The sequence below is a fragment of the Diabrotica undecimpunctata genome, chromosome 5 (assembly GCF_040954645.1).
Source record: "Diabrotica undecimpunctata isolate CICGRU chromosome 5, icDiaUnde3, whole genome shotgun sequence".
Classification (NCBI taxonomy): Eukaryota; Metazoa; Arthropoda; class Insecta; order Coleoptera; family Chrysomelidae; genus Diabrotica; species Diabrotica undecimpunctata.
In genome coordinates this window covers 99860073-101013505 of record NC_092807.1, presented here as the reverse complement: position 1 = coordinate 101013505, position 1153433 = coordinate 99860073, and the positions used below count along the sequence as shown (strand labels likewise).

General features: G+C 33.7%; 8 protein-coding genes and 1 long non-coding RNA gene across 22 annotated transcripts; 8 read left to right on the top strand and 1 right to left on the bottom strand.

Annotated features, from left to right (window-relative positions):
* The first annotated feature begins 11652 nt into the window (after window positions 1–11652).
* On the top strand, window positions 11653–457082 carry pdm3 (POU-domain protein pdm3). Of its 4 annotated transcripts, none has more exons than XM_072532359.1 (12): window positions 11653–12042; window positions 113755–113894; window positions 400098–400269; window positions 404050–404205; window positions 410268–410498; window positions 419891–420052; window positions 420643–421215; window positions 427518–427698; window positions 438723–438779; window positions 439359–439451; window positions 444157–444293; window positions 447480–457082. In XM_072532359.1, the coding sequence occupies exons 2-12, from the start codon at window positions 113778–113780 to the stop codon at window positions 447602–447604; spliced, it is 2004 nt and encodes a 667-aa protein (XP_072388460.1). In that variant the 5' UTR covers window positions 11653–12042; window positions 113755–113777; the 3' UTR covers window positions 447605–457082. The 4 variants fall into 4 exon arrangements, with proteins under 4 accessions (XP_072388460.1, XP_072388463.1, XP_072388462.1 ...); XM_072532360.1 differs by having other exon boundaries at window positions 11654–12042; window positions 439359–439442; XM_072532362.1 differs by lacking the exon at window positions 438723–438779 and having other exon boundaries at window positions 439359–439442.
* LOC140442390 (uncharacterized) lies at window positions 44182–47865 on the top strand. Its single transcript, XM_072533463.1, has 2 exons — window positions 44182–46227; window positions 46519–47865. Exons 1-2 carry the CDS (start codon window positions 44182–44184, stop codon window positions 47863–47865), a joined length of 3393 nt encoding a protein of 1130 aa, XP_072389564.1.
* On the top strand, window positions 83185–86281 carry LOC140442389 (uncharacterized). Its single transcript, XM_072533462.1, has 2 exons — window positions 83185–86187; window positions 86261–86281. The coding sequence occupies exons 1-2, from the start codon at window positions 83185–83187 to the stop codon at window positions 86279–86281; spliced, it is 3024 nt and encodes a 1007-aa protein (XP_072389563.1).
* On the top strand, window positions 86320–88554 carry LOC140442388 (uncharacterized). Its single transcript, XM_072533461.1, has one exon. The coding sequence runs from the start codon at window positions 86320–86322 to the stop codon at window positions 88552–88554; it is 2235 nt and encodes a 744-aa protein (XP_072389562.1).
* Window positions 228660–234692, top strand: LOC140441556 (uncharacterized). Of its 2 annotated transcripts, none has more exons than XM_072532357.1 (2): window positions 228660–230037; window positions 230375–234692. In XM_072532357.1, exon 2 carries the CDS (start codon window positions 230681–230683, stop codon window positions 234536–234538), a length of 3858 nt encoding a protein of 1285 aa, XP_072388458.1. In that variant the 5' UTR covers window positions 228660–230037; window positions 230375–230680; the 3' UTR covers window positions 234539–234692. The 2 variants fall into 2 exon arrangements, with proteins under 2 accessions (XP_072388458.1, XP_072388457.1); XM_072532356.1 differs by having other exon boundaries at window positions 230335–234692.
* A 9639-nt stretch (window positions 457083–466721) lies between the features above and the next one.
* RhoGAP19D (Rho GTPase activating protein at 19D) lies at window positions 466722–983914 on the top strand. Of its 7 annotated transcripts, XM_072532355.1 has the most exons (26): window positions 466722–466902; window positions 524051–524107; window positions 766565–766612; window positions 825703–825831; window positions 831875–832123; window positions 834629–834967; window positions 835230–835990; window positions 838392–838678; window positions 841176–841325; window positions 846944–847048; window positions 848261–848500; window positions 850005–850055; window positions 852778–852892; window positions 859025–859111; window positions 884655–884796; window positions 892563–892646; window positions 942751–942984; window positions 951279–951705; window positions 956029–956471; window positions 956571–956700; window positions 957868–958055; window positions 958167–958371; window positions 959730–960133; window positions 962159–962219; window positions 968134–968247; window positions 977864–978000. In XM_072532355.1, the coding sequence occupies exons 2-25, from the start codon at window positions 524057–524059 to the stop codon at window positions 968238–968240; spliced, it is 5037 nt and encodes a 1678-aa protein (XP_072388456.1). In that variant the 5' UTR covers window positions 466722–466902; window positions 524051–524056; the 3' UTR covers window positions 968241–968247; window positions 977864–978000. The 7 variants fall into 7 exon arrangements, with proteins under 7 accessions (XP_072388456.1, XP_072388450.1, XP_072388452.1 ...); XM_072532349.1 differs by lacking the exon at window positions 968134–968247 and having other exon boundaries at window positions 977864–983914; XM_072532351.1 differs by lacking the exons at window positions 841176–841325; window positions 968134–968247 and having other exon boundaries at window positions 977864–983914.
* LOC140440719 (uncharacterized) lies at window positions 510477–513518 on the bottom strand. Its single transcript, XM_072531082.1, has 2 exons — window positions 512598–513518; window positions 510477–512409 (listed from the first exon to the last, which is right to left on the bottom strand). Exons 1-2 carry the CDS (start codon window positions 512983–512985, stop codon window positions 510845–510847), a joined length of 1953 nt encoding a protein of 650 aa, XP_072387183.1. The 5' UTR covers window positions 512986–513518; the 3' UTR covers window positions 510477–510844.
* An 11019-nt stretch (window positions 983915–994933) lies between the features above and the next one.
* Window positions 994934–997087, top strand: LOC140440718 (uncharacterized). Its single transcript, XR_011950914.1, has 4 exons — window positions 994934–995051; window positions 995118–995218; window positions 995511–996005; window positions 996538–997087. It is a non-coding gene; the product is annotated as an uncharacterized lncRNA (long non-coding RNA).
* Window positions 997088–1005819: 8732 nt separating this feature from the next.
* Window positions 1005820–1097339, top strand: IA-2 (tyrosine phosphatase IA-2). 4 transcript variants are annotated; one of them, XM_072532344.1, is made up of 15 exons: window positions 1005820–1006154; window positions 1032939–1033032; window positions 1051845–1051895; window positions 1059513–1059573; window positions 1059656–1059787; window positions 1066252–1066487; window positions 1072828–1073012; window positions 1075752–1076220; window positions 1077957–1078100; window positions 1079250–1079487; window positions 1079564–1079792; window positions 1083247–1083604; window positions 1084963–1085320; window positions 1087417–1087656; window positions 1095976–1097339. In XM_072532344.1, exons 2-15 carry the CDS (start codon window positions 1032942–1032944, stop codon window positions 1096277–1096279), a joined length of 3096 nt encoding a protein of 1031 aa, XP_072388445.1. In that variant the 5' UTR covers window positions 1005820–1006154; window positions 1032939–1032941; the 3' UTR covers window positions 1096280–1097339. The 4 variants fall into 4 exon arrangements, with proteins under 4 accessions (XP_072388445.1, XP_072388449.1, XP_072388448.1 ...); XM_072532348.1 differs by having other exon boundaries at window positions 1005821–1006154; window positions 1079564–1079711; XM_072532347.1 differs by lacking the exon at window positions 1005820–1006154 and adding an exon at window positions 1031620–1031750.
* The last annotated feature ends 56094 nt before the right edge of the window (window positions 1097340–1153433 follow it).

The following is a 1153433-nucleotide window of genomic DNA, read 5'->3' as shown; positions in this document are numbered from 1 at the left end:
AATGTGCTCTGCGCTCCTACGTGCAAAAGTCTGACATGTTCGTATTGTGCAATCAATTATTATTCTTATTTTTTTCTTTTCTTTAATAAAAAGAAGAAGAACACCCATTCTTATTCTTCTTCTTTTTATGTAGACATAACACTGCCCCTTTTTTTATACGCCTCCATCGTTTTCGTGGTCTTCCTAGTGATCGTCTCCCTATTGGGGAACCGTCTCTGCTGTTTTCAGCATCCTTTTTGTCCTCTCTGTGTCAGGTCATATTTCTCCCGCGTATGTCATTACTGGTCTGATAAGTGTTTTGTAAATTCTGCCTTTCATTTCTTTCCCGATATTTTTATTTCTCCATATTGTTTCATTTAGGCAACCGGCGGCTTACTTTGTTCTATTCACTTGATCTTCCACTTCTGTTTCGAGCTTTCCGTAGCTAGATAATGTGATTATCTCTCGAATTACTTTTTCTAGTGCAAGGTTAAATAAGATACACGACAGTCCATCTCCCTGTCTCAGTCCACTTTTACAATATTACAATGGAAGGATTTTGAAAAGTCGTTTTGGATTCTGACTACACTCTCTACGCCTGTGAGTGTAAGTTCCGTTAGTTGAATAAGATGAAGCGGCATTTGAAATTCCACCATAGCCTATAGAAGTTTTTGTCTGTTGACTGAGTCGTATGCGGCTTTGAAATCCACGAATATGTGGTGGGTGTTGACTCCGAACTCAAGCGTTTTCTCAAGAATCTGCCTGACTGTGAAGATTTGATCCGTTGTTGATTTATTGGGTCGGAAACCGCACTGGTAGTTCCCAACTATTTGTTCAGCATGGGGGATCAATCTTCTGTACAATACGTTGAACAATACTTTATATGCCACGTTAAGTATGGTGATGCCTCTATAATTATCACACACCATCATATCTCCTTTTTTGTGAAGAGGGTGCATTACACCTAATTTCCAGTCCGCGGGCGTTTCCTTCCATTGCCAGATTTCGGTTACTAATTTATGCATGTGTTTAAAAAGGGTGTCACCACCATTTTTTAAGAGTTCGGCAGGAAGATTGTCCAAACCGGGGGCTATGTTATTTTTCCGTTTTGAAATGGCTTCTCTAATTTCTTCTTTGGTCGGGGGCGGCTCTTGAGCGTTTTCATCCATTTCAGGCAAAGTAATTTCTATTTGGTCTTCTTCACGACTGTCGCTAAGCAGTTATTTAAAATGATTCGCCCACCTGTTTAGTATCTCTTCTTTGTCACTAATTATGGAACCATCTCTGTCTTTACATGCTGTTATTCTGGGTTTGAATTCTTTTCTGCAGCTGTTTCTCTTCTGGTAGAATTTTCGCGAGTCTTTTCTATTGGTTTGGTTAACAATCTCGTTTAGAGTGTTTTCATATGGCTCTTTCTTTTTTCCTCTAAACGTACTAGAATACCTAAAAATTTAATAATATAATATAACAAATGCTTAAAATTTAAAGATGGAACCGATTCAACTGTATTATCTTCGTTACCACGTCAAACGCTTTCTTATAGTCAAGAAGTATTAAGAACAGTAATTTGCTGTACTTTACTTTCTTCTGTAAGTGTTTCTATAACTAGTAAGTGATCGTTTGTACCATAACCGGATCTGAAGCCTATTTGTTCTTTTGGCCGATGGAAATCTAGGTTGAGATTTAATCGCAAGGAAAGAAAAGTTTCACAAGAAATTTTAGTACGCTTTATAAGTGTTGTACATTATTCAACGCCTTGTAATACTCCCTGAGATAAGCAGTAACATGTACATCTACTTCTAAGTTAAGTATACACCACCTGAACACACACCTTAGAAAATGATATATCTCAGAAAATCTCAATTTAAGATTTAATGTTCCTTTTTATTTACCAGAAAAGACTGCTCTTAAATTCACTTTAATTTAAAGTTCCTCGCGTGACAGATTCGACATATATAATGAAGTCCGTATCTGTCGAAGAGAGACAAAAAGAGCAAAACGAAAAGAGATGCAACACCAACTCTGTTACTGTTAAGATTTGATAGTTAATCCTACTGAATGTTTGGACTAGGATGATTGCGATATTTTAGCAAGAGTTGGGTCGAAAGTTTAGTTGTTTAACTCTAAACATGCTGAAGGGTTAGAAAGAGGAAAGGGGAAGGGGTCAAGGGAAATTAAGAGGATATTTACAAGCAAAACTTAACATTGATGAAAATTATCGTTTGAAAATAATGTATAATATAAAGAATAAATTAGAGTGAATGTTCATTTTAAAATTAAAAGTCTTCGTCTTCATTTCGGGATTTTAGACATTTTTTAGTTAGTTACTTTCTATACTTTCATTCCTTCCTATACTTTTGGAGTGTCCTTGTTATAAAACCCTGATATTTAATGCCTTTTGAATCTGATTATATTCCAATGTTGCTTGATATTTTAATATCTAAATAATTGAAATTTATTACCTGATTTATAATGTGCTCGTTGTTACCAACTTTCATCGTATCGGATCTTTGGATAGTATAGGTTATGTTTTTTCGCATGAAATTTGCATTTTTAGTGGCAAAGAAGACGTGGTATATCGGCTTAATTTACATCTATGATGATTGTTTGAACTCTGTTCACTGCTGCTTCAGGCTACATCAGGTTTTATTGCAATAATAAAGGGTAAGTGGTTATTTAAATAAATTCTTTGTACTGATGATTGTGTTGAGTTATGCAATTGATTGTCAATTAACCCGTTCTTTCTAATATTTCCTACATAAACACAAACTAAAAAAAATACGATGATATTGTACACACTTTGATTTATTTAAATCAAAAGATAGGAAGCTCTTAATTAAAGAGCAATACGATCAGAGGATCACGGATGATCAGATGATCTGGAAAAGATAAAAATAACGATTTGTCCAATGCAATATTGCCGACAGAATAACCTATCGAGGAGGCTCAGTTATGGTTTGGGCTGATAAGTTCCAATGACTTAGTTCTTGTGGATGAAGGTTCTATGACAGATGGTGCAAGGTATATAACAACCATTTTAGATGAATATGTGGTAATTCATAGGGTTCAAATTTTTTTATGGACGATAACGCGTCCCATCTTGCTAGAATCGTCAATGAATACTTACAAAACGTCGGGATTATCCGTATAAAATTGCTAGCTTCCAGCCTGACCTCAATGCAATCGAATATCTGTAGGATATGCTGGGTGAACTAACTCAAGTTCAGCTACCTCGCCCAAACTATGTGGCTGAGCTTAGTGCGACTCTTCAGACAATACTAGACAAATTGGACCAATTTCATGTTACAAATTTAATTATCAGGATGTCGAGACTTATGCTGGCTGTTATAAGGACCCGAGGAGGCATTTTATTTCTTGTTTACATTTAATGTTCCTCGTTAAATCTATGCCTCATCTATAATTGGCATCTCCAAAAATGTGTATGTTTGTACAACACATTTAACTCTTCTAAGTCAGTTAATGTCATTTCTTATATGCTGTCATAGTATTTCGATGATAGAAAGTCTGCACATGAAATATCAAATGTAAAAAAGAGTCAAAATTAACAAATATATTTCCAGCCTGTAGAAAATATATTTTTTGATATCGCTTTAAATGATCGTCTCAAATATAAATAAATATATTCACCCCATTGTCTGAAGTGGTTACAGTCAAACCTTATTTCACATATCGAAAAAAAAAATAAAATCAGTACACAATTAGAAAAATATCTTCAAATTCCAACATCCTTAGGAGAGACGCTTAGGAACATTTGACAATATAAAATAAGCCAAGGATTCAACCATAAGAATACCGTCCAGGGAAAAACCTGTATCTGTTTTGAAAGAACCGTCAAAAACAACACGAATGTTGTTGTCTTCGTAGACACAATGATGACGAAGAAAGAACTCAAGACCCATAGTTTTACCAAGTGAGGATAACAGATAAATATTCATCTACGAATCGGGTTTAATCTTCGTTTAGTAGGACATTAGAATTAAACTTCTTTTCTAGAGAATAAAATATTTTATGGCTGTTGACTTAGAGTCGCTTAAATTCTCGTCAGTAGATTTCAAAGGAAGTAATACTACAAACCTACCGGAAGGATCAAGCGACGTCGTTTTTAGGAAGTGGTCTTCACAAAAAAGATCTTCGTTAGATGGAAATTTTGTTTTTGGGCATTCCTCAACTTCTCAAAATGTTTGAAGTTTATTTTCAATACTCAAATGATTTATGTTGGATACATGGTATGTAGTTCTAGCTGCAAATAATTGTTTGTCGAGGTGATAATTTAATTAGACCAATACAAATTACAGAAAAAATTTACCAGTAAGAATTTACAACACTGACGAGTTCACAACAAGTCAGAAATATGTCGTCTATGACAAGCACAGAAAGATATCGGAATTTGATATCAATTCGAGGAAATAACAAAACTTCTCAGAATTTTCAGCTTCAAAAGTGTAAATATGGCTGATGCCTATAAGACCAAGGCCAAGTAGGTCAATTGTCAAAGTTTTATTATCTTCTACCGTGAATAATATACATTTATAGGTGCAAGAGATCTTGTAATTTTCATTGCAAATACAGTGCGTCCATAAAATAACGCATAAATTCATTATTAGCTAAATAAAAAGCAGTATTAGAAATTCCCGAAACAGGTCGATTTTTAATTTTAATTTACTATTTTTTCAAATTATAATTTAATATACAGGGTAAACCACCTTCGTATGTTATCACCATTTTTTCTAAAGGAAACCTCTTTTTTCAATTAAAATTATTTCCTTTGCTAAGCTGGTTCCAAAAATGTATAAAACGTTGCTTCAAATTAGTACGGAGTGGCAAAAATTTAAAAAAGTTACCCACAAAATAATAAATTAAGTATAAACGTAATAAACACAATCAATTAAATTACAATTGTTGTACAACTACTTTACCATTATGCAATTACTGTGATACATTAACAAAAATAAACAAACAAAAATTTACAGTAAATGTTTAAATTATTCTCCATTGATCGTGAGACAATGACTGAACCGGTCATTACTTTTACATTAACATTTAACATTCTGTAGCATAGAGCATGTTATGTTCCTTATTTCTTGTCTAATTCGGTCTTGTAGTTGACGGATATTATCAGGTCTGTTTGTGTAGACTTTTGATTTTAAATAACCCCATACAAAGAAATCTAATTGGTTCAAATCATGTGATCTAGGGGGCGATTCCACTGGTTGCCTTCTTCCTACCCACCGCTGTCGAAAAGTTCTGTTTAAAAATTCGCGCACAGTTACTGCGAAATGTGGCGGTGCACCATCTTGTTGAAACCAGATTCTCCGGTCTAAATTAGCGGGTATCTGAATATCAAGAAAAAGCTGTATCAGATCAGGAATTAATACATTTGTAGGAAATCCAGATATAATGCTGCTGTTAAATTTTCATTAAAGAATATGGAACAATAATTGAATTTCTCACAATACCAGCCCATACGTTCGTTTTTGTGTTGTTTGCGTATGGGACACTTCCATCCAGTGTGGATTTTCATAATTTCTTGTGCAAAAAGAAAACATTATCAATGCAATTGTTAAGTTGGTTCATCATATACTCGCAGAATTCAGTTCTTTGGTCAAAGTCGTCTTTAGCCAATTCATGGATACGACGTACTTTATAAGGATGGTATTTTACCTTTTTAAAAACATTTAATACTGAAGACCTTTCCACACTAAAGTCCCTAGATAATTCTCTCACTATACAGTGTGGATTTTCTACGCCAAAATTATATCTTGTTGAATATTTTCATTAATTTTTGGCTTCCCATGCTTAGCTGTATTCCTCACATGGCCTAATTCTTTGTATTTTCGCTCTATTCTGCTTACCCTAGATTATGAAATAGTTTCACGATCTGGGAGCCTTTTTAAAAAAATCGGCATACTTCTTGTTGAGTTCGCATATTATCGCCAATCATCAATAATATTTCAATCCTATTACTTTCCGTTAAATGCATTTTGTACAAAAAGTTGCAAATAATAAATTGCTTGAATATTTTTTCCGTAAACGTACCTTCTGTAAAGCGTAAACAATACAGATTTGTATTTCAATATTTCTGACAGTTTTTAAAGTCAAATGAAAAAAAAAATTAAAAAATACTGTAAAACATTCAAAATATTTTTATAATTCAGGGGCTTGGATTTCTAATAAGAGCTGCTAGAAAATATTATCATTCAGGGTCTTGCACCACTAATAAAAGCTGTTAGAGACAATGTTACAAATAATGCAAGGTGCTTTTAATAGTTTATTAAAGTAGTTGTATAACAATATAAAATTTCATTAAATAAGTTTAATACGTAATAATAATACTTAATCAGTATGAGAAATCTGGAGATCCTGAAGTTGGTGAACAACTCTTAGAAACCCTAAATTCCGCGAGAACCACAACGTGGAGGAAAACTTTAGAAAATCTCAATTTCACACACAGTAGCCGCACCGCATGGAACCTTCTAAGGAAACTAGACTCTGGCACAAACAACGCTACAGCAAACTCTACAGCCCCAAAACCGGATGACATAGGCAAACGCATAGCCAACTTTTCAAAACCAGTAAGAGAAAAAAAATCATAAAAGAGAAGTTAGATTTTAGTTGAAAGAAGCCAAAATTTCTTAACAACAAAGCCTACCAATAATGAAGCCAGAAGAACTTGCAGAAGCTTTAAAATTAATTAAATGCCGCAAAGCCGCAGGAGAATACCAGTAAGTGGCTTCTTGAATTTTACAATCAAATATTGACTAAACAGAAGTTTCCAAAATCCTTCAAAAAAAGTAAGATCATCGCAATATCTAAACCTGGAAAAAACCCTGCACTACCTGACAGTTACAGACAAATCGCTCTTTTAAGCGTCTGCTATAAGATATTTGAAAGGATAATCCAAACGAAATTATTTTACCTTGCAAAGCCAAATATTCCTCAAGAACAAGCGGGATTCATGCCGGGAAGAAGCTGTGGCGATGAAGTCCTCTCCTTAACAACATTTATTGAGAACGGATTCCAGAAGAAACTTAAAACAGTAGCAGCTTTCATAGACTTGACGGACGCCTACGACACAGTGTGGAAGGAGGGTCTTTTATTTAAAATATACCAGATGGTACCATGCCGTTCGTTCAACAGTTTGATAAACCAAATGCTAAGTGAGCGACTTTTCCAAGTGCACCTAAATGGGAAAAACAGTAAGTTCAGAAATCTGCAAAACGGCTTAACACAGGGGCAGTTATGTCTCCTCTTCTTTTTAATATTTATACGTCAGATGTACCAACTACCACCTCGCGCCAATTTATTTATGCTGATGACATGGCTCTGGGTTCTCAAGAAGAAGACATAAAAATCGCCGAAACCACCATAGAAGCAGATCTAAACACTGTTAACAGATACTTTAAGAAATGGGGCCTACAACCAAAACCATCGAAGACTGAAGTAACAGCTTTCCATCTTAATAACCATAAGGCAAATTACAGACTAAACATAGAATGCGATGGAACCATTCCATTCTAAAGCACAGTTTGAACCCAAAATACCTCGGTGTAACTCTAGATCGTACCCTAACATTTAAACAGCATTTGGAAAACACTTTAGCAAAAATAAAGACCCGCAATAACATTATTCAGAAATTAGCAAATACATCATGGGGGTCTAATGCAGAGGTCATCAGAACGAGCGCGCTGTTCTTAGAATATTCTACTGCAAAATATTGCGCTCCTGTCTGACTTAACAGTCATCACACAAACGTCATAGATACCCAGTTAAACCAAACAATAAGGCACATAACGGGAACTATAAAGTCCACACCAACCCAATACTTCCAGTTTTAAGCAACATCGCCCCACCAGCAACAAGACGACTAGCCGCACTCAACACCCTAGTTCAAAAATGCCAACAAAACCCAACACTACCGATAAATACAGACCAGAGAGTCTAGCTGAGCTAGACCAAAGAGAGTTAAGACTGAAATCCAGACATCCACCTACTAGAACTGCTACAAGATTGGCTGAGTTCACTACTGAGGAGCACTGGATGGGCGAATGGAATCCAGATATCAGAAATGCTAATCTCATAGAAACCCTACAATTAAACAAGCCGGCTTTTCTCTTCCTCGTCGTGAATGGTGCAACCTTAATAGAATACGAGTTGGTCATGGAGTTTGTAACAAGTCTCTGAACTAGTGGGGTATAAATGCCAGTTCGGGATGTGACAAATGCAGCGGTGTTGAACAAACAATTAACCACATCGTCTTCGAGTGCCCAGCCACCAAGTTCGTTGGCAGTCTTCAAGAAATCTACCAACTGACTCCCAAGGCAAGAGATTGGCTTCGAGGCTGTAAACTTCGACTGTAATAATTTTTATTTTATATGTTCTATGTTTGTATTTTCTTATTTATTATTGTTAGTATCATTATTATTTTAATGTAAAACTGCAAGTGTAAAGTTCATACGAATATATATATATATATATATATATATATATATATATATATATATATATATTGATACGATTAGGGTTTATAGAAAATAATTTATAAGTTATATACTACATAATATTAGATATTAAAAGTATTTGGTTATTTTAATAAGTTATATACTAGAAAATTTTATAAAAATATTTTTATGTGAGGGCATTTTTAATAAATTAGCATATAATAATTGTAAAAAGTTGTATTTTAATGTTGTAAATATATTTAAGTGAGCCATGTGCTAGGCAACCAACTATACATGTGAGTGATAGACAGATATACATACTCTCCAAGTGACATTTTAGGAATATAAAGTGGGGTTATAATAATATATTGTTTGAAATGTGTATTTTATTAAATTAGAGTGTTAAGTTACTAATTTAATTATATATTCTGATCTGAAAAGCCTAAATGTAAACAAAATTATGAATAGAACATTAACGAATTCTCCAGAATGCAGAATTTGACCTTTGTTGACGGTCGAACATTCTGGAAATAATGGTGATGTCTGTGGAACGAACATATATTTTTTTCGAGAACATCCATATAGAAGTAATAGAACAAATGGAACATGATCTCTTACCAGATGATTCTAGAACATCCAAAAAGATATAAATACCCGTGATTTGGATTCAAGATGAGCAGTTTATTATGAAAGTTAGTAGAAGATAGACTCATTAAGTTAGTGAAGTCAACTGTTCAGAATTTTCAAGATAGTGCAGTCAGAAAAGTTTTTAGTAAGAAGTCAGGCAGTTTAGTAAGAAATATGAAAGTTAGTTGGAGTCAGTGAATCAGTTACAAATAGTCCAATTGTTTAATATAGTGAGTTAAATGAAGATTAAAAATTATGCATATATTTTAATGCACATTTATAATTATACACAAATAATTATTGAAGATTAAAAAAGTAAATTAGAAGAATATTGGATGGATATTGAAAGAAATTAAAATTATATAATGATTGGAGATTAGTATAAATCAACTTATAATAATTGGATATTGGTATATTGAAAAGAAGAATAAATATAAATGCTGTTTTGCTGGTTTGCTTGGTGGTTTATAAATGCTGGTGAAGAAAAATATATCTTAAATTGGTAGAAGCTGATAATTGGAAAAAGTAATTTCACAAAAACAAGGATAACCGAAGTACGAAGACATTCAGTGGTGATTAGAATCTATATAGTGGAAAACAGTTCATTTAGGCATTCAGTGAAAGAAAGGTACAAAATTTTGTTAATATAATTTAGTTAGTGTCATAACAGTTTCAATTTTGAAGATAGTTTGTTTAAATTTTACATTGTCTATAGAATTTAATTAGTTTTATAAGAATATCAATTTAAAGATGGTTTATTTTAAATTTACATTGGCTAGGTTAGATATATATATATATATATATATATATATATATATATATATATATATATATATATATATATATATGTGTTTCATAATAGTTATAATAAAGATAATTTAAAAAAGTACTTACAAACTAATTCTTTGAGAACCGCGATAAAAACCCTATATTATTAAAAATACTCATTGCTCATCATTCAAACAAACAATACATCATAATAATATATATATATATATATATATATATATATATATATATATATATTAAACTTAGAGCTAAGATTAATATTATTATAAAAATTAATATTAAACTCACCAGTCTTCCGGGTTGAACCGCATCGATATCCATTTTGCCGAGCTTTCGACATCCTCTCTGATGTCTTCTTCAGGGCTTCCGAGGTCTCAGTCTCCCGAGCCCCCAGACACTACTACACTCACTAGTCACTTCTAGTTCACTCACTAGTTCACTACGTGAACTGTGAACTAGTGAGTGAACTAGAAGTGACTAGTGAGTGTAGTAGTGTCTGGGGGCTCGGGAGACTCACGTAGTGAACTAGTGAGTGAACTAGAAGTGACTAGTGAGTGTAGTAGTGTCTGGGGGCTCGGGAGACTGAGACCTCGGAAGCCCTGAAGAAGACATCAGAGAGGATGTCGAAAGCTCGGCAAAATGGATATCGACGCGGTTCAACCCGGAAGACTGGTGAGTTTAATATTAATTTTTATAATAATATTAATCTTAGCTCTAAGTTTAATTGTACTAACCGCAGAAATCTTTCCGAACATATATATATATATATATATATATATATATATATATATATATATATATATATATATATATATATATATATAATACGTTTATTCTTCATTTATTATTTTGTAAGTAACTTGGAATTTTTGCATTTTTGCCATTCTGTACCAACTTGAAGCAACATGTTATGCATTTTTGGAACCAGCTTAGCAAGCAAAATCTGTGAATTGAAAAAAAATGGGGATCCATCAAAAATCGACCTGTTTCGGAAATTTGTAATAATGTTGGTTATTTAGCGAATAATGAATTTATGCGTTACTTTATGGACGCACGTGCGAATTTTTGCATTTTTGCCGAACTATACCAATTTGAAGCAACGTGTTATACATTTTTAAAATCAGCTCAGAAAGAGAAATTTATAAATTGAAAAAATGGGGATTTCATTTAAAACAAATGGTGATGACGTCATAATATTTAGTATTTTTTACCCTGTATATTAAATTATAATTTGTTTTTATAATACTGTTGTTTATTTAGATAATAATGAATTTATGCGTTTCTTTATGGACGCACTGTATTTGTAGTTAAATCCTATTTAAAAAATATTTAGATAAAACATGCCATAAAATAGTTTCAGAATCAATCCCAAAATCGTATTATTGTTAAATTGAATGTAACCACATGAACTGTCAACTCTTTTCAAATATCACTACTACTTTTTCTCGTAGATTTATCAATATATAAATCAATGTTAGATTCTGGTTTCGAAAACTGAATTAATTAAAATTATATAGGTATAAGAAATTAATATTTAAATAGGCATTTCAAATATCATTCCGTAAAAATTTTCTCATTTTAATTATTTTCATTAGATAAAACGGCCAATTCGCGCCTAAACCGGCCCTGTCGATCTCTCACCCCATCTCCTAAAATACGAAACTGGACATTACGAATCTAATTACAATCCTTGCTCATGCGTGCACCCCGCGCTCTAGATTCAACTCCCAACAACTCATAGGGGATACCCCGCCGCCAACCGGTAGGGGTAAGTTCGAGTTGGAGTAGACCTAAACTCAACTCACTTGTTTTGCCAGCAGTCGCCTACTTGACTTCACGAGGCAAAGACAGGAAGCGCTGGCGCGCGCCCACTCACCGCATGCTTTGATTCAACTCGCGCTTCTGACGACATATACACAGCTTGCTTGTTTTTGGCGGCAGAACTGTCAAAAGTGACGTATTAGCACGTGCTCGAAGTGCGTCCTGTGTGAGACTCGATTTTCGTGGTGGTTATTATTATTATTTGTTGGTTTGTTTTTAATTTAAGAAGCAAAGTGATCGCTTCTTCATTCATTGGACTGTGTTTATTTTTCTTGAAATGACTGGGAAAATTTATGACTGCTTGTGAATTGACGAATCAAGACGGGTTCCTTCGGCGAGGAGTTTTATTCTAGGTTAAACAATTCCGGTATGTTGCATGATTTTTTTCCTAAATATGATTTTAATGGCGATGTAATATGCTATCTTACAATTGAAAAATAATCAAAAAGTTTTGGCCAAAATGTTTGTGCTTTTTTATATAAATATTTTCTCTCTTATTTGATATTTACACAGCCGACATAGAATGTGATTAGTTAATGTTTGTTTTTGCTTTTTTTTAATTTCATATTTATTTATTTTGGTTTTATTTTTGATTAAATTTTCTTTTATAAGTGCCATTTTGTACACAATTCTGTTTACATTAGTTGTCGTGGTTTGTTTCCTGCTGTCCTATTTACTTCTATTTTTTTTTATTAGAAAACTGCAGTTTCCCCAAATTTATCATTTTTAAACACAATCATAGTTAGCACAATTATAATATTAATTTGTCTTATAATTTTATTATTTGTTTAAGTTTAAAATATATAGTATTTCAGCATCGTCTTTAAAATTTCCTTTTTGCATGTTTGTTTTTTTTTCTAGACATCGTATAATTTTCCCAAATTTCAAATAGCAAATCTCTGGTTTCTTAAGAATATTGAAAAATATTTTTAATATTTTTTTTTTGAAAGAAGTCTTTTTTTTGAGAAATTTATCAAATATATTGCTTTTTGAAAAAATAACTCATGGGTTTAACAACAAAATATGGAAAAAACTATTATTTTTACTGGTAAAGTTTACCAGTAAAAAAATCTGCTTGATTTAGTATTTAAAATGAAATATAAATATTTTGTTCAACATTATTAATTACTGCCAAAGGAACAAAGTTATTGAAAATGAAAAAATCAATTGGATTTGATTTGTTATTCTCTATATTTTTGTTTTATTAGTTCTTCCACAAAACTCAGGTTAAAGCAATCTCTAGCTTATCAAAAAATATTTGTTATTTGCTGAACACGGTGAGTTCTAAAGCATGTTTTATCAAAAGCTAAAATAACCAACATATTACAGTTGGGATATGTTATTTAAAGTAAAAGAAGATATTTCATGTTGAAATTTGAATCGCACATGTGTGAAATTTTGAAAAAACCTTTTTATTCGTAAAATTACCAAAATCGCCCATTTTACATTAGATCATGCTTAAACATTCAATATTTTTTTTATCTCTACGGCATTAAAATATTTTGCAGTAAGGAAATTATTCTTCTTCTTCCTATGCCGTCCCCATTAACGGAGGTTGGCGACCACATTTTTAAAAGCTTCTCTGTCTTTTGCAACGTGGAATAATTCGTCTACAGTCATGTTTGCCCAGTCTCGAATATTTCGCAGCCATGACTTCCTCTTTCTACCTATTCCCTTTTTGCCATCGACTCTACCCTGCATGATGACCTGCAGAAGACTATATTTATTATTTCTTAGTATGTGTCCAAGGTATGCAGTCTTGCGTACTTTTATCGTTCTCAACAATTTAAGGAAATTATAAAACTAGATAATAAGACCTTCAATTTGTAATTTGATAAAAGTTTCAAGCTTCTATGGAGCCAAAAATATGGCATTTTAAAGATTTTTTTATTTTCAAGTTAAACGCCAATTTTATCCGATTTTTATTAATGACTGTGAATTCAATTAAATAATGTGTAAATACTTATATGCAAATATAGTTTATGATATATATATATATATATATATATATATATATATATATATACACATAAATTAATGTGATATTAAAAGTCTGAGGTGCGCCAAGCAATTAATTATCTAATTAATTAATTAATTAAATTTATTTAAATGATACAATTATGATTTTTATCACACTATTTAATTTTCTTATCTCAGGGTTTTATTCGTGCTTCAATATCTATGCTTTACATATGATAGGTAAGGTCCAAAGAATACCGGAATATTAAAAAAATATATGATACATTATATATTGAAATAAAATTCATACTCAAATATCTTCAATAAAAAATATCTCATATAATGATTATCAAAATTTTGTCCTACGTACGTGAACCTTCAAAAATTAATGGTATATACAATATAAATTAAAATTTCAAATCAAAATTGTTGTTCTAAATCCACTGATCAAAATATTCCTATCCTTTCTAAAACAATTGTTAAAAAATATGTTGTTAATAAAGAAAAATTGACGAATGGTAAAACTATCTCTCTGATGATGTATCAGTTGTGCAAATCCGTGTTCCTTGTAGCCTACACTATTTATTCTTAGCTGTCCCCTAGGTAATCAGCAATCTTACAACAAATTATTGCGAGCCTATCGTCTTTAATGATCTCCTTCAAATGTACGTATCGTTCAAATGATGCTAGCCTCTTCTCCTCTCAATAAATTGAATCTCTCGTTGCGGCCTGAACAGTGACTCTTCGAATATAAGTAGAAAAATATAACTTACAATATTTTACTGGATCAGCTTCTGTCAGATACACTTACTCCGAGAAAACTCACAAACATTCACTTCTACTGCTTACTACCAATGGAGAACCACCAAAGAACAACGACTGTTCGCCTTGAACCCTTGGAAAAACAACCGATTATCTTTTCTCCCTCAAAAATCTAGCGAAACTCTCATTCCTACATACCTATCCCACTTTTTTCAATCTCCTCCAATCAAAGTTCGTCACACTTATCCCCATCTACCATTTAGATAACAAACAACAATTTTACCTACAATTATAAATTTCCTAAAAACTATTAACATGCTAATCGGTTTCTACAAATTCTTAAGAATTAATGGAGAATTATATTTTCTAAATATTTCTATTCTATTGTCTTGTTCACTGTATATCAACGTACAAGTAAGTCTATTTGAAAAACCCGCTCGCATTGTTCACGATTTCACTAAGCTCACTCACGTCACTCGAATATATTTTACAAAGAAAATAATTTATGCATGTCTTTAAATTTTGTTTACTACAGGTAATCCAGTATAATGGACTTTCATTTCTTCGAAATATCTTTTATTTTGTACTTTGAAAAATATTAAAAGCAAACCAATATTGTTTTCAATTTTACATAGCATATATATATATATATATATATATATATATATATATACATATATATATATATATATATATATTATTTATAGAATTATTTTGATGCATTATTGATCTTTTTAAAATCATTTTAGAAATATTCATATATTGAAGAGTCTTAGGAAACGTTTCATTCATTTTATGATATTTTATCAATAACATATTCAATAAATAAGTTTAAAAAATGAAATAAAATATTTTTGAAGCTTCAATTTTTATCACAATGTTATAAATTCGCATTAAAATTTATTTTTCTTTTCAATTTTGTTTTTGGGTAAAACGTAAACATTAACAATTTATTTCAGATAAAAGATGCGATTCTTCTCTATCAATCGTCAGAAAAGGCATATAACACAAATGTAACTCCTCCCAATTTGTGCTCAATGTTGCAAATATCTTGGATAAATGTAAATCAAAAACAAAAGAACATGTTATTTCCTCTTCCTTGTTAAATATTAAAAAATCGAACTTAAATGATTCTAAGGGAAAAACTACTAATACCACGACGATCTAAAATATTCGGGGAAAACCTACGAGTATAATTTTTAAACAAAATCACAATAAGAAATTTCTTCCTGCTAATGATTTTAAAGTAATTCAATGCGATTTAAATTTGAGTCAAAGAAAAATACTACAATTTGCAACTTTAATATGTAAAGCTACTGGCAGCAGAACTGCAGTTAAAAAAGATTTGAAAAGAAAGCTATTCGAAAAGATCCATTCAATTGATGATTATTTCGATATTAAATATTTTGATCTTGAAAATGGCACAAAAAAAGATATTAGAATGATTTTGAAAGGTGCAATTTGTTGCAATGATATTTTTGGTCTAATTGAGTTTACACAAAAGAATCGTGGATTGTCGATGATTAACTGTAAGTTAGAGATTGATGGGGGAGCAGGTTTTCTAAAGATGTGTTTAGCAATTCAGCCTCCACCTCAAATCAACTCTGATTCCAATGTACCACAACGTAGACGTACCTATATAGAAGGAATAGCTTCCAATTTAAAAAAATTCCGCGATTCTGGGGTAAAGAAGCTACTTATTGTACCCGAATGTAAAGAGTCATATAATAATATAAAAATGCAATGTAAATCAATTAATTTACAAGATATAAATGGTTTTTTTTTCTGTGGATTTGAAAGTTGCAAATTTAATATGTGGAATTGGACCTCATAGTTGTATGCATCCTTGCACTTGGTGCTTCGCAAGTAAAGATGAATTGGATAAACGTGGAAACCTCAGAACAGTAGAACAAACAGAAAAATATTATGGAGACTGGAGAAATGCAGGTGGAAGCGAAAAAGTCGCTAGATATTACATGAATTGTGTTAATTTGCCAATAGTAAAGAAAAGTTTTGAGGCACAATCACAGACATTGATTATAGATTTATTAGTACCTCCTGAGCTCCATCTAATTATTGGTGTTGTAAATACGATTTATAATCATATGTTTAAAAGATTTTAAAGTATTTCCTTAAAGTGGGCTACCTTATGTTACGTTCAGCGTACAATTTTCAATGGTTCTTCTAGAGGTGATTGTAGAAAATTATTGAAAACAGAAAGTACAAGTCTTTTACGTAGACTCTGTGATGATTACAGTATTTTAGAGTGTTTGGATTAGGTGGAAGAATTTGTCGAATTTAATTCTGTTGTTGAAGCTTGTTTTTCCACAGAATTAAAAAGCAACTATGTTAATTGTATTTCAAATTTTATGAAAAGTTATATCAATCTTTCTATACCTATCACTCCAAAAGTACACGCGGTTTTTTTCCATATAATAGATTTTTGTACAAAATATGAAATCGGTTTAGGATATTTTTCAGAACAAACTTTTGAAGCTGTTTACCATGATTTTAAGAATACTTGGAATAACAAATATATTATCAAACTAAACAATCCAAAATATATGGAGCAACTAAAAAAATCTGTTTGTGAATACAACTCGCTTCATATTTAAAATGTAAGTTTCATGTGAAAAAATAATTAGAAATACTATTATATGTATAATCATCATTTATATTAGTACATATATTATTTCAATATAATATAATGTAAATTAAAAATGTAACTTCAATTTGTAGCACAAATATTATAAAAAAATATAGATAAATAAATTATTGTATCTAAATAAACATTCTTGATAGTGAAGGATAAAATCTTGAAGGTCTTAGAATCTAGTTTTATAATCTCCTTACCGCAAAATACTTTAATGCTGTAGAGATGAAAAAAATATTTGATTTTTAAGCATGATCTAATGTAAAAGGGACGATTTTGGTAATTTTAAGAATAAAAACATTTTTTTTCAAAATTCCACACATGTGCGATTTAAATTTTAGCATGAAATATCTTATTTTACTTTAAATAACATATCCCAACTATAGTATGTATGGTTATTTTAGCTTTTGATAAAACATGCTTTAGAATAAATATTTCATAATAGAAAATATTGATAGAAACATGAAAAAGATTTTTAAAGTTTATTTGGAACTACTATATTTTAACTGATCTTTTACTTACTGAACTTATTTTTATATTCTTCATTTCTGAAAAGCTTTGTACAAATATGCTTTATTATCACTGAAAATTGTGCAATTTTAGGGAGAAAGCTTAAAAAAACAAAAATAACAATAACAATTTAAAATTTTCTGAAATTAAATAAATCGTCAAAATCACAAAATTAAAGATAATAAAATACACAATTTATTTAATTTATTAATTTATTTAATTTAAATTAATTAATTAATTTTAATCTATTTTTTAATTCTGAATTATTCGTTAAGAAACTCTTCCACTGAATAATATGGTCTCTGAAAGATAGATAAGCTTTTGTCATTTTACGCAAGTTAAGGAAAGAAGTTGCAGATTATTATATATTTTTTTACTAACTCAATGGACGGGATCGGTAAATACACATCAAAGGTTGAATTTCACATCTCTGGTGGAATAGTCATGATTAGGTCTTGCTGGAAAAACATGTAGGTGTTTACGAATTAAGCAAACAGTTTCTAGAATATATAAAGAGGGAAGAGTTAAAATCCCGTGATTTTTGAAGTAGCTTCTGCAATGTGTTATTCTTCTGAGGCAAAGATACCATACTGTTTTTTTTTGTAATTTAAAAATAACATCAGATTGGGCAGCTGTACTGGAACCCCAAAAAAGAACACCATATCGAAGATGAGACCTGAACAAAGAAAAATATGTTATTTTGGAAGATGCTAAGTTGATTTCCTTCGGAACAGATCATATTACATAGCAGGCTGAGGCTAGTTTCTTACTTAATAAATCGATATGAAGAAACATGTAAGGTTGCTGTCTATAAAAATGCTAAGAAATTTTACAGAATCAACGATACTGATCTGGTTATTATTAAGAAGCACGTGTTGAAGAGCTCCTTTATAGGATAATGCTACTGTTTTATCCACTTTAAAGAAAGTAAAGTAGAATCAGACTAGACTTTTTATTTAAGTAGATCAGAAGTTGTAGTTGCATGAACAGTTGCAGTATTAGAGTTCCTCCAGGTGATACTGGTATCATGAGTAAAGAGAAAAAATTTTCCATCGATTTTTAAGTTTGTGATGTCATTTATAAAAATAAGGAAGAGTAGAGGACCCAATACTGGACCTTGTGTACTCCACATACAATGCTTTTGTGACTAGGGTCAGGATCATTGCTCTAACGAGTTGTTTCTTATTTCTCAAGTTAGATTGAAACCAATTCAAAGAAATACCTCGATTTCCGTAGAAATTTATTTTTTTTTATCAAAATGTCGTGATTTACACAATCAAAAGCTTTGGCATAGCCATAAAAAAACAGTGGCAGTGTAAACATTATTTTTTAGTGCTAGATAGACCTCATGTAGTACAGAAAACATAGTATCACTGGTACATTTATTAGATAAAAAACCGAACTGACTTTGTAATAAAATCTTGTTTTCAACGAGAAATGACATAAGTCGGGCTTTTATAAGTCTCTCAATAATTTTGGATAGGACCGCTAGTAAGGCAATAGGTCTATAGTTGCAGACATTCGATTTTTTCCCACTATTATGAAGAGGAATAATAATTGCTGTTTTTAGGCACTCTGGAAATATACCTTTTTCAAAGGAATCATTAATTAGTGAGACCAGGACTTCCAACACATTTTTTGGGAAATTTAAGAAAATTTTTATGGATAGTTCATCAGTATTACAGGAAGATTTGTTTTTGATACTACTGCTTGTTTGGATCAGATCACATTTATCAACTGGTCTTATAAAGAATGAATTCGAGACCTTTTTTGAATTGGGGAGATAGGAAATAGGATCTTGTGGCAAAATAGTTGACGTTATATTATTTTTACTCACATTAAAAGGTATTCGTTTAGATTTTCAGGGTTTAAAAGAGATAATGTTTGAGCTGTGTTAGTTTTATTTCGAAGATCGTTAATTATGGACCAAGTTTCTTTTGCAACATTTTTAGAGTTTCCCAGACGATTTTGATAGTACATTTTATTAGGTGTTTTGATAAGGTTTAGATAGGTTCCTCTGTACTTGGAGATATATTCAGTGACAAAGACGTTGGTAGTAAAATGCTTGATGTACAGTAGTGAACGCATATTCTTGGCTGATATGCGGATACCTTTGGTAGTTCAGGGTTTGTGATGTTTTGACTTATTTGTAATTAAAGGAAATGCCTTCTTTAAAATACAGACAAGCCTATTCTAAAAATCGCTGAAATTATAGTCCACGTCCACAGAGGGAAAGTGCCACCCAGAAGTCAAACACAAATTTTGGAATTTACGAAAGTTATGAGCGGAAGAAATCCTACCTAAACGTTGGATTTTCGAGGATAGTTTGTTAAGAGTGCTGAACTTGGTATATATGACTATCTCATGACTAGATAGTCGTACATTAATAATTGTAGAGGTTACATCAAGGGTGAGAAATCTAAGACAATATAATCAATTATGGTAGATTGTTTTAGTAATTCTTGGAGGAGAATTAACGTGCATTGTGAGACCATATGTTTCGAATATATTGACCAAGGATAATTGGGTAGCACAAGCAACAGCGTAATTAATATTCAACCCATCGCATAGAATTTTTCTTCTTTTATTAACAAATTTAGCAGGTTCTGAAAAAATAGTTCCGTGGAAGGATCAGGTGATATATAAATGCAAATAATGTATAGAATAAGATTCTTGTTATGAACAAATGAAAATACTTTATTTAACAGATAGTCATATTTTGTTATAGTATGTATACTTTGCTACAAAAAAGGCTCGTTGACTTTAAGCCAGTTCTCGGTAACCGCAACTATCGGGGGAAATCCTAATTCCTCTAGAAACAAAAATAATTCATGTGTTTTATAGAACGTTCTTATAGAACGAATATTATTCTGAACCATGTCAAAGTTGTCATCACTAAAAAATTTGAGGTTTTTAGTCCCACAGAATACGTCGTATTTTAGATTTTGTTTAATTATTGTACATTTTTATTTTTATGATATAATTCTGGTACTTGTTTCACTGGTTTTTTTATCAATTATCGAACTATTTGGGTTTTGAACTTTTTTCTAGTTTTCCAGTCTCTTTGTGATATTTTCCATTTGAGATTTTTTTTATTATCCAAACGTGAGGCTTTTTAATGATGATTTTAACAAGAAAACAATCGATTAAATTATACTTATTGTAATATCTACTGCAAAAACCAAAGTTTCGTGTTGTACCACACTGTAAACCACGAGGAAAGCACAGGAAAATAATTACTAGTATTTGGTTACCAATGATGTTGACATAATCGCAAGATCAAGAAGAGAAATGATAGAGGCATACAACCAAATAGAACGAGCTGCAATAAATAGTGGTCTTAAAATCAATCAGACCAAAACAAAATATATGCAGGTAAGTAAAAACGCAGAAATAAGGCAGCCACAAAATATAACAATTGGAGAATACAACATTGAGGGGGTAAAAAACTTTATATACTTGGAATCCCTAGTCACGTCTGATAATAACGTGGCTTAGGAAGTGAAGAGGCGAATATTTATTGCAAATAAATGTTACCATGGCTTAATTAGGCAACTAAGATCAGATAAAGTCGCAAGAAAAACAAAATGCCAAATATATAAAACCCTAATAAGACCGGTACTCACATACGGCTCAGAAACCTGGACAGTCACTAAAAGAGAGGAAACGTTGTTAGCCACCTTCGAAAGAAAAATCTTGCGACAGGGCACAAAAGAAAACGGAATATGGCGAAGATACAACTCTGAACTATACAAAATATACCAGGATCCGGATATTATAACATTCATTAAAATAGAACGGTTGCGTTGGATAGGACATGTAGAAAGAATGGAAGACGGCGAAATACCAAACAAAATATTCAAACAGATGCCAGTAGGAAAAAGAACAAGAGGAAGACCGAAGCTGAGATACTTAGAACAAATAGAAAATGATATAACAACCTTAAAAATAAAAAACTGGAGAAAAAAAGCACGAAACAGATCAGAATGGAGAAGAATCCTGGAACAGGCCAAGACCCAAAAATGGTTGTCGAGCCAGTGATGATGATGATGATTTGGTTACCAATATTGAATAAAGAAGCCGCTAAAAGGAAAATACGAATATTACTAAATTAATACCAAATCGAGGATACATAATTTTTATAGTTTAAAGTAATATATTTATAAAAGATCAAAGTTTGATATTAATATTAGGAATAAACTACATATAAAACCGAATACTGATGATGCTTGATACTACAATGAGCTGTGTCCTGGTGTTTTCTCACTATTTATAATTAAATTACTAACAAGACAATTTTAGAATTTATTACGGACACGTCCAGAATGCGAAAAAAGATTACTAAAGATCATCTTCGGGTTCGGAGATTTAGGCCGTCCGCACATGAAGCTACTAAAAAGAAACCAGTTGGTAACTTTAGTTACCAATCAGTTGCTTATTAGTTACTGTCCATGTATTTTAATGAGTATCCGCACACAGCGCTACCAGTTACTAACCGGTCTCTAATGCATCAGTGATCAGTCCACAGCAGACTGGACGTGCAGGTCGCTTGGTGACCAGTTTCTAGTTTGTTGTGATATTTTTAAAGTTTACACGCGAAATGGCGAAATTGGTAGAACAGTCGTTTAATATAAAATTAGTGCAAGAAGTGGAAAAACATTCCTGCCTATACAACTATACGTTAAATGAATATTCGCGTAAAGGTATTACCGAAAAGTCTTGGAATGATATATTATATGGTAGTCCTTCCCGTTTTCGTACATAATTATGTAGAACACAAACATATTGTGTTATCTTAATAATTTTTTCGAGTGAGTGACATTTTTAACGCGATAATAACATTCAATAATATATAATATAAAGGTTAAAATTTAAACACCCTATGACAAAGCTACTCGTACAGGCAAGAAGTGACTCGTTTCTATTAATTTTCAGTAGCGTAGTGTGCGATTCACAGTTAGTAAACAGTTGGTAATTCTAGTTACTAACTAGTTTAGTTTCTTTTTAGTAGCTTCATGTGAGGATGGCCTTAGAGTGACTTTTTTAGAACATTTTTCGTCCGAACAATCCACACCTTTATTTAGGTTATACTGTAACAACTTCCAATAGCGATCTCCCTCGGGAATCACAAGCTGGTCGCTATAAAGGAGTGGTCGTTTAAGAGAGAACATAAGAAAATTAAAACAACCGTCACCAAATATTATTTTAACTAATTGTAATTTCAATTTATTAATAAATGAACACAATGACGTCAATTTAATATTAGGTTGCATATTTTTTTTGGACATAGTGCATAGTAAACATATCATATCAAAATATTGTTCTCATCAATAAAACACTTTTCTAAATTTCTGAGACTTACACCGACTTCAGATAGGTTTGTTATATTAAATAAAGTCGTTGATAGTCTATTCTCTAGTTTTTGGTGGCACCTCACTATCAATCAAGGCAAATTGTTCTAAATCTACTAATGTGTCTTTGATGATTGAAAATAGTTGTGCAAGTGGAATATATCTCCCTCATAATTTTCCATCTATTTCGATCTTGTGCCTCTTGCATCCAATTCCTATGACAACGTTTTAGATCGTCAGTCCAACGTGTTGGTGGACGACCTCTGCTTCGGTAGGCATCATCTCTTGGTCTCCATTCCAGTATCCGCTTTGTCCATCTATTATCTGTCATTCGAGCCACGTGACCTGCCCAATTCCATTTCAGTGTTGCTACTCTCTCTACTGCATCAGCCACTCCTGTTCTTTATCGTAGCTGGCGATTTGGGATCTTGTCTCATAGTGAAACGCCCAACAAAGTACGCTCAATCGCCCTTTGACACACACGGATCTTTTGAACTGTTCTCCTTGTCATGGTCAACGTTTCCGCACCGTAAGTTAACACTGGCAAAACACACTGATTAAACGTTTTTCTTTTAAGGCATATTGGTATATCAGGCCATTTGAAAATATGGTTCAGCTTGCCGAAGGCTGCCCAAGTCAGTCATATAATTCGCATCTATGTTATACATAAATCCGGCTTTAGTAAAGCATTTTTTTTCGGCGACAAAGTACGCCAAATCACTGTAAGCCATATCAAGACGTTGGTAATGGTAATGTTTTTCTCTATTTTTTTTAAGAGGTCAATCACTGTCTATACAAGAGCAGTTTCTATAGGTCGTTTTCAAAATTCTCTTTATGCCTTGGTCCAAGGGTTGGCCATGTGAGGTAGTATTGAGTGGAAGAAATATAAGTTTTTCATTATCCAGTGCAATATCCAGAATAAGCTTCAGAAACAATATATATTACTATATATACTATATATTTTCTATTATGCTTTTTTAGGTTTGTGTCAAATTTATTTAAACAATTGTTGAAGAAATATTTATAAGACCACTTATCGATGTGGTCATCGATAAGTCGAAAACATCGAAGATTTTTGCTTTTATCTGTGATAAGTCATTTTCACCTTCCATATTTGCATAGAACAAAATTGTAATTTGTAGTTTTGCAGTTTTTCTTCCAGGAATATTTCCCATTTCAATACAAATGTTATTGTTGACAAGGGCACGAGCGTAGAGACCCATATAATCTGCATTAAATACTTCTTTTGGAGCATATTTTTTAAAATTGTAAACAGCTTTTCTTTTCAAGATTTCAGGTTTTCGACTTAATTCGACGGTTTCGCCACATATTGCCTTGAAAGGAATATCGTGTCGACGACGAAACTTTTTTAACCAACCATTTAATGCCTTAAAGCCACTTAGATCTAGGCATTGTATAGCTTCGATGGCCTTGAGCTTGAATCATAGGCTCAGATATTTACAAGTTCATGTTTCGAGCCTTACAAAACCAAGTGCACACAGCTTGATTCACAGCAAGTCCCTAGCTAACTTCCTAGACTTATATCACATTTTTCACTTTCTTTAATTATATCCATTTTTTATAAATACGCGTTTCATTTTTCTTTTAATTACGGTGGTAATTCGAGCTTATTTTTTCATGGTACGCACGTTAATTTTTTTTTTCAAAACTTCGATTAGCTGTATCGAAGAATACCACTTGTTAGCAGTAATGTTAAAATTGGTATGAAAAAATGATTGCTTTATCCAAATCTATCTGAGTCTTTTCTGGTGTAGTTATACGGATTATATAAATAACGATTTCTGACATCTGTGAGGCACTAATTTTTCAGTCCATGTTTTGCCGGTTTATTTGTCATGTATATTTTAAATCAGTATTTTTAACAGGGCTGTTCTCAAATGCTAAAAATTACTAAAATTTGACAAGCTTGTAGTCCAGATGCTACACCGACTGAAGTATTAAAACTAATAGATGAAGATAACATAAAGGTAGCAATAAATCTTTATATTGCAATATAAACACTTAAGTAATTCTTACAGACTAGCTCAATTTATATTTGTCGCAATACCTAAACACACATTGATGTCTGGAAAATACTCGCTAATTAAGCTAATTAATAGTTTATATCAGAATTAAACGTAAAAATGCGAAGCAGATCTCGAAGAAACTCAATTTAGTTCTAGAAATGTTATGGGAATTAGAAGGCGTTGTTTGCGCTAATAATAATATTATATAATGGCTGTTTCAAGTAACTAATGTCAATGCACATAAGTCGTCGGTCCCTGTGGGACTGACGGCTTACCGTGCCCTCCGTACAACAGTGAACGACTCATCATTTTTAGGAATGAAAATGTCATTGTTAGTGCCGAGATTCGAACTCATACGCTCTGGCTTAGAAGGCCAGTATCTTGCCGCTGACCTACAACCGTAAATATCCTATTGCAAAATGTTGTTTGCGCTAAATATCCTATTACAAAAATACCGTGATCAAAGAAAAGTGTCTTTGCATGCTTCGTAGATTTCGGAAAGCCCTTTCATAAAGTACAGCATGGAAAAATAATTCAGATGCTAAAAACTATAGAAATAAATGATGAGGATATTCGTGTCAATAAGAATCTGTATTGAAATCTAACCGCCACCGTAAAAATTGGAGATGACTACATTCTCCATACAACGAAGAGTCCGACAAGGTTGCATTTGGTCTCCAACATTGTTTAATGTTTACTCGGACCATTAATTTAAAAAATCACTTAAGAGATAGCCAGCCATATGGCATGAAAAATCTAGTATAAAAAAGTAACCTACGTCCAGATGGACACCTTCAATTATTAAATCGTGTTGAAAAGTTCACAAAATTACATACTTAGGAACTATCATAACGGACCAACTAGATACAGACCTTAGAACTGTACTCTTGTATGGAATAGAAGTGTGGACCCTAAAAATATTAATCATGAACCGAATTAAAGTATTAGAGCATTCTTCTTCTTCAGGTGCCATCTTCGCTACGGAGGTTGGCAATCATCATAGCTATTTTAATTTTAGAGGCAGTAGCTCTAAATACTTGTTTTGAGCTGTATCCAAACCATTCTCCCAGGTTCTTGAGCCATGAAATTAGTCTTCTTTCGATGCTTCTTCTGCCATATATCTTTCCTTGCATTATGAGTCGCAGGATGCCATACTTCTCGCTCCGCATCACATGTCCGAGATACTGTAACTTTCTTTCTTTAATTGTAAGTTCAACTTCCTTCTCTTTACCTTTATTAGAGCATTAGAAATGTTTATTCATAAATGGATGTTGAAGATTCCTTGGTCGACAAGGAAAACCAACGAGGAAGTACAAAGGAGACCCAACAAAGATAGAAAATTACTAAAGAATGTTAAATACTGAAAAATGCCTTTCTGGACCTATATTGAGGGAAAAATGATATGAATACTACAACTAATTCTTAAAGACAACATATAAGGTTGGAGAGGTGTGGGAAAAAACAGGTTTCATGGCTAAAAAAACATTCGTGAATTGACTCAGATACCAAATTCAAGACAATTATTCCACGCGGTAGAAGATCAAGAAGCCTTCGTACTGAATAATTAACACAATTTTCACGGATTGAAGACGGAGAGAAAGACTAAGGAGAAAACGTAAACTAAAGAGTTCCAACCTACATATTACGACTAGGAAATAGAAGACGAACCAACACAAGATATAGCATAGATACTATAAATATTATAACCACTACTAAATGAATCTAACATTAACAATTATTAAACTAAATTATGTTTTCTTAATTTTCTTCATCTGTTTCTTTATCTTTTATAAATATATTTAAAAATATATAATCCTTGAATTTTTATACTTTTTTTAAACGATTATATTATGTCCTTGTGCGCCGTTTTGTTTGTACTAGTAGCTAAGATTTTTCAACTAATTTAATTCATATATTCTGTATTCACTAAATAAAATGAAATATTTAAACAAAATAGCAAATTCGATGCAATTTATGCCTTTAAAATGAAATCTATTGAATGAGTCGCATTTACGGTCAGTTTCATCAAATAATTCTGAATCGTTTGAAGCAGTTTAACAATCACATAATAATTAAAACAATAAATAGTTTAGAAATATAACCTACTATAATAATTTATGTTATGCTATTTTCTTTTTTTTTTCTTTTTATATTGCGGCCATTAAGAGTTTTGTACGTCACATTTTGGGACAATATTAATTATCACAATAAGGGACAATGTTTTAATACAAAGTCACAAACGGAGAAATATATTTACGAATAATATATAATGTGAATGTAATTCTTGTAATTTTTGAAGTATAATGCGTTATATATAATTCCCTTAAGGAATACTGATGTTAAACTAATGGTATACCATTATTTGCAGACAACGCACTGTATCCACTTCTCTCTTTTTCTGTGTTCCAAAATGTTTCCATCGCAATAGAAACAAGTAGCATCTTCTTCTTTAGGATTGTCTGCTGCAATATCTATCATGACATCATAATCGTCTTTGAAACTTACTGATTCGGATTCTGAAGAGAAATCTTGAAATATTGTCTTCTTCTTCATCTTACGTAGATGCTGGTAACTACAGGATGGTTGTTGGTTATCTAATGATTCCATTAGTACTTTCCGCTTTACTGTTTTGGCTTGTTTTGAACAAGAATTTATTAAAGTTTCTAAAGCATCTTTATATAAAGACGAGGTAGTAATCGCTGCTTTTCCAGGTGCCCTTTGAGGTCCTGTCTGTTTTTGAAAGGTTAGCACCGGTGTAATATTTTTGGGCCAAACAAATTCATTTTCATCTACATTATTGTCGGCAATATTTTCAACTACTGCATATTGTTCTTTTTCAGTATTTTCTTGTTCTGCAGCAAGGAAATCGCTTTCGTTAAAGACATAGCGATTTATACGAAATATTCCAGTCTTTCTGAAGCCATTAACGGCAATTGTACCAGTTTGCACCTTAAGATACGCCTTTCCAAATAGTTTAGCAATGTCATAACGTGTAATTGGTCTTAAATTTGACTTTAAAAATAATCTCAACATCTAACTCTCACTATAATGGATTTTTAAGGCTCCCATTAACGTTTTATCTAAGGGCTGCATGTGGTGGGTAGAATGAGGGGGCAAACACACTTTGTCAACAAAATTTTCCCTTGCCAAATTTATCATTTCTAAATTTCGACAATGTGTATGGTGTCCGTCTAATACTAGCAACACTGGTTCGTTTTGTGATGATTTTGAGAGATTTGACCTCTAAAAATCATACGAACAAGCTGAATTTTACTGAGAATGTCAATTTTTTCTTCTTCTTTTGGCATCATAACCCTGGATGGGTCTTTGCCTGTCTGGCTATGTCCTTCCATTCAGATCTCTCTTGTGCCCTTCTTCTCCATTGTCTTATGTTCATTGTTTTCAGGTCGTCTTCCACGTCATCCAACCATCTCGTTCTGGGCCTTCCTTTTTTTCGCCTTCCTATGGGCTTCCATTGTAACATTTTCTTTGTTCTTTTTGCATCGTTTTGTCTCTGCACATGTCCCAGCCATGACAGTCTTTGACTTTTCACAAATCTTACAATGTCATAACCTTTATTTAACTCATTAACCTCGTCGTTTCTCCCGATTCTCCATGTGCCATCTTCCTCTTGTAACGGGCCATATACTTTCCTCAGTATTTTTCTCTCGAATGTTCTGAGTTGGGCTTCATCTTTTTTCGTCATTACCCAAGTTTCATATCCATAGGTTACTACGGGTCTAATCAGTGTTCTGTAGATAGTCATTTTGGTTCTTTTGTCTAATAATTTCGATGTCATCAATCTTTTATTAGCATAGTATGTACGATTCCCGCTGGAAACACGTGCATTAATTTCGCTACTTACGGAGTTATTCTGATTGATTTCTGTGCCGAGATATGTAAAGGTATCCACTCGTTCGATAGTATAGTTGTCTATTGTGATATTATTTTCATTGTCAGTTATTCTTTTGACTGTCATATACTTCGTTTTTGCTTCGTTTATTTTGAGACCTCTTTTTCTTGCTTCAGGATCAATTTGTTTGAACACTTCCATTAGTCGTGGCTTATTCCTACTAATGATGGCTACATCGTCTGCATATGCAGTAATTTGTACTGATTTGGTGTTTATATGGCCGGTTATATTGGTTTTTCTGATGACTGCCTCAAGAACTAGGTAAAATAGCATGGTTGATAGGGCATCTCCCTGTCTTACTCCCATGTTGATGTTAAACAAGGGAGTCAGTTCTCCATCTACTCTGACTGCGGCTTTTGAACCCTGCAATATCATTTTTATGAGGCTGATGTATTTCTTAGGTATACCTAGATTACAAAGGTCTTCCAGCATTTTGTCTCTTTTCACACTATCAAAAGCTTGTTTAAAGTCTATATACATATTATATAGGTCTATGTCGTATTCATAAGCTTTTTCTTGTATCGTTCTTAGTATGAATATGTTATCTGTAGTGGCTCTATTTGGTCTGAATCCATTTTGATAATCACTAATTATATTTTCGGAGTATTCTAATAATCTATTGTAGATTATACCAGAAAGAATTTTGTATATTACATTTAGCAATGTAATTGGCCTATAATTCTGGCATTCCCTCTTATCTCCTTTTTTATATATTGGCTGTATGAGGCCAACTGTCCATTCCTCTGGCATTTGCTCCTTCGTCCATATTAATGTTATTAGGTAATGGATTCTTTCCCAGAGTTCGGATCCTCCATGCTTTAATAATTCTGCCGAAATTCCGTCCGTTCCTGGTGCTTTATTATTTTTTTGTTTATTTATTATCTGAACTACTTCTTCATAACTTGGATTTTCGATGTGCAGCTCCGCCGTATAATATATTGTCTCGTTCTGATCATTTTCGTTGTCTGCATTTAGATTTTCTTCGAAATATTGTTTCCATCTCATTATAATTTTTTGCTTCTCTGTTAGTGGTTCTCCGTCCTTGTCTTTGCATATCGTTAGTTTTGGTCTAAATGACTGTGTGCTTTCTTTTATGCATTTATAGAATTTTCTGCTTTCGCGTCTGTTGTTATGCTTTACGATTTCTTGTACTTGTTTTTTCATAGCCTCTCTTTTCTTTCTTCTGCATATTCTAGTCGCTTGTATTCTTTTTTCGTTATAAATCTCACTGCTATTTCTTGTATTTCTTTGAAGTTGGTTAAGCCTAGCTTGCCTTTTTTCCTCTACTGCAGTTCTGCATTCATCATCATACCAATCCGCATTTCTTTGCCTTTTGGCTTTTCCGACAGTTTCCTCGGCTGACTCCGTTATAATTGTTTTTAATTGTCTCCATTCCTCCTCTGCAGTATCTTCCTCTCTAGTTCGGTTGAGTTTTATTTGGAGAGCATTTCTGTAATCTTGTCTTTTTTTTGTTGCGCTTTTGAATCCTTCGACATTCCATTTTTTGATTTGAATATTTTTCCCTTTTGCTACTGTCGCTATTTTCTGCCGTAATTTTGCCCCTACAAGATAGTGATCTGAGTCAGAGTTCGCCCCGCGATACGTTCTGACATTAGTTATGTCTGTTGCCCATCTTTTTGAGATGAGTATATGGTCAATTTGATTGGCTTCGTTAGTTCCTGGTATTTTCCATGTTCCTTTATGGATATCTTTTCTCTGAAAGTTAGTACTGACAACTACGTAATTATTTGCTGCTGCGAACTGTGCCACCCCGAGTCCATTTTGACTGGTTTCAGTTTGCAAACTGTGTTTCCCAAATATATTTGCAAACGTTTCTTCTTTCCCCAGTTTAGCATTAAAATCGCCTAACGTTATAACAGCATCGTGTCTTTGGATTTTATCACATACATCCTGTAGTTCTCCGTAGAATCTTTCAACGTCTTCTTCATCAGCCTCTTCCGTCGGTGCATATACATTAACCATTGTCACGTTATGAAATTTACCTTTAAATCTTATGGTGCAAATTCTATCTGATATTGGTGTAAATGCGATAATGGCTTTCCGCAGTTTTTTGGTTACCATAAACCCTACTCCTCTTTCACCTTGTCTCATTTTATTTCCGGAGTAGTATAGTGAGAATTTATTCTTATGAATTTTTCCCTGGCTCTTCCATCTGATTTCCTGCAGTGCCAATATTTCAACTCCGTATTTTTCAAGTTCTTCTGCCATACTTATCATAGCTCCTGCCTTTAAGAAGGTTCGCACGTTCCAGGTTCCAAATTTTAAATCCATAATCATGTCCATTTTTCTGTGCTGAGTTCGTCGTTGTGAGATCCGTCCGTTTGTTTCATTAGCCATTGTATTCGCAACAATTGAGTTCTACAAGGAAGGGTTGTTAACCCTTCGCTTAACCCCCTTTTCATCGGAGGACCAAGGCTCCCTTCTTCGTCTGCCCTGACCCCACCTTCCACTGGGGTTGGCTACCCAGTCTCCAGTGGGGTTGCTCAGGTTACCGGTGTGTACCAGCTTGGAGGTGAAGATAGGAATTGAGTAGGAGGAGAATGTCAATTTAGGGACTTCAAAAAAGATGCAAAAAAGTTTACCACTTTTACTGTAAAGCTTCCCCCCAAAACCCCCCTCGTAGGTGGCGAAAAACGGAAAAAATCGATTTACTAATAAATCTGTACTCAGATTGTAAATATCAGTCTTCTTACGGTGTGCAAGTGGTCTATGGTACTAAAAAGTTTTCTTAATCCAGCCTGCTTGATAGGTTGATAGAAATCGAGCTATGTGATAGGCGGTTGGTTATAATTTTAGTTAATAATTTATACAGATGTGATAGCAAGGATATTGGTCGGTAAATCTCGATGTTTGCTTTGTCTCCTTTTTTGAATAGTAGAATGACTTCGGAGTTGTACCATTCTTGAGGAATCTTTCCTTCATCAATTACTTTATTAAATAAAATATTTAATACCTGTTCCATTTTCTGCCACCAATTTTCAACATTTCAACTGTAATTTTATCCTCTCCGGGACATTTATTCGTTTTTTGTTAATTTAGGGCCATTCTTATTTCATAGTCGGTTATGTCCGGTAGTTCTTCTGAGCCGGTGTTAATTATTGTTCGTTCAGTACGTCGTTGTTATGGTTGCGTATTTACCGAGTACAATTTAGTGTATAATTTTTCAATGGCCTCGCTTATTTCCTTTCTGTCTCGGACGGTGACGTTTTTCTCATTTTTTATTTCTATGATTTTTGTTATGCCGCTTGAGTTTTTTGATTTCAGTACTTTCATATTGCAGTTATCTTGTATTATATCTTTTATTAGATTGTTAGTATAGTTTCTATGATCGTTCCTAATTTCTTTCTTCACGTTTTTGTTAAAACTTTTGAAGCTGTCCGAAGTTCGATCTGTTCTGTTTCGTCTTTCTTGGAGTAGTTTAATTGTATTAGGTTGGAGTTTAGATATTTTGGCTGTTTTCGTGCTTGAGCATATTTTCTTAACCGATGTTGTTACAGTTACTTTTATTTTAATCTTCAAATACTATTGATTGTCAAATAAAAAATTTGAAATATTATGTATATTATAATATACGTTTCCAAGTTAAGAGTTAAAGGATTTTCTATGCTTTTTCAGTAAAATTGTGTTACTTTTCCATATAATTTATAAATCTTCACCTTTAGTATTTAAAATCAAATTGCGATCTTTTATTGTTTATATATTGTTTATAAGTAAAAATGATGTTTAATCTCGTGCATATTTTGTTTAATACATATTATTATCACCAAATTTATCTCATGCAGTTATTACAAAAAAAAGATAATATAATAGATACCTGTATTAAAGAATGTCACGAAAAACGCTTTTCATTTGATAATTTCTCTGGTTTAATGAGTGTTAGTTCCCTGGTCTATTTCGATTCCTTTTATTTCAGATTTTATCATAACCATATTAACCATATTTTTTCAACAGTTAAATCGAACATATTAAAAGCGGTATTTAAATTTGTATGTTATTTACTTTTAAAAAAGAAATTGTACAATATTGGTTCATTTATAATTTCGTCAGTAAACGTAAAAAATAATTCTATGTTGTGTAAAAAAACAATGCAATAATTTTAATAATTTTCTTCTGTTTAATTCGAGTCCATAAAGAAATAAAAAGGTTTAGTCACCGACCAACAAAAGCTAAACGCTAATTACATCGGCAAATGTATTTTTAATTATCCAAAAAGCTCATTACGATAGATTGTTATCAGAGAAATAATGAAAGTTTTATTCATTGCCCTAGTTGAAGCGAATTAAAGATTATAATTATTATCAAAATTCCGTTTCGGTCATTAGATTAATTGAATTTGGATTTAAACTTAATTCAATTATGGTAGGAGGGAGTTCTTTGACTCTGTATAAAGAAGAAGGTACAATATAATTTGAACTAGTAAATTATTGTACAACCTGATTATATACGAGTAGTTTCAATTATGTAGATAAAATTTTGTATTACTTTAATTGATAATATGTCAGTGATACATAGAGAATATGTATGACAATATGATAGTTTCCTTACAAAATTGTCTACGTATAGAAGTAATTTGATTATCGAACTAAATACATCAAAAATTAGACATTTTTGATGTATTTAGTTTGATAATCAAAGTATATAAGTTTTTTTCTCATATATACATCAATTTTGATTGGATTTTAAATATTGCCTGATTGGTCAGCAATAAAATCAGCTCAATTATAGTGTACTATGATTTCTTTATGATAAAATATTAAAGAAAATAATAATATAGAACATAAAATCTACCAACAAATATATTTAATAATCTGCATTTCCTTCTCCAGGATTAACTACACCTTGACACCGCCTTGGCATGCTCAATTTATCAATTTTGTTTTCAGACAATAAGATCTTAAAACCATGTTTAATGTAAACAGTGCTCAGATGACGAGAAATCTATCTCTGAATCATATCCCTTACATTCTACATATAATTAAGATCTGGCGATTGTGCTGGCCACTATAAAAGCGTAATATTCCGAAAAATATACGAAAATGGTTGCGTTTCGATTTAATTTGAGTCTCTTACCACTCCCTAACACGTGTTTCTGGGTCTACCCGTCATCAGAGAGAGTTTGTAAGAAAACTCAAACCAATCCAAAACGCACCGACTACTCCGTGTTAGGGAGTGGTAAGAGACTCAAATTAAATCGAAACGCAACCATTTTCGTATATTTATCGTTATTACTCGACGCAATGAGTACAAGAAAGATGGTAATTTATATGGGTAAATTGTTAATGCATAGTGGAATATAAATATTCCCAGCATCGCTCTTAATGGCTTGATTAAGCGTGAGTATACAATTTACTTTAATTGCTATCGACACATTTAACTTCATCTGCGTAATATTCCTATTATGCAACCAATATCTTACTGTTGCAACAGTATTTAGCCTTGTATTATCCTGCATGTAACGCAAATCAGGACCTGCAGCAGTATCAAATGAAAAATTATTGTAGCCGAGATCATAACTTGTAGACCACTATATGGACAAACACCCGGTATATACCTAAGCATCTCTTATCGACCAGGTCCTCTCCAAACTCTCACTCTTCATGAATCAAGATAGAGACAAAACCTAGCTTCATCTGTGTATAACACAGAATTCCATTCTTGTAAGACCAAAGGCACATGTTGCTGTGCCCACCAAAATCTGAGTCCATGATTCCCTGACGTAACATGGGAACTCTCAATGGACGTCTGTCATGTAGGCCAGCTTTATGTAATCTATTTCTCAAAGTTTGGTCACATACATTAAAGTTCTGGGTATTTCCTAAGGCCTCACAAAGTTCGCATGTAGTTATATGCACATTTCGACGAGCTAATCCTAATACATACCGATCCTGCAAAGAAGTAATTGCTCGTTGAAGATCTCCATGTCTTTCAGCAACATTACCAAATTGTTGTGAAACATCAGCCTGTGAAAAATCAGCCCAAATCGTATTCACAGCACCTACCATTTGAATATGTGTTAAATGCCAGTACCCCATGACTATTATTGCGTTTAATAATTTTGTTTTAGTAAAATTTTAAAGTAAATACAGACTATCTTTAAAATTTGAAGCACTTTTTCATTACAGTTTGAAGAAATTAATCTTACAAATTTGAGGCACTGTCACTTTTGCCTTAATAAAACAGTGCAATTGGCAGATTAATTTACATGGCATATCTTGATTTGTAGAGAACAAGTTTTCAAATCGAATGATATGTATTAACAAAAAAGTTTTTAAATTTTTTATTAAAAAAAGTGGAATAATAATGGTCTTACGTAGACATTTTTGATGTGTGTGCTTTGTACTATCCGCGTGCTTATCGCTGTATTTTTTGTAGATACAATTATCTTAGTATTTCGATTGTATAGTAGATCATCTGTCTCCATTCGGTCTTGTTTGTTAACTTACTAACTTACCAGTTGTGACTGATAGTTCTATTAGATACCAGACTCAGTAAAACGCAAGTTCAGTGTAAATAAAAATATATTCAAATAAAATAACAAACAAAATGTGTAAAATTGCCTTCTATACAATACGTAAAATAAAAAGACGAATCCTCTTAAGTAAATCAACTGACTTCGGTCTTAGACGCTGTTGCCTGTGAACAAAAATAAATGCTAGCGGTCTTCGGCTGGGTAGCATGAAGCAAGATCTTCAGTGAATACCCAATAATCGGGGAGCGGCTGATCACTACTCGGCCAAGGTGAGGTGCGGTGCGGAAGGATGACAGAAGTGATCTATCAACACTAAATCTCACAGCAGGAAAGAGGGTTGGATCTGATCATTACTTAAAGGCCGGGGTAGAAGCTTGCCAGATCAATACTCTGGATTGGAATTATATCTCGTGACTTTGAATGGCTTATTATACTCTCTTCCGGTGTTCCATTACCAGCGCGCATCGATAGTAGTGGTCAGCTGTTGGTGGAAGTGCCGACATTTCATTTTTTTCTACCTCATGCTTAGTACGACTTTTTTTTATTTTACTTCTATCTAGTTGTTATGATATGAGTTTTATTAATTATTGATCGCTTAGTATGGTAAGGTATCTCAGATAAAGTACGTGCCTTCTTGTGGTGGGATACAAGCAACAATATATTGGCTTATAGCGCAGTCCTTGCAGTTGGTATCTTAGTCTATACAAAAAATATAAGCGGGTGTGGGGATATATTTCACATTGGTTACATTGGTGATGTGTAGGCTACGTCGTACAAGATATGATGCTGATAGAAAATCATTCAGGTACCAAATGTTTAAAGTAGCTTTACGACACAATAATAAAATGACCTTTTCCGATATAACAAAAATTGTACTGAAATGATGACATCTCCTGAAATAAAATGTTCCGGAATTAAACTGAGCATACCAGGAACGAGAAAGAATTAGGCAAAGGATACAAATTGTGGCATATAGGGACACAATGTATTACGAATGGAGTTGGTATAACTGCTGAAATAGAAATGAATGATAACCTAGTAGAAGTTCTAAGAACGAGTGATCAGAATAATAACAGTAAAATTTGTAATAAAAAATGAATAAAGATTTGTTGATCGTTTTGTGTATGCTCCTCAAATATGTCTGGGTGAGAATGAAACAAAAGCTTTCTATGATCAATTAGAAGACATACGGAGTGAAATTTTATTAGGAGGTGGGCAATTTAAACTTATAAATAATAGCAATGTTTTGGGGGCTATAACTTTGTTTTTCAATACGATTTATACCAGGGTGTACCTACCTGATAATTGGTCCAATTTATTGTTCATACAATTTTTTCTAAAAAGTCAACGGCAAAAACCTGTGCTGATTATGGAACCATTAGTTTGTTAAGCCATTTATTTATATTTTTTTTCAAGGTAATACATGGCCGTATCTATAATAAATGCGAGGAATACCTGGATGACACACAGTTTGGTTTCCGTAACGGGTTTGAAACGAGAGAGGCATTGTTTGGGATGAACGTACTTGCTCAAAGATGTAGTGATATATCTGTAGACATGTACTGTTGTTTTATTGACATCCAAAAGACATTTAATCATGTTAAGCACTCTATATTGATCAAAGTTCTAAGAGACACTAGCTTGGATGGCAGAGACGTTCGTGTAATTGTAAATTTATATAGGAATCAAACAACATCAGTTTTAGTAGACAATTTGAAATCACAGGCTCTTAATATGAGTACGGCAGTGATGGGAGATATAAAAGTAAAAAAGAGAAACTAAACCAAAATATCAGAGAGTACCACAAAAATAAAATGGTGGGTGTTTAAAGATTGGAAACGAGGTATATTCAGGCTAAGTAAAAAACATATGCAGGAATATGAAACAAACGTCCAATACAATTTGAAGAAATATGCCCAGTATTATGAGAGATACTGCTATTGAAAACCTCAAAAAGTTTGAGGATAAAGAAAGCTTGTGGTGCTCAAACAAATATCTAGAAAAAAAGGAGAAGTGAAAACTATACAAACAGTGGCAAGAAAATAAGTTGAATATTCATTTAATTAACTGCCAAAATACTTTTTCTATTTTTTTGACACACTTTTTGTAAACTAGTATTTTCTTATTTTTATCTCTGATACATCTAATGTGATTAAAATATTTAGCTTTCATTGCTCTATGTTTGGCTATTTTATATATCTTTGCTTCACCCTAGCTGGTATTAAGTTGATTTTATAGATTTGTATACGTTTAGATACTAACTAAAAAAAGCCGCATCTAAAATAAAAGCATAGCTGTTGCAAACTAATTAGAAAAGATAGAGTGTGACCATAGAGATCGAGATCCTGGAAACTACAGAATGCAAAAGACTGAAATAGTGTATGTATGTCTATCTATATAAGGGTTTTTACAGCTGTCGCCGCCTTCCTTCTTTCAGCCAACGTCTCCAGTCCTTTCTGTTCTGCCATTCTCCATCTCTAAGGTCTCGTCTTTAAATGGCCTCGTCCACTTCATCCCTCCATGATCTTCGGGGTCTACCTCTTTTCCTCCTTCCTATTGGGCTCCAATCCGAAATCTTTGCTATCCACCTTGTATGATTTGTTCTTATCACATGTCCATACCAAATTAAACGTTTTTCTTCGATGTAGCTGAGTATGTCTTGTTCTACTGCCATTCTTCGTTTTATCTCCTCATTTCTGATGCGATCCATTTTTGTCACTCTGCAGCTTCTTCTCATAAACTCCATTTCAGTTGCTGTGATTTTGGACCTATTTCGTTTATTTATTACCCAATTCTCTGCTCCATAGGTCATTATACTGCGTACCAAGGTGTTATAAATTCTCTTCTTTGTATTTCTGGTAATCTGTCTATCCCACAGTACCCCGTTCATTTGTTTAATACATGTTCTTGTCTGTGCTAATCTGCTGGTTATCTCTTACTCGGTGGTTCCATTTTTTGAGAGTATGAATCCTAAATATTTGAATTTGTCAGTGCCGTTAATTTCCCTATTATCGTCCATTTCCAAGTTTCTCACTGGTTCTTGCTCTGTTGTTAAATATTCGATCTTTTCTAGATTTATTTCCAGTCCATTTTTTGTGTATTCCTTTTCTAATTTTCGGAGCATATAGCACAGATCTTCTTCATCTTGAGCGTTACCACTTAATCATCTGCAAAGCTTAATGTGTACAAGAAGTTGTCCTGGATTGGTATTCCCATCCCTTCACATTTTATTTTCCATGGTTTTAATATTTGTTCGAGGAATATCTTAAACAGTGTCGGAGATGTAGAGCATCCCTGCAATAAGCCTTTTGTGGTCTTAAATTCGTTGGAGTATTTATTGCCGGTTTTAACTCTTACCTTGTTGTTGTTGTAAAGGTTTTTTACGGCTTCTATTAACCTCTGAGTTATTCCGATTTCCTTCATCGTGTTCCATAGTTGTTTTCTGGGGACCGTGTCATATGCCTTTTTTAAATCTATGAATGCCATGTGTACTGGTCTATTTTTTGCCATTTTTTTTTCAATTAACTGTTGGAGTGTATATATGTGGTCTATGCAAGATCTTCCTGCCGTGAACCCCGCCTGATCTTCTCCGATTTTATTTGAGATAGATTTATGTATGTCGATATGAAAATTATCATTATGACCAAAGCGAATATTATAGGGGATTCCCACCAACCGAGGAAAATATGTAGACCAAGAAGATCATAGAGGCAAGTAGTAAACGGTGCAAGAAATATAAAGGTGTGTGAGCAGATGATTTTTATTTTTGTTCAATGTTTATATATCTGTAACGATCCATTTTATACACCTATTCGTTTGCCACTCTTGGTACATTTTTTCTGATGTCCTAGCATGTATGCATCTAATGCCAGCCATGATTTCAATTTTAACCTCTTCACTATTGTAGGAATATCATGTTGCTATAGTTAAAACCAATTTAAACCTCTCTGATTCTTTGTAGTTGTTACTGTTACTTTTTTGTTTAAAATCTCTATGTGTCCACCTCTGTCTATTTCGTCGCCACTTCTTGATGTACACTTCATTTTTTCTACATTCTCCTCAATGTTTTTTATAGTTTGTGTTCTTTCCTGGCTAATTTTTGGCAGTATTGTACCAGCAAACATTACCTAGGTATTGGTTCTTCCTATGACAAATAAGTCCTTATCTGTTTATAGATTTTGTTGTCGCATTCTGTCCATATAAAAAATTTAGTATTATATAAAGAGATAATCTTCACAATTGCATTTTTTACAATTTTTATTTTTATTTTTTATGTATGTGTTTGTGTCATCATAACTTACTACAATATATGTATACACTTTACTGTACTTTTATATTCTCATTTTAGTCACCGTCTAACATCCATTAGGATCAATTTCTTCTGTTATACATCAATATACTATTTCATATAAAGATAGAAAACTATTATTTAAAAAAAATAATTTTTGAAGTCCGCTTTGATGTACAACATAAAGAACAAAAAGAATTGTTTATTGTGCATAAAATACACTAATTAATAATTGTTGTTTTAAATTTTCGACTGACAAAATCCACTATTTTGACACAAATTCACTCCCAACATTAATTATTCAGCATTTTATCGGCCACTTGATATGTTTATTCAAGTAAGTAAATGCGCTAGTTGTAGTATAGATAAACACTAGATAGTATGTATAATTTAACCAAAACTCACATTTTTAGTGACTACTGCAAATTGTTTAGTTTACTATATATATATATATATATATATATATATATATATATATATATATATATATATATATATATATTATGATCTGCATTTTATTACTTTTTATTTAACTCTTTATTTAGTTAATTACTTTAATTAATTATTTAATTAATTATCTAAGTGTCGTAAATCATTTAAAAAAAAAACAAAACAATCTCAGGGTGCCGTTTTATAAAAATAATAAATCAGCTTAGGTTACACTTATATTTTCTCGTGACTTCAAGTATCTCTTAATTTTTCCTTCTCGGGATAAAATAAGGAAAGGAAATAAATAGAAATAACGTAAATATACAAATACAAATATCTTTTATTATCAAAAGAAATAATATGAAAATTTTTAACTATTGCAATTTTTGTTCATATGTTTTTGTACAAACATATTTGAATATTATAAAAAGAAACCTTTTCAATTATTACGCAATATTTATAATTATAATTTGAAATAACAAAAAAACTTTTATAAACTTGATGGTATCTTAAATAGCGATAATTTTTGTTCTTCTGATAGTATAGAGTCTTTTATTTGATAAAATAAAAATATGTATAAAATACATATTTTTATTTATATACAAAAAAATTATGTCATAAAAATTATTGACTGACCTTTTCACTCACACACGACGATGTCTTCTTTCGATCAGAACAGCTCCCCCTTGTTGATTATGTTAGGCTACCAATCAAAGCCTTCTTTGTTCTAAGTGTCAACCTGTCAGTATACCAGCAAACTCTTTTGCCAAAAAACACGAGCAGGCCTCTTTTACCAATACTCGTTCAACAAACACTCCAAAATTCTCTCCTCTCTTTCATATACAGTAGACTCCCTCTATAACGAGAACTGAAATCGCTGACTAATTACCTCGTTATAAGCGGATCTCGTTATATCCAACAACAAAAATACTGTGCATACATATGAATATGTAGTTTTCTATAACATTAACTTTCTATAGTGAAGCCATTCTGAGCAATATAAGATGCTTATAAATATTATTGGAATGGCGTTATTGAAAAACAGTTGTTTACTTTTATTGTCAATGAAATACATTAAAACAAAAAAGAGTTGTTTAATTTTATTGTCAATGATATACTGTAAAACAAAAAAATCTGTATTCTGTAAATCTGTATAAAGCGTATTTTCAAGAATAACATAAACTACTGCGTCTGCAATTGGAAGACGTCTGTCATTTTTGACTGCTTTAAATTGTCCAGTATTCTATCTATCATATTTTCTAAAGATGTGAAACAGTTTTATGCTTCTTCATTTGCGTTTTTTCTTTGGATAAAGTTTCTGACAACCTTTAAAAAACACTTTCCACATCTTGTCTAGAAGGACCTATACTATTAGGTGTGAATGATCAACCCTCTACAATGACACTTGTGAATCATAAATTGTAAATTTCCGACTAAGAATCATAAAGTGTAAGAAGTTTATTGCGGACGGCAGTTAAAAAGTGTATTTATTTATAATTACAGTCGGACCAAAACGTAAAAAAACACGTTTTTCAATCTTATTTTCTCTCGTTATAAGCAAATTTACCTCGCTATAGAGGGTTACAGTTCAATAGAAATTTCACGTTACATCTAATGTACCTCGTGATAAGCGAAAACTCGTAAAAACCGTGTTCGTTATAGAGGGAGTATACTGTACTAACAATCTTTCAGTTGGACTTTATAGAATCCAAGGAGGTATTCGACTTCTCAGCTTGGATCTATCTCGCTTTCCACCTTTCAGCCAGTCACTTCTAATTATTAAACTACTGGAACTTGCTTCTAAATTGACTACACAAAACTTTGACTGCTTCCCCACGATCACCATCACATAATAATCTTTACTCCAAACTTTCAAAACATTCATTCTCTTTTCCCATTCTAAACTAACTCTCCAACCAATCAGAAAATTTCTATATTCCGCCTCTTAATTGATATCAGAAAAACCAAGCATCACTTGTAAATAAACTCTTTGAAAATGATAACGGTTTTTTGTAACTTACTTTCTAAATATAATAACTAGTTACCTGGCGGCTTTTGGCATTTCCAGCGAAACAAAAAACAAAGGCTTTTAAAATATTAATAATCTACAAATACCGGGAAACAATTGTCTATTCACTTTAAAGTATTTACTAATGTTTTCCAGTCCTTTAGGGTAAAACCCATTATGGATAAATCCACTGCTTAAAACTACTTATAACAAATATTTACAAATCGATGTACAGGGCGTTGGAAAGTTATGTGCCGGCGTTATATAACAAAATCAAATTTTTATTCTATCTTTGATTGATAAACTGAATCATAACAATATATATATATATATATATATATATATATATATATATATATATATATATATATAAAATTGCTTGAGTGGAGACCACTGGCTGACAAGCGAAGCCGAGGAAGACCCCCAACGCGATGGACCGACGACCTCAAAAGAATCGTGACCAATTGGATAGCAGAGGCGCAGAACAGAAGCAGATGGAAAAGTCTAGAGGAGGCCTATGTTCAGCAATGGACAACTCACGGCTGATTGATGATGATGATGATGATGATGATGATGATGATATATATATATATATATATATATATATATATATATATATATATATATATATATATATATATATATATATATAATAACAAAAATAATATCCTGGGTTTAGATTCAGAACTGGGAACTAGATTTTAATATTCCATTAAAATCAACGTTTCGTCAGGTAATCATTGCCTTTGTCAAGATTCTAAAATGTATAAGAATTGAGAACAAGATGATATTGTAAAAAATATAGTTACCAACATGTAAAGCGAGATACTAAAGGAGGATTTAGAGGAATCTGTCATGAGTCACTTATATTTTAATGTACCCCATTCTTCTACCGCTATATTGATGACTTTATCTGTGGTATCGCAACAAATAAAATAAACGAAATTTTATATAATTTTAACAGTTATCATCCAAAATTAAAGTTTACCATAGAAATTGTACAAAATAATAAAATAAATTTTCTGGATGCCACTTTCCATCACATTAATAACACAAAACTATGTGGTTCACAAAAGAAACGTAGTATTCACGATATATTAACTATAAATAGCATTATCCATTCTCCCATAAGAAGAAAAAATGCCCTTATAAGTAATGCATATCCCTAACATCAAGACTAAAATAAAAACAAAAATTCCAAAACTTAAAAAAATCACATGTTGTTTACTAGATACCATATAGTAATTTTGCAGGTGTCTATATTGGACAAACTAGTCAACTTCTGTAATAAAGAATTCGTTCCCACAAATATGACAACAACAACAACATTGCGCCAAAGCATGAGAATGAGAGGAAGCATAAGTTTGACGTTAAAAGCATAAACATTTTAAATACCCAGAAAAACAAAAAGAAAAGGGAGGCATACGAATAAATGACAACGTAATTATTGACAAAAAGATTCAAAGAACCTAAATAAGATATATCTCAATCTGATTTAAATCTCAAAAGTTGTAACATATCTTCACTATTCCTTTTTCGACAAAAACACCCGCACCTGTAAACATAATCTATATATTAATGACAGTAAGCATTAGACATCAGATGTCAGTTTTTAGTCTGTGTTCATTCATTAATGTTAGTGTTCAGCAGTCAACAGTGCAAGAGCCGTCCCTGCACGGACCACAGGGCGCATGGATCGAACATTAGCGACAACGACGGCGCGTAGCTGTCAAGGAGAAATAAGACATTCTTTTTTGGTTTTGTTAATTTTAAGTTCTTATAAAATAATTATAATAAAGGTGTTAAAGTCAGAATAAATATTTTTTATACAAGGAATACAGTCCACAATACTTCTGAAGGCTCAGAAATAAAAAAATATTCATGGTCATTCGAACGGATTTTATCAACAAGCAACAAGTTAGTGTATTTTTTATCGGCAAGTGAAAAAGTTTATATGGCATGGTATGTGGTGAGTACACATTTTTTCATTCCTATAATACCTATCCTGGAATAAGAGAGATATTAATTTGTGTCACAAGGTTATTATAATTTCGGTTTGTTAGGATTTATTAATAGCAAGCTTTAAACTTTATTAATATTATACATAGTCGATGCAATGGATCAGTTAACAGTTTTAAAAAGAAAGCGTGGTATCTTTAAGGCACAAATTACAAAATTTGATTCATTTATAAGCAGTTTTACTCACGATAAAATAGTAGAATTACAAGTTAGGGTTGACAAATGCAAAGAATGGTGGAATGATTTTGATCAAATACAAAGTGAAATTGACTTATTAGACACATCAGAGGAACAATTACAAGAAAGGTTAGATTTTCAGGATGCATATTTTAAACTAATAGCCTCTGCAGAAATTATATTAAAGAATGAAGTTAATTTAAACGATACTATAGCAAACTCAGGTCACAATACTAGTTTAGATCCAAATAGCTTAAAAAATGTACGGTTACCACCACTGGAGGTTCCAACTTTTAATGGTTGTTATCAACATTGGTTAGAATTTAGAGATAGTTTTACTAGTATGGTCATAGAAAATTCTGATTTAAATGATGTTGACAAGCTTCACTATTTAAAAAGGGCTTTGATAGGGGATGCCCAGGATGAACTGGAGCAGCTAAAAACTACTAGCAAAAATTTTACTATTGCATGGCAACTTTTATCTGAAACATATGAAAAGAAAAAACTTATTGCACGTGGTCATATTGAAGCTATATATGAATATCCAAAAATAACTCAGGTAAATAGTTTAGAATTAAAGAAATTGTCAGGTTGTATAAAAAGAAATTTAAAGTCACTAGGTATGTTAGGTTATCCAGTTGAACATTGGGATGTTCTTTTACTTTGTACCATAGAGAAAAAGCTTGATTATTACACAAATAAGGAATGGCAAGAAAAGGGTCCAGTTAACGAATTTTCTACGATACAGGAATTCTTAGCATTTATAGATCATAAAGTACAACACTTACAAAATTCAGAAAGGGATAAACAAGATATAGAGCAAATATCAAAGGAAACAAAAAAAAGGGTGCAAAAAATGACATTATCAAAGTCATTCATTGCAACGTCCAAACAATGTGCACTTTGTAATTTACCGCACTATTTTTATTCATGTAAAAAATTTCATAATTTATCAGTGTCAGCTAGAAGACAAGAGGTAACAAAATCAAAAGCATGTTGGAACTGTCTAAAGGATGGACACTTAGTACAACATTGTACATGGGGAGGTTGTAAACTTTGTGGAAAACGACACAATACTCTTTTACATATGGATGGTAAATTTATAAACAATTCTCATTTACAAACAAATGCAACTCAACTCAACGGATCAAAGGTTGAATCACAAATTTGTGGTATATCTACCCAGAAAGAAACACACACACAGGGAAATGGCATATCTAATCAGGGAAAGGAAGTACATATTCAGGGACAAGGTGCATTCCATAATAATTCAATGGAAGGTACATCTCAATTAAACTTTTTGGGTCAGACAGGTTTTTTGGAATCACATTCGGGTGATATAGGTCAGACATGTTTTTTAGAATCACATTCGGGTGATATAGGTCAGGATTCAATTAATTTTTTAAATCATTCTAAGCAAGGTATATCATACAGATTAAAAACTGATATTTTACTTTCAACGGCCTTAGTATATATGCAAGACAAATATGGAATTTTGCATGAATGTAGAGTTTTATTGGACTCAGGTTCACAGTCAAATTTTATATCACGATCATTTTTTGAAAAATTACAATTACGGGCAGATAAGGTACACATTCCGGTTAAAGGTTTAGGTCAAGGTATAACAAACATTTCTCAGGCATTAAATGGGACACTTTTATCAAAGTTTAGCAATTATCAAACAAATGCATTTTTATTGGTAATTGATAAAATTTCTGACAATTTACCAACTTCGGATTTAAACTTGGATTTTATAAATATTCCTAAAAACATTGTACTTGCAGATGAAACATTTGGGGTTTCAAAACAAATTGATGTATTACTGGGAGCATCAGTTTTTTGGCAATTATTATGTGTGGGTCAGATAAAACTTGGCAAGGATCAACCAATTCTCCAAAAAACTAAGTTGGGATGGGTTATTTCAGGGCCAGTTAGTCAATCAATTAAGGTTAGCAACAATTCAGTGGTATGTAATTTTTCGTCTAATGTTTTGGAAAACCAAATTGAAAAATTTTGGTTAATAGAAGAATTTGGTGCAAAAAGGGTTATGTCCAAGGAGGACATTTATTGTCAAGAGTTGTTTGAAGCTAGCACGATTAAAAATGAAAACGGACATTTTGTTGTTAAATTACCAACAAGGTCAAACATTTCTGACTTAGGAGATTCTTATAGTAATGCACTAAAAAGATTTGAATTATTGGAAAATAAATTAAATAAAAATTTGGAAATGAAAATTAAATACCATGAGTTTATGCAGGAATATATCCAGTTGGGTCACATGTCAAAGGTTGAAGATAAAACTGACTTCAATTCAGAAACACTCAACTACTATCTTCCACATCATGGAGTTTTAAAAGAAACGTCTTTAACTACAAAATTAAGGGTAGTGTTTGATGGGTCAGCTAGAACTGACAGTGGTTTGTCATTAAATGATGTTCTAATGGTCGGACCAAAATTACAAGATGATTTAATGTGCATTCTTCTTCGTTTTCGAAAACATAATGTAGTTATAGCTTCAGACATCGAAAAGATGTATCGACAGGTTTTTGTTTGCAAAACTCAGCAAAAACTACAACAAATATTATGGAGGTTTTCGGATGAGCAACCAATTGAGACATACAAGCTGAAAACGCTAACATATGGGACCGCTCCAGCAGCATTTTTGGCTATAAGAAGCTTACAACAATTAGCTCATGAGAATCAATTGAACCTGCCTCTAGCTTCCCAGGTGATTTTAAAGGATTTTTATGTTGATGATTTGCTTACAGGAGGGAGTTCAATTGAAGAAGTAAAATCATTAAAGGATGAATTAAATAATATTTTGTGCACAGCAGGATTTTCACTTAGAAAATGGGTATCAAACAAACCTGAAATTTTTGATGAGGATATTCAAATAAAGGGAGACATTGAACATTATCTTGCAGATGATGTTACAACAAAAACATTAGGGCTTTATTGGAACTCAAAGATAGATTCGCTTCAATATAAAATCAATTTTTCTAATTACACAAAGGTTAGCAAAAGAACAGTTCTGTCTTTAGTTTCACAGATATTTGATCCTCTTGGACTAGTAGGGCCAGTTATAATTAAAGCTAAATTAATAATGCAATCACTATGGCAATTAAAATTAAATTGGGATGAGTCTTTACCTTTAGATTTACACACAGCTTGGAACCAGTTTAGGGAATCAATTGCAGATTTGGAGAAAACTCACATTAGCAGGCAAGTTTTGTGTTCTAATCCAATTAATAGACAATTACATTGTTTCAGTGACGCTTCAGAGTCTGCTTATGGAGCAGCACTCTACATTCGGTCACTGGATCAAGGTGGTTCTTGCTTAGTTCATTTATTATGTGCGAAATCAAGGGTAGCACCCTTAAAAACAATATCTTTGCCTAGATTGGAATTGTGTGGTGCTTTATTGGCTGCCAAATTGGCATCGGCGGTTATCGCAACAATAGGTGTTAGCTTTGATGAGGTACATTTTTGGTCTGATTCAATGATAACTCTTCATTGGATTTTGGGTGAACCATCACAATGGAAAACCTTCGTTGGAAATAGGGTGTCGGAAATACAAAGGCTTTCTAATGGATCATCATGTTGACTCGCATGATAACCCAGCCGACATAATTACGCGCGGATATGAACCAAAGTTATTAAACACTTCAAAATTGTGGTGGAATGGGCCACCATGGTTAGCTTCTCATAAATTGTCTTGGCCTACTAAGGCTTTGTCAAATTCACACATTTCTATCATACCTGACCAGAAGGTAATTCAAACATTTATATCAACTGTGCAATTTGCTGAAATTTGGAACCGATTTTCCAGCTTAGCTAAATTGCAGCGTGTTTTTGCATATATACTTCGGTTTGTCACCAATTGTAAATCATCTAATAATAAGACAACGGGTCCTTTTACTGTAGATGAAAAAGAAAGAAGTTTTTTCTGTTTGGTATATATGGCACAAAATGAAGTATTTCATCAGGAAATACAAACAATAAAAAAATCAAAACCAATACATAAATCGAGTAAAATCTTATCATTAAATCCTTTTCTTGATGATACAGGACTATTACGAGTTGGTGGACGTCTTCAAAAGTCAGAATTGTCTTTTGACCAGAAGCATCCAATCATACTCCCGAACGGTCATGTATTAACTAAACTTATAGTGATATCGTATCATCATAAATACTTGCATGCAGGTCCACAAGCATTGCTATCAATAATTCGTTTAAAATTTTGGTTATTATCTGGACGTAGCACGGTTAGGCACATTCTGCATAAATGTGTTACTTGCTTTCGTGTCAAACCTACATTGCTTGTACCTCTTATGGGAGATTTACCTAAATCTAGACTTCTGCCTACAAGGCCATTTTATAATTGTGGTGTAGATTATGGGGGTCCCTTTGAATTGAAAACAAGCTATTTACGGAATTGTAAAGTAGTTAAATGCTATATATGTATTTTTACATGTTTTACAACAAGGGCGACACATATTGAACTTGTATATGATTTAAGTACTAATTCATTCTTAAATTCATTTAAACGTTTCATTGCTAGAAGAGGTCTATGTAAAAATATGTATTCTGATAATGGAACTAACTTCGTTGGGGCAAATAATCATTTGCAGGAGTTATATTCATTTATGAATGATGCAACGGTAAAATCAAATTTTTTAGATTATTTTTCGGAACATAAGATTCATTGGCATTTTATTCCAGCTCACTCACCACATTTTGGTGGCATCTGGGAATCAACTGTAAAATCGGTAAAGTTTCATATACGAAGGGTAATGTGTAATAATAAATTTACATATGACGAAATGTATACTTTGTTGACGCAAATTGAGTCTCTCCTAAATTCCCGTCCTTTATTACCTCTGTCGGAAAGTCCAGAAGACCTTGGTGTACTCACCCCTGGACATTTTCTAATTGGAGCACCACTTGTAGCACTGCCACAAGAAGAGCTAACTGAAATAAATCCGAATAAGTTGAAACGGTATCATCACCTGACTCAGATAATTCAGAGTTTTTGGGTACGCTGGTCACGTGAGTACCTCTCTTCACTTCAGCAGCGAACCAAATGGAGAACAGCAGCTGACAACGTGAAAATTGGATCATTGGTTATTATTCAAGAGGATGGTCTTCCTCCTACTAAATGGGAATTGGGTAGAATATTGCAACTACATGCTGGGACAGATAATGTTGTGCGGGTTGTGACTGTGCGTACTTCTAAAGGTGAATTCAAAAGGCCTTGTGTAAAGTTAGCCGTCCTGCCAATGGATGAACAATAATGGTTATGGTTTACAAGAAGCGTTGTTTGAAAGGCATCACTTAAGCCTTTCAAGGGGGGCGGCATGTTCAGCAGTCAACAGTGCAAGAGCCGTCCCTGCACGGACCACAGGGCGCATGGATCGAACATTAGCGACAACGACGGCGCGTAGCTGTCAAGGAGAAATAAGACATTCTTTTTTGGTTTTGTTAATTTTAAGTTCTTATAAAATAATTATAATAAAGGTGTTAAAGTCAGAATAAATATTTTTTATACAAGGAATACAGTCCACAATACTTCTGAAGGCTCAGAAATAAAAAAATATTCAGTTAGTGTCTCGCTTACAATAAGCTCGCTTAGGTTTTACAATAACTTTGCAGTCTCAATTCTTGTACATTTTAGAATCTTGACAAAGGCAAGGATTACTAGCCAAAACGTTAGATTTTCGGTCAAAAGATGGAGAAAACAGACAAAGAAGTTGGCTACTTCATCTATTTATTTGAAGACGTTTCGCTCTCTAATTAAAAAGCATCATCAGTTCATCTAAAAAGAACAATATGAAAAACCAACATCTATAGAAAAGTCAATATAAAAGTGTTACCTCAAAAAGACATGTAGCAGTCAATGTTATAATATTTAAAGAAGCTTAAGATATTGGACATTAAATGGTTGTATAAACAATTCATTGAAACTAAATATAGTTTACATCTGTAAACACAGTTTGATACAAACATAGAACAGTAGAAGACCATGTGGTTATTGTACATGTAATTTAAAAAAGTATATAAAAAAGTATGTCCTTTTCTGGATGCTTTCTGTATATATATATATATATATATATATATATATATATATATATATATATATATATATATATATATATATATATATATACATAGAAAGCATCCAGAAAAGGACATACTTTTTTACATACTGTTTTAAATTACATGTACAATAACCACATGGTCTAAAATTAAAATAAATGAGTGAATTATTCATAACGGTTGCTTGATAAACAAAGCATTAAAAGCAAAATTATATATATATATATATATATATATATATATATATATATATATATATATATATATATATAGTAAACTCTTAAATATTGGGGAAATCTGCAAGAAATACTCTAATGTGTATCAATTGTTTCGCCGAACGTTTTCGCCAAAGAGAATTAATTTGGCTTCTTCAGGGCTGAAAGAGAATAAATTATAATTAGCTACCATATATTATCTATTAAAACATTATTGATCTTACCGTAACTTAGAATTGTAGAGTTAGAATATTAAAAAACTTTGCTAGTAACATAGTGGTGTTTTTTGTTACTATGTGCAAAAAAAGTTTTTTATAAGGATTGAAATGTATGGCAGCTATGAACTTGTCACGTAAAGGCTTACCCAAGGTTAATCGAAAAACCCAATGCAACTACATTTAAAAGGAGGTAATTCTTTGAATTGTCGGCAATAACTAAATTTTTGATTTTTAGATAGTTAAAAGTGAGGTTCTGTTTAAGCCAGAACGCAAGCGCTGACAACTTCATTAGTTCGTATGAATCTTTATGTCGTTAAGGTTCATTGGTAAAAAACGAATGAATTTAAATCCCAGTAAAGGGAAATATTATTTTGATTTTCTTTATTTAATTATATTATATTGTTCATGTATTATTGAATCTTATTGAGACGTATCTAAGAAAAGCAAGGGAATGTTATATATTTTTTTTTAATGAAAATTAATTATAAAGGTATGTTAGTTGTTAATGGATATATCAGTCAAGTTAGTTATCTGTGATATAGTATTGTTCTTGGTATCTGATTTAAGTAACAGGTGGTATATATCGTTTAGATTCTTGATGTCACTCTTAACATTAATGGAGAAATCGTTAAGGAAAATATAAGACATTTCAATGAACTCTCTTTTAGATTTATTGTTCTCACGGTGGAGATATATATATATATATATATATATATATATACAGTAAATCCTCTGTTAACCGAAATAATTGGGAGGGAGGCCGTTTCGGATAACAAGAATTTCGGTTAAAAATAACATTGTTTTTTATAATATTCTTGATCAAAGTATTGGTATTAATACTATGAGTTGATTTCGTAATGTTTTCTAATAAGTAAATCCAAAATAAAGTAACAAATTAAGGAAAATGAACAAGTTTAACATGCTTTTTTAAAGAAATCTGCTATTTTTTTGCGTTTTCGTTTGACAACGATGTTTCTCTCTCCCTCCATCGTTAATTTGCAGAACGTCATGAGTTTACCTCATTCGATTGTTCGACGAAACGTAAAGCAATCTGAAGAGGACAAAACTTTATGTAATGACAACAAAAATTAAGAATCTAGTCGTGTCCCTCACTAATTAGGCCTACTGTATAAAATCCTCTAAAGCATTGAAAATCTCGTCGACGGTCTTGTGCTGCCTGTTGCCTCTTGGGTCGTCATCTTCGTCATCTGATATGCTCAGGTTGTCTTGATAAAGAACCATATCAATGATGTTCTGGTCGATGAATTCACGTTCTGAGTCATCAGCTGCTAACCAGTCACGTATCTCTTCTTAGTTAATTTCGTCATGTCCCGGCAAATTTTTAATGAAAGGTTTAATTTCTTCTGTCGTTTTCCTACCATTTTCTTCTTCAGACTCGTCAATCAAAATCTTATCAAAAAGTTTGTTCCAGCATTTTTTCAAAGTTAAAGATTTGATCTTGGCCCACGACTCAGCTCACCAATAAAAATGTTTTATTGTTAAAGATTTGAGAATTTCGGGAACACTTTTGGATTAATTCGTCTCCTGTAATAACAGCTAAGAATGCTTCTCTATAATGTCTCTTGAATGTCTCTATGACTCCCTGGTCTAACGGCTGGATTAAGCTTGTGACATTCGGTGGCAAAAATCTGACAATTGTCACCATTTTGTAGATTTTGAGGGTGAGGGCGCATTGTCAACAAGCAACAATGCTTTGATGAAAAGGTTTTTTGATTTTAAAAAGGATTTTACACTTTGGTCGACATCCATGAACTTTTTTGGCTTCTATACCTTAAAATGCCTTTTCGGAAATATCTTTTAGAGCTCTTGGTTTTTGTGATTTCCCAACACACATAGACATCAATTGGTGAGTGAAATTAACGGAATTGTTTACGTTTTGCGACAAACATTTACTTTTTATTGACGAAATTATTGAAACTGTCAGCCGTTTCGCTTAAACGATGTTTCGGTTAAAAAGGTTTCGGTTAAGGGAGGTTTTACTGTATATATACATATTCACTTCTCCAAGAAATTAACGCACCACTTCAATAAATCAAATTTATTTGTAAACAGGCAAAGAATAAAAAATAAAACTTCACCAGATTTATTCTACATTTTATTAGTAATTATAACAATTTGTCTAATCATCAGAAAATGTTGAAGTACAGGAGAAAAAAAAAATCTTCTTCTTAAGAGAAGAGGAGAAAAAAAAAATAAAACGGAAAATTCTGAAAAAATAATGATAAGAAAAGTAAACTAAAATATGTAAAAAGTCTTAATAACGAGTGTTTCCACCTCTACTATATATAATAGCCTCACATCGTTGGCCCATACTAATTGCCGTATTTCATTTTGGTTTAGTTCTCTCCAAATCTGGATCAGCCCCTCTCCCACTTCCTGTAAGTTGTTTGGTTGGATCTGTGTCACTCTTAATCGCCTGCCAAGGATATCCCAGAGATTTTCAATCGGATTTAAATCCGGACTATGTGCTGGCCATTCCATAGTGTTAATTTCTACCTCTTCTAGATAATTTCCGACGATCTATGCAGCGTGAGGTCTGGCATTATCTTGCATTAGTAAGAAATTTTCAACGATATAAGAAGCGAATGGTACTACATGTTGCTCCAGGATCTGCAATATGTACCCTTCAGCTGTAACAGTTCCATTTTGTATGACCACTAGGTCCGTACGTGAGGTCAAAGAAATACCACCCCACACCATAACGGATCCTCCACCAAAAAATGTGGTGTGTGAGAAGTTATACTGAGCATATCGTTCGTTGGATCGTCGCAACACACGAATACGTCTGTCGTTATTGTACAAACCAAATCGGGATTTATCAGTAAATAGCACTCGTTCCCAGTCAACCTCTAACCAATTTACGTGTTCTCTGGCAAAATGTAGTCTCCCCCTTCGATGCTCTGCAGTTAATAGACGACCTCGGGCGGCAATCCTAGGTGTTAAGTTGTATTCCTCAAGTCGCTGGCGAACAGTTTCTTTATTAATTTATAGACTTCGATGTTACAAAACGTTGTCGAAGAGAAGAAATTCTTAAAAATCGATCTTGAATAGGGGTAGTTACCCGGTGTCGTCCTTGCCCTGGTTTGCGAGTATGATCCCCTGTTTCGAGGAATCTTTCTAACACCCATGAGACGGATGTGTGGGACACATTAAACCGACGACCAATTCTTTGGTAACTCCAACCTTCTTCCGACAGTATCACTGCTTGGGCACATTCATCTCGGGTTACATTACGTGATTGACGCTCCATAATAAATACAATTAACAATAATCAACAATTAAACAGTAGCCGAATAAAATTTGTGAACACTTGGAAATCAGTATATTTATAGAATTAGTACATTTTTTGCTTCTTTTTGTTTTGTTGCAAAAAAAACTATAGCGATAAAACACAGTCAATAAATATAGAGTGTACGAATAGCATATACAAGGGGCTTACAAAATATAACATTACAATGGAAATTTTTATTAACGCTAATATTTCAAAGTGGTGCGTTAATTTCTTGGAGAAGTATATATATATATATATATATATATATATATATATATATATATATATATATATATATATATATATATATATATATATATATATGTATATATATATATATATATATATATATATATATATATATATATATATATATATATATATATATATATATATATATATATATATATAATGTATCGGAATTCCAAAATTCAGTATAACGTATAACCCAAATGCCAATTTGTCTATTTAAAGTGAAACAATCAAAATTCAATCGACAATTTCACTACCGATCCTCTGGCCGGTAGTTAATCGCATATCTTATTCCACTGCATGATCTACACGTTTATAGTTTAGTCGAACGAGCAGGAAAAAGTCGTTTGAAACGCATTTGTGTTTTACAGCAGCAACAGCAACAGCAGCGCCGTATACATATAGATGCATTAATAAATCACTTTCAACGTGTTTTATTAATATGCATTGGTGGGTGGGGCCATTCTAATGCAATTAACTCTTTGAACACAAGCACTTGGAGCTCTCTATAGCAATGGTATAGGTGACTGACCCGCATATGTATGAACTTACTCACTTCTTATTTCCTAAGACAATTTTTGTAAAACGTCGATTGCAATTTTTAATAATTCGGAAATGTAGAATAGCGGCGGGCAGATAATTGAAAATAGGTACGGCGATTGTTTCGTAAAATTGTAAAATACGAAATATTATAATTTTTAATTAAATAATCATGTGTTCACTTTGTACCTATAAGGAATCTGACATGCGTTATAATTAGTTCTTGTTATGTAACTATGGAGTATTTTATTTGCCGTAATTTTTCGTCACCGAATCGAGCAAAATACAGTGTTTTTTACAGTCACTGTAACTACTATCTAACAATTTTATCGGTTCTTTATCGATAGAATAACAAAAGTTACACAAATTCGTCCACCATTTTTTCTGAATATTTTTATTAATTAACAATTTAATAGAAAAATGGCTGAATTTTAACGAGACAAGAAACGGTTAGTTTATTGAAAAACCTATAAAACAAACTGTGGTAAAAGGTGCATTTATTAATAAACATTAAAGGTAGAGGTAAAAAAATTAAAGTGGAATAAATTGATAATAACTTTTGCAAAAATTACTGGGCAACTTTCAATTTTACGTCAAAAGGAAGCTTTTGTGGTGGGCAATATTTGATACAAATTTCGAAAACAATTCATTTAATACTTTTTAAACAATTAAATTTGTTTCCCAAATTTTCGAAAAATAACAATTTTTTTATAACGCTATAAGACCGAAAATAATAACAGAAGGATTCCATGACCCTTAAATAAAAAAACAACAGTTGTTCTGTTAAATAGAACCGTAAAAATAATATAAAATTCTACTGTTGAACATAGGGCCTCCCGTAAATAATACCATCGCGTCCGGTCTTGAGTACTGTGAATCCAGTTGTACTGGATGAGCTTGATATTGGGCTATCTCGTTGAAGGACATCATCATTTACTATTAGCATCATGTCTATGTCGAGATGTATATGTATATGTATATGTCGAGAATATACAAATTGCCTTATCCATCAACCCCAAGAAGTTTTGGTCGTACGTAAATTCAAAAAATAAAAGTTCAAGAATTCCTGGTGTGATGAAATATAATGACATTACTACCTCCGACCCACAAAATATTGTGAATATGTTTGCAGAATTTTTCAAGAGTGTTTTTCTGTCATCAGATATTAATTTCAAGGCTAACTCTTCCTTAATCAACGCAGATTACTTAAATTTTTATCCTATTTTAGAGTCTGAGATAATTTTAGCTAGTAAGAAATTGAAAGACAAAATGACGTGTGGACCTGATAATATTCCATCCTTTTTGGTTAAGGATTGCATAGGTGCCTTAACTGTGCCACTATTAAAAATTTTTAATTTATGTCTTCTTAACAAGGAATATCCGAGTCTCTGGAAGGAGTCAAAAGTGTGCCCAATATTCAAAACTGGTGAAAAGGGTCAGGTAGAAAACTACAGACCAATTTCCATTATTTGCAATCTATCGAAAGTCTTTGAAATAGTTTTGTATAATCGTATTTACTCACGCACTCGTAATCAGCTGTCTCAATATCAACATGGTTTTGTCTCCAACCGGTCCACTGTGACAAACTTATTAATGGTCACACAATATATCTCAGCGGCCCTAGATAATAGAAGTCAAGTTGACGTCATATATACTGACTTTACGAAGGCGTTCGACAGAATTCACCACGGCGTATTACTTTCTAAATTGTGTCTCTTTGGTCTCTCTGAGGATGCCGTGACTTTTATGATGTCTTACTTGTCAAATAGAACGCAGTTTGTTGCTTATAATGGTTACAAATCGGAAAAGTACCTAGCTTCTTCAGGGGTTCCACAAGGTTCTAATCTAGGTCCATTATTGTTCTTGTTATTTATTAACGATCTGTGTGAATTAATTTCTGCACCATGTTTATGTTATGCCGATGATTTAAAGATTTATTCATTGATAAGTGACCTTAATGATTGTCATTTTTTGCAGAGTGAACTGAATCGTGTACATGAATGGTGTAATGCAAATCATTTGAATCTTAATGCCAATAAGTGCAAAGTAGTTAGTTACTCTAGGAAACAGTCTAATTTATACCATCCTTATATTATCAATGGCAATGAACTTGAACGTTTAAATAAAATTAAAGACCTTGGAGTTACATTTGATTATAAACTCACCTTTGTTGAACATGTAAATTTAAAGGTTAAAGAAGCACTTAAATCCTATGGATTCATAATTAGAAATAGTCGAAATCTCACTAATATTAAGGCAATTAAATTACTTTATTACACTTTTGTACGATGTAAACTGGAATATGCCTCTGTCATTTGGTCACCTTTTTATGATGTACATATCCAACTTATAGAGCAGGTGCAGCGTAAATTTTTAAAATTTTTGTCTTTCAAAATTAACGGCATATATCCCAAGAGGGGCATCAGCAATAGTGAGTTGTGTAGCGATTTGGACGTAGTATCATTAGAATCTAGACGAATTAATGCCTCCCTAATATTCCTGTACAAGCTACTACATAATCTCATTGACTGCCCTGATATTCTTCGACAAATAAATTTTAACGTTCCATCTTATCCAGTGAGAAATTCGATTACGTTCAGAAATACACAAGCTAGAACTAATCTTATGTTAAATTCTCCTCTATTTCTCATGTGCAACTATTATAATTCCTTAAGTGCTTACTGCGATATATTTCACTGCAGTTTAAAGCAGCTTACTAGGATGGCTGAGATCTACCTAGGTGATTGAGTAGTTTCTTTATGTTAAGGTAAAATACTCGAAAAATGTGTTAGTTAGTTAGTACTTATGAATTATTAATATATCATTTAATTTTAGTATTGTATTTTGTCCTATAAATGGATTCTGTTGGACAATAAACGCTATTATTATTATTATTATTATTATTATTATGTCTAGGTCTCCATTCTAAAATTTTCTTGGCCAATCTTCAGTTTCTGACTCTGACAACAGTTCCATTTCAGCTTTGTAATTCTTTTAATTGCATCCGTAACATAAGTTTTTCTCAAACTATTTGATTTGAACACTATCTCTGAGTTCACACACTGATCAAAGACCTTCCTTTTTAAGCATATAATATCTGGTCTAATATTTTGCCTAATTTCCCGTAAGCTTTTCCCCAAGTTTTGCAAAAATGATTGGGCAACTTTCAATTTTACGTCAAAAGGAAGCTTTTGTGGTGGGCAATATGTGATATAAATTTCGAAAACAATTCTTTAAATACTTTTTGAACAATTCAATTTGTTTCCCAAATTTTTGAAAAATAACAATTTTTTTATAACGCTATAAGACAGAAAATAATAACAGAAGGATTCCATGACACTTAAATAAAAAACAACAGTTGTTCTGTTCAATAGAACCGTAAAAATAATATAAAATTCTACTGTTGAACATAGGCCTCCCGTAAACAATACCATCGCGTCCGGTCTTGAGTACTGTGAATCCAGTTGTATTGGATGAGCTTGATGTCGGGCTATTTCGTTGGAGGATATCATTATTTATTATTAGCATCATATCTAGGTCTCCATTCTAAAATTTTTTTGGCCGATCTTCAATCTCTGACTCTGACAACAGTTTCATTTCAGCATTGTAATTCTTTTAACTGCATCCGTAACATAAGTTTTTCTCAAACTATTTGATTTGAACACTATCTCTGAGTTCACACACTGATCAAAGACCTTCCTTTTTAAGCAAATAATATCTGATCTAATATTTTCCCAAAGTTTCCCGTTTGCTACCCATGTCATTCATATTCTTCTGTTTAACTCTGTTGTTTGGGGGTCTCTTCCTAATTTAATCACTTAGCCCAGGTACTTGTAGGTATACACTTTTAAATACCACCGTGTCATCCGCGTATCTGATGTTATTGATACAATTTGATTTTGATATCATCAGATTCTGCTGCCTCTGTACGGATAGACGATGTTTAATTCCAGTAAAGATTGCTAATAGCTCTTAGATCACAGGTGTTTATTCCAATATTTGTTAATATGTCCATCAGCTTCTCGTGTTTTACTCCATCGAACGCTTTATGGTAATCAATAAAGCATGTATAAATATTGCGATTCACATCTCCACATCGTTGAAATAGCACTTGTATGCTAAAGAGAGCCTCTCTCGTACCCACTGAGTTCCGAAAATCAAACTGTGTTTAGGGATGGTATTGGTATTACTCCGTTTAAATATATGTCATTGAATATTTTTTGTTAGTCGTTGAGTACCGCCGGTGTTAAATGGCTTCAGCTTCGGAGTTCAGCATAGGTGTTGTCAGGTCCAGGAGCTTTGCCATCTTTTAGTTGGGATATTACTTTTTCTACTTCATCTGATGTGATTGGTAAGTTGTCATTACATATATAAGATCGTGGTTGTTCGGACCTATCATCATTAAAGAGTTCTTGTATGTATTTGGTCCACATGCATATTTCTTGATTTTTATCTGTGATGATGTTCCCCTGTTGATCCTGCTGTTTGCTAGTTGTGTTGGATTTTTAAAGACCAGCTGCTTGTTTTACTTTTTTTTATGCGTATTAAATGTATGTAGGTAGTTTACCAGAAAAAAAAAATAAAAATTCTTAAAAACGAACAAAATGGCTGACATTTGAAAAAATTGTTTAAAAACTTACCATCTTTTTGACATTTTTCAATCACAAAAATTTTATTATTATTTTTTTAGATTAATATAAGAATATTATTATAATAGGGCCTGCCTATTATGTAATAGGGCCTGCGTAGCTCAAGCGGTAGGATTCTTGCCTCGCAAGCCGGTGGTCCGGAGTTCGAATCCCACCGCCGGCAAGAACATCTAGACATTTTAAAAATGTCTATAGGCCCCAGGTCGACTCAGCCTGAATAAAAATGAGTACCTTGGGTAAAACCAGGGGTAATAATAGACGGTTGAAGCGTAGCACTGGCCATGTTACCTTCCTTGTATACCGTAGGCCCTAGATGTAGCAGACTACCCTGCTATACTCCCAATGCCGCGACAGCGGTATAAAAACGGGAGACTATTAATATAAGAATATTATTTAATTTCACATGTAGTACAAATTCAACTAAAATAATAAAACATCCTATGAGATGAAATGATAAAATTTAAATGTTATTTATCTAGTATCCAGGCATTTTTTGTAAAAGAAACAAACGAAGAAGATACAAACGAAATAAACAAACAAATTATTTAAAAGAAAAAAACTTACAAGTAAAAAATATTCTTTATTCAGTTAATGTGAACATAACTTCTTGCAGTTTATTATTAACTTCTTTATTATATAAAATGATTGTATTTATAGTTTAAACCATTATTTCTGACAGTGTAAAATTAACACAACCATTTTGAAGATGAACTGATTGAGATGAATGCATAATGCAATTTAAAAGTGTTAAATTTTTCGGTTATATCCGGAAGTTTCTCTGATCCTTGTTACTGTATTACTGTCATTTCTACCCCTGGAATTAGATCATCTCGGCTATATAACGTTCTTCAGAACTCTTTGATAGTTTTCAGGTCTTTTTGTTCATATATAACCTGTCATTATTTTGTAAATATGCCTTAACTTTTTTTTATAACTTTGCTTTTCTAACGGCTTTTGAAATTTTTTTTTAATTCCTTAGCTTGGCTACATTCGTTGTGTGCTTATCTTTCATTTCCCTTTCTTTGCGTTAGGTTTCTAATGTCTTCTGTGAGTTTTTTTTGTTTTTTTGTTTGTTTGCCTTGGAACTTCTTCTGTGCCTTCTTTAGGATGTCCACCAACGTTTCGTTAAAAGCTGTTCAATATTGGTTTCATCTTGCACATCTGTCTGTAAGTTACTTTCTATGCCTTATTGTATGCTCTTGTGTTAGTAATTGCAGTGCTTCTTTCCTTTTTTACATCCAAGACTGTCTTCGTTGTAACCATCTATGGTCACTTCCGGTTGAAAATTAATTTAATACAGTTATGTCTTGAACAGCGTCTTTTTTGTTAGTAATTTTATCTTTTAACTTTTATCTTTGTGGTGTATTCTGTAATTTTTGTGGCTTTTCATTTGGATGTTGACCAATATTAACTTATGATCGCTTCCTATTTCTGCCGATGTAGTGCCCTTACATCCAAACTTTGGAAAGAATAGCTCTCTATTTGAAATAATATAGTCAATAATAGATCTTTGTCATCTGGGATTTTCAAAGATATGCTCGTGTTTTTTTTGTTGTTGTGAGTGAAAAAAATATTATTACATAATACGCAATTTATTTGTACTGTAGAAGTCCGTCAGAAGATCACCGTTTTAATTTATTTGTCTGTTCTGTAAATTACTAAAGAGATTTCGATGTTAAAACGACATCTTTGACGTTTGCTAAAAGTGTTTTGCTTTTATCCTTTATGTTTATTTTCACCCAAATTTATAGATTTATACGGTTTATCTGTTTTGTTTCTTAACAAACGGCGGGACTTTCCTCAGTATCACTTCGCTTGTAGAATCCAGCTCCCCGGCGAACTTTTTTATTGCTATCTTGATCTAAACGCGTACACCCAAGAAGTAAAAATAAACACAAACAAGAGTGTATAAGTACATAAGCGCACGCTCCAGTTGTATACCTTTAACTTTTACAAAACACGACTTTTATTTCAGAACTTCCAGAAAACTTTTGCATTCCGCTAAAAGGAGTGGTAAGCGTTAAAAGGGCAGATCGTCGATCGAGTTGAATGAAGAGAGAAGCGCCCTTAAAAGTGCGGTCGGCGAACAAGAATGGGCGTTAAGTGAAAACTGAAACGTTGTTTTAACTGGTAAATTCTTTGGAGATTTCAAGATATTTAATCTTTAATTTCGTAAATGGTTCTTACCGACTAAATTAAAAATTATACGTTTTGAAATATTTTTAATAAACCGGAAAGGTCTTTTTTATTAACTTTCTGATTTACTGCAGGGTTGATACTCGCTGTTTCAGACGTCAACGAACATTAACTCCGCAAATTAGTTTTGATTAACGAAAAAAATAATTACTTGGTTCATTTTTTTCAGTCATTTGATTCACAATCAGAACTGATTTAAGATTCCCTAACCAAGAAATTGGTATTTTTATCACACTATAGAAATAACAGTTTCCCTTTATACCACTAGTGCAATTTAGCAATATTTTATGAAGCGAAGCTTCTATACTAGCGTTATATTACTTTTTTTCTATAGTAAAATTCTGAGGCGGGTGTCACGGAACTAGCACCACGAAAAGGCGTCGCTGGTAACGACACGAAAAATACTCTTGATCAATTGGTTTTTAGTCATCATATATTTATTCTAATTTAATTCAGTGTCATTAAAATTGTAATGCAGCAGTGCTCCAAATTTGCCGTGGATTTTCGATCACTGCCATGGGAAATATAAACGAATTGGAATTTTATTCGAAATTTGTAAGACCGTTAATATTCGCTTTACCAGACGCAAAAGATTAAGTCTTAGCTGCAGCATGGCTGAAAAAGATAAAGCTAGACGAACAGGCAGGTAAAAAACTTAAAACTGACTATATTAAGTTGTTGCAGCGGGGTAAACCAGCAGGGGTCTGTGTTACTTGTCCTGGCTCTGAAGGAGATCCTTGTAAGCCCTTAGAACCCACGCCAGATAAAAAGAAAAATTAAAATGATATTGGGAGACACCCCTTCGGTTAAGCCATTGGCTACTAAAATTCCACAACAAGAAGAAAATAAACATCCAATTTGAAGCTTAACATTAATGGAAGTCCTTAACGCACCAAGACCTACTGCAGCTACTGGCGCCAAAATTACGTTAGAGAAAGGAGCACAACAAAAATATAAACCGCTAGCGTATACGGATTAGGATTTGGAAGAAGAATACACTGAGATTGAAAGGGCCTTGCGAGATTTTGAACGTGGTGAAATTATCGAAGAGAGAAAGAAACGACGCAAGGCATGTTCATTTAATGATGATGAAGAAGATGACCACGAGGAAGTTCTTATCTTGACAAGCAGAGTGGGCATTTTGACTCCAGAGTCTATCGACTCTGGAGTCACCATTAGGAAATCCTCTGATCTGCCATGACAGGATCTTGTGGGATACCGTTCTGTGATGTGACAGATGGTTTGTGGTTGTCCGCGGCCACAGAGTGGGGATGGTCGTTTACCCCATTTGTACATCATGTAACCGCATCTGCCGTGTTGGGTTCTGATTCGGTTCAGCATAGTCCATGTGTTACATGGTAAGTCATAACCTGGTGGTTTTTGTGTGATGTAGGGTGAGCTGCTATTTTGTTGTTCCATCCATTCTCGAGTCCAAGTGGTCGTTAAGTTAAACTTATTTTTCACAGCAGCTTGTGCTGTTTTTATTGGCCGTTGTCTGGAGCGTAGACGGTTACTGTTGGCAGCATCTATATCTCGATTGATTGACAGGATCTCGTTACTAAGTATCTTTCTGTACTCACTAGTGAGGGAGTCTGTGCGCCGTAGTTTGGGTGGTGGAATGTGGCTCAGTACTGGGAGCCATTGCGTAGGGGTGGATTTTGATAAAGCTAGCAATCATTCTCATTGTATTGTTCAATTGGGTATCTACTTTGTGTATATATGGGCTGTTAAGCCAGGCTGAAGAGCAGTATTAAGCGGTTGAGAAGACAAGGCCCAGGACAGATGATCACAAGGTGGAAGCTGATGCTCCCCATATTGTGCCGCACAGCTTCTGGATGATGTTGTTTCTACATTTAACTTTTTCCGCTATTTTTGACAGATATTCTTTGAAAGATAGGGTTCTGTCAAGAGTAACCCAAGGAACTTTGGTGTTTTAGTGTAAGTAAGTGTGGTGTTTTCGAATTGGATGTTGAGTGTTTTTTTCGCAAACTTGTTATTTAGGTGGAAACTGGAAACCTCTGTTTTGGTAGCGTTTATTTGGAGCCTCGATTTATGGAAATACTTTTCCAATATGTGTACGGTCGCCATGAGGATTTCTTCTGTTTTTCCAAATGACTTACACCTTGTTGCAAGGACCCAGTCATCGGTGTAACCACACTTCCTTGATCTGGTTTCTGGTATACCAGCGATGTACAGGCTAAAGGGAAGAGGAGCTAGGACAGATCCCTGTGGCAGTCCATTCTTCAGTTTTCTTGGGGTGCTGATATCGGTTCCCATGACTACTTGAATCGTTCGGTCGGCTAGCATGCTGTTGATTATTCGAGCGGTGAATTTACATAAAATTGTACTTAGGAGCTTGTAAATCATGTCTTATCTCCAGACTGTATTACAGGCCGCTGTTAGGTCTATGAATGAGGCTGCAGTTTGAAGTTTTCTCTGGAACCCTGCCTCAATAAATATGGTAAGTAAAAGAACCTGATCTGTGCCGCTTTTTTTCGGTCGCAAACCTACCTGATCAACCGGTATTGATTCAAGTAGCTTTGGACTAATTCTGTTATAGATAAGTCGTTCTAGTAGCTTGAACGTCGCCAATAGTAAGTTTAGTTTTTAGACTGTTATCATTTGGTTTCCCTGATTTTAATATGGCAATGACCTTCGAGCGTTTGAGTTCCTGTGGTATGGTACCGGCCTACATAATGTCTGTGAAAAAGTGGGTCTTCCATTCTCTCGCGGGACTTTACCTGGATTTACATCCTTAAGAGCCATAGTGACTTCTTCGCAAGTGAAAAGGCGGTAGTATTCGGTTTCTATAGATTGAAATTTGACTATTGACTATATTTGACACATATGTATACACTTTTATTACACATAAATCAATTATCTCTAACGGAACTTTTCGTTACATTTTGCTTCGTACTGCTTGCGGTTATTTTCTAAATTTTTTGCTAACACTTTCGGATGTTCTTTAAGTTTCTCTGTATGTTTTTTTACGCACTTTTTGATATCATATTTGACGTATATTAGTCTGGCGCGGCGTGTTGATGATGGATGGTTTCATTGGTTATCAACCATGGAACTCCTAGTCTTGTTCTTAATATTTTGGATTGAAATCTTTGTATTATTTTAATATTGAAATATGCGGCGGTTCACCATAATTCTAGTCCATGAGTCCAAATTGGTTTCAGGACGGATTAATAGATTAATATTTTATTTTCAGTTGCTAGTTTTGATTTTCTACCTAACAAACAATATATGTTTCTCAACTTATGACCAAGTTGTTTTCGCTTGGTAAATATTATGCTTCTTCTAGTATAATCTTCTGTAAAAGTACATAGCCATATATTTGACTTCGTCACCTTGTGGGATTACTTTACCCTTTAAGTATACTGTCGGACATATTTCCCTACGTGTGGTAAATGTAAGATGTAGTGATTTGCTTTCATTTATTTTGACTCTTCATTTTGTTATCCATTGTTTTATTCGATTCTAATTATTTTGTAGGATTTCTGAGGCTATTTTGAGATTTTTGTTAGATTATAGTATTGCTGTATCATTTGCAAATGTGGGTGTGGTAATGTTTGTATCTGTTTATAGGCCAGCAGTGAATATAAGGTATAATATGGGTCCTAGAACGCTTCCTTGGGATACTCCAGAGAGAATTTGTTGTATTTTTGTGTCTTCATTCTTACTTGTTGGTGAAATTGGACTCTAAGATTATATGGTAAGTTGTTGGTAAATTCTGTTTTAGTTTACATAATAGACCTTTATGCCATACTTTATCAAATGCTTGGCTTATATCCAGGAATACCGCTCACAAGTACCGAGCAGTACAGATAAGTCTTCATTAATTCTCTATAGAACTCCATGTACTTGTTGCATTTCTGAATATTGTTTTATAAACCCAAATTGTGGGGATATTAGTTTTTTGTTTTCTAGTATAGGCATTAGCCTAGTAATCCTCAGCTTTTCAAAAACTTTAAAACCACTGGAAAAAGATTAATAGGAAGGTAAGATTGTATATTTTCTAATGATGAGGATAATGATATATACAAGTTAGCAAAGAGGGAAGCAAAGCGCGGTGTAGCTACTGCTAAGGAAGTACGTCTGTACAGCTATATAAAGAGTTGTAAACACACGAGGGGACGAAAAGATTATACAGCATTGCTTAAGCAAGGGAAAAGTTATTAAAGGACTTGACCTTGACTTGACGATGTTAAAATAAACCATAATTGGTGGGTGTACTTTAGAAAGTTGCTAAATGAAGAACACTAGAGGAGAGTCAGAGGATGAGGTATCCCAAATGAGAATGTAATACCGGGGATAGCGAGAGATGAAGTTGTCGAGGCGTTAAATAGGATAAAGAATAGTAAGGCAGTAGGACCTGATAAATACCTGAGGAGGTTTGAAAGGCTCTAGGTTAGGAGAGAAAGGAGTGGATATTTTGTGGCAAATCATGAGTAGGATGTAGGAGGAAGAAATGATGCCCCATGAGTGGAGAGAGAGTGTGATTGTATCATTATATAAAGACAAAGGGGACATTTAGGACTGTAAGAACTATACAGAGATAAAATTAATGTCGCATAAAATAAAAAATTGGGAGAGAACTGTAGAGCAAATGTTAAGTAGACATTGTTGTCAGAAATGAGAATAGAACGAGATTAGAACAAAATGTAATGTACAAGGTATAAACGAGTGGATACTAAATGAAGAAAGTCGTTAAAATAGCAAGATACAAATCATTAAGTGGTAAAAGAAGTATCAGCCGACCGCGCAAGAGATGGAGTGACAATCTTCCATAGAAGCAAAGTTGCTTGTACAGGGTGGTCCTTAAGTAATTATACAAACAGAAACCGTAGATTCTGCACTTTAAAATATTACGATTTAAGCCAACTTGCTTTAATAAAATGTTAATATTAAGAAAGATACAGGGTGTTAAAGTGGAAATTTAAAATTTTTCGCTATAACTTTTACGTTTGTAAATATTTTGGACAAAAATCTACAGTTGGATGCTTTTGAGTAGGATAAATTAATTTTATACTTACTTTAATGTAACTAATAGAGGGCGCCTTTTGCTCTTTAAGTTAGCTCTATTTGTGTTAAAAAATGTTAAAGATACGTTATTTTTACAAAGAAAAGGTATACTTGTTAGTAACCTGAAAATTCAACCGTTTTCGAGATAAATGCATTTTATAAGTCAGCTGCACAATAATTCTTAGTTTGATATTTGTGCGGTAAAGCACTGAATACCTGTAGATAAGCATAATTCATAGTTTATTTTTATTAAAACAACTTAAAGATGATAATGTAACAAAATGCTTTGTTATGGGTGCTAAATGTCTTATTGGAGAAAAGATATTTCATCTTCTTCTTTAGGTGCCGTGTCCGTATTCAGACGTTGGCCGTTATCATGTTTACAATTTCCCTTTGCTATCGCTTCTTAAGTTTCTATAATGGAGTTGTATTACTTTTTCTCTATTGTAAAATGCTAAAAACCCAAAATATGTGGTTTATGCAAGATGGTACACCACCACATTCTAGAGAGAAGACAGTTAGAACATACTTAAATACAATTTTTCTGAAGGTTGTATTGGTCGTGGTAGTCATATTCCTTTGCAATGTGGTAAGATATTGATATAATTATTTAATTCATAAAAAATCCGAAAAGTATACTTATTTTTTATTACGTAAATTGTTTACCCATTTTTATTAGGACAAATAGAAACTAGAGCACACGTATTGAATAACACATATTATGTGTCCTGTTTCATAATACTTTTGCTACAAATCTAACCTGACAGACTCAGCATTTTTACAAAAACATCATCGTTGTCCTAATAACCGATATTTTTATAAATATAGTAAACACACAGGCAATTAAGTTCAGCATAATATTAGTTCGGTAGTAAATCATAATAGTCCATTTGTTCGAGATGTAATTATAATTACTCGTAAGCTGTAACGTAATCATATAAATAAGTAATGTCATCGATAGCTTATTCCGTGTGTATATAAGTAACCAATGAACGAGATACATCACAGTTTAATACATTATTTAACTTCTGCAACAAATAAGATGTAGTTCCAAAATATACCATAAGATTTGGATATGTATCCAAAATAATATATTCATCCATTATACATTATAACCACCACGTAACCCCGAATTTAATCCGCTTGATTTTGGTGTATGGGGCGCATTAAAACAATGTGTCTATAAGAATCCCATAAACATTCGCAACCAACTATGGGAAGAAATAAATACTGCAGCAGTTTCTTTAGAACCAATGATGCTATTTAATATGAGACGATCTTTTATGGAATATATTGACAAATGAATTAAAGACAATGGTGGACATATCGAACACTTACTTTGACAAAAAGTTATGTTATTTAGTTTAGCTATTTCTTAATTTGGTTTGTAAACAAAATGTTTTGATTATGACTTATGATAATATTAATTATCCTGCTGATATATTTATTTTATTTAATATTTCGTTAACTATTAACTTTAGTTAAAGGTATTTTATACCAAAATTCAGAACTATTAATGTTTTTGTCTATTTTTTCTTCGTTGCCTGGAGTAATTGCCTTAGATCAGAATTATGCAGTTGATTTTTAAAATGCGATGATCTCGAAAACTGTTGAGTTTTGAAGTTATTAACAAGTATACCTTTTTTTTTGTTAAAATAATGTATTTTTAATATTTTTTATTCTAAATACAGGTAATTTAAAGAGCAAAAAAGTTAAGTGCAAATTTATACCACATATGTGGCATAAGTGGCGCCCTCTATCAGTTACATCAAAGTGTGCATCAAATTATAATTTCTCATATTTAAAAGTACCCAGTTGTAAATTTTTATACATAAATGTTTACAAACATGAAAGTTATAGTGAAAAATAAAATTTTAATTTTGCAATTTAACACCCTGTATCTTTCTTAATATCAACATTGTATTAAAGCAATTTGGCTTAAATCGTAATATTTTAAAGTGTAGAATCTACTGTTTCTTTTTGTACAATTACTTAAGGACCATCCTGTATAAAGAAAGGAGAAAAAGAATTGTAAGAATACAATCTATTCGTCATATCAGTTTTGATAATATCTTTTTAACTGGTATGTTGTGTTCCAGTTAGTATGTCATAAACTGAAAAAGTATTTCTTGATGGAGGCTTTATGGTCATTCCTTGGAAGTATTTTTGACTCCCCGTTTTAAGACTCCCTGTTTTCATATAGTGTAGATTTATACAAATTATTCTATCCTGCCATGGTATTCATAAAAAAATATTTCTATGTTTTTTTCTGACAGCAACATGAGTTTTTCTGCAGTACAACCGACCTACAAAAGCTTCCTAAAAAACTTGAATTCTTCAGGGGTGCTTTTTATTACCACTGTTATTTAATGTCTACTCGGATATCATTTTCAAACAGACTTTGCAAAATAAAGACTGGAGTAAAAATCCATGGTTGACTGAATAATCTTGGATACGCTGTAGATAATGTAATAAAGTCTCTAGGGCATTTATCGCATCTAACAATACGATAGTCTCCATGGCGCTTAAGGGTTGGATTGTGTTAAATCGACAGGAAAAAAAGATGCTTCTAAGAGAAAATTTATGATATTTAGTCGCCAAACTCACGACAATGCTTCGCTACAGATAGATTAACAAAACATTGGGAGATTTACTCACTAGATCCAAGTAAAAAGATCAAATGCATTAATTGAAGCAGCTCGCACAATGTTTCTAAAAAGGAAATTATTCTTCTATAACCACAGCTTAAACCTAAAATTAAGACTAAGAATGATCAAATGGATCATTGTTGTTATATGATACCGAGACTTGACCTCTTAAGGCAGATACGATCGATCGCCTAGAGGCGTTTGAGATAAGGTTGAATAGAAGAATGCTCCAAATATCCTGGACAGCGATGCAGATCAACGAAGCTGTGTTAAATAGACCAAATACTTCTGTAAATACGCTACAGTTCGGCGTCAAACACTGAACCTTTATGTGTTTGTCCTAAGCTGTGTTTGTCTTATCCAACTATGTAAGCCGCTTCTAACTCCGATTATGATTTTGACTAAGAAACGATATGTTCAGACTGGATATGCGGGTAGTAATTCATAATACAATTGATGCGTGAGAGATGTATTTACAATCGGTGGGCTTGTTGCAAGGAAGAAGTTTTGGATTGGTTGTATTATGAGACTGAACTGCTCAATATCGTAGCCTGTATTTAATTTTTTCGTGGAATAGGAGTGAATGCAAAGGTTAATTTTCATAATGGTGAGTAATTTTAAATATGAAATCGTTTCTAGTGTAAAGTATTTTGATGGTTTAAAAATATTTGAGCTACTCAAACTAGTGACAAGTTTTGACGACGTAAGTGTAAAGGTAATTAGCTAATAGTTGTTGTTTGGAAGCTGGGTCAGTTCTTAATAGATGAAGAGCGATTATTAGTGCTATTGTTTAAATGTCGTATAGTTTTTTAGTACCATAACATATTGCACTGTAGTGCAATAAGTAGTTGTAAGCGACTTATAAATTTAGTAGCTTTCTCGTATCTATATCCCGCATACGTTGGTGAAATTTTCAAGAGATTAATTTCAGGTTGACATTGAAGCTGTGAGATATTTATATAGCTGTTTGAGTTTAAAGTGCAGTCGACAGTTACCTCCAGATAACGTATTTGGCTTGTTTGTATTAGAATGAGTTCACTTAATGTTAAATTATGTTAATGTTTTTCGTATTTTTTTTTACTGAAAACTACACAGTCTGTTTTTTCAGAAAAGAAATATATATGATTTTCTATTTTTATAATCAGTTCATCTACCTCTTCCCAACTTACGATATTATGTTTGAGACTTTGATGGGTGACTACGGAGACTACCCATTTTGCTCTCATATTTTTTAACCCCTTAGTATAAATGTATGTAATTGTCTGTATCCTATATTCCATTTTCTGTTTTCTTAGTTTCAATTAATACGCATATATCAATATTTTTCATTTGTGTTTCTGTAATTACCTTTTTTTGTTTAGTTACAATTCTCTACACTTTAATTTCAGTAAAGATTAGGTTTTCTTAGCTGTGTCCGTTTACAATTTGATGCTGCCTTTTTGGGGCAAGGCTTCTGTATGAAGTTTTTAACAGGTTTTTACTTTTTAAGGATCTCTCGGGTGTTAACTCAACTACCCAACCCCCAACCTAGATGACCAGGTAATTTGAACTAAATCATATTTTCATAATTTGAACCTTTGAACGTCCTCCTTTCACACCTCTTGCGTAAAGAGGCTTCAGGCTTAGAACTGGAATAGAGGAGTTCTAAGACTTTAACAGTATCAAAGCAAAAGGAAGTTCGATTGTAGGATACTAGGGCGAAGGAACTAAAAATGGACGTATGTATATACGTATGTCTAATCCACTAGAAATATTATGACAATTATTGGTTATTTTATACAGAATATATATATATATATATATATATATATATATATATATATATATATATATATATATATGTCGCTAGTTCTTCTAACATGTCCATACCACTTTAGTTGTCAGATTGCTGTTCTTGTTTGTCCAAATCTTTGTGTAATTTCTTCCTCTGTTGTTGCCTTTTTCGTGATTATAAACCCCAAGTATTTAAATTTATCCTTTCCTTTGATTTTGTTCTGAAGCTATTTTCTTGTGGCATTTTAAATTAATTTATATTTAAATGGGAATAAGCCACAATTAAAGGTTAAAATACGTTTATTGACGTTTCAATTTCCACTTCGGAAATCGTTCTCAAAATACAAACAATTTACTAATGTTTGTATTTTGAGAACGATTTCCGAAGTGGAAATTGAAACGTCAATAAGCGTATTTTAACCTTTAATTGTGGCTTATTCCCATTTAAATATTTTTATATAAAAATCAACATCGTATGCAGGTGCGTGTGTATTAAATAATAAATAAAAATAATATTAATATTAAATTTCAAAATGATATAAAAAGTGATTTAATATTTTAATTTTTAAATAGTTATATCATGGAGGACAAAACCATCTGTCATCTTTGTGGATATTCAGTAGCATTAATTCCAACTTGTGTTTTCAAAGAAAAATCCGTTAAAAGCTGTGTTTTGGTAATTAAAAAAAAATAAGATAAAAAACATTCAATTAAAAAATTAAAATATTTAGAAGTTTGTGAATATTTTTCAAAGAAGTATACATAAAGAAATATATCTTTATATTTAAGCAATTTAAACGATACTGATGCAACTCACACAACACGCCGCAACAATTGCCTGATAGTTTATTAAAAAAAAATAGTTGGAAGTGTTTGAAAGAAAGTTCTGAGCCATGTGGTTGCATAAGCACGGTTTGAAGTGTACTGATTTTACTGCTCTAGCTGCCACGAGCAAACTTGCATATATTCACAAAGCGATATTATTAATCTCGAGGAGAAAAATACTGATACTGAAGTTATTAACGTTAATAAAATTTATTTAGAATTACATGGTGAACATTTTTGAAGTAATTTTCAACTTCTAAGATGAAGATTTTGATGAATTAATAGATCTTTCCAGTCCACAGCGCAAGAAAGAACGCTTAGACGAATAATTATCTGAAAATTGAAGAAAAAAGATACTTTCTATACGAAATACTCATAAATAGTAGTGTTTAATTAAATCCTATAAAAGAAATCTAATAAATTAAAATTAATTGTTGTGAAGTTCATTTTATTAATATATTAGTAAATTTGCCGGTGGCATGCGATGGGGGATCCAATCAATTGTCATCTAGAGTCAGTCATTAAATTTTTAAAATTATGAACTTTTTGCATATAATCAAGGTAAATATGTATAAAATATGTAAATATGTCGCTATGTGCTCAATAATAACGAATGGTATATGTGTACTATGCGACAATGTGTAGTGCCCTTCTGGTAGTCTCTTTGTTGGTTTTTTTTCTATCTAAATATATTCGTTATATCCTCCCCTTTTATTTGCTATGTCGCATGTTAGCATTCGATCAGTTGTTTATTTTGTATTCAGCCGGAGGCCTTCTGTAAGTCAATAAATCAAAATTTTTCTTATAGTAAATCTACTTTGTTCTCCGCTGCGCAGCAGAGGACTAGGACCGATACGCTGGATGGACGACATTAAACGAATATCCAAGAAATGGCAACAAGTCTCACAGAACCGTGAAAAGTGGCAAAAAATAGGAGAGACCTATGTCCGGCAGTGGACAGAAGAGGTTGCATAATAATGATGATGAAATCTATTTTTATCTATACTGCTCTATGATGCCTCGTATGTCGCAATACGTTCAATAATATTGAAGATACTGTGTAGTGCCCTTTTGGTAGTCGCCTTATTTATTTCTTCTATCTGAATATATTCGTTATATACTCCCCTTTCATTTGCTATGTCGCATGTTAAAATTCGTTCAGTTGTTTATTTTGTACCCAGCCAGAGGCCTTCTTTAAGTCAATAAATAAAAATTTGTCTTTTGGTTAAACTTTTATGCTAAACTTGAATTTTTATGCATAGTGCTCTATGACATCTCGTATGTAATTAAGACAATGTGTAGTGCCCTTTTGGTAGTCGCTTTGTTTGTTTTTTCTGTCTTAATATATTCGTGATATCCTTCCCTTTCATTTAACGTATCACGCGCTTCAATTGGACCTAACACAACATATTCACTACCGCCTCTCCTTTCCTATAATGTATCATACGTCACAATCCGACGAACTATTCAGTCCCCACCACAAGACGCTCAAAAAATTATTTAATTTTACATAAGTCTGTTTAATTTGATTTAATTTCATTTAATTCTATTAACCTTTATTTAATTTTATTTAATCTTATTTAATTTTAATTTTATTTTATTTTGGTAAAGCGTTTGTTGTTGTTATTGTTGGGGTCACCTTTTTTTGTATGTAAAAAAACTGGCAAGTTTATAAAAATATGGTTTAGTTTTTTTTGTGCAAGATTTTAAAGAATTCCAATTAAAAAAAAAATAAGATTGCAAAATTATTATGCAAAGTCTATTGAATCGATTTTAATGAAATTTTGTGAACGGTTTTATTATATTATAAAGATTTTTTAGGATTTGTACCATATTATAAAGATTATGAAGTTCCTAAGTGCAATCAAAGTAGTTAAAAAAATTGTTATTTTTCAAAAAGGGTACTAAATGAAAACATTTTTAACCATTCGTATATTATAGAAAATTCAATTATCGCTGTTTTGTTTCAATGAATCGTTTTAAAGTTATTAGTAAGGAAAGTAGAAAAAAACGATGTTTTTAATAATTTTTAATTATTTTGATTTTTTATTAATATTCACGACCTATTTAAGAGGGAGAAAAAGTCAATTATTATTAGTGAAGTTATCACACAACTTTTTCTGCAAAACTCAGAATGCTACCTCACACATTTTGGTGTAAAATTGTACCGAACGAAGATGATTTGAGGTTTCCAACCCAAACGTTGGTATAGGGGATAAAGGGGTAGAATGCGAAAACATGGAGTTGAATCCAGTTTACTCCAATTAGCCTCTTCTACTCAAATCCGACTCTCACCTTCATGCTGGTATCCCCTGTAAACCGAGCAACCCAACTGGAGATCCCGTATCCAACCCGGGTGGAAAGTTGGGTCGGGAACTGACGAGAGCGGGTGAAATGGCCCTCCGAAAAGGGGGTTTGGCGTTGGGTTAACTACCCAACCCTGTAAAAAACCTTTTGTTATGAGAGCTACAAAGAAGGAAACCGGACTGTCTAACCTACGACGAACTCGCAAACGAAATAAGGATAATGATTTAAAGATTTGCACCTGGAACGTAAGAAGCCTTTATCAGCCTGGAGCCACTGCTCTGCTCATACAAGAAATGAATAATGCCAAAGCAGATATCATTGCTTTACAGGAAATGAGGTGGATTAGTTCAGGCATCCTGGAAAAAAAATAACTGCAATATTTACTACAGTGGACATCCTACCCGACACGAATTTGGTACCGGATTTATTGTAAGCAGCAAGGTCAAACATAGTGTAATCGATTTCAAAGCTATTGATCATAGGATATGTCGAATAAGACTTAAAGGGAAGTTCGCTAATATAAGCATTATTAGCATCCATGCTCCAACGGAAGAAAAAGAGGATAATGAAAAAGACATGTTCTATGAGGCACTAGACCGAGAGTACGATCAGTGCCCAAAAAATGACATCAAAATAATAGCAGGAGACTTTAATGCCAAAGTCGGAAGAGAGAATATATTTTCGCCCACCATCGGAAAAGAGAGCCTACACGTAGAATCTAATGATAACGGTCTCAGAATCATAAACTTTGCGATGTCTAAGAACATGGTTATAGCTGGGACAAGATTTCCCCATAAAGATATACATAAGGGAACTTGGAAATCTCCTGATAATGAAATGATTAACCAAATAGATCATATAATCATCGATGCAAGACACTGCTCTAACTTATTAGATGTTAGGTCTTTTAGAGGAGCAAACATAGATAGTGATCATTATCTAGTTAAAACACGATTTAAGGAGAGAATATCCAATTTAAAAAAGGAGATGGGAAGAAGGAGAGAAAAAATCGACATTAATAAACTAAAAGATCCCGACATTGCAAATGTATACAGACAGCAAATAGAAGACCAAATAAGGACAAAAAACTTAGAAGAAGAAGAAGATATTAACCAACTATGGGCAAATATACGAGATATTGTGTTACAGAAATCCGTTGAAATATTGGGCAAAACCAAATCAGAAAAAAGAAATCATTGGTTTGATCATGAGTGCGAAATGGCCACAAATAGAAAGAACGCAGCATATCAAAAAACCATTGACGCAGGTTGTACACGGAGAAAAAAAGAAGAGTATAGACGTCTTAGAAGAGAGGAAAAACGTATCCATCGATGTAAGAAGAGGGAATACGAACAGAACACTCTCAGTGAGATACAAAGTTTGTTCGATAAAAATGAAACGAGGAAATACTACAAATCCTTAAATATTAGCCGTCGAGAATTTAAACCACGATTAAAAATTTGTAAAGACACTAACGGTGAAATTCTACATGATAAAAACTCAGTTCTTAACAGATGGGCACAACATTTCAGCGAACATCTAAATATAAACGATATTGAAGGAGAGAACAATATAGAAAATGAACAAAATATACAACGTCAACTACACAGTGAAGACCCAACAAGAAGAGAAGTGTCAGATGCGATCCTAAAACTCAAAGACAATAAAGCCCCAGGAATCGATGACATCTGTTCGGAAATATATAAAAAAGGTGGTGATCAACTTTTTGCAGCAATCCATAAACTAATAGTACTTATATGGCAGAATGAACGGGTACCAGAAGAGTGGCTGAAGGGAATAATATGTCCATTGCATAAAAAGGGGGATCAACTGGAGTGTAAGAACTATAGAGGCATTACTCTGTTAGCATCTGCGTATAAGATCTTCGGCAATGTATTATCTGAAAGACTTAAACATTTTACAAAGGATATTGTTGGTCAATATCAATGCGGATTTACTGCTGGAAAGTCAACTACACATCAAATTCAAGCACATAGGCAGATTCTAGAAAAGTCACTAGAATATAACATAGAAACACACCACCTCTTCGTTGACTTCAAAGCAGCCTATGACAGTGTGAAAAGAACTGCATTATATAATGCAATGATAGACTTTGGGATCCCACCTAAGTTAGTTAAGTTGACCCACCTAACAATGCAAAACGTAAGCTCATGCGTTAGAATTGAAGGAGAAAACTCTACGTTCTTTGACATTAATAATGGTCTAAGACAGGGGGACGCGTTGGCGTGTCTGCTCTTTAATATTGCCTTGGACAAGGCAATCAGACAATTAAATATTAGAATGAATGGAACTATTTTTAATAGATCGACGCAAATTCTCGCATTCGCTGACGATATAGTTATAGTGGGCAGAAGTATGAGAGACATGGTGCAGTGTTTTACAAGGCTTGCGGACGCAGCAAGTGAATTAGGACTTGTGGTAAACGAGGAAAAAACCAAATATATGTTGGTTTCTAAAAACCCTCGAAATATCCAAGAAATAATTCAAATTAACAACCATACCTTTGAGCAAGTCAAAGAATTTACATATCTTGGATCGCTAGTAAACGCAACAAACACGACAAGCGACGAAATAAAAAGACGCATAGCAATAGCAAACAGAACTGTTCACGGCCTCCGGAGACATTTAAAAAATAAAAATATAAAACGTGCACTAAAGCTTAATATATACAGGACCTTAATAAGACCAGTTTTGATATATAGGGCTGAAACGTGGATCTTATCTCAAAATGATAAAAGACTTCTTGGTATTTTTGAGAGAAAAATTCTTAGAAAGATTTTTGGGGCCGTAAATGAAAATGGGCTATGGCGTCGAAGATACAACTTTGAACTGTATCAGTTATACACCGATCCAGATATTGTGAAGTTTGTTAAAGTGCAGAGACTTAGATGGGCTGGACACATTGCTAGGATGTCAGATCACGAATACACGAAGAGATTAACATTTTCACAACCAGAGGGCACAAGAAGCAGAGGACGACCACGAATGAGATGGATTGATGATGTGGAAGAAGACCTACAGATTCTAGGGGTTAGAAGATGGAGGGAAGTTGCCAGGAATCGACAGGAGTGGCGACTTCTTTGTGAGCAGGCCAAGATCCACAACGGATTGTCGAGCCACTTATGATGATGATGAACCCAAACGTTCACACTTTATATGATTTTCATAACGTATTATGGTTTAGTGGTAGAATATAAATTGCTTTAGTTTATGAAGCAACCCCTGATGCCATAACTTATCAAATGTTTGTCTCAATAATAATTCTGAAATGTATATACTAATTACTACCTACTGCAATAACTCTCATACAGCAAAATGACATTGTTATCTATTACAAAAATAATTTATTTGTTATAGCAGACATATCAACTTCTTAAAGCAGGCATTTACCGCGCCCACCTACAACTATTCCATCTCGTAATATTTGAATGCTGAATTATTACAGCCAATATCATATTCCGCGCTACAGATTTATATTATTAATTAAAGTTGGGTGTAGCACTATTCGTAATTTTATTATTCAAGACAAAGCGATAGTTTGTACTTTCATTATCATTATAACCTAATCATTGCATTAATGCATCCTGTTCTAAATAAATCCACTACGTATACACGTAAACATATTATTATAATATATTATATCGAAACATTACTGTTACTAATATTATAATCCTTCTTGAATCCGGTAATTAGCCAAAGCAAATTATTGTTTTATATACAGAGCAACCCCGATAGCTCTGCTCGCCGATGTGTTCGACATTAACATGCAGCGTGGATCAAAGAGTCGATTGCGATAATTCGGTAAATACTAAAAATGAAAAAGTTCACAAAAATAACAACGGAACTTATTATGCCGAACGGAAACAGTTACTACTTAACTTTTGAGACAGTAAAAAAGTATTTGCCGTCGAAAATGTTTTTCTTCTGTTTTTTATTAATTTTAAGCAATTTACCTAAAATCGAACTTTTCCACGACCTTAGAACAATACAAGAACCCACCATTAAAGAAAATTCAGGTCCCGAATCCTACCAGAAAAAATAACGACAGTCGTCAGACAAATGAAGGATGGAAAGGCACCGGGACTTGATGAAATTCACAACAAATAAAAATAATAACTGAAATATTTAATGAAACATATAAGGCAGGAAAAATACTAGTAGAGTGGCTCAAATCGGATTTCGTACCATTGCCCAAAAAAACCAGGAGCAAAAGTTTGTGAAGACTATAGGACCATAAGCCTAATTAGCCATCTGCTGAAACTGTTTTTAAAAGTCATCTACAAAAGAATTTACCGGAAATGCGAGGAACAAATTGCGTCCAATCAGTTTGGATTTGTGAACGCCATGGGTACGAGGGAAGCTTTATTTAGCGTGCAGGTATAGTTTCAGCAATGTAGAGATGTCAGCTGTGATGTTTTTGTATGCCTGATTGACTACAAGAAGGCTTTTGTTAGAGTTAGGCATGAACAAATGATGGAAGTGCTAAGAGGACAGGGATTGATGGAAGAGACGTATAAAAAATAATAGCTAACCTGTATTGGAATCAATCAGGAGTGCTCCGAATAGATGAAGAATATACAGATCAGGTCAAAATCCTAAGGGGAGTAAGACGGGGGTGCATAATTTCACCAGTGATATTTAATCTCTACTTGGAGCATATTTTTAAAGAGGCTCTAAAATATATTGATAAAGGCATCTCAATAAATGGAGTCAAGCTCGATAACCTGCGGTATACAGATGATACAATAGTGTTTTTCAATATCATGAAGGGCTGCTAAACTTAATGAACAAAATAGCGAAAGCAAATAAAAGATACGGACTGGATATAAATATCAGCAAAACCAAGCTAATGATCATCAGTAAGGAAAACATAATTGGAGCAAATCTGTATGTGAACTTAATGATAATTGAACGTGTCTCACAGTATAACTATTTGGGAACTATAATCAATTAGTCGTGGGAGAATACCCAAGAGATTAAATGTCGCATCGGAAAGGCAAACAGTGCATTCTTGACTATGAGCTCCGTGTTCAAGAGCCATGAACTCACCCTAGAAACAAAAATAGGGCTCCTTAAATGCTACGTGTACCCAGTGCTTTTGTATGAAGTAGAAACGTAGAAATTTAAGGCGGAAACTCTATCAAAAGTTTACAGTATAATATGCAAAATGTAAGTAGTAGTAGTAGTATAGTATAATCGTTTTCATCGTTCTTGGCGTGTGCGTGTAAAAACACTTGCAATAAGTTGTTTCATCTGTCTTTCCTTGTCTAAGCTCGATTCGTTTACCTCCTCCAGTGGCGGAGCAAAATGTAGCATGTCAAACAAAATAATAGTTATAAAAGAAAATTATAAATTATTTTTCATTAAATTTCTAATAACGGAATATACGTATAAATTGCGAAGAAGTATTTTTCTAGCTTGCAGTACAATAGGACAGGATATAACGAAAAGTACATTTTAAAAGGATTTTGAAATATACCCAAAAAAGTGTTAATTATTTAACCCACTTTAATTAAAAAATGATATAGATTTTTTAAGTTTTAAGCACTGTAGCGAATTCTGAACTGTTACAACGTACTGATCTTAATTAATTAGCTAATCGAACTGTCTTCATCATTGGAATCTTCCGCCAAATCGATGATAATCCTACTTTCATTTTCATCATATGTGACCATTTTTGCCCAGTCGTCCTGAATTAATTTTTCAGTATGGTTAACACAACTCGCCCACACTGCAGGTGTTTCCTCAGCTAATGCATCGCCCCAAACTTTTTTCACTGTTTCATCTCCACGTCCATGTTCTCCAATATGACCATCATAGTATTGTTTAGAAATGCCCCAAACCAACTCAATCGGATTATATTGACAGTGATATGGAGGCAATCTCAAAACCTGATGCCCATGTTCTTGGAGTAGCTCGTCTATAACGTACCTGGTATTTTGTGGTTTATTCTGGCGACAAAGGCTCAATAGCTCTGTCTTGCCCGAATCGTCGTCAAAAATTATATTTTTCGCTCGTAACCATTCTTGTAAGTCCGATTTTTTCCAACTGGCATTCGGTAACTTTTCTATTAAAGAGCTATGGTATGAGGCATTATCCATAATAATTAGAGATGGTTCCTCCAACATTGGTATCAGCTTTTCGGAGACCCACTTTTTAAAAGAGTCTTTTTCCATAGAATCATAATAGTCTGCACTCTTCGATTTCGTAGAAAACAGTAATCCAGCATCTTTAACAAATCCTTGCCTACTTCCGGCATGTAAAACAACAAAGCGTTTACCTGTATTTTCGTGTCCTTTTCTGATGCTTTTCACACAGTCATCTTGCCAAGTACGTTTATATGCCCCTTTTTAGGAATATCCATGTTTCATCTAAAAAAACGAACTGAAGTGGGCTTGGACTTAAACAATTTCTCATATAATGCCTCAAAAAATACAGTCGTTTGGAGACAATACATGGTTTTTCACATAGCACTCGTCTACTATTTTCTAGTTTGTATGAAAACCCACAATTTTTCATAAGACGCCACAAACTTGTATCAGAACCGTCATAGAGATGCTTGTTTCTTAATTGTGTATTTAGAACTTTAATTGTAACGTGCTCTCCTTTTGCTTTCATGCCATACAGTACATTTCTAATCTCTCCTTTTATAGTATCGCTGACATCATTAGTCTTTTTTTTTGTACATTACGTGACTCTCCTGATGTAGTAAGAGCTGCCCCTGTCTTGTATTCACTCTTTATTCTTGTCACTGTGGGAAGACTGATTTTCAAAGCGTCCGCTACTCGTTCATGTACCGATGATAACGAAAGCAAAGGTCCGTTGTTTTCTTTTTTAAAATATTCCAATAAATGAACTACACATTGTCGCATTTCTCCTGTTATCGTTTTTCCCGGCACTTTTTTATTAAATAGAACAATTAGTTATTCACAACAAAAAATAATAAGTAAAACTGTTCGGAACAAATTCCAACAATGACTGACTAAAATCGACTAAAACAACATAAAATATCAATGGTAATTGCTACAATTATAAACCTATTAGCCAGCTCATTCAAGAACAATGCCACAAGTCATTATTGCAATGGGTATCGAAACAGAGAGAGTTAATTTATAATAAACTGGAATTTTTAAGGTGTCGAGAGTATTATTTTATGTAATGGAATTCCACACAGTAGGAGCTCAAACTATTAATTAATTAAAAACTGTTTACTTATAAAAACTATTTCATCAGCTACTTCAAACCTGCACAGATCAGGATAACATGTTAAAAAAACACGTCACTGCCAGCTATCTGTATTCGTAAAGAGGCCGAACTTATCACCGACACCGTATCGGCCAAACGCATTGGTGTTATTGCTACAATACTGGGAGACGTGAGTGGTCTCTTCATTCCCTTTGGTTGTAAACTGATTTTGTTTACAACCCTGTAATTTTCAAAATAGTATATTTCCCTTTGTTCCTAACTGTACTCCACCCTGTATGCCAAGACGCCCTGTTCATTCCATCAATAAACTCTAACGGTACTTACTAAACCCCGTTAAAAATGACCTGTTCCCGACACCGGCGACCGACGGTCCCAAGAAAAACCCTGGGCTGTCTGTTAGAAACTCTCGCGGAAGAAACTTGGTGCTTGAATAACAAAATTTGTGATTTGATTCTCAGAGCGTGTCTCTCTCTCAAGTGTTTAGCAATAAGAAAATTTGTCTCCGCGATTGTGAAACTAATAAATTTGTGTAACCACGTATATTGTTACATATAGTACTCACTAGGTTGTGTTACCTATAATACGTTAAGAAATAAAAGTTAGTTGTAAGTTACTAGTATTCTTTACGTACCACAATTAAAATAATACAGTCCACTTAAAAACCCAAAGAATACCGGCGGTATAAGTTAGTTGAAGATTGAAAGCACGTGGAATCACACATAATTCCACCTCAAACGCCGGTGATTTCTCCATGGTCTATCTTCGAACCGGATGGATGATTCTCCATGATTAGCTCTTTACAATTCAAGCCCAATCGAGTTGGAAGGTGCACAGCAGCCGCAGGAAGCAGACGCAAGTAGACATAGGCCTCCCCGAAAGCCTAGTGTATCGAGGTAAACTCTTTCCTTAATAAACAAAGTGCAGTGATAGCATTAAACACATATAATTATAAGCAGATTGTTTACTCAGAAGTGAATATAATTAAGTAATTTGGAACATAATTTAGATTGTATAAATTTGAGAAAGCTATGCCGGTCTGGAATGTTTTTTGTATGTTTCAGGTGATGCTACGAGAATAATAAAAGCTACAAATTAGTTGTTTTATTCTGCATGTCTTTATTTATTTCACCGTAAACCAGATTGGCATATGCATTATTATAATTATGTATTTAACAGTAATATAGAACCGTAGATTATCAATTAAGCTATCACTCTTCTCATGATATTTGGTGATTGTGTTACAGTGCGAGTCACAAAGTTGCAATTTAAATATAATTTAATTCTTCATTTTTACTCTTAATAGAAAACTTAATTTATATATTGCTGCATAATATATTTTAAAGTAAAATTTATTTATATTGAATAATTCATTTTATTTTGTATACTGTTATTCTCATTTGGATTTAGCAAGAATACTCTATTTCTCGTTCTGTGTCTTGTTCAGCATTTGCTCTTTTTTATTTCAATAGAAGTGTTGTTAAAAAAAATATATACCTCTCTGCATCTCTCTCTCTCTCACTCTGTATCTTATCTTTGTAGTTTACTCGAAGAATTAGGTTATTTAGCAAAAGATACGTCTCTTTCTTAGTATTCTTATATTTCTCTAGTAATTCTTAGTAAATTCGCAGTCAACTCGTTGTTTGTAAATACAAACATGGACACTCTTAAGAAAAAGCGTGGTACTTACAAGGCGCAATTCACCCGCATAGAAAAGTGGTACAGCGCTAATACCTCTTGTGATGATAAACATCAGTTGTTGTCTCGTATAGACCTTCTCAAGGAGAACTTAGCTAAATATGACTCCATTCAAAATGAAATTGAGTTACTGGACTCACCTAGTGACTCAGAGGACAGAGAGGAATATGAAAATAAATGTCTGGATCTAAAATGTACCCTACAAGCTCAAGTCGAAGCCTTAAATCAAGTGTCTTCCCGACCAGATCCTGATCATTTCTCTCGTAGTGGCCACTCTCATATAAATATTAAGCTACCAAATATTCACTTACCCACATTTAGTGGAAATTGCATCGAATATCCTTCGTTTATCGACTTATTCAGAGCCCTAATTGTCAATAATTCACAGTTATCATCAAATGTTGAGAAATTCTTTTATTTAAAATCATATCTAAAGGGAGAAGCGTTAAAGCTAATTGATAGGTTGCCGGTAACTGATGATAATTTTGTCATAGCATTAGATTTATTACACAGCCGGTATAGTAACCAACGGCAGATAATCCGCTCATATTATCAGCAGTTACTAGCCACTCCTACATTGCAAAAATGTACTTCGCAATCGCTGAGACAATTCGTTGCAAATTCTAAGGCAATTTTGGATGCCTTAGATACGGTAAAGTTAAGTAAAGCAGAATTGTTTGAATCCTTACTTGTTCATTTATTGGAACAAAAACTTGATTATAGCACTCGTCGCTCATTTGAAGAGCAAGTTTCAGTAAATGAGCTTCCTTCTATTGATGACTTTTTCCATTTTTTGAGTAACCGTTGTGTTGTTCTGGAAAATATCAACTCTGAGAATTCCATTGCGGCCCAACCCACGTCTAAAGTGACTAGATTTCAAGGTAATGACCATTCTCACCCAAGTAAGTTTAAGGTAGCTTTTCACTCACAATCAAACCTCTCCAGTCAAATGGATTCAAAATCAAAACCATATACCTCACAGCCCAAAGGATGTGGTTACTGCTCGCAGCAAAATCACCGCATCTACTCATGCACTAAGTTTTGTTCATTGCCTGTATCTGATAGAATTGAATATTCAAAGGCCAATAAGCTCTGTTATAACTGTTTAGGTAGTAAGCACTTTTTACAAAACTGTGGTTCAAAGTCTTCCTGTTCCCTATGCCACTCGAGGCACCATTCTCTTTTACACAACACTCGCAGCTCAGCAGCTAACACTCATACTCCAATTGAGCCCTCTAATCACTCACTCAACCACGGAGAGTCTTCCACTCGTTCTATATCTCATACTCTCCGGACGACTCAGCCAGAAATTGACCAGTCCAGCGTCGTACATGAAAATAACTTCACTTCACGCTCAACTGTACTATCGACAATCACTACACATGACACTCACGTCTTATTGGCTACAGCCAAAGTTCACATTTATCCAGTAAATGGACGACCTATTCTAGCCAGAGCCATTCTGGATTCTGGAAGTCAAAGTTCATTTATCACTGAGTCACTAGCTAAATCAATAGGATGCAAACGGCATCCTTCCAGTCTGGATATCTCGGGAATCCTTAATGATAGTAATGTCATTAAGGAAAGAGTTACAATAGATATCTTTCCTCGCAATTCTTCTGCTAAGCGGTTTACTCTTTCTTGTGCAGTAATACCTTCTATTACAAATTGCTTGCCTCAGATAGCCATTGACATAAGAAAGTTTAAAATTCCCTCTCATATATTAAATAGGCTGGCCGACGAAGATTTCGGTCAACCAGCTGGCATTGATTTGCTCATAGGAGCTGATGCTTACTATGAGCTGTTGCTACCAGGACTTGAAAAGTTGGGGAAAGGATTGCCCTCTCTTATACAGACACAGCTAGGATGGGTTGTGTCTGGCTCTGTACCACTCAGCTATCTTAAACCCCACTTTCAACCTCACCCAAAATCGTACACATTTCACTCGACCCTCGGTTTTCAAGAAACCGAGGAATCACTTAATGAAACCCTAGATCGCTTTTTTCAACAGGAACAAGATCTTGATATTTCTAAAAGTTCGGAACAGGATGAGCTTGCCGAAGCAATCTTTGTTTCGACGACTAAAATTCTGAAAGACGGCAGCTACCAGGTCGACCTCCCTCTCATTCACCCTTTAGCTCACAAAGAATTGGGCGATTCATTTATGTGTGCTAAAAACAGATTCCTTTCCCTTGAGAAGAAATTTGTCAAGCATCCTTTCCTAAAGGAAGAATATAGAAAAATTCTGATGGAGTATATTGAGCTAGGACACGGAAGGGAAGTCCCTCTGGCCCTTTGTAACTCCAAATTTGAAAATAAATACTTTGTCCCACATTTAGCAGTTGTACGAGACCAAAGCTCTACTACGAAAATGAGAGTCGTTTTCGACTTTTCGGCTAAGACCACTTCAGCTCTCTCACTAAACGATATCACTCTCCGTGGTCCTAAGGTTCAGCCCGAACTGTTCGAAATTCTTACCAGATTCCGAACTCATAAATTTGCATTTACTGCTGACATAACGAAAATGTATCGGCAGGTGAAACTAAACCCCTCCTTTCACTTTCTTCAGAACGCTTTGTGGCGAGAAACTCCACAAGACCAATTCTCTTGCATTGAACTAACTACAGTTTCATTTGGTCAAAAGAGTGCTCCATATCTGGCCTGTCGAGTTCTAAAGGACATTGCTCAAAATACCTCTTGTTCAACGGCAGTGAAAGACACCCTATTATATCAGACTTATGTGGATGACATCTTATCAGGCTGTAGTACTGAAGAAGAAATCATTTCACTGCGTCGTTCGTTAAGCTCTACTCTTTCTTCCGCTGGCTTCAGTATACACAAGATCAGATCCAATTCATCTCTTGCTGCGTCCTCTGCAGAGTTTAGCAGCGCGTCAAAGGACATTCTTCCTGAAAAAGGGCCATGCAAGGTGCTAGGCATTAAGTGGGATCTCGCAACTGATGTATTCCAAGTTGCCATTCCAGAGTCGCTTACTCTTAGTTTACCTACCAAACGAAAAATTCTCTCTGTCATAGCGCAGTGCTATGACCCTCTAGGATTTGTCAATCCTGTAATTGTTCACGGAAAAATTCTAATGCAACAAATATGGGCCAAAAATCTCTCTTGGGACCACACTATAACCGATCCCGATCTTTTAGACAGTTGGTTTAAGTTCTTGTCAAGTTTAATAAACCTGTCTTCCTTCTCGATTCCTCGGTGCATAATCGGTGAAAAGGACGTAGTCCAAGTCGAATTACATGGGTTTTGTGATGCCAGTACTCAGGCATATGGATGTTGCATGTATTTAAGAGCAGAATACTCTGATTCATCTGTGTCATCTACACTTATTGCTGCAAAATCGCGTGTAGCTCCAGTGAGAAAACCTCTCACTATACCTAAACTTGAGTTGTGTGCAATGGTTCTCTTAACCAGTCTTTACACCAAGCTTTATGCCATAATATCTCGTTCTCTTACCATTTCTGACAGTATCTTGTGGTCAGATTCTATGGTAGCTCTCTCTTGGGCGCACTCACCTTCCAAAAAATGGTCTACCTTTGTGGCAAACAGGGTGGAAATAATCCAAAACGCTAACCCTTCCCCAAAGTGGAAGCACATAAAGTCTGAACTCAATCCCGCAGACCTCTTATCTCGGGGCAAGCTTTCAGATCGGGCCAGATCCTTTTGGGCATCTGGACCATCATTTCTACTAGATCGATCTAGCTATTTGTTTAAAAATAGCTCGTTTGAGCCTATGGTCAATCTCCCTGAAGAAAAGAAAGGAGTTAATGTATATACCAAAACTCAGAAAAATTGTTGGATCGAATATATAAACCGATTCTCATCATTCACTAAACTTATAAAATCCATGGCGTACATACGTCGGTTTGTGTACAATGCCCGACATAAAGACCGCTTATCTGGTCATTTGTCTCCTAAGGAATTGCAAGATTCCAGACTATTCCTAATACGTCAAGTTCAAGCCATTTTCTTTAAGTCCGAAATACTATCTCTGACACAAGGTCGATTGTTACTTAACAAGCAAATTGCTTCACTGAATCCCTTCCTTGACAGGTCTACATTACTTAGAGTAGGTGGTCGACTCAAGTATTCGGATGTACCCTTTGATCAACGACACCCCTTACTGCTCCCTGCGCGTAATCACTTCACTACACTGTTGCTCACCTCAGAGCACCAGCGTCTGGGACATGCAGGATCTCAAACCACCTTAAACAATGTCCGCTTAAGATATTGGCCCCTTGACGGACTTAGGTGTGTAAAACGTATAATACACTCATGCAACACTTGCTTTAGGTTTAATGCCATCGCCTCAACCCAAATTATGGGAGATCTCCCTCGTGAACGAGTCACATCGAAACGACCTTTCGAAAACACAGGAATAGATTTTGGAGGCCCCTTTTGCATAAAGTCCTCTTCCTTGAGAAGAGCCCCTACATCTAAAGGTTACATGGCATTGTTTGTATGCTTAGCTACCAAAGCAGTCCATTTAGAAGCAGTGTCTGACCTCACGACAGACGCCTTCCTGGCTTGTCTTAAAAGATTCATAGCTAGACGTGGTATCCCATCCATTATCTACAGTGACAATGGAACTAATTTTGTGGGTGCCAATAACCATCTCACTCTTCTTAGAAAACATTTCTCAACACAGCCTCATGTGTTTCACGAGTTCCTTGCTTCTCAAAATATCACTTGGAAATTTATTCCTCCCAGATCCCCACACTGGGGTGGATTATGGGAAACCTCAATTAAAAGTGCTAAGTCACTTTTGATTAAAATCACTGGTAACTCTGTATATACCTTTGAACAATTCTGCACTATTCTTGCTCAAGTAGAGGCCATTCTTAACTCTCGCCCTCTATTCCCATTGTCTACTGATCCGTTAGACCTACAGCCTCTTACTCCAGGACACTTCTTAATAGGTGCTCCCCTGTTATCTTATCCAGAGGTAGATATTTCATGCACTCCGGATAATCGACTGAAGCGCTGGCAGCAGTGTACTCGAGTTCAGCAACTCTTTTGGAAGCGTTGGACCTTGGATTACCTAAATCGGCTCCAAAACCGACCCAAATGGATTCACGTAACTCCTAATATTAAAGTCGGCGATTTAGTTTTGGTTAAAAACCTTGACTACCCTCCCTTACAGTGGCCACTAGCTCGGGTGACCGAAGTTTATGAAGGAAAAGACCACAACGTTCGAGCAGTTCAAATTCGCACGAAAAGTGGAACGTTCATTCGCCCTATCACTAGACTGATCCCCTTACCGCAAGATGAGACTTCAACGCATGTTTTTGGCCCTTCTTCCGCCTTATAGTAAAAGTAAAGCTACAAGATAGTAGACATTCTCTGGGGGGCAGTATGGTTGTAAACTGATTTTGTTTACAACCCTGTAATTTTCAAAATAGTATATTTCCCTTTGTTCCTAACTGTACTCCACCCTGTATGCCAAGACGCCCTGTTCATTCCATCAATAAACTCTAACGGTACTTACTAAACCCCGTTAAAAATGACCTGTTCCCGACACCGGCGACCGACGGTCCCAAGAAAAACCCTGGGCTGTCTGTTAGAAACTCTCGCGGAAGAAACTTGGTGCTTGAATAACAAAATTTGTGATTTGATTCTCAGAGCGTGTCTCTCTCTCAAGTGTTTAGCAATAAGAAAATTTGTCTCCGCGATTGTGAAACTAATAAATTTGTGTAACCACGTATATTGTTACATATAGTACTCACTAGGTTGTGTTACCTATAATACGTTAAGAAATAAAAGTTAGTTGTAAGTTACTAGTATTCTTTACGTACCACAATTAAAATAATACAGTCCACTTAAAAACCCAAAGAATACCGGCGGTATAAGTTAGTTGAAGATTGAAAGCACGTGGAATCACACATAATTCCACCTCAAACGCCGGTGATTTCTCCACCCTTCTCATCGCACTTTACCATGACGAACGTGACTCGCACAATTGAATTACGCATCTGTGTATCAGAGAGAGACGAATATTAAAAACTCCGTAGTAGCTTATTTCAGGCACACGCCAAGAACGATGAAAACGAGATATACTAAAACACTAAAGTGTTATGTGTGGTCTCTATTACTATATGGCTGTGAGTCCTGGACATTAAAACAGTATAACGTCAACAAATTAAATTTATTTGAAATGTGGATGTACCGCCGAATGCTAAGAATAAGCTGAACCAGCAAAACTACGAATGAAGAAGTACTGAGAGCAATGAACACACGCCCTCATCTGGTCAGTACCATCAAAATTAGAAAGACGTCATATCTAGGACACATAATGCGCCATAGGGAATTTGAGCAGCTCCAGGTAATATTAGAAATCAAGATTGAAGGTAAATGGGACATAGGACGAAAGAAAAACATCAGAGACTGGACCCACACAAGAGGAAATAAATTATTTCATCAAGCCCAGAACAGAGAGAAACTTGCCATATTGATCGCCAACCTCAATAGAGAAGGCACTTAGGAGGAGGGATACAAAATGTACAGCGTTGCAAAAAAATTATTCTATATACCGATTCGAAACTTTGTTTATGAATGCAGTACTGTGTCAAATTAACAAAAAAATTTCCCTACTCCTGGTACCAATAGTTTGGCCAAAAAACAAAAAAAAAATTCACCCACTTGAGTGGTAAGTTTATAAAGTATAGTTTCTAAAGTTGTTATTACATATTGTAGTATTGTTTTATATGTGATTCATGCAAATGACCAATTAAAAAGCTCCTATGGGCTTGTAGACTAAAAGGTAACTGTTTGCCGTCGTCTCTTTTATTGGGACAATTAAGTGTTTTTCGTTTGTAATAGCTTTTTGGATAATCATTGTCTTATAAAAGTGGATGCAGACTATAGTTCTATAATTTTCAATATAAATTTTGTTGATGGATGTATCGACATGATGTAGACTTCAATAACGAATCCACGAATTGCCTTTACACTGTGTATACTTACAATTACTCTGTAATTAAATAACGTAAAAAAAGTGGAATAAAATTCTGTAAGAAAAAAATAATATTAATCTGTACTACTACTACTTATACATTGTAATAAAAACATACGATTAATTATTGATATAATATAGAAATAGCTACGGCTAACACACGCCTAATTATGAATAACATTAATGAATTTTTAATCCAATGCTTCTATAATGACTAGCTAATTACTACCTATTTTCCTTTTGATAATTACTTGTACGTGCATTTATATTTCTTAGAATTAGATATTTGTTTAGCATAATAAGATGGAATAAACATTTTTATTCAAATTTAATAAGGCTGCATGGAAAATTTCTATTTATATTAACGCAGAAACAACATATTTAATAGAAATATTGGACTTTGTTTCTATACTCTTAGATTACTTATAAATAAGTAACAATTGTAGGCTGAACACACCACAAGTTTCTTCTCTCCTAGTTCCGTGGTTATAGTTAGAACATCTGTAACAATATCATCGGCGCAGAGCACCGGGATTAGTGTACAATCTACTCTCTTACTGTAAATTATACACGACCTTGACCTTGTAGCTTTGGGTGTGTATAAAACTTTACCTTGTTTGGATGATAGGCCAGCAATCTTCTCACCTATCCTTCAAGGCTCCTGCAGGAGGGCCACATCCATGCCTTCTTGTTCCACTCTTCTAACTAACGTTGCCGATACGGTTTTTGCATGTTGAAGATTGGCCTGCAGGAGTCTTATTTCTCTCTTCACTACGAAGAGATGGCCGGTTCTAGATCTGTGGACATTCCTTCTTCCGTGGGTCTGACACACACTTGGACATTAGTCCTTATAAGTGTGTCAGCTCCAACTGAAGAAGGTTGTTCTTCTTCCTGAACCTCCATATGTAGGGAAGTTTAACCTGTTTCACTGGAACGAGTTGCTACTGGCTTTTCATTCCGTGTTTTTGTCTTCCCTTCTTTGGGTGGAAACGTTAACCATCCTACTTCGAAAAAGGGTGACATTTTTAATTTCTGGAGTTCTTCTCGAGATTCAGAATCCATCGAGAAGGTTCATAACACTCCCTTGTCTGAAGGTTTACTACCCCAGACTATCCATAGATGTGTCCTGAGCCCATGGTTACTTATCCTTAATCTATAATATAATATATAAGGAAGGCTGCACCATAACCAGTAGAATAAGCTGAGAACGATGATAATAATGGTATTGATATAGATTATCCACAGAATCAATGTCTTTCCTTTATAAAAGTATCTTCGTTTATACCATGACTTGTTTAGTTTTTGTTGAAAACTTGATAGACAGTGTTCGATACGAAGACAGATTGAAAGAAAGAAATGTCGACATGTAAACAAATTTCTTTCTTTTCTTTTTAAAAGTCTGCCTTTTTGTGTAGAAAACCTTAGGTAGTTGTAGAACCTAAGACAGACTTAAAGAAAGAAATGATGGCATATAACGTCACCTAATTTGGATGACATAAAATAAAAACCACTCTGTTACCACATGTTCCGTGTTTGTTGAGACCTTATCAGGTTACCTAGTTTGCGGCTTGACCTGCATCAGATTTTTGACACCACTGAGCTTTCGAGTTCTTATCTGAAATCTCCTGCCCTCCTTCACTGCTCCCTGCACTACTGCTACGTACAGTCGGGCAATGGGTTGGCAATCAGGCAAAAGATAAAAGTTTTACGTAGTGGTTAAATATTGTCTTTATTCCTTTTGTGATAAAAATTCTACCGATATTTTTGGTGATACCTTTGATATAAGGAAGAAAAGCTTTCGTATAATGACTTTAATAAAAATTTCTATCTTATATAAACGTATAAAATATTGCATGTCTTGCATAATTTTCCTACAGCCTATCCAAACGTTCTTTTATTTTTTTTAATTTGCGAAAATAATTGTGTAAAGCCCTTATGTGGGAAACCCTCTGACCCTTATCCCGAAACACAAAAGAAATAAAAATTGAAGCCACCCTTAATTCATTACGTTGTTTACAGAGATGTACTAATTATTATGGAACTAGTAGAATTGAATTTTTTAGAATATAACGTTCTATGTGGTTGTTTACTATACAAAATAAATATTTTTAACTAGGCAATGCAGTCAATAAGCGGTAGAAAAATAAATTGTAAAGTATTTACTCGATTTATTCTTCTATCGCGTAAATTATCTAATGGGACTATTAGAAATATTGAGAGAATATCACTTATATAAGCAACGTTCCACGAGTTGATTTAATTATTCAGTGCAAAATGAAATCATATATTTACATTTTATTAAAATTTCAAACTCGTCAAGGTGTTTGACAGAAATGGTATATTGATTAATATTTCACATCTATTAAGAAAACGTTTGAAAGAAGATTTAATAAGATAGAAAATGTATCCCATCAAATTAAGGATTTTTTAATAATCTAAAATATGCACAAAAGACACACCATCCTCAGAGAGATACTTGAAGACTTCAGAGTTTCACAGAAAAGTTACTCTAAATATATGGGAAGTACAATAAAAAAAACAAAATAAAGGTATAAAACAAAAATATAACTAAAAATTTTCATTGTGCTGGACCTGGATCTTTTTTGGACCTTGCTAAGCTTCATCGCAGTTTTTTGACTTCTTTTCAGAAGTTCCACTTAAAACAACGATAGTGATTGCTGGATGACACCGATAAATCTTATTGCTAAGAAGACGATGAAAAGAGGGGGACCAAAGACTTGAGAGGAAATGACTGACAGATGAATGGAAGAGGAGATAGATGGGAGAGGGAGAAAGGCTGACTGGACCAGGCATTCCGTTACTAATCTCGATCCTAAAACGGATTGACGAAACGGACGTGTATGTATATTGACAAGAGCAATATGAAGATACTACGAAGTATATTTTGCTTTTATTCGGGGGCTGGATGACAGAAACGAGAGCATGAGAGAGGCTTAGGCGAGAGGACCATAGTGCAAATTCTGACGAAACTGATGGTGGTTTTCCCCTTTTCCTTCTTTCTGGCGGAACATACATTAAGGCTTTCTTTGGCCACTGCTCCTCCTCCATTCTCATCCCGCGACCATACCATTATAATTGCCTTCCTTGTATTCTATCTGAAAGAGTACCTCTAATTCCTGTACGGTTTCGTATTTCCTCATTCCTGATTTTTTCCATCCTCGATACTCGACATGACCTTCTAAGATAATTCATTTCCACAACGTCTACTTTATCTCGTTCATTCTTTGTCATCGTCCAACATTTGGCACCATATGTGGTAATTGGTTCTACACTTACTCTGTATACGCGAAGTTTGGTATGCATCTTTATTTTATTAGACCACAGTAATGAATTCAGTATTCGTATGCATTTTTTCCCTTGGGTTATTCGGTTTTGTACATCTATCTTAACTCTGCCATCTGCTGATATGGTGCTTCCTAGATATTTATACTGGTTGCAGCCTTTTATGACTGCGTTTTCAAGTCTCAGATCTGTGGTATTTCCTCCAATTTTTAAATATTCTGTTTTGCTTCGATTCATATAATTTATATCTTCCTCATCGGTTGCAACCACCACCTGATCATCTGCAAACAACAATGTATACAGAGTTTCTTGTCCCACTTCGATGCCCATAAATCTACATTTATTTCTCCAATTCCTCAATGCTTCTTGGACGTATATTTTAAAGAGTATCGGTGACAAACAGCATCCTTGCTTTAGGCCTTTAGTGACTTTAAATTCATTTGAGGTTCTGGTTCCAATTTTTACACAACTAACTGCATTTTCGTACAATTTATATATCGCTCGGATATACGTCGAATCCAATCCGGACCTTTCGAGGACCTCAAATATTTTCTTTAACGGGACACTATCATATGCTTTCTCAAGGTCTATAAATACCAAATGGGTCTCTCTACTTCTTTCGACACGCTTTTCAATTATTTGTCGTAGGATAAATATATTATCAAGGCAGGATCTCCCGGTACGAAAGCCGCTTTGTTCTTCAATATCTTGTATCTGTCTTTCAACCCTCTTCTTTAATATTCTGCCGTACAACCGGCCCACAGAGCTCGTCACATTAATACCTCTATAATTGGAACAGTCTCTTTTATTCCCTCTATTATATATGGAGCTTATATAAGATTTATTCCAATCTTTAGGAATTTCCTGGTCTCCACACATACATTTATTGAAAAGGTCTACTGATAATTCTAAAAGTGCAGTCGGCCCATATTTAACCAGCTCTATGGGAATGTCTCCAGGCCCTGCGGCTTTTCCGTTTTTAACCTCTTTTAAGGTTTCCGTCAATTTAGATAATGTTATTATAGGGATTTCCTGTCTTTCGTCTCTGTTGTCTATTAATTCCCTTATCTTTTCCCATCTGTACTCTACTCTATCCTCTTTCAGCAGTTTCGTATAATATTTTTCCCATTCATTTAACTTTATGAGAGAAATGTTGTCTTCATTTTTCTTATTTTCCCTAAACTGCTTTAATGTTTTCCAAGCTTGTGCCACTTTTGTTCCACCCATAAATCTGTCCAGTTCATCACACTTAGCCTCCCAGTTTATATTTTTTGCCTTATCCACGTCTTTTTTAACTTCTCTATTCCATTTAGCGTATATTTCTCTGTCTTGAGGATCTTTGGATTGAAGCCATATGTGATATGCTTGTTTTTTCTTGAGAACTTTCTCCTCTAGTTCCATTGACAACCATTCAGGTTTTCCTTTTTTCCGATTTTCAACTTTTCCCAGTGCTTCATTTGTTGCTTCATGAATATATTTTTTAATTACCTCATACAGACTTTCAGGGTCTAAGTCCTTTGTTTCTATATTTTTTATTTTCTGAGCTATTCTAATTTTATATAAGAACTTTGTCGAATCTTGTTTAAAGCTTTCCAGGTTATATTTTATGTTTTCTATGGTTGTTCCTATGTCTGTTACTTCATCATTTTTGTGACTTGGTCACTTCCACATTCTGGCCCTCTAAACACCTTCACGTCCTCCGTTTTTAGTTTAGAATCTTTACGCTGAATGAAATAGTCAATTATTGATTTTAAATTCCTGGTAGGCTGCGTCCATGTAAATTTGTGTATATTCTTATGGGGGAAGAAACCATTTAATATTTTCAAAGAATGTGCCTCGCAAAAATATATTAATCTTTGTCCATTGTCGTTCAGAATGTCTTCTCCATATCTCCCTATTATTTCACTGTTGGAGCTCTTTCCAGTTCTTGCATTAAGATTACCTAAGATCCAAATTTCTTTCTTCTTATTAATTGTGGCTAGAACAGTTGTTAACTTGTTAAAGTACTCTTCCTTGCTGTCAACCCTTGAGTCATCCGTCGGTGCATATGTTCCAATTACCATTATTTCATGGCCATTTTTCTTAATTTCCATGAGGATAAATTTTTTCATCTATTTCTTGCCATGATATACATTTTTTCAGTTTCTGATGTATTGCTATAGACACTCCCCACTACGCCACTATAAAAATGCAGGTATTCGTTTATCTTTTCATTTCCTCTTCAGTTTTTCTTTACTTCAGTTAATACACAGATGTCTAGTTTCATTTCACTCAGTTCACGGAAGACCTCCTCCTGTTTTGTCCTTATTCCTTGTATGTTCCAAGCACCCAAATTCATAATCCATTTTCTTTGCGAATTTCGTTTATAGTTTAATCCGTCCGAATTCCAAGGCTTTTTTCTGAAATTTTTAACCTTTGATCATTTTTTCCGAGTATCGAGGAGTTGGCCCGATGCCTCAACCCCCAACTTGGAGGACCAGGGTTTTAAATCAGAGTATCCTTCTCTTAGATAAATTTTAGATTCATTTCATTTCAATCGGAACTCCACCATTGCTCTACACGTGTTTCGAGTTATTCAACTCATCATCAGGAACACTTGTGGAAGTTCAACTGAAATGAAATGCAGTCTAGTATTTGGTAATTATAACCAAAATAACAGCCAGGTAATTAGTTAGCCATTTTGGTTTAATGACCAAATACTAGACTGCATTTCATTTCAGTCGAACTTTCACAAGTGTTCCTGATGATGAGTTGAATAACTCGAAACACGTGTAGAGCAATGGTGTAGTTCCGATTGAAATGAAATGCAATCTTTTACTTTCATATATATATATATATATATATATATATATATATATATATATTATATATATATATATATATTATATATATATATATATATATATATATATATATATATATATAGTATTTCTTGGGTTTATGGTCAATAAGTAATAGTAAATTTGAAACTAGATTTTATTGGCAATTGATATCAACGTTTCGGCAGGAAACCCTTGCCTTTGTATTCTAAAATGTACAAGATTAAGAACAGAAAGTTATTGTAAAATATATAAAAAACTTACCAAAATGTAAAATGGTTTTTATATATTTATTTTTTATTTATTTTTTATATATTTTACAATAACTTTTTGTTTCTAATATGAGGCTAAAATTAAATACTATTACAGGAATTAATATTAAAATGAACAGTCTTCCGGGTTGAACCGCGTCGATTATCATTGCGCCGAGTTTTCGGCATCCTTTTCGACGTCTTCTTCAGGGCTTCCAAGGTCTCAGTCTGCCGAGCCAACAGACAATACTACACTGATCACTAATCAATGCATTACAAGTAATGTTAAACAGAAGAATATTACTAACATGAGCAGCTTACGGAAAAGTGAGGGAAGTCTTTAGATCAGATATTCCCATGTGCTTGAAAAGGAAGTACCTATGGAGTAGAAACATTGACCCATATTAGAAAAGTAATCCATAAGATACAAGTAGCACATAGAGCAACTAAGAGGTCCATGTTAAATATATCCCTCAGTTAAAATAATTACCATGCTGAAACGAAACTGAAACATATTGCTAGAGTCAGAGATGGAAGAACGACCAAGAAACTTTGAATCGAGACCTATACATGATGCTTATTGTAATAGAGGACGTCCTCCAACAAGGTTGTCAGACAACATCAAGCGCATCTAGCACAACTGTTGTTTTCTCTTTTTTTCTATTCAAAATAAAACTTTTATTCATACGGATTTTTTGGTTAGGAAATAAAATTTTTATTAATGCTCTATTAATAAATATTCCTTAAAACGTTATTCTGAAATCTCTGGTTGTCATATACATTAATAACTTTGATACAGTTCCAGAGTTGATTACTATATATCCACACTATTCTAGTATCATGAATATCATGCAATATATTCTGTATTTGCATATTGTTTTTAAAATGACTTTTGAAACTCAGCGATTTCATTTGGGTTCAATGATAAAATATAAATTTCTCACTTTAACCTCACTTTTTCTATATTGACCACATTTAAATGTATTTCCTTCATTGGACCAAATTTTTAGGATAGCTAAAGCTAGGATTAGGATCATAGTAGCAATTTCTCTGGCAAATGCTTCAAATCACAGCATATATAACTTATTTTACAATAAAAACAATTTTTCTTTACGGCATATTTTGCAATGTTTACTATAACTTCATTCATTCAATTTACTCAATTAGTAGGCTTTAATAAAAACCGCATTATTTTTCTTTTATCAACAATAATTTTGATAGTTACTCAACAAAATTTCTAAATTTTGGATTGTAAATAAGTCAAGTAACTATCCGAGTAATAATAAAGAAAAATCAAATCAAATATTAACTGAGGTAACAATGAGCCCAACTCTGTTCTTCTCGGTTAGTATAGCTCCATTAACGGCCAGAGGCTAAGGGCCAAAGCGAGGGTCTGAATTGACGCGTGCTGGCAAATACCCTTTACTCTACGTCTCGCCCTAAGCTCTTTTTTGTTCTCCTAAGTAGGCAGTTGTCCGCGTGATTCAGACAATGAGTTTGAGATTTAGTAGAAAATTAAGTAGTTCTAAATGAAACGCTGAAAGTATAAGTAGGCTTCTCTGATAGCCTCGTTATCCGGAAGTGAATGTGGTCATTATTGATCATAAATTACGTCTAAGACGTTGGTAAATAATAAAAGTAGCTTTGAGGACGAGTAAGTAAATTAATTCTTCCTTTCTGTCAGCGAAATTACTTTGTATCAATGTAGAAATATCGGTAAAGATCCTTCTCAGTCACTTAGTTCCTGCAGATCTTTAATTTGCTTCCCTATGTTACTAGGAATTTTTGTATGGCTTTTGGGTTTATATTTCTTGTTAACAATTTGTATATCGAACTCCCTATTAAAATCGTAGCTGAGGCTACTTTATATAAAATATGATATTCCAAAGTTGTAAAAGAAAATATCAGTTATAGATTGGTTTTATAAGTTTTAACATCAAAATATTATTTTGAGATGACTTTATTTCCTATTTAATACACATTACAAATTAAATATATAATTTTTATAGTTATGCTACTATTTAATACGACTATCTGATAATTAATAGTGACTTAAATTGGTCTGATCACATAGTGTCGGTGTGTAAACGTGTAAACTCGAAACTGTTTTTGGATCCGTAAATGTTTTACACGTATATCTTTAACCTCTATTAGTAAACTTTATTCAATATACGTTCGACCTATTCTTTGGTTTGCCGGACCAGTGTGGAATCCAGATCTCAGTCGCGAGAGAATCCTGCTTGAAAATGTCCAGCGTAAAGCCACAAGACTGGCATACGATCGCGTATGACCGAACTATGAAGATAGACTATCCATGGCTCATCTTACGACATTCGAGTACATACTGAAGAAATATTGTTTCACACTCTAAGACACTCACGACATGATTCAGAAAATAACACACTTTAACAATGCCTGGACACATTAAAATAAAAACTCTCTCTTTATTCGGGCCGCCTGAGAAGAACAAAGTTAGCATTAACTGGAAATGCGACAATATACTTTTTGAGCATGCAGAGAAGGCGTTTTATATAAAAGTTAATTCCACTGTGGAAAATGGAAATAAATCATATCCAAGCCAAGAAGATATTCACGAGTTTTGGGGAAATTAACTTTCAATGCCAGCTACTCATAACACCAATGCTGGATGGATTGAAGACACAACGAACAACTGTCAGCATTACAATAACATTCCTTACGAACCCTTTAACACTGAAGACCTTTACCAAATACTATCAAAGAGCTTCATAACTATAAATCTCCGGGATCAGACGGAGTTCAAAACTTCTGGCTAAAGAAGTTTTGAAGTGTTCATGAGTTTTTGTCAATGTTGATTAATAATGTTATCTCTAATCCACTGGAAATATCATCATTTCTTCCACAGGGAACCACTTAACTAATACCAAAGGATCAAAATAACATCCAAGATCCAGCCAAGTACCGCCCAATTACTTGTCTTCCAACTTTATACAAATTTGGTCACATCCTGTGTAGCCCGACGTATCTACCAACACTGTACTCTAAACAATATCATAGAGCCTCAACAGAAAGGATGCGCTAAGGGTTCCATGGGTTGCAAAGTTTAAAATATTTAATGACGGAATGGAAGACTAAAATTCACCTTCAAATACCTGGTGAAAATAATATCGAACCTGAAGATATCCCAATCAACTGCGGCCTTTTCCACGGGGACTCATTGAGTCCACTTTGGTTCTTTCTAGCGATGAACCCACTATCTTAGCTACTGAACTCCACTGACTTAGGTTTTAGCATCAAAAATAACAATACTGTTGTGGCCAAGCTTAATCATCTGTTGTAAATGGATGATTTGAAATTAATGGCTTTCACTCAAAACCACCTAGATCAGATGCTAAAAACTGTAGAAACCTTCCCAAATGATATTAGTATGCACTTTGGACTCCACAATTGCCGTGTTCTACATATAGTCAGAGGAAAGTTCAGCCCGGAGGTTTGGATATGCAAGATGGCCAAAACATCGAGGCAATTGGTGAAAATGATATATACAAATATCTCAGAGTACAGCAAGCGCGAAAAATTGACCATATACTAATGAAAACCGAACTAACTTCTGAGTTTGTGCGAAGAGTAAGACAGCTAAATCGGTCATATCTTAATAGCAAAAATTTGTTTAAGGCATTAAATACGTACGCCTGTTCCACGCTTAGCTACTCATTTGGTATTATCAAGTGGTCAAAAACGGATAAAGAAAGTCTCAAGCGAAATATAAGAACACTTCTCACAAAGGCGCAAAAATACCATCCACGCAGTACAGTAGAGAGAACAACATTACCGAGATATCAAGGGGAAAGAGGACTTATGGACATAGGTGAGCAACTGAATAAACAGATTGCCAATTTAAGAACTTATTTTTAGGTGCAGACTGAGACATCTTACAGGTGTAAGATGTCCTTCATCTGTACTTTTAAGACGCCGCTTACACAGAGGAAACAAGAAATGTACATAAACCACCCAAGCAAGAAAAAATGCGCACCTGAATGAGTAAACCTCTGCATGGGCGACATCTCAATGAGATCAGCCAAGAATATGTCGACAATATAGCGTCGACTTATTGGTTGACATTAGGAAATGTTTCCCGAGACTGAGGGTCTCCTACTTGCTATTCAGGATCAGGTTATTCCAACAAAAAATTACCTGAAATATATTGTTAAAGATCCTTAAGTCCAAAATGAAAAATGCCAATATGGATGCCAAGCCCAAGAAACCATCCAACATCTTAACCGGGGCTGCCAAGCGTTTGTCGGTACTGATTATTAGCTTACAAACTGAACTTCTCCAAATCGACCATCGTGTCTCTCCAAATCGTCTGCTTATTTCGGTAGTCACATTTTCTTTGCTTGCCTTGACATTTTGACCCAGACATGTATATTCATCTACGTGTTCTCTCTGTCTCTTGGACGTTTATCATAGGTTTGTCATCTTTGTTTAACATTAGTTTTATTCGTTAGTCTTTTCTATTAGGATTTTCTAAGCCGGTACTAGCTTCCCGGGTCAGAAAACACCTGGAATTTGCGGAGGGCAGGGATTGATTCATTTTCCCTGATAGGACTATCCAAAGGAGTTCCTACCCGCTCCCCGGCATTATATAATATGGTTTAGGCTAATTTTTGTAAAAATGCTCTTTTCATAAAATCGTTATGCTTTTTGCACTTTTTTTGCTTTTCTCTATGTTTTTAAATCCGAATTCTAATCATGACACTTTTGCCTTACGATAAAAAAATACCCGAAAAATAATTTAAAATAAAAAAGTCTGTTCTTATTTTCAAACTGCATACTATTCGTAAAATGTTTTAAAAACAATCAATTTTATAAACCTTTTAAAACTATATTCGAAAAGGTTCTACCTTCACCTATAAACCGAGTTGGAATTTTAAAAGTTCGAACAAGATGCAAAAGGAGCACTCATCAAGCATGGAAACTGCTTCTGAGAGAATGAGGATTTGAAAGGAATAAAGAGGGGGGGAATGTAGCACACGATGTCGACGTTGACCTTGACGCTTTCTCGTCGCGACGCCTTTTCAGAGCCTTCTGCGATGCGAATGTGAAAGGGAAAGTTCGACGGTGACGGTGCGATATGCTAAACAGAGGCGTAACAGAAATCTTAGAATACGGAAGAAAATAAATATTGCGTCCCACATAAAAAACTGTAAGTTTTCTTTTATATAATTTAAAAATAATTGGGGTATTTAGGCAGTGGATATTATAGACCTAATTATTGTTCTGAAGCTATTTTCTTGTGGCATGTTAATGCAATTACATACTACTTAATATCGGAATAAGCCACGATTTAAGTTTAAAATAAGTATATTTTTGACGTTTCGATTTTCACTTTGAAAATTGTTCTCAAAAAAATTGGAAATCGAAACGTCAAAAATATACTTATTTTAAACTTAAATTGTGGCTTATTTCCATTAAAAGTAGTAATTGCATTATATTGCATTTCAAAGCATGTTAACATGTTTTCATTACTTTTTTTAGTCCAGGTCTCTGAACCATATTATGTTAGAACTGGGCGTATTATTGTTTTGTAGAATTTTATTCTCGATATAATTTATTATTTAAGAAGGAGATTGAGCCAAAAATAGAAAATAGCGTCTGTTGGCTGTGCAAATTCTGCAGTTTATCTCTGCGGTAATATGATCTTCACTAATAAGCCTAGCACGTACTAGGTTGGCACGATACTATCGGAAGGAAACATTAGCATTGATTTCCCTTGTGATTCGAGCACTTGGACGTCACGGTCGGAACATGATGATCCGTACTATCCGCCGTCCTTTGAAAAGTCCGAAAGAGAGATTTTTAGGACATCCCGACACGACGTACCAATTACTCATCAGCTGTTCTGAAAGAGCGCACAGTGATCGGTACAGATGTTCTGCCGTTTTTATTCCTTTAAGTGATTGATAATGGTGTATGTCTGTAAACTAATTATGTTAGTGCAAAACTACCCAGAACTGTAAAATTTGCTTTATCCGGAATACTTTCCTAATATGAGAGCGGCTCCTACTGACCGTCAACCATATTCTGAACGGATCAGTGCACGCAGCCCCCTAAAAATGGGCGAAGCGTACGTACCGTCCGTACTCTACCTTCCTGACTTAGTGTGCGCTTATCTTTAACGAGCACTCCTAGGTATACAGATTCGTTTACAGTTTCGATGGCGCCGTTTTCTATAACAAGTGGGCCGTAAGATTTATGGTTGCGTGCTTATTTTCATGTATTTCGTTTTATTGGTTTTTATTATTAAACCCATTTTTGTAGCCGATTCTTTTAGTGCTACATACGCCTCTCGTACAGCGTTTCCGTTCTCCCAACAATATTGATATTATCAAAATAGGCAAGAATTTGTACTGATTTGTTATAAATTGAAGCGGTGTTTGTGAATTGTGACATACGTATTACTTTTTCCAAAGCCAGATTGAACAGTATACAGCAGAAAGGGGACGCCCTGGCGCAGCCAGTTATTTGTTAAAAAAAAAACAGGCAATTCCCCCTGCATTCGTAGTCTACATTCAACTTTTTCAAAGGATATTTTTGTTAAATTTACCAACTTATTTGGAACTCCTAGCTCTTTTATTGCTTTGAACATTTCTCTTCTATTTACAGACACGTAGTAGGCTGCTTTGTAGTCTATAAATATGCAATGATTATCTATGCTACATTCTAGTGTTTTTTCTAAAATTTGTCTCAGGGTTGCAATCTGATGAATTGACGATTTACCACCGAATACCAGAAAAAACCAGCCTGGTATTATTCTACCATTAGTTTTGCATATGGTGCTATACTGTGGCATAGTACTATGGAAAATATTTTATACGCTGCATTTAAAAGCGTAATTCCTCTGTGGTTAGAGCATTCAAAGATATCTCCTTTTTTGTATATGGTGTAAAGTATTCCGATGTTTAAATCACTGTGGATGGATTCATATGTCCATATTTCTTTTATGAATTGCTGTAGTGGTACTTGGGTATCGTGGCCACCTTTTTTATGTAGTTTATATAGTTATATATTCCTGGTCACTTCTGCTTCAATCTCATCGTAAATGATATGGTTGTATGTGGAGCAATATTTCACAAACACTATCGATGTCTCTTAGTCACCAGTCGATTGATTTTATTGAATTTGGGAAAGAAACAAATTTTCCAGTTAAATTCGAAAAAACAGAAAGAAAGACAATAGAACTAAAATGGTGTTTTTTCGTCAAATGTTGATATACTTTTTTTTCTAATATAGAATTTTGTAAATTTCTAGTAAATTCATATTAATAATCCAGAAAAATAACAGAAAAATAAGTAAAAAAACACTTATGGCATGTTATAAGAAAAATATCTGTAAACCCAAAAAATATATTTTTTAATTTAATTAAGTCTAAGCAGATTGTGATGTACGCAGACGATGTAAAGATGATGGGCCGCATTGTAAGAGATATCACAGAACTTTATGGGAACTGGAAGAAACTGCGAACAAGGAAATAACGAATCTTGCAAAATTTAACAATAGACGACGTAAATATTGAAGTTCTAAAACAGCGCGCATACCGTGAGAACAGATAACTAAGGACGGCAGAGAGGAGGAGTAGATACGGAAAAGGATTCTGTTTGTTTACAGAGCATAGTTCTTTCTATCGCAGGTGTTTGGATCCACAGACATCCAACGAAAAGTAAAGTTTAAAATATATAGCCACATATGGAGCAGAAACCTGAATCATGAGAGAAGAAAAAAACATTAAACCTTATTAGTAATTTTGAAAGAAATATATTGAGAAGGATATTGGGACCCATTTGCGATAATCTTATGCGGAGATTTTATATGTGGAGGTTAAATCACTAGTAACATCAATATTGCAAAGAAATATATAGGAAATCATGCAACAATAAAAGGATTGCACTGGGCCAGCCACCTTATAAAAATGGATAATAACAGAACACCTAATATAACGCTTAGTTGAACTATAAGGGAATATAAAGAAGTGGGCAAGAAAAAAAATAGAACTATTGTCGGACGTAGTCCAGTAGAAATACCAAGAAAGAGGTGAGTAAACGAAGTGAGAGCCAATGATAGAGAAATGTAAAGAGGGGATAACTGGAAAAAGGCAGCCGAGGAAAGAGATGCTTGGAGGCGAATGCTGGAAGAGGCCAGAGCCCATCTTGGGCTGTTGCACCATTGGAGGGAGAAGTACATTAGATTATCTATACATTTGACAAGACTATTCCTTAATATATACGTACACATACCAAGAAAAACTATAGGTTCTTTTTTTGTAAATTTCAACGTTATTTTTCAAATAATAACAATATAAAGTGCGCAAAATGCAACTTACACCTTTTTCCTTACTACTAAAAAGAACGTATTCCCGCATTCTTAAAATTTCAGATCAATACATCAATACGTTATTTTAATTATTTATCTCAAAGATCTTTTTTGCAAGATAATAAGTCAGAAAATGGTGGACATATAGTAATTAAAGAGTTTTCTTCTTCTTATGGTGCCCTATCCAATTAGTGGATGTTGGCGACAATTCTGGCATACTCCTCTCGGTCTTGTGTGGCTCTAAAGAGTGCATGGACATCGAAGTTTGTCCAATCCCTTATGTTTTTAAGCCATGAGTATTTCTTCTGTTTTCATTCTATCTTCCCTTCCATAATAAGCTTTAAGAACTGGTACTTGAAATTTCGAAATATATGACATGGATAAGCAGTTTTTCTTCTTTTTATTATTGTCAGCAATTCTCGTTTTTTGCCTATTCGATTTAATACTTCGACATTTGTTGTGTGTTCTCCCCAGGGAATTTTGAGTAGTCTTCTAAATACCCACATTTCAAAGGCCTCCAACCGATTCATCAAATTGGCCTTTATGGTCCAGGTTTCTACACCATATAGCAGTATGAAATAAATGTAACATTTTATAAAGCGATATCGGAGCGTTAAGTTAAGTCTGCTGTTAATTCGCAAGGTTCTCATATTAGTAAATGCTGTTTTAGCTTTCTCAATCCTGCTACGTATCTTTATGTCTGGATCCAGATCTTCAGTTATCCAACTACCGAGATATCTGAACTTGAGGACCTTTTGGATGTTCTTATTGTTTACTTTTATATTTATTTGCATATTTCGTGTTCTGCTAACCACCATTACCTTCGTCTTGTCTATATTAATCTTCAAGCCCAGTCGTTCTCCTTCAGTGTTTATTCTATCTATTACTCGTTGTAGCGCTTCTTAGCTATCAGCATTATGACTATATAATCAGTATAGCGAAGACTACTAATAGTCTGTCCGTTGATTTTGATTCCATCTTCAGTGTCTCTTAAGGCTCTATCGAAAATCGTTTCAGAGTATAGATTAAAAATGAGGGGAGAAAAGATGTACAGTCAGCCAAGACCCACCCAGGGTTGTAGCGTTACGTGATGATGATGATTCAGACCTTTTTCGATTGAGAAATATGATGTAGATTCCAGTCCTACTCTCACAGATGCCACTTGATTCATATAAAGGTTCTTTATGATTTTAAGGTCATTCTCATCTATCGAACATTCCTGGAGCAATCTTACTAATTATGAATTACTAACACAATCAAACGCTTTCTGGTAATATATAAAGCATAGGAAGACATCTTTTTGCTGATCTCTGCGTTGATCTGCATTGCTGAAGTAAGACAGTTAAGCTATAAAGTGCTTCTTTTGTGCCAAATCCGAATTGTCTGAAACCGAATTGTGTGGGGTTAATGTCTCTTTCACATCTGTTGTATATTCTTATGTAAATTATCTTTAAGAAAAGTTTAAGGACCTGGCTCAATCAGCTGATCATTCAGAGTTGGTCGCAACTATTAGCGTTTGGCTTTTTTGCGATTGGTATAAAGGTTGATTGAAGCCAATCCTGTGGTATTTGACCGGATCCATGAATGTCATTAAAAAGATCTACCAAGGTGTCTATATTGTCTTCACTAAACATTGTTAGAACCTCTATGTATATGTCGTCTGGGCCTGGTGCTTTTCTCCATTTGCTCTGTTTTATTGCCCTTACAACTTCTGACTTCGATATTTTGGAGGAGGATTCACTTTCAGAGTTTCTTCTAGTGTCGTCTGAGTATAGTTGCTATGTGTAGTTTATCCAATGTTGAAGTAAATCCTTGCGATTAGTAATTAATTTATTGTCCCTCACAATACTGTTAAAACTGCAAGGTTTTGTATGACCTGTTACTTCTTAAATGAGTTTATGTATGTTGTAAAGAGTTTTAGATGCAGCTAATATATACCAAAGTATACATTTTAATTAACAGAATGTATTTTTGAGAAATTAATGTCATATTTGGCTTATAACAATAACATTTGGAAAAACACATTTTTACAAGAATTAAAAAAAATTTTCTACGTTGATTTTGTAAAAAGAATTTTAATTTACAATTAATTTATTTACAATAATTAAAAACACAATTAACGCCGTTTTAAAGATTAATAATTAAAGTTTTAGTTTGTAAGTTTTAAAAAATATTGCACTTTAAAAATAATATCGCCTGTGAGTTTTTAAAAATGAGGTTCAAATGATGAGTACTAAGGGGATTAAACAAATTTGTGTGTTCTAATTTAACAAATTAGATATCAACGAAAAACTTTTTACAATTTTTTGTTAATATGTGCAAAAATATTATCTTTTTATTTATCAAACACATTTTATTTACGAGCAATAGTCTAAAGGATATTATTACAAAACTTATGTTGCAAAAACATTTTTCGTTAATAAATATGATTTTTTTTAATGTTTAGGTAAATTTTGATACAACAATATTGAAAAGTACCACTTTTTATCTTTCATATGGCAACCGCAGAACCGCAAACAATATTACAAATAGGCATTACTAGAGATATTGTGATTGTGGAAGTCCTTAACGGAAGAAAAAGCAGCGAACAAAACAATAAAGTTACAGGACCTTTCAGTGAAAATGTGTTAAACGACAATGGTAACAGATTGATCGAAGTATCCCAATAAAACTCACTCAGGATCACTAATGGATACTACAAACATAAAGATATTCACATCTCTACATGGATACAATACACCAAAAATCTTAGATCAATAATTGTCTATATGATCAATAATCAAAAAACATAGCTCAAAGTGAATGACCTTAGAGTATACAGAGGATAAAAATGTTGCAGCGAACATCACTTAGTTAAAGCGAAAATATATATACCTGCATTTAGAAATGACAAACATTAACAAAATAGGGCAAAAAATGAAGAGCTAACAAATATAGTATCATCATCGTTTTTGCTACAGCCCTATAAAAGAGCCTCGACCTTCCCGAGTCTATTACGCCAGTCAGTTCTATCCATTGCAAACTGTTGCCAGTTTGCTGCGTCTATTTGTCTACCATCCTCATCTACACCATCCCTCCATCTAAGTTTTGCCCTACCCCTACTTCTACTTCCAACAGGTTGTGACATAAGGATTCTTCTAGGAGGGTTGTTCTGCTGTGATCTTGCCAGATGTCCTGCACATCTTAGTCTTCCTATTTTTGTAAAGGATACTACGTCTTTATCACCAAATATATGTTTATATCTGTGATATATCTCGTAGTTGTACCTCCTTCTCCAAACACCATTTTTTAAAAGGACAAATATAAGCAGGAGATTTTCATCTGCCTTGGAAATGGTTCATGTCTTCGACCCATATGTCAACACTGGTTGTATAAGGATTTTGTATATGGTTATTTTTGTTTTTTGGCTTAAGTTTCTGATTCTCATATGTCTACTCAGTCCAAAATAGCATTTGTTGCTGCTGTATATTACTCAACCAACATTTTACATTTCCTCTTTCCTATATTTTAATACTCTTATTCATTTTTTCTCAGCTTTATTTATATTCATTTTAACATACTTCACAATATGGTAATATTATATTAACACTATCAAAACTACAATATAATAATAGTTAGAATATCATATTCTGTTATCATATTATCTCATAAAAATTTTTAATAGGCTTATTCATTTTACTAATTAAAAATTTTTAAACTCTCAAAGATTTACACACCAGGTCTCTTACCGTTGTCAGGCAACCACCATTACCCAAATTTAATTTTAACTAAAGGTTAATTAATAAGATATTAGATATTATTACAACAAAATAAAAATGAAAAACTATCTTACCGAACAAAATAAAATTTATGCTTTTTAAAAATTACATTAGTTGCGGAACACTGTACCTACTAAGTCTACGAACCGTGAGCTCAGCCAGTTGGTCTGTGTCGTTTTAACTGACAAGAACCACGTGTTAAAAACCGAGCAGGGAGACATGTAGCTCCTCAAGTATTAAATTTTATCCAATGTCATCGATCTAGAGTCACCATATAATTTAATTTTGGAAAAATGTAAACCCATATTTGATGTCATAGCCACAAATTTATTGTTAGCTTTAACTACATAAGGTACTGAGGATGATCTGATTAGACCGAAAACGTTATGCTACTGTATAAATTTTGACGACACATTAACTGTAAAAGTTTTAACTATATGTTTTTATATACCTAAATACAATGGTGAAGTGTTTTAACGTCTGTATGTTTTTTTAAACGATAGTATACAGCCAACTACTGAGATTTTACCATAAATTTTTTTTTATATTTAAATGTTTCCGTTTCGGTATTTCGTCTTTAAATTTTTTTTCAAATTACACATTTTTTTGTGAATGGAGTTTTCTTTTGTATTCTTTTATTCGCGTTTTGCATTGAAAAAGTATTTATATACTATTTTTTTCTTCAGTTTAGTACATCTTCAATAATATTGTGCTCTCTTCTACATCAACATTGTGTTAATACGAATTCAGTATTTTTTATTTTGTGTAGCGCCACTGGTCGAAGCCGTAAAGAGTGAGCGGGAAAGAGATTGCACGTGCCTACGCTCTTACACGTCGTCCTAGGTTAGGGAACGTCTAAATTTTTTATGGGAGTTTCCCGAGAAGAATTTACGGTGTGAAACTTTGTTGACTTTTCCGGCTACAGTGTGCGTTTCTGACAGAAGGTCAACTACCTAAATCTTTGATAGGAGTACATTTTTTATTTCGAAATAAAAATGTTATTCAATCAATTTTTATTTATTTTCTCTCAATTCTCCGGTTTTTATTGGGTTAAAGGACAACAAATGAATGAAAAATTGTGAGATGTTTGTCGTAATTATTTTTAGTTTTTTTTTTTGTTTCTGGTTTAATGAAGGAAGATTTTAAAGTCTACAAAAGTCAATATTTTTATAAAAACCTAGGGCCTTTTGCCGATTGTACAATAATAGTAACGTTTATTATAATAATCGGAAACAGTTCTCCAAATATGAACTAAACAAATTATACTTATTAGAACTTGTGTCACGAAAATGCCACTGAACCTTTAAAAATCATACTAACAAGCTGAATTTGTCTATAATAATGTGAATTTGAATGTTATAATAATGTGAATTTTGAAACCCCAAAAAAAATGTATCTGTTCTGGGATGATGATTTTGGAGAGAGAATCTCCTATCTCCTGATGCCAACCATAATGTAGCTTGGCCTATTTTTTACAAATTTTAATCTTGTGTAGTGTAGTGTAATGTACAATTTTATGTTTATGACATTCTTTGATTGTTGGATAGGCCAAAATTAACGAAATGCCCCTGAAGATGCTCTAGAAATCGAAAGTACTTGGACAAGATTTAATTAATAAACTGTATTCTGATATCTGCCTTTTATTTGATCAATGTTCATTTATTCTAGCTTCTTCTTTAAGTGCCATCTCCGCGACGAAGGTTGGCAATCATCATGGCTATTCAGACCTTCGAGGCAGCTGCTCTGAACAATTGCCTTGAGCTGCAACCAAATCACTCTCTCAGGTTCTTCAACCAGGAAACGCGTCTTCTTCCTACGCTGCTCCTACCCTCTACTTTTCCTTGAATTATGAGTCTCAAGATGTTGTATCTTTCGTATCTCAGCACATGTCCGAGATATTGCAATTTTCTTTCTTTTATTGTATTTTCCATTTCCCTCTCCCTGCCTATTCTCCTTGACACTTCTGTATTCGTGATTCTATCTACCCATGGAATCCTTAATAATCATTTAAATGTCCACATTTCAAACGCGTTAAGTCTATTTATTGTATTCCGGTTTAATGTCCATGATTCAGCTCCATAGTAGAGTACACTGTGTACATAGCATTTAACTAGCCTTATTCTGAGGGCCAATGTCAGATCTTTGCTGCATAAAATCTTTTTCATTTTCACGAAGTTGGCACGTGCTTTTTTAATTCTGACTCTTATTTCTGCAGTATAATCGTTATTTTCTGTGATTATCATTCCCAAGTAAGTATATCTTTTTACTCTCTCAATCTGCTGGCCGCCTACCGTTAATATTTCGTTTGTATTGTTGTTCTTGCTAATTTTCATGAATTTGGTTTTTTTGATATTAAGAGAGAGTCCGTATTCTCCACTATATCTTAATATTTTATTCATTATTCTTTCTAAGTCTTCCAAGTTATCGGCTATTATGACTGTATCGTCGGCATACCTAATGTTGTTAATTAAACTTCCGTTCACTTTTATGCCGACTGTCTCGTTTACCAAAGCTTCTTGTATGATTTCTTCAGAATAAGCATTAAACAATAACGGCGACAGTATGCAAGCTTGCCTGATCCCTCTCCTTGTCTCAACTTCTTCTAACACTTCTCTTCCAATTTTCACATTTGATCGTTGGCTGTAGTATAAATTTGATATCAATGTTACATCCCTCACATCCAGATTCTTGTTTTTGAGTACTTCTATAAGTCGGTTATGTTTTACCTTATCGAATGCCTTGTTGTAGTCTATAAATCATACATAAATATCTCGATTAATATCCAAACATCTTTGGGTCAGCACGTTAAAAGAAAACAGTGCCTTTCTTGTGCCCATTCCATTCCGAAATCCAAATTGGGAATCACCAATATTCATCTCCAGCTTAGCGTGTATTCTATTATGGATGATTTTTAGCAGGGTTTTTAAGGTATGTGACATTAGACTGATCGTTCGATAATCACTACATTATTTGGCATTTACTTTCTTTGGTGACAAATAAATGTTGATGTCAGCATTTCACGTGGAATGATTCAATTTATTCTATTATTATAATAGAATGATTGAATTTATTCTAGCATTCAACCTTATATCAACATTTCATATTGTTGCTAATTTCAACATATAATCTTCAGCTTCATATCTAGTTTCATCAATGTATTGCTTATTTTACTCACATGTGCACTAAAATAACTCCTATACTGACTCTCTCCTCTGATGGTATATCTCTAAGTATGTCTCTCAATTGGTCATAGAAGGCGTCTCTTTCATTTTCACTCTGTTCGACAATGCAGTCTCTGCAGAAACTTTATCAATGTAGTTGGTGCAACCCAAAATAACGACAGATGGACGACAGCTTAAAGGGAGCAAAATCCCTAAATTATCCTTAAGATTTATAAACATGCATCTGATCAGATGGACAAAGTGGAAAAAGAAAATTTTCAAAGTGAAAATTAATTTGACACCGATTTATTTGGTGAATACTAAATATATTTATAAACTTTTCTTAAGCTCATATTTTAAACTAGTGAAATATTTATATAAATATGTATATCGGCAAATTGAAAAAAAAAAGATAATACTATTATCGTCCGATTTGCAAGGTAGAAATAAATGAAATAAAGCACAAAAAGCTGCACGTTAAAATCGAAATGTCACCATTCGTAAATAGACGTATAATAGAAGTTTATTCGTATAATTCTGTCGAAATATCAGCCCGGTTATAAAACTGAAGTTTAAATCGTTTTGCAGCTAAAATAAATCGCACCGAAATTATTCAAATTTTCACGTGATTAAAATTCCCTTTATCTCATATACCTTATCGTTCCCTTTTTCAGTATTTCGTAGACAAATATATATGTCTTTATTAATTTTAAATATACAGCAGTCATTTATGTTATGGAATACATATTCTTCTTTTAATATAAAACTTGTTCAATTACACAACCTTACGATGAAAAACCTGTCTTGAGATATCTAATAATAATAATCGTTGTTGATTATTCACATAATCACCATGACGATATACACCAATTAATATAATATATGTATATATATATATATATATATATATATATATATATATATATATATATATATATATATATATATGTATATATATATATATATATATATATATATATATATATATAAATATATATATATATATATATATATATATATATATATATATATATATATATATATATATATATATTTCATAAATATAGAAATCCAAGGCCTTTTAAGTAAACTGTTTGTTGTGTTTAATATGCCAGGTAATTTTTGGAAAACCCAAAAAATGAATTGACACAAATAAGTTGGAGATGCGTTTGAGAGGAGCTGAGTTTTGGATTGGTTAGTAAGGAAAAAAAAGTAGGAGAATAGGGGTTGGATGCGATACGAGAGGAAGAGAAGAGGCATTGTGATTTGAACATGGAGAGAAAGCAGTCGAGTTTAAGAAAGAGAATTTTTGATAAAAAGTGGTGTTTTTTTGGTGTTTGTGTTGAAAATAGTATGCAAATGTGGTAACCAGAAACAAAGCCAAAAAGAACGAGAGTAATTACTGTAAGTAGAAACAGATATCTTTTCTTGGGATGAGAGGAAGCAGATTGTATCTTCGAGTTAGGAGCTTGGAGTAAAGAGTTTAAGCAGAGATTACGGCAGTTTCCATAAACTGTTTTAGTTTATCAACCACAGTAGACAGAACATAGAGCAGGCATATTTGGAGAATCAGGAAAGGACGTGCGATCTATTCAGGTCACAATCAAAGCAGCATTAAGTGGAGTCAGCATTTTTTAAAAACAAAAAATGCCACAATAAAATAACTTCAGAGCGATAAATATTATTTTATATGAGATTAAACCACAATTCATTCTAATTAATTCGTTCTACATTCATTTTCAAAAGAAAAAAAAATAATTTAAGAAATTATGTTAATCTGTACATGTTAATCAATTGGCGTATTGAGACAGCCGGAAGTACTGGGAACATATTTTAAAAAATATTGTGGATTTATTCTTTCTGAACTAACATGTTATTATATATAATATTAATTTAAACAAACGTTGTTTTATTTCAGACGAATCAGGATGCGAGGCTGACATGGCAGAGGGTAGCGTCGAGGAAGACAGTAGCGAAATGTTAGGTCCTACTTTAGCACCCGTTCTTCATACCATGCAAACTTCAACCCCATCAAATTTAAGCTGTAAAGAAGAAGAGGTTAGTTTTGAATTTGTTAATTAACATTTTATAAAATATTTCTCTGCATGCTAAAGTATTTCTGTTTTATTTTACTGACAATATTTTCAGTGTTGAAATTTTTTGGATCGTTGTATAAATGTATTATATTACAATGATTATAATGTGATATACATTGTGAGTTTTTAGTGCGACATTGATCGATAATTCCATTATGATACAAAATATTCTTTCTTTCTTTCTTCCCTTCCTTTTACCCTATCAGGGTGGCTTTCTTTACTATTTCCTGACATTATTTTCAATTCCTCGAGTGATTTTTGTTTTCTTTTCCCTCTTCTAAGAGGTGGATAGAGCAAGTAGTAGAGTTACCTCTACTACTTGCTGTATCCACCTTTTCCTTAGTCTGCCTCTTTTTCTTTTTACGATGTTCTTTGCTTCGTGGACTTTTCTTTTAATTATGTTGTGTTACATTCTTATTAGATGCCCATACCAGTTCATTTGTCTCTTTGTTATTTTACGCATTGTTCGTTCTTGGTTGGCCATGCTAATAATAGTCTCGTTGCTTAATCTATCCCATTTTGTCTTTCCAACTATCCTTCTTAGGTGTATCATCTCCACCTTCAGAATTGTCCAGTTTTCACTTACGTAGAGTACAGTCGGTATCAATATTGTATTATATATTTTAATTATTTGTCTTTTGTGTAAGTTCTCTTTTCCTCGGTATTGGGGTAAACGCATAGTATAACTTGTCCAATTTCTTTGCTCTATTTGGTATTTTCCAGTCTATATTCCTTCGTTACTAATTATACTTTTAATGCATTCCTGCCTTAGTTGTAACTATTTACATTTTATCTTTATTTCATTATCTTTTTTATCTTCTTTGCAGCTGATTATCACTTCTTCTTCTTAACGTGACCCATCCCTAAGGGCATTGGCAATCATCATGGCCCATTTGACTCTATCTGCAGCCATTCTGAAAAGTTCTATTGACATTTTCCCACTCCATTCTCAGATTCTTCAGCCAGGACGTGCGTATTCTCTCCAGTCCTCTTTTGTCTTCCACCTTCCCTTGTATCAGTCGCATCAATTCGTATTTCTCGTTTCTTAGTATGTGATCAAAGTAACTCATTTTTCTTTTCTTTATAGTGTTGAGTATTTCTTTATCTTTTTTCATTCTTCCTAGCGTTTCCGTATTCGTTATGTGCTGTGTCCAAAATATTTTCCACATTCTTCGATAACACCACATTTTAAAGTTAATGAGTTTTTTCTCTGTCGCCTCTGTAATTGTCCAGGCCTCAACTCCATACAACAGGACAGGGAACACGTAGCATCTCAATACTCTAGTTCTAATTTCGATGTTTTCGAGTTTTTGATTGCATAATATTGCTTTCATCTTATTAAAAGCACTTCTAGCTATCTCAATACGCTGTTTTATTTCCGTACTTCTATCCCATTCTTCATTTAGTTCGCAACCTAAGTACTGATATCTGTGCACCCTGCCTAAAAGTTTTCCTTTAGCATAAAGACTGTATTCCTCAATCTTGTTCTTGCTTACCACCATGATTTTTGTTTTATTTGTATTCAGTGCCATTCCATACCTTTCGCAGTATTGGGTAATGCGATCAAACAAGATCTATAGTCCTTCTCTGCTGGCCGCAAGGAATATTGTGTCATCTGCGTATCTAAGATTATTTAGAAGTGCTCCGTTAATAAATATGCCTTCATTGACGTCTTCTAATGCCTCTTTAAACAATTCTTCTTAATACATATTAAAATTAAAGGGGAAAGCACACATCCTTATCTTACTCCACGATTTATAGGTATTTCTTTCGATTTTTGTTGGTCTATTCGTATTATGGCTTTCTGATATCAGTATAGATTGGCAATGATTCTCACGTCTTCGTCATCCAATTATGTGTTCTGCAGTATTTTTGCCATTCTTCGGTGTTGTACTTTGTCGAAAGCTTTTCGAAGTCGACTAGACATATGAATACGTCGCAATTGACATCTCACCATCGTTCGATTAGTATTTGAACAGTAAATAATGCTTCTCTGATGCCAAAGCCTTTTCTGAATCCCAATTGGTTTTCAGCTATTCTATCATCTAGATTTTTATAGATACGTTCGTGTATCACTCGTAAGAACACTTAGAATATGGTTCATCAAGCTAATTGTCCTGTGCTCTTCACACTTCATTGCGTTTGATTTTTTGGGTATTGGAATAAATATTGGTATTAACTATTCTTTCGGAATCTCTCCCAATAATAAATGTCATTAAATAATTCTATTAGTGTGCTAATATGATTTTTTGTTAATATTCTTAAGATTTATATAGGTATTTTATCTGGTCCCATGGCCTTCTCATTTTTTATACGTTTTAGCGCATTCTCAATTTCGTCATTGTTGATTGGTGGCCAATTTCTTCCTCTTAGTTCAATAACCTCAATTTTCTCGTCGTCTTCGAATAGCTCTTTTATGTATTCTTCCCATATGTTTATTTTATTTGTATATTCCGTTATTAGCTTGCTATTTTTATCCATGATATTTCCAATACCCTCCTTCCTAAAAGACCTAAAACTGTCATGTAGTTTATCTAACCTTTCTATTTCTTCACGCTTTTTTAATAGCCACAGTTAGCTTCTTTGATTTTCTGTTTGATTATTTTATTATTTTTTTTGTACTGTTGTTCGTTTTTATTCTTGTGTGCCCTTCTTTCCATCAGCAGTTCTTTTATCTCTTGTGTGATCCATTGTTTTTAGATTTTTAGATGATGTGTCTTCTTGAAGTTTTTGTTTTGTGATATTTCGCAAGATCTCCTCTACTTTCCTCCATTTATCTGTTGTTGTCAATTGCTTTTGCCTTTCTACTTTCTGAACTTCTTTGTGCACCTGCTCTTTGATTTGTTGGTATATATCATCTTGGTATTATCACTATCTTACTTTTTTCCTCGTTTATTTCCATTCTTAGTTCTTTTATTTGTTCTACCCATATATCCATTAGTTTCTGCATTTTATTCTCGTAATCTGCTATTAGTACTATGTCGTCCGCATACATTAAAGTCTCTATTGTTACTGGTTGTAATCTATGGTATCGTATTATTGTCTGTAGTTGGTTGGTTCTTATTCTAATTTATTATCAATTCGTTCATTACTATTATGAATAGGAGGGGGCTAAGACTTTACTAAAGACTAATACTGAGACTAATACATCCCTTCCACTTAAATTCTTCCGATCTTTCTCCTGTTATACTTTCTATATGTATATATATATTTATATATGTATGTTGTCATTTGTCTGTCTTCGTGGTCTAAATGCCGTTTATTCTTCTCCCAATTCCAGTTCTACTCTAAATGAAAAGCAATTTGAAATATAAATAATTTTGAATCGTTAAATACTCTATATAGTAGTGTCAAACTCAATATTGTAAGAATAGGGATTATGAGAAGAATCTAAATATGAGAAAATATACAGGGTGCAGGTTTGCTTTACCACGTAGTTATTAATCATCCTGTAGAATTCCACATATTTTTCAAGCATGGAGAATATCATTGCCTACATATTTTCTAAATAACTTTTTTGGATATTCTGTACCTACTATAATGGAAGTATCGACCAATGTCGTACTAAAAACGCACCCTGTATTTGGTTTGAATATCTTGTAAAATGTTAGTCTAACCCCTACGTTTATTATTCTATGTAAAATTATTACTAGTAAATCCATTATAAAATATGTATTAAATAATAATCTAATAGAATTTACAAATTAAATTCTCTTAAGAACCTCAAATCTTTAAAACGAATTATTGCTATCATTACATTAATTTCTACCGTATTTTTATGCTTTTATGTAGTCCACCATAGATACACAGATCCGCCTAAGCGTCGATTTGTTTTCAATTTGGTCGATATCTCGTATTTAATGTATTCCCATTTTAATTATGTATACCAATCGCAAATAGAAATATAATTTCTTATAATAAGGAATAATTGTTAATTACATGCTAAGAATGATTAATTTATAATATCTCGAATATCAAATAGTTAAATTTGCATAAGAGGTAAATAAGAGAGCGATAGTAGGTATATATCGCCACACCTATTTCAACTATAAAAAAAAATAAACAACGTATAAAATTCGGGCTAATATTGAACTAATCTGTACTTAAATTAATTTGTTAAGCAACACAAAATGCTAATTACTCAATGCACATAAACGCATACAATTATCTACAGTACAGGATCGGAACAAATAAATGATAGGGTAGATTACTTACAAGGGAAATATTTATGTTATCCTACAAGCGACAGGTTTCTTCCAAAATTTGTCGTTATTGAAATTATCGCACATTTTTGGGCAAATTTAGCTTGTTTCGTAAAAATATTAAGCAAATGCACTTTCAAGCAATTTTAATGAGTATTTTTAAATATTACTTTTATTATTAGCACTCAATTCAAGCACAAAAAACAGCACAAAGTAACGTGGCTAATACCTGGAACAACCGATGGAAACCAAATAGACCATATCCTAATCTCAAAAAAATGGAGAACAATTTTACAGAATGTAAGGTCTTACAGGGGAGCCAATGCTGATTCGGATCACATTTTGGTGATAGGCGACATGAAATTGAAAATACTTAAAGATAAAAACGATAGAAAGAAAAGAAAGAGGGGAATCGGTCGAAACTAAATACAGATAATGCAAACAGAAAATTCTGCACTAAATTGGAAGAAAAACTACTAGTCCTAAAACCATCGAACATAGATGAAACATGGGAAGACATAAAATATAGTATCTTGACAACAGCAGAGAAGACGATAGGACTAATGGAAGACAATAAAAGAAAGGATTGGTACGATGAAGAATGCGAGCAAGCTAGTAAAGACAAGGACAAAGCAAGACACAGGTGGGTGGCCACAGGGAAACAAGAAGATCTCCTACACTATAAAGAAAAGAAGAAAGAGTCAGACAAATGCTGCAAAACAAAAAAGGAGAAATGGATCGAATAATTACTGCAGGAACTCGAAGCCAATAGTAATGACAATGCAAGACTATACAAATACATAAAATCACAGAGAAAAAAAGAGATACCGGCAAATATTGGAAAAATGGAATGGGAAACACACTATACAGAACTGTTTAAAAAGAAAGACGATGCTGAAAACGCAGAAAATGAAGAACAAACAGAAAATAGGAATGGAGAACAATTCATACAGCGAAGTATTGGCGACCATAAACAGATTAAAGGCAAGGAAAGCAGCAGGACCAGACGACAATATAAATGAGTTCTTCAAGAAAGGGGGAGAGGAACTAGCCCACAAAATCCACAACCTAATAGAACGAATATGGGAAGAAGAACGCATGCCGAACGACTAGAATTGTGGTCTGATAACACCAATCCCTAAAAAAGGCGACAAGACGAAATTCACTAACTACAGGGGAATCACGTTATTAAATACAATGTACAAAATACTAACTAATTTGATCAGACAAAGAATAGAAAAAGAAACTAGAACAAAAATAGGTGAATACCAACATGGATTCAGAGAAGGTAAGTCAACAATAGATGCAATACACATTGTAACGCAAATCGTCGAAAAAAGTTACGAGCACGGAATAGATCTACATATACTGTTTATTGACTACAAGCAAGCTTTTGTCATTGTAATAAGGGAGGAGCTAATTAAGGATATGAATCAATTAGGCATCCAAGAAAAACTAATAAGTCTCACGAAAATGACGATGAAGGAATCCAAGGCACGAATCTTAACAAGGGAAGGCCCGTCAGATGAAGTACAAATGGAGGTAGGTGTCAGACAGGGAGACTCCCTGTCAACAACATTATTTAACATTGCCATAGAGGGGGCAGTAAGAGCAGCCAAAATTATGGGAACGATTATCGAATCTTCAGCCCAACTGATAGCGTATGCAGACGATATTGCACTAGTTACTAGAGATTTAAAAACCATGCAGAACATAATATTAATACTAGATAAAGAAGCAAAGAAGAGAGGGCTAGTAATAAACCAAAGCAAAACGAAATACCTCAAGTGTTCAAGAGAGAATACGAACATAGAGAAAGAAATTAAGCTTGGCGCATATACATTTGAAAGAGTACACCGTTTCAAATACCTGGGAGTGATGGTGAATGACAGAAATGATAGAACGGATAAAATAAATGAACGCATCCTACTGGGTAATAAAACCTACTGGAACTACCAAAATTCCTGAAAGAAAAGCACATTAGTAAATAAACCAAATTAAAAATTTACAAGACTGCAATCAGGCCAGTGATCACCTATGGTGCAGAGACGATGTGCCTAACACAAAAAGATGAAATGAGGTTTTAAATCTTAGAGAGAAAGATAATTCGACGAATAATGGGACCGGTGAGGATAAGTGTAGGCGAATTTAGAAGATTAACCAATGAAGAAATTAAAGAAGTCATCGAGGGTGAAGACATAATCAAATTCGTGAAGACGCAAAGGCTCAGGTGGCTGGGACACACAGAAAGAGCTAACCCAGACTCTACGCTAAAACGAATAACTGGATAGAGACCAACAACAAAGAGACCAAAGGGGAGACCCAAAACAAGATGGAGAGATCAAGTCTCTCAAGATGGAGACATAAAGAAGCTGAGAATCTACAATTGGAAGGAGCGCTGTAAGGACCGGAAAGAATGGAGGAAAATTATAGACAGGGACAAGTCACACACGCTGCTATAATAATAAAAAAACAACAGCGGACTGATTCTCCGCAATAAATGAATCAGAGAGCCCAAAAGGGCGGCAAACACTCCGCCAGGAGTGAATAAGCCATGATGATGATTGTTAAATATTACGTTAAATATATTATGTACGTCTCATAGTTGTGCCTACATATTTATTTTTATACCCTAAACTCAGTCAGAGGCCTTCTTTAAGTCAATAAATCAAAATTTGTCTTATAGTAAATCTATTTTTAATTATAGTGTCTTACAATATCTCGTATGTCGCTAAGAGTTCATTAATAACGAAGATACTGTGTAGTGCTCTTTTGGTAGTCATCAGTTGGAAATCATCATCGCTATGCGGACTCTGTTCACTGCCGCTCTAAAAAGTTCTGCACTACTGCATTCAAACCATTCCCTTAAGTTCTTAAGTCAGGATATTCTTCGTCTTCCCACATTTCGCTTTCCTCGGACTGTGCCTTGCATAATAAGTTGTAATAATGCGTATTTTTGCCCTCTCATCACATGTCCTAAGTACTCAAGTTTTCGTCTTTTGATAGTTAATAATATTTCCGCTTCATTTCCTATCCTCCTAGTTACTTTTGACATTCTTAGAATCCATGATATTCGTAGGATTCTTCTGTAACACCAAAATTCAAAGGCGGCCAACTTCTTTAGATGGACTTGTTTTAGTGTCCACGCTTCCAAGCCATAAAGAAGAGTAGAGAACACGTAACATCGAAGCATTCTCAGGCGTAGTTCTAACCTTATATCCCGACAACAAAGAAACTTTTTAAGTTTAATGAATGATGCACGTGCTATTTCAATGCGTGTCCTAATTTCTTTGGTTTGGTCTACATCTGATGTTATCCATATTCCTAAGTATTTATAGTTATTACCACTCTCAATTGCAGTATCTTCAATAGTCAATTGGATATTTGCATGTGCAGATTTAGTCATGATCATGCATTTAGTTTTCTTTAAATTTATCTTCAGTCCGTACTCATTTTTCTATTCTCTGCAAACGAAACACTCTGAACTTCGTTTTGAACTGTATTGACTGGAGGCTTGTGTTTTTTTATACGCCTTCTTTTCACTGAAGGCCCTTATTCATCAGGATCGGAGCTGTTTTACGATTTGGATGGATTATACAGATCAGACGAACCTCTACTAAACAGACTAACATTTTCAAAATAAATAAACGGTTGTATAGAAAAACACGTGGTCAACTTTAGTAAAATGCACTGCGAGAATACGTTAGAACGTTAGAGCAATGGACTTCAATCGACTGAATCATAGACTTTCGGAGGCAGGTACATAAACAGTAATAGGTTTACCATTTATAAATGGATCTGCTTCATTCTTGTACCAATCGATTCAACTAATTTTTTTACATAATATGCATCTATAAACTAAAAGTTGACCAAAAATGGAGGTGCATACTTCTTGCAGCAAGGTCCCCAATTTTTAGATTACCCGTGTCGTTTTTTCATCTTTTCGGATTTCTACTTTCTGGTTGTAACAAAAGTAACTTTACAAACTCTCCTATTATAAAGAATTTTCTATGCTTTTTCAGTAAAATTGTATCACATTTCCATTTCCATAATTTACCGGTCTTCACCTTCAGTATTTAAAATCAAATAGTAATCTTACATTGTTTATATTTTGTTAAGTAAACAATGACGTTTAATCTGTTACTAATTTTGTTTATTACATATTGTTATCACTAAATTTATCAAAAGCATTTGTTAGATACCTGTATCAATAAGTATCATGGAAAAATCTTTAAATTCCCTGGTTTATAAAAAATGAAAAACTGGTGTGGACAATATCGCAGGATAATATTGGACCATCTCACACCTTTTGATATCGTTCAGTGAGGACCTAACTTTTATCACCAAATAATCTTCTATATATATATATATATATATATATATATATATATATATATATATATATATATATATATTGTTATGATATGTAAAATCGAGAAAAATATTGGTTTGTTTAAAAATATTTCAAAATTCAATAACATTAAAATAATTCAGATAAGTAGGATAATATCCAACAAACATTTCGAAGAAGGAGAGTTATTAATTTCTTGAATTACCTGTACTAAACAAAAAGTAAGCTTTGCATAAATTATTTCTTTGTTATACTTGAGTGACCCGCATAATTTTAAGTGAAAACAAAAAGACAATTGAACGGGGTTTTCCAAAATACATTAATGCAGTGATTAGAGACAAATAGAAGAGATTTTAGAAAGAGGTTTTTGTTAGTTTTTAAGAATTATAGAAAATATTATTTGTAAATAAGTTTTAGGAAATTTTATAATTATAGGTAAAAATTTGTTTGTTATCGAAATGAAAAAATGGGGGAATTGTGACGAGTTTTGATTGGCGGAGATTGAAAAAGGTGGGATAAGTATGAGAGTTTGGCTAGATTTAGGAGAGAAAAAAGAAGATCAGTCGGTTTTCCAAATCTGTAAGACGAACGGTGATTTGTTCTCTGGCAGTTCCTGAGAAATAGCAAGCAGTAGTGTTGAATGTTAGTGAGTTTTTATGGAGTTAGTGTATCTGACAGAAGCTGGAGCAGCAAAATATTGTAAGTCATATTTTCCTACTTATATTCCAAGAGTCACTGTTCAGGCCAACGAGAGATTCAGTTTATCGTAAAGAGAAGATATTCCAAGAGTCATTTTTCACTCGGGCCAACGAGAGATTCAGTTTATCGAGAGGAGAAAGGCTATCATAATTTGAATGATTGTTGCTTTTGAAGGAGATCATTAAGGACGATATACTTGCAACAATCTGTTGTAAAATTGCTGATTACATAGGGAGCGGTTGAGAGGAGATAATATAGTCTACAAGGAACAAGGATTTGGGCCACTCATCATCAGAGAGAGATATTTTGTTTTCTGCAGTTTTTTTCTTTTATTGATAACACAATTTTTACACTTAATTTAGAAAGGATATAAATATTTTGATTAGGAGAGTTAGAATAGTTCGGAATTTTGAGATTTCAATTAATATTGTTTGTACCATTAATTTTGATTGTTCACGTACGTAGAATAAAATTTTTGAGAATCATTATATGAGATTTGTTTATTGAAAACTTTTGAGTGTGAATTATTTCATTATTTTTATTTCAATATATAGTGTTAGATCATATGTGTTTTTTATTATTCCGGTATTCTCTGGACCTTACCTTTCACATGTAATAGCATAGATATTGAAGCACGAATTTAACCCTGAGATAAAAGAATTAAAAATTGTGATAGAGTCATAATCATATCATCTAGATAATTTTAATTAATCAAAAAAATTAATTAGCTAATTATTGCTTGGCGCACCAAGACTTTAAATATCACAATAATATATATATATATATATATATATATATATATATATATATATCTTTATATATATATATATATATATATATATATATATATATATATATATATGACAGTATTCTAATATTTTATTAATATTGATCCATTTTTTAACTTATATATTGTATTATAGATTGAATTATTTGTCATATCCGATCATACGAGTCTCATAAGTTGATCACAGATAAATAATATATTTATCGTTAATGTTTCAGATGAAAATTTATTATAATAATCGCAGCTTTTTAATATATTCCATGTTTTATTATACGGTTAATTTTGATCTCATTTATTGCCGTATTGTTTCATTTTCAAATTTGACAATACTGCGGGTGTGTATAAACGATACAATCATGTAGTTTTCGCGTAAATTAAATGTGCATAATTTTGTGGAAACACTTGTTGCTTTATACTTTATTAAACAACTTAATTTTAAATGGTATTTAAATAGATTTTATTGCATTAATACCGGTTAATTAACAACACAACTAGTTTTTAGCGCTAGAAGGTAACTTTAAGGTTTTTTCTTTTCAGGATAAGTTTTACCGTTTTATTATGTATAATACAAGTATGTTCTAACCACGTTTCTTTGGTATACTATTCTTTTTCTTCAAGGTCCATATTCTATCGAAGGTTAGAAATCATCTTAGTTATGCGGACATTGGTGAGCATTGCTCTAAATAGTTATGCGCAACTTTATTCAAACCATTCCCTCAGGTTCTTAGACCAGAACATTCTGGTCTTCACACATTTCGCTTCTCTCGAATTTTGCCTTGCCTAGTCAATATTTGTTTTGTCACATTTGACACTCTTCGAATCCATTATATTCGTGGGATTCTTCTTTAAAATCAAAATTTAAAGGCAGCTAATTAGTTTGTATATATTAGTTCCACTGTTCGGGTCTCCGTGTCATAAAGAAGAGTAGAAAATACTTAAAACCGAAGCTTCTCATTCATGCAGTTTGATGGTTACAACTTCTATTTATTTGCATGATCATGCACTTGGTTTTCTTTAAATTGATTTTAATCTGGTATTTATACTAAATTATCTGCAAAACGTAATGTATTCAAAATTTCTCCATGATAGATCCCCCTTAAGCTACCAGAGGTTAAACACAGACAGGACGGCTTGCGCCTCGTCGGCTGCCGCGCGGCTTAAAACACATGAGGCGGTTTAAAAGTGGCAGTAGTTTTACCATTGTATTCGTTGTTGTCAAATTTAGTCGAGTTTTGGACCTAGAATGGTATGATGATGTCTCTAGAATCATCTAGTGAAAGTGACGACGATTTGTTTTTTCTAATAAGCGCAAGTTTACTTTATATTAAATCAAAGAAGAAGAAGAGACGTTAGTTAAAGAAATTAAAAATGACCCAAAAAAGCATCTTCCGAAATAAAACTGTGGGTAACCTCTTCCCAAGCATGTTTTTTCTTTATTTGATTCGAATGTTCATTTAAGCGCATATCTCAAATTGCTGACCGTGTGTAAATTTCAGTAATTAATTTATCCGATGTCTATAGCTTCCATAATATATACAAAATTTGGCAAACACTCACAACAGTAATCAAATAAAACCGTTGCTAAACAGTCACACGTCTGTGTTGAAGCACGAGATATCTATTACTGATGTGCCGCCAGAAGTCATAAAACCGCCGACGGCGCATGGTACTCAGCATAGGCCGCGGGGCGACCGATGCGGCGAGCTGGCAAACGACGGCTCTTCTGTGTTGCACAACAGAAGTACTATAGACGGGAGACCGCTTTCAACGCCGACGCGGTGCACGCCGCCCTGTCTGTGTTTAACCTTAATCTAAGAGCGTTTCTTTATATATTGCTTCATTGTAGACATTGAAGAAGAGCAAGGCAGCGAGCTATCCTGACTCTTTTCTGTATTTTGATATCTCAGGTGTTTTGATTGTCAACTCGTATCATTACAGTTTAATTTCTAATCATTTTTATAATGCGATTATCAACATTTTTGTTTTTAATATACAACAAGCCTCTTACGCTGAACTTTATCAAACGCTTTTTGAAAAGTCTATAAGTACATGTCCTGATTTATGTTCATGCATCTTTGGGCCAGCAAAGTCAAACAGAATAAAGCTTCTCTTGTTGCCATCATCATTATTATTGGCACTACAGTACTTTATCAACCAAAGCCTGCTTTATAACGTTCTACTCTGTCTCTGTCAACTCTTTTTTACCCTTTGACTTCGATGGATTTTAATTCGTCTTTCAAGCTTTCCAGGTATCTAAGTTTCACTCTACCTCTAGTACGTCATTCCGCTAGTCCTCTTTGGTCAAATACTTTTCTCATCGTCGAATCTTCCTACTTTCTGATTGCGTGTCAAAATTATTACGTCTACGCCACAGGCCATACTCTTTTAATCTTCCGTATATTTTTTTCAGAACCTTTGTCGAAATACTTGTCGAAAGTTTGGAGTAAAGATAAACGAGAAAAAATCAAGATCGTGGTAATCCAAAAGAGACAGAATATCAGTTTATCTAAAATAATAAATGATAAGATATTAGAACAGATAAACCATTAAAAATACATACAATTAAGTAAAAACTTCTGACGTATGATGGTATATTTTTATTAAAAATTATGCGAAATTATTAAAGTTATCGTCAAAACATTTTTGGCCCAGTCGGATCATTATCAGTGAAAGCTAGTACAAAGCATGTGGTAAATACTTACATCTTGAGAGTAGTTGAATATAATCCAATAATAATATTTAGATATAATAAGCTTTAGATTACATAAGAAACACATTCGCGAGGTATACATGAAGTTGATAGGATATCACTTTAATGGAACATACTTATCCCCGCTCGAAAACTGGACAACTTAGTCCAACGGTTAAAACTACCCAACTGGCCGGTTTCAACGTGGCTAGAGGGATCAGGCTTTAGAAAGTGAGTTTAATTTGATGATATTATAAAAGCATCTAAAACCCACAAAAAATAGATGGCATAGGTCATTTCCATATTGAATTTTTATTAATATGTTTATTGATACTTCATTTTCCTAACAAATTCTCTCTTGTATGTGCCTATCATCTTTTTACAGTGTTCAGAAAGAAGCACCACTGACCAAGTGCTCTTTTTAACTACTCATATAGAGGCAGATTACCAAGTTGAAGACTCCTGTGCTGATTTATTGATCTAATGGATACATATGACATGGTATGGAAGATTTTCAAAATAATCCCCTGTAAACAAACAGTAAAGCTTAAACAACAGCCTCCTCCATGGCTCTGTACTTTCACCGCTGCTATTTAGTATTTATATAGCTAACATGCCCAATATTGGATCTTAAAAAATCGGTATGCAGAGGACTGAACACTTGCAAGTCAAAACTTTTTGATCCAATCTCCAAAGATATCGTAACGATTAACCTTAAATAAAACGATTAAATACTTTAAACAATGGAGACTCAAAACTATTCCCAATGAAACTGAGATTAGATGTTGTACTCAAACTTACAATGTAAGTTTCATAGCATAGCATAGTATGCCATAGCCTGTGTGTCAACTCGCTGACACCAACTCACAGAGAAACTTGACCAAGTTTTGACCTCCCAGAAAATCATGATAAACTTGAATCATGAAAATCAGAATGCGAACGAGTACGGAGTTTGCGCAGACTCCCTTCATAAATGAAAAATGATATCTTCTGAATGCCACTGTAGCGCTGAGAGACAAACCATTTTGCATATAATTGCTGAATGCATTTTGAGGAAATATGATAGAGACCTACTGGACTTTGCCTATGTGACACCAGCGTCCAAAAAATAGTTAAATGATTAAGATGATTAATTGTAATATTGTTTTTACTTATTTTACAACAATACTATGTGAAAACCCTGAGTTATCCATCTCTGCCTGTCACCTCGGACTGTTTTAAAGCCGCCAAAATAGTACAAGCGATATATTATCCGACGCGCCTTAGCAAGACGAAAACAAAAATATACTTTTTGTTTTTATTTCACTCTCGGTTAAAAGATTATAATGAAAAGTGCCACATTATAGTGGCAAAAATAGTATATGTGATATATCAATTGACGCGTATTGAAAAGTGGAGTTAGGATATTTAGTTTCGATTTTGATGTCATTTCGGTTAAAAACTTATGACTGGAAGTTTGGTAAAAATTGCCCAAGATTATTGAATTCGTAAATCAATCGAAGTTACACGAAAATTACACGAAGAGTGCAAATATCGACTTCCTATTCTACTTCCGGTCACGCTGGATAAACGCCTAGGACTTACAATGGCTAATGTTATGTTTTAAATTGCCATACGTTAAATAAATATGTGTGCACAAAGATAATCGTAAAATTTTTTATATCACGTTTCCTCGGTAGTAATCGCAAATTGTTTGATCTCCTTTTTGGGAATAGCTACCAGCAGTTCTATTAGACCACTATGAAGTACATTAGATTTTTTGGCACCATACTTTAAAAGCCCTGGATTAATTCCTTTGATTACTTGTTCTTCTGTTAGGATGTAATTAATTTCTTCTTCGTCTTTTATGTCATCGAGCTGTATTTCTGCTCGTTGTACATTTATCTGATTTTTCATGTTTAGTCCCTCTTAAACTGTTACCAGTAGCTGATTATTGATAATTTAGGCTTAAATTCCTTTCCATTCCGGTTGGCTCACTTAGATAATTTTGACGTTTGTCTTGGGTGTTAAACTTCTATATTTTTTGTTATTTTATCGCGTGTTCATAATGTTCTGCTTGTTTTACTTCTAAACGTATTTTATTACACGTTTAATCGTAGCTAGTTCGCTCCTGGTTTTATACGTAAGAGAAGTTTTGGTTTTTCCTTTCTAAAATCCAAATGCAAAGCGGAGTATATACATTTATATGACTATGTGGATTTTCTAATTTCATCATCATCGCGCATATCGATTTTAATAAGCAATTTAATTAAAGAAAAACTAATTTAAATAAATTAATATTAAAATTATCGTGTTTAAAAACGATAATAAATCTTTTAGTCAATATATTATTACGGTATGCCCCATAAATTCTATTTATTTTGCACATTTATTCCATTACATGAAATAAAATGTTTTTTACATGTCTTAATTGTAGGTCTGGGAACTCTTGTTCTTCCCCGATTCTTTGTTTTTATATTTATAGTTATACCTCAAAATTGACGTTCTCTTCACAGTTGCTTCACAGTTGGCAATCATAACCTGACCAACTGCAAAAAATGAAGTTGTCAAGCAGCGATCTTTAATGTTTATTTCCATTTCTCCACACTTTCGTTTCCAGTCTTCCAATGTCTCCGATAGATATATACATATAAATATATATACTCACACTTCACCCTCAGACATACTAGTTAGTTTTGACATTGTTTATTTGTTCACCAACATTCCCATCGATGAAACCATTTCCATCTTGGACTCTAAACATCAAATCTCCCAAGACACACTATCTCTTATAAAACACGGCATGTCTAATACATACTTTTCATTCCAAAATCATTTCTATCGTCAAATCAAAGGTGCCCCAATGCGATCTCCCCTCTCTCCCGTAATAGCTGATATTTTCATGGAACATTTCGAAACAGCAGCCCTGTCCTCATCAAATCTCAAACCCACCTGCTGGTTATGGTATGTTGATGACACTTTTGTCATTTGGCCTCAACCAGCCTCAACCAGCCAGACACGTTAGATCTCTTCCTCTCCCACCTGAATGGAATACATCCTAGTATTCAATTCACGATGGAAGTTGAGTCTGAAGCGTCTTTGCCATTCCTTGATGTTCTTATTCAGAAAAACTTACCTCACAGTTTTTCCTATTCCGTGTACCGGAAACCCACTCACACAAACCGATATCTTAATGCCCAGTCACATCATCACCGCGCCCAACTCAATTCAGTTGTCAACACTCTCATTTCTCGTTCCATAATACTTAGCCATAACAATCATAGGTCATCCGAAATTAATTCAATAATTCTTAAACTCTTACAAAACGGCTACCACAAAACCCAAGTCAATAAACAGCATTCAAAAACATCTAAACCCCATTCATCCACAAAAGAAACCTTGCCGCCGGATCAACCCAAAATCTTTCTACCTTTTATTAAAGGTGTCACTGACAAGATCAGTAGAACTCTTCTTCCCCTAAATATCAAAACCATCTTCACTACTCACTCCAAGTTGTCCAGTCTCGTCAGATCCGTAAAAGACCAAATCCCTAATGAATAGCGTGTCCTCGAGATACGCTGTTCCAGTGGCCCACGTACATACATCGGACAGACAAACCGACGAATCCATAACCGTATTTACGAACATTCTATATCTGTCAAACATTCCGATACTACTTCAGCCCTAGCCCAACATCATATTCAAACAGACCCCAAAATAGATTTCGAAAAAGCAAACACCATCGCCCCCATCCGCTCCTTAAAATGGAGAATCATTCGTGAAGCTATCGAAATCGAAAAACGGCCTAACAGCTTGAACACGCGCGATGACGCGAAACGATTGCCGGCAACATGGCGACCCCTGCATCAGCGACCTCCCGCCCACACCGCTCAGGCCACGTCAGTTCAAACCACGTCAGCGCATACCGTTCCCGCGCATACAGCGAGTATAAAAGCAGCCACACAGGGTAAGACCGGTTATCACTCGACACTGAGGAGTAGACAGATTGAGACCTCAGTGCCGAGAGACAGTTCTTGCAATACAGAACACGATACTGGTACGTCTCGAGTGAGAGGAGTAGGCACTTTTGATAATGGCTCCAAAATGGGTGCCGAAACGTCGAGTAATAAATTCTCAACGCGGTTCTTCCCGAGAACTAAGTAATTTTCAAATATATATATATATTCTTCTTCTTCTTCTTCAAGTGCCATCCCCGCGGCGGAGGTTGGCAATCATCATAGCTATTCGGACTTTTGAGACGGCTGCTCTGAAAAGTTCATTTGATATACATCTGTACCACTCTCTCAGGTTGCGCAGCAACGACATTCTACGCCTCCCTATGCTTCTATCCTTGGATCCCTCTCTACATAATCAGTTGGAGCAAGGTGTATTTCTCTCCACGTGTAGTATGTCCGAGATAATCCAATTTTCTTGTTTTAATTGTATATAAAATTTCTATTTCTTTATTCATCCTTCTCAGAACCTCTTTGTTTATGAATTGTTCTTGTGTATCTTGGTTCACGATATTTTCAGAACTCTTCTATACACCCATAGCTTGAATGATTCCAGTTTTTTCCTTGATTTCACATTCAAGGTCCAAGATTCCATTCCATAAAACTAAGTCGAAAAAACATAGCACATCGCCAACCTAACTCTAGTTCCAATTTTAAATCCCTTGTACATAGCACTCAGCATATATATATATATATATATATATATATATATATATATATATATATATATATATATATATATTGTTATGATGTATTGTTTGTTTGAATGATGAGCAATGAGTATTTTTAATAATATAATATATAGGGTTTTTATCGCGGTTCTCAAAGAATTAGTTTGTAAGTACTTTTTTAAATTATCTTTATTATATCTATTATGAAACACACATATATGTCTAACCTAGCCAATTTAAATTTAAAATAAACTATCTTTAAATTGAAATTCTTATGAAACTAATTAAATTCTATAGACAATGTAAAATTTAAACAAACTATCTACAAAATTGAAATTGTTATGACACTAACTAAATTATATTAACAAAATTTTGTACCTTTCTGTCACTGAATACCTAAATGAACTGTTTTCCACTATATAGATTATAATCACCACTCAAATGTCTTCTTCTCAGCTTCAGTTATCCTTGTTTTTGTGAAATTACTTTTTCCAATTATTAGCTTCCACCAATTTAAGATATTTTTCTTCACCAGTATTTATAGACCACCAAGCAAACTAGCAAACAGCATTTATTTTTATTCTTCTTTTCAATATATCAATATCCAATCACCAAAATATCATTTAATTTTAATATTCAATTAATACTTCTTCCATTATCATCATTTATACATAACATAATTTTTAATCTTCAATATTATTTTCTTTATACTGTTTCTTAATATTGATTTAACTCACTATATTGAACAATTGTAACTGATTGACTGCCTCTAACTAATTTTCATACTAAAAAACTCGTAACTGATTGACTAACTGAATGGACTTCTCTTACTAAACTTTCTGACTGACTGAATCCAAATCACCGGGTATTTATATCTTTTTGGATGTTCCAGAACCATCTGGTAAGAAATCATGTTCCATTTGTTCTATTAAATACATGTCTGAATTTTCTGGAACAAACCATTTCGCAAACAAGGCCATCTCCGGTGATCTAGAGAATTCCATACTTTTCTATTAATAATTTTGTTGACATTTAGGCTTTTCAGATCAGAATAAACACTTAAATCAGTAAATATATATAAATTAAACATTTTAAACTAACATTATATTATTATTATAACCCCACTTTATATTCGTAATAATTCTTAATTTCTATCTGTCACTTCGAGAGTATGTATATCTGGTTGCCTAATCACATGGCTCACTTAAATATATTTACAACATTAAAATACAACTTTTTACAATTATTATATGCTAATTTCTTAAAAATGCCCTCACATAAATAATTTTTATTAAATTCTCTAGTATATAATTTATTAAAATAACCAACTACTTTTAATATCTAATATTATCTAATATATAACTTGTAAATTATTTTTAATCACTATTTTTCTTTCTCCTATATCATATCAATATCAATATATATATATATATATATATATATATATATATATATATATATATATATATATATATATATATATATTTCTCTCTATATATATATTATAACTATTTCTCTCAATCTACTGAAGAAATAAACTATGACCTGGCAACTTTTCTGTTGCCGGTTGGTGCAGTTTAGGCTTTAGTCAATTCCATACGATTCCGCTTTCCGTCTCTTTCTTTGTCTAAGGTTTATTCCATTTGTATGTTAGACCAAATATTAGGTGATAATGCTTATTTTTACATACAGACAATTTTAGTGTACAAATGGTTTATTGGTAATTATTAGTATTTTATAGAAACTGATATTTTAGTGAAACATATTAATTCATTAACATAGTGTGTGTAAATTAAAAACAGTGCAAATTGTGTATTAATGTCAAACAGATTGAAAAAAAAAACTAAGATGCCTTAGAAAAAGTACCGGAATAATAATGCTTTGATGAATTATTACAAGAAAATCTATAAAACAAACGATCTGTTAAATCCCTTAACATAATTTAATAGCTTTGTTTTGACTTTTAGTAATTGAATGCATAAATGCATCTGGACTCTTCAATATAATGATTGGAATGCGTTGGGTGGAATTTGTATTATGTAAAATACGAACATCAGTCTGGTAAAACACATTAATATTTATAGGTGGATTTATTTGAGTTTAGTTATTAAATATTTAACAAACTATCGCCGTATATACCTTAGATTAATAATAGGAGATTTGTAAGTAAGTTTTGGAACAGGTATGGGTATATTATATATATATATATATATATATATATATATATATATATATATATATATATATATATATAGATTTTTTTTTATTTATAATTGAACACTGACATAATGATCACTTTTTGAACATGATTTTATTACATATTTTTTAGTAGATCGATACAGTGTTTCAGTAAATCAGTAAATTGAAGTTAAAATCATTAGATCTACTGAAAAATCAGTAGACCTGGCAACCCTGCGAGAGGTAGTAATTGGGCAACGTAGGGGGAACAAAACATGCGGTCACATCGAAACTGGCTTCACTTTTCGCAGATTTATTAAATCAACGTTACCTGCCTTCTCTCTTTCCTTGTCTTAAGGAATAACCGGTTAGCTGCCCAAGGAAATAGTTCTTGTAGTATTCGTCTTTGAGTAAAGACCGTAGTGGGACTTAACTATTACTCTCTCACCCATTCAGCCTGTAGGACCTAGTGTCTTCTGATTTCCACATTACGATCTCTACTTTTTGTTATCTTGCAAATATGTACTTAATATCGACAATAAGATCCCCTATAGAGTCTCCCACATTTTGGGTTCACGATACTATTCGTGAAGTATATTATACTTCGACTATTCTTCGTTCAGAGTCTTCTTCTTCTTCCAATGGCGCTACAACCCTTTGTGAGTCTTGGCCTGCTTAACAATGTTCTTCCATTTTGCCCTGTCGGATACTTTCCTTCGCCACTACCTGATGTTCATGGTTTTAAGATCCCTCTCTACGTCGTCTATCCATTTTTTACGGGGCCTTCCTCTTGTTCTGTTTCCTTGGGGCTTCCATCTCTGGACTACTTTTACAGCTCGATTATCTGGCATTCTTTCTAGGTGACCAAGCCAGTTTAGTCTTTGTGACTTTACAAATCTGACAATATCTGCGCTCTGCATTAATTCATCCAGCTCGTGGTTCATTTTAATTATCCACGAACTATCGCTGCATTGGGTTGGTCCAAATATCTTCCTTAGTATTTTGCGCTCAAATATTCTCAGTTGATTTTCATCAGTGGTTGAGAGGGTCCACGTTTCACATCCATATGTGACCACTGGTCACAAGAGGAAATAATGAAAAGGTGGAAGGAGCATTTTCAAGAGCTGTTAAACCCAGAAAAAGAACAAAACGAAGATGAAGAGATAATTCACCACACAGCAGAACAACTAGTTGAGCAACCAACATTGGAAGAAACGATAAACGTCATAAAACATCTAAAAAATAACAAAGCACCTGGCACAGATGGAATAACTGCAGAACTGATAAAGAATGGTGGACATGCGCTATGGAGGCGTATCCATAAACTAATCGACCGCATATGGACACAAGAAGTCATCCCAGAAGATTGGAAAGTGGGAATCATACTTCCTATGTACAAAGGGGGAGACAAACGACTCTGCAAAAATTATAGGGGCATAACAGTTGTAAATGTCATCTACAAGATATTATCAGGAATTATATATAGCCGCCTGGAATCGTTTTCGGAGAAGATTATTGGTGAATACCAATGTGGTTTCAGACCAAAGAGGTCAACTATAGACCAAATACATATGTTAAGAGGTATACATGAAAAATGTGTTGAATATAACATACCTATTTACAACTTGTATATCGATTTCAAACAGGCGTTTGATGGAGTGGATCGACAAAAGATGTTAAAGCAACTATCTATGTTAGGGATACCCAATAAGTTGGTTAAACTTATACGAATGACTCTGAAGGGTTTCAAAGCTATGGTGAGAATAGATGGAGATATGATGCAGGCCTTTGATATTGAAAATGGAGTTAGACAAGGGGATGCCATAATAAGCCGCAACAAAAGGGTATTAAGCGAAAAAGTTATAGAACTGAAACGAGAAGCTGCTACGTTTGGTCTATATATAAATGAAAGCAAAACAAAATATATGGAGTGCACAAAATCGAATGAACATGAGAATCTGAAGGTAGACAACTATACCTACAAATATGCCTCCACTTTTGCCTACCTAGGCTCAATAATAAATGACAACAACAACATCAGTCAAGAAATACAAGCACGGATTCTTAGCGGTAATAAGTGCTTTTATGCATACAAAGACTTAATGAAAAGTAAGTTACTGAATCGTGAGTCTAAGCTTCGTTCAGAGTACGCAGAATAAATAACGATCCAGAAGTTATACTGAATATAAAAAAGAGAATACTTGAATACTTTGGCCACCCGATGAGACGACAAAAGTACACATTCCTACAAAATATAATGCAAGGAAAAATCCAAGGACGCAGAAATCCAGGCCGTAGAAGAATGTCCTGGATGAGAAATTTAAGAGAGTGGTTTGGCTGTACTACTAACGAATTATTCAAAACAGCAGTAAATAAAATTAGAATTGCCCTAATGATATCCAATCTCCGATAGGAGAGACACTCAAAGAAGAAGAAGCTATTCTTGGTCTTCTCTTATTTTTCCTTGGTTTCCAATGCTTTTGAAATATATATTTTACATAAACGTCGGATAAACAATAACCCTGTGTTAGTCCCTTCGTAACCGAGAACGGTTATGAAATATCAGCTCGCTGTTTAGATATACTCCATAATATTTAATAGATCAGTATCTCAGTATCGTTGATTCTGTAAAATTTCTTGGTATTTTGATAGACAGCAACATTAAATGGTCTCATCATATTGATTTGTTAAGTAAACTAGCCATCAGCCTGCTATGCAATAAGTTCTGTTTCGAAGAAAATCAATTTAGCATCTTCCAAAATAATATATTTTTCTTTGTTTTAGTCTCTTTTTTGATATGATCTTCTTTTTTGGGTTTTGGGTACAGCTGCCCAATCTCATGGTCGCTTCCCCGTTTTTATATATTTTAAAAACTGTTGGTGAAAAACCGTAAACACCTTAATGTTTTTCCAGCAAGATCTAATCTTGGCTACTACAGCAGAAATTCAACTTTTGAGGTTTATTTAGAGATCCCGTCAACTAAGTTAGTAAAAAAATCCATTTTCATGTGGCATCTTAACGTAATTACTATTTTAATGAGAATAAGCCACAATTAAATTTTAAAATAAGTTTATTGACGTTTTAATTTCCACTTTAGAAATCGTTCTTAAAATACAAACCTTAATAAATTAAACAATTTTTTTTTGTTACTTGGTGAAGTAAGAATTCTTCACCAGTAAGCATAATTTAATTTTATTTGACTCATTTATATTGATAATTGAGACATATATTATACATTTTATAGTAAACGACTTTAAAATGATAACGGAAGGTATATAATAACACACTCCCTTTCTTTGATGTTTTTAGGATGATTTAAGTATAGTCCTGAAAAAAAAAGTAAAATGAGAAAAATCAAAGAAGTGGCTCTAATTATGCTAAATGAGATCAATTGTCCCGCAAATTCCTCGGCAGAATGCAGTAGGATCTGGTTACCCATATTAAAAGAAAAATTATTAAAGAGAAAATGCCACTAGTAAGTCAGTAACATATCGAGGATACATCATTTAGTTTTTTAAAAGACATACATAGAAAATCAGAATTTGGTGTTTATTGAGAGTGAACTAAATGTAAGACCAAATACTTACCATGTCGGGATAGTATTATGAGGTTTTTTTCGTGGTTTTTACTTCATTATTTACTATGGAATCACTATCAGGAGAATTTTACTGTAACCATAGCATGTGGTTCTCTTTTTAAAGTCGAATTACATACCATGACGGATATTCTCAAGTTAAAGTTGATTTCATGTAATCGAATGTCTTATTATCTATCTTACAATAAAGTCGTCCCAGAAACGCAACTCAGCAATATTGTGAATATCATTTTAAAGTCATCTACTCTAAAATGTATAATATATGTCTGAATTATCATTATAAATGTGATAGATAAAATTAAATTAAAAGAAGAATTTTTCACCAAGTAACAAAAAACAAAATTTGTTTAATTCATTAATGTTTGTATTTTGAGAACGATTTCCTAAGTGGAAATTGAAACGTCAATAAACTTATTTAAAACTGTGGCTTATTCCCATTCAAATAGTAATTATGTAATCTATCTCATCTATGTATCTCTATACAGCCCTTGCTGTCCAATTTTGGACATAGGCCTCCTCTTTCTTCTTCCACGTCTTTCTATTGTAGGCAGTTTGTATCCACTTCGGGCCTGCGTGTTTCTTCAAGTCATCTGACCATCTCATTTGTGGCCTTCCTCTTTTTCGTTTGTAACTATATGGTCTCCAGTGTATAATCAACTTATTCCATCTGTCGTCTTTCTGTCTTATGGTATGTCCAGCGAACTTCCACTTAAGTTTTGCTATCTGCGTTAATACATCGGTTACTTTTGTTTTGTTGCGGATCCAAGTATTTCTTTACTTGTCTGGCAGCCTGATGTTCAGCATTTGCCTTTTCATGGTTCTTTGGATCTTTGCTATTTTTTCCATGTTTTCCTTTGTAAACGTCCAAGCTTGAGAACCATAGGTGAGAACAGGGAGTGTACATTGGTTGAAGACTCCTATTTTTAAATATTGGGGGTATTTTTAATTTTTTTAGTATATAGGAAAGTTTTCCGAAGGATACCCAAGCTAACCGTATCCTTCTGTTTATTTCTCCAGTCTGATTTTCTTTATTTTAATTTAACTAGTTGTCCCAAATATACATATTCTTTTACTTGTTCTATATTGTTTGTGCAATTGTAATTAATAATTCTTCTGGTTAGCTGGTCATAATTTTCGTTTTATTGTAATTCATTTGTAGACCATAATCTATCTCATATTTGGCAAAAAAACTATTCAACCATTTACCTTTACAATTTAAATCGGCAACATCGTTCCACAAGTTCCGTAAAATGATAAATATTACCTATCTATCTGAAAGATAATATTATTCAGTAGAAAAGTGTCTTAACTAATAACTAAGAAATTACAGTAACTTTATGTATAAGTAACTAAAGTATTTTTATCAGCAGGGTATCATATGCAGCAACTTCAATTTAGTAGTTCGTAAGATTTTATTATGCAATTTGGAATTTATGTAAATTTTGCAATGGATTATTTATTTTATTACGTTTTATTTTGTGATATTGACGATTTATTTAATTTCAGTAAAATGTAATTGTTATCGTTATTTTCTCATTTATTATAAGCTTTATTCATAAAATTGTACAGTTTTCAGTGATAATAAAGCATATTTCTATTCTATTCTAGATCCTCATAATGGAACAAATTAATACCTCTTTTAGTTCAATTACCTTCAATGTTTTAAAAGGTTAGGAAAAACCAAATATAAAAAAATGGAGAATGTTTAGAAATATTTTTCAGGAGTAAAAAAAGGAAATGTAGAAAATACCGGAATTAGGCAGTTTATTTTTAGAAAAACTTGCTATTAAATTAGGGGAAGGTGTCAGTGTTTCAGATTTTTTCATTTCGTATGAAAATAATTATTACATAATATGCTGAAATATACAGCAAAGTCCTAATACGACTGGGTGAAGTATTAATCTTCCTCCTCCTTCTCCCCCTCCTCATTCCTTGAGTGCCTGTCAGAGCGTAGTGGGCTCTCTATAATAAATATTGTTTGCTTGCCATTTCCATTGGCTGCGATCCTGTAACATATGAACGGCTTCATGTAGAAATTTTTCCATCAGTGTCTTCGTTTGGTATGCTCATCGTGTTAGAGATCTTCCTCTTGGTTAGAGTTTGATAGTCCCCGTTTTTCTGGCTTCTTGACAGGTTGGATTTGTGTTCTGTCCAGAACACGCATCTGCATTCTGCAAGCTCATATTTCGAAAGCTTCGAACATACATGTATCGATTTTTTTGGTTAATGTTTCAGGTGTGTATGTGGTAATTGGAAAAAATAAAAGCATTGATCAGTTGAATTGTTGAATTTAGTTGTTCTTTCTTTTTATTGTTTAGTTTTTTTGCATATTTGAATTAATTTAGCTATTGCGATTTGGGTCATTGATGGCCTACGCTTGATTTTTTAAGGAGCTATCGCCATTATTGGTTATCAGGTAGCCCAAGTATACAAAACTGTCTAGTACTTCGAAAATTCGCCACTTGGTCACTTATATGCAGGTGTATGTGCGGTAGATTATTACTTGCCTTATCTGCTCAAGCGTTTCTTGGTAGTGAAATGATATTTATTTAACTGCTGTCTTTATTCAATTTATAATGTCTTTATTAAAAGGTTCTTATTTTAATTTATTAAAAAGCACGATAATTTATATAAGTTTATTAACCACTAAAAATTACATAATTTATTTCAGGCGAACGTAACAATTAAAATCGCGGTCGCGGGTCTTCAGATATTAACTGTCCCTTCCAAATAAAATGTCCTGTTAATATACGCCAGTGCTGTTAAGCTAGAACCATCGACAGCCTTCTCGACTAGCGGCGAAATTATAACGGTAAAGCAAACGGGTATTTTCACATCGGTCGTCCAGAAGTTTCGAAATGTTGTTTTTTTTTAGAAGCTTCCGTTCAGGTCTCGTACAATCTACAACATAACAGAATTAGTCATAATATTTACAGTTATTTTAGGCCATGATATTTATCGTAACAGTAGGAAGCCGCATTAGAGCAATCTCTGGAAGTAGAAAGTTCATGTTGCAAGATTGTGCTTTAATGAGGAGTAAAGGCAATGGTTCTGAAATTGCTGCATATGGTTAGTGATCCTTTTTTATGGATAAGAACAAAAGTTGATTCGCACCACCCATTAGAGTCTCTGCTGGTACACCATCCATCCCCGTTTTTTTTTTGTACCTTAGTTGGTTAAAAGCCTTCTCTACTTATTCTAGTAAAATGATTGATCCTGCCTCCTTAATTGCATGATTCTTGTGTTCTGAGACCAATGCATCTTTTGCAATAATTTTTCCATATCTTCTAATATTTGTGGTATTTTCTTATTTATCAGTTTCATCTGGTATTTTTCTGCATTATTTACCCTTAGCTGTTTTGTCTGATCTATTTTTCTAGTTGTGTATAGTTTGAGCCTTCAGTTTATTTTTAGCGGCTTCTAATTTAATCGACAGTATGCTCCAGGTATAGCTTTTACGTTTATTACTGAGGTTTTCCATCTTTTCCGTACGAGATTTGATTTTTGTGTTCTTTATTTGGACTAGTCCTCGCTAAAACCCTTCTTAGGTGATGTTTATAAAGTATATTTCTTATCACTAGATTGTTTTCACTGGCAAACTATAGAAGACGTTCTCCTCTGTTGTTTCTTTACCCGACAATATCTTTCAAATGTGCTTGATTTTCCCACTTTGCCAATAAAGTATCTAATAATATATACTGGCTTTTGTTGTGTTATTTTTTTTTAATATTTTCAATATTGTTGCAAATGTGGCCAATGTCTTCATCAGAAGCATATATCCCTGAATAACACTGGTAGACAGCAGTGGTCTCCAAAATAACACACGAGCAAGGAGAAATAAAGAAAGGTAAAGTAGTTGGATTCGATGATATTCCTGGGGAAATCTGGACAGTTCTAGGAGAGACATAAACAAGTTGGTTAACAGTTTTAATCAAAAGAATTATAGAAGTTGGACAAATCTCAGATGAATAAAAAGCAGTATATTAGTACCTGTTTTTACAAACAAGGTAGGTATACAATAATGCACAAACTGCAGGGCCACTTAACTACTTATTCACACCATAAAAATGTGGGAGAGAGTAATTAATAGACGGATACGAGAAGAAACCGAAATATCCGGTAATCAGTTTGGTTTATGCAAGGCAGATCAACAACAGATGAAATTTCCATTATTAGGTAGTTGATCGAAAAATACAGGCATGAAGAAATAAACGCTCATATGCTATTCATTGATCTTGAGAAAATACATAATTTTCTTGAAGGATTCTATGGTGAGCGCTCAATTAGAAAGGAGTTCCCTGTGAATGTGTGAAGTTTATGAGATACATGTATAAGGAAGTTGCAACTAGTGTTAAGACAGTTGTGAAAGTGACTGATAAATTTTATGTGAAAGTAGGATTGCCCTAGGGTTTAATGTTTAATCGTTATTTATGTTCATTAATGTTGGATCAGATAGCAGCAAAACTACGGGGTAACATTCCCTGGTGCTTAATTTATACCGATGAAGTAGTATTAGTAGGAAATACTGAAAGGGATTGAAAGGAAACAAAAACTGGAACAGTCAAAAAAATCTCTTGAGGAAAAAAGGTTTACAACTTATTAGGGCAAAAACAGAATATTTGAAATAAGAGTGAACCTTGTGGTATACGTTGATAGTTATTTTAACGTCATATTAGCTGGTTAATATGATTCCTGGTACAATTGTTGTTACAGCCTGTATACCGATTATAATTATATGGACGAATAACGTTATAAACTTAAAATATATAATCCAGATTTGGTGTGATCCAAATTTTACTTAAGAATTCAATATCAATGTTTTCATATTTTAATAAAATATACTAAACTACACATTTTTAGTTGAAATTACGTACCCAATTACAATTACCCAATTACATCGCCCAATAGCTCTTTCACTGCATTTTTGCATTCAACAGCTTTTTTGGAAGCCTGTTTTCTTACATCATAAATACATGGCCCGCACATTGAACACGCTATAGGCGGACATACTAAGATAAAGGTGGTTCTTTATGTATATAATATATTTCCTAATTATATCTGATTCGCTGCCTGTTGTTCTTATTTATTATAAGTGCCTTATAAATGCCTCTCAGTATTCTTCTTTCAAAGATGTCCACGTGATTTACAAATTTTTGCGTCAAAAAACAAGTTTCACACCAAAGTCGAAATATGGTTTTGTAGATTTGTATCTTAGTTCTTTGATGTACGTCTCGTAAAATATCTGGTTCATAGCAAATTATGCCGTATTGGTTATGATGATTGTTCTGCTAAGCTCTGCATCGTCAATGTTGTCCTTTGAAATTTGACTTCTAAATATTAAAGCTATCTACTTTTTCTTAATTTGTGAACTGTCAGGAAGGGTCGTGTTGCTCTCTCCGATCGGCTTTGTACAAGAATCTTAATCTTTTTTGTGTTTATTAACAGACGTATCTGTTTAGCATGTGATTTAAGTTCCGTATACATATTGTCGGCTGTTGCTTTAGTTTTTCTCATGGCATTTGCCAATGCTGCGACATCTTCTTTAGGTGCCGCGTCCGTATTCAGACGTTGGCCGTCATCATGTTTACAATTTTCTGAAAACATTCTCTATCGGCTGCTGCATGAAATAATTTATTTACTGTTTTACAACACCATTGTCTAATATTCAGATATTCAGTAATTCATTGCAAAGCATTGTTTTTTATTTCCATGTCAACCGTAAAATAGGATAGACCACATATTACATTTCAGGACCTTCTTGTGAATATGTATCCACGGGTTTCTGTTACAAAAAACTGGTTTACAGGTCATAAAAGCCGTACGTTATATTTCGATCTTGGTTATATTACCTATTAATCAGTCACAACTTATATTTAACCAGCTGTCTAGGTATTTAAAATGGTTTACGCGTTCTATCTCCTTTCCATTAAGCAAAAGCAAACTTTGATCGATATTAATCTTTTTAACCACGATCCATTTTATCTTTGAAATGTTAACTTTTGTATAATTTTTTTTGTATAATTCGTAAAAGTATTTCAAGTGTGTGACAAACTGATTAGTCTGAAATCGCTGCATTTAGTGAGCCTGCTTTTCTTTATTAATGTTATAAACGATGATTCCAACCAATCATCTGGTATTATTCCTTCGTTGTAAAATTTGTTAAAGAAAGTGGTTAAGTAGGTAATCTTTTCTTTGTCCAAAAGTTTAAGTAGCTCAGCAGGGATTTGATTTGGTCCACGTACGTTATTATTTTTGGCTTCTTCTTCTTCTAGTGTCTATCCTTTTTGGAGGTTGGTGATCATCATGGCAATCATAATTTTTGTCTTGCTGTTAATTTATTGATAGATGTGTTGTTTCTACCTTCTAATCTTTTTCTAACTACGTAATCCAGTGCTAAATTAAACAGTGTTGGTGCCAGCATATCACCCTACTCTAATACTTGTATTATTCGAAATGGATCTGTCATCTCATGTTGTATCTGTACCTAAGCCACTGTGTCCATCATCGTCATTGGGATGAGCCTAACTAGTTTGGACGGTATTTCGAATTCACTTAATAGTTTTTTTATGTGTCCCGTTTATTGAGTCATATGCTTGCTGAAAGTGTATAAAACTTTCTTGGTGAATATTTAATCTTTTAGTTGTCTTTTAAGTTCTTAGTATTTGAAATATCTAAATTAGTTTTTCCTTGATTTGATTATGACGTCGAAGGATAATTCAAAGAAATATTGATAGTAGTACTCCTATTTTTTTGGCACCTTCTAAATGTATGTAACTGATGACTGAAAATGTCTTAGAATATCGGACGGTCATCTTGAAGGCAGTTAATATTTATTTCCGAAATACAACTTTTTAGGTTTTTAAATATTTCCCTATTTTTTAGCACTTTCGTATTCCACTAAACATGTATGGTCACCTTTATTTCAATTTTAATTGTTGCTCATTGGCGTAACGATAGGAATAATATAACTATGTTTTTGGTGAAATATAAAAAATTATTAAATTTGATAACTACTTTGTGTTTTTGTCGAAGAATTCTTACAATCTACAACAAATATATTTATTTGTTGTAGATTGTATATATAAAACTTTATAAAAGTTTTATTTTACTAATAAAAATAAAGGCCGGTTCTGTTATATATCTGATTAAAATATATATTTTTTCGCATCTCGTTTTGTACAGGCGAGTTTTTTATTTTTATTTTTATTTTTATTTTGTTGCCGGTAATCACAAATGAAGCTAATCTAAATTGGACAAAATTAAAATCATTGTATTTTTCCTTTTTTCTCTCTTTCTGATTGAGCTGGTCTCTTTCTGACACGTAGTTCAATCGAAAAAATCCCGGGATATTTGCAAAAGCTATGTTTTTAATTATCGAGGTTTTTTTGCTTTTTTCGCAGACGAGCACATATGTAAAATACATAATATACCTAAACTATTTTAAATGTTACATTGAAATGTTGTTAATTAAACTGGACGGATTTTTATTTCGATTCGAAATTACTTTTTATTTTAAATTAAATTAAACAGAAAGTTTATTCGTATATGTACAGTCAACATGGATATGTTTTCGATGTAGGCATTGCCTTTACAGGGTGATGTAGCCCTTTTTTCTTAAATTTTCATTTTTATTATTTTTGATGCATTTTTGACAATAGAAATGCATGTCATGTCATGTCACAATAGAAATATGTCAGTCATTTTAGATGCACACAAACGTAGTAGAGAAAAATAGTATAATAATACATAATGTAAATGTATACAAAAAAAACAATAAAAATTTAATACACTTAATAGTTAGGTATAAGAAATAATACTTTTCGTAAGAACGGCCGCACTAGGCGCTCAAACATGAAAAAATCTCTATACTATAAAAACAGTGATTCAACAAAAAATCGTTTGCAAATTTATAAAATTGTTTAAAATTTAATGCCTTAATATCAATATTTTTGTTTATGTTTAAAAAAGAATTATACAGATGCATTAAGAAGAAAGACACACAGTCTGGAATATTATATATTAAAAAACTTAAAGCATTAGATGCAACAGAAATGGACTTCTGGAGAAGACCGGCTGGAAAATCAAGATTAGACACTGAGTAGACATGAAGAAATTATGGGTGTTAAGCACAATATAACAGAGGACGTCAGAATAAATCAACTAAGATGGTATGGACACGTCCAAAGAATGCATGAACACAGAATACCAAAGAAAGTGCTGAACTGGACACAGCATGGAAGAAGAAAGCAAGGTAGACCGAGATTAAATTGGAGAGAAGGAATCGATACAGACTTAAGGGAGAGGGGAGTTAAAGAAAATCTTTGGAACGACCGAGGTAAATGGAGACTGGAAATCAGAAGACGATGTACAACCTTATACTCTGATTGATTAATTGATTGAAAGTTTAAATACCCTTAATTTTTTCTTTGAAAATTTTGTTTAACAATTTTAGTAATTTTCAAAATTTGTTAAATATAAAATAGAATTTATTCATCACTTACATTTTCATTATTATTTTGTATTTATGTTTAATTACTTCGTTTTGATTATCATTATATTTTATTATAATGGTTTTAAAAAATTAAAAAGTGATATATGTTGTAATGCTGGGAGTGGAAGCATAGCTTTCTTATCGTCTATGCACGAAGCCATGATTTTTAATTTAATTAAATTAATTAAATTAATTTAGTTGCAATTTTACTTAATTATATTTTATTTTATTATATTTTATACAGATATTTATACAAATATTTTAAAATAAAAATTACCCAAGTCGGTCCGGTATTTCTCCAGTAGCTATAAAAAAGTTTAAAAAAAATTAAATGACGTCTTATGAAATCGATATACGTACAAAAACCAGCATGTACCTCATTGCATATAAACCAAATAAATATAAAACATAAAGCCTTAAATTATTTTGCTCCATAAATCTTACCTTTAAATTACAGCCACCAAGATTTTTGTCAATTTTGTGAAAAAAAAAATATTCGTATTATTAATTATGTATGTAATTAATATACTAATACATGTAATTAATATTGTTAGTATTTTTAATAAAATGTATCATTTCGAAAACAAAATATGATTGACTCATAGGTGGAAACGTCAGTAGGTCAGATTTCTTTGTTCAGATGACGTTAGAATTTTATATCTAAACTAAAATAAAGCTTTAAATTATTTTGTATTAAATTCTACCTTAACAATATGAATAAAATTAATTATTAATTATATAAATATGTAATTAATACAGTATTATTAATTAAACGTATCGTTTCAACAACAAAATATGATTGAAATGTCAATTGGTGGTGTTCATATTTCTTTCCTAGATGGCGTTGTTACATTACTGGACAAACGGTGTGACTTCTCATCATAGCCTTTTATATAGGTAGATACTTAACACAGTTACAAATATATATAATGAAGATAATGGAAAAATACCATGATCGAATACCAAACTTAAAAATACCATCAGTCAACATGTATTCAAAGCGTTTTTAAAAGTAATTCATGAACGGATTTATAACAAAAGTGAAACGAGAAAGGAAGTTACTCAGTTTTGTTTCAAAACCGACTTAGGCATACGAGAGGCACTTTTGCAATCAGTAAATGGTGCAGAAATGCTATGACCAGAGGAGGGATTATTTATTATAATTATATTAATATTAATTTACGTTATAGATTACCAAAAAGCTTTTGAAAATTTAAGACGTGTTTAAGATGTGTTTAGGGAGATCTATTTTGATGGAAAATATATGATAATGGTCCAACAGCTGTACTGGTATCAAAAGACAATTAAGAATCTCCAACCGTCTATATACAAAGCAAGTAGAAATCAGTAAGGGCGTGAGGCAGGGCTGCATCCTTTCCCCTCTGCTGTTTAATATTTATGGGGAAAAGATCCTTCAACTTTCACAGCGGAATGAAAACGACCTTAAACAAAATAGAATTCCCATAAATTATTTGAGATATGCTGATCATATAACTATCATAGCAGACAACATAGAAGAATTACAAGAGATAGCGAGTAATATTAATACAGTTGGAGAGTCGATCATTAACAAAATCGATCATCAAAAACAAAATTAATGATAATTAACTAACCAACTTACAGACATAGTTGAGAAATTTAAATATCTTGTAGCTGTCTTAAATAGTAAGTGGGACTATGATGAAGAAGAAGTGAAGATACTAGTAGCGATAGTTAGAAAAACTTTTACCAAATTCAATATTTAGCTTTGTCAGCGCAAAACTCTTTTGAGTCTCAGTACTCGCATCCTAAAATGCTATATATGGTCAATAATTTTGTACAGTAGCGAGACCTGGTCAACCTTACATCACTAAACCTTATTAAAGCATTTGATATGTAGTATCTCAGAAGGTTGCTTAAAATTTCATGGGTCGACCATATTACAAATGAAGAGATCTTAAGGAAAGCTTATACGCAAACAGAGCTTCCTAGCGTTTCATTTTCATGCCATATTTTGTAGCATTTGCAAATTCTTTGGTATATAAATTCCTTGATATATATATTGGAATCTCCTCGTATAAGTATTAAATTTTAATCCCGTCATATATGTATCAAAAAATAACGAGGATTGTTTTCCATGTATCTCTGTTCCTATCGTACAAGTTAAAATACTCGAAATATATTTCAATTCCTTCTTAGGTCGACTCGAGTTAATATAAACAATTTTAGAGTTCTTTATTATTTTACAGATGTGTACTTTCTCGGCATTTTCTTTTAATGTTTTATTCTAAGTCGCCTTACAATTTTTGTGCGTCATAGAAATAGGATATTTTGCGTTTTAATTCCCGTCAAGTGTTTTGTTATTCCAAATTATGTGAATGAATTTTAAAGATAATTTCGTCATTCTCGCTAGGATCGCTACCAGAGGTAGTCGATTTTAGCTTGGGTCTAAATTTTTCATCAAATTTGTAATGTCCTTTTGTTCTTCGTCCTACGTTATGAAAAATAAGTTTAGTAGCGGTTAATAGTAGCAATTTAATGTGTAATTGCAGTCCAATTCTACCTGTCCCAGTTTTTCTTACGGAAAAAAGTTCCAAGTCTTGTGTTCAGTGCTTCTTCAACCTCGCTGTTCCTGTTTTGTTCCTGAAGTAGTTTTTTTGATCGTGTCAAGAGAGTTCAACCCCAGAAATTTTAGCAATAATCCCAGAAGTTTCAGTGCAAAATTTTATGTGAAAATCCAGGTAACATTTTGTGTTTAATTTTCAAAGTAAAGTAGACATTTTAAAAAAATAATAATAATTGCTTTCATTATTTAAAAAGATAATTTTTTATTACACATTTTTTTACCATTTTTTATTACCACAGTTTATAGCTCAGTAACATTTGTAAGTTTTCTTTCTTTTCTTTTCTTTCTTTCTTTATTTATTTTGGTATGAATCTCTGTAACCAATACTGTAATTATTTGTGCCATCTTTATTTTTGTAACTGTTTGTGGTGAGACACAATAAATGTTTAATTTTTTGTAAACCATTTCGTTTGTTTATCTTGAATAACTCTCTAACCCCTTTTTTTAGTTTCATTTGAAAAGATATATTTTTTATGTTTAATAATTATTTCAATAGTTACAACTAGCTGTTGTAATGGTGATAATTTGGCACCTCGAAGCGGCGTCCTTTTTAAATTGCTAGAGTTATTTCCTGTTTCCTTTTGTTTTGTTTGTCCCAAGAGATTCACGTTAGTGAATTTGTTTCATTTTTTGTAGTTGCCCCAAACCGACCCCTTGCCATTTACTTATCCACGACCCCAGCTCTCCAAACAAACTCTGAGTACCGTTCGCACAAGTATCGATTATTTTGCTTGCCCTATCTCCGCCCCAATAATTTCTGTTCCCAATTTTCTACACCTTATAATAATACTCCATGTGGTAGGCAAAAATATTTTCGTTACAATTTTAAGAGGCGACAATTATTTTTTTAGGAACCATTTTAATGGACAAAATTGAAAATCGGAGGGGACCAGATCGCAAATGACACTTATGGTTCAGAGACATAAGAAGCTTGTGAAACATACCTATTGAGACTTGTTTTCTCGTAGCGGCTTTGTATTACTTTTACCATTTGCTATTTGTCAATAATATTATTTCTCGGAATTATCAAAAACTTTTAGGTAAATTTATTGTAGAGATAAAGATGGATTTTATATCTTTCACAAATATTTCATTTCAGATTTACAATATTACAAAAATCTACTATTTTGGTGTACCTCTTACTCTTAAATAGTAATTTAACCTTAATGACAAATACACAAAATACATGTTTATTGCTTTAATTAGCAATTGCAGCAGATGATGGATGTGTGACCTAGTGTAATAAGATATACTACGAAAGTACAAGAGGCTTGCCTTGATATTCTATACTTGTATACCTAGGTTGTAGAATCGAGTTTCAAAAAGTTATCCTACAATGTCAAAGTGCAACAAATGATTGATCAACTAATATTATATGCCTTAACTTATTTGTCTGTTTTGTTTATGGACGCCTTTAGAAATAATTAGAAGATGCAATATTTGAGACTGATATTACGTGCTTTTAACCACTGCCTGTATATATTTGCTCATATTTACTCGAAGCAACGCCAGTGTAATGGCCGGGGGCACAATGCATTTAAAGTTGACAAGCCGCAACTTGGGATAATTCCATTATGCAGTGAAATTTATCGTTAGATCACACTTACCGTGGTTAATATTAATTCCGACCCAATTTGTTGGTCACTTTATTCCATTTTATTATACAAATGTTTTGCAGATTAAAAAATAAATTGATATATCATCTAATTCTTCTTTTTCTAGTTCCAGGGACGGTATCGATCGTTGGATGTTGAGAGCAACTCTAAATAATCATGTAGTTGATTGTCTTAAGGTCTTTTTTACCAAGTCCATGTATAATAAGATACAAAAGTTCATATTTTTCAAGGTGTCTCTAATGTGGCTGAATTATTTAAGATTGCATCTTTTTATCGTATTGACCAGTTGTATTGCTGGTTCAACTATCTAAGAACCTCCTTATTTATGTCGCCCCAGCTTATCTTTAGATCGTCTGTATACCCTTGGCCCAAAGACTTCCAATCGTTTAATCATAGAATGACCAAGGGTGGGTAAACAGTATCCACAACATTGCATTGCATACGATTTTCTAAATACTTTTGTTCCTAAAAATCTCAAATAATTAGTAGTTGTCGGCATACCACTGCGCTATTAGATGCCATAATGGAACTGACAGTTATCTAGACTGGTCGGTAGTTTACGGCTGACAACGTCATAAATACGAGTAAACAGTTAAGTAAACATTATATTTTGCAGTATTTGAATTGCCTCTACCGTGTTAGGTTGTTCTCTCGCACTTCTGTTTTGTTTAGCCGTTGGTTTAGCGCAGTTTGAATCATTTTTCGTATATAGTGTATATGTGAAAAGAAAACTGAAAATTAATACACATTTAAGGCAAACAGAATTAGAAGAAGTGGTGGCAAACGTCTCTAATTTTGAGGTTCGGTCAGATATTAGTTCCGACAACAGTGACTCAGACGTGAGTGAAAACTAAGACCATATTGAAATGTTCACCGAAGACGACGGCATTGAAAATTTAACTGAGGATAGTTCCAGTTTCGACACAATTGATGAAAACTGTGACACGCCACATGTATATAATTCAAAGTCAGGAAGAATCTACTTAGACCACCCACAACGCCCTACGCGGAGAGCTGTACCAAACATTTTTCGTGAGTAACCAGGACTTCGACACGAAGGCAAATTAGAAAATATATTGCAGTCATTCCAAAAATTCTTTACTTCGGAAATACTACAAAATCTTGTGCGGCATACCAATGAAGAAGCTGAACGTAAAAACGTGCCAAAAACAGATGATATAGAGATTTTAGCTTTACTTTGTATTTTCATTTTGATGGGAGCCAATGATGACATCAACTTAGATTATTACAATTTGTGGTCTAAAGAATGTGGCAAATCATCGTATATTGCCCCGATTAGTCGAAACAGATTCCGCGAAGTGTCAAAAATTTTAAGATTTAAAGATAAAACCACCAGAGCTGAAAGGAAATAGGCAGACAAGTTTGCACCCTTACGTAAAACGTTTGATTTGCTGAACGATCTCCAATCCATTTGCTCGTTATTTTACAGAAATTGGAGAAACTTATGCCAAGCATATAACACCACCGACATCGTATTACCCACAATACAACAGCGTGATGCATTCTATCTATTTAAGACCGGTCTCTGAAAGTGAAATTGAGGGAATTATTAAAACACTTAAGAAGAAAATATCACCCGGTATTGACAACATTAGAGCAGAAACAATAAAAATTATAGATAAACAAATCATCAAACCGTTGGTGGAACTAATAAAATTAATATTTAAATCTGGTCAATGTCCAGACAAATTTAAGGAAACAGTTGTAATTCCTATATACAAGTAAGGAGATAAACTAAGTTTGTCAAACTACAGACCAATCTCACTAATTACCACTTTAACAAAAATCTTTGAAATATGTCTTAAAATCTGATTAACATCTTTCTTTGATAAACACAGCATATTATCGTCTTCACAGTTCGGATTCCGTGAAGGTTTATCGACAAATGATGCAATAATAAAAATCACCAATGAAATATACAATCGAATTGACAATAGCCAACATACTGCTTGTGTGTTTCTAGACCTGGCAAAAGCATTTGATACTGTAAGCCATCCAAAACTACTAGAAGCATTAGAAAATAATGGAATACGAGGCACTGCTCATAATTTACTGAAGTCTTACTTGGACAACAGACAACAAATTGTTAGGATAAATAATATAAACAACCAAAAACCTCACTTAAGATGCGGTGTGCCTCAAGGTACAGTATTAGGACCACTACTATTCAATATCCATGTCAACGATCTATATAATCTCAATACTGAGGGGAAGATAGTAAGTTTTGCCGATGACACTGCAATTTTATATAGTGCAGACAATTGGGAACATTTAAAGAATAAAATTAAGCTGGATATGCTCAAACTAATAAAATGGTTTAATTATAAGGGTTTAACCACTAATTATGAAAAAACGTTTTTTGTTCCGTTTTGCAGTTACAAAGTAACACTACCTTCTTATACTTCTATAACAATTAACAACACGAAGGAAAACGTAATTATAAAATCAATAACACTATAAAATATCTTGGAATAAAAATCGACTCCCATTTAAGATGGGATGTCCAGATAGATGAAATAACAAAGTGTTTAAGAGCTTTAGTTCCAAAGTTTAAATTTCTCAAATTTAAAATAGATTTCAAATATTTAAAAATATTATATTATGCACTAGTTGAGTCTAGAATTAGATATGGAATTCTTGGGTGGGGCGGTGTACAAAAGACTTATTTAAAGAAAGTCGACATATTAAAAAAAAATATTGAAAATAATAATTAATAAAAAAATTACATACTCCTCTCATTTATTATTCTGTCATACTAACGTAATGGATACGAGGCAACTTTATATGTATTCCCTGCTACTGTACACATACAATCATAAGCATATTCTGCGTACCTTACCTCATCACTACGAGACTCGCATTAAATCCAATCAACATCTCCAATTGGGAAATATCAAAAAATCAATAGGACAGAGATCTGCTATGTATCTTGCTCCAAAAATATTTAATCACTTTCCCAACATGTATAAAATATATATTAATACTCTTAATTTAATAAATATGGTAAAATTTATATTTATAAATTATGTGTTAAGTCTGAATCGTATGTTTGTGCATACACTTTTCGATCTGACTAATTAAGAATAATCAAAATTAAAAAAAAGTAGAATATTTGCAATAGAGTGATTTTTTATATTCGTTCGTATAAATATAACAAAATTAAATACATGTAATATACATACTACACAATGTTGTAGATTATTATACACATAAATAAATATAATTAAATGTCGTCACACACTATTCTCGTGTTCGACCAATAGGTTTTAACGGGTAATCAGTAAATGTTTTTTTTGATTTTTGAGTGACAAATGTAAATTTAATATGTATGTAAAAAAACTACTAATTATACTTTTTTTTCTTGTATATTGAAATCAATAAACAATATTATTATTATTATACATTTTTGAAATATTTTACACCAAGTATGAACGTCGTAATAGACGAAATGTTATCTTTATTTCGGGGCAGATATCCGTTCAAAGTTTTTATAAGGGAAAAGCCTGGTAAATATGGTGTTCATGTACAAATACTAGCAGATTGTTCAATTCGTTATGTTTTGCGAGTGGAGGTTTATGCAGGAAAATAGGAAGGTAACACACCAGAATTTAGGGGGTCCACAGTCTCCGATTGGAAACTCTAGACGTAACATAATGACGGACAGATATTACACTTCTGTGGAGCTGGCAGAAGATCTCAGACTTTAATCTGACTTTAGTTGGCACTCTTCAACAAAATCGCAGGCATATACCGGAACAACTTAAGAAAACGGAAGGAAGACAATTGTATTCAAATATGTTTACATTTTCAGATCCAAAGCTCGGAACCTCACCAGTTACTCTTCTTTCTTATGTTACACGTCAGAAACCTACAAAGATACTTCTCTTTCTACCAACCCAGCATTCAGATGACGTTGTAAACGACGAATACAAAAATAAATCAGATATCAATCTTTTTTATAATGAGACTAAGGTAGGTTTTGATACTTTAGATCAGATGGCGAGAAAACATACCTCGAAGCTATCGACACGAAGATAGCCACTTTCAGTTTTTTCAATTTGTTGGATATTGCAGCCGTCAATGCGTACTCTCGGTTTATTCTCAATTTTCCTAATTGAAACGAAAATGAGAGCAATCGTCGTCGTTTGTTTCTGCAAAAATTTGGACTTGCCTTAACGCTACCGCTTATTGAAAGAAGAGCTGCAATGGACTTTATCATTTTGTAATGCTTTCCATGGAAAATATACTCGAAAGCAAACTTTTCCAAGTTGCATCTTCAACACCATTTCAACATCGAAGGAGACTATGCCATTCATGTTGCAAATTAGCAAAAATCTACAAGAGAGAGTTCAATAAGTTGACAAAAACAACCATAGTTTGTTCAAAATGCCAAAAGTATGTATGCGGTAAGCACAGCAAGAAGTCAAATGTTTGTGTATCCTGCGTATAAATAAAGTACGTTTTTGATTAATATATACGTAGACATTTATTGAACCCCCCCCCCCCCTTGGTCCTCGCTGTATTATTACATGACAATGTCTCTTCACACAACTTGCATATTACCATGCAATCAATTCGTGACGTATAGTTCAAATTACTCTAATACCCCTCTTACTCACCAGATCTGATTCCGCACGACTGTTATGCCTGTTTTTCGAAAATTCGTAAATTTTCTTTTAACAAAGAGTTAATAGACGCTGTAGAGTAGTAAGATACAATGTTGGTCTGTTTCGGCCTGCAGAGTAAGATAAAATTTTGTTTTGAAAGGTCTAGTGGTGTTGAAGGTTCGTTGTAATCCTCCTTCTCATTCCTTGAGCCCCTGTCAATAGTTAGGTAATGCTCGGTTTACTTTTTTTAATAGACTGTCTTTTATATGAGGCTCTTCCAGAATTGACAGGTTGATTCTATTATCTGCCCAGGACACGCATAGAATTCTTCTATAGGCCCACATTTCGAAGGCTTCGATCATTCTCCCGTCGATATTTTTTGAGAATTTATGTTTCAGCTGTGTATGTAGCAATGGAAAAATAATGGCATTGACCAATCTGAGCTTAGTATTCCTTGTTCTTGTCATATTTTAATTAAGTTAGCTGCTACGGTTCGGGCAATTGCTAGTCTTCACTTGATTTTTTAGAAGCAATCGCCATTGTTGGTTATCAGGCAGCCCAAGTATACAAATTTATCTACCACTTCAAAATTCATCACTTGCTGTATGTGCAGTAGATTATTATTTGCTCTGTCTACGATCATTATTTTTGTATTTCCGGTGTTGATCTGAAGTCCCAATTCTTCGCTTATCCGACTTAGCCGTTAGGTGATGGCAATGATTTCGACTGTAATACATGTATTCAATTAAGGGGAGGCTATATTAAATACTAAAACAGAATTTCTTTATATATCTTTGTTTAACTGTAAAAATTAAAAAAATATTGAAAAAGTTTAATTTTAATTTCCTTCAAATCAGCGTAGCCTACGCTACCAAATAAATACACCGATGCCGTTATTAACATTTGATTAAAAGAGATTTTAAGCTAATAATGGGGGATTTTACACATACCAGCCCTTCTCTGTACCCCATTATGTCACCTACTTCATTTCCTATTCTTACTTAGTCCAATTTACGAATGATAAATAGCAATTTGTTCACTTGTAATTAAATGAGCTCGTCAATTTTCGAAATTCGGCAGTTTCCGGATGTCTCAAAACTCAAATTGGAATCGAGAATTATCATTCAAAGAGCGTTTACTTTACCAATTGGTTTATATTGCTCATTTTACTTTCAACTTTTGATTACTGTGAAAGAGAGTTAATAAGCTTGTAAATTTCTTAATGTTTTAGTCCAAAGTAACTACGTTTTTGATGTCGAATCTTGAGAGAAAAATACTAGAAAAAAAATATTAACATTAGCTAAAAAATGAAATAAACATATTTTTATACTATTTCTAACATTCTTACTAATTAAAATATTACGTCGAGATTCGAGAGCTTTAAACAACTCTTCTTTCTACTGTGTATTCTTTATATGCTGGCCATTAGTTGATCCCTTTAATATTGTTGATCGCTGATCTGAACAGGTGTTATTTACTATTCTGGTTCACTGGCTGAGATTCTTGAGCCATGCGTTATATTTTCTATCAGTATAAAGTACGTCGGAGGTAAGTTCATTTTAATGTTAAGTAGCTGAGGCAGAATACCGATTCATGTTTACTGAACAGAGCCATAGTTTTTCTTTTTTCAAAGTCATTTCAAATTTACAAAATAATTATATAATTACTCGATACTATGATACTCTGAGCATACATTGTTAACATTAGATAACCAAAGTCTCTAATGGGTACGTGCTGATTTCGTAAGAGCATATGACTTCACACTATACAGCAGTAACAGTGAAAACATATTGCGGTAAAGGAACATTACGCTGAACAGGAATGCGTTTCTGGCCTTCTTTATTGTGCATTTTGCATTTGGTCTGGCATATTAGTTTGAGTAAATGAGTATTTTATTAAGGTGCATTCCTAAGATTTCAATAAATTTTTTATATCTGGGTTTGTCAAATGCCTTCTAAATGTCAATGAAGCAGAAAAATATGTCAAAGTTAATGTCTTGAGGTTGTCTGATTCAAAAGCTTTATAATTAACAGTTCCTCTTATCTAACAAGACCAGATACTATTTTATTGGGAATAAGCCACAATTGAAGGTTGAAATAAGTTTATTGACGTTTCAATTTCCACTTAGGAAATCATTCCCAAAATATAAAAATTAATAAATTTATTACTCGAGTGATTTGTACATTTGGACTGCATGATAACCAACATTGGCAATTGCCCCTCAGAAATCAAGCGTACATTAGCAATGGCTCGAACCGCAACAGTTAAATTAATTAAAATATGCAAAGACCGAACAATAACAAGGAAGACTAAGCTCAGGTTGCTCAATGCTCTTATTTTTCCCATTGCTAAATACGCATCTGAAGACGCATAGAAATAAGATCGAAACCTTCGAAATGTGGGTCTACTAGAGAGAGAATAGTTCTATGCATATCATGGACAGACCACAGACCCAACCTGTTAATTCTGAAAGAGGTCAATGTAAAAGACAGACTATTGAAAAATTTGAGCCGAGCTTATCTAAATTTTTTTGGCCACATAGCTATAAGAACGGGGACTATGGAACTATTGTAGTTGAAGCAAAAGGTAAAATGCTGAAAACCCAGAGAAAGATCTCGAACAAGTTGCACAGAATAATGAAGACTCTGGTAGGAAAATTACTAGACGATCCTGTACATCTGGTACAGGATCACAGTTAATGGAGGCAGCAGGCCAGCAATACTTAGAATGTCCACACCCTGACAAAGGACTAAAGGAATTAGGAGGAGGATAAGCATATAGAGAAAAGTAGTTATTTCTCAGAAATCTAATTTGGTTAACCGATATGCAATAGTAATATAATATATTATATTACTTGTCACGATTTTCTTTAAACTATTATATTAAAAATTTTGATAGGAAAACGTCAATTTATTGTAAGAACATCAGGAATTGTAAAGTCACCCTATACCTATTACGTTAAGTTTTGAAATTGAAACTTCCAACATCTGTTTATACAACGTATTCAATATTGATTGAGGTGTCTATTAGCGAAGTTCATATTATAGGTACCTAAGTTTCTAACTTTACTATAGCACGGTCAGAAATTATACAGCTTCTACAATGTGTTTATTATATTAATATATAATTACGTAAATGTTTGAAGTATTTAGAAGGAAGACAAAAGATATTTGAAAATTTTACAGTGTCTGGAAAAGTAACGTTTCCTTGTTGTGTTTTTCCATTACTTCCAAGAAATTATAAAGTAATTAATGTAGTTTTATTATTATTTATTTAAGTTATGTAGCATTATTTTCATTATACAGTATGGTCTACATCTGTGGAATAAATTCAGAATTTCAGAAACAGACTACTGTTAAACAGAATGGCCGTTTCAATTGCCATATATGTGTTGGACAATACGTCATTCGTGTTCGCGTAATGACGTAATCTACAATTTTTTAAATATAAACCGAGTTTACGAGACACCTCATTTAAAAGGACTCCTTTGCAACAATGCAATTTCTGATGCGCTCCTTCAACTCTTCTACATTAATTGCAGGACTTTAATACACTTTTCTCTTTGAGTATCCCATAAAAAATTCTAACGGAGTCAAATATGGAGACCTTGGTGGTCATTCGATAGATCCCCGTCTACATATTCATTCACCTAAGAAAATTTTATTTCAGAATATTTAAGTATATCTGGACTACTACGTATTGGTGGACATTATTATCTAGTGCGAACTACCTTAAACTAGTATGGAAATTTTCTTAAAACGCCTGTACAACGTCCAGTTTTTCTATTCGCTTTTTTTTTCAATTTTACTAATTGTTGATTGAGAAATCTGTTTGCGATTAGGGTATTTAGCAATAAATAAATAACTAACTTCTTCACAATCACGATTAAAATCTCGATTCGTTTTGTTTCGTTAAGTTTCATTCTAATCCAGGATATGACAGTTTTCTGCTCAGAATTCTTTTTTTGTGAATGGATTTGCTTAAAAGGGAACACTGGCATGCTACTCTTTCAAAGTGAAGATGATTTACAACGCTTGCTGCACCAATTTAGTATAACCACCAGACAATTTAACGTTAATTGCCCCTAAAAAAAGACGAAATGCATGGTTATAACAGTTTTCTCTTCTCTCTTCAGCATTAAGTAATCCAACTTTGGACATATTCCTTCCCCAAATCAATCCAGTGTTTTCTATTTTGCGCCACTTGCTTCCAGTTGTGTCCTCCGATCTTCTTAATGTCATTAGCCCATTTCATTTGTGGTCTTCCTCTGCTTCTCTTTCCTAACCATCGTCTCCATTGTTGTATTTCGTGGTTCCATCTTTTACCCTTCAGTCAGGCATTGTGTCCTGCGAAGCTCCATTTTAATTTGGCAGCATATTCGCCTGCGTCTTTTACTTTGATTTTGCTTCTAATCCATTTGTTTGTTTTTTTTTTGTCTATAAGTCTCACCCCGAGCATTGATCTTTCCATCGCTCTTTGTGCCTTTACTATTTTATCCATATTGTGAGTGTCCATGCCTGTGAACTATACGTGAGTATAGGGAAGATACACTGATCGTAAATTCTGGTTTTCAAAAATTGTTCTATTTTAATGCTTTTCAAGATCCAACTCCATTTTAAAAATCCTGCCCACGCTAACATTATTCTTCTGTTAATTTTGGCAGTTAAATTTTCTTTGTTAACTTTCATTATCTGTCCCAGGTAGATGTATTCGCTTACTGTTTCTAAATTTATGTCGTTCAACGTTATTTCTCTAATGTTCGGTGTATTTGTCAATATTTTTGTTTTTTCCAAGTTCATCTTAAGACCTACTTTTTCCGAAGCTTGAAATAGTTACGTCATCATGGTCTGTAGTACTTCGAAACTTGTAGCGAATATTACAATGTCGTCAGCGTATCTCAAATGACTCAGTTTTCTTCCATTAACATTTATTCCTTTATCTGCCCAGTTAATGTCTTTGAACATATCTTCCAGTCCAAGTGTAAATAGCTTTGGTGAGACACATCTCCCATGAGAGATATCTCCCTGGCGAACTCCTTTATTGATTGGTATAGCTTTGGTTTTCGGATCTATTTGTATTTTCATTGTAGCTTTCTTGTAAATATTATGTATGAGCATTCTGTATCGGGAGTCTATCCTGCAGTTGTTCATAGCTCTCTCTATTGCCCAAAGTTCTATGGAGTCGAATGCCTTTTCAAAATCAACAAAGCCAATGTATAAGATCAAGTGATATTCTGACTGTAAGAAGATGATCCGCTGTACTGTAACCTTTTCAGAATCCTGCCTGCTCTACCGGTTGATAGCTATCGAACTTTGACGTTAACCTGTTAGTTATTACTCTCATAAACAGTTTGTACATTTGGGACAGCAGGGAGATTGGGCTTTAGTTCTTCAGATCTCCCCTGTCTCCTTTTTGAAGAGAAGTATTGTCAAAGTTTCATTCCAATCATTTGGGACTTCTTCTTTGTGAAGACATTCGTTGAAAAAATTTTTCAATTCTTTGTGAATAATTTTACTCCCCTCCTTCAACATTTCTACAAGTATTTCATCTAGGCCAGGAGCCTTATTATTCTTTAGTTGTGCCATAGCTTGTTTTATATCGAAGGAATCTATATTAGGGATTATTTCTGAGTTGACATTCGTTATCTTTCTCTTAAGATCTTCCTTTGCAGTGTTATCTGGGTTCTTGTTTGAGAATATAAATCACGGTAAAATGTTTGAGTAACTTTTAGGATTTTGTTCTTGTTTCTTATTTCTTTTCTATCTTTATCCTTTAATGAGATTATTATAGGCTTTCTTAAGTGTAATCTTAAGCATTTCAGGCCTCGGTTCTTTTCTATTATTTTTTTCTACCTTGTTTTCATTGTAGATCCTTCAATTTTCCTTAACTCCCTTCTTTATTTGATTATTCAATTCTTTGAAACCATCGGTGTTTCGCTTTCCTGCGCTTAGAAATGTGCGTGTCTTTTCCATCAACCCTTTTGTTTCATCAGTTATTCTGTCTTCTTTATTTTTCGTTTTCTTTGTAACAGTCAGTGCTGCTTTTAAGAGCTTTCATTGCATTTCTTTATTAATTGTGTTGAGAATATTCTTGTTGATAATGTTCTACAAATTCTTTTCTTAAGACTTCTCTGTACTCATCTCCCCTCTGTCGTATTTTAGTTTGATCTATCTGATTACAATAATTGTGTGACCTGTTTCTACTGGTTTTCGTCTGTTTAACAGGAAACCTTGCTCTTAAAAGGCGATAATCGCTACCAGTTGTGAATCGATTGAGAGCAGTTATATCTTCAAAAATATCTTTGTTCCACACAAGAAGTAATCGATCTCGTTTTTCGTCTTTTTATCGAGAGATATCCACGTCCATTTTCGGTTTACTGGTTTCTTGAAGTGTGTGTGTCAACTTTATCTTGCTCTTCTTCTAATTCGTAGACCTTTTTATCTTTAGCCATTGATTGGATGTTGTTTGTGGCTAGTAGTAACGGTTTTTGTTTGTTCGTATCTATTTTCCGTGTATCCGTGTGGGATTCTGAGCTGCTAGCTCTATCCACCTGGGGTATCGTCCCATTTTGTTTCAAGTTCAACATGTTGTGTTTTGAGGAGTATATTGGCAATAAAACATCACGTTAGCCGGACGGGTTAGTGAGTGTTCGCAGTATCCCAGCCGCTTAAATCAGTGTTTGCGACTTTTTGGTACCGCACCTATCAGGAATTGTACTCCTCAGCTATGGGCCACTAATGACCCAGCTGCTGACCTATGTCATGTCCTTAGTTGATCAGCGGGTACTTATTTCGCGAAGCCTTATCCATACCTGTCCTGCATATCTACAAGACGTTCCCTATCAGCCATTGGGACACGCCGTGTCGGGGTTAAGGACTTCCCGCCCAGTCTGTCTTGCAGAAAGTACTGAAAGACCCCTAGTGAGTTCAGCGTCCCTCCTCTACACAAGCTGGGACCGGCACGGGGTTATAACAGCAAATTTACTAAAATATAAATTGGAGCTGAAAGGTCAGATAATAGAACAACTGATGGAGTTTATATATCTAGGTATCACATTATCTAGCTACGGAAAGCTTGGAACAGAAGTAGAATATCAAGTGAATAGAGCAAACAATCCCGCAGGTTGACTGAATGAAACAATATTAAGAATTAAAAATATAGGGAACGAACTGAAAGGTAGAATTTACAACAGATTTACAAACACTAAGAACCGTTGATGAAAACAGGTGGAGAACATCAGGGACTGGGTTAGAAATAGAAAAGTAGAATGGAACAATTATATAAGCCGAATGACAACAAATTGAGCAGTAAAAAGGGCAGGAGACGGTTCTCCAATAGGAAGATAGAACGACAACTTACTGGAGGCACATTGAAAACAGACAGAGTCATGTCTTCATAAAAAGAAGAAGAAGAAGAGGATTTGCTTCAAATTTTGATAGTAGGTAAAAAACAACTCAAAGATCAAAATCCACCCTATAACAAGATGTGCTTTTCTTCTGGGGGTGGTTACCACCTCAACTCGGGAGTGGAAAAAGTTTATCAAAAAAAACTAGACAGTCGCTAGAATAGTGAAATTTAAGACAAAAATGTTTTTAAAGTTTTTTCGAAAAGTTAATATTTTTGGAGTTAGTCGTGACTAAAAGTTACACGTTAAAAAGCATGTTTTAAACAGGTTTTTACGAATAACTCCAAAAATTTAGATGTTTGCGGGACAACTGTTTGGATATAAAATGAAGCTTATAAAACAAAGAGAATAGTTTTTTATTATTTACATTAAGTCAATTTTAACAACCTTACGGCTGTTTAAAGTAAACTTTTAATTATCGAATACAGAAATCAAAACATGGTTTTCTAACGAGTATTCGTAAGTTAAAGATAATTTCATGTAATCGAATAAACTGTCTTAATAATAAAGTCGTCCCAGGAACGCAACTCAGCAACATTGGTAATATCATTTTAAAGCCATCTACTTTAAAATATATACCATATGTCTGAATTTTCAATATACATAAATGGGTCACATAAAATACTGTATACTGCATAATATAATAAGATACGTAAAATTAGATTATTAGAAGAATTTTGTATCAAGTAACAAAAACAAAATTTGTTTAATTTATTAATGTTTTGTATTTTGAGAACGATTTTAAAAACGGAAATCGAAACGTCAAATAAATTTATTTTAAACTTAAATTGTGGATTATAAATAACCAACAAAAATAATAAATTTCGTTAAGATACCACAAGAAAATAGCTTCAAAATAATATACATGCTTTTGGTATGTAACCCATTCCTATGCTAACCTGCAGTATCATACGTGATATCGCTAACTTCTTGGTCCTATTGGTAATCTCACGATCCAATGACATGGATTTTTAAATGTATTCACTGGTTACAATGTTATGTTTTATCTGATGGAAGCCGTGTTTTCTTTATAAGTAATCCAAATGGCAAGTTTTATTGATAAATTTAATCCACCTCTGACCAAGAAGTTACATTACGTATGGAACCGTTACTTGAGAGTAACATGTATTTATTAAGTTTCAGTATCCCTGGCCGCACATTACCCGGTAGATTTAATATTGGAGCCAGCTAAGCTAGCTAGATTGCAACATTGTAGATTAGTGTGTGTTTATTCAGAACAGAGCGATAAGTTTGCAGTTTAGGGGTGAGAGGAGGGCTTAGGGAATGGGGATGAGTTTTGGAGTTGACCAGCAATGGCCAGGAGGAACTCGGAACTTTCGAATAGTGTGGTACACTAAGAAAATTAATTTGTTCGGCGTTAAGACTTAATCTAATGGATATACGATAATTGCGATATGTTGTAGTGTAAGTTGAAATTATAATAGATACTAAATAGGAACAAAAATTTATATAATACACCAATTACAAATTAATACACATATATCATTCATATTTTTGCGCCAAAAAGATTTAATAAGGAAATTAAAAAAATGGTTTCTAAGAGATTTCCTTTGGTCTAGAGCAGAGATAGGGAAACTTTTTCTTTCGCGTGCCAATATTTACTAAAGAAATATATGGCTGGTCAAGCTGTTGCATTCTGGTTTATGTTGTTTGCTGAAATAAAAATATTGATTTTTCGGAAACATTTTTATTGTGCAATATTAGTAATCGTAGGTAACTAAATAATTAAAACTTTATGTTAGCTGCGAAGTAGAAGGCATAGCAGAACTAGACTTTGTAAGCCCCCTTTCAGACGAGGATACTGTATCCGAGATACGCGTATCCGAGACGCAGATATTACATAGACTCAAATGGAGCTTTTCAGACGGGACGCGCGAGGGATACAGTATGCGAGATACCGAATTCAGTATCTCGGACCCTCCTGTCGCCGACGACTGAATGCGTATCCCAGATACAGAAGAAACATTACGTTAAATGAACGCTTTCAGACACGAATACTTTTGCACCACATTCCATAGACGCGCGATTTTCTGTCGAATAATTGTGAATGAGCAACGAAAGAAAGACGGTGTTTTCTGAATATAGTTATACGTTCCCTTGGTTTCTCTTAATTCTACAATAGGATGAACCCACAAATTACGTCGTCTTTTCAGTTTCTTTTTCTTTTTATTTAATATGTACCACAGCATAACATACTCTTCTACATCCATACTCCAAAAATATAACCACACTGCACTGCTACTATTTTCATACTGACGAGCATGCCCATGAATCCGATACAGCCGCCATCGAAAATTATGTATCTCGCATACAGTATCCTCGTCTGAAAACCCTCTAAGGATATGTGTCATGTGGAACTGTTTTTGTTTTTGCATGATTTGGCTGCACTTGTGAGGCTAAACTTTTAGTAATGAAAAAATGTCATCTGACAATCTATTACGAATACAATTTTTTCTTAGTTTTATTATTGAAAATGTTTGTTTGCCCAAATAACTTCTACCAAACATAGCTATTATTTTTTCGGCGTGAAGAACTACATTTGGGTATTGTATCTTAGATATGGCATTATAAAATTTCAATTTGCTGCTATTAAGAAAAATTGGCCTCAAATCGATGTTGACATTAAAATATATGGCAAGAATGTTAAGCAGTGGTTTAATTTCCTTAAAATCTAGAAATCTATTCTCAAATTCCTCATGCAGTTTCTTTAGTTGTTAAGTGAACCTTGTAAGTTTTCTTTTGAGACGTGTGCCATATGCTTATTTTGGGAAAATTTGTGAGTTTATTTTTCTCTATATATCTGCAAAAATAATTTAAGCTGCAGTGTGAAGGCTTTTAAATGTACCCAAAGCTCATTTAAGAATTGATTCTTACCTTGAAGCTTCGTATTAGCTTATTTAGGTGTGACAAAAATACGAATTCAGGAAGTCAATTTTCATCAGACATGACTTTAAAGTCATCCCACTTGCCTTGCTCCATCAAAAAGTCCTGAATCTCCTTTCTTAAATTTCATACTCTCTTATATGTGTTACCGCACCTTAACCATCTCACTTTAGTATGGTAGAGAAGATCAGAAAATTCGCTTTCGGTGGATTTTAAAAATTTCTGGAATTGTCTATGCATCAAACCTCGTTAACTTTTTATGTTTATAAGTTTAACAACCATGCTTAATACTCGTTGTATGTTCAGAGCAGCTTTATACAACATATCCTAGTATATTAAGCAGTGCAGAAATAATGCAAAATTATTAGGATTTTCTTTACAAAATATTTCCATAAACCCCACACTCCTGCCCATCATATTGGGTGCTCCATCCGTTGTTATATTACATAATGTTTCTTTAGGCAAGATAATTTTAAAATACATTTTTGATCAATTCTTTTAATAAAAATCATTATAGGCAGTAACGCTGACGTCTGTGCTCTCGTCCATGGTTATTGTAAAGTATTCAAAGCTGTTACATTTTTTTTTCAACTGTGACCATAACTGTACAGCCATACGGTCAATTCGATGAATTATCGTCCTTCGTGATAAAGACTGAAACTTACTTTTTTCTGAACAAACAATGTTGCTTGCAACCACCATGTATTCTTTAACGAATTTACTATCCGACAATGTTTTAATACTTTTAGCTTTTAGTTTTTATAAACTACCACATAACTTCCCAATGTTGCAGACTTTTGAGTATCAAATTGCTTCATAAACAGGTTTTGCTGCCCACGTAACTTCTTTTTTGCCTTTTATCAAAATACTTTCTCTCTGCCTTTGTCATATGCTTATATTTTGTATTTGCATGTTTTTTAGAGAAATGAGACACACTGGTTTGTCTCTAAATTCTGTAAAAAAATATTTCCATGATCATTCTTTAAAAACTCAACACTGAGAGTCAAATTTACGTTTTTTTGTCGTCATTTTGCTGCCGTAATATAACAACAAACCAATATCAATACATATCTCAAACAAGCGAATAATAATTTTATTGTTATGCGATTTACTCGAGTATGCTAAATTTTAGCTTAGTCCGTTAAAAATATCTGCTTCAAAATTGAGTTGCAATATTTTACGTCAACAAAGGATACTTATCTACATACGTTGCTAGTTAAATAAAAACTTATAAACACAAGTATTTAAATTTAGATTACTCATATAAACAAACTGTATTCAGATTTTATGTATAAAAGAAAATCATACCTTCCGCATGCCGAAATCCTACTGTCTGTTAGCGGACTGTTGTAGCACATTGTAGTTTTGAAAGTAAGAAAGAAATTATACTGCATACGAACATGTGATTTGAAGTATAACAAAACTACGAATGAAGCTAGCTCGGAAGCCAGTAGACAGTGGCAGTGACAACGACACGACACGCACCAGCAGAAGCACACAGTCACTCAAACACACCCACACACTACGCAGGACCGAATTTTAACGCTTTCCGTCCGCAGATGGCACCCCTGTTAGTTTTCCCATCCCTAGTCTAGAGTATGCTAAAGCATTTCTAATATTTCTTTTTTAAAATAATGAGAATGCAATATACTTTTTTAATTGTAAAATTCAGGTTTAATACATTTACTGTTTTAACTGGGAATACGCCACAATTTTACATTAAAATAAGGCGAAATTATTTTGGCGTGTAGGTTTCCACTTCGTAAATCGTTCTCACAATAAAAATTAAAGGACTCAACAAAAATGATAATTGGAACCAACAGGCTATAGTACAATTAGATGGAAAAAGTACGGAACAGATAAGTAGAGGAGTGAGACAAAGTTGTGTACTTTCACCATTACTATTTAATATATACTCCGAAGATACTTTGTAAAATACCTGGAAAGCGACACTTCTACACAGATAAAGAAGCAAAAGCATTCAAGGAATGTCAAAGATATTTAGAACTATGTACTAGAAAGAAAAAAATAGACGCAATGAACAATGAGTGGAATGATCTAAATATCGATTGGACAGGTGTATAAATATTTAAGATTTAGATTTAATAAAAAAAAGCAAATGAAAAATAACTTATGAAAATCTCTTTGTTGCCTAAATTTTCAGGCCAGTAATTTTAAGTGTACGTACTAAGAACATGACTAAGAATTCAAAATAAATCGAGAAAGAGCAGTACACATTTTTCTAGAAGTTCTGACATATTTGTCCAGCATTGTTGAGCGCGATTAACTTTTGTTCAGTGTAGATTGGCCACCATTGGCTCGGAGTAAAATAGATCCATAGTTTAGGGCAAACGGGGAAGAGAATACGAATGCGAATACGGTCAAGGGATCTGTTGAATTATATCGTATGCTGAAGGCTGTGAAACGAACCTTTGATGGGCTTTACTGATTTCCGATGAAACTACCTTGTCTGACAGACCATAATTAATTGTAACAAATAGTTACATAATGCTTACACGGTATGAGGGGTCACTACAAAGCACACAACGAAATGGACTTTGGACGGACCTTACGTCCTAGGATTCAAGAAATCCAGATCATCAATAATTGTTTGTGTATTGGACGCCGCATTCTACCGATAGTCTAATCTGATTTACCCTCATCTTACAACTTATTCGTTTATTCTAGGGGTCAACTGATGTATAATAATCATTTGAGATCTTCTCCATATGTGAAGTGAAAGTTATTTGTATTTAAATCATGAATGTGTTGCTTGTGTGAGTCCATTTCAAATAGGTAAAAGAAATAAAATAAGACTTACTCACAGACTTACTTAATTTTACTACCAAAACAATCGGTTTCGCTTTCTACACTTTGCAAAGCATCTTCAGGTCAAACGGTACAAAGTAAACTAAATACTGAAATTATAAAAAGCCCATATTAGGGTGCTGTCTTATAAAGATAAAGATCAAAAAAGGTTATAGTAATTATGCCAATATAATATGTCTGTGTTTATTATTATGCATACAACTGATTTATCAGACAAAGTGAAAAACCACAAATTGGTAAGAGATAAACTATTGAATTGTAATAAATTAGTAACAAATAAAATACTGCTTACATTCCTGTACAAGAATTTTTAGTTATTGATTCGTCATACATAGTTCAAACTATCCTGTATTGCTGATGTTGGGTTTGCTTCGGTTAATATTGTAACTGTCTGACAATTAACGAAGAAGTTTCTTAAGGGGAGAGATGTTAACAAATGAAATAGGAGTAAGGTACCTTACAAGTCTCCTCTTTCATTGCGCTCTCCAAGTCTATATTCTCGGATCAAATCTTCGCATTTTCCTTTGCCTACTTTGGCATTGAAATCACCCAATAAACCCGCTAAACGGTTAAAATAAATATTTCATGTTTGTTAACATATTTTAATACTTGCTTAATATGGCCGTAAAATTCTTCGATATCCTTGTCTTCACTATGATAGGTGCGTAGACTTGTACTGAATTTATTTTAAATTTTGAGGTGTTGGAAGTTGGAAAATCATTACTTATTCTGATAGAGGAATAAAGCCAGTGATTGATCTATTGGTAATTTTTCTCACCAAAATTCCGATTATATCTAGATGCGTTTGCTGATTATCGCTTCCAGAATAGTGTAACATCCCATTGCTTGTGGGAAATTTAGCATTACCCTGCCATCTGACCTCTCTAATTCCGAGAATATCGATTTTCAGCCTAACTATTTTTTTTTCTAAATTATGTAACCAGCTTGTAAAAGACTTACGTTTCACGTACCAATTTTTAAATCCCTTCCAGGGATTATAAGCTCGCTTTGACTTATTTTGTATTTCCATTGTCATATTGATAATACTAGGGAAGAGTAATGAAGTTGTTTCCCGTTGCTTTCTTCGTCGCAGTCATCGCAGCTATTAAAACTTCTAGTATCCAAAAATAGACCGATCCAGGATCATTTCCTTTATGCTCTATCTTGGTACTGATGCTGCTGCCAGCATCAGAGTAGGATATGCAAAGGAAAATTTGGTTATTAGGTGGGAGAATGGGACTAGGACCTAATTTATACCAGGTACCAGGAAATTGGATGATAATTATGGTTTATGTGGTAGAGTCGTATTTCTGACGTATCTTTTGCGGGCAACGTAAAAACAAATCTACCCGCTACCCTGCTGGTTATATAACGACGATTTAATATCCTTCAGGTCTTTCAGTCAATACTACTAACAGAGGATCTTTCTTTATACAGTAGTAGGTTATTTTCTGGTTTATTAACTGCCATATAACGCAGAAAGCTTTTTCTAGATTTTAGTTTTCAGTGATTGGGTTCTGTAGTTGTACCGTGATAGCCACAGCATTGGCATTAATTTAGTGTATTTCATTTTTTGGTATTGGTTGGCCATTTTTTAAACAGTATCGAGACGTTTTTTTGGAATAGGCCTTTTTTTGATTTTCTTTTTCTTTTCACGCGAAGTTTATATACTGGCGCTATATTACTTTTTTCTCTCTACAGAAAAATGTTAGGAGCTTTATAATTAATATATTAGTAGCTTGCTGTGTCCTTTGGTTCAGATACTGTGTCAGACGGATGGATACACAAAATGTAAGGATTTATCCACCAGAGTCTTCATTTGGTCTGCCCATCGTATTGCAGATCTTCCACTTGCTCTTCAGCCTTCTACTACCAATAGTTTCATAGTAGTCGTTCTTCTGGCTATGTGGTCGTAGTAATTTAGGTATGCTCGATTTACTTATTTAATATTTTATACTCATAAAAGACAGGCGATATAAAATTCACAAGAAAAATAAAATTCCTATAGTTGGATGAATAAAATAAATCAGAAAGTTTTATTTAAAAATCCTTTGTAACAGTTACATAAATAAAAGGCCCCTTCAGGCTACATCATATAACGTTTTTGGACTAAAAATTCCATCATCAGTGCACTACATGGAGTAAGAGTAAGTATTACCACTTTAGTGAATGCAAATTCACTTAAGTGTTCACAGATTAAATTTTGACTGAGGTTGAAAAAATAAAAATTTCATATAAAGTTATATTCAGTTTTCCCAAAATTAACAGATTGGTTCTGTATTCTGTCCGGAACACGTGTAGAATTCTTCTGTAGCCTCACATTTTAAATGCTTTGATCTTACTTTTATCGAGTTTTTTGGGACTTGCTTTTGAGAATGGTTCACCTGCTTATGTAGCAATGGGCAAAATAGGGGCATTGTTTAACCTGAGTTATTCTTGATTGTTTTGTTTATCCATAAATTAATTTAGCTGTTGCGGTTCGAGCCATTGTTAGTCTACGCTTGATTTCTGAGGAGATATCGGCGTTGTTGGTCAAGAACACAAATCTGTATACCACTTAAAAGTATAGTTAAATAGTAGAAAATAGTCTATGCTCAGCAGTGGATCAGTTTAATATTAAGGATGGTAATGTTGTATCAAAAACATTTGTTTTTATATTTTTGACTTGTAATGTTTTCATTCAAGTATATTTTGTCCCTTATTTTAAATTACATGTTTTATTAGAATCACTCTCTTTTTGCTACTCACAAGAAATACGTAAAAAACAGGTGCGAATTAATAAATTTCTCTTTTCCCGCATTCTTCGCTCTCAGAACCGTTTCCTTCTGTAAACAGAATTTTCCATAATTTTCAATTAATGTTCCGTAATGACCTACAAATAGGTGCAATCAAAAAACGCATCAGACTAGCACGTAGCAAAACACCCCAAGCGTCACACATAAATCGACGAGGCAGAAGAGAAGAGGGAGAGACGCAAAATCGGGAGGATCGCGACGGCGACGGCGACGCGAAGCCACGAACGTCCACGTCCACTCCTGGAAAACTAATTATGATAATGACGTCGTCCGACGGCAGCGATGGTGGTCCAAAAACTCTCCCTATTACACTTGGTGGAACGCTACTAATCAACGGGGCTACATCGGCGAAAAGGGTGGCAAGGACGACGCTCTATGCGCCCCAAAATCGACGGTTTCTTCTTATTTAATCTAAGATGAAATTTATGAGGTTACGCTTTGTTTTTATTTTGTATATTCTTTTTTCCCACGCCGTCTCCTTTAATTAGGTCTTCTAGGCTTGTAAGTAAGTTTACAGTGTCGTGCTTATTGTTTTGAGTGTCTTTCTTCTTTGAATACTTTCTTAACTTAAATACCGGTAAGATCTACACAATATGAAGTCGAAATAACAGTTTTTTATTTAAACAATATTAAATTTTTACTTTTATATACTAGCAAAGAGTGGTTATGAGCAGCTGATGTTATAAAAGCGTATGAAAGGGTATCTCGAGAGGTTTTGTTGTGGGCACTCAATAAGAAATAAGTTTCAGTGATTATTTGTAGATTGTGATATGTACAATAAAGTAACAACTAGAGTGTTAGAGAATAGGGAATTTAAGTGACATTTCTTGGGATTTATCCTGATAGTGTGATGTTAGAAACAAATAGGTACGCCGGTTCAAACGACGGGTGAGTTCCAAACCGTTTGCTCTTAACTGCGAAGAATATCAAAGACTCTAGCTAAGACTATCATGAAGATATTAATGCAGAATTTTTTAAAAATTAGTTCCAAAATTCTTTTTTAAAAAATATTCCTGAAAATATCGTAATCGTATCGTTAAAAATTATATATATTTTGAAACCAGTTATATTAAAATAACAACTAGTAGAAGAAATAAATTTAATAATAGAAAGCAATATGTACATATGTGATCACTTCGCAAAGCAAATGAAACATACAGTGTTATACGTTGTTTTGTACAAAGTCATTTGAAATTGAGTGGTGTCGTTAGGTTTCGAGAGGTATCTACCATAAACAAATAGACCAAAACAAAGAACTATTTATTTATAGTTATATCTGCTACCTGCTTTTGATAGGAATCTCATCAAATTGTAACGACTTCATAATGAAAGGCAGATAATAAATTCTACAATAATTTGGTGGCGACGTATGTCTTCCTCCGTAACATCGTGTATTTAACCATATTCAGCATATGTGGCATTAAGTCAAAGTAAAGGTGAAAGCGGAAAATAGTTTTCCTACTCTCAGTGCTACTGTCATACAATTAAAACTGTTATAAATAATATATCGGTAAAAAGCTAAAAAAATTAATCACAACATATTATTGTAAAAGTTGAACAGTCCTACCTGCCTAGGCAAAGTTATAATATGTAATCCATTGTAATTATTCCAAATGAGGACTCCGACAGTAAAACATAATTAGACATGGAAAAATATTTATTATTAATGTTTGTATTAGTATTATTCCAGATACTTACAGGCGTCACTCACATTATGAGTTAAGCGGCTGTGATACTGCGATGGGGAAGGCAACGGGAAACCACCCCATTATGGTCCCTAGTAAAATTAACATGGCTCAATATAATCGTAACGGAAGTATTACTGATCATGGATCACGGAAACCAAGATCCGGCAGGGAAGGGCGCGCATCAGACTGTAGGGCCTCCCGGTCGTCATCACACGAAATCCCTACAATTTTAGAAGTACGACAACTTTAAAAATGTCTAGCAGTACAATCAGATTAGGTACCTGGAACGTTAAAAGCCTTTATGCAGCAGATAAGCTCAGTAACTTAGTTCAAGAGGTTAAACGTTTAAAAATTGATATAATGAGCATCAATGAGCTCCGGTGGCCTGGAACGGGAATATGTGAACAAGATGAAGGCACACTATACTATTCTGGAAGTGTAGAAGATGACACACATCATAGGAATGGAGTTGGCATATTTATAACGTCTAAATTTAAGAAATATGTGAAAAATTTTATACCAGTGAACGACAGACTAGCAATACTCCAATTAAATAGCAAACCATTTAATGTCAATGTTATCCAGATATATGCCCCTACTGCAGAAAAGAAATACGACAATGATGTCGAATCATTCTATAGCCAATTAAAACAGACACTTAAAAATCTAAAAAGTAACGAAGTCACATATATCATTGGAGATTTTAACGCAAAAATTGGCCAAGACCGAAGATCTGACCTGGTAGGTGAATATGGACTAGGGGAGAGCAATGAAAGAGGCGATAGATTATACCAGTTCTGTCAGGAACATGACATGATAATCGCAAATACATGGTTCAAATTACACAAAAGAAGGTTATACACATGGATAGGACCAGGAGATAATTCACTACATATAATTAGAAATCAGATAGACTATATTCTGGTAAACAAGAGATTTAAGTATGGCGTCACCAGAGTAACGACATATCCTGGTGCAGATATCTGTTCAGACCATAACCCTGTAATAACTGACATCAAAGTGAAGCCCAAAAAAGTCCAAGAAAGCCCCAAAACACCAAAATTAAATATCTCAATATCCAACAAAACGTTAATAGAAAATGACTTAAACAATGAGCTAAAGAAACCAATCAATGAAAACAACACAGAAACATGAAACACATTTAAAGATCTTACCTTGAAAGTAATAGAAAAATATTCAACAACGTTACACAGACACAAAAAATAACAATGGATGACTGATGAAATTCTGGAATTAATGGAGCAAAGAAGGAAACTGAAAGGAAACAAGACAGAATATAAGGAAAAACAGAAACTAATTAAACAAAAAATAAAGGTGGCTAAAGAAAAATGGATGAAGGATAAATGCAAGGAAGTAGAAAAGTTGAATGAAAAACATGATACGTTTAATATATTTAAAAAAGTTAGAGAAGTAGCTGGTCTTTATCATAAGAAAACTCCACATACTATAACCGATTCGTCGGGAAAAATGATAATAGACGAACATGAAATTCGAACAACCTGGTGTAATTATATAAGTGAACTGTATAATGATGATAGACCCGAAGAACTGGAGACTTTAGTTGAAGGTGAAGGACCAGAAATACTAAAATCAGAAATACTGCATGCTATAAAATTAGCAAAGAACAAGAAAGCCGTTGGCCCTGATAACATACCGACAGAGATGTTAAAGCTTATAAATGAGGAAAACATTGGAATACTGGTCAAGCTTTTCAATGATGTTTATTCGACTGGTGATATCCCTGAAGATTGGTTAAAGTCCGAATTCATAACACTACCAAAAAAATAACGTCCGAAAAACTGTAGCGATTATAGAATGATAAACCTTATGAGCCACACTTTGAAAATATTTCTACGCATCATCCACAGTAGAATCAGAGATAAATGTGAAGAAGACCAGGATGAAACACAATTTGGCTTCAGAAATGGACTGGGAACTCGGGACGCCCTCTTTGCACTAAATGTATTACTGCAGAAATGTCGAGATCAAAGGAAAGACGTCTTTGCTGTATTTATTGACTTTTGAAAAAGCCTTTGATCGAGTACAGCATCACAAATTAATTACAATATTAAGAGATAAAGGAGTTGATACTCAAGACATACGATTCATAGAGAAGTTATGAGAAGGTGTCAGACAGGGTTGTATACTATCCCCACTGTTATTTAATTTATATTCAGATAGAATATTTAAAGAAGCGCTGCATAATTTGGAATGGGGCGTGAAAGTTAATGGAATTCTGATAAATACAATCAGATATGCAGACGATACAGTTATTTTAAGTGATGACATGAATGGATTACAATGCCGTTTAAATGCCATTGATACAGTGTGAAGAGAGTTTGGCCTAAACATAAACTGTTCAAAAACAAAACACATGGTGTTTAGCCGTTTAGCACATCAAGATGCACGATTATATGTTGATGGTCATATAATTCAAAGAGTGTCCAGTTTTAATTATCTTGGTTGCCATATTACTGAACAACTAGATCCAGATCAAGAGATAAAACGTAGAATCGAGATAGCCCGCACGAAATTTTTAAAAATGAAGTCATTCTTCTGTAATGATAACTTGCAACTTCAACTTCGAAAGCGCATGGTTAAATGCTACATTTGGTCAGTCCTCTTATACGGTGTCGAAGCATGGACATTAAAAATATCCACCATTAATCGTCTGGAGGCCTTTGAAATGTGGCTGCACAGACGTATACTAAAAATTCCATGGACGGCTATGCTGACAAATGTGGCAGTCCTTGAGAGAGCAAATGCTGCTCGCGAGCTGCTTTATAACATCAAATGTAGAAAGATGGCCTATTTTGGACACGTAGTAAGGGGAGACCAATATAATATTCTTCAACTTATTATGATGGGTAAAATCGAAGGACGCAGGGGAATTGGTAGAAAGCAGGCCTCTTGGTTGAAGAATATCAGGGGGTGGACAGGAATGAGGAAAGCTGAGCAACTCTTTAGAATAGCTCAAGACAGAGACAGTTTCGCCATGTTAATTGCCAACGTCAAGGGGACTTGATAGGACACGTTAAGAAGAAGATTAGTATTATATAATTTTTAAAGCTATCAATTTAAGCAATAAAACATTTGTTTTACAATAAAATAGAGGTCTTGAAATAAAATCGCTGTATTATTATTTTTACCTGGAACCCCTGTGATATTCTGTCACTAAGATCCAATAACTTTAAATATTCCGCTGATGACAATGGCAATAATAACACTAATACGTTAACAAGGGTAAAACCAAGACGATATATTTTGAGACATTCTACACATTTTCCTAAAAATCTATATAATATTTTATTAATGTCCTAAAATTTTATTATAGAAAGGTTTAGTAATAGTAGTATGAATAGTATCATGGGCAGTAGCATAGAATTTTAAAAAAGGCACAAATCGGCAAAAAAGGCATTTTGCTAGTATGAGGATATATTGATATTAAACTAGCCTTTGATAGATGGCGCTACTTAATACCGAATTGGTTTCGGTGTTGACAGTTGCCATTCATGACATGACATCTGTCAAAATTTTAAGTTTTATAAACAATTAGTTTGGTTTTTACAGCCGTCAAAAGCAAGCAAATTTTGTGTTTTTGGAGAAATGGAAAAAGTCGAGTATCGTTCGATGATTAAGTTCCTCCACAAAAAGGGTAACACGAATGTGCAAATTAAAGCCAACCTGGACGAAGTTTATGGTGAGGTTGCACCTTTGTTAGCAACAGTAAAATTTTGGAAAGCTGAATTTGTTCGTTGTCGTACGAGTGTTTTTGATGATGAGCGTCCCGGAAGGCCAAATGAAGTCACTACGCCGGAAATTATCAACAAAGTCCATGACATGATTATGGTAATTCGTCAAATTAAGCTCCTCAAATTAATAGAGGTCCTAAACATTTCCTACGAACGCGTACACAACATCATTCACCATTATTTGGACATGAGCTATCCACGAGATGGGTGCCGCGTTTACTGGACCTGTTGGCGATGATATGTCTCCTTCTTCGTCAGATAGACATATCTTGACAGTTTACCTTTCTGTGTATTATCTACCTTTTACATCCATATAACAGATGTGTGACAATTATCAAGAGTTTGGTCAATGTATCATTTCTTGTCTTGTTCTTAAATGTTCTGATTTCTTTTGCATTGCTGAGAATAATATTATTAGAAAAATTAATATCAAGCTAGTTTTCGGCTTGAACCTAGGTTTTGGTCCGATTTTGGTACTTGGCACTTACAGCCGACGCTTATAGTCGATGATAACTCATTTATACCATCGATGATAACAAGGCGTTTCGGTGAGAGTTGGCGGAAAATTCTTGACGGGATAGAAATTAGATTGGAGTATAGAGCAGACAACTGTTTTTTTAAGATTCAGGTCTCCATGTTGAAGCAACCGGTTGCCGTTATTTTTTTTATTGAGAGAATTAGGATGTTCTTCGATCTCAATGGCTTTGGCGCAAAATCATCGGCCACTTTGTCTTCCAATTCAGCTCTTCAGTGAGAAATTTTTCCAACGGTATAAATGAGCCGTCCATAACTTCAAGTAGCGGTAGTACAGTAAAAAGTGAACAATGTAGTAGTGAAGTGATCTGAGGGCTCAGGATACTCGGCCCTGATATTAATTTTTTTAATAATATTAATCTTAGCAATAGTTTTTTGACAATTCTCAAGATTTATTTGACTAGACTTGTATATTGTATATATGAAAACAACTATAGTGTGTCTGCCTGTATTTAGGATTATTTAAAAATAAGAAAGCAAAATATTTAATAAAAAGTTTGTTTAATACTACTGATGTATTCCAAACAAAATATGTAATAAAATCTAATACGTTTATAAAGACGATTGACGTAACATGGTTTTTCCATCCATCCAATGGCGCTACAGCCCAAATCGGGCCTTGGCCTCCTTCAACAGGCTTCTCCAACCATCTCTATTTACCGCTGTTCTTTTCCATGAACGTGTTCCCAGGCAGTTCCTGGCATCCTCATCGATTTCATCTTCCCATCTCTTTTTAGGTCTTCCAACAGGTCTTTTTCCCTGCATTCTTGCATTTAATAATTTTCTGGGGATTCTATTCTCATGCATGCGGACCACGTGCCCTGCCCATCGTAATCTCTGCAGTTTAGTATGTTGTGCTAGAGTTGGTTCGCTATATTGCTCGTATATTTCTCTATTGTACCTAATTCGCCAGTTGTTGTTTTCACTTATTGGGCCCAGGATCCTACGTAATATTTTTCTTTCAAACACATCTAATGCATTGGCAGATTTCTGTGTCACCACCCATGTTTCGCAACCATAACTTACTATGGGCCTGATTATTGTTTTATAGACCCGGAGTTTTGTTTTCCGGTGTACGTCTCGCGATTTGAATATGTGGCCCATCGCGAAATAGGCTTTATTTGCCACCACAAGCCTTCTATTTATTTCCGGTTCTTCTTCATTGCTTGCGACCAGATCCATTCCTAGGTATGTGAATCTATTGTGATTGTGAATCTGAAAAAACATGGTTTTTACTTTATTAAAACTGATATGAAAGTGAAAGAATGTGTGATATAACGATATGTTATTGAAACCAAATGTTTTGCAAGCAGTAGGTACATTATACTCATTTTCCTTTAATGTTGTCAATAATTTTGAAATATAAATATTATCGTAAGCTTTTCTAGTAACTTTGGGAAATTATTTGCGTTTAACTGATCATAATTGCCCGATAAACAAAAGTTTAAATGTAAATTTCTTAACGGTGACAAGAGATAGCTTATAGAACCATCACTTTTAAAGAACTTGCATATTTCCCTATGTATGACGATATCTTAGCTATCTTAATCATTTAATATAAGTTTTCGTCTTCACAAATCTTGGAAATAGTTGTTCAGCTGCAATATCGTCCATTGTCCACTCTCGTCCTATCCACTTTTCCCTGTAAGATAAGGTGAAGAAAATGGTATATTAGTCCACTAATTATATGCCCAAAATACTCGATTTTTTTTGTTTATGGTGTTTAGCAGCCGACCGTTCAGTTACCATTAGTCTGAGTCCATTATTACTACCACAATATTTTTTCTTCGTGTATATCATCCTTTAAGGAGATTGGAGATCATCGCAGCGCTTTTTACTCCATCTACAGCCGTTCTGTAGAGTTCTGATGTTGCTTTTCCTCTCCATTTCTTTAAATTTTTCAACCAGGATGTTCGTCGTCTTCCTAGTCCTTTTTTCCTTCCACTTTCCCATGTATAACCAATCGCACCAACTTATATTTTTCATTTATTAGTATGTGACCAAAGTTGTTCATTTTTCTTTCCTGTGATAGTAAGGTCCATTCGCTCAACTCGGGCATATTTTGACAGATTCATAGCTGGAAACCTACAACAAAAAAGTTCCTAGCTCACAGTATTAACAGTTTAAATAAACTTTTCTTTCATTGAAAAAACAAGAATTATTATAAATATTGGAAGTATAAAACCCATAAAATTTTGGGTAGTATATATTTAAAAAATATATTTTAGTTGTTATAATTTAACATAAATATTTATTATATGACGCAAATAAATAAACATTGATTGTCGGTAATACGTAAAGTTCTATTTTATTTACTATTTAGTTTGTTTACTATTAATATTGGCTATGAGTACGTGTGCTTGGTTGTATAGTAATTTCCAGCCACTTCTAGTCTGTCAAAAAGTAACTAGCTTCGCAAAAAAATAATTACTAAATTCACTAGACAGTTCGGACTGGGAACAGCGAACCGACTATATTGATTATTTCTTTTTGTTTTTCCGGCTTTCTTAATATTTCCGTGTTTGTTACGTGTTGTGTTCGTGATATTTTTCCAATCCCAGTTGGTTTTCTGTTATTCTATCGTCTAGTTTTTTGTAGATACGTTCATATATCATTCGCAATCCGATCCTACAGAAAAAAACATGATATATTCAATATGCAGAGGAAGATCAAAGAAATTGCAGGAATATATAGAACAACAATGCCCACCGCACTGTTTGATAAAGATGAAAACATACTATTCAATACGCAAGAAAAACTAGACAGATGGCAGGAATATATAGCAGAACTGTTCAGTGACAACCAACACATTAAAGTATATGACAACGTCGTGAATGGACCAACAATAACAAAATCAGAAGTAAGATCTGCTATAAGTCGTCTAAAAAACAACAAAGCGCCAGGACCTGATGGAATACATGCTGAGGTATTGAAATTGATAGAAGATAATTAACTTGACATTATGACAGAATTATTTAACCGTATATATGAAACAGGAACTTTACCAAAAGATTGGTACATGACCGTATTTATACCACTGCCAAAAAAGCAAATACTAGGAAATGTGAAGAACACCGAATCATTAGCCTCATGAACCACTTACTCAAAATATTTTTAAACATCATCCATGCTCGCATATACAAGAAATTGGAGGAGGGTATTGCTGATGTACAATTTGGATTTCGCAGCGATCTTGGCACAAGAGAAGCACTTTTTACCATACAAGTATTGATACAACAAGCAAGATATGTTAATACAGATGTCTTTGCCTGTTTCATTGAGTTCGAAAGTGCATTTGACAAAGTACAGCATGAGAGGCTTATTGAAACTTTGCGAATCGCAAACATCTATGACAAGGATATAAGAATAATAGCCAATCTCTATAGGAAACAAGTAGCCAAGATTCGAGGTAGACAATCAATTATCCGATGAAGTCCGAATACAAAGAGAAGTACGACAAGGTCGTATACACTCGCCTTTGCTGTTTAATGCGTACTCTGAACATCTATTTCAAGGAGCTATGGGAGAAACGACTGATGGCATGATTGTTAACGGTTAAGTTATAAATAATCCAAGATATGCAGACGACACTGTCCTTGTTGCGGATAGTGCTGAAGGATTACAAAGACTGATAGATCAAGTAGTTAACATCGGTAGAAAATATGGAATGAAACTGAAATAATAAGAACACGAAAATTATGATCATAAGCAAAAACCAAGATACAGATGCAAAGTTTATGGCAGACAATGAGGTATTGGATAGAACAGAAAAAATAACATACCTAGGATGCAACATCACAGACAGCTGGGATCACTCATACGAGATTTAATGTAGAATCGAAAAAGCAAGGAGTGTCTTTCAACAGATGAAGAAAGTTATCTGCAATTTAACCTTGAACTTACATCTCCGACTCAAAATCCTTAATTGTTATGTATTTTCTGTTCTTATGTATAAAGCAGAGGCATGGACACTCAATGATGCGTCTTGCAGACGGTTGCAGTCCTTCGAGATCTGTTGCTATCGTCGTATGCTCAGAATATCAAATGTACATCATATAATTAACGACGCAGTAATGCAACGTTTACAAAAAGAACCTGAAGTCATAAAATCCATTAAAGAAAGAAAGTTAGCATACTTCGGACATATAGTGAAAAATGAAAATAAATACAGAATACTACTATTGATATTAGAAGGGAAAATAGACAGAAATAGAGGACCAGGACGCCGCCGAATATCCTGGCTTAAGAATTTGAGACAGTTGACAGGTATGACCACCACAGACCTATTTCGAACAGCTGCTAATAAAATACGATAGGCCATTGTGGTAGCCAACATTCATAGAGGATAGGCACTGGCAGAAGAAGAAGATCATTCGCAAGAAGCCTAAAACGTGAGTCATCAAGCCGATTGTTCTTTCTATATTCTTCAAATTTCATTGCGTTGAGTTTTTTGGGTATCGGGACGAACTCAGATATTAGCCACTCTTTCGGAATTTTCCCGATAAGTAAGTTTCATTGAATAATTCTACTAATATATCAATGTGGTTCCCTGTTAATAGTCTTAAGATTTCTGCATGTATTTCATCCGGTCACATGGCTTATCTTTTTTACACGTTTTAGTGCTTTTTTAATTTCCCCTTTGGTAATTGTAGGTCCATTTCTACATCTTGGTTCTACTGTTTCTATTCTTATGTAGTCGTCAAATAGCTCTTCTATATATTCTTTCCATCTATTTATTTTCTTTTCAGTTTTCTTTATTATTTTGTTGATTTGTCCACTATGTTTCAACACCTCTTTTTTGCATATGCCAGCTATTTTTTCAATTTTTCTGTATATGTTAAAGCTGTCTCGTTATTTTTCTAATCTTTCTATTTCTATAGTCAATCTTGTTGCTGTTTATGTTCTCACCATCATCTCTAGGAGCTTTGCAGATTATATTCTTCGGACTGGTAGTTTGTACCATGTGTTCTTGATAATACGTTCGTTGTCCTTGTAAAACTGAACTAGCCTCCTGAACTAAACCCCATTAGTAACATAATTTTGCTTAAAATTGAAGTACGTGCACATAATATGGAAAGTGGCCGACGTAATTATAATTACTAAATCACGAAAATCTTAACATACTTGCTAGCGTGCTACCTAAAATCTGTGTAACGTTAACCGTCAAAACTTTATTAAATTGTATTTAAATAATTAGTTTATTTTAATTTCTTTACTTATTTATTAATCTCTTTATTTCCAGATTAGTTTTTACTATTTTTTATTCAAAAAGTAGTTGGCGCCCTCTGCCTTTCTTTTCTTTCTCTTACTTTCCGGTAGAATAAATACTTGCCTTCTCTCTTTCTGTCCAGTAGACTAAATATTCTGTTCTGTGTTGAGACAAGAGGTAATTACATCATAGGCATACCTCCCATGTCATCTGTGCTAACTTCGTTTAGTCTCTCTACTCTCTGTCAATCAACTTTTCTAACGTAGTGGGAATATAATTTTTTACCTGTTTTTGAAATTTATAAAAGAAAGCAAAAATTATTAAAACTTTCATTTTATGGTCTGCAGAATTCTCTTGGGTTTATTGGCTGTTTTATTGGCTGTATGTATTGGCCGAATTCAAGTTTTATTGGCTGTATAGAAGACTATTGGAGATTTTATGGGAAATGTCAGAATATAATACGGAACAACTACTGTAATATTGTACAACATACTCTGGAAGATCTAACTGTCTAATTGGGAAGCCACACAAGCAGACCATTGATGCCATCGATGCCGTAAGTATCATCCACATTGTATTCATTGTAAAGTATGTGCAGGGTTGATTGTTTCCTATTTTGAATATAATTAGTTAAAAATTGTTTTATTTGCTATCAGCTAAGGGTTCATGGTTTGATTTCTAGTTTAAGACAAGACGAACTCACACTTAAGATACTGAGCTAGGCGAAGCATAGACGATAAACTCCCATGGTTGATTGAGGTATTATTTTTATAATACTATTTCAATTCTCTTTGTTGTTATCGTTACATCTGTTTAGAGACTACGTCTCCAGACCAGTAACCCTCGTTGAGAGCTTACCTTGCCATGAAGTGAATCTACTTAAAATTTTAACATTCTATATAATTATTAGCAACCATGTAATTTAATATAATAGTTAAAAGGTATAGATGCCAACAAATTATTGCAAAAAACCTTATTTTAAACTTATTACAAAGTCATTTGTATTTGAGTGGTATCGTTAAGTTTTAAGAAGTATCTACCATAAACAAATAGACCAAAACAAGAAACTATTTATTTGTGGTTATATCTACTACCTGGTTTTGTTAGTAATCCCATCAAATGGAAACAACTTGATAATAACATGCAGATAATAAATTCTAGAATAATTTGGTGGCGACAGTAAAATTAAAGGATTTTCACCCATATAATTAGTGGTTTTAAACATGTATACCTAGTAAAAGCAATGAAGATGGAATATGTATTCCAAAAACGTTCTGTGATTTAGCCCATAAGGGTTCTTTTAGATAAATATACCCTTTATTAAGGATTTTTTAATAAAAAATTTCACTTAAATATCGTCTATGATATTTTAAATGCAGCGAATAAGCGGTAGCCAGCGGAATAAGAGAAGGGGACTTGTTGAACCCTATGCTGTTCAATTCAATCATGGATGAAATCATCAAAAGCGTTACCAAAAGAACAGGATACAGAATGGAAAACAAAGAAATAAAAATACTCTGTTACACAGACGATGCAATATTGATAGTCCAAGATGAAGATGGTCTGCAAAGACTGGTCCACAGATTAAACATAAGAGCAAAAGAATTTTATATGACAATCTCATCTCAGAAAACTAAAACAATAATAATCAGCAAAGAACCAACCAGATTTAACATAGAAATTAATGGCATCAGTATTGGACAAGTAATGGAAATAAAATACCTTGGAATTACACTGGCCAGTTATGGAGACCTGGACAAAGAAGTGAGAGATCAAGTACAGAGAGCAAATAGACTGGCAGAATACCTTAATAACACTCTATGGCGAAACAGACACATTAACACTTTGATTAAGTAAAGAATTTATAAAGCCAGTGTAAGACTAATAATGACATGTGGCTCAGAAACAAGACCCGACACAGTCACAACACAAAGGCTACTGAAAACAGCAGAGATAAGAGAACTGAGAAGAATTAATGGAAATATGTTCAGAGATCGAAAGAGAAGTGAGGAAGTTAGAAGAAAATGTAACGTACAGTGTATTAATGAATGGACAAATAATAAAAAAAAAATAGAATAACCACATAAGCAGAATGGAGGAGACCCGTGTCGTCAAAATAGCAAGAGATAAGTCACCAATCAGCAAAAGAAGTATCGGACGACCGCGAAAAAGATGGAGTGACAACCTTCCATAGAGGTATTAATCGGCCAATGAATAAGCAGAATTGCATATATGAAGGGGATATACACTGCTAGCAGGACCATATGCAAAGCAGTATTAGTCTAATATAGAACGTAATAAGATTGGTAAAATAAAAAAGTTGTTTCTGCATTCGCTCCCCACCATGTTGTTACAACCATTTTAAGAAGTTTAATCCTATGTTACTTCTTTATAACAGATAATTTACGTGATACATCCCTGAGGCATTGCTGATGTGTACATGTTTCAAAGACTGTAGTCTATTATAATAATAGTAGCGAATATAGCGGATTTGGAATGGATGACAAACGAAATTTTGCATCTCATGGAGGAAAGGCGAAGAAATAAAACCAACAAGACAAAATACAAAGAAATGAATCGTGAAATTAAGAGAAAAATTAGAGAAGCCAAAGAGAACTGGGTTCTGGACAACTGCAAGGAAATCGAAGAATATGATAGAAAGTACGATAGCTTTAACATGCATAAAAAGATCAAGAAAATAACAGGTAAAAAAGTGAAACAAGCATCCATAGTAAAGGACAAAAAAGGTAAAATAATTACAGATTTAAATGAAAAACTGGCAAGATGGACAGAATACATTGAAGAACTTTTTGCAGACGAAAGACCAGAAATATCAGTGGCAGAACCTACAGACGACACAACAGGGCCTAAAATCCTAAAAAGCGAGGTAGAATATGCTATAAGGAACACAAAAGGGGGTAAAGCTATGAAACTCTTTAACACAATTTATAGAACAGACATCATACCAAAGAAATGGCTCTCCTCTACTTTTGTCACAATCCCGAAGACGAATAACGCCAGAGAGTGTTCAGACCACAGAACTATAGCATTGATGAGCCACACACTAAAAGTATTTTTAAAAATAATTCACAAAAGAATATTTAATAAATTAGAAGAGGACATAAGCGCCACACAGTTTGGATTCAGAGGTGGACTGGGAACACGGGAAGCTTTGTTTGATCTGAGTGTGTTAATGCAAAGATGTTTGGATGTAAACCAAGACCTCTACGTAGGTTTCATAGATTTTGAGAAGGCCTTCGATAAAGTCAGACACCAAAAGCTGTATGAAATCCTAAGAAGCGAAAACATCGACAGTCGCGACATTAACCTCATATCAAGGTTGTACTGGGGACAAACAGCAAAAATCAAAGTTGATAATGAGTTAACCGAAGAAGTTGAGATTCGTCGAGATGTGCGTCAGGGTTGTGTGCTTTCTCCACTATTATTCAATATATATATATATATATATATATATATATATATATATATATATATATATATATATATAGCGAAACAATATGTCAGGAAGCGCTCCTAGAGCAAAACATTGGTATGAACATTAACGGAGAGTTAATCAACAATATACGATATGCTGATGACACGCTAATAGTAACAGATAACCTAGCAAATTTACAGTTTTTGATGGAAAACATAAACACCCATACCAATAAGTATGGTCTAAAACTGAACATCAAAAAGACTAAATTCATGATTATAACAAAGAAGCTATACACCAATGTGAATTTAACCATACATAATCAGCCAGTTGAAAGAGTTACGTCCTACAAATATTTAGGGGTTTGCTTCACTGATACTAATGACCAGACAAGAGAAATCAAGAGGCGAATAGAGATAGCGAGACAATCGTTTGTCAAAATGAAAAAGTTTCTATGCAGCCGGGACATAAATATAAATTTAAGAACGAGAATGTTAAGGTGCTATGTTTTCTCCGTTCTGCTGTACGGCATGGAAGCCTGGACACTGAAAAAGATAAACATCAAAAACATTGAGGCATTCGAGATGTAATGTTACAGGAGAATGTGGAAAATACCATGGACAGTAAGAGTAACAAATCAAGATGTTCTGTTGAAGATGGGGAAGGAATGCGAAGTCATAAAAACCATACAAACGAAAAAACTGGAATATCTGGGCCACGTAATGAGAGGAGAAAAGTACTCTCTGCTTAGACTCATAATCCCAGGAAAAATCTCGGGAAAGAGAAATGTGGGACGTAGGAGGATTTCCTGGTTGCGAAATTTAATGGAGTGGTATGGGTGCAGTTCAATACAGTTGTTCAGAGCTGCAGCCAACAAAGTAAAGATTGCTGTGATGTTAGCCAACTTCCGATAGGAGACGGTACTGCAAGAAGAAGAAGAAAGCGGATTAATTTCAAAGCCTGAAGTTCAAACTCTTTTACATGCAATCACAACTGTTTTTAGCCAAAATATTTGGCAATATTTACTTACACATAAACATTATATGGAAAACACTTTCTAATTTTTAAAACAACATTTAAAAACCTTAAAAGTAAAGCATAATTAGTGCTATTTTTTTCTCAATACCATCTTCTATTTTCTATTGAATTTAACTGAAAAAGTGTCAAATATGTTATTAAGTAGATAGTTGAAAGAAATCGTTAAACTTATTGCGTAACCCTATAAAGAAAAACGTATTGTGGATGAGGAACCCTACCTAAATCCCTGGCCAACAGCATCCCCATCCCCCTACGCCAAACAAAAACCTTTTTCCAATACATCGCTATATCCAGTGAATAAATGAAAACGAAGGACTATTGGTTTTTAGCTTTTGTCCGCTGTTCAAATGAGTATGTGTTGGAAAAATCAGTTAGGAGAACAAAACGAGCCGTCGGGAGGCGGGCGGGTAGCCACCCCCAGGCCGCCCCCTTCTGTACACGTCCGTGTTTTTTATTCTTTGTGATTAGTCCGCAGCATTTTACTCTTTTCGCGCATGGCTTTTTTATAGTGGACGCTTCAATCTGTAATTTAAAAACACGCGAATGTCGGTATTGATTTTTAATAAAATTCATTTTTTCGGTTGGCAACCGGTTCGGCCAATAGCAGTCACAAGCACTAATGGCCAAATACTGCATAATTAACTAATTATGAAATACATTTATCGGTTTTTTTGGTACTGCAGTTATTGTCATCCACCAATGTAAATTATATTATTAAAACCTGAAATAAAGTTAATATTTTATAGGATTTTTATTTTTCCATCTCTGTCTATCTCTCTCGCGAATACTCTAATTTGTCTCACTATCTATTACTGAAAATATCCATGCTGACATTAAATCCTGAATATTTTATATTACAGCCTCATAAAAACCGTATAAAATGCTGAATATATGCATATATTTATATAACACTTATTATTATTTTAACAAGGACCAAAAACGACAACACACACTTTTATGCTACATTTACTTCCATTCTTTCAGCCTTATGTGATAGATATTATTGGTAAATACATACATATTAAATTTAATAGTATTTCAATTTCACTCATTCTTTTAACTTCTACTAATCAGTTATCGAATTTTAAAGAATTTTTGTCTTCTAATCTCCTGTTGATTGTTGTTATTAGTTGGAGGTGGCTTCAGTGTAAGGGTGAGAAAAACCTACCGGTTATAAATTAAAACCGGTTTTTTTACTTCGCAATAATCAATGTTTTGGGTTGTTTTTTTACCCCGAGTATAACCGTTTTTTTTAGTAATAACCAGTGAAAAATCGGAGAACAGATCCTCCAGAAAATAACAGACTTGAGAAAATGATGTTGGGAGTTCGGAACCATCGGGAAAGTCATACTCGGGATTATATCTGCCAAACCATGATGCTCGAGGAACTCCCTCTGTGTAGAGTTGTTGGCGCCTGCAAGGATGGTGGAGCGAACATTGTTGTTCTAGTGAGGAAGTTGCTCATAGAAAGCAAAAACCTGCATTGTTTTGTACACATATTAAATTTAGTTGTTACAGACAGCTTTTTGCTAGACGTAGCAATGTGTTTTTGGAAAGATCTTATGGGAAAACTTTTGGTAAAATATAATCCATACCAACTATATCGAATTTCATCTACTATTGTTCCAAAGGTTTGCACTAATGTCTTCTTGCTTAGCCGCAATATTGGCAGATAACTCAATTAAAAAAGCACTGAGAATGATTTCTGGTACCGACATAGAATTAATCAATGAAATTGTAAGCATTTTATTGCCTTTCGATGATGACACAAAAGAGATCTCAGGTTCCCAGTACATTGCTTCTATTTGTGTCCATCGAAAGGTCGTTAAAAAACCTCTCCCCAAAATCTAGTGCAGCCCAAAGGCTATACCAAAAACTAGTAAGTAGCCTTCAAGACAAAAGCACCACGCTTTTACAAAAACCCTATGTTATGATATATATGAACGAGTTTTCCCCAATATGCTTTATGAAAAGCACTGGCCAACATAATACCCAATCTATTTTATATACCTACTGCAAAATATTTGTAACATTGTAACCTATTTTTTACTTTTTCTACTTAAAATATTACTGTTTTATCACTTTTCCTTATATTATATTTACCCTGCATTATATTTAATAATAAATAAATGTTATTATTATTCTGACGGATATTCTCAAGTTAAAGTTGATTTCATGTAATCGAATGAACTATCTTATAAGTAAAGTCGTCCAAGGAACGCAACTCAACAATATTGGCAATATCATTTTAAAGTCGTCTACTTTAAAATGTATAATGTATGTCTGAATTGTCAATATAGATGAGTCAGATAAAATTAAATTATTAGAAGAATTTTTCACTAAGTAACAAAAACAAAATTTGTTTAATTTACTAATGTTTGTATTTTGAGAACGATTTCCGAAGTGGAAATTGAAACGTCAATAAACGTATTTTAACCTTTAATTGTGGCTTATTCCCAGTTAAATAGTAATTAATTTAAAATGCCACAAGAAAATAGCTTCAGAACAATATAAATGTTATCAATACAAAAAAATTTTAAAACTTTGTATTTTTACATATATTTTTTTTATTTAAATAAACTTTTCATTCCTTACTTGGATTTTCTGTGTTACAAGCTGATTCGGAATTTATTATGACTCCACCATGTTGTAAAATTTGCTAATAAAAGTTGCTGTTTATATATCGATTGATTATCTTGGTATCGATATATTTTTTAGAATGGAGTATTGATATCGATTCGAATGGTGTATCGCGACCTAAAGAACAATGTAAATGTAACATTGTAACCAATTGGGTATTTACTTGCCTTAATAGGTAAATTGTGGCAAGATTTACAACAACTCGGCATTAGTCCGTACCTTTTAGGAATAATCACAGAAGTATACAGGGATAACACTACTTAACTAAAAATCTGAAATAGACTATCAGAGCCAATAAAAGTAACTAATGGACTAAGACAAGGATGCAGTATGTCACCCTTACTGTTTAATTGATATATTGAGGCAGCCCTCCAAAATTGGAAAAACCACTGCCAGGGAATGGGAATCCCCATAGGAAATGACTTACGGTTCTCCCTGAACGTTGCAGATGAACAAGTTGTCCTAGCGCAAGATTCTTATGATCTAGAATTTATGATAAAGCGTCTATACAGAGAATATTTAAAATGGGGGTTACAGTCAGCATGAAGAAAACAGAATATTTAGTTATCGAGGGAGAAAACGAAATTAAACACCGAATTAATCAGAGATGCAAAATTGTAGGATGTCTGAACTCCTTATGGTGGGATCGCAACATTTCCAAAAGAAACAAAAAAAGAATAGGGCAAACCATGGTTGAATCAGTTCCTTGTTATGGCTCTGAAGTATGGACAATTAATAATAATGAAATATATTATTTGAGAAGAAGTGCTAGAACATCAAGGCTGGAAGAAAGACACACGAATCTATAAGAAATAACATGAATGCTACAAAAACGGTCATTGACAGAATAGAAAAATGAGGTTTAAAATGGTTGGACACCTATTGAGAATGCCTGATGAAGGTTGGCCTCAAAAACTTCACAGATGGAAGACCCCTGGAAGAAGAAAAAGAGGTAGACCTCGACGCTCATGGAATGAAAGAATTAGAATATCGATGGAATCGAGAGATTTTGAGAAGGAGCATGCCTTGGACCGGGAGGATTGGCGAAGGAGAACGGAAATACGGCGATAGTCATCTCCAAAATGTATTGTATTTACAAGTTGGATCCTGTAATATATATAAAGAGTAAAAATATGAATTCTTGAATATAAATACAAATATTTTTTTATTAATTAAAAAACGATGATTATCATACGAGTTAAATTTATTGCTTCCTCATCTATTCTGATTTTCTTCATAGTTCTACATTTTCGTGCAATTAGACCCAGCACAATTTTTAAACGCCAAATTTCACACCAAACCATTCTTTCTACATCCACATTTTTATATAAAAATGGAGATTTTATACTAGTATACCAGTACGTACATATGTATCACCTGGCAGTATATCAATGCTACCTAACTGCATAAAAGCGCCAAATTTAAAAAATAATGTTTTGTTATTACAGTTAACTATAGTTTTATCGGAGCTCTTCGAACTGCTACGTAATTTAACAAAAAAAAAATCACCATCCAAAACAGTAGGCGAAAGGCGATAAATGAATATTATAATGATATCAATTAATTTTTCCATTTTATATAATTATTATATATATGACAGAAACGTGCAGAGAAAAACAAGATATATTTATATGAATTATCTCTAGTGTATAATCATAAAGATATATAATGCACATGATTATACATAAATATTATGGATCGACAATGATATTAAATTTTAAGTATTTAAAACATTGTTTAGATTTTTATGGTATCGTGTATATATTTGTAATTTACATTTAAAATTGACCCTATTGCAAGGTAATATATCATTAATGCAAGTTGTAATTAACACAAGAAGTTATACAAAAAACTTATTTGAAATAAATGACGAAAGTAGAAATCCGAAGATTTCTATTGACGAAACCAAAATCCAGATTTTTGCTTTAATCTGTGCCTTCTAAGAATTGCAAGGCACAGATCATAATACAGAAATAATTTGAAGTCCCATAAATTAGAATTTTTTTTGATAATGGTATACGTATAGGGATGGTGATTGTCTGGACTTCATATGCCGTCGCGGGAGAAATATTTAGGAATAACAGTGTGGTTTTAGATAAAAATATCAATAGGCGATGCAATGAAGCAGTAAAAAGCACTAAGGCATACTACACACGAAGCGTATCGTCGTAGATGCGTATTAAGATGGGTACACATATGCGAGCCGAGCTGTTCGCGAACAGTTCGTTGAAAATATGTTTACAGCGAACTCATCGCGATCCATGGAAAGCGACGAACCAACTTGTGCGAAGTAACAGATTTGTTTGTGTAGAAATGAATTTATTCATTTTTAATGAACACAATTTGGTGAAATATAATTTATGCTTTCAGAATTTCTGTTCTCACCCTTTCCTATTTCACCGGTCCCTGTGGAGACCTTTTTCTTTTCGCGCATAAACCATGCCCATAGGGTTATCATTTTCCACTTACAGTCTTCTGGAGGCATGTCCATTCTCACCTATTTTGCGTCATTCATCATCTTTTAAGTTTTTTCGAAAATGATCAGGGTCTTTTAGATCCCAGAATAAGAGGATTCTTATTCTGATATAAGTCAAAAAATTAAATACATTTATTCTCGGACCACTGTGTAATCATGAAAAACTTGAGTTCATGCCGAAAAATACGCACTAAATTCAAACTAGGAACAAGTCATACAATCTCGATTCGACTAGGGCACGAACATACAATATCGCTGCGAACACACCGTCCAAATTTAACTGCGAACATTCTTTGTGATCGTCCCAAAAACCGACAGGCTGTGGTTCCTGACGAGCAACGAACGAACAGCTCGCAAGCGGTTCGTCCCGTTGTACAAATTATACGAATATAGCGTTCACAAACGGTTCGCGAAGAGTTCTGCTCGCATATGTGTACCCACCTTAAGACGCGACGTACGAAAAGCATACGCTTTCGTGCTGCTCGCTTGTGTCTTTATGGAATTCTTTACGCGAAGCGTAAGCGGCGCGGAATCGTCAACGCAGTCGCTTGCAGTACGCTTTAGTATTAGAACACCTTTTTTGACGGAGTTTTATGAGAATGGAAGATCAAATATTAAAATTTGTCCATATATATATATATATATATATATATATATATATATAATAACGGATTTATTACGGCTGTCGCCGCTTCTCCGCCCCCAATTTCCATCTTTTTCTGTCATATGCAGTTGCCTCCTCTAAGTCTCTTGCCGCCATTGCTTCATCAATATCGTTGCGCCAACTTCTCCGTGGTCGTCCTCTCTTTCTTCTTTCAGGAGGGATCCATTCCAGTACTCTCCTAGGCCATCTGTACTCTGGCATTCTTTTAACATGTCCGAACCAGATTAATTGTTTTCTTTCTATGTCATCATTGATATTTCTCTCCATTTTCATTTCGTTTCTTATTTGTTCGTTTCTAACTCTCTCCAGTTTCGATCTACCGCAGCTTCGTCTCAGATAATCCATTTCTGTCGTCATAAGTTTGTTTTTATTAGCTTTGGTGACGTCCCATACTTCCGAACCGTAAAGTGTAATACTTTGAACTATACTACCGTAAATGTGTTTTTTGGTTTCTCGTCGAATTGTTTTTTGCCAGAGAAGAGAGTTTAAGGCACGGGTCGCTGCTCTGCCCTTGTTTATTCTTTCCCTGATTTCATCTGCGCTATTTCCCTTCTTGTTGAAAATGACCCCCAAATATTTGCAGGATTGCACGCCTTTGATTTTGTCGTCTTCCAAGACTAGGTCACATATTTCATCTGTTCCCACTGAGAGATATTCACATTTTGTCATATTCATGTTTAGACCTGCCACCTCATATTCTTCTTGCAGTTTTCTTACCATATAGCTAAGATCGTAGCTGTCTTCGGCAATTACTACCTGGTCATCCGCAAAGAAAAGTGTATATAGCTTGTTTTCTTCCACCGTTATTCCCATGTTTCTACATTTTTTTACCCATTTCACTAAGGATCTGTCCAAATAGATTTTAAATAAGGTGGGTGACAGACAGCAGCCTTGTCGTAGTCCTTTTGTTGTTTGAAAAGGAGAGGTGATTTCTTGTCCCATTTTAATTCTCGCAAAGTTTTGTTCGTAATATTTTTGAGTGGCGTTAATAAGAATTGGGTTTATTTTCAAGTTACCCATTTCTATCCATAGTTGGGAGATCGGTACACTGTCATATGCTTTTTCCAAATCTATTAAAGCTATATGAGTTTCTCTATTTCTCTGCACTCGTTTTTCCATTGCAATTTTTAATGTGAAGATATTATCCATAGTGGAGCGTCCGGCCCTAAATCCCGCTTGTTCTTCGGGTTGTTTGTCTTTGATATCATTTTCTATCAGGTTTCGTAGTACTTTTGAGTATAGTCGGCCTATAGTAGCAATCACTGCGATCCCTCTATAGTTTTTAGGATCCATCTTTGTGCCTTTCTTGTGTATTGGAGAGATATACGATTGTCTCCATTCTTCTGGAACTTCTTCTCCGTTTAAGCATCTTTCGAATAATTTTCGGATCATCTCAAACAGTTTTGATGATCCATATCTAATCAACTCTGGATGTATTCCGCCTGGGCCTGGAGATTTTTTAAGTTTCATTCCCTTAACTGCTTCATTCACTTGTTCTATTGATATTTCGATTCTTCCTTCTACTTCCACTTGTTCATTTGTCTGTTTAAACCTTTCTCTTCTCTCTGTTAATAAGTTCTCAAAATGCTCTACCCATGTGTTCTCTGGTATTCTATTTATTATGACTTGGTTTTTTGTCGTTGTTCTCATCGTTTTTATAGTTCTCCAGGCTTCAGAGCTCTTTGTCCCTCCTATATGGTTGTCTAGGTAATGGCATTTTTGTTCCCATGTACTATTTTTCTTTTTAACCACTTCTCGTTTGACTTCTTTATTCAAGTTTTTATATTGTTGTTTTGTACGTTCGTCTCCCTGTTGTAATAACTGTAGATATACTTCCTTCTTTCTTTTTATCTTTTCTTCCACTTCTTTATCCCACCAATATGGTTTATCTACTCTTCGTACCTGTGGCCCTAAGGCTTCTAGCGCTGCGTCTTTCATGCAGTTTTTTATATGTTCGTATTCATCCGTCGTTGATCTGTGTGATTCCTGTAGTTTTTGTGTTAGTCTCCAGGAGTAAAGTAACTGTGTGCTCTCGTTATCTAGATTATCTAAGGTGTACGTAGTTCTCTCTATTTTTTCTCTGTGTTCTTTGTTGATGTCTGTGTGGTTCCTGTCTACGAATGGTGTATATATTTTTCCTATTATCAGGCAGTGGTCCGAGCCGCACTCTGCTCCTCTATTCACCTTTACGTCCTGTACTCTTAACTTAGTTTGTTGTCTTGTTATGAAATAATCTATTATCGATTTTAGACCTCTTGTGTGCTGATACCAGGTGTATTTATGTATGTTCTTGTGGGCGAAAAAACCATTCAAAATCTTTAACTCATATTGTTGGCATATATTTATGAGTCTTTCTCCGTTGTTGTTAACAGTTTCTTCTCCATGCATGCCTACCACTTTACTTTGAACTTGTTTTCCTACTCTGGCATTCAGGTCTCCTCCGCATATAATCTCATGGCTGTTAGGAATTTCGTTCAGGATTTTTCTAAAGTCTTCTTCAAAAGCTTCCTTTTCTTGCACTGAGTAGTCATCATTTACGGCATATACCCCCAGAATTGTTATTTGTGTTCCTCTTAGGAGAACCGTCACTTTAATAAAACGTTCGTTGTATGCTTCCCAAGATTTAATATATTTTTCAAATTTCTTGTGTACAAATATTGATATCCCTGCTCTTGCTCTTTGATCCTTTCCCACTCCTGAGAAGAAATGTACATAGTCTTTTAATTTTTCGCTTCCATTTCCTTTTTTCTTGGTCTCAGAGAGAATGGCTATATCTAATTTTCGATTTACAAATTCCTGCATAATTTCTTGTTGTTTGTTCCGGATTCCCTGTATATTCCAGATTCCGTAATTCATGGTCCATTTTCGTTGCTGTTTTCGTCTACTGTAATTTCCGTCCGGTAACCGAGGCTCATTGGGTATTTTAGCACTGTAGAATTTTCACAAGTGTAAGGTCGCTGGCCTTACGACTTAACCCCCATCCTTGGAGGACCGAATTTTCTGTTGGGGTTTATTCCCCTAGCCGATATGTTCCAGTTTTTAGGCGCCAGAAACTCGCCTTTTACCCTCTCTCGTCTGCTACATAACGTACTCCCATTGTACGCCATGCACCCAGTGGTTACGCGACATGGTATGTCTTCGTGGACGTGAGAGTAGGATTTGCTGGCAGAGCTGAGTTTTATTCCTAAAACCTCCAACTCATTCGTTGGAAAACAGTGGGCATTTCTTAGCGTTTTGTTACGACAAAAGCATCGGCAGCTTCATGTCGCCCCCAAGACCCCTTACCAGCCTTTAACCACCACAAAATTTGTCCAACTGATTGAAAATTCTCAGTGTTAATGTAATAATACCCTACAAGAGTACTCCAGAAAAGATGTGACTGAAAAAGCGTGGTCAGCAGTAGCCAGGCAAATACAGTGGTCAGTTAGGTTAAAATAAAAATTAATTGTTATTTAGGTAATTGATTAAATAAATTTTCATATTTTATAAACAATAATTCCATTGCCATAGTAAAGCAGTATTTTGTAATAAAAAATAATTTGCTAAGCAATTTCGTAAATGTTGAAGTAAAGAATTTTCATTTATATTTAAGTTATTAGGGATATTTTGTGTTGTAGTAAGTGCTGAAGGTACTGTATACAATGCGCCGTCTTTTTTTCGAATAAAATTTGTTTGATGTCGACATCTGATAGGTGTCAATAAAACCTGAAATTTTTGAGTCATTATTCCAAATGTGCACTCTATAGTTTTGTTGTTAGGTGCACTCTACCTCGACTAAGTCTGTAATTGAAAATTCGCTTTTTATTATCAATATTTCTTTCAGGGTATGGTCTTATGACATTTTTTGTTAGAGGAAATGCGGCATCTGCTGCAAAATAGTATGGGAACTCATTGTCACTTCCGTCATGAGAAAGTTTAGTTGACGATGGTAAAGTATTGTTGCTATCCAACCAACGACCAAATGTCGACACCCGAAAGATGCCGCCGTCACTATTTCGTCCAGCATACCCACATTCTATTGAAGTAAAGATACCATCAGCATCACAGCAACCCAGTAAAATAACAGAATGATAATTTTTATAATTAAAATTTGAAAATCCTGAATTTGGATATTTTGTAATTCTAATGTGTTTTCCATCGACCGTCCCTAGACAGTTTGGTAATTGCCATAATTCAAAAAATCTCTGTGCTATATCTTTCCATTTTTCTTTATTTGGTAATACCATATATAGTTCTTTTAATGAATTCCATATAGTATTTGTAGTTTCTTCTATAATTAATCCAATGGTACGTTCACCTCTTTGAAAATATAAAGCTAGGACAGCAAATGTGTAGCCAGTAGCTAAATACCTGTAACAAAAAACAAAAGTGAAAATGTATAACAACTGAATTTTAGTTTGTATACATATTCTAACAATATTTAGTCTTTGCAGAGGCTGATTGTAAGAAAAAATGGAAGAATATTTGCAATGGGTTTGTCCGGAGCCTAAAACCATCAACATCTGGCTCTTCAACAAAAGCAAAAAACCTTACTATTTGCACGACTTATGCAGTTTGTATTGCCATATATAAGACCGGTCCAATATATAGAAAATACTGGAAATATTTCGCTACCAGACACTGAGGTATTGACGCAGCCAGATGAAGACGAATCATCTCAAGCACCGCACTCATGTACGACATTCTTTAGTCTTGCGTTACATAAGAATCATTTAAATCCTACAAAATCCAGTTGTAGCAAGAATTAAATGAAGATGACTTAGATCGTAGATTACAGTTTAGTGAGGTAATGATGAATAAAATTGTAATGTCGAGAACTTCCTTAACAATATATATTTTACGACGAAGCAATGTTTACACTGTGTGGGAATGTAACTCGCCGAAATTTAAGGTACTGGAGTGAGTGCAATCGTTTAATTGGATGGATTGGTAGTTGAAAAACAATAGAGTATCCCCAAGATCTCCAGATCTTACCCCACTTGATTTTTCGTAAGGAGTTACTTAAAATATTAAGTTTACATCGATCGTCACAAAATATACATACAAGATTGAAAAAATAGTTCCACATAATATGGAAAATAGAGTATGATCTACAATGTTCAAGAAGATTGCTAGATAACATCCCATATTTTCATTAAAAAAAATCATCTATTAAGTCTTCACTCCCACAAGAATAACATCTCTAGTATGATATCAATGCCAAAAATTATTATATAAAAATAAAAATCGACTTGCTTCGGGATTTGTCTACAAAGTCGCCCATTCTCGAAAAAATGAAATTTTTCAATTTTGGGCCTCCCGTTATATAAAACCGGTACAACTCTTACTATAGGTATATATATATATATATATATATATATATATATATATATATATATATATATATATATATATATATATATATATATATATGCAGGGTGGTCCTTAAAAAATTGTACAAAAGAAACAGTAGATTCTGCACTTTAAAATGTTACCATTTAAGCCAACTTGCCTTAATAAAATGTTAATATTAAGAAAGATACAGGGTGTTAAAGGGCAAATTTAAAATTTTATTTTACTCTATAACTTTCATGTTTCTAAACATTTATGTATAAAAATCTAAAACTGGGTACTTTTAAATATGAGAAATTATAATTGGATACACACTTTAATGCAGCTAATAGAGAGCGCCACATATATCACATATGTGGCATAAAGTTGCACTTAACTTTTTTTCTCTTTATGTTACCTGTATTTGTGACAAAAAATAATAAAGATGCATTATTTTAACAAAAAAAAGGTGTACTTGTTAATAACTTCAGAACTCAACAGTTTTCGAGATAATCGCATTTTACAAATCAGGCAATTCTGCCCAAATTTTGCCTAAATTCTGGAAATGCATAATTCTGATTTAAGGCAATTACTCCAGGCAACGAAGGAATAATAGACAAAATCATTAATATACCATTTTCAAAGTAAAAACGTTGCACCTCAGAATTTATATAAAGTGACGTCACTTATATTTAAAATTTCCAGAACGTCAACCTTAGAGTTCAAATTTTCCTAACACAGCTAATAATACGGAACCCATACGAAACTACTCGATCTTTCATAGGGGTCAACATGGTATAATAATCAGAAAAATGTAATCATCATTATATTGAGAATTTTAGAATTATATTGATTAAATAAGCAAAAACATTTATTATTAATAATATAAACTAAACTAATAGGATTTGACATCAAACTTTTTACGTTTCATGTTAAATTAAAGTCATAATCAAAACATTTTGTTTACAAACCAAATTAAAAAACAGTTAAACTAAATAACATAAGTTTTTGTCAAAGTAAGTGTTCAATATGTCCACCATTTTCTTTAATTCATTTGTCAATATATTCCATAAAAAATCGTCTCATATAAAATAGCATCATTGGTTCTAAAGAAACTACTGCAGTATTTATGTCTTCCCATAGTTGGTTGCGAATGTTTATGGCATTCTTATAGACACGTTATTTTTATGCGCCTCATACACCAAAATCAAGCGGATTAAATTCTGGGCTATGTGGTGGCTATAATGTATAATGGATAAATATATTCTTTTGGATACATATCCAAATCTTATTGTATATTATGGAACTACATCTTATTTGTCGCAGATATTAAATAATGTATTAAACTATGATGCATGCCATTCATTGATTACTTATATACACATGAAATAACCTATCGATGATATTTCTTCTTTATATGATTACGTTACAGCTTACGAGTAACTATAATTACATCTCGAACAAAGTCTTTAAAGTTAGATTTGTAGCAAAAGTATTATGAAACGATACACATATGTGTTATACAATACCTGTGCTCTAGTTTCTTATTGTCTTAATAAATATGGGTAAACAATTTACGTAATGAATAATAAGTATTCTTTTGGGATTTTTTATGAATTAAATAATTATATCAATATCTCACCACATTGCCAAGAAATATGACTACCACGACCAATCCAACGCTCAGAAAACTTGTATTTAAGTATGTTCTCACACCCCACTATCTATAATGTGATAGATTAGTATAGAAACTTAAAAAGCGATGGAAACGGGAAATTGTAAACATGATGACGGCCAACGTCTGAATACGGACACGGCACCTAAAGAAGAAGAGGATGAATTTTTTCTCCAATAAGACATGTGGCAGCCATAACAAAGCATCTTGTGATGTTACATTATCATCTTTGAGTTGTTTTAATAAGAATAAACTATGAATTATGCTTATCTACAGGTATTCAGTGCTTTACCGCACAAATATCATAACTAAGAATTATTATGCAGCTGACTTACAAAATGCGATTATCTCGAAAGCGGTTGAATTTTGAGGTTACTAACAATTTTAAACTTCCACTTTAACACTCTGTATCTTTCTTAATATCAACATTTTATTAAAGCAAGTTGGCTTAAATCGTAATATTTTAAAGTGCAGAATCTACGCTTTGTGTTTGAACAATTACTTAAGGACCACTATGTATATATATATATATATATATATATATATATATATATATATATATATATATATATAATATATATATATGTATGTATATATATATATATATATTAAATTAAATATATATATATATATAAGTTATCGACCCATAAATTACGAACTAAGCTTTAATGAGGTAATGACCCAAGTCCAGTGAACTGAAGAACGCTGATTAAGACAACATACGTTCCGAATGTTATACTTTTAATATTATATTTCTTTTCTGTATAAAAAATCATATTGTTAGTTAGTCTAGATTCTGCTTTTATCGTAGTAAAACCTATTGTTACTATTTTGCTATTTTGTGTTAAATAAATATTTTTTAAAAATATAGTTTTGGAAAACTCAAATATATTTGGCGCAGTCAGATTGGATGGTCAAACGGGCGTTAATGAATATAACTCTCGGTTCGTTTCTACGATTTTTTGACCATTTGAACCATATTCGCGAAGTGAATTCCAGTTGGGCGAATCGAGTAACCCGACGAGAAGATTCGTACTTCTATACCGGAGGGACTTTCAAGTGAATATTGTGAGTGTCTCTAGATCCAGTTCCAAAGCAAGGTATTCCATGGACAAGATCGCTACATTACTGTAAGTGAATTAATGTCATATAGAGAGCCTAATTTAACACTAGATACTGATTATTCAGAGAGTAGTAACTCAGATACAGATTCTGACTCAATTTTAACTAATTTACATTTTAATAGTAATAATAAAATAATTTCAGAAAAATTAAAATTAAATAATAAATTTAAAATGGCAGTTCCACAATTAAAGAAAGAATACTTAGATATGATTCCAGATTTTGATGGAAATCATACATTACTTCCTAGATTTTTAGAAATTTGCGAAAAACTTGTAAATAAATTTTATAATGCTGCGGATGTAAATGATTTTCAAAATGAATATTTGATGTCAAGTATAATAGCAAAAATAAAAGGCGAAGCCGCAATTAATATTTCTTCTTGTATTCTTAGAACTTGGCAGGATTTAAAAGATGCTTTGATAAATTCGTATTCAGATAAAAGAGATATTTATACTTTAAGCATAGAAATTTCAGACTTAAAACAAGGCAATGAATCCCCATTCGATTTTTATAACCGAATTCAACACCTATTAAATCATCAAATATCTGTTTTGTCTACAAAAACTGAACATATGGTTGAGATTAATATTCTCGGTAGCTTTTTCCGAAATTTAGCATTAAGAGTACTGTTACGTGGGTTAAAAGAACCTCTTGGAACCCTAATGCGTACAAAGAATCCTCCAGATTTAAATTCTGCATTAGGCATTCTGACAAACGATTTTCAAATATATCTCGAACAAAATAATTCTTCTCACAGTAAAAATCCCAAACCTTATCAAAATAATAATTATTCATCCAGGCCAAAATCCAATTTCCGACAAAACCAACAAATTATACATCAACCCCAAATTCAATACACACAAAGGAATCAATTTTCAACACAGAAAAACCCTATATATCCTCCGAATTCTCAATATATGAGACAATCTTTTTTCCAAAATAATCCTAGTACAAGCAAAAACTCAAATTTTAATGGAAACAATGATGCTTTCAAGCCAAATCCGAATAGAAAATTCCCAAACCCTACTCCAATGAGTACAACAACTAATAATACGTACAGACCAACGCAAAACTTCCAAAATAGGACTCATTTCCGTAACCCCAATAATTTTGCAAGCCAAAATAAAAATATTATCGCGGAAGAACTTTATAATATAGATAATATAGATTGTCCTGAAAGTTCATCCCAAGACCATTTTTTAGAGGAACTAGCCTCGGAAGAAAACCACAGCATGTAGAATTATTAAACTTAACTAACAAAGAATGCGAATTGCCGTACATAATTTTCCCTGAACATAATTTGAAAGTTTTAATAGATACCGGGAGTACTAAATCTTTTATTACACCAAAAATAGGTGACAAATATTTTAAAAATTCAATATACAAAAAACCATTTCAAATTTCTACTGCTCTTGGAACAACCAAGGAAAATTTCTGTACCGTAATTCCTTCTTCGTCTATATTTAGGCATAAAAAGCCGCTAAAATTAAATTATCATATATTTAAGTTTCATGATTATTTCGATTGCTTATTAGGATTAGATAATTTAAAATTATTACAAGCAAATATTGATTTAGTAAATAATTTACTAAAAACACCTACTTGCTCAATTAAAATTTTCTATTATAGACCGGTCGCTGGCAGCACGAATTGTATAGTAGTGTCTCCACGTTCCGAACAAGTAATTAGGTTAAACATAAAAAATATAGAAAATGGTGACGTAATTGTACCTTATACAAAATTAGGAAAATTAGAAATTCCCCAATGTATTACAAGAGTTGTTAATAATGAAGCCCTATGCACTATTACGAACTCATCAGAGTCCCATTTTAAAGTTGATTTAAGTTCACCAATAGAAGTTGAAAAGTTCGATGAATACGAACAAATAAATCATCCCAATCTTAATTCTATATATACCGAAAAATTTAAATTTGATATTTCGAAAATCCGTACCGAACATATGAATACCGAAGAGCGGAATTCCATTTTAAAACTAATAAGAGAATATTCGGACATTTTTCATATTGAGGGCAACCAATTGTCTTTCACTAATAAAATAAAACATAATATAAAAACTTCTAACGAGATTCCAATATATTCTAAATCATACAGATATCCGGAAATATATCGTAAAGAAGTCCAAAATCAAATTCAAGGCATGTTAGACCAAAATATTATCAGACCGTCTAATTCTCCATGGTCCTCACCGATTTGGGTGGTTCCTAAAAAACTCGATGCCTCTAACAAACCTAAATTTCGCGTTGTAGTTGACTACCGACGTTTAAATGCTATCACTTTAGGAGATAGATATCCACTTCCAAATATTACTGATCTCTTGGACAAATTAGGGCGTTGTCAGTACTTTACCACGCTAGACTTAGCATCTGGGTTTCACCAGATAGAAATGGCAGAAGAAGACATCCCAAAAACCGCTTTCAACACCGAAAACGGGCATTATGAATTTTTAAGAATGCCATTTGGCCTTAGAAATGCCCCAGCTACATTCCAGAGGGTAATGGATAACATATTGAGAGGCATACAAAACGAAAAATGCCTTGTCTACCTAGATGATATTATAATATTCAGCACTAGCCTCCAAGAACATCTCATAAATTTAAGAGAAGTATTTCAGAGACTACGTGAATCCAACTTTAAGATACAGTTGGACAAATCTGAATTTTTAAAAAAAGAAGTGGCATACTTAGGTCATATTGTCACTCCAGACGGAGTAAAGCCAAACCCAGAAAAAATTAAGGCTATAAAACACTTCCCAATACCTGCTACAACGAAACAATTAAAAGGATTCCTAGGACTATTGGGATATTATCGGAAATTTATTAAAGATTTTTCAAAAATTACAAAACCCTTAACAATGCGACTGAAGAAGAATAACGAAATAAATATTAAAGACGCAGATTATGTTGAATGCTTTAATATTTGTAAAGATCTTCTTACAAATGAACCTATTTTACAGTACCCTGACTTTACGAAACCATTTAATCTGACAACAGATGCGAGTAACTTTGCAATAGGTGCAGTTTTAAGTCAAGGAAAAATAGGTTCTGATCTACCAATTGCTTATGCGAGTAGAACATTGAATGATTCAGAAATAAACTACTCTACGATCGAAAAGGAACTCCTCGCTATAGTTTGGGCTGTTAAATATTTCCGCCCATACATTTTTGGTCGTCGTGTGACTCTCGTGACAGATCATAAGCCTCTTCAATGGCTATTTTCGTTAAAAGATCCTAGCTCAAAATTAGTTCGCTGGAGACTAAAACTCGAAGAATATGACTATGAGATTGTTTATAAAAAAGGTGCTCTAAACACAAATAGTGATTGTCTATCAAGAATACGATTAAATGCAAATGAAACTCAAGACATAGAACCGGAATCACCTCCAAATTTCTTCGACTATATAGAAAATTTTGATGAAACATTATTAGAAACCCCAAATAATGTAGATTCAGAGTCTTTGATTGTTGAACCCGATGAAATAATAAATGACCAAGATGCCAATGATGAAGATTCCCATGATAGCGACGGTGTTACAATCCATACAAACAAAGAAAATCCGATTACAGGTATACCTATATCAGAAAGCTCGGTAAACACTGGAATGAATCAAATTATCATTTCTCAAGTTAATTACGAACCAGCAGCACCATCTATTATAAAACTTTATGATAAAAAACAAAGAATTCTTGTACAATTTTCAAAAAATGACACTGAACGCGACATAGTTAAATTTGTAAAAGAATATATAGTACCTAAAGTTAAATATCATTTGTACTTCGAAGATCCTATATATGAAATATTTAGTAACGTCATACAAAAATATTTCAAATCTTCGCAATTATCTCTTATTAAATGCACCAAGAAGCTAATTGATATCCCACCACATGAAATTGAGGAAATCATAAGAAATTATCACGAAAGAAAACAAAACCACAGAGGATTAGATGAAACAGAAAGTAGAATAAAAGCCTTATATTATTGGCCGAATCAAAGAGCATCTATCCAAACCTTCATAAACGATTGTGAAATTTGCCAATTAACAAAGTACGACAGGAAACCTGTCAAACCCATGTTCAATATAACACCTACTGCAACTAAACCCTTCCAAATTGTACACCTAGATTCGATTACGTTGGAAAATACAAAATTTTTAACTATAATAGATTCTTTTTCTAAATATGGTCAACTATACAAAATAAATTCAGCTCAAGGCATTGAAGTAGCGAATGCATTAATCCGATATTTTACTCATCACTGCATACCAGAACAAATAATATCTGATAATGGAACCGAATTAAAAAATTCAGTTGTCAAAGAACTGTTAGAGTTACACAAGGTAAAAGTACATTTTATAAGCTCTCAACATCCAGAGTCTAATGGAATTGCCGAGAGATTTCATTCTACGATCATTGAACACGTTAGACTACTAAATAATCAAAAAGAATATAAAAGTGACCATATTGAACATAAAATAAATTATGCCTTACTAGCCTATAATAATAGCATCCATTCAGTAACAAAAATGAAACCATACGAGCTGATTACGGGACATATAGATAATAATTCTCCTTTTGATATCAATATCGAGCAACAAGTTTTAAATAATTATATTTCAAACCATAAAGAAAAGATGAAAATACTTTATTCTAATATCAATAAATCTTTACAAAACGTAAAAGAAAAAGTAATCTCAAAAGCTAACGAAAAACGAGAAGAATTGCCTGAAATAATCCCCACTAAAATATTTGTGCGTAACAGACAATTCCAAGGTAAAACAAAAAATAAATACAATGCTGAAGAAATAAGCAAAATTAATAAAAAAAGGAAAACCGCGAAAATAGTGCCGAAAATATCCACTTTTCTAACGTCAAACGACCTAAAAGAAAACCTTACAAATTTTCAGGTTCCTCGCAATCGGATGTGCAGCAATCCAAATAAAAGATGTTACCCATAATCTAGGCATACTACCAATCAAATTGGGACCTGCAAAACTTCAAAAATCTAGCCACACATTTGTCCATTATTACAATTTAAATCCGCTTTTAGAAGAATATGATAGCTTAAATATACAGTATGATCACCTAAAAAATAATCTTTCTAATTGTAAATTTTTCAATAATGAAACAAAAAATTATGTTAATCTAGCACAGTACGTCAAAAATAACATTGAGGAACAATTTGAAAATCTAAACATACATACAAAATTCCAAAGAAATAAAAGAGGTATAATCAATGGGTTCGGTTCAATTATTAAAGCTGTAACAGGAAATCTAGATGCTGAAGATGGCGAAAAAATTAACTCAATACTAGAACACTTAAAGACGAATGAAGCAAACTTGCAAAGCCAAATCAATAACCAGTATTCGCTAAGTCACGAAATTATCAATAATTTTAATGAAACAATTCAAAACATACAAGAAAATGAAATTAATTTAAAATCAAAAATTTTGGCAATAAAAAATATAGTAGACTTCCAAACAAATCTTGAAAACGTCAACTATTTAAAAGACATGTTTAACGAAATTATAATAACATACAACCTAATACTCAATACAATGGAAAATGTCCAAAATTCTATTACATTTTGTAAACTAAAAACATTACATCCTAGCATTATTAAGTCCAGTGAATTATATAATGAACTCCAAAAAATTTCATCACATTATAAAACACAACTACCCTTTGAAGTGAAATATGAAAACATTTTAGATTTCGAAGCTATTTTACAAATAACATGTAAAATAGAAAAGAACCAAATACAATATTTTCTTTCAATTCCTATTAATTATGAATCTAATTTCGACCTTTATAAATTATTACCAATCCCAACTAAAAGTAAGTCAGAATTTGTTATCATGTTACCAAACTCAAGATATTTATTAAAAAACGAAAAAATAACAATTCCTCTAAATGACATTTGTACTTATGGTAAGATCTTTCAATGTCCTGGTTATATCCAAATCAACCACGAGCACTCATGTGAAGATGAAATTCTATTTCATGGCATCTCCACACACTGCCAATACTTAAAAGCGAAAATTCCATTAAACCATATCGAAATTATCCCAGAAATTAACCAATATTTAGCTGTCTTTCCTAAAGAAGAAAAAATACTCATTAAATGTGCAGAAGAGACGCAAATAAAAATCCTAAACGGAATTTATCTCATAGAGAACACACCATGTAAAATTATATTCCAGAATAAAGAGTTAACCTTTCAAGATGTCACATCAGGACAACCAATGATGATAAACGTACCACAATTAAATCTCGACATTCTTAAAATAGTACCAATGGAAATAACGTTAAATTCATTAAAACTTAAAGATATTCCAAATCATGAATTAAGACCCATATTACAAACTACGCCTGTGTATCACGTTCCAAGTATTTGGACAACACTATTGTACATTGGAATAATTATGACAATTATTGTTCTACTTAAAAAGAAATTAGCGAAAACAAAGAAAAACAATTCTACAAAGAAGGAAGAAGAAGGGCCAACAATCGAACTTCCACAACAGGCTTCGTTCTAGGAGAGGAGGAGTTATCGACCCATAAATTACGAACTAAGCTTTAATGAGGTAATGACCCAAGTCCAGTGAACTGAAGAACGCTGATTAAGACAACATACGTTCCGAATGTTATACTTTTAATATTATATTTCTTTTCTGTATAAAAAATCATATTGTTAGTTAGTCTAGATTCTGCTTTTATCGTAGTAAAACCTATTGTTACTATTTTGCTATTTTGTGTTAAATAAATATTTTTTAAAAATATAGTTTTGGAAAACTCAAATATATTTTATATATATATATATATATATATATATATATATATATATATATATATATATATATATATATATATATATGACAAAATTAGAAATAAATATTTCAATTGACGTGTAGTAGGTATAGATATTCATTAATTGTTATTATTTTAGTTTGATTCTTTTATAGTTAATGAAGAACAACGTTATTTATTTTACTGTTACTGCTACGTGATACATAAAATAAGTATGCTTACATGTTTTTTACTGCCTAAAATCTAACAAAAGCACTAAATAATCAGCGCTTGATTTCTAATTAAAAGTTTATAATTTACAAAGCACAATCTTCTTCTTGGTTATGTGGGTAAAGGTCCAGTAAAGTGGCGTTTTAGGTTAGGGTGCAATGGACATCGGTTAGTACGTACCCTCGGGACTTGCTACTGTAATTTCACGGGGTGCTGCACCTACGACACTCTCGGACCCCTCAGGAGTCTTCAAACAAAGCGGTCAAAGCTGCTTTGTGTATCCATCCTTTCTCGTAAATATACAGACGTCGAGTGACGGATGTAGATTTTTATATTTTCTCACAGTACAGGGATTTTTATAACCAAACGTAATTGTTTACTTTCAACCAAATGAATACATTCGGATGTTCGCGTAAAATAAAAAATAAGTTAAGTAAAATCACGTTAATATTGTTCTGAAGCAATTTTCTTGTGACATCTTAATACAATTTACAATTTTTTCTGGAAATAAGCCACAATTTTTCTTTAAAATCAGTTTATTTGGCGTTTCGATTTGCCGTTTGAAAATTATTCTTAAAATACAAAACAATAATGTTTTGGATTGTAAGACAATATACATGTACTCACCAAAGTCTTTAATACGGTTTATGAAACAGGAGAAATACCGGATGATTGGCTGACTTCTACGTTTTTATTGCAATCACTAAGAAAAATAACGCTAAAGAATGTTAAGATTATAGAACAATAAGTTTTAGAAGCCATAAGATTTATCAAGAACAACTGAAAACGACAATAGAAAAGATGAAGACAACGAAGAATTAAAATGACTGGGTGACACAAGAGATCTTAGATCTAATGGACGTTCCCAGGAAGTATAAATTCTTAAACAGAGTAAAATACAATAAAATACGTAAATAAATCCAAAAAAGAATTAAAGTAGCAAAAGACCGATAGGTACAAGAATCTTGCTTAGAAATTGAGAAACTGGAGCAACGACACGATAGCTTCCATTTGCATAAAAAACTAAAAGAATTAACAGGCAAAAGCAGAATTTACAATCAAAATATATTACAAGACTCTTGTGGTAGAATTTTAAGTGATATTAAAGATCTCTGTACCTAATGGGAAAATTACATAATATAATTATATAAAGATGACAAAAAATCTACAAGAATCTACCATAAATACTATCTAACCGAGACACAGGTATTCCGATTCTAATCTTAGAACTTCAGAAAGCCATCGACTAAGCGAAAGAAGGAAGGCTTCTGGTCCTGACAAAATACCTGCAGAATTGTTCCAACTATTAGATACTGAGAGTGTTACCATTATCATTTCCTCCTTTAACAAGATATACAGCAGTGGCAAATTACCAGACAACTGGTTAAAATCAATATTTATAACTATTCCTAAGAAAAGGAATACCAGATGGTGTAGCGACTATCGACTTTTCAATTTAACGAGTCTTACGCTAAAAATTTTTCGAAACTGTTGCATTGTCATTTATAAAAACTCCCTGAGGGGATAACTGGTGATGATCAGTTTGGTTTTCGAAATGGAATGCACTGGATGCACTTTTTTGCATGTGAATACATTTACAAAAGAGATTGCTCAAAAATATTTACTACAATCAGACCGCTTGTATTAAGGTGGATCAGCATAAAGTTTCTATTAAGCATGGTGTCAGACAGGGATATGTTTTGTCTTCGATATTGGCTAATGTCTACACTGCACCAGTTTTTGAAATAGCGTTAAATAGTCGTCGCAAATGTGTTAAAATAAGTGATGGAATTTTATAAATGGTTTATAAAAATAACATCAGATATGCAGATGACACCGGCAGAGTCTAGCAGACCTTCAAATTCTGTCGAACGTTGTAAACAAAAAATGGCACTAAAATGGCTTAACAATTAACGCAAAGAAAACAAAATAAATGGTGGTCAGAAAAAGTAATATCGAAGACTCAATGCTAAAATTAGATACAAAAATCCTGGAAAGGGTGGAACACCTAAGATATATGTGTAACTGGATTAACTGCAGGGTTGAAAGTGACAAGGAAATTTCTAGAATAGAAATTGCACGAAAAAGTTTAATTAAATCTAACGAGAGACCATGCACAAAGAGCGAGAATTGATCAACATCATCAAAATCAGAAAGGTCCAATATTTCGGTCATATAATGAGAGGACCCAAATAGCGCTTACTCCTGTTGATCATTTAGGGCAAAATCGAAGGAAAACGCTAGGTCATAAGAAAACAACTCTCCTGGCTAGGTAACATTAGACAAGCCGAAAGGTCGAGGATCCAGCTGCCGATTGAAAAACGTTTCATCAGTTTCTTTATACCACGATAGCCAACGTTTAAAAACAAGCACGGCACACAAAGAAGAATATATAAATACAAATATAAATATAAATATCTTGGAACATAAATAAATGAAAATAAATATTTTGATTTTTGATAATGAGACAACCATTCTAACCAGAGCGATGATGAGAAAAGTAGATGTTTTCGAGATGTGGATTTAGAAAAAAATCTTGGGAATATCTTACCTAGACAGAGTCACGTGTAAAGAAGTCTTGCGAACACTTTTAGAAGTGACAGAACTGAATAATGAAATGAAAATACGAAAAGTACAAAACTTTGGCCACATGATGAGAGGAACAAAATATCAGCTCTCTCAGAATATCATACAGGGAAATATTTTAGGAAACCGTAACATTGGAAGGAGATGTATGTGTGTAGGAGTGGTTTAATTGCTCGTCCAATCAACATTTTGGAGCAGCAGTGAACAGAGTTCAAATAGTCATGATAATGCCAACTTTTGAAAGAAGATGGCACGTTAAGAAGAAGGAGGAAGAGAAGTAACTAAATACTAAATAAATTCGATCTCTTAACTTCACCTTAGTTATTATAAATCGTCATCAAAATTCTAAAATCATACCAGCTGATACCTTCCTTGTAAATGCCTCATCCAAACTGATTAAATACCTTTTTCACAGCTCATTTTCTCATTCGTTTATTGTTCTTGGTATATTTTAGACTTTTATAAAATGTTAAAATCATCGTAAAAGACAGTTTATCATTTGTTCTAACTCGACAGATATCATCCTGCTGGACTAAACATCTTTTTACTAAGACAATCAGCATGTTTCCACTGGTCATCAAGATCCAAGTGTTCATAAGGTCTTTGGTCACGTGATTCGCAGAGGTGACGATAACTTATATATTAATTGTTTCTGGAAACGTTCCGGAGAGAAGATCAAAAACCGTTTACCAACTAGATAGTCCGACCAAATTCAGAATTTAGCGAAACCCTTAGAGCAGCTGAAGAAAGAGACCAATAGAGATCATTTGTAAAGAAGGAGACATTCATTTTGAAAGGTTAATAGAACAAACCGTTTATTTATATATATTTATAATAAATACCCTTTAATTGTCAGTTTTCATAAATAAAATATAAATTTTTTATTCTATCAATCATAAATAATGTTATTTTAATGTTGTGTACGACATCCTGTATAGATTTCGAGGATATTAATAATTGGTAACATGATACTCAATAAAAAGGATCCCGAGACCTATTCTGACATGTTGAAAAGTAACTTTATCCCACAAAATATACGTCCAGCCTCATATTCCATTCAAAGACTTTCCCAATCTCCATTTTTATAACCAAATGCAACTTCATCATCATCATAAAGATATCGAACTAAGTCCAGTAGGGCTTCGTAGCCCTGAAGGGCATTTACTCCACAATCTTATTCGTATTTGCATAGAGGGCATCTCAGTAGCTAGCTAGGTCCCTAATGCCCCAGGGGTTTTTGCGAGACTACCCTTATTGGATACCAGAAAGAGGGTGATAGAAAATCATTTCTACATATATTTGTTATGCATTGCTAGATGTGGACATTGACCAAAGCCGAATAATATTTCAATATATATCTGAATAATACCAGATATCCCCGATGTAAAAAAGGCACATCTAAATAAAATTTCACAGAATGGTAGTTTTAGGTATTGAAATGAATGCTTCCAATGCAATAACTGGCCGATATATAAAATATATTTTAGAATTTCTGCGGCCTTTTTAAAGAAAAATGTTTCGGAATTATATATCTCTTTTATTCGGTATAAGTTCCTTAATGCAATAATATGAAATACAGGGTGAAAAACCATGAAAAATAAAAGATTTTTAAAAATATTAGTATACAGTGGGAACATTATTATTTGCAATCGTTTAATATAAAATAGTGACATCATTTTAAAGCAACAAAAGCACTAAAAAATTAAACTTTTATAAAGACATCTACAAAGATTCAAACACATCTGTAACAAAAATCGCCAACATCTTCACTGTTTTATTTTGCATATGTAAGTAACATCACGGATATAAGGAGTATGTTTGCTAAAAGAAATCGTTGATAAATTTAGAGATCTAGATTCATTCTCTGTTGTGTTTATGTCCTCTTGCCTATTTAATGCATTAAAGTGTCACTTTTTCCGGCCCTTATTGCGATAATCGCGTCATATTATTATTGCGCCGAGCTTTCGAGATCATCTTCGATGTCTTCTTCAAGGCTTCTGAGGTCTCAGTCTCGTAAGCCCCCAGACACTACTACACTAACCACTAACTAATGCATTACTGGTGCTGGGAACAAAGGACAGTTCATTTATACCGTCGATGATGACGTGGTTTGGGTGAAGATTGGCGTGGAGGTTAGCGGGGGTATTGGCGCGGGGATTAGTGTGGGGGTTGGCGCGAACATTTCTGACAGTAGAATTCTGACTGACTGCTGGAGCAGAGGATATTTTCTTAATGAGAGGTCTCCAAGTCGAATGTAACCGTATGCCGCATTCTCTTTTATTGAGACAATTTGGCTTTTTTCAGTTTCTATGACTTCTCGGATAATTCTTTAAATCAATTTTGTGACCTGTATGAAGATGGTGTTGACGTAAAGCTGACATATATTTGGTTTGCGAACAGAATGTTCATAATGGAATATTCATAAATTCTATTTTGGATTCTACGATTTGTTTGGCCTATATAGGATCGGGGGCATTCTGTACAAGGAATTTTATAAACTCCTTTTTGTTCATTTGGAATGTTTGTTGTCTTTGATTGATTGGACAAGAGATGAAAGTTTTTGTTGGGGGACAAATATTGTCTTTATTCCTTTTGGTTTAAGAATTTTGTCTAATTTTTCAGTAACACCATTGATGTAAGGAAGAACGCCTTCGTATTATATATAGTGTCATTTATTTTATATTAACTATCGTTTAACTCAGATGGAGTTGTTAAAGTGTTTAAAGAACCAATTTCAGTCTGTTAGTTATGTAATATTTGGTTTATCAGTGTAAGTTTGTTCAATCTACCTGGTTTCCTTTGCGGAATAATGTTTAATGCTTTAATTATTTTTACCTATTATAACACTACCTTAATTTTAAAACTGTAGGCATTGTTAATGCTTATAGATAACCAAATTCATTATCTGTTTTTATTATAACACGGCACTAGTAATAGTTTATGGCTGTCTTTCGTTTCTTTGCTGTATGACACAAAGTGCAGTATGTCCGTTTCCTTTTCCTTAAGGACTTTGGCGTCTTCTGTAGCAGGTGCTAAATGAAAGAGCGTGGAAAGACTCTTTTTGTAAAGAAAGTTTGTACTGTTGGGAGCCTTATTGGTTGCCATGGCTTTGTTAATTGTTCAGCATAATATTTAGTCTTCATAGTGGCTTCTCCCTGATTTTAATTGCTTTGTCATTTTAGGTTACAAAAGCGTTTGCTGCTGCAATATTCATGATATTGTAAAAAATGAATACGGGCCACCTTCGTTCTGTAAAAATCGAAATGGTTAGTATATTTCACAAACTACTAAGAACGAAATTTTGTCTTTCATTAGTTGTTAGTGAGAACAGTCACTCGTATTGGGGAAAATTCATTATACAAAAGAATTATGATTTTTCAATACCCGTAATTGGTCCGTTTTAGTTTTCTAAATCCTGAAACAATATTTGATTGACCTTAATATGGCCCCACGTTGGGCGCCAATTTTGCTACCATAATTCGGCTTTGAAAGGATAGATAGTCGAAGTTAGTATGCAATTGGGAAGAAGGAAGAATAAAGAAAAATAGAATAAAGTACCAACTAAGTAATTTTGAGAGACAGAAGATAAAAGAAAAGTGGGATTCGAGAGCTGGAAAAAGAAATAATATTACAACAGATTATTTCCTGAAATAATTTGAGTGTGAAAGAATGAGAACTGGAAAAAATAAAAAATTAAATAGAACCACATAGAGATCCTGAACAAACTAAAATGAGCGCGAGTTAATTTAGTTTTTAGCGAATTAACAAATCTGTGGGTTAGCTCAATTAAATTTTATATTATTTAATTAATATTTCTTATCCTTAAACTAACTAACTAAAAATCCTTAACTAACTAAAAAAACAAAAACTCTAGTTTTTAAACAAAAACCATTTTATGGTTTAAAGATAGAGAAAAGTAGCATTTTTGTGATTATACTATGTAGACCAAAGTTAATCAAACTAAAAGGTAAAATATCTACTAAAGTACTGCAATTTACCGCGCTTCGACTAGCAGCGACAAAAATCCTAAATAAAATCTCCTATTGAAGACTTATAATGTCTAATGAACCAAAAGAGTGTTTGGAATCACCACACCATGGTGAAAACTCTTATGGAGTCAGATGAATCGTGGTCCCATAAACTCATTAATGATGCAAGAAAACTAGTCGATTTTCAGAATCGTGAAACCATAAACCATTTATGGTGAGAAGAATACAGAGAAAATTAGAAACTTCCAAACCGTTCCAAAATCGACAAGAAGCTACCATATAAAAAAAATTCCGAAACAATCAAATATTGTTTTAGGATTCAGAAAACTAAAACGGACATTTTACTGGTATGGAAAAATCATAATTACCTTGTTCAATAGATCTTCCAAAACACAACTGACTGTTCTCACCAGCAACTAATGGAAGATAGAATCTCGTTCTTACTGGTCTGTAAAATATAATCAATATTCCGCTTTTACAGAACGAAACGATGTGTAGTGGTGGTAAAGTTTGTTTAGCAGTAAATGGTTGACTTCAATTAGTATCGACTATAAACATCCTGGGTTAACCGATAAGTATAAAAGGCCCGGTGTCAGGTAAAAATGGTTTACCTAAGGTACAAGGTCTTAACAATGGGCCAAGTCAGATAAATTTAATAATATTTACGACCGCACTAATTAAAGTCAACCATTTTCTGCTAAACAAACTTTAACTGATGTATTTTTGTATAGGCTTTTAAGTATAATACTGTTAGTTGAATTGAGCTCCCTTAGTTTAATTATATGTATGGATCATTTCGGGCTTCGTTGTTTCATGATTGATGTTTCCAGAAGAATGCATAGTTCAAAGTAGAAGAACTGTCTTGTTTTGCATAAATTTATACGATAATCTTACTTAAACCGCACGTCAAGCTGTTATCTAGTAATTTAGGTCTATCTTAATTTAGGTTTATCTAGTATTTTCTTTTCTTCATTTGAAGTGTTCCTACCATTGTAATTATAAGAGGGAGATAATCATTTATTCTCAAAAGGGGCGCTGTAAAACCGGTTATCCATAGTCACATTACGTCTATTATCATACAAAGGTTTCGTATGTAAATAATATGTCGGAAGAAAATATCCAATATAATAATATCTTTAATTGTGACATAATCTAATACAAATGTTTATTGTTTCAGGTAAGTCTCCTATGTAACAAATATAATAGTGGTAAGTACGAACTAGCTTTGTAATCTTTGACATAGTTTTCAATACAAAAGTTCCACATTTTAGACATTAGAGAAAAACTACTTTTTTTACGTTTTTCTCTTATCAAGAAGTTGTCAAATCTTAAACTATTAAACTTAAATTAAACCTTTTTTTGCTCATGGTTGCTTTATGTCTATCGTCACAATAAGTGCGTTAAATACCAGCAGAGAAGTGAATTTTTTTTAAAGCCGCAAACAAAATTTTTTCGTCTTGTATCTCTCGCGTAATTCTTCAATTTTGTCATTTATACGTAGCAAATCGTCGCCCACAATATTATCAGTGAAAAAGGAATTAAATGCATATATAAGCTTTATGACATCTATGGTTTAATTAGTTGTACTTATAAAAAATATATCAGTCGGATATAAAAAATATTTCTGGTTGCGACACACACACACACAATCACGCTAAGCGATCAACCCAACCTCTAGGAACATGTGTATACCATACTAAGCATGGGATCCACATGTCCGAAGATCAAACCGGTCCCACTTCGCTAGTCGAAGTGGTACCTATCTGACCCCCAGGTTTTTCCACCACCCCTCCTCATCGTGTGACATACGTGAGGAGGCTTATGATCTTGAAAGTTACTAGAGTTGCCTTGGGTAATGAGACAACTCCCGTTTTTAATTATTGTGGTTATGCCACCTAACTGTAGGGGTAGCCACATCTAGGCTTTTCTCCCTAATTACTTTACTGATTCTATAGATTTTACTCTAACTGCACTTCGGGACTTGAGTCCCTAAAACAAAAAGAAAAAGTAGCGTGTGTGTTCCGTCCATGGAGTCGACAGCCTGAGCTGTCGACTTCATGTTCGGAAAGAGTGTGTGCTCGATCACTCAGCCGCCGATTTGGCAAAATAAATTTTGTTCTCCTCGCCGGCTGGGTGTCCGATGTGGGTCCGGCCACTGAGCCCATGTTTGCCGCACATGACCTCAGTGCTCGGGTGTCGCGAGAGGATCAGTATCACTCGATCCGCCTTAAGGGCCTGTTCCGCATCAGCGGTATATAGAAGGCCTGAGGGGTCTTCTATATGGAGAACTTAAATTGACTTTGCGTTAAAACGTTTAATGATTAAAATTGATTAAAAACTAACTGTATTTAAAAGAAAACAACCGATTTTTTTTTTTTTTTTTTTTTTTGTGGGGTCTTCCTTGGCGTTGGGACTTTGAAATGCCGGCACAATTCTTACCCTTTTATTTCTTACATGCTAAATTGTGTGGGTGGGTTGGGGTGTGCATTGCAGGGTGTATACGGCCTCCACACACCCCGGTGTATAGTGTCCTTAACTAAGTGCCTTGGCACCTGTATCCTCTCGCCAGAGTCCTAAAAGAGAAGGATTTTTTTGGGTGGTTGTTTTCTGATGACTGCATTCTTTTATTTAGACGTCTTTGCGACCATCTCATTCTTCATTTATTGGTTTGGGACCCTATATCCGGCTATTTGCTGTTTAGGTCTTCTGTGTACCGTCCTGGTGTTTGCGTTGTAGTTTGTCAGCTCTCTCAACATGCTACTTGGGTGGTTATTTAGTCCATTGAAAAGTTCGTATGCCTTTTTGTCCATTGTGTGTAGGATCCTTGTTTGTCCTGAGTCTCTGTATAGATTTCTCAGAGGTACGTATCTTGGCAGATTCAGTGCGTCTCTTATTATTTGATTTTGCGCTGTTTGTATTTTCTTCCTGTTAGTTTTACAGGTGTGTCCCCACGCAGCGGAGGCATACGAGAGGACTGGTAGGATAATGCTATTCGCCATCCTAATTTTGGTTTTGAACCTTAACTTGCTTCTTCTGCCAATTAGCGATGAGAGCTGACTTTTCAGCGCTTTGGCTCTATACGTTTGCTGATTTATGTGCTGCGTAAATGTAAGCTTTTTATCGAGTAACACTCCTAGGTATTTGGCCTCATTTGTCCATTGTACTGGGGTGTTTCCAATTGTTAGTTCTTGATTCGGTACACTTTTCCTGTGGCTAAACATTACAGCCTGTGTTTTATCTGGGTTTATGGCTATTTTCCATTTGATGCACCATCTTACGAATCTGTTGAGTGCTCTCTGCAGATGATTAGCTGCATGATTTGGATTTCTCCAGCTAACAGCTATTGCCGTATCGTCAGCGTAAAGACTTAACAGGGATCCTGGTTCTTTTGGCGTGTCGGCCGTATAGATGGTGTACAGGTAAGGCGACAAAACAGCTCCCTGAGGCACACCTGCCTCCAGGGTCCCGACCTCGGACAGGGTTGCCCCTGTCCGAACTCTGAACCTTCTGTTGGCTAGGTATGATCCAAGGAGGCATGTCATCGCCTCGCTGTATCCCATGGTGTTCATTTTATAGATGAGTCCATCATGCCAGACCCTGTCAAATGCTTTACTGACGTCCAGAAATGCTGTTGCCGTGTACATTTTTTCGTTATATCCTTTAGTTGTGAATTCTGTGAAACGTAGAACTTGTAGTTCACATGAATGTTCGCTTCTGAATCCAAATTGTGCTTCTGGTATGGTGCCTAGTGCTTCCGATTCTTCATTGAGTCTTTTTAGTATAACTCTTTCCGCTATCTTGCTTATTGATGATAATAAGCTGATAGGTCTATAATTTTGCGGAAAAGTGCCATCTTTCCCTGGTTTTTTGATCATAATTATATGTGCCTCCTTCCATCTGTCTGGGAAATATCTTAATTTGAGCATGTTGTTTACTATGTTCGTTATATAGACAATAGCTTTGTTGGGTAGGTTTTTGAGTGCCCTGTTTGTGATGTTGTCAGGTCCTGGGGCTTTTTTGGCATTAGAGAGTTTGATTAGCTCTTTAATTTCCTCGGGAGATGTATGAGTTATTCCTATTCTGCCCTTTCTTCTCTTTAATCTTCTAGCTGTTCTTTCTACCTCTTCTTCGAAGTCTATGTCTTCGTTGGGATTTTCGTTGTTTCTGCATGCTCTTTCTAGTTCGTCCTTTAGGACTTCAGCTTTATCTCTCTCCGTATGAACAATCCCGTTTTCTCCGTGTAAGGGAGGTATGGGTTTCTTGTCCTGTCGGAGTATTTTCGATAGTTTCCAGAAGGCGGATTTGTTTGGGTCTAATTCTTGGATATAGTTGTCCCAGTTTTCGCTTCTATGTTCTCGTAGTTGTCTTTTAACTTCCCTGTCTAGCTCATTTGCAATCCTTTTATCTTCTAGAGTTCTAGTACGGTAGGCTCTTCTTCTTTTTCTATTTTTTTCCTTTATTAGGTTTTGTAGTTCGAGACTAATATCTCCGAATCTTCCTTGTTGTCTGGTAGTGTTTTCGATTTTTGAGCTGGCATCGATAGCATTGTTTATGGTTGTTTCTAGTTTAGTTACACTGTCTTCTAGTTCTGTGATGTTGTTTATTGTTGGGATGTTACCGATGTTTTCGCTAAAAACCCTTCTGAATTTTGACCAGTTCGTAATCTTCTTTTGGTGGGGCTGCAAATAGTTTAGTTCTATTGCACCCAGGGTCAGGACGATTAGATTGTGCGTTGAATCGCCTTCATTTAGAGATTGTATCTCGTGTTGTTGACCCACGTTGTGTAGGATTGCAATGTCTAGATGTGTTGGGAGTTGTCCGTGAAAACAGGTCGGTCCTGTTGGTCCGATCACGTAAGTGTTAGGTCTGTTTTCGAGATGGCCGCAAAGTCGTCTCCCGTTGTTATTGGTTGCTCTGTCGAACCATAGGGGAGATCTCGCATTAAGGTCTCCTATAATCACTGTGGGCTCTTCTGTATCGAGGATTAGGCTCAAGTCTTCATCGAATATCAAATCGTTAGGTCTGACATAAGCTGACACTATTTTTAGTGTTTCGTTGTTGGCCTTTAATCTGACTAGCGTGGCTTCCATTGTCACCAGTCCATCTGGTGTTGGTATGTGTTCATGTTCTAAGCCTTTTTTAACTAGTATGGCTGTTCCTCCTGATATCGCTCTGTGGTCAGTTCTGTAGATATCGTAGCCTGGAAATTTGGTTTTCTTCCTTTCCACTAATTTGGTTTCTTGAAGGGCTACGATATCGAGCTCTAATCTGTTGATCATCTCATCCAAGAGGTTGAGTTTTTTGAAAATTCCACCGGAATTCCAGGACCCTATGCGTAGATCCTCCGTACGGTTCGCTAGCATTGTCGGTGTATTTCTCCGAATGCAGTCATCATTTTAGTTGCACGGTCCATCATGGACATCATCTCCATCATCTTCTTATTGTACTCCGTATGAAACGAAGCAATAAGTGTGGCAGCATCATGCATGGTAGGAGCTGCTTCTTCTGTAGTTGTTTTGGCAGCTTGAGCATAGCTAAAGCCCGTTGTTGTTGTTGCTGGTGTGATCGGTTTGCTCGCCGGTTTTACGGGGGCAGGGATCTTCTTCTTAGGAGCTTTGGAGCATCCTCTGTAATTCGCTGTGTGTGCTTGGTCACAGTTAGCACATTTTGGGGCTGTTTCTTTGCTCTTTTCACAATCATTGCTGAGATGGTTTCCTCCACACTTTACGCATCTGGAGATGCAGTGACAAGCCTTAGAACTGTGGTAGTAGCCCTGGCAGTTGAAACATTGTAGGGTGTCTTTTGTCATTTTGAGTTCGTCTTCGAAACGAACTCTCATGAAGCACAAATTTGTGACTCCACGTATTTTTTGGATATCATCCTCTTTGAGGGTGATCAAGAAGAAAGGCAAGATCTGTTTTCCTTCTTTTTTAGAGTACATGTTGCTTACTCTTGTAACGTCGACATTTTTTTCCCTTAATTCGTTGAGAATTACATCTGTTTTTGTATTTGCAGATAGCCCTTTTAGTATGACCCTCTTCAGTTTTTCGTTGTCGATTGGGTAGGCAATATACTCTACCTTTGGTGTGTACTCTTCGAGTATTTTGACTACTCCTAGGTAGTCTTCCCTTGACTTTGTATTTATTACTATTGTTCTACCAGATCTGGCGAACTTGTTGTCAGAAATAATACCTGCTTTTGCCGCTTTTTGCAGGATTGCTTGGTGTTCTGCGACCGTCTTTAAGATGATCGCAGGAGGTTTTGGTTTTCTTACGTTAACCTCAGCAGGTTTTTGAGGGGTTACGCTGTTTTCTTTTTCTACTTGGGTTTCTTTCGGAGATTCCAAGTTTTTGTGGGCTTTTTGCTCACTTCTTTTTTGCAGATCTTTCGCGGCTCTTGTGAGCGCTTCGTCGTTTCTTTCTTGTATTTTTTGCGTTTGTTTTTCAACAACGCTTATTGGTTTTTTTGGTTTTACTGTCTCACTACTGTTTACTGATTTCTCAGTAGCGGTGCCTTTTTTGTTTTTTTTTCCTTCTTTTGGACTTTTGTCCATCCTGCTTCTGATTTCTCTGGTTCTTTTCCTTCTGTTTTGCGTTCTTTAGGCTTGGCTGCACCCCCAGATGTCGAGGGAGTGGCTTTCACCGTCTTGCATGGGGTTGTTTCTCGGGGCCTGTGGGTTTCCCACAAGGCCTGGTCTCTTTTCTTCTCGACTTCTATTAGCTTTTCGTTCCTCTCGGTCAGGGCCATTATGTGGCCGACCAGTTTCTTGATCTCTTGGTCCTTCTCTTGATTCTCCTTCCTTAACTCAGTCATCTGAGTTAGGAGATCCTGGATTTGGGCCTGTGCCTGTTTTTCGCGCTGCCTGCTTTCTTTCTGGAGTTGTCTTATTTGTTCGGTCAATAAGTCGACCGATTTGTAAAGATCGCTTTCGTCTTTATCCTTTGTAGATTTTTTTGGCACTTCTTCTTCGTCGGAGTGTTCCGCTGATGGCCTTTGTCGTTTATGTTTTTTGCCTACCTCCGGCTCGGCATCGTTGCTCGTGGAGATGATGTCCACTTTGGGGGCTTTTTTCATTTCAATGAAATCAAGTGGGGGCGGGTCTTCGGCGCTTGGAGCTGCGTCAGGCTTAGCGTTCAGTTCTACGTCCGTCTGAACGTTCAGGGCTACGTCCGACTGGACGTTCAGGGCTTCGTCCGACTGGACGGTTGATTCGGTCGACTCGGTGGCCGGGCTCAGCTCCTCGTCGGGGGTGACCTCCATGGTGGTAGAGACGCTATCGTCTGTATCCACCTCGCTGTGGTTTTCTTCCTCGTTTGGTACGAACGATTCATCATCGGAGGTATCTTCGATTAACTCGGAATCAGGGGATAATTTGGATGTAAAATTATTATAAAGCTTAATCGCTGAAGCGACCGTAGGGGTGAGTGACTCGGGATAGTCACCATCTTCTTTTTCTTGTGATGTCACCTGCGTGACATCACTTTTTTGGGGGGGAATTTCACTCATCTTGCCGTAAGGCAGTGAACATAAGTGTTCAAAAGAAAATAGGATTTTATTACACAGAAGACTCTGTTTTTTTCGTTCCGCCAAGCCGCTGCCTGACGGTTTTCCTGGGTGTCGTCCCAGCAACCTCGCGGTAGTTCACTCCCTGATTTCTCAGGGAGGGATCCTCTTGAAGTTTCTCTCACCTCAGAGGCAGGGGCCGTTTCTGTCCGACTTAGAATACAAATTACTAAGCCTTACAGTGTCATCCCTGTCGACCCACTGAGATGAACCCGTATATTTCGCAAACGCGAAGCTACTAAAAGCCTCCGCGAGGAGCCTATAAAGGCAACCCCTCGAGGTTTAACTTAATAATAGCCTCGCATCCACTCTTCACTTATTTGAAAAACAAGTGCCTGTGCCACACACGGTGTCTTACGCACCGGGAGCTGATAAGCTCCGTTGACAACAGGTCAGTCGTCCTCACCTAAGCACACTGCACGTCCTTACCGTCCGACCACTAGAGCCAGACTGATTTCTGGTTGCGATTTTATGACTTCCAACATTTATAAATAAAGTACTCAATTTATAACCGTTTTTGCCTACTAAAGAAGGTTTATTTAATTTGCGGTTCAATGAGGTTTTCAGTAAAAGTTGATTGTGATAATGATGACTGCGTAATTTTAATTCTTTTAAGAGAGCACGTATTTCATACCTCTTTGTGGTGTCTACTGGTGTAGTGATCCAGGTGTAGTTCTGCGGAGACATCTATAATACTATCACAGCTCCATAATAGCTCTCTTCTATACTTGTTAGTCGATTAATTTGTTCGGATCTTGGTTGTTAATTCCTGCTTCTTTTAGTATTAATATTTGCATCATCTTGGCGTGCGGTACTTGATCAGAAGTTTTCTCGTAATCAACCATACGTACAGATACGTGACAATTGACGTCTCTGCATCGCTGGAATAAGTCTTTTACTGAAAACAAAGCCTCTCTTGTAAAAACAGCATTTATAAACCTGAACTGGTTGAGGGAAATTTGACTTTGACTTGAGGGAAATTTGAAGAAGATGATTCCTGAGGCCTTTCGTATGGTATTCTTCGCATTTCTTGGCTTCTGATTTTTTGGAAGTGCAATAAACTCAGACTTCAGTTATTCTGTTGGTATTTCTCCAGAGTTGTATGTTTTGAGTAGCTTTGTGAATATTGCTATTAATTCGTTGTCCATTAGTTTGAGTAGTTTTGCTTTTATATTATCAGACCTGCTATTTTTCTACCGTTTATCTATATTTTTGCAAAATAAACTTCTTGATGTAATATTCTTAGTCCATCATTTACTGTCTCTTTAAGCTGAAAGTGTTATTTCTTTGGTGTTCAAACAGCTTCTCTATGTATTCTTTTCAAGGTCCTATTTTGCTCTGTTTATCCAAGATTACATTTTCAAGAGAATTAGTGATTTCCTTCGGTCTCCTTAGTTAAGCTGTGTGTTCTTCAACTTTCCTATGTACATTTGAACTATCGTACTTTAAATGTAGAGTCTTAATTTGTTCGTATTTTTCCATTGCCACCTTTTCTTTACTTTCTCTAATTTTACTTCTTATTACTACATTTATCATTTTATATCTGTATGGGTCATTTTTGGCTTTTTTTCTTTTGTTCATCAGCCTTAGGATCTCATCAGTCATCCATGCTTTTTTATTTATTAATTTATCTGTATTTAAGTATTTTTCCTGTACATTTTCAATTATTTCTGTAATATGTTTGATCTTTTGTTCGTCCTTTGATTCATCCCTAAATGCAGTCACTGGCTCGTTTAACTTGGACCCCCATTTTCTTATAAAGGTATTTTAGCATACGTATATCGTATGATCTAGGTTTTCTCTTCTGCACTATTTTGAGTTTGACTCGGAATACTTCCACCAGTGAAACGTGATCCGTCTTCAAGTCTGCGTTCGGATGTCTTGATAGATGTGGAGCTGTGTTAGAATCTTCTATTTTCTAAAATGTAATCTATATAGTTTCTAATAATTCCCTTGGGTCTTTCTTGAGGGGATTACCACGTGTAGAGGTTTCGATGTAGTAATTGGAAGAATGTGCTGGTGACAACTACTTCTGAGTCTTCTGCAAATTTTGCTAGTAGGTCTCCCCTCTCTAAGTCCATGCCCATATGATCCGATGTACTGTGTCTTATCTCCAGTTCCACGTTTGCCATTTAAATCTTCCATAATGATGAGAACTTCCTGTATTAGATCAGTCGTCAGATAGTCGACTCCCAAAAATCATACGAACAAGCTGAATTTTGCCGAGAATATTAGTTTTGGGATCCCAAAAAGATGCAAAAAAGTTTATTAAACGTGGCGCGATTTTTGCAATTTTTTTAAATTCTTGTGAGATTAATAAAATTGATGACTTTAATTGACCAGTCGTAGTAAAGATTCATTTTTAGAGATCAATCTTTAAATGACATTTAATTTTGAGTTATGGCAACAGATATGAGGCATTTGAAATATGAATAAAAAATGCAGAATTTAGTGTTTTACATTTCAAATGATCGCACGGGAATTGCCTTCAAGAAGAAGGTTTTGTATGTATTTTATAGCAAAATTATGGTTCTTTTGAAAAACGTACTAATTTTAATAAAAAAAAATATTTTAAACGTTTTAGATTATTTGTTATGTAAAAGTTTAATTCTAGCGTTTTTAAGCATATTTCAAATTTGTCACATTTGTTGCCAAAACTCAAAACTAAAATTTCATGCTATAGGTTTTGAAGGTTAGGCTCTAGTTATCGAAACTTTATAGTGGCCAGTCAATAAATGGAATATATTGTATTGATCTCATGAAAATCATTAAAAATGATGAAAATCGTGCCACGTTTATTTATTTAACACCTTTATAAAATCTAAGTTTACTTGCGGATAATACAAAAATTGCATACAAAAGCTAAATTTTTGCCTTTAAAATGCATATTGATTTTTGTCCATAGAATACTATGAAGATATTGAATTTTTACTGCCGATCTGATACAAATTTTATTGAACATTGATTTCTCGTACGGAACTGAGATTCAAAATCGACGGTCGCTTCAAGCATTTTTTATGAGAGAACAGTTAATTCTACACAATAAGTGCTAATAAACATTGGTAATTAAAATTTTTTTGCGTTTTACCCCCCTGCGTAGGGGGTTTTAGGGGGACGCCCGAGGATAGAAGTGGTAAACTTTTTGCATTTTTTTTGGGTTCTCAAAACGAATATTCTAGTCAAAATTCAGCTTGTTTGTATGATTTTTAGACAATGTGAGATTTTCGTCTGACGACTGGAGTATGTATGTATATGGTATATATATTAATATACTAGGTCTGGCTATTAAATAACGGGATTGCTTATGAAAAAGTGTTTTATTTTAAAAATTATTCTACAATCGAATGCTCTCCTGCAATGTATTCCCCTTTCCTCACCACACACCGTTCCATTCGTTTTTTCCATTGGTCAAAGCAATATTGGAAGTCTTATTTTGTTAGAGCTTTTAGGAGCTCCGCCGTTTTTCGCTTCACCTCTTCCATCGACTCGAGCCGGATTCCTTTCAAGGCAGACTTGATCTTCGGAAATAGGAAAAAGTCACAGGGTGCTAAATCAGGCCATTACGGCGGATGTTCGAGCACTGGAATGCTTCTAGCGGCTAAATAACGCTTCACAGGCAGCGCGTTATAGGCAGGTGCGTTGTCCTGGTGCAAGATCCACGGTTTGTTTTTCCACAACTCTGGCCGTTTCTTACGAACTCGCTCTCGCAGGATTGCCAAAACTTTCAAATAGTAAGCTTGGTTTATAGTTTGGCCCTCTGGAACCCATTCAGTCGTCACAGTGCCGTTAATGTCGAAAAAAACGATTAGCATGGCTTTAAATTTTGATTTCTACATCCTTGCTTTTTTCATTCTTGGCGATGCAGGAGTTTTCCAGTGCATCGATTGTCGCTTAGTTTCACCATCACCAGGTTTCATCGCAAGTGATGATCTTTTTCATTAACTTAGGCTCTTCGTGTATCCTCTCAAGAAAATCTGAGCTGATCTGTTGACGGACGAGCTTTTGGTCAGGGGTCAAATTTTTTGGGACCAACTTCGCACAAACTTTCTTCATGTTCAATTCGTTATGTAAAATTTTCTGACAGTTTCTTTATCGGCGTTTACAGTCTCATCAATCATCCGAATGCTCATACGATGATCTCCGCGAACAATTTCATTTATTTTGGTCGCTGTTTGCGGAGTTGAAACAGAGACAGGTCGACCTTGGTCATCTTCGCCGCTCTGTCGGCCTTCAGAAAACCGTTTATACCATTCGAAAACACGTGCACGAGATAGAGAATTCTCACTATAGGCCTCTTTCAACAAATTATAGCACTAAGTCAGAGTTTTTTTTAATGTAACGAGAAATTTCACATTAATCCGTTGCCCATATTTTTCGTCACACATTGTTATCGGCACGAGAAAAAACAAGTTCTTTTCTAACCTCTGCAGAAAAAATACTACTACAGCGACAAAAACGTGTTTTCGTACTGAAAGAGTAGACTCTTCCAGCTATCCAATGCTGCATTGTTTCCCACTCTTCCCCTCTAGGATGCCTTCTGCGCGCGAGTCTCGTTATTTATTAACCAGACCTCGTATAGGTACCATATGTAAACTATTAAAATAATGTTTGCTATTTCTAAGTAATAACAAGAAACAAAATAATTTTGTTTAATTTGTGTCTTAAGAATGATTTTCGAGCTGGGAATCGAAACGTAAAAATAAATTATTTTATTAGGTCAAAGAAATAAATATTAGACTTACTTACAATCAGTTTATTGTACCTTGGACGAAACTAAAATTTGCTGTTCATCGTCGGGTCTCCGGAAAAGTGACATATTAATGCATTTCCGGAGACCTGACGTAAAACAGCAAATTTAAGTGTTCAAAACCGGTCGACCAAGGTACAATAAACTAATTGTAAATAAGTCTAATATAACATTTATTTCTTTGACCTAATTAAAATGGCTTCACATGTACAACCCATTTATCATTTAAATTAATTTTAATTATAATATTTTGGAAGTTAAATTATCTACTTTCACAAAGTTAATACAATTCTTTAATATCGGCTTTTACAAACTTCTTAGTTTTCTCTTGATTTCAAGTAAATGATGATAGTGACAATTATAAAAAACCATATAAATTGTTAGGTAAAACAGTCTTTTATGATGTTTCTTATTAAGGTTGTCTTAAGACATATAAAAGGTAGATTAAAAATAAATTAAATAATATTTTCTTTAATAATTATGCCAAGCATTACCCTACTAATGACCATATACCATCTGTGCATATTTCATAATTACCGTTCAACTACAATGATGTTCATTGCTATAATGTTAATAATTACCGTCTAGAAAATAAACCATATATGACTTTCTCATATTCAATGGGTATTAACTAGCTGCCTGGTAGTATTAAGATATCTTTTGTCTCTTTAATGGACTTAGTTTTACATACATTTTTAATGTTTTATTAAAGATTGTGCGTCAGCATGAATTTGATGCTAATGGTAGTTCATTGTGGTTTCGAGCGTTGAATAATAATTTACAAGATGACGATTTGTGTGTAAACAAACTAATTACTTGGTTGTTGCTTCTACACAAGGATTTTTCTAGAGAAGGCGCCCACGATACGTGGCAGTAATTTCTAATTATTTTTTCTTTCGATAGAAAACTTATAGGAGAAGTTGCCCTGTTGCTAAATAGAGGCAATCCAGTAATACAATTTATTTATCAAAAATGCTTTACTGTACGAAGATATTCTTTATGAATAGAGAGCTGAATATATGCAACACATTACCAAAATATGCGCATATATCTGCATTACTTTTACTAAAAATATGCAGCTATTTGTTCTAAATTTGACTAAATTTGCAAACGCTTATTAAAAATACTCAAAAATAAAACAAAATATTAAATACTAACATTTCACATAAAAAAATGGACACACAAAAACTGAAATTTTAATTAAGCATCTAAAAAATTAAAGTATGAGGACTTGAGAAAGGCACTCTGACCGAAACACTTGTAGTGAAAATAATTTAAAATAAATTTTATGAATGTGTTGAAAACAAAAGTTTTCAGTGTTTTAATGTTAGATTAAAGTATGAATTTTTTATCAAAAATTTTTAAAATTTTCAACTAAAAACTTTTGTCTTCTATTAATAAAAATCTGTTTTTAAGTAGTAAACTAATTTGTCAAGTCGTGAGATGTTCAGAAAAGTTACCTTCAAAAATGCGTACAAATTTTCTCAAACAATAGAATCCCTCATATTTTCTAATAAATTTTCTAATTTACTTCTAATTTTAATCCCTGTATTTCCGACAATTTTTTGACAATGAGCAGAAAAAGTGTTAACAAGATTAACCGAATCACTTAATAGTAAATTCCTTTGTTCTAATGACTTGATTAGATCTGCTAAAAAACTAAAATTAACATTTATGAACAATAAAAGCTCTTAACTTTAAGTTACACACTGGGAGTCATTTTAAATATCTAACACATCTTCTTTGACATCAAAATAATTTGCCTAGAAAATTGCTGCTTAAATCCATGTTCCCCACCTTGTAATTACGGGAGTAGATAGACTATGTATATCCTGGCACATCCCCTAAATCGCATCCCCTAAAATCGCAACCCCCGGTCGTAAGTTCCAAACGGCTTAACGTAGGATGACGTACGAGGGCTCGTTGGAAAGGGGATGAAAAATGGGGTTGAATGCAGTATGTGCCGTGCGCATCGGAGCATGCCAAAAGGTCATTACGTCATATCTTTGTTTCTATTGGTCCGATCGTGACGTACGAGGGCTCGTTGGAACGGGGAGAAGGCAGGGAGACAAAAAACAAAGATGGCGACGTTGCCAAATGGGCGCTAAAACGTATCTTCGTTGCTATTGGCATGATTTTGACGTATGAGGTGTCAAATGAAAGCGTAGGTGACACACAGAAGCCATGTCAACGATCAGTATGAACATTCTTCTTCTTCTTGTCCATACAGTGCCTAATAGAACGTGACATCCGACGTAGAACGTGACATTCGAGACAGGACGTGACGTTTGACGTAGAACGTGAAATGCCACGTGACATTCGACGCAGGACGTGACATTCGGCGTAGAACGTGACAGTTATGTGACATGCAACGCAGGACGTGACATTCGACGCAGGACGTGACATTCGACGCAGAACGTGAAATGTCACGCGACATTCGACGTAGAACGTGACAGTTATGTGACATTCAACGCAGGACGTGACATTCGATGCAGAACGTGACATTCGACGCAGGACGTGACATTCGACGTAGAACGTGACAGCTATGTGACATTCAACGCAGAACGTGACATTCGACGTAGAACGTGACATTCGACGCAGGACGTGACATTCGACGCAGAACGTGAAATGTCACGCGACATTCGACGTAGAACGTGACAGTTATGTGACATTCAACGCAGGATGTGACATTCGATGCAGAACGTGAAATGTCACGTGACATTCGACGTAGAACGTGACAGTTATGTGACATTCAACGCAGGACGTGACATTCGATACAGAATGTAACAGGGTATCAAAGAGATCTTATACATAGAATTTTATTAAATTAGACATCACAATGTAATTCATCATTCAAAATCCTTTAATTTGATGGGTCATACGTCGATTTCCGCTTATCCGTTCAAAAGATATATGGTAAGGTGTCATAACGGCCGTTGTAATAACTTGGTCGAACTATAAATGCTTATTTATTGTTATTGACGGTAAAACAAAACCATTGGCATAGAAAAATCTCTTATCGCAGTTTGATCTCTAGCAAACCCTAACTCGCTCAATTTTGCACCAAGTGCTCCGTGCAGTATACCATTAGAAAGGTATTTTCATGTATATTACGAAAATTACCGACCAAGTGCGATACGATCATTATTTATGGCTAAAAACATCATAAAACGAACCAACGTCAAATTCCCAATTCTCTTGTACTAATACAAATTATATCTTTATAAAATTTATCTAGAAACTTGCCATATAAAACGTGACATTCTACGTAGAACATATTCAGTAGTAATGCGTAGGAGAAATATACATATCTTTCATTAAAATATCTTTTATTATTGAGTTACATATAGCTACAAGTTATATATACAACACTGAAACTTTTTTATTAAAAAAAAAAAAGACATAGACATGTACAAGTATTGTTTATTTACATTACATTAGACAATAAGGCATGTAAACAGACAAGCACCTTGATTTATACTAATTTCCAAAAATTGTTAATACAGTTATTTATACAAAAATCCAAACACACACACACATCTTCTGACTGAAGAAGTTTTTGTGTAATATTAACCGTATTTTTATAAAACATGTATTATATGGATAAAATTAGTATTAATCAAAGAATTGAAATTATATACAGAAATATATTAAATATGTTAAAAGATAGTGCATTTGTTAGCAAAACCGGATGAAGCCTCGTGATAACGCGGTACCGCATAATTCAAAACACGTAAACAAGTGTGATAACAAATTTTATTTTAATCATTGGAAAAACAAGTACACCGGAAAGAAAACCGCAGTTGCTACATTTTGTAAAATGTATGATGATATCAGCAACCACATTAACAAAATTCTAAATTGATAACAACGATTCGCTTACCGCAATATCTATTTATTGTATACCATAAAAATTAGTTGAAGAAATAAAAATAAATATATAAATATGAGCATTTCTAGAACACAAGGTGTTGCTTATCAATGAAACGAATCAGTTGATGGTACCGTACGCGCATTAGGTTGACGCAACTTGGGCTCGCGTGGGGCGATATGCTGCTCTGTTCTTTAAAAGACCGAGGAGCGCATACGGTGTCACAGTTCGCATCGCAAACATACAACAACAACAACAAGTTCGCAGTAGTCAATACGGTGTGCAGTGACTTACATATATCTGATAAAGGTAAGCGGTTTTTGTCTTTTGTATATTTCTATGTATTTATTATGTCCTTTTTATCATTGTATTTTATGAGAATTGTACATCTCTCTGTTCGTATTTCATGCAGTATTTATTATGTCCTTTTTATCTATTTGGGTGTTGTAAAACATTTCACGTCTGCTATTTTTTATAAGAAGTATTCTCCGCTATTCGTATTTCGATTTCTTGTAGTATATGGTTCTTCTCTATTGCCGAGTATGTAATGCATCTCTCCATTCACGTTAAGCGGAAAAACTATAGTTTGTTCTATTGTTGTTGTAGATGGATCTATCAAAACTAAATAATTCATCCTTGGTTGCAGAACGTAAGCCAATAAAAAAACTTAAAGATCTGCAAATTGGAGAAAAATTTACCATTCACAGTGCAAAGGTGGTAACAACACAATTTGGGGATACAGTTCTGCTGGATTTGGGCGCTGACGTTGTTTTCTTACCACAGCGGGTAACCAAAGCCTACCAAGCAGCAATAACGGACCTCAACAGCGGAAACTATTCGCTGATATACGAAGGGGAAGTTGATATTGGAAAAAGCAGACTCCTAGCATCCTTTAAGATAGTTGAATAAGGTAAGTGATTTTTTCTTCTTATTTTGTGTGTGAGTAGCCATCATGCATATAAAACAAGTGATTAAACAGTCTGATGATTTGATGCACATTATTAAAAAGCTTAGTAAAATAATTTTCGATAAATTCACTGAAAGAGATCGTAAAGTTTGGACAAGACGGTTAAATAGTCAAATTTTTAGATGTAGTAAAGTAATTAAAAACAATAGACTATCCGTAGGAACAGTTAGAAAATTGCAAACTTACATAGGACATTTTAAGCATTTTAGACAAATTATTTTAAATTTCAATAATAAGTACGTTGGGTTGGGGCTTAGTTCAAAATTACGCAATAGAGTTAAATGGGAAAATGTCATTTCGTGTTTTGCTAGTCGAATTAAAACTGGAGTTATAGTTAATTTAGTGCATAAGGACTTAACACAGTTCCTAAATGATTGTTATATTATTTTTAGTAGAAAAATTAAAATTATTTTAAAAACAAATAGAATTCTTAAAGTCAATACTACATTTTGCGGCGAATTCATTAAAAAATCGAGTGATACCGAAAGTTTAGATTTAAAATATTTTAACACTAAAAATGCTATTATAGACACATCGACCGATTTACATCTTTGGTTTAGTGAAAATGTTAAGGATAAAATTTTTACAAAGCTGTCTGAATTTGCAGAAAAAGATTCGGGTGCTGCTCTGTCTAAAGTAATCTCATTAGAAGTCAATATTAATAAAGTAGAAATAGGAAACGGTTCATCGTTCATTGACTTGCCAAAAGAGATTAGCAATAAAAAGGCTTGTATTAATGTGCATAACGTTGATCAGGCTTGTTTTTATTGGTCGATTGTTAGCGCTCTGTATCCAGTTCCTACAAATCCACAACGAGTTTCGAAATATCCACATTATTCTACTGTTTTGCAAACGGACAAATTAGAAAGCCCAATGCCAATAAACCAAATTTCCAAATTCGAAAAATCAAACGCCATATCTGTCAATGTGTTTGCATTAGAATTAAACGTAGTGAAGGACAAACAATTTTATGAAGTAGTACCTGCCAGACTGACACCGCAAAAGATGGAAAAGCATGTTAATTTGCTCCTAATACAGGATAAATATTTCCCAAAGTTAAACGATTACGATGCTCCTCCAGAAGATGATGATGATCAGTCTGAAATACGCCTTCATTATTGTTGGATTAAAGATTTAGGAAAATTAGTAAGATCACAATTGAACAAAAACACACGTAAAAAATATATTTGCGATCGTTGTTTAAACTATTTTCACAGCGAAAGCAAACTAGCAGAGCACGAAGAAATGTGTTCAGATGTGAATAAATGCAGAATGACTGTTCCCAAATATGATCATGTGGCTTTTCGCAATTTTACATACAAACAAACAACTCCGTTTATAGTTTATGCTGATTTTGAATGCCAATTACATAATTTTACAGATTCCAATGTCACAGTGAGTAAAACAGCAAAATATCAGAAACATGTACCTTTTAGTGCAGGTTATTATTTGAAATGTGCTTACGATGATAGTTTATCTTATTTTAATAGCTATAGAGGTGAAAATTGCATGGAGTGGTTCGCAAAAGAAATGGCCGAAATTTCCACATTTGTAAATTCCAAAATAAAGACAATTGTACCTATGGTCGAAAAGCCCAACACAAATATGGCAACTTTGTGCCATATTTGTGGCAAACGCTTTTTGGCTACAGATACAATTGTTGTAGATCACGATCATTTTACGGGACAAGTACGGGGATTTGCGCACCAAGCATGTAATTTGAACTTTAAAAAATTGTTTGTCGTCCCAATCGTATTTCATAATTTTAGTGGCTACGACTCGCATTTTATGATTATAGATCTTTGCAAGCATGGGCACTTGAGCTTACTTCCCATTAATAAAGAAAAATATATTTCATTTACATTACAATCTGACGAACATCAAATTAAATTACGATTTATTGATTCACTTAGATTTATGGGAGCTTCACTCGATGAATTGGCATCTCTTTTAGATATATCAGAAAAGAAGATTTTAAAACGAGAATTTAGTCAATTAGATAATGATACATTTAATTTGTTAACTTGTAAAGGAGTATTTTGTTACGATTATATTGATAGTTTGGAAAAATTGGATGAAACTTCTTTACCCACAATTAACCATTTTTATAATAAGTTAAATAATGAATACATTAGTGAAGAGAAGTATGCTCATGCCCAAAATGTTTGGCAGAAATTTAATTGTAAAAATTTGGGGGAATACAGCGATTTGTATTTAAAAACAGATATTCTGCTGTTGGCTGATGTGTTTGAGCAGTTTCGACAAAAATGTCGAGACACATATAAATTAGATCCAGCATGGTATTATACTATGCCAGGATACACTTGGGATTGTATGTTGAGATACACACAATGTAAATTAGAATTGCTAAAAGATGTGGATATGATCTTGTTTATGGAAAAAGCCATAAGAGGTGGGATATCTGTTTGTAGCAACAGATATTCGGAGGCCAACAACAAATACATTTCGTCGTATGATCCCACACGGCCCTCTAAGTACATCCTCTATTTAGATGTAAATAATCTGTATGGCTGGGCCATGAGTGAAGCTTTACCAATAGGAGGATTCAAGTGGATCGAAGACGTAACCAAATTTGGTGTTGGTAATCTTCCCGAAGGCCATATAGATATTATGTCAATACAGGATGATGCAAAGGAGGGCTATTTTTTCCAAGTTGACTTGGAGTATCCACGCGAATTACACGACAAACATAAAGATTTTCCATTTGCTGCCGAACACCGCATTCCGCCCGGTTCAAAATTGCCAAAGTTAATACCAACTTTATATCACAAAACCAAATATATTATGCATTATAGAAATCTTAAACAGGCATTAGCCAACGGGTTAATTTTAACAAAAATACATAAAGTTTTGAAATTTAATCAATCTGCGTGGCTGCGACCGTATATCGAGTTAAATACAAATTTACGGGCGGCAGCCACCAACAGTTTTGAGAAAAATTTGTTCAAATTAATGAATAATGCTGTGTTCGGCAAGACCATGGAGAATCAAAGACGTCATCGTATTGTAAAATTATGTAAAAAGTGGCATGGAAGGTACGGAGCCAAAAATTTGATTGCGAGTAGTCGATTTCACAGTCGTACGATCTTTAGCGAAAATTTGGTAGCTATCGAACTTAAGAAATCAGAAGTATGTTTTAATAAACCCCTGTATATAGGCGCAGCAATCCTCGATATATCCAAATTATGTATGTATGATTTTCACTACAACTTTATGCTTCCAACGATGGGAGAGAAAAACTGTTCATTGCTGTACATGGATACAGATAGCTTTATTTATGAATTGCAATGTTCAGATGCATATAGAGAGGTTTTAAAGGCGCATCCAAGTAAATTCGATACCTCAGACTATGCCGAAAACAACCCATACGAAATAGAAAGGTTAAATAAAAAAATCCCCGGATTAATGAAGGATGAGGCAAATGGGAAAATAATTACACATTTTATTGGATTACGATCAAAAATGTACACATTTAAACTGCAAATAACTGACGAGGAGAGGGAAAAAGAGAGACAGCGTCTAGAAAGAAAACAACTAAACAAAGAGAGAATTGAATGTGACTTGGGAAATTTGGGAATAACGAAAAAAGCAAAAGGAGTGAAATATAACATCGTTCGAAATAAAATTACGTACGAAGACTATGAAAAATGTCTTAAAGAATTCAAACTTCAAACCGCGAGCCAAAGATGTATTCGGTCGTACCAACACTCAGTATTCAGCATCGAGCAATCCAAAACGGCTCTAAGTCCTTATGACGATAAGCGGTACTTAATACCAAAATCATTTAATACGCTTCCGTGGGGACATTATCTTGTTGAATAACATGTATTTGTTGTTGCAGAAAAACAGATAATTGGTGTCAAAATTCGTTTGATTATGTCTTGTTTAATACTACTTGGTTCTTTCAATGTAGACGCACTATGCATAAATAATTATCTTCTTTTAGTATATGGCTACTCATAAGATCACAAAAAAAAAAAAGAAAAGATCACTTATCGCAAAGTTTTTGTAAATTGTAGTTTTTGTAAATATAAAAAATAGTATTAATTTTATAATGTAAGTTTTAATAATAAATTTGTGTAATCTTACATTTTTTGGTTTTATTTATGTTAGATTACAAATAAAAGACAACATATTTATATTAATATTATTTATTCAGTTAAATCATTTACAACTTTAATTTTATAATAATATACAAATTCCTTTAAAGCTAAACTTAACAAAGTGTTTGGACAAATATTGCAATATGCTGCGAAGGCTTCAACTGGTCCATGTAAAGAGTCTATAGCACCAAAATTGTTCTTGATGAAAGTTGAAATGTTTATATAGTATTCGTGAAATTGTAAACTCTTTAACAGCACCACTCTATGCGACATCATGCTCTGGTATGCTTCTATAATTTGGTTGACGTCATCTTCCCACAAATAAAATGCGGCTCCAAATTTCTCGATTGTCAGCAGCTTTACATTTTCCATCACCAATTGTCTTAGTTTGCAAAAATCACCACACATAAATTCGATGGGATCATACTCATCTGCATAAGTCGGTAGATCTGCTTGGAAAAAATCACTCATTTTTTCTTTAAACCACTCAATTATGGCTTCCCACTCGAATGTGCTTAAACTGATTCTGTTAAAATTACCATGTTTACACAGAATGATGGATGGTGAAAAATCTCGAGCTGGAGATAGACCAATTTTTATATGGAGAGAGCTCATTGGATATGTAGTTTCCAATAAACAATATACTTCATTTGTGGCTGCTGCTTCAAATTTTGCCAATACTCGATCTAATTCGGCGCCAGGACTAGGCGGTTGACCATCTTCATCGTAGCCAAATTCTATACTAAATTCACTGCTATCATCTTCGAAATTAACAGGCTGACTGTCATAACCACTATCTTGAGAGCTCATCATCATCTTCTTGTTTCGAATACCGTTGACGAAATGGGTGTAAACTGAACATCGTAGTTTGTCTTAAATTTATACTTTTGTCATTCCCCACTCCTTGTGGTTAATTGTAAGCCTTTTTTAGAAAAGTGTATGTCTACGCGGCGAATCGAAATATAGATCCTCAAACTATATTCGATTTATTTATCCAGCTGTTGTGTTTGCTATCCATTCCTAACCATTTCACATACATCTTATTGCCTTTTCGTCTGAGTACTTTTTCGACCAGATATATGTCAGGGTTTGATGTTTTCTGCAATTCTTCTTCGTAAAAACCGCCACTAATCGGCGCACCTTGCATGTCTTCGAGCAAATACGTTATAGGATTTGTTATCTTAACTTGTACAATTTTAAATAATTCAGTAGTCCAATTGGGCGTGTATGCCTTTTCGAAGAAATGTTTTGCCTTTGATACACGTACAATGTCGCCAACTTTAAACTTTCGTGGACCGGCAATCTTTAAATGAGTATAACTTTTGTTTAAAATGGCTTTTTCGTTGGATTTGTTAACCTTAGACGGTTTGTATCCTGTTTTACTGTGTTTTGTGTTGTTGTATTCCTCGGTGATTATGGGTAGAGCATCTAACCATTTGTACGATCCATGTAAACTGAAATACTTGTACAACTTTGCTTTCAACGTTCTAATAACTCTTTCGCAAATAGCAGCTTTTTTGATCGTGTAGGTGCTGTAATGATTAATTTCATGTTTTTTCATTAAATTTTGAAATTTTCTGTTGTAAAATTCGGTTCCCTGATCAGATTGTAAGTTTTTTGGGACTCGTCGAGTATGAGCGAGAATATCCGAAAATGCCCGAGTAATTTCCTCACCAGTCTTCGTTTTTAGAGGACGTGTCCACACAAATTTTGAAAAACAATCAATTACAACTAGTATTAGTTTGTAATTTTTATTTTGATGTGCATAAGGACGCATTTCAGCCAAATCCATTTGCCACAAGTCATCGATTCCTTTGATTATTGTTCGACGACGAGGATAGTTTTTTCGTGCTGGTTTATGCAATTCGTTCACCACCTCTTTCTTTTCTTTAGACATTATTTTTTCATCGCACCTTCCACTACCTTAAGACGTTTGTCTATATCCCATGAATGAACGCTATCTACTAGGCTTTTTAATGATTGTTCCACTTGTTTTATCCTCTGTTCCATCTTTATATCGTACATCGTATGCTTTGCAACTGTTTCTGCAGCAGATTTTAGATTGTTCTCCATATCCTTTTTCAGTGTATTCAAATCATCTTTGATTATTTTTTGTAACTTTTGCTCGAGCAGTGGAACTGTAGTTTTATGAAGCTCCTTTCTCACATCGTTTAGTCCGATTGCTAAATCCTGTATGTCATTAGTTTTTTGCTGCAATTTTTGCTCGAGAAGTGGAACTGTAGTTTTATGAAGCTCCTTTCTCACATCGTTTAGTCCGATTGCTATATCTTGTATGTCATTAGTTTTTTGCTGCAATATCACACCATGTGTTTGAATTAATGGATAGTGCAGGTTACGCAACTCATTGATTTGTTTATCAACGTATTTTTTCGTTGCAGCATCGTCATTGTCTGATGGATCCTTGACATTACAAATTTTCACATTTTCGGCATTAATATTTCCGTCAGACGTATGTGGAAATGTAACTCGTGCCACCTTTTGGGCATTACTACTACTACTGTTACGAGAGTGATGACCGAATTTGTCGACACTCATAGTGGAAATGATACTGACATTCCCAGTTACTCTATTATATTAGCTTCTTTTAGTTCATTGATGATTGCTACGATTTCGTTGTCGAGAGATGTGTTGCCGGCGTCTTTCGAAGCCACCAATAGTTTAAGACGTTCAACTAACTCATTTGGATCATCCCAATAAATATACTCCATGGGAGCAGTGTTGTATGTTAAACGAGAGTCATCCAATCCCGTTCCTTTGGCCGTAGATGAAGATGATCGTGTTGTTGTTGCTGTTGTTTTCGTTCTGTGTTCGAGTTCTTTTTTGGATCGAGTTGCATGCTTTTTCATTGCTGCATCAGATGGTTTGAATAGAGGTTTAATAATAGAATGGTATTTTTCTCCACTAGAACCTTTAAGACGTCCTAAGGTATCCAGATGAATCTCTGTGTTTTTCAACAGTGTTTTATACTTTTGTAAATCCTCATCATTATACTGTTCAGGGTTGGCATAAAATAAAAGTTGATATAGACCTGGCGTACCACCTAACCTACGTTCTTCTAAATCACGTTCTCGAATTATTATTATGTCTCCATTGCGTTTGTCAAAGTTTATTCGACGTTTTCCCATTATCCAGCCACTAATAGAATCGTAAAATGGTCCATAGTTTTTATCAATTTTATCGTCTTTTATTAAATATTCTTTTATGTACTTGTGACTTATTGAAGGATATTGATCAATATATTCGTCTGTGGCATCCATCGGAATCTCGATTGGTTCTTGAATAATGTTTTCATTAGGTACCGCTAGATCAGGTGCATCAAGAAATACATCATCATCATCACCATTCTCCTCCTCCCCCTCCTCCTTTTTCATTTCTTCTTTTTTAACTTGTTCAAACTTGTTAGTGATAGTATGATGTAACGTTTTTGATGATTGTGCAATATCTTTGAGAGGTTTCGAGAGTGGTTTAAACAGTTTATTTAGGGACTCATCTTGTTCTGTTCGGCCTAATTTTAATGCCAAATATTTTTTGCGAATTGATCTAGCCAATTCGGCGACTTTCTTCTTGCGAAGCGCAATGGCAACCGTATCATCTGACATTGTGTTGACAACTAAACAATTATCTTACAATTTTATATATTTATCAAATCCTTTGCGATATCGGCCATTATTGAGAGCAAAATCTTTTATAATTACCAGAGTACCATACCTATCACACCAACATTCAGAACAAATTTTTTTAAATTCATCAAATGACATGTCGGGTGATACATGCTCATCAAATACATGCTTTAAATTTATCTCATCTTGCTTGAATAGTACAATCATGTTACAGTTGTCTCTAATTAACTGCTTCGGTATTTTTGAATATGTTTGGCATAAATAAGCGGCATCGATATCTTTATGTCTGCACATGGAATAATACTCGCGAATCTTTTGCTGACCATCGCATGCAACATCGTCAAATAAAAACACAGAGTGAGGTTTAGCTTCGCTGGGACTAATAATTTCTTCGTTGTCTTTAAATGGGTAATATCCTACACCTTTAACTTGCGCTATTACATCTTGCAGTAGTTGGTATTTCGGTTGAAAGAGGGATTTCGAATAAACATAGACATTTTTAAACTTGACGCCATTCGGATTGAATAGAAGAGATAGCATAACATTCGTTTTGCCGCACCCACTTGGACCGCAAATAATCGCTCTGAATGAATTCGGTAGCAATTTACCATGTTTACTGTTGGTTGTTTTTTGGACAATGTCCAAATTATCAATTGGTAGCGTCTGCTCTTGCTGAACGACCTTCATCATGTGGCAAGTGTAGTACATAAGTACGGTAATATATATTATAGATGTCACCACTTGCATGGCATCAGTCCAATGTTGGTCGTTGAAGGAGGAGGTCTCGTGAACTCTCTAATTAATAAACTTCCAGTTGAACTACATATTCCTGGTTATCAGTATTGTGGACCCGGAACAAAACTAAAAAAACGTCTTGCACGTGGAGATCCAGGAATTAATCCATTAGACGCAGCTTGCAAACGACACGATATCGCTTATTCGCAGCATTCATCTCTCGAAGAACGCCACAAGGCCGATAAAGAATTGGAAGATAGAGCTTGGGAGCGCTTCAAGTCGAAAGACGCTAGCTTTGGTGAAAAAAGTGCTGCTTTAATTGTAACTGGCGGAATGAAAACGAAAAGAAAGTTGGGGATGGGATGCTCTCGTCGTCGTGGAAGACGAGGACGTTACTCTTTCAATCGAGATGTTGTCCCAAAAATTGCAAAGTCCATGAAAAGAGGAGCATCGTTAACAGATACTGCTTTGACGGCTGTACGAATAGCAAAATCCATAATCAAAGGACTTGGCGGTCGTAAAGAAGTTGATGTTCCACGAGTGCTACCACTAAAATCCGGAGGTTTTCTACCCCTCATACCTCTATTTGCAGGCCTTTCCGCTTTGGGGGCTTTAGCGGGGGGTGCAGCTGGGGTGGCGAAGACAGTAGTCGACGCTAAGAATGCTCAAAAGAAATTGGAAGAGGATATTCGCCATAACAGGGCAATGGAACACATCGGTTCGGGTCTGTACCTACGTAAGAAACCCAGAGGTGGATTCGGCTTATATTTGAAAAAAAACTTCCAATAAAGCTACCCAATCGTCCGCTATATGATGTGGAGATTGCACATTATGCGAAGAAGATCCTTAAAATACCACATTTTCGAGGTGTTTTCATGAATGACGCTCTGCCTAGAGACGGTCCTCGACAACGAGAATGTGCAATAGTAAACTTGGATGTGTCCACACATAACGGAACACATTGGGTAGCATACAGAAAGATAAACAACAACGTAGAGTATTTCGATTCATTTGGTAATTTGAAGCCGACCAAAGAACTTGTTAAGTATCTGGGTGGTGCACGTGCCAACATTTCCTATAATAACCATCAGTATCAAACATACAATCAAATTATTTGTGGACATTTATGCTTAAAGTTTTTATATAATGGAGCCTACTAAAAGTACAGAACTGCTTATGGGCCATATGTTTTACAAAAAATGTTTTACAGAATTCAGTGAAGAAGAACTAAAATACATACCGCTAGATTATATTAAACGAACTGTACGACCTTACGAATTGTTACAAATATGGCATAAATTGCCTGAAGAATATCGAAGAGAATTTAACCTACAGATACTACTTCCTTGCTTCGTACATTATAACAGACCGGATTGGAGGACTCACTGGGATGGCCCACCTGATTCTCAAGCTTCATGTTATTTTTGTAAACTTGCTTTGGAACAAGTAAAACTATTAAAGTAAATATTGTTGTTTTTTTCTAATATAATAACCTATTAATACATTGACGTGAGTCAGTCATCATGTCGCAGTTGTTGAGAGTAGACAGCACCAATTACATATTCTCATTTCAACCTCCCACACCGATCGTGTTGGATCCGAACAAAGATTATGAGATAGCTCTTCGATTTTTCCATTCCTACAACAGTATACCAAACATTGAAAATAACAAGTTTTATTACTACAATGACAAAAACAAATTGCAACAATTTGATATCCCCGATGGATGTTATGAAATTGCCGATATTGAAGAATACATACAACAGAAATTGGGTGCTGATAATGTGCTTAAACCCGAAACGATATTTAGTCTAAAACCTAACCATAACACGTTGCAGTGTCAAATTTTCAGCAAATATAAGATTTCGTTTAAGCAACCTGACAGTCTTGGTACAGTATTGGGATTTTCTCCTGCACTACTAAATCCAGGACAGACGCATTCTTCAGATCGACCTGTTAGGATTATTAAAGTATCTAGCATACGCTTTGAATGCAACATTAGTACCGGAGCCTTCGATGGTAACAGACCTGCTCACACGATCTACGAATTTGTCATACAATCAAATCCTGGGTACGCAATTGACGAAACTCCACACAATTTGTTGTATTTACCTGTTGTACCGCAACGAGAAATCACCAATATCACAGTGTTGGCTGTCGATCAAGAAGGACGACCTGTAAACTTTAGAGGAGAACAGAGCACATTGGTGCTGGAACTTAGATCAAGAGGGAAATGGGATTATTAATAAGGCAATCTACTGCTCATAGTACACCATTAGTTGAGCAACCGTCTAAGCGGCAACATCTTACGTCCTCATCTAAGCGGCCACATCTTACGTTTGCAAACAAATTATTTTTGCAATCACTTGGTTTTAAACTGAAAACATGACAACTATGTATGGAAAACGATCACGTTCAAACAGCATAATGCCACCAATATTTGATATTTATCGTAAGCCGATGTTTGACGAGTCGATTCGAAAGGCCGAATACCGAACATATGCACCATTCATCAAATCATTCAATTGCAATGACATTGTGGAATTTAGCATCAATCAAGTCGACTCGTTCTTTGCAATGAGCGAAACCTTGTTATGCATTAAAGGATCGCTCGCAATTAACGGAACTGGTGACGTTAAACTAGCAAATAATGTTGGTGCTTTTCTTTTCGATTCGTGTACGTACAGCGAAAGCGCAAGGGAGATGGAAACAGTGCGGGATCCTGGTATCGTAAGCGCTGTACGTGCTATGACATGTTATACTCAAGAAGATTCCGGTCATATGGCAATGGCAGGCTGGAATTACCCTAGGGATCCAATTCTACACGCTGCTGATCATTCATTCAACATACAGATGCCTCTTAAGCATGTGTTCAACATTTTCAATGATTATCCTTTGATTACGTGTGGCCGTCAAACAATAAGACTAGTTCGAGCTCGAAACGACAACGATTGCATAATTGTCAAAGAAAAAACTCAAGGCCAAGTTACTACTGTTAAGATTAACATTACCAATATTGAGCTCAGAGTCAAGCACATATTTCCCAATGATGATATTAAATTGGAACTTATGAAATCCATTCAACAAGATCAACCTATAGTTATTCCGTTTAGAAAGTGGGAATTGCATGAATTACCAGCACTTACCAAAGGCGCTAGACGTGAAGTTTGGGCTGTAAAAACTAGCAATGCAGTGGAAAGACCCCGTTATGTCATTGTTTTCTTTCAAACCAACAAACGTGACAAGAATTCAGCTGATCCCACCTTATTTGACAATGTCGATATTCAAAGTATCAGATTATCTTTAAATGGTGAATATTGGCCAAACGAGCGAATGCAGTTGGATTTTAGCAAAACTGACTACAATGAGGCCTATTTCAACTATACCGAATTTTATCCTAGCTACATACATTCCCAACAAAAGCGACCTCTACTCGATTTCTCAGCTTTCAAGAATCACGCATTGTTTGTCATCGATTGTTCGAAACAAGAAGAAAGCATGAAAGCATCCACTGTTGACGTAAAACTCGATATTGAAGCGAATAATGGTTTTCCCGAAAATACCAAGGCTTATTGCATTATAATTCATGATTGTGTAATGGAGTACTTCCCTCTCACCGAAATTGTAAAAAGTCTAAATTAGATGCATAAATTGCCAGTAGTGAACGAGCAGTCATCATGAGAGTAGCATTCGTAGATATTCAGGGATTCGATGTGGACGGATGGTTTGTTCCCAAAGAACTTACCATTGAAATAGGTTTTAAACGAAGTCATTACATCTTTTTGCCTCAGAAACCATTTAATGCGCTAAGTAATGAGGATAAGAAGACTGCCTCATACGTGGAGAAAAAACTGCTTGGAATTCAATACTCTGATGGGCAAGTAGAATTGTCCAAAATCAATGAAATACTAGAAACCAAGTTGTTGTATGCAGCAGATTACATCTACGTTCGAGGAGAACAAAAAGCAGAATATTTGGATAAGAAACGTCACGTTTTTGGAGTTTTTCCCATTATTATTGATGTTTGCAAGTTTGATGGTACGCCTCGTGCTACTGGAAACGTTGGCCCTACTGCAAACCCATGTCATGCCGCTGGATTATTTTCATGCACCGAAAGAAATGTGGATCGTCTACGTCACTGGTTTGCCAATAACATAATACCATTGTAATTTTTGTATATGTATAAATAAATATATTAGAAATTAAACGCTTTTTTTATTTAAAACATCTTTATTGATTGAGTTTTATATTACATGAAGATTCAAATTTTCTTCTTACAATTTCAAAAATAATTTTTAAAATTAAGATAAATACAGATGCTAATATTACACAGGACATTGTAAAGACATTATCTATTTCACTTTTCATATACTCGCTGGTTGTGTTGTTGTTGTTGTTGCTGCTGACACCCGTGGTGTTGTTGTTGTTGTTGCTGACAAACATGGTATTGGTTGAATACGTCTTAATGGATATGTAGCTGGTGGCAGTTTTCTACAGGCCCAGGTGTCTTGCTGCTGCTGCTGCTGTAGATTCAACTCTTCGGGTTTCCACGTTTTGTTGTCAAAATGCAGGTTATCTAATTGTCTTGTAATATGTTTAAAATCCTCATATGATTTAATGTCGATCTTTAACCGATCAAGTTTTCTTTGAAATTCTATTACTCTATGTATGTACTCGATGGGATTCATACTACTACTAACTATATCCTATGTAGAATGTCACATTTTATGTCTAGCAACATCTTGACTAACACATAACTGCCACGTTCTGCGTCGAATGTCACGTCCTGCGTTGAATGTCACATAACTGTCACGTTCTACGTCGAATGTCACGTGACATTTCACGTTCTGCATCGAATGTCACGTCCTGCGTTGAATGTCACATAACTGTCACGTTCTACATCGAATGTCGCGTGACATTTCACGTTCTGCGTCGAATGTCACGTCCTGCGTCGAATGTCACGTTCTACGTCGGATGTCACGTTCTGCGTTGAATGTCACATAGCTGTCACGTTCTACGTCGAATGTCACGTGACATTTCACGTTCTGCGTCGAATGTCACGTGACATTTCACGTTCTGCGTCGAATGTCACGTCCTGCGTTGAATGTCACATAACTGTCACGTTCTACGTCGAATGTCACGTGACATTTCACGTTCTGCATCGAATGTCACGTCCTGCGTTGAATGTCACATAACTGTCACGTTCTACGTCGAATGTCGCGTGACATTTCACGTTCTGCGTCGAATGTCACGTCCTGCGTCGAATGTCACGTTCTACGTCGAATGTCACGTTCTGCGTTGAATGTCACATAGCTGTCACGTTCTACGTCGAATGTCACGTGACATTTCACGTTCTGCGTCGAATGTCACGTCCTGCGTCGAATGTCACATAACTGTCACGTTCTACGTCGAATGTCACGTCCTGCGTCGAATGTCACGTGGCATTTCACGTTCTACGTCAAATGTCACGTCCTGTCTCGAATGACACGTTCTATTAGGCACTGTATGGACAAGAAGAAGAAGAAAGTTCATACTGATCGTTGACATGGCTTCTGTGTGTCACCTACGCTTTCATTTGACACCTCATACGTCAAAATCAGGCCAATAGCAACGAAGATACGTTCTAGCGCCCATTTGGCAACGTCGCCATCTTTGTTTTTTGTCTCCCTGCCTTCTCCCCGTTCCAACGAGCCCTCGTACGCCCCGATCGGACCAATAGAAACAAAGATATGACGTAATGACCTTTTGGCATGCTCCGATGCGCACGGCACATACTGCATTCAACCCCATTTTTCATCCCCTTTCCAACGAGCCCTCGTACGTCATCCTACGTTAAGCCGTTTGGAACTTACGACCGGGGGTTGCGATTTTAGGGGATGCGATTTAGGGGATGTGCCAGGATATACATAGTCTATCTACTTACGGGCTCTGAAGGCAAACTTTATAGATTTGCACACGTAAAGATGCTTTCAAAAATATTTTTTTAACGTTTGAAATTAATTTATTGACTAAATCAAATTCACTACTAAGAACTTCTGCTACTTTGTTTATGCCAGTATAAGACAAAATGCATAAATGCTGTGGTCATCTACAGGTCATCCGAAATCAATTCAATAAGACAAACACTCCTGTAAAACGGCAACCACAAAACCCAAATCAATAGAAGCATTCAAAAACTTCTAAACCCCATTCCATCCAAAAAAGAAACCTTGCCGCCGGATCAACCCAAAATCTTTCTACCTTTCATTAAAGGTGTTACTGACAAGATCAGTAGAACTCTTATCCCTCTTAATATCAAAACCGTCTTCACCACTCACTCCAAATCGTCCAATCTCGTCAGATCCGTAAAAGACCAAATCCCCAATGAAGACCATGGTGTCTACGAGATACCCTTGTTCCAGTTGCCCACGTACATACGTAGGACAGTCAAACCGACGAATCCATAACCGTATTTACGAACATTCTCTATCAGTCAAACATTCCGATACCACTTCAGCCCTAGCCCAACATCATATTCAGACAGGCCACAAAATAGATTTCGAAAAAGCAAAAACCATCGCTCCCATCCGCTCATTAAAAGCGAGAATCATTCGTGAAGCTATCGAAATCGAAAAACGGCCTAACAGCTTGAACACGCGCGATGACGCGAAACGATTGCCGGCAACATGGCGACCCCTGCTTCAGCGACCTCCCGCCCACACCGCTCAGGCCACGTCAGTTCAGACCACGTCAGCGCATACCGTTCCCGCGCATACAGCGAGTATAAAAGCAGCCACTGTCGTCAGATCTGCCACGTAGACAGCGTGAAACTGACCAATACGCATCCAGATCTGCGCATTTCTCACCCTTCGGCCTTCTGATTGGTCCCTGACTTTATCCTATTTTCTGATTGGTGAGTTAACGGTCACGCCCACTTTCAACACTCACCAAGGCCACGAAAATGGGATAAAAGACGGTGCACTTTTTGCAGAAGGCCTATTCGGTTTCGAGTTTTAATCTAGATAAGACCTCTGGTTGGGGAATACCCATTCATTGTTAAATAACTAGCATTTTCATATTCGAAACCTTGGAAGAGAATTAGACTTCTCTTCCGCCCTTTCTTCAAGATCCAGCTTGGTATTATTATTTAATATTCGTAAGGATATTATTTGGGTATTTTATTTTATTTCAGAAACATTTCCATTTCATAGTGCTATGTTTATTTGATATTTCATATGTACCTTATTTTACTTACAGCTTGTGATATTTGTAGATGCTTATTTCTTACACTGATATTATTTGACTGTGACATTTATTTGTGTTATTTGTTTATAATCTTGAATACCTTTTTTCTGTCGCAACGTGGTTGCTCCAGAGCTATTTTTATTATTAATTCTACTATTAGTTTCCAGCTTAAACTAATCTTACTTCTCTTACAGCCATTTGAATTATTTGTCTTTAAACTATACTTATATCTCATATTTATGTGCATTGATATATATTTGTGTGTATATTTCTTAATAACCAACCGTTATTCTCTATTACAGATAAGTTGTTTATATTTACTTTCTTTTCTACCTATTTATTATTTTATGTTAGTTTCTGTCGTTTTCCATACTCTTACCCATTTGTTTTAGGTACCTCTCCGATCTTCTTACGTGGTGTGTCTGGAGGTTAGTTCGCGCTTCTGCTCTGCCGTATCGGCCTAGCAACAACCACGTCCTCCGCAAGCTTGAACAAAAAGTTAGATACCATTTCATACGGTTACTAAAGACGGTCTCCGAGATACCTTATCTCCGGGATCCAAACTTGAGTAACACGTACTATAAGTGGATAACTTTGTACAAGCACGAGGCTTACATCCTTTCGTTTTGCTTGGTCACACACGTCGTCTTACGAAGACCGAAGATATACTCTCTATATGGGGAAAACCTTGGCGAACTGACCCCGACGCACCGATTTTTAGTAAATAAAGAAAACCTTCTTCCGATTTTCTTTTATTCTTCCTTTCCCTCTGTTTGTCATTTGTTTTAGTAAAAATGGATTCACAGAGGCTTACACGATCGTCTGCCGCAGCAGACAGAGCGACTGGTGGAGATCCACAACCTCCCGTGGAATCACCTCAGCGACATGGCGCCCAACTCACGGGGACAACAGATCCTCAACCCACACCGACAGAGCTGCCGACGCTCCTAGCAGCTTTAATGCAAGCCGTAACAGCGCTGACGCTAGCGCAATCAGCGAAGACCGAACCAGCAACCCCTCCTCCGGCACCGACACTACCCACCACCAAATGGAGGCCAACCCTACAAAAATTCTCAGGCGGCGAAACAGAGAGTCCTGAAGAATTCCAAGACGCTGCAACGGAACACTTGACGAACATAGGACTCGATGAAAGACACTGGACAGCCTACATACTAGAAGAAGGACTAGCCGGCGACGCAGCCACATGGGCCGAAGACCACGCCAATCCAAAACTAGATCATGGTACGTTCTTTACCCGTCTTATTGATCACTTTAGTCACTCTTCCCAGATTACCAAGCTACTTGCCAAGCTATACGGCCAGTGGCAGAGAAAAGAGTCCGCAGCAGAATTCATCACCAAGAAGATGGCCCTCTTCAGACGAGTAGCCCCCGAGGTGTCGGAGGAGAAGCGATGCAGAATCATCGTGGACCAGTTAAAACCAGAGATTCGAAAACATATGAGAATAGCCACCCCAAGGACCGAGGAAGAGCTCCGGCGAGCCGCAGATGAGTTAGAACTTGACAACCGACTAGCTGCCACCACGTCAAGTCCATCCACCCAGAACAGCAACTCGAGATCCGAAAATCAACCCCGCAACCAACCAGCCCCGAGAACCTCTGAGACGATTGACGACTGGCGCAACCGAGGACCAAACAACCGTCAACAGAGCCGCCCTGTACCCAGACCACGTGCCCAGGACCAGAACCAGGGAAACGACAACCGGGGCACACTCAACTAAGGACCTCAGCCGCAGTAGTGCCCCAGCTGAACCCGATGGAACATCAGCCCACCTCATCTCACCTCCCAAAGATTTCCGCAGAAGTCAACACCCAAAGGATCAGAGCACTAGTCGACACTGGTGCATCCGGCAACTTCATCAGCAAGAACCTGATCCAGAGGGAGGAAATACGAGGCGGCCCATCCACAGTCCGGCTGGCGTGCGAAGGCCACACGTCCCGCAGTCTAGGGACAACCGAAGTCAACATCCGATTCTCAAACAGCTTCCAATCCAAGGTAAAATGCATCGTAGTCGAGCAACTCCACCATGACATAGTATTGGGCATGCCATGGCTCAAGCAAGAAGAAGTCCTAGTAGACATACCCCGTAAATGTCTGCACGCTGGGATCCAGAGCCGCCGAACACTATACTGGGAAGCTCCGAAGAAGACTACAAGCAACACCTCAACACAGAAGCTACAACCGGATCAAGCTCCGGAATTCGCCTTCCACACTATCCAAGAGACGATCCAAAACTACAACGACGTCTTCGACGATAGAATCCGCCAGCCGACCACCAAAGCCGTCTCCATGCGGATCGACCTGACCGACGACAGACCAATCAACGTCAGGCCATACAAGTACTCCCAAGAGAAAAAGCGGATAATGTTTCAAGAGGTCCAAGAAATGTTATCCGCTGGAGTAATCCGTCCAAGTAAGAGCCCCTACAACAGCCCCGTCGTCATCGTGACCAAGAAGGATGGTACGCCGAGGTTCTGTGTCGACTACAGAAAAATCAACAGCATCACCGTGGACGAAGTTTCGAACATGCCACCGATCCACGACAGCATCAAGGAACTGGGCACAGCAACAATCTTCTCAACCCTTGATCTAAAAAGCGGTTTCTGGCAGATACCGCTCGCCGAGGAGTCCAAGCCCAAAACAGCCTTCAGCCTACCCGATGGATCGGCGTTCGAATTCACAGTGATGCCCTTTGGTTTGAAGAACGGCCCCGCTGCCTTCCAGAAGCTGGTCACGACAGTCCTTGCCGGATACGTTGATGTCTTCGTCAAAGTCTACATGGACGACATCATCATCTTCTCTAACGACTGGGAAGAGCACCAGAGACACCTCCAACTGGTCTTGGAACGACTACGAACTCATGGCCTATGGGTTTCCCTGAAGAAATGCAAGTTTGCAGCGAACGAGCTTGAATACCTAGGCCATAAGATCACATCCGAAAATACCCAACCACTAGAGAAACACTGCGAGAAAATCAGAGGATTCTCCACTCCGAGGACCTTGAAACAAGCCAGAAGCTTCATCGGCACCGCAAGTTGGCTCCGAGATTTCATACCAAACTTCGCCACGATGGTCACCCCACTAACAGACCTGACAGCCGGCAACAAAAAGTTTAAATGGAACAGCCAAGCAGACCAAGCGTTTAACGACATCAAAAACGCAATATCCGGCAACTTAGAACTAAAACGGCCTGATGCCAGCCAACCGTTCAATTTGCAAACCGATGCCTCCGAAATTGGAATGGGAGCAGTACTGTTTCAAGGTCCCGCCAACGATAGAAAAATTGTGGCCTACAGCTCGACAAAACTGAGACCAGCCGAGCGTAGGTACCACATCAACGAGAAGGAGTGCCTCGCAGTGGTTTGGGCCCTGAAAAAATTCAAACACTTCATCCAAGACCAGAAGTTCACCTTGTACACAGATAGCAGAGCCCTCCTTTGGTTGGATAGATACAAATCCGACAAAGCCAAGCTGTCCCGATGGGCCCTGTTGTTACAAGAATTCAACTTCGATGTCGTCCACATCCCCGGCAAGGACAACGAACTACCCGACCATTTGTCCCGCAATCCGGCCCAAGACGAGAGACCACACCACGACTCCGACGCCGAAGTGGAACGCCTCGCCTGGCCCCAGACCCTAGACTCACAAGACGACGACTTCCCCCTGCTGTGCCTCCTAGACGACGACGAAGAGCAAGCAGCCCATCCCATCCTCGACGACCTCGCAGACATGCCCCTACAGACAAGAATCCAGAGGGATCACCAAGTCCACCCCGGCATGAAGCGATTCATCAAGCGATGGCACAGAATCTCCAGACGAGGACCTCGAGATGACATCGAAAGATCCCTCGTCGAAGAATTCACAGTCGAGAACGAAGCAGCCTTCTACAAGGACCAAGACAAACTCCGACTGATAGTTCCCCCCGGCTTCCGTCCAGAAATCATGAATGTCTACCACGATAGCGACGAAGCCAACCACCCCGGCCAAGAAGAGACCACGAGAGCCATCCGAGAAGTCTACTACTGGCCCACGCTGTCGAAGGACGTCACCAAACACGTCAGAACCTGCGTCACCTGTGCCACCACGAAAGCAGCTCAACGACAGCCCAAAGCCCCCATAGTCCCACGAAGTCCGACCGCCCCATGGGAACGAGTCTCGTTCGACATCCTCGGACCTTACCCTACAGCCAGAGGCACCAAGAATAAGTACATACTGCTAGCCACCGACTGCCTGAGCAATTGGCTGGAATACAGATGCACACCCACCGCCAAAAGCAGAGACATCATCAGTTTTCTACAGGAAGAAGTTTGCAATAGATGGGGCAGACCTTCAACAATAATTACAGACAACGCCGTCCAATTCCGCACAGACGCCTGGGAGAGGTTCCTGCGGAAACATACTATCGAAGGTGAGAAGAGCCCCATCTATCACCAAAGAGCAAACCCTGTAGAACGAAGAGTGCAAGAACTAAAAAAAGGTCTGAGGGCTAGAGTGAAGTCGAACGAGGATCCACGATGGGACACCTACGTTGCGGACATTGTATTCAGCCTCCGTACCAGAAAAAACAATGCCACGGACCAAACTCCAGCCGAACTACTCCTTGGATACCGCCCGAGACGTTCCCAGGAGACAGAGCATGAGGTCCACCAACAGGAAACACGAGAGCAAAGAGTCAATCGAGCCATCCAACGAGCGACCATCTACGCCCGGAACCTGTTCCCCGACAACCCTGACGCCCGACAACCCCGTACGTACCTCCCAGGAGAACAAGTATTGGTCCGAAACCACATGAAGGGAAACTTTGGCCAGACATGGACAGGACCACATACCGTCTTGAGAGCAGCCGGAGACCATACGTACGAGGTTCATAGAGACCAGGATGTAGACAGACTAATCCACGTCGACGACATCCGACCAGCCCCACCACCACGAGACGTAGTCAACGACGCCGCCAACGACGCAGCAGAAGACGACAACGTCCAATAAGTGCAAAGCAAACGAACTTTCTTATTTTTTTTTCAAAACATATCTTTGAACATTTTTTTTCTCTCCTTTTTTCAAAATATTTTTAAAGTTTTTGTACATCTTCCGACAAGGACAATAAAGGAACTGATCTCCACTCATTCCAAGTCGGAAGATTTTGTTTTATATAACATTTTTTCCTATATTTACGAATTTGTAAAAACCTAAGTTTTTTTCGCTACACTTACTAATTTGTAAAAATGAATTTTCTCAATAAAAGAAAAAAAAGTATTCTCCAACCAACCAGTCTCGAAAGGGGGGGGGATGTCGTCAGATCTGCCACGTAGACAGCGTGAAACTGACCAATACGCATCCAGATCTGCGCATTTCTCACCCTTCGGCCTTCTGATTGGTCCCTGACTTTATCCTATTTTCTGATTGGTGAGTTAACGGTCACGCCCACTTTCAACACTCACCAAGGCCACGAAAATGGGATAAAAGACGGTGCACTTTTTGCAGAAGGCCTATTCGGTTTCGAGTTTTAATCTAGATAAGACCTCTGGTTGGGGAATACCCATTCATTGTTAAATAACTAGCATTTTCATATTCGAAACCTTGGAAGAGAATTAGACTTCTCTTCCGCCCTTTCTTCAAGATCCAGCTTGGTATTATTATTTAATATTCGTAAGGATATTATTTGGGTATTTTATTTTATTTCAGAAACATTTCCATTTCATAGTGCTATGTTTATTTGATATTTCATATGTACCTTATTTTACTTACAGCTTGTGATATTTGTAGATGCTTATTTCTTACACTGATATTATTTGACTGTGACATTTATTTGTGTTATTTGTTTATAATCTTGAATACCTTTTTTCTGTCGCAACGTGGTTGCTCCAGAGCTATTTTTATTATTAATTCTACTATTAGTTTCCAGCTTAAACTAATCTTACTTCTCTTACAGCCATTTGAATTATTTGTCTTTAAACTATACTTATATCTCATATTTATGTGCATTGATATATATTTGTGTGTATATTTCTTAATAACCAACCGTTATTCTCTATTACAGATAAGTTGTTTATATTTACTTTCTTTTCTACCTATTTATTATTTTATGTTAGTTTCTGTCGTTTTCCATACTCTTACCCATTTGTTTTAGGTACCTCTCCGATCTTCTTACGTGGTGTGTCTGGAGGTTAGTTCGCGCTTCTGCTCTGCCGTATCGGCCTAGCAACAACCACGTCCTCCGCAAGCTTGAACAAAAAGTTAGATACCATTTCATACGGTTACTAAAGACGGTCTCCGAGATACCTTATCTCCGGGATCCAAACTTGAGTAACACGTACTATAAGTGGATAACTTTGTACAAGCACGAGGCTTACATCCTTTCGTTTTGCTTGGTCACACACGTCGTCTTACGAAGACCGAAGATATACTCTCTATATGGGGAAAACCTTGGCGAACTGACCCCGACGCACCGATTTTTAGTAAATAAAGAAAACCTTCTTCCGATTTTCTTTTATTCTTCCTTTCCCTCTGTTTGTCATTTGTTTTAGTAAAAATGGATTCACAGAGGCTTACACGATCGTCTGCCGCAGCAGACAGAGCGACTGGTGGAGATCCACAACCTCCCGTGGAATCACCTCAGCGACACCACACAGGGTAAGACCGGTTGTCACTCGACACTGAGGAGTAGGCAGATTGAGACCTCAGTGCCGAGAGACAGTTCTTGCAATATAGAACACGATACTGGTACGTCTCGAGTGAGGGGAGTAGGCAGATTGAGACCCCGAACTCGAACCGAACCGTATCACTCTTGATAATGGCTCCAAAATGGGTGCCGAAACGTCGAGTTTTAAATTCTCAACGCGGTTCTTCCCGAGAACTCAGTAATTTTCATTTATGTGACCGCGGAAACTTATCCGAACATATATATATATATGTATATATATATATATATATATATATATATATATATATATATATATATGTATATATATATATCTTTAAGGAATATAATAAGATCCCTAGCCTTGCCGTTGTTAATATAACATTCCAAAATTGACAATTAAATTTTTTTTGATAGATTTTAGAATCCATCAATGTTTTTAAAAGTTAAATTATAAAACTAATTAATATAAAATTACTTAAATTGGGAATCTTCCGGCATTCTGTGTTTTTTGCTGTTTTATTTAGTAAATTAATTTTTGATGTGTCTTCACCATACTAATATCTTAATGCTACAGATCTTTTAAAGGTAAGATCGTTTACTTATTGTTTTTTATATTAGATGTATCGCTAATACCATTCTTTTAGATGAACTGACGATGCCCATTGAACAGTAGGCGAAACGTATTCAATAAAAAGATAAAGTAGCACAACTCTTTTCTTTTTTAATCTCCAAATTGACCGAAAATATCCCTTTCACTTACGAGTGCACATTTTTTATATATATATATATATATATATATATATATATATATATATATATATATATATATATATATATATATATATATATATATATATATATATATATATATATGTATATATATATATATGTATATAATCAATATTCTAAATACAAATTATTTTTAAATGTAAGCATTTCTTCAATATCTGATCACCGTTCTTTATCGAATAAAAGCGGGCGGTCCATCAATTATTGTGTTGATGATTCATCGAAAGAACAAAGAAAAGAAATGAACACGAAAGAAAGGGTTGGAAATCAGTGGCTGAGCAAACGGAATTTAAAATTCTGATAAATATTAATATTCTAATTGGGAATTAGGAGAGCTTTTGTAACAAATATTTGTAGTACAGTTCAGAAATATTGTAGAAGGGGGTTTAAAACATTAACATTGGAAATTTAAAAGGCAAAAGTCCTAGTGGTTTTTCATCTCAAACTATCCCCACCATACTTTTTTATTCCATTTTGATAAAGTAATTTTCTTTTACTGTTTTTAATGCCCAGTTGTTTATAACGGGCCATCTAAAAAAACGTAATTATAGCAAGCCTTGGAATAAGCTTGGCTTCTTTTGGATAATTCTTCACTCCTACACAAGAAATTCATAATCTTCTTCTTGTTATTCTTCCTTAGCTTTTGCCTTTTCAGTGGTAGCTGTTTTTTACTCTTCTTCGCCACTTATTTCTGTACATCGTGTCTTCTTCATTTAAACCCTTCTCTCTTAAGTTCTCTGCCACACACTCCTTCGGCGTAAACTGACTTCTTTTCCTATAGATGTCTCTCTTTTTAAACTTCGCTCTACACTTCTCCCCTAAATTTTCATTGTATGTGACATTAACTTTATCCCTCTACAGTTTTTACATTCCTAAATATCTCCTTTATCTTAATACAATGATACCATCACGCTATCCCTTCATACATTGGGCATACTTTCTTTCTCATATATCCTAGTCATCATTTGCCACAAAACATCAACCCGTTTATCTCCTAGAGTCTCCCAAAGCTCCAGAGGTATTCCATCAGGTCCTACTGCCTTACGATCGCATCTTATTTAAAATCTCGACAACCTCATCTCTCTTTATCCCCGATATTACATACTCATTTGGGGTCCCGCATTATCTCTCTCCTCTGATGTTCTTTAATCAAATTTCTAAAGTATTCATACTATATTTGCTTTATTTCAACATCGGATCTTAATAATCTTCCATCCCTACTCTTAATCTGCCATACTTAGATGATTTTCCCTTGCTTTAGAGATGCTGTAAAACCTTTTCATCCCTTTGGATATTTCCAACTCTTCATGCAGCTTTGCAGACGATCTTTCCTCAGCAGTAACTACAGCGCATTTTACTTCCCTATTTTCTACCTTGTATGTATGTTCATCTTTCTCTCTTTTAGACCTGTCATATCCCTCTCTAGCCTCTTTCTTCCTCCTAACCTTCTATTGTACTTTATTAAGGAATTCATAATAAATATAAATAAATACTACAAAAAGTAACTTGTACTATACGTTTATCCAATATCTTTGAAATACAATTTTAATGGAATTAAATGGCCTTAAACACGTTGGAACGGAAAAACTCATTGGACACATAAAAATTTACATCTGACAACTAACAGTGGAAAAAATATTAGAGTAGTAATCGTTAAACAAGCGCATTATCGTTCTACATTTTTTATTTGGAAAACCAAGATATCTTAAGAAACTAACCGAGATTTATCGGTACACTAACTTTTTTAATAATCAATCTGCAAGAAGCTTAAGCAAATCTTCCTCTCTACGAGTTTTATTCTCCGCCTCATGCATATTAGAAAAAACTACTGATTTTAAAAGAGAAGTATACTGACACAAACATTCTACAACTGTACTGTGCATCACGAAAATCCGGAACTATTACGGAAAACTCCCCAAAAATTATTCCCCATTAATCCCGTGGAATATTTAATGGCTTTACTCCGGTATTTTGGGGCATTATGAATTGTAGTTTGAAAAACTACAAACAATACAAATAAAACAATATTTTTTTCCGCGCTTATCGATTCGTAAATATTCACCCAAATTCCAAAAATAATATTTATATTTTCCAGATTTTTCGAATAATCTATAATGTAAAAAATGAAATTATTTGGTTTTTCCCGTACACTTTTTAGTTGTTATTACTATGTCTTCCGATCTTGTAAGATTTTTTTGACAAGACATACAGTATTTTTAAAGAAGTTCTTCTAAATTTCTTTGAGTTTTGTGTATTTTTTGTTGTACCTTGAAATTATTTTTGCCAAATGTATATTAAAAATACTTTATTAATAATTATTATAACGACAAGAGTTAGTTTATGTGTGATATAATAGCCCGAGTTCCCTCTTCTCTATTCTAGATTAATTGTTGAGCGTCGCGAGGCATCTTCGCGACTTACTTCTATGGATATACTCCTACATATATTTTAATATATAAAAAGATTCTAAAACTGTTTAAAAAAAATTGAGGGTATTTTTACAGTCGTACCAAAAGCATTGAATGAATTTTTGATGGACTCTAACAATATAATACAATTTAACAACATATATTTAAATTACTACTCAAACAACAACTTAAACATCAAAGAAGTAATTTTAAAATTATTATATGAAAGAGAACGAAACACCCAACGAAAGTACATTTCAGGAAGAAAAAAATCTGCTAACAAAGCTTTTGACAAAAGATCTCTTTTATAAACAAGGAATTTCACAAGATTAAAGATAGGAAACAACAAATCGCCAAAAATAATTCAGAAACACTCACAAGAAGAGATTCAAAGATGGAGAAGGCTTATCAGAAAAATTGATAAGGATAGGAAATAAGTATACCACAACAACATTAAAACAACCAACATACTGAGATTTATCCTGTCTAATACCAAACCCATCAACACACAAGAAAGATCAAAGAACTACATCTATAAAATACCATGTGATAATAACAAATGATATGTGGGAGAAACCGCAACTCCAATAAGTGTCAGGAGAAACGAGCATGAAACACACACCAGAACAGAAACTTCGACAAATCTCAGATATACAAACATGCTTGGGGAAACGAGCACAGAGTACAATGAAAAAATTCCTCCTCTTTTTCTTTTTCTACATTAGAATTTTCAGTTTTTATAATCTACTTAAAGTGATCATAATATAGCAACATCATCGAATCATCCTTTTCAATATAAGATGGCAGTTATTTAGTGTTATATCCATAGACTTCTCATCCCTATGTCACAAGAAAACAATGATAAAGAAATCACAATTATTAAACAAATAACAAACAACAACGGTTTTTCTTCTTCTACTGTAGATAAGGTCATTCGAAGGCCAATACTCAAAAAGAGACTTAACCAAGCATTTAATGTGGAAAATAAACCCAATACTACATCCATTTATATGTCCTTATCTTATTTAGCACCAATTTCGGAAAAATTGTCAAGAGTACTTTGTAGTAAATTAGTAACTTAAACATCAGTTTTAAAACCAAACACAACATTAGGTATATTTTTAGCAAAACTAATTAGAAGAAGAAGAGTGAACTCATACAATCTTAAAAGTCCATTCTTTTTATATTTATTTTTTAAATTTTATTACTAATTTATAACAATTATTTGTAATAAATCATTTGACAAGTTATTCTTCATTGAAATAAGAAAAATTTACTATTTTTACTTAAAATTCTTACAATTTTAATCAAGAGATACAAAATTTTTTTAAAAACACTCAAGTATCATACTGAGAAACATCACCATCTAGTTTCTTCTTTGTATCTAAATAATTTGTTGTAGGGATAACTATGATATATATGAATAGCAATTTAAAAAAAAAACTAAATTCTGAGTCTTTGTTACATGTTTTCTTTCATTATGTTTTTTAATTCAACAATTTTTCGATAATTTAAAAATCTTAATTTTCAGCTCTATCTAATTTTTATTTGTTTCTTTAACTCCAGTAAAAATGGTCGGGTTCTGACACTTGTACCGAATCATTGTTAAATTAAGATTAGTTATTTACATCATTGCCCTCTTGTAGCATAGCTCCGAAGGTGGCTTTGTAAGCCAAAAGCGCTCAGCTAGGAATTAAAATCTTTTATACACTTCAAAAATACTTTTCTTTTCAATCTTTTAATTAATAAACAGGTGCAACTACAAAATGTAGTAACCAACGAACCATCTGACACCCAAGTAAAATTCTATTGCGAATAATCAAATGTCGCTTGCAGACATACCTGGAGAATGCTTCGGATCTCATAGATAGAGCACAAAACAAATTACTCGATCCTCCAAGAGCTTAAAATTCAGAAGTCACTTTCCTATATTTGTCTCGTAGGCATTTTAAAGTATTTTGGACATATTGCAAAAAGAAGTCATGATAATCTAGAGATACTTATAATTTCGGAAAATGTAGAAGGTCGCTCACCCACTTGATGGACATATCAAGTGCAGAAAACCAGTGGCAAGACATTTTTTGAATCCATAAGAGCAGCCCAGGATAGAAACCGATGGATAGAAAAATTCCTCGTATGGTGAGAAATCACGACAGTCAGTAATTAGCATAGAGTAGAGAGGGAGAGATGACGAGATATGTTTAATATCGATCATGTGGAAAGCACCTAGTGTAAAAAAAGAAAACTGTCTAGTCAAATAAAAAACATTTCTTGTGCAATAAAAAAATCATGTAAATGTCTAGAGAGCATTTCATATTGTAATAAGACATTAGGTTACACCACTGATCAATTATATTAGAAAAAGGGGTGAGGAAAAAAGAGGGAGAGTTCAGGGTGTAGGCTCTCTAAGTCGCCGTAATTAAAACGTTTCGTGAATTAAGTGAAAAAAGAAAAGAAATATAATTATGTTGACAGCAGTGTACTCTCATCGGCCACCTGCTGAGCTGGCGTGACGTCTCGTTTGCAGGGGTGCAGTCGCTCTTTGTACACAGCTATATATTTGTGATCGAAAATTACTGTTATATTCAAGTTAAACATAGAGTTTGTTACAAATTGGGTAGATGATTGAACAGCAATTTTCATTTTACCGTTTTTATATTAACAATCAGTGAAATGTGCTATAAAATCGAGAATAATGTTTAATGACACAATAAAAACAGGTTTAGTGTGATGCGAATTACTATTTACATACCAAAAATTAACAAATCGGAAGTAGATTGGTATTAAATAATATAAAACATTATTTTTGGGTTACGGTCAGTGGGATTTTGATTCGAGGATGAAGGGGACAATATTTTCTTTATGAGAGGTCTCCATGTAGAAGGTCACCGTATGGCAGCATCTCTTTTATTTAGTCAATTTGGCCCTTTTTTTATTTCTATGGCTTCTCAGATAATTCTTGGTTTATATAAGCTGATGGGGGCTATGGTTCTGGAGTTTTCAAAATCAATTATATGACCTGTATGAAGATGGTGTTGACCTAGAGCTGAAACTGAATCGGAATTGCGAACAAAAATGGAATTTTCATAAATCCCATTTTGGATTCTACGATTTGTTTGGCCTATATAGGATCGGGGACAGTCTGCACAAGGAATTTCATAAACTTCGTGCTGTCCATTTGGAATGTTGTCTTTGATTGATCGGACAAGGGATGAAAGTTTCTGTTGGGGGGTAAATATTGTTTTTATTCCTGTTGATTTAAGAATTTTGTCGATTTTGTCAGGGACACCTTTGATGCAAGGAAGAAAAGCTTCATGTAATCGAAAGAACTATCTTACAAGTAAAGTCGTCCCAGAAACGCAACTCAAAAATATTGGTAATATCATTTTAAAGTCGTCTACTTTAAAATGTATAATGTATGTCTGAATAGTCAATATAAATGAGTCAGATAAAATTAAATTATTAGAAGAATTTTTCACCAAGTAACAAAAAAACAAAATTTGTTTAATTTATTAATTTTTCTATTTTGAGAACAATTTCCGAAGTGGGAAATAAAACGCCAATAAACGTACGTTAACCTTTAATTCCCATTTAAATAGTAATTACCCTATGATGTCTCGTATGTCTTTTGGTAGTCGCCTTGTTTGTTTTTCCTTACTTAATATATTCTTTATTTTCTCTTTTTTTATTTGCTATGTCGCGTGTTAAGATTCGTTCAGTTTTTTATTTTGTACTCAGCCAGAGGCCTTCTTAAAGTCAATAAATCAAAATTTGTCTTTTAGTTAAACTATTTTTATCGATAGATAAAAATGGAGCATAGTATTGTTAGAAATGAATTAAAATCCATTGAGCTGTGTTGTGAGATGTTTGTCCATTGTTTTTTTTTATAGTATTCATGATTTGCTGAAACGATAAGTTTGTGAACAATGAAACTACATCAAAACTTACCAACACATAATTTGGGGAAAGTTTGAAATTATTAATAAATGAGCTGAAACTAAATGAATCTCTTATATAGTAATCATTCTTTGTGTTATATGCATTTGTTAATATTTCTGTTAGGAACTTTAATAACTTATTGTTTGAAAAATCAATGGATGCAAGAATTTATCTCATTGCTAGGGTTGGCTTATGTATTTTTGGTAGAGAGTAGAATCTAGTAAATCTTCAGATTTGACTCAAACATACTGGTCTTCAATGAAATGTATTACAAACAAATACATGGTACACCCGTGGGAAACAAAATATCACCAATCCTATGCCACTTTGTACTGGATGACTTAATTGTAAACTGTATTATCCTATATTATCTGTAAGTTACCATTAAATGTCCCATTTTTAAAGAGATACATGGACGATTTAATTCTTGCACTCCCAAAAGACAAAATATTGGACACAATACACATATTTAACAGTTACTATCCAGACTTGCAATTTATAGCAGAACAACTGCATATAATGTCTAGATATGATGTTACACCGTGATTCAAACAACATTCTAAAAAGAGAGTGGTAGAGAAAACCAATATGTAGCAACAGGTTTATTAACTACTTTTCAGCACATCCATCTACGATGTTATAACTCCATTAAGTTATAACTTTGTTACATCCTGAATATAGAACAGCCGATCTTAAAAAACTAAAAACGATCATGTTAGAGAATTCATTCCCAGCGAACCGTCTAAATAAACTTATTTTTGGTGACTCACAAGTCATAACAACAGATCAAAGAGAAGTTTTAACAAACAACCAAAATACATTGTACCACTCTTTACCGTATATTCCAGGTTTAACAAATAGACTATTAAATATATTTAGAGAAGTACCTAATATTAAAATTGGAACCAGAAATATAAAAACAGTATCGAAATTAAAAACCAAACTTAAAATACCCTTAGATATTAAAGAAAGCTCCAATCTAGTGTACTCTCTACCTTGTAATAATTGCAATAGAATATATTATATTGGAGAAACGTCCAGAAATTTGTACGGAAGATTAACATCGCACAAGAGTGACATTAATCTGAATAAAGTACAAGCCTGTGCATTAGGTGAACATTCTATTACGATGGACCACACGCCTAACTATGATCAAGCAGAAATATTGAGAAGAGAAAGAAATTACAACAGAAGACTGTTTCTAGAAATGTGTTTAATTAAAACTACACAAAACACCTTAAACAAAAGAGAAGACATTGAAAATCTTAGTGTATATACAGTAATCTTCTTTTAAAGAAAAGAACAACAACTCTATAAAAGTTCTTTAAAAGTTACACAAAAAAAGGGATTATTCCAAGTTCAAATAAAATAAAATTTATTGTTTATTTGTGTTTGGTTTTTTCCCTTCTTAATTACTTATTAACATAAACTGTGTTGCTTGTTTAATAAGTGCAAACGAAACATTTTTACATATTATGTCAAAATTTGCAATGAAGGTTTGCATAAAAATGAATTAAAAAAATAGAGGAGATATAGTAACCATAGTAATAGGTTTTGAAAGAAAAAGAAAATCAAATAATATAATATCAAATTTTAAGTAATTCTGCTAATTTTATAGTACAATCATCACAAAGGTAAGCCTGTTGAAGATACAACTTCATTGTCTAATGTTTTTTGTTTTATTTTTTAGTATGTTTTGAGAAAGAGTTAAATAAACTCGAAAGCTTTTTACTTAGAGTTTTACTTAGAGGCCAGTATTTGACTACAAAACCCAAAATATCCATATATATTAATACTTACCTAGTCACTGAAGCCCTTTCCAAGAAGAGTATATATATATATATATATATATATATATATATATATATATATATATATATATATATATATATTAATAAGATCCCCAAATTTGTAGATAAAATTAAAATTAGAAAGACCATTAAAAAATTCGAGAACACCCTGTATATAGAAATAGTTTAGTTGTACATGAGTGGTTTCCGAATAAGTGAATAAGTGATTTGGACAGTTTTCTCCAATAAAAAAAGACAATACGGTTTGGACATAAGCAGTTAGATTTAGTACACAACTATTTGAAATTTTCAGTTATAATAGATTAGAAAGTAATAAGTAAGGATTATTGGTTATTGAGTTTTCTCCTTTATAAAAGTTAAAAAAGAATTCAAGGTCCTTTGAAAGAAAGTATTTTAACGTGAAGTAATTTTTGGAAAAACAAAAAAAAAATTTATGAACTAAGAATCCGATGATGCGTTGGATGACAGGGAACTGTCAAGGGAACTGTCAAAATAACGGTGAAACTGGAATGCGAATTTTGGAGATGCTCCTAAAAAATATTAATTTTTAGTGGTTTTCTGATATTGTAGAAAAGATATTGTAATTGAGAATTTATAAGAAGTAGTGTTTAGTTTTTTGTGTGGAAAATTAAGCAGCCATTGTGGTAAGCAGAGACGAATGCCAGTAGAAATAGAGGCATTACTGTGTAAGTACACACAGATATATTTTCGTTGTGTCTGAGAGGAAGCAGTTTGTTTATCTTGGAGTTTGGAGATTGTGGTAAAATCCAAGCAAAGGAACCAATAATTCTTATATTAATTAAATTAATAATTAAAATTTTTATATTAAGAGATAGTTGATTAACCTTATTGATTATTAAGGGATGTGTGATTTGATGGATGATTGATTATATTTTTTTTATTATTCTATTTATAGTGTATGGTGTAAGATTTATCCTCAACGGAATTTTCAATTAATTTGATATATTTTAAAATAAAGGACAATTGTTATAATATCAGAATTGATTGTCTAGTATTTCTTTTTTCTTTTTGTTTATCTTTCTTAAATGGAACTAGCAGAAGATACTTTGAAGCCACGTTTTAATAAAAAATTATATATAATAATTATTTTCAGCCCTGAGATATTTTTTGATTTTGATTTGTTTGATAAAGATAAACTTATTACTTTTCAGACTATATAAGTAGATTTACAATTATAAGCAAATCACAACAATTGGCGCCCAGAACGTGAGGGCTGATAAAAGAGTATTACTGGTTACATTTGGAAAGAGATACAATTTGAAAAATAAAAACAACAGGTAGTTATAGTTTTTTTTTGGTCAAGTGAATAATAATTTGGTACATTTTTTTATGACATTTAAAATTTTATCTAAATTTATATTTTCTAACAATTTATTTTTAATTTTTTTTTGATTGACGTTTGATAACATTTGAAAATTTTTGACAAATATTTATATTTGGGTGAACGGAGGATTTGCCGTATTTGCAACAAATCGAGGAAATTTAAAGTTGTCATTTGGCGGGGACAATATTTCAAGAGATAAACAAATGGCTGCAACGAGAAGCAAAAGTAAAGAAAACAAAAAACAAGAAGAACATTTAGAACAAGAAGAACATTTAGAACAAGAAGAACATTTAGAACAAGAAGACATTTTCGAAACAACAATTATGGAGAGAGAGAGTCAGGAATTATCAGGATTAGAGAAAATATTACAACTGATGCAAATACAATCACAAAAAATGGATAGAAATCAACAAGAAACCTCAAAGAAAATAGAGGAATCACAACAACAAATGAAACAAACAATGGAAGAAACAAAACAAACAATAAATAAAAATCAACAAGAAACAAAACAAGCCATAGAGGAGAACAACAAAAAAATGGAGGAACGCATAGAAAAATATGAAAAGGAAATAAAAGGATGTTTGACAATGATGAAGAACGAAATGGGACAGCAAGAAATGAGAATTAAAGATCAAATGAAAGAACAAGAAACAAAAATTCAAAATACAATGAAGGAGATAAAGAACGATCATAAAAAGGAGCTAGAAAAATTGGAAATCAAATTTAAAAATGCGTTACAAGAAGACAAGCGAGAAATAGAAGAAAAAGTTAAGCAGAACGAAAGACAAATTGCGGAAATCAAGACGCAACAAAATTTTGGAGAAAGAAGGGAAATGCTTATCCATAGTACAGATGATGTGAAAATAAGGTTTGGCGGGGACGTAAAAAAATTACACCCAGTAATTTTCATAAATAATTTAAAGAAGAAAGTGCGGTACATCGGTAACTTCGAAACAGCCAAAGAAACGATAAGGAACCATCTTAAAGATGAGGCGAGTTTATGGTTTGACAGTAAAGAAGAGGAATTTACCAATTGGGAAAACTTTGAGAAAAGATTTTTGAACTATTTCTGGGGAAAAATACAGCAATTGGAGATCAACAAAGAACTGCAGAACGGAAAATATAACGAAAAGTTGGGAGTATCAGAAAAAGTCTATGCTTTACAAATCTACAACAACGCCAAACATTTAGAGTACAATTATTCATCGGAACAATTGGTAGAATTGATTGCCAGACAGTTTGAGGAAACATTAGAAGACCACATTACTTTGCAAAATTACAAAGACATTGATAGTCTCTGTCAATTTTTACAAATAAGAGAATCACATTTACGAGACAGAAAAACTAGAAGACCACAAGAAATGCAGGAAAACAGAGATAGGAGACAAAATTATCGTCAAGACCGACCTAAAAGAGAATTTATTCCGAGAAGAGAATACGAAAATAGAGAAAACAGGAGAGAGAGATACGAATCCAGGAACCAGCAAGGAAACCGAGACAGATACAGAGAAAACCATAATAGAAATACATACACAGACTATAAAGAAAATAACAATTACAGGAGGACAAATGAACAAGGATATAGGGACAACAGATACGAATCCGAAAGGCCAGGAGGAGTGAGAAGAGAGGTAAATAACACACAAATAGAAGAATACGGGGAAGAGAGACAATGCGAGGACAGAAGAAGTACAGAAAGACAACAGGAGGATTTTCGCGAAGGCGCTCACTAAAAACAAAGAAAAACACCGGAATTTTTTGTCACCCAAAGGAATTTATAAAACTCGCAGTACATAAGGACAAAGAAAATGGATCAAATTTAAAATATATAAACGGATTTATAAATGAGACACCCATAAAAATTTTGATAGATTCGGGTTCTGAAATTTCGCTGGTAAATAGAAAGTTGATAGAAGAAGTTAATTTGACAAATTTAATTTATAAAATACCTAGGGTAAATTTAGTGGGCGCGAATAAACGAACGTTAGCAACGATAAATGAAGGGATACGAATTAGGATACGATTGGGAAAGAAATTTTTTTCACTACAATGTGTGATAATGCCAAATATGTCGCATGATATGATAGTAGGAGTAGACAAATTATCGGAAAAGCATATAGTGTTGGATTTTAATAAGAAAACCATGAACATCGAGAATGAACTGATAGAATTGGAAGAAAAATTAGATAAGGACAAGGACAATGAAACAAGGAATATAGATGAAGCGGATGAAAAAAGAAAAGTAGAAATAAATTTGGCAACGAAACAAGGACAAAGAAACATGAGAAGATACAAGCAGAGAAGTATAAAAGAAGTTAATGCCTGGAATTCCTCAAAAGAGACGAGTCCAGAAGAAGAAGAAAAGGAAAAGATAGAAGAATTTAAAGAATGGCATTCCTCATATGAGACGAGCCCAGAAAAGGAAAGGATAGAAGAAATTAAAGAATGGATTTCCTCAAAAGAGAGAAGTTTAGAAGAAGAAAAAGAAAAGAGAAAGGAAGAAAAGGAAAGAAAGTTAAAAGAAGACAGTCATACATGGGATGTATGGAATCCAGGGAGCATAAACGAAAAGCGAGATGATAAGTTAGAAACAACTGTATTTGAAGAAGAAGTGTATGCAAACGAGGACACCGAATACGCGGTAAATATATGTAAACAAGATAAGGAGAACGAAGGAGAACTAATTTGCGGAGAAGGACAAGAAAAGGAGATGCGTTTGATGTTAAAAAACTACGAAAATTTAATAAACGAAGAAAATAGAGTGGCCAGAAATTACGAGCATACATTTGAGGTGAAAAATTTGGGAAGTTTTCGTTCAAAAACATACCCCATCCCGTATAAATATCGGCAAGACGTGAAAAGAGAAATCGAGAAAATGTTGGAAGATCAGATTATAGAGAGATGTGTTTCACCCTATGTCAATCCAATAGTGATAGTGAAGAAAAGCAGTGGAGATTTAAGGCTATGTTTAGATGCGAGAAACATCAACCAGCATACAGTATCCCAATATGAATCACCATTAAATATTGAGGCTATTTTTGGAAGAATAACTGGGTCACATATTTTTTCCAAAATTGATTTAAAACATAGTTTTTGGTTGATTTCATTAGCAGAAAAATGCCGAAATTATACAGCTTTTTCAATTGATGGGATAGTATATCGTTTCAAGGTAGTTCCTTTTGGATTGCAAAGTGCATGCGCAGCACTGGTGAGAGCTCTGCACACCATTCTCAACCGTCATGAAGATTTTATTGTCCACTATATAGACGATTTATTGATTTTTTCTCCGGATACGCAAAGTCATTTGAAACACATTAAATTGGTGCTGGAAGAATTGGATCAGGCTGGTTTGAAACTAAACATAGAAAAATGCCAATTTTTTCAAAAGGAAGTAGTGTATTTGGGGTTTAAACTGGACACGAGCGGAATTACTTTAGCGGAAGACCGAGTAAATTTAATAAATGATTATCCGAGACCGAAAAATTTGAAAACTTTGAGAGGTTTTCTCGGAATGGTGAATTACTTTAAAAAACTAATCCCAGATATAAGCGAGAAACAAATACCGCTAATTAAATTACTAAAAAAAGGAGTTAGATGGAATTGGAAGGAAGAACAAGAAAAAGCTTTCTTAAGATTAAAAGAAGAGTTCTCCAAAGAAATCAAGGTGTATCATCCTATTTACCACCAACCATTTATTCTGAGAACCGATGCTTCAATTCAAAAATTTGCTGGGGTTTTATCACAAATACAGAATGAACAGGAAGTTCCGATATGTTTTATTTCTCGAGTAACGAAAACGCATGAAAGAAAATATAGCGTTACTGAACTCGAATTCGCGAGTGTATTATTTTGTGTTGAGAAGCTACGATTCTACCTATTAGGAGCGAAATTTACAATCGAGACGGATCATGCCGCTTTAGTCCACATCATGAAGAATCGATTAGTAAATAACAGAATACATCGAGGAATTTTGTTACTACAAGAGTACGATTTTGAATTCAAGTACATCAGAGGAAAGGACAATATCATAGCCGATGCTTTAACCCGGGATGAAGAAACAGGAAAGAAGGATACGATTGAATTGCATGTAGGTTTAAACCGATTGGCACAAGAAGACGGTATTTTCTCGCTTAATGAAATAAAAAGGAATCAAGAAAGTTTGGAGGAAAAGGATAAAAGAAGAGCAGAAAGAGAAGACGATATTTTCTTTAAAAGAATTGAAGGAAAAGAATTATATTTGGTGACACCAACACTGGCCGAGAAACTGATGGAAAACCTACATGTAAATAACGGACATATTGGAGCCCGGAAAGTATGGTTAGTTTTCCGTGAAAATTATATTTGTCGACAAGATTATTGTATAGCTAAGAAGATGACCCAAAAGTGCAGTAAATGTCAAAGATATAAAAGTAAGAATTACAAAAATGAAAATGTTGCCAAAAACATCGTATCCCGAAACAAATTGGACATCGTAGCAATCGATATGTTGAGTGATTTAATCATAACAAATCAACGAAATAAACACATCCTGGTAATGGTAGATGTATTTTCAAAATATGTGAAATTGTATAGTTGTCGCACGACAAAAGGAGTCGAAATATTGAGAAAAATTGACGATTTCATAGATTCCGTAGGAACGCCAAGGAGGATTGTATTGGACAACGCGACGTATTTTGGAAACGATCGTTTAAAAGGACAGCTGAGGGAAAGAGGAATAGAGACAAATTTTGTCAGCATTCGTCACCCTCAGAGCAATCCGTCGGAAAGATTTATCCAAGAGGTAACAAAATTTCTTCGTATTGCTACAGATGGACAACATAATCGATGGGACAGAAAAATAACAGAAATAGAAAAATATTTAAATACGATCCCCAGCACGGTGACAAAAGAAACCCCGGAATATGTTATGAAAGGAATAATGCCAGAGAGGCCGTGGGAAGATACAAACATCCGAGAATATCAACAAGTTTTGGAATTGGTGCGGAGAAGACTGCAAAGAAGTAATGAGAAATACGTCCAAAGACAGGACCGTAACAGAAAAAGAAGGCCTGTCACTTTTCAGGTTGGCGAAAAGGTGCTGGTGAGAGCTCTGAGAGTATCCAACATCACCAACAATGTTTGTGCTAAGCTAATGCCGGTGTTTGAGGGTCCATATATCGTAAATAATGAAAACGGTGTAAATAGTTATGTCCTGAGACATATGGATTCTGAAAGAATCAGAGGAATTTTCAATATTCACGATGTATACAAATATCATGAATAGAAAACGAAAAGGTTTTTTTTTTTTAAGTAGAAATAAAATTTTTGATTTAAGGAATTTGGGTAATCTCATTAGTTTGAAATTAAGTGTTGACGCGAGAAAATTTGTTGCATATGCGGAAAATTTTCATCTTTTCACCAGGCGGGGAGTTAATAAGATCCCCAAATTTGTAGATAAAATTAAAATTAGAAAGACCATTAAAAAATTCGAGAACACCCTGTATATAGAAATAGTTTAGTTGTACATGAGTGGTTTCCGAATAAGTGAATAAGTGATTTGGACAGTTTTCTCCAATAAAAAAAGACAATACGGTTTGGACATAAGCAGTTAGATTTAGTACACAACTATTTGAAATTTTCAGTTATAATAGATTAGAAAGTAATAAGTAAGGATTATTGGTTATTGAGTTTTCTCCTTTATAAAAGTTAAAAAAGAATTCAAGGTCCTTTGAAAGAAAGTATTTTAACGTGAAGTAATTTTTGGAAAAACAAAAAAAAAATTTATGAACTAAGAATCCGATGATGCGTTGGATGACAGGGAACTGTCAAGGGAACTGTCAAAATAACGGTGAAACTGGAATGCGAATTTTGGAGATGCTCCTAAAAAATATTAATTTTTAGTGGTTTTCTGATATTGTAGAAAAGATATTGTAATTGAGAATTTATAAGAAGTAGTGTTTAGTTTTTTGTGTGGAAAATTAAGCAGCCATTGTGGTAAGCAGAGACGAATGCCAGTAGAAATAGAGGCATTACTGTGTAAGTACACACAGATATATTTTCGTTGTGTCTGAGAGGAAGCAGTTTGTTTATCTTGGAGTTTGGAGATTGTGGTAAAATCCAAGCAAAGGAACCAATAATTCTTATATTAATTAAATTAATAATTAAAATTTTTATATTAAGAGATAGTTGATTAACCTTATTGATTATTAAGGGATGTGTGATTTGATGGATGATTGATTATATTTTTTTTATTATTCTATTTATAGTGTATGGTGTAAGATTTATCCTCAACGGAATTTTCAATTAATTTGATATATTTTAAAATAAAGGACAATTGTTATAATATCAGAATTGATTGTCTAGTATTTCTTTTTTCTTTTTGTTTATCTTTCTTAAATGGAACTAGCAGAAGATACTTTGAAGCCACGTTTTAATAAAAAATTATATATAATAATTATTTTCAGCCCTGAGATATTTTTTGATTTTGATTTGTTTGATAAAGATAAACTTATTACTTTTCAGACTATATAAGTAGATTTACAATTATAAGCAAATCACAACAATATATATATATATATATATATATATATATATATATATATATATATATATATATATATATATATATATATATATATAGTAAACTCTTAAATATTGGGGAACTCTGCAGGAAAGACTCTAATGTGTATCAATTGTTTCGCCGAACGTTTTCGCCAAAGAGAATTAATTTGGCTTCTTCAGGGCTGAAAGAGAATAAATTATAATTAGCTACCATATATTATCTATTAAAACATTATTGATCTTACCGTAACTTAGAATTGTAGAGTTAGAATATTAAAAAACTTAGCTAGTAACATAGTGGTGTTTTTTGTTACTATGTGCAAAAAAAGTTTTTTTTAAGGTTTGAAATGTATGGTAGCTTTGAACTTGACACGTAAAGGCTTACCCAAGGTTAATCGAAAAACCCAATGTAACTACAAGCCTTTATTATATTGCGTATTAAAAAAGCCATTAATATTGAATAAGAAAAAGAAAAAGAACGATTGAGAAAAAGAATTAAAATAAAAAAAAAATTTATTAAAATCCTTTGTAAAAGGTATATATTTAAAAACCTTTGAAATATTTATTTAAAAAAAATATTTTTAAATATATACCTTTTACAAAGGATTTTAATATTTTAATAATAATTTTAATAATATTTTTTTAATATATGGTATACAGCCAACTACAGGAACGTAGATTACTTGTGGAAATTAAAATAAAATAAAAAAAAATTGAAGAATATTCTCGAAAATTGTCTTTAGTACATTTTATAAATTCTCTGCCAAATTTGTTAATTCCATTTTACGTGAAATAATGGTGTTTCTTATGTAACTTAGTTTTGTAGAAAATCGCTAATTAAACTATGTAGTATTAAATACATGATATGTTGTAACATTAACCGAGAAAACCCGAGTAATCAGATACTTAACCAGAACAAAGTAGCAGAGTTAAAACGTCTGATGGTGGAAGTAGCACTACCGATTAATAGTTAACAGTGCTTTGGAATTAATTGTAATTATCGAAATTAATGGCTTCTTATGTACGCGTTCTTTTATAATTAAAGGAATCGAATAAACTTCTAACATTAAGGTGAATAATCTTTCATAATACCGAACTCCATTCTGGACTAAATTACTTTTTAATTTGTTTGTGCTTCTATAATGGATCGGTAGTAGCACAAACAGCTGAACAATGTATAGAAAAATAAGTTAGGCTGATGTGGGAAGTGACATACGTCCATATATGTTTCTTTAAAAAATATATAAAGAAATTGTTATGCGAATTTTAGACGCCGAAAACTTTTGTGTCAAATTGTATCCAAGAATGCCACCAATAGTGCTTAAAATATTGTATAAACTATAACAAAAAACTGAATGTAACGAATTATTTCATCCAAAAATCTAATACCAAATCATTAATGTGGTTCGGCAATTCTGCAACCGTATAAATTAGTAAATTTGAATAGAGATGGTCTAGATTATTGCGCCTAAACAAATCAGAAACGCCAGCAAGTCAAATTAATCAAGAATTTCTTAAAATATTAAGCAAATATGGTTTCAAAGTTTACACCGATGCCTCCAAAAACAAAGACGAAACTGGGATAGCAATTAGTCATCAGATTATACAGAAGCTTACAAATTACCTTCGTATACAACAACGTTCTCTGCTGAACTGTATGCGATACTAAAAGCACTAGTTCTGATAGTTAACAAAAATAAAAAGAGAAATATCATTATTACAGATTCTCTCAGCTTAATAATGACAATACCAACTCTACTGTAATCATCCACCACTCCTTCTCATTAAAAAGGAACTAAAAGATGCAAAAAATATGAACATCAAAGTTAATTTTATATGGTTACCGTCACATACTGGAATCGAAGGAAACGAGTTTGTAGACAAAATAGCAAAAAATGCATATACTAACCCAAACGCAGAAAAAAATACGAAATCTCTTATCTCAAATCGTAAAGGTCGAGGCGGAGAATATTATAAAGGGATATATTTCTTTAAAATCTAAATCTTTCTTTAACTTATTTCTATCATGTTTTCATTTCTTTTTTGTTTACTACTAGAATTAGAAGCTTTTTCTGCTTGTTTAATACGATATGGTGCATTGTTAACAACGAGTGTACTTCTTCTCTTTTCAAATTTTTCTTTTTCAGGGATCTCTGTTCCTTACTCTTCTTCGCCTTTTAGTTCTATCCATCGTGTCTTCTTCATTCAAATCTTTCTCTCCTAAATCCTCTGCCACACACTCATTTTATGCATGAAAATGCTATGAAAAATGCATCATCGTCCGGTCTATTAAAATTAATAAACTAAGGTTGCTAGGACACCTTGAAAAAATGGACACTGGAGACCCCCAAAGACAGATATTATATCAAGAGCCAGTAGGAACCAGGAAGAGAGGCAGGCCAAGATCTAGATTTAAAACTCAAGTCGAAGATGACTTCAGGAATCTAGGGGTCAGACATTGGAAAGCCAGGGCGAAAGATAGGGTGAAATGGAGACTAATTCTTGAACAGGCCAAAACCCACACAGGGTTGTAGAGCCAAAGATGATGATGAGTCAAGTACTCTGATGAATATTCCCTGGCGTTAGCAATGCTGTATAACATTTTTATCCCATCGGGTGTTTCCAGCTCTTCATACAACTTCATGCAGACGATCTTTCCTTAGCAGTAGCTACAGCGCGCCTTGCTACCTTGTATATATCCTTATCTTTGTCTCTTTTAGACTTGTGTTACCTCTTTCCAGCTTCTTTCTTCTCCCTGTTGTACTTCCTCTTTTCTCTACCAAGGTTATTTGTCTCTAGGAGGCCCTTAACGAGATGTTTTTCCTAGTACTTCCTCTCCCACTCGTACCACAACTTTTCTGTTGGTTTCCCACTAGCCGTTTGCCGTATCTTGTTCTTCATACTCTTCCGGCACTCTTTTCTTAAAGGCTGTTACCAAATTCTTTTCTTTTAACTTCCACTACCTTATTTTCTGTTATTCTACTTGCTTCTTTTTCGCCTCACCTTTGTCTCCGTATTCACTATCACCACAGTCGATGTTGACTAGCTATATATACACTCACCCTTTTTCATTTTACAATTAGTAACCTTTTTTAGCTGACTTTTTACACAGCAACTATCGTCAACAACGGTAACACTATTGGTTAACACTTTTTATTTATGATTTCCATCTTAGATAGGTGGACCTTTCACAAAAACCATTCTCATTGTGAGCACCAACAATTATAAACATTTGTCCCTTGAACGCGGCTTTTCAAAAACTTTCTGTGCTTGCATCACTCCAATTATATTCTTTAGTGTGACTAAAATACAAATAGGTTTCATTGATTAAAACAATTGTTCTATTTTTGGCTCAGTATCTTTTAATTCTACGTAAATAATTTAGTCGCAATTTTCATTGAAATGCGACGATTGGTTCTGATTTTTTCCAAAGAAAACCTAAATTATAAGTTTTTTCACACAGATGAGTGTCTTGCGTAGTCTTCTTGAATTTATTTCTTTTACGTTAACGTCTAGATGAAGTTCTTTGTTCTTGGTAGCCCTTCCGATACACATCCGTATCAAATTAACTAGTTTTTTTTGGAAAGCCAAGTTCTTGCATCGCTGTCCACAGTCTACCCCTGTATACTCCATCAAATGCCTGTTTAAAATCTATGAATATCTGATAAAGCTTACGATTAAACTCGCAGGATTTTTCCATTACCTGTTTTATTTTAAATGTCTGGTCAATTGTCCGCCCGGTCTAAATCCGCATTGATAATGCCCAACAATTTCTTCTATAGATGGAATTTAGGAGTGATATTCTCTGCTAGTTAATACATTGCTTTTTGTTTCTTTTTGTGGATTCTTACAATAACCTCTTCTTTCCATTCATCTGGCAATGTTTCTTTTCGCCAAATGTCCGCTGTCGTTTTGAAGGAAGTTTTCTGTTCTTGCTTGTGCTTGGTACTCGGACTTAATCGCTGAAACTTCGTTAAAGAATGTCTTACTTGGTTCTTCTTCCGAGTTTTTTCTATAACTCTGCTTATTTGTTCCTGGTATTGCTTCTTTTTCTTTTTTATTAGTTTTCTTGTCTCTGTTCTTGTCTCTCTCTGTTTATACCTTTCACTGTTGTACGAGGGATTTTGTAGCATGTTCCTTCTAGCCATGTTTCTTTCTTTTATAGATTTTAGGCAATTTTCATCACTTTATTTTTTGCAAATCTCTTTTTCTGTCCTAATATTTCATCTGATACGATTGTCAAAGTTTTTTTTTATATTTTTCCAAGCACTCTATGTTTTGCAGATTTATACAGAGTTTTCCAATGACATCCTGTATTTTATAACTAAATTCTTTTGCTCTAGTTATTTTTTTGAAATTTGGTGTATCCCAAAAGCATGTCACTACTCGGCATTACATAACAGAATCGGTAGCTTTGAGGTGATTAAGATGGTTTCCATTATTGAGAACTTGAATATTTAAATGTTAACATGAAAACTTAGGTTAACACGATAAACAAGGTAATTTGAAACTGTTTATTCACTAGTCATAAACAATAATAAAAAATGAAATGTTAATGCCTGCTTATAATAATCAGCAGCAGTCACTGAATATCAAGAACTTGTTTTAATTGATCCATAATTACAGAAGAACTGTACATACATAGAGGATTATTAATTTAATATTCATAATTAAAGATACTTGCTTGTGGAACTAAAATGTATATTCACGAATACAAAATGATTTTGAAATTGTTTACTTGAAATATGACGACAAATACTTTATATAAATATGTCAATGAAATAATGCATTGCTAGTTTATATTTAACGAGACTGCATTATACGGTATCATGTTAATTAGTCGTAAAAAGTTTCAAGAGAAAATCTTAACTATTGTTCAAAAAGGAACAAGCATTGATATACCAAATATTAGTAATTTAATTTAATTTAGTACCAAATATTCATAAACGTCAGAAGTAGGTATAACGTAACATAAAATGCGATTATATTTCGAGCTGAATATAATATATATATATATATATATATATATATATATATATATATATATATATATATATATATATATAGTAAACTCTTAAATATTGGGGAAATCTGCAAGAAAGACTCTAATGTGTATCAATTGTTTCGCCGAACGTTTTCGCCAAAGAGAATTAATTTGGCTTCTTCAGGGCTGAAAGAGAATAAATTATAATTAGCTACCATATATTATCTATTAAAACATTATTGATCTTACCGTAACTTAGAATTGTAGAGTTAGAATATTAAAAAACTTTGCTAGTAACATAGTGGTGTTTTTTGTTACTATGTGCAAAAAAAGTTTTTTTATAAGGTTCGAAATGTATGGTAGCTTTGAACTTGACACGTAAAGGCTTACCCAAGGTTAATCGAAAAACCCAATGTAACTACATTTAAAAGGAGGTAATTCTTTGAATTGTCGGCAATAACAAAATTTTTGATTTTCAGACAGTTAAAAGTGAGGTTCTGTTTGAGCCAGAACGCAAGCGCTGACAACTTCATTATTAGTTCGTATGAATCTTTATGTCGTTAAGGTTCATTGGTAAAAAACGAATGAATTTAAATCCCAGTAAAGGGAAATATTATTTTGATTTTCTTTATTTAATTATATTATATTGTTCCTGTACTATTGAATCTTATTGAGATGTATCTAAGAAAAGCAAGGGAATGTTATATATTTTTTGTTAATGAAAATTAATTATAAAGGTATGTTAATTGTTAATGGATATATCAGTCAAGTTAGTTATCTGTGATATAGTATTGTTCTTGGTATCTGATTTAAGTAACAGGTGGTATATATCGCTTAGATTCTTGATGTCACTCTTAACATTAATGGAGAAATCGTTAAGGGAAATATAAGACATTTCAATGAACTCTCTTTTAGATTTATTGTTCTCACGGTGGAGAATTGTGGTGTTGGTATAGTCCATGAGATGACCAGTGGAATGGACATGTTTGGCTAATGCACAACGGTCAGGGTGAAGTCGAGAATCACTTTTGTGTAGTGTAATACGTGATTTCAATAATTGAGATGTTTGACCGATGTAGGAATTGTTGCAAGAGAGACATGGAATGTTGTAGACAATATTACTAAGCCTATCTATGGGAGTCTTATCTTTTATCTTAGAATAAAGATTATTAATTGTTAGGGCTGATCTACAAGCCACATTAAGTTTAATGTTGTTATTATTATTGCCAAAGCTATTTTCAACACTTTTCAGAATCCTTGTTAACCCCGGAGTGATATCTCTGAAATATGGTAATGAAAAATATTTGTTTATAGGAGTATCCGAGACTGGGTTCCCACTTAAGACATCAGGATCAGCATTGTTAGTCGCGAAGGAAGGTGAAATATCTTCGTCATGGATAGTATTAAACAAAATCTTATTAACTAATGGTGTTGGATAAGCGTTTGAAATAAAAAGTTTCTGTAGGATTTGTAGGTTTTTTGTATGAAATGAAGGATCTGATAGTTTTGTTACTCTATTTTTCATCTGTTTAATTAAGTTGACTTTGGTAGAATTATTATGGTATGAGTTGTAGTTAAGGTATCTACCAGAATGGGTCGGTTTTTGATACCAATCTATTTTGATGTTGTTGGTTTCCCTGATCATCCTTATGTCGAGAAAGGGGACGGACCAATTACCATCTTCCTTCTCTATAGTGAACTGGATGTAGGGGTCATAACCATTAAAAGTATCTAATAGTTCATCTACCTTGTCATTGGGTATAGCCAAAATGATATCATCAACATATTTTTTAATAAATGGAATATTAAAGGATAGTAAAGGAATGACTGAGTCTAATACATAATCCATAACGTAAGTTGCAATGATAGGAGAAATCTTAGCTCCCATAGGGGTACCGAAAGTTTGTTGATAGAATTTATCATTAAATGAGAAGTAAGTGTTGTTAAAGAGAAATTCGACGATGCTGATGAATCTGTCGTAAGACATGGAACAACAACCTCTAATACGGTCCCAGTTGATCTCTATTGATGTCAAACATATTCTTAGATGAACATTGCTGAATAAGGATACAACGTCAAGGCTAACGAGGACATAATTTGATGGTAGTATGTAGCCATTATATTTATTTACCATCTCAAAAGAATCTTTAATGTAATATTGACTTTCATAATTATATGCATTAGTAAGTATGTCTGTAACAAAAGCTGAGATATTTTCAGTGGGTGTTCCAATGGAAGCTACTATGGGACGAACCGATAGTGTTGGTTTGTGGATTTTTGGCAAAGCATAAAACTTTGCAATGTTCCCATTATATGTTGTTAGTTTTTTCTTTGTGTTACGGTCAATCTCATTGGATGAGGCTAAGGATGCGATTAATGTATTGCATTTCCTTTGCAGAGAAGAAGTGGGATTGGATGTAAGTGAAACATAAGATCTATCATTATCTATAAGAGAAGAACACAGTTGTAAGTAGTGAGTTCTTTCTAAGATGACTGTAACATTACCTTTGTCTGCTTTTGTTACTAAGAGCTCAGGATTGTATTTAAGAAATTTTTTAGTTTTAGTATATAAGTTATGAAAAAAAGTATTAGATGATTTAGAAGTATTCAAAATGTGATTAGTGATAATGTTGGTGGTTCTTGATCGGATTAAGTTTTGTTCTAATTCAGATGGCAATGAAGAAATTATGTATTCTAAGTCTGCTAAAAGTGTTTTTACTTGAAAATCTTTTCCTAACTTTGGTTCGATGCTAAATTTATTTCCTAATGCCAAGAAACCTAGAATATCATCAGGAATAGTTGTGGTAGATAAATTTTTAATCCATTTTGGATCAGTTTTAAGAACAGATTTACAACAGGACTGATATAGTGAGTTAATTTTTTTGATATTGTCTGATTTAATTGAATAAAATATTTTATTATATCTAATAGATTGAATATGTGAAAATTGCATCCAATCATATTCCGAGGTTGATTTCGAACCTTATAAAAAAACTTTTTTTGCACATAGTAACAAAAAACACCACTATGTTACTAGCAAAGTTTTTTAATATTCTAACTCTACAATTCTAAGTTACGGTAAGATCAATAATGTTTTAATAGATAATATATGGTAGCTAATTATAATTTATTCTCTTTCAGCCCTGAAGAAGCCAAATTAATTCTCTTTGGCGAAAACGTTCGGCGAAACAATTGATACACATTAGAGTCTTTCTTGCAGATTTCCCCAATATTTAAGAGTTTACTATTTAACTAATCTGCAAAGATTAAATTTCTTTTCTATATATATATATATATATATATATATATATATATATATATATATATATATATATATATTAAACATGCAATTTATAATATCTAAAGAAGGCACTACCAAAAGAGACATCGAAAACAGAACGCAGCAGGGAAAAAAGCGGTAAACATTCTAAAGTCTCTACTGTGGTCTAAAGATATTAAACAAGAATCGTAATTGACAATCTATCGAACCTTGGTAGAACCTATTATGACTTATATGAGTCAGAAGTTTGGCAGATCACTAAAAAAGATAGAAAAATAATAGAAGTAGCAGAAATGGATTTTCTAAGGAGAGCGTGTGGTGTATCCAAAAAAGATCATATCAGAAATGAAGATATTAGAAAGAGGACAAATACTTTATATTCCAGTGTAGACAGAATTGAAACGGGACAACTAGTGTGGTACGGTCACGTGAAGCGAATGAATGAAGATAGATGGCCAAAGAAAGCTTTAAATTACATACCACAAAAAAGAAGAAGAAGAGAAAGGCCTTCAATTGCCTGAGAAGATAATGTACGGCACATAATGAGAGATAGAGCCATCAAAGAAGATGTCAGTCCATCTAGTTGGTGGGCGTCCTGTGCTCCGTATTGCTTCTTGCGTTGGTCTCCACTCTAAAATCTAAAAACGTTTTGTTCATCGGTTGTCTGATAATCTGACGACGTGTCCTGCTCAATTCCATTTTAACGATGCGGTTTTTTCGACTGCGTCTGTTGTTTTTGTTCTGCGACGTATTTCTTCGTTTGGGATTCGGTCTCTCAGAGAGAAACTTAAAATCTGGCGTTCCATAGCCATCTGAGCCACGCGAATCTTATTAACTACCTTTTTTGTTAGTGTTAAGGTTTCCGCTACATAAGTGAGTACAAGTAACACACATTGGTCAAAGATTTTCCTTTTGAGGAATATGGGTAGATCCGATTTAAATACATAGTTTAATTTTCCAAACGCTACCCAGGCTAATCCTATGCGACGTGGGAGCTCACATGTCTGGTTATCTCTGTCCAACCGAATTTCATGTCTTAGGTACTTTACGATGTAATCTGCACAATAACTCTTCCATCAACAGCAATATTGCGATTTAGCACTAGATTAGTCAGTATTTGCGTCTTGTTCATATTAACCTTTAGTCCGACTTCCAAGGAAACGTGATATAATTTTTCAAACATTATTATTGTATCATCCATTCGATCGGCTATAAGAACGAGGTCATCTGCAAATCTCAAATGACTGAGCCTCTCTCCATTTATGTTTATACCATGGTCGTTTAGATGTGCCTTCTTATAAGTATGTTTTAAAAGTGAATAGCTTTGGAGAGACTATGTCTCCTTGCCGTACTCCTCGTTTTATACAGAATTTATTTGTTTCTTGTTCAGATAGTCTTACGCTAGCTGTGGCATTTTGGTAGATATATTTGATTTTGTTAGTGTAGCGATGGTCTATTCGGCATTCTGTCAATGCTTTTAACATTTTCTGATAGCTTATGGTATCCAATGCTTTGCACTGATATTCGACAAATATCAGTGCCAATGGTTTGTTATATTCTGTAGACTTCTCTATCAGGTTCTTACTAAGTGGCGTTAGTGCTGTATCTGGATCTAAATCCAGCTTGTTCTCTAGGCTGATAGAAGACTAATTTAGCGTCCAGTCTTTTTTGATAATTTTTGTGAAAAGTTTATATATGTGTGAAAAAAAAACTGATAGGCTGTTATGTCTCCTTGCTTGTGTAATAAAGTAATAACTGCATTATTCCAATGAGAAGTAATTTTCCCTAGGGAGATGCATTCGGTGATAAGCTTGACCGAAGCCTGGAAAATTTTATTTCTACCTAGTTTGATCGTTTCGATCACTACTCTGTCATTGCCAGGAGATTTGTTTTTTTTTCATTTCTCAAAATTCCGTTTTGATTTCGTATGGAGTTATTTCTGGCATTAATTCTGATCCCTGCTTTGTGATTTTGGGCAGGGGCTGATCTTGCCTTTCGTCGGTGCTCTCATACATTTCGCGATAAAAGGATTCTTAAGGATTCTTAAGGATTTTGGTTCTATCAGTAGTAATGTTTCAATCTTTGTTTTTTATTTTGTGCATATTTTTATTGCCTATGTTGTTTGTGTTTCGTCTCAAAACTTTTAAACTTACATTTATTTTGAATTATTAATTAATGAAACAAAAATTTTTTTGGGCTTGCTCAAATTGATAAATAATCTCAGAGTTTTACGTCATTTAATCACAGAAATGCAAAACCAATACTCAGAGGAAGCTTAGGCATAAATAGAATTCAAAAATAAAATATAACCGTATAAAAAAATCTTTCCACCAAAGAAATAAACACAAATTTTAATGACAACATAAATTGCAAAAAACAAACAATCTATGAAAAGAGTAAGTCATTAAATATAAAAAGGCATATAAAAAATACCGCAAGTTTTTTTAAAATAACAAGTTACCCAGTATAGATATATTAGTGAATTATGGTTGCAAGAAATAATTTAACAATATTACGAAATTGTTTATGTAAAAATTCCTGTCAAAATACACTGGAGTCTTTATGTGTCGATGAAACAGAAGCCCTCACAATGAAGAATATTGTTAGAAAGAAATCTAGAGGTATATCTGAATACCTTGGAACAATTGTTATATACGATGTCGACTACTATTACTACTAGTATTATTCGCTTGTCGTTACTTCTGGTATTGGTCTTGTGAGATCGAAAATAATCTGCCCTACTCCGTAGAAGTAGTCTCACATCTGTTTTAAGCAGCTATCCCAGTGTTCCCTGTTTTATTTTTGTGGTTTAAGTATTTGTTTCATTTCAATTTTAGATTCATTAATAGTGGTTTCCTGTTGTGTTCTGTATTGAATAAAGGCTTTCTTATTTTCTTCGCGTTTTATCTTCACTTCCTTCCTAAATCATAGGGGTTTCTTTTTTGATATGTTCGTTACTTTTCTCTCGCCAAATGCTTCTGCTACTGCGTTAATTATGATTTAAGTTCTTCATTTTCGGGTCTTATTTAGTTTTTTATTCGAGCGGTAAAATCTAGTATTAACATCTTCTCTCTGACTTCATCTATTACTTGTAATTATTCATTAAATGTATTTCTTATTGTTTGAGGCTTGTTATTTTCTGAGCTGTATACTCCGATGATGTTCAAGTCTTTCTTTCCCATTCTTATATCTATTGCTATAATTCGTGTTGATAGGTATTGGCACTTTGGTCTGATTTTTGTATCTTTGGTGTATTATTAAGGCTACAACGTGTTTGGCTCTATCTTCTTTTACTGCTCCACTATAGATTAGTATATATTCACCTAATTTTGATTGATTTGATTTTTTTTTGTTTTTTGCATATATCTATTTGTTTCTCATTCAGCATTTGGGTTATTTTTTGTCATCTTGTTTTTACCGATCTAATGTTGCATGTGGTATTTCAAGTTTACTCTAATCATCCTCCACATTTTATCCTGGGTTGGGAATGGCCGTTGTACTTGCAGAGCTACAAACAGACCGTTTAGTATTATTAAAGACCAATTTTAAAGACTTTTATCCGAAAATATATTTAATATGCTTGAATTTTAATTATAAGTCAGATAAATTTTAATAGTTTTCCTCTAGGAGTCCCAAAAATTTGAAAGTATGAATATTTTTCTTATTATCTTCGATATGATGTATAAAATTATCACGATATTTCATATAAATAATTTAATGAAGCACGTTTTCTACTTGTTAGGTTTAATGGTAAGGTTAAATAAATAAGATTTTATGGCACTAGTTAATAATTCCTTGCGAATAAGTACTATTTATATAAAAAAACCGAAAAGAAAATCGATGTTGTCAGGTTGGAAGACTGCTTTTTTGATTTGTTTGGCTGAGAGCAGTAACACTTTGAGTTTTAACTTGTTTTAAAAATACATTCTTTCAGAGTAGTCGTACATCCCCGATATTCGATTTGAAAGGGTTGTTTCACAAGGCCTTCACAGCGAAGGGAGGCGGGAGAGTAGAAACAGAGCGGCCGTAGGGATGAAAATTAATGTTATGCAATTCTAGGAAGGTGGGAGACTAAATGTAATTAATTATCTGTGCTAGTAATGACTCTGACTGATGAGGTGTTCGGGTAAAGGGGGCAAAGAGGGTGTGAAGAAACGATAATCGATCGACCAAATGCCAAGGCCCCTTTGGCCCCCTTCAACGAGCTGTGGGGGAAGAACAATTTCTCCCCGCGGCTGATGAATTTATTTCAAATTATATTTAAATGTAAAACAGTTACCTTAAACTAATCGTTTCGATCATCAATAGGAGTTCTATCAGACTTTTAAATTATTCTGATGAATACAGTGAAGTTATTCGACAAGAACAGCTAAGCAGTGGTTGTGTCATACAATGAAATTTTAAGAAGAAACTCAACTTACAATGATCGAAGATTCATGTATATACAGGGTATTAGGTAGGTCGATGGAAAGTTTTTAAGGAATAATAGGGGACGCCATTTGCAAAATTTTTGCTCATAATGTATCGCTCAAACTGTTAAGGTTTCCGGAATAAAGTTAAATTTGTTAATATTCGCAAATAAGGCTGCTCGTCTATTTGATTTTTAAAAATAATTATCTAGGCGAGATACTTCCCTGAAATACAAAATGCCTTACGTAGTACTTGCTCAGATTGCAAAAACCCTTCGTTAAATCTTAATGCATTTTTAAAATAACCTTCATTTATGAAACGGGTAAGAAAGGTAAAACACAACAACGATACATCATGCTTTTTGCAACATTTATTATGCCTTATTAAGTATGTACATAAACTTCAGAAAACAGTCATTGTTGTTTAAAATGATCACCATTCCTAATGCACGCTCTTGCCCTGCGTCTTATTTCTGATGTGGTTACTTTTAACCTCAGTTCTGCCCTTATAATGTCAGCTGCTTCGATAATTCTTTCCATTAAATGAGCTCTAGTTCGGATTGGAACTTGATAAACAAGTTCTTTGAATCTGCTTCAGATGTGGTAGTCACACGGTGTTAAATCGGGCGATCTAGCAGGCCACAAAATCGGTCCAGTTCGTCTGATCTACCTATTGGGTTGTTGAACCAAGCCATAACAGCACGTGCACAATGTGCAGGGCATCCATCCTATTGGTACACCATTCTTTGACTTAGGGCGAGGGGTAAATCTTCTAAGAGTGGTGGTAATTAATTCTCTAGAAAGTCTAAGTACACTTGACTATTTAACCTGCCTGGCAAACAGTAAGGTCCTATTAACTCTCGTCCGATAACTCCTACCCAAACGTTGACACTAAATTTTTGCTGAAAAGACGTTTCTTTCGGTAGATGGGGATTGTCTTGTGCCCAGTAATGCAGGTTGTGAACATTTGTTATTCCTTCTCTATTAAAACTGGATTCATCAGTCCATAAAATACTTTTAACAAAATTGCCATCGTTGATGTCTGCATCTAACAAAAAGCGACAAAAATTTACCCTTCTAATTGGGTCACCGTCTTGAATACCTTGTACTGGTGTGTAATGATAAAGGTAGCGTCCATCGTTGTGCACTACCGACCAGACCTTCCATCGCGAGACGTTTAACTGTCGAGCAACCTTTCTGACGCTTGTGTAGGACCATTCGTAACAGCTTGCAAAATTTGGGCGTCTACACCAGGACCGTAACGTCCAAGATTAATACCGGAAACAGGATTGTTAACACTACCAGTTTCACTAATTCGTCGATATGTGTTAATAAAGACACTTACATCGGGAAGTCGCCGGTTATAGTAACGGCGCTGATATTCTCGACGTGCTGTAGATGCATTTTCATCACTCCAGCCATAGAGGAACAGAATTTCTGAGTACTCTGCATTCGAAAACAAAGTTATCACAACTAATCCATAAATCACGTTATGCACAGTCTGGTTGTTCACTCAAACAAAGTTCAAAATCATAAAGCACAAAAAACTCACAATAACCATGTTTATAAACCAAAATAAACCACTTCATAGCAGGTAGATTGTTTGTTAGCATAGCAGGTAGATTGTTTTTTGTTTGTTATGCGTTCGAAGAATGACGATAACTGATGGAAATTTTACCTACAATACTGACGAAGAGTCAGTATATAAAACATGTAAAAACCGTGCACAATTTTTTATCTAATCTTCAAACAAAAGAAACCTTAATTGAGTTATCTCCTTTTTAACCAAATCTATTTAATTTAATGCAAAATTGCTCTAATTATATTTCTTAAAGGAAAACAAATTTTATTTCTGTGTCAATTATCTAATTTTATTTTATTTTCAACTGATTTTATTTTTACCTGTGAAACTCTACTCTTTAAATCAATTAATTTATAACTCGTAAGAATTTATGGATAAAGAATTTTTGTCCCAATAACTGCGATTTGATATGAGTTTCAAAACATATATGGTACAAAAACAACGCTTATGTCACAAATAATTTGACTGACCTTTAATGTAATCTCCGCTATGTTTTCGGACAGACACCTATTGATTCTCCTGATTATGTTTCCAGAAAGCTGTCTAAATTCTCCAACACATGTTTCTCTCCTGCCCCCTTCCAACATTGTTACGAAAAACAGCACTCGTTCAGATTCTCTCCACAAATCAAATCTCGACTGGGTGTCCCGTGCAAATCTTATATAATTTTTCTTTTGTTGACTTACAGAATTTGGAATCTTTTCGGACACATGGAGTTTGGTATTCTCGACTTGGTCTCGGTTCGCCTTCCACTATTCTGCAATCACCAACTTAATCCTCAAAACAACACAACTTGTACTTATCTTTTAACACACTGTTTTCAAACTGGGCTGCTCGTTCTGGCTGGTAAAAACACAATGCTCGAAATTTTGTCGTTTAATTTTAACATTGACTATCTATCTGCTTCCCTCGTTTCCCATAGCCAATCATACACATTCATTCCTTCTATCTTTTTTTCGAAAATCATTACTTTAATTTTTAAGAAATCAAGCGTATTGTACACACTCGGTTTTTCGCTAAATTTATAGAAGATAATCCGAATAACATTTCCTTTGTGTTTACAGCCAAATCCGTATTTGTAAAAACAACGTCTGGTTCGTACGATTACTTTCGAGGATAATCATACCAAAAGGCATCGTCTATTAAACATTAATTTGAAATTCTTATCTGATACAAAACCAAAACGTTTTGTTTATTAATCCTAAATTTCTAAGATATTTTACTTAAAAGCCTGTGTATAATTATTTTTAAGATTTTAAACAGTATTAAGTAATTTTCTAAAGAACCCGAAATGTTTTTCTACATTAATTGTTCTTAGAAACTAAATCACTACAAAAGTCCACTCTTCTTTGAAACCGCTTCTCAATTCTAAATCATTATATTTACAAATTTTTAACCTATACAGGGTCTTGCAAATTTATGTTCTCGTGATATTTTGTATACAAATATTTATTTTATTATTGACCTACTTTAGAACTACAACAACTCAACTTACAATGATCGAAGATTCACACGTGCTACAAGGTATGGATTAAATAACATTACTATAATATAATATTAAATAGTAATAAAATTATTTAAGCAAAGTACGGAAATTATGATGGCCACTAAAAATATTAAAATATTAAAATACTTAAATATTAAAAGCTCGAACAGTCTTTAAAGTAAAACAAAGACTCCACTGCAAAGTATGGAAAGATCTAATGTTATTTACTTCATATGTTGTAGCACGTGTGGTAAATATTACATCGATCAGACCTCACGTAACCTATCTCTTAGATTAACTTCTCATAAAAAAAATTTTAAGTCTTGTTCCTTGGCACAGCTTGTGATCAATAAGGATCATGATATCAGTTTCCAAGAAGTAAAAATTTTGGAAAGAAAAATTAATTTACGTAAAAGAGAATTTAAATAAATGGCTTAGATAAACAAATTAAATTGTATTAATAAGAGATCTGACATTGATAATTTAAAAATCACTTATAATAACAATATATAACAATATAGATTGTTTTTTCGTTAATTTCTGTCCCAACCTACCGAATTATTTTATCAGGCAAACGACATTTGAGTAATGTCAAATTAACATTAAATTGAAATTGTAATTTGTTTAATTTTTATTTTATTTAAATTCCTCAAGTTTATCGAAGTTATTGTATTAATATTATTAAGACCTCTTCTTTTAGTATTGTCAACCAAATTATGTTACATTCTGCTGATAGATTTGCTACAAATTTATTCCTCGATTGTTTAATTTTTCATGTCTGTTTACCTTATAATTGATATACAAAAAACTGTGTACCTATTTAGTTGCAAGTATCGTATACGTACTTATAAAATCAATTGAAACCAATTCAAATACTTGGGAGTAAACATCGTCAAAAGCAGGGAGTAACGAAGAAATACATTTCAAGTTTGACCAACAAAGATCAGCCACTAGACAGTTACACAGACTATTGTGGATAAAAAAATAAGAAAATGGAAATGAACTATTGGAGATGATATTGCCGGCTGACCAGACTTATAGGGTGAGGAACGAAGATATTTGGAGAAAAATGAAAATTGATCGAGACATAATCGACATAATTGAAGAAAAAGGACTAGACGGATGGTTATAGACACCTGCAGATAATGTCTGATATTAGATTAGACATAATTGAAGAAAAAAGATTAGACGGACGGTTATAGACACTTGCAGATAATGTCTGAAATTAGATGGCTAAAAAAGGTAGAAAAATGGACTTTGCCTACTAGACCTAGGTAGACCAAGACGGTCCTGGAGAAAAGATGTCTAAGATGTAATCATTACCAGATTTTTAAAAATTAAAGATTGCTTTGATAGAAAACGCTCGAAATTAGCATGCGAGAAATTGTAAAAAATCACCTATTGTATTATATACGTACCTAAGTCCTTATGATGGGTTCCAAAGTATTGATTGACAAGAAAGTCATTTCATTCAATCATTAGCAACTGGTTGCATGGTTGCACAACTGTCAGTTGCTATCAATAAGTCCTCGTAGACACTTTGTCTCAGGACTAGCAACCTCCAGTGGAGTCTTACGTTGCAATGTTATTAATTCCAATTGTAACTTAAACATCATATCATATAAGATCAAATAATATAACTTAAATCCAAATTAAAAACATTTAACGAATTTTTACCCAAGCTTAGTGGCTAAAAACATGTACATTTATTCTCTGTTCACAAATTGTTGAGAGCACGAAATATGCCTCAAACTCATAAAACGGTCGTAAATCATAGGCGTTCCTAAGTTGTTTATTCATTAAATAATAATATAATGTTTTAATACTGTTATATATAATATTGATAATATTTTAATAATATTAAAACTTTCACGACTAATGTTGGTTATTATATTATATTAATAAAAATAAGAATTTAACCTTTAACAATTTTGTAAATAAGAATACCTTATCTCTTTGGATATTTCAATACTAATCTTCGCGTTTAATCACTTTACTAGAAAACCTGAAATTCATATCCGAATGTACTATTCGTTGCAAGATAATTAAGATGGAATTCCCCAGATTTTTAATAGTATAATTATATTCGAAACTTAACTTGAAAGGGTGAAGTTATTACGAACGAAAACAATTTTTTTGTTTAGTACGTTTTTGATCGCATGTAATTTACGGCTCGTCGGTGTTTCCGCGTCTACGGCAGTAATTAGTGTCTCGAATATTTCTTTTGCGAATTATATGAAGTGCGTGAGTGATTTTTTATTCCATATACCTACGAACATATACGTACCTTTCGCTCGTGCTCGTTTTGTTGGATTGTTTGTGATGGCTTCATCATCAAGTTTTACACCGGTACTGTTGCGTACAGTCACCAAGTCTGTCTATTCACCAAGAGAGAAGACTATTGTCCTGAATGTTCACGATGCTCTGGTTTCTCAGAATCCCACAAACACTGTTCGCAACATAGTCAAAAGTTGTGCCAACATGACTGGCGTAGGAGAGTCAACTTTATATAGGTTCCTATCAGAAAGAAAAAAACACAAACCACGGTATAGCTAACCGAAACACAAACGAAAACTTAAAGAGAGGGAAAAAGCCTATTGAAATTGATGAATTTGCCAAAAATGGTATTCGAAGGAAAATTCATGGATTTTTTTTTTCAAAAAAGAAATACCAAACCTAAACAAAATTTTACAAGAAGTTAGAGACGACCCGGATTTGCCTCATATCGGACGAACTAAATTGTGGCAAGTTTTAAAAGAATTAAATTTCCGGTGGGAGAAATCAGACCGAAAATCACTTTTGATTGACCGGGAGGAGAAGATGATGTTGGAGAAGAAATTATCTAAGATTCATACGAAAATTCCGGGCTGAAGAAAGGCCCATCTTCTACCAGGATGAAACGTGGGTAAACTCAGGTCATACTCTAAAAAAAATTTGGTCAGATAAAAATATATTAAGCTCCAGGCAAGCCTTTATGGAAGGTTGGTCTACTGGTATCTCCCCACCTTCTGGTAAAGGCAGTAGATTAATAATTTCTCACATTGGCAGTGAAAAAGGATTTGTTAAGTATGGTTTGTTGGAATTTCATTCCAAAAGCACAAAAGACTATCATGAGGAGATGACAGCTGATGTTTTCGAAGAGTATTTTGAGCAAATGATTGAACACATACCACCAAATTCAATTATAGTATTAGATAATGCATCTTATCATTCACGACTAGTAAAAAGACTTCTAACGAATGCGTGGAAGAAACAGGATATTCTTGACTGGCTGCGGAATAAGTATCTGCCTTACGAAGATGGAATGGTAAAAGCAGAACTTTTAAAAATTGCCCGGCAACACAAATCTAAGTTCAAGAAATACGTAGTTGACAAAATGGCGGAAAGGCGAAACATCACAGTCTTTAGACTTCCACCCTATCACTGCGAAATAAATCCAATTGAACTCATTTGGGCACAAATGAAAAGTTATGTGGCTAGAAAAAATACGTCATATAAAATACAAGCTGTACGTGAATTGTTATACGAGTCTTTATAACATATTACAAAACAAAACTGGAAAGATGCAGTAAGACATGTAATAGAAGAAGAACAAAAAATGTGGGATCTTGATAACATAATTGATACGACCGTAGAGATTATTAACCCTCAAGACGACTCGGATTCCGAAGTTGATCCTATTTATTTTGAATTTGAATAGTTTTCTAATCGTAATTATATAAGGTAAGTAATAGTAGTTGTAATCGTAAGGTATTAAAGAGAAAAGGCGCAAAATGTCGCCTGTCAAAATCTTCAATGTGTTTTAAATGTATCCATTTTTTTTTTCAAATCCTGAGAAAACTAAAAAGCATTTTTGAAAAATTTAAAGGCAGAATGAAATATTTTTTAGAATAAATAAAAAGTTTCTTTTGCATGCAATATTTTCAATTAAAAATTATACTATATTTTCTCCTTTATTTTCACCCCTGTTAAATAACATATTAAAATAAACATTGTAGAAGTTTTCAGGGACTTTCTGCCCTGAGTAATAATGTAATCTTTCATTATGCGTTTAAATTTTTCAAAAATATTTATTAGTTTTCTCCGGATTCGAAAATAATGGATACATTTAAAACACATTGGAAATTTTGCCAGGCGACATTTGGCGCCTTTTTCCTTAATTAAATAAATGTATCTTTTACAAATGGCAAGAAACTTTTTATTTTTGAATAAAATAAATAAGTTTTATTAAAAAATACAATTTACATAATTACAATTGAAAAAATATATTTATTTAGTTAAAATAAATGTTTCAATCATATACTCTACGACACTGGTCGTTCATTTCTAACCATTCAAAATACTCCCGTAATAGGATTATAAGGTATTGTATTCCTTCAGATATAAGGTGGGTTAGTAGAAAACGTCTTAAACCGTCAGTTTTAGGTTGGTTTTTACTATTATATCGTATTACCTATCCTCTCTGTATTTCAGTTTTCTAATTAGGGTTAAACTTGTAGTGAGCTATCAACAAATTGTGAACCGTGTATAGATACACTGATGATGGAATATTAATTCCGAAAACGTTCTGTGATGTAGCCCGATAGGGTCTGTTAATTATATACCTTTTATAAAGGATTTTTAAATAAATTATTTGGTTATACACTCTTTTCAACAACATTTTTAAATAAATTTTGAAAACGATTTCCGGAGTGGAAATCAAAACGTCAAATTTTAGTTAAGTCAAAAATGTAATTTTAATTACAATCAATTGTGGCTTAATCCCATATAAATACAACATTTAACTTAGACATACTACAAAAAACAGTTTCAAAACCGTATTTTTAGCTAAATTTGACTAAATCCAAAAAGACCAAAAGCTTCTATCGAAATTTAGGTTTATGCAGGGGTGAAATTTTTATACCTACCAAAAGTTCAACAAATAATATTTTACCAATCCAAATAGACTGCGTTGATTATTCTATATATTTCCAAATTTATTGAACTAACGGTTGGAGTCATAGAACCGAGGATTTTCACGTACCTACACAATACAACAAAAACAAAACACGACGTTATACTCGAAAAAATCTCTCCCTAATTCGCCATTTAATACAAATAAAAAGTGGGTTTTGTGAGTGGATGTATTTTATGTAGCTTAGAATATAAACGAAGGGTTTAATTGTGACGTAAATCGAGAAATGCATTTAGAACTATTCGTGCGAAGTCTACGGAAGGGCGCGTAGTCACTGAAGGGCTTATTAAAGTTAAAAACAATAGATTTTTTAATTAAACACATGGCGCTGGCTTCACACATCGATTGAAGCAAATTCATTTACACAAAACTATAATTAAATTCCATTGAGACATTGGGAACGCATACCTGCTATTTTTAATTATTCAATAGCGCGAACAATACTTGGTTCTTACAAAGAATTCTCTACTGAAGGAAAACATATATTTTACTTATATATTGATAGATTTATTTAATAATTAAATTTTTCGCAATACAAAATAGCGTAAACAAGATTTGTATTTTAATATTTCTGACAGTTTTTATCGTCAAATGAAAAAAAAAAATTAAAAATCTACTGTAAAACATTAAAAATAGTTTTATAGTTCAGGGGCTTGGATTACTAATAAGAGCTGCTAGAAATAGAACAGTCACTGAAGGTTTTCACTCCGATTTCGTTGAACCTCCATAGATTTTCATGAAAATTGGTGAGTAGTTAGAGGATACCTTAAGAAACAAAAGTGATATGGTGTCAACTTGCTTAACCTGGGGGTGGATGCCATCCCTTCTCGGTGGTAGAAATTATTTTATTAAAAATAACCCCAGGAATCGATATAGGAACCAAATCTAAACAAAATTTATCTTATAAAGTTATTAAAATAAATCTATACTTTTTGAGTTATTAAAGATCAAAGATTTTTATTTTTGGTGAAAAAAATTCATGTTTTAAAGCGGTTTTTCATAAATAACTCAAAAACTATAAGTTTTTATATACAAAAGTTGTAATTGCCAAAATCGAAGCTAATAAAAAATTGAATAAATTCCTTGCTTGAAAAACCTTTTAATATTAATTCAAAGTGAGTTATAGGTAATTAAATGTATTTTTTTCTCGGTGAGTACTCAAATCTGAATATTCAAGCTTAAATAACGGGAAAACAATGCATTTCATAAAATATATTTATTGAACAATTTTCAAAGTACTCAGAAATACCTATAAAATGAGCTATAGAAGAAGTTGATAACATGATAATTAAGCAATTTATGATGAACATAAGAGGACCCTTTCGAATTTTTTTGGAAAAAGTGAAAAATAAAACATACGCCATTTAGACAAAAATTAAAATTTATAGTAATCCCTATAAGACTTTCTTTATTTTAGCATAAGTAATGACTTAAAAAATTTTGACCGGTTTATATTTTTGAAAAAAATTTTGTTATTTTAGATTCACATTGATAATTCTTAAAGTTTGGGTAAATTAGCTTCCAAAAATTTATTAAAAGATTAAAATGTTCGTCAGTTTTACATATTTCTGGTAAGAGTTTGTAAATTAAACCCTCTCTTTAGAAAGTAGGTACCCGGCAAATCCGTCGGCTATTGTTGTCGCAGCTGCTGCGTCTGTAGATGGTTCTGATAAGGACAATATGAATAAATTTGTAATGTACGTTATTTCCAAAAGTTAAAATTTTACAGTTTTAAGACACGACCTTCCCTCCCCTAGGGACTTGTGTTGGACGTTTTGTAATGTATTTTTAGTAGTACCATTCGACACTCAGTTCTGTAAACATGTATAGTAAGCAATAAATAGTTTTATGAAAATTCTCGTCGTATATTATTTTAACTTAATAAAATAATATTTTATAGCAAATATATCTCACGATAAACTCCTCCTGGTTCGTGACAATACTTAAAAAATGATAAAGAACAAAAGTTTTTTTTAAAAAAGATTTGCCATTTTTTTTTTATATTTTTGTAGGATAAAAAATAACTGAGATAAAAACATTTAAAAATTAAATTTTACTGCGAGAACCATGTAACCGAGGCCCATTAACCTTTTATCTTTTAAAATTTAAATTTAAAATAATATTGGCAATTACTGGAGATAGTGGGGAGCCTATTGGGATACCATTTATTTGTCTGTAGAATTGATTTTGGAATATGAAATAAGTATTAAACATACAATGTTTAATGAGAGATAAGTAATCCTGCTGGATACTGTATTTAGTTTTCAGAATATTTAGAGTTCTGTTTATAGGAATGTTTGTAGATAGTGAAACGGTATCGAAACTTACTAGAATATCTGACTGTGAGATAGGGTATTGTTTAAGAAGTTCGATAAAATTAAAAAGATGTTATAAAGTTTTGGCCAAGTACTTGTAGTAGTGTAGTAGGCCATATATTCGAGGTGTTCTGGAAGACTTTTCACGAGAAATTAGAGATTGCAGTCAATAGGAAAAGAGGTTTTATTGATAATGGCTAGAAGGAGTGTCTGCGATTACGGTGGCATTTGCTTTATCGGCGGGAAGAGTGACTAGATATGGATTTGACTAAAGTTCTTTCAGAGCTTTTTCTGAGATTGGCCAAAGTTTGGATAAGGGAATTCGGCTAATGAAATTCCTTTAGCAGACTGCACCCGATCTTATATAGGCCAAACAAATCGTAGAATCTAAAATAGGATTTCTGAACATTCAATTTCTGTTCACAATTCCGATTTAATTTCAGCTTTAGGTCATCTTCATACATTGAGCATCTTCATACAGCTCACAAAATTGATTTTGAAAACTCCAGAAGCATAGCGACGGTACAGTGATTTGTGTAGTAATGTCTGGAGGCTCAAGAGACTGAGACATTACTTAAAATAAGTTTATTTTTGACGTTTCGATTTCCTTTTTCTGAAATCGTTCTCAAAATACAAACATAAATTTTGTATTCTGATAACGATCGAAACGTCAAAAGTCATTTTATATTAAACTTATATTGCGGCTTATTCCCAACGAAACTAGTAATTGCAAAAGTATATATATTATCCAAGAAACTAATTATTAAAATATGGAATTATGTTAGCAAATAAAACACTTAAAAACAGAAGAACAAGATATAAAATATCTTACACCCTTTATTCTTACATTCAAAATATTTTGTATTAAGATTTGGTAAATTTGTTATTTAGCCGATTATCATCCGTACATCGGCCGCTTGCATCGACGACTCTTGTAAAAATAAATTTCATCCGCTTGCCATCGGGCATTGTACATCCGAAATGACGTCCAATTATGGCAGGCATTATTTAAATGCGCCGTAAAAATATAATATAGTGGTGATTTTTTCGGTAGGGCGGGTATTTTTATCTGTTCAGCTTCGACCGAACGTTCGAGGGCATTACTCATGCACCGGTGAGCCGGCAATTTTTACTTCCGAATAAATCATCATTATTGGCCGGTGTCGGACTTTTTTGCCTCCTGCCTCTGCCCCCAACATTCCCCGCTACTCTTTTCAACCAACTCCGTGCGTTTCGTTAAGCTGCATGCTTTGTTTATGCCTACGGTTTTCATTTGTTTTTGACGACGAGCTTGCCAAGATAATGCTATCGCGATGAATATATGTACGTTTGTTCATTTTTTTATAGAATTCATCCGAAGGACCAATTTTGTATGTCCAGATTTTTGCTACAATTAATGAGAAGGGATTTTTAAGAATCCTGAAAATTAATATACATTTTAGAACATATAAATCATGCCGGCATTTAAATCACTTCTTAGTAGATAACGAATAACATCATCAGGGAGCCCATAACGTCAACTGTACCCAATATTACACTTGCGTGCCAAATACCAGAGGTTTCGAAATTTTTTACGTGAGATTGAAATTTTCTATAACAATTAGAATACCGTTATTAGAAAAATCTAATGGCCTCCTGAATCGGTTAAAGAGAAATTAGTTTCATTAAAAACTACTGACTCTCCTGAATTCAAAATAGTTTGACCAATATTGTACAAGTTTATGTATGTGCAGAAAATTCCTACAGCATGTTTAACTGGAATTTCAACTTCATGAATATCTGGTATAGTAACACGAATATATAAGAGTGAAAATAAACTTCTTCCGGCTTATTATTGACCAGTTACAATTCCACAAACATCAACACAAATAATGGAAAGATTAATTGAAAATGAATTAGTGTCATTTCGATTAGAGCACAATATTATTGCACTCTCTTAACATGAGTTTCTACCCAATCGTTTAATTTTAATGATTATACTTTAGATTTTTATCAGTATAAACCAATCGATACCATATAAATTTTTAGAATATGGTGGAATTTATGTAGAGTTACTTTTGTGGATAGAATGTTTGTTAGAGAAATCTGTTTCTGTCAAAATGGAAGATAACCGCAACATTATACGTTTAGTGGCAAATGGAGTCACTCAGAATGGCGAATTACTATAGAAAAGCAAAATAATCACGGCTGCAACATTTTTTGTGACCATTTTTTATTATTTTCAAAGTTCATGTCAACATGATAGTCACCTCTACTAGATTTTGACAGAAAGCTTAAATAAGCCCATTTGGGTTTTTAATTTATATACCTTTTTTAAAGGATTTTTACTTTTGTGATACATGGTATACAGCCAGCTACAGGAACTTAGTTTCCTTGAGGATCTTAAATAAGCATTCGCAATAAAGCGATTATTATTGAAAACGTTAAGTGTTGGTTCTTTGGAAATAGGTTAAAGAAGTCCTTGATTTGACTGTTCATTCCAAAATTTTGAATGGTGCTCTATACTTTGTCTCAAAGTGACTAGTCTGTACAGGGTAAGATATGCAATGCTAACCTTATGAGAATTTCGCCAAAACGTTGCCAGTTTTATGTAGTGAGCGATGGCGTTCTCTATCGTGTATCTTTGAAAATAAACGGAATAAACCAGGAATTCTCAACAAGTCCTCACGTACAATTTTATGTAACTTACAAATATCGTTTGCTAATAATTTTACATAATACTATACATTATTTGTTTCTAATAGAAACTTATCAACTTTTAACTTTTATTAGTAGCAGTAGTATAATAAAATGTGCATTAAATAAACATTTGTTTCAAAGTTTAAAATAATTCCGGTAATTTCTACTAACTGCCAAATTTAAAATGTTATTTAGGTCCCTTCGGTGCTAATTACTGCCATAATGTGTAAGAAATTTGTAACTTTGGTTGATATCAACTGCAAATACTTTCTTCTAAGTTATTCAGTAATTAAGAAGCAATTAGAGTAATTCTTGTACAGAATATGTTTAAAAGCTTGATACATCTCGGGCCTTAATTAGTCTTTATTTGTTCTTCGGAGCGCGTAAACATATTCGAGTTACGATTATTTGTACAATCTTGGATGTACTGTTACTGTTTAGTTATTGTTATTATTTGTTGGTGGCTGTTGTTGCGATTTTCTGCTGGATTACAAAATCCGAGGAGCAGGCCCAAGAAGCGAAAGGTTGGTAATTCTCGTGACAACAAGTACGATGAAGGTGTCAGGGGCCAAATTCGTAGAATAGTTCATCAATTTTTTCGTGACAACATACCACCAACAATAAACACCATATTGGCTGTTGTAAATGTCGAAGAAACTTTGCACAACTTTTCACGGGTCACGCTACATCGCTTGCTGCGTGATATGGATTTTGTGTTTATAAAACGTGACAGAAATTTAATTTTGATTGAAAAACTAGTCTCGTGGCGTCATCGTTATTTACGCGCAATTCGTAAATACCGTGCAGAAGGATACAACATAGTGTATTTGGATAAATCATGGGTAAATATCGGGCACAGTGTGAAAAAAGAATGGGTTGATAAAACAATTACATCTCATCGCGATACTTTTGTTCGTGGTCTGACAACAGGATTAAAAGCTCCAACAGCTTGCGGTGCACTGTTCGTTTTATTGCACGCAGGATCTACCAGTGGATTTGTTGATGGAGCAGAGCTCACGTTTTTGGCAAAGAAAAATACTCAGGACTACCACGACGAAGTGGATGGACCGACCCTCGAAGATTGGTTCGAAAATAACTTAATGCTAAATTTGCCAGAAAAAACTATTGTGGTAATGAACAATGCCTCCTATCACAGCAGAAAGTCAGAACAAATTCCCAGCAGTTCAAAAAAATAATTACAAGAAAAATTTAAAAAAGATATTCAAGAATGGCTTCTGTCAAAGGACCTATTCTTTTAAGAAGACTACCTAAAATGCGAGTTACTTGATGTAGTCAAGGCCTTCAAAGCAAAATATGACAGGTACATAATAGAAGATATTGCCAAAAAGCACAATGTGAAGATTCTAAGGCTCCCAACCTATCACTGTGAACTCAATCCCATCGAAATGGTTTGGAGTGAGAAGTGAAACGGTATATAACTGGACGCAATGCGAATTTTAAAGAAGCTGGAATGAGAAATTTAACTACAGCAGCGTACCAGGCCATTACGCCAGAAAAATGGAAAAACTACGTAAACCACGTAATAGCAACAGAAAAAAAATGTGGGAAATTGACAACTTGTTGGAAGATATCGAACCAATTATTATAAATATAAATAACGGAGATAGTGTTGACAGTGACCATAATAATGATGATGATGATAGTGAAGAAACTAAATGTGACAGCGGTTGACAGAAAAAGGAACTAAATATAATGGTGTACAATTACGATTACTTACACACGAAATTAAATACAATGACTTCTTTTACTTTCAACTTATTTATTAATTTTATTTTCGGATATTTCTACGTTTTGTTACTGCCAACATATACAGTGCGGTTTTTAAAAGTCCTTCCCCCTTAACTTTTGAACGGAAAAATACATAAATAAAATGTTTCTTTATATTTTAGTTTTATTTTATTCGATTTTATTTAAATCTATAAACAAATGGTTTGTATCGCTAGCACATACTGGAAAATTAAAAACAAACTGCTTGTATGACATAAATAAAAGGCATTTCTTAATTTCTATTTTATTTTAATTTAACCCAAGTATGTTGTAGCAAATATTATTTATGTTGAGAAGGAAGTCAGGCAGGTTCGTTAGTGGGCATTAGTACTTAAGCTACCCTCAACACAAAAGATGGATTGGGCTAAGTAGTAAGAAGTGACGTTTATTTTAATACAAGTTTGCAAAGAAGTATGGCATCGATGTTGTGCATTTACCCTGTACAGACTAGTCACATTGAGACAATCTATAGTATATCTATATTCGTTTTACTTATTGTTAATAAGGACAGGTCACTTAAGGACTTAAGGATATTTTCGGGAAAAAATACAACTTAGAAGCATACTGTCCTAAGTTCATTTTTTTTGTAAAATTAGAATATTGCAAAAATTTTTAATTGGTGGATTATAATACTCTACCTTTACTACTAATTGCTTAAAAAAACTGGTTATTTATTATTTAGTATATCTGTAATAATTCTAAATATTCACTGAAAACCGTTAACTCGTTTTCCTATAGAAATTAATAAATTGTACTTAGGACAGGTTGTTTTCCAACATACAGAATTTCACCAATGATTTTAACACCTTCGCGACGATTATTTAACGCTATCTTAAAAACTGGTTTAGTGTAATCATTAAACAACATCAGTGACATAACACATCCCTGTCCGACATCACGCTTAATAGAACGTTTAGCTGAAACCCCTTGATCCACCTTAATACCAGCGGTCTGATTGTAGTTAAGATTTTTGAGCAATCTAATGTCATACGTATCCAGACCAACTGAGTCCAAGCATTAAAATAGTAGTATATGTGGTACAATACTCTATCAAAAGCTTTTTCGAAAGCTAACGTTAGCGTTTTTTTTTTTCATAGATATATTTTATTATTGTGGAATATCGATGATTTACTTCTCAGTTTGACAAAACCTAAAGGATCTTGATAGTTGACTATATCAAACACTTCCTTATAATCTACAAATATTACTCCACAGCTAAAATGATCATCACTAGTATTATCTTCTTCTTTTGTCCTCTCGAAAAAGTCTAGTGACATCATATCTGGATCGCATCCAGAATTTCAGTCAGTCAGAATTATCTGATTGTAAACTTCGCTTATAATATAATAAAAATTTAAACCAACAATTGTCTTACTAAAGTTATTTTTGTGGTTCACAGTGGTTTTTAGTGTTTTCTTTAACTCTGAATATTACATTGTAGATTTGTATTCCCCGCTAGTTTTTTCCTGTCATTTTTAATCTTTAATTATTTGTCTTTATATTTTTTTTCTAAAATGCTATTTGAAGTATAAATATTTTTTATAGTTCAAGTAATATTTGTACGGGGACAGTTTTAATCATTCTAAAGAGCAATAGTAAATGTGCATAGGTGGGTTATACCGTATAATCTATTCTAAACTGAGAGAGTGAGAAAGAGACACAAGTACAGAAGAATGAATCGTTCTCTCTGCCGCTGCTGCCGGTGCCGTGGAGCTTCATTCGTTCCTGGAACTGTAATCTTATTAAATTTACATATTAATCAACGGATTTTAATTATCCCCTCCCCTCGCCCTCCGCTCTCCTGCTACTGAGCACAACGCGTCTCGTAATTTACATTAATCCAATAATTGCATGGAGGTTTGCTAATTAGAAATTCAAATGAGGTGGTGCTCTCGCACAGAACGAGGACCCTACCCCCCTTCACTCGCCCTTCTCCCGCCGCCACCCCCAGCCGATTTTCACCCTTTTGGAAGGTCTGGCCTCGTCCTCCTCATACTCTCTCTAGCTATTGCTGTTACTACAGTCCGAATCTCATCGATTTTCTATTACATAACTAAGTCTATCCCTAATTTGTCTTGTGCGGAATATCGTTGTGTTCGGGATTGTGGTTCAATTACGGGGGAGAAACAATAAATATTACATCCATTCTAAATACAAAGCACACTACTACCCACATTTTCAAACCGGAAGGGGAATCTTCATCAATTTAACCTTTAGTTGTTAACACAAGTTTTTTTGTTTTTGTTGAACTATCAGTTGTTGGAGTTTAATTTATTATTGTAACCTACATAAAACATCAATGGATATTATTATGAAACCCAGTTTCCAGTGGCATCTAAGTTATCAACCATAAAATTGATACTAAACCACAATTTGAAAACAACACACACATACACTCACACACACACATATTATATATATATATATATATATATATATATATATATATATATATATATATATATATATATATATATATATATATATATATTGTTGTGTTTCATTTTATCAATCAAAGATAGAATAAAAATTTAATTTTGTTACAGAACGCGGGCACATAAATTTGCAACGCCCTGTACATCGATGTGTAAATATTTGTTATAAGTTAATTTTATGCAGTGGGTTTATCCATAATGAGTTTTACCCTCAAGGACTGAAAAACATTAGTAAATACTTAAATTTGAATAGGCAATTGTTTCCCGGTATTTGTAGATGTTATATTTTAAAAGCCTTTGGTTTTGTTTCGCTGGAAAGGCCAAAGCCACCAGGTAGTTATTGTATTTAGAAAGATAAAACCGTTATTATTTTTAAAGAAAGTTGTTTAGAAGCGATTCTTGGTCTTTTCTGATGTAAAATAAGAGGAGGGATATAGGAATTTTCTGATTGGTTAGCGAGTTTGGAATGGGTATGAAAGATAGTGAATGTTTTGAAAGTTTGGAGTAGAAAAGATTATTATGTGATGGTCATCCGAAACAAGCAGTTGAAGTTTTGTGTAGTCAGTTAAGTAGCCAGTGCCAGTGGTGTTAATAGTAAGAAGTGGGTGGCTGAAACGTGGAGCGAGAGGTAGATCAAGGTTGAGAAGTCGAATACCTCCTCGATTCTATAAAGTCCAAGTGACTAAGTCACCAGAACTATAACTATTAAAAATATTTACTTATTTACTTATTTTAAATATTAAAAATATTTAATAATACTTGGCGACACCAAGTAAAAAAAAATACTTGGGTCTTAGGAGACTGTTAGTATATGTAAGAGAGAAGAGAATTTTGGAGTTTGTTGAACGAGTACTTGTAAAAGAGGCCTGATGACTTTGTTGGTTGCTATACGAAATAGCTGTGTTGAAGTCTTTCTATACCATGCTCTCAGGTTAGTAAACCAGGATATTCTACTTCGTCCTGGTGCCCTTTTTCTTTCAATTTTACCTTGCAAAATGCATTGAAGTAGCTTGTATCTGCATTGATTTCTTATTATATGTCCCGAGTACTGCAGCTTACGGCTCTTCACGATATTGACCAAATCCGCAGTTGTGTTTATCCTCCGCAGTACTTTTCCATTGATGACTTTGTCTGTCCATGGTATCTTCAGGATCCTTCTGTATGACCATAACTCAAAAGCCTGAAGTTTTGATAGAGTTTCCGTCTTCATTGTCCACGTCTCTACTCCGTACAGAAGCACTGAGTACACATAACATTTAAGGAGGCTTATTTTTGTTTCTAGGGTGAGGTCATTGCTCTTGAACACAGAACTCATAGTCAAGAATGCACTTTTTGCCTTTCCCATGCGACATTTGATCTCTTGGGTATTGTCCCACGACTCATTAATTATAGTTCCCAAGTAGTTGGGAATTAGCTTGGTTTTGCTGCTGTTTATTTCCAGTCCATATTTTCTACTTGTTTCTGTTATTTTGTTCATTAAATTTTGCAGTCCTTCTATGGTATTGGAAAACACTATTGTATCATCTGCATCTCGCAGGTTATTGATTTTGACTCCATTTATTGAGATGCCTTCATCAATATCTTTTAGAGCCTCTTCAAAAATGTGCTCCTAGTACAGATTAAACATCAGTAATGAAATTATGCACCCCTGTCTCACTCCCCTTAAGATTTTGACCTGATCTGTATATTCTCCATCTATTCAGAGCACCGCTGATTGATTCCAATAAAGGTTAGCTAATATTTTTAAGTTTTTTTCGTCAATCCCTGTTATCTAAAGATTTTAAAGTAGATATTACTCTTTAGCTAGTAATTTAAAACCTTCTTGCTTAAGAGCCGTAAATTGGTGCAAATTGTCCTGACTATTAAAAATTATGACAGTATCATCGGCGTCTCGTAAATTATTTATATATTTCTACTAATTTTAAAACTCGAATACGTTTCACCACATAATGAATACAAGTAATTCTGCAGTCATTAAATGTGACTAACAATATTTATAGCATAATCACGAGATTCTGATTTTTTTATTAGTTAGGCAACTGATATTTTTAAACAATCAATACTCACAAATGCACCTAGTACGCCAATGGCTCTATCTGCATAAGTATAAGCATGGAAAGTATGAAATGAAGAAGATTAGTGAGTGACATGACGGTCACATTTTTCAAAAGCAATAAAGGATGAGGGCGGACAAGAATCTGACTGACCTACAGGGACGTTCTTGTGGGTAGAATAATGTCCTTTGCAATTGTAGGAGCTTTATTAACATGACGAAGGTAAAAAGTCGACTAAAAGAAGATAAATGGGGAAAAATATTAGTTTTATAGTATTGTTGTAAAATTATTATTACTTTAGATAGGTAATGACGTGCATAAAGTAATCTCAGATATAGAATTGTTCATATAAAAGTGATTGCACGTCATTCAAGATTTACGACGTCAGAACCCCACAGCGTTGCCAAAACATCAGAATAGTTAGTAAGTGAGGAATTTTTAAAATGACAACCATTTGTCAAACTGTTTTATTAACAGTAAATATAACTGTAAAACAGTAAAATACATAAGAAATTTTTTTAATACAAAATTATATATTCTAAATTTTAAACTTACCTCTTTTAGAGCATTAATAGTAAAAACGTTCCGCCATTATTTCTTGTTCAAAATAATCCATCTTATATGAAAGTTTATCAGCTTTCTACAGGCTATTTGGTTGTTTTGGCATAGCACAATTACAATACGCAACAATAATTAGTTTTTAAAGCTATTAATCTATGATAATATTATAATAATTTAATATGTATAAAATATGTAAGAAATCAAGACATAAACAAAATACTTACTGTAAAAAAGCGGCAACACTTTATACAATTTTGCCACACGCTGAACTGTCATTAAATTTGAAGTATTCCTTATCAGTTGCGTACAATTGTCTTGCCTATTTAATTAAAATTATTATTTTGTGGAATATGTGGACTTAAAGAGTTATTTCATAAAATTTATATTATTAATAATAACAAATGTTTTTGGTTATTTAATCAATATAATTCTAAAATTTTCAATATAATGATGATTACATTTTTCTTATTATTATACTATGTTGACGCCTGTGAAAGATCGAGCAGTTCCGTATGGGTTTCGTATTATTAGCTGTGTTAGGAAAATTTGAACTCTAAAGTTGACATTCTGGAAATTTTAAATATAAGTAACGTCACTTTAGATAAATTGTGACGTGCAACGTTTTTACTTTTAAAAATGGTATATAAGCTAACTAGTTATCAAGAATAATATTTTACAGATTATTTCTACTAATTGAAGTTTGAAGACCATCATAACTAACACATGTCCCTAAAGTTTTCCTAAAAATAAATATGTATTTTTTAATTGTAAATTAAGTTTATTTTATTAACTAAATACAGGATTATTCTACATATTTAAGGTTTATAATGTATTTTTATAGAACAGAAAGAGGTCCACGATCTTCGATGGTACGTAAATTTGGTCTTACATGTGCAATAAGCCTTTGGACTATTTCTAAGTCGACTTCACGAAATTTTTGCAAAATACTTTGCCTTAGCTGATCTTCATTTTGGGCATCTCATCCATTCAACTCAAAACAGCTTAAAACTCTTCTCTAGGCCTCACCTGAGGCACATCTGGATGGCTGTCGCGCTTGGGAACAAAATTTATATTTTGAACAGTTACCCAATCTGTCGTTCTCCTGGCGTAATAGGATAACGCTAGATTGTATTTATAAATTGAACAAGCTTTGTAAGACACCTGTCAACGTAATTGTCAGCATTGAGAGCTTCACCACGAACACGCTCAACAAAAGGCTGTGAAACACCAGCTTTTGACATGGCACACCATACCAAAATTTTATGGGCACATTTCACTTTTTCCTTAAACTTAACTTCGTTCGGTGCATCTTGTACAATGCGTTTCCGTCGTTACCCTTCATTTCGGAATTGGATAAAATAAAATACTTTTTGTACCGTTTAAGTTGTTTACTAACTTTGGTTTCCAATGGCAACTTGATCCAATGCTTCCTACCAATAATACTTTTAAATCGAAAATTTTCCGAAAACTTTAGGGACATACGTTATTTCGTCTTATAGGGTTTCCTTAAATCGTGCATTCTAGATTCATTCTGAATAATATACATTTGTCTTCTCGTGTCGTCATTTGAGAATATTTGAGCGCAAAGTATTAAGTAAGATATTTGGACCGGCCCATTGTAGATTGTAGCGATTGGTCGTGGAGAATAAAAATGAACTATGAGCTGGATGAATTATTGTAGAGTGCAGATATCTTTAGATTTGTAAAGTTACAAAGACTAAACTGGCTTGGCCACTTAAAAAGAATGCCAGATAATCGAACTGTAAAAGTAATCCAGAGATGGAAACCCCAAGGCAAAAAGGTGGATAGACGAAAGATTTTAAAGCTATGAACATCCGGCAGTGGCAATGGAAAGTATCGAACAGGACAGAATGGAAGAACATTCTTAAGCAGGCTAATATCCACGAAGGGTTGTATTGTCAATAGAAAAAGGACAACAAGAAGATTAGTCCTTATTTAGTGAAAGTATTTGCTTCGAATTTGAGTAACTTATTCGTAATTTCATTTTCACCGAATGATCTTCAACTGTCTAATTTTTCGAGTAAGTATTTAATACCTTGTTCTGGCATGTCTCTTCTTTTATCTTCAGCTGCATTTACTATTTCTGGACAACCCATTTCTGGTTCCATTGTGAAAATATGGATAAGCTTGTCTTATTTAATGTGAGTAGTTCCTAACAGTTTTTTCATTCCTTTTATTTGTATTATATATCTCCACATTTATTTTTGTTGACCATAGAAGTCTGACATCTTTTTTTTTTGTAAATTTCTCGCATTTCGCATTCCTTGTTTTTCCTACTAATTTGTGGGTTTGAGTTCTTATATTCTTATAGTTCATCTATTTTTCATAACCTTCTGCGGATCTTAATACTGCACATATAATTCAGCAATGCAGGTTTCTTCATCTGATATTTTTCTTTAACATCCTTGGTGACATGTTAATTTTTTTAGTTCCTGATACTTGAGTGTGCTTCTATTATGTTTCTTTTTACCGTCGACCATTCTCGTTCTATATTATTTTTTGTTTGATGAGGTTCATACAAATCTTATCTTCCATCTTTCTCTGCTATCTTCTTCTTGATATGCCTATCAGTGATGAATGTTGACGATCATCTTGGCAATCTTTATCTTGTCTGCAGTAACGCGGCAAAGCTGCACAAATGTTTGTTGAACCAAGTTTTGTTCTTTAATCAGGATGTTCTTCTTCTTTCTGGTTTTCGCCTTTCAAATATTTGCCCCTACAGGATTGCTTGTAAGAGGGCATATATGGATTTATTTCTCATAATGTTTTGAAGAACTCTTCTGAGAACCTCTTCATTTGTAATTCAGTCTTTGGGATTTTAAGTATTCTCCAATACAGCCACATTTCAAACGCTTTCAAAGTCTTATACATATCTTCGTTTAATGTCCACAATTTGACACCATAAAACAGAACAGGGAAGACGTAACATCGCAGCATTGATACTTTTATACCAAGAGAGACAGTTTGGTTGACGTAGAGTTGATCTTCTGTTATCTTTTTTCTTTGCTAATCATCATGAGATTTGTCTTTGTTACGTTTATAGTAAGTCCATATTGTTGACTGGGTACCCGTCTGATCCAACAGATCTCCATTATCACTGAAGCTGAAGCTTATTGCATTTGCTACCCATTGATGTTTCCTACACCCTGTCTAGAATTTTTGTAACCTGTGAAAGTTTGTATAGGTCTTTGTTTGTACATTCTCTGTTAATTCGAAGTTAGGCTTTTCAACATCCTCTACTGTTTCTTGAAAGATTTTCTCAGAGTATATATTGAACAGCGGGGATGATATTATACATCCTTATCGGACCCCACGTTTGATTTTAATATCATGCCTCTATATGGATAGACGATGTTAGATTCCAGTAAAGATTGCTAATAATTCTTAGATCACAGGTGTTTATTCCAATATTTGGTAATACCTCCATCAGTTTGTCGTATTTACTGTACCAAACGCTTTATGGTTATTAATGAAGCATGCGTAAATATCGAAATGTCTATCTCTTCATCGTTGAAATAGCACTTTTATGCTAAAGAGAGTCTATCTAGTACCCACTGCATTCCAAAAATCAAACGGCTGAATTTTTCTTCGCACAGTCTATATATCCTTTGACACGATCTTTAGAAATCACTTTAAAATATGGCACATTAAGCTGATGGTCCAGAAATCACTGCAGTATACCGATTTTGTTTTTTCTTGGTATAGCAATAAACGTCGACTTCAGCCATGTTCCTGATACTACTCCGCTTAAATATATGCCAATGAATATTTTTGTTAGGCGTTGTTAGAGCTTTGTCATCTTTTAGTGGCAACTCACTTCTTGTGGTTTATCACTGGCGAGGGCATACACTTTTACATTTAAAAATTTAATTTGACCTTAGTAGTATTCAGTTGTATTACTATTAATCTTCCAGAAACAGGTATAATATTTGTAACATATTGACGTAATTGCGGAGATTATACCCCATTATACCTATTATACTGCCCATTATACCTGCCCATTATACCTATTCCAAATCTAGTTATTTCATGAAAGTTATTATGAAGTTTTTCAGCCTGATACATTATCTTCACATTCCATGTACCTATTTTAATATTCAACTTTGTTTTTTGAGACACTTTTCCAGTTCTCTAACAGGGGTTTCGCTGGATTACGACCTGGGAGGCCCTGTGATCTAGAGGTGGATTACCTCTCCTGCCGAATCTTGGCTTACGTATTCCATGATTAGTAACTGTTAATATTTTAATTGTATTTGCCATTATAGCTTTACTAGAGATGTTGTCAGGAACTTTTGCAGTGGTTTCTGGCTGCTTTCTACATGTTAATGCCGTTGACTACTTTCTTGGTTCATCCGCCTTCGAGACCAATTTTTCAGACTCAGAACAACAGAGTGCTTTTCCACTTACCAGCTCATCCGCCCGAAGCTGTTGGACAGTAAATAGTGGATTACTTATACCGGCAAACACTCGGACGTCAGAGCCTTGTTAGTAAGCTAGCAGAATGTACTAGATTGTCATGATATAGATTATCATACGAGCAGGTGAAGTTGACATTTGAATAGGAGAGGCTATATGCTGCGCTTCATTATCCCATTACATGTCAAACCGAATCCGAACTGGTTGGAGGAAATTTGACTCTCACACAGCCTGTAAATTGTCTTAAGGATTATCTTGATAACCAGTTTTAAGAGACGACTCATGAGGCTTATCGTACGGTATTCTTCTCACTTCTTGGTTTTTTTTGGACAAACTCACAAACTCCAGCAATTCTGTTGGTATTTCTCCACAGTAACTTCCTTTTTCCTTTAACTTTTTCCTTTAACTTCCACCTTTGCTATTTTATACTTCTCTCTCCTTATCACGTCTTATACTTGTTCAGTATGCATTACTTTGTTTGGCTATAGAAACTATCACCAATCCTTTCCCTCTTATATTATACTTGATTTGGCAGTTTCTAATTTAAAAATTGGTTATTTATTTAATTTTTAGTAGTGGAACAGAGGAACATTAATTGTAAGAAAACATTATTAGAATAAATCAATATTTTCAGTAAAATTCAAACAATATACATTTTAATCTTATCGCACAAACAATGAGAATTGTTAAATTGTTAATACTCCATAATTTCGTAATTACCGGTTAACATAATATTGTGAGCCAACTTAATACTAGTTTTGTTGCAGTTTGTAAACAACCTACAATATATATCCGTGGGCAGTTAACAACCACACAATTTATGGATAAAAAACATATATGCTGCAGTGAGGACCCTCTACTGGTAGATATATCATTAACCACATTCTGAAGGGTTTTTCGAATGTGTATATTGATATAAATATAGTCTATCGAGTTGGTTGTAGTTATAGAATATTAAAAAAGTTGTATTTTAAACTTTAAGAATTATTGGTGGTATTTTCTATCAAAATTTTTTAATAATAAAACGAAACCGAATTTAATATAAAATAAAACAAAAACCCGTTTTTTTTTTTTTAATTTTTTCGTAAAAAAAGTAAAGTTTGTGTGACCTGGCTAAGGTTTGGTACTAGGATTTTTAGTCGCGCAAGCGACTTTACATATCTTATCGACAACTTACTTAACCGGGGCCGACGGTTCTACATGCCTTCCGAATCACGGTGACGTCTCGTATAATTTTTAGAAATTGAATATTTCTACTGCTCTCGAAGCCGAGAAACGAACTAATGTGTTTCCGTTTTATATTCCAGTGTCTTAGCCACTGAATTACGGCCGCTATAATTTCTGCTAATATCATCAACTTGATATGTTCCACTGTTTTACTACAATATGGCCAAAGTAAGTTTTCTAGTCATTACGGTAATAACAACCTCTTTGTCTTTTCTGAATTTCTCTAAGCGATTTGTGACATGTGTAAGACTCCAGTTATCTCGTGCATAGAGGACACTACAGATATAATATTTTGTATATATATATATATATATATATATATATATATATATATTACTTTAACCAGTACCTCTGCAACAGTAGCAGCTTCATATATAATATATATAATATATTTATTTCCATCATTCCTCTCTGGAAGTGGACCTGCAATGTCGATTGCTACTCTTTCCATAGGACTACCAACATTCTACCGTTTCATGGATGCCCTCTTTTTTCTAACTGGACCATTACTGGTTGCACACAGTTCAAATTTCCGGCACCATCTTCTTACATCATCTTTACAGTACACCCAATAGAACCTTTTGCAGAGTCTTCGTAATACCAAAGTGTCCACCTGATGCACCGTCATGCAACTGACGCAATAGTTCTGACACTTTACTTTTAGGTACATTCAACTGAAGCTTAGATTCTGTACCATCATCGTTCTCAAAGGCTCTATACAGAAGTTCATTTTTTAGCACTAGGCAATTCCACTGGCTCTAGTAATAAGACTTGACTTCTGGACTACCTGCACTAATTTCTTGCCAAGTAGGTTCACTTCGATGCATTCAATCCAGTATTCTTTTTATACATGGATTTTCTGCTTGGGGGTATTGTAGCTGTTGAGGCTACGGTGAATGAAAATAAAAAACTACGCGGTTGTTCCCGACGAACAATACTTTTCAAAAGTCACTGCTGAATTTATTTTTAAATCTCACACCGTGAAACCACCGTACTGTTTTTAAATAAAACGAGTGGTTCTTAATTTATATAAATATATTTATTTATAAGTTTACATTTCGGTAGTATCTTATCAACTATCTTAGCTAATAATAGCCCTGCTTATATATACAAGTTATTATGTACTAGAAAATATAGAAATAGTCCACCTCTATTCACTTGAATTAACGCTTCGATTCTATCCCGGTCGATACATCCGGAAGCTTCTCGAAGGCAGATCATGGTCGTCTCGAGATGCAACCGTTATATGGGCTACGTCGAAATAAGCTAGTTCGGTACAATAGATACCCGGTATGGCAACCTAAGACTTCCATGGGGTTGCTGGGACTGAGAAGATGTCTCTGTTTGGGCTGTAGATGGCAACTTTGTTGCCAATCAATTTCAGTAGGTTTTCAGGTTTAAGAAGGCACAATTCAATCAGTGCCTTTACTGTGGTCTTTCGGATACTGTGACACATACGATGTTGGAGTATGAGCGTTAAGCAGACGAAAGAGAGAAGTTTGAAATAGAGTATTACTGCAGAATGTATGATTCCTTGACAGAAATGGTAGAGAAGATGATGAGAGATTAGTGGTAGTAAACACGGATCCACAAATTAATCATGGAGCTACTTTCCTCAAAAAACCAGAGAAGAGGGAACTCACAATAGAATTCTGAAACGAGCGAATAGCATCTCTATGAGGTTTGGAGTGTTGCAGGCCGAAATAGGAGAGAATGAGAAACAGACGATGCGAGAGAGATTTCAGCCTCGCTAAGGCAGGGGATTAAAAGTCTTTGGTGGTTTGTGTGAGTGTTTTCCCGATGAATGTGCGGGAGAAAAAATGAGAATCGGGTGATAGCAGGGAATCAAGAGAGATGTTTTGCCTTAACTAGCCCTTCAATCCTGATGTCTGGAGTGACAGAGGAGAGGTTTTTAGTTGGAGGCCGACCGTCTCGGAGTGGTGAAGGGATGAAGTGTCAAAGCTCTGACCCCCTCGGGCATCTCGTCTTGGCTTAACTTCGTTACACTGTCTGGATGAGTCACAGGTGTCTGTATGCAGATGTTCCTTATTCTCTTTAAAAACGTAAAAAAGGGTATCTATTAATAATTTTAACATCGCCCTGACTATGTAATGTATATCTAATTAATAACAAATGTTGTACCATTTTAAGGGTTTTTATCCACATATTTAGTGACTTGTCTCATGTACATCTGGTAAATGCACTGATGATGGACTAGTAAGTCCAAAAACGTTCTGTTGTAATGTAGCCCGAAAACGTCTTTTTAATTGTATATACCTTGTATAAAGGCTTTTTAAATAAAAATTTTGAATACGGTTGAAAGTGGAATTTCTATTTAATCAGAAGTTGCTTGTACCAACAGATTTTTATTAAAGCCGAATTTCGTATGTGTATGTTTGTCCGTATTGAAACATACTTGCTATGTTTCAACATTTAAATGTACTCCAATATTCTTTACGGGTATTATTTTTCCAGGAATTACATTCATACCGGTTCTAGCACTGGTGATTTCTACAAAATCAGTGTTATGGTGGGCAATATTTTCTACCACATTGTCTCTCGGACGTCACATCATTATTCAAAATAATTTAATTACAGCAAACAATACTCTACACTGTATTAGGAAACTGCTACATCACTATTTATAATAATTAAATTTTAGCAAACAACACTCTACATTATACTTACCACCTAAAACGCTTTGCATAGGCATCGAGTCAATTGTAAAAGAAAAGTGATCAAACCTCGCCACATTTAAAGCGGTCTCTAAAATATGTTATCGACAATACTTTCTCTGCGTTTCTACAGTTTCTAGCGCGTTTCTAGCGCTCTGGCGTTTTTAATACCTCTTCTTATTATATCATGATATATGATCCCATATATTCTTGATATTGTAGACAAATGTAAATTCGACGTGTAAGTTGATGTTTTTACTAATAATCAATATTTTAGTCTTTTTGCAACTTAGGTTTGGTCCATATTTGCTGAATGTCCACTTGCTATATTTACCACAATATTCTTTAATAGGAATATTCTAAAAGAAGAAATGATCATTGTTATTATTTTGTACGGCTTTTTCCGTCTACTGGTCGGACTCCTTATTCCACCTTTTGATGGTTCTTCATTGTGACTGTAATAAACCTAATATGTTATTGTCAATGTTAAAAATAATTGGTCACTGAAACAGTAGAATAGAAAAAGCTCAAAACAATTTCATTATGTCTTTTGTTGTAAATACGTTAGCATTCTATGTATAAAACAATAAATATAATTCAATTTTAAAATAAAATAATATAAGACTTTTATAAATTGTTTTGAGCTAAAAATCCAAATATATACACATCACTATTAAAATCCCTTTGAAAATTCTTTTCCGACTGTCTCTGCCGGATCATTTCTTGCGGATTACCAGCCACGCATACCATCATCATTCTTGGGGTTCCCCTCTTGTTATCTTGAAGACCACAAGACTCCGCGATGTCCAATGCCGTTCAGCGGATCGATAGTGACCGCCACTCGTGCAGTTATTGCAAAGTATTTTCCGTGAAGGGTGCAGAAGGAAAATATTAATAGAAAATTTAAATGCTTTTGAGATGAATTGAAACGATTTTTATGGGGAAATGCATATTATCGAAAGGAAGGAATTTATTTGCTTCAGTTTGTTTGGCAAATTTTTCCTTTACTTCAATTATTTTGTTATCAATGCTGAGTAGATAAAAACTTATAGGTACATAAATTATGCAAAAATGACTATTAAGTCAATAGTTATATAGAGTCTGTCCCAGACCCTCCTTTCAGTGCGTCACTAATTTTGACGTCATATAGGATTTTAAGAATGTCGAGAATTATTGCATGACATTTTAGTTAAATTTTACAGTTGCAGGATCGTAATCTCTCTTTTTCTAATTGAAAATAATTTTAATATTAGTCTTTGTTCTTTTTCGATATATCTCGGCATATTTAAAATATTTTTATGACAATAAATACAAAATTAAATTTTCCCTGTAAAATTAATAATACTAACCTGGAATGACAATTATCATTTTATCAGTTGACATTGTGAAAGTACTGTCACGTCGAGACAATCTGCGTCAAATTATATTTATGCGCAACATTGATTGGATATCTATTTAGCGTATTCTAAACTCCAACCAATTATACATCCGTAAGTAGAATTAGCTTTACTATAAATAATTTTCTATGTATAATAATCACAGACTCACGTTTTTTTCTGTCACTTCTAGCTTAATGTGTTAGAGAGAATTCGATCAACTATATAAATTATGCAAAAATGACTATTAATTTAATAGTTAGTTAAAAAATCCAATCTATATATCCATTTTTGTCACTCTGCAGCTTCTTCTCATGAACTCCATTTCAGTTGCTGTGATTTTGGACCTGTTTCGTTTATTTATTACCCAATTCTCTGCTCCATAGGTCATTATACTGTGTACCAAGGTGTTATAAATTCTCTTCTTTGTATTTCTGATAATCTGTCTATCCCACAGTACCACGTTCATTTGTTTAATACATGTTCTTGTCTGTGCTAATCTGCTGATTATCTCTTGCTCGGTGGTTCCATTTTTTGAGAGTATGAATCCTAAATATTTGAATTTGTCAGTGCCGTTAATTTCCCTATTATCGTCCATTTCCAAGTTTCTCACTGGTTCTTGCTCTGTTTTTAAATATTCGGTCTTCTCTAGATTTAATTCCAGTCCATTTTTTGTGTATTCCTTTTCTAAATTTCGGAGCATATAGCACAGATCTTCTTCATCTTAAGCCGTTACCACTTGGTCATCTGCAAAGCTTAATGTGTACAGGTAGTTGTCCCGGATTGGTATTCCGATCCCTTCACATTTCCTTTTCCATGGTTTTAATATTTGTTCTAGACCTGTATCCATCTTATTGGTACACTTGAGAGTTTTAAAATAGTCGTGGTGTATAGTAGGCACGTACTTTAACAATAATAATAGATCTTTCTTTTTCTCTACTGTTATTGCTCTTTCTTCGGGAAATAATAAATCTAACTTTATGTATGGATTTGCTGACGTATCTTTTTCGTGAAGTCTACTTCAGAAAAATAGCTATCAGTGTTATAGTTATATTTAAAATACATTTTTCTCGGCTGAGATTGTCGTAACTGAATCCAGGATATTTTTAGCCATTTTATTTGCTTTCTAATTGCTTTCTTTCTATTTACAATGTCGTGCTTCAATGTTTTGGTACTAAAAAAATCATTTTTTTTTCCATTTTATAAGTACAAAATTTAGGCTCCTTTTTCTTTGAATGTTTATTACGTTTATTCAGTCGTCTGGCATAAATATATTTTCGTTATACTTTTTTCCTTGTCAATGACACCAAAATTTTGATCACAAGTTGAAAAACTGTGTCCAGACACAAAAAATTTTAGATTTATTTCCTTTACATTGCTTCTTTGCATTTCATTAAGAAGACCTAAAACGACTTTTACATTCCTATTCTGCCCACCACAACTATCAGAATATAAATTTAGGATGGATGTTGTTTCAGGCAAAAAAGAAATATACTTGATCAAACATGACACAATCTCTTGAGCATCACGCAAAGCAACACTTTCGTTCCATACAAACATATGCCCAATGTTTTCAACTTTATTATGTATACACAAATTAAAAACCCACATCTGTCGTTTGTAATAAGCTACAGATGTAAACAGAACTGGCACTGGCAAGGTCCTCTATAGATCAAAAACTGCAACATGTTTTTCTTCTTTTTCTTTTTTTTTTGCTGCTTCAATTTCTTTCTTCTTTAATTGCTTCACAACTTCTGCTTTTTTTTTGGTGTAGGTTCCTTTCCACTTGAATCCTAGTTTTCCCTTCCCCTTTATTTAATGTTTTGAGCAGAGTTTTAAAATAGTCGCATTTTTGACATGTGTCCTTTTGTAGCCTGTGAAACGATAGATTAAAAGAAGAATTAAAAGTATATCTAAAGATAAAAAGAGCTTCTTTTCCACAACTTCACAAGATTTTTTATATTCATTATACATTAAGGACATGTTTAAATTTTGAGGCAAATATTTTTTACTTGTGTGATGCCTACAATAATGTGATTCATATACTGGAAATTTGTTAATAAACTCCATTAGGTACTCTGCATCATCTCTATTTCTCTTATGTGGTGCATGTTTACCACGTTTATCCGAAATGGGAGTTCCCGTATATGCTTTTCTGTTTAGAGCATTTGTTATTTTGCCATCGCTAACATCTAAGACGTTTTTAAAAAATTCTTTACATACTTTGTGGTCATTTCCATTTTCGTCTGGTAATCTGTAACTCCTCGTCTTCTGTTTTCTTGATGTTTCCTTCTTTGTATATTTTCCTTTTGCAGGTTCAACAGTAATTTGACCAGAAAAAAAAAAAGCATCTTTGGATATCGAATCTAGCGAATAAAAATATTGAAATATTTGCTGTTGACAATATTCACTTACTTTATCCGAGCAACTTAGATGGCAAGTTCTACAGCAACTTCCTGGTTTGCATACTTTTGGACGAACAGTCTTACCTTTATCTGAAACATGTTGTTCCCCCTTCATAACTTTTTGCTTTGCTTTCTTACGAACTTTTTGGACAACTTAGGATTTGACTTCCGTTTTCGAGTGTTGGACGGCGTTTCAGATGTCATATGGTCATATCTGAAATAAAATAAAATAAAAAAATGGTATACAAAAATTAACTTTAATAATTAAATTATTATAATCAATATATGAGTATATGATCAATCTTCATAAATCCTCAATTATATCGAGAAATACAAAAAAAAACTCTACAAAACAATAATACGCCCAGTCCTAACATATGGTTCAGAGACTTGGACTCTAACAAAAACTAGTGAGAACATGTTAGAATGTTTCGCTTGAAAAGTACTAAGGGAATCTATGGAGCGGTGAATGACAATGGAGTGTGGAAAAGACGATACAACTTCGAACTTTATAGAATATATCAGGACCCAGAGAAGAAGAAAAAGACCCAAAACAAGGTTCCTTGATAACATCGATGAAGACATGAGAAACATGGAAATACGTGCTTGGCGGAGAATAGAAGAGATAACTGGAGAGAAATTCTTGAGGAGGCTAGGACATACGTAGAGTTTTAAAGCCAGAATGATGATGATCAAATATTTTGACATAACGACGTAACTTCAGAAGACTACAGAAACTTTGTAGAGACATTAGAGGCTAAAGATATTGTTCCAAATGATTCTGAATACGAAACAGACTAAGTTATAATTGTGTTTGACTTTATGCATGTTTTTCCGTTAATAAAAATTTCATTTGTACTACTAGCATTATTTAAACCTGATTTTATGATATTTTCACAATTGCAGTATGGACATAATGATATATTGTATGTCCATATTCTACTTCACATGTATTGTATATCCACACAGAGGGTTCTTCTTCTTCTTTTTCCTACTTTATAAATAGGCTTAATGCCTGTTCTACTTCGGTTTTTAACCTCAATTGACGTTGTCTGACCATCTTTTCCTCGGTCGTCCCAATGATCTTCTTCCATTTGGCGATTTGTCTCTTTCTATTCGTACTATTCTATTTGCTGTCATTCTTTAGATGTGTTGATTCCATTCCACTTTTCTTCTTTTGGTCCACGCGTTTATTTTTTCTATACCACATCTCGCTCGTATTTACTCACTTCGTACTCTGTCTCTTAGAGTTTGGTTTGTTATTTTTCGTAAGATTTCATTTCTGTCGTTTCCAGTAGTCTTTGTGTTTTCGCCGTATCTGCTCTTGTTTCCGCTGTGTACGTCATTATCGGTCTAATTGTTGATTTATATATCCTGGTTTTCGTTTCCGTTGTGAGGTATTTGTTTCTCCAGATTGTGTTGTTGAGACATCCTGCTGCTCTGTTTGCCATGTTGATGTAATCACAAGTATTCAGTTTCCATCACTTGTTCTATTATTTTGTTATTTACGACTAGTTTACATCGTCTCGATTCCGCTGATATCACTATCGTTTTAGTTTTCTCTGTTGAGATCTCCATGTTGTATATGAGCGCCGTATCTTCGAATTCTTTAATTAATCTTTGTAGGTCATCTTCATTTTCGGCTGTTATTATGGCATCGTCGGCGTAGCATATTATCCTTATTTCCTTTTCTCCCATTCTATATCCTCTTCTTTTTTTAACTTTCTTTATGATTTCATCCATTATCAGATTAAATATTAATGGGCTCAGCGAATCTCCTTGTCTAATGCCAGTTTCATATTTTATAGGTTGCGATAGTTTTCCTTTACATCTTAGCATAGCTATATCTTTATATATATTCTCAATGGTTTTTACTAAATCCAGTGATATTCCCTTTTCATATAATAAATGTATCGCGTCCCGAATTCTCACTCTATCAAACGCTTTCTTCAAATCTATCAGACACATATATGCTGGTTTGTTGTATTTCAGCGACTTTTCTTTTATTTGTCTTATTACAAAAACTGCATCCGTGCATGATCTTCCTGTCCGAAATCCTTGCTGTTCCTCTTGCAGAGATATTCGTTTATTTTTGTCGCTATTATTCAATTTGTTGTCAATTTGAGTGTAGTATTTAATAGATTTATTGCTCGATAATTATCGAGGTCTTTCTTATCACCCTTTTTGAAGAACATGACCATGATCGCTCTCCTGAACACAGAGGGTTAAGCTTGTTAAATGTGATTAAAATTTAACCCTAATAGAAATAGAACTAAATAATACAGTATACTCCTTTTATAACGAACACGGTTATTACGAGGTTTCGCTTATAACGAGGTACATTAGATGTCCCGTGAAATTTCTATTGAACTATAACCCTTTAGAGCGAGGTAAATTTGCTTATAACGAGAGAAAATAAGATTGAAAAACGTGTTTTTTACGTTTTGGCCCGGCCGTAGCTATAAATAAATACCCTTTTTAACTGCGGGCCGCCCGCAATAAACTTCTTACAATTTATGATTCTTAGTCGGAAATGTAAAATTTATGATTCACAAGTGTCATTGTATTGGGTTGACCATTCACACCTAATAATATGGGTCCTAATAGACAAGATGTGGAAAGTGTTTTAAAGGTTGTCAGAAACTTTATCCAAGGACAAAACGCAAATGAAGAAGCATAAAACTGTTTCACATCTTTAGAAAATATGATAGATAGAATACTGGACAATTTAAAGCAGTCAAAAATGACAAAATGACTTTATACGCTTTATACATATTTACAGAATACAGATTTTTTGTTTAACGTATATCATTGACATTAAAAGTAAACAACTCTTTTTGTTTTATTGCATTTCATTGACAATAAAAGTAAACAACTTTGTTTTAAAAACGCCATTCAAACAATATTTATTAGCATCTTATATTGCTCCGAATGGCTTCACTATAGAAAGTTAATGTTTTAGAAAACTACATATTCATATGTATGCACAATATTATTGTTGTTGGATATAACGAGATCCGCTTATAACGAGGTAATTAGTCTGCCATTTCAGTTCTCGTTATAGAGGGAGTCTACTGTATATAAAAAAAGGTGCAACATGAACTTAACTGTAATTTAATTACTTTTTAAAATTTTAAAAGTTTGAAAGATGTACGGTTTGTGAAGGATAACACAAACTTTCAAATTGATATTGCTGAAAACGTAAATTTTGGACATACAATATTTGTCTTTTTAGCCATGTACTGTTTCATATACTGTTTAGAACCTTCAAAAACCTGTATAAGATTTTTATGTGAAATCAATTATTTTTCACAGATAGGCTGGAGTATAAGGTTTGTCATTATACTACAAACAACAAATTATGCAGAAGTTTCGATGAAGTCTTAAATTAAGATAAAACGCAATGGAACAGAAGATTATAGACAGAGTATCTTAAAAAGACATTTATATCATTTGGAATAGGTCATAGGTATAAAAAAAAGTTGGAAACTTGTTATGCCCTATATGTTTATCATCGATATTTTTACACTATTGTATTACAGATAATCTTTAAGGTAAATTCTTATGCAACCGTAATATTATCGTAAAAAGAATTTCAATTATTCCTTCCAACGCAGCATCAAATTGTAATGCTCGGAACGAAAAAATCAATTCATCTGTTTTCAATTTCTCTTTGTGCCGAAAGTATGCTTACATTGCTAAAAACAATTTTGGTAAATCAACGGTTTCGGATTCCAAATACAATTAATCTGTGTTCTTCTACTATCCAGAGAGAAACAATATTTGTTGTTTTTCTTTGTCCTTTTTGGCGTGTGTGTAGCTTTGAAAGTTACCTAGATCGGAAAAATGATTAATTTTTAACAAAGCTGTCTTTTCATTAAAACTGTACATACATCGACGAGTTTCCAAAGGTTTCAGTATATGTCCAGCTTTTAATTGTCGATGTCTAGTATTAATAAAAAGGGGGTTTTAATCAATTCGCAATTATATAGTGGTTTTTTATAGTAATTTAAGCTTAAACATGATAATGTATAGATATTTTTCAAGTGCAGGGTTGTAATCTTTGGTATACTAAATAGACCAGGATTAATGTGTGAAACACGCCTACATTTGGATGTAAGAGGCAACATTGTTATTTTTGCAGACAAAGTTGTGTGATAATTTCAATAATAATAATTGACTTATCCTCCCTCTCAAAGAGGTCGGGAATAATAATAAAAAAATTTTAAAATAATCAAAATTATCGTTTTTTTTTTGCAAAAATTGCAAAATAAATAGCAATAAAGACAAAAAACTGAAAGCAAACCTTTTCTTATTCAATGTTTTTCAATCGCTTAGATTGCAGTTACGACCTTCGTAATTTGCCTAGAAAATCTTTATAATATAACTAGTAAATTTACCCGTCGCATGCGACGGGGGATCTATCTTCTAAACATCTGACCACAATGATGACGCCCTCATTACACTGCTCTTCTGGTTCTAGTAACATGGCTCCGTGACCACGATCTTTTCGGTGTTAAGAGAGATCTTCGTGTCTTCTGCTACTATCTTTAGCTCATTTTGCTGATTTCTAGAGGCGGTCAGTAGAACTTCTTCATTGCCGACGACTAAAGTCCTGTGTCTGACATCTACAATAAACCTATGTTCGGACATAATGTCGACGCTCAGTATGTCGACATTTACGATGTCGGCTATTAAAACGACACGTCTCTCTTTATAAACAGTTATGTTTTCGCCTGACGCTGTCTCTAATTTGGCAGGTTTCGATATTGTCCTTAAAAATGACTTGTCGAGAAAGCCTTTACTCATCACTGACCTAGTAGCCCCAGTGTCGATAGTAAAAGTACATCTGTAGCCATTGAGAAGTCCATCGGCAACTGACGTTGCGTAGTATTATTGTGGATATTGACAATCTGTAGGCTTGGGACAGCCAATGTGCGTCCAATGACGTTGGCTTCTTTTAGTTTTCCGAATTGCGTTGAATTGCATTGATGGATTTTTCGTTGATGACAGGACACATTCTTCATGGGTTTATACTCCAATGCTGCGATAATAGTACCCTTCAATATTTGGTAGCGTCCTCTTCCTAGTTGTAATGTCTGCTGAAGGTCTATATCGCGCAGACCAGCAAGGAAACATTGGATGGTGAATTGGTGTAAGAACTCTTCCAGGGTTTCGGTCCAAACAATTCATGCTTTTTTTTCTACTTCCGCTTCGTATCCTTGTAAAGATTCTTTGAAACCTTAGATATGCATTTTCATTTTCCATGCACAAACGCCATTTCACTGTAATTAATTTAGCTATTTAACTAATGAGTATACAATGACTTTTTTTCACGACAGGAAACGTAAAGAGCTGAACGACCACCAACGACAACGTTGAAAAATTACCATTTCTTAAAGCTAGACTTGACAACATATTATTATATGTATATATTGTTAGGTAGATTTTAAGTTCAGCTATAAATCAGAAAGTCTTTATTAAAACACAATAGAATAAATTAGCATAAAATGAAATAAAATGGAATAAAATAAAATAGAATAAACTAAAGTAAAAAAAAATATAATGAAATGAAATCTTAAATTTGACGAATATTAACAGACCCGCAGTATGCTAATTCAATTGTTTGGTGTGTTATTTGGTCTGTGCTTTATTTTTTTTTTTAGTTTATTATCAAGCCATAATTTTTTATGTAGCTTGTGACAATCAGAAAAGTTTTTGGTGGAGTCATGTCTATTGTCAGACTGTTCCTTATTTAATAATTATTCCCCTATTAACTGCTTCGAACGAACTAAACGCATGCTTAACATTAGACCATTAGACAATTTGTAACGGCACGTAAAGACGCTAGAACTAACATGCAAATGTTTTTGCAAAAAGATCAAAGTGCAATATTATTGTGTTGACGAAGCAGTTGTTAGATATTGGAAATGGTAAAGTCGCTATTGATACCTCAAACTGGTTTAATTCATTAACATTTACGTTACTTAACAGATTCAAAAGAGGAGCTTATTGAATTTTTTGCTTTAAAAAATTTGACACATTATTTAATTCTAAAGTGGTACGACGTTCACCGTGTCAGCTAGTATATTATAATAATTTTTCGTTTGAAAAATACCAAAAAAACTATGTTGAGAAAAATTGAATTTCAAAGTTCAAAATCGGTTTGTTTAAAAAAATATTTTCTCCGCTTGCAATGGGCAATTTTCTTCTTTTTTTAGTCGGATTTAACTAGCCCATAGACATATAAACTAGCCTATATGTAACTATAACCAACAAAGTATATCATGATGATGCAAGTACTATAAGGACTAATGGTGGTCGCCAACATTCGGATCGGCAGTCACAGAAGAAGATTGGGAGGTATTCCCTCGAAAAAATTCTCTACGTTATTTAATTTCTCACCTGTATGTAATAAATCATTTCCAAGTGACCATAAAGCTCACCTTAAATGCATTTGGGACATAAAATCAGTAGTAGTCATCCTACAGATCATAAAAAATTGAAACTGACATACCCTTTGTTAATAATAAATCATCCAGAATGGTTGCGGAATACATAACAACTTCCGAATATAAAAACAAAATAGTAAATGTAAGTTGAATTGTTTTACTATGAATATAATGAGATCGTTTTACGACGTTTAAATTTAATTGCATATGCGGATTGTAAAAGCATTAGGGATTCTTTTTATGTCTATTTATTTACACTTATTTAACATGGATCAGATTAAAAACCTAATTATCTTAGGTTTTCAGTTTCTTATTGATGCTAGAATGTGGAAATTGTAAAAGTTTACACCAAAATTAAGGTTTATATTGAACAAAACAAGCGATCTTTTACGCGGCACTTAATAGAAGCACAATAGATCAGTGAAATAATAAAATTTGTCCCTGTATATATATATATATATATATATATATATATATATATATATATATAGTAGGTATATATTTATTATATATATGTATATATGTATATATATATATATATATATATATATATATATATATATATATATATATATACATGTATATATTTTAGTGGATTTTCTTGGGCTTAGGTTCATAAAAAAATTTGATTTGATACTAAGACATTTTCATATATTTTTTCGACGTTTCGGCAGGAAATCCATGCCTATTTCAAGAAGTAATATTGACTAAAAAAACATTTTATGACAGACATAATCCGGTTTAAAAGTTAAACTTTTGACTTACCAAGCATGTAAAAATTCGGTACTAACAAGTAGACGTCACAATTAAAATAATATTAAAAACATAGGACATACCCACTAAGTCACTACATGTAAAATGTATTTTAAATCTAATGTGTTGTTTATTGATGTTAGTTTATCGTTTAAACAATAAGTTATTTTAACATCATATGCGTTCTGAGATTGTCTTTTTATGTGTTTTTAAATTAAGTTAAAATATATTTTGTTCAAATTTTTGACATCTTTTTTATCGTTTATTGCATTATTATTTTTTTTTTATTTGTATAGACTCTAGAAGCTCTCTCTTCTTAATGTTGGGTTCACTTTTTAGGATCTTGGTTTTCTCAAAATCAAATTTATGTTTTTTTTTCGTTTTCATGTTTTGTGAGGGTGGTTGAGTTTTTTTTGTCATATTTGTGGGAACGTATTCTTGAGATAAGTAGCTGACTGGTTTGTCCAATATAAACTCCATCACAATTCTAGCAGGGAATTTCATATACAACATGCGATCTTTTTAGTAGAGGGGTTTTTGTTTTTAATCTTGTAAAATTATTTTTCAAAAGATTATGCCCTTTATGAGCAACCGTAATATTATGTTTGGACAGAAGATTTGCAATTTGTTCTGATAATCCTTTCTTTGCCGTGTTGGTTTCATTGTTATTATTGTTATTGAAAAATTTATGCACTCGCGATTTGAAAGTGTTGTCGATAAGGTGGTGTGGGTATGAATTAAGTGTTAATGCTGTTTTTACTTTTTTAATTGCCTGAGGCCTATTGATAGGATCGGATAATCTAATAGCTCTATCGACGAGTCCGATAACTATTGATTTCTTTTGAGACAGGGAATGATGAGAGTTGAAATTCAGATATCTCGACGACCAGGTTTTTTTGGTGTACCAAAAAAGATAGAAAAAAAAAGAAAAAAAAAGAAAACAGCACTATAACGACTTCATGGTACACAGAAGCTCTTTAAACACTACACCTAAAGTAACAGATTCTCAATTCTGGGAGAGAAAGTGCATAGTGTAGACTTATGACAAGCATGGAAGGGAGTTATAGAAAAACAAAGAGAGGAAATGCTACAAATAAAACTCGCAAAAGATTGAAAATGCCATAAAACCCTACAGATAAGAATAAAGCAGATTTTCACAGAACAAGACTACAGACAAGTCGACTACTCAGAACTAAAAAGAAAACAGCATATAGACCAGCAAATACGACAAATGGAGATAAGTGGCGAGAGGAATCAGGTAAGGAAATTTTTTAGGGAATTGAAGATAGTCAGTAATGTGTGTAACACTTTAAGAAGTAAAGAACGCTTTTAGCAGCTCCTAAAGATGATGAGTGCCAGGAACTGATGGCATAAATGGAGAATTAGTAAAAATGGAGGAAACATTTTATATCAAAAATTGTATGACATTATTCTGAGAGTGTAGCAATAACAGAAAATGGTTAAGGAATGAAATGGAAGCGTTATAATACCCATACATAAGAAGGGAGATTAAGATTTTGAAACTATAAAGGCATATCGCTTATTAACACAGCATATAAAATTCTAGCAAATATCTTACTAAACAGCCTTACTCCGTATTCGGAAGATATTCTAGATATTCTAGAAGATCAAATATTTACGATCCGACAAATATTAGAAATAAAAACTAGGAATTCAACCAAGTTGTACACCAAATTTTCGTAGATTTCCAGCAAGCATATAATTCGATAAAAAGAAGTAGCCATGACTAGCAATGATAGAAATGGGAATACCAAGAAAATTGATGGAGCTAACTCAAATGTGCATACCAAACTCATATGTACAGGTAGAGATAGAAAAGATAACATCGGTTCCATTAAATATAACATCAGGACTTAGAAAGGGAGCCTCCTTATCACAGTTGTTATTCAATTTGGCCTTAGAATATGAAATAAGTCAAATATAGTCTGAGCTGACAGAGGGATTTGCAAATCGAAGATCAAAACAATTGTTTGCCTCTGCTGATGATCTAGATGCAGTCGGTTATTCTATAAGAGCTGTGAGAGAGGTGTTTCCACAACTCGAGGAGGAAACAGGTAGTCAGGATAAATAAAGAGAAGACGAAATATATGCTAATGACCAAAAATCCATGAACAAGAGTTAGGAAGAACATAAATATTAATAACCACAACTTCGAAACGCTAAAAGAGTTTAAACATCTGGGGACGGTAACCACAGATAACAACCACATAGAAAAGAAGTTTATTATTAAAATGTATTAAGATAGAGCTAAATAGCTGCTAAAAAGAAAATCCAAATTAAGACTTTACAAGTCAATTAATCGCCCAGTTAATACAAGTGGAAGTGAAACATGGACTCTACATCAGTGGGAAATAAATAAGCTGCTGGTTTGAATAAGATGGAAATAAATAAGATAATTTGACAGGAGAGTGGAGAAGGCCTCGCAATCCTGAATTGGTGACTCTGTATGGAACTGAAAACCTTATCAGACATATCAAAGCTAACCGGATCAGATGGGCAGGTTATGTGGTAAGATCAGAGAAAGACAGAGTGCTAAAGACAGTATCTTTTGGGGGACAAGACGGTAGAAGATCAGTAGGCCATCCCAGAAAAAGAAGAAAGGATGATGTTAAAGCCGATTTGTCTAGAATTGAAGGACAACAATGGGAAATGTAAGCGCAAGATCGTAGAAGATGAAGTGCTATAGTAGCTGCGGCGAAGACTAACCCCGAGTTGTAAAGCCAGCCAAGAAGAAGAATTTTTAGAACGATTTCCGTAGTGGAAATCGAAACGTTAACTTAATTTTAAAGTAAAATTGTAGCTTATTCCCAAGAAAAAATAGTAAATTGCATTAAGGTGGCACAAAAAAATAGCTTCAGAACAATATTTAATGAATGTAGAATTATCATATTACAACTCTTTTTGTATGCCGTTATCATAGTTTTTTTTTGTGTTGCTTTGTGTCTCTGATAATTTGTTTGAGAAACAATCTTGTTTTGCTTCCTCCGGTACAGCAATTAATTATTTTTGCATATATTTTTAAGTATCGAGCAGGAAAATTGTTTATAGCTTCTATAATAGAAAGCCCATTTTGAAACCACGTAATGTAATGTAATGATAAGGTGCAATAACAAGATTTTTAATTGCTTTTCCACTAGGCTTTTTTAAAATAATTTTTTAGGATTTCGTAACACAAGAACTTTGGTTCATTTCAGAATTACTTTCACATAGTATTTTTATGTCCGCAATTTAGAAGTTAAATGAATTGTCCTCTATTTACATTTCTTACTGTATAATATTTCCTTGTAGAGTTGCTCGATCTGTGCGAGATTTTAAAAACTTAGAAGAACATACCAATTAAAAGTTTTTAAATACTAAAAAGACATAACAATTATTACTTATCAACATGAAAATATCATTCTCGCATACTAAATGTACTAACCAACCATCCATAAATAATATCACACCGGTTAAAACAACAGTTCTCGATATTTCAATTTATTATTTTGAAATTTAAAATTAAAGATTAATATGAAATTAAAATAAAATATTATAAACTAGAAAATAAAAGAAAAATGTTTCTAGTTAATAAATATTTTAACATTGAACTTCGGGCACGCATGTTATGCAAAACACTTATAGCCCAGGCTGTGGGGGAAAAAGTACTCTCTAATCCAGGAATTTATGTAATGTGGCCTAGGTTATAAAGGACAACCTCAGGAGCAATCCCCCAGTTCATCCAATAAAAAATTTTTGGTTATTGTTTATTTATGAGCGTTTATAGGTGCAAAATACGTATTTTTTGAGTTTTTTGTTGTAATGGGTAATAATCTGTATAGATTATGAAAGTACTCTAAAAGACCTACAATTTAGTACCTACAGAGCTTTTAGACCTACATTAGCTTGCTGCCAGTAGTTGCCAAAGTTATGGAAGCCATTATCTCCGAGGAGATGACCAAATTCCTTCTCCAGGAACATGTTATTCCAACACAACAACATGGATTTGTCTCTGGTCGCTCTACTCTAACCAATCTCTTACATTGTGTTAACGACTGGACGTCATCCCTTAACAGTTTGCAGCCGGTCGACGTTGTTTATCTAGATTTCTATGAAGCCTTTGACCGTGTACCTAAGCGCAGACTTCTACATAGAGATACTTTACTTCGTTGGATAGATGATTTTCTGACAGATCGATATTACATTACGAAGTTAGAGTTGGCGAATTTTTCTCACAGGACAGGTTAGTGGAAAGTGGAGTGCCTCAGGGTTCCGTCCTTGGACCTCTGCTGTTTACGGTTTACACCAGCGATGTTCCTTATTATGTCTCAAGTAAAATATTGTTCTACGCTGATGACAGAAAAATATATGCCAATCCAATCACAAACCAGCTAACCCTCCAAATGGACTTGGACCCTATTTTAACTTGGTGTTCCCAGTGGTTACTACCCTTAAATGCGGAAAAATGTGTAGTGCTTCGAATTGGTAAAAATAACCCACTTGTGCCGTACTTTGTTAACGGGCAGCCATTAGATTCTGTGTTTTCGTATAACGATCTTGGTGTTATCATAAACAGCAGCATAACTTGGTCCGACCATATTACCTCTATTTGTAAACGTGCGAACTCCAGACTGTATTTTATTCGGAGGTGTTTTTCGAGAGTTTCAATGCAATCACTCTGTAAACTTTACACTCTGTACGTAAGACCCATACTTGAATACTGTTGCCGAGAGGGGGCATTTGGGCCTGTAGGACCCATCGCCGGCTCTGCGGACTTCTTCCTGTCCTCGGAATTAGACCGGGTGTTGACCATCTTTGCTTGTCACTGATAAACTGGTTTAATACAGCTACTGGTATAAAATAACGGTTACCGTGACTAAGTGTTTCTTGACTTACGGAAGAAACAACTTAGAATGAAAAATAAAATACACAAGATAAAAAGAATAGAAAAGTGCAGAAATATTCCTAAGTGTTTCTTGTCTTACGGAAGAAATAACTTAGGACAGAAATACAGATAAATGAAATATGTAAATATGAAACAAGATATGGAAATATTTCTAAGTGTTTCTTGACTTACGGAAGAAACAACTTAGAGTGAAAACAAACAAGAGAATCAAATATGGAAAAATAAGAATACAAATACTTATAAGTGTTTCTTGACCTAAGGAAGAAACGACTTACAAATACGAAAAATCAAATACAGAAAAGATGTGGAAATATTGCTAAGTGTTTCTTGACTTACGGAAGAAACAAATTAGCATAAAATAGAAAATGAAAGAGACAAATGTAGGTATTAAGTATTTTCTTAACTTATGGAAGAAAATATCTTAGACAAAATATCGGAAATAATAATGCAACAATGATTATGAAAATATTTCTAAGTGTTCTTTTAACTTACCGGAAAAGAACGGCTTAGACGCACAATTAAAATAACTAGTCAAATATTCAGAGAAATATTTCTAAGAGTTCTTTGACTTACCGGAAAGAACTACTTAGACAAAGTACAAATCAAAATATTAAATAGAAAAAGCAAGATAAATATTTCTAAGTGTTCTTAACTTACGGAAGAACAACTTAGACATAAAATACAAGAAAAATAAACAATCAAAATAATCAAATAAAATATCAAACAATCAGTACATGAACAAATATAGATCAATGTAATATTCTAACCTGAAAAGGTCTGAATATACAATAATGCTAAAATAAAAATGGTATATAGGAAATCAGAAATAAAACAATAACTTAGTTGGAACAATAATAGCACCGACTAGGTCTACAGTAGAAGAGGCAAGCTCGACTGCCCGATGAGAGAAAATCTACCTGCTTTTATGTAAAACAAATCCTTTGTTTTACGTAGCGAAAGTGAAATTTCCCTGCATCGAACCAATTAGAAATTTGGATTTGGCCAACCTTGGAATTCCCAAGTATTTTGACCGATATCCAAATTCCTTGATACCTCCGGCACGGCTGTCACGCCTCCGGAGGACATCCCCCCTCCTCTGAAAGACCTAACGGTGCTAAGAAAATTTATTAAAACAATAGAAAAATACAATTTAAGAATAAAAAAAAATACAATAATAAAATTTTTACCCTAAAAGAATATAATGTAAAAGACTTTAAAAAAGAAAAGATAAAAAAAAACTAAGATATTGTACTTAAGATATTTGAACTTAATTGCATATGGTCCAGTAGGCCCAGGTGGTCCAGGTGTGCCGGGTGGCTCGTCTGCTTCCGTCAGGGCTACTTTATTCACCCTGAGGAGGTCCTACGACGTCGTGAAGATATAAGGCTACTCAATTCACCTTGATATCTCCACGTGTCGTAATGGGACCTTATCCTTGGTCATCTTTGGCGGTCGGCTGCGCTGTGGTTCCTTTATCCCGTCCGTCCGGAGGGGTCAGGGTCCTATGGTCTGCATCGTTGACCATCGTGAACTCTTGGAGGAGATTCTCTTCAATCTCGCTTCTGGGTACGTCTTCAGAGGTTTGCTGCTCGCGTCTCCGAAGTCGTTTCTTTCTCTTGCGTGTCCGGTGACTTCTCCGGATTTCCTCTCGGAGTGGTATGTCGACCGGACTGTCGAGGATGGGGTCGGTGTCCTCCTCCTCGTCGCCGTGCTCCATTGTCTCTATCAATAGAAGGCATTCGGCGTCTGGCATGTCATCTGCTGTCAGGCTAGGTTCTTCCTCCTCGTCGACGTCCTCCATCGTCTCTAGTAATGGAACGCCGTAGGCTTCTTCTTCTTCTTCGGGTGTGCCTGTACTGATGTCCGCTGTTTCGGTTTCTTCAGTGGTCAGCTGACGTGGACGGTTGTCTAATACTTCATTGTCCTCTTGGGTTGACTGCTCTGGTTGTTGGGATGAGGTTTGATGGAATTTCAGCTGTTGTGGTTTGGCTTGCCTTTCTGCTGGGGTCGCCCAGTAGATGGTGGTTCGGCAGGCAGTACCAGCGTGTAGACATTTTCGGGGTATGTCTACATTGGCCTCTTCCTGCTCCAACCAAGGCATCCCTAACACAACGTCGTGGTTCAAATCCTCCATAACCATGCAGTTTACAGTCGTGTCCAGAGTGTCAATGTTCATATTGACTGCAGCAGTCCCTAGGGTGCGGGATGTGCTGCCCGTGCATGCCAGCTGAACCAGTCCTGGTCCTCGGTGCAGGTCCCGTCTCTGGATCAACCTCTGGTGAACGAAGTTCCCGGAGGCACCGGTGTCGACCAAAATCTTCACTTTCTGCCCGTTGATCCTTCCATAGAGTTGGGGGAGACCTGCTGTCGAGGGTTGTACCTGAATAGGATTCAGTTGGGGCACCATCTTTACAACAGGGTTCAGTTGGCGCCCCGATTGGCGTTTCCCCGGTTCTGTGGGATTGGAGGTGGCGGTTGGTTCATTGATGGCATCCTATACTGTCCGCTGGGGTTCCTCCATTCGTCTATCGCCTCAGGGTGTCGTTGAGCGTTATCCTGACGTGGGGGACGGTACGGCTGTTGTTGCTGCTGCTGCTGATGCTGCTGGGGTTTGCCGGTTCGGTGGATGTCAGATTCCATGCCCTGAGCGATTGTCAGAAGGTCTTCATCGGTCCTGGGGATGTTCGCTCTCAGGCAGATCGCGATGTCGGGTCTCAGTAAGTTCGCTATCGTTATACACCTCTGGTCCTCGGGGGTATGTGGCATGAGACGTCTGAATAAGGCAGATTTCTGGTTAATGAACTCCTCCGTGGATTCGTCTCTACGTTGATGTTCTCCATGAAGCTTCGACGTCAGGGTTGAAATTGCGGCAGGGTCATTGTATCTCCTTAGGAGACGGTCTCGAAATGTGGTGTATGGCAGGTCCGTGTATGAGAATTTCTGAGCCCATTTCTTCGCATCGCCGTGGAGGGAGTTGTCTATGAGGTAGTCGATCCATTGGTCCTCGTCTACGTTATGTTTGATTAAGAAATTCTCAGCTTTTGTCGAAAAGCTGAGCGGATTCTCGGTGTCCCGGCCTGAGAATTGAGGGGGCTTCGTGTAATTTATCCTGAACTTCGGTGTCTCAGGCTGAGGCATCTGGGGTGCAGTGCCTTGAGTTGTGGATAGAGCCGCCATCGCTTGCATCAAGGCAGAGATAAAGTCAACTGTAGCAGGCTGGCTCGAAGACGATCCTGGGGTCGTGAGTTCAGGTTTTGTTTGTTGGGCGCCATGTTGCCGAGAGGGGGCATTTGGGCCTGTAGGACCCATCGCCGGCTCTGCGGACTTCTTCCTGTCCTCGGAATTAGACCGGGTGTTGACCATCTTTGCTTGTCACTGATAAACTGGTTTAATACAGCTACTGGTATAAAATAACGGTTACCGTGACTAAGTGTTTCTTGACTTACGGAAGAAACAACTTAGAATGAAAAATAAAATACACAAGATAAAAAGAATAGAAAAGTGCAGAAATATTCCTAAGTGTTTCTTGTCTTACGGAAGAAATAACTTAGGACAGAAATACAGATAAATGAAATATGTAAATATGAAACAAGATATGGAAATATTTCTAAGTGTTTCTTGACTTACGGAAGAAACAACTTAGAGTGAAAACAAACAAGAGAATCAAATATGGAAAAATAAGAATACAAATACTTATAAGTGTTTCTTGACCTAAGGAAGAAACGACTTACAAATACGAAAAATCAAATACAGAAAAGATGTGGAAATATTGCTAAGTGTTTCTTGACTTACGGAAGAAACAACTTAGCATAAAATAGAAAATGAAAGAGACAAATGTATTAAGTATTTTCTTAACTTATGGAAGAAAATATCTTAGACAAAATATCGGAAATAATAATGCAACAATGATTATGAAAATATTTCTAAGTGTTCTTTTAACTTACCGGAAAAGAACGGCTTAGACGCACAATTAAAATAACTAGTCAAATATTCAGAGAAATATTTCTAAGAGTTCTTTGACTTACCGGAAAGAACTACTTAGACAAAGTACAAATCAAAATATTAAATAGAAAAAGCAAGATAAATATTTCTAAGTGTTCTTAACTTACGGAAGAACAACTTAGACATAAAATACAAGAAAAATAAACAATCAAAATAATCAAATAAAATATCAAACAATCAGTACATGAACAAATATAGATCAATGTAATATTCTAACCTGAAAAGGTCTGAATATACAATAATGCTAAAATAAAAATGGTATATAGGAAATCAGAAATAAAACAATAACTTAGTTGGAACAATAATAGCACCGACTAGGTCTACAGTAGAAGAGGCAAGCTCGACTGCCCGATGAGAGAAAATCTACCTGCTTTTATGTAAAACAAATCCTTTGTTTTACGTAGCGAAAGTGAAATTTCCCTGCATCGAACCAATTAGAAATTTGGATTTGGCCAACCTTGGAATTCCCAAGTATTTTGACCGATATCCAAATTCCTTGATACCTCCGGCACGGCTGTCACGCCTCCGGAGGACAATACGCTGGACCAACGTGGTATCCTGATCTGGTTCGAGACAAGACTATGTTGGAAAACGTCCAAAGAAAAGCCACTCGAATTTCTTTGGGACCGAGAAGACCTTCTTATGCATTCTTTTGAACTTCGCCGACAACGTGGAGACTTAATTACAACTTTTAAAATACTAAAATTCAATTTTGGAAATCTCAATGAAATGTTTACCATTAATCAAGATGAACGCCTCAGAAGTCATCAGTTCAAACTGAAGAAAGAAAATTTTTCTACAAGATCAAGGCAGAACTTTTTACCAAATAGAGTTTTTGAGTGCTGGAATAACCTTAACGATAACATTGTCTCTGTTCCCTCTACCCACTCGTTCAAAAACAAACTTGACCGTTTTACATTATAGTTAAAATATTGGTTTTCTTTTAAACCAAAAATTGTAATTTTATTTCTTTTATTTGTAATTTTTGTTTTTTACTAGTAGGTTATTAATGAAATTTCTTTGTTTTTGGGCATAATAGGACTTAGTTCCTCTGACCTCGGTTATGTATAATAATAATAATAATAATAATTTGAGCCGGTATACGTTCAATTTGATTTATTTGTTATTGCAAAAATGACGAATGAAGGTCAAAATTAAAAAAGGTAATATTGCAAAATTGCGTTTTTATTTAATTCAAATATATGACATTCAAGCCTATAAAATTAAGAATCGAATGAGAAATAGTAGGCCTAGATCACTTAATTTGTTGCTGAGATACGTTAATTAGTTTATCCCAAGACCTTCAAATTTGAATGCTCATAGGATTGCCAAAAAAAATGGTAGAGGGCTAATTATTGTTTTATTCTCTTCCTAAAGCCGTAAATTTTCATTATCCACTGGAAAATATTAAAAAAAAAAATTTTAACCCGTTCATAGTATATTACATAACGAGAGTTGTAAGAAGTTTATTACATGAGAGTAAAAATTTTCATTTATAAAAATAAAAAGTATAACAAGTAACCTATATTTATTTAACAAAATTCGGGAACAATTTAAATTAAACATTTATTTATATAACAATTATATTTAATTTCACATGAAATTGTACTAAAAATCTAGTTTGACCAAAAGTTTTTAAAATCAATTTTTTTGAGCTTTTTTGGAAAATAGATTGTTTTTAAATAGAAATTTTAATCATCTGAACTTTACTTTAACATAATTTTTCACTGATAAAAGATTACACAGCGAGGCAGAGTAAGTATTAAAAAAAAAAGAAGATAAATACTGAAATAATAGTAGTCTATATTTTAGAATATTAAATTTTTTTAGAAATGGGGATGTTTCATGGGGATGTTCTCAATAATAATTTGGTAGTAGATTACGTTTAATAGTATTGTAAAAGTAAAAGAATTGAAAAAAAATTGAATACTAAAAAAAATAATTTTAAGGGGTTGTGAGTGGTTTTTTAAGGGTAAAAGTATTCCAGATGGTATTATTTCGGCGAGCTAACCCAGATTAAAAAAAAAATCATCGAGATCGGTTCGTTTTTACTGAGATATTGCACATTTTTCCGAGCGTCGCCAGATTCGTTTCTTAATTGTTATTAATAAAGCCTCTGTAATTTTTAAAAAAATTATGCTAGCTCGGCTCCTATTGCTCGTAGAAAACCCTTTTTGTTCTCGAAGCCAGCTACAATAATCTGCAAATTAGAAATTTTTAGGGTACATAGGGGGCGCTGCAGCTCTAAATGTTTATAACTACAATTTTACAACTTCATAAATAATTGTTTTTAACGGGTTAAAATTTTTTTTATTATTTTATTTTTCATTGGAATATGAAAATTTACGGCTTTAGGAAGAGAATGAAACAAGAATTAGCCCTCTACCATTTTTTTTGGCAATCCTATGAGCATTCAAAGTTGAAGGTCGTAGGATAAACTAATTAATGTATCTCAGCAACAAATTAAGCGATCTAGCCCTACTACGGCTCATTCTTGAATGTAATATATTTGAAATAAAAAAAAAGCAATTTTGCAATAAATATTACGTTTTTTAATTTTGACCTTCATTCGTCATTTTTGCAATAACAAATAAATTAAATTGAACGTATACCGGCTCAAACTGAAGGTCTTTTAGAGTACTTTCATAATCTATACAGAAATTACCCATTAGAATACTTACTTTAGTCAAAAAATGAAAAAAACTCAAAAAATACGTATTTTGCACCTATAAATGCTCATAAATGAACAATAACCAAAAATTAATTTTTTGTTGAATGAACTGGGGGATTGCTCATGAGGTTGCCCTTTATAACCTAGGCCACATTACATAAATTTCTGGATTACAGTGTAAAATCACCCTTTTTTCGCCTACAGCCTGGGCTATTATTTAAAATACAGGTTTTGGATAATGATAAATGTGAGCATTGTGAGGAGGAAAGTAATTTAGATCATATATATTTTTGATTTTGGTCTTACTAAAATACAGCCTACTCATCTAAACTAATAAATGATTTATTAAAATGTAAAGTAGCATCTGCTTGGAATAAAAATATTTCTTTTGATGTATACAACTCTTTAATTAACTTTTTAAAAAACAACAAATTATCATTATAATTTTTTAAAAAATTTTTAGTTAATCTCGTTACCTTTGTTTTAAACCATTTGTATAAATTTCTCCTCTACGTGATCTACTGTTGTGTCCTAAATCAAAGCCTTGATAAATCCCTATGCTAGAAGAGTGTGTCCCCCTGTTTTCCTAATATCGATGTAATCTTAACTTTGTGTTAGGGCATTTAGGTCAATTATGATGATAGATGCTGTATTATTTCTTTTGTGTCTGGCTATATGACGGTAAGTCTAAAAAAATTCTGTACCCTAGAGTAAAAGTCGGTAAAACCCACTTTTTGTTGAAAATTGGTTTTTACGTAATTCGTATTAGAGTGAGAACTGAACATATCCGGTTAATAGTTTTGCCAATAGATGGCGAGAGCGTATATCCATTTCGATTATTGAGAATGAAAACTCGGTATATCTAATTTTTACACAATTGTCATTCTCAAGTATCTCTCCGCTAATCTTGAACGACTGACATCTTTAGCGCTTGTACATATTAAAAAATTGTGTTTTGGGGATTAAAAAGTTCGGAGTCGTCCACAAATAAAACAAAAGCCGACAACCGAGCCGTTCAAAACATGGCTGCTGTATGCCCCAATCCACCAATCATTTGTTTTTCGTTTTTTTTTTCGCTCTGCAGTGACATTTGGTCAGTGCGAGGGGCGGTGGGGCCAACGGGGCGCACTGTCATTCAGCCTCTAATGAGTAATGACTAACGAGAGTCGCGTGAAAATATGCAAATCAAATTGGAAGTCCAGTTTAATTATTCTGTGTAACTTTTTCTATGAAAAATGCACTAATACGATTTTTGATGTAACTGCAATGCGGCCGATGTGCTGCTGCTTTTCCGTTTTTTGGACGTTTTTCTTTTTTAGATTTTTTTTCTTGTCGATAGTATGATTGAATGCGAGAGTTTTTCTATGTTTGTTCGTCTGACAGCTCGTTGGCTTGCCGGTTATTGCGAATGAATTTGCAACTTTTTTAATTGATTGAATGTTTTAGGTGCTCGTCCAAACGTCAGCACACATTTTTTTTCCTTTCTGCTTTATATTCCTCTTTCTATGTTAACTTAAAACAATAATAAGTACCAAGTTGAATAATTGGATTAATAACAAACGGATGTAATGCAAAGCAAAACATGTTCATTCCTTTTTTGCTTTATTTTGTTTTTGTTTTAACATTGAAACTATCATTATTATTAAATTTTCCAGTTTTTTAAAATCATTTTCTGGAACAAATTTTAAAATAAAATTATGAATTTATAACTTTTAAGTCAAAAATAAAAAATTAATGATATATTGGAAATTATATAACCGATTCTCTTAAGGTTTACTAAACTGTCTGAAATATACTGAAAAATTTCACATTTTATTAAAAATTTCTTAAATGCAGTCGGTGTATAGTATTATCTAGTTTATTTAATAAAAAGAAATTTAGGTTTAAATTGAAAATACAAATAAAAATACAAATTAAACAAATATTTTGTTTTGCTACGTAAAAATTCTTCTAATAGTTTAATTTTATCTGCCTAATTCCTAACGACAATTCAGACATACACTGCTCCCCCAAATTAACGCACCACCTTAAATATTTAAATTTAGGAGCTAATTTTCTTCTGAACCGTTGTGTTGATTTGATTTCGGTGAATTTTTTTCGCGTTATAGGTTTCTTTTTGGAGAATTGCTGTCCAATATTTCGGAAAAAATGTTAACGTTTTGATAATATACAGACTGTAAAAATAAAGTTTTGTTTTTTCATCTTATTATGCAACATTTAGTTTAATTTATTTACCTTATTAATATTTTCTCAACATTTTCGTGAAAAAATCATCTTGACATCTCTATTATTAAAGATTATACAAAACTTTAAATGCAACAAGTTTTATGGACATCTAAAGCAAATGAAAGCAAAGAAAACACTACTTCTATAACTTTTATTGACATTTAAAATAACTGAAGCCTAAGAAAACATAAGTTAAATAATCTTTAACAAGTTTTCTCTCTCAAAAACACTTTCGACGAGTGTTTCCGCCTCTATTTCTAATTACATCTTACTGCACCTGGGATTAGCTAAAATCAACCCAAACTTCTTCCACCATAACTTGTATATTCTCAAGAAAGACAGGTGGTAATTTTCGGCTCCTGAGTTGATAATCAATTTTCTTCTTCTTTAGGTGCCGTGTCCGTGTTCAGACAATGTAGATCATGTCTATAACTTTCTAAAACCATTCTAAATCGGCTGCAGTGCGAAATAATTCTTCTACTGTGGTACTACACCACTGTCGACTAATCCAACACTTTTCCTTGTATTGTAATAATTAGATGGTATTTGGGTCCTGTAATTAAATGGCTGAAGTATTCTGTTTTTTTTTGCGTGTTGCGCGTTTGTTTGGCGATTTTTGTAAGCAACCGTTCTGAATTCATTATTTTAAGCAAATCTTCATTGGAAATGTGCGTAACCCATTATATTTAGAAGCACCAAAATTCGTCCACGTCTATGTTTTTTCTTTGGGCTTCCTTTTAGCATTTGGTCAACTCATTACTGACACAATTGTTTTGTCGTTTTCTGTTTCGTAGGGTATCCATGTTTTCAGGAGAATTCAAAATCTCAGCTAGACCTCTAGAATTCTTCCTTGCAAATATAACTTTATCTAGGATAGGTATAGGCCCAATATGATCCAGGAGTTTTCCACGGGCTTTTTGACATTTTTCTGTTGCCACTGTTAAAGTCAAGTGCTTCTGATAAAGAATACATGATTTCCTGTGGATTTTCCGCAGAGCCCATTTATAAAGCCCAGTTATAATGAAGTTTCCCTGCGTTTATGTTCCTGATTTTTATCTACTACTGCTGTTGGTTTTTTCGAGAAATTCGTGGTTTCCTGTCAGTGCGAACAACCTGGTTAAGGTGGAGTAGTTCTTTTTTCACGTCGCCCGTTGTTTTTCTGTTTTTGATTTGGATCTGATGTTAAAAAGGCATATTCGAGGATAGCATCAGGAATAAACGGGATGATTCCTGTACTTCTGAATCTCGATATCGCGTTGTCTGTCGTAGCTGCTTGTAACCATGCCTTTGTAAGCAGTCCTCCAAACACTAGTCTCGAAATTTTTCTATTTGGATTTATTTAAATGTAGAAATTACAAGCATTGTAATAATAGGATTTTAACGCTTTAAAAAATGCTTTATCTACTAGCTGCAGATAATGGGCCATGTGGCTGGGTTGACAGAGCAAAACTATGCTATTTTCCTCTGCAAACTCTAATGTACACACTGCTGCAATGGGAGCTATGTCCATCCAAAATGCGCACGACTATTCCTTCAGTATACCGTCCTTATACTTGGCTTTTTTATTTTTTCTCTTCAAAACACAAGCTGGAGGTAAAAACATACCCTCTATATTGCAGCAAGCAATTACAAGTATGGTTTTGCCCTTTTTACCGGATGTTATTGCAGCTACGCTCTTAGATCCCTATCCTGCCAATGCATAACCCGGTCTATTATTTAGGTGAAGTCCGGATTCATCTACGTTAAATATATTTCCCGGTTTATCAAGGAGCTTGTGCTCTATTAAGATGTTTTGCAGCAATGGAAAGTAGTTTCCAACATTTTTTTGTTTAAACCCCTTGATCGTGCCTGTGAAACTCCTTCCGATTTGCGGATTGAAAGTTCTGGATTTCGTTTTCTCTTCGTAAAGAGTTTAGTAACGATTTAGAATGAATTTGTTGTGATAAATTCTTACGTTAGGTGTAATCTATTAACTTCAAACTTCATTTTTAGTGAAAATGTTCAAATAAACCCTCAAAACGCCTTGAGTACGCCTTGGAAAAGGCATTTATCATATAGCCCTTGCCCGACTTCACTTTTTCTTCCATTTACCATGGGTGAATTGGTGAATAGCATGGCAAGCAGTTCAGAATGTTAGAGGCAACGATTTTTAGGTTATGTTGTATATAAGCAAATCTAAGAAGGCAGAATATCGTCGGTCTAGTTATCAGTCGTAACTCCCTAAAAATCATATTTTTACATTTTAGTGTTTATAGCTTCTATCAGCTGATCTCTACACGTCCAGAAGAAGCCGTAACTCCGAAAAAATTATAAAAACTTTTAGGCATACAACCTGATGAAACTATCCACCAGCCAATTACGTCCATTGCTGGACATAGGCCTCCCCCAGTTCTTTCCAGTGATGAATCTATGCTGGATAATAATGTATATCAGTTTCAGAATGGTGGAAAAAGAGTTGAACTTGAAGAGGTTCAGCAAATAGTTGAAATTGGGCAAACAGTAGAACTTGAAGTTGAACAAACAGTTGAATTTAGAGGAGAGGAAATTATTAAAGAAGGTGTCCAGGTTAGAGAAGAGCCAACTTCTAATAAAAGAAAACGACAAAAAGGTCACCAAGTAGTTTCAGAAGAGTGGGCCGTAAATAAAAACAAGAATAAAAGGGAACTCGGTAAATCCTACAACACCATACTTAAAAGTGTAATCACATATGGCAGCGAAGTTTGGCAAATGAAACAAAGAACAGAGAAACTGTTACTAGCAACAGAAATGGACTTCTGGAGAAGAGCAGCAGGAAAATCAAGAAGAGATCGGATACCAAATGAGAGAATACGTGAAATGATGGGAGTCAAGCATACAATAGTTGATGACATAAAAACAAAACAGTTAATATGGTACGGCCATGTACAGAGAATGTCAGATGACAGGATTCCAAAACAGATTTTGACGTGGACACCACAAGGGAGAAGGAAAAGAGGAAGGCCGAGAAAAAGCTGGAGAGAGGGAATTGAAAAAGAACTAGAGGAAAGAGAAATCCCTCCAGGCCTATGGCTGAATAGAGAAGAATGGCGGTTAGGAGTCGGAAGGCGTCGGAGAACGCTGTAAACCGATAGTAGTAGTAGTAGTATAGTAGTAGTAGGTAAATCCTATTTAGGTAAAAAAAAATTTGATGGAAAATGGAAGTACGATATCCCCAAAGAGCAAAAGTCTTTAAAACAAAGATGTACCTGTACCAGAGGAAAAAAATCCATTATGAAATGTAGTACATTGTCCGAAGAAGATAGACAAGAGATATTTAACCAGATTTGGGAGATGTCTTTGAAGGAAAAGAAAGCTTTTGTTAGTACCCTCGTAAAGGTCAAACCCTCAGAAAGGGCAAGAGACAGACAAGAAATAAAAAAAAAATCGAAGACAGTCAACTTTTTTTATTTTTTTATGGTAAATGACACAACACTAATGGTGTACAAGACAATGTTTTTTACCACTCTGAATTTGGCGGAAAAAGCAATTCGACTATGGAAAAAATCATTGAATGAGCTTGAAAACTTCAATGATGATGAGTCACGAAGTGTAGGACCTAGACATAAGAGAAAATCAGCTAAGAAAGAATCTAGTGTATCTAGTGTGTATTTTACATGATTTTTTCGATAGCTTGGTAAAAATGGACTAACATTACTGTAGGCAGTCTTCAAGCAAAATGTATTTAGAGCCCAACTGGACGTGTACACAAGATCTTTACAGGGAATATTGTAGATGAAGTCAAGAGAAAGATACAAAACCACTGTCCTATTTTGTATTTTCACATACATTTGAGGACAAAAATTTATGCTTATTTAGCCATAAGAAAGATGAATGTGACACTTGTGTTGTTTACAAAGTGGGCCAAATTTCAAAAGAAATCTACGATATTCATCTTTTGAAAAAGGAAGAAGCCAGAGCTGAAAAGAAAAGTGACAAAACAAACAAAAAGTACGTGTTTACAATGGACTTACGAAGTGTATTGCTTTGTCCAAAATCAAATGTCTTTAGTTTATTTATAAAACAAAGCTTGCTATACACAATCTTACTTTTTTTTAACCTACACACTAAAGATGTAAAATGTTATGTTTGGCACGAATCTGAAGGATTCACGGCTAATGAGTTTTCATCAATGATCTGCGACTTTATCAACTGTAAATTCCCCTTACAAAGCGGAGATCAATTAGTTACATTATACAGTGATGGGTGTGGGTACCAAAACAGAAATGCTGTTCTGTCGAATGATCTCCTTAATGGAGCTAAATTAAAAAACATAAAAATTGAACAAAAATATCTAACAAAAGGACACACTCAAATGGAAGCAGATTCGGTCCACTCCCAAATTGAACGCCAAGTGAGAACAAGAAGTTTCAATATTCCAGCAGATTATTGCAATGCTATCAAGAAAGCTCGTAGAAAGCCCAAGCTTTATGACCTGAAGTACCTTAACCACTCATTTTTTTTTAATGTTGAAGGTACATTGAAAAATATAAAATCTATTAAAACAGGAAAAAGACGCGGAGACCCGTGTGTTGCTGATATTGTTACACTTCAATACCAGCCTGATTCAATTACCTACAAGTTACGTTTCACACATGAGTCATGAGTGGGAACTTCTGCCTTTACGATGCAATATTCCATTAATTCAACCAGTGAATTTGATAGATATTCCTAAACTGTACTCCGAAAGATTGAAAATAACAAAGAATAAATACAATGATCTTCAGGAGCTAAAGAAGACCCTTCCAACGGATTATCATTACTTTTATGATAATCTTACATGGCAGTAGTTTAATATTCTTTATGTTTTTTTTACATTTTGTATTGTAATAAATAAACAAATACTTTAACATCTTGTGTGTTTCTTTTATATTGTATACCCTAATTCCTAAAAGAAAATGTCGTATCTCCTCAGTAAAATTAAGATTCTAGTCAGAAAAGTCGTATCTCCGGCAATTAAATATTAAAATGTGAAAATGTATTATTTTTTATTGGAAATTATATAAATAAGCTTTTATATTTATAAAATAAATAAAACCATCCATAAAAATTAATATAATACAATTTTTTCAGTTTTTTCTTCTCGTATAAAATCAGCATTTTTGGAGTTACAACGGTTGAAAAATAGACCAACGATATATCGAAAAATACCTATAAAAAACTAAGCTACCTGAAGCAACGTTTACAAATGCATGCATTGTATAGAAATTATTGAGCAATGGAAACAGTTTTGCACAAATTACTTACGATTTTTAAAACGGGACTGGTTTTCATAATGTGCTCGCTGCATAAATGATAATAAACTGTCGGCATTTAGATTACAGTGACATCTGTGTACCGGGAAAAAAATAGAGCATTTCACCCGATCCACCATATCACCCTGAATTACCCTAATGTAACTTTTAGAATTATTTAAGTAATATACTAAAATTTCGACCTCGCATGTGATAACAAATGCTAATTGTACTACAGCCACATTAAGAATTGCTAATAATTTCAATTGATTTATACTCGATTATATTACTCTATATATCTCCCTCCCTTTTTATCCTTACATCTGCTACTGAGCATGTAATAAGCAAAGACAAATGTTGTACCTGTTGTTGCTGACCCATCAATAATCATTACATTGTGTCGAACCGTGACACTCTGTCCATTTGAAAGGGAAACACCACTGAAGATGACCGTCAATTAGGATTCGTACGATATTTTTTTGAAAATTGACACTTTGATATCTGCGTAACGTATATTATATAGAAAATTGAAGTATATCAAAATTTGTATTTATATAAGAAATAATTAAATAAACTAAAAATAATTCACTCCCTCTTCCAGTTTTTCTTTGATACCAGATTGACTCCATCTCTTATGTTTCTCCTTGTCAACTGTCTCTTTATTTTTACCTTACTTAATATTTTTTTTCTCCTCTTTTTTCTTTTTTTTTTATAACTTTCTCTTTTTATACCTTCTTTTAATGTATATTCAGTTTTATTATTGTTTCTTTGATTGATATTTCTTTGTTTTGTTAACATGGACTATCTACAATTTTTAGTGTCAATTTATTATTTTTTGTTTCATTTTTTTTTTTTTGGCTTAGACTTATCGTCAACTGAACCCGGAAACTTCGACTTATACAGCAGAGGCTATTGAAATATATGAAGCTTTATTATATGTAGCTGAAGTTGATTTTGCCCATATTATAATATTGTTTCATTTTAAATTATGGTTTTCTTTTTTTACCTTTGAGACTATAATATATTCATATTTTTTAGTATAGAGCCAGATGCTGTCTTCCTACTACTACTACTACTAACCTATACAGCATAGTAAATACGAAAGTAAATTGCTCTATAGTAGAAGCCACAATTAGAATGCAGTGCAGGTAAGATAGGCAATGTAGTTCTTACGGGAGAACGGCCGACCACGTTGCCGGTTTGCCCCGAGCGGCGCATCAGGACCGGATTTACGAATCATAGCACTGGAATATACGCGCACACAACAATTGCCTACGGTTTTGTAAAAGACTATTATTATTGTTTCAACTAAAGCATGATTCAATCATCGATGTTTAATTAAAAAAGTAAAATATATCAAAAACTCATTGTCGATAGCTTATCTATATTTATTAGTTTTCAATAGCTTTCATTGTAAACACATTCTTTGGGAAATAAAAATCGTTATAAGGTCATTAGGAGAAGCGAATCAGTTTTAATCCCCATTGTTCACGCAAAGCAAACATGCCTCTTTGTCGCTTTGGCTACTGACCGTTAAACCACAAACTTGTTGGCAAAAACTATGAAAGCTCAGTTCTATTTCATTTTCGCAAGCGGATGAAAGTATCTACATAATTGAGTCGTTGCCAGTATCTGTGATGAGTTTCAAACAGGGTATGACTCTTAGTGTGCAAGTAAAAATGATGACATCTTGACTATTACTGTGAAAAAAGTTTTGAGAATGTGCGGTGTGAGTGTTCGCAAAATTTATGACATCCGCGAAGAGACCCAGCAAGGCGAAATGTAACCTGTACAAAAAAGGAAGAAGAATAATTTCCAGTCCAACTCACGTGAGAATACTTACGATGAGGCAATGAAATCTCGAGTAAGGAAAATTGTGCATGATTTTTTTTTTTTTGGAAAACATACCACCAATCGTCGACAGTATAATGAGCAGAGTGAAGGATGATGAGAACCTACCAGCTTTTTCAAAAACCACATTTCGTAGACTACTAAAAAACATGGGTTTTAAATATGGTAACGTCGAGATTCGTTAATGATGGAAAGAAAAGATATCTTATCCTGGAGACACAAGTACCTCAGACAAATAAAAACATTAAGGAAGAAGGATAATGTAAATATTGTTTATACCGATGAGTCTTTGACTAACGTCGGTGCTTTAGTAAAAAAGGAATGGAGAGACACAACGATAAAGAATCCACGAGATGCCTTTTGAGAAGACGTTTATTCCAAACTTTCCGAAAGACAAAGAAAACGTTATCGTTTTTAATAACGAGTCATACCACTTCCGCAAATTTGATTTCCCGAAAAAATTGTGGAACAAAAAGCAAATCAATGATTGACTAATAGAGAAGAACATTTTCTTCGAGGACGATTACCTTGAAAGCAGCTTTAAAACAGTCAAAGAATGGTAAGGCCACAAGTCCGGACGAAATACCCGTTGAACTTATTAAGGTGATGAGTGAAGTGAGCACGAAGGAGTTAACTGAACTGTTTAACGCCATATACCATTCAGTTAATATCCCAGTGGAATGGCTATTGTCAACATTTGTAACACTATCAAAAAACAAACTATCAGCCTTATGAGTCATGCACTTAAGATTTTTCTTAAAATCATACATGCCAGAATTTACAATAAATGCGAAGAAAATGTTGGTGAAACGCAATTTGGATTCTGCAATTCCATGGGTACACGTGAAGCATTTTTCAACTTACAAGTCCTACCTCAGAGATGCCGCGATGTCAGTTGTGATGTCTATACTTGTTTTATTGACTACGCCAAGGCATTTGACTGTTGTCAGCACCAGAAGATGGTCGCCGCCCTACAAAGAGTAGGATTGGACGAGAAAGACATTCGGATCACCAGAATTTTACAACGATCTAATTTAAAAAAGAAGTATTATCATAAATCAATCTAGTTCCAATACCAAACCAAAATAATCTCAAACCATACCTAGCAATAAAAATAATAATAAACTCCTGTGGGAGTTTTTTGTTAGTTCTTCTATCAGGCGTGGCCCCCTGCGAATGTGGGATACTCTCTGTGTATTCGCAGCGCAGATACCCAGAGGGTAGCAGGGCTACCTGCGTGGAACAAAAACTGACTCCTGGCAGTAGGTATAAAATGCACATCCATGATAATGAAGTATAATAATTTATGTTTAGAGTCGCTGTCTGGGAACGTCGGTAGCAGGGTGTTAAGGAGGCGGGCCCCTGTCATACAATCAGCTACAGCCCAACAAGAAAAACAACCACAAGCGAGCCAAACAACACCAAGAGCTGCACTCGCTGAAGGTGCTGCGCTGGAACATCAGCCGGCGCTCACTCAAGCAGGACGACCGAGGCAGCGCATGAAATGGACTGTGTCCATGAATGACAATATTTTGCGCTTTTATTATAAGGTGACAAACCTCGGTCAAGAAACGATCGGCTATCGACAAAATCTGTATGCCGAATTTTGCGAGAGTACCGAGTACCGAGAGTACCCAGAAATGCAAGTATCTAAACAACAAGTAGCAGATCAAAACCGGGTAATTATCAGAAATAATCTCATCCCACAGACTAAACGCAATACCATCAGAAGCAAAGTCGAACGGGAGATTCATAATCAAGAGGTAGTTGGAAATCAAGCCCTTAATGAAATACAAGAGCCAATTCCTGAGGTTGTTATACAAGAACAAGAAACTCAACCTGATAATACACAGCAGGACAACGAATTGCGCGATAGCCTGGTTAACGAAATGGCACGCGCCGTACAAGAGTTTAATGGAACAGACCCACTTAGCAGACCACCGCTACCAAGAGTAAACTCTTGTAAGAAACTAGGTGTGCTGATACAAATTGTGAACACTGAGAATGACATGGCAATTTTGAGATTGCCGAGAAGGCGTTCTATCGGAAACTCAATTCTACTGCAGAAATTGCCAATAAATCTTACCCAAGCCGAGAAGAAATTCATGAGTTATGGGGAAATCAACTTTCCACACCAGCTGCTCTTAACATAAATGCTGGATGGATCGAAGATACGGCACACAACTGCCAACACTACGTTACTGCTCCCTACGAATCCTTCACTACCGGAGAAGTTTCAAATATTATCAAAGAGCTTCATAACTGCAAATCTCCTGGATCAGATGGCGTTCAGAACTTCTGGCTTAAGAAGTTCTGGAGTATTTATGAGTGCTTATTAGCAATAATTAATCACACTATTTCGAATCCGCAGGTAATACCATCTTTCTCAACCCAGGGAACAACTTATTTAAAAAAACAAACAGCAAAATATCAAAATAACACTCAAGATCCAACCAAGTACCGCTCAATTACTTGTCTTCCAACTCCCAAATGTATAAATTGGTCACATCCTGTGTAGTCCGGCGTATGAACCAACACTGTGCTTTAAACAATATCATAGAGTCTCAACAGAAAGGATGTGCTAAGGGTACCGTGTGCTGCAAAGAACAACTTATCATCGACTCTGTCATTTCTAACCAAGCATATAGCAAAAAACGGAATCTCTTTACTGCTTTAATCGACTACAAGAAAGCGTTTGATTCAGTGCCGCATGAATGGCTTATAGATATATTAAAAATATATAAAGTCAATGATAACATAGTGACCTTTTTAAAACGTATAGTCTCAGATTGGAACATAAAAATTCACCTCCAAATACCTGGTGAAAACAATTATATATTTTCTTATAAAAATGTCTTATGTTACTAGCTTTTTTTTTAACATTATAACTCTACAATTCTAAGTTACGGTAAGATCAATAATGTTTTTAATAGATAATATATTATGGTAGCTAATTATAATTTATTCTCTTTCAGCCCTGAAGAAGCCAAATTAATTCTCTTTGGCGAAAACGTTCGGAGAAACAATTGATACTTATTAGGGTCTTTCTTGCAGATTTCCCCAATATTTAAGAGTTTACTATATATATATATATATATATATATATATATATATATATATATATATATATATATATATATATATATATATATTGAAATGATATTGTTTAAAAAATTAATTTATAAGTTATATACTAGATAATATTAGATATAACAAGTATTTGGTTATTTTAAGAAGTTATATACTAGAGAATTTAATAAAAATTATTTATGTGAGGGCATTTTTAAGAAATTAGCATAGAATAATTGTAAAAAGTTGTATTTTAATGTTGTAAATATATTTAAGTGAGCCATGTGCATAGGCAGCCAACTATACAGTAAGTGACTGACAGAAATTAAGAATTTTTAGGAATATAAAGTGGGGTTATAATAATAATGTTAGTTTAAAATGTTTAATTTATATATATTTAATGATTTAAATGTTTATTCTGATCTGAAAAGCCTAAATGTCAACAGAATTATCAATAGAACATTAACGAGTTCTCCAGAATGCAGAATTTGACCTGTGTTTATGTTGGAACATTCTGGAATAATAATTATGTCGGTGGATCGAATAGATACTTTTTTCGAGAACATCCCTATAGAAGAAATAGAACTAAATCGAACATGATTTCTTACCAGATGGTTCTGGAAGATTGAAAAGATATAAATACCCGTGATTTGGATTCAAGATGGCAGTTTATTATGAAAGTTAGTAGAAGATAGACACATTTAGTTAGTGAAGTCAATTGTTCACAGTTTTAGTAAGTCAGTCAAGCAGTTTAGTAAGAAAGTCCGTCCAGTCCATTCAATTAGTCAATCAGTTACAAATAGTCCAATTGTTTAATATAGTGAGTTAAATGAAGATTAAAAATTATGCATATATTTTAATGCACATTTATAATGATACACAAATAATTATTGAAGATTAAAAAAGTATATTAGAAGAATATTGTAAGAAATTAAAATTATATTATGATTGGAGATTAGTATAAATCAACTTATAATAATTAGATATTGGTATATTGAAAAGAAGAATAAATATAAATGCTGTTTTGCTGGTTTGCTTGGTGGTTTATAAATGCTGGTGAAGAAAAATATATCTTAAATTGGTAGAAGCTGATAATTGGAAAAAGTAATTTCACAAAAACAAGGATAACCGAAGTACGAAGACAGTCAGTGGTGATTAGAATCTATATAGTGGAAAACAGTTCATTTAGGCATTCAGTGAAAGAAAGGTACAAAATTTTGTTAATATAATTTAGTTAGTGTCATAACAATTTCAATTTTGAAGATAGTTTGTTTAAATTTTACATTGTCTATAGAATTTAATTAGTTTTATAAGAATATCAATTTAAAGATAGTTTATTTTAAATTTACATTGGCTAGGTTAGATATATATGTGTGTTTCATAATAGTTATAATAAAGATAATTTAAAAAAAATACTTACAAACTAATTCTTTGAGAACCGCGATAAAGACCCTATATTATTAAAAATACTCATTGCTCATCATTCAAACAAACAACACATCATAACAATTTGGCGCCCAACGTGGGGCTCTCTATTTAAAAGAATTAGTTTGGGAAGATAAGTGCTCTCATATAATTAAATTAATTATCAGTAAAAAAAAAATTATAGATTTATTTTTAATTATATTTGAACAAGTAAAGTCTCAAAATGTCTCAAGGAAAGAAAGGTACAAGAAGCAAAAAGAATGAAGAAGATGTGGAAGTAGAAACACAACCTACACATGAGAAGAGTTTAGTTCAAGTTCCACAAGATACTGCAGAAATGAATCCAGAAAGAGAGGAAAATGTCAATATGGCAGCTTTGATGTCATTAATGATGCAGATGAACAAGACAACAAGAAGACAATAGAAGAGAATACGAAAAAAATGGAATAGAATTCAAAAGAAGTCAAAGAAGACATGAAAAAAATAGAACAAAAAATGGAACAGAATTCAAAAGAAGTCAAAGAAGACATGAAAAAAATGGAACAGAAATTGGAAGAGAATCATAGAAAATTAGAAAAGAAAATAGAAGATAATAATAATAAAATTGTAAAACAAATGGAAAAACAAATGGATAAAAAATTTGAAGCTGCAGAGAAAAAAGTAGCAAATGAAATAAAAAGTATACGGAATGACTACAAGAAAAGGATAGACAATGAGAGGACAGAAGTAAAGAGGATTATTCAAGATAATAAGATAGATATAGAACAGAAAATAGAGTTGCAGAAATGTAACTTAGAAGTAAAAATTAACGAAGACAGGAGAAACACAGAAGAAAAATTAGACGATATACAACAAAATATCCAAATAAATAGTAATCAAATAAGAAATGTGGAACAGAGAATAGATGATATTTCACAAATGAGAGACATAGGGAGACCTTACTTAAATTTAACAAATGAGACTGGGATTAAATTCTCTGGTAATAAAAAAAATTTGCATCCTAGAGTATACATAAATAGTTTAAAACATAAATTAAGATTTGTGAATATTATTAATGATATTAAAGATTATATTAGAATGACATTAAATGACAATGCAGCAACTTGGTTTGCTAGTATTGAAAATGATTTAGATAATTTTCAAACATTTGAAAATAAATTTTTAAATTATTATTGGGGTGAATTAGAGCAAGCCAAATTTAGAGAAATTCTATATTTTGCAAAGTATAATCACAATTTAAAATCAAATATGGTAGATTATGCATTGAAACTGATAACAGTTGCAAAATATTTAGAACCACCACTTAGAGAGGATGAAACGGTCTTAAATGTATCTAGACATTTTGATGCTGATGTTGTGCAAACAGTAACTGTACAAAATATTCAAACAATAGATAGTTTTATTAATTTTATTCAAAGAATACAAAGAGGCAATATGACAAGTAATAATAACAACAGAAAAAACAATAATAACTTTCAATATAATAAAAATGATAATCAACAATATAGACAATCATATAACAATAACACTAGGTATGGTAATAATTTACAAAATTTTAATAATAATAACAATACTAGTCATAATAAACAACATTTTAATAACAGTACTAATAATAATAGACAAGATTTTAACAATAGAAGAAATACAGAGCGACCTAACTATAACAGACAGGTAAATTGTGTTCGAAGGAATAGAAGCTGCGAAGACAGGGAACGAAGTAGTACAAGGCAGGAAAATGTGAGTTGAAGTCATAGTAGGGAAAGACATAGGACATCAGATCCAAGTGGTCAGATACAATCTGACAATTCTAATAATCAAAATTTTGTGCACTAAACTTTCTGAATTACAAGTTAGGCCATTGCTATTATGAAAAACCTTCTGAATTTATTTCTTTAGATGAAGAGAAAATTATTGAATCTATTAATTTAATTTATATAAATGCTTTGGCCAAAAATAAAATTATTAAGATTATGATATATACTGGTTCAGAAAGTACTTTAGTCTCGGAGAATTTTATTTTTAATACATTAAAATTATCAGATATAATAAAGATTCCAAAAATTAAAATTGTTGGTGCAAATAATAAGAAGTTGGGTGAAATTGATAAACTAGCCAATTTTAAAATTAATATTCTTAATAAAGAAATTAATATGCAAGGATTTATTGTCAAGGATTTATGTGTTGATATATTAATGGGAAATGATGAATTGGAAAAGAAGAAAGTAAAGATAGATTTTGAAGAAAAAATGGTGACTTTGGAAGGGCAAATAATTAAATTTATGCAGAAAGATGAGGTGGAAGAAGGAATAAGAGTTGATAGGATATTATTAAAAGAAAATAATTATGTTTATGAAGAAGAAATGCATTTTGATGATAGGGAAATGTCCCAAAAGAATGTAAAGAATAATTATTGTAGTGAATATTTAAGGAATGGAAATTTTAAGCAGATGGATGCCTACGAGGTGGAGTGCATAAAATTGGAAGCAAGGAATAATGAGTACATAATGAAGAATAATTTTATTTGTAAAGAAGAAGATATGATAAAAGTTTTAAATTGCCCTGAAGAATATAAATCAATAGTCATTTCCATATTGCAGCAACACAAGGGACTTGTCAATAAAGAAAATAGAATTGCACAAAATTATATCCATAGTATAAAAGTTAAAGAAGAAAAAGATTTTAAAACAAAATCATACACAATACCATATAAATACAGAGAAGAAGTAAACAGAACGATTAATAATATGTTAGAAGATGGAATACTAGGAAGAATTACAGGAATGTCATTTTTCACTAAAATCGATTTACAGCATAGTTTTTGGTTAATACCTCTAGAAAGAAAAAGTAGACAGTATACAGGATTTCAGATAGATGGAGTAGTATATCAATTCAAAGTAGTACCATTTGGACTTCAATCATCTTGCAGTGTTCTATGTAGATGTCTTCATGATATTCTGGATCAATACGAACATTTTGTAATTCACTACATTGATGATATATTAATTTTTTCTAAAACTGCTGAAGATCATGAGAAACACCTAAAAATTATAATCAATAGATTAGACAAAGTTGGACTAAAAATAATACAAGAAAAATGTACATTTTTTCAAAAAGTAGTGATATATCTAGGTTATAAACTTAACACTAACAGCTTACTGATATATCCATTTTATTCAATAGACTTGATTTGTTAAATAGATGGTAGATTTTATTGTTGTGAATAAATTTGACATCATACTTGTTGAATTTTGTACATATGGAAATTGTTTGGTACCCTAAAAATCATAATTTGGGATTAGATACAGAATTGATTGTGTAAATGTCTTTATAAAAAGTGTAAAACTTACCAATTCATATGGATGAAAGCCTGTTGAATGGAAATAATTCCTAGATTTTGTCTACAAATAAACAGAACACAATATAGATTACATTTTTAATTAAGGTTATATTTTATTCTATGATATAGCATCCATTGCTCCATTTGACATGACAGTTTGACCATAGAATAGCCGAACTGTGCTCCGTTGTTCTCTGCTTTGACATAGACAGCGAACAGGGATGTATTTGATAGAACAATTAAAATAGGAAATTAAATTATTTCATTTATTATAATTACTAAGGTATGTGGATAAGAAAATTAATATTTAAAAAAATAATAAGTAAATTATTTATTTTAAATTTAATTTTGGGGTGTTGAAATGATATTGTTTAAAAAATTAATTTATAAGTTATATACTAGATAATATTAGATATAACAAGTATTTGGTTATTTTAAGAAGTTATATACTAGAGAATTTAATAAAAATTATTTATGTGAGGGCATTTTTAAGAAATTAGCATATAATAATTGTAAAAAGTTGTATTTTAATGTTGTAAATATATTTAAGTGAGCCATGTGCATAGGCAACCAACTATACAGTAAGTGACTGACAGAAATTAAGAATTTTTAGGAATATAAAGTGGGGTTATAATAATAATGTTAGTTTAAAATGTTTAATTTATATATATTTAATGATTTAAATGTTTATTCTGATCTGAAAAGCCTAAATGTCAACAAAATTATCAATAGAACATTAACGAATTCTCCAGAATGCAGAATTTGACCTGTGTTTATGTTGGAACATTCTGGAATAATAATTATGTCGGTGGATCGAATAGATACTTTTTTCGAGAACATCCATATAGAAGAAATAGAACTAAATCGAACATGATTTCTTACCAGATGGTTCTGGAAGATTGAAAAGATATAAATACCCGTGATTTGGATTCAAGATGGCAGTTTATTATGAAAGTTAGTAGAAGATAGACACATTTAGTTAGTGAAGTCAATTGTTCACAGTTTTAGTAAGTCAGTCAAGCAGTTTAGTAAGAAAGTCCGTCCAGTCCATTCAATTAGTCAATCAGTTACAAATAGTCCAATTGTTTAATATAGTGAGTTAAATGAAGATTAAAAATTATGCATATATTTTAATGCACATTTATAATGATACACAAATAATTATTGAAGATTAAAAAAGTATATTAGAAGAATATTGTAAGAAATTAAAATTATATTATGATTGGAGATTAGTATAAATCAACTTATAATAATTGGATATTGGTATATTGAAAAGAAGAATAAATATAAATGCTGTTTTGCTGGTTTGCTTGGTGGTTTATAAATGCTGGTGAAGAAAAATATATCTTAAATTGGTAGAAGCTGATAATTGGAAAAAGTAATTTCACAAAAACAAGGATAACCGAAATACGAAGACAGTCAGTGGTGATTAGAATCTATATAGTGGAAAACAGTTCATTTAGGCATTCAGTGAAAGAAAGGTACAAAATTTTGTTAATATAATTTAGTTAGTGTCATAACAATTTCAATTTTGAAGATAGTTTGTTTAAATTTTACATTGTCTATAGAATTTAATTAGTTTTATAAGAATATCAATTTAAAGATAGTTTATTTTAAATTTACATTGGCTAGGTTAGATATATATGTGTGTTTCATAATAGTTATAATAAAGATAATTTAAAAAAAAATACTTACAAACTAATTCTTTGAGAACCGCGATAAAAACCCTATATTATTAAAAATACTCATTGCTCATCATTCAAACAAACAACACATCATAACAATATATATATATATATATATATATATATATATATATATATATATATATATATATATATATAGAGCAGTGGACGAATATAAGTTGTTGATGATGTTAATATGATAATAAGAATAGATCAATCCCCAAAAATGTAAAACCGAAAGGCAGAATTAGTGTAGGATGCGTCTTGAAAAGATAAAGCGAAGAGAAACAGGCAACAAATGACTAATCCTTGGAATGAAGAAGAAGAAGAAGATTAATAAGACCATAAAACCGCAATAAACAGAGCGGTAGTGAGTCGCCATTTAAATTCGACCAATCACGGAGGTTTTTCTTTGCAAAACAAGGAAATTTTATTGTTGGTGGGATTATTACTCGTCTGAAGTGGCGCAGTCATTCAGATTTAATAAGCGACTCTTTGTAAAGACAATGAAGTCAATTTTAGTTAATAGGAATGCATTTACTCAACACGCACTACTAAAATTATTATTACGCAAATATTTTAATCAACTTGCATGGTTGATAAGATGATTTATTACAAACATGGCTTTTCGTTTATGTGGGTCTTTTTGGAAAATTATAAATAGATGCAGTAATTTTTATAATTTAAATGTGGTAAAACTTATATAATAATTATACAGTAATATTATAATTTAGTTTATAATAGGATTACTTGTTGTTTGATGTAATAAATTTATTATAATTAAAGTGTAAATAATTAAATTGTATATTAATATTGATAAAACGTGCATTAGGTATTCCTTTATTTGTAGAGTTATAATAAACAATGAGAAACTCCCCTATCATATATAAGCAAAACCCTCAATAGTATCTTTAAAAAACGAGAGAATCATTGTTGATTTAATTTAATGTGGCATTAAATTAAATCAACTCTGAGTTCTGTCCGTTTTAACTGACAAGAACCACGTGTTTAAGTCGAGCAAAGAAACATGTTGCTCTTTAAGTATTAAAATCTTCAACCATTCTCATCGACCTAGGGTCGCATTATAATTTAAATTTAAATATATTGTAAAACCGTATATTGATGTCTCCGCTGCAATTTTAGTGTTAGCTTCAAGTACCAAAAGAAGGCACTGATGATGATCTGAGCTAGTACGAAAGCGTTATGCATCTATAAATTTTGGACGACACTTTTAACAAGTTTTAAATTAAATGTTTTTATACCAATATACAAATTTTGAAGTTTTTGACTTCTGTATAAGAAATTTTTAATTAGAAAGCTACTTATTTTAGTTTATAAACGCAACAAATTATTACTGCTGAATAGCTTGCTCACTTATACTGCCTCCTTATTGACCAATTAGCTTGCTACCAATCCTGCCTAAAATTCTGGAGAAACAGGTCGTTCCAGGTCTTTGCACGTCATCTCAATCTTTATCAAATTTATCAGATATAAAAAAATATGGCACTCATTAGGAGACAAAAAAAAGTATTGTTCTGGATAAGAACTTAGAACTTCCAATACACCTATCCATCTGAGATGTGCTGTGAGATGATCAGTTTTGGTTTAACGAGTTGGTTTAAGATATCGCTGCATTGTTAAATAATATATGTTGAGATACTTTTCTTTGACATTTGTGTTTGTGACCCGGACGTCAAAATGGCCTGAAAGTCCATCTTAATTTTTAGTTTTGCTAAGTAAATTTCCATTCCACAAGATTAAAATGTTTTTAAAATATACAACGCATTTATAAAGGTTATCTTTTTGTATTCGAATAATTTGTGAGCAGTATACATTTTTAAAGTCGTACAGTTTGTCCCCTTCAAACGATTTATTTAGGGATCGATCTCAAAGTCCAACAGTTAAATAAAGATTATACTTCTATTTTATATATTATTTTTTACTGTTAGCGAATATGCAGAAGATAATCTTTGAAAATACATCCCTTGGTGTAATCATAATAAAAGTCGATGTAAGACGGAACGCACATATTCTATATAATTCTATTCTAATTTGGCACAAGCTGTGCGGTTTCCATAATCGATATTCTTGAGAATAGGGTCTATTGTTTTCGATGGGCATTATTTGAAGATGACCGGTAGCGGTCCGTCTTTACGATCTGAGGCACTGACTGCTGTAGCCCTGCTGCGTTTGATAATATCAGAGCTATATTACATATAGCGCAAAATTATCGAAATGGTTGAGGATCATTTAATATTTCAGCTTTAATTATTCTAAATGTACACTAAAAAAATACACGTATCCTAAATACATAGATATTTAAAAAAAACATGTATTTAAAATTTAAAATAATGTATAAACATTTAGACAACAAAGTAATTTAGATAAAAACACAAGTAATTGTTAAAGTCCTGTGATGTGATTCCACTTTGTGAGTGAGTTTTTATTTGTTTTTAAGTATGTTCTATGTATTAATTGATTTTAATTAAGGCACTCCGAATAAAGTTAATAAACATTAGCGAAATATCGAGTTTGACGAAATAATAGAATCGTTTTATTTTCCCTTACTAGTTTATATATACAATTAAAGTCAGAAAACTGCAATATCTGGCGCATGTCATGAGGGGCGAGCGTTATAACTTGTTGCAATTAATAATGCAAGGAAGAATACAGGGTAGAAGGAGTCGCGGAAGAAGACGAATCTCCTGGTTGAATAATTTGAGAGCTTGGTTTCACTGCACTTCTGCTAACCTCTTTAGACCAGCGGTGTCGAAAGTGCGAATTGCCATAATGGTTGCCAACCTTCTTAGAGGAGATGGCACGTGAAGAAGAAGAAGTATATATATATATATATATATATATATATATATATATATATATATATATATAGAATTTTTTTATTTCCTGAGAGTGTCGGTGTGATGTAAATAAAACTATTTAAATTTTGCTTAAACGTTTCGGCAAATTTGCCATTTTCAATAAGCACTTTATTAAACTTTAAACATTACATCTTACAATTAAATCATATTTAGACTTTTTTAAATAAAAAGTTTAACATGAATTAAAAATTGGTATCTGACATTGACAGATGACATCTGGCAGATATCTTAAAATAAACGTGGTTCAGGGTCGTATCTTAATTATCTGCCATAGTGAATTAAAAAAAAACAACTCAATTTATTAAATTATGATACATATTGAAAAGATCCTTGATGTCAGTCTTATTATTGATGGAATTTGGATCTTTTTTTATGTGAATCATCTCCAATATGCATCTTTTGTTGTATCTTTGTTCTTTTTCCAAAATCTGGACATTTTCAATAAGAATAGCCATTCTTTTAATTTTACTTAGAAATTGGGTTCGCTGAAACCGGTGACAATAAACCACAGTGTATAATTTGCGGCAAAGTGTTGCCAAACAGTCCAATATTTCCAGCTAAAATGCGTCTTCATTTTGATTAGGTGCATCCAGAATGTAATGGAAAACCCACTGATTTCTTCAGAAGGAAGCACGGCGAATTGGTATATGCCCAAAAAACTACAACCTACCATTCAAAAACAGTTAACGAAAGTGCTTTAATGGCGTCCTACTTAGTCAGTTACCGCGTTGCTCAAGCAGGTGAAGCTCACACCATTGCGAAAAACCTCATAAAGCCGTGCGTCAAGGACATAATTGAATGTATGTTGAACAATAAAGCCAAAAAACTAATAAGCACGGTACCTTTGTCAAATAATACAATCTCGCGCCACATCGGAGACTTGGCAGAGGATGTGAAAGCTACCTTACTTTCTCGAATAGAATCTACCAAGTTTTCACTACAGATAGACGAGTCAACAGATGTAGCTGGGTTGGCAATTTTAATAGCATTTTTGCGGTTCCAGCACTAAGAGTCTTTTCAAGAGGATTTACTTTTTTGCAAACCACTGACAACTAACATAACTGGTGCCGAAATTTTCAAATTAATAGAAAGCTTTTTCACAGAGAATAGCATTCCCTGGGATAACTGCATCGATGTGTGCACAGACGGCGCAAAGGCAATGACGTCGGGCATCATTTCAAGAATAAAGAAAAAAGCCAAGGAATGCAGCAGTATCCTCCACCGCCATAGCCCCGCTGTGAAAAAAATGCCGCCTTCCTTAAAAGTAGCCTTAAACGAAACCGTGAAGATAATTAATTTTATCAAATCACGACCACTGAACACAAGGCTGTTTGGAGTGATGTGCGATGACATGAGCAATATACATTCGTCTGTACTTCTTCATACTTAAGGTGGCTTTTAAATGTTTAGCTGGGCTCTTTGAAATGAGAGCTGAAGTTAGAACCTTCCTAATTCACAGCAATTTTGCCTTGGGTGATCGATTGTGTAACGTGCATTGGTTAATTATATTGACATATTTAACAGATATTTTTAACGATATCAATAAAGTTAGTCTCTCACTTTAGGAAACGACAATAACTGTCTTTACCGCTAATGATAAAATACAAGCGTATAAAAAGAATTTAATTTTTTGGGCAGAGTCGGTGAAAAATAAAAATCTAGATAGCTTTCTACTAATCACAGAATTTGGAGAAGAACTGGAATTGGACATACCTACAGCTGTCTTTAACGAATTTCACACTCATCTGCTAAATTTACTTGAAAACTTCCATAATTATTTTCCTGAGGAGTTGAACGACAAAATTAAAGAAAACTTCTGTCTTGCAGATCAATACCTTGCAATGGTAAGAAAACCAGCTTCCTTAACATCTCAGCAGTATGAATGCCTGATAGATTTGACATCGAGTTCTGCGATAAAAAACATTTTAAAAGTAAATCGCTAGCAGATTTTTGGTGTCAACTCAAAGACGAATTAAAAATTTTGTCAGATAAAGCGAAAATTATTCTTCTCCCTTTTGGAACAACATACTCGTACTTATGTAAAGCAGCATTATCTGCCTATGTGGCCACTAAAACAAAATATAGATTTCCACTGAATGCGGAACCAGACATTCGATTGCAGTTATCTCAAATTCAACCACATATTACTAACTTGTGCAAATCAAGGCAGCCTCATTCTTCACATTAAAATGAAGACATTACGTTTTTTAAGATTTTAGAAATAGGGTCGTTTCGTTATGTTATTAAACTTCTTATGTTTGCAATTAAAAAAAAATGGAAAAAAATAAAGTGAATAGAAAATATAATGGGTAATGTCCCCCATCCCCAACTAATATCTCTCGTTCTCTGTGGCACCTATATAGGTTTCAGGTGCAATTTCCCAAAAAAACTTTGGGAAACGCTGCCCTATAGGAAAACCACGAAAACGATGGAACGACAACATTTTGGAGGCACATTGAAGAACAGACCGAGTCATCTCTACAGAAAAACGTAATATTGGTATGCGGTTTATGAATTCAATTCAACTATTGTCTATATTACATTTAATTACCTATCCTAATTGTTTTGAAGCAAACCTGTTGGTGTTGATACAGTGCTAACAACTCTAAAATTATTTTAATAATTTTGCACATGTACATCAACCTTTAAATTATACAGCAACCGTGCTTAATTTGTCATATTTTCACATTATTTTTGTGCACTTAATATCCTATTACATATAACAACCCATATTAATCACGATTTCCTGTTTTCTAATAATAATTTCCTGTAATAAACCAATTTCATAATGTAACGAAAACATCATAAAATAAGTTTTTATCTACCTCATACAAAAGCAACCAAGACACTGACAAAGACAAATAGAGAAGTGAAGCGGCTCCGCTGAATACCAACAGCATTACAGCTAATATAACCTATTCTTCAAAATCGCAAAATCTACAGCTCTAATCTCTCCGAGATACACTGACATTGAGGTACAGCACTGCATACAGAACGAATCGTGTGGGTATCCCCGACGTCGAAATAGTGATTGATGGTACATTATTAGGAAGTTTCACTGTATTTCTATTGTTATTGGATATACGGATTGTCCCGTAATTTGTGACATTCGGAGCTGAAATTTCTGTTGATGCATTTTTTAAATATCCACAAGAAACTATGACATACATTTATATATAAAGAAACTGCCGAGCCATCAAGATAATCCTAATTAGGAGTACATGCCTTTTAATGAGAAATTTTGAGGTTTTAGAAGGATATTTTAGTCGTTTTCATTAATTACTTGATATTTTCATTGTAAATAAAGTTTATAACCTTCAAGTCAAACGCAATAAGAAACAAAGATATAAAGGGCATTTTCGAAGAAACTGCAGTTGCATTACAGCTGAAAAATAGACAGTGTTGCTCGATTTCTCATGGGGTTTTCTAATTGCAAATCTTTTACTCGTACTTCGTAAACTTCGTATCACCTATATCTATGTATCTGTCTATGGTTAAATGTAATCAATCCTAATCAGGCTAGAACCAAATATTAATAATACTCTGTTTAGGTTTCAACGTGGCCTAATAATATCGCAGCTATAATATCACTAAAAGAAGGGAGAGCTCCAGGACTAGACGGAGTACAGTCTGAATTTCTTAAACTTCTTGATGATGAATCTTTACGAATACTATGTAAAATCTTCAATAATATCTATGACACAGGCAATATTCCAAAAGATTGGCTAGTTTCAGAATTTATTACGTTACCAAAGAAACAGGGAGCGAAAAAGTGAGGAGAATATAGGCTAATAAATTTAATGAGACATACACTAAAACTTTTTCTTAAAATTATACATCGCAGAATATACAAGCTATGCGAAGAGAGAATACAAGACACACAGTTTGGATTCATGAAAGGCGTAGGTGCGAGAGATGCACTGGTTAGTCTACAGGTATTATTCCAAAGATGCAGAGATATGACTTGCGATATCTACACCTGCTTTGTGGACTACCAAAAAGCATTTGACATAGTTCAACACCGAAAAATAATTGATGTTCTAACAAAAGCCCAAATAGATGATAAAGACCGGCGTATAATACAAAATTTATACTGGAACCAATCGGCCACAATAAGAACAAATCTTGGAGATAAACTGACGGAAGCGATCCAGATTCTACGAGGCGTTAGACAAGGATGTATCTTCTTCTTCTTCGTGAGCCATATCAGAATTATCCTACGTTGGCGATCACCATTGCGAAAGCTTCTCGATCTTCCGCAATATGGAATAATTGTCCTGCATTTGTTATCTGTGTCCATTCACAAATGTTTGTTAACCAAGAAACTTGTTTTCTTCCTACACCTCTACGGCCCTCTATTTTACTTTTAATCATCAGTTGTAATATTTTATATTGACTTCCCCTTACTACATGTCCCAGATAAGACATTTTTCGATGTTTAACGGTCTTTAGCAGTTCTCTATCTTTGTTGACGCTCCTTAGTACTTCTTCACTAGTTTTCCTTGCTGTCCAAGGTATCTTCAGCATTCGTCTATGAACCCACAATTCCAATGCTTTAATTTTGTTCATGATCGATACTTTTAGCGTTCACACTTCTGCACTATACAAAAGTACGGACCAAACATAACACTTACCCATTCTTTGTCTTATTTCTAAACTGAGATGATTATTGCAAAGAAATGACTTTATTTTCATAAAAGTAGTTTTAGTCATTGCTATTCTACGTTTTATTTCTATGTCCGTTATCACAGAGCCAAAAACTGTCATTTTGTGGACTTTCTCAACTTGGACTCCGTTTAATTGAAGCTTTCCATCGGGATGTGGGTCACAACTAAACACTAAAAATTAACATAGCCCGACTGGGTTTTTATATACCTTTTTATAAAGGATTTTATTATAAAAAAAAAATTTACATGCTGTACTTTATCGAATGCCTTTTCGAAGTCCACGAAACATCCAAATACATCTTTTCTTTGGTCACGGCATTTTTGTAATAGGATGTTAAGCGCAAAAAGTGCCTCCCTGGTTCCCATAGTATTTCTAAAACCAAATTGGGTATCTTCGAGATCTTCTTCGCATTTGCGTCTAATTCTGTGAAGTATTCTTCGGAAAATTTTAAGAGTGTGGCTCATTAGGCTAATTAACCGATATTCTGAGCATTTTCACGCATTGTATTTTTTAGGTATTGCGACAAAGATGGATTTGAACCAATCTATGGGAATCACTCCAGTGTTATATTATATTAAATTAAAAAGTCTTACTACTACTTTTATGTTATCATCCTCTATTAGTTTCAGCAACTCAGTTGGTGTATCATCTGGACCACAAGCTTTTCTAATTTTAGCATTATTTATAGCGTGTTTTACCTCGCATTTCATAATTTCTGGGCCGTCAGTACAGTTTTGGTAGAATTCGTCAATATTATTTTTGTCATCTTCAAACAACTCTGATATATACAGCTGCCATTCTTTTCTTATTTCGTGCTCATTTACATTAATTTTGTTATTATTGTCAACGAGTACAGAGGGAACTCGTTTTTTAAATATGTTACTCATTTCTTTTAGTTTTTTGTGCACATTAAATAAGTCGTGTTTGGATATTACATCCTCCATTTCGTCGCACCTTTCTCTCATTCATTTTTCTTTGGCTAATTTGATCTCCTTTTTTATTCTCCTCTGCAGTTGTCTATATTATTATTATTATTATTATTATATTACAAATAAGGGCAGAGGAGCGAGCTCCTATTATGCTCAAAAATCAAAAATAAAAAACATCCTTATAAAACTAATACCAATTATAAAGTTAAGTAAACATAAACAATTAAGTATATGATACAAAAGTTGAATGGTGAGACAATAACTAAATAAATAAATAATGCTGTCAAAGAAAAAAAATCCTATAAATAAAATAAACCACTATCAAGTTTATTTTTAAAGATGTTAACAATTACTCTGTTTCATTAGATTTTATCAGTCGACGTTGTTCCATTAATTTCAAGATGTCGTCTGTCATCCATTTATTTTTCTTGATTAAGTTTTTTCCATAACCATTGTTTGTGGAGATTTCATTAACTTGGTTTTTAAATTCACTCCATAGTTCTTCTGGATCTTCTAGTTGTTCTCCGATGTTTTTTATTCTATTGTTAAATTATTTTTTAATGTTATGTTTTATGTTTATATCGTCAAAGTTAAGTACATTTGTTTTTGGAATTTTGTTGCTGAATTCGTTTTAACCTTAGTTTAATATCTGCTACAAGTGGTTAATGATCAGATCGAATATCTGCCCCAGGAAATGTAGTGACTTTTTTGAAGGCATTTCAGAAACTCTCCTTTTCATTACAAGGATGTATACTTTCACCTATATTCGGAGGAAATATTTAGTGAAGCCTTGGACAACTGCGAACATGGAATCTTTTTAAATGGAGAACACCTAAACAACATCCGCTATGCAGATGACATCGTTATGTTTGCAGACAATTTAAACAGTTTATAGCAACTAATGAAGTAAGTGAAAGATTTGAACTACCAGTAAACATATCAAAAACTAAATTTATGGTCATCAGCAAAAATAAAATTAGAGATGTCCAACTGCTTATCAAGAATACACCAGTGGACCAAGTAAAACAGTTTACCTATTTTGGAACAATAGTAAACGAACAATGGGATCACTCACAAGAAGTAAAATATAGAATGGAGAAGGCTAGGAGTGCATTCAACAACATGGCCAATCTCTTTAAAAGCCACAACCTTAATCTGGAGATCAAAGTAAGGCTCCTACGATGTTATATCTTCTTGATATTATACTACGGATTTGAATCCTGGATACTCACTGAAGCGATGGAGAAAAAACTTGAAGAAAACTTGAGATGTATATAGAGGCTATACAGAAGAATCCTAAGGATGTCATGGACAAACAAGATAACCAACGAGACTGTACTACGAAGAATGTGGAAAGAAAGAGAGGTGATGTATACCATTAAAATAAAACAACTAATCTATTTAAAGCATGAGTTAATAAAATAATTATAGCCAGAATGATCGCAAATATTCGAAACAAATAGGCACCAAAAGAAAACGACTAAATAAAACTTGCTTACAATTAATATGAAATTAATTTATCGTTTATACATGGAATATAAATACACTTAATTAATGTAAAGCTTTCTTTTCTTTAGTTCTTTGTATTGCAGTACGTAAATATACAAGATGGATTTCTGACGCGCGAAACAGAGAAACCCCAAGTTAATTCCACACATATCAAACGATTGACCTTGTGATTTAATTGTGGTCATTGTAAAGGCCATACGCACGAGAAATTGTAGTCGCTTAAAATCGAATGACAAATTCTTTGGAATCATCGGTATTATGCAGAATCAAAACATCCTCTTGTATTCTCTGTTGATCGTTACCTCGATGATGTTATTCATTAGCATTAGCCTTTTCATAGCCAGTCTCATCCCTTCGTTCTAAGTCGAGTTTGATTAAAGCTATGTAACATTATGACAACTGAACTGACTTTTAATTGTAAATTTTGAGGTTGGTAGTCCAGGAAAGGTAGTCCAGTAAATTTAAAATTTATGTAGGATAATTTACTACAATATCCTGGTTGATAACTTTGTCGACTGATTCGAAGAAAAACAACTATCTCAGAAGAGAATTCTGAACTGTCGTATTGGCTCTGTAAAAATACTCTGAATAAGCTCTTCTTCCGAGTGTGTGAAGTGAAGACATTTTCAATGTCTAATAACTGCTTTGAAAACATATTTGATGATTTTAAGCATGTGTTATGTTCGTCAGCCACAGCTGATCGGGGTATAACCGGAAACATGTACTCAATCGGCAGGAAAAGTGTCAACGAAAGCCAAAACTTTCGACTAGGTTCTTTACTTTGCCATTTTTTTTTTAATTTTTAAACTAATAATACTTAATCGAATTACTCAATTGCTATTTATTAGAAACTGATATTTACTGGCATCGCTTATGTTAATTTAACTACTATTGTTAAACGTCAAAGATTGTTATAGATAGTGCATAGTTGATTGATGAATTGATGTCCTTGTGATAATGCATGCTTTAAAATTGCCAATTTACCGTTAACTAACAACCTAAGAAAAGTCGCTGGACGAATACTAAAATGGTCTACATCTGGTAAGTGTATTGATATCCCTAGTTTATAACATCTAAACAAACGACTTACTAAGCTACCCTGGAACTACATGCTTTATCTACTATTACAATATGGCATTGATTCGCAAGATAAGATATTTAGAATAAATTTAAACAAAATTAAAAAAAAACTATGAAACTAAACCTTTTAAAGACCCAAGTGTGCGTTTACCATCTAAACAACCAGCGTGCTAGCAAAAAGTTAAACATAACATGGGGAGGTGTGCTATTAAATAACTACAATGAAACAAAATATCTTAAGGTACGACTGTATCGAGTTTTTACATTAAGTGGACATTGCCAAGATACAAAAACCAAAATTTTCTCAAGAGACAACATAATTTGAGTGTAACTAGAATACGTTGAGGAGCTTAGCCAACTGTGCTAAGGAGCTCATCCATGGCCATATGTTTCTCTACAGCAGAGGACTTAACTCCAGTTTGGTCCCTCTGTACCCCGACTTACCACATTGATCATTATATTAAAGATACTAGCCGTATAGTATCTGGTTCATTAAAACGAACTCCAGTCTCTGAGATATAATCTATAATAGGAATTGCTCTTTAATTCATCTTATCCTCTTTAATTCACGTCTTCAATTAAAATCACTGCTATGTCACATTCATCTTTGGAAGGAAGCTTTGTCCGTTGGTTCCCTAGATCTTAAATAAGAATGGCTGTGGATTACCAATTGCTTATGCCTTAAAGACTCAGAACCAGCACGTCATGATGCAACTCAAATTGAAAGCGGTGGTATTCAGAGGATAATAGATGTAGATGTGGCGAAATAGAATAATAGCACTTGAGAACATTGAGTTGTATATACTCGATATAATAATGCACTGTTCTTGAGTTAGTGGCAGCAAAAAAGACCATCTAAGTTACGCATTATTGGCAGTCTGATTAAAAGAATTTATTCCGATAAAGAAATTGCATAATGGCCAGAAAACTTTTATTTAAAAAATCTTTTATAAAAGTATATATATATATATATATATATATATATATATATATATATATATATATATATATATATAGAAAAGGAAAAGAAGTCTTTGCTGACAACGTTAGAAAACGGAGCTTTGAGGTTTATTGGGATTTGCAGCGGTAATAAGTGTACTCTTTTAACTAAGTTTCAAGCTTTCGAAAATGTTTATTTTCATCATCAGGAAAAACTGAAATAAAGTGCTAATGTTAGTAAAGCATCCTCGAAACCTATTAAGAGTATAAAAGGTTATAAAAACTTACGTTATTGAGATTTGTCTTTCGTGGATGTTCTACTCACATGTGACAATATCACGCACCACTCATTGATTGAGTCAATAATTAAATAATCTATAAATTGCATGGTGTAAAAGACCAAAAAAAAGACAATTACAACTATTTAAAACGTTATATATATATATATATATATATATATATATATATATATATATATATATATATATATATATATATATATATATATATATATATATATATATATATATATATATGTGTGTGTGTGTTTTCTATGAGTTTGAGTCACTAAAAGGGGCTATTGGTAAACTATTCTTTATGTCAAGTTTTCAATTGTGTTTACAATCTTTATCAAGAGCTTCTAAAAAAATACAAAAATCTTACAAAGTGAAACTAGAAAAATAAATTTTAACTCACCAAATAAAATTAGTTTTGTTAGTAAATCTAAACTGCTAAACATCTTAAAAACTATTTAAAAAAATATATACAATGAATGTTTCTCTAAATTTAGTAATTTTGAAAAACTTTTTTTAACAAAAATAATTGAATTTATATATAAGTTAGAATAGCGACCAATTACAAATAAGCCTCAATGTCATGAATGCCAACTTACAATTTTCATTTTTGACAATTATATTGCCAAAAAATAAAATTTTGTTTAAAAAATTATTTTTTATTTAGTAATAAAAAAAGAAGATTTATTCATCATTAATAGATGTCTAAACAATGTAACAAGTATATGAAATATTAAATTAAAATGTAATATTTTAATGAATAAACTATAGAGAAATAATATAATTATAAATTTTGCTTAGATTTTGAATTTCTGATCTTTTTTTTTAATTATTATCACTTCCGCTAATACAAACCATTTCTAGAAAAGTTCTTTTGAATTTATTACTTGTTAGTCCATTATCAGTGCAGTTATCAGGTATATATGATGGAAGCCACCAAATATGTAGGTAAAAATCCTTCAAATGATGCTAACTTTGTTAATTAATATATATTTGTTGTTAAATTTAAATAAAATTGTAGTTTTGATTAACTTCGGAGCAACGCAAGACTCCCAGGGGTTGCCGACTCTCTATAGGTCCAACTGAGTTGCTATCGAGGACTCATAGAAACACCTCCTCTTGGGTTGGCAGCCCCTGGGAGTCTTGCGTTGCCATAACGTAAATCTGTTAAACTATAACATCATTTAATTTATCGACAAATATGTATTAATTACCAAAGGTAATTACTATTTAAATGGGAATAAGCCACAATTAAAGGTTAAATTACGTTTATTGACTGAGATTGACTTGATTAAAATACATTTTAAAAACGATTTCCGAAGTGGAAATTGAAACGTCAATAAACGTAATTTAACCTTTAATTCTGGCTTATTCCCATTTTAATAGTAATTACTTTAAAATGCCACAAGAAAATAGCTTCAGAACAATATTACCAAAGGTAACATCATTTAAAGGGTTTTTACCTACATTTTTAGTGGCTTCACACATGTGTACCTGGTAACTGCACTGATGATGGAGTTATTGGTCCGAAAACGTTCTATGATGTATTATGATTCATGGTATATAGCCAACTACAGGAATTTCGTTTTCTTGTGGATTTTAAATAAGTATCCTTTAGTGCTGCATTGAGGTAAGAACCTTTTCCATAATTCTAGTTTATTTTTATTTATATAATAGAAAAACTAGGATACTACAAAGAAGTGATTTTAGAGCAATACTAGTAGTTATGGGCGTTGACTTTTTATTTGTTCTCACCATCGATAAGTAAATATTATCATTAAAGAGATATTTTTCTTTGGAGTTTCTAGTTTTGTGTAGTGCGTCAAATTTAGCAATTACAGCTTATTGAATATTCGAGTGAGTGGGGTCTCTTTCGGCAAAGTGCTGCAAACTTCTCAGTTCTAAAACTCCTGGGTGTGAATTAACTGAAACTTGGCAATAATAATATTATTTGTACTTAAGTTATTTCTGCAATCTAGCACTGTATAATGTCTTTTAGTTCCTTAATTAACAGTATTCATTTTATATAAAGGTTTCTAATTACATAGCGTATAGCCTATAGACTTAGTAGCAGTCGCATTAATTAATTATAATTAAGTTTTAGTTAGAGTTCGAGCGCCCGGCATCGGCGGAAAGGGGCTGGAAGGCGGTTCTTGGGCTCTGACCCACCGCCCCACGCCGACCCCCAAAGCTAAGGGGGTGGCAAGCGTCGAACGTGATGTGCATTTTGATCATTAGCGATATAATGCAGATCGGCCCAATTTTCATACGCAAAAATATATATATATCACTGGAATAATTTTATATTAAGATACATATTCTTACAATATGAACAATAATAGATTTACACGCGGAAAAATGTTTATTTTTATTTTTGTTTATTTTAAATTAACATCATGTACAGTTCAGTGAGTGATAATGGGACCAAATTTATCTCGAAGAGGGTTAGGTTTTTTACATATGCTTTCATATTTTTATCTTATAGCATGTTCCTTAATAATCTTCTTTATAGCATTATTTAATCTAACCGTCGCTTACCATGCCTTTTTTGGCATTACACTAATACTTCTTTAAGGAGCTTGACACTTAATGATTTTTTTTTTATTGGCATGTCACTTCTTAAAGCGCCGTAACTATCTTAACGTATGCTATCTCATTTTGGCACTAACTAATACCATTTTAAACTGATTTTAGCATCAATATTCAGTACCATACAGTATACCTGGTCCTTTTTTTGGAATGTATCTTTCAGTTTCGCTGAAACTTAAATGCTAATACAATAAATATTCCCAATTAGTTCTTACACAGAACTTCATCATGTAAAGAGTAAGGAGGACATCGAGACGCATACAAGTGCTCTTTTTTCCTTTGCTTAGAATCAAAGAGTAAAAAGAATATTTTTCAGCTGTCAGTTTCTTAACTGACAGCTGAAAGTGAACATCTAAGAAAAGAAGTACATACGGTTATGGCCTCTAACGTTTTGAAGTTAATTGGTAGAGTTTTTTTAATAAACCACTATTAAAGGGATTTTAACTGATTGTCGATAGCAATTAAATTAAACTGCATACAAAAGCTTAATTAAGTCGTTCAGAGCGATGGTAGGAATATTTATAATCCACTATGTAGTAAAACTTACCCATTAGGATTAAAATTTCTTACCAAAAGGAATTTTAATGGGTACTCTCGAGGATGACATTAATATTATAAATTGTATTGTTCAACCAAAAAATCACCAATGGCTTCAAAATTACTAGTACCACTTCAACTTCTATACCAGAAGTCTAGTGAATATCTCGACAAAAATCAGAAGGATAAACTTTACAAACTGCTGCAAACTTCTGAAGAAGTATTCTCCTTGACGTTTAATGATTACTAGCGAACGAAGGTAACCCAACATCAAATAAACACTGGAAATGCTGCTCCCATCAAACAAGCTCCGAGAAGAGTCGCGTTTGCAAAACGAAAAGAAGTCGGGACAATGTTAAAATAAATGCAGGAACAAGATGTAATAGAACCATTACAAAGTGTATGAAGTTCTCCACTTGTCTTGGTGAAAAATAAGGATGGCTCTACTAGATTCTGTGTGGACCATCACAAGATCCATGGAGTTCCCCAGTTGTCTTTCAATGATAGTTATTAATTGCCACGTATTGATGACATATTGGATGCTGTGACTGGATTGAAATGGTTTTCAACATTAGATATGAAAAGTAAATATTGGCTAGTGGAAATGGGTCCAACCCACGTAAAGTAACCAAACTGTGCATAACAATTATTTTAAATTAAATGTTCTAAATGCCATCCATCGGTTCCTGCCATGACTTTCTGAAGTAAATACTTAAAAAAGCAAAAATAAGTAAAAATAATAATGGACACAAAAAGTTATCTCATAAAGACTGAAACTTTTTGTCAAATGTTAATTCAAGCAAGTGATAGTGGCATAGTTACTGTAATATTTATTGACGTAAATGTTTTGATTTTGTGAATTGTCATCAGTTGTCAATTGTAATTTTTACTTTTGAATACTAAATTATGGCCCACCTAAATGAAACATAACGCATATAAATATTAATTCTTAGTGGATGCGGAGATAAAAAAAGAACACAGAACGAGAACAAGAACAGACAGACCCATTAGCGAATCAACAGTAAGTAAAATGGTCCGAAAATTTGTAGAAACTGGGCACGTTAAACATATTCCAAACGCTGGGCGTCCTAAAATTGAAGACAATGTGAAACTTGATATTTCATTAAATGTACATGACAATCCTCACAGTAGTTCAACACAAATGGGTGAATATGCCAACGATTGGTATTACAAATTTTAAAAAAAGAAAAATACCATCACCAACAAATTATGCAGGATTTATGTATCCGCAATCCACATTTCATCAATCAAATCCTTTTTTCCGATGAAGCCACATTTTTTATATATGGTACCGTGAATCGTCAAAATTGCAGATATTGGAGTCAAGAAAACCCACATTGGATGACTGAGTCACACATGCAATATCCTCAGAAAGTAAATGTATGGGCAGGGATCATTAATGACAGAATCATTAGCCCTTTTTTCTTTGAAGAAAATCTAACAGGAGAACGTTATTTAACTTTTTTGAGAAATCAACTTATACCTGTCTTTGCTAACAGGTATCTAAATGCCAATAATCCAAATTTACCTAGTGAAAATATCTGATTTCAACAAGATGTGCATTACGCACGTGAAGTACGTCAATTTTTAAATCATTGCTTTCCCAGGAGGTGGATCGGAAGACGAGGTTTTATAGGGTGGCCAGCAAGGTCACCAGATCTAACACCTCTAGACTTTTTCTTGCGGGGTTACATAAAATCAAAAGATTATGTCAATAGACCCCAAAACTTGCAGGACTTGAAAGATAGAATTAGGCATGAAATGAGTCTAATTACTCCAGAAGTCATCCGCAATGTACTTGATGAATGTGTCCGTAGATTCGCATATTGTCAAGAAACCGACGGATGGCATTTCGAACATTTAATTTAAAATAATTATGCATAATTTGGTTATTTTAAAGTACATTATGAATGAAATCATTAGTTGTAATTTAGTTGAATTTAAATTAAAAAAAATTGTTTTTGTACCCTTAAAAAAATAGTTTAGTTAAAAATGTAATGTCGTTAAATAGAGAATTAAATTCTCGTTTAAATGAGGTGTCGTATTATACCGATTTTTATTTAAAAAAATTAACGATACTCCATGTACGTTATAACATGGGTATTTTATAACAAAAATCGACCTGTTTCGGGATTTCCCTCAAAACTCTACGATTCTTGAAATAATGATAATATTCCATAATTTAGCCGTTCACTGTATGTATATATATATATATATATATATATATATATATATATATATATATATATATAGATATATATATATATATATATATATATATATATATATATATATATATATATATATATATATATATATATATATATATATATATATATATAGTAAACTCTTAAATATTGGGGAAATCTGCAACAAAGACTCTAATGAGTATCAATTGTTTCGCCGAACGTTTTCGCCAAAGAGAATTAATTTGGCTTCTTCAGGGCTAAAAGAGAATAAATTATAATTAGCTACCATATATTATTTATTAAAAATATTATTGATCTTACCGTAACTTAGAATTGTAGAGTTAGAATGTTAAAAAACTTAGCTAGTAAAAACATAGTGGTGTTTTTTGTTACTATGTGCAAAAAAAAGTTTTTTTTAACGTTGGAAATGTATGGTAGCTTTGAACTTAAAACGCAAAGGTTTACCCAAGGTTAATCGAAAAACCCAATGTAACTACATTTAAAAGGAGGTAATTCTTTGAATTGTCGGCAGTAACTAAATTTTTGATTGTTAGAAAGTTTAAATGTGAGGTTCCGTTTTACCAGAACGCATGTGCTGACAATTCAAGTAATTCTTTTGAATCTTTATGTCGTTAAGGTTCATTGGTAAAACCGAATGAAGTTAAATCCCAGTATAGGGAAATATTATTTTAGATTTTCTTTTTTTAATTATATTATATTGTTCATGTATTATTATAATAATATCTTATTGAGATGTATCTAAGAAAAGCAAGGGAATGTTATATTTTTTAGTTAATGAAAATTAATTATTAAAGTAGGTTAGTTGTTAATGGATATATCAGTCAAGTTAGTTATCTGTGATGTTGTATTGTTCTTGGTATCTGATTTAAGTAAGAAGTGGTATATATCGCTTAGATTCTTAATGTCACTCTTAACATTGATGGAGAAGTCGTTAAGGAAAATATAAGATATTTCAATGAACTCTCTTTTAGATTTATTGTTCTCACGGTGGAGAATTGTAGTGTTAGTATAGTCCATGAGATGGCCAGTGGAATGGACATGTTTGGCTAATGCACAGCGGTCAGGGTGAAGTCGAGAATCACTTTTGTGTAGTGTAATACGTGATTTCAATAATTAAGATGTTTGGCCGATGTAGGAATTGCTGCAAGAGAGGCATGGAATGTTGAAGACAATGTTAGTAAGCCTATCTATGGGAGTCTTATCTTTTATGTTAGAATAAAGATTATTAATTGTTAGGGCTGATCTACAAGCCACATTAAGTTTAATGTTGTTATTATTACCAAAGCTATTTTCAACACTTTTCAGAATCCTTGTTAACCCCGGAGTGATATCTCTGAAATATGGTAATGAAAAATATTTGTTGATAGGAGTATCCGAGACTGGGTTTCCACTTAAGACATCAGGATCAGCATTGTTAGTCGCGAAGAAAGGTGAAGTATCCTCGTTATGGATAGTATTAAACAAAATCTTATTCACTAATGGTGTTGGATAAGCGTTTGAAATAAAAAGTTTTTGTAGGATTTGTAGGTTTTTTGTATGAAATGAAGGATCTGATAGTTTTATTACTCTATTTTTCATCTGTTTGATTAAGTTGACTTTGGTAGAATTATTATGATAAGAGTGGTAGTTAAGGTATCTACTAGAATGGGTCGGTTTTTGATACCAATATATTTTAATGTTGTTGTTTTCCCTGATCATCCTTATGTCGAGAAAGGGGACGGACCAATTACCATCTTCTCTCTCTATAGTGAACTGGATGTAGGTGTCATAACCATTGAAAGTATCTAATAGTTTATCTACCTTGTCATTGGGTATAGCCAAAATGATATCATTAACATATTTTTTAATAAATGGAATTTGAAAGGATAGTAAAGGAATGACTGAGTCTAATACATAATCCATAACGTAAGTTGCAATGATAGGAGAAATCTTTGCTTCCATAGGGGTACCGAAAGTTTGTTGATAGAACTTACCATTAAATAAGAAGTAAGTGTTGTTAAAGAGAAATTCGACGATGCTGATGAATATGTCATAAGACATGGAACAACAACCTCTAATGCGGTCCCAGTTGATCTCTATTGATGTCAAACATATTTCTAGATGAACGTTGCTGAATAAGGATACGTCTCAAAGTAAGTATATAAAATATCCAGAGTGTAGTAGGAAATTTTCAAAACTTTTAATAAATCTTCTATATAGGAATAAATAATTCTGTATTCTTGATAAGAAGTTTAAATGGAGATAATAGAAATGGGTTCTTACAAGGAGATTCTGATTCTAAAGTAAAGTCATTTTTAAGAAGTCCACTAAACAATCCAATTCGTATAATGAATTTCATATTAGAACCAGATATGCAACATAACTTTTTATGTATGGAAGAGAAGGTTTAGGTACTATTTCATCCAGTGGAAGTGGCTGTAAGGTTGAAAAGATTCAACCGTTCTAATCTACAGCAATATTCTACAAGTATAACCTAGCGAGAGATCAGAATGAAGACAATTTTGAACAGGAATTGCTAAATAAAGATATCACTGAACTTTTTGAAATTGAATATGTTTGAGCTAATATTTTAGGTATTATTTTTTATTCGTTATTAAATTTTTCTTTACATAATTTCGGTAAAAAATCGGTAAAAGATCGGTAAAAAATATAATACAAAACTCGAGCTTTGCCAACAAATAACTTGCCAAACTAAAATTACGCTAGTTTTATACGTAGGTCGATTTCATAAGATGACTTTAGGCAAAAAATTCAGTGACTCTTCAAACGTGACTTATTTGTTATGAAAGTTGTACTTCTTCTTCCTTTGCCCTATCCGTTTCGGACGTTGGCTATTAACAAGGCTATTTTGACTTTGTTTACGGCACCTCTGAACAGTTCGGTCGATGTTAGTCCGAACCATTGTCGCAGGTTAGGCATCCATGAGTGTCGTCTTCTTCCCGGTCCCCTCCTACTGTCGATTCTTCCTTGGACTATTAACTGTAGCAGCCGGTACTTAGTATGCCTCATGACATGTCCGAAGTACTCAAGCTTCCGTTTTTTTTGCGGTGAAGATTATTTCTTTGCTTTTGCCTATTCTCTGCAGTACTTCCACGTTAGTGATGTGGTCTGTCCAGGATATCCGAAGAATACGGCGATATATCCACAGCTCAAAGGATTCTAGTTTCTTCAGGGTGGCTTCCGTTGTGGTACATGCCTCTGCTCCATAGAACAAGACCGGGAAGACATAACACTTGACTAGTCTTAATTTTAGTTCCATTGAGATTTTGCTTGTGAACCACTTTTTCATATTGTTGAACGCGTTTCGCGCTTTTTCAATTCGTGATCTTATTTCTGTTAACTTGTCCCATTTTGTGTTGACTGTGGTTCCAAGATATGTGTATGTCTCCACTTGTTCTATTTTTCGGTTGTTTAATGTCAATTACATCGGAAGTTGTTGTGTTCTGCTGATGAGCATGCATTTAGTTTTGGTTGTATTGAGTTCTAAACCAAATTCTTGACTTGCTGTGTGTATGCTTTGCATGAGTCTTTGAAGCTCGTTACAGTCATTTGCGATAATAACTGTGTCGTCAGCATATCTAATATTATTGATTACCTCTCCGTTTACTTTGATACCCTCCGAAACTTCTCTCAGTACTTCTCTGAAGATTTGTTCAGAGTATATATTGAACAGAAGCGGCGAGAGGACGCATCCCTGTTGTACACCCTTTTTAATATCTATCTTCCCACTGTGTAAGTTGCCCATCTTTATCTCAGCACTTTGGTTCCAATAGAGACTGGTTATTATGCGCAGATCCTTGCCATCAATATGCATCTTCCTGAGCATTTCCATGAGTTTATCATGTTTGACCTTGTCAAACGCCTTGGAGAAGTCGATGAAGCACAAGTGGACGTTTGACTTAAAACTTGCAGACTGAAGATCGCCTCTCTTGTGCCCAATGCGCTTCGGAATCCGAACTGTGACTCCGATATATTTGCTTCGCATTTGTTATATATTCTATTGTGTATGATTTTGGTGAAAACTTTGGTAATGTGATTTATCAAGCTTATTAAGCGGTGTTGATCACAGTGTTTTGCACTTGGTGTTTTAGGTATGGCTACAAAGGTCGATCGAAGCCATTCCTCCGGAATCTCCTCTTTGTCGTTAAAGGTGTTAAAAAGGCCTGTCAGAAAATCGAGGAAGTGGTTATCCGTTTCGCATAGGAGTTTTATGATCTCGCCCTGTATGTTGACGGGACCTGGTGTTTTGTCGTTTTTTAGCGACGAAATGGCTTTTTCCACTTCAGACCTTAGTATTTCGGGTCCAGTCATGTCGTCATCTTGGTCCACTGTCGCTCTGCGTTTATCGTTAAAAAGTCGTTCTACGTAATCTTTCCATGTGTCAATGAGCTTCAAGTCGTCTGATATAAGGTTACCGTCTGCGTCTATTAGTGTCGGGTGGGGATTATTGGTTTTCTTTTTAGTTGTTAATTCTTTGATCTTTTTGTGCATGTTGTGGTAGTCATATCTTCTGTCGCACTCTTCAATTTCATCGCATTTCTCCTTCAGCCAGCGTTCCTTCGCTTCCTTTATCTTTGTTTTTATATTGTGACTTGTTTCTTGATACTTCACTTGATTTTTGCATGTTTGTGTTTTCTTCTTTCTTCCATCATATCAAGGATTTCATCCGTCATCCATTCTTTCTTCTTTACGCGCTCCTGTAACACAAGTGTCTTGTTTGTCATTTCAACAGCTCTTTTTACTTCTTCCCATTTAGCAACTGCGTCCTGTGCGGGTTCACTCAAGTTTCCAATGTTTCTTCTTAAGGATTCCTGTATTTGTTATTTAATGTTGGGATCCTTTAATTTTTTTTAATTAAAGGATCCCAATATTGAAAGTTGTACAATAGATTAAAATATTATTCTGTTGTCGTTCTAGCCTTAAATAGGAGGAAGACAGAAACAATTAGGTTAAGTGATTATAGATGCAATTTATAATCACGTTTATATATAAAACTCGACGGGTCTCAACGTTTTTTATAATTTTTTTAAAACACATAGAGAAATAATTTTATTCCAGAAGTAGTTTCCACCCTGTATATATATATGTATATATATATATATATATATATATATATATATATATATAACTATATATATATATATAACTATATAAATATATATATATATATATATATATATATATATATATATATATATATATAGTAAACTCTTAAATATTGGGGAAATCTGCAAGAAAGACTCTAATGTGTATCAATTGTTTCGCCGAACGTTTTCGCCAAAGAGAATTAATTTGGCTTCTTCAGGGCTGAAAGAGAATAAATTATAATTAGCTACCATATATTATCTATTAAAACATTATTGATCTTACCGTAACTTAGAATTGTAGAGTTAGAATATTAAAAAACTTAGCTAGTAACATAGTGGTGTTTTTTGTTACTATGTGCAAAAAAAAGTTTTTTGTAAGGTTTGAAATGTATGGTAGCTTTGAACTTGACACGTAAAGGCTTACCCAAGGTTAATCGAAAAACCCAATGTAACTACATTTAAAAGTAGGTAATTCTTTGAATTGTCGGCAATAACTAAATTTTTGATTTTTAGATAGTTTAAAAGTGAGGTTCTGTTTTAGCCAGAACGCAAGCGCTGACAACTTCATTGTTCTTATGAATCTTTATGTCGTTAAGGTTCATTGGTAAAAAACGAATGAATTTAAATCCCAGTATAGGGAAATATTATTTTGATTTACTTTATTTAATTATATTATATTGTTCATGTATTATTGCATCTTATTGAGATGTATCTAAGAAAAGCAAGGGAATGTTATATATTTTTTTGTGTTAATGAAAATTAATTATAAAGGTATGTTAGTTGTTAATGGATATATCAGTCGAGTTAGTTATCTGTGATATAGTATTGTTCTTGGTATCTGATTTAAGTAACAAGTGGTATATATCGCTTAGATTCTTGATGTCACTCTTAACATTAATGGAGAAATCGTTAAGGAAAATATAAGACATTTCAATGAACTCTCTTTTAGATTTATTGTTCTCACGGTGGAGAATTAAGGTGTTAGTATAGTCCATGAGATGACCAGTGGAATGGACATGTTTGGCTAATGCACAACGGTCAGGGTGAAGTCGAGAATCACTTTTGTGTAGTGTAATACGTGATTTCAATAATTGAGATGTTTGACCGATGTAGGAATTGTTGCAAGAGAGACATGGAATGTTGTAGACAATATTACTAAGCCTATCTATGGGAGTCTTATCTTTTATCTTAGAATAAAGATTATTAATTGTTAGGGATGATCTACAAGCCACATTAAGTTTAATGTTGTTATTATTATTGCCAAAGCTATTTTCAACACTTTTCAGAATCCTTGTTAACCCCGGAGTGATATCTCTGAAATATGGTAATTCCTTCGCGACTAACAATGCTGATCCTGATGTCTTAAGTGGGAACCCAGTCTCGAATACTCCTATAAACAAATATTTTTCACTACCATATTTCAGAGATATCACTCCGGGGTTAACAAGGATTCTGAAAAGTGTTGAAAATAGCTTTGGCAATAATAATAACAACATTAAACTTAATGTGGCTTGTAGATCAGCCCTAACAATTAATAATCTTTATTCTAGGATAAAAGATAAGACTCCCATAGATAGGCTTAGTAATATTGTCTACAACATTCCATGTCTTTCTTGCAACAATTCCTACATCGGTCAAACATCTCAATTATTGAAATCACGTATTACACTACACAAAAGTGATTCTCGACTTCACCCTGACCGTTGTGCATTAGCCAAACATGTCCATTCCACTGGTCATCTCATGGACTATACTAACACCTTAATTCTCCACCGTGAGAACAATAAATCTAAAAGAGAGTTCATTGAAATGTCTTATATTTTCCTTAACGATTTCTCCATTAATGTTAAGAGTGACATCAAGAATCTAAGCGATATATACCACTTGTTACTTAAATCAGATACCAAGAACAATACTATATCACAGATAACTAACTCGACTGATATATCCATTAACAACTAACATACCTTTATAATTAATTTTCATTAACACAAAAAAATATATAACATTCCCTTGCTTTTCTTAGATACATCTCAATAAGATGCAATAATACATGAACAATATAATATAATTAAATAAAGTAAATCAAAATAATATTTCCCTATACTGGGATTTAAATTCATTCGTTTTTTACCAATGAACCTTAACGACATAAAGATTCATAAGAACAATGAAGTTGTCAGCGCTTGCGTTCTGGCTAAAACAGAACCTCACTTTTAAACTATCTAAAAATCAAAAATTTAGTTATTGCCGACAATTCAAAGAATTACCTACTTTTAAATGTAGTTACATTGGGTTTTTCGATTAACCTTGGGTAAGCCTTTACGTGTCAAGTTCAAAGCTACCATACATTTCAAACCTTACAAAAAACTTTTTTTGCACATAGTAACAAAAAACACCACTATGTTACTAGCTAAGTTTTTTAATATTCTAACTCTACAATTCTAAGTTACGGTAAGATCAATAATGTTTTAATAGATAATATATGGTAATTATAATTTATTCTCTTTCAGCCCTGAAGAAGCCAAATTAATTCTCTTTGGCGAAAACGTTCGGCGAAACAATTGATACACATTAGAGTCTTTCTTGCAGATTTCCCCAAAGAGTTTACTATTTAACTAATCTGCAAAGATTAAATTTCTTTTCTATATATATATATATATATATATATATATATATATATATATATATATATAAAACTTTATTTTATATATATATATATATATATATATATATATATATCTATATATATATATATATATATATACATATATATATATATATATATATATATATATATATATATATATATATATATATATATATTAAAGGGTATTATCATATCACTATAACAATATAATAATTAGAGTATTAAATATAATTATAAATCTCTAATTTTTAAAACCATAATCTAAAAAAGAATGATAATAGGACGAACATTTTTTTTATTTTTAATAGGCGATGTTATAAATTATAAACTGAATCGATGGTCGAAATGAATTGAAAATTTCTGTTTGAAATTAGGGCAGTTTGAGTAATTAGCCGTCCCCTTCTCCTCCTATTGATTCTCTTGTGTAGTAGCGTATTTAATTAGTCCCGAGAAATAGACGCTATTTGTGCAGCTGCAAATTAGAAGCAATGTTATAACAGTTGCCAATCATCTATAATTTCCATTCTCAGCTGGACCTTGTACACTTTAAATATTTAAAGCCGTGAATTAATGATGGCTCCCTGTACTTACCAGATGCATTTTCGGTTTCTGCATAATTGATAGTTCTTTAATTGCTACGACGATGTATATCGACAGCGCAGAATACTCTACTGACTACCAATGGACACTAAGGGCATTAACTATAGACGCCAATATGAGGGTCTATTAAGTACTACACTATTTTCCATCTTCTGTGTATGTTTGAAAATAGGTATTTCATACGAAATACGTATTTAGATGCAATAAATAGTGCGAGTGACTCTAAACTAGAAAAATAAAAATATGATGTCATCGATCTCACATTCCTCCCCAAAAATAACCAGACACAATTTTTAAACGTAATTTTTAATCTACAAACTTGGAGCTACAAATTCTAGCTGCTCAGAGGTTCCCCAAAAGTTACAGTACTAAATTGAAACCAACTGAATTATTAAAATATTATATTGAACAAATATATTGTTACACTACTTTTAAAATCACTTTTATTAAAAAAAAAATTAAATAATATTACGTGTTCGTTCAATATTATCATCGTACAATACAATGTAATCGTACAAAATATTACGTGACGTGTTCTGCGGGACTAGAAACCTCAAAAATTATTTTAGTGATGACAACTTTAGCATGGTTCTGAATAATATTCGTTCTATAAGATATAAAACCGATGAATTATTTTTGTTGCTAGAGGAATTAGGATTTCCCCCGATAGTTGCGGTTACCGAGCAATGATTTGAAGTCAACGAGTCTTTTTTGTAGAAAAATATACCACAATTGCTAGGATGACTGTCCAAGTCCAGCTCATGCTGGCACCCTAATTCTTTCTACAAATAATGATTTCTCTTCTATAACAAAATATAACTTTCTGTTGAATGAATCCTTTTTTGAGTTTTCTTTAGTTTAGAACAAGAATCTTAAACTATACATTCTTTGCATTTATAGATCACCTGATTCTTCCACGGAACTATTTTTTCAGAACCTCTTAATTTTGTTAGACGACCTGCCCAATAAAAGTAGAAAGATTCTATGCGGTGACTGTAATATTAATTATGCTAATGCTTGTGCTACCCAATTATCCTTGGTCAATATATTCAAACCTTATGGTTTCACAATGCACTTAATTCTGCTACAAGAATTACTAAAACAACATCTACCATAATTGATTATATTGTCTCAGATTTCTCACCCCTTAATGTACGCTGTACAATTATTAATGCAAGACTATCTGATCATAAAGCAGTATATACCAATTCCGCTCAGAACTTTCGTAAATTCCAAAATTTGTGCTTGACTTCTGGGTGGCACTTTCTCTCTGTGGACGTGGACTATAATTTCAGTGATTTTTTAGATAAACTTGTCCACATTTTCAATAAGGCATTCCTTTAATTGCAATTAAGTCAAAACGTCACAAACCCTGTACTACCAAAAGTATCCGAATATCAGCCAAGAGTATGCGTTAACTACTGTACATTAAGAAATTTACTACCAACGTCATTGTCACTGAATATATCTTCAAGTACAGAGGAACCTTTTTAAAACTTATCAAAACAGCTAAAAAATGAACTATCAGAATCGTCTGGGAAGCTCTGGGAAATAAAACTAACTCAGCTCAAACATATTCTCTTCCAAACCCTGAAAATCTAAATAAATACTTTGTTAATGTGAGTAAAAATATAACATCGACTATTTTGCCACAACAACATCCTATTTCCTATCTCCCCAATTCAAAAAAGGTCTCAAATTCATTTTTTATAAGACCAGTTGATAAATCTGAACTGATCCAAACAATCAGAAGTATCAAAAAAAAATCTTCCTGTAGTACTGATGGACTATGCATAACAATTTTCTTAAATCTCCCAAAAAATGTATTGCAGTCCTGGTCCCACTAATTAACGATTCTTTGAAAAAGGTATAGAGTGCTTACTAAAGGTCAGAGTGCTTAAAAACAGCCATTATTATTCCTCTTCCTAAGGGTGGTAAAAAATCTAATGTCTGCAACTATAGACCTATTGCCTTACTACCAGTCATATCCAAAATTATTGAGAGACTATAAAAGCCCGACTTATGTCCTTTCTCTTTGAAAACAACCTTTTATCACAAAGTCAGTTCGATTTTTGATCTAATAAATGTACCAGTCCTGCTATGTGTTATGTTATGAGGTCTACCAAGCACTAAACAACAATCTTTACACTGTTTTTATGACTATGCCAAAGATTTTGATTCTGTAAATCATATTTTGATAAAAAACTAAACTTCTATGGAATTCGAGGTATTTCTTTGAATTGGTTCTAATCTTACTTGAGGAATAGGAAACAACTAGTTAAGGCAAATGATACTGACTCTAGCCACAAAAGCATTGTATGGAGTACGACAAGATTTAGTACGGGGTTCTCTACTTTTCCTTATCTTTATAAATGACATTAGTAACTTAAAAATCGATGGTAAAATTTTTCTTTTTGCTGATGATACCAAAATTACCTGGAGGAACTCTAATATTGCAACTCTTCATGTAATTATAACTTCTGATCTACTTAAAATAAAAACCTGATCCAACTCTAATTTACTCTTTTTTATCGTGGATAAGATAGTAGCAGTATCCTATAAGGAACTCTTCAACCCTTGCTTCTTAATAACAGCCAGGTCAGTATCGTCGATTCTGTAAAATTTCTTGGTATTTTTATTGACAGCAACCTTAAATGGTTCCTTCATATCGATTTGTTAAGTAAGAAACTAGCCTCAGCCTGCTATGCAATAAGATATGTTTTAAAGGAAATCAATTTACCATCTTCCAAAATAACATATTTTTCTTATTTCGTGTCTCATCTTCTATATGGCCTTCCTTTTTGGAGTTTTAGTGCAGCTGCCGAATCTGATGTTATTTTTAAATTACATAAAAGAGCAATACGGTATCTTCTTGGCCTTAGTAGAATAACACATTGCAGAAGCTACTTCAAAATTCACGGGATTTTAATTCTTCCCCCTTTATATATTCTGTTTGCTTAATTCGTAAACACCTACATGTTTTTCCAGCAAAACCTAATCATGACTACTCCACTATAAATTCAAGCTTTGATCTATATTTATCGATCCCGTCCACTGAGTTAGTAAAGAAATCTGTATTATATTCGGCAAAAAATTATACAACCATCTCCCTTTGCAACTTAAATCTACATATCGGAAATAGTCCTCAACTTATTAACTAATTAGAAATCTATTTATTATGACAGAAGGAATCAAAATGCTTATGTACAGCCTCCTGGCTTTTCTTCTTCTTCTTCAAGTGCCATCTTCGTTCCGAAGGTTGGCAATCATCAGGGCTATACGTATTTTCGAAACTGCTGACCGAAACAATTCGTTTCTGCTACAGCTATACCATTCCCGTAGATTCTTTAGCCAGGAGTTTCGTCTTCTTCCTATGGACCTTTTTCCTGCTATTTTCCCTTGCATAATTATTCGAAGCAGTTCATATCTTTCGCCTCTTGTAATGTGTCCCAAGTATTGCAGTTTTCGTTTTTTGATCGTAAATATGACTTCCTTTTCTTTATTCATTCTTCTCAAGACCTCGACATTTGTGACTCTCTCGGTCCATGATATTCTCAGGATTCTGCGATACATCCACAGTTCAAATGCCTCTAATTTTTTTTTTATGGCTTTTATAAACGGTTAAAGCCTAAAAAACATTATCCTGTGAAAACAGGACAGGTACATGTAAACTTTGCAGTTTTATGTACACTATTGTTTAGTACTGTAGAAGCGTAGATACAAAAGTGGGGATGAGAATGGTAAAAATGGTTGGAAAAATGGGGATGAACGGATTCGCATGGATTTGTGGTGAAATGTATATGGCTAGACTGGGATGCCCAAACAGTTAGTGGGAAAAGAGACTCATTACTTACGTAGTTCTCTAACATGTAATCGGCCATTTTCATAAATGAAGGCAAGTTAGGGATATCCGCATGAAATCGTTGACAAAACAATCGCCCACTCATTCTGGATCCAAAAATAACCTGCCAAATAAGTGGTGCAGCCACTTGCCGTTGGAATCTCCCCTCTTGTAAGTGGTTATAAAACCAAGTTTTTGGATTTTGCGAAACCAACTTTGAGTCAAGTGAAATAAACACCCAATTCGGTTCACAGACGTCGAACAGCAATTACGAAATCAGCCACAAGTCTTAATGGACTTAAAATGACACAAACTTCTTCGAAGCAACGAATTAATTGAGTAATGCCCATTTAATAAGCTATGGATGGTAAATAATTGCAAGAAAAATTTTGGAACGTATTGAAATGTACCATCCAAGTAATAGGCCTCGGCTTTCGCAAGTATCGTAAATTCTCAAGAATGCCAAAAATAATAATATTTGGTTGCGAATCGTTATCCAACACAAAACATTTATCGCGGTCCGTCTTTAGTTTTATCTGTTGGATTGCTTGATGTGCTTTTCCATTGTCTTATGTACAGGTGACATAAAAGGAAAACGATCGTTGCTCATATTCCTCCGAATACAAGAGATGTCCGTTGTTATCATGTGTTATTTGAAAGAAGAAATTGTAATCTTTTGGTGAATGATTTTTATTTGATGGCCTCTCTTGAGCTTTCATCTGTAGGAGTTGCTAATTATTGACTGCTTAGTTTTCGAAGGTCGCTTACGTGATTGTGACCCAAGACGCAGTGCAGAATATTTTCTGCAACTAAAATAGTTATAGAAATATAAACACATACTGGGCATTTTCAGAAAACTGGACTTTATTACATAAAATAAAGTCTTCCTTAGTTTTAAAATTTTAGCTCTAACTATAAAAGTTCTTTGCATTTTTTTACGTTTCATGTGATAAATTACTTGATTGAATTATAAAAAATGATCCATTTATGGTTAAGTCAAAAAAAATATTTGGATCTTCAGCTGGTATTGCAAAACTTATTATAAGAGTACAATTGTAATTTTACACAGAAATTAGTTATTTATACTTAATGATTTTCCAATCCTGGCACTTCGAATTTTTATTAAAAATATCTAGCAAGAGAAATGTATTTCTTAACAAACTTTAAAAAACAATATTGAAATACATTTGTGTTTCGATTTAAACTTCTAAATATGCAGGGTGTTTCACTCTACCACCGTTCACGAAACATGGAAATTGTGTCAAGTAAGAAAAATTGCGAAGTTCTCTAGAATTAAGTGGTCGATCACCAAAATTATTTTCGGCTATACGAAATGTTGCATGTCGCATGGTTTAGGTAGTTTTAATAGAACACCATCTTCAATATTACACCGATTCACACTTATTATTACCGTACTTTTCTGAAATGGATAACGCATAAGTAACATACATATTTTATATGCATACTTTGGTTTGTATCTAACAGTTTTGTAAATATTAATTTTCTTATTCTTATTGCAATTGTCCACAAAAGCAATTCGATTTTAGAGTCTTTCGCAATTGAAATTTTAAATTATTGATATCTATCATTTTTCGTCCGCGTTGGCTCAAAACGTAATGAGCAGCTCACTATCCATGTTAAAGGAACAAGGGCAAATAAAGAGAAATTTTTCTAAGCGTATAGTTTTAGGTATATATAGATCTATCAATAGAATTTGAGGAATTTCCAAGTAAAAACAAATGAATTGCATTTGCATTTAATACATCTATTTTAGATTTATTCTGTCCAAATTATCCAATCTTAGCGGTTTGCAAGGAGTTTATGGTCTCTACCTGCCACGGGGTGCAGGTAGGCCAGTGATGAGTTTACCAATCTCTCGGGGCCTATTTGAAAATACTTACTTTTATGGCGGTGATGAGTTTGTACTATGTACGAGGGTATTTATGGTAATTGGTGATGAGTTTACGTGTACCCAAATCTACAACTTCTTTCCTTAAGTTCCGTAAAATGACAAAAGCCTATATATTATCTGAAAGACCATATTATTCAGTGGAAGAACTTCTAAACAAATAACTAAGAAATTAATGTACATTTAGGTACAAGGAACTAAAGTATTTTTATATATATTTTTGTATCACATGCTGCAAATTATTAAACTTATTCGTAAACTAGTTCGTAAGGTTTTATTATGCAATTTAAGTTTTAGTTAAATTTTGCAATGGATTATATATTTTATTCTCTTTTATTTTGTGATATTGACGATTTATGTAATTTTAGTAAATTTTAATTGTTATTGTTATTTTTTTGAGTTCTTGTAAGCTTTGTCTATAAAATTATACAATTTTCAGAGACAATAAATCATATTTCTATTCTATTACAATATTTATGAGACACATTTCGGGATATTTCAATGACATCTAGATCATTCTAGATTTTTTTTTTTTTTTATTTTTCCTCATAGGGCTTTTCTATATGGAATAAATCTTGCGAAACTGTCGTAACATTGGTTCTTCCTTTACAGTTATTCAGCTCGAATAACTCTTCTATCAGGGACCGACTGGAGCCAAGATCTTTCAATATGAATTACTTTTGATTTACTTTTAACTAAAAACTGAATGCGGAAGATTAGATCGTTTATTTCCTGCAGGAAGTTGTACGGTTCTTCACAGTTTCGTTGAAGTTTCGGACAAAGTCCTTTCTTACGTTTGGGATTTTATAACACCGTACAGGGTCACCTCTTTAGACAGTTGTACCGGTAGTATGCATGGCGAGTCTGGACTTGGCTTCGTCACTTTGAATCTTTAAACTTTTACGAGCAAATTTGTACACTTTTTCCAGTTTTTCTTTCCAATTTTTGATGTACGTCAAGGATGGACGTTGTTTTTCGCTGGGAGACAATATTTTAAAAGTAAGATCTTGAAGAACCTCCATTTTTCTTCCAGTCATCATCATCGATGGAGAATAACTGGTTGCTGCATATTAGGAACGTCTTAGCAAAGAGTCTTCCAGGAATAGAAGAATTAAAGAACCTAAAGCTTTTTGATTATCAGCTACAAATATTGAAAGGCATAGACAAACACCTCTATTATGTCTTTCGACTATTCTGTCTGATTGTGAATAAAGAAGCTACTGCGAATTTTTTAAATATCCAATATTTTCCTTAATTATTGCCATAGTTCAGATTCACAATTTTGTCCTTGATCAGAATGTAACTCTAAAGGAACTCCATGTCTTGATACGACGTGTGTTATGAATACTTATGCTACTATAGTCGCTGTCAAATTAGAAAGGGGTGAAATTTCAGGCCATTAAAAAAAATGTTCCATTCTGACCATTAAGTACTTGTTTCCTCTCTTTGTCATCGAAAGTGGATCAAGAATATCTACTGCAAGGCTTTTAAAAGGCTCTTGGAATAGTTTTCCATTCAACCACGACTTTTTGTTATGAGACTTTTTCTACCGTTACAGAAATCGCAGTTCTTATGCTAATTTCTACAACTCTGGACAACAATTGATCCAGTAAAATATGTTTCGAACTCTGGACAATATTTTTTACAACACACTTTTAATATATGAGTTATGGTAGTTAAGTATTGATTGTTAAAATGTACGTAGTCCATGGGGACAGTATTGATTGTTAAAATGTACGTAGTCCATGGGGACTTTCCCACGTTCCAAATCTTTGGAAAGATACAGAGATACCTACTGAGCCCAGTACACCTTTATAGTTCCACTATATTTAGCTATTACCTGCCAAATAGGTCTTACTCCATTTTTAAGTAATTATCTTTCTTTTGGCACGTTTAAAGGGACTTTTACAGGGAAGTCGGTTTTATCTGTAGTTATCTGAAGACTTACTTCTTCGGTTATATTCTCTTTTCCTTTAAGCTAACACTGGCTTTGAAGCTGTAATTGGTTCAAAGCATCTTGAAATTCTTGTAATTTTTCATTTAACCTAATCTTCTCCTTCGCTAGTTTCTCGCATTTGTATTCCAGATAGAACTGTTGCATTCTTCAGCTATTACCTAAAGCATCTGCTTTCATTTTGAGATTGTTGTTGAAGATTTTGCAGTATGCTTAACATTTGGGATAAAATAGGTCTTGGTTATCTGTGGCTTCCGCCTTTTGTCTTTTTATCTATAAATACCTTTATACTAATTTATTTCAGAAAATCTATAGGGTACCTGTAAGTTCGCCTAATGCAATAATCTTTTAATATCGGCTTCTTATTCTTTATCTGCCATTTCTTTCTCAGTCCAACTATTTACTCTAGCTGCAGCTTTGAATTGAAAACAATATTTCTCATGATGTTTGCTCGGGAATCTAGAATTTTTCTAGATTTTTAATACTTTTTTTTTTTCGTCAAGGGACTGTTTATATATGGAATTAATATTCGGAATTGTAACAATATTGTAAATGCTTAACCTTCTTGAGATCAGTGGTAATTAATTAGAAGTAAAATAATGATTAAAGTATTTATTCCAATTACCTATTAAATAAAATGTAACAATAAAACACTGAAAATTTTGTTTTCAAACTTCCACAAAATTTATTTTAAATTCTTATCACTACAGCTGTTTCGGCCAACAACAACAAAAATAGCCAAACACATAAAAAAGAAAGGAATAACACCAGCTTTCAGAACAAATAACAACCTAGCCAAATATATTGAAAACAACAAGAGCCAACATAAAAAACACTTACACAGTAGGGTGTACAAACTTAAATGTGGCGACTGCCCAAAAACTTACATTGGTCAAACAGGTAGAAATTTTAATAAACGAATAGCAGAACATAAAAGGGCTTTCAATAATAGAAAAACAGATTCTACATACGCACTTCACCTTCTAGATCATAATCATTCTTTTAATGACGAATTTAAAATTCTCCACATTCAAAATAAAGGCCTTAAGCTATCTTTGTTAGAATCTATGGAAATCAACAAATTAAAAAACACAGATATAATTCTAAATGACCAGCTTGAGACAAACAGTTCTCCCCTCCTCAACCTATTTCATTAGAGACTATAAAGTGTAAACCCATACCAAAAAAAGATCACTTGAGAAAGGCAATCAGCCGAAACAGTTGTAGTGATAAGAATTTAAAATAAATTTTGTGGAAGTTTGAAAACAAAGTTTTCAGTGTTTTATTGTTACATAAAATGAATTTCCATCAAGTAACGGTCGAATCCATCAATTAAATAAAATGTATTCAAAATTTTGTTATTTACATAATATTATCCATTATTGTATGTGTCCCAGTATTATTCAGTGTAAATAGTAAACCGTTCTCCTTTCCTGGGAGGACTAAAAATAAAGAAAGGATATTGAAAAGAAAATTTACTTTATAGACTGACTAATAAAACGAATTCTGTTCTTGTGGTATCATATGCTATGGAAAGTGTCGGTGTTCATGCTGGTTTTTAAATGCATAGAGTTTTTTCTTCCATAACAATGTAACGAGATAAATCAACGGCTCTTATCACAGCCTTTATTTACCATGAAAACCATAAACATTGAGGGCATTACTTGCAATAAGCACGAAATTTTATCTGAACTTGTAAAATTCTTGGAACTGAACTTGGTCGTGGTGACGGTGGTCTAAGGAGGTGCGTTGTCATAGTGGAAGAGCACGTTTTTTGCCAATTTGGGCTGTTTTTTTCTACAATTTGGCGTCGCATCGATATCGTATATAATTGTAAATCAAAGACGGTAGCCGTTTCTAGTGGCCAATAGAACAGTCTTTGCCTTATTGTGTACTTATATTATACATAGTGTATTTTTTTGATTGTGACTTGATCTCTGTGTATACCAGTGGATCCATATTTCGTTGCGGTTACGAAACGATGTAGAAACGTCTTCGGATTGCATTTAAACAATGTCAAGCACTGCTCTGAAGTAGTATCACGGATGCGCTTGTTTTTGGAGTTAGCAAATGCAGTAACCATCGCGATGACAGCTTTCTCATGTCCAAAATGTCATGCAGGATATGACCCACGTTAAACCAATTTTTGTCGCTTTCCATCGAAGGAAAAGAGTCACCGTACACAGCATCCAAGTGCTCTTTAATTTCACATCGCGAGCGCGATTTCTCTCCAAAAATAAGAATCGAATCACCGACCGATATTTTTCTTTTTCCATTTTTCTAAAATTCGTAGACACACCCGCTTCCACATTTGGAATTTGGAATGTTCTATACGATAGTAAAATTACCTTCCGATAGTAGCGTCATCGACTGGTGAGGCTAAGTACTTATTGGACTGACTTCGAAAACATACGTGGTTAATAAAAACTTATATATGGAATATATGTAACTATAATGGTTACCGGCTAAACAACATCACATATGCAGATATAGTATTTGCGGACAACTTAGAAGACCTACAAGTTCTTATGAACAAAATCACGTATTACAGTCAACAATATGGACTCAATATAAACGTTAAGAAGACAAAGCTTATGATAATTAGTAAGAAAAGAATCACAGAAGGTCAACTCCACGTCAACTAATCCCCTGTAGAAAGAGTGACTCACTACAACTATCTCGGCACCATAATAAATGAAGAATGGACCAACAACCAGGAGATTAGAGCACGCATCGGAAAAGTTAGATCCGCCTTCAATCGGATGGGGGCCTTCTTCAAGAGTTACAACCTCTCTCTTGATATAACAGTCAGAATGCTGCGATGCTACGTCTTCTCTGTCTTTTTTTATGGTGTTGAATCGTGGACTTTGAACGAAGATATGTGCAGAAAACTGGAAGCATTTGATATTTGGCTATATCGGAGAATGCTTAAGATCCCGTGGACTGACCGAGTCACAAATGAGGAGGTCCTCAGAAGAGTGAATAAGAACCGAGAGGTACTGACCACCATCAAATCTCGAAAGTTACAGTTCTTCGGTCATATTATGTGAAATGAATCCAGATATGCTCTCCTTCATGCCATCCTGCAAGGAAAAATATTTGGAAAACGAGGTCCAGGAAGAAGAAGAACATCTTGGTTAAAGAACCTCAGAATCTGGTTCAATATAACATCTGTGCAGCTTTTCCACGCTGCTGCAGATAAGGTAAAGATTGCCATGATGATCGCCAACATTCGTAACGGATAGGCACATCAAGAAGAAGAATATATGGAACTAGATACATAAAAACTCATGAGATAAGATATAAAAAATGTTAACGAAGAGATGTAGAAAAAAAGACTTAGCTTTACCAGCTTTTAATATTCCCAAAAATTTTGAACAAGCCGCTTTTTTACTTTTGGATTATATTTCTTAAGATGTTCCTTAAAATTTTATTTAGTCGTATTAAGTATTGTGGAATAAATATTAGATAGAATACAGTAGCTGCTATTTGATTTGTATCATGATAAAGGTTAGTAGATTATTGTATGAATATCGAATAATTTTAAATTCATAGCTTAATGAAGGGAAACTCGTGATATTTCCCACTAACTCTTAGAACAAACGTTCAAACTAAGAAACAAACCCTCCTCCCTTTATTCCTCTCTCCATCTCCACAATACATAATCTATTCCAGCATAATGATAATCAAGCGGGCCTGGAACAGTCTCGCCCTCGTATAATAAGGGTTAAGGGCCTATAGAGGGGGTGACAGGGGAGGGGGTTCGGACAGCGGCCAGCCAAGCGAGAGCTCTTTGTGTAGTTAGTGTAATTAGTGCCCCTCTGGCCTCACCTCCCCCGTTCTACGACTACCTTATTTAAATGCAAATGAGCTTCATTTCGCAATATTAATGTTCCCCCCCATACCCCTAGTGCCGGGGGCGAAACCACCCGCCTTTGGAAGGGTTGGAGAACTCGCAGGACGAACAGGACAGGGACAGGCCGACGACTTCAATCACACGATGACAATGTGTCCTAGACACAGGGATTAAAGGGCTTTTGTTGTCCCTCTATAAAAGTCTAATTATTGTTCCCGATGTTATTTTTAGAAAATAAGCTACGAGCGACGTATTAAAGTACACTACACTAAAAATGTTACATTTTTTGTATCAGTTCAGTAAAGAATATTGTTTCATGTCAAAGTAAATAATCAGAAGTAACCTCTTATCAAGCGAAATGAAATTTTTTAAGGACATACTTGTTATGCATTTATAAAGAATAAAGATATAAATAAAAAAAAAAACCTTGAAACTTTGCTTTATAGAAAAAAATATGCATGAAAGATGTTTTATTGAAAAAAAAAATAACTGTGGTTTAATCAAAAACAAAATATTCGGATTGGATTTTTGTTAATAAAAAAATCTGTTCTTTATTTTCACTAGACCCAGACTGTAGGGTTACCATACCTGGTACACAGACCGGTCTATAACAGCAGTAAGTTCAAGTGCAGGAACATTCAGTATTGGGGAAAATTTAAACATTTCTATTACACTAAGGGCCGGTTTCACCAACAACAAATAAATCACTGAATAGTTAATCGTCGAATTAAATTTATTAGTAGAATAAATTTTATTCCGTTTCAATAACTATTTGTAATCCACAGTTAGTTATTCGTCGAATAAGTTCAAAGTGTAATGATTTTCCACAGACTGTACTCGTTGACACCTCTCTTGGCCTCCACTTGGTTGATTAATTTGTCAAAATAATAATAATTGTCAATGTCAATACATAATTTATATAAAAAAAATCTGTTTGTTGTGGCTGTAAATTATTGTGAATCTGAAACTTGTGAAAATGGACAAAAAACGCAAGAGGAGCAAAAATTATTTAGAGAAAGAAATGGAGAACTTTGATAATCTAAACCTAGTTTTAAGGTCCACATCATCAAATTTAGCAAAACGGTTTCTTCTTTGCGCCTGCAAGAGTGGTCTTCTCCTTCGCTGCTCATTTCCGTCATCAGAGGATGATGATGATGAAGATAATAATCTAAAATAAATATATATGTATACAAAATTCAAATTGTGTGATATAATTACGTTTACCTACAATACATTGTTAATAATTTCAAGTTAAACTAATGAATTTTCTTTATTATCGATATTTAAAGTGAGGTTAGCTGTCAACTTATTCGAAGAATAAATATTTATTTGGCCGATATTGGACTAATAACTTATTTGGAGTTTATTCATAGAATAAGTCTTATTTGACGTTGGTGAAACGCAGATATGTCAGTTTTATTGGTCGAATAACTTTATTCATTGAATATACTGCTATTTGTCGTTGGTGAAACCGGCCCTAAGATAAATATAATTATGGAAAGAAATATAGTAGAACGCCCAGATTCGTAGGTTTTGATAGTTCTGCTTATATAGCAGAACTATATATAGTTTTCCTCTTCTTCTCTAACCAATGGGTCTATCAAGGAGTGTTTTTCCATCTGGGTCATTCTGTTCTATCCCTATCCACCTCAAAAGAGAAGACCTTCAAAATCTAATGAACAAAATAAAACAGACTTGTGATCAGTATGGATTAAAACTCAACGTTAACAAAACTAAATATATGATAGCAAACAAAATTATATACAGGATGACGGTATAAAATTTGGAAATGCCACACTGGACAGAGTAGAGAAACTCGTGTATCTCGGCAGTAATATCAATGAGAGCTGGGATCCAACCGCAGAAATTAAAAGCCAAATAGAACAAGCCCGAGCTGCCTTTGTAAAAATGAGAAACGTACTTTGCAGTCACGATCTTAGCACTGACCTTAGAGTTCGAATGACATCTTGCTACATCTTTCCTGTCCTCCTGTATGGAGTGGAAGCGTGGACACTAACTGAGGCTATCCTTAGACACTTGACAGCCTTTGAGATGTGGGTATACAGACGACTACTGAAAATAAGCTGGGTCGACAGAGTTAGAAATGAGGAGGTCCTTAGACGGCTGAACCAAACAACACAACTGGTCAATATAATAAAAAAACGCAAGCTGGAATACTTCGGTCACATTATGAGACACTCGGAAAAATATGATCTTTTACATCTGATCATTCAGGGAAAGATCCAAGGTAATCGTGGTCCTGGTAGAAGAAGAACAACATGGCTGAAAAATCTAAGGCAATGGGCTGGAAAATCAACTACATCGTTATTTAGAGCGGCTGTCAATAAAGTCACGATAGCTAATATAGTAGCCAACATGATATCCAACGATCGATAACGGTCATAGAACTAGAAGTAGAAGAAGAAGATCCATCTCAGACGTCCTATCTTAATATATTTTACAATATCTGGTTCCTGGTATATTCTATAAAGTTCGAAGTTCTATCGTCTTCTCCACACTCCATTGTCATTCACTGCTCCATAGATTGTCCTTAGTACTTTTCTTTCGAAACATTCTAATATGTTTTCATTATTTTTTGTTAGAGTACAGGTCTCTGAACCATATATACGTAAAAGTATATTCCCGCTCTTTTTTTTTATTTATTTTAAAAATACAAAACCTAATATAACTTTTTTAAAAATGGGAGTCTTTTCATTATTATATGTACTTATAATTTGTCGGAATAATAATTGCACAAGACAATAATTAACAAGGAATTACTTAAAATACTTGTACAATTAAATCATTTTCTTAATCTTTCGTATTCTCTGCGAGACTATCATCATTTAATTCAATAATAAAGTTATTTTCACCATTAATGTGGTAGTGTCCAATCTTCTTATAGTATTCTTCAACTTTGATCACTTTGGCGATTCTTTTCTGTCAGCCTTTTTTGATAATATTAGACACTTATTTTTTAGTAACCTTAACTACCTTCTTATCAAATTTAGGAAATGTATTTGCACCCTTAATCTTGATTTTAATTGTCCCCTAATTTTATCTACAGGACTGAAAACACAAAAATAGGGAGAAGTCGCAATATAGTGTGTCCATGCTTTTCGTCAATAGAGTAAAGTAGAGTAAATTTTCATTTGCCTAATTTTTTTAACTTAATTGAGCAAATAATGTCACATTATTAATCACAGATTAAAATACATTGACATTACAAATTAAACATACTGATCAGGGAGAAGGATAGGCCAGGCACTCCGCTACAATATAGGGCATAATTTTAACTGTATGTTGAAAAAACTTTCTTTTAAAAGCTCTATAGTGTGTTTTCTGTTGAATGTTAGATGGTAGACCATTGTAAAATTTAACACACGCATGTAAAGTGGGAAATTCAAATTAAGGTTTCTTGTATTATATTCATGATTTGGGAGGAGGTAATAAAACAAAGTAAGATTTTTAAAAAGGAACATAATACATTCAATTGGGTATATTAGGTGATTCAAATCGGCCTTTACAGGATCCTCCCGCCTTTAGTCCCACGATCACCACCACTAGGATTGCCTTTTTTAGACTATACAGTTGAGTTATCCACTGCAGCACCCCAGAAGATTACTTCATATCGCATAACAGAATAAAAGTTTGCATAATATAATAAACTAATAGTTAAATTTCCTGGTCTAGAGATAGCTCAAGTAGATTTTTGTCATATTTTGTTTTTGTCCCCTCCTTCTCTATGAAGACCAAGAAATTTAACTGATTTAGTCGCAGGTTCTGTGTTTTGTGATAAAAAATTGACTTATCTGGAAACTGTTCTTATGACTGGCTGGTTCTAAAGTAAACAAAAACTGTGTTATCAATATTAAGCAACAGCCATTTCCATTGAACTACTGATCAACCTTGCTTAAAGTTTGCCCTGCCACTGTAAGGAGTGTTTCTAATGTTTTTTCTCGGAACAGAGCACTTGTGTCATCAACAAAATTTACAAGGTTTGAGGCACTACTAACCACCGCATTTGAAAGGTCCTTTATATAGACCAAGATCAAAAAGGGCCCAAGACTGTGGTATGCCTAATTTTAAGTTGATCGGTTAAAAGTAAACCTTACATCCCTGTTTCTTCAAGCATATAGCATCCGCTTCATAGCATTTTGTGACCTATCTGTGAGAAATGACTTTATCCATTTTAATGCCGGTCCCTGTATCCCACAACAATGTAATTTTTGTAATAACAGAGCATGATCTAGGCTATCCAAAGCCTTGAGTCTAAAAAAGCACTTAGGGTTTTCATATTTGCCAGTAGATTTTCTAAAATTTTTGATATAAAATCATAGGTAGCTGCCTCAACAGATCTCCCTGCGAAAAAACCATGCTGTGAACCACTAAATAAGTTGTTTGTAGTAAAAAAGTTTTGTAGTCTGGAATATAGGTATGACTTTTTCGAATATTTTTGAGAATGATGGATGAAGGCTTATTGGTCTTTAGTTTTTCATCTTAGTATCCATCACCATTTTTATGTAGTAGCTTAACAATTGCCAGTTTTAAACTTTGAGAAAATTTACCTTTCCTGAAAAAGCATTAAGTATAAAAGAAAATGGAAGAGAAATCTCTGATGAAACAAATTTAATTAAGTTGGTTAATATTTCGTCATAACCAGAGCTATGCTTGTTTTTTAAGTTATTTATTATGTGGCTTATTTCTTTTTCTGAAACGGGAGTTAGAAACATGCAATGATTATTTTATCCGATATTAATTTAAGAATTGTTTACATGCTTTATTGTCTTTACAGCGTCCGACGCTGCATTTGTCATAAATTGATTTATTTCGTTAGAAAGCACCTGATAGTACTACTTCCCTCGTTTTCCACCATTTTGGAGGATCTTCTTTTCTTTTAATATTTTGTTCCTCTGTATATTGTTTTTCTTCAATTATTGAAGTCGCTAATGTTGACTGGCTCTTCTAAATTTTTGCATCAAAGCTCATCTATATGGAATCTTCGTCACTATCTAAATCAGTAGACAGCTAGAATTTGCATTTCTGAAGTTTTCATTTGTTGATATTCTTTAAGAAGCCTCCGCGTCTCGGTCGACATAGATTATTTAACACAAATCACTGCATTAGCATCAAAACCTTTTCTTTTAAAACGAGGATCTAAACACGTAGCTTTTGCTACTATACTATTAAAATCGATATTGTTAAATCTGAAATTCATACTATGTACCCTCTAAACAAAAATTATTTTAATTTTTGGAATAACCCTTAATCTCTCATACCAATTGCCAAGACACTTTAGTTCAATTTGCACTATTTTCAATTCTTTTAGTTTTTTCGAGATCGATTGAGTCAAGAATTATTGTATTTGCGTTTTTCTGTCCTGTAGATATCTTTATATTCAACATTATTACTAGACAGTGTAAACAAAATATCAAGCCTAGATTTACAATCTTTTTATATCATCATTTTTAAAGTACTTTTGTGATTTTTTTTTATTTGCTGTATTTATTTATCTCTTTGAGTGAAAAGCATTGTACTTATAACAATTTTCTGAACTATATTCATAAGAGCATCTCACTGATTTTCTACTTCCAATGTCTCAAAAACAGATACCCAGTCTACATTATCCACAATAAATTTAAAAAATCTTTAATCTCCTTCCTAAATATTCGTTTTCTTTTATTATATTTAACTCAAATTTATTTATTTCAAATTTTACCTTTTGGGCAATATGCTCAGATGTATGAGAATTGAATACAACAGAATCAAGTATGTCAAGATTTGTAAAAATATTATCTATACAGGATTTTTTGTTACCTTGTATACGTATATAGTCTTTGATGGAAGGTTTAAGTATTGTAGATTAGCAAGAAGCTTCATAATATGTTTTCTTTATTTTTTAAATTTAAATATTATTCTTAAAATTGAATAAAGTTATTTTCTTATCTATTTATTATTTATATTTTAAACAAATTATATTAAATTAAAATAATTTATTAATAAGTTATTATGTTTTCTAGTAGCGCCACCTGCTAACGTATCAACAGAACATATATTGTCTACTTCTGGCAGACCCGTCAAAAATATCATTTGACAGTAAATTAACTTATTATGTAAACTAAATAAGATGTTTAAAAATAAAATTTAAGAATAGTTTTAAATTAATTTATTAACATCTAGTGTTAAAAAATATTTTTTCTATTTCGTTTCGTGACGACCTACTGTGCATTTTGATATAGAGAAAAATTAATAACAAAAAATCTACGACGTGGTCAGAAAAAAAAAAGGTGTTACAGTTGGCGGTATAAATAGTAACAAAATTATTGGTTTCTTTCTTTTTCGGCATATGAAAAATATTTCAAACAGACAATACAAAGACATATAAGGGTTACTTTGAATAGGTAACCTTGTTTATGCTTGTTATTATATTCCAGATACATAGATCCCTTCTATATGTTATAATAGTATTAAAAACGACTTGAACATGTCTTCTCAAAAAATCAAACAATTGTATCCATTGTTTACAAAAGGATATATTTTAAATTTCTTTTGAGAGGTAACTAAGCATCCGAAAGATAGAATGCTTATTCCATTTGTGTTATCACTGTACTATTATATTGATATTATATCGGAACTAGACCGCGTCTTCGAAATCTTCGTGAATAATTTATAGCAAATGTATCCAATAAAACTTTACAGCAGATATTGTTGAAACAAGCCTAGAGCGCTATTCATATGGAGACGATTCCAATTTGAATATAGTTTTTAAACTAATTACTAAAATCGGATCTAATCTCCCGCTCCAGAGAACCCTATCGTGCACAATTATCATAAGTACCAACCCAGGCAACCAACCCTTTAGACTAAGCAGGAGAGTATACAGATTGTGAAGGGCGCATTATGAATAAACATGGGTCCGTGCTGCTGGTCGATTCAATTATAGAAGAGAACACACATTTCATATTCTGCCTCTAGACTGTCCTGTCGACGTCTTTGTCTTGTAGGGACCCTCTTACTATACTTTGTTAACGCTCATATTCTCGACGAACAGGAACACCGTGATTAGGGATCTAGCACCTCTCTTTGTATTCTCGTTCTCCGAATGCAGGATCGGTTTTGTAATTGAGAATGATTAATATTATACAAAATTCATTAATGAATAATATTATTTCATATAGGACAAATTTAAAACGGGATTATATATATATATATATATATATATATATATATATATATATATATATATATATATATATATATATAAATACGTTCAAATTATCGGGTAAAGTGGTCTGTAATAAAAATCTTTCTTGTTTTCTTTTTTCTAAATTACTCAATATTTCACCATTTATTTAAAAACTTCCTCAGGAGTAAACTAAAAACAATTTGAACATTACAAAAAATGGCGTACAAATACATTTTAAAACACTCACAGAATTTAAAAGATTTCGCAAATAAAAACTGACATTAAAGTATTTGAAATATTGAATGTCAAGATTAAATTGTCTTAAGCACGTTCGTTACAGCTATACGATAAAAAATTAAAATTATTTCAAATGTAAAAATAAAAATAACAATAAAAGAAAAGTTAGAAGAATAATATTTATTTGATGAATTATTAAGGTTAGTTGTTATTAAGATGAATGTTGGCTATTTTTAATATTTATAAATTTTGTTCAATAAGTTACAATATATGTTACTTAACTGTCCAGTGTCCGTTTTATAATTTAAAGTGTTTTTATTTTTGTTAATGTAATACATTTCAAGAAATAATCTACTTTTGTAGTTATCAGTCTGTGCCAAAATGTGAGCTTTGTTATAGTCTAGCATATGTCGAAATAATCACTTCTAATATATATATATATATATATATATATATATATATATATATATATATATATATATATATATATATATATATATATATATATATATTCAGCAGAGGTTTGATCGGAAAATTGTTGGAAATCAAGGGAAGAAGTCAACTACTTCATTAGTTTATTAGAATACGTTTCGATCTGTTATTTTTTAAAATCATCATCAGGTCTCTACAAAAAGTAATGGTGTAAGATTATAAGTAAAAACGACAAGGGTTGAAGTTCATACTTACAAAATAATTTGTAGGTTTTTGTGACGTTATAAAAATTACAAGATTACTTAACATTAAACCAAACAAACTCGACGAGAAAAAAAAACTGAATTAGAGAACTACTGTTCGTTAATTTAATTGTCAGGTGTATTGTCTGCATTACATGTGGTCCGTATAGTTCAGTGAAGTACGCGATTGTCAAGGGCATTAGTGATGGACTTTTTTGGTGTTCGTGAAAAAAATTTTGTTCGATATGAAGAATGGAAAATGTGGACTATTTGTTTAAAAATGAATAAGGGATATGATAATTCTTATTTGTTATGTATGATAAGAGAATGATACATCTGGCTTAAGTTTTAGATGTCGGTTCTTTTATTTAGGGATGTTTAATGTTTTAGAATTTGGCACATTCCAAGAAGGGACCTCTTGTGATAATTTTGTTGTTTACAAAGTATTTTGACATTGGTGAAATCGATTCTTGTTTAGTTGACATGACATGTTGTGCAAGGGCACAAGAAGGTTTAGAAATCCTAATGTCGTTTTATAGTCGACCTTGAAGAGAGCGGCTGGTCTGGCCAATGTAGCAGGAGTTACTCTCTGCACAGGCTATACGATATACGACATTAGTTTGTTTTAAAGGGGAGAATACAGTTTTGGTCTTCAAAAACAACGTATCTATAGTTCTAGTGTTTTTAAGGCTATTTTGACAGGTCAGTTATTGAACAGTTTTAGTAAGCATATTAGTGACTTGTGGGAAGTACAGAAGCAAAGCATAATTTGTGGTTTATTCAGAGATGAACGGGGATTTATTCATCTGTATGTATTTAACGTGTGTGCTCTACGACTGAGGGATTGTACGAGGTTGTGTTTGCAGTTGATTGGGTTTTACAAGTGCTAATTTAAGAAACGGTTGCTCGCCGTTTCTTTTCTGTACCAGGTGGTGACTAATGCGAATTATGTGTACGAATAATTCGTATATCTAGAAACAGTATGCTACTCTCAACCTCAAATGCACATGTGAATTGTAGGAGAGAATCAAAGATGTTAATAACTGATAAGGTGCCCAATGCCCAATCTGGTGGAGATGCTAAATTCAGATAAACAAAGGGAACTTGAAAATCTAACTTCTTGATACTCTCATTAACAAGATCGTCTAGTACAAAATTGACTATAAGGGGGGGCCAGTGTATATATATATATATACTAGCCGACCCAGACCCGAATTCATACCTAAGGGCTGTCAGAAGTTAGAATAAACAATTTATGATATTAACATAATATGTTTCACCAAAAAATTTTGATTTTTAAGTTTACTTATATATAAAATTTGTTATTGCCAACTTTTATATGAATTACCGTGAGCATGCAACATAGAATTGATCATGTGAAAAACATGGATTTTCTAAAACCAAGCCTCCAACGAACATTGTCTGGCCTTGAGATTTGTTAATGGTCATCGCGAATACCAATCGAATAGGGAATTGAAGCATTTCTAACAATATTGTGGTATATGAGAGTATTTTTCCTTCAAATCATTCAGTCAAAATGGTTGCTTGAATAATATTTCTGGTGATACTTTTAATGACAAAACGCCGTTGCATATTCTGGGTGGGTTCAAATTGAGTAGCAGGATAATTGGTGGTGAACCAATTTTCAACTGTGGTGTTAAGTTAGAAGTTTGTGTGGTGGCATCCCATATATATTTAGAAAATTTAAAAACTCTTTTGGATAATTTAAAAGATATCAGATCACCTGGTAACAATTGTTCAACCTGGAAGTTAATTTCGTCATCATCAACATTTATGGCCGCCAGAATTGCGCGCTCACTGAGCCAATTATGATTCAAGTAATTATTTAGTATAGCCCGGAAGACACCTACAATTAATTTATGTTTGGTCTCAACAAAAATGCAGAAACTATCTGGAAGTTTGATGTATGGTTTATTTATATATAATGCACAAACTTATATTTTTAACTTTATTTTAAGAGAAAATGTTGATAATAGTTTGTTTATTACATATAAATAAAAAATGTTGAACATTTTAAGATTATTTTTAATTCCAAAGATAAATAATTCTGTCAAAAATATAAATATTTTACTCTCGAGTAAAACATTACTCTCACATTTTGTAAAACACTCCATATACAACTAATAAAAGGTGATTATGTTGTATTATATGGTTGAATTTTTGTATTTTACAATTATGTATTATATTTATATGTATTGTTTCTCATGTTCTCATGTCACGGTGTCTAAAATATTTGTCTTTGTTTCAGGAGAGCGATTGTGATAGCAGTATCGGATCGCCGGAACCTGCAATGGGAGCTGAAAATGGTACAGATTTAACCATAGCATCTAAACAAGTACACAATCGCCTAGAAGAAACTAGTCAGACTGAATCTAAGATGGCCACTAGTATATCGCCTACGTCACATTTAAACGGAGCCAGTAAGTAGTTAGCATTGATTGCACCTATTAAATTTAAACTTTTTTAAAGCCAACGCCTCATCCATGCCATCCCCCAATCTAAGTTTTGGTAGATTCGTACGCTTAGACTATACTTGTGTTATTGTACTCTTACCTACAATAATTGTAGGTAATAATTATTAAAGTGATACAAAACAACTCAGATTCGTTAAAAACATTGGCGCATATGACTTACTGAAGTTATACTTATATACGCGCGCTCCACGTTGGAAATTAGTATGGGAGTGAATCTGTGAAATCATTACATATGTAAGATAATGAGTAAGAGAGAGACAGAAGATATATTTTCTCTCTCTTTCTCTCTCGAATATAAAAATGTTCCTTTTGTATATATAATTTAATATTATATATATTATATAAAGATATATATACATATAATATTATATATATAATAAAATATTTATTAATATTATTATTTAATGTGATATGTTTTGTATTATTTATTAAATGTTCATAATTATATTAGTCTTTTGTGTTTCAAAATAATAATCTCAATAAATCACTGTACGATCCAGTGACAACTGTCAATTTTGAAATACGTTTGTGTCATGTCCTCGGTAGTATAGTAGTCAGTATCCCCGCCTGTCACGCCGGAGACCGGGGTTCGATTCCCAGTAGGGGAGGACTTTTTTATTAATATTATTACATGGTAAATTAAACATATATGCGTAAGTAGAAAAGTTATGTATATTATTGTTATTTTTAAATACTTATGAATATTGCGTTTTAATTTGTATTGTATTATTATATTGAATTATGTTGCACTGTATTGTAGTGTATTTTCTTATGTATATTATTGTCATTTTTAAATACTTATGAATATTGCGTTTTAATTTGTATTGTATTATTATATTAATAACAAAATAAACAATGAATTTTACTGCAGAGTATGTGTAAAAAAATTTTTGCATTCAAATCCTTTCATACATGTATGAAAATAAAAATATACATTTTCATCAAAATATTGATTCAATCCTTCATTTACTCTACTCCTATTACAGGTCAAAAGTTGTTTATTAATTGTTAGTAAGTTGTTATTAATTCTGTTTCTCTTTCTGCTATGTCTTACCTATAGCATTACATATGTAATGATTGTGCAGATTGACTCCCAAATAAATTTGTAACGGCGAAGTATATAGAAGTGTAACTTCTACCGGCAGTCCCACTGGACTGCCACACCCATTTTTTTTTTAATGTAAGTCTGCCAGTCTCGTAGTGAATGTTTTTTTTTCAAAGGTTATTTATTTCAAAGAATACTTTACTAAGGTTATAGTGTTTATTATTTCTTAATAGTTTATTATTTCTTATTTATAGCGTTTTTATGTGCAATATTTCGTCTATGTAAATATTGACATATTTGTCCAATATACGATGAATTAGAGTCTGTACAATTTAAAGTTTCTATTATATGGTAATAAAATATATACATGTTTTTAGTCTGTTTGTTTCCTTGCCGTAAGCAATTCTGCTTGTGCGTTGTCAGACTAACACATTTATGGAATGTTGTCACTCCTCCATCTTTTGCACGCAGGGGGAAAGGCCTAATGAGTCCCCCTGTCGTATTCCGTTACCTATGTCTACAGGTTCCATACGTCTATTCTCGCTTTCATCTCATTGTTTTGGTCGATGTTTCAATGACGACGGAATGAAAATATGGAATAGACTAATTGATATACGGAATCGCAAAAAACCGAATTATTCGAAAATCAGTTTAAATTTATGCAAACCAGATCAACAAAAATTTTAATTATGGATCCTCTAACAGAAAAATATAGGGATAAGTAATCATGGTATTCATTGATCTTGGAAAATCATATGATAGTTCCTCAAGAAATTCGCTGGTAGGCGTTAAATAAGAAAGGGATCCCCGGTAAATATGCAAAAGTTGTGAGAAAAATGTATGAGCGAGTAATAACTAGTCTTAGAATAGGTATATAAGAGACACAAATTTCACGAAGTAGGATTGTATCAGAGATAAGGGCTTATTCTTTATTTACTCTCATTAATATTAGATTAGATACTACGAAAACTACAGGATAACATTCCCTGTTGCTTAACGTTTGCTGTTGATATAGTGTAAGTAGAAAATACTAAAATAAATTTGCAGCAAAGACTGGAAAAGTAGATGCCAGCGCTTGAACCAGGTACTGCTACAAATAAGATGATAATTTTATAGCAATAGAGTTAAGGCGGAATATATTAAATGGAAGAACGTGAGTGGAGTGTTGCCTGACAGAAAGATTTTAATGAAACCAAAAGAAAAATTCTAGATTGGAAAGAACAGATATGATGTACGTAGCTTTATGTTAGGAAGTTAAAAAGAAAAAATACCGATTGCATGTGACGGAACTACTTAAAATGGGGATGGATGAGGGGAGTGACGCCAAACTGAGAAAGCATTGTTTAAGATGGTAATGTCATGTTCAGTGTCGAAATATTAATCATCCAATACAAAGAATTGCTAAGTTGCAAGTGACGAAAAGCAGTAAGAGGGGAAAACCAAAGAAGACATGGTGGGAGACTCATGATTACCAAGCTTTGATATAATCAAAATTTGTGAGAAACCATCTCATTATAATGTATAAGAGATATTTTATTCTTTCGCGTGCTAAAATGACGGTAAAAAAGGCAATGATCAATTTTACACTTTTAACATCAAAGACCATTCAAGCCAAGATAAATTTAAAGCATAAGCTGAGTTCTTTAAGAAGCTACAATTTCTTTGTTTCATGTCTACCAAATTTCTGACAACATTTAAATACCCACTACGATGTAAAATTAAAATTGATGGGAAAATAATAAAGCAGGAAGCAAGGTTTAGATATCTGGGAACAGAAATAACTAGTTACAGAGATGTTGAAGTAGAAGTACGACAACAAAGCTTAAAAGCAAGTAAAGCGGTGGGATCTCTTAATGACACAATCTGGAAGAACAAACACCTAAGACAAGACGCAAAAACAAGAAACTATAAAGCAGCAATTAGACCTATATTAACATAAACGTCGACGTCGGAGACAAGACCTGACACATCTAAAACGAGACGACTACTAGAAACAACAAAAATGAAAAAACTTCGACGAATATCAGGGAAAAGTCTATTGGATAGGAAGGAAGCAAAAACAAGAAGAGCATGCAATATAAAAGACATAAATGGATGGGTAACAAAACGGACCCAGGAGTGAAACGAACATATTAGTAGAATGGCAGAGGATAGGATAGTACGAATAGCACGAGATAAGCCATCAAATAGACGAAGAAGTATTGGCAGACCAAGAAAAAGATGGTGCGATAGTATAAACAATTTAGGAGGCTAATATTGAAGAACAAACATTATTTAAAGCCTACATACATGAAGGAAAAAGAAAAAGTAGAAGAAGAAGTTTCATGTCCAAAGATGTTTTCCGAATATCGGTTGCGAAATCTAGAACGACCAAAAATTGCAAGTACGAATTTTAAAATAAATCATCAAGTGGACCTGAACAAAATCCAAAGGAAGACTTGTTTTTATCGAATTGCATTGCATCGAGGACCATGATTCGCTATCAGCTTTGTAAGTGGGATTTCGTAGACCATGTCGTTATCATAGTTAAGTTTGAATAAAATTTCATTGTCCTAATTATCCCTATTAATTTTTCTTTAAAACGTAACAAATATAATTACAATTATATATAAAAAACATTATAAATTAATCAAGAAAAAATATAGATTTCAAAAAGTGCATTTTTTCCTTTATTGTTACAGTGGCTGGTTTGGTGACCCTACAGAATCTCCAAAATTTAGCATCTCTACAAAACCTTCCTCAAGTGGCTTCGCTGGCGGCAGGTCTATCGAATATGGCCAACCTCTCTAGTAATCCCGTTGTAAATGCCCCCCTTAATTTAAGTGTTAGCGCTTCAGGTAAGTGAACAATTTTTTAATCATATAAATAATAATCAAATAATATGGTAATGAATAATACTTCTTCTACTTTTTATGTAGACATGACTCTGTCTGTTTTTCAATGTGCCTCCAGTAAGTTGTCGTTCCATCGTTTTCGTGGTCTTCCTACTGATCGTCTTCCTATTGGGGAACCGTCTCTTGCCGTCTTTACTACTCTATTTGTTGTCATTCGGCTTATATGATCGTTCCATTCTACTCTTCTATTTCTTACCCAGTTCTTCATCTTGCATCTACGTCGTACTTTCTAAGTGTTTTCATCTCTGCTGTTTCTGACATCCTTTTTGTTCTCTCTATGTCAGGTCGTATTTCTGCCGAGTATGTCATTATCGGTCTGAGGACTGTTTTGTAAATTCTGCCTTTCATTTCTTTTCTTCTTTTTTGTGTCATTCAGGCAGCCGGTGCCTCTGTTTGCCCTATTCACTTGATCTTCCACTTTAGTTTCGAGCTTTCCGTAGCTGGATAATGTGATATTTAAACTCCATCACTTGTTCTATTATCTGACCTTTCAGCTCCAATTTACGTCTTAGTAAATTTGCTGTTGTAGCCATGCATTTTGTCTTTTTTTGGGGAAATTAACACGTTATATTTTCTGGCGGTTATAATAAATTGGTGCAGCATACGTTGTAAATCGTCTTCACTTTGAGAGAGTAGTATTGCGTCATCTGCATAGCAGATTATTTTAAGTTGTTTTCTCCCATTTGGTATCCTTTTTTAGTTCTTACTTTTTTGTTATCATCCATAATTAGGTTGAACAATAGAGGACTTAAGGAATCTCCCAGTCTTTTACTTTTATTTTGTTGTTTTGTTGAATATTTTTGATCACTTTAATTATTTCTAGAGGTACTCTTGTCTAGTCGGTGCATGAACTGTTATAATTTCATTCAGTTTATTTGTTATCACTTTGGTTGTTAATTTTAGTGTTGTGTTTAATAAATTAATTGCTCAGTAATTTTCCGAGTCCCATTGGTTTCCCTTTTTGAAGAGAGGTATTAGGATGCTTGATCTCCATTGTTAAAGAATTCTGTTTTATTCTAATATTTTTTGGATTCGTTGTAATATTTGTTTGTTGGTGGTTTATTATCGTCACCTTTAGCAAATAGGTATCGAAAGTAGTCTAGCCTTATTTCTTTCTGAAAGTATTTCGTTTTTATTAGTTCGTTCTTCTTGTTTTCTGTCCTCTGATCATTCTCCATATTTCTTTTTGTGTTTCGTAAAAGTCGTGTTCCATGTGTTTTGAGAAATTTTGCCGGTGTTCCCTTTTTATTTGTTTAACTAAAGTATTCGTTTCGTTTCAGATTCGTTTATATTTATTTATATTCGTTTATTATTATTATTATTTATATTCGTTTTAACATGCCTGTTGTGTTTGTTGCGTTCTGTATTGTAAAAAGGCTTTCTTCGTTTCTTCACATTTTGTCTTCAATTCCTCTCTAAACCATAGTGCTTTCTTTTTTGATATGTTAGTGTTTTTACTTTCCTCTCTCCAAGTGATTCTGTTGCTGGGTTCATTATGTTATTTTTGAGTTTTTCTCAGCCTTCCTTGATGTTATCATAATATAATATTTCATTCCCAGCGATCTTCTCTGATATTCTTTATCCGTTTAAGTCTTCCGTGGATTTCGTGTTTAGTCCTTCGACTTCGAGTTTGAATTTGTATCAGCCCAAGTGTCTGATGAGGCTGGGATAGGCCGAAATGATCCTAACACTTTATTGATACCGATTAGAGCACGGGAAGTTTAACGAATTTGTCCTCCTAGACCATATATTTGGCCATTTAATTTAATATATATATATATATATATATATATATATATATATATATATATATATATATATATATACAGATTGAACGAATTTAAAACGGAACATAGGAAATCAATGTATTTTGGCTCAACTCCGCTCTAGGTGGTTGGCCAAGAAGAGGTTGTCAAATAATTATATTATAAAAATCCAATACTTCAGCGGGCTGCTGGATTCTGAATTCATTCAAGAACAAGTCAAAACTCCACCCAAATAGGTTGCCCCGCCCATCACGTATAAAAATTGAAAGCTACTATTGTCTTTATTTCAGCAGTGTTGCCAACCGGACGAAAATGTTCGTTATTTATTTATTTTTGTCACGTTTGATGAGAGAAATCACATGCCATGAAATTCGATCAATAACGAATTCAATAACGACATATTTCAATTGAGTCAATTTATCTTTACCCGTGTGTCATGATTTAAAGCATACGAAATCAGTCGGAAATTTACTCAACGCAACAGCAAGTGACAGAAAGTGGTTATGACAATCTTTGTAAATAAGGTTAACTTTAAGGAAAATTAAGGGCAAAATAAAATACACTTACCATAAAATTTTCAACTGCAATATAAAGTTAGTTGTGAAAATAACTGTTTGTGTAATATAAATAATTCCAAAATGTAAAAACAGGACAAAAAATAGCAAAATAGTCAACAAACTGACAGCCACAAACGTAAACAAACCAGAAACGTCAAAAATTGTACTTACAATCTGAAAACGTCCAAGCGTCTTTTTTGTACCTATCTCTGTTCGATGTACTGACTGTAGAGCGTTCGTAAAAATAACATGTATCTTTACTTAATAACAGGCGGTAGCTGGTTTATCCTTAGTTTCATGCGTGGAAGACAATGATGCTAGATAAAAAGTATGTGTTTTATCTCGCCAGGTATTAATGACGCACGGCTAAAGATCCGTGGACTCAACTGTATACTTAAGAAGGCACAAAATGGCCTGTTGAAATATAAAAAAGTTTGTTTTTTTTACAAATATTCATATTATATTAATTTCTAGTTAAGTTAGCTGTTGTTTTTATTATACAAGAATCCTAAATTATATAAATTTGTATAATAATTAAGTAAATTAGTTTTATTATAGTACCTATTTGATATTAAATATATTTTGTTCATGTTTTTTTTTTTAATTAACAAGTTAAGTTGAATAAAATAATTTTTTTTAATGTATTTTTATTACCTTTAGAAACTACCAAGATAAAAATTTTTAACATAATTTTGCAAAAATTTTAACATAATTTTTGGCAAAATCTGATAATTTTAGCAGCTGTAACATAATTTCATATCGTGACATCGGCAACACTGACTCCGTGTCACACTCGGCTCTCAGCTCAGTGAGCTCAGCCAGTAATCAATGATCCACGGAAGGAGCATGTCGAACAATTTAAATGAAACGCATATTTTACGCACCTATCACGTTTTATGCTCGAAAAATTATTTGTAAAATCGATTTACAAATAATTCTTCTTAATAAAATAGGTTTGTAATTGCTTTTTGCCGTAACGGTTTGGAAAATAAAAAATAAATTCGTAAAAAAACAAAATATAAACTCTAAAAGAATCTTAAAACTTAGTAAATCTTAAGAGAAACAAAACTTAATTTCTAAAAGAAACTTAAAAGATAAAATTCTAAAAACAACTAAAAAAACCTATTTAGGCACATAATTTAATGGAGTAAAGGTTCAAATAATCCACCTTGAACATCCGAACAATAGGTGAATCTATCATACAAAGAAGCTCTTGTATTTCTGAGTTGATTCGGCGTAACGTCGGCATAATGTTGGATAATTTTCGCCCTTAACTCCATTAAATTTTCGGCACGTTCAAAATTGTGCCGATAAATCTTTGATTTAAGAAACCCCCAAAAAAAGAAATCATTTGGGGAGAAATCTGCTGATCTTGGAGGCCACTTGATTGTACCGTTTGTCGCAATTAACCGGTTTGGAAATGTCCTTTGGAGATATTCGGTAACTGCCCTTGTATTATGACTGGGACATCCGTCCTGCTGGTACCAAATATCTCCACAATTCATATTAGGAAGTTGCTGAATAGCCGGAACGATTTGATTTTGTAGCAGTTCGAGGTATTTTGTGCCGTTCAGGTTGCCCTCAATAAAAAAAGGACCTATTACATAATCGCCCAAAATACCCGTCCAAACATTAAGTTTTTGTGGGTATTGTGTGCGCACAGGAATACTTAGATGTTTATTTTCCCGAGACCAATATCGAACAATGGATGGATTGTGTTTCCTGTGAAGAGAAAATGTCGATTCGTCAGTAAATAAAATGTTCTTTAAAAAATTTTCGTCAGCATTTTGCTTTTCCATCATCTCTTCACAGAATACCATTCGTCTAGTATTGTCCTCGGAAAAAAGTTCTTGAGTTGTTTGAACTTTATAGCAACGATATCCATTTCTTTTTAAAATACCTCGAACAGTGTTTTTACTTAAGTTTACTTGTTCAGCAATTTCCCTGCTTGAACACGGCTGGCTGGCCTCAACAACAAAACAAACATCAACTTCATTATTTATACGTTGTTCACTCTTTTGACGAACAGGTGGTTCACCAAGATTGTTACACTTGTGGCAGTTTTGAATACATCCACATCTGCGAAATTTTTGAATTATTCTCTCAACTGTGGAAATCGAAGGAACCGGCCTATTCGCAAAAGAAACAACGAATAAATTAACTATATCTCGAATCGAGCGACCTCCAAAATGCCAAGTTAAAATTTGTAGTTTTTCTTCAATTTTATACATTTTAATATTTTTACGAAAATATTTTATTTTCACGCTACGGACTTACAGCCTAGAATCACTGTGAATACTAGACTAAACAAGCAGTTATTATGCCGTCAAACAGATGAATATTTTGAGCGGTGTTGCCAATCTCATTCCTCTTGATGTTTTTCAAATAAGGTGTTAACCATAATAACCAAATATTTACAGAAAAGAAAGGAAATAACTACAAACCATTAAGTTTATTTTTGTTATTAGTCTGTTATAGTAGATTGGTAAATACAATGAAAAATATAGGCAAATATTTATTTAAAGATACGAAGAAGATATAACTCTCAAAAAGATCCGCAAATCGGATTATTACACGGCGATTTGGCAACATTGACTTTGGGCGGTGCTAAAGACTATGGTGCGTCCTAAAAGGAGACAGATAGTTGAACGATATTTTATACAATGTCTATCACCGGGTATGGATTTATTTTTGTCCAAGTTTTATATTGGTCCACTATTTCAAATGCAGTTCAAACAGACATATATTAAATTGTATGTTCCGTTTTAAATTCGTTCAACCTGTATATATATATATATATATATATATATATATATATATATATATATATATATATATATATATATATATATATATAAGATTATTTTAAATCAGTCAGCTGTTATTATAACATAATAACAGCTCACTAATAGATCACTTGAAACAAGGTATATAAACATATAATTTAGAGTAAAACGTTGCGTAATTTGCAAAAATACAATATCGTCGAAATGTATCCCCAGGCCTCTTCTTCTTCTTTATGTGATTTCTCCGCCACGAAGGTTGGTAAGCATTACTGTTATCCTTAAAGTTAAGGCCGCTGATCGAAACATTATTGTATTGAATTGCATCCAAACCATTTTCTGAAATTTCTCAACAAGTATATTCTTCTTCTTTCTATAATACGTTTAGCTTGAATCTTACCCTACATTATTAACTGTAGAATGTTTTATTTTTCTCGGTCTGTTGTGTGTCCCAAAGTTTTGACGGTATACAATATTTAATTTTCTTTGTTTATGTTGCACACTCTATTATTTGTCCAAGATATTTTTAAAATTCTGCGGTATATCCACATTTCAAAATTAAGAGTCCATGACTCTGCATCATACAACAGAACCGGAAAGACATAACAGCATAGAATTCGTACTCTTAAAATCAGGCTTATGTTTCTGCTTCGTGGTATTTGTTTCATGCTTTTTTGAATGCGCTTTTTGCTTTTTCGATCCTTATTATTGTATTTTCTTCAAATGGTCACCTGTCTTATTTATGTTTGTCCTCAAATACTGATAGTTTTGTATTTGTAAGTGGGCCTGCAAATTGCTAGTATTTTGAAGGAATATACAATAATACAGTAAACAAAGTGATATTACCAAATAGACAATTCTAAAAGGATAAATATCAACCACGTGTTTTTTTGTTTCAGCAACTATACCTAGGAGTACCCAACCAAGTACAATAGCAGAAACACCGCCTAGTATCATGACTACTACGATGAATACACAACCTCCCCCTCCACCTCCCTCGTCAATGCCACCTCCTAGTAATAATCTAATGAGTTCCCAGCAACCGGCAGTTATGCCACAATTTATTTTAGCATCAGGTCAACTAGTCCAGGGAATTCAAGGGGCCCAGTTACTTATACCTACTTCTCAAGGTAAGACTTTTGTTCTGAAATAACTATTTAGACCGGTGACTTTCGCGCCCGGTGTTTTGTAAATGTACGTTGTTATTGGGGTTTACAGGTCGTGTCCTAAATTGTTTGATCTTGACATTTCATCTAGAACTGCAGCTGATATTAAAAAAGATGATGCTGTAGTAATCAGATTAACTGAAGGTGTCATTCAGTGTAGTCAAATTCCCTTTGCATATGAGTTGAAGGAATTTGCTGAGGTAGTGAGAAGGAACTTCGATTCCCAATTGGATATACTTAGATTTCCAAAGGTATAAAGGTCGCCTCAAAAATAGGATAGAACTATACTCATAGTGGGATAAACGGGATAAATAGCCTCTGGATTAGGGGGAGCATGATTTCCCCATGGAACCCTAATCAGATGAGCAAATACATAATCAAATTTGGGAAAAAGCAAAAGAGACAAATACAAAAGAAAATACAAAAAGTTCTTACCAAAAATGAAAGAGGTCTCTTACTTCTTGATGCACAACGGAAAATATTGGGAAAGTGTGCCTTTTTATACACACAAAAAAATTGCCTGGGCACAATACCGTTTCCAAATTTGACTAAAAATATTATTTAATTCTTGGGTGGTATTACAGTGGTACTTACAGTGGTGGCACTGTTTACAAAAAAAAAACCCAACCTACAAACATTAGTAATACACTTTTACAATTAGACAGACAATTTAAACAAAAATAAGTTAAAATACACATAAAACAACAAAAAATGTATATTAAGATAGTTTCTTTGTCTTTGTATATATAACATAACGTTAAACAGGCACATGATAAATCAATTTTGAATTAAATAGATTGCAGAATATTGATGTAATTGCTGCTTAACTAATTCGTATCTGCTGTGTAATTTATTACATTTTTTGTTTTGAGAATATTTCAAGATAACACATTTCGGGAAACAGCGTGTTTTTATACTAACTTACTGTTTGTAGGATTTCAACATTAGTATAGTCAAACTAATGACCTGTGTTGATGAAGTGTTCAACAATAGTGCATGTGTTTTTATCGTTACGGCAGTCACTTTTGAGCTGGGTAATATGTTGTTTTAACCATTTGCTTGTCTGTTCAATATAGCAAGTTTGGCAGCCTAAGCACGGTATTTTGTAGATTATATTTTTAGAGTACATTACTGGTGTCTTATCTTTAACACGAGAAAGCAAACCTTTGTTATTAATACCGCAGTACCTACCAATTATGATGTAAGTGTATGGTTTGAAGAAGACTGCAATCTTAGTTGTCAGGTTACCAACGAAGGGCAATCTTTTATATTTAAAATCTTGTGGAGCATCTCTGTCCAATGGTCCATCATAATAGTGCAAGTTTTAAATTAATTGTTTAAGCAGTGTCTTCGGAGAACTGTTGTTAATAAAGATCTATGTCACATATATGCAGTGTTCTATTTTTCATAGCAGGAACTGTACTATATTTCTGATTTTTTGGTTGGTTGGAAGCAAAGTTTAGAAATTTGCCTGATACAGTAGGTTTTTAGTACCAATCTAGTATTAACCCTAGAACCACAAGGTGGAGTCGCCAGTGACCCCACCGCACAATTTTTTGATTTATTATATTTTGCTTGAGTTTTAAACATGCCCATTTTTCAGTAATAGATGTGTGGTCTGAAAAATTTGGTGTTCCCTTATTTAGATGCACTATGTCGAAAAACCGTTTTGAATTTCTTTTAACGTGTTTACGCTTCGATAATAAACCCACTCGCGCAGAACGTAAGACTTTAGATAAATTTGCACCTATCAGAGAAATACGGGATATATTTATTTAAGGTGGTCAAAACAATTATAATCCGGCAGAGTGTCTAACAATAGACGAGCAACTGCTGGCCTTTAGAAGAAGGTGCCCTTTTAAAATGTACATTTCCAGCAAGCCTGATAAGTATGGTTTAAAACTTGTAATGATGTGCAATATAAAAACAAGCTATATGTGTTCTGCTGTGCCATATATTGGTAAAGAGCAGCGAGATCCGCAGAAAGGTTCAATTACTACACAGTATGTTTTAAAGCTAACTGAAAAAATTTAGGACACCAATCGCAATATCACCACGAATAACTGGTTTTCGTCGTGAAAATTAGCTGAAAAATTGGAACGCTTAGAAAAATAAAAAAGAAATACCTAATATTTAATACCTAATATTTAAATACCCAATATTTGGAAACGAAGCGACCAGAAATTCCGTCCTCAGCATTTGCATTTAGGTAAAAGTTGACAGTAGTATGACAAATGCGTTCTATTAATGAGTTCTATGCACTCGTTAGACGAAGTTGATGTAATTACAAAAAAAAACAGAAATAATTATATTCTAGCACAGCACTAAGAGGGGCGTCGATACCTTCGATCAACTATGTCATGCAAAAACCATTGCCAGGAAAACAAGAAGATGGCCACTGAGTGTTTTTTATGGAATGTTAGACGGAGGTGGAGTAAACACAATGATTTTGTACAGACTAAAACATTTTGACGAAAAAATTTCCCGTTCAAAATTCTTGAAGTCCTTAGCTGATGCATTAGTGCAAGATCATATGCAACAAATAATGAATAATATATGGCTTTCGAAAAATTTAGAGGAATCTATTTGTGATTATTTGGGATATCCAGCCAAAATATCCACTGTAAGTCCTCAGAAATGAAATCGTCGATGTTATTATTGTCCAAGAAGTAACGATAGAGAAGGCCGCCATATTTGTGTTTATTGTGAAAAAATATGTGTGCAGAACACCAATTTAGTATTTGTGGATATTGTAAATAATATAAGAATAAACTATTCAATTCCTAACTTGTTTTTTAATTTATTTTTGACATATCAAAAAGTATTTGTCAAATATAAGTGCTTTTATATTTTGACTCACTGTGTATAATAGTTTTGCTTATTGTTATCTAACAATACATTTTCTGATTAGAAATCAAATCATTTAGTAAATTTTTTTATAAATAACTTTAAAAAACATTTAAATGTCTTTTATTTTGACAAATATTTTCGGGTTGCCGGTGACCCCACCTTGTGAAAGTCGTTCCACCAATTTCATCTTGTGGTTCTAGAGTTAATAATAATATTTCTGAGTTCCTCTCTCTTGGTCCAAAATTTGCAATACCGTCGGTACGTAGTGCCTTGAGGTTATATATCTTTCTTACTGATATGGAAAATATTATTGATGATATAGATAATAGATGGACAAAACGGATACTGGAATGGAGACCAAGAGATGATGCCTACCGAAGCAGAGGTCGTCCACCAACACGTTGGACTGACGATCTAAAACGTTGTCATAGGAATTGGATGCAAGAGGCACAAGATCGAAATAGATGGAAAATTATGAGGGAGATCTATGTCCAGCAGTGGATAAGCGAAGATTGAATGATGATTGATGATATCCCCAGGACATTTCAAGATCTTATTAGGATCAAATCCACAAATATAGTAACAAAATTTGTGCTTCATTATAAAAATATCAAACCATCCCACCTAAATACTATGTTTAATACAACTAAAACTTTACTTTAATCTCATCCAACTGCACAAAAGTAGTTGTACTGTTGCTCTCAATAAGGATGTTGATGAAAAATTTAGTTATTTCTTAATGACACTAACATATTTACAACTAGCTAAAGATCCAGCATCATCAATGCAAACTTTGTCCAATAATTAAATAAAGAATAACTTACTGATCAACAGACAAGAGAACTTACTGTCTAAAATTCTTCTTTTCCAAAACTGTACTGTCTATCAAAAATTCATAAAGAAGATGTCCTTTTACCCCATAACTATTTCAATAAACTCTGTTACTTATAATATATATCTAAATTTTTGTGTAACATTTTACACAATGTCTTAGAAGATACGACAGATTTTAATGTTAAAGATACGTTCACATTTGTGAATAAGAATAGAGGTACAATGATAATTATGTATCAATCTCTTTAGATTTTTACTATTCACTAACATTCCGAAAGCCTTGTATATTCAGTTTTACGTCTAAAATGGGAATTAATAACACCTTACACAATCTTAACTAAAGAAAGTTTTTTGACATTGCTAAAATTCATTTCTAGAAATACATTTTATCGTCAAATCTTTGGAACGCTCATGGGTAGTCCGATAAGTAATATATTGGCACTCATTGTTTTAGATTTTCTAATAGAAAACACCTCAATCTATCTCCCATTTATAATAACCTTCCTATATAAATTTTTCGATGACATTATATATGCCTTACTAAATGATCAGGTCGACACCTGATGACAAAATACAATTTACTGTTAAAAGACAAACTAACAAAAGCGTACCCTTCTTAGACTGTAGAACTAAAGAACTGTAGAACTAAAGTAATCCGCACTGAAGACGATAATATAATACTAGATTGGTTCCAAAAATCTTGTGCATCTGGCCGATTTGTAAATTTGGCTTCCAACCACCCAAAAAACCAGAAATACAGTACAGATCTTGCTATGAGAAATATATGTGACGACCGGTTTCTAAGTAACAATCAGAGCAAATTACTTGAGATATTTATTAACAACGGTTATCCAAAGACACTGCTTAAACAATTAATTTAAAACTCGCACTATTATGATGGACCATTGGATAGAGATGCTCCGTTGGTAACATGACAAATAAGAATACAACCCTCTTCAGATCGTACACTAACATCAGAATTGGTAGGTAGATACAGTGAATAGAGGTTAGTTTTCTCGTGGAAGGAGATTATTTTAAATAGTATATAGTCGATACCGAAACAAAAAATTTTATATGTATATAGAAATATATGAATTCAATTTTTAAATTAATTTATGCCGCATAGACAGAGTAATACTTTAAGATTGGAATAAATGAGAACAATCATATCATTAATTATACCAACTAAAAACAAAGATTACAAATTGAACGCCTAAATTCAAGGGTGAACAAATTAACGAGTCTCAACACGCGAGCTTAGTGATGACCTCTAATCTGATTATTCGGTTTTGTACTTAGAACAGCGTAAAAAATTGTTTAAAATTTATTTCAGGATCAATTAAGTAAAGATGTTTAAAAAATAACGACTTATACCGTAGAAGTGGATACAGATCTTAAACGTCATCGATATAAAAAAATTGACAGCAACTTTTTACTATTTTTAATATAAACCAATATTATTTGTAAAATAGATTTGTGCTGCACAGGATTGTCCACACTAATGGATTTTGAAGAGCAATTACATGTTCTATCATCATAGTAGGTGCAATGTGGATTTTAGAAAAGCATTTGACAATGTCAATGTCAATGTCAATCATGAACAATTGATAGATATTCTGCGAAAGACAGGTATTGACGACAAGGACATTCGAATTGTGGCAAACCTATACTGGGGTCAAACAGCAAGAGCAAAAATTGGCAACGAACTCACTAAAAGTGTGCAGATCAAAAGAGGTGTCCGTCAGGGTTGTATATTATCCCCACTCCTATTCAATATTTATTCCGAAGAAATATTTAATAAATGTATGGAAAATGCAAATGAGGGCATAAAAATAAACGGCGAGTTAACAAACAATATAAGATATGCCGACGACACGGTGATCCTTGCCAGTACCATAGACGAATTACAGCAGGTAATGGAAAGAGTTTATTTAGTTAGTGAGGAATACGGCCTGAGCCTCAACTTCAAGAAGACAAAGTGGATGCTGATAAGCAGGAAGCAACAGCCTGCTCGACAGTTACGGATAAGTAACATACTAATTGACCATGTAGAATCTTATGTGTACCTTGGCACCAACGTAAATGCAAAATGGGAACAGGCCACAGAAATTAAGGCGAGAATAGAACGAGCTAGAGCAGCATTTAGCAATATGAAAAAGCTCCTCATAAGCAGGGATTTGTCTCTTCCCCTAAAACTACGACTAGTTAAATGCTACATTTTTCCGATCTTACTGTATGGTGTGGAGGCCTGGACGCTGACGGAGACGCTCACGAGAAAACTAGAAGCATTCGAAATGTGGGTGTACCGACGCATTCTTCGTATATCCTGGACCGAACATGTCACCAACATAGAGGTAATCCAAAGAATCGGAAAGGAGAAAGAAATCGTGAATACAATTAAACAAAGAAAGCTTGAATATCTAGGCCACATATTGAGACACGATAAGTACCGTCTACTGCAATTGATTGTCCAGGGAAAAATAGACAGTAAGCGAGGGCCAGGCAGGAGAAGACACTCGTGGCTCCAAAATCTGAGGAAGTGGTTCGGGCTCACATCGGTCGAACTATTCAGAAGCGCCGCAAATAAGATCAGAATTGCCATGTTAATAGCCAACGTTCGCAACGGACAGGGCACTTGAAGAAGAAGTAGGTGCAACCCAACGATTATTTTTTTTTAATTTCAAAATTTTGGACATAATTATCGTATATGCACACACACAACAATTTTTGTAGAACCCCAGCTCCTAGTGACATGTGTATTCCAATGGAACAGTGGGACCTACATGTCCGAAGATCACACCGGTCACACTCCGTAATAGAGTGGTACCTATTTGACCCCCAAGCTATAACCAACCACCCCTCCCCATAGCAGGGCATAACGAATGAGGAGGCAATTTTCGATCAACTTCTGGTGGCGACTGGAATCCAGCTGAAGATATGGTTTTAGAGAGCTTGCATTTGAGTTAATCTTAATTAACTTTTGTTTAGAAACATCTTGCTTGAACAAGGCTGACACAACTGAAAATTGATGAGAATGATTTGTTATTTTATGTTTTTTTGTGTCTATTCCAATTTTTTTAACTGACATTTTTGTCCACTTAGATACGCTGTTGATTCCAAGTAGACAGCTTTTGAACCAAGATCCATCCTTCCAGTTGGGGTGAACGGTAAGAAGAGTCTGTCTGATAAAATCTTTGATCCCCTTTTTTCCATTAATTTCAAAAATAATCTTACTGGGCATAAATTTTCGTTTGATGAATTTCTTACCAGCCATTTGCTGCTTGCCAAACTTTTCGAACCGCCTTGATTTGTTTTGAAAAAAATGGTGTATTCAATTAAATTCTCCCGTAAAATTAAATTCTCCCATAACATCAAATTCCTTCTGGGAAAAGTTAATCTTGCAGTTTACGGCCTCATTGCCTCTCCAAGCAAGTTCGAATCAGCAAAGGTGAAAAAACTTTTTTTGTGTTTAATCGGGGGTTTCCTCGTCGTAGCTTTGGACGTTTTTTAATAGGACTTCGGTGGATAATGCTTTTGAACTGAGTTTTCTTTTTTCTTGAACATTTTGAAGCTGCCTCTGCTTGGTATCTCTGGCCAATCTTACACATTTGAAATATATATCTGTGAAAGGGATGATTTTTATGCCGTACTCCGTAAAATATTTTTGTTGTACCATTTTTGCTGTAGTATTCCACATGGACTTTACAGATGACTCTTTATAGTCTTGGCCATTGCCTTTTTTCATGTTAAAGGCATAATCCTCAAGAATTTTTGGTAGTTCCGTTATGGTAGTACATCTTTCAAGCGTAAAATTTCTCACCCATAGGAACTCCAAAAATTGGGTCCAAATAGAGCTTCTGGACCTCTGCGTGTTCAATGGTACATTTTCTGAAACCACTGTTTTGATTTCTTCACGTGGCTGGCATCCAAATCTTGATATTTTGTCTAGTTTCATTACATCTGTCCAAAATTGATTACGCCTCAATAACGTTTGTCAAACTGACAACAATAGAATTACCAGACACCTTCTTAACGGATCTGTCATAATTTTGTCGCAGAGAAATCACGGGCAGGAACGAGTTTTATTAGTTAAAAATAGTCTAGTAAAATAGTCATTAAAATAGTGTTTTAAATATGAAAATATTCATGAAGTTCCGTTTTTCAATCTTGGACTGTCTTATAAATATGACACTGTTTTATGATATAGGCAAGGAAATAAAACTGAAAAATGGCAAAACCTTGCAATTTTTTCGTCCAGAATCGATTTGTATAAAGATTTGGGATTAGACTTATTTCCCCCTCTAGTTAATTTTCTATATTGAGCCGTTGTACGCTTTTGGTTTTTTAAGGGTGAAAACTATCCCTAATTGTAAAAAAAATATAAAATAGCACTTTAAACTTTAATACGGTCAATATTTGGTTTTTATTAGTTAAATAATAATTGTTTTATGCTTTAGGATATCTTAAAAATCACCCTTATTAGAGCTAGATATAAAAAAAAATTTTATCCTAAAAAATGATTTCGGCTTGCATCGATTTGCATAAAAATTTGAGATTAGGATCATCTCACCATGTACTTCATATTCTATATGATGCTCAAGGGCGTTGATTATTTTTGGGGCTGTTAACTGCCCCTTAAAAAATTATATAAAAACATTGTAAACCTTAGTATGGGTAAAATTTTGTTTTTATTGGCTAAATAATTTAAAAAAAAAGATTATTTTCAATATGCTATATAATGACAAGGCACACTAAATTCTACACAATAAGGTTAACAAATAAAAATGTAAAACGTAAGTAAAAATCATAATAATAACTTATTGTAATAATGGTTGTTGCCATTCTTATTATTTTTACAAATTCGCAAAATAAAAACGAAAAGTGTTGTCGTAAAATAGTTATTAAAATATTTAAAAGGTAAAATATGATAAGCTACACTTCGAAAAAACTAATGCTTAGCTTTGAATCTGGATCATAGTTTGGATCTTGTTTACTATCATCTCATGGTGGAACACTATGTCCACCATTATCGCTATTTGTGCTATCTAGTTGCTCCATATTTTCACAAAAAAACACTGTTTTTATCGTCACAGGTTGTCAAAGGCGAGTAGGCGGCGGCCATATTAGAAATTGGCTTGTCACTATCTGCATAAAATATTTCACAGAAACACTACTGTGCAATATAATAATACGGTTCCTGTACTGCCATCTGTGATTTGATTGCGGAACTACTTATCCTGTAGTTTAGCATTGTTAGCTAGCATGTTGCTTAGCATGAACAAATGTAGCTTGTCATTATATAGCAATAAGCCCTTCAATTGATTGCGTATTTGTAATAACAATTCTTTTAGCACTAAATTTGCTTTATTGAAGTTATGATAGATAGATATTTCTTTGTTTTTTGGCATATTTTCCATTCTCCTCTTTTGTGTGATTTAAAAATCACACAAATCATATTTGTTGGTAAATTACCTGGTTTCTTTACCTCCATTTGATACGAAAATATTAAAAAATTTTATGGTAAATTTTGATTTTTATTTGATTATTAACAAATTTTCTAACTTTCTACGATCACTTTATTCTTATGAATTACATATCCAAATATATATTGTATTCAATAATATTTTTGAGTAAGTTAAATGTTATATAACAAAACTATTCGTCTATTACAGGTTTAGCAACCCAAACTATTCTGACAATCCCAGTTAACCATGTAAATAGTTCGGACCAGATGGTTAATCTGGCACTAAATAATGGACAAGTGATGCAGACATCTTTAGCCAATTTGCAAGCCATGGCTCAAACTAATTTATTAACTAATCCCACTAATCCAGGTAAGATCAATAAATCTATTTTGTGTACGGGTAGCCTCGAAAACTTTTTCTATTTTCACCGTATCTCAATCATAGATGTACATTTCAACTGTTATAATTGTATTAATGGGTCATTTCCAGTGGAGGGTTCGAATAGGATTTTAATAAAAAGAATTACTGTCAAATAAGTATAATTACATAAAATATAGGAATATTGGAGTGCAAATTGGGATGACGAGCAGCTTTTTTTTTTCTAAAAATAATATGACGCTACATACGATTGCAATATTATGTTTATTATATTTCGTGTTTTTTAAATTTGTAATTACGTATTGTAGTTATACAGTGTGTCTAAGTAACTCAAAATCAATCTTGGAAACTTTTTTATTATTAATTTTACGAAAAAAAGTTATTCTTCATAAAAAGCTCTGTATGTTCTAAAACCTACGATATAATCTTTTATATAAGTACACTACTTTTTTATAATTAAGTAATTTTATTTTTTGATGGAACTGTATAATATAGCTAATATCTGGCTTTACTCTACTTAATAAAGTAATTCACTTAATTTATATTGTACTCTAATAAAGAAAAAAATTTCTATTTTTCAGTACCACCGACATCAAATGGGACGATAAATCCGAACCTCCTTAATCCCGCCACTCTAACCCACCTTCTCTCTAACGGCTCCGCACAACAGCTACTTCAATCGCTCCCCCAGCTTCTCAGCAACCACCATCACACAAACCCTAATCCCTCACCTTTAATAAACCCTTTAACTCAACCGATACTTCCTAATCGGTCACCCCTACTGAACAGTTCGCCCATGCTGAATTCATCTCCTCCTCAATCAAGCCAAACCCGAAACCAAATGAACGTGCCGAATATGGGTTCATCGCCATTATCATCAGTTCCTTTGGGTTCCACGTCGATGGGTACTGCTCCGAGTCATTTAGTAACAAGTCAGAGTAGTCACTATGTAGATACTAAAATGCATGGAACTAATTTAGGCAACATTCCGAGAAATCCGTCACCAGGAGATAATAATTGTAGAATTAATGGAGAAATTAGTATTAATACCAACCATGGAAATGTTTCTAGTCAAGCCATGAAGAGGTCGCCAAGCTCTCTTTCACCCAATTGTACTGACAATTCCACTGCTGACTTACTAGTTGATTCACCAAGTGAGTATGGAGTACTTTTATCTTATATTTTTATGTAGTTTTAGAATGACATATTATTAAACGTTACTTGTATGCAATTGTTTCACAAACGTCGAAATAAAAATTGTAGTTTGATTCAAATTGTTAAAAATATTATAATATCTATAATTTATCTAAATCAATTAACGCCTCCGATATTTCGTTTATCTACACGACCGCTATATTTTTTTGCAATTGATTTTACTGCAACCTGCAACTAATGTTTTCAACCGACTAAGCACACCGAGCGTGCCACCAACAATAATATTTCTAGCACGGCTAAATCGACTAAAACGGAAACACTGTTCTCAACATTTCTTTTCACTGATCACTAATCACTGCTACTAATAAAACCCCTTACGTTGTAGTTCCTTTTAGCCCTATTTTTTGAACATATTCAATAGCCTATTTCCATAGACACAGACCATTATTCCTTTCAGATACAGTAGACTCCCTCTATAACGAGAACTGAAATGACAGACTAATTACCTCGTTATAAGCGGATCTCGTTATATCCAACAACAATAATACTGTGCATACATATGAATATGTAGTTTTCTAAAACATTAACTTTCTATAGTGAAGCCATTCGGAGCAATATAAGATGCTAATAAATATTGTTTGAATGGCGTTTTTAAAACAAAGTTGTTTACTTTTATTGTCAATGAAATGCATTAAAACAAAAAAGAGTTGTTTACTTTTACTGTCAATGATATACGTTAAAACAAAAAATCTGTATTCTGTAAATATGTATAAAGTGTATAAAGTATTTTGTCATTTTTGACTGCTTTAAATTGTCCAGTATTCTATCTATCATATTTTCTAAAGATGTGAAACAGTTTTATGCTTCTTCATTTGCGTTTTGTCCTTGGATAAAGTTTCTGACAACCTTTAAAACACGTGTGAATGGTCAACCCAATACAATGACACTTGTGAATCATAAATTTTACATTTCCGACTAAGAATCATAAATTGTAAGAAGTTTATTGCGGGCGGCCCGCAGTTAAAAAGGGTATTTATTTATAGCTAAGACCGGGCCAAAACGTAAAAAACACGTTTTTCAATCTTATTTTTTCTCGTTATAAGCAAATTTACCTCGCTATAAAGGGTTATAGTTCAATAGAAATTTCACGGGACATCTAATGTACCTCGTTATAAGCGAAACCTCGTAATAACCGTGTTCGTTATAAAGGGAGTATACTGTAGTTTCATTTTCGATATATTGCGATAATTTAAATTCCTTCTTCGAAATTAGTAATTATGTCCTCAATCGTTTTAACACTATAGCAGCTGTATCTCCTTATATTAATATTTATAATTGATATACACGACTCATCTAGACGACTTAAATGATATCAATATATACATGTATGTTTTCATATTTGTACATCAATATGTTATTTAAAAAGAGATTTTAGTTATTCTTACATGTTCATTAATATTCATATTTTATTATTGTATAGATATGAGCTGGGACATAGACCAGCTACGTGTTGTTACCGGTAACACATTATATAATGTTCAAATAAACGTATTGTGACGATAATGTAGTGTCTTTTTATTCTGATCGATGTTCTGACCACTCTTCCTAGATTTCTGGAATGATCCGGATAATCAGATGTCATAATCTGGAATCACAAATGAACAACTATATATCACAAGAAGTATTATCATTGGTCAAAAGACAACCACAAAAACTGCAGTAAATAGAAGTGGCTATCAGGTTTGTAACTAAACTTTGAAGGGGTCAATAAAAGCGGCTCAAGAATAGGTATAGTTAGCACCGGCTTTCTATCGTCCGTCGGCAAATTATTGTTCCTCCGAATCCGTTTTTTTACTTGTCCCCAAATAAGTTCGATAGGATTGAATATGCAAAAATAAGGTGGTAACCTCAAAACATTATGGCCATGCTTTATTGCAATAGTGTCCAGTATATATTGTTTCTTATAAATTTTAGTACGAAGCACTTCAAGTAACTGTTTCTTATTATAGTTGTCTTCAAAATACAAATCATTTTCTGAGAGGAAATCTTTTAGTTCCTGTTTTGAAGATGAACTGTTTGGAATTTTTTTTGAAAAGCCTTAAGTGGTAGCTAGCATTATCCATAACTATCACACTGCCCGGTGTTATATTGGGAAGTAGTGTATTTTTAAACCACTTTTCTAATATAGTAGAATTCATATTCTGATGATAATCTACACTACATTTTTCTATTTTTTTTTCCGCAAAGCATTAACCCATTTGGCACCCAACCATTTGCAGATCCACAGTGCACAATAATCATCCTAGAACCTTTATTCGGAGGTACTCCTTTCAAATGGCACCCAAGTGAACCATCAGTCCAACCCTTACTAGCGGTATCATGCGTCTCATACTATGTCTCGTCTAAATAATATATAGACCGCTGTTGGTCTCGATATTCTTCAATTTTTTTTTTAAATAATCTAAACGCCAGTGTACTATTCTCTTACTTTCCATAATAGCCACCCGTTTATCAACGATTTTGTATTTGAACCCAAGTTTTTTCAGCCGTCTACGTAAAGTGGTTTTAAGGCAGCTTCCTCCCATCGCAACAAGCTTGGTGTATATAATATCAATTGTTGGTATTACATTTTTTTGTATTCCTCGTAAACCAAATTCCTTAAACATTTTGCAGTCACGATATTAATTTGTTTAGGTTTTCCAGTATCCGATCTTGTTTTTTTTTAACACCACTTTTCACGATGTCACGCATGGTAGAATACGGAATTCCTGCTAGAAAGGCCGCTTTTCTTATAATACTGCCTTTACAACTATTTTCAGGATCATTTTGAAGACTTTTGTAAACGTTCATACAAATTCTCTTAGATTGTTCATTCAAAACAATCCTTTTCTTTAAAAGTCTTAGACACTTTTCTACAGTTACAGTCTCAGTGTCATTGTTTTTTGTATCACTTACACTTAAAAGATTGTTGACTACTACACTTTCTCTACTACTACTTGGGTTCTCTTGCTCCCATGCACGAAAAACTGTAGGTGATTTTTCCCATAGTCTAAACATTTTCTTTATACACAAATAGACAGTTTTAAAAAAACAAACAACAACAAAATGCTACAATTATTATAACTACTCACAACAAAATTTCAATACAACTCAAAATTAAAGCAATGTACAATGCACATATATCTATAAACAAGCTAGTTACAAAGATAGAACTAAACTAAAAATTTGCAAGTTCAGTCCTTTAGATAAGGCACGTGCCTGTATTTTTACAACCGGATTACTCATCATTAAGCCTAGCTGAGGTAAAAAGAACGATCAAAACTCTAAAGAACAAAAAAGCAGAAGGTCCCGGCGGAATAAGACTGATAAAACAGCTGGAAATAGACGAAGGTAAACAAATCAAAGAAACAGACAAGTATAAGTATTTAGGTTTCATAATATCAAACAAAGGAACAACGGAGAAAGATATAAAAAATAGACTAGGACAAACAAGAGACTGCATACGAAAATTGAACCTAGTACTATGGAATAAGAACATCAGCATGAAAACAAAGAAAAAAATATATAATACCATGACAAGAAGTATCCTCACTTATGGGTGTGAAAATTGGACAATAAATAAGAAAACCAAAAACAAAATAAGAGCAACAGAGATGGAATTCCTAAGGAGAAGCTGCAGAGTAATAAGAAGAGATAGAATAAATAGCATGGGGATTAAGAGGAGAATGGGAATGAACTCCGACATAATAGACTACATCGAAGAGAAGAGGTTAACCTGGTACGGACATATCAGAAGAGCAGACCAAAATCGGTGGATAAATAGAATAACAGAGTGGAGCCCGACAGGAAGAAGAAAGAGAGGCAGACCCCGAAGATCTTTCAGAGAGGAAGTGGACGAAGCAATGAGTAGAAGAAACCTACAGGAAGGGGACTGACTAAACAGGAAAAATTTGAGAAAACGGTTGAATGAAGGAATACAGTGAAAACTGTAGAAATCCTTGTATATATATATATATATATATTACTCATCGTAAATCAATCAGTTTAAAACTTAAAAATTGATACTTGGGCATTAGTACAGTTAAAATTGTTAGACGGTTATATTTAGACGAAATATTAAGCAATATAATTGAAACTTATTTTCTACTTTTAAGGACAAAAAAGCAAGTTCATTAGCGGAACGTAATTCAAAAGTATTCTGCACATTATATTTGAAGCATTATTTGGTTAAAACATCTCATTTTTGGTGGTAAAAAATATATTAAATGCATGTAATAATTTGTCTGGACTAAAGGTGGTAAAAGATGGTCTGGAAGTTATTTTTTTGTTTGAATTTGCCGACGGACGATAGAAAGTCAGTGCTAACTATACCTAAGTAAAAAATCGAGGGCAATATATCATAAAATAAGAGGAAAAATGAAGATTAAATACATGACAAAAAAAATTAGAAAACACATGGGAAAATATAAAAAAGAAGAGAGTTAGAGTAATCGAGAGATACTTTTAAACCTTTTCGAGTATATACTGTATACACAAAGACTTTAACAAGTCTTCATATTGTATCGTGACGATAATTACTAGAAAAAATTAACTCCATTAAGTCTAATCAGTTGCTAATAAAATTAAGGACATTTGTAATAATCAAACACCAATTTCCTTTTGTGGTGTATCTCGAAAAGAATTAATTCATTTTATCGTCTTGCAATTGGTTTAATTGACACAATGGGCCTAAGTGGTGATTACCATAATAGAAGAAGAAGAATACAAATAAATCTATTACTCAATTTATGTAACAATAACGTCAGTGTGCTAACTTCAAACATATCATTGTTAATGTTAATAATTTATTAATCATGGCATTAAAATTAATAGACGAGAAATATTGTTTGCTATTTTTAGATACACATATTGTTGGTCGGTTGCTTAGTTGGTGCCATTTTTTACTATCTTATAATGTTTCATGAATCACATACACTTGATGTTATTTAAAGGCGTGATATTCTTTAATTCAAGTAATAAAACGTTTAATTCCTATACGGGGTATCCCATTAAAAATGGGGCATAACGTACGGGAAGATTCTCTATTTTAAAATACGATGTTTAGGTAAAATGTTGCTTGTTTACAAAATCATCTCTTCAAATGCCTTGTTCTTTAAAAACATTGGTGAACAGTCGCGTGACACTTTCAAATCATTGTCGTTTGGATTGTGGTAGTTGTGTGTAGTTGTTTTTCTTGTTTGAACGTTCTGGGAGTCCTGTTTTTGGTGAACATGCCGCCTCTTCAGGACGTGTTGTATTTTATGGATCACGCCATTAGTTTTTGGTTGTTGGCCCTGGTGTTGGTTCGTTGGTGTCCTGCAGAAGAGGGTATTTTCGGAGCGTGTTCAGAGGAGAAAGGGCTTGGTAACGGTTCTTTTTAGAATTATGTTGGTGACTGAATTTATTTATAAATTTTTGCTCTAATGTTCGCGTTATCTCCTGTGGCTATTATCTCCCTACAAGAAAAATTATGAAAATGGGATTGAGAAGCCACAGAAAACGGACTTTTCCCTGACCGTGTGCAAAGCTCAATGTGTGTTATCTATCTGTACGGTAAAAAGAAGTGTTGCCATAAGAGTTTCAATGTGTTCGTCAGGAAGTTCGTTGCTGGAAGAGGGCAGCAGTTTTGTGGGTAGGAAAGGAGTTTTCCCGAACCTCCATTAGAGACGGCCTAACCTAACCTAACCTAACCTAAAGAAGAAGACGTTGAACTACTAATAATAATTGCGGCTAAAGTTTTAAATTTTTCGATATTTGTTAAAAGCTAAATGATCTGACGACGCCCCTGTCGTCTTTTGCAAAATTTGATCCCGGCGACAGTTTGTCACGAAGATAAGATAATCGGCCACGGCTGATCGTGAAGAGATCTGAATGAAATGAACCCTCCTGTGGGAAAAGACATTCTGTTGCAAAACGTCGAACTAACAACATGTGTTAACAGTCATATACTGTAACATTTATTTTTATTTCATTATTACAATTAAGTTTTTTTTATATATTTTTACATTAACGTTTACATATAAGTATTTTTATTTACGGTCTTGAGTTTTTTACTAAAACCACGGGAAGTCCGCATAATATTAATCAACAAGTAACTGGAAGAACTCAAGATTCCGTTTTCCACTGGACAGTTACCAACAATAGAAATACAGAAATACTTAAAAAATTAAAAATGTATATTCATACCATTATAACCTTCAAAAATACAGTAATCTAAAAACGTTATCTAAAATAAAAAATACAATATTCATATTTTTTTTAGATCAACCTACCATAAACCAAACAAATTCCAACGTTGTAGATGGTATAAACTTGGACGAAATCAAAGATTTTGCCAAGGCTTTCAAACTAAGACGGTTATCTCTAGGTCTTACTCAAACGCAAGTGGGACAGGCTCTTAGCGTAACGGAAGGACCAGCTTACAGTCAAAGTGCTATATGCAGGTAGGACAATAAATTTTTTCTAAGAAGATTAATAAGATTTTGCTAAAAATACGTGTTTATATTTTTATTCAAAATTTCCTTTATAAAAGGTATATTAATAAAAAACCATATCGGACCACAGAACGTTTTCGGAATAGTTATTCCATCATCAGTGCTATCTTGAAATAAGTATAACCACTTTAATTAAATCATACGTGAAACTTAAAATTTTTTAAAGGTTATTACAAAAGTATAGTTAATACTTTCTGTATCTACCATCTGTATGTAAGCCACCAAATATGTGTACAAAACCCTTTAAATGTACTTAGGTTAACTTTAAATTACATCTTTGATATTTAAAAACTATGATATTTACGTTATAAAAGGAATTCCTTTTATAACTTAAACTTTTAATTTCCTTTTATAACTTAAACATCATTGGTTTTTAATATCAAAGATGTAATTTAAAGTTAATCTAACTACTTCTAAAGGGTTTTTACCCACATATTTAGTGGTTTCAAACATGTACCTCCAGTAAGTATTAACCACACTTTTGTAATAACCTTGGTCAAAATTTTAACTTTCACGTTTGCTTTAATTAAAGTGGTTATACTTATTTTAGAATAGCACTGATGATGAAATAATTATTTCGGAAACGTTCTGTGATGTAGCCCGAAAGGGTTTTTTATTAATATACCTTGTATAAAAAAAACTTTTTAAATAAAAAATTTTGTGATACATGGTATACAGCCAACTACAGGAATTTAGTTTCCTTGTGAATGTTTATATTTATTCAACTCAATAAAATACTAAACGAGTATTAGTACATTACACCACGAGGCAATAATGATAACTGGTATTTCAGTGGAATATTTATGAACCGCGCCATGTTGGCAGTGGGGGAATATTATTTCGAGAGAATAATAGCCCTTATTTTGAGTAATATGCTCTATGCTATCTTCGACAAATTTGTTAGTTTTAAATGTTTTGTTAAAAAACTTTATTTGTGAATAAGATTAAAGTTAGTAATACTGCAGTAAATCAATTGAATCGATCGTTATTTCTCATTAACTTTGGAAGAGTTTTTAATACAGATATTTGGAATTTTCGATTGCAGTAATTTTGATTGCTGTAATAGATGATCTTTCCAGTACTTGTCATAGTCCACATAGGGATACTGTATCGTAAGCTTTCGTCAAGTCCACGAATAATAGATAAGTTGGTCTATCCCAAGCCACTCCTTTTTCATTTGTTTGGGTTAAAGTGTACATGTAGTCGATGCAAGATCGACCAACTCAAAATCCTGCTTGCTGTTCCAGCTTAAGTGGTTCATATTCGTTTTTGACTAGGATTTTAATAACTTTTCCGTACAATCTACTTAAAATGCTGATAACTGAGATGCAGCAGTAGTTCTAGCAGTCTGCTTGACCCCCTGTTTTATGGATCGTATAATGCATCCTTCTTTCCAGCTTTCAGGTATATTGTTTCAGTTTAATTATCTATTAAAAAGTTCGTTCAGCACATTAACAAGCGTTGGTGTTGTATTTTTGAAATTTCAGCAGGGATTTCATGTGGTCCATAGGCTCTTTTATCATGATTTTTATAAGTTTTGCATTGAGGTCTTCTCGAATGGTAATTTCTGGTCCATGGATTTGGTATCTTCTGGATATTTGTTGAAATTATTCAGGTCTGGACTTTTATAGCTCTTTTGCCTAGTTCTTTTTAAATACATTGATGTTGTTGGTTTATAGGTTTGTTCTATTTATTTCCCCCTCCTTAGATTTCATATTAATCTTCAACCTCTGAAAACTTACTTCCATGACATGCTTTCACTTCCTCGCATTTTCGTTCCCATATTTGGTTTATATGTCTTATAACATTCTTTAAAAAATTCTTTGTTGGATTATTGGATTATGTCGTCTAACTTTTAAAAGGTAAGCCATTTGTGATGCATCACTCCATAATATGCTCTTATTTTTTGTCGTTAGGTTCGCTCTTCTTTTCCCAAGGCTTTATATGTAGCTCACATTAATGATACTACTATGAGCACATAAAGCATATTTTTGTCGTGGTTTACATATGGACAATTAAGTCCCTAGTCTAGTCTATTCTGATATAGTTTTTATGTGCGATCATCGTATAGGCTGTTTATATTAAACTTTATTTCCCTCTCAGTTGTTTTGTAGTTTTCGGTTAAGATTTTATTGTTTTTGTGTTTCTAGGAAATTTGAGCTCGAGATTTCTGTAATGATACAATACACATAGTATACCGCTGTATACTCGGATGTCTTGTGTTTTCACTTCAGATATCTGCGTTACAATAATATAGTCAATAATTGATTTTAATTGCCTTGTGTCCTGAGTGTGATTCCCTTGCCTTTTTTCTTTGTTTCTCTAATGACAGATATTGATATTTTTTGTTGTTTAATACCTTTAGTAACGTCTTCCGTTTTACCTCGCCAGCCCTGTACGTTTCATGCTAAAAATTTATTGTCTTCTTTTGTCGCCGTCGTCGTACATTTTTTTTATAAGCGCTGGGCCCAATGTTTAAACCCTCTAACTGGAGGGCCAGGTAATTTTTTCTTAGAGTGTTCTTCCCTTATACCGATTGTCTTTGAGTACTTGGGAAAACAATCTTCCCATTAACATTCTTTTGCCTTCAGGACTATTGGTTAGAACCTCATCTTCTCCACCCTCCGTTTATCTTGCGGTTTATACACCATTTACACTTACGATATATAAATATCTACACTATTTCCTGTGCTTATACCTGCAAAGCTTAAAAAACCCCATTATAGCTTTAGAGAAATAAGCGCAACAGGTGGCTTATTTTGTATGTTATCAGAACCTCGAAATATCCATAGTTGACAATAAATAATATTCAAATGCGATGGATTCTATATCAGTGCAAGTATTATTCCATTCAATTCAAAACAATATTCGTTAATAATAGTTAGTTTGGGCATCAAATAATGTTTAATTAAAGATTGTATTAAACACAAACCATTTGAATGATTTCAGTGTTATAAATAATAATTAACATAAGCACCAACTATGTATTATTTCCCTTTATATCGAATTAATTCTATTTGGTATTTGTAATTTTTAGAATTGTATCTAGGAGACTAATATTGTACAGACTCTCCATAAATAAACTTTCAAGGTAGCTAATATTGGTTTGATTCAAATATTTTCAGAACAGTGTTTTCTAAAATATAAATGAATCGTACCACATAAATATGTATTTAGTCAAAGTCAGCCACATATTTTTTATTTTTTTCTTCTGGTTTCACGACCGTTATCGATCGCTGGATATCATATTGTCTACCATATTCGCTATCGTGACTTTATTGACAGCAGCTCTAAATAATGATCTAATTTTTTAGCCATGATGTTCTTCTTTTACCAGGATCACGTTTATCTTGGATCTTTCCCTAAATGATTAGATTCAAAAGTTCATATTTTTGAGGGTGTCTCATAATGTGACCGAAGTATCCCAGATTGCGTCTCTTTTATTATATTGACCAGTTGTAATGTTTGGTTCAGACGTCTAAGAACCCTCTCGTTCTAACTCGGTCGACACAGCTTATTCTTAGTAGTCGTGTGTCGTCTACCCACATCGCAAAGTCTATTAAGTGTTTAAGAATCGCCTCACTTAAAGTCCTTGCTTCCACTTCATACAGTAATAATGAAAACATATAGCAATATGGTTTTCGAACGCGAAGGTCAATAAGATCGTGACTGCAAAGTGCGTTCATCATTCTAGTTCAAGTTCTATTACGCTTTTAATTTCTACTGTTGGATTCCAGCTGGCATTGATATTACTGCCGAGATACACGAGTTTCTCCACTCTGTTCAGTACGGTATCTCCGTCGTTCATTTCTTCATCCTCTATATAATTGTATTTGCTATCATATATTTAGTTTTGTTTTCTTCACGTTGAGTTTATCTGTTCATTAGATTTTGGAGCTTTTTATTGCAATTAGCCAGCACTAACGTATCGTCGGAATATGTAATACGGTTACACCATGCACAGTTATACCTTCTCTTGTCTCCATTAAGACTTCCTTAAATTCTTCTTCTTGATGTGCCTATCCGTAGTGATCATTATGTTGTGTTGAACCAGGGTCTGAGGTTCTTTAATCAGGATGTTCCTCTTCTTCCTAGACCTCGCTTTTAAAATATTTTTTCTTGTAGGATGACTTGTAGGGGGGCATATCTGGATTCATTTCGCATAATGTGTCCGAAGTATTGTAACTTTCGAGATTTGATGATGGTCAGTACTTACTCAGTTCTTATTCATTCTTTTGAGGACCTCCTCATTTGTGACTCGGTCAGTCCACGGGATTTTAAGTATTCTCCGATATAGCCACATCTCAAATGCTTCCAATCTTCTGCACATATTTTCGTTCAAGACCCAATCTTCAACGCCATCAAAAAGAACAGAGAAGACATAGCATCACAGCATTCTTACTTTTATACTAAGACAAAGGTTGTAACTCTTGAAGAAGGCTCCATCCGGTTGAAGGTGGATCTATCTTTTCCGATGTATGCTTTTATCTCCTGGTTGTTGCTCCATCCATTTCTCCACGCCTATAGCTTTAAGGTCTCCTGCTATATTATCTCTTTACCGGAGTCGAGGTCGTCGATGCGGTCTTATTCTAGTTTGAGCTTTTTTCATAACAGCCTTACTCTCATTTTGTCAGAATGTCTGCTTAGGCTCGTCATAGATCATCATAGTCAACCATCTTAGCAACTACACTGATCGCGGTCATCTATACCATGTACTGCCTCAATATGTGGTTTGTTGGAAAGCTTTTTCGTAATATCTGCCCATCGCCGTGGAGATTTGTCGCGTTAGCGTTGACTAGGCGTTCCTTCAACCACCAACTGCTTCATTTAGTGATCACTTTGATGGATATGGCCAATTCATGTCCACAATTCAAAAGTGTCTATGTGTCGTCTCTCTCATTCTTTGATTGTCCTTGTCCTGCATGCATACTAAAATATGAGAGTTAAAACGAATCTCTTCTTGTTTGTCATAGTAATGTGACGATCACGCCAGACCTTGTTTAGTTCAGTCATTGCTGCTCTTGCTAGTTGCATGTGTCTTCGAATTTCGGGATCACAACTACCTGTGTTGTTAACTAAAGCTCCAAGATATATTATAGAGGAAACTACCTCGTATCCCGTGTTAGTTCGGGTTTCAGGAAACTGTTGATGATCAATAATAATGATTATTGGTTATGTTATAGTTAACCATAAGTCCAAACTTAGCACTTTCTACCTTTTTTTAATAACCTAGTAATTTCTTTTGGAGTAGAGGCTAGAAGTGTAGTGTCGTCTGCTATACGCAACCATCCAACACTCGCCTTATGACCTTTGAATAGATGTTAAATAATAAGGGAGATAAAAAGCATACTGAGCGTGCTCTCTTGTCCAAAATGCATTCGTGTGATATGTATCCGTCCATTTGAAAATGTGCCAGGTTATGTTGATACAGTTTGCTAATAATGTGAGTTAAGTGTTTAAGTATACCCATTGTTGTCAATATGTTCCATAGTTTGTCCCATCTAACATTAGCAAAGGCCTTTGTATAATCAACAGAACATATTGGAATCTAATATTTTCTGACTTTTTCCATGTTTCTTAAATTAAGGAGTTGTTTTGGTACCTCTGTACTTCACAAATCTAGCCTGCTCAGGGGCTGATTGGTGCTATACGGATCGGAATATCATTATTATATATTTTAAAGACTACTGGCGGGAGCACGGTGTCTACTTGTTTTTCCCTGTAATAATTTAACACGGAAACGTCGGTTAGTTAAAATTTATTGGAGGATTTCATTGATTTTATTCAGGAGTATTCGAGATGTAGCCGTTAAATCAATGAATATGACGCCCTTTTAATCTTAATCTCCAACTTGATCCCTTTTAATATCTGTCCTCTATGTACTGGGTAAGATTAAGCATTTGGCTAGTATCTGACTGTTCTAAAGCTTGCCTCAGATATAAATCTTTCGTAGAGCTGAAACGATTACAGGAGAGAGATAGGGTGGTAACTCTTTGGATCCTCTTGATCTCTTCCTGGTTTTAATACAGCTATTACTTTATATTGTCGCCATAGTTTTGGGATCTTAGCCGGTGCCCAACATTGATTTAGCAACTTTAATAGCCATGTTTTCGAAAAATTGCTCATACTTTTGAGAACTTTATTTCAGATGTCATCTAGGTCTGCTGCTTTATCTATCATAAATTCTGCAAAGGCGATATCCAGTTCATCCACTGTAAATTCCTCTCTTTATAAACGGCATATAATTTTTTTTCTATTACGTGGTTTACCTGCACCTTCTGTAAAAACTGTGTAGCTATCTAATTTGGAATTATATTGACGTGGGTGTATTGCACTACCTTGTCTCAGGCCAGACTCTTTATTAATTTACAGGCTTTCCTGCTACTTTCTGTCATATTAGTGTTTTCAACTGTCTATATCCATGCTTTGTGTCTACTTTCTGATATTGATGTGAGTAGTTTGCAATTGTTTTCAGTCAGTTCAGGGATAAAGTTGGTTCTACACCTCCTTTTCATAGAAGAGATCTTAATAGATTGATCATTTTAAATGAAAGATCATTCTAAAAAATATAATTTCTTTAAAACACTGGGGTTATCTTAATATTTTAAAAAGTGTGTTTACAAAAACTATAATTATAGCGAAAATTATCTAGACCACTGTTCTTGAGATAACTAGATAATATAAACAGCTCGTTACAAGAAGTACGTACTTTATAATTAACTTCTATAAACTCCAACATTTTTACGGAGCCATCGAAAAAACGTAGTTTAAGGAAACTTTAACTAGGAAACTAATATGGAATCGCTTATTTCTTGGTGGGTATTACATGCGTTGAATGACGTGACTAGTATGGTTTTACATATCAACGTAAAGTTTGGTCAGGCCTTTATTTTAAATGAGTATTTTTGGAGAAATAGCTAGTCGCAAAACAGTGTAAATTGGAAAATACAAATAATAAAATTATCGTTTAACAATATACACCTAAAAAATGATTCAATTTATTTGTGCTCTTCGATGACAGAATATCAACAAAGAGCTCTTAAATCAAGTTTCCAACTAAAATGTAATTAACGTTTAGCGTTTCATTTATTTACTTCCAGTTCAAACATGGAAAAATGCAATTCCTATTTTTTTTGGGAATAAGCCACAATTTAAGATTAAAATAAGTTTATTGACGTTTTAATTTCCACTTCGGAAATCGTTCTCAAAATACAAATATTAAAAAAATAAACAAACTTTGTTTTTTGTTACTTGGTGAAAAATTCTTCTAAGTAAAATAATTTAATTTTATCTGACTCATTTATATTGACAATTCAGACACACATTGTACATTTTAAAGTAGACGACTTTAAAATGATAGTGCCAATATTGTTGAGTTGCGTTCCTGGGACGACTGTATTGTAAGATAGTTTATTCGATTGCATGAAATCAACTTTTACTTAAGAATACTCATCAGAAAAAAATCATTTGTCTTTAAAAAGAGTGCTACATGCAATGATGACAATAAAATTCTCCTATTAGTGATTCCATAGCAAATCATGAAGAAAAAACATATTTTTATTTTTTATTTTTTCTTTAACAAGACATTGTAAGTATTGAAGATTTACTTTTCAATGTGGTATCAAACTCTGATTTTGATCGAATTATTTTAGGTTTACATGTAGTATATGGAAATGGATATGAGAAACAAAGAAATATACATTTAAATAAATTTAATATTATTTTAGAACAAAACAGTATACCATAGCTATTCGCTTTTCTCAAACGATGGTGCTGCCAGCTGCTGTCAAAATAAGTAACTAAAAAAATAGGGATAAATGTCAAAAATTTGAATAATTTAGAGTTTAAAACTGGTATAAATTTCAATTTCAAATTTTAAAAATAATGGGCTTGCTTGCCGTTCAACTTCTTCTTATTCTTTACATGCCATGCTGCCGCTCTAAATAGTTCGATTGATGTGCATCCGTACCATTCCCTTAAGTTAGGCAACCATGAGATTCGTCTCCTTCCTACACTTCTCTTGCCTGGATTTTCCCTTGTATAATTAACTGAAGTATGTTGTATCTTTCATTATACATAACATGCCCTAGATATTGCAGCTTTCGTGTCTTGATGATTTCCAATATTTCCATTCTTTTGTTGACTCTTCTGACTTCGTTGTTTGTTACATGCTCGCTCCATGATATCTTCAGGATTCTTCTATACACCCACAGTTCAAATGCTTCCAACTTTTTAGTAGTCGACGCGTTAAGTGTCCATGCTTCTATCCCATAAAGCAGAGTCGAGAAAATATAACACCTTGCCAGCCTAACTCTCAAGTCTAATTTCAGTTCTCTTGCGCAACGAACCTTTCTCATTTTATTGAAATTTGTTCGTGCTTTCTCTATTCGAACTTTGATTTCTTTGGAGTAATCGTTTGTGTGATTAATTATTGTTCCAAGATAATTGTAGTTTTCAACGTGTTCTAGTGGTTTTGGTCCTTTGGTCGTCTTCTCCAAGAGCTTCTAAGGCCGCTGAAATCAGGCAGGTTTTTATGTGTTCATGCATTTCATCTAACGTGTCATATCTGAATTCTTCTAGTTTTTGGTCTAGTCTTCTTTTGTATAAATCTTTTATTGATTCTTCCTGCAATAGATGTAATTTGAGCCTCTTTTCGTTTATTGTCGTTCCCGTTGTAACAATCGATGTATGTTTTTGTTTTGTCCAGATATAGGGGAATTCCATCCATGCCACCACAAGTTTGTGATCTGTTCCACACTCTGCCCCTCTTTTCACTCTGGTGTCTTTCACTTTGATGGAGCTTTTGTGGTTCATGATAATGTAGTCAATAATGGATCTTAGTTTTCTTGTCTCTTGAGTCCATGTGTACTTATGTATATTTTTGTGTTTGTAGAATCCGTTCATAATTTTCAAATCATTTACTTCACATAGTTCTACCAATCTTTCTCCGTTGTCGTTAATTGTGTCTTCTCCAAATGGACCAACTGTTCTGTCATTGTCTTTTCTTCCGACTCTTTCATTTAGATCCCCCACTATTATTATTTCTTGTTTAGGTTTTCTCTTATCCATTTGTTCTTGAAGTTGTTCGATAAATCGTTCTTTCTCATTGGCTGGACTGTCTTCCGTTGGACCGTATGTTGCTAGTATTATAATTTCTCTGCCATACATCTTGATTTTCAGTTTGACAATTCTCTCGTTTATGGGTTCCCAATCGTCTATAGATTTTTCCCATTTCTTCTTTAGTAGAATTCCAACTCCAGCTTTTGCGCGGTCTTTCTTTTCTACTCCGCTCCAACAATGGATTAGTTCCCCTATTCTTTCCGTGCCGTTTCCTTTCTTTTTTGTTTCCGTTGTGACGAGGATATCGAGATTCATCTTTTCGAATTCTGATGTTACTTCACTGGCTTTTGTTCTCCAGCCCTGCACATTCCATGTGCCGATTCTTAGTTTTCTCTGTCTTTGTCTTCGGTTGAGTTTCGAAGCCGGGTTTGTTGAACTCAAAGCAGAAGTGCCCCCCCCCCCCGTATCCGATTGGGGTCCCTCCTTCGGAGGTGTGGATTGCCACCCGGGGATTAATTTTAAAATTTTTCATTTCTGCCAATTGTTCGTTAGCCCTTGGATTTTTTTAAGTGTGCTAGGTTGCTAACGCCTAACGCCACAACCCCCTTTTGGAGGACCTATTGTTCAGCCGCCCACTCTGGGTCAGACGCTGTTTGCAGCCGCCCACTCTGGGTCAGACGCTACTGTTGTCAGTTTTGGTCCGCGTCGGGTATTTCATTTCCCCGATACCACCCATATCTGGGAGGCATTCCCCTATCCGCCACCTGGGGACGCGTCCGGTAGAGGATTGACAACCTCCTCCTTGTAGTAAATCTTAAATACCTTCACCAAATTTTATTGTGAAGAGATAGGATAAAATATTTTTTCCTGTAAAGCAATGCCTATACCTATACCCCGTGGAAAAAAGTTATGAGGAAAAAAGAAAAATCGCGTGTGTTATTGTTTTTCTCTGCTTTGCTTTTTGAATATATTTTTGTAGAAAAATTATGTTGACTTTAAAAGGTGTCATTTCGATATGATATTTAATTTTGTACTTTCCTGTAGATGTAGGTATATGTATGAAAACTGCATAGAATTCACCCAAATTCACCCTAGTGCATAGTGACAAATCCACCCCTTTCTCAAAAACGCAACCATTTAAATGGTATTGTTCTGAAGCTATTTTGAGAACGATTTCCGAATTGGAAATTGAAACGTCAATAAACGTACTTTAACCTTTAATTGTGGCTTATTCCCATTTAAATAGTAATTCCTTTAAATGGTAGCACTCGGCGGTTTTTTCATATTTGGTAGTTCATTGATCATTGATAAAACTCCTTTAACGTTGTAATTCTTTTTGTCCTATTTTTTTAACATAATCAATTAAATCAATAGCCTAATCCATTCTCAAAAGTAATCTCTACTTTAGCACAAATACAAATGAATCCATTGGATTTTATATTCTAAATTAATTAGATTCTTATTTCACTTCATCTTGTGGAGTTTTTTTGTGCTTCATTCCTGACAAAATAACTCTCGTGCTTATGCTACAAAAGTAACCAAAACGACTCCCACAAAAATTTTCTTACATATTTTCTGTAAAGTTGTATTTTAAAAAAAGCAAAATATTGTAACAATTTAGGATAGGTATTATATATTCTTTTATGGAAGTGACTAACCTTCCAACCAACGACATTTTTATTGCACAGCCTCCTTACATTACGATTTTTTGTATGGCTCAATATATATTTTCGTCATTTCAATTTTTTTAAAACGAATTGCTACATGACATGATATTTGATATGAAGTCACCGGTAATATGACGTAATAAACAGTTAACACCAGATTAACATAGTTCGGACAAATACAATTTCTTGTAGCGAGCTGTAAAAGGTCTCTTAGTACGTAAGTAATGGTTTATGGTTTGTTCCCAGTGCCCTGGCTTCTCAGATGTTTGCCGCAGCGCAACTATCAACTCAGCAGCAAGCAATGTATGTTTTTACTATTTATTTTCTACAGTTAACTTAGCTAGTGACTCACTTTAACAAAATAGCAACCAATTTTACTAAAAAACCAAATCACCCAAGCAAAACTTACCAAATACAAGTCTAGGAACAAAACATGTACCGTTTTCTAAGATATATGAATGTTTACAAATCATTTAATGTAAAAGTAAATATTTGTATATATGTTTTATTTTTAAATATGTTTTAATCGTTCTTTTCACAAAAATAACGTGTATAGATTTAAAAATAGTATCATCGTTATTACTTTAGTTAACTTACACTTCAATCAAGATTGTAGACTTCAAAAAGTGTAACAGAATATTAAGATTGAACTAAAAATCTACTAAATCTTGTGATTTACTACTTAGTGTAATTTTGCTATGGGTAATTTGGTACTGGTTGCTAAACTCACGATGCAGTTTGTTAAGAATTGGCCAGGGCACTGGCATCTTCAATATTTGAACTACTTTAAGCTGTTAACCTTAGTATGCTAGTGTCCTGTGCCGAAAATATACTAGAAAATTATACAAAAATAACTTAATATTTAATTTTGGTTTTGTTTAGGTTCGAAAAGTTAGATATCACACCCAAGAGCGCTCAAAAAATCAAGCCGGTTCTAGAAAGGTGGATGAAAGAAGCCGAGGACAGGTCAGTTGAGTAAGAGTTTTTTATTAAAATTTCAAATTATTTAGATATAGAAGTTTTGTTCAACAAAGGTGACTTGTATTTCTATCGAAAACAATTTATTTATTCATCAATATTTATTGTATTCCCTTTAAAGTAATCCTCCTAAGATGAAATACAGTTCAGGTCTTGAGTTCTTCTATCAAATCGGTTTTTATGTCCTTAATTCTGTCGAACCTTCACCCTTTTACGGTTTATTTCAGTTTTGGGAACAGAAAAAGTCGCAAGGAACCAATCCGTTAAATGTGGTGGCTAAAGCACAATGACTGTACTATTTTAGCACAAAAATTACTAATAAGCAATAGCGTGTGAGCTGGCGCATTATTAATACGCAATATCCATAAATTGTTTCACAAAATTGCATAGCATAAGCAAAGCTATATGCCGACATCCTCAGCAACAAAATATTTCTTCACCTTCCAACGTTTTCTGAGGTTGATGCCCCAGCCAATCAGCTGCGGCATCCAAGACGTGCATTATCATCAAAATCTTCTCCGCCTCTTTTATTTGTTTATACTCGACTCACTAAATTCTGCAGTCAACATTTGAAGTGAATGATTATTTGATCAAATAACGTTTTAGACGTTAAAAATTTTATGTAACGTTTTAGACTTACTTCATCGAAAATTTTGGTAATCCAGCAAGTCAATGAATGTTATACAGTACATATTAAATACATTTACACAAAAACTAACACTAGATAAAGGACAAACAGTTTAAAAATTGTTTCGATGTTACATTGTGGGTAACGCCAGGAAATAGAATGACTCCCGGTCTTAACAGAAATGTTAAAAGTGACATCTGTCATATGACAACTTAAATGGGCAGTCATAATTATGGTGATCTGAAATTTCAAAAATTACTATGGTAAACTACACATTGACTAGTAACTAATACTAGTAACGCATTGATGAGTGATCAGTGTAGTACTGTCTGGGGGCTCGGGAATCTGAGACCTCGGAAGCCCTGAAGAAGATATCGAAGAGGATGTCGAAAGCTCGGTGCAATGATAATCGACGCGATTCAACCTGGAAGACTGTTGAGTTTAATATTAATTCCTATAATAGTATTAATCTTAGCTCTAGGCCTCATATATATATATATATATACTAAGGTACACTCGAAGAGTGGTGGGTTTATCGGTCAAAGTGGAGAAATAAAAGACAAAGAAGGTGGCTACTTCATCTATTTATTGAAGACGTTTCGCTTTCTGCTCAGAAAGCATCATCAGTTCATCTAAAAAGAACAATATGAAACCAAACATCCATAGAGAAGTTACAATAAAAGTGTGTTACCTTACAAAGACATGTAGCAGTCAAAGATGTTAAAAATATGAAAAAGCTTACGAAACTGGACATTTAGAGTAAAGTTGTATAAATCAATTAATTGAAACTTGGTATAGTTTGCAATTTAACAAAATTAGCACAGCAAAAGAACATGTGATAAACATACATGTATATAAAAAAGTTATTATAAAAACTTAAGCAAAAAACATTAAGATTTATTTAAAAGTGTAAAGAACTAGAAAGATCATGAGAAAGCACTTCCAACAATTTATTAAATCAATTAGATTTTAAATTTAACTTTAGGTAACATTATAAGTTATTTAAATTAATTTAGTATAAAGATAAAATGAAGTTACCAGTCTTGAGCTTACTGAGTCTCGCCGATAAATGAATTTACAGGTTTAACACCCACGCAAACAACGTGAATAAAGATGGCCTTGAGGTCAGAGTGACAAGAACAGCAAGGCGAAATACCAACCTCTATGTAATAGGACGGTATATTCAAAAAAAAGTTATAAATTTGGTTGACCACTTGTCGTTAAGAAATCAAACAATAAAAGGAAAAGGTGGTTAAGATCACCATTTATCCTACAGTGATTGATTTGTCAACAAAGAACAAAGTATGAAAGTCAAACAAAATATCATATATTATAATATGACGTCACTGGTTAGCCAGCCAGTCCATTATCCTATATTACCTGTAGTAAACAAAATTTAAAGATATGCATAAATTATTTTCTTTGTAAAATATATTCGAGTGACGTGAGTGAGCTTAGCGAAATCGTGAACATTGCGAGCGGGTTTTCCAAATAGATTTGTACGTCGATATACAGTGAATAAGACAATAGAATAGAAATATTTAGAAAATATAATTCTCCGTTAGTTCTTAAGAATTTGTAGAAAACGATTAGCATGTTAATAGTTTTTAGGAAATTTATAATTGTAGGTAAAATTATTGTTTGTTATCTAAATGGTAGATGGGGATAAGTGTGACCAACTTTGATTGGAGGAGATTGAAAAAAGTGGGATAGGTATGTAGGAATAAGAGTTTAGCTAGATTTTTGAGGGAGAAAAGATAATCAGTTGTTTTTCCAAGGGTTCAAGGCGAACAGTCGTTGTTCTCTGGCGGTTCTCCAGAGATAGTAAGCAGTAGAAGTGAATGTTTGTGAATTTTCGTGGAGTAAGTGTATCTGACGGAAGCTGATCCAGTAAAATATTGTAAGTTATATTTTGCTAGTTATATTCCAAGAGTCACTGTTCAGGCCGGAACGAGAGATTCAGTTTATCGAGAGAAGAAGAGGCTAGCATCATTTGAACGATACGTGCATCTGAAGGAGATCATTAAAGACGATAGGCTCGCAATTTGTTGTAAGATTGCTGATTACCTAGGGAACTGCTAAGAATAGAGAGTGTAGGCTTCAAGGAACAAGGATTTGGACAACTCATCATCAGAGAGATATATTTACCATTCGTCATTTTTTTTATTAACAACACATTTTTTTTACAATTGCTTTAGAAGCGTAATGACGTAATCGACAATTTTTTTAAATACAAACCGAGGTCACGCGACAGCTCATTTGAAAGGTCTCCTTATTGCCTTTCAAATGATATAATTATTTGAATATTTATTTTTACAAGGTTAACCAAAACTGTTAGTTTATTAATACAATTAACTTACAATAGTTGTTTACTAAAATACAATTAAATTACAACAAATGTTCAAATTGACGACCTTCAGCAATAGTACAATGTGTAAGATGGGCAATAAATTCTTTTCTAACGTTTTCGATGACTCCAGGTGTTATTTGTGCAATCTCCGTTCTGATGCGCTTTTTCAACATTATTCTGTCGATTTTAATACACTCTGCACTTTAAATATCCCCACAAAAAAAGTCCAACGGAGTTAAATCTGGAGACCTTGGTGGTCATTCGATGAGCCCCCTTATACCTATCCATCTACCTGGGAAAACATTATTAAGGTAATTTCGTACCTCAACGCCGTAATGTGGGGAAGCCCTATCATGTTGGTACCACAAATCATTTCTATTTGGAAAATTTGAATAGCTCATTCAGCTGTGGAAACAAATAATCCTGAAGAAATTCTAGATAACGAGAAGCAGTTAAGTTTTCCTCATAAAAATATGGCCCTACAATTTAATTGTTTATAATGCCGGCCCAAATATTTACCTTCTCGGGATATTGTGTCCTATACTCTTCCATCCAATGTGGATTTTCACTTGCCCAGTATCGATATGTCTGACGATTTACGTGACCGTTCAGCATAAAAGACGCTTCATCGGAAAAAAGTACCTTTTGTATGAAACCCTGATCTCTGTTACATTTTTCCATAACGGTTTCGCAGAATTCGATTCTTCTATCAAAGTAATTTTCTAATAGCTCCTGGACCAGATGTACTTTGTATGGATGCCACTTCTCCTATTTTAGCACTCTTACAACAGTTGATTGGTGAACATTATTATCTAGTGCGACCTGCCTAGAACTGGTATGGGGATTTTCTTTAAACGCCAGTACAACGTCCAGTTTCTTGGTTTCGGATATTGATTTTCTACCACTTTTGAGAAGATCTTTAACACGGCCCGTTTTTCTATTTTTTTTTTTTTTTTCAATTTTACTTACTGTTGATGGAGTAATTATTTCCCGATTGGGGTATTTAGCATTAAATAAATTACAAACTTCTGCTTGAGTCCTCACTCTATCTCCATAACCAATCATGATTAAAATCTGGATTCGTTCTGTTTCTGTTAGTTTCAGTTTTGTAAATACTGTTATTAATGCTTAAGAGTAAAAATTTGACGTCTATTATTTGACAGACTCACAGATCATTGACAAATATTTTTGAAAAATAACTTGGAATACTTACTACAATAATTAATTTCAGATTATAATGTAGCATTGTTTGTTATCAATGTATTTATACAACATACATATACAACTAAAACCACTATTTTGTTTTTTCCCATTGGAATTTCTTAGTATATTTTAGTTCAGTGAATGAATATTTATTATAATTCTATGTTAAATAACAAAGTTCATAATTTTGGTCAACCCTGTAGAAACAAATATATTCAAGTGATTATATCGTTGCAAAGACAATAAAGAAACCTTACAAATGAGCTATCGCGTGACGGCGGTTTGTATTTAAAAAAATCGTCGATTATGTCATTACGCCAATACTGATGACGTAATGTCCAACACATTATGTCAGTTGATGGTCATTCAAAAATTAAAATTGACGTGTTTTAAGATTTTTGTCGTTGTTAAGTCGTGTGTTTCTGAACTAATGAATTTATTCCATACATTTGCATCATACTGTATATTTATATGTATATATAGACAAAACAGATCAATTAACTCTTGAATATTTTTTTTAGGTACAAAAGTGGTCAAAACCACCTTACAGATTTTATCGGTATAGAACCTTCGAAAAAAAGAAAAAGACGGACTTCTTTCACACCTCAGGCTTTGGAACTTTTGAATGCACATTTTGAAAGGAACACCCATCCGTCAGGTAAATAATTTTATTCCTCTAAAATATAGTAGCAGTTCAAACAATGCGTTTGCATATTGTACTTATCACGGGAACTCGCGGCTTTTGAAAAAAATAAATAGCGTCAGAATACAGATTTAGGGCGGGAGACGAGGTAAAATATGTACTCACTATTTTTATGCTGTATTAGAAGTCTAGCTGTATGTTCCCAATTTTCGTTGAATCATGCATGTAGAGTGTTGTTTTTTATCGTGCTCTTACAAAATTCTTATCTTCTTTTATCATACTTTGGAATTCTGTCTAGCATTATCATATATTTCTTCTACATGTTTTTAGTCAGTTGGTTCATGACCATTAATTAAATGATTTTTATAAACTCACCCATTAGCCTTTAAGAGGAAAATCTATCGTTGATTGCCTTAAACTAAGTGACCTTCTCAGCGCAAAATTATTTACTAAAAATCCTGAGCCAAAATACATGTTGCTCATAATTCCACCTTTAAACATAGTATAATTATCGATTTTTTCATTTTATACTTCCTTGTGTTTTGTTTTTTGCAGAATTAAAACTTGTATATTATAATAATTCGTTATTTCTACCAGGCTTTTTAAGGTACCTTATCCATAAATGCTTCCTATGTTCCAAGTTTCTATTTTTATCACCTACGTTTGTCTAATCTTTTTTCTCCTCTATTCCCCCCCCCCACACACACACTCTTATTCTATCTACCTATTCATGTCTCCTTTTTCACAGTCTAGATATTATTGTTTTCTGCCTTCGTTTGTTTTGCCTTATTCTTTTAGTCATATTTTTATTCGTTATCTCCCCTCCTCCCTAGATTTCTCCAACAAAGACTGTTTCTTAGTGTTTTGGTTGTTTTAATTTTTGTTTACTTTGTCCCTTTCTATACTTATCCGTCACTTTTTAGCTTACTAAATTTAACTTTTTAGACGGATTTTTCCCTCTTTCCTTCTTCTGCTAATCCTTAACTGTTTTGTAACCTCTATTTCTTCTTTAGTTAGATTATCGTTACTAAAGATCTACTCACTTGTTTTTTTTTTTTAATTTAGAGTTATTCTGCATTACATGTTGTTTTACATCGCTGCTTTCAACTCATCGAAACACGTTATTTCTGCTAGTTTAAATGCATTTTAAATAGAAGACTGACATGGATCATTGACGATCTCGGCGGTATACTATCCCCCATGTCACAGTAAAGTTGTAATGAACTGGAAGAATATTTCAGCAGCCTTGGTAACAGATTTCTTGCCGGTTGACTATAATTCCAAAGACACCTTCTGGGGATCTAGGATTATAAACCCTAAAGGAAGACAGCTCCTTAGAGCTATGCAAAATAACAACCTTAACCACCTGTTCACTGGAGATCCTAGGTATTGGCCTACTGACGGAAACAAAATGCCTGATCTTCTCTATTTTTGTGTTACCAAAACATCCCAAAAAGTACTTTTGTCTGCAAAGTCATGTTTTGACTTATTCCCCTGTTCTAATAACGGTAAACTCTAAAAAGCAGTTATAAGAGACAATCCAACGTTTCTTAGTAATAACTATGCTAACTGGAATCACTTTAGAATAATCTTAGATCAAAAAACTGCAACTAAATATCTGACTAAAAACTAGTTCCCAAATCGAGGCAGCCGTAGAACACTTTAACCATTCAGTTCAGCTAGTTGCACTGCAATCTACGCCTAATCAAAGCAAAAATATGTATTAGAATAATCATGACTTACCAACACTCATTGAACATTAAATCGCTAACAAAAGGAAAATCTGGCAAAGAACAAAGAACAAGGTCACCACGAGATAGCTCAATACTCAACAGAGCAACAATGAAAGTGAAAAGAACTCTTAACAATCTCAAGAATTTGGGCATTAACAACTACCTTAAAAACCTAACGGCGACCGAGTCAACAGAGTATTCATTATGGAAGGCTACAAAAATTTATAGACAACAACTCCAAATCCCCAATCCATACGGACAATAGTATCTAGGTCAGAACTAACCAGGAAAAGGCTGAAACGTTTGCTAACCACTTAATCAGGTTTTTAACCAGAGTGGAAGCTAGCGAAAGTTATACTCATTCCCAAGCCTGGTAAGCCTCTGAATAGTGCTACCTCCTATAGACCAATTAGTCTGTTGTCAATTTCAGAAAAATTACTTGAAAAGCTCTTGCTCCTAAAATTAGAACCGATATTGAAAAATGTCCTGATAATTCCCAATCATCAATTCGGATTCAGATCGCAACACGCAACCATCGAACAAATATATTGAGTAACAAAAAAGTTAAAAGATAAGTCAAGACCTTAAAGGCAAACTGTATTGTTTCATTCTGATTTTCAAATCTTCTACCTGTTAACTATTTCCTGATCCTCCGAGTCATCCTTAAAACCGAGAATTATTCGTGACTCAGTATGAAAAATACTCTACTTCCATAAAAAGAAGATGCCAAATACCGAGTTATGCACCTGTATAAAAGACTTACATGCAAAAAACATAAAAACAAACATCTTCACAAAAAGAAAGCAACTGGGACTCACACTTAGCAGAATGTACTGGTTCAGCTTATAAGTTCAACATCGAAATATTAAGACGATTTGAGTCTAAGGTGTTACGTATAATTACCAAAGCCCCATGGTACATCCCAAATTGCAAAATTGCGAAAGACCTCAAAATGATGAGGTTGCAGCTGAAATTGGAAGTTATTCCAAAAACTATGCCCTACGCTTACGCAGGCGGAATTAATAACTGATCCAATTGCCAAACGCAGGCTGAAACGTTTTGTTCCTAATAACCTACCTAGAGTGAATAGATACTAGAGTGAAGTGAACTGTAGTGAATACCAATCCGTTCGTTAAAATAACAGTTGCAGTTGGTTAAGATTGTTTAGATAATCAGTAGATTGTTCCTTAATTGTTTGTTAGTCAGTTGTCAAATCCCTTAGATCTTCAGATGCTCATCCATAAATTTACTAGTATGTTTTCTATTTTGTGTAAAACTACTGTTTTCTTTCTTATCTAAATATTTTGCCATCTTTGTTTTTTTCTTTCTTTAATTTCGCATATTTCTCTTGCAATTTTCATGCTCTTCTTTTAGTATCTTAATATCCTCTCTAAATTCCTTTTATCCTTTTCGTGTTGCTTTTATTTCTTCTGAAATATCGTTAATTTAACTTTTAATTATATTTTAGGTACCGAAATAACAGGACTAGCACACCAGCTCGGCTATGAACGAGAAGTGATACGAATTTGGTTCTGTAACAAAAGACAGGCTCTCAAGAACACCGTTAGGATGATGTCCAAAGGGATGGTTTAAGTCTGTGATTAATCTAAACAAAAAAATGTAAATAGACTCTTTCGAACAAAATTTGTAAAAATGTATATTATGTACAAAAAAATGGATCGTAACACAATGAAAAGTATATTATTGTCAGACAATTTTTATCTAGTAAGGATAATTTATTTCAGTGTGTATCTATAAAACAAAGTGTTATATTGATAAATTATTAAAAGTGAGTATAATTTAGAAATTTATAATTTTCTTGGCAAATAATACAGAATTATTTATGCGAAAAATAATTTTTACCTGCTATTATATTTCGTAACATAATATATAACAATAGACATTTATTTCTGGAACTTTATCCCAATCATTTAAGTAAAACCAATATATCCAATATTTCACATATTATTTTGATTTAATCCAAACTATCGTGCGGTATTCTAAATATTTATATAATTTTTGTGGTTCGCCGCATTAGTGGGACGGTATACCATCATTTCTTTTGAGGTATGTATGATGACTGTATATACAGTAGTAGTTCAATTAATGGTTTCAGAAATTAGCCAGGTTAATTATTACTTTATTTTTACTGTCTGAATAATAAGGTATATCCCTTGTAAGTCCATTTTTTAATATCTTCTCCTTTAAGTACCGTCTCCCGATCGGAGGTTGGATATCATCATCATTATCTTTACTCTATCTACTGCTGCTCTGAAGAGTTCTATAGAACTGCATGTAAACCAGTCCCTTAAATTCTTCAACCATGACACTCTCCTTCTTCCTACACTCCTTCCTCCTCTTATCTTTGCCTGTATTATCAGCCTTAGCACTTCATATCGCTGTCCCCTCATTACCTGTCCCAGATATTGTAACTTTCTTATTTTTATTCTGTTTATTATTTCGCATTATTTGCCCATTTCTCGCAATACTTCTGTGTTAGTTTTCTTCTGTGTCCACGCTATTCTAAGCATCCTCCTGTAACACCACAGGGACTGTAACTTATTTATGTGTTCTTCCTTTAATGTCCAGCTTTCAAGTCCATATTGCAGTATCGAAAACACGTAGCATCTCAGTACTCTTACTCTCAGTTCTAATCTAAGGTCTTTGTTGCAGAGAATTGTTTTCATTTTTACAAACGTTTTTCAATATGGTTTACCAAAAAAGAAGCTAAATATAGGCAGATTTTCGAGAAAGGTAGTCAAATAAAAAGAATGCATAAAAAGAATGATAAATAAATTATTGCCGGTTAAAAAATATCGGTTAAACGCATGTGGAGAGGTCGCCAATGACCAAAAATTCGAAGTGGTCAGCGAGTTCATAATTATATCTGGGACGTGGATTGATCCCAATAATATACAGGTTCCGCGCAGATCTTCTCGTGAGGTTTAACGAATTCTAAGATCGGTGCCCCTTTGAACAGTTGGTAGAGTTCATGGTTGTACCTGGATCCATATTTCACTTTTGTTGATAGGTCAAAATATCTTCCTTGGAACTTTTCTTTCAAACATTTCCAGCTTTCTTTTCGTCGTTTGTTGAGTATGAACGTAAAAACTTTGTACACAGTGCACAAGAGGGTTAAGCCGCGAAAATTCTCACATTTCAGGTAATCCCCTTCTTATAAATTGGGCAAATAATCCCGGTTTTCCAGTCGTTAAGGATCTTTTCATCGTTTCAAATCTTGTTTATAGGCACATACATTTAGGTGTTCGGCGCATAATTTATATAGTTCAACGGGAACGTTGTATATACCTGGAGCATTGTTATTCCTTTGTGTTCGTATTGCTTGTTTCGCCTCTTTCGTCGTCAGAGGTTCTATATTTTAAGTGTCTCCCTCAAAGTGTTGAATGTCCATATGCTCTTTTTGCGTTCCTAAAAGAGTTTAAAAATAAGATTTTCGAGCTGATTTTATTTCTCTTGGATCGCTGTTTATTTGTATATTGCCGTTTTCTTATTTTATTTTCTCTGTTAGGCATATTTTATTGGCCTTCCGTCTTGTATCTTCGTAGATTGCTCTTCTTTCTCTGGTACTTTTATTCATATTATTCTTGTTTTCTTGAATTCTTTTTTGTATGTCCTCTTTAAACTCGTCATTGAACCATTTTCTTTTTGTTTTTTTCTTTTTGTGCCTACGATCTTTCTTGTTGCGTCAATTACTTTTGTTTTGATGTCTTCTCAATGTTATTCGGTGCATAGACTGCCTGTATTTGTCATTGTTTGTGATATTTTTGTCTCATAGTTCTGATATCTTGTTGTCTCAATTGTTGTATGTCTAGTGGTTCTGTTGTTTGTTCCTATTTGCCCTCCTGTTTCTCTGAACTCTGCATCTATATTTTAACGGTTCTAGGAGAGGGTCAAATCCGCAATATGCTCCTCTTCCTCTCATCACATTTTGTCTTCTTGTTGCAGTCCTTTTGTCTATGAAGGCATAATCAATTTGGTTGGCAATTGTTCCACCAGCCATAATCCACGTGGCTTTGTGTATATCACGATTTGCGAAAAATTCGAGGTGCCTGTGCTCCTGGTTTATTTAATGTCAAGACGTTCGTTGTACCAAGTAGGTAGTCTATGTTTCTTTGCTTAAGTTAAGGTTTCGTGGCTTTGTACTTTTTACCGTAACGAGTTACCGGCTCATTGCCCAACCTCCAACTTGGAAAACCACAATTTTTTGTTATGGTATATTCCCTTAGCCGATATGATATAAGGACAAAATTATTAGGAACCAAATCGACCTCATTCTAATAAAAAATCGATTTAGAAACTGCATCAAATCAGTTAAAACTTATCCAGGTGCTGACATTGGGTCTGATCACAATCGAATAGTAGCTGTAACCCAATTAAAATTAAAAAGGTGATCAAATAGAAGTCTCGCAAAAATATTGATACAGTTTAATTACAAGACGAGAAAATTAAGGAATCAGTTCAAAGACAACTGAATGAAAATTTAAAACTGCATTGCTACAGGATGAACATGGTAAAGTAATATTTGAAGTAGAGGACAAACTTGAGAATGGAAAAATTACGTCACGAACCTATTCGAACTGCGACGAAAACTTAATAACACGCTCTGGGGTTATAAAAGCCATACAATCATAAAAATATGACAGAGCGACTGGTCCTGATGAAATTACAACTAAAATATACAGGCATATAAATGATAGCAGTGTTTTAGAGGCTATAACTTCGTTTTTCAATACCTAATGGTTGGTCTAATTCACTGTTTATAGCTCTACCCAAGAAGACAACAGCAAAAATCTGTGCTGATTATAGAACCATCAGTTTGTTAAACCACTTATTGAAAATTTTTCTAAAGGTAATACATGGTCGTATGTACAATAAATACGAGGAATACCTGGATGACACACAGTTTGGTTTCCGTAACGGGTTTGGAACGAGAGAGGCACTGTTTATCTGTAGACATATACTGTTGTTTTATTGACTTCCAAAAGGCATTTGATCGTGTTAAGTACTCTATATTGATCGAAGCTGTAAAAGATATTTGCTTGGACGGCAGAGATATTCGAATAATTGCAAATTTATATTGGAATCAAACAACATCAGTTTTAGTAAATGGTGTGGAATCACAGGCTCTTAATATTAAGTAAGAGGAGTACAGCAGGGATGCTTCTTGTCACCCCTGCTTTTCAACGTTTACTCCGAAAGAATTTTCAGAAAAGCACTTTCTGAAAAACAAGAAGGAATACTTGTGAACGGTGAAGTCATCAATAATTTGCGATATGCGGACGATACAGTACTCCTAGATTCTAGTCAAGAAGATCTGCAAACACTAATTGATAGTGTCGTTGAGAGCTGTAGGGAGGCAGGTCTGGATCTGAACATACGGAAAATCAAAATACTCGTAATAAGTAAACAACAGCATATAAAACCGTCTATATATGTAAATAATACCAAACTTGAGCAAGTTGATAAAATCATTTACCTTGGACAGCAATTATATTGTAACGCAGAAAGTCGCGGCGAAATTATATCTAGGATAGAGCAGACTAGAGCGACTTTTAGAAGGATGTCCAAGGTGTTATGTAACAGAGACCTAAAATTGGCATTGAGAATCCTCCTACTTCGCTGCTACGTGTTCTCGGTCAAACTTTATGGTGTCGCGTCCTGGATTGTGAATAAAATCGATCTAAATCGCCTTGAGGCTTTCGAAATGTGATGCTATAGAAGAATTTTAAAAGTTTCCTGGGTGGAGAAGATGCGAAACTCCACAATACTAGAACGTCTCAGCAAGACTACTGAGATCATAAAAAACATCAAGCAGAGAAAGCTGGAGTATTTCGGACATGTAATAAGAGGTCCCAAATATAGGTTGCTACAAAATATCATGCAAGGAAAAATAGCAGGCAAACGCAGTCCAGGACGAAGAGGAACCTCATGGTTGAAGAACTTGCGAGATTGGTATGGTGTTAATACAAGCATGCTATTTAGGGTGTCAGTGAATAAAATTAAGATAGCTATGATGGTAACCAACGTTCTAAAAGGACATGGTACATGAAGAAGAAGAAGAAGATATGATTTCAGTTTTTAGTCACTAGAAACTGGCCTTTCACTCCTTGTTGTCTGCGATATAACTCTCACCCATTGTACGCTTTACACTCAGTGGTTATGCGACAAAAGCATTTGGCGGCGTGAGAGTAGGACTTGTTGGTAGAAGCTGAGTTCTAATTCTAAAACCCCCTACTCTTTCTTCGGAAACAGTGGACATTACTCGGAGTTTTAAATCATTTACCAATCTGAAACCACCCTAGCTAAGTGCTATTCTAGTATATTCAAATACTTTTCTAAAAAAACGTTTATATCAAAAAACAAAAATATCAAACTATGTAATATACTATATAGGACTGGATATGGATAAGAATATATGGATAAGAATCATGTACCTTAGACAAAACCGACGAATCCTGTCTATCTGACTTTTGAAAGAAAAGAACAAAATACTTGGAACAGTCTGTGAAAAAACGATGTTTGGAAATTATTTCCTTTAAATAATTTAATATAATATTATTTCCCAAGAAAATTGTAATTTTAAGCCCACTTTTTTATTTTTACTTTTTTTCGTGCGTTATAAATTTGTATTTAAAATTTTCCCTTTGGTCCTATCCAAACTACTCAAATTATTTTTTAGGCATAACCTCTCGTAACTGACCTACTGCAATTTTAAAACTACTGGATCCTTTTGAATTTTGTTAATGAATCGAAACGTAGATAGTAAGGAAAACAAGAAATTGTAATATTAATATTTTTCTAATAAAATCAACCTATGTATACGATTTAAAGATGTTTAACATATCTAAAATGAAAGTATACGATTTGAGTTCTAGATTAAATATTATAAAAAACGTTTTTTTTTTAAATGCATGTAATTTATATTTTTTTAAATTTATTTCTGTGTTCTTGGCATATATTCTTATGCACTGTAGGAAACATAAAAGTAAGAAAGATATCCTAACAGTTATTTCATTGAGGACGACATAAACAACTGAGAAGAATGTCAGAAGTAGATAAAAACATCCATATATAGAATGGATGAGGACATGAGAATAGACGACTTAAAAACTTTAAACAATGTTTATAAGTATATTACATACAATTAGCAGGGTGCAGCAGAGTATATGCCAATAACATCAAAAGAAATTATAACTAACTTTTTTTAAGAAATGAAACACATTCAATAATATTTGTATAGATGATATATATTTTTAAATATGTAACAATTGATTATGTTACTCTTTCTATTCTTGACATAATACGTAAGTTATGAGATAATAGTTGACATTTTACATGACGTATGGCGTAAAACATGACATTTTATGTGACATTTAACATGACGTTTTGACATAATTAGATGCCCTATCCTTTTTCAAACGACAACTCATACATTGCGATCAATCAAGCCTTTCAGCCGTGACATTTAAGCTCAAAAATGACCAAAATGGACCTTTAATGGAATTTTTACTTGCATGCAAGAATATTTTTGGAAAACAGCTTCAAAAACAAAAAACTGTTTAATGTGTTAAAAATAAAAGGAGCCATAACAATAAAAATTCTTATCTAAATGATTGAAGGTGTTTCATAATATCTTTCAATTTCGTGTATATTTTATTTATTAAAGATCTCATGAAGATTTGTAAATGTCTATGTAAAATTATTCTAAGTAAGGGATGGTAAGTTTAGTGTCCAGAAACAGTGAATCTCATTTTTTATAAAGCATTCTTCTAACATTTTGAAAAGTAATTCGAGTGACTTTAAATGCTTAAATTTTACAATTTCTAGTACAAAAAGCTTATACAGTATAGGAAATAATTTAAGGTAGGTATGCATTTTTAACCATAGAAATGAGAGAAACATATTTAAAATGGTAGTAATTTAAGAGGAAAGGTTGATTCTTGTTGCCAAACTTATCGTTTTTACTTTACCTGTCCTCTTTTTTAGCATAAAAATATGCAAAGACAATCAAATTTGGGCAAATTGATTGAAATTACAGCTTACTCGTTTTATTGGTAAAAAGCCACAATTTTATTTAAAAGCAATGAATGAGCTATGAGTACCAAATCAGTTGGTAAATTTAACAAAACTAACTCTTGAAAAGGTTGAATGTAGAGTATCAATCCAGGGGAACTATTTGACCCTTTTAAAACAAATAACAGGCTGCGCCAGGGAGCTCCTCTCTCCTGTATAATGTTCCATCTGGATCTGTAAAAAGTATCACAAATCAGAACCACCGGTTCAATATATAATAAATCAGTGCAACTTCTTGCCTATGCTGATGATATCAACATTGTTGGTAGAACGAAAAACACTGTACGAGAGGCGTATGTAGCATTAAAAGAATCAGCTACAAAAATGGGTTTAATAATAAGCACGCAACTACAAATCTTACTTCCACTTGTTGTAGAAAATGATGTCGTCGAAGCAGTAAACGATTTTATATACCTGGAAGCGCTTCTTAACACTGACAATAATACTACCGCAGAGATAAACAGCAGCATTTTAGGCTCAATCTCCTTTTTAAATTCTCGATTATATCATATTAAGAAATACAAAAGTAAAGCTCTAGAAAACAATAATACGCTCAATCTTAACATATGATTCAGAGACCTGGACTCTAACAAAAAGTAATGAAAACATGTTTCGAAAGAAAAGTTCTAAGGGGAATCTATGAAACGGTGAATGACAATGGAGTGTGAAGAAGACGATACAACTTCCAGGAACCAGATATCATTAAACATATTATTAAGATAGGACATTTGAGATGGATAGAGCATGTAATGCGGATGGAACAAAATGATTCAGCTAGAAAAACGCTCCTTGATAGACCCATTGGATAGAGAAGAAGAGGAATACCTAGAATAAGGTTTCTTGATAACATAGATGAAGACATGAGAAATATGAGAATACATGCTTGGCGGAGAAAGGCGATGTATACATACACATAACCACAAAATAAGTTTATTTTAACGTTTTGATTTCCTCTTCGGAAATCCATTTCAAAATAGAAAACATTATAAAATACAAAATAAAATTTAGTAATGTTTTGTAATTATTTGAGAACTATTTCTGACGTGGAAATCGAAACTTCAAAATAAACTTTTTTTAAATTAAAATTGTGCCTTATTCCCCCTAAATATAGTAAATTGTATGCCTCAAGAAAAAAGCTTGAGAATAGTACTAAATGGCATCGTCGCATCAATATCACCGACTTTGTTTGGTAGGTGGTTCAATGCTTCTGTGTTTCTGTTACTAGAAGTGAATTTTAATATTAGACTTCAGTATTAACTTATCATTCACGGGAGGATACTAATTGAAGATTAAAATGGGCGAAAAATTAGGTATTTTAAATAAAAATAAGATATTATTTGGTATTTTCCAAATAATACCTTTAGAACCATATTTTTGTTTAGGTTTTTCGGAGTTAGTAGGTGCGAAAATAAAATTAGTTATATAAAAATGGAATAAATTGGGGTTCCATAAAACAAAAATTAATTCCAAAACTACTGCTTAAATTATAAATAATTCCAAACAATTAGAAATTCCAAATCAAATAAAATTCTTGTCGAATTAAATGTTCAAACAAACCGCCAGCTTGTGCCAAACAGAAACCAACTCTATTATACAACGCCTTTCTCATGGCTTGAGTTGATTTGCAGGTATGTTTTGGCTAAGTTCGATTATATTTTGTCTCAGTTACTCCAAGTTGGTGACTCGCTCGAATGCATGCCTGTACAAATTGGTCTATAGCATCCACCAAAAATAAAAATCTAGGGGAGCTAAGGCGGGTGACTGAGAGAGCGATTTTACGTTCACGAACAATTAAAGCTAAATAGTCTCTAACGGCCGTCTTGTTAAAACCAAATTTCGTTTAAGCTGATTTAAAGATGTTGAAGTGCAGCAATAATATGATTTTGCAGTAATTAAATATATTTTACACTGCGTTTAGATTTCCTTCGATGAAAAAAGGACCAATAATATGATCTCCCAAAATTTAAATCCAAACATTCAACTTTTGTGGATACTGCGTACTCACAGATACACTCAAATGATTATTTTCCTGGGGCCAATAACGTACAACGGATGGATTATATTCTTGTGAATAACTGTCAAGAAGGACTCATCTGTAAACAAAATATTCTTCAAAAAATGATTATTTTTATTGAAATTCTTCATCATAATTTCACAGAATTTCATACGGTTAAAATGATGATCAGGAAATATTTCTTGAGTGGTCTGCACTTTATAATTGTGGTAGTTGTTTCTTTTCAAAATATTTCTCACTGTTTTTTATTCAAATACCCAGTTAATAATTTTCGATATTTTCGACCTTGGATGTGTATCATATTCGTTTCTTTCTCTACTTAAAGGTGTCTTTCCAGCTGTTCTAAAAAGTACCTTTATTTCTGTTGTTTCCAGTATTAATTGACTTTTGATATTTTCGGTCTAGTGTCAAAAACGTACCGAAACAAACAAGAATATGTGAACATACCATGTTTTCGAACTTCCTCACTTACCTATGTATCGCCCCCTTACACTATCTACCATTATTCAAGAATTGAGCTCATTTTTTCTTGGGTATGATTGCTATCAATATGTTATATTCATTTTTTAAACTCCACAAATTCCAAACCAAATCTCGACGCATTTCCGACCTGTAAAATTTTGGCCTTTTGAAGCTTTATAAGTAATGTCTTGTACCTAGATGTTTACCAATCTTACCTTTTAAAAAAACCTAAAACTTTGTTTATATGTTTTGCATTTTTGGACACGAATCTTTCTTACATCCCCGAAAGAAACCAAAGTTCCTATTAGAATTAAGAATAATTGTACGATGTAAATACTTGTAGATTATTAAGAATTGTAGTAAATTTTTAGCAATATCAACATGTGTCAGATTAGATATCTATTGTGGCGTAATTTAGCGAAACTTCCTGTAAAATATTCTAATTAAGTGGAAGATAATGAATCGTACTTGTTCGTATGTAGATGTAAACAAAATAAAAACATTGTGCTATAAGTTTTTATCCGTTTAATACCTTTTTCATCCTCACAGTTCCATACAAACGTGGAAACTTCATTGAAGATCGAGAAACATAATGCTAAAAGGTGAAATCAAGTTTCTACGACTCTCAAAAGTATCATATATGTAGAAAAACACAATCTTGTTTCATTTATTCAGTTTGTTTTATGACTCACATAACTCACAAGAATTGTTAATATTATAAACAAAAGTCATGGACAATTATGTTTTTGGGTGAGTCAGTGGATTCAAAGAAGAAATAGATAGGGAGCATCAGAAACATTGCTCAAAGGGCTAGCGTTAGGGGATAAAGAAGAGTATAGAAACTGTTTATGAATGCCATAAAAAAGATACAGTGATGCGACCAGCAATATCACCCGAATTGAAGCTTCAAGTTACTTTAAGATATTCAGCTACAGCTTATTCACTTGCAACGCATGCTTCCGTATACCGAGTACCTAAAAATACTACTTAAAATATGAAAGAAGTATGCACAGCAATATACGATGTGTTACAAGATTTTATTAAAGTATAATTTTTTTAACCAAAGTAAGCGATAAAAAAGTACATTGTAAGTATATGGGTCCTGCTACAGCTGTAATAATTACATTAGATGAGTTCTACAAATTATCCCTGCATTATTGTCTGTAGTATGAATGATTTTTGAAATGAAATATGATAAAGATTCTCTTTCCATGTTGTTTGAAATTGCTGGGGATTGCATTCACAGTTAGAAGGTCAAAACGCTGAAATATCAGAAACGCATGTGCACCGCAGCAGCTATCCGAGTCAAGAAAAAAGCTTCAACTTTGAAAAAATTCATGTTGATTCATCACTTGTACGATAAAAGTTTGACTTAAAGTTAACTTTGAGTTAAACTTTTATTAATCAACCAAAAAGTTGATCAATTCTGTTGAAGGAAATTTTCATTCAACTTTTGTTGATCAACTAAAATTGGTCAACTAAACTTGACTCATGAGATCACGCCTTTATGACTCTTCACAAATTTCTTTAAATTTGTCTTGAAAAGTGTGAATTAGGTATTTAGTCAACTGTTGGCAACTGTGCACTATGTTTTCAACTAGATGTGACAAACATGCTTCTCCCAATGATCTGAAACTTGTGTTGTAATGATGACTTTCGAACTACATATATCATGAGCATGATTGTCTTTAGAACTACTAAGTACTCAATGATTCTAAAGATGCAGCAGAAATTAGGAAAAAAAACATGCAGGATAAGATACTTTTATATTCAAAAGAATAAAATCAACATTTCAGAGCGGAGGCGCAAAATTTCGGGCCAATGCTTTTTAAATGCATTCATTTTTTTCGAATCCTGAAAAACTGATAATATTTTGGAAAAATTTAAACACAGAATAAATGATTACATTATTGCTGAGGGCCGAAAGTCCCAGAAAAATTCTATAATATTTATTTTAGTAAGTAACAGGGGTGAAAAAGAAGAGAAAATTAAGTGTGATTTTTAATTTCAAATATGTCATTCAAAACACTTTTTGTTTATTCTAAGGGATTTTCGGCCCTCGTTAATAATGTAATCTTTCATTCTGCGTTTAAAAAAGTACTTGAGTAAGTATATGCAACAACTCAATTGTTATTTAATCTGTAATATAACTTGCTAAGTATTATGGTTTACGAGATACCCCACCTGTTCGAGTGAGTGTTACTTTATTATCATCATTTACTTTCTCTGCAAATAATGAACTCCTCTCAGAGGGTCTTTCCACATAACAATTCCATGTTCGTAGTAAATTCATAGGATATACTTTTCAGAAAAAGTATATGCTGAGAATATGTGTAATTACCATTGAGAATGTGCAGGTTTGCTAAGACTTCTTGGAAATCTCTATAGCTACGAGGTATGTGGTGAACCTTTGTTTCCAAAATTTTCAGTTTTCACTCAGGTTACCCATCACGTTTATTGGAGGATCTCCTCGAAAATCCATTTAGATAGTACCAGGGACAGTACCTGTTTATTTAATTGCCCTGCACTATAAATTGTATTATAATGGTATGTATTATGGGTGTTGCATATACCTTGCATACGGAAGCAAGCGTTTTAATTAAATCTAGGATATTATATAGCTAAATAAGTTAGGTACCTACTTCAAATTTAAATTTTAAGGGATTGGTTGTTTGAATCACTGTATATTGCTTGTTGTACAATTTTAAACTTTTCACATCAGTTTGTCATATTTTTCTTCGGATATTCCTAAATTATTTCCATTTTCCTTTTTATTCTCTACTAGGTACTACATTTTTCAACAAGAGTTCTGCCTTATCCAAAACCGAATTTTATTCATGTTACATTTTGTTCAGTTTAATTGAAATCTAACTCAAACGCATTCGAGTCGATCATCTTATGTTAATCAAATTAAATCGGTTAGCTAACTAAACTTAACTGGTGAGAACTAATGAGTTTTTGAGCAATTTCAAGGAATCAAAAATTGTAAGTTTTCTGTGACATTTTACCCTGTTATTTCGGAATTTATATTTATTTATTTATAACGAAGTTATATGAAGCAAGACAAGACTTCAGAATTCCTGTTAAACTAATAAGGAAGGTAAAGATGACAATGTCAAAAGTCAGATGCAAGGTAAAAATCCAAAAATATCACGTGGTAAACACCACGAATATATTATTGGAAGAGATAAACCAAAGACTATCGCTTTAAACAGAAGGTATTATGGACTTATTAAACCCCTTAGAAGGCTTTGTCTAACAAAAATAAACAAAAGTAAACAAATGCTTAATAATCCCAGATCTAATTTATATAGATCTAAGACATGGGTACTTTTTAATACAGAAAAAACATACTATTAATCTTCTAATATCGAGAGAAAAATAATCATATTAGGCACAATAAATTATAATGGAACTTGGCGTCTCCGACTTAATTTTGAACTATACAATTATTATAGACTAGCATTTCTGTGTCTGATTGACTTACAGAACTCATAGAGATAGGCAGCGGAATAAGAGAAGGGGACTCATTGAGCCCCATGCTCTTCAATTTAATCATGGATAAAATCATCAAAAGTGTCAACAAAGAAGAGGATACCAAATAGGAAACAAAGAATTAAAAATACTCTATTACGCAGATGACGCAATATTGATAGTCCAAGATGAAAATAGTCTGCAAAGACTAGTCCACAGATTTAACAAGAGAAAAACTGAAACAATATTAATCAGCAAATAACCAATCAGATATAAAATAGAAATCGACGGTATCAGTATTAAACAAGTAATGGAAATAAAATACCTTGGAATTACACTGTCCAACTATGGACAGCTGGACAAAGAAATGAGAGATCAAGTCCAAAAAGCAAATAGACTGGCAGGATGCATTAATAACACTATTATGACCAAACAGACACATTAACACTGAGATGCAGTCAAGAATTTATAAAGCCAGTGTAAGACCAATAATGACATATGCATCAAAAACAAGATCCAACACAGCTACATCACAAAGACTACTCCAAACGGCAGAGATGATAGTACTGAGAAAAATTACAGAAAATACCCTGAGAGATCGAAAGAGCACTAGAGATATTAAAAGAAAGTGTAATGTACCTAGTTTAAACGCATGGAGACTAGACAGAAAAAAAATGCAATAACCATATAAGCAGAATGAGTAAGACCCGTGAGATCAAAATAGAGATCAAAATATAGAGATAAATCACCGATCGCTAGAAAAAGTACCTGACGACGGCGCAAAAAATGGAGTTCCTTCCACAAATATATTAGTCCGTCAATAAAAAAACAAAATTGCTTATAAAGACGGAAAAGAAGAAGACAATAATTACAACTAAATAGTCAAAGCTAAAGATGTTTAGAACAAATGAAAGAGGTATCCTACAAGAAGTACTCTATTGATATTGAAGAAACCCGAGACAACTAGACAACGAGGAAGTCCAACGTTGTGATAGACGGATGGTGTAGACAATGATGCCACGAAAATCGGTGTATTAAGCTGGTACCAAGCTGCAAAGAATGAAAGCTGAAAATATAGAGACTCATCATTATCAATGATAATGATGATGCTGATGATTTCTTAAGACATTGGAATACAGGATCACCAATCGTCTCTCCATATTATTCATTCCATTTATCTAAGCTTGTCATAGAAAAATATCTTTACAGATTACAGCCTATAATTCAACTAAATTAGGTGCTACAGTCAAAGAAGGTAAGTATAGGGGTAGGAGGGTCTACGGAGAATATACGCGAAGAGAGGCTGGCGGCAATAGCGGAAGAGGAAGAAGAAGACAGTCGGGAAGAGAAAACGATCGAGGCAAAAGAGAAGGACGAAGGGGAAAACGAGGACATGGGTGAAACAGTGAAGGATAATGGTAATGGAAAGAAACGGGGGATAGTAATGACGAGAGTAAATGGACGACCAATATTAACAGAAAAAAAGAAAAGGAAATCGCATGGAGAGAAAGACATAGGAGCTGAAGGAAATAAGAATTAAAGTAAAATCCATTTAAAAAAAAATAAAACAGAGAAAGAGATGCGTTGAAGGGTTAGTGAACCTATCAAAGGCGGTGGAATGGTCGTATTCTTTTCTTGCAATTTTTAGTTGTGTTTGTAATTTATTAGATAAGCGATTGTAAAATGTTTTATCTGCTGGATTCCGACTTTGTTGCCATTTGACTATTGCTCTTCTTTTAAATATAAAGTTCGGAGTAGCATATTGAAGAAGGGTCCGAAATCTGTTTTTTTTTAATATGGTGCTTTGGAGGGCAATACACTGCTGCAATTGTTATTTGATAAGGTAATGAGAACACTTTAATTGCTGTAGCTTGGATACAGTCTTTTACATAACTTTTATCATGAAATGTTTAATTGACTGGTTGATTAAGATTGTTGTACCTACATGGGGACTCTAGTATGATACGTAAGATGATGCGTTATTTTTAAATACGATTTATTGTAACAGTCGTTACTTTTACTACTATTTATATTAAAGTAATTTCAGAGATGTAGTATGGGTTGCCTAACTTTAAGTGTTCATTTGCTCATTAAGTGTGTATTTTTAATAGTTTAAGTTGTCACTCTGATCTAAATTTGGTACCACTGGCTCTTGGTTAACAAACTGTGAATTAAAATTCACTTTTGATCGAGAGTTTGAAGTGGTATAAAGGGGTAGTTAGCGAAAGAAAATCCAATTAATGCATAGAATTTCCTTCACTTCAAGAAGTTAAATGTTTTAAGTATAACCGTAACCATTTAATTGACGGTGTTTTCGGAAACTCGGGAGGCTGAAGTGAAATTTCTAGCACGGAATTGAGTCGCTATCTGGTAACTATTTTTTTATATTATAAAAACTAACTTTTTGTTCCCACATCCCACATCCTTAAGGTATTCAGAATGACCTTGGGTCACGAATTCAAGCATAGTATGGCCGCTTACAATCATTCTGGCATGAATCTGATTAAAATTCTGAATTTTCCGTAAATCTCTAACATCTATTACAATTTCCACAGATATTTTAATGAACATTAGAGTATTTTATCCATATCCTATTATTCAGATTCATTATTTCATATTTTAATATAGTATTTTCTTCAAGGTTATTATATTTTTACTCTATGTGAAGCAAGGTCAAGCTACATCCGATTGGATGTGTTTTTTTTTTCATCTACTATAATTATCTTTTTGCTCCGGTTTCTTATGCTGAAAGAAACTTTCCTCACTTCTTCTTTGATTTCTTTTTATCAATGTTGAGACTAGAAGTAACGGGGAATTGTTTTCAGCCACCTCCCATGGAATTATAAACTTCCCTCAGAACATCCGAGGGAGAGTACCACTTCAACTCTATAAGAATCAGGGTCATTGGGACAAGCCAGGGGATATTGTCTACTCCACCCTCATTTTTTCTCCAGCCTGCACCTAGAGTTAGGCAGGACAGTAACCATCGGAACTGAGCCAATTAGCACCAGCTCCGTGCGAATTTCGGACCTCAAGGAGGACTTCGCTGGGACACCGAAGCCATTCGGGAGTATTCTTCCAGACAATACTTACTTACTTAACTAATTTTTTTTATATTTCATCTTGCGTTATTAACTCTGGTTATTATCTATTCAGGATAATAGACCGTTTCAATTGTATAACTTGGCATGTTCCCATTTATATATTACTTTGTTTATATTTGAATTTAGAGGTGTTTAACAATATTGTTGGTCATATTGTAGGTTAGTATAATATATTTACTTGGCTATACGTTCTTCCAACGTTAGCATTATTTTGTTTAGGGTTGTTTTTTAACCTAGATGTAGGTTATACACTCTATATCAGAGTTATTCTGTGTAGTTTTCAACTTTTTGTTATAGTTGTTTTCAACATTTCTGTTAAAATATTATATTGTGAAATTTTCATATACTTTTTGGTAACTTAGAGATTGTCAAAATCTAAGAAGTTATATTTAATAAACTTGAATTTGTTTTGCATATAATTTTTTATTAATATTTCCTTACCTTTTTACATTTACAGCATTTTTGTTTATTACATCAACTTTAATTAATATTAGCAGTATACGATACCTGGAAGAGTGACCGTTACTCTTTTTAGAGTAGTATCCCTCTTCTGGCGCCCTCAATTTGTTTTCTTTGTTAATTTTCATTATATCTATTCATTTTTCATATCTTCTTTTCTATCCATCATACATATTTTCCTGATTTAGTGTCTTTAAAAGGCATGAAAATTGGCCGTATCCATCCTTGAGTTTCTAGTGGTCATTCTCTTGCCTACATTGCTAGCCTAGCCACATTCCGTTCAATATTTTTTTCATACTTCTTTACTTAATGATTATCTATTTTACTTCTATCAATTTTATCCCATATATATAGACCACTCTTCTTATACATCTCTCCTCCTACACACCACAGTTTTTTGCTACATTATCTGTAAAATGTTTCTCACTTATTAATAAATATAGCTCGGTGTGCAGTCTCGATATGAAATATGAACTATTAAATAGTATGAAATCAAGTTAAATATTGTATGTATATGTTACACCAAAACTAATTGTACCTAATATAAATTACATTTTTCGTTTGCTTTTAACATTTCTACTTCCACTCCGGAAATCGTTTACAAAAAAAGATTAATATAAAATAGGGATTTATTTAAGCTGCAGTTGTTTATTAATTGCCAGCGCAAACGTTTTCAAAAATCATTCTTAGTTACAGAACAAAGAAGAGTTAAACTGAGATCGAAATGTATATTCTGCCACAACTATCTTATATACTAAAACGCTAAGCCCTTTTCTTGTCCACCACTTTACTAAAAAACCATATCAGATACTTAAAATATTTTTTCGGAATATTATTAGTATTACGTATAAGATTGTCAAGATATACTTTTGGTACAAAAATTCACTTCCAGTTTTGAGATGACCGGAAGTTAAAATTTACTTTAAGTTTTAGACCCCACAATGTATATATGGATCGAAAGGTCTCGTCGAGACGAATCTAAATATGTACTTCCGGTTGCGATCCGACACCGGAAGTGACCCGAAACGCGCATAAAACGTCAAAATAGAGCAAATCTGACACCGGATTCGTGATCAGCATGCAAAATTAACTGCTAAATGATAACATTGTAACAAAAAATATTGTTTTCGACGAAATATTTCGTGATATTTAATACACTTTTTACTTGCATTATTATTGATGAATGTTATGTATATTCTTGCTTATATTGTTTGTACTACTACTACTACTTGTCGGTTTATAACGTTCTCCGCCGTTTTCCGACTTCCAATCGCCACTTAGACCGGTTGTTCCATAGATCTTCTTCTATGGCCCTCTCTCTCAGTTCTTTATTTATTCCTTCGCTCCAACTTTTCCTCGGTCTACCTCGTTTTCTCTTTCCTTCTGGTTGCCACTTTAGTATTTCTTTTGGCATTCGTTGTTCGTCCATTCTTTGTAAGTGTCCGAACCAGATAAGTTGTTTTGTTGTTAGGTCATCTGTGATTGTTCGTTTGATTCCCATTATTTCTCTAATGCGTTCGTTGGTAATCCTTTCTCTTCTAGATCTTCCTGCGGCTCTTCTCCAAAAATCCATTTCCGTCGCTTTCAGCGTTGACAGTGTTCTTTCTTTCAGTGGCCATAGCTCACAGCTGTATAAAGTGATACTTTTTACTATAGTCTCATATATCCTCTTTTTATTTTCTTTGCTGATGGATTGGTCCCATAAAATGGTGTTTAACATTGTGATGGCTTTTCTCCCTGACGTATTTCTCTCTCTTATGGCTTTGTCTAATGTTCCATCTTGTGAAATAGTGATACCTAGGTATTTGTAGTCACAGCAGTGCTTTATCGTAGTGTTATCGTCTAATATGAGATCTTTTTGTTCTGCTCCACTGCACAGGTATTCGGTTTTCTTTTTATTTACTTCTAGACCCCATATATCATACTCTTCAATTAATTTTCGTGCCATATAGTTTAAATCGTCATAATCTTGAGCCATTATTACTTGATCGTCTGCGATCGTCTGCGAAGTTAAGCGTATATACCATAGTATTGGTGAGCGGTATCCCCATTGTCCTGTATATGTTTGTATGTCCATATTGTTTGTATTGATCTCTTAATTTTTCTCGCAAAATAAAAATTTCATTTAAAAAACTCGATGTCGAGTTGGTCCGCTAGTTTCACATATTTTGTTATGGTGAGGTAGTGTATTTTAAAATTACTTGCCTAGATTTAAATAGGAAAGTTAAGTTTCATATGAGGCAGTTTATTTTTCATGTTTCAGTCAGTCAGTTTCAGTTTAGACCTTCAGTCAGAATTTCTTCAACTTCTCTGTGGGCTTTGTTTAAATTGTTAATCTAATTTTATCGAGTTTGATATAGGTATCTCGTCAATGTGTAGGTAACTTTAATCAGTAAAACCAAAAACAAAAGTAAATTAAAACTAAAACTAAAATTCCACTAGATCATGAAAGGTAACGCGAAATATATTCATAATTCAAAACTAATACATTTTTTTCAGTCTCTACTAAAACACTAACTAATACTAAGTCCATTTTTTTTATCCAATAGAAAGATATTAAGTATATTGGATAATATTTCACTACTGGATACAACGGATAGAAATCTATTATAAATTTTCGTATTTGACTTTAGTTTATACTCTATGCGTTAGAGGGCAGCATAAGTACACCAAATTTAAATTTTTAAGCAATGTTGTCGCATTTGATTATCAATTTCAAATATTTCCCTTGAAAAAATTATTGAAACTCAAAACAATAATAATTATTTAATAAACTTTAGAATTTTTAGTAAAATAATAATTTAAAAAAATCTGGAAAATCCAAGTGTGTCAGTGGGCTTAATGTACAGATTTTTTTACTAAACAGCAGCTAAGGAATAATGTACCAGTAGTTAAATATCAAAAGCGCTTACTTTCTTAAAAACTACATGTAACGAAGAAAATATACACATCGAATATTATTACCAGTTTAGTTAGAGAAATTTAATTCTAATTTGACAAAATATTTTCAATTTCCATTTACTTTATTTTATTTCTGTTCACTTTCAGGAACTTTCACTAAGTTTGGCGACGTTGCAATCTCATTCGTAAATAGTCAGTCGCCATCTTCAATTCTTCGTGTACAGATCAGTTGCAAGTGAGACAGAAAGAGTTGTATATTTAGAAGTGGATTTGTACTGAGTGTCGTTTATTTTAAGTGCAGTGATTCGTGTGATTTGTGGCAAAAATTTTAGGAAAATGGAAGCGTTGTTAATTGGTTCCCAGCTGTAGCTCAACTTTACCTGGTAAGTAAACAGTTGTTGAATTTATCTGTGTAATCTGTTAAGAACTGTATTGTCTGATTACCTGTAATACTTTGTAGCAAAAGGTACCGATTTGTATTATCAATATATTTTTATTCACTTATCTAAGAATAATTGTCGAAAATTAGGTTTAAATAGTCTATTAAGTTATAATTTCTTTTGTTTTGATTTTTGTTAGCCTAGGCAGCACCTCTCCTTCAGTTAGTATAAATAAATACTAACCTCTACTTGGTGACTTATCATCTAAGAATTTAAAATAATAATTATATCCTTTGTGAGAGCGTATTATTCAATAGAATTATAACTATGTTACCACCTATGGTCTATCCTCAAAATACATTTTTTATCTTCCTATATCCTTCCTGATTGGAAGGTTCAATATTTACTTTTTGTAAACTGATAAAATAGATGACTGTGATGGATAAGCTGATATCAATGTTTATAACCTCAATTTCGCTTTTCCCAACATGTACATATAGCCACACATTGAATATCAGGTACATTTTGACTAGAATATATGGGATTAATAAAATGAGGATATCATCTAATACTTGTCTTCATTGGATATACTAAATGCAACTTTCTAGAAATAAAATGTTTATAGCACCTCATTGGATATTCTCTCTGCTATTACTTAGTATATTATTTTTCAATAACCTGTGTAGTTTCCAACACATTCTGATATATAACTTTTTATAAATATAGCTAAGTATGTATCTCTTCACTAATTATCTTTCCATTTCTTTTGTACTAGCTACATAGGATATAATTACAGTGTTCAGTGAACATTGTGTGTTCATCAACCATTAAAACTAGAGGTATATAAGAACAGGATAAACTGTTTTTAGCAATTTTGTCCAGTATGAATAAACATAGAAAGGGAAGAAAAAATATAAAAATCATAAGATTTAAGCTTGAACAAAATTAGTAGCTTAAAACAAGATTAGTACAATGCCTTTTTGTACTTTAGGCTTAACAAATAAGAAACTAAACTGCTATATTTCTAAGCTACTCTAGAGAGGTTATAATCAGTAGAATCCATTGAGTATTTTTTTTGAGATATTGTATATCAGGATACTTCAGAACCACATAGTAAAAACTTTGTTGACATTCTTTTGTAATTATGGGATCTAATTCATCTCCAAGTAAATAAAAGAAACATCTGGTATTAAAGTTTATCAAAAATAGTGAGTACTCTCCCAAGAAATGATTCTATTCTTTTTCAGCATTGTATACATGCTAAAAAGTACACATTAATTTCCTACTTACAGAAATTTATTTATTTTGGATGCAATTATCTTTATTTTGACATTACTCATGTACTTTACCTCTATTGTATGAATATTATTATAATCATCAATTATGTGAGCTTAATCTGTATCAGGCAGGGTTATTGACTATCTTCTATAAATCAAGAGCAGCTAACAATCAGTATAAAAAACTGTGTACAGGGAACCTGTAAATAATTATAAGCTTAATATGTTGAACAACAATAGTCCAAGGGAGATTCCCAAATGTTGTTTTGCAGTTATATTGAAGACATTAAAAGGGAACTTCTTCTTTAAGTTCCATCTTCTATTGAACGTTGGAAATCATCTTGGCTAAGTGGACCCTGTTGATATTGACTGCTGCTCTAAATAGTTCTGCACTACTGCATTCAAACCATTCCCTCAATTTCTTTAGCCAAGATATTCTTTGTCTTCCCACATTTCACTTTCCTCGAATTTTACCTTGCATAATAAGCTGCAAAATGAGTACCTTTGCCCTCTCATCACATGAACTAAGTACTCAAGTTTTCTTTTTTTTTGATAGTCAATATTATCTCAGCTTAATTCCCTATTCTTCTAGTAACTTCTGCATTGGACATTCTTTGATTCCATGATATTCGTAGGATTCTTCTGAAACACCAAAATTCAAAGGCAGTCAATTATTCAGGTGCACATTTTTTATGTCCATGGTTCCAATCCATAAAGAAGAGTAGTGAATACTTAACACCGAAGTATTCCTTAGGCGTAGTCCTAACCTTATATCCTAACAACAAAGAAACTTTTTAAGTTTAACGAATGATGCATGTGCTATTTCAATACTTATCTTAATTTCTCTGGTTTGGTCTATGGTTATCCATGGTCCTAAGTATTTGTAGGTATCCACACTCTCAATTACAGTATCTTCAACAATCAATTATTGGATCTTTGCATTTGCTGATTTAGTCATAATTATGCATTTAGGTTTTTTCAAATTCATCCTTAGTCTGTATTTATGACAGCATTCATTAAGTCGTTGCATTATGTTCTGTAAATCATTATAGTTAGGTATAAGTCATTACTACTGTATCATCTGCAAAGCGCAAGTTATTCAAGACTTCTCCATTGACAGATATACCTTCTATCGAATCTGAGAGTGATTCTTTAAATACCACTTCACTGTAGACATTGAAGAGTATTGGTCACAGCACGCAACCCTGGATGAAACGGTAACTACAACATCTACAAGAAACAGAAATCAATGAGGGTATATAGGATAGAAGAACTGAATAAACAATTTGCATCTTCTTCAGGTCACACCTTTCTTTTTCTTATTGTTGTGCTGTTGTTTTTTTCTGATATTTTACTTTTATAATTAATATGTAAAGAGAATTAACCGCAATGTATCTGTGTGTCATATTTGGGTCTAAACCTATCCAGCTAGTAGCGCTGCCTGCATATTTCTATAATCTGCGGTATAAGATACTAGTTTCCATGAAATATTGTTCTCTGTTTATTAGAGACTGAACTTATAAATTTTAAAATTTTTTACACTATTCACACTGATGACAGCATCAATCCTATACACCATCTAAAATATTATATAGTCAAATATCCTGTAGGAACATTAGGAATAGATACATCGCTAAGTTATGTTCTGAGTTTTGCATTTGGGGATTTTTTAGGATACTGACTAAAAGTTGCGTATTTATATTATATAGCAATATTTACGTTGATATCCAGAATGATAAGTAGAGCATAAAGTAACATCTCAAGTTGCATACAACTATTTTTGTCTTCAAATTATTAATACTCATTTGAAAAGCTACAGTCAGATTTGTGACAGACTGGACAACCTCATATCAACGGAAAAGGATGAAGAAGTGAATTATGGCTTAATCCCATATATGCAAATATTGACAGATTTTCTAAATTTATGCACATATATTCATAACCATGACATATTTTCTTGCTTTGCAATTGGAACTATGGATTAATAAAAAAGGAGAAAAGGAAACACTAAAAAACTTTAGTGGTTATTTCAGCAAAAAACAAAAATTTGGTATATTAATTTATCATGTGACTATAGTCTCATGAAGTACATAGCACAAGGCATTGAATGCACTAGTAAAGCCAGCAGTTGGTTTAAGGACTTGTTTAACCTTCAGAAACCTGGCATAGCTTTGTCTTTATCTGCTTCTACATTACTAGTCTACTCTTTAGTGTTACCACTTAGGCATCCTGGGTACTTGTATGGGAAAGATATTGCCATACAATGTCTTCTGACTGTGGTTTTTAAAGTCTCAAGAAAGAGATTTAACTCAGCCAGAAGAAAATATATTTACAGATGATTAGGTTATGTCTATTTATGTTTTGTTTATTTTTATTGTCTGGTGCAAAAGAGGCCAGCTCTTACTGCTGGCTTAGAGCTATAAGTGCATTTTATGAGTATATAATTACTTATGTATTCAGTACTAGAGTTTAACATTATATATGATTAACCCATTAGCACCCAAGTTTTTTTTTGAAAATCTTTACTTTTAGGGTTAATTAGATGAAAATGTTAATAATTTAATCCAAAAAATAAGTTTTTCGGTTTCATGTCTTTTTTTTTTAAAATTACATGGTGTTACCATATGGTAACGCTGGGCGCTTAAGGAATTTTTAGGACCGTTGAAATAAAAATTTTTAATTTTTTTTAAAATATTTATTTGAGAATATTTTTATCGTCTGGTGTGGTATCCTATAAAACAATTAACACACAAACCAACGTTGCATTTTTGGCACATTGTTCGTCCAGATGTTGTACATCCTTCACCAGCACATCGCCTTCTACTGCTTGGTGTAACGAAATGATCGATGCGATCAAAACGAAGATCTGGCAAGTTCTGACTATGTAGAGTAGGTCTTCCTGTATATAAGGGAGGACTTCCATATCTTGCGAGAAGAACTGGGGCCAATTCTCTCCTAAACGATAGCAAGGATATATCTTTTTTATTTTTTTTATATAAATGCCATGAATTATGGACTGCAACATCCAACAACCATGTTACAATTGGCCAGTACCATTTTTTACTGCGAATTGCTACTCGGTAGGTTGAAACACCTTGATCCATCAAGTCGGTACCCCCCATATTTTTATTGTATTCAGCAATACAGTGAGGCCGACTTACTTGAATATGGCGTTTTTCTTCATGAGAAAATCTTTTTACCGTGCCCAATGCTGAACCAACACAACTCGTAGATGCCATTGTGACAACAGAGTTATCTTTCCATCGCACCAGTAAGATACCGCTGTTTTTTTCTATTGTATGTTGTGAATAGCCACGATTTCTTTTAGAAAACTCCTTCTTTTTTTCCAAGGGACAGCTAGATGGAATTCTGTTTTCTCTAATTGTTCCAATTGTGCCGTACCCCAAAAATCGTAGGTAACTAAATAAATTAAATCCTGAAAATAGGTTGTCAACGTGTAAATTGTAGTGTAAATCTGAGTGATTTATCTCTTCAAGCATTCGCACCAAAGGGGATGAACACTTGCCAAAAAGTTTATCGTATTGTTCATTTGAACGTGGATTTCTTCCTTGGTATAGGTCAAAGTTTACCAGATATCCAGTAGAAGTATTTAGCGACCACATTTTATAACCAAAGCGGATTGGTTTATTTCGTATAAATTGTTTACATTGATGGCGGCCATAATACTTTATCATAGACTCGTCATATGATAGATTTTTTGTTGTAACAAAATTTTCAAGACATTTTGTTTTTACTCTATCAATCAATGGTCGAATTTTCCATGCTTTGTCACTAATATTAGGCTTTGTATTATCTGCGAAATGCAAAAACCTTTGAATTTGCAGAAATCTATTTCGTCTCATTGAATTAGAAACTAAAGTGTTCTTTACATCATCATGAGTATCCCAATACATTGGGATTGTACCCCGATAGCAGGAGAATACCTATAAAACAACGTATTTCTCCAGATGTAATGCATGGGTCAGTTTGGTTTACAAATTGTGCATATCGTTGGGATTCTTCCGCTAAGTAGTTTACTGTCTCATCATCAAAAAATATACTGAACATATCAAGACATGATAGATTTTCATACCTAGAATAATCTTCTTCTGGAAACGAAAAACTTGCAGACTGTAAGTCTCCTTGAACCCAAGCACAGTTTTTCATTAATACATCTTTTCTTTCATTTTGCCATAGTTGAAACGATGCTCTAGTTTCTCTTTCGGGTGTCTCCACTACAGCTTGTAACTGTAATAGAAATAAATTTTAAACCTAAGCAAATTAAAAAATTACTGGTTATACTTACATCTGTCTGCACTTCTTCATTGTCAGTACCGATCCTTTCGTTGCTAGAAAGTTGTATTTCTGCTTGCGCTCGTAGCTGCCTACCTGTAAAAATAAACAATTATAATATGTACGTATATCATTATTTGTACAACTAAGCACCTGTTAGGTTATTTATGAATCCACCTTCATCTTCATTCGCAGAATCCTCGTCTGTATCAGCACCATTTACATCTGGCGGTGTTATAAAAATATTATCGACTTGCTCAGCTAATTTTTCGTCACCGTAAACCATATCTAGCGCTTCTGCTAACGAAAATCCACGACTGAAAAAAAAATTAAATTATGACTCCGTAAGCGCCCACCGCAACCATATGGTAACGGCGTACTTTGACTATTCCTACCAAATTCGCTACATTTAATTGTTGATAAAATACAACAATTTATAATAAGTTGGAGTATAATAAACTTAGTTTTTTTTAAATATTCAAATATAGTTACTAGAAGACTGTCAAAAATTACTAACGCAAAACGGACGTCCATCTTTTTCTATAAACTCAAACCACACTGTCATATGATTATCTCTCGACGGTTGAGAGAAGACTAAAATACGAATCCGTTACGTTTTATGGGTGCCTGAAGTATTCCTAGAAACGATAGTTTTCAAAATATGTCGCTGACTAGTTCCATGGGCGTACCGCAGAATTTTTAAAAATCATGTGTTTTACGTTACCATATAGTAACGGTGGGCGCTAATGGGTTAAAACAAATAAATTAACAGAATTCACAGTCAAACAGTTTTTTGTTTGCCCTGAGAAAATTGTTAAAATGAAGCTGCCCTCTGTTTGCTCCAGTGGTTTTAATTAAAATGATGAAAAGATCTATAAAAAAAGGGGATAAACTTTTTACTTACATTCTAAAAAAACGACTCTAACAATTAACTGAAAATATTGTCAGGGAATATCAAACCTGGAAAAATGCTGGTAGTTTGATTGTGAGCTTTATCAGCTGTCCATAGATTTTAAACAGGCATCTGATAGAGTATGCAGGGTTAGACTGTGGGCAGCGATACAAGAGCTTGGCTTTCCGAAATAAACTAGTCAACTTAATACATATGTGTATGGAAGGATTACGGTGTAAGGTGAGCGTTAGACAACAATGCTCGGAGACATTTGAAATAAACAATGGACTAAAACAGGCGGGTTTACTTTCACCACAACTCTTTAACTTAGCTCTAGAATACATAATTTGAAGTATAATAATCGAAAAACTGACTAAAGTATTCCATCGAGAAGGACCAAATTTACTGTTGGCATTTGCAGACGATATCAATCTAATAGTAAACACCAGACTAAGGATGAAGGAGACTTTTGCCAGGTTCGAGAGGGAAGCAGAGAAGATGGGGCTCCTAATCATTGAAAACAAAACTAAATGTATGCATCTAAACCGCAATAACCGATACAGAGATAGAATCGGACACAACATCACCATCGATGACTTTCAGCGCGTCAGAGAACAACAATAACTGAAGACAATACTTAATGTTTTAACATTTTTTTTTATAATTAAAATAGCAAGCAATTTTTAATCCCTTTACCCCTGTTGTTAAGACGCCCATGGCCGTATTTGCAAATATATACGCGGGTGGTCTTGTTTATCATTAAAAAGATTTATTGGAACCTACACTTTCCGAACCACGGAATTCTCAGAGGACGGTAGGTCCTACTTATCAAAAGACGTCCCGACTTATCAAAAGTAGTATACTTTATGGTAGGGCTTGGATTAATCTTTTTCGGTACCAAGCGGTTTCTTTTTGATAAATTTAGTAAACATCGTCGTAAAGCACTTTATAGTATTTTTCTGAGATTCAGAAGGTTTGATCTCTTCTCACGTTTCTTCCCGTTACTTCCGATGTTCGTTAGAACATTTTTAGCTTTCTGGAAATGGATACAGTCTGGCCTGTCATTTTTAAGTAAGGGTTATCCTATCTTTTTGGGGGGGGGGGGGGGAAGCTTGTGAAATTTTGAGAGGAAGAATATCACTTCTGGCGGGGCAGTCTTTGAGTAAAGACGCTTGCTTCTCTTACCGTTCTCTGAGAATTTTTCCTTTAAGTGTGCATACACTTAAATATTTGAGTTTCTTAATCTAATACCTACCATATTAGATTAGATATGGTTATAAAGTACCATTATTTTAATTAACTTCAGTGCTTGATACTATTAAAGTATAATAAAGTTCAGTGAAGTACTTAGTGCAGCAGTCATCGAAATTTCATTGTAAGTTATTGTAATCATATTACCTTTAATTATCTGGGCGAATAATATGATATGTAATCATATTACCCAATCCTGGACGAATCAGCGTCAAACCATTTCTTAACCTGTAGTTACGGTTAACTACCGATATAACAATTTAATTAAAAGAAAATTTTATTTCTGTATCTTTTCTAATATATCTTATCCTGTCCTATCCTTACTTATTTCGTCCGTTGGACCCATTCCCAAAGCTAGTTTCTAACCCACGAATTGCTCTCCACCAACCATCTGGCTGCCGTCCGCAGTCTCTCCATTGGTGACCTTTTTAGCACCATTAAAAAAAGGATTCCGAGGTTACAATGTAGCACAAGAAATAAACAATAGGATACAAGCCGGCAACTATATCTTTATGCACTTTAAAACCTCATAAAATCAAAACAACTAACAAAACATACAACTATATAAAATAGTCATACGACCCGTAGTGATGTATGTTAGCGAAACGTGGACGATAACAAAGCCAAACGAAGAGCGACTACTTGCTAACCTACGAAAAAAATCCTAAGAAAGATCTTTGGCCCTGTGCCTGATGGAGCAGCAGGACAATATAGGATAAGAACTAATAAAGAGCTCGAAGAACTATATCCAGGCCCTAACATAATAAAAGAAAGTCCAGAAGACTTCAGTCGGTAGGACACCTCAGAAGACGTTCTGACGAAAGAATAGTGAGGCTGATATTGGAAGAGGACCACGTGGACGATCTCGACTTGGGTGGAGAGATAATATCGGAGGAGACCTTGAAGCTATAAGCGTGGAGAATTTGATGGAGATTGCTTATGTGAGATCTGATGTGAGAAGACAGAGACGAATGGAGGCATGTTGTAAAGTCGGATAAAACTCACAAGGGTTGTAACGCCACGGAATATCAAACCGGTTTTCGACAACGAAGATCTACAACTGACCAGCTATTCACAGTGAGACAAATTCTAAACAAACCGTGGGAATACAGCATTGACGTCCACAGCATATTCGTACATTTTAAACTGACCGTTGACTCAATTACTAGACACAACTTATATCAAATATTGCATAGCTTTAACATTCCACAAAAATATATTTGACTATTAAAAGCAACAGTGGACTCGTCAACAGCAACCGTCAGAATATAAAATTACCTCACGGAGAACTTTTCAATAGTTAAAGGATTAAAACAAGGAAACGGGTTGGCCCCGACAGTATTAAACCTGACTCTCAAATATATACGAAGTTGAAGAGCTAACCTCCTAACAAACAAATCAACACAGATTGCCGCCTATGCCGATGTCATCAACGTTATGTCTCGCAGAACGGAAGAGGAGACAAACATATATTCACAATTAAAAAAAGGGGCACAAGAGACGGACTAGAAATAAATATTCCAAAGACAAAAAAGCTAACACAGGCAAGAGCTAGGCGAACAGACGCCCAATTGAATTAGAGGACGATATTGAAACTGTAGAAAGTTTCACATATTTGGGAGTTGCAGTAAGCACAGATGAAACAGAAGAACCAGAAATTCAAAGAAGTTCGCTGGCCCATGTATTCTGCCCCAAAAGCACACACTGGAGATCGAAAATCAGGGTCTACAAAACTATTATTAGACCAATAGTATGTTGCAGATATTTAGACCTATTAACGAAAACGGAGTATGGATATACAGGTTCAACCATGAACTCTACCAACTGTTCAGACACATTGGAGAGAGAGATTTTAATGTAATCTTGAATGAATAAAACCTTTATACAGATCTGAAGCCCTGAATGGGCTGTAACCCTAATGTGCTCTAGTATTGAGATAAATGCAACGGATCTGAAAAAATTAAAACATCACATAAACATTTTGCTGTTATAAATTAAATAAAATTTTGTTTTGCAACAGCGGTTTAGCATTTGTTATTATCCATTTATTTTTAATTACCTTAATGCTGTGGTAAATCTGCCAACAAGTATTATATAAACCCGTAGTAATATACAAAAGATTATTTTATTCAAATAAAAATTTTGCTCAACAATTTCACAACTGTTTGTTTATATTTCTGAATGGATTCTATTGTTCCACCTAATATCTCTTAATGGCTCCTTTTATGAGTTACATTCTGCATTGTTGTTAACCATCTAAAACACTTTCTTCTCACTCATCATAATGTGTTTAGAACAATAGGATATCTGTTTTTGTTCTCTTTTTCTTGATGATGTGTAGATTTAGCAGTGCAGATAAAAATACATTTTTTTCTTTACCACGATTTAACCTAGTTTTTCGGTAATTAGGTAAATGTTACTAGACAAAGCGTGCGTTCTCAGTGGCGTGGAAATGACGGTGCCGTTAACGTTAAGGTTTATTAATTTTACGTTTGTACACTGTATTTAATTTGAACATGGTTAAATGTCGATGTAAATTATTAAATTACAGTCAATTGGTTTTGGAAACATTTTGGTTTTAAGTATATATGTATTTGATTACGTGTATATTATCAGGCAGTCTTCGGCAGCTTAAAACCGGAACATGGCTGCTAAGGGCGACAACCTGTTCAGAAAACTAACCAATTATAAGCACTGTGGCACTGTACGATGTACTCAGCTCTATATTGGTAATCTGTACTAAATAAATATTCAGTTACTCGTAACCTTTAAAGGGAAAAGCCGAAATACGACTTCTACGAATTTACATTAAAAATCTGGAAAATTTAAGAGGCATTTACTTAAATAAAAGAAAGAACTATACAGGGTGTTTTATTGTTTGTGTATTGTAGTAAATTGTTTTAACAGATATAAAAAAGAAACTAAAATAGACAAAAGACACAAACTGAGTCACATTTGTAGTGGGATCGAAAGGAATCGAAGAGCATGCTGTGGTGTTGCTATTAAGATGACAAATCAAATGTGGAGCAAAAAAATAACAAACGAATAGTTGATTTGAAGTACAAAATAGAAATAGAACATAAATATATTGAAGTCAAAATTTTATAGAATGTCTACACATTGTATATAATGCCTAAAACCAGCTGGCATTGTATGAAACCTGAATATTCCTGGACTTTCTTATTGGAAAACATTTCTTATATTTCCAGGGATGAGTTTTGCGCTAGGGGGATGATTGGTAGTTTTTTGGATTGGTAATTGTGCTAATCTACAGAAATTAATTAGGTTTTTCGGAAACGGTTGCAGCAATAAATTGTTTCTTGGCGTCTTGTAAAACTTCGCAATAAATTAGCAATCAATTCCTTGCGATTTGCTTTTTGGGCGATATCTCGGTGGTCCGGGGGTGTGTTTTGAGCTAGGGGATGATGGGGCAGCTTTTGGAGATTGGTTTATATACCATACAACAGCAATTAATTAGCAATAAAATATGCCGATAAGATTGGCCCTGTACCCCTTTTTCTTGCCGACATATAGCTACGACTATCCTAGCTTTACCGTGAAGTTAGCATACCCACTGTGTCTAGGAAACAACAATATTTTTTTATTTCCGTAATAAATTAGCAATAATTAGCTGTAGGGAAATGATGACTTATTTCCTCCCATTTCCCGCAGCGCACCAAACCCTCGTGGTGACCTGTCTAGTTTTCTTACAAGATCTAATTAGTTGCTGATTCGTTTATTCCTCTTGTGGGAGTGAAAAATTATACACTTAAACCTTTTTATTAGCGGTTTATTAACTTCCACAATATCTTTTTTGTATACACTTTACAACACTAAACTAAATTTAACTATGCTCTTGTAAGAACAATTGTGTGGCACAGGTGAGAGAGGGAGAAAGCAACGTCTTGATCGACTTACAACTCGAAAATACTTAATGCGACTGGGGTCCATGCAACTAGCGGGGGCAAAGGGACGAGAGGTGTGCGGGCCGAAGAGGTGTCAAATACGCTGACGATTGTCTGGTCTTTTTTACTAATAGATAATATTTGATATTCAAACTACAGAGGCGGCATTAAATTCAATTGGAGTAGTAAAAAATTAGTTCCAACATTAGCTATAAATCATAGAGTTGGTCTGAATTCAGCCAACTGATTTGCTTTCATCAAGTCTTCGTAGACACATCGTCTCAGGGCCAGCAACTTTATGTGGAGTCATACGTCGCCATGTTACCAAATCCACTGGTAACTTTAACATCATAATATTTATCACCATATAATGTAAACTAAATTTAAACAAATAATTTTTAACGGGTTTTTAATATTTAGTGGCTCAATACATGTATACCTAGTGCACTGATGATGGAACATGGATTCCGAAAACGTTTTGTGATATAGCCCGATTGGGTTTTTAAATATATACCTTTTATAAAGGATTTTTAATAAAAATTTTTGTTATATGTGGTATACAGCCAACTACAGGAACTTAGATTACTTGTGGAAAAACAAAATACATATGCATAGGAGGAGTTGAAAACGATGAACTAAACTTAGAAGATGGAAATATAATTTCGTCATGTATCTATTTATGGGCAAAGATGGAAAGAGATGGACGTACTGAAGCAGAAATCGAAGAACGTATCATAAAGTAGAAAACTATAATAATCGCACTAAGCTCACTACTCGGGATAAAAACTATCTCTAAACGAAAGATGGCGCGTTAGAACAGGAAAGAATATTATCTCTTTTTTGTCGGAAATTTCCATCATGAAATTGGCATTTTATCTTGTAGAAAAGTTCGAATTATCCAAAATATCATTCGAATTATTTACGACTTTTTACCATTAAGTACTTATATAGGAAATATTAGGGACCAGAATAAAAATTCGAATTAAAGAAGATTTCGAATTAGAGAATTAAGCAGGTTCCACTGTATCTACCAAAACAACACAATAAAAGTAAAAGTTAAAGAAGAACTAACTGATCCTATTGAAGTTGGTAAGACAGGGAGATTTCCTGGGTTCTATATTTTTCTTGAACCTTATTATGGATGAAATAATATAAAAAGTAAGACATAAAAAAGGATACCAAATGCCGAAAAAACAACTTAAAATAATCTGCTATGCAGACAACGCAATACTAGTCTCTCAAAGAGAAGATGATTTAGAACGTATGCTGCACCAATTTAATATAACCGCCAGAAAATTTAACATGTTAATTTCTCCAAAAAAGACAAAATGCATTGTTATAGTAGCAACTTTGGAGCAAATTTGGAAAAATAGAGTCGCAGGTTGCCTGAATGAAACAATGTGGAAAAATAAAAATATCGGAAAAGAAATGAATGGCAGAATTTACTAAACAGTAATCAGACCAATAATGACCTACGCAGCAGAAACACGACCGGACACAGAGAGGACAAAAGGATGTTAGAAACAGCAGAGATGAAAATACTTTGATCATCAATGAAAAAATTAATGGTAAAACACTATGGAACAGAGCTATTTAGAAGTTCAGATATACGACGTAAATGCAAGGTGGAGAACATCAAGGACTTGGTAAGAAATAGAAGAGTAGAATGGAACGATCATATAAGCCGAATAACAACAAATAGAGTAGTAAAGACGGCAAGATACGGTTCCCCATTAGGAACACGATCAGTAGGAAGACCACGAAAACGATGGAACAACAACTTTTTGGAGGCACATTGAAAAACAGACAGTCATGTCTAAATAAAAAGAAAAAGAAGAGTACGTCAATAACGCCGAAATGTACTGGTATTGTACTACTTAAACAGATTACCTTTTTATAGCAACGAGATTACCGATAGCCTGATCGATTGTTTTTTGTCTAAAGATCTTTGCTAGATTATGTGCTTTCTAATCAAAATAATATAAGTGCTTATGTTCACGATTGTCCAAAAACTACTGATCATTCCGTTATTTCAGTAAATATCTCCAATAGTAATAGTTATAATATATCTGATGATAATATATCCAAGTTTAGAAATGTATGTAATCAAAACTTAAATAAAATCAAAACTAATCTTATCATGGTGTCACTTTAATTTAGATTCTGTTGATGTTAATATCATTTACCAGGAAATTTTGCAAAATTGTGAAAATTTAATCAATGGCATAATACCAATTGTAACATGCCAGTTTCAATCAAAATTACTTTCGTTTGATTATGAGGTGTTTAAACAAATTAAACAACGTGATAGGGCTTATAAAGGTTTTAAAAAATGTACTGACGTCATTGAAAAACAACATAAATGGCAGGACAACATTTAAAAGACATAGAAATGACTTAGTAAATATGTTAAAGCTAAAAAATGATCGGTTCTATTTTAACAAAATAAACAGGTATAGAAACAATCCAAAACAAATGTGGAAAACTTTTAAAAAAATTAATCAATGGTAATAGTCGAGAAATACCAGACACTGTAATCTTTGAAACTATTACTGGCCTAAAACGGTTAACAAACAGCGTAGAAATAGCTAGCAGTTTTAATGAGTATTTTGTTGAAAGCATTGAAAGTATTGTTCAGAGTATTGATAATTCTAAAACATGATGTAATGTAAATAGTTAAATTTTGAAAAATTTGAAGGGCTCTCTATGCAGGATTTGTGAAAAATTGTTGGCAATTTAGATAATAAATTCTCACTACATGAAACGTTAAATTGCAGAATGGTCAAGGAAGTTTTTGAAACCATTGGGCACGATATGTTAAATTTAGTTAATACATCTCTTACTACGGGTAGAATTCTTGATGTATTAAAAGTAAGTACTATCACCCCTATTCAAAAAATACCCAACACTATCAAAGCTGAAGAATTCCGACCAATCAATACTTTACCTCCTATAGAGAAAATATTAGAAATTGCTGTTTATGAACAATTATTAGAACATATAACAAAAAATAAAATTTTAATTAATAATCAATCAGGTTTTCGAAAACAATTCTCTTGTGAATCAGCGTTACAAGTTACATTATGTCACATAAAGAGTAATTTAGATAAAAATAAGTACGTAGTCGGTGTATTTCTTGATTTAAAAAGAGCTTTTGAGACCATTGTCAAGACAATAATGATTTCTAAACTTAAACAGTATGCTATAGGAGGTACAGTAACTGCGTGGTTAGAAAATTATTTACAAGATCGTAAACAGAAAGTTCGATTTAAAGACCAATAATTGTCATATGAAATGGATAGTAATACAGGGATTCCTCAAGGTAGTGTATTAGGCCCCCTTTTATTTATTCTGTACATTAACGATATCGATATTTTTGTAATTTGTGAATTTATTAATCTTTTTGCCGATGATACTCTAATCTGTTGTAATGATGAAAATTTTGATGTAGCTATTCAAAAAATGAACACTATTTTAGATATGGTTAATAAATATTTAAAAATAAATACTTAAACTGAAGTTGAATGTGAAAAAAACAACGACAATGGTTTTCACAACCAAACATAAATCTAGCTTGCTTGATTCTGAAATCATAAATTTAAATATTAATAATGAAAAAATTGAAATTGTCACAACAGTTAAATATTTGGGATTCCAACTTGAGAATATTCTGGATTTTGAGAGTCACTTCGAGTACGTTCATAAAAAAATATCAAAAAAATTTTATTTTCTGAGTAGAATATCTCAAAAGTTGTCAATGGAGTAAAAAATAACAGTATATAAAACAATTATTCAACCTCATTTTGACTATTGCTCATCAATCTTATATTTATTTAACCTTAACAAACTTAACATGCTACAAACATTACAGAACCATGGAATAAGAATAATTCTTAAAACAAATCGCCGTACCCCAATTGGAACGATGTTAAATACTCTTAAATTGGTTCTCTGTTGAAAATAGACTGTTTTATTTCCCCATGATTTCGGTCTTGAAAATAGTAAATGGCTTATCACCTAAATATTTATAAGAATTCATTTCTTCCAACAAAAGTATTCATTCTTATAATACCCGAGGTTTATATGACATATATGTACCTAGAACTATGTATAAAAGTAAGTACTATGAATTCGCTCTTTTTTAAAAGTCCACAAGGAAACTAAGTTCCTGTAGTTGGCTGTATACCATATATTAAAAAATTTTTAATAAAATCCTTTATAAAAAGGTATATAAAAACCCAGTCGGTCTATGTTAAATAGACAAAACGTTTTCGGAATAAGTATTCCATCATCAGTGTCAGGCTAATACATGAATGTAGCCACTAAATATGGGGGTAAAAACCATTTAAAAATTACTAAATGAAATTTAGTTTACATTATGTCTTGTTTAAAATTAAGATGGTAAAGTTACCGTTGGATTGGTTACCAATCCAACGGTAACTTTACCATCTTAATTTTAAACAAGACATAATGTAAACTAAATTTCATTTAGTAATTTTTAAAGGGTTTTTACCCCCATATTTAGTGGCTACATTCATGTATTAACCTGACACTGATGATGGAATACTTACTCCGAAAACGTTTTGTCTATTTAACATAGCCCGACTGGGTTTTTATATACCTTTTTATAAAGGATTTTATTAAAAACTTTTTTAAAAGCTTCCTTAAATTTAATCAGTTACCTACATCTGTACCTACAAATATGTACTAGTCTCAATAATTTCAGATCTATCTATCTATAAGAATAATGATACATGCAGTTGAATCATACTGTAAATTACAAGTACCAATAATAGTACTGTATGTCCATACATTTAAAAAAGTAGCTAATTTTTGTATTTACTATCTTTCTAAAGTATATCTTTTATTTCAATAATATCTGATTCTATATTAAAATGAAATTGAATAGGTAAACTTGTAAGATGTAGGTATATCGGCAGGTTTTCTAAAAAAAAAACTTAAAATTTATCATGATCTTTTTATCTTCAAAACGAGATCTTTCAATAATTTTTTTGTTAAATAACGACACGCCTCTGTATGTTTCGTTTTTAAGGTGTTTATTTATAGATTTCTATAACACATTTTCTAGGTATTGGTTTTTTCCCGTAAATTCTAAAATAATGAGACGTGCTATTTTAAAATCTAAACATGTTGGTACAATCTGTCTATTGTTTTATTGAAGGTAGGAATTTAGTTTTATACTGTTTAGAAAGCATACTCAGTAAGTAATAAAACAAATGCTTTAATGTACGACAAAGAGAATAATAGTATTAACATAAACTTAAAGAAGATCTTGAAGGAACACTCAAATACAAAATCGAGCGTTTTCTGTGTAAAAATCATCAATGATGTAATTCTAGTTGAAAACATTCAGTTATGTTACTGAAACATTCGTCACCATGTTTTACATTGTTTACTAATCGTGGTAACCTTGATAGATAATTACGAATACAACAATTAAGTACTATAATTAAATCAAACTGTTCTACACGGTTTGGAAAACAGAGCAAAGATCAACTTCGACAGGTATTATAAACATCTAATAATACAGTGATCCTCGAATTATTATAGTTAAAACGGATTTTATTCAACGTTTGATTGTTTCTTAATTGAGGTTTTTTTATTATAACTAATAAATTAACAATCAGAATAAAACAATGTATTCTATAAGTTAATGTGATGAGTTTAGGTCCTGTCCCTTGGTTCTGGCGTGATGTGGTCCCCTCCAGTGAGATAATCACGGGTCCATGTTACTGGTCTGTTGGCCAACGTCGCTTTAGTCTTCTGATAACTCGATGTTGAGGTATTGCTGAAATTAATGGATTGGAGTGTGTGTTCACTTTTTGAATGTATTGTAATTTCTTTTGCTGGTATACTACTTTCACTATTAAGATATTGAGATCCTCATAGATTCTTTGGTTGGTTACGTACCAGGGTGCAACAACAATTGCTCTTAAGATTTTTGATTGGCATCTTTCCATAATAGCAATATTAGATTTACTACTACAGCCCCACAGCTCTATGCCATATGTCCATATTGGTTTGATAACTGTTTTATAAATTAGAATTTTATTATTTATTGACAGCTTGGAGTTTTTTCCAATTAACCAATTGATTTCTTTTTGTCTTAGTTGTATTTGTTTTCTTTTTTTGGTGATGTGTTCTTTACAACACAGGGTTTGGTCCAGGTGTAGCCCTAGGTATTTGGTTGTTTTAGTCCTGGGTATTTCCTCATTGTTGATATATATTGGTGGTGGTGTTTCTCGTCGTAAAGTGAAAGTTACGTGGGTTGACTTGTTTTCATTTATTTTTATTATCCATTGTTTTAGCCAGTTTTCAAGCTCATACAAATAGTCTTGGAGTTGTTGTGTAGCTATGTTAGTGTGTTTGTGACTTGTAAGTGCTACTGTGTCATCTGCAAATGTGCCAATTGTTACGTTATGTGAAGTTGGTAGATCAGACGTATATAATAGAGGTCCCAGGACGCTGCCCTGTGGGATTCCCGCCTTAATGGGATGCATTTTGGATATTTCTCCATTTACTTTTGTTCTAAACTGTCGGTTTTCCAAGTAGTATGTAAGTATTCGAAAGAATGGTGGTAATATTTGTTTAATTTTATAAAGAAGTCCTTTATGCCAAACCTTATCAAAAGCTTGACTTACATCTAGGGATACCATTGGGCAATATTCCTTTTCTTCTAATGCGGAATTGATTTTATGGGTTATTCGGTGGCATTGCTGGATAGTTGAGTGTTCTCATCGAAATCCAAACTGATAATTTCGTATCCAATCTGCGCCTGTAAAGTCTGGATCTATTCTTTTTATTAAAAGTTTTTCTAGTAATTTGGAGATTGTTGATAACAGACTGATAGGTCGATAGGATGAGACTTCACTTGGATCCTTTCCTGGTTTTGGGAATAAAAGTATTTCTGCAATTTTTAGATTGTTTAAACTACTTACTGTGTACATTTCACATCAATCAGTGTTTTCCAAAAAATTGCTTGTAAAAAGCCGCCAATCGACGAACCAATACATTTTTGCAGTCGAAATGTTTCGCTGAATTATTATATAGATAATTTATCAAACAGCTCTAATTGTAGGTTGTATATCACTTCGTATAAACAGTTAAGTCCGCATAATTTAGTCTTCTTTTCTATATATTTAGCACCCGGGACTATATTTTCTGTTCTACTATAAATGTTAGTGACGGGAATCGAGACAGTGAAAAATTTATAGAAAAGCTATTAAAAGGAGTGTAGGAATGGATTTTCTATAAATCGTTAGTTTGGTGATGTTTATGATATTACAGGGTGAATGCGAGAAGCGTGTAGAGGATCATTATCCGAATGTTTTTGCTTTCTCTAAGCAGCACAAGTGCTAAATTTATAATTTTGTGTTCTTTTTATTAAAAATTCGCTATAGATTAGTGAAGTCTAAAGCAAACTGCTTTAATATCTAAAAATTTATAGATATCATTTTTAAAGTAATGAAATTGGTAATTTTTTATGAAATATATTTTTTTGTAATATATACTTAATTTCTCTTTATTATCCTCCTCCCCAGTCCTAATCCCTTTTGGAATGTGGTGACACTATCAGGCCTTTACATTTTTTCACGATTTCCTTTCATCCTTCCCTCTCCTGGGCTAGTTGTTCGGCTTCATGTAACCCTAGGCTAATCAATATTTTTGTTTGATCTACCCAACGGCTTGGAGATCTTCCCATAGGCCTCTTTCCTTCAACTCTACCCTCGACTATCAGTTTTTACATCGTACCTGTTCTTCTAGCAATGTGTCCAAAATACTGCAAATATCTCTGCTGTATTTGATTAAACAATATATCCTTTACTTTAAGTAGTTCTAATCAATTCAGGATATTCTTAACATGTGGCGGTATACCCACATTTCAAAAGCGTCTAGTTTATTTTTATCTGCTTTATTTAAGGTCCACGTTTCGGATGCATATGTGGCTATGGGAAAAATGAGCGCCCTTACCAGCCTTAGTTTTGTATGTATTGTTATGCTAGAATTTTTCCAAATTGTTACTAGTTTCATCATAGCTGTTCTAGCAATAGTCAACCTTCTACATATCTCTCTGCCACACCCTCCGTCATTTGTTATTATGGACCCGAGGTATATGAAACTATTTACTACTTCAAAGCCCCCAATTTCTTTAATGTGTTATTATTCCGAGCTCTGTCTACTATCATGATCTTTGTCTTTTCACTATACTATAGACTTCTAATTAGTTGAATTCAGTGGTGAGGTGTTTCCATTTCCGCTAGTATGGACCATAGCTGCTGCCATTTAACTTTATCCAAGGCCTTTTTGTAATCCACAAAGCACATAAGCATCGGAGTATTGAATTCACGAGTTTTTTCGGTTAGCTGTCTGACATTAAGGAAGTGTTCTCTTGTGCCTTTTCCTGGAACAAATCCCTCTTGTTCTTCTGATGTCTGAGGCAATAGAAGATCTTTTAGTCTTTCATGTATTATACGAAGTAGAATCTTGCTTGCATGGGATATTAGGGTTACCGTTTTGTAGTTGCTGCAATCTAGCGGAGTTCCTTTTTTAAAAAAAGGGACGAAAGTGGATGTTTTCCAGCCGTTGGGCCACCCTCCGGTTTCCCAAATCTTTTTGCAGATCATATGCATAAAATTTACTCCAAAATCTCCAGTCTCTTCCGCGGTGATATGGTCTGCGCCAGGCTATTTTTTAACTTTTTGATTGCTTTTTCTATCTCTGACTTTAGAATGTTTGGTTCTCTCTCTGCATAGACTTTGACAATATTTTCTCCATACCTTTGCAATCCCTTTCTCGTCATTTATAGTATGTTAGTTTTGAACCATTATTGTTTGTGTGATTGGTTGAAATTCCCTGGATAAATATCGAACTTTGTTATATAGCTCATGGGATTCATACCGGTTTGCATGTCTCTCTAGTTCTTCTCATTCTTCATTTATATTTTTATTTTTATCATCCATACATGCTCTTTTAATTTCTCTATTTAACCTTGCTAATTCGTTTTTGTTGCTGTCGTTTTGATATATGAGAGATTTAATTCTCCGTCGCTCTTCGAGAAGTTGCAGCGTTCTGTCTGTCATCCAGTGCTTTCTCTTGATGATCTTTTTTCCGTTTTCTCTTTATTATACACATCGAATATTCCCAAAGAGTTAAAGCGTTAATTTAGTGTTAATTCAGCGGTAATTGATGTGTTTTGAAGTCTGTAGTTACTGAAATAAAAATTGATAAAAACCAGGCATTGGAAGCAAGACGTGCTGGAAAATGTGTCGAAAACGGTTCACTTCGTCTCTCACTGATCGTAAAATCGGCAATATTTGTCTTATAACCCGTAAAACGATGTGCTACATCTAACTAAAATGATAAACGATGTGGGAATGGACAATGATTTTTAAAAGAACATAGCGAAGGCGAACCTGGTCAACGTTAGCCTATGAAAAAACCTCGCCTCGCACAGAAACCATGAAGAAGAAAAAACTGCAATATGTCCAAAAACACCGACTGTTGAAGACTTGAGTCGAGTAATTAGTGTTTTTTTAATAATTTATTGGATCAATAGCGAGTATTTTAATTTTTATAATTATCCTTTTTCGATTAATCAACTTTCCAAACTTTTGAAGTCCAAAGTTCATTCGTCCGACTACGCTCAGGGGTGGACACCCATTCAAACTGCCTCGAAGAAAGGGTTAAACACCCGATAACTATTATGGCGTGGCCCATAATCTCGGCCAATGGTATGGGACGTATATATCGTTAAAAGGACAATAAAGCAGGACGAGTACAAGCGCGCTTACTTGAAACTCGATTTTTGAAAGTTGAATTTTTATCCACAATTCGGCAGCGTGCCACAAAGCCAATGTTACTACATTCCTGGCCAAAGAAAATAAAAAATGTTTCTTATCAAAGCAAGCTTGCATTTTCTTTGATAGACAAAGCAGTTATCGAATAATCTCTCCATTAGCTACTATCTTCCAGTCATTGTCATTATCATAGTTTTGCACATTTTGCAACCCGAGATATCGACTCTTTTTAATTACATGTGCATAAAATACTCTATTGAGATAAACTTTTGTTCTGCCATCAGAAAATATTAATATTGTTACTATGCAATCATAGATATTATTAACAGAATTGTCTTTGTTCCGTTATCATCAAAACAATATAGGTTGAATTTCCTTACTATTTTTTATTAAATAAATACAGTCTATTAAACAACGCGCCCTCTTAATCGGTATTTATTTTCGATAATAATGTCCTGTTTGTTTATACTTGCAATTGTGGACATAAATGCGATTAAATTGGTTCAATCTGTATAGTCCAACTAAAAAGTATCCCATGAGGGCGCTTATTTTTCCCATAGCGACATATGCATTCGAAACGTGCACCTTAAAGAAAGCGGATAAAAATAAACTAGACGCTTTTGAAATGTGGGTATACCGCCGCATACTGAGAATATCCTGGATTGATCATCGCAACGAATCGATATTAGAACAACTTAAAATAAAGGATATATTGCTTAAACAAATACAACAGAGATATTTGCAGTATTTTGGACACATTGCTAGAACAACAGGTACAATGGAAAAACTGATAGTCGAGGGTAGAGTTGAAGGAAAGAGACCTAGGGGAAGATCTCCAAGCCGTTGGGTAGATCAAACAAAAATACTAATTAACCAAGGGTTACACGAAGCCGAACAACTAGCCCAGGATAGAGAAGGATGGAGAGAAATCGTGAAAAAAACTATAAAGGTCTGATGGTGTCATAACATCCCAAAAGGGATTACGACTGACGAGGAGGAGAAAGTATCCGGAAAAAAGAAAGAAGTATAATTTTCCGGTATTTATTTCTATCACTGGAAATATAAATTTCAACAAATAATTCATATCATTTACTTATACAACCTCCATTTAAATCTAAACACTTAACTAAACGTCCAGGTAAGCCCGAAACTAGGTCAAGGCCATAATTTTCGGTAATGGTGTTCCAGGTCTGTAAAACTGACCTAATCAAACCTTCTTTAACAGTCCCCATATGTTTTCAATGGGGCTAAGATCTGGAGATGCTGCTAGCCACGGAATTGTTGCCTATTCGTGTTCTTGTATCCAAGCTTGAGTATAAGCAGAAGTATGGCATCTTGCATTATCTTGCTGAAAACGCCACCCCTCTGGATATAAAACATGAGCCGTTTCAAAAAGAAAACCATTTAGGATGTCACAATATTTCGCATTGTCAACAGTACCATTAACTATACAGAGAGGTGTAGCACCACGCTGAGATATTGCTCCTCAAACCATTATTTTAGTGGGAAATTTGGAAATTTTAACGGTAACATTTTCTCTTGATAGGACTTTTAGATGATTTGCACCAAGCTGGAAACTACTTTTATCAGATATAAAGACAGGAGATTTAGTATGGGTCAAAATAACCGCCCCTAGTAACAGGTCGAAAAGTGAGACTTCTAAATTCTACCCGAAGAGAGATGTACCCTAGAGGATAAAGCGAGTGGTATCGCCTGCGAGCTATGAGCTTTGTGGATTGGACAACACTCCACAAAGTGGTGTGGAGTACTGTCCTTGGTGTGCTTCACGTATCCGCGCTTACACAAGCTAGCCTCAATGGCGTTGACGCTCCAACGGCTTTAGTGCCAAGACGAAGACCAGCACGTCCCAGCAAGAAAACCACATCTTCTGCTGGCCCCTCCTCTAACGAGATCGAGGCCAGGGGGGAGACTGTAACAAACCAACCACTGACGCTGCGCCTCTGGAGGGCGATCCGTAGTATTATTATTTTTAAACCGCTACATGTGGCATATAGAGAGTCCTGTAAGATGGACCACTGACCTGAGTGTGTGTGGTCTGACCATTTTGTATATATTTTAGTTTTACAGATGTGAATACAAAAAGACAGTGTTCGCATTATATTTAATGAGTTAACGTTTAGCTTTTGTAAAAGAAACACGTTTATACAACTTTATCAAATCATCGTAATTTTCATTATCAAATAAACCCTAAAAACACTGAGATTAAGTATTATCAGTATAATATCGTATTATATGTTATTGGTTATCTTCTTTCGCAGACTCCTAATACAGAGATATCGAGTCTTTTCATTTCCTGTAAGAGGTGCTTTAGCTTTCCTGCGTCGTATAAAGTTTTTACATCTTATGAGTTTTTGATTTTTATTTAACTTCATTTACTTTTTATAAGGTATCCATACGAATGTCCTTTTATCAGTTCATTCTTCTTTTTGGGACAATTTCTTGTTCCAGCGACCAGTCAATTACTGTGCACTGATAATTCATAATCCTTGTTAATGATCTCATAGAACATAAATAACTCTCCGGCTGAACTTTATTTTACCTACATGACCTAAAAACAATAGTGCTAAAAGTATGTTTTTAGAATTAGCGCTAATAAAATTATTTTGGATACGTGGCATATTTCCATTATTATGTCATTGGTCATTAATTCGAACTATTAACAAAATGAGATCATGTGGTTTATTTTCTGAAATAATAATAGATTTCAAACTAGTAATAAATGAATGAATACATCCATCGTTAAGAATGTTAATTTTCCTACCAGTTTTACAGTTGCAATTAGAAACGCTTGGCCTATGACTCTTACTAATTACCGGGGCATCCACTGGTATTATAGGTAGCAGTTTTAAGCCTATTTTTAGCGATATATATATATATATATATATAGTTAAATTAATTAGCGATTATATATAAATTAATACTATTCTCGGATAATTCTAGGTTTTTAGACGCGGATGGGGTTATGGTTCTGGCGTTTTTAAAATTAACTAATTAGCTAAAATTAAATCGGAATTGCGAACATAAATGGAATGTTCATAAAGCCTATTTTGGATTTTACGATTTGTTTGGCTTATATAAGAGACATGAGTGGGAGACATCAATCTCCCACTCAATGTCAATCCAAAGACTCAGACCCTCTTCCCCCCATTTCTGTTAGTTTTTTGTGCATATTAAATAAGTCGTGTTTAGATATTACATCCTCAATTTCGTCGCACCTTTCTTTCATCCATTTTTGTTTGGCTAATTTGATCTCCTTTTTTATTCTTCTCTGCAGGTGTCTATATTCTGCTTCATTAGATTTTATCAGTCGACGTTGTTCCATTAATTTTAAGATGTTGTCTGTCATCCATTTATTTTTCTTGATAAGTTTTTTCTATAATCACTGTTTGTGGAGATTCCATTAACTTGGTTTTTAAATTCACTCCATAGTTCTTCTGGATCTTCTAGTTGTTCTCCGATGTTTTTTATTCTATTGTTAAATTCTTTTTCAATGTTATGTTTATATCGTCAAAGTAAAGTACATTGGTTTTTGGTTTTTGTCGCTGAATTCGTTTTAACCTTAGTTTAATATCTGCTACAAGTGGTTGATGATCAGATCCAATATCTGCCCCAGGAAATGTAGTGACTTTTTTAACGGCATTTCGGAAACGGAAAAAGTACATATATAGTGTATTTGATTTCTTGAGGAGTCAGGGTTATTGCCATCATCAAATGGGGCTTTCCAAGTGTATAGTCGTCGCTTGGGTAGTTTATACCAAGTGTTATATAAATACAATTTAGTAAAACATTTTGATTACTGCCCCTCATCGCTTACTGTTAATGTACATTAATATATAATTATGTTTATATGGACGTATCATTGGTGTTTTTAAAAGAGGTAATGTGGAGATATGTTACAATAAAAAAATATTCTTGTTTTTCTTGTTTTTTATTATTTAGTTCAAAATAAAATGAAATAATATTGTGCAGTTTTATTACTGAATACAATTTCCCCATATCTATTAACATAATTCTATTAAAAACTTGTTTACTAAGTGGTCCAAACTATGTATAAAATATTATGCTGAACATAAAATGCATTATCTAAATGAATGTTGAATTATACAAAATCAGTATAATATACCCAGACTGCATTTTTGTTGTGTCAAATGTTATATAAAAAATATTCTTATCAAAATACTAATAGACTGATGGTGCCAATGTGAAAAGTGTTCTCATTTATAAAGCAAACATGTTTTTCTTTGTGTACGTAATTGCTTCAATAAATTTCCATAAATAAAATAGTTTGATAAAGGTACATGTTTATTCATTAGCAATGGGTAATATTTCAGCTACAGATTCTATAAAAGAAAATAAATAAGTGAAAAATAAATTGTTTCCTTTAATAACACGTACGGAGATTAATTAGAAGGTGACTGTAATCAATAAAAAGGACAGCTTGATAAATATAAGCTTAGGGAGTGTCCCTAAATGTGAGAATTTGCATTTATAGACTGTTCCAAAAAAATGTATATAAGTTTACCATGTATAACTACCAACTCAAGGATTTCTCTATTTTCTTTATAATTCGTATGTGGTGTGTACAATAGGACCTGGTCCAAATATGTATATACGTATATATATATATATATATATATATATATATATATATATATATATATATATATATATATATATATATGCTATAAATAATTCTATTGTGGTCCAGATTATACACCAACTGAGTTGCTGAAACTAGTAGAGGATGATAACATAAAAGTAGTAGTAAGTCTTCAATAATTGCTAATTCAATATATAACACCGGAGTGATTCCCACAGATTGGCTCAAATCCATCTTTGTCGGAATAGCTAAAAAACACAATGCGAGAAAATGCTCAGAATATCGATTAATTAGCCTAATGAGCCACACTCTTAAAATTTTCCTAAGAATACTTCACAACAGAATTAGACGCAAATGCGAAGATCTCGAAGAATCCTCATTTGGTTTTAGAAATGCTATGAGAACCAGAGCGGCACTTTTTGCGCTTAACATTCTATTACAAAAATGCCGCGACCAAAGAAAATATGTATTTGCATGTTTCGTGGACTTCGAAAAGGCATTCGATAAAGTACAGCATGTAAAATTAATGCAAATACTCAAAAATATCGGAATAGATGACAACGATATTCGTGTCATTAAAAATTTGTACTGGAATCAAACTGCTATCGTAAAAATTGGAGATAACTACACCGATGAAATCTCCATACAACGAGGAGTCCGACACGGTTGCATTTTGTCGCCAACATTGTTCAATGTTTACTCGGACCAGTTATTTAAAAAGTCACTTGAGAGACATCATCATCATTGGTGCTACAGCCCTATAAAAGAGCCTCGACTTTCCCAAGTCTATTACGCCAATCAGTTCTATCCATTGCCAACTGTTGCCAGTTTGCTGCGCCTATTTGTCTACCATCCTCATCTACACCATCCCTCCATCTGAGTTTTGGTCTACCCCTATTTCTACTTTCCACAGGTTGTGACATAAGGATTCTTCTAGGAGGGTTGTTCTGCTGTGATCTTGCCAGATGTCCTGCCCATCTTAGTCTTCCTATTTTTATAAAGGATACTACGTCTTTACCACCAAATATATGTTTATATCTGTGATACATCTCGTAGTTGTACCTCCTTCTCCAAACACCATTTTCACAGATACCACCAAATATTCTTCTCAGGATCCTTCGTTCAAATATAAGCAGGAGATTTTCATCTGCCTTGGAAATGGTCCATGTCTCCGACCCATATGTCAACACTGGTTGTATAAGGGTTTTGTATATGGTTATTTTTGTTTTTTGGCTTAAGTTTCTGCTTCTCATATGTCTACTCAGTCCAAAATAGCATTTGTTTGCTAGGATTATTCTTCGCTTGATTTCTTCCGTCATGACGTTCTCCTTGGTGATCAGGGAGCCTAAGTATGTGAATTTGTCCACCACTTCAAAGGTAGAATTATCAACCGTGAATTGGTGGCCGATGTTTCTGGCTATAATGTTGGGTGTTGATGCCATTATCTTAGTTTTATTTTCATTTACTTGCAGGCCCATATTTTTTGAGGCGTTTGACAAGGTGGTATACATTTCTTCTAGCTTGCGTGTTGTGCGGGCAACTAGATCAACATCATCTGCATATGCCAAAATTTGGGATGATTTATTAAAAATGTTTCCTCTGTTGTCTATTTGGGCATCCCTGACCGCGTTTTCCAAAGCTATGTTGAAAAGGAGACACGCCAGCGCATCTCCCTGTCGCAGCCCAACATGCGTTTCAAATGCCTGTGATTGTTCGCCCTGTATTTCGACTTTGCAAACAACTTTACGCATTGTAGCCTTAACCAATCTTATCAGTTTATCGGGAATGTGGAATTCATCCATGGCTTCATACAATTTATTTCTTAGGTTACTATCATAGGCCGATTTAATCTACGAAAAGATGGTATGTGTCGATGTTGAATTCATTGGTTTTTTCCAGTATTTGCCTTAGCACAAAGATCTGGTCTGTTGTTGATCGACCAGGCCTAAAACCACTTTGATATTCGCCAAGAAGCTCCTCTGAATATTCACTCAGGCGAGCATATAAAATACTCGAAAATATTTTGTATGCTGTATTAAGGAGGGTTATTCCCCTATAGTTTCTACATTCTAATTCATCGCCCTTTTTGTGTAGCGGGCAAACGATCCCAATACACCACTCTTCTGGGATTTGTTCCTCATTCCAGGCTCTCAGTATGATTTTATATATATGATTAGTCAGAGTAGCACCTCCACATTTAATAAGTTCCGCGGGTATACCATCACTTCCTGGAGATTTATTATTTTTTAGGTGTTTTATTGCATCCCTTACTTCCTGAATTGATGGAGGCTCCAATGGTGTATTGTTGTTTGCTCCTGGGGGTGGTTGATTTCTACTTCGATAGTAAGCAGTTCTTTATAGTGTTCCACCCACCTTTTCAATACTTCTTCCTTTGTATTGAGTATATGCCCCTCCTTATCTTTACATAGTCCGATCCTTGGTTTAAATTCTTTTCTTGCTTTATTTAGATTTTTATAGCATTTTCTAGTTTGATTTCCCTTTTTTAATGCCTCAAGTTCTTCCAATATTCTATTTTCATAAGTTCGCTTTTTTCTCCGATGGATGTACTTCTCTTCTCTTCTGAGATCTTTATATTTTTGTTCTTTTTCTCGGGTTCTTCTTTGCTGCATCAGTTTATATGCATTGTTCTTTCTTCTTGTAATGTCCTCGCACTCAGCATCAAACCACTCATTGCGTGGTGGTGGTCTTTGCGGCCCTAGAATGTTATTTGCTGCGTCTATAATGTAATTTTTACACGTTTCCCATTGTTCACTAATTGTTAGATTCTGTTTAGTTATGTATTTAGTTTCGATATAGTTTTGAAACCTTTCTACCGTTTGCGGGTTTTTGAGGAGTTCAATATTAAGGCGCCTTGTTTTGGTACTTCTCTCCTTCTTCGCATTTGAGATTCTAGCCCGAATTCTTGTGCCAACTAGAAAATGATCTGAATCAATATTGGCGCCTCGATAGGTGCGGACATCCATAAGGTTGGAGAAGTGTCTAGCATCTATGATCACATGATCAATTTGGTTGTTCGTTAATCCATCAGGCGAGGTCCAAGTCCCCATATGTATTTTTTTGTGTAGAAAACATGTGCTTCCTACGATCATGTTCTTTGAGGCTGCGAAGGTGACTGCTCGGTGTCCATTCGAATTAGTATTATTATGGAGACTATATTTACCAATGTGCGGTAGATATATTTCTTCCCTTCCGATTTTTGCGTTCAGATCACCGATTACTATTTTAATGTCATTTCTGGGACAATTGTCATATGTTCTTTCTAATTCATCATAGAAATTGTCTTTTTCTTCGTCTTGCTTGTCCTCTGTTGGGGCATTCAATTCGCGGATTTATCGGCTTAAAATCTATAACCAAGTGCTTGACTTTGTTATTGACTATAAAGGCTGTCCCAAATTCATGTCTGGTTGTATGGCAACTATAGTATATATTGTAGTTTGCTTTTTGGATTATGCATGGCCTGTCCGTCCATCGTACTTCTTGTATTGCAGTAATATCAGCATTATATTGTGCTAATATGTCACACAGTTTGCGGATGTTTCCAGGTTCGTTAAGTGTGCGAACGTTCCAGGTAAATACATTAAGATCATTATTTCCATTATTCAGGTCCTTATTTCGTTGCATAGGTCGTCGTCGAGATTTCCGTCCGGCATTTTTGACTTTCGATTTCGTAAGGGTTTTACCGGGTTGGGTAGTTAACCCAACGCCCAACCCCCTTTTCGGAGGGCCATTTCACCCACTCTCGTCAGTTCCCGACCCAACTTTCCACCCGGGTTGGATACCAGATCTCCAGCTGGGTTGCTCGGTTAACAGGGGACACCAGCGTGAAGGTGAGAGTCGGATTTGAGTAGAAGAGGCTAGTTGGAGTAAACTGGAATCAACTCCATGTATTCGCATTCTACCCCTTTATCCCCCACTTGAGAGACAACCATGTGTAATAAAAATCAACGGGGAACTACAACAGCGCCAACAAAGATAGAGAACTGCTAAAGACTGTTAAACATCGAAAAATGTCTTATCTGGGACATATAGTAAGGGGAAGTCGATATAAAATATTACAACTGATCCTTAAAGGCAAAATAGAGGGCCGTAGAAGTGTAGGAAGATAACAAGTTTCTTGGTTAAAAAACATTCGTGAATGGACACAGATAACAAATGCAGGACAATTATTCCATATTGCACAAGATTGAGATGCCTTTCTGCCCGAACATTAACTTTGAAAGTCCTTTGGTGATGAGTCGTTTTTTTGGCGTGAGGATTTTCGTCGGCCCAAATGTGCTCGTTATGGTGGTTTGTTATTCCATTTCTACTGAAGGTAGCCTCGTCGGTAAACAAAATATTTCTAATAAAATTAACATTTCGAGTGTTTTCCATTAACAACCAATCGCAAAATCCAATCCTTTTCTGATAATCTTTAACCAATAACTCTTGAACCGTTGTTAAGTGATAAGTGTTTAAGCAGATGATCCTTCAAACGCCTCCAAACCCTTACGTGAGGAACATTTAGTTGAGCAGCTATTACCCTTGTTCTTGTTCCAGGGACTTCTTCAATTATTTCTAAAATGTATTCATCAGTTGAATCCATTATTGGACGACCACTATTGCCAGCAACTTACGGTTGGAATGTACTCGTTTCGCGTAAACGACGATCAATGGTCAGAGATAATCGTCTGTCTGGTGTATTTCGATTGGGGTATTTTACTGCATAACGCCTTGCGGCTGCTGCACTATTTCCTTGACATTCACCTACGATATTCCCGATAGTTTATTGAAATCATAATTTAATCTGATCCAACCTACCCAAAGTTAAATGCATATCTGCCATTTCCTGAAATGTGTAGGACATTGTAAAATCAAAATTTTTAATATTAATTCTTTTCACACAATAAATGATAGCTTCAAATTATTGACTATTATTGATGAAACTGTTTGTAATTATTGTATCCGTAGAAACTAATTGTAATTTTATGGCCAACTAGGAAAAAAACTAGTTTTTCGAAAAAGTGATGGGGCAAAAAAGTTTTAAAAATAATGTGTTAAACTAATGATGCCACAAAATTCATTTAATTTGAACGTACTCAAAAGTTTGGGGGGATTTAGGGCTGCTCACCCCCCTTAAAATTTGTCTGTGCTCTTGATTTTGTTGTTTCTTTTGTATGAAAAATGCTTTCAGAACAAGAAAGTAACGTGTCCATTTTTATTACAAAATGTCAAGTAGTTTAGGAGATAATGCAAAAAAACAATTTTTATTTTGTAACTTTAAAGGGCTGTAACTTTTTTTGTGTACAATTTTGTACCAAGGTAAATTGGATTCAATCAATTTATTTTTGTGCCCGGAATGTGTGATTTAATTTATGACATACCTTTTTGAAACACCCTGTATATAAAAATTTAAACAGATGATTCAATGTTGTTAATAATCTGATGATATCTATGACTTTTATTAAATTTTGACATTTGTTACGAATCGAATCTTTTAGTGACAGATATTCTTTTAATTTTTTTGCTTTCCATTTAATGTCTATATTTTGTTAAAGTTATTTTTCATGTAGTTTTTAATTTACTACTTGAGCGCTCCCTTAGAGGATACATTAAAGTTTCTTAAATTAATTTCTACCCCGTTGGTGGTGATGACTCTGCATCCATTAATTTAAAATCAAATATGTCCCACTTAAAAACCAAATCGACGTGTCCATTTCCACTGGATTGTTTTAATTGGACCACCTTGTAAAGTAGGTCGAAAAGCCGTTTAATTGTGTTTGATAAAAAATCACTTAAAACAATAACACGCTAACGCTCAAGAAACTATATCGAAATATTCTACACCAACGTGACATTGTTGAGATATGAACATCGAGTCAAAACGATCTGCATTTTTTTATTTAGAAATACTTGAAGCGGAACAAAATGTCAGGGACTCAATTTTCTTATTCTTTAGAGAGCAAAATAACAAAACGTTCCCAATTATATCTAATCTATTGTTGATTTCAATCTAGCTAAATTATATTACAATTATAAATGAGGTTTTATACCTTGAAAAAAAAAACATAATATATAAAAATAGCACTTCTCTTTGTGAGAACTTTGGCAACAGAAACAAAAGCCGAATGAATATTCAATGTTTTAAAAGACTATTTTACTGAACAAGAAATCCCTCTATCATTATACTATCGGCAGCAACAGATTGAGCATCAGCTGTTGGGATTTTGTAATCAGACCCCACGTGTGTAAAGTTATTAAATAATCTCAAGTTCTATAGGCTGCTGGTTCGCTGATATAAATGGTAATTAGCTGTGTACGTAAGGTATTAGCGAGATTCTTTCTTCTTCTTCTTCTTCCTCTTTATAAGCAATTCTGTTTGTTCATTGGCTGATTAATACCTCTATGGAAGGTTGTCACTCCACCTTTTGCGTGGTCGTCCGATACTTCTGCCGATTGGTGACTTATCACTTGCTATTTTGACGACACGGGTCTCCTCCATCATTCTGCTTATGTGGTTATTCCTTTCTTTTTTTCTATTTTGTGTCCATTCATTTATACACTGTACGTTACATTTTCTTCTAATGTCTTCACTTCTCTTTCGATCTCTCAGGTATTTCCTGTAATTCTTCTCAGTACTCTAATCACTGCCGTTTCCAGTAGCCTTTGCGTTGTGGCTATGTCGGGTCTTGTTTCTGAGGCATATGTCATTATTGGTCTTACACTGGCTTTATAAATTCTGGGCTTCATCTTATTGTTAATGTGTCTGTTTCGCCATTTAGTTTTATTAACGCATCCTGCCAGTCTATTTGAAATATAGTATATAATAGTGCCAGTATATAATGAATCCCCTTGTCTTATTCCGCTGCCTATTTCTATAGGTTCTGTAAGTTGTCCATCTATTCTGACTTCCATTTTGTTCTTTTGGTAGATGTTTTCGATAGTTTTTATAATATTTAGGGAGCTTCCCTGTTATACAGAAGATGGATTACATATTTTAGTCTTACTCTGTCAAACGCTTTCTTTAGGTCAATCAGACACAGAAATGCTGGTCTATTATACCCTAGTGATTTCTCAGTAATTTGCTTTATAACGAATATTGCATCTGTACACGATCTTCCACTACGAAAACCCTGTTGTTCATCTGCTAAACTTATCCTCTGATTTATTAGCACTTGTAAAATTTTAGTTGTAAGTTTTATCGTAGTATTTAACCCTCTGTAGTTTTCTGGCTGTTTTTTATCTCCTTTTTTGAATAGTAGAATTAGTTCGCTCGTTCTCCATTCTTCCGATATGTGTTTTCCAATTTTATTAATTATTATAACTTTGTTCATTGTTCTGTCATTTCTGCTCCACAATATGTCAGTAACTCGTTTGCTATCCCGTCTTTACCTGCTGCTTTTCTGTTCTTCAGGTTTTCAAGTATTTTTCGAACTTTTGAGCTGAAGCTGAAAGAGCTGTACATTTATATTAAGTTCTTCATTTGTGGTAATCGCTGGTGTTTCCGGTTCTAGCGTCGTTTGTCCTTCCTCTGCATATAGCTTTTTTAGGTAGTCAATCCACGTATCCTTTTCTATGTGTTTTGGTTTTTTTAGTTCCTTAACCTCCGTTCTTTGACCTCTTATGAAGCGCCATATTTCCTTTTGCAGACCGTAAAAATCATGTTCCATTTCTTTCGAAGAGCGTTCCCAGTGATCAGTGTTTATTTTTCTTACAAGTGCATGTGTTTCGTTTCTAATTGTCTTCTAATTATGGTATGCCTCTTGTGTTTTGGTTGACATGTATTTCAGGTAAGCTTTTTTCTTTCCTTTACATTTTTCCTTCACTTCTGTACAAAACCATGGAGTTCTTCGTCTTGGAAATGATTTATTTTTATTTATATTTCCTTCACCAAGAACTTCATTGGTCGAAGCTAAGATATTAGACTACATTTTTGCACAGCTTTCTTCGATTCCATCACTTTCTGTGATACATGTGTTTCTGCTTTTTTTCGGTTATTCTTTTTTGGAATAGGTATCTTGTGGAGTCATCCTGTAAGCTTTCGACTTTTATCTTTGTGGTGTATTCTGGTATTTTGTTATCACATATATGTGTTTTCATTCGGATTTTGCGCAATACCAATTTATGATCACTTCCTATTTCTGCTGATGTTAATACTCTTACATCCAAGATTTGAGAGGGCTGTAACTCTCTATTCGACAGAATAATTATCTATTATAGATCTTTGTCCTCTACTGTTTTCAAAAGTGTATTTGTATTGTTCTTTGTGAGGAAAAAATGTATGATTAATACGTATCTCGTTTATGCAGATTGTTTCTTAAAAGGCTTAAATCTAGCCGAATAAATATAAGTGAGAGAAGTGATTTTAACACATTTATTCTAAATTTTCTAAAACTACGAAACTGTACCTTTGATACATTCCTGTCTTTTTTATCGATATCTCTATAAATAAAACATTCTCAATAAAAAGTATCGCTTTACTTCTCTGAAATTAGCCGCTGAATATACTTAAACATAAATATAGAAATAAGCTTATGAATAGATAACTGTTTTATTGATAATTTTTTGAGAATTTCAAAAATCAGTCATATTTGGACGTTCTCGTGTTTTTGTAAGTCATTTTTCATTCATCGACAACATTTAGTAGCTAAAAATCTCAATTGGTCACAAATACAGTATGGTCGGTTCGCTATATTTACGCGGGTTTCGGATTAACAAAATTATGCTAATGACTCATTGATAACCAGTTGCAGTAAACGACTTCCCAGAAAATTAGGTAAAAACTGCATTAATGGTCATATTTTAAAATACATTAAAATAACATTAGGGTAGGTATAAATTTGTTACAATATTGCAGTTGAATTGATTCTTTGCCAGTGTTGACATTGTATGTTTGGTGGAAATATTTAAAAATGCCTAGACGTGTGTTAGATGTAGATAGTCTTTTTACGTTTACGTAATTTGTAGTGTACATAAGTATTTTACGGATGAAAAAGAAAATGGCGGTCCTTTAAAATCGGTAATGTCTGTTCAACAACGCGTATGTGATGCTCTAGGAATTAGTGAAACCAAACTAAGAGGAGTATTACAAAATCGCAATAATGAACGGCCGAAAGAAGATCACCGAAAAACTCGCCTATCATTGAAAACGAAAGATATTCCAGATGGAAAAAAATTTGAAATTCGTGATACCATTTATCGAATGCGAGCCAACAAGGAACATGTGACCTTAAATACAATTCTCTCGGAATTAAAAGATAGAAAATTTGACGAAATTGGCAGAACAAGTCTATGGCAAGTGATACATAATTTGGGTTTCAAATTTCAAAAGGAGAAAGAAGTTCTGTTGTGCATAAAAGAATTAACTTTCTAAGAAAATATTCTAAATTAAAAGAAGAAAGGGCAAATTTTATATATTTAGACGAAACATGGATATTTTCTAGGGGTGCAACCAAGAGAATATGGCAAGATGATAACGTAAAGTCTATCAAACATACTGATGGAGAAGGAAAGCGACACATAATTTTACATGCAGGAGGGAAATCGGGTTTTATAGAAGGTGCTGATTTAATATTTTCATCTAAATCAAAATCAAGTGACTATCAAGATAATATGAACACAGAAATGTTTGTAAAATGGTTACATGAAAAACTTCTCCCAGGTTTAAGTGAGCCCAGCGTAATTATTTTAGACAATGCACCTTACCATTCTGAAGTATTAAACAAAAGTCCAACGAATTCTTGGACTGTTAATAAAATTAAAGAATGGTTGACAAAGGAACATATACCATTTACACAAAATATTTTAAAATCAGAATTATTACGCTTGGCAAATATCCACGCAAAACCAAAAACCTTTGTTGTGGATCAGATTACGTCTGCCACCGTATAATTGCCAGTTTAATCCCATCGAATATAATTGAGAATAGCAAAACAATATTATGACAACCATATTGGGCCTAACGGTTATAGCGACGACGCAGTTCGGGAAACTTGGCAAAAGGCACTTTCAATTGTAACTCCAGAAGTGTGGTGCAACTGTATATTCAAGTGCGAGAAACGAATAGAAGATTGGTGCACTCGTGAAAATAAAATAAACGAAATAAGTCCAATCATAATAGCAATTAATGGTGATGACACTGATGATGATGACGATTATGATATTTTTGATGATAATGGCTGATTTTCATTTTTGTTGGCAAGTTAAATTTTTTTTATTTTTCATTAGAAATTCTCTCCATGGAACAAATATACATAGACCATATTTTCTGTGTGAAGTGTAATATAAAATTATTATTAGGTTTATATTAGCCACATTAGACTCCATTAATGAAGTAATTCTCCTTATTATACTGTCAATTATATAAAAGATTTTCCATTATTATTTAATTAAAAAAAGTTATGGATTATTTTTCATTTCATTTGACCAGTTGATATTTCCCCAAAGAGCAGGTAATTAAAACTGGGTACTTATAATAAAATTTTTAATCCGAAACCCGCGTAAATACAGCGAACCGACTTTAACAAAATTTGTGCAGTTTTGTTAAGAAAATCATGAGAAATTTCCACTAAGCGCGTTGGCTCTCGAAAGGATTATGTTTGGCAAGATTTTATTTACTTTTGGAAGTGTTTTCACGTTTTTGGATATTATAGAACCCTGTCTGAAAGAAAACTTAGATTGAAATAAGATATTGCTTATTAACAGATTTATTTGTGATATTGCAGAAATGGATGTCATAATACAAGAACTGATTGCAGTTAGCGTAACAAAGAACTTACGTAGAGTTCAGAAAGCTATACCCTGTACTATGGACTGTCGTAAAAAAGTATTTAATACTTTTTCTATCATCCTTTTTTTGAGGGCTTCGGGCTTCTGCAAATAGAGATGTTGCTTCGTCCCCGTCTAAATTCTAAGCACTGTTGACAATGTTGTCATGTATATAAGTATTTACACAGTGGGCGATTTTTTGTCAAAAGTGGAGTTAATACTAAATAAAACTATACAGAAAACCGCTTTTTGAGTAGTGGTTGTAAAAAAAGACAATTTATCTTTACGTCCTGCCTGTCAGAAATTGTCACCACATTCTGATGACTGATTGAAAAGGCGTGCATTCAAAATTATGCTATTACTTCTATATTTCTGAATTTTTTTTGTTAATTTACATTTCTACAACTTAAATTATACACTTATCATAACATGTGTTCTGTCAGTCACATTAAAAGAGTGCGCTTTATGCATAATGCATCTTAGTTTACATGTATATGTACTTAAGACGGTTATAAAAAGAAAACACTGATTAATAATCGTTGTCTCATGAAAATGTTGTTAAAAATTAATTTTAAATTACGTCTTACTATAACGATCTTCCTGACGACTCCCGAGTCACGTTTATGGTAATTTTTCTCTGGTAAAGGTCTTAAATAGACAGATAAAAAATGTTTTTATTAGTCTCAAGTTTTGAATAGTCGATCCAAAATAGGTAGTAGTTACGTTTTCCTTTATCTAAATAATTCAAGGATATCTTACAGGGTATTCAACTTAAGATCTCGACGAAAAAAACTTTTAACATCTGCGCTAATGATAGGCTACAATCTTTGTACATAGTAATATATTATAGTAGGACCTCTAGGGTGTTTACAAAAGTGAATGGTCCATTTATGAAAGAAAAGATCTAACATTTTTTATCAGTGGTTTCCAATCAGTCCAATTTTCTTGCCATCAACCTAAAATTGTATTATGTACACGCCTACTATGATCAAATTTACCATTAAAATTCAATGTTTTTAATTGTTAATTCCTTTAATGAAATCACGCATCTTATCAAGTGATTAGAATTATAATGATCTACAGTTTACTCCTCGTCTTCATCCTGCCGAGGGCAATTTTCAATTTTTTTAGCATTCAACAAGTTACCCTATTCATAAATCGATTAACTATCCTCTTCTTGCATTCAGCGTCTCCTCTGGAGGTTGCTGATCAACATGGCTATTTGCGCTTTCGGAACTGCTGCACCGAATAATTCGTTTTGACCACCCAGCAAGTAAGCAATAGTGTTTAACCTAGCCTGAGAGACTTGTACACCCATTAAGAATGGGGGCGAAATTCATTGGGGCGAGGAGGATTAACTTGTGTAAACATAAATCCCTCCACTCTGCTCCAATTCTCTAGACCATCTCCCACCCTGATAGGAATAGAGGATATCTTATCAACAAAGTGCTTATCATGTGGGAATTCTGGGTACAAGGACTCCCACACGTGGTTCACAAATATGTGGTTCTTTCATGGTTTTGGTATCATGATGACATGGGCTTTCTTCCATCTGTTTGGGAAGAGCCTGTATCTTAGTATTGCGTTTGTTATGTTTGTCAAATATACAATTGCTTTCGAAGGAAGATATTTCAGAACTCTGTTAGTGATTTATTCTGATCACTTAACTTATTTCTTTTGGTGATGTGGGATTCATTATTTATTCTTGTTCTTCGGGCGTTTCTAGTTCTATTTCTTGGACTTCTTCGATAAAGTCTATGTCTTCGTCTTGACGATAATTCAGTGTTTACTCTCTCTCAAGAGTCCTTCTCATCACCTTGGCCTTCACTTCTAAGTTTAGTAGATGATTCTGTTTTCTCTGTGTAGTGGGGGAATGGGTTTTCTATCGTTACTTAAAGTTCTTGGGAGCCTCAATATTTCTTGCATATTTTGGGACCTTTCCTCCATTTATTTTACGTAATTGTCCCACTTTTGGCTTCTATGTTCTATTAGTGCTTTTGTCGATTCAGTAGGTTTGCCTATTTTTATTTTCCTGATTTCTTATTCTTCTAGCTCTCTTTTTGGGTTTGTTCCCTTATTTCTTGAATTTCCTGTTTAATCTCTGTAAATCTTCCCATGTGAATTTCATATTCTTCTTTAATAGTGCTATAGATTCTTTACTGCTTCTTTTATGACGTTTTCGATATTTAGGACTTTTTCCTCTATTTCTTGTGGATTGTCAATTGTAGAAACGTTTCCAATTCCTATGCACACTAGTCGTTTGAAGTTAGACCACTTCGTTTTTTTTTTGTTGTTTTGTTATATTTTTCCCATGTGCCTATTTTTAAGAGTATAGTATCTAGGTCGTCGTCGTTTAAAGGAGCTGTTGTCCTTACATATGCTGAAGTGATCCTTATTTCACTTTGTGTTATCTGGTATTTTATTGTTGTTGCTTCCATAGTGTTTAGCACTGGCGTCTGTTTTATGGTTTATTTCTTTTCTCATTAGGATAGCAGTTCATCCTGAATTTGCACTGTAGTCGTTCATCCTGGAAACTTGATGTTAATGATATGAGTCATTTTAGTTTCTTGTAATGCTACGACATCCATATTATATAAGTCTACTAGTTCGTCCAACAATTTTGCATTTGTTCTTATGCCGCCTGAGTTCCAGGAGCCTACCTTCAGGTGTCCCCTTAGCTTCGTACCTTAGTTCAATGCTATTTTTACATTTTTGATCGCTTTATTTACCGTCTTTAAGACTAGCTCTTCTAGCATCGTGGTCAGTCCTTTTTGTCGTTCTTTTTGAAGTTTCGAACCATTCATGAAGATTTCGCAGCTAAGAAATTCTACGTCCCACCCACCTTCGTCCAACTGTCTTTCCTTGCAGTCTAAGCTCTTGGAAGTCCTATGTTAAAAATTGTTTTTCAGTCTTTTGATTCTCGTCACTTCCAAAACCGCTTTTAGATACCGCATTTCACACGCTTACTCTGTTATTGATGTCTGGTTCAATTTTCTCCACAGCATTTACAATCGTGAAAACATTCATTCCAAATTTGCAAAGTTTTTTGTAGGTCTTTTTGACTATTTGCCACAATAACTAAATCATCAGCATATATTAATTCAGATATGAATATTTGTCGTAATTTTCTCCCTCAAACTGTTACGTATTTGACACTTCTACATCCTTGTTTCGCTATTTTATCCATTAATGCAACACACATTGCTATAGCTTTGTGCCCTCCAATTATAAAAACTGGCAGGACCCTGGTCTACCTGGCCTTTCGGCATACGACCGTTAACGAATCCACTGCCCCTACGAGTCCGACACCAAAATGAAGGTGCACGCCACGTAAGCCAGGCACGTTTCGAGGGGCTCCACCTTCCCCGTAGTACCTGTGTTGCGATTACCTCACCTACCCTTAATCCCTCCCACAGGCGGATAGGTGACGCAGGCAGAGGAATTTCCGCCTCGCACGTAGACAGGTCGCCGCCGAGGATCTCTCCTCTACCACTCTTAAATCTCCTGGCGGGTACGTGCCGGGACACCAACACCACGCTTGACGCAAGGCCAAGAGAGGTGTGTACGGGCCCAGCTCGTTCAACCTCGCCTGGAATTCCTACCCATTAGTCGCCTCTTACGACAGGCAGGGCCTTCTGACCTCGGCCGTATTCTTATCTCCGCGAGCCGAACGGAGTAATGCAACACACTAGAGAGAACTTAGTACTCCTCCTTGTCTGAAACCCATTTTTGTAACAAATTCTTTCGATTTTTGGTTGTTAAAAGTTATATAACGCCGATAAGTTAATACTGTTTGAGGTATTTATGGTTGAAAACAGCAAATTTTCATTGAAAACGTCACGTTTTTAACGGTTTTTCATAAATAACTCAAAAAATATGCCTTGGTCGAAAAAGTATGCAAAACACAACTGCAGCTTATAAAAGAAGAATGAGATTCATTTCTTACAAGTTATTCTAGATACAATACAAAGTGAGATATGGCCGGTTAAAGGAAACATTGTTTTCGAATATTTGGATCAATGTACATATTCAACTTTAGATTCTAAGAAAAAGGTTAATTTTTTGGGGGTAATGATATTAAAGTTTTTTATAGTCCATGCAGTATTGAAAGTATTGAAAAGCGTCAAATACAATCTATGATCAGTAAAAACTATAAGTACAATAAAACAGTTAACATAAAAATATAAATTATACACAAAAACAGACAAATTGTTAAAAAGATACCTACAAGTATTCCTCTAACGAATAGAAAGTGTTTACCAGAAGTAAGTCCTTAACTGTTCTCTTAAATACATAAATATTTGACTCTTTATCATAATTAGATAATTTATTATACAAACGAACGCATGTTGGGTAAGGACCCTTGCCCACAAGGGTCAAGTGACGAACAGGGGTCACCAAATCATTTCTGTAACGAAAATTGTAACCACTCATTAAGGAAACATCATTTCTGCAAATAAAATTGTATCTATGTGACTTTACATAAACAACACAACTGAAAATATACAGCGAAATTATAGTTAAAATATTTAATTGTTTAAACAGGAATCCAAGCGCCTTCTAAACGTCACGGTACGAATAATTATTTTTTTTTTTTTTGAAGAACAAGCACCTCATTAATTCGCGAGCAATTTCCCCAACAAACTAAGCAATGTTGCAAAATTGACTGTGCATGAGCAAGAGCAAAATAGTAAAGTTTTAAGATATCTAGGGAGACAAAATTACTAAGTTGCCATAGAAAATAACAGTGCACAGACAATTTTCCCACTACATAATCAACGTAAGAGCTCCAAGACAAATTAGAATCCAGGTAAATACCTAACAACTTAGTGGAGTGGCTATTTACCACTGACCCATTGTCAAGTTTTACTAATGGACTCATCTGCATAGTAGAAGGTGAAAAGGTTACCATATTGGTCTTTGATCCATTTAAGATTAGTGCATTATTTAAACAGTAATGAGTCATACTTTTTACAAGACAGTTTGCTTTTTGTACTACATGAAAAAAATTATTGGAATTTAGTGCAACTGTGGTATCGTCAGCAAATTGAGTGACATAACAGTCTGATTGCTGTTCCACGTTTTCTACTCGAACACTTATTACACCAGAAAAATTATCTAATGGATTCCGAACCAAACATGTTCAGCTATCGTTTATCAGTTGATTTAAATCATTGACGAAAATCAAAAATAAAAGAGGGCCAATGATACTTCCCTGTGGAACTCCGGAGAGGACACTTACTTCTGAAGAAAATATTATATTCCCATACACATTGACCTTAATTATTTGAAACCTTTTCGATAAAAAGGTGTGAATCCACTTTAACGCAGTTCCTCTAACAACACTAAAGTTTTTCCAGCAGTATTGGATGATTTACAGTTTCAAAAGCTCGTGCTAAGTCAAAAAACAAACAGATAACTTTATTACCGTTATCAAAGTTCCATAAAATATTATTGCACAGCGCTAGTAGTGCATCTTGCACACTTATACCTTCACGGAAACAAAATTGAGACATTTCTATAATGTGCTTGTAAATATACGAGAGGAGACGTGTATGAAATGCCTTCTCATATATTTTTGAAAACTCAGATAAAAGGGATAGGCCTCGATAGTTATCAAATTTTGATTTGTCACCTTTTTTATGTATCTTCTTCTTCTTCTTCTTCTTCAAGTGCCATCTCCGCGGCGGAGGTCGGCAATCATCATAGCTATTCGGACTTTTTTTATGTATAGGCACAACTAAAGCAGTATTTAGAATTTGAGGAAAAATCGCTTCCTGAAATGAAAGTTTTACTAGAAATGTTAATTGTTTATATATGTTATGAGATACATGTGTTAATATAGAATACAGGATCTCATCCAGTCCAGCCGAGGATTTTTTTTGAGATATCTTTATTTCTTCATCACTAACAGGATAAAGGAAAAGAGAGTGTATAGGCTAAGAAAGATTCTTAGGATTATAGTCAGGTAAAGTTTGACTAATTAAATTTTTTTTAATTTTAAAGTTTTAGACTACCTATCCGCTACCAAAATTTACCATAAGCGTGTATTTTTTGTCTCGTGTTTCTTAAAACAAAATCAAACCAAAAGCCATGTCACACTTTTTTAGTGTAAGGAATGCATAAACTTAATCTTAATCCTTTATTATAAATTAATTCAATTTATTATTAAAATTTATTTTGAATTTGTTTATTTGAAAGAAGAAAAAGTTATTTCAAGGCCTGAATATTACGTTTTTATTCGATTACTCGTTAGTATATTAAGAATATTACTTAAGAAATACGTTGTATAAAAAAGGTATAACTGATATTATTTTACAAGACAAAAGATAACAAGGAAGATATATGGGAATTTGTGGGTACCTGACAATGAGACCTTGGTATTAAAGATAATGACACGTCATGACTCTTGATAAACAAAAAATAGCATTGTTGTATCGTTAACGATACGACAATGACACCATCATCTGTATAATTTTATAGCTCATTACGTTGTTTTTGTTCCAATAAATTGAAGTTAACGCGTAAAAACATTCAACACATAATATATAATCGATCATAATCACGTTTATTATTTATTAATAATATTACACATCGGGTTTTAAGCACATACCAAACACAAAGCGTGTTGTTGACCTTCATGTCGAAAATTTAGAGTCGATTGAAATGATCTTTGTAGTTAATATTATCAGCTCTAATTTTTGTGCGGCACTGGGATAATTGATTGCCCGGAGATATGTCGTGATTGAACAATTGAAGGGGTGGCTGCAATAACCAGGTAGCTCCGTATTTTAAAATTTGTGGGAAATCGAAAAAAACCTCCCAAAAATTCAAAATTAGTTTATTTTTTATTATTTTTTTTCCTGTGGTGAAAGCATGTAAAGAAAAAGTTTTTACGTAGTTTTTGTAAATATTGTAAATATCATATTTTAATAAAATAAAAAAAAATTGGAGCTGCTTTGCCAAAAATATACAAAAAAAATAGTTTTAGGTTTATTTATATGTTATTTGGATACAAAAAGTAAAGAAACTAAATAAAATGTCCTTATTACATTAATATCAAAATACAAACTAATCAGTGGAATATGAAAACATAAAAAACAGGTAATATTCTTCTTAGGTTACTAGTGTTCATCTTCAGTTTCGGAAGTTTGGCATTCTTCTGGCTCTACAGGAACAAGTTGTTGGTAGTACCACATTTCAGCCTCGCCAACATACTGTCTGGCCAATTCCATGACATTTAATAGCTTATCCCTTTTCAAAGGCAACGGTGCATTATAAACCTTATTGTGTACTTGTGGAAAAATCGGTACACAAGATTTCTTTAAAAGAACGAAATCCTCAGTCACAAAACCATTCGCTGACTCTGAGCACGTAACAGTCTCTCTATGTGTATCACTAAATTCGATAACTTTATATTTCGATATGGTAAATTTTGCACCAAAACTATTTTTAATATTGCTTTTCTTAAAAAATGGCTCAAGAACTTCTTTATAGTTTAGAATCATATCTTGTTTAACAGTTTTCACAATAAACTTCTTACTGGTATTTGCTATCATGCGACTCCATTCCTCTGGCAGATAAACTCTTTCTTTCTTTCTTTTTTCTTTTTCCACCAGAGCAAACGACCTGTCGCAGGGCAAAAAACTATGCCCAGGTTCGGGATAACGATGTCTTATTCTCTTGAATCTTCCATGCAATAGAAGAGATTGCCAAAAGTGAACAAGAGCGGAATTCTTGTTCTGCGCAGCGCAGTTGTCACTATAAACGTAAAGGGTTGTTACCTGAGGATCAATGTAGTTATTAATAAAATCGTGTAAGCAACTTATCACTTCATTTGGAGATTTCCGACCCGTTATTTCATCGAAAACATAAAAGTAACTCTTCGAAACGCTGCCCTTATGGATACAAAATGGATAAAACCACAACTGGCGCTTGTAGAACACGTCACCAGAAGGAACATGTGGCAGGGGCATGTTTTGTTCAAAATCAAATGACATGACTTCAACTCTGGGATCTTCCTTAGCCAAAGCAGTTTTCTCTGTTAAATCTTTATAGAAAGTATCAGCTTTAGTCAGGTGCACTTTTTTTTCCACCTTCAATGTGTTTTGAGTTTCATCATCTTTGGCACATTTTATTTTATTGTCAAGGATGTCGCAAGTTTTGCAAGTATCTGTTCTAGGGTGGCCAAAGGTTAAATTAAAATTTTCCACAAATACACGCCGATAATATGTGTATGAAACTTTTGGCTTAAACTCTGGTGTGTCTAATAGATTATGCTGTTCTGGTTCATATTTTTTTAAATACAATCTGTGCATAAGCCTTAAATTCAGTTCGGATGAAAGATATCTTCTGTTTAGGTTATCATTTCTGCTATAATGGCTTTTTCTTCTTGGAAAGCTATTTATATGATCCTCAATGGACTTGATAATTTGATCTGGGATTTTATTTGGTCTAGTTTCATGGCGCCCTCGCATGTCTTTCGGACCTACTATCTGTGAAGCCATATGAGTCGCTATTCTCTCCACCCTGCTTTTCGTTATTGCGTGAATGTTCATAAATGCCGTTTTACACACTTTTTTCTCAAATATGCCTCTCTTTATTTTATATAAAAACGTTTGGCCTCTTGGAACTCCACCACCTCCTTTCGGTCGCCTTCTGTCAACGTTTCTCGTCTGTATTAAACCACCTGAAAAAAAGAACAGAAAATCAATATTTCGTAAAAATCATTATTTGCCGTCCGTACCAACAGGTATGGAAGGCTATTGGAATCGTTATTTATTTGTTTACCGAAATACCGAAATCTGCATACCCAAGAACCTATGAAACGATATATAACTAATACGTGCTTTCAGGCGCCAATAATTTTATCCTTACCTAAATAGATATCTTGTTGCTCTTTATCACCTATTTCATAAAAAGACGTGAAAATTTTATCAAGAGTTTCTTCGCTTATGCCTTCAAAACATTTGAACCGGCACTGGCATGGACCTCCTCTACTTCGTCTTTCCACTATGTTTCCTTTAACATTAATGTACTCTTCACCTTTAGATCTTCTTAATTTTCTCTGGTTTCGCTTCCACATATTCGGCTCCCTGCTCCTCTTTTTCGATTTTTTATTTTCAACCAGTCCAGACGTAGTGGCAACATTGCTTGCAGCAACTTCGTTTACAGCATTCTCCTCACTTGATTCGGAATCAGGAATGAAATCCGATGACGAATCTTGAAACGGTTCACTTTCACTTGAACTGAGTTCACTTGCCATTTCAAATATAAATAATACTAAATTTTATTCACTACGAATCGTAAGAAAAGTGTGTATCTATGTATAACAACACGTCGATCTGAACTAAACTAAAACACAACGAGCACCTGCGCTTGCCCGACTAAACGAGTAAGTAACTAGTTCACGGCGGCGCATGGGAAAATGAACAGGACCGTATTACAAACTGTTTAGAAATAGAATAATATTAAAATTATTGTATTATTACATAAAATTCAATAGAAACTAAACAAATACATGAAGGAATCAAACTTATTTTTTATATTCCATGCATATTTTTATATCTTTTCTATTATATTATTTTGTCAACAGTTAAGTGCAAGAACCAGGCAGCTCCAGGAGCTGCCCGGTTCTTGCTACAAACCGAAAGCAAGGTAGCTCCAAATATCGTTGCCAGTTATGTGCCGTTATTAAGAGATACCCGTTTGTTGCAGGGAACGATCGGCCGATTTTTGTTAAGAGTAAGTCACTGAAAATCTCATTTTCGTAAAAAAGTGGAGCTGCCTGGTTATTGCAGCCACCCCTTCAATTATCGACCAAATTAAATGGAAATTGTATAGCTTAACAAAATTACTATGACTATAGAGTGCTACCACAGCCAGCGTTAGGTTTTGTTTTCATATTAATAGTTAATGAGGTAACAAGAAACGTAGGAATGATGTGGTCTTCTAATATATTGATTATGTAAAGATTTTACGGATACTTAGTTCCTAGAGATAAATTTTCTTCAAATGTTCATAATTATTTCATAAAATCATCGATTCAATGTTTCATATATTATAACGTATTTTAATTTAAACGTTTTTCTTTTCGAATTCATTCTTTTGAGAACAGTTTTCTGCGAATTGTCCTATTATTGTATCTGAGAATATTTATCTCTTTATACATAGTTTTCCAGAAACACACATTAACGTGTATGTTAATCTATAGTATGATAACATTTAGTCTTTTTTAATTGTGTTTATATTATTTTTAATGGTATTTAAGTGCAGTTAAATTTTGGAAACATTGTATTAGTTCATTTACAATATGGTCAACGTCATGTCTGTAAAGTTAGTATATCCATTTTATAAGGCCGAATTCAGATCAAGCCTATAATTTATTGCTAATTTATTACGGAAAGAAAACATTTATTGCTGTAGCCGTTTCCGAGAAACAATGGCTATGCTAACTTTACGGCAAAGCTAGCATAGCCATAGCTATATATCTACTCTATTTTTTTTTAATTTACAGAATAACTTTGAAGATAATTTTGGATTTAACTAATTTATTTGTTTGACATTAGTAATAACAAAAAACATAAAATTTCATCAAATTAACCAACTAAGTGTTTGAAATTACCTCCGTGACCTCCATACAATTATACAGTCAATTTTCAAAGCCTCTTCGTATATTTGCAAATACCTTCGGTGTCACTAATCGCCATTCTGTCACAATTCTTTGTCGCAATTCTGCAAGATCTGTAGGCGGAGTGGCGTATATTTTGATTTTAGGTATCCCCACCAAAAAAAATCCAAAGGCGAAAGATCCAACGATCCGGCCGGCCACTCTATTGGACCCCTTCTGCCAATCCAACGCCCTGGAAAACGTTGATTCAAAAATTGTCTTACGCGTTAATTATAATGTGGGTTTAGATAGATAGATAGATAGATAGATAGTTTATTTGACTGTAAGTTACAACAAGGTTTACAGCAAGTCAAAACTAAAATTATAAATATAAATTTTAAATAATTACAAAGTATAATATAAATCACTATAAAGTCATTACAAAAAAATGAAAACAATACACTAAAAATATTTAAAACATTAAAATACATATAAAACGTACAACATGGACATCATAATATAATTAAAATAATATTAAATTTGGATATGTTGCAGCTTGGGCATTCACATATACACTCTGGTAATATTCACCTAATGTATAAGGACACATGGTCACTAGGTACTCTTTGACTTGGTTTTTAAAAGCTGTAGTTGAATGAATGTTTTTAAATTTTTGAGGAAGTTGATTATACAGTAGTAAACCAGAGACAGTAGATGACTTCCTACTTATTTCTAAATGTCGATAGGGTACTACAAACTGTCTCTTATTTCTTGTGTTGTGTGAGTGAATATCACTGTTACATAAAAAAGTTCTTTTATTTTTATGAATTAGTATCAATAATTTCAAAATGTAAATTCCATACACTGTTAATATATTTAAATCTCTAAATAGGTTTTTACAAGACCAACCATACGGAACACCTGCAATACATCTGACAATACGCTTTTGGGCCTTAAAAACGTCCTTTATACTAGAAGAGCCACCCCAGACAGTTATACCGTAACTCATTGTCGATTGTACCTCAGCAAAATAAAAAAGACGAAGGTGTTGCAGACTAAGTATTCTACCCAAATTTCTCAATTGATAACATTTAGAATTGAGTTTTATACATACATTCCAACAATGAGTCTTAAAAGATAAATGAGAGTCGAAAGTTACTCCTAAAAACTTCACATCACTACAACTCAAAATACCCTCACCATTGATGGAAATACTTAAATTTGGTTTAGTAGAATTTGAACGAGATGTAAATGATAAAAATCAAGTTTTGTGAACATTAAACAGGAGCGACTGATTACTGGACCAATCAGAGAAGGTCTTCAGTGAGTTTGTTATTTTATCTTGTAAAAAATTTATGTCTTTATCGCGATATAGCATTGTTGAGTCATCAGCATAAACTGATACAAATGCATCAGACATTACATTTGGTAGTTCATTAATATACAAAATAAATAATATCGGGCCCAATATGGAGCCTTGTGGTACCCCATTTTTATTAACAATCGGATCAGACATTGAAATCTTGAAGTTATTTTTCACTCTAACTATTTGATGCCGGTCTTTCAGATAGGAACCAAACCAACTATGGGCAACTCCCCTAACACCATATCTGTACAATCTATCGAGGAGTACATCGTGTTGCACACAATCAAAAACACGACTGAGGTCACAAAAAATGGCAGTTGGATTTTCACTGTTTTCAATAGAGATTAAGACTTCCTCATAGAAACTGTTAATGGCTGTGGAAGTAGAAAATTTATTTCGAAATCCATGTTGATGCTTTGTGATAATTTGGTTGATATCTAAAAATAATAAAAGTTGTTTTAGCATTGCATATTCAATAATCTTAGATATCACAGATGGAACAATGGTCGAAAATTTGACATTAATTCAGGATCACCTTGTTTTAATACCGGTGAAATGATAGAAGTTTTCAGCAAACTGGGAAAAACACCAGCATTAAAAGAAGCATTTATAATGTGAGCAAGTGGTGTCAAAATCTGAGACGCAATTTTCTTAATTACTATACCTGATATTTCATCAAAACCACACGATGGTTTGTTTTTAATTTTATGTTTTATTATGTCTAAGATATCTTCCTCTGTTACATAGGATATGAACAAACTACAGTATACTCCCTCTATAACGAACACGGTTATTACGAGGTTTCGCTTATAACGAGATACATTAGATGTCCCGTGAAATTTCTATTGAACTATAACCGTCTATAGCGAGGCAAATTTGGTTATAACGAGAGATATATTATAAATAAGATCCAAAAACGTGTTTTTTACGTTTTTAGTCCGGTCGTGGCTATAAATAAATACCTTTTCAAACAGCCCCTCAATAAACTTAACTGCAGCCCGCAATAAACTTCTTTACAATGAATAAATACAACTGTTTCACATCTTTAGAAAATATATGATAGAATGATACTGGACCATTTAAAGCAGTTAAAAATAACAGAGTTCTTAAAATTGCAGAAGCAATAGTTTATGTTATCCTTGAAAATACGATTTATACATTATGTAGTTGGAAAAAAATTTAAGTACAGCTTTTTTGTTCTAACGTATATCATTGATAATAAAAGTAAACAACTCTTTTATGTTTTAATATATTTCATTGACAATAAAAGTAAATTTTCAAAAACGCCATTCAAACAATTTTTATTAGCATCTTATATTGCTCCGAATGGCTTCACTATAGGAAGTTAATGGTTTAGAAAACTACAGATTCATATGTATGCACAGTATTATGATTGTCTGATATAACGAGATCGGCTTATAACGAGGTAATTAGTCTGTCATTTTAGTTCTCGTTATAGAGGGAGTCTACTGTATTTTGATTAAAATCGTTGGAATGCTGAAAATTTAAATCTGATTGAATTATTTTACTAATTATATCTATTGGTGCATCTATAAAGTTTACCCCACCCACAAGATTATTATCAGATCCTAATGTTTCTGTGATCAGTGGATCAATAACGTCTTCTAAAAAATTTAAATAGGTTGTTCCGTTGAGATTTCCTTCAAGAAATCTTCTTCTTCAAGTGCCTATCTGTTCCGGATGGATGTTGTTTATTGCAGCGCGGAACAGTTCAGTGGTAGTCGTGTTATTCAAGAAATAATGGTCTAATAACGTGATTCCCTAAAATGCCAAGTAATCATATTTTAAAATGGTGAAATTTATGGGATTTTATAATTCGATAAACACTAGATGCTGATATACCAGATGCACGATAGATGTCTGATAGACTGTCGATTATCCATTTGTAAATGACCCAATACCGACACTTCTACTGCTTCCTTTCGCACTCACCGGTCTACTTTGTGCTTTGTGTTATTAACGTCAACTGTAGCTTCAAACTTATCACCTAGATGTTTAACGTATTTGTGACTTTTGTATTTGGTATTGTATTTTGTATGTGGTTCGTATTAAAGATCCTGGCCGTAACCTTAGCACACTGATTATTTCCATAGTATAGCTTAGCTAATTCTATTCTTTCTTCACTAAAATATCCCATTTTTGTAAGCCTTTTCAATAATATCTCTGATTAATCTGTCGTTCACAAATCTCAAATCAAAGGTAACCTGGTAAATACTAAAGAAGATAATTAGGATTCATTATTTTTAAAAAATCATATAAAAAGTGATATTTTAACAAAAAGAAAAAAAATTATCTTCGACACAGTGGCGTGTTGATATCGATTTGCAGGTTGATTAAATTCTTATATTAGAGGTCACTAAGAACATTTAATTGGATAATTTGGTGAAATTTTATGTTTTTCTTTTTTATTACTAATTACCAACCAAAAAATGAGTTAAATCCAAAATTATCTTCAAAGTTATTACGTAAATTAAAAAAATAGTGTCATGCAGAGCAAATAATTACCTTTCAACTGATGTGCTACTCGAGCACTAGAGAACTTAATAAAACAATTAGAAAAGAACTAAAACGCGACATACAAAAATGGAACGAGAACGTAATAGAGCGAGTCATTGAAAACAACAGAGGCTTGAAATGTCGCCCGCACTGGGAGTTCAAAAAATCATCAAAATTAAAGACGCCAATAATAAGAAAGAGGACAAATATAAAATAACAAATATTGTCGAAGACTTCTACACATCCTTGTACAGCTCGCAAGGCCAGCCTAATGAAACAACAAAGGAGAATGTCAAAAGAAAAATAAAAAACGTGGGATCAGAAGTACTACCAAATATAAAGGGATTCGAAATAGAAAGAACTTTTAAAGAGCTAAAAAATAATAATGCTTCAGGACACGACGGTATAATTGCCGAGCTCTTGAAAACAAGCAAGACATTAACAATCCCTGTACTAACAGAGCTATTTAATAGATGTCACCATAATAGCAAGATCCCTAAAGACTGGAACGAGAGTCGAGTAATACTCTTACACAAGAAAGGGGACAAATGTGATCTACAGAATTATAGACCTATATCGTTGCTCAGTCAAGTATACAAACTATTTATAAGAATTATTAACCACCGGTTAACCTACAAAATGGACAATTACCAACCGGTTGAACGGGCTGGCTCCCGCAAAGGATATAGTACATCAGACCATCTACTGACAATGAGAACATTGATAGAGAAGGCAAATGAATACCAACTACCCGTATTTCTTGCCTTCGTCGACTATGAAAAGGTGTTTGATAGTATCGAGATGTGGGCCATAGAACAAGCTATTAATAATTGTAGAATAGATTCGAGATATAGGCAACTAATACATAATATATATGAAAATGCAACTATGATAGTACAACTAGACGAAAATACAAATCCCATCCCATTAAGAGAGGAGTGAGACAAGGAGTAATATCGCCAAAGCTTTTCAACCTAGCCCTAGACGTCTTTAAAACTACAAATTGGTCAACCTATGGCATTAACATTAATGGCAACAAGTTAAACCACCTCAGATTCGAGCACATTCAAGGAACTGCAAATTATGACTGGGGAACTAGTAGCCATCTCCCAATACGTCGGAATAAAAATGAATATGAAAAAAACAAAAATAATGACAAACACAGATGACCCAAGACGTATAACTATAAATGGCAGTGAGATAGAACAAATCCAGGAATATATCTACCTAGGCCAAATCCTGAAACTTGACAAAGAGAACCAAAGTGCGGAAATTACTAGAAGAGCAAGACTAGCATGGGCAGGATTTGGAAAACTTAGTTGGATACTTAAGAACCGCAAGATACCTCAATCCTTGAGGAGCAAAGTGTTAACTAATGCATCCTTCCTATCATGACATAGAACCGCAAAATACCTCAATACTTGAGGAGCAAAGTGTTCAACCAATGCATCCTTCCTATCATGACATATGGATGTCAAACCTGGACCCTAACCTAGGCAAACATGAATAAACTAGCCACAACAGAAAGAACAATGGAAAGAGCAATATTAGGTATACGACTGTCAAATAAAAAGAGGAACGACTGGGTAAGATCCAAAACAAAAGTCGAGGACATAGCAACAAAAATTGCCAAACTTAAATGGAGCTTCGCGGGCCACACTGCTAGACAAAAAGACCAACGTTGAAAAACTACAATACAACATTGGAGACCATACGAAAGTAAACGACCAAGAGGAAGACCAAGTTCAAATTTTCGTTGGAACTATCTGTATATCAGTACTAGGCTTGATGCTATGCGTAATGGTTAGTTGTGAAATGTGTAATAACCACATAGGGCTTTCATGACTGGTCTGAATATTCTTAAGTCGCATGATGATAATTCTAAGCTTTAAAATTGCTGCTCTAAGTTAGCTAAGACTTCTAATCTTAATCTTACATGTTTTTGAACTATAACAGACATTAATATCACTCTTGTGATCTTTGTCCTGTGACCTAGGTGATATTTTTAAGTTTTGTTTAAATATTGTGTTTCAAAGATAAAAATACTAGGTAGCTTTACTTATCACTTTATCAAATCTCGTAATAGGATATTTTTGGAAATTATCAGTTATTACACTGTAATATTTAATTGTTAATGAGTTAATTTCATTGATGACTGTAAATAATAAACTGTAAAAAATAATGTAAATAATATTGGTGTATACTCATGCCTTATATATGAGGCCGTTCTTTGCAAAACTTCGTCTTTGCTGTTTGATTTACTTTTCAGGAGCAACAAAAAACATTGTAGCTTTCATGTTACTTATATTTTCGAATTATTACATTTTTTAGTGAATACAATATACCCATTAATCCCATTAATAGTGATGATGATTGTAAATTTAAATCTCTAGATTTAAAAAAAAATACAAACTAATAATTGAATCTTTATCGCCTTTCAAGTTTGTTGCTTAGTGGTACTTCACCTGGTGGAATAGATGAAAACGAATATTTTCTTTACAAACACCTTTAGGCATTCCTATGTCACTTAAGTAATTAATCTCACCTTTAATTAAAACCGTGTGTTTCTTTTTATGAAATATAAATCGTTTCGCGTTGCTAAATTTTAAATGCTAAGCTCCAGGAGGTTTTACGAATTTTTGCCTTCACGTTTTTAGTCTTGTATGGTCCAGCCAACACCTTTTTTTTGCAATTGTAGCATGTTTGCTTATGGCATCGTAATGATTCATTTCTACGGTAACGGGTATTTTTTATTTCCTTTTCTATTAATGTATAGCGTATAGCATGCTTATTGGTTAACTGCAAACACAAGTTTTGCAAATAAACTGTAAATACAAAGAAAGAGTTTTGCAAATAACCACTGTTTTTATATGGTAAAGAGACATTTATGAAAGATTTTAACAATAGTAATACGTTCCTTTTATACGTTATTGAAAACTTGTTTAACTTAGCGAAAATAGTGAATTTTCAGTGCGTAAATAAAGTAACGCATAAATTCATTATCAGTAGTAATATCCCTAGGACATTGATAACAGACGAGATAATTTCATGACAATCGAAAGTGTTACCAATCAACGAGCTTGAGAAATTTGTCATGAAATTATGAGGCATTCATCAATGTCCGAGGGATATTCGGCGGATAATTTTTCGAAAAAAAAAAAATCATAACTCAACATAACGAAACATTTATTTATTAAAAGTACAGTTAGTGAAAGTACAATTATTAAAATTTAAGTTAACATTAGATTCGTTGCTGTTCTCTACTATAGAAGATCTATTACCACGCATAATATTTATAATCTTGTTGTGGTGTTCTTGATCGAGATTCAAGTATGGTTTTATAGAATTCTGATTGCCATGACCAGTAATTTTTAGCAATTGTCGTTCTTCTACAGCACTTTTTGCTAATTCGCTTTATAATTTTTTTTTAATTTATACTTTGAACATTCTCATTGCCGAAACGTAACATTTTGAAATTTATTTGGATGAAGTTGTCAAACTCGATCGTGTTGTTATAGGGATTGAAAATTGCACTGAATGCAATTATCAGTCTAATGTTGACATGATTGGGTGAAATTGTTCCACATGACACAAAATGACGAAATTTGAATGGTTGTTAGAACAGTCGAAAAATTATCAGCGAAATAAACAAACATATTAGAAATTCCCAAAACAGGTCGATTTTTGATTTTAATTTACTATTTTTTCAAATTATAATTCAATATGCAGGATGAATCACCTTCGTATGATGACGTCATCACCATTTTTTTAAATGGAACTCCCATTTTTTTTTTCAATTTATAGATTTTGCTTGCTGAGCATATTCCAAAAATGGATAACACGTCGCTTAAAATTGGTAAAGGGTGGCAAAAATGCAAAAATTCGCACCTGCGTCCGTAAAGTAACGCATAAATTCATTATTAGCTTAGTAAACAAAATTATTAGAAATTCCCGAAACAGGTCGATTTTTGATTTTAATTTACTATTTTTTCAAATTATAATCTAATATACAGGGTTAACCACCTTCTTTTTTCCCCCTTTTTTTCAATTTATATTATTTCCTTTGCTAAGTTGATTCCGAAAATGTTTAAAACGTTGCTTGAAATTGGCCCAAGGTGGCAAAAATGCAAAACTTCCAAGTTATCTACAAAATAATAAATTAAGGATAAACCTAATAAACACATTAAAGTAAATTACATATTGTTATACAACTACTTTCCTATTATGCTATTACTATGATACATTAACAAAAATAAACAAACGCAAATTACAGTAAATGTTCGAATTGTTCTCCGTTCATCGTGTGACAATGACTGAACTGATCATTACTTTCGTCTTTAACATTCTGTAGCATAGCGGATGTTATGTTCTTTATTTCTTGTCTAATTCGGTCTTGTAGTTGACGGATATTACCAGGTCTGTTTGTATGGACTTTAGATTTTAAATAATCCCATAAAAAGAAATCTAATGGGTTCCAATCAGGTGATCTAGGGGGCCAGTGGAATCCGAATTCTTCCTATCCACCGTTATGGAAAAGTTCTGTTTAAAAATTCGCTCACAGTTACTGCGAAATGTGGTGGTGCACCATCTTGTTGAAACTAGATTCTGCGGTCTAAGTTAGTGGGTATTTGGAAAAGCTGGATCAGATCAGGAATTAATGTATTTTGTAGGAAATCCAGATATAATGTTCGTGTTAAATTTTCATCAAAAAAATATGAACCAATAATTGTATTTCTCACAATACCAGCCCATATGTTCGTTTTTTGTTGTCTTTGCGTATGGGACACTTGCATCCAATGTAGATATTCATCAGACCAATAACGGGTGTTTTCTTGGTTAACATGACCGTTTAAATGAAACGTTGCCTCGTCCGAAAATAAAACGTTATCAAGGAAATTGTTAGGTTGGTTCATCATATACTCGCGGACTTCAGTTCTTCGGTCAAAGTCGTCTTCAGCCAAGTCATGGATAAGATGCACTTTATAAGGATGGTATTTTACCTTTTTTTGATATTGAAGATAATAATTGAAGATAATAACATGATGATAATAAGATAGTAATTCTCGCACTGTACAGTGTGGATTTTCTACTGCCGCCAAAATTATGTTTTGTTGAATATTTTCATTAATTTTGGCCTACAATGCTTTGCTGCATCTCCCACATGGGTTAATTTTTTGTATTTTCGATCTGCTTACCGTAGATTGTGTAAACAATACAGATTTGTGCTTTAATATTTCTGATAGTTTTTAACGTCAAATGAAAGCAAGTGAAATGAAGCAATGAGTAGAAGAAACCTACAGGAAGGGGACTGGCTAAACAGGAAAAATTGGAGAAAACGGTTGAGTGAAGGAATACAGTGAAAACTGTGGAAATCCTTGTATATGTATGAAAGCAAGTGGATTGCAAAAGATTTTTTGAACAATATCAAAACAGGTTGCGCGTGCATACGCATACCTAACATCCTTGCATACAATCTTCTAAACAACCAACAACCGAAGATATTGAAGCGATATGATCCCTTGGACCTATCAAACCGTTCCTGACAGTGCCTACAGTAGTGGAAGCTACGCCTTCAACAGTGCCCCGCCATTGTGACCTGTGCCGCTTTTAGTATTTGTGTTCTGATGCTTTGGTCACTGGACCTTACCAATCTCTCTGACATTGTAAAGACAAACAATGTTACTTATTGTTTTTATTCTGAAACAGATTGTAAAAAATCTTAGATGTTAATAAAAAAAATGTCCAATGTTCTGTTATACTTCATTTAAATATTTTAGTGCTCAATAATATATCCAATTATCAGTTGTCTGTTTAAAATTGACATACTTTCTTTTTCAGGCACCAATGGATGAATATGGAGGACCACCAAATGTTCCGAATGCTTTCAAACCACAGGTAAGATTTTTATATTAAATTGTCTTTTGTACGTTTTGTACCCATTCCTCATATTTTTCGTGAACTCATATCATATAAAACATTATATTATATATAACAATTATTTCATGTATCCAAAAAATATTTAAATTAAATGTCTCACAGTAAAAACGACACCTGTAGATAAGTTTACATGTATTAATCTTATATACGTATCATATTTATGTAGTGTTAGTATTTCCTAGTAACACTACATAATCGGGATACTTTAATTCGTCAGGGAATGTTACCCTGTAGTTTCTCCGTTATCTAATGCAAAACTAATGAGTATATATGAGGACTAAGCACCGAGCCCCGATGCAATCCGATTTTCACATAAATTGTATCAGTCTCTTTCACACCTGTCCTATCACTAGTTATTTCTCTCTCATACATGTCTCTCACAACCTTCACATACTCTCCAGGAACTCTATCATATGTTTTCTCAAGATCAATGTACCATATTATGACCGTTTGCTTCTGTATTATTCAATTAGTTGCCTTATAATAAAAATTGCATCTGTTGTTGATCTGCATTGCATAAAACCAAACTTGATTATCGGATTTTGCAATTTATTCACGCATCCGTCTTATTTGTTATTTTAGTGACCATTACTGTTTTCGTTGGCTGAACTGGTTTTCTGTGAAATGCGTCATTTAATAAACTGTCAAAGTACTTTTTCCATAACATTTTCGTGAACTAGCATTTTACTCTATTTATTCCATTCTATTTATTCTTATTTTATTTATTTTATAACTGCCTTTTTTAGTATTTTATTATGTTCATTTTGAATACATGTAATCTAATTTGATTCTTATATACTTATATAATTATCTTTATTTTATTTCTGTTTATTCTACAAAATATGCAATTAAACATTAATCATTAAAGCAATAAGTGATTTGGCAACATTAAAAAACCTTAACATTTATCGATAATAAATCATTAACGTGATTCGTCCAATTTTTTCAAATTGCTTCGTGATAGCACCAACTTATGCATTATATTATATCTTGGAATTTTAAACATAAATAAAGAACTTACGTTCATAGGTGTTGAGCTAATTTAATGCTCACCGTTTATATAGGAAATATAGAGTTAGCTGGCCAATTAATTAAAGCCGTAATAAAGGAAATATATATTATTGTAAAGACAAAATTCAATCTAAGCAAAGAAGAACAGCGTCGAATCTTAGCATCGTCGTGTGTAGTAACAAAGAAGTCTTCGACGACAGTGGGCAGTGATATTGATGATAATGATATTTCGACCCTTTAAACTGTACATGTTTTTTGTAGATAGAGTTTTCTGTTTTGATATGTTAGTCTTCATTACTTTTCTCTCGTATGAAGATTGTAAATAGGACTAAAGATAGTAAATAACATTAAAATGCCACAAGAAAATAGCTTCCGAACAATAATATAAGCATAGGCTATTGATTATGTTAAAAAATATATGGCTAAAAGGAACTACAACGTTAAAGGGGTTTTATTGTTTCATATGGTCAATGAACCCCCAAGTATGAAAACACTGCTGAATGCTACAATTTAAAGGGGTGCGTTTTTGCATTTGAGTGAATTCTGTGCAGTTTTCGTTCATATACATTTACAAAAAATTGCTTATCGAAATGTCACTTTTTACAGTTAAAAATAATATTTTTGTCAAAAATATATGCAAAAAAAACAAGAAAAAAAAAACAGGACCACACGCCACTTTCCTTTTTTGCCACATAACTTCTTTCCACAGAGGTATAAGTATAAGCATAAAAGAGTCACAGAAAAAATGACTGAAAAATTGTATCTCGGATACTATTAATCCTAAAGACGTCTATCAAATATCATTTTGAAGAGGATGGATAAAAGTTTCATTTATGTAAAGCAATGCGAAATGCCTATGCCTATTCCCCGTGGAAAAAAGTTATGGGACAAAAAATGAAAAACGCGTGTGTTTCTGTTATTTTGCTTCGTTTTTGCATTTATTTTTGTCAAAAAGAAAGTATTTTTAACTTTAAAAAGTGACATTACAATAAGAAATTAAATTTTGAACTAATTTTCTCTAGGTATATATGTACGAAGACTGCATAGAATTGGCCCAAATGCACCCCCTTAGATTGTAGCACTCCGCCGTTTTTTCATATTTGGGGGTCAAATGATCGTATGAAACAATAAAACCTTTAACGATGTAGTTCATTTCTAAAGTACTTAATCAATAGCCTAATACATTATAGTATTTTAATTTTTATTCTCCTTTCGTGAAAAAAGTAAAGCTGAGGTCAGAATCGGTAGAGACAAGAATAACTTGTATATTTTATCGTGGTACTAAACTTACTATATGTTTGTTTAAAAAACACGTGTTTAGTAATGCTTTCTTAATCCCTAACATAAAAACAACAACAAAGACCTGATAGAAAGATTTCAGCATTGGCGGCACGTAATGTGAAAAGGTAAATCCTATTTTTATATTATCTAGAATCAGAAAGGTATTTGTTATCTAGGGGTTTATGCTTTTATAGAGAGTGTTTATGATGTCGGATAAATATATGAAAACACCAAAAATATACATGTTTCCATATAGATAAGTCAAATATCTCTCAGCAATATAAAAAAAAACAAAATTTATTTCGTGTGTTGAGAAAAATATGGAGCGTAATATGTCTGGTAACCTGGTTAAAATTATTTTAAAGACCAAGTGTTCATAAGATAAGCAAAGAAATAGAACTAACTATATAAACAAATTAGACTATAAATGCCAGAAACAGACTGAGTTTGAGCTAATAGAGTATTGTGCGAATTAATGGAATTATTATGACTTTTTTCAACATTCACAGTTGTCAGCACTGTCCACACATTTACAACTGACCAAACATTGAAAACATAACCTTACTTTTCTCTGCCTTTTTTGTGTTGTTTTCGGTAATTAGTGAGTTTGTTTCGTTTAATTCCGTCATTGATACTACGCATAGGAAGCGTGAAAAGATGATCACGTTAAGTGAACACACTTCTATGTCACAAAGAGAAATCGCAAGAACTTTTGGAGTGAGTCAGGGGTATTGAGCAAGATTTTTAAACGAGAAATGGGATCAATGGATGTGAAATGTTAGGAAAATGCTGAAGAAATAGATAAACAACACCAGCAGATTAAAGATTTTTACTTCGAAAGAGCAAATTGAACATTCATGACTCAACTGCTCGGAAAAGATTTCTGGAGAATGGTAGAAGGGCAATGCGTCCACAGAAAAAACAGCTTCTAACTAAACGAATGAAGAAACAAAGGCTATTGTGGACCAAAAATACTCTAATTGGACTGTAAACGGCTAGAAAAAAGTCCTATTTACAGATGAAACTCACTTTATAGTTCACGGACAGCTGTCGAAATTCGTAATGAAAACCTTACACCACCTCACATTGATCAAACCGTAAAAGATCCAGCCAAAAAGATGTTTTGGGGATGTTTTTCATACATAGGGGTTGGATCTTTTATACCAATCGAAGGCATGATGAACAGCCAAAAATACAAATCCATGTTGGCACATAACTCCAAAAATGTCAGCCCCAAGGAGGAGCGATTCTTCAACAGGACTCTGCCCCCTGTCACAAGTCAAAGCAAATGATGGAATTTTTCCCAAATAAAAAGAGTAATGTTTTAAATTGACCCGTAATTCTCCAGACCTCAACCCCCATTGAAAATTTAGGGCCATTTGCAAAGGTAGACTGCGCAAAATCGAGTGTATTACAAAAATTCAAATAATAAAAGCCGCCATTCAGGTTTGGTTTCTCAGATGCGAAGATGCTCCACTACACACTTCACTACCATAGTGTATTTTTCGGACTGTTTTGCTTTTTACAACAAACAACACATTCAAAACTAACTTGAAGAGGATCGAAAGATCCTAAATTGGTACACACACATGCTCATCCTATTCGAAATAAAAATCCCTTACCTTTCCCTCAAAATGAACATTGTGTCAGTCAGGTTTGGATTCGAGATGAGAGGATGTCTGTAGACAAAGCTCGTAGAATCGTTAATGCCAAAACGGGTAAAAGCAGTAATTGCAGCCTAAGTGGGACATGTTTCCTACTAAATGATGTAAGTTTACTTTTATATGTCGAAATCCCAAGATTTAATTGTCAAAACCAAATTCAGATTTTTGCTTTAATCTGTACCTTCTAAGAATTGCAAAGCAAAGCAGACGTTGATAAAGATGTAATTAGAGAAATGGGGAATCTAAAATTGCATTCCACAACATATCTCCTCAACTAAGCAAAATCCTTGGCGAATTGGTTTCTAGTACTGATAAAGAGTATACCGAAATAAAGGGAAAGACAGTTAAGATTTGATTTCACGTTTGACACCACAGATATGTTGTGGAATTCAATTAATCAAATCTTAACTGTCTTTCCTTTTACTTTAATAGTTTTGTTAAAATATAATTTTTTTCCAAATAAACTGTTTTTTCATTAAAACATTCTATGATTCCATTAATTCTAATTACACAGTACTGCAAAAACAGTACTGTGCGAATTACGTGTATAGACAAAAAAATGATTTTTTCACTTTATATGATTATTAAAAAAAAAAAGCAATGTCAGATGTACGTCTTTAAGGATTTGACATCATATATGCCTCACATGCATTTTAGAAACCTTCAAAAACCTGTATAAGATTTTTTCACTTGTTTTTTTTTTCTTTAGTGACCTATAACGACTTCCGCGTTGTATATCTTATATCCTTCTTTACCTTCACTATTTTGGTTTAATTATTTCTTTTTATCTGTTCTTTATATTGCGCTTTCAGGAATATCCAAGTGATCCTTGATCCACTATTTTTGAAGTAATTTAGTTATTTTAAAGTGATCATTAATTAAAGATTCACTTTCTGAAATAAAAAGTGTATATCTGGCGTCTGTGTTTTTGTATTTGCTTTCTTGGGCGCTATTATGTACATTTTAATGGCCTACCCGTTTGTTTTATAAAACAACCACTACAAGTTAATTTGAGAACCTCGCTTTGTGTAGAGTTCTTTCTTTATAATGACAACGACGCCCTTGTTTTTAAACGACTCTTTGACATCGAGGATATCTTCCTAAAGTACAGACCGTTTATTTAATCTGTACTGATTCTAAATGAGGGGACTAGTTGTTTTTATTTTAGAACCTTAGGAATTGTATACACTTACGTGTTTCGTAAATTGGTGAAAGTCGACTAAGTTTTTTCATAAAATTAAGGATCTGATTAAAAAACAAACATTTCTCGGATGCTAAACGTCTTCACGTAACGTAAGCAAAATAAAATTAAAATTACTGGATCAATTGAAATGGAATTTTTTTAGCTACTTTTGGAATGGGTTTTACCAAAATTTGTGAAATTAAATAAATTTTTCCAAAGCGATAAAGTAGTTATCACAAAGGGTATCCCCGTGAAAATAGGTAAAATGCCCCCACTCCCAGAATTCAATTTTTTTCATTTTTTTACATTTTGTGTGATTAAAAAATAAGGCTCAGCGCAATTTTAGCCCCCCGCCCTCCTACCACCACCCCTGCCCAAAAGAAACTTGTATTTTTTATAGACTCGTAGATTGAGTATACATAACCTAAAAATGGTTAAAATTAGGCTAGCTTAAAAAAGGATTAAAATCGCATGACCGGCGAGGCCAATGAATCGTAGCTTCTACATTAGTTGCCAAAATTCTGGAAACTTTACACAAATTTTAGTATTGTTATCAGCGTTCCTCTTTTTCGCAAAACTATGTTATTTATAAGTTTATAATTTTATTGCATCGTTTTATGCTTCTATTTTAAAAGGAGAAACCCTCTAAAAATTTAAAAATAAATAAAACAATATCCGCTAGCAATTAGTAGATATATTTTAAAAAATGGTGCAATGGTTATTATCAAGAAAATTAGTATTTGGTTGGATAACCTTTGTTTTTTAGGACAGACTCGATTCTGTGAGCATGGAGTTTACTACACGAGCCAAAACTTCTGGCTTCTATCAGTTTTCTCTTGTTAGTTGGGTTTCGGCTTGATACTAACACTTTCAGCATTGACCATAAATTTTCTATTACATTTAGATCGGGACTATTTTCAGGCCAAGGCAGGACAGTAACGTCATGGTTTCTCAACCATTCCATGGAAGTCATATGTCAAGGCGCTCCATCCTACTGGAAGATGCATTGTTAGGCATCCCCTGCAAACAACTCTCTGATAGTCGGCAGCAGTTTGGCTTGCAGTGTCTCTTCTTGATATTTTTAATTAGGGCATTAATATTGCATTTTGCATTGTATTTTCAAAGACACCAATAAACGTACAGGTGTGTGCCAAGAGTCAAATAATAGAACAGGTAAATTCCATAAAATATTTGGGAACAAATATCAATAGTCAGTGTAATCCAAAAAAAGAAATCCTATCAAAAATCGAACAAGCAAGGAAAACATTCATGAGCATTAAAACATTTTTTACAAGATCAGACCTTAGTCTACAGCTTAGAATCCGAATGATCAGATGTTACGTTTTTTCTGTCTTACTGTATGGCTGTGAAAGTTGGACAATGGACTCTGAAATAGAAAAAAGAATAGATGCCTTTGAGATGTATATATATAGACGAATGTTGAGGATTCCATGGGTACAAAGAGTTACTAATGTTGAGGTACTTCGTCGCATGTGTAAACAAAAAGAATTACTAAGAATAATCAAAGAGAGGAAAATGCAATACTTGGGTCATGTGCTGAGAGGCGAAAGATATGAATTACTTCAAGTTATACTTGAAGGAAAAGTACAGGGCAAAAGATCAGTAGGAAGACGCCAGAACTCGTTTCTGAAAGACCTAAGCAGATGGTTCGACCGCTCATCCGCAGAGATCTTTCGCTCAGCAGTTTCCAAAACTACAATTGCCATGTGGATCGCCAACCTTCGAAAGGAGACGGCGCAATGAGAAGATTAATATTGCCCTCTATTACTGGTAAACGTCCAACTCCATTAGTGGTCATACAAGCCCATATCATGACCCTCACAGGATACTTCATAGTACACTGGGGTACCGTAGTACACTGGGGCAAAAGGTCTTACTCCGGTCGGCGGCGAACAAACTTCACTCCGTCACTCCCAAAGATCGAGATTCTGGTTTCGTCACTCCAAATTACCTTACTCCACTGTTCTTCTGTCCACCCTCTGTGTACCAAAGTACAATCAATGAGTTTTTGCCTCTGTTTTTTATTCTGCTAGTGCAGTCCGATATTTGTAAGCCAGTTGATTTGACAAAAGTATTAATTTCTTCTGCGGATCTGCGACGAACTTTCGATTTTCTGTCTGTTCTTTTTGCTGATTTTGTCGTTCCAGTGTTATGATAACGTTTACAAACTTTCATTACACCTAATTTTGTAGCGCCCCACTCAATTTATTTGCTATTTCTTGATATGTGTAACCTTCTTCTCGACGGATAATTGCTTGGGCTCTCTTTCCAGGCGACCAGTCAACACGTTTTGGATTTCTTGGTGCCATTTTTGTTGAATCGACACTGATGTCTTCCTCTCCGACAATTAAACAATATCACCTTAGTAACAACTACCTGAAGTCACTAGTAAACACTGGAAGACGCACGAAACTGTACTAAACGCTTCCAATTGGGTCGTTGACTGTTGACTGATAGAATCTGTTTCCATATTTTATTAAATAATTATGGTAATATATATATAGAGTGAGAAATACATAAAATATTAAGCGGAAATATAAAACAATAAAATAAAAATGGAATTGTACTGATACACTATATAAATCACGATCATGAGACGAGTGTTTTTGGTAAAACGATAATTTTTGTAAAATTTAAAGAAATTTTGGCCACTTGTGTATACCTCTGCCAATCCATCGATTCGGAAAATGGTTATTCAACCAATTACGACACCTATCAAAGTGAGGTGGAGCTCCATCGTGCATAAAAATAAAGATCTTCGACCGTTTAACGTTAAATCTTCTAATATTTTGAATAAATGATTGCTTAAAAATCAAGGTACGTATCACCATTTAAATTTCCAGGTCAAATATGTTACCTATTAATTTGTTACCTCACGTTGCTGCCCAAAACATTAATGCCCAAATGAGTGTTGGTAATGTGATACCGTTTTGACTTGTGGATTCCCATCACACCAGCAGTGTGCATTATGGGAGTTAAACATACCTTGCCGTGTAAAGGTAGCCTCAGCCGTAAAAAGAATGCATTTTTGAGGGCTGTCCTTTCTTACAACGTTTCACTAAAATCCAACCTAACCGGTAGATCGTCTGGTAAGAGCTCTTAGACTTGTCTGTAATGATAACGATGTAGCTGCTGCTCTTTAAGTATTGCCAAGTACTTGAAGAATACGTACTTGTAAAATATGTAAAATATGTAAAATACGTACTTGAAGAATACGTACTTGTTTGTCTTGCCATATTCCTTACGCTAACTGTTGCATAAAATATGCAAAATATCCTCTGTGCATATTTGCCTAGTATCTCTATTATCTATCAAAAAGGGAATTTTAATTTAAACACTCTTCACCATCATCATCTTTCTAGCAAATATTTTACCTTAACTTAATCAAATCACAAAATATCTTTATCATAATTTTTTTCTCATTTATCAATCCTGGTGTATAAATCAAACAAATTAAATTTTTATTAAATGACAGCTAGAAGAAGGAAATACAGTTTTTATGTTGTGGTTCTAATTGTATTAAAAACTCATCAAATAATACCTACAGAATGTCAGGAATACATTAGCAAAACAAATTGGAGCGTAACAAAGTTAGTTCCTTGTGTCGAAAACGATTGATTCGTACAATTTCCCGTAAAAAAAGATACTCGAATGGTATATAAATAAAGCACTTTATTATTATGTTATTTCATGTTGATTCCATTAGTCGGAAATGTCAAAATCGGTTACGTACGCGTGTATACATATATAGGTATATCTCGAGAACCGGCAACCAGACCAAGCCCAACGGTGTTCAGCCGCTTTCTTTTCATAAATAATGTACGATTATCAAGAAAAAATATCGTCTGTCACACGAGTTGATTTAATAATCAGAAGGGTATTATTTGCGAAAAAATAATAAATAAGCTGTGAGTGTAATCATCCGAAACAAGCCCACACATCTGAAGTATTATTATATTGGCGTTATAATCAGCAAATGACGTATACGCCATCATTATTCGATCAAAATTTAAATAATTTAATAAGATTTTGTAGTTTTGGGAGTTCTGGCACATATGAAGCGTTAATTATACAAGGTGTTTAAGCGGAAATAAGCGGTGTATAAGGTGGGAAGCGGAAATACTTAAATGGTCAATAGATATCAGATATACCAAATTTATTGGCTCTAAAGGTTTATATAACCAAGTTACAGGGTGTTTTATAGGCTTATTGCTGTCTGAATCCATAAGTTACGATCACCCTGTACATTTTTGTTAGTTGGTACAAATATGTCTCATTCAGAACGCAGAATACAGAAGATACTAGTCACAACAAAATTCCAGGTCCGGATTAACAAAAAATATAAGGTAATTGTGACCTTGAAACAATACCCTGTGTACTAAATTTGTCAACTTTCGTTTGCATATTTGAAAAGAGCACAAAACCTAAGTTTAAAGGTGCATTTCAATTTAATTAAGAATAGATAAGTAATAATTAAGAATTGTGATTTTTTTTATTTAAATTAATGTGTCTCGGTTGCAAAGACCATTGACACAAACAATATTGTGTACAATAATTACAAAAAGCACATGTTACTAATTGCTACAGTTAATCTATAAGCTTAGAACCTATGACTAAATAATACAACAGTTTTATCACTACGTTATAAGTTAAAACGTATACGGGGAAGTATTGAAAATGCTGTGCGAAACAAACAGTTAATTTCTAGACTCACTCGTCAGACTCTTTAACAATATTTATAACAGCGGGGAGTTTCCTGAAGACTGGCTAGAGTCAACTTTTGTTGCCATACCGAAAAAACCAAAAGCAAAGTCTTGTGATCAACATCGGATGATAAGTCTAATTAACCACATTTCGAAGGCATACACCAAGGTTATTTACAACAGAATATGCAAAAAATGAGAGGATAACATTGGAGATTCGCAGTTTGGGTTTCGGAATTCTCTTGGGACAAGAGAAGCACTTTTTAGTCTACAGGTACTCATCCAGCGCTGCAGAGATATGAACAAAGACGTGTACATATGCTTTATAGACTACGCAAAAGCATTCGATAACGTAAAGCACGGAAAGATAATTGAAGTTCTCCATAAGATCGGAGTCGACTACAGAGACATTCGAACAATAGCGAGTCTCTATTGGGGCCAAACAGCTAAATTGAAAGTAGGATCTACATTGATCAATAAAATTGAGATCAAGAAAGGGGTACGACAGGATTGTATCTTGTCTCCTATTGTCTTTAATATATACTCAGAAGAAGTATTTAAGACAGCGCTGGAGGAAAGCACAGAAGGCATAAAGATAAATGGAGAAATAATTAATAACATAAGGTATGCTGATGACACTGTGATTCTAGCAAGTAGCATGGAGGAACTGAGTTGCCTAATGAGTAAGATACAAAAAACAAGTGCACAATTCGGACTCAGACTAAATATCACAAAAACCAAATGGATGTTAGTGAGCAAAACCCAACAACCACCACAGCAACTGATATTAGACAATGAAAGAATTGAACACGTGGATTCGTACATCTACTTGGGAACACCAGTTAAGTCAAATTGGGATCAAGCGAAGGAAATACGTATAAGAGTAGAAAAGGCAAGAGCATCGTTCACTAGCATGAAGCAAATTTTCACCTCTAAAAGCCTCACCCTACCTCTCAAAATTCGACTTCTGAAATGTTATGTATTCCCGGTTTTGTTATATGGAATGGAGGCGTGGACAATGACCGCAACATTGATGAAAAAAGTAGAGGCCTTCGAAATGTGGGCTTACCAACGTATATTACGTATATCCTGGACTGAGCACGTGACCAACGAAGAGGTACTACGCCGGATAGGTAAAGAGAGAGAGGTAGGAATAAGTATAAAGAAAAGAAAGTTGGAATACTTGGGTCACGTTATGAGACATAATAAATATAGAGTACTACAACTGATCATTCAAGGGAAAATAGACAGCAGAAGGGGTCCAGGGAGGAGAAGACACTCGTGGCTCCAAAACTTGCGGCAATGGTTCGGATTGTCATCTGCTGAACTATTCAGATCTGCCGTAAACAAAGTCAGAATAGCCATGTTGATTGCCAACGTTCGGAACGGACAAGGCACATGAAGAAGAAGAAATAAGTTAAAAGTAAAGTACATGGAAAACAAGGGGTCATATTCTGTTGAACAACTGAATGTCTTTCAAGAAACCAATTAGGTTAAAGACTTGATTGGGTGAGTTTAGAATGTCTTTGATATTTGACTTAAGTTTATGTTGCATTCTGTGTTTTGCGTACCGGGGACACTCGATCAGGATGTGTTTCACATTTAATACACTTAAGCAGATTTGGCAATTGGCCTTCGGCTCGGACTTCATTAAGTATTCATGTGTGAGTCGGGTATGTCCTATTCTTAATCTTCGGGTGACAGCTTTTTCTTTTGTAGAGATTGTTGGAAGTTCAGATTTTTCAACAGTCTGCCGGATCTCATGTAATGCACACTTGATTGTGTTCCAGTGGGTTTGCCAGGTATGATACTGTTGTTGCTTGAATATTTGCTTTAGGTCATTACGGATTTGAATATGTTGGGCTTTTGAGGGTTGACTATTTCCACAAGAAGTTTGCTTGGTCTGCTTTTTCATTACCGGGGATGCCGGTATGGAATGGTAGCCAGATGATCCTGATATTTACACCTTGAAAAGCGAGTGCACTGTAAATCCTATGGATTTCTTGAACTAAGGGATGCTGAGAGTATAGACTTTTTATCGAGTGTAGTGACGACAGGGAGTCGGTGCATATTGCTTGGTTTTTATCATCTATTATTAGTTTTTTAAAAGCTTCTAGTATCGCATAAAGTTCTCCACTGTATACGCTGCATAAATTGGGTAAAAAAAATGATTTTATTATTTCATCATAATTGTTAACGGTATATCCAACGCCTGCTTCGGTTTTGAAGGCATCTGTATACATAAATTTTTGTAATTGGTTCTTGCTTATGATTTCTTCGAAGTGTTGCCTTATAAGAAGGTTTGAGGTTTCATGTTTACTGTATTCTAATAGAGAATTGATTGAATGTGAAATTGTATTGACGAAGTTTTCCAAGGATGGCTTGGCGTGAGATAGTATCGAAAGCTCCTTCTATATCAAAGACAGTAACGATCAGATCTTGGTTATTTGAAATATCGGAAGGTATTTGTGTTTGTAATAGCACTAAATTGTCAAGACTTGAACGGTGACGTCTGAAACCGGATTGCGCTGCGTCAATTATTGCATATTTTTCGAGAAGCCATGTTAATCTTGAATTAATCATTTTCTCAAACAGTTTACATAATAAACAGGTTAGAGAGATAAGTATGTATGATTTTGTTAGGTTTGAGGGTAGATCATATTCTTTTATTGATATGATAATTGATTCACGCCACAGTCTGGGTAATTGCTGAGTATGTCAAATCTTGTTATAAAGATTTAGCAGTGTTGTGAGGCTAGAATAAGACACATTTTTGATGAATATAATTGGGATATTGTGTGATCCAGCGGCGAAGTTCATACAAGAGGATAATGCAAGTGCTAATTCTTCTTGTGTAAAACTCTGAAATTAAAAAGCAGATATTATTAACATTTCTATGCCTAACTCTAAACTGGCAAATTTGGACTTTTGCTTGAATGCTCTTTATATGCAAACGGATTTTGAAAATTTCAATAAAAAGGGTATTGTTTCAAGGTCACACTTACTTTATATTTTTTTTTTTAATTGAGAATGTGTGTACCAAATACCAAAAATAACATATATACAGGGTGGTTCATAAGTTATGGATTCAGAAAGAAATGAGCAGAATTGATTATAAAAAGCGTTAGAGTCTCAGTGATCCCTATTCACCATTTAAGTATTTTTGTTTCCCAATGAAACAAGCTCTATAGCAAACAGAGTATTTAAAAAATAAAGATTCTTTTCAATGACTTGTTACGAACAAGGTAGAAATTTAACTTCAAGGCAGTAACAATCATTTATGAATAAAGCATTGGTGGTTAAGTGAACAGAACTCTTCTTCGACCCGGTAGAAGATAGATTCTTGCACTTCCAAAGAACTGTCAAAGTGGGTGAAAAATTTAAATGTAAATAAATAGTCAGATGGCGAATGGATATAGATTCCGAAGCTAATAATATCAAAAAAATAAATAAAATCGATGCACAATCACATAAATCTTTAATGTCGCGCCTAATTACATAAAAAGGTGTATAGCTATTCATCAAAACGCGGACAAATGTTTAGACACAGGTTAAACAAAGCAGCAGAAAGTAAAATATATATGTATATCCTCACAGCAAGAGCCAAACAAACGCCGTTATTTTTATCTTTTTATTTATATCTGTTTAAATTAATTACAACAAATTTTCGACATCGATGATGCCACCGTATTCAGTGTGCACAACTAATTTTAAAAATCAAGATAAATTACAGCTATCTATATTTATTTTATTAATGTTCGATATTATTGTTACATACACGATTGTAATATTAAATGATTACACCATATCGACAGATTGGGTCAACATCTAACGGGTATACGTTGAATACCAAATTTAATCTCAAATACGCGCTGAATTTCTCGCCATAATAACTTTGTTCGACAAATGTAACGCCTAGCTAACTGTGGAAGAGAAATGTTACACCAAACTAACTTTGTGGGCCAAAAGTCAACATCAAACTAATCTTTCATCAGATTTATGTGCATCATTAGACACTCTAATGGAGTCTTAGCCCCCGATGATTTTTCTGTCCATATTAACTCCATTTTTGTGAAATCTATTGTTATGATTCATTTTATCAGCCAAAGATAAAATTAAAAATTACTAAATAGACCATTTAAATAAATTTTCAAGATACCCTGGAAAGTTGTTAAGCTATGTAAAATTAAAAATAATATTGGTTTGCTCTTAATATATTTCAAAGTACAAAATATAATAATTCAAATAATTCAACTAATAAACTATAAAAGATTTTTCGAAGAAATGAAAGTCGATTATCCTGGATGACCTGTAGTAAACAAAATTTAAGATATGCATAAATTATTTTCTTTGTAAAATATATTCGAGTGACGTGAGTGAGCTTAAGTGAAGTTATGAACAATGCGAGCGGGTTTTCCAAATGGACTTGTACAGTGAATAAGACAATAGAATAGAATATTAAGAAATTATATTTCTCCGTTAGTTCTTAAGATTTTGTAGAAACCGATTAGCATGTTAATAGTTTTTAGGAAATTTATAATTGCAGGTAAAATTGTTGTTTGTTATCTAAACGGTAGATGGGGATAAGTGTGACGAACTCTGATTGGAGGAGAAAAAAGTGGGATAGGTATGTAGGAATGAGAGTTTAGCTTTCATCATCAGAGAGATAGTTTTTTTTTATTCGTCAGTTTTTCTTTATTAAGAAAGTTTTTTTTAATTGCGTTAGAAAAGATAGAAATATTTTGATCAGGAGATTTAGAACAACAATTTTGATTTGAAATTTTAATTTATATTGTATATAACATTAATTTTTGAAGGTTCACGTACGTAGAACAAAATTTTGATAATCATTATATGAGATATTTTTTGTTGAAGATATTTGAGTGTGAATTTTATTTCAATATATAATGTTGTATCATATATGTTTTTTATTATTCCGGTATTTTTTAGACCTTACCTATCATATGTAAAGCATAGATATTCATAGATGGTCTTCTCCAATTTTTCCTATTATTTCAGTTTCTAGTTTTTCCTTAATAATTTTCCCGTAAAGTCTACCTACCGACGATATTATACTAATTCCTCTATAGTTTTTACATTTTTTCCTGTTTCCTTTTTTATGTATGGATGTGATGTATGCTTGTGTCCATTCCGCAGGTATTTCTTCTCCATTTAGTCCTCTTTCGAACATTCTATGTAGCATGCGGAATAACTTTTCCGTTCCGTTTTTAATTAGTTCGTTTTGTATAAATCTTTTATTGATTCTTCCTGCAATAGATGTAATTTGAGCCTCTTTTCGTTTATTGTCGTTCCCGTTGTAACAATCGATGTATGTTTTTGTTTTGTCCAGATATAGGGGAATTCCATCCATGCCACCACAAGTTTGTGATCTGTTCCACACTCTGCCCCTCTTTTCACTCTGGTGTCTTTCACTTTGATGGAGCTTTTGTGGTTCATGATAATGTAGTCAATAATGGATCTTTGATTTCTTGTCTCTTGAGTCCATGTGTACTTATGTATATTTTTGTGTTTGTAGAATCCGTTCATAATTTTCAAATCATTTACTTCACATAGTTCTACCAATCTTTCTCCGTTGTCGTTAATTGTGTCTTCTCCAAATGGACCAACTGTTCTGTCATTATCTTTTCTTCCGACTCTTCCATTTAGATCCCCCACTATTATTATTTCTTGTTTAGGTTTTCTCTTATCCATTTGTTCCTGAAGTTGTTCGATAAATCGTTCTTTCTCATTGGCTGGACTGTCTTCCGTTGGACCGTATGTTGCTAGTATTATAATTTCTCTGCCATACATCTTGATTTTCAGTTTGGCAATTCTCTCGTTTATGGGTTCCCAATCGTCTATAGATTTTTCCCATTTCTTCTTTAGTAGAATTCCAACTCCAGCTTTTGCGCGGTCTTTCTTTTCTACTCCGCTCCAACAATGGATTAGTTCCCCTATTCTTTCCGTGCCGTTTCCTTTCTTTTTTGTTTCCGTTGTGACGAGGATATCGAGATTCATCTTTTCGAATTCTGATGTTACTTCACTGGCTTTTGTTGTCCAGCCCTGCACATTCCATGTGCCGATTCTTAGTTTTCTCTGTCTTTGTCTTCGGTTGAGTTTCGAAGCCGTTTGTTGAACTCAAAGCAGAAGTGCCCCCCCCCCCCGTATCCGATGGGGCTCCCTCCTTCGGAGGTGTGGATTGCCACCCGGGGATTAATTTTAAAATTTTTCATTTCTGCCAATTGTTCGTTAGCCCTTGGATTTTTTTAAGTGTGCTAGGTTGCTAACGCCTAACGCCACAACCCCCTTTTGGAGGACCTATTGTTCAGCCGCCCACTCTGGTTCAGACGCTGTTTGCAGCCGCCCACTCTGGGTCAGACGCTACTGTTGTCAGTTTTGGTCCGCGTCGGGTATTTCATTTCCCCGATACCACCCATATCTGGGAGGCATTCCCCTATCCGCCACTTGGGGACGCGTCCGGTAGAGGATTGGCAACCTCCTCCTCGGAGGAGGAGGTACTCATAAATTACTAATTAATTAGGTACAGAACAAATTATTTTTGAAGAAGATTTGTTCTTTATTTGACTTTATTAATACAGTTACAGTTCAATATGTTTTGATTGTGGAGACTAATTAAGGTGACACTATCTTTGGTCCCGCGTTATACTAAAACTGTTTTAATAATTACTTGCTAATTCTCAACCTTGTTGAATAATTTTATCCCCTCAAATCCACTATAATAGTAACAGTTACCGCACAGTTTACTATATAAGTATGACGAATAAAGGTCTGTAACGACCATACAACATTTTTGGGTTTCTTTACAATTGTTCATAATAGATATGTCAGGGGCAATATTAAAGCAATAAATTTTGACAATATTCTGAAATGCCCGAAAAAGCAATAACTAACTTTCCCTGCGCTAACTATTGGAGGGTGCCACCCTAAATTTTTATATAACGATGTTATTTACACAATCCAAATGGAATATAAATGGATACTGAAGTCGGACGTTGTGGGTTACAGATCAGATCATTTGGTAAAAAAAAACAAGCATGTCACAATACGGAAATAAGGTACACTAGGATGGGAAATTAGAATTCTTGAAATATACTCCAGTCGTCAGAAACGAAAATGCCACTGAACCTATAAAAATCATACGAACACGCTAAATTTTGCCGAGAATATTAATTTTGGGGCCCCAAAAAAGATGCAAAAAAGTTTACCACTTTTATACCCGGGCTTCCGCCTAAAACCTCCCTCGCAGGGGGAAAATCACAAAAAAATTGATTTACCAAGAATCTGTACACCCTAGAAAAAAAATGTTTCTAATAAAAAATGTAAGGTAACTGTACCTTTTACCGACCACTTAAGGTTTTCCTTATAAGCAGATTCAATAATAAGAATACATTTTTATTTTTCTTTGCATAATTTTTAAAGATAAGTTTTAATCTAGTCGATTCAGCTAGTAATATATAAAAAATAATATCATAGTTTAATTCTTTTTTTTTTAAATGTTTTAATAATTATGTACAATTTCATTAAAATGCTCCCTTTACCGACCATTGAAAAATACTCACTTATCACCGACCGATTTTTTTGCTATTACCGACCACAAGCACCTAACTACCGGACATTTCAGTCCTATCAGCGACATTCTTGGGGGACTACTTATTTAAGTAATTAACCTCATCCTCTGAACATGTTTACGTACTCTACTTGAACGTCTTAACACTAGTTCAGCTTCAGTGTGAGCCTCAGGTACTGTTGGCTCTATTGTATCATTTAGAAGTCCTTGTACATTTGTAGGTGGTGAAACGGAATTGGGTTCAGGCACCGATATCTCTCCTGGAACTATACTATGTGTAACTTAGAACTTAACTTTGAACTATACTAAAAAATTGCAGTTAATTGACAACTTTTGTAGTGAATGAAGGTATTCTTGTATTGTTTTTCCTTCGGCTTGTCTTTTTGATTGGAATCTGAAGATTTCTGCAATTTCGAGAGGTGCAGGGTTGTAAAAATTATCCATTAAATTGACAATATCGTCGTATGACTTGTCTTCAGGTACGTCTGAGGCTAATTTGACGCATAGGGTGTCGTAGGCCTCAGAACCCATGTAGTATAGTAGATAAGGTAATCTCATTTCGTCTGGAATTTTAAAAACCTTGTAAGCCCCTTCCAGCCTCTTTACCCACCTGGACCATTTGGTGGCAGACTGGTTGAAAGATTCAACGGAAAATTGAAATGTAAATACTTGTGTAGACATAATTGGGGCTGTAGTACCTGTAACTGTACTTGAAGTTCCGAGGAAGCCCGAGGGGTAAAAGTGGTAAACTTTTTGCATCCTTTTTGGGGTCCCAAAATTAATATTCTCTGCAAAATGTATGATTTTTAGAGTTCAACTCTGTGACGACTGGACTATTAGAAAGAGAGAGTATAAAACTAGTCTTACTAAGAAAAAATTTATGATGACAAAAATTCCGATAAAGAATCACTAATATCGACAAACCAACAATTCATACGTACGACGAAATCATGAAAGATCTTGACGAAGCTATTGGAGAAGTGGATAGCAAAAAGATTAGAAATGAATGGTGGAATAAAGAAATAAATGATCTTGTGGGGAAGAAGAAAGATGTGTATAATAAATGGCTATCAATAAAGCACCTTTACGACCGGCGACAGTAAAACAGTTTAAACAAAAAAGTAAAAAAACTTAAATAAAGCCAAAAATGAAATGCAGAATGAAGCCCTTCATAACCAAGTAAATTTTATGGGTACCGCAAAAATAAAGAAGCCTAGAAACAATTAAAGGTAGAACAACAGATAGAAAAGAACGCCGTAGGTAACTCTAACATCCCCGTAATTATGGGTCGAATATTATGAACAAATTCTGACAGAAGATCGAGCAAAATTCCAAGATAATGACTAATTTTCTACCGCGAAAAAACTGAAATAACAACAAAAGAATTTAAAAAATACGCCAACGTTATGAAAAAGTTTATATGACGGAGCTGTGTAAAAAGAAACTACAGGTCTCATTGGGTGATCAGGTTTTTATAGTTTATTGTTAAAAGTAATCTAATTATTTATGAACTTTGCCTGCAGGTGGATGTTTTCCAAGTTGTCTCCTTCTAAAACGTGTTTAAAATAGCTTAATTGTAATTTTTTTATAATTAAAATAGTAAATAATTTTTAATTCCTTTAGCCCTGTTGCTAATACGCCCATGGCCGTATCCGCAAATCGATATGCGGGTGGGCCCGCTCGCCCTTAGCAAATTTTATTGGAACATACCGACTATCACGAACATATCGACTATTCAGGCGGGTTTTTTTTGATAACTTGTAAACACAGTCGTAAAAGCTCTTTATAGTATATTTCTGAAGGAATCTAATTCAAAAGGTTCTATCGCTTCTCACGGTTTCCAACGACAAGAGTCCCGATACGTACCTAGAACTGTTCTATATTCGGGTATCTACCTAGAAATGGAAACAGCCTGGCGTTCTTTTAGGCAAGTTGTTATTTTTCAGTGGGGGATATCCCACTTTTTTTTGGAAGCTTGTTAAATTTTGAGAGGAAGAAAAGGACTCTGGGCAGGGTAGTCTTCGAGTAAAGACGCTTGCTTATCTTAGAGTTCTTTGTGAATTTGTTCTTTAAGTGTGTATACACTTAAATATTTGAAATATATAAAAATCTAATACCATATTAGATTAACCATTGTTATAAAGTACCTTCAGTTTGATTAACTTCAATGCTTGATACTAGTAAAGTATAGTAGAATCAGTGAAATAGTACAGCAGTTATCGAGATTTATTGTAAATTATCGTAATCATATTACCCTTAATTATCTGGGCGAATAATATTGTAATCATATTACCCAATCCTGGACGAACCTGCGTCAACCATTTCTTCGCTTGTAGTTAAGGTTAACTACCGATTTGTCAATTAAAAGAACATTTAATTCTTTCATACGATCTTTCAATCAATTATTAAGAACTTCTTACAAATAACAATTACGAACATTAAATATTCAGTCAGAACAGTTAATTAAAATAAAAACAGTGCGAGACAGACATTTAATTTACAACCAAGTGAGGGTTGGTTTCATTTTTATACTACAGAATTCTTGTAATCTTGTTGTATTCTTTTGAATTTAAATTTAATTAATTTTGTTTTATTTGCTATAATTGCTATCCATTTTTAAATTTACTGTACCCGCTATCTCGAGATAAGCCCATAAACAGCGAAGAGAGATTTCTTTAGTTGGCTTTAGTTGAATTTTTTAAAATACTATCAGGCTCTTTTCGCTGATAATTTAATTTGTGCATGACTTTATTATATTATATCTGTAAAGACATTTCTTGATCATAATACTGTTTATTTCCATCCATACTTTACAACCATTTATTAATTTATGGTGCATTTTTTTGCTTGTGGTTACATTCAGCTGCCTATATAATTGTGTTGAATATATATTGTTTTGTTTTATCCATGAATTTTATTTCTCGACTCCTAATAAGTTTCCTGATAAAATAATACCTCTGAATATTTGCTTATTACATTAAATTATTATTATACCTTCGACCAGTAGAAAGATCAGGCTGATTAAGTTTCGTAGGTAAGTAGGTGGACGGAGTCCACCTGATATATTTATTATTTGTTTATGTAGTGTGTTAACAAAATTTATTTAATAATTAACTGTTGATATATTTCCTTGGATTTGGTCTCAGAACCTAAATATCTTTCGTTATCTCTTTTCGTTTCTAAGGTTTCTTAATTTTCCCCTTGAACCCAAAAAGTTAAGTGGCGCCCGTTTTATATCTTATCTTTGGTAATTTTACCCATCTATCTTTTTGTTTATTGATGTATCTTTTCTAATATATATTATTCCGTCCTATCTTTACTTACTTCGTCCGTTGGACCCATTACCGGTTCCAAAAGCTAGTTTCGAACCCACGACTCGCTCTCCACCAACCATCTGGCTGTCGTCCGCAGTGTCTCCATTGGTGACCTTTCTAGCACCATCCAAAAAAGGTTTCTGAGTTTACATAATTCTTCAATAATCTTCCAGTTAAAATAATATGTTTTAATAATATATCAGCAATCTATACAAAAATAAAGGCGACAAAAAGATTGTAAGAACTACCGAGGGTTTAGTGTAACCAACTCAATTTGTAGAATGTGCGGGAAGATAATCTAAAGCCGAATTGAAGATTGTTGGGAAGACGCTGATGAGTGGCTTTTGTACTGGTCGTTGTTGTAGAGACAATAGTTCTGTCTAAAACAAACAATAGAAAAGCGCTCGGAACACTATGTAGAGACAAACGTGGTATTTACTGATCTTCAAAAGGCGTATAGTAGTATCCCATTAGCCAAGCAGTGCTAGGTGCTAGAAGATAAGAAAATTCGATTTACGTTGCTGTAAATGAGTTGTACTACATTATAGTTCAATTAAGATTGTACAAAAAATGAAAAAAAAAATAAAGGTGACCAAAGGACTTCGCCAATTCCGCTGCATTGCACCTACGCTCTTTAATATTTATTTGAGGGGGATGAATATGTGGAAAAGAAAATGTGACATATAAGTGTTAAAATTGGAGATCATAAACTGTATAGGTTGCATTTTGCAGATGAGCAAGTGGTACTTGCAAAATATCAAGATGATGTTGCGAAAAATAGATGAAACATATACTAAGTGGGGTTTATCAATAATTAATCCATCAAAAATAGAGTATTTAGTAGTGGGAGTTAACCAAGGCACTTACAACAAAGAGGCACACAAATCGCAAATACTGATAGCTGTACATATCTTTGTGTAAGCATAATAAACGGTGGCCGGAATACAAAAGAAATAGCTACTATAATTATTGGTCAAGGTAATTCAGCAATACGTCAACTGAATAGTTTACTCTGGAATAACCACACTCACTCGAAACACGAAAATTAGGATATAGAGCAAGAAAGTATTGCTACTTATGGTTTAAAGCATTGGGTAGTAAATTGTCCATAGCACTGTCCATTTGCTTGATGTTCATGGTAATTTATCCATTTATTTTCTTTGTCGCTGGTCAATTTCTAAAACAAAATGTATTTTTTAGTAAAAAATGTTTTTTTCAACACCTTGCTGTCGACATTACAATTTTTTAAAGTTTGTTTTTTAAATCTGACGAGAAAAATTTACAAAGGAGATACATGGTAATACCATTGTTTAAATAGAACTAGTTAGTCAACGCAATGTATAAATTTGTTTGATTCTAATTGAGACAGTCACTAGATGTCACCACTCTTTCTGTCTCAATAGATTTTAATATACCATTCTTTGTTTGATATACGTTATACTAGATGGTGCTATGTGAAAAAGTTAAAGACTAAACTTAACGTCCATTTTTGATCCATTGAATTAAATTCACCAGCGTTGCAATATTTCACTGACATAGTAGCAACATGTTTATTTACAACATTTTAAACATGTAACAAAAAACAGACCTTGAATCACTTAAGATATTCATTTAAAATAGAGTTATTACTATCAACTAGTAAATATCGTGTCAACTAAAATTGTACATAAACGTACTGTGGCTTCTAAATCTTCCTATATCTAAATAAGTTTAAAGAATTTAAATATTTTATTTTATTTGGAAGTGTATTACAAAAATTTGGTCCGAGGTAAGTAAAACATTTTAATTCTGTGTGTTTAAAACAAAAACATTTGTATGAGAAATGAACAAATTAGGTATTTAGAAATAAATTTTAGCGGATAATACATACATTCGATAATATTTGAAAAAAGTGATTTTAAATTAAAATAATGTTACTTCCATAATAAATAAATCGTTTTTTACAGATGGCTGGAAATATTTGTTGTTATTACAAATGTGGTTTATCATCATACAAAATTCATGGTTTAAGAATGTTCAGATTTCCGACAAAAAATCTTTCGGCTTGTCAAACATGGATATTACACTCTGGTAAGTAAATAGAAACTTTTTTATATTCTTTTATTTTACACCGTTTCCGTTACGTAATTAACTTAAAAAAAATGTTTATTTTTTTTTTCATTCATCATTTGAATTTTACGTTTTCGTTGGTATTATAATTATGATATAATAAACTTCGGAAAAACAAATTAGAGAACTAATTTATACACCAGTCCATCTGTAAAAAAATCATTGATTACACGTAAAAGTCTTATAAAGATATTTGAAGGTTCTAAAAGATATACGAGTGTTAGTTAATAATAAATCTGTGAAGACATACAGGTATTTTGGTTTGTTTTTGTTTAAACAATTTTAAAAAGTGAGAGGTCATTCTTTTGCTTATAAAACGTTTTTTATCCAGTTTAGAGAAAAATAGTTAAAATAAAAATTGTAGATCTTAAAAAGTTCTTCCTTTTGTGAGTTTCTAAATTAAAATATATAAAGAATTCACCAAAATAGTTGCAAAAAACCCTTGATTTTGCAGAAATTTATAAATTTTAATAACTTTGTTTTTTGCATAATGGTATGTAATGTAACTAATAAAAATAGTGACGATTTGTTTATCATGGAAAGCGATTATTTAAACAACTTTTTGTTGAGCTACCCCAGTTAAAAAAAAAATTATGTTTTACGTGCCACAGAAGCCAAGATATTGCAAATTTTACAAGCGCGATTTATTTTAAAAAAGTTCAAATCTAAAAAAAAACGGAGCTCAGATGGTTCTCCATTCTACTTCCGAAGAGGTATTTTACGAGTACCATCATTTTAACGGGTTATAAATTTTTACTTCTTTACCGCATATGCCATCTGTAAGCTGGATCGCACAATTCAGATCTTTATTTAGAGTCCCTTCAATTTTCATCTTTTACTGTTAATAGACAATGGAAGTATGATTTTAAGAATAAAATGCTTTGGTTTTAAATATAAAATGCTCTCTTGGCTCGTAATGGTCATAGAAGATTCTTTTTTTTTAGGAAGTGTGTTTTTCATCAGTTTTTCATTAGCCTCTATATAAGTTTGTGGCATAAACGATATCAAAGATATAAATGTTTATAAACAGATTAAATAACCTATAAACCATTTGCTCTGATTGACATTTAGCGCACTGTAATAACTTATTAATTTCCATAATTTCAAGGAGCTATGTTATATGTTTTTGCACAAAAAATAGTTATTTTAATTTATAAATAACTCTTCATTATAAATTTGCATAAATAGCTGCAAAAATAAGGTTTTTTGCAACTATTTCGATTAATAGTTTCTTGTATTTTAATTTAGATACTCTCAAAAGTTACATTACTTTTTATGATCTACAACTCTAAAAAAGCTGAAAAAATCTTAAACAGATATTTAAAGTCTCTAAAAGGTATATGAGGGGTAGCTGATGACAATTATGTGAAGACTTTAGCTAATTTTGCTTTGCTTTTTTTTTTAAACAATCGTAAAAAGTGAAAAAATTTATGCGCATAAAACGTTAAAATAAAAGTTATAGATCATAAAATGTTCTCTAATATTGATATTTTTATAATTAAAATACATATAGAATTGACCGAGATAATTTAAAAACCCTTATTTTTAAAGTATAATTTATAAATGTTAATAACTTTCTTTTTGCATAACGATATGTAATACAACTATTTAAAATTATGGCAGTTAATGAGTTTTTAAAGTGTGCTAAATGTCATACAGAACGACCATACAGTTTATGAGTTATTAAATTTGTTTATCCAGGAGACCGATTATTTAAACAACTGTACTTGTCCAAACAGTCACTCTAGGGATATTTTGTAAATAGCAATCGATTTTTTATGGCTTCGTTTTAAATTATTAAAAAAAAAACATCAAGAATATAATAAATTTGTTTTTAAAAATCAGTTTGAAGAGTAACAAATTTTTAGCATATAAAAATTTCCAATAACTTTGACTTTTTTATGTCATACACTTGTATGTAGGCTCAATATAAAGCTAATAAAAAAAACATTAAAAAAAACCAAAACCTTCTATGGCCCAGAGAAAATCAAATAGCATTTTTTTTTCTTGTTTAAGAAATTGCAAATATTTTCATTGTTTATTAACATTAAGAGCTGAAAATTGAACATTGTAAAAGAATATCTAATTTTTATAATTCGATTTATCAATAGCATACACAGTGAAGAAGTAAATTAGTTTTGAAACAAAAAAATAATGGTACTCGTAAAATATCGCCACAGAAAAATGCAAGGGAGATCTGTCCGCTGCAATATCTCAGCTTGTTTCTTGTTAGTGGTTATAGAAAGTTCTGTTTTTTTTTAAATTGTGCTTTTACGCCAGCTTTTCATTGAGCCCACGTACAGCCGTATGACATGAAAAATATCAAAAGTAGTATAAATGTTTAGAAGCTAAAAAGCACTTTTGCAAACCGTTTTTTTAATAATAACGATCGATTCAAAAAACATCAAATAACTGTCAAAGGTTAAACACCCTTGTTAAAGTTCCTAATGGATTTTAAAGATTTAAACAGTGTTAAACAGATAAATTAATTCATCGACGAGTTAACAATACGAAGCGAAGTTCTTTAATCACAATGTGATAAGAAGACGAGTATCAAATTTGGTTTTATATTTCAATAGTCGAATTTAATTGTGGCTATATTGGTTTAATTAAAGAAAATCAGAGAAAATCCCAAGAAATAGGTGAGATCCTTTTTTTCTTTCTTTCCAGTTTGGGAGAGGGTCCTTTAGGTACTCACGTTTAGGTATTGTGTTACGGTCTAGGTAACCAAAACTACACATCATGAACAGTAATTAAATATTTACATTTACACAAAACAACTCCAGTTTCAACCCAAAATCATATGTCGTTGCCGCAGTCTCTAGACCTCCTTCCCGTTCGTTTTCTAAAAGGGGACAAGTTATTGTCATGCACTCCATTTTGAATACTGTTTTATTTGAATATATTAAAGAAATTGGTAAAATAGTTTATCCAAAAAATATTACTTTTAAATCTCGCATTTCGAATAATCGAATCTACATTTTCCTCACTTCTACTGACATCGTTGATCAACTAATACACCGAACGTCATAATTAATTTCACCGTCATCTTTATCTGCAGGCTTCTTTCTGCGACCAAAAGAATCCTTATTTCAAATGTATCTCCTTCCATCCCACATTCACTAATCGAACAGTCCCTAAGAAATACGGAACATCAGATGATCAATAGGCATATATCATGAGTTTTCTGCTCTTTGTATATTTTTACTTCATCTTTTGCCAAATTTAGACACGATATTTAATTAAGTAAGAAAACTTTATGTACTTCAAATACTAGCCCAAGTCTAGTTTAAAAAATAAATTGTTAATAAAAAATAACCTTAAAATATCCAATCCCTTTTTTAATCAAAAGGTTATACTTGATAAAATAAAAGTTTTGGAACAAATCTGGACCTAACCATATATACTCTTTTCTTCCTTCACCCTTTCCTTATTCATCCTTAGTTTCACAAGATACCAATTATCCGAACTCTTTTATAAACTATTTCGAACTAAAAGCTGCACTCAAATCCTATAAATTTACAAAAATTAGGGTTTTCTAGAATTATCTTGAAAAATTTCTCGAAAATTTCTTAGGCACCAACGACCCTCTAAATGAAGCCAGTAAATTTACCACTGACATACCGCTGACAATCGTCAATGAAAGATCTTGCCCTAATCTATACTAATATAAAAGAAAAATCATTACAAAAAAAAATTTTTGTTAAAATCCTTTATAAAAGGTATATAAATTAAAAAACCCAAATGGGCTGTCATGAAGACAAAAGGTTTTTGGAATCTATATTCCATCATCGGTGTCTAGGTGAACATGTTTTGAGCCGCTAAATATCTGGGTAAAAACCCGTTAAAAGTTATATGTTACAATTTAGTTTACATTATTTAGTCTTATATATTAGGATGTTAAAGCTACCAGTGGATATAATAACATGGCAAATGTTATCATATCCACTGGTAACTCAACCCTGGTGAGGTCCCAACCTCATATAAACTCATACAAAGTGTAGTAAATCTACTTCAAGATAGATCTAACGAACTAGGATTCTCACTCACTGAGAACAAAACCAAATTAGTAAAATTTTTAAGAAGAATTTTCACTCCCTTAACCAAAATTTTATTTAACAATTCTCTACTTTCTGCTGTTAATTAATGTAAAATTCTCGGTTTTATGTTTGACTCCAGATTAAATTGAAAGAGTCAAATCTCTGAACTTAAAACCAATTGTTTTAAAAGTTTGTTTGTTTGTTTTAAAACCCTCAGTCATCTTCAATGGGGTGCCGATAAAACTTCTTCTAGGTCTGAGCGCTTTTCGCTTTAGTCCTATTGAGAGTGTATACCGTGAATCTAATGAACTTTCTCCTACCCTAAGACGATAATCACTTCTACTTTCGTATGCTGCATCAACATCCGCAAATCCATTTAATCCCGTTCATTCCCTAATTGCCACAATGGCGTCTTCTTCCACTAACAATAACCAACACCTTATATTAAAACCTATACCTCAATTAATTTGTCCACTACTTAAAAATATTGACCTTTTTCAGACTAGTTCATTTCCTCTAACTTTACTTCCCCTCTGGGCTAAAGATCTCCCTTCAATATATACCTCTCACCATTTTTAACAAACTTGAATCTTCTAACCTTCTTATAAAGAAAGCATTTTTAGAATTTAATTTTCTATACAGATGCTTCTAAAACTACCACTGGTATTGGTTGCGCAGTAACCACTAAACATGAACTTGTAAGATCATCTCGGTTACCCTTAATATGCAACGTTTGCACAGGTGAACTATATAGTATTCTGTTGGCTTTTAAATGCATCTCCCATCAAAACAGACATATTGCCATTTGTTCAGATTAACTTTCATATATCCATTTAGTCAATACAATTTTCACTGACCACCTATTAGTTCAAAACATTCATGACATAAACCAAAATCTCTCTGCTTACGATGTAAGTCTCTCTCATATGGCTGCCTTCTAACACCGGAACTACTGGTAATAAAACAGCAGATAATTTTGCCAAAGAAGCTACCAACCATGGGGTGACTGAAGTCACCCCAATTCAACTAGCTAACGAATTTCGAAATTCGTTTTTAAAAAGTCAGTAGAGGATATTTGTCAAAACTTATAGCAAAAGAGCAAAACAACTTTTCATAAACTTCAATCTTTTATTGGTCATCTCTCCCTAGACTTCATAACTAGAAGAGAAGCATCGACTATTAGAAGACTACGAATCAACCATACCAAACTTACCGACTGCAAACAATTCACCAACCTGTATAAAGCACTGGACTTGAAACCTTCTCTAAGGAACTAGAGAATCATCTACCTCTTCCTCAACTGTAAATTGTATATGTTGATTATGATTGTTGAAAATGTTGACTATTTCATTAATTTTGTGCTTAGGAAGTGCCAAAACTAAATCATCTACATATCTTTTAATAAAAGGAATGAAAAAAGTGTAATTGTTGATACAATCACTGATAACATCATCCATGACTAGATCCCATAGGACTATCAAAAATTTGTTTTTGGTAGTGATATGGGATCTTTTTTTTTCCTAATATTGTTCTGAAGCTATTTTCTTGTGGCATTTTAAATTAATTACTATTTAAATGGGAATAAGCCACAATTAAAGGTTAAAATACGTTTATTGACGTTTCAATTTCCACTTCGGAAATCGTTCTAAAAAACAAACATGTTTGAGAACGATTTCCGAAGTGGAAATTGAAACGTCAATAAACGTATTTTAACCTTTAATTGTGGCTTATTCCCATTTAAATAGTAATTAATTTCTTTTTTTTCCTATCTAAAAATTTTTTTTCTTACTCTTATATAATATAATATATAATATATATATATATATATATATATATATATATATATATATATATATATATATATAAACATATATTGGCATAACTGCCAAGTTATCTATATCTTAAATACAGAACTTATTTTTTTAATTTATTGTGCAGAAAGTTGCTTTTTTTCAGTTGTGTTAATAATAATATTGTTGTAGGTAATGCTGCATTGGAAAGTCTGGAGCTACCCGATTTAAAAAAAATCTATGCAGTAAGCATATGACCAAAAATATCTAAATGCAAAATATTTACCCAGTACTGCTATACCAAAAAAATATAGTGAGGTAGAAGAGGAAGGTTCGTTAACGACACCACGCGTTTTTCATACGTATTCAATAGAAAAACAACCATCAACCAGTGCCAATACTGTTTCGCACAGTGATAATTCTGAACTTGACGATTTTGTTGATGAGCTTTTTAGATATGCCGTTATCACCATTGGTCAAGAAAAAAAGATTTCATAATTATCACACACTTTAAAGGAGATTACATGCATCTCGAATACGGATTAATCTTCTTAAAACTCGCATAACAGCACTAAAAAAAGAGACTGGTTAAGATTAGGACAAAATCTGTACAAACTGCACGAAAGCCACAAACTCAGTTTTCTGCTGCAGTTTTTCTTGAACACTTTACTATCATAACGTTTGTTGGACTTGATACCATTGTAGTTAAACATCGATCTAATATTTTTAAACTAGTATTGCTGGTTCATACATAGATCCAACTCATACATTGCTTATTTTAGTTCATGCAAACAATGTTACAATCGATTTCTATAACTATTAATGTAAACAATTTTGTTTTGTTTTTTTACCTTGAATTATTATTTTGTTAATATTGTCTATGGTGTAGTTATTAGAATTTTCATAAGTGTTATCTAACTATTAAAATAACGCGAATTTAATTTTTGCATAAACAGTCATATCGGGCGAGTTGATTGAAAAAAACATTCTCATTTATGTAAACAGAATACAAAAATGGTGTGTATATTATAAAATACATAAATAAATAAAATAAAGGGTACTATTTATTAAAGTTTTTAATTATTATTCCTTTTATCCCAACACATAGATTAATTTGTCCCTAAATATGTGTTGCCTCTTGTTGTGGCATATCGATCTGTTTATTTGTTTCAAAACCATTATCAAAAAACCATACCCATAAATTTACTATATTTTCAAACGTCATTTTAAAGATTAAAAGATTGAAAATTTAATTTTCTCAAAACATACATAAAACCATTGTTTAAAAAGATTTTTTTTTTAAACAATGATAAAACTCAAGTCTTGACTAAAAAATAAACCTCCGCATGAGTGTTCTAAGACGATAGCAGTCGAGTCTATTTCAATTAAATATTTAATCCTTTTCTAACAAATCATATAACCAAATTAAATATCTGGTAAACTAATGAAAATTAAAAAAAGGCAGCATTTACCTGCTTCATTTAAATAGATTACTAACCGGTTTAGATTTATCAAGTCTCAAAGTAGAAAAACAATTTGAAATATTCGCTCGAAATAGTCAAGTTATGTTTCACAAAACGCATACAACGATAATAACAATAAGCATTTTATTAAAATCTTATATTTTCTTCACAATCTGGCACCCGTGTACAGGTTTGCATAAGTTACCAGACAGGTAAAAATATACTCGAATAGAATCCTGCTGAGAATTAAGTTTCTGTTAATAGTTTTTTAAATTTATGACTAGAGGCCGCCATATAACGGCAGAATAAAAATCAAACGTTTGTTCCATAAGGATTGTCTAACTAGTCCTATTTAAACAATGGTAATACTACTAACAGTAACAAAATCGATTTTGTCGTCTATATATACATCTTCAGACCCTTTTGTCCTCGTAGTACAGAGGGATATACTGTCCCCCGCGGAAATAACCCGTGGGATTACGTGTTCTCGACAAAGCAGGCATAGTAGCATGCAGCGAATCCCTATTGTTTCCTTTGTATGTGTGAACAGCGTGAACATGCCGTCGAGTAATAATCAGCTCGATATTATTGAATATAATTGTCACTCGAATGACTTTAATAGACGTTGATCAATGGGTGTGGAACTAGATTATAAGTATTTTGAGAGGGATTGCTATTTGTCTTTTGAGAGGTATTAACTGTATTAAGAATCGCTGTAAAACATTAATTGCTATAGAGCTTTATAAAGGTGCAATTCACATGATGTAATATATTTTACAAGGTTTGCTCGCTCAATACACTTACTACAGCGATATTTTAAATTAATATTGCCTTCGCGTATGTGTTAATTATAGGAGATAGCTTTTATATCAGCGATCACCTCGGAATTTAAGGGAAATATCTTATTAACCATGATGCAGAAACATATTTGGAAACAGATGATAGTCCCTGGAAATCAAATATGTAATCGCAAACTTATGGGCAGGTGTGCCGTCTTTATGGAAAAACCTTTTAGTCGACAAAGATAATATGTGAAGAGAGCAAACAGAATTAACATAAAGTTGCTGTAAAACCATTTTTATTTCTTTGGTGGCTTTGGTGTCATATTTAACATAATAAAGAGGACCCATACTCGTCGTTCCAAAGTGATCCCCTGGAAAACTTTCGTTAAACTAGCATACTGGTATCGTAATCTCTCGGTTACAACATGTTTCAGCTTGTGGGTATGAAATCGACCTTTTTCGACAAAAACCACACGCCTAGTCGGGTTCAGAGGCTTTATATCGGTTCTTTGAGTCTTGTTTTGTTTTACAATTTGTAGGTTGCTAACCTACCCATTGTAAAACAAAACTTCCCATCAACTTTCTGTTTTATCCTGGCTTGGAACCGACTGGGAGAAAGTAACTCGAACACTGAAGGTATGTGAAGCTTTTGGACAAAACGATCATGTTTTCTTTACGTTTTAAGTCATCATTTGGTCAGCATCGTCATCAGGTAGTCGTTTGTCTCCGCTGCCAAAACCGTTTACTGTTGGCATGCTCTTATCGTCCTTTTTTTTCTTATCAGATGAACAGTGAATCTCCATTTCAGTTTTGTTATCTCTGTGATGTCTTCTATTGTCGTCTTTCTTCAAATATCTTCATTTCTTTTTCTATCTCTTACTTTTATTCCAATAATACACCTTTTCTTGTCGGTTGGTTTGATGGCTAGGTTATTTGCTAGACACACTTCGTTTATGTAGTCTGTGTGGTTTCTGATTCGAACCCGAGTCTACTCAGGAATTTTAATTTCAAACGTACTAGGTAAAATCCTAAATGTATCTGCGGTTTTAAATGGCTAGTCACTAATTTATCAACTCGGTCGATGAATGAGTTGTACGGTTAGAACAATTATTATCCACAAAATATTATCATATTCTTAAGACTAACATATAATAAGTATAATGAATAAATTGTTTTACTGTTGCGGCGCTTTTCTGCTCAAATAGTGGTTTTATTGTTTCAGTAACTACTAATTTACTTATGTACGTAAAAGACTTTATATACACTCCCTTATAACGACTGCTTTTATGCTGAACCTACACTCAAGTAGGTTTTTTTGTATTCTTCGAGTTATGAAGAGACATTTTTTACTTAAAAATATCCAAAGATAATAATAATTCTCATATTAATAACCGTCAACATTGTCAGCGTTCTCTAGCGTTGGCGTCTTTAGAAACGGCACTTTACACTCTCTACTCTAGACCAGTCAGAACACGAAATTATGAAGAAATAATGTCAGAATTATTGTATATTTTAATATTTCAACAAAAACAGGATATTCTCATTAAATATAGAATGACTGCTTGTCTGCTTGAATAGTAAAGGTCATGGCATATTCTCATACACGTTGCGTCGTTTCCAGCCCGTAGCGTTTAGTTTTCGAAAAATTTAATTTAAATGGTTTTAAATAATATGAGTTGTGTGAATTGTTCACACGATACGATACATGGAACGTATCGTATCAGACACCTTACGTTTCCGTTCAGTATATTCGAAAACAATATTTTACGCATGCCGACCGCTACGGAATGAGTCGAAACATGTTGGTACGGATAATGTGAATTAGAAGTCCGTCATTTTCCCCTCGTTGTTTATTTAGGTATTTGTTTGATTTTGAGTATTTCAAAAAATAATTTTCGAGGCTATTTTGTTACTTATGCATGTGTTTTCATTGCTTTGTGACAATTAATCACGGAAGTGATAAACAATTAGGACTTTTGCACGGAAGTGATACCTCTTCTTTTTTTAAAATAATCTTTAGTTTGGTATGTATGGCTTCTTAATGTAGTATTTTGTTTTTTAACTAAAGGTGTAATAAAATTTAAAATATATTCAAACTGAATCCTATTCATTCTAAAATATCCATACTATTTTTCATCGTCATCAAATAATTATTTTTATAAAGTCCAGTATTCACCTTCCTTTTTCCTTTCTCTTAGCATTATATGTACTCCAAACCTTCTTTTTACAACAGTTTTTCTTTCTTCATCGTCAAGTAGAAGAGCAATTGCACATAATTTTTATCGTGGAAAGCGAGAACACATCTTCATCGCACAAACTGAAACGTTCTATGTATGAAAATGTGAACGCGCAGTCAGATTGCTGAACTGGAAACGCTACCTACCGGAAACTTCTAAATTTCTCTACATCATCATCGTTGGTGCGTACCCGAGTTAAGCCTCCACCGTCCTAAGCAGAGTATTCCATTTGGTTCTTTTAGTGTATTACTCCATTTGGTATACTGCGTGATTTATAAGAATAGACATTCTTTTACGGGCAGATTTAACCGTGATTTTATTAATTTACAAACTGGGAATCAAATATTAACCTTCTATAGCAATTTCTAGGGGGCAACTAGGGTGCCCCCTAGAAATCTTCTAGGTCGGGCGTGGTGTGACTGGAAATCTCATCGCCGAAGACTGCTCACAAGAAGTAAAAGAAATGCTACAATTTTTTTCACATTTAAAGAAATAGTCCTGTCGTCAGAGATTTGACCCCTAAACATTATACAAACAAGCTAAATTTTACTGAGAATATCAATTTTGGGACCACAAAAAGTTGCAAAAAAGTTTACCACTTTTACCTCTGGGCTTCCCCCAAAACACCCCTCGTAGAGGGGTAACAACTCAAAAAAATCGATTTACCAAGGACCTGTAGGCCCTAGAAAAAATGTTTTAAATAAAAAATGTAGCTCAGATAATTTTGAACAAAAATGTTTATTAGCATTTTTTGTTGTAGTCGTTAATGTCCTTAAGATATTTAATTGTATTGGATAAGTTACCAATAAAACAATAAAAGCGGTCAAAAAGGCGTAGCAATACTGGTACAGAAGAACCTGGCAAAATGTGTATATGAATACCTTCCAATAAATGCCTAATTAAAATTACTCTCGATGGACAGCCAACAAAGATCCATATACTACAAGTGTATATGCCAACATGCCATGGAACAGATGAAGAAGTGGAAGAGATGTACCAGTTATTAAACAGAAACATCGCTAATATACCCAAAAAAAACCAGTCAAAATATTGGGTGATTGGAACGTAAAAATAAGCAAAAGAACAACAAAAGATCTGCTGAAAGGAACAGTTGGTGGGTTTGGAATAAGTGAGCGAAATGAGAGAGGAGAAAGGCTATTACAATACCATGAACACCATGTTTAAGCATCATCCGCGAAGACTATCAACTTGGACTTCACCGGGGGAAGATATAAAAACCAAATAGATTTATTTTTGTCAGCAAACGATGGAAAAATTCAGTAGTCAACGTAAAGACAAAACCAGCGGCTGATTGCGGAACAGACTATAAACTGTTACAATCCAAATTCCGTATCAAATTTCGTAAAAAAACCGAAACAAATAAAACAATTAAATATATACCTAAAGAGCCTGGAAAATACAAAGAAACACTAAGACATGGTAACACACCAAACATTACTGGCGATCATAATCAAACATGGAAACATAGAAAGACGTGGATTATAGTCGCAATAAATATTACAAACCCCAAGGAAAGAAAAACACTGGATGACTGATGAGATATTGAACCTAGTAGAAGAACGAAGAAAAATTAGAAACAATGCTTCAAATCCAACAGAAACTGAAGACAAGATAGCAAATGTAAACAGACGCATAAAATCATCAAGTAGAAGAGACAAAAATAATCATATTAATGAAATCGATCGATGAAGTCGATCGGATAGCCAAGCGGGCTGGGTGGCTGGCTTCTCCTTCGCTTCACTGCGAGAGATGTCAGTTCGATCCCCAGCTCGGTGACAGAAAACAAAAAGGCTAAAGCAGCAGTTTAAAATTCTAAAATGAATCTGCGGCTTAGTCTAGAATATGCTGGTATCTGATCGGCCTATGGTGGAGCAGTACGGCAAGAGATAAGGGCTTGCGGCTCGGTGATACTCCTCCATAGATCCCTACCGGAAGGGCGTGTGCCGCCTAAATACCGGGTATATATATATATATATATATATATATATATATATATATATATATATATATTAATGAAATATGCAAACATTTACAAGGAGACGCCGACCGTCAAGAATCTAGAGAACTGTTTGCCAAAGTAAAATACTTAACTAAATAGTTCAAACCACAAACGCAGATAATTAAAGATAACTTGGGAACGATCATGACCAATCCAGAGGGTATAGCAGCTACATGGAAACAATATTGTGAAATATTGTTTCATAGTGACCATGAAGACCTGAATCCAGAAGAAATAAATGACGAAAAGGAACCACATATTTTAAAATCGGAAATAGAAACCGCAATAAAAAAATTAAAAACTGGAAAATCTCAAGGAGAAGACGGAATCACGGCGCAAGCACTTAAAGAAATGGGAGATATAGGAATTGACGTAATGTTCAAACTGTGTAATGAAATTTGGAACACAGCACAATGGCCAGATGATTGGTGTAAGCTCATTTTTATACCCATTTATAAGAAAGGCTCATCAACTGACTGTAACAACTACCGCACTATAGCCCTGATCTCTCGCGCAAGTAAAGTTCTGCTAACTATAATTAACGACAGATTAAAATCAATTTGGCAACAAGAAGCACAGAACCGTGAAGAGTGGCGAAAAATGGGAGAGACCTATGTCCAGCAGTGGACAGAAGAGGTTGCATGATGATGATGATGATAAAATCAATACTTCTACCATACATCCCACAAGAAAAATGTGGATTTGTTCCTGGAAGAGGCACACGAGAACAAATTCTCATTCTCAGACAAATTATAGAAAAACATAGAGAATTCAATCTACAAACATATTTGTGCTTCGTCGACTACCCGAAAGCGTTCGATAATGTAAAGTGGCATAAAATGTGGGGAATACTGAGAGAAATGGGTACCCCCGAACATCTAATATACCTACGATACAACTCTATCAACAAACAGCAAACGTAAGAGTCAACAACATATATCCGATAATTTTAAACTAAAAGCCGGTGTTCGTCAAGGATGTATTATTTCTCCCACGTTATTCAATATAGATAGCGAACACATCATGCGCATTGTATTCGAGGGATGGCAAGGAGGAATATCAGTCGGAGGCCGAAAAATCAGCAATCTTCGCTATGCTGACGACACTTTAGTACTAGCCAGCCGGAAATACGAAACGTAGCTGGGTTTGAAGTGGTAAGCCGTTTCAATTACTTAGGTTCTGTTATCACAAACAGTGGTGGATGCGAAGAAGAGATACGTCGACGCCTTACAATGGCCAGATCAGCAACGGTCAAACTTACTAAAATCTAGAAAGATACGGACATAACCAGGAACACGAAACTGAGCCTAGTACCGACGCTTATCTTTCTTATCGCTACCTATGCGTCAGAAACTTGGACCATTAAAAAGTCTGACTCACGACGTATAGTGGCATTTGAAATATGGGTATATCGTAGAATGATGCACATACCCTGGACAGCACATCGCACAAATGTGTCAATATTGACAGAACTTTACATCAATACTAGGCTTACAACAATCATCAACCAAAATATATTGAGGTACTTTGGACACATTACCAGACGAATGGAAGGCATTGAGAAGTTGGTGGTTTAAGGTAAGATAGATGATAAAAGAACCCGAGGAAGATCGCCACTCCGATGGTCAGACCAAATAAAGTGCGCTACTGGTTACTCTTTGTCTGAGGAAGCACACCGCGTCCAGGAGAGAGAAGAATGGATACCAGCCATTTGTCAAATACATTCTTACGAAGGATAAAGGATAGAGGAGGAGGAGGAGGAGGATAAGTTACAGTTCAATATATTTTTAAGCTGACTTGGTTCTTCAGAAATGTTGTTGATGCTTCGGTCATATCAGTAAAGCAGACATACCGTAAGAATGTGCTGGAATGTTTTTTGACATCTACAGTATGAGCATTCTGGTGGTAGCTGTTTATGGTAATAACTTTTTTGTTTATAAACTTTTTTTAATTTCGAAAATCTCATTTTAAAGAGAAAGTATTTTTAAGAGTCGTTTGTTGAACGTTTTTATTTAGAATGCGTAGTTTTTTCACAATATTGAAATAAATAAAAAAAAGTCAATTTTTTACTTAAATGTTAATAGAAACCCATGACGCTGTAAAAATTTCTAGACTCACGTGATGGTACGCCTTTTCTATTGACTTCTTCTTCTGTCAGATATTCCAGTTGAAAAATAACGCCCCTATAAGTTTTCAATTTTTAAATGGTTCTTTTCCTGGGGTATTTATTGCCCTTATTGGGCAATGTAAAGATGGAAAACCATTATTTTTAATAATTTATGGAGGAACTTAAATATATCACGTGCCGACGCATTTATTATTACACCTAGTACACGCCTCGACTGGTCTATTTATTATCTTTCTGTCTGCAAAAATTAGTGTTTTTTCGAGAAGTTGAACAACAGAGAAAATCGCATTAGCAACAATGATGAGTCATATGCGACCTAATGAATGCAAAAACATGCAGGTATACTTTCTACCAGATCATTGGTTATTGATTTATTAGTACTGAGTGTTATCTGTACTCAATAAGAAAAAATATCGTAGAGTTATCTAGAATTAATTTTATGGTCGTATAATAAAAACAATAAAACAAAAATAAAACAGATATTTATTATACAGGTTGCGCCAAACCTTTGGTTTTCTTTGATTATCGCTAAACTATTGAGTATATAAAAAATGTTTTAAATAAAACAAAAACGTCTATAATTTAAAATTATTTTCGATTATACAGGGTCAGTCAGTACAACGGACTGAACCAAAGTTGTGTTTTTTTAAATGGAACCTCCTCTATAAGCATTTTTGAATATATTTTTTAAAAATATGAAGAGTTTGTCTAAGGTGTTATAGGCCTAAAGTAATAATTTTTGGAATATTTACACTTTTTACCAGGAAACTAAATTCCTGCAGCTGGCTGTACACCATGTATCACAAAAAATTTATTTAAAAATTCCTTTATAAAAGGTATATATTAAAACACCCTATCGGGCTACATCACAGAACGTTTTCGGAATTAATATTCCATCATCAGTGCTATCTGGATATACATGTTTTGAGCCACTAAAAATTTGGGTTTTTACCCAAGTATGCCCAAGTTCCAGAACTGTAATTCCTCTTTCTCTTTTGATTTTTATACATTTTGTATCTTTGTGTAGTCTTACAGTCATGGTTGCATTATTGTATATTATATTCACGATTAGTTTGGAGTACGGACTTTGGCGTTATAAGAAAATAAAATTTGCTAGTTGAATTATGCCTACCCCTGTATTACCAACGAATGCAGATGCTCATCAAAGCTACTCCTTAACAAAAAAGTGTACAAATGATGTAGGAATGTAAACAAAGTTTGTAACCTGTTCGATGGCTCCGATAACAATTTTTGCGTAGATCATATTCAAACTTTTGATATTTATTGTGAGAGGAAGCTTTCAGCGAGCGCTTAAAGAAATCAAACTGGGTTTAGATACTAGATCCATAAGAATATTGGTTTCCTTTTTAACCAGCAGTTTTACTACGCGTTCAAATCTTGTTTTTAGAGCAGTTGTTAGAAGTTTGTATGAATTGCGGAAATAATTTGCTCTATCAGCGCCTCGACCGGGTTAAAAACCTTTTTTATTTTCATACAAAACGGAGAACATCGTCTCGATAAGTTACTATATTCGTTAGACTTACGTATTACGCATTATGGTATTCGTGCTTTCCAGGTGTATACATAATGCAAGTGTAATACGCACTTACAGGCATTTCACTTATTGTCATACAGCCAGACACAAAAGGAATTAGACATTATCCATCATTATAATTTAACTAAGTGCCCTATTAAAATAAAAGATTACATCGATAGGCGAACAGGGACACACTCTTCTTGCATAGGGACCTTTCAACGTATTGATTTATATAAGACACAACAACACTAGGTCACGGAGAGGAGGAAGTTATACAAAAATGGTTTAAAACAAAGGTAACAAGATTAACTTAATAATTTTTAGAGAATTATAATGATAATTTGCTGTCTTTTAAAAATTTAATTAAAGAGTTGTAAATATCTACAGAGCCAAGTGATAATAAATATACACTGCGGTGCAAAATTAACCGGACACTCAGATTTTTCCTAAAAACTGGTATTTAAAAAAGTTTAAGATGTTCCCAATTGAGTATATATTAATAAACAAAATTTAAAAGTCAAATGTATGACAACTCAAAAATGTTACACAGAAAAACAATAAACAATTCAAAATATTTAAAAATCTGCAAAGAAACAAAAATTATTTTTTTTAGTTATAAACATTTTTTATGAGAAACGATATTAAGTGGAGTACAGAATCGGAAAGGAGAAAGAAATCGTGAATACAATTAAACAAAGAAAGCTTGAATATCTAGGCCACATATTGAGACACGATAAGTACCGTCTACTGCAATTGATTGTCCAGGGAAAAATAGACAGTAAGCGAGGGCCAGGCAGGAGAAGACACTCGTAGCTCCAAAATCTGAGGAAATGGTTCGGGCTCACATCGGTCGAACTATTCAGAAGCGCCGCAAACAAGATCAGAATTGCCATGTTAATAGTCAACGTTCGCAACGGACAGGGCACTTGAAGAAGAAGAAGAAGAAGACGAAATCTTTCTCCAACAAATGGGGCAAATTGCACTACATGATCTTCCCAACATTGCTGAATATATCGGTGAGCTTTCAAATTGCCCCCTTGAATGGTAACAAGTTCTGTATGAGCCTCTAGGAAAATGCCTGCCCACACCATTATACCACCTTCACCAAATTTAACTCTCGGAGTAAAACAACATTGCTGATAACGTTCATCAGCTCTTTTCCATATTCTAGGCCGCTCATCTGATGAGTATCTGTTAAATCTTGGTTCGTCCGTGGAAAGCACGGCACTCAAATTGACAACATCCCAATTAAGATGTTCGCGAGCGAAATGTAAACGTTGCCTCCGATGATCTGCTGTCAATAGAGGTTCCGTGATAGGTATTCTGGTCCTTAATCCATATTCATTTAAGCGTCTTCGAACAGTATTTGAAACTATAAACTGAAACTGTGTTTTTATGGACATCATTTAATCGTTGAACAAGTACTGGTGCTGATAATGTACGATCGCGTAACGCTTGTAACCTAAGAAACCGATCTTCAACTTGACTTGTGGTTCTTTGTCTACCTTGACCTGGCCTCCTGGTATTATGTTCTTGTTTCCCGAAATCTTTGTATTGTATCAAACACTGTACTTCGAGAAATTCCTAAATCATTTGCGATGTAAAGAATGCTCTGCTCATCATCCTGTAAATCAACAGCTTGTGCTACTTATTCTGGTGTCATAATTTTTTTAATGCAAATTTTAAACAGGACACAATACAAAAACCCACAGCCGAACTTATAATCAGGTACAGTAACACAATATACTTAAATTAATACTAAGCCACTATTTCATATTAATAACAAAACGTATGAGTAAAAGTGTTGTTCGCACAAAACATCTAAACAGGTTCAAAAAAGAAAACAACGTTATCGCTAATAAGGCATAAAATACAATTCAAACAAATTAAACAAAAGTTTTGATCTAAACACCAACAAAAAACAAAAAAATCTGAGTGTCCGGTTAATTTTGCACCCCAGTGTAGTATGTTCCAAAGAGCTGCTATTTTATATTTTAATAAATCATTTGTAAGTTTGGATGAGTAGACTGTGTTTTTAGAATATCATCATCATCATCATGTAACGGGGGTCCTACGGCGATTGCCGCTTCCCGCATTTCACCCTCCATCTTTTCCTATCTCTCCAATCTCCCTCTTCTAAGCCTCTAGATTGCATTGTTTTTTTAATTTCTCTTCTCCAAGAATTTGGTGGTCTTCCCCTTTTCCTTCTTTCTGGCGGAACATACATTAAGGCTTTCTTTGGCCACCGCTCCTCCTCCATTCTCATCACGTGACTATACCATTGTAATTGCCTTCCTTGTATTCTATCTGAAAGAGTATCTCTAATTCCTGTACGGTTTCGTATTTCCTCATTCCTGATTCTTTCCATTCTCGATACTCGACATGACTTTCTAAGATAATCCATTTCCACAACGTCTACTTTATCTCGTTCATTCTTTGTCATCGTCCAACATTCGGCACCATATGTGGTAATTGGTTCTACAATTGCTCTGTATACGCGAAGTTTGGTATGCATCTTTATTTTATTTTTTTAGTCTTTGTTTTTAGAATATGCTGTTGTATATTTGAAATTTCGTTGTACTTGATCGCGAAGTCTTAGAATCTTTTCCCTTTAAAAATTTACACTTTAAATTGTCTGAGATTCAAAATTAGAAATTTTATACTGCAGTGAGAGTTCCATTCCTTTCTTAATTTTAGTAAGAACATTGAGACACAGTTTCAGTTGCACTTTCCGCATACCAAAGACTCAGTTTTGAACATTCTATTATCCTTCGTTTATTTTTGTACTGATTTTCTGACGAGACAGTAATTTTACTTATGAATTACCAGAACATTTCCCTGACTTCCTTTGACTGTTATCTACACCCACAGCTTAACAAATTTGTGACTGAAAAACGTTTTAAAACAAATTAAAATGCTTTAAATAGACATTTTGAAAACTTTCCGGAATTTCCTTTGAGAAACAGATACCCGTAATTAAAGGAACATTGGACAAGCTGTATATAAATAAAAGGAAACTACATTGAGAAATGCATGCATTTTTAAATAAAACACAATAAATTACTAAAAAAATTTACACATTCTAAACTGCAATAACTCTAATTTTGTTTAAAACACTGGAAAATGTGGAATTCTACTCTTCCCTCTAAATTGTAGGTTGTATAAATAAACGAAATAAATCTTGGAACAATTGACTTATATAACCAAAAAGTGAAAATTGTACTTTTTGTCAAATTCTCCTGGCTGTTGCCAACTGGCAGCGGTCCAAATGAGACGGCATTTATTCTGAACGTGAAATTTCGAAATAAATCTGCAAACATTATAGGTGTACATTCTACATGGATTGTTTCGGAAAATATGTAACGTGCTATATTAGACACTAATATCTTTATTTGAATAAAAATATATTCGTAAATATATATCTATATATATATTTACGAATATATATATATATATATATATATATATATATATATATATATATATATATATATCTATACATTATATATCTATATAATACTAGATAAAGAAGCAAAGAAGAGAGGGCTAGTAATAAACCAAAGCAAAACGAAATACCTCAAGTGTTCAAGAGAGAATACGAACATAGAGAAAGAAATTAAGCTTGGTGCATATACATTTGAAAGAGTACACCGTTTCAAATACCTGGGAGTTATGGTGAATGACAGAAATGATAGAACGGATGAAATAAATGAACGCATCCTACTGGGTAATAAAACCTACTGGAATTACCAAAAATTCCTGAAAGAAAAGTACATTAGTAAAAAAACCAAATTAAAAATTTACAAGACTGCAATCAGGCCAGTGATCACCTATGGTGCAGAGACGATGTGCCTAACACAAAAAGATGAAATGAGGTCGGAAATCCTAGAGATAAAGATAATTCGACGAATAATGGGACCAGTGAGAATAAGTGTAGGCGAATTTAGAAGATTAACCAATGAAGAAATTAAAGAAGTCCTCGAGGGTGAAGACATAATCAAGTTCGTGAAGACGCAAAGGCTCAGGTGGCTGGGACACACAGAAAGAGCTAACCCAGACTCTACCCTAAAGCGAATAACTGGATGGAGACCAACAACAAAGAGACCAAAGGGGAGACCCAAAACAAGATGGAGAGATCAAGTCTTAGGAGACATAAAGAAGCTGAGAATCTACAATTGGAAGGAGCGCTGTAAGGACCGGAAAGAATGGAGGAAAATTGTAGACAGGGCCAAGTCACACACGCTGCTATAATAATAAAAAAAAAAACAACAGCGGACTGATTCTCCGCAATAAATAAATCAGAGAGCCCAAAAGGGCGGCAAACACTCCGCCAGGAGTGAATAAGCCATGATGATGAAATATATATCGGGTGGTGAATCGTCAAGCGAACAATTGGAAACTCAATGGGAAATTCCAAACTGTTGAATTCCTGCTTCTCTAATTATTTTACATCAAAACTCATGAGATACTATTTGAAGAGTATGAAATCTGTATTGAAAACAAATGTTATTGTTCTACGAATTACTCATTTTTCGTACATAATGAAAGTAAAAGATTAGAAGAGTAAAGATGTGTTCGCTTATTCTCTCTTAAGGAGGTTCCTCGAAAAAACGAGTTTTTTTAAAATAATTTTATTTATAATAAATAATAAAAAAAAAATTTTTACAGGTGAAAGTACATACAATTACTTAATTACTTAGTCTGTATAGAATTATTTATGGTCGGTACTACAATGAAACATTTTCACTGAAAAAAAAACAAAATGGCGGGCTTTTGAATTTTTCGATCTTTTTTTGCACTTTTATTTGTTTATTTATTTATTTAATCAACAGCTACTTAGGGCTAAAATACAATTAATTAATTAATATAGTACTTAATATATTACAAAACTTGTATCAACTGGGATGGCTTCTTCTCCATTCATGCTCCTTGTCTACTAAATTGGCTTACTATTCTACTCTACTTATCTCTGTTTGTTGCTCTTTCTTCCCAACCATCAATTCCCTTTTTTCTGAGATTTTCCTGTACGCTATCAAACCATCTTTGTCTGGGTCATCCTTTCATTCTTTTGGTGATTGGGCCCCGTATTGGGATTAACTTTTCTATCCCTTTCGTTTCCATTCTCATCTAGTGCTCATCCATCCCACTCTCTGTGCCTTTATGAAGCGACTGATGCTTGGTTCGTAATACAGTTCCTCTAGCTCCCTGTTTGTTCGTCGCTACTAACCTTCCACCATTTCTTTTCGTCTCCATATATAGCTCTGAGCATTTTTCTTTCCCATCTTTCCATTTTCTCCGTATTTGCTTTTTCATTGTCCAGACTTTACTACCATACGTCATTGTGAGTTTTATATATCCTTTACTTTGTTTTTCTCGATACATATTTGGATTTCATCACTGGTTTTAGGCCTCTTGACCTTTCTCTTCTATAATAACCCCCAGATAAGTCAAATGGACCACTCTTCGAAATTATATTCCCTTGATTCATTAGATATGAAAGTAAACTGCCCCTCTTCTTTTTGCTCTGTATTTCCGAGTATGATGTACTTTAACTTTTCCTGGTTTCTTTCTAAGACAAAATATTTTTCCTCATTTTTTAATCTTTTTATAACATTTTGAAATCCTTTTCTTGTTTTCGTTAGAATAGTAAGATCATCAGCGAAGGTAAGACATTGATGTTCATTGTTGAAGATAGATCCGTTCGTTTTAAATCTGGTATTTCTGATTTGTTTCCAATACCAAATTAAAAAGAACAGTGGATAACGGATCTCCTTGTCTAAGACCTTTACTCACTTCAAACTCATCCGATGAAAATTCTCTCCATACTACCTACATGATTTCGTGTGCTATTCTTGGTGGTGGCTAGTGACTAACTTAACCAGTTTTGCGGGTATGCCCAAGGAGCTCAGTGCTTCATACATTTTATTACTTATTATCCTATCATGCACTTGTTTATGACAAGTATGCATTACCTATATATTCATAGCAGTTTACCTGTTTATAACTTTTTTAAATAACAATGAATATTTTTGGTTGTAGTACCGACCGTAGAGAGACATCTAAAGAGTAGACTGCCGTTTGGTTCATGTTGATGACTGCAATAGTTTCGACACATACCTAAAAAAAACCTTTCTACATTTCAAATTTTTATACAATATTAACACGAAACAATGTATTTCCGATATTCAGAGAAGCTATAAATTTCTTGAAACATGCGAAAAACTAGGTTTTTAAGTGTTTTTGGGGATTTTACTGGATTTCAAAGTCCCATCTCGTATTTATATGTAGAAAGGTAAAAAAGTTGGGTCAATTCAGTAAAAATACCCAAATAACCCTTGAAAACCTGGATTTTTGCATAAACGAGGGTTGCGTTTGCTTCTATGATTCCTGAAAACTTTTTGAAGATGCATTGGAGACGCTTTGATTCAGGTTTTATCGATTTGAAAAAAGATAACCCCGCAAAACCTCTTAAAAACCATGAAAAAACATGTTTTCTTTTAGATATAAAGTTGTTTCGCAAAATTTTTGAATGTCCTAAAAGACTAGACTAAAAAAGCAGTATTTTGGATTTTTGAATGTGGTACACCTGACGGAATAATCTGAAAAAAATCAAAAATAGACCGAAATAGACAGAAATAAACACCGAAAAAAAAAAATAATAAAAATTTATTAGAGTCGTATTTTTTTAATCACATAAAATGAAAAAAATAATAGGAGAATAATAATATCTTAACTTTCCCTTTGAGAAAACAACTGTATTTTGTTTCTGTGCTGATATTTTCGCTGTATAGTTTAGGGATAGTTGTTGGTGTCTTATATCCAGAGGTAGTTCTCTTGCTAAAACTGAAGGCACCTGGTGTTAATGTCAAAGCTGTAGATTGTATGCTGTTTAGTTTTTGTAAAGACGTTTTGCTTGCGGCACCGTAACGTATGCAACCGTAATCTAATTTACTTCTAATAAGTCATTTGTAAAGGTACATTAATGTTTTACAGTCGGGACCCCAAACTTTATTAGATAATAAGTATAATAATAACGGAAATATACTTAAACCTATGTACACAACTTGGCCTGAAAATTATTAATGGATTCTATCCCCACAAAAATATATATAAATATCCTTGGCATCAGTGCACAAGACAATTAAAATCAAAAGAAACAAAACATGATTTGAAAAAAGGGAATAAAAAATTAAATTGTTACATAGCAATCTCATGAACTTCAGTTGGCCCCGTAACCCCTTTTTGTCTGTAGATAGTAACTTTGTTTTTCCATTAAATATGCCTATATTTCCAAATACTTACATTTTTGCTTACTTTTAATATTCTTCTCAACTCATGTCCTACACTCAGAATTTGTCTTATTCCTAATATAACAATTTTTATTATATAAATTCCTAAATGATTGAGTTACTTTTTAATCCGATCGGAATTGCCGTGTAAGCATTTTCAATTGTTTAAAAAAGCAATTTACAGCCTTTCCATTAAACGAAGTGTTGATATTCGTAACGATTAAATCATTTTCTATAGAGATGATAAATCACTGAATAATCAAACAATCCGTTTTTCTTTACAGCTCAAACATTAATATTTTCGCCAATCCACACTCATTCCAACTCATAAATTTACAAACATACTCTGATTGACTAATAACTGTTCGTCGACACACTTCACAAGTATTAAAACGATGTTTACACTTCATTTCAAAGATTGATTACTAAATTTAAATTTGATACTTTAATATCTACCATAATTCGTTTTCCAAAGTTTTATAACGTGTACCGCCATCTGCGGCGAACGCATCAACTTGCTCAGAATCGGGAAGTTCGGGCAATGGTAAATAGGTGGCGGTGGTGTGGTTAAAAACTAAGAGTATTTAAAACTTCTTTTATATTACAAGTTTTCATTTTTCATCTGTAGGATCTTTAATTGTTGGTGAATAAGGCCAGTTGATTTACCAATATAATTATTATTTACATAGTCATCTTCGTATCGACCACTTTCACTTACGAACAATATTTGTAAGCTATTTGAAAAGTCGTAAATACATATTAGCGTTGATTGAATAACCCTCAATCAACGATATTAGTTTGGTTTTTGAGAAAAACTGTCCCTTGACCTCCATCCAAAGGTGCTTTAGAAAAGATAGGTCGACCAATGACAATGTAAATGATTTTAGGAATAATCAACAATTAATTTCCATATTTTTCGATATAAATAAAGCCTTTGATACTGCATGGAGATAGCGCATCTTAAAAATAATGAACAGCAACGGTATACAAGGAAAATTTCTAATGTTTGTTAAGAATTTCATTAATAACAAGAAATTATTGAAAAAGAAACGACTAAATATTTCCAAAAAGGAATTCCACAAAATTACACTTACAGAGCCCTACACTTTTCTAATTAGGTTTCAATACTGTTGCATAAATGATATGAGTTAATTTTAAAGGTAACTATATGAGGATGATCTAATAATTAACACTAGAAATTGTAATCCTTCTTGACAAAAAAATTCATTTCTGTATAAACTTTAAAATGGTCGTAAAAAGTGGTTTATTGTTTATATAGGTAGCTGTAGTTATAAGATGAATTTTGCTGAAAATGTCAATTTTAAGACAGCAAAAGAATTCAAAAAAGTCTGCCACTCCTACTACTCCTACTCCTAGTTGAATTTTGAACAAAAATGTTAATTATTGTTCGGCAATTTTAAATGCCAGCTGCGCGCGCGAAATCAATTTTTAAATAAAATTTGTATCAACTGGACGGTAAAAATTCGATCTCTTTTGATCAGAGAGTGTAGGTTTCGTATGCAATTTTTGCATATATATATATATATATATATATATATATATATATATATATATATATATATATATATATATATATATATACAAGAAATACTGGATATTATTGACTGTTGATATAAATAAGCAACACAGTTTATTAGGGCTGCAGTCAGTAGGTTTGGCCGGGATGTTATAGAAACACTCTTTTGACTTTTGGTCGAGCTTTCGGAATTCTTTTATTCCTTCTTCAAGACACTGTAATTAGAAGAAAGTGTAAATATTTACAACATATCTCAAATTGTCATTACAACTTACTAGTCGTTGAGATTATTTTTCTAAAGCTACGACACTCAACATTAAAAACACACATATAAAATATAACATTTAAAATAATGGACAATATACATTTTAAAATTTAGTTGAAAAGTTAAAATTTTAAAATTTTGTTAGTGACATCTTTTCATGGTGTGTTTTGACTGATCCATAGAGAACAGAAAAAAAAAAACAAAAATAGTGTAATTAAAAAGTAATTAGGAGTTCTTGCTATTATATTAATGGAGGTAGTATCTTAAACCTGTCTTGATAGTATGCAACATGTTTTGTATGCAGGTGTATTAGGGTGTGTATATGTAAAAGTAAATCTTTATTTTATTTTTGATGTTTTGTCAGTAAGTAACAATAAATGTTGCTCAATTTATCTATGTCTGACTTTTTATTTATACAAGACGTATTAGATTTTATGAAACACATTTCCAAGAAAACACGTTTTGAATGGTTTTTTTCCTTAGCCAGAATACAGGAATCCTCGAAATTGCCTCCAGAAAAATGTATTAAAAGAAGAAACATTTATTTATAAGTAACAAAAAATACATACATATTTTGTAAAAACATAAGAAAAAGTGAAGTGTTTACGGAAGCGCTTAATTTTAGCCATTAATAAATTAATTCGTCACACTTTGCTCATTTTCATCTGCAGATTGTTTAAAAAAACTGTCCAATGAGGTTTGTTTCTTGCTCCCTTTCAGAATATTGCGGAAACGTGAAATGAGACAACGTCTTCGAATTCCTCTTCAAACTAATTTTTCGTTGAACTCCTCGGTTGATTTTTTCTTTTTTTTTTCAATTAAAATTGATAAATAATTTACGGAGATTTTTGCAAAAAAGCAGTTTTTTTGCACTAATTTAAAAATTTTATTAATTTTTTATTAACCAAATAAAATGTTATTAATACATTTGAACATCGAGGAATTACCGTCTTTTAAATTTGTACGAAATTTCCCCCGATCTGTCAAATAGTTTAAAAGTTATTTAATTTATTTATCCCTGAGGCTAATTATTTAAACTATTGAACTTGCCTTATGAATGATGCTAGACACATTTAGCAAATTTCATAGGATTCTTTAAGAGCGTAGGCGCAAAACTTCGGGCCAATCTTATATACTAAAAGGCTAAGCCCTTTTCTTGTGCGCAATACTCCTCCTAAACGGTGATAGATAGGAGAATAATTTTTTCGAATAATTAAACAGATTGTTGGGTAGATTCCCCTAAGGTTTAAATGGTGGTGGTAGTGGTGCTGGAATGCACCAACAAGTGTTTCCACTTAAGGAATAACGATAATGACCACTCAAAATTCGGGATCCTCCTGTCTCCGATTTTAATTTATGAGGTCTGTTTTACACTATCTGATGAGTTGGTATTTTTTATTTTTATGTTTAGTTAGAAAGTATTCTGTTTCCAACAAGTGCAGCGGTGTGTGAGGTGTTGTGATTGATATTTAGAGATTTAGACTACGTTTTGAGTTTAATACTTGAAGAATTAAATAATGAGGTAAGCATTACTTTGTTTTTAATTTATTAGTTAGAAATATATTATTAATTTTGTTGGGAATAAGCTTTTGTTGGAATTAATTAAGTTGGGAATAAGAATTAGGTTTATTTTAAATAAATAAATAAAAAATAAACTTAGTATAAAGTAAAATTGTGGCGTATTCTCAAAAAAGTGGAACAGTAGGCGGTAGTGTAGACTAGCGCGGAGCATCATACTGTTTTCGGTATTCTTTAAATTTAAATAATATTTAAATATAAATTTAGTTAGTTAGTTAGTTAGAGTTCTCAAACGACTTCTTTTTCTTAAACGTGGCATTTTACAATCTAAATATGTAAAAAAAAAGTTACTTCGGTTTTACTTCCGTTTTTTATTTAAGAGGGGCGGAGTCTAACAATCATATTGTTTCCGTTTCCTAATGTAAATCTTCCTTAAAATCCTAAAAAACTACTGTATCGATTTTCAATTTAAAAAAATTGGCGTCGATGCAGTTTATTTTAGGATTTTTGGAACATTTACACCAGGCGACGGAAACGATGGATCGTTAGACTCCGCCCCTCTTAAATATCAGCAAAACTTACATCAAAACTCGATGTCGAGTTGGTCCGCTAGTACTTTTTAAATGCATTCATTTTTTTTTTCGAATCCTAAAAAAACTAAGTATTTTTGAAAAATTTAAATGCAGAATGAAAGAATACATTATTACTGAGGGCCGAAAGCCTATGAAAACTTCTATAATGTTTATTTTAATAAGTTACCGCGTGAAAATAAGAGAAAATTTAGTGATTTTTAATTTCAAATATCTCATTCAAAAAAACTTTTGTTTATTCTAAGGGACTTTCGGCCCTCGGTAATAATGTAATCTTTCATTCTGCGTTTAAATGTTTCAAAAATATTTGTTAATTTTCTCAGGATTCGAAAAAAATGATTGCATTTAAAAAGCATTGGCCCGAAATTTTGCGCCTACGCTCTTAAGATAAGTCTTAAATGATGCTAGACACATTTAGCAAATTTCATAGGATTCTTTGAGACTTAAACTATCTCAGAAGTTAAATGAATATGCGTTTTCATCGAAATTATTTACAAAATAAACGTTTGAAAAAGGGGTATGCTTTTTAATTATAAACAATTGTAATAACTTTTATATTTTTCAAGCTACAGACTTGTACGTACAACCATTGGATAGCTGGTAAAAAAACTCACAAAAAAAACTTCTATCACCAATAGGAACGAAGTTAGGGACTATTTTAAAAAAAATCGTATATTCATTGTTTATAAACATTAAGAAGTAAAATTTGCACAAATTTTGAATGAAAATCTAAATTTTATATGAATCTTATAGCTATAAAATTCATCAATTTTTCAAAACTTACAGCCCTTTGAAACGAAGGTACTTTCGAAAGATCGACATAGGAAAGTGGAGAGGATAACTGTTTCAGCTCCGTTTTTTTTTTCGACATCGGAACTTCAAATTGAAACCCCTAGGAAAAATTGAGTCCATTTGAAATACACCGTAAAAACTGACTTTTTTTAATTTGGCTGGAATAGTCTGTCGCAGTATTAATAATGATGACATGATTTTCACCCCCAGAAAATCTCGGAAAATCCCGGAAAATCAACATATATTTTTTTTCATTTTATATCAATGATGTAATAATACTTATATATTTTATAAATTAAATTTCAGGTAATTTTTTACACATTATATTATTATATTCCTTATATTAATATTAATTGTTTGTATTTTTATAATTAACAATATTGATTTTTATTCTATTTTTTGTACAATATGATATACAATATTAATCTAATCTGCGTTAATGCTTTGATAAAATAATTCGAGTTTTTCATCACTTGTCGATTAAATTTGCAATGTTTATTGAACTTTACTTTTTTTGTTTTATTTACATACATTGGTTTAAAAGTTCAAATTTGGTTCATTCATTCGACTTCACTGTCAGCTCTGAACCTTTTTGTTGCAGGTTGTTTGTCTTCACTTATTAAATCAGTCTCTAAATATACATCTTCAGAATCACTCACGTCGTCAAACGTAACTGTACGAGGTTGCAGTATATTTTCTCCTCTACCTCTTCCTCAGTGCAATTTATGCACAAGTTCGTACAATTCAAACCACGTTTTCTGCACCCACATCTAGTAGTTTTGCAACCTGTGGGGCATTTGGATGTAATGGGCTTAATGTCCCTTCCGGAATTAAATTATCTAGAGTATAAATTGGTTCAAAACCAGTGGCACTTTGTCTCCAACCATAGACACAAGCATCTTACTTATTACCTAACCACATTTGTAATTGATAGTAAACCCGAAGAACATGCTGTTTGGCTGCACCTCAGTTGGTGGCAGAGTTTCTAGTTTAAAAGGTGATTTACCGATATTTCTGTTGAATTGTAAGTATCTTACATCATTTAACCCTTTGACTGCCGTGTGCGTCATATCGACGCACACGACTTTTGTATTAAACGCCGTGTGCGTCGATAAGACGCACACGTAGTATCATCAATTTTTTGCTTTGTGTGTCTAAGGCACGCACAGTTTCCATGCATTTATATGATGTTTTCAATTGACCTGGCGTAGTAGAACTTACACTAGAAATGGCTTGTAAAAATAAAAATCTGTTCAATAAAAGAAATTTATTTTACATTTTTTTCACAAAAAGGAATAAGCATAGTTAATAATGAAAAAACAAAGCAAATAAATGTAGTCAAGCAATTTGTGAATAATATAAAAACAATCTTGGCACATATGTGGTTTTTCGGGACATGCAGGGCATATATATCGAACAGTCTTGGCCATTTTTAGCGCATAATTTCTGCCTTGCTCTCGAGAGTATCTGGTATAGCAGCTCTTACAGCGACTTCTAGTGACTTTTCCCTCTTTCTCCGCCACTTCTAGCTTATGTCCGATGGCCGGTAATGTCTCTGAAATATTACGATCGTTGCCATCATTAGAATAGTGAGTAACTGACTGCATAACCTTTCTCTAAATTTTACTACAGATAGTTTATTTTGATGGCTCTTATTATACAGAAACAATGAATTGACAACCGTTGTCCCCAATAAACTCTCAACAGCTACTTTTCTGTACCATTTTAGAGCCTTTCGGACTGCCGAAGAGTAGGAAGCTCTCTGGCCCGAAAGGTCTATAAAGGTTTTAGCAGCATTATAATCTACTACCGCTAGTGGTTTCTGTCGCTGACATACTTCTACCATATCATCGGTGTGTACTGTACTAAGTATCAGGACATCTCGTTTGTCTTTCCACTTGAATACTGTAATACCATCATCACTCTCCATTCCAAAAATTTGACCTTTCGCGAGAGTCTTTTTGATGACGTTTTAAGGGTTACATTTACGGTTGCTTCGTAAAGTACCATACGGTTGCTTCGTAAAGTACCAACGAGATGTGTAGCCTGATTTGATAACTTCCTGACTAAATTCACACTTGTGTACCAATTATCAGTGAATAAAGTCCTTCCAGAGTTAAGAAGAGTTGCTTAGTTACTTCTTTTCCACAATATATTTTCATATTATATGTGTAACCACCATTGACACATAGTTTGAATATTTTGATTCCGAACTTATGGCGTTTACCCTTGATGTATTGACGGAACTTTAGTCTTCCTTTGAAAGGTATCATCGTTTCATCAATGCATACCGTTTTGGAGAGAATAAAATATTGCTGATATTTTGTTACAAGCTTGTCAATAAGACTTTGAATCTTATGTAAACGATCTTCTGGAGGACACACTTCATTATTGGCAAAATGCCACATTCGAAGTATTACCTCAAATCTGTTTCTGGTCATTACTTTACATGCCGGACTGTTATACAGTTCAGATCGACTCCAATAATGTGATAAAGAAGGTTTTTTATCTAAACCCATCCATAAAAGTATACCCAAAAAGACGTGCATTTCAACAGCGTTAGTATCTCTCCAGTCATTCAGACGGGACTGCTTAGTTAGTGACTCATCTGTAATCTTTTGTATAATAACTTGCTCAGCGTAGCGGTTTGTTTCATGAACCATGAGGTCGATGAGATCATCGTTGACAAATAATTTAAACATCTCTAGTTCAGTTTTTGTTGTTAAATCCACAATAACTTCTGGGGGGTTTCCATGAGTTTTATCAAAGACAAATTTTTTTAGATTTCTGCCAGAACACTTTCTCCATGTTATGTTGTGTTCGTCTAGAAATAATTCCTCGTCTATCTGTGATAGCTGTTGTGAGTGTGGAGTAGAAGTATCAGAGGAACTCGATTCTTCAGAATTGTAAAATATTACTGGGCTCTGGCAACCTAAAAGAATGTTACTTGTAATACAATTCAATAATCAAGATAATATACCAATTTACCTATATTTTCGACTTCAGATTCAAAAGCACTGGTGTACTTCTTACGAATTTCCGTTAAATTTGTTTGGTCAATTTTGTTTCCTAAAACAAAATATTTATAATAAAATCTACTTATAATTGTTATTATTAAGTATTTCTAGCCGTTACCTTTTCTTTTTTGTTTAGAAGTCGACGGACGAGCTTTATCTTCTGACGTTTCTGTTATATCCGGGGAATAATTTTTATCCGCCAACGAGTCGTCAGAATCGTCAATTTCATCGCTCATGCCGCTCTCAATGCTCATATCCAGCTCAATTTCGTCAGTATCTGCTGCCCATATTTCTAGCTGTTTTTGTTGCTTTTCACATTTTTTCCAAGACATTTTATTGTCCAGATACACTAACAATATACCAACTAATATAACTAATACACTAACAGCATAAAAAAATACAATCAAATTATGATAACCTCGTAAACAATAAAACTACGAAATACAACTAAACGTAACCATAACTGTATCAAGGAGTCATATGATAGTATCAAGGAGTCCAATAAATAATGAACAACTAACTCTTGGTGGACAGCAAATAGAGAGAGTGACAAAATATAAATATCTGGGAGCTTACATCAACACAGAATTAGATCCAGACCAAGAGATCCGGGTACGAATAGAAATGGCAAGGGCAGCGTTCTTAAAATTCAAACAATTGTTCTGTGACAAAAATCTGAATACTGCGCTGAGACTGAGGTTTGTTGAATGTTACGTCTGGTCGCAACTATTGTACGGGGTAGAAACATGGACACTAAAAGCGCAAATAGTTAAAAAGATCGAAGCCTTTGAACTTTGGATATACCGGAGAATGTTAAGAATTCCATGGACTGCCAGGGTCACCAATGAGGAAGTGCTGAGAAGGATGGGTCGAGACAAAAAATTGTTGAGAACGATAAAAGTACGCAAGACTGCATACCTTGGACACATACTAAGAAATGATAAATATAGTCTTCTGCAGGTCATCATGCAGGGTAGAGTCGATGGCAAAAAGGGAATAGGTAGAAAGAGGAAGTCATGGCTGCGAAATATTCGAGACTGGACAAACATGACTGTAGACGAATTATTCCACGTTGCAAAAGACAGAGAAGCTTTTAAAAATGTGGTCGCCAACCTCCGTTAATGGGGACGGCATAGGAAGAAGAAGAGAAGTAACCATAACTCAAAACGTACTGACTTGCATAAACCTGTCTTACCGTGCGAAGTTTAGTACGCTTCCCCACTCCAAAATGTGTGCGTCACATAAGCGCACACGGCGTACAAACCATTTTGTTCTAGTCTACGCCGCGTGCGTAATTTTATCACACAATTTTTTTTTGTCAAAAATGACACTAAATTTGGAAAAATAAATTAAACTGACCTCCCATACGTTTCTTAATTATAAAAAATGTGGATTTTCATTATAAAAAATTTTGGCGTAAACGTAACCTGTAATAATTTTGCTTGGCAGTCAAAGGGTTAAAGAAAGTGTATCGTTGTGTTTTTTTTATAATTATTTATTATAATTAATTATCCATTCGATAGTTTTAAATATTACTTATAATTTTCAATCAAAAAGTAATTAAATACGTTTAGTTAAAACTTTTTTGTTCAAAATACACAAAATATTTTACTTAAAGAAGTATAAGTATATTGCTTTCTAAAGCCACTACACTGAGACTGACGAAATTTTGGAGCGTGGTGCTGAAACAGTTTTCCCTCCACTTTCCTATGTCGATCTTTCGAAAGTATCTTCGTTTTGAAAGGCTGTAAGTTTCGAAAAGTTTGATGAATTAGTTTCAATATAAAGTTTAGATTTTCATTAATTTATGCAAATTTTACTTTTTAATGTTTATAAACAATGGAGATATGATTTTTTTAAAAATAGTCGCTAACTTCGTTCATATTTTTCATAGAAGGTTTTTTTTTACTGTGAGTTTTTTATCAGCTATCCAATGGTTGTACGTACAAGTCTGTAGCTTGAAAAATATAAAAGTTATTACAATTATTTATAAGTAAAAAAAGATACCCATTTTTCAAACGTTTATTTTGTAAATAATTTTGATGAAAACGCAATATTCATTTAACTTCTGAGATAGTTTAAGCCTCAAAGAATCCTCTGGAATTGGCTAAATGTTTCTAGCATCATTCATAGGGCAAGTTCAATTGTTTAAATAATTAGCCTCAGGGATAATAATTTAACTTTTAAACTATTTGACCGATCGGGGAGAAATTTCGCACAAATTTAAAATACACTAATTCCTCAATGTTTAAATGTATTAATAACATTTTGTTTTGTTAATAAAAAAATTAGTAAAATTTATCAATTAGTGCAAAAAAACTGCTTTTTTGCAAATATCTCCGTAAATTATTTATTAATTGTAATTGAAAAAAACGAGAAAATGAAGATATTTTCTATAATTACGAAATTCAAAACGCTTTTACGCTGCGCTTTTATTTTTCTTCTCTAAAATTTAATTTTCTTATCGAACGTTGGGCCAACTGATATAGAAAGGAGCTCGTAATGGAATAAGATTTGGAGAAATAAACACAAGATAGTTGGCAAGTAAAATAATATAAAAAATGTATGTGTAGTGTCATATTATGGTCCAGGTTTTTTTAGCCTACAATAGTACTACATTTACGACTAATGAATTTGTCTATTTTTGTGATATTTGTGACACAATAACCTTATGTTGATAAAAATAAAATCGTGATAAAACTTAATTAGAATTACCTTTTCAATAAATTAGAAAAAGTCGATGCTGCCAGGTTCGCATCAGGAATATTCAAAGTTGAAATTAATCTTTCTTGCGATAATCGAAAGTAAAATAACCCATTGAATTGTAATCAATACAATTACGCCATGAAATATTGGATGTCGTGACATAATATCTGCCTTTTACAAAATTGCCATGAAATATGGTTAAATGCCACAATTGGGACGGCGTTTATAAAATCCTAACATGCGTTTATCGAATGTACCATAAAAAGGTATTACAACACGCGTACAAAATAGTAATTTATAATAGTGCATAAATCGGTACTTTTTCACAAATGGAAAAATCATCTTATTATTTAATTTTTATTTCAATTATTGAGATAGGAATTTACGCATTTTTTTTTTATTAATGTGAGTGTCTTATGTGTAAAACTTAACGATAAAATTACATTTGGGGCTACATCCACACCCGATAATGGCCCCTGTGACTGAGGAAACCGTCAGGCAGATGTGTAATATTGGAAAAAATACAGCTCCTGGCCCTGATGGCATCCACAGAAGATGCCTTAAAAATCTTACAGGGAATATTATCCCGTTGCTCACCAACACAATCAATGCATCTCTTACGCTGAGCTATTTTCCAATTCCATGGAAAGTGGCCAGCAGTTATGATTTCTAAACAAGGGAAAAACCTCACCAACCCTGAATCGTACAGACCTATTTCTCTACTAAGCACTCTAGGTAAAGTCTACGAGAGAATCCTTAAGGAAAGTCTCGTAGAATTCCTAGACGCTAACTTTGCCATTCCAGATTACCAATTCGGATTCAGGGCTGAGCACTCCACGCAAAATGCATTGGTTGAAGCATTGGTTCATTTCACAATCACTTAACGAAAGGAACCACGTCATAGACATATTCCTCGACGTCCAGAAGGTATTCGATAAGGTCTGGCACACAGGCCTGGTTGAAAAACTCCACCTTGCTGGATTGCCCACACCTTTCGTTAAACTAATCAATTCCTATCTCTCTCATCAGACGATCAGGATCAAAGTAGGCGACATCTTATCCACGCCCTTCACTCCACAAGCTGGAGTACCCCAGGGCTCAATTTTTGCTCCAATATTATACACAGTCTACAATAGTGACATCCCCGTCCACAGCATAGATCGGAGACCCTTCTACTGTATACTGATGGCACTGCCCTCCTCACGTCAGGATCACACATAGAGCGTGGAAAATGGTCTGTATTCGAAAGAGCGCAAAACTATCTAGACAGAGTCATTAGATGGTGCAATAAATGGTGGGTGACCATAAATCGCTCCAAAACACAACAAATTTTATTTAAATCTTTTCTGAACATTTTCATGAAATGAAAAAGTATTGACTAGTGAAAAACTGAAACTATAGAATAAAAGTTGCTTAGAATTAGTCAGTTTATACATTGTCCTCTATAAACGAAATAAAATGTAAATAAAATAATGTACTGTAAGTTTTATAAAAATTATTTTTAATACATAGGACTTACTACTTAATAATTTTTAAGATTCTGTAATTCATAAACTATCGAAAGATTAACATTGCTAAAAACTGTATAAAAATTTAATGTGTAAATCATCACCGTTATTGATTTCCAAAAAATATTAGCTTCCGAAATAAAAACCACATAATAGTATTTATTATCTTCTGAATTCTCGAAAATTTAACATATACATTTTTCCATTACAACAGATGGCTAAATGCCAGATAAATTTCTAAAATACAAAGAGTTGGTTTGTTACTTATTATTAAAACAGCGATTCCGATGGTTAGATACGCGAATATATTTCAACGGGGTAATTAGTCATGTGTTCGAAAATAAAACTGTATTTTTGTAGTTTTTAAGCAAGTTACTAAGACGGAAATTCTTTCAAAACTGCACAACACTTTTTGTTGGATTTAAATATAGTTCATCAAGTTGTTGCATACATTTTTAGGCAAAATATACGAGTAATAGTCAACATTAAATCTTCCTCTTCTTCATGTACTCTTTCCTCGTCGGAGGATGGAAACCATTTATTGGAATTCTTCTCTATCTTGATCTAATCATATAACGATGGCCTCCCTAAATCTAAGGGTTCTTAGACCTTGCTATTTGGATAGTTTCAATTGATTCATGTTGAGATGATGGTCTTAAATCTATCTATATAAAATGCTATGATGATAAGTCACACTGTTTGTTCAGTAAACTAACAACGCCATCTAAGAAAGAAATCTGAACTACGACCATTTGACATTTCAATCATATTGTGTTCTTGAAACGATACGTTTAATTATTACTACAAAAAATATTAATTACATATTAATATAATGACTAATTAATTTTAATAATGTTTTTAAGGTAGAATTTATTATAAAACAATGTAAATTTACATTATTTTAGATTTAAAAGCGCCATCTAGGACAGAAATCTGAACAGATAAAGTGACATACTTATAAAATAAATTAAAACTATCTGACTATATAAAATATAAAATATTTATTTGCCAAATAAAGTACTGGATAAAAAGTTATCTGGAAAATAAATTGTGTTTATTGTAGTTTGTTATTATGTTGTAGGTTATCGCGAAATCAAAAATATATCCTAAATGTTGTTGTTTAGTGTAGGTTGGAGACATGGTTATTAAAAGATTTAATGAAATCTGAGAGTATGATCAGTATGATGTTTAATGTTTATAAACTTAGTGCGAGAATATAGTATTTGATGCAGAATTTAACATTTTAATTTTTGTAATGATAAAGACTTTTTTAAAAGGTTAAGATTAAGTAAACCGACAGTGATCTATATTTTAAGAAAATATTGTAAATAGTTGTTAATAAATGATTATAACAGTAGGTGTATACGTATTTTCATTTACTTAGTATAGGTATTCAATATTTTCATAATCTTGATAATTAAAAAATGGATTAATTAACCATTTTCAAGAGATATTGGTGTTATTGATTCAATAATAGTAGTATCGGATTCCAAAATAAAAAATATGCACTGGGTTGTGAGATTCTTTTAATGTCCAGTCCAATGTCCAGAGTGTAATAGGAAATTTTCAAAACTTTCAATAAATCTTCTATATAATATATGGAATATAGATTTTAAATTTTGTTCACTAAACAATCCAATTTCTATAATGAATTTAATATTAAAACCAGATATGCAACATTACTTTTTATGTATGGAAGAGAAGGTTTAGGTACTATTTCATCCAGTGGAAGTGGATGCCGGCCCTTTCATGCAAGAAGTTTATTATTTTAAAAATTTAATTGTTAATTCTTTTGAAAATTTTGTTGATCCTAAAAAATTGGCTGCGAATTTGGTGATCGGTAAAAAATAGAATACAAATCTCGAGCTTTCCCAACAAATAAATTGCCAAACTAGAGTTACGCTGGTTTTATACGCAGGTCTATTTCATAAGACGACTTTACGCAAAAAGTTCAGCGACTCTCCAGAAGTGACTTATTTGTTATGAAAGTTGTTCAACAGATTAGAATATTATTCTGTTGTCCTAGCCTTAAATAGGAGATAGAAAAAATTAAGTAGAGTGATTGTAGATACAATTGATTAGATCCCCCGTCGCATGGAGACGGGCAAAATCAAAGTTTTCACTTCATTCTAAGTTTTCTTTAAAATTAAACGTATTTTTCATTTCAGTTAGTTATACTTATGGTAATTTTTTATAGGAAATAGTGGAATGATGTTTAAAATACCATAATTGAAATATTGGGTAATTTCTATTTTAAATTGTCACAAAAAATTGTTTAGTTTGATGTGTCGATATAGCAGAGTCAACTTCCGCATATTAAAGCATAAACGACTAGCAGATGTTTAGCCATAAAAGCCATCTGATCAATGTTTTAGGTATACCATTTTAATGACACTGTAATGCAAGCACTTCATAGAAGTGATTGACGAAATTAAAAATCATAAAATACCAGGAAATAAACATAAAACAAAAAAACTAAAATGGAATGTGGTGAAATATTTTCTTTTGTGAAATGTTTTATGGAATCTGAATCTAAGTCAGATAATGAGTATTGCGAATATTCGTTTTGTTAGATGCTTTAATTGACACGTCGAGAATTTCGCTGAATAGAGCTCTTTTAACCCTAGAACCGTAGGTTAATATTTTGCGTTTGCACATAAACCGTAAGGTGACACTATATAAAGATAACGTAATTTGGTACCTCCAAAAGAAAAAAACAAACTTTTTTAATTGTTTTATAAATTTAATGAATTTTCGACACATTGTTTCAAGAATTTAGTAAAAACACAATATAAGAAAATCAGAGTTAATTATTAATACACACTTGATATATTGCTCTTCCGTGCTAGGCGCACAAAGCTCCCTGGCAACCAGTGGCGAATCTAAGGGGGGTCACGGGGGTCATGACCACCCCCAAAACAAAATTAAATATCAATTAAATAATCCTAAAAAAAAATAATTTAAAACCCATTAACCCTATAGGCAGGAAGTCAAGAGTTGAAATGATTCAAACTCATTTATTCTAGGGGTAAGTGTAGAATCATACGGAAGCCTTTTTAAATTGCTCTTTAAAAAATCAACAATTCTAAATACAGTAATACCTCGACTAAGACTTCCACGAATTCAGAGTAATGCGATTTTCAAATTTTGTCAATTCGTCATTTGAGTGCCAGAGAATCGTTCGATTATCGATAAGATAGAGTTACCGCCCACACATTATTGCTCATTCAATTTACATGACATGACTTTTCGCACGAAATTAGCACATTTTAATTTTGTATTAGGTATTTCTTATCTTCAGTTTTGTCTAGGAATTGGTTGTTTGTAATTTGAATATGTATTATAATTGTTGAAACTGCGTACTACATTTTATAATGTATCTATAATAAATATCAAAGTGAATATTGTTGCATTAGCTCTGTCTGATACGTTAGTGAATACAAATAAAGGAACTGGGGGCTGATGTCCAGGTATTTGTGAAACTGTGAAACAGTAGTTTGTCTTAATGATGCTTTAGGTACAACTGTATCACTTAGTCGTCTTCTTCAGTCACCAAAATTAGATTTTAAGTAGGCTACTGAGGCCATAGAGGACACTAAATGCATTCTTCAAAATAAAATATCAAATGCTGAATCTGTTTTTAGCAAACTTTAGTTTTTTAGCAAAGTTTCTCATCAAACTTGTCGTCAAAACCAATCTGCTAACTCTTGCGAAGAATATTTCCGAAGATCTATTTATTTACCCCTTTTAGACAATATCTTAACTGATTTAGAAGAACGACTTTCACCGAAAGTTATGAATCTATTTAATCTTCGAGTTGTCTTACCTAAAACTGATAACACACCAGAAGATAAAGTTGCATTAAAAAAAATTGTTGGCACCTTCCAGGATATTATTGGACCAACTACTTACTGCATATCCCACAGTAGAAAAAGAGTTTTCACTGTGGATTCAAAAGTGGAAAAGAGTCGTGCAAAATAATGGAATGTATTCCATTCCTGATTGTATTTTAGAAGTATGAGAAAACTTCGATATTCATATGTATCCAAATATCAGAATATTTCTGCAAATATTATTTACACTGCCAGTCAGTGCAGCAACAGCATAGCGTTCTACGCTTAAGCGTCTAAAGCCGGCTTACAAATAGAACTTCTGCGGAAAGGTTAACTGATTTAGCACTCATCAATGTGCATTCTGAAATTTCTCTAGATGTTGATGCAATCATAGAGCGATTTGCTAAATCGGATAGGCGAAAAGAATATTTACTTATCTTATTATTATATAATAAATAAAATTATATTTTACCACTCGTTGCCTGCTGTTGCTGACAATTAGTGAGAAAAATTTCAATACCGAGTAAAAACATATTTCACTCACTTATAGCCTAATATGCCTGATTATAGAAATAACTATTTCTTAATTATATTATGTTTTTTGTTGAATAAATTAATTTAAATAAATGCTATTCTTAAGGTTTCTTCTTCATTACGGAAGGGTGGCTATAACTACAGCAAATTGCTCTCTATCTTGAGCTGTTCTTAGTATCGAATGTGTGTCCATGCCTGTCCAGTCTCTTACATTCTTCAGCCAGGAGCATTTTTTTCTTCCTGGACCTCTTTTTCCTTCTATTTTCCCTTCCAGTATGAGTCGTAGAAAGTTATATTTTTCTTCTCTGTAAATATGTCCTAGATAACTCGTTTTTCTGTTTTTTACAATATTTAGGAGTTCTCTCTCAGTCCTCATTCTTCTTATCACCTCGTTATTGGTCACGTGCTCTGTTCGCGAAATCTTCAGCATTCATCGAAAAACACACATTTCAAAGGCTTCTATACGCCTCATACTTGCAATTCCGAGATTCCATGTTTCCACTCCATATAGCAATAAGGAATAAATGAATGTTTTTACAAATTGATATCGGATATCTAATGATTAGATAGAGTTTATTAGGAATGTTAAATACATTCATTAATGTTTACACTTACATTGAGTTATTGCATTTAAATTACTTAACTTTGGTTTATACTTATTTATCCTTGGTTTGTTCTTGATTTTGTAGCAATAGGATAGTTGGGTTTAAATTAATTCTCTTTAAAATACCTAGTTTAAATTGACAGTCCTTGATTTTTCAGTATTTATATTTTAATAACCTTCCTTTGGTTTAATAGTCTTGTACACTTGATTTTACAGTCATAGAGTCTGTGACTTTAAATTATTTTTTTTTGTTTAAGTTTAAGACCCCTTAATTTTGTACCCTTATTTGCACCCTTAGGGTATTTGGGTTTTCATAATTTCTCATTGGTTTAATATATCGTTTAAAATAATTATTGAGAAAATGCCCTTACATGAGGCACACATCATATCAATCGTAAAGGTGCAAAAATCTAAATCCTATATCAAAATCACCCTCAAGACCTATGACACCCCCACCCCGACAAATTGCCACTGAAAGGTGCAAAAATCTAAATCCTGTATCAAAATCACCCTCAAGACTCATGACCCCCCCTGACAAAAATTTCTGGATCCGCCACTGCTGGCAACCAACACAAATATCGCGACCCTTCCTGTTTTTGCACTTCTTGGACAAATGTGGTAACATTTATGGCCTACTAGAATATTGTCGTGCGCTTGTCCTGCCCTTTTATCATCTTTTCCCAAAACATCTAGCATTAGTGAACGCAAACGCCGTGGAATCGTTTGAATTTTTAGTCTTTTCTCTATATGAGGAGGTAACATGCAAACAGGCTTAAGTCACACACAAATCAAAGTTGAGTTAGATGTGCCAATGCCCTGTTCTGTTATAGCCAAAGTAGTTTATTTTATCTGATTCATACAAAAAAAATTATTGCCCATGGTAAAAGCATGTTAAAAACAACCTTTACATGCAAAACAACTTATTTCCACTATATTGTCCATGCTATCCAGCTTATTTCCACCAAACCAATAGGAGCTATGCAACTGCCACTCAGCTGACCCAGTGAGATTTACAAATTTGAGGTTATGTGAGGGTTTATTGTTAAAGTATTTAAAAACAATTAGTACTTACTTTATTAATTAAAGAATAATGGATGGGGCAGATGGAAGTTTAAGTGTTGGTGAAGGAAATGCAGGGACTAGAAAAAGAAGACTTACAGGAGGAAAAAGGAAAAGTTAACAAATTACCAAGTATGTAGCTCCTAAAAGAGCCCTAGTTTTTGTACCGTTTAAGTACAACAATAAACGTTTCACGTGCGTAAAAATAAGGCCTGTTTACACCACCGCTTTCAAAGAAGAGTTTTATAAAGTTCCAGACACGAAAAGACAAGACAATATAATTGCCAATCTGATTCATATAACATAAATCAAAAGACATAGGCCTAGATCTACCTACTCAATACAATACTTTTTTGCAACTGTCTGGTGCTAAACCTTTTGTATATTTAAAGTTTTTCGCACTGTTATTGGTATTAAAGAAACTACAATAAAAGCATGACCAAATAAGTGCATTTTGGGTCTGCTGTTGAAGGAAAAAGAGGAGGTGACTAAGATTATATCTGAGTAGTGAGTTAAGTATTAGTAAACTAAGTAAAATATTAACATAGGTTTTAAGTCACCTGCCGACGATACTTACAGTACGTGCTGTGCTGCCTTTTCAAAGAACAAATTAAAAGTGCACCAGCACAGTCTGCTGAAAAGGCGCAGTTCGACAAATTCAGCCACAACCGAAAAGTCCGATTCAAGAAGCTTATTACGCGAAACAACTTTGGTTTTATACCTTTTGTATTACTGATCTAAAAACTCAAAACCACATGCTCTATATTTGGACAGAAAGAAGCAATTTTTAGAGCTGCTCTCTACTAAGGTTGTTTAGCGATAGTTGTGTTTCTTAAAACAAAAATAATATTGTTCTGAAAACATTGATTCATTTTTTGGAAATACACAAAACATCAATCTAAAGGATATTATTGTATGCGGACATAGTTTTTTACCCGCCGACCGTGTTTTTAGAAAAGCAAAAAAGCTGTTGCGAAAAAACCCATAATTTTAATTTAACAGGAATACCATGACATCTACAGTGGTATAGGCAAGGTAAGAGCACTAGAAGATTGACCACTTCTTGATACTAAGAAGCTAAGTGGATACTATAAGAACATCCAATGTCAATTAGTGAACTGAAGAGAATTGAAATATGCTACCGAACAAAATGAAGAAATTGAACCCTCCGAAAAAAGGGAAAAGGAAAGTCTTACAAAAATATTGTGCTGGTAAGAGGCTTTAAAAACATACTTGAAGTATGAAGAAAAAGAGTCTTTATATCTTTGAGAAAAAACGGGGAAAAGAATCTTAAACAAGTGAGACTGAAAGAACTCCTACTTCCTCATGTGTTAACCAAAGAAAAGACAAAGATGTTCTCAAACTTTTGAAAAAATGTTTTTCTGACCCACGCCTTGGTTGGTACAAGAGTTTCATTTTTGATGAACCCACTACAGCAGCTGCTGGTGGGGAGCAGGAAGTAATGAGTGACTACCACGAAGGTAAGCGCTGTGACTTCCATATTCAAAAAAACTGTTGTTTGTTGCATTAACTACCTGTTATGACAATGTTTGTCGCTTAGGTAAGGCCTATATTGTTATTGTATAAAAATAGAAGTTCATTCAGAAAACCATTGTTCCTTTACTTTATTGCTTTGCTTTTATACTTTATTTACATGCAATTCGCATTTTACATGCGAAACGACTTATTTCCACTGAGTTCGTGAAAAAGGTCTTATTTCCAAAACAAAATCAATTTTTTAACTACCCTAACTAAAATAAGTATTCTAATCTCATGTTTGGAACCAATACTATTGCATAACCTTGATTAAAACTTATTATTCTTTTTCAAAGCAAAGCTACAAGTTTTTCGCCCTCCCTGAAAAATTACTTATTTGTGACTTAAGCTTGTCTGCCTTTCACCTCCTCATATGTGGAATTACGAGCTGTATGGCTAAGTTCTTCAATAGTTTTTATCCAGCCTTGATATGTTTTTGTAAATAGCATAAATGTTTGCTTTGTTGAAATTAAAAATAACATATGCATTAATTCCTGCTCGATCTAAGATTCCATAAAACACTCTGAGAGGCGACCTACAAGTTTTTCTTGCAGCAGTTTTTGAATGGCACAATTGGTCGTATGTATCTACACCCTCTTTAGTATCGTTGTAAAAAGCACTATTTCAGGTTTAATGGTGATTTGATCTACTATTTCATTTGTGAATGGTTGATAGCAAGAGTACGATTTTCCTTTTTTGGGAGAAAAAAATACCAGAGTTTTGTTACAAGTCTCATGCAAAATCTGAACCAGGAAAAGTTCCCTTCTTTAATAGAAATGATGGTGTATATCAGGTTTATTTTTACTCAAGCCCCCAAGCATAGTAAGTTTCTTTGAGAAACAGTTTTTAGAACCAGTTGTACATTGTACATTGTAATACTTCTATTAGTTACATAAATACTTTCACATAACTTTATGACATATTGCGTTGGTAAAGAGTCTGTACTAGTTCTGATTTCTTTTCCAATATAAGGAATTCCAGAAACCATGTAAAATGTTTTGAGAATCGCACATCATTACTATTTTTGATCATGAACTGCAGCTCTCTATTGTGTAGGGGTACGTGTGTATGCGTGTGGATGTGTGTGTTTTTGTGTGTATGTGCGCCAACCCAATCTGGTTGAGAATAAAAGAGATTGAGCAAAAAGTTGAGAATAAAAAAAACACTCTTATAGTATTGAGCTTGAGACCTCAATAAGAAAAGGAAATTACTACAGATGTGGAGTGACATAGAAGGATACAATTAGGAATCGACAAGTTAGAAAACGTGTAAAGATGAGTTGAAGTGAGTAGTTTGCTATCATGGTTGAACCATTCAACACACTAGAATTGTGCAATTCTAAACACTTATTAATGTGGGGGTTAGTACGAATATTGAGTATAGCTTTTCAGAACATGAATTTGATGCATTGGTAAATCAGGAAAATATCCTGAAATAGGTAAAACTTACTGTCCAAGTCTTTTGTCTTTAAGGTGCCAATCGCATCGTGTGATGCATGATATGAAACATTTCGTCTTCCTGCGAAAACTTCAATTTGAAATGAAATTAAAGACTTCGTAATGAGAATAAAAGTCATCTAAAAACGATGTCGATGAAGAGGCTGTTCAAGTAACCAACAAAAATGAAGAGGTTTCGACATCCGATTCCGATTTTACGTTGTAACAGGAGTTGAAGTTAACTATATCATCAGCATGTAATTTAATTTGCTCTTCATCATCTGAAGCTAATATACTTGAATCCATCATAAATAAGGAAATAACTCTTTATAGACCTGAGGGGCCTATGGGGAAATATATTAATAGTGAGGAAGTCGAAAGAACCTTTTCAGCTACTAGCTATATTGCCTCTAAAATAGTCAGACACCTCCAGTTCTCGACAAGGTTAAAGTTTGATTCAAAAATTCGAAACTACAACAAAAAACAAGTTAAACACATACACCACAAAATATTATAATTTCTTTATTACCCATAAAACATTGCAAAAATAATGTGTGAGAAACATTAAAACTAGTTTTTAGCCATTTCCACTTTCGCTGAGAACCGTTGGTTGCTTCCTCTAGAAATAATAAGTAGAGAAAACTGGTTAAGTAATAAATAATATGTATATTATACTGTGTTGTCAAGTTTCTAACATACCAGGATAAGATGAAAAGTTCTCGGCAAAAGTCATCTCTTCTGGAAGTTCTTCAAAATACTTCAGTTTTTTAGTTGCTTTTTATCTCCCATTCGTTTGACTTAAATTGATTTACAATCATAAATTTCAAAGTACCGTTTGGAACCCGATTTTATTCTTTACACCTTGGCGAATTCGTTCTTAATTTGTCTTATATATATCGTGTTTACATTGATGTTTATCCAGTTTCTTATATTTTTGAGACACGACTTCTTTTACGACCTTATCGGAGTTTTCTCGCGCTTCCAACTGTTTTGTAATTTAGGCAGCGTAAACGCACGGGGACGTCCACGAGCCGATCCTACTGTAACTAGTTTACAATAAGTCTCAAACCGATTTTACCTTTCTCCCGTGATAGCATTTGTGTTATTAGCACGTTATTATAAATATTTTGGTAAATATACGAAATACGGAAATTAAAGACTGGTAAACAAATTTTGTTTAGATTATTTTGAATTTTGAATAAAGCAGGGCTTCCCAAACTGTGCGTCACGATGCCCTGGGGCGTCGCTGCGTTGTCCCAGTGATGTCGCGTGTCAGCGCGGACTTTTAATACAGAAAATATATTTATTTGATTTTAAATGAGTATAAAATATATGTATTAATAAATAAATCAAATAAAAAATATAACATCAAGTCTATAGACCCTTGAATTATCCGAAATTATTCAAAAAACTGTTCAATCTGACAATTGATAATTATCCGGACATTGGCAACACTGGTGTCGAGTGAGCGACGAGCGCATTCTGTTTCGCCGGTCGGCTCCCCTCCCCCCGTGTTTGAAGAAATATATGAAATATGACGACCAATATTTTAATTTTGGATTTACCTGCGTTACTACAACTAAAGGGAATGTAGAACTTCCACAATGTGTTGTTTGTCACAAAGTGTTGGCGGCTGAAAGTATGCTTCCTAATAAACTAAAACGGCATTTGGAATCAACTTATAGTCACTTTCAAGGTAAGCCAAGAGACTTTTTTGTAAGAAAATTGCGAGAGCTAAAACATCGGACCACGGCTATGGTTTCAAGAGCATCAATTCCTACCAAAGCATTGCTCGCGTCTTACATGTTAGCTTACCGTGTTGCCAAATGTAAAAAACCACATACGATCGCTGAGGTACGAATTAAGTATTGTGATGGATAGCATTATTAAAGTGCTGAACTACATTAAAACAAGACCCCTGAAATCAAGACTCTTCCATAAACTTTGTGAAGAAATGGGGGCCGAGCACACCTCTTTAATTTATTATTGGAACTCGTTGTTGGCTGTCCAAAGGCAACGTACTCGCACGTGTATACGAATTACGAAATGAATTTTACACACATCTACATACAGAATTACATGATGATGCGCAAAACTTTATTAATTCAGAGTTCATAATAAAATTAACATACATCTGTGACAAATTTAACAAATTAAATGATCTTAATAAGTCTTTGCAGGGAAATAATACTCATATCCTGCAATTGGCAGATAAAATTACTGGGTTTCAGAAGAAGTTGCTCTTATGGAAGAGAAAATTAGAAGATCAAGAAATTGAATGTTTCCCTGCTGTTACAAGGTATTCACAAGAAAAATCGACAGAAATCCTTGATCCCTCTTTAAAAAATATGTTTACACATGTTATCATTGAGCGAACACTTTGAGAAATATTCTCCCGAAGATATGGAGCAATACGGCTGTGTCAGAAACCCTTTCCTGTCATCCACGTCATCGACACTTTCAACAGAGGAAGAAGAACAACTGACAGAATTGTCTTGTGATTCCAGCCTAAAGCTTCAATACAAGGACAAACTGTTTGAATTTTGGAGCTCACTTTATCATGAATATGATGTCATCAGCATGATTAAATGCATTAAAGGTTTTATTACTATTTGCGACTTCGTACTTGTGCGAAACGGGCTTTTCTGTAGTTGCAGTTGTTAAAAACAAGTACAAATCAAACATAAACTTTTTCCAAACTGGAGCCCCGGTTTCATAAGCTGTGCTCAAAAAAGCAAGCACATCCCTCACATTAACCAGCCAGTTACCCTTTTCAGTTTTGTGCCTATGTTTTTATTTCGTTCTTAATTTCTTAAAAAAAAAATTAAATGTACAAATAGTGTTTTTGTTATAACGATAACCCGTTACTAGGCTAGTACTAAAATTGGTAAGTATTATTGGGGGTTGGGTTGAGGGGGCGTGGCAAAAAAATAACGAAGTCCCAAGAGCGTCACAGTGCAAATAAGTTTGGGAAGCCCTGGTATAAAGAATTTGTATTACTGAATAATTGAAAAAATTTAGGAATATTTATATTTTACGATTAAGATTTTACTTTCATTTTGTGTACACATTAAAATTGACAGTTGGAGATAGTAAAAATGAAGAGGCTTCTTAAGTATAATGAAGGTTACAAACATTAGTATCTTTCGTACTAGTCTTATTTGTGGACGTGCCCGTGACTTGTCTTATTGTCCCCGTATGTACAACACTTTACTGTTTTTTATATTTGTTCCAACATTGAAACCAGTTTCAAAAAATAAGCATTTTTTCTGCGTATCAAATGATATTGACATTGAAAATACCTCATAGTTTTTGTCAACATTAAAATAATATGGTATTACATGATCGTAGAATCTATTAGGAACACCCACTTTTTAATTTGGATGTAGTGTTGAGTCATTAAAAAACTATAAATAAATCTTACACCATATTTTCTTATTTAGCGTTAATTATTGTTTACATTGTTGACCATCGTAAATAAATAATGAGGCATTCAAATTTACAAATAATGATTTCTATAGTTCCCATTTTGATGCTGATATTATTGTGGCGTTTTCACACAATAATTATTTTTCCACTATCAGTTATTATATGTATAGTAATAATAGTAACACTGCTACTGATACTTTAGTTGATACTTTTGCATTTCATAACCTATTTCAGCTCAATCAAATCACAAATTGCAACGGAGTTTTACTTGACCTAGTTTTTGCAAATGATAATGAAAATGTAACAGTTGAAATTGCTAACGATTATTTATTGCCTTGTGATCGTTATCATCCTGCGTTATCTATTTCTTTAGCTATAAAAGATAATATGCCCGAGCTTCAATATAATAGTTTTGCCTTCAATTTTAGGAGAGGAGACTATGTTGCTCTTAATATGTATCTTGCTAGTATCTCCTGGGAGAACGTTTTAGGTATTTGCAGAGATATTAACGAAGCCACGGAACTGTTCTACTCCATATTGCAGTTTGGTGTCAATTGTTCAATACCACGTACAAGATTAAAAAATCCCAAATTTCCTCGTTGGATGACTAATGACCTAAAATCATTAATATTTAGGAAAAAAATTGCTCATAAGATATATAAACCAACAAATTCTTGGGACGATTATCTACTTTTTTCTTCCTTGAGAACCAAATGCAAAGAACTAAGCAGGTCATGTCATGAAATTTATATAAGTCAAACGAGAGTGACAAGTGAAACGATAAGTCAAAGAATTAGTTCAAACGTAAAGCACTTTTGGAATTTTGTTAACAGCAAACGCAAAAAGAATGGTCTACCAAACACAATGTTTTTTGGAAACACAATGCTTAATAATGGTGCGGATATCGTTAATAGCTTTTCGCAATGCTTTCAAAATATTTACAGAGCAAATGATGATGATTTAATACAGCCCATCTTAGAGTATGAGAAAACAGCGAATCTAAATTCTTGTAATGTATCTATTGAAATCATATTTGAAAAATTAGCCAATTTAGACATTTATAAAGGCTCTGGGCCAGATGGAATTCCACCCATACTATTAAAAAAATGTAGATGTACTTTAACCCATCCCTTATATTTTCTGTTTTCTCATTCACTTGATTCAGGTATTTGTCCAAGTTTGTGGAAATCTAGTTTTATTGTTCCTATTCATAAATCAGGTGACAGGAGTAACATAGCTAACTACAGACCAATAAGCATTCTTTCTTCTATTCCTAAAATACTAGAGAGTATAATATGTGACTCTATTAAAACACCTTTATGCAATGTACTAATTGAAGAGCAACATGGTTTTCTTTCAGGTAGATCAACTTCGACAAATCTTTTACTTTTCACGCAATACATATCTGATGCTTTGGAAAGGAGACTACAGGTGGATGCTATTTATACAGATTTCTGCAAAGCATTTGACACTGTGAATCATAAATTGTTGTGTAACAAGCTTAAAACTATTAGATTTACAGGCAATCTGTATAACTGGTTATGTAGTTACCTAACTAGCAGAATACAACTTGTTAAAATTAAACACTTTCAGTCTAGTGAGATCTCTCTGGTGTTCCACAAGGAAGCCACTTAGGGCCTTTCCTTTTTAATATATTGGTTAATGACATTAAATCTCAAATTAACTCTAAATTTTTGCTATTTGCTGATGATTTAAAAATCTATAGAATTATCGAAGACGTCTCAGATTGTGAAAAACTCCAAATTGATATTAACAAAATTATGGTATGGTGCAATTGGAACCAAATGAGCATTAATGTTGGAAAATGTCACTTTATTAGTTTCTGTAGAAGAATTAACAACCTCTCGTAAGAGATCTAGGTGTTCAATTAGATTCCAAACTAAATTTTTGCGCTCATTTTGATTATGTGAATAACCAGGCATTTAAAATGTTAGGCTTCATTATTAGAACCTCTAGATGTTTGCATAACATTAATTCCATCAGACTGATTTAAATTTCCCTAGTTAGATCTGTTCTTGAGTATTGCTCAGTCGTTTGGTCACCCACTTATGAAGTCCATATAGCCAAGCTTGAAAAAGTCCAAAATAAATTCATTAGGTACTTAAGTTTTAAATTACACAAACCTTTAAGCGACCATTCCTACTCAGAAATTAGAAATACATTAAACCTTCCTAGGCTATCTTCCAGACGGATGTATGCTGATGTTTTGTTTCTTCATAAACTACTGAATTCAAAAATGAATTGCAATGATCTACTGTCTCTAATTGACTTTAATGTTCCCTCTAGAGTTACTAGAACATCTCATAATTTTGCAATTAAATTTCATCGCTCTAACTTTGGTAGGCATTCTCCACTGAGTAGAATAATTCTAAAGGGAAATAGAATAGACCTTGATTTGTTGCTGTGCGCTTCGGAAAATGTCTGTAGAATGTGTTTAAAAAAAAAAACAAATTGTAATTATATGTGATTTATATTTGCTATGTGCGTTATATAATTTTAATATTTGTTTTTTTTTTCTATATAGCTGCATCGCCAATTCTTTTCATACATATTTACTATATCTTTATAATTATTGTATCACTAGATAATACTTGTAATACTTTGTGTATATATTAATTTGGGTGGTATCCCGTTAATAAATAAATAAAAAAAAATAGTTCATTTTTAAGTTTGAGTTATAATCTAATAGCAAAATTATATTTAAAAATCACAAAACTGCAAAAATTGTTAAAAATATCCATTCAAGATTAAACATTTAAATCTTCTCTGCAATAAACAAAACAAAACTGCCAAGGAAAGCACAGCATAGGGAACAGATGAAAACAACGTCCTTAGTCTTCTTCTAAACAGGAGAAGACTTATCCAAATCTTTAAAAATTTATGGTTTCCATTGAACTTTTCTTATTTCATAATGTTACCGATTTATTGTTCATTGAAGGCTAAATGTACAAAAACTCTTCTCAGCAATAAACAAAACAACACCTTGTGCTACATATCTAATGGATTTTGCTTATCTTCACATTTTTAGGAAAGCGAATAAGCAATTGGATTTCAACACAAAAACAAATAAAATCCATTCATCTCAAAATATGTCAAATCCATTCTAATTTTTTAAGCTCTTTTGTGATTTGCTACGTTTAATCCACGAATTGGAAAAAATCAATGTCGTAATCACAAGTCACAAAGCATACTATAATTCTGGAAAGGAGTATAGTAGGGCTTTTATTATAATAACTACTAATTTACTAGGAAAGTAATAAAAAAAAGAAAAACAAACAGAAATAGTTGACTAGCTCCCCCAAAGCTATAAATAATTCCCATAGGACTTATCTTTCCCAATTCAGGATATTATCAATCGAATGTCCATTCCAGTCTAAATACGCACTAAATTTTATCTGCAACAAAACAAAACTTGGTGCATTATTTCTAGTGAGTTGTGATGATCTTCACATTATTCTGTTATGAGTTTTTCCAGCCAGAAAACTACAGAAGTATAAACTTGTTAAATACTACGCTAAAACTTATAACTAAAATTTTACAAGAGCTAATAAATCAGAGGATAAGTTTAGCAGATGAACAACATTTTCGTAATGGAAGATCGTGTACAGATGCAATATTCGTTATAAAGCAAATTACTGAGAAATCACTGGGGTATAATAGACCAGTCTGATTGGCCTAAAGAAAGTGTTTGACAGAGTAAAACTTAAAGATGTAATCTTCTTTATAATAGAGAAGTTCCCCTAAATATTATAAAAACTATCGAAAACATCTACCAAAACAACAAAATGGAAGTCAGAATAGATGGACAACTTACAGAACCTATAGAAATAGGCAGCGGAATAAGACAAGAGGATTCATTGAGCCCCATGCTCTTCAATTTGATCAGGGATGAAATCATCAAAAGCGTTAACAAAGGAAGAGGATACAGAACGGGAAAACTAAAACAATAGTAGTCAGCAAAGAACCAACCAGATGTAAAATAGAAATTGATGGCATCAGTATTGAACAAGTAATGAAAATAAAATACCTGGAAATTACACTGTCTAGCTATGGAGACCTGGCTATGGAAGTGAGAGATCAAGTAAAAAAAAGCAAATAGACTGGCAGGATGCACAGAGATGAAATCAAGAATTTATAAAGCCAGTGTAAGACTAACAATGACATACGCCTCAGAACCAAGACCAGACACAGCCACAACGCAAAGGCTACTGGAAACGGTAGAGATGAGAGTACTAAGAAGAATTACAGGAAATACGCTGAGAGATCGAAAAAGAAGTGAAAACATTAGAAGAAAATGTATCGTGCAGTGTATAAATGAATGGACACAAAATAGAAAAAAAAAGAATGGAATAACCACATAAGCAGAATGGAGGAGACCCATGTCGTTAAAATAACAAGAAACCAATCGGCAGAAGAAGTATCGGATGACCACGCAAAAGATGGAGTGTGAGATGGGTTATGTATTATTTCTAAATAAATGTACCTCTTTATATGGCGCCATACATGTATTTAAATCTTTCTATCTAGTTGAATTTCGGATTTCAGTGTTGCTGCTTATTATTCTGTCACCAAAAAACTCATAAAATGTCTAATCGGAATTGAAAAAACTGCAACGGTGAAAGAGACAGAACCATCCCCAGATACACCTAGGAAATCTAGAAATTTCAAAGAATTACATAGATAGAGAGAGGAACAAAGCATAGGAAACACATCCCAGGCTGTTGGCTGACGAGTCTAACACTGTAAATTGTAAAAGGGTCGGGTACAGAAATATACGCTAGTGGTAATAATATAAACATTTATATTTGACTAGGAGATTATAGCTCTATATTCCAGCTAGAGATTTATGAAAAATTGGCTGTGAAAGAGAATTTAACATGAGGGCTTCGACTGGATCAATATATTACAAATAGACAAAAGGCTATGGCGATTCTTACCCGCATAAAATGGGGCTGTTTCATAGAGACGCTGTAGCAGCAAACATAAAACAGTCAACCATATTCATAGCAACTCATAACTGATCATATATAGGCTTTTTGCCTATCATGCTGATCATATATAGGCCTACAGCTTTTTGCAATTAGAACCCGCCGTGTCTGGAATCAGAACTTTCCCACCCAGTTTGTCCTGCTTGGAGTACTAGTCAACTCAGCTTTAACTCACAGTCTCAACAGGCATGGACCTGCTAAAGTTAAGTTAAGTCATGTTAAGTTGTGTGCCTCAATACATTTTTGCTGTTGACCTTTAGCTGCCACGAATGTGGAAAATATTTTTGGTTGACGAAGTCATTATTTTCATCTTCTGTGCTTTTCATCTTTTTTATTTCAGCCTCGTTCTTGTAAAAACGTAATTATTGACGGTTATCATTTGGTATTGCATCTCTCAAGATGAGGTATACTTTGTATTTACTTTTCATCCAATAGAAAATAAAAAATATTAAAAAATATATGATGTAAAAATTAATAAATATCTTTTTACATTATGTTGGTTTCTTTGTTTTATGACGTAGTTGAATTTATTATGTGCACCGACAATTACTTTACCACTATTTTAAAAACCAATACATCTACTAAACATATTTTAACTTCATCGTCATACTGAATTATAATTAATATTGTTCATTTTGTTGCAGGTAACATTGAACTTTGAGGTTTTAAGGACGCAGTAAGTAGATGCTCTTATTTAGGTCACTCGATACCATGAGTCACGGTTATTTAATCCGAACAGGGGTCCTAATCAGTTACGAGGAAATTCCCCTGCACCGGGAAAACTTACATAATCCGTAGTCATTGAATGCAAAACTTTTCTGTCTGTTCCAAATCCAAAAGAAGGAGATACTTAGATAAATCAATATCAAATGTGCATCTGTATATTTGTTGTTCTACTACCTTACTAAATAAAAACGAGTGTTTGTATTTATTGCGCTGATGAAAAGCAAGAAACTTATTCACATTGAACTTATTTTAATGGTTTTGTGATTTAAAATTTTAGGTCAATAATTAAACTTAATTGTTTTTTCAAATTTTAGTCTGTGTTTTTAAGTTCATTTGATTTTGGCGTTACTGATATCTTATATCAGTAACGCCATCTTTTATCAGCGTTACTGATATCTTATATATGAAAATTATTACACTTACAATAAAGTTTTCCAAATGTTCTTCTTCTTTACGTGCAATGTGTGCTGCGGAGGTTGGCAACCATCATGGTTATTCTGATTTTAGATGAAGATGGCCCGAAAAGGTCGGTATCTTCTTCAATGATATTTTCAGGATTGTCCTGTATACCCACAATTTAAATGTCTACAGTTTCTTTATTGTCGCCACGTTCAGTGTCCAAGCCTCCATCCTCCATACCATATAGAGAGAATATAACACCTTGCCAACCGAACCCAGCTTCCTCTAATCTCCACTCTAATCTATTTAGAGTTCTTGTTCCTGTGATTGATTATTATATGGTATCAAGATAGTTGTAAGTCTCTACTTGTTCAAGAGTTTTCGTTCATAAATGATGAAAAATTTTCATAAATTTCGTTTTCTTGATATTTATTCAATGTTCATATTCTTTTGCATGAATAAAAACCAAAGAAAAATTGTGAATTTACAAACTTATCGAGATGGTACGGAGAGTATACGAGTGGGATACGACAGACTTGCTAGCAGTCTACTAGCATAAACGACAGATTTATTGTTAGTAGTGTATTAAGAAATCGCACTTCAACATCTTCCTGGGTCAGAGCTAAGCTTCAAAAATTAATTTAAATGACTGTTGATCCCAAAGGCAAAAGAAGAAGACTGGAAGGCAAGGATTAGGTTATACTTACCTGTTAGCGCTCCCTTCCCTTACTTATTTTAACTAGAGTTTTTTTCTGGAAGCCTTGTGTTCTACACATGCCGGACTGCGTCTAATTGGCGTATTTTATATTTTCCATTAAACATTTTACAACTCCTCGGGACTTCGGGAGACCTGCTTTATATAAATCCTTCGCCAACATCCAGTGGATGGTTTTTTGGTATTGGTAACCAGAGGTTCGTTTGGTGTATGCTGATTGGGGTCATTGGGACCTATTTGCAGTAGAAACAGAGTGCGCTACCGGGGTAATCTCTTTGTTCGTTTCCTTTATATATTTTTTAATATAGTTAGAAGAGTCACTAACTTCTCCTTCTGAGTCCTCTTCTAGGCCTTTTGTTTTTTTGTCTCTGTATGTATTTTATTGTTAGTTAGGTAGACACCTCTCTGACGTTTCGCTTAAGTAACACATTTCTTCCTGTGTCATAAAGCCCCTGGGCTACATATATCGATTATTATCGATTGATACGCATCGTTTTGAGAACTTCTACATCCTGTATGTCCTACTCAGATTACTAGAGAACTTAGATTCACAGTCTCAGACCGGCACGATTGGTCATACTTGGAGTCAGGTGCTATTTTACTGTTGTACTGTTAAACCAAAATATAGAAGAGTCAAAGTATGGAGACGATATGGAGAAAGATATTCTTAGAGTAACATTGTTGGAAGCGCAAGCAATTCGATATCCCCAACCATTCCTGTTCCTCCCAACCACATATACGCAGTTTTAGACCTGCAACCTTAAGTCCTTCCTCTTCACTAGATTTTTCTAACCCTCCCTAACCAACCTAAGAACAGCAAACCACAAAAAGATAGATTGAAATGTTACCAAGATCTCCATAAAGCAGAAGACACAATATCAAAAAATATTGCCATAATAATCAATAGTTTGCACACGCGAGTACATTTTCAATAGGTAAAAAAAAAGGAAATATTCACAGTGGGTTGTAGTATAACGTGAACCAGTTTCGGGTCTACAATTTCAGTCCAACTTCAGGTCTCCGATAAAATTTTGCTTAGCCAATATCGGTACACGGTTTAAAAGTAAGAAAGAACGTAACAAAGGAAAGGTTGAAAGTAAATACCCTATTTGCTCGATTCTGCCAGGGCAGTGTTGATGGAGGAACCACATCTCTTGAATATTTCGAACCGAAGTACAAAGAGTGCTTTCAAAAACCAATATATACCGATCTCGCTATAAAATTCACTTGATACTTTATTGTGTCAGTCTTTCAGTCGGTACATCCTTAACAAGATTCGATGTTATCTTTTGGTAAAAATCTCGAATTGTTTGTTGGAGGAATAAAGGAAAAAGTCGACTTTATGATGCAGTTGTTGCAAACACACGACTAATAGTAGTATGAATTATCAAACGCAATAATATTAGTGTCAAATGTTATTTGAATGTGTGATATTTGTCTATTAGAAAGCCATGTTAGGTATAATTAGCGAACACCCACTTGAAACGAAGAATACATATAATAATATGCTCATAGTATAATGACTGTCTCGAGTCGATGTTTGAAAACCATCTAGAAGTACCAATAAAGCCGCATATCCAGTGTCGTTACAATTTGTTGAATTAGCTGAGATAATTATTATGAAGAGTAAATATAAATGAATACTGGAACACTGAAAATGGTTTCGTTAATTAAGAAAAAGTTTTTCTTTATCTCTCTTACCTATAATGTATCAGGTCTGGCATACAGGCCTGGTTGAAAAACTCCACCTTGCTGGATTTCCGACACCTTTTGTTAAACTAATCAATTCCTATCTCTCCCATCAGACGATCAGGATCAAAGTAGGTGATATCCTATCCACACCCGTCACTCCACAAGCTGGAGTGCCCCAGGGCTCAATTCTTGTTCCAATACTATACAGAGTCTACAATAGTGACATCCCCGCCCACAGCATAGATCGGAGACCCTTCTACTGTATGCTGATGCCACTGCTCTCCTCACCTCGGGATCACACAGAGAGCGTAGACAATTGTCTTCTTCTCCCTGACGACCTTAAGCTGATCTTCGCTACACCGTTAGCTTTAATGTCTTGAATGTTTCCAAGTTCTTTTTGGAACACACGTCATAATAAAGGTTGAAGAGAGGTGGTGACATGACTTACCCCTGGTGCACTTCTCTTGTTATGGGGACACTACTGGACAGGTTTTCGCCTATTTTGACTGAAGCTGTCTGCTTCCATCAATTTCTCTTTCTTTTGTCTAATTAGTCAGGTAATCATTTTATGTGTTTCCCTGTATTTACTTTCTTCTTTATTTTTATATAGTCTTCTTTCGTCCATTAATGATAAAATTTCCTGTGTCATCCATTCATTATTCACATGTTTTCCGTCATGTTGAAGTTTGTTTATCTGTGTTTCTTGCACTGTTTCTTATAGCTTTCCATGTATTCTCAACCTCAATGTATGTACTGTATTTTGTATGTTAATGTTTATCTTATTTGCTAGGTACCTCTTCGCGTATTTCATTATATTAAAGTAATGCTAAGTTTAGTCTTATTGTTTTCTTAGTTTTTATTTTATTTAATCCCATTTCTACCTTGCCAACAATTTGTTTGTGGCCAGCTTCAATTTTCGCCCCGGGATACGTTTTAATCCCTTTGATTCTGTTTCTGTATCGTTTTTATCTATCAATACGTAATGTATTTGATTCCATATGATTTCCTTTAGTGGGGACGAAACCCGGCTCTCGTCGTATTCGCACATTCATGTCACCTAGCACTATTTTAATGTCCAGATCAATTTTTTATTTGCAAAGTCGTCGTTATAAGTTCAGTCCTGCTAAGTTCTGAGGTTTCATTATGTCCGATCTTTACTAGCCTCATTAAATCTTGATCGATTTTATAGTCAATCTCGCTTTTTAAATCTTATCCATCTAATTGTCATTTTGTCTATAATGGCATCAGTCTATTGAATACAACCTATAAAATATACTCGAAATGAAGAGTATTGTCTGGAATACAAATATCATGAAGAAAACACAAACGAATAGGGGTACGGAATTTTCGCAAATAAAAAACATGAATTTCGCATTTACTTTTTTTATAATTACAAAATTTTGCATTTATTTTTAACTACGAGTAAAACAACAAAAAACATTAATTAAAAGCTAACATCGTTGTAATTTCGACATTCGACTCTTTAAGAGCGGTGCTTCGATCTGTCACTATATTATATTTGCTGAAGAATCGTTTTGCGTCTACGCTGTTCGTTGGACTCCAGATGCTCTGTAATGCTGCTTTAGCAAATTACGGAAAACTGCACTGTGTAGCAAGCAAAATATCCTTCACATTGGGATCTTCGTTATTTCTTATCGATTGAAGGATTAATCTATGAAAATGAGTATATCCATCTATGTACTCCAATTGTGTCATTGTTCTAAAAAAAGGAATTTTAGAAAATCTTTCTGAGAGTACACTTGGGTTCACAGTAAAACTCGCCGCTATACATGGCTTAAATAACTGTCCAATGTATAGGAAAGCCTCGTTTGTGACTTATGAAGTCATATGGAGAGTTAGTTTATGAAAGGCTTTGTCGTTTGCTTTCATAAGCATTTTCTTCAGTGTATCATCAATTTCTTCGTTTTCAGTGAGGAATCGAGATGTTTTTACATCAAAATAACCTTGGCGATGGTGTTCAAGTGACGATTTTAAGTCCTCTAATTTGTTCCATAAAAGATGGGCGAATGGATAACTTGCTCCTTCCAAATCGTCTATTAATTTCATTAATTTTGGACAGAACTTCGTGGTGAAGGTCATTTGAATTTCTAGTTTACGTCTGAAAATTTCATCGGCGTAATTGTCTTTGAGAAATTTAATACTGGAATTTTCATTCTCCCACACATCAAAAAAATTAAGTATGTGATTAAGATATTCACTTAGATACGACACTGCTGAGAACCAAGAGTTCTATCTAGTTACAACTGGTGCTGGATAAAGTTATGCTGGGAGATTTTGCACGTTTTCTTTCAAATAATTCAAGTAAGAGTTCTTGGCTGAAAAAGGCTGACTTGACCTTTGCCGTTTTCTTCTTCTTCTGGTTCCTATCCGTTTCGGATGTTGGAAATCATATTGGCAATCATGACCTTGCTCGCTGCGGCTCGAAATAGCTCCGTTGAGGTTTTCTTAAACCATATTCTTAAATTCCGCAGCCATGATATTCTCCTTCTACCGGGTCCCCGCTTACCTTTGACTTTACCTTGCACTATAGACTGCAACAGGGAGTAACGGTGCTGATTTCTCATAACGTGTCCCAGATATTGCAATTTTATGCCTTTGATCGTAAACACTATCTCTGGTTCCTTCTTCATTTTTTCTAGAACTTCCTTGTTCGTGATCCTTGCTGTCCATGATATTCTCAGCATTCTTCTATAAAGTCACATCTCAAATGCTTCAAGTTTTTTAATAGTGGTGTCTGTAAGCGTCCATGCCTCCGCGCCGTACAACAACACAGAGTCATTTAATGTATCTGTAATTGCCTGTGAACACGTTGATGCATTGGCAGTATCACGGAAGTTAACACTTGCTAAAAAACATTCTTGATGTTGTACAGAATCTATAGTTCTGAGGAGAATAGCAAAAACACATCTTCCTTGTCCATCCGAGGTTTCGTCTTCTACTATTACAATGGACTTGTCTTTTAGCTGTTGCTTTGTATTGGCTTTTTCAGACAGTCCACACCGTGGCACTACCTTTCTACTTAGTGTCCGCACATGGAAGAGCACCCGACCCCGGCACATATTTAGCAATATATTCACGCACAGCTGGATGATCCAATTTATGAAGTGGAATGTTGGCTTTCAGACACATACTAACTGTATCCTCCACAAAAGTATCATTTTCTTCTTTTGCTCGTTTCTGTCTCTCAAAGCCCCTAGCAATTGACATTTGTCGCTTAGGTCCTGAAGTAGATGCTATAGATTTTTTCTTACTAATGTGGTTAGTCGACTTCATATGTTTCTGCAGTGTGTCGTTTTTATCACCTTCCAAACGAGTATTACAATACTTACACATCACAATATTTGTGTCACACAGATATAGGCCATCTGTTGCAAATTCTTTGACTCGATCACCCAAAATTGTTTTAGGGCGTCCCATGTTAGGGGATACTTTAAGTAACTTTATTTTACTATGAAAACTTTTTTGATAGACTATGTTCTCACTCAGTAAAAACTGACGGAATGAGCACTGATTGTCCTGGTTGACTAATTTATATGTTTAGAAAATAAGAATTAGCCGACTTTTATCCCTAATTAGATTTTTACCAATACAAAAGACCGAAATGCAGATAACAACAGTCGGTTTATTTATGTTACTCAAAGAATCAACATTGAAAAATATCAATTCCTTATCTTATCTTTATCTATTTAATAATGAACACTGAAAGATCCTTCTGTTTCAACACGTGTTAATACAATAAACAATCATTTCAAAAATTACAATAGACAAACTTTCCGTAAAATCTTTCCATACCTTCGTAACTACCTTCTTATTTAGGAGTGAGTTGAGCACCTGCAGATATTTCGAGGAAATAAACAAAAACTTCATATTTCGCATTAATCGCATTTATGTTCAAAATTTCGCAGAAATTCGCATCTATTTCGTAAAAACGAAAATTCCGTATCCCTACAAACGAGATAAAACTACTAAAAAACATTGTATTGTTTTTTATGTATGTCACCAACAGTTTTTAATCTTAACTGCCATAACATATTAAGCCAGTAAACCAGTGAAGAAGGTGCTTTCAACATTTACAAAAATTACTGTTTCATGAAACTTGTCAAACATAGTGATATCTTTTCATAAAATATTTTGTTTTAAATATTATTGAAGTAAATCTGTGCCACGGCATTACGGTTTTACTAACCATAACCTTTTCTGCAAAACGGCATTGCTCAAATGCTTAAAACGTTGAAATAAGGTTGGGTTGGGGGTGCTCTGATAAACACCATTTCATTATTTTTATTTTCATAATATGTTTTTATGTTTTACGTTCTTATTTTTTATTTTTAACGTTCTGACATTGATTTTTTTTAATCTGGTATTTATTTTAATACGTTTTAATGATTTAAAGGTTTGTTATTAAGTAAAAAATATGGAGAATACTCTAGTATATATCCTGTATAACTTAAACTTTTAATTTTCCGACGAAAAAGAAATAGATTTGGTATGTTTCCGGAAGATTCAACCGTATAAAATTTGTAGCAGCTAAAGATTTTTAATACACATAAATTTTACAAGAAGAAAATTGAATGCCTCGTCGATTTCCGAAACAAATTACGCAATGCCATTACAATTTCAATTTAGTTTCGTTACGCAGCAAAAAATCCCGCTGTGCCTGATCTAGATTATATTGTTTCCCAATGCAGCCACCGCCACGGCAACACTTATTTTCAACTACTCGTATCTTTCAAATTAACAGAGCCATGTAATTTCTTAGTACCGTGCCAAGTCAATTCTTTGTAAAACAGCGTTAGGAAGTTTTCAAATACGATAAAAATTACAATGATTGTCTTTTAATAGCAATATTAAAGATGGAATGTATACTGGTATACATTTTATTGGGAGTTTGGTAATTAAATGCTAAGTGGCAGTAAAAACTAAAAAGGGCTCTTAAGTGTTTTGGACAGAATCATAATGCAAAAAATATCGGATGTCGATTTTTATTTTTGAATTACCAATACCTCATCGTCATATATACCTCTATCAGTCCGTCCCGTAATTTGAAACCTTTATGATAAACTGATCCTAAAAACACTGCAACCAATAATTGAACAACGAAACCTGATCCTATCTCACCAATTCGGATTTCAGAACAATTTTGGAAACATTTAGAAAAAAAAGACATGATTTTGGAATCAAATATGTAAAAAAAGTATTCGTTGCTAGCACGTGACGCCACGTTATCCACTTATAACAAGCTGCTACTCTACAATTAAATATTTTATCCTGTTTGGAGTTGTGGCATACGACTATGAGAATGTGCCAGCGAAAGTAACATATATATAATTCAACGTTTCCATAACAAGTTATTAGAGACTATCATGGATACTCTTTAACAAATTAGGAGCAGTAACAGACATAAAGAACCTGATCAGATGGTCGGTGATGTCACAAAAACAGAGAGTTTGTGTACACTTGTGAAAATAGGCAATGTTTAAGAAATCATAAAAACTGTTAAAATTAGAAAGATTCAATATCTGGGTCATATAATGAGGGGCGAGAAGTACGTATTACTTAGGTTAATTATGCAAGGGAAGAGAAACCCAGGACGACGTAAAATATCCTGGCTAAGAAATTTTGAGAGAGTGGTTCGGTGGCAGCTCATTAGATTATTTAGAAGCGCGGCCAATAAAATTAAAATAGCGATGATGATTTCCAACCTCCGATAGGAGAAGGAACCTGAAGAAAAAGAAGGCAATGTTTGATACGAACTAAAACCATAGTGTCAAGACTTTCAGTTAGAAAAGTTTAGGTAGATTGTTTATAAAGACGTTAGTAATTGTTCTATCAGCGATCAAATTGTAATTTTACTCTGAAAGTAGTATAAAAAAAAGCGTTAGATGTAACGCTAGAGGTTCCTCTACTACTATGCTTGTACACATAAGTAGAATCGGTCTAGTCTATCCACACCATCTTAACAACAAGCAGGCAAGAAACGAGCTTAATAAAACTTGAGGAGGGAACTCTTAGAACGTTGCTCTAAACCAAAATACCTTGGAATGAAATTAAATGTAGCAATTCTCTGCTACTAATCACTGCCGCAATACGTAATCAATTGTGTTACCTCGGCCATGGGGTATTGTCTTTCTGCGTCAGAAGACTTATGATATAGTGATATTAAGACTCCAATGTGGAAGCAATCACATACAGGTTGATAAGGCTAATCATGATTTGGTCAGAATAATTACGGAATATTTAAAACCAATCTCTTTGAATAAATTTACCTTCTAGTTTACATTGATTATTTACATGTTAAGATAAAAGTCCTATCGGAGATAGAAAGTAAGATGCCGACAACAGACCAAAACACCAATTGTTCGGTTAACCAAGGCAACCATCAAGAATAAAGTTTCGCAAAACTTCATGGATTGAAACCAGAACCAGACCTTCATAAATTGAACCACCAGAATCAATTAAAAACAGCTGTGAAAAACTGCTCACCAGTTGACGCTATGGCAGCATGGCATTTATTGTCGTATCCTTACCTCTAAACAGATTAAGAAAAATTATGCGCTATTTAAAAATAGTTTAAAAAGATGGAATTAAACAGAGGAAAGCAAATCTGAAAGAAGGCTGCGCACACCTAGGCTTTATCCTGACCAATGAAAGAGCCATTAATGTGGTGCAGGATTTAAACTCATAATTTAGAAACCTCATTTGATCCGGACACGGAAAGTAGGTAAGTAATCTCAATACAGGCTCAGTATTGACATTCCAGCGCCCTTACTGGCATGTGGAAGTTCTAATAATTGTTAACAATGCCATAAGATGCCTACAGACATTATGTCTTTTGAACTGTTATAAATGTCATTATAAACTAATGTGAGTAAGCTTAAATTCCAAGGGGTGTCCTAGCAGAATACTTTGAGGAGTTTAAAGACCTTGGAGGCGTCCTCAAAGTGTCTAGCCGTCTAGAGGGCGTTCATTCTTTAGGGCTCTACCATCTATCCTTCAATCTCCACCCTGAAGACAGCAAGTCCTCGCCTATATTCCTTAACGTGTCGCATTCAGTCACATTATCTACGCATCCAATCTCATTGCACAAGAATACCTGCCCTAGAGATTAAATAGTCATAGCCACCTTCCACGCGTGTTACTACAAAAAATCCATCAACCTCTGAAACCAGTCGTTTTTTTTTTATATATACCTCTGATCAGTGTTTTTATCCAATTAACAACCCAACCTGCCCCGGAGAAGCTCTCCTGATAATCCATAAGGATTCAGCAACGCAACACCGTCATCGTTCACTGTCACCGTCATTCTTTAATTTCAGCCTATAATACTAATAATTTGCTTTAAGGTTCATATTGTATATTATTACATATTTATAAAAATTCTTTGAACGTTATCTATTCACAGACTCAAATAAAAATATCTAGCTAATAATGCATTTTATGCATGCCGTGTCATCTTTATGATCTCTCGAGTTTTATCTCTCAACGCCACTGTACGTAATCTCTTAGAAATAATCCTATTGTAGAAAGTCGGTGAATAAAATCGTAATAATTCTCGAGACTACAATAACGAACGACTGTAAATTATGTACGCATGATCATTATTTATCTAAGAGTTTTTTACAGCCGTGTGTAGATGCAGAGTCGCTACAACGAAGATGATGCTTTATGCAAAAATGAAATGTATTGTAAATTATTAAACCGTAATCATTTTCTATTATGCATTTCTACAAATAATATGGATAGGTACATTTTAATGAAAATTGTCCTTAAAAGGCTTTAGTTCGAGCTTCTTTTATTAGCATTAGTTGGGATTAGTAATTTTTCAACTTTAAAGAGTCCAGTCAGAGATGTATTTTAAAGATGAAGAGTGCAGCTTTGGTATTTTATCCAATTTTTGTATTTTGCCGCACATGAAGTCAATTTCTTTAAATTGTCAAAATAAATAAATGTTGCGCGATTTTTGCCATTTTTTACGATTCTCATGAGATCTTAAAACCTATAACATGAAATTTCGATTTTGAATATTGGCAACAAATATTTGGCATTTTAAATATGCCTAAAAAACGCTGAATTTAAACTTTCACATTACAAACGATTACGGCACGGGAAATGCGGTATTGGTGTGAAATTGTAGCTGAAGTTGTATTGTTTCGAAAAACGTAGTTTTGTAATCGAAAAGAAGCAGTTTTAAACGATTTAGATAGTTTGATAGCATAGTTTGTAATGATAATGTTTAAATATAGCGTTTTTTAGGCATATTTTAAATGTGTCACATTTGTTGCCAAAACTCAAAACCGGAATTTCATGCTATAGGTTTTGAGGATTAAGCTCTACCAATGAAACTGACTTAATTTTTGCAAACATTGAGTACGAAAGCTGCACTGTTCACCTGTATTTTGATTTTTGTCGATAAAACACTCCCATCAAAAGATTCCCCTTCCTTCCCGAGGGTGAAAATTCTTTTGCTCAAAATTTGAAACAAATATTATTTCTAAACAAAATTTAAAACCCTCAGTATGGTGGAGATATGTAGATGATGTATTCTCAATATGGCCTCATGGATCAGAGTTGTTGGACACATTCCTAAATGATATAAACGATAAAGAAGAGACAATAACATTTACCATGGAAAATGAATATAATAACACATTACCTTTTCTGGATGTTTTAATCTCTAAGATACTGGATACGAAACTCAGGTGTATAGAAAACCAACACATACCAACAGATATTTAAATTTCAAATCAAATCACAATATTAATTATTAAATCCTTATACGATAGAGCCAAAATTACTTGTTCTAACGAAAATTCGTTCTTGGAGGAAAAACATTTGTTAACATCTGTTTTATTAAAAAATGATTATCCTTTATCGTTTATAAATAAGGAATTTTCAACAATCGATCGAATAGAACAAAACAACTTAGAACTAAATCCTACAGCATATGCAAGGAATAATACGAGAAAAATAACAATACCATACATAAAAGGATTATCGGAAAAGCTTAAAAGGATAGGAAATAAATTCAACATTTCAACAACATTCAAAACATCAAACACGTTGAGATCTATTTTGTCCAAAACCAAACCTAACAATGAACAAGAAAGGACAAAGAATTGCATTTATAAAATACCTTGTGAATGCGATCAGTTTTATTTAGGTGAAACATCAAGACCATTAAATGTTAGAATAAGTGAACATCAATCCTATATTAAAAATAGAGAATTTGATAGATCTCAAACATGTAAACACGCATGGGATAATGAACATAGGGTTCAATGGAATGATTCAAATATAGTCCTAAAAGAAACGGATGGTAAAAAGAGAAAAATCAAAGAAGCGGTTCTAATTATGCTAAATGAGACCAATTGTGTCGCGAATTCCTCGGCAGAATCTGGTTACCCATATTGAAAGAGGAAGTTATTAAAAGGAAAATACCAGTATTGGTAAGTCAGTAACATATAGAGAATACATCATTTATGTTTTTTAAATAACAAAAAATATAAAATCGGAATTTGGTGTTTATTGAAGGTAAACTAAATGCACGATCAAATACTTACCATGTCGGGATAGTATTATGAGGTTTTTTCCTGGGTTTTCCCTCATAATTTACTATGGAATCACTAACAGGAGAATTTTACTGTCATCATGGCATGTATTTGTTTTTTTAAAGACGAACTACATGTTATGATCTTTTCTGACGATATTCTCAAGTTAAAGTTGATTTCATGTAATCGAATGAACTATCTTATAAGTAAAGTCGTCCCAGAAACGCAGCTCAACAATATTGGCAATATCATTTTAAAGTCGTCTACTTTAAAATGTATAAGGTATGTCTGAATTGTCAATATAGATGAGTAGATAGAATAAAATTAAATTATTAGAAGAATTTTTCACCAAGTAACAAAAAACAAAATTTGTTTAATTTACTAATGTTTGTATTTTGAGAACGATTTCCGAAGTGGAAATTGAAACGTCAATAAACGTATTTTAACCTTTAATTGTGGCTTATTCCCATTTAAATAGTAATTAATGAATCACAAGAATCGGTAGATGCTATTATAGAATTTTTTCAGAAAGTCAATATTGTTTGAGCTATTTATGGTTGAAAACAGCGAATTTTCATTGAAAAAAGGCACGTTTTTTAACGGTTTTTTATAAATAACTCAAAAATATGCCTTTGATCGAAAAATGATGCAAAATGAAAATGAAGCTTATAAAAGAAAAATGAGATTAGTTTTTTACAAGATATTCTAAATACAATACAAAGTGAGATATGGTCGGTGAAAAGAGACCTTTTTTTTGCGAATATTTGGATTAATGTTTACAACGTTGAGTTGATTTTTTTGGGGAAATGATATTACAGTTTTTTATAGCCAATAAGAGTTAGTTACAATGAATACTACAAAAAGTCATTTACATGTAAACTAAGTAAGTTAGAGCTCGTAAAAGATAGACTCTTCTTTTTCATTAGATCCAAGAGTTTGACTGGTTTAAAAAAATTATTTTTGAAAAAAAGTTATACCTATTTCCATCGTTTATTTTGAAAATTTCTAAAAAAAATTTGTTTTCAAAATAACTTAAAAACTGTAATATACGCAAAGTAGGTACGCAAAAAATAATAGAGTACAAAAATGTAGCTATTTTTTAAATAAATATTCTTGTTTTTTATAAACTTCTTTTCCGTAAAAAATAATGGAAATATCACCGATTAAAATGTATGTCTTGGTGCGAAAGTCCCCTGTTTCTAGTGCTCCAAAGATTAATTTTTGAAAATTGAAGTGCAGTCTGACTTTCTAATTTAACGTAGCCCTTCATTGGATTTCAAATGACTGTATATACACAATGACTTATTGAAGAAAAACGAATGATATTTTTGGAAGATAATTTTCAAGCGTGAAAAATATACGTATTTTGGATCTCTCACATATTTAAGGTACGCATAATAGTTTTGTAGATGAATATCTCGACACCAATAAAGACATTTTCATTTCTGAAAATGATACGAGTCGTTTACCGTGTTTGGGAGGGCACGTTAACAGTATTTTTTACCTCTTTTAAATATTTTAAAGTAACTTTAGGCATATCTGGGTGAATTCAATAAGATGTTAATACATAAAAAGCTTAAATACGTGTTTTCCTATGTTTTCCACTTAGGGGTAATTTTAACCCCTTAAAAACAAAAACCACACTTCTACCATATATAACATTTGCTTGCAAAGGAGGGTAAGACAAGCTTAAATCCAAATTTTGAGCTAAATCTGACAGATTTGGGAGATAACACTATCCGGCTACTATTTTCCGCCCGAGTTATGGGCCTAATATCGAACTGTTAACGTCGAGTTGATACAAATTTTATTTAAAATTGATTTCGTAACTGACGAAAAGAAGCAGTGATGTGATAATCTCGTCCAACGTGTAATCCGAGAATGTAATTTTGACGACAAACATGCTCTGACCCTATCTCTAGCCCATTCTATCTCATTTTGGCATTAATTAGTGCTAGTATTAGACATCATAATGGATCTTAGGATAGTTTTATAGAATTACAAACTCATTGGGTACTGCTTTCTTAATGACGCGCTCACCACAGAGCCTCTCGACGAGGGACCGTATGCTATCCCAAGTACAATGAGTACCATATGAACGTGTCTTTCTTTATTCCAATACCTATCGAACTGCAGATACAAGCCCTAAGGTGTTACGTATGCTCTACTTTATTGTAAAAAAAGCATAGGTTCAAGAAGGATTTCCTGGCCAAGGAACCTTTTTTAGCCCAGTAGACGTTTAACGATCGGCTGCCTATAAAATAGTATTAGCTAAGATGAATCGGAGAATACTTAAGATCCCGTGGACTGACCGAGTCACAAATGAGAAGGTCCTCAGAAGAATGAATAAGAACCGAGAGGTACTCACCACCATCAAATCTCGAAAGTTACAATTCTTTGGACATATTATGCGAAAGGAATCCAGATATGTTCTCCTTCAAGCCATCCTGCAAGGAAAAATATTTGGAAAACGAGGTCCAGGAAGAAGAAGAACATCTTGGTTAAAGAACCTCAGAACCTGGTTCAATACAACATCTGTGCAGCTTTTCCGCGCTGCTGCAGATAAGATAAAGATTGCCATGATGATCGCCAACATTCGTAACGGATAGGCACATCAAAAAGAAGAAGCTACGATGATAACCATAATATATATAATAGTGACATCTCCCACCCAATGCACAGGTCACAACCTATTTTGCTATATACCGATGACACAAAATAGTGGGATGGTGCAACAGATGGAGGGTAACTCTAAACCCCACTAAAACTCGAGTAATCCTATTCAGATCTCCATACAGCAGAACGAATGAGGGAAACCGGAAACTAAAGACTCGAATACAATCCGTCGGTGTCTTATCTTAGGGTTCATTTTAATAAGTCTCTCAATTGAGACACTAATATTCAGCACACTATAGACAGAGTAAGGAAGATATCTAATCTCTTGAGCGCATTGTCCGGTAAAAGAGCTGGCACTAGCTCCAAAATACCTACCTACAAAACATTTATCAGACCTATCATCGAATATAAGGCGTGTGTCTATGCATCACTTAACGAACAAAAGTCCAAAAAATCTTCGCTAATGAGAGAAAGATCCTGTGGAAATGTATGAGAAAACTGACTATCTGTTGGCACTAATCTATCTACTTTTCAATGTGCATACTATTGAGAACCGAATTCATTCTCTCAGCAAGAGTTACGTACTACGCACAGTAAATAGTCCTTGACGGAACTTTGTCTGATCTCCACCAATCGTTGGGGAGAAAGCTTATTAAATTCCTTTTCCCGGCGGGTACAGTACCAAATATTTTAGGACTATGGACTATTAAAGAGATTCCTTTGATATATGTAAGCAGATTTCACGACGATGATTCTTTATGTGTTTGTTTGATCGGGTTGTACTCAGCGAGAAATAAAGCGTAATTAATCGATACTACACATTTAATAACTAGAGAATATTTACAAAAGCACTATTACTAATTAAAGAACTTGTTTTAACACATTGTTCATTATTGTATCGGTGTTTTTGAGGCGAGCGAATAAAGCGAAAACTTAATGAATTTTTTCACTGCATTTTAGAGAGTAAGAGATAGTTAGCGTATCGAGACCGCACACAGCCACACATTCCGGCTTGCAAGTTAAGAACACAAATCACATCTTTGATTCCTTTGACTTGAACCAATCTTTATCTAAAACTGTCGACAGGACGGCGTCAGTTATAACCCAATGTCAGGAATACCCCTGACCAGGAATCCCACGAAAAAGTTCCATTTTCTCCAGCCAAACTTTTACACTTGACTGGTAATGAACTTCCTGATGAGTATCATGACGTCCAAGAAGAACTCCCCATTAAATATCGAAGATAAAATAAGCTGCAAGCCAAAAATGCTAATCCAAGAGCCATTCCCAGAGAGTATCTGGTAAAAGCAGAAAAAAACAGCTTACCCCACTCCGCTTGCAGTATACTGCCACTTCACCTTTTTCTTACGTTGCTCTACCCTTTAAAACTCCTGCAAAAATGGTAGAGACACATCGCCTAAACGAGGTAACAACATTCAAGACGATGATAACCAACCTCCGATAGGGGGAGGAATCATAATAAGAAACATAAATGTAAATCTGAATAAAACAAATTAAGATATTAACATATTTTTTATTTGGTAAATATTAGTGAGACAGTTAATTGTATATCTAATAACTACCCATATTATATTTTACAACAATTTTTCATTATCCCTATCAATCAGCATAAAAACAACTAACAATAACATTTTTTAAATTTTCTTTTAAGGGGTATATATGTCCTATCTCTGTTCATATGTTTAGAAGTAAAAGAATATCTCTACATATGCATTGAGTTATTGTATAATTTAATGTAATTTATTATTTAAAATGCAAAAGGAAAAGAAATATATTAATAAAAAAATATTAAAATAGTAGATATTTTTAAAGGGCTATATGTAGATACTTTTGATTCTTACTTACTAAATGGATTATTTTATAAAAGAAGACACCTTTTTCTCCAGCATTTACCCATAAAATCAGATGTTCATTTCCCTCGTTAATTTCCTTTCTCGGTTCCTTTTCGCCAAATCAATTTAGCCTTGAGAGCTTCCAGAGAGGCCGAGACGCGCTGTCTGTCGCCTACCAAAGATCCAATTTGAGCAGGATTTAGGTTGTAATACCAATAAATAATATTGTTAACAACAATTTCAGCGAAAGCTGACAACACCGTGTCGACAGAGGGGGCTGTCGTTCTTCGCTGGTTCGTCATGAACCGAATCTTGGAGCGTGGAACGCAGTCTCGTTGGTATGTTGTGTTTGATGTAGTAGTGTACGTTCGCGCGGATGGTTTGAGAATTTAATCGCGATTTTGAATTTTCGTATTTGCGGTAAAGGTGATAAAACTTATGTTTTGGTGAGGTTTTTTATCTGTGTGTTTTCAGTTTGTTACGTATAGTGTATGGTTTGTGGCATGTTTGGACAAACATTTTAGCGACTTTATAAAGTAAAAATTATTACTTGCTCATAGTTTATACTTCCAGGATATAATATTAAGGTAAGACTGACTATATACCTCATATAGATGAATAAAATATTTGGGAAACTTTATTTTAGTCTTTGCATGACTAAAATAAAGTTATACTAATGGGTGGATCCTGCGACACAAGCGATTTATAGTATCTTCAGGAATATCATCGCAGGATTTTTGAATTCGGTCACGGGGATCAACTGGGCTACTTGGTGAGTGGGTAAATTTCTCATGCTGATCCTCTCGTTTGATTGGTGAAAAATCTGGAGAGTAACGAGGCTATGAAAGTAGAGCCATGTTGTTTTCTTGTAAGAATCCTGCGGTAACCACTGCTGTTTGACGAAGTGCGTTGTGTTGTTGAAAAAGAGGACGAATTCACAATAATGATATTTGATAATTTATCCATATTTAGAAGTATTCTATGATGTTGTCTGCTAATTTATGTTATCATATAACTTTCTTCTTATCGTATAATCTACACTTTTTCCTTATTGTTACAGAAAATGACGTTATAACAATTTTATGCTAATTTTCGTCTTATGATACAATCTTTCTAATTTGTAACATAGTGCTTGCTTGCTCAACGCGCCACCAATTGCCCGGTAGGACATATCTTTCCTTAAGTCAACCAGAGCAATGAAGTTTTCATCACTTTTTTCGGTGATATTGTTCCTGTGTACACATCAATATTGTTTCTCTCGGAAGCCAGCTTATTCTTTGAATTTTGTCCTTTTAGTTGCTTCTTTAACTTGTTTTTTAATATAATCGATAAAATCGGACGAATTCTACTTTTCACAGCATTTCCTCTATATCTATGGAGTTGTATTATTGTTTTTTATCAATATGAGTGCTATGTAGCTCTACTACGAAGCTCTAGCGAAAACACCTTTTCAGACGAAGAAAAAAACTTGTTAACATCTATTCGAATAAAAAAGGATGATGCATTGTCATGTATAAATAAGGAATTTAATAAAATACAAGAAATGAAACAACACAATATTAAAAAAGATTCTGAAACACTTTCAAAAAGAGATTCGAAGAGTACAATGCCATACATAGGAGGCTTATCAGGAAAATTAAAAAGGATAAAATACAATATTACAACATTCAGAAGAACCAATACACTGAGATCTATTTTGTCCAAAACCAATTCCAACACCACACAAGAAAAATGAAACAACTGTATTTATATAATACCTTGTGAATTGCTAACAATGAGCACAGAAAGATCAGAATTTGATATTAACGAGGGTATAGCAACATCAAGACTTTCAGCTCTAAAATTGTAAACATGGTTGATACCTCCAAGACCGAGGCCAAGTAATTTTGAACTGTCAAAATTGTTTTAACGCCAATTGAAATTCGCATTTATAGGTTACTCAAAAAAATTACAAAATAAAGAGCACATAAGTAATATGTCGTGTAGATCTGTTGATAGCTCCTACGCGAACAAAATTGATCATATATTAATTGAAAACACCAAGAAAACTGTATAAAATATAAATAAGAAGTTGTGGAGATTCGAATGGCGATACAGATAATTTTGTTGTAGCAAAAATGAAACTAAAAATGCCGAACCGAAACAAAAACCCCAAAGAAACGCATACTAAGTAATATTAAGTAATACGTTAAATGAAATAATGTATATAAAATAACTTGTTAAAATATGAAGAATGTTTCAATAAGGTAACATCATAGAACGGAAAAAAATCAAGCAAGAATACGAATCCTGGAATATGAACCACATTCAAACATGAAATTATTATTTCCTTGTAAGCTACCGAGTTTTCTTAAATTACAATTTTAACTTTTTTACGTGTTATATCTGTAGATAAAGTTAGTATATGCACAATAGGACGAAGTTGAAGATTGTCCTAAATGATAGATTGTATAACCATATGGTGGTGGATACAAATATGAGAGCTCTTACCTGTAATTTAGAAATGTCTCAAACACTAATAGTTCAAAAAGCTATTCAAAGTTACGAAAAATTTAACATAAACAAAATAAGTACAAGTAACAAACCAAATTCTTAGAATTAATATATAATTACTAATTAAGTCTTTACTATTGTCCATCCAAGTCACTATCACGTAAATTTTGATGGTAGAGATGTGGCACACCTGGGTGTCTAAGAGTACCAAGAAACGATGCCGAAAACTTTTGCTGGTTGATACAAAAGGAATTTTTATGGATATTTTCTCTCCCTAACTCTCTCTTCAATCCTGACCCCCCGGAGGGAGTGTATTGCTCATCGTGATGTCGTGTATTGTCCATCTCCAAAGATCTGTGACTCTGGTCATTTCTTTTAACTCATGCATAGGTCTTTTCCTTGGATAAGTCTTTCCATGTTTTTTGTTTTAGCTCTCATAACATGTCCAAAGTATTTTAATTGTTGGAGATGGACTTTGCTGGATAGCCGTTTGCTGACTTTTAGCTCATTTATAATTGAATTATTTGTCCTGTGGTCGGTGTACGGAATTCGTAACATTCTTCTTTGACCGAACATTTTAGTGGCGTCTATCTTTCTTCTTTCCGCTTGTCGTAAAGTCCAAGACTCATATTCGTACGTCATCATTATCATCATTCTGGCTTTACAACCCTGCGTGGGTCCTAGTATCCTCAAAAATGTCTCTCCACTCGTCTCTATCTACCCCCTTCCTCCGCACGTACGTATTCTTGCATTCATGTCACCTAACACAATCTTAGTGTCATTTTTGGGACATCTTCTGTAGGCTTGCTTTGGAACTGTTCTTTTATTTCGTCTAGTTTGTCACCGGTTCGGACGTGTGCACATGCCCCCCATCCGTACGCCAGTATTGGGAATATTAAGCAGTTGATCAACCTCCTTCATGAAAGTTGAGAGTCTTTCCATATGTGGATACTACAGCCTTACAATTCTTCGTATGTTAAAAGCGCAACAAATCTTTCGACAGATAGGAGAGCATTATATGAATTATATGTGAAGTAAATTCTTAACGGATTTTTGAAGGCTTCTGAAACAGAGATCCGTTTGAATTCGCTCTGGATTTTATAGGCTGCTGTCTGGTGTTAGGGGAGTTTTTTTTGAATCCAGATGTCTTTTATCCACATTTGCCACTAACACGGTTATCATTTATATATTTACACATTTCGCAACGTTGGCAAATTATTGTCAAAAGGATAGTGAAACGTTTATTACCATACTAGAAATATATATATATATATATATATATATATATATATATATATATATATATATATATATATCAGATATATAAAGGCCAATAGACTCAGATGGGCAGGGCAAGTGATACGCACTAACGACAATCGCCTTATAAACAATATGTTCTGGGAAAGGCCAGAGGGAAGAAGGTCTGTAGGGAGGCCTAGAAAAAGGTGGAAAGATGCAGTCAAAGAAGATCTAGAGAAAACGGGAGTGCGACATGGAAGGCAATAGTAAACGCGGCAAAGACTCTTGAACTTCTCAGCAGCTGACAATGTTTCACCACTTATGAAGAGTCTTTAATAGTTGAAAAACTTTGGAATCTCTGTCACTATCACCAGATGAGTCAAAACCTTAAAAAACAGTATACAGAATAATGAATACTTTGCCTATACCCTTTGTGATGAATGATGATCATTCAAAAATAGACCACACGGACTAATTATGACACACACTTTCGCTTTCCTTTAATCCAGTCAAGCAGCGTTTTCTCCAAATTGTACTATACAACATGAGGAGCCCATTATCTATTTCACTCAGTGAAATTTCAAAATATACTTAATTTGTACCCTAAATGGTGAAATATTTTGCCTTTGATAAATTGGTGTACAGCAGCCACAATTAAAAAAATATGAATCGCAAATTTGTGTAAAATATTATTTGTTTTCAACTCACACGAACCCTTAATGACCCAAAAAGAAAAATGAAAGTAGAAATTGTGGAGTACAATAAACATTTACGCCTATTAAATAACCATTAAGTAATTGTTTCAAATCGTAGTGGAACAGGAAGTAGAATATAAAGGAATCCCACATTTCATTTTTAGCGTTACTAATTTTTCACCGGTAGGCTAAACGAACCAAATCCTCGGTTACGTTGCAAACTTTCACCATGAAAAAATTCAAAAATACAACAAAATATCATAGAAATTTTATCTTACATTGTGACAATTTATCCAAGACTAGCAGAATCAGTTTTCAAAACTAAATTTCTTTTTTTTTTTTTGTTTTTCTTTGCTGGCTAGATAATAGATAAATTAAGAAATTAAAGAATAAAAGATAATACATATACTTAAAACAGGTCCCGTCGTCTACTTGTATTTGATACTACTTTCCTCTTCTTTTCACTGTATCCTCTGTATATTTTACTAGATGCGTGTCCTTTTGATACTGATATCTTTTTGCTTATTTTTTTAAGATACGTAGTGGAATAGAAACGTATCTATTTGTTTTGAAGCCACTTTGATTCTTTCCTACTATTAAGTGTTAAAGTGCGAGAGCGAGGTGTGATAAACTCATTTCGCAATTCTTTGCATCGAGTGATCATAAGTTGTCAGTTTAACACATACTAAAAACACACAAAGGTGTCAAGAAAAAGAGATCTCGATAGGTCATGATATAGAAAGAAGTAGCCCTACGACCATATACCACAATTGATAATCAAGCTATACCTTTGCACTCGCTTTACAAACCTTTGTAATTGTTAATATTTTCGACGAGAATATCATCAGAAACTGAAAGTGATGTCGTCACATCCCATTAACCATCATTTCGAATCAAGAAAGCAGTCAATATAAATAAAATATGCATCCCACTCAAAACCAAAAGATATATCCAAGTTCAATCTAATTGAAAAATTACCATCTGAAAATCAGCAAGGCCAATCATGTCGGTTTTCTCACACCTAGTATATTTTAATGTTGTAAAACAATGCCGATTGTTACTCATTCTTGATATGTTATCTGAAATGTACTTTCCCGAGTAAATGGTAGACGGTGTAAACAAATATTAAGATTATTTATAATCCATATAAATGTCATTGAAACCAAAATTGTTCATTAGTGAGTCATCCGCAGGACCTGTTATGAAGAAATTTTATAAAAATATATATACACAACTGTAACATTCAAAAAACATCCAAGCCAAAAATATCATACTAAATCAACCACAAATAATCTTAACCTGATTGGTAGGTAAAAGAAAGAAAATATCAACAAAAATTAAAGGCAAAACAACGTCTACATAGCATCGAAGAAGATTTGCAACGCGGACTCGATGTGCTCTGGTTAGATAAGAGTAGAAAAAGGTTTTTGAACCACAATGGACCATAGAGTCGGAAAATCATTGCCAGAGACTACTTTTAATAATGGGAAACACATTCTTCGAAGAAGATACAAATATATTATCTGAACTTAAAAACTTCTACCTATCATTTATTGCTAAACAATATAATAAATTTTAAAACCAACAATAGCAAACATTAATTCTGAGATTAACTTTATTTACATCTTCACTGTAGACTTATTATCGTCATAAACATTTCAGCATATTTTATTGTAAATAAGATTAAATATATATTCTTTAATAAATTTTTAAGTAAATATGTTTTAATTTATGGTTAATTTAGAGAAATTATAAAAAAACTATTGATAATGATTGATGTGTTTAATTTGCAAATTTAATTCACTACACAATGATAAACGAATGATAAAAAAGCTATAAACGACAAAAAAATGCAATCATTAAAGTTTTTTACGATTTAGATATATTGTATAAAAACTTGGTGTCATTTATATGTTACCAAAAATTCTTCTTCTTCATCTTCATAAGCAATTCTGCTTGTTCGTTAATACTTCTATCGAATGTTGTAACTCCATCTTTTGCGCGGTCGTCCGATACTTATTCTGCCAATTGGTGACTTATCTCTTGTTATTTTGACGACACGGGTCGCCTCCATTCTGCTTATGTGGTTTATTCCATTCTTTTTTTCTATTTTGTGTTTATTCATTTATACACTACACGTTACATTTTCACTTCTCTTTCGATCTCCTATTTCTATTTCCTGTAATTCTTCTCAGCACTCATCTCTACCGTGTCCAGTAGCCTTTGCGCTGTGGCTGTGTCGGGTCTTATTTCTGAGTAATACGTCATTATTGGCCTTACACTGGCTTTATGAATTCTTGATTTCATCTCAGTGTTAACGTACCTGTTTCGCCATATAACGTTATTAAGGCATCCTACCAGTCTATTTGCTTTTTGTACTTGATCTCTCACTTTTTTGTCCAGGTCTCCATATCTATACAGTGTAATTCCCAGGTATTTTACTTCCATTACTTGTTCAGTACTAATGCCATCAATTTCTATTTTACACCTGGTTGGTTCTTTGCTGACTACTATTGTTTAAGTTTACTAAGATGAGATTGTCATATTAAATTCTTTTGCTCGTATGTTAAATCTGTGGACCAGTCTTTGCAGACTATCTTTATCTTGGGCTATCAATATTGCGTCGTCTGCGTAACAGAGTATTTTTATTTCTTTATTTCCCATTCTGTATCTTCTTCCTTTGTTAACGCTTTTGATGATTTCATCCATGGTCAAATTGAAGAGCATGGGGCTCAATGAATCCCCGTGCTTTATTCCGCTGCCTATTTCTATAGGTTCTGTAAGTTGTCAATCTATTCTGACTTCCATTTTGTTGTTTTGGTAGATATTTTCGATAGTTTTCCAGACTCAAAAATGTAATCCAGAACATGGATTGCATCTTTGATTCTTACTCTGTCTTTTTACCAAAAATTAGTCAATCAAATTTTAGACCATTTTAATCTATAGTTATTCGCCACTCAACCTGACCAGATAGTTTCGTCTACGCTAAGCTAAGCTACTTCTAAGCTAAGTTTGAAGTAGTGTGCGCTTAAAGAGAGAAAATGGTCACCACGATGAGGCTTGGGTGAATTGAGTTATTGGGTTATTACAGGTAAGCGTGTTAAGTTGTGATACAGTTTAATTATTAATGAGCCGGGACAAATGTTTGATTCAAAAATATCATTATTAGAATCATTTCTATACCTGGAGTGCTACAAATTTGCTAACACTTCTGAAGACATGAGCGAAGAAAGCAAAAATGTTATATCTCTAAGGAATTTTTGCTTTTTGAGTATTACTAGATTACTGCATAAAGGCTTTAGAAATGACCTACTAATTGATTTAATTGTAAAATTATCTTTAATTATTTGTCTATCCAATGGTGTAAAATCAATTCATCGTTCTTGGTTTTATTATAGCCTTAACAGCAAAACTTTTGCACACTTTAACGGATTCTGCTAATTCGTTTTTTATATATTATACTTTTTCTTTGGTATTTACCCTTTTATACCTTTTATATTTGGTATTTATGGGCAAAGGTTTACTTAAACTTCTTTTTTTGGGCGTATTTCGGGCGAAAGAAAAAACATGTTATTCTTGTGTTAAGTTTGGGACGCCCTGTAGAGAAAACAAGGTACACGAGTGGGTGTACATCAAAACCATGTTGTAGTCTCATGTTTTGTGAACATTTTGGTTTTTAAATTTCCCTAATTTCTTTAAAAACAAATAAAATAGTAGTCGGTGTCTTTAACATTTTCCACAACCACAACCTGGTATTGCTGATGTTGTGGAACGCATAGCTGAATTATTTGTTGATAAATACAAATACCTAGGAACCTGGATTTCAGACAATAATGATCAAACAACCGAAATTATAGCCAGGATAGAAATAGCAAGAAATGCGTTTGTAAAGATGAAAACAATTCTCTGCAACAAAGACCTTAGATTAGAACTGAGAGTAAGAGCAGTGAGATGCTACTTGTTTTCGATACTGCAATATTGACATGAAAGCAAGAACACATAAATAAGTTACAGTCCTTTGAAATGTGGTGTTACAGGAGGATGCTTAGAATGGCATGGACACAGAAGAAAAGTAACACGGAAGTATTGCGAGAAATGGGCAAAGAAGGCGAAATAATAAACACAATAAAAATAAGAAATTTACAATATCTGGGACACGTAATGAGGGGACAGCGATATGAACTGCTAAGGCTGATAACACAGGGAAAGATAAGAGGAGGAAGGAGTTTAGGAAGAAGGAGAGTGTCATGGTTGAAGAATTAAATGCAGTTCTACAGAACTCTTCAGAGCAGCAGTAGATAGAGTAGATAGTGATGATGATATCCAACCTCCGATCGGGAGACGGCACTTAAAGAAGAAGACCAAGAGCAGACAAACATAGTAGAGGAAGACCACCTACACGTTGGGCTGACGAAGGTTGGATGATGATGATTCTTTAACATGTGTTTTAACTGAAAAAAAAATACTAAATTAACACTAATGAATAATAACAACAGTAAACAAAACCTTATAAACAGAAAATAACATAACATAAATGCCGCATGTTTCCCCCTCTACTTCTACCTATTCCTATTAGATATATCGACCAGGTTAGCGGTATGCACAGGCAACATTATGAGAGACGAGATTGTTTAATGGAGGCTCTGTAATATTTTGGGGTGGAATTTATTTCGCGGCAACAACAGATTTGGTTTTTCACGTGGAGGCTCTCTATGACCGAAAGGTACATTACAGAAATTTTGTTTCTTTAAACAAATTGTTCCTTCCGCATCTTATATAGGAAATAATTTCATCTCAACGCTTGATAACGCAAGGCCTCACGTACTGCGTGTCGTTATTGAATATTTAAGTGAGGTAAATATTCAGACATTGAATTGGCCTCCTTACAGTCCCGACATGAATTCTATTGAACACTTATAGAATATTGTGGGTAGACTATTAAGACTTGGTATGGTCAACGCCTTCCTGCTTCCCTGTAAGATATATATAAACTATGGTTATTGAGATATTAACCTCCATAGACCAAAATCAAATAGACCGCTTAATATCCAGCATGCCTTGGCTACGTGAAGCTGTTATTAGAAGCAGAGGGGGAAACACGCGATATTAGTTTATGTGGTTTCTTTTAGTTTTTAAAGTTTCATAACTGTTTTTATTGTTAATTTAATATTGTTTCAGTTAAAACACCGGTTAAAAAATAAAACCGTCTATTTTCTTTGTTTTTAAAGATATCAGGGAAATTAAAAAACACAATGTTCACAAAACATGAGACTATAATTTGGTTTCAATGTGAACCTACCCTTGCACCTTATCCTCCCTAGGTGTCTCAAACTTAACATAAGAAAAGCATTTTTTCTTTCACCCGGTATAAACCCAAAAGAGAACTTTTAATACACCTTTGTCTAATAGTGTAAATACCAAAAAAAATATAATTTTTGATGGTGCAAAACTTTTGCGGTAAGTTTATTATATTATATATAAAAATAATTCAATATTTACCTTATACTATAGTAACGACACAATTTTACAGGATGTTTCCATTAATACAGTTTAATTAAAGCGTCTGCCTGCCCTAAAACGAACAATCATCTTTTGTTTAATTAATTGGCTAACAGGAATGGTTATATTAATAGCGCAGTAATGAATAGTCGGTCGGTTTTTGATTGATAGTTGTTATGAATTAGATTGCACGCGAGATGCAATTCCTTCATAACATTTAGGACTAAAAATAAGTTATTTTTGAAGTTCCGTCTGCCGCGGTGTACAGCGCCAATTCCGTGCCGCCAGGTATTTGTTGTAAAGGATATTATGAGGATTTACGTAAATAGATTTGTAGTGAGTTGCGTCTAGGAAAATATTGGAAATAATTAAAATTTTACAAAAGAAACCAAATAATAATAATAAAGAAGACATAATAGAGAAAATATTGAGGAATTAGGGAGTTTGATCATCTGGGAATAAAATATAGAATCCTAGGCAAGTTCAAAAATATAAAGCATCAAATCCAAAGAGCAAATTGATCCATCAATAAAAAACATACTTAGCTGGCATGCTTTTATTTATATATTTTAGGTGAGTACTTTACTACTTTGTAAATATGGTCTACTAAGAGTTACTAATAAGTATGAATTGAAATACTTCATGGCCTTCAATAGACCTAGTGAGATAAATGAAATAATTCATAGGTGCAATAAAACAATGACATTATAATGTATGTAATGAACAATCAAACCATCGCTAAAAGTATAAGGAAACTATTGGTTAGGCTTCTGTTCGGATTCAATGTGATCTGTTTGACACTTACAAACGAACAACAACAACTTTCTATGTGTGCTCCGCTCAACAGCCAGCAGGCGACTCCCTTTCGATCGACCCGATGAGACGTCGAGAGACGACCGATTTGATTGTGAGGAATGGAATAGAACTGATAACCAATCATCTCATAAAGTGTCCTTCCCTTTAGAAAGTCTAGACAATGTATACAACCCATCTATATGGCCCAGTGAATCTGTCGTAAGAAGATTCAAATTCATTAAAAATTTTCGGGAAGAACGCAGTCAGCAGGCAATTCATAACTTTGACTACAGCTACAGATGTGCCTGTAGCAGAGACACGGGAAGAAAACTCCTTTGTAATCAAACATATCGAGACTTTACAAAACTGTAGTGGAAATGCAGCATTCGGCACAAATGGAAACAATCTAGATCGAGACGTAGGGAGTTTAGAAATTCCTGAAAAACTACTTCATATTTTAAATAGCGACAGTCTGGTGAGTATGTTCCATGTTAATGTTTAATGTTTAGCAAATAAAGTACAAATGATAGATTTATTTTTGTTGGAATTTACCTTCGATGTTGTTTGCTTCTCAGACCACTGGCAGAGTGAAGCAAATCTCCGATACATATAAACATCGATGGGTATTTAGTTGCTAGCAGTTTCTGTAGGAAAATGAGTAATATATGTTAAAAATACTTTAAAATTCGAAGGTATTAACTGTGATAAATTTAATCTGAAAAAACACGAAGTTTTCCAGAAAAGTTATGGTCAAAATATCAATTGTGGACGCTGAGACAATTTTTAGGTGTTGGTTCTCTTTGATACATGCGGAATAATGTTTGCTTTATAATAAATTTCATCTTTTAGAGGGCAGTATTGAGTATAAATGCCAAAGGGGCACAATTTTGTCAAGTAAATATGTAGATCAACTTGTAAATATAAAATTCCTAGAAATAGAAATAATAGACAAGCGGTATTTAACTGTCGACTTTAACTGATATGTCACGCAAATCTTATATAAGTAATTACGTCAGCAGTTCCTATTTTCTAATTTCTGTGCTAGGCACCAAATTGCGAAATACAATAGGTTTTTATATATAAATCAGTATCGACTGATAGACAATTATTATCAGACTGGCACAATTTTGAACTAGTGCACAGTTTTGATGTAAGGTTTATAAAAATAAAATATTTTTTTTATTAGAGAAAAAAGTCGCATCCACCAAAAGGTTATTAGCGACGGAACAAAATATAAATAACAAAATTGAATAATAACTACTTACAGATTATAAATTATAAAAATTTTGTTGACAATGTCCACAAAGAATAATTTTTATTTTAGGTAGCGGGAGTAGATTTTTTAAAAAATTTATTTCGGCAGCTTAGTAGTTAGATTGTGCCTCGTTGATTTGTCTTGTTGTTGTGTTTACAGATGTCACAGATTAAATTATATATTTAGTTGAGCAAGACCCTGGTTTCTCCTCTAAGAACCTCGAGATCTTTTCGTGGTGGAAGGGCTTCCCATGCTGGTAGGTGAGGTGAGCACGACTGAGTGGAAGCAAAGAATAGTTTAACTTCAGGTATCAGGTGCCCATTTTTTAGTACGTCCCTCCCTGAATACAAAACTGTCTCATTCTATAGCTTCTCCTGAGACAATAATAAAAGGGGAATTAACAAACGAAGCAACTTGTTATCTGAAAACTATGGAATTGGATAATCTTACAGACACTACTTTCGAAGATGAAGATAAACTATGTAGCAAAACCGCAGTGAAACTCCGTAAGCGCCAAAAAAGGACCAGTGAGCGAGTATGAGCGACCCAAAGAGGAAAAAATTTAATTACATATTGAAACAATTATTCAATACAAAAGAGGCTCGCCAGCATACGCTACAATCTATCTGAGAGCTATAACTGCCTTGTAGAGTGTTTACACAAAATTTTCAGATCGCAATATGGCAATGGATCTGCATAGCCCGTTTATAAACAATCTACAATAAGCTTATATTCCATAATTTTGGAACTCTATACCAGTTCTAACCAGTTCAACTCTATACCATTTCTATACAGTCCCATTGTAGGCGCGTATTCCTTAATTGGCGCATGTCCAGTAAGGAAGTCAGTTATGACTCTGAGCTGATTCCTGCTTATTTTGCCTCATTTATATTATGACCGTCCAATATGCATTTTTTCATGTGCTTGACCGGATGTATTTATTCATATCTTGGGAGATCCTTCCATCAATTCATCATCGTCATCAGCCGTTTTGAGTCCACTGCTGGACATATGCCTCCCGTAAATAATTCCAATGCATTATATCTTGAGCACCCTAAATCCAGTTGTGCTGAATGCGCTTGATGTCATCTGACCACCTTGTTGGAGGACGTCCTCGATAATGATAAGCATCGTGTCTAGGCCTCCATTCCAGAATTTTCTGCGTACACCTTCCATCTTTTAATCTGGCAACATTTCCATTTCAATGTTGTATTCCTTTGAACTGCGTCAGTAACATCAGTTTTTCCCCTAATTATTATCTCCATCAATTATTTAGGTTTTAAAAGGTTGATGAATGGTTCTTCTTCATCTGGCTCTGCCCATAACGTTTTGAAATATTCATATTTCGTTAGTGGTGGAGGTTTGTCCAAAATACAATGTAAACCCTCTTTTAATGGTTAATTCTTGTCCAAATATGATATTCCTGCCTGATTAGAATCGATTCTAATATTCGAGGGGTATATACTTCTGCGGCTTTTCTTTTGCAGTGGTATATCATTTTTCGGTATTTTTAAGTTTATAAGTGTTTATAATTCCAGAAAACCCGCTACAAATCTCGAAAACTGTACCAATTGTAGTTTACCAATACAGGAAGTTAAAGGTCATACAAATTTATGGAAGATTCAGTTTTTTCTTCCTAGTTTACAATCAGGTTTTTGTAACGTCCTATACGCATAATATTCTTTTTTTCTGCTACTTTTATATAGGAAAATTGTCTGTTTTTCTTCGACGTCACCTCCTATCCTAGTGGGATATTATCATTACATATTTTTCGTGGACCACCTTTGCTTCTTCTTATACCCGCCCTATATCCTTTTATATTGCGCACTTTATTATCATCTATAATAATGTTCAAGAGTTACGGGCTCAGTGAGTCACCCTGACGAATGTCGTTCCCAGCTGGTATTGGATTGGTACCATCTCCGATTATTTTAACTTGAATTTGATTCTTTTTATAATGTTTTCCACCGTTTTGATCCAATATGTGGAATTTGTCTATCATAGAAGGGATGTATGATCGAAGAAGCTGCTTATGTTCCTTTTTAAGGAAGAACTTAAAACTCAAATAGGAAAAAACACAAACACAAACCAACTGAGGAGCAAGCTAGTGGAAGCATATTGTCTACACGGTGGAAGTGTATGGCACTTGTGGAAGAATGTATTTTTGGATGAAGGCACCGTAGTTTGTTGACCATTTTTCGCTTGCCTAAACGATTAAAAAGTTTGTTGGTAATTAGATCACTTTCCCCATAGAAGTACAAAGTTGTAGTTGTTTACAATAGTTTATCTTATTAGCAAATCTTCCGCTAATGATAGCTCTCCTTGTATACACTATGTCATAAACAGAAACTAATTATAGTCATCACAATCAACTTACTGAAATAATAAATGACTTGGAAACGAATTGTTCTTGGACATACCACAGTAGATAAAACGAATTCCTTAAAGTTACGTGATGATATTTATTAAGTGCTGTTGATGACCTTCCTAATAATACTCACGGAGTGATGTTGTTAGGCTAGGCATTCTTCGACGAAAATATTTAATACAATTTTAATTAATAAACGTGTATAATTTGTTATTGACAAAAATATCGGGTAAGACTACGTTGGAAATATTTGTGAAGAATATACGCAAAGATTGTCACGTGGCATTATTTGAATAAATAGTCCATTTTTTATTTATAAATTATTAATTTTTTACATATGGTCACTTTTGTCGAAATATTTTTCATAAATAATGCTGAACTTAGTTGACGCAGAACCCAATTTTCGCGTTAAATTTTAAAATTCAAAAATCCTAAAGAAAAACATCCCAAGGCAGCTTGTCCTGACAGGCAGTTCACCAAAACGAATAATTATACTACTATAAAATGATTCATACAATATTTTTTTATAATCTTCCTGTATTCCCAATATGTAAATTTAATTGCAGTAAGTAAATTATTTAGTGGTACGTTGAATTATTAACAATGTAAGATTTCTTTCAACAATATTTTTAGTAGTGACCGAAATATATTTTATAATTGTTAAAGAAAATTATTTTTCAGACACGCGTTTACTTATGTGTTAGTAAAGTATACATAGAAGCAATATGTGGAATCTCAATAATCCGGGGTACATAAAATGATTTAATTTATGGACACAAAATAATTTAATAATAAATAGCCCTTTTGTAGCTTATAAACATTTACAATAACTTCGTAGAATTTAGTTCAAATTAAATCACAAGAAATGTTCGGAAAACTGGTTAAAAAACACAACTTTTAGAGAAAAAAGATTTTATACGATCTTTAGGAGCCAAGTTAGCCTCTTTTTTTAAATCACTATTAAGTTAATTAATAATTAACAACATTCAATACTGAAATTGTAACCTCGGAAACCTTTTTTTGGATGGTGCTAGAAAGGTCACCAATCGAGACACTGCGGACGACAGGCAGATGGTTGGTGGAGAGCAAGTTGATAAAACAAAACAATATATTCAACAACACGATTATATAGGCGGCTGGAGGTAAACAAGTGAAAAAATGCACCATCAATTAATAAATGGTTGTATACATATGGAAATAAACAGTATTACAATACAATATAATAAAATCATGCACAAAATAAATTATCAGCGAAGACAGCCTGATAGTATTTAAACAAATTCAACTAAAGCTGATTAAAGAAATCTCTCTTCGCTGTTTATGGACTTATCTCGAGATAACGGGTACAGTACATTTAAAAATGGATATCAATTATAGCGGATAAAGCAAAATTAATTAAATTTAAATTTAAAAGAATACAAAAAGATTACAAGAATTTTGTATTATAATAATGTAACCAAGCGCACTTGGTTGTATGCTAACTGTCTGTCTCGCAATGTTTTTAGTTTAATTAATTACTGTTCTTACTGAAAAGTGAATGTGTGTAATTATTATTTGTTAAAAGTTCTTAATAACTGATTGAAAGTTCGTATGAAAATATTTAATGTTCTTCTAATTGAATTGCTAAATCGGCAATTAACCTTAACTACAGTTGAAGAAATGGTTTGACGCTGATTCGTCCAGGATTGGGTAATATGATTACCATATTATTCGCCCAGATAATCGAAGGTAATATGATTATGATAATTTACAATAAATCTCGATGACTGCTGCACTACTTCACTGACTCTATTATACTTTACTAGTATCAAGCACTGAAGTTAATTAAGATAAAGGTATTTTATAACCATATTTAATCTAATATGGTATTAGATTAAGGTATTTAAAAGACTTAAGTGTATACCCACTTAAAGAAAAAATTCACAGAGAACGGTAAGGTAAGCAAGCGACTTTACTCGAAGACTGCCCTGACAGAAGTGATTTTCTTCCTCTCAAAATTTAACAAGCTTCCCAAAAAAAGGTGGGATAACCCCCACTTAAAAATGACAGGCCAGGCTGTCTCCATTTCTAGGAAGATACCCGAACATAGAAAAGTTATAGGTAAGTAACGGGACTCATCTAGTTGGAAACGTGACAAAAGATAAAACCTTTTGTATTAGGTACTTTCAAAAAGATACCGTAAAGAGCTTTTACGACTTTGTTCCAATAAAATTTAACAAGAGTGACAGAGCCCACCCGCATCTCGATTTGCGGATACGGCCATGCGCGTATCAGCAATAGGGGTAAAGGGATTATTTACTAAAAATGTTACATAAACAAAATTAACCAATTTTTTATGAGAAAAGTCTTTTAGCAAACAAATTGATTGGAAACAGGAGTGTTGTAAACAAAAAATACTTTTCGTTCCGACTAGTAAAAGGAGTGGGGCTAGCAGAAGGAAGTTTCAGCGGCGCTCTTCAAAAAATCCAACACAGTTTCAAGCTCGGAAAAAATGACATATTTCGGGTTCTATTGGACTAAATTTGCTCTTTTTTTTTAAACTGAGGTACAATGTTAAAATAATAACATTTATCGTATTTTCATTGGAAAATTATCCAAAACAAAGCAGCTAATGACTACGGGATGTACAAATCTTTTCTTAAGTCGCTTTTTGTTGTTATTTATTTATTTAAAATATAATTAAATTAAATAAATATTATTTATGAACAGTATTAAATTGTTATTTATAAACAATTTTTCCTAATACTCTTATTAAATTTGAACAAATCAGTTTTATAGATTAAAAAAATATTTTTAGAACAAAAAATTGTATATTTATATATTATAAGAAATTGCCAGAAACAGATCACCCGGAATAGATAATTTCCCAGCTGAACTATATAAAGAAGGTGGCTATACCATAGATACCATAATGGCATTACAGCGGCTTATAAAAGAAATATGGACACAAAAATCCCTTCCCAATGATTGGAATATTGGAATACTTTTCACCATGCACAAAAAGGAGATATCTTTGAATGCTCTAACACAGAAGATTTACGACTAAATTCAGCGTATAAAATATTTTCCACGGTACTGTCACCGTATGGCATGCAGAACGGATAGTAGGAAAATACCAGGCTGGGTTCAGAGGTGGTAAATCGACAATTCATCAGATTGCAACCCTGAAACAAATTTTGGAAAAAACACTGGAATATGGCATTAATACTCATCATATATTTATAGCCTACAAAGCAGCCTACGACTCTGTGAGTAGAAGAGACATGTTTAAAGCAATGAAGGAGCTAAGAATACCAAATCAGTTGGTAGATTTAACAAAACTAACTCTTGAAAAAGTTGAATGTAGAGTACGAATTCAGGGGGAACTGTCTGAACCTTTTAAAACAAATAATGGGCTGCGCCAGGGAGAGCCTCTCTCAATCTGGCTTTGGAAAAAGTAATACGTATGTCACAAATCACAACCACGGGTTCAATATACAGGGATGAGTGCCTTAAGAACCGGCAAAATAATACGTTGTGAAATAAAAAGAGATGAAAGTAGTAGAGGTGAGAAATTATCGATATTAACCTATAATTTACTTTACATTACATTAGAATTATCGAAAATTTCCCACCTTTAGACGTTAGCTTATGAGCTGGTTGACTTCAGTCATAGTAAACTCCATTCGCTTAGCTCGGGCATATTGTGACAGATTGATTGTCGGAAACCTACAACACAACAATTCCTACTTCTCAGTATTAATAGCTCAAATATCCTACTATTGCAGACTTCTTTCTTTAAAAAAAGAAGAATTATTCTAAATAGTGGAGGTGTATACTAAACCCATCAAATTTTGGGTAGTATATATTAAAAAAATATATTTTAGTTCTTATAATTTAACATAACTATTTATTATATGGTGCAGATAAATAAATATTGATTGTCGGTAAATCGCAAAGTTCTATTTTATTTACTATTTAGTTTGTTTACTATTAATATTGTTTACTATTAATATTACGTGTGCTTGGTTGTATAGTAATTTCTAGCCACTTTTAGTCTGTCGAAAAGTAACTAACTTCGCAAAAAAATAATTACTAAATTCACTAGACAGTTCGGACTGGGAATAGCGAACCGAGTATAATACGTACCACGTAATGTAAGTAAAACAGTTTAAGTAGGAGTATTTTTTTATCCAAAATTAAAATATTGATCAATAATAAACTATGATTTGAGACGTCGCATATACTCTTCTCAATACAGAATTATCATAGCTTGTTATTCTGTATTCGTCAACACAGAATTAATTATCAAATTACTACTAATTAAACTGTTTACTTACATTTGCTTTATTGCCTTCAATCAGTTTTTACTTTATGCGAAATTTAAACAATGTAAATGTTCGACGTCATACTTGTAATATTATGACTTTAGTCAACTAGCTCATAAGCTAACGTCTAAAGGTGGGAAACTATCGATAGTCCTAATGTAATTTAATGTAAATTAGAGGTTTCTATCGATAATTTCCCACCTCTATTACTTTCATCTCTTTTTATTTCACAACGTATTATGTTTTCTATCTTTTGAGTTATTTTGCCGGTTCTTAAGGCACTCATCACTGTATAATAAGTCAGTGCAAATCCTGGCCTACGCTGATATAAATATTATTGGGAGAACGAAAAACGCTGTACGAGAGGCGTATGTGGCATTAAAAGAATCAGCTACAAAAATGGGTTTAATAATAAACACCAACAAAACGAAGTATATGAAAATAAGCATGCAACCACAAATTATGCGTTCACTTGTTCTAGAAAACGACGTTATCGAAGCAGTGAACGAAGTTGTATACCTGGGAGCGCTCTTTAACTCTGAAAATAATACTAACGCAGAGATGAACCGCCGAATTTGCCCTGCCAACAGATGCTATTCTCAATCTTCTCCTTAAATTCACAATTTTATCGAGAAATACAAAAATAAAACTCTACAAAACAATAATATGCCCAGTCCTAACATATGGTTCAGACACCTGGACTCCTGGATCACCTGGAAATATAAGATCTAAATTAAAAATGGAAGTTTTCTGGAGTTTTCAAAATCTGGAAATCCAGAAAGGAGGGTCTAAGTCTTTGGATTGAGATTGAGTGGAAGATTGATGTCTGTGGATGACCCTGTTGGTGTGATTTTCGCGGTAACCGTTTTGGCTGAGGGCTTGCTTTAAAATAGAGAGCTCAGCGAGTCTACTTGCATCATCGCAAAGGCGTATTAATCTGGAGATAAGGGTATTAACGACTGAATTAATTTGTGAAGGTAGATGATGAGAGTTGGCATGTAGTAACGATTGGTATGGTTGGGTTTACGATAAACAGAGTGATGAAAATCTTGGGATTGGTTTTTCTTTATGATAACGTCGAGAAACGGTAGGGATGAATCAGTTTCCACCTCCATCGTGAACTGCATACTAGGATGTATACCATTCCATTTAGATGGATTTGAAAAGACACCAAGACACTAACCGCGGAAATTTTTCGGAATATATATATACATATATATATATATATATATATATATATATATATATATATATATATATATATATATATATATATATATATATATATATATATATATATACAAGGTGGTCCAGAATTATGTACATTAATTTCTAGAGCTCATAGTACGTCCAAAAATAAGGGTACTTCTTTATGTACACTTTTTTATAAAACTGAATAATAAGGGAGATACAACCCTTTAAAGGGGTGAATTGAAATTCTTATTTTTTCAAATATCTTCCAAACGGTTTTGAATACGGAGTTCATATTTTGGGAGTGATTATAAGACATTAGGATAATTAATTTCATGTCACCACCTACCACATCCTATATTAATACAGGGTAGTTTTGGAGGGTAAGTGGGGGTTATTGCGTCACATGTTTTTTAATTTTTACATATTTTAAAAAAATATTTGAAAAATTGTTTCCTTAGACTTTTCTACGCAAAAAAGGTGCTCTTGTAATATTTCGATAGATATCACCGTTTTCGATTTATTTAAACTCGAAGGTATACATGTATTTTATTGTAATCGTTACATTTCTTAATATTCATCAAGTATGCTTTGGAATTGACACTTGTGTTAGCAATAATATTACAAATTAATGGAAAACTTAATTAATACTTAACATTTAATTAATGGCGAAAGTAATATTTCACAACAACTGTTAAAAATGTCCTCCATTTTGTTGAATACATAATCTAATTCTTTTATTTAGCGAACGCATTAATCCATTTAATGTTACTGGATCGTTTTGTAAATCGGTAAATACTTGTTCAATTTTGTCTCTTAACTCATTTACTGTATTAATTGGAGTGTTATACACTTTTGATTTCAAATAACTCCATACTGTAAAGTCCATTGGATTAAGATCACAACTACGAGCAGGCCAATGAATCGGTGCGTCCGCACCTAGCCTATAGGGCCTATCCACCTATCAGGGAAATGTTCATGTAACCACCTTCTACAAATTCTTGTGTAATGTGGTGTAGCACCATCATGCATGAAAAACATGTTTCTTCGTATTTGTAATGGAATATCTTCCAAAATATCATGTAAAATATTGTCTAGAAAATTGTAATACATGTTACCATTTAAATTCCCGGAAATATGTGGTATCCTATGAAACTATTTCCTAAAGTAGCTGCCCAAACGTTTATCTTGAACGTGTGTTGGAAGTGAGTTTCCATTGTAGCCCTTGGATTTTCTTCAGCCCAGAAGTGCATATTTCTAGAATTGAACATACCTTGTCTTGTAAATGTGGCCTCGTCTGTAAACAGAATGTTGCTTAAAAAATTTGGTGCAGTTTGAACTTTATTTTGCAATACTTCACAAAAATCAACTCTAAGTGGCATATCGTCAGGTAACAATTCCTGCACCTGTTGATAGTGGTAAGGATGTAATTGCTCTTCATGCAGAACTCTTAAAACACTTTGATGGGAAATATTCGTTCTTAATCCTAACCTGCGTGTACTTATTGTGGGGTCATTTATTACAGCATCCAATATTTGCTGTTCAACGCGAACATTTCTTGCTTCTCTACGACAACCAGCATCTGTATTCCTTCTTTGAAGACAACCGGTTTCTCTCAGTCGTCGTTCAGTACTTACAAAAGTCCTGGCATTGGGAATATTTCTGTTCGGATACTTTTCTCTGTAGCGTCTTACAGCGGCAGCAGCCTTTCCCGAACATTCCCCTAATACTAAAAGTATGTCTGTCATCTCAGAATTTGAATAGTGTGCCATATTGCGGGCAAACAAATTTAAAAATATAGCAAAAGAGACGTGTTAAACAAATTTCACTGTCGAGTACAATAAAAGTGTAGATAAAATAATTTAATTGTTATTAAGCGTCACTGACAATTCATAGACTACTTGAGATTAAAGTGTTGTTGCTAACACAAGTGTCAATTCCAAAGCATACTTGATGAATATTAAGAACTGTAACGAGTACCTTCGAGTTGAAATAAATCGAAAACGGTGATATCTATCGAAATATTACAAGAGCACCTTTTTTGCGTAGAAAAGTCTAAGGAAACAATTTTTAAAACATGTAAAAATTAAAAAACATGTGGCGCAATAACCCCCACTTACCCTCCAAAACTACCCTGTATTAATATAAGATGTGGTAGGTGGTGACATGAAATTAATTATCCTAATGTCTTATAATCACTTCCAAAATATGGACTCCGTATTCAAAACCGTTTGGAAGATATTTGAAAAAATAAGAATTTCAATTCACCCCTTTAAAGGGTTGTATCTCCCTTATTATTCAGTTTTATAAAAAAGTGTACATAAAGAAGTACCCTTATTTTTGGACGTACTATGAGCTCTAGAAATTAATGTACATAATTCTGGACCACCTTGTATATAAGAATAAGAAAAAAGAAGTACTTGTGACTCGTTTGGAACAAATATATAACTGTTTTGGATGGGTTGGAGTCAATAAAAGGGCTATTGGTTAACTATTTTTTTAATCTCGAGCTTTCAACTGTGTTTACAATTATTATCAAGAGCTAAAAAAGACAAAATATCTTACAAGGTTGAACTAAAAAGAAAAAACAATTTTTTGTTAACTTATCAAATAAAAATTAGTTTAGTAAGTAAAAATTACTGCTAATACATTTTCAAAATAATTAATATAAAAATGCTTTAATCTAACAAATATTTCTCTGAAAATTTTTATAATTTTGAAAACATTTTTTTAATACAAAAATAATTGAATTTATAAATAAGTTAAAATAGCAACCAAGTGTCACTCGACACTGAGGAGTAGGCAGATTGAGACCTCAGTGCCGAAAGACAGTTCTTGCAATATAGAACACGATACTGGTACGTCTCGAGTGAGGGGAGTAGGCAGATTGAGACCCCGAACTCGAACCGAACCGTATCACTCTTGATAATGGCTCCAAAATGGGTGCCGAAACGTCGAGTTTTAAATTCTCAACGCGGTTCTTCCCGAGAACTCAGTAATTTTCATTTATCTGACCGCGGAAACTTATCCGAACATATATATATATATATATATATATATATATATATATATATATATATATATATATATATATATATATATATATATATATATATATATATATATATATATATATATATATATATATACAGTAGACTCCCTCTATAACGAGAACTGAAATGACAGACTAATTACCTCGTTATAAGCCGATCTCGTTATATCAGACAATCATAATACTGTGCATACATATGAATCTGTAGTTTTCTAAACCATTAACTTCCTATAGTGAAGCCATTCGGAGCAATATAAGATGCTAATAAATATTGTTTGAATGGCGTTTTTGAAAAAAAGTTATTTACTTTTATTGTCAATGAAATATATTAAAACATAAAAGAGTTGTTTACTTTTATTATCAATGATATACGTTAAAACAAAAAAGCTGTACTTATATTTTTTTCCAACTACATAATGTATAAATCGTATTTTCAAGGATAACATAAACTATTGCTTCTGCAATTTTAAGAACTCTGTTATTTTTAACTGCTTTAAATGGTCCAGTATCATTCTATCATATATTTTCTAAAGATGTGAAACAGTTGTATTTATTCATTGTAAAGAAGTTTATTGCGGGCTGCAGTTAAGTTTATTGAGGGGCTGTTTGAAAAGGTATTTATTTATAGCCACGACCGGACTAAAAACGTAAAAAACACGTTTTTGGATCTTATTTTCTCTCGTTATAACCAAATTTGCCTCGCTATAGACGGTTATAGTTCAATAGAAATTGCACGGGACATCTAATGTATCTCGTTATAAGCGAAACCTCGTAATAACCGTGTTCGTTATAGAGGGAGTATACTGTATATATATATATATATATATATATATATATATATATATATATATATATATATATATATACAGTCCTCTTTCAGGACCATTGTAATTTTCTGCCATAAAAACTCTCCTATCATTTATTCCATATCGAATATACATGTTTATTAAATATATGTTAATATATAAATAAACAAATATATTTATATAACTGTATAAATAACTAAAAAACCTTTCATATAACCTAGACTATAATCTTTCATTTGGTATTAATATAAAGAATACAGTCTGTATTTCAGTATGGATATACATCACACTGTCTTACATTTGTTTCGAAATATTTGGCCTCTTTCGTAGAGAAAAGCTTATAAATAAACATGCGGTTGAATGGTAAATCTTTTTGATTTAAACAGGTTGAATTTTGTAGTTGAAAGAGAAACTTATGATGTAGGTGCGAACAAGTAGGTTAATATAGGCTTTGAGATAAAAGATAAACTGTAATTATAGGGAAATAAAATAGAGACAGGCGGTGGTCTTTTAACTCGATTGAGGATTTAGAGTATAGATTTAATAAAAATATTAATTAGAATAGTTTTCGTCGATGGTACAATAAGTCGCACAATGTATTTTCAAAAGACAACTTTCTTAATATATTAAAAATCACTAACCTCTACTGAGGATAGTCTATTGCTTCTTGGTCTCCTTCTTTTTCGTTACTGCCATTGTTCTACTTAGTACTGCACATTCTTTCAACATTGCCAAACGATAAGATTCTTCCATAGAACTTTTTTTCTTCCGTAGATTTGCCTTATTATGTACTTTACGTTTCCATATCTCTTCTTTAGAACTGTCTGTTCATCAATTCAAAGCAATAAAATCTAACCGGCCTTAACCCACTAAGGTCCAAATTATTATTTTTTTGTTATTTCAGAATTTTCTTATACATAATTATTAGTAATAGTGTTATTAATGTGGAAATATTCATGAGGTTGTCTTATACTACAGTCGTCAGAGACGAAAATGCCACTCAACCTCTTAAAAGCATACGAACAAGCTGAATTTTGCGGAGAATATTAATTTTGGAACCCCAAAAAGATGCAAAAAACTTTACCACGTTTACCTCTGGGTACCCCCTCGTAGGGGGGTAAAAACGCAAAAAAAATCGATTTATCGAGAATCCGTACGCTGTAGAAAAAAATGTTTTAAATAAAAAATGTAGCTGAGATAATTTTAAACAAAAATGTTTATTGCCACTTTTTGTGTAGAATGAACCGTTCTGTCACAGACAACGAACCGTCGATTTTGAATGTCACTTACGCGCGCGAAATCAATGTTCAATAAAATTTGTATTAGCTCGACGGTAAAAATTTGATATCTTTTGATTCAAGTGTTTTATCGACAAAAATCAAAATGCGTTTTTAAGGTAAAGAATTCAGCTTTCGTATTAAATTTTGTATTTTGCCGCCAGTAAATTTAGTTTTGGGTTTTGAGGTTTAAACTCTAGATTTAAACTTTCACAAAACAAGCAATCTGAAACGTTTAAAACTTTGTTTTTCTATTAAACTAGAACATTTTTTAAACGAACCAAACTTTTGTTATAAAATACACCCAAAAAAGTCTTCGTTAAGGCATTTCCGGTGACGTGACGTGCGATGTTTTGAAAAGTAAAGCAATACGAGTGGTCAATGGAAGTGATCAATGTTATTTGTCTCGCGAGAACCGTAAAAAATGGCAAAAATCGCGCCAAGTTTATTTATTTAACACCTTTATAAAAACCGAGTTTATTCGCGGCAAAATACAAAAACTGCATACGAAAGCTGCACTCTTTATCTTTAAAACGCATCTTGGTTTTTATTGATAGGGCACTTGGATTAAAAGATATCAAATTTTTACCGTCGAGCTGATGTAACATTTAAACATTGATTTCGCGCACGTAACTGACATTCAAAATCGACGGTCGCTTCAAACGTTGTTTCTGAGAGAATTGTTCATTCTACACAAAAAGCGCTAATATACATTTTTGTTTAAAATTATCTCAGCGACATTTTTTATTTTAAACATTTTTTCCTACGTTTTGCGTTTTTACCCCCCTATGAGTGGGGTAAAAGTGTTAGGGGAAGTCCGGGGGTGAAAGTGGTAAACATTTTTACTTGCATATAATAAAAAGTTTATGTTTTATGGTAGGTATTGTATTTACACTTTTTTTCCAAGAGTTTTTGTATCTTGTATAGGACATTTCGCTTATCTCTTTGTGTACATGAAATAATAAATCTCTGCTGGTAAATAAATTAGTAAAAGATATCGAGTGGCTTGCATGTTCAGAAATGCAATCTAACAATATCAAGTACTGCTCTTGATCATAAGGTCAAATATATTCGCGTTCTTTTTTGGCAATTGTTTTCAGTATAAAAGCCAAAATTATAACAGTATCCGGTACTTCCATAAGAATAAAAAATTTGTAGCCGAGTCGAATAAGCTTTCCACGTATAAATTGCTTTAATGAGTGATGTCCATATTATTTCACAATCAGTTCATCTACTTTATTTTTATATTTATTATTCAAAATAATATTTATTAAAATCTTAGTTACTGGGAATAAATACTCGTAGATATGATAAAATATAGAACTTTTTATGCAAATCGCAATAAACAAGTAATTTAGTAAGTAATACAACGATTTTTGCACAGATTTACATAAAACTGAATTCTAAAATACGAAATACTGCACATTTTGATAACACTAAGTATCAGCGTCCTATTTATAGATTAGTAAAATAAACCTTTTAATGATTCAACAATTTATATTTTCATATTCATTTATTCATGCATATAGTTTATAATAAACATTAATCTACAAGAGTAATTCAGTGAACGATAAAAAAGGGCTGATATGAACCTTTTAATATTAAATGTGTAAATCTAAACGAAGTGAGCAAAATTGTCCGATGTTAATAATTTTTTTTATTAATATAATACAACAAAAATTATAATTCAGTTTACTGCAGCCTAGATGTCTAGAATATTTATGGAAAATGTTTCTTTAAATTTAAACAAATTTTAAGGGCTGAAAAAAAAATTAAAATTTTCAGCGATCTATAAATAGGACGCTGGCCTATAATGAGCTGAAAGTAAAAAAACTGGAAGGCTACAAAAAAAACGTTTTAGGTCAGTATGATATTGTTGTAGCAAGACTTCAGTGTGTGAATAACATATCACATACAATTTGTTATAAAGGTCATTTCCTTAATGGCCGAGTAAAAATCGATCTATCTAAATAATAAAAATCTAATTTTATTACATAGCAATTGAATTCAAAGAAACCGAAGTAGTAACTGCCGGCAAAGGTCAGATTCATTTATTGGACGATTTAGATTTAGTCGTAACTCAACCGTTATTATGTTATTATCGAAAGATGTTACACAAGCTAAGAAATCACAATAACAAAAGGCGATTACAACAGCTACTTTACTTTTCCTGTTAAATATTATATCTTGAAAATTTAGTCTTTTTTTATCTAATCTTGCATTTACTAATTCAGAGTCGTGTGCCCACTAGCGTAAAACATACTGTTATGTGTGTTTTAGTAGATTCAGACGAATATTTATTTATTTATCATCTGACAACACTTAATTACAATTTGTTTAAACATTTGAAAATTTAGAAATATTAGAAAAATAATAAATAAAATTCAAATTCTTAAATAGCAGTCATACAAATCAAAGGTTATCACAGGTTTGGTAACTATTTAGTTGTAGCCAAAAAGAATCGCGACTTTACTCACCGTTTATGACACTGACCCGGTCAGGCAAACGACATTTGTTTTGAGTAGTATAGACCTCTATAACAAGTACCTATACGTTTCCTGCAGTCGATTTTTTGAACTTCTTTAATTATCAACAAATTAAAGTCAAACAACAGTAAATTTTCGTCTATCACCAAAAAGTGAAGCATTTGAAACAAATTTTAGAGTAATAATCATATAAGTCATATAAAAACCTTCAAAATGGCGTTTTTTAAATGATTCTATCCTTATGTCTTGCTTAGAAAATGGCAAAATAAGTAAAAAATTTGGGATTTTTGTAAATGTTAATAACATTTTAAAAAATAAACTTGAACCTTCATGTAGTGCTCGGGAAACTACATGAAGTGGGTCTTGTAGTACTGAAAATATGATCAAATTTTCAAAACGAAGAAGATGTATTCTATAATATTTTTTGCTTATAAACAATGAATTACTATTTAAATGGGAATAAGCCACAATTAAAGGTTAAAGTAAGTTTATTGACGTTTCAATTTCCACTTCGGAAATTGTTCTCAAAATACAAACATTAGTAAATTAAACAAATTTTGTTTTTTTTTTGTTACTTGGTGAAAAATTTTCTAATAATTTAATATTATCTGACTCATTTATATTGACAATTCAGATATGCATTATACATTTTAAAGTAGACGACTTTAAAATGATATTGCCAATATTGTTGAGTTGCGTTCCTGGGACGACTTTACTTGTAAGATAGTTGATTCGATTAACTTTAACTTCAACTTTAACTTGAGAATATCCGTCAGAAAAAAATCATGGCATGTAATTTGTCTTTAAAAAGACAACCACATGCCTGGAAGGGAATGCTTTGACAATATTAGATATAAACATATGCGAAATTTGCAGATAAAATGCTAATTGCGCAATTCCTAATAGGGATGTATCCCGACCTTTTGTGGGAAGAGTGAGGAGTGAAGCTTTGAATATTCAGAGCTATATTGATAACTTCCATTCCAAATTGCTTCAGTTTGCCTAAGAACATCATGTTAATGAAGATATTATCTTTTGGCTACCTAGCATAACGCCATTACCCATAATATACCCAAAACTGGCTTCGACACCACATACCTTTTGTCCCAAAAAAGCAAAGTACAAATCGATTTTCTCAGAACTCTATAACGTATTCGTTAATAAAATGCAATCCATTCTGATACTTTTCGATGAACACCGATATATGGAGAGTGAAAGCAAAAGTGTGTGTAACATATTCTAAAATTTCACGATCCATTAAATTTGCCGGAAGGGCATCATCGTCATTTTGAATTATTCTATATTAGTGAATCTGCATCAGCATCATCTGCCATCTTCCGAATTTGAATTAGATAGGTAAAAAGTTTTTGTCTTGTAATATAGAAGTGACTGAAAATTAGCATTGCGCGGAGCATTAAATGAACATTTGACGAGTTGCACCATACAAACTAAAAATACCGTCTTGTGTGGCATTTTCAGTAATACGGCTATAAGTCAACACTAATTTGCAACACTGCTGATATTTCATTGCTTTAAAATTTCTATTAAAAAGCAAGCGTAATGAAGTGTGTGGATTACTATATAAATCATATTGTGTTAAATAACTATGCCTAGAATGGAATGCTGTACAAACTGATTGTTTTTCTCATGGTGGTAAGAAAATTTTAAATTTATTACGTGGTTATGAAACTGTTAACAAATTGCAAAATACATATTAACATAACAAATTCATACTTGTCACATTGTTGATTTCCTGGCGATAATGTAAATGGTTTTTACTTTTTATGGGTGTTTTGATATGTGCTGTTCTTAGTGAGAAAACTAGAACGTAGTTATTCATAGACACGTATTTTTCATACAGGAAAGGGCCAAACAGTCAATAATAAATCTGTCGCCGAAGAAGTTATCGTATAATTAAGATCTCGTCTAAACTAGTGAAACGAGTGTTTCACTATCAACAAAACCAATAGAAATGAAAGATCCATTTGACCGAGATATCATTGAAGAAACAATTCTCCTGAGTGATAAAGGCGACACTGAAAGAATTTGCGGTTTATAAAAATGGAAATAAGTTACAGCTTAGCAAAATGACGTTAACTCTATCTCTGATTCTTGTTTATGTATTTCACGTTTCTTTTTTTAATTTGTATGTACTTTTTTACTATTTAAATAAATATATTGTTAAATAAACCATCTGATTTGCTTAAAAAATTTCTTTATTTTTTTTAAATATTATTTGAAATATTTTTTATTGCTAAATATACTACTACTACTAAGGATTTCCACAGTTTTCACTGTCTTCCTTCACTCAACCGTTTTCTCCAATTTTCCCTGTCATTCCAGTCTCCATCTCGCAGGGTTCTTTTCTCCATAGCCTCGTCGATTTCATCTCTGAATGACCTTCGGGGTCTTCCTCTCTTTCTTCTTCCAATCGGGCTCCATTCTGTGATTTTGTTTATCCAGCGTCCTCTGTCCGCTCTTCTGACGTGGCCGTACCAGGATAGTCTCTTCTCCTCTATATAGTCGATTATGTCTGATTGCACTCCCATTCTCCGCTTAATCTCTGCGTTTTCAATTCTGTCTCTTTTTGTAAGTCTACAGCTTCTCCTCAGGAACTTCATTTCTACTGCTCTTATTCTACCTCTATTTCTCTTGTTTATTGTCCAGTTTTCGGACCCATATGTCAGGATACTTCTTGTCAGGGTATTATATATTCTCTTTTTTGTCTTTATCGTAATGTTCTTATCCCACAACACTGAGTTTAGTTGTCTTATACAGTTTCTTGTTTGTCTCAGTCTGTTGTTTATATCTTCTTCTGTTGTTCCCTGGTTCGATATTATGGTTCCTAAATACTTGAATTTATCTGTTCCATTTATTTGTCTTCCCTCGTCTATCTCTAGGTTTCTCATATCCTTGTTTTCTGTTGTTAGGTATTCGGTTTTCTCTAAGTTTATTTCCATTCCGTTGTTTTTATATTCATCTTCTAGTTTTCTGAGCATAAAGCTGAGATCTTCTTCATCTTGTGCGATGACTACTTGATCGTCGGCAAAACTTAAGGTGTATAGGTATTCGTCTCTTACTGGTATGCCCATTCCTTCGCACTTTCTCCTCCATGGTTTGAGTGTCTTTTCCAAGAATATTTTAAACAGAGTAGGGGACGTAGCACAGCCTTGCTAAATATAAATATTTAAAATTAATATTCACTTCTTAAACTTCTAAAACTTCTAAAACTTCGTAAATAATTTATTTATAATAAATATGGATTGGTTTATGTATTGATTTGGAAATAAAATATTTCAAATAAACAAGGTTTTATTTCTTGCTAAACATACTATTAGATTGATGAAAAACTGATGTTCTTCTTCTTCTTCCTACTTTATAAATAGGCAAAATACCTGTTTTATTTCGGTTTTTAGCCTCAATTGACGTTGTCTGACCATCTTTTCCTCGGTCGTCCCAATGATCTTCCATTTGGCGATTTGTCTCTTGCTATTCGTACTATTCTATTTTCTGTCATTCTTTCCATGTGTTGATTCTATTCCACTTTTCTTCTTTTGGTCCACGCGTTTATTTCCTCTATACCACATCTCGCTCGTATTTCCTCACTTGTTACGCTCTTGTTTCCGCTGTGTACGTCATTATCGGTCTTATTGTTGATTTATATATCCTGGTTTCCGTTTCCGTTGTGAGGTATTTGTTTCTCCAGATTGTGTTGTTCAGACATCCTGCTGCTCTGTTTGCCATGTTCACTTGTTTTTGTACTTCTTCTTCCACTTTTCCGTAGCTTGACAGTTTTATTCCCAAGTATTCAGTTTCCATCACTTGTTCTATTATTTTGTTATTTACGACTAGTTTACATCTTCTCGGTTCCGCTGATATCACGATCGCTTTAGTTTTCTCTGTTGATATCTCCATGTTGTATATGAGTGCCGTATCTTGGAATTCTTTAATTAATCTTTGTAGGCCATCTTCATTTTCGGCTGTTATTATGGCGTCGTCAGCGTAGCATATTATCCTTATTTCCTTTTCTCCCATTCTATATCCTCTTCTTTTTTTAACTTTCTTTATGATGTCATACATTATCAGATTAAATATTAATGGGCTCAGCGAATCTCCTTCTCTAATGCCAATTTCATATTTGATAGGTTGCGATAGTTTTCCTTTACATCTTACCATAGCTATGTTATCTTTATATATATTCTCAATGATTTTTCTGAATGAATTCTCACTCTATCAAACGCCTTCTTCAAATCTATCAGACACATATATGCTGGTTTTTTGTATTCCAGCGACTTTTCTTTTATTTGTCTTATTACAAAAACTGCATCCGTGCATGATCTTCCTGTCCGAAATCCTTGCTGTTCCTCTTGCAGAGATATTCGTTCGTTTATTTTTATCGCTATTATGCTGATGTTAAACGCAAGTTATTGGGATTGAAAATTGAGTAAAAGACAGTTAGTATAGATTCGATCAACAGACCTTCTTATATCAGAGTTTTTATTAAAACAAATGACCTACTCTTGCAGAACTGGCTGCAAAAGATTGACCTGTGGCTGTAAAAACTTGGACTTCATTGTAGCAATTTACGTACAGATTGCACTGCGAAAATTTTGATGTAGTAGATAGTTTAGATGAACCGAATCAAAACGAAAAATGATGATAATTTTAATGTAAATATTGATGACTTTTACAGATTACATTATGGTATGAAAGTGTTACAATTAAATGATAAAGCTACTACGTTAGTATTATTTGTATAAATTATAAATTAAAATTAAAAAACACAGACATAATTCTGAATGGCCAACTTGAGACAAACAGTTCTCCCCTCCTCAGTCTATTTCATTAGAAACTATAAAGTGTAAACGCATACAAAAAATAGATCACTTGAGAAAGACACTCTTCCGAAACAGCTGTATTGATAAGATTTTATAATAAATTTTGTGGAAGTTTTGAAAACAAAGTTTTCAGTATTTTGTTGTTACATAAAATGAATTTCTATCAAGTAACGGTCGAATCCATCAATTATTTCAATGAATTTTGCGCTACAGCTTTTAGGATATACGTTAAGCATGGACAATCATAGAATTATTTTAAAACAGGAATAATAAAAGCCAAAACAAAAAGTTGGCCATTGCTAGGAGCTGAACAAATACTGGAGGGACGAAAATCATAGAGAATCTTGGAGATTTGTAAAAAATCTGATTACAAACAAATGTGAAACTGGTGATAACCCCATAGTAGCATCGAAATGGAAAGAACATTACAAAACACTATTGGAAAAAACACGATCAGAATATGTATTTAACTTTGCAATTGATACGATATTATTACCACTATTATAATTCTTAATAGGAAAACTCATTTCAGTAAGATTTTTGCACTTAACAACAACAACAAATCAAAAATATACACTTCTTACTTTCCACAAAACACACCGAGCAGTCACCCTTTCCTACTCAGCAAGGTACGAATTCGATCCTATGTCAAACTTTTTAGCCAATCGAAATTCACTATTTTAAATAAGTCACTTATTTGCGGGAAAAAGTATGTTTGTCCCTTTTCTTGCCTCCTTTGTTACCTTCAATGGCTTCAGGCCAACATTCAATTTATATAGGCGCTTAAACTTGAACTAAAGTCAAGTGGCGCTTACAAAATTTCAGGGCGCCGTGAACACCCAGTAGGTCCGCCTGTAAAATAAATAAAAAAACATTAAAAAATGTTGCAATATAAAAGTTATGTAAATCAATTGAATATAATCGCTTTATGTAGAACGTTTTCTTAATTCTTCATTAACTTTAACAACGGTATTAATAATTACCATGTACTAATTAAAACGTATTCATTAAATAACATTATTTGTAACACGGCCTTGCCATTGTACTGGTTATCTTTGCACATTAGAATTGATATATTATTTCTTTATTGTTACAGGTAAGCCAAGATAACAGTTATGCATTCATGCGATGTGTATGAGTACGAGTATTTCGCGGTCGATAATGATAGGTAAGTTTGTCTGACGTGACACACTAACATAATTTTTATTATACGAAACAAAAAAAACTGTGTTAATAGTAATTTTTATTGGTGTGTGTGCAGTGTTTATGGTCTCAACATAATAATTACGTGTTCTGTAATCATCTATGCGGAAAAGACTGGTTAAATAATTTTTAATTTTCTGTGCGATGTCTAATACGTGGTTGGAATATTAACACTGAATTAATTTAATAGAAACAATATTGACCTTATAACCTGAGTATCTAGAACTACGTTAAACAAAACACGTCCACTTTTATTTGGAACTAACGGATTTATTTAAAAAGTAATACACTGGCCCAAAAAAAAAACACTAACAATAAAAATTTTTGCCAGCGGTTGATCTTGTGTTTTTCCTTTTACTATAAACTACAACTTTACGAAGATCACTCCGTGACTCTTCTGCACAAGTTAAGATTGAACCAGAAGCTAAGGTAAATTACGCATTATTAAGCATCGATCAGCCCTGATTTTTCCATTGTTAAACATAGGCCTCTTGCAGATATTTTTACCTATTTCTGTTCTGCGCCTCTGTTAGCCAATTGGTCACAATTTTTTTGAGGTCGTTGGTCCATCGCGTTAGAGGTTTTCGAGCTCTTCCATAGAATCGTCCAGATCTGAAACCTCTCTGGTCTTTAGAAGATTTTTCTATATATACCAATGCTGCCGAGAACAGCAATTCCACGATAGTTTGAAAACTTCCTTCCGTTACCCTTATTAAAGATATTAGTGACATAATATTTTCTAAAGTCTTCTGGTAGAAGGACATAATGTATAATAATCTTGAGAACCAGATTAAGAACCAAGGAAGTTCGTAGACGAACCGGAGCGGAAGACATCAGCGAACATATTACAAGACAAAAATGTAGATAAACGGAACATTTTGGAAAAATGAAAGACGACAGGTAGACAGTGGAGACCACAGGCAGACAAGCGAAGTCAGGGAAGTTGTTGGAATGTGGTGATAATGGTGCATTTTAAGAATTTTATGAGACCGGGTGACTCATTTTGAGATTCTACGGAATGCGAGATCATTAATACAAGTTAGAATTAGCGCAAATTAGAATATCTGGCCAAATTTTGAGAATTAAGCAGAAATAGTATGTACTTGTTACAATTCGTTCTTAAGCGTAAAAGGACCAGGGAGAAAAATTTCTTGTCTTCACAATCTAAGGAAATGGTTCAATACCCGGACTACTCCGAAAAGTTGTTAGCAAAGTAAGGAGAACCACGTTTATCGCCAAAATCCAGAAGGTATAGTCACCGAAAGAAAAATACGTGCTACATTCCAAACAGATTTATTGCAACAGACCCTGACATAAACACTGTAAACGCTGAAATTACCCTTAGACGTTTACAAACCTCTTAGCAAAATATTGAGTTAATGACGGAACCAATCGGAGACGCAGACCTCGTTTTCGCCTCGTTGTCATTATGTTTCTTTGAAATGGGTGTTACTAAGGGTTGGTATGTATTGTTTGTTCCGTTTAGGCATCTTGTGCTTCTTCAAGACGTGTTCTTGGTAGTGTGTGGCGGCATTGGTCTCGTTGAAGGGCAGCTATGAGCAGCTTTTGTGTGAGGTCTTGATTTAAAAAAGGGTAGATGTTTGTTCTGTATTCAATTAGAGGCCGAATGTACGTTTTGTATGTGAATTTTCTAACCCTGTTACATGTTGCCATCAGATCTTGTTTTGGTAAACACCACTCCTAGATACCCGATCTGATTTCAGAATTGTAATAGACCCCCTATAGCTTCAGGTCAATTCTTTGTTCTGAATGATGTGCGTGGTAGCTACTACTGATTGAATGTCTGAAGAGTATGAGTTGTGTTTTTCTTGCATTAGGTGTTATTTTCCATCCCCCGCGCCACATATCGATATGGCACAGGTGCTGTTATTACGAGAGCAGTGTCGTCTGCGTAAAGTAGGATAACAGTGGTTGGTTAAACCTACTACTATGGCATTCTGAATATTGTTGGTGTTTCTAGGGTTAGGGAAGTCACTGTTGTATATTGTGTACAGTATGGGTGCCAGAATGGAACCTTGGGGCACTCCTTATGTGAAAGCGTTTTGTTCCGTACGATCTTCTTAATAGATTTTAAAGTGCAATGAGGTGAACATCAATCTTCCAATCAAATGTGATGGGTAGCTCTTTTAGACAGCAGACTCAGTAAGAGAAGGTTTAAATTAAATAAAAAAATATTCGAAATAAATAAATAACAAAATAAAATTAGATCCTAGATAATAATACAATAAAAATTAAATCGTTAATCCTGGCCATATGGCCTACTATTTAATACCTGGCCAAAAATAAAGTACAATTAATGACATAAAATCAAAATTTCAATTACGGTGCGTTAAAACACACACACACACACACACACAGACGGTCTGGAACGGACGGTGTCCAATCAGTACTTGGACACAGGAGAGAATAGTTACGTCCCAGATCAATTCTCCAAGACCGGGTACGGAACTGCCACTAGATCAATACTCAAGCAAAAGCGGTTGGTCTTCAGTCAATACTCTAGGGCCAGAGCAGTTGTTGTCACATCAATACTCCGACGGAACTCTGCTTTATCTTGCGGCGGCTTGTCACCTCGGGGGAACAATTAAGGGTCTAACCACCTTCTGTTGTCTCCGGGTGCTCTGTAGAGGGCTTCGGAGTAAACGTCGAGAGCTCCTCTACTTAAGTCCATTTTCGGGTTATGGACTTGGAAAATATTTATCTTCGTTGTCTTGCCTTGAAAAAGGCAAGATATTTCTTACATGACAATTTCTTCGTCGAAATAAAAACACCAAGTTAAGTTGAAACAATTCTCAGCCACAGAGTATGGAAAATAAATGCAGGAAGCAGAGCCCCGAGAGCACTAAGCTCTCGGAGAGCCCGTGAGGGACTGACCTGAAAATCGCCAATATTTATATGCACTGTTCGAGCGATAAATAGGGATTTCCAGGTCAAGAGCCAATGGGAAAATTCGAGGCGGGGCGATGCGCATCGAAATGCGCACTAGTCCACAGACTATGGCATTCGATGACAGGCTGCTCTTTTATACGGTCGAAGGCCTTCCATCTCCTCGCAGCGAATGCGGGCGCATCTAAATCAATGTTCAATATCTCGGCAAAAGATTATCGACAATTGCCAAAGCTTTTTTTGTTTTAAATTGTTCTATAACTTCTATTAACACCTAATTGTCAACGTTTATGACTCAATTTTGTTTAAAACTCTTATAAACAAATTAATTCACCATCTTTAATGAACATTTTTTAACTATTTACTGTTATAACTTTTTTATTTATAATGATAAAGTAATGTGCATCTCTAAATCTACATGGATTTTACCAACGGTTTTACGTATATATTTTTATTGGCTGCAAGCTGACCGTGCGTTTCAGAGCGCGTTATTAAAAGTTCCATTATATTTCCAAATTAACATAGAAACATTTACTAAAGCTTAAAATGTTCATTTTGAATTATTCTATAACTTCCATTAGTCAAATGGCTAACATTCAAAGTTTGTAACTTAATTTCGTTTAAATCTCTTATAAACAAAGTAATTCGCAACTTTTTAGTGAAATTTTTAATGTTTATGTTTAATTATTATAACTTTTTGATTAATAATAATGTGCAAAAAATTTTTAATGCTATAACAATTACCTCTAAAATAAGAGGGTTTGAAATTTAATCGCACATTTCTAATAGTTTACGAGATACAATTATTTAAACAATTAAATTGTTAATAACAAATAATTATTTGACGGGTTTTCAGCCTGGTACACTCGAAAAATCGAAACTAAACACCAAAAAATACGTAAAAAATGTCAAGGTATCGAGGGGCATAAAAGTACACACTCAGCCCCCTTTAGCTCATATATTAGATAGCTTCCAACATGTTTGTTTGATTCTAGTTGTTAAATTATATTGACTCATTGTATTAGTTATTATACAGATTTTAAATTGGGTAGTAAGAGACTTTTTATTGATGTATTTATCAAATTTGCTCATTGGAAATTGGTGAAATGGAAAACATAAACCCATACAACCGTAAAGGCCCGTTATCACACTACGTCTTATTGTACGTTTTGTGGGTCATATAAAACGTAGGACAAAATGTACGTTTTGTCCAGTGTATGCATACTACGTTTTTCCTTCCGTTTTCTACCTCATTTCTAATTCAGAGTCTTGAGTTGTGTGAAGTTTGTTTAGTGATTTTTTTTATTATGGATGAAACACGGCTGCTTTCTTTTATTTTTTCAACCATAACGATACTATGACTGAGGAAAAAGAGGATGAGGAGGGAAAAGACAAGATGGTCAAGAGAGTGGGCTTCTAAAAAGAAGCCAGTATTCCCACGTCTCGTTACTAAAAGAACTGAGAGGCGAACCAGATGACTGGCGCAATTATTTGCGAATGGACACCTAAGCCTATTGTCAATTGCTAGAGTTGGTAACACCATACGTATTGAGACACCTCATAAGAAAAGCCATTACACCCCATGAAAGACTCACAGCAACTCTCAGATATCTTACAACAGGACGCAGCATCAAGGACTTAGAGTTCACAATCATAATATCCAAACACCAGCGTTAAGCCAAATAATTCCTGAAACCTGTAATGCAATCTACTTGGTCTTAAAACAGAACTACTTAAAAACTTTTATACAATTCAATAAATTCCTCGAGAAAATCGTGGATGCATTGCCGCAAATCTGACATTATTAGGTTTTTTTTAAGAAAAATGAAGCGAACTGCAGTGGAACTAGTCGTCAAATAAGTCAAGATCGGACGACTTGTCCGAACATGTATTTTCACGTAACGTTTTATCCTATCAGCAAAACTATGCTTCTCCCATCATTTCTACGATCTGACCTTGGATTTCATTTCGATTCGACAAGACGTACGTTTTGCTGTTTACATGCCACGTTTTATTGTATAGGATTTGTTCTATCCAACAAAACGTACAATAAGACGTAGCGTGAAAACCGGCCTTTTTAGCAGTGTTTCATTGACGTTCTTTTGAGAAATTTATGAATATCTATACAAAAATTGTTTAGTACAACTTTTCTAATTTGGTATTGGTATTTTTACATTGATAGTAATTAATGTTTTTGTTATAAAAGCATGTCTTGGTTTATAACTGCCTTCCTCTACATTTTTTATTTGTAAAATTTAATTTTTAGAAAAAAGTTTAACCGTTTCTTGGAAAAAAACGTAGGCAACAAAAACATACATATATTATACTTCGCCACTTTCACCAGTCCTTTATTCTTTTTTTGCGAGGTCACACATATACAAGTAAAATCTGTCAGCAATACTTTTAATTTCATCCATTGTTTGGTATCTTTTTCCTGTCATGCCGCGCACGATGTGGGTCCACATAAAAAAGGAATCACGCTATATGATTTCGAAACACTTTAACTGTATTTTTTTTATACAGGGTATTAAAGTCTATGTAATGAAGTCTGTTGTATGGTTTTAATCCGGTATTTGAAATAAGATTTCTTTGATTTTGTATTGTTTCAGTCGTGTTTTGTTTTTTTTTTCAAATAAATTGAGATCTCAGAACAATTTTTTGATATTTTATTTCAACTTTACAATTTATTTACAATCTGTAAGGATTACAATCAGTACATGTCGTGATTACTGAAGTATGAGTCTAGGAGAAAATGCACAGTTTTCTGATTGAAAGATTTCAAGTGTGTCGTAAAATTTTATTTTTCATTAGAAGAGGTTTTTACCATCTAAATATCGTAAGTCTAATTTTTTTTATTTCTTTTTTTAAGATTTTATTGATTTTGTCAATTGAGAAAAAAACATCAAAGACGATCAATTTCGTTGGAAATGAAAATTGCAATTTTAGATCGCTTAGGAAAAGGAGAAGAATCTACGGCAATTGGAAAACATTTTAATTTAGTCGAATTAACTGTAAGAGCAAATAAGAAGAATGAAGTTGCTATAAGAAAATCTATAATTTCTGGTACAAAATTAACCGCCAAATTTTCATCTTACTCAAGGGATGTAGGTATTATTAGAAAAAACAGAAAGAGCCATCGCAATTTGGATTGAGGAACTAGTTCAAAGAAGAATTCTTGTAAGTGGTTATTTAATCCAAGAAAAAGCTCTTCAGTTTTATGAGTTAATGATAATGACATACGCCTCAGAAACAAGACCCGACACAGCCACAACGCAAAGACAACTGGAGACGGCAGAGATGAGAGTAATGAGAAGAATTACAGGAAATACGCTGAGAGATGGAAAGAGAAGTGAAGACATTAGGAGAAAATGTAACGTACAGTGTATATATGAATGGACACAAAATAGAAAAAAAGAATGGAATAACCACATAAGCAGAATTGAGGAGACTCGTGTCCTCAAAATAGCAAGAGATAGGTCATCAATCGGCAGAAGAAGCATCGGACGACCGCGCAAAAGATGGAGTGACAACCTTCCACAGAGGTATTAATCCGCCAATGAACAAGCAGAATTGGTTATAAAGAGGAATAAGAAGAAGAAATAAACAATTCACAAATTAACTAATTGAATTTTTATAATCTATGCAACAAGGTACCCAAAAATTTATGAATTCAGCTTTTGAAATAATAAAACCAAGAAATAAAAAACGGCTAAATTCGTGTAAAATTGTAAATCTTTCGAAAAAAAAAAATAGCTTCCTAATGCTGATGCGTTATTTTAAATGTTTATAAGCTTAAAATCGCAACTTTTCTAAACCTATTTTACAATATTTGACATAAATTTTTTAATCGTTAATATAATTATTTTGATAAAACAAGCCTTTCTCTTCGATTTGGTGCTTTCAGAATTGAGGAAACTAGAAGTAAAGGGGTATAAGTGACAAAAAGTAAATTTTGAGTAAACGTTGTTCAAAGTTGAGCCTTCACTGTAATTGCCATAATTATTTAATGCTAGTTTTTCTTCTCCAGTTTAGTAATTGTAGGCATTATTATTATTATTTGTAACAAAAACTCATAATTTGATTAACTTTACTCATTTTGGAGCTATTTTTAGGTTGCTAAGTAGTACTTGTACCTCTTTACTTCTAAGAAATGCAACATAAAGGTAAAAATGTAAATAAATCATAAAGTTTTTATACAAATTTATTCTTCATCGTAACACTAATACATAGTTGATTTATGATTCGTCAATATCAGTGTCGTAATGTTGATCCAAATCGTCATTTTCGACTTTTCCTTTTTCTGAGTTTGCTAGTTTTTCAGCTTGTTGACCATCATGTCGCAGATTTGTAAAGAACTCGTAGAATTTGTAGGTACGTAGTTGAGTAACTGTTGAAGATTTGAATATTTAGCTTGCTTAATGAGAGGCCTTACTCAATCGGTACTGGCAAGAGATCTGGCAGGACAGAATTTTTGCCAGCTCGAGTAGGTTTCATAGATAGCTCACTAAACTCTTTACCTCGAGCTGTTTTCTTGTAATACTGGGTGAAAGGTTTGTCCTGCTGAAAATGTAACGATTGCATACTCTGTATTACGTTTACGCTCTTCTTGAAGTATGGCGCAAGTGTTTGGAAGTCCAAAAAATCGTCATTTTTCATCTGTACTGTTAAAGAACTACTTGTAGAAAGTGACCAGCTCCATCCAATGTTAGATGTACGTACAGGTCCTTTTTGGTTCTTTTCTTTTTTAACTTTATTAAACCAATGTTTTGGTTACACTCATTATAAGAATGGCCACTTATAAACAAGCGATGATCTACTGTTTGAATATTAGTATTTCTTACAATGTAGAGCCAAAATTTCAAAAAGATGGAGATCATCTCTTCTTGATGTACGTAATAAAAGAGGAGCAGACATCGCAAGTGACCATCATCTCGTAATTGGTACCATTAAAATCAAGATGGCAAAAAACAAAACCACGCGAAACACCAAGAGACCAACATACAATCTAGATAAACTAAAAACGGTCCCAGGAAGACATATGTTTAGAGAGGAACTTCAACTCAAAACAAGAGAACGTGAAATAAATAGCTGGGAAGATTTCGCAGATGTTTTGACAGAAATAGCTGAAGACAAACTGGGTAAAAAAGAGAAAGATAGAAAGGAATGGATATCAGATGAAACATGGAATCTTATCGAGGAAAGAAAACAACGAAAAAAAGATATCCTGCAAGCAAGAACTGTAGAAAGAAGAGCACACCGACAACACGAATATCAAACAATAAATAAATCAGTTAAAAGAAAAGCAAGAAGAGACAAAAGAAGGTGGGCTGAAGAACTTGCAAAACAAGCAGAAACAGCTGCACAACACAACAGAACTAGGGAGCTTTACCAAATTACTAGACGACTAACACAAAAAGGATCAAACTGTTCGAACATTGTAAGATCCAAAACAGGCGAATTACTTACTACAACAGATGATCAAGTAGAGAGATGGAAAGAGCATTTTCAGGAGATGCTAGGTATTTCCAGAGATAACGCAGACGAAATTGTCGAAAACCCGCAGAATATAGACTTACATATTTCTTGCGAGGCCCCTTCCAAAACGGAGATAATAGCAGCTATCAAATCTCTGAGAAACAACAAGTCACCGGGAATCGATAACATTGCTGCTGAAATACTTAAAGCTGATCCGCATCTAACTGCTGAAATTTTGCTCCCCATAATCCGAGAGGTGTGGGAAACAAACCACATTCCAGCGGGCTGGAAAAAAGGTAACATTATCAAGCTTCCAAAAAAAGGCAACCTCACACTGTGCAAAAATTGGAGAGGAATAACCTTGCTTACTGTCATAAATAAAATTTTCGCGTCCATCATACTGAAAAGAATAACAAACAAGGTTGAGTTTCGAGCTAATCAAGCAGGCTTTAGACCAGAATCCTCCTGCATAGACCACATTAATACTGTGAGGGTAATAATGGAACAATCGGTTGAATGGAACACACCCCTATACATGGTTTTTGTTGATTTTGAACGTGCCTTTGATAGCTTGTCACACGCTGCTTTATGGAAAGTTTTAGAGCTAAGAAACATCCCGCAAAAAATAATTTCTATTATAAAGTCACTATATACTGATGCGAAATGCAGCGTGACACACAATGGGATAAACAGTGACGAATTCAACGTACTTACTGGAGTTAGACAGGGATGCGTGCTTTCTCCGTTTCTTTTTAACATAGCTATAGACTATGTTCTCTCCAAACTAGACTCTGACACAAGAGGGATACAATGGACGTTAACCACACGCCTAAGCGATCTAGAATACGCGGACGATATCTGTCTATTAGGTCAAAGGTTCCAAGATCTGGCTTACCAATTGGAAACACTTTCCACTGAAGCCAATAAAATAGGTTTGAAAATCAATATTAGTAAAACCAAGTCCATGAGAATAAATGCAAGGAACAACACGCTATTTACTATCGACAATATGCAGATTGAAAATGTGGAAAACTTTACGTATCTTGGAAGTGTCATAACAGAAAACGGAGGTACAGAAGACGATATTCGTATGAGGATACGAAAAGCCCAACAAGCTTTCAGCACGCTCAACCCTGTTTGGAAATCTGGCGAGTATACTACAAGGACAAAGATCCGAATATTCCGATCAAATGTCATGTCTGTTCTACTCTACGGATGTGAAACCTGGAAAGTGACAAACACCCTCACAGACAAACTGCAGGTCTTTGTTAACAAATGTCTACGAAGAATTGTTCGTATATTCTGGCCTAACACCATCAGAAACGACGATCTGCTACACCTGACCGAACAAAAGAGGGTACAAAATGAAATTAAGTCCAGAAAGTGGGGTTGGATCGGTCACACACTCCGAAAAAATAGTTGCAGTATCGCAAAGACTGCCCTAGAGTGGAATCCCCAAGGGAAAAGAAAAAGAGGTCGCCCAGTACAAACTTGGAGAAGATCCATCATGGACGAGATAAGAGGCCAAGGAAAGTCTTGGAATGAGGTGAAGGCCTTAGCGCAAAATAGAACCCGATGGCGCGTTTTCACTGAAGCTCTATGCTCCACTTAGGAGTTCAAGAACCTTATATATATATATATATATATATATATATATATATATATATATATATATATATATATATATATATATATAGAGCCAAAATTTGACTGTCAGATTACTCTTGTTTTGGCCTCCACAGTTGTCACTAAATGCAAAACCGATGCAGCTCTAGTCTTGATTAGTTCGAAGTTGGGGATTATTGAGTTGGGTCCTCTTGAGTTAAAGAGATAGGGCGCGTCTCACTTTTAACGTTTTGATTCTGGGCCTGTACTAAGGGACGGGATATCACTCAGGGTACTGAACACGTCAGATATTTTAAACGTCTTGGGTGTGCTTAATATGTTGGAAATGGCATTCAGAAAGTCGAAGTTGAAGCCAGTATCGGATGGGTAGCACTGGAATTCAGCGGGTCCTACTCCATTAGAGAAAGCTAAATTTTAGCTTTTGGTCGGCGTATGCCGAGGGGGCGGTAACCTAATAGGTTTTGGTTAACCCTATTATTTCCGTCAATGTTTAAACTTGACACGTAGGGTCCAGGATTGGCGTCTGAAGCAGCCTTTCGTACTGCATCAGCTAACACATCTACACAGGGAATTTCCTTATAGAGGTTGTGCAGATGGTCGTGCATAGTAGCACAGATAGGGGGAGACTTCTGTATATTTTAGGAGACAAGATGATATTTTCTGACATCCACGTGACGCCTGACCTTCGTGCCACATAAAGAAAGGCGTCGTTTCAGTCAAAGGTGATCCCAATTTTGCTAGCATCCTTTAGGTCATGACACTTTGCTGTTCTTATGACTTCCACTTTACGCAAGTGTAAGTCTTTTTCTCTCTGAGCTAAAGCTTTTTCTTCTGCCAAACTGGAGATTTATTTTTGATCTGAAATTTGTCACAGACATCTGTACTTGGCCTTTTGACACTAAGGTTGAACTGAGTATTAAAAATATTCCCGTAAAAGCTTTCCTTTACAGGTTTTCCTGTTTTTCCTCTTTACAGAAATCACAATAAAGTTTGTACATTATTTTCAAATTGACACTCCCGAGGAAGATACCTAGTATTCGAAGTTTTATTTCTAGTGTAGCGGCTTGTGTACCTAAGGAATTTATTATGCTCTTTTATGATTTCAATTGGCCTTTCAGAAATTTTGTTCGGTGGGATTTCTTTCGTCTTTTATCTATGTATGCCACGCCTGAGGGGACTTTTTTTAACTTACGTTCAGTTTTTAGGTTACATACATCCATGTCCTTTAAAGCTTAATAAAACAAACTCTTCTTAAAAACACTGTAATTTAATAACAACAGATTAATATTGCTTTAGAGAAGCTATAATATTACTACCCATCCAAAATGATAACAAACTCAACTAACAGTCTGACACAGTGGAACAGGGGTACAAACAAGTGCACTTGTACCTCTTCTCTTCCAAGCCCTACTCGTAGTTGGCTTGGAGGTTAAGTAACTTGCCGTTAGAATGCAGTACCTGTTAGACTTATCGCTTAGATTTCTTTACCTCCAAATAGAATGAAAGATTTCCAGTTCGGCGATGCAGTTATCTCAATATTTACAAGAATGTCACTTATACCCCTTTACTTCTAGGATCCTCAATTGATGTAGACCTACTAGTTTACGCATAGTAACGTTGTAGATAAAAACTTTCTGAGAATAAACAATTTCAATTTTGAAATAACTGTTAAGCAAAACTAGTTAAAATTTTTATAGCTGAATAGATGTGATATTGTCCCCTATTGTCACACGAAATTAAAGTATTTTGTAATACATGAATAATTTCTACAGAAGTTGAGAAAACCAGAATTTTTAAAAGAATGAAAAACAGCAAAACTTAATAAAAAACATGCAGAATATTGGCAAATCCAGGTAAAGAATACTGGATATCCGTTTCTTGCAAACTCCTTTGAGATATTACTAGAAAGTAATATTTAATTAAGACTACCAATCACTTAAAAGTAATTAGTTGCTATTATTATTTAGTACTTTAAATTTTGCTAATTTAAACTTTTTCCCGAGTACGTGTATATTTAAATTACTGGATTGTTTGGTATTAGCTGCAGACATAAATAGATAAAGCTGGTTTTTGTGAAAGTTCTTGTATATAGTAATGTTATTTGTATGTAAATTACTTTATTTTATTTATATATTTGGCCATTTAAGAATTACCTTACATAAAAATAATTGTTACTATTCCAAATTTAAACACAACTATCGTAAAAGGAAATGAAATTTAAACAACTTTAGATGGTTTTACGAGGGGCATTACATATAAGTAAATCGAGTCTTGGCAACATTGGTATCAGGTGCCATCTAATGTTTCCACTAATCTTTTTGCATTCGGGATGGAATAATAAATCAAAATTTTAAGGAAATTTACAGCACGGGCGATCAAGCAAAATATGTAAGTGTTTTAGCCGAGTCTTCCGCTAAAAAGTGAATTTAAGACTTTTACATGTGCCCACCGGTATGGAGCAAATGTAACAATAGTAGATTCTTATTTTAATGCCTTTTAAGACTGACTACTTTTGTGAAAATTCTGAACATGAAATATTCTACTCTTCTATTCGTTTAAAGAGGTGGATCAATTTTTTACAGTAACACTAATTCCTGTATGTCATTATCATACGTTTTTTTCTGTTTCCCAGATCTGTAATAAAAAATTTTCTGCATTTCTATTGTCGATTATTTGTTGGTCCACACTTCAAAGATCTTTGTCAATACTTACCATTGCGATGTTAATGACAGAATAGTAATGCTGTCTCTAGACTGTTCTTATGGACGCCTACACCTTGATTGTGTTTTTCTAATGCTAGATTAACTAAAATATTTTCGTGTTTTAGATTTCTTTTATTAAGGCCTGGATATATTCTTTTTGAAATATAGTCATTTGTCTTTCTATTGTGTATACATCTATCTATTTTGCGATAATGCTAGAAGAAAAAGTTTAAAGTCTTAGAACGTAGTACATGTTACATACGTTCGTCTTGGTCCAAGGAAAAACTCTATTGAATATTGGGCTACTTTTGGTAAATTGAGCTTCATTTTAAAAGACAGAAAAATCCCAATACACTTAAAACGAAAAATATATGACACTTATACACTACCAGTTGCAACTTATGGATTGGAAACTATGGCAATAACAAGAAAGATGGCAGAACAATTAAGAGTAGCTCAAGGGGCCATGGAGAGGGCCATGTTAAATATAAGCCTCAAAGACAAAATTCCTAACACCGAAATAAGTCGAAGAACTAAAGTAACCGACATCATGAAAAAAATAGCAACATTGAGATGGAAATTTGTAGTACATGTAGCAAGACAAGACACCAACAGATGGTCTCATAAAGTGACATTCTGGAGACCTCGAGAAACAAAAAGAAGCGTAGGAAGACCCAAAAAGAGATGGATAGACGATATAATAAAGAACCACACCACCTTTACTTCACTAAGCGATGTGGAGATGATATGAATGAAGATTCAAGAAATCTTCTTGGCAGTCAATTGTGGAGGAGAATGACTACAGTCCGTAACGAATGGAAAGATTTGTTGACGGAGGCCGGTTCAAATTTTGCTGTAGAGCCTTAGTATCGATGGATGGATTAAAACATTTAGAAGAGTCGTGCCAATCTTTTGGACTGGAAACTGCATAGTCCGCTGACGACAGTCTATCTTGCCCAGGATCAAAATATAGATAATGTTAATTCATGTTAATCGTAGCATCTTCTTCTTCTCTTCTTCTTCTTAGCCTTCTGTCGTCCATATTTGGACATAGGCCTCTCCCAACTCCTTCCATCGGTCTCTATCCCGAGCAACATATTTCCAATTTGTTACGGCTATTCTTTTAATATCATCAACTCATCTCATCTGTGGTCTTCCTCTTGGTAGTATACTTTCTTAAGGTCTCCAATGTTTTATTCCAACGTTGGTCTTTTTGTCTAGCAGTGTGACCCGCGAAGCTCAATTTAAGTTTGGCAATTTTTATTGCTATGTCCTCGACTTTTGTTTTGGATCTTACCCAGTCGTTCCTCTTTTTATCTGACAGTCGTATACCTAACATTGCTCTTTCCATTGTTCTTTCTGTTGTGGCTAGTTTATTCATGTTGCCTTGGTTAGGGTCCAGGTTTGACATCCATATGTCATGATAGGAAGGATGCATTGGTTGAACACTTTGCTCCTCGAGTATTGGGGTATTTTGCGGTTCTTAAGTATCCAACTAAGTTTTCCAAATCCTGCCCATGCTAGTCTTGCTCTTCTAGTAATTTCCGCACTTTGGTTATCTTTGTTAAGTCTCAGGATTTGGCCTAGGTAGATATATTCCTGGATTTGTTCTATCTCACTGCCATTTATAGTTATACGTCTGGGGTCATCTGTGTTTGTCATTATTTTGTTTTTTTTTTTCATATTCATTTTTAGCCCGACATATTGGGAGCTGGCTGCTAGTTCCCCCATCATAATTTGCAGTTCCTCGAATGTGCTCGCTATAATCACTATGTCGTCAGCAAATCTGAGGTGGTTTAACTTGTTGCCATTAACGTTAATGCCATAGGTTGACTAATTTGTAGTTTTGAAGACGTCTTCTAGGGCTAGGTTGAAAATCTTTGGCGATATTACGTCTTCTTGTCTCACTCCTCTCTTAATGGGAATGGGATTTGTATATTCGTCTAGTTGTACTACCATAGTTGCATTTTCATATACATTATGTATTAATTGCCTATATCTCGAATCTATTATACAATTATTAATAGCTTGTTCTATGGCCCACATCTCGATACTATCAAACGCCTTTTCATAGTCGACGAAGGCAAGAAATACGGGTAGTTGGTATTCATTTGCCTTCTCTATCAATGTTCTCATTGTCAGCAGATGGTCTGATGTACTATATCCTTTGCGGAAGCCAGCATGTTCAACCGGTTGGTAATTATCCATTTTGTAGGTTAACCGGTTGTTAATAATTCTCATAAATCGTTTGTATACTTGACTGAGCAACGATATAGGTCTATAATTCTGTAGATCACATTTGTCCCCTTTTTTGTGTAAGAGTATTACTAGACTCTCGTTCCAGTCTTTAGTGATCTTGCTATTATGGAGACATCTATTAAATAGCTCTGTTAGTACAGGGATTGTTACTGTCTTGCTTGTTTTCAAGAGCTCGGCAATTATACCGTCGTGTCCTGGAGCTTTATTATTTTTTAGCTCTTTTAAAGCTCTTTCTATTTCGAATCCCTTTATATTTGGTAGTACTTCTGATCCTACGTTTTTTATTTTTCTTTTGACGTTCTCCTTTGTTGTTTCATTAGGCTGGCCTTGCGAGCTGTACAAGGATGTGTAGAAGTCTTCGACAATATTTGTTATTTTATATTTGTCCTTCTCTTCCTTATTGTTGGCGTCTTTAATTTTGATGATTTTTTGAACTTCCAGTGTGGGTCTTAGACATTTTAAGCCTCTGTTGTTTTCAATCACTCGCTCTATTCAGTTCTTGTTCCATTTTTGTATATCGCTTTTTAGTTCTTTTCTAATTGTTTTATTAAGTTCTCTGTATTCTTGAGTATAGCGTTGGTTTTGCTCTAGTAGTTTTCTTCTTTCCGTCATTAGCTGTTTAGTTTCATTGCTTATTTTTTCTTCTTTAGTCTTTGTTTTCTTTGCGACCTGCAGTCCTGCTGCGAGGTTTTTATTTATGTTTTTTTTTGTTCTTTGTAGCATAGGCCCAATTAATGATTTTTTTTTGTTGTAATTTGTTGTATTTATTTTTTTCGTTGTGATTGGGTTAATATACATTTCATCAATTTTTTAGCAATATACGCTTTAAAGAGGTTGTTGCCGTGGATAGATTCCTTGGTTTATAAAAATAGGACTGGTTGTATACTAATAATAAAGTTTAATGTTCTGATATATACACATTTTAAAATTCTTCTATGCTACTTATAATTTTATAGCCTCTTAATATTCCATTCGATAAGAATAACCATCGTTTATGTAATGCAATATAAAAACCAAGTAATAAGAATATTTTATGAAATATTTGTAGAATGCAGAGATTGCTATTTAATGTATATTGCTATACAGACTTTTTTGACCATTACTAAGGTGAATGATCCAACAAAACCGAAATTGAATAATTTTCTTTATTTATGAAACATTAGATTACCTTGTTAGAAACTAAAAATTTAGAAATATTTAGAAAGTTTGCAAAAATCTTTTTGAAATACAGTTTTGATTCCATCATATTGTACTCGTCTTTCTTTCTACTCTATTGGGCTTGTGTTACAGTCTCGTTGAATTAAAAAATCCTTTATAAAAAATATTTCTTTAAAAAAACAACGCCTACAAAACATATTTATTTCAAAAAACAACGACTACATCGCAGAAGATTTTCGGACAAACAAGTCTATTATCAGTGCTGTTACCAGATATATATGAGTAAAGCATGAGTCATGATGGACTTGTCAGTCCGAAAACCTTCTTTGATGTAGCCTGAAAGGGTTCTTTTTTAAATGAATATAGCTTTTTATAAAGGATTTTTTAAATAAAAAATTTTGTCAATTATCTGTATTTTATGTAATTTATCCAAATTTTAGTTACTTTTTTATAGTATTGTGCCGAACATTCATAATTTCCATATCTCTCCACATCCTTGTTCTCCTCATATTCAATCCGATTGCATTGATAGTTATAAAGGCGCAGCTCCACTATTTGATTTCCTAATCACCGATTTTACACTCGTATTGAACCCGGGCCGGTCTGAAACTAAGAGTCTAAGCTCTCCAGTACTTCTCGCAGGATCATCCTGACGGGGAAGTTCTCCTCTACGACATGATGCGTCTCAATGGCTAGAGAGAACGTCGGATGAATATAAAGGTCAATAGAAAAGGTTCATTGTGGATCATCTGTGTGTAACACCATGTTCCCGGTGTGTCCTAAGTGAAATGGTAGTGAACTTTGATACGGTGTGGCTTGTAGACAAAAAGACATGGCCCAGAAGAGGACTGAGAAATTCGAGACTGCTGAGTCTGCAGTTAAAAATATGAATGAAACAGGCACATAGGCGATCTGATGGCGGACTCTGTCTGTTCCCCTAATAGATCTCAATAACTATCAGGGTCCTACCGCTGAGCCTACAGCACAGTAAAACAGCTTCGACAGGACTTACTGTTGAAATTAAAAGGTTCGATGTCGCCTTGCTACTAGAGTCCTGGGTACAACAGGACCAAATATATGTACCTTACAGTGAATGTAAGATGTACATTAAAAGTTTGTTGCAGCACGACTTTTGTAGAACAGGCTTATTAGTATCAGGGATTTAGCTTTTTCCTGTCCGGTTTGGCAAGATTTGAATACAAAAGCTACCCTTAGTAGCTTGCTTTTGGTATGTACTCCAGTCCTAAGTTAGCCTGTAGATAGTATCAAACATAATGTTTCATCATCATCATCTTTGGCTCGACAATCCTTTCTGATGGATCCTGGCCTGCTCTAAGATTAGTCGCCATTCTGTTCGGTTTCTGGCAACGTGTTGCCATCTTCTGATCTCTAGTATCTCTAAGTCGGTCTCAACTCCATCTAACCACCTAATTCGCGGTCGCCCTCTGCTTCTTCTTCCTATAGGTGTTCCTATCACTCGCATTTTAGCAATCATGTTGTCAGGCATTGGTATTATGTGCCCGGCCCATCTAAGTCGCTGTGTTTTAATGAACGTTACGACATCTGGTTTATAACATAATGTTTTAGTCAGGAACAATTTCCTTTCTGTCATCATCATCATCATCATCCAGCCTCAAGAGTCCACTGCTGAACATAGGCTTCTTCCTCATGTTTCCAACCCCGTCTATCTTGCGCCGCTCTCATCCAGTTTTTATTTATTGAGTCTTCTTAAATCGTCATTCCATCTTGTAGGTGGTCGACCGACGCTTCTCTTGTCTTCCCTTGGCCCCCATTCCAATAACCTCTGTGTCCATCGCCCATCTGTCATTCTGGCTATGTGTCCTGCCCATCTCCATTTTAGTCTGGCTATCTTCTCGATGATGTCAGTCACTCCGGTTTTTCTCCTGATGTCTTCGTTGATTATTCTGTCTCGCAGAGTTATTCCTAACATGAACTGCTCCATTCTTCTCTGCGTGACTCTCAGTTTGGTAGCTGCTGCTTTTGTTAAGGTAAGTGTTTCTGCTCCGTACGTCAAAACTGGGAGGACGCACTGATCAAATACCTTTCTCTTTAGGCATGTGGACAGCTCACTTTTAAAAGTTTCTCTCAGTTTTCCAAATGCTGTCCACTTTAGGCCGATTCTTCTCTTCAGTTCATGAGTCTGGTTATCCCTGCCTATCATAATTTCATGTCTCAGGTATTTATATCTATCTACAAGTTCTATTTCTTTCCCACCAATATTGATGTTCTGGTTGGGTACCAAATTGGTCATGATTTTTGTTTTCGAGATATTTATATTTAAACCTACACTTTCTGTAGCTACAACGAGTTCCTGTACCATCTCTCTTACCATACCTAGATCTTCAGATATTATAAGTATATCATCGGCGAAACGTAAGTTGTTTAGATATTCTCCATCTATTTTTATTCCCTTTTTCATCCAATCCAAATTCTTAAAAGCATGTTCTAGCACCGTATTAAAAAGTTTAGGTGACATTGGGTCTCCTTGTCTAACCCCCCGTTCTATTTTTATGCGATTACTGTTAGTATGTAATCTGACAGTGGTTGTGGCCTGCAGGTATATTTTTTATAATAATTTAGTATATCTATAATCTAGCCTGCATTCTTTAAGCGCCTGTAATATTTTGCTTAGCTCAACTATGTCAAAGGCTTTGTGAAAATCGATAAAATTAGAACTAGAGGTTTATTGTATTCCACTGCTTTCTCTATTAGGGTTTTTATACTTTGTAGATGGTCATTTGCTCCGTAACTTTTTCGGAATCGTGCCTGTTCCCTTGGTTGATAAGTCTCTAATTTTCTTTCCATTCTCTTAACTAGTATTCGCGTAAACAACTTATATATATGGCTGAGGAGGCTAATCGGTCTGTAATTCTCTAAATTTGCTTTGTCTCCTGCTTTGTGTAATAGAATCATAGTAGCGTTGTTCCAGTCTGTTGGAATATTGGCGCTGTGAAGGCAGATATTGAAAAGTTGTTTAATTTTTTCAAGTAATACATCCCCTCCAATTTTTAGTGCTTCTGATACTAGTCCATCTTCACCCGGGGTTCGATTATTTTTCATTTTCTTCATGGCTTCTTTGATTTCTGATTTTGTTATATCGGGCATTAAATCTGATCCTTGGTTTAATACCCCAGTTTTTAGTGTAATTGGAGGTTCTGTATTGTTATCTTTTTTTCTTGATCTATATAACTCTGTGTAGAACTCTTCGACTATTCTTAATATTTCATCTCTGTTCGTTGTTTCTTCTCCAGTGCTGTCTCTCAGTTTGTTAATTTCTATTTTCCCCTTTTGTACGCCCCTCTTCAAAACTTTCATGTTCTTGTTTTGCTCTATTGCCTGTTTTGTTTATTCTACATTGTAGTTTCTTATGTCTTTTCTTATTTTGTCTGGATTTTGTCCTAATCTACCACTTTTTTTGCCACACGCCACTTTTTACTAGAACCATAAGTTATGATCTGTCGAGTGTGCTGCCGTGACTATGATGATTCCTGCTCTTGCTTTTTAACCCACCTCAAAGAATTCTTAAATCTCTATTTAATATGGTTTATCTTGCGTGTTTCGTACATTAATTGTAACAATATTATGTGCTTAAGTCCGTTGTTGTTACAACACGGTAATGAGGGTGAGCACAAGGTTCAAAAATATGTCAAAACTATGTCAAGTGTTTCGTATTTCTGATACTTTCGTTAGATAAATTGTTTAATTTTAAGTCAATATCTTTTAAATTCAATATCCTTGCCAATAGATCTAGTAAATATTTAACCGCTTTTTTTAATATTTCTATAAAGCCTGCTTTCTTGATGGTCAGTTTATAATGGAAGATAAAAATATCTAACTTAAATATGCATTTAAAATGTATGTTGAGTGAATTTATTAATGAAATCCGCATCCAGGAGCATTGTTAATAAGAGTTGTACCATAACTTCGTTTAAATTATAATTTATTATTTTGCGTTTAAGTTATATGTTTATTTAATTAATATAAATGAATTTAATGCAAATATAATTTATGGTAGTTTCCCTGTTTGGAAATAATATTCAATTTATGGTTAATATGTGTCTACTAATAAGTTTAATAAATTTCTCTACTTTCTATCGGAAATATTAGTTTATATAAAAAGTGCTTTATGATCTTTCGTAGACAGAGTTGCCAAATTGAAGAATCTGTAATCAAATTTGTGTAATTTGAGATATTTTGAATCACCACTCTTTTATATTTTGGCATTCATAAGATACAATTTTTCGATGATTATACAAAAACTGTGTATGGGACTAATAGGCCATTAAAGAAAAAAACAGCTGAAAAATCTCATACAGGTTTTAAAGGTTTTAAAAAATAGGTAAAAGGAGGGATATGGATAGGGATAGCTGACAACAAATCCTTGATGACGTGCAGCTGATTTTGCTTTGTTTTTTTTAACAATCAAGGAATGTGAAAAAATTGTTTGCCTATAAAATAAAACCTTTCTTATACATTTTAGAGAAAAATGGTTCAAATTCAAGTTGTAGATCCTAAAAAGTTCTTTGGTAGTTTCTAAATTAAAATACATAAAATTGACCGAGATAATTACAAAAAGCCCTTATTTTTGCAGTAATTTATAAATGTTATTAACTTGTTTTTTGCATTATGACATGTTATAATAATTGCTTTCGATTAATAAGTCTCATGCCCCATATTCTAAAGCTATTTCTAAAAATTATCCATAACAGAATTTATAAAAAATGCGAAGAGGATATGAGTCCGGAACCATTTCGCTTTGGAAACGGTATGGAAACTCGAGAAGCTTTGTTCAGTTTCATTTTTCTCATGCAAAAGTGTCGGGATCAACAAAAAGAAGTCTACTTGTGCTTTATAGATTATGAAAAGGCTTTTGACAAAGTCAAACACGATCAGCTAATAGAATGCTTGCAATAAAGAAAGAACCTGGATCCAAACGACATTAATACAATACGTGAATTCTACTGGAACCAAAACGCCTTTGTCAGAACTGAAATGGGTGATACTGAAACCATAAACATCCAAAGAGGAGTTAGACAAGTTTGTATACTATCACCATTATTATTCAACTTGTACTCAGAGGACATCTTTGCACATGCTCTAGATGAAGCACAAGAAGAAATAAAAGTCAATGGAAAAATCGTGAACAATATCAGATATGCCGATGATACAGTACTGATTACTGGCAGTGAAGAAGAACTACAAATTCTGTTAACCAAAGTAGTGCGAGAAGGAGAACTATACGGCCTTAAGGAGAATGTAAAAAAACCAAAACAATGGTAATTTCAAAAAAACACACATCAGTTATAAACATACTAGTCAACAACAATCTAGTTGAATAAGTAAAAAAGTTTAAGTATCTAGGCTGTTGGGTACATGAAACCTTAGACCAAGAACAAGAGGTTAAATGTAGAATAGAACAGGCAAGAAACACCTTCTTAAAGATGCGACAGTTACTCACTAACCGTAATCTTTATTTGTCCCTACGATACCGCATGATAAAGTGTTATGTATGTATATATATATAAATATTTTTGAAAAATTTAAACGCAAAATGAAATATTGCATTATTACCGAGGGTCGAAAGTCCCTTAGAATAAACCAGAAGTTTTTTTTAATGAGATATTTAAAATTAAAAATCACACTAAATTTTCTTTTTTTTTACCCCTGTAACTTATTAAAATAAACGTTATAGAAGTTTTCAGGGACTTTTGGCCCTCAGTAATAATGTAATCTTTGATTCTGCGTTTAAATTTTTCAAAAATACTGATTCGTTTTCTCAGGATTCGAAAAAAATGAATGCATTTAAAAAGCATTGGCCCGAAATTTTGCGCCTACGCTCTTAAAGAATCGATTGCGGTATGCTAAAAATACCTAAGCTAATTCACTGTTTGGGCAAGCACAATTGTTTAATATATGTACTTTTTATTTGAGCCATTTTCAAATATATAAGAAACGTTTTATAGTCGAAAATGATTGTTTAAAAAAAGTCAAAGCAAAATCTGCTTTATGCCTTCACGGATTTGTCATAAGCTACCCCGAATACCTTTTAGAACTTTCAAAAAGTTGATTTTTGTGTGAACTCAATAATTTTGTCACAGATACTAGTAGACTGAACTATTAATATTGATAATAGGTTATTTCCTTTACCACATTTCTTTCTAATGTGTTTAGTTGGATGAAGTAGGAAGTGAAACAAAAATTGTCTTTCGGTTAATATTTATCATTCACAAATAATATTCAGAGTATATTTATGTACAGATATTTTGTTTTGTTGGCATTTAGCAAGTTTTTTTCAAACTGTATTTTAATTTTAATAAAATCGTAAGTTGCTGCATTAAACTACAATATTTTGTGTTTCATTATAATATTTCAAAAAGCCAAGCGGTGTCTTTTGCCGCCGTCATTATTATCAAATGGTGTTGGGTTGACGTATTGCGGAGATGATGTCTCAGATGTGATCATTCACCTGATTGCTACTGTAACTAAAAGGGAATGAGATAGGGTGAGTAATTAACACATCCAATATCACCGTAATTCGTAGGAGTAGATCACAGACCACAGTAGAGGTAGGTGATCTGTGGAGTAGATGTCAGAGTAATGACTGAAGATAATTTGACATATGTCGCGTCAAAATTATGGATGCTAACAATTGTCAAAGTTCGATAGTCTCTATTAGAAAACCCTTTATAAGAAATGCGATAAAAATTATAAATATTATTTTATATTTGTTAGGTATTCTTTCACGTAAACTAATATGTAAATTGGCTGTTTATTAATAGTTGTTTGGATCGGCTTCCTTTCTACGACATCAACGCGTATCGTATAGTGCTATTTACGGTTAACAATAGGTAATTATGGTTAACACGTTTTTTATAGATTGCTTTGATGAATATAAATTGTACATCGATGGGTGTTCACTAGAAAATATTGATTGGGAGCATTAAAATATTCCTTTTATGGCTGTCTAGACTATAGAAAATCGTTAAGCAGAACTACGAAACACTTGAAACTATAATACTTGATAAAATAGAGACAATAATGTTTTCTGAATTTACACTCAGTACTTTAAATTGGAGTAACTTGATCATTTTTTAATGTTAGATCATATGTTTCATTACAACGATTTCAAAACGTTGTTTTGGTATCGTAAAGTCGGGTGAGATCTTTATTACTCTTATTGAATGTATTTTCTCTCCCTAGTTATTAAACGGTGGAAAGGGTACGCTACAACTTCAACCCAGTCAAAATTATTATTTTTGTACTAGGTTCTGCGGGGTCGTGCTTCCCTAATTACATGTTAATCCGCTTGTGACCAGTTTTATGTTTGCCTCTCACCAGAACTTCTTTGGCCTTCCTCATCTCATCATCATCATATAACGGGGGTCCTACGACGATTGCCGCTTCCCGCATTTCAGCCTCCGTCTTTTCCTATCTCTCCAATCTCCCTCTTCTAAGCCTCTAGATTGCATTGTTTTTGTAATTTCTCTTCTCCAGGAATTTGGTGGTCTTCCCCTTTTCCTTCTTTCTGGCGGAACATACATTAAGGCTTTCTTTGGCCACCGCTCCTCATCCATTCTCATCACGTGACCATACCATTGTAATTGCCTTCCTTGTATTCTATCTGAAAGAGTATCTCATAATTCCTGTACGGTTTCGTATTTCCTCATTCCTGATTCTTTCCATTCTCGATACTCGACATGTCCTTCTAAGATAATCCATTTCCACAACGTCTACTTTATCTCGTTCATTCTTTGTCATCGTCCAACATTCAGCACCATATGTGGTAAATGGTTCTACAATTGCTCTGTATACGCGAAGTTTGGTATGCATCTTTATTTTATTAGACCACAGTAATGAATTCAGTATTCGGATGCATTTTTCCCTTGGGTTATTCGGTTTTGTACATCTATCTTAACTCTGCCATCTGCCGATATGATGCTTCCTAGATATTTATACTGGTTGCAGCCTTTTATGACTGCGTTTTCAAGCCTCAGATCTGTGGTATTTCCTCCAATTTTTAAATATTCTGTTTTGCTTATGTTTACAGTAAGCCCCCATTTGGCATATTCCTCAAATAATTTTCGATTCATATAATTTATATCTTCCTCATCGGTTGCAACCACCACCTGATCATCTGCAAACAACAATGTATACAGAGTTTTTTGTCTCACTTCGATGCCCATAAATCTACATTTATTTCTCCAATTCCTCAATGCTTCTTGGACGTATATTTTAAAGAGTGTCGGTGACAAACAGCATCCTTGCTTTAGGCCTTTAGTGACTTTAAATTCATTTGAGGTTCTGGTTCCAATTTTTACACAACTAACTGCATTTTCGGACAATTTATATATCGCTTTTCTTATATATATTTTATTATATATTTTCTATCATATGCTTTCTCAAGGTCTATAAATACCAAATGGGTCTCTCTACTTCTTTCGACACGCTTTTCAATTATTTGTCGTAGGATAAATATATTATCAAATAGAACAAATAGAAAATGATATAACAACCTTAAAAATAAAAAACTGGAGAAAAAAAGCACGAAACAGATCAGAATGGAGAAGAATCCTGGAACAGGCCAAGACCCAAAAAGGGTTGTCGAGCCAGTGATGATGATGATGAAATATATTATCAAGGCAGGATCTCCCGCTACGAAAACAGCTTTGTTCTTCAATATCTTGTATCTGTCTTTCAACCATCTTCTTTAATATTATGCCGTACAACTGGCCCACATAGCTCTACACACTAATACCTCTATAATTGGAACAGTCTCTTTAATTCCCTCTCTTATATATGGAGCTTATATAAGATTTATTCCAATCTTCAGGAATTTCCTGGTCTCCACACATACATTTATTGAAAAGGTCTACTATTAATTCTAAAAGTGCAGTCGGCCCATATTTAACCAGCTCTATGGGAATGTCTCCAGGTCCTGCGGCTTTTCCGTTTTTAACCTCTTTTAAGGTTTCCGTCAATTCAGATAATGTTATTATAGGGATTTCCTGTCTTTCGTCTCTGTTGTCTATTAATTCCCTTATCTTTTCCCATCTGTACTCTACTCTATCCTCTTTCAGCAGTTTCGTACAATATTCTGCCCATTTATTTAACTTTATGAGAGAAAAAATGTCTTCATTTTTGGATCTTTGGATTGAAGCCATATGTGATATGCTTGTTTTTTCTTGAGAACTTTCTCTTCTAGTTCCGTTGACAACCATTCAGGTTTTCCTTTTTTCCGATTTTCAACTACATCCTTCCTCATCTACTTTTTACAAAAACTTGATACTCAGTGAGCAAATAACTAATGATTTAAATATATACTGAAATATTTCCGGGGACTCAAAACTGGCCAAGGTTAATCGTTTTCGCATAAAGGAAGGATTTCTTCTTTCTTCCTTCAAATGGCTTACGTACCCATTTGGTCTGGGGTAGACTTTTTTTGGCTGCTGCTAGGCCTTGGTACTTCATCGTCACTTCTACTGCTCATTACTAAACTGCTTTCCAACTCTTTATCTCCATGTAAACAGTCATTTAAAGTACATTATGTGATACCTCCTTAAATATGCGCATTTAAAATAAAATCTCAATATTTTGGATCATTTTTGAGCTTATGATGTAAAACAATACGTTTTCTAATGAACTTTACATTCAAAACCCTGTTTAAATTAATTTTATGTGAAACCTACCTTTATTGGCCATCACAATTTGCAAAACCACAGAAAAACAATAAAGCTGTCATTCCACAGTAAAGATCCACACAATTTTTGTGACCTCCTGGTACGTAAGAGCTATACAATTGATTCTAAAGGCATTTTGGAAATCAATGCATCAAATATATTCGTTATTACTTTTTCGTTTTTTTGGCTGTATAAAATCCAAACACTGGCGGTCTAAAGACATTTTTTGACATATGTCGTTGACCATTTTTTGGTATTGACATTCCCTCTATTTATTTTTCATTATTTGTGCTTGCAGATCATAACCACAGACCAGAGGTAGGTGATTTGTGACCATAACTACAAAAATGAAAAAAACCGGAAAAATGAAAGATTACCCATGAAGGATCATATCAATCACTTATTTTGTATTTGCTGTCTTTTTTTATAAATAAAAAATGTGTGTTATAGAAAAAGACAGCAAATACAAAATAAGTGATTGATATGATCGTTTATGGGTAATCTTTCATTTTTCCGACTGTAAACAAACAAGGAAAAAGAACACGAAATATCATATGGTATATTCAGATATATAACACATCTTTCAACATACACATTAATATTTACTTTTTATATATAAAAAAGAGTATTTATAAATAGGTGGCGTATATATCAAAATCACATATTTCTATCAACGTCAAAAAACTGTTTTTCAAAATTTGTAGTTAATGCTCTTACCGTTCCAAACCATTCCAGTACTGTTCGGTAGATTCTTGTCCTCAGTGTCTTTCGGTATTAAAACCGTATCTTACCAGGATCAACCTAAGAAAATTCGAGCAGAAAATTTGGCAAAATATTTAAACTTTCCTGTAAAGAATATTGATTTTTCAAAGAAATTGAAGCTGTTCGAAAATTATTCGACGACAGAATGGAAAATGTGCAAAAATGAGGCACAAATCATGCGCAATATCAAGATGATACAGAAAATGTTTGATAATTAAACTAGAAAAAGAACAAATGGCTAATATTTACTGAACAGGTTAATCATTTTTTGTTAATATACCGGAAAATAAAATAAATATTTACCATATATAAACAAAACGTTTATTTCTAAAACATTTTAGGACGTTGTAGATTGTAGACATGAAACATCGTTGTTGAATTATGAATTACGTCGAGAAAGATATAAAAGGCAAATTAGATTTTTTTTCTTGTAGAAGGTATGCAGATTTTAACTTGTAATTTGCATGTAGAGATCATTTAGATGCAAAATCAGACGTACCAACTATTTTAATTCAGTTGTAGACCTTGTGGGCGCGTGTATAAGACTAACGCCAAGTTGATATCTTACAAAGTATCCATTTACTTCATGTAAATGGTTCAGTTTTTAGTATCAATTTGACAAAGTTGGAAGTTTTTATAAAGTGTTTATGCAAAGTGGGTTCGTATCCAGCAATTGGGATATTTTTAGATTTACTTGTTTGAGGATCCCGTACGTCAAAACAACTTTCGAGATATTTAAAAACATTTATCCTTTTTAAATTTTTTTATTACAATTTATTTAACCAAATATTTATTTTTGAACTATATGATAAAAATATAATCGATTGTAGGTTCTAAATGTAAGGAGTATTTAAGTCCAACTAAATACAAAACAAGGTTTTTTAGTTAGCTTCATGATACCAAACAACAATTTGTAGTTCAGTCGTGAAATATGTATTCTATAAATGTTAGTTACTATTATTATTTTCGTATTATAACTTCGTCTTTCTCTCTAATCATATTGACGTTTGACTCCATCCATGATTAGATTGAATAGCGTAGAGCTTATTGAGCGTCAACAAAGATAGAGAACTGCTAAAGACCGTTAAACATCGAAAAATGTCTTATCTGGGACATATAGTAAGGGGAAGTCGATATAAAATATTACAACTGATCCTTAAAGGTAGAATAGAAGGCCGTAGAGGTGTAGGAAGAAAACAAGTTTCTCAGTTAAAAAACATTAGTGAATGGACATAGATATCAAATGCAGGACAATTATTCCATATTGCAGAAGATCTTAAAGCCTTCGCAATGGTGATCGCCAACTTCGGATAATTCTGATATGGCACGCGAAGAAGAAGAAGAGCTATTGCCTGTATATATAGATCTGTAAGTTGCCTTTCTATTATATTTATATTTTATTGTTTTGATGGAGGATTTCAATTGTTTTTATGAGATTCAACTAAATCTCTTTATTATAATACGTCGGTCAATAAGTCTACCTAACCAAGGGCCTAACTAAGGAATGGTGACTCTAATGAATTTTCCATTTGACATTTCGATAGTGCTAACCTTCAAAAGCATACTGTCAAAATGTGCATGCCATTCGGATTATTATGTACCAAATTACAGTATTTGACGCTAGTTTTTTATTTTTATAACCAATGGATTCAAAGCAATTTCCTGTGTTGATTTGTCACTGTTATTTTATGGAAAAAATATCGTCCAAACTGAGCAATGGCTATAAAAGTGTTACCGGAACTCTGCTGCGTCTATTACAACCATTAAAAGATGGTTTGCTGAATTCAAACGCAATCGTACCAACACCAATGATGCTAAGCACTCCGGAAGGCGAAATAATGGAGATATTCACGAAAACACCGAAAAAATGCTGAAAATTATTATAGAAAACCGCAAAGTGAAGTTGCAAGCGATAGTTGACACTCTAAAATTATCAAAGGGTAGCATGTTGACTATTATACATGAACATTTGGGTATGAAAAATTCCATTTTTCCGCGTTTTCCCACAACAGAGCAAACAACAACGAATTGATGAATCTCGGAGCTGTTTTGGACGTATTTAATCGGAGAAGTCGGAGTTTTTACATCAGCATGTCACAATGGATGGAACATGGATCCATTACTTCACTCCAAAATCAAATCGACAGTCATCTGACTGGACAGCACCTGAAGAATGCCGTCAAAGCGACCAAAGATGCAACAACCCGCCGGATAGGTTATGGAAAGAGATATTTCTCCGATGAGGAAGTAGATTTCCGATAGACAACGCCTATTTTGAAAGCAAAGATAAAAAATCGTTTTACAAGGCGGTATGGAAAAATTTGAAAAGCGTTGAAATGAGTATATCGTAGTTAAAGATTATTTTGATGAATAAATAAGTTCATCAAACATAGGAGTGCAGGTCTATTATATTCTAAGGCTTTCTCTGTAATCTGTTTAATGACGAATGTTGCACCTGTACACAACCTGGATATAGAAACCTTTTTGCTCATCTGCTAAATTTATGGGCTAATTTATTCGTTCTTGCAAAATTTTAGTTGTATCAGGGTAGTATTTAGCAAATTGACACATCTGATAGTTTCTTATTGCTCTTTTTGAATAGTAAGATTAGCTGGCTTGTCCTCGATTCTTCTGGTATTTTATTGTGTGCTATAATCAAGTTAATTAGTGTTATCAGTTAATCCGTTATGTCCGCTCCACCAGATTTCAACAATTCATTTTGTATCCTATCTTTACCTGCAGCTTTTCTGTTCTTTAGTATTTCAAGTGTTCTTTTGGAGTCCATCCTTGCTTATGAGAACTTCGTAGTTTATGTTAATTTCTGGTGTTTGTGGTTTCAATGTTATTTGTTGCCATTACTTTTTATAAAGTAAAAATATTTTCCATCCAGAACTGTCCTACTTGGAAGCCGCCTGTTCTTGAAGAATACAGCCGCAATCTCACTTTCCTTCATCCCGATAAATATCTTAAAAGTGGGCTGCAAGTATAGTTGTTATGAATTATTTTAATAAGGTTTCTCTTAATGTGTTTTGATATTCACGAATATTTATATTTATTTAACGAAACTCTTATCGATTTGTTGAATGTCTTTCACTTTTTAATCCTTATGATTGTTGACAGTAAATTTTGCCCTGACTAGTATGTGATAGCTTCTAAGTAAAAAATGTTCACAATGTTCACGATCTTCTACTAGCTTGTTAGAAGTCATTATGATTTCGATTTTGGTTCTACTATTCGGAAAGCCATATTCACTTTCTAATGCAGTCATTGAAGCGAAAAATACGGTCTTACCTCCGAATTTTTTTACTGTGAACCGATTTGCATGAAATTTTGGAATTAGCCTCATCTTACCCTTAACTTCAAAGGTGAAAATGATGTGAACTCCGTCTATTATTTTTAAGGCGTGTGAACAACCCCTTAATGGAAAAATTGACATTGAGCCATTTTATCACTAGAAAACATGTCTAATAGTAAGTGGTGAAATTGTGAAGTGTTTTCTAACACAATTACCTCATATTAAAATCATTTTCAACCCCTTGAAAATCTTACAACCCTTGCAAACAACCCCTAAATTGAAAAAATTACAAAAAAATACTTTGGTATGACATAAAAAGATGTAAGTATAGAGTAAGTAATATTTTATATTCTCTATAATAATTATCAAATTTTTAACCCCCTTTCAACCCTTGAAAACTACCCCTTGATAAAAAATTGTTAAAAAAATTTTTTTGATAAAATGAAAAGGATTTAAATATTATTCCACACTCTCGAAAATGATTATCATATTCTTAAGCTTTTCTACCCTTAAAACTGCCCCTAAATTAAAACAGTATCAAATGTGTTATATATACATATAAGAACGTTGGTATGTATTCATGCCAAATATATGAGCCATATTATGTGTATATATATATATATATATATATATATATATATATATATATATATATATATATACACATTACAATAGTTTTGGGTCTCTATTATACTGCGTACTTTCACATTGCTCCAAATATTCACACTCCGAAATTTTTAGTTACTAAGTAGAAAAAAATATGATAAGTTTTTGGACAATAACTCCTTCAATTTTCATGCATCACAATTTATAAAAAACCATTGTAAAGGTAATTAAGAGAGCTACAACATCCTTTATTGCAATATATATTAAAAAACCTTTTTCTAAAACGGTGAATGGTTAAAGGGCTTAAGAGAGGCTGTGATTGCGCTGCCACGCGCTCTTTAAACAATCATATCTCCGTCAATTTTTGTTTGACAGAAAAAAACAAAAAAACCAAATTGTTTGTCAGAAAAATACCTAAATTTTTTATCCCTACACTTTTATACGTATCTGTCGTCATTTTTGAGATATTGTAGTGAATTTATTAATTGTTATGTCTTTATCCAATTTACAATGTCTTTATTAATTCTAATTTAATGTTCTTATCTTAATTTATTAAAAAGGTAGGTAAAAATTTATTAACAATATTATGAAAAAAGGTGTTTTTTTTTTTAATTTGAAGTTTTTTTTAATCGTGACTTTTTTGAAAAATATGTGACCTGAAGCAGCCAAACTGATAAAATCTAGCAAACTCTTCATAACTAAGTTAATTCTAGGCGGAATACGATTAATTTTAATTTTGGTGGAAATGGCACTTATGAAACCCATTGATTTAAAAGAAAAAACATTAGATGCTCCTTTTATTTGCAATACAGCGCACTTATTTTACGTGCAAAAGACTTTTAATAGTGCCCATTTTAAAGCTTATTTCAAGCACTACAAAACCCTTTTTTATTAGAATGCCTAAAATGCATCTGCTCGCCGCTAGATGACATTGGCCACATCGATTAAATTTCAGACAAAATAAAAAACGGCTTTGATCTTTAATATCTAGCTTACTATTGCACTTAAGATACTTTATAAAAAACCAAATTGTTCATTTTTTTACCTGCTACAATTTTGTTTTTGATAAAATTTTCGATAAAACCTATATTTTTGGAGATATTTGCAAAAAAACCGATGAAAAACGTGAAAAAATTGCGAATTTTTAATTGCCAATAACTTGAAAAGTATTGGATTTTTCAAAAAACTTTATAGATGATTTTTTGCTTAAAATTAGGCCTTCTATCGATATCCGATTATTTTGAAAAAAAAAACATTTACCCCCGAGAAGGGGTGGCAACCACCCCAAGGGTAGTTCCGGAGTTCAAATCATTTTCACTTTTGAAGTTAAGGGTAAGATGAACCTAATTCCAAAATTGTATGCAATTCGGTTCACAGTAAAAAAATTAACATTTAACGAGGTGCTGTATTCTGTTTTGCCCTCCTTCAAGATTATGAGAAACCTGTTATAATGAATTGAGTTTTTATTTTCTTGATGACTTTGCTCATTGATGACGCGCAAGACATATTATATCGTCTTTCCATTGAACAGTTTTAATCAGAAACTATCAATCACGACCAAAAGGAAAACAATGAAATAAACAAAAGTAATTTTTTAACAGACAAATCATAGTTTTAAGGCAATATCGTGCAGGAGTTTTGGTTGTAAAGTACGACGAAATGTTTTGTTTTAGAAGTGGAGCATAAATCCGTTTTTTGTATTCTCGCGTGTTATTGTTTGCGTAATAACGATTTTATAATTATATGTTTGGGATAACAAACAACAGTTTGATACGGCGTTTTGAAGCTGTCACTCGTGCTGTGCTTTCTATTCGGCTTTAGGAAATGTTAGTTTCGTAATTGAATGGCGTTTTGGAGGTCTATAACAATAATTAATAAATAAGTTTTTTACTGCATGCGATAGAAGATAATTACAACTGACTTTGTAGCAACCTTGTAAACGAATACGTTTTTTACATATTAAATCTTAAGTTCAATGTTAGAGAATAATATCCAATATCTTTAACAATAAAGAATATAATAAAAAATATTAATGATACTTAAGGATAGTCATAAGAAATATTAATCAAGCAAGACGATAAATATCAAGAATATAAATCAGACAGATTGAGTATTTTAAAGATGTCATTGTTTAAGTACAAAAAAAAAACACTAAAGCAATGTTGGTTCAGATCAGAGACTATCATTCACAAAGCGAAAGAAATAGATTGAGAAATTAACGACGATCTCGGTAGCGTACAAAATGAAATAAACAATGTAGGAATAATATATGAAATTTTTTCTATATAAATACAACGATAAAACCAGTTGCTATCAGTAACAAATAAACAATAACAAATATCTACCCAAAACAACTAACGTAAACAGAGTGTGGATGAAACAAAAGAAATATATTAGAAAAGATTGTGAGGAAATGGAAACATATGACAGAAAATATAGTATCTTTAGTACGCAGAAAAGGTAAAAGAGATAACAGGAATTCAGAAGAAAAGTCAGATTAGTGTATTTAAAGAGAGATATGGAAAAATAATCACAGATCTAAGGAATAAATAAAAAATATGGACTGTATATTTGCCCGAATTATTTGCTGAAAACGAAAATAACTTTTCACAGATAAAAAGTAAAACATGAACAGATATAATAAAAGGAAGAAATAGAAAACGCAATAAAACTGATAAGCATTGAAAAACAGGAGGATTTGACGAAATACCTTTAGAAATATTAAAACTATATGTACTAGAACAATGTTCAATTGAAGGTGATTAATTGGCAACATCGCACTTAAAGCGACCAAACGATATTCCCCTTATCAACTTTGCAGAGGTATACCAAAATAATATTTTAATTATTCATTTTTTATTTAAAGACATAAGTAATTACGTAAAAATTAAATCTAAGACCGATATAATTATTAAATTATCATGTGTATTTTGATAGGTATATTATAGTTGTCTAACAAAATATAGTAAAGTTTTATTGTTATTATAGAGTGCCTAATACATTATTACCTACTTCAAAAAACAGAAAACTTTGCAAAATAATTATTATATTCCACTTATATAGAAGGAGAACTTACATAAGTTATGCTTATGAAGTTTCGGAATCCAGCGACTCCTCCGAAGAAGAATTCCCAGTCACACTTAAGTCTATTATTATTTTGTCGATAACAGTGTCTACCATCTGGTCCAATCTCCACATTTTCTCTTCTTCTTTGATCAAATGGGCTATGGCATCAGCCCAATCTTCTTTCCGTATCCGTTCCATTACGAGTTATAATATGCATTGGATATCAGAAATTTTATATGTCACTTTCCTATATGAATTCCTTTTTGTCCTAACCAACTCTGCCTGTCTGCTTTTTTGGTGGATAAATTGCAGATGTTTTACTAATCGGCTGTGATAAGAAGCGTTATCCATCACTCTTATCGAATTTGGCTTGACTCGTGAAAGAAGGGATTCAAACAATTTTTCAAAACGGTGGGCGTCCATGTCTTCGTGATAATCCCCCGTTTTTTTTTTTTGGATAAAATAATTAGTGCACTATCGTCTAAAAAGTCACTCTCATTACCTATATGGGCGACAATCAGTGGTCCTGTTAACCCCGTTAATAAACTGTCCCCAAATGCTTGACGCTAACGTAGTGCATTAACTTAGATACTGTGTGACCAGCATTTACCCACATTCGTCCAGATAATAAATCTTTTTGTAGGCAGAACGAACCTCCCTAATAGAGCGAAGATATCTTCGTCGCCACGATACTAATCTTTTCTTTCTATTAAGACAGATTTACGGAATCGTTTGGCACATATAAATTTTAAATCTTTTAATATTATCCCTAACGTCTCTGCTCATTTTTGGAATGCGATCATTTTCCATTACCCTTGTCCTAGTCGTAAATTCAATTTCTTTTCTACCACGACAATGTACTTTTGGAGCTTGCACAATCCCAGTCACCTTTTTTCACGTACAATGTTTTCAATTGTCGACACGGACATTATTTTTTAAATTTTAATACTCTCTACAGACAATCTGCTTTTCTTCCACCGACATAAACTTCCGCTTTCTTTTGTTTGTTGTTTACTTATCTCAAAAACTATTTTAACGTTAATAATAAAGTCTAGTCTAAATACATTCACAAGATTCAGAACACACCACGCTTGTGCAGATATAGAATGTGGAACGAATAAACTATTTCTCCCATTCCCATTCTATCCAAGGACGTAAATATATAGACCGACGAAGTGTTGATAAGTTTACCAACGTTTCAAAGTATTCAACGAACTTCTTCAATTATTCGCACGTGAATCGCACTGGTATGCAGAAAGTATAATATAATTTTATGGAACCATCTTACTTTTCAGTTATTCACATTGGCGATGCAACACAATAAAAATACATTTACTGAGAGCTAACGGCAACAATGTTATACTGACATTTAACATTGTTGCCGTTAGCTCTCAGTTTAATTTGTAGATAAGTCACTTTTAATTGAAAATGTTTTAGTATAATAAACGAAGAATGTTACTAGACTATTACACCCATTTAACATGTATACCATACTGGTATTACTGTTTTCTACATCAAAAATGGCTGTTATTCATATTCATAACAGTATCTAAAAAAACTATTTTAAAGCAATATCCCGATCACCAAAAAATCTCCTTAATAAACCTACCTGCTGAAGGTATTTCATAAAATCATTCATAGTTGGATTTATCAGAAGCTGGAACTTCATATTATTGTTATACATATGATATTCAAAAATGGTTAGATGATCGGATATGAACCCAAGAGATACACGCTTGTTTCATACATTTTAGCTAGATTTTCGAAGGCTTTCGCCACGACTTCCTTAATGATATTTATGAGAGTTAACGAATTGATAATAAAGATCTGCAAGTCATACTGAAATCATACTGCGAATCATATTGAAATCAGAGAGCAAATATAAGAATAAACGAGAAAATATCAGACGAAATATAGATAAGACTGGAAATGCGGTAGGTATGTAAACCAGTAGGTCCCTACCGCTTTCTAACGTCTAGAGTAAACATATTTACCAAGAAGTTCTATGAAATGCAAATGAAGGATTAATCTGTAATGGAGAAGTCACAAATCACATTCGATTAAAGATAATACTATGCTGTTGACAAAACCATTAGAATATCTTCAACTTTAGCTAGAAAATATAAAAATGTGCAGTAAATAACACCCCCGTCAAAAAAATTAATAATTGCACATACGTCACGTATTATATTTATCTTGAATAGTGGATGAAGATCCCTGATATGGATCAAACCACTCCACATAACCTAGCCTAGTAGTCCCCATCCAGAATTTATATCTCCATCTGATAGGTTTACCACCGATAAACTGCTTAGATCCATGTTTTCCATGATCCGGAACCATTGACTCATCCAAGCTGTGGTGTTCTTCTTGTGTGCTACATCGAGAAATTTTTGATTCATTACATTTATCAGTGGTCGAACCTTTGAAAATTTGTCCTGTGTATCCAATTTTGCATTGTCACAGCAATGAATATTCTTTATGATAAATCTGAAATGGTTTCTACACATTGCATTAGGTCGTGAATAGAATCAGGGGATTTTTCCCGGTACATATCTCGCCTAGGAACACTCATATATCCACTATATAATAAAATTCCAATAAAACATTTGATTTCGTTTGTTGTAATATCGCCTTTACGGTTATGTAAATTGGCGTACATATTTGAAAATTCAACAAGCAACTGAATAACTGTATCATCAAAAAATAGGAAAAAAGTATCTACCGGGAAAATGATGTTTTTTGGACCTTCTATTATACTAAAACTTGAAATCTTGCTGTGTATATCGCTCTTGGTCCATCGATAGTTTTTGCGGCGTTTGCTCTTCTGTTCTTTCACATTTACTGTAGGAGCTACTTGTTTTTTAGATTTTGACGTATTCTTTTTAGAGTGCGCAAAGGGATGTTATCTTCATCTTCATTTATATCGGATTTGGTATGGGTTTTTGGTTCATTTATGACTATACTCGGTTCGCTATCTCCAGTCCGAACTGTCTAGTGAATTTAGTAATTATTTTTTTGCGAAGTTAGTTACTTTTTGACAGACTCGAAGTGGCTGAAAATTACTATACAACCAAGCACACGTATTTATAGCCAATATTAATAGTAAACAAATTAAATAGTATATAAAATAGAACTTTACAAATTACCGACAATCAATATTTATTTATTTGCACCATATGTAATAAATAGTTATGTTAAATTATAACAACTAACATATATCTTTTAAATATATACTACCCAAAATGTTATGGGTTTAGTATGCACTTCCACTATTTAGAATAATTCTTCTTTTTTCACCGAAAGAAGTCTGCAATAGTAGTATACTTGAGCTATTAATACTGAGAAGTAGGAATTGTTGTGTTGTAGGTTTCCGACAATGAATCTGTCAAAATATGCCCGAGCTAAGCGAATGGAGTTTACCTCTGCCTCTACTCGTAGTTGATTTCCTGGTAAGTTACTTATTTCCACAACATCTTCATCACCGCTGTCCTCGTCAGTCTCTCCCCATCTTTGGGTGGAAAAATAATTATTTCGTCAGGAAGTTCATTATCTGACAGATTTTCTATCGTGTCCATTAACTCACTTAAAGTCAAAGGTTTTGTCAAGTACCTAAAAAAATATTCATACACAAAACGCCACCGTTCATTATAAAGAACATCAAACTTTGATAGCCAATATACAAAAATAATAATAGTTTTTCTATTATATAACTTTTTACATATAATATTAAAGGCATTTTAAATACATACATAAAATATCTTTAAATTAAGAACGCGTAGGCGCAAAATTTCGGGCCAATGCTTTTTAAATGCATTCATTTTTTTCGAATCCTGAAAAAACTAATAAGTATTTTTGAAAAATTTAAACGCAAAATGAAAGACTACATTATTACTGAGGGCCAGGTTACACGAAACAGCAAAATAATTAAATTACAGGCATCTTTGTAGCGAGGTATTTTAAAAGGACGGTGGCCTTGCAGGGTTAAAAGTCAGAGCAGGTATCTTTAAAACCATTTTTGTGCTATTTTAATAGAATACTACTGTAAAACTAATCAGATTTATATGGATACACAGTTAAATGTAGAAATTATAAAAATAATTTTAAAACATAATAATTTTCAAACAAACAAGTTTTTTGCGCAGAATGTTTCTCTGATACATTTGGATCAACGTAAAAAATTGTTTTATTGACCTACTACTTATTTATATATAAAAGTCTCGATTTCCACATAAATAATCATTAATATATTTAATTCAATTAAAAACCTTGTTATTGGAACGGAAAAATGGGTAAAATCTTAATACTTGAATAAACAAGAATGTCAGCTTCTCAATATAAGGTATTATTTATTTTTCTTTTAATCAACTACTGTGCCGTTATAATCAATAAAGGGGGCTTATTATTTAACCAGTTAGTTATTAAATATTTTCTGATGATTATGGATTTTTAACTGAAGGGAACATACTGAAGTTCATCTTCGAGTCACCATTTTCGAGTAAGGGTTCAGTAACTGAAAATGGTGATCACGTCTGAGTCAAGCCAAAGTTACCAGCCAACTGGTTGGTTTTCCGAAACGTGAGAACAATCAACGTGATTTGATAACATCTCTTTGTTGGTATAGTTGTATTGTACTGTGATGAGTAAAGCTATTAAGATTATATTTTGTATGTGGCACTTCTTGTAAAGCCATAGTTTGGTTGTCTCTTTTTTATTTTATTTTATGGTGGGAAAAATACTTTGGCTTGTACTAGAAAATGATCTGAACCACCACTAAAATGTCTTATTGCTCTGACATCATTTATCTGTATGGCTATTTTCAATTTATTGGTATCACATAGTTCCATAAATCTGTTGCCATTATTATTTGTTTTTTTTTTTTTCAAATGGCCCTATTATATTAATCATCATCAACTAGCTTTTAACGTCCACTGCTGAACATAGGCCTCTCGCATGCTTTTCCACTTGGTCCGATTTTGCGCCATCTGAATCCAATTTGTAGTCACTCTTTTTATATCATCTGTCCATCTTGTTGGTGGTCGACCTCTATTTCTGTTAGCTTGTATTCGGGGTCTCCATTCCAAAATTCTTTTTGTCTACCGGTCATCAACTGATCTTGCTACATGACCTTCCCAGTTCCACTTTATTGTTGTTATCCTTTCAATAACGTCTGCTACTCCTGATCTTTTGCGTATAGTAATATTGGTTATTCTATCACGTAGAGAAATCTCTAACATTATTCTCTCTATTGCCCTTTCCGCAGCTTGTAGTTTACTCACTGTTATTCTTGTGAGTGTTAGGGTTTCTGCGTTGTAGGTCACCACTATCAAAATACAGTGATTAAATACTTTTCTTTTCAGACATATTGGAATCTTAGACCTAAAAATATCCTTCATCTTTCCAAATGCAGCCCAAGCGAGGTTTATTCTTCGTTTCAGCTCGATTGTTTGGTTGTCTCGACTTATTCTGATCTCATGGTCCAAATATTTATAGGAGTCAACTGGCTCAATATCTTTGTCTTCTACTGAGATGTTTTTGTTGTGGACTAAATTTGTCATAAATTGTGTTTTTGAAAAATTTATTTTAAGACCAACTGTTTTTGTGGCAGTATGGAGTTCTTGGAGCATTATCTGTGCCTGATCAAAGCTGTCTGCAATAAGAACGATATCATCTGCAAATTTAAGGTTATTTACAAATTTTCCATCTACATTGATGCTCTTTTCGTTCCAATCTATTGTTTTACAAGCGTATTCTAGCAAAGTTGTAAATAATTGAGGAGACATGTTGTCTCCTTGCCGAACGCCTCTTTCAATACGAAAGGTCCCAGTATCATCATTGAGTCTTACACAGGCTGTAGCATGCTGATATATTTATCTGATGAGATATGTATCGGTGATCTATTCTACATTGTGTTAGAGCTTGGAGCATTTCACTTTGATTGACCGTATCAAATGCTTTGTCAAAGTCGAGCCTATTATATTACTGTTAGGTAATTTTCCTGATCATTTGTTGAAGTCACCGACCAAAACAATATCTCCAGATTTTCCAATTTTATTAACAGTTTTATTGAGGATCCCACAAACTCGTTGGAACTCATAAAACTTGTATTAACGTTTGATTCATTCGGTGATGGGGCATAATAGAGGCGTGTTCAAGAAATACTCGGAATTTTCATTTTTTGAAAAAAATATTTATTCGTCTACATTAATGTTATCTCCTTCAAAGTATTCCCCATCAGATATTATGCACTTGTGCCAACGCTTCAGTCAATCCTTAAATAACTTTTCAAACTCTTTGATTCATCAAGTAATTTTATTACCCTCTGCATAGAACAAAAACCTTTACTAAAAGTTACTAATCGATATGTTTCACAATTATACACGGTGAAACTATACACATTCAGGAAATTAAGATTAATGTGAGATTAAAAATTAATTTGTGATTGAACACAGCTTATACAATTGGTATAGTATTGTATACAGCCTTTTGGTAGTCAACAAAGCATATTATAGTTCCTTAAAATTCTCTTGACTTTTCAATGAGTTGTATCAGGTTCGGGATTTACTCACGTGTACGTTTTCCCTTTCCAAACCCCGTTTGTTCCGCTTGTTCTGGCGGTATTTGATAATGTAGGTAAGTTTTAATCATTATTATATATGAAAATGATTAAACCTGATAGTATTTTTTTTCTCCTTTTCTATATTTTTCTATATCCTATAAAATTGCAATTCTTTTAAAATTAATTCATGTACAAATTCATATTATATCTCATCAACAGTTCTAAACTCAGTTTTTCGTTAGCTATTGTAAAATGACAAAGAAAGAAATCCAGAAAAGGAAATACGCGTCATTATATTTTATTAGATTTTCGTCGATTCCCTTTGTAATTCAATTAGCGTTGTCAGTAAGTCCACGGGTTGGAAGTTAAAAAGTCGTCGTTCCACTTTACTAATTCTCTTTCATTTATCTTGAACCTCGTTATAGTGTCACTTTATGATGTGTATATTAGTTATAATAGGTTGTAATTTTATTAAAAAGCGCTTCCTTTGGAATGTAGGTGTAATAATATGGAACTTTTTTATGAGTCTCAATCTGATGGCAGTGACTTCTCAATCTAGAGAGTTATTTCTATGGAAATTAGATTTTATTTGTAATTTAAAATTGATTGAATATTATTACTCTTCGAATTGGGGCATTATTCAAGACTCAGAATATACCTTCTTAAAATGATCAAATAAAAATTAGGTTTTTTAGATTATTAGGGCTTAAATATATGGAAGAAAAAAACTTTGCAAAAGTATCTACTATATTTTGTGTATCTTCGTAATCGTGATTTTCGACAATGTTCATTGTTGATTTAACCTTTCATAGTGTTCTAGAACCAGAATATTTTAATAGTTTCATTATTTATTATTATCCCGGTTTTTTTATAGCGTTCTCCGCCTTCCGGTTCCCAGTTTCCAGCTACGTCGGTCATTCCATTCGCCAGGGTGAAGGTTTCTTTCCGACATTGCCTTCTGAATGCCGCCCAGCCAGGATTGTTTTGGCCTTCCTCTCTTCCTTCTTTCCCTTAGCGTCCATTTTAAAATTTGGTTTGGCAACCTGTCGTCGTCCATTCTTTTCACATGTCCATACCAGATTAGTTGTCTCCTTTGAATTTCGTCAATGATGGTTGACTTGACTCCCATTATATTTCTGATATGGTCATTTTGTATTCTATCAAGCCTTGATTTTCTAGCTGATCTTCTCCAGAAGTCCATTTCCAATGCAAGTAGGCGTCTCTCAAGGGATTTAGTAAGTTGCCATGTTTCGCATCTATAGAGCACTATACTTTTAAAAATGGAGTTAAAGAGGAGATGCTTTCTTTGATTTGATAGTTCTTTTGACCATAGCATCGGGTTTAGGCATCCTATCACCCTTTTTCCTTTCACGATTCTTTGCTCTATCTCTTTTTCGGTGCGCCCACTCTTGTTGATTGTTGTTCCCAAATATATATATTCCTCACAGTTCTTGATTGTTTCATGTTCGTTGACCATTAGATCTTCTACTTCATTCCCGATGCATAAGTATTGCGTTTTGTTTCTAATTACCGAGAGGCCTCATTCTTCATATGTTTTAAACAACCGTCTCGTCATGAATTCTAAATCTTCCTTGTCTGCTGCCACTATTACTTGGTCGTCCGCAAAATGTAGAGTGTATAATGTTGTATCGTCGTCAAGTTGGATCCCCATTCCTGAACATGATCTTCTCCAGTGTTTTAGTGCTTCATTTAAATAGATCTTAAATAGTATTGGAGAGAGCCAATATATCCTTGTCGTAAGCCTTTTGTTACTGGAAATTCTTCTGATAAGGTGTTGTTTAGTTTGATTTTTGATCATGCTTTATTGTATAATTGTTTGACTGCGGCGATGATCGTGCTATTTAATGAAGATCGTTTAAGAGGCTGCCACAGCTTTCTTACAGGAATCGTGTCATATGCTTTTGTGAGATCCACAAATAAAAAATGTATTTCCTGGTTTCTTGCAACTTTCTTTTCATTCAGTTGTGTTAGGGTAAATATGTGGTCTACGCAAGATCTTTCAGCTCTAAATCCTGCTTGCTGTTCAACAGTTTCATATTAGGTATAATATAAAAGCAATTGCCAATGTTTTTCGTGACTGTCAAATTACATTCTTTCACACTTTTCTCGAGAACCTGCCATCCTAGTTGTAGTAATAGTTTAATCTACCCGTACGGGATAAATATTTTTAATAAAAAGATTCTAAAAAGCAAAATATTTGATTGGCACTTTTCTTTACTCATTCAATTACTGTTGTTTTTGTAGTTATAACTAAAAGTTTTACTTTCATCACAATTCGTTTTACCGTATAAATATGAAACATACATACTTATGACCTTTACGAATTCTTTGAACTGAATATATTTTTCATAAATAAACATGATTTTTCAATGTATAAGTGTTTATTAAAATAAATGGAAATCATTTTGAAATGCCAACTGCAGGAAAACAGTTGCCAATTTCGATCAGTCACGTCAATATTTTTCTAAAGATTTGGTATATTACTAGTATCAACTAATGTAATTTCTAAAATTAATTTATACTTTAGTGTTTTGATTGTGAAAACGGCAAAGTGTATGCCGTTTCTTAATTGGAGTTACGTTATTTGGCATTAAATATTATAGACCATAAGGGGACAAACTTTTTAAGGTGAGGGCTACATAAAATAGAAAATTATCTAAGCGGACAGAAAATTAAAATTGAACAAAACAAATGTTTTAGAAGTGATAGCGCTTCATTAAAAATTAAAGACAATGTTTTAAAATAAAATAAGCCCGAAATACTCATAGGGAGTTGATAGAAGGTTTAAACTTAAAATTGGGTACTAAATGATTTCAAAAATAATATTTTTTACTTGTGTTTTTACTTGACTGAGCTTCTATAAGTTGTTCATTATGTGGTAGAAACTGGAATGAGCTGATTCGCGACTGAAGCTAAATGGTGTTACCCAATCGGTCTCTAAAGCTGTTTTTGAGAAACCTCATAGTAGAAAACAGCTATTTATAGATGTAGGAAGATGCAAACGTAGCAATTATCTTCTGAGTTAAGTTAAAGTTAAGAAAGAGTTGATCCAATTCAGTGTTGCTAAAAATGTCCAGTTCCTGGTCGATAACTTTAGTATTGGAATCTTCGTTTAAATTCTTTTTGAAGACAGTTCACGCTTTTTTCATAGCTCTTAACTTTGTCTTCCCTAATTACCATAGCTTCTAATCTTACTTTCCGTGTCCTCTATAGTTAATATCAAATTGTGAGCTTCCAGTTTTTTACGACATCCAGGGTTCTTTCGGTGGCTTGATTTAGGTCTTGTTGAGTACAAGTTTCTCTTCGCACACCAGCGATGAATATTGGCGACAATCTCACAGATCTTCTTCAGCGTAGCCCCAGTTTTTGATATTGTACTTACAGCGAGTATGGAGGTTTCCACATGGAGAAAAGTAGGTTTGATTCAACATGTAGTTCCTCCGTTAGGTTGAGTATAGGTTGTGGATCATGCTGACTCCCAAAGTTGTCTTTTCCATTCGCTTAGTGAGGTATTCAGCTAATTTGTGTGACAAAGAAAGTTGCGGCGTGACGTCAATCGGGCCGGTTGTAAGGCCTGATCATGCAAGGGGTGACGGTGGTCTTTACCTTGTTTGTCTTTCTCGGCCTCTGCGGAAATCTTCTGGTCTTAGATGGAGTAGATTTTAGGAACTGGGGTAGATCTAAGAAACACTGTAATGATTCGACCCGTGTCATTTAGAGCAGTGTCCACCTGCAAAGCTTGTGTTGAAAGTCTCTAGACAGAAGCCGCGTACTCGACTGCTGAGAAACTTATAGCAAGCGTTTAAGTGCGAAGGATATATGGATGAGCACCCCAAGTTATTCCTGTCAGTTTCTTCAGGATATGGTTTCTTGCTATGACTTTAATTTTTGTGTCCTCACTTTTATTCCTGACCATAAAACACAACTTTAATCTTTTTGCCAGCTTCTGTATTATTTAAATGGAAAGCACATACCTGAGTCTGGATTCAGGTGGTTTCGTTTGTAGCAAACTTTCAGTTTATCTAGTTGTCTTGAGATTTTGTCCTTCACCCCTGTAAATGACCTTTATGCAGCGATGACTGTCTCATCTGCGTATAGTAATTGTTTTGTTTCATGATGTACTAGCTAATCGTTTGTGTAGATGTGGAATAGCGGGGGATCCAGCACACCTGACAGTAGTAGTATATATCAGTACAGTATATACTGTCGTAGTATATATCGTATAATGTTAGTTAATTTGATGTCTTTTGTCACTTTGTGTACTTTGAAGACGCTACGCCTGTTGTCTGCTACCTTTATAAGTCATCTTCATTATGTTGGGTCAGATTGAGGATCTGGCCACAACAGGATCGCCAGGACGAAATCAGCTTGTTTCCGGGTCAAAGTTTCGTCTATGGTGGCTTGTGTGCGATTTAGGACCATACGTTCCATGATTTTGTAAAGGTGACATAGCATTGAGATTGCGCGAGAACTTTTAGCTTCCCATATTCTTTTTTTGGAATAGAAAACTTGTTGAATTATTCTGCGAGTTTTTAACATTTATTTTTGTGGTGTATTCTCCTTTTTAATTTACATCATATACATGTTTTCGTTTGGATAGTGCACAGTATCAATAATTTATGACCGCTTCTTATATCTGCTAAGGTCAGTGCTCTTACATCTAAAAGTCGAGAATAGTGTAACTCTCTGTCCAATAAAATATTGTCTGTCGTAGATCTGTCTTCTACTATTTTTAAAAGTATATTTGTCCTGTTATTCGTGAGGGAAAAAAGTGTCGAAGTACGTTTCCCATTTTCTATAATTTCGTTGTCATTTTTCTCGCATTGTACTTCATCGTTGAATCTTCTGTTTATTTATTCGATACCCCACAGTACTGCAGGCGAAGTATCTATCTGACATAGGTTTCTTCCTTTCAATCAGCGAGTTCTTCCTTGGACTAAGTGGAACCTCTGTCCCAAGTGGTAATACTCTGGGACTTTCCCTTTTTCTTCGAGAATATTTGACAGACAGGTATACAGATAGACAGACGGTCAACAATACAATATTTTAAAAGGACTTGTCGGGTCTTTAATAAACGGATACAATGGAGTATCGTCTTTATCGTCTATTTATATCCTGCAAGCACTATATACTAAGTTTTAAGAAAATTCGTTCTGCCTATCTGGAATTATCTGTAACCTTGGTGACCTTTCATCTATTGACCCCAAATTTATTCTGTTCAATAAAGTTCTTCCTTAGACCAAGGTGAACGTGCCCACCAATTTCCAAGACTCTAAGAACTTTTCCTTTCAGAGATATAACACAGAAATAGAAGACACGATGTCAGGTTATTCATTATGTAGAATTGTAGATCTTCTGTTTTTTACGTGGAACCATTAATGGATGGTACCGGCTACAAACTGCTATTCTTAAAGACTGTTTACTAAAATACTCTATGTACATATTTATTGGGAAGATTGTAAACTGCAATAGATAAATAAAAATAATTATGGTTATATATTAATAGACTGATCTCAGTACGTATTAATATTCAAACCTTATTATTTATATATAAAATTTATATTATTTCTATTTAATTGAATATTTGAAGGTAATAGATAAAATTCGCAGCTTATGAGTTACCCTGTATAGGATACTAAAACAATTAATAGAACAATTTTCCAACTTGCCTGATACAAAAAGCTATTAATAGAAATAAATAACATCTTCTAGACTCGTACAGTACTCAGCAGCTCTTAATCATCAACAATTATCTGACGAAATAAGAGAAAACACCTACCATGACCATTCTCTTGCGAAACGAGAAAAGATAAACAATCTTGTTATTTAAATTGGCGAAAAAATCATAGCAGCAGCAGCAGCACCATAGCGTTAATTAAAAACGTGTTTCTCAATTAGTCCTCGTTGTCGATCTAAATTGCAGATATTCACATCTTCAGGAAATCTAGCGAGACTCTAAGGATATTCGATTAAATTGATAATTATCGTCAGTGCACTATAAAAAGCATTAATGGTTCATCATAATTATGGTTGTCCAACGTTTTCAGTTCAATGCCGAAGATAACTTCTGCAATACTCATATGCCGCTCTTGTGAATTTTGTTTTGCTTCCATATAATTTTTTAGAGATTCTTATTTCAGTGCATTTTATGAACTCCTCTAATTTCACTCAATTATTTTGACTGTAGCTGACTAATCAGAAACGGTGGGTGCCAATGGCGAACAATACCTCTGAAAGTTTGGAGCCAATGTAGAACAAACAATATAACTCAAAACTTTCTTTAAGAGCTAATTGTTAGGCTTTGTCGAGCTCAGTCTCTCAGGTGTGGGAACGTCTTATCTTAGAAGTAAATCTGAAAAATGAGTTTGGCTGGGACAAATAAACCAAGGTATTAACTAATCATATTTATTGTACATTAAAAATATAAAAAAAAATTAATATTAAATTAAAATCAAAGTAAATCTTGCCTACAGCTTTACAAAAAATTTTTAAATGATACTTGGCTGAAGTATTCTTCCATTAGTTAGACAGGACTGCAAAATGTAGTTGTTAGTTGCTAGTTCCAGTGTTTGATATTGGTATTAAACTCCAGGGATATGTTGAGTTTCCTTCCATAGCAGCGGCCACCTACTGCAGTATGTTACTCTCAGTGGTCTACCATGTGGTTCGGGAAGTCCTCGCCCAAAAAGGCGGACAAAAATTGATATCAGGTCAAAAACCCAGAAAAATGACAATAAGAAACTAATCTCTCTTTCTATTGAATTATCCCTACTTTTGCATTGAAGTGACATGACAGAACAGAGTTGCCAACTGACAGATATACTTTGTCTATTGAGTTTGAGTTTGAGGCATAGAAATTTTATTACGTTCTATCTCATAGAACATAATGGGGTCTGAATACAGAAATTAGAATATTAAGTGAAAATATAAAGTTGATTAAAGAGTTGAGCGCCAACTATTTGTAGAATAAAAATATTAAAATAAAAAATAAAGTTAATAGATAAATAAAATCGAAAGACATTTAAATAAAATAATTATTTAAAGAAAAATAATAAACATGTGAAGTTTGTAACGTTACAGCATATACCGAGAAGGAAAAAGGTAGAAACCGTTAAAATACCGCCTGTCTAAGCTCCTTATTTTTAGAATAGAACTTCAAATTAGATCGGGCTAAAAAAAATTGCAACATCTCCCTTTCTATTGCACGCATAAGCTTTTTTTTTTATTTTTTAAATTCAGATAGCTCAATAAAATAATAACTGTACTATTTTCACCTCCCGGACAAATCGGAAACTCTCGGAAAAATCACTTTGTTAAATTTTTCCATAAAAAATTTGAATTTTTCTATTCTTTCGTAAGAAATATTTATTAAAAAAAAACTTTTACATTGAAGTGAACTTCTATTTTAATAGGTACCTACATAAATATATTTAATTAAAAATTAAATCAAAAATCCAAATTGATTACAATAGTTGATTTTTGTTCAGAACGAACGTTTTTAGTCTTATCAAACCATCTTTTCTTCAGTGAACTTTGCTTATAACAGTTTTGAACATTTGCAGAGTACTTGATATATAACCTCATCACCAAGCAAAGGGTGGGATTTAATGTCTATGTTTAAAGATTTAATTGTTTGGGAACTATATGTCCCTCTTCACATGAGGTCTGGTCGGAAGGAGCCAGCCTAATTTGGTTCACTGAATATTAGATATCCAAGTATTATAAAAAGTATAGAAAGTAAGTTTAAACAGATTTGCAAAGAGTAGATATATATATATATATATATATATATATATATATATATATATATATATATATATATATATATATATATATGCAGTGTGACGACAGAGTCAGTCCATAGAATATAACATAAAAAACTATGTTAGTATGTTAGACAATGTATACATAGGTATCAATTTTTGGTACAATAAATTTATTTCATTTTTTTATTTGTTTCAGGTGAGTTTACAATCCGACCAACAGGAGCACTTACCAACGGGAAATGGGGTAAGGCAGACTTGTAATTTAGACTTATCTAGTTTCTGTCTTTATCGATATATCATTCTAATATCGATTAGAATGTAACACTTTGTTAGCTTAATATAGTTGTGCAATCATTTTGTCAGTCTTGAGCAACTTCTTCTTCGTGTACCACGTGATTGGCCGCACGTTGGCGTTTGTACTCTTTAAACCATTTGTAGAGTGCCGTTTCCTGCTCTTCGGAATATTGTCGCTACGTCTCTAATAGTACACCACTTCCTTATGTTTCTTAGCCACGAATGTTGTTTTTCTTGTAAGATTAGCTTGAGAATATAGTATTTGCTTACCCTAAGGGTATGGCCAAGATAGGAAATTTTTCTTTCCTTAGCTATGTTGAGAAGTTCTGGTTCGCAACCTGCGGTTCTTAAAATTGCTTTATTCGTGGCATTTACGGTTACAATACGTAAGAAAGTTTGACAAAATGTTCTTGCTTAATTGATTTTTAGTTTAACTTCTTCATCACATTTTTTATTGACCGTGGTACCCAGATATTTACATCGTGATACCCGCTCTATAGTATTTCCAGTGACTCTCAAGACAGTATTGGTTATCGAGTGTCGACCTGTTGACATACATTTGGTCTTAAAACGTTTACCAGTGGCGTTAATCTTATCTAGCAAATGCTGCAGATTCTCGTAAGGTTGGTGCTAGAATTGCCGTATCGTCAGCATATCATATATTTGCTATTGGTATTCCGTTTATTTTATTGAATCTACTTGCTCCTTCGAGAGCTATCTTTTCAACGCATATATTAAAAAGTACCGATGAAAGTATGCAGCTCTGACGTACTTCTTTGCATACAATCTGTGGAGAGATCTCCTTTCATATTTCTGCCAATTTTCTGCCGTTTGATTCCAATATAATTTTTTTATGACTCTGATGTATTTTGTGTCTATTCCTATTTCGAGAATAGGATATCGTCTTTAACGTTATCAAAATCTTTTTGATAATCTATGAAACATACGCAAATATCTTGGCGTTGATCATAGCACTTTTGAATCAACAGTTTGACTGAAAACGAAGCCTTTCTCGTACCTAAATCTTTCAAGAAATCAAGTTGTGTTTTCTTCAAATTTCGGGTATATTCGATAGTGTATGACTCGAAGCAAAACTATCAGGATATGGCTCATAAGGCTTGTGAGTCGATAGTCAGTCTACAGTCTTTATGTTATACTTATTTCGAAATTGTTACAAAATTAATTTTAACGTTTTTCGACGTAAAGCCATAATGAAAATGGAAAAAATTAAGTCATAATTTTGTGGTTGTTTCAAGACGAAATACAGCGGAATGAGAATATTATTCTTTACTATTTTGTGACAACCATAATCTAAAATAATGATTTTATCATTGACATTGTATATAGGCATATATTATCTTTGGTTTTCCTTTGATTACGATTTCAATTTACTGGAGCGTTTTTGCACTACTGCACTGGAAAAAACAGTGTACAGACCTCTAGTAAACCCGTATCATTTACCAGAGGTCTGTAATCCGTTTCGTTTTTGGAAAGAATAATCTTAATCATACATTCCTCCTAAGACGTTGATAACAGGAAAAGTTTGGATTCAAATTATGATGTCTTTGTTCTTCAAATCGCTATTTATTTTATAGAATATCGTAAGGATCGAATGATGAATGAAATTTGAATACGGTCTCGGTGATGATACAATGTAAGGATCCTGTTATACGATCGCTAATGTCGCCGGGTTAGCGTCGGCCCAACTAGACAATCGCACTACCAAGGAGTAAATTATACGAATGACATTGCCGTGTAAGCGTCGGCGTTATCTCGACGGAAAGCGTAGCTAAAGCGCAGTTCACGCGTTGCACATAGTGCGCATCAAGTTATATCTAACGCGCACAGAGTGATCTCAACGCCATGCAACTGAGTGCCGTCTTCCTACGGAGATTGGCAATCATAATGGCTATTTTTATTTTTGAACTTGCTGCTCTAAACAAATCAATGGATCTGCATTGATAGCAATCACGTAGATTCTTCAACCATGAATTCTGCCTTCGGCCAACAGATCTTCTTCCTTAAATATTTCCCTGTATTATCAGTCTCAAAATTTCATATTTTGGTCCCCTCATCACGTGGCCTAGGTATTCCAGTTGTCTGGTTTGTACAGTGGTGATTAGTTCTGTTTCTTTACCAACCCTCTCCAGTACTACTTTATTTGCATGCAACTACAGTTACGTATAACTAGGAAATTATGCGCCCTAATTTCCGCGTCATAAGGGACCTGTTACATGAGCGCTAATGTCGTCTCGTTAGCAGAGCCGCGGTAGCGTCGGCCCAACCGGACAACGGCACTACCATGGAGTAAATTATACTAGCGACATTGCCTTTCGTTTCTTATAGGAACCTCTGAAGCTTGATCTATATTTATTGTTAATTGCTGGAAAATTTGTCACGAAGTCAACTAATACTGAATATTGCAATTAGAATTAAAAACATATATTGCCTCTCGCCTGATCAAAACTGAAAACAAATCAGTTGTGCGAAATATTCCGGAAATGCTGGAAAACGTTGGATTCGATCATTTCGCCCATGTACCTACTAATTTAACACTAGTTTCCTATTTGTATCTTTTAGTAATCCCGGTTTTCTTTTTCTATTGTTGTGAGTTAATTCTTAAATTTTTGTGTGTGTGTGTGTTTAAAACTATAAACACACAACATCTTATATCCTAAAACGCTAAACCCTTTTCTTGTCCACCACTTTACTCAAAAACCATATTAGATAATTAAAATATTTTTTCCGAATATTATTAGTATTACGTATGAGATTGTCAAGATATACTTTTGGTACAAAAATTCACTTCCGGTTTTGAGATGACCGGAAGTTAAAATTTACTTTAAGTTTTAGACCCCACAATGTATATATGAATCGAAAGGTCTCGTCGAGATGAATCTAAATATGTACTTCCGGTTGCGATCCGACACCGGAAGTGACCCGAAACGCGCATAAAACGTCAAGATAGAGCAAATCTGACACCGGATTCGTGATCAGCATGCAAAATTAACTGCTAAATGATATCCATGTCGACATTTGATGAACTAAAAATTGCATGCCGGTTTTGAGGTCGACTTCCGGTTTTCAGTCAAATCAATAGAGAATTCAACGTAGAGTTCAAAAATGTAAGTTCACGAAATTATCATTTATAGTTTTTGAGTTATTGATAAAAATATTTTTACTTCCGGTCATTGTATATATTGTATATTTTTCTCGCAAAATAAAAATTTCATTTAAAAAACTCGATGTCGAGTTGGTCCGCTAGTTTTGTATTAATGCGTTTATGTTTCATATGGGTAATTGACAGCGGTAATCATATATAATGTTGCTACTAATGGGCAGGTTACTGCAAAAACAGTTGTGGCTTAATTCCATATAAAAATATCTACACTATCCTTTTAATCTAGCTCCGTAAGTTTTTTAAATTTTCTCTACACAAATTTCTTAGTTGTTTTGTATTTCTTTCTTACCTATGTCTATATATTAAAGGCATTATTCTGTCTATTAGATGAACTATAACGCGAGCAAACATATCTTGGGGTACTATTTAATAAATGTGGCGTACTTGTATTTGGGGGCTTCTTGAAAATTCTTGAATACGGCTCTGAATGGCATTATAAACTTCATGTAGATGTAATCTGTCTTCACGTGAGTTGCTACTACAACAATTCCAGTCTAGCCTACGGATCGTAAACATGCTCTATACGGCAAACTTTCATCACGATAACTCGAAATTTCCTACTGTACGTTATATACTTACTTAGTAAATTAGTTAATTAATTAAGAACATAATCGTTACCATCTTGGCTGTCAAGTCAAAGTCATTAGGTGTTGGTTTATTTAATTTTTTGGAATTCTATTTTTTCAAGGGTTAGTTTATACTGTTTGTCTTTAGAAATTTAAGAACATATTATATACGAACCTGAACGTTTTTGTTAATAGAACTCTTTTATTCATTTCTATAAATGTAATATATAGATTATATTTCTCAAACACTAGTGGAATAGCCAACATCATCAATATTTTTGCTACAGCCCTATAATAGGGCCAGGACTTTCTCAAGTATATTTCTTGCCAACCCTTGCCAGTTTCTTCTTCTTCTTCGCTTGCCATATCAGAATTATCCGACGTTGGCAATTACCATTGCGAAGGCTTTTTGATCTTCTGCAACATGGAATACTTGTCTTGCATTTGATATCTTAATCTTTAAGGGTCGTTTGTTGTATTCGATAACGATTTTCCCGTACGTATATGTCCTAGATAAGACAGTTTCTGGTGTTTAACAGTCTTTAGCAATTCTCTATCTTTGTTGACCCTCCTTAATATTTTTTCATTATTTTTTCTTGCATCTTTAGCATCCGTCTATGACTCCACATCCGTCCACACTTCTGCTCCATACAAAAGTACAGACCAAATATACAAGAACCTTCCCATATCAGTTGGCCCAAAGTTAGATTGATAAGAACAAAAATGAAAGTGCAACGTAAATTTTTGAAGTTCGAACAACATTTTTGAATTTCCTAATTATAGAAAATATTTTATAACGTAATGAAAACTATGATTAAAGAGAATAATAATAAATTTAAAAAAACGCAAAGAATATGTCTGTCACTCCAGTGAATAAGTGGTTAAGTCAATTTTACATAGTTTTCAGGAGATGAGTTACAAGTTTTGACAACATGTCATAAATCGATTTTATACAATAGAATGGTAAAACATTTACAAAAAAAATAGATAGAATACAAATGTATTATTGGTCTCATTCTGTAACTACTAAGTGATTAGGATACTGAGATATGAGACTTAACCATTTATTCACCGTCGACTTACCCAGTTATTCACATCAATATATTAATAAAAATAAGCCAATATGTGTATTTTATTTCTTGGTTTAATGACTTAAAACATAAAAAAAGGATATCTCTTTATTTTAAATTTAACAAAAACAGTTTAACAGTTTAAAAAACATTTATTATGAATTATTTGGTGTATCTTCGTCAGGATCCAATTCTTCCAGGTCAGGATCATTGGCGACATCGTTTTTCGTTTTCAGGTTTTGATAAAATGAATGGAATGAAGGATCTATTAAAGGCAATAAAGACAATAAGTCTTTTTTCTTTTCTGCTGCTATCGGTACTGATTCGTTGTTAATATTGGGTAAACTAAATAATATAGTTGGACGTCCTCTACGAGCAAAATTTATTGTTTTGAAATGATCTTCTTCTTTTAATGAGCACTTAAATGAAATTTGGCCGCCGCTTTGAGCATATTGAAGCCATTGGACAGGTTTCCACAGAAACCGTTCGCCATCATTATTAATTTTTTTAATAATGTAAGGACCATGTTTCTTCACAAGCGAATTAAAATCGAAGAAATTCTCTTTTAACATCATAACAATTTCAAAAGGATTTTTTTGTTTAGCAATTCTGATTAACTGTGCCCAGTCGTTAAGATGATTGATTTTTAAATTAGTTTTTTTCTTGGCCCTTTCAATAACGGAGTGGTCAGTATCACACTCCATATGGGTATGACCACTAACCAAAAATTTGTGGTTGATCTTCAGGTTTGCCTTTTGATTTACAAAATTAAGAAACATTAATGCAACGACGTTATTTTTATTTTGACCGCCACACGTATCGGAATAAAATGTTACTTCTGTTTTTTCAGAAGACAAGTGTGTTAAAAAATGATTAAGGCATGAGGCGATTTCATTAGCTCCCCTGCCAGATATGGTTTCATCCCACAAGTAGCAAGTTGCTTTGTCTGTTACCATGTCATGCACCGTGAGGTTAAAGCTCCACAGCTGCCTCTTGTAGAAAGAAACTGAGGTTGTAAGGTAAGGGGTAGGCAGGCACTGTTGCAAGTCAAATGCATAAACCCTTTCGATTGATTTTCTTTAGCAATTGCCTTGTCTCGACTTTTCTGCTCATAAGCAAATTGAGCCATGTTATGATGTTTGTCTCTTTCGGCTATTAATTGGGTTTTATATTCTCCTGAGGATAATTTAATTTGTACATTAAAATTGTCACATTTGTGACATGTATCTTGCTTTGGTTTTTTAAAAGCTAAACCTAAATCACGAAAGATTTTAGTGTAAATAGTTAGGCAAACAGAAGATGCTCGTCCTTCCTTATACAAATCAAACATTTTTGAAATAGTCAAATTGGATGGTAAAAATTTCTTATTAGTTCGATTTCGACAATAGTGGCTCTCGTAATTGGGGAATGACAAAATATGGGACTTGACATCCTGCAAATCTTTTAAGCTCCATTTACTTTGAGGCGAGGCTAAACCTCGTTGGTCTTTTTGTATTCTACCACTTGCAGAATTGGTCTTTTTTTCTATTACTAATTGGACAAAACCTTTTGTTTCGCCCAATATTTTTTGGAAACAATCTCGGCATACTTTTACTTTTTGTTTATCAATTATTAAATGGTACGAGCAACTGCATGACCTGTCTTTTTTTGGATTAATAATATTTTTTTTTAGTCTTTTTATCATTTATTTCTATTAAAGAACCAACGTAACTGGCCCTCTTGTTTCTACTTCCTAAATTCCAATAGTTTTCGAAGCAAATTTTTTTATCATTTTCTGTTATCCTGTCATTGCATTTCATTCTACATGATTTTAAAGTACCCATTGTTCGTTCAGAAATTATTTTTCCTTTTTCGGTTATATATGATTTTCCTAAATTTTTCAATTTTTTGCATTCGGCTCTCTGACGTCTGGATCTCCCTCTTTTAATATCTTTTCTATTATTATTAGTTCTTACCTCAACAACTTCAGTGTTACATGAATTACTTCCATTGTTGTCTTCTTGTCACATATTTGTTTTTTTTCGTCCGCTTAATGTTGGAGTTTCCTTCATCTGACGAGCTTGAATATCCAGGCTGTGGTAAATAAATCGGATCGGCAATGCTATCATCTGAACTGAAATCTTCCAGCACGCCAACTGCAACGATATTACTAGCTGATGATGTATTTGCGACATCCACATCTGAAACAAAGAACTGTTCTAGAAAGGTTTTGCACAAATCTAAGTAAGTACCTTACCTTTCATTAAATCGCTACCATTATTGTCCTTTAGTTTGTTTGAATCAAAAGCAGGCAGCACAATCTTTTTTGACAAAGCTTTTTCTTTTATTTCTCTCAAAAATATTGACCGGGAATGCATATTTTAAACAGAATGCAGAAATAGTACGAAGAAATAATGTTATCAGTCACAGAGTAAAAATAAAATGAATGTAAATTTTTAATTTATCCTCGATAATAATATCGTTATATGCGCGTGTACTTCCCCGAATAGTGTTAATTAATAATTCAATAAATGTACATACAACGCTATCTAACGACTAGTGTATAACTACGCTGTAGCTCATCCAAAGGTATCTGCTTTGGATCGTAAATTAGCCAGAAAATGTCGTGATGTAATAACTTATATTATAGTTAACCAGTTGTGCACACTGGTCCAAAAAAGGTCAACTCGACTTAACCTGTTAAGCACAGAAAACGATTATTGGTCATAACTGGGCAGGTTAATTTAACCATTTATTTCCTAAGACATTATTTTATATGTTATTAGGTAAGTCGAGTTAATCTAAATAGTACATAAATTTTAAAGATGGCCAAAAATACACATACGTATAACTTTGGCTAGAGTCAGCTTACAACTTAACTACTTGTTCACAACATCGGAGTTTACATTCTTTCCTCATTTGTGCACTTAACCTATTTTGGCAAAAATTCGACTTAACCACTTATTCACTGGAGTGACAGATGTAATATCAACAAATAAAAAAATGTGAAAGTTTACCACTTAGTTATATCCTCTTTATTTTTAATAACATCCACAATTCTTCGAGGCATATACCAAGTTCTAACAAAACTGTAATTTAATCGAATCCCGTATTTCTTGCAATTTTTCCTTCAATTCGTTGACGGATCTGGCAGGGTGTTTTTTCAAAGTTTTTTTCATTTCGCGCCACAAAGTCTATCGGGTACAAGTCGGGACTGTTAGAAACCCATTCCAGAAGTGGTATGCCATGGTCTTCAATCCATTTGAAACTCTTTTTTGAGGTATGACAACCTGCGCCGCCCTGTTGGAAGACAAAATCTTCTGTTGATATTAAACGGTGTTCCATAATCGGTAAAAAAAAATTCTTCTAAAATATCCAAACTTTCGTACGTGTTTACAGTCCCATAGATAAAATGTAACTTTTCCACACCTATAGGCGTCATGCTGCCCCAAATCATGACAGATGCAAGAAATTTGACTTTTCTCTTCAGACAGTCGGGATGGAAAACTTAATTTTTCCTGCGAATGACGCGACTCCTACTGTCTCCCAACACACACTTCAAATCTGGATTTATCACTCCATTGTATTGAATCCCACTGCGACTCCAATTGAGGGATTGAACTGAGTCCAATCTTTATGCTCTTTTGACCATCTTAGCCTATTTTTCTTTTGTTGTAATGTTAAAAGTGGCTTTTCCTTAGCCTAAAATAAAATGAAATTTATTAAAAACAATTCATACTAATTTTTTTAACTATAAGACTTATTTTGTAAGTACCAAATCCTAATTTGTGGGCCCCTCGGTGACATTTTGTTCTAGAAACGTGTCTTCCAATAACGTCACTTCATAAAACGCTTAACTCCATATAATTTGCTCGTCGATTTTTCACTATAATGCGTCTTAATCCCTTGGATCTACTTCGGTAATTTTACTTTTTTTTATTTTCGAATTGGATTTTCCAGAATTAAAAGGGTAGTAGTAATAGAGTAGAGTAAATTTTATTTGCATAAATTTTTAAACATAATTGAGCAAATAACGTCATATTATTAATTAGAGAAAAAAAAAAAATATATATATATATATATATATATATATTGACATCACACATTTAAAATATATTAACATTACAAATTAAATATGCTGATCAAGGAGAAGGATAGGCCAGGTACTCCGCCACAGTATAGGGCTCAATGTCAACTAGGTGTTGAAAAACCTTTCTTTTAAAAAATCTAATAATGATTGAACAAATTTTCTCATCGATAATTTTACCTCGACTTTTTGTACAATCCACAAACGGCAAAAAGCTTTAGAATACTACAAAATACATTTGACATTCCAGCCAATTTCCGATTTCTTTATTCCATCGGCCATCCTTAAGACGTTCGTTATGTCCAGCCCATTTCCATTTACGTTTAGCTGCCTGTTCGACAGCATCTTTTACTTTTGTTCTATTACGAATGTCTTCATTCGTTTTATGGTCTTTGAGTGAAATTCCCAGCATCTGTCGTTCCATAGCTCTCCGAGTTTTTCTGATCTTCTCCATGTTTATTTTTGTGAATGTCCAGGTTTGAGCTCCATATGTAATTACAGGTAGGATACAGAAATTAAACACTTTGGTTCGCAGTCTTTGAGGTATATTTTATTTTTAAATATGTATGAGAGTCTTCCGAATGCTGCCCATCCCATTTTTACACGTCTGCTTATTTCGGTAGTCTGATTTTCTTTGCTTACCTTGACATTTTGACCCAGATATGTATATTCATCTAAGTGTTCTATCTTTGTCTCTTGGTTTGACATTAGTTTAGTTTTGCTGAAATTCATTTTCAGTCCTTTTTTTAGGAATTCTATGTGTAGCTCCTTAATCATCGTATTCAGTGTATTCCACGTGTCGGCTATTAGTACTACATTATGTACGTATGTAAGATGGTTCAAGTATCTTCCGTTATATTATAGGGATTCCCTTATTTTCTCAGTCTATTGACTTAAATATATCTTCTAGGGCAGCTGTAAATAATTTTGGAGATATTGTGTCTCCTAGTCTTACGCCTCGGTTGATTTTCACTGGTCTTGTTTCTATTCCATTACCCAACGTCACTATCATTTCAGCTTGTTCGTAAATGTTGACTAATGCTACTTCTATTGCTCACAGTTCTACGCTATCAATAGCTTTTTCATAATCTATAAAAGCCAGACATAATGGGAGATTGTATTCGTTAGTCTTTTCTATTGGGATTTTCAAAATATATGTTGTATATATGTATATATTCGCCTGTTTGTAATAATATTTGTAAAGGTGGTGTAAAGTTGTGAAAGGAGTGAAGTTGGTCGATATTATTTCAGGTCTGTGGTGTCTCCCTTTTTGTGTATTAGTATTATTTTAGCAGTATTCCATTGGTCGGGTATGTTACCTTCGAATAGACATTTATTAAATTGTATATTTACATATGTGATGGCTTCTTTTCCGCTTTCCTTCAGCATTTCTGCTAGGATTCCATCGCTTCCAGGAGCTTTATTCCTTGTTATTTCTTTTACTACTCCTTCTATTGCTTCGTGGCTTATTTTGGGCATCACTTCTAAGTTGACATTTGTTACCTGCCTTTTTAAGTTCTGCTTTGAGGAGTTAGAGGGATCATTTCTGGAACGATACAGATCGGCGTAGAACTTTTCAATTACGTTTGCTATGTCAGATTTACTTTTTTCTAGTTGTCCTTGTTCATTTTTAATGGTTATTATGTTTTTTATTAATAAATATTAATAAAAGTGCCATATTAATTAATAAGGGAACTTATAAAAACATGCAAAGTATAATTTGTTTATTCTAATCGACTTAAACTGCAAATTCCATAGGTGGGCCAACTGATATGGGAAGGGGCTCGTATCACTTAACCATTCTTTATCTTAGTTCTAAACTGAGATGATTAATGCAAAGAAATGTCTTTATTTTCTGTCTTTTGGTTTTGTTTGAGTTTATTTTAATTTCCTCTCTGCCTTTTCGTAAAGCAGAATTTGGATACCTTCAATATTTTCTGATAGAATTACTGTATCTACCGCGTATCTAATTACATTAAGTAGTTCCTCATTGATTTTGATTTCATATGGCTGTCTCTCAAGTGCATTTTTAAATAGCTGGTCCGAGTAAACATTGGGGACAATGTTCTCATTTACAATATTATTGTTGCAGTGTCAGTGCAGTGGCTGTACCAGTTTACTACACTTATTTTTCTAGCATCATCATCTACACCATCTTTCCATCTAAGTTTTGGCCTACCTCTCTACTTTCCACCAGATTTCCCTAAGGAATCGTCTAGGAGGGTTGTTTTGCTTAGATCTTGCTAGATGTTGCTAGGTCTTGCCCATCTTAGTCTTCTTATTTTTATGAGAGATAACACGTCTTTATCACAAGATATCTGTTGGTATTTGTGGTTTATCTCATAGTTGTACCCCTCCTGCAAATACCGTTTTCACAGATACAACCGAATATTTCTCCCAAGATTCTTCGTTTCAATATGAGCAATCTGTCTTAGAGATGGTCCGTGTTTTTGATCCATATGTCAGCACTGGCATATGGATCATTCATGGTATAAGCGTTTTGTATATTGTTTATTTGACTCTATAATATTTGTTCCTAGTTAATTGTTAATTGATATTATTCTTATCTTCTTCTTTCAGTACCCTGTCCGATTATCGAATGTTGGCGATCATATTGGTAATAATAACTTTGTTTACGGCGGCTCTAAATAAATTAGCGGTGATCTTTTGATACCATTCTCGGAGATTTTGGAGCCAGGATGTTCTTCGTCGGCCTGGGCGTCTCCTTCCGGCGATTTTACCCTGTATTATGAGGTTTAGAAGGTTATACCTCTCTGGATGTCTCATTACATGACCGAAATATTGTAACTTTCGAATTTTTGTCGTTTTTGTTATTTCTGTGTTCTTTTTCATTCGATGTAAAACTATTTCATTTCTTATTCGATCAACCCAACTTATCCGCAATACTCGTCGATAAATCCACATCTCAAAGGCCTCTAATTTTTTCATTAATGTCTCTGTAAGAGTCCAGCTCTCCATTATTCTTATATTTCTTTGTAATAATTATCATAAATTTGGTTTTCTTTTTTTTCTGCGATAGACCCAATTATTCGCTTGCTTCTACTGCTTTACCTAGTAATCTCTGTAGATCGTTGATATTTTTGCGCGGTAATATCAGCGTATCAATTGTATATAAACCGAAACTAAAATATTCACAGTTTAGCTCATTAAAACTACCTAAAACTATCCAAAAAAGCACTACAGGGAACTTTTCTTCAGTTTTGAACCTTGCGTCTGCGAACATACAAATTTTTATGACTAATCTTTCCGTTACTCCTCTCCAAAGGTCAACGATTGGTAAATGACCAATGTCTGCTAATTAAAAAATGAAAGTGTGAAAGGATTTCTCCACAGATGTCTACTAGTCGTCGGTCTTGTGTGCGGTATTAATATAAAGATACGTTTATAAAAAACGTGATTTTTTAAAGGAGTTAACGAAAGGGAAAGCTAATATTTATTTTTAATGTTGCGTAAGTCTTGATTCATTGATAAAAATAGGCGCCACGGAATTTTGAATTTATTAATCCTACAGAATACTAAAAATGTGAATAATTTTGTACATGTCTGTCAACGACTTCATATTCACAAATCAATTATAGTGCTTGATACGAAGACAGGTCGCTCTGTGTATGAACGGAGATTAGTAGAAATCCAAAATATGTATTGAGGTTTTCAGATGTAATATTATAATAACTACCCATGTATCAGATAATAGAATAACTTTTTAAAAATTACAAATTCACTATGGAACAATTTGAAAAAAAAACATTCTTTTCTGTTTGATTTTTGAGCTGTTTTATTGGTATTTAGGCATGCTAGTTTCAATGCTGTAATTAGTTTTTTTCTCTCCCACGTCAAATTTTTTCCCAACTCCACAATCTAGTATGGATGATAGGAAGCAATATTTCTCTCCTATTGGCTAACACCAACCTTTTGCGATAGATCGGATTTGATATTAGCAAAAGTTGAATGATTTGGCATGAGATTTATGATTAATGGAAATTTATTTGGGTCAGTCTCATAGGTCATTCAGTTCGAGTAAAAAATTTGACGACATAAAGAGAGTTATTGACCTGCTGCAATATCACATGCACCAATGGATCATTAGTGCCGACCTTAAAATGATCTGCTTTCTTTTTGGACAGCAATATGGATGTACAAAGTATCCCTGCTTTTTGTGTTTGTGGGGCAAAAATGAACAACTTATTAACAAAAAGAATATTATATTTCCACCTCCACATATAAAATTGAGTCTCTTGACAAAATTAATCTAAACTTTGCAAATTGGAGGAGACTGTTTTAAGTATCTCATTTCGGTATTTCCTAGCCTATCATTTGAAAAAATAATGGCAGGTGTTTTTGATTGTCCACAGATTCGACAGCTTCTTAAAGTTAAATATTTTACCGGAATAATGCCAGTAATTGAATGGAATCCTTGGTTGGCTTTAAAAAACATTGTTAAAGACTTTCTTGGAAATATAAGAACACAGAATTACGCTGTAATTTTCCAGCAACTCTTAAATAGCCTCAAATTGCTAGGTTGCAACATTAGAATCAAACTGGATGTTTTATTTTGCCACCTTGCTGATTTTTCGAATAGTGCAGTCAGTGATGAGCAGGATAAAAGATTCAAACAAAAATTTCAAGGTCATCTAGCCACAGTATCGAGGTAGATCGGATATATGATGGCTGACTTTTGTCGGAGCATCAAGTGAGAATGTTCTTAGGTTCAACACTCCAGAAAAATATTGGGTACAGTCGAATTAGGTAAAAAGAGAAAAATCAAAAAGGCGGCTCTAATTATTCTAATTGGACCAATTGCGTCGCAAATTCTTAGGCAGAATGCAGTTGAATCTGGTTACCCATATTAAATGGGGAAGTTGTTAAAAGGAAAATACTAGTATTAGTAAGTCGGTAACATATAGAGGATACATCATTTATGTTTTTAAATAACATACATATAAAATCAGAGTTTGGTGTTTATTGAGAGTAAACTAAATGTAAGACCAAATACCACGTCGGGATAGTATTATGAAGTTTTTTTCCTGGTTTTTCTTCATGATTTTCTATGGAATCACTAACAGGAGAATTTTACTGTCATCATTGACTTTGCATGTGGTTATCTTTTTAAAGACGAATCACTTGCTATGATTTTTCTGATGGATATTCTCAAGTTTTTTTTTGTCATAGACTTTTAGTCATTCAGCCAGACTCAACATGGTAAAAAAAGATTGTCTGAGTTTATATTAAAATAAATGTATTTACAAAACAGTAAAAAGGTAAACAGGGTCACTCTCTTCTCGCCTAGGGGCCCATCAAGGCATTTTTTTTTACATACAACACTAGGCCACGGTAAGAAAGGAATTTAAACAATTGGGTTAGAGACAAAGGTTACGTTTTTAACTAATGTGTAATTATTTACATGGTTATTTTACTATCTTTTAAAAACATAACTAATAAATCATACACTGCTCTCGAGTCTAATGATAATAGGTACTGAAGGTTCCAAGGGGCTAATATATTGTGTTTATGTAAATTATTTATTAATCTGGATGAAGTTATAATATTTCTGGGGCAACTGAAAAATATATGATCTAGGTTTCCTTCTTCTGTACAAAATTCACATTGATCATTATCTAAAACCTTAAGTTTAAATAAATGTTTGGGGTAACAAGCGTGCCCAAATCTCAGTCTTATGATCGTGGTAACATATTTTCTAGGTACATTAAAAAACTTATACCAAGGAGTTTTAGGAATATCTGTTTGAAGAGAAGTGTATCTATTTGGGCTAACAATGGAATATTCCTTCCATATATTATCCCCCTTTGGTATAATCTTAATTTTAAGGAAGCCAGAAAGTCGCAAGCCGTGATTTTATACGAAGTTTCTCTACCAGACATAATACTTTGTCTTGCTAATTGGTCTACATGTTCGTTATTTTCCAAACCTATATGTGCTTTAATCCAAACAAAAAGTACATTTTTGCCCCTTGTTACTAACTTTTGTTTGATATCCTTAATTTTGTAAATATAAGGGCAACTGTACGTATTTGGCAATCCCGGTTTCCCAATAGAGGTCAAAACTGATAAAGAATCTGATAATATCACTATATTGTCCGAGTTACTTTCTGTTGCATAAAGTAAGGCCTTATATATTGCAAGAGCTTCTGCTGTAAAAATAGAGATCTGGGAGTTCAACTTAAATGTGCGCTCTATTCGTTCCAATGGAATAAAAAAAGCGCATCCAGTGCCGTTTGATGATTTGGAGGCATCGGTATATATAACGACGGAGTTTTCGAATTCTGATAATATTGAGTGAATAATCTTTCTATTTATGTGTATACTGTCACTATATTTTGGTACCATGATATCTGCCTTTGAACCATGATATGTTTCATATGAGATGTTTTGAAGTGTATACGTAGCTTTATCTATCTCTTTTAATGCTTCCATGTTATGTTGCAAAGCTTCGCAGACTAAAGGCGATTTCTTTTTTTCCCAGTATTTAGTAGACAAATCATAGCAATTCAGAGTGATGAGCTTTGTGTACGATTGATTTTTTATATATGTCTTTACCAGAAATTTTTCGGTCAGGAAGTTTCGTCTGATATTTAAAGGTGGTTCCAAGGCTTCCAAATACAAGGGTTGAATTGGTGTGGACTTCATAGCACCTAAACATGTACGTAGAGCTGAATTGTGTATTACGTTAATTTTATTTAGCAATACATTACTGGCTGATCCATAAAATATGCTTCCGTAATCCGAAATGGAGCGAATATACGCTCTGTAGAATAATAAATTTACGTCTACATCAGCACCCCACCACGTTTTATTAATTGATTTAAGGAAATTTATTCCCTTGTTGCATTTGTTTAACATATCCTCAATGTGATCCTTCCAAGTCAAATGTTTGTCAAGTGTCATCCCTAAATATTTGACCTTATTTTTTAGTGGATATTGATGCTCTCCTAATTTAATTATTTGATCGTTAGGTTTATAATGTCTGGTAAAAAAGCAAACCTGAGATTTATTACAAGATAATTCAAAATTGTTTTTATAAAGCCATTTTTGAAGTAGTTGATAGATACTATCCAAGTTTTTGATTGCTTTTTTATATTCTTTGTGTTCTGTGTAAATGCAGAAATCATCTGCGTATTGTATGAGGTTGAATGGTATGTTATTTATTTTAATATTGTACAAATCCGCTACGTACAAATTAAACAGGATAGGACTCAATACAGAACCCTGAGGTAATCCTTTGTTTACGATTCTGGGACCTATGAGCATTTGTTCGTTTCTTAAATAAACTAATCTGTTTGAATAAAGATTAACAATACTATCAGCAAATTGAGCTGGAATTTGAAATATTCTTGTCATTTTTTCTTTGAGTGCTGTTAGACACACAGAGTCATAAGCACCTTCTATATCAAGAAATAATACCGGTAAGTAATTGTTCCGGGAATAATTGTTTTGAATGTCTACAACTAGGGAAGCCAATGCATCCAAAGTACCAAAACCTTTCCTGAATCCGTATTGTTCTTTGGGTAGAAGGTTCTGCTCTAATAACCACCATTCTAGCCTAGCCTTAAGTATTCTCTCTAGAGTTTTTTGTACACAAGATAATAAAGATATGGGTCTGTAAGCTTCAACTAATTTTAGATTTTTCCCAGGTTTGGGAATAGGAACGACAATAATATGTTTGAAGGCCGAAATGTTAGAACCTTCTCTAATTATCTGATTAAAAATATTTAGAAGTAACTCTTTTGCATTATTTGGTAAATTAAATAGCATAATATATTTGATTTCGTCATAACCAGGAGAAGTGTTAGGACGGTCACTAAGGGCACAGTCCAATTCTAGCATAGTAAAGGGTTTTAAGAGAAAATGGCTATGATTCGGATTAAATAACATTAAATCTTCGTGATTGTTCACATATGGTGGTGCAATTTTGTCGAAGAACTCTGCTATCCACGAGTCTTTTAGTGGTAATGGAGCATTGACCCTTTTCCTATTCATCCTTTTCGCTTGATTCCAAATCGAAGTAGGCGATGTTTGTTTATTTAATTTTGAGCACCAATCAACCCAGCTTTGTTTGGCTTTCGATTTCAATAATTTCTTAGCGTGTGCACTAGCTTGTTTACATTTAATAAAATTTTCAACTGATGGATCTTGCTTGTATTTTATTAATGCATTTTTTCTTTCTGCAACAATTAGATCACATTCTGCATCCCACCATGGTGAAGGAGTCCGTTTCTTACACTTAAAGGGTTTATATTGGCTAATAGATTGTGTGGAAGCTTTATTGATACAGTCTAATAAAAGATTATATTTTTCTTCAGCATTTGGGGATATAGATCCACTTTCATTTAAAGTATTCTCGATTATTTCAGCTTACATATCCCAATTAGCTTTCTTAGTATTCCATTTACTTTTGGGATATATGGTCTCATTAACAGCTCTTGGGTATTCGAATTCTATTTTTACAACATAGTGATTTGATCCAAGTGTATCAGAATCTACAGTCCAAAATGTCTTAGCAAAAATGGAAGGGGAACAAACCGTAATATCAATCATAGAATCTGAATGTCCTGGATTTCCTTGACAAGTAGGTTGACCGTTATTCATCACAATGAAATCAAGATCCTGTAGGGTCTCTACAATTTGATCGCCAATATTATTATTTTTTGATGATCCCCAGAGCGCATTGTGGGCATTCATATCACCCCCAATAATGCAAGGGTGCTTCACTTGTGAAAATAAGTTTGTCCAATCTTCTATTCTGGTTTTGGTTTTTGGACATCTATATACAGAGAGAAAACTCAAGTGAGTATTATCGTAATTAACTTTAATACCATAGGCAAGCAGCTCTTTATTGAAGTTTTTATTTAATTTTAATATTTCAAAACGGATACCAGTTTTTACCAAAACAACGACACCAGCAAAACCGTCTGCACGATCTTGACGAACAATATTATAACCTTTAAAATTATATACAACATTATTTTTGAACCAGGTTTCACTTAAAAGAGCAATATCAACATCTTCTTTAATAAGGAAATTGAGTAGGCTGTTTTTATTTGCAACAGCTGATCTAGCGTTCCATTGCATAATTTTAAGTTTAGTGTTTAAAGCCATAAATTTAAGTACCTTTAAAAATATCCTCGAGAACAGTATGCAAACCCTTAGCTAACAAATTATTATCCAGGGTTTCTGCATCCTCAAATGATTTTACATTTTTTATAAATTCAGAAAAAAATTTGACTAACGAAATAACCATCTTATTTTTTTCACCATCTATTGAACTATTAGGTTTATTGGGATTAGGTGGTAGATGCTGTAACGGGCGAAATCTAAAAGGAAAGGTGGAGGAATCTGTAGGGGATTGTGAAACAGGAGTAGAAACTTTCCTTTTTTTAAGTGCATTATGTTCAGTATTAATCCTACTAGGTCCAGGATGAGTAAAGTTTGTTGATTTTTTCATATACGATCTTGGAATGGTAGGGTGAGATGACATAATGTCATCAGATACGTTAGGTAGTTTTGGAAAATTTTCTTCAAGATTTGACAATATCGAAAATGTATTGTTACTAACAAATTCGGAAAAAGATGATTCTTTAAATCTTTTTGCTTCTAAAAAGGAGATTTTTTGATCTAACATAATGTTTTTAATTTTTTTTTGTTCCTCATAAACGGGACAACTTTTGGAGATCGAAATATGATCTTTACTTTTACAATGTATACAAAAAGTTTTTTTAGTGTCGCATATGTGACTATCATTTTTAATTTCTGCACATCGTATACAAAATTCTTGTGTATCCTTGCATTGCTTAGAAATATGACCAAATTTCAAACACTTGTAGCACTGTATTACCCTGCCTACAAATCTTTCAACCGGTAAATACACAAAATTAACTACGACATGAGTCGGCAAAACATTTCCTTCAAATGTAACTATAATATTTCGTCTGGGAACGTATTCTGTTTTACCGTCTTTATCTACCTTTTTATGCATTCTTTTAATGTCGGTAATTTTAACGGAAGAGTCTATATGTTTTTTTAAATAATCAGTATCATACCTCGTATCTACATCGTGAATTATTCCCTTGATTTCCAAGAGATGGTTAGGGATATAGGCTTTTAAATTTTCATCTTTTAACTTATTATGTGTTACTAGATGATTTGCATCCAAAATAGATTTTAAAATGACTTTAACTCTATTTTTTCCTATAGATTTAATTTCCTTTAGGTTTTTGATTTTAAGTTTTTGATACAAAATTTCCCCCACCACCATTGGATGTAAACGAGAGATGTTCTGATTATTCAAGTTCTCGATATAAACGCAACAGCTATGAAAGTCATAATTATTAGAGGAAATATTATACAGTTTAACTTCCCTTGTTTTGCCGGAATTTGCACCAATTTCCATATCCTTATCCATATCCATATCTGGGGAACTTGTCGCAACACTGACATGGCACATTTGCGTCTTATTGTTCTTTTCCTCCCCCATTAGGGGAGGTAAATCACTTATTTACACTAAAATTCCAAGTATTAAACCGATATATTTACACAAACTTTAAATTTAAATATAAATATCGATTTTTAATTACCGCAAAAACTTATCTCCGCTTAATGTGATTTTATCGTCTGTTCGAACTGAAAGACAAATTCAAACTGCAAGTTAAAGTTGATTTCATGTAATATCTTCATCCCAGCAATATCGGCAATATCATTTTAAAGTCGTCCACTTTAAAATGCATAATATATGTCTGAATTGTCAATATGAATGAGTCAGGTAAAATTAAATTATTTATATAATATATATATATATATATATATATATATATATATATATATATATATATATATATATATATATATATATATATATATATATATAATTTTTATTTCTGAATTTCTAATTATATTTTAATATCGCGCACTTTTTGACTGCAGGTTGAGTTAAATATATGAAACACTAGTCTTTTTTCCTCCCTCTACCCTTTTTATGTTAATCCCGTAGTTTCTATTTCTCGTAACGAAGTGACTAATGCGAAATATATATTATCCTCTTAAACGAATCCCATTAGTTTCCGACGTGTAAATTGAGTAAAAGTCGATAGTATTTTGGTTTGCAGTATAATCTTTTCTAGCTATAGGTAAAATTGCATAATTATAAATGACATTAAAATTGAAAACTAGCCAAAAGTGAGGGAGGTAGTTAAAAAAAGGTTCTTTACATACTTACATTAAGAACCAATCAAAAGCGTATGTACGTTCTGTCATTCTCCCTTTTATTTGTCATACTTTATTTTTTCTTATTTGTCGACACTCATTTCTACCATTTTGTTTAAATATGCAACCGAAATTGTTTTGGCTCGTGTTCAAACAAAACATCTAAAACATCTCTGATTCTATCATCAGTTTGTCTAAAAACATTCCGTACCAAATAGAATATATGTGATGATCAATAAGTATGTTTCAAGAAGAAAAAACATGTCCAGGCGACAAATAATTTTAGTAGAAATTAAACATTGTGTTATTTTATGGAGTTTATGGAAAATTTTCCGCACTTGCTTTACTACGAGATATTTGTACATATCATTTTAACCAATTGCTTCGATGTTTTGCCAATCTTGCATATCGAAACCTCCGGGCTGAACCTTTCCTCTGACTATATGTAGAACACGGCAGTTGTGTAGTCCAAAGTGCATACTGATATCATTTGAGAACGTTTCCACAATTTTTAGCATGTGGTTTTGGAAAGCCATTAATTTCAAATAATTCATATACAGCAGATGATTAAGCCTCGTCACAACAGTATTGTTTTTCTTGATGCTAAAACCTGAGTCAGTGGAGTTCAGTAGCTGAGATAGTGGGCTCATCGCTAGAAAGAACGAAACCGGACGCAACGAGTCTCCTCCCTTCTGGAAAAGGCCCCGGTTAATTGGGATATCTTCAGTTTCGATGTTGTTTTCACCAGGTATTTGAAGGTGAATTTTAGTCTTCCATTCCGTCATTATATGCTTAAAAAGGTCACTATATTATTATCGACTTTATATATTTATTTTTCTATAATCCATTCATTCGGTACTGAATCAAAAACCTTCTTGTAATCAATAAAGGCAGTAAAAAGGTTCCTTTTTTTGGTGTACGCCTGGTTAGAAATGACTGAGTCGATTATAAGTTGTTCTTTGCAGCACATGGAACCCTTAGCGCATTCTTTCTGTTCCGGCTCAATGATATTATTTAGAGTACAGTGTTGGTACATACGCCGGGCTACACAGGATGTGACCAATTTGTACAAAGTGACGAAAGACAAGTAATTTGGCGGTACTTGGCTAGATCTTGGGTGTTGTTTTGATCCTTTGGTATTAGATAAGTGGTTCCCTGAGTAAGAAATAACATGATTAATTAATATTGTTAAAGGCTCATGAACACTCTAAAGCTTTTTTGGCCAGAAGTTTTGAACTCATCTGGTCCAGGAGATTTCCAGTTATGAAGCTCTTTGATAATGTTCGAGACTTCTTCTATGGTGAAAGGTTCATAAGGAATATTACTGTAGTATTGATAGTTGTTCGTCGTTTCTTCAGTCCATCCAGCAGTGTTGTTATGAGTAGCTGGCGTCGAAAGTTGGTTTCCAGAAACTCATGAATTTCTTCTTTTCTCGAGTAGGACTTATTTTCATTTTCTGCAGTGGAATTCAGTTTCCGATAGAAATACAGAGAACTGTATGCTCAAAAAGTATATTGTCGCATTTACAGTTGTTACTAATTTTGTATCTCCTTAGGCGAGCTGAATAAACAGACCGTTTTTAGTGTATCCAGGCAGTGTTCAGCTGTGTTGTTTTCTGGATCATGTTGTGAGAGTCTTGGAGTATTATTTCTTCAGCTTTCCTTATTACTTTTCGACTTCTTCCTCCTCGAATATATTCCGTAATTTGTCCAATATCCCTACGCAATAATTCAATTTTCTTCAACAGTCGTTTTTACCAGGGTTCAATTCTGTTTTCAGTCCTTCCGATGTTAGTACCCTTTTAATGCCAATAACATTAGCAATAGCTGTTGCTGCACAGTAAATCAGCATATCTAATGTATGGGCTTCCACGATATAATTGGGTAAGACTTCATTGTTCACAATTTGTAACAGCGGACTCAGTTTCTTACAAGAGTTTATTTTTCGTAGCGGTGGTCTGCTAAGTGGGTTTGTCCCACCAAACTCTTATACGGCATGTGCCATTTCACTTACCAGGCTATCGTTCAACACGTTATCCTGCTGTGTATTAAAGGTTGAGTTTCTTGTGAGAAGCTCAGGAATCCGATCATTAGGGATTTAATTAGGGACTTTTCTAATCTAGAAATCTAGGGATCTAGAAATATCTCTTGGTTATGAGTCTCCCGTTCCAGACTTCGCTTCTGATGGTACTCGAATCGCGTCTAGTCTCTGGGGTAAGATTATTTCTTATAATTACCCGGTATTAATCTCTTATTCGAGGTTCAGATACTTGAATGTCTGGGTACTCCCGACAAAATGCAAAATTATATATAACATATACCATACTATTTAACTTGGCGTGCCATAGGAAAACATACAGTTTCAGAACCTTTTTAAATCAATTAAGTATCTCATTAACAGAAACTAATAAATATTTTTTAAATAAATTTTTATGCCAACTTAAGGCTCGTTAATTTTTTTTTTCAATACTTAAAATTTTTGAAAATTCTATTGGTTTTTTGCATTTACTTTAACAAATTATTAACCAATTTTGATTTGCCAAGTCCAAAAATAATTGATTTTAAGTATTTTAAGTAGAAAAAGTATTACTTACTGAAGTTTTTCTTTAAGTTACTTCAAAAAACATTTTTATCGTTTTTACACATTAAATCGTGGTTTAATCACGACATATCGAATTCCTTGAAACGGTGTTGCGATTTTCGTTGTGCAATGTCTAATTTCTAATTCTACTGGGCTATATAGCTTCTAGGTATTCCTCTAGCTTTGCTTCATTTATAGAATTTATTACTTCAGCTTGATATTTGATTGGAAATGACGTTAAGTGCTTTCGTCGTGTAATTTGTGATTACGATTTGTTATTTGTAACGAACTAAACAGAGTTATGCCTTGTATTGGCCATTATTGGATATTTATATTTAGTATACTAGTTAGACTTTTAAAATTGGATCCGGCCTCCTATCAGTCAATTATGGACCAAGTGCATGTTTTTTTTAATTTTTTTGGTTTAAGTTAAAGCTTTTATTTTTTTATTCTGTAGGATATTGGTATGTATATACCAATACTAACATGGTTAGTAGGTAAAGCTTACAAGAAGCTTACTTTAGTACAGCTAATTTAAATAACACTTAGATATTGTTAAAAGTCACATAATGATAAGATCTATTGTCTTGTCTATTTCGCCTAGGTTTTGTTATACAATAAATTAGTTTAATTTCACTGCCTTCGCCTAACTTGTATCAGATTGTAAACAACAATACGAAATAATATATGAAATTAAAACAGTTGTTTTAGGTTTTACGATTAATCGAAACTATTACTGTCATCGTTTATTCGTCCATAAAGGAATATAATTTATCTTCTGTATACGTTTCCAACGTGTTTTACGTTATTTCTTACGCGTTTAAGCCGCGTCTCGCCCATCTTATGCCCTTGACACAGAAATAACTTTTATTTACATTTCCCTCCTTCTCAAGAACACCTTTAATCTGTATTTATATTATTTTGACTACACACAAATAAAGTCGCGTTTAAGAAAACAGATTTTCCGTAATTATAAATCAAATTTTTGGGTAGAGGCCAAAGTCAAAATACGTTATTTATCGCCGTTCGGATACCACACAGGTACTTGGCTGCTGAGGTATCGGTTTTTAATCGTTTAATATTTTACGGGCTATTTTAAAATGGAAGCTTTCAGGTCGATTCTAATGAATTTAATTGGAGTAGCCCTCTTTTAAAATACAACACTTGACCTAAATCAAACGAATTTTGCTACCGGTAAGTATATTGCCGCACAATAAAAGAGTTTATTTTACAAATTACCTAATATAAAAGGTTTTAGTTAAACTACAATATGTTTTACAAACAACATATATAAGGATCTGCAATCAAAGCAGATTGGGCTGAAAACATGAACCTCAAACTTATTCATGATCCAAAACAGCGCGTCTTTCAACAGCGGAAGTTAGCGCCGAGGTTACAACCCAGACAATATATTTTGAACACTTGTCTTTTGAACGCGGCAATCAGATACGAAATTGTTCCTTTCGAGAGAAAATTCAATTTCACTAAAGCACAATGGGAAAAATTCACTGAAGCATTAGATCAAGAAGTTTCCCAACTGGAACCGTGCTCTAATTCATACGATAAATTTGTACAAATCGTAAAACAAATGTCACGAAAATATATTCCTAGAGGTTGCCGAACCGAATACATAGCGGGGCTAAATGAAGAATCTAAACCCCTACTTAAAAGATACAAGCAGCTATATGAAGACGATCACTTTTCGGAAGCAAAAATACAGGCCGGGGAGGAAGTGCTACATGCGATATCCGTTGAGGTGGTGCAAGCTGGTCACAAGTCTAGACATAAAACAAAACAGCGGACGCGCTTGGAAATTAGTTCGGAATCTTGGCAACAATCCCGCTGCCCCGGCACCCAATCTGACAAAAGTCACACCCGATCAGATAGCCCATCGTCTGCCGACGAATGGTAAGACGACATCAAGGAAGAACAACGTGAGAGTACAACGAAATATCGACGAATAAGAGGATGTTCTAGGTACCTCCTTTTGTCTGGAGGACATGAGAGGTGCGATCCACCAAATGAAAGATAATAAAGCGGCTGGCCTAGACGATATACGAGCAGAACAAATAAAGCACTTTGGGCCAAAAACCCTAGAGTGGCTCGTAAAAATGATGAACTGTTGCGTCCGTACATTCCAAATCCCCAAAATCTGGAGGAAAGCTAGAGTGGTGGTCCTCTTAAAATCAGGAAAGGATCCGGCGGATACAAAGAGTTTTAGACCTGTCTCTCTTTCGTGTCACCTTTTCAAGGTGTTTGAAAGAATGATACTGAACCGGATCGCTGATTCTGTGGACACTGAAATTATTCCTGAACAAGCAGGTTTTAGACCCAGAAAATGCTGCTGCAGTGAAACTCTTAATCTCACACAACATATTGAAGATGCGTTTGAACGGAAAGAAATAACAGGAGTAGCGTTCATAGACCTGACTGCCGCCTATTACACAGTTAACCATCAACAGCTGCTGGTAAAAGTCTACTAAATTACAGAGGATTTCCGACTAACAAGCTTAATGAAATGTCTTCAGAATAGACCATTCTACGTAACGCTCCAGTCCAAGAACAGTCGGTGGAGGGATAAAAAAAAATTGACTCCCACAGGGAAGTGTCCTCGCGCCGATGATATACAACATTTACACCAACGGCCAACCCAAAAATCAACAAACAAGACATTTTATTTACGCGGATAATACAGCTGTGCCAGCTCAGGGTAGTACCTTCAATGAAGTCGAAGTAAAACTGAAACTGACAGATGCCCTAGAAGACTTCACACTATACTATGACGAAAATCATCTGAAACCCAATCCTACAAAAACACAGATGTGCTTTCCACCTTAGAAACAAGCATGCCCCAAGGACACTGGAGGTGGAATGACGTGGTCAGATGCTGGAACACAATGAGACGCCAAAATACCTTGTCGTACGTCTGGATGGAACTCTGCCTTATCTATATCACTGTCAAGATGTCAAGAAAAAAGTAAGTGCCAGAAATAATATTATCCGCAAACTAACAAATACAAAATGGGGACACAACCATACACTCTCCGTACTTCTGCCTTAGCAGAAATGTGTATGTAGGTATGTTTTTCTGCCGCCTGTCGCCTTTAAGTCACACGGAGCCATGTCTAGCGAATATGGAGGCTGGGGCATCATTACAAGTATTGTTTTTGGACATCAGTTCACGAAAAAGCAATAAAGTGTGAGCTGGTGCACAAATTAGGTCTTTTTTTCGGATTTCTTTACGCAAATGACGTTAAACTTGTAGGCAGTACTCTTTATTGACCTAGTTTGACGTTTGACTTCGTGACAATAATTCATGGTGCAATATGCCTCCACTGGGACGATTGAACCTTATTTACGACTTGATATTCATAAACCCATGTTTCGTCACCTGTTATAACCCTTTTAAGTAAATCTGGGTCGTCGTTTACGTCATTGAGTGACTCCTGATCAACTTCCATTCAACAATATTCCAAAAAATTTTGCCGACAGGCCTTTCATACCCAAAAGGTTTGAAAAAATGTTATGGTATGCGCCAATTGATATGCCAACTTCATCAGCAACTCGGATTGTGATTCAACGGTTGTTCATAACCATTTCTGCCACTTTTTTACGTTTTCATCGGTTCTTGATATGCTGGGGTGTCCGGGCGTTCATCATCTTCAACATCTGCACGGTCATCTTGGAAACGCTTATACACCTGATTTTTTCATAGCATGTTTACCATAGGCCTTTGTTAACATTTCACACATTTTATTACACTTTATTTCATTTTTTACTCCCAAATTTAATGCAAATTCTTTGATCAATATTTTTAAACAAATAATCGCTAAGTTAAAAAAAAACCGTCGAACCTTAGAGGCTGCCACAGACAAAGTAATCAATGAATATATATTCAAAATTGAATAAAATATATCCACAATATTAGTTACAATGGGATCATTAATGTATTACCACACGTAATCATATTTTTGTATAACCCAAAAATAAAAGATTTGTTAAAGAAAGTAAGACAAGAATACAAGCCCGTAAACAAGACAATGAAAAATGTTTTTGGCTTTGAGCCCGATTTCCAATTTAACTCTTCGATCCCGCAATATTATTATGATCGTCTTGAAATAACATATCTAGACCAAACAAAAATGTAATGTCATGTACACGGTATGATTGTAAGAGATAATGTAAAAATAACACAACGTCCTGTCGTGTTTTCTCATTGGCATCGTATTCGTCTCACAAGTTATTAACCTATGCAACGTCCGCGAATCAATGAAAAAATTGTGGTCTGTAAATATGGTACCGCTCACCTGTTAAATGTAAATAATACCTGATTTATTGGTCTCGTGTTACAAATACGAGCTCGATACTATCATAAATAATGTTAAAGACAACTACTTACTAACTAAACGATAACTCATAGGTTTACTTCAACTTTTTAAAGTATATACATACTTGTTTAAATTTTATAAACCTCATATTAATCTATGCATGAACTTAATTTATGATCCATTCCTGACCGCCAGACTTTAAATATTGTTAAAAAAAACAGATAGGCCTTTTCAATTGTCGCACTCCAATAATCCCCTCAATCAGTGTATTCCGCATGCTTTGTTCAGGTCATCTTTCCATCTTACGCTTCGTCTTCTTTGTGACGATCTGATTTCAACGATATCGATATTTGGTATTGTGGAAAATATTACTTAATATCCTACCTCGTTAATATAGTTTTTATTGAGGTTTAGTCCAATCGTCACTCAAAAACGCCACGAACAAACTGAATTTAGTTGAGAAGGTTATTTTTGGGACACCAAAAAAGATGCAAAATTTTGCCACCCCTACCCCGTACTTCCACATAAATCCTTCCCTCGATGGGAGGAAACATCGATTTACTTCGATAATCTGCACGCTGTACAAAAAAATGTTTCAAACAAGACATGTAGCTAATAAATGGAGATCATTTTGAACAAGAATATTTATTAGCACTTTTTGTGTAGAATGAATCATTCTCTCAGAAACAACGCTTGAAGCGACCAGCGATTTTGAATGTCAGTTAAACGCACGAAATCAATTTTTTATATAAAATTTGTATCAACTCGACGGAAAAATTCCATATCTTTTGACAAGAGTGTCCTATCGAAAAAAAAATGCATTTTAAAGGCGAAAAGTGCCGCTTCCGTATAGAATTTTTGCATTTTGTCGCAACTGAAGTCGGTTTGAAAAAAATGTATTGTTAATTGTTTAAAAAAATCTATGCTAGATTAGAAGTTTCCGTGTCAAATGTTCTTATTCTATACAACTAAGGAATATATGTTCATTTTCTTCATCTGATGTTGGTAGTATCGGTTATCTGGCGCTGGAATATTCTTTTTGGACAGAGTGTTAGAAGAGAGAGCACGATAACGTCAAGAAAATAAGGAGGGAAAAAGTCTGGTGGCATCAACAGATTTTAAGTGTAAGTTAAGCGAAATCGATAAGTTTGGGGGCAATCGAGTTCATTCGTCCGAAAGAAAAATATCTGTTATTTTACTCTCTAAAAATATTTTGAGGAGAGACGGTGTTCCTATCAGTTTTTTTTATTTTATTTGTGTTATCTCATAGTGCACGTTGTGCTTGAAAGTTGGAGTGCTCATTTGGTTGACGTGACTCCTTGTTGCGTATAGTAAGTGGCATATTAGTTTTTTCTTATTCGCTAACCTATACAGGTATCGTGTCACCATAAGTTATCATAAGTTAGTCTTGTTAGCCTATGTTCTTCAATTTTTCTTAATCTTCCGTCAAAATAGCACATTCTAATAGTGGAACGACAATGGTTTAGATAATGTGGTCATTTCATCTTGTAGTGGATCTCCCTCTGGCTCTTTTGTACTTATTCCGCTGAATTCTCAGCATCCGTCAATTGCCAACTTTCAGTTAATTCTCTATTTACTTTAACATGTTTGAAGTTGTTATATAGATTCATGATAATGAATGTATTGTTGTGAATTTATTAAAATGTTCAATATTTATAACACTTACGGATTTAATTTATTTTTTTATTTATATTAACTTCTCTGACAATAATTTATATATATATATATCCGTACGTAACAATTAAATTCGCGAGCGCGTCGTCAGAATTAACTGTCCCTCCAAATAAAATGTCCTGTTAATATATGCCATTGCCGTTACGCTAGAACCATCGAACAGCCTTCTCGACTAGCGGCGAAATTATAACGGCAAAGGCAAACGGGTATTCTCGCATCGGTTCGACCTTTTTCTGGAAGGTCAGTTCAGGTAAATAGAAGCCTCTCGTAAAATCTAAAACATAAGCATGTGAATAAAAACATGTTTACAGGTTAAAACTATGACTCATATTTTTACGTAACACTATATTACAGTGAAATCAGGTGATGTGGCACTTCCATTTTGGTTAAAATCTTCCATAACTTCTTCCAACTCACCAAAAAAAGGCCTTGCGATAATCAATGAAACAGATATATGTTTTGATGTTGAATTCCCTTGATTTTTTAATAATCGATCATACATACGTTTAACATTTGTTCTCGAGTACCAGGTTCAAGGACGAAGTGGGCCTGTTCTTCAGGATATTAGAAATCCTGGTCGATGGAGAGTAGTGGCAGATATATTGAAGGATATCTACTGTGGGTATACAGTTTTCTTGAAAGTTTGAATGAAGTTTTTTAAGTGGCTGGACTCTTCACTGGAATTAGCATTCTTGGAACTTAATTGCCAAAGAATTTTCACTTAAGTCTCCACTTTTTATGCCACTTGTTTCTAAATAACGGGAGAAGGGCGCCACATAACTCTTAAATAAAAGGGGAAAGTTAAGTTAAGTTATATTGAAGTGACAATTGTTACTTGACAATCGAAAATTTTTAACAAATAAGCGAATTTAGAGATTTTCCAGTTGGTAAAATACAAAAAACTGGACTTTTACAATTACATGCAATTAAATAGTACCTTATTTGACGAGTAAAGATGTGGTTACCATTAATTAAAAATGATATAAAAGAAAAAATCTAATATTTACAGGATTAGGGCTTAACTCAAGTTAAGCGAAACTCAAAACCTAATAAATTTAACTCTTACACAATTAACAATTGACCATATCTGGACAAAACTCGAAAATAAAAAAACTAAAAATCTTTCTTGCAAAAAAAACAAACCAGCACTTTGTTTATCAAATTAAATTTTGGTTATCAAGATGCAATGACTAATAAAGTAAAGTAGAGTTTGTGTCACTTTCTTTAATTACCTCTGGTACTTAATAGTAATTCAACAGATGGATAAAGATATGATCTTTGCCAAATATCCAGCAGCTCTCAAGCTTATCCAAGTAAAACACAGGTGTAACATAATACAACTTAGTTGATGATTGTCTGCCTCTTGAAAATTCTACTGACCCTACACTTACAACAGATCTCGAATGATTTATAATATTACTTAAGAATAAATTTGGAATTGTCGTTGCGATTGATATGACATTATTACAAATATATATTTCTTAATAGAAATACTTGTAGTTTACACTGCACTTAACACAAAATCAAACAAATCGCCAAAGTTGACTCGTCTTATTCCCTAAACAACTCACCAAGAAGTGAAGCGTTTTTCTTCGGCTTGGTACCATCTCGAATGTATGTCGAACTTTTTAACGCTTTATTTTAGATGGCACTAACATTTATGAGAGATAATATGTTTGTCTAATTGGGCTTTTTACAGTTACCTTCCATCGCTTACAAGATAAAATAATCTATAGTTTTTATCCCGGAACGGAAGTCATGTAGCGCTTTTGCAAAAGCAGTAAAAAAGATTAACACAAAAAAATTAAAAATTTTTACAAGATATTAAATTTAAAAAACTACCAAGTTTTATACCGTATCAAAATAGCAGTTTCAATAACTTAAACTATTATGATATTGGAGAATAACTACTTAAAACATTAAACCCTCTACAGCTGCAACGAGACGCCAATGAAATCTTTTACTTACAGGTCCTGTACTAGTTGGAATATTATCGCCTACGTATAAGTACGGACGTAGTTCAAATGCCCCATTTATCCAAAGCATTTTTATATTATAATTGAACAATTTATTATCCAGATTGAACATTTGTGATTCTATTAAAAGATACCAGCTCCCTTGAGACGTATTCTGTTTTGATAGGGTGTGTCTTGATTCGTGTTTATTGTAAATATAAAAAAGTGAATTGCAGCTGTAAAATAAATATCTTTAAATTTGACTTCCTATTATGATGTGTAGATATATAATCGTGTAGATTTGCGAAAAGATAAATAACTATAAAACATACTTATATACATTTACTCACAAGAAAACCATTACATTGCACTCTTATTTCTCTTCTTTATTTTCCGTGGTCGATAATTATAATTCAGGACCTATTTTACCATATGTATTGCCTTTTATAATCAATTGAAATAATTTATGTTTTGTTAGTAATTATATAGGGTTGAAGCTTCAAGAAAAACCATATCCATTTTATAAGGCCGAATTCAGACCAACTCTATAGGCCCTGATCGACAGGCGAGTAAAACCGCGGTTTTGTGGCTCGTCGGTAAAGCTCGCCAGTGTATCACTGTAATACCGCGGTAAATGTAAATTTTATATACCGACGATCCTGGCTGGCTTGTGGCTCGTCAGTTTGTTTTATTTTTTACTTGGCTCGTCATTTAAAACCGAGCCTGTATCACTACTGGCGAGCAAAATCGCCAGTTTTCAGCGACCGTTGAAGTGAAAAGACCAGTTTTTAATCATGGATATGCGAACTCTCAGCCACGACTTTTTATTAGAATTTATATATTGTTTACGAGACTGTGTTTGTTTATGGAAATGTACATCGCCAGAATACAAAAACAAAACAACTCGACTTACCGCATATGTTAAACTTTTAAATACCCAACGTCTAGTCTCCGCTTTTTTTTGGAATTTCGTAGTATGCTATAGCGAGGTAACATAAAATTTCACTTTCAGTTGAACAGGACATGTTAGCTGTGGATGGTTGACAACGACTGTTTTGTTCGCTAGGCTAGTCGATCAGCACCAACGAGCCGCGAGTAAAACCGTCGTTCTTAAAACCGCGGTATTATGGCTCTCACGTAGATCACCCACTTATGATTTATAGCTAATTATTTCTAATTTATTACGGAAAAAAAAATTTATTGCTGTAGCGTCTCCGAGACACAGTGGGTATGCTGGGCATGCTAACTTTACGGTAAAACTAGCATACCCATAACTATTTATCGGCAAGGAAAAGGAGTACAGGGCTCATCTTGTCGGCATATTTTATTGCTAATTAATTGCGGTTGATTGGTATATTAACCAATCCAATACTTATAGGTATAAACTTGTTCAATTTGCGTGCCATTAGTTGAAATGTTTTTGGCCAGTACAAGGTTGGTCATGTATTATGTTTTGGAAAAGTTAATTTTAAGACCAACTCGTGTAGAAGAGCTTTGAAAGTCTTGAAGAAGTTGACAGCCATGATCTACCCGGTCTACAATAAGGACTATGTCTTCTGCAAACCTCAAGTTGTTCAGGAACTCCCCATTAATGTTGACTTCCAATATTTTCCCAATTATTGTTTCTCATGACACTCAGTAATAAAGTGGTGAATAGTTTAGGAGAGATGGTGTCTCCTTGCCTGATATCCTTCTTCAAGGGAAATGTGTTTGTATCGCCATCGTACATTCTCACTGCAGCTGTTGCGCTATTATATATATTTCGAAGAAGAGTTGTGTATGTTGTGTGCTATGATCAATACTGTACTACTGCACTCTTAACATGGAACTATGCTGGACTGAGTTCGAATGCTTTCTCAAAGTCTACAAATATTAATATCAATGGCTTGTTGTATTCTATAACTTTTTCTATCTAGGATTTTATTACTTGTATGTGGTCATTCGTTCCAGAGCCTCTCCTAAATCCACTTGCTCCAGTGGATGGTGAAAGTCTAGCTTAGGTCCCAGTCTGTTAGTTATTATGTATATTAGTTATTATAATGCCACTATTCCATTTTTCTGGTGTAATTTCTTCAAAGAGGCAGGCATTATAAAGAGTTTTTAAAGTTTGTATGACGCATTCGCAACCTAGTTTTATCATTTCACTTACATTTTACTTCTTTTCTAGGTATTGTGTTGTTATTCATATCTTTTAACGCTAATTTAATTTCCTCGTCGGTTATATCTGGAAGTTCCTCTGATCCTCTGGATACTCAATCTATATTAAAAGGCCTCGAGGCAGTAATAAATTTTTCATTAGTTGCTCGACAATAACAATTGAGTCTGTTACTATTGATCTACCCCTACATTTAGTTTTACTTGCTGTATATAGATCTATGTCGTTTCTTTATACTTTAGGATGGATCTTTATCATTATCATAATTGGCTCGACAATCCCCTGTGGACGTTGGCCTGCTCGCAGAGAAGTGGCCACTTCCGTCGATTCTCAGCAACTTTCCTCCATCTTTTGACCCTCTTAAGGTCTGCTTTCACATCATCAATCCATCTTATACGCGATCATCATTTACTTCTTCTACCTTCTGCGTTTGGGAATGTCATTATCTGCGGTTAGTTATCATCCGATATTCTAGCAATGTGTCCAGCCCATCTCAGTCTCTGCACCCCAATAAACTTCACAATATCTGGATCTGTGTATAGCTGGTGTAATTCAAAGTTATATCTTCGACGCCATAGACTATTTTCATTTACGGCCCCAAAAATCTTTCGAAATATTTTACTCTTAAATATACCTAGTAGTTGAAATGTTAAACTATACTGCACATTTTGGGGTTTTTAATTCTCAGATGTTTTTGTATACCATGAGGAGTTATGTGCTTCTTTTTACTTCGTCGTTTGTCATATTTGTTGTATGTACTAACTATGCAAGAAATGTCAATTCTTTGACTTGCTTAAAGGTGTAGGTCTTACTTTGGATTCTGTTGAACATTTTGAGAGTTTTTAGTAACCAACATATATTTGGTTTTTTCCTTATTTACAAGTCATAGTTCACTTGCCGCTTTCATAAACTTTGTAAAATTGCACTACGTCTCTCATACTTCTGCCCACTATAACGATATCATCAGCGAATGTGAGAATTTTTGTCACAGAGAGGCACGCTAGCGCGTCTCCCTAAACTATTTTTAATATTAAAGAACGTAGAGGTATCTCCTTGAATTCTAACACATAAGCTTGCGTTTTGCATTTTTTTTTGCAAAGTCTACCATTTTGTTATATACCTACTGCAGTTCCTTGAATACTGTTATAGGCTACTCTGAAATCGACGAAAAAAGGGGCATTAATATTATATTCTAGTGATTTTGGCCGTTGTGCGTGTATTTCTTGTATAGGTGACTTTCCTGTAGTGAATCCGCATTGGTCATGCAGAGTTGTAAAGAGTCCAAATCTCTCAAAAAGTAGGTTGCCGAATATTTTATATGCAGATACTAACAGGTTAATGGCTCTATAATATGTACTTGCAATCCAGTTCATCACCCTTTTTATGCTGAAGACTTATTATTACCTTTTGCTCTTCCTCTCGTATCAATATCCTCTGTTAATCTATGAACTATCAGTTACTGCCAAAAGATGGTCAACACCTTCCTTATATACTTCAGATCATATTTCGTAGATTTGTGGGGCTTTATTATTTTTAACTTTTTGGATGGAATTTGACACGACTAAATTGATGGAGATATAGGCATTTATGAGTCAGTGAATTGAGTGAGTGAGGTGACTGAGTGAAGTGAGTGAATGAGTGAGGTGAGTGAGTGAGGTGAGTGAGTAAGGTGGGTAAGTGAGGTGAGTAAGTGGGGTGAGCGATTGAGGTGAGTAAGTGAAAGAGTGAGTTAGGTGAGTGAGTAAGGTGAGTGAGGTGAGGGAGTGAGGTGTGTGAGTGACGTGAGTGAGTGAAGAGCTGAATGAGTTAGGTAAATGAATGAGTTAGGTAAATGAATGAGGTGAGTGAGTGAGGTAGGTTGATGAGGTGAGTGAGTGGGGTGAGTGATTGAGGTGAGTGAGCACTTACATAGAAATTGGAATAAGTACAGTGTCATATTCTCATATTTATGCACTAGCGGAAGATAACAATCGAATTACCAGAGCGGATAAAAAGATGCTCTAGATATTTTAGCAGGAAGCACTTCGCTATATGGGCCTGGAATATGATAATGTGTGAGTATCAATAAAAAAAAATAAGTTTTTCCTAACGCGTTTTTCTCGGAATATTTTTTTTAAGTCGTTGTACGATGAACACCCCCCAACTAACTTTTTTTTTCATCTTGGAAAATTATCTGTCATTTTCTTAATTTTTAATATTTTTGTACCAAAATTTCAGATAATACTCTTGAAATGTTGTACTTCACTGTACTAATGTTATCAATAAATGTGAATTAAACAATTAAAAAAAATTAAAAATATGTTTAAAATATTGAGACAATCTGAGGCCTTCTGCGGAATCTATACCTTTCTATTTTTCTCCATGTACAACCTGCCTCTAAAATTTTTTAGATAAGCTGCGTTTTTGCTATATGTTGCGATTTTGCACTCATTATCAAACCACTGACTCCTTTTTTCTGCCCTGCTTTTACCCATGTTATAATACAGATACACTGGCTACAATTATTTGAATAAAAATATGGTAGGTATATTCTATAAGCAGATGTTAACTGTTTGGTAAACAAAGACTTATTGTAGTCATAAGCGATCATTAAAGATATAAGAACTAAAAACATATTTCTCAAACTTTCAAATACAATTTATGACCAACTATTTAAATTTTTCGGCTGGTATGAGGCAACAATAGGATACTTAATTTGTATTGCGTCATTTGGTTGTTTAAGCCGCATTTCGTTTGCTTACCTTGAACTCGGATATTAAATCATCATTTAACAATTTTTAAGAGCATTACGAGTTCTTAAACCATCACCGAAACAAATTAGGATTTCGAGTTTTAAAAGAAGTAAAAATGTGAGACTGACTAGAATAAGTATAGCTGAACTAGGCCTACTTAAATAATGCACCGAACAAAATTTACTCTGTCTTACAAAACAATAAAATAAATATAAACTGGTAAAATTTTCATATATATATATATATATATATATATATATATATATATATATATATATATATATATATATATATATATATATATACACTAGTGGCCAAAATTCTGGAAACTTTTAAAAAAATTTAGTTTTGTTATCAGCATTCCTCTTTTTCACAAGACTTATGTTATTTATAAGTTTATCTATAATTTTATTACATCGTTTTATGCGTCTACGTAATATTTAACATGCATTTTAAGGGGGAAAATCCTCTAAAAATTTAAAAATAAATAAAACAACAGCCAGTAGCTATTAGTAGATATATTTAAAAAAAATGGTACAATGATTATTATCAACAAAATTAGTATTTGGTAGGATAACCTTTGTTTTTTAGAACAGACTTAATTCTGCGAGGCATGGAATTGACGAGACGAGCCAAATCTTCTGGTGAAATAACTCTAAACCAGTTTTGAATAATGGCTTCTATCAGTTATCTCTTGTTGTTTGGGTTTCGGCGTGATACTAAGACTTTCAGCCTTGACCATAAATTTTCTATTGGATTTAGATCGGGGCTATTTCCAGGCCAATGCAGAACAGTAACATCATGATTTCTCAACCATTCCATGGAAGTCTTAGCCGTATGACAAGGCGCTCCATCCTCCTGGAAGATGCATTCTTGGGCATCCCCTTCGAACAAATCTCTGATAGTTGGCAGCAGTTTGGCTTGCAGTATCTCTTCCTGGTATTTTTTTGCATTAATATTGCCCTCTATTACTGCTAAACGTCCAACTCCATTAGTGAACATGCAAGCCCATACCATGACATTCACAGGATGCTTCATAGTGACCGTAGTACACTGGGGCAAAAGGTCTTCTCCCGGTCGGAGGCGAACAAACTTCACTCCGTCACTCCCAATGAGATCGAGATTTTGGTTTCATCACCACATACTTTACTCCATTGTTCTTCTGTCCACCCTCTGTGTGCCAAAGCCCAATCAATGCGTTTTTGCCTCTGTTTTTGTTCAGGAACGGCTTTTTTCTAGGAATTCGTGCTCGCAATCCATTTTCACACAACTTTCTTCGGATAGTACATCTTTTGCGGATCTGCGACGAGCTTCTACAGAAAGTCGGCATATTCTATGCACATCGTAGTGACTAATGGGTTTTCTGCCAGATGTTTTTGCTAATTTTGTCGTTCCACGTTTGCAAACTTTCATTACACCTGATTTTGTGGAGCTACCACCCAATCTTTTTGCTATTTATTGATAAGTGTAACCCTCTTCTCGAAGGATAATTGCTTTGGCTCTCTTTCCTGGTGACCAGTCAACACAGCAAGATCAGGTGGCACAGCAATATTAGTGAAAAAAGGCATAGGTCACATCAGAATTCTAACACCACAACTAAATACTATGCAAGCAACAACAATAAGAGTACAAATGAGGCAAGGAGAAGTCAGAATTACCTCCGCCTACGTAAGACCACAAGACCTACTGATTGAAGACGACTTAAATATGTTCCTAAACAACGAACCCTCAATCATAATAGGAGACCTAAACGCAAGATCCCCAAACTGGAACGACAGAGCTACGAACAGAAACGGAAGACTACTAAACACATACATAGAAAATAATGACGACGTTATGGCAATGGGCCCCACAGACCCAACGCATTACCCAGGAAACGGACTTCCTACACACATAGACATTGTAGTAGCAAGAAACCTAGGACTACAAACAGAAATACAAACATTAAACGAAGGCACAACGGACCACAACCCCATCCTATTAGAACTAGGAACGTGGGAAGAAGAAAGTACAATCAAAAGAGTTAAAAAGAAAACAAAGTGGACAAACTTTAAAAGACTCGTGAGCACTGGAATTAACATAGTTCCAGTGATAGACAACCCACGAGAAATAGAAGACAGAGTCCTAGAGTTGGAAAACATCATCCAACAAGCACTCAGAAACAGCACTACAGAAGAGGAAGTAGAAATGCACACGGGAAGATTTAAGGATATACCACAAGCAATAAAAGACTTAATAAGGGAAAAGAACAGAGCAAAGCAGACAGCGAGAAGGACAAGGAACCAGGCAGACAAAAATAGAGCAAATAGGCTAAACAGAGAGGTCAAAACATCACTACAACAACACCGTAGTGAAAGCTGGGAAAACCACATAAGAGACATGGAGGAGCAAGGACCAAATATGCAAAATATTTGGAGGCTCCAGAGAATACTGAGAAACGACAGAAAGCAAATCCCTCCATTACATGGAGAAAACGGAATAGTCTACACCACAGAGGAAAAAGCAGAAGTAATGAGGAGTACTCTCGAAAGAGAGTGTACATTAAATTACCACCCAGATGAGGACATCGACTTCATAGAAGAAGTCGAAAGACAAAGAGGAAGACCCGAAAACCCGAACGAAATCATCCCTCCTACATCACCGGAGGAGATAAACGAGCTAATTAAAAATAGCTCGCCGAAAAAAGCACCTGGTCCTGATCAAATAACGAACAGGGCTCTAAAATACTTACCAGCGAGAGCCATAGTATATCTAACAAATATTATCAACGCGATGCTAAGATTCAAGAAATTCCCAAACAGATGGAAAGAGGCTCATGTCATAATGTTACCAAAGCCCGGAAAAAACAGCACATTCCCGCAAAACTACAGGCCAATAAGCTTACTACCTGCAATCAGCAAGATTGTAGAGAGAATAATACTCGTCAGACTCCAAGCTGAAACAGACAGATTAGATATAATACCCGAAGCCCAATTCGGTTTTAGATCAGAACACTCCAGTGAGCTACAAGTACTCAGATTAACAGAGTACATAGCAGCTGGATTTAATGACAAACAATTCACAGGAGCTGTCTTCCTAGATGTAAGCAAAGCTTTCGACAGAGTCTGGCATAAAGGACTTATCTACAAAATGAGACGATACGGCTACAGCGGAGCAATGACAAGACTAATCTCTTCGTACTTAAGCAATCGTAGTTTCAGAGTCCGGATAGGACAAGTTCTATCCGAACTCGGGAACCCGGAGGCTGGAGTGCCACAGGGAGCGGTACTGTCACCTCTACTGTATACGATATACACAGCAGACATACCTAGAACACCAGGTACACTACTAAGCCTCTATGCCGACGACACAGCGATAGCGGCCAAACACAGAAATGTAGACATAGCGGTAAACAACTTACAAACAGCGCTAGATGACATAGAAGAATGGAGTTTAAAATGGAAAATCGCTATAAACTCCGAAAAGACACAGGCTGTACTTTTCAAAAAGAGGCACCAACAACCAGAAGAACAGGTAACTGTGCAAGACAATCCTATCGAGTGGAAAAGTGAAGCAAAATACCTCGGAGTAATCATGGACAAAGGCTTAACATTTAGCAAACATGTAGAAGCTACAGTACAAAAAGCCAACATGGCAAGAGCATCAATAAGAGGCCTAGCAGGAAGAAAAAGCAAACTTAGATTGAAAACAAAAATAAGATTAATAAATTGTATAATTCTTCCTATACTAACATATGCATCTCTCGCATGGGGACACATATGCAATACATCAAAAAAGAAAATACAAGCGGCACATAACAACAGCCTAAGAGAAGCAGTCAACGTACCGAGATACGTAGCAGAAAGATTTCTCTTTAGAGAACTACAACAAATCAGAGTGACCGACACAATGAAAGAAAAAGCTAGGACAAAGTTCGCGGAGATAGAGAACCACCCCAACCACATATTGCGAGAGATATTGAGGTATGACGCTTTCCACAGATGGAAGCACAAAAGACCCAAACAACAAATAGTAGAATAAAATCATAATACTAGAGAGAAAATCAACAATCACACCAGAGAGAAAACAAAACACCAGAGAGAAAACACTTCAAAAAAACAACAACAACGCACAATGAAGATAGTTCGTAGCTCATAACCCTTGTGGACAATCGCAACGTACAGCGTGGACCCAGTAAATTTTATGTAGATAATTTATTATATAAATATGCACTAATTCTGATTTTATGTTTCAGGCATCCTACAAAAAAAATCCAAAAAACAACAAAAAAAAAAAACGGCTTCGGCCACCAAAAAAATCAAAAAACTACTAACAAAAACCGGCGCAAGCCACAAAAAAATATTAACAAAAACCACTAAAAACTCGGGCATGTAGGGCCCAACCCCTTGAGCACCAAGTCGCCGAACTGAGCCTAGCTCAGAGCGGAGACTTGAGGCCCAAGTAAGCAATTTTAGTTCGCGGATAAGCCACATTAAGATAACAGGAATATAGCGACAATGCGCTGTCCTGAGTTTTGAATTCGGTTAGGAAACCATGTTGGGGTTCTATTACCCAGGATCTCCACATGAAGAGCATTTGGCTGATAGTTGTGCCCCTATCGCGCATCAGAGTGCTATAGGGGGGAAAGGGATGGTCTGGAGCATTCGAGCGCGGTGGAGTGACTCCTGTTCTTACTCGAGTTAATACACCTCGCTCCAATGAATTGTTACACCCGAACGTAATTCTTAGGGGTGAACATTTCTCACAGGCTGGGTTTAATTAAATTGCTTGCTTGCTTGCTTGTCAACACGTTTTGAGTGTCTGGTTGCCATTTTCGTTGAATCGACGCTGATGAATTCCTCTCCGACAATTAAACAATATCACCTTAGTACCAACTACCTGATGTCACTAATAAATACTGGAAGCCGCACGAAACTGTACTAAAGGCCACCTAACCGCTTCCAGTTGGGTTGTTGACTGACTAACAAAACCCTGGCGCAATACAGTATTGCCAATGTTACCATTCACAAATCTCGGATTTTCGACGTTTCGCTTGAATCTGGTTCCATATTTTATTAAATAATTATGTTAATAAAAAAAAAGAGAAGTACATAAAATTTTATGCAGGGATATAAAACAATAAAATAAAAATGTAATTGTAATGGTAAACTATATAAATCATGATCATGAGACGAGTCTTGCTAAAAAAACTTGTAAAGTTTCCAGAATTTTGGCCACTAGTGTATATAATTATAAGTTTCAAGCTTACAGCATTCTCGAAACATATATTAAAAGGTGTAAAGGTTTTTTTAACTTACGTTATTGAGATTTGTCTTTCGTAGATGTTCTACTCACAGGTGACAATTTTACGCACCATTTTTGATTGAGTCAAATATTAAAAAATACATGGTGTAAAAGACCAAATTGACAAATTATTCTATACACTAACACATAAGAAAAAAGACAATTAAAAACAGTTTAAAAGCCACGTGTGTCAGCCAACTGTGATTTGTGAGGTTAAGAGTAAATGTCATTTCTGAACATTGCAAATGACACCACGTCTTCTTTTATTTTTTCCTTATTCTTATGAAGTATTACTACTGTTAGAATACACATCAAAATTTTCCAGAAAGTTGTTTGAAGTTCACAAACCAAAACAGTAAACTAAATACTTTAAGATAGACTGAAAGTTGAACTTTACAATGAATCAGTTGTTGAGACAGTATCGTTGGAATAGAGAATGGTTATCCAAATATAATAATAGTAAATAGTGCTTAATTGATTTATATCACTCCTTTTGTTTATTGCATTGGCATTCTGATAAATGAATGCCATTTCTAAGAATAGTCTTTTAGTATAGTTGGACTCTGGCCGCAGCTAAAACTCTGACCGATTCATAATTCATTTTAACATGTTCGGCAAGAGCAGATCTTTCAGGATATAATCTGCTATCACTCCGGTGACTAATTAAACGACTACCTAAATTGCGCGAGGTTTGTCCCACATATACCAAATAAAATTTTACGATAGTCCAGGTGACGTGGAAAAATGTCTATCTAAAGAGTCAAACCCAACGTAAAATAAGCTAAAATATTGACGTTGTACGAAAAGCACACGTACTACAATATGCTTAACAATTTAGTTTTCTTTTCTGAGAATTTACTCCACCTTATTTTTCAAATATACTATAAAGAGAAGCAAAACTTTAGATTGGTACAGTACACGTGAATTCTTACCCGTAACTTTATTTATTGAAAACTGTTGTAGTTTCTTCTAACAGTCCAAACAAATTATTTTTTTATGTACTCGTATATTTCCACTTCAGTAAAGACACTCAATCATTCTGACATTATGCATCGTAAAGACAAGTGCAAAATGCATTCGTACAAGTTAAACATTTGACAACACTGGCTCGATATAATCAGTCATTTATGAGTTGTGTTCGTACGTGGATTCAATTCACTTAACCAAGGTCTTCTTCCTCTTGATTGCATACTCCATTTAAAACGCATGAATGACTTTTAGCATGTTTTTGGTTTTATTTTACTACTGCCTGTTTTCTCCTGCACGTTTCGATTTAAAAAGCGACCCATGAATGCTCGAACTGTTATCCATTTGCAGCAGCCTCTCATTATTGCGGTTGCAATGTTGCTCTTGTTAATTTTTTTTGTCTATTATTAACGATTAAAAAAATATGCAAGTATCGTGTAGTGTCTGATTCGTGCTCTACAGTATTTACGACTTTATAGATGAATAATAAATAGGTACTCGATATAGCAGAGCATTTTGTGCTGGAAACTATTAAACCGTATTTTTTCCTAATGTTCTAATGTCGGTTATAATGTACGATTAAAACATTTGTGCTGTATTCCTTAAGGTTTATCAGTACGGTAGCTTCGATATACAGGGTGAGTTTTTAGTGCAACATTGGTCGATAGTTCCATTTTGGTACAGAATACCTAAAAAAATTATTTAGAAAAAATGTATGTAATGATATTCTCCAGGCTTGGAAAACTTGCCGAATTCTACAGGGTGTTAATAAGTCCCTGGTAAAGCAAACATATAATTTTGAAGCGAAACTTCTATACTAACGTTTTACTTTTTTTTTCTCTAGAGTAAAATGCTGAGGCGAGCGTTTCCTGGACATCGATATATTACTCTTGATCAATTGGTTTCTAATTATCATATATTTACTCTAATCAGGTTTAATAATAATAATAAAGCAGGAAGCAAGGTTTAGATATCTGGGAAAAGATATAACTAGTTACGGAGATGTCGAAGAAGAAGTACGACAACAAAGCTTAAAAGCAAGTAAAGCGTCGGGACCTCTTAATGACACAATCTGGAAGAACAAACACCTAAGATAAGACCCAAAAACAAGAATCTATCAATCAGCAATTAGACCATATATACAGCGGAGACAAGACCTGACACATCTAAAACGAGGCGACTACTAGAAACAACAGAAATGAAAATACTCCGATGAATATCAGGGAAAAGTCTGTTGGATAGGGAGAGAAGCGAAACAGAGAAAAATCCCAGCACTTTCTGCTAGATTATATATACAGGCAAGATATCAACAAAAATAGCCAAACACATAAAAAGGAACGGAATAACACCAGCTTTCAGAACAAACAACTTAAGCAAATATATTAAGAAGAACAAGAGCCAAAATAAAAATCACTTACACAGTGGTATATACAAACTTACATGCGGCGACTGCCCAAAAACTTATATCGGTCAAAATGGTAGAACGTTTATCAAACGAATAGCACACCACAAAAAGGCTTTAAATAATCTTCTTCTTCTAGTGCCGACTCCACCAATAAATGTGCAAATTTGTCTCTATCTTCTGCTTTTCTTAAAAGCGTGTGTGTGTTTAACCCGGTCCGGTCGGGAATGTTTTCCAGCCAGGATATTTGTCGGCTACTAGGCCCCCTTTTTCTTCATTTTACCCTTTTTAATCAGCTGCAACAACTCGTATTTCTTATTTCTAAGTATATGCCCCAAATATGTCTTTCTTCTTTTAATGGTGGTCAATAGTTCTCTGTCTCTTTCCATTCTGTGCAACACCATTTCGTTCGTAATATGATCGGTCCATGATATTTTTAAAATTTTTCTAAAAAGACACATCTCAAAAGCTACCAGCTTTCTCATTAAGTCAACATTAACAGTCCAAGCTTCGGCACCATGAAGAAGAATAGAGTGGATATAAAATTTTTACCGTATGATATCGGATTTGCAGATTGTGACTTTGATTACTTAGAAATTTCCTCATGTTCAAAAAGGCTGCTCTTGATTGCTCTATTCAGTATCACAAATAGTGTTTAGTAGCGTCTGCAGGTCTTTCTCACTTTCAGCTATAATGACTGTATCGTCGTAATAACGAATTTTAGTTATATTTTTACCATTTATCTTCATCCCTTCTACAGTGATGAGTGCCTTAAGAACCGGCAAAATAACGCAAAAGATAGAAAACATAACACGTTGTGAAATAAAAAGAGATGAAAGTAGTAGAGGTGGGAAATTATCGATAGAAACCTCTAATTTACATTAAATTACATTAGGACTATCGATAGTTTCCCACCTTTAGACGTTAGCTTATGAGCTAGTTGACTTCAGTCATAATATTACAAGTATGACGTCGAATATTTACATTTTTTAAATTTCGCATAAAGTAAAAACTGATTGAAGGCAATAAAGCAAATGTAAGTAAACAGTTTAATTAGTAGTAATTTGATAATTCATTCCGTGTTGACGAATACAGAATAACAAGCCATAATTCTGTATTGAGAAGAGTGTATGCGACGTCTCAAATCATAGTTTATTATTGATCAATACTTTAATTTTGGATAAAAAAATACTCTTACTTAAACTGTTTTTACTTAAATTACGTGATACGTATTACTATGACTGAAGTCAACCAGCTCATAAGCTAACGTCTAAAGGTGGGAAATTTTCGATAATTCTAATGTAATGTAAAGTAAATTATAGGTTAATATCGATAATTTCTCACCTCTACTACTTTCATCTCTTTTGATTTCACAACGTATTATGTTTTCTATCTTTTGCGTTATTTTGCCGGTTCTTAAGGCACTCATCCCTGTATACAGTTTTCAAGTGCTTGTTTAAATAACTCTTTGGAGTTTATATTAAATAGTAATGGTGAAAGTACACAGCCTTGTCTCACATCTCTACTTATTTGTTGCGCATACGTGCTATTTTCGTCTAATGTCACCACGGCCTGTTGGTTCAATAGAGATTTCTTACTATGTTATTCTCATTTTTGTAGACTTCTTTTCTCTTAACTTTGTCGAAAGCTTTCTTATAGTCTCTAAATGCGACGAAAAGATCTTTTCGTTGATCTCGGTATTTTTGGGCAAGAGTTGTGAAACTATACAGAGGTTCTATTGTTCCGAAGCCATTACGAAAGCCAAATTGTCTATTACTCATATCCGCTTCGCACTTTCTGAATATTCGGGAACGAAGGTCAATATTATCATCGTAATTCTTTTAATAACCAATTTCAAATTTCAGTGATTACGTGGCTAAACAGTTCTGCATATCCTCTTGGCTCGAAAGGCACATTCTTTGTCGAATATTAAGTGCCACATTTTGCAGTAGTAATGTAGTAGCAAATGATTAAGAAAATCCAGATATATAGGACCATTCATACGGTCATCAAAAAATGTGAGCCAATCACAATCTCAATAGTCCCCAACAATACTACCTCAAACGTTTATAGACCACTTACTTTGACTATGACCGTTAATCAAGCAGGGATTTCTTGCATAGTAATGAAAATTATGCCGATTCACTATTCCACTTTTGTGAAATGTAGTTTTATCCCCAAAAAGCACATACCTATTCGAAAAAAAAAAATTGGTCGCTATGCACTTGCTGCTGAGACCATGGACAAAAAAAATACTTAATTTAAATTTAACTGTATTCGGTAGGGATGCATTTTTATGTTTACGGAGGATTTTTACCCCCGAAGTTTGATTGATGTCATGTTGTCGTGAAATTTCACTAGTGTTGATTTGAGAATCATCAGTAATAGCTAACAGTTCATCATATTTCAATACATCAGTCGGAAAGTAATGTTAGGTATAAGAAATGGTTTGCAAATGTTACATTTTTCTGACTACCACAATTTTAACAGACTTATTAGCCAAATTGTGTCTTCACACCATACGTGACTAAATCTGTGACGTATGAAATGTCAACTATTTATTGTTGTTCCCTTTTGCTTCAGAAAAAATGATAGTGTTAATATGTTCTGGCCTTACTATTATATTTTCGGCAAATTTTCAAATACGTTTCATTAACGGTGAGTGACCGTTGTTACCGTGTTTTACAGTTGGATGTTTTATTAAAATACTTGATAAAATGTCAATGCATTAGAAGTAAGAAAGACCAGCAGATAATGAGGTAGATGTGAAAAGGTTCTAGGAAGTTACGAGACATCAAATACGTAATAGAATAGCTGGTAGCAATTCATATTGCTGCACAATTCATATTGTGCAAATGAAACACTTGGAATCAAACAAAATAGTACAAGGAATATTCATTTAATCAGTCAAGAGCTAAAAGAGATATCTGATGAAAATGTCTTGTATGGCTTCACTAACTTTCTCGTTTCTTAATTTGCGATAGTAACATAGCTAGCTGTTACTGTTTCCGCTGGTTCTACTAGTATTCTTTCAAACTCTTCTATCAAAGCTATAAAGATCTTTGCCAGACTTCTTTTTCACTACTCCTTATATAGTTGCATCTACTCTGTAACTTTTTTGCTATTTTAGGAAGCATGACTGTCTGCCTATTCGTAACTTTCTTGCCTGAGGTTTTTTTAAGTATTTCAATGGCAGTTGTCGACACAAAGTTTTTCTTAAAATCCCATATTTTTCTTTTGCCTTTGAAAACACGCAATTGTCCTTGTATTTGATTAATTTACATAAGCATGCCACTTGTATAGACATTAAAATTAATGTACTCTTATATTAAGTAATTTCACAGCAACTGAATGATCTGACAAAAAACATGTGACGGTTTCAGATCGTTTAACAAAAATATTACTTGGTATGAAAAGATTGACGGAAATACAGTGTTTATGTTACTTTAACATATAAACAAAATGTTTCTACATACTATAATTGTTGTTGCGTAATATTTAATTTTGGCTTAATACTTCAATGAAGACGTAATTCGTATATGGTGAATCACTAACAATTCAGGAATTACATGGTGTGATTATTATTATAGAGACCGTGTAACTGTGTATATAATTTTTTAGCATAGTTTGTTTTTCTAAATGGTCCGAGGGCACCTCTGCCATCAGGCCCATTAAGGAAAAATTTTTAGCATTTTATTAATCATCTAATTCTTCTTCTTCTTAAGGTGCCTTCTCCATTACTGAAGGTTGGCTATAACTACAGCAAATTGCTCTCTATCTTGATCTGTTCTTAGTATCGAATGTGTGTCCATGCCTGTCCAGTCTCTTACATTTTTCAGCCAGGAGCATTTTCTTCTTCCTAGACCTCTTTTTCCTTCTACTTTTCCTTCCATTATAAGTCGTAGGAAGTTGTATTTTTCTCCTCTGTAAATATGTCCTAGATAACTCGTTTTTCTGTTTTTTACAATATTTAGGAGTTCTCTCAGTATCCATTCTTCTTAGCACCTCGTTGTTGGTCACGCGCTCTGTCCAAGAGATCTTCAGCATCCTTCGAAAAACACACATCTTAAAGGCATCTTTACGCCTCATACTTGTAATTCCGAGAGTCCATGTTTCCACTCCGTATAGCAATATGGAATAAATAAACGTTTTTACAAATTGTTATCGGATATCCAACGATAACGTAGAGTTTATTAGGAATTTTTTCATTCGTTGAAATGCGGACCTAGCATATTGTATACGAGCACGTATTTCGACCTCGTGGTCAAGATCGTTTGTTATCCAACAGGTATCCAGCAAGATACTGGAATCTTTGTACTGGTTCTATATGTTTGTTATATAGAACATTATATATTAATGTCGACATTTGGTGCACGTGTAACAGCCATTACTTTTGTTTTATTTGTGTTTATATTTAGTCCCAAGCTATCTCCCTCTCTGGTTATGACATTCAAAAGTCGTTGTAAACCCTCAGCACTGTCCGCAAAAATGACGGTGTCGTCTGCGTATCTTAAGTTGTTTACGTATTCTCCGTTGATTTTTATTCCTTCTTTAATATTTTCGAGGGCATTTTGAAAGATCTTTTCGGAATATATATTGAATAACCGTGGAGAAAGTACACAGCCCTGATGAACTCCTCTTTTTATTGGTAATTCTGCTGTCAGACGATTGTCTATTTTGATCGACGCAATTTGATCCCAATATAGTTTTTTAATAAGTGCTACAGTGTTATGGTCTATACCATGTTGTGTTAGGGTTTCTATGAGTTCTGTGTGTTTTACTCGATCAAACGCTTTTTCGTAGTCGATAAAACAGAGAAACACGTCTGTTCGCTGATCTCGGCATTTTTGTAGTAATATCTGGAGGCCAAATAATGAATGAACTTTCGGAGGAAGTAGAAGAGATAAAAAGAGACGTAAGGCAAGGTTGTATACTCTCCCCCTTATTGTTCAATATATATTCGGAAGAAATAATTAAAAAATCACTCGAAAATGTAACAATTGGAATAAAAGTCAACGGCAGACCTATCAACAATATCAGATATGCCGATGATACTATACTAATTGCAGAGAATATACAAGATCTACAGACACTTTTAGATAATGTAGTAAATGCTAGTGAGGAAAGCGGACTAACGCTTAATGCTAATAAAACAAAATTTATGACAATTTCCAAAACACAACAACAAGACATTTTAAACAAGAGGGATTCCAATAGAAAAAGTAAAAAAATACAGATATCTTGGTACAATTAATAATGAAAATAACGAGTATACAGAAGAAATAAAAATGAGAATTGGACAAGCTAGAGCAACATTTAATAAGATGAGAAAAGTATTATGCAGTAGAGACCTTAGTTTGTAACTCAAAATAAGAATATTACGTTCATATGTGTCTTCGGTGCTGCTGTATGGGGTGGAGGCCTGGACCTTAACGAAACAGGTGAGCGATCGACTTTGTAACGATGTTATGATCGTTTAACAGTTCGAACCGTGGGAGTGTCAATATTTGCGCATCCACTTCTACAACGTGAAGGCATAGTGGGATTCAAACGGCTATTTAAGGCGTGTGAATAGCGGAATTAGACAGTCTTGCAGCTAGCGCTCTAGGCTCCCTGACTCGCCGGTGTACTGAACCAGCGAGACATTCTGGACAGAGATAGTTCCGTATTGAGGATCATACTCTGTCCCTAACCAAGCGGAACCCATCGGTATTGCGTATTGAGCATTACCGTGGATCTGCACAGAACCAACCGGGACAGAGATTTCCGTATTGAGGATCATACTCTGTCCTTAGCCAAGCGGAACCCGTCGGCATTGTGTATTGAACATTGCCGTGGGTCTGCACAGCTAAATATTTTGTTTGCGAGCATATACGGAGCTTTCTCTGAATTGAAGCGAAAGCGAGTATATTAGTAGTACTAATTAGTTTCTTTTCTTTTATAGACGTTTGCCGGGGAATATTCATTCATCGCGGGACCCAGACGGAAACGTAGAATTCATCTTATTTTTGTTTTATAAGTATACAACGTAGAATTCCTTTTTTTTTAGTTTTTATTTATTGTATATATATACTTAATAGATTTATTTTTATTTCAAACCTGTGTTTTACTGAGTCTGTCGCCCCGAAAGAGCTACCCATCACAAACTGGCGCCCGAGCAAAAATTAATAACATGCCGACAGATAAAGACACAGACTCAGTAACAGGTACGTCGTGGATAAATCGACTTTGCAAAGAGGAATTGCAGTGCGAGGCCGAAAAATGCGGCTTAGATCCCAAGGGAACCGTCGACGAATTGAGATCACGACTCAGAACCTATTTTAAAAATCGCGAGGAAGCTACAGGAACAATCCCAAAAGAAAAAACTTCTAAGGGAACAGAATCCGACACACTGACCCAGGAAATTTCGGGCATCCGAAGACAATTACAGGAATTAGCAATAACGAAACAAATGGGGCAACCAGAATTGCTAAATCAAGTACGAAAGTGGAACACACACTTCGACAAGAAACATTCGGATGCAATAGAATTCTTAGAGAGGATAGACGAATTAAGCTTGGCCTACGAGATCGATAAACAAGATCTACTAAGAGCATTACCAGAATTATTAGGAGACCACGCCTTGTTATGGTACAGAAACAATAACAAAAATTGGAAGTCATGGACAGATTTCAGCGAAGATTTTAAAAAAGCTTTCTATCCCAGGGGATATTTGCTACAACTAGAAGAGGAAATCCGAAACAGAAAACAGAGACAGAACGAACCAGTAGATAGATATATCACGGAGATTCAAACATTAATCAGACGAGAAGGATCTTTTTCTAAAAACCAAGAACTCGAAAGGATATACAAAAATTTGTTACCAGAATATAAGCTTTATGCTCGCCGCCGGGATTTCGGAAACTTAGCCGAATTACAGGATTTAGCCCAAGAATACGAAGCTCTAGAAGACGAAAAGACCCGAGCAAATCAGATTTGCCGTGGAAACTGGAGACGCACGGAGCAAGCAGAGTACGATGCGAAAACGGCATGCTTTAGATGCAAGATGCCAGGTCACAGCCGTAAAAACTGCAAAAACCCATGGAAAAAGTTTTGTTCGCGTTGCGGCAGAGAAGGGGTTTACAGCAGCGACTGCTGTTTCAGGCGTCAGGGAAACGAATTACAGACTGGAGAAACAAGGAGTCGTCCCAGTCTGTAAAACAAGATTCGACTCCATTCGTTTTCGCCGTTACACAGCCAGTAAGCAATGACATTCGACTGTTCGCATCACTGAAAATAGGGCAAAGAACATACAGAGCGCTCATCGACACAGGTACCACTAAAAATTACGTCGGGGATAGAATAGCTCAGATATACAAGGACTCTCTAGATAGCTACAGCGGGAGAACAAGACTAGCAAATGGAGCGTCAATTGAGCTTAACCAGAAGTTGACAATTGAATGCGAGATCGATAAGTTACAAACCCGACAAACATTCATAGTAATGCCAGGGTTGACGGAAGATGCATTAATAGGAGTGGAATTCCTCAGGAACCATTCTATCGAACTTAAATTCGATAAACATACGACCAAACAATACATACAACATCAAGAAGAGACTTGTAACACTTTAAAAGACTCCACTCAAAATACGGAGTTAGAAAGGTTCCTAAGAAAAGAACTAAGGGAGTTTGAGAATATAACAGGACCCACCAACTTAATAAGACACGAAATAAAATTGAAGAAAAAGTGCGATCCAGTCAAGCAGCCTTATAGGCGGCACAATCCCGCAATGCTACAGATCATCAACCAAGAAGTGGACAAGATGTTAAAAGAAGGAACCATCGAACCCTCCACAAGTGGTTGGAGTTCACCGATTGTACTAGTTAGGAAAAAGGATAACTCGTACAGATTTTGCATTGACTTTAGAAAAGTCAACGAACTATCAGATAAGGACGCATATCCGTTACCCAGAATATCGGAAATTCTGGATAGACTTAAGGAAGCAAATTTTATATCGACCCTCGATTTGAAACAGGGATATTTTCAAATACCCCTAGAAGAAACAAGCCGCCCAGTGACAGCATTCAGCGTACCCGGAAAAGGCCATTTTCAGTTCAAAACCACCCCATTCGGACTGCATTCCGCAGGAGCCACTTTTCAACGACTACTGGATAAGGTAATACCTCCCGATATGGAATTCGCGTTTGCCTACTTGGATGATATCGTAGTAATATCTAAAACGCTCCAAGAGCATTTAAATCACCTACATGAAGTTTTCCGAAGACTGAAAGAAGCCAGATTACAGCTGAACTTCGAGAAATGCACGTTTTGCCAGTCAGAACTCAGATACTTAGGACATGTGGTTGGAGCAGAAGGAATAAAAACTGACCCGGAGAAAACCAACGCTATAACCGGACTTACAGCACCGAGAAATGTACGTCAACTCCGCCGGTTCCTAGGAATAACATCATGGTACCGCCGATTCATAGAGAACTATTCGACAATAGCAGGACCGCTAAACATGCTTCTGAAGAAGAAGATAAGATGGAAATGGACCGATAAGCAGGAAAACGCGTTTGAAGAGCTAAAATCAAAACTTACATCGGCCCCAGTATTAGCATGCCCCGATTTTTCGAAAACATTTTACCTGCAAACAGATGCGTCGAACTGTGGACTTGGAGTTGCACTAACACAGAAATACGACGGCCAGGATAAAGTAATTGCATATGCTAGTCGAACCCTCACACCAGCCGAGACAAAATATTCCACAACGGAAAAAGAATGTCTATCCATCGTGTACGGGATAAAGCAAATGAGGCCGTATATAGAAGGATACAATTTTAAGGTCATATCAGACCATCAGTCCCTCAAATGGCTGAAGAACCTTAAAAACCCGTCAGGTCGGTTAGCCAGGTGGAGTTTAGAACTGCAACAGTACGATTTCGAGGTAATATATAGAAAGGGAGTCCTCAACAAGGTAGCAGATGCTTTGTCACGACAACCACAAGAAAACCAGAGCGAAGAACCAGAGTCGGAATTATTAGCATTAGAACTGGAATCATGCAGTTGGTACGATAATTTATATAGGAATGTACTCCAGAACCCAGACGATTTCCCGGATTTACAAATATCAAACGGGAAATTATATAAACACGTTTGGAGCAGCCGTAATTTAGCCGACCCAGAGTTTAATAACCCATGGAAATTATGCGTACCAAGATATAAAAGGAAAGATATTTTGGAGGAAAATCATGACTCGACCACAGCAGGCCACTTAGGAATTGCAAAAACAATTTGCCGAATAGCGCAAAAGTACTATTGGCCTAAGATGTTTAAACAAATTGCAGACTACGTTAGAGCCTGTACGAAGTGCCTCCAATATAAACCGTCTCAAATGCAACCAGCCGGGAAAATGCAACCGTCCACTGTAGAAAAGCCTTGGCATACTGTCTCAGTTGATTTAATGGGACCATTCCCAAGATCTGCAAAAGGAAACATTTTCTTAATAGTCGTGCAAGACCGGTTTACCAAATGGGTCGTCGCTCAGCCAATAAGAGCAGCATCTACGAACTCAATCATCGACACTCTACGATCAAAGGTAGTCATGCAATTCGGTATCCCGAAGAAAATCATCTCGGACAACGGCGCGCAGTTCACAAGCGGAAATTTTAAGGCGTTTCTAAAATCCTATAACATAAATCACATTCTAACACCGCCGTACTCACCTCAATGCAATCCAGTAGAACGAATGAACAAAGTACTGAAAACGATGATAGCTACTTACGTGGAGAATAACCATAAAGACTGGGACAAATTCATACCAGAATTCTGCTACGCCATAAATTCGTCAAGACACGATTCAACAGGATTTTCACCAGCGCTTCTTAATTTCGGAAGAGAATTAGACACAACAGAGGCGACAAATGGACAAGATATACAGGGGTATGCAGAAAACTTAAACAAGTTAGAAGCGTTGAGAGAACTGGCGAAAGTGCACATGGAACACGCTTTCGAGGACCAAAAGAAATATTACGATCTAAGACGAAGAGACTGGCGGCCACATCCAGGAGATCGAGTCATGAAAAAGGAACACCATCTATCATCGGCTAGTGCAGCTTTCACCAGCAAACTAGCGCCGAAGTACTCAGGACCATACATAGTAACGTCAGTGATATCACCAGTAATAGTAAAACTGAAATTGGCCGATAGTAGTAGCCGCAAGCAGATGACGGCGCATGTAAAAGATTTAAAACCATGGGAGGGGGGAAATGTTACTACAGAAATCCAATCCCCACCACAACCAAACGGTATTTAAGTGGCAATGCTAGCAAGCAGAATTCAGTTCGTCAACATCAAACATGGAAGACATATTAGAGATACCGGAAGAGATGACCCCTCTGGGAACGCCAGAGAGACCCGAACTACCCGTGACACCAGGAAAAGACGCGGAGAGGATCATGAAAAGATTCCACGAACTTTTTGGGACACCACCAACCCCACCGAGGAAGAAGAGCGTACCTGATACCAAAACGGGACAAGAAGCCCAATCCGCGTCCACTCCAGGAGAACCGGAACCCGGGAAACACGCCGACCTTATAGAGATCGTTCCAAAACACCTGGTCGAGAGGGGGACCAAAAGATACAGGATATGCTGTAACAATGGGAGGAAGATTGTAATAAAGATACCGAGAGGGATAGATGGCATCACGAGGCTGTAGACACCATCTACACAAAAAAAAAGGTATGTTACTTTTTTTTTTTTTTTCAAAGAGAAGGGGGTGTAACGATGTTATGATCGTTTAACAGTTCGAACCGTGGGAGTGTCAATATTTGCGCATCCACTTCTACAACGTGAAGGCATAGTGGGATTCAAACGGCTATTTAAGGCGTGTGAATAGCGGAATTAGACAGTCTTGCAGCTAGCGCTCTAGGCTCCCTGACTCGCCGGTGTACTGAACCAGCGAGACATTCTGGACAGAGATAGTTCCGTATTGAGGATCATACTCTGTCCCTAACCAAGCGGAACCCATCGGTATTGCGTATTGAGCATTACCGTGGATCTGCACAGAACCAACCGGGACAGAGATTTCCGTATTGAGGATCATACTCTGTCCTTAGCCAAGCGGAACCCGTCGGCATTGTGTATTGAACATTGCCGTGGGTCTGCACAGCTAAATATTTTGTTTGCGAGCATATACGGAGCTTTCTCTGAATTGAAGCGAAAGCGAGTATATTAGTAGTACTAATTAGTTTCTTTTCTTTTATAGACGTTTGCCGGGGAATATTCATTCATCGCGGGACCCAGACGGAAACGTAGAATTCATCTTATTTTTGTTTTATAAGTATACAACGTAGAATTCCTTTTTTTTTAGTTTTTATTTATTGTATATATATACTTAATAGATTTATTTTTATTTCAAACCTGTGTTTTACTGAGTCTGTCGCCCCGAAAGAGCTACCCATCACAACTTGAAGCATTTGAGATGTAGACCTACCTAAGAATATTAAAAATAAGTTGGATAGACCGAATAACAAATGTTGAGGTCCTCAGAAAGATGATAAAGGAAATGGAAATCATGAATACGATGAAGATAAGAAAGTTACAATATCTCGGCCACGATATGAGAGGGGATAAATATGTGTTGCTACAAACCATAATGCATTGAAAAATACAGGGAAAACGAAGTATTGGGAGAAGACGCATCTCCTGGCTCAACAATGTGAGAAAGTGGTATAATTGCAGTTCCGTCGACTTGTTCAGAGCTGCAATCTCAAAAGTGAAAATAGCTGTGATGACTACCAACCTCCTTAGAGGAGACGGTACCTAAAGAAGAAGAAGAAGAAGAAATAATGCCTCGCTTGTACCAAGCAAGAAGAAGAAGAAATAATGCCTCCCTTGTACCAAGCCCCTTACGAAATCCAAATTGATTGTCGCTCAGGTTTCTTTCGCATTCTCTGTATATTCGTTGATGTACAATTTTCAGTAGTAATATCCCTAGGACATTGATAACAGACGAGATAATTTCATGACAATCGAAAGCTCGTTCCTTGGTAACAGCACGAAGCCGAAGGCTGAGTGCTGTTACCAAGCAACGAGCTTGAGAAATTTGTCATGAAATTATGAGGCATGCATCAATGTCCGAGGGATATTCGGCGGATAATTTTTCGAAAAAAAAAATCATATCTCAACATAACGAAACATTTATTTATTAAAAGTACAGTTAGTGAAAGTACAATTATTAAAATTTAAGTTAACATTAGATTCGTTGCTGTTCTCTACTATAGAAGATCTATTACCACGCATAATATTTATAATCTTGTTGTGGTGTTCTTGATCGAGATTTAAGTATGGTTTTATAGAATTCTGATTGCCATGACCAGTAATTTTTAGCAATTGTTGTTCTTCTACACCACTTTTTGCTAATTCGCTAACAGCAGTTGATATATTCGAGTGATTTGTTATCTTTTTCTCCTTTACATTCAATTTTTATTATTTGGATGAAGTTGTCAAACTCGATCGTGTTGTCATAGGGATTGAAAATTGCACTGAATGCAATTATCAGTCTAATGTTGACATGATTGGGTGAAATTGTTCCACATGACACAAAATGACGAAATTTGAATGGTTGTTAGAACAGTCGAAAAATTATCAGTAAAATTTTCAGAAAATGGCTCATCAGGCTAATTAATCTGAACTGTGAGCATCTATTTGCTTTATTTTTCTTGGGTATAGGTATAAATGTCGATCTAAGCCAGTCTTCTGGAAAGATTCCAGTGGTATATATTTTGTTAAATAATAGTGTTAACGTCTGAATTGATTGGTTTGGTTTGGTTTTGTAACTTCCGATGTTAATATATCAAGTATTGTTTCATGTACTATATTCATTTGTGGTTCTGTTCTCTCGTCATCAAACAGATCTTTGATGTATTTTTCCCAGATATCTTCTACATTTTCTGGACTAGATACTATTTGGTTGTTATCATCTACTAAAGTTGTTGTAGTGATTTTTTCTTCATATTTGTGACTTCCTTAATCTTTTTGTATGCATTAAAGTAGTCATGCTTTTTTAGTAAATCTCAGAGTTCCTCACAGTTGCTGCTCATCCATTCTTCTTTGGCTTTCCTGATTTTGTTGCGGATGATTTTCTGGGTTTCTTTATATTTTTCTTCATTGCAATTTTTGTAAGATCTCCTTATGTCCATCAGTTCTAGGACTTCTTCTGTCATCCATGTATTCTTTGTTTTTCTGATATTGTCTTGTAGTTCTCTTTGTATAATTGTGATTGTTGTTTTGAAGGTGTGCCAAATATTTTCTATTGTTTCTTCTGATTCCGCGGGTGCTTCATTGAACTTTTCTTTGAGTGTATCATTGAGTGTTTTCTCTATTTCTGTCTGTACTATTGTATCTTTAAGTTTTTCGAGGATAGGTTTTGTCTTCTCTCTGTATTTGATTTTCTTTAGTTTAATTGAAATTTTACCAACAACAGGATTGTGGTCGGAACCGATGTCCGCCCCGGGATATGTTTCATGTAATTATATATGTTTAATTACATTAACACGTTAAGTGCCACGTGATATATTGCGCGTGGCACATATGTTGTGCCTAAATACAGTCTGGTATTTTGGGGATCGTGGTTTACACGGTGTGCCGCACTTGTGTAGTATTCACATGGAAGTTGAAAATATGTGTCCGGAATATTACACCCTATAGTATATTTTTGTCACTTGAAAAAATACAAATTAATGATATATTCCTTTTTGTAATATTTATTCAAAAAATATAAAATAAGGTTACTTGAAAAATGTTTGAATACCTAAAGACTAAAACAAAAGCAAGCGGAAAACATACTTCTAAACATTAGTAGTAATTCGTACATTATCATTTACATTATACCCACGCAAATACAATAAAAAAAAATTGAAGATAGAACTTCATGCCTTATACAGCTTTTGCTCGGTGTGTAGTAAAGAAGCATTCAACACAATAATGTTTTTTAGAGAGCATACATTGCCATTTACTTCGAGCACTTTTATTTGTTGCAACTTTTCTCATCAACACATCTCAATCTTGAATTAGTTTGTTCCAAAGCATGATTTTCGGTGTTACCTTCGGTCTTATGTTCATCTATATCGTCTGTTCCAATGCGTAACAATGAATAACACAGTTTTTCTTTGAAATCGGTTATGGACAATTTTTCTTGTATAACTTCCTTGTAAGAAAGCGTTTATAACTGTAGACCCCAATAATAATTCGATGGCAAGCTTTCTGTATCATTTTGTTCCTCTGCGTAGACAGTGAGAATATGCTTTTATTTGGTCAGACAGGTCAATGTAAGATTTAGCTCCGTTATAATCGCAACACCTCTTTGAAATACATACTTCTTTTGTATTATCTCTATGAAGGGTGCTAAGCATAAGCACATTCCTCTTGTCACGTCATTTCATGACCATAATTCCGGAATCACTTTCTCTGGCATATATTTCATTTGGTTTTAATTTTTTTGGACCACCTCTAAAAAAAGGACGTATTTGTCTCTCTTGAACAGAGATGCTACCCAATTGTCGGAATGACGGTCTCACACACCTGCGAATTCGGATGATATCATAAACGATAACATACACATTCTGAAAGACATCGATTCTTCACACGTACTACTTGTAGGTGGAATAAAAATTGATCCAATATTTGTTGTTTAATAGAAATCGATAACATTATTTCTTTATAAATAAACTGCTAAGCATACGCACCCGTCGTTTGTTTCCATTAATTAGTATATATGAGATTTTTTATTCTCATTATAACATATATTTTTATAATATCCAACCATTCTTAGCTGCTTATAATATTTACTCTCGCTCTTCTCATTTTATAATAAATCTTATAGAAGATAAACATCAAGTTATGCCACGTTTCTCCCAACAAATAACACATCTCGATCGATTTGTGTTCACTAAACTACTTTCAATAACGAGGCGTGAACCGATTTGCATAATAATTTAAGTCTTTTGTCTTTACTAACGATTTTTCAACGACCGTTTAATATGAGCAGGTGTTATTGGCTCAGTACTTTTTAGCACCAGACAACATATTACTTTAAAAGGAAAGGGTAACCCACTTCTCGGACCACATGCAGCTTATATTAAATTTGTGATATATTTATCAGGAACATTAAATAACTAATGCAGAAATTGTTTAAGTCAAGAGAAATTTTGATTTCTGCTTGACGAAGCTTGTAAATCATCAGGAGATGGCTAATCTTATTTGTGATGGTCTAAAGGGTTTTATTAAGCTGAATTAGACCGATAAGGATTGTTCTATATGTACGATCTAACAAAGGTTTTTCCTTTCGTAGACTAATTTTCGAATTTTTATTATCAGATGTCGCTACATTGCGTCTATACGAAGCCATGTTAGAGTTGCTTCCTAAGACAGAAAAGATTTATTTCACGTTCAGAGCGTTTGCGAAACCCGTTCTGATGAGGCCTATTGGGCCGAAATACGTATAAACGGATGCGCAAGCTCCCTGTACGTGAAATAAAATCTTAACTGTATTTTCCTTTTTGTTTTTCCTTTCATTTCTTTGTTTGATTAAAGTCGGGACAAATTGGTGTAAAATCTGGACGTTTATTGTTTCTTCCTTTTCTAAGTGGTTAATCAAGGTAGTAACCCTAAGAATTGTGTGTCCATTGTTTAAATTGTTCTTTGATTTCGGGAGCTTAACCGTCAACGGCTTTTTCGTCAAATATCATTTTTTCAAAAACTGATTGAGAAATATTATCAATTAGGCGCTGCCGCGAAGGTGTTGGAATTTTTTTGTCGCTCTCGAACTCTACCTTATGCATCCTTATGTATTTCCCCATTACTCTAATAATAGCCATATTCTTCGAAAATGTATGAAAGACTTTCTTTCATGTTCTAGGTCATTTTTTACTATTTTTGTCCCAACTAAACATTTCTTTTTCTGCAGAAGTCGAGAAAACTAAACTTTCGGTATGATTTAATAAATCGAAATTTCTACTTTACACAATTCATAGTGAAAACAACTATTTTCGGGACCTTTTTGTCCCTTTTGGGACGATTTTTTATTTTTGGAATCATTTTGAGTATCTGAGTATGTATCTAAGTAGTATCTAAGTAGGTAGCCTTAACAATAATATCTACTTGTATTTTTATTATGACAGCGCTTGTCATATAAGATTCAAAAGTGTTTTCGCTTTTCCATTTCAAAAAATTAGAAATGGAAAAGACGCGATAGGCAGTTTAAAAAGTTTAAGGCTACCTATTCCTTCATTATAAATTTGAGTTATTTTTTCTGCGACAAAAAGATTTTTTTTTCTAATCCTAAAATTCCTGACATCCTTTTACTATTCTAACAACTTGGAAACACTGTATAGTCATGACAATATAAAATTTAACAGCTGATCGATGACGTGAAACGGAATTACTTTGAAAAGTTCGATAAATCCTCACAGCACGGCATAACTTTTTTTTAATACATAAGATTTAGCCGTTCGCGATGAATCAAATTCGTAAGCACTTTCTCCCATAAATACTTCGATGCCGGGTAATTTTATGAGTTCATTTTATGATGGCACTCATAATAAATTTGTTTCCCTCGAACGATTCATTACCCAGCAAATTACGGCGGAAAGCTGTCTCCCAGGATATACACAACATAAAGCAAATGTTTATGGGTTATTTTTCCTTAACACTCAGTTTTTTTTTTAATCTTTTTATCTATTGATGTATATACTACCGTGGTATTTACCAGGTCAATTGTTTTTACAAAATAGTAAGTACATGGTCTGGTCATTTTATAATAGCTGGCCCGAAAAATTGAAAGAAGCGTTTGATACTATCTTAACTAACGCAGAAACTATTAATCTCAGAATAAACAAAAAAAGCCGAACAGCAGAGCTAAATATATAATAATTTATATACTTAGGGATTACTCGTGACCAGTGATTACTCCACAACGAAAAAAATGAAAAGAAGGATACAGACAATGGGTCTTGAGGTTTGTCTTAATAAACAGCCATGGAACATTCTATGTAGATATTTCAAACTTATATTTAGTCAGCCGGATGATTGAATGGATAATTTTTTCACTGGCTTGTCCGTAGCTGAAAAGTTCTTGAATGAGTTTAAACTTACGACCATTTGTTACCATAAGAAGAAATAAACTTCTAAAACGGCCAGAACATAGTTCTATGTTTACATTTTTATCTTCTAGGGTAGAAAAATCTACCCTAGTTTCCTATACACCACGTAAAATAAAATGGTGGAGTAGATACTGTTCTTATCAACCCGTCGGCGGTCTTTGGTTATATTTTTTAAACTGACGATTATAGCGGGAATATTCATATATTATTATAAGATCAATATCTGTGCGCCTTCGCAAATTTCCAAAAGTTAGAACTGATCCAAGAATATCTCACGTCATATCTTATCCAAAATATGACCTTCGGCAGATGCACAGAATGCGAAAACAAAAAGATAGCGTAAAACTAAGTTTAGATGTAAAGTGTACAACAGATGTCTTTGACTAGAGTATTACGTCTTTGATTAAAGTGAATATGTTATCAAGGAAACGGAATTCCTGTAGTTGACTGTATACCATGAATCACAAAGAATGTTTATTTAAAAAATTCCTTTATAAAAGGTATATTAATATAAAAACCCTAGCGGGTTACAACCCAGAACGTTTTCGGAATAACTATTTCATCATCAGTGCTATTTTAAAATTATTACTAAGTATTACTACTTTAAGTAAAGCAAACGTGAAAGTTGGTAGTCCGTCCTAGTATGTCATTTTAATCAGTTGCTATCAACGAGTCCTTACAGACACTTCGTCTGAGGACTAACTAAAGTTAATCTTTTTATTTACATAAACATTTAAAGGGATTTTACTCATAATATGTAGTGGCTTCAAACACCCAATAAGTATTAATCCACATTTTTGTAATAACCTTGGTCAAAATTTTAACTTTCACGTTAGCTTTAATTAAAGTGGTAATACTTATATTTTAGGATAGCACTGATGATAGAATAGTTTTTCCGAAAACGTTCTGTGATGTAGTCTGATAAGGTTTTTATATTAATATACCGAGTTAGTATTTGTCATTTTTCCGAATAAAAATTTTTATTTGTCTTGTGAGATCCCACGTTACAGGAATTGGTATTTCAGAAAGTTACAGACTAAGGATTACAATTTTTAGGGAAGGACGACTCAAGTGTGAATTCTTCTTCTTGATGTGCCTATCCGTTACGAATGTTGGCGATCATCATGGCAATCTTTATCTTATCTGCAGCAGCGCGGAAAAGCTGCACAGATGTTGTATTGAACCAGAATCTGAGGTTCTTTAACCAAGATGTTCTTCTTCTTCCTGGACCTCGTTTTCTAAATATTTTTCGTTGCAGGATGGCTTGAAGGAGAGTATATCTGGATTCATTTCGCATAATATGTCCGAAGAACGATAACTTTCGAGATTTGGTGGTGGTCAGTACTTCTCGATTCTTATTCATTCTTCTGAGGACCTCCTCATTTGTAACTCAGTCAGTCCACGGGATCTTAAGCATTCTCCGTTATAGCCACATCTCAAATGCTTCCAGTTTTCTGCACATATCTTCGTTCAAGGTCCACGATTCAACACCTTAAAAAAGGACAGAGAAGACGTAGCATCGCAGCATTCTTACTTTTGTATCAAGAGAGAGGTTGTGACTCTTGAAGAAGGCCCCCATCCGATTGAAGGTGGATCTAGCTTTTCCGATGCGTTCTCTAATCTCCTGGTTGTTGGTCCATTCTTCATTTATTATGGTGCCGAGGTAGTTGTAGTGCGTCACTCTTTCTACGGGGGATTGGTTGACGTATAGTTGACCTTCTGTTATTCTTTTCTTGCTAATTATCATAAGCTTTGTCTTCTTAACGTTTATATTGAGTCCATATTGTTGACTGTAATATGTGATTTTGTTCATAAGAACTTGTAGGTCTTCTAAGTTGTCCGCAAATACTATGGTGTCATCTGTATATCTGATATTGTTTAGCCGGCAACCATTTAGTAGAATACCTTTTTCAGTTTCGTGCAAAGCTTCGATAAATATTCTTTCAGAGTACAGATTGAAGATTAGAGGAGATAAAATACAGCCTTGCCTCACTCCACGCATGATTTTCACATAGTCAGTGTGTTCTCCTTCAACTCTGAGATTTGCTGTCTGATTCCAGTAGAGACTTCTAATTATTTTCAGATCTTGGTTGTTAATTCCTGTTTCTTTTAGTATTTGCATCATCTTGGCGTGCTGTACTCAATCAAACGCTTTCTCGTAATCAACCAGACATGCGTATACGTCGCAGTTGACGTCTATGCATCTCTGGAATAAGACTTGTACTGAGAACAAAGCCTCTCTAGTGTGAATAATCTTTCTTAAACGTCTTATAGACCATCTTTAAACGATAAAACTTCAAAAATCATTATTTCCATAAATTTTAAGTTTCTGTGGCGGTGTTTTGGGTTTCATGTCAAACTTTACAATAATTGGTCGCTCTCTACGTCACATAATTTTTAAAACTTATCAAGACCAGGAAGTATATATATATATATATATATATATATATATATATATATATATATATATATATATATATATATATATATATATATGTAGTCATTGTTGAGATTCAATAGTTACTGACGTTGTCTGTACTGCCGTAAGAGTTTGGACTTTGACCGTTGATCCGTCGGTACACAAGAAGGCAGTAGCTTCAACTGACAGTATATAACTAACAATATATAAGACTACCACTGCTGACATTTGGATATGAATATAACATTCATATATCCTGCTGTCTTTCATATAATAAGTCGTACATTGGTTAATCGTCTCAGCTACTCAAGTCTAGGTTTACTCTCCATAAGTTATTCACGCCTTAATTCAGGCCGTTGTGCATAAGCTAAATATGTCCATTCCACAGGTCCCTCCATGGACCATGATATTACCACTAGTCCTCATAATGAAAATAAAAAATTCAAAAGGGAATTTCTTGATATGTCTAACGATTTATGTTCTTTAATGATTCTTCTATCAATATTAAAGGTGATATTAAGAGTCTGAGTGATATATAATCTCTTACTCAGATCATATATACGTCATAGCGAGTTTACATGACTTTAACTTGACTGACAACACCTAATAATAATTAATTATAATAATTACACCTTCAAGTATATAACTATAAGACTAATATACTATTATACTAATAAGGTCCAACATTATATATATATATATATATATATATATATATATATATATATATATATTAGAAATGATTATTTCGACCAAAAAATAATTTATAAATACGTCAAATTATCGGGTAAAGTGGTCTGTAATAAAAATCTTTCTTTTTTCTTAATTACTCAATATTTCGCCATTTATTTAACAGCTTCTTCAGGAGTAAACTAAAACAATTTGAACATTACAAAAAATGGCGTACAAATACATTTTAAAACACTTACAGAATTTAAAAGATTTCGCAAATAAAAAATGACATTGAAGTATTTGAAAAACGGAATGTCAAGATTAAATTGTCTTAAGCACGTTCGTTACAGCTATACGATAAAAAATTAAAATTATTTCAAATGTAAAAATAAAAATAACAATAAAAGAAAAGTAAGAAGAATAATATTTCTTTGATGAATTATTAAGGTTAGTTGTTATTAAGATGAATGTTGGCTATTTTGAATATTTATAAATTTTGTTCAATATGTTACAATATATGTTACTTAACTGTCCAGTGTCCGTTTTATAATTTAAAGTGTTTTTATTTTTGTTAATGTAATACATCTCAAGAAATAATCTACTTTTGTAGTTATCAGTCTGTGCCAAAATGTGAGCTTTGTTATAGTCTAGCATATGACACTGGACCGTTAAGTAACATACAGTGATGAGTGCCTTACGAACCGGCAAAATAACGCAAAAGATAGAAAATATAATACGTTGTGAAATAAAAAGAGATAAAAGTAGTAGAGGTGGGAAATAATCGGTAGAAACCTATAATTAACATTATAAATCGATAGTCTCACACCTTTAGACGTTAGCTTCGAGCTAAATCACCTCGGTCATAATTATTATGTGTAACGTATGTGTGACGTATTTCCATTTTTTAATTTCACATAAAGTAAAAACTGATTGACCACAATAAAGCAAAAATGTGAATAAAATAATTTAATTAATAGTAATTATTTAATCTAAAGTTTTAAATTATTAATCAAGAATAATTTTTCTACTATGATGTGAGGATTTCATACACTCTTGTCACAGAATAATCACCATCCTTCGTGGATTAGTGGTAAGAACTCGACACAGACGTCGCAGACGATTAGAGTTCAAAACCCACATGTGGTTTTCTTTTTTTTTTTTTTTAATAATTTGAAATTATGCAGAGATTTTTGCTTTTTGCTTTTGTAAAGCGTTTTGCTTAAGTAAAAATTCTACAAAATTAAAAAAAATATTGTAAATAAACGTATTTACAATATGTTCAAATAAGCCTTCATTAGCAGCAGAACAATAACCCAAACTGTCACTAAAGAAATATAAAAGTTTGATGGATCAGAGTTCAATTCACGATGTTCTCATGCAGGCGCTCAGGGTTCAAATCCCACATGAAGGTTTTACTTTTTTAAAAATTTGAAATTATGCAGATATTATATCGTTTTGCTTTAAATCACTAGACATTTATTTCAGTTTTTATTAGAAGTGTTTATAGTAAAACATGAAAATCTTATTGAAAAAACAATGTCGTACTTTCGAAAATAAACTAATAATTCTTCAAACATAAAAGAACGTTCTAAATAAATGTACTTCCAAAAATATTTAAATAGGTAGAAATTCTATAAAAATAAAAAAAATTATTCTAATGAAATGTATTTACAATAAATGTTCGAATAAGCCTCCATTAGCAGCAGAACAATAACCCAATCTATAATAAAAGTTTCGTCTAACATTAGTTAATGTTTCTGGACTAATACCTCTCATTGAATCAGAGATCTTTTCTCTTAATTCTTGGAGAGAATTAGGCCTATCGTCTTCAATTCCATATAGCTTGGACTTGATATATCCCCACATAAAAAAATCACAAGGTGCAAGATCAGGTGATCTTGCAGGCCAAAAAATATCTCCGTGGCCACTAATCAATCGATTAGGAAAAGTCGCACTGAGATATTCACTGACGATGCGAGAATTATGTGCAGGACAACCATCGTGTTGAAACCATATGGAATCGAAAGGTATTGGTAAATTACGAAGGGCTGGGACAATTTGATTTTGCAGAAGTTCCAAGTATTTCCGCCCAGTCAACATACCGTCTATAAAAAATGGACCAATGACATGATTCCCTATTATGCCTCCCCAAACATTTACTTTTCGAGGACGCTGGGTACGAGCGACATAAATCTGACGAGGATTTCCTCGAGACCAATACCGAGCATTCATTGAATTGTGACGGCCCTGCAATGAAAACGTACATTCATCGGTGAACAAAACGTTCTCTAAAAAATGTTCATCTTGATGTGACATTTCCATTGCAGTTTGACAAAATTCTAAACGTCTATATTGATCCCCAGGGAATTGTTCGTTGGATTTATGAAGTTTATAGGGACGGTATCCATGTCTTTTCAAAATTTTACCTACTTTAAATCTTGAAATTTCATATTGTTCTCCGAGACGAGATGTTGATTGGGTAGGATTTTGCTCAATACTTGCACAAATTAAAGTGTCCCTTAGTTCCAAATCTGGATTTACCTCCCTTCGTCTACGAACTCCTCTTGGAGTGAACACGGATCCATAAATAAAAAAATTACGTATAATAGACTGAATTGTTGATCGTGCTGGAGCCGGCCTATTTGGAAACATATTTACAAATTGTTGTCTAATCATGTTGTCTGATAATCCATTCACATGCCAGACAACAATTTGCACTTTTTCCTCGACCGTTAAAACCATTTTCACGAATTGTTTTTTCAATAAAAAGTTTCTGTTTACCGTGCAAAAACACTTCTCGGTATGTTATTATTTTTGATGGCTTGATGATTTGGTTAGCTGTAAAGCAGGCAGCTGTTCGCGCGCATCCATTACAATGTTGTTAATTGTTTTGAAAATCATTACCTGTACAGAGGAATTGATATTAACACTGAGAATTTAGTGATAGATTTGGCATTAAACAGTCTTAACCGGATTATTTTGCAATCACAACTGAAGACTGTAAAACTGAAATTGAATTTGAATTATTTTGTATTTCTATTTTTTAACATTGGAATAAGAATAAATTGTAAATAATGAGTTTTTCGAAAACTTTTTACCTAATATGTATCATATTTTCTATTATTTTTTGATTGAATAAAACAAAAATTTTATCCTTGATGTGAATTGAACCTCCAATCTTCTCGTCACTAGACCACGTCTCTAACCATTACGCCAATTCTACACACAATAAATATTTTCGAATTGAACATACCTACCTTTAGTTTAATCAAATATTTCAGTTAAGTTATTTTTATTATTAAATAAACTTAAAGCTTTATAATTTAAAATCGCTAATAATTAATGTTTTTTACTATAATATATCTTAATTTATTCAATCATTTATTCTAACATCAGAAATTATTGAAATAAAATATTTTCGAGGTCATCCGTATAATTATGACTGAAGTGAAATAGCCACGTCAAAAACTAGCTTTATCTCATACTATCTCACAACTTAATCTGTCTTCTATCCTTTCTGCTATTTTGCCGGGTGGTAAGGCACTCATCACTGTATATTGTAACATATTGAACAAAATTTATAAATATTCAAAATAGCCAACATTCATCTCAATAACAACTAACCTTAATAATTCATCAAAGAAATATTATTCTTCTTACTTTTCTTTTATTGTTATTTTTATTTTTACATTTGAAATAATTTTACGTATAGCTGTAACGAACGTGCTTAAGACAATTTAATCTTGACATTCCGTTTTTCAAATACTTCAATGTCATTTTTTATTTGCGAAATCTTTTAAATTCTGTGTTTTAAAATGTATTTGTACGCCATTTTTTGTAATGTTCAAATTGTTTTAGTTTACTCCTGAAGAAGCTGTTAAATAAATGGCGAAATATTGAGTAATTAAGAAAAAAGAAAGATTTTTATTACAGACCACTTTACCCGATAATTTGACGTATTTATATATATATATATATATATATATATATATATATATATATATATATATATATATATATATATATATATATGGCATAATAGCTCAGCGATAATAAAGCAAAAATAAAATGAAATCAATTTTTAATATACATTCTTATTGTTGTTATAACTTAGAAACCCACTTATTAATGTGTTTAACTAATTTAAATTGTTAATTGTTTTACAGGAAACATTCCAGAGAGTACAGGAAGCACAAGCTGAACACAGGTTTCCGGTGAGTGATTGTTCATATTTATTTATATTGATATCGAATACTACAAGGCATTCGCCTAGATATAATACACAAATAATATTTACGTAGTTTTTAGCAATCAAACCTTGAAAAAGCCAAACATTTGTAAATTATTATTGACAAGAAGAGTGGCAAAGTTAAAAGTTACATGCTAAACATAATTGGCTATAAAAACACAGGATATAATATCGTCGTTACCCAACAGAGAAAGAAATTCGTAAAAATAAAATTATATTATGACATAAACTGTGCGCTGTTTCTTTGGTACTTTGATTTTAATAGTAGTGGTAAATGTACGTATATGGTAAGGAAAATATGTTGTACACAACACATTCTAGGAGATATCAATTTTTAACAAACATAGATTGACACGTTCCATCACAAAATGCATTTTTTTATTTATAACTTTCGTGTTGCGACGATAATACTATCTTAAGTTTTTATTAAACTGTAAACAACAATTAATTATTATCACGCTTGCTGTTTACCGTGTTATGTCCGATAAACTAATGAGGTGGTTTATAAACAATAAGACTATCGGTAATTTTTGTTAATGTAAGAAAAGCTATTTGGAACATTATTATTAAATGAGGTTAATGAACAATAACAGGAGCAAAGAAATGAATAAAAATATGTTATGGCGATGAATGATCGCCAATATTTGAAACCAATAGGCACTAAAAGAAGAAGAAGACGCTGTATTAACCAATGAACTGGCTGACTTTCCCGGCAGTGGATGAGGCTGACAAACATAACAAAAACACCACACGCAAAAGTAAAAAGCCAACGTAATAGGAAGAAAACAATGAAGCCCATTAAAATGGGATACTGGGTTATCAAAACCATGCCAGCAATAGGTAAGATGCAAAAATAGAAGCCGCAGAAGTGAAAAAATATTAACTAGAAATTTTAGCTCTGCAGGAAATACTAAGGAAAAATCAAGTAAAAATCTGGAAGAACAATTTTACTATGTACTATTGAGAATGTATATGTACTAATGAGAAAACAAACTGAGGAAAATGGAACAGCCTTTATGGCGACTAGAAAAATGGGAGAAAAAGTAATACTATTTGAAGCAGTTAATGAAAGGATATCATAATAAAGAGCAAACAAACAAATGTCGACACTCAATTGCTACGCCTTCACAGAAGAAGCAAGCCAAGAAGATAAAGTAGCATTTTACGATATTGTTGCGTCAAGCCCTTGCTTCGCTCCTGATCGAATATGCTACGCGATTCGATCTACAGCCGTTCGAATGCCGCCGAGAAAGTTCTGGAACCGATCCTAGTAGCGATCCATCCCGCTAATAAGAAAATTCTACTGTGATCTGGAAGTGAGTCGAAAATATAAATTTATATGTTAAGTAATAAATGTTATAAGTTAATATTGTTTTAGTGCTAGTGTTAGACGAAATTAAAATAAACATTACAATATCCTAAGAGAAACCTGTGAAAATATCCCCAGAAATGACATCTTAATAAGGACACTTTAATGCAAAGTTCGGAAGGGAAGATTGTAACCATATTGTAGCGGGCAAATCAGTTACAAACGATAATGGAGGAAACATCTAGAACCTTAGCATCTGCAACAAACACATACAGGGTGTTTCAAAAAAAGGTAACCCCGTCTCTAGAGTAGGTAAAAAACTGAAAAATAATTGGGGTTTGCTTAGTAAAAAATGTTTATAACGCCATCCGTTTTCAAGATACAGGGCGTTGAAGAAAAAAAAAATTTTACGCATTTTTTACGATTTTGCCGAAACTACTGGCAACATTGTAATGAAATTTTATACGAATATGTTTTGGAAGCTGATACATCCCATGAATTTGTTTTTATATCTGATTCTCATAGAGGGCGGTAGTTACACGGATCATACTAAGTATTAGTCAATATAACTTTTTTAAGAGTATAACTATTAATCAAAATTTCAAGTAAACTTAAACATCATACAATTTTACACGAAAAAGGTACTCTTGGTAAAACTCGATACTGTGTACCGTTTTCGGAATATTCTGATTTGAAAATTATGAAGTAATAATTGATGCTGGTATAAAATAATTAGTAATTAAACAAAACTCACAAGTAGAAAATTAAATTAATGACTAAGAACATAAAATAAAATTCAATTACAGTGTTTAAAATGCCCTCGGTTTTCGCGAATACACAAGTCTATTCTTTTTTCTAAAGATTCCATTAACCTTCTAAACGGTAGGGGATCAGCTATGATGTCATTAAATTGACGTTAAATTCTTTCTTCCAATTCTTGGCGTGAATTTACTTCTGTAGCATAGACTTTTTCCTTACTACACGACCAAACTGCGTAGTCCAAAGGGTTAAAATCGCATGACCGAGGAGGCCAATGAATCGGAGCTTCTGCACCTCTACCAATCCATCGATTCGGAAAATGATTACTCAACCAATTACGACACCTTCTATCAAAGTGTGGTGGAGCTCCATCGTGCATAAAAAATAAAGATCTTCGCTCGTTTAGCGTTAAATCTTCTAATATCTCGAATAAGGAATTGTTTAAAAAATCAAGATACATATCACCATTTAAATTTCCAGGTAGAATATGATACCCTATTAATTTGTTACCTAAAGTTGCTGCCCAAACATTAACTTTAAATGAGTGTTGGTAATGTGATACCCTTTTGACTCGTGGATTCTCATCCCTCCAGTAGTGTGCATTATGTGAGTTAAACATACCTTATCGCATAAAGGTGGCCTCGTCCGTAAAAAGAATGCATTTTAAAAAATTTGGATTGTGGGCTGTCCTTTGTTGCAATGTTTCACAAAAATCCACTCTAACCCGTAGATCATCTGGCAAGAGGTTTTGGACTTGTCTGTAATGATAAGGATGTAATTGCTGTTCTTTCAGTATCCGCCAAGTACTTGAAGAAGAAGTATTTGTTTGTCTTGCTATATCTTGCTATATTTCTTACGCTAACTGTTGGATCTTGATCAAGTAAATTTAAAATATTATTTTCTTTATTAATTGTTCTTGTTGTTCTTGGTCTACCAGAATTTATTTTATTTGGTCTCACATTCCCAGTTTCTCGACAACGTCGTTCAACGGCTCTAAATGTTTTTTTACTTGGTAAGTTTCTTCTATAATAGGAAACTTTGCTGCATAACGTGTCACAGCTGCACTAGAACATCCTAAACATTCGCATAAGGTTAATAACATGTCAGTGTATTCAACATTTGAGTACATTTTGATTTGATTTTACAAATAACAAGGTTTCAAAACTCTAATTATTGTTGATTTATCGTCATAACAATCAATAAATGTCAGATTTCCATGGCAAACTTGGAGAAAATAGAGGTATACCTATTAGAACTTTATCATTACTACCAGCATCAATTATTACTTCATAATTTTCAAATCAAAATATTCCAAAAACGGTACACAGTATCGAGTTTTACCAAGAGTACCTTTTTCGTGTAAAATTGAATGATGTTTAAGTTTACTTGAAATTTTGATTAATAATTATACTCTTAAAAAAGTTATATTGACTAATACTTAGTACGATCCGTGTAACTAGCGCTCTCTATGAGAATCAGATATAAAAACAAATTCATGTGATGTATCAGCTTCCAAAACATATTCATATAAAATTTCATTACAATGTTGCCAGTAGTTTCGGCAAAATCGTAAAAAATGCGTAAATTTTTTTTCCTTCAACGCCCTGTATCTTGAAAACGGATGACGGTACAAAATTTTTTTACTAAGCAAACCCCAATTATTTTTCACTCATCAGTAAAATTAACGCACGCCTTAAAAATGTAACATTTTTGATGTCTCGAATTTCCTAAACCTGTTAACCGATTTGATTGATTTTTTTAATATATTATAGCCTTATTCTTTAAGAATATCGCCATATTAATATTGTTGCTAGATAGGTAAATGTTATTGTATACTGGGTGCAACAATTATACTGTGTTTTTATACAATACGCGTCAGTATACTCGAAATGAGGTTTTGCTATTTGGTTTTGATCAATATCATTTCAAATTTCGAGAGCTACTGTTTCTACCTCTTGTAAGGTTCTCGGAGGTGGCAAACGCTGTCGTAGTCTTCTGCCAATTATGTCCCACAAATTTTCGATTGTGTTAAGATCTCTACTATGTGGTGGTCAATTCAAAGCCCGAAGATTTACCTGTTGTAAATATTCGTTTACAGTTCGTGCATCGTGAAGTCTTGCATTATTGTGCATTAATACACGTAAAGGAACAAGATCTGTCCGTGCCGTTAAAGAAATTCTTCCCCAAACCATTATAGACCATCCATTCAATAAAATCGTTCTACGTATGTTGCAATGGGCATAACGCTCATTTGGTCATCGGATTACTCTTAAATGTCGATCGGAACTATAGAGGCAAAATCTGGATTCATCTGTAAACATAACGTTTTCCCAGTCAATCTAGCTCTGCGGTGGTTTGCAGTTAATTCTGGGCCTGTAGCTGGTCTTCGAATAAGAAAATCGTTCTACTAGACGTCTCTTCACGGTATCAATGCTGGGTTGGATATTAGGAACCGCATTAAGTTTTCACTAACGATTCCTTGAAGTGGTAAATCGTTTTCTTAGCGCATAATCTAATAAAACGGTCTTGAACGACTGTAGTAACTCGAGGATTATCTTGTCAGGGACGACTGCTGTAGTCGTTCATTTCTCTAAAGCGTAGAACAATACGGGAAATTGATGTATGTGAAACTCCCAACCACCGACCGATATCCTGGTAGCTAAGTCCTTCGCTATTTAAGGTCACTGCTTGAACACACTGATCACAGGTCAAATTCCTTGTAGCGCGTTCCATTTCCACCAAACAACAAAAAAAGTTACGGACTTAATTTAATATAAATAATTCTACTAACTTAAACTTAAAAATAATTCTACTAATTTGTACAACAAACCAGACACTTTTTGACTGTTAACAATTTGACATCTTTCAAATTGTTAATTTTTCATAGCATACTTTATGCTTGTTTATTAAACTAAGCAGAAATGAGGATTTATTGATTATCAACATGGCTAGTTATTTAAGTATCTAACTTTTTTTCCAACTCTGTTTAGAAAATCTGAGGCTATAGTTGAGTTTTAATTTCAGTATTTTATAACTACTAGAATATTCTACAGGGTGTTGCGAAACAAAAACACCGTCTATTTGGTACAACTGGTATACAGTGACAATTTACCTGTCTAGCATCAATATTATTACAGCGATATTGTTAAAGAGCAAGGCTATAACATATTATAAAAATCACTTAAATTGGACAAAGGGTTTAGGAAATTCGATACATCAAAAATGTCCTATTTTTAAGGCGGTGCTTTAATTTTGCTAATTAGTGTAGTACATATAAAAGAGAACATAAGATAACGTGGGTGATAATGGGAAGAAGGGATGGCAATCAAGTATACCATGTATATTTCGAAAAAATAGACACAAATAGTATAAGATGTGAGGTCTTATAGAGTAGTAAATGAGTAAAGAGTAGTAAAACTAATATTAAAAAGGAAAGACAAAGGAGAAAATAGAATTTAGTTAAATTAAAAATACAAGAAATAAAACAACAGTATACATAAGAGTGGGGACTGAAACTGGAAAAATACAACAATGAGGATATAGAAAAGAATTGAAACAACTTAAAAAATAGCCTAAGAGAAGCTGCAAAACAAATGATAGGACACCAAGATAACAAAAAATCGAAAGCATGGTTTGATAAAGAATTTCACAAAAAACTCAACTTAAAACATTCTTCTTCTTCTTATGGTGCCCTATCCACTTAGTGGATGTTGGCGACAATTCTGGCATACTCCTCTCGGTCTTGTGTGGCTCTAAGTGCATGGGCATCGAGGTTTGCCCAATCCCTTATGTTTTTAAGCCATGAGTATTTCTTTCTTCCGATGCCCCGTTTTCCTTCTATTTTCCCTTCCATAATAAGCTTTAAGAACTGGTACTTGAAATTTCGAAATATATAACCCAGATAAGCAGTTTTTCTTCTTTGTATTATTGGCAGCAATTCTCGTTCTCTGCCCATTCGATTTAATACTTCGACATTTGTTGTGTGGTCTATCCAGGGAATTTCAAGTAGTCTTCTAAATACCCACATTTCAAAGGCCTCCAATCGGTTCATCACATTGGCCTGTATGGTCCAGGACACCATATAGCAGTATGGAGTAAATGTAACATTTTACAAAGCGATATCGAAGCGTTAAGTTAAGGCTGCTGTTTCTTAGCAAGGTTCTCATATATTAGTAAATGCTGTTCTGGCTTGCTCAATCCTGGACGTATCTCTGTGTCTGGATCTAGATCTTCAGTATCCAACTACCGAGATATTTGAACTTGGGGACCTTTTGGTCCCTAAGTTCCTTAAACCCCTTGGACCCCTTGGTCATTTTAAAACATTGCGAAAAATAAATGGCTAGAGATTGGAAGACAGGAACAACTAAAGCAATACCGAAAAGTAAAATAAGAAACCACGAAACTCTATAGAAGAAAGAAATAAACGTGGATACCTAAACAAATGCAACAATAGAAATAAAAAATAAAAATAAGAGACTGTTCGAATATATAAAACAACAATATAGTACTAACAACCTTAAAAATTAAACAAAAATGGCTGGGAAAAAGTATTTTATGGATCTATACAAAACCAATCAAGAGACAGATGCAGATGGTTTAGAAATAACAGATAATAATGCAGAGGAAGGTGCACATACTTATCTAGAATTCATAGGTGTAGTTAAGCAACTAAAAATAAACAACACTCTGCGTCAGGGGAAATTAACAACTAACTGATCATAAACGGAGGACAGAAGCTGCTGAAACCGATGTACCAACTAATGGTCAAAATTTAGAAGGGCGAAAACATATCTGCAAACTGGAAAAACGAACACGTCACACCAGTATGTAAGAAGGCAAATCCAAATAAGTGCAACAACTATAGAGCTATGTATTATGTTATTAAGCACAACATATAAGATCCTGACCACAATCATAAGAAACCGACTAAATTGTTGAACAAAAAAAATTAGAACAGTATCAACAGGGATTTAATAAAATAAGATCAACAATAGACGCAATACACATGCTAACCAGCAGAAATGCCAGCAAAGTTAATAAGACTGACTAGAATTAAAATGAAATGATTTAACTCATCAGCAGGAGTTAAAACAAACAAAAGAGATAAAAATGACTAATATAGAACATAGAGTAACACAAGGAGATATTCTAGTCTGTCAAGGGCGCTATTTAATATCATACTAAAAGATGTAATCAGAGACACATAACTGAAAAAGACAATTATTCAAAGTCCAACACAAATTATAGAGCGTTACAAACAGAGGCTGGAAGAAACACTTCTAACGCTGATACGAGAAGCAAAGACTAGAGGACTAATAATGAATCAGAATAAAACAAAATATTTAAAATGTCTAACTGTCTTTTCCTTTTATTCCGATATACTCTGTACGAGTACTAGAAACCAAATTCGCTAAGGATTTTTGCTTAGTTGAGGAGACATGTCGTGGAATGCAATTTTTAGATTCCCCATGTCTCTATTAACATCTTTATCAACGTCTGTTTTGCCTTGCAATTCTTAGAAGGCACAGATTAAAGAAAAATCTGAATTTGGTTTCGAAAATTAGTTTACAGATTTTAATATCAGATGTCGCTATTTGCGTCTATACGAAGTCATGTTGCGAGTTGCTTCCTAAGACAGAAAAGATTTATTTTCACTTTCAGAGCGACTGTGAATAGCCGTCTCTGATGATCCCTATTAGGGTGAAATAAGCGGATACACAGACGCACTGTACGTGAAATCAAATCTTAACTGTCTTTTCCTTCCAAATATTTAAAACTTTAAACCTAGTAATACAATGATGTATTAAAAAGGACACAACACAGTCCTAAAGAATTGCAAATCTTCGTAAATCTCATACAGATTTCTTCTGAATTTCACTGGTCTATCAGAAATAAACAAAGTTTCTTCTTCTTCAAGTGCCCTGTCCGTTGCGAACGTTGGCTATTAACATGGCAATTCTGATCTTGTTTGCGGCGCTTCTGAATAGTTCGACCGATGTGAGCCCGAACCACTTCCTCAGATTTTGGAGCCACGAGTGTCTTCTCCTGCCTGGCCCTAGCTTACTGTCTATTTTTCCCTGGACAATCAATTGCAGTAGACGGTACTTATCGTGTCTCAATATGTGGCCTAGATATTCAAGCTTTCTTTGTTTAATTGTATTCACGATTTCTTTCTCCTTTCCGATTGTTTGGATTACCTCTATGTTGGTGACATGTTCGGTCCAGGATATACGAAGAATGCGTCGGTACACCCACATTTCGAATGCTTCTAGTTTTCTCGTGAACGTCTCTGTCAGCGTCCAGGCCTCCACACCATACAGTAAGATCGGAAAAATGTAGCATTTAACTAGACGTAGTTTTAGGGGAAGACACAAATCCCTGCTTATGAGGAGCTTTTTCATATTGCTAAATGCTGCTCTAGCTCGTTCTATTCTCGCCTTAATTTCTGTGGCCTGTTCCCATTTTGCATTTACGTTGGTGCCAAGGTACACATAAGATTTTACATGGTCAATTAGTATGTTACTTATCCGTAACTGTCGAGCAGGCTGTTGCTTCCTGCTTATCAGCATCCACTTTGTCTTCTTGAAGTTGAGGCTCAGGCCGTATTCCTCACTAACTGAATAAACTCTTTCCATTACCTGCTGTAATTCGTCTATGATACTGGCAAGGATCACCGTGTCGTTGGCATATCTTATATACATTTGTTAAATATTTCTTCGGAATAAATATTGAATAGGAGTGGGGATAATATACACCCCTGACGGACACCTCTTTTGATCTGCACACGTTCAGTGAGTTCGTTGCCAATTTTTGCTGTTGCTGTTTGACCCCAGTATAGTGAAATGATATTTATGTAACTGTTGTCTTTATTCAATTTATAATGTCTTTATTAAAAGGTTCTTATTTTAATTTATTAAAAAGCACGATAACTGATATTAATTTATTTAACTACTCAATAATACATAATTTATTTAAAGGCGAACGTGACAACAAATTCGCGGCCGCGGGTCTTCAGAATTAACTAACTCCCTCAATGAAAAATCCTCTATAAATATAAAGTCCTGTTATTCGAGAATGAAAACAGCTGTTTCTCGAAACACATCGAACATAGACTGCTGTTTTGCCGAAAGACCTATGATGAGTCATTTCCACGACTCGATACTTCCAAACGGGACCAGAAAAACCAGTCTGCGGTCCTCGATGAGAGATCGTCGCACTCTCGAATAACTACAACAAAAAAAGAGTTAGTCATAATATTTACAGTTTAGGGTCAGAATTTATCGTAACAATAGGTTTGCCACAATTCGAATGTCCTTGTCGTCAATACCTGTCTTTCGCAGAATATCTATCAATTGTTCATGATTGGCATTGTCAAATGCTTTTCTAAAATCCACAAAGCACAAATACACGTCCTTATCAACGTCTCTACACCGCTGTTTAAGCACCTGGAGAGCGAAAATTGCTTCTCTAGTTCCAAGTGCTTTCCGAAAGCCAAACTGCGATCTATCAATATTTGACTCACATTTATCATATATTCTTATATGAATGATCTATTAGAATAGAAGAAACAAAGTTTGTTTTGTTAATATGTCAGCAGGTGGCGTTAGGAGCAAACATAATAATTGATTGAGTATTGAATTTGTTTAAAATATAAATAATAAATAAATAATAAAATTACTTTATTCAATTTAAAAATATTTAAATTTTAAATATACAAAAAACATAGTATGAAGCTTCGCGCTATTCTACTGTACCGCCTTCTGTATCAGCTTTTATTTGCGTGTGTTTCCATAGTAATGATTTGCTGTTTTGAACTATGCTCTACCAAAGTTCGACTATTATTAAGCTTTTAACAATTGCCGAAACTAATCACCGAAAAAATTCAATTATATATTCGGATTTTCTGTGTAAGTATATTTAGTTATTCGTTGGATCTGCGTAATCGCAAATTTTGTTTTAATCATACATTTGAATATATAAGCAACAATTTTTGCATACGAGACGCTACTGTATGAAAACTTTCTAACTTATCGTCCGTAGTTGTACGTAAGTAAATTTAGTAGCAATTTTCGACGTGAACAAACTCTAAAACATATGTCTTGAAACACGAACGAACACATTGAATAGTAGAAATTGACATGCATCATAAGTAAATAAAAAGTTAATGTTCAAAAGGATGTTCAGACAATTTTTCTCTTATCGCTGTTTTATGTACTTTCATATCTTCTTGTGACGTGAATACGTGTGGCTTTTTTCTCAATTTCATTCAACAAATTACTTTGCAACACCCATAGCTCTGTAAGTTACTTTAGCCCAGTCTGGTTAAAAAAAAAGGTGGAAAAATGTTTCGCAGATATCTGAAGCTTTTAAGACATAGGTGGGGGATACTAGATGATGAATAGATGAAAAGATACTCCTAGTTTTACCTTTCGTTTTTTTTAAGCAACAATTTATGGTCACAATTTGATTTTTTGTCTATAAATTTTTTCCCTTATATTTTAAATAAACAATATTTATGTCATTTTTTTATGTCAAGAATATCTTTATTATCCCGTTTTTTCAATTAAAATTGATAAATAATTTACGGAGATATTTGCAAAAAAGCAGTTTTTTTGCACTAATTTATAAATTTTATTAATTTTTTTATAAACAAAATAAAATAGTATTAATACATTTAAACATCAAGGAATTACCATCTTTTAGATTTGTGCGAAATTTCCCCCCGATCAGTCAAATATTTTATTAGTTATTTAATTTGTTTATCCCTGAGGATAATTATTTAAACTATTGAGCTTGCCCTATGCATGATGCTAGACACATTCAGCAAATTTCATAGGATTCTTTAAGACTTAGACTATCTCAGAAGTTAAATGCATATTGAGTTTTCATCGAAATTATTTACAAAATAAACGTTTGAAAAAGGGGTATGTTTTTTACTTATAAACAATTGTAATAACTTCTATATTTTTCAAGCTACAGACTTGTACGTACACCCATTGGATAGCTGGTAAAAAAGCTCACATTAAAAAATAAAAAACCTTCTATGACCAATAGGAACGAAGTTAGTGACTATTTTTAAAAAAATCATATCTCCATTGTTTATAAACATTCACAAGTAAAATTTGCACAAATTTTGAATGAAAATCTAAACTTTATATTGAAACTTATAGCTATAAAATTTATCTAATTTTTCGAAACGACGGTACTTTCGAAAGATCGACATGGGAAAGTGGAGAGGATATCTGTTTCAGCTCCGTTTTTTTTTTCGACATCGGATTCAAATTGCAACACGTAGGAAAAATTTACATTATCTCGGCTTTGTTTGCAGCTGCAGCTATTCTGGGGTAGCTCGTCGAAATATGAATAACTACATAGTTTTCACTGGCCGGAAAATATGGGAAAACTTGGAAAAATTAAGTCCATTTGAAATTCACCCTAAATACTTACTTTTTTTTAATTTGCTCGAATAGTCTGTCGCAGTATTAATAATGATGACATAATTTTCACCCCCCATAAATCTCGGAAAATCCCGGAAAATCAACATATGTTTTTTCATTTTATATCAATGAAGTAATAATACTTATATATTTTATAAATTAAATTTCAATTAATTTTTTACACATTATATTATTATATTCCTTATATTAATTATAATTGTTTGTATTTTTATAATTAACAATATTGATTTTTATTCTATTTTTCTTACAAATATGATATACAATATTAATCTAATCTGCCTTACTGCTTTGATAAAATTAGTCGATTTTTTCATCACTTGCCTTATTAAATTTTGCAATGCTTATTGAACTTTACTTTTTTTATTTTCTTTACATACATTGGTTTAAAAGTTAAAATTTGATTCATTTATTCGACTTCACTATCAGGTCTGAACCTTTTTGTTGCAGGTTGTTTGTCTTTACTTATTAAGTCAATCTTTCCATACATTAACATATTAATGGGCGATCTTAATGCCAAGGTGGGTCAAGGTAAGGTAGGAGAACAAGTAGGAAAATATGGGCTTGGAAACAGAAATGACAGAGGAGATCGATTGATTCAATTTTGCCAAAGTGAAGACGTCGTAATAACAAATACCTTTTTCAAATTACCTCCTCGACGGTTATATACATGAACATCTCCACAACATACCAAAGAAAAAATAGTGCGAAATCAAATAGACTACATTATGATAGCAAGGAGGTATCATAATGCTGTTAAATGTACTAAGACGTACCCAGGAGCTGATATAGGCTCAGATCATAACCCGGTAGTTACTGTAATAGAAGCGAGAGCAAAAAAGATTAGACCACACAGAAAGGCACTAGATTTAAATAAACTTAGAAACAAAAATATACGACAAGAAACAGGGGAAGAAATAAATGAAAACCTCCGTTCAGTGCAGCAACAAATTAACGATTCAAACAACGTTAACCAAAAATTAAAGTACATAAATACAGCTATACAAACAGCAGGAAAGAAACATCTTACAAAAACAACAACAAAGAATAAGGGGTGGATGACACAAGATATACTAGACTTGATGGAACAAAGAAGAAAGCTGAAGAATTACCCAGACAAATACAAAGAAATAAATAAATACATAAAAAAGAGAATAAAAGAAGCCAAAGAGGAGTGGATTAAAGAACAATGTGAAGAAATGGAAACCTATGAGAAAAAGTACGATGCGTTCAATATGCACAAAAAAGTAAAAGAGATAACAGGAAGCATAAAGAAATGCATGATAGGTAAACTTAAAGACAAATACGGAAATCTTATTGTAGATCTAGAGAATAAAATAAAAAGATGGACAGAATACCTGAATGAATTATTTGAAGACGATAGAAACAACTTAACTCAGATAATCAATGCAACTGGGCCAGACATATTGAAAGAAGAAGTAGAATATGCAATAAGAAACGCTACAAATGGAAAAACAAATGGACCTGATGAAATTCCTACAGAACTGTTGAAGCTTTTGAATGATAAATCCGTAACCATAATATTAAATTTTGCAGCGAGGAGCTAAAACAGTTTCCCCTCCACTTTCCTATGTCGATCTTCGAAAGTAACTTCGTTTCGAAAGGTTTTAAGTTTCGAAAAATTGGATGAATTTTATAGCTATAAAATTCAATATAAAGTTTAGATTTTCATTCAAAATTTGTAGGTATGGAGATATAATTAACAAAAAAATTGTCGCTAACTTCGTTCCTATTGTTCATAGAAGGTTTATTTTTTTTTTTGTTAAATGTGAGTTTTTTTTACCTGCTATCTAATGGTTGTTCGTTCTGTAACTTGAAAAATATAGAAGTTATTACAATTGTTTATAAGTAAAAAACATACCCCTTTTTCAAACGTTTATTTTGTAAATAATTTCGATGAAAACTCAATATTCATTTAACTTCTGAGATAGTATAAGTCTTAAAGAATCCTATGAAATTTGTTAAATGTGTCTAGCATCATTCATAGGGCAAGTTCAATGGTTTAAATAATTAGTCCCAGGGATAAACAAATTGAATAACTTTTAAACTATTTGACCGATCGGGGGGAAATTTCGCACAAATTTAAAGGACGGTAACTCCTCAATGTTGAAATGTATTAATAACATTAATATAACAGTACCTATATATATACTATATATAACATAATAGTATATATAACATTAATAACATTTTATTTTGTTAATAAAAAAATTAATTAAATTTATAAATTAGTGCAAAAAAACTGCTTTTTTGCAAATATCTCCGTAAATAATTTATCAATTTTAATTGAAAAAACGGGAAAATAAAGATATTCTTGATATAAAAAAATGGTATAAATATTGTTTATTTAAATTATAAGGAAAAAAAATTATAGATAAAAAATCAAATTCTGACCATAAATTATTGTTTAAAAAAAACGCAAGGTAAAAATAGGAGTATTTTTTTATCTATTCGTCATCTAGTAACCCCCACCTATGTCTTAAAAGCTTTAGATATCTGCGAAACATTTTGCCGTGAAATCGATGATTTTTGTATAACCAGACAGGGCTACTTTGTTCGCAAAGATTTTTTTTCGTTTAATGCGGAGAAAGCGTGAGAATTTAAGAAATAAATTTGTAAAAATCAAGGTAGTCTTCGCGCTATAAGGTGTAAAACACTTTTTTACATGTAGTTAGGCAATTACTTTTCATTTCGGTGTTAATCAAATATATTCATACGTACATATTTACATCAGCTGGCTTTCGGGTTAAACCGCGTCGATTTATACTATTCTGAGCATTCGACATCCTTTCTGATGTCTTCTTCAAGGCTTCAGGGGTCTCAGTCTCCTGAGCCTCCAGATCTTGTCACTACACTATTCACCACTTACTGCACTACTGCTGCTGGTGGTTCTACTACTACTCTGACTACATTACTATTAAAAGCAGACATTTCATTTATGACATTCACTGTCGATGATGACGTGATTTACGGATATGGCGTTTGGATCGAGATTGGCGCGAAGATTGCTAGGTGACGCAGACGATGTTTTCTTTAGGAAAGGTCTCCATATCGAAGGCAACCGGGTACCGCTATCTCTTTTATCTAGACAATTTGGCCGATTTTTAATCTTCTGTGCCTTTTCGGATAATTCTTACATTACATTAACATTACCTTGACTTGACGCTTAACACCGGACTTCGGAAAGAATGACATACTTGTAGATTGTTAGATTGTTTACCCGAATTATTTTTATTATTATTCTAAAGCTACACACATTAAAATAATCTAGGGGACACCTATGTTAATAGCTATGCCTAGGTTTATATTTTTAATTTTTTTTGTTGTTTTGTCGATTATTATACCAACTTACTATTGACGGTAAACATGACAATAATGGCTAGAAAAAATTTAACAAACATTCAATATGCATTTTTTGTCTAAAAGATAAAAAGTAATATTTCTTTATTGGTACTTGATTTTCGATGTCTATGGAGATTTTAATTTAGTTTTGCGCTTGCCATTAATGGAGAGACATCATGTAAATCGTAAAAAGCAGTAGTATGCTATTGGGATGCTTCAAGCTGGAAGAAGTCAGAGAGACGTTGCTGAGGTTCTTCACGCGAACAGAAATGGCATGAATCGTTTGTGGTTAAGGTGTCAAGAAACTGATAATGTCACTGAACGTCATACGCCGTATAAGGATAACCAACTAGATTTAAGACCGTTTTATTAGGTTTCAAGCTTTGCGAAATCGCACTGTGACTGCATCACAATTACAAATGAGGCTGCAAGAGACTCATCAGGTGTTTGTAAGTGGCCAAAGGATTAGAAATAGACTGCATGCAGTAGAGTTAAATGTTCGAAGACCTGTAAGAGTGCCTGTGTTATCCAGAAGAAATCACGATCATCGACTTCAGTGGACACAAGAACACGCAAATTATATTAGACGTTAGTGGCTCTCTACTTTGTTCATAGATGTGTCTCGATTTGGATTTGCACCAGATACAAGACGGACAAGAATTTGCAGACGATCTGGCAATGCTGAACGATTGGCCACCGTGCAGGAGGTTCATAGGCAGCAAGGCGGCAGTATAATGGTACGGGGGGGGGGATCACTCTTGGGGGAAGAACCAATCTCGTTTGTCTGGAAAGGTTTCTAAATGCAACAGACTACCGCGATATTATTCTCTAACCTATTGTTTTACCCTTTGCACAACGAGCTAGTCCGACAATGCGCGTCCGCATACTGCCGGGGTCAAGCAAACATTCCTCGAAGATAATGAAATTGAGGTTTTACCATGGGCCACACAATCGCCAGATTTAAATCCAATTGAGCATATATGGTACATATTGGGCAGACGCAATTTTTAACAAAATATTGCGTTAAATACAAGACAGCAACTGTTTGAGGGTCTTTAAATGGAGTGGAACAGAATACCGCAGCAAGACATTGACCATATGATCATTAGTTAGCTTTACAGATGTAGGACAGTAGGTAATCAACAACTTTGGAGGTCATACACTATACTAACTTAACCTAAAGACTACTTTGTTGGGTGTTGAGGGGCAACAAATTAGTTTTTTATTTTTTTTTGTTACCATTTTTTGACTTTGGAGTTGTCTTTTAATTTTCTTAAGAGCCATTGCGATAATTCTAAGATTTTTTTTATATTCGGTGCACTTGTTTATAACTTTTTATTAAAAATATTTGAAAAAATTAATTGAAATCCTTCTGTAATCTCACATTTTGTTTTTGTCTCCTAGACTATTTTGATGTGTGTATATAAATATCGGTTAAGGGAGTCTTCGTCGTAGCTGTTTTTTATAGAATGTAATAGCATTTGTATATGTAGTAAATAAATAGTGTCAATAAATCAAATTGTGAATTTAATTCCCGTTACAGTATTATTTCCTACTAATGTTTAGAAACATTGTATTGTATAATTAACCCTCTATGCCCGACTATTTTGTAAACATAAGAGAAAATGTTTTAATTTGTATAAATGCTCAAATATGCATTTACAACAACTAGTAATTTTTTAGATTTTTTAAATTTTGTTTGGGGAGAGTTTTGGGAGTGTTGCCGTCAGACAACTGTGGGCAGCAAAAACTAACGAATTAAGTTATATACGTATTTATTAAGCCAATCAAAAAAACAATTATTTGAAGTTGTAAAACATAAAGCAACTTTACATTTATCGCACATTACTTTAGGAGTATTACAGCATTCTGGTTTTTGCATCTTCCCTTTTTTTCAGAAAATACTGGCCGGTGGGAGGTTTGGTCAAGCCTAACTTCCTTTGGTGGTACAATAGCAGTAGGTCCTCTCCTCTGTTTTTTTTAAATTTCGTTCTCAATTTCACTGAGCCTGGGACGTCCTTTGTTTTTTATCTGGTCAGTTCTTGCTAACAGTACGCTACATAAGTGGGACTTAAACTGTAACAAAGGCAACTGGTTTTTCTTTTCAATTACAAAGTTATCGCAATCACGACGATACAACAACCAGCTGTTAACAACAGCGAAATCCAGAAGGTGAAAAAATATTTTTAGATACCATTTTTTAGATCTTATGTCTGTTCAGTAAAGAGCAATTAGTGAATCCATAAGATCGGCACCTCCCATAAATCTGTTATAAAATTGCACTGCATTTGGACAGCATACATCAATTCTTGATTTTTGTTTCTTATCCCACCTCTTGACTAACGAAGTAGGCTCAGAACCAACAAATGTGCTAAGCAAATGAACCGGTTTATTATCGTACCACTTTAACGCTGTTAGTCTTATGCCATCTACTGTAGCGTGCTTTTCTTCTACAGTACCTCTGCCCTGATTCTTCCTATTCTTGTCGTCAGAAAAATGGCAATTAGGCAATCTGTTTGGACGAACAATTCCCAAACATTGCATCCAAGTTTTTCCATATAAATCTGCAACTGAATGCTATTGAACCAGTTGTCAAAATATACTTTATAGTATTTGTTTGGTTTGACTATCTCACACAATCTTATTACTACATTACCGCTGGTGCCTACATTAGGTAAATGAAGAGGATGTTCAACAGTTCCTGTATATAATTCCCAGCTTTAAACAATACCATTGCTATCTCACAAAACAAATGCCTTGTATCCCCATTTTTTGTGTTTATTCTTCATATATTGTTTTAATGAATGTGCCCCTTTGAATGGTATCATTTGTTCATCAATACACAATTTTTCACTCATTGGAATACTTTGAACTAGACCGGTGATGAATGGTCTAATTTTATATAACTTATCCTTATTGTTAACCATATTTTTGTTATTATTGAAATGAATTTTAGTTTTTATTTCTTCCCAGCGATTCCTAGATATAGTGTCAACTATTTGAGCAACACGTGTTTCCTTCTTCCAAAATGATCTTCTCCTTGGCAAGCCATATATTGACATTAGTAGAACAGATCCAATAAATTGGTTTAATTCTGCTAGTGTCATATTCAATGGTTTATTTATATTCTTTTGCAGTGCATACAAATTACTTTGTTCTACTATGTTTTCCAGCATATTGGTAGATATCATCTTTTTAAAATAATATAGAGGGGATTCCGGTTCTAATAATTTGCATGTCGGTAAATTATCTTTCCATTCTGGAATTGGAAATACTGTTCGGGGACCACTCTTCAACTGAATGTTTTTTTCGATCATTTTTGACCTTTTGAACACATTTTGTTCAGTGTGTTTTTCTGTTTTATCGGTATCATCCTCATCTTCATCTTGGTCTAAATCTAAATTGGTATCCTGGTCTAAATTTGCTTCGTACAAATCGTCTTCATTTTCCATTTCATTTGATCCTGGATCGATTGATATCTGAGTACCTATGGAAAATTCATTATCACTCTCTTCAACGTCAGAGTCTTCGGATTTCTCGGATTTTTTGGGAACTTTTACAAACAATAACGGATATTTACTGCTTTTCCCGTAGAACGTTTTTGTATCCATCCTAAAAAAATAATTTAAAATGATATGGTCCTGCGTGGATTCAAAGCAACATACCTGTTTTTGATCACAGTACTGAAACAACACAATAAAATAAACAAATTTCAACGGCAATCAATATCTAAATGCTGATATGCCTCTATGTATTTTTATATAAATTGTACACAATTTATAACAATAAACACGATCTAAAATACAAACTAATAAGGCAGCCATGTGCCTGTTAAAAATTTCCATATAGGTTTCGTCATAGGTTCATAGATGGCACTAAGTGTATTAAAATGTAATATTAAAATGTAATATAACCAAATGTTGCCTGAAATCAACAGAGGGCATCTTAGAGTCGGAAATTGTTTTAAAAACGTTTTCTGCATCAAAAACTCCTTTGTTGCCTTGAGTACACACGGGCCCATAGAGGGTTAAGTACGCTATGACTTCGTAAGTCCTGGAATGTCTCCTATCTCACTTATCTTTGATGCCTACTTTAACCCCAAATTTTAAACAATTTCTTAAAAAGTTTGTTTTATAAACGCCCATTATATATACAGTCTCACAAGTCTTTTAATTTAAAAAAAGATATATATACCATTTTTAGATTAATTTCAAAACATAATATCTGAAAAACCTTTTATTTTATAGACTTTAATTATATTTTAATGAACTTTTTAAAATGTCCGTTTCTCAATGTAAACAACGTTGTTAAACAAGAAAAATGTATGCCACCATCCATTGTCCGATACGAAGTCACGATTTTCTTAATAATTTGAACAATAACCGTGTAGGCATTCTATTAGCGATAATCTGTCCATATATTATATTTTATTTTAGCAATATTTTGTTTTGTAATAAATTTCAAGAAAAACCAAAATGGTAATTTGACATACAAAGGAGCGTCTTTATGAAATAATAATTGCGTACTAATCAAATAGTATCGGCGGCTATAATATTTTTAATCGCAATAATTATTGGGATAATATATTTTGCAATTACTCGTGGGAACTGAAGAAGACGATTGTACGGGTATACGTAAACGAAGGATTTACTTGCTTCATTGGTCTATCTGCTTCCCGTTGTATAACCGGAAATAGCACATGCTCAAAAAATTTTCATTAAAAAGTTCACTATCGAAAATCTATGCAGCCGAATTTTCAGATCTTAAATCCGTTTAGATTGGCAGATCCATCTAATAAGCCAGTGTTTCTTAACCTGTAATCATTTACAAACAAAACAACAAGACCTTCGTGTTAAAATCTCAATCATTTTTCACGCATCCTTATTAGTTGCAAAAAGTGGTTAGCCTCACACCATTGCTGAAGAACTAATACCGCCTTGTGCTAAAATTATGGTTTCCGCTACGTTGGGAGAAAAAGCTTCAAAAGAATTGGACGTTAAGGTAACTGTACCTTTTACCGACCACTTAAGGTTTTCGTTATAAGCAGATTCAATAATAATACATTTTTATTTTTCTTTGCATACTTTTTAAAGATAAGTTTTAATCTAGTCGATTCAGCTGGTAATATAGAAAAAATAATATTATCACAGTTTAATTCTTTAATAATTTAAAAGTTTTAATAATTATGTACAATTTCATTAAAATGCTCCCTTTACCGACCGGCTTAAAAAATACTCACTTATCACCGACCGATTTTTTTGCTATTACCGACCACAAGCACCTAATTACCGGACATCTTCAGTTCTATCAGCGACCTTCTTGGGAGACTACTTATTTAAGTAATTAACAACATTATATTAACTTATTTATTTAAAAATAATTGTTTCTACTGGCTCAATTGAAAAAACAAACGCAGTTGAAGTTTTTAATATTTCAAAAAATATAAATTCATAATACAACAAATAAAAAGTTACATAATAGGCATGTATAATAGATTCAACTTTGGTTGAAAACCAACAGTTTCTAAATATATAATCCAATCTACTATGGTTTGTTCTTCAGCTGCAGTCAGGACACAGTGAGCCCCACTTGTAGCGCCTTCTTCATATGTGTTATGAATTTTATCAACTAGGGTGCTTTTTGGAATTTCGAATTCTCTGGATACTTTTCCAAACGACATTCCATCTCGAATTGAATCCAATGCTTGCTGAAGATTTTCATTGGTACAATTTTTTCATTTTTCAGACATAGCTCAAAGTTTTTCTTGAATCTGGAAAGAAAACGTTCATAATATTCTCGGTCGGTAATAGGTCACAATATATATTTTTGTACTCTGTCACCGACCGTGAAAAAAATATTATTTTAGGAGACTACTTTTGAATATTTTAAAATTCATATATTTCATTCACGTTTAAAACAATGAAGTACCATAAATATGATTATCGTTTCCCGTTCAAAAACAGACTTTTGGAAATATGACACTTAATATAGGTATTATTTTATTTGAAGTAATTCTTCCAATAAAATACAATTTTGTTCAACTTTCATATTACTTCTTTTAATTGAAAATTACAATCTAGTCGGTCGGTAAATGCTCAAGTGAATCGTTGGTTTATTACCTTTCAGAAAAAAAATATATTATGAATATTTGTATGCTAAAATATTTTTTAAATTTCATAATTTTCAATGACTACATTCTTTCCGGCCGCCCGGTCGGTAAAGGGTTGATTTTAAGTTTTAAAGCACCTTTTACCGACCGTTCTTTAATTGTAAATAAATTTTAATTAGAGAAAATAATTAACTAACGAACACATTAAATCTTTAAAAAAACGTGGTTTTATGCTATTTCTTGTTATAAAAGTGCAATGCTAACCTTGATATATTAACAAACCCTTAATAATGCCAACACACATGGACAATGATTCTTATAACCTGCCTTATGGAGTCTTGCAACGCCACTGCGAAATCCGTTAAAATTTATCAAGTTTGGCATTAGTCAGCGGCTGGATTATGTTTGTAATGTGGCCATATCTATGTTTTATAAAAAGAAACTGTTAAAAGTTTCAGTAGTTATATGGACTTTTCATAATGCGTCTAATACTGAAAAAAGTCATTGCGGTCGGTAATAGGATATGGTCGGTAAAAAGTACAGCTACCTTAAATCGTTATCCAACATTACAGTGAAGAATAGAATTGTTGATATGTCGGGAAATATTAAAGAGCAATTGATTTTGAATCTTAAAGCGAGCATATTTTATCCTTTGCAATTAGATGAGAGCACATATATTCGCAATGCCTTCAATTTGCTGGTGAAGGAATATATGAAGTATTGAACGACTTAATCTCCTCTTATGAAATACCGTGGGATAGATGTATGGCAGTTAGTATGGATGGTGCTCAGGCTATGACCGGTACAGGACTTCAGGCACGCGTGAAGAAGATGAATGCATCTATTATCTGGTATTATTGTTACGTTCATAGAGAAGTATTAGCTACTAAAAATATGCCTGATAAATTAAAAACAGTATTAGACGAAATAGTGCCGGCCGTGAATTTTATTAAAGCCAGGTCTTTAAATTCCCGTATTTTTGGTATGAGATGGCAAGGCATGGGAAGCATTCAAAAACATTTGTTGATGCATGCTGAGTTGCGTTGGTTGATTCGTGGCAAAGTCTTGTCATGTGTTTCCGATCTGAGAGATGAGATCAGAATGTTTTTTTTCAGAATTTAACAGGCAGCGAAAATAAATATGCTAATACTTTCAACTTTGAATGGCATACAATGGTGGCATATTTGGATATCTTTAGTGTTCTTAACACTTAAGTCTACAAGAAAGAGCTAACAACATGTTCCAAGTTTAAGATAAAATAGAAACTGGGATTAAAAAACTTGACCGATGAACTAATCGTACAATTAGAAAAAAACTATAATCATTTTCCTACTCTGCTAGCGTTTTTGGAATCCTCTGGAGGGGAAATGTTGCTAGCGCAAGTAGAAGAAGAAATTATTAAACACCTCCGAGGTTTGCGGTCTTATTTTCGGGATTATTTTCCCGACCCCACACATAAAAACTGGATAGCTGACCCTTTCAACTCAGATGTGACTCAGATATCATCGGCGTGACAATGATACAGCAAAATCAATTAATCGAAATATCATATGATTCAGCTTTAAAAGGCCATTTTAAAGAATCTTCCTTATCAAGTTTTTGGGTGAATATAAAAACAATTTATAAAGAATATCAGAAGAAGTACTGAAACAATTACTGCTTTTCTCATCTGCATATCTCTGTGAAAAGAGATTTTCTCAAATTTAGTAAACAAAAGCTCAAAAGTGCAGCAACAATCTTCACATTAACACAATATCTTTAATTTTCATAAAAAAAAAATTTTTTCTCAGTACTTAAATAAATTTGTCTAAATTTGTTCCCGTGCACTTTATTAAGGGGGTCTTTGAATGCCTCTAAGCAGTCAATCTGCTGTTTTGTTCCACCAAGCCACTAAACGATAAGCTATCATGGGCCTTACTGTTTTGTAGATTTTTAAATTCCGATATGTTTATTTTGGAGTTTAACTCTCATGTTTATTACAGTCGCCTGCTCGTTCCAAAAAAAATTGCAGCTTCTATTTAACCTTTTAGATTTTACATCACCTTCTTGTCGAGTATTGCACCTAAATATTCGTTGTCGTTGTTGTTAATCTTTACGAAGATAAGAATATGTGGACGATAGTTGCGATCTTTGACCTAATACTTAAGTTACACTCATGAGCTCACTTATTCCCCGAAATTCGACGAGAATGTTAATAATGAACTAAAGTTTAAGGACGTCTTTGAGTAAAACGCTAGCAGGCTTTGTACCTAGTAGATTCCTTCAACCACATTTTTGTTTTGCCGCATCTTTTTTGGTTAGGATTTGGATATACTTGGTTTCGAAATGGTTTGGTTGTTGTAGGAGTGGTTGAATTGTAGGATGTCATGAGAGGAAGACGTTTAACTTTGAAACAGTTCACCTAAAAACAAATCCTTATTCTTCTTCTTCTTCTTCTTCTTCGCGCGACTAGGATTACTCCTGTTTGTCTGAGTCTGTTTCAGTCGTTGTTGACTGTATATTATCTTTTCACCTTTTTGGCGACCTTCCAACGGGTCTTCTGCTATACGGCTAGTTATTTTTACAGATGTTCGCTAATCTATCTGGTCCCATTTGGTTTACATGTTCGTTGTAAAAAAAATCCTCAAATACTGAAAATAACATCTTTTTATCGACTTAAATTCAGCATAGGTTGACCAAAATTACAGAAATAATATACCCATATAAAACCAACTCGGCGATTATGCAGGAACGCAAATGCGATGAATGAGACTTATATACAAAGCTGAACAGAACTACGTAGACGATCGTAGCTACTTGAGGATGTGTTGTGAAGATGACGATATTTTTCTTCCTTCGGTAGTGACAAAACCATTCATGCGACATGAACTCTAGGTCAACTGTCGTAAATCCAACCTGTTTATATGGCATAATTATCGTTGGTAAATGTTAGCTCACTCAATCTGAAGAATGGACCTAAATGCATATGATTAATCTGGTAAATAAGAATAAGCTGTAATTATCGATGCACACTCTTGTGTCTTGTGTGGTCTACAAATCGGTATTTCACAGCCTTTCACGAGAGTCCGAATAAGACAAAAATGCCGAAACTAATTGGTATAATTGACAGTCAACAGATATACGCTACCCAAGGCCAATGACATGTACTCGATCGAGCTGAAGTAATGATTTAAATGGACTTTTACGTTTTTTGCCATTTTCAGTGTATTTAAGATAATCAAGCGTATAAAAACCCACCTGGAATTAATTATAAACGGTCGCCCACGTGATGTTTACCATAAACATTGTTAATGATCGTTTAGACGAGAATTAAAGGGCCATTCAAAAGGTTTATTCACGTTATAAACCGCCGTTAAGCGTTATTAAGATCATTATATGCAATATATTTTGTAGGTACGTGGTATTTATCTATCGGTTTACTGAATTGCAATGTAATTTAGATAAAACAGTTAAAATAATTATTGGTTTCTAAATTTTTACTAAGTTCCGGAATTTGTATGAGAATTTATTTACGAATTGCTACGTTAAGACGGTACTAGTATAGACCAGGGCGGATCTGTGAAAAAATGACTAGATTTGGATTGGTGATAACTTCAGTAATAATAATTGACTTTTCCTCCATCTCAAATAGGTCGGGAAACATTAATAAAAAAATTAAAATATTTAAAATGTACTAAAAAGTAGATTTTTTTCCACTTTCCTTGCTTATAACTTTAAAATAATTCATTTTGCAGCAAAATCGTAATGAAATACCATAGCGACAATTGAATTTTCTAAGATACGGCTGATTAAAAATGTAATTTATTGCCCCTGCTGCAAAATAGCAATAAATACAAAACAAGGAGCGGAAACAAACCTTTTCTTATTCAATGTTTTTCACCCACCTAGATTGCACTTAGGACCTTCATAAAGCGTCTGTAAAATCTTCATAACATAATAAAACAGCACACCAAATTTTATTAAAATCGATTTAATAAGTTTCGCATAATAAGTTTTTTTTAATTGCCTTATTGCCAGATTCCAGTGAGAGCCTAAGAAAGTATTCGTTGAATTCTGGCAGCAACGGCAACAAAAATATCTTTTTCCGACATCTAACGTCTCAGAGCAAGACACCCTGACATCTTTCGGCGGAGTAGGATACTAGGCCAGAAGACTCCAGACTAGTGCCGGATTAACCTTGTTCTGGCTAAAATCTTAACCACCGTTTCAGAGTGGTGGTCTTGCCACTCAATGAACACTAAAATCCTTATATTAACCGTTACTTTAAAAGAAGAATAACTATATTATATTAAGGAAAAACTTACAAATACCATACCTATCACCGTAAATCAGAAAATATTTCCGTGAGGCCATAAGCTAATAAATAAGAATAACAATAAATTTGAGATCCCTGGTTCTCTGTCTCCTCTGTCTTCATGTTGTGTTCTCTCTGTGTTCATGTTATCTGAAGTGATGTTTCCTTCATCACCCCAGAAATCAGACAGTGTACTTCTCTCCTCTCATCATTATGTTTGCCATGTTTCTTTCATCCAGCCCGAAACCATTCGCCTCTCGAAGTCTCCCCTCTCATTTGCCCATCTCTGGCAGTTAAAAATATGAGCGGGAGTGTCCGGTACCCCACAAACAGTACAGTCTGCCGAGGCAGATTTGCCTATTCTATTTGTGAATAAACTGCGCCAGGAAGTAGTCTAGTTTCCTGAACTTACATTCCCACCACGGCCTCAGATCGGGAATAAGCTCCTTCGTCCACCTTACCTTTCCGCTATCATTCGTCCGTTCTCTCTGCCACTCCACTATCGTTCTCTCCCTCTCATTATCATCTATCCATCCTCCTCGCAAACACTCTCGTTCGCTCTTTGCAAAACAAATCGATCGGTATAACCGCTCCAGTGACACACAGAGCCTCATTTGAAACCGCCTTGTATGCGCTAGATAACCTGAGGAGCATTAGCCTTTGCGAAGTCTCAATCAGCTGGGCGTATTTCGTAGTGTTCAGTGCGCTACACCACATGGCGGCAGCGTAGGTTATCACCTACCGGAAAACTCCATTTAGCACCCTTCTTTTAGTGCAACCTGACGCTACGCCTCCAGACTTCGGTTCGCCTTCTCTAACGACTTTTTGTATGTGTACTCCGCACCTCAGTCCTTCCGACAAGCAGACTCCGAGATACTTAAGTAATTTAACCGGTGCAACCTTCACACCTTCTACTATAAAGCAAAGAGAGGATTTGTCCCGGCTCCCTTTGAGAACTACCACCTCAGTTCCCTGCAAAGTTTTCACCTACAAAATGCATGTAAGGTACCACATGTTCTTCATAATGTACTTATCAGTATTAGGCCATCTCTCCCTAATATAACAAGATATGTATGTGCTTCCAAAGAAATGGAGCCATATACCATTATACCTCCACCATCAAACTGTACTCTTAGAGAAGTAACATTGGGCATGGCGGTTCCCAAGCCTTTTCTACACTCTTTGGCGACCATCAGATGCATGTCTTGTCGTAAAACTAGTAGAATAGTAGAAACTATTCTACTCTTGAAGTCTAAGAAACCGATCTTCCACGGCGTGTGTTACCCTTGGTCCCTGTCTAGGTATTCTTAAGGAAGAACCAGTTTCTCAAAATATTTGTAAACCACCGGATATTGTATTTCGCAGAACCGCAAACATTTTTGTGATATATCGAATGGAATGTCCATCATTATGCAGAGCAATAGCTTACGCTACTTGATCTGGCCTCATTGTAATTAAAAACACTTTTTTTCCCAAAAACGCAGTCAACAATACACCAAAAAGGAATGCAATCAATTTGGCAATAATTTTATAAGTAAACATTCGATTTAATCGAGTGCATCGTATGACACACTTTAAACAACATAATTCTTCTATAATAATTAAAAATATTTTAATAAATATATTGAATTATAAAGGGCAATTCAACAAAACTGAAAGAAGAAAACTGCGGAATTTCATTTATCCGGTTAATTTTGCGGAGTTATGCAGTTTTAGATGTCCCCCTCGGAACAATTTACGATTCACATTATATTAATACAATCAAAACAATATTTAACATGGACTGTTGCATAAAAATTTATCTTTCAAAAGGAACTTTAAAACAAAGAACACACGACCTAACATTGTTATACAGAAAGATTCAAATTAGCACGAGCATCTAACGAGAAAAAAGCATTCATCATTACCACGTTTCTTTCAACAATACAAATTGTATTCTTGTGTACACGATTTTTATCGACTTCCGTAGCCTAGTTTGCTTTCTAAAATGATCTAATGATCTAACGTTTCCTTTCCTTTACATAACTTTCTTGATTCAAGCCAAATCATGTCGTTAGAAATCAATCAAGTAAACCACTCAAATCAATAACTCCATTTTCAACGCTGTCACGCACCACATTTATAGTCAATGGATTTCGCCATTCCGGCTTTTCCTATACGGTACTTTGTGTGAAAAAATCTGATTTTAACGCTTTTTGTTAGCGAGTATTGTGTCAAATAGTTTTTTACACTTTCTTCTTCTTTAGGCACCGGCTCTTGTAAAGAGGTTAGCAATAGTCACGGCTATTTTTAGTTTTGACACTGCCACTGTTCTATAAATGGTGAGATTAGAATATAACAACAATTGTCAATTGTTCAGACATAGTCCAGTCGTCAGAGAGTTGACCCCTAAGAATCATACGAACAAGCTGAATTTTGCTGAGAATATTAATTTTAGGACCCCAAAAAAGCTGAGCTAAATTTAAACAAAAATTTTTATAAGCATTTTTTGTGTAGAATGAACCGTTCTCTTAGAAACAACGTTTGAAGCGACCGTCGATTTTGTATGTCAGTTACGAGCGCAAAAGCAATATTCAATAAAATTTGTATTAAGTCGACGGTAAAAATTTCATATCTTGTGATCCAAATGTCCTATCTAAATCAAAATACTTTTTAAAGGCAAAGAGTGCAGCTTTTGTATGCAGTTTTTGTATTTTGCCGAGAATAAACTCAGTTTTTATAAAGGTGTTAAATAAATTATTAACGTTTTTTTACGTTCGGCGCGATTTTTGCCATTTTTTACGATTCTCTTGAGATCAATAAAATTGGACACTTTCATTGACCAGTTGTAGTAAAATTTCCATTTTTAGAAATTAATCTTTAAAACCTTCTTCTTCTTCTTCAAGTGCCCTGTCCGTTGCGAACGTTGGCTATTAACATGGCAATTCTGATCTTATTTGCGGCGCTTCTGAATAGTTCGACCGATGTGAGCCCGAACCACTTCCTCAGATTTTGGAGCCACTTCTTGGAGTGTCTTCTCCTGCCTGGCCCTCGCTTACTGTCTATTTTTCCCTGGACAATCAATTGCAGTAGACGGTACTTATCGTGTCTCAATATGTGGCCTAGATATTCAAGCTTTCTTTGTTTAATTGTATTCACGATTTCTTTCTCCTTTCCGATTCTTTGGATTACCTCTGTGTTGGTGACATGTTCGGTCCAGGATATACGAAGAATGCGTCGGTACACCCACATTTCGAATGCTTCTAGTTTTCTCGTGAGCGTCTCCGTCAGCGTCCAGGCCTCCACACCATACAGTAAGATCGGAAAAATGTAGCATTTAACTAGTCGTAGTTTTAGGGGAAGAGACAAATCCCTGCTTATGAGGAGCTTTTTCATATTGCGAAAGTTTAAATCCAGTGTTTTTTAAACATATTTGAAATTCGTCACATTTGTTGCCAAAACTCAAAACCAAAATTTCATGCTATAGGTTTTAAAGGTTAGGCTTTAGTAATCGACACTTCATCGTGGCCAGTCAATGAAATGGATAGATTGTATTTATCTCATGAGAATCATAAAAAAATGGTAAAAATCGCGATTAAAAATTACGACAAACACGGTGCATCTAACTATATACAAGTTTAGCCAAACTGTTCCAAAACTCCATTAATGGAATACCAACCCCAGAGGAGTGGAAGACATCATTCATATCCACTATACACAAAAAAGGCAAAAGGGATGAATGTGATAATTACAGAGGCATTGCCGTGACAAACTCGATCAGTAGAATATACGGAAAAGTAATTAAAAACAGAATAGAAAGCGAATATAAAGACTTAGAGGAATAGGCAGGATTTAGGCAGGTAGATCTACTGTTGACCATTTGTTTTGCATTACACAGATTATTGAAAAGCAAATAGCCGTTAATCCTGAAGTACATTTATTGTATGTAGACCTACGAAAGGCTTATGATATCGTACCACATTATAAATTATGGGAAGCGTTAGAGAAAACAAACATAAGCATGAATTTAATAAATGCGACGAAGGAACTGTACGCTAATGATAACTCAAAGTTAAAGGTTGGAAATAATCTGTCAAGTGGATTCCAAAGTAACAAAGGCCTTAAGCAGGGCTGCTGTCTCTTCCCGACATTATTTAAAATTTATCTAGAACAAGCTCTAAAACTGTGGAAGCGCAAATGTAGAAATATGGAACTGCAGATTAACAATAATAGCATATACACTTTGTCATTTGCAGATGATCAACTAGTCATAGCACAAGATTATGAAGATATTGAGTATATGAGTCGAAAATTAATGGAGGATTATAAAAAATGGGGACCGAGTATATGTGTATCGGCGGGAAACAACAGGACCTCATATTGGAAAATGGAGAAGTTATCAAACAGTGCAACACATATTAATATTTAGGTATGATGGTCACAAAAGAAGGCAACGTAGACGACAAAATTAAGGAGAAAAACAACCAAGCAAGAAAAGCAATTTCCCTTCTCAATAGTATCGTTTGGGATCAATAAATCTCTAATAATAACAAGCACAAGATATACAATCAGTGAAAGTATAATTACCTACAGTAGTGAAGTATGGCAAATAAAGGAAAGATACAAGAGAAAACTTGAGGAAATGGAAATGGATTTCTGGAGACGTTCAGCTGGAAAATCGAGACTAGAAAGAATAACGAACAACAGAATAAAAGAAATTATGAAAGTAAAACATACAATAGTAGACGATATTGATACCCAACAACTCAGATGGTACGGTCATGTACAGAGAATGTCTGAAGAACGTCTTCCAAAATAAGTCTTAATGTGGATCCCTCACGGTAGAGGAAGACCCCGCCTTAGTTGGAGAGAAGGCATCAATAGAGAAATGAAAGACAGAGACAGAAGAAGACTTATGGATGAATCGAGAGGAGTGGCAACTGGGTATCGGAAGACGTAGGAGAACGTTTTAAACCGATCTATATATATATATATATATATATATATATATATATATATATATATATATATATATATATATATATATATATATATATATATGTATATATATATATATATATATATATATATATATATATATATATATATTTAAACCTAGAGCTAAGATTAATACTATTATAAAAATTAATATTAAACTCACCAGTCTTCCGGGTTGAACCGCGTCGATATCCATTGGGCCGAGCTTTCGACATCCTCTCTGATGTCTTCTTCAGGGCTTTCGAGGTCTCAGTCTCCCGAGCCCCCAGACACTACTACACTCACTAGTCACTTCACTACTACAAGTATCTATTAGTTTTTTTTACGTTGTTGCGCATTTGTACTCACCACAAACTGCGTCTTTTTATGTTAAATATTTTCATAACTGAATTCCGAAACTCTTGTAGATGCTCCAGATAGTCGGCTACTAGACCAGGCACATCTGTTTTGAGGTGGCATTCGGATTTTTGCAGAAATAACTATTTCTGCAATTTTTTAATTTAACCGGTTAATATTTTTTTAATTTATTACCCCTACTGCAAAATAGCAATAAATACAAAAAAAAAGAGGGGGAACAAGCATTTTTTATTCAATGTATATCAACCACTTAGACTGCTAAGACCTTAGTTCGTCTTGAAAATCTTTGTAACATAATGAAACAGCCCACCAAATTTCATTAAAATCTATTTAATAGATTTCGCATAATTTTGCAACCTAATTTTTAAAAAAATTGGCGACGTAATAAACATTATCTACTTATAATGCGGTTTTTATTAAAAATATCAACTTAAATTTACTTACGAAAAAGAAAATATGTTTGTACATTTTTCGTTCTAAGCAAACGATTGAACTTTCAAACGTCTTAAAAGAAAATTCAATCTGATTGTAAATGCTATAAAACAGTTCTCTGCCAATAATTGAATTCTTTCTTCTAATATCTATTACGATCACATACGTTAATAACGTTGGTGAAAACTTCTCAAGCGAGTCTAATAAATATCGTACTCTACTTCCTCCTATACACGACCGTTTTCATTGTCTGTGCCACATACTAGAGGTGATCGGTCTTGCACGAATCATTCAATAGCTAGGTGCAACCAGTAAAAATAAAAATGAACCGATTCTAAATATTTTTTATTTAGATTATTAATTTTAAATCGGAAATTTTATTAATTTCCGATTTACATATCCATATTCAACTAATTCAGTGCCAGATTCCGATCAATTTTAGAATGGTAAAGTCTCTCTCTTTATCTCTACATATCAAAATGGCCATCCTTCTCAATGATTGTTCCTAACCCTTAACCTGTTACAGTTATCGTTATGATATCATGAAACATCACGACTTCATGAGTTAATCTTTCCATTGTTCCTCATTTCCCCATATCTTCTGCCATTCTCGTACATTCTAACAACTGCGCCTATGCTTTGCTGCAAAATGTGATTCGAGTATGTTGTGGGATATCTGTCTCTATTTTTACAGTCGACCTTTTTCTATCTGTCTTCTATCTCTAAGCTTGGCGACACCATCCCTTCGAAAAACGTGCGCTTCCTTTTACCGATAGTGATGCCACCGTTCCACCCTTTAGTAACCTTTCGTATAATCCCGCGTCATATATTTTGAACAGTTCCGACCAAATCCATTGAACTTTGATCCGATCATCTCGGTAATGTTGGTTTGTGACGAGTTGGAGGTCAGTACCAAGAAATCGAATCATTAAACAGAACGATCAGACCCATCTCTAAGACATATAAAGTTTACCCATTTGCAATTTAAACGACCACTCACAATCGTGAAGGAACAGCAATTTTCTAATCAGTTGTAATGGGAATTATTGCCAATGCAATGGATACATTAACTGGCTGCATCTATTTACCATGAGTGAAGATAATTTACCTACTATTAAGCCTGCTTTCGTCTATTATTAGCCACTGTGTATTTTACTAGATATCGTTGAATTGAATAATTTAATGATTATCTTATTGTGCATATACACTTTGACTTCTCAAATTTCATATGAACATCATTAGTAGTTTCATAGAAAGCGTCAATAGATGTGAGAAAATTTAATAACATAATAATGGAAAGTGCATTTCAAAAGGGGTTTTTTCTTAGCACTTCACCTTACATGATTATGAAGTGTAAGATTAGAATTGTTAACAGTCTAATAAATATCTGAAAATTCAGGTGGGTTTGTAAAAATTTGGAAATGGTTTTTTTTTATTAACGCCATAATTTTGAATAGTTTTTACACATTAATCAATAAGTATGTGAACATAAAAGAAACACTCTTTCCTAATTTGCATGTATGTATGTTTGACATGGATACAAGACAAATGTAAACTAATCAAAGTGCTCCAAGTCAAACACGATCATACACATATCCACTGAGAGATTCGAGAAGCCACTGGTCAATACAACAGGAGCAACACACACCTCCTCATAAAGAAATACGGGAACCTGGCTACGACAGTTAAGGAGAAGTTGGTGACCTGGAAAATGTACATCGAAGAACTTTTCTGGGACTACCGGGGTAACCTTCCAGAAATAAATTGCATGACAGGGCCGTCAATACTAGAAAGCGAGCAGAAAGCAGCTTTAAAATAGTCTAAAGAATGATAAGGCCACAGGTCCAGACGAAATACCCGTTTAACTTATTAAGGTGATGAGTGAAGTGAGCACGAAGGAGTTAACTGAGTGGCTATTGTCAACATTTGTAACACTACCAAAAAAAAAAACGATCTACGAAAACGTGCGAAGATTTCTGAACTATCAGCCTTATGAGTCATGCACTTAATATTTTTGTTAAAATCATACATGCCAGAATTTACAAGAAATGCTACGAAAATGTCGGTGAAATGCAATTTGGATTCCGCAATTCCATTTTACCTTACAAGTCCTACTTCAGAGATGTCAGTTGTGATATCTATATTTGTTTTATTGACTACGCCAAGGCATCTGACCGTTGTCAGCACCAGAAGATGGTCGCCGCCCTACAAAGAGTAGGATTGGATGAGAAGGAAGATTGCGATCTCCAACCGGTCTTGCAGGGGAACTATCTTGTGTTATTGATGGTATAGAAAGGCCTATCACACTTGCTTTAAGATCTCTTACCAAATGTGAAGAACAAAATTATAGTCAATTAGACAGAGAAGCACTTGCAATTATTTTTTCGGTAAATTACTTCCTCCTGAAATTTGATTACGAAGTTGAATACAGAAAATCTTCTGATCACGTTAACGTCGCGTCGACTGTTTTTCTAGAGCTTCTATTAATCAACCTTCATCTTATTTCGAAAAAATGCTTAACGATGAAATTAAATGCATCTGCCAGGAGAGGGTTGATGCCTTGAGAGGGTTGGTAAAGAAACATAACTAATCACTACAATACAAATGCAGATCGATTGATTTGTTTAGAGCAGCTAGTTTAAAACTAAAAATTGTCAACCTTGGTAGCAAGACATGAATCTCTCTAAGAAGAAGACATGAACCAATAAAAGAAATTTCAACATACGATCTAACCTACCAAAGTTTTAAAGATGCCACAGACAGTCAACGATCCTATTTTATCAAGAATTAAATCTGAATTAAAATCACAAATCAAAATTCATGATTTCACTTTAGAAGGCGATATCCTTTAAAGATAGAGAATTGTCATTCCAACTTAACTCCATTAACTGGTCCTATCAGAACTCCATAGCACTCACATAGGCACTACAAAGATAAAGCAACTTGCAAGAAAATATTGCTATTGGAAAACATAGATAAAGATATTGAAATTATGGTCAAGTCATGCGGAAATTCGAAGATCAACTTCAAAAGCTCCACTACATCACTGGGATATTCCAACAGAAAATTGCGACCGCATCTATATTGACTATGCAAGGTTTTTATTATTTTTTGGTAGTGGTTTACACTAAATCACGGTAAACTGAAGTTGTTCTTGGAGATGCGCCAAAAAAGCATTGATCTTCTGTTACAGATATCTTCTAGTTTACGTTCCTGGTTATCTTGTTACAAATGGCATAGTTGAACGAAATGTTCAAACCCTAAAAATGAGACTAAAAGCTATCTATACTTATCGTATACCCATGCATAAGAAAGTACAAGAAATTTTTTTTAAAATATAGAGCGACACCACTTTACTGTGGGAATCACCAGCTGAAATGTACTTAAACAGAAGTTTAAGAATCAAACTTGACCAACTACGTACACCTAAACTTACAAGATCAGAAAATCAACCCCCTAGTGCAAAAAAGTTAAATGTAACAGAATACAAGTAAGATATCACCAAGAAAATTGGTACTTTGGAAATGTAGCACAATTGAACAAAGAGTATGTTGTTAACCCTTTGACGACTATCGGTATGCTGAGATGACCCACCTTTACAAACATTTCTTTTAAACTTAGCAGCTAAAACAGCTGCCTCTACCTGAACATCCGCAATACTTTATTTAATTCGTTTGTATTTTTATGTTCAAAATAGCGTGGAAGACTATAATGTCCTCCTTTATTAAAGTTTTACCACATATTGTTTATATGTTTTGTTATGTCATAAGAATGTGAATACAGTTAACAGCTGTCATATTATGATTATAAAAATCGTCTAATTTTTTTACCGAAAGATATAATATTCTATTTTCTGAGTTAATAATGTAGACGAGCAAAATGCCTCGTAGCGTTCCTAAGAAAATAAATTGCCAACAAGCTCCTGGTATATATCAACTCATTTTTTAATTGAATTGATTAAGTAAATGTAGTAATCCTCGGCCAGTAAGTGCGAAAGGAAGGCGTTATTCATCGGTACCATTTTTTATTTGCAATTAGCAGTCTGCTTGCTAGTCAATTAGTTGACGCCGATTTTGGTCTGGACGTGGGACGTAGCATAGCAGCTACTTTTATTGAAATAGCTTATTCATTCATATAATAACTATATCAATTCTTCAAACATCAAATGTTTAAAAGCTAATGTCAACGATAAATTATTTCTAATTGCACGTTCCATAGAAAATTTTAAGATTTTAAAAATTAATATAAATATATACAGGGTGGTTGAAACTACTGGGAAACAATAATCATTCAAACATTTTCTTTTTACATGTCTACTTTTTATGAAAAATAAAGAAAGAAATATAAAAACTCTACATATAATAACACTGGACTTTCGCAGACCGAAGAAGAACCAAAAGGAAGATAACGCGACAAACACTAAGTCAAAAATATAGTGTAGATAACAAAAATAGCAGAAAAAAAAACTAAAAATACCAGAGATACATCTTGTATTATAATTGATAATAATATACTAAATGACATAAAAATCCGAACACTCATTATAAATTATGTTATTCTAATAAAATTTCGTATACAAGCTTACATATCTTTGCAAAAAAAATAATAAATGATTAGAATTTAAGCAATATCAAATTAGTTTTGTTTTTTATTCATTTTTTTTTTCTGATAGTCCAGTCGTCAGAGATTTGAGCTCTAAAAATTATACGAACAAGTTGAATTTTGCTGAGATGTCAATTTTGGGACCCCAAAAAAAGATGCAAAAACGTTTACCACTTTTTCCCCTAAAACGCGTCATCGTAGAGTGAGAAAAACAAATAAAAACGATTTACCAAGAATCTGCACGTCGTAGACAAAAATGACATCCATTGACCGGTCGTAAATGTATTTCAATTGTTAGAGCCTAATATTGAATACTTTAATTTTGTCAACAAATATGAGGCATTTGAAATATTTCTAAAAAACGCCGAATTTAAACTGTTAAAGTACAAACTGACATTCAAAATCACCATTCGTTTTAAGAGTTGTTTCTGAGGGAACGGTTCGTTCTGCACAAAAAGTACTAATAAACATTTTTCTTTAGAATGATTCCAGTCACATTTTTTATTTGAAACAATTTTTCTTACGGCGTACAGATTTTTGATAAATCAATTTGTTCCGTTTTCCCCTCTAGGAGGGGGCATTTTAAGGGGCAGGGGGCAGTCAGGAGTAAAAGGGAAAACATTTTTGCAATTTTTTTTTAGTCCTAAAATTGACATTCTTGGCAAAATTCAGTTTGTTCGTGTAATTTTTAGAGGTCCAGTGGTATTTTCGTCTCTGGCGACTGAAGTATAAATTACTAACCACTAAAAATTTTAAGTTTAGTACCGATCGAAATTTAGTGTGCAAGTTTCCATCAACTGAGTTCTAACATTTTTTTATAATTAAAATAGCAAACTATTTTAATTCCTTTACCCCTGTTGCTGAGACGCCCATGGCCGTATTTGCAAATATATACGCGGGTGGTCTTGTTTACCATTAGAAAGTTTTATTGGAACCTACCGACTTTCCGAACCACGGAATTCTCAGAGTACGGTAGGTCCTACTTATCAAAATACACTGGGATACTTTATGGTAGGGCTTGGATTAATCTTTTTCGGTTCGAGGCGATTTGTTTTTGATAAATTTAGTAAACTTCGTCGTAAAGCACTTTATAGTATTTTTCTGAGAGAACGTAATTCAGAAGGTTTTATCTCTTCGCACGTTTCTTCCCGTTACTTCCTATGTTCGTTAGAACCTTTTTATCTCCCTAGAAATGGATACAGTCTGGCCTGTCATTTTTAAGTGGGGATTATCCCACCTTTTTTTTTGGGAAGCTTGTGGAATTTTGAGAGGAAGAATATAACTTCTGAGAGGACAGTCTTTGAGTAAAGTCGCTTGCTTATCTTACCGTTCTCTGTGATTTTTTTCTTTAAGTGTGTATACACTTAAATATTAGAGTTTCTTAATCTAATACCATATTAGATTAAATATGGTTATAACGTATAGCATTTTTCATATAAAAATGCTTGCACGTCACAATTTATATAAAGTGACGTCACTTATATTTAAAATTTCCAGAACGTCAACCTTAGAGTTAAAATTTTCCTAACACAGCATACGAAACCCATACGGAACTGCTCGATGTTTCATAGCCGTCAACATGGTGTAATAATCAGAAAAATGTAATCATAATTATATTGGAAATTTTAGAATTATATTGATTAAATAACCAAAAACATTTGTTATTAGTATTAATAATATAAATTTTATGAAATAACTCTGTAAGTCCAATATTCCACAAAATAATAATTTTAGTTAAACAGATTAGAGAATTGTACGCAACTGATACGGGAATATTTCAAATTTTATTCGCTGAACGACAGTTCAGCGTGTGGCAAAAGTGTATAAAGTGTTCGTTTCTAAGGTTTCTTAATTTTACCCTTGAACCCCGAAAAATTAAGTGGCGCCCTTTTTCTATCTTATCTTATCTTTTATAATTTTACCCATCTATCTTTTTGTTTATTTCTGTATCTTTTCTAATATATTTTATCCTGTCCTATCTTTACTTATTTCGTCCGTTGGACCCATTCCCGGTTACAAAAGCTAGTTTCGAACTCACGACCCGCTCTCCACCAACCATCTGGCTGCCGTCAGCACTGTCTCCATCGGTGACCTTTCTAGCACCATCCAAAAAAGGTTTCCGAGGTTACAGAGTGAGTTTGATAAGGGTAGATAGTCTGTCTAAAAGAAACCTGACTTTCTTTTCGGGAAATTACGAATAGGGCTCACAGAAATTTAGATACTGTGTTAAGATGTTATCGGGCATGGCGTCAAGAACTCCGACCACGAAGATCGAGAGACACGGGGCGGTACCGAAGAATATCAGAGTGTCAAGATCGTCGTCTAAGGTTGATAGCTCCAAAAAAGCCTAATAATCATCATGTAAAGATTTAAGACTAATTAATCTCATGAGCCACTCTCTCTCCCTCAAAATACTGCTTATAATTGTCAACAGAATTAAACAGAAATGCGAAGAAACGGTAGGAAATTAATAATTCGGTTTCATTGAGGGATTTACGAGGATAGATTGATATTAAACTAGCCTTTGATAGATGGCGCTACTTGATACAGAATTGGTTTCGGTGTTGACATTTTCTATTCATGACATGACGTCTGTCAAAATTTTAAGTTTTAAAAACAAGTAAAGACAGGATACTAAAAATATCTTATGTGGACCATGTCACCAACGTTGAGGTCCTACAGCGCATGACAAAAGAAAAAGAAGTGCTTAATTTAATTAAACAACGTAAGCTTGAGTACCTCGGCCACGTGATGCGGAACGAAAACATCGAATTCTTCAACTCGTTATGCAGGGTAAAGTATTTGGCAGAAGAGGACCGGGACGTCGTCGTATCTCGTGGTTGAAAAATCTCCGACAATGGTTTGGGATGACCTTAGCGGAGCTGTTTCGCAGAGCAGTCAACAAAACTATGATAGCCTTGATGATCGCCAACATCCGGACCGGATAAGGCACTGAAGAAGAAGAAGAAGAAGAAAAACAAGTAGTTTGTTTTTTACAGCCGTCAAAAGCAAGCAAATTTTGTGTTTTCGTTTGTATCGTTCGGTGATTAAGTTCCTCCACAAAATAGGTAAAACAAATGTGCAAATCAAAACCGACCTGGACGAAGTTTATGGTGAGGTTGCACCTTCGTTAGCAACAGTAAAATTTTGGAAAGTTGAATTTGTTAGTGATCGTACGAGTGTTTTTGATAATGAGCGTCCCGGGAGGCCAAATGAAGTCACCATGCCGGAAATGATCAACAAAGTCCACGAAATGATTATGGCAGATCGTCGAAATAAGCTCCGCGAGTTAATAGAGGTCCTAAACATTTCCTACGAACGCGTACACAACATCATTCACCATCATTTGGACATGAAAAAGCTATCCGCGCGATGGTTGCCGCGTTTGCTGACAATCGATCAAATGCAAAAACGTGTGACCACCTGGGAGACGCTTTTGACGATAATACAGCGCGATCCGAAGGATTTTTTTCGCCGATTTATCACCGTTGATGAAACTTGAGTGCATTATTACGCACCGGAAACCAAAGAACAGTCGAAACAGTGGCGCAAACGCGGCGAAGGGCCGCCGAAGCAGGCATAGAGTGCACATTCGGCCGGCAAAGTGATGGCGACTGTTTTCTGGGATGTGAAGGGTATCATCCACATCGACTACTTGGAAAAAGGAAAAAACAATTAATGGTGAGTACTACACAGCATTATTGGATCGATTCGATGCCGAATTGCGTCGAAAACGCCCCGGTTTGAAACGCAAAAAAGTGCTCTTTCACCAAAACAATGCACCGGCTCACCGATCGGCCGTCGCCATGGCAAAATTACACGAATTGGGCTATGAATTGGTTGAACACCCACCGTATTCCCCAGATCTTGCCGCCAGCGATTTTTTCCTGTTTCCAAACCTAAAAAAATTTCCCGTCGTTTCGCAACAAATGATGAAGTCGTCGCTGAAACTTCGGCCTATTTTGAAGAGCTCGAGCAAAAGTACTATTCGCATGGGATAAAAAAATCTTCGTCTTACTAAGTGTATCGAGCTAAAAGGGGACTATGTTGAGAAATAAATCGATTTAATTCCAAAAAACTTGTTTTTTCTATCAAAGGCTAGTTCATATCAATCCACCCTTATAGAAAGAGAAAAAAAATTGCTTTTAACGTTAAAATTACTCCAAAGATCGTAGGACATACAGAAACTAATTTACGTCTGCTTTATAGATTTTGGGAAGGCGTTTGGTAGAGTCAAATGCCTATCAACGAAAGTATCAAAGTGATCGGGTCACTACGTCATCATCATCATCATCATTTTGGCTTTACAACCCTGTGTGGGTCCTAGCCTCCCCAAGAATTTTTCTCCAGTCGTCCCTATCCATCGCCTTCCTCCGCCAAGCACGTATTTCCATATTTCTCATGTCTTCATCGATGTTATCTAGGAATCTTGTTCTGGGTCTTCCTCTTCTTCTTTGACCAATAGGTCTATCAAGGAGCGTTTTTCTAGCTGGGTCGGTTTGCTCCATCCGCATAACATGGCCTACCCACCTTAGACGTCCTATCTTTATGTGTTTTACGATATCTGGTTCCTGGTATATCCTATAGAGTTCGAAGTTGTATCGTCTTCTCCAGACACCATTTTCATTTACCGCTCCATAGATGCGCCTTAGTATTTTTCTTTCGAAACATCCTAACATGTTTTCATTACTTTTTGTTAAAGTCCAGGTTTCTGAACCATATGTTAGGACTGGGCGTATTATTGTTTTGTAGAGTTTTACTTTTGTATTTCTTGATATAACTGTAGATTTAAAAAGGAGATTAAGCCCAAAATAGCATCTATTAGCCGTGCAAATTCTGCGGTTTATCTCTGCGGTAGTGTCATTTTCAGTATTGACGAGCGTTCCCAGGTATACAAATTCGTTAACTGCTTCGATGACGTCATTTTCTATAACAAGTGGCCGTAGTGTTTGTGGTTGCGTACCTATTTTCATGTATTTTGTTTTGTTGGTGTTTATTATTAAACCCATTTTTGTAGCCGCTTCCTTTAATGCTACGTACGCCTCTCGTGCTGCGTTTTCCGTTCTCCCAACAATATTGATATCATCAGCATATGCTAAGATTTGCACAGATTTGTTATATATTGAACCGGTAGTTGTGATTTGTGACGTACGTATTACTTTTTCCAAAGCTAGATTGAATAGTATACAGGAGAGTGGGTCTCCCTGACGTAGCCCGTTATTTGTTTTAAAAGGTTCAGAGAGTTCCCCCTGGATTCGTACTTTGCATTCAACTTTTTCAAGGGTTAGTTTGGTTAAACTTACCAACTGATTTGGTACTCCTAGGTCTATCATTGCTCTAAACAATTCTCTTCTATTTACAGAGTCGTAGGCTGCCTTGTAGTCTATAAATATGTGGTGCGTGTCTACACCGTATTCCAGTGTTTTCTCTAGAATTTGTCTTAGGGTTGAAATCTGATGAATTGTTGATTTACCACCTCTGAAACCAGCCTGGTATTGTCCTATTATTCGCTCTGCATATGGTGCCATACGATGGCATAGTATATTGGAGAATATTTTATACGCTGCATTTAGGAGCGTAATTCCTCGATAGTTAGAGCATTCAAAGATATCACCCTTTTTGTGTATGGTGCAAAGTATTCCAATATTCCAATCATTGGGAAGGGACTTCTGTATCCATATTTCTTTTATAAGCTGCTGTAGGGCTATTATGATATCGTGGCCACCTTCTTTATATAATTCCGCTGGGAGATTATCTATTCCGGGTGATTTGTTTCTGGCTAGTTTGTTTACAGCGTCTTTAACTTCCAGGATCGTTGGTGGATCCTCCTCCCTCTCGTCTGCTCCGCTTACCTCGCAGCTTTCGTCTTCCGGGTTTTCTTCTTCCTCTATATTAAGTATCTGGTTAAAATATTCCGTCCATCGGTTTAGTACGTCTGTTCTTGTTGTTAAGAGATCGCCATTTAAACTTCTACATTGATTTGTGTTTGCCTTAAATTCTTTTCTGTTGATGTTAACTTTCTTATAGAATGTTCTGAATTCTTTCTCTCTGTTGAGGTTTTCTATATATTGAAGTTCCTTTTTTAAGTGGTTTCGTTTCTTCATTCTGTGTATTTTCTTTTCTTCTCTTCTCTTTGTCTGGTAATTCTCTATACTTGTCACTACGTCACTAGACAATAAATACTCCAATAATGAACTGGGCATAAATCCATCAAAGGCGAAGCTACTTGTGTTTAGAAAATAAGACGCTGGCCCTATGCAACTACTTTCGATAATGAGCCGAATACAAACATGGCAAAATTGAAAAACTGCATACGAAAGCTACACTCTTTGCCTTTAAAACGCATCTTGATTTTTGTCGATATGACATTTGTATCAAAAGATATCAAATTTTTACCGTCGAACTGATACAGAGCTTATTGAACATTGATTTCGCGCGCGAAATCGCATTGAGATGCAAAATCGACGGTCTGTTGTTTCTAAGAGAAGGGTTTATTCTACATTAAAAATGTTTATAAACATTCGATTTTTTTGAGTTTTTACCTCCCTGCGGTGGGATGAGGGGGGGTTAGGAGGAAGCCCCGGGATAAAAGTGGTAAACTTTTTTGTATCTTTTTGGGGTCTCAACATTAATATGCTCAGCAAAATTCAGCTTGTTCGTACGATTTTTAGAGGTTCATTGGTATTTTCGTCTCTGACGATTGGAGTAGAAGTAATTAAAGACTTAAAATTGGGGATAAATAACACACTAAATTCTGATGAAAAAGGGCAAGAGCAGCATTTGCAAAACTTAGAGCTGTACTCTGCAATTTTCAGCAAAATCTATAAGTAAAAATTATGTTCATGAAATGTGGAGATGAAACCTGGATCATAATTAGGATCCTTGTGGTTTTGTATGTACATGATTCAAAGCATTTTAAATATGTCTTGAAACAGAAAGGAAAGGCGAATTAACGAAAATGATAAAAAAAAACTTACAATAGTTCGGACATATAGTGACAAATAGCAGATACCCGATAGTGCAGTTAATACTGAACGGTAGGATAGAGGGAAAGAGGAGACTTGGTATGAAGAAACACTCGTGGCTCCGAAAAATTTGTCAATGAACTGGCCTGTCAGCAGATGAGTTATTCATGCCACATAAAATCCATAAACATATCGGCAAATTGACGTAGAGGCCACCAACACCTATATCTAGTCATAGTACTGAAAGAAGAAGAAGATGTCTGAATTATCATTAAACAAACATGGGGCTTATAAAATTAAGTTAACAGAATTTTGTTTGTTGTATAAAAAACTTATATTTATCCGCAAAAATCAAATAGATATCTACTAATTCTTCTGGTAAAAAAATTAACTACAAAGGAGACTATCGAATAACACTGAAAAATCGAAGAATAAAACAAGTTACCAACAATAGTCATCAAGCAGCCTCCGCCTTGTACAAATTTGTTATTGGCAAGAAAAGAATGCCAGCCAGCACTGGAATTGCCACTGTTGTTAATTTAAATGCCTTGCCGATTATGTGGTCTTACTTGGCCTAAACGGCCTTCGACGTAACCTTCACCCTGCTAGCGAAAATTTAGTACGGGAGGCTAACCTACATGAGATGATTTCAGTAGTTAAAAATTGATTTTTAGTTATCGTTATTATGTTTTACAAAAAATTCTTTTACTTCTCCTCTTATTAGGGTTTGACTTACTAGTTTACAGTCTCTACCGCAAAATTTCGGTTTATTTGAAAAAAGTGGCTAATTTCAATTTCTTTCAGAAATTAGTAAAACTCTTAGTTTTTTGTTATGTTGTAATCTCTAAACAAAGCATGTAATTTTTATACACTATTTATTTATAAATATATCGACAATTGGCAAGTGAAGTATTTAAAAGTATAGTTTACTATTATTTTTATAATATTCGGCGTTTTTAATATCAAATAAAAAGTTTTATGTTTTTTTTTTTAATGTAAGTTGTTGATCAAAAATAAGAGACTTTGAATAGCTGAAATACACCTGTCAATAAAATGATGATAAGATAAGGAGAGATTTTTCAAAATCGATCGTAAAATTTAAATCTAAACATATTCCTCCCATTCTTATTATTGGTTCTCTGTTGCCAAACCATGACAACGCGTTTTCAATCATCGTCATTCTAATAGCAGAAAAATGCCAAAACAAATATCATCCAAAGTGATGGAGTCTAGGAACGCTGGCTAAAAATTAAAGCAAACATCTTAGACTCAGATAAAGAAGCTCTGTGCGACAGAAAGATAAATAAAAGTAAGTCTCTCCCAAAGCGACAAACTCGTTGGTTCTGTACAGAGGTGAAAGAAAAAAGCAAAAGAAAGAAAAAGGCTCACCTGAAGTATATGTCAAACAAGACACAACATGTACAATACTGAGCGATACGGAGCAACTTAAAGAAACTAGAACTTGAATACATGAGGGAGCAATTCGTACAGCACTCTGGAAACTGCGCTCGCCATGGACGACATTTGGAGGTTTGTGGTACTTTTATTATTAATAAGTTAAAAGCAAAAAAGAAAGAAAAGAAATAGGAATAGGTGCGAACGTTTTTAGCAAGACGGAAGTAAACTTCAGTGTGTTGTGAATTAAATGATATTTTATTCATTAAGTAGAATCCTCCAAGTGATTTTGAATTTCTTTTAAATAAAGTTAGCCTATTAATTACGAAACAGATGGCCAATATAGAAGAACCAATGCCAGCCTCATCAAAACTTGCCTTAGCCCTTCGATTCCTAGCTGCTGGGCTTTCATACAAAATTTTAATAATTTATGTTTCATCTTATACAACTTCTCTTATTTTCATCTCTTTCTAACAATTTCTTCTTTATTCTTTTACAAATCGTCTAATCTACCTAATCTGTCTTAAAGCCAATTTCCAATAATACCTTAAGTATATATAGAGCAATCTTTCTTAATCCCCCATTCCTTACCAAGGCCCTCTTCAGTTAATGCTCCAGAAGTATATCCACATCTAATAAGCTGTATTCTCCATACAATTTTAAATATCATATTCAATTTTCTAACCAATACCCCTAGTTTATTAGATAATTCGTTTAAGGTTCAACCAATCAAAAATCGTCTAATTTTAATTTGGAGTAATTACAGTAACACCCTTTGTTCGGTTTCGTTGACGGTTTGTTCATACATCCGTTCAAAAAATGTCATTTTAATCGGTTGTCATCTAGAATCCATTCAGAGGCTTTGTCACAGGTTCAGCAGCAATCCCCATTGGTAGTCTTACGTTGCCAAGCGCGGCATCGGTTAAAATCTTTAACATCACACATTCTTTTTAAGAAAAATGTAACACATAATAAATGTTTTACCATTTTAAGGGCTTTTACCCAAATATGGCTTGACTCATGTTCACCTGATAAGTATTTAACCACATTGCTTTTTTACCCTCAGTCAAAATTTAACCTTTAAATTTGCATTCACCAAAGCGGTAATACTTATTCCAGGTAAGTCCAAGATGGACTTTTTAGTCCGAAAACGTTCTCTGATGTAGCCCGAAAGGTTTGTTTTAATCATATAGCTTTTTTGTGATTCATGTTATACAGCCAACTACAGGAATTTCATTTTGTTTCTGTTTACCGTTTTATTGTCAGAATTTCTGATAGTTGCATTGCACTATTGCAATATCAAATTGACTTGATTTTCTATACTCACTGGATATTCAACAATTCGTATTAGGGAAATTAAGTAATGGAATGGAACAATTAGAAGCAATATTGCCGAAACAATTGCCTTATTTTTTGAAATTGCTGCAAATTGCCCGTAAATTGCACTGTAAGACCAATAATGATGTACGCATCAGAAGCAAGACCCGACATAGCCAAAACACAGAGAAAGTTGGAAACAGTAGAAATGAGAATCTTGCATAGAGGGAGGCAATATTCCGACAACGAACAGGTAAAATTGCTTATATAAATGAAGAAGAAGAAAATAAAAGTAAAAAAGCTAGAGGATCCATCAACGTGAAGAACTTACTGTACAGCGAAGATCTAAGCTTACGACTTAAGAAACACCTAACATCATGTTTATTTTGTTTTATTGACGTGCTTTATGTGTGGATCATATCTGAGGTTACAAAGATTTGAACTCAGAAGAATTCTTCCAGGTTATTATCCAAGGAAAACTCGAGGGTAGGTGAGGTTCCGGAAGAAAAGAATGTCCTGGAAGAATACTAACGTGCGAAAGTGGTTGGAACAACATCGATCGAAATATTTCGCAGTGCAATGAACAAAGTCTATATTGCACTGATAATTAACAATGACCGGAACGGACAGAGCACTCCAAAAGAACAGAATAAACTGTAAACACAACTAAAAATCTACAAATAACTTTTATAACTTACAGCATAGCTCCCGTACTAAAATTTGTCCCCACTAAAGGAACAACAAGCCTTCTTAATGCGTCTTTCGAGGTAGATATATCTTCAAATAAGGGATCACGATATGGTACTCTTGTTACCCACTAAGTTACTGGTTTTCTTTAGAAAATTCCGTGCTGTGCTCGTTCTTTATTCAAGTTTTGTTCAGGCGTTTGTTTGGATCTTAATCAAGTCAAATATACCTTATATTTTTTCTGAATTAATCTATTTCTTAATTGAATAAATGTACACAACTAGAATTTTGAAGGTTTTTATTATCTTGTGGCATATTTCACACTTGACTGTTACATAGTCAAGTGCTGTCAATGAATGGTAATTTTTTTTTATAATTCAACCCTACCTGCCTCGTTTGTAATGACAAGTAGGTCTGCGCTCATTTCCGCAATATGCTCTTGTGCCTCCTAACTGTTACATAGTCAAGTGCTGTCAATGAATGGTAATTTTTTTTATAATTCAACCCTACCTGCCTCGTTTGTATTGACAAGTAGGTCTGCGCTCATTTACGCAATATGCTCTTGTGCCTCCTAACTAGGGATTCCAATCCAGCAGCATTTTCAGTCTAGCTGGATTATAGCAAGATTGGCCTGAATCCAGTTGGATCCAGCTCGGATCCAGCAAAATATCGAATCGAATTAAGAACACGATTTTAATGTTTTTTTTTGTTCATTTATTATTTAAACCTTTTAGTACAGACTAATAAAATAAAAATTATCTCAGGCGTATATACTCAAATAAGTACGTACAATCAGTCGCAATTCGCAACTAATCTTACACCTCTCTTTAACTTAAAATGGCTATAGCAAATGCTACAATTATCACGAGATTCCAAAAAAAAAACTCGTCCTCAGTAAACCATGGAAATGAAACATAGGGCTTTGCTTGTGTCGGCTGAGAATTGTCCCGAATGAAATTTTATCCAAATGAACTTATCTGTTGTAAAAGTAGTTCATTTGAAGCAAATTTCATTGATGGCAATGTTATTGAGCTAACACAAGTTAAGTAAGGTAAGTCAGGGTAAGAGCGAACGCATTTTTCTAGAGATGATGTTCATGTCACTATTAAAACTGAAGTATGCATTCTAGAATAATCACAATTAGTATATAAAGTCATTAGAAGTTTCTAATTAGTACTGATTTAGTAACACGTGTTAATTATGCAAACATTATCAAATACAATTTTTTTTTCGTTACCTGATCAAATATTCTCACTTGCCCCAGACTGTGGGGCAAGTGGGAATAGCATGTGGCTATTATATGTGTTGTGTATTTCACTATGTATGGGGCAATTGCGAATAAGAAACATAAAATTTATGTCAGTAATATTTATTTTTATAAAAAGTCCAAAATTTTTTGATGAGAACAAAATATAAAAGCTAAATTTCCTAGCATACGAAATTCAATCCTTTGAAAGATACATTGAACTGGAACGATTTTCCTCTTCTATTTTCTACAGGATCTGGCAATATCATGACAATATTTTTCCTGGAAACAGTGTCAGTGTCATCATTATCTGGCCAGTAAAATGTATAATTGTTATTCTTCTTTTTCGTGAATTTAACAATTGGATTGTTGTTTTCCTGGTCAAATCCCACTATTGTTCCAATGAAGTGTTTCACAGATTTCTTTCCGGTATATTTCACTACAAGCCACTGTCTAGACTCAAAATCTTCCTTTAACTTTTCAATATTGTTGCCCATATTGTCATCTAGGATGTCCTCAACCAAATCATCTAGCGAATCATTATCCAAAGAATCATCATCTAACGGTGGATATATATCATCTAACGGTGGATCTATATCAGATAACTCGTCACTAGAACTGGAACTATGCTGTTTTCGTCGTCTAGATTTTATTTTCCGCTGATACTTTACCTTACTGGTGCTGGACACTGCTTTAATACTATTGTTTGCTTTTTCTTGTAATTTTTGGTAATAATCATTACTGGTTATAACCTCGGCACCAGGAGTTACTCGTGTTTTCTTTACTGGTTCCAAACGAGGCATTGGTTTGACTGTTTTCAAAAGCAAGTCTTCAAAAGAAACCGATGGCGGTAAATCTTCTAGAGTTGCTTCCATATTTTGGTCACCTTGATTCGCAGTTTTGTTATTTATCTCCTTCCAACCAACGTTTATAGGCATCGGGGTGAAATTTATCTTCTTCTACAACGTCATTTTTGTATGGGAATATTCCCGCTTTCCGAAATCCGCTTTGGATGATTTCTGGCTTTGTACCATACCACACGTCACGAACATGTTCAGAAAATGTTCGCTTCGGCATTTTTATTCCTTGATTTATTCGCTGCCAAGCCACCAATTTTGTGTCCCACTCAGTCTTAAAGGATTTAAACACGGGCAAATCTAAGGGTTGTAGTAAATGCGATGTGTGTGGCGGCAACTTGAGAATGGTAATCTCATTTTCACGAGCTAATTCGATGACTTTTGTATTTACGTGAGTGCTGTGACCATCATATATCAATAATAGTGGTCTTTGTTGTCCCACAGCATTCAAAAATGTATTTTTTAAGAAATTGACGAAAACGTCCGTTTCCATCCAGCCGTTTGGAGTAGCTGCATATGCTATATCAAGATTATCTAGGTCCTGTGTTGCCATCCACTGGTCCCATACGAACTTTCCTTTAAATACAATACATGGTGGTACTTTGTCTCCAAATGCATTTGCCGCAGATAATATTGTTACATTCTCCTTACCTGGACCACTCGTAGTTCGCGAACACGGTTTACCTTTGGCTCCTAGCACCTTCACTCGGGATGGGTCAACGCATAAGCTGGTCTCGTCCAAATTCCATATTTGCTTAGGCTTATCATTAAGATCTAATTCAACAAGAGTGTTCTTTAAGATCTCAAAATACTTATAAATGGGAAATGGATCACACATCTTATTCCTTGCGTACTCAACCGATTGGGGTTTCTTGAGAGATAACTTGTATCTTGCTTTATAGCCGGTGAACCAGTCATGACCAGGAATATTATTTTTAAATGGCGTTCTTATATTATTTTGTGTAACAAAATCAGAGACAATCAACAGAACTTCACGTTTTGACAATCCAAAGCCCAATTTTTCTAGAGTTTTCAATCCTTCGGCTAACTTGCGTTCATGTTCGGCATGAATAACTAGTCCTCTACCTAATGAATCACTTTTTTTTCCTCTGAAACCAGTTAAATGATTGTGCAATGTTGTTTTTGTAATTGCATAATTTCGGCTTGCTGTATGTAGTGTTGTTTTTCCAGATCTGATATCTTCCAGTGCTTTTTGCAGCTGTTCCTTACTATAAGATGTCGCTCTCTCCGTCTTACGTTGATAAATGCGAACCATGGTAGCACCTAAAAAAGAGTCAATCATTAAAATTTTAATCGGGGCAGGTGGGAACGTAACTAATTATTCCTAGTTCCCACTTGCCTCGATAAAATTTTATTGAGGCAAGTGCGAACATTAGTGTACGTGGCCTCTAAGTAGGGTTATGTATATTGAAACACGTTTATCGTATTTACGAAGTGCACTTTTACACTAAAATAATACGGCTAATAATCTTACCTTGAAAATCTTGCTATTACAGAACACTGGGGTAATTGCAAATTTGACAAATCAAGTGTATTTTTGCAGATATATTGTTGTGGATTTATTAAAAGGTTCAATATTTATAACACTTACGGATTTAATTTATTTCTTTATTTATATTAACTTATCTGACAAATTTATATATATCCGTACGTTACAAATTCGCGAGCGCGAGTTCAGAATTAACTGTTCCTTCCAAATCAAATGTCCTTTATATATGCCATTGCCTTTACGCTAGAATCATCGAACAGCCTTCTCGATTTGCGGCGAAATTATAACGGTAAGGCAAACGGGTATTTTTTTACATCGGCTCGACCGTTTCTGGAAGGTCCATTCAGGTAAATTTCTGCCGGCTAATAGAATACTCTCGTAAAATCTAAAAACAGAACACATTAGTCATAATATTTACGGTTATTTTAGGCCAGGATAATTATCGTAACATTGCCCCCCTCTTAAAAGATGGTTCCTCCTGGAACCTTGTCGGGACTGAAACCGGAACTGTATGCTGGTATCGGCAACTGGACCCTCTTTTACAACTTCCAGTTGTATAAAAATGACAAGGGACGGTTTTCTCTCCGCACCAGTAACTATGCGGATTGCAACAGACTAACACCTGGACTTCGGTGTCTTTAAAGATCTCCTCCACCATATTTCGGATAACCCTCCAATCTAATTGGCGGCACTCCAACTTTGGCATGGCTAACTTTTGCACGTCGGACTCTAGTACGTGCTCTCTCAATTGAAGTAAGGCTTCCCACACATCTCGGTAGGTAGGTTGGTCACGGGCAGTGTCTTTTGTTACCAGGTAGAAAAGGTAACGTGATGCATCTTGGAGTTTCAAGGTTTTACCGGGAGCTGGCACCTGGCATTGAAGTTCTGCAACTCGACCAAACTTCCTTCGAAAGACGGATGCCAACCCTGGTGCGTCTTTGATACTGGCCGGGATGGTAAGGGCCAGCGAGTAGTCATCGGGGAGCGCGAGTAGATCTTGCTTTTCTTCAGTGGTAACACCATGTCTTGGTTTACCGGTACCTCCATAGGCACCCATGAATTCCTCAAACGTGAGGTCAGACACGTCTTGGACTTGGTTTACTTCCACTTCTTCATCTACGTCGTGGTCACCTTCGAAAGACGCCAGCCGGTTATGGTGTACTATCATCGGCTTTCCCCTCGGAATCTTGCTTATTCGGTAGATGACATCGTTGACCTTCTCCATGATGAGGTATGGACCTTCCCAAAACTGCTGCAATTTGGGAGAACAACCTTTTCGCTTCTTGGGATTATACAGCCATACTTTGTCGTTCTTCTTAAAGCAACCCTTTTCGGCTTGTGTATCGTACCGTTTCTTCATTCGGTCGCTAGCGATCTGAAGGTGGGAACGGACCAACTCATGTACATCGTCCATTCTTCTTCGTAATTCGATCACATAATCTTCACCTGCTACATCTTCTCCAGGTCGACACCCAAATTCTAGATCACAAGGTAGTCGCATTTCGCGTCCGAATAGGACTCTGGCTGGTGTCTGGCCCGTTGATTCGTTAACAGCAGATCTGTAGGCCATTGTGAAGAACGGAAGGTATTGGTCCCAGTCTCGCTGATGATCGGACACCATCTTTGTCAAATACTTGCCAACTGTCCTATTCATTCGTTCTACCATACCATCCGATTGCGGATGATACGCGGTAGTTCTTGTTTTCTTCATGCCTAGTCTATCACATATTCCTTGGAATAGATCACTTTCGAAGTTCCTGCCTTGGTCACTATGGATCTCCAAAGGCACTCCAAATCGGCTGATATATTCTTGGATCAACTTATCTGCAACGGTGGCGGCCTTCTGGTCTGGAAGTGCATAAATCTCGACCCACTTAGTGAAGTAATCCATTACTACCAACATGTACTTGCCCCCATTTTCACTTTCTGGAAATGGCCCTGCAATGTCCAAAGCTATTCTTTCAAACGGGCTTCCAACATTATATTGTCTCATAGGAGCTCTCCTTTTCCGGTGAGGCCCGTTACTCGTAGCACAAATAGTACATTTCTTACACCAGTCTTTTACGTCGTCGGAACTGTTCATCCAATAAAACCGTTCCCGAATTCGCTGAAGGGTTTTCCTTACACCAAAATGCCCTCCCGATGGACTGTCGTGTAACTGACGAAGTACTTCGGCTATTCTGCTCTTTGGGATCACCAACTGTCTTCTTTTCTCTGAACCGTCATCATTTTCCAGGACTCGTTTGAGCAAGCCATCTTCGATGATAAATGAGTCCCACTGGGCCCAATACGTCTTAACTACTGAGCATAGGTTTGATATTTCCTGCCAAGGTGGTCGACGGTTTTCCTCTTTCCATTTTCGGATTTTCTGTATAACTGGATCTCTCTCTTGTTCTTCCCTTATCTTAGTAGGCGTCCAGTCGTCGTTGACAATCGTCGTTCTTAGCACTGCTGCTTCCTTGGATTCCGTTTTGTTGCAGTGAGGACACTCTGCTGGGCATGGCCTTCTGGAAAGAGAATCAGCGTTTCTGTGGCTAACTCCGGCTCGGTGCTCAATCTTAAAATCGTATTCTTGGAGTCGTTCGATCCACCTGGCTATCTGACCCTCTGGATTCTTAAACTGCATCAACCACTTAAGGGCGGCATGGTCGGTTCGGATTAAAAACTTCCTTCCATAGAGGTATTGATAGAAGTGCTCTACTGATTTCACTACTGCCAGAAGTTCTCTTCTCGTGACGCAATAATTCCGCTCAGGTTTTGAAAGGACTTTACTAAAATATCCGAGGACTCGTTCCTGTCCTCCTTGAATCTGAGACAGCACTCCTCCAATTCCCACGTTACTTGCATCCGTATCTAAGATGAACTCTCCTTCTGGCAGTGGATACCCCAAAATTGGTGCTGTTATTAAATGCTTTTTCAACGTTTCAAAGGCATTTTGGCAGTCTATATCCCAGCGGTATTCTCTTGCTTCCTCTGTAAGTCGCGTTAATGGCTTAGCGATATCTGCAAACTTCTTAATAAACCTCCGGTAGTAAGTACATAGTCCAAGAAAACTTCTCACTTGATGTTTGTCAGTTGGTTTTGGCCATTCCTTAATGGAATCGATTTTTCCCTTATCCACGGCCACTCCTTCTTTACTGACTATATGACCCAGATAATTGACTTTACCTTGAAATAGCTGGCACTTTTTGGGGTTTAGCATCAATTGGGCAGCTTTAAGTCGATTAAAAACGTTTTCTAAATTCCTCAAATGATCTTCGAATGTCTCCCCCAAGACGATTATGTCATCTAAATAAACCAGGCATGTTTTCCAAGATAACCCTCTCAACACATTTTCCATAAGCCTCTCAAATGTCGCAGGAGCATTACAAAGTCCAAATGGCATAACGTTGAATTGCCACAATCCAGATCCTGTGGTGAAGGCTGTCTTTTCTTTATCGACTGGGTCCATTTCTACCTGCCAGTATCCAGACTTCAAATCTAAAGTAGAAAACAATTTACTTCCAGCCAATGTGTCCAATGTGTCATCGATCCGAGGCAGAGGATAACTATCTTTCTTGGTAACGTTGTTCAGCAAACGGTAATCCACACAGAACCTCGTCGTTCCGTCTTTCTTCTTAACCAGGACCACCGGAGAGACCCATGGACTCGTAGAAGGTTCTATCACCCCGTCTTTCTTCATTTCCTGAACAATCGTTTCAGCTTCCTCTCTCTTCGCCTGTGGTAATCGTCGAGCTGTTTGACGAATTGGCTTAGCATTACCAGTATCAATTTTATGCTTAACAACGGTAGTTCTTCCCGTCTTTCCTCCTTTCGGTACGAAAATATCACGATACTGCCGAAGAAATTCCCTTAATTTCCTTTTCTCCATCTGATTTAGAGACTGTCCTGCAACTGCAACCATTTGGTCGAATTTGTCGTTGGAATTATCAGATGTTGTCGCCTGACGAATTATGGATGTCACAGGTACACAAGTTCCTACTTTTGTCTCTTTCTTTATGGTCACTGGGTAGTCGTTGACATTGATAAGTCTCACAGGAATTTCTTTAGCCGAAGTCACCAATTCCTTTCCAATTATGATTCCACGGCCAACCTCATCGTCGTGGTTCCAAGGCTCCATCATAACAGGTCTCCCTTCGTCTACAATTCCCTGTAGTCGCGCTACTATGATCGTTTCGCTTCTCGCAGGCACGACTGTATCTTCTGTAATGGCTGCTTGCACAGTGTTGTCATTATGTGGATGGAGAAATACCTCCTCGTTGCCAACTTTGATTACCTTATTCTTAAAATCCAATTGGAATCCATGCATATTCATTACGTCCATTCCTAATATAACATCCTCTTCGATGTCAGCAACTATAACAGTATGGACAAACTTTTCTGCCCCAATTCCCAATTGTACCTGGATTTCTCCATGAATATTGGCATTTTCACCTGTAGCGGTCCGAAGTCGTAACCTCGTTGGTAACAGTTTCTTTCGGCTGTTTATAACTGTCGGGCGTATAATGGTTCTGGTCGCTCCGGTATCCACCAACAACGTATGCTTTTTACCATTTATGTCTCCATCTACATATACACTATCTTCACGACATTTCAAAGAAGCTATTAGTATGAGAGGGTCTTTGGAAAAGTTTTGGGTCGAAGCTGCCCCCCTAAGGCTGACCCGTTCTAGTTTTCCTGATGGTGAGTTTCTTGATTTGCGTCGTACCTAGGGTGCTTACAGGAGCTTCGTACGTGTCCTATTTCGCCACAATTCCAGCATCTGATGGTCTTCGTTTTCTTGTATGTCATGCTTTTCATCATATTAACGAGCTGGTCAAGTTTATCTTCATCTCCTTCCTCTTTTACAGTCCTAACTTTACTGTACCCGCCAGAGGCCTGCGTAGCTGACTCGTATTCGAGGGCGGCGGATAGGACATCAACCAGCGTCTTGTGACGAGCTAATCGTAGTGTTCTCTGCATTTCATGATCACGAAGACCATCAATAAACGTTTGAACGGCCAATTTTTCCATCATGTCTTCGGGAGCTGTTGGATAAGCATATCGTACTAATCTGGCAATATCTACCTCATATTCTTGAAGAGCCTCATCTTTCTTCTGTCTACGATTTTTAAGCTGTGACTGATATACATGCTCCAAATGTTCGTGGCCATATCGCATATTTAACCTCTTCTTCAGTTGTTCGAAATCATCGGTCTCCTCTACGGCTATGGTCTGAAGCACATCTAAGGCATCTCCTCGAAGAGCGATAGTCAGGTTTACAGCCTTTTCTTTTTCAGACCATCCATTTGCTCTTGCGGCTGATTCGAACTGTTTCATGTAGTTGTTCCATGATGATTTTCCGTCGAAAGTTGGGACTTTAACATGAATAGAACCTCCACTTCCTTCAAATTTCGGCCGTGTCTCCAACTTAAATTTCGTCTCGTCTTCTTTTATCTCCACTGTAATCGGATTGTTACCTCTCTCTGCTGTCCCTGTTTCTTCCATCTTCCTTTCCATCTCTTTAATCTTTTCTTCGAAGGCCAACTTATCGGCAGCAACTTGGTTTTTTAGCGAAGACACTCTATCGTCAAGAGCAGATATTTCAGAAGTGACTTTAGAGATGTTAGCAGAAACTTTGCTTTCCAGAGAAGAAATCTCGTTAGAAACTTTGCTTTCTAAAGAAGCGATGTCGCCGGATACTTTGTTCTCCAATGATGCGATGTCGCCGGAAACTTTGGCTACATCAGAAGACACTTTCGAAATATCGTCGGAAACTTTGTTCTCTAATGATGCGATGTCGCCGGAAACTTTCGAAATCGACGAGAGGACAGCATCTTCAAATATATAAGTCTCTGGATCTAGTCCTTCTTCTAGCAAAGCGTTCTTTAGTCGTTGGACTAACTCAGCCTTTTTTCCGGTAGAAGCTAATTCTCTGTCTTCAAGATGTCTTCTTAAATTAGTCACTGTCAGCTCATAAATCGTAGCCATTTTCACAATTTATTTTATATTCACTTGTATTATTATTATAAGTCTAATTTATGTTCGATCTCACTCTGACACCATTTGTTGTGGATTTATTAAAAGGTTCAATATTTATAACACTTACGGATTTAATTTATTTCTTTATTTATATTAACTTATCTGACAAATTTATATATATCCGTACGTTACAAATTCGCGAGCGCGAGTTCAGAATTAACTGTTCCTTCCAAATCAAATGTCCTTTATATATGCCATTGCCTTTACGCTAGAATCATCGAACAGCCTTCTCGATTTGCGGCGAAATTATAACGGTAAGGCAAACGGGTATTTTTTTACATCGGCTCGACCGTTTCTGGAAGGTCCATTCAGGTAAATTTCTGCCGGCTAATAGAATACTCTCGTAAAATCTAAAAACAGAACACATTAGTCATAATATTTACGGTTATTTTAGGCCAGGATAATTATCGTAACAATATGTTCAATACCTCAACTCTCACATGTACTGTCGGTAACGTCGCTCCACCGTATACAGAACACATGGTTATGAAGTTGAGTAACGTTTACACTAGATTTCGCTATTTTACTATCGTTGGTTGAATTACGGTATTGAATAGTCGCACTTGCCCCAGATTCCCACTTACCCTGACTTACCTTAATATGTTTTTCTTCCATGGCTTACTGAGGAGGAGCTTTTTTTGGATCTCATGATAAAAATCAGTATGTATTCTAAATTTCTAAATAACAGAAACATGAACTATTTAGTGAGACCTTAAAAAACATATTTTACGTATCCTCTTATCTCCTACCATACTTCGCACATAATTGCACATATAACCGGTTGCAAAAAAGCCCTTTCGGCCTCTACGCTGGTCTGTTTTAAGGTCATCAACTAGTTATAAACCATGGGCAAATGATCGCCTTTTACTCCTTCGGTATCATAAACGGTCATTTCCTTTTTCAAAATCTTTTCGTAATCTTTTTTAGAAAAAGTTTTTTTGGTTATAAAAGTTTTCTCTCCCTCGTTTTAGTTCAATCTTAAGTTCTTGTTCTAAAGTAAACTTCACGGACTACGGATTAGCTGGCCATCTTCTACTTAGATTTTGTCCTCTTGCACTGGTTCCACAATCACTTGTTTATTTATACGACTCAACAAATGTTTCATCTCTTGTCGCTCCTAGTGCTTCCGAATAGCTTGGTACTAAGGCTAGAGTCCTGGCTATTTGGAGTTTGTCTCAGACAAATTTTATGGTTGTGTCTGCCGTTATAAAGTGGACTCTCTTCTGCATACAACAGCTGCTACAGAAAGTTTCACCAGTTGAAGAGTGGCGATAAACTAATTGATTATTGATCACTCGCCAGCCGAGAATTTTATCGTAGAGTCAACGTCTATCAACGCTTTATCGATGCAAACTTTTACACGTAGAAACGTTCCAGTATACTGCGCAAACTGTTCCATCTGGTGCGGCAGTCAAGAATTAATTCCTAGCCTAGCAAACTTAATTCCTAGCCTAACTCTTCCTTGACATATTTTTGCAATAACATGTCGTCTTTGGTAGGTGATTTTTTGAACTTTAACAACTTTCCGTATTTTCATAAGCAGATCGCTGTAACGAGGAATCAATTCAACAGGGCTCGCCGATGTTGGTTCGATTGTTACTTCCAATCCTTTTTTGTCCGGAACTACTTTCTGATTTTGGCAAGGTTGCTTTGGCGGCATTGGAAGCTGGTATATTGTTGTTGGTTCTGGAGCTTGAAGAACTGAGTTAACATTGATACAATTTATCTTTTTAAGATGGCCTGCTAAGCCTGTCGTTTAGCGGTTGCTAATCAACAATTTTATTGAGCATAAAGAGCATCTTGCACTTCGCGCCTCATACGGTTTTGTGAAAAAGTCCCACAATTTTTTTATCATCTTCAAGGGACTTTTTAAATATTGATGTTGAAGTAACTGGAGCGCCTATGTTCTAAATCGCTTTCACTGTTTCCTACTAACACTACATCATCAGCATACATTAAGCACCAGGGAATGTTACCCTGTTGTTTCACTATTCCTAATCCTACTGACCATTGCAGTTGATTGATCCTCATCAATGCAGTAGGCCAATGTTGAGTAGGCATTAAAATTTAGGAAAGGATCACTACAGGACTGTTTTTTTATATCAATGCCGTAAGTGTCGGTATTCTTCTTCTTCACGTGCCATCTCCGCGACGGAGGTTGGCAATCATCATGGCTATTCTGATCTTAGATGCTGCTGCTCTGAATAGTTCAATTGATGTGCATCCGTACCATTCCCTCAAGTTACGCAACCATGAGATTCTTCTTCTTCCTACACTTCTCTTGCCCTGGATTTTCCCTTGTATAATCAATTGAAGTAGGTTGTATCTCTCATTACGCATAACATGCCCCAGGTATTGCAGCTTTCGTGTCTTGATGGTTTCCAATATTTGTGGAATTCTAAGTGTCGGTATTCTAGAGCTGTAATTAATATCATCAAAGAGGTAATTATAAATTGGCCTGTGGAAAATGGAGTGTTCGCCACTGATTCTCGCCAGTGCAGTGGGTCAATATTAAATAAGTAAAGGAACTTAGGAAATGATCACTACAGGAACAATATAACTGTTTTTTGTATTAATACAAAATAGCTAATAAATTGTGAGTGAATAATTTAATGTGAGCTCAATAAGAAAAGTACAATAAAAAGGATAGTTTATTGTGAGTATATCGTAAAATTGGCACGTTATGGAAGGTGATTCACACAACACTTGTCATGTACAAAATATTTATGACCATTTAAAAATATATTTCCACGAACTTAAATATAAAGATAAACACTTCAAACAAATTAATTGGAAAATTAAATTAAAACGAAATATAGTTGAAATGCGATAAACACAACGCAAGTTTGTATTAAAATATATCAGTCCTGATGTACAGGTATAAACCTATATTGCATGTTGTTTTGCACGTCCATTAATAATAATAATAGTACAGCGACTAGAATTTAATGTTCAATACATATATCTATTTTCATTTTCATTTGGTAACTTTTTATTATAATAGACAGACAAAGGAACATACGTAATTGGAAATAAGAGCTATTTTAGTATAATCAAGTGTTATGTAGAAGTTGTACATACCCATCTATAGAGGTTTTGGTAACTACGAGGGTAAGGAGAAACATTGTTGGTCTAGTAAGCGAAAATATTTCAGGATTTAGTGTCTTTTTAATTCAATACACTTTTTCCAGTACACTTTCTTCAATTATAAAATCGTATCTTTTGTAATACCATAATTACCTCCATATTTAACATAACACATACATTTTTTGAGATCCTTAAAAGTTCAGAATAGTTGAAACTTAAAAGGAGCCAAATCTGACCAATAAGGAGGGTGTTTTAACAAATCATACTTGAAATCCATTGTCAATACGTTACTAATGATTTTATTTTGTTACAGAATCAACCCGGGATAGTTCCTGTACCTAGAGGCAGTAGAGGTCCAAGAAGCCTATATTTACGACGATATGGCGATAGTTTTGGATTCACTCTTAGGCATTTCATCGTCTATCCACCAGATTCAGTTGCTGTATGTATTGTTTTTTTTTTTTTAATTTTTCAGTCAAAATTTACTAAAAACAACTTCTATTGTCCTAGTTTAATGTTGACCAATAAAAAAATTAAAAACTGACGAAACTATGACAATAGAAACAATATGAGGTTGTAGAATGAAGTTTTTTTAAGTTAGTAAAGAAAACAAGTGTTTGGCAATTTTATATTAGTATTGGAAACACAAATATATGTAGTTTAAAGAACTTATAAACCGAAAATGGGAAATGAAATGAGCTAAATTTGACATATGAGGTTGAAACAGGATCCGAAGCTTGGAGAACATTGCATAATTTAAGAATCAATGAAAACTATTCTCCGACCCACGACCTGAAAAGAACCTGGATCCGAACAATAACCAAACATATCCCCCAATGGAAAAGTATATCTGCTCAAGACTTTTGCAAAATTTATATTGGACGAACATGCGCTAATAGGGCTGAAGTACTGCGGAAAACAACTAGGAATAAGCTCAGTACATAACAGGCGTCCTTACTGGACATGCGCTAGTCAAGGGATACCTGCAAACAATGAGGATTTTTTATTAAAACTATCGGCATACATATTTTAAAAAACGAGATCGTAAGTGACAAACTCCTTATGGAAACCACCAAGTGACTTCAAAACTTTGGTACCCTCCTACTAGATATGTACAAGTTGGTACAGACCTGCAGAATTCTGTAATAAGTATCATACACTCACCTAAGGTTATAGAGCTGGAGAAAGCTTTGTTGTTCTTTAGTTTCTGTATTGTCTCGCTACGATATGTGCCGCTGGTAAAAACAGTGAAACCCGGTGTGCCATGAAAACTTTATTGAATTAAACACAAAACTGCTTGAATATTTTAACGGTAAGGCGTTCGTCCCTCTGTGTGTTTCGCTAACTCTCCATCACAATCGTCGGCCTGGTTCTTATTAGGACTTCTGATTACGACTGTTTTTGTCTACAATCTTCGCATATGGCATAGCAGATCCCATATCGTTACCAGACACTGCTAGGTTACCGCATCTGAAAAAATGTATGAGGTTAATTCAAAACATTGGCTAGAACAGGTAGTTTCTTGTTTATTTTATTTATTTAGTATATTGCTACACTACAAGTAAGTTCTATGTATAAACAAAGACGACAATACATTACAAGCTACAAATACCTATACTTAATTTTAATAAACAAACATTGAATTGACAAATATATTCAATTGACTCTTTTTTGGCCGCCGCTAAAAAGATGATATGATTGAGTATTTTCTCCACCAGATGTTTAGCCATATTTCTTGCTGCACCGTGATCGCATTTTGGCGAGTGTATTTTCCTTACCTGAAAACTAATTCGGAGCACCTTATTCTTATTCTGTGTGGCTTGCTTGTAATACATGACATGTTCCGGGTGACAGGCGGTCCATTCTTCTCCCATTATTCTTGTCAACGGTGGGTTATCTTGAAGTTCCTTCTAATTAGAATTTATGTAGAGTCCAGAGGGTTATTTCTTGAGCAAAGTCTATTTGTGTCTCTGCCGATGATACCAACGTGGGAGTGGAGCTCGGGGTAGGCGTTAATTTTTCTATACTCCCTCATAAGAGGCTGCATCGGTGCACAGTACTCTGCAACGGGATGCACAATTCCCAGCGCTGTCGATCTAAGTATGGTCGCGGAGAAACTCCATGTGGTATTGCACTTTTGCAGAATATTATAATATAATAAAGCATATCAGTTAGCTTTCCTGAAATTTCATCTGGGGCGTGGAAACCATCTTATAACTGGAATTCTTATGCCGATTTTGATCAGAATAGAAGATGGATGTCATATTCTTCTGACCAACCCAAAAGGACTAGCCATTTTTGTCATTGTCAGAGTACTTCCACATCTCATGGCGATTGTCAAAATCCACTACATATATGAAGTAAATATTAATACAGTACACCCTTGATACTCCGACGTTTTGCATTTTGTGTTTTTTGTAAGTAGTTCGGTTCGATAGGGTTTTTAGATACAGTATATATAGTGCCAACCTTTTATTTAATTATACTTATACTTATAATTAAAACCACAGCAGAGATAAAAAGACGAGTTAGACTGGCATGGACGGCATTTGGCAAACTAAGCTACTTTCTTAAAAACAAAAGATATCCACAGCATCTTAAGACCAAAGTATACAATCAATGCGTACTCCCTGTTCTCACTTATGGTTCCCAAACGTGGACATTTACAAAAGCAAACATGGACAAAATCATAAAAACCCAAAGAGCAATGGAAAGACAAATGTTGCACATAAGACTAATGGATAAAAAGAGAAACGAGTGGATAAGAGAGAAAACAAAAGTGAGGGATGTTAGACAAGAAATTCTTCTTCTTCTTCTTTTGGCATCATAACCCTGGATGGGTCTTTGCCTGTCTGGCTATGTCCTTCCATTCAGATCTCTCTTGTGCCCTTCTTCTCCATTGTCTTATGTTCATTGTTTTCAGGTCGTCTTCCACGTCATCCAACCATCTCGTTCTGGGCCTTCCTTTTTTTCGCCTTCCTATGGGCTTCCATTGTAACATTTTCTTTGTTGTTTTTGCATCGTTTTGTCTCTGCACATATCCCAGCCATGACAGTCTTTCACTTTTCACAAATCTTACAATGTCATAACCTTCATTTAACTCATTAACCTCGTCGTTTCTCCTGATTCTCCATGTGCCATCTTCCTCTTGTACCGGGCCATATACTTTCCTCAGTATTTTTCTCTCGAATGTCCTGAGTTGGGCTTCATCTTTTTTCGTCATTACCCAAGTTTCACATCCATAGGTTACTAAGGGTCTAATCAGTGTTCTGTAGATAGTCATTTTGGTTCTTTTGTCTAATAATTTCGATGTCATCAATCTTTTATTAGCATAGTATGTACAATTCCCGCTGGAAATACGCGCATTAATTTCGCTACTTACGGAGTTCTTCTGATTGATTTCTGTGCCGAGATATGTAAAGGCATCCACTCGTTCGATAGTATAGTTGTCTATTGTGATATTATTTTCATTGTCAGTTATTCTTTTGACTGTCATATACTTCGTTTTTGCTTCGTTTATTTTGAGACCTCTTTTTCTTGCTTCAGTATCAATTTGTTTGAACACTTCCATTAGTCGTGGCTTATTCCTACTAATGATGGCTACATCGTCTGCATATGCAGTAATTTGTACTGATTTGGTGTTTATATGGCCGGTTATATTGGTTTTTCTGATGACTGCCTCAAGAACTAGGTTGAATAGCATGGTTGATAGGGCATCTCCCTGTCTTACTCCCATGTTGATGTTAAACAGGGGAGACAGTTCTCCATCTACTCTGACTGCGGCTTTTGAACCCTGCAACGTCATTTTTATGAGGCTGATGTATTTCTTAGGTATACCTAGATTACAAAGGTCTTCCAGCATTCTGTCTCTTTTCACACTATCAAAAGCTTGTTTAAAGTCTATATACATATTATATAGGTCTATGTCGTATTCATAAGCTTTTTCTTGTACCGTTCTTAGTATGAATATGTTATCTGTAGTGGCTCTATTTGGTCTAAATCCATTTTGATAATCACCAATTATATTTTCGGAGTATTCTAATAATCTATTGTAGATTATACCAGAAAGAATTTTGTATATTACATTTAGCAATGTTATTAGCCTATAATTCTGGCATTCCCTCTTATCTCCTTTTTTATATATTGGCTGTATGAGGCCAACTGTCCATTCCTCTGGCATTTGCTCCTTCGTAATGGAGGTAATGGATTCTTTCCCAGAGTTCGGATCCTCCATGCTTGAATAATTCTGCCGAAATTCCGTCCGTTCCTGGTGCTTTATTGTTTTTTAGTTTATTTATTATCTGAACTACTTCTTCATAACTCGGATTTTCGATGTGCAGCTCCGTGTTATTGTTTCCATCTCATTATAATTTTTTGCTTCTCTGTTAGTAGTTCTCCGTCCTTGTCTTTGCATATCGTTAGTTTTGGTCTAAATGACTGTGTGCTTTCTTTTATGCATTTATAGAATTTTCTGCTTTCGCGTCTGTTGTTATGCTTTACGATTTCTTGTACTTGTTTTTTCATAGCCTCTCTTTTCTTTCTTCTGCAGATTCTAGTCGCTTGTATTCTTTTTTTGTTATAAATCTCACTGCTATTTCTTGTGTTTCTTTGAAGTTGGTTAAGCCTAGCTTGCCTTTTTTCCTCTACTGCAGTTCTGCATTCATCATCATACCATTCCGCATTTCTTTGCCTTTTGGCTTTTCCGACAGTTTCCTCTGCTGACTCCGTTATAATTGTTTTTAATTGTCTCCATTCCTCCTCTACAGTATCTTCCTCTCTAGTTCGGTTGAGTTTTATTTGGAGAGCATTTCTGTAATCTTGTCTCTTTGTTGCGCTTTTGAATCCTTCGACATTCCATTTTTTGATTTGAATATTTTTCCCTTTTGCTACTGTCGCTATTTTCTGCCGTAATTTTGCCCCTAAAAGATAGTGATCTGAGTCAGAGTTCGCCCCGCGATACGTTCTGACATTAGTTATGTCTGTTGCCCATCTTTTTGAGATGAGTATATGGTCAATTTGATTGGCTTCGTTAGTTCCTGGTATTTTCCATGTTCCTTTATGGATATCTTTTCTTTGAAAGTTAGTACTGACAACTACGTAATTATTTGCTGCTGCGAACTGTGTCACCCTGGGTCCATTTTGACCGGTTTCAGTGTGCAAACTGTGTTTCCCAAATATATTTGCAAACGTTTCTTCTTTCCCCAGTTTAGCATTAAAATCGCCTAACGTTATAACAGCATCGTGTCTTTGGATTTTATCACATACATCCTGTAGTTCTCCGTAGAATCTTTCAACGTCTTCTTCATCAGCCTCTTCCGTCGGTGCGTATACATTAACCATTGTCACGTTATGAAATTTACCTTTAAATCTTATGGTACAAATTCTATCTGATATTGGTGTAAATGCGATAATGGCTTTCCGCAGTTTTTTTGGTTACCATAAACCCTACTCCTCTTTCACCTTGTCTTATTTCATTTCCGGAGTAGTATAAACAAGAAATTGCAAAATTGAAATGGAAATTTCCTGAACACAATATAAGACAAAAAGAAGACCGATGTAACAAAATTCTTATAATTTGGAGACCGTGGGAATATAAACGAAGCAGAGGAAAGCCCCAAATAAGATGGGCAGATGATGTCAACAAGCACGGGGCTCTAAGTGGATGACTGTAGCAACAGACAGAGAAGAATGGAAAAGGATTGGGGAGGCCTATGTCCAAAGATGGACCGAAGAAGGCTAATTAGAAAAGATTTCATGTCTCGTTCTCATTTCTTTGGGTTGGTTTTTAAGCTTTTAGTCTCAAATCTCTTCTGAGCTCATGAGGAGCTTATAGTATTCAACAGTTGTTCGTATTTTCCTTTGTTGTATAAGCATATATACATGGTTCTTCTTTCTAGTGGCTTGGGAACATTCATCAAGTTGAAGACTAGCCAGTGCTTTTAGGCAACACTTTTCTTCATAGGATCTGATTTTCTACATGTTTTACGATTTGATTACATGCATCCCATTCGTTACAAATATAGATTTAATAAACATTTGATAAATTTTCCTAGACATCATAGATTATTGGAAATTACAGTCAAAATAGACAATATTTGTGGAATAAAATATTTATATTAATTAAATTGAACCTAAATATATAAATTGACGTAAAATAAACTATAAATAGCGTTTGTTTTTATTACTGTACTGGCCAATTTAAAATCAAAACGATTCAGTAATTTATATTTGTAATTGCCATAAGTAAATTATCACACTTTCTCAATGAACATACTCACGCAGTTCTTTTCATATCATATCAAATGTTTACAATACTCCGTACAGAACATATCTCCTAAAAATGTTGTTGCATTAACATGTTATTATGTAGTTCAAGAATTAGAAAACAGTCATTACCATAAGTGTGATTATTCATATCAATTGAATGATTGTTTGCCAGGACGAGTCACTTGTAAACCAATGTTAAATTATCACTGGTATTTTAGGAGCAATATGCTTCGAGGCACGCTGCAGTGGGTGCTCTGCTCACTCCCATGGACACCATCTTCGTAAAAAACGTCAAAGAGAGGAGTCCAGCTAGACAGGCCGGCTTACAAAGGGGTGATCGATTGATCGCCGTTAACGGCGTTGCGGTCAAAGATAGATCGTACTCCGAAGTGGTGCAATTAATCGTCAAGAGTCCAGAATATCTTCATCTGTTGGTGGTTCCTAAGGAAGAAGACGTTTTACAAAGGGTAAGTGTTAATATTATACAATTTTTTTATTGAGTTTGATTTGCTGTCAATTGGCGGTGTAAATACATTCTTCTGACAGTTCGACTGTATCTGCCTGGCTCACAATGATGATTCAGCATTATATTACATTCCTAAAGTAAACGCTTTGACTGGAATTGTTATTATTCCCATATTGACATCAGACACTGACCATCTCATAGAAAAGTGCATCTAAAAATAAATGGAATGATATTCTCCTTGTTTAAGTTCCATCTTCTATCGAAGTATCTTTGCCCTCTCATAACATGGCCTAAGTACTCAAGTTTTCTTCTTTTCAAAGTTTTTAAAGGAGGCCAAATTCAGATGCATGGAATGGAATGATAGGTACGCCCAAATAGACATCAGTTGGATTGCCACAAGGAAGCGTCTTAAGACCATTATTATTTATGCTGTACACTGCTGATGTTATCAGTTCTATTACTGAAGAAACCAGATTACTTCAATACGCAGACGACTTTTGCATTTATGCGGAAAATAAGTCGATCGAAGCTTCCATCAATGCATTAGAAAACGCTACAAAAAAAAATTGTCGAATGATCGCAAACAAATGGATTCTGCATCTCTCAAAAAAAAATCAGTCATGTGTTCATTTACAAGATGCAGACAATATCAGACACCAAACCAAAGTAATATAGGACCATTTACATTTCCATACAAAACATCAGTTAAATACCTTGGCATATTTTTAAATCAGACGATCTCTTGGAAAGAACATATTCATCATTTGTCAACAAATTGTGAAAACGCAATAAATGTACTAAGAGTTTTTAGTCACACAAAATGGGGAGCAGACCCAAATACTTCAATAATCTTCTACAGAGCCCTAATACGTTCAGTGCAGAATTAGGTCCATATAAGATACATCCATAGTCTATGGATGTATCTTATATGGACCTAATTCAATTTATTAGCGAGTTTTACTGAAATGACATCCTTCCCTTAATTGCGATTATAACATATTAGAATTACATATCCCTTACTATTATCTAAATATTGGATCACATGTAAATACATTTAATATAAATGCGTTTATTAACCAAACAATTCTAAAAAGACGGCCCAAGTCGGATTGTATTTATACAGATGGATCCAAATTTGACGAATCTACTGGATGCGCTTTTTACCATTCAAATCAAAATATATCCCAAAAATTCAAACTTCAAGTCTATATCAAGTGTATATTTACACTCCTGAGCTAATCGCAATTCTTCAGGCTTTGAGATATATTAATGCCCATCACAAGAGTAAGTTTGTTATATTAACAGATAGCAATAGTTCGGTAGACACAATCATACAAACTAAATTATCAAATCAGTAGTGATTATAAAAATTTTAGCAGCGATCCAGTCACTTACGAACAAAGGTAAACAAATTTCTTTGGTTTGGATTAAGGTCAATTATGGAACTAACGGAAATGAAATAGTGGATATACTAGCAACGGATGCTACCACAACAGGGGAAACGATAGAAAAACCATTAATGCCAGTGACTGATATACTTAAATATAACGGTAGTAGAAGGACTGTGAGAGTTCTGGCTATTTTCCCATGTTAAATCCCATAAGAAAACTTGTAACGTCTAAACGGCTCAACGGACAACAACGTGCAAGGTATCGTCGGAAAGGGGAGGGGGTAATGAATACGTTAACACAAAAAACAAAGATGGCGGCATTGCCAAAAGGACACTAAGCTTGTAACGTCTAAACGGCTCAACGTACAACAACGTGCAAAGTATCGTCGGAAAGGAGAGGGGAAGGGAAGGAGAAAAAACAAATAGAACAGTGGCAACAGGAATATGAGATCTCATTAAAAGGTATAAGATTTCATGATATCCAACCAAAAATTTATAGAAAACCATGGTATTTACCTTACTGATTTTAACTACATCCGTACGACAATGGTTTATGACCTTGACGGTAACTCTTATCCTCTATTTGAATATTTGCATTCGTAATGAGCTGCCAGTTGCAAACAAATAGACTTTAAGTTAGATTCATTAATCGCTCCTAATTTTTGCTTTTTATTGTTACTCCGAGATACAGAGTTTTAATTGTAATAATTGTCATAGAGATCTTCAATTCTGTATTTCGAGTTTATTGGTTAAACAATAGATCTGTACAATTACCACCGACATCATGAAGTGGGTGAATCCACAAATAGTTTTTGGACACCACGAACGACCGAAGAACGACAGGTGTCTCTGAGAATTCCTGTACGAAAAATGTTCTTCGACTCTTTGTTTCCATTTAGCATAGTACTAATAAATTCCCTGGAAAAGAAATCACTTTCCCCTTGTTCTCTTATCTCATAACTATGCTTCCATTTACGCCCGATTACAGAACCACCACTGCAGTTGTTTTACTTTGCGTGACTTAGTTTCTGTAACACTAACTTATTTTTACAATGATAGTATGTTACTTATTATTAAAATTATTGTAATTAATGTCTGTATATATGCCTCTTTTAGTTCTTTGCCGAGACAGCATACAATCCAGCATCTAATCAACAAGTCTATCCAGAAGCTCCTCCATTCGATAAACATACAGCTCAACAAATCATATCTAAACGTCTAGCCAACGTTCCCACGGAAAGATTCCAGGTCGATGCCATCTCTTGGAAGTCACTACAACAGCAACCGTACGCGCTAGCAGCAGATCCACTTCAAAGAGTTGGTTACGAAAGGGCACAGCACAGTGCCGAAAATTTGTATTATAACGTTCCTAGACGAAGAGTTCAACAAGAGATCTACGCAGAGATTCATCCTCATGATACAGAAAGGATTGGAAGGTCTAGGGCCGCACCCCAGGTAGGTTTAGAAGTTTTATTTATAAATATATGATTGAACTACAGAGATGATTAAAGGTCAATATTTCGGAGAAAATTTTGCAAATGAACGAAAAAGAATACATTTGAAGTTGAACTAGAAAGAGAGTTCTTCATAAAATCAAGCCATGATTGTTAATATATCATGCAATATGATAGTCATCGTCTGTTAAGATTTCTATGACTTTCATGTTACATTGAAATGTAGAAACCTAATTAATACTTTTGGATTCTTTTTATTTTAGGTTCCATTATACAAGAAAATGGGCCGCAGGGCAAGTGAAGGGAACATCCTGTCAGATTCAGAGCAATACAATCAAGAATACAGTAGCTTACAACCAGTAAGTCAGGACAACTACAACATGAAGGCTGTATACAAAAATAGTAACTACATGCCCGAAACTACCGAGATGTCAAAGAATCCTAGCTGTAGACATAGCATTGAAGTCGAGAGGAGAAGAGAATCAACGTCTTCCCTCTCGTCTTCGATAACAGATGGCAGTAAAGATAGTGTGACCTCCTATGGTTCTAATTTAACTTTAACAGGGCATGAAACTGACGACTCGGCTATAATGGATCGCTTTAGGAAAAGCGTCCAACAAAAAGAAGAATTCCTAAGAACACCTGTAAACGTTGTGGACCAATCCGATGTTAGGAAAGAATTTTACAGTAGGCCTAAAAAAATGGAAAAACAAATATGGCCTCCGAATGAAAGGGACAAACCCTCCGAACGAAATTCGAAACCGAGCCACCAGAATTTTATGAGAGTCAAAAACGATATCGATAATGAACGAGATCTCAGCGGAGGAACTAATCAGAACGGATATCCGGTACAAGGTGGGGCTGTTAGCAATATGCCTCAGCAAAGAGGTGTCACTTCTCCGAAGGAAAGGGAAACTGTGGGTTTGCAGAGAATCTACGAGGCGGCCATAGCTCCCACTGGTTTTGACAACATGGAAAGTATTAATGGATCTGCAGTTGAAGATGCATATTATGACGACAGAAAGTGAGTATGTTTTTTTATTAGATTTCAAAAGCATCAAAATATTTTAGAATTTTTCTTAATTTTGTTTAACTTTTGGAATTTTACTGTTTGTCAATGTACGTAATTATTATTAATTAATGTTAATGTACGTAATTATTGTATATTCCTTGGCCCTGAAACTACATCAGTTTGAGTCATCGGTTTCTTTATCCATAAAAACCACCCGAACAAGATAATAAACATCAAAAGGATGTCATCCAGAGTGGCATATCTTATTCTTAAGCTGAACAGTAGATTCAACTCAAAATTATCCAAGTATACGCTCCATTCATGACGATATATCTATTGCGCTTAATGTCTCCCGTACTCAGTTCACAATTTTATGTGGCGATTTCAACGCAAAAATAGGTGTAAATGAAGCAGAGCTAGAAACATCCTTACAAAAATTCGGTTCCCCAGGAAGAAATAACCGAGGAGAAACGCTACTAGGATTTCTACTCCAAAATAATTTATTCAACTTCAGCTTCTTTCACAAAAAGATGCAGAGAAGATGGACCTGGGAAAGTCTAACCGGTAGAACAAGGAACAAAATCGACTACATCAAAAAACATATAATTAAATATGTAACAGTACTCAATAAGTTTATCACAAGCAGTGACCACAGAATGATACGAGCGAAAGTCCAAATCAACATAAAAAGAGAAAGGAACATAATGATCAATAATAAATCTCATGGTATCTGGACAACCCGATTAGATATCAGGCACATATCAATAATAAGCTACTACTGCATGAAACCTCCGAGAACGATCTTAACGACTTGAATAATTGCATCATAAACGCCGTACAAGAAAGTCACCGAGTGCACTGTCCTAAAAGAAAATCAGATAGTAAAATAAGTCCATATTATACTGAAACGCTACTGGATCAAAGAATGTGGAAATGGAACTGAGCATGCCATGTAGTGAGAATGCACGACTCACGATGGGCGAGTAAAGTTACAAATTGGAGGCCAAGAGCGGAGAAACGTAGTATGGAGGAGTTTAAGGGAGGCCTATGTCCAGCAGTGGACGTGATAAATGAAGGCTGGATGATAATTATGATGATCGTATTCCTTGTGTAGAAAAATAAATAAGATGCGAGCAGTGGACTAATCTATGAGAAAGTTAAATGATAATCTACCTTCCTACACATTATCGGCTCAAGAGCTACATGGAAAATCGAAAGACCACTGGCATAAACTGCCGAAAGAAAAAAATAAGATTCCATAAAACTGTTTAACATACCAAGAACTAATCACATATTACTAATGATTTTTGCGGTAATTTTTAAACCTTGTTCTTGGTTCGCTCACCACACACTTTAGTACGTTCACTATTCCTTGTTATACAAACATAATATTTTGGAACGTTTCACATTTGCAAAAAAAATACAGATTTGCAAAAAAAAAATACAGATAAGAGTAATGTCGCGTGAAGGGCAAATTGCTGATTAAGGCAGCAAAAGAATTATGTGACACACAAGCAACCTTCTGTTAAGGAAGAAACAACAACTACTTGAATAAAATGTCAAACAAATTTCAATGGTATTGCGTGAAAAGATCCAATTACGGTTTATAACTCCATCAGTATTCTGATGGAGTTATAAACCATTTCTAAGCTCACTTCATGTGATAGTAGTAAGTATGGATCCTGGACTCTAGGCTGGGCCAAACGATATTGGAGAGGTTTCTCGGTGTCTTTGCGTCTGGTGAGAGTTTTTACATTTCGGAGCGTAAAACTCCTCATCATGTTTATATGCAGAACCTCTTCTTTACTGTTAAAGTCGATCGAGTGTCTTAGGATTTCGTGGTGGTTTATTTTGCAACGGTTGGTCTTTGTTTACTTTGAGGATGATAGTGTTTAATCAAACTAGTATTTTCAATATCTTTTATTGTTACAAGGTACACTGAACCACAACTGCTGAGAATGTGTTGTAAATTCCTGCAGTGGCCAAGGGTTCTTGTGTCTTGGGTCTCTTAGATTTTCTTGTTTATACAGTAATTATGCAAGATGTATGGCTTACATACGGTATATATAGCAAAAACGTTAGGGAAAACTGACTTGAGATCCACAAGTGACATATTCTCAGAGAATAACCTCAACTATGTTAAAATAACTGCTACATACGATCTTATATGACATTTTTCATAACAAATCGTGGAGTTCAGATAATTTTAGAGAGCACGACGCTGATTTGTACAAAAACTGAACATCCCGATCTCAAAATTTCATCTGAATTATTGCATCATAAACCATTTGTTTCTTACCATTTTTTAAAACATATTGAAGCAATAGGTATAATATTTGAGTTGATTATCATAAATTTATAGAAGTTTTTAGAAATTTATAGATCAATAGATAATTATTTAATTGTTTTTTAGGGTATACTCTCCTCCTCTTCAAATAGTCTCCCGAAGAGCAAAAGATTTCGAGTCGGGAAGACCTTTACCTGACGACGATCCGGTTCAGGCGAATCGAACCAATTTTTCGCGAAGCGAGTTGGCGCGACTAAGCAACAAAAAGTTAGTTCCTAACGTCAACGAAATGGCGCAAGACTATGAAATAAAAGCTTCGGAGCCTAAGAAGGATACCAGTTTAACGTCTATGAATTCGTCGAGCTCAATTTTGAAAAGGATACAGAGGGATAGCAGGTCTTTAGATAGTTCAGGTGAGTTGTTTTTACTTCGGTAGGCGTAGAGTGATACTAGATTTTGTAAGCCAATAATTTCTTAATAAGTAATTGTATTTTACGTTTATAGTGGTATAAAATTGGTGTTATAAAACATTAACAAAAATATCAAAATATTATTGTTTATTATTGCCTTCATGGGTATGTGAATATATCTTTGATCCTCCTACATCTGTTGCATTCTTTGTATTTATTTGATCGATCACAGATATAATAAGCAATATATTCGCAAGTAAAGGATCGTCCCCAGCGCAAGCTCCCTTAACTTGTTGCTGTAGTTTTCGAACCTACGATCGTCTTACCTAAGTTGACAAACACAGAAGTCCTATATTTGAAGAGGCTACAGGAACCTAAAATTAAGTATTTTTCCTAATATATTATCCATTATATTAAATTATCCAAGTAAGAGAAAAATTGGCAAAGATTTGTGGTTGGTTTTTTCTCTAGGTCGTTGATTAATTAAATAACCATGACTAACATCCTTCCCTACTGAAAAAGATGCCACCTACTAGCCATTCTAATAATCCTAAAATAATTTGAGCAATTTAATTTTGTTAAGCTGCATATAGTTGGTATCTATAACATTTTTTGAACTATAGATAATAGCTGCCTTTTAAGGAAATATTCTTAATATTCCGCATCGGAAAAGCTAGATCCACCTTCAATCGGATGGGGGCCTTTTTCAAGAGTCACAACCTCTCTCTTGATATAAAAATAAGAATGCTGCCTTGCTACGTCTGCTCTGTCCTTTTTTATGGTGTTGAATCGTGGACCTTGAACGAAGATATGTCCAGAAAACTGGAAGCATTTGAGATGTGGCTATATCGGAGAATGCTTAAGATCCCGTTTGGAGATCCTCACAAGAATGAATAAGAACCGAGAGGTACTGACCACCATCAAATCTCGCAAGTTACAGTTCTTCGGACATATTATGCGAAATGAATCCAGATATGCTCTCCTTTAAGCCATCCTGCAAGGAAAAATATTTGGAAAACGAGGTCCAGGAAGAAGAAGAACATCTTGGTTAAAGAACCTCAGAATCTGGTTCAATACAACATATGTGTTGATTGCCATGATGATCGCCAACATTCGTAACAGATAGGCACATCAAGAAGAAGAAGAAGATATTCGTCCATTGCTGCTCCACGTGGAGCATTTGTTATAATATGAACGCTCTGGACAAATAACATCTTTGTAACTTTTTCTTTTTAGCTAAAATATGTCTTCATTATCGTTTTTTATAATTTACTGGTTCTTACAAACATATTTTCTGGTCTGTACATTCATTTGCCTATTAAATAGTGTTCATTTATTCGCAGCTCTTATTCGGATCTCATCTTCTATTTTGTTCTTCTATTTTCATTTTCTTCTACGTCTTTCACTTTGATTTCTACTGATGTTGGAATGATATTATAATCTTGGTTACGTTTTTCTTTTCGCTATACTCTTGATCAAGTTAATTTTATTGGTTACATAAATTTTACATTATGTGGCCGCGCATTTCTTTGTAGTCTCGTTATATTTCCAACTTGATAAGCTGTTAATACATTCTACAAATACAATTTGCTTAGTTCCGGATAATATATCGTTGATGACATACGGAACTCTAACTGATTATTGATTCATATTTTTACTCCTCCAGTTTATCCTCTTTCCTTCGAATAATCCGTACATTTCTTTCAATTTAGCCATTTTTCTCCCATTACTCATTTTTCTTTTCTCAACTTTTTTTTACTTCCGCTATGCGCCCAAGCTTCTACCCCTATCTTTATTTCCTTTGTTTTATTCATTATTATTACTTCTAACTCCTTATCTATTTCATTTTCTCTACTGCCAGTTCCTCCTTACTTTTTCCCAATTTATTCATTATTTCTCCCATTAATCTTTCCTTCCTCGTTTTCATGTGCCAAGTTTCATGGAACACATACTTTTTTCTCTATGCTTCACTGCTTCTTTCACTATCCTTATGCTTTTTATATTATTCCTGAATGTTCTCTTTAACTCTTTTTACGCATTTCTCTTTTCCCCTCCCCACTTTCCTGGTTCTTTCTTTTCCTCCACTTTCGTAATTCGTCCTTACTTTCGCTCCAAATTATCTATTGTTTCTCTCAATACTCTTTTTTACCCTCCTTTATTCATCATTCTTTTTCTCATCCAATTGCTTTTCCAAGGTACACATACTTTTCCTCCTTTCTATGCTCCCCAGCTTCTTTCTGTATCCTTATTTTCTTTGTATTATTCTCTTCAATTCCTCTTACCCATTTCATAACTCATAGATCTTCATAATTCTTCCTCTTTCTTCCTTACTTATATTTCTATTTCACCATCTTTCCTTCTCCTTCTACTTCACATGAGGTCTGAAATTAAAGTAGTGTTTATATATGGAAAAACCAAATATTCTCGTTACACCAATTTTATACCACATCAAATAGTCGAAATGTTCAAGCATTTAAGAAATTACACTTGGTCGAAATAGGGAGCAACGCCAGCAGTGCTAGCGTCAACGAAATCTTGTTTGGAAGTGGCAGCGGTAAGGGGCTTTCCGGAAATGTCACCATTTCTAGTGGAAGCAAATACTTACACTGTCCTCCGCCCTCGGAAACCCAATCGGGCAAACCCTTATCAGGTTAGAGTGAATGCCGTTTGATGTTTTGAGTAATGCTAGTTAGATTAACATATGTACAAGGGTGTTTTACAATATTTGCGAATATATAGAGACTTCGTTGTGTTATTTAAAATCTACCAGAGGAGCTGTATGGATATGATATACAATGATTATGAGCTCTAAGAACACAACAAAGTCTCAGGATAACACTGATAGCTGAATTATGATAGTATGAATTGATAGTTTACTGTAATTTGTGTAACTACCTGTTGAACTGTATTACTGTTGTCAGTATTTTATTTATATTTAATAGTATTACTTTTAATTCAAAAATCCTTGAAAATGTGATAAAAATCAATCAAAAAGGCAATTCTTAGTAGATTTTAGTTTAGTTCGTGAAAAAAAAAATTATACAAAAACAGAATAGTGTTTCCTAACATTCAGAAGTTGTGAATACTCATTTATCTTCTTCTAGAATATGTTACATGAATCTACTTGAATCAGTGGATATGTATAACAGGGTTTTGCAATCAAAACTCAAACACAAGAGTATCAACGATATATTCTTTTGTTTAAGAAAGATTCGTGAAGTCGTCTAGTTTTGAAGACATTCGGAACATATAAATGCAAGAGAAACCTGCTGACTTCTGTCTAAAAAGAAACTTTTCACTTCGCACTGACACATTAGTGCACATACAAGTGCAACAAACTTTCTATTCATATGCCAATAACCTATTCGTCAGTTATTTTAAATATGTAACACAAATGTGACAGCGACCAGAAACAAAATTTTAAACAAATGCGCAAAGCTATACTCAATTTTTGCGTTTAAATTCTTATATTTGTATACTCCATAACCTTTTCATTATGGCGCCTCGTTTAGTACTTTGTTGCACATATATGTAAAATTGCATATATTATGAGGCAAGAGAGTTCTTTCCTACTTACCAGTTTTTATTTACACAAACATTTGAAAAACATTCAATAGTTGACAGAAAATATTACCGGGACAAAATAAAATCCATTTTTGTTTACAGAAACATTTGAGGCAGATAAAAGTAGACAGAACATATCAACGAAATAGAAACAAATTGTGCAAATGATGGATACACAAACTGGTTAGATTCGTATGTCTCGTCAGCAGATGAACCACTTCTCTGTGAAAGTGTCTCTACGGAAATATAATCTTAAGCTTTTGGTTTTATTTTTCTGTTTTTGTGATTAGCGTATAATATTCGCCAAAGCACATCGTATTTTCTGTACTCTTTTGTAACATCTAATGTCTTCTTGACGTTCCGGTACATGGAAGTAAGTGCGAAAAAAATTAAAATTAACTTAATTATTAGAAAATTAAAACACAAAATTATAAATTCCCTGAAAATTACCTGAAATAAACTTATACAATATCGAAGTATAAACCTTGAAAGTAACACAGCCTTTCCTGAACGTCTAACGAGTTTGTTGGGCATCTATGTCCTCTCTGTCCGGAAATATCTGCAACTTTCAAAATTCTAGGACTCTTCCTTCATTCATATTGCACACACAAACAGATAGATATGCAAACCTTGCAAACGCAAATCTAATAATCACTTGTAGAATGTGAAAAATAAAGAAGATGGTATTAACGTGCAATACCTTGCCTCTTTCTCTCGGTCTTTATTTTTTTTATGGCATCCCCAGTTACATGTTTCATTCTGCCTAAACCCGAGATTATTGACACAATTACCATAAATATATTGCACAAAGCTCCCCCCAAGAAGCTCCCTGCTATAGCAGTTGTACAGCTAAAAATAACATAAAAAAAAACAACATACCACAAATAAAGGACTCGTACACAAAAACTCAACAATAAAAATTGTTCTCAACAAAACCCTACAAAAAAAAAACAAATTAGGAAATTGTGGGTATTGCTGGAAATTATTCTTTTTCTTTGTTATTTGTATACTTGAGGTAGCATTATATACTCCTTAATACGCAACAATGAACCAAACTTCTAGTAAGTAGGCTCAGGACACTAATACATTTTGTGTCTTGAAGGTTCCATTGCTAAGTCGTTGTAGGGGTCGTTTAAGGAAGTACGAAACGCGCGAAAGTTATAACAAAAAAGAAAAGAAAAGGATCAATTGTTTTCAATAATTGGGAGCACCTGTCGAAATTAAGACCCTATAATATAGTAAAAATAAGATATCTGACAGGCGAATAAACGAGAAATAAAAAAAATTAATATTAGACAAACAGAGGTGATGACACAAATGTTACTTGGTATGGAAAATGGCTAGATTTGACAATTTAGGTATATTTATATTGGCGAAACACAACCTAGATGAATCAACGGTTTGGGGAATTGCATTCAACAAAGGTTGAATCCAAACCGGAGTGGTCAAAATGGTAGCGGTACTCTTTGCGGCACCTTAAAAAAGTCTTTATTGTTTAGAGTATTTCAGAACAAATATCTAGGGCCCACGGTACTTTTTATTACTATAAAAATTTGTATTGGTCATTAAAAAGTATCAAGACAAAAGACCGAAGAGAAATAATTGAATTAAAAAAAAAATACAACGAAGTCAGTGTCTTTGAACATAATCTTGATACAAAGGATCACTAGATGTTACAAGATTTTATACATTTTTAAGGATTTTTCTTAATTAAAATGTTCTCTTTATTATTCGTTTTAATTGTAGTTAATAGTTTGTTTACTAATCGTATGATTTATTGTTGATGCCTAACCGTTTTGCGCTAGTATTTTTATAATTATTTTTTTAATCGCAATAATATATATTTTTTAAAGAGGTGGACAAATTAACATTATTGTATTGTTCTATTTCTGTTCTGGTTTTATACCGTCTTACATCTTCCGGTAACGGTAACATTAATGAGCGATAAGACGTCATTTGTCATCGTACTTCTTCGGGATTTTATACTAGGTACTACGTTTGTAAAATTTCGAACTGGATTGTGTCTCGAACTCTGTATCGCTTTTAGATTTTTGATATTATTTTTCTTTAAAGGATTCGACTTTGTCGAAAACTTGGAACTACTTCTGTCTTATTTTCTTGTACTTGCTTACGATTTTATAGTTATAAGAAATTCGAAAAGAATTACAACAGTAGATTAAATATGAACCGATCTTTATTAATAATCTTCTGTAAAATAAACTTTTATTTACACTAGCAAAGATTTTAGTTACAATTCAAAATATAATATTCAAACTTCAAACACATATTTCAGATTAATATCACAGTAATGTCAGACTGGTTCTGGGATCTGAATGCTGGAGGGTTTGAATTAATTTTATCTAAATTGGTTGAAGTTTGGCTCCGGAGTGGCTGTCGGACCTGAGATTGGAATTGGTTCTGTGGGTATAATTGCCTAACCGGTTGCTGCCTTTGCGGAGGTGTAAAATTTGGCTATTGATAGAATAGTTTTTGGATGGGTACTTGATGAGTTGTTCCTTGCGGTCGACGTTCTTGGTCATTTTCGTTTCTTCCTGATGTTGTGGATTGAGTTATCTGATTTTTAGATAGATATTATACATTATTTTCTTCTTGCACATATTGTATTGCTGTTGTTAAACTTCCTGGTCTCATTGCTCTAATAACGGAACACATTGGTTCTCGTATCCCTGTTAGAAATGTTGTGAGAACTTATTGACGGAAAAATTCTTGTTTGCTTCTTTTTATATCAGCATTTACAGTATGTAGTTCTATGTAGTTGTTAATACAACTTAAAAGTCCCATTACATTTTCGTAAAAATGCATGATAGATTCTGTTGAGCCTTGTCTCAAATTTACTAGGTCCCTAGTAAGCGAATTTTCATCTCTCTGATCTCCAAAATTTTGAATTAATGCATTTTTTATTTCATTCTAAGTTTCACATCCATATATAGATATTACTTCTTTTGTTCTAAAGTTTGTTTAGCAGAAAATGGTTGACCTCAATTAGTGCGGTCGTAAATATTATTAAATTTATCTGACTTGGCCCATTTTTAAGACCTTTTACCTTAGGTAAACCATCGTTACCTGAAACCGGGCCTTTTATACTATTATTGGTTAACCCAGGATGTTTATAGTCGATACTAATTGAAGTCAACCATTTACTGCTAAACAAACTTTACCTGTTAACTTACATATAATACCATAAAGCAAAAATTTATTTTGTATATTAGCTGCATTAAATCTATCGTAATAATGGTTTTGAGGTATTGTCGAAACTTTAATAAATTCATGTAGTTCATTTGGATTTCCGTCAAAATTTGGAGGGATGCTTAATTTTTTACGTCAAATTGTGGAACTTATCTATATTTATAGGTGATACTTTTAGTTATTTTCAAAATTATGTATATTTTAGGCGATACTCTTAAATTATTTAATCTTTCTAGGAATCTATCCCTTCGCAGTGAATTTTTGTTTAAATTAGCTTCTAAATCTAACCCTAAGTCATCTATGGACTCAGAGGAGTCTGACGTAAAATCTTTTTTAATAAATATATATCTTCTTAATTCTAAGTAACAAATTTCGCTTACAAGATATAGATGATGCTGAGTGCTTCTAACTTCTAATTCCCTCGGGTGAACTCTTCCTTAGGGCTGGTTCTTGGAATAGTGGATAAACACTTAAAATTGACGGGGATCTTTAAAGACTGCATCCTCATCCACATCATCCCTCTATCTCAATACGTCGTGTAGGGTAGCTTTCGTTTGCTCTAGATAGATGTCCCATACCTCTGCCTTCGGCTAATTCTTTATATTTATTGTATAGATTAAAGTTGTATCGACGACGACAAGTTGCATATTCATTTATTACGTCTAATATTTTCCTCTTGAATATTAATATATTACTATTTTCTGTATTTGAAAGCATTCATGTCTCACAACCATACATTAGAACTGGAAGTACTAAGATTGTATATATCATGATCTTTGTGTTCCTTGTTAAGCAGTGGCTTCTAAAGTGTTTTATTAGTCCGTAGCAACCTAGCAACTCATTTGCGAGTGTTATTCTATGGTTAATCTCTTCCGATATTTTATTCTTCCTTCCCAGATAAGAGAATTGTTAAATAACTTCAAAATTATAGTTACCAGCATTAAAATTATGTCCCATGTTTCTGACTCTGGGACCTGTCCCTGATAGATACCATGAACTTGGTTTTATTTTCGTTGACGGCCAGATCAATCTTTCCTAGCGCGTTGGAAAGGGTTAATACGTGAAAGTGCAATACTAGTGAAGTAGAATGCTAGAACGCTAGAATTGTTTCTTAATAAACGTCTAAATCGATTATCTGTCCCATCTTTATAAGAATAACAAAAAAGCGAAAGGTCTTGACTTTATGAAAGATGACCATCGACAATTTAATCCGTTTGCTGGCTTTTGCTCTCTTACAGAAGTTGTATGCAGTCAAAACAGCACTTGTATCATCCTAGACGTTAGAAGAAGAATACAGAATTGAATTGAAGAATATAATTATTTAAATCACAGTAAATTCCCTCTCAGTAACTTGGCAACTGGATAACACACACGCGTTTGCGCGCAAACACACACACTAACCTACGCGCACACTCGCATTCGCGCATGCGTAGGAGGTGTATAAGTTTTTATAGATATTGAAACATTTAATTAATTCCTACTCTTTTTGTTATTTAGAATTGGTAGAACTAACAACAAGAGTGCGATCAAATTCAGTTGAATCATGGATTGGTTCGTTGGCAGACAGAAGGAAGGCAAAAGATGACCCGAATAAAATAAAAGGTATGCTACAGTAATCAATCTAACAATGTTTATGTTCTGTATCCCCTATCTTCAAAACTGGACATATTCCGTTCTTATCTGTAACAGTAAAACTAAAAGATGATTTTTCTTTCACGTTTGTGACTATTCAATTATATATTTGTACACTTAATCTTTAATTTATAGTACTTATTCACTCCGTTAATCTATTCACTAGTATTTTCTTGGTTTTTTATCTGAACACCATCATCTCCATTGTGTGTCGCGACGGCACGAAAAAAAGTACGTCACCGATAAACTGGAGATGTTTTCAGTACGCTGTCTCGATTTAAAGTGACTTGAGATAGGCAGAAAACCCTCTGACGACCGTTCTTAGGTGGTCTGTAGGTTCGTGGGACAAGTACCCTCATAAATCAGCGCTATTGTAATGCGCTTTTGAAAGACGATAATTTAACTAAATGGTCACATAAGTATGATATTTTACAACGTTTTCTGTGCTTGCGACGTAGTTGACAAAAATAACAAAGACCTGTGAATTTCTTTGAACTTAAAAACAGGTCACCATGTGTTACTTCTTTTGTGCGTTCTGAGTTTTCAATCTTGTCAGTATTATTATGGTAAGACTTGCTGCTAAATACACTTTTTTTTCTGTTTCTCCTCTTGGTTTGTACTCTAGTGGTTTAAGTGGGCTATTGAAAAGAGGTCTTTGACCGACCAGAATACAAATTAGACAAGAACAGATACTTATTACAGACAGAAAACCTTAATGCATATTTTTTCTCTGAAAGATTTGAGTCTACAGATTCTAGTGAATGGTTTGTGGGTGTCGAGAACGAAATTGTTTCCTACCATGATTCTCCGTGATTTTTAGTAAAATAATTTATTCTTTCAATTTTCTTTTTCTTCTTTTTTTATGTAGACATGGCTGTCTGTTTGTCAATGTGCCTCCTGTAAGTTGTCGCTCCATCGTTTTCGTGGTCTTCCTACTAATCGTCTTCCTATTGAGGAACCGTCTTTTGGCGTCTTTGCTACTTTATTTGTTGTCATTCGCTTCTTCCACTTCTGTTCATTCAGGTCATTCACAATGAAGTGCATGACCTGCATAGTTTAAAAGTGTATATTGTTTTTATATTTTACACTATTGTTATACTATTTATTTGTGACTAACAACTTAATAAAATCTTTTTCTTCAAAATAATACCATAAATAACTTGACTATCAATTTCTTCATAGACTCAGCAGTGACTCCGGAACTATCCCGATCGCCTTCCAATCCGCCATTTGCTGATTTACCTCCTCTAATACCCGAACCTGTTGAACAAATCCCCGTTACTCCTTCGCTATCTGTAACACCTGCACCGGCACATAAAGCGATTCGGCCAACTCAGCTGGACTTGGAAGGGCCTGTTAAATCCATCTGGCACCTAAAACCACCCAATATTCAGGACAGTAGACGGAATCTTTTACCACATTGTGAGTTTAATGATTGGACTCCTAAGAGTTACATTAATTAAAAGGGTGTTTGGTTTGCTTCATAACTAACATACTAAATAACAGGAGAGAGTTTTTTTGTATTAAGTGGGGTTCCATACACCGTTTTGAAATGGTGGTCTTCATATATGTAAAAAAGTTAATTAATCGAAAAGAATATATTTACAAGCAAAGCACTGCTCAAGAAAAGATTAAGGATATTGTTTAGTTCAGTCCGAACTGAAGAGCATTAGGAGATGTAAGAGCAGAAATAAGACATCTTTATATTACTAATATTTTTTTGTAGACGGTTTATTTTTTAAATAACATTAACCACTAACTCATACGTTTTTCTAAAAACCTTAGTCTTCATCCTTTCCATCCTATTTTGGAAAATATTTTTCTATCATTGTTTTGTTAATAGTCAACATACTTTTTGAATAACATTAAATTTTCAGGAAGATCACAATCTTCATGATACTACCTTGGAGAGCAAAAAGTTAGATGAATTTAAAATTATAAGGATTTTTGTTATTTTGCATTATAAAGGATACGCCGTTATAGACCCGTATATTGAGTGTCCATAACCTAAAAATGATTTTTTTAATGCCTATAACTTTTTTTGCAGATGGCAGAGGTCTATTTTTTTCTATATTGTATATTTAATAACAAATCGTGCATTATTCATATTTAATAACAATATTTAATAACAAATCGTATTAGACACAAATGTGTCTAATAATTTAGGATTTCAAACTGTAATAAATCTAATAAACCACTCTAATAAATTGTCACCACTCTAATAAATGCTGTCACCTTTGTAGAAGACGCCTGTCTCAATATCCTTATCAATGCATCTACAATTCTTAGGGGATACTTATCCCTGCGAGCGGGGCAAGGCTTACTGGTTCCACTAGCCTGGACTGACTTGTTCCGCCCTCGCGGATTTATAAGAGGGTAGGGAGATTTTGGGAGGAAGGGGATTAAGGACTTCTCGGTCTCAGGTCCTGCAAAGACTGAGAGGCTATGGGCTTACGTTAGAATCCGGAGCACTGCATAAGCGCCACCTTCAAAAACACAAAAAACTGGTTTTTGAGTTTTTTTTGACATTTTGTAGGTTATATGTAATTTGAAGTAACTAAGTCTTCTATGATATTCAAAAATTGAGCGAAACACCTTTAAATCCTTAAAAAACCATGTTTTTTTAAGTTGATAAAGGGGTTTTAAATACCATCATCCAGCCTTCATTTATTTCGTCCACTGCTGGACATAGGCCTCACTTAAACTAAAATAGGAGGAGGAGTTTTGAATATACATATACAAAAACATACAGGCGTACCGAGCGATAAGAAATATTCCTTTTTCTTAAGTCAATGAAATCTAATTTTTTGCTCGCCGTTGTACATCAATGGGTATTAAGGTTTCTTGTTTTTTATTTCTTTAACTAAATCATTTATCTCATGTCTTCAGAAATCATCATTTCTTATTTAACATGTTTCATTTTTAGTGGAAGATAAACCTGTGGTGGTAAAGAGGCGAAATAAAAGTACTAACTTAGGTAAGTTATTATTTAACATCCACCTTCCTTCTACTACATTTAATTTAATAATCATATAATTACCATATTGTAATCATTTAACAGTAACTATGCATATATAACCGATTTATAAGCATAATATCCATTCCTTTTAAGGTATTGGATATAAACTCGGTAGATAAAGAAAAATAGAACCCCATAACTGAACGCTGAACCTCTAAATGCCACTGAACCTCTAAAAATCATATAAACAAGCTGATTTTTTCTGAGAATGTCAATTTTGAGACCCCAAAAAGTATGCAAAAAAGTTGACAACTTCTACTTCCCTTAAAACCCCTTCGTCCAACTAGGACAAACGGTATAAATCCATTTACAAAGAATCTGCACGCCGTAGAAAAAAATGTTATACACGCGCGAAATCAATGCTCAATAAAATTTGCATCAGCTCTACGGTAAAAATTCAATATCTTTTGATTAGAGTGTTCTATCAACAAAAATTAAAATGTGTTCTAAAGGTAAAAAGTGCCGCTTTTGTATGCAATTTTTGTATTTTGCCGCAAATGAACACAGTTTTTATAAAGGTGTCAAATAGATATACGTGGCGCGATTTTTGTCATTTCTTATAATTCTCATTAGATCAATTTCACATTTCCGACACCATCGTATTACATCATCTTTACAGTTCACCCAATAGAACCGTTGTCAAACTTTTGCAGAGTCTTCGTAATACAAAAGTGTCCACCTGATGCACCGTCATGCAACTGACGCAATACTTCTGACACTTTACTTTTAGGTACAATCAACTGAAGCTTAGTTTCTGTACCATCATCGTTCTCAAAGGTTCTATAAAGAAGATCATCTTTTGGCACTGGGCAATTCTACTGGCTCCAGTAACACTTGGCTTCTGGACTACATGCACTAATGTCTTGCCAAGAAGGTCTTTCGCTTCGACACATCCAATTCAATACTCTTTTTATACATGGATCATCTGCTTTAGCGTCTTGTAGCTGTTGAGTCCGCCATAGATCATTAATGTTCGTCTCACGGGGCAAAGTCGTTCTTCTAATTAAAGACAGTGATTACAATTTGCACTGTATGGTCTTGACTGAGCATCAGCATTTGAATGACTTTTTCCAGCACGGTGTTAGATCTGTTCTAGCTTTCTGACTGTTGTATTATTTTCTTGCAATTTACGGCGAATGTTATATACGTCGCCACCATTCCAACATCTGGTTTCGCGTCTCTTCGGCATCGTGTTACGAACTACTTTCCGTACGATTTTCTCCAGACGTTTTTTGTTTTCTTCTTCGCTCTCTTCAGAGTTTCGTACTCGATAGCTCCGTGAAGCTCGACTAGCTGTTTCGTGTTCCAAGGCAATGGCGAGCGCTTCATCTAAAACTGTCAGTCTTGCTAGTCGTAAAGATTTCTTTAGTTCACTGTCTCTTAACTCATTGACGAAGGTATCTCCAGCAATTTCTTCCAAAATATTGTCTGGTACTTTAGGATAAACATATGCTTCAAATTCTTGAAAATTCTCACTTGCTCGTTGAATTCTACTTCTTATTTGTACTTTGTAGTCTTGTTGTAGATGGGCATCTCCGTAATGTTTGTCTAGTCGAGTGAACAAGGTCTGGTAACATTTTTCTTGACCCTTAGGAATCGACCTTAGGATATCCGCAGCATCACCCCGTAAAGCAGCAGTCAAGGAAACAGCCTTTTCTTGTTATGTCCAATGATTGGGTGTCGCATTGTCTAAGTTATATGGACCAAGAAGACTTTCCATCAAATGGTGGCAATTTGAATCTTATATGATGTGTCGTTTCGTCTCTAGGTGATTCTTCTTTCACTACCGGATCTAAAACTACTGCATTAACTGGTGGTAGCACTTTAGTATCAATTATCATGCTCTCTACCTGTTTGATCTTCTCTTCTACCTTATCGAATGTTCTAGAAACTTCTTCAAATTTCTCATTGTTCTGACCACATACTTCGTCGAATCTTCTAGAAACATTTTCGAATTTTCCGTCGTTTCCGTCTAGCTACTTCTTTAATAATTTGAGATGTTTCATCGAATCTTTTGGAAACATTCTCGAACTTATCATCATTTTTTCTAGAAAATTCTTCGATCATTTGAGGAACGTTTTCAAATTTCTCATCAGCTGTTTAGCTGCTTCTTTAATAATTTGAAACGTTTCATCAAATCTTTTGGAAACATTTTCAGCATTATTTCTAGAACTTTCTTCGATCTTCGTTAAAACTGCTTTTTCCTTGCCGATTCAAGATGGAATTTATCTTATCTCCATTCTTGTAGAGAACATTCTTCAGTCGTTCTTGGATGATCTTATTGGACCCGCTGCAGTCTTCATCGTGTTCTTCTAGTTGCTCATGCAACTGTTTTACTTGAAAGTTCTACTAGCACCATCTTTGGAGTGGTAAACTTTTTTGCATCTTTTTATGGTCCCAAAATTAATATTCTCTGCAACATTCAGCTTGTTCGTATGATTTTTAGGGGTCAACTCTCTGACGACTGCACTATAATAATTGAATACGAAAGCTACCCTTTTAATATAAAATTTTTTTAGCGTCTTTTAAAGAAATACTCACATAAACATAAAACCGGTACTTTCTACCCTTTAATTTCTCCTTAAGAACTGCCCTTATATCTATGCGCAGTCATTTGATTTCTTCACCAGATAACACAATTATCTGTGTCGGAAATATAACAAATTAATCTTTTTAATAGATGATGAACGGGCAACTCGACGGGAATCCTACCTAAAAGCTACGGAAGGGGGTAGAATGCACATCGACAGCGACTTGAGCGACAGCGGCGAGCTGTCACCGCAGACTTTAAGAAGGTAAGTAATTCATTTTGACACTATTTTCTTTAGACTTGTGACTGTACAAATATTTTCTACTACTTATTTAGTTAAATTCTTCAATGATACATTTTTGATATCTTTACATTTGATGCTATAAGAGCGATATCTCATTTAAGGTATACAATTTTTTTTTGCAACTGAAACCGTAGTTTTCTCTTTAGTAAGTAATCTGATGCAATTATCGTGATATCATGAGTTGACATTTGCTATATCCCTCCATTGTTAATCTTTCGTCATCACCGCCGATGTTTGCAACTATATAGTCGTAATATCATTTGGAAGATGTATGTTTATCTGTTTTGCTTCGATATAACTGTTTATTGTAGGTTTTTAGGGCAAATTCTTCTAGAGATATTCAAAACATTACATTATTTGTTTTGTCATGTACATTTTTAATTTGAGCATGTACTGGGATTTCAGTTGGTTCAACACCAATGCATTTTTCCCGCGAACTGGTAGAGGATATCGAAGAAGATATATCCGTGGTTGATGTTGATCTCATATGACAATTTTCTGGAAACTGGTAACCAAATAATCGCAGATCCGTAGTTTTAAATACAGGAAGACAACAAAAATTGACTGAGACTATAGAAAACCTATAATTCAAAAAACTCGTAAAGTATAGTCTCTAATAAGAAAACTTGGATATGAAAAACTCATTCAACAACAAAGAGCTGGCAGTGAGCCCAAATTCTGTAGCATTTCATATTGTGGCGACATCAAAAACACTCAGAGAAAAAAAAGCTGATACAAGTAAATCAACATTTGAAATCAGAATCGATAGAAATCGAGTATTCGCATCCTTTTTTAACAGAAGAAATAGCAGCTACCTTTAAAGATACTACTACCGCAAAAACCACAGAGTTTGACGGCATCTACCCCCATTTCGTTCATAATCGAACAAACGAGCTGACCAAATGAAAATTTTCTTTGTTGTCGGTATAAATTACTAGAAAGCTTAAGAACCTGGATAATACATTTCTTCATGAAATCATTCAGACTAGCGAAATTTCACGAGAGTTAAGACGCTCAAAGGCGATAACTATACTAAAATCGATTAAAGCAGCTGACCACGACAAAAAAAGTGATCCTCAAATTGTGTCAAAGATGTCAATAATTCCGTATGCAAAGCCTTATGAGAAACATTAAAAAGGATGAAAAATAAGTACAACAGCAAAACAACCAATGCTTAGATCTATCCTGTCCAAAACTAAACCTAACTACACACAAGAGCGATCAAAGAACTGCATTTATAAAATACCCTATGAATGCAACAATTTCTATGTGGGAGAAACCGCAAGACAACAAGTGTCAGGATAAACGAGCATGAAATATACATCAAAAACAGGGACTTCAACAAATCACAGATATGCAAACATCCCTGGGGCATTAAGCACGGAGTACAATAGAAAGATGCATTAATAATCATGAAAGAAACAGGCATAAAAAAGAGAAAAATTAAAGAAGCAGCTCTCATCTTACTCAATGAAAAAATATGTATCACAAACCCATCAGCAGAATGTAGCAGGCTTTGGTTGCCAATACTAAAAGAAGTCAACAATAAGAATGTACCAACAATAGCGGATTAAGAAAGTCGGACAGTATCATCTACAATCATACACAATACATGTATAACACACAATACACAAAGAATACAAAACTTACAAATAATGTAGAAACACAAAATAATCAGAATTTGATATCCTGAGGGCACAAAATATACCTTTAGATTTTTACTGCTAAATGCATGGCTGCCACCTACAAGACCATGGTCAAGTACGTAGACCGTCAATTTTAAAAAGATATAACCCCATCAACAACTTTGGCGGTTATACTTTTTTCACAAAATCCTGAAATAATCTCTTTGAAAATGATTTCCGGAGTAGAAATCGAAGCGTCAAACAGCATTAGAAATATTAATTTATAAAAGAATAAGTCCAATAGTACTTAAAGCTATTCCAGTCAAACTAGAGTTTATTGATGCTTTCTTTGACCTTCACACACAGCGAGAAGTAATGATGTATAAATTCTTATGTACCGTTTCCTCTAAATTCATATCCATATTGATAGGAGGGTGTAGAGTTGTGTTATAGAGGTAGCACCTTTTATAGGAACGACCACATCGAGCGTCATAGACGGGAGATGGTTCTTGATAACTGGTCCTCATAAGACAGCTAACTCTCACTTATGGCTCCACGTGTCACACCCCGGGCAACTGCATTGGTCTGCAGGCTAAACTAAGTGAGGGTAGCCAGATATGGCGAAAATTTTACCGAGCGATTGCCGGAGTGGGCGGCTGCAAATAGCGTCTGTGTCCAGAGGATCGGCTAAAATACAAACCAGAGAAGACAACGGGAAACCACTCTGGTATATATTTCCCAAGAAAACTACAATAAAAGCACAAACAGAAATGGCCCCTAGTCCCCGGCAGATCTTAGATGATCAAGGGGTGCGAAGAATCCCCGGGAGGAATAGCCTAAATATTTTAAATACAAACTTTAAGATTGCAACATGGAACGTTAGAAGTCTGTTCGAATCAGGAAAACTAGCAAATGCATGCCACGAAATGAAACGTTTAGGGTTGCAGATATTGGGTTTGAGTGAAGTTAGATGGCCAGGTTCAGGTAAAGTTAAAACCATGAACAAAACTTTCTATTACTCGGGTAATAATGATCCGGTTCATCGTAACGGGGTTGGAGTAATTTTAGAAGACAAATATAACAATGCCGTCACAAACTTTGTGCCATTTTCGGACCGATGTCTTCTTATTCAACTATCCGGAAAGCCAGTAAATATTAACATCATTCAAACTTATGCCCCTACGGCCGATAAACCCATAGAAGAGCTAGAAGCGTGGTATGCAGACGTAGAAAAACTTATAAATATGACCAAAAAACGAGACCTAACATTTATCTTAGGTGACTTTAATGCTAAGTTAGGTAGAGGAAAAGTTTCTGGATTGATTGGAGACTTCGGACTTGGAGCAAGGAACGACAGGGGAGAGAGAATGACAGAATTCTGCCAACAACACAACATGGTAGCGACAAATACATGGTTTAAATTACACCCTCGCAGATTGTACACTTGGACTTCACCACAACACAATGAAAACAGAGTAATCCGTAACCAAATAGATTACGTATTGGTCAACAAAAGATATCACAATGCAATCATCAGTGCAAAAACATATCCTGGAACTGACATCAATTCCGATCATAATCCTGTTGTTGCAAAAGTTCGCGCAAGATGGAAACTAATAAAGAAACAAAAACCTCAACACCAACTATTAGACATCCAATTATTGAAAAACGACACCATACATCAGACAGTAAATAAAGAATTAAACAAAAATTTAGGAAATATCGACCACAATAGAATTAGCAAGTACGATGACATAAACGTTCTGTGGAAAACTATTAAAGAAAAAATGAACAATGTAACGGAAAAACATCTAAAAGTAACACCTAAAAATAACAAACAGGAATGGATGACAGAAGAGATTTTACAATTAATGAACAAACGAAGAGAATCTAAAGGAAAAAATGACAAGGATGGAGAATACAAAAGACTAAATAGAATAATTCGAAAAAAAAAATAACCGAAGCAAAAGAGAAATGGCTGGAAACAAAATGCGTGGAAATAGAAGAACTACAACAAAGGCAGGATTTTTTTAATTTACATAAAAAGGTAAAAGAGTTTACATCGACTACCAAGAGAACGACTTTTCACACCATGCTGAACACGGATGGCAAACTGCTAGAATCAACGGAAGACAAACTGAAAGAATGGGAAAACTATATTAAAATTCTTTTTCATGACATACGAGAAGAACCAAGATTGGAAAATAACAACGAAGGGCCAACAATTCTGAAATCTGAAATCATAAATGCAATTAATCATCTTAAAACAAATAAAAGCCCAGGTCCAGACGGAATATACCCAGAAACGTTAAAATTAATCAGCGAAGAAAATATCGAAATATTTGTCCTTTTATTCAATCGCATTTATGATACAGGTAAAATACCCCAAGATTTGCTGGAGTCAATATTCATCCCACTACCAAAAAAGCCAAACCCACAACACTGCAATGAGTTCCGTCTGATAAGCCTTATGAGTCATGTAGTAAAAGTCCTACTTAAAATCGTACATAATCGTATCTATAGAAAGTGCAAAACAATCATCGGAGACGATCAGTTTGGATTCAGAGCCGGTATGGGAACGAGAGAAGCCCTGTTCAGTTTACTAGTTCTGGCCCAAAAATGCTACGACCAACAGAAAGATATATTTATATGCTTTATAGACTTCGAAAAAGCATTTGATAGAGTAAGACACGACCTACTATTAGAACGTTTGCAAGAAGTCGGTTTAGATGGAAAAGACATCAAATTCTTAAAAAACTTGTACTGGAACCAAAACGCCAGAGTTAGGATCGAAGGCTGCACATCCGCAGAAGTAGAAATTAGGAGGGGAGTTAGACAAGGATGTGTTCTGTCGCCTCTGCTGTTTAATCTTTACTCCGAGTTTTTATTTAAAGAAGCATTGGAGGATTCCAAGGATGGAGTCAAGGTGAATGGCGTAAATGTAAAGAGTATGTAAATGTAAATGTAAAAGACCTACGTTGTAGGTCTACAACGAATCATCGACAAGACCAACTCGACCTGTGAGCAATTTGTTATGAAAATAAACATTAAAAAAACCAAAGTGATGTCAATCCGAAAAAACCAAAACGTACCTCTACCTTGCACAATAAATGGGCACATTTTAGAACAGGTCAATAGATTTAAGTATCTGGGATGTTGGATCGATAGCAGCCTAAATCCTGATCTAGAAATAAGATCGAGAATAGAACAGGCCAGAAAATCTTTCGAAAAAATAAAAAAACTGCTTTGTGATTCTCGAATAAAACTCGAAATTCGACTACGTTTATCAAAATGCTACGTCTGGTCGACTCTTCTATATGCAGTTGAAACGTGGACCCTAAAAACATCAACCGTAAATAAATTGGAGGCCTTTGAAATGTGGATCTACCGGAGAATGCTCAAAATTTCATGGACATCGCATACCTCAAACGAAGAAGTGCTGCATAGAATAGGCAAGGAAAGAGAACTTTTTAACACAGTAAAAGTTAGAAAAACATCATACCTAGGCCACATACTGAGAAATAATAAGTACCAATATGCCCAACTTATAGTGAAAGGAAAAATCGAGGGAAAGAGAGGCCTAGGAAGGAAAAGACTATCGTGGCTCAGAAACATCCGACAATGGACAGGGCTAAATTTTGAACAGCTAATAAGAACAGCTGAAGATAGAGAAGATTTTAAAATTGTAGCAGCCAACCTCCATTGAGGAGAGGGCACTTTAAGAAGAAGAATTGATGGGATATATGCTTAACGACAGTGTTTCAAATAATAATGTTAACAGAAATTAGCACTCTCAGAAAAATCAATCAAGAATAACCTGCTGCAAGGATCAGTGTTTGCACCATTGCTTTTCAGCCTTTACATTACCGACATGCCGAATACAACATCAATAAAGTTTGACAACGACAACGATTGGGCTCCATCAACTCAAATAAAATCCGTAGAAGAACCTGAAGATATTTTGACTGAGGGGATTTGGAAGTTATGGAAAGTTACTTTAGACAATGGAGACTTTAATCCAATGCCTCTAGACTGTCCTTGATGAAGACTTTAACCTTAATATCCTTTTGGGCTGACATAATTTAGTGAAAATCGTTGTTTTTAAGAAAGCACCTTCACAAAACCCTGCGACCGAATAGTTCGCCGCGGATTAATTTTTCTTTCCGCTTTTGGTTCTGCTCGTTCCAGTAGTTAACTCCGGGAAACGGTAATTTTACTTATTAATTATTTTTTGTGTTATTTTAATGTAAGAGTCCATATAATTGTAGTCAAGTACATTTTTTAATAAAATTTGGATACAAGATTATATATTTAATTGTTAGTATTTTGTTCGACTTGAATAGTTATTTATATTAAGCATCTTCATAGAAAAATATCAAACATGTATCTAAAAAAGTAGTGGTAGAACAGCACACACTATTATTCTGCGCTATGCTCTATTATTGGTAATTTTTGGTATTCTTGCCAGCGCGCACAGGCGATGGCGACCTCCTCTATTTCCCGGTGATATTCAACAACTCAGAAAAATGTTCGAAGACTCTACCTATCCCTTGCGGTGAGCTGGTTATATAAAAAGCACAACTAACACTAAACAGAATTTAACAGAAATATTGGTTTATGAATATTTTAGCTTTCTATTTAATCAGTTCGTGGAATCAGATGATGAAATCAGTATGTTGCTTATTTTTAGTCCTTTTTTTATTTCCTCTTAATTCATATTTGTCACAGACTTAATAAAATATATGTTGTTAAAGAGTAGCTTCAGGAGAAGAATAATCTAACACTATTATATATATATATATATATATATATATATATATATATATATATATATATATATATATATATATATATATATATATATATATATATATATATAATAAAGGAGCGAGCTCCTATTCTGCCCAAAAAACAAAGAAAAATATTCATATAAAACTAATACCAATTACAGTTACAATTAAGTATACCATAAAAAATGTGTGAAAAATAAATAATGCGGTCTGAAAATGACACAATCCTATAAATAAAATTAAGCGCTATCAAGTTTATTTTCACTAGTTGCCGATATGGTGTCTTGATCCAAATTGTTCCAGATGTTAAATATTTTATTTGGCAAGAAGTTCGCCCTGGACCTTGCAGTAGTTTGTTCCCTCTTTAATTTGTAACGATAGCCTTTTAATCTTTTCTTCTTGATTTAAAGTGAATATGGTGTTTAGGTTACCAAAATTATGTTTTAAAATACTTCTTCTTCAAGTGCCATCTCCGCGACGGAGGTCGGCAATCATCATATCTATTCGGACTTTTGAGATGGCTGCTCTGAAAAGTTCATTTGATGTACATCCGTACCACTCTTTCAGGTTGCGCAGCCATGACATGCTACGCCTCCCTATGCTTTTCTTTCCTTGGATCTTTCCCTCCATAATCAGTTGGAGCAAGGTGTATTTCTCTCAACGTGTAAGATGTCCGAGATATTCCAATTTTCTTGTTTTAATTTGTGATGTGTTCTGTTCACGATATCTTCAGAATTCTTCTATACACCCACAGCTCGAATGATTCTAGTTTTTTCATTGATGTCGCATTCATGGTCCAAGATTCACACTTTCACTTGGCACTTTCACATTGATTATGTGATTTTCAGCGATCAGCTTAATACCAAATACACTATTTTTTGCCCTCTATGTATTTTCTGCACTAGAAATACGTCACATTTGTGCTAAGCGGATATGTCTGATAAGGTTAAGTAAAGTAAAGTGTCTTTATCTCTAGATATGCCCTTAATATTTATAGACATAATTAGAATAATTGATCCTAAAAAGGACCAATTTGACAAAAATAATATTGAACGGGGGATTCTGATTAGCCGATTAATTAATTATTCATTACCCAGGGTACAACTGATTACGGTGGTCTTATTTGTACTCAAATTTTCGTAAAGGCTTCTCTTTTGAACCCCATAAGAAATGTCTAATTAACTTTTCATTAAAAATAATTTTACATACTGTTACTTTTCGACGATATTTCGAATCAAATTTCTGTAGTAATAACTATAGTTAATATGGAGTCTATTTGTGAAAATTAAATGAGTTTGTTATATCGGTCTAGCCTTTTCTATTCTGATTTTGATCTCCTGAGTGTAATCATTTGTGGAGTTAATCATTGTTCCCAGATATGCATATTTGTCCACTTGTTCGACGTTATATCGATGTTCGACGTATCGACTCATAAATTTTAAAATACGGAAGGACATAATTAGGTCACCCTGCAGACGTCGCTGCTCGAATGTCGTAAGATGAGCCATGGATAGTATATCTTCATAATTAGGCCTTACACCGTATGCCAATCTTGTGGCTTTACGTTGAACATTTTCAAGTAGGCTTTTATCGCAACTGAGATCTGGATTCCACACTGGCCCTGCAAACTCAAGAATAGGTCTAACGTATATTGACTAAAGTTTACTAACAGAGGTTAGAGATACACGTGTAAAACATTTACAGATCAAAAACAGTTTCGAGTCTGCACATTTACACACCGACACTATGTGATCAATTCAATATCACCAATTTAAGTCACTATTAATTATCACTTCGAGATCGTTGTGGGAGGTTACCGAGTTTAAGGGAAGTCCATTAATAAAGTACGGAGTGATGGGTTATTTTTGCTGATATGTAAAACAATGCATTTTTAATGTTAATATGCGAATAATAATGTGAATATTGCATCAAGATCGTTGTGTAGAACATGTTGGTTAATAGTTGGATTCACATATGATTTCGTATCATGAACGTAAATGGAAACCTTACTGGATACAATGAGCGGAAGATCATTAGTATAGATACAAAAAAGTCGCGGTCGAAGTACTGATCTTTGTGGGACTCCACTCCTGACTATCTTATCTAGTGAGTGGTCTTCCACAACACGAACCCTAAAGTATCTATTGGTTAGAAAATCTTGAATCCAAATGTTTAACTTTCCGCGAGTACCCCAGTTATCCAATTTAGCTAGTAATCGACGTTTTGGAACACGGTCGAAAGCTTTGGAGAAGTCTAAGTAGATTACATCGACAGGATGTTGATTTTTTAAAGATAACGACCAATCATTTACACAATGAAGTAAGTTTGTGATCGTTGAATGACCTTAGATAAAGCCATGCTGTTTGTGAGAGATGACATTTTATTGAAGAAGAAACTCAGACATAGCTTCCGAAATAATCGATTTCATGACCTTGTCGACAATAGGAACCAGGCTGATTGGACGAAAATTATTGTCATCAAGTTTATTTCCTTTCTTGAATATAGGAGTAACCGAAGAAGGAACCTTGTTTAATCAAGGAACCTTGATTAAAAGAAGCATTCATTATGAGAGATATAGGGATGGCTACAGATTCTGCATATTGTTTAAGGAAAAAGGAGGTGAGTCCGTCTAATGCAGGTGATAAATTATTGCGTAGTTTCCATAGTAGGTTGCGAATAAGGAAAGGACCTTAGTAGTGCTCACTAAAACATAAAGTTCTGTAAATAACGAAATATAACAATAAGCGATTTCCAAATTACGATTGGCCTCAACTTTGTTGATTTCCATAGCCTTGTTGAATACATAGACATGAATTGGATCCAGTACATTCCAGGGCTGACTGCACTGGCTTGCTACACGAATAACGTGAATCAGGCTTTAGGGTCCTTGAAAACTCATTTGTTCTTTACGTACCATCTCTGTGATGTAGGCTGGTAATCATCATGGCTATTCATGGAAAGTCCAATTTCAGGTTTCTTGTGCAAACTACCTTTCTTATTTTATTAAAGTTTGTTCGTGCTTTTTCTATTTGAACTTTGATTTCTTTCGAATAATCGTTTGTGTGTAATTTATTATTTTCCCAAGATAGTTTTCTAGTTGTGCTAGGGTCTTACTGTTTGTTATCAGCCTTTAATAATTATTTTGGGTTCTTGATATTCTCAATTTAGCTTTCTTGATAATTATTGATACTCTATATTCTTCTCAATACTTCTTGTTGATCGGTATCTGAAGGTCCTGGACGCGGTTCGCCAATATAACATGTTATATTGGCGCATTAGATATGTCGACATATCTAATGGTGATATTCCATTTTCCATTGACTTATATTTCAGATGTTTCTCTCTCGAGGGTTCATGATTTCTTAAGATGAGGATATTATGATTTCTTCAGAATATATAACAGGCGTACATATTTTTTTTTAAATCTAGGTATATCTAGACTCATATTTTGAATGTGAAAGAGCTTCTCGTCTACTTACGGAATCCAGAGTGCGTTTTTTCTATGTCTAGGTCAAGTTTTTGGTATATGTATTTGTGAATGATCTTTATTAATATTTTCAGTGTGTGATGCATTAGACTAATGTTGTTTTGGTTGTAATAGGCAGTAATGGTATTGCTCCACATATTAATTCTTTTTGTAATGCTGAATTTGGTCGTAAGCCGCTCCTCTTTATATATCTGTGTTTGCCGTCAAAAATGCCACAGATGTATATAGATTGTAGAGTTTAATGTCGATTCCGCACAACTAAATTAGAGGATCTGTACTAGGCACCTTAACTACTCGATGGTTTATGATCTTGGCACTTGCTTTCCTTCCTATATAAAATTTCAAGGGAAACATTGCTAATGAATTTAACCTTGAGACCTAAAAATGCTCACTAACAGTCTGTCCATTAAAAAAATTGCCCCGTTCTTCCGATTTTACAAATTATTTACGGAAACGATTTCAAATTGTAACCCTGTTGTGTTAAATTTCATTGATAACTGAATTATTTTTGGATATAATTTATTTTCGCCCCAAGGACAAATATTATCGCTAGCACCTATAATTTGTTGAGAATATTTTCTTGTCAGTGCGTGTGCGAAACTGTTTTTTTTGCAATGTCTTCGGCAGAGTGGATTCTTAAAACATATAAACAATGTTTGAAGTAGATTATGATTTTAGTTATAGTTATGATTATGAGTAAGTTTGTTTCTTTACTAGCTAAAAAACTGTTAAAAGTATAAATATGGCCAGCCTGAAACTAGAGTTGTCTATGTAGCAAAACGTAATATCGGAGAAAAAGGGAGAATCGCGTTTGAATTTACCCTTAAACAATTATCTTTCTAAGGGTTGTAAAAATCAATATCAAATAAGAAATAAAACTTTTCATTGAAAATTATTTTGTTATTAATTTTTTTTTACAAAATTGTAACATAGACCACTATACAGGGTGAGTCATGAGGAACTTTACATACTTCTACCATATGTAGAGTCCCTCAGGGAGCATATCATGTGGCCACTAAAAAATGTCAACTCCTCTTCTTTAATAATTAACAGGGTGATTTGTGTAATTGACCATTTATTTCATTTTACTGTAGTGTTTATACGGCTCATTTGATTTTTTTAATTTTTGCATGATACAGTACACTACTATCAAGAATTCGACTGGTATTAGCTAAACTAAAAAATTCCAGGACTGGCTTTGGAAAAATTAATTTAGGGATTCGTATTAAATATTACACCTTGTTATATTTTTTTTTAAATACAATAAGTGATTTTCAAACTACATAAATAGCCAATGAAAACGACATATGCGACAATGTTGTCGCACTTTTATTAAATTTTTAGTGAACGATCAAATCTTACCAAAAATAGAACAACCATAATGAAGTATTAAATTATAAGGTAATTAATTTAAACAAATGTTATAAATTTCAAACATTTTAATTGAAATGATAAACTGAGTCACTGCACAACAAAAAACAGTAACTACTAACAATAACGAAGAACAATTAAAAAAAAACCAAAAATATGTACATAGTTATGATAAACCCATAAATTAGAACTGGAAAAGATACAATAATGGTAACAAAATAAAAATAATTCAAAATAGATTTTCGAAATGGAATCCTGCAGCCTGTACACATTTTTGTTGCCGAATTGTTAATTGACGTATTGAATTACGGATACTCTGGGGATCGTTTCTAATAGTATTACAACAATGTATAATTCTATCAATTAATTGTTGTTGGTTATATCAAATATGGTAATCAACGGGATTAAAATCAGGGGATCTTGAAGGCCACAAAATAGGACCTGCACGTCCTATCCACCTGTTGCCATAAACATTATTGAGATGTTGTCTCACTGCCAGTAAAAAGTGTGGGGGTGCCCCATCATGCTGAAAATACATCCCTCGGATAGCAACGTTCGCGTTGGCAAGCAAATTCGGCAAAATATTTTGTAGAAAGTTCAAATAGACCTGCCCTGTTAAAGGACCATCAAAAAAGTGAGGACCTACTAATTGGTTATTTATGACACCAATCCACACGTTAACCGAAAACCTTAACTGAGAACGACGTTCTCGAATACCATGGGGATTTTCTTCTGCCCACACATGTGAATTTCGTGAATTATTTATCCCGTCTCTGGTAAATTGGGCTTCATCTGTAAATAGTGTCCTGTATAGCGTTGGTCGATTATTGTTAATCCATCTACAAAATTCCAACCTATCGATCTCATCTCCAGCATGTAGTCGCTGAACCATTTGTATGTGATATGGGTATAGATTATTTTTTTGTAAGACTCTACTTACTTTTGATTGAGTAACATTGAGTTCTCGACTTACTTGTCTAGTGCTTATTGTAAGGTTCATAGTAACGGCGTCCATAATGTCATCTTCCTGCGCTTCATCTACATGTCGCTCTGTTGTTCCACTAGGAAAAGTGCCATTTTCTCGCAAATAATTAAAAACTGACCCAAATGTTGGATGACTGGGAGTTTGACGATTAGGAAATCTCCTGCGATATTCTCTACTAGCAGCCCTACCATTCACATTACATAATCCATAAACAAATATTATGTCTGCATATTCTGTGGTCGAAAACTGATGTGGCATTTTGAACGAAAGTAACAAAAGCTCTACCAAAACTAACACAATGTACTTAACTTAGATATGACAGAAGAAATATGTATTCTTGTACACATAAATAACAATTGATAATGACAATAATGACAATGGGTATAAAATATCAAGAAACGTCAAACGGTCAACGCCAACCTTCATTTTAAACTTTTTTAGATTTATTTTTATTTAGTACAGTTGATGCAATGTATTATTATTTGACATAAAATTTTAATCATTTACAATCAACAAAAACTAACACATACAAGAGGTTTGACTTTTTAATCAATTTAATTTTTTTATTATCGAAAATAATGCCCCAATACGATCTATGAGTAAAAATTTAAAATTGAAAAAGAATTGATTCTATCGTAGAGATAATACAAAGTGACAGTAAAGATGTTAATTTTCTACGGATTAGATAATGTTGTAGGAACTCATTTTAATTAAAATGTTTGAAATTTATAACATTTGTTTAAATTAATACCTTATAATTTGATACTTCATTATGGTTGTTCTATTTTTGGTAAGATTTGATCGTTCACTAAAAATTTAATAAAAGTGCGACAACATTGTCGCATATGTCGTTTTCATTGGCTATTTATGTAGTTTGAAAATCACTTATTGCATTTTAAAAAAAATTTATACAGGGTGTAATATTTAATACGAATCCCTAAATTAATTTTTCCAAAGCCAGTCCTGGAATTTTTTAGTTTAGCTAATACTAGTCGAATGCTTGATAGTAGTGTACTGTATCATGCAAAAATTAAAAAAATCAAATGAGCCGTATAAACACTACAGTAAAATGAAATAAATGGTCAATTACACAAATCACCCTGTTAATTAATAAAGAAGAGGAGTTGACATTTTTTAGTGGCCACATGATATGCTCCCTGAGGGACTCTACATATGGTAGAAGTATGTAAAGTTCCTCATGACTCACCCTGTATGATTTTTATTTTTTTAATCGTCATTTAGTTGGTCACCTCGAAATGCTGGTAGCACATCCAAGTTGTCGTCTATGTCGCCTCTCCGGTTGTGGTGGGGTAGAGACATTTAAAAGGGATGATGAATTGGCGGTACATATTGAATCATTTTTTTATGTCTTTCATTTTATTGAACGACAGAACTTTTATTTCCGTTGCAGGCGGTGGTGAATAACTCCTCAGTGGTTCTAACAAATCATTGAGATTAGCAGTTTTATTTAGATCGACTGACTTGTAAATATCTCTATAATCATCGTTGTCCTCCATAAGTGACGATCCTCGTGTAAATTTTATTTTACGCATTTTTTAGATATCATAGTACCCATTCGAATTAAACTTTGATAATCTTGAAATACTCCGTTTAAGTGTTCAAAAGACACAAATTTTTTATCATTTACCAGGAACGTGTTATGTTTTCTGCAGTTTTTAATTAGATGTATCCATTCGTCTGGTGTACAGATGTTACTTCGTTTCTTTTGAGCTCCACTGATAAAAGAAAAGTCAGAATCATTGGGTAAATATGTATGACCTGTAACGAGATAATAGACATAAATATCTTCAATATTCGGCAGCACCCTATTTTGTTCATATCTACTCTAATGTTTCTATAGAACTAATTCCCTAGAACCTTCTTTCCTCTCTGACCTGGAGATGGAAGAGTCCTACCATCGCGATTTTTAATCCTTAAGACGTAGTCCAAGCGGTGATTGCTTATTTGCAACACTCGCAGAAAAAAAACTCTTACAAACCTTTTGGTTATTTAACACAAATTGTATAGTACATAATTTGTGACTAGCTGGTTGATGTCTGTGTCGTTTACGTGGTCTTTTTAGTACTATTATTTTTACAGTGCTGCTCAACCAAACTGTTTAAGCATCCTAGGATTTTAACCCATAAAATCTCTCATGAATTTTTTTTCTGGATGTCATTAGGTGCCTTCTCATTATATTTTAAGCGACAATCACACGTTTTAGATGGCACAACATTTCCCCTAATATTTTCGATCCCTTCAGCGGCATCTCGTTTTGCTTTTCTTATTAAAATTGTTAATTTTTTTTATATTTTTTTTGCATTTCAACCTTTTACATTTATTTACAAAAAGTTAACGTCTTTTTTCTGTTTCTTCATATCTGTGGTAATTTGTTCTGTTAAACCAAATGCCAATTTCAAAAGCTAATTTCGAACCCACGACTCCACCAACCATCTAGGTGACGTTTGCATTATATCAATTGGTGACTTTTTTATCTACATCAAAATAAAAAAGGTTACACATTGGGATATAATAATAATTTAATTAAAGAAAATACGTGTAATAATACGCATTTAAACATAATTTTTATCGTCATTGTAAATCGTTACGTAATTTATAATGTAGTAAACATTTAATTATCGATTTATAAGAAAATGAAATTAGTACAATGGATAGTGTATATAGTTTATGAGTTGGTACTTTAGATGTTCCTAAAACATGTTCGTTAATATCGAAAAATTTATGTGTTATAATGAAAATACTGTAAAAAATCTTCGAACGCTCAGGAAACACTTCCGTTATTTTCTTAAGTTATATCTTATAGATAAGTTGTCCAAAGAATCACTCAGGTGAGATATAGTTGTTATTTTTTCCAATATTTCTGTAAAAGAATCTGTTGCTTTTAGCTTTTCACTAACATAAAAATGAAATGTGCTTTATACGCTGATACTGGTTTCTATACATATTTGACTAACTGATTTGATTACTAACCCTAACATTTATTTGACTTTATTTATAAATGTATAAACACTTTAGTTTTAATATTTTAAAAATTGTAATACAGGTACATAAATTACTTTGAGCTACTGTTAGAATACAACTAAAAGTTGTAGATATTGCAGACTGAATGCATCTATAGTTAGTTATTTCCGAAGAATTATTGTAAGGAATTATTTAAGAAGTTATTTAAGGAATCTATTAGGGATTTTGCCTGCACCAGTTATTTATACCTGGGTGTTACAAAATTATTATGTACTTAAGCAAGATTAGAAATTTCAAAGCATATTCTCCCCAAGGACAATACGAAGGTCTCGTTGCTCATTATCGGCAGCGTCGGGAGTTGGTATGACTGTGAATAAAAAAAAGGTTGGATAAAAAAACCAAAATACTATGAAATGGTTCCAAACTGCAAAACTAAACGGGCGCCAATAAATCTTAACCAGAGATTTATAAAAGACTCAAATTACATTATAAACTACATCAAATTCTCACATTTATCAAACTATTTATTAATTATAGTTAAAAATGGGTACAGACAATAACAAACTAGTATTTAAATAAATTGTGGTCACGTGATCAGATAAAAATAGGAGATATTTCAAGAAAAGTAGGTAATTATTATTTAAAAAATTCAACAATGAGTAATGGGGGGATGGGACCACAAATTTTCGACTGAAAAAGCTTTGTAGTTCGTAAATTAAACACGTAATATAGATAGTCAATTAAAATGAACACTTAGTCGATAAATAGTCAGAGACGAAAAAGCTACTGAACCTCTAAAATTAATACGAACAAGCTGAATTTTGCTGAGAATATCAATTTTCGGATCCCAAAAAAGATGCAATAAAATTTTACCACTTTTACACTCTGGCTTCCCCCTAAAACCCCTGCAGGGGAGGAAAAACGGACCCTTTTACCAAGAATCTATACGCCGGAGAAAAAAATTATTCAAATAAAAAATTAAGTTTAAGTTGAGATCATTTTAAATAAAAATATTTATTAGCACTTTTTCGGTAGAATGAACCAATCTCCTAGAAACAACAATCCAAAGATTTTCGCACGCGAATCGCGAAATCAATTTTAAATAAAATTTATATCAACTTGACTGAAAAATTCGATATCTTTTGATCAAAGTGTATTATCGACAAAAATCAAAATGAGTTTTAAAAGCAAAGAAAGCTGAATTCTTATGGAATTTTTGGATTTTGACGCAAATGAAGTCAGTTTCTATAAAGGTTTCAGGTAAGTAAAGGCCGCTTCAAGACTTGTTTCTGAGAGAACGATCCATTCTACACAAAAAGTGCTTATAAACATTTTTGTTCGAAATAATCTCAGCAACATTTTTTCTACGGTGTACAGATTCTTGGTAAATCGATTGTTCCCCTTTTCTTCACCTACGAGAGGGGTTTTAGAGGAAAGCCATGGGGTAAAAGTGATAAACTTTATTGCATCTCTTTTGGGGGTCCAAAATTGACATTCTCAGCAAAATTCAGCTTGTTGGTATGATTTTGACTATATGATAAAATTAAAGTAGTTGACTATTTTAATTTTATCTTGAAATTCAGAGGTCAACTATCGCAAACTTTTCACTTCCGGTTCTTGTTCTCGTTTGAAGAAGTGTTATAACTTCTGCTGATATTTCACCTATACTGAATTCTGTTCCAGTTTTTGATAACTTTATGGCATTTTCGCATGGCAGATCAGCAACGGTCAAACTTACTAAAATCTGGAAAGATACGGACATAACCAGGAACACGAAACTGCGCCTAATACGGACGCTTATCTTTCCTATCGCTACCTATGCGTCAGAAAGTTGGACCATTAAAAAGTCCGACTCACGACGTATAATGGCCTTTAAAAGGTGGGTATATCGTAGAATGATGCGCATACCCTGAACAGCACATCGCACAAATGTCTCAATATTGACAGAACTCGACATCAATACTAGGCTTATCACAATCATCAACCAAAATATATTGAGGTACTTTGGACACATTACCAGGCGAATGGAAGGCATGGAGAGGTTGGTGGTTGAAGGCAAGGTAGATGGTAAAAGAACTCGAGGAAGTCGATGGTCAGACCAAATAAAGTGCGCTACCGGTTACTCTCTATCTGAGGCAGCACACCGTGTCCAGGAGAGAGAAGAATGGTTACCAACCATTCGTCAAATACCATAACGTCACCTCCTTACGAAGGATAAAGGATAGAAGAGGAGGATGGCATTTTTAACTCCGTATTATGATCCGCATACGCTTCTATTATGCCATGTTGCATATTCTACATTTCTTTCAATACTGATTGGTCGTTCTGTTTATTCTTGACTGCAGCAACACCATTACCACTTTTTGAATTATTCAATTTAGCACGAATTTAATAAATCATACAACGCCTTCATCGTCGTTGTTGGCAAATTTTTGTTCTGATTTATATTATCTGTACGAGTAGGTATAATTATTGGTTAATGACTAATATAGTATCTTTCAATATAACATAACAGTCAGATAATATATATAAATATATTATCTGACTGTTAGAAAGAAATAGATATAAATCAAAAAGTAACAGAAATATTTGGAGCTGTTACGGATCTGGATACCGAGGCTGTACTTACAACAGAAAATACATATTAGAAAAAGACAAAATATAAAAACGTGAACTAAGCCAACGTGGAATACCGTTTTTACCCTGAATATTTGTGGTTTACGATCCCTGGGATAGGGCAAAATTGTTTATTTATGACCAGCGCGTCCACTCCAGTGTTTTGTCGGTAAATTAACACGGTTCATACAGTTCAACACAGTGTAAATTTGCAAGCCAATAAAGTATCGAAAAAAGATGTTTAAAGCAGGGATTTCTTCTACAGTTTTTGATGAAGTTTATTCACAATTGAATGCTGAATATGCCACAAATTCATTTGTTAGCATTTTAGATTACAATCTAAATTTATATTGTCAAATAAAAACACGGTATAAAGCACACAAAACAAATAAGGCTACATGGGTAACAAATGAGGTAAGACACGCTAGTGAAAAACTAAAAAATCTACACTGGATAGCAAAAAATATAGGGAGTCTCGAGTCTCAAGATACCTATAAACAGGCAAAAAAAGAATATAATTCTCTATTAATAAATACTAAAAAAACTTTCTTCTTCTTCTTCTTAACATGCCATACACCAAAGTGCGTAGGCGACTATCTCATTACTAGAATTCTGTTCTTGGCGGCGTGACACAGCTCGCCTGTATTGTGTATTCCTGTCCATTCTTTAATATTCCTTAACCAGGATAATTGTTTGCGGCCGGCTCCTCTCCTACCTTCGATCTTCCCTTGTAGGATTAACTGTGGTATTTCATATTTTGCTCCTCTCAATATGTGCCCAAGGTAACCAATCTTGCGTTTTTTAATTAATTCAAAGAGTTCTCTTTCCACGCCGGCTCTCTTAAGGACGTCATCGTTTCGAACTCTATCCACCCAAGGTATGCGCATCATTCTTCTCAATGACCACATTTCAAATGCTTCAAGTTTGTTGATAGATGTTTTTTTCAAAGTCCACGTTTCCATGCCATAAAGCAAGATGGACCATATGTAGCACTTGACCATTCTGTAGCGTATTTCGAAATTTAGGTTGTGATTACATAGGAGCGGTCTGAATTTCACAAAAGCTTGTCTTGCCATTTGTATTCGGGTTTTTATCTCTTGTTGTGGATCCGATTGGTCATTGATTGTGGTGCCAAGGTATTTAAAAGTTTTCACGCGTTTTATGCGATCGTCACCTATGCATATTATCGGGTTTTCTGGAGGGTTTCTGCTAATGACCATATATTTCGTTTTCAAAATGTTGATTTTGAGGCCATATTTTTTACCTATGCTATTCACCCTATCAAGTAATAACTGCTGATCTTCCAAATTATCAGTTATAATCACTGTGTCGTCCGCATAGCGTAGGTTGCTAATTGGTATGCCGTTCACCTTAATGCCTAATTCCGTGTCTTCTAATGCTTCCGCAAATATATTTTCAACATATAAATTAAAAAGCATCGGAGAGAGTATGCAGCCTTGGCGGACACCTTTCCGGATTTCAAATTCATCCGTATATTGGTCTTGATCAATCCTCACCTTTGCCATTTGGTTCCAGTATAGATTCTGAATAATTCTGATCTCCTTCTGGTCCATGTTGGCCCTATGTAGTAGTTCCATCATGATATCATGTTTAACATTGTCAAATGCCTTCTCGTAGTCGATGAAGGTGAGGTAGACATCTTTTCGTTGATCTAAACAGTTTTGTATTAAGGTGTTCAAACATAAAATTGCCTCTCTTGTTCCTAGTCCTCCCTTAAAACCGAATTGTGTTGACCCGCTAAGTTCTTCTAGTATCTTGTACATTCTTGAGTGTAATATCCTAAGGAAGAGTTTCAGCAAGTGACTCATTAAACTGATTAAGCGGTGTTCATTGCATTTTGTGGCAAAAAAACTTTCATAGTGACTTAATTAATCAATCTTACAATATACCAAAAACAATTTGGAATTTAGTAAACAGTGAAACTGGTAGGCAAAAGAACAGGTCTGATATTATTCTACATTATGATAATAAAATTATTACCAAGTCTTGTGATATTGCTAATTCGTTTGCCTCATATTTTGCTACAATTACAGAATACAATCTTCAAACTCATTTTGGCACATCGTTACCTTCTTCTTGTACTACCTCAAAAATGTGTAACAAAACATTTTTCTTTTTACCCGTAACTCCAATTGAAATAAAAAATACAATCGATCAACTAAAAAATAAGCCTAGTACTGGTATTGATAACATATCTGTAAAAATAATAAAACTGATAAGTGATCATATATCGATTCCTTTAACCCATTTAGTTAATCTCTCAATAACAACCAGCCAATTTCCATCCATATTTAAAATGGCAAAAGTTATTCCAATCTTCAAAAAGAATGACCCTCATGCTATTTCAAATTATAGACCAGTATCTGTCCTTAGCATAATTTCAAAAGTAATAGAGAAGGTTGTATACAACAGAATGTTAAATTTTTTAGAAGAATACAATTTATTAACTTCAACCCAACACGGCTTTAGATAAAAAAAAGTAAACACTCACGGCTGCATGCAGCTTGTTTGAGCGTATTTATGATGAATTAGATAGTAGAAACCACGTGGCAGGACTATTTTTTTATCTATCACGTGCTTTTGACTGCTTAGACATAACATTTATTCGCAATAAATTATATAACGTTGGTTTTAGAGGGATATTTCTAGAATGGATAATAAATTTCTTAAGTGACAGGAAGAGTGTTGTTAAGATGAAAGAATCAAGCTCAGAACCATACACGACAAATAAAGGAGTACCACAGGGATCCGTGCTGGGACCATTATTATTCCTAATTTTTATTAATGACCTACCAGATCACATAAGGGCACTTATAATATCAATGTTTGCTGATGATACCTCCTTAATAGTCTCTGCACGTACACTAGAGGAATTAAAAATGACAATGAAGACTGTTGTTGACTGCTTTATACGCTGGTGTAATACCAACAGACTAATATTAAACATTGACAAGACGCAAATTATTTATTTTCATTCATACAACTCATCTAAATATGACTATATCTTAACCATCCACGATAGAAACAATATGTTATCTTCCACTCACTCTACAAAGTTTTTGGGTTTATTCATTGATTGTAATCTCAAATGGTCAGAGCAAGTGAATTCAGTGAACATGAAATTGAATAAAGCTTTTTATGCTATATCTAGAATTAAAAACACACTACCCATCTCGGCATTAATGAACGTTTATTATAGCCTTGCTTACAGCCACATGTGCTACAATGTAATTTTGTGGGGGAACTCAGTAGGTAGTAACAAAGTGTTCATTAACCAAAAAAGAATTATCCGTAAAATTTTTAATTTGGATTATCAACAGTCTTGTAAACCAGTTTTTATTAAACATCAAATTTTAACTTTCTACTGCCTATATATCTATAAATGTTTACTTTATGTCAAAGAGGAAATCAATTCATTTCCAGTAAATTCAGACAATCACTACTACAATACAAGAAGTGCTGAATCTTTACGAGTTCCTAAACACAGAACATCCAAATTTCAAAATTGCTTCATATATATGGGACTGACCTTATACAATCATTTGCCAAAAACTGTGAAAGAAATACCACTTATTTCTAAATTTTAAAAAAATGTTAAAGATTTACTCTTAAGAAAAGCATATTATTCTATAACTGAATATCTTGAGGACAAGCTGCAATAGCTTCATATTTTACTTGTAAAAATGTTATTTTATATATTTTATGTTTTATCAATTTTTTTTTACACTGTGAATATTGTATTATACACATTAATGTTTTTTTTTATACCAAATTCTGTATTGACGTATCCTATACATTTATTTTGAATGTCTTAAAGGATCAATAAAGATGACTATGACTATGATGTATAGTTTGTACTTACCCCTCCAACACTTCCGACGGGACTAAGAACATGTACGACCGGCATCTCATAGCTCTTAAAAAGCTACTATTCGCTTGTTCACGTCGGAAACAAAAAAAAATACAGTAAAAAGAAAAGAGAACATTACAAAAATTTGTAAAAATTTAGTTTTTGTCTTAACTGTCATTTCTATATTTACTTTTTGATAATTACCTATCCCAATGAGCGTGTTCCTTCGGGATCGATGGTTAAATTTAACTTCTATATTTATTTTTTGATAATTACCTATACCAATGAACGTGCTCCTTCGAGATCGATGGTTAAGTTGAACATTGTCCACCAGTGTTGCCGGTAAAAATTTTAGTAAGTTGGGTAATTTATACAATCTACGTTGTAATTTATTACCACGACGCCGATTGTACATGTCCCTAGTCACGTCGGAAGGGTTGGAGGGCTGCGAGGGCTGCTGAGATAAGCTTCCAAATTCTTTTGAACCGTGGTAATTTACTGACAAACTACGAGATTGGATGCTCTGACTTTAAATAGACAGTTTTGCCGTATCATAGGTATTTTAAACCACAAATATTGAGGGTAAAAAAGGAATTCCACTTGCGTTGGTTCCCGTTCTCTCAGGTCGCAGCTTTAGACATAGCATATTAGACTATAAAAATTGTCAGACTATATTCCTATGTAGTAGTAAAAAGGATAAAGGTAATACTTCCAAGATTATTAGCATACGACGCTCAAGTCCCTTCAATAACGATCCATCCTGTATTATTAAACGAAAACACACATATTTTTTATAATAGATTTTTTACAAAGTTTTATAAGAAGGCAAATGTTCCTAAATATTTTAAAATGAAATTTGTTTAAATTATTGCACGGCGACAAATTTATTCTTGTATTATTTAAACCAGTCAATCAACGAGTCGACGTAAATATCTAGTAGTAGGAAAAAGAGAAATTGGTATTAATTACAGGTGACTAAGTGTAGCCACTATGTTTCCTTTTATAGACATATTACGTATACAGATATAAAATTTGCAAACTAGCTCACTAAATCAGTATTTAACTTGAATTCCATCAGTTTTCCTTGAATGGTGTTCCAAATCTGAAACGTTTACAAGGTAGACTGAAAATATATCGACGTGAATCAATGTTTATTTATGACGAGAAGAAAAAAATAATTTATAAAGATACGTTTTCAATTCACAAATTTGTAATTTTACAGATATTTGTTATTGTTTTTCCCTTCCTGGTGTCGGTTTTATTTTATATTTCTTTATCTTTCTAAACTGGTTGTTGAAAAAAAAAAAGTAATTTTACGCCTTTCTTTCTAGTTATAGTGCAGTTTTAGGAGAAAATACTAATCGAATATTCATTATAGTATAAATTTTGTTAAAACAATGTGCTGATTCGGAACATCTAGTTCATTATTTGAACACCAAGAATCTAGAAGAGATATGACACGATGTAAATCAGTTCACATTAGTTAAACGCTAAATTTTTTTTTTGGACTTCTTCTTCTTCCTTCTGGTATGTAGACTTTAAAGCCCGTTTCTTCTTCAATTAGCACAATTAGCCTCCTAAATTGTTTAAATTATCGCACCATCTTTTTCTTGGTTTGCCAATATTTCTTCGTCCATTTGGTGACATCTCGTGCTATTCGTACTATCCTATCCTCTGCCATTCTACTAATGTGTTCGTTCCACTCCTGTTGCCGTTTTGTCACCCATCCATTTATGTCTTCTTTATTGCAAGCTCTTCTTATGTTTTCGCTTCTCTCCCTATCCAACAGACTTTCCCTGATATTCGTCGGAGTATTTTCATCTCTGTTGTTTCTAGTAGTCGTCTCGTTTTACATGTGTCAGATCTTGTCTCCGCCGTGTATGTTAATATAGATCTAATTGTTGCTTTATAGATTCTTGTTTTTGTTTCTTGTCTTAGATGTTTGTTCTTCTAAATTGTGTCATTAAGAGATTCCGCCGCTTTACTTTGCTTTTAAGCTTTGTTGTCGTACTTCTTCAATATCTCCGTAATTAGTTATATCTATTCCCAGATATCTAAACTTTGCTTTCTGCTTTATTATTTTCCCATCAATTTCGATTTTACATCGTAGTGGTTATTTAGATGTTTGGTTTTTTCTGCTGATATCATATTTTATTTCTTGGCTGTTGTATTGAAGATGTGTGTTAATCTTTGGAACTCGTCTTCTGTCCCGGCATTAATGCAAAGTCGTCTGCATAACATAATATTTTGATTTCTTTGTTCCCCATTCTGTAACCATGACCTTTACGTACTGCTTGTAGTATTTTGTCCATTATTATATTAAAGAGAAGTGGGCTTAACGAGTCACGGAGTCTGATTCCGCGTTGTACTGGTATACACTGTGTTAGTTTTCCATTTATCTTTGCCTGTATTCGATTATGGAAGTAGATGTTTTCGATGGTTTGTATAATATTGATTGGTATGTTTATTTTATACAGTAGGTGTAAGACGTCTTCGACTTGGATGCGATCGAAAGCCTTTGTTAGGTCTACAAAACATAGATCTGCTGGTTGATTGTACTCCATGGCCTTTTCTGTGATTTGTTTTAGTACAAATACGGCGTCTACGCAGGATCTTCCGGATCTGCATCCTTGTTGTTCATCTAATAAAGTTTTTAGTTTAGTTGTTAGCTTTTTTTAAACAAAAGAACAAAACCATTCATGACTTACAAATAAAAATGGACTCTAGACTGAAGTAACCCTAACTTTATGTAGTCCATTGAATAATTTTATAAAATTTCATTAATTTACTAAATCAAAGAGGGAATAAGATGACATAGATACAAACTTTTTATGTGCTCAATATATTGCCATCTATATCGCGCAGTTTGTGCATTTCTTGTTTAAAAAAGACTATTCTGACCTTATTAAAATTAAAGATTTTAATAGACAGAAGTAACTGGAAACAATAAAAGAAACAATTGTTGGTTTGTAATTATTAAATTTGAAGTTAAAAATTATTAGGGTTTCACACGAGACAGCGGGACGCGGGACAGGCTCTTGTCTCGTCCTGTATCCCGCATTTTTCCGTCTGTCCCGTCCTGCGTTAGCGTACATATTTTTTGGAGTACAAAATTAACATTCTCAGCAAAATTCAGCTTCTTCGTCTGATTTTTAGAAGTTCAGTGGCAATTTCATCTCTGACGATAGGAGCATAAGTTAAATTTATTTATAATAACACTTATATACAGTTCCGAAATAGATAGATGCTGAAATATTCTACTTATTACTAGCCCCTAACGGTGAACTTTTTGTTTGGATATTTGATTCTGTCTCAGGTGGACCAAATTTTGAATCTTAAATAAATTTGGGCTGCGATATTTTGTGCGTCGAAAAAGACATGGAAAAAAGAACTTAAAACCATACAGAGGAGTAGAAGCAGACTCAGATAACTTTATATTCGGAGTATAAATGAAACAGCTTATACCAGTTCGGTGAACAAAAAATTCACCGTTAGGGGCTAGTAATAAGTAGAATATTTCAGCAACTAACAATTTCGCAACTCTATTTCAAGATTCTACACTAGCATTTCCCACCCATGAATTTATTGGGTTGGTTTTTTTCCCTTTCCATTACATTCTATTATAACGGTTTCTTCTCACTTTTCTTAATATGCCGTGCATTTTCACGTAGACGTCCGCCGATTATTTTCTTGTTAGGTGAGATGTTAGGATTAAGTTTTAATCAGGAATACATTTTTTTTGTTTTCTCAGCATTGTTAATTAGGTCCACCGATATAATTAATAAAATTCAAAACGCCGAAGGAAACAGTTTCGATTAGTATTCTCTTGAATATACTGAGGAACAAATACTTTAGCGATTAAATATAGAAACAAAATCGACTGTACAAAATACTTCTCAGTCATTAAAATGACTCATATTTGTAAATAAAAACAAAACTTTCACAATCAACCTTATTTCTTATAAAGATATTATCGCTGAGTTTGTTTTATTTTAACAATTATTACGTTTTGTAATCATAAATAAATTAATAAGAGAATAAAGAGAACGCTCTTAGGTACCCATCAAAGTCGATAAAAATCTTAACAAATGAATTAAATGGACTTTCTAACATTAAATCGACACGTTACGTGTCTTCTCGAAGAACGATGAGCCGGGTTGCATAACGATTTGATGGTTGGGTGCTCCGGTTGCAAAGAAGATTAAGAGAGGATGTTATGACTTAAAAACGAATTTAGATGATCTGCAGTTGCATCAGTCGGTGCAATGGCATTAACTTCAGAGTTTCTTATGAAAAAGGATATAAGTACTATTAAAAAAGAAAAAATTGGTAAATTACCTAAATATCTCTTAAATCATGAATTTAACCACATAAAAAGGCTAGTGTTATGTTGTGCTATAAAAAAGCGATATTGATATCGTGCATATATTTTTTTCAGTCCTGTCATTTCAACTGTAGCTTTATTTATTTAGGTTACGGGATTATAACTGCTTGAGGTGTGCGCTTCCAAGTACAATATTTGTTTTGGAAACGCATGATGGCACAGTATTTTTGATTTAACAATTCAAAGGAGTATAGAGAAAAAGTATAAATATTAATACCACCTTGTCTCAGTTTCGTTCACTAGTTGTAAATTTTAATCCATTGGACAAACCTTCAATAAATACTTGACGCTTTACGAACATTGGTAACCTGCTAATTTTGGCAAACTTTTTTTATAAAATGTTTTTTCCATGTTTTATCCAGATAAAACATACTAGTGCCTTCTCTCCTCATTGCATTACGCTGACGATTATCAGCTGTGTCATACAAACTGGGCTATCAATAATTTTCCAACGGACTATAACTGCATTACTTATTCAGTTATGATCGTGTCGTCTCGTAATCTACTAGGCTCGATAATCTTGCCTTTGCAGTCTCACACTTTTACGTGATTATTTACTTAGTTTTTCTGCAGTTTGTACCACCGGTTCAGGAAGGTCATATATATATATATATATATATATATATATATATATATATATATATATATATATATATATATATATATATATATATATATATATATATATATATATGTGGTGTGTGTGTGTGTGTGTGTGTGTGTGTGTACAAATATGGGTAGACCTTTCAATAATAGAATGGGTATATTATTATGCTTTGCACATATCCAGATAATACTTGCTCAGGATTATGAGAATGCTGAATATATGACGCGAAAATTAATAGAAGAATGCAAAAAGTGGGGCTTAGAGGTAAACATCGACAAAATGGAATACATGTGTATCGGGGTTGAAAAATACTTGAGAATACTTGAGGACTATCCACAAGAAATAAAACAATGTACGAAATACGGGCATGTATATTGCGAATGATGGATGAATGAATAAAGTTATTAAACATATATATATATATATATATATATATATATATATATATATATATATATATATATATATATATAATGATCCCGCCCAATTTAATTATTCTACGAAAATGTACTTATTAAGTACTTAGCCATTACCGGAAATATAAAATTGTTTGTAAATTTATATTTAGGTCAACCGCAGGAATTTCTCTTAATTATTTTTAAATGTTATAAAGACGTCATATTTTTGATAACATTTCACAAAAATATTTAATGACGATGATTTGGAATAAGTTTTCCTTCTTTTTGTATATATCAATAATTAGTGTTCATTGACGAACCCACAAAACAAAATGTCTACTTATTTTCTTAACTGAAAAATATTTTAGTTTGCCAGTCCTAGTTTAGAAAAAAGATAAAAGCAAGTATTTTTTTAATAGTATATTGCGAGATTGTTTACTGCTAAAAACCATTGTTCCGATCAATTTGTAAAAACATTTAAACAAACTAATAATTCAAAATTCAACACTTCTCCGGTAATTTTATTTGAATAATGGATAAAGGTTAGTACAACTCTGTAATATCTCTCTAGGGGTCTGTGTTACAATAGCTATCAATAGCGGATTATCAGCAGGTTGGTCTTTAAAATTTCGCATAAATAGATCTTGAACCTCACAATACTAAAGAGATGAAATTTTTTAACAATATTATCTATCGTCCAATTTGTACATCGCATTTTAGTGTTAAATACAGTTAGTTCTTTTTATAATTACTTATCGCCGTAACAATTTAAAAAATCATTTAAATTTTTTATTAGAACTTTGATGAATTTCTAATTTCAAAATTGTTTGATACGAGTTTACTATGAAATATTATTATATAACAACACAGTGATTACTTTACATTATCAAAAAAGCATCTTTAAAAACTTTTATTATTGCCATACTCTGATACACATCTAATAGTAGTTCTTATTGTATTCCATATTACAGAGCCATCAGTGCGCTCTTTCTAATAGCTTTATTAACATTTTATGCAATAATTACTTTCTTTTTATTGTTATCGCAATTAGATTTTTCTTCCTTATGTCGAAGAACAATGACAACGATAAATAAATACTTTCAATATAGTTCTTTCACATCGTACTGTTTTTAATTACTAATCGCTTGGTTGCCCTTTAGTAACGCATTGTTGTTTTGGCGCGAAAGTGATAGTGTTTGCCATATGGTTGGATTTCCGGAAGTAGGTTCCAATTCTAATCAGTTTGTAGATGCATAGTCTTGCCTTCGAAACCTTTCGTTGCGTGCAGTTATGGCTCTGTTCTACACACAATAGAAAAATAGAAACTATTTCCATAAAGTTTTTGTTGGGAAATAGTTCGATGTACCACAGGCATTTAAAGTCTTTAGTTATCTAGTATGAAGGTTGCTACGAGGTTTGTCCGATAACTACGTTTCTTATCGAAATAAACGCTAAAAGTTTTCTGTAACGGTAATACCCTCAAGAGGTTTTTACCTGTATTGCATTTGAAAATTATTAATGGCATAGTTTTATGACACAATGAGAAAATGACACAAACATCTAATTTTATGAATATTAAATTAAAGTTTTTTTAACAGTGCATTTGAGAGGACTGTAGTGTTAAATGTCCTTGACGCTCTTGTACATGAACACTCCACTAATACTGTTTGGAGTATAGTTTCTAAGTTTTTAATGACCGGAGTTGCAGAGGAAAACTTTAATATACTTTTAAAGCAACGAAAACAAATAGAGGATAATATAAAACAAACAATTCGAGGAAAAGTGCATTTCTTTCATTTTCAAAATAACTTACCTACTTTGGACCTTTAGCAGCCATAGTGACGAAACTTTTCCAAGCATAACAAGAGACACACTGCAGAAAATTTTGAATGAATTAGACTTCGTTTGGATGAAGCACGATATAAAATATGTGCGTATGATCCCGTATGCCCCCGAACTTTTTGCTTACTTGATCACGTCGCATTGTTTTTACAATAAATCGTCGTAACGCAATGTTGTGGCTTCGTCCTTCTGACTGCGTAAATGTTTTGTTGTTTCGACTTGGTTTTCGATTGGTTTTCATGGTTTTTTATTTCTTCCTCTTCTTAGTCTTCTATCATCCATTTTTGGACATGGGCCTCTCACAACTTCTTATATTTCTATTTTGTTCCTCTTTTTTATATCATCTACGAATCTCATATGTGGTCTTCCTCGTGGTCGTCTACCTTTGTAAGCTCTTCAATGTTGTATGGTGGCATTTCAACGTTGGTATTTTTGTCCAGTTGGGTAATTTTTGTTGTGATATCCGCGACTTTTGTTTTTGATCTTACCCAGTCGTTTCTCTTTTTATCTGACAGTAGTATACCTAACATTGCTCTTTCTGTTGTGGCTAGTTTATGCAATTTGCCTTGATTACGGTCCAGGTTTGACATTCATATATCATGATAGGAAGCATGCACTGGTTGAACCCTTTGGTCGTTAAGTATTGAGGTATTGTGCGGTTCTTAAGTAACCAACTGAGTTTTCCAAATCCTGCCCATGTCAGTCTTGCTCTTTTAGTGATTTACGCACTTTGGTTCTCTTTGTTAGATTTCAGAATTTCGCTTAGGAAAGTATATTCGTGGACTTCTTTCTCACTGCATTTATGGTTATACCTCCATAAATATATTCATTCAATTTGTAGTTTTGATGGAGTTTTCTAGGGCTATTTAAAAAAACTTTATAGATATTACATCGTCTTGTTTAAGTCCTCTCTTAATGGAGATGGGATTTCTATTTTCGTCTAGTTGTACCATCATAGTTGCATTTCCACATATATTATGTATTAATTCTCTTTATCTTGAATCTCTTCTACAATTATCATTAGCTTATTCTATGGCCCACATATCAATAGTATCAAATGCCTTTTCATAGTTTACGAAGGCAAGAAATACTTGTAGTTGGTATTCATTTGCCTGTTCTATCAATGTTCTCATTATCAGCAGATGGTCTGATGTACTATATCCTTTGCGTAAGTCAACTGATTGTTAATAACTCTCATAAAAATAGTCTGTAGACTTGAGCAGCGATATAGATCTATAAATCTTTAGGTCACATTTGTCCCCTTTTTTTTCACTCTCGTTTCAGTCTTTAGGAATTTGGTATTATGGAAACATTTATTAAACAGCCCTGTTAATATAGGGATTGTTACTGTCTTGCTTGTTTTTAAGATCTCGACAATTATACCGTCGTGTCCTGGAGTTTTATTATTTTTTAACAATTTTTAGTAGCTCTAATCCCACGTTTTTTATTTTTTTTTTTTGACTTTCCTATTTGTTGATTCATCAGACTGGCTTTATTTACGAGGTGTGCAAGGTTTTGTAGAAGACTTCGACTGTCTTTGTTATTTTATATTTGTCCTTCCCTTCCGTATTATTGGTGTCTTCAATTTTGATAATTTTTTGAACGCTTAGTGTTGGTTTTAGACATTTTAGACCTCTGTTGTTTTCAATGACTTTCCTTCGTTAGTTGTTTAGTTTCGTTGCTTATTTTGTCTTCTTTAATAATTGTTTCTTTGCGACCTCTAGTCCGGCTTCGAGATCGTTTTTATTTATGTTTTTGTTAATTGTTAATGTTGTTAATTTGGTCTTATCTTCATCATCATTTGTAGTTATTTCTTCACTTGTTCTGACTTTGAAGGTATTTACCCACCTGCCTTGTTTTTTTAAATATCCTTTTTCTTTTTTCCTTTATATTAATATTTATTTTCGCTTTACTGTACGATGGTGACTGCCACTACCAGTTGTTACGTTGTTTACTGGTTTATACAAAAAATATATGTAATATATGTAATTGATTATTTTCTCGGTAAGATAGTTTCGAAGCCATTTTATTGTTGCTTCTTAAAAGACAGAAAAGATTATTTTTCACGTTGAAAACGCCTATGAATAACTGTTCTGATGAGACTTATTAAGTCGAAATACGTATCAACAGATACATAGACGCTTTGTACGTGGAATCAAATCTTTGCTGTCTTTTTCATTTTTTTCATTTGATTATTTTCTATTTACATTTTAAAGTACGAGGTCTTAGAATGGGACTTTCGGGACGGCTTGTCGAAGACAACTTTACCTTATATTAAAAAATTTTAGTTGTTAAATGTCGGCCGATGCGCTGTAGTCATTTGCAGATGTAATTATAAAAATTGTACACCATAACAATGAATTTACTAAACACACATAACCTATTGCTTGAAAAATACATAAGGGATTCTGAGGGAACAAGGAAGGAAAGAACTCTAATTTTTACCAATGTCAATATGTTAAGTACACGGTAAATAGCTGTCGAAATATTCACGTATTTTCGGAACATGCACCTTCAAAAACAAACAAAAGTAACTGTATTAAAAATATCTAATAAAAATTACAGCTTTGTGATGCTATGTACGCAATTAACATAATTAATGGAGACTTTGTTCAAGTTATAAAATTTTTATTAACCAAATCTGGTCTTTCCTATCTTTTATTTGCTTTTCGTGTTATTATCTAAATGGCATGTTTTCATTGTAAGACAACAGGCTGTTGTCGTTAATTAGATAGATCTTTCGTTTATTTGGTTTTTGGTTTCAGTGGCAGCGTGAGCAGTAGTAACGCCTCTTTGGATCGGGATAAAGTGTCGGGAGGTTCTAGTCCGTTGATCGAGAGCAAAGAACTACCTGTGGACGTGAGAGACGGAATTTTACATTGCAAAATATTGGAGATAGATGGCAAGGTAAGTTAATAATATAGATTAGTTAGGATTATTCACCGCAGTTGGTATTTTTCCATAAATGAAACTAAATTAGGTCACATAACAGTCACAAAAAGTCACAGTGTAAAAAATCAACAACAGAAATATTTGTAAGGTGTTTGAAATACGAATTAATCTTATATATACATTATATTAACCACAACATATTCTGTTTGCCGTTTGTCACATCCCAATCGGCATTTCTTCGTGTCGTATATATCTTCTTCAGTGAGGTCTCTTCTTTCCTTTATTGTTTTTATTTGGAACAATTAATCTTGCTTATAATTATTACTTTAGTTTAACAAGCGGTGAATGTAGCTTTTTTTTTGTAAAATATTCAAAAGATACTCTAACCCGCCAAGATAAGGTTTGAGCAGATCAGCTTAGTGTGGAATTACAAGAGATATGAGATAACCGCTATCCTTTGCACCCGTTAAGGTAACAGAGGAAGTCGTCCGCTCCAACGCCAGTGACCAACCCACTAAAACACCCTTTATGTATTCTGGTTATGCCGGGAAACCTCCTATAAAGACTTGCTGATCTCCTACTGATATAGTAGTTTTTCAATGTGCCTCCAGTAAGTTGTCGTTCAATCGTTTTAGTGGTCTTCCTACTGATAGTCTTCCTTTTGGGGAACCGTCTCTTGCCATCTTTACTACTTTATTTGTTGTCATTCGGCTTATACGATCGTTCCATTCTACTCTTCTATTTCTTAACCAGTTCTCCACCTTGCATCTACGTCGTATATCTGTACTTTTAACTCTGTCCCATAGTGTCTGGTCATCACTTTTTCTAAGTGTTTATATCTCTGCTGTTTTCCTATCATCCTTTTTGTCCTCTCTGTGTCAGGTCGTGTTTCTGCCGCGTATGCAATTGTTAGTCTGACGACTGTTTTGTAAATTCTGCTTTTCTTTTCCTTCCCGATTTTTTTATTTCTCCATATTGTTTCATTCGGGCAGCCTGCGGCTCTGTTGGCTCTATTCACTTGATCTTCATCTTCAGTTACGAGCTTTACGTAGCTAGATAATGTAATGCCTAGATATTTAAACTCCATCACTTGTTCTATTATCTGACCTTCCAGCTCCAATTTACATCTTAGTAAATTTGCTGTTGTAACCATGCATTTGTCTTTTTTGGGGAAGTCTTTAAGTTGTTTTTTTCCCATTTGGTATCCTTTTTTAGTTCTTACTTTTTTTATTATTTCATCCATAATCAGGTTGAATAATAGAGGACTCAGCGAATCTCCCTGTCTTATCCCATTGCCTACTACCTACTAACTAACAGATTCGGTTAGTTCTTCTTCCACTTGTACTTGTATTGTGTTGTTTTGGTATATATTTTCGATCGTTTTGATTATTCCTAGAGGTATCTCTCTTGCGTACAATAAGTGGATAACGTCTTTTAATTTGACCCAGTCAAATGCCTTCTAAAGGTCCACTAAATATAGCGTCGGTGCATGATCTTTTCGACCTAAAACCTTGTTGTTCTTTTGCTAGTGTTATAATTTCATTCATTTTATTTGTTATCACTTTGGTTGTTAATTTTAGTGTTTTTAATAAATTAATTCCTCTGTAATTTTTCGGGTCCGATTTATCTCCCTTTTTGAAAGGGAATTCTGTTTAGTTCTGTCATTTTTTTGATTAGTTGTAATAGTTGTTTGTTCAGATTTGGTCCTCTGTACTTAAGGAGTTCGTTCGGTATTCTGTCCTCTCCTGGTGATTTTCTATTTTTTAATTTCTTTAATGCTTCCTTTACCTCTTCCTCTTCAATATTTATTTCTTCGTTTAGATATACTAATAGGAACTACTATATCTTCGATATAGGAGTTCTTGCAGATATTTTCTCCTTAATAATGTTTTTAATTTTGGTGTAGATGTATTTGGTATATTTATGTTTAAGGTATTTTTATTGCTAAATACATCGTTTAGGAATGAGTTCGTGTCTATAATGGTACCTGCTCGCAGTGGTTCGAACCTGCGAGAACCCCATATTCTGCTGTATATGTTCCCCACAATATAATATGCATAATATTTAACATATTATATAATATGGTTTGTTGTCGTAATTTTGGGACAAGTCCCGTCCTTTGATTCGTATAGTATCATTCTTTCAAGAACGAGGACGTGAATGGGCAGGACCCCTGTAACAACCTGGAGAACAGCTGCGAATACACTTCTATATGAGCTGCATACTCTGATTCGGGCGCGTTATTTCACCATAGTTAGTACCGTTTGATACGTACTACCTTAAAAAAGGGATACCAAACTGGGGCGCCAACAGAAGTAAGAAGTGCTCATCTTTGAAAAGGACCTTGCGCTTATAAAAGGAAGGATCCTTTACATTAGGCATATTTTGGTTAGCGCAATGATTTTTTCATTTCCCTTATTCTCGTCGTACTTAGCCGATGAACCCATCTAAGTTGTTCGCCCAATAGTATTCCTAAGTACTTGAGCTAGGGTTTGGCGACTATTTCTTTCTTATCTGTTTGGAAGGATCTTTTTTTGATCTCGTGCCCTCTTTAATAAGAGCCTTAATCTTCCCAGTGGTCATTTCTAAGTTGTGAGTCATGAGTTACTCTTTCGGATCATATTCTTTAAGTGCTAACTCCGTTACGAACTATATGAGCTGCCATAAAGAATTGTTTTGAGCTGCAACCATTCTATGGTCTTAAGTTTTTTAAGTTTACACACTTTCTTCACACATACCTTCTTCCCTGCATTTTGACTTGAATTATGAACCTCAGGATGCCGTATTTTTCTCCACACATTATATAGTAGGATGGATCGAAAAAAACTTTTTTTCGAATTTGATAATGGCCCTTGTGGCAAAAGTTGCCATTCATAAAAGTAAGTTTTTTGCCAAAAAAATTTTTTTTTACATCAACCCCTTCAGGTGCCCCAACCTCCTAAAAAAATTTTTTTTTTTGAAAAATTTTTCGATACGGCCCTATATGTAAACTCTTCTTGAATGTTTAAAAAGTTTGTGTTCAAAATTTGGAGGCTCTCGGAACATTTTTGGAGGTGCCCCAAAGACCTAACGGAAAATAAAAAAATCCTATTTCATGTAGATAATACAATTTTAGCTGAAATCTAAACAAATTAACGGAATAATACATTTATTGACGGTAATACGACTCGTTACATTTCTATAAGGTAATATTAAATATTAAAAGTGAGTGTAGGAACAATAATGTAGGTAAGAAAAATAAAACTAACAATTCAACAAAACACTTAAGCTGCCAAAACGTATTTACCTTAAAAGGAACGTGTACCGATTTACAAAAAATATGTTATTATTAACAAATATTTAACTTATAACGTATATTATTATTAAAAGGAATAAAAGGTTATTTAAACTTAAATTCTGACTTAGAATTAAATGATTTCATTAGCTTCCTGGACTCGATTCGAGATTTTATGAAACCATCTCGTTTTTCCTCTCCACAAACTTTAGATGATGCCTCTGTAACTAAATGTACACATCTTTCAGTGGCCTGAGTGTGGCAGGGGAACTTAAACAAATCTAGAAAGGGTGCTGCAGTTTCTTGACCAGATACAAAACTTTCCAGGTCCTCGTCGGAGACGTGCTTTATTATTGGTGGTTCTGACCTATCTGTTTCATACCAGTAAATTATATCTGTATAATCCTCTGCCTGCATGTTTAAAGGAGGTACGCGAAATTGTCTGACAGATGTTGAATTTTTGTTCTCTTTTCTAGAAGCAATTATTCTGCGGCAGGCTAACTTGCGGATGTGCTCTCTGGTATCTGCCAACATCGCTAGAAGCAGGTTCTCTGAGTGGCCAAAATAGCCATTCCTTTGTATTACCCCATCTACTATCTTCCTTAAATCAGTCGGCATATATCTTGAATATGCAATCAATCTCCACAAATGTCGTGGACCTTCAGTACACAATGGTTTACATTTGATACTGAACCATAATGGACCATATACTTTCATGATAAATTTAGCTAAGTGTACCAGATTTTCGGAGGGATGCTCCGATGCGACATATAACCGAAGGATTCTACTCGCCGTTGTCACCCATCTTGAATGTACGACTGGTCCTGGTTTAATCCTCGCAAGGTCTTCGCTGCATTCTCCAGATGATACTGCATGCAACATATCATACAAATATTGCTGATCAGTACTCAAAATCTTTCTATCTAAATCAGGAATAGTGTTACTCACAATTTTCGAGAAACTGACTAAAGGGAGGGTTTCACAAGCTTGTATTGATTTTCCAATGGCACCAGAAAAAGCTTTCGGACCTTGAGTAACACCATCAAGTTGGATTAAAAGGTGGCGTAACGGAAGTTCGTTTAGATGTAACATGCAAATAAACCACTGAAGAGGGCAATTTAGGGCAATTTCTAGTAGTCTTATTATTCCTGCGTTTGTCCCTGTGTTGACATTGGGACCATCACATCCAACTGCTATTAACGATTCAGTCGATACTTCTTTTCTATTAAAGAAATTCAATAATGCATCTTTGATGACGACAGCTGATCCAGACGATACGGCTAAATGGCCGAGGTAAATGGAACCTGGCTCTTTTACCAAGGATATATGTTCCTCTGTGATGATACTATAGTAATACTTATCGCCCTTCTTAGTTTGTGTCAGGGATTTATCCTTCCGTCCATCAAAATATAATGCTTCTACTACCTCCATGTTCTCATTTTGCAATTCTTTCCTGTGCTTTTTCCTTTCCCGACGAACTTTATTTCGATCTATTATTTTGGAAGTGTCCTGTTCATTAATGATGCCCAAATCTTGTAACAGAGCGGAAGAAAGTGATGCAGCGCTTCTGTCTGAAATACCGTAACGATCGCACTCCCTAGCAAAAGCTGTGAGATTTACCCTCATTTGCAAATTTGTAACGTTTTCAGATGTGGAAGAACAACAGGGCTGGGGATCAGAGTCAGACAACTTTCCAGGATCAGTCCTAGTCTCATTCTCAGAGTCTCCTGGCTCAGATGCAGTATCTCTAGACTTTAATTTTGGGCGTTTTTCAAATTGTTCTTCATGTTCTTGAGATCGTTCCATCATTCTTTGGTTTCTTTTTGCTAATTTCCTGGATGATGCTACATCAATTGATCCTATGACTAGGTTTCTGGTAGTTCGCTGATCTATTACAAATTCCCTTTCTTGTTGGAATCTTCTTCTCTTTGGAGCAATGGCAATCGTTGAGGTCTTTACATTTACAACTAGCAATATCAAAGAGAGTTTCCTCCCAGCTAAGTTTTAAATCTGTAAGCTTCTTTGTGTAGCTTTCAGATTGCTGCCTGCCCTTATATGGTTTGAGTAGAGTCCTATAGTCAGTATTCAATTTTTTTACTTTCTCAGTAACCTTTTTAAATGTAATTGTTGGAACCGATGACTTCTTCCAGATGTTCACTAGAGTGTTTGCAGTTTCTGTTGCTATTATTGAAGCTGGTGGATCTTTGCCTGCCATGATGCCTTTTTTCTTATTCCTGACAAACAAGTAGTGTCGAATTATATCCGCATTCGTGGGAAGTCTTAGCTGGGACATCCCGGCAAGGGTTGCAAAGATAGGACAAAGGGTGGTTTTCCTGGTAGGTGTTCTTGCGCTCATTTTACTTTGTTTGGTATCTGAAACAAAAGCAACTATTATAATATTTTTAACTATAGAAATTTAATTAACTTGAATAAAACGAAATAATGTGAAAAGTAACCAAAATATATTTGAAAGTCAAAATAAATAAAAACACATATTTCTTTACGTAACTGGGGCACCTCCAAAAATGTTCCGAGTGCCTCCAATTTTTGAACACACACTTTTTAAACATTCAAGAAGAGTTTACACGTAGGGCCGTATCGAAAAATTTTTCCAAAAAAAAAACTTTTTTTTAGGGGGTTGGGGCACCTGAAGGGGTTGATTTAAAAAAAAATTTTTTTGGCAAAAAACTTACTTTTATGAATGGCAACTTTTGCCACCCGGGCCATTATCAAATTCGAAAAAACGTTTTTTTCGATCCTACCTATTATATAGTGTGTCCCAAAAGTAAAATTCATAATTTTCTTCCTGATACGGTTTGGAAAATACACAAAAAAGGTCGATGTTCATTTTCAAATATTTGTGCACATTTAAGTTTTTTGTGTTTATTTATCGAAGTTATGACGTCATCGACTATTTTGAATTGTACACCCTACATTTAATTAAAGAAATAAATAGTCCTTTCAGAGTAAAATTTACCGATATAGAGTTTAGTTACCCTTCTCAAATTACTTTATGAAATAGGTATTTGTGAACATATGTAAAAATTGCGCTTTTATTAATTCAAATTTCTGCCACTGAGTATATCAGTATTTATCGTCCATTAATTTTTTGCACTACAAAAAGTATGCGGCATATTAGAAAAATTGTAAAATACTAGTGTTTATTTGACATGAACATCTGCAGTGATCAAAATTCAGCCAAAGTTAAAATATACGGAATATATTCAGATGTTTTCAAAAAAGAAAGTAATTAGACAAGGCTTCATACTATCACCAGCATACAGCATATATTCTAAATATATAATGAAAAAAGTACTACACGAATGGGATGGGGGAAACCTTCGAAATATGGGTCTATACAAGAATTATACTCGTGTCCCGGACCGAGCATAGAACCAACCTGTGAATTCTGGAAGAGTTTCATATAGAAGACAGTCTATTAAAAAAAAAAAAAAATCGAGCCTACCTAAATTACTTCGGCCACATAGCTAGAAGAACGGGAACCATGGAACTATTGGTAGTAGAAGGCCGAAGACCAAGAGGAAGATTGCCAACACGATGGGCAGACCAAATGAAGTCTTTGATCGGAACATCCCTACATAAAGCTATAACAAATAGCGAAAGATTTGCCTATGTCAAGGACACAAGGGCGATAAACTAAAATGATCTTCAGAATGTTGTTGAAAATCTCCATGCCTCGGTTCGCTCTTTAGGTAACAATTTTGGATTATCAAAATCTGCAGTTCACCGAAGTCTCAAAAATGAAAATTCGTATCCTTTCAAAAGTAAATAGGTATTATGACAGAACTGTTATCAGATGAGACGAACAGAAGTTTTGTGAAACGATTGCACATTTGCTCGGAAAAGATTCCAACTTAAAAAAACTGTGTGCTACAAAAAGTTAATGCTTGGGCTGAGATTGTTAGAAATCTCCTGTTATCCCTATTTTAACTCTGTAGCTGCTCTATTTTATAAAGTATTTAGAGAATGAGAGCTAAACCCTATGTCGTTAAATTTGTATCTGAAAGAACTCTCCATTTCTTCTAAACAAATAAAAAATTTCGATATCTAACACGTTGGGTTGCATTTTTCATAACTCTTGATGCTTTGTTCATTTATTTCATCTTCTTCTAAGGTTGTCGATCCAAATGGCAATTGTAGTTTTGGAAACAGCTGCGCGAAAGATTTCTGCGTATGAGCGGTCGAACCATCTCATCAGGTCTTTCAGGAGTTCTGGCGTCTTCCTACTGATCTTTTGCCCTGTACTTTTCCTTCCAATATAACTTGAAGTAATCCTCTTCGGTGTATACGATTGCTGTATACTGCTGTATACGATTTCGCCCCCTTCGAAAGGCGAAAGTTAAATCAAATTTATAAAAGTTAAATATTTATAAAAGTTTAATATATCTTTATTTCATAAAAAATGTAAAAAATTTTTATTAAAAATATCTCTTTTATTTTGAAGTTCCAAGTAGTATCCCTTATTACTAACTTCTTTTCGTTTCAGCGAGCTACCGATAGATCCTGGAAGCAAGTGTTCGTTATACTGAAAGGTCCTAAATTGTTCCTTTACCGCGACAGACATCACCAGGTAAGTTTTTACAAAATAAGCGATCCAATAATATTAATGTGACTGAGAAACGTTTGGGGGGTAAATGTTATATACCATAAATATCTTTATTTTTATATAAATACCTTGTAATAAACATAATGATCAAATATGAACCAAACTTTCTATACTGCGACTAACATACTACGTAATGTGTTAAGTCTTGTCGCAGCTGCGGATGTTCAGTTGTTTTTACGATATACAAGGAGAGGAACTTTCAACTGCTGCCAACTCTAGTGCAAGTCGAAACTAACAACGTTGTTTATAAACAAGAATTACGCAGTAAAATACTGATGTAATTCCTTAGCTGAGCATATTGAAACAGGTCTACGACTGACTATATCATACATTGAACAAACAGTGGGAGGACCTAAGAAGCCAGAAATAATTTAGGATCAGTTTGTTTTTTGGTAAAAGACTCCGTTTTACTCTGTCCAAAGCTTGTTTACGTATAAACATTCAGTTGCGTTTAAAATTCTTATTGCCATTATTTTTGTAAGACTAATAAGTAAGACTTCTTTAAAATCGATTCGATGGTTTTTGTAGAAATGCATCAAGTTAAATTTTTAAGACCATAATAATTGTACCCAAGTTATACGATGCTACCTTGTTTAATAATTGCTTTCAATTTTATATGGCGAATTATCAAGATCAAATATTTAGCGACGCTTAAGTTAAACAGATATACAATTATTTGATGTGCCATTAAATGAGTAATAGTCGTTTTTATTAGATAATTCACTTAACGACAACCATGGTACAAGTTTTTAGCATTTGATACATGGATTTGATCAAGGGAAAAGCATAAATCAAGTTTGTGACATTTGTAGTAAACTATAATTGATTAAAATGTAATCATCTTGTGTAATGATTGTACTAAAAAATTTACATCCTTGTTCAGGATATAAATTTTTAAATGTATATCTAGTTATGACATAAATAATACAAACATACAAAGTTTCTTCTTCCTTCGTTGTATCAATAATTTAGAAGCTTATAGAAGGTTATCGGTTATAGAGACGCCATACACGCTACGATAAATCGTTACGATTTAACTGTACCGTTCAAGTTACACCGATAATCGGTACGTGTACGGGATAAAACTGCACAGTTTTCTGTGGCGCTACCATAGACAGCAGATGTAAGTATCATTATCCATTCTTAGAAAATTATGCCAATCTTCTAAAAACATTTTTAATTCCTTTAAATAATTCAGATGAGAATAAACTTCTTCTTTCATCAGCCAGTCTTTATAGCAGATGCTACGATTTTTCCGCTGTTTTATCTTTTTAAAGGCGAATATTAATCCCACGACTGCGCTTTCGCGCGCCTTACTGGCATTCAAAATCACCGATTGCTTCAGTCGTTGTTTCTGAGAGAACAGTTCATTCTAGATAAAAAGTGCTACGGCGTACAGATTCTTGATAAATCACTTTTTTTTCGTTTCCGCTCCCTAAGAGGGGGTGTTTTTTTTGAGAAACCGGGGTAAACGTGGTACTTTTTTGCATCTTTTTTGAGGTCCCAAAATTGACATTCCCAGCAAAATTCAGCTTGTTTGTATGATTTTTAGAGCTTCAGTCATATTTTCGTCTCTGACTTAAATAATTGTTTAGGGTAGTTTATTAAGGGAAAATTTCCAGTGGTTGGCTGTTTACCATAGTTTAAAAAAAAAACTTACAATGAAGTGTAAAACTAACGTATAATTGCTATCTATTATTTATAAAAAAATAGTCAAAAGTATTGCAATTTCTTTTCTTTTTCTTGCAAAGTGTTAAATTCAAGCAAGCAAGCAATTTGATTAAACCCAGCCTGTGAGAAATGTTCACCCCTAAGAATTACGTTCGGGTGTAACAATTCATTGGAGCGAGGTGTGTTAACTCGAGTAAAAACATGAGTCACCCCACCTTGCTCCAATGCTCCAGACCATCCCTTTCCCCCTATAGCACTCTGATGCGCGATAGGGGCACAACTATCAGCCAAATGCTCTTTATGTGGAGGTCCTGGGTAATAGAAACCCAACATGGTTTCCTAACCGATTGCAAAAACTCAGGACAGCGCATTGTCGCTATGATCCTGTTATCTTAATGTGGCTTATCCGTGAACTAAAATTGCTTACTTGGGCCTCAAGTCTCCGCTCTGAGCCTAGGCTCCGTTCGGCGACTTGGTGCTCAAGGGGTTGGGCCCTACGTGCCCGGTTTTGGGGTTTTTGTTAATTTTTTTGGTGGCTTGCGCCGGTTTTTGTTAGTGTTTTTTTGATTTTTTTTGGTGACCGAGGCCGGTTTTTTGTGTTTTTTGTAATTTTTTTTGTAGGTGGCCCTGAAACAAAAAATCAGAATTAGTGTAAAGTCTATACTATGACATTGAAAAATATGTAAATATAAAACAATATAACAATATAGATTTTATCGTCTTTAGGCAACTGGGCCCACTTTGTGCTTTGCGATAGTCCTTGGGTGTTTTGAGCTACGAACTGTCTTCTATGTGCGGTGTTGTTATTTTGAAGTATTTTCTCCCTAGTGTTTTTTATTTTCTCTCTAGTGTTTTCTTTTCTCTCTGGTATTTTTATTTCTCTCTAGTAATTTTTATTTATTCTACTATTTGTTGTTTTGGTCTTTTGCGCTTCCATCTATGGAAAGCGTCATACCTCATCGTCTCTCTTAGTAAGTGTTAAATTTTAATATTGTAATGTATTTTATACAAAACAGAACATAGTAATAAAATACAAAACTTGTTCATCTATTTATTGTCTATTTATTTTGTTAGGATACCATAAATATCGGTCCAACTTTCTGGCGCCTCTCTTATTGCTATTTTTTTCGAAAATCTAAAAATAACCAGTAAACACGCTATTTACATTTAATACCGCCTTATCGCAGATTGTAAACAAGAACAAATTTTGACAATATCCTCAAAAATTCCTTTCCTATTATGGTCATTTGGAAGAGAGATAACAATACTACAATTTACTCTTTAGATATTGTCTGTCTAGACTTTGCGGATCTGCTGGTTTAAAATGCTCCTTTACGGGTTTCTTCTAAGAAATAAGTAGATGTAGACAACAGGAACGAAATCTTAGACATGTTAATTTGCTCCACTTCGTAAGTTATTTTTATTTATTAATTACGGATACAAGATCTGTTAAACATTTTACAGGATTACAATAATAGGGTAATTCAAGGAGAAATGGCGTACAAAATTTAGAACTTCCTTATAATCTTTATTTAAAAAGATACAAAAACGTGTAATTTATAAAGTTATGGAACATTCAGCCAGGAGCGGACTAAGGCCTAGGCAACCTAGGCACGTCTCTAGAGCCAGTAATTTTTAGGGCCCGAGAATTAGGTTTTTACTTTTTAATTTGTTATAATTAATTTTTGTTTTTATTTAAGAGAAAAACGTAATACTCATAATTATTGCAGAAATGTGTCTCAATTATACCGAATCGTTTATTAATAAAGTCGACAAGGTTGGAAAAGCGTTTCCGTGCTTATCATGATTAAAAAAATGTACATAAAAAATTGTCAGAGTATAAAAACTCCAGTGACCACATTAACTCCATCACTAACTGTCGGAGACAGTGTCATGATAACGTTTTAAATATGTCAGGTAAATATAAGGAACTTCAATCGAGAATAAAACATTATATTTTTCTGTCCATTTTATACTATGCGCCAATCATTCTTATATTTAATTGGAAACGCTACTGCTAAAATTTTCATGGAAAATAAAAATTTGCACTTTTTTCAATATCGTTCAGGAATTGTACGTATTTTTATAAGCTGCCAAATGACATAAAAAACTTGATACGTTTGAGTATGTACTGTTACTTATATGCGCGAAAGATTTTAGAGAAAATAAATGCTTCAAACAAGACTTCAACAAAAAGACGAATACCTTAATACAGCAGTTTTAATATATGATCCATTAAGTAAGATTTATTCAAAAGAAGCAGAAAAAGTTGAAGATATTGCATATTTTATACTAATGATAAAAAAGGCAGAAAATACGAAAACTATTTCGTGAATTTAATTTAATTTATTTGATTTAATTTAATTATAGAATTTTTGTCAGACACGTGCATAGCTTTATAAATCTGGTACTCGTTCATGAAAACTTTCATGAGCGTGTATAGGGTTAGACTTGTACCATTTGTTTATCCCATATGTAACAATATTGTTCTGAAGCTATTTTCTTGTGGCATTTTAAATTAATTACTATTTAAATGGGAATAAGCCACAATTAAAGGTTAAAATAGGTTTATTGACGTTTCAATTTCCACTTCGGAAATCGTTCTCAAAATACAAACATTAGTAAATTAAACAAATTTTGTTTTTTGTTACTTAGTGAAAAATTCTTCTAATAATTTAATTTTATCTGACTCATCTATATTGACAATTCAGACATACATTATACATTTTAAAGTAGACGACTTTAAAATGATATTGCCAATATTGTTGAGTTGCGTTCCTGGGACGACTTTACTTATAAGATAGTTCATTCGATTACATGAAATCAACTTTAACTTGAGAATATCCGTCAGAAAAGATCATAACATGTAATTCGTCTTTAAAAAGACAAATACATGCCATGAGGACAGTAAAATTCTCCTGTTAGTGATTCCATAGTAAATTATGAAGGAAAAACCAGGAAAAAACCTCATAATACTATCCCGACATGGTAAGTATTTGATCGTACATTTAGTTTACCTTCACTAAACACCAAATTCCGATTTTATATGTTTGTTATTTAAAAAACATAAATGATGTATTCTCTCTATGTTACTGACTTACCAATACTGGTATTTTCCTTTTAACCCTCCTTCCCACGGGTGGGGTCTATCAGTACAACTATAAATGAAATTGTTTAATTTTTTTAATTTTTTTTGTATTTTTTTCCTAGACTTGGTGTACCTTTTAATAGCACTGAATAGTACATTTTAGCATAATTTGGTGAAATTGTATGAATCCCTTCAATCGCTACCTGCAAAAGTATCCTGACAGACCCCACCCGTGGGTGGGCGTTTCTTGTTTTGTACTATGGATTGGTTAATATTGCAGCTATAAATGCATTTATTATATACTGAGATCCAATAATACGAATGCAGAATTTCGGTTTTCTCGTCGATTGTTTCTTTAGGAAGTCTTTAGGAATTGCGTTAGTCCAGAAAAATATGAAAATACCAGCCCTAAATATGCGTATATAGAGAACATCACAGTTACTTGCTGCACAATTTTCTGAAATTGAGCAAATGACGAGGGATGACCCAGCCCCACGAAAACAGGGATGTATAAGTATTATATAAAAAGAAAAACTAGGTATTTCTGCCAATTGTACAAAAACTGGTTATGTATGGAACATATAAATGCATTTTGTGCTGATCATGTAGAAAGAAAATTTACATAATTTAACCCCCTCTATTTTCTGTTTCTAATTTTAATTTTGGATGTATCCTTTTTACTTGTATTACTGTAAGTATATAGAATAATAATATTGTCTTCTTTTATATTTTTCTTTTGTATTTTGCCGTTCATGATTTTTTTAATAAACTCTTGTAAAAAAATAATGGTGTTAGTTATTTCGCAGTAAACTATAAAAATATGTATTGATAGACATATTATATGTACATTTAGGTAGTACAACGTTACATCAGTAAGTTTCCTTAAAAATATTGAAAAAAAAAAATTCTTTTAATAAGGAGAATATTGTTTTAAATTTGGTCCTGATAGACCCCACCCGTGTATTTGTGTCACAAGAAAGTCACCCGTGGAATGGAGGGTTAATAACTTCCTCTTTCAATATGGGTAACCAGATCCTACTACATTCTGCCGAGGAATTCGCGACACAATTGGTCTCATTTAGCATAATTAGAGCCGCTTCTTTGATTTTTCTCTTTTTACCATCCGTTTCTTTTAGGACTATATTTGAATCATTCCATTGAACCCTATGTTCATTATCCCATGCGTGTTTACATATTTGAGATCTATCAAATTCTCTATTTTTAATATAGGATCGATGTTCACTTATTCTAACATTTAACAGTTCTAACAATTCTAACAATTCCTTGTCCTTTCTTGTTCATTGTTAGGTTTGGTTTTGGACAAAATAGATCTCAACGTGTTTGTTGTTTTGAATGTTGTTGAAATGTTGAATTTATTTCCTATCCTTTTAAGCTTTTCCGATAATCCTTTTATGTATGGTATTGTTATTTTCCTCGTATTATTCCTTGTATATGCTGTAGGATCTCGTTCTAAGTTGTTTTGTTCTATTCGATCGATTGTTGAAAATTCCTTATTTATAAACGATAAAGGATAATCATTTTTTAATAAAACAGATGTTAACAAATGTTTTTCCTCCAAGAACGAATTTTCGTTAGAACAAGTAATTTTGGCTCTATCGTATAAGGATTTAATGATTCCCTTTTTAATATTAATATTGTGATTTGATTTGAAATTTAAACATCTGTTGGTGTGTGTTGGTTTTCTATACACCTGAGTTTCGTATCCAGTATCGTTCTTAGAGATTAAAACATCCAGAAAAGGTAATGTGTTATTATATTTCTTTTCCATGGTAAATCTTATTGTCTCTTCTTTATCGTTTATATCATTTAGGAATGTGTCCAACAACTCTGATCGATGAGGCCATATTGAGAATACATCATCTACATATCTCCACCATACATAAACAAAATTTAAAACCCTCAGTATGGGTTTAATTGTGGCTTATTCCCATTTAAATAGTAATTATATGTAACAATACCTTATCCGTGGTCCAGTATTGTTTGTCTGTTAAAATAAATGTCTTGACGAGAAGCGAGTGTCCTCCTTGTATTTTCCTTCGATGTGTTCTTCTATTAATTATTCGTCTATTTCGTTTTAGGGATATCGCCGTGCATTTGTCTGAGAGAAATAATCTGTACTTATGTGTATATACTTTCTTAAGGAATATATTATAACCTTTCGAGACTGGCTGAATGACGAAAGTCTATGCCACAAAAAAAAAATCGTGATGAACTTCCAGAACATAAAATAATATTTTTGTTGTTGTGTGCGTTTCTTTACTGGTGGAATAGATCTGAGGGATATAAAACTATTAACAATAAATTCAAAACAATTTTTCGTGATAGTGATATTAAAGACTCTTCGATAGAGGAAGCAAAAGGACATGAACAAGATTAAACTGAAAAATTAAGTATATATTACAATTTAAGACTTAAAAGTAAAAAAATATTATTTAACCTGTATGAGTATCCATGTAATCATTTATTGAGGGGAATAATACAGTATAGCCCAAAATAAACAGTACTGAACTTGTAATTATTTTATTGTTTTAAAAAATATATATTATGGACACTTTATAACATGTTCTTAATGAGCTCCTCCTCTCCCAAGACAGACTTCATAGCGATATTCCAGATTTCTTGTATTATTGTAATATTATGGAATAAAGGTTGTCTCAAGTCCGCGAAAAAGGTTCTAACGTCAACCTTTAACGCATTGATGGTTTGTGGTGCTTGTTTAAAAACGGCAGTTTTACCCATGCCCCAAACGTATGCGTCTGGAGATGTTAAGTCTGGAGAATGTGCAGGATAGGGGAAGTCAGTGAATCGTGAAATGAATTTGTTTGGAAAATGTCGAAAATTGACGAACTGCGACAGCAGTATGGCAAGTTTCCCTATCCTAAGTCTCGAAATACCAAATTACGTACACGACAAAATTGACGTAGATCAGGGATAAAGCGTGTTAAAATTTGTATGTACCTCTGTTGATTAAGTGTGACTTGTCTACCATTTTCTTCGATAAGGTATGAACCAATAATTCCGTGTCCAAAAACCGCACACCAGACACTCACTTTTACGCTTTGTAAAGGAACTTCTTGAACTTCATGTGGTCTGGCAAAACCCAGAAATCAATTTGTGCGACGATTTACATTTCCTGACAAATGAAAATGTGCTTCGTCTGAAAACCATACATTTTTCAAAAATTCAGGATTTTCATACTCTAATTCAAGAATTCTGGCACAATATTCCACTCTACCCTGGTAATCTCTGGGATGTAATTGTTGATATACCTGAATCACATACGAAAATGCACCCAGATCCTTCAGGATTCTTTGCAAGGAAGTTCGTTTTAAGCCAAGATGCAACGCTGGCGCTGTTCTTGTCTGGCTGGTTTTCGGATTTTCCAAGATTCACTCAAAAACACGTTCATGGTGATCGATGTTGTTAACTGTCCTGGGACGCCCTTAGTTTCATTTTCATTAGCACAATACATTACCCGTATTTCTAAACTTTTCAACAACCTTCAAAATTACAGCATTACTTGGAGAACGTTTATTAAACCGTTGTGTGAATTGATCACACACGTATTGCAGACTTGCACTATTACGTATGAGAGAAAATAATGCTCCACAAGAAACATTTTTTCCTCTGTACTTAACACAATTTTTAACAATTAGGCCTTAATAATTAATTGTTAAAGGATTAATTGACAGGTATATACTAGTTAATTTGAGTATGACAACGCGCACAAAGAGACATCTATGTTTCAGTTTCAGTACTGTTTATTTTGGGCAATACTGTATTATTGCAACTTTCCCAAATTTAAACACAATTCTGATTGAATTAAAAAAAATAGTTTATCATTACTTTATATAGAGAGAGTAACTTTATTAATTATGACAAACTATGTAATTGACGGTTTTGCAGAATTAGAAGTGAGAAAAAAGGCAATATAACAAATCAATCTGTTATATTTGCTTAAGTATTATTATTTGTTTTAATAAACTATGTTAATTTCATTTTTGTACATGTATATTTTTTTCCTTTTTTTTTGGAATCCGATAATTAAACGGAACTACATACTATATGCTTTGAAACCAAATTACCAAACGCAAAGTGTGTGTCATGACTGAAAAATAGGTCCGGAATTACAATGTTGCCTAGGGCCCGCTTTAGTCTTAGTCCGTCGATTCAGCTGGCTACATTTTAATAATAAACTAAAGATGTTATTTCTAAAAGAAAAATGAATAAAATGAGCAAAATGTATTTCAAGATAAAAGTTATCTTTCCTCTACTATATAGGTGAGATGGCGTGCTTATATTTATCAATAAAAAACAATATTTTACGAGAATATTCAAGTCTACATATTAATTTTTGGTTTTACATATTTTTCTTCCACACACATTACAAAAGTTTACTTATTTTGTACAACCCTCATGCATCCAACGGTATAATTGACGCACTGAATCCAGTCTTCGCGCTTAGTGGTCTTTTCATAATATTCGCCGCAGCTAACACATGTTGCTCCTTCTTCATCGCCGCTGAAATTATCGTCGTAAGTAATAGATTCGTCCTCATGGTCTTCGTCAGAGGAAGAACCTTTATAAAATATTTCGTATTATTTTTAGCGCGTGGTTTCTTAATTTTACGTTTCGACACCGTAGTAGTTTTCTTCTTTTTACGATTAGTTTCAAATATTTTTTATCAATATTGGCTCTATCGGTTAATATAGTTGCAACATGCTTACTTCTCTTTCTGACGGAAGCAACACTAGTTAATGCAGGTGCAGGTGAAATGATATCTAATAACTTTCTTTGAGTCTCTTCATCTGAGTTTTCCTTTTTTGTGATTACTGTTTCTGCAGGCGAAGGAGTATTTATTTATCGTATGGCACTTATGGCTCGATTTTTTAGTCGCCACTAGGAAATCTGTGATGTTGGAAACTGTTCTGTGATGTGACAGATGGTTTGTGGTTGTCCGCAGTCACAGAGTGGGGATGGTCGTTTACCCCATTTGTGCATCATGTAACGGCATCTTACGTGTTGGGTTCTGATTCGGTTCGGCATAGTCCATGTGTTGCGTGGTAATTCAAAGCCTGGTGGTTTTTGTGTGATGCAGGATAAGTTGCTATTTTGTTGTTCTATCCATTCCCGAGTCCAAGTGGTCGTTAAGTTAGTTGATGTTGATGGATTGTCAGGATCTCGTTAATAAGTTGATTTCTATACTCACTAGTTAGGGAGTTATACGCCGTAGTTTGGGTGGTGGAATGTGGCTCAGTACTGGGAGTCATTGCGTAAAGGTGGATTTGATAACGCCAGCAATCATTCTCATTGTATTGTTCAATTGGGCATCTACTTTGTGTATTTTATGTGGACTGTTAAGCCAGGCTGAAGAGCAGTATTCCGCGGTTTAGAAGAGGGCAGATGATCGCAAGGTGGAAGCCGATGCTCTCCATGTTGTGCCGCACAGCTTCTGGATAATGTTGTTTCCGCTGTTTTTGACAGATGTTTATTGAAAGATAGGGTTCATCCAAGAGGCACTCCAAGGTACTTTGGTGTTTTATTGTAGTCGAGTGTGGTGTTTTCGAATTGGATGTTGAGTGTTCTTCCTGCAAGCTTGTTATTTAGGTGGAAACTGGAAACTTCTGTTTTAGTAGCGTTTGGATGGAGCCTCCATTTACGGAAATACTATCCCATTGTGTGTGAGGATTCTATCGAGAATATAAGTGAGGAGTCTGCCGTGGGGATTTCTATCATTTCAAAGATTATTGTTATTGCTCCAGGATCCTGTTTATAAGCTCAATGAGTGATTAATCTTGTTTGGCAAGGATGAAATAGTTAGGCTTGACATTTGCGAAAACTTGAAATGTCTTATAATCACCAATACGTTTTGGGGAATTTTATATATGGTTAAATACTTCTCTGCTCACATCTTCTACACATCTTGGCCATATTTCGCATGCTTATGAGTCGCAATGTTCAATTTTTAAGGTATGCCTATCTCAGTAAAATATTCAATGATGTTACTACGTAATGTTGTTGCCGTAATATCTTCGATCGGTATTAGTGTCAGAAATCTGTCTCTTTTACTTGAAAATCTGAGTTTATGAAATCACTCCTAATGACAAGTTCCAAATGTTTGATAGCAGATTTATCTTTGCTTTCATTATTTTTTATTGAAAAGTTATTGTTTTGTAGTTTCTTTACCAGGTTTTCTCTTTGACTCTGTCGTCGTTTAACGACGAATCAATAAATTTCTATTCATATTTTAAACTTCTATCAGAAATTTTATCAGAATCTATATTACTGCTCATTGTATTAAATCTTTTTTCGAATTAATAAGCGAAATGATACTACGAACTTTGACCGCTTACTTAGTTACTTACTTCGTGGTGTTACAATCCTTCGTTAGTTTTACCCGACTTGACAACATGCCTCCATTCGTCTCTGCCTTGAGCAATATCGGTCCAATTTTTCACGCTCTTAGCTTTAAGGTTTCCTTCTATGTTATCTGTTCCCCAGAGGTCGTCCACGTGGTCTTCTTCCAGTTGGAGCTTCTTCCCGTACCAGTCTTATCATTTTTTCTATTAATAATGTCTTCTAATGAAGTGACCTGCCCACTGGAGTTTTCTGGACTTTATTTCTTTTATTATGTTAGCGTCTGGATTTAGATCTTCGAGCTTTCAATTAGTTCTGATCCTATATGGTTTTGCTGCTCTATCAAGCACATGCCTAAAAGTCTTCCTTAGAGTTTTTTTTCCCAAACAGTAGTCGCTCTTCGTTTACTTTTGTTATCGTCCACGTTTCACTATCATACATCACTACGGGTCATATGACTGTTTTATATAGTTGTATCTTTGTATGTATTTTATAAGGTTATGAAGGGAATAAAGACATCTTTTGCCGGCTTGTTGTTCCAATATACTTAAATTGACCGCTTGCTAAACGAAATGAGAAATGACTGGGAGAAACCGCTTTTATGCAATATAATTTTCCAAAGACAAATAAAGCACAACACAGCTATCCTTGTTCCATTTATTAAACTACAAATTTAGCTAACCTGTTTCAGTGTATGTCAAACGAATTGCGTCAAAAAACGAGGAATGCCTCAAGAGGCCCGCTAGTCGCGCTCAGTGATTGAAATAGGGATACCAATTTAAAAATAACCGACGCATACAAAAAAATATATTGCTTTTTCTAAAAGATTCCTTCGGTTGGACATTTTGGTTGTGACCTATTGCGATTTGCGGATACATTACTAAAAAACGGTAGAAAGACGAACTAACAGGGACTAGCAGAAAACAGAGATGTCATAGTGAAAACAGTTAATCTTCTCTTAAAACAGTAGGATTGGCAACCGAAACGTGGCTCTATTTAAAAGACTGACGATATTTTTTGTTGACGTACATATTTGTTTAAACAAGCACCTTAAATGTGGCGTGTGGAGCTAATGCGTAATTATATTTAAACAATAAACAATTATCGTATACAAATGAGATTATCTTAAAATTACGTATGTTCATTTTTAATTTAATATCAATTAAGCTATTACAGGTGAGGAAAACATTCGGAACAAGAAGTCTATAAAAATCATATCGAAATATCCTCACGACTAACTTTAGAGATACTTATATAGCAACTTCCGTTATGTCAATAGAGTTGCGTAAAAGCGACACATAAATTATGAGACTTACAAGGCGTTTGTAATAATTAAAAAATTACAACACGTCCATCAGATTATTTTATACAGACAAAATAATCATTAAAGGACTTATTGCGCGTTTTGGTATCTTTTCGAAATGTGATGGGAATGTGAAATTGGATAAAAATGATATCGAGAAGTGTGAACGACATTGATAATATATTGAACGAGCTCGGGGAATTGTTAATTATATTTTTTTATTGTTTTAATTCAGTTATTATATTTCTTAATGTGTCTGGTTGTTGCGAACAATCTGCGTCAAGGCCACGTTTCCCTTGCTAATTTTTATAAACGAATTAGTTAGGACTCTTTCTATTCCTTACTTTTCTAAGATCTTTACTTAAACATACTCCAGTCGTCAGAAACGAAAATGCCACTGAACTTCTAAAAATCATTTAGCATTTTCTAAGAATGTTAATTTTTGGGACCACAAAAAAAGATGCAAAAAATGGTGCGTGGTACCTGGGTAGTACTGATAGAAGTGAATGCTTCTTATAGCGCGTTATTACTATATGTGGGTTAATGAAATTGTGTGTCTGCTTATTACTGAATTAACTTTGATCAAATAAAAGTCAGATATCGAGCACAGTTCTATTAATTAAATCTTGCCCAAGTACTTTTGCTTTCTAGAGCATATTCAGGAGCATCTGAAATAAGCCAAGAAACGTTTTTTTAACCGAAGAAATAAATTAACTTCGATAAAAAACTCGAAGTTGATGGTTGATAAAAGTTTTTATGTGATTAACGTTTTAGACTAACTTCGTCAATTTTGGCCTATCCAACAATTAAAGAATGTCATAAACATAAAATTGTACATCACACTAGACTACACAAGGACAAACACTTTAAACATTTTTATGGCTCCCGATCTTAACGGAAATGTTAAGGTGACAAAACTTTTATCAACCATCAACTTCGAGTTTTTTATCGAAGTTAATTAATTTCTTCAGTTAAAAAAACGTTTCTTGGCTTATTTCAAATGTCCCTGAAGATGCTCTAGGATGCGAAAGTACTTGGGCAAGATTTAATTAATAAAACTGTGCTCGATATCTGCCTTTCATTTGATCAAAGTTCATTTATTCGAGCATTCAAACTTATATCAATATTACTGAATTGTTAATATTTTTTATAGGAACACAAAACATTTTTAAAATTTAAACAAGCTTAATTTTTTTCTTTAAAAATTTTCTTCAATGATTTTAGTAATTTTCAAAATTTGTTAAATATAATACAGAATTTATTATTCATTTGCATGTTTATTAGTATCTTGTATTTATCTTTAATTTCTTCATTTGAATTATTATATTTTGTTATAATGGATTCAAGAAAACAAAAAACGCGATGTGGAACTCTGGGAGTACCGAGAAGTGGAAGCATAGCTTTCTTATCGTCTACGCACAAAGCGATAATTTGTAATTTATTTTATTTTCTTCGATTTGATTCGATTAGATTGGATTTAATTTAATTTAATTTTATTTTATTTTAATCCTATTTTATTTTGTTTTATTTTAATTTATTTTATACAAATATTTTAAAATCAAATTTAGCCAAATCGATCTAGTCGTTCTCGAGTTCTTATAAAAAAAATAAAATCAGTTTATTTTTGTAATAAGTATATATGTATGTACATTATGTATTTTACAGTATACTGCAAGGTTGGTGCTCACGTCTCGATTTTTCGAGTCACGCTAAATATGATTTCGGGTCTGTGTAAAAACATCTCTACGGCGTAGAAAAAAATATTTTAAACAGGAAATGTAGCTGAGATAATTTTAAACAAAGATGTTTATTAGCACTTTTTGTGTAGAAAGAACCGTTCTCTCAGAAACAACGCTTGAAGCGGCCGACCATTTCAAATGTCAGTTTTACGCGCGCGATATCAATTTTTTAAATAAAATTTCTATCAACACGATGGTGAAAATTCGGTGTCTTTTGATCAGAGTGTCCTCTCGACAAAAAAAAAAGGCTTTTAAAATTTAAGAGTGCAGCTTTGGTATGCAATTTTTGTATTTTGCAGCAATTGAAGTCAGTTTCTATAAAACTGTTAAATAAATAAACGTTTTTTACGTTTCTCATGGGGTCATCAACATTTATCAGTTCCACTGTACTGTCATTATCATGACATTTCGATGTTTTTTCAACGAATATTAGACATTTGAAATATGCCTAAAAAATTTAAAAAGGAAAAGACAGTTAAGATTTGATTTCACGTACGGTGCGTCTGTGTATCTGGTTATACGTATTTCGCCCTAATAAGCCTCTTCAGAGACGACTATTCGCAGTCGCTCTGAACATGGAAATAAATCTTTTCTGTCTTAGGAAGCAACTCTAACATGGCTTCGTATAGACGTAAATAGCGACATCTGATATTAAAATCCGTAAACTAATTTTCGAAACCAAATTCAGGTTTTTGCTTTAATCTCTGCCTTCTAAGAATTGCAAGGCAAAACAGACGTTGATAAAGATTTTATTAGAGACATCTTCTTCTTCTTAAAGTGCCTATCCGTTCCGGATGTTGGCGATCATCACGGCTATCTTTATTTATTGCAGCGCGGAACAGTTCAGTGGTAGTCGTGTTATACCACTTTCGTAAATTTTGAAGCAAGGAAATGCGTCTTCTTCCCGGTCCTCTCTTACCATTTACTTTCCCTTGGAGAATCAGCTGGAGAAGGCCGTAACGTTCTGGATTTCTCATTACATGTCCTAGATATTCCAACTTTTTAGTTTTGACGGTCATGAGAATTTCACATTCTTTCCCCATTCTACGCAGGACCTCCACATTAGTAACTCTGTCAACCCAGGATATACGTACGATGCGCCTATAACACCACATTTCGAAATCTTCGAGCCGATTCATAGATGCAACAGTCAGTGTCCATGCTTCCATTCCGTAGAGCAGAACTGTGAATATGTAGCAGTTCAATAGACGGCATGGGGAATCTAAAAATTGCATTCCACAACATATCTCCTCAACTAAGCAAAATTCTTAGCGAATTGGTTTCTAGTACTAGTACAGAGTATATCGGAATAAAAAGGAAAAGACAGTTAAGATTTGATTTCACGTACAGTGCGTCTGTGTATCCGCTTATACGTATTTCGCCCTAATAGGGCCCTCTTCAGAGACGGCTATATAGATTCCCTATGTCTCTAATAATATCTTTATCAACGTCTGTTTTGCCTTGCAATTCTTAGAAGGCACAGATTAAAGCAAAAATCTGAATTTGGTTTCGAAAGAAAGTTAAATTTAAACTTTCACATTACAACCCATCTAAAACGTGTAAAACTGTTTCTTTTCGATTGCACAGGTACGTTTTTTGAAACTGCACAACTTCAGCTACAAATTACACCCAATGCCGTTTTCGTGGAAGCATTTAGCGTTTTTAAGCATATTTCAAATTCCTCATATTTGTTGCCGAAAGTCAAAACCGAAATTTTATGTAATAAAATTCTACAGCGACCAGTCAGTGGAAATGATAAATTTTATTGATCTCATGAGAATCCTAAAAAAAAGCAAAAATCGCGCAACTTTTCTATAAAGCAACAGCTTCAAACGTTGTTTTTGAGAGAACGCAATCTTTTTTGCATATATTTTTTATGTTCCAAAATTGACATTCTTATCAAAATTCAGCTTACTGATATCGTTTTTAGATATCAAATCTTTGACCACTAGAACAGTTTTTTTTTTAATTACTTATGAGGTATGAGTACTCTGGATAAGTAATTTTGCTTGTTCACTGGTGGAATAAGACCTTTATGGAATGTTGTTCATCCATCTTTTGCACGCTAGGCCAATAGTCTTCTACTATTTTGTGATTATCTCTTACTGTTTTGACTGCTGACCCCCTAGTTTGTGATTATTCCATTCCTTTTCTGTAAAGTCTTCTTCGTCTTTTGGCATAATAACCCTAAATGGGTTTTTGCCTGTCTGGCTATGTTTTTCCATTCAGACCTCTCTTGTGCCCTTGTCCTCCATTGTCTTAAGTTCTCTTCTATGTCATCTTACAATCTTGTTCTGGGTATTCCTTTCTTTTGTCTTCTTATCTGCTGATATTGTAACATTTTCTTTGTTACTTTTATATCTTCTTGACTCTGGACTTATCCTAGCGATTACAGCCATAGAGATTCAATTTATGAATTTCTGTTTTCTTGTAGTTCCATCTGATTATGATTCTCCAAATGCCGACCTTCTCTTGCGCCTTACCATATACATCTCTCATTACCTTTCTCTCGAATGTTTTGAGTTGCTTTTAATATTTTTTTGTCATTACCCAGATTTTACAGCCCTAGGTTACTACGGGTCTAATTAATGTTCTATAGATAGTCATTTTGGTTTTTTTCTTTAATAATTTCGATATCATTAATATTTTATTAGGATGGCATCTACGATTTCCATGGCAATATGTTCATTAATTTAGCTACTTCCGGAATTCTTTTGATTGATGTATGTACTTAAATATGCAAGGGCATCCACATCTTTGATGGTATAGTTGTCTACTGCGCTATTATTTTCATTGCCAGGTGTCATTTACTTGGTTTGTTTCACTTATTTTAAGTCCCTTTTCCGTACTTCGAGATCAATTTGTCTAAATACTTACATTTTTCAAATTCCTTTATGGATATCTTCTCTTCTGTGGAAGAGTTAGTACTGCCAATTTCATAATTATTTGCTGCTGCACATTGTGCTACTCCTAAGTCCATTTTAACTGGTTTCAGTTTGTAAACTATGTTTTCCAAATATGTTTACAAAAGTTTAGTATTAAAATCACCTAATTTTATAACATCATCATGTCTCTTAATTTAATCTTTCTTATGTTTCTATGGTTAAGTTGTGCTTGTGTGGATATATGCATTCTCATGCTTGTATTAAAGGCAACGAGAGATGCTAGGGCTGCTTTGAATACTCAAGTTGATATTGTCTAGTTCTTTTTTAAATAAAGTCGTTATAGAATATCAAAATACCCTCTATCAACTAATTTTCTCACTCCTGGTGATGGCCATCTGTTCGCATGGGTCAGTGATTTTGTCCACACGTGTTTGTTGTTCCGGTAGAGCATGTGGTATTGTCCGGTAATTTGGGGGCATTCGGGTAAATCAAAGGGTAAAGTTTTTGGCAAACGTATAAGTGAAAATGTTTTGTTTAGAATATAACAAAATGTATTTATCAAAGAAAATATTTTAGGATACTAGTTCATAATTGCCCCCCTCCCCAAATTTAATTTTTTACATCAACTTTATTGTGACATAATGTTCATTGTTTAAAATAATTGCTACATTATTGTTTTATTAAATAGTCTTATTTTAAAAGGCAGTGTTTTTGGTATATCTTAAATAATTGTCTTCTATACTAATGAGGTTTCAGTGATCTCATACAATCACGATTTACGAGACGTTTAAAAAGTCGTTAGGTACAATTATTTTTAACCTTCAACTTCAGAGAATTTTCAATTTTATCAGTTCCTGCAAAACTATTTAAAATATAATACATATTTTGACTTATTTATAATAAAATCTTATTATGAAAATTCCTCTCCTTAGTGTTTGGTTTTAATCACATTGTCCTGGTGAGTTTTTTCTATATCAGTTAATAATCAATAAAGATTTAGTATTGAGTGGTTTTTGTAATACTCTTGTGATACAATTGAGACTAGAGAACAGAACCTTAATTTCATTATAACTTCGAGCAATACTTACTTCCACACGATTGCCGACTGGTTAGTTTTTGGTGAGTTTTAAAAAACCAAAAAATAGTATATCGTATCGGGAATTTATTTACAGGTTTGTAAATCCGCCGCTAGATGGCGTAATTGAATAAAAATAAATAAAACAGCAAAATTTTACAAAATTTTCAAATTAAACTGAATTCGCTAGTTTTAATCTAACTTTTCAAAGAAGAGACGGAGGAGAGTGGGAACCTTGTTTTATAAAATTGCCTATTACTCAGATTCTTTGTAACTGGTTTTTACAAACTTGGCCTTTTTAAAATATTAGTAGAGTTGTATTTTATTTAAGTTGAGTGCACTCGAGAGGCACCTTTTTTGTTTTTAGAAATTGATTTTTAGTCCAGTTGTCAGAAATTTGACCCCTAAAAATCATACGAACAAGCTGATTCTTAATTTTGGGGGAAAGCCAAGAATATTACTTATGGGACCCCAAAAAAATGGTTCTAAAACCCCCCTCGTAGGGGGGTAAAAGCGCAAAAAAAATCGATTTACCAAGAATCTGTATGCCCTAGAAAAAATATTTCAAATAAAAAATGTAGCTGAGGTAGTTTTTAACAAAAATGTTTATTAGCACTGTTTATGTTGAATGAACCGTTCTCTCAGAAACAACGCTTGAAGTGACCTTCGATTATAAAATTTTCATTCCCCGGTCGTTGTAAAATTTCCATTGTTGGAGACCAGTCTTCAAAACCTATAACATGAAAATAAGATTTTGATTTTTTTTTTTCAATAAATATGAGGCATTTGAAATATGATTAAAAAAGCAGAATTTAAACTTTTACACTGCAAACGAGCGCACGCCAGGTGAAATGCCTACAATAAGACAGTTTTTGGCTGTAGTTTATTCTTTTTCGTCCTATGCCGTCCCCATTAACGGTGGTTGGCGACCACATTTTTAAAAGTTTCTCTGCCTTTTGCAACGTGGAATAATTCTTCTACAGTCATGTTTGTCCAGTCACATATATTTCGCAGCCATGACTTCCTCTTTCTACCTATTCCCTTTTTGCCATCGACTCTACCCTGCATGATGACCTGCAGAAGACTATATTTATCATTCCTCAGTATGTGTCCAAGGTATGCAGTCTTGCGTACTTTTATTGTTCTCAACAACTTTTTGTCTCGACCCATCCTTCTCAGCACTTCCTCATTGGTGACCTTGGCAGTCCATGGAATTCTCAACATTCTCCGGTATAATTAAAGTTCAAAGGCTTCAAGCTTCTTAACTATTTGCGCTTGTAACGTCCATGTTTCTAACCCGTACAATAGTTGGGACCAGACGTAACATTCAACAAACCTGAGTCTCAGTGCAGTATTCAGATTTTTGTCACAGAACAATTGCTTGAATTTTAAGAACGCTGCCCTTGCCATTTCTATTCGTACCCTGATCTCTTGGTCTGGATCTAATTCTGTGTTGGTGTAAGCTCCCAGATATTTATATTTTGTCATTCTCTCTATTTGCTGTCCACCAAGGGTTAGTTGTTCATTATTTATTGGACTCCTTGAACTATCATAAATTTGGTTTTATCTGTGTTGATGTCAAGTCCCATTTGAATGCATTTACTATTTATTGCTGCTTTCTGGTTCCAGTATATAGCCTTAATAAACTCAATGTCTTTTTTGTCTAAATTGATGTTTTTTAATTCATCTATTAACTTCATATGCTGCACTCGGTCAAAGGCCTTCCTAAAGTCTAAAGCATACATATGCACTCTTGTTATATTCTCGACATTTCTGCAAGAGTACCGGCAACACAAATAATGCCTCTCTTGTACCCATGCCTCCTCTGAAGCCAAACTGCGTTTGATCTATCTGCTCCTCACATTTCTTATAAATTCGGCTTTGAACAATTTTCAAGTTAATTTTTAAAGGGTGGCACATTAGGCTTATCAATCTATAGTCATTACATGATTTGGGATTGTTGTTTTTTGGTAGAGGTAAAAATATCGATTTAAGCCATTCCTCCGGGATGTTGCCCTCTACATATATGTGGTTGAGAATTCGGGTGAGTCTCTTTATATTACCGTCATCTAAGGCGTTTAACAGTTCAACTGGAATTTGATCAGGACCCGGTGCTTTTCTTTGTTTTGCATTCTGTAGGGCATTCTTTACTTCTGAGGGTAAAATTTGTAGGTATTGTTCTTCTTCACCTATATCTTGTTCATTTTCCCTCTCGTCATGGAACAGATGGATTATATATTGTTCCCTTACTTCCTTTATTTTGCTCTCTTCAGTAAGTATTCCTCCATTATTATCTCTTGTTATGAGTGTTCTTCTTTGTCTGGTGTTGCCTGTAAGTTCTTTCATTTTTTTATGTAAGTTTGAGGTGTCATCTTTGTTGATGAGTTCTTCCAGTTCCTGGCATTACTTATTCATCCATTCCTCCTTAGCTTTTCTGATTTTATTCTTGAGGGTTTTATATTTATTTTCATCTTTATTTTTGTATTTTCTTTTTTCAGTTATTAGCTCAACTATTTCCGGTGTCATCCAGTTTTTTTAGTGGTTTTCTCTTCTTCGCCTAGGACCTCTTTTCCCGCTTTTAGTGTGGCTTTTTTTATATATGCCCATTTCACGCTTCCTTCAGTTAATTTATTTATCTCTGCGTTTAGTTGCTGTTGGAAGTTGTCGTCTTTTAGGTTTTTGATATTTATTTTGGTGGTTTTGGTGGAGGGTAGGTCGTAGTATGTATTTGTTATGACTAATTCTTTCTCCTGGCAGTACTGGACTAGTTTATCACCTCTTTCGTTTCCTTTACCTAACCTAAAATTTCCTACTATATTTCCAGCTTTTCCTCGACCGACTTTAGCAGTAAAGTCGGTCGTAAATAATAATTCGTGTTTCGCGCCAAATTTTCTGCACGTGTTTTGTAAGTCAACGTTTTCAATTGTAATTTGTCATTGCGAGCTAATATGGATGTCAGTATAACCAAGTCAGTGATTACCCAAATTAACAGAGGGAAAACACGAAAGCTTAACATTGATAAGAGGAAGCAGAATATTAGAAAACTCCCAGAGATGCTGGTGATTCGTCTAGAAAAGTACCCAAAGAAGCCCAGATGAAGTAAGTTAAAGCAATCGTAAACTAGTTTCATGTTTTAAAACAATACTTATTTTAGGTGCCTATTTATAAATGTAAGCAGTCTGCTACGGGTTGTTCTGCTGAGTTATTAGTGGGTTAATCACGCAAAACTATTCAAAACGTATAGAGAACTGAATTACAAGGGTCAATCAAAATTTTTATGTCAGTCTCTTTCGCTGCAAGAGCCAAAAAGAAGAAGGGTTGGGGAAGCAACATCTCGTCGTCAGTGTACAGTGAAATATACAGTAGAAAACATAAGAGTATGTAAAGCAACGGTTCTTCTTCTTTTGGTCCCTATTCGTTTCGAATATTGGCGATCATTAGTTGTTGTTGTGGAGAACCATTTCCTCAGTTTTTTTAACCAGGATATTCTTCTTCTCCCAATTCCTCGCTTTCCGAATACTTTGCCTCGAAGGATTATTTTCAGTAATCTGTATTAGTGCCGTTTCTCATTATGTGTCCCAGATATTCTAACTTTCTCCTTTTAATCGTATACATCACTTACGTACTACATCACACATAACGCAACGGTATGTTATATATTTTCAATAACCGCTAGAAGACTCCAGTACCTTGTTGATAAAATGAACGCAGTAGTAAATCTAAATGATCAACGGGGCAAACATACTAATCGTCCTAAAAAACTTATAATAACAGATGCAGCGAAAATATGCGAACATATTAGGCCATTTGCGAACATATTAGGTCATGCGAACATGCGCAGTAAGAAAATCATAGCAGGAATGCTTCTTCTAAAAGTTGTCTTCCAGCTGATTTAAGAGTCTCAAAAATGTACAGATTATTTTTAAAAATGTACCCTGATACAAAAATCTCTCAACGAACCTACCACGACATTTTTAAAAGTAAATTCAACTTGCGTTTTGGACTTCCCAAATCAGATACTTGTTTTTATTATGGCAAGCTCTTTATCAAACTTTCTTCTGCTAGCGATGAATGTGAAAGAAAGAAAATAGAAATTAAAAGTAAAATTCTTTATATGCGAGCGGAAGCAGGTTACAAAACATTAAGGCAAGATACTGAAATTGCAAAAATAAATGCTAATTATGTCGTTTTATGTACTGATTTGCAACAAGTTGTTTTTTGCCATAATCTAACTCAATCATCAATCTTCTACCAGCGACAATTTTCATTGTATAACTACGCTGTTCATAATATAGGGAGTAATACTGCTACAATGATGCTATGGAACGAAGTAAAGGCGCATCGAGGCTCCACTGAGATATCATCAGCATTGCTACTTTATATAACTGAAAACTTCAATCGTCTTGATCCAGGCCAAGAAAGAAACCTTGTTATTTAGTCAGATAGATGTGTCGGCCAAAATAACAATTGGAAAGTTATAACATTACTTCGACTACTACTGTTAGAAAAATATTGCTCAAATGCCCAAATTGAGCAAAAGTTTGTAACTAGTGGGCACAGCTTTCTGCACTGTGGTAGAGACTTTGCTCTCATAGAACGCAACAAGAAACTTTGATCGGTTTGTATCCCGTTTCAGTGGACAAATGTAATTGCAAAAGCTAGAGTTAAAAACCCATTTAAAGTTATATACATGCATCAAACATTTTTTAAAAATGTTATCAACGCAGAAAATATAGTATGAAAAGAACCAAAGTGCAAAATAATTTGTATCCACAAAGTGTGGATACAAATTAGCTCAGATGATCCAAATACTATACGGTTAAGAAAATCCCACAACACTATTCAACCATGGTCATATTATTCTTTAAAGTTAACTATAAACCGCCTATAACTGAAGTCACTCTTGCAGAATTTACAGAAGCCTATGAAGGGCCACTACCTATTAAAAAAGAAAAACATGCCAATTTATTCTTCTTCTTAAAGTTCCATCTCCTATCGGAGGTTGGATATCATAACGGCTATGCTCACTTTGTTGGCTGCTGCTCTGAAAAGTTGTAGTGAACTACAGTTAAAACATTCTCTAAGGTTCTTCAACCAGGAGATGCGTCTTCTTCCTATGCTTCTTCTTCCTTGGATCCTTCCTTGCATAATAATTCTCAGCAGCTCATATTTTTCTCCTCTGGTTATGTGATCCAAATATTCTAGTTTTCTTCTTTTTATGCTGTTCATAATTTCTAACTCCTTATTTAGACGTCGTAGTACCTCAGCATTGGTAATCCTTTGAACCCACTGAATTTTTAATATTCTTCTGTAACACCACATTTCGAACGCTTCTATTTTTCTTATGTGTTGTTTTTTCAATGTCCAAGCTTCCATTCCGTATAGTAAGATAGAATTACCAATTTATATATAATTATATATACCAATAGCCAATTTATTAAATAGTACCAAATATATTCCACTAAAGTTGAATGTATTATATGTTAGCTTACATATGTAAGCTACTATCAACATGTTTATAAGTACTTTCTTAATAATATGTACGTTTCTTAATTTCACGTGTACTTTATTTACGTTTTAACCGACGGGGATTTAACACGTTGTTTTATTAAAATATAGCATATAAATGTTTTCCTAAATTCTTGTTTTGTATAACCTAAGGTTATTTTTGTTGATATTAATGTTATGCATCCTATAGTCTATCACATTACGCTCATAAATTTTTTCTTTTCAAAATAATCAATTTTAAGGTATTTTTTAAAATTTGTCAACAAAATGTGATTTGGCGTTTACAACGTTGTTCCAACATACATTGAATTATTAATCTAAACAGAAAGTAAACACCAAATATAAACTTCTTGACTTGAAAAAACTAAGTGCATTACCTAATAAAAAAATCTAAATATTTTTATATTTATGTCAAAATTTAAGAATGTTTTCTTTAACGACGCCAATGTATATATTATTTCCATTTTTTAAGAACTTCATAAATGGTCGCGTGCCATACGATTCTTTACCCAGCTGTTTACAATAACAACACCGGTCGGTTCTTCTTCAGTGCGATTGACAATAATAGGGGTACTACCACTCCGATCTAAGGAACTACCATCTTGCGCGTTCATAGCTATTCTAGAAATTAAAAAACATTTTTGCCTTGGTAGTACCGGATTGACCGTGCGACGAGCAGCATTCGCTAGTATAATCGATCGAATGGGTACCAATGCAGGTGGTATCTTGACTCTCTAATATGTTGCATAAAAGAGTGTAATAATTATGTCAGTTATCGGACAATAAATGGTATTTTTCGACGGAAAAGAAAGTACCTACCTACTGAAAGCGCGCGGTACCGTTCAAGTTTAACCATCTAGAAGAAATTGGTAAAGAGATACGATTACCTACCCGAGATTTAACACCTACGATAAGCGGTCATTAAGTACCGGAGAATCTTGTTATACTAGTCGCAGTGCGTTTTGCTATTTTTAGCTGCAACCCTGTTTTCAGTTGATACGAGTACTTTGTGCCTTTTGCAAGTGCAAGTGATTATTAAATGCTCGTTTTGGATCGTGTTTATTTATAGTGTTCAAAGCCGCTGTTTAGAACATAATAATATTGTATGTGTGTTCAAAGGTATTACGGTTTTTAGATGCAAAAACAAGTTATTTGGTATTTAATCATATCTGATGTCGTATATGCTCCCTTATTAATAAAATGAAACAATGTCATAATTTTTTTTATAATGAATCGATACTTTTGAGGGCTTTTTCAATCTTAGTACCATTATCCGGTATTAAATCGTCCAAAATATTTTAAAAAGGAATAAAATTAATTACATCAGATGCTGGAAGATATACTTTTTAAAGGGTGCAATACATTTGGTTTCAAAATAGTTTATAAATTTGAAAAAATCTTAATAATTTATACAGGTCGACAAACGCGTTTTTAAAAAGAAAATTGAAAGTTCGGAATCTCATAATTAATTTATACGGTGATTACTTTTCTTTTATTATTTTAAAATATTTCATAAATAAGCTTATCCTAACATCATTGGTTTTTCAAATATTTCTTGATTGTTTTTCTTGAGTACCTTTTTTTAATAAAATACATTTTTTTAATTATTCTATCTGAAACAAAATAAAGTTTTCACTTATATAGTCAGTCGTCAGAGACGAAAATGTCGCTGTACCCCTAAAAATCATACGAACCAGCTAAATTTTGCCGAAAATATCAATTTTAGGACGCTAAAAAAGATGCAAAAAAAGTTTACCACTTTTACCCCTGGGCTTTCCCCTAAAATCCCCATGGAGAGGGGGGAAACGGAAAAAAATCGATTTACCAAGATTTTGTACGCCATAGAAAAAATGTTTCAAGTAAAAAATGTAGCTAAGTTAATTTTGAACAAAAGCGTTTACTAGCATTTTTTGCGTAGGAGTGTAGTTTTTGAATATCAGTTACGCGCGCGAAATCAATGCTCATCAAACTTTGTATCAGCTCGATGGTAAAAATTCAATCTTTTGATCGAGTGTCCCATCGACAAAAATCAAAATGCGTTTTAAAGGTAAAGAGTGAAGCTTTCTTACGCAATTTCTGAGGTGTTAAATAAATAAACGTGGCGCGATTTTTGACATTTTTTAGGATTCTCATGAGATCAATACAATGTATGCCTTTCATTGACCAGCCACTATGGAGTTTCTATGACTAGAACCTAATCTTCAAAAGTTATAGCTTGAAATTTTAGTTTTGAATTTTGACATCAAATGTGAGACATTTGAAATATTCTTAAAAAACGCTGAATTTACACTTTCACATTACAAACGATCTACAACGTTTAAAACAGCACTTTTTTAATTTCACTAGTACGTTTTTCAAAAGTACTTAACATCTGCTATAAATTACACCCAGTCTTCTTGGGGGCATTTCCTGTGATGTGCGATCGTTTGTAATGTAAAAGTTTAAATTCTGCGTTTTTAGTCATATTTCAAATGCCTCATATGGGTTGCCAAAACTCAAAATCGAATATTTATGTTATAGGTTTTGAAGACTGGTCTCCAGCAATGGAAATTTCAGTACGACCGGTCAATGAAAGTAATAAATTTTATTGATCTCACGAGAATCTTAAAAAGTGGCAAAAAACGCGCAGTTTATTTATTGAAAATCTTTATATAAACTAACTATTTGCGGCGAAATACAAAAATTCCATACGAAAGCTGCTCTCTTTACGTTTAAAATGCACTTTGATTTTTGTCGATAGGACACTGATCAAAAGATATCGATTTTTTACCGTGGAGTTAATATTAATTTTAATTATAATTGATTTCAACAAGGGTTATTTCTGAGAGAACGGTTCATTCTACGCAAAAAGTGCTAATAAACATTTTTGTTTAGAATTATCTCAGCTACATTTTTTATTTGAAACATTTTTTTCTGCGGCGTACAGATTCTTGGTAAATCGATTTTTTGCGTTTTTACGGCCTACAAGGGGGATTTTAGGGGGGTACAAGACCAGGGGTAAAAGTGGTAAACTTTTTTGCATCTTTTTTGGGGTCCCAAAATTGATATTCTCGGCAAAATTCAGCTTGTTCGTATGATTTTTAGAGGTCAAATCTCTTGACGACTGGACTATTAATACTAACACTTTGAGCATTTAATTTTTTTAGAATGACGTCTGTATTTTTTGGTGTGCGTTTTTGGAAAAGTACTAAAACACAGTTTTTTATAACATGAAATGAAGCACAACAGTTTCTGTCTTGGGTTATATACTGAATCAGGTCACTGAAGATAGGGGTGAGGAAATAAATGCATAAAACACAAAGGACTAGAAGGCGCATGTAATTATACAGAACTTAAACATGCAAATTATATTCTGCTCTAGTGACGTCTCTAATGTAGGTTTTCGAAGACTTCTTATTAAGACTTGTAGGTATAGTTCTGTCCAATTTTTTATGTTACGCAATTAAGTTATTTGTCGTCAGTCAGGACCACCCTGTTCTTCTATTTTTCCTTGCATTCTTAGTTGAAGGAAGTTATATCTCTAGTGTCTAAATAATATGTGCAAGATAAGATGTTTTTGTTTTTTAATATTTTCTTAAGTTCACTATCTTTATTCGTACATTTTATAACTTCTTCATTTTTAACATGGTCAGTTCATGGAATTTTCAGAATGCGGCGAAATATACATTTCTTAAAGTTTTTTAGGCAAGTTTTCGCGTCATAACGAGCTAACTGTCAGCGCTCAGGCCTCCATAACATGTACTAGGGGTACTGTGTGTATACCATTTTATCACGCGATATCGCAGAGTTAGATCAAGATCGGGTGGTAAAAAACTGCCTCATTTTGAAATTTGACTTCTTGATCTGAGGACTTCTCCTTCTAAGGTATCATGTATTTAGCATCCGGGATATTTAAACTTTTAAACTTGTTCAATTAGTTTGTCATTTACTAATATGTTTATGTTTGCAGTATTCTTTTTCGTAATTACCATTGTTTTTGTTTTCTTTGCATTAATTTTAAGGCCATATTTTTTACCCTCTCTCACAACGTTTCTTTTTCGCTTCCGATGACCTTAATGCCTTCTTGTGCGTCATCCAGAGCTCGTGTAAATATCTACTTTGAGTACAGGTTGACTAATAATGGCGAGGGTATATATACAAGCTGGTCTAGCTCCTCTTTGGATTTATATGATCTAATTGTCTTCCATCTCCGTTCTAATAAATGCATTTGGATAGTTCACGTATTATAAATTAGAAATAGTAGGTTGTAGTTAGTTTGTTAATTATAAAGCAAATTGTTTCAATATCAATTAATGTAAATGTATAAAATTTCGACCAGGATTTGATATTAGATGCCTGGTTATAGTGTAAAAAAAAATCGACTTTGTAAAAGGCCTTTTCATAATCTATAAATATACATCTTTTTGTAGATTGCGACATTTTAGCATGAGCACAATGAAACTTAACAAGGAACTTCTCGGGTTCCCATACTGTTCCTAAAAACACATTGTTCTTGGCACATATCCTCTTCCCCTTTTTTTGCAAATTCTATATTTTGCAAAGTTTACCACTCCATTCGGGGGGGGGGGGGTGTTCAAATAAAAAACGCTGAGTTTTGAACAAAAATGTTTGTTAGCACTTATTCTCTTGAACAACGCTTGAAGCGACCGGCGATTTTGAATGTCAGTTACGCTCGCGAAATCAATTTTAAATAAAAAATGCGTTTTAAAGGTGAAGAGTGCAGCTTTCGTGTGCAATTTTTGTATTTGCCGCAAATGAAGTCAGTTTCTATAAATCTCTTCAATAAATCAACGTTTCGCGATTTTTGCCATTTTTTACTATGCTCATGAGATCAAGAAAATTTATCACTTTCATTGACCGATAGTAGTGGAATTTCCATCTTTAGAGCCTAGTCTTCAAAACTTAAAAATTCGATTTTGAGTTTTGGCAACAAATATGAGGCATTTGAATACAAACGACCGCACGTCACGAGAAATTCCTCCACGAAGACGGTACTGGGTAGTTTCAAAAACCGTACTTGTGTAATTGAAAATAATCAGTTTTTATCGTTTTAGATCGTTTGTAATGTGAAAATTTAAATTTAGCGTTTTTTACCTTCATGCTATAGGTTTTGAAAATTAGGCACTAATAATGGAAATTCCATAGTGACTGGTCAATGAAAGGATAATTTTGTTTGATCACGTTTATTCATTAAACAGATTAATTGATTTGCGGTAAAATACAAAAATTGCATACGAAAGCTGCACTGTCTTTTAAAATGCATTCTGATTTTTGTAAAAAAATTTTAAGCCGGCTATTCGTAATTTTCGGCAAACATGAAATATATTGTATTATATGAAAATGGTCTTAAAATTATCTACAATAAAATAAGGCTTAAGAGAGGGAACGATGTTTGATAAAAAATTGTCACAAAGAATCATGGAGAAAATTTTAAAATAGAAAACCAAATATATCACATACTAGTGAGAGCAAACATATTAATATCCTACACAATGTAAGCAGCTCTAGGGGTGCCAAAGATAATAGTGGTAATAATAATAGTGATAAGGTAATACTAAGTAAAGACCACTGTAATGTTTCGTATTCTAAAGGAGAAAAAATAAATTATGTGAAAGATGCTATCTATCATAAGACAAAGCTCAAAGACAAAAAAATGAAATTAAGGTATATAAGAAGTTGATGGATTCGACCGTGACTTACTGGAAATTCATTTTATGTAACAATAAAACACTGAAAACTTTGTTTTCAAAAATTTCCACATTTATTATAAAAAGTGTGCCTTTTTCAAGTGATCTATTTTTGGCATGCGTTTACACTTAGTAGTCTTTAATGAAATAGATTGAGGAGGGGTATATAAGAAACATTGAAATCAGTTGGAACAAATAAAAGAAGTAGCTGCTGAACAATTTATTTGGAGATAGGTTTTTTATAACGTAATCACCATATTATTATCTTAACAGAACTGTACTTATCATCACCTCTCTCGCCTAATCCGAAATTTGCCACCAAATTATTCGTTTTTCCGTTTCCAACTTTGACATTTAAGTACCCCATTGTTATTGTGACATCTCTTTTCTTAGACCCTGGGTCGTCCCAAACGGACAATGGCACTACCATGAAGTAAATTATACAAACGACAGTGTCGTCGGCGAGCCCGTGTTATCCCCGCGGTAAGCGTTGCTAGCTCGGCAGGTCGCGTTGGTACCATGCAGTTCACGCGTTGCACAGAGCAAGCACAACGTTATAAGTCGCGCTGAAAACGCGGACAAAGTGGTCTAAACGCGGCGCAAGTACAGTCATGTATAACTTAATTATGCGCTCAGTTTTCCGCGGCATTAGCGCTCATATAACGGGTCCCCGTCGTACGGTCGTAGCGTCCTCAGGACGAGAGGATCTCAACTTTCGAGAGTCCATCCTCGTTTTCGTGGAGTTAATCGGGATTCCGGCCTCTACGTGTGAGAAGCTTCGCCGAGCCTCTGTGGCAGGTGAGAGGACACCGGCAATCAGAATTCTTTAACAGTTCGAGCTTTCTTACAGACAGTATTCTTACAATGACTTAATATGTGCGTTAGAATTCTGATGCGTGGTGTATGTCTCAAGTTCCACAGAGATGCCGGCCTTCTCACACTACCTTTCGTAAACAGTATTTTCGATAGTTACTATTTGCATAAGGTTTCTGGCGACGAAGGGCTATCGACCTCTGAGCAGCTCGACCCTGATCGGAAAAGCAATTACAAGTCCCCGTCGGGGCTTTTATTCGCTTTTTACCGTGTCAGGTCCCAAAGAACTCTGTGGTCAGTTCGACACAATTTAAAGTAGTTATAAGACCAATGTCTTTTCTATTTCAAAAATTCGTGTTATACTGCCAGGGAGCGTTCGTAGTCGACACGCCGGTTCTCGTGCTCTGTAGATTTAACTTCTAAATTGGATGAAGTCTTCTTGTATTCGACGTCTTCGACGATATCAGGTTATTGGATAAATAATAAAATACAAAGTATCGTGGTAGCACACCAAGCCAACAAGGTCTAGCGGAGCTAGTAGTATACGACGACTGGATCCCGATCAAACAAGCAAGCAATTTAATTAAACCCAGCCTGTGAGACATGTTCAACCTTAAGAATTACGTTCGGGTATAACAATTCATTGGAACGAGGTGTATTAACTCGAGTAAAAACCCGATCGGAAGATGTGCTGCTCTTTTATACACTTAGTGTTTGAGAATTTGCAGCAATCTTCCGCCGAGACGCCATTGACAGCGTAGTTAATAACGAGCGCTGTGATTGGCCGGCCAAAGTAACAATCTTTGTCGTGATTGGTTACCTTGGCGACATCCCCTTGTAGTTGTGATAGCTCCTCTAATTCGTTCATAAAGTAGCTCTTATAATAGATAAACATTCTCAAAGTTTAGCTTTAGGTTCTTCTTTTAAATGCCTTTTCTACATTATCAAATCCAGGTATTATCCATTCTGTTATCTTGTAATAATTTCATTAATAATGAACACATTACCCATTATACTTCTCAACTTAATTCTGCTTAAACAATGATTCTCAGATCTGTTTTCCAATATTCTTTAATACTTGGCCTTCAGAACAGTCGAAAATAATACGCAATCCAATTACATCCAAATCAAAGGGAGAAACCAGGAAAAAGTAGTAAAGACGATTCGAATGTCATTTTTTTCTAACAGGTATTTTTCAAGTTACACAAGTTGATATCCTATAATCAAATAAACTATCCTCCAATTCTTCTTAGGAATGTCAGGAATTAAAAGGTAAAATGCCACAAGAAAATAACTGTACAATCATAATAATCTAGAAAGTTGAAAGTTAGCAAGGCATTGCAAGATGTGTATATACGATATGAAAAAGGAAATATCTTCTATTAGTCAATAATAAATTGTATAGTTTTTATTGGTGTAGTAGCACCAATGACTTAAAAATATTTTTGTGTATCTAAACAGCGGCTTACATATTTAAAATATTTTACTCAGCATAAGTGAAAGACCTACCCCAACATGACTTTTGTATATTGACATAAGCACTACAAATGTTATGGTATTTCTCCTTCGTCGCAGAAAAGTGTACTTTAGACCCGTGTTTGGATTAAAGTTTAATTTTTTTCTATCGCAATGTCACTCGTTACTATTTCGTATACTAAGAAGTAATGTTATAGCCTATGTTGCGTGGTTTTCGGTAGTGTGCCAGTGATTGAAGATGTTAGAACCGCACCAGATGATTTCTCCACAACATAGGAATAAATCTGGTACGATATCGTGCATTCCTCTGCATCTGAATATACATTTTTCTGCCCAAGGGTTTTTTCCAAGGAAACTGAGGAGATGGGGATCGACTGGATCATGGGTATGGCTTAACTTTGACTGCTTACTATGTTCTAAAATTCAAACATGAAAATATTCATCTAATTGTACTTAAAAAAATGTTGGTTATAAAAAGACTTGCTTAACTGATAACTACTATTTTTAAGTAATTTTTTTCTTGAATATATATCAAAATTATTGTAATAGTTCTCTTCACCAAAATTGCCCCTTACGACGAAACCAAGTTGTTTATTGTAAAAAAGATTTCTGTAATAAACTTGGATCGTAAGATATTTGTTGAACAGATTTGTATACTGCCTTTCTTTAATCGTAGTCTGTAAGTGATGAGGCTAAATGTTTATGTAGATTAAGAATTTAACGAAAATTACGAAATAATCCATAAGGGCTATGTCTTTTTTATACTAACCACGAAGATTAGTATCACCCAGTTACTGCCTCCGATATACATTCGCTTGTATGAAGAGAACAGTAAAATCCAGATCTCATGCAGAACAAGAATAAAAGCTTTCAGCTTCCAGCCCTAGACTACATAAAAACTTTTGTAAAGTCAATCTTTTGTATGTACATTTGTTAATTTTATACCTTATGACACAAAATGAACACTTTGTATATTTATGCACTCAACCAAACTATCATCTGATATTTTTTATTATTTCAAGCAAAAAAAAAACATCATACAAAGTCAAGCAATATTTTTTTAAAGCACCCAATACATGAAAATTAAAGAATACAATAAATTATTGAAATAACAAATTGGAACTATTTGTTTTAAAACCAAAGCATAAAAAACTTCGATGTAAAGCGAATAATGTTTAACTTGTTTTTATTTATTTATGTTTTTTTAGTAGTCAGTGTAACCGCCTCTAGGCTTCATGAAAGCTTCATTTTACGTGGGCATGTTCCTAAACACATTTTCAATATTTTGTTGTGGTAAATTGTTCCATTTTTCAAGAGCAGCTTGTATTAACTGTGTGGTGTTTTGTGGATTATCCGGACGAGCTGTAATTCTTCTTTTAAGCATATCTAACAAATGTTTTATAGGGATAAGGCAGAGTAAATCTTCAGAACAGTGACAGAGTTTCCAGGAAGTCTGTAGTCACTTTGCTGGTATGTGGAGGTGCAATGTCATGCATAAAAATAAAATTTTCTTCCATTGCTCATCTCCAGAGCCTAAATATTGATTTAAGAAGCAAATCAACATATCTGTGATCTGTTGTTATTTGGATGTAAGTTAAAGGAGTTTTTTCCTCTGATCATAATGCCTCCCCAGAATATGACACTTCCTCCTTTATATCTCTGAACAGATCTGCAGTTTCCGTTCTTGCTTGTCTTCCTCCCTTTTTAAGTACACGAATTCGTCGGTCATCTGATTTTACAGAAATTCTGGTTTCCTCTGAAAATAGAACATTTTCCCAATTTTCAATGTTCCAGTTTTGGTATTTGATTTAACTGAAACACTTACACCTGTAAACTCTAAAAGTTGCCTTGATTAAAAATTTAAACGCAGAATGAAGGAATACATTATTACCGAGGGCCGAAAGTCCCTGAAAACTTCTATAATGTTTATTTTAATAAGTAATGTAATGTAATCTTTCATTGTGCGTTTAAAGTTTTCAAAAATATTTCTTAGTTTTTTAGGATTCGAAAAAAATGAATGCATTTAAAAAGCATTGGCCCGAAATTTTGCGCCTACGCTCTTAAGCGTTCCTAATTTCTGATACCTGTCATAGGTTTTTAAGATAACGCCCTACAAGTTCCCTTTTTCAAAACTTTTACTCCCTCGTTTAAAATAATTCCATTGTGAGCTTTAAAAGCTGCTGTCTGCTAATGCTTGTGGGCTGAAAGCTTTTCTTTTGATGTTAACTCGTTTTTGGTGTTCGTGTTCTCTGTTTTAGCTTTTAATTTATTCAAACTCTTTATCAATTTGGAAATTGAGAGGAAAATATAAAAGGATAGTATGCGGTACTCAAAAACTCAAGAAGAGGAACGCCATCTGCTCTGCCTGTTGTTCTTTTAACCATCGTGTTTTTTATAATAACGTTTTCTTGGAAAGTAGATTCATAAGTGGTGTAACCTTGTCTATTATGTGATCATGTTTATGTGAAGTTCGTTTTTCTTTTTAAGCTCCTCTCTATGGTGTCTTTGATTTTTCCTCTTCTGGGAGGAGTCAACAACTCATGTTAAGAGTTGTGCTAGCTTTCATGTGAATATATGTAGGGTCCCTGGTTATGTTTTTTATACAGTATATGTATGTATGGACAGCAGAAGCTGACTGAGAAATTTCAGGATCGGCTCCCTTACATATTATTCTGGCAAATGAGTTATCGAATTTTCATGTTATAGGTTTTGAAGACTGGTCTTCAACAATGAAAATTTAATTTTGACCGATCAATGAAAGTAATAAATTTTATTGATCTCACGAGAATTGTAAAAAATGGCAAAAATCGCGCAAAGTTTATTTATTAAACAGCTTTAAAGAAACTGACTTAATTTGTGCCAAAATACAAAAAGTGTAATACACTTTAAGCATTATTTCTGAGAGAACGGTTCATTCTAGGCGAAAGTGCTAATAAACATTTTTGTTCAAAATTATCTTAGCTACATTTCTTATTTGAACCATTTTTTTTCTACAGCGTACAGCTTCTTGGTAAATCGATTTTTTTGCTCCCGTTTTTACTCCCCTACGAGAGTAGTTTTAAAAGGAAGCCCAAGGGTTAAAGTGCTAAACTTTTTTGCATTTTTTTGGGGTGTCAAAATTGATATCCTCAGCAAAAGTCAGCTTGTTCGTATGATTTTTAGGGGTCAAATCTCTGACGACTGAATCATTTGCAGAAAGATAAATTAACAAATATAAATGATATATATATATCAAAACTTTTTTCAGATATAAGTAATAGAAATTGTAGTATTTACTTAATTGAAAATTTTTTTTCCGTGATTTTTCGTATGTTCTATCATGATAGGTGGATAACTCTAGTAAATAAGATTTCTCTCGGGACTGTGACGAATCCAGGAATCTGAAATTTTTTGTTAGTAATTATAGACTTGTATAAAAAAAACTATACATTTTCTGCAGATATTTCGGACTTATTTATTTTAATTATTAACAATTTAGTGTAAAAATGCCATTTTTTAGATTTTTTTCCTTACCATTAAAAAGCTTACTAATTTGAAGTAAAATTACAAAACATAAAATATAAAAAAAGCTTTAAAATGGTGATTGCTAAAAGTTGTAAAATTAATTTGTTTATTCGCAAACTGAAAAATAAGTCAAAATCGTTAATTGTTTATAGCTATGGTAAAAAATCAACCTAGATATTTGTCATTGCGCCCGTTTGTATTGTGGTATAACAAACCCTCAAAATTTCAAATCGATCCATTAACTAGTGTAAAAGTTATCTATTTTTTTATCTGAGATACCCTTTTTTTCAGTCACATTAGTCAGAAAATAATGAAAATATTGTAATTTTATGCACGGCAAGTGAAAATTTAAGAGTTAAAATGTATCAAGAAGTGAAAAAAAATTTCAACGCAAAATCTTTCAGCAGAATTACGGTCACTTTTGATTTATAAACATTTGGAATACGTTTGTACTGTTGCTCGTAGATAGATTGTTTTTTCATATCCGAAAAGCTAATATTTTTTAAATAAGTTTGAAATAAATAGAAAGTTATTTCTTTCCGACGCTATTAAGAATGTTTTGGTAATTATTTGTTTGAATTTCTCGAGTCTATAAATATATTGGTCTATAAATATATTGGTCAAAATAGGGCATCAAAATTAAGGAAATAAATTTTTGTTAGTGTCATTTTATCCGTTACTTCTTTCATAATTATTCTACTGTGTCATATTTCTTTCTTTCTAAATTAGATGATTATTTTTTAGCCCTGATAATAAAAAAATAATCACTTTCCAAACACAAAATGTAATGTAATAAACATTTATTATACTTTTTGATATCAAACAAGAAAATATCTACGTAATTATCAGTTGGTTTCGTTAAAAAAGTGAAAATATTTATCTAATCATTTTATGTATATACATTCAAGCGTGCTACTTCTTATGCCATTATTATGTTAAAACAAATATTTATGTGTTTGCAATATTTATTTTTGCGTTCTTAAACAAAGGCACTCGCATTCTTCCGCTACTTCTTGTGAAAATATTGTTTTGCTAGTCTTTGTATTGTTGTTTTGCGATAGTTTAAAGCAAACAGATACAGTTTACTCTATTATTATATTACTATTATACACATTATTTTTTTTATATTGAGTTAACACCGAAAAGCTAACACTATCAAAAAATAAACATGCTCTTATTTCGTAACGTTTTGAAAAAGTGCTGAATATATCGTTTAGAATACTCTTCTATTGAAATTAATGATATCTCGGGAACACTGTGTTAATTCGACTGAGGTAGTCGAAAAGTCGGTAGTAGAAAATTTACTGCGTAGATCAATTGCGACTTAAATTATATGAACAACTATTACTTCACATGCACCACCGTTATTTTCTGATATAACAGCTGATTTTAGACAACCTCCACATCTTTGTAAAGATCGTAAACCAACGCGAATTGAATTTTTCCATGGGTTATGATCTTTACGTTTGTATTCTGACATCTTGCATCTAAAGCCCATTCCTTTGGTGTCAAATTTTCGTGGGGTTGTATTTTCCCGATGTCTTTAAAGATTTTGATTTTTTCGGGTCTTTTTCTTTTCTATGGTTTCGTACTGCTAAGATAAATCTTGCATTTCCGTTAAGTCCTCAAAGTTTTGGCGGGGAATATAAAGCTTATATGTCGGTAGCATGTTCCTATATATTCCTTCCAGTTCTTCATTTCTGCCTTTGCTTCCTGTTTCCAATTTGCTCCTACAGTTGCAGCCAATCTACTCTGGGATAGAAAGATTTTTAAAATTTTCGCTTAAATCTGTCTGACATTGATAAACAAGAGGCCGGTGTGGCCGATACATTATTAAATAACACATATCTACTTTTGAATTTTGTGATGTTTTTTCTGGCATAATGAGTTTCAGCTAATAGTGGGCTAAGGAGTAGTACAAACAATCACGAACTGTGTCGACCATTTTTTTAAATACATGAGTATTCAGCTCATCAACTCTTCTAGATACAGTTTGATGGGAAACTGAAACACATTCAAAATTTTTGGCCATCTTTTCATCTCCAAAGGATCGCGCCATTTTAACGGCACACCGCTTGATCATTTCTCCATCTCTAAATGCTTTTTTACTTTTGACAAGCTATAAACATACTTCATATGATGCTGCTTAGCTTGATGATAGAACAGCTGTCGGTTTTGTAAATAGAGATTTTTGTTTATTCAATTCAGCTTTAAGTTCTTTTACAAGAGTATGGAGAGCTTCACCTTGATATTTTTCGTATTTTTTTTATACTTGACAACAAATAATGCACTGAGGTTTGCCTTATAATTCCATGAAAAAATATTGATTTTTCCATTTTCCTTGGAACGTACGCTTCTCTTCGAAAATTTTGCGTTTTTTTTTTTTTCACTAATTCTGAATTTAACATTCAATTTATTCGCCAGTGTTAATTCAACACAACACGTGCAGCTGACTGAAGCTAACTGCCCGCTTATCAAGAGAGGGTGTTCAATGTTAACTACTTTCTTAAGATTATGGAAAGTTAGACAGGGTTGGAATAGGTAAAAGTTATGAATGACAATATTTTTAAAATGTGTTTGCGGGGGCCGCAGTTTAACGAGCCACGGGCCGCACGCGGCCCGCGTGCCTGAGTTATAGTGGAACTATACTAACATAGTGGAGTTATCGAACAATATCGCACTTCAAACTCACCCTCTATACAAGCATAATAGATAAAGCGAAATTCAATTGACAAGTATGGCGTTTTGCCGTATTTTATTTTGTTCACGTCCACGTGCCAAACGCAACGAATACATCATTATTCCACAATTATTCAAAATATTAAGCATTATCTGGGGATGAGATATCTTTGAATTCAAGTTTAGATAAGATACACTTACACATTTATCAACTTTCTCTAAATAATCTAGTAATTATTGTATCGTTTTTATATTGGTAATTATGATTAATCTGTAGGTAAATGTTGTTTTAAGATCGGGAAAAACAAATAGTTTTAGCTTTCATTATTCATGAGTTAAGCGGTGTAAATGCTTATTTTCTTTTAACGGTAATTATTGTATTAGCATTGATTTATTTCTTAATAACTGTTGATATATACAGTAATACTCGGTATTTACGCGATATGTGAGATTAATAGTAGAAGGTAATAATTCCATGAGAACTGTTTTATAAAATGTTTAAAATTTTGAGGAATTGGAAGTGAATCATGTAGAAAGTTTATTAAAATACTTGATGTCAGAATACTTGAAAAGAGTGAAGTCAAAAATTTTTAGTGTAAAATATTTAAAAATTATTTTTATAAAAAATTATCCAAACAGATTACAATTTCAGAATGTTTTTGGTCTTATCAAACCATCATCAGTGCAAACATAGTGAGCAATTGAAACTAGCCACTAGAAAAGGTCGACGTGAAAAGATTTCGTTTCAAGGGAACACACTGAACTCAAAATAAGGACTACATCTATGTCCTAGGGAAAGTATTCAGTATGTTCCCTTAAATTGTTGATCTGCGTGTTGCTGGAATAAGTAGGAGAGGAAGGCCAAAGAAGACCTGGGGGAGACGTTTAAGCACAATATGTCGGTGAAGGGGATCGATATTGGTATGATCCAAGATGGAAACTTATGAAGAAATGTAAAAGGAAGGGAAGCCAACCCCGCATAGGGATAAACGCAAAGAGGATGATGATTCATAGAAGAATTTGAGATATAAATATTAGGTGCAAACATGGCCAAAAACTTACAGTATGATGTAGATATGAAGATAGTGTGTTCTTCATTTGGCTCATGGCTCAAGTACTAAAGAAATGTTTGATAGACATTAGCTGTAACGAAGATTCATATTCACCATGGAAAAGGATAAAACCAATTTCTGGATGTGTTAATCACAAATAGCGATATAATGTAACTAAAGTTTACAGAAAATCAACTAATACCAACAGACAATTATGCCTGAAATTACAAATATACATATGAAAAAGGGAATCATCAAATCACTATACGAATACGATAGAGCCCAAAACCAAAATACACGTTCTCCAACCAAAATACATTTCAGGCAAGTAACAAGCCTGCTAACAAAAGTTAAAAAAAAATAAACTACCCATTGTCATTTATAAACAAGATTTTATACTTTAAAATACAAGATTTAACATGGTAATTTCTTCAAAAAAGACAAAATGCATGGTTACAACAGCAAATTTACTAAGATGTAAATTGGAGCTGGAAGGTCAGATAATAGAACAAATGATGGAGTTTAAATATCTAGGCATCACATTATCTAGCTACGGAAAGCTCGAAACCGAAGTGGAAGATTAAGTGAATGGAGCAAACCGAGCCGCAGGCTGACTAAATGAAACAATATGGAGATATAAAAATATCGGGAAAGAAATGGAAGGCAGAATTTACAAAAAAGTCATCAGACCAATAATGACATACGCGGAAGAAACACGACCTGACACAGAGAGGACAAAAAGGATGTTAGTAACGAATGACAACAAATAGAGTAGTAAAGACAGCAAGAGACGGTTCCCCAATATGGAGACGATCAGTAGGAAGACCACAAAAACGATGAAAAGACAACTTACTGGAGGCACATTGAAAAACAGACAGAGTCATGTTTACATAAAAAGAAGAAGAAGAATTACACAAGATTGAAGAAAGGAAACAACAAAGCACCTAAAACCGATTCAGAAATATTCACAAGTGAATTGAAGATAAAAACAATACCAATTGTAAAAGACTTATCAAAAAAATAAAAAAGAATACGAAATAAATACAACACAACATTTTTATAATAACCAAAACACTGATATCTATTATATCTTTCCAAAACCAAACCAAACAACACACAGGAGTGAACAAAGAGAGTTTGACGATCCTAGACATACAAACATGCCTTGGATATTGAAGAGAGAGTGCAACGGAAAGATGCATCAGTAGTCATGAAAGAAATGGACAGTAAAAATCAGAAAATCAAAGCTCTTTTTTTACTAAATTAAGAAAAATGTGTAGCGAACATAATAATAGAATGTAGCTGCTCTGCTTTCTGAAAGAAGTCAGCAACAAGAAATGGAAACATTAACGAGTTAATAGCATATCATCGTATCAAAACAAATCTAAAATGTAACTCTCATTAAATTCTCAATGAATTGTGGTTTATTCCCACATAAAATAAAATTAAAATGTTTTAATGTGTAAGAGTTTGGAAAAATGTATCTTTTTTATATAAATTTTTTTTTGTATTTATTGATGCACATCTGTATTTAATTATTAAATTTGGTTAATTAGACTTTAAATAATTTTCTGATATCCAAAAACTGATCAGATTGCACAAGTATTTATGGTAATAAAAAAATCAAAAATAATTATACAAACTTGTACATATCTTTTGCCCATTTATGTCTTGTTTCTTTAATATTTCGCTACGCTTGGGCAAATGCATAAAAGTTTATTATTTTTTATAATTAATTACATCGGATAAGAGGCTAACCGACGTTTTGTAAACTGCAAGCTTACAAATTGTGCAACTGAATCAAGTCATCGATGCCTCAAGGTCGTCCCGATGGCCTTTGAGCACACACATGTTACCTTATAGAATTTCACATTCTTTTGTAACATCTGTACAAACGCGCGAAATATATGCATAAGGTGAATAACATGTTTTTTTCTAAAAATAATTTTGTCGAGACAAAAATCGCTCATTATTATATCATAGTCACGCTTAAGATCAAATTGATAACTGAAAACAAATATAATATTGTAATAATAGTAATATTATAGTAATACGGTGCCTCACTAAAACATTGCGACTCTTTTTTTGGAAAGCTATAAAGTTTTATTTTTTTTATTTAGAATCGACCGGAACAACCACCCACTAGTACTCATTATCATCATCAACCTGTATGCCTCCACCGCTAGACATAGGTCTCCCTCAGTTCTTTCTATCAGTCTCTGTCTTATGAGGCTTTCAACCAGTTATTTCTAACACGTTTCAGGTCGTCAGTCGATTTAGTTGGTGGGCTTCCTCTGCTCCGTATTGCTTCTTGTCTTGGTCTTCACTATTACGTTTTGTCCATTGGTAGCTAGATAATCTGGCGACGTGTCCGTGATCCATTTTACCGACGCGATTTTTTTCTTGACGTCTGTTGTTTTTGTTCTACGACGTATTTCTTCGTTTGGGATTCAGTCTCTCAGAGAGACACCCAACATCTGGCGCTCCGAAGCCCTCTGAGTTACGCGAATAGTATTCATTACCTTTTTCTGTGTTAATGTTTCCGCTCCATAAGTGAGTACAGGTACCACACATTGGTCAAAGATTTTCCTTTTGAGGCGTGTGGGTAGATCCGATTTAAATATTTAAATACATAGTCCTAAGTACTTATACGATGTATCTGCACAATATCCCTTCCATCAATAGCAATATTTCGATTTAGCACCAGATTAGTCATTATTTGCGTTTGTTCATATTAATCTTTAGTCCAACCTCCAAGTAAGCATGATATAATTTTTCAAACATTATTTCATCATCCATACGATCGGCTATAAGGGGGATGTCATCTGCAAATCTCAAATGACCGAGCTTCTCTCCATTCATGTGCAGATGTGCCTTCTAACAAGTATGTTCTAAAAACGTCGTGAATAGCTTTGGAGAGACGGTGTCTCCTTGCCGTACTCCTCGCTGTATACAGAATTTATTTGTGTCTTAACGGAATAATCAGAACAGAAAGTGTGCAACTCCGTGAAAAACTTACGAATTCCCGTTGGAGAAAAGTGTTAGATAAGGAGACACGATGTGACCCAACCTCTTCATATAGTAGTTCTGGAGTATGCTTTAAAAAACTCGATACAATTAATACCCGGATAAATAGCCAATTATTTACACAACGCCGAAGTAATGTATGTGAAATTTTGTAACGCTGTTACAAAATTGTCACACCCCACAAAATGTGGGGTGAAACCAACCCCAAGTTGAAGATATACTCATTCCTATATCTAGATTTTCATAATAATATGTAATGGTATAGCTTCAGGATACATTACGGTAATAAATTCCAGAAGACCATTTGCTAGTAATACTTTACTATTGAACATAATATAGCCAATTATATCAAATAACAATTTTTTTTTTCGAGAAAAAAAAATGTGTATTGTGACCGGAGAATCAATACATTTCTATCGAAATTAACCGTATGAAAAGAAGAAACTAAAATATAAGGAGTATCTAGCTTGTCAAAGAAAAAAGCAGAATCAAATTCTACAGATTAATTATGAGTTATCAGTTTTTAAAGTTGGAGCAATTTTCGTAGTATGTCACACAGTGTTCTAAACACAAAAAAACTTCATGCCTAGTACCTACCATGCCTTCATACACACACGTATCTAGTTTTCCTGTCTTTATTTCTGGGACATTTTGAACACCGTCCCTGCTGATTAGGTTTCCTCTTTTTTTGCAGGCGGTTCGGAATTTTCATCTAAAATCTTTCGGATACTGCTTCTCAACTCTCTAGATAATCTAGGGTTACTCATTCTTTCTCTTTGATGTTCTTCGATCGATTGGAAACTCAGTTTCTTTAGGAAAAGCCTTCTAGCAACGTTAGGACCATGGTTGTTTTGTCTGTGAATGATCTGGCTATTGATTCCTGCAGTGTTCATTCTTCTTCTTTGAGTACCGTTCCCAAGTTTTAGGCGTGGGTAGCTTCCATGACGAATTGCCAATATCGTTCTCGATCTTGCGCGACATGTAATAATTCATCTGCTGATAAGCCAGTCCATTGACGAAGGTTTCTGAGCAATGAGTATTTCTTCCTACCAATACTTCTTTTTCCTTCGATCTTTCCGTTGAGTATCAACTGCATTATCCTGTATCTGCTTCCTCTCATTATATGCCCCAGATATTCGAGATTTCTCTCATTTTTCTTCTTTATTAAATCGCCTTCACCTTGACCTACTCTGTTTAAGACTTCTCTGTTTGAAATGTGTTGAACCCATGATATTCTGAGCATTTTACGATATAACCACATCTCGAAGTCTTCTAATTTGTTCATCATGTTAACGTTCATAATTCAGGTTTCACATTCATACAGTAATGCAGGATACACGTAACATTTTAGGAACTTAATTCTCAGCTGTAAGTTCAGCTGAGAATTGCTCAAAATAGATCTAAGTTTCATAAATGCTCCTCTTGCAATTTCTGGCAAAAATTATTTCTGAGTAAACGTTAAACATCGCTGGGGATAACACACAACCCTGTCTAACACCTCTTTGAATACAAATTTTGTCTGTTTCTTTGCCGTCTACCAGAATAGAAGCTTCTTGATTCCAATATAGATGTTGTAAAAGTCTCAGATCTTTATTATCTATTCCAATCATTTCTAGATGTTCGAACAGCTTACCATGTTGAATCCTATCAAACTCCTTCTCAAAATCTATAAAACAGACGTAAATTGGTCCATGATCGTTGAAGTAGTGTGAGCATTGAGAACAAAGCTTCCCTTGTTCCCAATCCTTCTCTGAAACCGAATTGTTTATTTGCCATTGTGTCTTCACATTTCTCCTTTATTCTATTAAGAATTATCCTAAGAAGTAGCTTGAGAGAGTGACTCATGAGACTAATTAGTCTAAAGTCTTTACATGATGATGTATTAGGTTTTCTTGGAAGTGGGATAAATGTAGACTCCAACCATATTCGTGGCAGTGTTCCAGTTTCGTGTATGTGGTTATAAATGTTTGTTAGTTCTGAGACATTGTCGTCGTCTAGAAGTTTGAGCCAGTCTGATGGAATTTGGTCAGGGCCTGGAGATTTCCCATTTTTGCTTTGTTTTATGGCTTTCTCTACTTCTGCTTTAAAAATACTAGGAACAGTATTCGTATACTTTGTGGTGTTAAGTGGTGGCCTCGTATCCAGGAAGAGCTCTTTTATGTAGTTGGTCCATTCTTCCTTTTTTTCGTTTATGTCGAGAATAATTTGAGTTTCTCATAAAGAGAGGAGTTCTTTTTCTCTGAGTGTAGGTAATTTCTTTAAGTTTTTTGTGTACATTAAACTCGTCATGTTTTCTTTGTAGTTCTTCCATCTCACGACATCTCTGCTCCATCCAGGCCTCTTTTGCTCGCTTAACCTCGGTATCTTATTTGTCGATATATTTCTCTATATCGAGTCTCATCTTTATTTTTACAATTTCTTCTTTGCTGAATAAGGTCTAGTATGGTATCGGTCATCCAATCCTTTTTCTTTACTGGCTCTTTTTCTGATTTCAAAACTTCGTCTGCTATGGTAACCATGGCGGAATTCATTATATCTATATTTTGTTCGATATTTTCTTGTTCAGATCTTTCTAGCAGTTTTTTAATGACACGATTTATCTTATTTAAAAACGTATCTGCTATTTCGGCATTTCTTAGGAGTCGATTATTATGTTTTTTCTGAGCCGTCGGTGTTTTTATTATTTTTAATTTTAGTTTGAATCCAGCACAGAGCAGATTATTGCTCAATTGCTCAATTTCTTCTTCTGGTTTATCAGCTATTGGTGCATAGACTTGTATTATATTAATATTCATTAATTTATTTTGCAGTTGTATCATCATGATGCGATCATTGAAAGGAACGAAATTTCTAATGCAGTTACGAATTTCTTCTTTGACAATAATTGCGACTCCGTTACGTCTGGATCCTTCTGCCTTTCCCGAGTGGTAGACAAAGTATCCATTGCTCTCGAATATGTTTGACCCTAGCCATTTCGTCTCGCAGATACCTAGGATAGGAATGTCTAGTCTGGCCATTTGCAGCTGAATTCTGTGTAGCTTCGCGCCTTCATACATAGTTGTGACCTTCCACGTAGCTATCTTGTGGACTTACACGACACTGGGTTTTCGTGTGTTTACGACCTGAGAGGCCCCGTGATCTGGTTGTGATTTTCTTCCCCTGTCGGATCCAATCTTGTCATGTCTTATGCTGGCTACTTTGGACGAAGATGGCCTACATGCACCTTTTGGTTCGGTACCACATTTCGTAAGATACGGTGTTACTAGACACCTTCGAAATTCTAGTTGTGGAATAGGATCATGGGATCTGTTATAAAGGTACCAAGCATTTTGAATAGTTATGTCCAGCATCCATGTAAATAGACGCCACCACCATTTTTTAGAACGAATTTCTACTCGGTATCTAGCTACATTTTAGTCCATAAGGTCAGTTCCTCCCATTGACGAATTATATTTTCCATCCAAATGTGGACGTGGCACCTGGACAATTTTTTTCTCACCCTGAGAAAACCGTTTCACAATATTTATGGTCGCGACTCCATAGCAGGTTAAAGCAACTATAACAATATTGTTGTCAAGACAACGAACGAAAATGATTCCATTTTGGCGATCTAATATAGAGAAAACCTCGCCTCTTGAATGTTTTTTTCAATTTTTGTCTGGCAATGGAATATCTCGCGGCAAACGATTATCTCTGATAGTTCCAGTACACGACATACATTGATCTCTCATATTGGAAAGTAACGATGGACTTGTAAATAAGTTGTCGGTGTACAATTTATAGGAAAGATTTTTTGACCCTCAAGGAACTCCCTCAACATTGAAACTAACGAAGCAGTTGCCTTTCCATTCCTTCATCATTGACCGTACTATTGAGATTTTTGCCTTGATATAAATCAAAGTTTAAGAGATATCCTGCCTTAGTGTTCAATGACCACAGTTTGTACCCAAAACGTATGGGTTTTCCTCTTATAAACTGTTTACAACTGTGCCTACCAAAGTATTTTACCATACTCTCATCATAATTGATTTCTGATTCGGGCATAAAATGTTGTAAAAATTTATTTTTTAGCATATTCATCAAAGGGCGGATTTTCCAGGCTTTGTCGTTTTCATCTGGTTTACTGTTAGCAAAATACAAAAATTTCATCACTTGTTCAAACCTATTTTTTCTCATTGCATTTTTCATGAAATCATTGCCCATGTCACGTTTTAAGTCCCAGTAGTGCTTTCCAACTGGCTTGTGGTTGTATCCACTCAAAATTAGAATAGCAAGAGCACACTTTACCTCTTCTCTAGTGATATTTATATCTTGGGCTTTAGATAGGCTTAATCTATTCGGCACTGAAAAACTTCAGGTTCTTCTTTATCATAAATATCATACAAGATGGCGTCTGATAGTGAAGTCGCACTTTTAACAGCGGAACTAAACAAGCTAAAAAATCAGGAATTAATTGACATAATAGTGGATTTTAAGTTACCGCTGTTCGGTTCTAATCCTAAGTAATCAGAGTACCTTAATAGATTAACACAGTTCTTCCTTTTCTTCTGTTTTTTTTTCCATTTCGAACATTTTATTAAATCAAGTTGGCTTAAATCGTAATATTTTAAAGTGTAGAATCTACGGTTTCTGTGTGTACAATTACTTAAGGACCACATTGTATATTGAATAACAGTGGAGAAAGTACTAACAAAGACTAACAAAGAAAGAGGACATAAACATAATAATGGGCGACTTTAACGCCAAGGTGGGTAAAGGAAGATATGAAGACATAATTGGAGAGTACGGCCTTGGAGTTAGAAATGAAAGAGGCGACCTGCTGTGTGAATTCTGCCAGGAGAACGGTTTTGTCATCATGAACACATGGTTTTAGCTCCCACCTCGTAAGTTATATACTTGGAAATCACCAGGAGACCGTCCAAATCGAATAATTAGAAACCAAATTGACTACGTTTTAATAAACAGAAGATTTCGTAACGCTATCAAAAGAATCGCAGCATATCCAGGTGCTGATATTGCATCCGATCATAATCCGCTAATAGCAGATGTGAGGTTAAAACTAGCAAAAATTAAGAGAACAAATACAAACACCAGCACGCCTATAAATACAAGAGAACTGATGAGAGACGAAAATCTGAAGAAGAGTTATGCAAATCAAATTAATGAAAGAATGCGAATAATAGAACAAAATGATGATATCGAAGAGATGGTCAATGATATTAAAGGAACGATTCTGGCAGTAAACAGGGAAGTTGAAACACAGATCAGGAAGAGAAAGCATAACGAATGGATGACGGACGAAATTATGGATCTAATGGAAAAGCGAAGGCAACATAAACAACAACGTAATCAAGACAAATACAAACAGATACACAAAGAAATTCGCCAGAAAATTAAGAAAGCAAAAGAACGTTGGATGGTGGAAAGGTGCAACGAAATAGAACAATTGCAGGAAAAAGGAGATAGTTTTGGACTACATAAGAAGATCAAAGAAATATCGAATATACACAAAAGCCACCACAGAACAAGAATACGGAACGACAGAAACGAATACATAGAGTCAGAAGAGGAGATAGCAATGGCGTGGAAAGAATACGCAGAAAGACTTTTTAATGACGAAAGACCAACACAACCAACGCGCAAACTTCCTTCCGAAAACTTATCAGGGCCATCAATAATGCGAAGTGAAATAGAATATGCAGTTAGAACCACAAAGATGCATAAAGCAACAGGTCCAGATAAAATTAATATAGAAGCAATAAAACTACTAGACGAGGAGAATATCGAAATCTTGGTAAAGCTGTTCAATAGAATTTATGATACTGGTTACATTCCGCGAGAATGGCTGCAGTCATCCTTTGTGATGATTCCAAAAACAGCTAATGCCACAAAATGCAATGAACACCGCTTAATCAGTTTAATGAGTCACTTGCTGAAACTCTTTCTTAGGATATTACACTCAAGAATATATAAGATACTAGAAGAACTTAGCGGGTCAACACAATTCGGTTTTAAGGGAGGACTAGGAACAAGAGAGGCAATTTTATGTTTGAACACTTTAATACAAAACTGTTTAGATCAACGAAAAGATGTCTACCTCACCTTCATCGACTACGAGAAGGCATTTGACAATGTTAAACATGATATCATGATGGAACTACTACATAGGGCCAACATTAACCAGAAGGAGATCAGAATTATTCAGAATCTATACTGGAACCAAATGGCAAAGGTGAGGATTGATCAAGACCAATATACGGATGAATTTGAAATCCGGAAAGGTGTCCGCCAAGGCTGCATACTCTCTCCGATGCTTTTTAATTTATATGTTGAAAATATATTTGCGGAAGCATTAGAAGACACGGAATTAGGCATTAAGGTGAACGGCATACCAATTAGTAACCTACGCTATGCGGATGACACAGTGATTATAACTGATAAATTGGAAGATCAGCAGTTATTACTCGATAGGGTGAATAGCATAGGTAAAAAATATGGCCTCAAAATCAACATTTTGAAAACGAAATATATGGTCATTAGCAGAAACCCTCCAGAAAACCCGATAATATGCATAGGTGACGATCGCATAAAACGCGTGAAAACTGTTAAATACCTTGGCACCACAATCAATGACCAATCGGATCCACAACAAGAGATAAAAACCCGAATACAAATGGCAAGACAAGCTTTTGTAAAATTCAGACCGCTTCTATGTAATCAAAACCTACATTTCGAAATACGCTACAGAATGGTCAAGTGCTACATATGGTCCATCTTGCTTTATGGCATGGAAACGTGGACTTTGAAAAAAACATCTATCAACAAACTTGAAGCATTTGAAATGTGGTCATTAAGAAGAATGATGCGCATACCTTGGGTGGATAGAGTTCGAAACGATGACGTCCTTAAGAGAGCCGGCGTGGAAAGAAAACTCTTAAATTAATTAAAAAACGCAAGATTGGTTACCTTGGGCACATATTGAGAGGAGCAACATATGAAATACCTCAGTTAATCCTACAAGGGAAGATCGAAGGTAGAAGAGGAGCCGGCCGCAAACAATTATCCTGGTTAAGAAATATTAAAGAATGGACAGGAATACACAATACAGGCGAGCTGTGTCACGCCGCCAAGAACAGAATTCTAGTAATGAGATAGTCGCCTACGCACTTTGGTGTATGGCATGTGAAGAAGAAGGAGAAAGTACATAGCCCTGACGAACTCCTCTTTTTATTGGCAATTCTGCGGTCAGACGATTATCTATTTTGATCGACGCCATTTGATCCCAATATAATTAAAGGTTAAAGTACGTTTATTGACGTTTCAATTTCCACTTCGGAAATCGTTCTCAAAATACAAACACTAATAAAAATAAGCTTCTTATCTTGCTCGCCTTTCCAGAATCTTTCTGGTCCATCTAACATCCGTCAATTTGGCAACATGTCCGGCTCAAGCCTATTTAGCCATGGCTATTCTTTTAGCTGCATCCGTGACTCCGGTTCTTCTTCTTATTTGTAGGTTTGATACTTTATTTTTCGTTTTTCTGACTACCTCATGTATTTATCAAATTTTACTGTTAAAGTTATATTTAATGGAAAACACGAATTGTCAATGCTTTATTTTATTTACAAAATAACCGAAAGTAACTTTGCCGATTTATGCTTGATTAAGCGTACGAAATGGCGTATGGTATTGCTGATAGTTCAAATGTGAAGAAACTTGAGTGTAATGTGTGTTTATTGCCGATGAGTCAATCAAGCATATACAACATCTACAATAATCAACATTTTTTCATGTTTATGAATAAATACAGTACGTGTTGTTATTTATATTCAGACCTACGTATTCAAATATCACACGCCCGAGCGGAATTTTGTAATTGATTTTTTAATACACAACATGCCATAGGGAATGGTATATTGTATTTCAAAAACCTAAATATTTATAAACCATTTGAAAGACAGTATTAGAGAGACGGCAGAAAAATACAAAAAAAACGTTAATCAACTCAAGTAAAACAAGAAAGTACGTATATACGTATTATACTAATATCCATAATAAGTCACGTATTATAAACAAAACAAATGTGTTCTCCCATCTTCCCACGCAATATATCATCGAATTTGTTTTTAATGGATGTATCTTTGTTTCATTTTTAAATAATATTTATTTTTTTTTTGTTACAGAGTCCCGTAGGAACGTCAGATTCTTTGGACCAATCTTTATCGAGCGGAGTAGACATGCGTACCAGCGTAGTGCGAGTGGCTGAAGATTACACGAAGAGGAAAAACGTGCTTAGAGTATCCTCCGTTAAACCGTGTAGATCTGAGTTTCTGCTTCAAGCCGATAGTTCAGAAGATTTCGCAGATTGGGTCAAAAAGTTGCAGGAACAAGTGGCGGCAAGCACTGAGGCAGAGTTGGTGAGTAAAATTTCACATTACCGTATTATATATTATGGGAAACCTTTCTCCTTATACTGAGAAAACAGAATACTGTATATAGTAGGTCTAGTTTACTATTGTTGCTCTTTGATACTTGTTGCAGCTGTTTGAACGCAGCTGCTGCAATGTTTTTCTACCAAAAGTTATTTATTCCTCTAAATTTTTTTATGTATATATCATAAGTTGTGGGCCAATGCGGGGCTGTCTTGTTTAATTACATTACTTAATTTTCTTTTCAATTATCCTTTTCTGTAAATACATTTATCCATCTAAGCATTTTCATTTTCGCCACATATATTCGTTGTTGTTTCTTTTTAATTGCGTACTATACAGTTCCGTATATCAGAACTATCTTGCGGCAGTTTTGTAGAATTTTCCTTTTAGTTTCATTGGAATCTTCGATCTCCATATTTCTCCATCCAAAGTTATCTTATTTTTAGTAGTAACTTTATTTTTAAATAAACATTCTAGATATTTTGATATTTTCCTAATAAGTTTTTTAACTTTTCCTTCAAGAGGGACTTTTGAAAATTTCAAAGGATTTTTTTTAATTTCCTGGGACAGAATTCGTGTGACTTGCTGATTTTACAATGCTACTAGTAGAGTAGAGTAGAGTAATTTTTTTATAACGTTGTGTGTGTTTGGTTTACCACTTGATTCTAGTCTAAAACCCGCCACTCACGTTCCAACGGCGCAGTACGATTTTGTCGAATGCAATTGCAGTACAATAATGTTGAAAATCGGATGGGAACACAGACGTACCGATTTTGCAGTATGAGTTTTACTCAATTTCTCACTCACTCTATTTCAAATCAGAAATATGTCAGATAACGATATCTTTTAGCGGCTCTTGCTCTTTGTATAAACGAACAAAATACAAGAAACGTAGGTGGTCGGGCAAATATTGGTTGCTGAAAAGGCATACATACTGTCACGTACATTCATTAGAAGAATTACGATTATATCCAAATAATTTTAATTCCCTTTGGAACATGTTTGAAAATTATTGATTTTCTTTTTTACCAACTCTTCATTAGTATCTGCTTTCACTTCTTGAAATTTGGCAACCAAAATATTCACACCGCTTTTTTTTCTAGCGATTTTGTCATGATATGATGTCGATTTTATTTTCCAAAGACATTCTTGTTCTTTATAAATGTCAAAGAAATTTCTTAAAAACTTCTAGCTGTTATTTTCGAAATTTACCAGCAAATGATTTTTTGCAGTCATACGATTTTGTCATTGTCACAATATACACTCCGTTCGCTGTATCTTTGCACATCATAGTTGTACGAATTAAATCAAAGCGTTTAAATCAAACGTAAGTCTTTTCTAGATTCATGAAATAATTAGGAAATGTTTAATATCCCGTTAAACGTATTTATAGTGACTGTTTTTGTTTATTTATTGTACTGGATGTTAAAAACTCATTATAGAATCGTTTTGAACGTAATTTTGAGTTTTATACATATTCAACGTTATTATGATTATTGGAATAAATGCTCTATTTGAAATACTGTAGTCGAGAAAGATTGACCCAAGATCAAACAGCTTAAATTCTCATATTTATTTATTTATTTATACACCAAAGCATCTAACAGCCGAAGCCAGTTACTGGATTAAAAAAAAAGTTCTCATTCAAAATACAATATTAAACATTTACATCGTATACATATGGCATTCCATTTTTAAGCTTAAGCATAACAAAATGCCCTAAAAGATAAAAAACTCTTGTGCATGCTTTTCGAACTAAGTTACTAACACAAAAAAAAATTAATTAAACTTTACAAAACAAAACAATAAAAACAATGGGAAAAGAAAAGTTTCGAAAATACATTAATTTGTAGAAAACTTCAAGGGTGTTACAAATTAGTGCTCAATCTGTTCGGCTAAAATAATACGACTTTCATTATGTCGCATATCTAGAGACTCTGTATTTATTTTTTATACTAGCTGGTTTTTATCAATTTTTTTACTTGTGTATCGAACTTCTCTGTAGTTTCCAAAATAAAGTGTGGAAAGTTATGTGTAAAAGGTTTCATTGCCTATTTCCACAAATATGACTAAACGACTAAATTATTAAAATAAATTGAAAAAAAAATATCAAAATTATATATTTCCTTCACTTTCAGAATTCTATCTCCAGGATTTATTATAATAGGTTGAATATCAATATTTTGAATAATTTCATGAGTATGTCTTACACATTTTTCCCAAATGTCTCCATTACATTGATTAAGCGCCTCTTTCCACATATTTATAACAGCACTATCAGAATACCCGTCCCTACCAATATGCTTTTTGTAATATGACTTGCAATTTGCCCAAATTAATTCAATAGCGTTGAATTCGCAATGTAAGGAGGTAGTCTCAACACTTCATGACCATGCTCTCTTAGTAACTCATCGATAACATACACATTTTCTTTTTTATTCATTTTTGCAACTTGTAATAATTCAGGTTTTGTAAATTTTTGGTCAAATTGGATGTTATTTGTTGTCAGCCAGGTAACAATTTCATCTTTCTTTGAAGCAGTGGTAGGTTGCTTTTCTAAAAGAACACTATGATATGGAGCATTATCCAGTACAATCAACTATTGTTCTTCTAAATTGGGAGTTACTTGTGTCCTTATCCACTTGATAAAAATGTTGTTGTTCATTTCTCAATGTTAATCAATATGTTTAGACTTAGCACAAAACAATAAACTTGCTTCAGAAACAAATCCTTTAGAAGAACCAGCGTGAACAATTATGAAACGTTTACCATAAAAACTTTCTGGTTTACGTACACTTTTGCTACTAGTGTCTTGCCAGGAAGTTGTTTTATTTCCTTTTGAATAAATCCATGTTTCATCCAAAAAAAAAACAAGTTCTCTTGGATGTACATTTTCCAGGTTTTCAAAGTACTTACGAAAGAATTTTGCTCTTAAAGCAGCAATATTGGTTCGTTCGACTAATGATCTTCGATTGTCATCCTTTTTATATTTAAATACTATATCTCTCAGTACAATGCTCAAGGATGTTTTTCCCATAGTAACAACTTCTTTTTCTTCTAATTCACATTTCAAACTTTGTAGACTAACATGCTTTTCTAAAAAAAAAAATACAAACTAGTAATAATAGTGAAACTTTATTTTAGAAGTGTTAATTTTGATGTGAAACATCTATTGGCTGGAGTATAAACCAGATCGTTTTTATTTTGTACAATATCAACTTATACTTACTTTGTAGGTACATATTGTACACAGTGTTTCGTATTGCCATTTTAGTTCCTTCAGGCAGATCAGTTGTCTTGCTTTTACGACGACGTCTACTTTTGCCTGGACTTGAAAGGACAGGATTGCTTTCTTTTCGTTTTTTAATTGTACATACTGTACGCCGTGATACAGTAGACAATTAAAATGCTATATTTTTTTTCTCCCATTCGATTAATTAATTTTTGAGTAAAAAAATTTAATTTGACTATTAATTAAAAGTGTAGCAAAGTGAACCATCAACGTAAAAAAATGCAACTTTTCTTGCAAAAATTTAATCTTTTTGAACAAACATTTAACAAACAAAACGGATTTGATTCAAACAGAAAAAATCAGTAACGGTTTTAAACAATTAGTTCGTTTTGTTTAGAGAAAAATTTTCATCCTGTACACTGTTGAAAACTCTAATAAGCATTTTGTAAATAAGACAAATAGGCAATTAAAATGACATATTCTTCTCCACATGATTATTTAATTTTTAATTAAAAAATCAAATTTGACTTTGAATTAAAAGTTCAGCAAACTGAACCACCGATTTAAAAAATGTGACTTTTTTTGCAAAAATTAAATATTTTTGAAAATCTGTTTAATGTATTAATACTTACATTGACCGTACTGTACATCTTAGATATTACAACCCTTTTGCCAATTTCCAGAATATCAGAAGGTACAAATTCATCGTTAGTGTTGTTTCATTGTCTCAGATTTCTATTTTATCTTTTCCCAAAAGAAAAGTGCATTCATTATGTGGTTCAGTTTGCCGTACTTTTAATTCATATCCAAATTTTATTTTTTTAATTAAAAATTAAGTAATCGCCGGGGGAAAAATAAATATGCCAGTATAAATTTAGAAAATTCTTATGAGTTTTCAAAAACCGTGTAACGGGTGAAACTTTTTTAATGAACAAAACGAACTAATTTTTTAAAATGGGACCTGATTTTTTACATTTTGAATCAGGTGCATTTTGATTTTTAAATGCTTATTTAAAAGTTTGTTCAAAAAAATTTAATTTTGCAAGAAAAATTACATTTTTTACATCTATGGTTGACTTTGCTAAACTTTTAATTCATAGTCAAAATTAATTTTTTTAATTAAAAATTACATAACCAATTAGTGGGGGAAAATTAATATGGCAGTTTAATTGTCTATTTGTCTAATTTATAAAATTTTTATTAGAGTTTTCAAAAACCGTATACAGGTTGAAATTTTTGCTATGAACAAAACGAACTAATTTTCTAAAGCTAGACATGATCTTTTTCTAGTTTGAACAAATCAACTGATTAGTTGGTAGTAGTGTAACGTTTGACCAAAATATGAAACACATCCAACTTACCATTCAAAAGTTATGACGAATAGAACTGTCATTAAAAATGTGCAACTCATCCTGTATATTATTAAACAATGGGAGCAGATACTTGTTAATGGTCATTTGTTATTTCCCATAAGAGGAGTATCCGTAGGAGTATATACAGTTCCTCATGACTCACCCTGTATAACGGAAATGAAATTTTCACTGTGTATGTTAGCGTCTTAAGAAGAAGCAAGCTAGAAAAACGATAATATGTAGATATAGATTATAGTTTGGAAAATCCAAGCAACGGGCAGAGCAGAATGGCGCAGAAAGCTGTATTCAAACACATCAATCACGTCACAGTTCCGGCGCCGAACCGGTACCGTCCCGTCACAGAACTATTCGTTTCGTGTGTTCGTACACACCCGAAATGTATAAAGGTCGATTCAAATACATTAGTCACGTCACAGTTTCGGCGTCGAACCGTTACCGTCACGTCACCGATTCGTTTCGTGGGTTCGTACACACCCGGAATGCATTTCTTCGGCCACCAATCTGTTGAAAAGATGGCAAGTTTCTCGGATGAAGAATTAACAATAATAATTGCTATTTTTGGATGAAGAAATATGTTGTTGTTTTTTTTTGTTACAGTGAAATAAAAATAATAAAGAGAAGTTCATTACCTTGTCTTTTCATTTGTTCTCCGATGTTTTTCCAAATATTACTTTTGAAAATAAATGTTCATGTATTTTGCTTGCGACAAATCATGTAAAACATATTTTCTCATACATTCTAGTAATTGTTTGTCGTTCAAAATATATCGTCGCGGAGATTATAAAACGGACGTTAGATGGGTCAAAACCTGCTTGGAAACTGTTCGGCTACGAATGAATGTGAACGCCGGCGACATATTTCTATTAAAGAATATTTTTTATGGCGGATTGCCGTCGGAATTGTGACGTGACGGGACCCATGTGTTTGAATCGACTTTTAGGGCTGTAGCACTGGGATGATGATGATAATGACTGTTTATAGCAAGATCATGTTCATTAAATATATTTACATCTCTGTTAAAGTTATTATAATCACACACAATCTTCATCATCTTATAAGTATTTTTATCAACTAATAAATTTATATAGATTATATCTGTCGCTATATTAGGATATGGTATCGAAATTACTTTATTATATTAAAGTTTACAATGGTTCAGGAGTGTTTTAAGACAGTTTTAATCTTATGAAGGTTGTCTAACAGTTTACGTGGGAAAATCTATGCTAGAATATCTTCTAAAAAAATAAGCGACGGCACACAAATGAATGCTCAGCATATGCACTTTATATTCTAAAAATGTTTTTAGCGATAAAGATTAAATAATAATAAATTAAATAATTTCTAGTACTTAAATTCGCTAAAAAATAAATATAATTTGTTTTTAAAATTTTGTGAAAATGTAGGAAAGGGCATTGTTTTAATTGTATCTTTTTCCGTGTAATCACCACATACTAGCTTTACCATAAAATGCATATAATAATTTTTAATCATTTGTTCAATATCATTTACACAATTAGTGTAAATCTCAATATAATTAAAATTTTTGCAAAGTTATTGGTGATAATGTTGTTTTTAACTAATTTACTTTATAATTGTTAATCAGTGTATTTTAATAAACCTTGTTAATGTAAGAAACCTTGAAGGTAACCCACTTAAATCTTAATATATTTTATTAATATACGTTTTTAGGTCATTAAAGGGTTTCAAAAATTCTTCATGGTCTTTGTGGCTATTGAATTGTTTACATATTTTCAATACATTTTCCATTATTCGGTTTATATGTTGCCCCTATTCTATGTTTCTGCTTTTAGTTCGTCATTTATTTTTTGGACCAGTGTTTCCCACTTGACACTGTTGAATTACCTACATGAACATGACATATGTATGCTATGGAAATGCTTAAAAAAAGCATAACGGAAAATGGACGTGGGTAAGCCCAGATGGAAAGACAAAAATACCTGTATACCATGTATCACAAAAAATTTTATTTCAAATTTATTATATTTATTATATTTATTTCAAAGAATTTGAAATTTGAAATAAAATTTTTTATAATAAGTAGTAGAAAAGATATTGCTTGGGATGTAAGTGTTCTAATATCTGTAATCGTACAGAAATAGAGGCAGGCCACCAATAGATAGACCGACATCATAAAGAGAATTACTGGAAACTGGATAAAAGGGACACACCATAAAGAGGAGTGGCAAAAGCTTAGGAAATCCTACGTTTAGCAGTGACAATTTAGACCTTTTAGGTAGATAGTTAGAGTTTCTTTCTTTATTATTTCTACAAAGTTCTGTTGTTATTCTAACTGTCGCCAATGAAATTTTTGTATCTCGTTTGCTCTTATGTGGGGTTTTTGAAAGGCATAATGATAGAGTTAAAGAAGAAGACGGTTAAGTTTGTCTTTGCTTCCATTGTGTTCGTTTGATTGTAGTTTTTAGATCATATTTGTTGTCTCGTCTTAGTTTTCTCTAGGTACATACTATTTTAGTTTTTCCCCCACTTTTTAATGGCTAGATATAGGTTGGATGGCTAGTTGAATAAAACAAAAAGTGAATATCTACTTAATTACTAAGAAAATAAAAGGAAATGGAAACACTATGGAGTTAAGTATTTATCGATGCTCTATATTTATTGAAAGTACAGACCTGTATTCAGGTAATTTGGATGCACCTTGAATTTGACGATAAATACATCCTTAACGGTATCAAAATTACTTTTATCTAAAAATTTCATTAAAATTGATGTAGATAAGTGTATTAGTAAAACTGTATAACTCATGATGGTCTGACTATGGAGACAAATTTTCTGCAATACGAAGCAGAATGGGCAATTTCTCAGGTATATTTTTTAAATATCCTATTTTTCGTGTTTATTATTAATTTTAATATTTGTTACAAATCAAACATACAAGTGTCTTGGGCATATTACTGTGACTGTTCCAAATTGCAATATAGAGTCGTAGCTATTTAGATTATCCAATAATCAAGCATAAGAATAAACAATCACATATGATAAGAACAACTTATCAATACCTGAAAAATAAAAAAATCTATAAGTACAGTCTAATTCCTAACGTTGTATCAACCACTCTGTTTTTTAAATGTTTTTATTTTTATATTTTGATTTGTATTGGCTGACCCCATTACTTTTTGTCAGAAAATTTTTTCCGCTTTAGAACACTAAGTTGCTTTATTTTGTAGACTATAGTTTTTAGCAATTCTTTTTTAAATATTTTCAAATATCTTTATTAAAAATAGCACACGATTTGTAAAATAAACTCTATTAACATTTACACATTTACACTTCCAAATATAAATCGTTGTCTTAGCTGCTTTTTTTATGTTCACATTCATCATCCAGAAAACGTCAATCACAAGATTTACATCTTCTAGCAAAAGCTTGCTAGCTTGCTTTGGTGTATTTAAGTCAGTATATGTCATCATACGATTTGGATTGGTAAACAAGACCCCGTTCTCACATCATTTCGGCCTCCCATGGCCGCATCCGACGTGAGGGCTGAATACAAGATAATTAGTTTTTTCTTTTTATGTTTTAACAGTTTCTTTATTTAAAAGTTGTTTTACATCGTGGTATTATGGATTCTTAAATTTTTTTATATCAGAAAAATAACTCGTTTAGTTTACTTATCTAAATGTTTATATTTTCAGGATCCTCAAAGCAGCAAGCAGAAAGCGGTACCTCAATTGGTGCCAGCTCTCACCACAATCCAAGTACAAGGTAGTCATTTATCTCCACAACTAAACAAGCAGAAACCCACAACATCTCGAAACCGTTCACCAACAGGCCAATCTCCAGTTAGCAAAAGCAGAAAACCCTCACAAGTACCGGAGCCTACATCGACTAGTCCGAAATCAAAAACATGGCGAGGGAGAATGGTTAAGCAGTTGCGGAAGTTCAATCAAGGAGTTAATAATCCAAACAGCCCCACGGCGCCAGAGGGATCTACTTTTGGCATACCGATAGAAGATTGTATTCCCTCTGCTAATAACATGTATCTTCCAAAATTTGTGGAGGTCTGTACTGATATCATAGACGACAGGGGGTTGCAGACCGTTGGGATATACCGAGTGCCAGGTAAAAACAAAAATTGCTACACCACATTCACTTGTTACCTTATTATATTCAACTTACGCCAGCAATAGATATTCCAATAATTTTCATTTTTGGATATAATTATCATAGCTTTGTTAATGGTATGTTTGGATTTGGAGTAATTCGTATCTTACAACTCCCAACAAATGACCAAGTGTATTGTATTTTTCTCTCTTTGATTATGCTGAGTAATTCTTTTTGTTTACTCATGCGCAGAAGTACCTCACCATTGGTAACTTTTTGTATCCATGGAATTCTCAGCATTCGTCTGTATATTATACATTTCAAAGGCATCTATTCTGTTTTCTGTTTCAGAGTCCATTTTCCAACTTTCACAGCGATATGTTTTATAAAAGTTGTTTTTTTAAATATTTTCGATGTAAATTAAATGCGTTTTAGTCATTATCATCAGTGGCATTACAGCTCGTTATAAGCCAAAACCTTCTTCAGAACAATCTTCCATTCGCACCTGTGTCTTTCAACTCTTCTCCATGCTTTAACTCCGATGGATTTTAGATCATCCTCTTTGTTATCTTGATACCTAAGTTTTGGTCTTCCTCTGGCTCGTCTTCCCACTGGTCCTCTTTGGTCGAAAATTTTTCTGATCTTTGCATCTTCATCTCGCCTACTTACATGTCCTATCCATCGAAGGCGTGCTAATTTTACATTACAACGTCAAGTTCCCCAAAACTTCTATATAACTTAAAGTTGTAGCGCCTACGCCACAAACCCTGTTCTTGGATTCCTCCATATATTTTCCTTAGAATTTTTCTCTCGAAACGGTTAAGCAATTCTTGGTCGTTCTGTGTAAGTGACCACGTTTCAGACCCTTATGTTAACACTGGCCTTATTAGTGTTTTATATATGGTAACTTTAATTTTTCTGGGTAGTTTTGGGGCCATATGTTTCCCCAAGCCATAATAGCACTTATTGGCAAGCACTATTCTTCTTTTAATTTCTTCGCTGACATTGTTGCCTTTGGTCAGCAGCGAGCCCAGGTAGACGAAGGTGTCCACACCTTCCAGTTCCAGATCATCAATTAATAATCTAGGTATCTGGTTGCCTGATCTAGTACAATACATATACTTGGTTTTCTGTGCATTTATTTTTAATCCCATTCTAAGTGCACACGCCCTTAGTGATCGAAATGCTTCGATCAGAGATTCTGTGGACCTAGCAATAATGTCTATGTTATCTGCATATCCGACCACTTGTACAGATTTATTAAAGATGGTGCCATTCGTATTAATGTGGCACTCTTGAATTACTTTTTCTAGTGCAAGGTTAAATAAGAGACATGACAGTCCATCTCCCTGTCTCAGTCCATTTTTACAATGGAAGGGTCTGGAAAAGTCGTTTTGGATTCTGACTACACTCTCTACGCCTGTGAGTGTAAGTTCCGTTAGTTGAACAAGATGAAGCGGCATTTGAAATTCCACCATAGCCTGTAGAACTTTTTGTCTGTTGACTGAGTTGTATACGGCTTTGAAATCCACGAATATGTGGTGGGTGTCGACTCCGAACTCAAGCGTTTTCTCAAGAATCTGCCTGACTGTGAAGATTTGATCCGTTGTTGATTTATTGGGCCGGAAACCGCACTGGTAGTTCCCAACTATTTGTTCAGCATAGGGGATCAATCTTCTGTACAATACGTTGGACAATACTTTATATGCCACGTTAAGTATGGTGATGCCCCTATAATTATCACACACCATCACATCTCCCTTTTTATGAAAAGGGTGCATTACACCTAATTTACAGTCCGCGGGCGTTTCCTTCCGTTGCCAGATTTTGGTTACTAATTTATGCATGTGTTACAAAAGGGTGTCACCACCATTCTTAAAGAGTTCCGTAGGAAGATTGTCCAAACCGGGAGCTTTGTTATTTTTCAGTTTTGAAGTTCTAATTTCTTCTTCGGTGGGGGGCGGCTCTTGAGCGTTTTTATCCATTTCAGGCAAAGTAATTTCTATTTGGTCTTCCTCACGACCATCGCTAAGCAATTCTTCAAAATGATTCGCCCACCTGTTTAGTATCTGTTCTTTGTCACTAATTATGGAAACATCTCTGTCTTTACATGCTGTTATTCTGGGTTTGAATTCTTTTCTGCAGCGGTTTATCTTCTGGTAGAATTTTCACCAGTCTTTTCTATTGTGGTGGTTAACAATCTCGTTTAGAGCGTTTTCGTATGGCCCTTTCTTTTTCCTTCTAAACGTCCTCTTTTCTTCTCGTCTAAGATTTTCATAGTCTTCCAGGTTTGATCTCGTTCAGCGCTGCTGAAGTCTCTTATATGCTTCATTTTTCTGTTGGTTAATGGATCTACATTCTTCGTCAAACCAATCTTCGTTTATTTTAGCCTGGTTAGGTTTTAAAAAGCCTTTAGCCACTGTATGGATAGCTTCCTTGCATTTGGTCCAGTGTTCTTCTATACTTATATTTTCGTCAATTCTTGTCAGCTCTTCATTTAAAATTTTCCTGTAGTTATCCCTAGCGTCTTCAGATTTTAGCACATCAGTATTATATTTAGTAGATTTTGTGCTCTGGCCCTTCTTACTTAGCGTTTGATATACGAGCCCTGAGTTTTGTTCTTACAAGGTAGTGGTCGGAGTCTATATTAACACCTCTATATATCTAGTACGTCCGAGAAATGTCGATTATCAATTAGTACATGGTCAATTTCGTTTTTTGTTTGATCATCTGGTGATTGCTATGTGGCTTTGTGGATATTTTTGTGAGGAAAACATGTACTTACTACCACCATTCCCAATGATGCTGCGAGTTCAATCAGGCTTAAACCATTTTGGTTGCTGACAGCATGAAGACTATGCTCGCCGATCGTGGGTCGGTAAATAGTCTCTTGGCCGACTTTAGCGTTAAAATCACCAATAATAATTTTTATGTCGTTGTTCTGACATTGTCTGTAAGTGCTTTCCAGTTTCTCGTAAAATATGTCCTTCTTCTCGTCTTCTTTATCTTCAGTGGGAGCATGGATATTGATAATGCTGTAATTAAAGAACCTGCCTTTAATTCGGATTCTACATCATCATTCAATCTTCGCTTATCCACTGCTGGACATAGATCTCCCTCATAATTTTCCATCTATTTCGATCTTGTGCCTCTTGCATCCAATTCCTATGACAACGTTTTAGATCGTCAGTCCAACGTGTTGGTGGACGACCTCTACTTCGGTAGGCATCATCTCTTGGTCTCCATTCCAGTATCCGCTTTGTCCATCTATTGTCTGTCATTCGAGCCACGTGACCTGCCCAGTTCCATTTTAGTGTTGCTACTCTCTCTACTGCATCAGCCACTCCTGTTCTTTGTCGTAGCTGGCGATTTGGGATCTTGTCTCGTACATATCCTTGGACTTATTGGATCGAAAGCTATGACTTCTGATTTCAATCGTTTATTCAGTTTGAATCCCACACCCAAAATATGATTATTTTTATCTCCGCTGTAGTAGAGAGTGTAGTCTTTTTTTTCTAGCCTAGCACTACCTATCCACCTGATTTCTTGAAGTGCTATAATGTCTGCTGAATATTCATTAAGTGTATTGGACAGACTTCTTAGTTTACCTGCACTATACAGCTTACGCACATTCCAAGTAAATAAACCAATATCATTAACCTTATCATTAACTTTACTTCGTTTGCCAAGTCGTCGACAAAAAATCCGTCCGGCTGATTGTTTTGAAGTTTCCGTAACAGAAGAATTTTTACAGGAGGGGGTGTTAGCCCACTGCCCAACCCCCAACCTGGAGGACCAGTTTACCCGCTCTTGTCACTTGCCGACCCAACCTTCCACCCGGGTTGGATACCGGATCTCCAGTTGGGTTGCTCGGTTTAACAGGGGACACCAACGTGAAGGTGAGAGTCGGATTTGAGTAGAAGAGGCTAAGTGGAGTCAACTGGAACCAACTCCATATTTTCGCATCCTACTCCTTTGTCCCCCAAATGCGTTTTAGTAGTTAACTTTTATTGTTACTTTTCTGAAAATATCACTCGCATTTCTATTAAATTGTATTGCCTTGCAGTGTAAAGGGGCAAGTGGGCAAAAAGTATTGTTCAAAAGGGGCTTTAATAAAATCCAAAATCGTTTTCAAATATTATTTTTATTTTATCATGTCAATTATTATACTATCTATTTATACCATACGCCTCCGTTTCGCTCCTCCATCTTGCTCTATAAGTAAGTCAAAGTTTTTAAATTTCCTTTGTTACCTTAAACCTTTCAATTACGAAAATATCCAAGATTGCAGCTATCAGATCTTTTTTATTGTTTAGTTTAGTACAATCATTTTATTTTTAGGTAACAATGCTTCCATTACAGCCTTAAGCGAGGAAATCAACAAAAACTACGATGATGTACCATTAGATGATCCTCGGTGGAATGATTTGCATTTAGTAAGCAGTATCCTGAAGTCATACTTCAGAAAAATGCCCAACAGCCTTATCACTATTCAGTTATACCCCAGTTTTATTAAAGCCGATAAAATTGAAAATCCTAAAGAAAGAATGGAACAACTGAGGCGTTTAGTAAAAAGTCTTCCACGTCATAACTACTATACTCTCAAACACATAGTGATGCATTTGAGGAGAGTAGGCAATAATTCGAATGTAAATAAGATGGATTTTAAAAATCTTGCAATAGTATTTGGTCCAACCATAGTCAGACCTGAAGAGGAGAACATGGAAAGTATGGTCAACCACATGAATAACCAGTATAAAATAGTGGAGACATTACTAACACACGTAAGTATATTATGTGCAATCGATTAAGTTTCAGTGGTTTTGGACTGAAGTCATTAGCCATATCATAAATGCCCAGTTTGATTGAATATATTGTTTTAGGCTGATTGGTTCTTTCCAGAAAACGAGTCTGAAGATAATCTTCCTGTACCTGATAGCCTCAATGATGGCCTTGAAGAATTTGATAATAACAATCAATCGTTGCTGTTAAGTAATATTGGTAAATATGGAGGTAAGTATTTTTGCTGTTTATCTTTATTTTTTATTGTTGGTTTATATGTGGCGACACTAAGATTAACACACGAGCGGAACCTGAAGAGATAATATGAACTTTTTCACACAATCAAAACTGGTAAGCAATTGCAACGAAAGGAGAAAGTATTCGTCAGAGTTTTCTTGCTTGAACATGCAGAAAGTTTGCCCAAAAATTTTGCCACAACGTTTTACCCCAAAGCAATGGAGATTTTTTTTTGATAATCGAAGAATTGTTTACATTTACTGGATTCTGGAAGGTCAGAAAGTAAATTAATATTATTTACACATTATTATAGTTTCTGATTATTGTTCGTAAATAAATGAGACAAGAAAGGCTTATCTTTTTGACTACAAGACACGGCGCATGCCCATTCTGCGCTGTCGTGAGGGCATTCATTGCAAAATGTGCCAACAATATCTTAGACCGTCATTCGTACGCCCGACCTGGCCTCCTATCAGTGCTTTTTTATTTCATCGAAGGTTAAATCTGTGTTTTATAGTACAGTATTTGACAGCCTGAAAGGAAAAGGGACGGAGGTTCTCACGAAACTAACATAAGCGGACTTCCAGCAATGCTTTTAGCAATGAAAAATTAGACGTACAACGTATAGACCGTTGTAGGGAGGTAACATTGAAGGAGATACACTTCGTAATGTATCCAAATTATTGTTTCTTCCTAACATCACTAAATTATTATTTACGTCCCTCTCATCAGTTATTGGTATCAGTGACGATCAATTATCACGCTTTTTTCAAAATGTTGAATTACTGAAGAGAAAGAAAAAAATTAAGCAGTTGATTGTACTGCAATGACGTTTGAATTTGCATTGATTACGTGCAATGGACATAAAGGAAAAAGTGTCAAGTTTGTTTAGCAGGAAATGGTTGACTTCAATGAGTACGGTCGTAAATATTATTAAATTTATCTGACTTGGCCCATTGTTAAGACCTTTTACCTCAGGTAAACCATTGTTACCTGAAACCGGGCCTTTTATACTATTATTGGTTAAATCAGGATGTTTATAGTCGATACTAATTGAAGTCAGCCATTTACTGCTAAACAAACTTTACATATTATGATTTTTTGGTTCCATTTAAAAGTGTTTAGGATGAATCGTCGTGATAAATTATTTATATTTTTTAGCTCTAACACATCCAAAAGAAAAGAATGGTGCTTTATTTTCAACTATAATCTCAGCTGCTCAAAGAAAAGTCAAAAGGAAACCAAATAAAGCCTTAAGTTCGACGCAAGAATCCAAAGAAGAAATTGTGTCCCCTACTAACCTTAAAGTTTTTCCCACTCAATCCTTCCTACCAACTGATCTCAAAGAGGTAAGTCTTTTAAACACTTACCAGTATAGCTTTTTATCAGTGTAACTATCTTTAACACGACAATCTAGTAAGTTCTGCGATTCAAATTTATGTGTTGTATAATAATTGTAGTGTTCGTTGCCCGACGAAAAGACTCAAGATATACCAACCACTGTTATGGACATCGAGAAGAAAAATACTTCAACTGCGGAAAAAGTGCCTTGGTTTAAGTATTCTGACGCAGACGAGTTTCACAGGAGGATTGAGAACTTCAAGCAGGAGACGCAAGCAATGTTGCAGTTACCTAGAAAAACAGAAATATGTGTTAGTAATATAGGTAAGTAGTATTTTGTGTCTATATATTAGAGTTTATATTAAGATTGTATAAACGCATGGAAAAGTTGATGTTTGACATTCTCCAGAAAGAAAGCATGGGAAAGGTCATGTTCTCAGTGAACTTTATATATTTGCTATCTTCATTAAGGATCTTTCGTTCACATCGTGGAATTCATAAACATCTGATCTTAAACTTCTCGTCTTAAATTCCTTAAAAGAAACATCGACTATGTGAAATATTCGTTGTTCAATAACATACACCAACAACGATAAAAGTAGAAGATAAAACATACTACATCGAAAAATTAACCGGACATTTCATGCAAAGGCCTACACGTATCTTTGCATAGGTACTAACGCATCAGTCTTTGCAGTATGGTGAATAAATTTGAATCCGCTGGTTCAGTAAATAATTAACCAACACCAGCACGTCGACGAAATGCAAGATCTACCGAAAACATCGTCTCTGTCCGTGAGAGTGCAGGAGAATTCGAAGCAGTCAATTTCACGTCGCCCACAAGAACTCGGCATTACATAGATAACATGGCGAATTTGTTCACATTGTTGTCCAGTTATCTTATATTAACATTGTAACAAATTATTGTCCACTTCTAGCATTGTACCCCCAAAATGTACAATGTCCGAAATAATCAAAATAATTGTCGAAACGCTCATCGGTTATAATCCATTATTATTGACAAGCGACACACCAAATCAAAAATTTAAAAATCGAATCGAAGAAGAAATTGTTTTACAATAGAGATATTGTTAGTGAAACATTTCAAAGCTTCAAGAGATAGATACATCACTATAATATAGGGAAGATGTTTGTAAAACATCTTAGATTTTCAAGAGATATGTATGTTAATTTAAAATAATTTAATTCTACGAATCCAAAAGCCACAAACGCTGGTTAATTATGGATTTATAACCTCAATTGATGTTTGTTTGTCGTTAATAACAAATGGGGAATAATCGTAAAAATCGATATGAATCGATATCTGATATATTACCTCAAACTTTGACGCATGGCTACTTATTGAAATTCGAACATTGTACAGCAATTCTTTTATACAAAGTTATATAAGTATACTAAAAAAAAATAATGTAAGCGCTAAAAAAAGGTTACAAAATAAAAATTCGTTGTTGGTGATATAATGTCGATCCAGTATTTGATATTTGCTTTATTTATCTAACAAAAACATTCTTTGTCAGTGATCTACGAAATATTTAAATGTTCGATCGATAATTAAAAAGGAATAATTTATGAAAATATAGAAATTAGTTTTAACGATGATTTATTTAATTAATGTCATATATTAAGGGTTAATTGTAACCACAAATATATAATATTTTCAGATCCTCGAACGATGGGCCAATACAGCTCGTCCGCGAGCAATGTGAATCGCAGCAACAGACTGAGTACTGCCAAACAACCCGAAGGTCATCATCTCATGAAGACCCACAGTGCTACTAATGTTTTTTCGAGAACTGGTAATTCTGCAGAGCTGAATCGTAACAGTCTCGCCACCATGGACAATTATTCAGTGCAATATAACAAAAACGGTAACGACTACCAATATGTAAAACAAAGTGGCGCTAGCAAAGTGACAAATAATACGAGAAGTGACGTTACCGACGGCAATAGTGATAGGACAGTTGGGGCTTTTAGGAGTACTATTAGAAGGGGCGGTTCTGTAGAAAATGTTAGTTCTAGTTCTGTAGATATATCGAATGGGAAGAAAGTCAAGTATGAAAGTGAGGTGAGTATTTAATTAGTACATATATTCCAAGAAAACATCCAAATTTCTAAGGTACAACAATGACAAAGTGAAATTTTATGTTTTTGTTATGAAATACATATAGTATTATGTTCAGATTGGTTTTTGCGGATACTATAATGGAACATATAACTATTATTAGTATTATTAGAAAAAATAATATTAAACTGGAGTTTTCGGTGGACCGCGTCTTGAATTCTGCTACGTCAAGCTTTCGTCCGCCTCTCTGGAGTCTTCATCGGAACCTGTTCCGGAGTCTCATTCTACTGAGTCCTTCGATCACTAGATAATTACTAAGTTTAAAGCACCATATCCGCGATCAGCAATAATATTGTCAAGCTTACCTCAATTGTAACTAGATCATTTGCATGGTCCAGATCATGAAATCCTTCTCTTTTGAGTTTTCTTAACATATAATAAATCTTTATGTTTAGAGGGAGATTACACAAATAGGAGCTGAAAAGACATTTGACGAGAATATAAGATAAAACAATTATGGAATTAAGGCCAAGACTACAACTGAAACAAAATTCGAATTCGAAAACGACCGCCGGATAGGTTAAAGAACAGAATTTAAAGTCGCTCATCTTTAACTCTAGTGGTGAGACAAACTGCTTATTAATTATTTCAATTTTGGAAGTAATTGTTTTTGGAAATAAACTGACAGTCTCAAAATCCTTGTTTTTTTTTATCAGAGCACAAAAATACTTGAAGTATACTCATTCCCTCATACCTTGATTCCATATTTCAATGGCTTATTTGACATATATTGCCTGAAAGCACATCTCCCTCTGAACGAGTCAAGCTTCTCGTTAATTCAGAGGGAGAATATGCAGATTTGCAATTTTCCTCAAACCTGTCGAAGAAAGCTCTGATATGAGCTAGTTTATCTTCACTATAACTTGACTCTTTCTTCACGGTTTTGTTTGTTATCGAATCTTACACATGAAATTAAAAATTCGAATCGACGTTGGCTCATTGTGCAACGGAAAACGCCCATTCGTGTTCCGTCAGTGTTCCACAATTCATATAAATGATGGTTATTTCTGAATGCCTAGGCAGGTAAAGGAGCCCCAACACAGCCTTGATTTCAATCACAGATGTATTCCCAGACTGTGGAGAGTTCTTTCAAATTTCAGATTTTTCTGGAATTCGTTGGTTAGTATGCTTAACCAAGTCAGCAATCATTTGCTCATCAACTCAAATCAACTGATTTTTGACTCCCGATAAATGTGTAATTAAGTTTTCTGCTCTTGTTCGAATATTTCGGTTATAGGGTTCTTTACTCCATTTCATTCTATTCTTGTCGAAATAATAACAACCTTATCTGATACTTTCTACAACAGCTTGCTGATTTCCATTCTCGTCTTCGGGTTCTTGTTCCTTATCGGGATAATCGCTGTTGATACTTACATTGTCAATATTGTCTTCTGTCTCTGAATCATCTTGATCCATAAATTGTTCTTCATTTTCACACTCTTCCCACATACGCATGAGATGAGCCTGCTCTTTTCATAGTCGCCCATTATTTCCAAATCTACGAGAGTGAAATTATGAATAACTCAATATAAATAGTATGGCTTACCTCTGAAAATTACGTCGAACTACGAAATAAAAATGGAAAAAATAAACTTCCGAATTCCGACACGTTGGGTGTGACAAACTCTAGATAACTTGAAAGCGACATCAGTCACGGATTATTTACTATATTAGTCTGACTGCATCAGATTGTAGACAAATATGTATTCGAAAGCTACTGAAGCGCTGTTGGCGTTTGGAGTAATATTTGAACTTAAATATTCAGTCTTTGATACAAAACATACAACTCAAAAGTTTTAAAAGGAAAGCTGAATGTTATCTGGTTGCTTAGTTTAAAGCAGACACGCTTTTATTTTATTAGTGCGGTAATTTTAATCAGAAATTTACTTAATAAAAAAATGTTTAAATATAATTAAAACACTTATGTATTATGTTCATTATTATAAATAAAATATTTTATATTTTTAGAGTGACAGTCATAGGACGACTGGTTCCTTGGAGTCTCTTAACAAATTATCAAACGATGATGGTAAGTTAGACAGTTTATATACACATAACACAAGTTTATCTTATAGACCAGGAAAGTAACGATTTTCCCAAGACACTGTTTGATACAGGTATCTAGTAACTGGTTTTGATAAATTTGGTTATAACAATATGTAATAAACAAAATATGCAAAAGATTAAACGTCATTTTTTACTTATTAACAATATATAAACAATGTAATATGGCTACTTAATTTTAAATACTAAAAGTTGACTGGTCCATTATATTGAAAAGTGACACAATTTTACTGAAAAACGTAGAAAAGTCTTTAAAATGAAAGTTTGTAAAATTTTTTTGTTAATTTGTTGCTTAATGTAAAAATAGCTTCAAAAGTTAATTTTTTGAAAATTATGAATAACTTTTCTAAAAATGCACAAAAAACTTTAATTTTGTTTCACTTAATAGTTACTGCAAAATTTCAATTGTTTATCCCAGAAAGCTTTTAATCTACATATTATTATGCGTAAACTATAGGATCTACATGAATTCTGAAAGCACCGAATTGAAGATAAAGACATATAAAATTTTATGATTAATATTGTAAAATAGATTTACAAAAGTACTGTTTTTTAAAGCTTTAAACATTTAAAATAACTCGACAGATCAACATGTAAAAAGTTATTGTTTTTTATTCGGGCTGTTGACATTTTTGGACGAATTTAAAATGTCATACGACCCTTAGAGCTTAGAGCTTAGAAGATTTTTTTTTTTTTTCAAAATTCATACTATTTTAAAAACCGATTTTATAACTTCAAGTTTATAAAAGTCAGAATATCTCCGGTTTTGATCAATGAAAATTAATATATTTCTTAAATTTTGGATACCTCGTTGCAGAGATTATAAACTTTTTTTGTTCTTATTATTAGTAGAAAAGGTTACGAAATGATGGCAACTTAAAAATTTTTTTAATTGAATTTTTTTGGGTCAAAAAAACATTTTAGAATAATTTTTTGTACTTAAAATGTGCTATAACATCAATAAAAACAACTTATGTATACTTAAACTTTTTCCAAATAAAAAAAGGTTCCAAAAATTGGATAGATACCATATCCAAAATTAGAAACCTATTTTTAAATACAAAAATCACACACGTAAGTGTTCTTTTTGTCACTACCAGCACACTCTTCATGTGATCATCTGAAGCAACTTGAACACTATACCCACTTTTCTCCATGTTGGTCCTTTTAATAATGTTCAGTGCAGAAAATATACTCTGCGTCACTTTCTTGATCGGTATCCATATCTGAATCATCATCATAAGGAACGTTTGAGGAATCTGAAGATTCACTTTCTTCATCTTTTTATTTTTGACCATCGTCTTCTTTTTAGTTTTCTTTAAAACCTTAAATTTTGGCAACTGTTCTTTATATTTAAGTGATTCTTTTCTTTGTTTTTCTTTAATGCTAGCTTCTAAATCATTTTTGTAGGGCGTACTTGTAATTAAAGCCGCAGTACCGGTTTTACGTCCCCTATTTGAAGTACGTGTCGATGAACTGCAGGATGATATAGGTGAAAAGTCTTAAACGTTTACAATGTTCGATAACTGATTAATTTTCACGCTGCTACCCATTTGATGTCTCGGGGGGTTTTTTCAATAGACAGTTGAATTGAGCTACTGGTGTGATTTGGTTCCAATGGCAAAGTTTTATCAGAAGTGTGTTGTCGAGGCGGAGTTCTTTCTCTTTGTTTTTCTAAAATAAAATCTGCTTCAAAGATATTTCGATTGAATGGAAAAATTCCTGCTTTACGAAACCCATTCGCTAATATCTCAGCAGTAGCAGATTTCTGATAAGCAGGACAGAATAGGATTATTCTTTAACCAATTTTGGATTTCTCTTGAATAGTATATCTTTAATGGAGACATAAAACACAAATCTAACGGTTGGATTTTATGTGACGTATGGGGAGGGATGCATACAATAGAAATATAGTTTTTTCTCGCTAAGTCTATAATGTCCAGATTCCGTGTATGACTATAATCGCCATAAAGAACGAGCAACATGGGATCGTCTTGTGAAGGTTTTACATGATTGATAAAATGTTGCATCCATCGCGTAAAGATGTGGCTCTGTATCCATCCTGAAGGGTGACAATCAGCAATTGACCCAGCTAGAGCTCCGTCTAATAGCTGGGCCTTCATATTTTTGGTCGAAATACAAATAACGGAGAAACGAATCCTCCGGCAGCATTCATGCATGTTACTACATTTACTAGTGCCCCTCTTTCTGCAGCAGTTACGGCTTCTACTTGTTTTTTTCCTTTTAGGGTGATGACCCTACCAATCTTGTATTGTACGGTAGTGATACCGGTTTCATCAACATTATATCACTCTTAAGGGATTGAAATTTACCTTCTCCATAGCTGGTTCCAGAATATAAAAAAAACGGTTGATATTTTCCGGGGTAAAACCTTTTATTCTGTTTTTTGAAATCCCCTGCGGTTTTCTTACAGATAGATTGGGATGCCGTCTGAGGAGGAAATTTCGGAGCCACTTTTTACTGGCATTACCATCTCTTTCTGAAAAGGGAAGGGAAAGGCTATTTCTGATAGCAAGCTGGTATGCTAATTTCCGAACGTCTGCAAGTACTATACTAGAATATCTTCTGTCCATTTCCAAACAGTACTGTACAAAGTCTTCTTCCATTTCTGCTGATAAAACTGGTTTTCGGCCCATTCGTAGCGCGCATTGTTCTTTTGTGTCTTTGCCACGTTTGACATACCAACTCGATGGTTGATCTGGGAACGTTAAAGCACTTTCACGCCTTTAAGTCTCATTTTTTTACTTTCAACAACATCAATTGCATTTTTCATATCTTCTGAATTCCATTTTTTATGTGATAGTCGTTTTGTAGGCATTTTACTGAAAAAAAGTGTAGATAAAAATGTTTTGAATTACATATAATTAGGTTCCTAATTTTGGATATCCAATTTTAAGATACCTTTCCTATCCAAAATTAGGCAACCATCATGTTAAAGGTTATGTGATTAAAATAAAAAAATACTTTGCAGATATGTTCAATTTAAATATTGAAGCTTATTCTACAACTATTTAAGAATATACCTAACAAATTTCACTTTAATACTGTCAGTACTTACCTTTTTATAACAGTTTTCAGTTGGATAAAGAACAGACTCGTATCACGAAAAAACATAATTATATGGTTCCATCTAGTAGTATACAGTGGAACTATATGGTTTACACAGGACTATTTTATGTTAGAAAACTTTAGTTTTTTGCATTTAATTAGAGAAAACTGTTAATAGGTTTTGAGATAACGCAGTATCCAATATTAGGCAACTATCCAATGTTAGGCAACTTTCCTTTAGTATATGTAGTTATTATAATATCTTTTAAAAATAAATTTTACAAAAAAATTAATTTTTTATTGGAAAATCAAATTTATACTTGTTAATTTTTTTTAAATTATGCTTATTATTTTTGCAATTACTTTTCTTAAGTCAAAAACATTACAAATATATTTTAAACAAATTAATTATTATAATCTTTTTATAAATTATAAACAAATTTAATTTTACTATTTTTATTTATTTATTATCATACAAAATTTATAGCAGTTGATAGGTTTAAAATATATTTGTAATGTTTTTTAGTCAAGAAAAGTAATTGTAAGAACAATAAAGATAATTCAAACAAAATTAACACGTATATATTTGATTTCCAAGCAAGAAATACATTTTTTATTTATTGAAGTATAATATTTTTTATATAATAAAATTTATTGTTAAAAGATATTATTTTTATCTAGAATACATAAATATTTAAGTTACCTATCATATCCTCAATCTATTCTACTAATAATAATAAGAGAAAACCAAAATTTTGCAAAATACGTATTTATACAAATTACTAGGTTAAATAAACAGTTCACAAATTAACTTATAACATTTTTTAATCAATGCGACGATGTTCTCCAAATTAAAAAAAATCATAGATTTTCGTTGATTAGAACGAGGGATATTGCGACTGTTATAAATTTGAAGTTATGCATTAATTGCTTCTCTTTTAAACGCTTCATCTTTGACGCATCATGGACGGCTCATTTTGAAAGGAATCGTTTTGAATTTTTTTTGTCAAAACTTGAACTTTCAATCTATCAAATGGTCCTTTATAAATTTCTTAATGTTTATAAGCAAAGCCCTAGTCAATTTTTGTATAAAAGATCTAACTCTGGTTCTAAGGGTCACAGAACATATTTTTTTAAATTCGTTAAAAAATATTATAAAAATGCTAACATTTTAAATAAAAAAAGTTAACTTCCTACATGTTGATGCGTCTTAGTTATTTTAAATGTTTATAAGTTTAAATCATTTTAATTCCATTATTGTAAACGTATTTTACAATATTTAACATAAACTTTTTAATTGTTAAATGATTTAAATTGATAATATAAGCCTTTCGCTTCACTTTTAGTATTTAAAATCAAATAGCGATCTTACATTATTTATATATTGTTTATAAGTTAAAAATGACGTGTAATCTTTTGTCTATTTGTATTACATATTGTTATTATCAAATTTATCAAACGATGCCTGTATCCAAGAGTGTTACGAAAAATTTGATATATTTCTCTGGTCTATTAGAAATAAAAAGTAAATTAATTAGAATCTGATTGACAATGGGGCTATCTGTTGATAATAACTTAACATTAAATTAGAAAATTTGTAGTAAACAGTAAGAACATTTGTTTAGAACTGTACTTTTAGTGCATACCATTTTTTGTGAAACGTCTATTGAAGATCCTTGGAGGGAAATACCGTGACGGCAAACGGCATGGTGTTCTCTTAGGCCCGTATGCCCCTCTTTGGCGCTGATTTGTACTTCATTGTTTATGCGCTCGTATATGCACTATATATGGGTCTGTGCACTGGATGTGCTTATTCATTCGACTGCAGTATACTCGATATTTTCTTAGTGTAATTATAAATTTATTTATAAACAAAAAGAGTCAGCTCATCTGCTCTGAGCAGTGGCTATACCGTTCTGAGGAGACCTAAAGAGGTCGAGATACGTATAAGCGGCTGTCGCTGCCCTGTATCAAAACAAAAATCTAATACCGTCATTATGTAAAATTTATTTATATTTAAATAAAAAAGAGCATTCTGATGTACTGGATACAATCTACAATCTATAATTCAGAGAATCTTCTTATTGTGTCAATACAAATTACAACTATAATCGTATATGACTTCCTCTAATCACTAATGATCGAAAAACCAATTAACGTCTTTTAACATGAGTCCATCTTTCCCTTTGATATGTCGCTATATTTCGCGTCTGCTGTTTTATTTTAACGGGATCTTATGGTAACAAATATACGACCTACTCCATTTTGGCTTCATATACTGTTTATTTTTCTGTGTTGTTTTGTTCTCCATCCTAATCCTTTTCATTTGATATGACATACCTCCTTCTCTGAAATCCTCTTAAGCTTCTTTGGCGTGAACCAATCTTTGTTTTTTGTTATAATTTTTCCCTTCCCTTTTATTCAATATGTCATATAATTCTCTCTGATCATTAATACCGAAGAATTTATCTGGCATGAAGAAATTATTATTTTTTCTACACCATGCACATTAAAAATATCATTATAGGATAAATGCATCCAGTAATTAGTTTAGTTAGTAATTCTCTCCCTAGATGTAATTTTTTTGCCACTGTCTTTACGTATAAATAAACGTTGCATACCTTCTTCCGCTAATTGTTTATTCTCTCCTATAAATTCTTCTCTATTGCTGTAATATTCCACCATAATGCACAACAGATCTGCTTTTTTGAATCCTTCGACACTAAAAACAGTTTTAAACAAATGTACCGATCAAATTACTATTATTACTTGTGTCTATAGACATAAATATATCTTTTATTGATAAATAGGAAATAGAACCCCTATTCCACCAATTAGAGGGTGGAGATCAGTCAAACCGCCTGGTGGTGTACCACAGAGACCACCTAGAACCCGACACTTGTACAACCGTATATAAAACAGAGGTAGAAATGCTCAGCGCCATACAATGCCAACGCTTTTCATAGACATACATAGGAATTGTTATTACTTTACACACCGAATTGCCCAAAAAGTTTTTTAATGCATTAAATTATTAAAGAGGCAATAGTTTTTATCATGAATTCAGCGGCAGCCGGCCAGGTGAAGTAGCTGAAGGTGAGGTTCACCAAAAAAATATAATTAAATTGAGACAAATAAATAAAAAATGAAAGCAACATTATTATTATATTTAAATTCTGAAATCAATTATTTATTCTCTTTTAATTAATCTAAAAATTAAAAAGACAACTAGCTTTATTAGCGGTACGTACTTCGGTCAAGTCCTGACCTGTGTCACTAGCCGTGTACTGAATTTTAGTATTCAGGAATAGGTGAATATAATTTTTGAAATGCGAAATTCATCTGAATTAGCGTTCACGGTTGCCATGGCAACGTGACGTCAGCCTATCCTTAGTGATAGCTGAGAAAACTGGTGAGTGCAGTTTCGTCTATAAACATATTATTCGTCTTCACCCACTGTTGGATGTGTATTTGGTATTCCTATTTTTCGGAAATTTCTCTCAGCGACAATATTTTGAAATTAAGTCTATTATATAGATATTTTTATATAGTATAGTGTATAGTATTTATTAGTTTAGTTTACTCACAGTATTAATTTTATTTGTTTAGAGCACTTTATTAATACATTTCTCTGTGGTTTGTTTCGGATTTCGGATATAAAGTGTTTCGTGGATTTCGTTTGGACAAAAATAATTTTAGACAGACATAAATCCAATTAATGACTTCTTCTTCTTCCTATGCCGTCTCCATTAACGGAGGTTGGCGACCACATTTCTAAAAGTTTCTCTGTCTTTTGCAACATGGAATAATTCGTCTACAGTCATGTTTGTCCAGTCTCGAATACTTCGCAGCCATGATTTCCTCTTTCTACTTATTCCCTTTTTGCCATCGACTCTACCCTGCATGATGACCTGCAGAAGACTATATTAAATGGTGGCTAAATTAATGACTTGTGTGTAATATATGAGAGACTCCGTTTAGGCATTGGAAAAATGAAGATAAAAGGGGTGTTCTTGTACATGGTCGACCAACCAGTATTTTAAACATCTGCGTCTGATCCAGAGTGATCGGCTGCAATCAGCATCTGACTCAGAGTGGGCGGCTGAATCGAAACTCACCAACCCGTTTAAGCAAGCTTGGTGTTTTAATCGCCAAAAAAACCTCAATGAAATGTCAACGTTCAGAACTAAAATACCCCAGGCAAGCAGAACGAATCGTATCTAGTATAAGTGCCCTAAAAACCTGTTTTCAAGTTATTAGGGCCCTAAACTCTATACATTTTTTTTAACAAATTTTTAATGAGTTTTGGGCGCGACGTAGGTACCAAAACTCCTTTTGGTCCGGCAAGCTTTCCTCATCTTCACCACTTTTTTAGGCCACGGGCCGCCGCTGCATGAATTTTGATTTTATCAAACATTGAATTGCAGAAAAGAAAAAGTTCGAATAGGCGATTGTAGTGTATTCATCAAGATATTTTCTTTTAAATCGAAATATTAATTTACTGTTAATAAAGTGAGCACTTTTATGTAATACAAACTCTGAATTGTCGATTCAAAGTAAACTTTATTAACGATGTAGTAAAAAATAGAATTCGAAAATTACAATAGAATAAAATAAAAAAAGACCTAGGTCACAGTATGGTTACATAAAATAATGCAGTGGAGTTACTCATACTACGAGTAGTAAAACGTATTAAACGCTTCTAGTTTTATATATAGTATTTTTGTAGGTCATCCCGCATATACTTCACAGCCGGTTTCTATCTATTGATATTAAAACTTTCTATGAATCGAATTTCTATATACATTTATACCCTTCTAAGAAATCTCGTCCGTATTAGAAAGCTTTATTCCTTTAATCCTCTGAAGGAACCCACCATGCAGCTAAGTATAAGCTGGTAGTCGTGTTAGTTATCTCAAGCCATTCCGTATCAGATATTTCGTATCTTTTTATCTTTTGTGTATTTTCTTATAACTCCTACCAATTATTTCCAACGACTGAGTAGCAGAGCATTCGTAATCAAATGTGTATCAGTTTTTTAAACCTAGTTTCTCGTAGCTTGGATTATTAAGTGTAACACAGTATAGGCGTCCAGCATGGGGCGTTTCTTGATTAAATCTTTGTTAATTAAAGCTCTGCAGAGCCTAAGAAAAATTAAAATATATCAGAACCAAATTAAACGCAAAAAATACAAATACTTCTATAAGATCATTTTTTAATAAATGAAACGGTATAATAGTACTAAAAAGTTTATGTTTTAAATTAAATAATTGGTTAATGAAATGTTAAAAAAATAAAACTAAAATTATATATGTAGTGAACTATGAGTAAAAATATACGAGCCCTAACAACTAAATGTTCGGACAAACGAAAATGTATTGAAAACGTTCTCATCTTCACAACTTTGCTTATTAAACCAAAGAACAAGATCAAGAATACATTAAACTCTATCATTAATAATAAAATATTGAAATGGTTTGATCTCTATAAACTTTGAATTACAGCATATTATTGATCTCGTTCTTTGGTTCAATAAGAAAGGTTTTCAATAAATTTGTCCGAACATTTAGTTGCTAGAGCGCATATCTATTACATGAAAATCTCTGGTTCTGGGCAAATTTGAAAGTATTCTGTTAAAATTAATCAAACGTAAAACTCTTACCAGCCTAAATGCTTTGAAAACGAAATAACAGCTGTGCGATTGTAAGAAGAATAATTATATGATAAGAAAATGAAATTTTTATGTTTAAAGATGAATAAAAAGGTGTCTTGACATTAATCCATTTCACTTTTAATCATGATTTAAAAAAAACTGCACAAAACAATAACTAGAAAATAAAAGTAATTTATATCATTAAAGTATTTATAAAAAATAAAAATAAAATGAAATCTCGCTAAGGTCGGGTAATCTGCAGTCTTTGTCTAGTGCTAATTAAATAAATATCACTCACAGAATAATTATATTGCTGGACGATCTACTACTCTCTGTTAATTTAGATTTATAGCCACTAAAAATACTGAAAATCGCTACAAGAAATAGGAATACCAGAAAAAACGATACATCTCATCAATGAACTCTACGATGATACAGAAAGCAGACTCCTACACAACGGCATAAAATCTTACTCAATAGCTCAGCTAAACGGAGTAAAACAGGGCTATATTTTATCCCACCTATCATTTAACACTGTAGTGGACTCTATTCTAACAAAGCTTTTTACTTTAAGAGAAATTTTATGGGTATTAACAAACAGGCTCTAAGATCTAGATTACGCTGATGATGCTCTAGCACAGGGGTCGGCAACACGTCGATCGCGATCGACCAGTCGATCTTAACCTTAGTTCGAGTCGATCGTCGTGCGAATCGAATAAAATAAAAAATATAACATATATAAACATATTAAAGGAGATAGATAGACTCTTGAATTATCCGAAATTATCCAAAAAATTGTTCAATCCGAAAATTATCCGATGTTCCACGAAATTATCCGAAAATTGGATAATTATCCGGACATTGGCAACACTGGCGATGACCCCGGCCGTCTCGATATCGCTAAAATGCGCCGGGGCTGAAAATACTTATCTTTACTTTACCACAGTTGCGCAATTCTTAGTCTTCACTGGCGGTTGTTGCCTAAACGTGCTTATCGGCTTAGTTACTATTATTTGTTAGCCCCTTCACGAGTGCTAGAACATAGTTTTAATCGTGACGTGAACCCATTATTTATAAAAAAGAATCCTTCAAAGAAATCAAAAGTTTATCACTTTCATATAGAGTGGGAAGACGTTTATTTTTTTACTCAAGTGAAAGGCAAGTGTATATGTCTATTGTGCCACGCAAGTATCGCAGTTGGAAAAAAAGGTAACGTCGAAAGACATTTTAATATACTCATCCGAAAATAAACACAGAATATCCCGCCAATAGTAGCATCCGAAAAGAGAAAGTGAAAAATCAATTAGTTAGGCAGCAGTCTGTATTATTACAAGTCAGCGATAAAACTAAAGCCACCACTCTAGCTTCTTACAAAGTGTCTCAAGTTATTGCCAAAAAGAAGAAACCCTTTGAAGATGGCGAGTACATCAAGGAATGTTTTGTAGAAGCTGCAAACTGCCTATTTGAACCGAACCGTAACTAGACGAGTGGAAAATATGTCAGAAGATGTTGTTTCCCAGATGAAGACGGACTTACAGCAATGTATTTTCTTTTCCTTACAATTTGACGGGTCCACAGATATTAGTGATACGTCCCAACTAGCCATATTTGTCAGAATGATATTCGATGATTTTACTGCTAAGGAATTAAGAAGTTAAAATTATTCCTTTAAAAGGGCGGACTCGAGGTGAAGACATATTTCCTTCCGTTCAAGATTATTTTATCTCTGAAAACATTCCACTTCAGAAACTGGTTGGCATTACAACTGACGGAGCCCCAGCGTTTACTGGAGTGCATAACGGATTCATTGCCCTTTGCCGCAAAGATGACACGTTTCCAAATTTTTTAACATACCACTGCATCGTGTATCAGCAAGCACTTGTGGTAAATTTAGTATTTTAATAAACATTAGAAGAACCCGCATGGTTTAGAGATTTTGGATTCTTGACCGATGTCACAGGAAAGCTGAATGAACTAAATTTGCAGCTTGAGGGCAAAGAAAAAAGTATTCTTCAAATTATTTCCGAAGTAAAGTCATTAATTGCTAAACTTGAACTATGGGAAAAAACTCTACTGGAAGGAAATTTAAAATATTTTCCTTGTTTAAAAGAAGTAATCGAAAAGGAAGTAGTAAACATTCAATCTTACACAGGAGAGAGGCATATAGAAATGTTGACCAGACTGATGCATGAATTCGATACCCGATTTAGTGACTTCAACAAAATTGAAACGATTGCTCAGTTTGTATCTTATCCGTACATGCCCCTCGATGCAGAAAGCTTATCCCAAACTATCGAACAGCATTTCAGCGAAAGCAGACCAGAGACTGATAGAAATAGTCACACTTCAGAATGATTTATGTTTGAAGAGCGTTGCCGGAAAAGAAAATTTTTGGTGTCTAGTGTCCAAACAGAAATACCCAATCCTAGTCAATGTAGCTTTGAAAATTAGTGCCCTGTTTGGTTCCACCTATCTTTGTGAATCAACGTTTTCAAACATGAAGTTCATTAAAAACAAATACAGAAGCCGACTAAAAACTAAAACGAAAGTAAAGATTTTTAACACAAAGGTAATATCATTATTACCATATGGCTGTGAAACATGGGAGATATCAGCACCCATAGTACACCATATCATTTACAAGTTTTCATCAATAGAACGTTACAAAAAATACTTGGTATATTTTGGCCTAATCCAATCTTGAATGAAAATTTATGGAAACAAACCAACCAAGAAATTATTATAAAAACTCCGTAGACCCCCAGATCATATTGCCAAGACAGCGCTGGATTGGCATCATGCTCAAGCCCACGGAAGGTAGACAGACCTAAAAAATTTGGAAAAAGACAAAACTAGACGAAGAGAAAGAAATGGAAAAGTCCTGGCTTGAAATCAAAGCACTAGCGAGAAATGGAGTTCGCTGGAGACTTCGTGGAAGCTCTATGTTCCTCTTAGGAATCTCGACAGCTAACGGCAATATACGTCTAAGGTTGAGTCGTTGAAACCCTACGATTTTAAACCAATTAGATACTTGAAACGAAACACTTATCCACAATATTTTGGAGTCTTCTTTTTACAAACAGAATTGGCACAAAAATGTTGTCTCTACTAGACAAATGTCTGATTTGGAATAGCTTGAAATAACTAACACAACATTCAGCTTCTAGTTAGCTGCATGGGGGTCTCTTTAGATGATTAAAGGAATAAAGATTTCTAATATTGACGAAGGTTCTTATAAAAATGCAGATTTCCTGTGGAATTCTGTTATTTCTGTGGGATATCCTACAAAAATAACAAAAATGAAACAAGGAGCGTTTAGCACGTTTCGGTAGAATGACCAGAACAGACTTTTAGAGATACAGTACAAAGTATTCATGTGTTCTAGTTTGTAATAGCCACTTTTTATTAAAGAAACTATACAACTTTGTGTAAACAAAGATTTTGGTGGTTCCAAACAGTAGTGGGACATTTGTTAAGAATCCTGCCGTTTTTTCCTCCTTCTTCGATTAAAAAGGAGTAAGAACTAAAAATAAGATCAAATAAGATTGTTACATTTATTTAAAATGCCACTTTGTTGATATGTTTCTTGATCTTGATCTTCATCTAACAATTCATCTGTTGACCGGCCAGTCCGTTGACGAATTTTTGGCAGCCACGAGTGCTTCCTCCTATCATTTGATGCGATTTATTACACTATTTATTTACAACGTTTATAATTGCTTTTTAAAATTTAAATCGACTTCAAAAAAGCCGAATTATCATTCAAAAATATTCTAGAAAGTTCTAGCAAAATGCAGGAATGCTAGTCATTCCATACCTACCTGGCAAGTGATGATTCACGTAGAAAGTTACAAATTATAAATTATTGGAAACCGCATTTAGCGATATTGAACCTATCTATGTCTATGTGCTTTTAGCAGTTTTTATGATTGAGTAAAGTGTCCATGCTATTACCTGAATTAAAAAACTAGCATTTTCGGTATGGACGTAATAATAACATATTAACAAAAGTTTTCAGATCCTAACGGTTTGATTCGCAAATTTAATATTTAAATAAAAGCTTTACAATCACTATTAATTTTTAATGCGTTAAACATTAGTACGCAAATTATGGCGAGTGATTTGTAAAAAAGAATTTTAACCAGTAATTCCCATTTAATTTACCTCATTATTGAATCATGAATTTTTATCATAAGAAATAAAACTTTAAAAACTATAAAATGTTTCTAAATTTTCACCAAACAAATTATTTACAATCGACTTCTGCATCGTGTCGTTTACGCATACGTGAATTCATATCAACGTTTCGCTACCTTTGCAGTTAGCTTTTGGTCACGGTATCTCGAGTATTCAACACAGCTACAGGCCAAAGCAACGGCTGTAGAGAGGTTAACTCACAATAACTTAAATACTCGATGTATCCAGAGATGCATGTGAATTCGTCGAAACCGATCATTTTTCGGATCCGCTACTATTCTCGTGTGTCTTCGGATGTTGGGAGTTTTTGTTAGCACCTGTCCTGATGGAGCGTTCCCTCAGATAATGCAGAGTTGGATTAAAAAGATGAAATAAGAAATTAGCCTTCCTTTCAATTTATACTTTGTGTGTGCGTTTAGATTTCTAGGAATTTCAGTATTTTTAGAGGATGATTGGGCACTTTTAGGTCCTATCTCTATCTCCAAAAATTGAAAGGTTTACGTCTCTACAACGAGACACTAGATCGTTTGTTTCCAAGCAAAAAAAATCTCCTGTTTCTTACACCTGTGATGTTAACACATAATATATACTGTAAAGAATCGTCCTAGAAAAATAGCGACGTCAAAGATAGCAAAGTATTTCACCCGATACCGATACTTTACATAAAGCAACTGTTTCTGGTAGTATCATTTACTGCAAATCAGCATTAATTCAAGGTTATATTACCGGTGGAAGGAACGCTCTTTTGCCAATCTAAATACACATTAATTCAATCAAATATTCCCAAAATTCCTTGGCATAATTCTTGTAGAGCTTCTAGGAAATACATAACTCTCATTATTAGTGCGCAAGTGTGGCATTGTTGAATTGAATGGCAGCAAACTATCACTATAAAATTTTAGTTAGCCTCGTTACCTTTATTTTAACAATTTGTACAATTTCTTCGTTGTATTGCAAAAATTTTATTTCAAATCCTCAGTAAAAGTATGTAATAAAATACCCAAACGTTTCTCTTATCACAAATACATTACAGAACGTTTTCGGAATGTAAATTCCATCATCAACAAATTATACATGCTATGAGCCACTAAAATATATGGGTGAAAACCCTTTAAATGTTATTAATTTATAGAAATGTTACATTATATGTTATTATAAATTAGGATGTTTAAGTTACCGTTGGAATTGGTAACATGGCAACGTATGGCTCTACATCGGTTACATGGTCCTGAGACAAAGTGTCTTCGAGGACCTCTTGATAACAACTCAAAAAGTATTGCATGTCTTTTATCAACCAATGCCTTGATAGGTCCCCAGGCGAGAAGAGTTTGTCTCTGTTCTCGCAATGTTGAGGTAATCATAATCTTTTAACACCAGAAGCGATGGACAGTGTTTGAGGTCCACAAAATGAGATTTAACTGGACATATTAACTTATATCTTACAATCAAAAATATCCATTACAATTTGATACTTTCTTAAATCTTTAGAAAAAGTTTAATATAAATTTCTCTTGATAACCTAGTAAAAATACTTAGGAACGATCTTAATATTGAATGTATATATATGAATGTCCAGACGAAAAGGGACTCTCGAAAGAAAAAATCGTTCTGACGATTCCTATTGTAAACAAATACATAAAGTATAGTTTCGCGTTTAAAATTAAATCGCAGTTTTTCGCGCTAAATAGAAACTTATGAGATCTACAGAGAAACGATTACCCAAGGTAATTTGGGCTGAATAAAATAAACATTTAAACTTTGTTTATTCTATTTTAAGAGACACTAATTGTTTTCCTTGGTAGGTTTTTAAAACGCAATTTAAAACCTTATACAGAATGGAATTTGAAGTACGTGAATTAAAACTAAATTAATTAATAATTAAAAGTTTTTTGAATCGTTACAATTTTGTGTTAGTGGATTTATGTTAATTAAAGTGATGGTTACTGTTTTTTTTTATTCTTTGGGTGGTTGTATGACGGAAGCTCTAAGCAAAAAAAGGTCAGCCCAGCGAGGATAGAAGACTTGCGTTAAGAAAAGGGGCAAAAGCTGACTTGATAGTGATGTTTAGAATGGGTCTACGCTACGAAAACACTGGGTAGCACAGTCTTTCGATTGTTTTGGTGAAGAGTTTTCAGCAAGGGGTGTCAGAAAAGTTACCACAAGTTCATAGCGACGTCGGTTTTTAATCCTTCGAAGTTCGCTCTCCTTGAGCGGATTGTCTCCTACAGTTAGTCGAATCCAAACGACTAAGTGTAGAGGAGCTGTACTAGATAGATTATGATCTCGTGGTTTGTCTGGGCTTTCTAACCGACAACTGTTCGAACCCACATCATTCGTACCAAAGGCGCATAGACTTACGTTTGAGCTACCTAGGCCGCTATATTTTCGCAAGTAAACATAAATGGAAATAAAAAACAAATGTATCTGTCTAAAAAATACTCTACATTGTACCGTCCATTTTGATATCATTTGGGCTCCTTTTTTTAATTACTTCAGAATCGTGAGTAAATAAATGTACGTGAAAATTTAGAAAACACATGTAATACATTTCTAATGAAAATTATAAAAAGTACAAAAATATTAAAATATTAACCCTGGTTTCATTTTTGAATAAAATGATTTACTGTGTGCAACTTAACATTAGAATTTATTTCTGTTATCAATTTTTAATTTGTTACTTTTGTTTTCAGAATCGTTACTAAGCACGATGACTAAGCTCATCGATGAGAAGCTAAAAGAAGATACATCGATCTTATCTGGCGACGGAATTCCTTTCGTCGACGAATCCCCCGAAAAGCACCCAAATAATTCTTATCCAGATAAGGAGAATATCCCCCAGGCTAGTGACTTGTACAGAAATCCCAGTTTACATAAAAACCAACTCAAAATGTCAAAAAAGGAGGACAAAGAGTATAAAAACGATAAGGAGAAAGAAGTAGATACGATGGCTATGGAAAAAGTACCTGATAATGATAGAAACATTGCTAAAACATTAGTGTTTTCAAATAACAACAAGCTCAACCAGAGCGGAACAAAATTAAGACGGTCTGAGTCTTTAAATAAGCCAGAACGAACGGTCTCACCTCTTAATAACAAATTGAAAAGATCTGAGAGTTTAAACAAAGCTGGAGACAGATTAAAAAGGTCTGACAGTTTAAGTAAAAGCGAAAAAACGGAGAGCAACATCAATCGAAAACGAGAAATAAACCTTAGCAACCGCAGAGTTAAAGATTCTGTCAAAAACAAAAGGAAAAACGGTATGCCGGATCGTTCGATCAAGAGGAGGCACACCGTTGGTGGTACAAAAGACCCTGATAAAATAACTTGGGCAATGGACAATAAGAATCAACAAGCCGACTCCAACCAAGAGACCAAGAAAGAAAAGAATCTTAGAACCAGCTCACCAGATTTGAGCTCTATGCGTCGAGATAGATTTTTCTTTGAAATCAATCTGATAGGACCCGAAAATATGGTCGTAGCGCTGAGACAGCATCTTATAGGAGCTCGGCCTCAAAGTTTTCCTGAGTCTTCAGTGTTTAAAGTGCCTCTTGAGTCGCATGTGTGATTAAGAGTACATACATAAACAGGAAATGTATGTATTCATTTTGTTGGAGTTAATATTTTTGAAAGTAATCAAAATTGAACAGAAAGCTTATTCAATATTGCAAATTTTCGAAGTCGGCTTGATTAAATTTTGATATTTGGCAATAATATTTTGTAGATATTGTGAAATCTCAGCATTTACTAAGTTTACTGTTATGGCTGCTTAGCAAAATGCATTTTTGTGAATGTAATATGGACTAAAAGAGCTTCATTGTTTTACATTATCTGTTACATAACTTTACATACATTATACAATTCTATTCAAGCTTAAAGTTCAACATCTGTATTCAGTACTGATGGCAGTGAAAACTAGTCGAAATTTCGAGTTTGAGATAATTTTTGGTAATTTTTTTGTTTATACAAACATTATACAAATATGTAACAGTTTTTACTTTCCTGGCTGTTTTATTTAATTAAAATTACTATGTTTTATCGTTCAAAATAATGTTTCATGATGATAGATTATTTTGTTTAACAAAACCTTATGAGCACTCTCCAGGTTCAGGTAATAATAGTACCTGAAGTAAAAATTGAAAAACATTAATGTTTTTAAACTTAAGCAGCTGTAACAAATGTATTTTAGTAAAAACTTATAAACTGTTGTAATAATTAGTACAATTCGAGAATATACGTAACTCCTTATGCTATGGTTTAGTAAAGTATACTAAAATGGAGAATAAAGAAGCTCTGATTATAAAATCTGTTTGATATCCAGTCAAACGGATTACTTAAATTGAAAGAGGTGCCTTCAAATAACGGAAACATCAATATTTTAGACTGATTTGTGTCCAGTGTGCAATAATTGTGCATTTTTATGTATTTGTTATCAAGAGATGAAGAATGAGAGATATTCACTTTTGGAACAAAATTAATAATAGTTGTTTATAGCGTATATATATCCTGCACAGTAGTTTTAATCGAAAACAGCCTAAAGTTCTTTCTAATATTCTTTTATAGGAAATTTTGATTTAATACTTATTTAAAAAGTTGTGATACGTCGTACAAGGGACAATGTGTTGTGTGTTTTAATGCTTAGCTATCAAAATGGTTATAAATGTGGTTTTCTTTTTCGAGCGAAAGCTTTTTTTCTTAGGGATGAAGTAAAAGACGAACAAACAAACCTCAAATATTGCCCCAAAATATAAGATAACTTACTTTTTTTCATACTTCATTCTTAGTTATGAAGGGTAATCAACATGTTAAAGTGCAATGGTGGTTTTTCGTTATTAGATCCAACTTCCCGTGCTCGAATCGGTATCAATAGAGCGTTATGAATCATTTCATATTATCAGACACTCCGGCTGATACAAATTCAAACTCGGAAAGTCCAACGAATGTCTCCTAAATCTTGATCACTACAGTGGTTAGCGTACAGAGGTGCCACCTACTTTGGTGGCCATGAACGAAAACGATTTAATAATATCGTGTTATGTCCTCTGGGCTATACGAAATGTGTAAGAGATGTGTCTTTTATAAGTAGTTTGATCAGCGCGCTATTTACTTTAATTCTCACGCCAGTCTTAATTGAAAACATGTCAATTTGGACTGAGTAAAATAAATATTGGATGTATATTCTATTCTAATAAACACTTAAAGCATGTTTACTCGTATATAGGAACACATTAGGGAGAGCGCCCACCAAACTGGCATGGCAAGTGGCAATTAGCAAGTAGCACGCGTCTAGCATGTTACTTAAAATGTAACCAATGAAAACGAATGATTTAGCGCACACCAAAATGACAATGACGTCATTCATTCTAATCATTTGTTTGCATTGGTTACATTTTAAATAACATGCTAGATGCGTGCTACATGCTACTTGCCATGCCAGTTTGGTGGGCGCTCTCCCTTAGACTTTTCCGTAGTGACGATACGTTTTAAAAAGTTTTAGGCACCATTGGTTACTGAGTTACTGGGAGATCTGAACTAGGTTTTGTCTTTACTCCTACGTCAACAGTCCCGGAACATACTTTGTTGTATGGAACGCACATGGAAATATTTAACACCATAATCGATTCTATCGACATTCATCTATAAAAATCCTGTGCATAAACACGGCCAATCAATAAAACTCCCCAATCAAGACTCTCTCGTTCTACAAAAACAGTTATAACTTTGTAAAAACAAAAGAAATTAAATGCTGAAAAAAAAAACTTTAGATCTGAATCACGGTAAACGAATTGTCAACCGTACTCCACTCCTTTGTGACGTTGCCACGTAATTCAAAAAGGCCTATTTTAGCCCTAAAAATATAATGAGAAATCCCATTGCGCCTTTCAGAACTTTTCTTGTATGTGTCTTCGTCGAATGCTTTCTTTTGATCAAAATATACATCTCGTACAACTATCAATTGATGCTGTTTTTAAATTACACAAACATCGTCCCTTGGTTATATATTTTTATACATATAATTAATATTTTAGATATATTTTAAATAGTATTTTAGGACAAAACTAGGTTTTCTGGATATATTTTAGTATTAAATTTATTCTTTATGTTCCAAAAGGAGATCCTCACTATTAAACTATGAGTTTAATAAACAACAGAATTATTAATTTAATACAACATGAAGGAAATGAAATTTCTAACCAATTAGTCTAAACCTCAAAGACAGATAGATCTGTATTTGTTGAGAATTAGTTTCTATACTTAGTTTATATATCACTGTAAGGTTATTCTTTCGCTTTTAAACTTTTAAGTTTATATAAGTCTTTTATAAGCCAAAAATATTCTTTTTCCCATAGTTTTCCTATCTTCAATAGTTGAGCTTTATTATTGAGTAGAAAACGTGGTGCATTTTTCCTCAAGACAAATAGTTGTTAATGAGTTACCTACATATTCATGTTTAAGACTTCTTGGGTGTTTTAGGCTGCTTTATTGCGCAATCTCCTCTGAAAAGATTGTCGATCATCACGATAATTCGTATTTTTGAGGCCTCTGCTGTAAAAATATCAACGGAACTATATTTAAACCAGATCCTCAAATTTTTACACCAAGAAATACATCTCGTTATTGTTGTTCGTTTTTTTATGTTAAGAAATAATCCGTTATGTTCGTTGTTGCTGTAGATCCTACAGGTATCCGGTTATTAGGACCATGACATCTGTCATGTCATCAATCGTATATTTTTAACATATTGACCATCTACTTTTATAACAGTCGTTGAACCTTCCAATATTTCATTGATTATTTTTTCTGGATATATGATAGGGGACAGTACACAATCTTGCCTGACATCCCTTAAAATAAAAATACAACATGCAAATCGGAGGATTAGATGTATTTTGCTGAAATAAAACTGAATAAATCACTTGAGATTTATACTGCTATGAGTAAACAATTTCTAGCTGCGTATTTCTACCAAGTATCCACCAATCTACTCACAACAAATCAGCCAACCCGTTGAGCTTTTGAGTCGAAGTGATGGTTCTGATCATAAAAATGTAGATCAGTATTTCACTAATTCAGGATTTATACTTTTAATACATTCTGTATATCGTCCTTGTGGTCGTCCTCTTTGTAAAAAATTCGTAAATTAATGTTCCTTTTTGTATCTTATTTACTTTTAATGGCCTTATCATCATACATTGTACATGTAATTATAAAGGCTCATTACCACTCCACGTGTAATAAAAGTTACACGGATTACGTGGATCTGTATAATTTGCGTAATACAATTTTATCTTCTATTCGAGTTTAGACTAACTGGCAATATATACATAGCGCATTTATTTGTTATTTTTTTTATATATAGTTTGCTTTGATTACGATGTGATTTTGAGTATAATTCCAATTTAAAGCAAATAAATTTGTGATATAACGATAGTTTAGGCTTGTACATAAGAATATTGTATGTTTGTTCAAAATTAACTTATACCCTTCGCCTTCAGTGTGTTTCTATAGAACAACAAATGCCATTGAGCTATATCATCTTTTCATTTGAGTTAGATTCTGTGAATCTCAACCGCTTTGAGTCACTAATCATACATAAATCATAAACTAAGACATTAAACATACATCGTTGACATTTTACATTAGACAGGGTGTCCACAAATCCTTGTTGCGGTAGAACTAAGTGCGTACTTATAAAGAAGGAAGATGGCGCTGTTAAAAAAGAAGATACTAGTTTCTTTCAAATATATTTTTAATAATAAGATTTTGTACAATCTGGTTATAGGAATGAGAAAGTCTTATTAATAAGGAATCATGGTATTAAGTAGGTAATTTATGACTACACAGGCATTTTATAGAATATTTTTGAATATATTTCAACAATTTGAACCACCAGATCGCCATCTTTTAACAATTGTTTCTACTTGTATATGACAATGTTAGATGTTGCCAATTTTGCAGTTTTTGTTTATTTTAAGAGTTTGTGTGTATTCTGTGTTCAACGTTTTATACAATTTAAACTGCTACTAGTAGCTCCATTCCGTGAAAAATATATTTCTAGATGGAACAAAGTTATGGCATGGCTTGTACAGGTTGTGTTACGATAAATGTTATTATATTTGGCGATATTTACACTTGTATACTCTCCTTTTTCACTTTCAAACTTCATAATATAAATAAAGCATATTTCAACCTTAATTCGTAAAATTTTTTCTTATATTCTAAAAACGTATAGGAAAAATTGGTAATAAAACGACTTGAACGAGAAAGTTTTATCTACTCGCTTTAGTTTAATGTCAGTTGTCATCCTGTAGCTAATTTCCAATTAAATAAAGCTCACTATGTATTTTTAAAGAGTTTATATTGTTATAAAATATAAATGTAAGTAATGGGTACATTAAATTGTTGAAACACACTGAAAGATCATACTTTATTAGCATATATTTATATATCCATTTCCTTTAACAGTATTTTCGTACTGTGCCAAAAAGAAATATTGTATCAATTTTATGAATGAATACTTGCTTGACCGTTTCGAAGAAAAAACAAATTTTTGGCTTATTTTGTACATAGAAAATTTTTATTATCGCTTGTGAGTTGGTGTAAAAATGGTAAAATCTTAAATAACTACTAGGCTGTTTGTATTTCTTGCCTGTTATTGTTTTTATAGTTTTAAGCCCCAGATATGTATGTGTTGTTGTAATTTTGTGAAAACTGTAAATATATTTTCAAATTATGCACCAAAATGTTGTTCTTATTTCGATGCGATAACCAGAATGCCAGATTCGGGACAGATTACGCCGCAACTATAAATAGATGGTATAGATATGTTGGATTGAATTTTGCAGGAATAATGATGTATTAATAGGAAACATACTTTGGAATGAAAATTTGTAAGATGAAAGGCTTCAAACCTAAAAACTAAAATATACATTGATATTTTCTTCGTAAAGCAAAAACATTTTTCGTCACGAATTATGGCATCACAATGTTCTAGGATAGATATTGGAAAAATTTTAAGGGGATAATTTTTAGAAGTGAGTTATTTTTGATGTTCACATCTTATGTGCTACAATGGTAAAAAAACTGATTATTCTTAAGAAGAGTATAAAAACGTAGAAACTGGAATAAGTTTATTTTGCGAAGCTTCATAGTAGAAAACACCTGTTCCAGATGTAGAAGGGTGCAAACATCGCAATTATCTTCTGAGCGTGAGATTTCAGGTGTGGAAAACTTTACTTTGATGGCACTTTAGAACTCAATTTTAGAAGAACAATTGAGAATAGTTGTTTCTCTTCAGTGCTACATTGCAACTCAATCAGTTTGAATTGCAATTCTGGTTTTACTGATTCACAATCTTGCATTAAATGGCATGCTAACAATGTTCAGGTCCTGTTGGATACTTTGTAATCTTGAAATCTGTTCAAATTCCCCATTGATACATTCCAGGCTTTCCTGATATCTCTTAAGTTTGTCTTCCTTAACTGCAATATTTTTTCGACTTGGAATTGCAATTCTGGTTTTACTGATTCACAATCTTGCATTAAATGGCATGCTTATCATGTTCAGGTCCTGTTGGATACTTTGTAGTCTTGAAATCCGTTCAAATTCTCCATTGATGCATTTCATGCTTTCCTGATATCTCTTAAGTTTGTCTTCCTTAACTGTAATATTTTTTAGTCTTGGAAAATGAGTATGAATTTTTTTTTGACTAGTTATTTGGAAAAAATATGTTCAATTGCATTTTGAAACCTCTGATCTCTTCAACATTCCTTGAGACTTTATTAGGGCGTGGGCGTAGAGAACACGTGGAATGAAAATTTGTAAGATGAAGGGGTTCAAACCTAAAAACTAAAATATGCATTGATATTTTTTTCGTAAAGCAAAACATTTTTCGTCACGAATTATGGCATCACAATGTTATAGGACAGATATTGGAAAAATTTTAAGGGGATAATTTTTAGAAGTGACGACTTTATTTTTGATGATGACTCAATCAGTTTGAATTGCAATTCTGGTTTGAATGATTGACAATCTTGCATAAAATGGTATGCTAACAATGTTCAGGTCCTGTTGGATACTTTGTAGTCTTGAAATCTGTTCAAATTCTCCATTGATACATTTCAGGCTTTCCTGATATCTCGTAAGTTTGTCTTCCTTAACTGCAATATTTTTTTAGTCTTGGAATTGCAATTCTGGTTTGACTGATTCACAATCTTGCATTAAATGGCATGCTAACAATGTTGAGGTCCTGTTAGATACTTTGTAGTCTTGAAATCTGTTCAAATTCTCTATTGATACATTTCAGGCTTTCCTGATATCTCGTAAGTTTGTCTTCCTTAACTGCAATATTTTTTTAGTCTTGGAATTGCAATTCTGGTTTGACTGATTCACAATCTTGCATTAAATAGCATGCTAACAATGTTGAGGTCCTGTTAGATACTTTGTAGTCTTGAAATCTGTTCAAATTCTCCATTGATACATTTCAGGTTTTCCTGATATCTCGTAAGTTTGTCTTCCTTAACTGCAATATTTTTTTGGTCTTGGAATTGCAATTCTGGTTTTACTGATTCACAATCTTTCATTTGTTCAGGTCCTGTTGGATACTTTGTAGTCTTGAAATCTGTTCAAATTCTCCATTGATACATTTCAGGCTTTCCTGATATCTCTTAAGTTTGTCTTCCTTAACTGCAATATTTTTTAGTCTTGGAAAATGAGTATCAAGTTTTTGTGCAGTGCTACATTGCAACTCAATCAGTTTGAATTGCAATTCTGGTTTTACTGATTCACAATCTTGCATTAAATGGCATGCTAACAATGTTCAGGTCCTGTTGGATACTTTGTAATCTTGAAATCTGTTCAAATTCCCCATTGATACATTCCAGGCTTTCCTGATATCTCTTAAGTTTGTCTTCCTTAACTGCAATATTTTTTCGACTTGGAATTGCAATTCTGGTTTTACTGATTCACAATCTTGCATTAAATGGCATGCTTATCATGTTCAGGTCCTGTTGGATACTTTGTAGTCTTGAAATCCGTTCAAATTCTCCATTGATGCATTTCAGGCTTTCCTGATATCTCTTAAGTTTGTCTTCCTTAACTGCAATATTTTTTAGTCTTGGAAAATGAGTATCAAGTTTTTTTTTATTAGTTATTTGGAAAATATATGTTCAATTGCATTTTGAAACCTCTGATCTCTTCAACATTCCTTGAGCCTTTGTTAGGGCGTGGGAGTAGAGAACACTCTAAATATTGTTAGCCTGCTTGGTTTTTGGCCTTCTACCTTTCCTTCTACTACAAACAGTTCCATAGTCTCCATTCTTGGCTAAGTGGCTGAGGTAATAAAGGTATGCTAAGTTCACTCCTTTTAATCGCCTGTCTTGTATTAAGGGTGTTTTTTTCAGAGGTATAGAAATGTAAGTTGGTAACACTTTTTTACCTGGGGGCCATTTTGACATCTGTCAAGTGATTTATCTTTAGTTTGGTTTGGCATTTTTTGGTTTTTGGCTTTGAAGTTTGAAAATCATTATTCTGTTAGAAATACGTATTGCGCTACGTCCATTTTATGGTCAACATAATCGTCCATCAGAGCAATTAATGCGATTATGCATGGAACGTTTTCGCACCACGTTTACTCTACGCATAATAAATGATAAGACGCATCCACAGAGGCGTTATAGTGCCTACAGAAGAAGTTGTTGCTGATTTAGAGCGTAGCTTAGAGTAAGACCCGGATGAGTCTATCCGCCATCGTGCACAGCAGTTGGATATGTGTGTATCCACTTTATGGGTGATTTTGCGGAAAGATCTTGGTTTGCGTGCTTACAAAATCCAACTCATGCAAGAATTGAAGCTACACGATCACCTAGTAAAGCGTAGATTCTGTGAATGGGCCCGAAAGGAGATTGCTGTTGATCCTGATTTTACTAAGATAATACTCATGTGTGTTGAGACCAGAAAAACTGACTGGTGTGCTTTATGGGCTCTGTGTTTTTATTTACAAATTTTATCAAAAATGGCTGCAAATACATGTTGCGTATTTAATTGTGCTAATAATAACAAAAATAGTGAGTGTAGTTTTGATAGGTTTCCAAAGATTACATATAAATTATTACTTATAAATTATTACATATAAATGAAAAAGTAAATATCATATAATTTCATTTTCATGCAATTGAAATCGGAAAACTTTAAATAATATACCTTAAATGATATTTCATAAGGCTTCAAAGCTAACTGCAGCCTGCCTGATTACTTTAGCTTTTATATCATAACTTTTACTAAACTAAATTTGTTTTACAAATTCCCATCTGTCAACAAACGCACGAGAAAGCCAAACAGGGTCGTACTGAGGTATATTATATGATTTTTAAAAATATTTACTTTTGAAACTATTAGTGTAAGAATTTCTTGAAATTTAATCACTGTGAGCAAAATTTAATGTTCCATTTAAGGAAAATGTGCTAAAATAAAATATTCATTAACTGGGAGATACATAACAAAGTAAACATTTTGAATAAAAAAGCAACACGCTGCAATTTGAATTTAAACAGACTGGCAAGTTTGGATATGTAACATGATAATCCGTCTGGCTTAAGGCAATAAATTATATTTAATAGCCTCTTGACGAATGAGAGGGCGAATATCAACACGTGCTCATGTTTACAGATGGGAATTTGCTAAATGAATATACTATATTATCGTTTTTAATTATATGCTCTTCCACATGACAAACGTGATTTGCCAATACTAGATTTTTCCCTTTCTTTTCCGTTTGGGGTTGAAAAGATAAATTATGATGAATTTTTAGAAACCCAGTTCTTAATACTACATTCATTTTGTACATAAACTAAAAAATATAATTAAAAAACTAATTATTAATAATTGTCAATTTCGTATGTATTTAACATATGTTTAACCTCAAATTGGGAGGTACAAAACTTTCAGATGAAGGCGGTAGATATCGCGTCAGTCATGCAGGGAGTGAATACGGCCATAAATGTTGGAAAAAGTCATCGAAAATTGGACCTCTAGATTGAACTACGTCAGAGTCAGCCGTGGCGGACATTATGCCAGAAATCATATTTAAATTATAATGGCAAAAGATTATCTTTTGAATAAAGTTAATTTTTTTCAAAAAATCATCTTTGTTTTATTCCATTTCAAAGTTCTATACTTATAAAGCTTCTCCAGAATTGACAAGTTGGTTCTGTCCAGGACACGCGTGGAATTCCACATTTCGAAAGATTCGATCTTTTATCGATTTTTCTAAGAGTTCATGTGTCAGCCACTAAAAATAAGGCCATTGACCAACCTGAGCTCTGATATACCCCCAAATATTATGGATTGATTGATTTCTTTGGAGTGTAAGGTTCAATTTATTGATCTTATTAAAAAGATCTGTAAATGATTCAAAGTCCGAAAGCCATACAATATCTTTCAAATGTCCATGTCCATATATGACACACTGAAGAAGCACAACTTTGCTCACAGGAAATGATTGTATTACACATTGTCGATACAATGTAACTAGCTTTTGAGAACAGGTCTATTTTTTTTAAATATGTTTATTGCTGAGCACACAGTTTTTTTTACGCCGAGCTCCTACTTTTTGCTTCTGCTCTTCTTCGGTCAAACTTTCATAAGTGACGTTGTTTTATTGTGTAATGCAGTATGTTGATGTTGAATTCCTTGAATTTGATTGCAGCTTCATTGAAAACAAGACACACAGGTTTATCACTAATAGTAAAACGACATTCTGAATCGACTTTATGTTATTTATTTGCCTTTATAGTAATCAATAAATATTACCAACGACGAAAAACTATAGAAACACAAGCCAAATACAAGATAAAAAAATGGTAGCAACCGATTCGCTCCGAACTTCCGAAACGCGCAACATACACATTTGACTCCACAACGCCATGCTGCCGATATACAGACATCTACAACATGGACGTATCATGGTCATTCATTGATCTTGTTGATGTATTCTTGTTGTTGATGTCTTGTTATTGATGTATGTTGATATGTTCTGTGGTGGACCCTCAATAAAAAATGAATTTTCGGTGAGTATGTGAACATTGTGAGCAACATGTATGAGGTAGTAATAACTAGTATTAGGACAGGTGTGGGATATCATGATAAATTGAAAGTGAAAGTAGGACTGCATCAGGGCTCAGTGCTTAGTCCTTATTCCCATTCTGGTTGTATCAAATAACGGGAAAACTACATGGTAAGATTACCTGGTACTCAATGTGTGCTGCTGATGTAGCGTTAATAGGATATGCTGGAATGGATTTGGAACAAAAACTAGGCTGGAACAAAAAGGAAAAGGCTAAAAGTAGGATAGAAACAAAATATTTGAAATGTTTATTTAAAAATGGAGTTACCACTACAAAAAAATATGTTTACGGTAAAATGAGTGTGAAAAGTAATAGTTTTAATGGTTAGGACCGATATTACAGAGTAAAATGAGAAAATAGATGGAGATGCAGGTAATAGACTTAGAATCGAATGGATGAAAAGGAATGCGATGAGTGGTATGTTATGTGATAATAGCGATTATAGAATTATTCCAATAAAACTGAAAGGATATATTTTTAAAACTATTAGTCACTGTAATAATGCACTGAACAGCGCACAAGTGAAGTGATCCTGCATTAGAAGACTGAAACCCTGAAAATCCTGTCGAATACTTCAAAGAGCAAGTCGAAAGCTCTTTCGATGTGGTTCAATGGGAAATGTGTAGGTGAGTTTGATATTCATTTTTCTAGTAATATTAATCTTAGCTTCAGTTTTAAATGATATATATATATATATATATATATATATATATATATATATATATATATATATATATATATCGAGAAAAGGAGTACGACCGTCAATCCAAAATAAACTAAGGTATACTCGAAGAATGGTGGGTTTTTCGGTCAAAGTGGAGAAATAAAAGACAAAGAAGGTGGCTACTTCATCTATTTATTGAAGACGTTTCGCTTTCTGCTCAGAAAGCATCATCAGTTCATCTAAAAAGAACAATATGAAACCAAACATCCATAGAGAAGTTAAAAAATGTGTGTTACCTTACAAAGACATGTAGCAGTCAATGATGTTAAAAATATGAAAAAGCTTACGAAACTGGACATTTAGAGTTTAAGTTGTATAAAACAATTAATTGAAACTAGGTATAGTTTGCAATTTAACAAAATTAGCACAGCAAAAGAACATGTGATAAACATACATGTATATAAAAAAGTTACTATAAAAACTTAAGTTCGTTCTATTTCTCCCATCGTTGCTCAACCTTGCCATTTCTCGAAAACTTGACGCATAGTATGTTCACTATATATATTTAATAGAATATGGGATATTATGCAACCCTGTAGAACTCCAGATTTTATTTTGCATAAACAAACAAGGCATAAATATATTTCTATGTTAAACTCTCGAAATTTTTCGATAATTTGACGAATATTAAGAATATGTTCTCTTGTTCCTCTAGGGACGAATCTGCATTGTTCTTGGGGAATTTGTGGTAAGAAAATTGATTTTAGTCTTTCATTGATGATGGTTAGAAGTACTTTGCTCGTGTGTGATATCAATGCTACTGTACGGTAAATACTGCAATCTGTCGGTGAACCTTTTTTATATATGGGAATAAACGTAAGTTTACTCCAGTCATTTGATCACTTTCCGGTATTCCAGATCTCATTGTAAATTTTAAGCATTACTTCCGTCCCTAGTTCTCCCATTTCTTTGAGTGTTTCAGCTGTTAGTCCATCTTCTCCTGCTGCTTTTCTGAATTTTAGCTTTTTAGTTGCCGCCTCAATTTCTGATTTCAATATTTGAGGTTCTTTTTCATAACTTATTTTCTCTGTATTATTGTCTGTGTCGCTGTTAGAGAATAGTATTTCGTAATATTGTTTCCACACCTCTGCGATACCGTCTGGGTTTGTTACGGTATTTCCACTATTACCTTTGATGATGTGTGTCTGCGGTTTGAATTCTCTCGCTAGATACTTGACTTTTGAGAAAAGTTCTCTAGATTCTTGGTGGTCAGCATGTTCCTCTAGTTGTACATATATGTTTTTAATATAATTATTTTTGTCCCTTCTGCACAAGTGTTTTACAGTTATATTTATGGTGCGTATCTCTATTTCCTTTTGTTTTGAATTTGATATTCCGTGTTAGTGTTTCTTCTACAAGATTGAGAGTCTCTTCAATCATCCAATGTTTTATCCTAACTGTTTTGTCTTTGGGATCAGTATTGGTGATGGCTTCCGTGATCCATTTATTTGTGTATCCCCACGTTTTGTCACGGTCTCCGGTAGTCACTGGTAGGTCAACTTCTGCTAATGCTGCTCTAAACGTTTCCAGGTGTTTTGGAATCAATTTTTGTCTTTTATTTGTGATTGTTTTACTGCATAACTTAATGCAAAATTCTGCTTGTAACATTTTGTGGTTGGAACAACAGTCTGCAGCTGGTTTCAGTCGTCATTTCATATCGCTTTCTGGGACGACAATCAGGTGATTTCCTGTTTCCTGCCTAATCGCAGTCTCACAACCGGTTGAACTAAGATTGAGAACCGCCTGTGAGTAATTTACACTAGAAGTGTATGGATCATAGGGCCTGAGTGCAATAATGACATAGCTGCTGCCCTATGTCATGCCCTCAGTTGATCCGCGGGTACTTATTAGGTTGGACCTTATTCGCACCTGACCTGCATATCTACAGGAACGTTCTCTATTAGCCATTGGGACACGCCGTGTCGGGGTTAAGGACTTCCTCCGCCCAGTCCGTCTTTTGTAAAGTGCTGAAAAGCCCCTACTCAGTTCAGAGCTCTTCCCCCACCCAAGCTAGAACCAGCACAGGAATGTCCTGAACTAGAGTTTTTACCTTGTTCAGAAATGTCCCATAAACAAACACAAAAATTTTGATCTGTATTTAGAACTATTAAACTCAGGAATAGGAAGTGCAATATCTTTACATAGTACTCTACAAACTCTCTGAAAAAATTATAAAAATAATTAATAAATATATCAAGTTCTTTTAAATAGATCTATAAAAAAATTTTTACTTGTCAAAATAAGAAAAAAAACATAAATTCAAAAAATACTGGAATATATTATCATATAAAAAATTACGTAGCATTCAAGTATCACGGGCTGTAAAAAGGCTAATGAATATTATCATTGAGGCAACGATTATCAAGGAAAAATACAAAGGAAAGGATGTCTTGATTTCACGTATACCGATTATTCCGACAAACGTACCATTTGATTTTAAACGTTTACAATTTCCAGTGTGTTTCGCTTTTGCAATGACAATAAACAAATCACAAAGCCAATCGTTGAAAGTTTGCGAAATTAACTTTTCATGTTTCGCGTATGGACAATTCTTTGCGTGTCGGAAAACTGTCATCGTTGTAGATTTATGCAACGCAAAAAAATAAAAATATTTTTTTTAGAAATCATTAAATTGATTCAACTTTTTTCATGCATAATATGTTTGAGTGTTTTCCTTGGTTTTATTTTCTGTTAATTTTTTAAACATATAAACCGAATATTTCGTTCAATATTTTTCTTTCCTTTAAGTTCTTTTTTGGAATCCATATATTCAGAACATCAATTAAGGCTATCTAGTAAATAAGACCACTTATTGCTAGCAGTATATTTGTGATGTGACTAAAATTTCATATTGATTTTTTCAGTACAATCAAAATAAATTGTATAAACATAAATGTCATAATGACGACATACCTTCCCACTTTTATTACATCCAAATGATTTTATAGTACACGCATTTCACGAAAATTCATCAACTTTCATATGGAAAACAAAAATCAATTTCTAATTACAGTACCTTTATCAATGTGTATACACGTTGTAAATAAAAGTGGAATCTATGATAATAGCAGCTGTTATCACCTCAATTAGAAGATAACGTTTCAGGAGTGTATTAGGAATACAATTTTAGGTATATCAGCTGATATACAATAAAGTCAGTATTCATAATAGTGCTGGAAGTTGGTTGCTCTTCACATTAAGAGCTAACCGTAAATAAGGGGGCAATTCAAGTTGTCTCATTATTCATTAATAAAAATACTGATATAGGCAGTGCAAAAAAGGATAGGTTAGCTTATTTCTTTTTACACTAAACTTGATGTATTTTTTTGTAATTGCCTGCTTTGGAACAATCAACCTAACACACAAATACAGCTACATTGACTTGTCCCATTTTATCCAAAATTAAAACGTTTTTTTTTTTTAACTCATGTTTGGCTTATTCCCATTTTCACCATATATTGACTTGTTCTCTTTTTCACTCTCAACAACGTGAATTATCTCTTTTTATATAATTTTCATTTTTAATAACTAAAATTTTCATAATATACTTATTATTCAAAAATTGTTTTATTCATTTGAGAAATTTTCTTTCATAAATATATAAAACACTAGGTTTTACCATAATACGTTAGAGGAAGAATGGTTAAGGTATCACCTTTTACTTTAACCTTATCAAATATTGTGGTCATGTACCTAGGTACCTGTATGCGTGTGATATTAACCAGAAGAATACACGATGGGTCGTAGCATATAAATACATGGTGGAAACATATTTATTACTCAAGATATAGATCACTGAAAATGTTATTATCTTTTCAATCCTTAAAATTTGTTTAAATTTAAAGAAAAATTGTCCATTGATATTTTGGGCTGTAGTAATCTAAATTATAATTTTTGATGCATTATATTTCCAATATTCTTTCAATAAAAAAAATTATAAACACCTGAAAAATTTGCTGACTTCGTTTAGACTTACACATTTAATAATACGAGTTTCATATCGCCTTTTTTATCGTTTACTGAATTATTCTTATTTATAATAAACTATATTTATAAATAAAACTTAAAAATATAAATTGTTGAATCGTCATTATAAGTTTTGTTTTTGTCAGTACCTTTCCGTCCACATGTCGAACAACAATGAACAACGGGATTTGCATTAGTGTATAATATTGTTACTTAAAAATATGAGTCATATTAAAAACCTGTAAACATGTTTATTCACTAATATGTTTTAGATTGTACGAGACCCTTCGACCAGCTGGCAGGAACTCCAAGTAATAAAAAAACTGGTTCCCTTCGAACCTTCCGGAATTAGGCCTGTCCATTCGAGGCAAAACCAGGTCAATTGAGGTCAACATCCATGGGGTTCTAGAACAGCTGTTTTCGTATAAATATGAGGGAACTTTCATTTTGAAAACAGTTAATTTTGAAGACGCGCTCGCGATTTAAATTGTATCGTTCGTCAAATAAATTGTACAGTAGTTTAATAAACTGATATAAATTACCGTGTGTTTTAATAAATTAAAATAAGAACAATATAATAAATTAGTAAAGAATTAATAAATAAATATAAAGAAATTATAAATTAAATAGAGACATAACAATTAATAAATTTCATAACAATATTTCGCTAGTTATTTGCATTTTTGGTCTGCCAGACTCTACCCAACTATTCGAGTAACTTTTGTGAGTTCGACAAGTACCTAGATTTATTTTAATATTTTTTGAGAATCATAACCTACATAGAGTAAGAGCTGGTTGTTCGATTGCTAATCAAAAATTGAATCAACTGATTGGTATCAACTATTTAATTACTCTCAACTTTGATTGGATTGATAAAAACATAAATTCTTCTTAATTAACTAATTGTAATCATGCTTTTATTTGATTGTCACATTTTGAGGTTATGTTGACTGATTTATTTTATTTTGCGTTTTGTCAGAGACATTTTATTGCGTTTTAAGAATCGTAGAAGTTGGTCCGTTCTACTGATTCTACACAGTTCTTTTTTTTTAGCAAAGATCTAGCTATGTAAGTAGGTACTCAAAATATTATTATACACATTTTCTGATACATATTTGGTTTATCAAAAAATAGAAACTAAGCACTAAGCAGTAGTATGGATATAGTAAATCCCAGAAGCGGTCCAAAAATTTTACAGGACAAGAGAAGGTCCAATTGATTCAGCTACTTGAAAGGTAAGTTTCATTTTTTGTACGTTAAATGTCTCCTAGATTTGTCATAAATGCAGTTAACACTGTAAATTGAACGATAGATACCTAACTTTAATTATCATTACACAATTACGAAATATTGAATACCCACTGAAAGTCTTGGTATAATATTAATATTATAATTAATCTCAAACAGTGACGTTTGGAAACCTAATTCTGCAGATATGTATTTCTTTAATAAGCCTCTTCCACTTTATCAGCGAAAGCTCTATTTTCCTATATTTTCCCTCGTCTTATCCCATTTTATCTTTTACAGATATTGCACATCATCGAAAAAAAGAAGACTGACGCCGTTTTAATGAGAGACAAGATGAAGTGTTGGGAAATAATAAAAGAAGAATTTAACGCAATAACTGTAGAAGGGTCTAGAGATCCCTAAGTTCAATCCCTAAAAATTGTCTACCAAAATTCAAAAAGAGCTGTAAAAAAAGGAACGACCGGGAAAGAATCTAAGTTACAGGTTTCATTTACAACATTTTAGTAATCCTAAAGTATTAATTTCTAGAAGGAGCGTATATATTACTCTTTTACAAAATAAACTCGACAACAGGGTTGGAGGTGAAACAGAAGTTGAAACGCTAATATATCTAGAAACAATTATTATTATTAGTGTAAGGTTACAAATTTTATCTAGGTATAGCAGTTTTATATTCGAAAGGTTAAGTTTTAGACAGAACCATATAGGACTGAAGAGGATGAAGGCGCATTGGGAATGCAAGAAGAATTGAAGCAGCTGGAAATCATAGAAAAGGTATGAGTTACCAATTTTATTATTGTAGGTAATATATAAAATTTTGAAATAATACAGAAAGCGACAAAGAAAACCGGCGGTGGCTCTTATAACTCCGTTCTGCCAGTTGGAGCTGATTCTATTTTGGGAGAGATGTTGACAGATTAGCTCCAGCCTTTATCAAACAGTTTTGACGATGGAGCACAATTAATACTTTCGTAATATTGGATCGTTATTATGACACATTATCCTTAATATGAGGTGTATTTTTTCGCAAAAATTATTTAATTACGAATTTCTGTAGCTAATTTAAAGCCGCATAGAATGGTTTCAGTATTTGGCTATAGAATACAAATTTTCTGTTAAAATTTTACCCAAAGAATTTCGGCAAAAAAACGACTAATGGAAGTATAAGATCGCTATGTCGATTCTTTTTTCCAAATTTTTTTAAATTAGAGATTGTATACTTGGGAATTAGACCCTTTATATAAGTTTTTAGTAATATTCATCTTTTTTAAAAATCAATTTGATTCTGAAGTATATTTTTTTTTAGAAAATATTGATAACAGCGAACCCCAAAATCCTTCCACCTCCATTCCAAAAAAAACCCACGCAAAAGGAAACTTCCCGTACCTCAATGCAATACATCCATTAACAGGAAAATATATGAAAAAGAGTTATATTTAGTAAATTTGGAAATTCGGCAAAAGCGAAGACTTTTTCAAAAAGAACTAAAATTAAAAACTTACAAATTAGAAAAGCAGAACTGGAATTGAAGAAATTTATTAACATTCCTAAGTTTTCTAATTAAATTAATAATCATCGAACCCTAAATATAAATTGTAATATTAGTACTAATAAACTTACTAAACTTTGTTTTAAACTCCTTCAGAAAAAACTATATTTACAAGATGTGTTCTCATCGCAAAATTTCCATCACAACATGATGTAAGATTTCCATCACGATGTCCTTCGAGAAGCGGAACCTTCCTTTAAAATCTATTCAATCGTATCTTTCGAATGGGTCTCTCTTATCTCGAAAGATTCTTGGTCTTCTTACAACAAGGACATCATCAACTACATCGACATTTTATAAATTTGGTGTTTTATTCTAAAATAAACCATAATTAAACTCTTTTTAATATTAATTTCTTGTTTTTTCTTATAAATTAATAATAATAATAAGCAATTTTTAATAATTTGACAACTGTAGCTATATATTAATTACTGCTTTGCCCAAAATTAAGTAATTGTCAATCAAAATCCGTTTTTGATAGCAGTCAAGTCCTTGATTGACGTTTATATAAGGAATCACAATGAATGATTAGTGTTTGATTAGATCTTGATTGCCATCAAGAAAATTGATTACAATCAACTGATTGGTGTAGAAACAACAAATTCGATTATTTGATGGTTGTTAAAGGAACTTGATTATAATCAACTTTTTGATTCGCATTCGAACAACCAGGCCTGAGTATGTTAATTCCTATGGTTATATATAAATATAGTATTGTTCCAGCCTTAAATTTTTTTCTCTTGTATTTCAGATTTCAGTGATGGACCCTTATCTGAAAAAAATTCAAAGATTACAACAGCTCTATGATGAAGTATAAGAAGAAAATATTGATTTGGTAAGCGAGCCAGAATGAGACAGGTGTGAAGAATTGAAGGAAGGATTGGGGAAGGAACCTGTAACTTTAAAATATTTTGAAATAAATACGGAAAACCGGCGGCTTTTTTATTATGCAAAAGATGTGGAAAACATGCGCATCCAAAAAATGTTCGGACAAGAACTTCTAATTTAATTTTATACTTACCAGGTTCAAAAGTAAATGCTCGTCAAGCAGTTGATCCTTTAGAGTGTTGGAAATGTTTTATTGATGATAATATTCTCGAAACCATTGTACAGAACACAAACATATTTATTTCTAAACTAAGAAACAATTATGCAGATCCGAATGAAGTCAGACCTACAAATACTGTGGAAATAAAAGTGTTAATTGGTATATTAAACCTAGCTGGGGTTTTCAAAGCAAGCCGGTGAAATTGCCAAGAATTTTGGGGTACTGATGAAACAGGCCAAGAGGTGTTTCGACCTACCATGGCCGATAGGCGATTTATATTCTTGCTACGTTGCTTGCACTTTGATGTCGTAAATACTAGAGAAGAAAGAAGAACCATAGACAATATTGCACCAATTAGAAGCGTTTTTGACCAATTTAATCAGAAATGCTAACTTATTTACGTTCCTGGATCTTACTTAACATTAGACGAGACGCTTTTTACATTCCGTGGACGTTGCGGATTTCGCATGTACACCCCAGCCAAATATTGCATAAAAGTATTTTCCTGAGTGGACGCGAAATGTACAAAAAATACCTAGAACATAGACAAAAAATATTATCATTACATTAAGCACCAGAGAATATTGCCCTGTAGCTTTGCTGTTACTTGGTCTAACACCACAATAAGAATCAATAAGGACTAAATACCGAGCCCTAGTGCAATGCTACTTTCACATTAATTTATCAGTCTCTTACACACCTTTCCTAACTGTAGTTGTTACTCCCTCATACTTGCCTGTCAAAATCATCACATATTCACCGGAAACTTCTTATTTTATTGAGTGCCCACCACAGAATCTTTCGAGGAACAACATCATATTCATATGTTTTCTCAAGATTAATGAATATCGTTTGTTTCTTAATTTGTTATTTTTCTAGTTCCTGCCTCTTCTAAAGCTGTCCACACTTTCTCAGGAATGAAGTACTTGAACAATTTCCTCGTTTGTTATTTTGGTGACCATAGCTGTTACTGTCTTCATTAGGTCAACGGTTTTCTGTCCAATTGTTTAATTTAATAAACTAGCAAAGTACTTTTTTATCGCTGTTTACATCCTTTACGGGAACTAGTATTTTATTATTTCATCTCGGATACATCTAATCTCAATAAAGTCTTTTGCTTTCTTTGGTCTGTTTGGCTGGTTTATATATCTTTGGTTCACCTTCTCTCATATTAACTTTTTACGCCTCTGCTTTAGCTTTTTCTTGCTTCCTTTTTGATGGCCATATAGTTTTGGAGATTTTTGATTTTGTATTCGACCTCTTTTCTTGCCACTGTTTCTATAATTTTGCTATCTGGTTTATTTTTCTGGAACTTCGTTTGACCACCAATTAGGTCTCTTTATTTTCAAACTTTATTCTCGACGTTTTCAGAGTATTTTAATAACATTATCTCTAATAATACTGTTTCTATTCCTCCAAATTGTATTAGAACTGCCTGTTATGTTCCAGCATATTTTTGCACGAATTTGCCCTAACCTATATTATTTTCTATCCGAATATGTGATGAAATCCATACAGATTTTATGCTTTACTAGATTTCTGACCATGTATAAGATCTGATTGTATCAGGTTTTCTATTGGATGTTTGATAAGAGCTTTTGGAGTGTTTAAACACAAAATTAGCATTTGAAATAACCAAAAGGGAACCTATCCCGTCTATGGATTTGGATTCGTCTGCTTAAGGATTAATATAGTGAGTTTTTAATTATAATTGTGTTGGTACTCTGTTTAGTGAATCCATAGACTCGAAAGAAAAAATGAACACCCGGGATTATTTATTATCCTAGGAGGTGGATCATTCAAGTTTGATGAAACAACTTTTGGGAAGTTTACATCCATAGTATTGAGCGTTATCTGCAGCCTTTGGTAGTAAGGATTTCCTATGCGGGATTTATTATTGTATACATGTACGGTATTGCTCAAAATAAACAGTACCCTAATTTAGACGGCTGTAAAATTTCGAACGCAATATGTATTTATTTGATTTAATTGTTAGCAATTGTTCAGAAATTTCTTAATACTGGTGGTATTCTCGATGAGATATTACAGTCTCAAAAACGAAGCCTTCAAAACCTGCGTATAAACTAAATATCAGTGAAACATCCACACGTCGATTGTTGAAATCTCTTAGTTGTTATGCTTGCCGCATTCACATTGGACAAAGAGTAAATGTTGCAAACAAACGTGTAACAGAAGTGTTGAGTCTAGTGTACGAAGATGCCGATTTTCTCAGATATGTATGGTTTTCAGTCGAAAGTCACATTCACCTTAACGGTTATCCCTATCAGTAGACAAACTACTCGATTTCTTGGATTTGGATGCCTAGACGTCATCGATGCGAACGAGTTACCATTTGGTAGGCTGTCTCTGGATATGGAATTATTGGTCCTTTTTTTTGTAGATGAGAACCAGCTTCCAGTTACTGTTAAAAAAGAGCGTTACACAGTAACAGTGTGTAAGCATTATTACACAAAGAGATTTACAAAAATTTTGACTTATGTCAGTTTGTTTTAAATGGCACCGTATTAATACTATTAAATATTAAATGTAAACTGGATTATTAGCCAATAATTCAGTAAAGAATGTGAGATAATTTAGTGTTACTTAAAAATGTGTAACAGTTCACCTTAAATTTTAGGAAGCGACTGACACATTGCGCAATAGATCTTATAAGCATAGTGGTTAACAGCAACATTATGCAAACTGGCCAACTGGGCCATTTTTGGCGATCGGACTTTTTTTAACAAAATTAATAGAAATTCTTTTTTGGCGAAACTAAAATTCAAATATTTGTCTACTGCGCTTTTTACAATTTATAAACCAGACAGATTAATGGATTTACTGACAAAGGAAATCTACAATTTGCATTCTGCGACTTGAAGTCCACCACAGACAATATCTTTCGCGAATTATGTAGTTTGGAGAAAACGAAAATGGAGAACTGATGATCAACTTCTGCACGAATAACGACCTTAGAATAAACAACACATTTTATGACCATAAAGACCAACACAAATATACATTTAATGACACCCGTGGACAAAGATCTATGATAGATTATAACGAATAGAGATATACAGTTCACCAAAAATAGCTGAAAGTCTGAAAATAACCACGCCCATGATGCGCATTCGTCATTGCACATGTACGACACCCACAAGTCGGTACAGTCTGCGAAATATTTTTTGTAAGTACGAACCGCAAAGGAGTCATTTCCAAATTTGCAAATCTGTGTTGTGTACCTATATTAAACATGGAGTTTAAATCTAATCTGAAGGGAAAAGTTTTAAATATTCAGACACGGTAAGTGATAACAAATGTGATTCATTTAATGAGAAAGGAAGCCAAAGACAATAAACCGTGTAGAGATTTGAAAAAAGTGCAGCAGCGTGTGGTATTGGCAACAGGTATTAGTTCAAACAGTGTTCAAAAAATTGCTCGGGAAATGCAATTAATTGAAGACGGCGAATGTTCCTCATTTGTAACTCCAAACAGAAAGAGGAAAAAAAGCGCTTCAAAAACGTGCTTGGAAGATTTTGATGTAGGGCGTCTTCGACGTTATATAATGGATTTTTGTATAACACAAAAACAAGTGCCAACTGTGAAACGCATACACAGAACATTTGCAGAAAAGTACTCAGGTTCCATAGAAAGCCTACGAACAGTAATTAGAAAGATGGGATTTCGTTGGCGAAAAACTAGAACTAATAGAAAATTATTAATGGAAAAGCCCAATATTCAACATCTTAGACTGAATTTCTTACGTAGTATGAAACGTTCCAGGAACGCAAATCGCCCAAGTATATACATGGATGAAACATACGCCCATTCATCTCATACCTACCAAAAGAGCTGGTCTGATAGTTCAAACAAGGGCCTACAAATACCAGTATCTAAAGGACAGATGCTTGTGATAGTGCATGCTGGAGGTGAAAGTGGTTTTGTTAAAAACGCTTATCTGCACTACAAACCTACTATAAAAACAGGAGATTATCATGATGCAATGAACTACGACAATTACAAAAAGTGGTTTCAGGATAAGCTGATACCAAATTTGCCCCCGAACAGCGTTTTAGTGATTGATAATGCACCGTATCACAAACTGAGAAATGTCCAACTATGTCTTCCAGAAAAGTCCAACTATGTCTTCCATATGTCTTCGACATATTTCGTTTACAGATGACATGTTGAAATTTGAACTATACGACATTATAAAATTACACAAACCTCGCTTAACGTATGAAATTGACAAAATACTCGAGGATAAAGGACATTCGGTTTTGAATCATCCGGATTTGAATCCTATAGAGTTAGTATGTGCTTCTATGAAGCAATATGTAGCTGAAAAAAATGTCAGTTTTGATTTTAAATTAGTGGAAAGTTTGTGTGATGAATTTTTTAATTCGTTTTCAGTCGAACAATGGAAAAAGAAGTGTGAACATTTAAAAAAAAAATAGAACAAAGTTATATGGCACAACAGCCAGCTTTTGACACCGTGGTGGATCAAATAATCATAAATGTAGGTGTCGATAGTGACAGTGATTCTGAAAATGACGAGATGGACTCTGATTCTGAGTCAGATGATTCAGAAATATGAACCTGAGACACTCATGTTGCATTTCTTCAGAAACTGTTATGTCTTATAAACTTTTAATAATTTTTTAGAAATAATGTTATTTTTATTTAGTTCTCCGCAAACAATTGTAGCAGTCGAAACGAAAGAAATTTTAATTTCCCGCCTTAATCATTTATAGGGCCCCTACACGGTCATTAATAATCACATTACAAAATATTTTGCATTCTTATTTTTAATATTTTATATATGACTTAATTATATAATACTAAATATCTCATTTTTTTAAACTCCGCCATTGCCTGGTCCCACGTCCAGGATGAGAAAGTAGGAGGGTTGTGCGTTGGGCTAACAACCCATCCACATAAAAATATTTTGTTATGAAATCGTCAAGATGCCTCGGAACTGGACTGAATAAAAAGATGACGACAAATGCTATGGAAATGGATACGAGAAAGTTTATATTATAAATATCTCATTTTTCACCATTCTATTTTCGTATTTTTAAATATGTACCCGGTTCTCTGTAAATTGATCTGTCCTCAGAGTTTACACTTCTTTCATACTTTGGGTAAATATTCAAAGATAAAGGCCGCTTTTAGCAAAAGGTACTGGTACAAAGACACCATATTTATGCTTCACCGGAACCGAACATCTAATTTCTATTAGTATTGCATTAGACGATTTTATTACCCTACTGCTTACGCCCTTTTTCTCCGAAACCTGTTGATCAATATAATGGTAATATAAAGTATAAACAGTCAATATAAAAATATAATTTTTGGTTTATAATGCCATAATTTATAGCAACACAAGCGGTTTTTGTTGGATCTATTTTTTTACATCTCACTTTGTAGAACAAATATCACAAATATACTGAAATATAGTGAAGAAAAGTAATGACAGTAATAATAATTGTGTACGGGACCTATTAGAAACTATTTAAACTTTACGTTTCTATATTTGTGTCTCCGATTGTACCTATATTTTAAAGTTCACCCGCGCGTACAGGCTATATTTTTCCTTCCGAGTGCGTTCTCACTTTACTGTTCGCACAGGCAGTTAGAATTTCAGACTTTCAGCTATTTTTGGTGAACTGTACATCCATCGAAAATAATCGACGTAAGAAGCCTTAACTCAGTAAATGTATTTAGCGACCATAGCCTAGTATTATGTAAAATAAGAATCATCCTGAAATACTTCCCACCCAAAAGGGTGGCGCCAACACAAATAAAAATCAAAGTCGAAGGACTAAATACTAAACAGAATCACTTGGAGAGAGGAAAGTAACGAACACTAACATATCAAAAAAGAAAATACCATAAATCAGAAAAGAAGTGAAGACAAAATGTGAAGAAAAGAAGAAAGCCTTTTTACAATACAGAACACAACAAATACAACAGGTATATAACCACTTCGTTAGACAAATAAAAAGGGAACACTGGCAGGGCTTCTCAAAATAGATGGAACACGACTTCTACGGAATACAAAAAGAAATTGGAGAATTTTCTTCAAAAAAAAAAGACAAATCAGACCCAGAAAATTACAGAGGAATTAATTTATTAAACACAACACTAAAATTAACAGCCAAAGTGATAAACAGAAGAACAACAAGGTTTTAGGTCGGGAAGATCATTCACCGACACTATGTTTATAATGAGGCAAGTGCAAGAGAAATCACTAGAATACAACAAACCAGCATATCTATGTTTCGTGGACCTTAAGAAGACATTTGACCGGGTTAAATTAGAGCACGTTATCCACTTCTTGTCCGCAATATAGATAACTTTAGGAGTAATTAAAACGATTAAAAATATCTACCAAAATAACACAATAAAAGTAAAAATAGAAGAAGAACTAACCAACCCCATTGAAGCTGGCAATGGGATAAGATAGGAATATTTCCTGAGTCCTCTATTGTTCAACCTATTTATGGATGAAATAATACAAAAAAATAACAACTAAAAAAGGATACCAAAAGGGAGAAAACAATTTAAAATAATCTGCTACGCAGACGATACAATACTACTCTCTCAAAGTGAAGATAATTTACAACGTATGCTGCACCAATTTAATATAACTGCCAAAAAATTTAACATGTTAATTTCCCCAAAATAGGCAAAATGCATGGTTATAACAGCAAATTTACTAAGAAATAAATTGGAGCTGGAAGGTCAGATAATAGAACAAGTGATGGAGTTTAAATATCTAGGCATCACATTATCAGAATTTACAAAACAGTCATCAGGCCAATAATGACATACGCGACAGAAACAGGACCTGACACAGAGAGGACAAAAAGATGTGAGAAACAGCAGAGATGAAAACACATAGAAAAATTGATGCTAAGACACTATGGGACAGAACTAGAAGTACAAATATACGACGTAGATGCAAGATGGAGAACATCAAGAACTGGCTAAGAAATAGAAGAGTAGAATGGAACGATCATAGAAGCCCAATGATATCAAATAGGAAGACGGCAGACGGTTCCCAATAGAAAGACCACGTAATCGATGGAACGACAACTTACTGAAGGCAGATTGAAAAACAGTCGTGTCTACATAAGAAGAAGAAGAAGAAGAAACATAATAATTGTATTTATATAAAATTATTGTAAAACGAGAAGTGTGTTGAAAATTTGAACAGATGAATGAATGACCACAAGCCGAATGACAATAAATAGAGTAGTAAAGACGGCAAGAGACGGTTCTCCAACAGGAAGACGATCAGTAGGAAGACCACGAAAACGATGGAACGACAACTTACTGGAGGCACATTGAAAAACAGACAGAACCATGTCTACATAAAAAAAGAAGAAGAAGAATTTTATAGGTTCTAATACTTTGAACATGAGTAAATAAACAAAGCAGAAAGGCATTTGAGATTTAACTTCAATGCAGGGCCTCTGCCATCCGCTTATACGTATTTCGACCCACTTAGGCCTCCTCAGAGCGACATATGCAGACGATCTGAATTGAAAACAAATATCTCCCGTCATAAATTCTTTTTTAATCAAATAATACATTTAAAATAAAACTATTTTTAATCAAATTTTATATCGATTTGACATAAAAATCGACAAAAAAATGGTTTTTTGTTATCAATATCTTAAAAAAATTGTTTTTACTTTTGCCGGTTTGATTTCACTGCGACGACATATGAAACCACGAAGGCACTCATTACTAAATAACTTTTTAAAACATTTTTGGTGGAAAAATATTTTTCAAGTATAATTAAATGTATCTTCTTTATAAAAAATATCAGTGATATTGACCAAAGCTGACATACCTGTTCGCATTTTTAAAAAATTGTATAAGTTTTGATAGTGCTTCTTAGTCCGGTCCTGCAGCTTATCAAACGACAGGTTCCGGTAAAAATTCCTGTACCTTTTACATCCTATTGTGGTTTTTAACGTGGTCTCGTTACGAATCCACATAAAATATCCCGTGTGAATGTACGAAAAAAAAACCAGCAATTTAAGTAGAGCCGTCAAGTAGACGAAAGAACACATTCCTGAATGTCCCTTGTTAAATCGATTTTTCCTGCCTACACCGTACGCCTTCGCTTCTATCCTGACGCCGACTCATTTTGGCGTCCCCAATCCACACGAGCGTCGACCAAACATTACTCTTTAAATCTCAGAGGGCTGTGTCTCATTAGACACATTCCGGATAGTATTTTTTACAGAAATCTCAGTGACTTGTGTAGTTTTTACAAATATGTTGTGAGTGGCTGGCTTTGAAACACCTGGTAAGTCGATTTTAATGCTCTTTTGCTTCTAAATTGAGATTGTTAACTCGCTGACACCTGTTAGGTGAGCCGTAACCTTGGATGCCCGTTTCTATATTTAACACCTACCCCGGTCTCACGACAACCTTTTGACCTTTTTGCGAAAACGAATCAAAACAATAGGATTAAATAATTATTATCTGTTTTTGTTTATTTTTGTCGCCCAGCGTACGTAATTCACAATTTCGGGGTGCTCCGGTTCAAGCATATTGGAAATCAAGACATTAAGAGACTCTGACGTCACATGTCGAGTATGTCTTTTGAGATAACATCTTAATCTTCGAGAAAAAAGGATTTAAATATTATTACTTAAAAATGTTAACAATAAATCTGATAATACTATTATTATCTACTGTATATCAATAAAATCTAAGTTATGTTTGAGAATTACATAGATTCACCTTTGGCATTTTGCTACAGATCATTAAAATTAGAAACACGAAGTGAGATAGCGCTAAGGCTTTGTACATTCTTCAACTTTTTCCATTACTCATTTAAAAGTATACAGATTTATCACTGTTTTGTTCATTTTTATTATTTTTTTGGTTTTTTTAGTCTTCAAAAGTCCTATGTGTACCTATATGTATTTTAACTAGTAAACGTCTAGATATTATATAATATATATATATATATATATATATATATATATATATATATATATATATATATATATATATATATATATATATATATATATATATTATAGTTTTGAGTTTCTTGAACCGTACTATATTTAATACAAAATTAGTTTTTCTCGGGTTTAGGTTCAATAAATTATATAAGATGTGGAACTTCAGCAGGAAACTCTTACCTTTGTTAAGATTTTAAAATGAAAAAGATTAAAAACAAACAGTTATTGTAAAATATGTACATATATATATATATATATATATATATATATATATATATTATATATATATATATATATATATATATACATATATATATACATATATATATATATATATATATATATATATATATATATATATATATATATATATATATATATATATATATATATATATATATATATATTAGCACTCAATTCAAGCACAAAAAGAGCACAAAGTAACGTGGCTAATACCTGGAACAACAGATGGAAACCAAATAGACCACATCCTCATCTCAAAAAAATGGAGAACAATTTTACAGAATATAAGGTCTCTAAGTGGAGCCAACGCTGATTCGGATCACATTTTGGTGATAGGCGATATGAAGTTGAAGATACTTAAAGATAAAAACGACAGAAAGAAAAGAAAGAGGTGGAATCGGTCGAAACTAAATACAGATAACGCAAACAGAAAATTCTGCACTAAATTGGAAGAAAAACTACTAGTCCTAAAACCATCGAACATAGATAAAACATGGGAAGACATAAAAGATAGTATCTTAACAACAGAGGAGACGATAGGACTAATGGAAGACAATTAAAGAAAGGATTGTTACGATGAAGAATGCGAGCAAGCTAGTAAAGACAAGGACAAAGCAAGACACAGGCGGGTGGCCACAGGGAAACAAGAAGATCTCCTACACTATAAAGAGAAGAAGAAAGAGTCAGACAAATGCTGCAAAACAAAAAAGAAGAAATGTATCGAAGAATTACTGCTGGAACTCGAAGCCAATAGTAATGACAATGCAAGACTATACAAATACATAAAATCACAGAGAGAAAAAGAGATACCGGCAAATATTGGAAAAATGAAATGGGAAACACACTATAGAGAACTGTTTAAAAAGAAAGACGATGCTGAAAACGCAGAAAATGAAGAACAAACAGAAAATAGGAATGGAGAACAATCAGAGCCTCCCTCATACAGCGAAGTATTGGCGACCATAAACAGATTAAAGACAAGGAAAGCAGCAGGACCAGACGACATTATAAATGAGTTCTTCAAGAAAGGAGGAGAGGAACTAGCCCACAGAATCCACAACCTAATAGAACGAATATGGGAAGAAGAACGCATGCCGAACGACTGGAATTGTGGTCTGATAACACCAATCCCTAAAAAAGGCGACAAGACGAAATGCACTAACTACAGGGGAATCACGTTATTAAATACAATGTACAAAATATTAACTAATTTGATCAGACGAAGAATAGAAAAAGAAACTAGAACAAAAATAGGTGAATACCAACATGGATTCAGAGAAAGAAAGTCAACAATAGTCGAAAAAAGTTACGAGCACGGAATAGATCTACATATACTGTTTATTGGCTACAAGCAAGCTTTTGACAGTGTAATAAGGGAGGAGCTAATTAAGGATATGAATCAATTAGGCATCCAAGAAAAACTAATAAGTCTCACAATTATGACGATGAAGGATTCCAAGGCACGAATCTTAACAAGGGAAGGCCCGTCAGATGAAGTACAAATGGAGGTAGGTGTCAGACAGGGAGACTCCCTGTCAACTCCCTGTCATTATTTAACATTGCCATAGAGGGGGCAGTAAGAGCAGCCAAAATTATGGGAACGATTATCGAATCTTAAGCCCAACTGATAGCGTATGCAGACGATATTGCACTGGTTATTAGAGATTTAAAAACCATGCAGAACATAATATTAATACTAGATAAAGAAGCAAAGAAAAAAAGGCTAGTAATAAACCAAAGCAAAACGAAATACCTCAAGTGTTCAAGAGAGAATACGAACATAGAGAAAGAAATTAAGCTTGGTGCATATACATTTAAAAGAGTACACCGTTTTAAATACCTGGGAGTGATGGTGAATGACAGAAATGATAGAACGGATGAAATAAATGAACGCATCCTACTGGGTAATAAAAACTACTGGAACTACCAAAAATTCCTGAAAGAAAAGCACATTAGTAAGAAAACCAAATTAAAAATTTACAAGACTGCAATCAGGCCAGTGATCACCTATGGTGCAGAGGCGATGTGCCTAACACAAAAAGATGAAATGAGGTTGGAAATCTTAGAGAGAAAGATAATTCGACGAACAATGGGACCGGTGAGGATAAGTGTAGGCGAATTTAGAAGATTAACCAATGAAGAAATTAAAGAAGTCATCGAGGGTGAAGACATAATCAAGTTCGTGAAGACGCAAAGGCTCAGGTGGCTGGGACATACAGAAAGAGCTAACCCAGACTCTACGCTAAAGCGAATAACTGGATGGAGACCAACAACAAAGAGACCAAAGGGGAGACCCAAAACAAGATGGAGAGATCAAGTCTTAGGAGACATAAAGAAGCTAAGAATCTACAATTGGACGGAGCGCTGTAAGGACCGGAAAGATTAAAGGAAAATTGTAGACAGGGCCAAGTCACACACGCTGCTATAATAATAAAAAAACAACAGCGGACTGATTCTCCGCAATAAATGAATCAGAGATCCCAAAAGGGCGGCAAACACTCCGCTAGGAGTGAATAAGCCATGATATATATATATATATATATATATATATATATATATATATATATATATATATATATATATATATATATATATATATATATATATATATATATATAAACTTACCAAAACGTAAAAACACGGACACTGACATTAATGAAGTGACAAATAAAATTTGATATCTGATATCTCATGATTTACTGTCATTAGTGTGTAATTATTTTTATATGGGCGTATCATTGATGTTTTCGAAAAAAGTAAAGTGGAGATATGTTAATGACTTTAAGAGCTTTTTATGGTGTTATATTTATTATGATTTAAATCAGATTGAAATATATTTTATTTAGGTTTTGTGTATCTTTTTTGTCATTTATTGCGTTGGAATTTCTTTTTATTTCTATTGATTCGTGTATCTCCCTCTTCTTTTTGTTTTGTTCGGTTTTTAAAATTTTGATGTTTTTGATGAGTCAAATTTATGCTTCTGCTCATTTTTATGTTTTTTGAGCGAAGTGACATTGTTCTTGTCATATTTGTGAGAACAAATTCTGGATTGAAGCAGTTGACTGGTGTGCCCAGTTGTATAAGTAGTTTCGATACTGCTGGGCTTGTTGTTATTTGTATTATTGTAAAATTTATTAAGTCTTGATTTGAAAATAGTTTCGATTAGATGATCGGGATATGCATTCTTTAGAAGGGCACTTTTTGCTTTTTTTATTGCAGTTGGTCTGTATTCTGGGTCTGTTAGTTGTATAGATTTATCAGCAAGACTTATAATTACAGACTTCTTATGGGAGAATGGATGATGAGAATTGTAGTTGAGATATCGTGAAGACAATGTTTCTTTTGTAAACCACATGGTTTTAACTGTATTATTAATTCGATGTAAGGTGATATCCAGAAAATTTATTTTATTATTTTTTTCAATTTCTATAGTGAACTTTAGTTTTGGATGGTAACTGTTGAATTTATCTAAAATTTCGGTCATTTTATTTGCTGGAATAGTACAGATACAGTCATCTATATAGCGGTAAAAGAATGGTACATTAAAATCTAAATGACTCATGATAGATTCTTCTAAGTCTTCCAGAACCAGTTGAGCAATGACACTAGAAATACTTGCACCCATTGCACATCCATCCATTTGTTGGTATATTTCGTCCTTAAATAAAAAGTATGTTGAGTTTAACGTTAACTCTACAGATGATTGGAATTCTTGCAATGGGATGTTAGTGTACTCTTTTATGTCATTCCACTTCTTTTTAATGATGTCAGTGGCAAGTTTTATTGGGATGTTAGTGTATAATTTTCTGTTTATAACATCGTCCTTTTTATTAATGTATTTAAAATTATATCGTAGTTTTTCCTGATGAAGCTGACAAACAATTAGTGAAATATAGAGACGTAAAGAAAAAAAGAGTTTCATTTAGAAATATACAAGAGACCGTATATCTGCTAATTCACTACTCTATTGCTGGACCCAATGGAGGGAAAAGGGTGAATAGCTAGCGTTTGGCTCTTGGTGACAGGATACAAACCAAGTCTGTCAATAAATGCCAAGAAATGCTCAAGTCTATACTTAGAGATGCTAGCAAATCCTAACCACGAAGGGATGGAGGAGGCGAGTATTCAGTACCAGCACATTGGCTAAGGGAGTAAACCCCAACAGAAAATCCTGGTCCTTTTGGTATTGCCTGCTTCTCTACAAAAAATTCTACAATCCAGCCTCGAAACACAGACGGGAAAAAGCGAAGACGACGTAGCAAACGAACAAGGCCTTTAAATATAAACACATGGAATATCCAATGGTGAAGAACCAAGTCCAAGCAGAAGTGAAACAAAATCAAATCAGTTATGACAGTTCTTACCGAAACAAAGAAAAAAGACTTAGAAGAAAACGTGAAAACTGGGTGCAAATCAATGAGAGAATTATTAGAGTATCTATTATGTGGAAAGGGCATCACTTCGAGATCATTACAATATATGAGCCGTCAGAAAGTTCATGACAAACATATAAACAAATATTATATGAAACCCTATAAGAACTTATTAAAAATTTAAATAGTTACAAAGAAAATGTACTGCAGGGAGATTTTAATAATTGGACAGAAAAAAAAAAACAAATGGCAGAGTCATAGAAAAATACAGGGACAAACGCCAAAACAAATGAAAATGAAGAACAATTAATCGAATTCTGCGAAGAGCACTCTCTCTAACAATCCTAAACAGATTCTACCAACATAAAAAACATACATAAGTATACCTAGGTCAAACCAACATATCCAAACAGCTACGTATTAGTAAATGTACACCTAATAATTCTTTCTAATACCCGTATCTTCTCTAAAACGTACTATCGTTTATTTCAGAGTCAACGCTATATTAATTTCACACGCTGTATTCATGACTAGGTATAAAATTTTTTATAAATCTCTTTAACAAAGACAACAACAAATTGTATAATCCAATTTGTAGTACTAAAAGCATTAATATCGCAATATCGATCCACGCTTTACAGTAAAATCCGTATATTAGTATTACGACGTAAAAGTTTGACTCCCACCTGTGATGGATACTGAAAATTTTTGCTTTATTAAATTGCTTTTAGCTCATATATTTTTCATGAATAGGCGAATATCAAAATAACCAAAGGCAGCGATATATCCAATCAATAAGATCATACTTACTACGAATGTTTGAATTTCGGTATTATTAATCAAACAGCACTTTGAGAGAAGCTGATTTATGTATGTTACAGGGGTGCTAAAATGATGGATGTATCACTGGCGGTTCGGGATATTTTATTTTTGTGGTAAAAGAACATAGTAAAACTAACTTACATTTTTTAATTGTCTTCTTTTTCGTTTCAAAAGTTAGACACTCTTGCCTGTTCCTGGTTACCTGGTGGTTTTTTATGACAACTTTAAAGGGTGTTTCAAAGTCGAATTTGACTGGCATAGCATCTGTCGGCATGACCTTAGAATCCAATGGAATTTCTTCTAAGATTTTCAGGAGGCCAACTATATCTCCAGGTTTCATTAATCGTGTCTGTTGCCGTTTTAAGGCGGTAGTTACTGCCTTCCTCCTTATGCAGAACTGTAAGGGAGGAAGGAAGGTTCAGCATCGCCTCTAGAGCTGCAGTGTGACATGTTGACATTGCCCCTGTGATTCCCAGACAAGCTGCCGCTGCACTTTTTGCAGCTTGGCGTTAGCTTTTACTATGGTTAATACAATAATTAATAAACGGTATTATGTACAAACGAAATTAGCCCATTACGTGTACGAAATTACTGGAATGATTTGGTTAATACCGTACTAACGCAGTCATTATTTACAGTGCGATACCCAAGTTTGGAGAGAGTATCTATCATAAAATTTTTTGATAACGGGCACTCCAACTAATATATTTGAATGAAAGATTAGTTTGCACATAATTTAAATTTGAAATTGAAACTCAGGATACTTAAATGCTACATATTCTCCATCTTGGTATACGGAGTAGAGTCTTGGACCTTGACTGAGGCAACAATAACGAAGCTGGAGGCCTGAGATGTTTTCTCGCTGAATAGAAAAACAACTTCTCTAAACAATTAACAGCGACGCATTTTAGCTCCATTTGCGGAAATCGATTTCTGTGACCCGGTGATTGTAATTACTATGCAAATATATTTTACCAATATCTAATTATACTTTCTGGTAATCGGCGCTATTATGTTTATATTTTTATAATCGATGATATTGTTTGCAGAATATATTTAAGTGATTACTTAAGTTCTGTTAATTTGTACATCCGGTTTAATAGCCTTAATCTAACCCTAATTTATCATTTGTATATAAATAAATATTTTGGCAGTTTGTTTTTATTATTATTGTCAAACTTGTTTCTCCTTTTCCTTGTATTATAATAACGTTATATATATTGAGATGATTGGTGTTTAAAGAAAATAATTTATAAGTTATATACTAGATAATATTAGATATAACAAGTATTTGGTTATTTTAAGAAGTTATATACTAGAGAATTTAATAAAAATTATTTATGTGAGGGCATTTTTAAGAAATTAGCATATAATAATTGTAAAAAGTTGTATTTTAATAATTATAATATTGTAGATATATTTAAGTGAGCCATGTGACTAGGCAACCAACTATACAGTAAGTGACAGATAGAAATTAATAATTAGGAATATAAAGTGGGGTTATAATAATGTTAGTTTAAAATGTTTAATTTATATATAGTTACTGATTTAAGTGTATATTCTGATCTGAAAAGCCTAAATGTCAACAAAATTATCAATAGAAAAGTAAGGAATTCTCTAGATCACCGGAGATGGCCTTGCTTGCGAAATGGTTTGTTCCAGAAAATTCAGACATGTATTTAATAGAACAAATGGAACATGATTTCTTGCTAGATGGTTCTGGAACATGAAAAAAGATATAAATACGTGGTGATTTGGATTCAAGATGTCCATTCAGTTAGTCAATCAGTTATGAGTTACAGTTACTATGATGGCCAGTTTTAGTATGAAAATTAGTTAGAGGCAGTCAATCAGTTACAATTGTTCAATATAGTGAGTTAAATCAAGATTAAGAAACAATATTATTGAAGATTAAAAATTATGTTATGTATAAATGATGATAATGGAAGAAGTATTAATTGAATATTAAAATTAAATAATATTTTTGGTGATTGGATATTGATATATTGAAAAGAAGAATAAAAATAAATGCTGTTTGCTGGTTTGCTTGGTGGTTTATAAATGCTGTGAAGAAAAATATCTTAAATTGGTGGAAGCTGATAATTGGAAAAAGTAATTTCACAAAAACAAGGATAACCGAAGCTGAGAAGAAGACATTTGAGTGGTGATTATAATCTATATAGTGGAAAACAGTTCATTTAGGCATTCAGTGACAGAAAGGTACAAAATTTTGTTAATATAATTTAGTTAGTGTCATAACAATTTCAATTTTGAAGATAGTTTGTTTAAATTTTACATTGTCTATAGAATTTAATTAGTTTCATAAGAATTTCAATTTAAAGATAGTTTATTTTAAATTTACATTGGCTAGGTTAGATATATATGTGTTTCATAATAGATATAATAAAGATAATTTAAAAAGTACTTACAAACGAATTCTTTGAGAACCGCGATAAAAACCCTATATTATTAAAAAAACACTCATTGCTCATCATTCACAAACAATACATCATAACAATATATATATATATATATATATATATATATATATATATATATATATATATATATATATATATATATATATATCCGTCGATCGGATAGCCAAGCGGGCTGGGCGGCTAGCTTCTCCTTCGCTTCACTGCGAGAGATGTCAGTTCAATCCCCAGCTCGGTGCACAGAAAACAAAAAGGCTAACGCAGCAGTTTAAAATTCTAAATGAATCTGCGGCTTAGTCTAGAATATGCTGGTATCTGATCGGCCTATGGTGGAGCAGTACGGCAAGAGATAAGGGCTTGCGGCTTGGTGATACTCCTCCATAGATCCCTACCGGAAGGGCGTGTGCCGCCTAAATACCGGGTATATATATATATATATATATATATATATATATATATATATATATATATATATATATATATATATATATATATATATATATATATATATATATATATATATATATATATATATATGCACATAGTAGATAGGTTGTCAGATTCTTTTAATTATTGTAAAATACATTTAATTATATATAAAAAAGACTCAGAGTAAGTATACAAAAATATCCAGAGTGTATTAGGAAATTTACAGTATATGTAAATGTACCGCAGTAGGTACGAATTGTCGTAATTGTCACATTGACATTAAAAATTTCAAACGAAGTTCTGAAAGAATAAACAAATGATTAATAAAATGCCTGTTACGTAGTATACCGTCCAAGAAAAAGTGCAACTTGTAACACGGTACTTTCAGGGTCATTCGAGACGCGAAGTAATTGATTTATTTATTATTGCCTTCGAAAATAGACCCTCACCAAGTGTTACAATAGTTAAAAATACAAACAGTTGTAAAAAGTGTCACGAAGGTAATGAACCACATGTTAAACCTGTTGATGAGGAGCGCCAAAACAGGGATATAGATATTTGTGCTTTTGTTAAAGCTGATGAACCCTGCAATAGTATACAAATAGCTAGGGAAGCATGAATGCTCGAACTGTCCAGCGAGTCCTCAAATTAATGGATATCACTGTTTTAAGATACAACCAACACAAGAACTGTTTCCGGAAGATAAATTTAGGGGGATGGAGTTTTGTCAATTTATGTTAGATTAACAGAATGAAAATGTACACTTTTTAGAATATATTTTATTTTCTCACGAATCTTAATTTTCATTACATAAAAACACAATCCATCCGTTGCAAGGTATTATTCTCAGAAAAATAAGCACCTCAGTGTTGCAGTGTGAACGCAACATCCACAAAAGTTAAATGTTTGGACTGGGATGTTATAGATGACCATATTGTTGGTTCATTTTTTATCGATGGAAACCTAAATGGGCCCAAATATTTACAACTTTTACCGAATGAGATCATTCCGGGCAGTTCGACGCCTTCCCGTTAATTTTCAGGAGGTTTATTTCCAACATAATGGGTGTTCGGCTCAAAACTCGAAAGCAACTATTGACTTCCTCAATCAAACGTTTCCTGATCGACTGATAAATACATGTGTTACAATTAAATGACCCGCTAGATCCTATGGCTAAGCGCCTAATGAATATTGATTTAAATTCTGACAATTTCGTGATGCTTCTTGGATATGTTTTTCTAGGTACATTAAATAATTTAATGTATTCTTGATAAGAAGTTTAAATGGAGATAATAGAAATGGGTTCTTACAAGAAGATTCTGATTATAAAGTAAAGCCATTTTTAAGAAGTCCACTAAACAATCCAATTTCTATAATTAATTTCATATCAGAATCAGATATGCAACATAACTTTTTATGTCTACAAGTATAATCTAGCGAGAGATCAAAATTAAGACAATTTTTAAGATGAATTGCTAAATGAAGATATTACTGAACTCTTTGATTATAAATATTTATTTAAAAAAATCTAATTGATTATAAATAAATTGTTGGAAGTGCATTCTCATGATCTTTCTAGTTCTTTACACTTTAAAATAAACCTTAATGTTTTTTACTTAAGTTTTTATAATAACTTTTTTATATACATGTATGTTTATCACATGTTCTTTTGCTGTGCTAATTTTGTTAAATTACAAACTATACCTAGTTTCAATTAATTGTTTTATACAACTTTAACTCTAAATGTCCAGTTTCGTAAGCTTTTTCATATTTTTAAAATCATTAACTGCTACATGTCTTTGTAAGGTAACACACTTTTTTTAACTTCTCTATGGATGTTTGGTTTCATATTGTTCTTTTTAGATGAACTGATGATGCTTTCTGAGCAGAAAGCGAAACGTCTTCAATAAATAGATGAAGTAGCCACCTTCTTTGTCTTTTATTTCTCCACTTTGACCGAAAAACCCACCACTCTTCGAGTGTACCTTAGTATATATATATATATATATATATATATATATATATATATATATATATATATATATATATATATATATATATAGATTTTTCTCCGAATTTACTTAGTTTTATGCTCTGGAATTAATAAAAAACTTTATTATAGTTTATTCGTCTTCCGGGTTTGGACCGTGTCATTTGTGAGTGACCCAAAAGTGGGTTCATCTCGACGTTTCGCTACAATTGTATGTAGCTTCTTCAGGAGAAGTTAATTGGAAGAGAAGTTGATTGGAAGAACACCAATGGGTTCTCCCCTTTCCCCTGTCATTGCTGACATTTTCATGGAAGCCTTTGAGTCTTTACAACAACCTGTCGTGTAGTGCCGATACGTCCCGACACGACAGGTCACCGCGACTATAAATAGAGCGGTAGCGGAGTAATCGTCGGATTCACTCCCCGCCTCTCGACGCGTTAGTGTTCTGAGCTGTTGGACGTGAATCCCTGTCCTGGCATTTGGTTTTCACCTCTGGCTGCGTTAAGTAGTTGAGTTACTGTGACCAATTGCCCATCTTGGTAGTTAGTATTCGCCTCTGGTTGCGTTGAGTAACTGAGTTACCGTTGCTAACTACCCATCTTCCTGTCTTTTGTTTTCTTTTTCTCTTTTTTCTCTTTTTTGTTCTCCTGAAGAAGCTACATACAATTGTAGCGAAACGTCGAGATGAACCCACTTTTGGGTCACTCACAAATGACACGGTCCAAACCCGGAAGACGAATAAACTATAATTCTGACTCTGGCCGTGGAAGCCTACGATTTCATTTGACCAACCTCTACGGGGAGGTTATATTCCGCAAAACCTCAGAGTTCTCCAATCTTCGCTCTAAAGTTTCTTCTCTACTTTCTTCGCTCACCTTCCTCTCTAGATGTCGTGATAATAACTTGGTTCCCAATTTTCTTGTTCTAAAACATCACATTTCCTCTTCATCTTCTTCCCGAATTCTACATCGAGCCAGCCTATCTCTACTTCGTGAACGGATTCAACATATTCGAAAAACCCTTAATTTTCAATCCTAAAAACTTTTTAAGCTGCATCTTGAACTCTCCAGTATTCTTAGTGTCGATGATTGGTCACTTTTAGACCGCATTTCCTATCATCAAGCCGATAAAATCCTTCTTCTAAGCAACGAAACTCACAAAAAGAAATTCCAATCCCTTGTATCTAAGAAAAAATCACATTCCACCACTTCTGCTTCTCATTCACCTCTTACTAACACCGTAGTTAATCTTTCTTCTCACCAATTAACAAGTGCAGAAAGCAGTCTTCTATCTAAAGGTCTTAATTTTGCTATCACTCCTTCCAGAATTCCTACCGAAGAAATAGTTTCAAATGTGGAAGCGGCACTCCGCACAATTCCCAAAATTCCAGCCGACCGTATCCGCTTTGACGTCGCTAAATGTCTTGATACAGCCAAAATCCCTACTTCCAATATATCTCGTGAGGAATTCATAGCTCTCAAAAATCTCCGTTCTCTTTCTGAGATAATAATCCTTCCTGCAGACAAAGGTAATGCCACAGTCATCCTGGATACTTCTTCCTACATAGAGAAAGTAAACGACTTACTTAGGGATACATCCTGTTATAATACAATTTCTCGAGACCCCACTCCTAGAGTCGAACGCGAAATTTCCCATGCCATCAAACAATCCGATCTTTCCGATGATGTTAAGAAGTCCATAGTTCCGAAAAACTCCATCTGCCCTAGAATTTACGGTCTTCCCAAAATCCATAAAGACAACGTACCTCTTCGTCCCATTGTGACTACGATTAACTCTCCTACCTACAAACTCGCAAAGTACTTGTCGAATCAGTTTAAGACCTATACTGGTCGTACCTCTTCTTATGTCCGAAATTCCACACATCTCATCACCTTAATCTCCTCCCTCACGGTCGATCCCCAAGACATTCTCGTCAGTTTCGATGTATCATCCCTATTTACCAATATCCCCATACATGACTCTCTAGTTGTTCTGCGAGATCACTTGACCAATGATAACAAGTCTTTGGTTTTGGCAGATCTTGCGGAAAAATGCCTCCTTTCAACATATTTTTCTTTTAGAGGCAATTTCTACAAACAAATATCTGGAACACCAATGGGTTCTCCCCTTTCCCCTGTCATTGCTGACATTTTCATGGAAGCCTTTGAGTCTTTAGCCCTAGAATCTTACCCCTTAAAACCAAAAGTCTGGTTCCGCTACGTTGATGATACATTGATCATCTGGCCCCATGGTCAACATACCCTTTCTCCCTTCCTAGATCATCTTAACTCACAACATCCGAGTATAAAATTCACAATGGAAGTAGAAAATAATCGGTCCCTTCCCTTTCTCGATGTGTTAGTCACCTCCAAGCCCAATGGCCGATTGGGTTACTCTGTTTATAGAAAAAAGACTCACACGAATCGTTACCTACATGCTTCATCACACCACCATCCTGCCCAAAAGAATTCTGTGATCAACTCTCTCATCCATCGGGCCATTTCGATTTCTGAACCTGACAACCTTAGAGAAGAACTTGGCCATCTGCAAAAAACCCTTGTCGCCAACGGTTACTCCAAGTCCACAATTCAAAATATTACACACCGACATCTACATCCCTCTTTACACCCTAGGACGACAAATTCAGAATCTTCGGGTAATACTACTGTGGCTTTTCTTCCGTATATTCGAAGTGTCACTGATAGGATTGGCAAAATTCTTCGCAAAGAAGGTATCAGGACTACTTTTCGACCACCCAAGAAAATCTCACAATATCTACCCTCTCCTAAGGACCCATTACCACCCCTATCTTCCTGTGGTGTCTATTCTATTCCTTGTTCATGTGGACAAGTGTATATTGGCGAAACTGGTCGTTCCGTCAAAACTCGGATTCAAGAGCATCAAAGATGCATTCGATCAGGTCTTTTCTCCCATTCTGCAGTTGCAGAACACTGCCAAGAAACCGGTCATTCCATATTGTTCGAAAAAACCCATATAATTTCTAAGAGCCCCTTCTTTTATTCCAGGAAAATCCGCGAATCTCTAGAGATCCGAAAAAATCCACATAATATCAATCGAGAGGAAGGATACTACTTGTCTCCCATCTGGAATCTCAGTCTAGAGCCGCCGTCCGGTCCCGCTACCACGATGCAGCCACATGATTGGCCAGCGCGCGCTTCTTGACGTTCGCGCCACGGAGTGTGCCGATACGTCCCGACACGACAGGTCACCGCGACTATAAATAGAGCGGTAGCGGAGTAATCGTCGGATTCACTCCCCGCCTCTCGACGCGTTAGTGTTCTGAGCTGTCGGACGTGAATCCCTGTCCTGGCATTTGGTTTTCACCTCTGGCTGCCTTAAGTAGTTGAGTTACTGTGACCAATTGCCCATCTTGGTAGTTAGTATTCGCCTCTGGTTGCGTTGAGTAACTGAGTTACCGTTGCTAACTACCCATCTTCCTGTCTTTTGTTTTCTTTTTCTCTTTTTTGTTCTCCTGAAGAAGCTACATACAATTGTAGCGAAACGTCGAGATGAACCCACTTTTGGGTCACTCACAAATGATACGGTCCAAACCCGGAAGACCAATAAACTATAATTCTGACTCTGGCCGTGGAAGCCTACGATTTCAAAAACTTTATTGTTGTTCAACCATTTCCATGAATTTCTATTATTAATAAACTATTTATTATATACTAGAACTCAGCCTATATACAAGTTACACTATTGCTGGCTAAAACAAAAAGGATATACAAACAGTAGTAGATTTTCTTAAGAATAATGAAGCATTTCATGCAGTATGTAAGTTCCGTCAATGACGTAGTAGATATTTTTATAATTAAATAATTAAATTATAGTATATGTACATTAGAGAGGTCTTTATTATCTGTCTTATTATTAATACAGTTTGGCTGTTTTTTAACATGCATCATCTAAAATATTTATCTTTTATTATAATTTCTCCTTCTAAATTATGTATATTTTAGCTAAGGCTGTAGTTTTATGTTTAATAAAGGATTCGTTTGGGTGAGTAATTTTAGTTCAAAAATAAGTCATGGGTTATCACGGAATAAGTACACAGAGCGAAAGTAGCACACGCTGAATTGATGATTTTTAAATTTCTGGCATCTTAAGACGAATATCTGATTGTCATTTTTGTACAAATCTTTGAGAAAAGTTTTTATATGTATATTTTAACATCTGCTTATGGAAATATTCGGAATTTAATTACCATTATTTTATTAATATACTTTTTAAAATAAAAGAGGCATGAAATAACACGAAAGGTTTTCTTCTCTCTCTCTCTCTCTTTTCTTTTTCTCCCTGATCGATAACCTCTTTTTACAGGTTTTGTAGTCACATTCTGATATTTAAATTAAGACAGTTGGATTCCTTTTCCATCTTTGGAAACAATTTCTGTAATTAGATTTATACAGGGCGGCGGATTACTCATTGAAAATGTATAATATTCTGCCACGTCTTTTCAAAAAGTTTGTATATAGGTAACACTATAATTAGTTTATAAGTTTTGAAGTATTATAAATTTAAAGATCTTGTTTTTCATGTTCTTCTATCGAATGTTGAAAATTATCAAGACTAATAAAATTTTATTTACAACTGTACCAAATTTTTTCATCCAGGTCATTGTTTTACGTTCTCAATATATTTCGCAGGAGTGTGAATTGTTGGCCACTTAATAGATGGCCCAAATGTTCCAATCTTTTTTATAGTGAGTTTTACTTGCGTGCGAAGAGTCCCGAAAAAGTCTTCTGGGACGCCCAAAATGTCCCTATTTCTGATGGCCCCCTGATGAAACACTTTTGTCGTGCCTCTCCTAAGGTTGTCTGTCCCTCTCGATAGTTGAACTCGCCCATTCTGCAGGAGGCTATCCAACAGAAGTCAGACAAGAGACAAGTCAGTGTGGCTGTGAGTGTTTGTCTTATTACAAGTGTTTGTTTGGTACATCTCATATTGTTATTAATTATTAATTATGTCCAAGCGTCAGTGCAAGTTTAAGGAGGAGTTCTCCAAAGAATGAAAGTACATTAAAAAAGGACGTTATGAAAATGAAGCAGACTGCAAAGTTTTTAATACTATTTTTAGTAGTGCTTATAGTGGACGTTCAAATATAAAACAACCCATCGCATTATTGAAATACACGAACAGACTGAGAGCCTTAAGTACCAATAAGTCTCTTGAAACTTATTTTATAAAACACAATTCAAATGAAAAACTGAAAGTTAAAGTTGCTGAGCTAACGCAGGCCTTTCATACGATCAAGCACCACCACAGCTTTAGCTTGAATGACTGTATCAGTAAGTTAAACAACATTATCTTTAATGACTCTGCTATTGTATCTAAGTTTCTTCTTCTTCTGGTTCCTATCAGTTTCGGATGTTGGAAATCATATTGGCAATCATGACCTTGCTCGCTGCGGCTCTAAGTTTAGCTCTGACAAAACAAAGCAGTCAGCTCTGATAACTGGTGTTTTAGCTCCAGTCAGCTTGAAAAGTGGTATTGATTAAGATAAATAAATCGCCTTTTTTAATGGCATTTCAACTGATGCAAGTAATCACAAGGTTGTAAAAATCTTTTCTTTGTGGTTAATTTTTTTTACATAAATAAAGGCTTATTGCTGTGTGAAATATCAGATGAGATATCTAGTTTCTGCTTAAAATGCAGATATTACAAACACAAATTTTGGTGGTTTGAATAGAGCGAGACAAATAATAGTCTTATATTATATTTAACTGCCAGCGCGGATTTAGGATTATAGCAGGGTAGTCTGGTATCTCTTGCGCCTACGGTATACAAAGAAGGTAACAGGGCTAGTGCTATGCTTCTACAGCGCTAGTGTAGATAGCTGTAGATGCTCCATTTGTACAGAAGCGTTTAGATTAAGTTGTGATATCGAATCTTCTTTTTTATTAAAAATAGGAAACTCCTTTCCTATTTTTCTATATACAAGGTACGAACAAAGCAAAGCAAAGCTGCTGCATAGCACCTACACTATTCAGAATATATTTGAATGAGGCGCTCTTGGTGTGGAGAAGAAAATCTGCAATATGAGCATTCCAATCGAAGACGAGAGACTGTACACGATACACTTCGCTGACAACCAAGCCATTCTAGCTGAAGACGAGTCATATAGACTATATGCTTAGAAAACTGGAAGAGGAGTACAACAAGTAAGGCCTTACAATTAATATACAAAAAGCTGAGTATTTAGTTACAGGAGAAAAACCAGAAAGCCTACAAATTGAAATGGCAACTATAAAATCAACTTAAACCTTTAAATACTTGGGAGTCCAACCAAACAACATCAAAAACAGGGGTAACGAAGAAATACATTCTAGGATTTGGCCAAGCAAGATCAGCTACTAGACAGCTACACGGATTATTGTGGAATAATAAAATAGCAAAAGAAAATGAAAAAATGTAGGATGTAGGTTCCTCTTGCCGTCTTTTAAGTTTTTGTTAATATTGATAATATTGAGATTTTTTTATAGATGTGTTTTTTTGAGGGCTGATTAAAACATTCAAAATCAACATTAGTAAATACGTTGTTTTTTTTTTGATAGAGCTAGAATTATCTAAACTTAATTTTATGTTTGCTAATATTTGCTGTTTGGGTCTTCTGTGCTTCCATCTATGATACACATCGTACCTTAATAACTCTTGCAGGATTCGATTTGGGTGGTTTGCTAGCTTAGCGAATTTTGTTCTGGCTTTTTGAACTGTGTGCTGCTTGAATCTTCTTTGTTTCTATGACATGTGTCCCCATGCAAGAGATGCATATGTAATTATCGGTAGTCTGATTGGTAATTATCAGTCTTAATGTTGTTTTTATAGTGAATTTGCTTCTTCTTCTTGTTAGTCCTCTTATTGCGGCACTGGCCGTTGCTGTTTTCTGGACTGTCTCGTTAACAGGTGGTGTGAATGCTAGACTTTGATCCATTGTGACTCTTGGCTATTTAGCTTTGTTTTTCTATTCGATGGGTCTTTCTTGCACTGTTAGCTGTTTTTCTGAGCTGTTTATCTCTTCTCTTTTTGAAGATAACCGCTTGGGTAATTTCTGGATTTATTGCTATTTTCCATTGGATACCCCATTCTTCTATTATATCCTACTATGAATCTACAGAGTGCCCTCTGTAGATTTCTTACAGCTATATCCAGGTTTCCGTGTTTTGCCGCGATTACAGTGTCGTCTACAAAAAGGCTGATTAGTGTTCTGGGTATTCTTGGAATATCTGCTGTATATGTTGTTCAGGAGCGATAATAACACTCCCCCTGTGGTACTTTAGCTTCCGGGATTCCTTGTTCAGTAGAACTGCTCCTATCTGGACGGTGAATCTCCACTTGCTTAGGTACGTTACTTATCCATAATCTCTCATATTGTATGTCAGTCCTCCATGCCACACTCTGTTAACGTAAGGCTTCTCCTGTAAATTGCTTGTCGTTAAATCCAGCTGCTATGTATCCTGTAAGTCTGAGTACCTGTAGTTCGCTGGAATGTTGTGCTCTGAATCCCAATTGTGCTTCTGGGATAGAAATATACAGATGGTTTGCTTTTGTGATTTCCAGTATTTCTTCAGTCTACCACCAATTTGTCTCCAGTCTAAACGAGCTAACTTTTACATAGAAATCGCTAAGAATAATTTCCTTTAGATGAAAATGACCCTGTCCTTTACTCATTTATTTACAAAATTTGTGTCTGAAAGATTTAATATAATGTAAGTGACCGGTAGACAAATTTTAATTAAAAAATATATAAGGAATTGAAGAACAATTCATTAAGACACAAATCCACTCTTTTAGTAGAAAGTGATTGAGAAAAAATAATCCTATTAACATAATTTTCATACGGATTGTAGAAATTGCTGTATATCCCTTTATTACCATCTCTTTCTATGGGAAACGTAGAAACTTGGTATGTAATTAAAGCGATTTTAGTAATATAGGTTTAGGTTCTCGTATTATTTGAAGGATATAGCATACTTTAGCACTTAATTCAGAAGAACTTCAGAAAGTTTATTGCGTAGTTTTCTATGCAGACTTTTATTAACGCTTCGTGAAAGCAGGACAGACGACGCATATTTATAGGCTCTTATTGTGAAGAGTAAACGACTAAGAAAACTATTGTTACTCAGAAACTGTAATACGGTTTTTAATTAAATTAAAACGTACTAATAAATTACTATTTTTAGAGATGTGCTTAAAACGAAATATTTTATGTAGCTAATGACCGAATGATATATCATTTAGGAAATTAAATGGAATATGAGAGATAAAGAGAGATTTTTTACTTGAAATGTATATAAATATGTATATATATATATATATATATATATATATATATATATATATATATGTATATATATATATATAAATATGTATATATATATATATATACATATTTATATAATATATATATATATATATATATATATATATATATATATATATATATATATATATATTGCAAAGAGTACGACCGTTAATTATATTTAAAATATATTTAATGGTTGAACAGCAGAGGTTTGATCGGTCAATAATTGGCAAATGAAAGTCAACTACTTCATTGATTTACTTGAATAGTTTCGCTTTTATTTTTAAAAGCATCATCAGTTCACTACAAATAGAAAAGAAATCTTAGAATATAAGTAAACAACGAACTGGGTTCATACTTACAAAAACAATTTGTAGGTTTTTTAGATGTTATAAAAACTACGATAACTTAACATTAAAACTTAACTAACTAAACGAAAAAAAAAAGAAACAAAAAACACAAGAAAAACTGTAAAAGAGCTCTATTGTTCATTTAATTTTGACCGATGGCTTCATTTGAATGTTGGTTTAAGCTCTTTCAGGTTCAGGTTTCAAGGGTCAAACCACACTAATCTTTTCGATTGTTTTCTATCCGTTGTAGGATGTCATAATTTCAGATGTGGCTTGTTTTCGTACATGTGTTTATTTGGAATGCAGGGAGGTACGATTATCGAGGGAATTGGTAAACAAAAAGGGACCGACCTTTTTTAAAAAAGGATTTATTTTTTCATTTTCTCTTTTTTCTTTTTCTTCCTTTCTTTTCTTAAAAAAAAAACAAAAAAAAAGAAGAAGAATACGAATGAATTTAATGTCTTATACGGGTTTTTTTTATTTGTTTTGCATGGTGATATATCTAGCTCAAGTTGTCGATGGCGGTACTTTTATTTAGGGACGCTGGATGTTTTAGAATTTGGCACATTTCAAGAATGGATCGCTTGTGATAATTTTGTTGTTTCCACAGTATTTTGGTATTCGTGAAATCGATACTGTGTTTAGTTGAAATGGCATGTTGTGCAAGGCACCAGATGGTTTAGAAATCCCAATGTCGCTTTTTTGGGACATTAGTCGACCTTCAAGAGAGCCGCTGGTCTGGCCAATGTAGCAGGAGTTGCACTCTGCACAGGGTATATGACAGACGACATTGGTTTGTTCTAGAGGGGCCAATGGAGTTTTTGTCTTCGAAAATAACTTTCCTAAAGTTCTAGTGTTTTTTAAGGCTATTTTAACAGGTAAGTTTTTGAAATGTTTGTTAAGCTTGTTAGTGATTTATGGGAAGTACGGGAGGGAAGCATATTTTGTGGTTTGTTTATGAGTGAGAGGGGACTTATTCATCTGTATTTTGTTAGAAATGGACGGTAATGTTAGCCCGTTGGGTGTTTCAGTAATGGACTACCTATAGCTTTTGGAATATAGAAATTTATTAATGATGGATGATGGATAGGAGTTACCTATGAGAATGGACTTCAGTAGATTGAGAGATTCTTCTTTGTAAAGCGGGTGTGTCAACATGTGTACTCTAAGGCTGAGGGCTTGTAGCAGGTTAAGTTTATATCTGAGTGGGTGTGTCGAATGGTAATTTAAGAAACCGTTGCTAGCCATTTTTTTTTCTGTACTAGGTAGTGACTAATCTGTTATCCGGTGTGCGAATAATTCGCATATCTAAAAACAGGATACTGTTATCAAACTCAAATTCACATGTAAATTGTAGGTGAGGATCAAAGCAGTTAAAAACTGATAAGCTGTCCACCGTCTTGTCCGGCGGGGTTGCTAAAATCAGATCGTCGACATACCGTTTTATAAAGGGAACCTGGAAATCTAACTTCTTGATACTCTCATTAATAAAATCGTCTAGTACAAAGTTGACTAGAATATGAGAAATCGTGGATCCCATAGGAGTTCCAAAAATTTGACGATAATATTTGTCATTTTAAATTAAATAATTGGTGTCAAAAATCAATTTTAATAATTCGGAAAAAGTTTCCCAAGATATCGGATTGTGGGGTTGGATTTGATTCCAATGGTTACGGAGAGAAGTTAAACGGTACTGCACTCTCAGTGGGACTCTAACTATAGTAGTGAAGTGTTTTATTGAACCATCTGAACTAATCTAAAACAATCTACGTCACTATCGCAATATTCATTCTTTAGCATTCGTTTAAAATATTATTTAAACTTTATTACTGTATTGTGTTTTGGGCTCAAAAGAGAAGTTATATCAGACAGTAAAGTTACCTCTTTAGAATTAGAATTTTAGTAATTATTTTTAAAAATTTTATATTCTTATATTCTTGTGGTATAATTGATTTTCTTTTAAAACATTGATCTGTTTTAAGTCTATGCCCCAACATCAACTTTGTAACTTTTTTATAAATGAAACTTTGGAACTATTGTAACTCGTGGTTTTGTAGTTAATCAATATTTCGGAACTACGGTCAAATGTCTATCATTAATAATAGCGCCTAACTTTCCCGACATGATAATGAATTATAGCGAGGTTTATACAGAAATGACAGAAGAAGCAATAATTAGTTCTCGTTCATGGGGATTAGAGAAGTCCCATTTAATTTAATTCTATGGATTTTCTAGAAACTGTTGATTTAATTGAACTGACTTTGAGTTGAAATGTTTATTAATCTCGAAATCAGATTTGTTGTACAATATAATTACACAAAAGAGAAGTCACTTTATTATGAAAAAGGCATTCTTTTATTCTAGGGCTAGCAATTAAAAATATAATTACTAACTCTAAGTGAAATCACAAATTGTAAAATCAATATTATAAATCCTAAGATTTCCTACTTGGCGAAACTAATTTCGTCTTTCTGTAAAAACAATCTAATCAATTAATTTTTCTCGTAGGACGCGTTTCGACATCTCTGTCATGATCAGTTATAAAATGTAGGAAAATCTTAATCTGAAATGCACAAGAAATAAACAACTTTAAGAAAGAACTTAGTGTTCTTACAGAAAATTATTTAATGTAAAAATTTTGCTAGTTACGGATTATAATTCAAATAAATTGTCTAGGTTATCAACGCCTTTTGGAATAATTGTTAAAAAGGACTCCCAAAGTCCCATTGCTGTCTTCTGGGTACCGTTTTGGAGAGAGAGGATGGGACCACGGTTCCTAGACTTACAGCGGTTTCCTACTCGACTAACCAATGAACATTAAGCCCGAAATTACGTCACGAGAGTTCAGTAATTTGAATCGTAACATTGTTAATCGGCGTTTTTATGTCTTTGATGTATGAAAAATAGTAAAGATAGTTATGAAATAAAGACGTTTAGTGGATTATAATACCTAATTATGGAAAACTGTTGATATGTTGGTAGTTTGGTAGGTACTTAAAATTAATCAGAATTTACGTAAATCTAGAACTTCAATCTCCATTTTACACTGAAAATTTGTCGTATATACTGAATTATCAATACTGGATTACCTATTGAATGAATTACCGGCCCTTAGTTGGTAAAAAACGTAACTAGTTTATTGTATTTCCAATAGATATAAATAAACACTACATAATTATTTTTTTCATTTTTTTAATATTTTTCCTTAATTATCCGTAATCCGTTTTTCTATCCGTAATCTAATACCACGATTTTTGCATTGTCTTTACTTTTCCTAAATCCTTTTACTTCTAGAAAACAAAAAAAAAATAGCTTTTATACAATCTATATAAATAAAAACATAATACAAACTGTGACATATATTGTAACAATTGGATTACGACAAATATTTTATGAAACACGATACAAAATAACGTGTTTTTGCACGTGATGTATTAGGTTTAACACGTTTCTGACCTGGTACAAAAAATATTTTGCAACTAGTTATATAAATAGATATTAGAGGGCGTTCTTGTAAAATAGATTTCAGTGTACCGATACAATTTTCCATTATATAAATGTTCATATCTGTCTCTCCACAAATTGATTGGAAAGTTATATTGCCTCTAAGCATTCATTAGAGGATTTATAATCGTTACATTTTCATTCAGTGGCAGTTTCTACTGTTTCGTTTTAATTAAATGTTCATATTTGATAATGAGATAATACAGTTTTAGGCAACTGTTTTTGTATGTTCACAGTTGTTGACATCTTGAAATTAAAAATATTTGGTACAAGCAGAATAATAATAAATACTTAAGACGATCAACAGAAACAATGGTCTAGTAAAAACAACCGAAAATACGTAGACTATTGTAACACTGAATTAAAAGAGAAAAAATATATTTCATATTGTTGAGATTTTCTTAAATTTGGAATAAGTAGAATTTGGAAAACATAATCATTGTCATTATTATTCCAAATGTTCCATATATCTAAGTTTGGGTCTTCCTTTTGACGTTCTTCTTCCTGGCGGCTGCCTAAGTTTTCATTGGTTTCATTCTCCTGTACCCTTTCAACTATGTCCTATCTAGTGAAATCTTCCAATATTTATAAATGTCATGATGTGTTCTTTATACAATTTTCCACTTTGTTCCACCAATTTTGTTGTTGTTACTTGTTAAAAAAATTCGTCTAATAATTTAATTTTATCTGAGTGGGAGAATAAGTTTTCTGTTAAGTTCTCTGGAGCATATAGTAATTGTCCCACTTTTGGCTTCTATGTTATATTAGTGTCTCTTGTCGATTCAGTGAGTTTGCTCTATTTTTATCTTCCTGATTCTTTGTTCGTCTGGATTTCTTTTCAGCTCTGTTCCTTTTCCCTATTTATCATTTCTTTTATTTCCTGATTAATACCTCTAAATCTTTTCAAACGAATATTATATTTTTCTTCCGTAGTTCCATTCCTTAGTGCTTCTTTAATGATGTTTTCTAGCTCTAGGACTTTTTCGTCTATTTCTTGTCGATTGTCAATTGTAGAAACGTTTCCAATTCCTATACTCACTAGTCGTTTGAAGTGAGACCACTTCGTTTTCATTCTTTTTTTGTTGTTTTGATATCTTTTTCCCATGTGCCTATTTCTAGGAGTATAGGGTTGTGGTCTCCTGATTCTTCGTTTAAGGTTGGGATGTTTGTTTGTAGTCCTAGGTTTTTAGCCACTATCATATGTAAATGGGTTGGTAGAGCCTTTTCTGGAAAGTAGGTTGGTTCGATGGGACCAATTTTCAAGTGTCTTCGTTGTTCACTAGATAATTATTTAATATTCTTCCGTTTCTGTTTGTAACTTTATAGTTCCAGTTAGGGGATCTGGCGTTTAGGTCTCGTATTATTATGGAAGGTTCTTCTATGTTTAGGAACGCATCCAGGTCGTCGTTGTTTAAAGGATCTGTTGGCCTTACGTATGTTAAAGTGATCTTTTTGTCACCTTGCCTCATCTTGACTTGTATTGTTGTTGCTTTCATAGTGTTTAGGGCTGGCGTTTGTTGTAATGTATGGTTTATTCCTTTTCACACTAGAATAGCAGCTCCGCCTGAATTTGTTCTGTAGTCGTTCCTGTATATGTCGTATCCTGGAAACTTGATGTTGATGGTATAAGTTAGTTTAGCTTTTGGAATGCTACGACATCCATTTCATATCTGTCTACTAGTTCGTCTAGCGCGTTTACATTTGTTCTCATGCCGCCTGAGTTCCAAGAGCCTATCTTTTGTTGTCCCCTAGCTTCGTACCTTAGTTTAATGCTATTTTTACATTTTTGATCGCTTCATTTACCATTTTTACGACTAGGTCTTTTAGCATCGTAGCTAGTCCTTTTTGTTGTTCTTTAGAGATTAGTATGGTCGAATCTGTTGCTAGGTTTGTGTGGGTTTGGTGATTTGGGAGTACGATAGCTCGTTGTTTCTTTTATGTTCATCCGTAGCTCTTTCTTAGATCTTATATTACTACTCCCACGTACATTAGGTTGGTTATTTTCTTGGCCATGGGTACGTCTTATTGTTGCTTTTCCAGAAAGGAAACTGGAAACTTTGTGAAACCCACATTTAAGAACAGACTACAAAACACAACATAGAGAAAATTACACTACTAAATGAATACAGAATTTTCCAGTCATATAAGCAATAGACGACATTAAATTACAAAAACGAAGAAACTTAAGGTTAAAAAAAAAAGGAAAAAAAAGTTAGGGTTGTCAAAAATGCCACCATGAGGTAAACAAACAATATAGTAACGGTTTAAAAATGACGTCAAATCCTTATTAATTTTTTTATTTACTATTTCCTTTGGGTGACATTTGTCAAAAATAAAACAATACTTTTTCATTTAGCAAAACATGAAGTGATTTAAAAATTAAGTTCTCTTTTTATATATCCTTCTTTTTAACTGCGTGTCTACCTACACTATCAATGTAAGGATTAGAAGGTGAGGTATGTGTTCAATCAAATAAATGATAAATTATTATCTAAATATAGACAAACAGAAAATGACAATTTTGCTGCTTTAATTCGATAACTAGGTACAATTTGTTAATTATTTTGGATTTTTTACTAAGTACTATTTATTTCCTTTTCGTTTCCTTTTTATTTATCTCTCCGTAGACAGCAATTTGGTATTGCTTTAAAATTGTTTTAGAAGTCATAAGGCAATTCCATAGCATTTCCTCGTTTTTAATGTCATGTTTCTCATAGACATATAATACAAGATAAGACTGACTTCTGCAATACAGTTCTGTTTTCCCAGTCCTACAGAGAAAATTGACGTAAAGCAGTCTCTGCATCTCTGTCTAATGGGCCGGGGTTATCGACCACTTGACTTTCTTATTGGTCATTTAGGCACGTTCTTGATAAACCAGGCCCATTAGAAAGAGATGCTTTGCTTCAGTTTTCTTTGTCGCACTGGGGGAACGGGCTGGTATTGCAACAATCAGTCTATCTTGTATTATATATGTCTATGGAGTTATTCTGTCTCTTAAGGGTATTCTAAACTAGCTAGTTCCTAGTATTCTCTGAGTCACTCTGATTTTTTGATGATTTATTTCCTGTCCACACCTGTCCTTATTACTCCTTTATACATGTCTCCCACAATATTCATCTATTTAGTGGTAACTCCTTTCTTATTAAGCGCCCATCAAAACATTTCTCGAGGAACTCTATCATGTGCTTTCTCTAGATTAATAAATGTAATATGAGCGTTTGTTTTTTTTTATTCCTGTATTTTTTCATTAGTTGCCTCATAATATAAATTGCATTTGTTATTAAAACCATTATCAAACTGATTATCAGATATTTCCGTTTCTTCACGTCTCCGTCTATGCCATATTTTCTTGGTGTGACCAAGTAGTTTTATGGCCCTATAGTTTGTTGATTTTTGTATTATTTTATATCCCTAAATAGGTACTCATATACTTCTGCATCCTTCTGGCATTTGTCCTACATCCATATTTCTACTAAATAAACCTGTCAGCCAACTTGTTCCTGGATCACATGTACTTCATATACGATGTTATGTCACTAGTGTTTTACTTAAAAAGAAGGGTATAAGAATGGGTATAAAAATATATTTTTTAAGAAAGTTTTTAATATTGCATTGAATTTGATGTACTTGTTTTAGGCCATGCTGTGGCCCAGCAACTTGCTGAAGATTGCGTTGCTGATTTTTGTCCTCTCTATTAACATATCTGGATCTCTTTCCGAGGGCAACGTTGGTAAGTAACTATGATTTTTTAAATGTTTATAGGTTAATATATTTTATAAAATAATATTAGATATAATGATAGTTATCATTATAACATCTATACTAAAATGTAATGAGATAAGGGTAATTTATGCAACAAGTGCATAAAGTTGTGATTTTTCTTGAAAAGAAAAGTTGACAGAAGAATCTGTCAGACGAATGCCATAATTTGCCAATAATATAAATCAAAATATTCACCTGCAACATTTTAATAAAAAAACCCTTAAAAGTTACACTAAATAACGAAATTAGAGTTTATTTATTAATAAAATCACCCAGTGCTCTGACGATTACTAGTATAAGTTATGATGTTGGGCTCTCTCCATGTTAACCCATTTAACCCAACTAATTTTCCATGTTATATTTTCAAAACTTACAGAATCTATAGAAATAGGCAGCGGAATAAGACAAAGGGATTCATTGAGCCCCATACTCTTCAATTTGATCATGGATGAAATCATCAAAAGCGTTAACAAAGGAAGAGGATACAGAATGGAAAACAAAGAAATAAAGTCTTTTACGCAGACGACGCAATTAGTGGTCTGTGGACGCAATATTAATAGTCCAAGATATAGTGTGCAAGTACTGGCCCACAGATTTACCATAAGAGTAAAAGAATTTATTATGGCAATCTCATCTCAAATAACTAAAACAATAGTGGTCAGCAAAGAACCAACCAGATGTAAAATAGAAATTGATGCCATCAGTATTGAACAAGTAATGGAAATAAAATACCTGGGAATTACACTGTCTAGCTATGGAGACTTGGACAAAGAAGTGAGAGATCCAGTACAAAAAGCAAATAGACTGGCAAGATTCCTTAACACATTGGGCGTCACGTGACCCCTATGGGGATCATAGTATCCTATAGTCTGGTGCATGTGACCCCTATGGGCATGTGTATTAAGCATACAATGTTCTATGGAATTTTGGAAGGAAAATATGAATAATTTAGTCAAGATAATATAGTTAATTGTTTTTTATTATGAACAAAATAAAGAATCATACAATTTACAAAAACAAACTATGAAAATCGAACTAACAAAACTAGCAATAGAATGCTTATAATAAAACTAAACACGTCTTAGCACATTTAACTTATGCATGTGACCTAATTTAAGGATGTTTTTCATTGAAACAAGAAAGGCAGAAGAATTTGTCACAAGATGGACATTTGATGATGACTTTTTTGGTGTGAGCTGTAGCATATTTACGATCTCGTTCACGCTTAAGACGTTAATAGTAACCAGTGCACCTCCTCTTTACTTTCTAATAAATTCCCTCAACAGCTTGCAATCTGTGTTCTCTGACAGGTGGTGGGGCTGGTGCCAGGGGTGCTTCTTCGATAGGATAGAGAAGTTCTTCAGCAACCTTATGCCTAAAGTCCGTCACACTAAGCCTATTATTTGGATTGTTTGCATTGTACATAACAAATGCATTTACCATGGTTGTGCCTAGTATGCAATCCATAATGAGACGGCGGTACCATTTGAGAGTTCTGCTCAAGCATGGAGAGTGAGCATTCATCTGGTCAGAGAGATCGATAAACGCTTTTGATTAATTGTAGCTTACCACGATTTCCAGTTTCCTGATTGCAGCTCCGTGTCGTCGCGTGACTTCAACAATTGAATCTGTGTGCTGAGCACTAACACATCCCTCTTATCTTCCATTTAAAAACGGTTACTCCACGGTTTGACTGCTGAGCTTTGACCACGCCTTTATTTAGTCTAGAACCCACCACTGCAGCAGGATTGCCCTTTCGGTTAGACCGCAATGTTCCCGTAAGATGAGTATTTCTCATGAGCAGTCTGGCTGCCTGATTGACACTGGTATACCAGTTATCAGTTGTCAAATACCTTCCAGAATCAAGCAAAGTGGCCATCAAATCAAAAACAACACTATCAGATACGTTGCATGTCCTTTCTAGATCTCTCTCAGTGTAGATTTTATAACCGTATGTGTATCCACCAGCCGCACAAAGTTTAAACCCTTTGATCCCATAGCGATGTCGTTTATTTGGTGTGCGTTCAGACATTGGTGCGTCGTTTGTGTAATATTTTGAGGACCGTCCAATGAAGGTTAACCAGGAGACTGTTAAAAGCCATATTGCCAAGAAAATCATGCATAGAAGGAGACAAAAAAAATTATATATAAGTATAGCTGGAGCAATTTAGATAACAGCTTAAGGGAAAACTGTTGTGAAAACAATGAGAAACATCTGAGTGATAACGTCCACCTAAAAACTTAATATTGTGTGAATTATCTGTTGCATTCTTGAATATTCTGGTCTAGTCTATTGTACTTGTGTGATTAATCTATTTCTTTTTTCTCTTTAGTGTTCAATAGTTTATACTCTGTATGTTACATTGTCTTCTAATGTCTGCATTCAACTTTTGATCTCTCAGCCATCAGGGTATTTCCTATAATTATTTTCAGGATTTTCATCTCCGCGATTTCCATTAATCTTTGTGTTGTGGCTGTGTCATGTCTTCTTTCCCTTGCGTATATCATTATTGTTCCTTTAATAGCTTTATAAATTCGTCACTCCATAGCTAGACAATATAATACCAAGCAATTTTATTTCCATTACTTGTTTAATGCTAACATCACCGTATTAAATTCTATTGCTTTTATATTAAATCTGTGGAGTAGTCTGTGTCCACTATCCTCATCATGAGCTATCAATATTGTGCCTTCTGCGTAACAGCGTATGTTAGCTTTTTGTCCTTTCTATATCATCTTCCTTTGTTGATGCTTTTAATGACATCCTTAATGATTTAATTGAAAAGCATAGGGTTTAAAGTCCCCTGTCATATTCGGATGACTATGTCTATAGGTTCAGTAAGTTGTCCATTATATTCTAACTTCCATCTTATTGTTTTGATATCATCAGGTACGGCTTAAAAAAAAAACAAAGTAAGTAATATCTAAATTTATATATCGGTGGTTGATATAAAACCTTTTAGTTATTATATACATTTTAGTCATTTTAGAATTAAATCCAAAATACCAATAATACAATAGTAAACAAGTCATTAATAACGCTTTTCAGGTCAAAAATACTTATTCTTTTGCCAGTGAGGTATAATTTCTAAATATAGCTATTTTATACTATGGGGATTATGACAATACTAATGGAGGTATTATACAATACCCTAACTGGGAATATTCTCGTTTACAAAAGAGATGAATAAGCTCATTTAGAGATGATTTAAAGTAAACATTTTACTTCGAAAGGCTCTAAAAATCAATATTTATATTGTTTCGCTTTATTTAATTATTCCGCAAACAATGAACTTTTGTTATGGAATAAAAATTCGTCACAAGACTCTTTATATGCTTTTTATAATTTTTTTTTATATTTGTAGTGTATTGCCAAAATGATCTAAAACATAGGTATACATGAATATGTAGCGATGGCTATTTCTATGATCCAATTTTTGACATTTCTTGTTTTTTGCTACTCTTTATGGTTATCTTTCGTCACTCATTCATCGCATATTTCGCACCATTTATATTTTTCAACTTAGTTTTATTCTTCTTTTTCGACTTCTTAAAATGCTGTGCTCGGTGTAGGCGTCCACCCTACATTCTCTTGTCAGGTGAAATGCTAAATAGTTAGGGAATAGCCAATGCCTGTCCATTGGCGAATATTACGCAGCCATAACATCTTTTTACGTCCGAGACCTCTCTTACTCTCTTCTTCCTTTTAGTCCTCCTCCTAAGTGCCTTCTCTGTTAAGGTTGGCGATCAATATGGCAAATTGCTCTCTGTTCTGGGCTTGATGAATTATTCCATTTCCTCTTGTGTGCGTCCAATCTCTGATGTTTCATAGCCAAGATTTTTTCTTTCGTCGTATGCCCCTTTTACCTTCAATCTTGCCTTCTACAATTACCTGGAGCTGCTCAAATTCCCTATGGCGCATTATGTGTCCTAGATATGACGTCTTTGTAATTTTGATAGTATTGACCAGATGAGGGCGTGTGTTCATTGCTCTCAGTACTTCTTCATTAGTAAAAAAATTTATTTCAAATCAATAGTAAAAGGTATAAAATAAAATACCCAAACGGGCTATATCACAAATACATTACAGAACGTTTTCGGAATGTAAATTCCATCAGTGTAACAAATTATACATGCTATGAGCCACTAAAATATATGGGTGAAAACTCTTTAAATATTATTAATTTATAGATATGTTACATTATATGTTATTATAAATTAGGATGTTTAAGTTACCGTTGGAATTGGTAACATGGCAACGTATGGCTCTACATCGGTTACATGGTCCTAAGACAAAGTGTCTTCGAGGACCTGTTGATAACAACTCATTGTTGTTACCAATGCCTCACATTTGTTACCAAAACTCAAAATCGAAATTTTATGTTATAGGTTTTGAATATTAATCCCTAATAATGAAAATTCTATAGTGGTCGGTTAATGGAACTGATAAATATTATTGATTTCATAAGAATCGTAAAAAACCATAAAAATCGCCAAAAGCTTATTTTTTTTTAACACCTTCATAGAAATTGACCTCATTTACGGCAATTCACAAAAATTTTATAAGAAAGCTGAACTTTTTACCTTTAAAATTCGTTTTGATTTTTGTCGATACGACAATCTTACCAAAATATATCAAATTTTCATCGTCGAGTTGATATAAATTTTATTTAAAATTGATTTAGCGCGCGTACCTGACATTGAAAATCACCGGTCGCTTCAAGCCTTGTTTCGGAGAGAACTATTCATTCTACGCAAAAAATGCTTATTAAAATTTTTATTTAAAATTATCTCTGACACATTTTTTATTTGAAATACAGGTCCTCTGTAAATCGATTTTTTCCGTTTTTCCCCACCTACGAGGGAGGTTGTAGGGGGAAACCTTGGGATAAAAGTCGTAAACTTTTTTGCATATTCTTTGGGGTCTTAAAATTGACATTCTTATCAAAATTCAGCTTGTTCGTATGGTTTTTAGAGGTCAGATCTCTGACGACTGGACTATAAATATTATTACAAATATTAGTTTATCAAGATTCACCATTGCAAGGAGAATTGCAGACTTGTCCGAGAACATAGCAACAGCGCTTAGTAAACGCATTACAAAATTCGAATAATGTTCTTTGACACTTGATGAGAATTGCGATATTAGCGATACAGCACAACTGGCTGTATTTTTACGTGATATTGACACACAATTTAATATTACCGAAGAATTGTGTTCACTGTCGGATAAAATTGTTGGAATTACTCCAACGTCCTGATACGAATATAAGGTCAACAATGAGCTGTTGAGCTGTTTACCTTTTCCAACTTTTCGATATCGATTGTTCTGCGGTTTAAATTTTAAAAGAAAATTATATTTCTTTTCACGACATATCGATTTTATTCGAAATGTCCTTAAAAATTAACTTTAACTTACCGCGGTGAACATTTCTTTAGATCAGTTACAAGAACGTCATTTTTATTTTACTTTAAACTATCAAATATTTGTCGATATGCTTCAATCATACTAAGTATACAGAATATTGGGGGTGAAACATAAAGACATATTTGGATGTGAAAGCCGTTTAACCACATTTTTTCTTCCATATAACCATTATTCTTAAACTTTTCATTCAATATGTTAAATTTTCCCACTCTTTAAATATGTACGTGACCTAGATACTTTAGTATAGCTCAGTAATTTTATTGTGCTTAAAAGTTCTCTATCGCTTTCCATAATTCGTTACGTGTGTGTTATTCTAATATTTATAACAGAGTCGGTAATGCCATAATGTTAATAAAAAACGGCACCCGATATATCTTCGTAACTACCCACCTGTTTGATTTGTAAATGTTATGTGTAGGCGAAAATTCGTGCTTGCTTTGAGGGCTCTTAAGATTTTATCATTAATTAGCTGTTAACTACTTAAGTTGTGTGAGTTGTTCTAAACGAACAGCTGGCTGGTTGTTGACGTTTGAAACAAAATTGACTCTAGGGGTTATTTATTTAATTATACATAATTTATATATATATATATATATATATATATATATATATATATATATATATATATATATATATATATATATATATGTGTGTCTAAAATAGGTCGATTTTTATTTTAAAGAGAAAATATATTATATTTTATCTTTTAACGATACATATATCTGTCAATTGTCAACCCCCACTCTTCCAGTACGCCAACTCCTAAATTTTAAATAGCGAATATACCATACCATTTGTATCCCATTGTTAGACAGATTTTTCGCTGGAGAATTCAGGCATCCATGTTTTTCGATATGAACTCTATTCTTGTGAAAAAGTATTAGTTTATTGAACAGCATTTCCTACAGAATACAGAATTTTGTCTCAGAATCAATACATGTAAATACATGGTGTATAGAGGGCGTGTTTGAAATCTGTTATGGAAGAATAAAAAACCCAAATACAAAGGGATTTATATATATATATATATATATATATATATATATATATATATGTTATATATATATATATATATATATATATATTGAAATGATTTCAATATGTTAAAAAGGATACAACTTAAATGGATTTTTATATGAGTTTGTTGTTCATGAATTTCATGAAGCCATCACAATGTGGGTTCGACTCTGAAATAAAAGAGAGAAAAAGATTAGTAAATTGTTAAATAAATTAATTTTGACTTACCTGGTATAGTGTTAATAATTTCTGAATAGTATAGTTGCCTAGTGTATAGGTGAATCGTCTAAACCTTAAAAAGAACAAAAAAAGAAGAATTCTTAAAAAATATTTAAACATAGAAATTTTGAAAACGTCAGAAAATAAACTGTCAAGCAAGTCTATGGGAGCTAAATTAATAGGGGTTTTTTTAAATAAGAAATTACAATGATGTGGAGATGAAAATAATAAATTGTATTAGCATTGTAATAGAATAAGTTTTATATCTGAACATTTTTTTTATAAATTCCCAAATTAGATGTGATTAAAGTGATTATGAGAAATTAATGTGGATTGACAAATGTGTCAGAACAGGACAGTTTTATGGTTTAAAAAAAAAATAGAAGACGAAAAGAAAAAAGAACGTTGGTTGCTGTTAGCAACGAATGATAGATTTTGGGCGAGGCCGACAAGAAATTTTGAAAGGAGAGTCCTGAAATTGTAGAATAGGTCGGGAGTGTTTTTTTAACTCGTCTAAAGAGAATTTTAGTTTTTCCACAGTTTCCACAGCAGAGATATCCAGAATTTGTTCCAGAGAGTAAGAGAAACAATTTAACTTATAAATTATTATTGGAGTACAGAAATGTCATTTAAATTGAGAAAATTAAAATTCATGAATTAACATAATTGCGATAGGCCTTAAAAAAATTGAAATATTAATGATCATTAAATTAAAAATAGAATAGTACGTACCTTAACTTCCGAAGAGAGGATTGATATTCCAGTTTCACCAATTATTTTGCGAGTAGTTAGTTTTCTTTAAATAAATCAGAACTGTTTTAAAGTAAGGTTGGATAATAATTTTGGGGATCATTTGAAATTTTGATTATATTTGAATGCAAGTTAAAAGTCAGCGGAATAAAGTGTTCATTTTCTTTTCTTTATAGTTCATTTAAACACTTTATAAAGTTGCAATATTTATTTAGTTTTTAGGTACTTGTATAGAGTCTCCACATTTTGTAATAAATTTTTGTCACGACTCTAAACCACATTAAGATTTATACGATTCCTATTTTTGTAAAATTTTAAAGGCAACCCAAGTTGCAGACGAATTTTATTGTTTATATTAAATTTGTTCAATATTAATAAATAACGTGCTTCATTTGGGTTAATTTATCAAAGGTCTAAAGTAAATTTTGGTTTAATTTCTTTTTGAACTCTACCAGGAGACTACAGAGTCGACGTCACACAGTGACAGATTGCTTAGAACACATAATTGAGCTAGCTGAGGTATATATTAAATTAAACAACGAACCACAGATTTTAAAAATTACAACATTTATTATTAAATAAAAATAAAATTAATAAAATACAACTTTTTCAATATATATATATATATATATATATATATATATATAAAATAAAATTAATAAAATACAACTTTTTCAATATATATATATATATATATATATATATATATATATTTAACGTGATTATTTCGACCAAAAAACAATTTATAAATATGTTGGAAATATCGGGTATGTGGTCTATATTAAATAAAAATCTTTGTTTTTTCTAAAGCTCAATATTTCGCCATTTATTTAATAGCTTCATCGGGAGTAAAGAAATTAAAAGATTATACACATAAATAAAATTGAATATTAAAATAACATTATTGTTGATGAAACTGTACATTTAATAAAATGCATGTTAAAATTTAAAATATCTTTGAGCACGTTCGTTAAATATATATATATATATATATATATATATATATATATATATATATATATATATATATATATATATATATATATTCTATTATTCGGTCGCTCTATTTACCGACCTCCTGAAACCAGCAAACTTTAAACAGTTCATTAAACAACTTGAGATGTTGATGTTCAATTTCTATAAGAATGGTAGTCAGTTTCTTATATGTGGAGATGTTACCGTGAACTTCCTAATTAAAAACAATCACAGAAATCACAACTACACCTGCAGAAGTACTGTCCAGAACAGACCAGACCAGAAGAATAGACCATTTTCAAGCCTACAAAGAAAATCAAGTTTTCCAGGTTTGAGTATCATGATAACCTCAGCTATTTTTCATTTAGTAGGAATATACCTTAATCTGAAAGATATAATAGATGAACTACAATGGCAGATCCAGAAATTTTTGTCGTGGGTGGGTCATGGGTCTTGAGGGTGATTTTGATATAAAGTTTAGATTTTTGCACTTTTCGGTGGCTGATCCCCAGAATTTTTTTTCCGGGGAGGGGGGTCATGGGTCTTGATGGTGATTTTGATATAGGATTTAGATTGTTGTACCTAAATAATTTAAACCCACATACTCTATGACAGTAAAATCAATTGTACAATACTATTAAACCAAAGGCTATTAAATTATAAATACAGAAAAATCAAGGACTGGGATTAACTGGGATAAACTAGGGATTTTAAAGACAATTAATTTAAACCCACCTGTACTATGGCTACAAAATCAAGAACAAACCAAGAATAAATAAGTATAAACCAAATTTAAGTAATTTAAATGCAATAACTCAATGTAAGTGTAAACATTAATGAATGTATTAAACTTTATCTTATCGATGGATATTCGATATTAATTTGTAAAAACATTCATTTATTCCTTATAGCTATACGGAGTGGAAACATGGACTCTCGGAATTTTGAAATGTGTATTTTCGAAAGATGCTGAAGATTTCGTGGACAGAGCACCAAAAACGAAGTGTTGAGAAGAATGAGGACTGAGAGAGAACTCCTAAATATTGTAAACAACAGAAAAACGAGTTATATAGGACATATTTACAGAGGAGAAAAATATAACTTTCTAACTCATAATGGAAGGGAAAGTAGAAGAAAAAAGAGGTCCAGGAAGAAGAAAATACTCCTGGCTAAAGAATGTAAGAGACTGGACAGGCATGGATACACATTCGATACTAAGAACAGCTCAAGATAGAGAGCAATTTGCTGTAGTTATAACCACCCTTCCGTCATGAAGACGGAACCTTAAGAAGAAGTGTAGAATGGGCAAGAATGTATGGGCGGTACTTCTATTTCATCGATAATCGAAAGATTCTCTGGTACTCAAATTACAAATTGACAAAATTTGAAAATCGCGTAACTCTGAATTCGCGGAAGTTGGGGTAGCGTTAGTCGAGGTATTACCGTATTCAGAATAGTTGATTTTTTTAAAGCGCAATGTAAAACGGCTTCCGCGTGATTCTACACTTACTTCTAGAATAAATGAGTTTGAATCATGTCAACTCTTGACTTCCTGCTTATACGGTTGATAGGTTTTAAATTATTTTTTTCAAAATTATTTGATTGATATTTAATTTTGTTTGGGGGGGGGGGGGTCATGATCCCGTGACTCCCACTTGGATCCGACACTGATTAACTATGGCCTCCCTAGGTAGTTATTTTAGGATTTCTCCTGTAATTTGATCCAATCCAGGAGTTTTCTTGAATTAATGTTTTCTTTAATTTTAATAACAACTTTCTTTGGAGTAACTAATTTGATCTCGCCTTCTTCTTGGAGGATGTTTTCTCACTCAAGTATATTTTCACCATCATTCACTGCATATAACTCAATACAACGCTGAATAACTTTAAAGTTTTGGATTAAATGAAATAGATCTTTATAGAAATATACACTCGTGCTACATATTTATTCTTATTTTCCTTGTAACTTTTCATGTACTTGGATTTCTTAAAGAGTATATTTTTAGTACTATACTACTATAAAAGTCTGAACTTAAAAAACAACATAAAATTGATATTTCCATTTTAATTAAAATCTCCAAGAAATCCCATTTGAAAAATTATATTTCCTTCTATAAGGAAAACTTATTTCCGACCCTAATATCCATTTGCAATTTTACTTTTAATGATGAGCGACATTACCTTGTGGAAATGTAAATTTAAAAGCTTTAAAATTAAAGATGTAGATGTAGGTAGATATTATCTTCCCCGTTAGTAATTTTACATTTTTAAATTATATTATTTTCGGTGAATAAAAGCATTATTACGTTAGATAAGGAATAGAAAATAGGGTATCAAATAATAAATATACTATGGAATAATAAAAATTATGATTAGAACGAGACATACATAATATATCTTATATATATATATATATATATATATATATATATATATATATATATATATATATATAAATCATCCGCTAAAGCTCTTTTGCTTTCATTTCTCGATGTATTTGCAACCACAACTTCGGCTTCGTCCTTATCAGCACCTTCATTTTCAGAAATAGCTTCATCATTCCCATAAATAATATTAACAATCTCCTCCTCTTCTGGATCATCGCTATCTGGTACATAATCGCTTTCACTTTCTACAAAAGGCTCTTTATCGGAATCCAAGCATGCCAGTATATCATCATATTTTTTTGCGTTAGTCCACGCAAACCACCTGTATCGCATGAGCGCCTTCTTTTTCTCGAATCAGACATTTTCTTTAAATTTCACATTACATTTCCACTGCAACAGTAACAGCAGAATACTGCGTAGTCCATGCCAACGTGATATTTGCGGTACAAGACGCATGCTAAAAGTAGACCAAAAACCCGACCATACCCGGCAGTTACCGAAACGCCGTGTATCAGAAGCTGCCGTATCAATACGGCAGTGGGTTTATCACAATGCATGTTCGAACGTAGCAATATGGGATTGGAGCTGATGGCACTGTATTCTAACAATACCGGATACAGTGGCACTTTTCCCCAAACCGTATATATACGTCGCTGGTAAAGAAAGGGTTAAACTAATATATGGAAAACGAAAAACATATCCCTTGGACCAACTTTTTCATGAAACTGAGGTTCTTGATGTTCGGCAATTGTAATGCTTAGAGCAGGGGCCGGCAACCACACTGCAGGAAAGAGCTACTAAAAAAATCCCAAGCACTACAAATCTACCTTGTTTTAAAATCCTTTATTATAGACGTACACTTAAGAGAACAGGAAGTAAAAACTAAACATGGTGAAAAAAAAAAATACATACGTATTTTGTTTTAATGGGAGGATTGACAGTCCACAATGTCTGTTAGTTTTTTAACATCCGGTTGGTAGTTTGTTATTCCTAGTCTAATACACGAGTCCAAATGTTCATCCGTTAGTCGGCTTCTGTATTTGTTTTTAATGAACTTCATGTTTGAAAACGTTGATTCACAAAGGTAGGTGGAACCAAACAGGGCACTAATTTTCAAAGCTACAATGACTAGGATTGGGTATTTCTGTTTGGACACTAGACACCAAAAATTTTCTTTTTCGGCAACGCTCTTCAAATACTATTTCTAACTCAGTCTCTGGTCTGCTGTCGCTGAAATGCTGTTCGATGGTTTGGGATAAGCTTTCTGCATCGAGGGGCATGTACGGATAAGATACAAACTGAGCAATCGTTTCAATTTTGTTGAAGTCACTAAATCGGGTATCGAATTCTATATGCCCCTCTGGAGCATGCCAGAGCCATATCATATCCAGCCACTCCTGGATATTTCCACTTCATGGTTTGTTCCAGTTTCACTTTTAATTTTAAATTGACGATATGGTCATTTGGGCTAACCAATACATTCGTCTGGCTACAAGGAGGAAACAATTAGAGTTGGACATATGGTTTATTCACCAATGTATTAATAATAATGTAGTTCCTGTATTCGCTAGAGTTAAACATCAAAAAATGTACCCAGTACATATGTTAATCAACTACAAACCAAACTCCTCAGGAAAGAAATAGGCAAACATTATTCCAAGTTAGATAACATCAATTGTAATGTGAAGGTAATGTACAATAGACTTTTACAACATTTTGATAATCTAGACTTAACCTCTTTTTTGCATGATGTACAGGACAAAGTTAACCATTGTGCTTCAGTAAAATTTTTCAAACTTAATAATAAACTTCACAATCTCATTCAACAGAAGTCACATTTAGTGTCCACCAATTCTTCTAATAATAGATCCAAATTTTCTAACTTCAAATTTCACCCTAGAATCAAAAATTTATCCAATATAAATTTCTCACAAGATGAATTAGAACTCTTGAATCATGGCCTCCAATTTTCTATTCCCACAGACATCTCTGAAATAGACCTACAAGAACTTTCCATAGAAATAGACATAATCATAGAAAAACTTTCAATTTCTTTACAACAAAAAAATGTCATTAGAAATAATTGTTTCAAAAAACTTCATGCTGCATACAAAAACTTAACTTCCAATTCACATTTTCATCATCCACATCATAATAGTTTAAAAACTTTAAATTCAATAAAAAAGAAAATAAAAAACCATAATCTAATAATATCCAAATCAGATAAAGGAAATTGCTTAGTAATTCTAGACCACACTGAATACATCAACAAAGTTTCCACCCTTTTGAATAATAATGGCTTCATAGTACTTCCACATGACCCACTTAACAGATTCATTAATAAACAAAAAGCATTTTTAAAGAAATATTCTACTTTTTTCACTGATTTTCATGCACCATATTACAAAATCCCTAGTAACCCATTAATTCCTAGACTGTATGGTCTTCAAAAAATCCACAAAGAGGGCATTCCAATCCGTCCAGTAGTCAGTTTCATCAACACCCCGGTCTCCATAATTTCTAAATTCATACTCAGGGTAATCAAGGACATAACAGGTTTTTCTCCCACTTTTTCCATCAAAAACTCATCCCAACTTATATCCAAACTCAATCACATAAAACTCCTACCAGATATGACTATGCTTTCATTTGACGTTAGCAATCTCTTTACTTCTGTACCTAAACTTGAAACTATTCAGTTAGTCCATGACCTTCTCACATCTAAATCAACTAATCCCTCAGTCATCACACAAATAATAGATATACTTTCCTTTTGTTTATCACAAGATTATTTTTCTTTCAATAATATTTTTTATAAACAACCTGATGGCTTGGCCACGGGAAGTTGTCTTTCCCCCTTTTTAGCTGACCTCTTCATGAATCATCTAGAATCCACTCAAATCATGACTAACAATACAATTCTACACTGGTTCCGTTACGTAGATGATTGCTTAGTTTTCATTAGAGGTAACTCAAATACAGCTTTTTCCTTATTAAACACTATCAATAATATTCACCCCAATATCAAATTCACTATGGAATTAGAATCTAACTTCTCCATCAATTTTTTAGACCTTTCCATCAATAGAATTAATAATGTCTTTGATTATAGCATCTACAGAAAACCCACACAAACAGATCATGTCATACATTTCAATTCTAACCATCCCATTTCACACAAATTATCTGCATTCAACAGCTTCATTCATCGTTTAGAAACCATTCCATTATCCAACACTAACTACATCCAAGAACTAAACATAATCAAACAGATTGCTTTCAATAATGGCTACAACCCAGATATCATCCATAAACTCATTTATAAAAAGAAACGTAAATTGCTTCAACAATCAGCTTACCATAACATTACTTCAGATTCCCCATCTTACTTCTCATTACCATTTCATTGTCCAACACTTTCCCAATCAATCAAAAACACTATCCTGAATTCTGTTGAAAATATTAAGATTTCCTTTAAAGTTAACAATAAATTGAGTAGATCATTATGCAATAGTAAGGACTCTATTGACTTCAGCAAACGCAGTGGGGTTTATAAACTGCAATGTTCTGACTGTGATGCCACTTATATTGGTAGAACTTGTAGATCTCTAGTAACCAGGGCCATTGAACATTCTAAGTTAGATAACACTTCTTCTTTCTCCCATCATCTCAAATATCACAATCACACAATCAAGGTACCAGATGATATTTCTCTTCTTCATAACATCCCAGGTAGAGATTATCTCAAACTTGGCCTTTTTGAGGATTTGGAAATAGTCAAGGAAAAGAAAAACAGTCCCAATTGTGTTAATCGTCACACCAGCATCAATAGAGACTTTGTTCCACTTCATCGACAATTATTTTCCTGATCTAACTTTCTTTCTGTTAACTACACATCCAGTTTTACTTACTTCTACATTTCTTTCTAATTTCCCATATCTTAATATCACCTTATTTAATCCGCCATACTTAACTCTATTCTTGTCACCATTAATACACTAACATCCCTTTTCCAATATCCCATTTCCCATTCTCTCCAATAACTACCATCTGACTAATCACACAGATTTTCTTATAAATACTCACACTACATCTATCAATCTCTTATCACAATCAGTTTCAGTATCCCCAGCTTACATCTTTACATTCATCTCCTACTTCCTTTTCTTTCTCTTTCTTTTATTTCTTTTTCCTCGATTCATCTTCCACAAATTTCAAACCAACTTTTATCTATATCTACTTCATACAAGGAAACAATTAGGTAATAACATTCTCTTTACCGCTTCCAAATGATTTATTAATTTCAACTACCTAACTTAAATTTTGCCTTACCCTGGTATACCAAATTTATTTTACATCACAGTCACTCATTGTTTTACATTCTACCACCTCTTTAAAATACCAAAAATTGCTATTGATTTTACTACACACAAAACACAATACTTCACTAAAAACTGCCTATTCACAAACTTAAGCACAATGACTTTTGCTCCCACTACATCATTCCACTTGACATTGATGGGTACTAACTGATTTTTCATACCATCTTTATATCAGTTAGCCCAAGACTCCAGAACAGATCAGAGGTAATGTAAGTCGAAAAAACTTCACCAGCTACAGGGGGTCATGTAAGATGCCCCCATCTTCAGTTTTTAATAATCAATAAGTTAAGTCTATTGCATTTACCTTGATAAAACCATGAGGATTATATTTTAATACGGATGTCCTTCGAAAGTTTTTTTAAGTGGCCATACAATGTTTTTTAACAACTTTTTATGTAAGTAGTAAAAAACCAACGTGTTATTTCTATATATTTAAATTTTAACTTGTGTTTTTTAATATTGGTATTTTTACTCTCTCTTTTAGTTAACTGATGATGGAATGATTTAATTCCGAAAAGATCTTCTTAAAATAAAAATTTAAGCTTGTAATAAGCAATTTTTTTTATACCTTAATACACACGAACACCACGTGCTTTGTATTTGAAGAATACTTTTTTCTTTACCCTGAAGCTGCAAATTTAGTTCATTCAGCTTTTTTGTGTCATCGCTACCTTGCATACCTTAATAATTTTAACAAGTTCTTAGCAGTAAATTCATCGAATATCATTCTGACAAATATGGCTAGTTGGGACGTATCACTAATATCTGTGGACTCGTCAAATTGTAAGGAGAAGAAAATACATCGCTGTAAGTCCGTCTTCATCTGGGAAACAACATCTCCTGACATATTTTCCATTCGTCTAATTACGGTTCGCGCTGAAAGCTGGAGGGAGTTTATAGCCAACATTACTTCGGATTTATTTTTAAAACCTTCAAATAGGCAGTTTGCAGCTTCTACACAACATTCTTTGATGTACTAGCCATCTTCAAAGGGTTTCTTCTTTTTGGCAATAACTTGAGACACTTTGTAAGAAGTTAGAGTGGTGGCTATAGTTTTATCGCTGACTTGTAATAATACAGACTGCTGCCTAACTAATTGATTTTTGAACTGTGTCACTTTCTCTTTTCGGATGCTACTATTGGCGGGATATTCTGTGTTTATTTTCGGATGAGTACTATTAAAATGTCTTTCGACGTTACCTTGTTTTCCAACTTGCGTGGCACAAAAGACATATACACCTGCCTTTCACTTGAGTAAAAAAAATAATAGTCTTCCCACTCTATATGAAAGTGATAAACTTTTGATTTCTTTGAAGGATTCATTTTTATAAATAATGGGTTCACGTCATGATTAAAACTATGTTCTAGCACTCGTGAAGGGACTAACAAATAATAGTAACTAAGCCGATAAGCACGTTTAGGCGACAACCGCCAGTGAATACTAAGAATTGCGCAACTGTGGTAAAGATAAGTATTTTCAGCCCCGGCATGTTTTAGCGATATCGAGACGGCCGGGGTCACCGCACGCAGTGTTGCCAATGTCCGGATAATTATCCGATTTTCGGATAATTTCGTGGACCATCGGATAATTTTCGGATTGAACAATTTTTTGGATAATTTCGGATAATTCAAGGGTCTATCTATCTACTTTATATATGTTTATATATATGTTATATTTTTATTTTATTCGATTCGCACGATGAGCGACTCGAACTAAGGTTAAGATCGACTGGTCGATTGCGACCGACGCGTTGCCGACCCCTGGCTTAGAGCTACTTAAAAATATTCATAAAAATAAAAAGTAAAAGTGTCAAATTATGAAACAAGAAGAAAATTGAATGTTGAATGTCTTCACACTTTAAAAACAATCACGCAACAGTCAATTAAATATCAAAAATTTTTATTTGTATAGAAAATTAGTTACTGCTTGGTTAAAAGAAAAAAGGGAGTTGTGTAACAATTTAGCAAATTTAAATTATACTAGATAAAAAAAATATAAAAATTAGATTAGAAACTGTAAAAATAAAATAATGATTTGTAAAAAAAAGAATAAACATAAACCTGTCAATATTAGACACATTAAGTCAACAAGCAGGTTTATGCTTTTTTACGTTTATTTTATTGTAAACTGAAATTGTAAATTAATGTAATATCTATTGATTTGAATAAAAGTTTCTGTCAGTGGTTGCCTCTTTTTAACTTTTTTGTTTTAAATATCTGTCATGTCATAAATGTTCAAATGGATTCATGTTAGGACTACTATCGGGCTAATCCAAAACGGGAATTCGGACAGTATTTAGACAGTCTATGACGATTCGCGTAGTATGTGCACGCGCATTATCGTGAATAAATAAGACTTTTTCCCCAACGAAAAAGATATAGGGGTCAACATTGTTCTCCAGATACTGTCGTATGTATCTGGCTACTGTTAGAGTTCTATGTTCGATGAAAATTTATTCAGTGCATCGTTTGAAAGAAATACCCGTAAATACTATAACACTTCCGCTACCAAACGGCGTTCTAGGTGAAACACAGTAAAGTGCACATCGTTCTCGTCCGTCTGGAGATCGTTAGCAAAAATGAACCTCGTCAAAAGTCATTACAAAACTCTACTCCTGAACAGTCCAGTCTCTGTGGTCATTCGTAAATCTGATTCTGTTAGCTCGAGCTACTGTTAATTTAGGGCATGCTATTGGGTTATGAGAACGAACACCACTTTCATGCAGGAGCAGGAATCTCTTCTTAAAGTTCATGCAGAAATATGAGTTCCTCGAGCTTCTAACAAATGACTAACGAAAACCGTTGACGTTAAAGAGCAGTTCCGTAATTGCAGAAATCTTTAAAAAAAAACGTTCATCACGCTAATCTATGCACCTTTTCTACCTGATTCTGGTCTTATAGTGTATTCCCCAGTCTGACGATACTTCATAAGAGCATTATGGAGGGTACTTTTGGCAATATTTAAATGATTTGTAATATAACGTATACTGCGACCATCTTCATGTAATGCCACAACGTTTGCATAATTTTCAGGAGTCATGTTAACACGATTTGAAAGCACCAATGCACAGTGATCTGAGCTCATCAGAATAAACGTCTGTAGCCCTAAAGATTAGCACGCACTGCGTCAGGACGGCACGGTCGGACGTTACGCACGAATTTTTTCAAAAAACAGCATTCATTTCTCTTATGTGTTAATAATTTTTAGGAATCCCGACACGACGTACAGACGACTTATCCAGCTGTTCTGGAAGAGCGCACAGGGATGGGTACGGATATTCTGCCGTTTGAGTTGAATTGTTTAAGTGATTGGCAATGATGAATCAGTGCACGCACCCCTCTAAAAATGTGGAGAGCGTACGTATCTTCCGTATTGTACCGTCTCGACCCAGTGCGCGTCTAGCTTAATTCTTAGTATACTGTATTGGTGTACGGGTATAAAATAAACCTGTAATAACTGAAGAGTTAATGGGCATTAACCTTACATAGAATAATTACAAAACCAAAAACTCTGGCCAATATGTCCAAATAAAATATGTCGATATTCATTTATTCTACTGATTCTCTCAATTTATTATCTCTAAAATCTATAAAATTTTAATCCTTTTTTGTTTAATTTCAGGTTGTTTGTATAGTGATCGTTTGTGTCTACAAGAAGAATGGTGCTATGATGGTAAGAGTATTTTTTAATTATTTTCTGTTTAGTCATATATTATAATTTTCACATGAAAATGACTTTCTTTGACTAGTAGCACTCATGAATATGAATTAAAAATTAACTAGGAACAATTATGCAGACCTAACTTTTGTGTTATAAACTTTGTAGTAAAAAACTCGATGGCTAGTGTAATGAATCTCTTTTGAAGATTAAAATCATAAACCAACAATTTATTTTTTATTATAGTAAATCTGAAATATATATCTATGACTTGTTTCTTTGTTATTTTGTTTATTGTTGTTTTGAGGAGCTCAGAATCCATTCTTTTCCTCAAATTCCTTTAAACTTTTATTATTATAATAACGTAAACACAATCGAATTAAACTGTTTTAAGTAATTTCTAATAAAAATTTAACTTTTGAGGAAAGAACTGTTTCAGTAGACGAGTAGATAACAATTTAAAAATTAAGGAAAAAATGTAAATGTTGTAACAAAATGACGCTGAATTAATGAAAATTTACGTCATGTATCCTACCAAACTGATTTTAATAATGAATGTTTCCTCCACGTACCTCGAATTATTGCCTGAGGTCTCCTTGGCATGCATAAAATCAAATGAGAAATGTTCTGTTGAGAAATAAGTTCCCATTCCTCTAAATGGGCCTCTTGTAACTGACTTAAGGTTAAAGGGGCAGAAACACGACTTCGTATCCTTCGCAGCACATTGGTCCTGCGACTCTTTTGATATCGTCGCTCCAGCGCATTTGAGGTCTTCCTCTTGGTCTCTTCCACGCCAGTCGCCAGTTTCCGACTTCTTTGTTCCATCTACCATCTTCGAGACGTTCGTTGTGTCCAGCCCATTTCCATTTTAATTTAGCTGCTTGTTTCGCGGCGTCCTTTATTTTTGTTTTGTTCCGGATTGCTTCGTTCGTTTGCCGATCTATTAGTGAGATACCAAGCATCTGTCGTTCCATGGCTCGCTGAGTTTTTCGAATCTTGTCCATGTTCTTTTTTGTGAATGTCCAGGTTTGAGCTCCGTAAGTGAGAACGGGAAGGATACAAGAATCGAACACTTTGGTTCGAAGGTTTTGGGGTATCTTTTTGTCTTTCAGTATGTATGAGAGTTTTCCAAATGCGGCCCATCCCATTCTTACTCGTCTGCTTATTTCGGTAGTTTGGTTTTCTTTGTTTGCCTTGATATTCTGGCCCAGATATATGTATTCTTCTACATGTTCCACTTTTGTTCCTTGGATGGTTATCGTCGGTTGATCATCTTTATTCGACATTAGCTTAGTTTTACTCAGATTCATTTCCAGTCCTTTTTTTATGGATTCCGTATGAAGCTCATCGATCATCGTCTTCAGTTCTTTCCAGCTGTCTGCTATTAGTACTACGTCATCTGCATATCTTAGATGGTTTAAATACTTTCCGTTTATCGACAGTCCCTTCGTTTCCCAATTTAGTGATTTAAAGATATCTTCAAGTGCGGCAGAAAATAGTTTTGGAGATATGGTGTCGCCCTGTCTTACTCCTCGGTTGATTTTTATTGGCCTCGTTTTCATTCCGTTATCCATCGTGACTACCATTTCAGCGTGTTGGTATATATTATGTATTAATATCCTATATCTAGAATCTATTCTGCTGTTGACCAGTGCTTCCTCAATAGCCCATAATTCTATGCTGTCAAAAGCTTTCTCGTAGTCTATAAATGCTAAACAGATTGGTAAATTGTATTCGTTAACTTTTTCTATTAGGACCTTTAGTGTGTGAAGATGGTCACATGTACTAAACCCTTTTCTAAATCCGGCTTGCTCTACTGGTTGATATACATCGAACTTTGTTGTCAATCTATTTGTAATTATTTTTGTGAATGTTTTATAAAGTTGTGATAGTAGTGATATTGGACGATAATTTTTCAGATCTGTATTGTCCCCTTTTTTGTGTATTAATATTGTGTTAGCAGTATTCCATTCCCTTGGTATGTTTCCTTCAAATAGGCATTTATTAAAAAGTATTTTTAGGTACCTGATGACTTCTTCTCCTCCTTCTTTCAACATTTCTGCCAGAATTCCATCACTACCCGGTGCTTTATTTCTTTTCAATTCTTTAATTGCATTTTATATTTCTACTTCGCTTATTTCGGGCATTACTTCAGAATTTACGTTTGTTATTTGTCTTTTCAGATTTTGCTTTGAAGAGTCGGGGGGATCGTTTCTTGAGCGGTATAACTCAGTATAGAAGTTTTCAACTATGTTTGATATCTGAGCTTTGCTTGTTTCTAGTTGGCCTTGTTGATTTTTCATAGTTATAATATTTTTCTTTCCTAATTTCGGTTTGGTATATTTCAGACTTTGATTTTTCTCTATCACTCTTTCTACATGTTCTTGTTGATGTTTTTTAATATCGTCTTTTATCTGTTTTCGTATGGCTCGATTAAGTTCTTTGTATTCTGTGGTATTTCTTTTGTTTAGTGACAGGAGCTCTTTTCGTTGTTTCAGCATATTCTTCGATTCTGCACTTATTTTGGATTTTTTGTTGTTATGGCGGGTTGCTACTTCTGAGCTAGCATTCAATAGTTCTTTTGTTATAACCGAGTTAATTTTATTAACGCTGAGTTGTTCTAGATTCAGTGCTTGGGCGGTTTTTAATTTGCTAGCATATTTTTCTTTATCGACTTTTAGCTTTTAGCGACTTTTAGCTAGGCTTAGCTTTTTAGCTTTTAACATAGGAATGTTTACTTCATTTAAAAACTATTGAGTGATTCTCGCACTGTAAGGATTGGCATTATCATACATCAGAACAAAGTCATTTCCAACAAAACCAGCATAAGGTACAACAAAATCTTGTAAAACTGGCAGCTGTTATGGAGCCTTTTGGAATGATGTACAATTATGTACGTGCCTCTAATGAAATTCCAGTCCTCACACTATAATTGAGCCCCCTTGATAGCCTTTTATCTTTCTTCTCCCAAGAAAATGACCTGGTCTTTTGCAGTGATGTTTCTGGACTCATGGCACATTTCAAACTAGAATATGCTAATAATGAGTGGAGACTTTTTATTGATTCTTTAAAAAGAAGCATTAAAGCAGTATTGCTACGCAATGGCAATACGTATGCCAATTAAATGCTTATCAATAATTGTTGATTATCATTATTTTATATGACGTACTTAGTAATGTTATTTCTTTATAATTTTCACAAATTTGTTGGTATAAATAGTTAGTGTAAAGTAGTGCTAAATAATTTAAAGTCATTAATGGAAATATCAAATGCGAACAGAGCGAACTCATTAAGTTTTTGTTACTCCATTTCGTCTAGGACATACCCGACTTACTCACAAGCATCTAATTGGTTACATTAACTCACCTTTATGTGACAACTGTAATGTTCCGCTCATTGTTTGACATGACCTTGCAGAATGCCCACGACCAAGATACCAGTTGGAAAGACAGAACATCCACATCATCGGATCCACAATTAAAATTTTAGGAGAAACTTGTAAAATTGAACCTTTGGTAAAATTCTCCAAAGACATATTTGTCTTTGGAGAATTTTACCAAAATTCTCCAAAAAATTCTCCAAAGAAGAAAAAAGAAAAACCCTAAAATAATAGCTTCAGAACAATATTAAAAGTTTTTAGTTTTTTGTTTTGGTGATAACTGTTTTAATTTTTGAAGACATTTTGTTGTATTATTTATTAGCAGTCATTATTTTTAATAATGCAATAGATACTCTTAATTTAAAAATCTAGAACTGTTCATTTCTTTTAAAATTGGGCGCTCAATCACGTGGAATAATAAACTCAGTATTAATATTCACACAGAGAAAGGCAGCTTGTAATAAACCGATTATTGACTTTCGTAAAGTGAGTGCAAAAACGTGTAGCTGCTATGACAGGTAATTTTCGTAATTATCTAAAAATATTCAAACTGACAGCATCGTAAATAAAGTAAACGCGCATATTAATTTATATTTTTTGGCCTCTTTCAGCAATTTCTTTGGGTACGGTTAGAAATACTATACTACATTAGTTCGTGAAGTTAGGGCTGAAGGAAGATTAGACCCAAGATTTTATTCATGTGATACACAATCAAAAAACATATTCGAGATGTAGTAAAACAAGTTTTTTTAAACAACCATCAATTATTATCAACCGGTTGTAATGCAACCAATTGGATTTTTTATGTTTAGTAATTGAGTATGAATTTGGCTGCAGTCAGAATTCATGGCAAGAGTTTGCATTAAAAATAAATAAAACAACTACTAGCTCCAAGGAAGTCTGGCAAACAACAGAAAAAACACATGAAACATTTAAAAGTACAAAATAAAATAATATCCATAGATGGAGATATTGCAAACCTTCAGCAGATTTTTACAAAAGCCGTTCTAACGACAAAAACCCTCAGGCAGACTGTTTACACTTATCATCTGAAACCTATTCTTCTTCAAGTGCCCTCTCCGCTACGGAGTTTCGCAATCATCATTGCTATTCGTATGTTTGAAGCTGTTGCTCTAAATAATTGGTTAGATGTGCACTGGAACCAGTCTCTTAAATTGCACAGCCAAGATATAAGCCGTCTCCCCACGCTTCGTTTGCCCTGAATCTTTCCCTGGATAATTAACTGAAGCAATCGGTACTTTTTCCTTCTCATCACATGACCAAGATATTCCAACTTTCTTTTCTTGATGGTGATCAACAACTCCCGTTCTTTGTTCATTCTTCGAAGAACTTCACTATTTGTTAGTTTGTCTGTCCAAGGTATTTTCAAAATTCTTCTGTATATCCACATTTCGAAGGCCTCTAGTTTATCAATATTGCTCTTGTTTAAAGTCCAAGTCTCTACTCCGTACAGCAGTATCGAGAAGATGTAGCATCTAACCAATTTCAGGTTTAAGTAAATGTCATGACTTCCCAGAATGTTCTTCATATTAACAAAAGCAGCTCGAGCCTTTCCAATTCTAGTTTTATTTTTTCTGTGATGTCATTGTTGTTATTAACGCTTGTTCCCAAATATTTATATTTGTGCACCCGTTCGATTTCGTTATTGTGAATGTACAGGTTTGCATTCAATCTTTGTTTTTTTTTTTTAAATAATCATGAATTTCTTGACGTTTATTGTTAACCCTTTCTCTTCACTAGCTGTGACTACCTTGTTTAAAATGGCTTGCAGGTCTTCTACTCTTCTATCTCTTCTTACTTACTTACTCTTCTATCTCTTCTTACTCCAATGCTTTCTGCATAATTTCTTCCGAATAGAGATTAAATAGCATTGGTGACAGCACACATCCTTGTCTAACTTCTTTTTTAATTTGAATTTCATTTTTGACAAAACTGAGTTTTGTAATGTATTCCTCTTTAGGACTGTTGGACATAACATAAAGCTACTTACGATAGGTTTTATTAATTTATTAAGCTTTATAAGAATTGTATAACTTAACCTTAATTCAGTTCACATGTAGTCCATGACCTAAATCTATTGTCATGTGTGGTTGTCATGTCACTGCTGTCACTTAAGGTTCCGTTTGCCAAGTGCAACGTTTCCAAGTATATCCGTACATGAAAACCATACATAACAAGTTTCTCCGATATCTTCTTCCAATTTTCTGTAAATTCTATTGTGAATTATTTTGAGGAATATTTTTAAGGTGTGGCTCATCAGACTGATCGTGCGATGATTACTGCACTGCTTAGCATGTGCCTTCTTGGGAAGAGGGACAAACGTTGATCTTAGCCATTCTTCAGGAATTATACTGTTTTCATAAATCTTGTTAAATTAGTGGGTTCGATCTTCGTCTATTAACTTTAGTATATCCACTGGTAGCTCGTCTGGTCCTGAAGCTTTGCTATTCTTTGATGACTTCACCGCTTGCATTACTTCTTCTTTGCTTATTTCTGGACCTGTCTCCTCTGGAAAATTATCACAAGGAGGCTGCCTTTGATCGTCTGTTTTAGTTTCTCCTCTGTTTCCATTATCATGTTCCCTTGTTGGTCTATGAGTACTGTCTACTTCCTGTTTCTATTGTTGATCATTTCTTTAACTTTCTTGTGAAGATAGAACGAATCATATTTGGCTTCCAAGTTTTCAATCTCCTTACATTTGTCTTGTAACCATTGTTTTTTAGCGTCGTGGATTTTTCTTTTGATCTCTGTGTTAATTTGCTTATACTGTTTCATACTGCTTCATTTTTGCCTTTCGATAGTCTTCGAGAATTCATCAATAACAAAATTTGGTCACTCATCCATTCTTTCTGTTTCTTTGGTTTTTCTCTCTTCAGAATATTTTTAGCGGGATCCAGCACGTTCTTTTTAATAATGGCCCAGTGTTTATTAATGTCTAGTTCTGGTATCTTCTCTATCTTTTCAAGTTTTTTAAGATTTGCCTGAATGCTTGTTTCTACCTGATGTTGTGCCACTACTGGATTGTGGTCTGACCATATATCTGCTCCTGAATACGTTTTCACGGATTCGATTGTTTTTATATCTGTTCTTTATGGTTATATAATCTATTTGATTTCGTATAATATGGTCTTTAGTGTCTCCAGGAGATTTCCACGTGTATACTCGTCTTCTTGGTAGTTGATAAAATGTGTTTTTAATTATAAAATTATTTTCCTGGTAAAATTGCAACAGCCGATCGCCTCTTTCATTTCTTTGGCCGAGACCATATTTTCCTGTATGTAGTAGAGTATGAAACCTATACTCTTATTAATAATGAAAATCCTAATGTAGCAATTAATAGTCGCCTTACATTTCAAGAACTTAATGCATTTTCAAGGCTTAAAGGTTCTTGTCCTGAACCCATATGGTGATATAATAACCATATTTCTAAAACATCTTCTGGAATCAACCAAATATCATTTACTTGATATGTATTTAATTTCAAATGGATGCAACAGCGTATTCCTTTGATATAGACTAATTCCCACGTCCTATCTCTTTTAAAAGTCTAAAATTCACGATATAGTCTGGAATCATATAGGCCAATATCAATTACTTATAACTGCAATAATTCCATGTGCAAAATTGGTTACAATGTCTATATTATGTGGACATTGGAAAACAATTGATTATTGCTTACTGAGCAAAATGGATTTAGATAAAATCGATCAACGGCTGATAACATTCTGGAACTGAGAAGCGATGTATTAGAAACGTCAACTCATCCTTTCATTTTGTTATAATATATGATAATCTCTGGTTTATTTTGTTTCAATCTTGGATCATTAACGTCATCATCCTAAAGAGTGGAAATCATACCTTTATTTTTATTCTTTTTAAGGACTAATGATGCTAATCGAACAATGATTTGTTGAATTTCCAAACTCAAACATACAGGTTTGCACTGGTTTACCTTCTATATTTTTTTCCATGTTATCTATATTATTGAATGGAAATAACTTCAATTTTAATTAAAAATAGGTTATTTTTGGAGTTTCAATTTCCTCCCTCGCAAAATCATTCTAAAAAACCGTCAAATATAATATGTTTTTAATTAAACTTGTTGCTTATTTTCATTAAATCCAGTAAATACCAATGTATTCATTTTGCCAGCTCCAAACACCTGTTTGGTTTTATGTATTTGATTATACATTGCACTTGGGTACATAATTATATATTTTTCCGCTTCACAGATCAAGCATTTGGAAGGTGCTTGCGAACTATAGGAGATATTGACGAAGATGATCTGTTTAGGTAAGGAATTTTTTGATTAGACAAAGACAAGTTGTGGGTAAATTTTTAACGTAAATAATCAATGTTTATATTATCTTTCTAGATATCCATTGGAACGAGAAAGCTTGCACGAACTTAGCCATGAACTGCGCAGGTTGTTTGCACTAGGATACAGATGGAGTCATGGCTACACTCAATGTCGATTACAGGCTATGCTATACGCAGTAAGGCATGAGTAAGTAGCATATTTATGTTCAAAATTAAAGAGAAAATACAACAACATTTTTGGCAATTAACTTTTTTAGGTCATTTGATCGTAGTTCTGCAAATTAGACGAAATATCACATAGTCTCTGGCACTTAGTTATGGGTTTTTTGTATCAAGCCATGTCTTTTTAACAAACCCCGCCAATGATTCTAGTGCTTTTGACAAAAGTCAGCATTTTTCTGATATGTAATTTAATGATTTCTCATTGCTTAATTTTTGTTTTGCCGGTATATACTCTTCGCGTCTCACTCAGAATGTCGCTGAATATTTTATATTGTTCGAGAATAAAACCACAATATTTGCATTTAAAAGTTTATTATATGATTTTATAATATTCAATGATTTAGCTTTCACCCCGGAAATCCTGTAATAAAACAAAAGAAATATAAAAAGATATAACCTGTAAATATTATGATCTTCTGTAAATTGGCGGTAAATAAATTATTGACAGGTTGGGTACACGTAAACTCATCACCAATTACCATAAATACCCTCGTACATAGTACAAACTCATCACCGCCATAAAAGTAGGGTTTTCAAAATAGACCCTAAGAGATTGGTAAACTGATCACTGGCCTACCTGCACCCCGGAGTTTTTGGTAATTTCACAGAATAATCCAAACCCAGATGTCTTAAATGCAACTGCAATTTATTGGTTTTTATTTGGGAATTCAAAAAAATTCTATTGATAGCTACCTAAAATCACGCGAAAAGAAAAATTTCTCTTCATTTGCCATTGTTTCTTCAACATGGATAGTGAACTGCTAATTGATTACGTCCTGAGCCAACGCGGACAAAATATAATGGTTATCAATAATTTCAAATTTCAATTGCGAAATACTCTAAAAAAATCGAATTGCCTTTTGTGGACTTGTGCGATGAAAGGGTGTAAGGCTAAATGTCATATAACTGGTGAGTAAAAATTTTATACCGTTTTTGTTTAGTTGTTTCGCACTAGTTTTCGCGAATCATTCTGATCAAACAGAAAAAATCAGCGTAAGTCAGCGTCCTTTAAGTTAACTGTATAAGATGTTTCTTGTAGGCAAGGCATAATATTACTTTGTTGCTGTAGATTATCTTTTCTGATATTACATTTTGAGATTTCTAATTAAATTGTTAAAGTCACATTGTTATATATATATATATATATATATATATATATATATATATATATATATATATATATATATATACAGGGTATCCAATTAAGTCGGCACCATATGTGAAACCTTTTTATTTTTAGTTTTATTAATTTTGTTATATAAAATAATTATGTTACATAAAAAGTTTTGAATGATCTAAAACCTAGAATATAATGATCAAATATTAAATTTTTTTAGTTGTATACGCGGTTTGTCAAAAAAATGAATTGTGGATATTCTCAAGTCTTAATAAAATTCATGTTGTTTAACGAACCGCGTAAATGACTGAAGAATACTAATATCTGATTCTGATGATTGAAGTTCTAGATCATTCAGAACTAGAGAATATATATATATATATATATATATATATATATATATATATATATATATATATATATATATATATATATATATATATATACTGAAAAAGCGATAAACTCTTGTAGTCAACGCTGATCAGTTAGACTACAAAAAACAACTATTTGGGTGTGTAGCTGAAGATAGGATAAGTACTCTTTTTAGTCTACCAAGCTTTCGCAAATCTTTATTTGCATCATTAGGGTGCTACGATAAACAAAATTAGTACAAATTACAGAATAAAAATTATTTTGTATCTTACACTAATTGAGGTTACTTGTCATGATGTTTATAAAATGATATGAACAACTCATCTGACTCCTACAAATAATGGCGAAAACTAACCAAAAAATGTAAAAAAATTGCTTTTAAAAGCACTCTAATTGTGGGATCTTTGCACATTGAAAGATAAAGTACAGGAAACTGTACTTAAGCATTTTGATGCATTCTGTCACAATAAATGCATTGCTGATTACTTCAAATTTAAAAATCTCCGCCAATGATGCCATAAAATGTAAAGCTTTGCACGTGTAAAAAATTAAGTTTCCTTCTACTTCAATGCACTAATAGCACACTCAAGTTTTTACCTTTTCCTATTTTTTAGACATTTTATATTTACTTAATGTCCAAAATCGTCTATTATTTTCAAGATAGTTAATTAACGCCAAAACAGTATGACTTAGACCGAATGTATGCTTAACAAATTATTTCTAGAATTTAATGAGAAATATAAAAATGCAACGAAAATCAAATAACAAAGTTGGGACTACTTCCGATATAAACAAAAATAGCACATGTTGACAAATATTTTCATTTTAAAGTTCACTATCGAAATCCTATGTAAATAAATTTTTAGATTTCAAAACAATTTAGATTGGCAGATACGTCTAATAGGTCACACCGTGAGACATATTAATATCTCAGTTAAATTTTAAAGCAACTCGCTTAAAATAATTTCTGAATTTATTAAATTATCACATAAACGAGAAGTAGAACAGGTAAGAGGCAATCTTTCGCATTAGAAACCAGGCAAAAATCCCGGTGATGAGTTTACCAATCTCCAAAGGATGCCGGTGATCAGTTTACTATATCTCCGAGGGTCTAATAATTTTATGGGGGGCTATATAGTGATGAGTTCGTACACGTCCGACAGGTTAGAGTTAGTTTATGTAATGAATAGACATATAATACAAATAGACTGAGCGCGGCAATACATGCCCGTTCCCCTAATGGGCGGGTTTATTTACCACGTGACCTAAATGGCCGATGGGAAGGTCAGGACTGCTTTGCGTCAGTTATTTCTATTATATGTCTATGATGTGAAATGTTATTCTTTTAATTATCAATGACGTGTTCTTGATATGTGGCTATTTTTTTTCTTTCTTCCTTTATTTCTTTCTTTATTATTGTTGATTTTACTACATTATATTAAGGCTTTGAGGCTGGTTTATATAAATATCATTAGACTATATAACAAAATTTGTGTCAATGTAAAATAGGAATAAGGGAATAATAAAAATGCGTGTCTAAATGAAACAAAGAGACAATGCATGAGAGTAAACACTAGAAGACTCAAGGATGGAATCGGCCAATTTGCTTGCCTGCAAAAGACAGTACAATATTAAACAGGACAATAACAAACTTAAAGAAATAAAAGTAAACTCGGTTCGCTAATCCCAGTCCGAACTGTCTAGTGAATTTAGTAATTATTTTTTTGCGAAGTTAGTTACTTTTTGACAGACTAAAAGTGGCTGGAAATTACTATACAACCAAGCACCCGTACTCATAGACAATATTAATAGTAAACAAACTAAATAGTAAATAAAATAGAACTTTGCGAATTACCGACAATCAATATTTATTTATCTGCACCATATAATAAATAGTTATGTTAAATTATAACAACTAAATATATATTTTTTAAATATATACTACCCAAAATTTGATGGGTTTAGTATACACTTCGACTATTTAGAATAATTCTTCTTTTTTTAAAGAAAGAAGTCTGTAATAGCAGGATACTTGAGCTATTAATACTGAGAAGTAGGAATTGTTGTGTTGTAGGTTTCCGACAATGAATCTGTCAGAATTTGTCCGAGCTAAGCGAATGGAGTTTAACACACGGGATATGAAGAATCCTAAAGAAAGTAAGATGCTATGGCATGGTTATATGTTGCCTGAAGTTAAATCTAATAAAATATTAAACATCATTCATTTTTAACAACAACATGTACATTTTTTGGTAACTTTAATTTTTGTAAAGGGTTTTACCCTAATATTTTGGTGGCTCAGGCATGTTAACCTGCTTTTAACCTGATGATAGAATTATTATTCCGAAAACGTTTGTTATTTTGATGTAGCCCTTCTAAGGGTTTTTTAAATGTACCTACATACAAAGATTTAAACCTCTTTTTGTGATACATGGTATACAGCCAGCTGCAGGAATTTATTTTCCTTATGGATTTTTCCATTTACCTTTTCCTGTATTCGATTATGTAAGTAGATGTTTTCGATGGTTTGTATAATATTGATTGGTATGTTTCTTTTATACAGTAGGTGTAAGACGTCTTCGACTTGGATGCAATCAAAAGCCTTTGTCAGGTCTATAAAACATAGATATGCTGATTTATTGTACTCAATGACCTTTTCTGTGATTTGCCTTAGTACAAATATGGCATACAAATAAGTATAAGTTAATGACAAAAAAATATTAAAAATTGAATTCCGGAAACCGAATTATGTACTCACAACCGTTTACCGTCTAGGACCAATATATTCGGTAACAATAGTATTAATGTGACTAATGAATATACAACAATATTATAGTAACGTTATAGTGAAACTGGTGATGTGTTCCTGTAGGATTCTCGATTCCGGGGTTGCATAACGAGGAACGAGAAACTCTCAAATGGCCCAGTCCAATCTCCTGTATCACGTCGTGGTCATACAAAGAGAGAGATGCTCATCAGGTCTGGAATTCAGATTGAATTCTGGGGGAAGAAATCGCTAAACGAAAATGCCAACCAAAACAAATAAAAAATTCTTTCCAAATTGATCCCCAAATTAAATTGAAGTTAACTGCAGTACCGAGGTTGTCCAGCTAAAAAACACAAACCTTTTATTTACTAAAGGTAAAAGAAATAATAAATTAGACTTACTCACAATCAATTTAATTTAACTATCAGACGACCGGTTTCGCTTTCTACAATATGCAAAGCATCTTCAGGTCACGATACAAAGTTAAATAAATGCTGAAAATAATAAACCCATATTAGGGTGTTGTCTAATAAAGATAAAACAAAGATAGGTGATATAAATTACAGTAATTATGCCAATATTACATGTCTGTGGTTTTTCAAAATGAATAAAATGTTTAAGCAGACAAGGTAAGACCCACAAATTGGTAAAATAGTCTATTAAACTGTAATGAACTAAAATCCTCCCCTTTTTAAATTTAATGTCTGTTTCGTCCCCCCGTTTTTTAAAGTGTTTTCTGTGTGTTTTCTGTGTGTCTTAAAGTGTCTCGATTTTAATTTTTATCTTTATATATTGGACTTTACAACAATTTGCCACATATTGCAACATAACTTTATCAAAGAAATTTGATAATTACAAGCTGATATAATTGCACACCCACACAATTTGTACATCTATTCTTATTCATTGTCTCACAACTGTCACTTTCCAAAACAAAAATAAATATCTCAATAAATAACACACATTTCATAAATATATCTCCAGAATAAATATAAATAACTTTAAAGAACTTAATGGTATAGAACATTACTTTCATCAAACAAACAATTACATTTACCTATCTCTGCTTCATTGGATAAAATCTGTCTCCTCAAGAACTTTCCCGTTTACTGTTAAACAATTACAATAGTTGACTTGAGTTCTCCAATCAACAATACAAGATAGTTTGAACCATGTTCTTTCAACCATTAATTAATAGAGTACCGGCATGTAAGTAATGTTTTATTTATTTGTTTATTTATTAATTCATTACAGTTTAATAGACTATTTTACCAATTTGTGGGTCTTACCTTGTCTGCTTAAACATTTTATTCATTTTGAAAAACCACAGACATGTAATATTGGCATAATTACTGTAATTTATATAATTTATATCACCTATCTTTGTTTTATCTTTATTAGACAACACCCTAATATGGGTTTATTATTTTCAGCATTTATTTAACTTTGTATCGTGACCTGAAGATGCTTTGCATATTGTAGAAAGCGAAACCGGTCGTCTGATAGTTAAATTAAATTGATTGTGAGTAAGTCTAATTTATTATTTCTTTTACCTTTTGAAATGGACTCACACAAGCAACACATTCATGACTTTTATTTACTCTATGTTTTTCCCCCACTTGAAAAGGTTTTTTAGGATATTGAAATAAACAGGAATTAACAAAAAAGAGCAAAAGTCTCACAAAAAACTGATATTATGTTTCACTTCGACCTTGGACATATTATGATATTTTAAAACGTAAATGGAAGCTAAATATTAGGTAAATTATTAGTTAGATTAAGGAATTTTACAAGAAATAAAACGCATGAAAGGGTAAAAAAAGCATACATTCTATAAATTTGTCAAATGGCGTAACTTATCGAAATAAGGTAAAAATAAACTTTTTTTTCTTTCCCAAAATTTTTAAAGTAACTTAATATAAAATGTATTTATAACATAAAATAACAAAATAACCCCATAACTTAACTAAAACTCAATTTCTTCCCCTTAATTCCCTAATTTCGCCGACACAGCCTAAACTTAATTCTACCTTCTACAAGATCTCAGGCTGGAATGAAACTTTGTACTAATTTTTATAAAAAACACTTGTAATTTGTTTAAACTTTAATTGTGGCTTATTCCCATTAAAATAGTAATTACTTTATATTAAATGTTCTGAATTTATTGTTTTAGCCTAACTTTCGAACCGGACTCATGCTCACACTTGGCCGATAATGACTTAGAAGGCGCCCTTAAAGTACTAGAAGGGCAAGTTGAATTGGATCCTCAAGAGGTAGCTATTATTAGATATACTCCAAGCGCCGAAGATCCACATGCAGCTTACGCAGATGAAGTCTTCTATCCGCCAGCTAACTCCTACTCACAAGAAGAAATTCGTCAAAAGATTCTAGCACCAAATGCCGTTGACTGTAAGTATTTCAGTGTAAACTATTTCTGTGGGAACTATTATGTATGTGGCAGCTCGAGTTATCAGCAGCTCGATGTCGATTATCGCTTACAAATCTTTCTTCGTTTCCCATCATCAATCATAAACATTTGAATACTATTACTTGTCTTAGTTTTTTTTTCTATCACAGACAAGTGATAGAAGAGCACGAAGAGAAAAATATTGAAACACATACGACCTTTATCGACTTGGACAGAGCATTTGAAAGTTATTCGATAGATTCGTTAAACGATCTTCCAACTTTAAAAAATATGCTTGGCTGATTGGTAATAAAATTAGCGGACTTTACTATTTGCTATAGTGTATTTTTATGTATGAGAGAGTAATAAAACAATAAATTATGTATGCAAATCCCTAAACTGTTGATACGGGTGACTCAATGAAAAACAGATATTTGTCAACAAGTTTACAGAAGTATATAGGAAAACAATTTTAAATTGAGTATGACCACCAGGTATAAAGGTTGGAGCAGAATAGAATACAATAGTTGTGAGGGTTACTAATCCCTAAATAAGGTTGCCAGTGTCGGAGTGATGGAGGTTAACAGGTACTAATGAATTTGCAAGAAATGTAAGATGTTTATTTTATTGGTTATTATATATAACCAATAAAAGTTTAATAAGTACCTACCTATTTGCAAAATAAAGTTTAATTCTTTAGATAAAATAAAACGTTTTATTTTATCTATTTGCAAAATAAAGTTTAATTCTTTGCCTATTTGCAAAATAAAGTTTAATTCTTTAGATAAAATAAAACGTTTTATTTTATCTGAAATGAGTGCATTCCACGAAGTAAGGGTTTCAACAATCAAACATTTAATTCTTTAATTCCAGGAATCTACGACAGTAATTGACTAGATAAATTACCTTCTAAACTTATTCCACAGAAAATGTGATAGTGGGTTTTTCCATTTTGTATATAGGAAGGTCCAAGTGGCGTATTCAAAATTCTTAACAGTTCACTAAAAGTAGGTACTTCAGTTGCAAGGTGCAGTTTATTGTGTATACTAGTGTTATGGAAAATTTGGAAGTGCCGTGTAAACGCCGAAAAATTGGTCCTCTAACAGTTAATGAAAAAACATTAATATTTAATTGTTTTAAATTATTTACAGACAAACGTTTATGTGAAAGTGTTGATGAGACCATTGAGTTAGTTAGCAGTACACTTGGTGTTGGGAAATCTACGATTTACAGAGTTATTAAAGAAGAGAAATGTGGTAGTTTTCAAATGCCACGTAATGCTCCAGGGAAACCAAAATTTCAAATAGAATATCATTTTAAAGAAGGACTTCGACGGAAAGTGCATGAATTCTTCTTTAGACAAGAATTTCCAACATTGGATAAAGTTCTTGTCTCAGTTCGAGATGATAAGGATTACCCAGAAATGAGTCGAAGTACGTTATGGAAACTTTTAAAAGAAATAGGCTTCCGCTGATAAAATAGACTTCTGGAATCCCAGAAAGTCTATTTTATTAGAAAGAAGCGATATTGTCATATGGAGAAGACATTTTCTAAGAACCATAAAGGAAATGAGAAACCAAAAAAGAAAAATATTTTATCTTGATGAAACATGGATCAACGAGGGTCATACACCAAATAAATTTTGGCAGGATGAAACTGTTACAAGTCAAAGGCACGCTTTTGTAAATAACTTATCTACTGGTTTAAACCCACCATCAGGAAAGGGACGCAGGCTGATAATAGTACACATTGGCAGTTCAGACGGTTTTGTTGAAGGTGGTTTATTAACTTTTGAATCAACTCGTACCGGTGACTACCATGAAGACATGAACGCTGATGTCTTTCAAGAATGGTTCGAACAAATGATAGATCTTCTTCCTAAGAACTGTGTAATAGTAATGGATAATGCAAATTATCACTCCAGACTTATAGAAGGACTGCCCACAACCAAGTGGTTAAAAAAAGAGTTGCAGAATTGGCTGAGTTCAAAAAATATTACATACCATCCCGGATCTATAAGGAAGGAACTTTATTCGTTGTGTGCCCTTCATAAAGAAAAATTTAAAAAATACGAAATTGATGAAATTGCCAAAAATCGTGGAATGACAGTACTTAGATCCCCACCATATCATTGTGAATTAAACCCGATTGAACTGGTATGGGCACAGATAAAGAGTGAAGTTTCAAGAAAAAATACCACTTTTAAAATTCATGATGTTAAACAGTTGTTTTTGGAGGCCGTAAATAATGTAAAACCTGAAAACTGGGAAAAGGCAGTAAATCACACTATTAATGAAGAGGAAAAAATGTGGAAGCTGGACAATATTACTGATAAAATGATCGAGCCAGTTATTATAAATCTTGGTTCTGAAAGTTCATCTTCTGAATCTGATTTGGATTTGTAACAAGTAGCTGTAAGTTTTATATTAATATTTTTATTCATCTATTTAACATACCTTAGACGGTTTTAAAAACTCTTTTTCTCTTTTGTAATTTTTAAAAATTAAAAAAAATGTGAATTTTTTAAAACCCTTTTTAATGTAGGCCAGTCAGTTCTAATATAGTGTGTGATAAAAGAGGTCACTTTTGTTTACATACACATAACACTTTATAACACTGAAATAATTCATTTATTTTTTACAATTATTCAAAGTAATTTTTCAATTAATCTTGAGCACGCCCATGGAGTGGTCGGAGCTACCAGTTAAAATTATGCTAATTACTCTCTCGTTCATAAAAATAAACTATACCATAGTAATTGACGATTCCACGGAACTTCACTACCTCTGCCAATCCAACGATGACAAAATTGCTGATCTAGATTGTAACGAAATATTTTGCCTACCATAGGGTAAGATTTTGGGGGTAGAAGATTGGGGAATAGAAACTATGGGGGTGGAGATAGGGTAAGCAAAATAAACGCTACTTGTGCGAACGGACACTCAGGGGTTAGTTGGAGAGCTAAGGTCGTGGATAAGTAAAAGACAAGGGGGTTTGGATTGGGACAATTACAGAAAAATGAAATAAAGGATCATAAATCTCTTGGGACAAACAGAAACAAAAAAAAAAACAGGAAACACCTCAAGAAATTTAATATAGGGCGCCACTTGAGGTGCCTAATTATACCTATTACAACCAGCTAGTTGTAACTGGAGATATAATTACTAAACATAAAAAAACATATCTTTTTCAAATAAAAACTCAAAAAAAGGGTTAATTAAAAAAAGGAATAAACAAAATGTTAAGAAACAAAATTTAACATTTATTTTTGTGTCACCACAAACAGTTACAAAATAGACAATATAAAAACACTATATTAATAGTCACAATTAAAAAAAAATACAGAAAAAACTTACATGTCATCCGTTTACAAACTCCAGGAGTTGGAGATACTACATAAACTTACAAGTGTTATCGCACAGGGATTAACCTTTCTTTAAAACAAACAAAACAAATAACTATCGAAAACAACAAACCTAGCTGTCATATGTTAACATTAAATTTAAAACAAAACTAATCAAATAAAATGACAGCTAAAGTCAAACCATAAAATTTACTACTTTAAATATCACAATTTTTTATCCTGTATGAAAGCAAAATATTATTTAAAAAATGTCTGTCTTTACTTTAAAATTTGAAACAAAAGTTACCTTAATTCACCAAATCACACTTTGAATGTTCTGGAACCATAACTGCAACTAACTGGGGGTAGACCTGGGCTCCACTCTCTGCGTAACGAACACACGAACAAATCCATCTCCAAACTGCCAAAAAGCCTTGGATGACAAACAGGGAGAAACAAACCGAGGATGGAAACGACGATTCTTCCAATCCTCACTAAAAACATTAATTGAAGCATTAACTGCCACAAACTGCTACTTTTCACTGCTACATATTTCCATAAAAAGGGACCAAAAACAGAAAACCACAAATTCGATGGGTGAATTTGGACATAACGCTGGCCGCTCTTCACCGCGGCTACAACGAAAGTGACGAAATTATCTTAAAAAATTGATGTGGCATAAACTAGAATAAGCAAAACGCTAAAATAAACAAAACACAACGAAAATTAAGACGTAGATTAATTTGAAAACGCAATATTGGGCGGTTTGAACAAAGAAGTATCGAAGATTTTGCGCCTGTGACATAAATAAACAATAAAATAATTTATGATCGATGGCGGCGACCTAAAAAGAACGAAAGATTATATTGGTTTTAAATTGAAGGATACGAACTAAGAAACACTGAAAAAACTCCTCGTTATTCTGATGCATATATAAGGGGATTTCAATTAACACATATACGAAGGTATTTCAATAAATTTCAAATGCTACAAGATAGTTCCGTATTATTTATTAAAGGACAATGAGGCGGAGCTCCATCCTGTATAAACCACATCTTTAAATAAGGGACAAATCTTCTAGACCGTCGAAAAGTTTAGTTTTTAGAACCTGTAAATACGAAATTGACTGGTAATGGCATGAAAACACTCCATGGAGTGATATGGAACAATACTCTTACAAAAGAAAACAAAAAACATAATAATAATAAAAAAAGAAAAATACAATACTTGGTTCATGTGTTGAGAGGTAAAAGATATAAATCACTCAAAATCATATTGACGCAGGGCAAAAGATCAGTTGGAAGACGCCAGAACTCGTGCCTGAAAGACCTGAGGAGATGATTTGACCGCTCATACACAGAAAGAAGAAACAAAAGTATGACCAATCATAACAGCAATACGAAATAAAATAAGAACAGTTAAATTGGACTTTATTAGACGATGTTTACAAATCACAAAGAGGAAAGAATAAGACCAAAGGATATATGGAACAGAATGGAAGTAGAATGTTCAATCATCTGCAGAACAAAATATTGGATTGGGACCCGCTGGGAAAACTAAGAAGAAAAAGACCTGCTACAGGATGGAAAAAGTACACAAGAAATTTTATGATAGATAGAGACTTCAGAAAAGATGACTGGGAGAATAGAGTGTTGTGAAGGAAGAAAACGGCAACCTTATAATGAGAAAACCGAAGAAGAAGAAAAAACATTTGAATACCTAGTTTAGAGGTAGTTCAATTGATCTGTTTGGAAGAGTAGTATCAGAGCAAGTTGTCATATTTTGCGATCAAGTGATAAGAGAAGAAATCAGTATATAATAATATAATGGCGACTATAAAAATACTCGAGAGGAAGAGAAGGTCCTTAGGTTAGATGAAGTGGCAAGGTGTAGCAACAAGGAGAGGCTATATCGGAAAATTTATAGAATAAGGAAAAGAAGGGCGATAGATAAAGAGACAGAAGAAAAAGGGAGAAATATTGTGATTACGACATGATCAAGGTGTTCTGAGCAATTTTATAGAAAGTTCGAAAATGAAAACTAAGGCATTGATTCTATTTTTGATTTTTCCTTTTTGTAGTCGATACTCTAAGAAAATCTCTAGTAGATCTTCGTCTTTTTTGTTTCAAATCAAAATGATCTTACGTTGACGATCACTATAGGACTATATGCAAGAAGCGTGTTTTTTGCCTAAGACTTTCAATATTTCCTCGAGAATCAGCTAAAGTATTTCATATCTATCTCCTTTCCCCGAAATGAGACATATTCCTACATTTAGCAGTCTTTAGCAAATCTTCTGTTGACTCTTGTCAATTCTTACTTGTTAGATATGTGTGATGTCCAAGGAATCTTAAACATTCACCTATGTATCCAAATTTCTAATGCTTCAATTGGGTCATGCAGTATCCAATAGGAAAGATACTGCATTATTATTATTATTAGTGCTATAGTCTTAAAATTGATGTTTCAGCTCCTCAAATCTTCATCGAAATCGTCTTCTACCTATTCCTTAATAATTGCTTTCTGTTCGTTGCTCCAATTTTTCTTTTTCCTTCTTTCATCTCATTTTTAACATACCTCTGTGTCTACGTCTCCCGGACTGTAGATAAAGATTGGTCTGGGAAGATTGTTCTGTTGTGATCGAGATGGATGTCATATCCATCTCAGTCTATTTATATAATTGAGATATGCTACGCCTTTTTCATCGGATATGTATTAGTATTCGTTATAATATACTTTATAGTTGTTTCTCCTTTCACAGATATGATTATCACAGGTATCACCAACATTACTCTCAGGATCTTCCTTTAAACGCGAGTAAAAGGTTTGGACAACCCCATGTTTTGGATCTACATATCATCATTGATAAAATATAGCCAGGATTATTAATTGTTTCTTTATCTGGAACGGAACTTATCCTTTTGTTTTTATTTTACCCACAAAAACTTTTACGACAAAGATTATGTAAATACCAAATTTAATAATATAAAAAATTTTAGTGGATATGCCTGATCCCTACGCAGACTACGCACTGGTTAAACGCACATGGATTCCTCAAATGAAACGCACACTTCCTCTACAGCAGCGTTTTCCTCGAAGTCACAGAAAGCACAGTAAACAAGTTCCAGGATATGATGACGATTTATCTGAAAGTGAATTATTTCAAAATTCTGTAGCAATCGAGGTAAGTTGATTATATAACCGTGTATGATCACCATATTCTTTAAACATCTATCTTTGAAGATTCTTCATTTCTTCCAATATATAAGTGTGTATTATTACCATATTCTTTACATATCTGTATTTGGAGATTCTTTATATCTCCTAATTTTTACTGCCTTGAGAAAATTGGATACACTGTAGTCCAATTGTCTTTTTATATTAGTATAAAGGTTATGGCGTATCCCATTTCTGACTAGTAAGATATTTTTTAAAAAACTAGTTGTATTTCTGTCTTTGTAAAGTTGTAAAGTTGTAAATTTTGGGGTGTTTTTCAATAATTTATGTATACTCTAGTCGTCAGAGACGAAAATGCCATTCAACCTCTAAAAATCATTCGAACAAGCTGAATTTTGCACAGCCACAGTTGGGCCCATTTTTTGTTAGTCGTCTAGTAATTTGGTATAGTTCTCTAGATCTGTTGTGTTGTGCAGCTGTTTCAGGTTGTTTTGCCAGTTCTTCAGCCCACCTTCTTTTGTCTCTTCTGGCACATCTTTTAACTGCTTTATTTATTGTTTCATATTCTTGTTGTAGGTTCGCTCCTTCTTCTACAGTTCTTGCTTGCAAAATATCTTTCTTTTGCTGTTTTCTTTCCTCGATAAGATTTCGAGTTTCATCTGACATCCATTCTTATCTATGTTCCTCTTTTTTACCCAGTTTATCTTCAGCTATTTCTGTCAAAATATCTGCCAAATCTTCCTAGCTGTTTACTTCACATTCTCTTGTTTTGAGTTTGAGTTCCTCCCTAAACATGTTTCGTCCTGAAGCCGTTTTTAATTTGTCTAGATTGTATGTTGGTCTGTTGGTGTTTCACGTGATTTTGTTCCATCTTGGTTTTAATGCTACCGATTACGAGATGATGGTCACTTGCGATATCTGCTCCTCTTTTATTACGTACATCAAGAAGAGATGATCTCCATCTTTTTGATATAGCGATGTGGTCTATTTGATTTTCTCTTGTATGGCCAGGTGCAGTCCATGTAACCTTGTGGATATTTTTATGTGGGAATATGGTTTTACCATAACTAAGCTATGATTGGAACAAAAATTTGTAAAACGCTCTCCGTTTTTATTTATCACTCCCAGGCCATGTTTGTTTATTTTGGTTCCTAAGTTAATATTGTCTTCTCCAACTTTAGCGTCCATATCGCCCATCACGACTAGTATATCGCCTTGGTTTACTTGTTGGGATGTTTGTTCTAGTTGTTCGTAGACCCAATAGTTTACACATAATAACGTTGTAGATAAAAGTTTTTTGGGATATACAATTTCAATTTTGCAATAACTTTTAAGTGAAACTTCTTAAAAATTTTTGGCTGAATACATGTGGTATTTTCCCTATTATCACGAGAAATTAAAGTTTTTTATTCATTTTTAGAAAAGTTTTTGCAAATTAACAAAAATAACGTGACAGACTTTTCTTTTAAAGTATTCTCTATGCTTTTTCAGTAAAATTGTGTCACTTTTCTATATAATTTACCGGTCTTCACCTGTAGTATTTAAAATCAAATAGCGATTTTACATTATTTGTACGTAAAAATGACGTTTGATCTTTTGCGTGTTTTGTTTATTACATATTGTTATCAGTAAATTTATCAAAAGTAGTTGTTAGATACCTATATCAAAGATTTTCACGAAAAGGCTTGTTATTTGCTACTTTCTCTGGTCTATTGTTTACTTTGTTTTATTGCCTTTGGGATTTCTGAGTAAACGATTTTTGGAGTAGGTTCTCCATTATATTCGACTGTAAGATTTCGCTAGTTATTCTCTGCATAGACTTGTTAAGACGTATACTATGTTCAGGCTACAAGATTTTATTCGGCCTGTTCAGATTTTTGCTATGCTTAAGTGATTATCTCTTCTGCCTTTAGGATCATTGGGCACTATGTCTCATCTGCTCCTTCCATCGTTAACTGTTTTTCATGGCTGGTAAGGTATTGCAAAGGAATATGTGATATTGATAGAAAGCGAATGATTTAACATGATTTCTCCCGAAACTACGAATGTGGGAGAAAATAAAGACTTGCGTAGACAGAGTTGCGTCCCTAAAGTAGATCTGTCCTTTATCGGGATCATAGAAAAATATCTACCCGCTATCTACAAACGAAAGATACTGAGAGAAATATTTGATAAAACTACTCAATATGGTATTCTTAAGGGAACTTATAAATATGAATTATATAATCATCTGGAGAAGACATGATATCTCCCACATCATCAGGATATCTCCCACATCAGAACAATCCCCCCATACGAATGCTTATGTTCCAGTAAGTGAGAAATAACTTTGGTATAGGGTCACTTAGATGGAACAAAGCTGATGTGAATAAGGTTACAAGGAAAACTGGAGAGACAAGTTGACAAGAAAGATTGATTAGAATAACTAGAAGAAGAAATTATTTTTCTCAGTTTACAAGTTTCCCTTTAGATGGGTCCGTTCATTTTGTAAATAATTTTTTGTGCAACATAAGTTAACAATTATGAGCTTGAGTTTTGAACTTGCTCATCACACTCATTTTGTCATAATTGTTAAAATTGTGTCATGGAAGTGCAAACAGTCAGATTATATTGTCTTAAACTGAACTCATTTACGTCCTAATTGCCAGGATATCCTTGCATTAAGTAAAAGCAATGGTATAATTTTGTCTTAGTCTTTTTCTTATTAATTCTACTATTAAATTTAAAGTTAAATTTGCCCTTTTAGGATCAAGAACAATTCTACCCAATCATAAAGTTTTTAAGCGACTTTCATGTAACACCAGAACAAATAGCAGAACTGCTTCAACCAGAAAATAGAGATAAATTAGGACTCTTAATCGAAGTTCTTTTAACTAAAACAAAACAGAAAGATATACAGGATCAATTAAGAGAAGAGCTAGAGAAAGAAAAGGAAATTGATGATGTAGGTGAACAAGATTTTAACAATGATGACGACAGCGTGTGGGGTCCACCAGTAGACTTTCCAGAATCGAGAATATATTATGATGAAGAAAACGATGGAGACCGTGAAAACTCCGAATCTGGCAGTGGCTATCCTGTTAATTCAGAATTTTTTCGAGAAAGACAATTAAGAAACGACAACGAGTACGAGCAGATGAATAATATCGAAGAAAGTCGACCAGGGGTTTATTCAGAAGGAGGTGTTGTATGGTCAGAGCCTGTCAATATGAAAGGTAAGTCTATATATTTATTTATAGTTAAATAAAAATTATTGCAGCAGTGTTTATCTCAATATCCAAGTTTTGTGTCAATTGGAAACCAGTTTTGATATTTCAATTTGTAGACAGACTGGCCACTAAACAAATATTTATTATCAAAGATAAATTTAGAACATTTTAGAAAATATTCAGACATCGAGCAAAACCATAATTAACGTGAAACAGGCCGTGACAACTAACATACTTGTTTTTAAAAAATTAAGTAAATGGGTTGCAAGGGTTTTAGATATTTTCCGATGTTAAAGCTCACAAGAAATTGAATGGTCTATTCTGGACATTTTGTGCCCTCCAATGTCACACTTCGTTAAGAACAAAGCGCAGACTAAAAATCGCTATTAAAAATTAGTATGCATATTAAAATGAATACATGTTATGCTCACTATTATGCATCCTGGCTGCCACATTATGCGTTGCCAAGGTGCAATGTTCTACCTAGTAGGTGAAGGTGGTACACAGTGAGACAAAAAATGAATTATTGGCGATATAATTTTTTTAATCATCGAAAAGAACTGACAGCTTCAGCCATAATGATTTTTGGTATTTTATGTATCACTTCCACAAATATAAAGGCCTGTAGTTTTAATTCAAAAAAGTTATGTAACTTTAAAAACTTGCACATGTCTCAGTATGTACCACCCCTGGCACATATTAAGACATGTTACCAGTACACAGTGAGACACATGATATACTCCATAGGTCGATAATAAAAATAAAAAAAATAGTCAATATAACTTCGTAAAATACTTATATATTTTCCAAAAAAACATAAGATCTGATATCTCAAATAAAGGCTAATTAGCGAACGTCTAGATGAGCAAAATTTATTTCAAATTTATTGTAAGATGTTATCAGCCTCTTGTTATTGCGAAATGGCGTTGGATTTGGAAAAACACGAGGCACCTATTTGGTTGGTTTTGCGCATAAAATTGACCTCTACTTCTGAATTGTTGTACGTTGCAACAAGTCCCACGTAAAATATATTTTTGGACTTTTCTTTGAATCTCACTAAAGCATAGTCACCCTCTACAGGGTCACGATTGCAGTCAAATGCTTCATCATCCACTGGTCCTATCCAAGAATCATCGTTATCATCACTATCTCCCAAATTAAAAACTGGTTCACTTTCATTCGAAGAACTCGCCATATCCACAACACGTGTAACTGCCTGTTTTATTGTCAAAGAAACCAACTGGTTCCGTTTTTCTTCGAGAGCATCTTTCTCAGGCGTGCTTGTGAGGATCCTACTTTTCTTCTTCTCTCTCGGCTTCCTATTAACTTTTCTTGCCTTGGCCTTAGGACATCCTTGCAACATCTCTGGTGAAATGAAATTTTTATTTTCTTTAGTAGTTCTAGGGGGTGGTTTAGGATTTGGGTCTAGAGGAATAGAGTTTACAGCCGTTTCACCATCTAAAATTACCAATTTTTTCTTTATACTCTCTTTCCACTATTCCAGTGTTTGTTTTAATCATAATCAAGAAGAAATGTTTTTTTTTTAATTCAATACTTCAATATTCAATACTAGAATATATTTTAGAAACTTATATTATGTTAATCAACAAACAAATCTACAAAAAGGTAAAGGAAAGAACAGGTGCAGCCCCTGGTGTGTATGATAAACTAAAAGTTCATTATATACTTTATATTTTCATTTAATATTTAAATTTAGCTTTACGTAAAAATTTGTGTTACAGAAAATGTTCCTCAACATCGACTCTTCAAAAATAACTTGAATCAAATTTTACAGAAGTATAAAGCTTTTAAAAGACCCGAACGATTAGATGTGAAGAAACCTGGGCCACCTTTTGACTCATTAACGGAAATCAAAGAAAATAAAGGTAAATCCAATCCTATAAGTATATGATTTCACAAACAAATATTAATCTTCTTTTGTCTGCACCTTGTAATAGAATCTTGTAATTGAATAGAGTTCTTTTTCGTTCATTTTAACGCTTGTAATTCTGATCTCTTGATATTATAGACGGCCCATCGAGTTAGAATCTATGGAGAAGCTATGAGCATTATTAACATGTGTATTAAAAACGGCGTCAGTAGGTTTGGCTAACGATCGTAACAATATGGCGGTGGGATCAGGGCCTGACTCAATAATACTAAAACTACTATACAAATATGACTAGTTATTTAGAAGATTTAATCATAATCTAAAAAAAAGTGCAATACATTTTTAATAAACTATGATTTGAACTATGAATAAAAACACGACATATTATACATAAAGATAAATTAATACAGTCAAATAAGAAGTTAATGAAGAAGTATCTGAAAGAGATAATAATATAAATAATATTTTAAAGAGTAAAATGAATATACGGTATGAAATAGAAGAAATACGTTCGTTTTACAACCTAAATATATTTGATAACTACAAATTAACTGACACTTAAAAATTTAGTTCAATTAACAAAGTTAGAAAAGTTATTATTAAAAATACAAAATTGAATATCTGCCGAATATCAAAATGGAAATATTTTGTAGAAATAAAAAGAATTATGTTGCAGTAGGTAATAAGAAATTTTAAGATATTTAGGATGAAGGTATTTGAGTATTCTCAAGAATTTCACGATCTACCCTACTTATAAGATTTTTTAAATACTATCAATTTATTTTCTGAAGAACGGTCACCGTCAAGCACATATTAGTTGAGGGCCAGCTATATACCAACACACGAAAACAACATAAACTGGATAAAAACATAACCGCCACTCTTAGTTATAATAGTAACTTAAACGATGTGATAAAGTTTCTTAACGACTGTCAGATATACTGCGCCATATAGATATTGCTTTTTTATCATTTTGCTAATATTGTAATCTTATTTTAACATACTGTAATCCTTACTTTTGTAACCGTGTCAATGGCCTTTGTTGCTGATACACGTTAATTTAAATAAAAATGTTTGTTTGTTCAAACATTTGGTTGTTAGGACTCGTTATATATAAAAATTAGCTACAGTTTTCTTTATTTAGGTAAAATCGAACCACATATTAAACCCAAAGACATACTCTTACCATCGATGATGAAGAAGGAACCTCGCGGTGCTCATCCATATCCAGACATGGAACCACAACAGAGACGAGATCCCGATCTTGAATATGTTTATGTAACTCTCAAAAATGTTTTAACGTCATGGAGTCAAGGAAATAATATCATCAAGAATATTTCGAACATCTTAAAATTAGATCCCAAAGTTTTTGCAGATGGAAGGTAAGATACGTTCTTCCAACAGCTTCGAAATGTTTGTTTTACAAAACACTATATTTAATACATTATATATTTTCAGAACTTTTGCCGATTCTGTTGCCTTCAAAGTTCTACCAAATAGCCGAGGATTAAATGCCACTGAAGTTGGCAAATTGTTGGAGAGCATGAAGAGCAAACTTGAACAAGCAACTGGTGTAGAAATAATAGCTATTGGAGTGGGAAACAAGGTAAACATTCACCTATGGCTTTGGATTTCTACAAATGATATTATTCTCCAAACACACAAACGCACATCAGTTTATAACAAGGTAAAAAATATGTCCAGGCGATCGTGAAAAATAGGCATATAATACACTGCGTTTTTACGTAACCTTTCATTTTGCTTTAAGAATTATCACACTTAAGAGAGAAATCACGACAACTCTCTGTGACTTTTATGTGGCTTGACGTATACGTAAGTTGCCTTCATGCTCCTCGCGTATAGCTTTCATTTCACAAACTTATCCGTCAAAAATTATCAAAGATACAGTTTTTTAATAGGTGTAGGTCTTGATATCATCATCATCATCACCATCATTGTCAATGTATTCCATCGATTATGGTGCAGCCTTCCTTACAGAGATGTTCTTCATTTCTGCCGAAGATTGTCTAATATTCGCTTTTCTGTGCCATGTTGTACAGGCTTGTTTCCTTATGTCATAGTCCCATCTTAAATTTGGATGTTTTCTTGGTCTCTTAAAGCCTCTTAGAAATAGAAACTACAGTGTAATTCTAGAGGACCATCTATTGTCAGTTCTTCTCACTAAATGTCCCGCCCATTGCCATTTTAAAGATTTATTTCTGTGGATTACATCAGTGACCTTGGTTTTCTGTCTGATCCATTCTATTCTTTTTCGATCTTTCTTTGTTATATCTAGCATGTATCGCTCCATTGATCCTTAAGTGATTTTGAGTTCGCTATTATCTCGTTTTTTAGGTCCAAGTTTCGTAGCCGTATTTCATCATTGGTAGTATACACTGATGGAATCAGATGGAAATAAGTACGATGTCGTCAGCAAATCTTAGATGGCTACGGAATTCTTCATCATTGGATAGGCCTTTGTTCTGCCAATTCATTTTGCTGCTTATATTTTCTAGAGTTGCAGTAAAGAGCTTTGGTGACACTGCGTCTCCTAATCGGACGCCTCTGGTAGTGGGAAATTTTGTAGTGTTTTAATAAATTTTTACCTCAGCTTTAGCTTGTCTGTATATATTTGATAAAGTCTCTATGTACGGTTTGTCAATGCTTTGGTTGGTCAAACTTTCTATTACTGCCTTGGGATATTATGAATCGAAAGCCTTCTTGAAATCACTGAAGATTAATGCTAGCGGTATTTCATATTCTTTAGCTCTACTCATTATTTCTCGAAGCGTATGGATATCATCATTGGTACTGAAACCACTTCTGAAGCCAGCTTGCTCTCTTGGCTATGCAGCATCTAATGCATTTGTTAATCTGTTGTTGATGGTCTTTTTAAATATCTTGTACATGATTGGTATTAGACTTATAGGTCTGTAGTTTTTGATATCCTCTTGGCTACCTTTCTTATGAATGAGAATTATGTTTACTGTATTCCAGTGGTCTGGTATTCATTTTGATCTTAGGTATATATGCCTGCTAAGATTTTCCAGGTTTTTTTACCAGCGTATTTGAGCACTTCCACTGTTATGCCATCTATTCCAGCTGCTTTACTATTTTTGCTTTTCATTTTTGTAATTGTCGATTATACTTCTTCCGGAAGAACTTCTGGTACATATCCTCGGTTACTACTTCAAGTGTTTCATGGGCTTTGTATAGTTCGCTGTAGAATTTAGCTGTATTATTTCATTTCTGTGTTTTGGTTTTTTAGAGCAGCGATTTGCTTCTTCGCAATGACTAATGATGTTCTTATTTTCTTATAGTTTTTTATATTTTCAATTGTATTTTCTATCATTATTTCATTGTATTTCATTATGTCTTCCTTAATACTTTTCGTTATTGTCTTACAAAGTTCTGTGTATTGTATTCAGTTGTTGTTTAATTCTATATTTATTTTGTTGTTGTGGACCTTCGATTTCTTTGGCACTATCAAGGATGATTTCCATTAATTGAGAGCTTTTAAATTGAGTTTACTCTGATTAATCTATGATCGCTGCCTGTTTGAAATGTATTTATTACAATGACATCTTTTATTCTAGCAATCTTTTACTGTTGGTTAGAATGAAGTCAATTTCGTTCTTAATGGTTCCATTTGGTGCTACCAAGTACATTTTTTGTTTGATTTTTTCTTAAAGAATGTAAGTATTTACAAAAGACATGTTTTGGTAGTTTGCAAACTGAACCAATTCTTTCTCCCCTTTCATTTTTCTCTTCAATTCTTCTTCTTGATGTGCCTATCCATTACGGATGTTGGCGATCATCATGGCAATCTTTATCTTATCTGCAGCAGCGCGGAAAAGCAGCACATATGTTGTATTGAACCAGATTCTGAGGTTCTTCAATCAAGATGTTCTTCTTCTTTCGGGACCTCGTTTTCCAAATATTTTTCCTTGTAGGATGGCTTGAAGCAGCGTGGATTCATTTCGCATAATATGTCCAAAGAACTGTAACTTTCCAAATTTGATGGTGGTCAGTACCTCTCGGTTCTTATTCATTCTTCTGTGGACCTCCTCATTTGTGACTCGGTCAGTCCACGGTATCTTAAGAATTCTCCGATATAGCCACATCTCAAATGCTTCCAGTTTTCTGCACATATCTTCGTTTAAGGTCCACGATTCAACACCATAAAATGGACAGAGAAGGCGTAACATCGCAGCATTCTTACTTTTATATCAAGAGAGATTTTGTGACTCTTGAAGAAGGCTCCCATCCGATTGAAGGTGGATCTAGCTTTTCCGATGGTGCTCTAATCTCCTGGTTGTTGGTCCATTCTTCATTTATTATGGTGCCGAGGTAGTTGTAGACTCTTCAATAGAGAAATTTAAATGTTATGAACAAGATAAAACCTAGCAGAACTGAAAAATTAAGTATTACTTTAAGATTTTTATAAGTACAGAAGTATTACTTCTCGTATATCCATGTGATATTTATTTAGGAAAATAATATTATTGCAACATTCCCCAATTTAAACAAAATTCTGAGAATTTAACTAACTATTAAATAATTTTATTAATTATGACAAACTAATTGACGAGTTTGAAGAATTTTTATCAAAAGTGAGAAAAAAAATGGCGGTATAATTAATCAATCTGAGTATATTTGTTTGGTCGTATTATTTGTTTTAATAAATTATGTTTATACCTTGTATACCTATATACATTAAGCATTATATGCTTTGAAACCAAATTACCAAACGCAAAATATTTGTCATGTTATGAAATTACAATGTTTCCTTAGTCCGCCACTGTTACATAATGGAGAGATTTTAGTTTTAGTTAATAAATTACAAATTATTCCTTTGGTCGTAGTATTATATGTAATTTGTAAACTAAAACTAAAGTTGTTTAGCGTTTAATAGTAATTCCGTATAAATATTAGAATTATATTATCATATGTTAAATTCTCGATTTATGTGGTTCGCATATTCACCTATTTTACATTTGGTGGCCACAAAAATATTCACATGCTTTCTGCTTTAGGTTTCACATGCAAAATGCCTATAGGTTAGATTAATTCTGTGTTTGACACAAAAATGCGTTTTTATGTTTTTATCTTTGATACATTTAAGTTTAAACGTTTTATAGGAAAATGTGGAAAAAGCAGTTGTTCCAGAAGCATATCCTCAATTCTACATAGTCGTCTTTATGGTATGCGGCGTCCTTGGGGCCATGATTGTAGCAACCGCTATACTCATACTTATTAGAAGACACATCAAGTTGAAAGATAAACTACAAGGGTTATCGAAACCGGACACAGAAGCGAGTAAGGATTATCAGGATCTTTGTAGAGCAAGAATGGCAACCAAAGGTCAGCCGGCAACTGATACGGTTCATGGAAGAATTACATCATTATCTAAAGAATCAGAGCAGAGTCCTTCAAGTAGGTCAAGTACGTCATCGTGGAGCGAAGAACCAGCTTTGCATAATATGGATATATCAACAGGTACTAAATAATTATGATTACTAATTTGAAAAGCTCTACTATTCACTAATACTAACTTATATTTACTAATTAATAATAATTTAATAAACCAAGACTATGCAGGCCTAGTGTTAATATATTAAACATAATAAAAAGTATAAATCATCATCATAATCATCAGCTGCCCTATCCGTCGTTGGATGTAAGCCTCCCTTAAAGTACGTCCAATATGAAGACTGGGAAAAGCTGGTAGTCAGATTCTCGGGAAGGCTGTCTGACTCCGTATGGCAGGTAGGAGATGGCCATTATGAACGCTCGTTTTCCGCGCCGACAGAGCACTAGAACTGGCCAGTGTAGCATGAAAATAACAAGATAACAGGCTGAAGCTCTTATGCTGCTTATTGACAATGTTTTAACAAAGCTAAAACCAATAAGAAGAAAAACACATCCAATTAATAAGTACACATATAAATCAACATTCATAGACTGTGGCGTCAGGTACCTGAAAACAGAATCGAAAGGTCTGATGTCTAAAACGAGCGTTCTTCTTGGAAGTACCCTTAAGCCTAGTTCGCATAATGCTAGTATTTTAGTCTAAGTAACGAGTAATTCAGTAACTAAAATATACACTACTGCCCAAAAATCATTCGCACAATCATTTTTAATACTATTATTGTCAGAGTTATATCCTCAGTTACATCTAAAGATTCGTTTGGTAGATATTTAGGTTTTGCTTTGGTAGATTTTTAGTCCTATGTCTTTTGATTTGTTATTTAGATTTAATCTGTTACTATTAATGCAACATCACCAGCAAATTTTAGGAGGTTCAGTTTTTAAAACGTCTATCGCCACTCCTTTATTTTCCTATTTTAACGTTCGAAACATATCTTCTAGGGCTAAAGTAAAAATCTTTTGTGAGAAAGAATCACTTGTCTAACCCCTCTCTGTAGTTTTATCTTTTTTATTTTTTCTTCTTTTTTACTTGCGATTATTCAATATTTTATACATACTTAATGCTATTTTTATATCGGTCATCGACTCTATTATTGCTTAAGCATTGAATATTGCCTATCTTTGATTCCATCCTTTTCTTCAACGCACAGAAAGTTAAAAGTCCATAACAAAGAATAATGAGTAATTAGAAATTATTTTTCCATTCTAAATAAGATAGTTATAACAAACTGTCAAACAAGACTTGGAAACAATGTTCTGATTTGCTTAAGACGTACATAACTGTCTTGTACTTCCTTTTCCCTTATCTGCGCACTTCACGGCTCTCCGCTATCTTAAGCTAATTTGAATGTAATTAAAAACATTATCCATTACTTTGGCAGTACTTAAAATAATTGATCTCTATATCAAATATTTTTTTCTTTTAGGTCATATGGTATTGAGCTACATGGAAGATCATCTCAAAAATAAAGATCGCTTAGAGCAAGAATGGGTCGCCCTTTGTGCCTACGTGGCAGAGCCATGCGAGGTAACTGTAGCTACTAAAAAAGACAACAAAGAAAATAACCGGTACCCTGAGGTGGTGCCTTACGATCATGCACGTGTGGTACTGAATGAACTGACTAACGCCAACGGCTCTGATTACATCAACGCTTCTAGTATAACGGATCATGATCCCAGGAATCCCGCTTACATTGCTACTCAGGGCCCTTTGCCCCATACAGCCCCTGACTTTTGGCAGCTAATTTGGGAGCAAGGAGCTGTGGTTATCGTTATGTTGACAAGGTAAACATTAGTTTAGAATATTTAACAATTTATTTGGATTAATACACTATCTACTAAATTTTATACTTGAATAAACCACAATAATAATTGTCAAACAATTTCTGAAATAAAATTTTAAATAATTGATGTAACCTGTAAATTGTTGTTTTCAATTGACGGCAAATACAAAACTTTTCAGTTCAGACTTACTTAGCATCGATTGTGTAAACTTGCTAAATAAGCTCTTTATTTTTATTATATACATCGTCAATAAATTTTTGTTTTATACCAGATATTAGGTCATACCAGCAAACTGTGTAAAGATAACCAGGCATATATTTGAATGGAAGGATACCTATCTGACGAATGCACTTTGGAAAAGCGAGTACTCAAGGAGGCGTTTTATCTCTCTTATTATTTAACATTTATTCACAGTTCATAGTGCACTTGCGAATCTTGAATAGTTGGGATGAAGTAGTAAATCTAGATGGTGTCAAGATATCTAACTTATGTTTTGCAGACAACACTACACTTCTAGCTTCTACTTCAAAAGAAATTACTAACTTATTAAAAAACGCGAGGTAGAAAGTGTTAAGTTTGGTTTCATGGTTTACAACAACGAAAACCAAAATCATGGTTATTAATCGTCAACAACATTTTCCTAAATCTCGAAGTATTGCAACGACGACACTATTTAATTTAGCGGAATGTTTTGAGGATTTACAATAAATGGTTGACAGAGTGGTAGAAGTCAGTGAAGAAAACGGACTGTCCCTAAACACAAAAAGACACAATTTATGTTAATTACAAAAGCCCAACAGCTCAAGAAAACATAACAATACATGGAGAACAAATTAAAAAAATTGAAAAATATAAATATCTGGGTACAATAATTAACGAAAATAATGAGTACACAGAAGAGATTAAGGCAAGAATAGGACAGGCAAGAAATTCTTTCAACAAACTGAAAAAAGTACTCTGCAGCAGGGACATTTCAATTTCTTTAAAGATAAGAATTCTGAGATGCTACGTGTTCTCCGTATTGTTTTATGGGTTGGAGGCTTAGACATTAAAGAAAGATGTTTCGGACAGATTAGAAGCCTTCGAGTTATGTGCCTTCTTCTTCTTCTTCTTCTTCTGGTTCCTATCCGTTTCGGATGTTGGAAATCATATTGGCAATCATGACCTTGCTCGCTGCGGCTCGAAACAGCTCCGTTGAGGTTTTCTTAAACCATGTTCTTAAATTCCGCAGCCATGATATTCTCCTTCTACCGGGTCATCGCTTACCTTTGACTTTACCTTGCAATATAGACTGCCCAGGGAGTAACGTGCCTATGTGCCTACAGAAAGATATTAAGAATAAGTTGGGTGGATAGAGTCAGGAATGTCGAGGTGTTAAGAAGAATGGGAAAAGATAAAGTGGTTTTAAATACAATTAAACTCAGAAAACTGCAATATCTGGGACATGAGATGAGGGGCGAGCGTTATAATTTGTTGCAATTAATAATGCAAGCAAGAATACAGGGTGAAAGGAGTCGCGGAAGAAGATGCATCTCCTAGTTAAACAATGTGAGAGCTTGGTTTAACTGCACTTCTGCTGACCTCTTTAGAGCAGTGGTCTCGAAAGTGCGAATTGTCATGATGGTTGCCAACCTTCTTAGAGGAGATGGCACATGAAGAAGGTGAAATTAAACACAATCAGCGTCTTATTAGTACTGTTTACTCTAGAAGTTATGCCCATTGAAGTGATTAAAAAATGGTGTGGTTAAAATATTCTAATATAATTTCTGTAGATGTGTGCGTGTGGAGAGAGATGGCATTAGACAAATAATCTTTTTGTCACCGCACTTTGCTATAAAGATTTTTAAATTTTTATCTAAGAATCGTTTATAAACGTGATTAAAATATTATATATACATTTTTCAGAATAAGGTAATAGATTGCCGGTAGACTAATGATGAGATCGGCAAACTTAAATATAGGTTCGGAGTCTTACCCCTATAATTATTAATACATTTGAATTTCTGTTCATAAACCTCTACATTTTCCAAACTGTGTCTGCATTAATGACATATTTTTTTCTAAACTGCATAAAATGCATTATTATTGTGTTTTAGATTAACTGAGGGAGGCAATGCAATGTGTCACCGTTACTGGCCTGAAGAAGGATCTGAACTATACCACATCTACGAAGTACATCTCGTTAGCGAACATATCTGGTGCGATGATTATTTGGTTCGGTCTTTCTATCTGAAAAACGTTCGTACTGGAGAAACCAGAACAGTTACTCAGTTCCACTTTTTATCTTGGCCAGAAACTGGAATACCCGCATCTACAAAAGCACTACTGGAATTCAGGTAAGCCCGTTTTAGTATTTATAATGCATTTCTTTATTTTTGATAGCACAGCAATGCCAATTGTACAAAACAAAATTTTGAGGTACTATTTGAGCATTGAAATGTATAGAAACGGTTATGACCAGTATATCATTAGTACTAGACGATTATTTTGTTCTTTTGCGAAGACTGCGTGCTTTCCTTCAAAAAATACCTGTTTTAACTAACAAGTTTATTCAACTAGAGGAGCAAATCAAGTCCCTAAAAGAGAAGCAAGACACAGTTAAGCAACAGCAGTAGCAGCAGTGTGTTAGTGGTAGAACTAATGCGAAAACATTATTGCATGAAATTAAAGATCGTACTGAACGTGCTAATAATTTGATAGTATATGGCATCCCGGAATCAGCAAGCAGTATCTTTAATATCGAACAAATGCTGATAATAGCGCACTTACTTTCATCTTCAACAATATTGGTCTTACCCAGAACGATGTAGTGAAGATATTACGAGTGGGGTAGGCATCTGAAGGCAAAAATAGGCCAATAAAGGTGGTGACCAAACACGGATCATTCGCATTCAGGGTGGTATAGAATGGCTATGATAAAACGCAACTTCAACAGGAACAGTTTAAAACTGTTTTGACAGAGTTGCGAGCTCGAGAACAGAAGGGGGAATCTGACATAACTACATATTAAATTTATAAATAGACCTTCCACCATTTGCTAAAAAGCTTCCTTCGAATAACCAAACTCATTAAACACTATTTCTATTTATTATCAGAATTTTAAAGAAATACATACTAGGCTAGATGAACTTCAAACCTCCATCTACCAATGTAACTATGATGTAATCATTTTGATAGAAACTTGGCTAAATCAAGGTTTCTCAGATAATGAATTAATTGTCAAATTCTGCCTACCTAATTTTCAGATTGGATCGTAACTTAAGAACTAGCACTAAACAGCGTGGAGTTGACAGAGTGAAGGTTTTAATTTTGTTGCGAAACTCTTTTAAAGCTAAACAAATCAAATCTGACATTAATAATGTTGAACATCTTTTTGTTCAAGTAGATTATGAACTTGAATCATTATCTTAGGTGGATTATACATTCCTCCGAACTCATCAAAACATATTTATCTTAGTCATTGCTCGGCTGTTGAAAATATTAAAAACAATAGGCCAGATGTACCTGTATATTTATTTGATGACTACAGTGTACCACTGGCTTCGTGGACTTACTCAAATGAAGATTGCTGTACTCGTTGACTGCCCACAAAGCTATCTAGGCAAGGTACTACGCGAATGCCTTTTCGTCCTAAACCTAAGGTAATCAAATAACATACTCGTACCAAATCAACACGGAGTATGTTTGGATCTCAATTTTCACAGTATTGAAGATTATCAGAAACTGTTAGAGGCATTTGACCATTTGTTTCTCAATAAATTTCATCATGTGGTAATTACTTATGATATTAGTTGTAATGGTAATGTTAAATAATTAGATTACAGTAATACATATTTTGACTTCTTCTTTTTAAGTTCCAGTTTCTATCGAAGTTTGGAAATCATCATGGCTATGCAGACCTTGTTGACTGCCGCTCTAAAAAGTTCTGAACTACTGCATTCAAACTATTCCCTGAAGTTCTTAAGTTACGATATTTTTCGTCTTCCCACATTTCGCTTTTCTCGAATTTTGTCTTCGTAGGATTCTTCTGTAACACCAAAATTCAAAGTCGGCTAACTTATTAAGATGTACTTGTTTTAATGTCCGTGCTTCCAAGCCATAAAGAGGAGTAGTGAACACGTAACACAGAAGCATCCTTAGGTGTAGTCCTAACCTTATATCACTACAACAAAAAACTTTTTAAATTAAACGAATGATACATGTGCTATTTCAATACGTATCTTAATTCCTTTGGTTTGGTCTACATTTAATGTTTTCCATGTTCCTAAGTATTTGCAGGTATCTACACTTTCAATTACAGTATCTTTAACAATTAATTGGATGATTGCATCTGCTGATTTGTTCATGATCATGCACTTAGTTTTCTTCAAATTTATCCTTAGTCCGTATTCATCACAGCATTAATTATGGCATTGCATTACGTTCTGTAAATCATTGTTGTTATTCATCATTATTACTATACCGTCTGCAAAACGCAAGTTTTTAAAAACTTCTCCACTGCTGTACCTTCTACCGAATCTGAGAGCGCTTCTTTAAATACCGCTTTATTGTAGACATTGAAAAGTAGTGGTAACAGCACGACATCTTGGTGGACTCCTCTCTGTATTTTGATGCTTCAGGTGTTCTGGTTGTCAACTTTTACCTTGGCAGTTTGATTCCAATATAGGTTAGGTATAATTTTCATATCACGACTCTCAATATTTTTGCTTTTTAATATATCTACAAGCTTTTTATGTTGAACCTTCTCAAATGCTTTTTCAAAATCTACAAAACATAAGTACATGTCCTGATTCATGTCCATACACCTCTGGGCCAGCACATTCAAACCGAACAAAGCATCTCTTGTGCCAATACCTCTTTCCCATTACCAGAGTTTAGATACTGGGAAATGCCATTAATCAATTGATCTTGAATGAGATTCGACTTCGAGCGTTCAACGAAGCAACACCTAATTACCTTAATCGCACCTAGTTTTTGTGGTTTTGTTTAAAAACATTGAAACCTAAAAGTGTAGTAAAGTGTAAATTAGTTTCAATAATTATTTATTGTTGATACTTTTGGTCATTAACTGTAAGTAATTTAATTTATTTAATTACATCGAGTTATTATCAATGATTTCGTATTGGTGCGAGGACCGTACTCAGGTTCCGTAGATCAACATGAACCAAGCTTCATCATCAAATGTTTTTTCACAACAAGAAATCCCCAAAAATGACAGTACTGCACAAAAGTTATATTCAACAGTTTTAAATGAACCTACCAACATATTTCCGTCCAAAAAACAAGCAATTGTAGTAAATACAGTTCCAAATTCAAAAATCGAGGATTACCTGAATGCTGTAGCCAACTTAGTTAACCCCAAAAATATACTTGCAATATCCAGAATTGTTAATGATCGTATATGCATCTACTTCACTTCGAAAAATATTGTTCAAAAATTTTTGGAAACAGACAATGGGACAATAATAGTAAACCAACATCGTATCCAAGCTAGAAAACTAATTACTCCAAACGAAAAACTGATTATTTCTAATGTATCTCCTTCTATACCACATAACGTAATAGAAAATGAACTCAAAAAGATAGGAATCTATCAAATAACACCAATAGATTTTTTACGGATCGGAACATCAAATCCTAGTTTTAGACATATCAATAGTTTTCGACGTTTTACTTATATAGCCCCTACAAATCTTGAAAATATCCCCGATTCAATACTAATTAACCATGATCAATCGAACTATCGAATATTTCTCTCACTAGATAAACAAACGTGCTTTATTTGTAAACAAACTGATCATTTAGCATCTCGATGCCCAAATCATAATAATCAATCCACCGATGACAATACAACACACATTTCTCAATCACAGTGTGACCAGACTGTTAGTTCACAACAAAATACAACTCAAACTACAGTACATTCTCCCGTACTTACCAAACAAATCAGTAATTCACAACCTACTGAAACCATCACTTCACCCACACCAAAAAACTCTACCTCTTTCGATAACTCCCAAACAATGCAGACAGTACCGGGTAAAATAAATGAAACTAAAATAGAAACTCAAACAAAAGTACAAACACCCAAAAGTAATGCTTCTGAACCTGGTAACATAAATAAAACTATAAATGAAACTCAAACAGAAGCTCCAACACCTAAAAGAAATGCTTCTGATATAACAAATTCTCCTGAACCGGAGGGTGGAAATCCTTTTAAAGAACCCAATAAAAAACACAAAAGAACAAAAACAGACGTCCAAACCCACCATAACTTAGCTGAAGGTCTTACTAACTGTACAGTTGATTTTTTCCAAAATAAGTTAAACAGTAGCTGTTTAAGCCAAGAAGAGATAATAGATTTACTTGAAAACACCCATGGAGCTGCAGATCCGCTTAGTATTGCTAAAACATACACGGAAGATATCGAAGGGTTAATAGATCTCCTAAAAAAACTTCACCTAGTGCTATTACAAAGATACTTGAAAACACGATGTACAAGACTAAGGAAGAAACTTTGTAAACTACAGGATGACTATTCCTCTACAGATTGCAGTGATACACCTATTAATTAAAAATTCAACTCCATAATTCAGTGGAATCTGAACGGGTTTTACACCCGTCTAGAAGAATTTAAATTACTAATGTCCAAATTCCTACCATCCATAATATGTCTACAAAAGACACACTTTAAACAGCAGAAATTGTACAAACTAAAAAACTACACACCATATATTAAAAATAGACTTAATGCAAACCAGGCTAGTGGAGGGACAGCTATTTATGTACATAACCAATATGATTCAGAAATAATTGATTTAAATACACAATTAGAGGCTACAGCAATAACTTTGAAAGGACCTCAAAAAATAAACATCTGCAATATATACATTCCTCCTGGTACTGATCCTTCAGCTCGCGAACTATTAGACCTTTTTAATCAAATTCCTCAACCACGAATTATTTTAGGTGACTTCAATGCACATCATGTTCTATGGGGATCAAATAAATCCGATAGTTTAGGGCGTAAAATCGAACAAATTATAACTAAACTTAATCTCAACTTACTTAATGATGGTAGTTTCACAAGATTTAATGTCTCTACAGGTGGTGGTTCAGCAATTGATTTAACTTTATATGACCCAGTTTTACAACCTGGACTGTCTTGGCAAGTCACTTCTCATTTACATGGAAGTGACCACTTCCCAATATTAATAAGGAATAACAATACAGCTGCCTCTTCCGCTCCGTCTAATAAATGGCATCTAAAGAATGCCGACTGGTCTTTATATTCTTCTTTAATATCTCGATCCATATCACAGCTAACTCCTCCTAGTGATGACCTTGCAAATATTAATTCTATAGTTTCCAGTTTTGTTCAGCTTATAACAACAGCTGCAGAAGTGTCCGTAGGTTTTATAAATTTCCCAAAAAAACATCCTCCAGTCCCTTGGTGGAACCAGGAATGTAAGATGGCAATCAGAGAATCAAAAAGAACTTTTTATAAATTTAAAAAATTCCCCAAACTCCAAAACCAACTAGAATTTAAGCAAAAGCGAGCCTACTGTAGATATATATTGAAGAAAAGCAGAAAAGAAGCATGGAAAGCGTATGTCTCGTCCGTAAATTCATCTACTCCTATTTCCGAAGTTTGGCAAATGATTAATAAAATGAATGGAAAAAAATCCTTCAATACAATCCATTATCTAGAACATAACAATCTTACTTGCTCGACGAAAGAACAAATAACTGCTATACTTGCTGATACGTATCAAAGACACTCCAGCAATGACATTATCTCTACAAATTCCATAATACACAAACAAAATTTAGAGAACACTTATATAGATTTAGAAGATCATACTAATTCTCCTCTTAACGTCGAACTCTCAATGGATGAGTTACTATATTCATTAAACTGTACAAAAGATACCAGTCCTGGACCTGATAGCATTCCAGTTGCCTTTTTAAAATCATTACCCGAATAAGGTAAACAATACCTTCTAAAAATTTACAATTTTATCTGGACAAAAAATGTGTTTCCTGATAATTGGCACCAGTCAATTATTATTCCAGTCCTTAAGCAGGGAAGAAGAAAATCCGACCCGGAGTCTTATCGACCGATCTCGCTAACATGTTCGATATGTAAAATTCTGGAAAAAATAGTAAGCAATAGACTACTGTGGTATCTAGAAGACAAACAACTTCTTACCCCTATTCAAAGTGGTTTCAGGAAATCAAGGTCTACTTTAGATAATCTAGTTGATATAGAATCCGAAATTCACGAAGCATTTGGATGCAATCAAGAGTGTTTAGCAGTTTTCTTTGACATAACCCATGCGTATGATACAATTTGGAGATCCGACATATTACAAAACTTATCCAGATGGTCAATCAAAGGTAACATCCTTAAGTTTATAAAAAATTGTCTAATATTTCGTGAGTTTAAAGTTCGTGTAGATAATGTTTGTTCAGAGCCAACAACACAAATTAATGGTATCCCACAAGGATCTACACTAAGCGTAGTATTGTTCCTTATTGCGATTAATGATATCTCTAAATCCTTTAGTTCATTAGTAAAAGCACGCTTATATGCCGATGATCTCGTCATATTTTCTCGAGGGAAAAATGTTCTAACACTTACCAGATATATACAAGCCGCTATCAATCAACTAGAAAATTGGTCAGACAGATGTGGACTACAGATATCTCCAAACAAAACAAAAGCAATTTTCTTTAGCAAGAGCCCAAAAAACATTATACTACCACCTACTCTCACCTTATACTCGTTACCTATTACTTATGTTGAATCAACTACCTTCCTGGGAATGAAACTAGATCAGAGGTTAATCTGGAAAGATCATATTTTTCATCTTCGACAAACAACTCAAAATGGTCTAAATTTATTGAAAAGCATATCTCACAAGCAATGGGGAGCTGATTTCCAAACACTCATAACTGTCTACAGAACTCTAATTCGTTCTAAACTAGATTATGGCGTAGTTGCTTATAATTCAACCAAAGCATCAATACTTAAATTACTAGACCCAATACACAATACAGCAATAAGAATAGCACTGGGAGCTCGTCATACTAGCCCAATTGAAAGTTTATATTGTGAATCAGGTGAACCATCCCTTCAACTAAGAAGAAACTACCTCAGCCTTGTGTATGCTGCTAAATTGTCAGCCAATCCACATATACCGACATTTAAAAACACGTTTGCTGACAGATTCACATCGACATTTAACACATCACAAAGATTAAGTCCCCCGTTTTATATCCGGATCCAAAAATTACAAAATAGTTTAAACATACATTTTCTTGGGCATACAATGTAACTAACCTTAATCATCAACCTCCTTGGAGAATACAGCTGCCTATTTGTGATACAAGTCTTACTATCAATAACAAATATGACACACCATGTAGTATATTTAAAAAGAAAGCAGCAGAGAAATTAAACTGCTCTCATAACTCCCTCATTTTTACAGACGCATCTAAATCTGACAATGGGGTAGGGGCTTATGGAGTAGTCTTTACACCAAGACTACTCCTTCTCACTTTCCCTACGATCAACCATATTTTCCGCAGAACTTCTTGCTATTTTGCAAGCAATAACATTTGTAAATAATAAAAACATGCAAAACTCTTTGATAATAACTGACTCTTTAAGTGCTCTCAGCTCTATGAAACAGTTATACACAAACCATCTCATTCTATTGCTTATAAAGTCAGAACTAATGAAATGTCAAGAAAACGACCGATTTGTTAAATTCCTTTGGGTTCCGTCACACTGTGGTATAACTGGAAACGAAAAAGCTGATCAGTTGGCCAGGGAAGCAGCAGAAAATCCACAATCAACATTATTCACTAAATGCGTTTATAGCGACCTGAAGCAATATTTTAGAAACAAAATAAGCGAAGAATGGCAACTACACTGGAACCATTCAGAGACATCCATGAAAAACATTAAGCAAGAGGTAGCTGTATACAAACTCCCATTCAAGCGACGAGACCAAGTATGCATCTCTAGATTACGTATAGGCCATACGAAGTTAACACACGATTACCTTCTAAGTAAAGAACAAATTCCCATGTGCTACAGTTGTGATTGTGTAACTACAGTGGACCATGTGCTAGTGGACTGCCCTTTGTACACCCTAGAAAGACTTCAAGCTGGATTACCCACTTCATCCAAAGAGTGCTTAAACGGCTTCAATAATGACAAAACTATAAACTTTTTACAAAATGCAAGACTACTTCACAAAATATAGTTTAACATTATTAACATTTATGTAATTTATTGTACCATGCTAATAACCCCTAGTGGTTGAAGCAATTTTGTAAATAAAAAAAAAAAATGTTACGGATCGACGATAGTGACCTTTAACTTGTAGTATTGATTTCATCGTGATTTTCAGGACTATTTAATTTAATCACTTAACCATTTATTCATATTTATTTAATATTTAGTTTTAGTATTTTTGTTATGGTTAGGATATTCTATTTTTGTTAAATTTAATATTTGTTAAAATAAATAAATAAAGTTCAATATATATCTAGAGAAACCTAAAATGTGTCTAATGATTCAACTATTTAGAAATTTAAAAAGATAGTTAATTTATTGTCTCAAATAATCCATTTTGTTCCAGGAGAAAAGTCAATAAGTCTTACCGCGGTAGATCTTGTCCAATCGTAGTCCACTGCAGCGACGGCGCAGGAAGAACGGGAACCTATTGTCTTATCGATATGGTACTGAGTCGAATGGCTAAAGGCGCTAAGGAAATTGACATTGCAGCAACACTGGAACATCTACGAGATCAGAGACCCAGAATGGTAGCTACCAAACAACAATTCGAGTTTGTGCTCACTGCAGTCGCAGAAGAAGTACACGCCATACTGAAAGCACTACCGCCCCAACCCAGTCCGGCCCCGGTCCAAGAGAAAGAAAAATAAATACGAGAAATTTCTTCACTCAATACAAGGTGTTTATTGCCCAGGCTCGGGTGAAAAGACACCGCCTTTGAGTTTTTTGTTTCTTTTCGGGAATTTTGAATATGTAGTAAAGACACTAGACAAAAAGATTACCTATTGTTTAAAGGAAACATTTAATGGAAGAATTTTTAAAGCACTTCATGGACAATAAGTTTTAAAACGACATTTCAACAATACTTTCGAATATTTGAGCATATAATAAATTCCCAGTTGTTTTATTTATAGAAATCTGTAATCACTATGTTACCAGAAGATTCAACGATCAATACTCCAGCACTATTCATCGTTGACGCATACCTCGTTTCAAAATCTACATATCTATGTTTAGTTATCCAAAAGATCTATTTACAAACAAATAAAATATATTTATTGCAACAGATATATATTGTGTTTTCTGGAATGTAGCTTGGTTGGAGTTTTTAGAGAACGAGAAAAGATATATATAGTACCAAACCACATTCTTAGTGACAAAGATGTTACACTATTTATTTTTATATATGTTTTAAAGAAAATTTTTAACTTATAATCTACGTTACTATGTGTTGTTAAGTTAATTTTTTTATAGCCTATTCAGACGATAGACTTCTATTTAATGAACTTTGTATTCCACATGAAAAGAGCCATTTCAAGCTATATTTTTGATCTCCAGCCTCTCGAAAATACGGCTTCAACTGGGCTCTTAATATCGACGCTTAAAAAGAAGAAGAATATATATTAAAAGTATTTATATAGCCGTATGTTCCAGACTGAAATTAATGACAAGGTGTAAAATGAAAAATTATCAATTTCTGTCTAATAGGGAGGCAGGAACGACTGTTCAGTTGGATTTGTTTCCCCGATGACGATTATAATATTTAATGAAAAAGGTATAATTAAAAATAAGATGTTCTATGCTATATTTATCAGCTCTATTTTGTCAAATCATGTTATTAATTGTGAATTATAAATGTACTGATTCAAGAAATTAGATTATTAGTGTAATGTAAGCATGTGTATGTATACAGCATACTAGTTGTTGTTATTTCTTTTGTTTTTATCCCGTACCTACTCCCATCCCTTCATAAAAGGTAAGTATGGCACTTAAAACAAAGATATGTAATCATTAAGCCTTTGGGTTACCAGACAACAACGGTGGAGCGAGATTTTAAGTAAAATGGATATGACGCACAGTAGTAAGCAGGCTTGGAATATGATTAAAAAACCAACAATCGTTGCAAAACGCCAAAGATTATAAGAACTCAAGACCAGAAAACAACTCTCTTGCAAAACCCATTTACCATTGAAGAGCTCAAAAATGGTATTGACTGTATGAAAAATGGAAAATCACCTAGGTTGGACGAAATCCTAATAGAGCAGATAAAACAGCTCGGGCAAAACTGCCCTTCTGAAACCTGGGAAAGACCCTGAACTACCGAGTAGCTACCGTCCGATATCTCTGCTATGCCATTTGTATAAATTGTATGAACGCCTCATTTTAAACCGCATCCAGGAAACATTAGATGCAAAACTAATCCCACAACAAGCAGGCTTCAGATCAGGTAAATTATGCACAGGCCAGGTGTTGAACCTAACAGAATACATAGAGGAGGGATTTGAGCAGAAAGAGATAGTGGGAGTAGTCTTGATAGACCTCACAGCGGCCTATGATACGATAAACCACAGAACGTTGCTAAGATCTATAACACTGTGCTTGACTATGACCTAGTAAATATCATTAGATCACTGTTGTGTAATAGACGTTTCTACGTTATGCTTAATGGAAAGAAGAGCAGATGGAGAACCCAAAAAAATGGCCTACCTCAAGGAAGCGTTCTGGCGCCGTGCTTATTTAACATCTACACCAACGACCAACCAATGCAACCTCAGACTGAGAGTTTTGTCTACGCTGACGACCTTGGTATAGCCGTAAAGAGGAAAACACTCACACAAATAGAGTCGACAATGGAAAAGGCTTTAAACATGTTGTCAACTTACTACAAACAAAACTCATTAAAGCCAAGCCCTACTAAAACCCAAGTATGTGCATTCCATCTCAACAACCAACTGGCGCATGTAAAACTGAATGTTTCTTGGGAGGGACAACGCTTGAAACATACTGATAGGCCCAAATATCTTGGAGTAGTACTAGACCGGTCACTAACGTATAAATTCCACTCTCAGAACACAAGACAAAAAGGTTTCTACGACAAACAACCTTCTCCGGAAACTTATAGGGAGCAAGTAGGGTGCAAACCCCCAGTTCTTGAAGACAACAGCTGAGGCCTTATGTTTCTAAACAGGGGAATATGCTTGTCCCGTCTGAGATAAATCTACACACGCCCAATAAGTCACCACCAGTATGAAGCCTACCCCTCTACCCCTACTGTACCGGGTAGCTGGATTAGCATCACCAGACGACCGTACATGCGCCTTACAATATGTGGAGAAGTTCAGGCAAACTTTCGATGAAAGGCACCAATTATACGGGTTTGACGAACCGCCAGGAATCAGCCGACTTAATTCAAGGAAAAGGTTTATGAGAAATCTCAGCGTCGAACCACCCGAACTGTTCCCCCTACATCCAGAACGATCTAATGGAATGAACCTGGACTTGAGAACCTGGCGGACACTCAATCGTATAAGCACAGGTGTTGCTCCTGTAAAACAGAACCTCATTACATGGGGCATCAAGACAGACAGCGACGCACTTTGTCAATGTGGGGAAATACAGAACGTGGAGCACCTGAGAGTATGCAGACTTTGTCCATCACAGTGCAACCTCGATGATTTATGGCTTGTAAATACAAAGAGTGTAGACGTAGCCCGATATCGGGCAGAAAAACTGTAGTTGGATCCAGACACGAAAAAGTAAAGTGGGTTACCAAGATAACTCAATTATAAGATTGCGCCACAAAAGAAAAGATCATCCGAAAAATTAAAGAAGGACTCAATAAAATAAAATAAAAAACTTGAAATAAAAAAAATCGCCTTGAGGCTTTCGAAATGTGGTGCTATAGAAGAATTTTAAAAGTTTCCTGGGTGGAGAAGATTCGAAACTCCACAATACTAGAACGTCTCAGCAAGACTACTGAGATCATTAAAACCATCAAGCAGAGAAAGCTGGAGTATTTCGAACATGTAATGAGAGGTCCCAAATATAGGTTGCTACAACATATCATGCAAGGAAAAATAGCAGGCAAACGTAGTCCAGGACGAAGAAGAACCTCATGGTTAAAGAACTGGCGAGATTGGTATGGTGTTGATACAAGAATGCTATTTAGGGTGGCAGTGATAAAAATTAAGATAGCTATGATGGTACCCAACGTTCTGCAAAGACATGGTACATGAAGAAGAAGAAATTGAAATTGCAGTGGGATTTTTCTTCAATGTGTCCAGACGCTTACGTCACAATATAAACAGAAACTCAGCGAAATTTTATACATAGCCGAGGGGTGTACCAAATACATTTTGGACATTGAATATTCGATGATTATAAGGAATTTATACATGCTACAAACTGTTGGAGTAAAAGATTTATACAAATCATAGCGCAGAAAATCTACAATTGCTGAAAACAAATTTATGTTGGAGGTATGTCAATATTTGAGTAGTAGAAAGATTAAGAATTTTAGAAAACTACTAAAGGCAATTACAGCAGATTCTCAAAATATTATCCGTTTACTTCAATACAACAGTCCATGCAATTTTTAAAACTTTGCAATACATTTTTCGTTATCACTGACTGCTCAGTTCTTCTTATCTCTATTGTAATCTTATCTTTTCATTCCTGAATATTGGAAGGTTCGTTTTACAAACGATGTTTTTTAAGTGATCCCACAGGATATAGTCTAAATCTTGTCGAGTAATCGCGAGTGCCATTCGATAAAATCATGCCTTCCAAACTATCTTCTGGGAAACACATTATGTATTGCCTCACCACACGAGCATAGTAAAGGAGTACCATCTTCCTGCAGCCAATTATTGTCGTTTGTGATATTGTTATTGTCTGAAAGTTTCGAGTAATGAAATTTCTACATTAAAATGTAATTCAAAAATTTTTTTGGACTGTTTAAGTTTCTCTCAATGAAAAAGGGACCAATTATTTTGTCACCTATTATTCTAGTTCATAGATTAATTTGTTCTTGATACTGTGAGTGGCATTCATACATCCAACGAGGAGTGTAACGTGATCAGTATCTACAATTATTCCGATTTATACTTCCAATACTTAAAAAAAGTGGACTTATCGCAAAACATAACCCTACTTAAAAAATTTGGATCGCAAACTCTTCACGTCTATCGAAAGCATCATCTGACAACTGCTGAATTAATCTAATTTTGTATGTATGGAATTTATTTTTACGTAAAATTTTCATTACGGATATTTGAGAAATCTCAAGTTCCCTGGACATTTGTCTAGTACTCAAGTGAGAATCGGCTTGTTTTTAGTTGATGCAGTTTTTCTGTGCCCTGTAGGATTTACATAGCCTCAGTACCGTCAGCGCTTCGTACACGCGCATCCCCATTACAAGTACGACGGAGTATTGATCTGACTACAATTCTACTAGGTGGTCCCTAGGGTATTAACTAAAGGCCAACCACTTCTGCTAGAGTACTGATTTAGTAGGAGTTCCCTACCCGGTCATGGAGTATTAATCTAAGATTCTAAGACATACCTATTCTCTCCTGTGCCCAAGTACTGATTGGACATCGTCTGTTCCTCGCTGGGCCGAGTGTTGATTGGCCCGTTCCATCTTTATGTCTTCGACCCGTTCCTTACCGTTTGTGTATATTAACGCACCGTAATTGCTATTTAGATTGTATGTCATTAATTGTATTTTATTTTTCACAAATATTAAACAGTGGGTCATATCTCCGTCATATTACCTAGGATCTAATTTTTTTTCTTATTTATTTATGTCGAATATATTTTTTAATTTAATTTAAACCTGTGTTTTACTGAGTCTGTTGTCTAAAAGAGCTACCCGTCACAAATTGGAGCCCAAGCAAAAAAAATATGCCGCTCCTTCCAGACACTACAGATTCAGACTCAGTAGCAGGTGCCACGACAGGTACGTCGTGGATATACCGCCTGTCCAAAGAGGAATTACAGCGCGAGGCCGAAAAGGTCTCCACTCCTCTCCTCTTACATTCCACAGCAACCGACGAAGATCTAAGATCAAGGCTAAGAGAATTTTTTAACGATAGCGGAGAATCGACAGGTACGATCCCAAAAATCAAACCTTCCAAAGAACCTGAAACCGAAGAACTAACCCAAGAAATGTCAATTATCAGAAGAAAATTACAAGACCTAACAATATCGAGTCCTGCATAGTATTGGTTTGTTAAATTATTATTATAGACTTTGAAACGGCATTTGAGAAGGCATTTGATAAGGTTCAACATAAAAAGCTTGTAGATATATTAAAAAGCAAAAATATTGACAGTCGTGATATGAAAATTATATCTAATTTATATTGGACTCAAATTGACAAGGTAAGAGTTGACAACCAGTACACCCAAAATATCAAAATACATAGAGGAGTCCGCCAGGATTGCGTGCTGTCCCCACTACTTTTCAGTTGTGTTCGCGGAGACAGTCCTGGACTAGTTTTGGATAAATTTCGGACCGATTTGGGATTAATGTTGTGCGCTGGCGCGATTAGTTACTAGTTTTTAACAGTCAATTCTCCGCGAACGATTTCCGGACGTTTTTTACTGTTTCCAACCCCAAAACATCAAGACATTGTTTTGTTTATATGTACAAGGAGGAACACAGAAGTGTGACAAAATTTTATGTTAAGACGATATTGCAAAAATGCGTAAGTAACAAATAGGGTACTAGCAAAGAATATATATATTCTTTGGTACTAGTGTAGTAAGACAGAACGTTGTTTATGGAGATGAAATTTATATCAATGACCCTGAACGTCCAGAATTTCTTCTAAATCCTCATCGCTGGATGTAAAATGATCGCTCATCTGTAAATAACAATAATTCCTTAATACCGATAAATATGTTTACTGTTTTTAGTTCCATATTTATAATGTAATAAAATATACTTTCTTTTAATCTTATTTATTTATATCGCTAAAAAGATGAAAGTTTTAGTTACATTTATTTAAAGATAAAGAACGTAAAGATTCTATTGCCATATCTTAACAAAATAAATAATAGGTTAGCTAGTATTAACACTAACGATTGACCAAAAAAAATCTGACAATTTACAGTTTCTATAGCGCTTGCGCTAACTAAAAATCCACACTTTAATCCATGAACCAAATGGACTGATCATGAACCAGTTAGAAACACTCCGCGAACATCGAACTCTTTGTCAAAGTCCCGGATTTTTAACACCGCGAACGCTCGAAAGCAGAACTGCGCATGCCTATCAGTCAGAAACCAGTCAGGGACTATCTCCGCGAACAAAACAGTGAAACAGTGAAACGGTATTTCAAAAAGCGCTCTCAGACTCAATAGAAGGTATATCTATCAATGGAGAAGTTTTGAATAACTTACGTTCTGCAAACGATACAGTAATAATGACGGATAACAACAATGATTTACAGAAAGTAATGCAACGCCTTAATAAACGCTGTAATGAGTACGGACTGAAGATAAATTTAAAGAAAACTTAATGCATGATCATGACTAAATCTGCACATGCAAATATCCAATTGACTATTGAAGATACTGCAATTGAGAGTGTTAATAACTATAAATACTTAGGAACATGGACAACATTAGATGTAAATCAAACCAAAAAAATTAGGACACGCATTGAAATAGCACGTACATCATTCATTAAACTTAAAAAGTTTCTTTGTTGTCGGGATATATGGTTAGAAGTACGCCTGAAAATGCGTCGATGTTATGTGTTCTCTACTCTTTTTTATGGCTTGGAAGCGTGGACACTAAAACAAGTCTATCTGAATAAGTTGGCCGCCTTTGAATTTTGGTGTTACAGAATAATCCTACGAATATCATGGATTCAAAGAATGTCAAACGTGAAGTAACTAGAAGGATAGGAAATGAGGCGGAAATAATATTAACTATCAAAAGACGAAAACTTGAGTACTTAGGACATGTGATGAGACGGCAAAAATACGCATTAATACAACTTATTATGCAAGGCAAAAGCCGAGGAAAGAGAAATGTGAAAAGACGAAGAATATCCTGGCTTAAAAACTTAAGGGAATGGTTTGAATGCAGTAGTGCAGAACTTAAAGAATAATAACTTAATATTGCCTTGGAAAAGGCAATCAGACAATTGAATATTATAATGAATGGAACTATGTTTAATAGATCGACGCAAATCTCGCATTCGCTGACGATATAGTTATAGTGGGCAGAAGTATGAAACTATAGTGCAGTGTTTTACATATGTTTGCGGATGCGGCAAGTGAATTAGGACTTGCCGTAAACTAGGAAAAAACCAAACACATGTTGGTTTCTAAAAACCCCCGAAATATCCAACAGAGAATTCAAATTAACAACTATACCTTTGAGTAAGTCAAAGAATTCACATATCTTGGATAGCTAGTAAACGCAACAAACACGACAAGCGACGAAATAAAAAGACGCATAGCAATACCAAACAGAACTGTTCACGGTCTCCAGAAACGTTCAAAAAATAAAAATATAAAACATGCAGTAAAGCTCAATATATACAAGACCTTAATAAAACCGGTTTTGATACAAGGGGCTAAAACGTGGACCTTATTTCAAAATATTGAAAGACTTCTTGGTGTTTTGAGCTAAAAATTCATAGAAAGATTTTTGGAGTCCTAAATGAAAGTGGGTTATGGAGTCGAAGATACAACTTTAAACTATATCAGTTATACACCGATCCAGATATTGTGAAATTCGTTAAAATGCAGAGACCAAGATGGGCTGAAGACATTGCTAGGATGTTAGATCGCGAATACACGAAGAAATTAACATTTTCAAAACCAGAGGGCACAAGAAGTAGAGGACGACCACGAAGGAGATGGACTTATGATGTAGACGAAGACCTACAAATTCTAAGGTTCAGAAGATGGAGGGAAGCTGCCAGGAATCCACACGAGTGGCGACTTCTTTGTAAGCAGGTCAAGATCCACAACGGATTGTCGAGGACACTGAAAGTTTTCAAGAGTGAATTTTAAAATAAAATAATGAGTATTCTGGATAACTGAGTACCTAAAGTAATATAATAATAATAATAATAAACATAGAGGTAATGATACACAAAACAAATGCTATTTTCGTCAAATGCAAACCTGGGATTTACATCAAAGAACAAAATGATGCATAAATAGTATCTACAAAAGATAGAAGATAAAAAATGATAGTAGCTATACTAAGAAAAAATTTAAAGCGCCATAAATCTACACAAGATTTCTAAAAGTAGATCTGCATTGAATTATTTTAACTCCAAAAGAAATATTTCAGAAAACACCATCCGTTAACAATATACCATAAAGGTATACTGTTTAAAAAGACAAAAAAGGAACACAGACCCATATGATCTGACCCAAAAAATCCTCAGGATACCATTCATACGTATCTTAGGCTTAGAAAAGGCTTTAACTTTACAATTGTATCAAAATGAGAAGAAATAACGAAAGTAAAATTGTATAAAAAATAATATAATTAATTAGGTTATTGTAAAATAAAAAAAGGTGGAGAGAAAGAGATAATAGAACAAATAATGTAGTAGTCGATTTTTGTTCATTTGCAATAACCAGAAATTCCATCTGGTGACCTCCAAAATCGTCAAGGTTTCAAAAAGATAAGGTGAAATCTACTAAGAACCTGATCACTCTCACTATCCCATCTCCTCGCCCCGTAGAAATCGGTAAAAAGAAAGGAAAGAGAAACATTCGATTAAAATTAAAACTAGTGTTGGGTATAATAGTTCATCATAAAGAGCGCTCTGTTTAGTTCAAATGTGAGAAGTGAACTAGGTCGCTCTTTTAGTTCACTAGTTCATTAACAAATAGTTACAGAAGAGATTAAATTACATATGAGTAAAACGTAATATTGTTTTATCATTTGTACATGAAAAGTTTATTTTTGATAACTGATTTTAATTTAAATTAAATTTTTTTTTTTTTTATTGAAAATTAACGTGCTCGGCAACAAAGGCCACTTACACGAAAACGGTTACAAATGTAAAACTGTTACAATAAATTACAAGAATATGTTATAGAGTACATATTGTTAGAATACAATCAAAATTATATTTTATAATATAACTGAACGTCTCTGAGAAATTTTAGACTTGAGGTTATTTGATCCAAGTTATTGAGTATGTCTTTTAAATCACTTTTAAGGCAATAAAATAGTCTTTTTGCTGAATATTGATGACATTCGGTGAGAATATGGTTAACTGTTAGATGTGATTGACAGGTCTCACAAGTGGGTCGGTTGCTGGATGACATCAGGTATCCGTGTGTTAATCTTGTATGTCCTATTCGAAGTCTTCGTGTTACAATAGCATCTCGTCTGGACATACTGGCAGAGATCAAATCAAGAGGGCTATCGACTAAATGTTGGATATAATGTAATGCTGAGTTATTGGTGTCCCAGTGTTGTTGCCATCGGGTTCTTGCTCGTTTCTTAATGTGAGATTTTAAATCTTTACTAATTTGTATATTAACCGTATTATCAGATGATGTTGAGGCAAGTTTTGCATGGCTGTCTGCAAGTTGGTTGCCTGTGATACCAATATGGGATGGTAGCCAGATTAATGTAACTGTTATTTTTTGGGAAGCGATTAGTTGGTAACAATCAAGGATCTTTTGGACAATAGGATGATCAGTGAATATATTTTGTATAGATTGTATTGAGGCTAGTGAGTCTGTGCATATTGCAACTTGTTTATCAGGTGAAGAAATGGATTTGAAAGCCTGAAATATGCTAAATAGTTCGCCAGTGAAAACGCTACAAAACGAGGGGATACAAGATGATGTGATAAGGTTATCTGACGTGGTAACAGAACAGCCTACTCCTGTATCATTCTTTGAGGCATCAGTGTAAAGTACTATGTCGTATTTATTTGTAAATATAATTTCTTTAAAAGACTTTTTAATGAGTTCCCTGGGTATTGTAAGTTTATCGAATCTTATAAGAGATGTGATAAACTGAGGGGTGATTATAGACCAAGGAGGATATGGAGGTAGGGGTCGTGGGATTGTTTGTGATAGAGAGATGTTATTAAGTAATTGTGTTAAAATTAGTGGAATGGGTTTTATTGATGGTGATTTAGAATAGTAATGCTGGTTGTTAGTTGATGAAGTAAGAAGAAGATAAACTGGATTGGAAGTATTGGATGAAACGGAGGCAGTATAGGAAAGTAATAATTGTTCACGTCTAATCCAAAGTGGGGGCTCATTGGCTTCGCAATATAGACTTTCTACGGGGCTAGATCGAAAGGCTCCTAAACAAATTCGTAAGGCTGTGATGTATCGAATTTAAAAGGTTAAGGTGTGTTTTAGAGGCAGAGATATATATGAAACAACCATAATCCAGTTTGGAACGAATGATAGACCTATATATCTTAAGCAGGGAGTTCTCATCTGCACCCCAATGATAGTTTGAAAGAGTTTTGATAATATTAAGCCTCTTGTTTGCTTCACCTTTTATTTCTAGAATATGTTGTTTCCAGGTGAGTCGTGAATCAAACGTTACACCGAGAATTTTGCATTCCTTGACTACTGGAAGATTGGCTCTCTCGATCATAATATTAGGGGATTGGAAGGGTGATAGTCTACTAAATTTTATTATTTTTGATTTTGTATATGATAAAGAAAGGCCTATGGAGCTTGTTTTTTTAACTAGTGTATCTACTGCGGATTGAATAAGCTTGGAAGTTGTAGAGATAGATCGTCCGTGGCAGTAAATTATCAGGTCATCTGCGTATAGGACATGCCTAATAGGGGATATTATATCAGAGCACAAGTCGCTTATTGCTAGATTAAACAAAGTGGGGCTTAATATTGAACCTTGTGGTACGCCGTCAGTTTGATGATGTAGTGATGAAAAAATGCCATTGACAGAGACTCTAAATGTTCGTGAAGTTAAGAAATTTTGTATAAAATTAAATATGTTACCCTTAATGTTATAATGAGTAAGTTTCTTCAGTATAGATTGCCTGCTAATTGTATCAAATGCTCCTTCAATATCAAACACTGCTGCAATGACTTCTTGTCTCCTGTTGAAGGCATCGGAAATATGACTTTGGAGAAGTATTAGATTGTCTTGAGTAGAGCGATTACGTCGAAACCCTGACTGTTCTTTTGGAATTATATTATATTTGTTAAAAAACCACGTAAGACGTTTATTGATCATTTTTTCAAAGATTTTGCAGATGGTACATGTTAGAGATATTGGTCGATACGCGCTGGGTGATGATCGTGATATGTTAGGCTTTTTAATGGGTATTACAATTGAGGTTTGCCACTGATTAGGAAACTTGTTAGATGACCAGATTAAGTTAAACATTTCAAGAAGTTTAAGATGACCTAAACTAGATAGTTTTTTTATAAAAATGTAAGGAATATCGTCGGGGCCGGAAGCAGTGTTCTTAAGAGTTTTAATAACCGAAGTAAGTTCTATGTAAGAGAATTAGAAATTTAAGTAATCGATATCTTTGACAGTTGCTGAAGAACTTGGAAAGGAAGCATCGACTACTGGCTCGATTTGAGAGCAATTTTTTTTGCTTTTAAATTTTTTGTCGAAGTGACTGGCTAGGGTCTCACCAATTTCTTGATTGTCACTTATTACATTATCATTTAAAATTAGACTAAAAAGATTAGTAGGACTGGTATTATTATTGATAGAAGATACATAGTTTCTCCATGACGATTTTTTACTTTGTTTTATAATAAATCGCGACTTGGCTCTAGCTTTTTTTAATTCTGTGAGATTTTCTGGTGTTTTATTTTTCCGATAATCTCTGAGGGCCTCCTTATGTTGTTCTACGGAGATTTTGCAAGAATTATCCACCACGGAACCCTTTTATGTTTGTGTGAAACAGAATTTTTGCCAATATGCAAATTGGCAGCTGAGAGTATCGTGTTTGTGACTAATGATAAATTGTAGTCAATATTGTTGGATAGTGTGAGAAAAGGTAAGGTGGTATCTGTTTTGGTAGTGTAGCTTAGCCAGTCGGCATTTTTGAGTTGCCAGTAGCTTCTGGATATATGTAGTTTGTTTAGAGTTGGGGATATCAGTGGATATAAATATGGGGTAATGATTGCTATCGTAAAGATCATCAGCGACTTTCCAATTTAGTAAAGGTGCGGATTTTGGATCACTAAAGCTAAGATCTATAGAAGAAAATGTGCCTGATGAGAAATTCAAGTGTGTACTAGAGCCTGTATTTAGTAGACAGGAATCTGTACAATTAATTACGTTTTCAACAGTTTTACCTTTGTTTGACGTGCTATTGGAACCCCACATAGGGTTGTGAGCGTTGAAATCGCCTACAAGAATGTAGGGAGAAGGGAGCTGATAAATGAGGTCAAGAAGTTCTATTTCCTTTAGAGAGTGATTGGGTGGAATGTATACGCTACAAATAGTAATCTTATTAGGACACCAAGTGGTTATGGCGATAGCCTCAAGTTCGGTGGTGAGAGGAAGGTGCGAAGAAAACTGGAAATAAAAATTGAAGTTCCACCACTGGCTCTGTTGCAGTCATCTCGAATATAATGATATCCTTCAAAATTGTTTAGTTTAGGAAATTTAGTAATTTTTGAGTTAGTTTCTTGTAAGCATATGATTTCAGGTTGTTCTTCGGTAGTTAATTGCTGGATTCTTTCTATGCGAGGAAAGAAACCATCGCAATTCCATTGAATTATTTTGAATGTAATGTTTAAATGTGATAAGTGTGGGACTACTGTAAGGATTGTTGAGAGCATTGAGAAATAGGAGCGTTAGTTTCATCGTCAGATAGGTAATCGGATGATGCACTTAAATTGTCGGAGTCTTCAGGATTAAGCTGTCTTTTAATTTTTTTTTTCAATCTTGTTATTCGGTTTTTAAAGGATTTCTCTTTTGATTGCGAATGAAGAAGAGATAAATCATTAAGCAATCCCTGGATATTGGAAGTGAAATTGAGAGCTTCTCTAAGTGGGTCCGGTATGCCGTAGGTAATTTCTAGGAAAGCTATAAATTGGTTTTCAGTAAGAGTTAGTTCGGATAAATTATTTTTATAAATGGCATTATAAGAAATGGGTGTCAATTTATGTTCTTTTGTTTCAATTGTTTTACTTTTTTTCTTTTGCTAAAAGAATTAGTGGTAGATTTTACAGATAAGGGGGGAGGCATTTGATTGATAGTTGGTTCTGGAGTAGGAACTGGAGAAAGTTGAGAAGGGGTGCCAGCATTACTGTCACTGGATATAGCCCGTTTCTGTCTCTGTACGGGAGGTGATGCTAACTGTGTAACTAAGGGGATGCTTTTTGCCACATTAGTTGTAGTTTCGGGGTAAGATGTGGATGGTGCATTGATTTGATTGGGAGTGCATTCGGGTATCGTTGTATTTGTGGGTATGGATACGGAGGTAGTGGGAGAGGGAAGTTTGGATTGGGCTACAGAAATTGGTTCATTGGTACAAGTTTCAGCAGTATGACCATCTTGTTTACATAAAAAACATTGTAATTTGTCAGTAGACACAAATATTCGATATGATGTGTAGTCATGAGTTATTAAAAGAGAGGTCTGGACTGAAAAGTTCTCTTTATCCGGAATAACGTACGCCACTCTTCGGAAGCTCATTATATGTGCATATTTGTCACCTAGCGAGCCACATTTCACGAATGATACAGGAGAGACTATCTGTAAACCGATATCTTTTAAAGCTTCTTCGATAGTGCTGTGAGGTATCGTGAGAGATACATTTGATATAAGAATACGCTTAGCAGGTGTTATAAGTCTTCGGAACAACTGTTGAGTTAATAATGATACTTTGGTGGGCACTGAGAAGATCGTCGATTAGTTTAACCGAGTTTAAATAAATACAAATGCGGTTATTTGAGATTCGAGACGCAAAGATGATATTTTTGGGGGTAACGATGTCTCCTATAGCTTTTATGTACTCAAATAGAACGACATTAGGAAGGGCATGTAAGATAATGGCTTGATTTTTATGAGGAAACGTAGGAGGTGGAGGTTTAGATAAAGTGGCAGCAACATAAGACTTGGTATTATTGATCGTGTTATTTTGTGAGTTCATTAGAGTAGTAGTTGAGGTCATTTTAGTGAGCGGTTCTGGATACCAAAACCACTACACATAAATTTTTATTATCAATGCAACAGATGTCCTAGTGGGACTCTGTGGATAAAAGGATTAAAAATAACAGTTACCTTAATTTTTTTACGCCACTGGAAAGTCAAATTTACCAATGCACTTTTGAACCATTAAAGTTAAAATGTTTCGGTGAAATTGTCACATATCGGTCTTTACTCGTCGGCTGCTTAAATTGGAATGGAATAGGATTTTGATTTTACCTCTATTCACTATTTACTCGTTCAGACTTTAAGAATAATCATTTAAATATTTAAATTTTAAGGAGAAACTTTGAAATGCGTCTATACACTTTGACAGTTGTTTGACGTTTTTTTGAATTTAAATTAATTGAAAAAATATTTTATTACAAAATTTATTCTTTTTGTTTTAAATTAAAGCTCAACATAAAATATATAATTTCGCAGCGTAGATTCACCACTCACCCGCTCACCAGTCATCGAATATGATCAATCTTTATACGTAGTTCTTTAGTTTAATCACGTTCTCTCCCCACCCTCTCCAGCTCCGCCGCTCACGTTTGTCGTTCGTCGCATATGGACTCGAAAGACTCAAACTGAACGACTGAGCGGTTTAAGTCAGCTCTGGCGAACTAGTTCATTTAGGTCATTCGCCAGAGCCGGTTCTTTGAACTAGTTCGCTCATGAACTACACAAGCCTAATTAAAACCTATTGGAGGAGGAGTTAACTTTAGTAATGAGAAAGATAAAAAAAATCTTCGTAGTCTTTAGTACCAACATATATAAGAAAACTTCATATACATATAAAATTGTATACTTAACATTTAAAAAAATGTCCACTTCGTTTTAACGCTTATTTATTCAAAAGGAAATACGTATTTTATAAAAATCTTTTAAGAAAAAGTATTCAAACGTGCATAATTTTTCTTAGTGTATCTATTTTGTCTGTAACCCAACGATAACATTCTATAACAAAAAACGTCTTGAAGGTACGTTCGTTTTTATTGGTTTACTGTTTTAACAAATAAATTTTCATCTTTACTCACACGCCTTCAAAAAAACACAATACATTCAACAGCTATTCGTTAGTTACACAAAGTCGTACCCAAAATTATTGGTTCACCAATAAAAATGTAAGACTTAAAACTAGTTTTACTGTTAAGGCGAGTGAAAAACTTGTTCCTTTATTCCACTAATAATAAAAATTGGGTGTTATCGAATTATAATTACTTTGATTTTAACGAATCTCATTGGCAGTTAGGGTAAACATACCAGTTATTTTACAGTTAAGTTTTTTTAATTTTCCGGTGCTGCTGCTGGTGTAATTTGTAACGAATATTATTCTGCTATGCCAGATCATAGTATACTATACAGTGTGTCCGTAAGGTATGGGATAAATTCGATATTTCCTAAATGAAAAGCCTTTTTAAAAAAATCTAAAACACGTCGAACTAAGTTCAAAACAGTATAATACTCGTTTCTAATGAATATAATTTGAAATATATGCGCTTAGAAAATAAATTATTTATTATCAATTGCAAAAAAGTAGCCTACTTCTAGTTTTTGGTAAACTGTAATTATTTTTAGTAACGTTCAATAACAATTAAGTACTACAATAATTGTATTATTTCGCGAATGTTCTGTATTATTGTTTAGAATTAATTTTAAGTAGAAATAAATTTAAGTGTAAAGCAAAGAATTGAAATACTCATGATGATTGGGTATGGAGACAAATCGCGAACTCAGATGGAAGTGTGTAATTTATTTAATGATAAATATCCAGAAATACCCATCACGCAGTCAACAGTAAGTAAGATTGAAAAGAAATTTCAAAAAAACTGGTACGGTTGAAAATGCACGCAAATCAGGTCGTCCCCCTGTAAATTATGTTACAACATTAGATGTTTTATTTGCTTTTGAAGAAGATGCGCACACTTCTGTTCGCAAGGTTAGTAGTGATCTCGATGTTTGCACGATGTTTGCAAAACAACGGTACACAAAGTATCTACGTAAAAGTAAGTAAAGTCAGTAAAATGCACAGTTGTACAGGAATTAAACGAGGATGATCCAGATATAAGAATACAATTTTGCGAAATAATGATCAGCCACCTAAACCCTCTCTTGGTTCAAAATATTATTTTTTCTGATGAGGCTACATTCAAATTAAATGGAGAGGTCACCTAAACCCTCTCTTGGTTCAAAATATTATTTTTTCTGATGAGGCTACATTCAAATTAAATGGAGAGGTCAACCGTCAGAATTGTAGATACTGGGCAAAAGAAAACTCCAACTGGATGCGGGAACATCATACACAATACCCGCAAAAGGTAAACGTATGGGCTGGCATTGTAAAAAATAAAATCATTGGACCTTACTATTTCGAAGGTAATTTAAACGGGCAAGCGTACCTTCAGTTTTTAAGTGGGTATCTCGTACCTACTTTAGTTAATTTATTCCCCAGTATAATAATTAATCTTAGAGGTTTTGATAAAGGTTTATTCTTTAGATGTTCGAAGGTACCTAAACGAAATTTTTCCGAACAGGTGGATTGGAAGACGTGAACATATTGAATGGCCAGCGAGGTCGCCAGACCTCAATCCTTTGGATTATTTTATGTGGGGTCATTTAAAGAATGTTGTTTATAAAACTAAACCTGCAAATATTGGATACTTGAAAATAAGAATTCGTAAAGAAATAAACAATATTTCTCAAGAAAGCATAAACAACGTTCTACATGAACTTTTGGGTTACTGTCAAATACAATAATTCGAACATTTAAGATTAAGTCATGTATTAATTACTGGATTACTTTCAAGTTATTTATTATAATATTTATTTATAGTTGATTAATATTATAAATCAATAAAAATTAATTGTGTAAAACAAAATGTAAAACATTAAATTTAAAAATCGACGTGGATTTTTTTAAAAATTCTCTTCATTTAGGAGATATCGAATTTGTTCCATACTTTACGGACACACTCTATAATAATTTAAGTTAACGGGTTTTAAATATTCCTAACATATCAGTTTTTTTAGAAAATTTGAAAAGACCTGAACAGTACCAAAAAAGTTAATTATTGGATAAAAATTTTAACTATTGGACTCAAAATTTTTTGTCATTGGACACTGTCAAAGTAACGATAAAAAACACATAAAAAGTTGAAATCACTGTTTTAAAATTTTTATTAAATCTACTTACTATAAATCACTTATATTTTTTCATTTCATTTTGGTACAGATTAAATAGTTCTTCAACGTCCATGTCGTCATTTGCATTATTTTCTGACATCTGACCCACTGTTGTTTCATATTCTTCAAGATCTTCTTCACTTACCATTTTTGGTTGCTTACACACTTTTTTTATTTGATGGTCTGTTTCGATTATCTCTTCATTTTCTATTTCCGTCTGGTTTTTATAAACTTTGTTGTTGGTTTCATTACCTTCGCTACTTTCTTCTTGTTTCGGTTCGTCGCATAAATTGCTGTCATTTTTTTTTCTGATCGTTTATTTCATTGTCGCTTTCATTTCCTATTTCTTTTGGTTCTTGATAGGAGTAATTTTTATTGTTCGCTATTTTTTTCGGCTTCTGACATATTTTGAGGTTGGATTCTATTTGACCTGAATTTTGAGATTAAATGCAAAATTAAACAAGCAAAACGCACATTCATACAAATGAAAGGACTACGACGCGACCCAAACATGAACTTGGGACTTAGGATACGACTAGGTACTTAAATGCTATGTTTGGCCAAGAATGCTATATGGGGAAGAATCGTGGACACTCACTATTACAACCTTTGTAATATATCTACAAAACATATTTCTTTATTAAATACGTCTCTGTACTATATTTATTTGCAATGTTTACTATACATTCAGTTTATGAACAAAATATTCGAGTTTTGTCTTAAAGTCTTAAATGTGAATTTTCAAATGACACACCCGCAGACCAATTTTTATTTACTCAATTCCCGAACTGGTATCAAATCTTGGGTGCGATCTCACAGAACGTGGAGTGGGGTTCTTCATCGGCGAAGAGAAATAGAAAATACATAATAGAAAAAGACAAAATATAAAAACGTAAGCCAATCCACTATGGAATACCGTTTTACCTACAATATTTGTGGTTTACGATATCTGAAATAGTGCAAAACTGTCTATTTATGGTCAGCGCTTCCACTCCCGTTGTTTGTTGGTAAATTAACACGGTTCAAAGGAATTTGCAAGCTGATTTACAGAGTAGTGGTAATTTAACTATGGAATCGTTTAACATAGTTGTGTTGGAATTTTGGAAACTGACTAAAATTTTTACCAGCAACACTGGTGGACAAAACTAACCTAAACCCTGATCTAGAAGGAAAACGCTTCATAGGGGCAGTTATAAAAAAGTAAATATTTATCAATTTCACACTAACATTGGGTGCCAATTCCTCTTTGCCGACGTGAACCAACGAAGAGTGCCTTTTCACGATCTGTGTAATGCCGGCTTAACTCGTCGTTAATTAAGGTCAAGCTGCATATTCCATACTCGCTAAAAGGTCGTAGCCGATCGTAAAACATTTTATTGCCACTAAATTTACGAAACTGTAAGCCGTGTGTTGAGAGGCGAAAGATAGGAATTACTTCAAGTTATACTTAATCTAATTAATCCCAGCCTGTGAGACAACCTAAGAATTACATTCGGGTGTAACAATTCATTGGAGCGAGATGTATGACTCGAGTTAAGAACAGGAGTCACTCCACCGCGCCGCGGTCTACAACGCTCCAGACCATCCCTTTCCCCCTATAGCACTCTGATGCGCGATAGGGGCGCAACTATCAGCCAAATGCTCTTCATGTAAGAGTCCTTATTTTCATGTGACATCCGCGAATCTAAAATTGCTTACTTGGTGCTTAAGGGGTTGGGCTCTACTTGCCCAGGTTTTTTTTTAAATATTTTTTTGTGGCTTTCACCGGTTTTTGTTAATAATTTTGTAATTTTTTTGGTGGCCGAAGCCGTTTTTTGTGTTTTTTGTAGATTTTTTTGTAGAATGTCCCGAAACGTTACAATCAAATTACCCGGGCCTACATTGTACTTGCGCTTGTCGACGATTTTATAGAGCTACGAACTATCCGCTTTTGTGTATTGTTGTTATTGTTTTATTTTGTCTCCGGTGGTTTTTGTTTTCTCAGTGGTATTTTTGTTTGTTTTCTCTCTTTTTTTATTTTATTTTTATTCCACCATTTGTTGTTTGGGTCTTTTGTGCTTCCATCGGTGGAAAGCGTCGTATCTCATGATCTCTCGCATTATGTGACTTGGATGGTTCTCCAGTTTCGCAAACTTTGTCCTTGCTTTATCTTTCATTATTTCAGTCACTCTAATTTGTTGTAGTTCTCTAAATAGGAATCTTTCAGCAATGTATCTCGGTACGTTGGCTGCTTCTCTTAGGATACTGTTGTGTGCCGCTTGTATTTTATTTTTTGTAGTATTACAATGTGTCCCCATGCGAAAGATGCATATGTTAGTATAGGAAAAATTATACTATTTATTAATCTTATTTTTGTTGTCATTCGTAGTTTTCTTTTTCTTCCTTTTACATTTAGGTACATTTTGCGCTAGGTAAATCGCGCTATATAACAAATAGAAAGGTTTTCGACCGTCCAATCAGAGAAGGAAAGTTACTACACACCATCAAAATCCGCAAACACCTTGGGCATCTATAAAAGAATCAAATTCTTCCTCTCTCAACTCGTAATAACAGGTAAAACAGGAAAAACAGTCAGGAGGAAAAATTAGTTATTTGACGATTGTTTTGAATCCGAAATATATGATATTGGACGGGTTTTAAATTATAAAGACCCAATAAGAAGTAATAGTAGAGAGTAATGAAAAATTTGCGGAAGTAATCGCCAAGATTTATTAATTGAATAGAATAAGAAGAAGAAAGTGTTGGATCAGGTGGTACGTACGAAAAAATACGAAAAATATGAACAATTTAGCTAATAGAAACAGTCTGTACGTGATAGGAAAATATAATCCACGAGCAATCATAGAAAAAAAAAACAAAACAATATATTAATCGAATAATATGAAACTGAGACCAAACTAAAACGTTCCAGATAAACAGCTTTCGTGTGATTTATGTGCTCTAATAATGTAATCTAATTATCAATAAGCGCCACGAGCTTATTTACTTTAAATATAATTCTTTGAATTAATATGAATGACCGAAAAACTACAAAATATTTTCCTTTGTTTTGTTGTTTACGGTTTTCAGTCCCGTAATCCGAAGAAGCGTCGTATACGATTCTTTACAACCATAATTTTTCATGACAGGGGTTTTCTTAACCCACCGTTCCTTACCCTCGGTTATTTTGGCACAGATACACCTAGGAGTAAGTATCCGCTCTCACCGTCGCTCCCTCCTAACCTCCTTTTTACTACTGAACTACAACAAAACTATTTCCTTTTCGCAAACTCGGTTCAACAGCCATAGCGATAACGTCGAGAAGATTGTAATAAGCATACCGTTGCCACGGCAACGTCGGAGCAGCAGTCACTACGGAGAAGAGAGATTTATTCAGTAGATGCTGGTGCATAGAGGATGCGTGAAGAGGGACAGCGTTGCCACGTATTATGGACTTTCTAATAATTGGCGATAATCCAGTTGTTTTTATTTTCAGTTGTAAATCTATGATCGATTTTAAATAGGTAACTTTTAGTTTTTAGCTTTTTTAGTAACAATACCAAATATAGTTTTTTATAACTAACAATCTCTAAAACTAAATTAATTTGATTTATCACAGAAGGAAAAAATAAGTATAAAAAGTAACAACCAAATACTTACCTTAAAAGAGAATGTTTTGGAGATATAAACTCAAATAAAACCGGGTATGAAAAATGCAGCAAAAATGAGTAATAAGGGTAAGAATAATATTCATAAAATTAGTGCATGATTGAATATAAAAAAGGGCTTGAAGAGCGAAATAGAAAAACGATGTTGGAAGTAAAACAAAGAAAATTATATCTGAACAAAAGGAACCACAAACAAATTATTTAATTCTTCGTTGTTAACCTATGGTCCCTGAAACCGACAGCACCCAAGTTTGCCGAAATCTGTCGATCCCTTTCGATCCAAAGGCGGTGCATCGTTTAATGTAATAACTAATAGTGTGCTACATAGATATTGCTCATTACCCTATTTTCCACAGGTTACAGAGAAACTTACTAAATTGTTTAAACCCCTATCTACTAAAATAGGCATCAAAAAGTGTAAAACAGCTGGAAATCTCTTTTGCCGTATCAAAACAGATTGAGATATTTGGGAGAAATTCCATGCAAAGACTGTCATTTGAAGTATATTGGCCAAACAAAAAGAACAATTAAAGGGCGTGTTATATTTCATAAAAGTGATACCAGATGCAACAAGAACTCTTGTGCTCTCAGTACCAACTATATCTCACTTAAAATCCAAATCGACTTTGAGAAATGTGTCACATATTAAGGGATAAAAACTCTATGAACAGATAAGCTCTAATTAAAACAAGTTACTTTTTCTCCTGGCTTTATATTTCGATATATTGTGCATCAGCGATAGAATAGAAATATTGTATTATATTATATTGTTTTCTTGTTAACATACTGTGACATTTTTGTGACTTTTTAAAGTTTGTATAAAATTAAAAAACTCTGAATGTGTTTTTTACTGTAATTTTATTGTAGTTATTAAATGTATTTTCTAACACCTAAACCTATGCATTTGACATTGTTTGACATCTTTATATGACTTTACATTAGAACTGAAGAAGTGCAGAAATACTGCACGAAACGTTTTCTATCAAAGCATTGAAATAGTTTTTTAATTTTTTTTCTCCTTGGCCGATATATATATATATATATATATATATATATATATATATATATATATATATATATATATATATATTAATGTGATATTAAAAGTTAGAGATGCGCCCAGCAATTAATTAGCTAATTAATTAATTAATTAAACTTATTTAAATGATGCAATTATGATTTTATCACACTATTTAATTCTCTTATCTCAGGGTTATATTCGTGCTTCAATATCTATGCTTTACATATGATAGGTAAGGTCTGAGGAATACCGGAATAATACAAAATTATATATTGAAATAAAATTCACACTCAAATATCTTAAACAAAAAATATCTCATACAATGATTATCAAAATTTTGTTCTACGTACGTGAACCTTCAAAAATTAATGTTATATACTATATAAATTAAAATTTCAAATCAAAATTGTTGTTCTATATCTCCTGATAAATATTTCTATCTTTTCAGCAATTAAAAAAAACTTTGTTGATAACGAAAAAACTGACGAATGGCAAAAAAAAACTATCTCTCTGAAGATGAGTTGTCCAAATCCTTGTTCCTGGTAGCCTACACTATCTATTCTTCGCAGTTCCCTAGGTAATCCGCAATCTTACAACAAATTATTGAGAGCCTCTCGTCTTCAATGATCTCCTTCAGGTGCACGTATTGTTCAAAAGACGCTAGCCTCTTCTCCTCTCGATAAACTGAATCTCTCGTTCCGGCCTGAACAGTGACTCTTGGAATATATAAGTAGAAATTTATGACTTATTTATATGACAATATTTTACTGGATCAGCTTCCGTCAGGATACACTTAGTCCACGAAAACTCACAAACATTCACTTCTAATGCTTACTATCACTTGGGAACCACCAAAGAAACACGACCGTTCGCCTTGCACCCTTGGAAAACAACTCATTATCTTTTCTCCCTCAAAAATCTAGCTAAACTCTCATCCGTACATAGCTATCCCACCTTTTTTTATCTCTTCCAATCACAGTTCGTCATACGTATCCCCAAAAACCATTTAGATAACAAACAAACAATTTTACCTACAATTATAAATTTCCTAAATACTATTAACATGCTAATTGGTTCTACAAATTCTTAAAAACTAACGGAGAATTATACATTTTAAATATTTCGATTCTGTTGTCTTATTCACCGTATCCGCGTACAAGTCTATTTGGAAAATCCACTCTCCCATTGTTCCATTTCACTTAAGCTCCCTCTCGTCACTCGAATATATTTTACAAAGAAAATAATTTATGCATATCTTAAATTTTGTTTACTACAGGTAATCCAAAGATAATGGACTTTCATCTCTTTGAAATACCTTTTATAGTTTATCAGTTGATATATTTTGAATTATTATATTTTATAATTTGAAATATATTAAGAGCAAACCAATATTATTTTTAATTTTACATAGCATAACAACTCCCCGCCATTTGATTTGCCGAAAACTCTTTGTTAATTTTTTTAATGACATAAGTTTTCCAGGCTCAAATTATTTCACAATGTTATTAAAATCTACTCATGATACTGATATATGTCGTGAATGTTAAAAATACCCTGTACATTGCCTGTCTCTATGTGCGCTAATTCATAACTATTTACCCCATTTTCCGTATTGACCCTATATGGACCTTCAAATACCGGCATCAATTTAGCACAAATACCATTTTGTAAATTCGACACCCTCAGTGCCCTCACTAAGACTTTATCCCCTTTCTGGAATGTGATCGGCCTTCTTCTTCGGTTCCTATCTTGCCGTTGGAGATATTTCTCTCCACTTCGTCTCAATCTTCTTTGAAAAATCTCGATCACTTCTTCGTATTGTCTGGGGGCGGTGTCTTCCCACGGTCTTGTAGGCATTGTTCCTTTTATTATATATAAAGGCGTCTCTTTGGTAACCGTATTTGGTGCACAGTTCAAATACGTCTCGATCTCAAACACTTTTCTGTCCCAATGTCGATGATGTTCTTCAGCAGCAATTCGTAGAAATTTTGTGACTTCTTGTATAAAACGCTCCGAAGGGTTGCTCTGTGGATGGCGGATGCTTATAAATTTTGTATTGATGCCTCTTTCTCTTAACTCCCCTTTAAAGCATTCGTTCCTAAAGTATGTCGCATTATCCAATAAAATGTTGTCTGGTCTTCCCACTGTTTCTATAAAATCGTCTATCTTCCGAAGTATTTCAATTCCTTTCGTGGTTCGACATGCGTACAATTTAACATATTTTGAGAAAAGATCCACCATAACTAGTATGTGTATTTTCCTCTGTGTTGTTGGTATCAAATCGCTCAACATATCAATGGCGACAATATCCAGTTTCTTCCGCGCTACGACGTTTTTTCTTTCAATATGTCCGTTGTCACAGTGTAACTTTAAAAAAACTTCTTTTACCATCTGCTCCGTGATTACATATAGTTCTTTACCATCAACCCTCTTAAAATATAAGTTATCTTCTTGTTCAGCCCTTTGCTTTTCTCTTTCATCCAATTCTTCTTGATTTTCCCTGATCTGAGCCAAAGAAAATAAGCCTGCTGCTTCTCTCATTATGTTCATGCCAACGTGGAGAGTTTTATGATCTTCTTTGCGGAATTGTTCATCTCTCGTCAACGCATCTGCCAAGATATTGTCAGTTCCTTTGATATATTTAAATTCAAAATCATACTCTTGAAGTAAAAGAATGCCCCTATGAATTCTATTATTTACCAGCCTATTTTTCATTATGTGTACCAACGCTGCATGGTCTGTTTCAATGGTGAATTTTGCCCCAAGTAGGTAAAAACGTAATTTATTTACACAAAATAATACACTGGCAAACTCTAATTCAGTGACGCTGTATTTTCTCTCATACGTTTTGGTTACACGGGAGACAAAACAGATTGGCACCTCTATATCGTCTTGGATCTGTGATAATACCCCTGCGAATTTTTTTATGGAAGCATCGGTCCTGAGAATGAAAGGTTGATCATATCTTGGATGGTGTACTCTTACAGCTGTGGAAAACGCTCCTTTTAAATTTTTGAAAGCCATTTCTTGTTCAGTTCCCCATTTCCACCTGACATTTTTCTTAAGTAATGCTATTAACGGTATTTCTTTTGTGCTGATGTCTGGTATCAGCTTTTTGAAGTAGTTTACCATTCCTAAAAAATTCCCGCAAACTTTTTAAATTGGTTGGCCTAGGGTAGTTATTTATGACTTCGATCCTATCTTCTGCAAGACTTATCCCTTTTGTGTCTAATTTGAAACCTAAATACAGTATTTCTTTTTCTTAAAACTGACACTTTTGAATATTTAATTTTAATACCGCTTGATCCAGTTCTTCGAGAACAGTATGAATATGTCGTAGATGGCTTGTTAAATCTGGTGAGAAAATTAATAAATCATCTATGTAATGTACAACAAATTCTCCATGCCTATTTAGGATTGTGTGTAATGCGCGAACCAAAGCAGCGCATGCACTCTGTAGAGCGATTATGTGCGAATTAATGTTTCTTGCATCTAAACATAATCGCAAATCACCACTCGATTTTTTCACGCATACTATCGGGTTGATATATGAAGAGTCACATCGTTCAATCACCTTGTCTTTGATCATATTTTCAATTTCCTGTCCGACGCTTTGCCTGTATTTATACGGGATTGGATATGTTTTCGATTTAAAATTTTCTAAGTTTTTAACTTTAAAGGAATGTTCATAATTTTTAGCCACTCGGCTTTCTTCATTAATAAGATCTCCATAACTTTCTAAAATCTTCTCTATTTCTTTTTCCATGTTTTCTCCACATTTTATTTTTCTTTCATCCTCATTTTGTTCACTGTCCATATTATCTCTTCACAAAATTCTGGATTCTCGTCCATAATTGCCATTTCTTCTCTGTCCTCATCCTTTATTTCTTCTTCTGTTTTTTCTCTATCTTCAATTTCCATTTGGTATTCCGAGCACCACGTTTCTACTCCTTTCATTTCTCTTATGATAACTTCCTTTTCTTCCGGCTTCCTTTCTGTTTTATCGTCGGGTGCCAACAATTCTTCTGTACCTTCTATTTCCTGTTTTTCTCTTGTCTCCACTTTGTTTTCCTGCTTTCTTTTCGAACTCTTCTTCTTTTTCTTCCTTCTCTGTTTCTCTTCTGATTGATTTTTCTCTTGTACTTTCAGTTTATCCTCTACAGTCATATTGATTTCTTTATGTTTTTCCTGTTCATTTGTCCTTTCAAAAATTTTTTTTTATCTGTTTCCTTCACTTCTTCTGTGTTGTCTGGTTCTTGTCTGATTTCCAGTTTATTTTCCGAAAAATTAATGGTGATATGTTTTTCACTTAATTCATCAATTCCCGCTATCATATCATGATTTAAATCTTCGATCACCACATATTGCATAATATAGAATTTGTCTCCCTCTCTGATCCCTACTCCCAAACCTTCGTTTACTGTCGTCAATTCTTTATTGTTTGCACCCACTAAAGCAACCCTAGGAATCTTATACACGAATCTGTCCAAATTTAATTCTTTTACTAGTTTTTTATTGATTAAAGATATCTCCGATCCAGAATCAATCAAAATTTTAATCGCTTTATGTTTTATAAAGGCATCTAAAAATATTAGATTGGAATTAGATTTTTGTCGTTCGTTTCCCGCCAACTGTATAAACTCTCTCGGGTGACAAAATATACCGGAGAGTTTTTTACTTTTGTTTAGTGGATGCTGTATTGAAAATCCTGTCTGGATTCATTGCATACATCTTCTTCTTCGTTTTCTATTGCTACATGATTCATCTCCCTTCTATTTTGTCGTTGGAAGCTCTGATTATTTCTACCGTCCCTTTGTTCGTTCGTATTCCTATTCGGGGGATTTTGTGCAGCTCTGTTCCTGTTGTGATTTTCATATGTTCTATTTTGTGTGTCATTCCGGTTATCATAATTTTGTTGTCCAGTGTAATTGTGGTATTCTCTTGGCCTATATTCATTTGTTGATCGGGGATGTCGGTTTCTCTGGTCATAATTTGATTGATACCTTTTTTCCGGTCCATTGTATTGGTCATGTTGTCTTCTGTTTCTCATTTCTCTTCTTTTCGCTTCTTTTAATTGAAGGAATTGGCACAAACTATCAATGTCTTAATAGTTTCTCAAAATCACGTGATCCTCCAACGTTTCTTCGAAATGTCTGCTTATCATTTCTACCAGTTGTTCGGTAGAGTATTTGTAATCTAGATATTTTGAATTGTTATATATCTGCAAAGCATATCTTTCTTCAGATATTCCCATTTTCTAGTGATATTTTCCATTCTGTAGCTCTTGGTTGATTTATCTTTGTTTATTTTTCCCCCAGAAATAATTGAGAAATTTATTTTCGAAATCTGTCCAATTTTCAAACTCATCTTCTTTGCTTTCATACCATAACGCTGCTTCTTCTTTCAGATGGTTTCTAATTGTTTCTTTGCAATCGTCAAAATATCTAACATGTTGCAATTTAGTTTTAAAATTTTTAACAAACGGTACTGGGTGTGTTTTTCTAATATCCCCGCCAAATTGTATTTTTCGCCTCGCTTGTTCCATGGACGATAACTTCTTTTCTCTCTGCTCCTCTTAGTTTAATTTCTGCCATTTGTTTTTCATATTGCTTAAGTTTCCTTTCCATTTCTTTCCTGTCTTCTTGTAACGCCATTTTAAATTTTGTTTCTAACTGTTCTAATTCCTTTTTCTGTACCGTCTTAATATCTTTCATTTTAGTTTCTATTTCTTCTCTCTGCATCTCTAGTTTCCTCTCTGTTTCTTCTCTGACTTTTTCTAAACAGACTTTTACCTCATTTTCATATTTGTCCAAACGCTTTTCCATTTTCCTATCATTTTCTTCTAATTTTTGTTCATAGTTTTCCAAACGCTGCTCTATATTTCTGTTATTTAGTTCTATTACTTGCCTCGTTTCCCGTTGGTTTTCTTCCATTGTTTGTTTTGTTTCATTCATTGTTTGTGTCTGTATTTGCATCATTGCTAATAATTTTTCTAACATCCCTGTTTCTTTTCTTTCCTCCATTATTGTAGCATTTCCTTCATTATCCGATTCTTCTTCAACAATCGTTTCCTCTTTTCTGTTATCCTCCTTCCTTTCTTGCATTTTGCTTTGACTTCTTGTGGTCGACATGTTGTTTCTTTTCGTTACTGTTTTTGTCCCCGCCAAATGTGAAATTTTACAACACTCTATATGTTGCAGAAACACGACAAATATTTCTCCCCAAATTTAATAAATTTTCACTACAAATATCAAATATGCAATCAGTAAAATTCAAAAAATTCAAAATAAATATCAAATGTACGATTGGTAAAGAAAATAAAAATCAAATAATTCAATAGCAGTAAATATCAACTAACTACAATCAATCAATAAATCAAAAAATTTTTTATCCACTGGAAAAATTGTCACAATACTTTCAAATTTAAATTCCCTCAATGTTATTTTTTATCTCTAGATCACCTGTACTTATTCCTGATCTCTTTCCCTACCATCATACGTAAAGCTGCGATATTTTCAAGCCACCACGTTTTGCAAGCCAGTTAATGTGATATTAAAAGTCAGAGATGCGCCAAGCAATTAATTAGCTAATTAATTAATTAATTAAACTTATTTAAATGATGTAATTATGATTTTATCACACTATTTAATTCTCTTATCTCAGGGTTATATTCGTGCTTCAATATCTATGCTTTACATATGATAGGTAAGGTCTGAGGAATACCGGAATAATAAACATATATGATACAAAATTATATATTGAAATAAAATTCACACTCAAATATCTTAAACAAAAAATATCTCATACAGTTATTATCAAAATTTTGTTCTACGTACGTGAACCTTCAAAAATTAATGTTATATACTATATAAATTAAAATTTCAAATCAAAATTGTTGTTCTATATCTCCTGATAAATATTTCTATCTTTTCTGAAGCAATTAAAAAAAAAACTTTGTTGATAACGAAAAAACTGACGAATGGTAAAAAAACTATCTCTCTAAAGATGAGTTGTCCAAATCCTTGTTCCTGGTAGCCTACACTATCTATTCTTCGTAGTTCCCTAGGTAATCCGCAATCTTACAACAAATTATTGCGAGCCTCCCGTCTTCAATGATCTCCTTCAGGTGCACGTATCGTTCAAAAGACGCTAGCCTCTTCTCCTCTCGATAAACTGAATCTCTCGTTCCGGCCTGAACAGTGACTCTTGGAATATATAAGTAGAAATTTATGACTTTTATATATTTTATCGGATCAGCTTCCGTCAGGATGCACTTAGTCCACGAAAACTCACAAACATTCACTTCTAATGCTTACTATCACTTGGGAACCACCAAAGAAACACGACCGTTCGCCTTGCACCCTTGGAAAACAACTCATTATCTTTTCTCCCTCAAAAATCTAGCTAAACTCTCATCCGTACATAGCTATCCCACCTTTTTTTATCTTTTCCAATTACAGTTCGTCATACGTATCCCCATAAACCATTTAGATAACAAACAAACAATTTTACCTACAATTATAAATTTCCTAAATACTATTAACATGCTAATTGGTTCTACAAATTCTTAAAAACTAACGGAGAATTATACATTTTAAATATTTCGATTCTATTGTCTTATTCACCGTATCCGCGTACAAGTCTATTTGGAAAATCCACTCTCCCATTGTTCCATTTCACTTAAGCTCCCTCACGTCGCTCGAATATATTTTACAAAGAAAATAATTTATGCATATCTTAAATTTTGTTTACTACAGTTAATCCAAAGATTATGGACTTTCATTTCTTTGAAATATCTTTTTTAGTTTATCAGTTGAAATATTTTGAATTATTATATTTTATAATTTGAAATATTTTTACATAGCATAACAATATATATATATATATATATATATATATATATATATATATATATATATATATATATATATATATATATATATATATATATATATATGATCGATATGTATATAATCGAGAAGTAAACGCATCATATGGTCACTCTGGGCCAGTCCGTCAATAAAGTTATTCCAGATTCCCGCTCACTTTCTGGCGACCTAATCAGGAGGATTATATACAGTTGGACGATTGTTCGACCCTAATCGGACCCTCTTTGTTTCCCTTGTTAGGCTAATCTAGTGATTAGTGCCGGTATAGATCTGAAGTTTCCTTTAGTAAACACTAATTAGTAAAACTTAAAATTTAAATATTTGATTTCGTATTCTTAGTGAATTTTGTTGTATTTTAGTGTGACTTATTTGTTGTATAATCGCTCAAATCTTTATTAGAAAATTTAAAAAAAAATTCAATGCACATTTTCATTTTTGATTTTAAGATTCCTTATTCATATAAAAATCTAGATACGAGCAAAAACAACTATAAGTTGGAACAAGCAGTTATTTTGCAAATAAAATACCAATTTACCGAAATTCTTTTTTAGTTTTTTTTTAATTGTAAATATGAAAGTAACAACATTTTTTATGATGTATGGAATTATTTTTACAGTTTAATTATATATTTTGTGTTGATTACTATTTAACACGTTCGCGACGAGGGTAGTTTTATGTATTATATATATTTTTAAAATATTATATATATATATATATATATATATATATATATATATATATATTATTGTGATATTTAAAGTCTTGGTGCGCCAAGCAATAATTAGCTAATTAATTTTTTTGATTAATTAAAATTATTTAAATGATATGATTATGACTCTATCACAATTTTTAATTCTTTTATCTCAGGGTTAAATTCGTGCTTCAATATCTATGCTATTACATGTGAAATGTAAGGTCCAGAGAATACCGGAATAATAAGAAACACATATGATCTAACACTATATATTGAAATAAAAATAATGAAATAATTCACACTCAAAAGTTTTCAATAAACAAATCTCATATAAGGATTCTCAAAATTTTGTTCTCCGTACGTGAACAATCAAAATTTATGGTACAAACAATATTAATTGGAATCTCAAAATCCCAAACTATTCTAACTCTCCTAATCAAAATATTTATATCCTTTCTAAATTACGTGTAAAAATTGTGTTATCAATAAAAGAAAAAAACTGCAGAAAACAAAAATATCTCTCTCTGATGATGAGTGGTCCAACTCCTTGTTCCTTGTAGACTGTGTTATCTCCTCTCAACCGCTCCCTATGTAATCAGCAATCTTACACAGATTGTTGCAAGTATATCGTCCTTAATGATCTCCTTCAAAAGCACAAATCATTCAAATTATGATAGCCTTTCTCCTCTCGATAAACTGAATCTCTCGTTGGCCCGAGTGAAAAATGACTCTTGGAATATCTTCTCTTTACGATAAACTGAATCTCTCGTTGGCCTGAACAGTGACTCTTGGAATATAAGTAGAGAAATATGACTTACAATATTTTGTTGCTTCAGCTTCTGTCAGATACACTAACTCCACAAAAACTCACTAACATTCAACACTACTGCTTGCTACATTTCAGGAACCGCCAGAGAACAATCACTGTTCCTCTTACAGACTTCGAAACCAACTGACTATATCTTTTCTCTCTCCTCAATCTCGCTAAACTTTTTCCTACATACTTATCCCGCCTCTTTCAATCTCCGCCAATCACAACTCGTCACAATTCCCCCATTTTTTCATTTCGATAACAAACAAATTTTTACCTATACTTATAAATTTCCTAAAACTTATTTACAAATAATATTTTTCTATAATTCTTAAAAACTAACAAAAACCACTTTCTATAATCCCTTCTATTGTCTTTAATCACTGCATTAATGTATTTTGAAAAAACCCCGTTCAATTGTCTGTGGCTTTCACTTAAACTTATGCGGGTCACTCAAGTATAACAAAGAAATAAATGCAAAGCTTACACTTTGTTTAGTACAGGAAATCCAAGGATTTAATAACTTTACTTCTCCGAAATGTTTGTTGGATATTATCCTACTTATCTGAAATATTTTAATGTTTTTGAACTTTGAAATATTTTTAAACAAACCAATATTTTTCTCGATTTTACATATCATAACAAATCCCCGCCATTTGATCTGCCGAAAACTCTTTGTTAAATTTTAAAAATGACAAAAGTTTTCTAGGATCAAATTATTTCACTATGTTATTAAACTCTACTTATGATACTGACAAATGTCGTGAATGTTAAAATACCCCGTATATTGCCTGTCTTTATACGGGATTGGATATATTTTCGTTTTAAATTTTTCCACCACTTGATTTACTTTATTAACAAAATCTCCATGGTTTCCTAAAATCTTCTCTATTTCCTTCTCCATGTTTTTTTCACAATTTATTTTTCTTTCATCCACCTTTTGTTCACATGTGTTCACTGTCCATAATACTTCTTCACAAAATTCTGGATTCTCGTCCATCAGTGCCATTTTTTTTTCTGTTTTCTTTTTATCCTCTAATTCCCTTTGGTATTCCGAGCACCATGTTTCTATTCCTTTCATTTCTCTGATGATACCTTCTTTTTCTTCCTGCTTCCATTCTGTTTTATCGTCGGTTGCCAACAATTCTTCTGTACCTTCTATTTCCTGTTTTTCTCTGGTCTCCATCTTATTTTCCTGCTTTCTTTTCGAACTCTTCTTCTTTTTCTTCCTTCTCTTTTTCTTTTCTGTTAGATCTTGTTCTTGTACTTTCGGTTTATCCTCTACAGTCATATCGATTTCTTTGCGTTTTTCCTGTGCATTGATCCTTCCAGAATTTGTTTTCCTATCTGTTTGCTTTTCTTCTCCTGTGTTGTCTGGTTCTGCTCTAATTTCCAGTTTATTTTCCGAAAAATTTATGGTGATATCTTTTTTCCTCAATTCATCAATTCCCGCTATCATATCATGATTTAAATCTTCAATCACCACACATTTCATAATATGGAATTTGTTTCCCACTCTTATCTGTACTCCCAAGCCTTCGTTTACTGTCGTCAATTTTTTATTGTTTGCACCCACTAAATCAACCCTAGGAATCTTATACACAAATCTGTCCAAATTTAATTCTTTTACTAGTTTTTTATTGATTAGCGATATCTCCGATCCAGAATCAATCACAATTTTAATCGCTTTATGTTTTATAAATGCATCTAAAAATATTAGATTAGAATTAGAAATTTGTCTGTCGTTTCCTATTGCTACATGATTCATCTCCCTTCTATTTTGTTGTTGGAAGCTCTGGTTATTTCTATCGTCCCTTTGTTCGTTAGTATTCCTATTCGGAGGATTTTGTGCATCTCTATTCCTGTTGTGATTTTTATATGTTCTCTGTTGTGTGTCATTCCGGTTATCGTAATTTTGTTGTCTATTGTAATTATTGTAATTTCTCGGCCTATATTCGTTTGTTGATCTGGGATGTCGGTTTCTCTGGTCATAATTTCATGAATACCTTCTTTCCGGTCCATTATATTGGTCATGTTGTCTTCTATTTCTCACTTCTTTTCTTTTCGCTTCTTTTAATTGAAGGAATTGGCACAAACTATCAATATCTTGATAGTTTCTCAAAATCACGTGATCTTCCAACGTTTCCTCAAAATGTCTGCTGATCATTTCTACCAGCTGTTCGGTAGAATATTTGTATTCTAGATATTTTGAATTGTTATATATCTGCAAAGCATATCTTTCTTCAGATATTCCCATTTTTTCGTGATATTTTCCATTCTGTAGCTCTTGGTTGATTTCTCTCTGTTTATTTTTCCCCCAGAAATAGTTGAGAAATTTATTTTCAAAATCTGTCCAATTTTCAAACTCATCTTCCTTGCTTTCATACCATAACGCTGCTCCTTCTTTCAAATGGTTTCTAATTGTTTCTTTGCAATCGTCAAAATATCTAATATGTTGTAATTTGGTTTTCAAATTTTTAACAAACGGTACTGGGTGTGTTTTCCGAATATCCCCGCCAAATTGTATTTTCGCCTCGCTTGTTCCATGGATGACCATTTCCCTTCTTTCCCCTGAATTTTGTTCCTTTTTGATTTCCTCCATTTTTCTTTCTATTTCTCGCATGTCTTCTTGTAAAACGTTTTCAAATTTTGTTTCTAATTTTTCTAATTCCTTTTTCTGGACAGTCTTAATATCCTTCATTTTAGTTTCTATTTCTTCTCTCTGCATCTCTAGTTCCTTTCTCTGGCAATTTTGTATCTCCTTCATTGTATTTTGGATATCTTTAATCTCTGTCTCCTGTTTTGCATTCTTTAGGGTTATTTCTTCTATCTGTTGTATCAGTTCTTTCTTTATCCCCTCAACACATCCTTTAATTTCCTGTTCATAGTTTTCCAGACGCTGCTCTATATTTCTGTTATTTAGTTCTATTGCTTGCCTTGTTTCCCGTTGGTTTTCTTCCATTGTTTGTTTTGTTTCTGCCATTGTTTGTTTTGTTTCTTGTTGATTTCTATCCATTTTTAGTGATGTTTCATTCATTGTTTGTGTCTGTATTTGCATCATTGCTAATAATTTCTCTATTCCTGATAATTCTTTTTTTTCCTCAACTATTGTAACATTTCCTTCATTATCCGATCCTTCTTCAACAATTGTTTCCTCTTCTCTGTTATCCTCCTTCCTTTCTTGCATTTTGCTTTGACTCCTTGTGGTCGACATGTTGTTTCTTTTCGTTACTGTTTTTGTCCCCGCCAAATGTGAAATTTTACAACACTCTATATGTTTCAGAACACGACAATATTTCTCCCCAAATGTATTAAATTTTCACGACAAATATCAAATATGCAATCAGTAAAATTCAAATAATTCAAAATAAATATCAAATGTACGATTGGTAAAGAAAATAAAATCAAATAATTCAATAGCAGTAAATATCCACTAACTACGATCAATCAATAAATCAAATTTATATTCTCTGGAAAAATTGTCAAAATACTTTCAAATTCCCTCAATGTTATATGTTTTTATCTCTGGATCACCTGTACTTATTCCAGATCTCTTTCCCTTCCTTCAAATGTAAAGCTGCGATATTTTCAAGCCCCACGTTTTGGAAGCCAGTTATTGTGATATTTAAAGTCTTGGTGCGCCAAGCAATAATTAGCTAATTAATTTTTTTGATTAATTAAAATTATTTAAATGATATGATTATGACTCTATCACAATTTTTAATTCTTTTATCTCAGGGTTAAATTCGTGCTTCAATATCTATGCTATTACATGTGAAATGTAAGGTCCAGAGAATACCGGAATAATAAGAAACACATATGATCTAACACTATATATTGAAATAAAAATAATGAAATAATTCACACTCAAAAGTTTTCAATAAACAAATCTCATATAAGGATTCTCAAAATTTTGTTCTCCGTACGTGAACAATCAAAATTTATGGTACAAACAATATTAATTGGAATCTCAAAATCCCAAACTATTCTACCTCTCCTAATCAAAATATTTATATCCTTTCTAAATTACGTGTAAAAATTGTGTTATCAATAAAAGAAAAAAACTGCAGAAAACAAAAATATCTCTCTCTGATGATGAGTGGTCCAACTCCTTGTTCCTTGTAGACTGTGTTATCTCCTCTCAACCGCTCCCTATGTAATCAGCAATCTTACACAGATTGTTGCAAGTATATCGTCCTTAATGATCTCCTTCAAAAGCACAAATCATTCAAATTATGATAGCCTTTCTCCTCTCGATAAACTGAATCTCTCGTTGGCCCGAGTGAAAAATGACTCTTGGAATATCTTCTCTTTACGATAAACTGAATCTCTCGTTGGCCTGAACAGTGACTCTTGGAATATAAGTAGAGAAATATGACTTACAATATTTTGTTGCTTCAGCTTCTGTCAGATACACTAACTCCACAAAAACTCACTAACATTCAACACTACTGCTTGCTACATTTCAGGAACCGCCAGAGAACAATCACTGTTCCTCTTACAGACTTCGAAACCAACTGACTATATCTTTTCTCTCTCCTCAATCTCGCTAAACTTTTTCCTACATACTTATCCCGCCTCTTTCAATCTCCGCCAATCACAACTCGTCACAATTCCCCCATTTTTTCATTTCGATAACAAACAAATTTTTACCTATACTTATAAATTTCCTAAAACTTATTTACAAATAATATTTTTCTATAATTCTTAAAAACTAACAAAAACCACTTTCTATAATCCCTTCTATTGTCTTTAATCATTGCATTAATGTATTTTGAAAAAACCCCGTTCAATTGTCTGTGGCTTTCACTTAAACTTATGCGGGTCACTCAAGTATAACAAAGAAATAAATGCAAAGCTTACACTTTGTTTAGTACAGGAAATCCAAGGATTTAATAACTTTCCTTCTCCGAAATGTTTGTTGGATATTATCCTACTTATCTGAAATATTTTAATGTTTTTGAACTTTGAAATATTTTTAAACAAACCAATATTTTTCTCGATTTTACATATCATAACAATATATATATATATATATATATATATATATATATATATATATATATATATATATATATGTATATATATATATATATATATATATATATATATATATATGTATATATATATATATATATATATATATATATATATATATGTATATATATATATATATATATATATATATATATTTTAATTGTAAATATGAAAGTAACAACATTTTTTATGATGTATGGAATTATTTTTACAGTTTAATTATATATTTTGTGTTGATTACTATTTAACACGTTCGCGACGAGGGTAGTTTTATGTATCCATCCATAAAGTGTAAAATTTTTTTCGCTATATTTGTTTATTTTAATGTAAATAAATATTATTTCTACATCAACATATTGAGTTTTGGGTGTTTTTGTGTATGACCCACCGGTGGGTCACAACGTCCCTGAGTTAAAATATTTCCTCAAAGTCGTTGTGACCCACGGGTGGGTCGCGGAATTATAGGTACGTATGCGGTAAATAGAAAAGATTATTTTATTTCAGATAATCGTTAAATAGCAGATCCGAGTAGCAAACCTGTGAGAATGAGTTCCAAATCACGTAGAATAATGGCTCTAGGCCAGAAGAAAGCACATCGACAAATTGTTCAAGAAGCAGCATCCCTGGAAGATCTAAGTTTACCTGCAGCATGCCCAGAAGATCACAGTCTGACTGCTGCATCTCTGGAAAATTTAAGTCTGTCTCCAGCATGCCTGAGAAATCTTAGCCCACCTGCAACATCCACAGACAATTTAAGTCCAACTGCAACATCACCGGAGATTTCAACATCTATCATCCTCAGAATCCGACCCGTTTGAGGATTCTGAAAAGTTCTATAAGCCTTCAGATCATCAGGGTGTGATGAAAGATGCTCTTTCTGATAATAACAGTTCTGACGATTACTCTAGTGTCAACAGTTTGGCAAGCGATGCAGGCGTACAAAAAACAGTAAATCCTGTCAAATGGGGACCATTTACAGACTTACCTCTAACAGTTCTTCGGACAAACTGGTTTAAAAATTAACAATTTAGATTTATTTCAACGTTACGCTATCTACAAACAGTTTATTACTAATCCAATTATTGACATCATAGTAGAGGAAATTAGCAAATACGCATATCAGATCACTCAATCGAAGCCACTGCAACCACAGTCTCTGTTGAAAACTTGGACCGATACTAAGAGAGCAGAAATAAAAAAATTTCTAGCTATCTTGCTAATAACGGGGATTAATCAGCTACCAAAAGTGCACATTTTTTGCACAAACTGAACACTCAAACGACTTTACAACCAATTCCATCGAAAGCAGACTTTTAAGTGTTAGTTTGTCATCGTACAACTCCACTCTCTTCAAATTAAAAAACAATTAACGATAAATAAAGGTAGAAAGTTATATAAATTCCAAGTAATTTTTTAATAGGTCAATTAAGTTAAACGTTTACTCATCATAACTGTATATACGGGTTTGTCAGTTGGAATGTGCTGTTTGAGATATTATCCGTTTTCCCAAAACTTATTAATTTCCACGACCGGTCCAGTCAATTTGACTAAATTAAGATCTTCATAATTTTTTGCGTATTTTCTTCGTTGAGACTTAAAATAATGATTAATAAAAGAATACAATAATTATGGGAAATTTGTATGTTTATAAAAAGAGTTTTTTGACATTACTATTGTTGACTGATAATATTTGATCTGATTATATGTACCTACCTACAGTTGTACCTATTATTAAAATAACTTTTATAATGAGACACTAAATTTCTGAATACAGTATAATAGGGACATAATGTAACAAGGGAATACCCGAATTGCAAAACGCTGATATTACTGACATCTGGATGTGAATAGTTAATATTTAATTATAATAGTTAATAATAGAAATTTTTCGATAAATTTTTGGATGCAATACAAACCGCACATTTTTAAAATCGCATAAAAATAATCCGCATGAAAATAGAAATCGAACAATTTTATAACAGCATAGATGAAATAATGCGACTGACAAAAAGAGGTGAGATAACGATGATCATGGGTGACTTTAAAGTTAAAATTGGTCGTGGTGCTGAAGGAGACCATATAGGAGCATACGGTCTAGGTACCAGAAATAATAGATGAGATAGACTTGTACAATTCTGCGTAGAAAACAATCTGTTAATAGCCAATACCTTCTTCAAACAACATTCTAGAAGGCTATACACATGGAAATCACCTGCAGACAGAAAAGACAGAATTCTTAGAAATCAAATTGACTTCATTTTGCTCAATAACACCTTTAAGAAGTACATACAATCTACGAAAATATACCCTGGAGCTGATATACATAGCGATCACAATCCAGTTATAATGGATTTTAGATTCAAAAGATTTCTCAAAGTCAAAAAGAAAACAGTGACAAGAAAAATAGACATCTCACAACTGGAGAACCCTGAACAGAAAAAAGAAATAAGTATCAAGCTTGAGGAAGAAATAAAAACGATCGAAAACTGGGTACAGACAGACATTGAAGTACCATGAACTGCTCTTAAAACACAAATAACAAAGATACAAGAAGAAGACATCGGGTTCATAAAACACAACAAAAAACAAGAATGGATAAAGCAAGAGATCATGGACCTCATGGACGTAAGACGAAAACATAAAACAAGCCCGATAGGATACAAGCGAATCAACAAAATCATTAGAAAAAAGTGCAGGGAGGCGAAAGAAAACTGGATGTCAACAAAATGCCTAGAAATCGAACAACTTCAGGAAAAATACGACACCTTTATTATTTATAAAAAAGTAAAAGAAGTGACAGGTAGACACAAAAAGAGACAAGCAACAATAATAAAAAATGATACTAACGAAATAATTTTGGGAACAGAAGACAAACTAGAAAGATGGAAAGAATACATTCAAACTCTTTTTGATGACGATATACCTTGTTCTCCACCATCCACAGATAATCGAATAAATGAAAAAGGCCCAGAAATAACCAAAGAAGTGATTCACGCAGTAAAATCTCCTAATAATCTAAAAATACTAAAACTAATTGCAGATAACGAAAGTAAAAGTCTAACTTTAATAACAGCACTATTCAATAAGATATATGACACAGGTAAAATACCAACAGACTGGCTAAAATCAACATTCGTAGCATTACCAAAAAAATCGAATTCCTCACAATGCGATGATTATCGAATATTAAGCTTGATATCTCGTGTCACGAATTTACAAGAAGTGCGAGTTCCAGATGAGTGACACTCAATTCGGATTTCGAAGCGGATTGGGAACACGAGAGGCTCTTTGTGCTATAAATGTGGTAACGAAACGACGCAGAGACATAAATGTAGATGTATATGCGATAGTCAGTAAAACGATCGAAAAGCATTTGACTGCGTTAACCATCTAAAGATGATCGAAATTCTGAGAACAACTGGAGTTGACGAACAAGACTTGCGAATTATCTCAGAACTATACTGGCACCAAACGGCAACAATTGAAGTAGAGCACACAACATCCGAAGACATAGAAATCCGACGAGGAGTAAGACAGGGATACGTCTTATCACCGCTACTGTTTATTTGTATTCGGAGTCTATATTTAGAGAAGCATTAGACGAGGTCCAAGGCGGAATTAAGATTAACGGAATCAGCATAGACAACATCAGATATGCTGATGATACCGTCTTAATAGCAAGCAACGCACAGGAACTACAAAATATAATAAATGCGGTAGTTCACCACAGCGAAATGTTCAGTTTACATCTGAACGTTTCCAAAACTAAAACTTTAGTATTTTCAAAAACACCAATAAATGTACAGGTGCCAAGGGTCAAATAATAGAACAGGTAAATTCCATAAAATATTTGGGATTAAATATCAACAGTCAGTGTAACCAAAAAAAAAGAAATCCTATCAAGAATCGAATAAGCAAGAAAAACATTCATAAGCATGAAAACATTTTTTACAAGATCAGACCTTAGTCTTCAGCTTAGAATCCGAATAATCAGATGTTACGTTTTTTCTGTCTTACTGTATGGCTGTGAAAGTTGGACAATGGACTCTGAGATAGAAAAAAGAATAGATGCCTTTGAGATGTACATATGTAACGATGCTATGATCGTTTAACAGTTCGAACCGTGGGAGTGTCAATATTTGCGCATCCACTTCTACAACGTGAAGGCGTAGTGGGATTCAAACGGCTATTTAAGGCGTGTGAATAGCGGAATTAGACAGTCTTGTAGCTAGCGCTCTAGGCTCCCTGACTCGCCGGTGTAGTGAACCAGCGAGACATTCTGGACAGAGATAGTTCCGTATTGAGGATCATACTCTGTCCCTAACCAAGCGGAACCCATCGGTATTGCGTATTGAGCATTACCGTGGATCTGCACAGAACCAACCGGGACAGAGATTTCCGTATTGAGGATCATACTCTGTCCTTAGCCAAGCGGAACCCGTCGGCATTGTGTATTGAACATTGCCGTGGGTCTGCACAGCTAAATATTTTGTTTGCGAGCATATACGGAGCTTTCTCTGAATTGAAGCGAAAGCGAGTATATTAGTAGTACTAATTAGTTTCTTTTCTTTTATAGACGTTTGCCGGGGAATATTCATTCATCGCGGGACCCAGACGGAAACGTAGAATTCATTTTATTTTTGTTTTATAAGTATACAACGTAGAATCCCTTTTTTTAGTTTTTATTTATTGTATATATATACTTAATAGATTTATTTTTATTTCAAACCTGTGTTTTACTGAGTCTGTCGCCCCGAAAGAGCTACCCATCACACATATACAGACGAATGTTGAGAATTCCATGGGTACAAAGAGTTACTAATGTTGAGGTAGATCGTCGCATGTGTAAACAAAAAGAATTACTAAGAATACTCAAAGAGAGGAAAATACAATACTTGGGTCATATGTTGAGAGGCGAAAGATATGAATTACTTCAAGTTATACTGGAAGGAAAAGTACAGAGCAAAACATCAGTAGGAAGACGCCAGAACTCGTGGCTGAAAGACCTAAGGAGATGGTTCGACCGCAGAAATCTTTCGCGCAGCAGTTTCCAAAACTACAATTGCCATTTGGATCGCCAACCTTCGAAAGGAGACGGCGCCATGAGAAGATGAAAATAGACCTTACTGTATAGAGCGGTGAGTTATGTGAATTACCATATAACTGTAATACCTAATATTTTTGATTACTGTTATTACTTGGATTTTGGATTATGGGTCACGACTAGTTTGATCTCTTTAATTTTTGCAAAGAGTTTTGAGAGTCACTAGTCTACGACATTACGTTGAGGATTATCAGTTGTGTCATAAAAACTGTACTTTATCAATAATTTTCAAACGAAGTATAATAAAAAGTTCTACATAGGTACGGACTTGTACGGAATTTGTGGCTCGATTCACATTGTCGTAGGAGTTTTGTTGAGTAGTGGCACTTAGGTGTTCCATCATCTTATACGAATATTATAAAATCTCACTTTTTTACCATTTCGTATACTTAAGGCGAGTTTTTCTCTAAACTGAAGCGACAACGATCTTAAAAATCCACAAGGAAACTAAATTACAGTAGTTCGCTGTTTGTATACAATGTATGATAAAAAATTTTATTTAAAAAAAAATAATAAAATTTTCTTTATTATACCTTTTATAAAAAAATTTTTTAAATAAAATTTTTTGATCTTAAAAAGTTAATTGCTATTGAAAGATTTATTGTCCTCAAATTTAATTTAACAAACAATATAAACAATAAGCAATATGAAGTATAATATTTCATCTACAGCTAATTCCAGTTCTCTTTCCATATTGCTTTTGTGATGTTTTGTCTATTGTTCTTCAAACCTTTTGTTACGAAATGTTCAGTTTAGTTCACAACCCTAGAAGCGTTGGATACAATGATTTACAGACTTTTAATTAAATTACCGACAGGTGTCAAAATAAAAGATAAAATGGTTAAAATTAATACTTTAATACATTGCTTATTTTGAGTTTTCTATTTCTCTATGTTAAAGTAATGTTATGATTTTATTTCAATGTCTATTTAATTTATAATGTCTTGTTCTTATCTTAATTAATTAAAAAGCACAATAACTGATATTAATTTATTTATCACTAAATATACATAATTTATTAAAAAGCGAACGTAACATTTTATCGCGAGCGCGTCTTCAGAATTAACTGTTTTCTATTCTCCAAAAAGTCCTGTTATATATTCACTACTGTTAGACTGGAAAAGTCTACGGCCTTCTAGACAGAGCGGCGAATTGTTCTCAGAACCGGTATGGTTAAATCGGCTTGTCTCCAGAAGGTTCGAATTGTTGTTTTTATTACAAAGGGGGACCCATCGTGTGTCAGGTAGGCATTACCTAAAAAATACGTGAATGAATGAAAATATTAGTAATAAATATATTTACGGTTTTGGGTCAGAATTTATCGTAACATTGCCCCCCTCTTAAAAGATTGTTCCTCCTGGAACCTTGTCGGGACTGGAACCGGAACGGTATGCTGGTATCGGCAACTGGACCCTCTTTTACAACTTCCAGTTGTATAAAAATGACAAGGGACGGTTTTCTCTCCGCACCAGTAACTATGCGGATTGCAACAGACTAACACCTGGACTTCGGTGTCTTTAAAGATCTCTTCCACCATATTTCGGATAACCCTCCAATCTAATTGGCGGCACTCCAACTTTGGCATGGCTAACTTTTGCACGTCGGACTCCAGTACGTGCTCTCTCAATTGAAGTAAGGCTTCTCATACATCTCGGTAGGTAGGTTGGTCACGGGCAGTGTCTTTTGTTACCAGGTAGAAAAGGTAACGTGATGCATCTTGGAGTTTCAAGGTTTTACCGGGAGCTGGCACTTGGCATTGAAGTTCTGCAACTCGACCAAACTTCCTTCGAAAGACGGATGCCAACCCTGGTGCGTCTTTGATACTGGCCGGGATGGTAAGGGCCAGCGAGTAGTCATCGGGGAGCGCGAGTAGATCTTGCTTTTCTTCAGTAGTAACACCATGTCTCGCTTTACCGGTACCTCCATAGGCACCCATGAATTCCTCAAACGTGAGGTCAGACACATCGTGGACTTGGTTTACTTCCACTTCTTCATCTACGTTGTGGTCACCTTCGAAAGACGCCAACCGCTTATGGTGTACTATCATCGGCTTTCCCCTCGGAATCTTGCTTATTCGGTAGATGACATCGTTGATCTTCTCCATAATGAGGTATGGACCTTCCCAAAACTGCTGCAATTTGGGAGAACAACCTTTTCGCTTCTTGGGATTATACAGCCATACTTTGTCGTTCTTCTTAAAGCAACCCTTTTCGGCTTGTGTATCGCACCGTTTCTTCATTCTGTCGCTAGCGATCTGAAGGTGGGAACGGACCAACTCATGTACATCGTCCATTCTTCTTCGTAATTCGATCACATAATCTTCACCTGCTACATCTTCTCCAGGTTTACAACCAAACTCGAGATCACAAGGTAGTCGCATTTCGCGTCCGAATAGGACTTTGGCTGGTGTCTGGCCTGTTGATTCGTTAACAGCAGATCTGTAGGCCATTGTGAAGAACGGAAGGTATTGGTCCCAGTCTCGCTGATGATCGGACACCATCTTTGTCAAATACTTGCCAACTGTCCTATTCATTCTTTCTACCATACCATCCGATTGTGGATGATACGCGGTAGTTCTTGTTTTCTTCATGCCTAGTCTATCACATATTCCTTGGAATAGATCGCTTTCGAAGTTCCTGCCTTGGTGACTATGTATCTCCAAAGGCACTCCAAATCGGCTGATATATTCTTGGATCAACTTATCTGCAACGGTGGCGGCCTTCTGGTCGGGAAGTGCGTAAATCTCGACCCACTTAGTAAAGTAATCCATTACTACCAGCATGTACTTGCCTCCATTTTCACTTTCTGGAAATGGCCCAGCGATGTCCAAAGCTATTCTTTCAAACGGGCTTCCAACATTATATTGTCTCATAGGAGCTCTCCTTTTTCGGTAAGGCCCGTTACTCGTGGCACAAATAGTACATTTCTTACACCAGTCTTTTACATCGTCGGAACTGTTCATCCAATAAAACCGTTCCCGAATTCGCTGAAGGATTTTCCTTACACCAAAATGCCCTCCCGATGGACTGTCGTGTAACTGACGAAGTACTTCGGCTATTCTGCTCTTTGGGATCACCAACTGTCTTCTCTTCTCTGAACCGTCATCATTTTCCAGGACTCGTTTGAGCAAGCCATCTTCGATGATAAATGAGTCCCACTGGGCCCAATACGTCTTAACTACTGAGCATAGGTTTGATATTTCCTGCCAAGGTGGTCGACGGTTTTCCTCTTTCCATTTTCGGATTTTCTGTATAACTGGATCTCTCTCTTGTTCTGCCCTTATCTTAGTAGGCGTCCAGTCGTCGTTGACAATCGTCGTTCTTAGCACTGCTGCTTCCTTGGATTCCGTTTTGTTGCAGTGGGAACACTCTGCTTGGCATGGCCTTCTGGAAAGAGAATCAGCGTTTCTGTGGCTAACTCCGGCCCGGTGCTCAATTTTAAAATCGTATTCTTGGAGTCGTTCGATCCACCTGGCTATCTGACCCTCTGGATTCTTAAAATGCATCAACCACTTAAGGGCGGCATGGTCGGTTCGGATTAGAAACTTTCTGCCATAGAGGTATTGATAGAAGTGCTCTACTGATTTAACTACTGCTAGAAGTTCTCTTCTCGTGACGCAATAATTCCGCTCAGATTTTGAAAGAACTTTACTAAAATATCCGAGGACTCGTTCCTGTCCTCCTTGAATCTGAGACAGCACTCCTCCAATTCCCACATTACTTGCATCCGTATCTAAGATGAACTCTCCTTCTGGCAGTGGATACCCTAAAATTGGTGCTGTTATTAAATGCTTTTTCAACGTTTCAAAGGCATTTTGGCAGTCTATATCCCAGCGGTATTCTCTTGCTTCCTCCGTAAGTCGCGTTAATGGCTTAGCGATATCTGCAAACTTCTTAATAAACCTCCGGTAGTAAGTACATAGTCCAAGAAAACTTCTCACTTGATGTTTGTCAGTTGGTTTTGGCCATTCCTTAATGGAATCGATTTTTCCCTTATCCACGGCCACTCCTTCTTTACTGACTATATGACCCAGATAATTGACTTTACCTTGAAATAGCTGGCACTTCTTGGGGTTTAGCATCAATTGGGCAGCTTTAAGTCGATTAAAAACGTTTTCTAAATTCCTGAAATGATCTTCGAATGTCTCCCCCAAGACGATTATGTCATCTAAATAAACCAGGCATATTTTCCAAGATAACCCTCTCAACACATTTTCCATAAGCCTCTCAAATGTCGCAGGAGCATTACAAAGTCCAAATGGCATAACGTTGAATTGCCACAATCCAGATCCTGTGGTGAAGGCTGTCTTTTCTTTATCGACTGGGTCCATTTCTACCTGCCAGTATCCAGACTTCAAATCTAAAGTAGAAAACAATTTACTTCCAGCCAATGTGTCCAATGTGTCATCGATCCGAGGCAGAGGATAACTATCTTTCTTGGTAACGTTGTTCAGCAAACGGTAATCCACACAGAACCTCGTCGTTCCGTCTTTCTTCTTAACCAGGACCACCGGAGAGACCCATGGGCTCGTAGAAGGTTCTATCACCCCGTCTTTCTTCATTTCCTGAACAATCGTTTCAGCTTCCTCTCTCTTCGCCTGTGGTAATCGTCGAGCTGTTTGACGAATTGGCTTAGCATTACCAGTATCAATTTTATGCTTAACAACCGTAGTTCTTCCCGTCTTTCCTCCTTTCGGTACGAAAATATCACGATACTGCCGAAGAAATTCCCTTAATTTCCTTTTCTCCATCTGATTTAGAGACTGTCCTGCAACTGCAACCATTTGGTCGAATTTATCGTTGGAATTATCAGATGTTGTCGCCTGACGGATTATGGATGTCACAGGTACACAAGTTCCTACTTTTGTCTCTTTCTTTATGGTCACTCGGTAGTCGTTGACATTGATAAGTCTCACAGGAATTTCCTTAGCCGAAGTCACCAATTCCTTTCCAATTATGATTCCACGGCCAACCTCATCGTCGTGGTTCCAAGGCTCCATCATAACAGGTCTCCCTTCGTCCACAAATCCCTGTAGCCGCGCTACTATGATCGTTTCGCTTCTCGCAGGCACGACTGTATCTTCTGTAATGGCTGCTTGCACAGTGTTGTCATTATGTGGATGGAGAAATACCTCCTCGTTGCCAACTTTGATTACCTTATTCTTAAAATCAAATTGGAATCCATGCATATTCATTACGTCCATTCCTAATATAACATCCTCTTCGATGTCAGCAACTATAACAGTATGGACGAACTTTTCTGCTCCAATTCCCAATTGTACCTGGATTTCTCCATGAATGTTGGCATTTTCACCTGTAGCGGTCCGAAGTCGCAACCTCGTTGGTAACAGTTTCTTTCGGCTGTTTATAACTGTCGGGCGTATGATGGTTCTGGTCGCTCCGGTATCCACCACAACGTATGCTTTTTACCATTTATGTCTCCATCTACATATACACTATCTTCACGACATTTCAAAGAAGCTATTAGTATAAGAGGGTCTTTGGAAGAGTTCCGGGTCGAAGCTGCCCCCCTAAGGTTGACTCGTCCTGTTTTTCCTGATGGTGAGTTTCTTGATTTTATGGTCTTCTTTTTCTTGCATGTCATGCTTTTCATCAAATTAAAGAGCTGGTCAAGTTTATCTTCATCTCCCTCCTCTTTTACAGTCCTAACTTTACTGTACCCGCCAGAGGCCTGCGTAGCTGACTCGTATTCGAGGGCGGCGGATAAGACATCAACCAGCGTTTTGTGACGAGCTAATCGTAGTGTTCTCTGCATTTCATGATCACGAAAACCATCAATAAACGTTTGAACGGCCATTTTTCCATCATGTCTTCGGGAGCTGTTGGATAAGCATATCGTACTAATCTGGCAATATCTACCTCATATTCTTGAAGAGCCTCATCTTTCTTCTGTCTACGATTTTTAAGCTGCGACTGATATACATGCTCCAAATGTTCGTGGCCATATCGCATATTTAACCTCTTCTTCAGTTGTTCGAAATCATCGGTCTCCTCTACGGCTATGGTCTGAAGCACATCTAAGGCATCTCCTCGAAGAGCGATAGTCAGGTTTACCGCCTTTTCTTTTTCAGACCATCCATTTGCTCTTGCGGCCGATTCGAACTGTTTCATGTAGTTGTTCCATGACGATTTTCCATCGAAAGTTGGGACTTTCACATGGACAGAACCTCCACTTCCTTCAAATTTCGGCCGTGTTTCCAACTTACATTTCGTCTCTTCTTCTTTTGTCTCCACTGTAATTGGATTGTTTCCTCTCTCTGCTGTCCCTGTTTCCTCCATCTTCCTTTCCATCTCTTTAATCTTTTCTTCGAAGGCCGACATATCGGCAGCAACTTGGTTTTTTAGCGAAGACATTCTATCGTCGAGGGCAGACATCTCGGAAGTTACTTTAGAGATGTTAGCAGAAACTTTACTTTCCAGAGAAGAAATCTCGTTAGAAACTTTGTTTTCTAATGAGGCGATGTCGCCGGAAACTTTGTTCTCCAATGATGCGATGTCACCGGAAACTTTGTTCTCTAATGATGCGATGTCGCCGGAAACTTTCGAAATATCGCCAGAAACTTTGTTCTCTAATGATGCGATGTCACCAGAAACTTTCGAAATCGACGAGAGGACAGCATCTTCAAATATATAAGTCCCTTCTAGTCCTTCTTCTAGCAAAGCGTTCTTTAGTCGTTGGACTAACTCAGCCTTTTTTCCGGTAGAAGCTAATTCTCTGTCTTCGAGATGTCTTCTTAAATTCGTCACTGTCAGCTCATAAATCGTAGCCATTTTCACAATTTATTTTATATTCACTTGTATTATTATTATAAGTCTAATTTATGTTCGATCTCACTTCTGACACCACTTGTTATGATTTTATTTCAATGTCTATTTAATTTATAATGTCTTGTTCTTATTTTAATTCATTAAAAAGCACAATAACTGATATTAATTTATTTATCACTAAATATACATAATTTATTAAAAAGCGAACGTAACATTTTATCGCGAGCGCGTCTTCAGAATTAACTGTTTTCTATTCTCCAAAAAGTCCTGTTATATATTCACTACTGTTAGACTGGAAACGTCTACGGCCTTCTAGACAGAGCGGCGAATTGTTCTCAGAACCGGTATGGTTAAATCGGCTTGTCTCCAGAAGTTTCGAATTGTTGTTTTTATTACAAAGGGGGACCCATCGTGTGTCAGGTAGGCATTACCTAAAAAATACGTGAATGAATGAAAATATTAGTAATAAATATATTTACGGTTTTGGGTCAGAATTTATCGTAACAGTAAACTCAGGTTCTCTGTCACTGTGGCACAGAATTCTGACTTTAAAGCTTAAAGCTAAAAAAATTGATTCAAATATTCAAATATCGTTACCAATAACATTAAGAAGTGTGTTTATATAGTAATAATAAATACACTCTGAACAAAAATATAGAATATTTTGGAATTTCAAAATTTTTGTTTTTTGAAAATAAATTCTGGTTAATCAAGTCGTTTATTGTGAAGAAGAGTTTATTTAAGAATGTTTAATGAACAATTTTTAAATTTTATGCGGAGAAAAATGCGAAAAAAATAATGCTTAATGTTAGGTAAATATGATTATTTTGCTCTAAACTTAAATGAAAATTTAAATGGCTTAAACAAGTCTTTCTAACTGAAACAAGTGCATGATCAGTAACGAGTATTTCTTCCTCTAGCTCTTATTACTGCTTGCATCCTTCCCGGCATGCTTCCAAGTACGTTTTGGACATATCCTTAGGAAATTGCATTCCATGTATCCTCTTCTATCGTATTTGGAACAGGGTTTCTTTGTCGTATGCGACATTTTAGCTGATCCCACATGTACTCTATTGGATTCAAATCTGACCTAAAGGGTGGCTAATCCAATCTTCGAATTTGGACCTCATCAAGATAATTACTATGGCAGCGGTATGTGGTCGAGCATTATCGGGCATTAACATGAATCTGTCATATCCAATGTAACCAACATATGGCAAAACATGATCTTGCAGCATGTTTTGAACGTTAGAGTGCGTCCCTCCCAACTAACACCTTCCCAGAGCATTATGCCACCACCTCCAAAACTAACGGTCTGTAGACGTGGTTTCGACCATCTGATTTCCACAATAGGATTCCGGTCTCATCAGTAAAAAGACCATTTTTTCAGTTGTCGATATTCCATTAAATACGTTTTTTTGCAAATTATAAACGACGAGTTTTATGATTTTGGAGAAGATGTGAAACTTTGGCAGGGCGTCTAGGCTTTTAGTTTGCTTCTTTTAATCTTCGTCTAACTGTTTCTTAACTCACATTAACTTGTCTAACATTTAGTAGCTCATTTCTGAGGTGCATCGATGTCGATGAGCAATTTCATGTAGAATCATCATCATCATTGGCTCCGCAACCCATGGTGGGTCTTGGTCTGCTCAAGGATAAGTCTCCATTCTCTCCTACTCTTCGCCTTGGCTTTCCAGTTTCGTACTCCCAACATTCTCAAGTCTTCCTCCACCTGATCCTTAAATCGTGCTCTGGGTCTGCCTCTCCTTCTCTCTCCATCTTCGTGTAGAATTAAGAACCAAAAAACGGTCATCAATTGCGATTGTGCACCTTGGGCTTCCTTGACTAGGCCTTCGTACAAAACTTCCTGTTTCGTGGTCCTTTTTAAAGTATTCGAAACTGTAGATTGGCTTGGGCTTCATCGCAGTGGCAAATCAGTGGCATATTTTTTTTAACCTTAGTTAAATCAAAACAATATTTAAATAAACTTAATAAATTAAACTAAAAATAACCGAATTAGTATGATTTTTCCCTTACGTGAAGAAAGTTATTTATGATAAAATGTACGAATGACACTAAACGCAGAATAAACGTTAAAATAAACGTCAAAATATTCTAAACCAGTTGAGAACATCAGCCTACTATATGAGTACCATCGGTAATCTAAAACTATTTTGAAATAATAGTTACTACAAAAGAAATGGAAAATTCTAAAATATTCGATATTTTTCTCCACTAGTGTATTATAACACTGAAATGACCTCTATCGATATTTATGTTGATCTTTAAAGAGATATGATTCCCTTAATAAAATCAAAGTGGTTTGGTAGGAAGTATGTATACAGTAAAACATTTCCATAGATATATTATACTAACCATGTCCTAGTCGCATGTGTTCATTAATAATAAAATTTATCACATAAACAACGAGATCTAATAAAATACATACTCTATTCAAACTAATCTTCTTTTAGACGTGACGAAGAAAGGCTGTAGGTAAAAAGGTAATGTAGTTATTTCTATTCCACTGCGAAAAGGAGTAAAATTTTGCAAAATAAATATTTATGTTACATTGTTTAAATAAATTACCCCAACACTAAAAAAAATACCCAATTTTTGTTGATTAGAACCCGGGGTATTGCTACTATTGCGATAAATTTGAATTTTAGAATTTAGTTTTTAAAATAATAAAATCTAGAAATAAAATATGGTCTAACTCGGGTTCTAAGGGTTGTATGACATTTTGTTTTTTTTTATTCGTGTAAAAATGCCAACAGTTTGAATAAAAAAATTAACGTCCTATAACTTAATGCGTCGGAATTATTTTATAATCCGTTCACAAATTGTTGAGAGCACGAAATGTGCCTCAAAGTCATAAAACGGTCGTAAAATTTGTATCATCATAGGTGTTCCTGAGGTGTTTATTCATTAAAATTAATGCGTTTTACATTTATTTTCCTTTCCAAAATGTTTATCAATATGTATTAATAATGTTTTAAAACTAATATATTTAGCAAAAAACAATTAAAACTTTCACGGCTAAAGTTGGTTATTAAATTATATTAATAAAAATAAGAATTTAACCATTAACAATTTGGTAATTAAGAATACCTTATCTCTTTGGATATTTCAATACTAATCTTCGCGTTTAATCACTTTCCTAGAAAACCTGGAATTCATCTCCGAAGGTACTATTCGTTGCTGGTAAAGATAATTAGGATGGAATTCCTCAGATTTTTAATAATATAATGGATATAAAAATGCCGGCTTTGGCCACGTGCCTCGTCTGTTTCGTTTATATTCGAAACTTAACTTGAAAGGGTGAAGTTATTACGAACGAAAACAATTTTTTTAGTACGTTTTTGATCGCATGTAATTTACGGCTCGTCGGTGTTTCCGCGTGAGTGATTTTTTATTCCATATACCTACGAACATATACGTACCTTTCGCTCGTGTTCGTTTTGTTGGATTGTTTGTGATGGCTTCATCATCAACATCATCAAGTTTTACACCGGTACTGTTGCGTACAATCAGTAAGTCTGTCTATTCACCAAGAGAGAACACTATTGTCCTGAATGTTCACGATGCTCTGGTTTCTCAGAATCCCACAAACAATGTTCGCAACATAGTCGAAAATTGTGCCAACATGACTGGCGTAGGGGAGTCAACTATATATAGGTTCCTGTCAGAAAGAAAAAAACACGGTATAGCTAACCCAAACACAAATGAACACTTAAAGAGAGGGAAAAAGCCTATTGAAATTGATGAATTTGCCAAAAATGGTATTCGAAAGAAAATTCATGAATTTTTTTTCCAAAAAAGAAATACCAAACCTAAACAAAATTTTACAAGAAGTTGGAGACGACCCGTTAGGGAAGATCGGAAAGAAAATAAAAGAGGCCAAAAACACCTGGCTTGCTAATCAATGCAGTGAAATAGAGGCATATGCTAAACAGTATGATAGCTTTAACATGCATAAGAAAATAAAGGAAATGACAAATACACTGATAAAAAAGAAAGATGCCCTTCTGAAAGACGCAAATGGAAAAATCATTATAGAAATTAAAGAGAAATTAAAAAAATGGAAGACATACATAACAGATCTGTTTGAGGATAATCGGCAAGAACCGGAAGAAATCGACAGCGAAACGGGGCCAGAGATCATAATAGAGGAAATCGAACAAGCAATACGAAACGCAAAAAACGGAAAAACTGTAGGTCCAGACGAAATACCTGCGGAACTACTGAAATGTCTAGACGATGAAACTCTACCTGTACTTCTGGACCTATTTAATGAAGTATATAAAACTGGAAAAATCCCACAGGAATGGTTGGTGTCCACCTTTGTAGCAATACCAAAAACAGTATATGCCAAAGATTGTTCAGACTATAGGACAATATCACTAATAAGCCATACCCTCAAAATATTTCTAAAGGTGATTCATGGAAGATTATATAGAAAACTAGAAGATGATATGGATGATACTCAGTTTGGGTTTCGCAAGGGTTTGGGAACGCGAGAGGCATTGTTTGCTTTTAATGTTCTCTCTCAAAGATGCTTAGATATGAACCTAGATATTTATTCCTGTTTCATCGACTTCGAGAAAGCATTCGACAGGGTCCGACATGAAAAACTAATAGAAATACTGAGAAACAGAGATATAGACAGACGAGACTTACGAATCATTATCAATCTGTATTGGAATCAAAAGGCCAATATAAAGATAGAAGAACAAAAGTCCGAAAATATAGATATAAAGAGAGGAGTAAGACAGGGCTGTGTTCTGTCACCATTACTGTTTAACGTGTACAGTGAAGCCATATTCCAGGAAGCGATAGCGGATCTGGGTGATGGAATCTCTGTAAACGGAAGAATAGTAAATAACATAAGATTCGCTGATGACACCGTTATAATGGCAGACACCCTGGAATAGCTACAAGAATTGGTAAATAGAATTAACGATTATTGCATTAGATACGGACTAAAAATAAATAAGAGAAAAACTAAATTTATGATTGTCTCAAAAACGCAACAGGGAAATGAAAGATTAATGATAAAGCAAACCCAAATAGAAAAAGTAGAGACATATAAATATCTGGGAACCTGGGTTGATGACAAAAATGACCAAAGCAGAGAAATCAAAGTCCGAATTGAAACTGCAAGGCAAGCATTTGTGAAAATGAAGACAATGCTTACCAACAGAGACCTTCAGTTGCATCTCAGATTGAGGGCTCTAAGATGTTACATATTTTCTATCTTACTATACGGAATGGAAGCTTGGACATTGAAGAAACAACACATAAGGAAAATAGAAGCGTTCGAAATGTGGTGTTACAGAAGAATATTAAAAATTCAGTGGGTTCAAAGGATTACCAATGCTGAGGTACTACGACGTCTAAATAAGGAGTTAGAAATTATGAACAGCATAAAAAGAAGAAAACTAGAATATTTGGGTCACATAACCAGAGGAGAAAAATATGAGCTGCTGAGAATTATTATGCAAGGAAGGATCCAAGGAAGAAGAAGCATAGGAAGAAGACGCATCTCCTGGCTGAAGAACCTTAGAGAATGGTTTAACTGTAGTTCACTACAACTTTTCAGAGCAGCAGCCAACAAAGTGACCATAGCCGTTATGATATCCAACCTCCGATAGGAGATGGAACTTTAAGAAGAAGAAGAGACGACCCGGATTTGCCTCATATCGGACGAACTAAATTGTGGCAAGTTTTAAAAGAATTAAATTTCCGGTGGGAACAATCAAACCGAAAACCACTTTTTGATTGACCGGGAGGAGATAATATGTTGGAGAAGAAATTATCTAAGATCCATACAAAAATTCCGGGCTGAAGGAAGGCCAATCTTCTACCAGGATGAAACGTGGGTAAACTCAGGTCATACTCTAAAAATTTTTTTTCATTGGCAGTGAAAAAGGATTTGTTAAGCATGGAAGAAACAGGATATTCTTGACTGGCTGCGGAATAAGTATCTGCCTTACGAAGATGGAATGGTAAAAGCAGAACTTTTAAAAATTGCCCTGCAACGCAAATCTAAGTTCAAGAAATACGTAGTTGACAAAATGGCGGAAAGGCGAAAGATCACAGTCCTTAGACTTCCACCCTACCACTGCGAAATAAATCCAATTGAACTCATTTGGGCATAAATGAAAAGTTATGTGGCTAGAAAAAATACGTCATATAAAATACAAGCTGTACGTGAATTGTTATACGAGTCTTTACATCATATTACAGAACAAAATTGGAAAGATGTAGTAAGACATGTAATAGAAGAAGAACAAAAAATGTGGGATTTTAATAACATAATTGATGCGACCGTAGAGACACAACCGCTAATTATTAACCCTCAAGACGACTTGGATTCCGAAGTTGATCCTATTTATTTTTAATTTGAATAGTTTTCTAATCGTAATTATTATAAGGTAAGTAATAGTAGTTCTAATTGTAAGGAAAGGCGCAAAATGTCGCCTGCCAAAATGTTTAATGTGTTTTAAACGTATCCATTTTTTTTTCAAATCCTGAGAAAACTAAAAAAAATTTTTGAAAAATTTAAAGGCAGAATGAAATATTTATTAGAATAAATAAAAAGTTTCTTTTGCATGCAATATTTTCAATTAAAAATTATACTATATTTTCTCTTTTATTTTCATTCCTGTTACATAACATATTAAAATAAACATTGTAGAAGTTTTCAGGGACTTTCTGCCCTCAGTAATAATGTAATCTTTCATTCTGCGTTAAAATTTTTCAAAAATATTTATTAATTTTCTCCAGATTCGAAAATAATGGATACATTTAAAATACATTGAAAATTTTTCCAGGCGACATTTGGCGCCTTTCTCCTTAATTAAATAAATGTATCTTTTACAAATGGCAAGAAACTTTTTATTTTTGAATAAAATAAAGAAGTTTTATTAAAACAAAAATACAATTTACATAAGTACAATTTAAAAAATACATTTATTTAGTTCAAATAAATGTTTCAATCATATACCCTACGACACTGGTCGGTCATCTGTAACCAAAATACCTTCGTAATCGGATTATAAGGTTGACTGCTGTATTGTATTCCTTCAGATACAAGGTGGGTTAGTCGAAAACATCTTAAACTGTCAGTTTCAGCTTGGTTTTTACTATTATATCTTATTACCTACCCTCTCTGTATTTCAGTTCTTTAATTAGGGTTAAACTTGTACTGAGCTATCGACAAATTGTAAACCGATTATAAATGTTTTAAGTATCACAGTATTTTTATAAACCCATTTTACAATATTAAACATAGATTGTTTAATCGTTAAATGATCATCATCATTAGTAGCTCGACAACCTTTCTGGGTCCTGGCTTGTTCTAGGATTTTCCACCATTCTGTTCCTTGCTTTGTTTTTTCAAAGGTATTTGGCTTTTTCCAGTTGGTATTTACAATATTTATATTTATTTATATTTATAGTATTTATAATTTATATCCAATTGTGCACAAAAAGCATAATGGCCAGAGAGATCATTTTTTTACATACCATTGTGGCAGCCACCACAGCTTAGAAGTTATATCTATGCTAATTAATTTTTGGGGAGGGTAAGTATAGTTTTTTTCTAAATATTTGTTCCCTTAAGAAAATAACGCTTTAACTAAATTATACGCCAAAAGCAATAACATTTTAATAGTTTGTGTGAGATTTATATTTAAGCGACTAATCAAATGTTTTAAATTCAAGAGAAATTAACATGTCAAAGCCTAACCAATTTTGTAAGTATGCTGAAGGAGCTCAGTGCTTTATATATTTTATTCCTTCTTATCCTATCATATGCTTGTTTAAAACAATGACCATCGCATGAAGAATTACCTTATGTTCATAGCAGGTAGTCTGGATTTCTTTTAGTGTAAAAATCTGATCTGAACTAATCTATTAACTCTAAAACCGGCCTGATACTAACCTGGTTTATCTTCAACAAATCTGTTGAGTCTCTCTCTTAGCATCCTGGCTTATACCTTGTAAAAAGTATCCAACAGAGCAACACCTCTGTAATTTACACGGGCCAATCTATCCCCCTTTTTGTATATGCGGTATTGAGGGAGCCTTGTAACTGGCTACCTACATAAGAGGGTTGGAAATCTTTGGATTCCAAGCCTTACTTCAAAGGACTTGTGAATGGATGTATCTCTATAGGTTTGGTTCTTCAGTGACCGTTGAAGGATAAGGATTCTTAATATGAGCAAATATAGCTCCAGAGAAATAAAAGCACTTTTGACTTTATCGATTTATAATTAAATCTTTTAAGAGTAGAGAGGCCCAACACGGCCGAACCTTACTATACAATATCAAAATTCTTTCTTTATAACACGTAAAAGAAAACCAGTATGAGAAAATGCTCGACTTCGGCGAAGAGAAGTATATTTAATACGTGAATTGAGAGTTTTTAAATACTCGATGCTTCGATGGCGATGTGTGAACTTGAACTGATAAATCACTACTTGATGCGTGAACGTAAAGATTAGTCCTATTTTGTTTAGGTGTAAAAAATATTTAAAAGGGTCAGACGCCAGTCAGTTGGGTGTCGCGAACAAACTTGATGAAGTGACTGTTCTAGTTATTCTACACTAAGAAAAGTCTAAAGAATTATATTTTTATTTTATATTTTAAAACAATATGTTTATATTAAAGCTTTCGTCTAAACTTTGGAAATAC

Bases quoted from the DNA above. Each gene is read 5' to 3' on its own strand.
- LOC140442390 (XM_072533463.1), top strand. From the start codon at position 44,182: ATGGATCAGTTAACAGTTTTAAAAAGAAAGCGTGGTATCTTTAAGGCA. The intron at 46,228-46,518 runs GTATGTAATTTT...GAGTTTATGCAG, and splicing joins AGGTTAGCAACAATTCAGTG to GAATATATCCAGTTGGGTCA.
- LOC140442389 (XM_072533462.1), top strand. From the start codon at position 83,185: ATGGACACTCTTAAGAAAAAGCGTGGTACTTACAAGGCGCAATTCACC. The intron at 86,188-86,260 runs GTATTCCAAGTT...TCTCTGTCATAG, and splicing joins AGTGGGATCTCGCAACTGAT to CGCAGTGCTATGACCCTCTA.
- LOC140442388 (XM_072533461.1), top strand. From the start codon at position 86,320: ATGCAACAAATATGGGCCAAAAATCTCTCTTGGGACCACACTATAACC.
- pdm3 (XM_072532359.1), top strand. From the start codon at position 113,778: ATGGCAGAGGGTAGCGTCGAGGAAGACAGTAGCGAAATGTTAGGTCCT. The intron at 420,053-420,642 runs GTAAGATCAATA...TCTATTTTTCAG, and splicing joins AACTAATCCCACTAATCCAG to TACCACCGACATCAAATGGG. The intron at 444,294-447,479 runs GTAAATAATTTT...ATTATATTTTAG, and splicing joins AAGGAACACCCATCCGTCAG to GTACCGAAATAACAGGACTA.
- LOC140441556 (XM_072532357.1), top strand. From the start codon at position 230,681: ATGCATATAAAACAAGTGATTAAACAGTCTGATGATTTGATGCACATT.
- LOC140440719 (XM_072531082.1), bottom strand. From the start codon at position 512,985: ATGGCAAGTGAACTCAGTTCAAGTGAAAGTGAACCGTTTCAAGATTCG. The intron at 512,410-512,597 runs GTAAGGATAAAA...TCTTTTTTTCAG, and splicing joins GCAACAAGATATCTATTTAG to GTGGTTTAATACAGACGAGA.
- RhoGAP19D (XM_072532349.1), top strand. From the start codon at position 524,057: ATGGATGAATATGGAGGACCACCAAATGTTCCGAATGCTTTCAAACCA. The intron at 832,124-834,628 runs GTAAGTGTTAAT...TGCCTCTTTTAG, and splicing joins AAGAAGACGTTTTACAAAGG to TTCTTTGCCGAGACAGCATA. The intron at 841,326-846,943 runs GTTAGAGTGAAT...TTTGTTATTTAG, and splicing joins ATCGGGCAAACCCTTATCAG to AATTGGTAGAACTAACAACA.
- IA-2 (XM_072532344.1), top strand. From the start codon at position 1,032,942: ATGCTGTGGCCCAGCAACTTGCTGAAGATTGCGTTGCTGATTTTTGTC. The intron at 1,059,574-1,059,655 runs GTAAGGAATTTT...TTATCTTTCTAG, and splicing joins GACGAAGATGATCTGTTTAG to ATATCCATTGGAACGAGAAA. The intron at 1,083,605-1,084,962 runs GTACTAAATAAT...TTTTTCTTTTAG, and splicing joins TAATATGGATATATCAACAG to GTCATATGGTATTGAGCTAC.